Here is a 1,153,433-nt window from a genome sequence, read left to right as displayed (position 1 = left end):
GAGCCTGAGAATCCTGCCTGGGTTCAGGTATGAGTAAGGGCTCTTAGCAACTGGGGAAGAGTGGTATCAGGACTTAGGCCCCCATGGTGATTTAGGTGCTTCCAGGAGTAGGTGGCAGCTGAGCTGTGATTTTGCGAATGTGAGTGGCACCAAATATTGGACTTAAGAGGCAGTTAGGCACATTAGAACCATTGTGAACCTAGCCCACCGGCAACATCACAGAGCTCTGTGAGCGTTTGTGAGAACTGAGTGCTCATGAACAGTACCAGAGCTCCAGCTCTGGAGGCTGCATCAGTCATCCGCAGACTAGGCACAGCAAAAGCAGCAACAGTGCAAGCTTCCCTGCCAAGGTGCCTCAACCCTGACCTAGTCTAGAGGTGAGAAGGTTGTCTCGTCTCTGTAGCCAGCTCTCTGGAGATTGCCAAAATAGGTGCCAATTGCAAAGCTGGCTTTTCTGTCCACTGGGAGCCGAACGTCCAGCACTCCCCTCCTTGTATTCACTCATTACACAGCAATTGGGCAATCACCATTTTTGGTCACTACTAGCTTGAGCTGCAGCTGCAGCCTAGAGGTTAGCGGCTCTCTATTCCATTGCCAATCAGTTGAGCCCTCTGGAATCAAATCTGAAAACTCTCTGCTAGCGGCATTTTAGCAAATCGCTTCAAATGGAATCATTTAGCCAAACTCACTGGCTGGTGTGACTCCACAGCCTTCAGAAGAGAGACACTCAGTCAGTGCCCATTTATGGCTAGCACGTTTTTCAGATACCACTGCCAAGGGTTAAAATGTTTACATGCCCCCTGAATTCAAATGGATTGGTTGCATGTCAAATGCCAGTGAGAGAGACAGCTGGAGTATCTAAATGGAGTTCTTTGATCTTACTATCTGTAAAAAAGAGATCATTTAGTTTCTCCAAGAAGCAAAGACATTTAGAAGATCCATATACAGCTCATGCAAGTATCTGATTAGCAACGTTTTTTATTCACATTTAGGTAGTTTGTATATAATGCTTACTAAATACATCTATCTATATCTATACGTGTGTGGTTATATGTATGCTTACTAATGTGCATATTTGCCTGTATATATAGAGACACACTAATCTGTTATGTTTATTTGCTAAAACATTACAGGGGATTAAAGCTTTAAGATTATTTTGAATTTTGTGTTAACACCAATACCCTGAAATCATCTCCTTTCACCATATGCAAATCCTTAGGTAACACGTTGATTGTAACATTAGGTATACAACATTTTTAAGGAGATGCAGACATGAAAACACAGACTTCATTGTACTGTAATCAGGTCTGACACTGATTCAGAAGAGAAGAATTCTAAAATACGATATTGCACAAGGGAAATATTTCCATTCTTTACAGGAGAGGATTTTGTGGTTAGTCCACAGCACAATTGAAATAGCCAGCAGATGTTTGTGACTTCAGGCAGTTAACTTTAGACTTCCTGACCCACTGTCCTTTGCTCATTGTGTTGGAATAAATAAAGGTTTTTGGTACTAGGAAGAAAGCAGTTTATTTTAAACATATTAGAGAGTGATTGTATGTATCTGCAAATAAACAATAGCCAGTGCTCACATTGTTTAGTGACAGGTTTACGAAGAATGCCAACATTATAGTTAAAATAATAACCTCCAAGATGAAATAAACATACATTTAATTAAATGTGAGATGAATTGTACAGGAATCTTAACATTAGCATAATGACATTTCTAAGATGTAGTAATATAAAAGAATGTGGTATTTACAGAGGCTTTCATAAACATGGTAAGAGCCTCTTTGCAATTGAATGATTGTTATTAACATGTAATATACTTTTTACAATGACTTGCTTAAAGAAAGCTTGATATGATTTTATTTTAGTAATTTTCCTTGGAGTATATTTTTCACATTAATTTAGAAGCAATATTATATTCAATGTATCTTTGATTATCAGACTCAGTGAGCGATCATTTGTTTCTGTAGTCCTGCTCATCAGCTCATGAATTTAGCATCATGATCTCAATGTCAGGTGGGCAAATATTTCTAGTTTTACATTATCATAAGACCATCCTCCAGCTAGGATTCTTATAAAGAACTGAGCACCTAAAAGTAAGCTTCCAAAAGCATCTCAGTCAGCTTCTAAACATGTGGGAGGATCTTCGCATGCCCAGTTCTTGTGCACACAACTTTCACAACCAAGCATTTTCACAACCAGATCAAGTAGTTAAATGACTGCTTGGTCTCCGTACACGAAACTTGGGCATACAAACATTAAAAAATGAAAATGTGATCAGAGGTGAAAGAAGGGCATAAGGGAGACTCACCAAAAATGGCATGTGACTGTGGAATCTGCAAAAGCCTCATTTAAAGCACAGAAACAGACATTTTCTTTTGTTGGTAATCCACTGGTGATGATGATGATGATATTGTTGCCATTCTCATCTATCAGTTTTTTTTTATAAAACTGGTAACTGCATGCATCAGTGCCAGTTTTGAGCTCCCAAATAAAGGACATGCTTTTCAGACTAGTAACTAGGGATTTTGGGTACCTATCTCAAGATACCTTAATTTAGGTCTCTGTTTAAATTGTGTTTGTAATTGCGTGTCCTGAGTGATGCATGCAGTTTTCTGGACCCCGAGGCTGAGATTTGGAAAAGTGGCCTGTGATTTGGGGTGACCAACATGTTACACTTTAAAGGATCCAGCTGTTCAGAGGACAAGTACTCAGCGCCTTATGAAAAATCAGGCCTCTCAAGTTTCAGATCCCCCCCAAAATGGAGGCACCCCAAATCACTAATCATTTTTTAAAAATCTTGTCCACTGAGTTGGTGCATCCAATAGGTTCATACCTTTAGTTGGGCATCAAAAAATTGGTACTTAGGCCTAGGTCCTCAAAAATATTTAGGTGCCTAACTCCAATTATAATGACAGGTTTCAGAGTAGCAGCTGTGTGCTTATGCTCAAATACATTTGTTAGTCTCTAAGGTGCCACAAGTCCTCCTTTTCTTTTAACTTCAATTAAAATCAGTAGCAATTAGGCATGTAAATCCTTTGAGAATCTGGGCTCAGCTGTCTTTGGTTTCAAAGGAGGAAAGGCAAAGCAAATTATTCTAATGCATTTATTAATGCACTGTGCTGCAAACAGTGACAGTGCAGTATTGTCTTCAGTAAACGACATACATGATTTGCATACAAAGCCGCGAACAGAGGAAAAAATACCATAATAGCTACTGCTGACTAACATGACGTGACACATCAAAGGCTCAAAATAGTATGTCCAAAAACATGTTATTTATTAAATCAGCGGTGCCTGCTATTACCATAGTCTTTTGGGGGGAGGCAGGGAAAATAGTGGTTTTCAGTTTAAAATGTGAAATTAGGTGGTTCTAGGATGTGGGGGAGGTTGGAGAATCTTTTTTTCCAGCCAGTTGTTTCAGCTTGTGCCTGCTAAAGTACCATAAGAAGAGGTGAGTGGAGAGACTGAGTAACAGAGCAGAGTTAAGGGTACTCACCCAGTAAGTGGGACACTGTATTTTGTGGAATATTAGAGAGTCACATTTACTCAAATGAGGTCAGTGTTGAGCCTGTCATGATGGGGTCTCAGACTTAATGAAAGTGCTTTTTCCCTTGGCCACCAGTTCTGGCAACTGAATTTGAACCCTGTCATGTTCAATATTTGTGAGAAAGAGCTGCATCACCACTCAAAACACCAGCCGTCAACAATACAATTCTCTTCAGGAGCAGGTCCTTTTTAAGCCATCCTGTGTTAACTTAGTATTATTTGTTGGTTATATAGTGCCCCAAAGTGGTACTGTAGGGTATTTGGTAAGATGGGGCCTGGCCCCAAAGAGCTCACAACCTAATAAAACAGCATATGGACAAAAAAGGAACAGGGGAGAAGGATGCACCATTCTCTTCTTACCCAGTTGTCCCAGTTATGCTCCTATCCTGCAACCAGTCTTTGCAATATTTCATTTTTTTATCTGTAACATATATTGGCCCTGAACCCCAAGTGATGTAAATCAGCTTAGTGCCATTCTCCAGTTTACAGCATCTGAGGATCTGGCCCTTTATTATTGCTACTCTTTGCCTCACTTTTGCTTGTTAACCCAATACGTGTACCCTTCTCCAGTTGCTAAGAAGAGTGACCACTACCTTCAGGCTGTAGTTTTCTTATTGCAACATGTTTCAGATCTGTCTCAAAGAAGTCTACAGAAGGTCACCACATATCTAGGTTTATAAGCACACTTCATTTCTATTATTCATAGAATCATAGAATATCAGGGTTGGCAGGGACCTCAGGAGGTCATCTAGTCCAACCCCCTGCTCAAAGCAAGACCAATCCCCAACTAAATATTAGGCTTGATTAATTACCTTTTTCATTTTCCTCTCAGCTGTTCCCTTTTTATTAACACACTGTAAAAGCAGGAACATACTGTAGCAATGTCCATCCTGGTAGATCATGCCAGGGCCAATCTAGTCTGGCATGCTGGCTTCTATGGTGGCCTATACCAAATGCTTCAGAGAATGTGGCCAGAAACCCCATAACAGCCAGTTTTGAAATAACGTGTCCACATGACAAAATGTCTTCTTACTTGGGTCAGGTAATGGTTGGTTTGTGCTCTGAAGCATGAGAGCCTATGTCCTTTATTGATATTTTATCTATTGTCTCATTATCCAAATCAATGTTCAAGCCTTTTATGAACCCTTCTAAACTCCTAGCTTGAGAAATTTCTTGCAGCAATGAGTTCTATCAGTTAATTACATGTTTTGGTTTTTAAAAATAGTATTTCCTTCTATCTTTTTTTTGTTTTTTGTTTTTTTTTTGTTTTTTTTTTACTTTTTGGTTTCATAGAAAGTTCCCTATTCTAGTATTGAGAGGTTAACTAGCAGCATCTGATTTAACTTCCTTTTCTCCCCAAAAATCCTTGTTATCTGAATCCACAGTGTCCCCCAGTGTAGCGGTATGTTAGTTGATCACATCCTTTTTACCCAAAATGTATGGTTATCCAAAACTTCTGGACATCCTCCCTACCATTTGGATAAAAGAAAGTAGCGTTGTCCAGCTGCTGAGCATACAGTATGCTCACACACAGCTCTGGTATATTTGACTTGGGCATGCAGTAAAACTGACTTTTGAAAGTTATTTGGTCTTTGAGTCAATGATTCCCTTTCTGCTTTTAAAGCCAGGGCCTTGAAATGGGACATTAACTGCTGTTAATAGGTCTGAGTAAGCTTTGTAGGGTCAAACTCCAAGAACGTATTTGCTCCATCTTCCCTCCAGCCCCTCTCTGCCAGAGCCCCTGTGCTTGCACTGAATTCCTTTCCTTTAGATCTCAACAAGTCTTGTTCCTGGTCCCTTCCAGTAACCAACTGCCATCCTTCACCCTCCAGCCCCTACCTCTCACCCTTCACCCTCATGCTGGCTTACCTCTGCTGGCTGGTGTATATGGGGTGGAGCATTACCAACGTTCTGCTACTCCTGCCTCTCTCCTTGCCTATCTTTTTACAGTGAGGAGAGGACAGTGGTTGGAGCAGTGAAGGATCATAAGGGAGAATAAAACACTCCCCCCGCCCCGCCCCATGGTCCCTCATGCCTGTATAGTTTGATTTACAGTGTACCTTTATGTGATGTTGCACAACCCACTTAACCTCACTCTGCCTCCGTTTCACCATTTGTAAAATGGAGTTAATGATATCAGGGTTTTGTGAATGTAAATTCATTAATGCTTGTGAAATGCTACAGTGATGCATGCTAGAGACATGCCTCTAAATCAATCAGTATTTTTTCCTGTTCTTAAATTGCCACGATTCCTCCTTTCACAATTAAAAATTCAGACTAGTTGCTTTATCATTTCTTTACAACATCTCCCCGCTCCCCCCCGCCCCTCCTCCCCCTGAATGGATGTTTCAGGGCAGTGCTCTCTCTGGGACCTCAAGTACAAATTCCACAAAAGGGTTATCACTCCTAGTGCTATATTAGTTACATACAATCTTAACAGATTGCAAAACAGGGGTCGGGGGGGATTCATTTCCTTTTGCTGCTAAAGCCTTTCTGAATCCTGACTCTGATCCTATTGAGACAGGAAGAAATAAAGTTAAGATCAGAATCTTTATAGCAGTGGCATATTTACTAATTTTATTTTCTTTAGACTTATTAAGAGTCCTAATGCAAGCGCTAGGCATCTGTTAAAGATAGCACCTAAGGATAACTATCCTTAATACAAATGACATTACTGCCCAAAGCCACTTCACATGGTACTGCACTCAGATCACAAATAACACTCTAACCCAGTGGTGAGCAACCTGCTAGTAATCCACTGGCGGGCCAAGAGACCTTTTGCTGACATTGACCGTCCGCAGGCACGGCCCCCCGAAACTCCCAGTGGCTGCGGTTCACCGTTCTGGCGTGCCTCAGGGACGTGCTGGCTGCCACTTCCCACAGCTCCCATTGATTGGGAACGGCGAACTGCGGAACTGGGAGCTGCGGGGGGCCATGCCTGCAGACAGTCAATGTCAGCAAAACGTCTCGCAGCCCTCCAGCGGATTACCCTTATGGGCCGCATGCGGCCCGTGGACCGCAGGTTGCCCACCACTGCTCTAACCCCTCATAGGCATGTTAGCCACTGCTGACTACCCCCATTTCCTTCAATCTACTCCTCCCAGAAAGGCCTAGGAAATAGATAGGTCTTTCAGCAAAACCTAAAGAGCAACAAATCTGGACTGCTTGAAACTAAGGGGGCGGGGGGAAGGGAGGATCAGTTCAGAGCCAAGGACCACTCCCAGAAAATTCCCTGCCGGCAGTTGTTGAACTAGGCACTGTTGGCTGCAGTGCTTCCAGTGAAGATGGTTGCTGTAATATGATGTGAAGAGTCAGGCAGTGATTCAACTCATCAGCTTCACTGATCAAACCCAACCCCAAGGGAGCATCACTGATTGCACTGCCAGCCCTGAAAGCTGCCCTTGTTGTGGGCTGCCCATGGAGATGTCTGTCATATCCCTCATGCAAATGGCGTTATATTTCTTGCCAGAAAATGTTTCACAGAGTACGTCTACAGTGCATTCAGGAGGTGTGAGGGCCGCACATGTGGATATACCTGAGGTCACTTTGATCTAGCTACATCCAAGCTAGCTCGAGGAACAGGAGCAGCGTAGCATGGGAGCAGAGAAAGCAGCATAGGCTTGCCTCCTGAATATAACCCTGCCCAGGACCCAGGGTGCATATCCGAGCACCTTGCCCATGCCACCTCACTAAATTGCTGTTGTTACTTGAGCTGGGTTTGATCTAGACAGATCAAAGCTAGCCTGGCTTATGCCTAAACATGCTGCAGTCACACATTTGGTTTGCTGTGCAGACATATCCATAGATTTAACGTTATCTCATGCCAAAGGATTTGAAATGGACACACAGTTTTGATCCTGAGCAGTGCTGAATCCCTTCTGCAAAATACTGAACTTTGGTGGGTAATCAACATGACACAGAATTGGCCTCCTTGAGCCACAATTCTTCCTGCCTAGCCCCTTCTGCTCATTGATAAAATGGTTCTTAAAGTCACTTCTACAACCACAGGTATTTAGTTTTTCTGCTTTTTTTCACCAAACACGGTAGCATGGTCTAGTGGACAGAGCATGAGAGTAAAGTCAGGAGATTTGGGTTCTATTCACAACCCTGTCAGTGATCTGGGGCAAGACACTTCATCTCTCGGTCTCCCCTCCCTCTTTGTTTAAATGAGGGCAAGGACTGCCTGTCACCATGTGCTACAATGAGACCCTAAATCTTGCTTGGGCGCTCTAGATGCTACTATAGTGCAAATAATACTCCAGTATAATCTATTCCCTTCATCTGTATTGCACAAAGTTCCTGGAGCTGCCCCTATCTAACTCTTCTGATTCGAAGCCAGTTGCAACAGTTTTCAACAGCAATCAGACCTTCTGGCCCATTTAAATGCATTTGAAAAAGAGGTTTCATTTAAAGCAAAGCAAGATCACACGGCGCTTTACTAATGGTGCTAGTTAAATAACTTATGTTTTACGGCACTTTATACTTGTACTATATAGCTCAGGTACCTCTGCTGACGCGACTTTGTTGCCTCACTGCCCAGAAATAATGATCTCAGACACATGTGTGTTCACTGTCAGCAGGGCTCTTTTTGGTTCACTTGACACGGTTTTGGCAGAAAAGACAGTTAATAAGCACCTACATCTGAGGTCATTGTTGCTATAAAAATCGCACCTTCTGTACAATATCCAGACCACGTTTTAAAGCTTTCAAAATGTTCTATCTCATTACTGTGCTACTGTAGGGTTCAGAATAAATCCTATTTAAGCAGACTTCAAATATCTAATTGACACAGGATTTCATGCTGTTAAAGAATATTTATGTCACTTAATACAGCTGAAAAATGAATATTTCTTTTTAAAAATATTAAGCGTGTGTGTGTGTGTGTGTGTATACAGGATCTGAGCTAGGTCTTGCAGTCCTTACCCAGGTGAGTAGTCCATTGAAATCAAGATCTGGCCCACTGTATCTTTCCTATTTTAGTGTTAAAGCAGTTGCAGTTCTGGGGTTTGATTCTGTTTTCAATCATATCAGTAGGAAGAGGAATCAAAGTTTTGACCTGTCAGGATTACTGTAAAGTATGATAGAATAAAACAGCCATTCTAAAACCTGTTTAGAAGAATGATATCCATTTTAAAACTGCATACTTTTGCACTTTTCATGACCAGAAAGAATTTGGGAGAGAGGGGAGAAGAGGGAAGGAAAATAAACGATGGGAAAGAAATGTACTCATAAAAATCTAAATTTCTATCGTTATTAACATTGTATATTTTTAAATTACTCTTGGATTATGTATTTGTTGTGTTTTTGCTTTAATGCTATTGCAACTGACCCATTCTGTGGAAATTTGGGATTTTGAAAATAATGTTTCACCCTACATAGGTATGAAAATCCAAAATGTTCATGGCTGTGAGAAGAAACAATTCATTTTGGGTCACTCAGAATGGTCCATTTAATTTTTGACCATCTTGTATAAAATAAAGCAGATTTGGACATAAAAGTAATTTCAGAATGAAATACTCAAACTTTCAATTCCTATTTTTGGAAACTGTTTTTTCCATTTTTTGTTCTAAAATGAAATTTCATCAAAAATTTTGAGAAAAAATTTGGTTTAGTTGAAGTGGCCTTTTCTGATGGAAAACTCAACCATCTGTATTCACAAGAGTAATCCTTGACATGATAAACTGGGAACAGAATCCGAGAGTAAAATCCTAACCCTGGCAAAGTCAACAGCAAAACTACCATTGATTTCAGTGGGGCCACGATTTCACTTCAAAAGTCATGATTCGACTTCTCTTCTCCTGCCTCAAACGCACATCGAAGAATGAACTTTAAAATACTGGATTTCGATTCCTGTGGATATGAATTATTTGCATGACTAAATATTTGCATGATTGCATCAGAATCCAGTTCAAGATCCAGTTTGCTCTTAATAGCTCCCAGCTGGATCTATAACTTTTGAAATGTGTTTTTAGGGACAGAACATTGACTTTAAAATGTATATTAATGGGATGATGATAAATGGAGTATCTGTAACAGGCATTGCAAAGACAGCATTTACTGGGCAATTTTTAAAGAATTATCTGTTGCAGTATTAATAGACATGCTTTTCTGTCGAGTGCTATCTTTATTTACCATGATTATAAAAATATCTCTGAAATTTCAAAATGATTGAATTTTGATAAAAAAAAAGTTAAAAGATCGATGGACAAAATTAATAGAACCAGTCTGATACTGAGCTCTGGGATATTCACCTTTGGTATCTGTGAAGACAGAACTTATTCTAACACACCAGAAATGTTTATCAAAACCCATGTTAATTGCCAAAATAGTGAAACTGCAAACTGAAAATCCTGATCATCCCTAACAGAGCTAACATATGATACCCATGTTCAACATAAATATGTGATTACTCCTATTGAACTTGTTCAGACCACTCACATACTGAAAGTTAGGTACGTAAATAAGTTGTTGCAGGATCAGAGCCTTAGAGTTGACAAAATTATCTTCCCAAGTAATCAACTAAAAAGAGTCCAGGATAGATTATCCTTATTTTAAATAAGATTATTAAGATATGCAATGCCATAAAATGCTCATATTGCTAATGTGTACAGTTTGTATTGCTCAATAGACCACTTTTATCTAGTATGCACACACACGTGTATATACTTTGTACATCACACTCTTTGCTTAAACTTAAATTTTACTGTAAATTAGACACTAATTCCAGTAACGTTTTTCTTTACATTTATTAAAAAAGTTCTCACTACTCCACAACACACAGAAGCAAACATACAATAACATAATAAATAATAACAATAATAAATCAAGGAAAGGTTAATTTAAATATTGCAAGCATCATTCTCAGCCAGTCAGTTTTCTTTTAAATTGTCTATATTTTTTCAAGAAAAATACAAACACTGCGATGGACATGAATAAATGAATACAACGATCGGCTACATCTGGGCAGAGGAATGCAGGTATATCCATGTCTTATGCTTTTACCTTCTGATTTTTTTCCCCTTTTAAATTTTGACACAAGATCTCATTAAATTTTTTTCTAAAATACTGAACTTGCTCTTCTAAAAAAAATGGATCCTTCGTGATGGATGACAAAATATTGTCCTCTGACTACCTTTTGCTTTTCTAATTGGCCACAGAAAACTAGTTTGATGACTCTGAGTAGAATTGGAACAAGATAAAAAAGCAATCACCTTCTCAATGAATATGTCTAAATGTAAGTGATTATTCTGAAAGCACCTAAAATTGAAACCTTCATTAGGAATTGGCAAGTATGTTTTTGGCACAATAATGCCTTCCTGGCTTATCAAGGAAAATGCTTGTTTGGTTTTCTGCTCCCTCTCTCTCTAATATCGGGCCCCTAGGAGTGCTAATGTTTCATAGGCTGTATTAGTTCCATTACTGGTGCTTTGGACCAATTTTTTTTGGATTTTATTTGGTATCATTTTAAGCATGACTGATACAAGGTGACAATCAATGTAAACAAATTCAAGGGCAAAAGCATACATGTCTGCAAAACAAAAAATAAGACTCTACAACAGCTGTGTGGTATCAGTTTTGCTTGATGCGGCAAAGACCTGGGGCATTACGCAAGCTGACAAGAAAAGATTTGATGCATTTGATAGCAGGTGTTTTGGAGGGATATGTAATGTCAAGTGGCACCACTATGTTGGGAACATTGAGTTTCACAAGAGAACAAGAAAGAAACATATTATATACCTCCTAACAAGGAAGTGAGACTTGAACAGACTGACCATCTAGCAAGCATGGAGCAAAAACGAACAGTGAGAGGACTTACAGAATGGAGTCCCTTATCTGGGCTTCCAAGTATATCCTAGGGCTGATCCACAGCTCACTGAAGTCAATGGAAAGCCTCCCTATCTTCTCGGCATCTATCTTGTTAGACTGTAAGCTCTCCAGGGCAAGAACCAGCTTAGTTTTAGTCCTGTTCTGTGCTAGCACGTAAGAAATAATAGCCTGAGAATCATAAAAGAGGGAGGAAAAGAAACAATTTCAAAATGAAAGTCTGTGGCCCAACCCTGCAAACCCTTGCTCTCCAACAAACATGTGAATAATGGTTCGAGGCATCAGGCCCCTAGTGTTCGGTAAACGTGGACCTGAGCTATGCAGGGAAAAAGGGAGTTAATGGCACACAAAGAGCCAGAATATACTCCTTTAAGCCCATGTGACTCCACTGAGGCTCCACAGATGTCAGCAAGAGAAAGACCTGACCCGCAGTAATAATACCCTGTTGTTTGCTTTGTCGGTATCCTCCCAGATGCAGATTTTGTGAATGAAAGAGGAGGAGCACCTTTTTGAAAATGTAGCCTGAAGAGTTCAGAGTAGAAGATAATTGAAAACAGATGGGTATCAGACAGCAGAGCCCGGCAATACGGGCAAAGCGGGCCTATGCTATGGAAGCTCTAGCAACTGCTAGGGCCCTTTAAGGTGCGAAAGAGGCTGTGCGACTGCGTGGACTACCAGCAAGTTACATTTGTTCATGATTGAATCAAGGAAAGGAAACTTACACCTTCCACATAGTAATTAGAACCACGTTCAAAAAGATCTATCTTGATTTCCCTATATCAAATGATGTCAAAAATAGTTCACTGACCAAGCTTGGATTTTGCCTTTGCCTTTATGTATTTTAAAAACTTCTTATTTCAGTTTTTTAAGTTGTCTAACATACCTCCAGCCGGCATAATCTGTTATTGTTGTTTTCATTTGAAAACTCCTCCAATTTCAGTACAAATATTCAATTACTGCAGTAAGGCTTTTAAGGGAAGCAACTGAACCTTTGTTAGCCATCAATTTCAATTGCCATTTCCTAGCTGGTATCTTTTTCTTTATTTTTATATGCAGAGCTCAGAACAGGCTCCCAGAAACAGACTTTCTTTGTTAAACTTTTAGTAATAAAAATGTTATTTGCCTGCTGTCCTTTATAGCTCACTTTAAAAAAAATCAGCAAAGGACAAATGTACATGATTCATCAAATCATTAAAAAAAAAGTATTATAATAAAAATAAGAAAATTTACCCCCCCTCCGCAATGTTTTAAATTGAAATGTCCTCAGCTTTGGACATGCTCTGGAATAAGTGACAATAGTCAAAACATTCAGAATTTGATGGAGTTGAGCTCTTAGGTGCTTGTCACAAAGGAAAGATTCACAAATATACTAGAAAAGAGACAAAACTGAAGTTTAGCAGAATCGTGTGCTTGGGACCAGCAGACTGAGACCTGGGGAGGATTCACACCAGTTAGATTATTATGACAAGATTGATAAATGGCATGGGGAAAACTCCCTTTTTGACTTTGAAAGGACCATATGTAGTGCTTATGTGCTGTGCCTGAGTATCTATTCACAAACATAGAACGTAACCCAATTGCCTGATGCTGGTAGATGCCACTGAATCTACCGTAGTTAAGGAAACCTAGTGGAGGCAGCTGTTTTGTACTTAGCAAGTCTGCCATTAGAATGGACTGGACAATTATCCATCTTTCACAGCTGTCATAAATATAAAGGGAAGGGTAACCACCTTTCTGTATACAGTGCTATAAAATCCCTCCTGGCCAGAGGCAAAACCCTTTCACCTGTAAAGGGTTAAGAAGCTCAGATAAGCTCGTTGGCATCTGACCCAAAATGACCAATGAGGGGACAAGATGCTTTCAAATCGGGGGCGGGGGGGAAGAAAAAAGGGTTCTGTCCGTCTGGGTGATGCTTTTGCCGGGAACAGATCAAGAATGCAGCCTTCCTACTCCTGTTAAGTTAGTAAGTAATCTAGCTAGAAAATGCGTTAGATTTTCTTTTGTTTAATAGCTGGTAAAATAAGCTGTGCTGGAGGGAATGTATATTCCTGTTTTTGTGTCTTTTTGTAACTTAAGGTTTTGCCTAGAGGGATTCTCTAGGTTTTGAATCTGATTACCCTGTAAGGTATGTACCATTCTGATTTTACAGAGGTGATTCTTTTACCTTTTCTTTAATTAAAATTCTTCTTTTAAGAACCTGATTGATTTTTCATTGTTCTTAAGATCCAAGGGCTTGGGTCTGTGTTCACCTGTACAAATTGGTGAGGATTCTTATTAAGTCTTCACTAGGAAAGGGGGTGTAGGGCTTGGGGGAATATTTTGGAGGGAAGACATCTCCAACTGGTGTGTTTCCCTGTTCTTTGTTTAAAACGCTTGGTGGTGGCAGCATACTATTCAAGGACAAGGCAAAATTTGTACCTTGGGGAAGTTTTTAGCCTAAGCTGGTAAGAACAAGCTTAGGGGGTCTTTCATGCAGGTCCCCACATCTATACCCTAGAGTTCAGAGTGGGGAAGGAACCTTGACAACAGCCGAGGAGAGGGAATAAGCTTGGAGTAGGCCAGGAAGCTGAATGGAGCGATGGCTTCTGAATTGCATTCTGATTAGACTGTGCCAAATAAAATATTTCAGTTTTGTTCAGTTGGGTTGGGTATACAATAGATAGTCATATGTAACCCTAGCTAAAAGGCATTTCAGGGAAATATATAATGTGGTTTATAGCCTCTGATGTGATTTAGTAGTATATTATATCTCCCATGTGTACCTATAGTGGAATTGTGTCTCTAATAAAGACAGGAAAACTAGAGGAGCATTTTTTTCATACAGGAGGGGCCTGATTATGCCATAAAGTCATTGGGACCTTTGCCATTGACTTCAGTGGGTGCAGAATCAAACCCTAACCGTAAAAATAACACGTTCTACTGTTTAACAAGCAATTGTGAAATGGTGAGTGGTTAATTAGGGTTGCAAACTTTCTGATTGCAGAAAACCGAACAACCTTGCCTCGCTCCTGCCCCGAGGCCCCACTTCTGCCCCGTCCCTTCTCCAAGGCCCTGCCCCACTCACTCCATCCCCTCCCTCCCTTGCTCGCTCTCCCCCACCGTTGCTCACTTGGTCATTTTCACTGGGCTGGGGCAAAGGGTTGGGGTGTAGAAGGGGGTGAGGGCTTCTGTTGGGGGTGTGGGCTCTGGCATTGGCTCTCAACCTTTCCAGACTACTGTACCCCTTTCAGGAGTCTGATTTGTCTTGCATACCCCCAAGTTTCACCTCACTTAAAAACTACTTGCTTCCAAAATCAGACATAAAAATACAAAAAAGTGTCACAGCACGCTATTACTGAAAAATTGCTGACTTTCTCATATTTACCATATAATCATAAACTAAATCAATTGGAATATAAATATTGTACTTACATTTCAATGTATAGTTTATAGAACAATATAAACAAGTCTTTGTATGAAATTTTAGTTTGTACTAAGTTCGCTAGTGCTTTTTATGTAGCCTGTTGTAAAATTAGGCAAATATCTAGATGAGTTGATGTACCTCCTGGAAGACCTCTGAGTACCCCCAGGAGTACATGTACCCCTGGTTGAGAACCACTGGCGTAGGAGACAGCTATCTCTGCTATATGCCCACAGGGGACTCCTCACATGCCAGGGGAATGCAAATCAGGGGACGTTTCCATTCCCTGTGTGTTGCCTGGACAGCACAAATGTCACACAGTATACTGGAGAATATGACCCAGAGCCTTCCGATCTTTCTATCTTTATTTACCTTAAATAGTGTCTGTGCGATAGGCGCTTCTTGGCAAGTTTAGCCCTTCATGGAATATTTGTACCCAGTGCTTTACATCTGAAAAGTTTAGTAACTGTTTTCCTTACTCACATAATAGCGGTGCTAGCCAAATTATTATTTATTTGTCTTATTGTAGCACCTAGAAGCACTCGTTATACCCCCAGGAGTAGGTGGTGTAAAACACCGAACAAAAAGATGGTCCCTGCCCCAATGAGCTAACCATACAAGTATAAGACAAGATACAATAGATGGGGAGTACAAGGAAAGAATGAGGCATATTGGTAAGCATGATAGACAGTGGTCTCAGAGCACCAGTAGCCCCTAGGTAAGACTGACAAGATTTTGGTGCAGAATGTCTATTTTTTTCATCCCTACGTGCTCTACTTTTACATCTCTTATTCAGCATATGAAGATACAGTCCTGTCAAAAGATCTAATTGACTGTTTTTCACCTGTATTTATACCGATGGCATAATATCTGACCTGTACTGGCAGTGGACATGAATAATTGTGTTAATGGGAAGTGTGTTAGCATGACAAGTCTGCATGTTTGACAGGGAGATATGTTTACAAGAGTATAATATGTACAGTTTTTGAAATTTGAATAATAAGGGGCAAAAGAGACTTTCCACTCAAATATAATAGTGTATTCTTCATTGCATTAAATAGGTTATATCATTGAGGATATTGAAAGTCGATGATATTTTGCAACAATCTCAAAACACCTGATGCAATACGCCTGTACTTTCCCTGCCAGTTCTCCAGTTTCTCAAAAGTTTCTCCAGCAGCAGCACCTATCTGTGATCATCCTGGTGGTAGACTTGGGCAGACAGGTAAAGCCCATTTCTGGAAAATGTCCATTAATTACATGTCATTTTGTACAGAAAGAACATTGCAAAAATATTGTTTTGAAGGCTTCCATGGTCATCTGGCTCATAGGGTCAGCATGGCATAGTGGACTAAGCATGGGATTTGAGGCCTAATTTTCCAATGTAAGGGCACAAATTCAGGCACCCAAGTGAGATCATATTGGCCGTAACCAGTTGTGTCTCAGTTTTCTGATCTGTAAAAATACGTACCACCCATAATGGCTGCGTACAAGATTTAGTGTGCTGCTGGTATCAAGTCAGAGAGGAGTGACATCTCCATGGCAGTGGACTGGATCTACCATGGCTACTCTGGCAAAGCGACCTATTAATGCTTAATGGTAAGAATCCATACTTTGACTGCGGAATTCATGGTCAATTGATGTCATTGGGTATGTCTGCACTGCAATTAGACACCTGCGGCTGGCCTGTGCCAGCTGATTTGGGCTTGGGCAAAGGGGCTGGTTAGTTAAATGAGGTATAGACGTTTGGGCTCAGGCTACAGCCTGGGGTCTAGGACCATGTGAAGTGAGAGAGTCCCAGAGCTTGGGCTACAGCCCGAGCCTGAATGTCTACGTTGCAGTTAAACAGCCCCTTAGCCTGAGCCTGAGTCAGCTGTAGTATAGACATACCCATCGAGGCCAAAGAACTGAGAGGATTCAGAGAAGGAATGGACTAGAGTTGGTCAAAAATCTGCCACCTGAACATTTTTCTGTCAGGAAACACTGTTTCCTCAAATTCAGAACTTTCTGTGGGAATATGTTAATTTGGGAGGGAAGGGGGAAATTTTTTAATAAGGGTCAAACAATTTTTCATTCTGAAAATTTTATTGTATCTTATAAATTATAAAAGAAAAAAAGGAAAAAAAACAGGAAAAAAGGATTCTGATTGTATTGAAATGGAACATTTTGATTGACCCAAAACAAATGATTTATTTACCGACTGAATTTTTGATTCATGGGAAATGTATTGGCTTTGTCCTGACCTGGAAAGAAAACCAATTTTGAGATGTCAGATTTTCTCATGGAATGGAAATCCCAACTTTCAACTAGCACTTGAACAGATATTAATAAGGATAATAAAGAATATGCAGTTATAACAGTAAATATAAAAAATAACATTTAAAGTTTTGGAAGGGATTAAATCCTCATGCTTCAGGACTTCAGTCAACTTCTAATTCCTGGGGGCTAGGAGGAGACTGATTGCCTTCCATGGGCTGTCTTATACCTTCCTCAGAAGCAGCTAGTGCTTGCCACTGTCACTGACAGAGAGGATATTGGGATACACCCTGAGTCTGATCTAGTATGGCAATTTCTATGCTACTTTTAAGAGGAGTGTGAGGATTTAGTCAAAGGGCTTGATTCACCAGTGCAGATATCCCAGGTTTATTCACCACGTACTCAGTGGTTGGAAATTTGTCCAGAGATGACAAGTGGCAGTTTCAAGGCCCCCCGCAAAGAAGAGATAGGCAGAACTGGCCATGTGTAAGGGGACTGTTGCCCCCTTACTAACATTCAGTGGGGATGTTTTGGTTGGTGAGCTCCCAGTACTAAAAGGGGAAGGGTCTATGGGAAACCAGGACCCTAAGACTGATAGTCCCCAGGAACAATGGGGAGAGGCCAATGCTCTAGGTCAGCCTGAATGACAGAGCGGGCAGGCTAATCAGGGAGTCAGGAGTCCAGGGAGGTCCCGTCCTCCATGTGAGCTGGATTTGCTTGGGTCAGACAGAGTGGGGCCGAGCTAAGGAGAAAGCAGGGGCACAAGCTAAGCTGGGGAGCAGAGCTGGGCCAGATCCAGAGGGACCAGAAAAGCAGCCCAGAGAGAGCAGACCCTCTTCTGGGAGAAGAGCTGCAGCCCCAAACCCAGAGGCACAGTTCAGAGAGAGCAGATTTGCCCTGGGAGCAGAGCTGCAGAAACCAGAGCCAGAGGGGCCAGAAAAGCAGCCCAGGAAGCAGGTCAGTGCTGGGAGCAGAGTCACAGAAGCAGCCGGCAGAGCAGACCTGTCTTGGGAGCAGAGCTGCAGCAACCAGAGCCAGAGGGGCCGAAGAAGCAGCCCAGGGAGATGGAGGCAGAGCAGCAGCAGCAGTGCAGAGACTGAGTGGTGGAGCTGCGGCTGGAGCAGTCCGGAGCTGAGTGCGGTGAGCAGCTGGGGAGAGCGAGGGGGACCCTGGGCAGTGGGCCCAGCACAGGGAGACGCCTCAGCCAAGAGGCTTTGCAGGCCAGGCTTGGATCATAACCCTGACAGGGCGGGGGCGACCCTGGGAAGAAGGGTCCTACCACTTAGAGCCTAAGAGCGTGTGCCCACCACCAGAGCAAGTGTCCAACCCACAGCATCCCTACAGCACAGCCAGGGCCTGAGAAGAAGGCCGGGGACTTACAAGGAACAGACTGTGAATGGCCCGGACGTTCCAGAGACCCTGTTTGTGATGTTCCCTGCCACAGAGCGGGGTGATGTGTTTCCTTTAACCTTTCCCATTTTTCCTTATTCTTTTTAAAATTAATTGTTGATTAAATAACTTGCATTTGCTTTAATTTGTATGCAGTGGTCAGTGGGTCAGAGAAGTGCCTAATGCAGAGAGAGTACCCCCGAGTGGGGACACCCTAGCCCCTGTGCTAGGTGACCACAGCAGGGTTGGGGGTCGAGCCCCCCCAGGAATCCTGGGCCCAGCCTTGTTGGGGTTACAAGGACTCTGTCAGACAGAAGAGTGGAAGGGGAGTCCTCAAGGGCTGGGAGGCCACTGGGTAAATGAAGTGGGAGCGAGGACTCAGATCCTTTCGCTAGCCCACTTCACCGGGGTAGTGCAGAAGCCAGGAAAGTTCCCCACAAGAGCGGGACTATTCCCCCACTTACACATGGAAGGGTGAGACCAAGACAGCCAGGGAATGGGTTGTCCTGTTTATCCCCTGGTCAGTCTTGGCCACTGGGGGCTCCTATTGAGTTGTACTCCCCAGTGGAAACCCCTGGGGAGACCAGTTGTGCAAACAGCACCTGTCCTTGCCTGGTATGAATCCGTGTTGCTGGCGCATAGGATTTCTAGGCCCCTGCTGGCTCAGACAGCTTGTAATTTGCATCCCCTGGAGTCAGTGGGCATAAATTAAGCCAAATGTTTCTACAGCGCTTTGAAGATGTAAAAGGACTAAGGGCACAGCAAAACTAGAGTGAAACTGTATATGCAAGTATCACTAACGTGCAAAATATTTGTGTGTGAGAGACTCCTATGAAAAATTCCAGAAATTCAAAGAAATCTATTTGTATGTATGTTTCCATCCCTGCTGTGCTAAAGTGAATTGGGAGTCATTCCATTGCCATTAACAGAGCTGCACTGGTGAAAGAATAGAACAGGCACATAATTCACACAAATCATGTCTGAATCACGCAAATCATGTCTCGATTAGGAACAGCTGTTGTCTCCAATTCTAGAAACCATCTAACATTTAAGGCTCTGTCTAGGTAAGTAACCTCTGGTACAAAGAATTAGCCGATGCTAGAATGCATTATGATCATATGAATTTCAATAGGTGAACAGTCACAGAGGGCTCTTCCTCAGACCCCCCTGCCCCCTCCCAAGTCTAAGTATCTTGGTACAGGAGGTTCTTGACAGGGGCAGTGGAATAGTATCAGAGCAGCTGGGTAGCTGCTGCTGCTGCATTCCTGCAGCTACATCACCAGCCCCACACTGCAGTGACCAGCAGCCCTGCTTAATATCCTATCAAAAGCCTTTGGGCTCCTTCCCTTATCCATGCTACAAAAGAATATGGGAAAGATGTGTTCCTAGCATGCAGCAGGTACAGCCCCAGCCACTGATGGACTCCCCTCACATGTCCTACACCACATGGTTTCTGTTGCACCTGGAGCTCTCCATGACAGCAGATGACAGATCATCATTTGCCCCAGGCACAGGAAGCTGCCCCATGGGATTCTGAAGACTGCGTAGAAACTTTTCGTCTTAAATACAGGTGGGATTCTCAAAAGTGTTTAGCAGTGGCTTAATTTTAGTCCCATTGAAAAGAATGGGAGATTTCACATTGGGCAGTTAGCCAACATTGCAGACTATTGAGAATTCCACCCTAGAAATATACACTGCAGTCTTCTAAAAGGGAAATCCTCCTTATTTTTCTGTTCATGGAACAACTTAATTAGGCATTTACTTCCATTGATGTCAATGGTGCAGGACTGAAAAGAGAGAGAGACTTGGCATAACCATATTTTCCATTTTCACATTGCATTTGAAATATTGAAATAACCTCCAGTATGAAAACTAGAGTCCTATCTTAGGTACATATGAGGCCCACTTAACATAGTATCTGAGTGTTGACTTTTGCGCAACGACTTATGTTCTTCTATGTGTCTGACAATTTTATTCTTTACTATTGTTTCAACTAATTTGCCCGGTATTGACGTTAGACTTACCTGTCTGTAATTTCCGGGATCAACTCTAGAGCCCCTCTTAAATATTGGCATTCCATTAGCTATCTTCCAGTCATTGGGTACAGTAGCTGATTTAAAGGACAGGTTACAAACCATAGTTAATAGTTCCGTAATTTCACATTTGCGTTCTTTCAGAACTCTTGGGTGAATGCCATCTGGTCCCGGTGACTTGTTACTGTTAAGTTTATCAATTAATTCCAAAACCTCCTCTAGTGACACTTCAATCTGTGACAATTCCTCAGATTTGTCACCTACAAAAGTCAGCTCAGGTTTGGGAATCTTCCTAACATCCTCAGCCGTGAAGACTGAAGCAAAGAATTCATTTAGTTTCTCCACTATGACTTTATCATCTTTAAGTGCTCCTTTTGTATCTTGATCGTCCAGGGGCCCCACTGATTGTTTAGCAGGCTTCCTGCTTCTGATGTACTTAAAAACATTTTGTTATTACCTTTTGAGTTTTTGGCTAGCTGTTCTTCAAACTCCTTTTTGGCTTTTCTTATTACATTTTTACACTTAATTTGCCAGTGTTTATGCTCCTTTCTATTTACCTCACTAGGATTTGACTTCCACTTTTAAAAAGATGCCTCTTTATCTCTCACTGCTTCTTCTACATCGTTGTTAAGCCACGGTGGCTCTTTTTTAGTTTTTTTTACTCTGTTTTTTAATTTGGGGTATACATTTAAGTTGAGCCTCTATTATGGTGTCTTTCAAAAGTGTCCATGCAGCTTGCAGGGATTTCACTCTAGTCACTGTACCCTTTAATTTCTGTTTAACTAACCTCCTCATTTTTGCACAGTTCCCCTTTCTGAAATTAAATGCCACAGCGTTGGGCTGTGAAGGTGTTCTTCCCACCACAGGAATGTTAAATGTTATTATATTATGGTCACTATTTCCAAGCGGTCCTGTTACAGTTACCTCTTGGACCGGATCCTGCGATCCACTCAGGACTAGATCGAGAGTTGCCTCTCCCCTTGTGGGTTCCTGTACCAGCTGCTCCAAGAAGCAGTCATTTAAAGTATCGAGAAATTTTGTCTCTGCATTTCGTCCTGAAGTGACATGTACCCAGTCAACATGGGGATAACTGAAATCCCCCACTATTATTGAGTTTTGTATTTTAATAGCCTCTCTAATCTCCCTGAGCATTTCATCGTCACTATCACTGTCCTGGTCAGGTGGTCATAATAGGTCCCTACTGTTATATTCTTATTCGAGCATGGAATTACTATCCATAGAGATTCAATGGAACATGGGGATTCATTTAAGATTTTTATTTCATTTGATTCTACATTTTCTTTCGCATATAGCACCCTCTTGGCTAGCCACCCTGCTGGCCACTCGTTCACCAGCCAACTGTCAGTCACCTTCTGTTGCTACCTGCCTCTCTGCTGTGACCTCTGCACATCAGTCTCTTAGTGATTTTCAGCTCTTTGCAGGCTGGGTAGAGACACTGCCCCGTCTCAAGTGATTTCAGCTCTCAGTGACCAAGCATTTAAAATAATAAAAGAGGCTCTTAATGAAGCCTATTTAGCTCTTTCTTGGAACAGTGGGGAGGAACAGATCAAACCAGCCTGGGGACTCCTAGGGAGCAGCCACACACCTTCTGACTGAGACATCTGTTCCCACCCCTCTTACTTTCACAGGGTTCTGGCATTCCAGCCCCTGGCTTAATGAGGTCCTTTCAGCTGAAGGTGAGCCCCGTCATTTGGGACAGGTTAAGCACAGTCCTGCTTCCCTGTATTCCCACAATAATTACAACATTTTGGTAACAGCATTTCACTACCCCTGCATTCAGCACTAAAGTGATTTGTACCCAACACCAGCCAAAATTGATCACTTTGACACCACTCTATCTGCTGAATATCGAAGCAGGGCAAGAGCAAACTGTATTTACATAAACACACCCAAAGTCTCTCCCCTTCCCTGCTAGCTGTCAGGGAAGCATTCATTCAGACCCTGCTTACACTAGCACGACTAGAAGTTAGTGCTGAATCTCACGGGGAATCTGAGATTGTTCCTTTTTGTAACAGTAAAGGCTATCTGAATGTAAAGGTGCGGCATTTTATGTATAAACAAATGCAGTCAATGGCTCAGGACTTAGTTTTGCCTTTACTGAACCTTGAGGCAGAGTAGATTTGCAAGGGAGACATTTCTGTGGCAGTTTGTTTATTCAATGGCAGGTATTCAAAGCCACTTGAGAGGTGAGATGATCAGTCCTGGAGGAGATGGATTAGTGGGCAAAACACAAGTGAATCCAGAAAAGAATGTTATAATAAATTCATTTCCCACTGGATAACACCATCATGTATGTGGAGTGTCTGTATATGGAGGAAGAGTGGGAAGAGAGGGAGGGGTGCAAATTGTATGTACACCCTCCTGCCCGTGTTATCAGAGCTGAAGTGTAAAGAGACCTGGTTTAAGAACTGCTAAATGTTTTTACATTATATTGGACTCTATGATATCTGGTAGGTTAAACCAAAAATATTCATGTCAGTGCTAAAAAAGTCCTGACTAGCACATTTAGCACAATGGCACCCTCTCTTGCCAGCCATGCATTATACTGAGGCTGCTCTTAGAGAAGAATGCAGCTTCAAGAAACATCTGTGCGTCTGTCCAAGTGCATTGTCATGTTCTCCTCGCTCTAGCTGCTTTTTTTTCCAATAGGGGTTTTGTTCCAATTTTTTGTTTATTTGCTGTTATCCTTTGGTGTCTACCCTCCCCAACATTAGCAAACCTGTTTTGCTATATTAAGGGTTGGATGCCTGTACTGACTGGAGAAGATGAGTTGCAGTTTCAAAAACCAAGGGGAGAGGGCAGGAGAGACCCCACACATCTAGGCAATGCTGCTCTCGTAGTCCCATTTAGTCATTTCCAAAGGAATACCATTAATTAGAACTACTGCTGGGCCCAATCCTGCAAGATGCTGATCATCTCCAGGGAGGTGTTATGCACCCTCCATTGTCTATGCAAAATAGAGGGCCATCAGCCCTTCTCAGGGCATAATTGGCTCCTTACAGGATCGGGCCTAATTCTGCTCACATACCACAGCTTATTTTTGTTATTAACAAGAGCTTGATTCATGAAATAAAATATACAACAAATCTGATTTTGACTCAGATCCTCTACATGCCAGTTAGTGTTCACACTAAAGCACTGACCCCCTCTAAATCATTTGTACCACATAAACCCCAGCTGGAGTATTGCAAGTTTTAATTAGAATTATGTTCATTTATATCCAGGTGCTTATAAATAAAATTGCTCAGTAACGTAGCCTAATTTAAGAGCTGGTGCACAATTACCTCTTCTTGTCAGAATGGCCAAACAATGCTTTCTTCTTATTTGTAAAGAAATTGGAAATTCTGAGGATTTCCTCAACTTTTTCCGTGCTTAACATAAGGCCTTGGTGATAAGGATGACAAGGCAATATTTCAGTAATATTAATATTAAGGAATTAATTTACTGCTACGGCACATGGGGAACTAGACACACTTCCCATTAATGTTAATGAGGATGGTTTATGGTTGTCCCCATTTGTAGTCTGGAAAATATATCCCATGTATACCTACAGTATGACCTGGTCAAATAAATCTAAGAACGAAAAAATGGCTTTCATGAAGACTTTTTGTTTCCTTTGAATTTTTGTATTAATCTAAACAAAAACAAACAAAATTAATAGATTCCAAGGCCAGAAGAGACCATCGTGATCATCTAGTGCAGGGGTTCTCAAACTGTGGGGTGGGACCCCAAACGGCTTCAGCTTTGGGTGGTGGGGCTCAGGTTATAGAGTGGGGCTCAGGCTTTGACTTTGGCCCTCCCCTCCAGGGCAGCGGGGCTCAGATTTTGGACCCCCCTGCCCGGGGCAGTAGGGCTCAGGTGGACTCAGGTTGGTCCTGAGGCCGGTTTTGTTCAATATCTTCATTAATGATCTGGAGGATGGCGTGGATTGCACCCTCAGCAAGTTTGCAGATGACACTAAACTGGGAGGAGAGGTAGATATGCTGGAGGGTAGGGATAGGATACAGAGGGACCTAGACAAATTAGAGGATTGGGCCAAAAGAAATCTGATGAGGTTCAACAAGGACAAGTGCAGAGTCCTGCACTTTGGACGGAAGAATCCCATGCACCACTACAGACTAGGGACCGAATCGCTAGGCAGCAGTTCTGCAGAAAAGGACCGAGGGGTTACAGTGGACGAGAAGCTGGATATGAGTCAACAGTGTGCCCTTGTTGCCAAGAAGGCCAATGGCATTTTGGGATGTATACGTAGGGGCGTTGCCAGCAGATCGAGGGACATGATCGTTCCCCTCTGTCGACATTGGTGAGGCCTCATCTGGAGTACTGTGTCCAGTTTTGGGCCCCACACTACAAGAAGGATGTGAAAAAATGGGAAAACGTCCAGCGGCAGGCAACAAAAATTATTAGGGGGCTGGAGCACATGATTTATGAGGAGAGGCTGAGGGAACTGGGATTGTTTAGTCTGCAGAAGAGAAGAATGAGGGGGGATTTGATACCTGAAAGGGGGTTCCAAAGAGGATGGATCTAGACTGTTCTCAGTGGTAGCAGATGACAGAACAAGGAGTAATGGTCTCAAGTTGCAGTGGAGAAGGTTTAGGCTGGATATTAGGAAAAACTTTTTCACTAGGAGCGTGGTGAAGTACTGAAATGCATTACCTAGGGAGGTTGTGGAATCTCCTTCCTTTGAGGTTTTTAAGGTAAGGCTTCACAAAGCCCTGGCTGGGATGATTTAGTTGGGGATTGGTCCTGCTTTGAGTATAGGGACCTCCTGAGGTCCCTTCCAAAGCAGATATTCTAGGATTCTATGACTCAGGCTTTGGTCCCTCCTTCTTGGGTCATGTAGTAATTTTTGTTGTCAAAAGGGGGTCATGATGCAATGAAGATTGAGAACCTCTGATCTAGTGTGACCTCCTGTATAACACGGGCCCTAGAACTTTCCCAAAGTAATTCCTGTCTGAACCAGAGCACAGCTTTTAGAAAGACATCCCAGCTTGATTTAAAGATTGCCAGTAGGGACAATCTACCATGACCCTTGGTAAATTGTTCCAATGGTTAATTACTCTCAGTGTTAAAACTGTATGCCTTATTTCAAGTCTAAAATTGTCTAGGTTCAACTTCCAACCATTGGATCATGTTTTCCTGCTGAAGAGCCCATTATCAAGGATTTGTTGCCCATGTAGGTATGTACAGATTATAATTGTCACCCCTTTCATTCTCTTTTGTTAAACTAAATAGACTCAAGGAGAATCTATCACTGTAGGGCACATTTTCTAGCCTTTCATCATTCTCATTCCTCATCTCCAAACCCTCTTATCAGCATCCTTCTTGAATTGTGGGCACCAGAATTGGCCACAGTATTTCAATAGTGGTCACAGCAGTGCTGGATACGGTAAAATAACCCCTCTACTTCCACTCAAGATTCCGCTGTTTATGTATCCAAGGACTGAATTAGCCATTTCGGCCACAGTGTCTGTCATAAATATAAAGGGAAGGCTAACCACTTTTAAATCCCTCCTGGCCAGAAGAAAAAACCCTTTCACCCGTGAAGGGTTAAGAAGCTAAAGATAACGTCGCTGGCACCTGACCAAAATGACCAATGAGGAGACAAGATACTTTCAAAGCTTCTTTCTGTCTGTGTGTTGCTTTTGCCAGGACCAGAGCAGGAATGCAGGTTAGAACTCCTGTAAAGGGCTAATAAGTAATCTAGTTAGATATGCGTTAGAGTCTGTTTTGTTTAAATGGCTGATAAAATAAGTTGTGCTGAATGGAATGTATATTCCTGTTTTTGTGTCTTTCTGTAACTTAAGGTTTTGCCTAGAGGGATTCTCTAGGTTTTGAATCTGATTACCCTGTAAGGTATTTCCCATCCTGATTTTACAGAGGCGATTCTTTTACTTTTTCTTCAATTAAAATTCTTCTTTTAAGATTGCTTTTTCATTCTTCTTAAGATCCAAGGTTTTGGGCCTGTGTTCACCTATGCAAATTGGTGAGGATTTTCATCAAACCTTCCCCAGGAAAGAGGGTGTAGGGTTTGGGAGGATTTTGAGGGGAAAGATGTTTCCAAGCGGGCTCTTTCCCTGTTATATATTTGTTAGACGCTTGGTGGTGGCAGCAATAAAGTCCAAGGGCAAAAGGTAAAATAGTTTGTACCTTGGGGAAGTTTTAACCTAAGCTGGTAAAAATAAGCTTAGGGAGTTTTTCATGCAGGTCCCCTCATCTGTACCCTAGAGTTCAGAGTGGAGAAGGAACCTGGACAGTGTCACACTGGAATTCACGTTCAGATGATTATCCACTGTCACCCCAAATCTCTTTCAGGGTCACTGCTTCCCAGGATAGAGTCCCCCATCATGTAAGCATGGCCTACAGTCTTTGTTCCTAGATGTATACACAGTAAAAGCTTTGTTATCTGGCATATTGGAGGAATGGGAAGTGCCAGTAAGTAAAAAATTCTGGTTAACGAAGAGGGAAGGCGTTTGGGTGTGGGAGGGGGCCCCGGGCAGGGGGTTGGACACGGGAAGGGGTGTGGGGTGCTGGATTTGGACAGCACTCACCTTGGGCAGCTCCCCAGAAGCAGTGACATGTCTGTGCTGCTCCTCCGCCCGTGGGTGCTGCCCCTGCACTTCCCATTGGCCGCGGTTCCTAGCCAACGGGAGCTGCGGCACCAGTGCTCGGGGCGGGTGCAGCGCACAGAGCCACCATGGATGCTCTCAGTGTAATTTGGCTGAGGGTAGAATGGTGCTGAGAATGGAAATTCTGTTTGGCAGAGGATTCTGAAATTAGCTTTCATTTCAGTTTGGAGTGAAACTCGAAAACTTCAAAATTCACTGTGAAAGAAGTTTAAAAAAATAATTTGGAGTGAGTCAAAACGTTTCTTTTTTATATTGACCATTTTATTATAAGTATTAAAATATAATTCAATTTTTTTTAAAATTCTAAACAAAAAGTCACTTCCAAAGGGGAAAAATCAAAGTGCTTCATTTCAACAGGAATAAAATGAGACTTTTTAGACGTTGTTGGAACTTCTTCCCTTTTTCCTTCCAGAATGAAACTTCACCCAAAGAGAACTGCAATATTCCAATAGAATATGGTTCCATCAACATTTTCCCCCAACCAGGTGTATCTTTGGGATCTACCACTCATGTGCTGTGGTGGATGTGATCAAGCCAGTTCATGTGCTGAGAGGGTCTTTCCAACATCTATGGGGCTAATTTTGCCTCAGAGTCAGAAGGGAATTGCTGTCATTTCCAGTACAGGGCAGGCAGAAAAAAGCCAGCACAGGTAAATATGACCTGACATTCTCATAAAAAGAACTAGGGAAATGTAGTCTAGATTAAATAACTATAAAGTGCATGCAAAACTGCTTGAAAGATCATATTCAAAGAGTAGTTGTCAATGGTTCACTGTCACACAGGAAGGACATATCTAGTGGGATTCCCCTAGGGGTCTGTCCAGATTCCAGTACGATTCAATAGTTTCATTAATTACTTGAATAGTGCAAAGTATGGTTACAAAATTTGTGAATGATATCAAACTGGGAGGGACTGCAAGCAATTTGAAGGACAAGATTAGAATTCAAAATGACATTAACAAACAGGAGAATTGGTCTGAAATCAGTAAGATGAAATTCAGTATAGACGTGAAAATTACTACACTTAGAAAGAAAAAAATCAAATGCATGAATACAACTGGCGAGGCAGTAGTATTGCAGAAAAAGATCTGGGAGTAAAAGTGGATCACAAACTGAATATGAGTCAATGTGATGCAGTTGCAAAAAAAGGCACAAGTGTATGTAAGACAAAGGATATAATTGTCCTACTCTACTTAGCCCTGGTGAGGTCTCAGCTGGAGTATTGTGTCCGGTTTCGGATGCCACATTTTGCCTGCGACACTCCACAAATTGGAGAGTCCAGAAGAGAAAAATTTAAATGATAATAGCTTTAGAAAACTTAGCCTATGAGGAAAGGTTAAAAACATTGGGCATGTTTAGTCTTGAGAACAAAGACTAAAGTGGGGGGACCCGACAGTCTTCAAATATGTTGCAGGCTGTTATAAACAGGATGGTGATCAAGTGTTCTCCATGTCCACTGAAGGTAGGACATGAAGTAATCAGCTTAATGTGCAGCAGGGACATTTAGAAAGCTTTTCCTAATATCTAACCTAACTAGAAGCATCTAAAAGCACTGGAATAGGCTGCCAAGGTATTCCTTGTCATTGGAGGTTTTTAAGAACAGGTTAGAAAAACACATGTCAGGGATGGTCGAGGTTTATTTGGTCTTGCCTCAGTGCAGGGGGCTGGACTAGATGACTTCTTGAGGTCCCTTCCAGCCCTACATTTCTGTGATTCTATTGCTTTATGTGTGTGAGAAAAGGAGTTGTGTTGGGCAATGTTTTTTGGAGCCAGGAGTAGAGAGGCATGTTGTGTGTGTGCGTACGCATGTGTGGGAGGTCTCCAAAGCATAATGGGAAGAAAAAGTACTAAGGCAAAGTTGGAGTGTTCAGAGATAATGCTGTGTCAGATGAGAGGTTCATAGTGCAGAAGGCAAGTGGGACTTTTCCATCATCTAATCCAGCTCCATGCCAACTGTGCTCTACTGTCGACATACATGTAGTGCTTTGTTCAGGCTAGTACTAAATGCCTAAGTGATGGAGCTCCTGCCATTTCTCTTGGGTCACTACTCCAAAGCGTGATCAAGGAGGGTGGTAGCAAAAGGGCAGCAGGAAGGAGTATTTCTGCACTGGAGGGAGGGAGGGGGGAAAAGTTAGTGCATGAGAGGAAGGAGGCAGCGGGAGGGAGCAGACTGATGGTGGAGGGAAATCAGCATGGGGAAGCTGGTTCTAGAGTGAGGAGGCAGTGGGAGAAGCGTGTGTGTACCTGGTGAGATGGGAGCAGGTGGAGTGGTTCTGCTCTGGGAGAGAGGCAATAAAGGAGGGAACAGATGGAATGGGTTCTGCCCTGAGTGAGAGGGCACAGATGGGTGTGTGCATGAGCATGCCTCTGATAAAGTCTCTTGTCAACAGTGGTTATTCAACTCTACCCCCCATTGCTATATAGTTGTACACTATTGACTTTAAATGAAGCCACGCCAATTGACACCAGCTGGGGTCTAGCCTAGAGTCTGACCAGTCGCTGCACAGTTAGTATCAGGGAGGGGAGAATGTCTTACCTAGCTTTAAAGTGCTGTGCTGACACAGGAGTTGACACACATGAAACAGAAAAACTACTGACTTCCTATTGAGGTTAAAAGAGGAGTAAGGGCTCCTAGCACCTCCCAGGATCAGGTTATTATGGAGCTATGCATAATCAGATCAGAACAAACATTGCAATGCTGTTGCCACTTAAAAACACAGGTCCATGGAGCAACTCCTATTTCCCCACAAGCTCACAAATATTTTGTTTAACGGCAGAAATTCCCTGTGAGTGACAACCATGTTGGCAGGTCACAGGACCTGCTGTTGGGTTATATCATTGTTATGAAATTCATGCTGCTAAGGAACTTTGAGTTGTACTCCATACTGGGAATAGGCCAAATAATCTGTGACTCAAAACATCTCTCCTCATGGATCACTGAGAACACAAGAGATTTGAGTTGACCTGGTGGGCTAAACACAAACATGTCAAGATCTCACCAGCACCAAAACATTTGTTTTAACTATCTTGGGAAAGGAATAAGGGCCAATGAGCAACATCTACTGGGTGGACACATTGTTTCCCAGATGTTTCATTTCCTAATTTTATTATTAATTAAATACAAATATGCACTGGAATTGAAAATAAAGGTTAGGAAGAACAGTGGGCCAGATTCTGATCTCAGTTACACCTGTGTAAACCTGTGTAAACCCAGAGTAACAAACAGATACTTTTGGCTTAAATGACTCTCATTATGAGAACGAATCAGGAAAGAACAAAAGGAAAATCTCCTCTCTCACAGTCTGCACTAAGGTGAAAGTACAGCACATGTCATTAAATGTTTAGCATTCACTGCCCCAGATATCTTAACTAACTTGGTCCATACCTCTCCATCTACCAAGGCCCAAATGTGGGACAAAGGCCCAAAGGAGGGACAAAGATATTTTATTACTATAGGAATCACAATACTGTATGGTATCCTTTAGGGTAATAGAGTTAGTATTTTAGTAACTTCAGTCTCATGCTTGTTTATTTCTGAAGGAAATTCTTATCAACAGTAAAACTGAGGAAGACACACCAAATTCGGGTGGAATGTAGGTAATGTTGGGACTAAAATGAATGTGCCCCTTTGAAATAAGGGGTATTTGAGAAATATGATAATGGAACTGTCTTACACAAAGACCAGGAGATAACACAAGGCTACAATAGAAATATAAGCAGTGTTGAGTTTTTCATGGAACCCACTGTTATAATCCATTCTATAAAAGAAACGGGATTAGAAATAACAAGACACAGAGCTCTAATAATAAATGTCTTTCCCTTCAGAGCTGCAGTTCATTCAGTGAAGAAACATTGCTGGAATACACAAAAATTACAATACAGAAATGCATTTCCCACACCCTCAGCAGCAGTCCAAAGGCTAGGGGGAAATCAGGGGTAACGGAGGAACTCAGGGAGAGGGAAGTAATTTCTAGAAAGGAGCCTGGGAGCGAACCTGAAGGGTTGTTGGGTGTGGATGGGAGAGGTATTGAACAAGTTTTTTGCGAGGGGAGAGATTGTTAGGGAATTGGGGAGCCTTCCCCATGCAGACCTGGCTGACCCCTAGCCTCTTCATTCAGTCAGGCACATCTGCCCCATCCCCAGGTGTCCCTGCACCTCTCCCCCCCATGCCCATGTGGTCCTGCACCCCCACTCCCATTCAGCCCCTGCCACAGTCTCTTCCCCCCTCACTAGCCTTTCTGAACCCCAGTCTATGTGACCCCCCAGCAGCTCTGTGCCCTGCTCTGTGTCCCCCCCCATGTCCCGTGCCTCCTCACGGGGCCCCACGAGCATGTTGCTGTGAGGAATGCAGCCTCTCTTCCTTCCAAGCGGCTGCTGGCTGCTACTGGCAGTGAGCCTGCTGCCCTCTGTTCTGGCACCACAGCAGTCCCTGGTGGGAAAAATGTGTAATTGCAGTGTCACACCAGCAGAATGTATTTTCTGCAGAGAAAAAAAATCTGTGGTGGACATGAATTCTGTGCACGTGCAGTGGTGCAGAATTCCCCCAGGAACAACACATGCGCACATAAATAGAGTATATTTCACTGCAAAGTTTCAGTTACTTGTTTTTGTGGGGTAAAAATAAAACAGATAGAGATGGGCCCAAACCAAAACCTTAGCTTCAAGAGCCCTAATCTAGATGAAAGAAAAGGAGTACTTGTGGCACCTTAGAGACTAACCAATTTATTTGAGCATGAGCTTTCGTGAGCTACAGCTCACTTCATCGGATGCATACCGTGGAAACTGCAGCAGACTTTATATACACACAGAGAATATGAAACAATACCTCCTCCCACCCCACTGTCCTGCTGGTAATAGCTTATCTAAAGTGATCATCAGGTTGGGCCATTTCCAGCACAAATCCAGGTTTTCTCACCCTCCACCCCCCTACACAAATTCACTCTCCTGCTGGTGATAGCCCATCCAAAGTGACAACTCTTTACACAATGTGCATGATAATCAAGTTGGGCCATTTCCTGCACAAATCCAGGTTCTCTCACCCCCTCACCCCCCTCCCAAAAACCACACACACACAAACTCACTATCCTGCTGGTAATAGCTCATCCAAAGTGACCACTCTCCCTACAATGTGCATGATAATCAAGGTGGGCCATTTCCAGCACAAGTCCAGGTTTTCTCACACACACCCCACCCCCATACACACACAAACTCACTCTCCTGCTGGTAATAGCTCATCCAAACTGACCACTCTCCAAGGTTAAATCCAAGTTAAACCAGAACATCTGGGGGGGGGGTAGGAAAAAACAAGGGGAAATAGGCTACCTTGCATAATGACTTAGCCACTCCCAGTCTCTATTTAAGCCTAAATTAATAGTATCCAATTTGCAAATGAATTCCAATTCAGCAGTTTCTCGCTGGAGTCTGGATTTGAAGTTTTTTTGTTTTAAGATAGCGACCTTCATGTCTGTGATTGCGTGACCAGAGAGATTGAAGTGTTCTCCGACTGGTTTATGAATGTTATAATTCTTGACATCTGATTTGTGTCCATTTATTCTTTTACGTAGAGACTGTCCAGTTTGACCAATGTACATGGCAGAGGGGCATTGCTGGCACATGATGGCATATATCACATAGGTGGATGTGCAGGTGAACGAGCCTCTGATAGTGTGGCTGATGTTATTAGGCCCCCCAGATGTTCTGGTTTAACTTGGATTTAAACTTGGAGAGTGGAACATTTCAGAGGAAGGTTAAATGCCTCTGAATTTGTGTGACTGTATGACTGGCTTGTCAATGTGGGCTTTGGTTGAGTACATGGGTGGTCCTTTGCTGAGAGAGGGACTTGTGCCCACAGCATAGGACTGAGGGCCAAGGTTCTAATCCTGGCTCTGCTTCAGCTGCCCTGGGTGACACTGAGCAAGTCACTTAATTTCCCTATTTGCAAAGCTTATTCTCACCTATCTCATAGGATGAGGGGTGAGGTTAAACCCATTTATATTGGAAAGAGACTTGGATGGAAGGGAAACAAAGTGTCACTTTGTTCAACACAGATATATTAGGCCAGAGGTGGCCAACCTGAGTCTGAGAAGGAGCCAGAATTTACCAATGTACATTGCCAAAGAGCCACAGTAATATGTCAGCAGCCCCCCATTAGCTCCCCCCAGCCCCTGCTCCCAGCACCTCCTGTCCACCGGCAGTCCCGCCGATCAGCGCCTCCCCCTTTCTCCCCATGCCTCGTGATCAGCTGTTTTGTAGTGTGCAGGAGGCTCGGAGCGGGAGGAGCGAGGGCATGGCAGGCTCAGGGGAGAGGGTGGGAAGGGGTGGAGTGGGGGCAGGGCCTGTGGCAGAGCCAGGGGTTGAGCAGTGAGCACCCCCCACACACTGGAAAGTTGATGCCTGTAGCTCCAGCCCCAGAGTCGGTGCCTAGACAAGGAGCTGCATCTTAACTTCTGAAGAGCCACATGTGGCTCCGGAGCCCCAGGTTGGCCGCCCCTGTAGTAGACAGTTTGCTTATCTCTGTGATGTTTAACCAAAGTTGCAAGGCAATCAAAATATGTCTCCTCTACATTGTGCTCTCCACTTTCCCTGCTGGAGAACATACTTTTTCACTTTAAACAGACCAGACACAGCCCATATTTTCTTAACTCCTAAAATGAATCACCACCCTAAGTAACAGATGCTCCAGTGCATGTAGAGATGAATACGTGATGGAGACAACTGTCATTACACTCATAACCATGTTTCACCTGTCCAAGTGGAGACCAGCTGTCAAGGTTCCTCCCCCACTCTGAACTCTAGGGTACAGATGTGGGGACCTGCATGAAAAACCTCCTAAGCTTATCTTTACCAGCTTAGGTCAAAACTTCCCCAAGGTACAAAATATTCCACCTGTTGTCCTTGGATTGGCCGCTACCACCACCAAACTAATAGTGGTTACTGGGGAAGAGCTATTTGGACGCGTCTTTCCCCCCAAAATACTTCCCAAAACCTTGCACCCCACTTCCTGGACAAGGTTTGGTAAAAAGCCTCACCAATTTGCCTAGGTGACTACAGACCCAGACCCTTGGATCTTAAGAACAATGAACAATCCTCCCAACACTTGCGCCCCCCCCTTTCCTGGGAAATGTTGGATAAAAAGCCTCACCAATTTGCATAGGTGACCACAGACCCAAACCCTTGGATCTGAGAACAATGAAAAAGCATTCAGTTTCTTACAAGAAGACTTTTAATAAAAATAGAAGTAAATAGAAATAAAGAAATCCCCCCCTGTAAAATCAGGATGGTAGATATCTTACAGGGTAATTAGATTCAAAAACATAGAGAACCCCTCTAGGCAAAACCTTAAGTTACAAAAAAGATACACAGATAGAAATAGTTATTCTATTCAGCACAATTCTTTTCTCAGCCATTTAAAGAAATCATAATCTAACACATACCTAGCTAGATTACTTACTAAAAGTTCTAAGACTCCATTCCTGGTCTATCCCCGGCAGAGAACAGCATATAGACAGACACACAGACCCTTTGTTTCTCTCCCTCCTCCCAGCTTTTGAAAGTATCTTGTCTCCTCATTGGTCATTTTGGTCAGGTGCCAGCAAGGTTACCTTTAGCTTCTTAACCCTTTACAGGTGAGAGGAGCTTTCCCCTGGCCAGGAGGGATTTCAAAGGGGTTTACCCTTCCCTTTATATTTATGACACCAGCTATGGCTTGTTGTAGTATACTGGCCAAACTGTTGGCTTTAAATTGACATGGTTGGACTTCATGACTTCTCAAGATCCATTTCAGCCCTATATAACATAGAATCATAGAAATGTAATGTATCTTATAAAAAAGGACAAGTAATAAACTCTGACCAGATGCAGAGGGTGCTCAAGCAGCCTGTAAAGAATCTTTACATGTGGACCCTGTGAGACCCACATATGTTGTCTAGTTCATTCACAATGTTAAGTTATCCCAAAGTAGAGCTGGTCAAATAAATGATTCATAAATATTTTTGTCCCTGATTTAGGAAATCACCTAATTAAATGCTTAATTCCATCCCGTTTCCAGGACTACACAAGCATGTGCTTGAGTTCTGTCCTGAATCAGGGCCCTTACAAATACAACCGCTGCATTCGGTTCACTATTATTTTGTGGGGTCAAGCTGTGACTATTCAGACATGCCATGTTTGTGAAACTCTCTCACTAATGATTATTTGTCCAAAAATAGGTACCAGAAGGTTTTTTTAAAATGCTTGCATCCATTAAGCCTCTAGTTTTAAAAGTTTTGTTCATCCAGAGAGAGAACAAAAGCAACACTGTGTGAGTTGATGAATCACTTACTACAAAGAACAGATAGCTGAAAATGATTTGTCCAAATTATTTGGTGAATACCTATGAATAAACTCTTCAGTAGAACAATTCCTTTGAAAGGTAAAGGTTCCCTAAATGAGTAACAACATCAGGATCAAGTGCCTCGTTTCTCTCTTTCTGCGTGGCAATGGCACAGCCATAATAATGTAAACAGATAGAAAGCTTTCTCCAGCCAAACACAATGAATAGCAAAGATGGGAACACAGCCTTCTTCCACCCAGTTCACTTCCACGGAGGAATGCGCTTTGAAAATGAACTGGGGCATAACGCGAGCAACTGTCTAGCCACAGGTAATCGGGCAGACAAGGCAGGTGAGATAGTGTCTTTTGTGGGACCGACTTCTGTTGGTGAGACAAGCACAGCTATAACAACACTGCCTATAAGCACGGCAACGTCCTTTTTTCTCTTTTTAAAAAGCCATCAAATTAAACGCATGATGACTATGTTAATTCAACCTTTTCTGGATGAGGGCAATTAAATGCAAATCGGACACGTGACTATAATGCAGGGGTGGACCAACCTGGGGCTCCGGAGCCACGTGCGGCTCTTCAGAAGTTCCTATGCGGCTCCTTGCATAGGAGCCGACTCCGGGGCTGGAGCTACAGGTGCCAACTTTCCAATGTGCTACAGGGTGCTCCCTGCTCCACCCCTGGTTCTGCCCTAGGCCCCGGCCCCCACTCCACTCCGTCGCCCAAGGTCCCCTCCCCTGAGTCTGCTGCACCCTTGCACCTCCTCCTCCCCTCACCCCCCGAGCTTCCTGCACACCACAGAACAGCTGACCGCAGAGGGTGAGAAGCGCAGGGATGGAGGGTTAGGTGCTGATCGGTGGTGCTGCTGGTGGGTGGGAGACACTGGGGGCAAGAGGGGAGCTGACAGGGGGCTGCTGATGTGTGACTGTGGCTTTTTGGCAATGCATGCTGGTAAATTCTGGCTCCTTCTCAGGCTCACGTTGGCCAGCCCTGCTAGAACGGTAAGATTTTGCAGGTATATTCACAAAATAAACAAAGTCAGAAAATGCAAAAGTTCAGGTTCTAACAGCACCATTAACTTGGCCCTATTGCACGTGGGTATCTTCCATGCCTGTTTTTCTGGATAAAGTGGAGTACTGTTTCTACCATACACTGTGTTCCATCATATGTGTGATGCGCAACACAGCCAAGATAGCACTGCTGTTGGAATCTTAACTTTGGTATTTATTGCCTTTTTTGGATTTCAGCTGCATAACCTTCAGATTGCATTAATATAAATTTGGGCATTTGACAAAAAAATTGTTCAGGGACTACACACTGTAATAGAGTAATTAAGACAATTATACAGTTAATTACCATAAACAGTCAGTAACCAAAACCTTTGTCATGTGTCAAGAAACCCTAATATAAGGAGGCTTCACATACTGTGTGATAGCCTGCAGAGGCCCTCAGGGTGGTGGCTGCCAGTAAAGCTTACCATTACTAGCAGACAGCTAGCTCTCAATAGCCTGCTCTCCTGCTTAATGGTACGGCATCAGTTCTGCTGCCTTTTGGACCCCAGGGGCCCTTGGACGGGGGAAAGGGTGGATCTGAGCCTAGCTTCCCAGTTTACCGCAGAGGTACATTACTTCCAAGGGTTGTTACCTGAGCCAGTCGTGGGAGCTCCTGCAAGGAAAATACTTAACACATTTCCACTAAACTTTATGTCTATGCAACACACGGAGCAGCAAAACATGTTTCCCAAGCCATTTCCTTAACTTTTGAGATACCTTGCGTGTGAAACTTTGAACTTCAGTTGTAACCTCTCCAGTTTCCCTTGATCATGCAGTATTTAATTTGGATGACATCTTTTTATAGTATTTATTATTGTTTTGGCCCCATTTTGAAACTCTTGTGTTACTGCCACAAGAACATCAGTCTTCTGCATAACATTTCAGTCTTGGAAAACACATGCCCGCCTCCCCTTCCCCGACCCCCTTCTGTATCCATTTAAACTGCCTTATGATCAAGCTTGTAAAAAGATTTGATCAGCAGTTTTTCAGCCCACTCCTATTTAATATGAAAGAAATTAGTGGAAAGTCAAATTTTCACTACTGTACAAAACAAGACCTGAAACCTTTAACATAATATTTACACATATTACGTTAACCTTGCAGAAAGTATTTAAGATTTAGCACTGTTGCTTTTAGAGTCTCTAGACAGAATTTTTCTGGGATTTATTTACACTTAATAAATCTGACCTTGAGGGAAAACTAGGCCTCTCCTCTGTTTTTGTTCCCTTTATATACTAATGTTTACAGACTAACGATGAATTTTTTGAATGCATTTATAAAGATCATTAGACTTTTCAACACACATAAGATGTGATTCACACTCCAATGTACAGTATTCTCCCCTCCCACAGCCTTCAAGGTTGCTACAGATTATATCAGTGGTAGTGCAGAATAGCATCTCTGAAGTTAAGAAAGCATCTCAATATGCCTGGGTTATGACATGGTGTTTTGCAAGGCACGATGGGGTTTTTACTCTACACCAGAGCCCTGAAGGGGTTAAGGTAGCTCAGAAGCAGCCCATTAACCTTATAGGCCACAACTGTTGGAGAACCAGGGACTGAAAAAGGCTAATTGATGGACTTTGATACCCCAGAAGGGGAAAACTATACAGTGATCTGGCCATAGGGCTGAGTCATGAAGAGAGAGCACCCTGAGTCCTGGAGGGCAAGAAGAGCTGCAGGGCGAGCAAGTGATGGAAAGGGGCATGAGACCAGACTAAACCTGATCCCCAGACCCAGTCACAAGCAGGTGTTCCAGTGGAGTGAAACCCACTACACATGGCCATTAGAAATGGTGCCCGAGCACCAAACATACCAGCCATTTACTAGAGAAGTTTCTTCTGCTCCCTCTCACAAGTATCATGGAGTCAAGTGTGGGGCAGAGAAGGGAGACAGCCATACATGATTCCAGGTCAAGCAGCAGAGGTAAAGAACAAATCTTAATTCACCCTTCAGCAATGTCGCCAGCCTTAGATTGGTCTTACAGCAAGAGAATGGGAACAAAAAAGATGTAAAATCTCTCTGATGAAGAAAAAGGAAATCTTAAAAAAAAAAAAAAATGGATGAGCTATTTAGATTCCTGGATATCAAGGCCAGAAGGGGCCACTATGATCATCTAGTTTGATGTCATGTAAGACACGGGCCATAGGACTTTCCCAAAACAATTTTGTTTGAACTAGAGCATATACTTTTTTAAATCCAAGCTTTATTTAAAAAATTGCCAGTGATGGAGAATCAGTCATGACCCTTGGTAAACTGTTCCAATGGTTCATTATCCTCATTTATGTCTTATTTTCCATCTGACTTTGACTAGCTTCAGCTTCTAGCCATTGGATAGTGTTATACCTTTGAAGAGTCAATTATCAAATACCTGTTGTCCATGTAGGTACATACAGACTAACCAAGTCATTCCTTAACCTTCTCTTTTAAGGTACATAGATTGAGCTCCATAATTCTAATCACTATAAGGCATGTTTATTAATCCTTTAATCATTTTTGTGGCTCTTCTCTGAACCCTCTCCAATTTATCAACATCCATCTTGAATTGTGGACACCAGAACTGGACATAGTATCCCAGTAGTAGTCATACCAGCACCAAATACAGAGGTAAAATAACCTTTCTACTGCTACTCAAGATACTGTTTATGCCTCCAAGGATCACATAATCCCCTTTGTCTACAGCAGTGTTTCCCAAACTTGGGACGCCGCTTGTTCAGGGAAAGCCCCTGGTGGGCCAAGCCAGTTTGTTTACCTGCTGCGTCCACCGGTTCGGCTGATTGCGGCTCCCATAGGCCGCGGTTCTCTGCTCCAGGCCAATGGGGGCCGCGGGAAGCAGTGGCTGGTACGTCCCTTGGCCCATGCCACTTTCCGCAGCCCCCACTTGGCACTGGTGAGGCCACCTCCAGAGTACTGTGTCCAGTTTTGGGCCCCCCACTACGGAAAGGATGTGGGCAAATTGGAGAGAGTCCAGTGGAGGGCAACAAAATGATTAGGGGGTTGGAGCACATGACTTACGAGGAGCGGCTGAGGCAACTAGGCTTAGTCAGTCTGCAGAAGAGGAGAGTGAAGGGGATTTGATAGCAGCCTTCAACTACTTGCAGGGGGGTTCCAAAAAGGATGGAACTTGGCTGTTCTCAGTGGTGGCAGATGACAGAACAAGAAACAATGGCCTCAAGTTGTAGTGGGGGAGGTCTAGATTGGATATTAGAAAAAACTTTCACTAGGAAGGTGGTGAAGCACTGGAATGGGTTACCTAGGGAGGTGGTAGAATCTCCATCCTGAGAGGTTTGTAAGGCCTGGGTTGACTGAGCCCTGGCTGGGATGATTTAGTTGGGGGTTGGTCCTGCTTTGAGCAGGGGATTGGACTAGATGACCTCTTGACGTCTCTTCCAGCCCTAATCGTTTATGATTCAGCGATTCTATGATACATACAAGGAAGTCACTTTGTTACATTGACTCTGTGATCGGCTTTGCTACACTCAAAGGTGAAGGCAGAAGGTCTCAGTTAGCCATGATGATCGGTCCCATGAAGAGCAGCAGAGGTGTCTGCAGCCATACGCACATTATATACAGGTTGGGGCAAAAGGGGCAGTTTGCCCCAGGCCCCTCAATTGAAAGGGCCCCCAAACGTGAGTGATGCTGCGATCCCGCATACTGGGTCACAACACCACTCATTGAAACTTGGCTCGGTGGCGCCTCCGTCACAACATTTTCAGTGTAAGTGAGAGACGGTTCTGATGTACGTTCCCTGTGAAAAATTTCTGGCGGCGCCCATGAAAAGCACAGACGCCAAAATGTAAACAAAATTTCTGTTTGTTCTGAAACAAGAAATCGTTACGAGAGAAAAATGTCGGACCATATATATATATTTTTTAAACTTATCTTAAAAAGTGTTGCCATTCCCAAAGCAGCCTTGACACTGCTCCTTTCTCTAGAAAAGACTTGGTTCATTCTTTCTGCAAATGCATCTCGTCAGCCTCAGTTAATTCATCATTGAGATTTGACAATAATCCCTGCCTTTCTTTCTAAAGATACTCCATGTTTAATGGCTCTGTTATGTAATGTGCAGCAAGCCAGGAATATCTTGCAAACTTTTGGAAAGGTAGCACTGAAATGTTCCGCCAGGTTATCTCGGCATCTAAACGCCATTTTTTAAATGCCAACGTTCTTTCAATTACTAATATCTGGTAAGTGTTGAGAATCAGTGCAATTTATGGCCAAGAATGTTCAGGATGAGAAATTAGGAAAACTTGTCTATATTCCAGGGGATGTCAAGTGTCACTAAAAGAAGGAAAAAGACTGAGGTTTACACATATCCAGGCAACTTGGGCAAGGTCTCATGCAAGTGAATTTGGAACAAATTTCTGACTCAAGAGAATGCATGGGAAGAGATAGAATAAAAGCTCATATCCCCCAACAGTTTCTGTAAACAAACCAGGCTAGGGTATCTATTATTGTTATTCATGTGTGCAAGCATCACAAGACACAGAAGATGACAGTCTCCGATAAGTAGGTTACGGTCTAAGCAAAAAGACAACCCCAAATCCATGAGGAAACCGGGGTGTGTGGGGGGGTCAATTTTAGAGCATTCTCTTTTGTCCCCACCCACTTTAATAAAACAGATGGGTGGGTTAGTGTACATGGGGTTTAAATTACTAAGTTTTGAGGAGGAAGGTGAAGAGAGAGGGTGGGCTTCTAGTTCACTGCAACGGTGTCAAAGGCATACACAGTGGCATGGAAGAAAGCAAGGAGGTAACAGCAAGAAAAGGTAGACAAAAACAGGTTGGAAGTGGGGTTTAATTAGGAGAGTGAAAGGGGCACAGGGTAAGTGTCAAGAAATGAAAGCAGAGAGATACAGGTGAGAGCAGAGTTGTGCAGAGTTTGGAGGCAAACATCAATTTCTCCTCAGGGATCGAGGACAGCCTGTTTTCACTCTCCACAACCTGACTTGCTGGTTTTAAATCTGAGCGCAGGGAGAAGCAGCCAGACTTGGCAGAGTTTTGAGGTCTTTAGAGAGAGAGAGAGAGAGTTGTTTGTCTGATCTCTCCTTCGTATCTTCAGGGAAATAGCAGGAGATAGAAGCCTAACACAAGACCAAGAAACAAAGTGAACATTAAGCTAGACCAGGTGAGCTCAGTACTGGAGTTCAGGGAAAAGGAGGCTTAACAAAGTGTCTATCTGGCCTGGTAACAAAGGGCATTGGAGGGGGGAAACAGAGCAGATATTGCGTAAGTTATTGGGCTCCATACAGGAATAACTGGGTGGCAATTAATGGCTTGCGACATACAAATCAGGCTAGGTGATCTAATGGTCTCATCTGCTTTTAACTCCATTAAAATTAGATATCTGCTCTAATGACCAGGGGTCCAGATAGTGTTGAGGAGGTGACTGAGCATGAATAGTGCAGCTAAGATATCAACCAAACCCACCCAACAGGGTGTGTAGAGTAGACCAATGCAGACAGACTGTGGATCAACAGCTAATACTTGGCTATTTGACCAACACTAGGATTGGCCTCCCAGGACCTCACCCCATTCCTAGATTGCAAGTGCTTGGGATGAAAGGTACCCATACACAGAGATCCAAAGACATAGGCCGGGGGTGGGGGTTTGGAATGGTAGTTTGACAGGTTGTATCTCTGCTAGGTGGTGTTTAAAGGGCCACAGATCCAGGAGTTTAGATTTCTAAGAGGAGAGCTGGATCATTCAGGACACATTTCAGTCCCACCTGGGGAAAACCCCATCTTCCTGGCTGTTTTCATCCCTTGTCCACCTCCTAAGTAGAGCTGCTGTATGAAGCAGGCTGAGCTCCCTCCCCCGCTCCTCAGCAACCCAACACCATTCTCACAGCAAGGTGGGGAGGGGGGAGAAAGGAGCAGAAAGACACCAGCAGCTCAGGTTAGACCTGCTCCCTCCTCCCTTCCCATGAGCAACAGGAATGACTCCTCCGCTCCCCCCCTTTCCTCCTCCCTGCAACACCCTGCCTGGGAAGTGGGGCAAGGTGACCCTGTTGCTGCCCCCCAGACTTGAGAGAGGGGTGTGAAGACCCCCAGGAGCTGCAGAGGTAAGGTTGTGGGGAGGTGGAACAGGTTGGGGTAGGGACAGGTCTGATTTGAGGGTTGGGGAAGAATTAATTGCTGGGCCAGGTAACAGACAGATATAGGGGTGATGAGACCCTCTCTGCACCTCCCGACACACACACTTGTTTCAGACCACTTTAATCACTGCTGCTAGGCACATCTAGGCATTATTTTCTACCCATTTTCAGAGTTAAGTCACTTCTGGGTGAGTTGCTCTCATATGTCACCCACTATTGGATACTCTATTGCAGGTTTTCAGTCACTATAAATCTGGAGTAATTTTCACATTATTTACTAACTCTTCCCAGTGTGTCTGGAATTTCACTGTTTGCCAGCTGCCTGCTAAAATTGCCTGAATGCTCTTTTTGGAAGTGTCCTTTCTGGGTAGTTTCAGGTCTCTCCCATGTATATAAATTAGAACACAATGGGTTATATAGGGAGGGGAGATATTCAGGGTTCAACCACCTCAATCCCAGAAACCTAGGGACCACTGGCAGCACATCACTAATGGGACCCTACACAGAGCTTTAGGCTCCCCCACAGCACAGCACAGAAATGTCATTACGGGGAGAGAGTTTGACAGTTCCAAAGGCTGTGTGTGGTTTGTGTCCTCCAATCTTAGGACAAAGGACAATTGTGCACCTAATTATAAACCTTTGCCCCTAGCCTCTCTTTAATGTTTAGTTTATAATATTGCTTTGCACTTCTATACTGATTTCCATGCAAGGATCTAAAAGTGCTTTGCAAACACTGATGCATTTAGATTCATAATATATATGAAGGTAGGTAAACTTATCGCAGTTCTACAGAATGGGAAATCTAGGAGCAGAGAGGTGAAATCACCAAAAGTCATACAAGTAGTCTGTTGGAAAGTCTGGAGTAGAACCCGACCACCTGCGTCCCAGGCATTTTTGTTGTTATACTGGGGTTGGGAAGGGCATCTTTGAGCTACAGGCAGTGTCAAACCTCATTGAAGCTGGTAGGCATAATAGCTGTCTTAAGGGAATAGTTAAATGCCCCTTCATTTAGTGATAGCTGAAACAACTGAAGCCACTGCCCAAATAATGCAATACGATGGCAAGACTGGACTAAGAACGGAAGGAACTTTTCCCTGGGGACTGAATGCAAATGCAGGGACTGGGCATTGTTTGATGGAGGTCTGTGTGAGTCAGAAGCAGCCAGAGGAAGGCAGAAAGCAGCGAAATGCTAGGAGGCAAGAGAAGCACCCTGAGTGAAAGCCAAAAGAGCTTTATGGGCAGAGAGCTGGGTGGAAAGAAGCTGGGAAATGTGAGCATGGAAACTGTTTCCTGTTTGTATCCTACTCTGTTCAGGAAAACAGCACCTAACGTATATTCTTTGAAATTAAACAGGATTGCATCAAAGAAATATTTAACTCCATCATCGATTTCTCACCCTAACAGAAACCAACAACAAAGCCCCGAATATTTGCTAATCACTCAAGCTAGAAAGGGCAAACTCTATTTATATTTCAATAGCACCTACAGGCTTCAATCAAGCACAGTGTCCCATTGTGCTAGGAACTGTACAAACACACAGTAAGAGACTATCCCTCCCCAAAGAGGCTAAGCGGAGAGGGCAGGTGTATGGCGGGAAGAGAAATAGTGGCACAGAGATGAGGTGGTTGGCCCAAGGCCATCCTGCAAGTCAATGAGAGTGCCAGAAGTAGGACCGAGGTCTTCTGAGTCCCAGTCTAGTGCTTTATTCATTAGATTATGCTGCCTCTTGAGCTCACACCTCAAGATTATCTTCCTATCTTCTAGGAAATCTATGTAAGTATATTAAAACCTGTTTGCACATTGACTGTGGAAGATAATCATTAAGAGGCTCATACTCAAGCACATTTTGAACTTTAAGCCCCTGCACTCATTCAGATGAAATAACAGGAATAGTTTGCAGTGAACTGTAGTGCAAACTCAATATGAAATGTGCCTTTATGCTGGAGACAATTCGACACCTGATCCACATGCAGGTTCAAAAGAAATCTGTTCAGAATTGTGCCAAGTTCTGAAAGTATTTTTGATCAATGTGCTTTGGAATTCTGACGAACATTAATTCCATATCCTATTCTCCAAAATGTCTGCTTTAGACACAATTTATGAGCATACGTGTCAGGATATATTTAAAACCCTTTAGATTTCCAAGTACAGGAATAAAACACATATCACTACCACCTTCCTTAACATATTAGGATATAAATCAAGTGAGAGTCAGGGTTTTGTTAACTAAGGAAAACCATTGCATTTAAAAAGAGAGTTAAGGACATATTTATTGGTGTACAACGTCTCAAATTCCTTTCTGTCAAGAGCGATTTAAAGGCGATTGTCCTGAGGTATTGAAATTAATGCACACTTAACACTTGGAAGTTAAGTCTACTTCTTTACCCTGTCTAGTTCTCATACGAAGCCTAAAAGGGTACGGATCTATTGGCTTCTTGTCCAAACTATGCGAAAATGTCTTAGGAGAAACAATTGGAAAAATTATCTGAATTTATCAGCAATCTTCATCTGTGCAGTTTAGGGTTATCCTAAGGTACTCAGCCCCAGAGTATCTAGGGGGCTGTATTTTATTGGAGATACTGCTTCATGCCCCCTGAAATGCACAGTAATCCTGCAACAAATGTCAAGTTTTACTGATTAGCCAGGTTACACCAGACTTAAAGGAGGGTTGTCATATAAGGTGGACGCACAACTGGCTGATCACATTTGAAGAGTATTTATCAGTGGTTCACTGTCAAACTGGGAGGCCATATCTAGTGGGTGTCTGTGAAGGGGTTCACTTTCATCAGGTGGCACCTCCTGTGGCTGCTCTGGGGAATCAACTCTTGCCCAGTCTAACACCCTCTTCTGTTGGTTACCGAGGAGCTGACTCCTCTCTCCTTCTTCAGGACTCAGCCTCTCAGCCAGGTCACTATGTAGTACTCCCCTTCCAGGGTAACAAAGTCTCTCCAGACCAGCTGTCCAGTAGGCACTCCTGTACCACTTCCCAGCGGGTGGTAGGGAGCCCAGCCCACCTTCCCTCCGCCACCAAGTTCCATCTCAGGGACCGTATATCAAGCAGCCAAGTACTGCACAGTCCTAGCCCTTGCTGCTCTTTCCCTGGGCTTCTTCCTACTCAGGTTTCTTTCCCCACAACTCCTCTGGGGTGGACCCTTCTTCCAGGACTAGAAGCCTTATTCTCCCTTTTGGGTTTTCACTTCTCCTTCGCTCTGCTCCCAGAGAGGAACTGCAGACTGTCTCCCTACAGCCCCTTTCTGCTGCAAGCTTCCTGGCTTTATAGTCCAGCTTGCTGCTCTCCAGCTGGGCTTCTTGTTCAGTGAGGCCTGGCTCTCCCTCCGGGTACAGCCAGGTACTTTAATTGACCCCTCAGGCCCACATTAACCCCGTTACGGCCTGTTCGGGATGCACACCCCATCACAGTGTCCCACCAGAGGGAGTCCTGGGTTGGGTGCAATTCAGTATTTTCATTAATGGCCTGGATAATGGAGTGGAGAATATGCTTAGAAAATTTGAGGAGGACACCAAACAGGAAGGAGTTGCAAGCACTTTAGAAGACAGGATTAGAATTTAAAATGACCGTGACACATTGGAGAATTGGTCTGAAATCAACAAGATGAAATTCAATAAAAATAAGTGCAAAGTATTAAATTTAGGAAGGAAAAGTCAAACGCACAAACACAAAATGGGGAATAACTGCCTGCATGGTAGTACTGCTGAAAAGGATCTGGAAGTACAGTGGATCACAAACTTAATGACTGAACAATGTGATGCAGTTGCTGAAAAGGCTACTATTCTGGGGTGTTTTAAAACAGGAGTGCTATATGTAAGACGCCGGAGGCAATTGTTCCACCCTCTGTGGCACTGCTGAGGCCCCAACTAGAGCACTGTCTAATTCTGTATGCCACAGGTTAGGAAAGATGTGGACAAACTGGAGAGAGTCCAGAAGAGAACAACATAAATGACAAAAGGGTTAGAAAACCTGACCTATGAGGACAGGTTTAAAAAAAACTGCGTATGTTCAGTCTTGAGAAAAGATGACTGAGGGGGGACCTGATAACAGTCTTTAAATATGTGAGGAGGGTGATCAATTGTTCTGCATGTCCACTGGAGGTAGGACAAGTAGTAATGGGCTCAATCCCCAGTGCGGGAGATTTTGGTTAGATATTAGGGAAAACTTTCTATCTATAAAAGTTAGTTAAGCCATAGGCGCCGACTTCTGCTGGTGCCGGGGGGTGCTCGGACCCCCCCACCCCATGCCTGGCCCTGCCCCAGCTGCACCCCTGCCCCACCCCTATTCAACCCCTTCCCCAAAGTCCCTGCCCCAACTCCGCCCCCTCCTTGCCCCTATTCCAACCCCCATCCTGGCCTCTTCCTCGCCTCCTCCCCTGAGCAAGCCATGTTCCTGCTCCTTCCCCCGCCCTCCCAGAGCTTGTTATGCCGCAAAACAGCTGTTCTGTGGTGGTAAGCGCTGGGAAGAGAAGTGGGGACACGGCACGCTCAAGGGAGAAGGCGGAGGTGAGGTGAGCTGGGGCGGGGAGTTTGGCTGCCGGTGGGTGCAGAGCACCCACCAATTTTTCCCCATGGGTGCTTCAGCCCTGGAGCACCCACGGAGTCGGTGCCTATGAGTTAAGCTCTGAATCAGGCTTCTAAGAGAGGCTGTGGAATCCCCATCTATGGAGATTTTTAAGAAGAGATTTGTCAAATACCTGTCAGGGATGGTCTAGATGTACTTGGTCCTAACTCAGGGCAGGTGAATGGACTTGATGACTTCTCAAGGTCCCTCCCAGCTCTACATTTCTGTGGTTCTATGACTCCGCTTGTCCTTTGAGATGTTGACACAGGAGACAATGGGAGTTAAGAACACAGCACCTGAAAGAATCAGGCCTTATTAAACTTTTGCACTTCATCTCCAACACACAGAAAAGTGCTTATCTGTACCATTCCTTTCTTAGCTCCTTCGGTAGGTGTCGAATAGTACCACTCAGAAACAGAATATTGCATTGCACAGAAGACGAAAATTCAGAGAAAGTGGAAAAACTGCACAGACACTTGACGATGGGATGGAAATTGTTGAAATCATGGTGGAATTCCTCAAACTGGACAGTCTCTACGTAAAAGAATAAATGGACACAAATCAGATGTCAAGAATTATAACATTCATAAACCAGTCGGAGAACACTTCAATCTCTTTAGTCACTCGATTACAGACCTAAAAGTGACAATTCTTCAATAAAAAAACTTCAAAAACAGACTTCAAGGAGAGACTGCTGAATTGGAATTAATTTGCAAACTGGATACAATTAACTTAGGCTTGAATAGAGACTGGGAGTGGCTGTGTCATTACACAAAGTAAAACTATTTCCCTTTGTTTATTTCCCCCCCTACAGTTCTTGTCAACTGCTGGAAATGGCCCACTTTGATTATCACTACAAAAGGTTTCCCCCCACCCCTGCTCTCCGGCTGGCAGTAGCTCACCTTTCCTGATCACTCTGGTTACAGTCTGTATGGTAACACCCATTGTTTCATGTTCTCTGTGTATATAAAAATCTCCCCACTATATTTTGCACTGCATGCATCCGATGAAGTGAGCTGTAGCTCACAAAAGCTTATGCTCAAATAAATTGGTTAGTCTCTAAGGTGCCACAAGTCCTCCTTTTCTTTTTGCGAATACAGACTAACACGGCTGTTACTCTGAAACCTGTCATTTGGCTTTGTAACTTTTTCATTACATATATGCAAGGTTTTAAAACAAAACAAAAAATCAAGTCCCTGCTCCTTTTTCTGTGATCCTGGGTCAGAATATGTTACAGGAGCATTAATGCCTGGAATTGAGTTGCACAGCGCATCAGTGTCTACTCTTTTACGAGTCACATGTGAACACAGATATTTATTTCTTGTGATCAAAGGTGAAAATTGGTCTATGAGTAGCATGTTGTCTTTGTTGTTAATCGAAGAGAATAAAGTGTGGAACCCTGAGCACATTCATGGGATTTTATTAATTCAGACGTATAGCAAGGCAGGGATCTCATTACTTGCAAGGTGAAAATATACTGTTTTCCCAACCTAAGCAGAATTTCCAGGAAAGAGAAGTCTTACAAAGAGATAGGACAGTCCATCCAACCCAAGTCAGGGTGACTGGGAGAAAACCTGTACCTCCCATCTGAGTCTGAGCTAGTCTGACCACCTTTACATCCCTTCTGGGGTATTCCTCAGGGGCTTTGCAGACATGGTCCTCCCAGAACCACAATACACCATGACTCCCAGCAGCCACTTAGGTGCGAAATACCTTTGTGAATCTGGGTCTAAGTCACATGGTTTTCATTGTGGGGATGTGGAAATGGGGTGCAGTGGTCCCACAGCATGCTCTCTGCTCCCTCCTGAGTCCATAAAAATCACCTCCGTGTCAAGCCCAAGTGTTTGAGGCTCCTTGGCTCTGAAGGGAAGGCCAGGAGTGAGAAGATTTGGGACAGTGGAGCAGCTGTATTCTGGGGTATGGTCCTCTCTGAGCAGAGGCAATATTAGTTCATTCATTAGTTAATGAAACTATTAAACTCTAGACACTATTAAATACTGCTTTGCTATCCATTTGGAGAGGGAGAGCAACATTACAGCCTTGCTACCATGAAGTGGGGTGCTCACCCTCACTGAGGAGCCAGCTCCCCACACGATGGTAACATCTACACCCTCGCCCACATACACAGAGTCCCTGAATCTCAAGTGTTCAAAGACATGGTCTTCTGCTTCCTTAATGGCTCCCCAAATCCATCTTCTGAGGCGAGCAGTCAAGGAAGTTCTGTGAGGTTCACCTCACAGAGTCTGCATGACTTTGTTTCTTTCCCATAGGCTTTACCCCATGGGAAAGTAAAAAAAGCCCCTATGTTCATGGTTTAAAGGGATATTCTCTGTCAAATTTGGGTTTGCATAGAAAATAATTGTTTACAAACCCAGAATCTTTCAGAAAAGTTCCAACAAGTTTAGAAAAACAATAGAAAGAAAAAAGAAAAGGAGTACTTGTGGCACCTTAGAGACTAACCAATTTATTAGAGCATAAGCTTTCGTGAGCTACAGCTCACTTCATCAGATGCATATCGTGGAAACTGCAGCAGACTTTATATATACACAGAGAATATGAACCAATACCTCCTCCCACCCCACTGTCCTGCTGGTAGTAGCTTATCTAAAGTGATCATCAGGTGGGCCATTTCCAGCACAAATCCAGGTTTTCTCACCCTCCATTTACAATGTGCTTTACACATTGTGTAAAGAGTTGTCACTTTGGATGGGCTATCACCAGCAGGAGAGTGAATTTGTGTGGGGGGGTGGAGGGTGAGAAAACCTGGATTTGTGCTGGAAATGGCCCACCTGATGATCACTTTAGATAAGCTATTACCAGCAGGACAGTGGGGTGGGAGGAGGTATTGGTTCATATTCTCTGTGTATATATAAAGTCTGCTGCAGTTTCCACGATATGCATCTGATGAAGTGAGCTGTAGCTCACGAAAGCTTATGCTCTAATAAATTGGTTAGTCTCTAAGGTGCCACAAGTACTCCTTTTCTTTTTGCGAATACAGACTAACACGGCTGTTACTCTGAAATAGAAAGAAAGAGGTTTTTAAAATAACCATTCCACAGCAATATTTGTGACCCAAACACTGAAGCCGTGTGCTAATGCCCGAGGGCCTGCAATTGATCAGAACTAGTAAGAGATAGTGTAGGGCACAGCCTTAAAAGTGCAAATTTAAACATGCTTCAGTTTTGGCAATGGTGCCTGTCCCATTCTAAACAGAGTACTGCACACTGAGCACGGTTTGCAGAATCAGTTACCTAATCTAGCGCCCTAGGCTAGATAGAACTTGACATGCCTATTATCTTCTCTCCCTGGGCCAAGGAGGTGGAAACAAGAGAGAGAGAATTACACAGGATAAGGTAATGAGATTACTAACTTTTGCATTGTATGCCTCATAGTGTAGTAGTTTTGATAGCTCCCAGGAGCATGATTTAGGTGCTGTGCTGTGCCGAAAAGACAGGCCCAGCCATGCCAGTGCCATATTTATTGTTATAACTGTATTTATTAAGTTAGCATGAGAGCATTTGTATACTGATTGATTGCCATTTCTTTTCTGGCTAATCATCCACACAGCACAATCCTGACCCCAATGTTGTTATAAAAAGGAATCTAAAAAGTGACTACAGATTTCCTTGACTAAATGATAAGTACCAATACGTCACTTTGTAAAATCCTAACCTCATTCAAATTGGTTTCCTCAGGACTGACTCACTGCTATTTCCCTAAGCAACGGTCACAGCTGGATCCCAGTGCAATACTTCATAGTAATAATTGCATTTATTCTTGCTGTCAAGGAAACTCAATTGATGTTTTTTGGAAACCCACCCTAATACCTTTGGCAGCTTGCAAAAGTCAATTTTATTCAACGAAATGGCTCATGTGCACACTCTCAAAGGCCCCAGACTTACATTTTTCACTGGAAATCTCACAGTAACGGGTTGTCTTTGTTCTTAGCATCCAGGAAACACATTTTAGTGTCTGCTGTTATAAAAAGCCCTGCTATTACCTGCCGAAGCCTGCAGAAGTAAATTATCTTCACTCAGATATGCATCTGCACACACTGCAGAGTGAATGGAAAGAAAGGCTCCAAGGGTGCAATGAATGCATCCTAACACAAAGCTGTCCCTACTCTCCTGTGGTGCTGTGCATCTACCAGGGGGTCGGGGGGAAGCAAAGCTATGATCCTGCCCTCCTCTGCACCAGCCTGCAGGGCAGCACTATTTAATGGGGGGTGGGGGTGGAGGGGGGAAGGCTGGCTACACACCATTAAAGGAGGTGCAGTAACAGCCACACACATCCTGCCTACCTGAGAGCCCCATCAGATGAGCACACACCATGACCTAGAATGCCTCCCCATGGTCAGCTGGTGGTTAGGTGGCTCCATGTTTCTTCTTACTATGGGCTGTCCCCAAAAATCACCATCCAGCTCTATTTGATGTAGCACCATTCATACCTTTCAGTATCCCCACTTTAGAGGTCTCACCTCAGGATTCTTCCTCCCAACCCCCAGAGAGACTTCCTCCCGGTTCAACCTCTTCCTACGCATACCCTCTGGCCTCTCTTCCTCACACCCCCACCTCTCAACCCAGAAATATTCTTCCTTCTCTCCAAACTCTCCCTCCACAACTTTAATCTCTCACGATTCCTCCCCATATCCCATGTGTGGTCTCTTTCCCACTTCCCTTATCTTTGGAGCATCTCCTTCCCAGACTGCACCTCTACTGGTCACCTCTCACCCTGGGTTTGGCCAGAGAGTCCCCATCATCTCCTCAGCTCAGCCACCCTTCTCTAGGTTCTTCATCCTGGAAAGGCTTCCCTCTTCGGTGTGCACTGGCTGCCCATGCTATCCATCTCCCTCCCCATCCACCTCCAGTAATCCTTGCTATCCTGTCTCTTAGGTGTGTGACAGAGACAGTAGATATCCACAGGCATTAGGTAACCGCTGCCAGCAGGAGACAGCGGGGGAGTAGCTAGACTTCTGAAGGAAGGGGCTTTCTGAAGGCAAACCTGAACCACAAGGGGACAAAACTCCCCTCCCGGAGGGTTTTCAGTTTCCTCCCCTGTGGAAGTCCAGGAAGGATTTTGCAACACATTTTCAGAGGAAGATTCAGAGAGAGCTCAGAACGGCTGACAACTTCCATGAAAGGTTTTGCACTTGGAGCAGGAAACGGGCCTGATGGATGTGGTGCATACCAATGCCCATAGATTCAGTTGTAATCCACCACTGGGCCACAGTCTTGGGTCTCTATTTGCCTTAAATTATTGTTACAGACACTGCTTCTGTAACCCACATGTGGCCCCGGTCCCAGTCTGTGCCTAATCAGCAGATGATGGGAGTCTATTACAGCCCCAGCTAGGGAGCGATGCCTCTTTATCTCACATTTTGAGCTAGATCTGGGGTGTGGGTCAGTGAAGAGACAGCAATCACACATACTATTATCAAACTTCTACTAGCACTATTCTACGCCATCTGAGAGGCCCGGACATTTCAGAGCAGGGGTCCATTTAAGTGTGTGGAGTAAGTGAGCACCTCCTGGGGAGAAGATCTGTGTTAAATGAATAAGTTCAACATGGACTGTTTCCCCATCCCCTCCCACACAGAATAGTTCAGGCCAGACTCGGTCCACCTCCTGGGCAGCTGCTGCAGGAGTGGGGAAGTTATATGGCGCTTGTGCCTCCCACAGCCACAGCAGCTCTTTCCCCTGCTCTGTGGGGACTGCTTCTGGCCAGCACTGCTAGCCAGCCCCGAAGGGGCACGGAGAGCTGGGAAGGAGGCAGATCCCCGTCAGGCTCAGAAGGCAGTGCGCTTCAGAAGGGCAGTTGCCTGCCGGTGCTCTCAAGAGCTCAGGGGCAGTTTGCTTGCTAGAGAGTCAACGCCCCTAGGAGCTTCTTCTGCACAGCTCTAAGCCTGCTGCGGCTTCAAGACACAATGGAGACTTTCAACCTCAGGCTAGCCAAGAAGCACCATTTCCCAGTTCATTTACAAGGAAAGTTAGACGTGCGAGATCTTGCCAGGACTCCCATAGACCACGAGGCTTCTGTATGTTTTACCTATTACCAGCCTGTAGAAAGAGACTTGTTCACCTTCAGCAAAAGCACAAAGGAACAAAAAGTAGAGCATCCCATGCTGTGTGTGTCTGCTAAGCAGGGAAGGGCAATTTGAGCAATAAACTTTCAAAAATTCTTTCCTCCTTTGTGAAAAGTCTTAACTGGTTCTTTCTATTGCTGCCATTCCCTCAAAGCCATGGAAATTTATAGACAATATCCCACGACATTGCAAGTCCAAGTCTCATTTGCATGTGCAATCCATGGTATTTGCAGTGTTGCACCGATGGTGTTTCCTCACTGAAACTATCTAAAAGGAATTCACAGGAGGAAAGAATTTGAAGTTAATTTATATCTGTGCGGAACACCACCCTTCACACAATCTGATCACTGGTGTGTTTAAAACAGATTTCCGTGCTAACCCAAAATCAGATATGAAGATTCAGTTTAACATTAATTGCCACCTCTTAGACACCAGAGAAAGATTGCTTAGACAAAAAAAAAAAAGTAATAGAACTATTCCACTGAAATAAAGGTACACCTCTAAAACTCATGGGGCTGCAATTTACGGCTCTATTGAGGAGGCAGTTAACAGGAGAAAGAGAACCTTTAATAAGATACAGAGGAAGACTACACATGACTTCTGATTCCTATTTGTAAAAGAAATTTGATTTGGTAGATTTGAGCGGCACAAACTGTACTGGTTAAAGTGAGGGGTTAGCTTCACTCATGGAAAGTTTTATTTTTAAAAGAACAGAAATATGGTAATACACTGAGTCAATGAAGACATCTCAAGACTGAGCACTGAGAACTGGCAACTGGCAATGTTTTTCCCCTGTAAAATGTTGTCTGGGGGGAATTTAAACTGCATAATTCAAAATGACATACCTCTAGACCTTTTCTTAAAAGAGGAAAAGACATTATTTCTACAGAGTACATTTTTCCTCCCCTAGTTGGCATAACCAGAAGCAGAATTTCTTCAGAAAGAAAATATATCAAATATTTAAGATAAATATGAAAAGTTTTTTTAAGCAATCCATATGCTTTTGTGTAGCAGTCCATTATAGAGGAAGCTTCCTGCTTCCCCCAGAGGTCTGAAGGCCTCTGGGAGAAATTAAGTGGAAAACATACTGGTATTAGAAAATACTAACAAATAAATTTGGAGAGCAGTACTGGGTTGCTCACTTCGCTTGAACCTGACCATTGCAAAATATTCCGAAGCTGCACAAATGTTCCCTCTGTAGCTTTCATTATTAGTATTATGGCAGTGATGGTGCTAGAGACTTTCCAAACGTATAGGAGAAAAGTCCCTGTCCTGCAAAGCTTAAGCAAGCCAACTGCTCTGTGACTAGTCAGTTCAATGAAAGTCAGTCCCACTTTGCCTCGCAGCTGCTTGCTTTAGCGAGACTTAGCAGAACACCCCTAGAAAAGGGTCACCACCACATAGGGTGACCAGACAACAAATGTGAAAAGTCGGGACGGGGGTGGGGGGGGGTAATAGGAGCCTATACAAGAAAAAGACCCAAAAGTCAGGACTATCCCTATCAAATTGGGACATCTGGTCACCCTACCGCCACAGATGTCCCCCACCCCCAATCCAATCCACAGATGCCCCTCTGGGGGGCCAGGAAAGAGAGAACCAGGTGGAGAGCTGTTAGTGGAGGATTATTCTCCCCTCTGGAGGCAGTGGATATCATGGATGGGGTTGGTGTTGATAGCAGCATGATTTTATGCCCTGAGCTTGTGTCCCCTTCAATGAGATGTGGCTGGGCAATGGCACCATAACACCTAAAGAAGCCATGCTGAAAGGGAAGCCCTAGAAGAACAGCATAAAACAGAGCAGTCCTCTGTTGCTCCTGTGTCTGGGGAGTCCTTTCCCTGCCAATACCCAGCACCTGTACAGTTGGAGGCGATGCCTCCTGCCTCTCATGTAACTAAGTCACTCCCCCCATGAGGAGGCAATTAGTTGTAAACGGCAGTGGTCCTCTCAGATGTTCCTGGCTCCTCTCTCCCTGTCAGTTTTTCCATGGGGAGGGGCAGGGGGAGAGGGAAAGAGTGAAATGGCCCTAAATTTGAAATGAAGGAACAGCAATGTTGCTGTTGGCTGCTCTGAGGAGATTCCTTCTTGTCACACCCATAACCCTAATACTTAACGACAGCCCGGTCTATCATCAGCCAGAATCCAAGCATACCCTATCTGTATGCGGCTTTCATTTTTGTAGGTTTCTGCTCTTTTGGGGTGGATTTATGCCCCTTGTCCATTGAGATTCAAGATTTGAGGGTTTTTAAAAAAATAAAAATATATATTTGGGAATCCTTCTGGAAGACAGATGCTTGAAATGTAAGATTTTCACGGATCAGACTTAACACAAGCAGTCACACTTGCTTCTGGGAATGGGCAAGCTTTCTGAGACGTGTTTCCAATGGTACATAAGGCTGGAAAAGTTGACCTAAAAATTCACCATTAAACTTAATCCTAGAAGTAAAAAACGGACATTCTGTTAAATACAGCTGAAGCTGAGAGGAAGTGAGGGGGTGGAATAGGAGTTGAGGTATTTTGCCTTCACTAGCTAATGCCCTTCTGACTATCATTCCAGCCTTCACAAGGTCTCAAAAAAAAATTTTTTTTAAAGGATAACCATGCCTGAAAATTAAAGCTCTTTGGGGGGGAATAAAGAAAGGACTTCAAAGTAATAGAGAATGGTAAATCTGGAAATTTGTTTTTCATGGAAGTAGAAACCTGTAGTTTTATATTCCAAAATGTAGTGAGTAGTATTTGGGTTCTACACATGGAATTGTGCCCCCTAATTAACAAATTCCAGATTAAATGCCTATTCCAAAACTGAAGAGTGCTTTCTCCATCTGTAAAATGATAAGACAACAGATCCTGTTACACAGTCAACATGTACTGTTGTGATAACTGAGCCTAAAAGTTTACCCTAAATTCAGTTGTAAAAAGTATATGATCTTATGGATTATAAGAGGTTACAATAACCTAAAACAACAAATGTCTGTCAAGTTGCTTTCAATAATGAATGTTATAAACAGGCACAAGAGAACCAGACAGAAAGACTAAGTTAGTCCAAAGGAAAAATAGGCCTTGTTGATATAATTCAAGGACTATGCTGAAACCATGGCTGGTTTTAAAAAAATAAAATAAAAAAAAATGGAACTGGCAATTTATGTACCGAAATAGGTGTGTTGGATATTAGGTCTAACTAACTGGTGGACAAAATAGTGAGGGAATGGGCTATTTTACCAATCACTCCCTATTTTAGTCCTTAAAGAAACAAACTTAGGAAGGAAAAAAACAGAAGGACAGACAGAGACAACTGGAGAGAGTTTCACCATAATGGCTGTGACCCTGACCATCTCCTGAGAACCCAGACCTTCTTTGTCCTAGTCCTGAGGGCTGCCCTGACATTGCCACCTCTACCAGCTCTGTCTAAATCCCAACCTGAGATCAAATCGGATTGGACTTTAACAACAGCAGCTCCAGACCATCTCATCTAACGTCTTCTCTTTTACCCCAAAAGGACAGTTGTTGTTGTTATATATATATGGTGTTGTTATATGAAAGCTTTTTTGACGCTTTACATTTCAACTGCTTTGATTGTTTTTCTTTCATTTCTGTATTGTTACTAAAAGGTGAAAGATTTTTAATGGTGTGTTTGCCATGGTAAAAATAAGCAGGCTGAGGTTTCTGTACACGAAACAAACTGATTAACACTCTTTAATTCTGGACAGTGACTGGGTTATTTGAACATTTTTGGCTCCTTTATTTCATCTAATTTAATACAACAATACCCACCATTATTCTCTACTCTAGAATGGGAAAATGTGCTAATCTGGATGGTACTATATTGTTAACTCAAACAGTGACCATTTTACCAACTGGTACTTAATCTTAACATCTCCTGTTAATGTTCATGAACTGCTTAGGAAATGAAAGCCGCTATATAAAGACTGATTTATAATTTGACCATTCAGCTAATGCGGTTGCCTGACAAAAGAGATGTGTCTTGTGTCATGATCAGAAGGTTATATGAATTGGTCTAAGCCTGTTCTCTGGTGGTTGCCTTCCATAGGACTAGTTTTCCTTTAGATGCAGCTGTCATGGAGAAGGGAAGAGCTGGTTTTAGAAGTAGCTCTTACTGCACCAGCCCAGGAAGGGAAAGCTAGGCATATTGCTTACCTAAGTCAGGGAGGAGAAAGGTCCCAATCCTTCCCCTTTTAGTTTTAACAACCATTGTGCTAAGTGGATCAGTCCACTAAGGAATTTGAAGATAAGGATTGGAACCTTGAACTGAACCCAGGATTGATCAGTAACCAAAATAAGGCGCAGAATATTGGTACTGTGTGTTCCTGTTGCTCTGCTCCACTTAGCATAGGAGCTGGTGAAACTTCCAAACTCTGTGGGTGACTCTGGTTCAGACTAAAGTGGCAAGAGCATGGATCAGTATGGTTAAGTCCATTTACGAGATAAGGAGGCCTAGTCTCGAACTTCCAAGAGACTCTGGACACTACTGCTACCTGGTCTTCCTTGAATAGGTGAAGGACGCCTTAGGACTGCAAGGTTCCACACTGCTTTGATATTTGAAGGCAGAGATGCCTCAGAGGCCAAGGTGACATTTCTTGCCTGTTTCTCCAGATGCGTCTCCCTTTTCCTGCCAGCATTCCATTTCCTTATTCAGCTGGAGCTGGAAACAGTAATTTTTCATCTAGAGTGAAGTGTTCCTTTAGATCATGGAACAGCAGGGAGTCCAGTCTAGAAGAGATGATATCGAGCAAAATAGAGTTCTTTAGATCATGGAAGTAGTTTAAATACTAGAATTTGTTTGCTCCTGTAGGGCCTGATCTTGCAAGATGATTAGGATGCTTATGGGTTCCGAGTAAATATGGCCACAAATCAAGTCTGTTTTGGAAAAAAAATTTGACGTTTCAAAATTTGTTCTGATGCAGAACAAAAACGAGACTTTTGAAATGTCACAAAAAAGCATGACAGATCAACCCACTACAGAACTGCCAATAGCCAAGTGATTAGGGAACAACTCACCTGGGATGCGGGAGACCCACATTCAAGTCCCTGCTCCCAGTCGGGTAGAGCAGGGACTTGAATCTCCCACATCCACAGGTGAGTCCCCTCATCACTGGATTATCAGCTATTCTGGGGTGGGGCGGCCAGTGTCATTTTGACTAGAAATTCCATCTTGGACCCGAGATGTCTTCAACAAGACTTTTGTGGAAGTAGATACATTTTTGTGCAATGTTTTGGTTTTGACGGTACATCATTTTAACAGAAAAAAGTTTCACCAATTTTTTTTTCCTCAGCAGCAGTTCTTACAGCCCTCAACTTCCACCAACTTCAGCGTCTCACAGGAGGGCGCATGTTGCATGATACAGCCTCCAACTCTTACCCTTTAATAAAGGGCTACAAAAAAAATGCAGCAGCTGCCAGCTTTACTGCTCTTCTCTCAGGGTAATGTTTCTCCTGCATTTGTAACATGAGTTTGTAACCTTCCGAGATGAAGCTTTGAGCTTCACATGGAATTTCAGGATGGACTCTCTCTTGCATGACATGGAATTCTTTTCATGGCAAGTTTTGTCTCCCTTAAATGTTCCAGAAAAATATCAGTGTATCCTGCCATGCTCAAACAATGTGTATTTAAAATCCACCCCAATCTTCTTATGGCGCCACTGATGAAAAACCAAGTGCTGCTGGAAAATGGTGATTTTTTTGTAAGCTTGCCAAGTGCTAACAAAGTCTTTGTTGGCCCAAGTAATCCAAGCAACCTCTTGCTTGCTGAGATGGTGGAAAAAAGAGACACAATTATCCCAGTCTAGTATGGTATCTTCCTGGCCAATCCCTAATCTGATTTTGCTATCATTACGCTGGGCTCCAGTCTGATTTGGCAGCTTTTCATGGAGTAATCCTCTCCTAGTCTATGTCCTCTCAGATGGCTTTGGTTTGTTTTCTCCTCTCTGCAGTGGCTCACCTCACAAAGTGCTGATTAAAAGGAAAGGGTATCTTCTCTTCTCATGGCAAAGTGCTCCAGAGAAGGGAGTTCCTTATGCGGTTTAGACTTGAAGGACTCGAAAGGCTACAAGAACTCTGGGAGCTATAGCAATTAGAATAGGCAACAACAAATTCACCCCAAAAAGGGAAGATTAAATAACTCATTTACCAGTTTTTACAGTTGAAATAACACTGCAGCTAAGAGAGTAACCACTTCAATGTCCCATACATGAGCATTAGTTTTAACAGCGATTCTGCTAAGTGGATCGGTCCAATATGGGCACTGAAGACAAGCACTGGAACTTTGAGCTGAACCCAAGACTGATCAGCAGCCAAAGCAGAGTGTCAGTTCTGGTTCGGTGTGTTCTTTTTGGTCTGCTCCACTCAGGATAGGGGCTGTTGCAATGTCTGTACTGTATGGATGGACTCTGATCATTCCATGAAGTTCTTCCTTTGCCAAGCAAAGTATGACACCCAAGTCCTGATTAACTCCCTTAGTCAGAGACTGGACCAGGCAGGCAGAATGATCTTAGCGCTGATCAGCTTCTAACCATGGCCCAGGATGTGCTGATGTTTCTGGGGGAAAAGCCAGTCCAGTGGCCCATGAAAGTGACTTGCCAGCCCTGGCAGCACTACTGTCTGGGTGCATTTTGCTCGGCTGAAGGAAATGGAGGTTGCGCCTGGTGTTTGACCCTTTAGAAAGGCTACATCGTTCCTTTTTCAGGATTTCTTTACTTTCCAACCCCCTCCTGCAATGCTCTCCCACGTAAAACACAAAGAGCTCCTTTTACCAACCCCCTAGCTGTGCCGTGCTGAGCACAAAGAAATTAAACTAACAATGCAGCTAGCCCATTAGAAGTCAGATTCGATGAGGATTTTCTTTGATTCCGACTTCAGATGTCCCTGCCACTTCTCCCCTTGGGGAGCCCCCTGAACGCCTCAGTTTCTGACCATAGGTGATGTTGATTACACCAGTACTCGAAGCAAGCGCTAAGTGAACTTTCACTGTCCCCCTGGGTCTTTATAAAGAGAAGTTAACACATCCAGCTACACAGCTTAGCCCAAAACACTCCCCGCCAGTGTGAAGTCAATATAGTATACACTTCACTCTCCTTTTAAAAATACTTCTGCTGCCTCTTTGAAAGTGTTTCATTTAGATGTGATTTGTACGTATTGCGCAAGTTCACACAAGGATCACACTCTACTTGGGGAGTTCTCACAATTGTAAAGGGAGTACCGTAAATATCACAAATAATGGCAAAAACAGTAACTGGCACGATTTTAAGGACATCCACTGAAATGCAAACTGGAATTTCTTATATATCCATACATGTAGTAGGTTACAATAATAGTCTTCAGATGGGTTGATTTCAGACCTCAAGGAGATCTAAAAAGCCAGCCAAGTTTGAAACTACTGTACTGAATTTCTTCAAGATTTTGGATACATAGATTCTAAGGCCAGAAGGGACCATCATGCTTATCTAGTCTGACTTCCTATATAACAGACCCTCCAGCTTCCCCAAAATAATTGCTAGACCACATCCTTTAGAAAAAACAAACAGACAATCCTGATTTAAGAATTTCAAGGATCAATGTGTTTTAGTTAAACCTGCTCTCCAGAGAGCTAAGCCAGTTGCAGTCAGTGTGAGCTGCAGGCATCTAAGCACTCAGAAAATCAGCTCCTAGTTTTGCAGGTTTTGCTCTGAAAAGTGGCTACATAAAAGTGATGGCTGGAATTCTGAGGCATGCCTCCTGGATAAGGCAGAGCTAGCTAGGGGCTGTTCAGTTTTATTGCATTTTACACCCCTTTTATCCCCAGTTTATAGACTGCTCTGCAGTCACTGCAAAGTCATACCCAGCACTTACCTGGTCTGGCACCCAGACTATTCACCGCCTGTTTTCCCTCTCAGCTGTCACCCACAGGTTTATAAGCCGACGTGCTGCTCTTATCCAGGAACTTCAGTGCTATACCACCATGAAGTGACTTATCCCTCCAGCTAAGCCATAGAGCTCAGCTCTTCTGGAGCGAAGAGTCCAAAGGAAACAGTGGCACAGTTTAGCACATCGGCAATGCTTTTCTTCCAAGGTCTGCCCTCTTCCACAAGAACCCCACCATTCCCTTGGGCAATAACCAATCCTTTCTTCCCTTTGACGACAGAGGTGGCCGTACCACTCGTCAAGGTGTCAGCACAGGCAGGAGCCCTGGGGCCACCTGAACTGTCAGGCACATCCCTCAGGCTGCAGATAAGGGAACCCCATACGTGGTGCGGGTTGTTCTAAATATGCTAAACAAGGGGCTGGGCCTCTATGGTTATACTGGAGCAAACGACATGGCGCTAGCGAGACAGAGGTGGGAGCACTGGGTTGCCTTGGGTGTCAGGAGGCAGGAAAACATCTAATCTAAGTGAAACACACCCACCCTCTTCTACAGGTTTCTAGCCTTGGGCCCTAACTAATTAGGCTGCCCTCACTGTAGGCCTAACTGCCCAGACATTTCTTCCCAGGGCCCCTTCCTCTCCACCCAGGCCAGGCCAGGCCCCCTCATCGGCACTTTCCAGGCTACTCATCCACACTGTCGCACGGTCCCCCTTTACCCTCCCTAGAATCCTCTCTGAACTAGACAGGCTGCCCTTATAAACTCCCAGCCGGCCTGGCTCTTAGTCACTTGCTCACCCTATCACATGACCTGTGTACTCAGTCCCTTCACCTGGGAAGTTGGGCTAACTCTGGCATAGGCGAGGCAGTCCCAACTCCCTTAAAGGGCCAGTTCACCCTGAGACAGGTCAACATCGACCAACAGTAATTGCACTTACTTCCTGATGTGGGCCTGGCGGAAAGTGCAACACCTCAGACACCAAGCTGCAGTAACTGTGGTGAATGGGGACTTCGTTTTTGCAAATGCTGAGGTCTGGAAACATGTGGAGGCCATTGAGAGTGCTGTGATACTGGCTGCTATGCATTAGGGCCTCATTAGCCCAGCAGAAGGAGATTTGAGGCATTGACAAACATGGTATGGAGCTGGCAGGCGGCAGCCATAGAAAATGGAAAATAAGGGAAGCTGAGGATCAAGGATGACCCCACAGTTGCTATGGAGGACAGTGGGGCATAAGGTCTGTTACTGTTTAAACAGTACATTTGTACTGGCACGGCAGACATTGCAAGTACAGCAATTGCATCTCTCTCTGCTTTCCAACCCCCCACCCCCGCATTATTATTTGGGCCAGACTGTAGAACGGGGCCCAGCCCTGGGACAGTGCAGACCCGCACACAGCTCCAAGGGCAGTTCCGCTGTGCCTCACAGGGGAGTGAATGCGCTGTACCGTCTAGTAGGATGGTGCAATCTGCCTTCCTCAGTGGGGATGGGGTCGGGGTAAGGACTAGCCTCTTCCCTGCCCTTTTGAGTTAGTTTGTACCCCTGGGAGTATTTAGGGAAGCAATCGCAAACCTTTGGGGAAGGGATCATCAAAGTGCAGAGAATGCTAAGGGGTCTGGCCCCTGTGCTTCCCCCCTCCCGCACACGTGCAAAGTCTAGACCTATCTTGCCCTTAAGTCTGGTTTTCTTTATAACGGTAAGGCGAGTGCTTGTGTATTATAACAACCTGAGAGGGCGCATAACATTATTAAAAGTAGGCACAGCGCTCTATCTCGCTTATAGCAAAATACTTTAAAAGAATAAAGGGAAACAAACTAGGAATCCATTTGTAATTTAACTCAAAATTCATCCATTTTTATACTGGTGTCATGTAGGGTGACCAGATGTTCCATTTTTAAAGGGACAGTCCTGTTTTTTGGGACTTTTTCTTATATAGGTGCCTATTACCCACCACCCCCTGTCCTGTTTTTTCACAGTTGCTATCTGGTAACCCTAGTGTCATGTGGGCACCAGCTGGCCTAGGAGTCTTTAGCCGGTTTCCTTGATGATGGACAAGTAACACCCTTCAAGAAGGCCTGTTAAATTAAAGCCTACTACTGTTTTAAAAGATCCTAGTTGGTCTGAAGGCTACAGATGTGCAAACCCCAATTCATTTCCATTCACCTACCTCGATTGATTGAAGCCTGCAGGTTTGTCAGTGTTTTGTGAAGTGTTCTGATACTAACCAGAGCAAGTTATGAAGTCTTGTTATTGGACAGCTAAAGATTGGAAAATAAGAGTGCACCTGCATTTTGTTCCTTTGCCAGGACTGTAAATAATTACTTAAAAATTGCTATTTTTTATTATTGTCAATGGGATCAAACCCAATTTTACATCAAGGTCTTGGGAACAAAAGGAAACCCCATTTCTACAGGAAAAATATTAGTGACCTTGCCCTATTTGTAACCTAATAAAATATTTATATAGATTATGTCCGGTGCACATGAAACCGGGTTTCTGTAGAGTATTAACTACCGGGAGAAAAAATATCTAAAGAAAACAAAAGAAAAAAATCCCCAAACCTACCAGCCCTTAAGCAATTTTATTTTTAATAAATAATTCCCAGTGCCAAACCGATTAAAACCAGGCTACATGGGTTTGGTGTGATCTGAGCAAAGTTTGCATGTTTTTAGATACAGTGAATTGTTGGGTTGCAGCAGAGAACTGACTAGTGTTGTCATGAAATTATTTTATAATAGAACTGGGTGGAAAAGGAAGTTCTCATTCATGAAGGATTTTGAGATTTCGAGATCTGTCTTCATTCTGAATTAGAACAAAAACTGAGAATTTTGAAATTGTCTGTGAAGGAGAATTATGAAAAAATTCATTTCAAGTCAATCAAAACATTTTGTTTTGACAAAATCCTTTCACTTCTATTTAACCCTTTTTATATTATGATACAATTTGAAATAAAAAAATACTTAGAAAGACAAGTTGTTTCAAAATGGGGGAGAAAAAATCAAAATATTTTGTTCCAAAAATGTCACAGTGAGATGTCTTGATATTGACAGAACTTTTAGTTCTGAATTACTTCCAACATGAAATTCAGGCAAAATTGACCTGATTTTGTGAAGTATTTTGATTGCAGCAGAACTGCAAATTCCAGCAGAATACAGTTCTGTTGTAATTTCTCTGTGTTAGAGTGATGTAGTTTTTAAAATAATTAACAATGTGGATAAGGCCGCAGTTCAGTAAGGTGCTTAAAGACCTGCCTCACTTCAAGCCCCATCGAAGTCAATGGGACTAACAGGACAACTTTTGAGTTTAAAATTAGCTATGTGTTAAGTACCATACTGAGTTGGGGTTTCAGGGTACGCCGATGCAGCCAAAGAGAAACAAACACACAACCCCACAGCATTGAGTCTCAGAGGCTGGGTCAACTGACTCAGGCTCATGGTACTCACGCTGCCAGGATGAAAATAGCACCGTAGATGTTTGGGCTCAGGCCCGGGCTCTGAAACCCAGAAAGGGTGGAGGGTCTTGGAGCCTGTGATTCGGCTTGAGCCCAAATGTCTACACAGTTATTTTCAGCCCTGCAGCACAACCCTGAGTCTGTTGACCTGGGCTCTGAGAGTCACTGCGGCAAGGATTTTTTGCAGACATACCCTAAGACATCGGACGACGACTCCAGAGAGCTGGATTCTGTTCCTGGCTCTGACAGACTTCCTATTTCACTTTTCAGGTACATAGATACTACAGTGATGAGAGCCATAAATAAGCCTATACTTAAAAATAATGTAAATATTTAATATTCACTGAAGAGTGATAAAGTTTAGGGGTCTGAGCACACTTATCTACATAGGTATGTAGGTAGTGAGATAGATTATAACTTAATATTTGGACACCAAAATCTGAACAGAACATCAAGACCTCAAACCAGTTTAATGTTATTACTGTCCCTACAGATGTGTTAATGAAAACAGAACATAAGTCAGAACATTTTCAAGACCCAAACAAAAATGCTATTGCGAAGACCCTAGTTTTCTCTTTGCTCAGAATATATTTCTGCACTGAACCCTGATTCAAATTTGAAATAAAAACCATCTCTGGATTTCCATGGGATTCAGTCAGTTCAAACTCTGTTCCTGGGCTTGTGTCGTATCCATCCACAGAGAATCATTCCCCACACGTTTTACATAGACAGGTTTATATTACTGTACAAGAAGTCAATGAGTGCACTGTGCAGGCATCTGTGGGTAGAATCTAGACCTTAATGTTGGACACCCTTCCTGTATTTGCAGATGGTGATCATATCAGTGCTATAGTGATCCTTCGCTCAAGCTGTACCTACGGCACCACATTCTGAAAAGTGGCCCCTCAATCTACAAGCACAGTTTTTAAGCATGGGCAAAAAATAATAAAAAATAAATAATTTTTTTTTAAAAAAATCCACACATCCTGTGGGAATTTCCTTGGGAAAATCACACCTGATTTGCACACATTAGGTTTGCCTGGAAAAATGTATGTGCATAAAATTGTAGGTGCAGATTTAGAAGCTGGGTTGAGACCACTTTGAAAGTGTGGGTCATGATCCTGCAAGTTCACAAACATGTCAACAGTTCAAATGACGCCAGCAGAACTTTTAATGACTGGTCAGGTCAGTAGGGGTTTGCAGGGTTGGCCTCCTCTTGGGCCACAATAATTAGGTATTTTACCCTTTTTGTAATCTTATTGTAGGTCAGTCCACCAAACCCTAACTCCTCTTTGATGTTTCTCTCTAGATCTCCTCCAATCTTTGCTGTCAGATCAGTACAGCCAAGCAACATGGGGAAATTGGGCTAGCTAGGTCTATACTTCAATACAGAAAGGATTGTCTTGTGGTTACAGCACTGGACTGTGACTTGGTAAATTGGGTTAGATTCCCAACTCTGCTACAGACTTTGAGGAGCTGGGCTAAGTGAATTGCCCAAAGGTATCTAGGCAGCTATTACAAATATGATCTGGCCCTTAACCTATTTATGCCTCATCTTTAAAATAAGAATAATACTTCTTTGCTCCCATCCTTTGTCTTGTCTATTTAAATGGCAAACTCTTCAGAGCAGGGACTGTCTCACTATGTGGTTGTACAGTGCCTAGCACAATGGAACCATAACCTTTTCTGGAACTTCTGTATGTTCCACCATAATACAAGTACTAAAAAATTATATTAATCCAAAGTAAGTCAATTTCCTCTGCTAACCTACTGGTATATGGAAAATAGTAGGCCACAGTCTGCTTGATATTGCTTCTTTTGTCATTTCGGAAAGTTCTCTTTAATTATTTTTTCTTGCTGAAAGGAAGTCAGAAGCGTGCCAGTTTTCCAAACATTCCTTGCTTGCTATTTGAAAACGTAACCCCCAGACACACCGCATGCAGTGCATTCTCAGCCTCCTGTGCATGGCATTAAACACGTACCATTTTTCAAAGAGAGTGCAAATTCTTAATCGTAACAGACCTTTCCAAAGCACAAACTACCTCCTGGCTAATTTCTTTCAGTGGCGTAGTTAATCACTATTCATATTCAGCAGTCAGATCAGTGTCTGTTTCATTACCCAGCTGATTTCTCTGGTTAGTTCTCTAGCAGCAGGTGTCCAAAATACTGGTTTAGGAGTTCTGTCAGTGTTTTAACAGACAGACAAGGCTGCCCTCTGCCCCATTTTTGAATATTGGCACTTAAGGCGCACGAGCTGAAAACTTTCACGTTCTCCCTTCAATATGTACACAGACAGGAATTTTCAGTTTCTGTATGCTAAGAGAAAGAAAATGCTGTTCTTTTACGAAATAATCAATGGGGATTTCTATTTTGCTTCACTCACCGTAGAGGTCTCTATACCCAGAATTATGTTCCTGTGATATATTCCTCTCCCCCTGCCCCCTTTCACAAAGAAATAAATTTAAAATAAGAGGCCTTGCCCTTGAAGTTTATCTGATCATCCATTGAACTTTTTTTCTTAATTAAACTTCATCCCCAGATAGAAAACTCTCATCTTCCATTTATTTTATTGATCCTGAACACATTAGAATACCTGTGCATCTGTTCAAATATATGCAAACACTCAGAGTCTGTACATGGCATCTGCATTACATTAGGCCAGCGCCTGTGAATGGAAATCAGCATGACATGAACTAAGAAAATTGTTTAAAGGAAGACAAATTCCCATTTGCTTTTCATTCACAGGTTTTAAGGCCAGAAGGGACAATTAGATTATCAAGTCTGACTTCCTTTATAACACAGATCATACAGTTATCCCTGTATTGAGCCCACTAACTTGTTTTTCAGTAATGCATCTCTTCCAGAAAGGCATCTAGTCTTGATTTCAGACTTCAAGAGCCATTGCTTCTTGTTATGCCTTTCTTTGCTAGACTGAAGAGCCCTTTAGTTAAGGTACTTTACACTAATCCAGTCATCTTCAATGTTCATTTTGATACACTAAGCAGACTGAGCTTTTTCATCATAAGGCATTGTCTCTAGCCCTCAAATCATTTGTCTCTCTCTTTTCTGCTCTCTCACCAATTAAACATTCTAATTAAAATGTGGACACCAACTGGCCTCAGAATTTTAGCACTGGTCTCATCAAAGCTGTAAACATAGGTAAAAATCACCTCCCTATGCCTACTCCCGTTTACATATCCAAGGATTGCATCGGCCCTTTTTGCCACAGAGGCTTTCTGGGACCTCATATGAAGCTGCAGTCTCATATACAGTGACTAGCCATAAAACTATAGGAATGGCAACATGTACCAGTGTATAATGCTGTAGTTAAACCAAAGGGATGTTACATACATTAGGTATAATTGCTGGTGCGTCAGTGAAGCAGTAGTTAGTGGCTTGTAGCTGTAGTTAAATTGTTGGAGAGATCTCAGTTCCACCGTAGTTAAAGGCTTGTCAGTGTTTCCATTATAAACTCTGAGTCGCTGGGTGTTTCAAATTACATCAAGAAGAAAAACTCAGTACTTCATTTGCCAGCCAGGATACAAATAGCTTTAGAGGTAGTAAATTAACCTTCTGAGCCATTTTTGAATGTAAGAAACAACATTTTCCCAGTTATAGAAACTCTGGGAAGTTTCTGGGCATTTGTCTTATTAAAGACTAAGTGACTCTGCTGAAAGACCAAGAGGAGGAGGGATCTATGGCCTTTTTTATTACTTGGAAATGCATAAAGAATATTTTTGTTGTTAGTTCCCTGCTTGATCAAGAATGCAAAGTCTTGTCTTCCCAAGTTTTGCTGGAGAGCTCCTTGGAGTTCCCGAGACCTGTAGGAAAGAGCTGTCTCAGCCCTTAATTGAAAGGCCAGGATGTAAAGATTTAACAAGGAGGCCTCCTCTCCCAACTGTTTGAAATGTGTTTGAGTTAAATGATTGTTAACAAAAGCAAACAAAACTAGTTTAAGTAAATCACTTGTGGGGGGAGGGGAAAATAGTGAAAAGATTAACTACATTCAAAATTGCAGGGAAACAGTCTTCACACCCTTCATAGAAACTTTTTTCTTATTGTTTTAGTAAGAAATAATTTTCATACCCTTTTATTAGGAAATCCTTTTTCTAAAGAAAGGATACACAGCATAATACCCCTTATCTTTCACTCAGAAATGTTTCATTTTAAGTGAAAATTAGAGTTACTAAGCCACACTCTGCTAGCAGTACCTTTCCCAGCATGTGCACGGTTACACTTCATACTTGAATGCATTCAGCTTTATGCCTAAGTCTCACCATGCACACAGAGCATGCTTGGACTGTTGTGACTTAATGCTGTCTTAAGTCTCTCTCTTTACTGGTGGCACCTTTAATGCCTGCTTCTCAAAATATCCAGGTGACAGCCAATGTTAAGTGACAACACTGCAGGCTCTTATTTCAGAAATACCATGATTTAGAGAGTCAATATGCTAGGAATCAGATAAAAATATGGCAGGCCTCATTCAGAGGTACAGAAGGGCCAAACAGAGAGAAGAGTTGGTCAATTCAGTTCTGATGCATTACTAGTTTGGTGTGACTGTAGCTCCCTTTCAGCAACGGGAGTTAGTATTACAAAGAAGCGGAAAAAACCCCTTAAAGGGCCAAAGGTTAAATTAGTCGCACAGCTTCCATTATCAATGGAAATCATATGACTAAGTCCTCGCCCACCACACTGTCAGAAATATGCCCATACAAATTAAAGAACTGTTGAATTAGTGTGGCAACATCACTTGTAAGTGTCCTGCCTATGTTCACTTTAGCACAGGCTAGACCAGATTTTCCTCTGAGATCCAGAACTTTTGTGGAGCTCAGGAGGTGCAAAGGAGCCAGATCACAGCTGTAAATGGCCATCTGAGAACGCTTCTTATAGGGCACATGAACTGGGAGTTTAAAGCTGGCGAAGCTGGCTCCTGTGACAACTGCACTCCCCCTATCCTAGTGTGGGTGCTGAGGAGGGAAACGATGGAGCTCTTCTCTGCCAATCCTCACCTGGTGTATAATCCTTTAGGGGGGATAGGTCGCTATGTGACAAAGTTGGGGTTTTCCCTTGTTATGTCGTATGTGAGCCTTTGTGAGCCTTGCTGTTTTGTGTGAATTCTGTGTGTACCTCAGTTTCCCTGTGTACTGCACCAATGCCTAGGTAATGGAAATAAGGGTGTGCGACTTTTCTGAGACCCTCGGGGGCAAGTGAGGCGGCTCCACATAAGTGATGGCTGATGCCCTTCATAACCTGGGACCAGGAGGGCGATGTGACCAGAGGACATTTTGCCTGGGAAGCGAGACAAAGACCAGGACGAGGAGCAATGGGCGAGTCAGAGGTCGAGTTGCTGGAAGTTGGGCAGTCTGCTGCTGGGGACTCGGGGCGGGAGTCCAGGGCACCAGGCCTGAGATTCCCTAAGATGGACTTGGCTAAAAGTCACTGATTTCTCTGCTAAGAAGTTCTGTTCTACTCTGTGTACCTGGCAACTAATAAACCCTTCCATTTTACAACTTTGGCTGAGAGTCACTGCTGACTGCGGAGTTGGAGTCCTCTGGCTTCCCCAGGAGCCCCACTTGGGCGGACACGCTGCAGAAAACGCACAGTGTGGAAGGGGATGCTGAATGCTCCAAGGTCAGACTCAAGGAGGCCGAAGCTGTGTGAGCTTCTTGCCCTGGCGACAGTCTGCTCAGAGAGACGAGGCTCCCCCAGAGTCCTGACTGGCTTCAAATGGAGCAGTTCCAGAGCATCAGCCCTGTGACTCCATGACATAGGCCACTTCTCAAATTAAAGCAGTTCCTCTGCTGGTTTTGTTTATGCCAGAATCAGGGTCAGAAGGGACCAACATACTGAACTGGGGACCATTAAGCAACTGCTTAACCTCCCCCCTGAAAACACATACACACACACACACGCCTTGGGCTCACATGCAGGAGAAATTCTGTTTCATCGTGTAGAGGTTGCTGTGTAAGCTATCTGCATAAGCGACAATGCCGAGCCACAATGAGAAAAGTTAAGCACACTGTGCCTGCTTTAATACAGATTTTGTGCCCAATTCTGTTACAAATACACCTATGTACACATGCATTAACCTGTGTTTATAGAAATACATTATTATATACCCATGAATGATATAAAGCCAAATTTCAGGGACAGGTTTTCAAACCCTCATGTGCAAGTGTATAAAGATACACACATCTCCTGATGATTTGAAGGATGGAAAAAAATGCCTTACAGTGAGAGATTTGAGGAACACAATATTTAGCTTATCAAAAAGGAGATCCAGAGGAGATTTGATCATAGCCTATAAGTACCTTCACAGGGAGAATACCACCAGCTACTAAGGATAGGGTGACAGCAAGTGTGAAAAATTGGGACGGGGGTAAGGGGTAATAGGAGCCTATATAAGAAAAAGACCCCAAAATCAGGACTGTCCCTATAAAAACGGGACATCTGGTCACCCTAACTAAGGACTTGTTAATCTAGCAGAGAAAGGCACAACAAGAATCAACAGCTGGAACTTAAAACTAGAAATGTGGTACAATTACAAAAAAAGAAAACGGTAAAGGTGATTAACCATTGGAACAAACTACCAAGGGAAGTGGTGGATTCTCTATTTTTCTGTGTTCAAATCAAGACTGGATGCCTTTCTGGAAGGTATGTTTAATCAAATACCAGTTATTGGGCTCAGTACAGGAGTAACTCACTGAAATTCTGTAGCTTCTGTTACACAATTAGCTAATGATCCTAATGATCATTGAGTCACACTAATGATCCGTTCTGGCCTTCAGATCTATGCCTCTGTCTTTCTCTGCACTACTGCCTCGGCCTCTCTTTAAATCCCTTCTCAACATCCCCTTAAGGAAACCTCTGAATAAGCACAGATATATTAATTTAAAAAAAAAGTCAAAAGGGTTTATTTTATTGTACATTTTTGCATTAGACCCTTAAGTGAATGCATGCTCTTATTGTCCTCTCCCAGCATCAGTCCCTCTCCCTGGTGTTTTCCTCCTGTTCATCTTGTCTTAATTTAGGAGGCCCCAATTCCACCAACACCTGTGTGAGTACACTGAACTACTCACACATGGAAGCATTCACTGGGCCAGGGCCTTAGATTATAGACTTTCCAGGGCAAGGCATAATCTCTGTCTATATTAATAAAGTGCCAAGGACATCTATGATGCTACACATGTAATAAATAATAATGACATTTACTGTGAGTCTGGGCCCAGCCTCATTTCAAATGTTTGGAGGGAGGATTTGAACCCGTTTCCCCTGACTGCTAAGACTCCCCTGGCAGAGCTTTTAGTATCTGCTGACTTAGTAAGAACGGCAAGGGCTGGCCACAAACTTCAAGTCAACTTTTCCCATTGCCCTGTATGCCAAACGACCAAGTCTCAGTGTCCTCCTGTTATTGGCTCAAGCTATAGTTTACTCCCCAGGGGTTCTCAATCTTTTTCCTCTCTGAGTGCCCCCCCCCCCCAACATGCTATAAAAACTCCACAGTCCACCTGCCCCACAACAACTTGTTTTCTGCATATAAGAGCCTGGGCCGGCATTAGGGAGTATCAAGCAGGGCAGTTGCCTGGGGCCCCACACCACAAGGGCCCCTATGAAGCTAAGTTGCTCAGGCTTTGGCTTCAGCCCTGGGTGGCAGGGCTCAGGGCCCCAGGCTTGAGCGCCATGGGGTGGGGCTTTGGCTTTCTGCCCTGGGCCCCAGCAAGTCTAACATGGGCCATGCTTGGTGGACCCCCTGAAACCTGCTCACGGCCTCTCAGGGGGCCCCAGACTCCTGGTTGAGAACCACTGCTCTACCCCACACTCTCATCGTTATTTCTATTCTCATAGGGCCCTGTGAGAGGGCAAGCTCCCATTCCTGTCTTCTCCTCTGTCTACACAGACGACTCAGAGACTTTCAGTCATTAAACACTACGATGTAGTGTATTTACATTGCTCTACGCAGCACCTTACTGACCCACACACCACAGTTACAGCATTCATTTCTCTTGAGCCCTCTACCAAGGAGAGGGAAGAGATCTCCCCACCCAGAGATCCCTCTCGGTTCTGGCTTCACTAGCTTGACTCTGTGCTCCCAGCACTTCCTTCCTGTGCCACCTTCTGCCCTCTTGGGCCAATTAGCTTTTTAGTCCTCCCCAGCCCATTCTGATCTGTTAATTAGGCACTGTTTGGTCCACTCCAGGTGTGTGCAGGGAATTAATGGGTGTTTTAGTGATCAGAATACTGGCTCAGATGTTGGTTCCCAGCATTCGGTCACATGTCCATAGTGTGGGACTGGCTATCCTGCCCCTAAAGAACTTTCAAGCAAAACTCCCAATCATGCACTGGCATTCGTTAGCACAGACCCCTGCACCCATTGTGCGTGCCCCTTAAGTTGATGAATAGGCACAAGAACCCTTGCTAGCAAATTCCAATGAGGGATCCAGGCCTAAGGAAACACGTAACATGTGCAGGGCTGAGATGAATGTAATCAGTAAATAAAAACATTTCTGTAAATGTAATATAGACTGCAGGTTCAAATGTCCTCTCACACACAGGGCAGTCTACAGCACTTGATCTGAACGTACATTCCTATTTTACATGAATCAGGAAGCTCCAAGACCCCTTATGGTTATACTTGTCTGCAATATTCCATCTTGCAAAATACCAGTTGTCACTAAATATGTGCAGGAACTAGCTAGCTAGTGGGATTTTCAAAAGTGCTCTGTGTCAGCCTGGCTCTGCTTCCACAGGAGTTAATGCAAATTTTACAGGGGCAGCGGTAGGGCAATGATGAGTGTTTTTGAAAAATCCCATGCTTCATATCTACCATTAATAGGCCCTAGTCAGAGTGTACCTTAAAGTAAGACATCTAAGCTGCCACACTGTATCAGGATCAGAGATGACAGACTATCATATTGCAATGGTTAACATTTGCCAGTACGTGGCTTTGGGGAAGTTCGCATACCCTTATGTTAAGCTTTCTTTTCTGGTTTTCATTTCCAGCATTTTCCCCCTTTCAGAACTGTAATACTGTATTTTATTGCTTCAATTTTAAGATTGTAGTAGTTTGTATATTCTGAGTCAAACTTTTAGGATATTATCAACTGCGTTAACGATCGTTGGAAGTACATACTTATTTAATTATTGATTCTGTTACAACAGAAAGAAAAGGAGTACTTGTGGCACCTTAGAGACTAACCAATTTATTTGAGCATGAGCTTTCGTGAGCTACAGCTCACTTCATCGGATGCATACCGTGGAAACTGCAGCAGACTTTATATATACACAGAGAATATGAAACAATACCTCCTCCCACCCCACTGTCCTGCTGGTAATAGCTTATCTAAAGTGATCATCAGGTGGGCCATTTCCAGCACAAATCCAGGTTTTCTCACCCTCCACCCCCCCACACACAAATTCACTCTCCTGCTGGTGATAGCCCATCCGAAGTGACAACTCTTTACACAATGTGCATGATAATCAAGTCTGGTTATTTCCTGCACAAATCCAGGTTTTCTCACCTGTGTGTTTTTTGTGTGTGGGGGGGTGATTTGTGATTTTCTTTTTGCGAATACAGACTAACACGGCTGTTACTCTGAAACCTGTTACAACAGAGTAATCCACAAAAGTTTGACCTTCCATATAATCTGCTGTATTTTAAACGTTATTGTTCATTCACAATGAAAGTACAAAATAGATAAAGATATGAAAGCAAATATTTACCATTACACTAACCAAAGCAGAAAATACAATTTAACTGGACTTTTAACAAGAACGAGGGAAGCTAAAGTAACTTTCCTTGTCTTTTGATTGATGCAGTTTAAACAAATAGCTTAAACTACACTAGTTTCCCCCCCTTCTCCTCACCCCATATCAGAGTCCATCTGTTTCTCCTACTCTTACCTGACCTTTCAGTGAAGTTATATGGCCAAATTCACCTTGTCTCTATCTCCACTGATTTCAGTGTTACAAAGGGCCAGAGTCATCCCTGCCGTAACAGAGTTAGATGCCTCCTGAGCTCCCCCTGGTGGGGAAAGTTGGCTCTGCACCACCCTGGTTCACTTTCCCCTCTTGAACTCCTCAATCACTCACAAAAAGCTTTTCTCTCTACTCCATAAGATCCTTCCTTAGGGTCTGGCTTTATTGGCATAAAGTTCAAAATAAGCAGAAAAGACTCTTCCCCCAACCTTAAGCTGGGCACAGCCCCTCCTCCCCGAGGGACTGTCTTAGGCTCTTCCCTGCAAGAATCTCACTCCCAGGCCTTCCTGCCTGGAAACATGTCCGACATCTCAGGGTCTCCTTTGTTTTAGCAGACCACTTCCAGCCCTTCCTACCTGGAGCAACTCTCCTGGGGTCTCAGGGTCTTTACTGCACAAGCCGCCCTCTCTCATTCTCCGCAGTCTCACTACACCTTCCTCTGGCTTCCAAGCCTGAACTCTTCCACCTGGTCAAGGGTTTACTGCAGGAGCCCCAGCTCACTACAGCCTCTACAGGCTCTTTGCAGGGTGTTTCTACACTGCAGCCTCTTCATGTTTCCAGGCACACAGATATACCCAGCCTACCCTATTGTCCACATTATAACACCTAGGGAACTAGGATCCCAAGCTCTCATCTGAAAGTGTAGGTATGCTCCTGGATGAATGACCCAACCATGTATCTGCCCATTTGCAGTATGGATGCAGTAACGGAGACCAGCTGTCTCTATCAGTCCCCATTAAGAGGCTGTTAATGAGGCACAGGTTGGCTAGACCAGTTTCCTCTTAAAAGGCCCAGTCCACCCTACGACACCCTTTAACAATGAATTTCTAACATCACAGTCACACCCCATACTTTTGTCATCATTTATGAGGTACTAGACTATGGCATCATAAACAGAGGATCATAATTTCACTGCAGGGGATAGAGCTGATTGGAATATTTTAGAGAGAGTGAAATTTTATCACAATAAGGTATTTTGTTAAAGTCAAAATATTTGACAGAGATGTAGCAGTTTTGACAAGGTGTTGGTTGGGAAGGTTTTGAGGTCTAGGACTTTCAGGAAACGTCCAACCAGAGCGTGAGAGAGAGATAAGCTGAGCTTTTCAATCTGAAAACAGACATTTTGACAATTCTCTTTCATTCAGACATTTGAACGGGTTTGGTTTTGTTCCAATGCAAAAGGAAAGCAAGTTTCAAAGCCTCAAAAAATTGGCATGAAACAAAATTGTCATCCTCCGGGCAGCTCCAGTAGGGGAAGCAGGTTGGTGATGGAGGGCACATCTTCAGGCCAGCTTGCTCCCTTTAGAGAGAAAGCCCATGGGAGGAATCTTGGAGGGGAGACAATGCTGTGAGTTTTGCCCACTGGGGGATTGTCTCCCCTTCCGCCCCTCCCTCCCCATTAGAAATGACTGTTCCATCCCTGTTCACAGGGTGTATGAATTATTTTATAGATTTCCCTTGAAACTTGGAGGAGATAGTGTGTTTCTGTATGGGCCATTGGTCACACATGGATCCCTGACCCTGCAAGGAGCAATAGCTGGAAGATGAAGCTAGACAGAAAAACAGGCACAAGTTTTCAGTAGCAAGGGTATAAATAATTAGCAACATAGCTAGGTCGAAGATTAATTCTCCATCACTTAGTCTTAAATCAAAATTGGAGTCTAAAAAAATATATGCTCTAGTTCAACCACCAGATATGGCTTGATTCAGGAACTAGTGGGTGAAATTCTATGCCCAGTGTTATGCAGGAGGTCAGACTAGATCAGGGATTTTCACAACAAAATTTTTGGTGGCCTCAGAGTGCGACCACCAACTCTTGCAGGTGGGCACTCTGACAAATTTTCCTAAAATACTTAATTAACTTTCAGAAAAAACAAATAACTATGCACATATACATGTCCAAACCACTGTAATTTATTTATGTAGGGTTTTTTTAGGCAGACTCAATAATAAAATAATGTACAGTTGTATTTTGGTGCCCCTTGCCCCCACTGCCTTCCCTGGGTTTCCCATTGCCCCCTGAGCCCTGCAGATTCCCCCGCAAATTGTCCTGGGCTTCCTTCCATGGCCTCACACCCCAGGTTCAAGCCGCTCCTTGACTCCTGATCACAGTGCCTGGTAAGGTCCACCCTGTGGAGGGGTGCGTGTGTGAAACCTGAAGCTAGGGTGGGAGGAGGAGGGAGCTGAAGCCTGCCCCTGGCTGCAGCAGGGTGGGGCCGCTGGTTTGCCCCCTCTGACATCTTTGCCCAAGAGGCTGTTGTGGAAAAAATCCTGGTGGCCACATGCAACCACAGAGGCCACATTTGAGAAATGCTAGACTAGATGATCATAATGGTGCCTTCTGACCTTATATTCCATGCAGTTCAATTTGTCATGCTAAACATAATCTAATCTAGACAGTATTTAGAGGCAAAGTGCCATTTTGCTTTTGTACAAAGAGGTTTTCACTCAGTTTTCACCCATATTTACAACTTTCTGTATTTGGAGGCTTTTAAATATTGATAAATTTGAACTTACTGCATGTCATACCTATTATACCACAAGATCTATTGTTAAGGAACTTTATAAAAGATGTTCAGTGCCTTAATAAGCTTTTTGTTGCAGACTGTGTTAACTGTTTAAATACCAGGAAAGAATGCAGTTTTCCTTTTTTATTTGAACATGGAGTGAAAAAAATGTTGTTTTTTCCACACAATGTTATTTTCTGGAGATTTCCAGAGGAAAAGTGCTAAATGGCACAACCCTCTACTGGGGTAGTGCAGCTCTGCAACACATTCAATCCACGGCTGTGTGCAAATCACACAGTGGAGCCCAGGGTGTCACACATTATGGATAAATAAAAGTCTAAATGGGATCTGGTATGCTGGCTCATCAAAGGGAAAGCATTTTAAAGAACATTACACCACAACAGAAGCATTCCCCGTAAAGTATCTGGCATTGGTGAATTGTTACAATTCATGCCGATTTCTCAGAGTGCAAGTTACTGAAGATAACATCTGAGAAGTGAAAACAAAACTTGAGTGCACCTGTGAAAAAACAGATTCCATTAGCAGCTCCCTTATGAACTTCTGTTCTGCTGGTTTGAACTCCTGGCCGTGATATTTTCTGATGATATGAGTAATGATGAAATGACAAACAAATTAAACCGACAGAGTCTCCATTTCATTTACAAAGCTCCTTTTCCATTATTTACCATTGCAAAGGAAACAAGACCAAAACATCTGGTCCTGTAAGCTGGGCTTCCAGCCAAAGCTTTAAAGTCTGCCACTGAGCTAAAACAACAGCCGCCTAATCTCAGCATTGTCCTTAGCCCTTTTAGTGCTCATCCTCCAAAGCTAGACCGAAGAAAGAAAACTTCTGTCACTGTCTTTTCTTCAGATGTGGTGCATGATGCTGCAGCTGCATTCTGAGGAGGGGGCTCTGGCAGCTTGCTTACAAACCCACCACTTCCTAAAGGTAATGAAGACTCAAGCTGGGGAAGAGAGGTGCTCCCATATCATGCCTCATCCCACGTGGCTTTTTACACATATACAGTACTGTACTTACACAACACCATAGGAGTCACCAGTGCGAAGTCACAATTGATTTTGGGACATCTGAAACTTTGTGAGCCCAGAGAAGAAAGAGAATGTGGAAAAGCCCAGAGCTCTCACCATTGACTTGTATTAAGTTATCTCGAGACTTTTAAGCTTGGAAAGCTTTTTTTTTTTTTTTTTTTTTCCTTAAAAATGGTATCTCACAAGCTATCAGCTCTTCTGCTTCAGCGTTTTAGCCAATCTCTGACTATTAGGGGTCAGGGAGAATTTCAGAAGAGGCAGATTAACCCTCATTGACCTACAGATTAACCCTCATTGACCTACTATGGGCTTTCTTGCACTTTCTTCTGAAGCACCTGGCATTGGCCACAGTCAGAGAAAGGAATACTGGTTTTGGACCACTGGTTTTGATGCAGTCTGATAATTCCTATGTAGTAAAGACAACGTGAAAGGAGAGCCTGCTCACTGGGGATGAGAGAGTATCACAGCCCTTACTCTGCAGTGCCAGGGTATAAGGACTTTCTTACTCCCCTGTTCAGGTTGTGACTCCAGCAGTAGGGCTCTCCCTCCTCTCAGGAAGATGCTTTTACAACTGAGCTGGCTTTCGTGATTCGCAGTCTAAGGTGCCCACCTCTCCTCAGTCATTGTATAGAGAGCCGAGGCACCTAACTCAGGCTTTGTTAATTGCTTTGTTGTTCCTGTGATTTTTCTAGGTGCCCAAAAGTTTGGCATTGCAATGCTCAGCATCACATCGCCTAATGTGACTCTAGCCCTTACAGTCTACCTGTAACACAACACACAGGGGAAGCACAAGGTTATGATAACTGTAATATGCAGCAGTCACAGCACACCATTATTCAGTGTTCTGTGGTCATCATAGCATATGTGGGTTTAAAGGACAGATTTGAAAGTGGATCATGTAGTGGTCTTGCAGATATTTTTTTACAGGGAGCTCCTTCCATGCATAATGGGTAGTCCAGATGAGAGTACAAAGCTTCAAGGAGTGAGACAGGAAGCTCTGTCTCCTAGCTTGTGAGAGCTGAATGGATTGTGGGGGCAAGATGATTTGCACCACGATGTAGCATTTTATACTCAAAGCTGTTTTCCTAACTGAGCATGCCTGTATTCTTCCACTCTCCAGCTGCCACAGCACCTGGAGAAGAACACAGCAGAGGCTCCTCTGAAAGCAATTCAGCGTTATACCATGAATTTTCTGGGAAGAACTCACTGCTATGCACTAGCAGGTCCTACCACCCTTTTTCACGCACCCACACCACACCTGGGTTCTCATGGTCAATTGTCTCTCAAGCACCTGAGTTGACACCACAGTAAGCTGCTAACCTGATCCATAACAACCTAAAATGGTGGAGGAACTGTGGGGAAGAGAGGTGGTTTCTCTTTTCGTTAAAGAAAATGCACAGTTCCCTGCGAGAGACAGTGATAGCAATGGAATTGCTGTTTAAGTGCCAGTAGCAATTACATTATTAAATAGTTTGTGTGTGACCGCTCTGAAAGGCGTTTGTTTTGTTGCTGAACAAAAGAATGGCATTCTGATTTCAACACTCTCTTTTAAACAGCTATTACTGCTCTGAATGCTGAGGAGTATTTCTTAAATTAGGCATGCCACAGCAGATGTGGTAATCTCAGGCTTTGCTATGCTCACCTGTAAGCCATTTTGTGTAACTTCTTAGCAGACAATCGGAAGTGCCTTTGTCCCTCCAAGATTCAAAGCTGACAAAATGAAGCCGAACACCTCAAGAAGCTCAATGAAAGCTCTTTTCTTCTTCAAATAGAGAAAACCCAGGCAAGCCCTTTAAGAAAAGAAAAGGAAAAAAAAAAGTCTTGGAATGGGAAATGCGTCTCATAGGCAAAAAAAATGCATTAGAGGCCTTTGTGTTGGTCTTTGGATGACAATGCTTAAAAAGCTAAACTTGGCCTTTTCAAGAACAGCCCCAGACTGCCAGGTCTGTTCTAAACAAGCCACGTTTATGAGGCAGTATGTCCAAAAGAAACACACTTCATAAAAGCAGAAAATGTGTAAGCCAGTTCCCAGCATCAAAAAAGAAAATCTCTATTACAAAGCTACTAGTATTCAGCCCCTGTATAAACACCATTATCAAAGACACATTGGTCTAAAAAATAGTATGAAAAGGGAATAATGTTAGCCAGTTATTAATACATGTTTCCATTCTTCCCAAAAGGGAAAACCACAAAAGTTCCCTTCGCTGGCTGTGGAAACATATTTGATAAAGAGACATTTGAGATGCTCAGCTGCGGGACTTGCAGTTACTATTAATATATTAGCTTACTAAAAAGGTATAATTTTTTTTCCAAAGAAAGTTCTTATGTGTTCTTCTGCTTCCTGCTCATAAGGGGCAAACATCTCTCCATGCAGACCTCCAGCTTACAGTATACTGTGGTTTTTATAATGCAGAAATTTAATTTGTTTTGCTTGGGCTTTTCCTTTCAGGGATATAAATCCTAGTCCGTCCTAAAGTTGCCCTTAAAAAGAAGTCATAACTGAAGGCTCAGGGCTGTAGGTAGGAAAAGATCTTGGCCCAGATTTTAACCTGCCCATCACAAAGGCATCCTTTGTTATCAGGCTATTGTCAGCATTACTTAAATAGACAAAAAGAAAATCTTTGTTTGAAATCGTACAAAGAAAGAAAAGCCCAGAAGGGAACATGTTATTCTTTGTGGGAAGAAAGTCCAGATCCTGTCCAAACTCCTTTTGTTTTGATCAGCTATACAGTTACATTGCTGCCAGGGAATGCAGAGAAAACATCCACAGTTTTCTTGGATAAGAGTTTCACCTGTTTCCCTGGCACTGTAAATAATAATGTCATGCTCTCAGTTTGGCCTGCTAATCCCCAAAAGGCAAAATTCATGCTCCCTCCTTAGGGGAGGCCTAAATCAGACAAGCCATTTTATCAAGTTTCTAACTCACCAGGCCTCTCAGGGTAGGACTACACTGGGATAAAAGACCTGCAGCACAGCCACGGCTGGCCTGGATCAGCTGACTCCGGCTAGCGGGGCTCAGGCTGCTTGGCTATAATATTGCAGTGCAGATGTTCAGATCAACGACCCTCCTCCCTTACCGGGTCCTAGAACCTGGGCTGCAGCCTGAGCCTGAACATCTCCATTGCAATTTTATAGCTGTGCAGCCCAAGCCCGAGGCACCTGACCCAGGGAGTTGGGGTTTTTTTTTATTGCAGTGTAGGTATACCTCACCTGTCATACCGGAGAATGTGTGTGTAAGGCCCAAGCTTGTCCACCATTCCCTACTACAGCCTCTAGTCTACAGAAATCACTTTGTATTACTCATCCTCACCCTACCCCCACCGCTAGTCAGTGTACGGGGAGCCCTATGTTCAGGAAATCACTGAAACCTGAGACCCCTGCTTCAGTAAGAATAGAGCTGTGAGAGTCCCCAGGACGAAAGGTCTCGGAGGATGGGGAAAGGAAGAAAAACACTGGAAATTCTCAGAATCCCTCCCCATCTATAAGGGAACCAAATAGTGTCAATGTGGTGAAGGTGGTTTTTGTGATGTGGTGTTGTAACCACCAGGAACTTGACAGAAACTGCAAACTCATTACATACAAAATGCCTGCTCCAAAGCCTATTAAATCAACGTAATCTTTCCAATGACTTCAGGGCTTAGAGAGAATCACCAGAGTGCTGGTTAAAGGCAACAAGCACTGAAGTTCCATTTCTTTTATGTATGTGCTATTTCAGTTTGGAACCTTGCATATGGTTTGTGTGGTATGATCGACAATATGCTACTGGTAACATCATAAAGGTAAGATTTCCATTTGTGTTTTTCTGTAAGTATGGCTACTGAATAGTTGTCACAGGGAAGTATCTGTTAACATTCAGAAATACCTTTCTTTTATGTTCTGCATTTGCACAGCACCTAGCACAATGGGGTCCTTGTCCATGACTGGGCTCCTAGGCTCTGTGATAATACTAAGTAGCAGGATTCACTAAGAAACAGAACAATAGCTGCACGTTCTCTTCTGGGGAACTGCCCCCCTTTTTGTAGTCGTTTTTACCTAGCAGCCATAGAACTAAGCACAAATACTCTTGCAGTAGAAAAAGAATTAGTGAGTGGAATTCACTTCAGCCTCATAAATCCAGCTGCATGAGAGTGTGTGTTACTGGTAGGGCAAAAATTTTTCCCGGCTGGATCAGGGGTGCATTGAAACCTTCTCCTTCCTCCTGCTGCTACTTATGGACTGAAACAATAGCTGCAGTCCCTCTCCAGTGCTTACCAGATGGTGGGGCTAGGCCTATTGGAACCAAGTTCTCAGCTCCCCTATCTACTCCCCCGTAACACTTTCCAAACCAACCTTCATGAGATCAGTGCAGAGATCCCCTCCCAAGCATGCCAGGGGTTTGGAGCCCTCTTGTATGGCCACTCTGCTGACACTTCCCTGCCATCCCGACCCCAACACTCATAGAGAAAGAGTCCCACCTTAATGTTTCAAAGGGTTTTGAACAAGCCCTTCAGACCAAGATAAAATACTCAGGTACTATTTCAGAGTAGCAGCCGTGTTAGTCTGTATCCTCAAAAAGAAAAGGAGGACTTGAGGCACCTTAGAGACTAACAAATTTATTTGAGCATAAGCTTTTGTGAGCTACAGCTCACTTTATTGGATGCATTCAGTGGAAAATACAGTGGGGAGATTTATATACACAGAGAACATGAAACAATGGGTGTTACCATACACACTGTAACGAAAGTGATCAGTGATCAGATAATCAATGACCCACCTTGATTATCACTACAAAAGGCTCTGCCCCCCCCCCCCCGCTCTCCTGCTGGTAATAGCTCACCTTACCTGATCACTCTCATTACAGTGTGTATGGTAACACCCATTGTTTCATGTTCTCTGTGTATATAAATCTCCCCACTGTATTTTCCACTGAATGCATCCGATGAAGCGAGCTGTAGCTCACGAAAGCTCATGCTCAAATAAATTTGTTAGTCTCTAAGGTGCCACAAGTCCTCCTTTTCTTTTTTCAGATACCATTGTGACGGGTGTAACATACATACCTAATTAGAGAGAGAAATAATGATAGTGATAGATTTAGTTCTGGGAGGCTAGACAAATCTGGTTGTAATGTACAAATCCTTTGCTATGGACATTGTCACGCCACCAAATTACTTGTAGTATAATGACTGACTAATTGCTGGAGCATCACACGATGGTGATGTTTGCTCTTTTATCACATTGAGGTATCTCTTGTTGTGAAGGGGTTTGAAGACTCCAGGTCAGCATTATAAACAAGACAGTCAGTCACACAAGCAAAACCCTAACATTAAATCTGATCTCAAGGGCAAAGCTACTATTATTAGTACTCCTGTTTATAAGCAGCCTGCTCTAATCTTTTCCTTACAACTTTCCTCCCCCATCTGTTATCCATCAAGGCAGGGAAGTTGGGAGAAACTGTGCACATGGCTTTAGGGCACCCTACATTTTACACTAACCAGCATTCTAGCCTGCTATATATTTCATGGCGACATAACAGTTATTTGCATGCTTTTTCTAACCTGTTCTGTCTACTACTATAAAGTGTAGTGTTTTCTGCTCTGAAATCCACAAGACAGCATCTTTCTCTGCCTTCTCCCCTTAACTACAGGCTCCCTTGTGGTGAAGGATGCAGCATCTAGTTCTAGTGCCAGAAGATTAAACTTTTGTCCTCTGGGTTTGATACTTGGACGGAGTCACAAAAGGAAATGAGTGCTAAGTGGCCACTGCATGCCGGGCTCTACTGAAAGATCCTTCTGGTAACAGATGCCAAGAGAGACAACAAGGGGATATTTGGGGCTTTTGCACTGGGAGCATTACATCTTCCTAAGACAAAGCTTCCTCAGCTTCACCAAAAGGCTTGACTCTTTAGAGAAGTGAGGTAATTCACGGCAATTTAAAAAACAAAACAAAACACATATAGCATCCTTCTATTCAGTGGGAAGGAAAAGGCAGGCAAGTAATAGTGGCAAGAGGTCCACAGGTGATATGAAACAGCTAATGTGTCTGCAATGCAGTTGAGCAGTACAAAAGGACAACACAATGTTGGGCTGCACTCACACAGACATATCATGGAGCAGGGACACAACAGGACTGAACAAGATATCCACTGTGACAGGGTCGGGCCAGATGGCTACAGGAGAGTGATAGAACGCAGATATATTAGCCCCAGGCTAAGTAGGTCCCCTTTCCCTAGGTAAGGTAACAGGGAAGGTTGTTTTTTTTTTTTGAAACAGAAAGAAAGTTTATTGGTAACGCTTACAGAATTACCAAAGGAAACAAAACAACTATGCAACAAAACAACGCAATCAGAAGGTATAACACAGCAGCTTTCAGGAGGGAGAAGTGTTCAGGCTAGCCTGGGCCCAGAGCGGGGGGGCTTCCTCGACACTCGTGGTCTTCCACCCCCTCGAGTTACCCAGTGCCACGCCCAGTGTCACCGATCCTCCCTCTCCTGAGAGTGCCCGGTAAGATGGGCATGGCTGCGGGGTGGGCAGTTTAGGGAGGGGGCGGTAGACACCCATGTATTATAGGACCACTCCTAGATGACAGGAATGATGGTATCCACAGCGGCAACGGCTGGGGCTGACGTCTCTCGCTCTTCCCCTCAATCAAAGGGTCAGACGGAGGGAACCGGACGGGGTCACCGAGCAGAGAACCCCAGACAGCGCCCACCGCTCCTCGAAGGCTTCAAGGGAGTCGGCGGACGCCGCCCAGAGGAACTCCGCCCGGATACGTGAGTGTACTGAGGATCGGAAAACGGCCCCACAATCGCAGGACGTTTCATGGGCCAACCTCCTCTCTCTGGTTTTATAAATGGCTGTTTTAGCCAAAGCTAGGAGGAGGTTGACCAGAAGATCCCGCGACTTTGTGGGGCCACGGATGGGAAGTGTATAGATAAAAAGGTGGGGGGAAAAATGAAGCCAGAAGCGTAATAGAATATTTGTGAGGAGCCGGAAAAGGGGCTGCAATCTGGCACACTCTAAATACACGTGCGCCAGGGTTTCCCTCACATTACAGAAAGGACAAGTGTCCGGAATGGGGGTAAACCGTGTTAAAAACACGCCCGTGCTCACAGCTCCGTGAAGGAGCCGCCAACTGATGTCCCTGATGGGCCTTGGGACCAGGGTGGAATACAGGCTGGCCCACCGAGGTTGCTCACCCTCCAAAGGTGGCAGGAGATCCCGCCACTTTGTATCGGGGCGGGACACCAGGGTGTGGGCGTGAAGGGTGTGAAGCGTAAGTGTATATAAGTATTTCCGTGAAGCAATTTGAAAGCTAACCGGCTGCAGTTCGTGCAGCTGGCTTGCAGTGAAAGGGTGAGGGGTTTGTTGGGATCTACGGGGGGGGGGGGGCCCGATGGAAAGGTCCGGCGGGCCTGGGGTAAGGGATGGGCGGGGTGCGCCCTCGCACAAGGCTCGGCTAACATAAGCCCGAGCAGCGGGGGTCAAGGCGGCCTTCACCTCCTGAAGTACGCGCCGGGGGGTACGGAGGCTGGAGAGCCCCATGCGCCGAGCGAGCATCAGGGGATCCAGCCAGTCTCTCCGGTCGTAGTCCAGGAGGTCTCCGACCCTCGTAACTTCCGCCAGGACCAACCTCTGGCGCACCGAGCGGGACTCCGCCACCTGCACACGGAGCTGGGGGTTGTGTAGCAGGGGCTCCGTGAGGAGATCTGCCCCCACGGTGGCCGCCACGGACCTGGTTGTTAGAAACAATTTCCAGGTCCGGAGGAGGTCTTGGTAGAAGACCGGCAGCCCGGAGAGGTCTCGCGGAAAACCCCTCGGAGAAAGATAAAAGAGCTGCCGGTCATATCGAAGCCCTTGGAAACGGCGCAGGAAGGCGTGCGCCAGTATGCTCCATGCCGAACTACTGGCACTATAAAAGAGCCGCTGCAGAGCCTGGAGGCGGAAAACGCGGACCTGAGTGTACAGACACTTCAGGCCCTGCCCTCCTTCCTTCAGGGGTAGATGAAGAACTCCAACAGGGGCCCAGTGCATTCCTGACCAGAAGAACTCTAGAATCAATCTCCGGAGGTGGGTCAGGAAACCCGGGGCCGGGGCCAGGGTGTTGAGCCGGTACCAGAGCGTGGACTAGTTGGTTAAGCACCAGTGCTCTCCCTCGGAGGGAGAGACATCGGAGTAGCCTCGTCCATCTCCGGATCCGCTCTATCACCCCGCCCTCTAAATTTTGCCAGTTCTCTGGCGGGGAAGGATGCGTGGCGGAAAGGTAAACGCCAAGATAGAGCAGTGGACCTGCACTCCACCGGATGGTCTGAAGTGCGGGTGGGAGGGAGCTCACCTGCTGCCAGTCCCCCACCGCCAAGCCAGAGCTCTTCACCCAGTAGACTCGGGCGGAGGAGGCTGCCGAATAGATGGCTTGGCATGTCTCCACTCGCGCCAAGTCGCTCGGGTCCTGGACCACGAGGAGTACGTCATCGGCGTACGCCGACAGGACCAGCCGCAGCTCCAGCTCCCACAGCACCAACCCTGTCATCCTCCTGCGGAGGAGACAGAGGAAAGGCTCGATCGCCAGAGCATACAACTGGCCCGAGAGGGGGCACCCCTGCCGCACTCCTCGCCCGAAGCTGACCGGTTCAGTCAGGGTCCAGTTGAGCCTAACCAAACACTCCGCGGAGGCATACAGCACCCGGAGAAAACTCACAAACTGAGGTCCAAATCCAAACGCCTGCAGAGTGCTCAGGAGGTACCCATGGTCTACTCTATCGAACGCCTTCTCCTGATCAAGAGACAGGAGGGCGAACGATAGACCATCTCTCCGCCCAAGTTCCAAAAGGTCTCGGACTAGAAAGAGGTTGTCGAAAATGCTGCGACCCGGGACAGTATAGGTCTGGTCTGGGTGGACCACGTCCGCCATCACGGACCCTAGCCGCAGCGAGATTGCTTTCGCTACGATTTTGTAATCCGTGCTAAGGAGTGAGACGGGACGCCAGTTTCGTAAATCGCGGAGGTCCCCCTTCTTCGGCAGCAAAGCGAGCACCGCTCGCCTGCATGACAGAGGGAGGGCCCCGCTCTGCAAGGACTCAGCCCAGACGGTGACTAGGTCTGGGCCGAGAATGTCCCAGAACGCGCGGTAAAACTCCACGGTCAGCCCGTCCATGCCCGGAGATTTATTGGTGGGCATGCGACGGAGGGCTTCCGAGAACTCGGCCAGGGTGAGAGGCAGCTCTAGCCGGTCTCGGTCGCCCACGCTGACCATGGGGAATTCCTCCCAGAGCACCTCGCAAGCGTCAGGATCGGTCGGGTCCGGGGAGAAAAGGCTTGTGTAGAAGTCACGGGCCCTCCCACACATCTCCTCCGGATCCGTGAGGGGGGTGCCGTCTTCCGCAAGAAGGCAGGTGACGTGTTTCTTGGCCCCCCTCGTTTTCTCCAGGGCATAGAAGAAGCGGGAGCCGCGGTCCATCTCCCGAAGGAGGCGGATGCGGGATCGAACGAAGGCACCTCGGGCCCGGTGGTCCTCGAGGGCCCGGAGCTCCTCCCGCTTCTCCCGGCACGCTCCGCAGAGGGACGGGTCCTCGGGATCGGCGGCCAGGCGCCTCTCCATCTCTAAGACCTCCCATTCCAGCTGCTCTATCGCCGCATTTCGCCGTCGGCTGGTGCCCCGAGTGTAGTCACGGCAGAAGAGCTTGGCGTGCACCTTCCCGAGATCCCACCATCGCCGCACCGAGGGAAAGGCACGCCACTGCTCTCGCCAGGCCAGCCAAAACTCCCGGAAGGACATCACAAAGCTCTCGTCCTCGTCTCTCTGCACGGAGGGAGACCGTTACAGTGACTAAATGATGATCAGAGAATGGGGCCGGCCGAATGGCGGAGGAGTGGGCCTGTGAAAGATGGAAACGGGATAAGTAAATACGGTCCAACCGAGAGTGGTGTGACCGATGGGCCTCCACCCGGACAAAGGTGAACGTGGAGGTGTCATCTGGGTGATGGTCACGCCAGACGTCCACTAGGGAGTGATGGTCGACTATCCCTTGGAGAATATTCGCGGCGGCCGGACTCGGTTCGGCCCCTGAGCGGTCCCGTTCCTCGAGGGTGGTGTTAAAGTCCCCTCCCAGGACCAGGCACTCGTGCGAATCCAGGGTGCCGAGAAGATCGGATACCTGCTGATAAAATTGTGGCCGCCTGGAGCTCATTTGCGGGGCATAGATATTAACAAGATTAACCACGAGCCCCTCCATACGGACTCGAAGGTGCAGCACGTGGCCCGGCACGGCCTCATTGACCCCAAGCACCTCAGGCCGTAGGTTGGGGGAGAATAGGGTTGCCACTCCAGCCTGCCAGGTCGCAAAGTGGCTAAAGTATACGCCGTCCCCCCACTCCAGCCGCCACCTGTCCTCGGCGGCCGGGTCTGTATGGGTCTCCTGCAGGAAAACTACAGAGTACCTCCCCTCCCGAAGGTAAGAGAGCACCTGGGACCTGCGGAGAGCCATCCTACAGCCCCTGGTATTCAGGGTCGCAATAATAAGAGGCGTCATGCGGAGGGCTGGGGGCCTCGTATTGGCAGGGGGGTTCAGCGCCCCCGGTGGGTTGCGCAGCAACCCATGACCCATCCCGTGGGTGAGTAGATCGCGTCGGAAGCTGCGGGCTCGCTCGTAGGCCGCAGCACCGCGCTTTCCTTGCCCCCTGCCCTCCTTTATAAGGGCCTTTGTGGCCTGGAGGAGTTGATCAAAGTCCCCCCATAGCTGAAGAGCCAGCTGTGCCCTATCGCGGGCGCCACGGGAGTGCTCTAGGAACTTCCGTAGCGCATGCCGCAGCTCATGGGGGGGTGGGGTTACAATTCCTGAGGTATTCCCTGATGGGCCTCTTAATACAGCCTCGTGGTCCGCTAAGGCAGGTAGACAGGGTGCGGACCACCGACGGGGCGTCTGACAGGCTGGGGTTATTAAATTCATTTCACGCCTTGGGGTGGAGGGGGATGGCAGGGGAAAAATTGCCACTCCTAACGGGTCGCGACTAGAAAGTGCAAAGACTGCTCCCTGGGGGGAGTCTGCAAAAGGCGGAAAGGAAGTAACCCCAGGGGCGGCATTAACATTGCAGGAGGAGGGACCTTGGGCAGGGGCAGGGGTAAGGCTCTGGGGTGCAGGAGGCGAGCAGCTAAAGGAAAGTGCCTCCTGAGCAGAGTCAAGGGTTAAGGGGGAAGGGGAAGGGCTCCCAATAATGCCAGGTGCTGGCTCCATGGTGGTTTTAGCGGTCACGGCATCAGGTGGTGGACCGCCTTCTGCAGGGTGCTCACCGGGGAAGGCAAATAGGGGGAGGGAGCATGGGGAAAGGGAGGCTGGGGTAAGGCTGCCCAGCTCGAGGCCAGCCGGCAGCAAATCATCCCCTCCCTGGGTGACCGGGGTCAAATCTAGGGCCTCAATCTCCGCATACACGGAGGAGAGGCCAACTCCTGCCACCCCGGGGGCCTCTCCTCTAGGGCCCGCCTCAACGGCCGCCTCAGGGTCCGCGGGGGGTTCGGGTAGCGTCCAGGCAGAAGGGGTGTCCTCAGAAGTCTCGGAGGGGAGGGTCTCCCGTGGAGGGGGGATTCTGCCCTCCAATGCCAGTCCGTCTTCCCCTCCCGACACCGGCGGATGGATCTCGCTCGCGGCCGTGGCGGGAGGCTCGATAGCAGTGCTCCCTTTCCTGGTCTTCCGGGGGGCTTCCGCGTCGGGTGGATGCAGCGGAGCTCGAGCCTTCCGCTTGCCTCGCTTCCCCTGGACTAGGGTCCAGCCCTCCATAGCATCATCTGGGGGCTGGTTAGCAGGGGTCGTGTCGGGGGGCGGAGGCGATGGTTTAGGGGTTCGGGGAGGTAGCGGTGGGGCAACATGAGGGGCGGGGGCTTCTCCTTGGGGAGGGCCCTCTCTTATACCCGATAATATCCTTGCCACACCCTCCTCCATGGGCTCTATTGGGTTGGTACTAGCAAGGGTGGAAACCCCTTGCTCGCCCGGGCATTGTAGGGAAGGTATCTCTTGGGCCCAGACGGGAGCAGCGATGGGTCGAGTAGGAGGAGGGTTGGTTTCAGGTACTGGGCAGCCAGGGGCGTCGGCAGCGACGGGGCCGATGTCCTGCCGGGTCTCGGGGGTTTCGGGTGCCCCTCCCCCCCGAGCCAAAGGGCAGTCTCTGCGGACATGCCCCGCTGAACGGCAGAGGTAGCACCGGGCCTCTCCGGTAGAATAAAAGACCCGATAGCGGGCTCCCTCGTAGGGGACTAGAAAGGACCCCTCAAGCGCCTCTCCGTCACGCGCCCCTGCCGGTGGTAGAAGCTGCACTTGCCGGCGGAACGAAAAAATGTGACGGAGGGTGGGGTCCTTGCAGCCCAACGGGAGAGGGCTGATGACAGAAACAAGTTTCCCCAGGGTGGAAAGAGCGGGTAACAGGGCAGCATTGGGTAAGAAGGGAGGAACGGAGGTAAGGACGAGGCGAACGCCCAGGTCTTCTAACGGTTCTAGGGGGACAAACACCCCCCCTACCGTCAGGCCCCTCTCCACCGCCTCCTGGGCGGCATCCTCCGAGGCTAAGAAGAAAACGACCTTCCCATACATCTTGGAGGCCGCCACAATAGCCGTGGGTCCTACCACCTTCGCCAACGCCTGCACGTATGTCTCCACGTGGGGCGAGGCGGGCACCAGGAGGCAACGGACGCCGTGCTTCCTGGTCAAGGCGGGGAAAGGGCCTCGGCCGCTGGTGATGGTGGCGGAGGCAGGGGGCGGGCGAGATGACGAGGCGGCAGGCAGCGGGAAGCCCGCTGCCGCCCGGGCATACGTCCTGGGGGCCGGGGGAGGGACAATCGCAGAGCTGGTGGAGGGAAACGCTGGGAGGGGTGCCACGGTTGATGACGAGGCCGCAGCGGTGGGGGCAGCCCCTGCCATGGAGGGCTCAGTGGTTTTAGCGGGGCCCTTTCCTTTCCACCCGCCCTGGCCCTTCTGGCGAACCGGGGGGGGTTTCCTAGAATCTGGGGGGGTGGTGGGTGCAGCAGCAGCAGCAATCACCCTGGTGTCTCCTGCTACCGGTGCCCCAGCAGGGGGGGTGGCAAGTACCTTAACAATAGTAGTAGGGGGTGGACCTTGGGGGTTGGGCAGGGGTGGTGGTGGGGAAGGGACAACTAATTTTATTAAAGCAGTCTCGCCCCTCTCGTTCCTCGCCATTGTGAGCAGGGAGAGACAGGGAGACACCGGAAGGAGGAGGGGGGAGGGGAGAAGGCGGAATAGCCCCTCCTTCCGCTGGCTGCGGACGGGAAGGGAAAAAATGCCGAGGGAGGGGGGCTGGGAGGAGGGGGGGGGAACAAAATTGGGGTCCAGTAAAAGGGGCAAGTTGTGGGATAAGCAATCCGGGGGTGGGGTGCAGACCCACACACGTTTGTCCAAAGAGTCTCGGTTGGTCAGTTGTTAGGTCCGGTCCGGAAGGCAAAGTTCAAAGCAAACAGCTGGATCCGAAGGGAGATGGCAGATTGCCAGCAGGGACAGACTGCGGGGGGGCCGTGACAGTTGTAATAACGATGGGGGGTTAGGGGCACCGATGGATCGGGGGTGGGGGTCTCCACGCCACACCCCCTGTGCCGCCACAAACGCAAGTAATCGCAGTCAAACTCCCCCCCACGAGAGTATAATTCAGAAAGTTACTCAATCTTACGGCCTCCGTCACGATGATTTATATTATTTCTTCTGTCCGATGAAATCTCCGTCTCCGGCTGTGTTGGCTGTGTTCCAAGTCCTCCGGTATGTTAAGAATGCTATAAGGTCCGAGCTGCTGGCAAAACGGCTGGGTCTGGGGATTTCCATTCCCCCCTCCGGACAGCAAAATCGGCAATCTTCCCCCCCCTCCTCCGGGGGCTCAGCTGAGGCAAATAGCTGCGCCCGAAAGCAGGCGTGGGGGGGGGTGGCTGGCGAAGGACGTAGACGGAAAAAAACACAAAAAATGAAAAGAAAAAACAAAAAAGCGTCTGGCCCGGTCGGGGGGGGACTAAGGCAGGTGCAAAAAGTAAGAAAAATCCGGGCCAGGGGGCTTTAGGAAAGAATAGAAAGCAGATAGCTGAGGAGCAAGCAAAAGACGTTCCGTTTCCTAACAGGGAAGGTTCCAGAACAATCAGGAATCTTCTGGAGACAATTAAGACAGGCTGATTAGAACACCTGCAGCCAATCAAGAAGCTGCTAGAATCAATTAAGGCAGGCTAATCAGGGCACCTGGGTTTTAAAAAAGGAGCTCACTTCAGTTTGTGGTGTGCGTGTGAGGAGCTGGGAGCAAGAGGCACTAGGAGCTGAGAGTGAGAACGCGGACTATTGGAGGACTGAGGTGTACAAGCATTATCAGACACCAGGAGGAAGGTCCTATGGTGAGGATAAAGAAGGTGTTGGGAGTAGGCAATGGGGAAGTAGCCCAGGGAGTTGTAGCTGTCGCAAAGCTGTTCCAGGAGGCACTCGAGACAGCTGCATTCCACAGGGCCCTGGGTTGGAACCCGGAGTAGAGGGCGGGCCCGGCTTCCCCCCAAACCCTCCCAACTCCTGGTCAGAAACAGGAGGAGTCGACCTGGACTGTGGGTTCAGAAAAACGGCCAAGCTGAGGGCTGCCATGCAGCTCCAAGGCGAGCAAATCTGCCAATAACTGCAAGACCCACCAAGGTAGAGGAAGAACTTTGTCACACCATCTAGATTCTAGGAGCGAAATCCTGGCCATCAAAGGCAATGATGCTTTGCCATTGATTCAGTGAGGACAGAATTTGACACCAGATGTCACCAGAAATTGAGGTTTGTTATTCATCAGAATCAATGAACCACATCCCATGCTTGGAAGAAAGATCCCAGTCCTGCCACCATAGAGTTTGCTAGGCCGATTAGACATTCCCTTACCATTCACAATGCAAGTTTCCCCACCTGGGCAAAGCACTAGAAAATATATCCTTGTGAACAATCCTGTACAGGCTGGTAGATGGACTACATGGCCTCATGGGTAGGGCTAGCTCCAAAACAACAAGCCTCTTTCATCAAAAAGTTCAAGGTTTTGAAATGTGTCTTGATTCTGATGTGGAATGCGAATGACTCCTTTCAAAAAGATTTATGAAAAAAATTGTATAGTGCAGTGCCAGGGCATTTGGGAGAGCCAGGTTCAAGTTTCTGCTCTGCCAGGTTCAGGTCAGGGATTTAAACTATCCCCCAGACTATTGTGTGTGTTCTCAGTCCAGAAATTCCCACACTGGACCTCAGATACCTTCTCATAGTTTTGTCAAAACAGATGCATTTCCACAAAACATTTTGGTTTCAGTGGAAGAAAGTTTTTTGTCCAGGAGAGGTTTGTAGGAGTGAGGCAACAACTGGCATAAATCATTAGACTATTACAAGAAAGCCCTTTCTCCTGAGATTTCCAGACCAATTTAGCAGATCTTAAGATTCCAGTAAGTGTCCGAATTGAAATCTTAAAGGGGCACTCACCTCAATCTCTATATTGTAAGATGTGCTTATCATCACCTGAACAAACTGTGGAACAAAAGTCCAGTTACCTTATTGCTGTAAAAGACGTAACCATGTCCCTTGTGTTAAAAAAAACAAAACCCCACAGCAAACTCTCCCTTGCCTCTCTATTATGGTTATGGGTATATGTAGAGCATCTTCACATCTGTGCACTAGCTTGGAAAGCCACTGGCTTTTAGGTTAAATTCGATAAGTTTATAGAGGAGATGGTATGATGGGATAATATAATTTTGGCAATTAATTGATCTTTAACTATTCATTGTAAATAGGCCCAATGGCCTGGGATGGGATGTTAGATGGGGTGGGATCTGAGTTACTTCAGAGAATTCTTTCCTGGGTATCTGGCTGGTGAATCTTGCCCACATGCTTATGATACAGCTGATCACCATATTTGGGATTGGGAAGGAATTTTCCTCCAGGGCAGATTGGAAGAGGCCCTGGAGATTTTTCACCTTCCTCTGTAGCACAGGGCACTTGCTGGAGGATTCTCTGCTCCTTGAAGTCTTTAAACCATGATTTGAGGACTTCAATAGCTCAGACATAGGTGAGAGGTTTATCGCAGAAGTGGATGGGTGAGATTCCGTGGCCTGCATTGTGCAAGGGGTCGGACTAGATGATCATAATGTTCCCTTCTCACCTTGATATCTATGAATCTATAACCATGGGTGCCTGACTGATAGATGCTATAAGACAGAGGTGTAAACCTCATCATATCAGTTTAACTTCTTTCTGACTGATAAATGGTACAGCCAAAGTGCAGAACACATAAGCCAATACAAGAGCACATTGTGGTACCGTTCACATTTAGCCAGTTAGAGGTATGTACTAATTGCTGAGTGGGTAAAAATAGTGATTATTAAATACTGTAGTGATTAGTCTTTTCAAAAGCAAAGCACCATGGAAATTCATAAGGCACTCAGATGTTCTTCGAAGAATGCCTTGAGGTTTGCTCTGAAGTAGGGATGTAAATCCACCTGATTTTTGAAAGGCCCTTTGTAAACTGGATTTATTTTTCTCGGGAGCCATTGTTATGCTCTGCATAGGAAGCTCTGAGAATAAAGCTCTTGGTATTTCTTACCTCAAAGATTTTAACAGCATACTCCATCAAAGTAGATATTATTTATTTAGTACCATTGGTAGGTATGATGCCTTACAGATACAGTCAGATTTTTTTCCATTAATTACACCCCATCAAGCTCAGTGAAGTCACGGCTCTACAGATTACTGGCAGGAGTTTTTGACCCACATATTTTATACATTATGTATATTCACTAATGAAAAGAGATCTCTTTCCCCCAGTTTCTGAGAAGCCTAACAAGTTGAGTCAAGTCTCATTTGCAAAGGGTGGTCATCATTCAAATGTTATTCACTCAAATATTGTGATTTAAGATATCTGTTGTAAGGAGAGAGAAAGTTTCAGTATTGGACTGGGACTGAGAAAATCTGGAATTCCTGCTTCTGCAACAAGTTTTCTTTAGCAAGTCACTCTGTGCTTCACTTCTGCATCTATAAAATAGGGTAAATATTACTTCCTTTGTCTCTTATCTATATAGATTGCAGATTGTTCATTTAGGTATTAAAGTTCTCTTACTGTACGTTTGTATGGTGCCCAGCACAAAGGGGTCCAGATTAGAAATGAGTGAATAATGGATTTTTTCACGTTGGACGCCAAACCGAAAAATCTGCAAAAATTTCAGTTTGATTTGAAATGAAACTAGTTTTTTCAAAATTTATGAAAAAACTGAGTTTTTTCATTTCATTTTGGCCATTTTGGGGTGTTTTTAGACTTTTTAAATTGACCAAATATAAAAATAAAGTGCCATTTCAAAATGAAAACTCAAAACAAAATATTTCAAAATAGAAAAAAACACATAAAATGTTTTTAAATAATTGAAAGAAAATGTTTCAGCTTTCTCAAGGGGTTGGCGGTTGTTGTTGTTTTTTGGACAAAACTCTTTATTGACTTCAGGTTGAGTCTCCAAATAGTGTCAGAGTCCTGAAAAGTACATTTTTTGGCAACACCCCCCCCCCCACAAAAACCCTCAACAACTATTTGCCAACAATTTTTTGCAAGCTCTCATTCTTATCTCAGTTTGGGCTTGTAGGCCCTACTACAATGCAAATATTGAATAAATAATTGCGCTCTTATCACTTTGTTGAATACAGTCCAATTTCTATTCTCAACCTCTCTCCTTGATGCATGGAATTCACACATCCCCCCTAACTGAGATGAGAATGGGCTCCAGTTCCCCATAAAGGTCATTTTAGATGATCTAATTTTTTAGTTCCCTGCTAGAGAAGATATTTCATCCTCTTTCTAATGGCGCAGCCTTTATCCAACAAGAAATAAAGATCACCAGTGTGTGAGCAGATTTTATATTCTATTAAACAATATGTGAAGATGGAATCATGACAGCTAATCCCTACCATCTTAGTATAAGGAGTGTCAGATTCTGAGGATATTGAACAATTACAAAAATGGTTGGCAATGACATTCTTTGTTTTGAATGAGTGAAGGGAAACCCTGAGTGCTAATTCCTTGTAATAGAACTACCTGTCATGCTGCCACTCGGGAATTAAATTCATGTTCCTCCTTCAAGCTTGTACTTATTTGGTAACATGGCAACCTTTATGGAAAATAGTATTTACGTGTCTGGCAATTTAGCTGCAATGTTAATGAAGTGGGGCGCGGGAGCATGAAATAGGGAGGGAAGAGGAATGGAATGCAAGAGGCATGACAAATTTTAAAATCTCAACATGAAAGGCTGCTTTCAAAACCATCTGCCAGGTTGCTGAGGTGATGAGTTTCTAAATGTAAGTAGATTTTTTTAAACACTCCATTTAACTGTGAAGAAAGTTGTAGTGATCTATCACAGGCATAGGAAACAGAGTGAAAGACTGATTCACTCAGCTTCATCTCTCTGATGTACTTCGTGCTGAGAATCCTGTCCCTGGCACCAAGGGTAGTCATTTGTTCCTGTGCAAAGTGGATCTAAAGGGCTACCAGATCAGACAGTCCATGGTAGAAGCACACCTTCCCTTCACACGCTGGCTCCAGTATGCCTCAGACCTTCATTGAAAAGCTTTTTGATTCGTGAGCGAGTGAGATACCATTGGAAGTGGCCCTTGTAGTGATTCTCTAAGGAGAACACATATGGAGGAGGCAGCAGGACTTTGCCAAGTTCCGGACCACCATTCAAAAGAGTTTTCTTCCTGTACAGTCCCCCATATATTATCATAAGGCCACATTTATCCTTCATAACAATTTTAATATGCCTTATCTTAAAACTGCACTTCAGACCCTTAAAGCCTGAGAACCAGGATATTACAGTTTCCACTCCTGTAAGATGTCCTGGGAAACACTTCACAGCTTTGGTGTTAAGAGCATGACATCTTAGGCCCCAATTCAGCAGGTACTTAGGCATGTACCTAACTTTAGCAAATGAGCGGTGCCATTCAAACTGAATTGGGGTCTTACATTGCAGAGAGAGAGGGGTATGAAGCCTTGGGAAATGTAGAAGTGTTTCGTTGGGTATCTACGTCCAAAATCTTTAAATTCCATAATAATGGACTCATTACACTGAGAGAACGCACATTGTAGAAGGGGCACACTAACAAAAGGTTGGGGTCCAACTTGAAGGAAGCCATGCCCTTTTCTTTTGAAATCTATTCATTGCTAATATTCAGTAGAAATATTTTAAACTGAAAAGGAAAAAAAGCACCTAGCTGTTAAGGCACTACTTGGAGGGGTTCCAAAAAGACCCCAAACCCCCAAAATAAAATAAACACATTAAATGAAATAGAGGATATGTTAAGATCTGAGATGCAGTTTGTTAATCAGGAAGTTAGGATGGGGGGAGAGTAATTTTCTCTTTCCTTAAGACTATTAGAACACTGGCTCAGGTGTTTACTAAATTGGAGGTATTGTTTGGGGCTAATTCTCCTGTACTGCATGGGAGGAAGTCTATGGGTTTTCTTTAACTCAACAAAAACACAATCCTAGTGAAACTGTATGGGAATTTGCTTTCAGTTCATAGGAGTTAATGACCAGACTAGCTAAGCATGACCCCAGTGGCATCCAGGAGCCTGAGAAAAGGTTGCAGAATTACTTGGTGACAGGTTTAACAGAACCCAGCCTTAGATAGTCGCTTAGGGGAAATGAGAGTATGACCCCTTCTGAAGGTAAGCAGGAGACATTGTGTAGGGAAGGGGAGAAAAGCTCAAAAGTGAATATCTGGCTTTGTGAATGGTTCATCTGCACTTGTGGCTTATTATAAGATGGATGCATTAGAGAGAGAGACTTGTGAACTGAAAAAGCAAAAGACTAGGTGGGCAGTGACTGGGTAAATCTGAAGTGGTGTTTGTCAAAAATTGGAGAAGTTAAGGGGAAAACTTGAGAATGAAAAATGGAATGGAATGTTACCCAAATATTAATAAGGGCCACATTTTCCTCTGATTTGCATTCCCAGGGTTTCAGTCTCTTCTAACTTACACCAGTGTAAATGAGGTGTAACTCCACTGAAGTCAGGGAGGAGAAATGAAAGGAGAACCAGGTCTCCAACCTTTTACCCCTCTGTGTATCTCTAATGCATATTCTGCACTTGATCTGTGCATGGAACTTCCATGGTTGCTCTCCATATAACAGAAATGCAGAAAATATAGGAGACAGCTGCAATGCAGATTAGAAAGAATTTTGCCCTAAAGATGTTGGTAGCCAGACAGTCTTTATGTTGTTGCTTTTTTTAAGGCAAGATTTGTAAAGGTTTTTAGGTGCATAACTCCCCTCAGTAATTAATGTGGTAGCAACTAGTGTTAGGCCTCGTCTTATTAAATAGCTTCACAAATCACCTTGAAGAAGACCTAAGCACATTTGCAGGTTATATTAAAGTAGAGGAATTGCAAACATCAGGGAGGACAAAGAAATAACTGAAAAGGACTTTGGGAAAATAGAAACTTGAGCAAAGCAATAAGATTACACTGGCTATAATGCAAGTTAGGAGATCTGGGTGAAAATCTCAGTGCCGCCAGGAGGTCCAGCACAGAAGTCACAACCCAGGGGAAGAGAATAAGGCAGTTTGGGGCTTGTTCCAGGGGCCAGAACAGCCACTCCCAGAAATTAGAGCCATCCCAGGCTGCTGATGGACTACAACATAGTTCTGAATTGCCTTAGTTCCATGTACTCCAAGCCTGCCCCCCAGCTCCACACCAGCACATCTCCTACTCTGGGGCCTATACACAGGGCAACAAAGGCCCAGAGCACCTGAACCAGGTAGATTCTTGGGTACATGCAGCACATTATAGCTGTTATATGCTGCCTGAGCGGTTATATGCTGCCCTCCCTGGAATGGGGGACAGTCCGTCATCTAGAGGTAACAGAGACCCAGATTTGTCTTGTGTGATGGGGAGTAGAGAGATTGCTAATAAAAAGAGAGTAAAGCTAGCTTGTCCCAAGATTGCCAGTCATTCTTCCTCTCCCTGCTGGATACTGTTTGACCAAGCTCTGTCACGGTGCTGCATTTCAGTGGTTTCAATTCTGTCTGGAACCTGGCAGTGCAAAAGATTTTTAAAAGTAAAATGTAACACAGAGAGGAAATAAAAAAAATACAATGTTGTGGCCCTCCAGAAAGTTGGGTTTGATTTGGGGTGAAGGTTTTGGGGAGGGCAACAGGCAAGGGTGGGCAGAGTGATAAGGCCTGGGTCACTAAACCATCCTGTCCTGCTGATTGCACATTGATCGTGTCACAACACACACATTGTTCAGGGTTTCTGTAACCCTGGAGAAGAGGAGATATATAGCACACAGACGCCACAGGAAGAATGTAGCTTAATCAGAGTCAGACAGATTAGAGACAACAATAAAAAATGAAAAGGAGTACTTGTGGCACCTGAGAGACTAACCAATTTATTTGAGCATAAGCTTTCGTGAGCTACAGCTCACTTCATCGGATGCATACTGTGGAAAGTTTAGAAGATCTTATTGTATACACACAAAGCATGAAAAAATACCTCCTCCCACCCCACTCTCCTGCTGGCAATAGCTTATCTAAAGTGATCACTCTCCTTACAATGTGTAAGATAATTAAGTTGGGCCATTTCCAGCTAAATGCAGTGCCTTGCATAATGACAGGTTTCAGAGTAACATCCATGTTAGTCTGTATTCGCAAAAAGAAAAGGAGTACTTGTGGCACCTTGTGATCACTTTAGATAAGCTATTACCAGCTGGAGAGTGGGGTGGGAGGAGGTATTTTTTCATGCTTTGTGTGTATATAATAAGATCTTCTAAACTTTCCACAGTATGCATCCGATGAAGTGAGCTGTAGCTCACGAAAGCTTATGCTCAAATAAATTGGTTAGTCTCTAAGGTGCCACAAGTACTCCTTATCTTTTTGCGAATACAGACTAAGACGGCTGTTACTCTGAAACCAATAAAAAATGAGTTCACCAAGGCAGATCTGTAAGACTGTCTTTGAAGCTGGGAGAACCAAACTAGCTCCCCTACAACCTATTGGTGCTCTGCCAGGGGATTCCTTAGACAGCAAACCATCACCTTTGTTGACCCATGGGCCCAGAGAATAGACGTGACTAAGGGCTGTTCCCTAACTATGGCAGAAACTCATGATCCAAGCTATGCATGGGCCAGCAATGGAAATTAATATTTCATTGTTTACATCAGTGAACAAAATAAAATGTAACTTTTTTCTTCCTCTGGAAGAAACTAAGAACCTAAGGATGGCCAAATTGGGTCAGACCAAAGGTCCATCTAGATCAGTGTCCTACCTTCTGACAATGGCCAGTTCCAGATGCTTCAGAGGAAACAGAAGAGGGCAATTATTGAGGGATCCATCCTGATCATCCCAGCTTGTGGCAATCAGAGGCATAGGGAGACTCAGAACGTGGGGTTGCATCCCCAACCATCTTGGCTAATAGCCACTGATGGACCTATCCTCATGAACTTACCTAATTCTTTTTTGAACCTAGTTACACTTTTGGCCTTCACAACATCCTGTGGCAAGGAATTCCACAGGTTGACTGCACTGTGTGAAGAACACTTCCTTCAGTTTGTTTTAAATCTGCTGCCTATTAATTTCATTGGGGAACTCCTGGTTCTTACATTATGTGAAGGGGTAAATAACACTTCCTTATTCACTTTATCCACAACAGCCATGATTATATAGACCTCTATCACATTCCCCCCCCCCCCCTTAGTTGTCTCTTTTGTTAGCTGAACAGTTGCTGTCTTTCTAATCTCTCCTCATATGGAAGTTGTTTCATACCGCTCATGATTTGTCACCCCTCTCTGTACTGTTCCAATTCTAATCTATCTTTTTTGATCGGGGGCAACCAGAACCGCAATCAGTAATCAAGGTGATTACCATGGATTTATATAGCGGCATTAGGAAATTTGGTGTGTTAACTATCCCCTTCCTAATGGTTCCCAACATTCTTTGCTTTTTTGGCTGCTGCTGCGCATTGAGTGGATGTTTTCAGAGAACTATCCACAATGACTCCAAGATCTCTTTCTTGAGTGGTGACCGCTAATTTAGATCCCACCATTTTGTATGTATAGTTGGGATTATGTTCTCCAAAGTGCATTAACTTGCATTCATCGGCACTGAGTTTAATCTGCCATTTTCTTGCCCAGTCACCCAGTTTTGTGAAATCCCTTTGTAACTGTTCACAGTCAGCTTTGGACTTAACTATCTCAAGTAATTTTGTATCAGCTGCAAACTTTTCCACCTCATTTTTACCCCTTTTCCCAGATCATTTATGAATATGTTGAACACTGGTCCCAGTACAGATCCTTGGGGCACCCTGTCATTTACCGCTCTCCACTATTCCTACCCCTTTAACTAGTTACTGATCCATTAGAGGACCTTCCCTCTTATCCCATGATGGCCTACTTTGCTTAACAACCTTTGATGAAGGACCTTGTCAAAGACTCTCTGTAAATCCAAGTACACTATATCCACTGGATCACTCTTGTTCACGTTTGATGATCTCCTTAAAGAATTCTAGTACACTGATGAGGCATGATTCCCCATTACAAAAGCCATGTTGACTCTTCCCCATCATGTCATTTTTATATGTGCTCCTGATAATTCTGTTCTTTACTATATTTTCCAACCAATTTGCCTGGTACTGAAGTTAGGCTTACCAGCCTGTAATTGTCAGGATCGCCTCTAGAGCCTTTTTAAAAAAATTGGTGTCACATTAGCTATCTGGCACTCATCTGGTACAGAGGCTAATTTAAGCAACATGTTACATATCACAATTAGTAGTTCTGCAATTTCACATTTTCTTTTTTAGAAGTTTTGCAATTTCCTTTAGAACGCTTGGGTGAGTGACATCTGGTCCTAACGACTTATAACTGTTTAAATTTGAATTAATTGGGGACCTTTAAACCAGCCAAAACAAACTTCACATTCAAAAAGTCTTGTCTTACAGGGTTTTGATTTTTTCCCTTGGTTTTTTAGATAAGTTGAAAGAGGAAAAACAAATGTTGCCTCTCTGTCCCCAGCTCTCCCACACACAATGGGAATGGTATTACCGCTTTGACATATCCTGCAGGGCAGTATGAAAAGCTTCATTCTACTCTTTATCTCAGTGTAGGACATCATTACCCAGCGAAATACAATACCTCTACACTTACACCTGAAACACAATCTCCCCCCTCCTTTCTTCCCCCCCCACCCCGTTTTACTTGGAGCTCCTACTCCCTTGCTCCTTTATGTAGGATATTATTTTCACCGTCTGCAGCAGGGAAGACATCAGCTGTTATCTTCCAGCTGATAAAGATCTTTATTTGCTCCTGATGCATTGGAATTGAAGAAAAAAGTTCCTTCAATGGAAGATATGAATAGCAGAGCAAGAACACTGTGAATAGCCCCAGTCTAGATAAAGGTATGTATCTCAACATCAGGAAACATGAGTGTTACAGTCTGAGATTTTTTGATCACCTGTCAGGAGAAATATAATGTCTAAGTTTTTTCCTCCAGTGAAAATATGTAATCACCTGTGCAACATCTTTTCTGGTCTAAGATCTGGTGTCAGCTTTAAGTGCAGGCTTTGGGCAGAATTGTGGCTGATAAAGAAGAAGATCTATTAACCCTGAAAACCCAGCTGTATTCCATAATGTTTTCTCTTATGAGCTCTTTCCCCTCCTTTCAGTAGGCCCACTCTTGCAAGGTGTCCAGCGCCCCTGGCATGATGCTGTGCCTCCCCATATCCACCGACATTGGTGGGAGTTAAGGACACTCTCTCAGCATCTGTCAGAAGGCACTCAGCACCTTGTAGAATCAGGCCCCTTAACAGACGAAATCTGACTGATTGCTGAGTACTACAGCTCCTAGCAAAACCAATGGGCTAAGTGCTCAGAGTTATGGGGCACTGAAGTGATGGGAGTTATGGGTACTTGGCAGATGCTCGGCTTTGCCCCATGGGAATAAAGGGGGTAATTCAGGACTCCATTCAAGAAAGCACTTAAGTATATTCTTAACTTTCAGCATCTGCTTAAGCCCCATTGACTTTACAATTATGATGTGTATTATGGTTGTGCCTCCCTGAATTTGAATGAGACATGGGTTCTCCTATTTGTCCACAGCATAGTCCCAATTTTAGCAGAGAGATTGCCAATGGGAGAGCGGACGTCCATGAGATAATCTTACCCAGACCATCTTCCCCCACATCATATAACATCTCTGGGACAACAACAGCAATTACATACAAGGAAAAGTAGCATTAGGAAAATAATATATTTTTTTATCTATTTTCCTGTGTGCTTTAGCAGTTGCACACCGGGCTGAGAGTTAACTCCATGAGATCAGCCATCACTGAGGACCACCAGCAAGGACCAAGCTTTGGGTACCACAAGGATAAGGCACGGCACTATTACCCCAGCAGCTGTTGAGTAGATACACACAGCCAGATGGACATGGTCACTTTGGCAACTCTCTGTGCATCCATTCAAACATGAAGCATCTCATCTGCTGATAAAGGCTGATGTCTGCAGAGTTTGAACGTCGAGGGGGTTAGATCATAGCGAGGGGGTAATATTTCCCACGGAAATATTCTGAAAAAGGGTTTCTGCTGGTGAATTAGACAAATGAGCTTAGTTCATGCAGACTCAGCCGGCTGCACACGACTCACCGTATGCAGAGAGCATATAGGTGTTGGTGAGCACACTGAGGCCAAGCAGAGACCTCTTGGAAAACTTGACTGCAAGCCTATAAAACACTCCTCAGCTGCAGTGTTCATCACAGTTGTGCTGGGCAGCGTTTGGTGTTTTTCCTAAAAGATACTCCTGAGAGTTAAGCAGTCCTCCATGCTGTGGCTTTGTTGGCTGTCAGTCACTCCAGCTGATGTTGATCACTGAGCAGCCCCCTTTTGCTGACAATCTGTTGGCTGACTATAGTTGCAGTGATGGGTCATGTTGAACACTGAGCAACCCCATTGCTGCTGCTCTGTTGGCCCCCACAGCTGCATTCAGTGACATCAGCCTGTCTCTGCCAGAGCAGCTGTAGGGATGAAAGCATTTTACAATCTGGATTGCATTATATTAGAGTAAGGGATAAAACCCTCACAAAGCAGACCGCAACACGTGGACAGCTGAGCAGTCACTCCGGTGGTGAGAGGCTGGCAGCACCCAGAAAGACTAGCAGCCAGAGCAGCAACCACTATGCTGCCCAAGCGAAATGCACTGTATGAAAACAAGGAAGCGCTGTCTAAAGTCAGCAGTGAAAAAAAATCACTTCTCAAACAAAAACTCCCGTGCACAAAATTCAATGCACACCTATATGCTTCCACACATTACAGGCGCAAACACGTGAACAATTCCAGCCTCCACACAGAAACATAGGAATAACCACTGTAATATAGTTGGATATTTCTGAGGGTACAAATGGTCCATGTAATCTGCAGTGGTCCATCTCATCTGCTGTCCTGCCTGCCTCTCAAAGTGCTCTGTACCAGATGCTTTAGAAGAAGAGACAAGAAACCCTGTGAACATTTGTGGAATCACTCGCTCATACAGAAAGTTTCGCCCCATTCCCCGTAATTCAGTGCTTGATTTATTCCCTGAAGTTTTTATTCCTCATACTATGTTAGGTAAGATTGTAAAATAACTGGACATGTTCTCATTATGGATTAAATGGACAATCCTTGTGGTAGTGAGCTCCACAGGCTAATTCTACATCATGTAAAAACAATTTTTGGTGTCGCAATTTGAAAATGGCTGCCTTTCAATTTCACTGAATGGCCCCTTGTTACTGTATTATGCATATGTGCTAGAATTTGGACCCACTAAACCCAGTTATCTTAACTGTTACCGCTACACATTCAAGCCTTACACTTGTGCATTCAGGTCATGGAACTGTTCAAGGAGCTTGGCTGAAAACTTGGCTCTACAACAATACAGGATTTGGCTCTTAGCACGATTTATTTCTGTAGAATCTTCTCTATATTTTCCTTTAGTTCCTCTGTTACTGTCCCTCTCCTCTTCATCTCCTCCCTCCCGCAGTCACACTTTGGCTGGCCCTCTAAGGGTAGCTGGGCTCAGCCATACTTGATTAGCTACAGGCCCCCACCCACTCCTGATCAGCTGGATGATTTCTTTCAAAGGGCTGAGAAAACTCAGTTTGGGGTTGGAAGCAGAGGCAGGCTGGCTCCCACTCCCGTGAAAGGCCCTGAAGCAGGGTCAGGAAGGAGCCTGGGAGTCAGAGCTCTATCCCAGAGCCAGAGGGAGTGAGATTGTGAGAGGAACTCAAGGAAAGCAGCTGAAGAGTCAGTCTGTCCCAGGGTAGAGAGACTTAAAGGGAATCCAGAAGGTGGGCTGAAGAGGAGCCCACGTGGGGATGTGTAATAATTGACTTACAAAATTACCCTAATTATAAGCTTAACTGGAAGCAGTGAGCACAAGTGCATACGATGTCACAATAACTTATAACAAATGTTGATGGGGAAAAGGTACAAAAGAGACACACTGGATTAGTCCAAACCAGACGGCCTACTGATATAACTCAAGGACTGTGTTCAGATTATGCCTGGTAAACAAGAAAAGTGGGGGACCACAAATCAGTGAACCAAACTTGGTATGTTGGAAATTAGGCCTAACTGGCACACAAAATGAGGGGGTGGGCTATTCCACTCACCACTCCCTTTTGTAGTCCTTAAAAGAAAATACTTTTTATGGGGGGGAGGGAGGGGAAATCAAGAAGTTGCAGTCTGCCAACAACCACTGCAGCGTGCTTTACCATCATGGCTGCCACCCCCACCATCTCCTAGGACCCAGGATCTACCATAACATGGTGGGCCTTCATTGTCCTCATCCCGAGAGACGTCCTGACCAGATCGGGCCACCATAACCATCTACTCTGGCTGACTCCAAACCAACACCACTCTACTCCACTCCCATATGTCCTTTTCCTTCCCTGCCTTATTTCTTCTCTTTCCTATTCCCATCCCTCTATTTAATAAGAGTCTAGCTTAACTGGCCAAGACTACATTTTGCAATACTGCTATAAGCTCGTGACCAGAGAGGCAGTTAAAAACGCAATGCCCTCAACAGCCTGATACTGGCACAAATTTGTCAGGTCTCAGAATATGTTCCATGCTTGCCTTGGTGTCTCAAGTGAGTCCTTGCCTACACTACAGATTACTTTGGTATAATTTATGTTGCTCAGGAGTGTGAATAATCTACACTCCTCAGTGACGTAAATTAAGTGCTGGTGTAGACAGTGCTATGTTGGTTGGAGAGCTTCTCCTGCCAACATAGCTATTGCCTCTTGTAGAGGCAGGAGTTAAGATGACGGGTGAGCTCTCCCATCAGCTTAAAAGCGAGTCCATCACAAGTGCCACAGCGGCAGGTCTGCATTGGTGCAGCTGCGCTGCTGTAAGTGCTGGCGTGTAGATGTAGCCTGAGAGTCAACACCAGTTGGCACTGTTAGAAAAATGTCAAATAAATAGGGTAAAAACTAAACAATAATTTTGCTTCTGGCCTTGCTTTTAGTTTAAACAGGCTAAATAAGCAAGCAAAAATGTAAGTGAAAGCACAAGGCTGCCCCCCCAATTTCTCCCCTCCTCCCCCCGAGCTCTGTTGGTGTTTGGAGTTAGGGGTCAGGAGAAGAAGGGGGGGGGTCTATCGGCATACAGAATAATAGTTGGGGAAGGGGAAAAGGAAAACTATCAGCATATAGACATAGCCCAACTAGTATGAAGGGCTTCGAAATATGCTGGCTTGTTTAGCCCCAATGAACCCATCAAATTGCCTGAAGACTGGACTCTGGACTGTTATTTTCTGACAAACTGTGTCTGGGAACTAAGAGGGAGGCGGGAGCTGGACCCCCGCCAACTTCTTGGTGCCGTGACGCGGATACACTTGGCTGAATGGGTAAGTAATACAGTAACAGACAGGTAAATCCGCCGCATCAACTGTCCGCGCAGCTGTTTGGCATGGGTATGGAGCGGTCTCATGAAGGGAGTTGCGGGTTCAAATACAAATAAATTCAGGGCCCATACCAGGGACAGGGATCAACCTAGAACATGGGAACCTAGAACAAAATCAAAAAATAAATAAAATATTGTAAGCTTCCCATGGAAACTCAATTTTTTTCTTGTGTTTTTACCACAAAAAGCACCCTCACAACTGGCTTCCTTGATGGAAGTCTCAGCAGAGAGGCCATGGATTGAATGGGCCATAGGGATTAAACCATTTTCTTAACCCTAGGTGCCCAAAATGGTTTCAAAGAAGTGCTGTATTGCTCAATAGCACAGTTCACAATACTATTTTAAAGCACAAGCTGCTTATTTAAATACATAGCATTTATAAAGCACTTTACAAAAGTACGTATCATTATCCCAAGTCTACAAATGGGGAAAGTGAGGCATGGAGAGGTTAAGTGACTGGTCCAAAGTAGCTCTGCTGGTCAGTGGCAGAGCCTTGCTCCCATAGAGTGTTTTGTGCTATTTCAAGGACAGCTATTTTTATTTACCTCACACAACCACTGTGTAATAAATCATTAGACTGGGATACAAGGAGTTTAGAAAACAAAATCTGGCAGACCCGAAGGAGAAGGTAAACTTGTAGTGAAGGAAGTCCACACCGTCACAGGACTTTCAGCAGCACAAAATGGGAGCAAAGAAATCAGATGCTGGGAATGAATCACAATTGTGGGTTAGTTCTGAGACCAAAGCATCATCATTCAGCAATGCACCCTAGTCATTCCGGATAAAGAAATGAGTCAAAATAAAGTAAGGTTACCTCCAAAATAATAAATACTCTCTTATAAAGACTTAATGAACAATAAAGGACAGAAAGACACATTTTTGTTGCACATACTTTCTTGGCCTGTTGTGAATCCCTGTAAGACAAGTGTATTGTTGCTGTAGCTGCAATATAGCAGATTTCCATTTAAATCTCCCATCATACAAATAACTCAATGACACATTGCTCCCTTAACAATAGCACATTGTAAATAAAATCTAGAAGAGGGGCTAGAGCACCTGTATTGTCTTTCTTAGGACCTGATGCAAAGTCAGTGAGGATTCTTCCATTGATCTTAAATGGGCTTTCATTCTAGCCCTTAAGCCAATTTCATAGCAGAATCTATCCATGGACTTCAGCGAAGTTACTCCTGATTTATGATGTAAGTGAAACCAGAATCAGGCCTATCATGTCTTTAATGCGTGGCTAGGAGAGACTGACAATACAGTTAAAATATTGTTGCAGGGTAGGTTTTACTGTAGGCAGTCAAAATGGATCCTAGCATAAAATGATGGTCATCTGGCTTATTTTTATTACAAAGGAGTCTCTATTACAGCTCAGTGAGTCTGCCTGCTAGAAATCTGGTAAGAGTGGCTAGCCAGAAATTAGTTTCATTGCACATGATCAATCCGTTGTGCATTTTTAACTTTCAGGACACTAGCCTCAATTCTTTCTTCCACATTTATTTGGGAAGCTGTATAAATAATTGCAAAGAAAATTACAGGAACCACAGGTTATGGAAATGAAAATGGCACCTAATAGAGTATTCATGGTCAAAAGCCATCCATCAGACCAACTTATAAAAAGGAATATGAAAATTGTCTTTATCCTGGGGGCAATTGGACTTTTCACCATAAAAAACAAGTTGTGTACTGTACCAAACTCACACAGATTGTATGTTTTCAGAGACCTCCCAGATCACTGTAAGGTATATTTCTCACATCCAACCAGGTATATCAGGGAAAAGCAGAGCAAGGAAATTCAGAATAATCTGCAAACGATTATGATTCTGGAGGGGAGTTTTTGCCCGTGGAAAATTCTGTTGAAGAGTAGGAATTTTGTAAATGCAATGGAGACTTTTTTGCAATACTGGGACGCTTCTTGGAGCAGCCAGGGCAAAGAATTGCCCTGTTACACCCTTCCCCCATCGCGAGGGGGTCTTGCTGTGCCGGCTGGGTGTTAGGGAGTGAACACATTGAGCCCGTCAACCCCTCAAACACTCTCCTCTGGGCTACGCCAGCCCTGTCTTTGCCTTGCGGGTTCATAGTAGATCATCCTAGCCCCTGAGTCCCTCAGAAGTGTCCCACTCTGGTGTCTAGCCCCCAGTCACTGGATTCCCAGAGAAATCCCAGATCCTCTATTCCCAGAACAGAGCTTAGAAGGTCACCTCAAAATACGGTCCTCCCACCCCTGTTTATTTCCTCTCGAAGGATTGTGAAATCTTCAATTAGGATTCAGCTTAGACTGTAAATGGATTCCAGTTATGAACCATACAATATTTTACATGAAAACAGCCAGCCAGATAAACATTTCTTGCCTGAAAAAAAACAGTCTGCTTTTTCCCTAGTCACAGACCTTAAGAACATCATTTTCAGTGTTTAATCTCCTTACATAACATCCGTAGATAAGTGTTGCAATGATTATGATGATCAGGGTGACACAGGATTTCATTAGAGACTTTGCATGGCATCCTTAGGGATACAGGATTCCCTGGCTTCACCCAATGTACTGCACGGTGCCAATTGACAGAGGGCACAGAGGTCCTTGGGTCACAGATACCAAAAGCCCAATTTCTTTAGATCTAACTAATAATACAAAACCCAAAATACACATACAAAGAGCTGAAAACCAGTTGATAATCCAACATAATAGCCACACAGCAGGAGTAAGCTCATCCACACATAAGCTCATCTCACGAGCAAAACAAAAATATATATACAATCACACCTGATTCTACAGATACCTTGTCCTCCCACCTTCCTCTCTTCTCTTTGTCTGCTTATTCCTCTGTTGCCTATTGTCTGAATCTTAGATTGTGAGTTTTGGGGGGAGGGACTTTGTTTTATTTGGTTGAACAGTGCCTAGTATAATGGGGCCATGAACCCCAGTTAGAGTGCTTGTGTAACCCACACACCTCCTGGGTGTGATATTCTGTCCCATCTAGTGGCACCAAGACCACTTAGAGAGAGAGAGATTACTGAGTCTGCTCTACAGCCTTAGCTAACAGTCATATAGCTTTTGGCTCATGCAGTAGAGGCTCATGCACTAAGCTCCTGAGGCCCCAGGTTCAATCCCACCTGCCGATGATGGTGGTCTGTCGGTGTTACACTTGGACACTACCACAACATAAATAAATAAATAATAATCTGGGCAACAAGCTAACACCTCATGGAAAATTGGAAGAGGCTGCTCTCATCACCACTAAGCAATGCACATAACTAGCCTGTGTAACCACAAACACACCTATTCCAATCAAATGTGGTGTGGCAGAGCTCTGACCTTCTTCCCATGTGTCCCACGGTTCCAGGCGGTTTATGCTAGCCTCAGAGGCTCACTGTGACCCTCCACATAGCCCTTCGGTCTCTGGGGCCAGGGTACAGTTTACTGAGCCTTTTTCATCATAAGCCAGCAAAGGAGGTTGGTGAGAGAACTCCCACTGCCTGTGTTGTCCCTACAGGCTTATTCCAGAACAGTTTAGCCTCCTGTCCTGACAGGAGCCTGTCTTCCCCTCCCAGGAGGTGTTTCTGTAGTGGCGGGTTGGGGGAAACCCGGGCCTACCCTCTACTCCAGGTTCCAGCCCAGGGACCCTAATAGCAGCAGCTGTTGGCAGCTGACCTTACACTGTCAGCATTGCTACATTTCCCTAGGCCACTCCCCGACAGCTCCCCCGCTTCTCTCTCTCTTAACACCTTCTTCACCCTTACCTTATGTCTCCTTTTCCAGTGGCTTGAGGGTGTCTTCATTACCCAGCCCTTCAGCCACACTTCCTCTCCCCTAGCTCTTCTCAGCCTGACTGGAGTGAGCCCTTTTATAGTAACAGAGGGGCCTTAATTAGAGTCAGGAGTTCACATTAGCTTAACAGCCTCACCTGACTCTTTTCAGGTTAATTGGAGTCAGGTGCTCTCATTAGCCTAACGGCTTCAACTCACTCTTTGCAGGCTAATTGGAGTCATGTGTGCACCCTAGCCTGGAGCAGCCCCTGCTCTGGTCAGTCAGGGAACAGAAAACTGCTTATCCAGCGGCCAGTATATCGACCTTCTACTACTCTGCTGTACCCAACTGGCCGGGGTCTATCACAGCGGATAATTGAATATTGTTGTCTTTTGACACCATGTTCTTTTATGAGCAAGAGTACGAGAGGAGTTCTGCCTTAGCCGGGGAGTATCTGAGATACTTATCTGTGTGTATTTCTGCTAACGGTGCCAAACGTGCACATGTATAACAGTTATCTCTGCTAGCTAAATTACTGGAGCTGCTCATGTAGCTAACTTGGTAGAGGGTTCTTGTTTTGGAGAGGAGACCAATGCACCAATTCAAATAAATTGGTTCGTCGCTAAGGTACCACAAGTACTCCTTTTCTTTTTGCAAATAGGAGTTGTGTGTATCAATCCTCAAATATCAGAACAACGTTATAGGATCTTTTAGTTCTTACTAAAAAAAAACCCCAAGTGAAGTCAAAGATTTTGCCTGAATATAAGGTCAGTATTATATAATTTGATGCATCTTTCAACATGGGGTGTACAGATGTAACAGAACACTAGCCCTAAAAGGACTGCATTCATGTGCTTCCAGGAAGTGTGAAATTAGTCCTCTTTATGACTGGAAACTTATTCAGTGTCTTTCTCTTGTTGATCAACATAAATCAGTTCATCACCACTTGTGTAACAAGTTCTCAGGATGAATCATGAACAAACTATGCAGTCTCTCCAAACATCCCATTTTTTCTCAGTCAAACATACTGAAACCTTTATTGTTGTTTTTGTGAATAGCCTAATAGACTGCTTATATTAACAGAATGCCCAATGTCACCTAAAAAATGAAGTATTAGCAATTACAGTACAAGTCCCACACAATCAGTATAAACAGGTTCAAATCAGAATTACTTATTTCATTAACTTACATAATGTATGCCCTGATCCAAAGTCGCCTGAAGTAAATGGAAAGCCACTTAATACCAATAAAGCACTTGGGCTGTGTTCCAAAAAAATAATTCAATGATTAAAAACTCATGGCCCAGGCCCAATGGCCCAGCTACAGAGCATTCCCCACTCCCACCCTTTACCCTATCTGTACAGAAGGGAACAACTGATAGAAAGAAGGGGAAATTCTACAAACGATCTGGACAAATTGTGAAATTGGAAAGAATTTCAGGCCTGGGACCTTAAATTTTCACCTATCCTGAGGTATTTCCTGCCCTGCAAAGTGAATGCCATTGAATAGCACAGATTTCCTGTACAAAGACGCCGCCCTTTCTGCACAAGATAGGGACGTAAGACAAATAAACTGTACGATAAAACAGCTTCAAACATTTCTGGGGACTAGGTGAGCATTTCATCCCAGATTCACAAAGAGACTTAGGCGTGGCAATGCTCAGCATCACAATGCCTAACTTCTGGCACCTAGAAAAGTCACAGGAACAACACTGTGATCCACAAAGCCTGAGCTGGCACCTAGGCTCCCTGTACAATGAATGGGCAGAGATAGATGCATTAGACTATGATCCACAGAAGCCAGCACACTAGGCCATGGACCACCTAAGGTAGGCAGTGGGAGAGGGCTGAGTCCTCCTTACAGATAGAAGTACAGAGAGGCGAAGTGACCTGCTCAGTGAATTAATGAGAGAATTAGGTATAAAACTAATAAGTCCCTGACATCCAGTCCTGTATTCAGTCACTGGGCCATACAGCCCACACTCAGGTGCTAAAAACAGACACAGCGGCACAGAAAATCCTCCTCAGGCAGGAAGCACCGGTAACAAAGCTTACTATTCAGAAGGCCCTTCCCTACTCCAGTTCATTTTGTCCTTCAGGACAGCAGCACCCCTTCAGCCACAGTCCTGCGGCATCACAGCTCTGCTTGTACAACTCTCCTCTGCACAGTGGAGCCAAACCCCCAGGTTACACAATTGGAATGAGTGACAGTAAAAACTACAGCTGAGATTTTCAAAGCTGCCTAGGCTATGCAATTCCCAGTAACACCAGTGTGGTAGGTGATAATTGCTACATTCTAATAAGATGAGCCCTGTGCAACGTGCTTGTAATGGAGTCAAACTTCACGGGACTTTCACTCCACTAATAGTGAAGTACATTGAAACAATTTAGGGTTTTCACTCCATTTCATTGCATGCAAAGTTTTAGTATAACCAGTGGTTTCCCCAGGAATTGAAATTGAGGGGGTGTTCGAATTTACAAGGGGGGGGTGTCAGGGCCGATGAGGGGTGAGACTGTGAGGGTGAAGGTGGGCTGTATGGCACCATAGTAAAAACTGAAAAATGTTTCACGACCATTTTATTAGATTTAACTCATGTTTTAAAATCACACAAATTAAAGTTGGCTACTCAAGCCTTCTATGAAGCACTACGTCTACATCCTTCTTGGTTTCTTGTTATAATTTTGCACAACTCTGTTAATGAACTTCTTGAATGCAATGCGTTCATCTTTGGTGGCTTCGCGTGTGTCCGGTACTTCCATTCCTTCAATTGATATGCTCATTAGTTCATTCACATGATCAGGCAGAAGGCAACTTCTTTCAGAACACAAAATTCTATTCAATGATGAAAAAGAATGCTCAACTGCAGCTGTTGTGACTGGGAGTAGCAAGAGATGAATTCCTACTTCTTTCATCCCAGGAAACATAGCACAAAGATCGGGTCAAGCCACTAGCGATGATAAAAAAGAAGTTGAAGTCAAATCTTCATTCATTCAATCATATTATATTCCACTCTGTGTTCAAATTCTCTATTCTGTCCTGATCCCATGGCAGCCCCATTGCTGGCAGTGCCTCACTCCACACAACTGTCTGTTTCATAGGACGGGGATCTGTAAAAGCTACGTAGAGGTTGAGTAGAATGTAGAAGTTGCTGTTGTAGTTTAAGAATCAAGTCTGTGTACTTTTTCAATTGTTTTAACAAACACTTCTTGTTGCTTCACTTAAGGATTCAATATAAATGCCTTCATTACTCAACTTATGGACTGAAGTCTTTGCTTCTTCCAGTACTTTTTCAATGGATAGCTCTCTGATTGATCCAAATGTAGCTTCTATTGCTGGACCTGAGTAATTTTGCAGCACACTGGTGTATCTGTGATCTTAAAACCATGTCTCCATTTACAGGGACTCAGAGAGGATGTATTTTCAGTGAATAGAATCACACTGCAGACTTTTTCTCTACTTGGATTTTGGCATAAAGGGGGGTACAGCAAAAGGAAAAAGCCGAGGGTACAGAAATTTGTTTCCCCTATTGAAGTGCCCTGGGGAGAAAAATATCTGATGTCTATGAAATCCTTTGAAACAGTTTGTTACAGTGAAACACTTTTCAGAGTAGCAGCCGTGTTAGTCTGTATCTGCAAAAAGAACAGGAGGACTTGTGGCACCTTAGAGACTAACCAATTTATTTGAGCATAAGCTTTCGTGAGCTACAGCTCACTTCATCGGATGCATTCAGTGGAAAATACAGTGGGGAGATTTACATATACAGAGAAGATGAAACAATGGGTGTTATCATACACACTGTAATGAGAGTAATCAGGTAAGGTGAGCTATTACCAGCAGGAGAGCAGGGGGATGGGGGGGAGGAGGGGAAGGGCGCGAACCTTTTGTAGTGATAATCAAGGTGGGCCATTTCCAGCAGTTAACAAGACTGTCTGAGGAAGGAGGGGGGGCATAGGCTCCCCTTTTGGTACAATCGTAGAGTTGTCAGGGTTCTGTATACTCTCACTGCAAAAAGCACTCCTTTACAGAAGCATTTTACCATACATCCTGCAGAAAATATTTCTGCAGTGCTGTAATATGTAAAATATATGAAACACTCAATCTAGAAACAGTGGGATCTATCAAAGTCAGATCAGATAGTGACTTGTTGATTCTGAAACACATGTGTGAGCCATTGCTTTAACACGGCACAGAACAAGTCACTTTCAACTCTGTCAGCATACCAAAAAGAACAGACAAATGCAGTACCGGGGCTGAAACTGGAAGGATTGGCTACACTGGGTTTCATTTACTTGCACATCTGACAAAATGAATTCTAGGCCAGCTGGAATTGCCGGGGAAGCAAGCAGTGTAACTTCAGGGGGGATGATGCTACTATCCCGAGAGACATTTTGGGTGGTAGTTTTATACGAGCTCCAGATCTGTCCTTTATTTAAATGAAAACAACCTAATATTTTTTCTTCCTGTTAACAATTTGTACATGTTTATTTTTTTACTCTTCATCTTTTATTGTGCCCCAGTACCTTCCATTCCACCAGTGAGGCCAGTTTTAATGTCCTGTTCTCCCATTCCTTTCTCTATGCTTCTCCACTCCCTTGTTCCATTCTCTACCTTGTTCTTCATTTCTTCTTCCCTGCCACCCACTACATAGGGAATGCCCTGCCCATCCCAGTTCACTAAACTTCCTCCCTCTCCTCACTGAAGTCCCTCCTTCGAAATTCCCAGTGCATCCTGTCTTACAGAATCATAGAAATGTAGGGTTGGAAGGGATTTCAGGAGATCATCAAGTCCAGCCCCTGGCACTGAGGCAGGACCAAGGAAACCTAGACCATCTCTGACAGGTGTTTGTCTAACTTCTTACAGCTTCCAGTGACAGGGATTCTACAACCTCCCTTGGAAGCTTATTCCAGAGCTTAATTATCCTTATAGTTAGAAAGGATTCCCTAATATATCACCTAAAACTCTCTTGCTGCTGATTAAGCCCATTAGATATTCTTCTACCTTCAGTGGACATGGAGAATAATTGATCACCTTCTTCCGTACGACTGCCCGTAAGATATTTGAAGACTGTTATCAGGTCCCTCCTCAGCCTTCTTTTCTCGAGACTAACATGCCCTGGTTTTTTAACCTTTTCTCATAGAGCTGGTTTTATAAACCTTTTATAATTTTTTGTCATTTTCTTCTTCGGGGGGAGGGATAGCTCAGTGGTTTGAGCATTGGCCTGCTAAACCCAGGGTTGTGAGTTCAATCCTTGAGGGGGCCATTTAGGGATCTGGGGCAAAAATTGGGGATTGGTCCTGCTTTGAGCAGGGGGTTGGACTAGATGACTTCCTGGAGGTCCCTTCCAACCCTGATATTCTATGATTCTAGACTCTCTCCAAATTTGTCCACATCTTTCTTAAAGTGTAGCACCTAGAACCAGACAATGCTCCAGCTGAGGCCTGACCAGTGCCCAGTAGAGTAGGACACTTATCTCCCACCTCGTACACACAGCAATCCTGTTAATATACCTGTGAAGGGGTACACTCGCTGCCAGTGCACCTCCTTGTGGCTAGGTGGAGTGTAGTGGCTGTCTCCCTGTATGGTGCCCCCTGCGGATGGTTGCTCCACCATTGCAGTGGTCTCTTCTTCCTGCTACTTGGCCCTCCAGCTGGGCCACGCTTTAGTCCACCCCTTCTGGAGTATCAGAGAGTCCAACCAAGCTATGACCTTACAGCAGATCTTTTGTCTGTCTCTGGGCTCTGTGGTCCTTACACCTCTTATCTCAGGGGGTTTCACCCCATGTTCCTTGGTGGCTGGTGGGGAAATGCCAGCCCTCCCTCTACTCTGGGTTCCAGCCCAGGGACCCTGTAGCTGGCAGCCAAGGTCTGCTCTCTCAGGCTCCTTGCTGCCTCCCTGGACTGCTTCCTACCTCTTTTGTCCCCCAGAGATTGACTGCAGACTCTCTACCAGCAGCTCCCTTGCTTTGTATTTGTCTGGTTTTTGGCACAGCAACCTCATCACACAAGGGTATGACTGCCTTTTCTTCATAAAATTTTTAGCCCCCCCCGCCTTGCCTTTTTTTTTTTTTTTTTAATAGCCTTTCACTCACTTTACTATCTGTAAGGAAAACCCCCTTTTCTGCTACAAGCCTCCTGGCCTTTATAATCACCACCCAGCCACTCCCCAGCTGGGCCTCGTTATCAATTAAACCCAGCTTTCCCTCAGGCCCTTCCAGACCGGTGTGGGGTAGACACCCTGTAACAATACCCCTTAATGATATTAGCCTTTTTAGCAACCACTTCATATTATTGATTGATATTTACTTCGTGATCCACTATAACCCCCATGTTTTTTCCAAAAGTACTGCTGCCTAGCCAGTTATTCCCCATTCTGTAGTTGTGAATTTGTTTTTTACTTCCTAAGAGTAGTACCTTCCACTTGTCTTTATTAAATTTCATCTGGTTGATTTCACACCAATTCACCAATTTGTCAAGCTCATTTTGAAATCTAATCCTGTCCTCCAAAGTGCATGGAACCCTGGCAGTTTGGTGTTATCCACAAGTTTTATAAGCAGACTTTCCGCCACATTTTCAAGTTATTAATGAAAATATTTACTGGTACCGGACCCAGAAATGACCCCTGCAAGACAACAGACGACTGGTGCCTCCCCACACTGGGAGGGCCCACAATCTAAAGGGGAGAACATATGATCGCCCCATGTGTCCTCTGTCCCGTGACACCCACACTGACCTTTGCCCAGCCTGGGGATGCCACGCTGTCTCTGCTCCATGTTACTTGTGGGGGAGGGAGGGGCTCTGTCCTTCTCTCCCTGTGCCTCCCTCCATGCATTTGGCCACTCTCCCTGGCAGGATGGAGCCACTTCTGCCAGAGAGAGCCTGAATGGGCTCAGCTGCCAGGGACAGGGGCCAAGTACGCAGGGAGTGGGGAGAGGGGGCTCCGGTTTGCTTGGCCCCTGTCCCCAGCAGCAGGGCCTGGGCAGGAGCTGGCCTTCTGCAGCCCCAGCTGCTGGAGACAGGGGCCGAGTAAGCCAGAGCTCCCCGCCGCCATATGTTTCTGGCTCGCTCATCCCCTGTCCCCAGAAGCCGAGCCCGTTCAGGGAATGAGCCACCACTGCTTCCCAGCCAGGGTATCTCAGGCAGATGCAGTTCCATCCTGCTACCCACCCTGCTGCCAGGGAGAGTGGCTGAATGTGCCGAGGGGGAGGCACAGGGAGAGAAGGAGAGAGCGCCTCTCTCCCTCCCGCCCCCGACAGGCCAATCTGGGGGAAGGGGGCACTTGACCTTCCATGCCCCCCAAACGTCCCCTCTGCCTTTGTCAAGGTTCCTCCCCCACTCTGAACTCTAGGGTACAGATGTGGGGACCTGCATGAAAAACCTCCTAAGCTTATCTTTACCAGCTTAGGTCAAAACTTCCCCAAGGTACAAAATATTACACCCGTTGTCCTTGGACTGGCCGCTACCACCACCAAACTAATACTGGTTACTGGGGAAGAGCTGTTTGGACGCGTCCTTCCCCCCAAAATACTTCCCAAAACCTTGCACCCCACTTCCTGGACAAGGTTTGGTAAAAAGCCTCACCAATTTGCCTAGGTGACTACAGACCCAGACCCTTGGATCTTAAGAACAATGAACAATCCTCCCAACACTTGCACCCCCCCTTTCCTGGGAAATGTTGGATAAAAAGCCTCACCAATTTGCATAGGTGACCACAGACCCAAACCCTTGGATCTGAGAACAATGAAAAAGCATTCAGTTTTTTACAAGAAGACTTTTAATAAAAAATAGAAGTAAATAGAAATAAAGAAATCCCCCCTGTAAAATCAGGATGGTAGATATCTTACAGGGTAATTAGATTCAAAAACATAGAGAACCCCTCTAGGCAAAACCTTAAGTTACAAAAAAGATACACAGACAGAAATAGTTATTCTATTCAGCACAATTCTTTTCTCAGCCATTTAAAGAAATCATAATCTAACACATACCTAGCTAGATTACTTACTAAAAGTTCTAAGACTCCATTCCTGGTCTATCCCTGGCAAGAGCAGCATACAGACAGACCCAGACCCTTTGTTTCTCTCCCTCCTCCCAGCTTTTGAAAGTATCTTGTCTCCTCATTGGTCATTTTGGTCAGGTGCCAGCGAGGTTACCTTTAGCTTCTTAACCCTTTACAGGTGAGAGGAGCTTTCCCCTGGCCAGGAGGGATTTCAAAGGGGTTTACCCTTCCCTTTATATTTATGACACGCCCCCCAAATCTCAGCTAGGGTGAAACACTGGCTGGGATTTCTTCCTGGAGCTCTAGGAAAAACAGAGTTAATAAGACACATGCATCTCTAAATATACTACCAAGTACATAAAGACTAACAATATTTTCCACATCTCAAGGACGATTTTAACCAGTTGATTCTGGGAAACTTTCACGGGAGAGTGCATCAGCCACTTTGTTAGAAGCTCCTGAGATGTGTTGGATGTCGAAATCAAAATCTTGGAGAGCTAAACTCCACCGAAGAAGTTTTTTGTTACTTTCCTTGACGGTGTGAAGCCACTTCAGTGCAGCATGGTCGGTTTGCAGGTGGAAACGTCGTCCCCAAACATATGGGCGTAGCTTTTCCAGAGCATAGACAATGGCGTAACATTCTTTTTCAGTGACTGACCAGTTGCTTTCCCTCTCAGACAGTTTTTTGCTGAGAAACACTACAGGGTGGAATTCTTGATCAGGTCCTTTCTGCATTAAAACTGCTCCCACACCACGCTCGGACGCATCTGTGGTTACTAGGAATGGTTTGTCAAAGTCTGGGGCCCTTAGTACAGGGTCAGACATGAGTGTCGCTTTAAGCTTGTTAAAGGCCTTCTGACACTTTTCGGTCCACTGAACAGCATTTGGCTGTTTCTTTTTGGTTAGGTCTGTCAGTGGGGCAGCGATTTGGCTGTAGTGCGGTACAAATCGTCTGTAATAACCGGCCAAGCCTAAGAAGGATTGAACCTGTTTCTTTGACTTTGGGACAGGCCACTTTTGGATAGCATCCACTTTGGCCTGTAGGGGGCTGATAGTTCCTTGACCCACCTGGTGTCCAAGGTAAGTCACTCTGTTTAGGCCTATTTGACACTTCTTAGCCTTAACAGTTAGTCCTGCCTCCCTTATGCGCTCAAGGACTTTTTGTAGATGTTCCAGGTGGTCTGCCCAGGAATCCGAAAATATGGCCACGTCGTCAAGGTAGGCGACTGCATATTCTCCTAATCCCGCTAGGAGACCATCTACAAGTCTTTGGAAAGTGGCGGGTGCATTTCGCAGCCCGAAAGGGAGTACATTAAATTCATACAGCCCAAGATGTGTGGTGAAGGCTGACCTTTCCTTGGCAGATTCATCTAGCGGTACCTGCCAGTACCCCTTGGTTAAGTCCAAGGTAGAGATGAACTGGGCCCGTCCCAGTTTCTCTAATAGTTCATCTGTGCGTGGCATTGGATAGTTGTCTGGGCGAGTTACAGCATTTAGCTTACGGTAGTCCACGCAAAAACGTATTTCCCCATCTGGTTTGGGAACTAGAACCACTGGAGATGCCCATGCACTTTCAGAGGGGCGGATTACACCCATCTGTAACATATCCTGGATCTCCTGTTCTATAGCAGTTTTAGCTTGAGGAGACACCCGGTAAGGTTGGACCCTAATTGGGTGAGCATTACCTGTGTCAATGGAGTGGTATGCCCGTTCAGTCAGTCCTGGGGTGGCTGAGAACGTTGGCGCGTAGCTAGTGCACAGCTCCTGGATCTGCTGTCGCTGCATACGCCCAAGGGTCATGGAGAGGTTCACCTCTTCCACACCACCAGCACATTTCCCTTCGTAGTAGACACCTTCAGGCCACTCAGCGTCGTCTCCTCCCTGGGCTGTAAACTGACAAACCTTTAATTCTCTGGAATAAAAGGGCTTTAGAGAATTAATATGGTACACCTTAGGCTTTTGGTTGGAGGTGGGGAATGCTATGAGATAATTAACAGCTCCCAGGCGCTCCTGGACCATGAATGGCCCTTCCCACGATGCTTCCATTTTATGGGCCTGGAGCGCCTTTAAGACCATGACCTGGTCTCCTACTTTGAAGGAACGCTCTCTGGCATGTTTATCATACCAGGCTTTTTGCTCTTTTTGAGCATCCTGTAAGTTTTCTCTAGCAAGGGCTAAAGAGGTTCGGAGGGTGTTTTGTAGGTTGGTTACAAAGTCCAGAATGTTAGTTCCTGGAGAAGGTGTAAATCCCTCCCATTGCTGCTTCACCAACTGCAATGGCCCCTTAACCTCACGGCCATATACAAGTTCAAATGGGGAAAACCCTAAACTGGGATGTGGTACAGCTCTGTAGGCAAAGAGCAACTGCTGCAATACTAGGTCCCAATCATTGGAGTGCTCATTTATGAATTTACGTATCATGGCCCCCAAAGTTCCATTAAACTTCTCCACCATGCCATTTGTTTGATGGTGGTAAGGAGTGGCAACCAAGTGATTTACCCCATGAGCTTCCCAAAGGTTTTTCATAGTTCCTGCCAGGAAATTAGTCCCTGCATCTGTGAGGATGTCGGAGGGCCAACCTACCCTGGCAAAAATGTCTGCTAGTGCCTGGCACACACTTTTAGCCCTGGTGTTGCTTAGAGCTACTGCTTCCGGCCATCGGGTAGCAAAATCCATGAAAGTCAGTATGTACTGCTTTCCTCTGGGTGTCTTTTTCGGAAAAGGACCCAGAATATCCACAGCTACTTGCTGAAATGGAACTTCAATGATGGGGAGTGGTTGTAGAGGGGCTTTGACCTGGTCTTGGGGTTTTCCCACTCTTTGGCACACCTCACAAGACTGGACATAGGTAGAAACATCCTTGCCCATTCCCTCCCAGTGGAATGACCCCCCCCAAACGGTCTTTGGTCCTGTTCACCCCAGCATGGCCACTAGGGTGATCATGGGCTAAGCTCAAGAGCTTGGCCCGGTATTTAGTTGGAACTACCAACTGTCTCTGAGGATGCCAGTCTTCCTGGTGTCCACCAGAAAGAGTTTCCTTGTATAAAAGTCCTCTTTCTACAACAAACCTGGATCGATTAGAAGAGCTGAGAGGTGGTGGGTTGCTCCGTGCCGCCGTCCAAGCTCTCTGGAGGCTTTCATCTGCTTCCTGTTCGGTCTGGAACTGTTCCCTTGATGCTGGAGACATCAGTTCCTCATTGGATTGGGGACATAGGCTTGGTCCCTCTGAAAGCGATATAGGAGGAGCTGTTTCTGTTGACTGTGAACCGCTCTCTGCTGGTGCACTATGTTGGGATTCAGGCTCCGGCTGAGCCTCTTGTGTAGGGTTATCGGCTGCTGCCAGTTCAGGTTCAGTGGGGCCCTCTGGTGTTGAGGTTGCAAGTACTGGATTCAGTGCTGGCACGGGGTCTGGTGTTGGTTGTTTGGCTGGTTCCGGTTCTGGGACTGGTTCCGTCTGGGTCTCTGGGACTGGATCCACTACTGCTGTTGCAGACATTGGCCTGGGGTCCGGGTCCATCACCTCTGACTGGGTCCTGATAGAAGTTCCCGGAACAGAGCTAGGCCTCACGGCTTGTTTAGCTTGGCTGCGGGCGACCGTTTCCACCCTCTTGGCCTGCTTCACATGCTTGGCCAAGTCTTCCCCCAACAGCATGGGGATGGGATAATCATCATAGACTGCAAAAGTCCACATTCCTGACCAGCCCTTGTACTGGACAGGCAACTTGGCTGTAGGCAAATCGAAAGAGTTGGACTTGAAGGGTTGAATCGTCACTTGGATCTCTGGGTTGATTAAATTGGGGTCCACTAAGGAAGCATGGATAGCTGACACTTGTGCTCCGGTGTCCCCCCACGCGGTGACCTTCTTCCCGCCCACACTCACAGTTTCCCTCCGCTCCAAGGGTATCTGGGAGGTATCTGGGCCTGTGGACCTCTGGTGTGATTCCGGTGCAATGAACTGTAATCTGTTGGGGTTCTTGGGGCAGTTGGCCTTTACATGCCCCAGCTCGTTACACTTAAAACATCGTCCAGCTGACGGGTCACTGGGGCGAGGTGGGTTGCTGGAGAACGGGGTGGTGGGACGATAAGGGGTCTGGAGGGTTCTTTGGGAGGTAGGTGGGGCTTTGGGCGGCCCCCGGTAATAGGGTGTGGTCTGGGGTGGTCCCTTCTGGTCTCCGCTCCAACTGCGACCAGTTTTCTTCTTCTCTGCCACCTCCACCCATCTGGCTCCAATCTCTCCTGCCTCGATTACAGTTTTGGGTTTCCCGTCTAGGATGTATCTTTCTATTTCCTCAGGAACACCCTCTAGGAATTGTTCCATTTGCATTAGGAAGGGCAAATTTACTGGAGAGTCAACACTTGCTCCTGATATCCAGGCATCCCAATGTTTCACAATGTGGTAGGCATGTCGGGTAAATGACATGTCTGGTTTCCACCTTAGGGCTCTGAACCTCCGACGAGACTGCTCGGGTGTTATCCCCATTCTGACTCTCGCCTTGGATTTAAACAGTTCATACTTGTTCATGTGTTCTTTAGGCATTTCAGCTGCCACCTCAGCTAAGGGTCCACTGAGCTGTGGCCTCAGCTCTACCATGTATTGGTAAGTAGAGATGTTGTACCCAAGGCAGGCCCTTTCGAAGTTTTCTAAGAAGGCCTCAGTATCATCACCTGCCTTGTAGGTGGGGAACTTTCTGGGATGGGAAGTGGTACCTGGAGAAGGATTGCTAGGGTTTGTTGGTATATTCTGCTGGGCCTTTATCCTCTCCACCTCCTCCACATGCTTCCTCTCTTTTTCCTTCTCCTTCTCCACATGCTTCCTTGCCTCCATTTCCCTCTTGTGGGCAGCCTCCTGTACCTCCTTCTCCAGCCGCATGAGTTCTATCTGTCTTTCATGTTCCCTTGGTTTTTCCTCAGCCTGAAATTTGGCTAATTCCAGCTGTAGTCGAGCTGAGGATTTGGTCATTCTAACCTCTCTGTTTTTAACTAACTTTACACCCGAGGTTTAGAAATAAACAAACAAAACGTGGCTGTAAAATTTTGCTGTGCTGGAATAGAATACCTATTCTCTGATAATGACTGTAAGCCTACAGAAAAAGACAATTCCCTTGTCTCTGCTCTGGGCCCAAATTAAAGCAAAAAACCTCCAACTACTTGGAAACCTGCTTACCCAGCCCAAAGAAAAAGCAAATGGGTAGAACACACACCCCCTATTTACTTTTAGGAAGAAAAGAAAAAAAAACCTCTGGGTTGGAAGACTGTGAATTTCCCTGCAGGAGTTAAGTACCCTGCCTCCAGGCAAAGAAAACCTGCAATTCACAAAGATAATCCCCTTTTGTCTCTGCTTGGCCACAAAGCAGAGAAAAACCAAGCTGCTTTCAGTTTCAAAGCTGCTTTCTGGACTTCCTTTCCACAGGAAAAAAAAATTCCTTTTTAAAATCTGTATTTCTAGTTCAAAAAATCTCAAATGGATCTCAAAATGATTTCAGGTTAATCCCACCACTATGCCACCATGTCAAGGTTCCTCCCCCACTCTGAACTCTAGGGTACAGATGTGGGGACCTGCATGAAAAACCTCCTAAGCTTATCTTTACCAGCTTAGGTCAAAACTTCCCCAAGGTACAAAATATTACACCCGTTGTCCTTGGACTGGCCGCTACCACCACCAAACTAATACTGGTTACTGGGGAAGAGCTGTTTGGACGCGTCCTTCCCCCCAAAATACTTCCCAAAACCTTGCACCCCACTTCCTGGACAAGGTTTGGTAAAAAGCCTCACCAATTTGCCTAGGTGACTACAGACCCAGACCCTTGGATCTTAAGAACAATGAACAATCCTCCCAACACTTGCACCCCCCCTTTCCTGGGAAATGTTGGATAAAAAGCCTCACCAATTTGCATAGGTGACCACAGACCCAAACCCTTGGATCTGAGAACAATGAAAAAGCATTCAGTTTTCTTACAAGAAGACTTTTAATAAAAATAGAAGTAAATAGAAATAAAGAAATCCCCCCTGTAAAATCAGGATGGTAGATATCTTACAGGGTAATTAGATTCAAAAACATAGAGAACCCCTCTAGGCAAAACCTTAAGTTACAAAAAAGATACACAGACAGAAATAGTTATTCTATTCAGCACAATTCTTTTCTCAGCCATTTAAAGAAATCATAATCTAACACATACCTAGCTAGATTACTTACTAAAAGTTCTAAGACTCCATTCCTGTTCTGGCCCTGGCAAAAGCAGCATACAGACAGACACAGACCCTTTGTTTTTCTCCCTCCTCCCAGCTTTTGAAAGTATCTTGTCTCCTCATTGGTCATTTTGGTCAGGTGCCAGCGAGGTTACCTTTAGCTTCTTAACCCTTTACAGGTGAGAGGAGCTTTCCCCTGGCCAGGAGGGATTTCAAAGGGGTTTACCCTTCCCTTTATATTTATGACAGCCTTAAGAAAGCCACTTCACCTCTCTGTGTCTGTTTCCCCTCACATCCTTTTTCTTATCTATATAAAGTATAAACTTTTGTACTCTCTCTTACTCTGTGTTTGTTCAGCACCTAGCAGACTGGGGCCCTGATCTCCATTGGGACACCTAAACACTGCTGCAATACAAGTTGTAAATAATGCAGATTTTTTAAAATGAACCTGGAGACACCAACTTATTATTTCTTTACAACTCAGCCAGCGACCTGAGGAGAAAAAAAAATAGGGGAAGAGGCTCATTTACATCTGTTGTCTGCACCCACAGCCCATGTGTTTGAGAAAATTGATGCTTCTTGTTATATCACTCTGAAATAAATGTTCAGCTACATTTTGGAGAATGTCTAGAAATTGGCAGAAACCACTGTGTGGGAATGAAACTGGACTACATTGAAGGCTTCCTATGTATGTCCTCTTTCCACTTTCTCTTTCAGACTCTCTCTGTTAAAGAGAAAACAGCCTGGTCAAGTTCTTTAGGACCACTACTACTTTAGGTAAAGGAGTGGCTAGAGAGAAGCCCTTTAATTTCCCCAAATATAGGTGAGTTACCTGTAAATCTGCTAGAAAAGAACATCTAAATGGATTCTTAGTCTTGTGCTTCAAGTCTAATTGCTGGAACTCTCCAAGTCTGTTAAGCATTTTGATCCTCTGAAGTACCTGTAGGTGCCTTGTACACAGACCAACAACTAGAACTTTAGACCCACCTCAAACATTCAGTTTCTGTTGTTATAACACAGAAGAAGTGACTAGCTTTTCTTGAGAAAACTATGCAGAGATAAACAAATGCGTATTCGCTATAGGAAAAATAAATACACAAAGAGAATGGTCTCAATTCAGACAGTGATCTGTCTTCTGAAAAGCAGCAGCTCAGGCCTCCACAAACTGCTACAACTCTATGCTTCAAACTTGGCCTGAAGGGACTACTTCTAGGGGCAAGAGGCTTGTCAATCTTAATAACTCTGCTGGGACTGCTAATAAGAGTGCCAGCTATAAGATGTGGACAACTGTTAACCAGGAACTGACTGAGGCAATAAGCTACTAAACAGCCATCAGATAGTAACAACTTTCAGTTAGTATCAGCCTGGGTTGGATATTGACTATATTCATCTGCTGTCTTTTGTCTTATACTTGGACTTGTAAACTCTATGGGGCAGGGACCACCTTTTAGGTCTGTGTTTGTACAGCACCTTGCATAATAGGATACTACTCCATGACAAGGACTTCTACATACTATAGGAATACTAATAAATAATTAACAATAAACAAAATACTGTTACCAGTCTCCTCCTTAAATAGGATAGTTCAGGGAAGAGTTTATAGGACTTGTTCAAGATATCACACACAGAAAGCTCGGGGCAGAGCTGTGTGACAAAACATACTGTTCTGACCTCACATCCCTGCTCAAACTGTCTTTTAAAAAAGTACACATCTATGTTATGCAACAATCTATCGTACTTGAGATTCCTATGCTTCAGGCAGGAGGAAATCAAGGGCCAAGTCTTGGAATCAATGGGAATTGCAGATACTTAGCAACACTCAAGATCTGGCTCAGGGTGCATCAAAACAGTGACATACCCAGTCTTCCCTGAGATAAACCAGCCCTGACCTCCGCAGTGTCCAGAAAGTCATGTTTGCTTACTCATGAAATGGCATCCGTGCCAATCTTGGAGGTGCCAGTGAAACCCAGTGAGTATAGACAGTCCTCTAGGAGTGAATAGGTATACGAACCAAAAGGCGTCTTTAGAAACTATTGTAAAAAGCCAACAAGATTTAATATTGGGACCAAAATCCCTTCTAGAGGAAGTTTTAAAAATTCTATAGAAAGGATGTCATTCTTTATTAAATTCCACTGCCTGATTTAAACCTTTTCTAGAATTTAACGGAGTGTTATATCCTACCTATGGAATTCTATAGAAAGGTTATTGCTTGCAATTAATTTGTGTAGGTGTAACCCATTTTTCCTTTGTTTGGCCAAACAACAGTTATGATGGAGTTATTATGGGAAAATGATATTTGTGAAAAAAGTTAAAGGGTGATTTGTATTGCTATGTTCACCCTTTTTGCAAGACTAGGATAAACTTTGTACAAAGTATGTCCTGTGAGGTATCATTTGAAAACTTATAATTTGCTGATCATTATTGTCCTGGTAAAATGTTGCAACATAGTATGTAAAGTTATAAGATTCTACTATATAACATTAGTGAGACATGTTCCAAGTTTAGAAAAGCAGGCACAAACCAGTTCCTCAGAGGCAAAAGGCAAAATTGATGCCTCAGCCAGATGTCAACAAAATCAAATGGACTATCACCTGGTTAAGTGGCCATTCTTGACAGGAAAAAGGGTGTGAGCAGGAAGTGTACATTTTGGCAAAGAAACAGCTGAAGGTTTCCATCCCCACAGACCTTCTGCCTCCTGAACCTCAAGTGGAGATAATTTTCAAAGAAAAAAGAGAACGATAAGAAAGGGAAAAGACAGCCCAAAATACTCCTCCCTTTCTCTCTGCCCATGGCATCAACAACACCTGAAGGATAAACATGTGGTGAGCGAAACCTTTTCCTTTAAATTCATTTAGCTTGCTAAGTTAGGTGCTAGTTGCATTTTACCTTTTATTTTCTTATAACCAGTTCTAACCTTTATGCCTCATTTCTTGTAATCACTTAAAATCTTTCTGTAGTTTATAAACTTGTTTTTTTGTTTGATCTAAACCAGTGTGTTTGGACTGAAGTGTTTGGGCAACTCCATTTGAGTTAACAAGATTTGGGCATATCATTTTCTATTAATGAGATGATGGACTTTATATGAGCCTGTATTGTCCAGGAGAGACACTGAGCAGTACAAGATAAACATTTCTGGGGGAACGTCTGAGACTGGGAGTTTGCTGGTGTTTCCCTACAAAGTAGCACTCATTTGAGATAGCTGGGAGTGATTTACATGCTAGGGGGTGTGAGTGAGCTGACCATGAGTGGTTGCTCTCACAGCGAAGAAGTGTAAGAGGCACCCCAAATTGGAGAATTGAGGGGACACAGCTGTCCATGTGTCCAGATTGTCCCCTGGGTAATGTCACAGTGACCATGCAAATGATTCATTTTAGGATGCTTTGTGTCTCTAACTAGCAAAAAGCAGATTGCCGGGAAGTGCAGAGGGGGAGGAAGTAATATCACTGGTGAGTATCACATTTCTTCATTAGAATTTAACAAACAGAATAAATGACACATTCATGATGACTGGACGCACACTGGACATTTTTTCTTGTCATGAGGCTCTCAGTACTATCACCATGCACTATTATTATTTTCAGGTGCTTTCTTTATCTATCTATTTTAAGGATTCATTACCATTTTGGAATGGGTCTCTAATCTCACATCAGGAGGACATGGCCTTCTGCTCCTGCACACAAGGAAAACCTTTGTCTATTATTTCTTTGTTCCTTGGTCAGAATGAGTGCATTTAGGGAATGGTAATCAGAATATTCCTAGATGCCTTAAATACTTTGACATGGTTTTGCTTTCTATGGTTGAAGAAAAAGGAAAACAGAGAGACTAATAAAGGGACAGTGCATATTAAGAAAGGTGCATATTAAGAGCATGGGTCAGTTTTCTTTGCTTCTAGGTTGCATCAGGAAATCAACCCCCAAAGCAATCATTGAGCGTGACTAGTGGAAGTAGGTGTATATAATATATTAATGGCATGGCAGCTGGTGGCCTTGTACAGAAGCAGGTGCTTCCAAACAGTCTCCAGATGGCACTTATTCACCCTCTGCCAAACAGTATGGTTTATCAATTGCACCAAAGAAAGTGAACCTGCCATCGTTCAAGTCACTCATTTCACTGTCCTGGAATCATATGACTTCATTTCGGATGGGCAACAGTAAGAAAGCCACCCTGCAAAGAGCAACTGATTTCTATCAGTCACAGTGGAATGGTTTGAACTCCTTTACTTCAGTTCCCTTGAAATGATGGCACAGTGAGTGAATGGAAGAGCTGGCAGTCCGTTCAGAATAATGTGAAAGGTAATTTGCTGTATCTTGCCATTCAGATAAGAATAAAAGAACGGCCAAACTGGGTCAGACCAATAGTCCATGTAGCCCAGTATCCTGTCTTATGATAGTGGCCAGATACTTCAGAGGGAACAAACAGGACAATTATCAAGATAAGGATAAAAGATGAAATTCAGTCTTGGTATAAGTGCATACAACTTCTGTTGATTTAAATAAGTGCACGCAATTTGGGGAGAGGTGAGAGTGAGTGAATATATGAGTGAGTGCTTCTGAGGAGTTTGCAGATAGCATCCGAATAATGGAGTGGGGGGCATGGGTCAGCTTTCATGTCACGCTCCCGTCAGTACCCAGCCCAGGTCGGGGAAGCTAATGATCTAACCAGCAGACCAAATTCCATGATGAATCTTGGTCATAAGCCAGCTGAGGCACATCATATATATGCGAAGAAGAAAAAAAAGAAGAAGTAGTAATGAAGTGTAGAGAGGTAGTGAATGTGAGTGATGGTGCTTTCTGGTTTGTGAGGAAAAAAAGAGGGTAGGATTGATGGGAGACTTGAGAGAACAGGAAGGCCAGAAAAGGTGGGGGAGTTGCACTGTATGTAAGGGAGCAGTATGACTGCTCAGAGCTCAAGTATAAAACTGCAGAAAAACCTGAGAGTCTCTGGATTAAGTTTAGAAGCCTGAGCAACAAGGGTGATGTTGTAGTGGGAGTCTGCTATAGACCACTGGACCAGGGGGATGAGGTGGATGAGGCTTTCTTTTGGCAAGTCACAGAAGCTACTAGATAGCACGCCCTGGTTCTCATGGGTGACTTCAATCATCCTGATGTCTGCTGGGAGAGCAATACAGCGGTGCACAGACAATCCAGGAAGTTTTTGGAAACTGTAGGGGACAATTTCCTGGGGCAAGTGCTGGAGGAACCAACTAGGGGCGGAGCTCTTCTTGACCTGCTGCTCACAAACCGGGAAAAATTAGTAGGGAAAGCAAAAGTGGACAGGACCCTGGGAGGCAGTGACCATGAGATGGTCAAGTTCAGGATCCTGACACAAGGAAGAAAGGAAAGCTGCAGAATACGGACCCTGGACTTCAGAAAAGCAGACTTTGACTCCCTCAGGGAACTGATGGGCAAGATCCCCTGGGAGAATAACATGAGGGGGAAAGGAGTCCAGGAGAGCTGGCTGTATTTTAAAGAATCCTTATTGAGGTTACAGGGACAAACCATCCCGATGTGTAGAAAGAATAGTAAATATGGCAGGCGACCAGCTTGGTTTAACAGTGAAATCCTTGCTGATCTTAAACACAAAAAAGAGGCTTACAAGAAGTGGAAGATTGGACAAATGACCAGGGATGAGTATATAAATATTGCTCGGGCATGTAGGAATGGAATCAGGAAGGCTAAATCACACCTGGAATTGCAGCTAGCGAGGGATGTTAAGAGTAACAAGAAGGGTTTCTTCAGGTATGTTGGCAATAAGAAGAAAGCCAAGGAAAGTGTGGGCCCCTTACTAAATGAGGGAGGCAACCTAGTGACAGAGGATGTGGAAAAAGCTAACGTACTCAATGCTTTTTTTGCCTCTGTCTTCATGAACAAGGTCAGCTCTCAGACTGCTGCACTGGGCAGCAAAGCATGGGGAGGAGGTGGCCAGCCCTCTGTGGAGAAAGAAGTGGTTTGGGACTATTTAGAAAAACTGGACATGCACAAGTCCATGGGGCTGGATGCTTTGCATCTGAGAGTGCTAAAGGAATTGGCGGATGTGATTGCAGAGCCACTGGCCATTATCTTTGAAAACTCATGGCGATCGGGGGAAGTCTCGGAAGATTGGGAAAAGGCTAATGTAGTGCCCATCTTTAAAAAAGGGAAGAAGGAGGATCCTGGGAACTACAGGCCGGTCAGCCTCACCTCAGTCCCCGGAAAAATCATGGAGCATGTCCTCAAGGAATCAATTCTGAAGCACTTAGACGAGAGGAAAGTGATCAGGAACAGTCAGCATGGATTCACCAAGGGAAAGTCATGCCTGACTAATCTAATTGCCTTCTATGATGAGATAAATGGTTCTGTGGATGAAGGGAAAGCAGTGGACGTGTTATTCCTCGACTTTAGTAAAGCTTTTGACACGGTCTCCCACAGTATTCTTGTCAGTAAGTTAAAGAAGTATGGGCTGGATGGGTGCACTACAAGGTGGGTAGAGAGTTGGCTAGATTGTAGGGCTCAACGGGTAGTGATCAATGGCTCCACATCTAGTTGGCAGCCGGTATCTAGCGGAGTGCCCCAAAGGTCAGTCCTGGGGCCGGTTTTGTTCAATATCTTCATTAATGATCTGGAGGATGGTGTGAATTGCACCCTCTGCAAGTTTGCAGATGACACTAACCTGGGAGGAGTGGTAGATACACTGGAGGGTAGGGATAGGATACAGAGGAACCTAGACAAATTGGAGGATTGGGCCAAAAGAAATCTGATGAGGTTCAATAAGGATAAGTGCAGGGTCCTGCACTTAGGATGGAAGAATCCAATGCACCGCTACAGACTAGGGCCCGAATGGCTAGGCAGCAGTTCTGCGGAAAAGGACCTAGGGGTGACAGTGGACGAGAAGCTGGATATGAGTCAGCAGTGTCCCCTTGTTGCCAAGAAGGCCAATGGCATTTTGGGATGTATAAGTAGGGGCATAGCGAGCAGATCGAGGGACGTGATCGTTCCCCTCTATTTGACATTGGTGAGGCCTCATCTGGAGTAGTGTGTCCAGTTTTGGGCCCCACACTACAAGAAGGATGTGGATAAATTGGAGAGAGTCCAGCGAAGGGCAACAAAAATGATTGGGGTCTAGAACACATGACTTATGAGGAGAGGCTGAGGGAGCTGGAAATGTTTAGCCTGCAGAAGAGAAGAATGAGGGGGGATTTGATAGCTGCTTTCAACTACCTGAAAGGTGGATCCATAGAGGATGGCTCTCGACTGTTCTCAATGGTAGCAGATGACAGAACGAGGAGTAATGGTCTCAAGTTGCAGTGGGGGAGGTTTAGATTGGATATTAGGAAAAACTTTTTCACTAAGAGGGTGGTGAAACACTGGAATGCGTTACCTAGGGAGGTGGTAGAATCTCCTTCCTTAGAGGTTTTTAAGGTCAGGCTAGACAAAGCCCTGGCTGGGATGATTTAACTGGGAATTGGTCCTGCTTCGAGCAGGGGGTTGGACTAGATGACCTTCTGGGGTCCCTTCCAACCCTGATATTCTATGATTCTATGATTGTTACTGAAATATGTTGTAAGCTTGAGAGTTCTCTACTGCCAGTTCTCCAGTGAAAACAAAGGAGGTGATCCACTCCCAAGAGGGTGTTAAACTACCATTAATCAGCAGGGGAGTTGTAAACAAGGGGTTTACAAGGCTGTAAGAGAGCTGCGCAAGCATCACACAGTAGAGGATTGCTCAGCTCTGTGACCCAGCAAAGCCCACCAGAAAATGTCGGGACAAGTTTTTTCCAAGCACCTGGACTGAGGATATAAAATAGGGGACAGTGGCATCATGCTTTTACCTTTCTCCTCCCGCCATCTATGCTGGAAGCAACAAGAATGCTACAAAGACAAAGGAGACACATCCCAGGATTAAAGGGGAAGCCTGTGTATTAAGAACAATAACCTACCTGCAACATCCAAAGGGGTGAGAAAAACTGTTTGATCTGAATACTGACTAGCCTAATAACGTTTAGGATTTAAACTTTGCACTTACCTTTCATTTTCTTTGGTAACTATCTCTGACCTTTTGTGCCTACCACTTATAATCACTTAAAATCTATCTTTCTGTAGTTAATAAATCTGTTTTATATTTTACCTAAAACAGTGTGTTTTGGTTGAAGTGCTTGGGAAATCTCAGCTCAGTTTACAAAGACTGGTGTGTGTCCTTTCCACATCGAGGGAGGAGCAGACTGGGTAAAAAAAATTTACATGGGTCAGGCTTGACAAGTGTAAGAAAGTACAGTTCTGGGGTGCAAGGCTGGGGGCTTGGGAGATTTGCTGGTGCCTTTCTCTGAGTGATTTGTGAGTGGCTCAGGGAGCATTCATGCAATTTAGCTGGGTGTGGGGCTCCATATGCTATTGTACTGAGTGATAATAGTGCCTGGAGGGGTTTGCTGCTTGTCACTATATAAACATTGTGAGAGAAAGCCCAGGCTGGAGAGTTAAGGGGTCAAGGCAGTATCCCAGTCCCAGGTTGTTCCCTGGGGATCCCGTCACATACACAAAAGAGGGGTTTTGTTTTATTTTCTTACTGAAACACTATAAAATCTTGTAGAAAATAAGAAACTCATTAATCAAATGGCCAAGACTACATGGCTCAGAAGAACAGTGTTAGGCTTTGTAATGTGTATAGTGAAGGTCATGGGATAATGTCTTGAATATCTCTGGTGACAATACTAATCATGATACATTATTAGTGATCATTTATTTGGATTGGATAACATGAAAATTTCCAGTGAACCCAATCTTGGTAAGCGCTCCATTGTACTGGGTTCTGTACAAACACATGGTAGGATGAGGTTCCAAAGAGCTTACAATCTAAATAGACAAGATAGACAAAAGGTTGGCTCAGGGTGAAAGATAAACAAGGAACCGAGGTGAAGGAAGTGGCATCAGTGAACAGAATTTATCAAGGATGAAGGTTAGGAACTGTGAGGAGTGGAAGAGGGAGAGCTAGAGGTTGAAAGCCGAAAGGCAGGAGCAAGGGTGCAGTATATGACAGGTACAGGAAGAGAGAGGAAAGACTGAGTGAGGAAAAGAATAAGTGAAGGCGGCGGGGGTGGGGGAAAGGGAAGAGAGCAGCTGGAAGTGGCAGGAGGGGAGAAGCCTGATGCCCAACCCTTGTTCCATTGGGGATGATTTGGTGGAGGAGGGGACAGGATGACAGCTGCAGAAACAGAGTCAGGAGTGGGGAGATCCAGGTTTCAGTGAGAGCCAGCATATGGAGAGAGAGAGAGAGAGACATGAAAAGGCTGTTGGTGAAGATGGAGCCAGCATTCCAGAGGGAGGAAGAGAAGAGGAGGGGGATAGGATTGGAGATGTGAAGGGAAAAGCTATTGGGACAGAGATGGAAAGGAGGGGGATGGAGAGAGGGCCAGGACTGGAGGAGATGTCACTCAAGGATGGTGCAGAAGTAGGATAGATATTTGAGGGATGAGTTGGGTCAGGGGAGGAGGGGTGAGAGGGAAAAGAAGGTGCTCAGGTACCAATGTGATGGGAACAATATAAAAATAATTGAATAGAGTAGGCAGAGTGGAGGGACCAATGAATGAGGGAAGAGTAAAAACGCTGTTGGGGAGGGAACCTACAGCTGGGTAGGGAGAAGAGGAAGGAGACAGTGATAGAAAAGTGTGGTGATGAGCACAATGGAAAGGTGCTGGCAACCTGTCATCCAAATAGTATCAGAAAAACAGGAAATTAAAAAAAAAATCAGACAGTGAATACAGCAACAAACCAGCAAAGTGATTGTAAAGCAATTTAAATAATGGGTTAAAACAGGCAAATGGTTATCTAAGTAGCCAGAGAAAGCATATTAATGTTAAAAGCACAGAAGCACATTAAAGACTTTTTCTCAGCAGGAATCATAGGAAAATAGGCCGGTTTTGTTCTAATGAGCCAGCCCCAGGGAGCCTTTCATAAAATATAAAATAGAAATGTTGTAAGAGTATCTAAAATAAAAATGTACGCAGAGTATGGTGCCTTTTATTTGCAAATGACCTAAATGATTATGTGCAATATTTGGCCATCTCCATAGTAAGTGCTGCATTACGGTTATAGGAACATGATGCCTTTGTTTGGAAGAAAAAAATTCTCTGAATGTAATTAAAAATTCATGTAACATGTCCTAAAAATATCCCTCCAAAAAACCTCTTTGCCAAACAAAACAGAAGAAGATATTTGCTTTTGACAGGAATATTGACCTATAAAACGTTCCTTCTCTTTCCCTCGCCTTTTTGATTTTCTTCCAACCATCTCCACAAAACTCATTCTTTCTGGTGATTACAATGGAGTGAAGGAAGGGTGCTTTGGGGGGAAAGTAGGGGGGTGGTACACCCCAGAACCCAAATGTTGTTAACTATGCTGTGATTCTCATTTACACTAGGTCCCTTTACACCACTCTGGCAACATTAAGGGGCCTTAAGAGTGTAAACACGTCTATGCTCACTTTAAGGTCCCTTTAACACTGCCAGAGGAGTGTAAAAGGGCCTTAGTGTAAATGAGAATCAGAGTAATAGAGTTTAGTATTTAAATTCTTTCAGAGTATCCAGAATGTCTTATCTTTGGATAATGCCTCACTTACATGGATATGGTGGAAGTCAAACTTAAAGCATTTCTTCCTTTTTCTAAGATTCTATCTATCTGAAAGAGATGCTTAAAATGGGGAATGCCACTAGAACCAGTGATAGCTCTCCAAAAATAAATAAATGTGGGAGGGAGAAGTTCACTGGTACACTATCTGCCTTGTACTGCTGTGGTGATGCAAAGCAGCTGAAACACTGGCTTAAAAATTAAGACCAGTAAATCTGGTCACTCAAATGCATCCACTGTAGCTGTGCTGTGAAAGCTAATTCAGACCAGCTGGAGTCTCCCTACACTGGACACTATTCTCCTCTTAAATATGTTTTATACTGGTGTAAGTCTGTTGATTTCAACAGATTTATTCTCAGTTTACATCAGTGCAAGAGGAGTGCAGTATAAAGAGTATAATAAAGCTCTACTTTTATTCCTTGTAAGAGATATGTTGCCATTGGAGCAGCAACCGGACACCCAAATATTCAGTAAGAAACCAGGTTTAATTGTGAAATATAGAATGCTATGCCTCTGAATGTGAAGGAAGTGAAGTTTGTGGCTAACTAGTTACCCCAATGATTGGTTAAGAAAGAGAGTTGGAGTAACATGCAATCCTCAGTCAGGAGAAAGGAAGGCCATGATGAGTGATCTGGATGTCTGAAGGTAAAACATTTGGCATCTCCTTATATATGAATAACAGTTCCCCATTGCTAAAATTGTGATTCCAGCAGCACTGGAACCTAAAGTAAGCGTCCAGTTTGTGTTTTGCTTTGATACATGTTTCCTCAGTAAAATACCTTTGTTTAATAACTGTTGTATTACTTTACTGTTATGGTTGCAGGTCTAGTTGTAATATTGTATTACTTTACTGTTATGGTTGCAGGTCTAGTTGCACCTCCATCCCCTTTCTCTTCTTGGGTCTCTGAGTACACCCCTTCAGGTTTTAGGCCTTGGGTCTTTACCCATCCTGAGGTGGAATTCCACAATTCTCCTACCTTTAGACTATGATGCATATCCACATAAAAGGGCACTCACCTCTAGGGTGACCAGATGACAAGAACAAAATATCGGGACATATGGAGGGCAGCCACAGGGTCACCTCCCTGCCACCGGGGCCAGCTCTAGGTTTTTTGCCACCCCGAGCAAAATTAAATAAATAAATAAATAAAGAGCCGGAGTGCTGCTGAAGCAAAAAAAACCCCCAAAAAAACGGAGTGCCGCCGATGAAGCAAAATACTGGGAAAAATGGCATCCTGACCGTACATCAGTCGGGACACAGGACAAACAACTAAATATTGGGATACTCCCGATTTTATCAGGATGTCTGGTCACCCTACTCACCTCTTGGGCACCTTTGAGAGGCTGGGAGACGTACAAGTGTCCTTTTCTTGACCCGTGTGCCCCCAGGAGCCTGCCGATCAACCGCAGCAGGTCTTCAGTGACGTGATACTCCAACCATAAAGTTCAAATTAAACCCTTCTGGGGTATTAAAGAGTCCAGCCCTAATCCTTTAAATGTAGCCATTTGTTCAAGCTCCCAAATAAGCCCTGCTCCCTGAGGATAGCATGAAGAAGCAGAGGATAAAACTGAGTTCAGGCTGGCTTAAGCTTTAGGAACCATCTTTGCTTCCTCTCTCTGCGTATGTCTACACTGTGAAGTTGTCGACAAAACTTTTGTCTCTCACGTGTACTTAAAAAAGCAGCCCCGCGTCTCCTGCCAACAAAGCTAACGCCGCTCATGGGGCTGGAAGTATTTTGTCGGCAAAAATGCCGACAAAGTACTGACAAAGAGCGTTTATACATGCTGACTTTTAGGACAAGGCTATATCAACACAGCCTTGTCGCTAAAAGCTGCATGGTGTAGACAAGCCCAGAGTATCCGTCACTTTTTCTGTCAGTCCCTGGCTGGTGGGCCCTGTGTCTCAGAGCTCAGCTCTTAAAACAACCTCCTGAAACCTTTCTCCTCTGTCCTTCAGCCCTGCGGCTTTTATTCTGCTTCCTTGCAGAGAGGTGGGGGGAAATCTCTGGACTGTGGATCACTAGGTGTGAATGCCTGAGCCCTGTGGGTTTCCGTTGTCTCTTCTGGATCCTCCATTTACATGTGCAGACAATATTCAGTTTGTTAATGACTCTGGTCTCCAACTAGGCTGGTATGTGAATATAATACTTCATCCCTTCCCTTTATGTTCAGTACATAGCAATGCAAAGCATAGAGGGAAACTGAGGTATGCATAAGAATCATAAAAACATTATCAAAATTCCCATGTTCCTCACAAAAGGTATGAATCTCTCACCAGAAAGTGACGTTCTCATCAGAGAGAAAAGGTTGCAGTCTCCTAGCATGATGAAAATGAAAAGTTGTCCTGGTTACTGCTGAAAATTGACCATCAAACAATAATTGTGAATTAAAAAGGAATGAATCAATCTTTATATTATCTGTATCACATCTGCATGTGCATTTGTTTTAGACAGCAAATCTTGTATATCATAGTTATGTTACATAAAAACATCTATTGAGCCAATTAGATGTTTTTGGTTAAGTGAAAGGATGTAATATTCTTTCTGTGAAAACCAAGAGGCCTTTCCTGAGGATGGCATAATCCTTTCATGAACTCAATGTCCAAAAATGCAGCTGTTTTCATTGTACTGAATAGCAAATTTCACCCTGGATCATATGTATAAATACATGCAAATGTTTTTTTCACATGCAAATATTCACAATATGGTAGCTTTGCACAGTTCTGCTGAGTTCCTTTCCTCCATCCTCTGTGTAGCAGCTGAAATAATAACCTTGTGGAACTAGGTATAATTAACACTTCATAAAGCTAATTTAAATGTGTTTCTTGCATCACCTTCAAGGACTGGAGGTATCTTTGCCTAGAAGTAATGATTTTGTATTTTTTACCAAATACAGGGCTGTGCAAACATGTTTATACAGTAGCTAATGGCCCAGCTCTGCTTTTAGCAGTACTATGAGACCCTTTCTTATTATTACTGTATTCAGCCACAAAATCTAAAAAGCAGCAGAATATAAAGTTCCCAGTCTTACACAACACCCTCAAACTAAACCCTTGACCAAGTAATGCACCCAGAGTGGGCCCAAAATCATTATGGGTCTTCTCCTGCTCCCACTGACTTTAAAGGGAGCAGGATTATGCCCTGTAGGTTTGTTTTCACTGCCCGTGCATCAACGATAGAGACAGAGCCCTTTACATTTTATAGCTTTTTATTTTTAGCTTTACTATTGGGCTCCTTTTTTTCTACATGTTGCTATAAACACTACTTTTGTGCAAGACAAGAAAAGAAGTAACAGCCAAGAGCTGCTAATTCAGGAGAAGTTTGCAATTTCTAATGGTAAAACAGTCTGTCTTTTCTCCTGGCAATATTAGTGTTTTGTGATTTTACATATACTTGAAATAGCCTATGCTCATGCACAGAAACACATCTTGTTGCATGATCCACCTTCAAATTGAGATTTCCCATAAATGTGAAGTAAAACTGTTCCACATAAGTGAATAAAGCACAAACACAATTGCAGCAATGTGTTTCTTACATTTTTCTGGCAAATTATAGAGGTCTGCTTATCAAATTTATGATGTTCTGCTCCTGTAATAAATAATCTGTGAAACCATTAAAACTCCGTTTCTCATATGTCATTTACTATGGATAGACAGAACACATGTGCAAACATAATCTCCTTCACAAAGCCAGATACTGTATATAAAACTCCACGGCTTTCATTGTTATCTGTTTATAGTATTCACTGAACCCAGGGAATTAAACTGTTTGATACATATTTGAGGCCTTGAAAAAAATTGGTTTTCTCCCAGTAGACCCAGTTTACCAAGTCCAAATAAGTTATCCTTTAAACAAATTAATTTGAGATTTGACACAATACCTCTTCCCATCAGATCTTCGCTTGGAGCCTACATACCTGCCAACTAACTCCTTGTCACAAAAGCAAACAAACGAAACAAAACCACACACACTAGATTTTTAATTTGTATAACATTATATACATTTGCATAAAGTGCTCCCTGTTGGTGACGGAGCTTCTCCCCAAATGCCAAATAATTCTGTTCCCCTCCAGCCTCATATCTGCCCATCCCCTAGCTCCATGTCAGTTAATAATGCCTCTCTAGCACTCTTATCCCCTAAACAATTTTACCTCATCTAGCTCTCATATCAAATGAGCACCCCCACAAATAAACAAGGCAGACAAAGGATGAAAATATGAGGAACAGTGAGATTAAGTGACTTTCCCAAGGTGACATTGGAAGCCCGTGGTAGAGCCAGCAATAGAAGCCAGATTGCTTGAGCCCCAGTGCAATCCACAAATCCTCTCTGCAATAAATACTGATGCTTTTGCAAATATTCATTAATTCAACCAACAAGAATGTTGCTCTTTCCTCCAGCAAACACCATGTCTCACAGCAAAAAACAGTAAAATTGCACTCTGAAGAAAATTTGGCCATTTTCTCCATATCATGTTGCTGTGTCTTTCATGAAAGTTGCACCTCATTGTCATGAAAAATATATCTTCTTCTCTTGACCACATTAAATTGTGAATTTTCACTGGTGAGAATATTTTTATCCAGCTCTATTTTTGACCAAGGTAGGAAGAAAGTTCTATGGTATAGAAGCCTTCTAAAATCATAATACTCACTAACTCATCCCTTGCTACATCAATCCAACTATTTTCCTTGGAGGGAAACAAACATTCTTGCAAGTACAACAGATGACATATGAAATGATAAAAGTGCCCACTGGGTAAATGAAAGATCTCCTTTCTTCTCTGAAACATGCAGCTTTATAAGTTTAACGTGAAGCTCCATACTGTGCCAGATACATTTGGAAAATATCCCAAGTATAATTTTGAAACTCTGCCTATTTAAAAGTTTTGGCGACTTTAATAATTGCTTACAAAAGCTTCAGCAAAATTGCCATTTTCATGATGCTTGCTCTGCCAGGAAGTCACAAAGGCAGCCCATGCCATCAGTTTACACCCTCCTGCATTTAATTTAATAATGTAAGCCAAACTTATAGTAATCAATATTGTTTTACCAGTCTAAAAATAAGTAGTAGGTTACTCTTGGGGTAACTCTACTGAAAAGAGTTACAAGCAATGCCTTCTGGCCATGAAAAAAGACAAGAAAAATCCATCTCCATATGCAATTAATCCAACTAGCTTATGGCAAAGCTTATGATTTTTCCACACATATATTACAGCTAACAGACAACTAAGTACAGTTGTGGAACACTGTGAAGATAGCTGGAATCAAATGTTTGGGATAAAACCAATTAATAAAGAGATCATCTGTGCTCATATCATGTTCCTGCTGAATGCCCCCAACATATAGTAGCTAAAACAAATCAAACCAGGGATTAAAGGATTCCTTTCCTTAGCACCCCAAATAACCATAAAAATTCCCCCCATATGGATTGCTGATGCAAAGATGCCAATTGTGGTGATGGCTTCTGTGTTGTCTGTCTATGCATTAAGAACTGGACTGAGACCACTAAGGCTATGTCTACAACAGGGATAAAAAGTCTGCAGCTGGCCGGATGATACTAAACTGGGAGGAGTGGTAGATACGCTGGAGGGGAGGGATAGGATACAGAAGGACCTAGACCAATTGGAAGATTGGGCCAAAAGGAATCTGATGAGGTTCAATAAGGATAAGTGCAGGGTCCTGCACTTAGGACGGAAGAACCCAATGCACAGCTACAGACTAGGGACCGAATGGCTAGGCAGCAGTTCTGCAGAAAAGGACCTAGGGGTGACAGTGGACGAGAAGCTGGATATGAGTCAGCAGTGTGCCCTTGTTGCCAAGAAGGCCAATGGCATTTTGGGATGTATAAGTAGGGGCATAGCGAGCAGATCGAGGGACGTGATCGTTCCCCTCTATTCGACATTGGTGAGGCCTCATCTGGAGTACTGTGTCCAGTTTTGGGCCCCACACTTCAAGAAGGATGTGGATAAATTGGAGAGAGTCCAGCGAAGGGCAACAAAAATGATTAGGGGACTGGAACACATGAGTTATGAGGAGAGGCTGAGGGAGCTGGGATTGTTTAGCCTGCAGAAGAGAAGAATGAGGGGGGATTTGATAGCTGCTTTCAACTACCTGAAAGGGGGTTCCAAAGAGGATGGCTCTAGACTGTTCTCAATGGTAGCAGATGACAGAACGAGGAGTAATGGTCTCAAGTTGCAGTGGGGGAGGTTTAGATTGGATATTAGGAAAAACTTTTTCACTAAGAGGGTGGTGAAACACTGGAATGCGTTACCTAGGGAGGTGGTAGAATCTCCTTCCTTAGAGGTTTTTAAGGTCAGGCTTGACAAAGCCCTGGCTGGGATGATTTAACTGGGAATTGGTCCTGCTTTGAGCAGGGGGTTGGACTAGATGACCTTCTGGGGTCCCTTCCAACCCTGATATTCTATGATTCTATGATTCTATGATCAGCTAACTTGGGCTCACGGGCTTGGGCTTCAGGGCTGAAAAATCACTTGAACTGGAGCCAAAGCTCTGGGACCCTACAAGGGCGGTGGGTCCCAGAGCTCAGGCTGCAGCCCAAGCCCAAACGTTTGGAGCCTTTGCCTGAGTCAGCTGACCCAGACCAGCCACAACTGTGCAGGTCTTTTATCCCTGTGTAGATGTACCCTAAGTCACTTCTCATAGGCCCTGAACAGCAACCCTTTGATCACTGCCAACCTATAAACACATTGGCAACAGTGTCTAGAAGTAAAAGACTTCATTTCCTGCTACACCATCTGCTCAAGAAACTCCCTGAAAAAAGCACAGGAACAGATCTGTGAAGACACATGCCTAGAACCCTGACCAGGGGTATTCTATCTGCTACCCAAGATCCATAAACCTGGGAATCCTGGGCGCCCCATCATCTCAGGCATTGGCACCCTGACAGCAGGATTGTCTGGCTATGTGGACTCTCTCCTCAGGCCCTACGCTACCAGCACTCCCAGCTATCTTCGAGACACCACTGACTTCCTGAGGAAAGTACAATCCATCAGTGATCTTCCAGAAAACACCCTCCTGGCCACCATGGATGTAGAAGCCCTCTTCACCAACATTCTACACAAAGATGGACTACAAGCTATCAGAAACAGTATCCTCTATAACGTTACAGCAAACCTGGTGGGTAACCTTTGTGACTTTGTCCTCGCCCACAACTATTTCACATTTGGGGACAATATACACCTTCAAGTCAGTGGCACTGCTATGGGTACCCGCATGGCCCCACAGTATGCCAAGATTTTTATGGCTTCCTCAGCTCTCGTCCCCTAACACCCCTACTCTACTTGCGCTACATTGATGGCATCTTCATCCTCTGGGACCCTTGAGGAATTCCACCATGATTTCAACCATTTCCATCCCACCATCAACCTCAGCCTGGTCCAGTCCACACAAGCGGTCCATTTCCTGGACACTACTGTGCTAATAAGCGATGGTCACATAAACACCACCCTATACCGGAAACCTACTGACCACTATTCCTACCTACATGCCTCCAGCTTTCATCCAGATCACACCACACAATCCATTGTCTACAGACAAGCTCTACGATACAACCACATTTGCTCCAACCCCTCAGACAGAGACAAACACCTACAAGATCTCTATCAAGCATTCTTAAAACTACAATACCCACCTGCTGAAGTGAAGAAACAGATTGACAGAGCCAAAAGAATACCCAGAAGTCACTCCTACAGGACAGGCCCAACAAAGAAAACAACAGAACGCCAATAGCTGTCACCTACAGCCCCCAATTAAAACCTCTCCAGCGCATCATCAAAGATCTACAACCTATCCTGAAAAATGATCCCTCACTCTCACAGATCGTGGGAGACAGACCAGTCCTCGTTTACAGACAGCCCCCCAACCTGAACCAAAATACTCACCAGCAACCACACACCACACAACAAAAACACTAACCCAGGAACCTATCCTTGCAACAAAGCCTGATGCCAATTCTGTCCACATATTTATTCAAGTGACACCATCATAGGACCTAATCACATTAGCCACGCCATCAGGGGCTCGTTCACCTGCACATCTACCAATGTGATATATGCCATCATGTGCCACCAATGCCCTTCTGCAGTGTACATTGACCAAACTGGACAGTCTCTATGCAAAAGAATAAATGGACACAAATCTGACATCAGGAATCATAACATTCAAAAACCGGTAGGAGAACACTTCAACCTCTGTGGCCACTCAGTAAAAGATTTAAGGGTGGCAATTTTGCAACAGAAAAGCTTCAAAAACAGACTCCAACGAGAAACTGCTGAGCTTGAATTAATATGCAAACTAGATACCATTAACTTGGATTTGAATAGAGCCTGGGAGCGGCTGGGTCATTACACATATTGAATTTATTTTCTTAAGTTAAGTATCCTCACACTGTCTTGTCAACTGTCTAAATGGGCCATCTTGATTATCACTACAAAAGTTTTTTTTCTCCTGCTGATAATCGCTTGTCTTAACTAATTAGCCTCTCACAGTTTGTATGGTAACTTCCAACTTATCTGTATGTGTGTGTGTATATATATATATATATATATATATATATCTTACTCTATGTTCCATTCTATGCATCCGATGAAGTGAGCTGTAGCTCATGAAAGCTTATGCTCTAATAAATTTGTTAGTCTCTAAGGTGCCACAAGTACTCCTGTTCCATTTCCTGAAGCATAGCCTCTGAAACATCCTGCTTCTTTAAGGTTTTTTTCAAATGTTCCTGCTCCAAAGCTGTTTGTAGTAACAATTAATTTTGATACTTTAAGTAATGATATAGTCCAGTCCACAAACCTATTTTTGAATATCACCTTAAAAAAAAAAAGAGATCGCTCCACTGCAATTTATTATTATTTTTCAGCATCTAGAGATTCAGTCAAGCTTTTCAAGTGTGAGTTATAGGAGATGATATAGCCAGATTGTTATCAGATTTGCCTGTTGCTTTGGGGTACACTCATTTATTAGGGTTACTCTCCTGGGTCTCCTACTCTCCTCTCATGTAAATCTGTCAATGTACTGTTTGTGTCACTTGTGTTGTCATACGGCGCTCTACTTCTCCCTGCTGCAAGTTCTCTCCCAATGGAGCTATCCTGCAGGAGGGAGGGAAGCAACCAGCTTAACAATAAAAGTTATGTATTGCCAGGTAACCACCATACAAGGAGACCCAAACAAACAAAACAGTTACAATATTAAATCTAGCTTAAATCTGATTACAAAAGTCAGGTTTAGAAAACTATACCTGATCACACAAGTCAGGGTTAGAAAGCTATACCTAGAATAGAAAAAAAAAACAGAGCGAGAGAGTTGGGTTTTTACCACTCTGTGAGGCTTGAACCGGTCGGAGTTCCCAGGTGGTGGTGGCAGCTGAGGGTCTGGAGTGCTGGAGACAGGCAGAGATCCCAGCATGATCAGTCAGGAGAAGATGAAGTCCCAATGGAATTGATGCAGATTTTGGTTCCAGGCATCAGAACACTTACTTCAGTGTGGATAGGGGTTTTTTGTAGAGAAACAATGGTTCAAGGGAGAACACTAGATTGGTTTATGGGTAAACTGATGGCTCAAGGGAGTATACCAAAGTTGTTTTGTTCAGGCTAGACAATAGGAACTGATCATTCCTGGCTATAGACAGTGTTCCTTCAAAGGAGTTCACAATCCAATTAGGCAGCTTCAGTATTTTGGATACCAATAAAGGATTTATTACTAGTATTGGTCTGATAAGTACTGAGCTGGGTGTGTGCAGGTGTGGGTTCATTAACATCTGGAGCAGAGATCCCCTATCATGAAGTGCTTCCCTGTTTTTTTGGTCCCAGAGTTCAGTGGGGTTCTTGCCTTGGAATCTCTGTTCTCCATTCTGTATGCTAATAGAGATGTCTCCCTGTCCCATCTTCGATGAAAATGTGGCTAATTCTTGCCTTAATCCTGTCACGCTGGTCCAGAGGGGTTTAGGTGTGTCTTCTACTGCCTTTTCGTTGCTTTTTGTAAGTCTTTTTTCTGATCGGTTTTGGTTCAAGCAGAGGCTGGGCTGGGGTGGGGGTGGGGCATCCTTTGTGAGTCAGACAGGCTGGATACAGCGTCCTGGTTCCCCAAGAATACAGAGCTGACAGGTAACAAGACTGCATGTCAGAATATTTTGGCCCAGGTTCAATGCTTCATTTGTGAAATTTTTAGAGGATGTGGAACCACAGAATAGTAACAGACCTGCAGACTAAGACAAATAATTATGATATTTAGCAGGTAGTAATGAAAACCATGGATATACAGAAGAGGGGAAAATAAATTCTGTAAAATTTTATTGAATACATGTAGCATTTGAAAACAGATAATTTCTGGGGTGTAGCAAGGTAAATTTCCCTGGTTTCTCCTCAAATAGATAAATCACTCTCCACATTTTGAGAGTGAAATATAGGGGTACAATTGATATTCTTCAATATTCAAAGACATTTTTGGCTTCACTGGTTGATTGCAGAAGTTTCTCTTTAGATATGATGGTACCTGGCTAAGAAACTTATTTCAATAAGGTGTTAGCCCTCAGAGCAAAGTGCCTTACAAACTCTCCTGCTTTTTGCAGTTTCATATATTACTTTCTCAGAAACTAGTTGTGATCATTTCTATCTGTCTTACTGTGATGGATATGACACAGTGGATTAATGCAATAATTTTCCATCTTTGGGATCATGGGTTAAGTTATTAATGTCTTACTGCTTGTACACACATACACAAACCAACACAGAATTTTGCACAATTGATTATGGCTGGCTATTTTTTATGCAAAGCCCAGAACCAATAAGCAGGGATGTACTATCTTGAGCAACTGAGGTCCATTGGCACAGCTAGTTTTTTACTACTATGGACTATCATATTAATGAATACCCTCCCACCTCAAACTCACACATTGGGCCAGCTTCTGTTCTGTCTCTCTGCTGTAATTCTAGAGTACTTCCATGGATTTAACTGGAGTTACTTACTTTGGATTTACATCCATTTAAACTCTGATCAGAATCTAGCTAACTGTCAGTGGGTTTGCTCAGAGTATAAAAAAGAGGGCAGAATCTGGCTTACTATCTGTCTGTTTTTTAATTAGACTACTTTCAGTCTCTCTATATTACAAAGAATATACTGTGCTTATTGATCAAACTCTTAGAATGTCTTACTTTTTTAAAACAAGACCCTCTTTCCTTGCATGTCTGATTCTTAGTTGCCAGTATGTAACTAAGCTTGGACATTAATCAGTGTTGCCAGTATTTTCTCCCCATTTAATGCCCAGGTTCAGAAAGAGTTTAGAGATTTAATTTGCCTTGCTCAGCTCATATTACATTTAAACTGGTTCGATCAATGCATCATGTTCCATGCGTAAAATGGTTTAGGGTTTAAATTTAAAATTCAAATGAGCACCAGAAATCACAACACTCCATATCTCAGACTAGATTATTTCAAACTTTGCGGGGCAATGAATACAGGAACATGGCAACTTCCAATACTCTTGGCCAGAACTGGCAGTCTGTCTGTCCCTGACAGTAGTTAACACTAGCTGCTTCAGAGGAATGTGCAACAAATCCTGCAGTAGAAGTTATGCAATAACCTGCCTCCTGGGAAATTTCCTTCTTAACCCCCAATTAATTAGAGATTAGTTTGCGCCCCAAACCATGAAAGTTTATATTCCTTCCAAAACTTTTTTTTACAAAATTCTTACTACTATAACTTGGATATTTGTGTTACCCATACGTACCCTTTCCTCCCTAGTGGTGGTCTCCAGGCTCTCTTCTTTTTATATCTCCCTGACTATTAAATGGCATGACCATGTGCAGTACTAGAAAAACAAGATAGACCAATAAAAGATATTACCTCACCCACCTTGTCTCTCTAATATCTTGGGAATGACAACACTGCATACAGCAACATACAATATGCATACGATATGTTAGTACTATCACATTCTTCCTCCTTGCACACAACAGATCCTTCTCCAGAATAATCTTCTATCACTTGTTAAATGCTGTTAATTGTACTTTTTTCCTTACTCTATTGTACTCCAACAGACCTTAATACACAACTTTAATGCCTGGGCCCACCACCTTTCTTAAACTACCACCCCACAGTGACTGGGAGGGTGGCTGTGAGCAGTGGCAAAGAATGGGGAATCAGATAGAGTTTTTTGTGGGGAAAGATACTAAGGCTAATGTCTACACGACACAGCTTTTAGCGACATGGCTGTGTCGCCATAGATGTGCCGTTAAAAGTTGAGCAGTGTAGCCACTGTTTGTCAGCTCTCTTGCTGACAAAAAACTCCTACCCCAACGCAGCATTTGCGTTGTCAGCAGGAGAGCACTTCTGCCAACAACGCGCTGTTCACATTGGCGCTTGTCACAGCAAAACTTTTGTCTTTTGGGGGAGAGGGTGGTGTTTAACACTCTGAAAGACAAACGTTTTGTCGTTCAATTGCCAGTGTAGATATAGCCTATGTTTTTTCTGGTTTTGTGGAGAATGGTGTTGGGAAAGAGCGTGTGAGGGAGCGACATTTGCCAGCTAATACTTAAAAAGGGAAGTGCATGTTACTGATAATGTTGATATGGAACACCTCTCTTTGTACATAGTAATGCAAAGGTCCATCAAAATCCATTCATCTTAATACCCTTGACACAGCTGCCAGACCTATCGTTTCTTACATCCATAAACAAGTAAATCTATAGAGAATAAGCATGTCACAGCCTCATAATATAAAATAAGGTTTAAGCCAAAGCAAGTTTGATTTAAAATAACAATGGACAAAACTGCTGCAATTATGTTTAATATAATATTTATTATCATTAGTTAGATCCTAACCAATATCCATATTTAGCAGGCACAGAATGTGAGCTTGAACTTTAATACACTTTCAGGGACTGACTCATCAGTGGATTTATTCCAGGGTAAAACTGGAGTAACACAGCCATGAATCAGCCATCATTCCATATTATGGGCCAGGCCCTCAGCTTGTGTAAATGTGAGTAGCTCCAGAGACTTCACAGTTGCTATACTGATTTATACCAGCTGAGGGTCTCGCTCTTTATCTTTTACTTAATTCAAAATAGACATCAGACATTGTCCTGGAGTGGATTCTAGAGTGTGATTCTCTGCTAAATGAAGGTCTAAATTCTCTGAAGGTCTTTAATTTTCAACTTGTGTTCAGGTTTCAGAGTAACAGCCGTGTTAGTCTGTATTCGCAAAAAGAAAAGGAATACTTGTGGCACCTTAGAGACTTCATCACTTCATCGATGAAGTGAGCTGTAGCTCACGAAAGCTTATGCTCAAATAAATTGGTTAGTCTCTAAGGTGCCACAAGTACTCCTTTTCAACTTGTGTTCAGTCGCTTACATGCCTGGTAAGCCCTGGGAACTATTTCACAATAATTAAACAGCTTTTGTGGGGTTTGTTATGTCAAAGAATGCAAAGTCTCCCTCATATTATGATAAGAGCACACCTATTATAACAAATGACATTTAATATCTAGAATGACACAGCCCTGAATACAGGGAATATAGTATCTACCAGATGACTAAAGGGTGCTACTGACATGAAATTAGCCACATGTGCCAGCTTTGCAAAAAGAACACTCTGTTTCTGCTTGGCCTTGGCACACTTTTAATCCTGGCTAATTTAACATTAAAGCTACACTAGTTGTCTCAGTTCCACATTGTTAAAGCCAGCTGAATATGCCAAAAACGGCAAAGACAGAAAGCTTGTGCCTAAACAAACAATACTGTCATTTTGCTTAAGGACTTAATCTTGTTAATGAGCAACAGGTAAGGTGACTACCCTGACTGAATACATTTTTCAGAGACAATTATATTTAACATATTGCATGCTGATATCCAATACAAGACATACACTGAAATCTTAACTTCAGTATTATGCAACAATTTGTACTTTGCTTATGTTTTGCCTTTACACTGATTATAGCAGTCACAGTATATTTACACAACCATGTATCAAAATGGCACGGGGGCCACTATTGTTAAGGTTGCATCATGATATCTGTTTAAAAGTCAACATTTCAAGTCCTCTAAAATCAACATGCTTGTTATGCCGGACTATGCAGATATGCAGGCCTGTTTGTAAAGGCCTAAACTCTAAGAATTTAGGTGTATTTTTATCACTTAGCTAGTTATAGAGGTATAAAAGAAAGAATCAAAATCACTGTCTGCTGGTGTAAGGGCCTTCTCTTACTGTGAGAGTCTGAGGCCCTGTGCTTAGGCTAAGATCTTTGGCTAAGCAGCAGAGGCAGCCATAAGCTGGAAAGTGACCGGTCACATCCGCACATTCCAAACTAGTCACATTGAAATAAGGTGCTATTGGGCTGTTAGGAATACAATCCTGTCCTGATAATGCCTATTGCCTCCAGAGAAAGGGAAGTGCCTAGAAGATGTAAAAGGAAACTTAGTTTCATAGTATCCTATCTGGCAAGAACTCACTTATCAATAGCTGGGATGTGAAATTCTCATTTCTTTGTTGTTCTGTCACTGTAGTCCCCATTTCCCTATTGTTTGTCTGTATAATCTCTGTCTGGTTCTGTGATTGTTTCTGTCTGCTGTATAATTAATTTTGCTGGGTGTAAACTAATTAAGGTGGTGGGATATAATTGGTTACATAATCATGTTCCAATATGTTAGGATTGGTTAGTTAAATTTCAGGAAAATGATTGGTTAAGGTATAGCTAAGCAGAACTCAAGTTTTACTATATAGTCTGCAGTCAATCAGGAAGCAGGTGGATGGGGGAAATGGGAGTGGGGAATTGGAATCATGTTTTGCTAAGGGGGGAGAAATGGGAACAGGGACACAGGTAAGGCTCTGTGGTGTCAGAGCTAGGAAGGGGGACACTAAGGAAGGAAACTGGAATCATGCTTGCTGGAAGTTCACCCCAATAAACATCGAATTGTTTGCACCTTTGGACTTCGGGTATTGTTGCTTTCTGTTCATGCGAGACGGACCAGGAAAGTAAGTGGGTGAAGGAATAAAGCCCCTAACAATGCTGAGTCAGATTTCTTTGAAATTACTTGTGCTCAGGAGGGTTCAGAATAGGGTTAGTAACCCAAATTTGGAGTTGTTTGAGCCCACGGTTCTGGAGATGTAAGCCCCACATAAAATAGACATTTAAAAAAAATTCTGCATGGTGGGGTTCTGGTTTTTTGTTTGTTTGCTTCCCCAGAGCTAGAGATAGAGCTATTGAGGTGCTGTGGCTTAAAATGGCATCAGTCTGCTGATTACAGTACTCATTAAATCTTTGGGGACCCTGTCATAAATATATAGGGAAGGGTAAACACTTTTAAATCCCTCCTGGCCGGAGGAAAAACCTTTTCACCTGTAAAGGGTTAGGAAGATAAGATAACCTCGCTGGCACCTGACCGAAATGACCAATGAGGAGATAAGATACTTTCAAAGCTGGGGGTGGTGGTGTTTTTGCTTGGACCAGAGCAGGAATGCAGGTCAGAACTCCTGTAAAGAGTTAATAAACAATCTAGTTAGATATGCTTTGGATTCTGTTTTGTTTAAAATGGCTGATAAAATAAGTTGTGCTGAATGGAATGTATATTCCTGTTTTTGTGTCTTTTTGTAACTTAAGGTTTTGCCTAGAGGGATTCTCTAGGTTTTGAATCTGATTACCCTGTAAGATATTTACCATCCTGATTTTACAGAGGTGATTCTTTAATTAAAATTCTTCTTTTAAGAACCTGATTGCTTTTTCATTGTTCTTAAGATCCAAGGGTTTGGGTTTGTGTTCACCTATGCAAATTGGTGAGGATTTTTATAAAGCCTTCCCCAGGAAAGGGGGTGTAGGGCTGGGGAGGAATTTTGGGGGGAAAGATGTTTCCAAGTGGGCTCTTTCCCTGTTGTTTTTGTTCGATGCTTGGTGGTGGCAGCAATAAGATCCAGGGACAAAAGGTAAAATAGTTTGTACCTTGGGGAAGTTTTAACCTAAGTTGGTAAAAATAAAATTAGGGGGTTTTTCATGCAGGTCCCCACATCTGTACCCTAGAGTTCAGATTGGGGAAGACAGACCCAAACTGAGAATGGTATTTAAGAAAATGTACACTTCTATATTCTGCATGCTCCAGTACAGAAAAACAGCTAGATGGTTTCCATTGCCACCATTTTATATGCTTTAAAGCTTGACTCTTGCAAGTGCTCTACAATCTGAACAGTTAATTTGATTGCTTTGAAATTTGGTGTGCCTCATGGGGGTGCAAGGTTGCATTATTGACTCAAATTTGCATTATTTGACTAAGGGGTCCCTGAGTTACAGTTTCCATCTGTTCTATTCCATCAGTTTCCATCTATTACTTTGTATTGTTAAACTGAGAGGTCCTAATGACTGGATTAATCTTGATTGCTGTAATCTCACCCTTCAATTAACATAACTAAGGACCAGGTAATCACACACCACCACTTAAGAGAAAGGGGTTTTGGACTGATGTTGGCTGGATGTTGCTATAATTTGTAAAAAAAAAATAAAAAAAAAATCAGTGGATGCATCTGATGAAGTGAGCTGTAGCTCACGAAAGCTTATGCTCAAATTTGTTAGTCTCTAAAGTGCCACAAGTCCCCCTTTTCTTTTTGCGGATACAGACTGACCGGGCTGCTACTCTGAAAGCTGTAATTTGTGAGTCATGGGTGACACATTTTGTTTTGGTGCGAATGTAATCAAAGTCTTTAGTGGAAAATAATTAGACACTTGAATGCTTCCTGGGTGGGGAGGTAATGAGGGGAAGGGAGTGAAGGGATAGTCAGTGGACAAATAGGGGGTTTGGAGTTGCAGTAAGAGGAGGTGGATTTATAGGGGGATGGATATAGAGGAGGTGAGAGAGGGTAGGGGCTTGGGTAAGGGAGGCATGGCACACCTCAGCTCTGCCAGCTCACCCCAACCCCCATGCATTCCACAGGTTTGTCAATGCACCCCACTCTCCAGTTCTGCTAATGCTCCCCAAACCTCATACATTCCCCAGTTCTGCTAATGCTCCCCAAACCTCATACATTCCCCAGATCTGCCAGTGCACCCCAATTAACCTGTACCCCAAGCACCCTGCAACCCCAGCATGACCAGTGTATCCCAACCACCCTGCACCGCAACTTGCCTGCATCTCCAGCTCTGCCAGTGTGTACCCCAACCTACCTGCACCCCACAGCTCTGCCAGTGCACCCCAACTGTTCACTCCAGCCCCTTCACCCCAACCTTCATACACCCCAAAGCTCTGCCAGTGCACCCCAGCCCCATGGTAGTTAATGCAGAATTAAGGTTGCTTGGTGGTACGTCATAGCCTTGCAGAACATTGAGTTGAGCAAAATTCAAATGTCTGAAAGGCAGTTAAAGTTGCCCATCCAAACTGATCTCTGCCCTCTTTTGGTAATACACCCTGTTAACTTTACTCTGCCAATCCCACAGTTGCTGAAATGCACAAGCTCCTCATCTCCTGTTACAACACATTCATTCTCTATGCTACCACTTATGTTAGTATAACTTAGGTCACTCAAGAGTGTGAATAAGGGCTTGTCTACACTGGCACTTTACAGCGCTGCAACTTTCTTGCTCAGGGGTGTGAGAAAACAGCCGCTTGAGAGCAGCAAGTTTCAGTGCTGTAAAGCGCCGGTGTGGACAGTGCCACAGTGGAGGTGGGGTTTTTTATAGCGCTGGGAGAGTTCTCTTCCAGTGCTCTGCCACAATCACACAAGCCACGGCAGCACTTTAACGTTGCCAGTGTAGACTAGCCTTAAGCAACCCCCCTGAGCGACATAAGTGATACTGACCTAAGTTCAAGTGCAGACAGGTCTAGAGAATACTTAATCCTGCCACGAGTGTAGGGGACTGGACTAGATGACCTCTTGAGGTCCCTTCCAGTCCTATGATTCTATGACAGTGCTATGTTGCAGGAGAGCCTCTCCTGTCGACACAGCTACCAGCACTCACTGGGGGTGGATTCATTAAGTTGATGGGAGATCTCCAGAGGTGAAAGGAAGCTGGTACGTCCCGGGACGGCATACTGGCAAGAGCCCGTGTGCCGTACTGGGACTGGCTTTCCCACATGGCAATTTAAAGCCTGGGGTAGCGGCAGCGGGGATTTAAAGGGCCCTAGGGCTCCAGCAGCCGCTACCGCCCGGGCCCTTTAAATCCCCACCGGAGCCCTGCAGCCGAAGCCCAGGGCTCGGGCAGCAGGGCTCCGGCAGCCACTACCACAGTGGAGCCCCAGGCCCTTTAATGCTCTGCCAGAGCCCAGAGCCGCGGGGTAGCAGTGGCAGCCAGGAGCCCCCAGGGCTCCTCAGTGATTTAAAGGGTCCAGGGCTCCCCTGTGGTAGCAGCAGCTGGAGCCCTGGGCCCTTTAAATCGCCCCCGAGCCCTGGGACTCCCAGCCGCCTCTTCAGCTGGTAGCTCGGGGGTGATTTAATGGGCCTGCGGCTCCCAGCTGCCACTACCGCAGCTGGAGCCCCGGGCCCTTTAAATCTTGATTTAAAGGGCCCGGGGCTCCAAGGCCCTGCCTCTTCCGGTTCAGGCCACACCTCTTCTGGTTGAGGCCATGCCCCCTGCTCAGGGCTCCGGCATACTGGTAAGTCCTTTAACTTACTTTCGCCCCTGGAGATCTCTCTCCTGTTGGCTTAGAGCGGCTACACTAGAGAGCTTCCAGCGGCGTAGCTGCATCTGTGTAGCCGTAGACATAGAGGAGAAGGCGGCTTGAGGCACCTGGACTACAACTTCTATCAGTTAACTTTCCAAATATATTTTTTTAGTTCTTAGAAAAAAATTAATTTTTTAGCTGAAAACCAATAACTTTCTGGATTTGGGATATTGAGTTTTTTTCACAAAAAAACAAAACAAAACAAACAATCCACAGCAAACAGACCATTTTCCCCCAAGAAATTTATTTACTTAATATTCCAGTTTGTGTTAAAAAACAGTGTCACCTCACTTCCTTAGGCACTTTTGAAATTCCTGCTCTAATTAACTTTTTTAATGCACTGCAGTTTATTTTTAAAGTAATCGTTAACAATAGCTATTTAAAAAAATATGAAAAAGGGTTATGTGGGATCTAAGTATTTATGACAGAATAGGGCCCTAAGTAGTGTAGATAGTTGGCACCCCAAGAAAGGATATTCTACTGCTACACCTTAATCTAATTTTCTTCTAGCTTTACTAAATCATTTGGACAAAGTTACAGTAGATCACTCTTTACCCAAGTAATCAGCACCAAATTTTAAAGATATAAAGATAAAATCAGACTTTTTGGAAACATTTCAGTCGTAAGCTCCATTAGCTACCAAGTCATAAATGTTTGTTCTCTCTCTTTTTATAAGAACCCAGTTGCCAGAAAATTGATTATCAAATTATCTGGCAAGATGTATACATACATATCTTGCTAGATGCCAAAGTCCACAGTGTTCTTAGATGCAAATAAAACTGACCATGGTTCACTCAAAAGTGACCTCTACAGAAATTAATTGTTTGGATATTATAACACATTTTTGTTGTTCTTTAGTAAAAATAATTGTTAAGAAGCAAATAAATATACACTAAGTATTTCTGCCCAAAGAGTTTGCATTGAGTAAAATTCACCCTTTGCAGAAGGCTAGTACAAAGTCTATGCAGAGAGCCAGCATAAACCCCATGCACAACTTTTGTCCCACTTAATCTCTATTTTGAGGCTTGCATGGGAATTAAGTGGTGCATATGCCTTTTGCTGGCACTCCTTCCTTGAGTAAATGGTATGGCGTCTGCACAGGTAACTCATGAAAAAAGGCGCAAAACGATTGTCTGCCATTGCTTTTCACAGAGGGAGGGAGGGTCTGACATGTACCCAGAACCACTCCCGACAATGTTTTTGCCCCATTAGGCTTTGGGATCTCAACCCAGAATTCCAAGGGCAGTGGAGACTGCGAGAACTGTGGGATAGCTACTCACAGTGCAATGCTCTGGAAGTCGACGCTAGCCTTGCTAGCTGTCAACGCTGTGGAAGCACTCTGCCGAGTTAATGCACTTAGAGCATTTTGTGTGGGGACACACACAATTGACTATATAAAAACGATTTTCTAAAAAACTGACTTCCATAAATTCGACCTAATTTTGTAGTGTAGACATACCCATAGTTTGGATCAATATTAGTATTCTAAAAGGTTTGTGGTATGGGCAGAGAAAGCTTGTGACCATGGGCATTTCTCTTTGGCTCCCCCCCCCCGAATGTAATCTCAGGTATGCCACAGCCATGTTGTTCAAATAGTTACTCCAGCACACTTGCAGGAGCAAATGAAGATATATGCCTGCAGTGGCCACTAGTGAACAGGATGGGGATGATGAATACCAGTTGATCAGGTGTTTGTCTTACACATACATACATATATCGTCTCATATTTGGCCCTGAAACTGCAAATGTATGAAATATTTGAAAAACAAAATTATTTAATTTTACTGTGTTTATTTTATAATTCCACCTTTTGTGTCAAATGTGAGGACTGCATGTTGTTATTATTTCATGTCAGATTCAGTGATGTGAGAATAAAAATGAAAAGATAAAAGGAATACCATTAAGTATGCATGTATCCACGTAAAAGGTTTCCCTACATTTCGTTCACATACTTCCTACAACAGCTAGAAAAAAAAATGGAAACTGATAAAAGAGCAACTAAAATGCATATTTCATGAATACAGACTGTCATGTTTTCTTTAAATAATTTCACTCAAAGAGTGCTGTGTCAAAGAACTGACATTGTTATACACTGGTAATTTAGCACTGAAAATATAGTGTGAGTATTCAATATACTGTACTATAGCCACTTACCTTATAACTTTAGAGTTGCAGTTGCACCAAAAGCAGAGAATATGAAGGAAGCATAAAACTGCAAAATGGTCCCCTCCCCAAAACACACAGATAAGAGACCCTGTATCTAAGAAAAATATGTAAACCAAAGTACAGTATTAAAGGCTAGAACCTTGATAATTCACACTTCACTAATCTGCTCACCCTATAATTCTCACACACAAAAAACCCATGGTCTCTTCCCACATCTCAACAAAAATTTAATAAGTGTACTGTAGTGTCATACCATTACTAAGGCTTTGTTTTTGTGTTTACAAAATATATGCATAACATCCATTCGCATGAATTGTTATCATAAATAATGAAAACTAAATTGCACTTGTGAAAAAAGCACAAAGTCTTAGATATCTTGAGGTGCATTACCCTTGCTTTTTAACTCTGTCCATTTACTCAATAATTAGCAAAACTCAGTAATTTGCAGTAGGTCTCCTGGCCACTAGTGTGAATTAGAAAGGGTCTCCTGTTCAGGGGTATGTGGGAAGATGGAGATAACTATTCCAGAGCTCAAATGACATCAGGAAGTTTGGTGTTTTCATCTGAAACTCTCTTTGAGTTACAAAATACCCAATTACATCTCCACTTGCATGGGTGCAACTCCAACAGATGTCACTTGGAGCTGCACTCAAATAACTGAGGGCAGATTGGGGCCAAAAATATTTCTTGTTACATCAGATGCCTGATAGGACACAGACATTAACCTTAAAATATCAAATACAGTAAGAACTGTAGTCACTATTAAAAAGTCAACATTGCTACATATAATGAGAAATAACTACAGTATCTGATACCTCAGTGTGGCTGGCAACCATTACAACCATTCTATGCCTGAAAAGGAAGAATTACTAGTATTACTGCCCTGATAAAGAGCAGGTGTGAAACCACAGAAAAATCTCTTTTCTATGGAATGGATAAACAGTCCCACACATGGGCAGAAAACGGGATTAAAAAATCAATGTGATAATCCCAAAGCATATAAAAACAAAGTTCATGGCCTATGTGGATGGCCTCCAATTAGTCCCTGAATCACTGAAACCATCTTTCTTTCACCCTGGGACCTAAAAGGGCCTAACACAGACAAAAGGACTATCTGATTTGGGAGCCCCTTGGAACCATAATTCTCCAGGGATGATGAGATCTGGAAGGTTGAAAGTACCCAAAGTAGAGTAAAAAGTGTCTCTGACCTGAATATTATCAGCCAATATCTTCTCCTTTTAGGAACTCCCCTGTTGCCAAGAGGATTAAGGGAAGCCAAAATTATTTCCTGGCCTTGAACAGGGTGAATGGTGGGAGGGGATTTATTAGGAGACAGCTTCTGTTTAAGTCTCTACAGGAATTGGCCAGGGCTAAAGGCACATAATGCTGGTTTGCAGGTAGGGTACTTTCAGCCCTTTCTAACTTTTATTTTATCCATGCTGGCCTGGGAAAGAAACAAAATAGAGTTCTGTCTCAGAAGTCATGGAAGGAGTGAACTACTGAACTGCACTTCTTCAGATCAGAGGCCGATTAAGTGCTAGCTGAGAAAGGGAGTGTTATGGATAGACGGTGTCAAAAAATGCTGTACCCTGTTTAGTTACTCTCTCTTGTCAATCTTGTGATGAGATCTGACTGGCAGAACCTGAGAGTACAGAAATAAGCAGTGGCAATTTGGCATCTTAATCAGCTTGATTGTACAAAATGCTACTTGGCAAGCGTTAACTCACAGACTAAACGTTTGTCTGCTGCAGACTTCCCCTCCATTACAAAGTAATAAATAATTGAGAGGATTGTATGAGAGTGTCATCTTGTGAGAAAGGTAAGTGAGAAAACTACACAGGGAAAATGAAGTAACTTGGTGCAGACACTGCAAATAGCTGCTACACCTGTAACACAAGCAGTAATCCCAATGACATCTAGTAACTCATGATATACCACTCTAATTCGTTATAAAAATTATACTCATTTTTTTGTTTAAATGTATTAAAACACCCTCGGTTTATTGGAACTTTCCACCAAACGAAAATGGATAAGCACCCTATCATTCCTTCCCAAGGAAAATGGGAGGAAAACTCCATAACCTTCTTCTTACAGAGTTTACTCCCTCATTGTTCTGTTGGGGGAACATGGATCCCCTAGGATCACTGGGAGGTCTGGTTCCAGGCTGGCTCTGTGACATCCTAGGCCCCACTCCTTAGCAGCTCAGTGTAGCCATACTGACAAGTCTCAGGCAGTTGGTAGTTGCTCTTGGGAAGTGGAATCTCCCTTAAAGGAAGATTCCCCAGTACAGAAGGTATGGAAAGATAGCACAGCCAGGGGCCGTATTATTTTTCTGTGTGTTACTCTGGGGGGTTGAGGTGGACTGCCTAGCCTGGCCACTCCCCCCACAGATCCCAGACCCATGAACAGACTGCTATGGAAAAGATTCTGTGGGTCTCTTGATCACAGCTAGGTCCTAAGTTTGGTTTTGCTCTGAAAAGTGACTCTCTAAAACTGAAAAGGAGTACTTGTGGCACCTTAGAGACTAACCAATTTATTTGAGCATGAGCTTTCGTGAGCTGTAGCTCAAATAAATTGGTTAGTCTCTAAGGTGCCACAAGTCCTCCTTTTCTTTTTGCAAAGACAGACTTACACGGCTGTTACTCTGAAACCTCTCTAAAACTGGCACTGTGCAGTTCCACATTTATTATCTGTCAGCAAGCTCCAGATCAAATTTTCTCGGTTAACAAGTAAAAAGGTGCTTTTTTCTAACAGTCAACCTTGCAAATTCTACTTGAGATTGAAAACTCAAGCAGTGGTTTCTTTTCTGGCTTCCACATCCTCTACACTCAGTACTAAAGTAATTTAGTTAACAATTGTGCTGATAATATGCAAGGCAGAACAGACTCAAGCTCTTGCAGCTGCATGACTAACAAGGAAAAAATGGTAAAACTATAGATTTATCAGTAAAGAAGCAGATATGCTTTCCATACATATAGAGTTCAGATCTGTTGATTACAGGTTACTCATCTGTAACAAGTTTTTTCAGATAAAAGCTTGTACAACTCCACTTGGATACACATGCACTCTCCATGCTTTGCCAGGACCCTTCAGTAAGCTTTGGCTCTTGGGGCTGTGTATATGCTTCCTTCTATTACCAGATATTTGTGCCATTGCTTGTTTGGACCTGAGAGTGTATAAAGAGGTGTGGTGCTGTCCTGTTCCTTCCATTACCTGAAAGTCCATTACCTAGCCTAGCGTGGGGGACAGGGCAGGTCATGTGGATCTGCACATGAAATCAACTAAAAAGCCCTCCGGATACAGGTGAGTAACCTGTTCTTCTCCACTGAGTATTGCCTGAACAAATCCCTATCTCTTTCTTTGTTTCACCCACATTACATCTTGTCCACTTCGGGCCAGGTTCTCTTGAAATCAGTGGAAGTTAGGCTCTTGGGCCAGATTTTTACAGGTATTTAGGTGCCTAAAGATGCAGTAGGCACCTTGTGGGATTTTCAGAAGTGCTCGGCATCTAGGCCCCATTGATTTCAACAGGAATTAGGCAAGTAGGCACTTTTCAAAATCTCACTCCTACTGCATCTTAAGCTACCTAAATGCCTTTAAAAAATCTGGCCCTCAGATCTTAAACTCTTTGGGGGAAGGGTCATTTACTATATATCTGTACAGTGCCTAGTATAATGGGGCTATTGGTGTAACTGTACAAATAATATAAATAATAAATATTATGCAAAGGGCACCATTTGAAGCTTTTTACTAGGGCTGCCAATTAATCGCAGTTAACTCGTGATTAACTCAAAAATTAATCGTGATTAATCACAGTTTTTATCATATTGTTAAACAATAGAATACCAATTGAAATTTATTAAATATTTTGGATGTTTTTCTACATTTCATATATATTGTATTCTGTGTTGTAATTGAAATCAAAGTATATATTATTTTTTATTACAAATATTTACACTGTAAAAATGATAAACAAAAGAAATAGTATTTTTTATTTCATACAAGTACTTTATGTAATCTCTTGGTCATGAAAGTGCTACTTACAAATGTAGATTTTTTTTTGTTACATAATTGCACTCAAAAACAAAACAATGGAAAACTTCAGAGCCTACAAGTTCACTCTGAACTGAAGTTCCTACTTCTTGTTCAACCCATTGCTAAGACAAAAGAGTTTGTTTACATTTACAGGCTCTCTTCTTACAATGCTGCCCTTTTCTTATCTACAATGTCACCAGAAAGTGAGAACAGACATTTGCATGGCACTTTTGTAGCCAGCATTGCAAGGTATTTCCGTGCCAGATATGCTAAACATTTGTATGCCCCTTCATGCTTCAGCCACCATTCTAGAGGACATGCTTCCATGCTGATGATGCTCACTAAAAAAATAATGTGTTGATTAAATTTGTGAATGAACTTCTTGGGGGAGAATTGTATGTCCCCTGCTCTGTTTTACCTGCATTCTGCCATATATTTCATGTTATAGCAATCTCGGATGATGACCCAGCACATGTTCATTTTAAGAACACTTTCACTGCAGATTTGACAAAACACAAAGAAGGTACCAATGCGAGATTTCTAAACATAGCTACAGCACTTGACCCAAAGTTTAAAAATCTGAAGTGCCTTCCAAAATCTGAGAGGGACAAGGTGTAGAGGAGCATACTTTCAGAAATCTTAAAAGAGCAATGCTCTGATGCGGAAACTACAGAACCTGAACCACCAAAAAAGAAAATCAACTTCTGCTTGTGGCATCTGACTCAGATAATGAAAATGAACATGCATTGGTCCGCACTGCTTTGGATTATTATTGAGCAGAACCCATCATCAGCATGGACGCATGTCCCCTGGAATGGTGGTTGAAGCATGAAGGGACATATGAATCTTTAGCAAATCTGGCACATAAATATCTTGCAATGCCAGCTACAACAGTGCCATGAGAATGCCTGTTCTCGCTTTCTAGTGACATTGTGAGCAAGAAGAGGGCAGCATTATCTCCAAATATAAACAAACTTGTTTGTCTGAGCGATTGGCTGAACAAGAAGTAGGACTCAGTGGTCTTGTAGGCTCTAAAATTTTATACTGTTTTATTTTTGAAGGCAGGTTTTTTGTACATAATTCTACATTTGTAAGTTCAACTTTCATGATAAAGAGATTGCACTACAGTACTTGTATTAGGTGAACTGAAAATACTATTTTTTTTTGTTTTTTTACAGTGCAAATACTTGTAATCCAAAATAAATGTAAAGTGAGCACTTCGTATTTGTATTGTAATTGAAATCAATATATTTGAAAATGTAGAAAACATCCAAAACTATTTAAATAAATGGTATTCTATTATTGTTTAACAGTGCAATTAATCACAATTAATTTTTTTAATCCCTTTTTAATTTAAAAATCCCTAATTTTTACCTTACTGGATTGTTCCACTCTTCAAGTTTTGCAGAGAAGTGCCTGTGGCAACATCAAAACTAAAAACAGAGTAAAAAACAATCAGTAGTTGAACTTTACACTCTACCCTAAACTATACTACAGTAAATAAAGGAAGAAAATACACACAATAAGATGTGTGATTGAGAGAAAGCAGAAAGAGGAAGCTAGGGAGGTTCTGATCAGATACTCCTGCCTCTCAAAGAAACTGAAGAACAGGGTAGGGTTGTGGCTCTTGAGATCCACTTGAGCTCACACCTTTGTTTGAGTACCTCAAAAAAGTATGAGACTGCAGGGGACTGACGATGCAAGTCAAGCTCCTTCTTTTGTGCAGGGAGGAGCTAAAATCCTGGATGCAAGGCATAGGGAAGTGCTGGTACCAAAAGCAGCACTATATAATGGTGGGTGTAAAAAAGAGCTTTTTTTTTTGCAGCTGATTTATTGGTTGGCCAGGTAAATTTGCTCCTGTTTAAATATTTGTTGTTTAAATGTTGCTGGGTATACTGTGCTGTTTTAAGATTCACTTTTAAGATTTACTTACATCAAAATAAATATACATCCAAAAGGAGTTGGAGTGAGGATAGGGCCATGCCTCAGATACCCCGTCCTATATTTAGTAGCAAAGGAAAGCCAGCGCTGGAAAGAGTGCATGTTACACTCCTTTTAAAAAGAATTAGTAGTGCCACCTCAGAGTGCTCCCAACTGCCACTGGAGGTTCCTATGGCTGGTACAGTACATTTTCACACACACACAATTGCAACTGACAACTGAAACTCAAAAAGACACAATTTAGCCCTTTTGTAGAATTTGTATTTAAGTAAGGAATACAGAGCTGAAATTCATAGAATTGTAGCTAAAAAGCCCAGACTAAAAACTCTTAGGTCATTCAGGCTGGCCCCTGCATTTTTCAGAACGATACACTACATCATTCCCACCAACATCTTATCTCATGTATTCTTGAATATCCACAGTGATGGTGCCTTGACCCTATCCCCTGGGAGTCTACTCCATTGCCAAATTATTCTGTTAAGAATGTTTTCCTATATCTAGCCTAAATATTTCTCTCCTTCACGTCACTGCTCCTTGCCCTACCAGTGCCACTAATTCTCTGCTTCCATTGCTATTATTACCTTTAAGGTATTTGTAGACTATAGATCATGCTCTCTCAGAGTATTTTTTCTGAATTTAAATATAGTCCCTTCAGTCACTTCTTGTATGTTTTATCTTCAAAGCCTTGTATCATTTTGTTGCCTTTCTCTGTATGATTTCTAGCTTGCCTAAACATTCTCTGAAGTGAGGGAACCAGAACACTTCACAGCTTTTATACTAGCAAGCCATGAATTGCCTACAAAAATCTGATGACTGAAATTATTTTGTTTAAAGGTAATTTAGCACCCTCTGGTGTACCGTTGCTCTATTGCAAATTTCATTTTAGAGGAAGAAGAGTGAAATATCCAGAGAAACAATACTGTATACGTTTTCATGTTAATGTTTGTGAAGCAATAGTTATGGGTGGTTCAGCAGTTTTATTATTTATGTTTGTATTCAGGAACTTATGGCTCATTGGAAAACTGCTCAGGACGGCAACATGTGGCTAAAAGTTAAACTTCCATTGACTTCAATAGAAGATGCTTAAATATGAGCATAATGTTTAGATCTTTCTGTTCAGTGTATTACAGAGAACACCTTCCTGATTATTTTAGACATTCTCTTTTAAATATTTTAATCATTTTTGTGTTGTACAATGCTAAAAAAACACAAACAAAAAACGGCAACATGGAAGTTAACCAATTTAAGATACTCCTTTTTTCCTTTGCTTACGCCACACATGGTTTCCATTAAAAAAAAATAATTTTTGCAAGTAATTAGTCTGTATTGTAAATAAGATCCACTATGATGTTGTTGTTGTGGTTTTAAATTTCACATGACCTAATTATAAGCTCTTGAATAATGCACATACACAGTTTAAGTTCTCATCAATCTTGAGCCCACAGGCACCTATTAAGAATATTTCCCAAAATTTGCAGCCTCTGTCAATGCCATTTATTAATTTTGAATCAAACTGGATTTACCTTTCCTCTCCCTTTAAACTCATTATCACTGCTGAAGGTAGGGTTGGACTGGCAGCCACCAAGTGGACTAGATGATAGCTTTTGACCAATTTATAATATGGAGCAATTTGTAGCAGAACCATAAATAATATAAGCCCTCCATTCTATTCCCAAATCCCTGTCAACATCAATGTTAAAAAAAAAAAAAAATTCCCCAAACCTTCCCCAATCAGTGTTTTGACTTTGAAAGGGTAGATGCGCCAGGGACTCCATGACATCCAATAGGAACTTAGCTAGTGCTATTGATTTTACGTGGAAGGCACCCATATACTTCAGGGATGGGAAGCAGTATAAAACTCTAAGATAGATACTACCCTAGTAAGGGGTTCCAGGCGTATTTTCCCCCGATAAAGTGTTCTGAAAATATGCTATGCTTGCAATATGGTGCAACTTGGTGCAATATGGCACATTTCATTAAGTAAATTACTTTTCAGAAGTATTACTAAGATCGAGAGAGAAACTCAAACTGTGTGGGTGAGCATTCCTATAGAAGTTAGGCTGCTGCCTGGGAAAAGGAGTGAGGGAAGAGAGGACTCAGGCTGCCTCCTTCAAGGCCGTGTGTGTGTTGGGAAGAGGAACTTCATGTTGAGCACCAAAAGTTTTGCTGCTGCCTAGGGTGACCAGATGTCCCGATTTTATAGGGACACTCGCGATTTTTGGGTCTTTTTCTTATATAGGCTCCTATTCCTTCCCCCCCCCCCCACACACACCCCGTCCCGATTTTTCACATTTGCTGTCTGGTCACCCTACTGCTGCCTGAGGGGAAGAGGAGGATCACAGGCCTTCCTCGCTATATGCTGCCTTTTACCACGCAGGCCTAACTGGGGGCCTAAGAACTCCTCTGAAGGGTAAGAAGATTCGCTAAAGGAAACCAGCAGGGCGATAGTGCTACCATCCAAAAGGTAGAAGGGGACAAGCTTGGCTGAGGCACAGTTTAGTTAGTCATTTTTCATTATAAAAGTAAACTATGTAAATATGGTACCTTCCTACTCACACAATCTGCTCCCTGTGTGTATTCAGAGTCACACCTGCTTATTTTAATGACAGAAGTAAGTTTTTACTACTTTTAATTACTGTCAACTCTGCAGAATCAACAGCTCTAAGAGTGAACTGGATTCTTTCCAGATGTGTTCAACATCAACAAAACTGTTAAGTAAGTTCCATTTGAAGAGCCAACTGTGCAATGTCATTGTGTTCCATTCTGCCTTCAGTTACACCTGTGCAATTCCACAGAAAGCAATGAAGTTCAACAGTTATAACAAAGGGCAGAATTTGGCTTTCAGAAGCCAGAAAGAACACAGCTTGACTTTCAGATCCCAGGATGAATTTGCAGTGAGATGAAATGGCAGTTCAGAAAAATATTTTTTACTTGTACTCTGAAATAATCTGATATGGAAATCATTGACACCTATTTAGTATGGGAGCTTGCAATGCCATTTTTATGACTTCACCTCTCAGAGGTATTGTAAGCAGAGTGGAAGTATGTCAATTACTGGTAATTTTCATTATAATCCTTTGTTTTTATGTTAATATCTTTCTAAATCATTCAGTTTGGGATAAAATTCTGCCTGAAGATGGATTATTTGGAAATCTTTTCTGCTATTTGAGTTAGAGGAGAGTGGGGACAAAACTTTAAAATAAATAAAGTAACATAATATTAGTCACACATTTCTGAACATGTCTGCAATAAAAACATCTCAAATGTGTAGCTTGAAACTTGTTATGGACATAAGCCTCCAATTTCTTCACTGGCCTCTTGGCTCCTCTGTGCAACCTGCTCTATATCTTTAGAGCTTTGTGCCCCTAGAAGCCTATCCTGAGTTTTGTCCAGAAAATCCTCAGTTTCTCGTATGCAACACAGGGTCGTTATCTGTTGCTCCAGACCTTCAATCTTCTCTTCCAATATGGAGACCAGCTGGCACTTTGTACAGACAAAGTCGCTTCTGTCCTGTGGAAGAAAGACAAACATGGCACATCCAGTGCAGGTAACAACAGCTGAACCGCCCCCTTCCATATCACCTTCCTACTATGAGCTTCCTCAGAGCAGTTTGCAAGACGTAAGCCTCACTGGGCTCACTCCAGGCGAACTCCCAGGCAAACTCCTGCTGTGAGCTGCTCTGCTGTCCCCCGCTGCTCAGCTGCTTCGCCGCCGCTCAGCTGGTTCACGAAGCTCTGGCTATTTTTAAACAGCCAGGCTTCCCTGACGCAAACAAACAGACACTCTAATGCCTGCCCCCTGCAGGCTAGCAGCCAATCAGACACTCACTCAGGCTCTCAGTCCTAGACAAATTGGAGGATTCCTAGACAAATTGGAGGATTGGGCCAAAAGAAATCTGATGAGGTTCAATAAGGATAAGTGCAGGGTCCTGCACTTAGGATGGAAGAATCCAATGCACCGCTACAGACTAGGGACCGAATGGCTAGGCAGCAGTTCTGCGGAAAAGGACCTAGGGGTGACAGTGGACGAGAAGCTGGATATGAGTCAGCAGTGTGCCCTTGTTGCCAAGAAGGCCAATGGCATTTTGGGATGTATAAGTAGGGGCATAGCGAGCAGATCGAGGGATGTGATCGTTCCCCTCTATTCGACATTGGTGAGGCCTCATCTGGAGTACTGTGTCCAGTTTTGGGCCCCACACTTCAAGAAGGATGTGGATAAATTGGAGAGAGTCCAGCGAAGGGCAACAAAAATGATTAGGGGACTGGAACACATGAGTTATGAGGAGAGGCTGAGGGAGCTGGGATTGTTTAGCCTGCAGAAGAGAAGAATGAGGGGGGATTTGATAGCTGCTTTCAACTACCTGAAAGGGGGTTCCAAAGAGGATGGCTCTAGACTGTTCTCAATGGTAGCAGATGACAGAACGAGGAGTAATGGTCTCAAGTTGCAGTGGGGGAGGTTTAGATTGGATATTAGGAAAAACTTTTTCACTAAGAGGGTGGTGAAACACTGGAATGCGTTACCTAGGGAGGTGGTAGAATCTCCTTCCTTAGAGGTTTTTAAGGTCAGGCTTGACAAAGCCCTGGCTGGGATGATTTAACTGGGAATTGGTCCTGCTTCGAGCAGGGGGTTGGACTAGATGACCTTCAGGGGTCCCTTTCAACCCTGATATTCTATGATTCTATGATTCTATGATAAGCCTCAATGAAGCCTTTACTTGGTTTGAAAAAATGTTTTTTCAATGTATCATTTATGGCAATAGAAAATTGTGTATTGAATTGAAATGGGCTGACCCAGATGTACTTAAAACTGGATGCTGTCAAAATTGGAATTGAGATTTTTATTCAAACCAGGGTAGCAGTTTGGATCCAAATTCAGACCAAGCATCTGAACTAAAATGGTGGAAATTTCATAAGAACAGCTGTTCTTACAAGACCAAGAGCTGTTCTCAAAAGACCTCTATCACCCAGGCACCCTGCTGGTCTCCAGACCCCCATTCATTATTGCAGTGTTTTATCAGGGTAGCAGACAGACTTCCAGTCTCTTCATGGGACTACCTGCTGCTCTTCCCCCACTTTACTCTCTGCTGCCTGGCAAGTGAGGAGTGCCAACCAAATCCAGTGGTGGACTTTGTGGAGTGTTGAATCTCTTACTTTATTATATTCATGGGCACAGCAGTGCCTGCCAGAATTTAAAATCCCAGAAAATTTGTGCATTTCTCTAGTGGAAGCTAACAGTGGTCTTCTGAATAGGAATCTAGATCTGGAATCCTGGATTCAAATACCACCAACTATTAAGATGTTAGGATCTGGAGTTTTGATTTAGACCCATCTCTAATACAGAGCATGCACACAATAGTGTATATGTGCACAACCATTTAAACAAATATGCACTTTGAAGCTACTCATATACAGAGCTAGTTTGGCAATTCAGAGAATTTATAAGCTCTCACCAACAGAAGAGTACTTTAAAGAAGTGCTTATTGAATATGCAGTCATGTTAGTCTTGATGCCTGGTTACAAAAGCGTGAATATTTATGCAATACATTTTTGGTCAAAGATTTTAAGACCAGTAAAACATTTTCCATTTCCATTTAAAAGAACTGTGGATTTTAATTAGCAATATTATTTTAAGAGTGCTTTCACCAAGGTGACCAGTTTGTTGTTTTATTCCAACATTACATTTTATAGAAATTACATATACTCTCCGATTTATACAAGCCAGTGGAGGGTTTCTCCAGATGTTTATTGAACAATATAGATTGCAGACATTTGCTTATCTTTCTACTGAATGTCCTCCAAGATTAGTAGATCCTATAAGGAATATTTAAAAATACAAAGGTATAAATATTTTTACATAAAGCTAAAGAATCATTGCATTCATTTAAGTAAAATCTATTTTGTTAAGAAAAATAATAAAAAAATCAAAAATGAAAAATCATTATAAATATTAATATAAAAAACAAACATAAAGGAACACATGTTGCTGTGAATTTTGGCAAAGCTGTTTCTATGTATGCAAGTGCAAATATGGTAAGTGATTTTACAGGGAACATGAAAATAAGTGTCAGTGCACTTGTGAACAGGATTGAGCCCCATACTTAGAATTAGGATTCTAATTGTTTAAAAGATGCTAAGGTAAGACTCTCATCTCAGTTATACCAATGAACAGAAGCATTATTCAGAGAAACCGTATTACACTACATTTAAATTACTGGATTTACACCAGAAACTGAGATCAAATCCTTGTTCCTTTAATTGAAGCTCAAGATATCTTTCCATGATTACATGTCCAGTTTTCTACCCAATCCTCTATCACCCATTTTTCCCGAATCCATCACATGCATATGTCATTTCACAAGCCAGATCATAGCCCACGGAAGACATTTCTGGGGCAAATTGCATAATGCTTTTGGAAGATATGGGGGTTCAACAATTAAGGTCAATTTAATCTTTCATTCTTTCTGGCTTGTCATATTTCCAAAACTGCTTGGCCTACAAACTCCAAATTTTTCTGACTGTTGGTCTTGGGGACAGAATGGTGCTTCTAACTAGCTTTGGGAAGGAAGCTTGCAATTTTACATCTGAATTGCAATTTTTGAATATATCATAAATAGGGCTGTCAAGTGATTAAAAAAATTAATTGTGATTAATCACACAATTTAAAAAATGTATCATGATTAATCGCACAGTTAAACAATAATAGAATACCATTTATTTAAATATTTTTGGATGTTTTCTACATTTTCAAATATATTGATTTCAATTACAACACAGGATACAAAGTGTACAGTGTTCACTTTATATTTATTTTTATTACAAATATTTGCACTGTAAAAAACAAGAAATAGTATATTTCTATTCACCTAATACAAGTACTGTAGTTCAATCTCTTTCTCATGAAAGTTGAACTTACAAATGTAGAATTATGTAAAAAAATAACTGCATTCAAAAATAAAACAATGTAAAACTTTAGAACCTACTAGTTCACTCAGTCCTACTTCAGCCAATTGCTCAGACAAACAAGTTTGGTTACAATTTGCAAGAGATAATGCTGCCCATGTCTTGTTTACAATGTCACCTGAAAGTGAGAACAGGCATTCACATGGCACTGTTGTAGCTGGCATCGCAAAATATTTACGTGCCAGATGCACTAAAGATTCATATGTCCCTTCATGCTTCAACCACCATTCCAGAATATATGCATCCATGCTGATGACGGCTTCTGCTCGATAACGATCCAAAGCAGAGCGGTTAATTTTCATCAACCGAGTCAAAAGCCACCAACAGAAGGTTGATTTTCTTTTTTGGTAGTTCAGGTTCTGTAGTTTCCGCATTGGAGTGTTGCTCTTTTAAGACATCTGAAAGCATTCTCCACACCTCTCAGATTTTGGAAGGGACTTCAGATTCTTAAACCTTGGGTCGAGTGCTTTATCTATTCTTAGAAATCTCACATTGGTACTATCATAAATATAAGGAGAAGGGTAACCACCTTTCTGTCCACAGTGCTATAAAATCCCTCCTGGCCAGAGGCAAAACCTTTTCACCTGTAAAGGGTTAAGAAGGTAAAATAACCTCGCTGGCACCTGACCAAAATGACCAATGAGGAGACAAGATACTTTCAAAGCTGGAGTGGGGGGACTAAAGGGTCTGTCTGTCTGTGTGATGCTTTTGCCGGGAACAGATCAGGAATGCAGCTCAGAACTCCTGTAAAAAGTTAGTAAGTAATCTAGCTAGAAATGCGTTAGATTTACTTTTGTTCAATGGCTGGTAAAGTAGGCTGTGCTGAATGGAATGTATATTCCTGTTTTTGTGTCTTTTTGTAACTTAAGGTTTTGCCTAGAGGGATTCTCTAGGTTTTGCATCTGATTACTCTGTAAGGTATTTACCATCCTGATTTTACAGAGGTGATTCTTTTACCTTTTCTTTAATTAAAATTCTTCTTTTAAGAACCCGATTGATTTTTCATTGTTCTTAAGATCCAAGGGTTTGGGTCTGTGTTCACCCGTTCAAACTGGTGAGGATTTTTATCAAGCCTTCCCCAGGAAAGGGGATGTAGGGCTTGGGGGGATATTTTGGTGGGAAGACATCTCCAAGTGGTCTCTTTCCCTGTTCTTTGTTTAACACACTTGGTGGTGGCAGCATAGGGTTCAAGGACAAGGCAAAGTTTGTACCTTGAGGAAGTTTTTAACCTAAGCTGGTAAGAATAAGCTTAGGGGGTCTTTCATGCAGGTCCCCACATCTGTACCCTAGAGTTCAGAGTGGGGAAGAAACCTTGACAGGTACCTTCTTTGTGTTTTGTCAAATCTGCTGTGAAAGTGTTCTTAAAACGAACATGTGCTGGGTCATCATCCGAGACTGCTATAACATGAAATATATGGCAGAATGCGGGTAAAACAGAGCAGGGGACATACAATTCTCCCCCAAGGAATTCAGTCACAAATTTAATTAACGCATTATTTTTTTAACGAGCATTATCAGCACGGAAGCATGTCCTCTGGAATGGTGGCCGAAGCATGAAGGGGCATACGAATGTTTAGCATACCTGCCACATAAATACTTTGCAATGCCGGCTACAAAAGTGCCATGTGAACGCCTTTTCTCACTTTCAGGTGACATTGTAAATAAGAAGCAGTCAGCAGTATCTCCGAATGAAGGCGCTGGGAACGCACCTTGACCTGAAGTGGAGCACCCACAGGGACATCTCTTGAAGAAGAACTTTCTCTTCCTCTTGAATCCCCCCCTTCTCTCCTTATTTTCTGTCTCCCCAAGTGTCATCACTTCTCTCTCTTCCATCTTTGGACTCCTTTCTTCCTTCTTTCTCTTACCTGCTAATTATTCTACCCCATCCTTTCTGAATTCCTTCCAGTCCTCCATGCTCAGTCCCAGGGGCTCTCATTCATCAGCTCCTCCATTAGTTCCCCCCAGCTCCTATCCAGATCACTACCAGTTCTTTTTTTTCCTTGACTCTCAGGATCTCCTGGTTTCTTTTCCACACAGTTCCTCTTCCTCCTCAGGACCTCCCAACTGCCACTCACTCTCCAGCAACATCCTATCCATCCTTCCAACTACTACCTACAGACCCTTCAGTTCATTACACACACTCCCTCAGTTTATCCCCACCACTACTGTTCATCCCTGCACTAAGAGATTCTCTCTACCTACTCCAGACATTCCTAAATTCATTACTGAAGGTTCACAGCTGAAACCCTCCTCTGTCTCTTCAGGGTTCCCATTCAGGCCTACATTTAATACCTTTGACCTCCCAGGGCCTCTAGTTCATCTCTTCAGAATACTCCTACCACATTTGTACCTCCAGTTCACCTGGTTCATTACTCTTCCCCAGGTCCTATAGAACTCCTTCCAGGATACCCCCTTATGTGCTCTGTTTTCTTTCCCTAGCCCTTACCATAACTGAAACTTTGGAGGAAGGAAGGTTTTGATGTTACCACTGGTGATGCTGGGGAAGAGGAGGGTGGGGGAAGGGAGGTACCAGAGCTGGCACTAGCTTCTCCCTGCTACTATCTGGGTGCCAACTGCAGAAGGACCATAAACAGCCTCATGTTGTCCAGCATCTGAAGCCCCAATAATCCGTAGACACCAAGTGCATGCTATTTATGAAAACTAAACTGCAGCCAATTACAACCACTCGCTCTTGCATGTTTATCATCTGCATCTGCAGTTTCTTCAAGAAGGTAAGGCCACCACTGCTGTTGATTTCAAGACTTTCAGACCATGCCTACACTGCAATTAAACACCTGCGGCTGACCTGGCTCATGGGGTTCAGGTTGCAGGGGTGAAAAATTGAGGTGTAGATGTTTGGGCTTGGGCTGCAGGCTGAGCTCTGGGACCCCACAAGTGGGAATAGTCCCAGACCCTGGACTCCAGCCCAAACCCAAATGTCTACTCTGCAATTTTATAACCCCACAGCCCAAACCCTGTGAGCCCAAGTCAGCTGACATAGGTCAGCCATGGGGGCTTAATGTAGCCTTATATTCAAATAACATTACATTTTAAAATATCTCTTAGGGTATTTGCCAAAAAGGTCAGTGGTAATAACTTCTTATTCAAGTTTTTTGCCTCGGAATAATTACAGATTTCAAGGGATTAACTAAGGGAAAAAGAAGTACATTAAAATTGCCATCACAATAGCTTTTATCAAATTATTATATAGATTGAATTTTTCAAAAGTGGAACTTTGCTTAAAAGCAAATATTAAAATTACTAGATTTAAGCTTCTCTATATCTTTATTCCAATATCATCATACAAATTAAAACAAAAGGTACATTCTCAACTACTCTAAATATTGTATGGAAGGCTTCACATTGTGTTGATATTATACCCCAAAATTTCCAAAATTATAAATTGTGCATTGCATAATCAATAATTTATATTGTACCTTGAAAACTTTTCAAGGCAAATAATTTAATTTTGATAATTCATAGAATTTACTTGCCTACATGTTGCCTCTGTAGAAGACTGGAGATGGTGATTGGCTGTCTTGTTACAGATGTCTGTGAGAAAGGTGGTGTACATGCATACAACTGAGGAGTTCTGAAACGAGGAGTATCCCATAAGCCTATTCTAGTACTTTGTGATCCAGATGATGAAGTGAACGAATGTCCATTATTTGGTATTCTTAGTGGTGTTGATCTGTTAATGCAATCAGTGAAAAGATCTGAAACATTTTTATACTTCAATAGATTTCAAAAATTGTTAAATAAATTCTCAAAGTTTATATTTTAAAGGAAAAAATTATTATCAGTTATTTCACACATACATGTATTATTTATCAGAATGTTAGACTGTTGGGTGACATTTTTGCAAACAACTGAAAGACAAGACAAGGGAGAAAGTGATGAAACAGGAAAAAAGGACTTTTTATATTTGTATTATGTATTTTCATATCAATCTGAAAATGTATAATAATATGAAATTAATAGGTAGCAGGTTTAAAACAAACATAAGGTCACACAACACACCTCCAAAAGTCTAACTGGGTTCAAAAAAGAATTAGACAAGTTCATGGACGATAGGTCCACCAATGGCTATTAGCCAAGATAGTCATCCTCTGGGTGTCCTCCAAGACTCTGACTGCCAGAAGCTGGACTGGATGACAAGTAACAGATCACTTGATAATTGCCATTTCTGTTCATTCCCTCTGAAGCATCTGGCACCAGCCACAGTGGGAAGACAAGCTACTGGGCTAGATGGACCAGTGGTCTACCCCAGTATGGCCATTTTTCTGTTCTTATGATTGAAAATTGTGGATGCAATGCACTTGCATGGTCTGGAACCATACCACATTGTTCTGTGATTTCCACAGTTCGTGCAAGTTTAAAAACGAGGCTGGTCAATACTTGGATGAGAAACTTCTAAGTGAGATGTAGGTGCTGCAGGAAGTGTTTCAGGTGATTTAGTGGGTAGCACTATTCTCTCTGAGTAATTACAGAAGCCATATCCCAAGTATAATGAATGCAATATTGTGCTGATGGAAGTGCTGCCTTTCAGATGAGACATAAAACAAAGATTTTGGCCACTTTTTTCACATTAGAGACAGATTTTTGTGTGCAAATACCATGATTGCAGGTGCAAACAGCTATATATACTCTAACTGCCTGTGCAAATTTTGGAACCCATAGTTTCAAAATCAGGCCATCCAACAAGAATAAAAACATGTATAAATTGCAGTTAGCTTGCACAATATCTTTTCTTTTTTGGAAAGGCAAAATACACAATTCAGCCGTTACACTACATAGATTAAGTAAGATAAAGTAGATTAAGTAAGATAAAGTAAGGCAAGATTTAATTTCATTCTCTTTACAAAACCTGTAACATTTTGAAAAGCATGAGCTGTATCTAGTTACCTTAGAGATCCTGCTGTGCTATTTTGACTTGCAGTTGGTCCCGATGATTGACAACTTTTATAAGAAACACTACCTATAATGATTTAAAAACTATATTAAAAATTAAGTGCACCCTTTACTGAAGGTATCATTTTTGGAGACAAAGGTAAGAATCTTAGTTTATAAAGTTTGGGCCAAATTCACCACAGGTTTATGCCAGCATAAACAATGGTGGAGAGCCCTGAGGACAAAAAGTGAAGGATAGAGGTAGGCACGTTGTGGCGGCAGAAAGTGACAACTAGTATGTGGATGAGGGAGTAACATAGTATTAAAATTGTGTACAGCTGTGTGAATAGCTAATTTTTCAGTTCACTCACCATACAAAAAATTTTAAACAAAAATTTATTTCAGTTGACCCAACACAATTTTTTTGGGGAGTTTTTCAATAAATAAAAAAAAGTGTAAGGGTTTTTTTTCCAACTGAAATAATCTGACAAATTCTACATCAATTTGTGAAATGTTGATCAAACCAAATCTACATTTTTTGGTAAAAAAAGGGTTTGGGTGAAAAAATTTGCCCACCTCTTTTGTTAGTTTCTTTTTCCTGCTCTTGTCAATTAAAATATTAAAATAGTATCCACGAGCTGCTTCAATTCTCCAATTATTGTTTCTCTCTTTCACCCATCCTTTCTTAAGAAGCTTTCCTTAGTTTACCAAGAAATTGCTCTCCGTATTAATATTTAGTTTTGCAAACATTATGCCTCTTGTACCAGCTTGCTTTGATTCACTGAACTTTGTCAACTACAAACCTTTGTTTTCTTTGGGCTGAATCCTGAAAAGTGCAAAGCATTTAATTTTATTTATGTCAGAGGCGGTGCTAGCCCATTAGGAGCTCTAAACAGGAATACTCCTCCCTAACACATAATAAAAAGCGAATAGGGGCCCCCTTGAGCTGCTCAGGGCCCTAAGCAATTGCTTAGTGTGCTCATGCCTAGCGCTGACTCTGGTTTACATTTATGCTCAATTTTATTATTTAATTCATTTCATGCATTTATTTATATTTAAACATCATGAGAAAATGGTTATCCAAAGCTCTAGACATACAGACATCTTGAAAGGAAATATGTAGCTTCGGAGGATCTGAACATTTAAATAAAATATGAAATAGATGATAAAATCATTATTGGTTACTGATAAGTAGTAAGAAAAGTATGTGTATTACAATTACAAAATCATGTGTATTGCACACAAACTAAGGATTCAATCCGGCAAGGTGCTGAACAATCTAGCCCTGATCCTGTGAAACACTTAAGCATGTGCAGAACTTTAAACTTTAAAATATGAGGAATGCCATTGCAGCCCTGGAGCACCTTTGCTCCAGCTTTTTTACATCATGTAAAATGGCTAGAGGAGCGTAAAGGGCCCCTAAAAATTCTTTATCCAACTGGTAGAGAATTACCCTGGTGCAGGAACTGCAGAACCCAGCCATAAGGCTGCCTCCTGAGGACTCCCCCACAAGCTGTGATATAAGGAAGCATGTTGGGGATAAGGCTGGAGGTGAGAGGGGCATATTGGAGATGGGTCTACAGGATACAGCACTGCGGAAGATCTGGGAAACATTGTGGCACACAGTACACCCCAGGAAGGTTTCCATAACATAGACATGCCTCCAGGGTTGTCTAGTTTACCTCAGGGACCTCTCCAACCGCAGAACTACCCACTACTGGGAAGGTGCAAAGGTAACTTAAAGCCACCATAGCCATTTCCCATTCTCACCCCACCCTTGTGCTAGCAGAAATCAACTCTTATGAAGCTTCCAATTTGGACTCTTACTTTCATTAACAAACTTCATTTTTTCCTTTTCATACCAAATGTCTGTACTAAGACAATGTTAATCTGTAATAACTAATAAGAGAGTATACGAATCAAGTAAAAGGCTGTGCATGCACCACAAGTAAATCACTTCTGTTTCTGAGCATTACATTAGTCTAATTGTTCTGCAACTATTAACAATGGTTGTTTAGCAAACATTACTTAGTTTAAAGGAGGTCACCCACTGACCACTTCATTTCTGCTTCTTAACTAGCTCCTTCTTACTGGACTGATCTCTCCACAATACTTTTCTTACAGCTCAGAGGGCTCAAATCAGCAATCCATCCCTATTCAACAAATCACTCAAGCATGTATTTAACTTTACACATATGCTTAAAACTAAGCATTATAGATATATAATACATTATGTCTAGACAGGTACTTAAAAAAAATCTTACCCATACGTCCATCATGAGGTGGGCTTATCAATGACAGTCTTGTTGGACCAGTCACTATCTCAGGCTAAGTGCATGGAAAGGTATTAATAATAGTATAATACATGAGCTATTTATTAATGCACTTTAACAATAAATTATAGATATTTTATAAAACATTAAGGTAAAACATTTTAAATAATTTTGATAAATACTGCTCAAATGTGAGACTACTCTTCATGCATAGTACTTAATGCATAATGGTACGGGTGTATGCAGCATTCATGTAGTTTGAACGTAGTACAGCACATATATATGCTGCCTTCATTTTCAAAATGATGCTCACACATAGTGTTTTCTATTTCCCCTCCATGCCTCATTTCTCTACTCAGTAGCCCTCTCAGAACCTTTTTCTAGCAACCAGCACTTACAGTAATTCAACAAAATAGCTCTTTTCAACTGGGCTTCAGAGATATTTTCATTTAACATATATAGCTATAAAGCAAAAACTCTCAGACAAAATACTGGAGACAGGGTTGATAGTATATATTAGTAAGTTAAAGATAAAAAAAATTACAAGACTGTTCAGACCTTATGTGAGATAAAAACAAGGAAAGATTGGAGGCTAGTGCCATTACAGCAAAAAGTTAAGATTGTCTGGGTGCCTTAACTGTGCATTTGCATCCCTTAAAATGTTGAGATTTCTTTTAAGTTTAACCTTAACTCTGAAGTTCCTGCATACGGATGATAGAGGATGATTACAACATTCTTGTAATGTTAACATTTTGGGATTCATTTCAGAACAGATTTCAAGCATTTTGCTATATGACTTGGTAATGGCACGTGGCTATATCTCTATTTATTGTATTCAAAGGATGGACTATTAGAAACTAACTGCTAGAATTTAACAACTAGTGCTTCAAAAAACATCCTTGTTCTGAAAAGCATGCAAGCACTTAAACATGCTGCGATAAATGAAGTGGTGGGAGGGAGGCAACTCCCTTTTATGGACACCAAGCCACCCAGTTAGCTATAAAATTCCTCTTGGTAGCTGTTCTCTACTTGCTTTACCTGTAAAGGGTTAAAAAGTCTGACTGCATGCATAGGTAAAAGGAAGTGAGTGGGCACCTGGCCAAAAGAGCCAATGGGAAGGCTAGAACTTTTCAAAATTGAAATAAGACACCCCTTTGTCTGTATGTGGTTCTTCTCCCAGAGAGCAGGGACACGGCTGGAACAATGCTGTAAGAGCTTGCCCAAGGTATGAAAAATCATCAAATCATACCAAGAAACTACTCATTTGAAACACCAGATATGTAAGTAGATCAGGAAATGTCTAGGAAGACGTGATTAGGTTTATCTCTTTTCATAGAATCATAGAAGATTAGGGTTGGAAGAGACCTCATCTAGTCCAACCCCCTGCTCAAAGCAGGACCAACACCAACTTTGTCAAGCCAGGCCTTAAAAACCTCTAAGGATGGAGATTCCACCACCTCCCTAGATAACCCATTTCAGTGCTTCACCATCCTCCTAGTAAAATAGTGTTTCCTAATATCCAACCTTGATCTCCCACACTGCAACTTGAGACCATTGCTCCTTGTTCTGTCATCTGCACCACTGAGAACAGCTGAGCTCCATTCTCTTTGGAACCCCTCTGCAGATAGTTGAAGGCTGCTATCAAATCCCCCTCACTCTTCTCTTCTGCAGACTAAACAAGCTCAGTTCCCTCAGCCTCTCATGTGCCCCAGCCTCCTGATCATTTTTGTTACCCTCTGCTGGACTCTCTCCAATTTGACCACATCCCTTCCATAGTGGGGGGCCCAAAACTGGATGCAATACTCCAGATGTGGCCTCACCAGTGCCGAATAGAGGGGAAAATCACTTCACTTGATCAGCTGGCAATGCTCCTACTAATGCAGCCCAATATGCTGTTAGCCTTCTTGGGAACAAGGGCACACTGCTACTTATATCCAGCTTCTCATCCACTGTAATCCCCAGGTCCTTTTTATGCTGAACTGCTCCTTAGCCAGTCAGTCCCCAGCCTATAGCGGTGCATGGGATTCTTCCATCCTAAGCGCAGGACTCTGCACTTGTCCTTGTTGAACCTCATGAGATTTCTTTTGGCCCAATCCTCCAATTTCTCTAGGTCACTCTGGACCCTGTCCTACCCTCCAGCGTATCTACCTCCCCCCACAGCTTAGTGTCATCTGCTAACTTGCTGAGGGGACAATCCATCCCATCATCCAGATCAGTAATAAAGATGTTGAACAAAACCAGCCCCTGGACCAGCCCCTGGGGTACTCCGCTTGATACCAGCTGCCAACTAGACATCGAGCCGTTGATCACTACCCCTTGAGCCCAACAATCTAACCAGTTTTCTATTCACCTTATAGTCCATTCATCCAATCCATACTTTTTTAACTTGCTGACAAGAATATTGTGGGAGACCATATCAAAAGCTTTGCTAAAGTCAAGATATATCACGTCCACCACTTTCCCCCTATCCACAGAGCCAGTTATCTCATCATAGAAGGCAATCAGGTTGGTCAGGCATGACCTGCCCTTGGTGAATCCATGTTGACTGTTCCTGATTTTATTTCTTTATGGCTTGTGGAATCAGCCTTGACACATGCTTAAAAATAAGCATGTGCTCAAGCATTTTCCTGAATCAGGGCCCGGGAGTCTAAGAGTTTCTTTATACAATGATTATCAGCATATAGGAGAACCCAAGTTTGTATACCTAGAAATGAACTCACTTTCCTCACTGGGGAAGGTACAGGGTCAACCTCCATGGATTCTACCCTAGTAATACAAAATAAATTTGCATGTTGTAATAATAAATAACAAATGTATTCTAATTAAAATAATATTATTGAAAATTATATGTTATATCCTCACATCCATGAATGACAAATAATATATTATTGCAGTATTTATTGTACTATTTTAGTTAATATAAATACATTTATTTACAGCTCCTTCATTTGTATAGACAATAATATTATTCTGAATTATGAATAAAACATGCTGTTTTAAAGAGTATCAGTTACAGGTTATGAGATCTGCTCTGCTGTCAAAACATGGAGAGTTATGGCTGAGATTTTGAAAGACGCCTAAAGGAATGAGGTGCCAAATCCCTTTGAAATTTAATGGGATTTGGGCATCTAACTCTTGTAAACTCTGTTGAAAATCCTAGTTTATGTGTATAAATGAGAGGAAAGCAGATTAAAAACAGCATTAGAAACAGATATGAAAAATATGGCCAATATTTTAAAAAGTGATTAATAATTTGAGGTTCCTAACTTGAGACACATTATGGAGATCCTGATTTTCAGAAAGTGCTGATTTCCTACACTCTGAAAATCAGACCTCTTTAAGTCACCTCAAACGGAGCTCCAAAAATTAAGTCTCTCAAAATTAAGTGACTACACTTTTGAAAATCTTTTTAAGAAATTAATGTTCATTGTATTGTCATGTACACTTAAATATTAGAAATGCAGATTCTGACATGATATTGGTCTCTCTCGGACCAAATTCTGCTCTGAATTATAACTTGTGCAATTCCATTAAAGACAGTTTGGGGTTTGCACAGAAGTAAGTCAATAAAGAATTTGGGGTTAAATTATTTTAGAGATTGAAACAAAAATATAGGTAGGAATTATGGTCCCAATTCAGCATGGCTTAAGTACATGCCTAACTTTAAAGATGTGAGTAGATCCACTGAAATCAGTTAAACTACTCACATGCTTATTGTTGGGCACATAGATTCATAGATATTAAGGTCAGAAGGGACCATTATGATCATCTAGTCTGACCTCCTGCACAATGCAGGCCACTGAATCTCACCCACCCACTCCTGCAATAAACCTCCCACCTATGTCTGAGCTATTGAAGTCCTCAAATCATGGTTTAAAGACTTCGAGACATGCTTTAATACATTGCAGAACTGAGGCCTATACCAGTAATACAACAACATTTAGTACTTAGCTGACTAAACTAATTGCATCCTGAATTCATTGACTACTGTACCATAAATAGCTGTCGTTCTCATCAATTCTTTAGTCTCACTACTGAGGAGAGACTAGATACTAAAATTAGAATATATATTAGTGTTTGGGCTCATAGCCAATAGGACATATATTCTTCTAAAGTAAATATAAGAGGCTTCAGACAAATACTAATTTTAAACCTCCCATTGTTCCTAAGGTTTTCAGTGATAATTAATGGATCTGTACCTACATTTCTGAGGTTGATGGGCAGCTGGGATGAAGTGAGTACGGAGAATATCCATTCTGTTTTGCTGAAGGAAGTAAAGTAATTAAACTGAATGTTAGAGCACGGTTACAATCAATGGTACATATTTCATAGTTAATGTTTTAAATTAGTACTTCTCTTACTGGAAATGGGATTTCTAACTGTAGCGGAAACTGCAGGTCGAGTAGTTTGTTGGGGAGGCCTCATGCTAAATGCAAAACAAAAGTTACAATGGACAAAAATTAAACAAAAAATATGTTTGAGTTATATAACTACCATCTATTGCTCTTTTATTGTGCAAAGTTGCTCATAAAAAATGTATATGATTAGCTATAAAGTCTATTATATGTGTATTATATTGTCCACACCAATTCCTCTATCCATAGCAATATCTACTTATGGTAACATCTGGCAGACTATCTTATTAAAAGGCTCAATATTAAAGTACAAGTAATTGCAATTAACTCTGCAACCTTAGCTTTGTGAATTTCCTCAGCCTTTTTAAATAAAGTTTTCAAGAAAAAATATTGACATGCATGTGTTTATTCATTAACATATCATCCTGCATATGAGATGCAGGAGGATCTGCTGTTTGTGTTTCTGAACTTCTAATGTCCATTGGAATCCTTGTTGAGCACAGAAGCTTTATTCAGAAAACCATAAGTCACATGGAAAACTTGCCAGGCCCATCAGACTTTTTGCAAATATTTCTAGTTAACATGGTGAAGGTTTAAAAATTGTAATTTTCAATTACTTTTAAAAAAAGTAATTTTCAAATGTACATCTATTCAGATCTGAGTCATTGCCTGGTACAAACATAAAATATGGACAACAAAAAAAATGTTAACTTCTTAGAATACTTACTGATTTGAATGTTAAAATAAGAAGCTTGTTTCCTGTCATGTTATGTTTGTATCAGTGGGAAGAGGTAGGATGGCAGAAAATATCATTCATTCATTTCTAGAAAGCTAAATAATAAATTCATCTACTCGCACAAGTATGCGTCATAGAAGAGAGAGGCAAATAAGCATGATTCTTTTTGTATTTTAATTTATATAACTTCTTGTTAAACATGTGGTATTCCAAATGCAAAGCATACCTCAAACTTATCTTTGCTATGCTAAGCCTCTTACCATTGAATCTGATGTATCTGTTGTGTTGCCTTCTTAAGAGATTCTTCCAATTTTGCAATCTATATGACATAATCAAAGACTTATAAAAATTCTATTTATGCGAGACACAGTTTGATTGTCAAACACATAGTTTTATAGAGAGTTTACAGATTGCATCCCAGTTATTCTTAGATACTATTGGCATACCAGTACACAGAAAGAGTCAGCAGAGTAGTGGGTATATGGATCAGAGTCAATTTTATTTCTGAAGATCTACATGTCCATGTTTTTTGGCTGACATAAACTTCGATTTTGATTCTAGAATGCACTGCCATTTTATAAAGCTTTGGTAAAGGGATATTGAGAAGAGAGTTTAAAGGAAGTTTCTATCTTTCTTCTAATTCTTGTCCCTGATATAAAATTGGAGAGAATAAGAATGAAAATAAATGAAAAACCCAAATATAAAAAGTGTTATCACAGATTTCTTTTCTGAGATCTGAAATGCAATTAGCTTTTAAGAGTCCTTCTTTGTACTCTGACTTGATTCAAAAAGAATTTTCAAGAGATACAATTGATTGTATCACATAAAATACATTAAAAGAACATCAAGATTTGCAAAGTCAAGCACTCTAAAGGTCACAACTTCAATGAATCACTTGCACGTCAATATGATTTTTTTTCAGTTTGCTTTAGTAGGTATCTAGGAAATCAAACATTCACACAAAAAATATGATAAAAGAACATTATTAAGGCAGGGGGTCTGTGGAAAAATAATATGTAATCAGGTTAGGTGTACCAGGTTAGTCACACAGAGACAGAGGAAAAATGGATGTGAGCAACAATAACAATTTTATTGGTAAAAAAGGAATGTAGAGTGTCTCCAGCATTCAGTAAAGATGTGCTGCCGTATTCTTCACAAGGCACCACTTAGTAATTAAACATTATAATGCAGTTTAAGCTTTCCACCACAACTACACTTATTTTTTTCTTTCTGCTTTTTAACAATTTTAAAACCATGAAACTATTTTTTTAAACCAACTTCAAATTTCAACATGTGTCCATCTGCTATTCATCCTTAAATCATACCGTTTGTTTTAACTATACAGCCAGAACGGGTAACAACTTGGAGGCTAAGCTGCCTTTTACTTGCAACGGTTGTCTCTGACAGCTCTGGAATAGGTGAATCATCTCCTCCTGGTTCTGCATTTGCAGCTTGTAGAGTTTGCTCAGTTGATTGTTCAAACTCTGGAACGAACTGAAGATGTCGACAGTTTCTGTTGCCTATCTGTCTCAATAGAGTATGCCAGGGACTGGCAACCTCTGGCACGCGGCCCATCAGGGTAATCCGTTGGTGGGCCACGAGACATTTTGTTTATATTAACCATCCGCAGACCCGGCTCCCCCCGCAGCTCCCAGTGGCCGTGGTTCGCCGTTCCCAGCCACTGGAGCTGCAGGGGTCAACATAAACAAAACATCTCGCGGTCCACCAACAGATTACCCTGATGAGCCACTTGCCAAAGGTTGCCGACCCCTGGCATAGATTAAGACCCTAGCCTGCATCTCCCTATTCACCTTGTGGAGTTCAGCTGCGATGTGAAATCATGTACACTGTTCCTTCCAGTATGATGGTCTGTCAAAGATTAAGTTCTTTTGTGCATAAGGAATTATGATGAAATTCTGCAGTTTCTATTGTTACTCTGACACCATGTCAGCTTAGTCACACAGAGACAGAGAAAAATGGATGCTAGCAACAACTTTATTGTAAAAAAAAAAATGTAGACTGTCTCCAGAATCTAGCATTCAGAGAAGATGTGCTGCAGTAATCTTCAAACAGCAACACCTAGTGACGAAGCATGATAATGAAGTTTAAGCTTTCCATCACAATCATATAATTAAAGATTCTATCATAGTGCATGTGCATAAATAGGTTGAATTAAGGTTATACAAACAAGCTTAATCCTGGCATTTCCTAACTTTGGAGTGTTTGATTTGCAACCTTAGTGATGTTCTTTTAACATAGTTTTTTCGTATATAATTGCCCAGGTTTCTATAAAAGCAAACTGAAAAAACCTCTGCCCCTTGAGCTAATGGAATAACTCGTAGCAACAGCAGGTTATCCTCTGTGACACCCTATACCCGATGTGATACCCTGTACCTCTTTTATATGGTTATGATGATACGTTTTGTAGAAAGGATGCCTTGTGAGGTATCATTTAAAAACTCATAATCTGCTGAACAGCATTGTCCTATTAAGATGTGTGTAACATCACTGCAGATAAAATTATGAGATTTTTGCTATATGATTCTTACTGAAATGTGTTGTAGTACTGCGTGACTCCCACAAACCGTTTTCTCAGAGAAAAAGGCACACTGGCATGCCAGCAAGGTGCTAAAGAGCTATTGACTGTTTAATCAGACATTCCTCTGTGGGGGGAGGGAGGTATAAGAAAATAAGAATAAGAAAATTTACAATTCATCTGAAGGACATCTTGGAGTTCACGTAGACAATGGAACTGCCTGGCCCTATGACCCAGCAAGGATTTTTCCAGCACAAAAGGGTTGGAGTATAATAAGTAGGGGAAAAATTCCTCTAGCCACCTCTCCTCTCCTGTCCACCTTATATCACTCTGCACATAACATCAATGAATACTTGAAGAACACTGAAGTAAAGGGAGTGGTACCAGGCTAAAAGAAAATCTGAACTAAGAATTGCTTGCAGCATTTGGTGGTCCTCAGAGTTATTCTGGGTAGCCCTGAGAGACTTTTGGGAAACTGGCAGTTTACAACATCTCTGCTACCATTTGGAATTATAGACTGTGACTCACCTGCTTTGACCTCTCAATAACTCTAATTTCCTTTTCTTAGCTAATAAACCTTTAGTTAGTTTACTATAGCATTTGCTACCAGCATTGTCTTTGGTGTAAGATCTAGGGTACCAACTGATCTGGGTAAAGTGATTAGTCTCTAGGAACTGGAAGCAAACTGACTGTGGTGTGATTTTTCGTCTAAGTAACTGTTTCATCACAATGTCCAGTTTGTTTGGGTGGCAAGATAGACAGGAGAGTCTCAGGAGTCTGTGACTCCATGGTAAAACTAGTATAGTGAGCCAGCAGTTCACATCTGTTACTGGCTTGGTGAAATCTAATTATAGACTACACAACCAGTTTGCAGTGTCTGCCCTGTTTTCTGACAACCTACCCTGAGGTAGGCATTCATGGTTGTGAGCCACTCCAGACAGCATGACAGGTGCTAACAGTCCCCTCTTAATAAGTAGGAAAGTTCAATCAAAAGTTGTTTTCTAAATATAAACCAAAGAAATAAGGCACACAAAACAATCCTCCTTCCCATCCAAAGTCAAGCTTAGTTACCTTTCCTCTATAGTATGCTAATAAGCGTCTTCTGTGTTTTTCTTGAAATTCTGAAATCTAAAAATAAAACTTGTGTAGTAATGGTCTTCAACTAATCATATGGACAAATTGAAATCACTTCAGCTATAGTACATTTCTAAAACATGAAGGAAAAAAAAACTGAAGTGATTCTGTCATCTCAGATCTGCTTAGGCTTCATCAGGGGAAGTTTGAGTCGCAAGACCGAGGTCCCAGTTATGCTGGTACGCCCTGAATATGATATTTGGACATTGGACTATAACCTATGAACTATGTCTAAAAGAACTCTTTGCACCTACAAAGCTCACCATCTCTGCTATGAATCTGCACCTAAATTAATTGAACTCATGTCTGTATGTATATTGATCTTTTAACCATACCGTCTCTCTTGTTTTTTAATAAAGCTTAGTTTAGTTAATAAGAATTGGCTGTAGCGTGAATTTGGGTAAGATCTGGAATATTCAATAACCTCAGAGGTAATGTGTCCAATCCATTGGGTTTGGTAGAACCTTTTCTTTTATATGATGAAATAAGATTTTCAGAAATCATCATATTTGACTTAGGTACCTGGATGGAGGCCTGAGGCCGGGTCACTTTAAGGGAACTGTGTTGTTTGGACTTCTGAGTAACCAGTGAGCTAATAAAGAAGTTGTTTTATGCTGGCTTGGTAAATATAAGTATTGGAATATCCACCAATTTGTGGGGATTGTCTGCCCCATTCTTTGCAGTTCACCCGAATTGAGTGACCATAGCTGGCTCCCACTAGGACCCCGGTCAGAGTGAGACATCCTGCTTAGTTGTTAGTACTTCTTTAGTCAATAGTAACTCTTGCTGAACTCAAAGAATAATTTCCAGCTACTTGGAAACTGCCATATTGTGGCAAATCTCACTAATATGAAGTAGCAGAGTATAAATTTACACACAATAGCATCAGTTTTATTTTTATAGTTGGGTTAAACACATAATGTATTTTTCCAGCAGCTGGAAAACTACAGCACATCTACAATGATTTCATCCTGCCAGGTATATGTTGTTTTTGTTTTCAGAACTCATTGAAAGTCAGTAAAAAGAACACATAACCTAGCAGTGAATTTCATAATTTTTTAAATTAAAATAACATTTTATTGGGGCTTGAAAAATCCAATTGTCAAAATACCAATGTGGCTAGGATGTGATCTGTATCGTCAGTGCAGACAGCACTTCTACTTGTAGGTGGAAATGTATCTTTATCTTAGGTTTAAGTTGTCTTATTTTTATATTATGTTGTTGTCATAGTTGTGGGGGAGGGGTGGCTAGGAGGAAGTTCAGTCCTGTCTCTATGTGCTGGAGTTGTTACTTGCAGTGTTCCAATAAATCCTTTTATTTCTATAAGAAGATATTACAATGCATAGTCTGTGAGGCCAGACTCATGATGGGAGTGGGTGAAAGATAAACTGTTAACTGTATATTTCAGCTGGGCTGGAAGAGAAATGAGTGACTCTCTTTATGCTAATTTCTTGTGACTGTGTCAAAATGGCATGAGGTGTTTTGGGAGTAAAGTATTAGGCACAGGAAAAAACAAAGGCTTGGGTGCCTGATCAAATGTTACTGATAAGGAAGCTGTGAGTATAAAATAGAAGAGAAGCAAGAATAACCAACCGCTCTGTGCCCCTTACAGGGAAAAAAGAAATATATTGTACAATAAAAAACATATTCTAATATATCCAGATCTGCGGCTCAGTACCCAGGCCATGTGCCATGTCCTAAATGAAACTTGGATTTTGTCACATGAAACTTCATTTTCTGGAAAATTAAGAAAGCTAAGAGTTTACTGGAAACTATTGAACAGACGTCTGAATAACTGTCTTTTGATTCTGACTGTAGTCTTGAAAATTTCTGAATGGATTCTGAATTGTGCACATTGAAACATTTTCTATAGACTACTCATCTAGACAACATTCAAATGCTCACGAGTTTCTACATCATATTTTCCTTCTCCTTCCCTATGAAACATTTTGTGGCTTGTATTTTTTTTTTTTTAGCCATAGCATGTGGTGCCAAGAGTGATTTAAATGTACCTGTTTAATTTCTGATATAGCTAATACTTTTCCATTGCAAATATTTATGCATCATTAAAATAAGAAGTAGTGATAATTAGTATGAAATTAAGACACAAACAGTAGCCCTGATGCTTTCTTAAGCACCTTGGAACTGTGTACTGTTTGTCTGAAGAAAGAAAATGTGAAAGTTGAACTATTCATACAATGTTTCCTTTACACTGAAGTCAATAGAAGCTGCTAAATGCTTAGCACTTTGAAAATCAGGCCATAATGAGTTGCTCAGTCCAAAAATGCCAAAAAACACAAAACAGAACAAAAATCAACCAACTAAACAAACAAAAAAACAGAGAAAAGAAATGAAAACTGGAACTGCTAGACCTACAACTACACTGACAAAGGGAAAAAAAGGGTTGGGAATGAAAATAAGTCAGTTTCTAAAAAAGAAGAAAAAGCACAAAAAAAATCTGGATTCTTATTGACAGATGGCAATCAAATCTCACAAGGACTCACAAATCTTGTAGGACTCACCTGTGTAATTTCTCTTGAATATTTTTTGCATAACATATCTATTCCCATAAACAGTGACTGAATTTCAGGATTTGTCTGCAGAGAAAGAGTAACTAAATATTACCAAAATTAATATCTACAATAGAGCATTTTCAAAAGTAACTTATGTACTTAGAAGCCTAAATTTCATTGACTTTTAATAAGGCACTCTTGAAAATTTTACCTGTGGTACTTAGAAAAGCTTTAAAATACAGCATTACATTAAATGTTCCATAAACTGATTGATTGAACAGCTATACATGGATAATAAATGTTAATGCAACAATTTGTAGGGTGGTATCTAATAGGAAAATGCAGGGATTGAGATTAAGTCTGGTTTCATTGAGTATCTTTTTAATAATCTGGAAGATTTTAAAAAAATATATTTAAACACTCTAGATAATCTATTAAAGAAATGTGCTTCATACATGTAAGAGTGAAATTTAAAAGTAAACCTTAACGGAGAGTAATATCTGAAGCAGTGACAGTTTTCTTATCCTAGTATTTTATAAGTGAGGCCCCTAATATAACATTAATGATGTGCTGAAATTTTTAAATATTCTGCATAATTGTGTTCCATATTTTAAGCTCTCATTCAAAAAGTGAATACCTCCATATAGTGGCAAGGAACCCTAATTGGAACGGAGTTTAAAACTGATGCCTGAAGAGCCTGAAACAAGAAATCAGAGAGAACTATGGGATATTTTAATTCATCTGTAAAGGGTGCTGACTCTGAAGCTGAAGACGAATGGTCTACATAGCCATATGAACTATTTCAGAGCTGAGCATTTCAGCAGAAATTGCAAGATAATGTGACTATCCACTGTTGTTGGATGCAGTAGCATACATTAAACATTTTGCAGTGGGACAGCTACTTGCTGAGGTGGGTAATTTTCTCCCCCGAATTATAAGTCAGCTCTGTTCCCAAAAAGTTGGAAAATTAGAATTCTATCCATTCCCCAGTAAGAAAATTGGCCATTATCTTTGAAAACTCGTGGCAAACGGGGGAAGTCCCGGATGACTGGAAAAAGGCTAATGTAGTGCCAATCTTTAAAAAAGGGAAGAAGGAGGATCCTGGGAACTACAGGCCAGTCAGCCTCACCTCAGTCCCTGGAAAAATCATGGAGCACGTCCTCAAAGAATCAATCCTGAAGCACTTGCATGAGAGGAAAGTGATCAGGAACAGCCAGCATGGATTCACCAAGGGAAGGTCATGCCTGACTAATCTAATCGCCTTTTATGATGAGATTACTGGTTCTGTGGATGAAGGGAAAGCAGTGGATGTATTGTTTCTTGACTTTAGCAAAGCTTTTGACACGGTCTCCCACAGTATTCTTGTCAGCAAGTTAAGGAAGTATGGGCTGGATGAATGCACTATAAGGTGGGTAGAAAGCTGGCTAGATTGTCGGGCTCAACAGGTAGTGATCAATGGCTCCATGTCTAGTTGGCAGCCGGTATCAAGTGGAGTGCCCCAAGGGTCAGTCCTGGGGCCGGTTTTGTTCAATATCTTCATAAATGATCTGGAGGATGGTGTGGATTGCACTCTCAGCAAATTTGCGGATGATACTAAACTGGGAGGAGTGGTAGATACGCTGGAGGGGAGGGATAGGATACAGAAGGACCTAGACAAATTGGAGGATTGGGCCAAAAGAAATCTGATGAGGTTCAATAAGGATAAGTGCAGGGTCCTGCACTTAGGACGGAAGAACCCAATGCACAGCTACAGACTAGGGCCCGAATGGCTAGGCAGCAGTTCTGCGGAAAAGGACCTAGGGGTGACAGTGGACGAGAAGCTGGATATGAGTCAGCAGTGTGCCCTTGTTGCCAAGAAGGCCAATGGCATTTTGGGATGTATAAGTAGGGGCATAGCGAGCAGATCGAGGGACGTGATTGTTCCCCTCTATTCGACATTGGTGAGGCCTCATCTGGAGTACTGTGTCCAGTTTTGGGCCCCACACTTCAAGAAGGATGTGGATAAATTGGAGAGAGTCCAGCGAAGGGCAACAAAAATGATTAGCAAAAAGAAAAGGAGGACTTGTGGCACCTTAGAGACTAACCAATTTATTAGAGCATAAGCTTTCGTGAGCTACAGCTCACTTCCTCAGATGCATATCGTGGAAACTGCAGCAGGCTTTATATATACACAGAGAATATGAAACAATACCTATTCCCACCCCACTGTCCTGCTGGTAATAGCTTATCTAAAGTGATTTCCAGCACAAATCCAGGTTTTCTCACCCTCCACCCCCCCACACAAATTCACTCTCCTGCTGGTGATAGCCCATCCAAAGTGACAACTCTTTACACAATGTGCATGACAATCAAGCTGGGCTATTTCCTGCATAAATCCAGGTTCTCACATCCCCCCCACCCCCATACACACACAAACTCACTCTCCTGCTGGTAATAGCTCATCCAAACTGACCACTCTTCAAGTTAAAATCCAAGTTAAACCAGAACATCTGGGGGGGGGGGTAGGAAAAAACAAGAGGAAACAGGCTACCGTGCATAATGACTTAGCCACTCCAAGTCTCTATTTAAGCCTAAATTAATAGGAGAGGCTGAGGGAGCTGGGATTGTTTAGCCTGCAGAAGAGAAGAATGAGGGGGGATTTGATAGCTGCTTTCAACTACCTGAAAGGGGGTTCCAAAGAGGATGGCTCTAGACTGTTCTCAGTGGTGGAAGAGGACAGGACAAGGAGTAATGGTCTCAAGTTGCAGTGGGGGAGGTTTAGATTGGATATTAGGAAAAACTTTTTCACTAAGAGGGTGGTGAAACACTGGAATGCGTTACCTAGGGAGGTGGTAGAATCTCCTTCCTTAGAGGTTTTTAAGGTCAGGCTTGACAAAGCCCTGGCTGGGATGATTTAACTGGGAATTGGTCCTGCTTTGAGCAGGGGGTTGGACTAGATGACCTTCTGGGGTCCCTTCCAACCCTGATATTCTATGATTCTATGAAAATTTCAGCTGTCTCCTGAATGCCAAAAGAAAAACACCACCTCTCATAGTTACTTTGATGCCAAAAACCCCATCTGTTCCCTACTCTATTATGAAACCTCCTGAGTTTTACTAAAAAATTTCTACAGTGCAATTAAGTATTTTCTCTTAAGAAAATGTGGTGCATTTTAAAATTTGGAGGGTGTGTATAATAAACTGAATTTAACATAAATAACATAATACATGATGATAGCTTTCTCTGAAATGTTTCTGGTTCTGTGTTCAGGGACAACTAGACAGGATTTCAATTCATGAATGAATAAATGATGTAAAGAGGTGGGGCTGTAAATTTATTAGCTGTTGTAACTTTTTAGGGGAGGGATGAGCCTGTATAGAAATATAGTGGAATGACAAATATAAGTTGGATAATGGAGTACTTGCCTATGAAACATAAAGGAAAAACAGACTAGATTGTAGAGGCTGGTAAGTAGTGCTATTCAAGAAAGATTTAATAGACTCTGAGATATAATTTCTTTGATAAAATTTTCTTTCCTGAAGCTTCTGCTGGGGCAGTGCCCCTCCACACTGTCTCCGAACATAATGACATGGTTGATCCCCTATTGTTTTACCAGGTAAGTTAGGAAGCAGTTATTTAGTTTTCACTGAGTGGACATTTTGTAGACCTATATAAATATAAACTAATGCACTCTAACCTATCTTTTATTCAAACTGAAACCTGTGCTAGCAAATCTCAGTGACCTTTATTCACCAATATAAGAAAATAAAATTTCATCCAGTGAGCAACCGTCATATTCATACAAATGCAGTATGCATATTTAAAATACATTTTGTGGACAAGTTATAAAATCTATTTAAGGTTCTAGCAAAGAGAGAGGTCCCTAGATTGAATTAATGCTTGAAATCTATTAAAAGTTATGGACACAAATGAAGAATTCCACTAGGAAGAGATTTACAAACCATCAAAAATAAGGGTTTGTAACAAATGTTTAGATTATTATTGTATAAAGCAATATTGGATGTTTTCATAATATCCCAAAATAATAAACACTGAGGCTTTGATTCAACAAAGTACTTAAGTCTGTTCTGAAATAATGACCAGTTTGGTGACTGAAGTACAAAAATAGTAGAAATGTAAAGCGATAAATGACAATCATGCACTAATTGAAAAATGTGACCCTTCAACTACCCCAAATAAACAATGTAATGAGGAGTTTTAGCACATTTATAGGGCCCTATCCTGCTTTCATTGAAGTCAGTTGGGAGTTTTGCCCTTAGTAGCAATGGGGTCAGCATCATACCCATAAAACTTACTTGCCATTTTTCCTCTCGGATCCCTAAATTATGGAGCTCCACCATTTTTTTGTTTGGATCCTTAATTATCATTCCCATTGATTTACTTAAGCAAGGCTTACTGATCACCACTAGTACCTTTTTAAAAGATACAGTAATTAGCTACCTTTCAGTACTCCAATATAGTGGCAGATTTTAATGAAACAGTAATCATTTTGTTAACTGCTCAGCCACTACATTCTTGAATTCCTTTAGAATGCTTGATGTCTTCCATCCAGTTCTGTTGATGTGTTCCAATTTAAGACTGAAATCCTGGCCCTACTGACTTCAATGACACAACTCCCATGGATTGCAATGGAGCCAGAATTCACTATACTTTATCAGTTTGTTGACATCTCAATCTCTGACAGTGATTCATTGATGTTACCTGAAAATAGTGGGTATGGGCCTGGGCATGTAGCTCCCAACACCATTTGTGGTGAAAACTGATGCTAAGAAATAATGAAACTTCTCTGCAATGTTCTGCCCATCTTAATTACTCCCTGGTAGTCCAGCAGACCCACAGATTCTTGCAGGCTTTCTACTGATGATATATTTATTAAAAAAAAATCTTATTTGTTCATATGTTTTAGCTATTTGCTGTTCAAATTCTTATGCTTCTTAATCTCATTTTACATGTTACCTGCCAGAGTCTGTCTCCTTCTGCTGGCTTCAGTTGGGCTGGATATCCATTTTTGAAAGATAAATGTTTTGCTCTAATAACGTTTTGTGCTTTGCCATCTAATTATGCGTCCTTTTTTTTGGTCTGTATATGCATGCCTACTCACCCTATTTTGGTATGCTTAAATAGCCTCCATACTAAGTTTAAAGATTTTCATTTTTGTCTTTAGGGTCTTCTTGATTAGCTTCCTCAGTTAAACCATTTTGAAAGTTTAGTATCATGATGTTGAACTTAATTATCTTGCGATCAGCTATTATAATGAGCCTTAGTGATTCATCTGTTGTTATTCCTTGGCCTCGTTCTTGTGTGTTGCTTAGGACTATGTCAAGAAAAGTCTCTCCTCCTGTTATAGAGGACAGTAGTAAAACTATTATCATATATTTACATTCTTATGACCTGAGTTTTATATTCATACATAGTCTACTGAACAGTAATACATTTTAGTTCAATAGATTTTATATTATTTTTGGTATAATCGTACTTTCCCCAGCTCTACAACCTAATCTGTCCTTATTGTATGACTTAGACCTTAATAATAGAGTATTCCATAGACTTTTGTTTGTCATGCCACCAAGTTTCAGAAATGCCTAGGCCATAAAGATCTTCAATTGCCTGACAGTCTAGTTTACTTATTTCCTTTTAAGCTTCACAAATTGATGTTGATATAGATATATACACACATTTAGGATGGGGTTTTTAAAAACACTTAGTGTTGGCTTAATTCTGCCCCACTGAAGTCAATGGGAGTATTAACATTCCTAAGTATTTCTGAAAATCACACCCTTAGAGTTTTTTATTCTGGCCAAGTGTCAGACTCCTTTATCTGACACCCTATTACTTTTCTGTAATGTGCCTCTGTGATATCATCCTGTCCTTCCTCCAGTTCAGCAGTATTTTTCACTCTGTACTTTATTCATAAATACAGAATCACCTTTGTATTATTGGCATACTTAGTAGATGTATGTTAACCTGCTGTTAAATACTTCTAGGGATACTAAACACTAGTACAAGGCCCAGGAATGTAATACTGATTTCTGCCCAACTCTGCCTCTGTTCCAGGGGCATGATTGCCATATGGGCTTATAGGAATGCTGTTTTCACTAAGCATGTTTATGATGTCCCCCTTACCCTCATAAGGAAGGTGTGGCCTTTACCTGGCTGGTAGTTAGTCAGGGAGGAAATATAAAGTGCCTCCACAACCCAAATATGAATTTAGCTAAGGAGAAGAAGGTGTCTAGGTAGGAAGAGGAAGGATTAACTTTTCAAACCCATCTTAACAAAAATAGGAAGTGGGGGCTGCACAATCCTCTGGTGAGTGAGGGCAAGAACCCCTATGAATACTTTTATTCAGCTCTATCACAACAAAGGAAAATAATACAGGGTTGAGTGAATTATTAAAAAAGGGAAGGCTAGAGCTAATATCCATATGTCTAAACACTGCTTGGACTGTACATGAGTTTTTCCTCCAATCCAAGAGCCAGAGTAACTGGTTGCACACTTTTTGTGGAGGGCAAAAAGGCCACACTCATTATAGCGAACTGTAGTGCACAGGAGGACAGGGGAAATCTGATGATGACATGGAACTTTCTACTTTTTTGACAATCCCCTCTAACCTTTTACATTAGTCACCAACTTGGTTCCTGAAGAAGTTGGACTGATTTGCTGCTGAATTCTGGGGTGTACAAACTCCAGGCTATATATAGTTATATCTGAAGAAATCCGTAAGTGTACCCTATATAGTAACAGAGCATCTAAGACTACTGTCAAAATGTTAGCGAATGTCCATGTACAGCTGATAGACAAAAGGAAAGTATATTATAATAACTCTACTGTTAAGGAAACTACAAATTAGTATAATACAAATATTATGAAAGCCTTAATTTACCTTTTTAGAAAGAAATATTGTACGGCAAGGAGCTCTACAAATTAAACATTCATCTTTTTTGCCTGTAAAATAAAATGAATGTCATGAGTGTATGTCATACAGTATATGCAACCTGTTTTGATGCTTAGACTTTGTTTGTATCAAGAATCAGAGAGGCTGTACATAATTGCAAATAAAATCTTAAAAGGGGTTTGATTTTTCAAAAATGCGAACACACAATTGCACAGGGAAAAATGTGCAATGGCTCCCAGGCCTGAATCCTACAGACACTTATGTATGCAAGCAACTTTATGCACAAGAGTAGTCTCACTGAATCCTGTTGTTTGAGTACTTCTGTTGACTTCAGTGAGACTACTCACATGCTTAAATTTAAGTTCATGCTTAAATGATTTGATGGACGAGAGCTAACCAGAGGTATGACTAAGATATTTGGGGACCAATTCTGCTCTCACTGAACTCAGTGGGTGAAATTTGTGAAGTTTTGACTTCAGTAGAGCCAGAATTTCACCCTTCGTGTTCTTTTTGTCTGTGACTTCAATAGAAGCAGGATCAGACTTTATTCCTGAGCATAAAAATAATCATTTTCTAAAATGTCTTTATTATTTGAAAAAAGAAAAGGAGTACTTGTGGCACCTTAGAGACTAACCAATTTATTTGAGCATAAGCTTTCGTGAGCTACAGCTCACTTCATCGGATGCATTCAGTGGAAAATACAGTGAGGAGATTTATATACAAACAGATCATGAAAAAATGGGTGTTTATCATACACATTGTAAGGAGAGTGATCACTTAAGATGAGCTATTACCAGCAGGAGAGTGGGGTGGGGGGAGAGAAAACCTTTTGAAGCATTATCAAGGTGGGCCATTTCCAGCACATTTCCAGGAGTTAACAAGAACGTCTGAGGAACAGTGGGGGCGGGGGGGAATAAACAAGGGGAAATAGTTTTACTTTGTATAATGACTCAACCACTTCCAGTCTCTATTCAAGCCTAAGTTAATTGTATCCAATTTGCAAATTAATTCCAATTCAGCAGTCTCTGGTTGAAGTCTGTTTCTGAAGTTTTTTTTGTTGAAGAATAGTCACTTTTAGGTCAGAAATCGAGTGACCAGAGAGATTGAAGTGAAGTGTTCTCCAACTGGTTTATGAATGTTATAATTCTTGACATCTGATTTGTGTCCATTTATTCTTTTACGTAGAGACTGTACCTGTTTATTATTTGAAACACATTAACAATTATTTTAAATAGATACACACAATCATAATATTTAAATACACTCCTTATCTTCCTTGATAGTTGACTAGATATGTCTTAGGTATTTATACAATAGCTATTTGCTTACTGCCTAACGTGTTCAGTATCGATGTTTATAATGATGTTTGGAGATGAAGAACACTGTAAAAATGGTATTATAACAGGTAGAAATGGTATCTGAATTCACACCAGTAAAATCCTAGGAGAGTAAACATTTTCAGAGTAAACATTTTCTAGGCACCTGTGTTTCAGAGTCTGGGCATACGCACTAGTGCCTTCATCTATCTGTCCGGCAGTGCCTAAGCCCCAGAGCAACTTGCGAAGCAGGGGCAAACAGGTGCATGCACAGACCATTGACTGGATGGGCTTCCATTCAAAATGCATACAAAGGACGAGATGGTGCCTGCCTTATAATGTTTAGCCCAGTGGCTAGAGCACTCAGCTAGGATGTGGGAGATCTACATTCAATTCCCACTCTTCTGCCAGCTGGGGAGAAAGTACCCCTATTCAAATCCTCTGTGGGACATGCTCTAACCACTGAGATATTACATATTCTGATGTGGTGACTCCCTCAGTTTCTCTTGTTGAAGCTGTGGCACTATTGGATAAATAATGACAGAGTGTGTGGAGCTGCGGCACTGGACCCAGGGTCTCCCACGTACCATCTGGGTGCCCCAACCGCTGGACAAGAGTCATTCCCATGTTCTCTCTCTCTCTGGCCCAATGATTATTCCACTGTGGATAAATACTTCAAACATAATTGGGCCATTCTGTGTGGAGCGAGGTGCATAATTCATTCCCTCAAAGAGGCTTAGGTGCCTAAGCTGCCTCACTCCAAGTGGTGTATACCAGTTCATGGATCACAAAGTAGAAATAGGCATCTCCCTGCAACCTGGACTTATGTGCCTATCTCTGAGAGAGGAGCAGGGCCTAGCACACACCCTTCTGGTTAGCATCTCCCATTGGCTAAGTTAAGCAGCTCCTTGCCTACTCTGCTGGCTTTTGTGAATTCCATTCTGAAGCGTGTGTCTCTCCCCATTTATTGTAGAAGGAGCCTAGACAACTAACTCAGCTTTGTGGATTTTCTAGACACCTAAGCGTTAGCTGCTGTGACACTGCAACGCTTAAATCCTGTTGTGGATCCCACTTTATGAGCTTGATATTTCCAAGAGAAATCTGCCTCCCCTATGCTTCTGCCACAGCTCCTAAATATATATTGGAAGGCTTCCAAGATGGAGGACTAAAAACGTTGCAGGAACTTCCCTTTTTTAAAAGGTCCTGTAGCTGTCAAACAGTTATGATTTAACTAAGGAAAATTTCATAATATTGTAGTGGGGTTTGAAATGTCTGAAGCAACTAGCAAAATCTATCTTATAATGTAAATCCCATATGTTGAAAACTGTTCTAAAATTAAAGCAAAATGAAACAGTGCTTCAGAGTGAATGAGGCAGTGAATGTGGGGACCACATCTGTCTTGCCTCAGACTTTTTATTAAAGCCTCAGATTTGGGATACATAAGGCATGTTTCCAAAGTATCAAGACTTTGAGTAACACTATAGTCAGATAAGGAGTTTTTAAATTCATTTAAAAAAAAAATTAATTTAGAAAACATTTAATATTTGTTTTAACGATACCTGCGGTAGGAAAGTTATGTTAGGTGATTTTTTTTAAAAAAGGAAACTCTCAGGCTTTTCAATATCAGTGGACAAATACCACACAGCTCTGTGATCTTTTGATTATATGAAGGTGGAGGCTACCCGGGGGAAGGGGCAGGGCAGGGGGCTGCACATTCTCCTCATAAAAAGACTTACTTACTTACTTGGCTAGTCTGCTCTGGTTCACACTGATTAAGCTCACAGTGCCCTTCAGCCACAAGCTAATTTGCTAGCGTGGCCAGCATAGGTGCTGGAACTAGGGGTGCTACTGCACCCTCTGCCTTGCAGTGGTTTCCATTATATACAGAGTTTACAATTTGGTTCAATGGCTCTCAGCACCCCCACTGTACACATTGTTCCAGCACCCTGGTGGCCATTGGGAAATATTGCACAGCTGTTGATGTGACCCTGATGGGTTGAAGCGCCACCAGACCTGCCACCCTCTCTCCCTGCCTGAGCCCTTAGGCCAGGGAGCTGCATGGCCTGGGACAGGGCAGACCAGGGCACATCTCCCTCTCGTGATAGGATGTTACCTTTCTGAAGACACGGCTCACAGATAACGTGGCCGCAATTGGTCAGGCAGAACCTTGGCGTGGCCGTTCGGGGCTGTCGGAAACACACGTTGCAGAACACCAGGGCAGCCATCTTAATGGGGGAGCAAGAGAGCTAATGGGCCCGGAGAGCCCAACCACGATGGAGGCTGTCTCGTCTCCTGGCCTTCCATCCGCGGCAGGCAGCATTTGGCAGCTGCACCCGCAGCCCCACTCCTGTTCCTCCTACCCGGCGCGGTGGCAGTTCAGGGCTGGAAGTGAGTGGCAGTTATGAGAGGAGGGAATTCCAGCTGACAGTCACCCGCCCCTCCCCCCCAAGAGGGCGGTATGCGTGTATGAGGGGGGATTCACCAACCTCTCCCGCCCCAAGAGGGCAGTGAGCGTGTGTGAGGGGGGGATTCACCAACCCCTCCCGCCCCAAGAGGGCGGTGAGCGTGTGTGAGGGGGGATTCACCAACCCCTCCCCCCCAAGAGGGCGGTGAGCGTGTGTGAGGGGGGATTCACCAACCCCTCCCGCCCCAAGAGGGCAGTGAGCGTGTGTGAGGGGGGATTCACCAACCTCTCCCGCCCCAAGAGGGCAGTGAGCGTGTGTGAGGGGGGGATTCACCAACCCCTCCCGCCCCAAGAGGGCGGTGAGCGTGTGTGAGGGGGGATTCACCAACCCCTCCCCCCCAAGAGGGCGGTGAGCGTGTATGAGGGGGGATTCACCAACCCCTCGCGCCCCAAGAGGGCAGTGAGCGTGTGTGAGGGGGGGATTCACCAACCCCTCCCCCCCAAGAGGGCGGTATGCGTGTATGAGGGGGATTCACCAACCTCTCCCGCCCCAAGAGGGCAGTGAGCGTGTGTGAGGGGGGGATTCACCAACCCCTCCCCCCCAAGAGGGCGGTATGCGTGTATGAGGGGGATTCACCAACCTCTCCCGCCCCAAGAGGGCAGTGAGCGTGTGTGAGGGGGGGGATTCACCAACCCCTCCCGCCCCAAGAGGGCGGTGAGCGTGTGTGAGGGGGATTCACCAACCCCTCCCGCCCCAAGAGGGCGGTGAGCGTGTGTGAGGGGGGATTCACCAACCCCTCCCGCCCCAAGAGGGTGGTGAGCGTGTGTGAGGGGGGATTCACCAACCCCTCCCGCCCCAAGAGGGCGGTGAGCGTGTGTGAGGGGGATTCACCAACCCCTCCCGCCCCAAGAGGGCGGTGAGCGTGTGTGAGGGGGGGATTCACCAACCCCTCCTGCCCCAAGAAGGTGGTGAGCGTGTATGAGGGGGGATTCACCAACCCCTCCCGCCCCAAGAGGGCGGTGAGTGTGTATGAGGGGGGATTCACCAACCCCTCGCGCCCCAAGAGGGCAGTGAGCGTGTGTGAGGGGGGGATTCACCAACCCCTCCCGCCCCAAGAGGGCGGTATGCGTGTATGAGGGGGGATTCACCAACCCCTCGCGCCCCAAGAGGGCGGTGAGCGTGTGTGAGGGGGGATTCACCAACCCCTTGCGCCCCAAGACTTACCAGGAGGAATTAGTCAGGCTTTTAGGTTGAACTGCTGCTATCCAGCATAGGTCCTCAAAGGTTCTGGATTCATGTTGCTTCTTGAAAGAAACATGATTCCGTATCAATTTCTAAATCTTATTAAAAATCTTAAAAATAGAATCAAGAAAACATGTCACCAAAGCTAAGATATTAGTAATAATAAGGTAAACTAAGAATAAAACACTGTCATATCATAATCTAATCAAGCCAGGTAGTCTCAAGAGTGGACTGAAGTTAAATCATCAAATTAATGCCAGAGATATAATCAACCCTTATATAACTTTTAAGAGGGAGGCTAAGAAGGTGGCTGTCCATTTATTTATAAATCCCAAAGAAGGAATTTTACTAATGTCAATCAAATAAATAATTTGTATCTGGCTAAATAGCTTAATACTGAAATCAAATTATTATCTAATGTTTGCACCACAACCTTAGAGCCAATTATAAAACTTCCTTCTTAACCTTCAATTAGTATGCAGTATCTAACCCAGCAGTTCTCACACTGTGGGTCAAGGCCAGTGATGAGGTGCCAAAATCTTAACAACTGGTTTCCTCCTCACCCCACAAGGGGGTTGTTGCCCACCCCCACACCCCCGGGACTCCTGCCCCATTCAACCCCCCGTGTTCTTTGATGCCCCCCCCACACGACCCCTGCCCCATCCACCCACCTCCCCTGTCCCCTGACTGCCCCCAGAACCGGACAGGAGGGTCTCGTGGGCAACCGTAGTGGATGCCCACCCCACCCCTAAGAGCCAGAGGGACCTGCCGGGGGGCGAGGTGGGGAGTCCCGGCGGTGCTTACCTGGGGTAGCTCCCAGGAAGCATCTGGCAGGTCCCTCTGCCTCCTAGGGGTGGGGGAGCGTAGCTAGGGGGGGAGCAGGGGGAACGGTCGCTCCCCCCACTGATCACATCAAAAGTGGTGCCTTAGGCACCTACTCAGTGGGTGCTCCAGGGCTGGAGCACCCACCAGGAAAATTTGCTCCCCAGCCTCTGCCCAGCCCCAGCTCACCTCCGCTCCGCCCCTGAATGTACCGCCCCACTCTGCTTCTCCACACCCCCCCGGCTTTCCCTCAAATCAGCTGTTCCACGGGAAGCCGGGGAGGGCTGAGAAGCAGGTAGCGGCTTCCTGCTCAGGCCGAGGGTGGCGGAGGTGAGCTGGGGCATGGAGTGGTTCCCCTGCACGCCCCTGCCTCAGCTCACCTCCGCCTCCCTGGGCCTGAGTGCGAAGCCGCTGCCTGCTTCTCAGCCCGCCCCGGCTTCCCGCGTGAACAGCTGATTCACGGGAAGCCAGAGGGGATGGGGCGGAGCAGAGCGGTGCAGTGCGGTGCGTTCAGGGGAGGAGGCAGAGGCGGAGCGGAGGTGAGCTCTGCACCCACCAAATTTTCCCCTTGGGTGCTCCAGCCCTGGAGCACCCATGAAGTCAGCGCCTAAGGCGCCACTTTTGGCCAGTTAAATTTCAAAGCCCTTTTAGAACCGGTTGTCCCAAGGGCTTCGAAATTTAACAACCGGCTCCAGCTCACCACTGGTCGTGGCCCTGTTTTAATGGGGTCGCCAGGGCTGGCTTAGACTTGTTGGGACTCAGGGTTAAAGCCCAAGCGCTTCAGCCCTGGGCAGTGGGCTAAGGTTACAGTCCCACAGCCTGGGGTTGAAGCCCTTGGGATTCGGCTTTGCCCCACCCAGCCTGAGGCAGTCAGGCTTTGGCTTTGCCCCCTCCCTCTATCAGTTGAATTTGACCCAAATTAGGCAAATAGTTTCAGGACCCTCCTCCCCAAATGAATTTTTATGTAGAAAAACAATTAGTCAAAAAAAAATTGCCTAGCTCTACACATACCTGTGCGCATACAAACACACTTTTATTTTCACATGCTAAAAATAAAGGATGGAACAGCTTTCAGGGAATTAAAACCAAAAAACTAAACAATACAAAAAGATGAAATATGATACTTAAAATTATAGAGGGGTTGTGTTTTCTGGACTTTCATTGTTTAGGAGCTGGAACTGCAGAAAAGTTGCCAAATGGTGATGTTCTGCTGGCAGTAATAGACCTTCTTCGGGTGCAGGGAGAGACGTTGATGTCATTCCTCTGTCTAAGCTGATCAGTGTTGGAGACTCTGGAACATGAGTTTTTCCTTAGATGGCTTGTTGATCTGAAAGTTGAGGCTTCTTGGCCTGATCTTTGATTCTTATGGTTTACAGATTTCTCTCACTCACTATTCAGTACCTACCTTCAAGGTCTATGGACAAATCTGGGGTGAGGCCTACCTGGGAACCATGCAACTTGGTCCTATCGAGTCTGAATTAGGTCACAATTAGCAAACATCAAGTTAGAAAAGTCCTACTTAAATCACCATTTTAAAAATATTTAGTATATTCCATATCCCACAGACTTAGTCTGGGATCCCTCCCAAAACATAAAAAATTCAGATGCATAGACTGCTTGCATCAAATGTTTTAAAGAGATTGTATAGGACACATTTTAAAAACTACTTAGGTACCTAAAGATGCAGATAGTGGGATTTTCAAAAGTATCTAGGTCCCTAATTCCCACTGATTTCAGAAGACAAACTGTCTGACCTATAACCATTGATTTCAATGGGAGTTAGGTTAATATGAACTAGGTTCCTATTAGTTCCCCCTAGTAGGGTCTACATGAGGGCAGACACATTGCACACTGCCGTTCATAACCCCCCATAGTCTGCACTGCGGGGCTATGTACACAAGCCCAAAAGCTTGATAGAGAAAAATTACTTGAAAGCTGATGAGGATGAAACCCATTTGAAATATATAACTTTAAATTTTATAAACGGTCTATGTGTCCTTTCAAGCTATTTTCTTCACAGAAGGGAATAGGACATAAATTAGTAAGGAAGTAAGTTGCTAGATGTTTGCCGTGATAGATGCACACCACCCATCTTCTGCTTTTAAATCAAGTTCTCCATAAACTATAACTAAATAAAACATGTCAAATTATAGAAGAAACTCTCTCAACCCATCTGTTAATCCAATTGGAGGGGAACTACATTATTAAGTCATACACTGCAAAGCTCCTGATAAATCCACTATGATCTGTACTCAAAAGTAACATCTGTGGCCTCTTAATTAAAATAAAAATAGCTTTCCAACAAAGAAACATACTGAAGAATTGAAACTGTATGAATAATCTTACATAAAGTTGAGAGTCACAAATCCAGGGATTGCCAGGAATTCTATAATCCAGACTGAATAAAATAGTTCTCACATGTGATAATTTACATAACTATTCAAGATTACTTGGAGTGGGACTACAAAACTGCCAAAAGGCAGAATGGACTGCCAACTGTATGCCTTTTAGATTTATATATATATGGTGCTAGTCAGATTAAGATATAAATTAAATCTTTAGAAGGAAGTGGGGGGGAACTACGGTTGGGATTCTGCAGAAGGAAATGGGAGGGGAGACCCAACAGTGTGAATCTGGGAGTGGTAATTATTGAGCGTGGGAGGCATGAGTGATGCTTGAGAAGAGTATATTGCCAATTTCCTCCCTCCCCCCACTCAATTCATATACTTCATATTTTCTTGTAATATTTTTCTTACCAGAGGATTACTATATTCAGCTACTTGAAAACTAGTTTCATTTCACCTTTTTATGTATATGATAAGACATCAGAAATAGTGCATATTTTTGCATTTTGTGCTTTATTAATGTAGACATTATGCATTATATGTTGAATAATTTAGAAGTGTATTCACTTCTATCAGTCTTAAACAAGCTTTTTAGCTATAAAGAAATCTTTAAGACATTTCATTTGCCAGACTCCAACTAACATAAGGATTAATGTTTGTGCAAGAGCCCACCACAGGATATTGCTGTTGGTTTCTTCACTTGTCAATCGAAAGTACTCCTCACGTTCCTGTTGAAAAAAGGGAAAAGGCATAATTATTTGATTTAAAAAAAAAATCTAAGTACAGTACTTGATGCTGCCACCTGGTATCAAGGCATGTGTTGTCTGTTCACGTACTAGAGAGAATGAACAAGCCCTATGCAATGTTCTCTTCTTAACTATTATCAATTTGATGAAAATAAGATTTTGAACTTACTCTTATCCATATTACTATCAGGGTTGCAAATCACTGCTTGAGCGCTGAACAACAGGTTATGTAAGGTTGGCTTTTGTGCTGCAGTGAAAGTGTGAGCAGAAGTTTCATATGGTCATGGGTTGGGCTGGGCATTAGATATAGTTCTTTAAGCACATGCATACGTCCTATTGAAGTCAGTAGGACTAAAAACACATGCATAAATGTTAAACATATGCTTATGTGCTCTGCTGAACAGGGATGGACTTAAGCACAGACTATTTTTTTTCCCCTGAATTGGAACCACAATAAGGCACTTAGGGCCATATATTTAAAGGTATTTAGGCATCTTAAGAAGCAACTAGGTGCCTGGAACTAGATTCACAAAAGGGACTTAGATGTTGCAACACTGCAATCTGACCCTTCACTCCAAATTTCCTTCTCTGGGACCTGCTCCGGCCCCTGTTAAAGACAATGACAAAACACCATTGATTTCAAAGGTATTGGATCACATCCTGGGCTTTATTCCTACTACTAAATTGGAGCAACTTGCATACACCTCCACTCTCATGATCGCAGGATTGAGTTCCCTTTTCCAGCCTAACAGACTTGTTTTTTAACCTTGTATATGCATATGCACTAGTCTGCACAAGCATCATGCAGGATGAAGCTCAGAAAGTCTCACGGGGCTTCCTTAATTACTTTTTCTTCTATTTTAGAGAGAATTGTTCTAGATAGAAAAATTAGAACACACTGCAAAAATCCAGTGTTGTTATGCTTAATGAGCTTATAGCTGGCACAGGCACAAAGATTTCAATCAATAATATGCACTATATAGTAATAACACTCATAGAATTAATTCCTACATTGCAATCTCTGTCCAAAGAAAATGTCTGTGTTTAAAACATTCTTCATAGATATTGATCCTACAAATAGTGCATGTGTGCAAAATCACTCACATCTGTGTTGTTAGAATAGGGGTTTGTGGTGCTGAGCACCACAGTTAGCATTGTAGTTCCTATTATTAGCAAAAATTACTACTATGCATGCTCAAACAGCTTTTTTAACATTGCAACTCACATTTATTTGTTTCATTGCTTTATTTATATACAACTAGATCTTGTAAGTGTCCTCCTTTTCTATCCTGTGCATCCATATTAGGACTGTTGAAACCATGGCTCAGACATGTACAAGGGAGATACTTTCTCCCTTGCAAGCAACTGGTCAGAGAAGATGAATAGAGTGGGCAGCTAAATGCTATAATCTATCCCTTATTTATTTAATTTTTGTGAAAATAATGAGAGGCCCTCGTCCTCTGTGAAGAGGAGTGAAACTGAAATTACCACTCTTGTGTTCTGTTAACCAAAAAGTGTCTACAAATTGCTGTTGCAAATGGAAGGATTTTACTCAGTCCTTCTAAAACAAATTCACTTTTAGGTTGAGATTAAGAATTGAGAATCTCAGCCCAAAATAGTAATTTATCACAAAGTTATGAGCAAGTGAAAATAGAATTTAAATGAAAATCTGAAGCACATACAACTTGAATTATAGAAGTTATGGCCAGCAAAACTAAAATTAACCAAATGATTTAATTAGTGGAAAGTACTGTCGAGTAAAACTGATCGTTATATAAAGAATAATTAAAAATCAATGCTTAGCTTATATACTGTGTTTTGCTTTACAGCTTCAAAGTGTTTTACAAACCTTAACATGTATTGTTCAGTTTTAAGTAATAACTTACATACTGTAGAATCATTTTGGTTAAATATTAATAGTACTTTTAATAACATTTAATTTAAAATAATACTACAACTAAATATTGTAATATGCCACCCAACATTTTACTTTCCAAATCCAGATGTTTCCATGCATTATTCTTTCATATTTCTATTAGGGAACAAACATACTCTGTGATAGTTTTGTTCTTTGGATATGTGATGAATTTGCTCAATTAGATGTCCGAGTCTAAAGTTAACTTCATTAACTTTGTTCTTGGCTTGAGCGATAGCTTCATCAAGAAAATGCTCTCCAACTCTAATGTCCAAGTGGATACGCTATGAACACAACAACAACAATTATTAGTCCCATGGATTTATGGTGTGGGTTTTTTTTTTTTTTTTTAAAAAAGTCTTCAGAAACAAAGTGAGTCATAAATAACAAAGGTTTCCTTTTAGCCTTCTTGTAGGAATGGTATTTAACTTATTTATAGATGTCCTTACTAAAGAGATAAGATATTTAAAACTAATATATTTCAAGGTTTTAATCTTTAATTACACAAATTTACATACTTTGTTATTAGTGTTGTATTTTATACTGATGCTATTGATTCGACCAGTATGAACTATTTATTATAGTGTGTCCAACAAAGGGCAAAAAAAGAACATTCTTAGGACTAACCACTCTAATTAAAAATTGATACCATTATCAATCCTTTTTTTTAAATACTCTTCCCACTTAGTCAGGTTGTAGCTGAAGCAAAGTCAGAAACAGAGATAATGAGAATCAGTCCTACGTCTTCCACCCGGCATAGTGTAGCACTTCCAGTAGGTTATTAAAGATGCATCTGAAGGCAATTTCCTCCAGTAACTTCCAAAGTTTAGCTTAGTTTATAATGATAAAAAGAACAATAAATATATGATTCATGTGTGGCTCTCTCTCACGAAAGCTTATGCTCAAATAAATTTGTTAGTCTAAGATGCCACAAGTACTCCTTTTCTATTTTGCGGATACAGACTAACACGGCTGCTACTCTGAAACCTGTCAAAGTTTATAGAGTTATTGCTCAAAGAAATTGGAGTGACAGAAATGTAATAGCTTTCAGATAAGTGTGCTTTTGTATCTGCATTTGTGTTGATAAACCAGTCCCCTTATAACATTTCATCATATTAATCAGGACTTTGAAGCTTTACATAATCAAGGTGCTGTACAAACATTAATTAATCTGCACTGTATTAGACTGACTACGCCCTGACTCCTTGGACATGAAAGGAAAGTCTGTTTCATCTCTTCATCTTCTGAGCTCCAGCATTATATTTTGCAATCACTAGGAAATGTCATATATTGACTGAAGAGTCATCTGCAATATCTGAGATAATTCATCAAAGCAAGATTCTTCTAGTTTCAAATACTGACCACAGCCAAATAATACAGGATGCTCTGCATGGGTGGAGCTCCATTGAATTCAGGAAGTCCAAAGGTCCACCTATGTGGAATTGCTTTGCAAGATCAAAGAGCAACATAGAACAAATGGATCGACTGCGATACTTTCATAATCTCATCATTAATTATGCTCCTAGACCTCTATACTGTATGTCCATTTGTCTTCCAGAGCCTGTATTTAGATAGGACAGATATCATCATTAAAAATAATATTCAAGAAATACTCTTACCAGTTTACTTCCTCCAAATGAGATAAGCTTTGTGGAGTTAGACTGCAAACAGATATTATGCTCCCCAGGTAAGTGTGACGTAAAAGAGAATGTTCCTTGTGGACCATACAATTTTGACAACAGTAGCTGTAAATGTGTTAAGTGTATTTTTTTATTTATGAACTATAGATATTAACATAAAAATAAAATTCTATGTATCATACCTCAGAATATATTTAACATTTTAAACTTGTATTTATATTAATAATATAATATAATTAATATTCAAGTAACCTAAGTTTCACATTTTATTTAGGGAATAAAAACTAGAAACAATGTGGTCCACACTGAGGACTAAAACTTGTCTATAGACACTAAATTAAAGTCAAAATTGTGTGTTTAAGCATAGCTCCTAAGTCCTGACTTTGGCACATAAATAACTAGCCTGATTTTCAAAAATGTAGAACATCCAATGGCAATGAAGGTAGTTGTTGTGGATTGCTGGTATATGCATCCTGATGATTAATCTAATATTTTTGGTTTAATTTATCATCTCCTTCTTTTCTAGTACTGAGTACCCTTCTTCTCTTATTGACCTTAATGACAACCAACATGTGCTCTGCACTTTTGAAAATCAGCCCACTTATTTAGCTGCTTAAATATGGATTTAGGAACCTAATTTTAGGCACCTATTTTTAAAAATATTGTCCATTCCCCTTAGATTGTATGACCTTCCTGTTCCAAGAGTCAGTACAAATGCCTCCAAAAATGTGAATAATACGTTTTACCTCCTTAGCAGGAGTTGTAACGGTCACAAACATTCCCAAACCAGGAGCAGATTCAAGAAACCTGTGTTCATGTATGTCCCATTGCTGTACCTTGTAACTCCCTGAGAAGACAGATACAAATCTGTTAATTACAAGTTAGTATATTAAATATATGTCACTTTTTCATTTCACATCAAGTCACTATAAAAACAAAATTAAGTACAAGATAACTTATATATTTAATAGAATTATGATTTTGTCCAGTTCACCATATAATTAGATTGTGGCATTTTGCACCACAATGGAGTGAGCAAGAAGTTACAAACTAATGAAAGAAAAGTGACAATTTATTATCATTGCCTTGCATGCTCTGGCCTGGTTAGCAAGCCATGGCACATGGCAGATCGTCCCAAAAGTTCAGGTATCCATTACTCTAGTTACGTTTATCTTTTATGCAGCCCCCAGCACTTATGAACAACAAGCTATCAGCTCTTTGATGGTTCCCTGGCAATCTTGCATATTTCTCCTTCTCAAATAAGGGCTTTTTGCTTTCTCATTATCTGGGAAGATTTTAATGCACTCACTATAAAACACATAGTGGAATGGTTTCTTTTTTTTTTTGAGCAGGTGTTGAATGAGGTCCTGAGCACTGCTAAACAGAAAATGCAGATCTCACGTTGGTGGGGAGAGTGGCAAAACCATGCTGTAATAGGTTGTAGGAGTAATGGTTGACTAAACCGGAATTCCTCCAAGGAAGCACATACTGCAATGGCATCTGTAGAAATAGGTGCTTTGTGTGCTTTCCATCTTAGCTCAGCCAGCTCTTCTGGTCAGTGCAGAGGACTCTTGTAGCAACGTGCATGGAACTTGGAGGGACGAGCACAGGAGATAGAAGGGAAGAGTTTGGAGATGGCATCAAGAAGCCATTCTGTGCGCACACAGCTTGAATGCTAGCTGCTGTCACAGCAATTCTGTAACTAATTCTCTTAATAAAGAGCTAGTTTAAATTCAGAAACATGGAGTCCTCTCATGTTATTACTCAGCATGCAATACATGACACAACTGTAACACTTGCATGGCTAGCATGGAGCAGTAGCTATAGTGCATTTCCATATTGTGACCGGCCCTTGTTTTGGGAGTAAAGAAGGAAATACTCTTTGTGCCTTGTGACAAAGTTCCTCCTCTACCTTGGTGGGTCCTGCGCTTATTGGCGGATTTGCTTGCCTCAGAGATTCACGGCTGCCCTCAGTTTGGCCACTTTTGCTAGTGACTCAAACCTGCTGTTCACTCAGCTAACCTCATCACTGGCCAGCATGGGGAAAGGGAGGAGAACAATCCCCACAGTCTCTACTGACCCACCTAGTGGGTCGGGGAATAGGCCAAGGACCTTCCCCTCTGGTGGGACCCACAGATCAGGTCACCTCCTCTTGTCTCAAATAGGGAGTTGAGGGGGATGGGGGGAACCCAGGACTGCCCTCTACTCCGGGATCCAGCCCAGGGCCCTGTGGATTACAACTGTCTACAGGTTTCAGAGTCTACAGTCTGTCTACAGTGTCTCTTGTAACAGCTGCATGACAGCTACAACTCCCTGGGCTACTTCCCCATGGCCTCCTCCCAACACCTTCTTTACTCTGTCACCACAGGATCTTCCTCCTGAAGCCTGATCACACTTGTACTCCTCAGTCCCCCAGCAGCACATGTTCTCACTCCCTGCTCCTTGCACAACCTCCCCTAACTGATGGGAGGTCCTTTTTAAACCAGGTGTCCTGATTAGACTGCATGCCATAATTGATTCTAGTATGTTCTTAATTAGCTCCAGGTGTCTTAATTAGCTTGCCTGTCTTAATTGGTTCTAGCAGGTTCTTGATTGCTCTAGTGCAGCTCCTGCTCTGGTCATTCAGGGAACAGAAAACTGTTCATCCAGTGGCCATTATATTTGCCCTCTACCAGACTCCTGTACCCCACTGGTCTGGGTCTGTCACAGTGCCCTACTCACCATCACCACCACTCATTCACCTAAGCAGGGCCAGCCACAGGGCTTTGGCATTATAAATCAGGCTGTCAGTATTAGAACTTCATAGATTGACATTTTAAATATTAAACACATTGACCATTATATAGCAACATCTACCTACCAGTAATCAAGGTATCACTTGGAATGTCTTCTATTATGCATTTCTCCTCTCTTTCCCCTGAATGAAAATACAAAGCAGGTGAGAGAGCAACCCAGATGCTCAAAAGAATTCCTATTAAGTGGCTCTTCATGATTTTGGTGTATCCTTATTGTACTACTTTTGGAAAGGATTAGTTAGAAATGAGCACAGCTCTGTGCTCACTCCTTGTTTGCTGTTTATCAGTGTGGTTTTGGGAAAAAATGTGAGAAAAGACATCTGCTAGTTACGTCAGTTATTTATATATGTGTATGCGCCATCGAATGAGATAAGAAAAAGATAATTTGTGAAGTCTTTCCTAACATGAAAGGAGCAAACTTTTATTTTGTAGCTCAGATATATGAAGTTTTATAGGACTAATTTATAATTCTTTGTGTGCGCACACACACACGAACTACATTAGGACTGAAAGTGCCACAATGGGAAAATGAAATACTTCATTTTTTTTCTGAGTTGTATGTGTAACCCTTTGGGGTTTAGAGAGCATGGCCCCTTTAAATCTTTTTCCTATTGGGGAGGGGGAGCAGTGAGAAAAAGGAGGGAAACTTGGGGGTGTGGCTCTGGAGCCCCGGGAGAGAAGGCCTGCAGCAGGGAGGCCCTGGACAAAGTGAAGGGGAGAGAACCTGCCTGAAGCCTGGGAAGGATAGGGCGGCCGATCGGGGACACCCCAGGACAGGAGCCAGGAGCAGCACTGTGCAAGGGAGGAATTGCCCGAGAAAGACAGGCCAGAGCTGGACCCAGTATCACTGCTGCCCAGAGCTGCACTGGGCTGTGAGAACTGGGGCTTGTGACTCTGCATTGGAAATAAGGAGGGGTGCTGCTAGTTAGTTAAGTGGGGAGCTTGTCGCTCTGTGTGGCTTTGCAGAGAGCGGCAGAAGAGGGCACCAGACTGGTTGTTGGGGAAAGTTCACTGGTGCCGAAGACAATCAGGAGCACCCAAGATTCAGCAGTGGACTGGTACTTTGCTCAGGACTCCTGAACTTTGTGTGCAGACACATTGCTCGGTGTCTGCCCTTTCAGACTGTGCTACCACTGGGCCTGTGGGGCCTTGGTTTGGATGCAACCCTGTTGTACTGCTCCCCCTACATTTCCCCTTGTTGTTTTTCTCCTCTCATCCCTCTGTAAATAAACATCTCCCTTTGTTATATCCATTGTTCTTTTCCTTTGGGTGTGTGTGTTCACTCTGGGGGGTTTGGAACAGGTGCCTCTGGGGTGGAAGAAATTTTTCCTGCTGCATTCCTGTGTGCACCGTCTCTTGGCCAGAGCTGCCTGCAGAGCAGACTCCATCTTGGCCACAAGGGCGCTGAAGTTAAATATGTTTTTACTGTGTTTGTCAGCTTTGCCAGTTACTGCTGGGTTTTTGGTCCAATGGGTCAGCTGAGTATTCTCTCTGTGTGTATTTAAAAATAAAATCCAGCACAGCTGGCTTCATAGTCAATAATATGGCCAAGATCACTTAGTAGTGGAATGTCCCTATCAATGGATGTTGTCATTATGAGAAATCAAAATTGTTTGGGGAGGGGTGTAGATAAATTAAATTTCTCTCTTGCTCCTAAGTTCAACAAATAAGAGAAAAATAGATTAAAATAAACTATTCTCTGCTTCCAATTCCAGCATCACTGCACTGTGTGGGATAGTTTCTGTCTATTGAGTTGCCTGGCAACATCTCAAAGTTTTGCTGTGTTATTATTTCTGTTCATCTGTCAAAAGGGATCTCTGTTGTGTATGTGCTAGTGACCAAAACTATCTTTTTCCAGGAAAGGTCTCCTTCTATGCCACAGGATCATTCAAAAAAAAAAAAGTATTTTCTATGGAAAGGATGTATTTTGCAGTATAATGCAGCTTTACATTTTGCTGGGGCTTCGCTCAGCCCAGGACAAGGCAAACATTTTTGGCAGTCCTCTTTCCCTGTTTGTGTGTCTCTGTGCTTGTCTGGGGTTGTCAAGGTTCCTCCCCCACTCTGAACTCTAGGGTACAGATGTGGGGACCTGCATGAAAAACCTCCTAAGCTTATCTTTACCAGCTTAGGTCAAAAACTTCCCCAAGGAACAAAATATTACACCCGTTATCCTTGGACTGGCCGCTACCACCACCAAACTAATACTGGTTACTGGGGAAGAGCTGTTTGGACGCGTCCTTCCCCCCCAAATACTTCCCAAAACCCTGCACCCCACTTCCTGGACAAGGTTTGGTAAAAAGCCTCACCAATTTGCCTTCGTGACTACAGACCCAGACCCTTGGATCTTAAGAACAATGAACAATCCTCCCAACACTTGCACCTTCCCTTTCCTGGGAAATGTTGGATAAAAAGCCTCACCAATTTGCATAGGTGACCACAGACCCAAACCCTTGGATCTGAGAACAATGAAAAAGCATTCAGTGTTTTACAAGAAGACTTTTAATAAAAAATAGAAGTAAATAGAAATAAAGAAATCCCCCCTGTAAAATCAGGATGGTAGATATCTTACAGGGTAATTAGATTCAAAAACATAGAGAACCCCTCTAGGCAAAACCTTAAGTTACAAAAAAGATACACAGACAGAAATAGTTATTCTATTCAGCACAATTCTTTTCTCAGCCATTTAAAGAAATCATAATCTAACACATACCTAGCTAGATTACTTACTAAAAGTTCTAAGGCTCCATTCCTGGTCTATCCCTGGCAGAAACCAGCATACAGACAGACACAGACCCTTTGTTTCTCTCCCTCCTCCCAGCTTTTGAAAGTATCTTGTCTCCTCATTGGTCATTTTGGTCAGGTGCCAGCGAGGTTACCTTTAGCTTCTTAACCCTTTACAGGTGAGAGGAGCTTTCCCCTGGCCAGGAGGGATTTCAAAGGGGTTTACCCTTCCCTTTATATTTATGACAGGGGTCTCAGTCACTGCAGGGCTCAACTCTGCCTCTTGCTTCCCCAGTATGAGTAGGTAGTGAGGTGGCTGCCATAGTCATAGCTTTCTTCAAGCTATCTTAGGGTCTAATTCAAATCCCACTGAAATCCACGGAAATATTCCCATTGGTTTCAGTGGACGTTGGATTGGACCACTGATGTTCATACATAGCCTGGGAGGCAAGGCATTGCTAAGCAGGATGGACAATAATTGAGTGGATTCTTCTCACATTCAGACACTCCAGATGCCTTCTTTTTGTTGTGCCTTCATTTCATGGGAAGAGAACAGATTTTTGCACTGAGGGCCTCTATTCTATTCAGATTCTTATAAAACATTCATCATAGAATCAGAGATTAGGGTTGGAAGACACCTCAGGAGGTCATCTAGTCCAAACCCCTGCTCAAAGCAGGACCACTCCAACGAAATCATCGCCGCCTCGGCTTTGTCAAGCTGGGCCTTAAAAACCTCTAAGGATGGAGGTTCCAGCACCTCCTTAGGTAACCCATTGCAGTGCTTCACCACCCTTCTAGTTTTTCCTAATATCCAACCTCGACCTCCCCCACTGCAACTTGAGACTATTGCTCCTTGTTCTGTCATCTGCCACCAATGAGAACAGCCTACCTCCATCCTCTTTGGAGACCCCCTTCAGGTAATTAAAGGCTGGTATCAAATCCCACCTCACTCTTCTCTTCTGCAGACTAAATAAGCTCAGTTCCCTCAGCCTCTCCTCATAAGTCATGTACCTCAGCCCACTAATCATTTTCTTTACCCACCGCTGGACTCTCTCCAATTTGTCCACAAGCTTTTTGTAGTGGGAGGCCCAAAACTGGATGCAATATTGCAGATGCGACTTCATCAGTGCCGAATAGAGGGGGAATAATCACTTCCCTCAATCTGCTGGCAATGCTCCTACTAATTCAGCCCAATATGCCGTTAGCCTTCTTGGCAATAAGGGAACACTCTTGACTCATATCTAGCTTCTCATCCACTGTAATCCCCGGGTCCTTTTCTGCAGAACTGCCGCTTAGCCAGTCGGTCCACAGCCTGTAGCAGTGCATGGGATTCTTCTGTCCTAAGTGCAGGACTCTTCACTTGTCCTTGTTGAGCCTCATCAGACTTCTTCTGACCCAATGCTCCAATTTGTCTAGGTCACTCTGGACCTTATCCCTACCCTCCAGCATATCTACCTCTCCCCGCAGCTTAGTGTCATCTACGAATTTGCCAAGGGTGCAATCCATCCCATCATCCAGATCATTAATGAAGATGTTGAACAAAACCGGCCCCGGGACAGACCCCTGGGGCACTCCTCTTGATACCGGCTGCCAACTAGACATCAAACTGTTGATCACTACCCATTGAGCCCGATGATCTAACCAGCTTTCTATTCACCTTATAGTCCATTCATCCAATCCATACTTTTTTAACTTGCTGGCAAGAGACCATATCAAAAGCTTTGCTAAAGTCAAGGTATATCACGTCCACTGCTATCCCCATATTCACAGAGCCAGTTATCTCATCATAGAAGGCAATCAGGTTGGTCGGGCATGACTTGCCCTTGGTAAATCCATGTTGACTGTTCCTGATCACCTTCCTTTTCTCCAAGTGCTTTGAAATGGGTTCCTTGAGGACCTGCTCCATGATTTTTCCAGGCACTGAAGTGAGGCTGACCTGTCTATAGTTCCCTGGGCTCTCTTTCTTCCCTTTTTTAAAGATGGGCACTATTTTTGCCTCTTTCAAATAGTCCGGGACCTCCCCCGTTCGCCACGAGTTTTCAAAGATAATGGCCAGTGGCTCTGCAATCACATCAGCCAACTCCCTCAGCACTCTCGGATGTATTCTCTCTGGCCTCATGGACTTGTGCATGTCCAGCTTTTCTATATAGTCCTTAACCTGTTCCTTCACTAGTGAGGGCTGCTAACCTCCTCCCCATACTGTGCTCCCCAGTGCAGCAGTCTGGGAGCTGACCTTGTCTGTGAAGACCAAGGCAAAAAAAGCATTGAGTACTTCAGCTTTTTCCACATCATCTCTCACTAGGTTGCCTCCCCCATTCAGTAAGGGTCCCACACTTTCCCTGACCTTCTTCTTGTTGCTAACATACCTGTAGAAACCCTTCTTGTTACCCTTCTCATCCCTTGCTAGCTGCAACTCCAGTTGTGCTTTGGCCTTCCTGATTACACCCCAGCAGGCTTGAGCAATATATTTATACTCCTCCCTAGTCATCTGTCCAAGTTTCCACTTCTTGTAAGCTTCTTTCTTGTGTATAAGCTCACCAAAGATTTCTCTGTTAAGCCAAGCTGGTTGCCTGCCATATTCGCTATACTTTCTGCACATTGGGATGGTTTATTCCTGCACCCTCAGTAAGGCTTCTTTAAAATACAGGCAGCTCTCCTAGACTCCCTTCCCCCTCATATTAGCCTCACAGGGGATCCTGCCCATCAGTTCCCTGAGGAAGTCAGATTCTGCTTTTCTGACATCCAGAGTCTGTATTCTGCTGCTCTCCTTTCTTCGTTTTGTCAGGATCCTGAACTCAACCATCTCATGGTCACTGCTGCCCAGGTTCCACCCACTTCTACTTCCCCTACCAATTGTTCCCTGTTTGTGAGCAGCAGGTCAAGAGGAGCACAGCCCCTAGTTGGTTCCTCCAGCACTTGCACCAGGAAGTTGTCCCCTACACTTTCCAAAAACTTCCTGGATTGTCTCTGCACTGCTGTATTGCTCTCCCAGCAGATGTCAGGGTGATTAAAGTCTCCCATGAGAACCAGGGCCAGTGATCTGGAAACTTCTGTTAGTTGTCCACAGAAAGACTTGTCTACCTCATCCTCCTGGCCTGGTGGTCTATAGCAGATGCCCACCCTTGTTGCTCTCGCCTCTAAACTTAACCCAAAGACTCTCAACAGGCTTTTCTCCAGTTTCATATTGGAGCTCTGAGCAATCATACTGCTCTCTTACATACAGTGCAACTCCTCCACCTTTTCTCCCCCGCCTGTCCTTCCTGAACAGTTTATACCCATCCATGACAGTGCTCCAGTCATGTGAGTTACTCCACCAAGTCTCTGTTATTCCAATCACATCATAGTTCCTTGACTGTGCCAGGACTTCCAGTTCTCCCTGCTTGTTTCCTAGGCTTCTTGCATTTGTGTATAGGCACTTGAGACAACTCGCTGATCATCCCTCTTTCTCAGTATGAGGCAGGAGCCCTCCCATCTCGCGCTCTCCTGCTCATGGTTCCTTCCGGTATCCCACTTCCCCACTTACCTCCAGGCTTAGGTCACCATCCCCTGGCTAACCTAGTTTAAAGCCCTCCTCACTAGGTTAGCAAGCCTGCCTGCAAAGATGCTGTTCCCTCTCTTCATTAGGTGGATTCCATCTCTTCCTAGCAATCCTTCTTCCTGGAACAACATCCCATGGTCGAAGAATCCAAAGCCCTCTCTCAGACACCACCTGTGTAACCATGCATTTACCTCCACAATTCGATGGTCCCTACCTGGGCCTTTTCCTTCAACAGGGAGGATGGAGAAGAACACAACTTGCGCCTCAAATTCCTTTATCCTTCTTCCCAGAGCCACATAGTCTGCAGTGACCTGCTCAAGGTCATTCTTGGCAGTATCATTGGTGCCCACATGGAGTAGTAGGAAGGGGTAGCGTTCCTAGCAGACATTCCATCACATCCTGAATTCTAGCTCCAGGCAAGCAGCACACTTCTTGAGTTTCCCGGTCTGGACGGCAGATTGATGACTCCGTCCCCCTTAGGAGGGAGTCTCTGACCATCACCACCCATCTCCTCCTCTTGGGAGTAGTGGTTGTGGAACTGCCATCCCTAGGACAATACATCCCATGCCTTCCAGTCAATGGGGGTCTCCTTCTGATCCCTTCCCTCAGATGACTCTTCCAAACCATTCTCCACCATAGTACCTGTGCAGAGAACCTGAAAACAGTTTCTTACCTGTATCTGCAGTGGAGATACATGGGTTCTCCTCATCTTCTGGAGGTCACATGCTGCCAATTTTCTTCCCCTTTCTGCACTCTCCTCTCAGATTCTTCAGCATGCTGTGCCTGCAATACCAAATGCCGACTTCTATCCAGAAAATCTTCATTTTCTCTGAGGCAATGCAGGGTCGATACTTGGGTCTCTAGTCCTTTAACCTTCTCTTCCAATATGGAGACCAGCTTGCACTTCGTACAGACGAAGTTGCTTCTATCCTCTGGGAGAAAGACAAACATGGCATATCCTGTGCAGGTCACAACCACTGATTGCTCACTGTCCATAATCTCTTTCTTCTAAGAGCCTCTTCAGATGTTGTATTTACTGCTCACAAAAGCCTGAAAGGCAAACAAAAATTCTGTGGGAACTCCCCCGCAAGCGAACTCCCAGGCGAACTCCATTTGTTCGCAACTGGCTGCCTTTTTATAAGGCTGCTGGCTCGAAGCACTTGGCCCACCTTAAAGCCTTCCCGCCAATCAACCACTCAAGGCCCACCTGGAACAAAGCACTCCCAATTCACACTTTTCAAACAAACAAATACATAGTCAAACAGTCCCTGCAACTAGCTCCAGTCAAATAGTCACAGCAGACAGACACTTGGATATTCACCCCACCAGCTCAAAATACATCCCTCTTAATGTAGCATTCATCATAGTACGAGAGCCCCTTCCAGTAGTTGGTTCACTCATCTTCGCCCCAAGTGGACAAGTGTGCACTGGACACACACATTTTGGTACATTTATGATAGAAAAAGATAAGGAAAAATATGCCTTGCATTTAGAGTGGAAGGTGGTGAGGCTTGTAATGGCCTGCAGTTCCTATTGGAGTTCCTTTCCTAGTCTTTGCCCAGCCCCAGGAAAGCTCTGTCTCCTGCACAGACAAACTTTATTTTTATTGCAGAAAGTTCCATTGTGCCAGAGGAGCAAAATTGTCGACCACATCCTCATCCCGGAGCTTTAGTCAATCTTTTAGTTACTCTGGGCACAGACCATTGAGCACCTTGCAGATAAAGACTAAGACCTTGCACTTGATATGATATTCTATGAGAAGACAATGTAGGGAGTGGAGGACGGGACTGATGTGTTCGCAGGAGCCAGTGTTGCTGAGCAGACATGGTGCAATGTTGTGTAACTAAGCACTAAAGGCTTCATTCCCAGGTATATTGCATTGCTGTAGTGCAGCCAAGAGGTGACAAACATGTGAGTAACTGTGATTAGGTCATCGTTTGCCAGGATGAGACAAACTCCTCGCACTCGTCGATGCTGCTATGTGAGATCTTAACATCAGTGAGGAATCCAGGAACATTCCTAAGCTACAGACTAAATTGGCCTATAGTGAGGGAGTACCATCAACCAAAGGAGACATTCCACTGTGGTTGCAAACCTTTAAAAATGCTTTCCTCTGCCTATTAACATAAACTCTGTCTTGCTTGAGTTCAGCTTCAACCTGTTGGTTTTTTTCCATGAGCTGATGTCGTTCAAATTGTGGGCCATCTTGGTGGTAGTGGTATCATATATTGTGAAACACATGCAGAGCAGTGTATCATCTGCATACTGCTGGCACTTGGCATCTGACCAGTTCACTCTATGCATGTATGTAGCTGTTGAATAGAACAAAGACAGAGTTGATCCTTTTGAGACTCCACAAGTGAGCGGTCTAATAATAGAGGTGCAGTTTCTTATCAAAGCTGCAGAGACGTTCAGGAGGATGAGAGTCTCTCCTCTATGCATTGATTACAGGAGATCATCAGTTCCTCTAAAGCCTGGCCTGAATCTAGATTGTGCCATAAGGTAAGGTGAGGAAAGAACAACCACCAGGTATGTTGTAAACCCAGAGTAGTTTTCTGAGCCATATGGAGTTTCCTTCCTTCACTGTACCAGCCCTTAATCTCCACGAAAGGACACCTATCCACAGAAATTTTTTGCAGCCTCTGTCACAATCTGCAAATGACACACTTGGATATCTTTGTGATGCCCCAGTATCATAGTGTCCTCTACAGATTCCACAAGGTGATCCGCAAGATTCTGGGAGACAGTGCCTTCACAGTTGACTTCCCAGAATAAGTTTGTTTCACAATAGCTGCTTCAGTTGTTAATCATAGAACCATAGAATAGCAGGGTTGGAAGGGACCTCAGGAGGTCATCTAGTCCAACCCCCGCTCAAAGCAGGACCAATCCCCAACTAAATCATCCCAGTCAGGGCTTTGTCAAGCCTAACCATAAAAACTTCAAAAGGAAGGAGATTCCACCACCTCCCTAGGTAACCCATTCCAGTGCTTCACCACCCTCCTAGTGAAAAAGTTTTTCCTAATATCCAACCTACACCTCCCCCACTGCAACTTGAGACCATTACTCCTTGTTCTGTCATCTGCTACCACTGAGAACAGTCTAGAGCCATCCTCTTTGGAACCCCCTTTCAGGTAGTTGAAAGCAGCTGTCAAATACCCCCTCATTCTTCTCTTCCACAGACTAAACAATCCCAGTTCCCTCAGCCTCTCTTCATAAGTCATGTGTTCCAATCCCCTAATCATTTTTGTTGCCCTCCACTGGACGATTTCCAATTTTTTCACATCCTTCTTGTAGTGTGGGGCCCAAAACTGGACACAATACTCCAGATGAGGCCTTACCAATGTTGAATAGAGGGGAACGACCACGTCCCTCGATCTGCTGGTAATGCCCCTACTTATACAGCGCAAAACGCCATTGGCCTTCTTGGCAACAAGGGCACACTGTTGACTCATCTCCAGCTTCTCGTCCACTGTAACCCCTAAGTCCTTTTCTGCAGAACTGCTGCCTAGCCATTCAGTCCCTAGTCTGTAGCGGTGCATAGGATTCTTCCATCCTAAGTGCAGGACTCTGCCCTTGTCTTTGCTGAACCTCATCAAATTTCTTTTGGCCAATCCTCTAATTTGTCTAGGTCCCTCTGTATCCTATCCCTACCCTCCAGAGTATTTTTCTCTCCTCCCAGTTTAGTGTCATCTGCAAACTTTGCTGAGGGTGCAATCCACGCCATCCTCCAGATTATTAATGAAGATATTGAACAAAACCAGCCCCAGGACCGACCCTTGGGGCACTGTACTTGATACCGGCTGCCAACTAGACATGGAGCCATTGATCACTACCCGTTGAGCCCGACAATCTAGCCAGCTTTCTATCCACGTTATAGTCCATTCATCCAGCCCATACTTCTTTAACTTGCTGGCAAGAATACTGTGGGAGATGGTGTCAAAAGCTTTGCTAAAGTCAAGGAAGAACACGTCCACTGCTTCCCCCCATCCAGTTATCGAGCCAGTTATCTCGTCATAGAAGGCAATTAGATTAGTCAGGCATGACTTGCCCTTGGTGAATCCATGCTGACTATTCCTGATCAGTTTCCTCTCCTCTAAGTGCTTCAGAATTGATTCCTTGAGGACCTGCTCCATGATTTTTCCAGGGAATGACGTGAGGCTGTCTGGCCTGTACCTCCCCGGAACCTCCTTCTTCCCATTTTTAAAGATGGGCACTACATTAGCCTTTTTCCAGTCATCCGGGCCCTCCCCCACTCCCCATGAGTTTTCAAAGATAATGGCCAATGGCTCTGCAATCACATCCGCCAACTCCTTTAGCACTCTCGGATGCAGCGCATCCGGCCACATGGACTTTTGCTTGTCCAGCTTTTCTAAATAGTCCCAAACCATTTCTTTCTCCACAGAGGGCTGCTCACCTCCTCCCCATGCTGTACTGCCCAGTGCAGTAGTCTGGGAGCTGACCTTGTTTGTGAAGACAGAGGCAAAAAAAGCATTGAGTAATTAGCTTTTTCCACATCTTCTGTCACTAGGTTGCCCCCCTCATTCGGTAAGGGGCCCACACTTTCCTTGACTTTCTTTTTGTTGCTAACATACCTGAAGAAACCCTTCTTGTTACTCTTAACATCTCTTGCTAGCTGCAACTCCAAGTGCGATTTGGCCCTCCTGATTTCACTCCTGCATGCCTGAGCAATATCTTTATATCTTTCCTGGTCATTTGTCCAATCTTCCACTTTTTCTAAGCTTCTTTTTTGTGTTTAAGATCAGCAAGGATTTCACTGTTAAGCCAAGCTGGTCGCCTGCCATATTTACTATACTTTCTACACATCGGGATGGTTTGTCCCTGTAACCTCAATAAGGATTCTTTAAATATAGCCAGCTCTCCTGGACTCCTTTCCCCCTCATGTTGTTCTCCCAGGGGATCCTTCCCATCAGTTCCCTGAGGGAGTCAAAGTCTGCTTTTCTGAAGTCCAGGGTCTGTATTCTGCTGCGCTCCTTTCTTCCCTGTGTCAGGATCCTGAACTCGACCATCTCATGGTCACTGTTGCCCAGGTTCCCATCCACCTTTGCTTCCCCTACTAATTCTTCCCTGTTTGTGAGCAGCAGGTCAAGAAGAGCTCTGCCCCTAGTTGGTTCCTCCAGCACTTGCACCAGGAAATTGTCCCCTGCACTTTCCAAAAACTTCCTGGATTGTCTGTGCACCTCTGTATTGCTCTCCCAGCAGATATCAGGCTGATTGAAGTCTCCCATGAGAACCAGGGCCTGCGATCTAGTAAATTCCGTTTGTTGCCGGAAGAAAGCCTCGTCCACCTCATCCCCCTGGTCTGGTGGTCTATAGCAGACTCTCACCACATCACCCTTGTTGCTCACACTTCTAAACTTACACTTCTAAACTTAATCTAGAGACTCTCAGGTTTTTCTGCAGTTTCATACAGAGCTCTGAGCAGTCATTCTGCTCTCTTACATACAATGCAACTCCCCCATCTTTTCTTGCCTGCCTGTCCTTCCTGAACAGTTTATATCCATCCATGACAGTACTCGAGTCATGTGAGTTATCCCACCAAGTCTCTGTTATTCCAATCACGTCATAGTTCCTTGACTGTGCCAGGCCTTCCAGTTCTTCCTGCTTCTTTCTCAGGCTTCTTGCATTTGTGTATAGGCACTTGAGATAACTCGCTGATCGTCCCTCTTTCTCAGTATGAGGCAGGAGCCCTCCCCTCTCGCGCTCTCCTGCTCATGCTTCCTCCCGGTATCCCACATCCCCACTTACCTCAGGGCTTTGGTCTCCTTCCCCCGGTGAACCTAGTTTAAAGCCCTCCTCACTAGGTTAGCCAGCCTGCTTGCGAAGATGCTCTTCCCTCTCTTCATTAGGTGGAGCTCATCTCTGCCTAGCACTCCTTCTTCTTGGAACACCATCCCATGGCCAAAGAATTCAAAGCCTTCTCTCCGACACCACCTGTGTAGCCATTTGTTGACTTCCACGATTTGACAGTCTCTACCCAGGCCTTTTCCTTCCACGGGGAAGATGGACGAGAACATCACTTGCATCTCAAACTCCTTTACCCTTCTTCCCAGAGCCACGTAGTCCACAGTGATTCACGCAAGGTCATTCTTGGCAGTATCATTGGTGCCTATGTGGAGAAGCAGGAAGCGGTAGCGATCCGAGGGCTTGATGATTCTTGGCAGTCTCTCCGTCACATCGTGAATCCTAGCTCCTGGCAAGCAGCAGATTTCTCGGTTTTCCCGGTCAGGGCGGCAGATAGATGACTCAGGCCCCCTGAGGAGAGAGTCCCTGACCACCACCATCTGCCTCCCTCTCTTGGGAGTGGTGGTCATGGAACCCCCAACCTTAGGACAGTGCATCTCATGCCTTTCAACTGGCAGAGTCTTCTTCTGCTCCCTTCTCCCAGATGTATCATCTGGGCCACTCCCCGCAATGGTACCTGTGGAGAGAACATGAAAACGGTTGCTCACCTGTATCTTCGTTGCTGGTACATGGACGCTCCCCTTTCTTCTTCTGGAGGTCACATGCTGCCAAATTTCTTCACCGTCCTTCTGTCCCCGCTGCGCAGCCTGCTCTGAATCTTCAGAATGTTGTGTCCGTAGAAGCATATCCTGACGTCTGTCCAGGAAATCTTCAGTTTCTCTTACGCAACGCAGGGTTGATACTTGTTTCTCCAGGCCTTGAACATTCTCTTCCAATATGGAGACCAGTTTGCACTTTGTACAGTCAAAGTCGCTTCTGTTCTCTGGAAGAAAGACAAATATGGCATATCCAATTAAGGTCACAACAGCTGAATGCTCACCATCCATATTACCTTCCTTCTACGAGCTTCCTCAGGAGTTGTAGCAACTACTCAGAGAAGCCGGCAAGATGTAAGCTCAGTGGGCTCTCCCCAGGCGAACTCCCAGGCAAACTCCCTCTGTTAGCCTCTCTGCTATTCCCCGCTCAGCTGGTTCTCAGCTGATTGGCTTTCTTTAACAGTCAGGCCCACTCAAGGCTCACCTGGAACAAAGCACTCCCAATTGACACTTTTCAAACAATCAAGCACACGGTCAAACTATCAAACTGTCCCCACAACAGACACTCAGACACTCATCAACACAGCCCCCCAATGCAGCACTTAGCATACCTCCTCTCAGACAGATCCCAGGCAAACTCCCTCTGAGTTTAATAGACAAATACAGGCATTTACCTCAGGATTCCCACCTCCTGTGTCAAGGGATTATCCTTCATCCTGATCTGGGGATACAAACAACAAGTATGTGAAAAGCAAAACCTTCAACACAGCAGATTTACCATTCAAATAAGTGACCATCTCCTGCATGCTAGGAAGCCTGGTTATAAATGCACCCTCATGGCCAAGATTGAGTCTGTTCTTCAGGTAGCTCCGGCCAACAAAAGGCATCTGCAGGAATGCATCAGGGAAATTCTCCCCCACCTGTTCCAAACCCCCTGGTGTAAACACACACACCGGAAGAGTACAATTAATATAGGAAAAGGAAATATTTATTTACAGAAGGATGATTGAAGCAAAACAACAGAAGGGAAGATAGGGGGAGTGGTAAAACAGTGTTACATCCAAACACAAGGACAGTGGTACCACAATACAAAAGGACAGACACCAAGCAATGTGTCCACACTAAGAGTCCAGGAATCCTGTGCAGAGTTCCAGTACAGCAGTGAGTCTTGGGTGCTCTTGCTCGTCTTCAGTGTCAGTAACCTTTCAACAATAAACCCCTCCGGTCCCTTTTCTGCCACTCTCTGCAAACCCACACAGAGTGACAGCCTCCCCACTTAGCTAGCTATAGCCTCCCTCCTTATGTCCAATGCAAGATCACATGCCCCAGTACTCACGGCCCCATCCAGCTCTGGGCAACTGTGATACTGAGTCCAGATCCGGTTTGTCCGTCTCAAGTGATTCCTCCTTAACATGGTGTTCCTCCTGTCTCCTGTCCTGGGGCGTCCCTGGTTGGTCATTCTGTCCCTCCCAGGCTTTGGGCTGATTCTCGGTTGCTTCACTATGTGAGGGCCTGCTTCTTATAGTTGTTCTCTCTGTAGCAACAGACAGACCTATCCTGTCACTCTACCTCTCTCCACACCCCTGGAATAACCAACACTTCCTCTTGCTGCAACAATCAGCACTCCCTCTGCCTCCGGACAAGGTTTTAAAGGGCCAAGCTCTCTAAACCCCAAGGGGGTTACATAAATGCCATAATGGAAGCAGTGGTTGAGTGCTTTTGAAAAACCAGCCTCAATTTGCAGGTGCCGAGTACTTGAAAAATCTGGCCTTTATTATATATTTCATGTTGTTATAAGTTACAACTGTCGTCATGACATCACGTGGAAAATATTACAAGTTTCTCCTTATCCTCTCATTCCTAGTGTTTGTAACTATCACATATTATGTTTTCACTTACGGTTGTATCATCAGTCCAGGAACATGGACTAGTAATAGGACTTGGAGCCTTTAGCCATTTATCAGTCAACAGTTCAAATTCTGTCCATTAATAGGAATGATGCTGGAGGCTAAATTCATGCCTTGCAGTAACATGGCTGTCTCACAGCCATGAAATGAATGGGGCAAAGAGCAATGAAAATGGATTGGGGAAGGAGCGAGGGAACAGGATATATAAAAGCAGAGAGCATACTTCACGTGTATATTTTAAAACATTTTAAAGTTGTTCTTATACCCTGGAGGTAATTGTTTATCTAGGTATTTATACAGTTAAATTAAAAAAAAACCCGAAACAGAAAATAAGGAAGACTTCTGTATAGAAAATAAACAAAGAATGGAAAAGGACAAACATAATACAGAATTTGGAGAGACCTGAGAAAAGTTCTTTTCTCCCCAAAATCAGGATATTTGAGCGCTAATGAACCTGTACGAATGTGGACACAGGAGGAACGTGGAGAAAAAAAAAGATGTTATAAACAAGAATAAGTGAAACGAGGAGGCATGGAGGACAGGAGAGTGACAATCAGAAGAATACAAGACATCCAGAAATGACAAAAGTTAGGGTTTTTTTAAAAATACTTAGCTGTATTCGACTGGAGCCAAGTGTTTGTTTTAATTGTTTATTCAGTGTTTGGAGGACCAGTATGTACTATGCTGATAAAAGTTCTAATTTCTTCAGGACTCATCAGGATCCTCATCTGAGTCCTATAAAAAAAAAGTGTCAGAACCTTTAAGTGTTCCTGTACCTAGAGAGAATGCAGTGTGCTGTGTCCCTTTTAATGTCCAAAAATGATTTTCAGAGATGGCATGTTTCAAAATGAACCCACGCAGCCCCATCCAAGATCTTTCTTGTTCATATCTGTGCCTTTCTTATTTTTGTATATTTTCTAGGACAGTGCACTGTAGACCTAAAAAAACCCAACTAGCTTAAAAGTTTTCTGTTGAACTCTTGCATTTCAAAAATCCTTTCCCTATGTTATAACTAAAAACTCTACATAATCCATGGGCTATCATTTTTTCAACCAATTAGCTATTTGAGTAACAATACTCAGAGTGTGGAACAGTTTTTGTTATATTATGCTTTGTGAAATCCATACAGAATTCTGTTTTGAGTCATTTAAAAACAAATCTGTAATTTCTCATTTATGCCTCAAAAATTTGTGATTTTTACATAAACAAATAATTCACATCCACATATGCTTTTAAAGAAACATGGACACATTTATTTCATACATGGAGAAAATGGTAAAATTTATAGTCAGCTGAACAGACTTTACAATTTTTCACCAGTTATTTCCCAGTCAGTTTACTTATGTAGGGATCCACACCAAAGATCAGTCAGTTTTTAAATCTGAAAAGAGATTCAATTCAACTGAGTTCAGTGGCTCTCCATTAGTATCCAAACTTTTTAGTGCTTATATGAAGCTTGTGGGCTGAGTAATTTTGTAGTTGGCATTTTTCCAATGTCTGAGGAAAAACAAACCTCCTCCTCTGCATGCATAGGATTCAAGACAAGTTTACTCAGTTATTTTATTGTCCTAACTACGTTACACATCTGGTCACTCTGGTTTATGTAAGCGTTTTCCAAAGAAGTGTACTCAATTAACCATGATTACAAGAAGTCAACCTTAATGCCAATAAATTATAATAAAACATAATTTACCGCAACGTAATAATTAGCTTCATAGGTATAAATAAACAAATTTAAATCTACAAATTCTAATATTTAAGAATGTATATGATAATCTAGATTATATTCAAAAGATTTGTTAACTTAAATGAACTGTGCAGTATGTCCAAAAATTTCTTTTCTGCCACTAGATGGTACTGCAAGAACTTACACAATATTTGTAGGAAGGAATGGGTTCAGTGGATTTTGTTTTGTTTTCCCTGTAAACGATCAAGAACTGCTGGACTAAAATTAACTAATTTTAAAAAAAGTCTTGATATCAAACAATAGAATCAGCATCCAGTCTAATTAAACACTGCAATAAAACATTACATCATACCTGAATTATAAGGAATAGTGACGGACATGGAGTATAGATTTCAACTAAATCTAACCTTAATTTAAATGATCTAAATTATTGTCTATTCTTTATTCCACTGGAAAGGAGATTTCAGACACAATTGTCTGGTTCACATTCTATTTCTTCATCCAGGTTTGGACAAGGAGTTCCATTATTGGCAGCTTGAAGGCGTACATAACGAGTTCTGGTTTTGGTCCCTATCTTTCCACAAGTACCTCTGCAAAGACCCCAGGAAGACCACAGTGAAATCTCACAGTCCAGTGGTGTTTCTGTAACATATATAAGAAGAGGTGATTTGACAGAAATATGTGCTTAAGGCAAACACATAGTTGGCAAAATGTACAAAACTATTATCAAATTGTCCTTACTTATACAAATATAAGGCTGATGTTTGTTTTGCTACATTACTGATGATATTAAAAAGATCTACTTAAAAAAACAAATTAACATGATTTTAATTTTACATTCCTTTAATAAAAGCCATATGTTGTCTAGTAAATAAAGACATCTGTTTTCAGCTCCTGAAAAGGTAGACGTCTTTAGTTTAATGTAGAGGTTGTTTGGAGGTACTGCATTAATTATGGTGTAATAGTTATTTAGTGGAGAATTTTAAATGGAAAACTGTTTAAAATGAGCATGCTCCGAAAATATAATGATATTTTACTGTCATCTCACTACTAATAACTCATTTGCCCTTGCATGGCTTGCTGGATAATACCAGGATTAAGATTTTTATCAAGTTTATTTATATACTCTGGGACGACTTTGTATATATTGTTCCTATTCAGTTCATTTTCCATTTAAGTCCTAGTCTATTCTTCCTCATGAGTAAAGAAAATGCTAATTCTTTTTATGGCTAAATCTTCTTGTAGTTAGTTTTTGGCAAGAAAAGTTAAAGCACCTTTTATACACAGTCTTCCCTTTGCCAATAAAATATATTGTATAACTGAAAGCCTTTTAACACTAATATACTGTACATTTACTACAACCAAATAAATCAGAAATTCTGTAAAGTAATATAGAAATATGAATGATATGCGAGTTATAAAATTCTCAAAGAAAATATACAGATACTCTCTCCCTCTGCAGTTGGGAGGAAAGATGTCTGGATCTCTATAGACCTTGAGTGGATGGGGAACATGGTTTGACCTTTGGAAATTAAATCTTTCCTTATGCCTGTGAAGTAACTTTTTTTATATTGATTAAGGTACTGGTATATACACAAAGTGGAGACTTCTATGAATGTCCAACAAATGCTTTACTTACAATGAATTGCTCTGATTCAGTATGTGTTGCTCTTATTTTATAATATCTCCTGAATTACTAAAATTTTTAATAGCGTAGAGAAATGGACTTGTATAGAAAGCTTAAAAGAACTAAATGTGTAGTTTGGCTAAACAATTACTATTATCTCATCAAATGTATTACAAATATATTACATAATCTGTTGTAGTTTGGTACTGTTTACAGCAGTGGTTGTCAAACTTTTGTATTGGTGACCCCTTTCAGACAGCAAGCCTCTGAGTGTGACCCCCCCTTATAAATTAAAAACACTTTTAAAATATATTTAGCACTACTATAAATGCTGGAGACAAAGCGGGGTTCGGGGTGAAGGCTGACAGCTCGCAACCCCCCAGGTAATAACCTCGTGATGCCCTGGGGGGTCCCTGCACCCAGTTTGAGAACCACTGATTTATAGTATCTACTATGGGGATGCCCAGTATTGGAACACTTGAGGGTGGGGGCGGAGGGGTTTTTTAACCTACACTGAGGCACATTAATTAACTTTGTGGGGAAGTTAATACAGCATGTTGCTCTAGCTAGCACTTCCAGTTACTCACATTTATGGGGAAATAAAATAAAATAAAATAAATAGTCTCTAAAAATACCATATTGGCTGACTTCCAACTCTTGGATCTTAAACTTTCAGGACAAGACAAACCCATCTGTCTTAGGCTAGGGAGCTGAGACCCAAGAATGAGAATCCTGCATGATATCTTCAAAGTAACATACTAAGGACCCAGTACAGGAAGCACTTACGCATGTTTTAAAGACCACCCCTAGTAAGGAAAGCACTTAAGTACATACTTAAGCTCCTTTCCTGAATTGGGGCCAGAGTAAGTAATAATCCCTTCTCAAATGTTGTGGAGGAAAGGATATTATTCTATATGTAATCTGTGTCACCCAGTTTGAATGATGAATGATCAGCTCTCGTTTACTGAGAAAACATTTTTTAAACTAGAAATCTGCTCGTTTTAAGTGTACAAGTCAGGCCTTATTAAAGAAAACTTACCTTACCATGGTTATTTATTAATTGTGAGGAAATTTGTGAAGCCCACCTTATGGTCCAAACTCCTAGCACAGAGACAAAGCCAGAGAAATAGACTCTTCAATCCCAATCTGAAGCAGCTGGCATGCACTTGGGCCATGGTTGCTACTACAGAATATTAGGGAATGTATCCCATGGATCTTTCCTGTGCAGGATTTTGGTCTCTGCACTCCTCTCTTAAGAAGTCCTCCACATTCCCCTTTTCACATTCCTGTACAGAAAGTCACCAGAGGGTGCATAGAGTAAACCTGCATGGGGCTCTCTGCCATCTGTCCTCTTTCCTCCAGTCAGAGGAGATGTAGCATTTATGCTGAGTTTGAAGCTTAGAAGTTGTCACTAAGACCGGGTCAAATCAGTGCTATCAACCTTCACTTACATGAGCACTAACATTCACTGACAGTAAAAAAAAAAAAAAAAAAAAAAGAAAGCAAGCTGTGATGGGATAAATATATTATTGTTTGAAATTAAATCTTGGCTTCACTTGAGCATTTCAATACAAATTTTAAACTCTCCTCGGGTATCTTGTTCTGTAGGTATCAGTTGCCATCATAATTCTATTCAAGCTGGTGAACTGAATTTTGTTTTCTTATTTCATATCACTATCAAAATACTTCTTACCAAGGAGAATACAGTAAGTATAATCGCTTTGCTCCATTATGTAAGAACTCAGAGGAAGGAACCCCTTTTTTTAGTATTTGCACAGGATTTGGGGAGCTGAGAGTCTGACAAGAGAATCTCTTTCACACAGGACTGGTGGTTCTGTGGAAGTTCTATGGTTTGAATAAGACATGCTTTGGATCTAACCCAAACCTGTGGATCCCTGGCCAGACATGAAGGCTTTCCCCCACCCCCAGTGTTTCTTTCGGTATCCTTTTCCTATGACATCTGGACTAGTTTATTGCCTATACTGTTGTTGTGGTCTCTGTCACAGAGGGCCCAATTCTAATCTTACCTACGCTATGTTTACACTTGTGGAACTCCATTGGCTTTGGTAGAATGACTCCCAATTTATGCAAGTGTAAGTGATATTAGAATTAGACCCAGAGTACAGAGGAATAGTTAATGCTGTTCCACATAGAAAAGGGTACAGAGAAATATAACGATCGGCTGTTATTTGACTGGGCATGACCCCCTTTTCTGTGCAGCATTTTTGTAAAAGGAAGAGTTGCTGCTGCCTGGAGCAGGAATATTCTGCATAACCACATTCTCTTCCACATGGCCTGCCAGAGATATGAACTTTTCTAAAATTTTGCTTCCCTCCTTGCTGCTCAGTGAATGGGAACAAAAGGATCTAGTTGATCAAAGAACTAACCACTTACCTGAGACAGAGTCATCTATTTCATTGCCTATAGCAGTCAGGTTAGGCTCAGGACCAGGAAGACCCAGCTGGTTTCTTTTAAGTTTTACAATGGTTACTCGAGCAATAGGTGGCAAACTTTTTAGCTTGGGATAATAAAATGAGTTTGCTGGGTGACTTGGAGAGGAACAAGTGATCTATGAATTAAAAATAAAAGGAAGTTTATAGAAATAGTATTGCCATGTTAGTAAGGATAGAAATTTTAAACAGAATATCATGTTTTAATTATGCTTCTGGGCAAGTAAAACATATATGAACGGGGGATGTACAGCCTTTACGCACCCGAGCCCCACAAAAAAGCTGCGATTTCTGTCATGAAGATAATTCCACTAACTTTTGTGGAAGGATTCTGGGACTGAGATCACACAAGAAATTGTGGCTATTTTTGGATGGAGATACTGGATGGAGGGTAGTCAGCATGCACAATAATGCTTGGAGCAGGTTGATGGAGGAGACAGGAAGTTGTAGATAGGGAATGCTGGCAGTGGCAAGGTTACTGACTGGGGCATAATGTAGTAGGTGTGGTATGGTTATAAGGGGTCACAGAGGATTGTGCTTCAGCTTCTCTATTCTTTCCCACTCCTGCAAGCACTACATTCTGCTCTAGGAAAGCACTTATTAAACATGAGAAGGAATTGGCTGAGTGCTGACTTTATTAAGGGATGTAGGGGCAAGGTAGTCCGTTTCTCTCCACCTTTAAACAACAGCTCCCTGAAACAAAGTAAGGCATAGACCGAGCGTGGAAAGGGCAGACAAGACTTACAGCAGGGGAAGGGCAGTAGCAGTAGGAAAAAAAAAAAAGTTTGAGCAAACCTTCCTCTTCCTTTCCATTAGCTCATTTCCCTTAGATGCTAGCAGCTGCCAAGTTTTGGCAATTCTCTCAGAAAACTTCCCCTCCCCCGCTGCAGGCCACATGGCAGTTGCAAACCCCAGAGATTCCCTAATACAGATAAATATCTAGCCCAGACCAACCCAGCAAGCTCTTTTCAGCATAGTTTTAGTTTTATAAATGTATCCAGCTTTTTTAAAAGCATGTAATCAAAAAAGCATGCATTTCTGTTTTACAGAATTTTAGATGACAGTGCAAAATAGAAGTATTATGATCCTAGATATAACAAATAACATTTCAGACACATGGATTTGCAAACACAGAGAAAATAAACGGACATCAACCAAACGAATGCTAAGTGCTATCACTGTGGAGCTCCGGCTAAGTCATAAATCCAGATACAACACTAAATATTAAAATCATTTTGCAAAGAAAAAAAAGTTCATGTTATAATTTCATAAGTTATTTTTAAAAGAAAAAATCATAATATACAGGTATGACATAATACATATTCATATGCATATAACATACATACACTTACTTCTGTAACAGTGTCCTGTGGAATAGTGGCAAAGTTTGGTGAGGAAAATGTGAAACCACTGTCTGTTCCAGCATCATATGGAAAAAGTTCTACTGTTTCTTGTTCTTTCCAATGATCTCCTTCACATAGATTTAGACTGTCAACACCCACAAACCAATCAGGGCTGGGCACAATTCGTACAATAAAAGAAACCTACGAAGTGAAAGAAAAACATCATAAAAAATAACTGTCACCTGCCAGTCTCTACAGGCTTGGCTATCAGGGTCTGATTTCTAGTATGGCAATGGGTCAAACATATTTCTGACTATTTTAGTTGAGGGTTTCTAAAAGAAAATATTCCAGACTGCTTTTTTATTTCATTTTATGTTCAAAAAGTTCTTTAAAACTGGATTCTCTTAGCAATTCCTTGCATTATATTGATACTTATCAGTGGCATTTCAAATATCTCCTTTTGCATCCTGCTGGTATAAAACTAGTAAGCAACCCTTAAAATGAAAATGTAAATGTACGTACTAAGGAGTGTCTTGAATGTGCTTCTAATTCCGTGAAGGTTTGTCCTGTACCACTGGAAATGGCAGGAGCTGAGAAGATTCCATGCACACTTTGAATTTTTTCTCCAGCTGCTTCTATTTCCTTCATTAATGTCCATGCTTCACCCTTTTCAGCAAAATCACGCACACCATTGCTGGCATATTCATCCTTTTTCCACATGTTATAGTCAGAACTATGGGTAACACCTATTTAAGGGAACACATTTCTCAATATAAAAGTCTACTTTGGATTATCTTAATTGATACAGTTTCTCTGTTTTATTTCTGATGTGGAACAATTTGGGGATTAATATTTAGGATTTTGTAAAACATTTAACTTACCACTGTTTACCTCAGCTGTAGCCAATTGAAAACTGAAGCCAACTGAAAACACTTTTAGATTCTCTAAGTATTTTGAATGCTGCAAGTTCTGTATGTTACTGTTTAGCTGTCAAGCTACATTAGTTTTGACTTTCATTTTACTAAAGGGAATTCTCAATAAATTCAAATAAAGAACAACCCCCCCCCACAACTGTAGAGAGTTTTGTCTGGTCTTGACACTGCACACACTTCACTTACCTAGCAAGGAAGACCACTGTGCTGGAGGCCTATAAAGGGGATACTGCTTAGGGAAAGCAGCCTGACTCCATTTCCCTACAAAGAGTATGCTGTACTTAGCAACTTCCTCTGCTGTGCAAACAGAATCATCACCCACAGGCAGACAGCTGGTATAGCCTAAAATTGTTATAAGCAGCGTCCAGATAACTTTACAGGATCTGTTGCCAAGCATCAGGTTTTCCATTTCCCTACACATGGAAACGGAAAAAAAGTGTCCATGTTAGCCTTATTAGTCACTGTAGACTCAAAACGGAATAACTGTAGCCCAATGAAATTTAATATAGCATAAGTTTTGAACTAAAGGAAAATATACATACAAAGCATTTAAAAAACTAATGCATCTAAGAACATATAGGACTTCCAGAACTGAAGTTTCCATGCAGTAAGTTACAAAGCTGTAACTCTATCTAGGACAACTGTTTCTAATGGAAAATAAAAAATATCTTAAACTTGTTCATGGTAATATGAGGAAATATGTTTTTGATTTTCTTTTAAAATCTTATTAGAATCACATCTTGAATTAATTAGACTGGTAAATGTTGCTGTAAAAACATTAATGATACATTTATTATTTTAAAGATTAAATTAAATTAAATAAAGCATGGAGAAGTAACATAAAAGTTGAAGCAGAATTTTTAGAACAGATTTAAAGTCAAATACATTACAAATATAATATGTTACTTTGCTATCATATTTGCTATGAAAAAACATTTAAAAATTAACATAATTGCAAAGGAGTGAAACTCAGTTGTTCAAAATCCTCCTTTTTAAATGCTTTTGTCCTTAGAGAAAACTGCATAAGCATAATTGAAACACTAACAGTTGTGTAATACATTAATTCATTAAAAGAGGTTTGAGTACTCACTAAATATTTCCTCTGGAGCTCATATACGGTGAGAGCACCTGCTTTTGCTGGCAGCTGAGCTGTTCTGCAAGAGAGGACAGTAGGAGTCTTGCTATTTATGCCTGAAGAGGGTCCGTTTGGTCCAACAGTTATCGTAACCTTTAGACTTTCCAGTTTAACAAAATGAATTCCATACTGTTGCTTGATTTTTTTTATGGACTTCCAGAATCTCCTGGATGCCGGTTGCTTCAGGTTTCTATTGGGAAACTGTGGTGCTGACTAGACACAGAATGTTTTTTAAAACTATCTTAGATTATTACCAACAACTCAGGTTTTCTGGTGACTGTATAGTTCTCTGTACATCTTATTAATGCTTCTAAGCTATAAAAATGAACTGAGTCCAAAACTAAAATTGTTCTGGTGGAAATGCTTTAAATGAGAAGCATATTTCCTAGTAAGTTTTATTGTCTGACAGATGCTGCTTCCAAACATTTACAGAGAGCGCTCTCACTCTCACATACCATATGTACATGTTCAAATAAGAAGGTGAAAACAGCTAAACAAATCTAGGGAAAGAGACTTAAATCATTTTATATAGTCACACATATCAACATTGCAAACACAAATTAATTTAAAATAGAACAGTATATATCTTTGTTGGCAACAATACTGGACACTGTATGATGAAAGGGCTCTGTAATATTGTGGTTTATTTGGAAGGAGTGGTTTTTGGAAGCTTCTTCAAGATTTTTCTTAGCTGTCTACTCTTTAAAGTAAAAATCGTAGATAATCTTAATAGTAGTTAAATCATACGTATTCTGTAGTGACATACATACACTCACATCACTAAACATATTTGTTTTCTATGCAAAAATCTATAAATACTAAGCACAGTTAAGTTAAACAGTTAATACTCATTTTTAATTCTTTCCACACTGCCTTTCCAAATGCCCTTAGGAAAAAAGGGCTTGTTAGAATGTCTGGAAGTGTGACTGTCAAGAGTCAGTTCAAAAGTCAAGTACACATCATGAAAAATGCCATTCCAGGAGACCTTCCCATTGAAATTGTGGGGTATCTAGCGTGAACATTTTCTCTGATCACAAGCATTAGAGCACAAGACAAAGGCAATCATTTCTCAATTAGCAAAACCCCAGGTTATGATGGGTTTATAGGTTAAACCCTGCATTTTATATTCTGCAAGGAGGTTTGCAGACAGCCAGTTTTAGCTCAAAGGCATTACTAAAACTAGGGACAGATTGTCCCTTCCATGGAAAACCCATTGGAAGTGGGGAGGAAAACTGAGATTTATGTCATGAAGTTTACCTAGATTATTCTGCCTGGGGAGTGGGGTTTGAAATGAGGCAGCTGAACAGTGGAGGTGTCAGCCACCAGTACCCATAATTCCTGAACATTTACATGGATTTCATGAAATTCACTGGCAGCTAGGGCCATCTGTGCATGGTGTGATCTAAGGACCTCTTGATGCTGACTGGTAGAGGGCACAGAGGTGCATAAGGGTTACAAGGATCCCCTGGATCTGGTATTTACATTCTAGTTCACCAATGGGTGTCATGTAAGGTGCTTCTTTGAGTGATTGCAAATGTTTATTCCACACAGGTATGCACACACCTCGTGTGCCCAAAGCCAGAGAACTTTGCTGAGCAGTATCTGTTGGGGCGACACATATGCCCTTGGAACTCCATAATCCATTGCCCTTGGAACTCCATAATCCATTGCCCTTGGAACTTCCATGGCTATTTAAGGGCCACACCACCTCAACTCCCCTCAGTTCTTTCTCACCACCTGTGGCTTGAGTCAGAGCATTCCATGTGGTATAGAATCGTAGGATTGGAAGGGACCTTGAGAGATCATCTAGTCCAGTCCCCTTCACTCATGGCAGGACTAAGGATTATCTAGACCATCCTTGACAGGTGTTTGTCTAACCTGCTCTTCAAAATTTCCAATGATGGATATTCCACAACCTCCTTGGGCAACTGATTCCAGCGCTCAGCTCATGTTTTGCTATCACAGTACTTTTTCTGTGAATGCATGTGCATAGTTATAGTAAGTTACAGTAGTACCCTTAGTATTTAGTTAGTAGTAATTTAGTTAAGGAGAATTTAGCTTGGTACAATGCCCTCACCAGGTTTTAAGCACTGCCTGCCTATTGTGTGAGGATGGTTATCCCTACACACTTGGTACTTATTGTGCCTTGGAGAAGGGCACATAAAAGAAAAGTGCTTCATTTGTAGGTCATTCAAAAAGAGAATGCAGGTGTCTAGAGACCTGTGCTTGAAGCAACACCTTTTGTAGCAGGCAGCATGGCCCACTTTGGCACGAGGGGCCTCCACAGATCATCTGCCCCCTCAGAGAACTTCAGAACTGGCATTGGCTGTTGTTCCACAGCCAGAGTTTGATTCATCTCTGAGGAGAAAGAGAGCTCATTTTCCTTCACTGGGCCCTCCAAGGAAAAGGACTCACAAAACTAACCAGAGCCACTCCACAGCTCAGAGAGATTCCTCCTCCTCTTCTAAGAGGAGTGCAGGCTGGCACCAGGATTCCTCTGATGCACAGGACAGAGCTGAGCCATCTACTTGCTCTCTGGTACTGAGACCAGAGCAATTGAACACCATGTCATCATTCTGGTACCATCCGTGTGGTGTCCAGCACGAATAACATTGGTGTCAGCATCAAAATTTTGAACTCCACAGATATATCAGGTAGCATCAAACTTGTTCTGTTCCTGACTCTCTCAAATCTGCCATGGTGGTCTCTTCTGCTGCCTCGGCACCACCTGGACTAGTTGCAGAGTATATGTTGTTACCATCTTCAGCACTGTGTAAACGCTAGGACATGGAGCTGAGATTGGACTCTTTATTGGTACCAATGGGCTTGTTGGCGCAGATACTGTCTTCTGTACCAACAACAATTTTGGGATTTGCAGGATTGGTACTACTCTGACTGCGGTACTGACATCTGTTTTGGTGCCAAGTGTTAGTACAATTCCCCTACTAGTACTGAAGGCACGGGTTGCCTTCGGTACAAACACAGCCTGCCTACCAGACATCATCTGAGTTTGGATGTTTGCTTACTCCACCAGGAACGGCCCCTTTGTTGACATCAGACTACTTGGAATGTTCTTCACACTCAAGCTCATTTTCTGCCTCTCCCTCTCCTTCCAAGTACCATTCTTGAAAGCCTTTGAGTCTTCTGGGGGATCAACATAGATACTGGGATTGGCACTGCTCTCACAGTAGGGGTAAGGGCTCTTGGTCCACTTCCTACGAGTCATCCAGTGCTGTATCCTGTTCCTCAGTGGCCTCTGTGGAACTCTTGGGATGTTCCTCTATCTGCAAGGTCACAATCCTCTGCCCAGACCAGAGGAAGGTCAACGAACTCTTTGGTAATCTCGCCTCCAAGCCACCCAGGCTGGAGACACAGACTGATGTTGCTCCATCTGAACTGGTTCAGCCTGAACCATTGTTCAAGAGCAGGTATTGATGCAGGAGGTCTGATTGGCTCTATTTTCTTCCTCTTTTTCCTCGCCAGATGATTCCACAGTGCTGGATTTGTCTTCTCCTATGCCTGAGGATTGTAGGTGTTCTCAAGAACTCCTGAGGCAAATGGCTACAGCCTTGGGCATTCAGGATGAGTTTGTTCAGTAGAATAGCCATAAATTGGTGGACATTATTCAACTGTTGGCACCAGGGAGGGCAGCTCTCCCTATAAATAAACCTATTTTGGAACCCATAAAGGCCTTGTGGCATCCCCCAGCTTCCTTACCTTCTATAGTGAACCATATAGATAAGTGGTACTATGTCCCCATGCCGGGGTATGAGTGGGTTTAGTCCCATTTGGCCCCTAACTCTCTTGTTGTAACAGTGGCAAATGAGAGGTTGTAAAAAGGGAGGTATAAGTTGACACCTAAAGAAGTCTAAGAGGTTAGATTTAATGGGAAGGAAGATTTATTTTATCTCCGCACTATAGATGTCCATTGCTAATCAACAGGCTAATCAATAATAATATGTATTATCAACATATGACCAGAGCCACTTTTTCAACTTGATGGAATGAGGATAATCAATGGGATACAGTAATACCATAGTACAAAATATATCAGAAGGACAGAACAAGTTGTGCTGGTGGGGGAGTGGCATTTGTGAAAGAAAGCATAGAATCAAATGAAGTAAAAATCATAAATGAATCAAACTGTACCATAGAATCTCTATGGATAGAAATTCCATGCTTTAAGAATAAGAATACAGCGGTAGGGATATATTACTGACCACTTGACCAGGATGGTGATAGTGACTGTGAAATGCTCAGGGAGATTAGGGAGGCTATTGAAATAAACAACTCAATAATAATAATGGGGGGTTTCAATTATCCCCATATTGACTGGGTACATATCACTTCAGGATGGGATGCCGAGATAAAGTTTCTTGACACCTTAAATGACTGCTTCTTGGAGCAGCTGGTCCTGGAACCCACCAGAGGAGGGACAATTCTTGATTTAGTACAAAGTGGAGCACAGGATCTGGTCCAAGAGGTGACTATAGCTTGGTAATAGTGGACCACTTGGTAATAGTGACCATAAATATAATTAAATTTAATATCCCTGTGGCAGGAAAAACACCACAGCGGCCCAACACTGTAGCATTTAATTTCAGAAAGGGGAACTACACAAAAATGAGGGGGTTAGTTAAACAGAAATTAAAGGGTACAGTGCCAAGAATGAAATCTCTGCAAGCTGCATGGAAACTTTTTAAAGACACCGTAATAGAGGCTCAACTTAAATGCATACCCCAAATTAAGAAAATAGTAAGAGAACCAAAAAAGGGCCACCATAGCTAAACAAAAAAGTAAAAGAAGCAGTGAGAGGCAAAAAGGCATCCTTTAAAAAGTGGAAGTTAAATCCTAGTGAGGAAAATAGAAAGGAGCATAAACACTGGCAAAGGAAGTGTAAAATTACAATTAGGAAGGCCAAAAAAGAATTTGAGGAACAGTTAGCCAAAGACTCAAAAAGTAATAGCAATTTTTTTTAAAGTACATCAGAAGCAGGAAGCCTGCTAAACAACCAGTGGAGCCACTGGACGATCGAGGTGCTAAAGGAGCACTCAAGGACGATAAGGCTTGAGAAACTAAATGAATTTTTTGCATCGGTCTCCCTGGCTAAGGATGTGAGGGAGATTGCCAAACCTGAGCCATTCTTTTTGGTCTTTTTAGGTGACAGATCTAAGGAACTGTCCCAGATTGAGGTATCATTAGAGGAGGTTTTGGAACAAATTGATAAATTAAACAGCAATAAGTCACCAGGACCAGAGGGTATTCACCCAAGAGCTCTAAAGGAACTCAAATGTGAAATTTCAGAATTACTAACTGTAGTCTGTAACCTGTCATTTAAATCAGCTTCTGTACCAGATGACTGCAGGATAGCTAACGTGACACCAATTTTTAAAAAGGGCTCCAGAGGTTATCCCGGGCAATTACGGGCCTGTAAGCCTGACTGGGCAAACTTGTTGAAACTACAATAAAGAACAAAATTGTCAGACACATAGATGAACATAATTTGTTGGGAAAGAGTCAACATGGTTTTAGGGTAGCAGCCGTGTTAGTCTGTATTCGCAAAAAGAAAAGGAGTACTTGTGGCACCTTAGAGACTAACCAATTTATTTGAGCATAAGCTTTCGTGAGCTACAGCTCACTTCATCAGATGCATAAAAGTGGAAAATGCAGTGAGGATATTTTTATACACACAGACCATGAAAAATGGTTTTAGTAAAGGGAAATCATGGCTCACCAATCTACTAGAATTCTTTGAGGGGGTCAACAAGCATGTGGACCAAGGGTATCCAGTGGATATAGTGTTCTTACATTTTCAGAAAGCCTTTGAGAAGGTCCCTCACCAAAAGCTCTTACTCAGAGTAAGCTGCCACGGGATAAGAGGGAAGGTGCTCTCATGGAGTGGTAACTGGTTAAAAGATAGAAAACAAAGAGTAGGTATAAATAGTCAGTTTTCAGAATGGAGAGAGGTAAATAGTGGTGTCCCCCAGGGGTCTGTTCTGGGACCAGTCCTATTCAACATATTCATAAATGATCTGGAAAAAGGGGTAAACAGTGAGGTGGCAAAATTTGCAGATGATACAAAATTACTAAAGATAGTTAAGACCCAGGCAGACTGAGTAGAACTACAAAAGGATCTCTCAAAACTGGGTGACTGGGCAACAAAACGGCAGATGAAATTTAATGTTGATAAATGCAAAGTAATGCACATTGGAAAGCATAATCCCAACTATACATATAAAATGATGGGGTCTAAATTAGCTGTTACCACGCAAAAAAGAGCACTTGGAGTCATTGTGGATTATTCTCTGCAAACATCCACTCAATGTGCAGTGGCAGTCAAAAGAGCAAACAGAATGCTGGGAATAATTTAAAAAGGGATAAATAATAGGTCAGAAAATATGACATTGCCTCTATATAAATCCATGGTATGCCTGCATCTTGAATACTGTGTGCAAATGTGATCAGCCCATCTAAAAAAAAATATATATTGGAATTGGAAAAGGGCAACAGAAATTATTACGGGTATGGAATGGCTTCCGTATGAGGAGAGATTAATAAGACTGGGACTTTTCAGCTTGGAAAAAAGATGGCTAAGGAGAGATATGATTGAGGTGTATAAAATTAATTTAATTTGGTGACCCCTAGTTCTTGTGTTAAGGAAGTGTTGTTTACTACTTCTCATATCTACTTTCTCTACACCAGTCATAGTTTACTACTTCTCATAACACAAGAACATTGTACATTCATACACATTGTGAAGAGAGTGGTCACTTTGGATGGGCTATTACCAGCAGGAGAGTGAGTTTGTGTGTGTGTGTGGGGGGGGGGGGGGGCGGAGGGTGAGAAAACCTGGATTTGTGCTGGAAATGGCCCAACTTGATGATCACTTTAGATAAGCTATTACCAGCAGGACAGTGGGGTGGGAGGGGGTATTGTTTCATGGTCTCTGTGTGTATATAATGTCTACTGCAGTTTCCACGGTATGCATCCGATGAAGTGAGTTGTAGCTCACGAAAGCTCATGCTCAAATAAATTGGTTAGTCTCTAAGGTGCCACAAGTACTCCTTTTCTTTTTGCAAAGACAGACTAACACAGCTGTTACTCTGAAACAAGAACTAGGGGTCACCAAATGAAATTAATAGGCAGCAGGTTTAAAACAAATAAAAGGAAGTATTTCTTCACACAACGCACAATCAACCTGTGGAACTCCTTGCCAGAGGATGTTGTGAAAGCCAAGACCATAACAGGGTTCAAAAAAGAACTACATAAATTCATGGAGAATAGGTCCATCAATGGCTATTAGCCTGGATGGGCAGGAATGGTGTCCCTAGCCTCTGTTTGCCAGAAGCTGGGAATGAGCAACAGGGGATGGATCACTTGATGATTACCTGTTCTGCTCATTCCCTCTGTGGCACCTGGCACTGACCACTGTCGGAAGACAGGATACTAGACTAGACAGACCTTTGGTCTGACCCAGTAGGGCAATTCTAATGTTCTTATGTTATAGAACTCTGCCATAGCTCTCAAGGTTCAACAAAGTATAAAGGATTTACCCTTCAATGGTCAGTTCTTGTTTTCCAAAAAGATTAATGAGACGCTGCATTCCTTTAAGGACTCTACAGCCACAGTATGTTCATTGGGGGCTATACCAGAAGTTAAGAGTCATCACTATGGAGCTCAGCAACCGCAGCAGCAATATTGTCAATATTCCCAGAAGTACTTCAGGCAGATGGCTTATCCTGCTAGGCAGCAGGACTTCTCCTTGAGAAGACAAGTCAGAAAGGAGAAGGCCCTCTGGTTACAACTTCAACCAACCACCAGCTCATCCTCCATCAGCTTTGCACAAACAGCCAATGTGACTCTCCTCTCAAGGGCAGCATACCAGTCATCAACTTCCTGACCGTACTGCCTCCATTTGGGAACAGGCTGTCCCACTTCTACAGTACTTGGGAAACAATAACCACAGACAAATGGGTCCTAAGAACTGTGATCAGGTAATGCCATCCAATTCTTGTCCATCCGCCCTCTTCCCACTCCTCTACACTGTCCCTTTTCAGGGACCCCTCTCATGAGTCACTGCTTTGTCAGCAGATTCAGACTCTGAGATTTAGGAGCCATAGAAGAAGTTACCCTTCAGTTTTGGGAAAAAGGATTCTACTCATGTTATTTCCTGATCCCCAAGTCGAAGGGAGGGCTGAGACCTATTCTTGACCACTGAGATATCAACAAGTACATCATATATCAGATTCTGTATGTAGCTACAATCTTCCCTACATTGGATCAAAATGACTGGTTTGCTATCCTCGATCTGAGAATTCCTACTTCCACATGTGATTTTCCCAAGCCACATGAAATTTCTTATAATGGCAGATCAACATTATCAATAAACAGTACTCCTGTCTGGCCTGTCCTCAGCCCCATGCATATTTACCAAATGCATGACTGCGGCCACAGCCTCTCTCCTCTTCCCATACCTGGATGATTGGTTAGCGAGGGGAAATTTGAAGACCAAGTCTTTAAACTTCACTTCATGCTGAATCTCATCAAGTTGTTGGGACTGATTTTGAACAGGGGAAAGTGAACAGAAAAAAATGGAGTTCATCGGGGCCATACTAGACTCTACAAGTTTGAAAGCTTTTCCCCTGCACAAGCGATTCCAAACAATTCATCATCTGTGTCTGTCCTTCCAATCTCGTCATTCAACTTCAGTCTGTGTGCCTGGGCACATGCAGTTATTTAGTCCACCCTGACAGATTGCGCCTTCATCCACTTCAAAGCTGGTTAAAATGTTTCTATCTCCTGAGTTCAGCTTTGTAAGGGTGCCACTGGCGATCCTGGAGCCCCTAGAGTGGTGGACAGACCAAAAAAATGTATGATAGGATGTATCCATTGCCCATCCTCCACCAATCAAGACTACAGCTACTGATATCTCCACAATAGGTTGGAGACTGCATCTAGAGATTTTGAAAGCTCACTCCAAGCAGCTTTGTCAAGAAGCAATAAAGCTGTGGCTTTTCTGCATCAAGGAATGCATTATTCTCATGGCGACTCACTTACCAGGAGCCAGAAGCAGTTGGCTGATCACCTCAGCAGGTATTTCTCCCAGAATCATGAGTAGCCCCTGAAATGCAGTGTTCTGAGGCCCATCTTCAGAGAATGGGACATTCTGTCTGTTGACCTGTTTGCAATAAATAAAAAAAAAAAAACCAAGAAGTGACATCAGTTTTGGTCACAAGCAAGTCTCAGTCTAGGCTCTTTCACCAACACCTTCCATCTGAACTGGGGATCAGTACTGCTGTATGCCTTTCCCCCACAATCCGCTCATCCTGCAGGTTATTCTCAAACTGAAGCGGATCATTCCAAACGGATACTCATTGTGCCAGCTTGGTCAAGACAATGTTGGTTCTCCAAATGCCATAGTCTATCTGTTCGGCCTCCCACACCTCTTCCCCCGCTTCCTGACTCAACACCCTGGTCAGACACCTGACACTGAACACTCTGTACTCGTGCCATGGACTCTGCATGGGTAGACAAGGAGGAAGGTTGATATTCAGAAGCACTTCAGTTAGCCCTATTTAACAATAGAAAACCCGGTACGATATCTCTCTATTCTGCCAAGTGGAAGCATTTTTTAGTTTGGTCCAGTCTCATGGAATTCAGCCAATGCTAGTATGCATTCAGGACATTTTGGATTACTTGATACATCTTAAATCCTCTCTCAGCTTTTTGAGGGTCCATTTAGCAGCCATCTTGGCATTCCATTCTCCAATCCTGGGGAAGTCAATTTCTTTTAACTCCATTGTAGTCCAAGTTCTAAAAAGTATTGTCCATCTCTTTCCACCTGTGATAGAAGCGGTTCAATTGTGGAACCTCAACACTGTACCAGCTGCCCTCATCAAACCTCCATTTGGGCCTCAAGCAACTTGTTCTCTGTCCCTTTTGCCAAAAAACAGCTTTTCTTATTGCCATAATATTCACAAGGAGAGTAAGCAAACTGCAGGCTCTAACGGCAGGGCCTCCACATACACAATTTTTCAGAGACAAAGAAATAGATAAGTTCATGGAAGAGGTCCATCAAAAACCAGTGACTGAGATTAGGGCACAGATGGAGACTCATGGCCCCCCAGAAATGACGACAGACATACATCAAGAAGGCTAGCTGTAGGCTCTGGTACTGATGCATGTACCATTGAGACCAGCTCCATCTAAGGTATTAGACACACTACCTTCAACACAGCCTCAAACTTTATTGGTACCAGTGACACCGGAAGTCTATGCAGTAGTATGAGATTTCCTTTGCCTTTTGATTCCAGACTCCCTTTTGCTGCAACAGGATTTGACTGGGATTACATAGGTGCTATAGTTGATATTACAGCCAGATGACCTTCTGACACCGTCAACATAGCATGCAGCATCCCCAGCACCTACAAGTCTTCCTACACTGACCTTTTCTAAGCAAACAGTAGTACTGGGACTTAAATCATCAAAATCTCCTTCTGTACTGGAATACAGACCAACCTTTAATGATTGGTCATCTACAGCATTAACTGGGGATGGATTCTTCACTCAAGTACTGGAAAGACTTGCAGGAGGCCTTCTTCCCACTGCTCGCCATCTCTTCAGTCCTCCACCTTCTGTAGTTTTGAGGCCTTCTCCCCTGTCCTTCTCATGCTGAGTGAGGAAGGTTTCCCCTTATCCAGCCTGTGCTGTGAAGGTTTCGGGACACATCTCCACACTAAAAAGGCTTTCAGAAAGGGTTAAAATCTGCAGGACTTATGGTCCCTTTCTTACTCTCTGTGCCTGCACTCTATAACAAAATGGTCACTCAGGCAAAACTATAACTACTACCAAATACCCACCTGGCTGTGACTGGGTGCCTGGAATGGGGCTCATAATAATTACGCTGATACCAGTCCTTTAGTTACTAAAAACTAAAGGTTTAATAATAAAAGAAAAGAAGAGAATTATAATATACATACAAGTGATTGCAAGTCATATACATACAAGTGGTTGCAAAGTCCTTATATCAGGTTTGTAGCAGAGATGGAATAAACTGCTAGTTTGCAAAAGTCTCTCTGGAACCACGCAAACAGATTGGGGGTCATCAGTCCTTGTTAGAAATCCAGTCCAGAGAAATGAAGCAGGAAATGAAAACCAAATGGAGATGTCTCAAGTGCCTTTTTATATCTTCTGCCACGTGCATGGAAATTTACTGTCCTAACGAAAGTCCACAGCCCCTGGTGTGGAGAATTACTGGACCAAGATGGAGTCCAGGGTCACTTGAGCATATAACATGTCCATACATAGTTTACTGAATTACAGGGGGTGGCCACTGGCCCCCTCAGAGTCTGAGGCATCTACAGGAAGAGCTACTGTGTGGCTGTGTTCCCTCTAAGGTGCGTGGTCACACGGCCACCCAGGAATGAATCTAGTGCCGCGCACTTGGTTAGCAGAGCCATGCATGGTGGCATGTGTTCAGGTACTCACCCCATTGCTCCCCAGCCACATTGCTCCTGCCCTCTGCCTTGGAGCCCCTGGCCAGCTGCTCCCGGGCCCCTCCTGCTTGCTGTGCAGAGCGGGGGGGAAGGAGGGGCGGTGATGTCAGGGTGTTCCCCTCCTGCACCTCTCCCTACCCATGTACCCACCTCTGCAGAGTGCGGGACAGGGCTCAGGAGCAGGAGAGCTCAGCTGTTGTCTGAGCCTTCTGGTGTGTGAGTGCCTTAAAGAGACAGTGCACGGTCTCTCATAGACTTCCCCAGCAGCCAGTGCGCCCACGCACACACACACACACACACACTCTCTCTCTCTCTTTCTCTGTCTCTCACGCTCACCTCCCAACACATACTTGTATTATTGTTGTTACTTCTTGGTACTTCCTGCAATGCACATATATTCTCTGTAATTTTATTCTTTCAAAGTGTATTATTTTATTTTGACTTGTCTATGCATTTCATAATTTTATTTCTCTTTTATGCTTAAATTTAATTCTTTGAGTAGCGAGTTCTAAAATGTCTAACCTGTCCTGGCTGGAGTAATTATCCCTATAGTAACTTTTTAAAAATATATGTTATATCTAGGTTTTTTTGTTTCTACTGGCAGTGCACATCGGCACATTACTTTGATGTTGGTGCACATAACAAAATTCATTCCGTACACGATGGAAAAAATTAGAGGGAACACTGCTGGGTGGGATGAGTTTCATTGTTAGAGTGAAGTGTTCTTAATGGGACATCAACACATAGCTGTCTAGCGTGGATGCAAATCTACTTGGAGGGGTGTCACCCAGGAATACAACACATGTGTAAGATACAAGCACATAGCCAATATTTATAACTTCAGATACAATGATGATACATGCGTACTCACAGGATAATCATACTTAGCAAATCATAACTTTTCCATCAACACCTTATATGACATATTTTGTACACTATTTGTTGTAATTGTGTAACAGTGGTAGCAACAATGACACAAATGGTCATCTTTCTTATACACAACATCACACTGGTGACTGACGTTTGGTCAATCAGAAAAAAAATCATCCAGCATTAAGTTATCAGGAGACTGTTGACTATAGAGTCCCTGTGTCTTATTCCCTTGAATAATAATTGGGCTAGACGCAATCAGACTTTCCAGCTTTGTGAAATGGCATCTCTCACAATGCCTATTTCAGCATTCCACAGTTGCAGAAAATTGTGGATTTCTACTCAAGAATAGGGTTTACTATTCATGGCTGGAAAGCCACGCATGCCAAATTTCTGTAGGTCAGCAGCTGGAGAAGAAAATTTCTGTGGGATCATAACCTATGCTTGCATTCCTTTTTCAATTTTTTTGCCCAGTTAAAGAGCAGCTGAAGCCTCATGGAAATCTTTGTAAAAAATCTTCCATTTAGAAACCCTTTTGCCTGTATATAATATTTTCGTTTTTTTCTTTCCTCTTTTGCATCAGAAAAGTATTTTGTTTCTTAAACTGATGTCTCCCTCCAGCATACCTAGCTTCCATCCATATCCAGCCCTCTTTTTACTCTGAGTTCTTGAGAGCAAGAGAGTAGGCACACAAGGAGTTTAAGGTTTAAGGTTTATTTCAACACAGGACTATGCCTAGTGTTTTAGCTTACATGTGACCATGCACAGCTTCTGCTCATTCTGGTGGTGGAGAGTAACAATGTTGCACTTCCTGCTGTTCACACAAGATTTTGCAAGATCAGTGTTGGAAAATACATGATCAAATGATGTGTAGATAATTTGTGACTTTGCTGTAACAAACATTTAAACTCTAGTCATAATTTTAATTCTAAACCATTGGGGTTATTTTTACAACCTAAAATAGCAACAAAACAAGAAAATAGTTTAAAATATCCAGGATAGCTTTGTAAGAATAGCCAATATCGTGTCACTGTTTCAACAATCAATTTATACAATATGGAAAAAAAATGTCTGAACATAGTAAGGCCAATTCTGCCCTCAGTTACCTGGCTGCAGATCACATTAAAGGGTGCAAGTTCTACTTTGATCAAAGTAAACTGAACCTATGGAGGGCATTGTTGTACCCCTTGTATAAGAAGCAACAGCAGGACTGACATAAGTAGTGATGATGACGCTTATTATATGATGAAAATAAAGAAACAGGGATTAAATTAGATCTGCCATTTCTTAGGTTTGTTTGCTTGCCAACATGCAAAGCAATAGAATGAGAAATCCACTTGTGGTTTTTACCCATATTCCTGAACTATTGTCACATATTAAAAATTTACAATAACGACATCCATTTTGCTGCTACAGAATGTGTGTGCATCCTTGAATGTGCACAAGCTGTTTTAATAAGCCTATAAATATCTAGCATTTCTCATCTTCCAAAAGAAACATAAATCTGTATTACTTAAGAGCACTTACACACCCATACCTTCTCTTGTAGTTACCATGGATACACATACTACGATGGATACTCAACAATGCCAAAAGGTTTACATTCAATCTGAGTCCTTCAGTCTGAGTTAAACAGTAAAACCTCAATAGGAGTGACGTAAGCAGCAGAATATTTTTGTATGATAAATAGTGGTGTAGTACTAGAGCCTTCTAAGTAGCACATCACGTGAAAAGGAGATCATGCATTATGTTGTGATGGGGGGAGTCCCTTCCAGGTTATGAATTCACAAAATCTTACCCCTTACCTTTGGGAGTACAACCTTTCAACAGCCTTTGGGAAGGCAGGATTCACCCAGAAGTCATGCCAATGCCATTATCAGCAACAGTCTCCTTTGTCAATCACAAATAGCCCCAATGCCCCTCTAGGATCAGCTCCTTGGTCACTAATCAGGGGCCAACTTCCTTTTGGGCTCTGCCTGATCCTTACATGCAGTGCAGGCTCACCAGGACCACACTCACTGTTTCCTGGACCTATTTCCCAGCCTCAATTCCCGGTTTTCATCCTTCTGCGTCCCTGGTAACAATAGCAGTGGCAGTAGCCACAGCCACCATTACCCACATTACCCCTTCTTCTCAGGAGAGCTTGCAAAAGGAAGATGGGGAGTGACTTCCCTCCATTTCTCTACCCTACTAGAGCTCAGTGGGAGGGGAGGGGGCGTAGATCCCAGTTTCTCCTGTTTGCACATTGCCCTGCCAACCAGGGCTCTAGGGGCAAGACCATTTTTCACAGTGCTGTTGCTAATCTGTGGAGTTACTGTTCCACAATGTTGATTCAATGAACTATACAATCAGTATGACCTAGAAAAGCTCTGAAATGAACTGAACATTTAGATGGCTCCAAAGATGAAGGCTAAAGCTTACAGAGCTGAGTGAAGATCAATGGGACACTATCTCCATATTTTTTTAATTTGCTGTGTTTGAAAGACTAGAAGAGATGTGTTTTGCACACTTCACTGAAGAAAAAAGATTTGGACAGAATTCAGAGTGTTTTGCATTGAAACTTCATTTAAATAACTTGACATGATACTCAAAATACCATACGTCCAGATAATGTAAACATGATCTAAAGATTAATACATTATTTCATGTCCATAATTTCTAGGTTGGACTTGGCAAACAGCATGGTATAAGGAAACTTTATACCCATTCCAATATAGTTGCTTTCACATTCACTGAACGTGGATTAAAGAGGGTAACTGTTTGGCTTTTAATCTGCATCATTTAACATTTTTTTAAAGTTTAGTTTTCCTTGTTCAGTTTTTTCCCCTCCATCCTTTTCTCACATTCTCATCTTGCTAATGGATTTTCCTTCTTTCTAATCCTCATATGTTTGTAAATTCACTAGTTGAATCTAAGGCAGGAATGTCATTTCATGAGGTGCATCAGAGATAATACTCTACAGAATAGTCTGGGGGGAAAAAAGATAATTCAAAATGAGTTTGTGGTGAGAGATAACAGGGCAGAAAACAACAAGATCATTCACACAGAGAAAAGTTGCTGAAGTTAAGGTATTTTTGTAGAAAACTTCTGTTTCGTCTTCTAAAAACTTCTTTGTTGAAATGGAGTAAGCCTCTGGTGTTACATGTTGTACCTCCTTTTTGCTATTGAACCTTTATGCAGGGATAAGTAGGCATTAGACAATACCACTTATACATGAAATATGCTATTTAGTAAAATATGCCAGTCTTTTATTTCTTTGGCACCACTCCACAAGACTACCAAACATAATCTATATTGCTAATCCACTCATTACCACAACACATTTCACTTCTGAACATCTCTTGCTTTACAGGCTAATTAAGTTTGTTGTCCTCACTTTTTAAAGCCAGTCTTAAATAGTATTATAGAAAAGAGCGATCCGTATTAAAAAAAAATAAAATCAGTTTCAGACCTCAAATAATAACGCACTGTGAAAAATTGACTCTTTCATAGGCTCAGGATCTGGAAACAGATCTAATCCATGTATAAAAGGGGTTTTATGCACCACTGTACACTGATCCTCCTGTACCTGTTCAAGAATCAAGATCAATACAGAATAGACGGTGAACCTGGACTGGGGAAGGTTGGGCCAGTAACAGGGGGACCAACATTTTCCCCCGCTAGCTTCATGGAGATCAGAAAAGGTAGTTCATCTGTAGTCTATATTACATTTCTCTTAAGCCCTCTCCACACCAAGGAATGTCCCTTCAGAGTAATTCTGGGGATTGTCATTACCAGAGGATGAGCTTGCAAAGGGGGCCTGACTTGCCAAGGAGATCAGAGGGCCTAACAGAGACATAATTTTCTAGAGTTATGCAGGAGAATCTCAGAATCTACTTTGTCCTCAGGGGACGGGGGTGGGGGGACGACCACAGCCCATTCTGTGGAGACACAAATTCCATCCCCTCAGAATGGTTTGTGGGAAACCTCATGAGGAAATCCTTGTGGAAATTTTCTCCACACCAGCATTCTCCCATAGGTATTTTCATGAGACTGGATGACCGGGGCATCTTAACATGCTGTAACATCACCTTCTTTCATATTGATATTCATAAAAATTGAGAGAACTGGTAACAATATCCTATTGGAGTTTTTAGATTGGAAAAGACTGCCAATGGTAGTCACATCATTTAAGACATTAAAACTGAACTAAACAAAGGCCTAGAGCGTAAACGAATATTTAAAAAAAAAAAAAGAAAAGAAAAAACTTCAGGCATCAGGCAAAGTCCAAAAATTTTGTATGTGAGAGGTTCTTGTTGGGCGTTTAAGTTCACATACTGCATATATATATATATTTTGTCATCACTGCTTTACTTGGATATGAAAATGATCCAATATACATTGAGAAAAGTTAGAGCATTTGTTAATCCTGAACAGAGAGATCAGTTGAATAAGACAGTGGAGGAACTCTGGTATGCCATATATTCAAAAGCATCTTAGAAGTGGTAAAGAAGAGGAGCAACTACAGTATTGTGTAACAGAAACTAAATATTGTTTCTGATCTTAGTCCAGCAGCTCAAGCTAAAAAAACTTGCGCCTCTTCAGAAAAGAATGACTGGGGAAAATGTTCCTACTGCCCTTTGCTTCCCAACAAAACCCAGGGGACTGTGAAAGGAGAAGTCATATTTTCTAGGTCATGACTTATGCCAGGCATTTATTGCCAAAAAAAATCATATAATTCTGAAATGGAAGAAAAGGTGGACTATCCATTAAAGCAGTGGACTGCATAATTCTTTGTAACTGTTATTGTACTTCCAGTGTTGTAATCATATTGGTCCAAGGATGAGAGAGGCAAGGTAATATCTCTTACTGGACCACCTTATACCTTCCACCCAGATAAGATGGTCCAGTAAAACATATTACCCTGCCTATCTTGTCTCTCTCATTATTGTATTATTACATATTTCTTAAGCACCAATAGTATGAAATACTGACAATTTTGACTTTGATTTTAAGATGGCATTGCCTATTAGTGATAACTGAATTTACCAAAGTGGTATATGATTAAATGTATTTTCTCTGTGAGTTATATATATTGCAAGTAGAAACGGATGTTAATTTAAATTCCAAATTAAACTTCAAGTGCTGCAGGAATTAGTTCTGATAACTTACCAAGTAGTTCTTACTTCGGAGTCATTTCTGAATCAATGTGCCTGTCTGGTGCAGGACTAGATTCTATATTCAGTTACACTGATATGAATATAGTTACTTCAGTAGAGGTGCCCGAGGATTACAACAATGTAACTGTGGTCAGAATCTGGCCTGCTGTCTTTCATATGACAGATAAAACTGAGATCCTGATTTCTTTTGTCAGTAAAGATTCCATATCACTTTTCTGCATAGTAGACATGTTAAATATCAGTTGTTCTGGCCAAACTGTAATTTAGATAATATTCTACCTCTGAGTTCCTCCTGCAGATTCAATTAAAGAGGATATTCTTTTCTTTTTTTTTCTTTTTTTTTTTTTTTTTGCTTCCTGACCTAACCTGTTGGGTAATGTTGGTGGACACACCGTTAAACTACTATTGCATTTGTCAAGGTTCCTCCCCCACTCTGAACTCTAGGGTACAGATGTGGGGACCTGCATGAAAAACCTCCTAAGCTTATCTTTACCAGCTTAGGTCAAAACTTCCCCAAGGTACAAAATATTCCACCTGTTGTCCTTGGACTGGCCGCTACCACCACCAAACTAATACTGGTTACTGGGGAAGAGCTGTTTGGACGCGTCCTTCCCCCCAAAATACTTCCCAAAACCTTGCACCCCACTTCCTGGACAAGGTTTGGTAAAAAGCCTCACCAATTTGCCTAGGTGACTACAGACCCAGACCCTTGGATCTTAAGAACAATGAACAATCCTCCCAACACTTGCACCCCCCCTTTCCTGGGAAATGTTGGATAAAAAGCCTCAGCAATTTGCATAGGTGACCACAGACCCAAACCCTTGGATCTGAGAACAATGAAAAAGCATTCAGTTTCTTACAAGAAGACTTTTAATAAAAATAGAAGTAAATAGAAATAAAGAAATCCCCCCTGTAAAATCAGGATGGTAGATATCTTACAGGGTAATTAGATTCAAAAACATAGAGAACCCCTCTAGGCAAAACCTTAAGTTACAAAAAAGATACACAGACAGAAATAGTTATTCTATTCAGCACAATTCTTTTCTCAGCCATTTAAAGAAATCATAATCTAACACATACCTAGCTAGATTACTTACTAAAAGTTCTAAGACTCCATTCCTGGTCTATCCCCGACAAAGACAGACTATAGACAGACACACAGACCCTTTGTTTCTCTCCCTCCTCCCAGCTTTTGAAAGTATCTTGTCTCCTCATTGGTCATTTTGGTCAGGTGCCAGCGAGGTTACTTTTAGCTTCTTAACCCTTTACAGGTGAGAGGAGCTTTCCCCTGGCCAGGAGGGATTTCAAAGGGGTTTACCCTTCCCTTTATATTTATGACAGCATTTCACTTTAGAGGTGGCTGCATTTTAATGGCTGGGCAATGTAGTCCCTACCACTTATATCCCTAACATGCATGTTGTGAAGCTTACCTAACAAATGTTTGGAATGCAGTTGTAGGCATCTCGGTCCCAGGATATTAGAGAGACAAGATGGATGAGGTAGTATCTTTTATTAGACCAACTTCTGTTGGAAAGAGAAACAAACTTTCAAGCCACAAAGAGCTCTTCTTCAGGTCTAGGAAAGGTATTCAGAGCATCACAGCTAAATGCAAGGTGGAACAGATTGTTTAGCATAAGTAGTTAGCACATAACTCTGCTAGACACTAAAAATCATGGACTGAACAGAGACACTGTATTTATGGTTTATTAAAACAATCTGTAACTACTAATCCCCCTTTTTGTCCTATGACTGAAGAGGTGTTAATGGGTCACTCTATCTTGACTGATCCCTTAGAACAGGTACTAACTACTTATCCTAAGCAATGTGTTCCATCTTGCATTTAGCTGTGACCCTTGGAATACCTTTCCCAGACCTGAAGAAGAGCTCTGTGTGGCTCGAAAGAGCCTCTCTCTCACCAACAGACATTGGTCCAGTAAAAGATATTACTTCACCCACCTTGTCTTTCTAAATGTTTGGAAAGCACTTTGAGATCCTTGAAGGAAAGGAATAACTAGGAAAAAAGTATTAATATTTAATAACTGCTACGGTTGGATAGGCACAAGGACTGGATAAAAAGACTTCAGTGATGATCCACAATGCCCTCTTCCTCAACCCCCTCCCTAGTTAGCCGTGTGGACTATAATAGGTACCAAAATCTCTTGCATGTAATTGTCACACCTCTAGTACTTAGATGAATGTACAGCGGTATGAAAATGCCTGAGTGCCTAAAATACCTGAAATTAGTCATCTAAATAAATAGCCTAATTTTCAGGGATAGTGAGCACTCCAAAACTGCAACTAAAATAAATCTGGGTTTTGTGTATACATGGAATGTAGGACCAAGCCCTTTGCTTTCAGAGGATTAGATTAAGTAAGGAAGCACCCTGACTTTTTGCCTATTACTCCCTCAGGGAAGTGTCAGAAATACCAGGACACAAACAGCAGAATAATTTCAAAATGTATTGATTTTTTCGAGCTGTACAGCATCCCCAGTAGCAACATAAATGTTTCTGCACTAATAGCTATTCCAATAGTTATACAAATAGAGTTACATAAAAATACATATTTCCCTGTCTGTACAACCAAGTAGCCCTTCCATGATAATCAAGCACAGGAAGCTGCATTCAGTGCTACTTATATGGAAATGGCTGTGCTTGATATGATTTCCCCCCCCCCCATCATGATAAAGTTAATTAACATGCCACTTACATCTGTGAAAATAATAGCGAGCTAAATCCACTTGTGACTCTACAAAGTAATTTGTGGGTAAAAGTAGGTATGTTGTGTCACTAAGCTGAGCCCAATATCACAGATGTAACTGCACAGTTGGGAATTATTTACATGCTTCCTTTGCCAGGCACTTTGGCAACACCATCAGTTTTTGGGAGTCGGACTGCCAGGGTGAATCTGAATGAACCATTCATTGCCAACCATTCTGTGGGTTCCAAAGCAGCTTCCCATCATCTGCAAACACCTTGGGACATACCTCGAACTGGGATAAGCAGAAGAAAAATATTAGGCATCTTTGCAGTTTCCAAAATGGCATTTCAAATTTTTGGCCAGCTAATATGGTCTATAGACATACAAGGGATCAACCAAATAGAATAATTCTGCAGAGCAGAAGGTTGTGGCATGTTTAAGGGAGCCAGGAATCTGGAACTCCATCCTCTTTTTCTTTTGACTGTGTGTAGTCAGGCTGTCTGTCACCCATTTAAAGTTGGAGGGGAGAGAGATTGTTAGCTCTGCATCTGTGGCTACCTAAAGCAATATTATACTGATGCACAGGTACGCAATATTCAACTCAACTCATACATTTACTTTGCTGAGATTTCAGTAGAATTCTATGGGGGCACAGGTTAACAAAGGATATGGCCCATTCTGTGACTGGAAGTCTGCATGTGAATTTGTAATGTAGAACCACAACAAATTAGTTACCCGATGAATAGAGCGAAAGACACGGTTTGTTATTTGTCTGTGGTTTTGCCTATTATGCACTAAGTTCTTTCCAAACAGGCAAAAAGTTAAAAGTTGCTGTCCCAAAGAGCTAACATTCTGAAGACAAACAAACAAGTAGACAGAAGTTAGAGGCAACTGGAAACAAAAGAGTATGCTATTAAACCTCTGTCTCTGGCAGGTATCATTGCAAGTTAGAACAACTTGTAGAATTTATCCAGCAAAGTGTCTTTCCAGGATCCCTTATCTATTATAGCAGCTGCCCGTCTCCTGCTACAGAATCCAGTGCATAGCAAGCCTGACCAAATTAGTTACACCATGAAGTATTTATTAGTATTAGTTACCTTTCTTTCTGCAGTGCTTTAGATGTACATGGTACTTTACAAATACAAAGTCTTTGCCCCAAAGAGCTCATAATTTAAGGGTCAGACCGTGTGAGGTATAAGGCACCCCCCAAGCTCTAGTGAAGACTGAATTCAGGGCACCGAGCACCACCAGATAGGCTCTGTGTTAGACAATATTCAAAAGAACGGATGGATATTTTAACATCTGTTGTTGATGTCCGATACAATTCCTGTAGTCACTTCTTACAGGATTTTATAAAATAATTATGTGCCTAGTTTCAAACCTTAGTGCCCAAAGCCATACCATCCGAGTGCCTCCCCTGATAAAGACATAATGGACATTTCTCTCTCTGTCTCTCTCTTTTTTCCTTCTATGGAGATAAACAATTTTTTAAAATATTAAATGTGTGAGTGAGCTGGTGTATGTACTATTGGAGGAAAACTCAAAGAGCTGGGTTTGAAATTTAGTTCTGAATGTAATAAGCATGGAGGAACAGTTTACTCATTACAACTCTGTGGGTTCGGTCTGAGAGGAAGCACCGGATCCTGAACCATTTAAGAATATTTCTGTCCATTCTTGCAGCCTTTTGAAGGCCAAACAGCTATTTGGTGATCAATTCCACTGAATGGGACAGACAGTTCCAGCAGGACGCACTTCCATTGTGGACACCAAAGAACAGGTGCCCTCTCTGTACCTTGCCCTGGTCTGAAACCTGATTAGGGGGTAGATCCAGGCTGTTGGATGCAGATGGTGGTCTTGAAGGGTATTTTTAGCTAGCTTCTCATTTAATTTGCTGTGATGGTTGGAAACTGGGTGATAGTTTGCAAGGTTACTGGCATCAAGTGGCAATTTTCTTTAATATAGTTCAGATTATTGCATGTTTTAAAATGAAAATTAGATTTCCCTCTTCAAAGGAGTTGTGTGGTACAAAGGTTTGATTGTCATGAGTATGGAATAGCCACGTTATTTACAAATGGCAAAGCAATAGTAAACACTTAACCTTGGTTTCAGAGTAACAGCCGTGTTAGTCTGTATTCGCAAAAAGAAAAGGAGGACTTGTGGCACCTTAGAGACTAACCAATTTATTAGAGCATAAGCTTTCGTGAGCTACAGCTCACTTCTTCAGATGCATATCGTGGAAACTGCAGCAGGCTTTATATATACACAGAGAATATGAAACAATACCTATTCCCACCCCACTGTCCTGCTGGTAATAGCTAAGTCATTATGCAAGGTAGCCTGTTTCCTCTTGTTTTTTCCTACCCCCCCCCCCCAGATGTTCTGGTTTAACTTGGATTTTAACTTGAAGAGTGGTCAGTTTGGATGAGCTATTACCAGCAGGAGAGTGAGTTTGTGTGTGTATGGGGGTGGGGGGGATGTGAGAACCTGGATTTATGCAGGAAATAGCCCAGCTTAATTGTCATGCACATTGTGTAAAGAGTTATCACTTTGGATGGGCTATCACCAGCAGGAGAGTGAATTTGTGGGGGGGGGTGGAGGGTGAGAAAACCTGGATTTGTGCTGGAAATCACTTTAGATAAGCTATTACCAGCAGGACAGTGGGGTGGGAATAGGTATTGTTTCATATTCTCTGTGTATATATAAAGCCTGCTGCAGTTTCCACGATATGCATCTGAAGAAGTGAGCTGTAGCTCACGAAAGCTTATGCTCTAATAAATTGGTTAGTCTCTAAGGTGCCACAAGTCCTCCTTTTCTTTTCACTTAACCTTGGAATTTCTGAGTTTCAACTATTTTTCTCCCTTTGCAGGTGGGGGGCCAATCTGGCCCCATGTTGGGAAGAGAATGATACCAAGATCAATAGAGCCTCCGAATCTGGAAGGCTTCGGAAATTTCATGAAAGTATTTGTTTTAAAACATGGAAAAATTAGATATGCCAAATTGACTAATATCTAGGAAATGTTAGAAGATTAAACAAAGTAAAATATGAGTTTAATTATCAATTATAAAGGAAGAACATGTACTTTTTTACTTTAAATACATTTTTTATGAGATGGGACTAATATGGAATATTCGTTTTGAATCTTGTAAATCACATGCCAGGCTACACTAATGAGGCAGATGGAAGGCAGATTAACTACTGTACTTATCCTAAAAGAATGGGTGAGGTGTTCCGTAACTTTCAGAGAACATGCAACACTAAGGGGAAACAATTTTAAAATCCCATCTGCTCTAATTTATATAGTCTGACTAGCAGGCATTGGAGAAACTTCTAATGATATCAGAAATCGTTGTGGCATCTGGAATATCTCTAGAAACATTAATTTTCTAGAGTTGATGTAAGCATATCTCCCATGTTAGTCATGCTATTTTGTGCAAGTCATTATTATACTTATTCTCTGTAGAAAATGTATATTAAAATATATATAATGCCAGTAGTTTATATTTAGCAAGGGGAAAAGTAGAAAAGGCTGTCAGTTAAAAAAAAAATCCTTGCATGAAGGAACACGGCAAGGTAGTGTAAACTCCTAGTAATGGTTATTGGGATCATAACTGCGGGCTTTGAAATAAAAACAAGTAAAATTTGATATAACTAGGGAGGGAAATTATTTTTTCCTTCTAAAATCCCTATATATACTTTGTATTCATCTGCTGAATATCTACACTATGATTTTCATTTAAGTACTTCAGCATCTGCTGTTTGTATCCTGCATGTCTAAAATCCTGGCGTGATATTCCGGTGCATTGGAAGTTTATTAGTGCCCTGCTTTAAACTCAATGTTGTTTTCAGCTATACATTCTTCTGCTGAGGTCTCATGAGTAGATACTGACCTATAGCCATTATTTCCACATCTCAGTATTAAGCAATGTGTCGGGGCAGGGGGGGACCCTAATGGCACTCTTACAGCTGCGGAAGATAACTCAGAGATAACTCAGAGATAGGTGCTTGATTTTGTCTTTACAATGTCGATAGAGTTCATTTCATACACACAGTATTATATCTGTAGATTCTGGAACAGATAAGCCGGTGGGGTGACGCAACATGAGCCATTATTCAGGTTAGAAATTTTGTTCCGCTGACACAGTAATTCACATTAACATGTGACATCTCTTGCCAGTTGTCATGAAATTAGAATGTTGACATGAGTTAATGTGATTGCATGAAATAATAAGTTTTGCTCTCTCCTAATTTATTTGGGGTCCTTGAGGTATTCACCTCTTTCATTCTGAGGCAGTTTTCCTCTTTATAATCTCAGTCTCTTTCAACTCAACACATACCAGTAGGTTTAAATTTAATTTAATCCGATTTATATAAATTCAGAAACAGAAGATGATGTTTTTAGTTTTCATTTTGTCATAAAAATAAACTATTTAAAATGCAAGAAAGGAAGGCAAAAGAGTGGGTGGAAAGCAAGAAAGTAGAGGAAGTAAGAATCACTTATTTCCTCTCATATCTGGTTCCTAGAAAATCAGAATATTTGCTATAAGACTCATACAATAGGACCAGATTTTCAAAGTTGGACATGTGTTTACTATTTTTGTGTTCTTCAAAGCAGACTAAGATTTCTATGGAATCTAACAAATCCATTATTTAATTAGAATGTTAACCCCTCTTTTCCAGCTGGTTGGGGAAGATATTATAGTCAATCCTCCCACATCTTTTCAGACCAAAAAAACAAAACAAATGCACACACATTGGCAGGCCTTGTAAGATGAGAAGCTGTTCTTAAAAGCAACTAGACCCTGATTAAGCCACATGTGTTGATGAGTCATTCCTAGGGCATGCTCTAGCCAATCCAGAAGTCAAGAGCTAGTCTGGTGACTCGCAGGGCAGGTATATAAGCCTCACAGGAGAAACAGCAGCGCAGTCTGCTCAACATCACTCCCTGGTCTGGATTTCTCTCTTGCTTTTTAGTGGTAACAGACTCCACAAGCCTTAGCCAGCTCCAGCTTTGCTCTTGCTCCGGTCCTGCTTCTGGTCCAGCCTTTTTCCAAAAGCACACTGGGCACTTGATTCTGGTTCTGACCCCAGCTCCTAGGCCTGATCTTCCCCATCATGGTTTCTGAAAGACTTAGCTTTGCAGATGAGGAAATGAAAACCCCATGCTTTCTTGGGGAGGAATCCAATGTTTTAAAGAGTGGTAGAGCGGAAAGATGGTACAGCGGTTAGGGTTTCAGCCTGGGTCTTAGATCGGAGAATCAAACATCACAGATTTAGGGCCAGATTCTCAAAGGTATTTAGAGTAGCAGCCGTGTTTTTTTTCAAAGGTATTTAGGTACCTAAAGATGCAGGTAGGTGCCTAGGTGAATTTTCAAAAGTGCCTACGCAGGTTGATAAAACTGATTCCAATGGGAAGTGGGCATTTAACCTGCTTAAGTGCCTTTGAAAGTCCCATTAGATGCCTAAACACCTTTGGGAATGTAGCCCTTAATCTATGGGCCTCAGCTCCAGGTTCACTGAAGTTGATAGAATACTATGAACCTCAATAATTTGTGTAAAATGGAGATGTTAGTACTTCCCTATCTCAGAAGCATTGAGGATAAATGCATTAGATTGAGTAATGGGGGCCATATAAGTACATAGAGACAGATTATGCATTAATAAATCATGATTAAATCTAGGCCAAAGCCTAAACTTGCATGCATGATTTGCTAATGAAGTTATAACTGTTTGTATTAATTAAGCAATCAGTTGTATGTCTGTCTTTTGATAATAAATTCTAGTATGTCTTGCTAATCAATGGTATATCAGGTAATAAAACCTAAAATTTCTGATTTATGGTCCTATGTAAAAACTGCTAGACCAAACTGCTTCCAAAGTGTGACTGTACATTTCAAGAGACTGCTCCCTTTGCTTAGATTTATATCTGAACTTTTTTTTATAGATTCACAGATATTTAAGGCCATAGTGGTCCAGTATGTTCATTTAATCTAGCTTCTACACCACTCTGGCCATAGAATTTCACCCAGCAATTCCTGCAGTGGAGGGAATTTTTCTTCTCTGGCCCATAAGAGAATACCATCAACCTCAAGAACTTGTGGTTTGAGCTACAGATTAAATCAAGATTGGTTGTCTTTTGAAAAGATAAAGACCATGGACATAGTTTGGGGGTGGTGCAGGGGAGGCATTGCTCCCCCAAACAGAGGCAAAGCATTGAGGGTCATGTGGAGTCACATTCCACTTCCCCTCCCCCCATGCTCCCATTTCTGTGAGCCAAGCTGCTCAGGTCACCACAGGAGACAGCAGCAGCTGAGACTCCCCCATGAACCTGGCCTGTCGTCTGTCTCCCGCCCCCATCCAGTACTGGTAGCCCAGGTACCACTCTGGGCAGGGGGAGAAAGCCAGTGAACCAACAGAACATGCGTGCATGCACACCCGTGCTTTCCCCTCCCCCACACAAATATAGCAGTCAAACTATGCCTATGATAAAGACCCCAAGTGATGATGAATTTGCCACTTTGCTTGGTAAGCGTTTCAATTATAAGTTACCCTCTCTGACGTATGTTCACAGAATCACAGAAATGTATTGGTGGAAGGGACTTTCAGAGGTCAGCTAGTCCAGCCCCCTGCACTGAGGCGGGATGACGTATACCTAGACCATCCCTGAAGACTGTTTCTCTAACCTGTTCTTAAAACCCGCAGTGACAGAGATTCCACAACCTGACTTGGAAGCTTATTCCAATGCTTAACTATCCTTTTAGATAGAAAGGATTTCTTAATACCTAACCCAAATCTTCTTCCTGCAGATTAATCTGATTACTTGTTGTCCCATCTTCAGTGGGCATGGAGAACAACTGATCACTGTCCTCTTTATAACAGTCCTTAATATAGGTAAAGGCTAATCAAGTACCTCCACCATCTTCTTTCTTTAAGACTAAACATGCCCAGGTGTTTTAGCCTTTCCTCATAGGCCAGGTTTTTTTTTGCCTAGACGGTTATTCCCCAGTGTGTAGTTGTGAATTTGATTTTTCCTTCCCAAGTGTAGTACTTTGCATTTGTCTTATTGATTTTCATCTTGTTGATTTCAGACCTATTTTCCAATTGGTCAAGGTTATTGTGAATTCTAATCCTGCCCTCCAAAGTGCTTGCAAAACCTCCTAGCTTGGTGTCATCCACAAATTTTATAAGCATACTCTCGACTCCATCATCCAAGTCATAAAAATATTGACTAGTACCAAAGCCCTGCTGTATCCCACTAGACACATCCTCCAAGTTTGACAGCAAACCATTAATAACGACTCTTTTAGAATGGTATTTCGATCAGTTGTGTGCACCCACCTCACAGTAATTTCATCTAGACCATGTTTCCCTAGTTTGCTTATGAAAATATCACATGGGAGTGTCAAAGGCATAACTAAAAATTAAGATATCACCTCTACAGCTTCCCCTTATGCACTAAGCCAGTAACCCCATCAAAGAAGGAAATTAGGTTGGTTTGGCATGATTTTTCTTGGCAAATTCAAATGTTTGGGCAATAGTCCACAGTCCTTGCCTTGGCCCCTAGTATCAGGGGCGGACCGCACATGCCTGCATTCTCCATCACTCTGTAACCGGGCGCAGACTCACCGGCAGCGCCTCCTGCTGGTTGTCTCAGGGAATTAGCATTCCAGCCTCTGGAGCGCCCTCTGTTGGCCGGTGTCTCGCCTTGCTGCTGGCTCCCGTGTCCCTCCCAGGACCCCAGTGCCCCTTTAACTGGGTGCTGCCCCCTGGCAGTACCCCCACACTTTTGGGTCTCCCCCTCCCAGGGAAACCCCTCCACACTATCCCCACCTCACCTCAGTCATGAGCTACTGCCAGTCACCAACTAGCCCCTGCTCCCTGGGGCAGACTGCACTATAAGTCACTCATCACAGGTGAGGGGGTTTGGACCTGCTGCCTCTGCCTACCCCTGGCTGCCCCTGCAACCCCCATACCTAATAGGCCTTCCCAGGCCTGCAGCCTGCGGCTTTCCTAGGCCCGAGCTCCCCGGGCCTTTCCCCAGCCCTGCTCCAAACTAGGTCCTCTAGTCAGGTCTGTGCAGCCAGGTTCCTCCCTCTCAGGGCTAGAGAGAGAGTTCCTCTGCTCCTGGCCTCCCTGGCTTTTATAAGGCCCGCTGGGTCTGTTTTGGGCGTGGCCCCAGATGCGGCTGCTCTGCCAATCAGCCCAGCTTTTCCCCTGCCCCAGATCTCTCCCAGGGCTGTTTTAGGCCCTTCCAGGAAGGAGCTACACAGCCACTTGCTATTGTTATGCCTTTGCCTGAAAGATTGAGCCCCTATCAGAATTTAGCTTTGTGGTATAAGATAGGACTTGAGAGAGAATAATCACAGATGTTAGTCATGTTGCTTAATTCTGTACTGGAAGGTGTTCAGATAATATGGTGATGAGGGCAATATAAGAACCTACAAAAATAGACTTATCTTAGTTTACCTAGTTTACTCCATTTAGCTGTATTATAGACAGAAGTATTAAGTAAACTGTAGTACAAAAGAAATTTTAAAAAGTAGTATTTTATAACAAAACATTGTTCTTAAGTGAATTCTTCTGCGTTCTAATAGTTCAACATCACTTAAAAAAATGAGTGTAAATATAAATTTTGTCCTGAAAACAAAGTGTGTGGTTGTCAGCTGTTTTTTTGGTTTTTGCTAACACATCATAAACTCATCTTAACAACTGGGATTCCCAGCAATTAGCCTACTGGAGTAAATACGGCTGCCAAAGCAAAATTATGTCTAGCATAGAATTCCATATACACAAAATTAACCCATCAATGGGTGATGTGTTAGAATTAATTAAACAGTATGTGGTATTCAAACTCTGCAGAAAATTAACCAATTTTTTATCGCAAAGCTAAATCTGAAGAATTTAAACTTTTTTCCAATAAATCCACTTATTTAAATATCTACAATTTGTATAAAAAGATGATGTATTTGTATTGAATACTGTTTTAAAAAATATTTCTATTTCATAGGAAGTTTGGGGATTAACAAACAGAATAGACAAAAGATGTTATTTTTTCTACAGCGGCATCTCAACATACAAACGTGTCATTCATAGCCCAACATTCCCCCCTCCCACCAAGTTGTCATTAAGTCCAATTTAAGGATACATTCTTTGATCCAAATGAAAGATTTCAGAAGACTGTGGCCTAACCATGATTTGGAGTCTTTATTTTTTTGTGTAGAGCACAAGTTTAGCCTGAGGGGGAAAAAACAGCAAGTTGTTTCTCCTTAGAAAAGCCACATGGTTACTGCCACAGCTGCAGCTCTGGTTTCATTTCAGAGCTTGAACTCCCAAGGGACACAGTAAAGAATAGTTATAGCCAGTATGGCCCAAATGTTATCACCTCCTAAATACAAAATATAAAATCGACACAGGAAAAGAGAAGAACTTTGATTTCTCCACTAGAAGAGAACCTTCACTTAGGCAAAATAAACAATGTTATACACTTAAACCACTGTTAAATAAAACAAGTTTCTTAAAAAAAAAACAGAACTTTTCAAGATTTTGAAAGTTTCTGATTTTTCCATTCATTTCAATTGTGGGATGTATTTCCTATGTCAAGCTATCTACTTCTAAACAGGACACCCGAGCTGATTCTGTACTATATCAGCAAAATGTCAGCTACCACTAAGGTGCCACAAGTACTCCTTTTCTTTTTGCGAATACAGACTAACACGGCTGCTACTCTGAAACCAGTTACAACTGTTTAATTCTTTTTTTACTATAGAACCCATACATAAACAACCCACATCTATAGATACCCCATGTATATGTACATGTGCCCATACACACACAGTGGTTATATCCATGATCTATGTTATAAATTATAGAACAAAATCATAAATTGTATTTATCATGAACTTTTAACCACCTCATCTGCATTCTGCCCACTAATCCATCTCTCCTCAGACTACTAACAAGCCAAACCTCCGATCACTTCAAACAAACAGTCAGGCAGCCTCCACTGGTGGGGTCTGTGGGACCCAGACTGAAACATAAAAGATGATTTACAGAAAGAAAATAATTGAATAATTGGGCTCAGGAGGTTTTGTTTTGAAAGGGATGTTTGAAAGTGTTTTGTTCTGGGATGAAGACTGTGGTCGACAATGCCACTCCTCTGGCACAGTGGAATTTTCTCTCATAAGGATAAAGTTTGTCTACACAGAAGACAGAGTTTTCTCAGGGACCAGTCTGAGACTGTGGAAGAAATTCCTACAGGATCTAAGGACCGTCACAGACTTTGCCAAGCACAGGACTCACCTCTTCTACCTTGCCTTCTCTAAACTAAACACAAAAGCCCCTGTGGCACCTCTCTTCCAAAGAAAACCAACCCCCCCAAGAAAAGTACTTATGTATATTGAGGGGAAAGGTACTAGCCAAAAGTACGTCCATAAGATATTGAAAATAGCTCATATTGAGCAATCTTTAAAATCTGTCTTCAGTAAGATAAAAATTGTAGGAATGATCTAGCAATCAGCTTCTGTATATTCTGGTTTGATTGTCTTTCCACTTTTCCATTTCTATTACAGGTGGTTTTCATGGTTGCCACAAATCTCTCTCTAATGTATTTTGTCTTGTTCTGCTAAGCCTGCCATTTCTATTCTTCATATGGCTGAACCAGTCATTCTAGAGTCAGTGCCTCCTAAAATCATCAGAAGAGCTCCCCCTCGCAAATGGTTGATGTCAGTCCATTATAGCACTACAAAGGTTATGACTAAGCACTTAGGCAGAATTGGTAATTAACAGACAGCAGGCCAGACTGCTTGTACAGCACCTAGCACAATGGGGGTCGTAATTTATGACTAGGACTCCTAGTTGCTACAAGAAGAAGAATTTGGATCTTAGTTTCACCTGACTTCAATCAAGGTACACCAAGGTAACAGAGTTCAGAATCTGGCCCAATCTTTTTGATCAGAAAAGAGAACCTTCATGGAAAGTAGAACAACTGGTCTTAGCCTGGTACTAGTGATGCTCTCCTGATCAAATGTAAGTGTGAAGTTAATTCAGAGATAAATCTATTGTGCATTATTGCTGCAGGTATTAATTTATTTTGAACTCAAAAACAGCAGCAAAGAAATTTTGTACATGTTGTATAGCTATTAAAATACTGAAACAATACTTTAAAAGCCTGGAGAGGAAGAAACAGTGGAAAGAGAGAATGGAAGGGAAAGGATTTACTTGCATATTTATCACAAAAAGTTTTCCCCTAACTGCATCCTTTAATGATGCCACTGGATTTTCTTTCATTTAATTGCTATTCTATCAGTCTTTACTGTAATTTACCAGGGCATGAGTTTGCAGGAAAAATCATTGTTTTCCCTCTAAATAGCTACCAGCAGGTCCTTTTTCTGTAAATCGTAGTCATGGCATAACTGTTAACAACTTTAGAAAGTGACACAAAATAGCTCCGTTTACCTGGCATATTAAAATTGCAGTTGTCAGTTTTTAATGCCTCTGATATCCTTTAATTCTCCACGTTTGTAGAATGAGCTAAGCTTTGCTTCCAGGATCCCGCCAGGATGCTCTGAGACAAAGATGTACATCCAATGAAACCTGGAGGGAAAAAAAAGTCTTTCATGTACTTAATGCATCAAAATAAGTCCAAATTTATTGTGTCAGAAATTAACTGTTCTCCTTCATAGAGGCCCAGAGCCAGGAGAAAACATCACCATTACCATTATATGTTACACTGTCTAAATGAATACGTATAAACCGTACTGTGTACTCCAATCATTTAATTTTTTTACTGATGTAACTGTAAAATATGTTCTTCTTGCAGTCTTAAATGGGAATGGAACAGATGGTAAACGCTTAATTAAGGAGTAATTTGTCCATTACTCCTTGGACAAGGAGTCTATGTTGCTAACGATTCCTCATTGTAATAGTATCTCATTACAAAGTGCTTGTGATTTGGTGGGATAGACTGAAAGGTAGTAGACCTTGAGGAAAAGTTTACAATCCTAAGGAATTCACTGTGGAAAAGTTCAACATAGCAGGGGTCATCTATATTAGATTTCTGAGAAATCAAGAAAAATCAAGAGAGATTTACGCTAAGATTTTCTGCCTTTTCTGACTTTCCAGAGTTGCTAGACAGAAAGAATCTTCACATATAAACAATATATGTCACACACAGTAATAAATATCGAAGTGTAACTCAGCATGAGTATTTTTGGACAGTAATCTCTGAGCTTTTCAGAAAGTTTCACTGACCCTTAACTGTTTTTCATTGGATTTAAAGCAGGATTGCTTTAAAAAAACCAACACTATAAAGATTTTATAAATTACTTGTTAGACGTATGTTTAAGAGCTGTATAACAATATTTTGTGAAATCCTTGCTGATCTTAAATACAAAAAAGAAGCTTACAAGAAGTGGAAGATTGGACAAATGACCAGGGATGAGTATAAAAATATTGCTCGGGCATGCAGGAGTGAAATCAGGAAGGCCAAATCACACCTGCAGTTGCAGCTAGCAAGAGATGTTAAGAGTAACAAGAAGGGTTTCTTCAGGTATGTTAGCAACAAGAAGAAAGTCAAGGAAAGTGTGGGCCCCTTACTGAATGAGGGAGGCAACCTAGTGACAGAGGATGTGGAAAAAGCTAATGTACTCAATGCTTTTTTTGCCTCTGTCTTCACAAACAAAGTCAGCTCCCAGACTACTGCACTGGGCAGCACAGCATGGGGAGGAGGTGACCAGCCCTCTGTGGAGAAAGAGTGCTAAAGTGGAGAAAGAGAGTGCTAAAGGAGTTGGTGGTGCTAAAGGAGTTGGTGGATGTGATTGTAGAGCCACTGGCCATTATCTTTGAAAACTCATGGCGATCGGGGGAAGTCCCGGACGACTGGAAAAGTGCCCATCTTTAAAAAAGGGAAGAAGGAGGATCCTGGGAACTACAGGCCAGTCAGCCTCACCTCAGTCCCTGGAAAAATCATGGAGCAGGTCCTCAAGGAATCAATTGTGAAGCACTTAGAGGAGAGGAAAGTGATCAGGAAGAGTCAGCATGGATTCACCAAGGGCAAGTCATGCCTGACTAATCTAATGGCCTTCTATGACAAGATAACTGGTTCTGTGGATGAAGGGAAAGCAGTGGACGTGTTGTTCCTTGACTTAAGCAAAGCTTTTGACACTGTGTCCCACAGTATTCTTGCCAGCAAGTTAAAGAAGTATGGGCTGGATAAATGGACTATAAGGTGGATAGAAAGCTGGCTAGATTGTGGGGCTCAACGGTAATGATCAATGGCTCCATGTCTAGTTGGCAGCCGGTATCAAGTGGAGTGCCCCAAGGGTGGGTCCTGGGGCCGGTTTTGTTCAATATCTTCATAAATGATCTGGAGGATGGTATGGATTGCACCCTCAGCAAGTTTGCAGATGACACTAAACTAGGAGGAGAGGTAGATACGCTGGAGTGTAGGGATAGGATACAGAGGGACCTAGACAAATAGGAGGATCGGGCCAAAAGAAATCTGATGCGGTTCAACAAGGACAAGTGCAGAGTCCTGCACTTAGGACGGAAGAATCCAATGCACTGCTACAGACTAGGGACCGAATGGCTGGGCAGCAGTTCTGCAGAAAAGGACCTAGGGGTTACAGTGGACGAGAAGCTGGAGATGAGTCAACAGTGTGCCCTTGTTGCCAAGAAGGCCAATGGCATTTTGGGATGTATAAGTAGGGGCATTGCCAGTAGATCGAGGGACGTGATCGTTCCCCTCTATTCGACACTGGTGAGGCCTCACCTGGAGTACTGTGTCCTGTTTTGGGCCCCACACTACAAGAAGGATGTGGAAAAATTGGAAAGAGTCCAGCGGAGGGCAACAAAAATGATTAGGGGACTGGAACACATGACTTTTGAGGGTGAGGGAACTGGGGATTTTTATTCTACGGAAGAGAAGAATGAGGGGGGATTTGATTCAACTACCTGAAAGGGGGTTCCAAAGAGGATGGCTCTAGACTGTTCTCAGTGGTAGCAGATGAGAGAACAAGGAGTAATGGTCTCAAGTTGCAGTGGGGGAGGTTTAGGTTGGATATTAGGAAAAACTTTTTCACTAGGAGGGTGGTGAAACACTGGAATGCGTTACCTAGGGAGGTGGTGGAATCTCCTTCCTTAGAATTTTTTAAGGTCAGGCTTGACAAAGCCCTGGCTGGGATGATTTAATTGGGGATTGGTCCTGCTTTGAGCAGGGGGTTGGACTAGATGACCTCCTGAGGTCCCTTCCAACCCTGATATTCTATGATTCTATGATTTTGGTTTTTGTTATTGTATCATTTTATATTATTAGACATTATAGTAAGTTTTAGTCTATCTTCAGTAAAGATGTGAATGTTTTCTCACGATATAATAATGGAGATGTACATTCTTTTTGTGTAAATATAGCTGCAGGTCCAAAAGATCTATACTTGGACTAATCTTAAGATATTTTTAATGATCTGGGAAAGAGGGATGAACAAGGAGGAGGTAAAATGTGTAGATGACAGAACTGAGATTAAATACTGTGAGGAACTGCAAAAGGAATTGGCAAAACTAGTGGCACAATGGCAGATGAAATTTACTGCTGACAAAGGCAAAGTAATACACATTGAAAGGAATCATTTGACTTACTCATGTATCTTACTGAGTTCTAAATTAATTATTTCAGCTCAGAGAAAAGACTCATGTTCTGTGGACAGCTCAATAAACTTCTGTTCAAGGCAGAGTGATGGGTTAAAAAAAACCCAATCAAACCAAACAATAAGGATGTATAAAGAATGGTATAGAAAATAAGAACATTATGATGGCAATATATAAATTGATGATATCCCCTCACCTAGAACATTGTGTTCAGAGCTGGTCACCAAATCTCAGAAAAGGAATGGCAGCAATAGGTAGGCAGTGAAAATTATTAGAAGCACGAAGACTACTGTATGATGAGAGTTTAAAAGCATGAAGATTATTTAATTTAGAGAGTAGACATGATAAAACCTTGTCAATTAATGGTCTAGAAAAGGTAAATCTGGTGCTCCTACTTACTGTCTCATAATACTACAACAAGGAGGCACCCAATGAAACTGAAAGGCAGAAAGTTAACTGATAAGAAATTTATTTACATTAACCTGAAGATTTCATTGACACAAGATATCACTGAAGTTAAGAATTTAGCAGGATTCAGAACAGGATGAGACTTTTATAACAATAATGAGATTATCCACGGTTACATTGGATAGGGTGACTTATATAAGGGCTATAAATCCTCACAATGTAAGTCAGCCACTAATTACAGACGTTAGAGAGACACTTCCCTCATGCATAGGTTATTCCACAATTTTCTATTATAGAGATCCTTGCACCTTTCTCTGAAGTAACTGGTTCTCTCCTCCCAGCCCTCCCTACTTTGTCACCATAGATCATCCCACAAACCTCCCTGTCATTCCAGCCTAGAATCTGGGCACCATCTCTGGCCCCTTTGTGTCTCTTGACCCACACATCCAATGCAGGCTTTACTGCCCACTCCCCACTCGTTGGCACATATTACTTGTATAATGGAGACCGGGGGTTCTCAACCTTTTTCTTTCTGAGGCCCTCCCCAACATGCTGAAACTCCATGGCGCACCTGTGTCACAACTGTTTTTCTTCATATAAAAGCCAGGGCCGGCATTAGGGGGTAGCAAGCAGGGCAACTGCCCAAGGCCCCATGCTACAGGCCCACCCCCCGCGAAGCTACATTTCGTAGGCTCGGGCTTCAGCCCTGAGTGGTGGGGCTCAGAGCCCCTGGTTACAACCCTATGCAGTGGGGCTTTGGCTTTCTGCTCTGGGCCCCAGAGAGTTTAATGCTGGCCCTGCTTTGCGGACTCCCTGAAACCTGCTCGTGTCCCCCCAGGGGGTCCCAGACCACTGATTGAGAATCACTGATGTAGACCACAGAAAAAGTACATGTATGATAGAAAAAGAAGTTGCAAAGAAGAAATTATGAAAATTGTCAAATTTATTTCAGCAGCCCCTACTGACACTCTCCAGAGGAAGCCCTGTCTTGTCTGAATATTTTCAAAGAGGCCTCCTCCTCTTCTAAGAAAGGGCTAAGAAATTTCCAAAGCTTCTAAGGCAGTTTCCAATGAAGATAAGATATTCTAGAACCGGGCTATTGGTGGTTATGTGAGGTCTAATTTGCTAGCAATACAACAGTACTTACTTTATGCTGCATAATTAAGTTAATTTAGTTTTCAAAATGATTGTGGAAATTAAAAAGTAATGTTTGATTTAGAAACTCAGACATACACACTACTAACTTCTGGGGCGGGGGGGAGGGGGGCGAATCGAATGAAAATTTCAGCTATAGAGCTACACGTATGTTCTAAAACTTTGACACTAAATACTTTCCTTTTTTAGATTCCATTGGAACTAAAAGGCTGATTACTTGGTCTGTGTAAAATTGGACTAGCATTAGAAATATACTATAGGGAACAATCCTGCATTGGCAGAAGGATTGACAAGATATCTTCCTAGGGCTTTTCCATCTTTGTTTACTATGACACTTGTCAAACTACGTAATTTTTCAGCCCTGTGCCAAAGTTCAATTAATTGTGTTCAAATATTCCTTATTGATTCAAACATGAAGCTAAAATGTGTAAATATTTTTATATGAGTACTATTTATTTTTCCAAATATTCAACCAGTTACAAAGATCTAAAACATGGGTGCTGTAACCTGGTTATACAGTAAGAAAAGCTGTTATCAAACTAATGTTTTAAATTCAGTGTGGACTGTGGATTTTAACTAGAAATGGATTAAAAATTTCAAGAGCTGGGGGAATACTGCAAATAGGGTTTTTGAATGTTCTTGGAAGAAAAAATATAGGTGTACTTTGCTGGTATTCACAATGTCTTTTAATAGAATATCCATGAGACTAACTTTAGAATATTCATTAGGGCTTGTCTACACCATGCAGCTTTTAGCGACTAGACTGTGTTGACACAGCCTGGTCGCTAAAAGTCAGCGTGTATAAACGCTCTTTGTTGGTACTTTTTTGGCACTTTTGCCGACAAAATTTGTCCAGCCCCATGAGCGGCATTAGCTTTGTCAGCAGAAGAATACTCCTGCCAACAAAGCCGTGTTCACACCGCCACTTGCGTAAGCAAAATTTTTGTCTTTCGTGGGAGGGCTTTTTTAAGGGGTTACTTAAAAGACTCCCGATTCACCGTGTGATTATGAACAAGTCATTAAACATCTTGGTACTTACAATTTACTCATGTCCTCAATGGGGATTAGTAGCTTTTAAGGCCAAAAGGGACCACTATGATCAACCAATCTAACCTCCTGCATAACAGAGGGCATAGAATTCCACCAATGATACCTGCATCTAGCTCAATAACCTGGGGATGAACTAGAACATATCTTTTAAAATACATCCAATCTTGATGTAAAACTCCCAAGTGCTGCAGGATTTACACACACCTTTGCAATCACCTCCATCATCACTCCTAAACATTTGGTTTGTCGACAACTTTGCAGTGTAGATATACCCCTAGAAAGCAAAAGTGCCACAAACTTTTTTTTTTTAAAAAACAAAGAATCTATGTTTGCAATTTTAGGGTAATGCTCTTTTTTATGTGAAAAGAAAAATAGAAACTATTTAATATGTCCCAAGATTCTCTACCCCTTCTCTCTCTTTCTCCCTGTGAAGTTCTCTCCCTTTGCTCTAAAGAATGGAAAGCGCTACTGATTTGTTCATGCATTTTTGATAGATTAGAATAGGTCATCCATCTTGGAAATGTGAATGACACCCTATCCCTTCTGTGACCACTCACACAACTTGCATAGTGAACCATGAATATTGAATATCTGAATGAATAAAGTGAGGACAATTCACAAGTAACCGTAGGCTTATACTTATTTGCACAAAATATTTGTCAAACAATTAGGAATAGCAAACAGTGCTCTGATAATTCAGGAGGAGAAGAGGGAGTTACATGCGTAAAACAATTTTTACTTGACAAATTGTTCATGTAGCTGTAAACATGGTACAGGATGGGCAAGAGTGCTCTAGGGCCAGAGATATTCAAGCACCTAAAGACGTAGCTAGGTTTTACAAAAGTCCCCAAGCAGGTTAGATGTCTAACGCTCATTGATTTTAGAGGTAAGCATCTTACATTTACAAAAACTCCTGAGCTTGTTAACGTTTAGATGCCTAAATAATTTTGTAAATCCGGCCACTAGTGATTAAAGCAAGGGCCGAGGAGTCAAGACTCCCGATTCACCGTGTGATTATGAACAAGTCATTGAACATCTTGGTACTTACAATTTACTCATCTCCTCAATGGGGATTAATAGCTTTTAAGGCCAAAAAGGACCACTATGATCAACCAATCTAAACCTCCTGCATAACACAGGGCATAGAATTCCACTCAGTGATACCTGCATCTAGCTCAATAACCTGGGGATGAACTAGAACATATCTTTAAAAATACATCCAATCTTGATGTAAAACTCCCAAGTGCTGCAGAATTTACACACAATCAGCTCCATCATCATGGAGTTTTGCAAACAGCTCCATCATCACTCCTAAACATTTGTTTTTTATCTTCAGTTTGAATGTTGCTGATGTCAACTTCCAGCCATTGGCTCCGGTTATGCCATTATCTCTCCCTGTGTAGAGCTTATAGGCCATGATCAAGTCTCCTTTTAATTTCCTCTTCAATAAATTGAATAGATTGAGTTGTAAGGCATTTTTTCCAGACTATGGGCGTGTGATCTGTAGGGTTTTTGAGAAGGGGCAGGAGACCCACCTCTCTCTCTGGAATCATTCCATGCTAACCCCATAGATTTCCATGCAGAAATTCAGTTGACAGTTAATGTTTCAAACAACACTAATTTGCCCTGGGTCAATCTGTGGGGCACTCAGCTAGTGATGGCACAGCACCCAAAGGAGGAAAGATGAACCAGGACAATAGCATGGCTGGATTAGCCTTCCACACAATTATCCCCTCTGCCTTTGTAAGCCTGGCACTTCCTTACACTACAGAACCTGGGGATGCACGGAGTTGGAAGTCTGTTCCCCTAGCCTCAGCTTCATCTGCAAGCTCCTCCTACCTGCAAGGCCAACTGATTGGAAACTCTACTAGTTCAGGCTTGTAGCTTTCCTAGTGCCTCCTGTGAAGATATCCATGGCCTGCACAATCTAGGAGTGTGTTTGCAAGACTTTTGCAAGCTTCTGGTTGGTATTTGCCTGTCAAAACCAAAACACTCAACCTTTGGAGGATTAAAGCACTCCTTTAATACACACAGGTTTAGCTAATATTTTATATCTCATGCAGATAGAAAAACTGAACTCATTTACAACCAAACTAGGAAGACTATCCTCTGTCATCCTTAGAGTGAGAGCTCACTGGGAAAAGCACCATCTCTTCTTGAATATCTGGAAAGCATCCAACACAATTCGGGCAGCAAACAAATAATGAATAATATTTTTTATTTAGTGGAATATCTTCACGCTTCCACAGCAGTGCCAATGAAACATAAATGCCTATGATCTTATAAGCTATACGAGCTTTTCTTTGTGACTCACACGGAGTAGATTTTTCTGAATAATCAACGAAATGCTTGGTCTATTGCTTTATTTTTTTTTTTAATCTTTTTTCGGGTTTTTATATATACGTTTTTTAAATCCAATATCAAAATATTGTATTATTTGCTATTCCAAGACAAGATCACAGGTTCTGGAAAATATCTGTTTATTGTTCAGCTATGGGATATGGCTAAATCTAGCATTATATGCATTTTAAATGTCAGCTAAGCCTTTAATTATCACAATGCCCACTCATTGGTGTTCTGATTCTGACTTCTGGTTTTCAGTTTAGAAACCGGTATTATGAGCAAATCCTGCATCCTAAATTAAGTTAAAGGGTTGTTTGTTTTAAAGAAACAAAAAATAAAAGTTGAGAGAGCTATCTAAAATTAGCATTCAGTCTTCCTATATATTGGTGTCAAGGTTCCTCCCCCACTCTGAACTCTAGGGTACAGATGTGGGGACCTGCATGAAAAACCTCCTAAGCTTATCTTTACCAGCTTAGGTCAAAACTTCCCCAAGGTACAAAATATTCCACCCGTTGTCCTTGGACTGGCCGCTACCACCACCAAACTAATACTGGTTACTGGGGAAGAGCTGTTTGGACGCGTCCTTCCCCCCAAAATACTTCCCAAAACCTTGCACCCCACTTCCTGGACAAGGTTTGGTAAAAAGCCTCACCAATTTGCCTAGGTGACTACAGACCCAGACCCTTGGATCTTAAGAACAATGAACAATCCTCCCAACACTTGCACCCCCCCTTTCCTGGGAAATGTTGGATAAAAAGCCTCACCAATTTGCATAGGTGACCACAGACCCAAACCCTTGGATCTGAGAACAATGAAAAAGCATTCAGTTTTTTACAAGAAGACTTTTAATAAAAAATAGAAGTAAATAGAAATAAAGAAATCCCCCCTGTAAAATCAGGATGGTAGATATCTTACAGGGTAATTAGATTCAAAAACATAGAGAACCCCTCTAGGCAAAACCTTAAGTTACAAAAAAGATACACAGACAGAAATAGTTATTCTATTCAGCACAATTCTTTTCTCAGCCATTTAAAGAAATCACAATCTAACACATACCTAGCTAGATTACTTACTAAAAGTTCTAAGACTCCATTCCTAGTCTATCCCTGGCAAGAGCAGCATACAGACAGACACAGACCCTTTGTTTCTCTCCCTCCTCCCAGCTTTTGAAAGTATCTTGTCTCCTCATTGGTCATTTTGGTCAGGTGCCAGCGAGGTTACCTTTAGCTTCTTAACCCTTTACAGGTGAGAGGAGCTTTCCGCTGGCCAGGAGGGATTTCAAAGGGGTTTACCCTTCCCTTTATATTTATGACAATTGGTTTTATCATCAATGACAGACCCCAGCATGTAGCACAGAGTTAAGGCTTTAAGGTAGAGACTTAGGTAGGTGCTGTTCTATTCCCATATAAACTGAAATACCTTCCTTTATAGTATGCAGTATGGTTATTCAGCCCAACCACCTCAAATAGTTTTTTGCCTTTATGCAGTAAAACTAAGTATTCTCTTGTTGGCATATTAAATATTAAAAAAACAAACAAACAAACAAACAAAAGCACAAAGTAGCTCATCTTGAAAGAGATGATGCATTGTTGGCTCTGTTCCTTTTCTGTTTGAAGATTACACATTCCTTTTCAAAGAAACAATAATAGACACACATTTCCAAATACCCGAAGATAAGTTGCAGGCATACCTACAATCCATACACCTATCTGATGTAAATATTTATCATAGGAAGGGATTGTCTTATTCACAAAAGAGACCATGTCATTGTTCTCTCTCTTTTGTCCACCTTCCCAGCTCAGTAATAAACGTTTCTCTCACTATTCCCCTAAAGGAGAAAGCAACTGGCACCATTTAAGAATAACCCCTTCTGCTCATAAAGAAGCAAAGTTGACAGGCTTGTTTAGGGAGGGGGAGGGGACTTCTTCCCAGAAGGATAGTAGATACAACTGAGGGACTAAACGGTAAAGGTATAAAAACAGGGAACATGGGGGATTCTTCAAAGGCCTAATGTAGGGATTTAAAAACCCCGGGGGGGGGGAGGGGGAGGGGAGAAGGCTATAGAGTATGCAACATTAATAAGGAATACATGAAAATGTACACATTGATTGATACACTTGGATTTATATTCTGTGGTGGACAAACCTTTTAAGAACAAGTTTGGATAAGATCCTAACAATTTAGATGCTTATTTGAAGGTGTTAGAAATTTATCACACATTTGTAGATTATATGGGGAAAAGTACAATCGTGCAAAAGAGGAGAAAGGGTGATTTTAAATTAACTTTCCTATTTCTGACATAAGGCAGAGGTCTGCATTTACTGTTATTTTGTCCATTTTACTCCTTCCTCCATGCAAAAGTTGGCTGAGCAAGATCATTTTGGCTTATGGATACTTTTTCAGCATGCACTCACTTGGTGACAATGGAAAGCTTTTGAACTGGGAAAAGTTTTCCATCATTTAGCAGAATGAATCATGGAATCCAATATATTAGAGATGGAAAAGACCTCTGCGTTTATCTGTCCCCTTCCCTTTGGCTACAGGATTGCTCCTTGCAATGTATGGTCAGATCCTTGGGTACCCTTTGGCTGCTTCATACTGCACCCCCAGCAGCATCTGGCAACAGTGCCATGATAGAAGAGAGCCAAGGATCTTTTCTCATTCCCTCTCCCAAAGGCTTTGTTCAGTCAAATGTCCTCTAAAGGCCAATGAGTATTTTGCTTGAGTGATGTGAGAGAAATAACATATGTCAAGTAAAAAAATTAAAAAGTCACAATACTTTCTTTCTTGCAGATATTTACTGAACTGAGGCCAATATTAGCCATTTGTCTGCCCAACACTCAAACATTTTACAGTTCAAGTGTAAAAAATTAAAATAAAATTTTAAAATCCCTTTTGGGAGGGTTTGAGGGAAAGCTCTCAAATATTGTTCTTTCGATGTTGTTCTGCAGATGTGTTCCATTTCAAACTTTGTCTACAAACACTTGTTTATTAAAATAGATGTTTTAACCTACTGGCTTGGACTTAAAGCCACTGCAAAATAAATGTTTAAAAAAATCCCACTTAGGAAAGATGCTATGAATCATTTTTTTGCTAGTTCCAAAGTGTGTCACAATTCCTTTAACAGTGCAAGAATCTCTGAATTACATCCAGATTTTCATATTAATATATGGAATCATCTGGAGTTCATCATGAATGGGTCTGTTTCTAGTATTAATGGTAACTTTTCAAAACATGCTTTATACACGGCATGTGGGTGCTTGATTGGAGCATTCTGCTTCTAAACTGAACCAAATTATCTAAACTGAACCAAATCCTAAGGGCTCCACAGCTTCTTCTCTAAGTCTGGTATGTCCATGCAAAGCTGACCATCAACCAATATACAGTTCTAGTTTTTGTACATATCAAGTGACAGTAATATTTCATTTCCTGAGACACAGTGCTCCGCAAGAAGAAAAGAAGCTACTATTGTCAGTGAAAAAGCCAGCAATAGACTATTCGCCTCCTAGTGCAGGTTAGACTATTTTGTTCTATTAATCATGCAATAAAAATGTATACAAAATATTTTGAGCCAAACTGTAGCCTTCTGTGTAAAATCCACAGTGTCGGCAAAAGTTAGCATAGCATCCGTGGCATCAAGGCCACTGAAGTTCCTCTAATCATTTCATCTGGATTGGGTGGTTTAGTTGGGAAAATGGCTCTCCGAGCCTGTGGATGTCCCAGGATTCAATGGGAAATTCTGCACATTTCAGGGTATCAGAAGAAGTCTAGTACATTAGAAGGATAGCCCACTGCCTCTGCACAACTTATTCCCTTAACAGCCTGGCTGCCTCTGAAGTTATGCACTCATTGGTTCCCCACTCATGTCTAGCCCAAACTCTTCTTCAAGAGTCTGCAAAAGTTGAAGCTGACAATATCAGTATGATCTCACACAGGTTGATGACAACAATCTCTCAATCTCTATGTTTGGAAGAGGAAGATCTCATGAAGTTTCCTTGCTCTGCAACTAAGGGAGCTTTTCCTCTTCGATTACCCATCTAAAGCAAGGGGTTCCTATCGCTATTGAAAAGGTGTTCTTAACTCCTCCTCCAATCAGCACTATGGGAGAATTTGCCCAGAAGGTCTCTTCTCCATGTGTAGGTGACCTCTAATAACTTTTCTTGGCTGGCTGTGAGTGTGACCCTTGCAAGAAGTTTCCATGCCTTGAACACTGAAGGAAGCCTTCAGGGATGTTGGCTGCCTCTCTTAATGCCATTTCCAAGGTTTGGCTGGAACAAAGTCTGCGACTTCACCCCAGGCAAGCAGAAAGGAGGAGCACACAAGTGGCCATATAAGGCTTTACGTGGCCAGCCCCCAAGTTGGAACTTCCCCTTCAGAATAAGAAGCTGCTGCTGCAGACCAAAAGGTCACAGAACCCCCATGGGGTAGAACCTGCAAAAGCATCTGTGGGCTCACAAGAGCATAATGGAATAAAACACTGCTTACTTAACAAGCAGCAATGTCTGACCACATTGTCAACTAGGCATCCAGTGAAAAACTTCCCTCCAGGTTTTTAAGAAGCACCAATTGTTTGCTTCAACCCACCTCACAGACCAATCTTTCACTACTCCCTTTTCTACTCGCCTACCAGTGGCCTCTTCTGTCTTCACACAATCTGAGCCCTATTCGCATGAGAGCCTTCTCAATTATAGCCCAATTGCAGTAAAAGCATTTTGATTTTTGGACTAGATTCTTATGGGGATTTAGGGCACCATTCACAAAACCAAGGAGCAGGCAGTGTTGGTGGCCTCCTTTCCCTGCTCTCTTCTTTCTCAGCTCAATGTCCTAACCACCAGATTATTGGCTATTTTAAGATAGATCTCTCTCACATTGAATCAATTCCATTTTCTAGAACATACTTGGACAGTTAGTGGGCCTGAGAGAGAATGAGTCTACAGCCTGGTAGCTGGGGCACTCACCTGAGAGGAATTACACCTGGGTTCCAGCCCCCGCTCCAGATTCAAACCTGGGTCTCCAGCATCCCTGGTGAATGGCCTAACCACAGAGCTGTTGGACATAAGGGCCTCTTCTCCTCCATTTTGTGAGTGCCACTTAAATCCCCATGTGAATTTAGTTTAAAAAAATCAAAAGGTTTTGTTTTGATAATTTCCAAATGATGTGTTCAAAACAAAAGAATAAATTTCTGAAAGGTCAAAATGAATCAATCAACATTTCTGAATTTTTTCCAGCTGAAACAATACAACAAAATCAACACGAATTCACAAAATGTTTTCTTCTTTTTCTTCTTCAACGCTTAGCCAAACAGTCAGCCATAATGATAGTTTGCCATTGGTCTGTTCCTGTGCAGCTGCAAGGACTTGATGGGCCACATCTTGTGGCATTCTGGCAACATGTCCAAAAAGCATAAGACAAAATGTTTTGGTCAACCAAAATATGCAATTTTCAGTGGCTTTTTTTAAAAAAAAAAAGAGTTGGCCAAAATATTTTGCTCAGCTCTATTCATAATCCTTCTGCAAATATAATTCTCAATTTTACAAAGTCGCAAGTCACATAACCTGACAAAGAACAAACCACAGATCTCCTAACTCCAGCTCAGTGCACTAGCTGCTAGTCCAAATTCTTCGTGGGCTATTCTCAGACAAAGGTATCTGCTAGTATGCACATTACTCACAGATTTGATTTTATGGAGTGGAACCAGAAAGTTCAGCAACATGCATATAATACTTTGCAGCAGGTAAAATTTCTGTTAAAGTCTCAGAAACCTTCTATAGCGCTAACGTACAAGAGGATTTGGAGGACTTGTTCAGCTTACACCTACACCTCAGTCTAAACCGTCTTCAAATGTTTATTGCAGGCACCCTCTAATTTTCCCATGGCTGGGTTCCATAAGTTATCAACCTAAACTTTGTAAAGGGTCGATCCTCTGCCCCTTTGGCTTATTAATTCAAGATTTCAGGTAATAGCCCCCTCCTTCTCCCATTTTGTCACAGCTGTCACAAAAGAGACACCCCCAGTGAAGTCTGGTTCTAACAAGCCTCCTTTTTAATTTTCTGCTGGAGACCTCACCATACCTGGTCTGTCTCCTTCCTTACAGAAATTTCTTCTGTTAGGAGAGTGAGCAAGTTGGAACCTCTGTCAATGAAAGAAGTATCTTCACTTTGTCTTGCAGAAGATGGTATTTAGTTAAGATCCTGATTTTGTATACAACCAGAAAACAAAAAGTTCCACTTAAACAATTTCTCTCTCTCCCTTATATTTGTTTCAAGACCAAATATTGTTAGAAAAACAGCCAGTTTCATCATCTATCTACATTGGACCAATGAGTGGAGAAAATCAGATACTTATACTTCCAAGGGTCTACTCATACCTCCAAGGGTCTCAAAAATGTTTGAGAGCCTCCAATACTAATGCTGTCAATGGATCATATCAAACATATGGCAAACATTCGAAGCATCCATTAAGTCCCCTCAAAGGATCAAAATACATTCTGCAAGAGGCTCCTGAGAACCTTACGTCTGCACATTGGATTTGCAACACACCCACTGGAGATTTCCAATTCTTTCAACACATACTACATAACTGACATAATCTCTTCAATTAGTGTAGTCTTTGGTCCTTCTGGCTGCCACTGAAGGACTAAGCAAGGAAACAAAAATTAGAGAAAGTAAATGAATACACTCCATTTTCATTTCTCCCAGTTGAGTTTATGTTGCCATACATTGAATATTTGTTTCCACCATAAGAATTGGCTCTTACTACTGGATACATCCCCTGAGTATTGTCCAGGTCAGTGAATGACTGGCAAGAAGAAAAAAAATGGCTTCTTCACCTATAATTTTTAATTTCATAATGAAAAGCATGCAGTGGTTTGAAAAGCCCCTCTCTATATAAAAAGCTATTATAAAATTAAGTTTGTCTGTGTTATACCTTAAACCTATCAATCTAATAATCTTCAGTCGTCCTTTTGTTTCTACCTAGCTTCAATAATCTTCAGTGGTCTTTTTTTTTTTTGGACCTAGTTTTTGTAGTTTCAACTTTGGAATTCAGCAAAGCCTTTCTGAGCTCAGAGGAAGGGGAGGAAAATTTTAAAAAGCCTAATGAGTAGGTGATGGAATGAGTAGGTCTAGTGCCGAGAGATGTCCAAACCAGTGGATGTCCACCACTATGAAAAATATAAATAGGCGATTCCCCCCTCCCCACTTCTTTACCCATCTCCCATGTAGAGAAAGAGACAGAATTACATCAAAACTGGTACCTCCTTGCAGATACAACAAGGGAAAACCAAGGAGTTTATCTTGTTTAAGTCACATTTGACATCAATGAACTGGTATTTGAGAGTACACATTAAAGAGCACCATTTACAAATGATACCAGTATAGCTCAACTCCAACAGCAAAGGACCCCGTGAGTCCAAAGAGGGCTTGGAAAGTTTGTTTCCTTCTTATTTTACTATCACCTTGTAATATAAACTAAACTGCTTTGTGACTCAAAATTACTGTAAGAGCCACTGGTTAAGAATCCAAGATTTGCACAACACTCAGAATTCAGACAACATATTGTTCAAAGATGTAATCCATATTTCTGAAGTTAAATGCCTGGTCATAAACACAGCTTGGCATCACTAGCATACCATAGACTATGTTACCTTTTTATCTCTAATTCATATTTTAAATATACAAGATAAATCTATGCACCAAATCCCTGTTGCACTTTTATTCTGACCCAATAAAAAAACTGAATCAACTGATTAAAGCTGGAAACAGATATTCTGACCTCAACATAATTAAAACACCCTGCAAGTTATACAGTGCAAGACCTGTTGGCTCTAGCTAGTGCTTATTAAACATATTCTGTTCTTTCCATAAAACTGTAACTTAATTCTCTGCCTATGGTTTCAATTTGTTTAACCATCAGTATCAATTACCAGCATTATTTTTCATTTTGCATGAGGAAAATATAGTTGAATTTCAAGTCAAGCAAAATTGTCGGGTTTTTTAGTCTTTTAAATCCTTTACCCCACTCTTTCCAGTGGAGCTGCAGTTTTTCCTTTCATGGTGCCAAGTTAGTGCCACTCCAAATACAGGCTTCTTTTTGTTACTGCTTTTATGTACAATAGTGTCTCCCCGGCACAGCAATAAATCCCCCAGCCCCATACACAAACCCCAAGGCAGAAGTTTGCAGAAGTATCATCCTAAACTATCTCGCTCTCTGCCTCATGAAGTGCAGGACTAACAAAGATCAGGAGATCAGCATCTCTCTGGGGCCACCAGAACCAGCCACTGTGACTTCCCTAATCTAAATCTCTTGATCCTGCATGGTGCTCAGCCCTCTTGCCCTGAGCCAGCAAAACCCTGAAGTAATGCTATTGGAGTCAAAGGGGCTACTCAAGTGCTGAAAATTAAGCATCTGCTTTTAAGTATATAGTCTATAAGTCTATAGTCATATAAATAGGAAGAAAACAAAGAAAGAAGTGGGACCGCTAAAAACTGAGGATGGAGTGGAGGTCAAGGATAATCTAGGCATGGCCCAATATCTAAACAAATACTTTGCCTCAGTCTTTAATAAGACTAAAGAGGATCTTAGGGATAATGGTAGCATGATAAATGGGAATGAGGATATGGAGGTAGACATCACCATATCTGAGGTAGAAGCAAAACTCAAACAGCTTAATGGGACTAAATCGGGGGGCCCAGATAATCTTCATCCAAGAATATTAAAAGAATTGGCACAAGAAATTGCAAGCCCATTAGCAAGAATTTTTAATGAATCTGTAAACTCAGGGGTTGTACCGTATGATTGGAGAATTGCTAACATAGTTCCTATTTTTAAGAAAGGGAAAAAAAGTGATCCAAGTAATTATAGGCCTGTTAGTTTGACATCTGCAGTATGCAAGGTCTTGGAAAAAATTTTGAAGGAGAAGGTAGTTAAGGACATTGAAGTCAATGGTAAATGGGACAAAATACAACATGGTTTTACAAAAGGTAGATCGTGCCAAACCAACCTGATCTCCTTCTTTGAGAGAGTAACAGATTTTTTAGATAAAGGAAACGCAGTGGATCTAATTTACTTAGATTTTAGTAAGGCGTTTGATACTGTGCCACATGGGGAATTATTAGTTAAATTGGATAAGATGGGCATCAATAGGAAAATTGAAAGGTGGATAGGGAATTGGTTAAAGGGGAGACTACAACAGGTCCTACTGAAAGGAGAACTGTCAAGTTGGAGGAAGGTTACCAGTGGAGTTCCTCAAGGATCAGTTTTGGGACCAATCTTATTTAATCTTTTTATTACTGACCTGGGCACAAAGAGTGGGAGTGTGCTAATAAAGTTTGCAGATGATACAAAGCTGGGAGGTATTGCTAATTTAGAGAAGGACAGGGATACCCTACAGGAGGATCTGGATGACCTTGTAAACTGGAGTAATAGGAATAGGATGAAATTTAATAGTGAGAAGTGTAAGGTCATGCATTTAGGGATTAATAACAAGAATTTTAGTTATAAGCTAGGGACGCATCAACTAGAAGTAACGGAGGAGGAAAAGGACCTTGGAGTATTGGTTGATCATAGGATGACTATGAGCTGCCAATGTGATATGGCTGTGAAAAAAGCTAATGTCATCTTGGGATGCATCAGGAGAGGTATTTCCAGTAGGGATAAGGAGGTTTTAGTACCGTTATATAAGGCACTGGTGAGACCTCACCTGGAATACTGTGTGCAGTTCTGGTCTCCCATGTTTAAGAAGGATGAATTCAAACTGGAACAGGTACAGAGAAGGGCTACTAGGATGATCCGAGGAATGGAAAACTTGTCTTATGAAAGGAGACTCAGGGAGCTTGGCTTGTTTAGCCTAACTAAAAGAAGGTTGAGGGGAGATATGATTGCTCTCTATAAATATATCAGAGGGATAAATACCAGAGAGGGAGAGGAATTATTTAAACTCAGTACCAATGTGGACACAAGAACAAATGGATATAAACTGGCCACTAGGAAATTTAGATTAGAAATTAGACGAAGGTTTCTAACCATCAGAGGAGTGAAGTTTTGGAATAGCCTTCCGAGGGAAGTAGTGGGGGCAAAAGATCTATCTTGCTTTAAGATTAAACTCGATAAGTTTATGGAGGAGATGGTATGATGGGATAACATGGTTTTGGTAATTAAATATTCATGGTAAATAGGCCTAATGGCCTGTGATGGGTTTTTAGATGGGGTAAGATCCAAGTTACCCGGGAAAGAATTTTCTGTAGTATCTGGCTGACGAACCTTGCCCATATGCTCAGGGTTTAGCTGATCGCCATATTTGGGGTCGGGAAGGAATTTTCCTCCAGGGCAGATTGGAAGGCCCTGGAGGTTTTTCGCCTTCCTCTGTAGCATGGGGCACGGGTCACTTGCTGGAGGATTCTCTGCTCCTTGAGGTCTTCAAACTACAATTTGAGGACTTCAATAGCACAGATATAGGTGTGAGGTCTTTTTTAGGAGTGGTGGGTGAAATTCTGTGGCCTGCATTGTGCAGGAGGTCAGACTAGATGATCATAATGGTCCCTTCTGACCTAAATATCTATGAATCTATGAAAGTACTTTTCTGGATTATGGACAGAGTACTCAGGATGTACACAGAGTATGACAGGATTGAGACCTGGATGATTTACTTCTCTCTTCTATAGCAGGACAGCTGACAAGTTGCCACTAGTTCTGCACATTACAACAACGTTGGCATCAGAGGAAGGGTTTTCTCCCTAAAGCAGCAAATCAAGGTGAAAATATGGTCAGAGGAAATCTATTTTTAAAAGTTACAGATTAAAGAAAACACTGGGTGATTTTTTTACTATGTCTAACTAGTGATAGGCCCATACTACAAAGTTCAGGTCCAAATCCAAGCTCTCTCAAAATTCAAGGCATTTAGATCTGAGATTTGGATTTTGCCCATTTTAAAGATTAATACCAGCTCCAAAGTTTTGGTCCAAATATGAAAGTTCCCAAAGAACAGCGGTTGGTTAGGTTAGACACAATGATGTGTCTAACCCTATCATTTTATAAAAAAGCTACAAATCTGGTTAAAAAAAAAAAAGTAAAAACCCTACCTTTACCATAGAATCACAGAATATCAGGGTTGGAAGGGACCCCAGAAGGTCATCTAGTCCAACCCCCTGCTCGAAGCAGGACCAATTCCCAGTTAAATCATCCCAGCCAGGGCTTTGTCAAGCCTGACCTTAAAAACCTCTAAGGAAGGAGATTCTACCACCTCCCTAGGTGGTAGAATCCCTTATATTTTTTTCCTTATTCAACAATCTGATTGCTCATTGTCACTGAGCTGACTGTGAATGTGTCACTCTATAATTTGGGGTATATTTTCAAGGTAAGATACTAGAGGTACAAAGGTAAAGCCCATAAACCACCAGTTGGAAAATATATCCTTTGGCCCACATATCATTAGTGATTTGAAAGAATGAACAATAGGACGTGGAAAAGGGAACACCCAAGTTCTAATTCTGACTGATATTAACTTGCTGGGAGGCCCTTCGTTCCTTGGTCTCAGTTCCCCCATCTGAGCATGGGACAAGGTCTTCTGTAAACAAAAACTTAACTGACAAATATGGCAAGAAAAATCTTGACATACAAGTGAAAAGTAACTAGAGGCATGATCCCGGCAACACATAGGTCCTGATTTTCCTCTTCTTGCCACCTTATGTTATCACATCTTTGCAAAGTTGGGGTACTCATAATAGTCGTATTTTACATCTGTACAGAATGAGTGTAAATGACTACACCAGGTGCAAGGCAGTGGAGAATCAGGTAATATAGTTCTAGGTTTATACTTAAAGTTTGATACAGAGCATTTGAAAGTTCCTCCCATCACACTGTGAGAAACCACTTTAATGAATGTGTGTGATGTTTATTAGTTCAGTATACTATATGCATTTTTGCTGACTAAAGGCTTGATCCTGTCCTCATTAAAGTCATTGGCAAAGCTCCCCTTGATTTTAATGGTGCAAAATCAGGAGCAGCTTAAGTCACTTGTAGCTGTAAAGAAATTTCTTATTTTATTTACAGAGAGGGGGGAAAAACCACTTGTACACATACACAGACATCCCCACATCACAGGGGAATTTGGTTTGCTAATTTTCTAGTTCTTTTTCACTATTATGCTGAGCTGTCATGGCTAACACTATGGATCCTGATTTTAGAAAAAACTATTGATATACTGTGAAAAGATGAAGCTACTCTTTCTACAACTGGATTTGCCATTAACAGCTGATGTCTACAGCAAACCGATGAATGACCTTTCTTGTTTGTTTTTAAGAAAGTAAACTGATCTTTACATAGCTCAGAGTAAGAGACTCAAAACAGAATGGGACAGAAAAGTTAAAATATTCCATCTGGGGAAGTTTCCTGAAACATCCTGGGGCTGACTCTTTCGCCTGGCACCTCGTGTCATCACTTACACCTGTGCAAAGTGGGTTAAAATGGTACCATTCTTACTGGTACTTCATTGGCATTGCATCTCACTATGATTTCCCCAACAGTCTGACTGGGGTCCAGCACCTGTGGTTAACCTTTTTCCCCAGGCTCTAACAGCCTATTACCACCCAGTTACCAACCAGCCTTCAAAAAGCAAAGTCCATTTATTCTTTGGGCAAAAGCATCACAAAGAAAACATATAAAACAACAAACAGATCTATCCACATGCTACAAGCTTACTAGAGGTCACCCCCATCTCTAACACAGGACTCTAGTAGGGGGTCAAACTTTCAAACCTCTCAACCAGGTTTGCTTTTTTTGATTAGAAGTTCACATCAGGGGTGATGGGGTTGCTCTACTGCACTGCCTCCTGGAGGTTCTGGGGATTAGCTTGGTCTGGCCAACACCCCTTGCAGCAGTTACACCCTGGAAGTTTCTGCTCTGCAGCCCCTCTCACTCCAAGAACTGCAATGTCCTCTTCATGACTCAGCCATCCAGCTAGGTCACTATTGTGGTTTCTCCTTTTATGGGGGAGTGCATCAAGGTTCCCACTCTCCGGCAGTCTTCCACTTCACTGTCTCACAGTGGCAGTGCCTCAGTGGCTGGCAGGGGAACGTGGGCCCACCCTCTACCCAAGTTCTGGCTCATGGACCCTCTGTACAGCAGTCCAGGTCATAGAATCATAGAAGGTTATGGTTGGCGGAGACCTCAGGAGGTCATCTAGTCCAACCCGCTGCTCAAAGCGGGACCAATCCCCAATTAAATCATCCCAGCCAGGGCTTCGTGAAGCCAGACCTTAAAAACTTCTCAGGATGGAGATTCCACCACCTCCCTAGTTAACCCATTCCAGTGCTTCACCACCCTCCTAGGGAAATAGTTTTTCCTCATATGCAACCTAGACCTCCCCCACTGCAACTTGAGAGCATTGCTTCTTGTTCTGTCACCTGCCACCACTGAGAACAGCCTAGCTCCATCCTCTTTGGAACCTCCCTTCAGATAGTTGAAGGCTGCTATCAAATCCTCCTTCACTCTTCTCTTCTGCAGACTGAATAGAATCATAGAATCATAGAATATCAGGGTTGGAAGGGACCCCAGAAGGTCATCTAGTCCAACCCCCTGCTCAAAGCAGGACCAATTCCCAGTTAAATCATCCCAGCCAGGGCTTTGTCAAGCCTGACCTTAAAAACCTCTAAGGAAGGAGATTCTACCACCTCCCTAGGTAACGCATTCCAGTGTTTCACCACCCTCTTAGTGAAAAAGTTTTTCCTAATATCTGAATAAGCCCAGTTACCTCAGCCTCTTTTCATAAGTCATGTGCTCCTGCCCCCTAATAATTTTTGTTGCCCTCCGCTGGACTCTCTCCAATTTATACACATCCTTTCTGAAGTGGGGGACCCAAAACTGGATACAATACTCCAGATGTGGCCTCACCAGCACCGAAGAGGGAAATCATCAATTACCTTGATCTGCTGGCAATGCTCCTACTAATTCAGCCCAATATCCCGTTAATCTTCTTGGCAACAAGGGCACACTGTTGACTCATATTCAGTTTCTCATCCACTGTAATCCCCAGATCCTTTTCTGCAGAACTGTTGCTTAGCCAGTTGGCCCCAGCCTGTAGCAGTGCCTGTGATTCCTCCGTCTTAAGTGCAGAACTCTGCATTTGTCCTTGTTGAACCTCATCAGATTTGTTTTAGCCCAATCCTCCAATTTGTCTAGGTCACTCTGGACCCTACCCCTACCTTCCAGCATATCTACCTCCCCGCTCCAGCTTATTGTTATCCACAAATTTGCTGAGGGTGCAATCCATCCCATCATCCAGGATGCAATCCATCCCATCATTAAGGAAGATGTTGAACAAAACGGGCCCCAGGACAGAACCCTGGGGCACTCTGCTTGATACCGGCTGCCAACTAGACATCAAGCCGTTGATCACTACCCGTTCAGCCCAATGATCTAGCCAGCTTTCTATCCACCTGATAGTCATTCATCCAATCCATACTTCTTTAATTTGCTGGCAAGAATACTGTGGGAAACTGTATTAAAAGCTTTGCTAAAGTCAAGATATATCACGTTCACTGCTTTCCCCATATCCACAGAGCCAATTACCTCATCATTGAAGGCAATCGGGTTAGTCAGGCATGACTTGCCCTTGGTGAATCCATGCTGACTGATCCTGATCACCTTCCTCTCCTCCAAGTGCTTCAAAATGGATTCCTTGAGGACCTGCTTCATGATTTTTCCAGGGACTGAGGTGAGGCTGACCAGTCTGTAGTTCCACTAATTCTCCTTCTTCTCTTTTTTTAAAGATGAGGACTATATTTGCCCTTTCCAATCTCCCGGGATCTCCCCCGTTGGCCACAAGTTTTCAAAGATAATGGCCAATAGCTCTGCAATCACATCAGCCAACTCCCTCAGCGCCCCATGGACTTGTGCATGTCCAGCTTTTCTAAATATGCTTAACCTGTTCTTTCACTACTGAGGGCTGCTCATCTCCTTCCCATTCTGTACTACCCAGTGCAGCAGTTTGGGAGCTGACCTTTTCTGTGAAGACCGAGGCAAAAAAAAAAAAAAGCATTGAGTACTTCAGCTTTTTCCACATCATCTCTCACTAGGTTGCCTCCCCCATTCAATAAGGGTCCCATACTTTCCCTGACCACCTTCTTGTTGCTAACATACCTGTAGAAACCCTTTTGTTACCCTTCACATCTTTTGCTAGCTGCAACTCCAACTGGGCTTTGGCCTTCCTGATTATACCCCGGCATGCTCTAGCAATATTTTTATACTCCTCCATAGTCATCTGTCCAAGTTTCCACTTCTTGTAAGCTTCCTTTTTGTGTATAAACTCATTGAAGATTTATCTGTTAAGCCAAGTTGGTCGCCTGCCATATTTGCTATTCTTTCTGCACATTGGGATGGTTTGTTCCTGCATACTCAATAAGGCTTCGTTAAAATACAGCCAACTCTTACAGACTCCTTTCCCCTCATATAAGCCTTCCAGGGGATCTTGCCCATCAGTTCCCTGAGGGAGTCAAAGTCTGCTTTTCTGAAGTCCAGGGTCCGTATTCTGCTGCTCTCCTGTTTTCCTTTTGTCAGGATCCTGAACTTGACCATCTCATGGTCACGCTGCCCAGGTTGCCACCCACTTCTACTTCCCCTGCCAATTCTTCCCTGTTTGTAAGCAGCAGGTCAAGAGGCCCCTAGTTGGTTCCCCCAGCACTTGCACCAGGAAGTTGTCCCCAAAACTCTCCAAAAACTTCCTGGATTGTCTGTGCACCGCTGTATTGCTCTCCATTCCCTGCACCTTGCTACCTTTCCCTGAACCACTGCCATACCTCCTAGCCCTCCCCATTCCTTGGGGTTTGCCAGTCTCCTAGGGAGTAATTGTAGGGAACCTGTCCCTGGAACCTCCAAACTCTCCTTTCTCCCAAGGAGTGATTACAGACTTTCCCAGCAGCCCCCTCAGCTGCCAATTTCCTGCCTTTATAAGTCTAGCCCAGCTCGGTCTCCTCAGCCGGATGCTGTCACTCAGTCAGGGGATTACTTAGCCACCTGATTCCTCCCTGCTGTAGCCTGTTGGGTTAATTAGACCTCTTTTTAGTCTTCATTAACCTTTCAGGGCAAGTGTGAGCTGAGCATCCCATCACAAGCAGCTTAGCTGTTTCTTTACACGGTTTGGATCTTTGATCTCTGACCTCCTGTAACAGGTAACTGACTCTCCTTCAAAAGCTGGGCTGCATGACCATTTTTGGAAAATTTGCATTTAACCCCCCCTTCCCCGAGAAATTCCCCAGGAAACAAGTTCAGCATGCCAGGATTCCTGAAAACACATTTAACGCTTATTGTCACAAAAGTTCATGACTGTCTGGCACATTTCAATATAATAGCCTTTTGAAAATCTCACACATCCCAGGTCCCATCTCCCTCACAAATCACATTTTTGGCTTTAAGAAGGAGGGAGGGATATCATGAAATATGAGGGAGATTGTCAAAAGCACCAAGTGCACTTAGGTGCCCAACTTCCATTAAATATCAGTAAGAGTTGGACACACATCTCCCATTAGTCGGGGGGTACTACCAGGGGGCAGAACCCCAGAGAAAGGGGCACCGGGGGTCTGTAGGGGACACGGGGGCCAGAGCTATGGTGGCTCACCAGCCTGCAGAAGGCACTCCACGCTGGAAAAGAGCTAATTCCCAATGACCAGCAGGAGGCGCCGCAGGGGTGAATCTCCTTGTTTACAGTGCCATATGATCTTTAATGCTCAACAGTGATCAAGTCAGTCTTACTCTCACTTGAAAGATGGCATCTCCAACAACACAATGCCTCTGGCATCTTGACACAGCATCCGAACAGATTAACCTGGGTCACTGAACAATACTATAGAGGGAACAGTTTGTTGGTATAGCAAAGGAAACATTTAAAAGTAAAAAACCAGAGATTCCATTATAATAAATTAGCCATAATGGGCCAAATTAATCTTTTAGCATAATTCCACCAAAATTAGAGATAAATTTAATCCAGTGTTAATTTCTTCAAAGAACTAGATAGGAGGGGAAAAGGCAACACCAACCCTGTTAACTAAACATCTATTTGTGTTTAATAATTTCTAGAGATTGTCCAAAACACAGTTTATACTTGAGAATATATTCCTCTAGTAACGCTGCCAAGAACTTCCAGAGCATGGATTATCTGCTTTGGATGTGAGTATAATTTATGCACCTAGGGCCCTATTCCTGCACCTCCTGAGATCAATGGGAATTTTGTCATTGATTTTAATGAAAGTACAAGTAGGCCCCATGCTTTTGTGAAGATGTACTTGTTGTACTATTCACAAATTGATTTACTTTTACAGTTATGCCAGATGGCTTCTGTTCTTTCCCCACAGAACTGTCCCCTTTTCAAATGGCTATTACAGACTTCAGCAATATGCTGGACAAGAGTCCTGAAGTGCATTAAATCAACTATATGTTGATTACTTTTATTTTCACAATGGTTACACACTGGAGATACATAATACATTTTCCCATTCAATTTACAACTTGTTAATGTCCAGACCCTGTACAGAACTTTGTAAACGCAAAAAGCAACTGTTGTTCAGATCTTGTCACTAATGACTTTCCCAACTGTTGGCTGATGGTCAAGTACAGCTTGAACAGTATTTTGCACAATATGTGGAGAGCACAAACAACATCCATTAACTATCTTTTGCAACTCAGATATTATATTTTGTCAAGATATATAGCCCTTCCAAAGTCCATGTTCACAGAATGATCTGCTACCTTGTCTATATTACACTGTATGTAAACAGCAAGGATTTACAAGAGTATGCCTCATAAGAAGTTTAAAGAAACAAATACTCAAGAGCAGCTTGAAATATTTTATGGCTCACACATGCCATTGCATAGTAATGTATTTGTGAAATTTCCACAGAAATTACTCACCTGAGGTAAATGGTGTGTCACAAAATATTGAGCACAAAATTGCCCAAGCCAAGGAAAATTTTTTAGCCTGCAAAATGCTGAGCACCTTGCACCAATCTAGCAAAGAACATTCTTAGCTTTAAACACAGGTAGTTCCACTGATGACTACCCATGTACTTAAAGTTAGGCACATGCTTAGGTAATTTGTTCGATTGGTCCAGAATGTTCAATATCTTGCAGGACCAAGTCCATAAAGAGAAAGAGCTGGATAAAGTCCCTGATAGGGAAGTTATTGAATATCCAGAGCCAAGAAACAGATAGCTTAATGAAGAAGTTTCCTTTACTTCCCCACCTACTAATAAATCACTGATGTGTTTGCCGCACACAATGCAAAACAGGTAGATTTTGTCTTTTAAACTTCACACACACACACACACACACACACACACACACCCTTTCTTTTTGCTTTGTGTTAAATATTTGAGAAAACATTTTAACTTTGTACCATGTGTGTGAAAGAGTCCTCTCTCACACAGCAATGGACTCTACCTCAGGAGAACAGACCCGGAAATGTTTGTTTTGTTTTTAAGGGTTTTTTTGTGGGGTGTGGGAGGGGGCTAATTAGGTAGATTTTGCAACACAGGAAGCAGGAAGTGGGTGCGAATATGGGTTAGTAAAGTAAAATCTTGTTTGTTTGCTTTTAACCGATACTGTAAAATTATGAATCCAGGTTATTGGGGTTTCTTCCCTGAAACTCCAATAAGTCAGAACTCATCCACTTGGCACAACTATGACTTTTAAAAAAATGTTTGTTTTGACTTGAAAAGATCACTGTTTGATGGACAGAGACAGGAGTTAGCAGGGTTGGATTAAAACACAGATAGAAACTAGATGCGATATAACCAAGTAGCCCTAATCAGTGCATTCAGGGCAGATGGGATGGCTGAGGAATGCAAGGTGATATTTTCCACTCTATAGAGGAGTTGTGTGTGCATTCAGAGACATTTAGTATCTACTTTCTTGTTTAGAAGGAAAATACTTTTAGATCCACTATATGAAATGCAAGTATAGTATTGCTACCCTATACGTATCCTCCATGAACTTATCTAGTTTTCTTTAATCCTGTTATAGTTTTGACCTTCACAACATCCCCTGGCAAAGAGCGCCACAGGTTGACTGTGCATTGTATGAAGAAATACTTCCTTTTTTTTAAACCTGCTGCCTATTAATTTCAGTGTATCCCCTAGTTCATATGTTATGTGAAGGAGTAAATAACACTTCCTTATTCACTTTCTGCACACAAGTCAATATTTTATAGACCTTTAGCATATCCTCTCTTTTCCAAAGTTCCAGACTTTGTAATCTCTCCTCATACGGAAGCTGTTCTATACCAGTAATCATTTTTGTTGCCCTTCTCTGTATCTTTTCCACTTCCAATATATCTTTTTTTTTTTTTGAGATGGGGCAAGCAGATCTGCACTTAGTATTCAAGATATGGGCATATCATGGATTTATATGGACGTATATGTTCTGTCTTATTATCTATCCCTTTTCTAATGGTTCCTAACACTGTTAGCTTTTTTGATCACATGGAGTGGATTTTTCAGTGGGCAAAGAAAGGGAGGAAACTGTGGCCTGTTTAAAGTTCATAATTAACTCATTTGGTTACATGTCTTGTTACATAAATTCTATCTTAGGGTTTTCTATAGTCCCCATCCAAGTAGTATTTAAGTACTTCCCAGGTAAATTACATCTGCAGGCCAATGTCCCTCCCTAGTGGACTTCATGGACTCTGCCACTTTTTTCAATTCCCTGGTATTGGAGTCCCTACATCTTTAATTATATAGCTCTAGCATGGATTTTACTGGCTTGTTAGTGATAGGTCACTTTAATAGAGAAAAAGGGATACTTCAACTAGATACATCTATTTTCCTATTTTCATTTCAGCTAATTTCTATTAATTTTTAGGAAAGCTCTTTGGTTCCATTCAGGGATTATTTTTGCAGCTACTTGACCTTTTTAAACAAACAATTTTAAGACAGGGCTCAGCACAGCTGAACCGAGTGAGGGAGAATCACAGAAATGCCCTTCTCTCCCCACTTCATCCAGAGTCCTCCAGATCTGCTCCCAGGTTAAATTATAGCAGCCCGATGAAAATCCCAAAGGATCTAGTTCATATTAATTAGTACATCCATGTCCAACTGTCCACCTCCACCTTTTACCAGCAGGAAAGTGGGGTGGGAGGAGGTATTTTTTCATGCTTTGTGTGTATAAAAAGATCTTCTACACTTTCCACAGTATGCATCCGATGAAGTGAGCTGTAGCTCACGAAAGCTTATGCTCAAATAAATTGGTTAGTCTCTAAGGTGCCACAAGTACTCCTTTTCTTTTTGCGAATACAGACTAACACAGCTGTTACTCTGAAACCTTTTTTAGAATGTATATCCAAAATGTATCAATTTACACCATTACTTAAAACCAACACCACCAACAATCTCTAGGGAGGGCTCCTCCCTTGTAGCCTTCCAAATAGAATCATAAAAGTGTAGGACTGGAAGGGACCTCAATAGATCTTCTAGTCCAGTCCTGTCCTGTGCGGACAGGACTCAGTATTATCTATACCACCCCTGGCAGGTGTTTGTCTAACTTGCTCTTAAAAGCTTCCAATGATGGAAATTCCACAATCTCCCTAGGTAATTTGTTCCAGTGCTTAACTACCTTTATAGTTAGGAATATTTTCCTATTGTGTAGACTAAATCTCCCTTACTGCAATTTAAACCCATTACTTTTTGTTCTGTCCTAAGTGGATAAGGAGAACAATTTGTCGCCCTCGTCTTTAAAACAACCTTTTACGTGCTTGAAGACTGTTATCACGTCTCCCCTCAGTCTTCTCTTCTCCAGACTAAACAAACCCAATTTTTTAAATCTTTCCTCATCAGTCATGTTTTCTTCAGTTATTTTTGTTGCTCTTCACTTGCCTTTTTCCAATTTGTCCACATCTTTCGCAATATGTGGGGCCCAGAAAAGACATCAAGTTGAGGGCCTTATCAATGCTGAGTAGACTGAAAGACTTACTTCTTGTGCCTTGCTTACAACACTCCTGCTAATATATCGCTTTTTTAAAACAGCATTACGTTGCTGACTCATATTTAGTTTGTGATCAACTAAAATGCCCATATCCTTTTCTGCAGTGCCGCATTACCATAATATTCCAAGAAACAAGAAACAAAATCAAAACAAGCCAACAGTCTCCACGGTGTGCTTTCCCTCACTACTTCCTTTGAAGCAGTCAAGGACCTTTGCTTTCTTCTGCTATTGCTTTGGAAATTCCAAGTCCAGTAAAAGTTTCAACAGAGAAAATCTACAGTAGTTTAGCTCACTCTTGCTCAGACAAAAGCCTATCATTGTAGCAGGGCTAAGGTTTAAAACACTTTTCTATGCTCACGGCAGTCTACTCCTCCTAACAGATTAGCCAGGTTACAATCATACTTCATCTCTAGTTCCGACATCCCATACTACTCCCAAGAATGTACCCACACCTTCTTATAATTTTCAATCTAGTTCTTTTTCCTTCTCCATATATTACATATACAAAATGAGCTCAAGCCACAAAATTTGGAGCATCCCTTTGTTCAGAGGTTTTCAAAGATGTTCAGATATCATGGTGGTGATGAATAAATAAGATAGATACAAACAAATGTAGTTTTTTGTTGAATACATCTCTAATTGGCGATAATACAACAGCATCAGTTCAAGCTGAATGGCAGTCAAGCTGGTAGTGTCTGATATGGAGTAGAAGTTACTGTCAATCCAGAGTCAGGAGGTTTCCATATGTTCTATTGCCCTTTTAATTGGTATTCTTTTTCCGGAACTTTTGGAGTCTCAATTTATGACTCTAGCCACAGCCAGTTTCTTTAAATGTAACACCCTTGCATAATAAGCTCTTTTCATATTTTACTGCTGTTTTATTTGCATCTCATGGAAAAATGCCATTTAATATTTTTTAACCACCCCTAGGAAGAGAATCTACTGTCCTCAAGGCACCTCACAGAAGTTTGGAAAGAGAGCCCAAAAGTTCCAGCCACACCCCCCAGTACAACATAAAGCACTTTCTTTTATGGGGTCCACATTACAAAATACACAGCATGCCTATTTGCTGGCATATTTTTAATTATCCTTTTTCTGGATAAACACCTTTTTGAGGTGTTTGTGTTGCTATTTTGCCCCTGACACCACTCTGAGGTTTCTCCATTAAAATACAGAGGCAGAGTGGGAAGCAGGCTGGATCCATAAATATTGCAGGATTAGCTTATCCAGCTCAAGCAAGCTCTTGAAACCTCACAAAGCAGCCTTCTTTCAAACAGTTGTCTCTCTTCCCCCCTCCCATTCTTACAGTAACAATGGCATGTATTTAGTATCCTACTGTCACTTTTCTGTGCCTATTTTCTGTCCTATCCTTTTTCTGATTTGTCTAAATAGACTGTAAATTCTTTATGTTTGTACAGAACCTAGCACAGTGGGGTCTTGATCTCCATTAGGCCTCTGAGTGCTACCATAATGCAAATAATAAATAAATATAATAATAAATAATAATAATGTTGCAAGTTAAAATACATATTCTCTTTATGAACTGACAATTTGCTTCCTGCACAAGATATTTCTGGGCCACTTGGCCCAATTTTTACTCCTGGTTGTGAGTTCTCCTATTAATATGAATTTGCAGCTCATGGGAAAGAAAGCTTAGACAGTGTAGCGAATACAAAGTCTTCATCCACGGAGCAGTGCCTGTAGATCCTCCTTCCCCCACTTAAATTCTTGCTGAGACCCATGTTTAGTACAGACATGTTTGACTTGTATACAACAGCAGTCTGGATAGTTGTGGTTGTGAGGCTTTTTTTTTGTTTTTGGGAAGTCAGTAAACATCAAGTGCAGTTCCCGTCATATATACAAGAAATGTAAACTGGATTCTATCTGGAAAATATCATTCTCACTGTGTTTAAAACAGAAAAATCATGTCATGATGATTCATTGTGACAATATATTCATTGCAAAAATAATGTATTATCCACATATTGCACTAGCTAAGAGCTTGCAGGTGGCATGTGCCATTGAGATCCAGCTCATATATGCCATGCTGCCACATGGGGAATACTAGGAGGTATTCTATACAGAGACTACCTACCTTCTCCCCATTTCCAGTCATGGGCTCTGTTGGTAGCTCAGCTCTGTGGTAGGGATGTCTGCCCCTTCCTTGGTCCAACTCCAACTGAGCTGTAGGGCTCTGCTTTTATACTTCCTGTCCTGCCCTGGCACTTCCTGCAAAGGGGGTGGGGTTAGCTGCACCAAACAAGATGAGTTAACCCCCTCTGCACTGGGGTGGGGACACTCTGCCTTACTACAAGCCCCCATGCCCTTCTGCATACAGGCTGTAGTTCTGCCTGGCACTCAAGTAAGCCTCATGAAGGACAGGGTGAAAACATACATGTAAGAGCCAGGCAGGTTCTGACCCACAGTCCGGATTCAGATTCATTTTTATTCACCTTTTAAATTTAAAGTGAGCTTCCAGCTCATGAAGGGTCCCGACTGGCAGCCATCGAGGCTTTAGGCCATGTCTACATTTGAGCTGGGAATGGTGATTCCCACCCAACTAGAAGTAGCCACGCTGGCACTGCTTGAATAGCACTTTGTCTGCAGCAGCACAGGTGGCCACTTGGCCTCACCACCCAAGTACGATCCCAGCCGACTCCCCAGCTATGTTCTCAGGTGGCTAGCCACTGCCCATGCTGCTGTGGATGCACTACTGGTGGTAGGTACTAGCTGGCACAGAGCTAATTATCTTAGGGTAACATCTATGAGAGCTGGGAATCACACTCCAGCTCAAACATAGACGTAACCTAAGGTACTGGAACAGATAGCATATGGACAGGGTTAATACAGCACTGCCTTAATATCAACATATTCCAATCTCAGTAACACCAATGCAAATGTACAGTAAATTCACTGGTTTCAGAGTGGTAGCCATGTTAGTCTGTATCAGCAAAAACAACGAGGAGTCCTTGTGGCACCTTAGAGACTAACCAATTTATTTAGGCATAAGCTTTCGTGGGCTAAAACCCACTTCATCAGATGCATGGAGTGAAAAACACAGTAGAGAGGTATAAATACACAGCATAAGACTAACAAATTTATTTGGGCATAAGCTTTCTACTGTATTTTCCAATCCATGCATCTGATGAAGTGGGTTTTAGCCCATGAAAGCTTATACCCAAATAAATTTGTTAGTCTCTAAGGTGCCCGAGTAAACTCACTCACTCCAACAGTTTTACTCTGAATGGACGTGCAATTGCCTGTCCCAGTGTATCTCAATCCTGTTCTGGTAGGATCAGTACATGAGAGGTGAGGACTTTGCTTTCTATGCCTATTCAAACCTTGAACTCTCTGTTGAGATCAACAGTGCTCATTATGTTGAGAGCACCTCTCTACAAGGAACTAAACAGAGGTCATCAACTCATTCCCCATAGGTTAGAAAATAGATATCATTTGATAATGATCTTGAAACAATATTGAGCAGCAATGAATTCAAACAAACAACTTTGGGGACAAATTCTGATGTCATTTAGTCCAGTGTAAAGACAGAGTAATCACACCTAGTTACTATACCTTGGCAGTGGAGTAAATGACACCAGAATCTGGCCCTAAAGATAAAAAGCTACATAATGTATCCCATTACTAACTGCCCTCAGCCAACCAGGTCCTGCTCTTTGCTGCTCTTTATGATATATGAACTTTCATTGTTTGTTTTACCTTTCAATGGGGAAACTGAGAAAATATTTCTGAAACTCTTCCAGACTTTGACAGATGCAGAGATTAATATGTAACCCTACAAAAATGGAAGTAATGATGCTTGTCCTTCACTTCAGATGTAAAATTCTACATTAAAAGTATAATTATTGTTATGATTCAACTGCATAGATGTCACAGGGATAACACAATACAGTTAATCCATCTTATCTTTGTAATAATCATAGTTTACAGAAATGTTTCTGTGTAGTTAACCATCAAACTCCAGGGGTAGGATTTCAATAAAGTGCCTGACCAAGTTAAGTGTACATCTCCTAATGAAAAAATAAATAAATGAGAATTGGGTGCCTAACTTCTTTAGGCACTTCTGAAAAATCTCAATTTATATTAATTGTATTGTATAAAAGTATTGTATAATGGACATGGGTGTCAGAGGAACAGAATGTCTCTCAATACAATAGAGCATTAAAAAAACAGCTGGGAAGAGTGCCACATTGCCCTTTAAAAGGGTAACATACCCTACTGTGAGATATTGGATGAAAGATTCCATAACATCAAAGGATGGATTATTGCAGAATACAAATTCCAGTATTCTGCTGGAATGTATAACATACTCCACCCCCAAAGGCTGCAGAAGTGTAGGAGATGTCCTGAAATGGTTCCAATCCTTCCTTTCAGACCATCAGAGAACCTCATCAGCAGAATCCCTCCAGTCTCAATCCTCTACCCCAGCGATACTCCAAGAGAGGCTTGAGAGCCACAAGTGTACCTTTAATGTGTCTTCTGTGGCTCTTTGCAGAACAGGATATTAAAACACCATGTGATTTAATTATTAACCAGTCTAAGTTATTAACCAATCAGGATGCTTTTACTATGTTATTAACCAACTGTAGTTGATAAAATAATACCTGGATAGTTATTTTGCTGTGAGAATGTATATAGATTGATAGTAAATGAAACAAATTCACACTACTGTGGCTCTTTTGAGATCTGAGAATCACTGAGCTACCCTGTATTAATCAACATGTGGATTAAGCCATTGGGAGAGGTAGTGAGACAACATGAGATGGGATTGAAGTACCAGCAGTAGACGTATAGCTCTCTTTTACATCATATGAAAACAGCACCATCTCCCAGATTTCTCAGTGATTAGCCTGGACTAATAATATCTGGCTAAAGCTGAACCCAGACAACACTGAGGGAATGCTAGTAAGAAGAAAGCCTTCAAAATAATTTTCCTCATTTGTATCACCCCCTAGTTTTTAGGGTACCTATCCTCAGACTGATAAATTGATGTATAGCCTTGAGGTCCTTTTGGGACTCCTCAATGCTACTGCAATCCCAAATAGGGACAGTAGCAAAAAACAGACTTCTGTCTGAGACTGGACTGAAGATCTCACTTATTATATCAGTCACAGACCCATCCACAGAGATCCACACATTTGTGACATCAGCTCCAGGCTTGGTTATTGCAACTCTAACCCACAAAAAGCTCCAAGTGTTTTTTTTTTTAAAAAGGCAACCTCCCATATGTTTAGCAACACAAGTTATGGTAAGCACCACCTTGGTACTTCACTCTACACCAGCTCATCATTGAATATAGAGGCCTGGATCAAAGTCTCGATATTCAAGGTCCTTCATAGATTTTACCCCAGCTACCTGAGATATCGGCTCTCCTCTCAAAGGACAGCTACATTCCAGTGGAACCATGAAACTACTGGCCACTAAAAGAAACGTCATAAACAGAAACAGAACTTTCACAGGGACTAGACCAGTCCTTTGGAACGGACTCCTACAAGAGATAAGCAAGTGAACCTCACCACATTGAGAATATGCATAAACAACACTATTCAATAATAAAACTATTTCTCCTAAAGATTGTGACAGAAAGAAGCAAGTAAGCAAGCAAATGACGTCCATTTTTAAATACTTGGCAGGTAATGGGATACTATGTTGACTGGGGATATCTAGGTAGGTGGACATATAGGGCCACAATTTTCTCTTTCTGCTCAGATGTGCTAGGTGCAGGAATAAGGAGATAGCAAAGATAGTTTTTAGACACAAACGTTAGGCTATGTTAGCACATATATGAATAAATGTGCTAGTCATTCTCAGGGCACCACTCTAGTCTGGGGACTTATCCCAAAGGCCAGTTTTCCCATTTACACTTCTGAGCATAATAAAGGGAACAGGAGAGACTGAAGAATCAAGCCCCACGGTATCAACTTAGATGATATCTAAAAGCATTTAAGAAAACAAACTCCTTTTATCAACTGGCGCTTAGATGGTCCATAACAAAGCTGAGTCAAAAGTTACAAAAATACAAATCTATCTTACAAATGCCCTCTCTTCCGATTCACCTTTTTTATTTTACTGTGCTGTGATTGTTTTATGATCCTTTGTGTTCCAGTTGTTGCAGGCTAGTGGGCTGACAAGGACTGTGCCCCATTTATGTCAGAAAATAGGCTGCATAGGAAACTTTGTAAGAATTTCTGCCTCATAGCTGCCCGTCTTCACTTTCTTCTGAGGGCAGATCTTCAGCGTACTCAAGTGAACTCCATGATTTGCACTACGAGTAACTGAAAAGCCTAACAATGATTGGTAATAGGCAATACTCAAGGAGGTCGGGAGCTTGTTTTTTTTTTTTATTACAGGTGATTTGCTTTTAATTATCCTTTATTTTGTTGCTTAGTTGTTTTGCTTTACTTTTTCCTCTTCTGTAGTTTTGACTGCTTTTGCTGAAGTAAGAGTTTTCTTCTCTTTTCTTGTCTTCATAAAGGTTGCTGAGATGGAAGTGGTCTGATTCCAGAGAGAAGAGATTGAGTCCTGCAGCTCCATGAGCTCCAGTTAGTGTATGGTTAAAAAACCAAAATGAGTAGTGGAGAGCCCCAGTTCCAACATTTGTATTAGAAAAATAATTTTACATTCTCAAAGTCAAGGGAAAAATATAAATACCATTTTATTTGTAATAGGACTATACTTTGTAACAGGACTAAGTGGTTTGGTTAAGATCAGGGAGAGTGCAAGTCAAAGTCAAGGCCATCTGAGTTCTATTTCAACTGCTCACAGGCTTGCATAGAACCAGGGCTTGGCTGTGTTGGGAGGTGCTGTCACTCAGCAAGGGACAGCAGCTTCGTGGGATAGCACTGGCTAAGTCAACTGCACTGCTGTAGCTCCAGCACCTGCATTTCTTGTCTACACTGCATTAATACAGTGAGAGTGGGCAGGAAAACAATGCTTGGCCTTGCTCAGAGCAAAAGCAACCCACAACACTTGTGAACAGCTGCAAGCAGGTGTGTATAGACATAGTATGTCACAGGTTTATAGAAGGTTAGAATGGTGCTGGAAACATCAAAATGCTCTCATGTAGTCAGACAAAGACTCACAAGACAGCAGAAGAATTAGAATGGAAATCTGTGAGTGCTAACTCATGGCCTTTTTAGCCCTTTGCATGGGTTATCCCTGCATGGGGTAATGTGGGACCCTAAAGGGACCCCCCTGCCCCAAGTAAGCAACACGAAAGATTTCCAGGGAGAGACCTCTGGGCGAGCAAAGCAGAATCCTTCTGTGGAACTACCAAGTAAAACTTAGATTTTTTTTTTAACAAATATTTGGGAATCATAAGAAATCTCAAAACACTGCCTCCATTTTATTTTAAGTGTAGTTTAGCTTCATCTATGTATACTCATCTACTGCAGGAAGCAATTGACAACCATTTTCCAGAAGTTTAATAACCTGCAGTTTTTAACTTAAAATATTGACATATTTCCATTTAAGATAGGTAACTGCTAGGGAGGTGTGAAAGACTAGACACCAATATTTGAGATTTTAAATCCAGTATTTGTAGTAACTTGACTTTGGCATTTAAAAGAATTTGTTCATGTGATTAATTACTCAAGCTAAACAAGGTGGCAAAGGGTTTATAAAAGTATCAGAGTCTAAATAAGCTTATTCAGCTTATTTTACTATGTGTTTAGATGATGTTCCCTTTTGTTATCATTCAGTAGTAGTAGATGCTTTATCATCCTCAGGTTTGGTATGGAACCTAAGAGGGCAATGTAAAATAATACACTTTCCAGTTCCTTCAGTATCATTTATTTTCCTGAACATAGGATAAGTTTGAAAGGACCCGAGAGTTTTATTTGTTACTCTATACACACCAAGGGTCATAATCCCTCCCTTCCTTCCACATGTCTGGCACTTCAGAGGGCCAATATGGTCTAGTGGGATGAGCACAGGACTGAAAACCAGGAAACCCTGTTTATAATCCTGCAGCTGCCTGGGACTTGCTTTTAAACTTCAGGTAAGTAATTGGGCCCAACCCTGTGAGGTGCTGAAGCCCTCAGCTCCTAGTGAAGAAAATGGAAATTGGTGCTCAGCAAGTTGCAGAATCAAGCATTTAAGCTGCCCATGTCTCAGTTTCTCCATCTGTAAAATGGAGATAATTATACTGACCTCCTCTGAAAAGTGCTTTGGTCTTTACTGATGAAAAGTGCCAAATAAGAACAAGATATTATGAATTATTAGTATCTACAAAGCGTTTTGAAGACATAAATTACTCATTATAATTGGCCCAGATTATCCTTCAGAGATGCACAGATGTGGAGCACTCTACACACATGGATTTCCCCTCTCCCACACAGGAAGAGGGCTCAGTCAGATCCACAGCACCTTCGCTTCCCGACCCTCTGGTGCCCAGGCTATGGGCAGGGGTAGGGGAGCACACACATTATCCCTTCTACTGCCCCTGTGGAACTGAATCAGAAAAGATAATATGGCTTCAGGCTGTATTATTTCCACGGGACTACACCCCTCTCCTCACCCCATCTGCATCCTGAAGCAGCAGCAGCCAAGGAGAGTCCCTTGTAGCAACTGACTTCTGCAAGAGAAGGTGGAGGCCAGAAATGGTGTGGATACACAGACCTACCATCTGGATGACCCTGGCCACCTTGGGATCTACAAGATTTGGGGACAGAGTCTGTGGCATTTTCCACAATGTGGTAAACCCCAGCCCCTGACACGATGATGGGTTTTGTTGTAGGAGGGGATGATCTAAATCATTCTTACTATGCCAATGTGAAGAATTCACAATGAAATTCAAAAGGCTCAAAATCTGAGCTTCTTTCACCCCTTTACTACTCTGCGCATTCATGAGTAAAATTTATTACCCCTTGATGAAGATCATAGAATCATAGAATATCAGGGTTGGAAGGGACCCCTGAAGGTCATCTAGTCCAACCCCCTGCTCGAAGCAGGACCAATTCCCAGTTAAATCATCCCAGCCAGGGCTTTGTCAAGCCTGACCTTAAAAACCTCTAAGGAAGGAGATTCTACCACCTCCCTAGGTAACGCATTCCAGTGTTTCACCACCCTCTTAGTGAAAAAGTTTTTCCTAATATCCAATCTAAACCTCCCCCACTGCAACTTGAAGATAGACTCCCTCTCCACATAGGCCTTGATTTTGAAAACTTAGCCACTCAGGGGGTGACCTGCTTGCTGTCTGTGAGGGGCCCAGGTTGGAAACTACAGCAGGAAAGCATTGTGAGGCACCCAAAGTTATAGGGCAGGTGGACATAACCACTCACTGGTCTGGATTGCTCCCCAGAATGTGATAGCCTTCTATTTACTTTGTTCTCTTTACGTAGTTTCCTACAGGATGGATTTGACACCCGCAGTACCTTTTTCTTGATGCATCTTGTTCTTTTAATGAAGTCACAATCTCTGTTTGCATTCACTGCTGCCCATCTACTATCAGATGTGGACTGCATTGCACCATTTAAGTAGATTAATGTTCTTGATGGACCTTACTACAAGTCCCTCTTCCAGCTGGACACAGTAATCAGGTTGACTTACACTAGCCAACAAAAAGTTTAATCCTCAATTCCTACATCTTCAATAAATCTGTCTATAGAGAGCCACTGCTGAAATTCTTTGTAGTTTATGTCATATTTTATAAAATCTGTTGAGTCTGCCCCTTGTGTTTTGACTTTTTCTGAAGAACAGAGACTCTCTTGAGGGAAAATTTGAACCTTGGCATTTATCTTTCCATGCATTCAGATAAGCAGTTGTGAAACCTTCTCTCACAGGAATATCGTTCCAATGAGATATTTACTTTCTCTGGACTGACAAATGATACAGCTAAATATTGATATCTTGCAGTGATAGTCAGCTGGAAGTCTGTTTGCAAATAAAGTGACAGGGCCTAGTCCTAACTCATAAGAACATGAGAACGGCCATACTGGGTCAGACCAAAGGTCCATCTAGGTCAGCATCCTATCTTCCAACAGTGGCCAATGCCATCTGCCCCAGAGGGAATGAACAGAACAGGTAATCTTAAAGTGATCCAATCTGTGTCGCCCATTCCCAGCTTCTGGCAAACAGAGGCTAGGGACACCATCCCTACCCCTCTTGGCAAATAGCCACTGATGGACCTATTCTCCATGAACTTACCTAGTTCTTTTTTGAATCCTGTTATATTCTTGGCCTTCAACATCCTCTGGGAAGGAGTTCCACAGACTGACTCTGCGTTGTGTGAAAAAATACTTCCTTTTGTTTGTTTTAAACCTGCTGCCTATTAATTTCATTGGGTGACCTCTAGTTCTTGTGTTATGAAAAGGACTAAATAACACTTACTTATTTACTTTCTCCACACCACTCATGATTTTATAGACCTCAATCATACCCCACCTTAGTTGTCTCTTTTCCAAGCTGAAAAGTCCCAATCTTATTAATTTCTCCTCATATGGAAGCCCCTCCATACCCGTAAACATTTTTGTTGCCCTTTTCTGAATATTTTTCAATTCCAATATATCTTTTTTGAGATGGGGTGACCAGATCTGCACGCAGTATTCAAGATGTGGGCATACCATGGATTTATATAGAGGCAACATGATATTTTCTGTCTTATTATCGGTCCCTTTCCTAATGATTCCCAACATTCTGTTTGCTTTTTTGATTGCTGCTGCACATTGAGTGGATGTTTTCAGAGAACAATTCACAATCACTCAAAGATCTCTTTTTTGCATAGTAACAGCTAATTTAGACCCCATCATTTTATATTTATAGTTCGGATTATGTTTTCCGATGTGCATTACTTTGCATTTATCAACATTGAATTTCATCTGCCATTTTGTTGCCCAGTCACCCAGTTTTGTGAGATCTATTTGGATCTCTTCGCAGTCTGCTTGGGACTTAACTATCTTTTTGTATCATCTGCAAATTTTCCCATCTCAACTCAAACAAATGTCCCACTGAAATAAATGGGAAGCAATGTATTTTATTGGATCAGCTTCTGTTGGTGAAAGAGACAAGCTTCTGAGCTCCACAGAGCTCTTCCTCAGGTCTGGGAAAGGTAACCAGAGTGTCACAGCTAAATACAAGGTTGAACAGACTGAGTTAACACAGTCTGCAAGAAGCCATTCAAAATGAAGTGGACAGTTAACATCTCTGCAGTCATAGGACAAAGGAGAGTTAGTGTGTTACAGATTGTTGTCATGAGACATAAAACCAGTGTCTTTACTGAGTTCATGATGTTTGGGATCTAGCAGACTTATGAATTTAATTTCCCAAGCTCATCCTTTGGAGGTGTTGTGCAGGTTTCCTTTGAAGATGAGGACTGATAGGTCCGATATGGAGTGATGGTTTTGTGAAAAGTGTTTGCCCATGGATGATATGGTGCTTGTCTGTTATCATTTTTCTGTGTGAGTTCATGCAAGAGCATAGTCATGGTTTAGCTTCACCCATATGGTTGTTGGTGGCGCATTTGATGTACTGGATGAGGTACACCATGTGTTACAACAGGCATGGGTAAGATCCATGGATCCTGAAAGGTGTGTTGAGACACATATTGATCATCATAGTAGTGGAGATATTGCTGCAGGTTTTGCAGCTGTTATGGCAGGGTCTGGTGCTGTGTTGAGTGGGTGTGTTCTGGTCTGTAGGGCTTGTTTGAAGGCCAGAAGAGGGGGGTTAAGGAAAGATTTCTTTCAGGATGTGGTCCCCTTCAAGTATGGGTTGGAATTGTTTGATACTCCATTTAGGGGTTCCTGTATGGGGTGGTAGGTGACAACTAGGGGTATGCTGTCAGTGGGTTTTTTCCCCTGTATTGAAGCAAGTTCTCTCAGGGTATTTCAATGGTCCATCCATGATGCAATCTACTTCTCTGGTGGAGTGTCCTGTTTGGTGAAAGGCAGTTTTAAATGTGTTAAGGTATATATCCTAGATTTTCTCTTCAGAGCATATTCTGTGGTATCTGAGTGCCGGGCTGTAGATATCATCATTCTTGGTGTTTTGGAGGTGGTTACAGGATTTATGAAGGTAGGTGTAGTGATCCATGGGTTTTTTGTATATGGTAGTCTGTAGGGTTATATTGTTGAAGCTGATCATGGTATCCTGGAAGTTGATGCTTCATGGAGTGTTTCAGAGTTTGATGGATGGGTGGTAGTTGTTGAAGTTATGACGGAAATCATAGAATCATAGAATATCAGGGTTGGAAGGGACCTCAGGAGGTCATCTAGTCCAACCCCCTGCTCAAAGCAGGACCCATCCCCAATTAAATCATCCCAGCCAGGGCTTTGTCAAGCCTGACCTTAAAAAATTCTAAGGAAGGAGATTCCACCACCTCCCTAGGTAATGCATTCCAGTGTTTCACCACCCTCCTAGTGAAAAAGTTTTTCTTAATATCCAACCTAAATCTCCCCCACTGCAATTTGAGACCATTACTCCTTGTTCTCTCATCTGCTACCACTGAGAACAGACTAGAGCCATCCTCTTTGGAACCCCCTTTCAGGTAGTTGAAAGCAGCTATCAAATCCCCCCTCATTCTTCTCTTTCGCAGACTAAACAATCCCAGTTCCCTCAGCCTCTCCTCATAAGTCATGTGTTCCAGTCCCCTAAACATTTTTGTTGCCCTACGCTGGACTCTTTCCAATTTATCCACATCCTTCTTGTAGTATGGGGCCCAAAACTGGACACAGTACTCCAGATGAGGCCTCATCAGTGTCGAATAGAGGGGAACGATCACGTCCCTCGATTTGCTGGCAATGCCCCATCTTATACAGCCCAAAATGCCATTGGCCTTCTTGGCAACAATTGCACACTGTTGACTCATATCCAGCTTCTCGTCCACTTTAACCCCTAGATCCTTTTCTGCAGAACTGCTGCCTAGCCATTCGGTCCCTAGTCTGTAGCAGTGCATTGGATTCTTCCGTCCTAAGTGCAAGACTCTGCACTTGTCCTTGTTGAACCTCATCAGATTTCTTTTGGCCCAATCCTCCAATTTGTCTAGGGCCCTCTGTAACCTATCCCTACCCTCCAGCGTATCTATCTCTCTTCCCAGTTTAGTGTCATCTGCAAACTTGCTGAGGGTGCAATCCACACCATCCTCCAGATCATTTATGAAGATATTGAACAAAACCGGCCCCAGGACCGACCCTTGGGGCACTCCACTTGATACCAGCTGCCAACTAGACATGGAGCCATTGATCACTACCCGTTGAACCCGACAATCTAGCCAGCTTTCTATCCACCTTATAGTCCATTCATCCAGCCCATACTTCTTTAACTTGCTGGCAAGAATACTGTGGGACACAGTGTCAAAAGCTTTGCTAAAGTCAAGGAACAACACATCCGCTGCTTTCCCTTCATCCACAGAACCAGTTATCTCATCATAGAAGGCAATTAGATTAGTCAGGCATGACTTGCCCTTGGTGAATCCATGCTGACTCTTCCTGATCATTTTCCTCTCCTCTAAGTGCTTCAGAATTGATTCCTTGAGGACCTGCTCCATGATTTTTCCAGGGACTGAGGTGAGGTTGACTGGCCTGTAGTTCCCAGGATCCTCCTTCTTTCCTTTTTTAAAGATGGGCACTTTTCCAGGCGTCCGGGACTTCCCCCGATCGCCATGAGTTTTCAAAGATAACGGCCAATGGCTCTGCAATCACATCCGCCAACTCCTTTAGCACTCTCGGATGCAACGCATCCGGCCCCATGGACTTGTGCACATCCAGCTTTTCTAAATAGTCCCGAACCACTTCTTTCTCCACAGAGGGCTGGTCACCTCCTCCCCATGCTGTGCTGCCCAGTGCAGTAGTCTGGGAGCTGACCTTGTTCGTGAAGACAGAGGCAAAAAAAGCATTGAGTACATTAGCTTTTTCCACATCCTCTGTCACTAGGTTGCCTCCCTCATTCAGTAAGGGGCCCACACTTTCCTTGACTTTCTTCTTGTCGCTCACATACCTGAAGAAACTCTTCTTGTTACTCTTAACAATCTGTGAGGGTACTTAAGTTGGCTGTCTAGAGGATGAAAATGTCACTGTATCTCAGGTATATCACTAGTTTTGTATTGCATTTTTCCAGAAATTATTCCTCAAGGAAACCCATAAAGAGGTTGTCATATTTATTTTGAATGGTTTCTTGCAAAATGTGTTACTTAACAATCTGTTCCACCTTGTATTTAGCTGTGACACTGATTAGCTTTCCCGGACCTGAAGAAAAGCTTTGTGGAGGTCAAAAGCTTGTCTCTTTCACCACCCTAATAAAAGATTATCCCACTCACCTTGTCTCTTTCATATCATGGGACCAACACAGCTACAACAAACACTGCTCAAAAAAGATGAGCTGAAGAGACAATGGGAGGGCTTTTCAAAAGCACGTAAGAGTACCAGTGACAATGAAGGTCCCTTTGGAAACCTGTGATCCCAAGTCAGTTAAGCACATTGAAAATCTTTTCCATTTTTTCAGATCTAGATTGGATTAAATTTCAGGCTAGAATTCAAAGTTAGAGGCCAAGAATGAACCAGGTGTAGGGCTCAGGCTTCCATTCAATTGCACTGAAATCTTTCAAACTGTACTTGTAAAAATTTGGCTCAAAGTGACAGAAATCATGTGAGATCAGATGTTTTGGCACTATTTTAGCCTTTTGGGGAGGAGGCTATTTTTCTGGTTCTGAGCGTGTGATGGAACCAAAATAATAGGGACAGGTTGTTGGTTTTTTCGGCGGGGGCAGTGGGGAAATGAACCAGGGGTTCAAATCCAGACCTCCCTGAAAACTGATAGATTTAATAAGATTCAAGGTACTGACCCATCTCAAGTGAATAATGATTGCAGAGTCAGGTGCAAACATTATAGAAGTTCTATCCCAAAATTTTAACATTACTTGTGCCTGAGAAAGGAATGAGTAGGAACTCTGGGATTTGGCCCTCGAAGTTCATTAATAAACACTTCTAAGAGGTATTTGTACTTAAAATACAGGAAAAGGAAAATAATGCATAAGTGCACTAACCTCTTTTTGAAAATCCTGAATACATATCCGGTGCACGAATCAATAATTCAGCACAACAATAATCAAACTTGTCAGCAAGTTAAAGAAGTACGGGCTGGATGAATGCACTATAAGGTGGGTAGAAAGTTGGCTAGATTGTCGGGCTCAACGGGTAGTGATCAATGGCTCCATGTCTAGTTGGCAGCCGGTGTCAAGTGGAGTGCCCCAGGGGTCGGTCCTGGGGCCGGTTTTGTTCAATATCTTCATAAATGATCTGGAGGATGGTGTGGATTGCACTCTCAGCAAATTTGCGGATGATACTAAACTGGGAGGAGTGGTAGATATGCTGGAGGGCAGGGATAGGATACAGAGGGACCTAGACAAATTGGAGGATTGGGCCAAAAGAAATCTGATGAGGTTCAATAAGGATAAGTGCAGGGTCCTGCACTTAGGACGGAAGAACCCAATGCACAGCTACAGACTAGGGACCGAATGGCTAGGCAGCAGTTCTGCGGAAAAGGACCTAGGGGTGAGAGTGGACGAGAAGCTGGATATGAGTCAGCAGTGTGCCCTTGTTACCAAGAAGGCCAATGGCTTTTTGGGATGTATAAGTAGGGGCATAGCGAGCAGATCGAGGGACGTGATCGTCCCCCTCTATTCGACATTGGTGAGGCCTCATCTGGAGTACTGTGTCCAGTTTTGGGCCCCACACTACAAGAAGGATGTGGATAAATTGGAAAGAGTCCAGCGAAGGGCAACAAAAATGATTAGGGGTCTGGAACACATGACTTATGAGGAGAGGCTGAGGGAACTGGGATTGTTTAGTCTGCGGAAGAGAAGAATGAGGGGGGATTTGATAGCTGCTTTCAACTACCTGAGAGGTGGTTCCAGAGAGGATGGTTCTAGACTATTCTCAGTGGTGGAAGAGGACCATAATGATCATAATGGTCCCTTCTGACCTAAATATCTATGAATCTATGACAGGACAAGGAGTAATGGTCTCAAGTTGCAGTGGGGGAGGTTTAGGTTGGATATTAGGAAAAACTTTTTCACTAGGAGGGTGGTGAAACACTGGAATGCGTTGCCTAGGGAGGTGGTGGAATCTCCTTCCTTAGAAGTTTTTAAGGTCAGGCTTGACAAAGCCCTGGCTGGGATGATTTAATTGGGGATGGGTCCTGCTTTTGAGCAGGGGTTTGGACTAGATGACCTCCTGAGGTCCCTTCCAACCCTGATATTCTATGATTCTATGATTCTATGAAAGAAAGGTAACAACAAGAAGAGTTGCAGGGGTAGAGGCACAGAACCTAGCCATGCAAGACTTTGCTCACTTTTATCATTGCCACATAACACACACAGTTAAACAACTGAGCTACAGCCTTGGAAAAAAATGCCATTTCTTTTGGAACTAAACTTAAAGAGCAAAACAAAAACATCATGACTTTAGTAGCTAATCCCTATTCAGCCTGGATCTTTCCCTTCGTTCTGTTAAATGGGATTGAGTTCTCTAGTTCTGGTTAAGATATTTAGCTATTTTCCACAAGACAGCTTACCGTCTCATATTTTTTAATTTTGCCTGTCATCGGCACTTTTTTCTTGTTAACGTCAACTTTTGTATTTAAATAGGAAAATATATTGTCAAATTAATCCAAAAAAACAGAACTCCATGAATCACAAAACTGCTATAAATATTAGATCATGATTTACTCTCCAAACAGACTTCAGCCTTATTAAACAGAAGCCATAAATTAGCTCTTCAAATACAAAAAGAAAGTTGTTCTTCACATAAAATTGAAGCCTGATCAGGACTACTGCCTTACACCTAACCCAGATGATTTTAATTAGCAGCGCTACTGAAAGACAGGTCACTTCTTCAGTCATTCCTTTAAATCCAGCATGCCCTCTGGACGGATTAGCTGAATGAAGTAGTTCTTAGGAGGGGGAGATTGGCGCATGATTATTTTCCCCTTTCTTAGTAAGGCTGCCATCCAATGCCCACTCAAATCTTTGAGAGTCTTTCCATGGGCTCTGGGTCAGTCCCTAAATCAGTGGCACCGATCAGTGGGCTGTGTTTATCTGAAAGGAAGTGGTTCCTAGCAATAGAAGTTGCACATTATATCAGCTCAGGAAAAGCCCTGGAGTTCAGGGGTGCACAGTTCACAGGCACCAACAGACGTAAAAGAAGGAAGAGATCCCTCCCTCGCATGTGCAGTCATCGATCAGCACTTAGCTATCCTGTCCTATGTGCTTATACAGTCCCCATTACCATTGTATCTGAGCAACTCACAATCTTGGAGTGTACTTATAATACTCCTGTGAGGTAGATAAGTTACCCCATTGCCAAATGGGGACAAAGGAAGAAAGAGACGAAAGGCCAGATTTTTAAGATGTAACAAGGCACCTAAAGATGCATCTAGGCACCCAGTGGAATTTTCAGGCATTAGGGGTCTAGCTGCATCTTTAGATGCCAAGATACCTTTAAAAAGCTGTTTGTTGATCATTTGCTCAAAGGTCACATGCAGAGTCAGTGGCAGAGCTGGGAATCCCAAGTACCAGGCTAGCACCCTGACCACTGATCCATCCTCCCTCCTCTGGCAAAAGGAACCTTAAAAACCAATACTTTGGCTTGAGTGGAACCCTAGGAAGCCTGAACAATGGAGAGGGATTAACTCACAAAATGTTCTAAATCTGCAGATGGTAAGGAACAGAACCAGTCTGGTATTCTCTCTCCACCCTAGGACTTGTGACCACCCCTGAAAAACTACCGTGAGTGGAACTGGGGAGCAGCTGCTGTACACAACAGGCACTTCTCAAGATTCCCATGGATGCTCTCCTCCCCTTCTCCCCAAAAATCCATGCAGGAATTAATGATGCTAAAAGCAATACTAATTCCTAAAAAAATCCTCTCCCCTGCTCCTGGTTCTCAGACGCAGGGGATGTGGTCATCACAGCACCACCTTGGGATGGAAGGCCTACAAACCAGTGCCCTGAGGTAGTCATTAGGACAGTCCTATAGATACTGGTAAACTGCATAGCATGGGGGAAATGGTCACAAGGCTGATAACCCCTCACTCCAAGGGGATCTCTACAGAGAGCCATCATGCCAGTACCACAGATACTTTCATTTAGTTTTTCCACTCCCAGGAAGGTCACGTAGGTCCTGTAGTCCATCTCACCCTTGCTACAAAAGTATCTCAGTGGTTTGAGCATTGGCCTGCTAAACTCAGGGTTGTGAGTTCTGTGATTTATTCCAATATACTGTCTAGGACTTTGTATAGTCTACTTTTAAATGGCTCAAGCAGAAGGAATATATTGTTTATATTATCATTAAGTAAATGTTCCCAGTATTCAGCTACATTTTCCTCTGTTTAATTTTATTACTCCTATTTCCATTACTGCCTTTTACCAACCTAATTCTTGGTGCATACTTGTCAACTATTGTGTCCTCCCACCATTTAGCCAAGTGTTTTTAGGCTGAGTGTACATCAGCCAAACCCAAGATAAGGCTGGATTGAGCAGCCTTTCAAGCATTACTTCCTGGGACCGGCAACTATCTGAAAGGGGTTTCTTTTGTGAAAGAGGCTTTTGTTTAAAACTTTTTAAAGAGACAACAGATGTTGAACCAGCATGCTTATTTTGAGGACTTCACCCCATAGTGCTTGAATAAATAATTTTTTTTTAAATGAACTCACAAGTGGCGTTTTGGAGATGGTGCCTGATGACACCCAACCCACAAAGAGACTGTGTAATTAAATACAAAGTTTATTTGTGTATTGAACGTGCTAGACGTGGTATTCAAATGTGTGATCACATGTTTCCATCAGCTGCTGGGTCTCTTCATTATGCTGAGTGCAGGCAGGTTAAATTCACTCAGTCAAAATGGTGACCTTTAGGATACAGAATGCCAGCCATGTCCAGCATTTATCATTTTAATAAATGGAATGGATCATGGCCCAAATATTAAAAAATGTTAAATTAATAAATAGTTATGGAGCTAAAGCTATATGTAGGCATCCAGATACTGTCAAAGTGGATTGATTTTCCAAGATGCTGAGCACTTGCAACTCCCATGCACCTCTGAAATTCCAGGCACCTTTATTTAGATGCACAGCTTTAGACAACCAAGAGTGAAAATTTTGATCTAATCATCCATTCCTGTAGAGTATTGGCAATTAATTGATCTTTAACTATTCATGGTAAATAGGCCCAATGGCCTGGGATGGAATATTAGATGGGGTGGGATCTGAGTTACTACAGAGAATTCTTTCCTGGGTATCTGGCTGGTGAATCTTGCAGATATGCTCAGGGTTCAGTTGATCGCCATATTTGGGGTCGGGAAGGAATTTTCCTCCAGGGCAGATTGGAAGAGGCCTTGGGGTTTTTTCGCCTTCCTCTGTAGCATGGGGCACGGGTCACTTGCTGGAGGATTCTCTGCACCTTGAAGTCTTTAAACCATGATTTGAGGACTTCTATAGCTCAGACATAGGTGAGAGGTTTATTGCAGGAGTGGGTGGGTGAGATTCTGTGGCCTGCATTGTGCAGGAGGCCAGGCTAGATGATCATAATGGTCCCTTCTGACCTTAATATCTATGAGTTTATGAGTCTTTGAATATGGAACAGTGACATAGATCAGTCTCTGGCAGTACCACAGTCGTTGCAAATCTAGTCTTGATCTGCAACCAGTCTGACAATGCAGTTATACAGTTGTCCTATTCTCAGATTCAGGGTTCAATTTTCAAAAGTCCCATTTTCAATAGAGACAGGCATTTAGGAGTTTCAGTCCCATTGTGTTATAATGTGACTTGGGCTCTTAAGTGCCTAAGTCTGTTTTGAAAATGGGATTTAAGCACTCCCAAAAGCACATAAGAGCCTAGGTGGTTGTGAAAATTTTACTCCAAAACTCTATTCAGTTGTTAGGGCTAGTGTTGTGTTACATGGTTCCGAGGGACATCTTGTGAATTGTAGAGTTGGGGGAGATTGACTGTACAGTTATAATTTTTGCCATTTTTTCCCAACTGACTTTTTGTATCCTTTACCATAACAAACCAGTCTCCTAGTTATAATACTACCACTCTTAGAAACTAAGGATAATATCTCGCATGCAGATGTCATAACACAATCCCACAGTTAAAGATAAACCAGTTTAATGCATTAATGATTTAAATTACAGCATAGTAGCCTAACATCAGATTCTAAACACTGAGATACCATCTACTATATACTGTGGAGTTCAGGGCCTGATCTAATTCCCATTGAAATGAATGGAAAGTTGGTTTCAATAGGAGTTGGATCAGGCCGTAACTGAATAAGCCAGCATACATCTTCTTTATATAGATGCAGTTGTTTTAGCCATTGTTGATTAGAGGATTGTACTACACATCATTTACTAAGGTAATTAGGCAATTTAATTGCTTCCAGTAACTGAAATCATCATCATAAGCCTGATCAGAACTAGTTCTTAGCATTAAATTGTAGACCATTTGGTCCCGATTTTTAAGCTAGCTCTCAATCTAGCTTCTGATATTGCCAGCACAATTTTCTGCCTGTAATGAAACGTGGGTGTAAAATTTCTGGTGCAATTATTTACATCCCAAATTGCATGCACTGAGATGTTCAGCAGTTTGATTTGCAGATGCAAATTGACACCTGTAGTCCTGATTCCATGTCTCTTAATCTAAGCACGAGACCATACTTTGTAACCTACAAGGAACATTGTCAAGGAGATGGTAATGGTCTTTTTGTTAGAAGACACTATTCCTTCTCTTCTCAAAGCAGTGAAGCATCTTAAAAAGCTAAATCTGGATTTCAAGGACCAGGGTGCAAGTAACACTGTAATTTCTCCAGCCAAAATGAAGGCTGTGGAAGTCTTTCCACTGATATTAATGAGAGTTGGAGCAATCCAGAAGTACAACACATATCCATACGCCACGAATGACAAGGAGGCTAGAAGATTTTGAGACTTAAAGAAAGACGTGCTTGACGATGCTATGGAACCAATTGCTGAATGAACTGAAGTCTGTACCAGACAATGTTTCTATGAAACGTCTCTCTTCTTTTGGACTACAGTATGCTTTCTGATTCAGGACCCATCCTTTAGAAATGTTGATTTGTGTGTCCTGTATGTTTTGCTGGCATTTTTCTTGCAACTCTGTTCAGAAACAATGATCCGAATATTCTCTCTTTTTAAAAACTTTTGATTCTCTGTTTAAAATGACTCCTGCTTTGGAAGCCATTGCTGGCTTGGAATCTGTACTTCTTGTGAAATGATGTATTGCTATTTTTGTTCCTTATTTCCTTCTGTGCTGGAGGATTTGTTTATGTACGATGATTTGTTCCTGGTCACTGGATGGGGATTTAGTCTATTGAAGGAATATTTTCTGGAGTTGAGTGATATTGGGAAAGGATGGTCGTTTAGCCATACCATGCTCCAGATTTTGAGCTTCTGCTTTTTACATAACTGACAGCTTTTTCAAATCTAGCTGTTGTTGATAAGTGTACTATAATGTTTTACGATGTATCTTTGCTCTGCCTGGTTCCCTTACGATATTAATCTTTTATGTGCTTCCCCTTGTGTCCTTGCTGACCAGGACATTGACAAAAAGGTAAGTGGGTCTTCTGTAATACTTTATTGATTTATAGTTAGTGAGCAAAAGGATTATATTCTTATAATTGAAGGCTCTGTTTTGAGTCTGATACTTACATACAAACTAGCAATTTACACAAGCTGAGGATCTGCTCCATGCTGCTTTTGAAGTATATGCATTGAAGATTATGTTTATTCACTACTTGACCACATAGTGCATGCATTTAAAACTTATAATTTCACACAAATAAAAAAATGTGGCTATGGAGAAAAATATTCTAAAGCAGATAGAGTAGTTTTAAAAACAGCAGCTTGGAGCTTTAAAACTACGTAATTACCCCTTAGCTGTAGCAAAAGTTAAAGAAAGTAAAAGGTCTGGATGAAACTGGATGAAAAGGTGTTGCATCATGGATTCACCGTGAGTAATAGTAACATTAAAAAATATCAGTATCTCTCTTCAATTTAACCAAACACCAAATACCTAAAATCAGAGGTTAGGACTTGTGAACAGCCCTTGAAAAGTCAAAATACATAAAATTATCCTCTTCAGAAAACAAAGAATAATAATAGACCCATGCACTTGACCAGGTGTTTTTTAGAAGCATCATTTAACTCTATGGTGTCCTTGGTAAAGTTAGCTAATATAATCAAGCAGAATACCGAATATATCCTCTGTGCAGTCCAAAATTTGATCTAGCAGGAGCATAGATAAGATGATCTAATGCATCTTTTCCCCTCTCTAAATACAATCATTATTATGTGACTATAATATAGATATATACACATACACACACATTTTATTCTGTAAAGGAACTAATGTTTGGCCAATTTTTCAATAGCACATATCAGTAAAATCCCAAACATATCAAACTGTGAGCTGAAGTGGGTAGTGACTGAAAGATAAGGCATTCAGAGCATGTAAAATTACCTAAACAAAAATGTTATGTATGGCTCTAAGTAATGTTATTCTTTTTTTCCTAACCCTTAAATAGAGTCACTAAATGATACTTCCAAATTTAGTTATATTTACAAATGGACTAAAGTGCACAGTTACAGAGGGACACTGGCTAGAAATGAGGCGAGAAGCGCATAATTTAAACTCATATTGGTGCCAGCACAGACCAAATTAACTCAGTGTTCAAAGTTTATTACTGGGGTATTTTTGGTCAAGGGGAATTCTCTTCTTTCCCTAAGAGACAAGTCCAGAGAAAGAAAAGGAGTACTTGTGGCACCTTAGAGACTAACCAATTTATTTGAGCATGAGCTTTCGTGAGCTACAGCTCACTTCATCGGATGCATACCGTGGAAACTGCAGCAGACTTTATATACACACAGAGAATATGAAACAATACCTCCTCCCACCCCACTGTCCTGCTGGTAATAGCTTATCTAAAGTGATCATCAAGTTGGGCCATTTCCAGCACAAATCCAGGTTTTCTCGCCCTCCACCCCCCCACACAAATTCACTCTCCTGCTGGTGATAGCCCATCCAAAGTGACAACTCTCCACACAATGTGCATGACAATCAAGTTGGGCCATTTCCTGCACAAATCCAGGCTCTCCCACCCCCTCCCAAAAACCACACACACGTTTGTGTGTGTGGTTTCTGGGAGGGGGGTGGGGGGGCGAGAGAACCCGGACCCGTGCAGGAAATGGCCCAACCGGACTGCCATGCACACCGCGCGGAGAGCCGCCACCCCAGATGGGCCATCACCAGCAGGAGAGCGAATCCGCGTGGGGGGGGGTGGAGGGCGAGAAAACCTGGACCCGCGCCGGAAATGGCCCAACTTTTTGTATGTGAAAAACGACCTTACTGTTTTTCCTACTTATTTAGGTGTGCATGGGACTTTAAACACATACAGCAAACAACAATGAGGTCACACTCCTTAGCATCCACATAAAGGCCTGAACATGAAAATTCTGCACAGAGAATGGCTGGACTTCTATATAAGACAGATAACATATAATGGCAACTGACCACAGAGATAGGGATTGTTCACAGGAAATAAGGTGAAGGGAAGACAGTTCAATATGTGGGATTTATGCATCTCCTCATTTAGCCATCGTAATCCTGAAATCCACGCCTATTAAAAAGCTTATTTCCCAGGGTCTCAGAACTGGTGTTTTTTAACCCAAGGCAGGCAGGATAAATGCCTCTGTTGGGGGTGGAGGGGGAAATCAAGAGAGCAATGGTCATTGGGTTTGGAGCTGGTTAATCTAAGCAAGCTCTGGCGCCCTCACGGGTCCCAGGTGGGCTCGATGCTACCTGGTCTGACTCAGCTAGGCTTGGCCCAGCATGGTACAGCCAAGCTCAGCTATGTTCAACCCAAAAAGAAAAGTTTCAGAGTGGCAGCCGTGTTGGTCTGTATTCGCAGGGGGAGGGGGAGTGCTTGTGGCACCTTGGAGACTAGCCAGTTTGTTTGAGCGTGGGCTTTCGTGGGCTGCGGCTCGCTTCGTCGGATGCGTGCCGTGGAGGCTGCGGCAGACTTTGTATGCACACGGAGAGTGTGGGGCGGTGCCTCCTCCCACCCCACTGTCCTGCTGGTGGTGGCTTGTCTGGAGTGATCATCGGGTTGGGCCATTTCCGGCGCAGGTCCAGGTTTTCTCGCCCTCCACCCCCCCACGCGGATTCGCTCTCCTGCTGGTGATGGCCCATCCGGGGTGGCGGCTCTCCGTGCGGTGTGCATGGCAGTCCGGTTGGGCCATTTCCTGCACAGGTCTGGGTTCTCTCGCCCCCCCACCCCCCTCCCAGAAACCACACACACAAATGTGTGTGTGGTTTTTGGGAAGGGGGGGGGGCTGGGAGAGCCTGGATTTGTGCAGGAAATGGCCCAACTTGATTGTCATGCACATTGTGTGGAGAGTTGTCACTTTGGATGGGCTATCACCAGCAGGAGAGTGAATTTGTGTGGGGGGGTGGAGGGCGAGAAAACCTAGATTTGTGCTGGAAATGGCCCAACTTGATGATCACTTTAGATAAGCTATTACCAGCAGGACAGTGGGGTGGGAGGAGGTATTGTTTCATATTCTCTGTGTGTATATAAAGTCTGCTGCAGTTTCCACGGTATGCATCCGATGAAGTGAGCTGTAGCTCACGAAAGCTCATGCTCAAATAAATTGGTTAGTCTCTAAGGTGCCACAAGTACTCCTTTTCTTTTTGCGAATACAGACTAACACGGCTGTTACTCTGAAAAAAGTCCAGAGAAAGTGTTTTTTAATAACATCCTCCAATTCTGGCATTCAAGCCTTCTGCAAGCAGTCAGGACAAGTCATCCTTTCTTTTAAAAATGCTAGGAAATAAATATGCAGCTGAGTTTTGCTGGGACAGTGATTTTCAAGATAGTTTGTATGGACCTCTCAGTTTTTAAAAACAATTTAAAAAAAGAATTAGTAGGTGTGCCCTGAAATATATGGTTCTTGCTAGAGGTTACTTAGAACCTCTTAGCACTGACCCCTTAACAAAAGCATCTTAAGATATGAAAAAGTTCATAATGAGATTGTCAGTTTTTATAACTAAAATCAGGAGGAGCATTTTCTAAAGATTGTCATTCTGCAGTCAGTTGTCCTATTATTCTCCAAAGAGTTCTCTCACCCTGGGATTTCCAGGGAGCTTTCTAACATCTAAGTACTTTGCTGTATAGTATCTGTCACATTGCATCCATCCCCTGTATCTGAGCAGAGAACCATTGTACAACTGTAGAATCTGAAAAGACATGCCAAGTAGTAAGTAACCTCAAGAAAATCAGATGGATGATCATGATTTATAGAAAATTAAAAAATTATTTTTGGCAGAAGCATACTGAAGCCTGTGTAAAACTGATCTGGGCAGGGGAATGATGAGTTCAGAAAGTAACATCAATCCACAGAATCACGTTTGGATTAAGACAAGCTACTGGCTTAGCAAGATTTTGATTTAAAAAAAAAAACCAGCAAGGAAGTATTGTAGATATTGCTAGATTCCATTGAGAGGTGCATCTGCAGCACACATGGGCATACCCAGCATGGGTGGTGGTATGGGCTAGCTGTCCAACTACAACCTACATACTCGACCATAACCTATGCCGCTGCCTATACTGTCATAGCTACACTGCTACTTTTAGCACGCTAGCTCCATCAAAGCTACACATGCTGCCCTCACCCCTCCTGACTGCAGTTTAGTGTGTTTAGAATCGCATCATTTCTATGAAGATGCTTATAGAATTCAAGCCAAACAAACAAGTGAGAACCAATAAGGTAAATCTACAGGGCTGTGTCTAGTTTTCATTTCTCGGTCTTTGCTTGGGAGGAAAATTCCCTACCAAATGACCTTTGGGCTCCAAAGCAGCATAGTTAGCTTAACTTTTCATGTCATGGTGCTAGTATTTAAGGGCTAAAACAGGATTCACAAGCAGAATGCCTGGGTTCTTTTCCAAAGGCAGTATGTGCCCTTGGGAAAGTCACTTAGGCCAAAATATTAAATCTCAGGAGTCTAATGCTAGGGCCCTAAATCCATATTTTGGGGGAATAAATAAGGGTCCTGCATTTTTCAGAGGTGCTGAGCACCCACACCTCCCACTGAAGCAACTGATGGTCTCGTTGATAAACTCTGCTGGAGTTGTGGATGCTCAGAATCTCTAAAAATAAAGAACCCTTATTTAGGTGTCTGACTTTAGACTCCCAATGGCTGACTTTCTCTGTGCCTCTATTTGTATCTATAAAATGGAAATAAAAATTTTAAAACTAAGTGAAGATCCGATATTATATAAGAGATGAATGTTAAGGATCTAAACCTGAAAAAAGGAGTGGGAGATTAAGACTTTTAACTCTGCCCTGTAGCGACACTAGAAGAGGAAAATGTATAAGAGACGGGGGAAGCTAATGTGCCTTTAAAAAGAAGTTATCTATCAGGGACCACAAACACTAACATTTCTTGATCATAATTGTATGATTATTGCACAGTGTCACTACAGGGCAGAGTTAAGGTTGTCTGGGTGCCTTAAATGAAATTCTGACCACATGGAAGTCAATGACAGTTTTGCCATTCAGTGCGGTCAGGATTTCACCCATACATACTTTAACATGTTTGGATTTTTTAAAAATGCAAATGTAACTCTGAATATCCTGGCTTTGTAATACTCAGTTTGGGTATACTTACAACATCCCTGTAATTTCTTTAATCTGAAGTTACTGATTTGGACTCTAAAAATTAATTCCATTTTTTCTCTTGGATATGTATGGATATAAATTACTTGATCCTGAGCTCTTAGAAACTTGTTGATTAAATGTAATCTATTTCATTTCCACATTAAAATGTAGCGTGTGTGAAACTTTGCTGTCTGGTTAACAGCTATTGGTCTCTTGTTTCCGGGTTTGTTTTTGTCACTATATTTCCTATATTTAGAGTTGCATGTGTTTTCTTTCAACAGTTCTCTAGATCTCATTTTGCAGACTGTTTTCACCAAGATCATGAATAATTAGGTATACGATAGTGGTTTTGTAACCTGTAATCAGAACTGAAAATCGTAATGATGTTGTTTGCACAATTATAGTTTAAGATTGTATCAGTCTTTCCATTTTAAGCCTCTACTTTTAAGAACTGATACCTGGGACACTGGTTTTACATTGGTGCCAAATATTTTTGCACGTTTTCAACAAGAAAGAATATTTAATTTTTAAAGTTGAAACAGTTACATGATCTCAGAAAAAAAAAAACAAAAAAAACCCTCTCTCCTGTAACAAAAAATTTTCCCTGATTTTACACCTCGTACTGCACTAATCATACTTCAGTCAAGGAAGGTTAGATGGGATTCCCTGCAAAGCCCTGTAGTGCTGGTCCTATAGGAGATTAAGGGATTAACTAGAGAGTGACTGAAAGTACTTCCTTTCCCCAGGAGCATATTGTGTTGCCTCCGAATAGCTCCAAGGTTTTTCCTGCCCTGAGGAACAAAAGAATCAAACCTAGATCTTTCATGTTGAAGAGCATTAATGATAGAACCACTATCTCACATACACTGTCATCTGAAATGTTGTAGACCTTGGGCCAGATTCATACGAGGGTCTTCTTCTAGCAGAGCTTCTGGCAGAAGACCCCAGTAGCAGGAAGCCCTCCAGGTGAGGTGGTTGCATAGGTGAAACTAAGCAAAAACTTCCATCTGCGGGAGCTGGAGTGCTAAGGGGATGGCAAGGCCTGAAAAAAAAACTTGGTAGGGTGTCCAAGAGATGTGCTGATGCAGGGCTACCCCTCAACATCTTCCACTTGTGGGAGATCTATGCAACCTGGTTTGTAAATCAAAGTTGCTCTCCCAACAAACCATCAACCAGAAAATGTTGCAAGCAACACTGTCTGCCTTCTCCTGTTCCTTCTATGCCTTTAGCAGGATAGAACCACAGTATAATTTCACTAAAAGTAAGCCCCCCAAACTCCCAAGCCTTCTGTCATTTGCCTAGTAGGCTTATTCAAATTCAGCCCATAAGAAGCAAGGCCACAAAGACCAGCTTCTACCCATTCAGCTAACCCTCTCCCTCTGCAATGCTGCTGGTTTTGCTGATCTCACTACTTAGCCTTCAGTATTCTTGACCTTTCAGATGTTTGCTCTGCTCTGTTTTAGGTCATTCTAATTAGGTTAAAGTATCCAAAAGTTAAAATGGTTGGTAGGGCACCAGCCTGGGGCTCGGGAGGCAGAGTTTCAATTTCCTGCTCCACCCCAGACTTCCTATAAATTGGGGACAATAGCACTGTCCTACCTCACCAGGGCATTGTGAGGATTAAATACATTAGATTCTGAGACTCTCAAATAATGTAGTAACAGGGGCCATATAAGTGTGATAGATATAAATCTCATCCAAAGCTTCATCCAAACTGCATGAGCCCCTTGGGTTTGTAAAATTAGGCAGAAACCTGGTGAGAATAGGCTTTCTCCTGAGATTTCCAGCATTTTTACTTCCGGTACCAGATGGAAATACAGCAAGACAGACTCTTGATATTTTGGCACTTCCAATTCTGGTCCTGCCTGGACAGGGAGTATGAGAGTTATTGTTTTTTCCAATCAATGTGACCATCTCTCCCCACCACTTTAATGAAATACTTGGTTTATAAAGCCCATATGCTTTTTATAAAGGAAGTAATGATGCTGCTATGTAACATGTGAGTTTGCCCAGGGAGAGAGAAATATCATGATGTCAATTTTTATGCACATTCCCACTGAATGCAATGACAGTAAAAGCACAAATCAATCAATAGCAGAATACTGCATAACCTTCTATGGATTTTCTGCAACTCTCTGTGTAGCATCACTGAAGTTAATATATAGGGAACATCTTCTGTGTTTGAACTAGATACCTTAGAACTAGGTTCTATAGAAATGCAGACACACAGAATGGGAATGGGAGTTGCAAGTAGTGTATAGCCCTCAAGCTGTAACATGACTTAATGTAACTGATCAGTTAGAGCACTAATAAAGATGACAGATAGATGTAGATGCAATGGGCCATATGTAAGCGGGGGAATAGTCCTGCTATTGTGGGGAATTTTCCTGGCTTCTGTACTACCCCGGTGAAGTGGGCGAGCAAAAGGACCTGAGTCCTCGCTCCCACTTCCTTTACCCAGTGGCCTCCCTGCCCTTGAGGACTCCCCTTCCACTCTCCTGTCTGGCAGAGTCCTTGTAACCCCAACAAGGCTGGGCCCAGGATTCCTGGGGGGCTCAACCCCCAACCCTGCTGTGGTCACCTAGGACAGGGGCTAGGGTGTCCCCACTCCGGGGTACTCTCTCTGCACTGGGCACTTCTCTGACCCACTGACCATTACATACAAGTTAAAGCAAATGCAAGTTATTTAATCAACAATTAATTTTAAAAAGAATAAGGAAAAATGGGAAAGGTTAAAGGAAACATCACCCCGCTCTGTGGCAGGGAACATCACAAGCAGTGTCTCTGGAACGTCCGGGCCATTCACAGTCTGTTCCTTGTAAGTCCCCGGCCTTCTTCTCAGGCCCTGGCTGTGCTGTAGAGATGCTGTGGGTTGGACACTTGCTCTGGTGGTGGCCACACGCTCTCAGGCTCTAAGTGGTAGGACCCTTCTTTCCAGTATCGCCCCCGTCCTGTTGCGGTTATGATCCAAGCCTGGCCTGCAAAGCCCCTTGGCTGAGGCATCTCCCTGTGCTGGGCCCGCTGCCCAGGGTCCCCCTCGCTCTCCCCAGCTGCTCACTGCACCCAGCTCCAGACTGCTCCAGCCCCAGCTCCACCACTCGGTCTCTGCACTGCTGCTACTGCTCTGCCTCCAGCTCCCGGGGCTGCTTCTCTGGCCCCTCTGGCTCTGGTTGCTGCAGCTCTGCTCCCAGGACAGGTCTGCTCTGCAGGCTGCTTCTGTGACTCGGCTCCCAGCACTGACCTGCTTCCTGGTTGCTGCAGCTCTGCTCCCAGGGCAAGTCTGCTCTCTCTGGGCTGTGCCTCTGGCTGTGGGGCTGCAGCTCTGCTCCCAGGACAGGGGCTGCTCTCACTGGATCTGGCCCAGCTCTGTTCCCCAGCTCAGCTTGGACCCCTGCTTTCTCCTTAGCTCAGCCCCACTCTGTCTGACCCAGGCAAATCCAGCTCACACAGAGGACGGGACCTCCCTGGCCTCCTGACTCCCCGATTAGCCTGCCCGCCCTGTCATTCAGGCTGACATGGAGCATTGGCCTCTCCCCATTGTTCCTGGGGGCTGTCAGTCTCAGGGTCCTGATTCCCCATCGACCCTTCCCCCTTTTAGTACTGGGAGCTAGCCAACCAAAACATCCCCACTGAATATTAGTAAGGGGGCAACAGTCCCCTTACACATATACACCAGAACAATAGTGAATATTTGCTATATTTGTTTGGTTTGTGAAAATCTGGGGCCTGATTCTGCTTTCTCTAAGTTTTACAGTAGTGGGACTGTCCATTGGGGCAGAGCCTCAAGTATGCTCCAGTCACTTTGCACTGCTCCAGGGGTGCACCTCAACCCTAAAGCCAGCAAATACAGCCCCTTCAGATTTTTCTTGTGTAGGTACGTTCTCCAGCAGCATACAGCTGCCATAACAGTTCATGTGCCGCACTTCTCCCTGTCCTCTGTAACAGCTTCTGGGGTTTCTTAGTAGCTAGCACAGGTGGTAGCAACCTCATGGGTTTGCTTCACCCTATATTGTATCTAAGAGAGCGCCCATATTAAGGATAGTGTCCTGCCGGTCTTATTCATGCAAGTAGTCCCACTGATTTCACTGCGAGTAATCAAACTAATCAAAATCCATTCACTCCACAGAGAGCTAGCTCAAGTCCCGTTGCCTGTTTAGGAGGTGCAAGGGTGGCCCATTGGCATACCAGCCACACAGGAGATGCCTCCACACCCTACGAATCACAGAAAGGGTCTCTAGCCCCACAGTTGAAGTAGGCTGGGGGTCAGGCCAGAAGATCCACAGAACCACTTTGGGACTGCTCCAGTAAACTCCTGACCCCATGCAACCGGTGCATAGGCACTGTGACCACTCTTCCAACTCCTCGACTGGAGTAGCTACTCTAAGGGGCAGTGCAGAAGCCCTGCTCTCTAATTCTGGGTTGGACTTCGCTAGCTGCGCTGCATTCCACGCGCATAGACCGTGAGCACCGGGGCTGTATGGTGTTGATTTCACCCTTAAATAAAGAATACTCTCCTAAGTAAAGCTTTGCAGAGGCAGGCCCTTAATAAGAGTCATTTTTTTGTCCTTTGCAAACTTTACAGGTGAAACCCTTGGGAATGTGACCCAATCTAAACAGAGAGCTCATAAACATTTGGGAATAGATTCTATACTTCCCCGTAGTTTATTGGTGAATTAATTCTAATATATTCAGATTACATCATGAAGTGCAATGTAAAAATATTTCAAAAAGTGTGTCTTAATAGGGAGTGAAAATCTGATGAACAGCAGTAATTCAGAGAAGGAACCCATGGTCCATCTTCTATTTATTTGGAAACATTATTGCCTTAAAAACCCTTAAATATATTGCTGTTTTTATGGCTCAAAAATCTTTATTTTGAAGATTTTTATTATTCTCTTACAATAAACATAGATTTACAAATGGTTTAAGCTAAAATGGATCATTTACTACCAACAGTGCTTCAGGCACATCATTGATTAATCCAAGTGTGATAAAACAACCTAGTGTTTATTATTCTCTTAAAGTCGGAGTTAAATCTGCATACTTGGAAACACTGAAGCAATATCTTAGTCCAGAGCTATTGGAGTATGAATTATTCAAGTCTAGTTTTTTTTCCTTTTACATTCATGAATCCCCAGAATGCTTTTGTAATATATATTAGTGCAAGCCATGTTTCTAATTATTAAAGAAAAAACAAATCAGAAGGCACTGTATATGTGAGGGGGGGTCAATGTTTTATTTATCTTCTTTTGAGAAGAAGTATGAATCTCCTTGGAAGTAAGTCATTCAATATTTGCAGTATATTTAAAGTTGTGGTCCACAGAGAGAGTACAGTTTGCATAGCAACATTCCTCAGTTCAAATCAGTTTTGCAAATAAACTTCTTCTTACATCCTGTTAGACTGGAAATACCCAAGATATACCCATTCAAGAGCAGCACTGGCAACTTACCAGAAGCCTGTGGGCCACAACTCATTTTGAATAAATGCAGCCAACTGCCAGAGTAGAAATCTTATGTGCATGTGTTCTCCAGAACAAGGTTCACGCAGCTGAGTTAAGTTAAATGCTTAACTTGATTGCACAAACATTTGTGAACAGGTCCATTGCCTTAACTGCTGCAAAATGGCATAGGAATGCCACAGAGGTACTTTGTAGAACAGGTCAAAAAAAGCAAACACACACAACAATCATGCTACTCCTGGATCCTATTATTTGTACTTAAAAAGAAAAGGAGTACTTGTGGCACCTTAGAGACTAACCAATTTATTTGAGCATGAGCTTTCATGAGCTACAGCTCACTTCATCGGATGCATACCGTGGAAACTGCAGCAGACTTTATATACAAATGATCTCTGTGTGTATATAAAGTCTGCTGCAGTTTCCACGGTATGCATCCGATGAAGTGAGCTGTAGCTCACAAAAGCTCATGCTCAAATAAATTGGTTAGTCTCTAAGGTGCCACAAGTACTCCTTTTCTTTTTGCGAATACAGACTAACACGGCTGTTACTCTGAAACCTATTTGTACTTAGTGTCTTCTTCAGCAATACCTATGCAGCTTAGTGGTGCTCTCGATCAACCCCAGGGATTGAACTGAGAAAACATGGTTCAGCAGTAGAGCACTGGAAATTCAGAAAAGCTGGCTTCTATTTCTGGCTCTGCCACTGAACTGCTGTGGGACCTCATGCAACTCACTGCATCTACTGTACTTCTGTTTCCCGTCCACCCTCCTGTCTATTTAGATTGTATGTTTCTTCAGGGCAAACAATATTTCTTACTATGGGATTGTTCTAGGCACTATGCAATCAGACCTCAGTCTTTGGTGGGATTCGACTGTAATAATAACAAAGACAGAATTTTGAAAAATTCATCATCTGCCTGTAACCATTTCACTTCTTGCCTTTTTGCTCCTTAAAGTATGCTTGTTTTCCTTACCAATAATTAACGCTTAATACAAGAGTGACACTCATTTAGTCAGGATGCTATTGCATACATGGGGCTATGATCATAAGCATACAGAACATCAGTAAAAATACACCACCTTTTCTGTAATAATATAACAGGAGTTAATACTTACCAGATGGAAGGCAGGGAGATACAGCAAGCAGCAGTCAGTCACAAAATGGCTGCAGCTTCTTGGTTCTGCCCATTTTAAAGGGGCAGCCCCAGAAGGACATGCTGGAGAAAAGGCTCCTGTAAAAAGACAATTAAGTGAGAAGAGCTGATAGGGACTTAGGCCAAGATCCACAAAGGGACTTCGGTATTGCTACACCTAACTTTTAGGTGCCCTGAAAAATCATGGGAATCCACAAACCCTGGGTCTGGCACTTAGGCTCCCTATACAATGCATGAAGAGAGATAGGCATCTGAGAATGGGATCCACAAAAGCCGGCACACTAGATGAGCAGTCATCTAACCTAGCCAATAGCAGCCACCACCAAAGAGGGGTGTGTCCTTAAGCAGGATTGCCAACCCCCCTGGTTTCTCTCGGAGTCTCCCGGAATAGGGGTCTCTCTCCTGGAGACTACTGAAGCCAAACCGGGAGATTTTAGGCCACTAAAGTCTGGCGGCACAGCAGGGCTAAGGCAGGCTCCTGCCTGCCCTGGCGCCACGCCACTCCTGAAAGCGGCCGCCATGTTCCTGTGGCCCCAGGGGGGTGGGGAGGGGGATGAAGGGGGCAGGTGTCTCCACACACTGCCCCCACCTTGAGCCACGACTCCACAGCTTCCATTGTCCAGGAACTGCAGCTAATGGGAGCTGCGGGGGCGGTACCTTCAGGCAGGGGCAGTGCGCGAGATCCCTGACCCCCCACTCCCCGGGGCCACAGGAACGTGGCAGCCACTTCAAGGAGCAGCATGCGGAAGGGGCAGTGTGCGGAGACCTTGGCCCCACTTACCTTGGGCAGCTCCCGGTCAGCAGCGCAGTGGGGCTAAGGCAGGCTCCACCTCTGCAGCTCCCATTAGTCGCAGTTCCCAGCCAATGGGAGCTGTGGAGTCGGTGCTCGGGGATTGGGCAGTGCATGGAGACCCCTGTCCTCCTAGGGGCCACAGGGATGTGCTGACCACTTTCAGGAGTGGCACGAGGCCAGGGTCAGGGCAAGCAGAGAGTCTGCCTTAGCCCTACCGTGCTGCTGACTGGGAACCGCCCAAGGTAAGTGCCACCCGGCCAAAGCCAGCAGGACCAGGACCAGGGGAGTGAGAGGCTCCTGGCTGGCTGCTAGGACTGAGCCTAAGATAGTTTGCTAGCAGGGACCAGGGGAGCATTGAGGGAGCTCCTGGTTGGCTATGGGGACTGAGCAGGGACGGAGCCTGGTCAGGGCTGCAGGAAAATAGTGTCTCCATGGAAGAAGCTCTGGGGATATGGCCCCATACCAGAACTGGACTGGTTTATAGATTGTGGCCACACCCAACCAGAGGGGTGCTCGTGAGAGGTGACCCTGTTACAGTAAGGGTGTCAGAATCAGACCCCTAAAATAATCTTGACATAGGATAATGGCTTTCAGATAGCACAGTAACAAGCTTAACCTCTATGTGGGCTTCATAAAAAGATGTCAAAACTAGAAATCCTGCCATTGACTTCAATGGGTGCAGATTCTGGCTCTGAATGATTGTGCGCCAAATTCCACAGTCCTTAACCGAGCACAACTCCCATTAAATTCAAGTGAGTGTTGCTTGATTAAGACAAGCAAAAATGGACCCTTGGATCTTAAGCCAGTCCAGCCTTCTAATAAGGCGGAATATTCCTAATACCAACTTCATTTGTTGAAAATATCAATTATTTTGTACCATATGTTAAAAATAATCCATATTGCTCTTGAGTTAAACTGAAACTAGTAAGTGAAACCTCCATTTGTTCATTTTATCAATGCCTGGGGAGCCTACCTGTATAAAAAGCAGGTGGTTAATTAAGCAAAAAAACCAGCCCTAAGGGCAGCATGGAATTCCCCCCCCCCACCCCCGGCTTATTTATTGATTAAATCATCTCATCTCAATTCAAGGAAGGAAGACAATTGACCATTCAGGTCCATCTCTTGATTAATCCTTTCACAAGATCATTTAGCTTTACAAATTACTAGCACTTTAAACTGTAGGCTTGACCGGTCTCATGCAAAAATTTGGCAGCTGTTGGGTTACAAAGATTATAACTACAGGAAAGTTATTTCAGCAAGAATTTTTTTTAATTGAAAATTTATTTAAATATAGCATTATGGTCCGGGGATATATAATCTTTCCAGCTACCAAATGTATGAGCTAACATGACTGAGTTTATCAAGTTTACATCAGTATGAAATTGATTAAATGACCTGGCAAATTTTGTTACTCAGCTTGGGAGAAGAAAAGCCCAGTGCAATGTTTCAACAGCTGTTTCATTGCTTGCCCATTACTTAACAAATAAACTACAGCTGTTGGTATTGTTAGGCAAGATACAGATATTGTTTTAAGTTATGATTATAACTGGTAAATAGGCTTTGACTAAGTGTATGAAAGCAACATCATTATTTTCTGTAGAAGTGTTTAAATGTTTTTTGATTGGCTAGATAACTGACTGTTGTCCCAATGAACCATGCATAACTTGCCTGTGTACCATACGGTTAACAGCTGAAAGACAGATGTTATAAAAATATACTGTGAGAGAAGCACAGTAGTGGGTTGACTAGGTGACCAGATGCCAAGAATTCCAGAGTTCTGATCCTAACACCAACTTTCTAGTGTCCTTGGGCAAATTACTTAGTCTATGACTTTCAAAGGTGATAAGCACCCCCAGCTACAACTGACTTCAGGCACACAGGTGACAGCTCAGTAACTATGAAAATCAGGTCCTTAACTTCTCCGCTTGTTTTCCTGTCTATACCAGGGGAGAAGTTACCTTTACTAAATCTTCGCAAAAAAAAAAAGTAATTAATATTTGTAAAGTCAGCAGGTTCTGCTAGTTTTGATACTATAGTCTAACCATATTACTGTATAACATGTATAAGCCCCATTTTCAGAGGTTTATAACTCAAATTAATATACTAATTCCAATGTATTTAAAATTCTCATGAGAGATACTGAATCTCCTAACTAAACAATCTGTGCAAGGCCAAACTTTCAAATACTGATGCCAAAGTTGTGGTCACGAGCACAAAATAAATAGTTGCTCATGCAGTTACCCATTTCACAGACAAGGTCAGCTCCCAGACTGCTGCACTGAGCAGCACAGTATGGGGAGGAGGTGAGCAGCCCTCAGTGGGGAAAGTACAGGTTAAAGCCTATTTAGAAAAGCTGGACATGCACAAATCCATGGGGCCAAATCTAATGCATCCGAGGGTGCTGAGGGAGATGGATGATGTGATTGCAGAGCCATTGGCCATTATCTTTGAAAACTCATGGCAATAGGGGGAGGTCCCGGATGACTGGAAAAAGGCAAACATAGTTCCCATCTTTTAAAAAGGGAAGGAGGAGAATCTGGGCAACTACAGACCAGTCAGCCTCACCTCAGTCCCTGGAAAAATCATGGAGGAGGTCCTCAAGCAATCCATTTTGAAGCACTTGGAGGAGAGGAAGGTGATCAGGAACAGTCAACATGGATTCACGAAGGGCAAGTCATGCCTGATCAACCTGATTGACTTCTATGATGAGATAACTGTCTGTGGATATGGGAAAAGCAATGGACGTGATATATCTTGACTTTAGCAAAGCTTTTGATATGGTCTCCCACAGCATTCTTGCCAGCAAGTTAAAAAAGTATGGTTTGGATGAATGGACTATAAGGTGGATAAAAAGCTGGCTAGATCGTCAGGCTCAACGGGTATTGATCAACAGCTCGATGTCTAGTTGGCAGCAGGTGTCAAGCGGAGTCCCCCAGGGATCGGTCCTGGGGCAGGTTTTGTTCAACATCTTCATTAATGAACTGGATGATGGGATGGATTGCACCCTCAGAAAGTTTGCAGATGACACTAAGCGGGGCGCAGTGCGGGGAGGGGGAGAGAGAGGTAGATATGCTGGAGGGAAGGGATAGGGTCCAGAGTGACCTAAAGAAATTGGAGGATTGGGCTAAAAGAAATCTGATGAGGTTCAACAAGGACAAGTGCAGAGTCCTGCACTTAGGACCGAAGAATCCCATGCACTGCTACAAGCTGGGGACCAACTGGCTAAGCGGCAGTTCTGCAGAAAAGGACATGGGGATTACAGTGGACGAGAAGCTGGATATTAGTCAATGTTCCCTTGTTGCCAAGAAGGCTAATGGCATATTGGGCTGAATTAGTTGGAGCATTGCCAGCAGATCGAGGGAAGTGATTATTCCCCTCTATTCGGCACTGGTGAGGCCACATCTGGAGCATTGTGTCCAGTTTTGGGCCCCCCACTACAGAAAGGATGTGGACAAATTGGAGAGAGTCCAGCAGAGGGGAACAAAACTCATTGGGGGTTGGGGCATGTGACTTATGAGGAGAGCCTGCAGGAACTGGGCTTATTTAGTCTGCAGAGGAAAAGAATGAGGGGGGATTTGATAGCAGTCTTCAACTACCTGAAGGGTGGTTCCAAAGAGGATGGCGCTCGGCTGTTCTCAGTGGTGGCAGATGACAGAACAAGGAGTAATGGTCTTAAGTTGAAGTGGAAGAGGTCTAGGTTGGATATTAGGGAAAACTATTTCACTAGGAGGGTGGTGAAGCACTAGGGAGGTGGTGGAATCTCCTTTCTTAGAAGTTTAAGGCCCAGCTTGACAAAGCCCTGGCTGGGATAATTTAGTTGGGGTTGGTCCTGCTTTGAGCAGGGGGTTAGGCTAGATGACCTCATGAGGTCTCTTCCAACCCTAGTCTTCTGTGATTCTATGATTTCAGCACACAAAGGTTGTACATATACATTTTATAGGCTCAACCTACATTGCTCGCCATTAAAAACATCAGCCTTTGCCAACGTTTACTACTCAGCAATTTATGAAAAACCAATTATCCCAATATGTAGAATAGGAAAGGTATTACCGTCTTGTGAACACTGGCAAATCTCTACTATTTAATGAATGAGTCACTGATTGACTGCACATTGGAAAATTAGGCCAATGTAGAGTAGAACTAGGAGGAAATATTTTTAATCTAATATGGGGGAAAATATGTTGAAGGGGGGCATGGGGGGAGACGGGGAGTCAGATTTAAAATCTTTTCTCTCCTAAAATGCATTGTAATAGATTTAAGAGACAAACAGTATATTAAGTTGGCTGACATTTTGAAAGTTGCAGACTCAGCACGCTGCCTCAAGTTTCTTGCTGAACTTCGCACTTTTTTATTCTTTGAAACACGTCTATGATTCAGTGCAATAGATTTTAATATACAGACACCAGAGCAAGATGTTTCAGGAGAAAAACAACAACAACATTCATCAGTATAAATAACCGCTGCTCGCTAGTTCTAGAACACTCACTTTTCACATTATAATGAACAATAGCTTTCACTCCAGATTGCTACCATCTATTCAGAATATGTATTTATAATAAGTGAAATCAGAGCCTACAAAGGGATTATTTCCCCCCATAAGAAAGTACCATTTTAGATTGAAATTTTGACTTACTGCAACAAAATAAAATATTAGCCAGAGGGTGAATTTTTCATCACTTTAATACATTAAATTAAAAATTGAAAAAAATATAACTTTTGGTTAGACCCTGTGGAGATGGACACATCACATTCTGTAGAAAGCTCCCATTCTATTGGCTCTCAGTCTGGTTTGTGTCAGTCTCATTCACTGGGAATAAATAAACCAGTTCAGTGAGGAGGAAAACAATGGTACCTCCACTCTTACATAGACCTAGTTGTGTCTTTATTGACTTTTCCAGAGGGATTCTCTTTTTGTGTGTGGAGGTTTTTTTAAATACACAAACGTGTGTCAGCACATGCAAAGAGATGCTCTTTGGAACAGGTAGTGTGTTTCCCCTCTGCATGTGTACAGCACCTAACACAGTGCTGTCACAATCCTGACATGGGGCTTCTAGGTGCTTCCACAGATTATTTATTTAATAATCAAAGGAAAAGCACCTTTTGGTGATGTCAGCGTTGGATATAGCGAGGTGCCAAATTAGAAACTCTTTATGCAACCTCTTCTCCAAATTCTGGTGGGGAGGGAGCTGTGATTCAGTAGGCCCCCCTGTCTGAAACAGCTCCGTTCTTGGATTTTCAAGAACACAACGATCTAGAATTTCATAATTATAAAAAAAAAAACCACCCCACCAAACAGCCAGTTCTATCCATGATTTCATGTAGGATTTTATGTAGTATGGGCCCACTCCTACTCAGACCACCATACAATTGTTTTGATTTCCACACGACTTGCAAAGGGTATGAGAGCAGAACTGATCCCCAAGGGAGTTGTGTAAAATGGTCGGTGCCCAGTTCATTGCCAGCTCAAGCACCCATAACAAAGTGCTGAGGTTCTTCCTCTAGTTACCAAAAAAAAAAAACAACCCCAAACAAACCCAGAATACAGTATTTAACCTCATGTTCATTCACACTCCTTTACTGGATTCATTTCTTAAGGCAGATACTGACACTCAAAAACTGTGCGAGCATGTAATTGGAATAAGGAACTGATCCAAATGAGAGATGCAAGGTACTTCACAGCTGTCATCATGCATAAATCTTAGAATCATAGAATTGGAAGGGACCTCGAGAGGTCATCTAGTCCAGTCCCATGCACTCAAGGCAGGACTAAGTATTATCTAGACCATCCCTGACAGGTGTTTGTCCAACCTGCTCTTAAAAATCCCCAATGATGGAGATTCCACCACCTCCCTAGGCAATTTATTCCAGTGCTTAACCACTCTGACAGTTAGGAAGTTTTTCCTAATGTCCAACCTAAACCACCCTTGCTGCAATTTAAGCCCATTGCTTCTTGTCCTATCCTCAGAGGCTAAGAACAACAATTTTTCTCCCTCCTCCTTGTAACAACCTTTTATGTTCTTGAAAACTGTTATGTCCCCTCTTAGTCTTCTCTTCTCCAGACTAAACAAACCCAATTTTTTCAATCTTCCCTCATAGGTCATGTTTTCTAGACCTTTAATCATTTTTGTTGCTCTTCTCTGGACTTTCTCCAATTTGTCCACATCTTTCCTGAAATGTGGTGCCCAGAACTGGACTCACACTCCAGTTGAGGCCTAATCAACACAGAGTAGAGCAGAAGAATTGCTTTTCGTGTCTTGCTTACAATACTGCTAATACATCCCAGAATGATGTTTGCTTTTGTAACCCTTCTGCCCATCATAGTTGGCAGCAACAAGGGCTGGGTTCAGTATCTAGAGGTTCCGTTCCAATAACGCAATGCAAAACCGGCTCGAGCCCCCCCCACCCCCCCGGGCGCCTCTAAGAGGCAATACTTCCCCTCTTGCCAACACAGAGTCAGAGTGTAGCAAAAGCCTTTTAATAACAGAGAAAACCAATGTGGCATTATGTTGGGGAAACACCATCAACAGGATTCATAACACAAACCATGAGCAAAAACCTACCCCAAGCAAATTGGGCTGTGTCCTTTCCCTTTGGTTCTTGAGTCCAGCAATCCAAAAGTCACCCAAAGTCCCAAAGTCCAGCAACCCCAAAGTTTCTGTCCTTGGTGAGTCCAGAGTTCCAAAGTTCATCTGCAGAGTTTTAGCCCCCCAGCCTGTGTGGAAATGGTGGGGGAGTAAAGGGGCACCTTACGTGCTCTGACGGCCAACTGCCCCGCCTCTCCATGGTTTCTGTTGCAGCCTTCACCGCCAGCCACTCATCTCCACCAGCTGCTAATCTCCAGTAGTCATCCAGTGAGCCATTCTGCCAGCTGCTCCGCCCCAGTACCCGTCCTGCGAGCCGCTCTGCCAGCTGCTCCTCGCTGGTAGCCATCCTGCGAGCTGCTCACCAATATATCTTCAGGCCCCCTACTACTTAACACAGTACTCAGTGATTTCAGCTCATAGTAGGGGAGCCCTAGTGCACCATCAGCCCAAAGTGAATTCAGCTCTGCAATCTGTAACCAGACTCCTAGTGGAATCAAAATTAGCTCTGCTATTACACAGTGGAGAGAGGTGGTGGTGCAGTTGGCATTTAGGGCCCTCAGAAGGGGCCCATACTACAAGATACAAATACCTGTCCCCAACCTCTCTTCATTCACTGGGCGTTGGAACCCATGTCCCTTGTCTAGAGAGTACTACTTAGTTGATGGCGAGTCCCTCTGTCATAAAACAGTTCCACTGTCCTTGATTCACATAATCAGGGTAACAACACTTTATTCTTCCTGTCCCAATAACAGAGAAACTGGGGATCCCACAGCAAAGTGACCATTGGGGCTGCTGTGGGCTCATGCTAGGCGGGGTGGGTGTGGCTATGCAAAGAAGATCAGCTCCTGAAGTTCTTTTCCACAACTCACCACAATTCACCAACAGATGTCAGGGTAGAGCTCATCCTGACTCTGCTTACACTTTTTTTTGCAACAGCATTACACTGTTGACTCATATTTAGTTTGTGATCCACTATGAGCCCCAGATCCCTTTCTGCAGTGCTCCTTTCTAGGCAGTCATTTCCCATTTTGTATGTGTGCAACTGATTGTTCCTTTCTAAGTGGAGTACTTTGCATTGGTCCTTATTGAATTTCATCCTATTTACTTCAGACCATTTCTCCAGTTTGTCCAGATCATTTTGAATTTTAATTCTATCTTCCAAAGCACTTGCAACCCCTCCCAGTTTGGTATCGTCCACCAACTTTATAAGTGTACTCTCTGCCATAATCTAAATCATTGATGAAGATATTGAACAGAACTGTACCCAGACCCGATCCCTGTGGGACCTCACTTGTTATGCCCTTCCAGCATGACTGTGAACCACTGATAACTACTCCCTGGGACTGATTTTCCAACCAGTTATGCTACCTACCTTATAGTAGTTTCATCTAGATTGTATTTCCCTAGTTTATGAGAGGGACATGCGAGACAGTATCAAAAGCCTTACTAAATGCCAAGGTCCACTGTGCTCTACCACAGCCAGGGATGGTTCTGGCCTCAGGAGAGAAATGTCTCCTCCCCAGCATCTCCCGGAGTCCAGAGTAGCCTTTTTCCACCATGCTATATCGGGAATGTTGTATGGAAGATAGAGTACAGAGTGGATGTAGGCATTCATGGCCAAATACATTAGAATGCACAGACTTTTATGCAGAATTCCCTGAAAACTATGGTCAATACTGCAAATTGTTCTCTGCAGGAAGATCCTTAGTTTGCCAAGAGTTCCACTGACTACAGGATGCAGAATCAGGTCCCATTTTTGGAGCTCCTTCTAGTGCCTGCAGTGATAGGAACTACAGGAGACTGCTCCTGAAGTGAGAGAATCTTGCAGAAGGCTTTTCTGTCCCAGTTTCTCAACACTGAGAGAGAGAAAAAAATAATAAAGATCAGCTACAGGGAGCAGCGCCTATGTTCACAGAGTCAAACATTCCAGGCTATATCCCTGCTCTCTGGAGAGAATCATTCACACAGAGAAGATTAGTCAAACGGATTAGCATGCAGCAGGATTATCCACACACACAGTTTAGTCAACTAATAAAACAGTATCTCTCAGCCTGTAGGTTTCTCAAATCCCAGCATTTATCCCTTTAAGCACCACCATACTTTGTGGAATGCAGAATACACAAATGACAGATACATTTGCAACTGATCTCTCATGTTTGTGTCATCTCCAATCAGCCACAAGATGTCAGTGCTGCAGAACATTATTGTTCTTATATGTGAAGGAACATCTGTCTGTGTTGCTTTGGGTAGCTGTCAGTGCTGGGCTGTACTAGTCAGGGTCAGTGAGCGTACCCAGGCCGTAACAGTCTGGGACAGTAAATGAGATTGTGCTGCCTGATGCTGCTTGTTATTCAATTATATTTTTAATAATGCAGCACTCTCCTAGAGTGATGCAAAAGTTATTCTAGCCGCTTTCGCAGCTCCTAAACCAACTCATGGAAAACTTGAACTAGGCAGACATCAAGTGCGTAAGACACTGCTAAGTATGCACCAGCAAAAAAAAAATTGCCAAATTACACAGGACACCACTTTATGATAAAAAAACAGTAGATGTTCCAAAGAAAGAAACCACCATTCTGGAGCTACTACTTCTCAGCTAATTGGGGAATTAGTACTGAAGACCACAAGCTATTAGAGTTTGAAAGTAGCCATACCAAACCTATTCACTCCCTACTTATGTATAATAGTGTCACACCAAGTTTTTCATATAACTTGGCTAACCTCTGACTCTTACTTGTTTACAAATAGGTTTGCAGAGGTGCCGACTCCATGCGTCTCCAAGCACGCTCCCTGGAAAATTACAAAGTCAGAACCTAGGTTTGCATCACCAAATACCAACTTGACTTCCAGTCACCAATGTAGCAATGTACTTTTACATCACCGTGGTAATTCCTGTTCGCATGATTTGCCTGTGTAAGTTCACGTGTTCTGTATACCTGTTTATGTAAATTTACCTGTATAATCTTGGGGATATTATCTCTGCCTTCCTCTAACTAATTCATTTGAATCAAAAGTAAATGGTCAAATGAGTATTTTAAAATATGTTTTCACAGAAGGCAGCACAAGGTATCAGATCCAAAGTATCAGACTAAGAAAACAGTTTGGAGAACTAAGAAATCTAAAGGCAGCATGTGCATTGTGAGGCTCAAGGAAACAACAAAATCTACAGATGCAATAGGTGTCTGGAGAGTTCTAGAGGCATAACAGACCACAGCTCCATCAATAATGAAGGATGCAAGGAACAAGAATCAGTCAATATGGCTTACCAAGGCCTGACTCAAAGATGCGAAGCTTATAACTGACTCTCCGCATTCTTGTTTGGTTCCTGCTCTTTATTTTAAGTTCCAATAGAAGTTGAATATATGGAGATAAACAGAGGTACAGATGTAGACATATACAGTGGCAATTTTAAAATTACACATTTGTATTGGCAGGGAGTTGCATACCATACATTTAATAGATCTTTTCTATTAACTTCTATGAATTTATCAGAAAAAAAGAACCTTCCTATACCCTACCCAATGTCAGGATCCAATATATTCTGGGGTGCCTCCAACCCAGGTGCTCTGGAGCAAACATCTGAAAGCGTCTAGCCAGCCTCGCAAAAACAGATACACCTGTTGACACCCTACAGTAGAGACCTTAGAGAGGAAGAGGTTGGGTGTCAGGAAAACTTCTGCCAAAATTTTAAGGTGTGAGGGAGTGAACAGGGGTTATCTGGTCCCGTTTATGTGCACATAGAGGGCAAATATCAGTCTGAGAATGCAGTGTCCTATGAATAGAGAGATTCAGAAACTATTTGAGGAAGCGTAGCCAGGAATGGAAGGGGGAAGGATTTAGTTGGTTTTGTCAATGCCTAGGACATGGATACAGATTACTGGCTCATAAAGTTTTATGCTTCCAGGGGCCAGACTCTGGCCTGAGTTATACCAGTGTAAAGATGAAGCAGCCCCATTAAAGTTAGTACTAGTGTAAATGGGATCTGAATCTGGCACCCAGTATTTCCCTGTGTCTTAGGTCTGCACGGTTTTTCGGTGAGCTGTCTCTTTTTTATCGCTCTAGGGTTTGGGGAGGTTCTTTTTTAGAAAAAGAAAAATCTAATTTAGATTTTAAATTATAAAAGGGCAAACTGACTGCATTGCTTAATTCAGTTTCACATGCAATAACCTTTCAAATGGTGCTTGAAAGTCAAGTCAAATTTCAATATAAATGATGTTGCCGGGTTAACATTAATGTGAGACACTGCCCTTTATGTTTCACTATCATCCCCTTGAATGTGTTGAATAGTAATTTTAATAGAATCATAAAAATCTTCAATTTCCTCTTTGTAGACTTAACCAAGGCCAAGTGCAGTACATGAGGTATACTTCTGTCTCACTCATAGGGCTTGTGATTATTTCAACATCTCATTTCTTGAAGCTCTTGTGTATGCAAATTACAGGACTGTTAAATGTTTTTTTAGAAATAGCTTTACTTAAATACTATCTAAATGAGCTTTTCCCTTGCTTATTTCTTCAAATAAATATATCAGAATTAGGGACCATAGGCAAGAAAGGGGGATTCTGCCAAAGGTATGTGTAACAATCTGACTTTAAGTGAACAGTTAGTACCATGAATTAAATAAGGTCCTTAGAAAGGTATTTCAGTGCTTATCAGTTTATGATACACGCTTGCCTTTTTATAGGAGAGATTTAAGTCCCAAAAGAATTTTTTTTGGGGGGAGGGGGTCGAGAAAGTGCCATCTCAGCCTTAACCATTGTGACACTTCAGTAAAGAAAGGAATACACTGAAATTGCAATGAAGGGCAAAATGAGATGCAAAAAAGCTTGTGGAAGGGAGAGCCAAGCTCAGTTAAGCCACATCAGTGGCAGTGGGCCTGATTCGTTGTTACCCTGCACCTTGTGAATTCATTTACAACAAGGCATGGTGGGAGTAACACTGCCATTGTGAGGTGGCAGCATTTTATACCCTCTTTGCACTCACGTTGCCATGATGTAAATAACTGAGGTGCAGGGCAATGGAGAATCAGGCCCACACTGTTCCCAGCTGGATGATGAGAGACAGTCCCTCCTCATCACACAGCAACCTCTTTTGACTAATTAACAAGCAGTATCGATCAGTGCAGAAGGGAATCTGTCTCATCCATTCTTCCAACACCAAAAATCACAAGCTTTCACATCGACCCCACGTAAATACACACTGTTCTGTAGCCCAGAGACGGAGTTTGAGTCGCTGACATACCAGTATATTGGCATATAAATTATGATCCATCCAAGTACTCAAGCCAGCTGTGGAGGTAGGAGCAGGTTTCTAACATCCTTCCTGAACTTCTGTTTCCCACTTAAAAAAAAATAAATTTGCAGTGACTGACATATCTGTACAGAATAAATGCATCACACACAAAATTCTTTGTTCTATGTACAAGCAAGCTGTGACTACCTAGGCAGAATGTTTGTGATTACGAAGTACAGTAGTAATCAAACAAATTGGATTAATTTTAAAAACGGCTTTCTTTTCCGAAATACGTGACTGCAACATTTCTTGCCATCTGGGCAACTGTTTGGAGTATGAAATCAGCAAGCAAGAAATCTAGGTGTTATACAGACACATTCTACCCTCTGATATGCATGCATAACTCCCACTGGCCTCAGTGTGAGTTACATGGGTGCATATTTGAATTGCATATTTGGAAGAATTGAATCCAGAAACAAGTCATGCCAGTTATCAGTCACTTTATTGTGCCACACCAATATTCATCCCTTTGCTGGTGCTATGGATACTTCACTGAGTATCATACAGCTTGTCCTTGAGTTGGGCCTGTGGTTTCCAATTGCCTCCTGAGGTTCCTACTTCCCTCACAAGCTTGAAGGAGGAGTCTCCATGTCATCATCTCCCTGAAATTTCATCTATTGCTTGCTCAGCTACACATACCTGTTTCTGTCTCACCATCAGGACTTAAAGCCGCTCCCTAAAAGGAGTAGCAGAGCTTAGCCTTCTTAAAAGCATGATAACTTTAAAAAGGGAAAAGAGCCATCACTCTGATTTGCCACTGTTCTCCATGAAATTCAGTCTTTAATTCTTTGTACTGTTGCAACACCATAATTAAGGTTGATTTCAGAAGGGAGTTAAAGGTCTGTTTTAGACAAGTGCAGGTAGCTATATCTATTAAGATTGCTCAACACTTTCCATTATAAGATCCTGAGGTTTAGTTGCTTGTAACTGCCAAACTTTAATTGTTGGAGCTGAAACTTTCCATGCCAGGTGTCTGCCTTGGACTGATTTTTTTCCACACAAAAACAAAGCAAAAACAGTTCAGCTGTTTCTAAGAACACGGTTAGGGGAAAATATGTTGTTTTGCCCATGTTAAAAATATTCTATCAATCATTTCACTGAGAAATTAACAAATCTATGCTTTGGAGCAGGAGCTTGAAATGTGGCAGGCATGTTTCCCTGGGTTTATTGATCTGCCTTTTGCTGTCCCTGTGAAAATCTATCCAAATTTGGCCAAGTTATGAGCTTCTGAAAAATCTCAGCTTGCACATGGTCAGTAGAGACATGTTCGTGTTGGACAGCTAAACTATCCAGAAATTCTGTAGGCACTGAGCATTATATCACACCCATTTGTAATTTCAGACATCTCGATCAGCTAGCTTCAGAGACTTCTCTGGTGAGTTAGAATGAAATTGGCATCTCTTTTGCTTTTCTTCGTAAGTATTCTGAAAAGCTGAAGTACTCCTGGTTGCCCTAGGTGATTCACTCAGTCACAAACATACCTCTTCTATAATGAGGTGACCCAACTGAACACATTGTGCTTTAATGAGGTCTAACTAGTCAGTGCTTCGTTTACATGATTAACCAAATTGATTCTTCAGATTTTTAGCCTATCCCTCTGCTAGTTCATACCAGTGGCCTGTCTGCATTCTTTATTGCAACCAGTAGGTGAATAGCTTTAAGGATCCTTCTGCAATAACCATTAAATCTCTTTCCAGAAGAATCTCTATGCAATCTAATTAATTTAGTTTCTACATTACACTGCAATTTTTCTTACCACTTAGTCTTGGGAAGTAACCACTACAGCATGCTACCACTATTTGCCATCTTACAAAACTTAAAATGAAACTCAAGAGCACACCCAAGTCATTTGGTGCTATATAACCTTTGACTAGCCAAGTGGTTTTGTGTCTTATGAAAGGTCCATGTTTGCCACAGCCTTAAATATAAAAAATGTGACTGGTTGTAGCAATCAAACACAAATTCCTCCTTCAGAATAAGGCTACATCTACAGATGATGCTAGGGAGGGTATTCCCAGTTCTCGCAGACATAGTCATGCTATCTCTGCTCAAGCTACGGCTCTAAAAATAGTGCAGCTGCAGTAACATGGGCCATGGCAAGTGATGGTATGGGCTAGCCACCCCAAGTACAAACCTGCCCAGACTCCTTGGGTACATTCATGGGGCAGCTAGCCCAGGCTGCTTCTGCTACCACAGCTGCGCTGCTATTTTTAGCATGCCAGCTCAAGTAGAGCGAGCACGGGCACTTCTAAGAAGGCAGGGAATCACCCCTCACTTCCAAATGTAGCCATAGTCAGTCTAACGCCAAGTTGGGGTGCCTGAATTTTTGGGTGTTCAAACCTCAGACACCTTAAAAAGTTTCCAGAAAGTGCTAAGCATCCACCCTTTGAAAATCATGCTTCTTTTAAGTATCTCAAGCTGAGCAACCAAAAGCGCTAATCGCTTTTGAAAACGTTGGCAAAATATACAGGAAAAAAAATTTAGGTTGGCCACCTGTCATGGGGGTCAAAAAAGGCAAATAATATATGATATAATATTCTATAAATCACTGGTGTGCCCTCACCTGGAACATTATTTCCATTGCTGGTCCTCACTCTCAAAAAAGTATACAGTAAAACTTGGAAGGTCCAGTAAAAAAGGGCATTGAAAATGAATAGCAGCCTGGAAACCGATCCATAGGAAGAAAAATGTTACAAAAATAGGGCTTAGGTTAGGAAGGAGAAAAATAAGAGGTGACAGGATAGAAGTATATAAAACAAATGAACAATTTAGAGAAGGTAGATTGGAATCACCTATTTCTAAAAAGAATAGGAGTACTTGTGGCACCTTAGAGACTAACCAATTTATTTGAGCATAAGCTTTCGTGAGCTCAAATTGGTTAAATAAATTGGTTAGTCTCTAAGGTGCCACAAGTACTCCTTTTCTTTTTGCGAATACAGACTAACACGGCTGTTACTCTGAAACCTGTTTATTTCTAGAATACAAGGACGAAAAGACCCCAATTAAATTTAAATGAAATAAAAATGATTCAAAGACATAATTGACACAATGTGTAATTAACTTGTGGAACTTGTTGCTATGAGATGTCATGAAGGCCAAGAGTTCAGCAGCATTCAAAAGATGACTCGACATTTACAAAGAAGAATATCTGCAGTCCCACTAACTGGGATAAAAATGGATAAAGGAGATCAATTCCCAGGCTTCAGAACAAAAAAGTCTATCACCGATTGCCTGGGGCCAGGAAGGAATTTTCCTCTTAGGCAAATTTAAAAGACTAATTGGACACACCCGTAGAAAAATGTAACAAGCCTGCATTGGTAAGGTGGCTAGACCAGCCCATTTAGTAGGCCTTTTCTCTCTCTTGAATCTTCATGACAAAGCTCTCTAAATTCACTTAATCCTGACTCAGTGCAGGAATGGACTGGATGACCTCTTAAGGTCCCTTCCAGCCCTACACTTCTATGGTCGCAAGCTGAAGCTGCTGTAACGTCATGTATTTTACAGCGGCTCCCTTAGTCGACTACTAAATAAGATAATACAAAGTCATATTTCCATATTTTGATATGTGCATACCTCATTCTTTATGCCAAGTTTCTCGATGTTATTTTGCAATATTTTGTGTTTTATACAAGCAGCTATAATATATATTAGTAAAATATTCATAGAGTTTAGAGATGAAAGTTTGTTGGGTATAGTTAGTCTGTCAGTCAACACAGGTTTTTTCCCCCAGTAGTATATTTTCTTGTGCCTTTTCCATAGGAAAGTATCTAGCATCTTGACTCAGGGTATCCTCTGGCTTCAATCCCAGCGAAAGGAATGGGAATTTGAAGCCATTTTGAACGGGGAGAAGAGTTCATGAGTTTGGTGCCAGAAATTAGATGGAGGGGAACCTTTTAAAGTCTGCGTGACAAGTGATGTCTTGGATGAAACTGGGTGTTACACTTTGGGACCCTCCAGAGCTAAAAGGCTGAGAGAGACATATCACAGGCTGACTAGTTGATTGCCTACTTTCTGTAGACAGAGGAAGCTCATCCCCAAGCATCTGAGGTCCAAACCAGTTTGAATCCTGGACAAGTCCCCACTTCAATGACAGCCAACATCTTACCTGAAACATCTGGGATTGAATCGAGGAACTTTAGAGCCACACTGCACAGCATGAGATGAGCATTATGAATGTGAATGGACTTGTTTTCATACAATGGAAGGAGGCACTATGGAGTACAGTAAGTACCTTAAAAAAAGCTAACATTTTGCACACTGCCGTATTCGCCTACCATGTCATTTGCACATTTCCCTGGGAAATGCTGCACATAATTTGGTAAATATGAACTACTACAGGTGGTAAATTACAGTTTTAATTGGTTGCATTGTATATGCAATGCACACACAAATCACCTGGCATATAACTGGAAGTCTGCAAAAATCTGACTTCCATGGGTTAATCATTCACACCGTTGGTGTAGCAGAGAAGTATTTTTAAGATTGCCACAGCATATGGTAATTTCCCATGTGCATTTCCTGCAGGTTTCCAAGAAATAGCCTCTGTCTGGCTCAAATGATTTTGCAATTGTTTACATAAATCCAATACGAAGTATCAGGGCCACATTGTTTAGCAAAGTCAAAGAAAATAATTTGTCATTCTGCTGTCTGAGGCCACACCAGCACAATTCCAGCATTAGCCAACTTGCTTTACTTTTTTGTTTTGTGGGGTACTGTACTACATGGCCAAAAAAAAAAAAAATCTAGAAACTTTGCTTGGCTAAGTCATTGTGCAATCTTTTGTACCCAACAGCCTAATAGAGTGTTTCTAAGGCATGAAATACAAAGATTAGCTTCATATCTTGTAAGCAGGGCTTGTTTTCTACCTTTTAAGTTTATTTTTCTGTTATTCATAAGTAATACAGCATAACCACTGAGAACTCAAAGAAATAAATACAGCAGATTCAATGTCAGATCCTTAACTCCATTGGCAAATTGTCATTAAAACAGCCTTTCTGGGGAGGTGCCTTGTCATAGAATATTAGGGTTGGAAGAGACATCTAGAGGTTATCTAGTCCAACGTCCTGCTCAAAGCAGGACAAACCCCAACTAAGTCATCCCAGCCAGGGCTTTGTCAAGCTGGGCCTTAAAAACCTCTAAGGATGGAAATTCCACCACCTCTCTAGGTAACCCACTCCACCCTCCTAATGAAATAGCTTTTCTTAATATCCAACCTAGACTACTCCCACTGCAACTTGGGACAATTGCTCATTGCTTCTCTCAAAACTGTGTGACTGGGCAACAAAATGGCAGATGAAATTTAATGTTGATAAATACAAAGTAATGCACACTGGAAAGCACAATCCCAACTATACATATATAATGATGGGGTCTAAATTAGCTGTTACCACTCAAGAAAGAGATCTTGGAGTCATTGTGGATAGTTCTCTGAAAACATCCACTCAATGTGCAGCGGCAGTCAAAAAAGCAAACAGAATGCTTGGAATAAGTAAGAAAGGGACAGATAATAGGACAGAAAATATCATGTTGCCACTATATTAATTCATGGTAGGCCCACATCTTGAATACTGTGTGCAGATGTAGTTGCCCCATCTCAAAAAAGATCTATTGGAATTGGAAAAGGTTCAGAAAAGGGCAACAAAAATGATTAGGGGTATGGAACAGCTTCTGTGCGAGGAGAGATTAATAAGACTGGCACTTTTCAGATTGGAAAAGAGACGGTTAAGGGGAGTTATGATTGAAGTCTATAAAATCGTGGCTGGTGTAAAGAAAGTAGATAAGGAAGTGCTATTTACTACTTCTCATAACATAAGAACTAGGGGTCACCAAATTAAATTAACAGGCAGCAGGTTTAAAACAAATAAAATGAAGTATTTCTTCATACAACGCACAGTCAACCTGTGGAACTCCTTCCAGAGGATGTTGTGAAGGCCAAGACCATAACAGGATTCAGAAAAGAACTAGATAAATTCATGAGGAAAGGTCCATCAATGGCTATTAGCCAGGATGGGGAAGAATGGTGTCCCTAGCCTCTGTTTGCCAGAAGCTGGGTATGAGCGACAGGGGATGGATCATTTGATGATTACCTGTTTTGTTCATTCCCTCTGGGGCACCTGGCACAGGCCACTGTTGGAAGACAGGATACTAGGCTAAATGAACCTTTGGTCTGAACCAGTAGGGCCATTCTTATGTTATTTTCTTGTTCTGGTATCTGCCACCACTGAGAACAGCCTAGCTCCATCCTCTTTGGAACCCCTTCAGGTAGCTGAAGGCTGCTATCAAATCTGCCCTCACTCTTCTCTTCTGCAGACTAAATAAGCCAGGTTCCCTCAGCTTCTCCTCGTAAGTCATGTGCCCCAACCCCCTAATCATTTTCATTGTCCTCTGTTGGTCTCTCTCCAATTTGTCTAAATCCTTTCTGTAGTGGGGGACCCAAAACTGGATGCAATACTCCAGATGTGGCCTCACCAGTGCCAAATAGAGGGGAATAATCACTTCCCTTGATCTGCTGGCAATGATCCTACTAATTCAGCCCAATATGGTGTTAGCCTTCTTGGCTACAAGGGCACATGGTTGACTCATATCCAGCTTCTCATCCACTGTAGTCCTCACGTTCTTTTTTGCAGAACTCCTGCTTAGCAAGTCGGTCCCCAGCCTGTAGCAGTGCCTGGGATTCTTCCGTCCTAAGGGCAGGACTCTGCACTTGTCCTTGTTGAACCGCCTCAGATATTTTTTGGCCCAATCCTCCAATTTCTCTAGGTCACTCTGGACCCTATCCCTCCAGCATATCGACCTCTCCCCACAGCTTAGTGTCATCTGCGAACTTGCTGAGGGTGCAATCCATCCCATCATCCAGATCATTAATGAAGATGTTGAACAAAACCAGCCCCAGGATCGACCCCTGGGGCACTCTGCTTGATTCCAGCTGCCAACTAGACATTGAGCCGTTGATCACCACCACCGATGATCTAGCCAGCTTTCTATCCACCTTATAGTTCATTCATCCAAGCCATGCTTTTTTAATTTGTTGACAAGAATACTGTGGGAGACTGTATCAAAAGCTTTGCTAAAGTTGAGATATAGCAGTCACGTCCACTGCTTTCCGCATATCCACAGAGCCAATTATCTCATCATAGAAGACAACCAGGTTGATCAGGCATGACTCGCCCTTGGTGAATCCATGATGACTGTTCCTGATCACCTTCCTCTCCTCCAAGTGCTTCAAAATGGATTCCTTGAGGACCTGCTCCATGATTTTTCTTATCTCCCACTGAAGTCAATAGTGGGAGATAGTGACCAACACTGGAGTCAGTAGCAATTGAGTCAGTCATCCCCTAGGTTTCCTAAAAGGACAGATTAGTGTCCTTCTGCCAGTTAGGCCGTCTGTCTTAGCAGGGAATCTCATCCTGGAGTTGACATGTTTGCCAGACTTGCCTTCTAAGCCTGTTAATAAAATAGCATTTTAAATTATAGTAACATCTTCAAGAAGAGTGAGTTGGCTGCACATTTAATGACTGATCCTCCTTTCTGTGTACCTCACTGGGGCACAGGTGTCCTGCATCTTATCTCAAATTTATATCAAAGTACTATCTGAACACCTCCTAAATCAGACCATTAATCGCCTGGTATTTTTTTCTGGAAGTTCTTTCTCACCAGGAAGATACCAGGGTTCAGATGGCAAAAGGGCTTTGAATTTTTATTTGGATCAGACTAACTTATTTAGAAAGCCATCCTAGCTATTTAGTAGCCTTTTGAGAGGAGTGTAAACAGAATGCCATTTACACTCTGTACCAGTCAGAGTGGCTTAAACTGTGCCTAGAGACATATTGGGTGAAATCCTGGCCTTATGTAAGTCAATCGGGGTTTTGCCACTGACTTCTATGGGACCAGGATTTTACCCACAATACGTTAGCAGTGATGATACACACAGCCTTTTTCTAACACTGTTTTAAGAAAGGTTCCTGAACATCTTCAGGGGCCACATCCCCCAAGAGAGACGACTACAGTTAGTATGTACTTCCATTCCAAGAACTTGTACAGCACAGTATAGCTGATTGCCACAACCCACGTATACAGTGAAATTTTCTTTCAAAATTACAAGAGATTTTACATACTATGAGAAAATGTTGAATTTTGTTTCACTCATCTAGATGACTCTGTCTTGACAGCAGAGAACATGGCATTACATAGTCCCTTCCTGTTTTTTTTCTTGCTGTCACAAGTTGGCCCCAATGCAGTTCTGAGAGCTGGCTCAGAATCACTTATAAAAAATAAACCTCTGTCTCAATAGATTATTTACAACAAAACTCTAGAAATATAACAAGTGGGTAACAGATGGTATAACTGACAGTCAGACTTTAAGGAAGCAAAGAGACCAGAATGTATCCTGCTGTCATGTGTTACACTCTCAGATAGCCTAAGTACTCATGACAGATATTGCAACCCCATGCAGTATCTTTGAAGACCATTGTATTACATTTATAAAGGACTGATGTATGATAATGGGGAAGATTTACCACAGCTCCTCCAGGAACCAAAAGAAGTGGGGGGGAGGAGGGGGGGAGGGGGGGAAGAGGCCGGGACAGATGATCACTGCAAATCATTGAGACTAAACAACTCTAGGGAGGTTTGCGTAGACAGGTTCAAACTGGGCTTTCCAGAGACTCAAAGAAAGGGCTTTTGGTATGATAATGGGGCCTTCTTTCCAGTTCAGCAAATTATCATGAACTCCTCGTCCAAGTGTCCCCAATGTTGCTGAAGGGTTGCTAGGACTTTGGCCTAATAAGGCACCAATAGAAAGATGGGTGATGCCTGGTAAGCTTTTACACTGGGAGTTTTAACCTAGATTTCATGCCTGGGAATATTTGTTGGGGCTTCATAATATGGGGGTTAACTGCAATTTTAGCAAGCCCAGTCTCTCTCCATTCAGTGGTCAGAGTGGACAATCCCAACGGGCTACAGATGGGACACCACTTTCCCCCACTCATCCTGGAGCCTCTCAGAGTTGGCTTCCTTCCCCCGGTCCTCTGATCCCATTCCAACCCTGTCAGATTTTCTGTCAAACCCAGGCCGACTATCCACATAACGGTCTTTGACTATTAACCAGGGTGGCAGAGTTTATAGAATTGTTCTAAACCCACTAATTCATAGGCCTCAATGACCATGGTAACCCCTCAGCCAATTCCCCATTTTCTTATGTAACCCCTAATTTGGGATGACACCTCAGCATAGGTCATATTCCCTGTTTTCTGAATTCCCTGAAACGTCTGAACTCCCTGAAACGTCCTTCCCCACACTTCAGGGGTCAATTTAAACTTGTGACAAAGCTTTTTTTTTTTTAAACACAGCCTATAGCCTTTATGGTCCTTTCTTTCCATGTGGGTGAAAATGTTTAATGTCTTCATCCCCAACGGTAGTGGACCCAAATATCATACCATGTTCTCCTGCCCCACCTTGTTTAATTCACACCTCATTTCAAAAGCATTTAGAAACACATCCATGTCATCCCCTTCCCTAAAACAAGGGAATAATTTGGCATCTACACCACCTCCCAGGACAGACACCCAGGTCTGGCTCCATCTATCAAATTAGGGTTTTGCTGGCTGGCACAATATCTGGAATGCCTAAGGAAATTGCTTTTATGATTTCTTGTTAGCCCATGTGGTGAAGCAGAAATTTACTTTTGTTGCTGGTTTGGTATATCCTGTAGGGGTTAGCCACCAGTCTTGGGGTGTATCTGCCCTATTTTTCAGCAGTTTGTCCTGAATTTGGCACTCTCAGTTGTGGCCCACTGAGGCACGGTTACACTGATGCTCCTTCTCTACTCTCATTGCTTGTTGCTCTCTCTCACCTCATGCTGATGCTGCTTCTCCCAGTCCACTTCCTCTCACTTCTGGTCCACAAGCATCTGGGCTTCCAGACACAGGCTGTCCCTCTCCATCTGCAGCCTCTCTGGCTCGGTCTGTGGATGTCTATGGTCTCTGCTGCAGTCATACATTCAATCTGGATGGCGCATGAGTGCTGCCTCTGTCAGCCTCTTCCCTGCACAGAGGCATCTCCAAGATTTCTCCCACCTGCTGGTCTCTCTGCCAGTGGGCTGGATGTTCCCTGTGATCCTGGACCATCATTCCTTTTCTGGTCCTTAGAGTACAGCAGGTCAACTAGCCGGGCCTTCGTCTGCTCCTCAGCGTTGAGTTGCCTTTCTCTGCATATCTCAGCCAGCTGACTTTTTTTCATCTGTTCGTAACTCATTTCCCCCGTCTCTCTTTTCATTATTCCTTTCCCAAAGAGGCTATGAGACACTTCTCTCTGCGCCTTCCCCTTCCAAAGTACTTGCTTTCATTGCTCTGGCACTTCACTGGAAAGTTCCCACTGACAGATCACATGTGCTGCCACCATATATTTCAGAGTTTCCGGGCTAACTGCACCTTTGCCCTCTTCCCCCCAACTCCCTCCCCCCCGGGTTGTCCTCTCAAGCACCCATTTAAAGTTCCAGGCTCCCACTCCAACCATCACCTCTTTCAGGCAGAGACTTGTGTCTGTCTCACTCCAATCTGAGGGTTTAGATCCCTCTGGCACCTAACTGTGATTTTCCCAGCAGGTCTGACCTTACAAGACCTCACCCATCAGTCTTAGGGGCCCCAATAGGCCAACGTCCTTGCAACCCTTCAGCAGGATTAGAGCCCCTTAGACAAAGAGTTTGTCTTTTTGCCAGATCAGAAAGAATGCCCATGTTAGTTCAAACTCTGCCTTCTTATACCAAAAGCCTTTTCTTTGTTTGAGTCTCTGGAAAACCCAGTTTGAACCAGTCGTCTCTGGGGGGTGGTATTTCCCCAGAGTTGTTTAGTCTCAGTGACTTGCCGTAATCACCTCCCACTGTTTTTAGCTCCTGGAGCAGCTGTGGTAATGCTTGCCAATGGAATAGAATGCGATCATACATAAACTATTCATAAATTTAATACAATAGTCCCCAAAGATAATACATGGTGTTGCAATATCTGTCACTCAAACTAACTCAAGAATTTGATTACAATAAGATAGCCATCCTTATCTGAAAAGAATATACATGCGCTGTAAGTGCATAGTTATCCCCCTTTCCAGGGATTTGACTCTTTTGGTAACTTAAATAACATTGCAACATGAATCTCAGCCTAAACTTTCTCCCAAGCATGGCAGTTCTTCAGGTTTTCCCTGCATGCCCTGTCTGCCCTAGACAGTAGTTCATTCTGCCCCCGGAACAGGCCCTATTCCCTCTAAGAGCTAATGAATGAGTATGTCTCAGTAGTATTTACACAGCACCTTCATTGTAGGGTTTGAGGTCCTAATTATAGGATGACTCAGAAGAACCCATAATCAAATGTTTAGATAATATTCCTGTTAAATTCCCTATTCCCTTTCCCTACTCCTACCACATTTCTCTCTCTTCCCATAGCTGTGATTTTTAAGATACTATTACAGTCTGCAGTCTGTCCTACTATAGGTCCCCCTATTATTTCAAAACACTACCTCACCCAATATTCAGCCATTTAGTTAACAATTAGCCAAATGTATTTTTCAGTCAGTAGTATTCTGTACCAGATCTCCTAAAAATACCTGAGGTGTCTGTGCTGTTTGTTCTGAATGCTGGGAAATATGAATCCTTTTGTACCAAGTCTTGCAGCGCTGAAACTGCTTGGACACATGAACATATCATTGAAGCACACTGCCATCATTTTTAAGCCTTTTGAAGATCAAAGAGTCATCTCTAGCCTTTGAAGCTTGTCTCTTTTAAACCTAACTTCACAATTATTGGATAAGTCTTTCAAAATCTCTGGTTTTCTATCAGACCTTTGTGAATCTCTCTCCCCACCCCCACTACCCTAGTTCCAACTTTGGTGTGGCCACCACACACTTAAATGCAGTGGAATCCTACCACAGTGGTTCATAGGCTTTATGGTAGAGGTTTTTCTGTTCAGTTCCAGCGATCAGCCAGAGATGCTGGATACCATGGAGCTGTACAGGTTCACAGTGGGGTAGGAGTTATGAAAGAGCATGCAACAGCAGGGTCCGTATGAACAGCTTTAGTACGTGCCTGCCACAGGGTGGTCTACTCACTGCTAGGTGGCACCTCCTTCTGGTGATTCGCTTCAGCCAGTTCAGCATCCCCTTTCTTCTCTTCCACCGTTGCCACTCTCCTTCTGCCCATGGAGGCACAGTACAGTCCTTTCGTGACTGGGCTCTCCAGCCGGGTCACTCTGTGTTTTTCCCTTCTGGGGGAGTCTGTTAAAGTCCCTCTGCACCAGCAGAGCTAGGCAGTCTTCACACCTGCCGCCCTGACAACATCAGTCCCACAGTGACTTGGGCATTCTTCCCATTCACTGCCCCTAGCGAGATCACTCTGCAGCAGCTGCTAGGGGAACCCAGGCCCACCCTCTACTCTGGGTTCCAGGCCAGGACCCTACAACAAGCCGTTAAGGTCTGTGGCTACTCCAAACTTACTGCTCTAACCCCGGACGACTTCCTACCATGCTTCTCCAAGCTTTTCATTCTCCAGCCTTCCTGGTCAGACAACTCTCTCTTAGATCTACTAGGTGATCTCTTTCTCACTAGGTTGCTGTCCCCTTTCCTTCTCCCTTACCTCAGGGAGAGAGAATCTGCAGGCTTTCCCCCTGCTGCCTCCTCACTGTTGCCAGCATCCTGACTTTATAGGATCCCTGCCTGTTCCCTCACAGGTGAGCTTCCTTCCAATTAGCACACTCTACAAAGCCTAAATCTTCCCCATGTGCAGCTTAATTGGCTGACTGGACGCACCTGACCTAATTCATCTCTCGCAGGGCCTGTGTTGGGAGCACACCCCATCACAGTGCCTTATGGGTCCCAGTCAAAAAGGAATTTCAAGGGGAGTTTCAACAAACTTTTTGGAGAGATGTTAATTATTATTTTGGAGAGACGGCAGTTTTGCAGTATGGAAAGCCAGTTTTTCCTCCCTGCTTTTCTGCTCCCTATATAAATCCAAATATGAATCTGATCTGAAGCTTGGTTTCCAACATGCTGAAAAATAAACCAGTCTCCAATGTAGTGATATTTTGGCCCTACTACAATGCATGGTCCTAAGTCACAGTCCTTCTCAGGCTGCATGGAACGAAACACAATGATACAGACACACATTTCGCATTCTGTAGCTTCAGAAAACGCCAAGTCCTGGGAATCCAAAAAGTGAACTGCAATTTAAACAATAAGAAATCATAACCACAAAGTAATGACGAAAAAACATAAAACTAATGAAAAAATACATTCTCCTCATATCTCATTAATAGCACTTTACACTGCAGAGCTAGACAATAATCCTAATTACATGTACAAACTTCTCTCTCCTTGGAATGCAAATGGGAATTCAAACCAATTTAACAATATGCCTGACACCGTGAAGAAGAGAATAGTCCCATCTATTTACATCTTGTATAAAACAGAACTGTGCTTTACAACAGTGGTTTTGTTAGTGCCTGAACAACTGGGAAACTGCCCACGGCTGCTTCCTTGAGAAAAGCCAGACGTATATAAATTCAGCTGGGCGGACAAGCCTATAGTCAGCAAATGCAGTCGCAGAACTATTACCTGTTTTCAAAAGACAACGCAGAGGAAGCATTTTTTAATTCATAGGATTCCATTATTAAAAAAAAAATTTGAAAAGGCACGGATGGCTCAGTATTATCCCTTTGAGAAAACACTCGCTTATGCAGAAGCTCTCTGCAAGGCGGAAATTCTCTCAGACTCAGTAACAAAAGGACATAGACACACAGTGACTGAAGAGGTTCTCCCTCAGAACAATTAAACAATAAAACCAACAAAACCAAAGTGAAAAGCTCTGGGAGTCTGAAACCACTGTCCCCATCCTCCCTGGTAAATAAAGGGTAAGTAATTACCTTAGCCTAAAGACAACATTTCACACTATATCATAGGCTGTAAACAGGAATTATAAAAACCTCTCTGAATTCTTGTGGATCCCGCAGTACAGTGCTGCACAATGTGATCCTGAGGGATTAAGAGAGAGTAATTATTCTCTGTGATAGTTTCTCTCTGAGGCCTTGTCTACACTATGTGGGGAAGTTGATCTAAGCTATGCGATCTGAGTTACGTTGGTCGACGTAGCTTAGATCTACTTACTGCGGGGTCCACACTGTGGTATGTCGATGGGAGATGCTCTCCTGTTGGCTCCCTTACTCTTCTCGTTACGGTGGAGTATGGGAATCGACAGGAGAGTGATCTGCAGTCGATTTAGCGGGTCTTCACTAGACCCGCTAAATCGACCACCGCTGCATCGATTGCCGTGCATCAATCCCCCAGTAAGTGTGGACAAGCCCTGGGTTGCTTTGCTTTACAAATGCTGTAAGAACTGCTTGTCTCTCAATACCTGGAGTAAACTACTTGCCATAGCCTAGAACTCGTATCACAGTACAAGGCTACCAACAAATTAAGCTACTAGCACTATATGAAGTCTACTCTCACACCAGCTAATTGTAGAGGGGTGCATGTGTGCACGTGTGTGTATATATGTGTATATACACATATAACAAAGTAAATTTCCAAAAACCTCCAGGCATGACTACTGAACAGCTTTAAATGGTACAGAGGAATTGCTTATGTAACCCTTCTGCCAGGTGAAGCCAGCAGCAACCAGGGTCAGGTTCAATATCTAGGGGTTCCTTTTCAACAATACAACACAGGACCAGCTTGAGCCCTCACCCAGTAACCTGGGAAAATTACACACTACCCCTGGGCACCTCTGAGAGGCAATACTTCCTGTCACTGGACACAGACTCACCGGCAGTGCCTCCTGCTGGTCATCTCAGGGAATTAGCTCACCAGCCTCCAGAGCGCCCTCTTCAGGCCAGTGTCTCGCCTTGCTGCTGGCTCCCGTGTCCCTCCCAGGACCCCGGTGCCCCTTTAACTTGATGCTGCCCCCTGGCAGTACCCCCACACTTCTGGGACTCCCCCTCCCAGGGGAACAACCCACCCACTATCCATACCTCACCTCAGTCGTAGGCTCCTGCCAGTCACCAGCTAGCCCCCGCGCCCTGGCCCAGACTGCAGTATGAGCCACTCATCACAGGCAAGGTTGGGTTTGGACCTGCTGCCTCTGCCTACCTATGGCTGCCCCTGCAACCCCCGTACCTAATAGACCTTCCCAGGCCTGCAGCCTGGGGCTTTCCTAGGCCAGGGCTCCCCAGCTCCCTTGGCCTTTCCCAAGCCCTGCTCCAAACTAGGTCCTCTATTCAGGTCTCTGCAGCCAGGTCCCTCCCTCTCAGAGCTAGAGAGAGAGTGCTCCTGGCTTCCCTGGCTTTTATAAGGCCTGCTGGGTCTGTTTGGAGCGTGGCCCCCAGCTGTGGCTGCTCTGCCAATCCACCCAGCTCTTCCCCTGTCCCAGCCCTCTCCCAGGGCTATCTTAAACCCCTCTGGGCCCGAGCAGGTGTCCACCCCACTACACTTCCCCACTCACACGCACAGAGTCTGAGTGTAGAAAAGAAACTTGTAATGAAAGGAGAGAAGTCACCCAACATTACTTAGGGAAGATGCCACAAGCAGGATTCATAAACATAAAACTGTGAGCAGGACACTCACCCCAGAGTGTGTGGGACAGAGTCTTCTGCCTCATGTTATTGAGTTCTTCAATCAAAAGTTCCTTTACTGTGCCCCCCTCTGCTTCCTCACCATACCCCACTGACACTGGTTGTCCTTGGTCAGTGAGGACCCATGGTTCAGAGGTGCATCTGTGTGAGTTCACCTCCCATCTGGGGAAGAAGGCACCTTGCTTGCTTTGCCATCTGAGCTCTTGCTCTACCTGGCTGTCCCGCCGGCCGCTGTTCCTTGCCGCCTGGCCGCCCCGCTGGCCACTGTTCCTCGCCGCCCCGCCAGTTGCTCCCACCAGCCGACTGCTTTCCACTTTCGCCAGCCGCCCATCAGTTACCTTCTGCTGCCATCTGCCTCTCTGCTGTGATCTCTGTAAGTCAGTCTCTTGTGATTTTTAGCTCTCAGCAGGCTGGGCAGAAACACTGCCCCACCATGAGTAATTTCAGCTCTTATTGAATACTTGACATAACAAAAGGCTCCTAATGAAGCCTATTTTGGTCTATCTCTGAACAGTGGGGAGGAACAAGTTAAACCAGACCGGGGACCCTTGAGACTTAGGCTCAGACTCATAGCCCTGGCCTACACTGGAGGGGGCGGGGGTTGACCTAAGATATGCAACTTCAGCTACGCTATTCGCGTACCTGAAATCGGCATATCTTAGGTGGACTTACCTGGCATTGAGGACAGCGGTGAGTCAACCGCTGCTGCTCCCCAGTCGACTCCACTTCTGCCTCTCGGGATAAATCGATCCCCAATAGAGAGATCACTACCTGTCGATCCGGTGGGTAGTGAAGACCGGCCCATAGACTTTAAGGCCAGAAGAAACCATTGTGATAATCTAGTCTGACCTCTCTGACTTTACCTGAATCCTTTTCAGTACCCCATCCTTGAGAACCCACATCACAGCTACAATCATCTGAGACAAAAAGAACCAGCTGGCACTTCCTCCGGAGATCATCATAATGGTGCCATTAATGGCAGGTGGGGTCATGGATCATCCTAGGCCTGAATCTCGCAACTTATGCATATGAACATCTCCATTGAAATAAATGCCTAGCCAGGCTGTGGCCTGTCAAATTTCCGTTTCTGTGACCAGGGGAAGCTTATTCTGTCAGGGATCCCCTCTCCTGATTGTCCTGCTGCCCATCTCTCCATTGCCTGCTGACTTCAAGGGAAAAAGCCTTTTGTGGTAATAGACTGGAATGCTGAATGGCGCTTCTGCAGCTTGTACTATGAGCACTCTCTTTAAAACTCCCACGGCTGGACACTGAAGCTTGTTTGATATGTGGAAGAGGTGGTGTCCCCGCACTTCCTTTTTGCTATGGGATGCATCAGAAATTGCAGATTTATTCTCTTTTCACTCTTCTGGAGTTTATTTTCCCTGGCTCAGAACACATATCTGAAAAGTAGATGGGGACTGGATTTTATTGTATAGACTGAGGCCTGGTCTACACTTCAGGGTTAGGTTGATGTAAGCTGCCTTGCATTGACCTAGCTGTGGAAGTGTCTTCACTTAAATTTGGCTCCCACCAACGTAAGCATCTCTCTACGCCGATTTAGTAACACCACCTCCCCCAGCAGCGTAGAGTCACAGTTGATGTAATTAGCTCGATGCAGTGTCAGAGCAGATGACACTGCATTGCTTACATTGATTGTTACTGGCTTTCAGGAGTCGTCCCCCACTGCCTCACACTGACAATGCAATCGATACAAGTGCTCCTGGCAAGGACACGCTCCGCTGACACAAGGACCAAAGTGTGCACGCACACACAGGCGATTTAATAACTGACATGGCTGTATGCCGATGTAAGTTAGGTCAACTTAATTTTGTAGTGTAGACAGTAGATGTGGGGAGAGGATGGCTAAAGGATCACCAAAGTGGCTTGTGCCTAGGAAGGGTAACTTTTGAAATATCTCAAATTAATCTGCTGAGACTCTTTAGGAAGGACTAGTTTCTAAGACTAATTTAGATTAATATCCTGCCAGGTAGATCTACAGGTAGATCTGTAGTTCCCAGCATGTCCCCTGGATAGACGACCTAAGCACCCACATAGATTTCCACCACAACTTCAACAACCACCCACCCGTCCATCGAACTCTTTCTCATCAACTTCCTGGACACCACAATCAGCTTCAGCAATTGATCCCTAAAGACAACCAGATACAAGAAGGACACCAACCACACATTCTTAGTTGTCACCTACTACCCTACACTGGAACTCTCATGAAGTATTATCAAACAATTCAAACTCCACATCCTGAAAAAAAACTATTTCCTGAACTCACTCTTCAGGCCTTCGAACAACCCCCCCCATGAACAAGCCCATGATCAGAAGTAAACTCCCCACAGACCAGGACACACCAACTCAAAGTGGCACCAGACTCTACCATAACAACAGATAGAAAACCCGCAGGCATGTCCCCAGGCCTATGATGATCAATGTCCCCCACAATACACCTTTCAAGATCCATGGGTCCTACACATGCCTATGACAACATGTGATGACCTCATCCAGATCATCAAATGCCCCAACAACAATAACTATGTCAGGGAAATTAGACATTGCTATGCTCTCGAATGAACTCTCACAGTGTGATTTTGTCTGTTATTTTTCTATCTCACATGAGCACTTTTCACAAAACTATAACTCCATATCTGACCTGTCAGTCCTAGTCCTCAAAGGAAACCTGCACAACACCTTCAAAAGAGGAGCAGTAGAACTTAAATTCATAACTCTGCAAGACACTAAGCACTTGTCTATGCTACGGCTTATGTCAATACAACTTACATTGCTCAGAGGTGTGAAAAAGCCACCCCCCTAACTGATGCAAGTTACACCAACTGAAGAGCTGGTGTGGACAGTGCTATGTCGGCAGGAGACGCTATCCCGCTGACATAGCTACTGCCTTGCATGGAGATGGAGTTCTCTCCCGTCAGCATAGAGCGTCTTCACCAGGTGTGCTACAGATGCACCAATGAAGTGCTTCTAGTGTAGACTAGCCCTAAATATCATGGTATCAACAGAAACACAGGTTTAATGACTCATTACAACCGGTGGTGAGCTGGAGTCTGTTCGCACCGGTTCACTAGAACCGGTTGTTAAATTTAGAAGCCCTTTTAGAACTGGTTGTTCTGCGAGGGACAACCGGTTCTAAAAGAGCTTCTAAATTTAACCAGCCAAAAGTGGCACCTTAGGCACCGACTCCACGGGTGCTCCAGCCCTGGAGCACCCATGGGGAAAATTTGGTAGGTGCAGAGCACCCGCCGGCAGCTCCCCGCCCCACCCCTGCCCCCAGCTCACCTCCGCTCCACCTCCGCCCCCGAACGCACCGCCCCGCTCTGCTTCTCTGCTGTCCCCACCCGGCTTCCTGCGAATCAGCTGTTCATGCGGGAAGCTGGGGCGGGCTGAGAAGCAGGTGGCGGTTTCCTGCTCAGGCCCAGGGAGGTAGAGGTGAGCTGGGGCAGGGGGGCGCAAGGAGGGCCGCCCGTGCCGCAGCAGGTGCGCGCAGGGGAACCGCTCCCCGCCCCAGCTCACCTCCGCCACCCTCGGCATGAGCGGGAAGCCACCACCTGCTTCTCAGCCCTCCCCAGCTTCCGGCCGAACAGCTGATTCGCGGGAAGCTGGGGGTAGGGCACGGAGAAGCAGAGTGGGGCAGTGCGTTCAGGGGAGGAGGCGGAGGCGGAGCAAAGGTGAGAAGGGGCCGGGGGTGGAGCAGGGAGCTACTGGTCGGTGCTCTGCACCCATCAAACTTTCCCCATGGGTGCTCCAGCGCCCCGGAGCACCCAGGGAGTCGACACCTAAGGCTCCCCCTGCTCCTACCCTAGCTATGCTCCCCTGCCCCTAGGAGCCAGAGGGACCTCCTGGATGCTTCCCGGGAGCTGCCCCAGGTAAGCACCGCCGGGACTCCCCTCCTCGCCCCCCTGGCAGGTGCCTCTGGCTCTTAGGGGTGGGATGGGCACCCACTATGGTGGCCCACGAGACCTTCCTGCCCAGTTCTGGGGGCAGTCAGGGGACAGGGGAGGGGAGCAGATGGGGCAGGAGTCCCGGGGGGGGCAGGAGTGAGCAAGGACCCCCTCATGGGGTGAGGAGGGAACCCCTTGTTCAGATTTTGGCAGCTTATCACTGATTACAACCATATGTAACCTACTAACCTTCCTTTGTCATATGACTGTAGAGGTGTTAATTGCCCACTTCATTTCAAGTGGTTTCTTGCAACATGAATTAACCCCTGGTACATTTAACAATCCCACCTTGTATTTAGCTGTGACACTCTGATTACCTTTTTCCAGACCTGAAGAGCTCTGTGTAGCACCAAGCTTGTTTCTTCCACCAACGGAAATTGGTGCAATGAAAGATACCACCTCACCCACCTTTATCTTATTAGAATCAGGAGAAGTTAGGTACCTAATGTGCTTAGTTTTGGGGTGTTTTTTTTTAAATCCCACAGGGCATCTATCTGCATCTTGAAGAGCCTAAACACCCTTGGAAACCAGGTGCAAAGTCTTGATCTTACGCTCATTGAAATCCATGGAAAAGCACCCATTGACTTTAAATGGTGCAGGATCAGGGCCTAAGATCCTGGAATTCTCTGCCTCCTATTCAGCTGTGCATGCTTTAATCAGGCATGGAGGTTGGGATGCTCTATACTCCATTCTTGAGACCCTGTGTATAGAATCATATAATAGTAGGACTGGAAGGGACCTCGAGAGGTCATCTTCTATCTGTGTGTTTATCTTCAAGCCTAAAGATTTTTTTTAAATGCTTTCATTGGTTTGCATTAGAAGGTAGATGGTAGGATTAATAGCTGTTCTTCAAAGCTATAAACCGCCTGGTGTGTTTTCTCAGACTTTGAGCCATGAGTTACTGCTGTAATTATATCCAGAAGGAGAGACCATAATAACATTCTGACTTGATTTCCACTGGCAGAGCATTGATTAAAAGAGCTACATAATAAATGAAAGGCATTTCAGAATCACACTGTTGATATCTGTAATATTTTTATAATTAGAAAAGCCTACCAAAAATTGTATATTATAATTACATGTATTATTAATCCTGCTCTGTTATTATAAGAATTATTCTATGATTGCAGGTTGCAGAGAGTTTTTCTGTAATTTTTTTAAAAAGGCACTGCAGTTTGGATTACAATACAAAGCCTTTTTACAGAGCAGATAAATTGGGCTATATTTTTTTCAAACTAATGCAAACCAAATGATCTATAAGCTGAAGATAGGCAAATTCAAAGAGGAACAAACAATTGAGGGGTAATGTTTTTGCCTGTTAGAAGTCTGCAGTGTAAGGAAAAGAATGTTCAAATAGCCTCTTTTATATGTTGCTTCCGAACAAAAGTCTTAAATACCTAACAGTCAAAGAGGGTATTTAATGACATTTTTGAACAATTTGTGGTTAGCCTCTTTTGAGTAAAGCCACATACATGCAGGATTTTATTCCTGAAAACAATTCTATTATACTCTAAGTTTATTTAATATATAATTTTTTCAGCCCAATTCACCATGAATAGGAATACTGTACTTAATTTAGACTATACAAAGGTTCTCAGATTATTTACTGACAAAACATCCAGGAACACACATTACACTGTGATTTTTGGTTAGGCCCATGTTTTCCAGGGACCATGGCAAACCTAAAAGGTAAATTACAAGTTATATGAACCATAATGATCAGTTACTTACATAAGTAGTCCCATTGGTGTCCATTGAATACTCCTATGAGTAACTGGCCACCAATATGACAAGTAGTCCCAATGGTGTCCATTGATTACTCTGGTGACTAACTGGTCACCAATGTAAACAAAGAGGTTGCAATCTGACTTTAAGTGATTTATCTCAGCTCTGATTTATTTCTAGTCTAATTCATTGTGGCTTGATATAGCAGATAAGATCCAGGCTCCATCATTTCCCCCCCAATTCTCTGTCCCTGCATTGTTAGATTAAGGGTAATTCAAAGTAACATTTTAAGGGAACATTATCAGAACAGCTCTCTTTCTGTCTCTCTTTTGCTGACATAAAAATATTTATAATAGTAAAATTAAATGTGATACAAATGTCAGTACTTGCATCTTTAACTATCCGGGTTTTTTTTACCCGCTATTTAATTACAGGAACAAAAGTTGATGGTATACATTGCCCTGAAAAAAAAATCCTCTTAAAAAGTAGAATTCAGGAGGATCTCACCTACTACTTTAGGTAGAATTATTATGTGAAGCCCAGTAGGGTGGATTTTACTCTCTCCACTAAAGGGTGTTTCAGGTTTGAACTACATGGAATGACCAGATTGACACTAAGTAAAGAAACAGACCTGGAAATGGAAGCAGAGTCATTTGCAATGTCAAAAGCACCTTGAACCTGACCAAGTAGCACCCACAAACTTATCTCTATCACCACCACCCAAATTAAACAACCAACACCAAGCAAGAAAACACCTACTCAGCCAGAGCCAAGCATCTTAATCAGTTCTAACAAAGGCAAAACTACAAAGAGCCATTTTGTTATTAGCCACAAACCTATCCACAATTGTTCACTATGAGAACATGTCGCATCAGGAGGCCTGGAAGTGGAAAGGACAATCAAATGCAAACCTGTAATTTTCTCGTCCCTGTTGCTATTATGCATCATAATAATTTTGCCTTACTGGGAATGTCACTAGTGCACTAGGAACTTCAGCATTAGTTCTTCCCAGAACTAACACCAACCTGCCAGGACCACCCAAAACTAGCTATTACCAGAAAAGCTCCAGTTTGGCTACTGCAAGTAGGACGTCGTTCAGAGGATTAAAAACAATGGTTTTAGGTGGTTCTGAATTCATTCCAGGCAGTGAGTGTTGATTCTGGCAGGCATTGACTGACTCATGCTTGGTTCCATGCTGAGTCTGTGCATTGCAATTTAGGGTTTTGTTCCAGCTGGTTACAGATGATTTTGAATGGCTCCCAGCTGGTTAATGGTTTTTCTGCCTTGGTTACATTTGGATAAAGATTTCCACATCTTGGTTACAGATAATGGAAAGTGGTTTTTCTTAATGCACACCAGGCTGGATCGTGTTGTTTTCATCACAAGAGGAAAAGGCGTTGTGGCAAGTTATAGGAAGATTTCATGGGTTTATAGGTGATTCCCATTTTGACTCAACTCTTTACTCAACCCTATTAAAATGCCCAAGCCAGTGCTATGACACTACTCTGCTGATTTCATTCTTCACCACCCTCTTCCCTGCAGAGTCAGTGAACAGGCTTTTTTTTAAAAAAAACAAAAACTTGTTTGATGCAGCTTTGCCAAATAAATTTCCTTTCTGGGACAGACAGTCCACCACATTTGGCCTGCACCCCATTCCTCCCAGGTCTATCTTCACTAGAGCATGTCAGGAATTTTGCAACCAAATGGAAAATGCTAATTCACCAAAACCAGAACTTTTTGTGGGAAAGGCTGAGTTTTGAGGACACTTTTGCTGGGAAGGATTCTCAGGTCCAGGATGAAATTTCTGGTCACAACCAGAGAGAGACAGAGAGAGCGCGAATAAGAGAGAGCTCAGAACAGGTAATAGTTTGGTGGTTAGAGTACTTGCTGGGTCCAATTTGGAGCAGAGATTTGAACCTGTTTCTCTCACATCCCACTAGAGCACCCTAAACACCAGTCTGTTATCTGTTCTGGGGTGAGAGGGATCTGTTGTTTTTTGAATGAAAACATTTGAAAGGGCTCAGTTTTTGTCCTGATGCAGAACAGGATATTTTTTTGAAATCTCAAAAAATATAATAGGATGGGAAAAACCATTTCCCACCCAGCTCTAATCTTCACCCCTACGTGGACAATTCTCTGTTGGGGGTAAGGGAACTCATTTTTAAGGTCCTGATCCAAAGGCCATTGAAGTCGATGGAAAGACTCCCAGTGATTTCAGTGGGAGCTGGAATAGTCTTTAAGGTGATCATGAAGGAAGCATGGAGAACTTCCTGTGAATTCCCTCGGATGAATATACTGCCTAACAATCCTCATATCAATCTCTTTATGAACACTCTGGAAGCAGAGGACAGACTGAAAGGTAATATTTTGTAATAGAGCTGTTTCCATAGGCAAACCAAAGAAATTACAGGTAAAAAGGCCTGGTGGGAATCTTCCACCAACTAACTTCAGCATTAGATGGTCACTTGCAGAGGCTGCAGTGCCAATAGACGCTAACGTGTCCATCTGAATTTCATCTTCTTTATCAACTTATTCAGACTCTTGAGATCCAAGACAGCTTCAGCTACTCCTGACAATTTCCTTGCTATGGAATAGAACCCTGAGCACATTTCACCTGGAGGAAAACATTCTAGATCCTCGAGCTCTCACAGATGAGAGATTCCCTTCAGAACAGTTTGGTGATTCTTGTCATCCCTGAACATTACAAAGGGAATGAAGAAACAATGTGCAGAACATATCCTGTACCCTAGGTTTAATTCTGTGCTGGAAGGTGGCATTGCATCCATTTTCTGATCTAGGCTTCTCTCTAGTTTTTCTCCTCCGGGTCTTGCCCCTTGAATAAACTGAACCCCTTCTCCGGTATCTTTATTGGTGGTGGGAATAGAAAGCACTTCTGACCTTCTCTGAGGGCATGTAGCCTTTCCTGTACTTTGCTACAATGGGGCGTGAACATTTTTGTTTGTCTGTATTATCAGCCCCCACCTTACCAAGCTCCCTGAACAGACGATTTGCATTCCACAGTTATCCCATGTCCACTTGGTTTGCACATTTGAAACCTATATTCTCTACCAATGTTCCTATTATGAACAAGAGACTAGGGTCCCACAGTACTGGTGAACATTATAGCTCATTTCACTAGTAAGTCTGATTTGATATTATCCCAGGGCTTAGGGGTGTTTTCATCAAAGACCCTGTGCAGATTAATGGGGGGAGTTTCCAGATTCCAGAAAGCATGCTCCTGGGCACTGCAGGGCAGTCTGATACGTTCACATTTTCTTTTCCACATACTGCAGTTTGAGCTCTAAAGGATTCTCTCATTCTTAAAGTAAGGCTAAGGCCTTGTCTACACTACCAAGTTTTGCTGACAAAAACTGCCTTTTTCCAACCAAACAGCGAATATGTACACACTGTGATGTGACTTTTGTTGGGAAAAATGCCCATTTTGGGTGACAAAATACAACCACCCCAATGAGAGACATACATCCTTTTCCTTTACGTCTTTCTTGACAAAGTGCCAGTGTAGACACCACGCTTGATTTCATCACTTTAATTGGCCTCCAGGAGGTATCCCACAATGTCCATCCTGACTGCTCTGGTCAGCAGTTTCAACTCCCCTGCCCTGCAGCCAGGTAAACTACCCTCCTTCCCTCCCCCTGGGAATTTTTGAAATTCCATTTCCTGCTGACTCAACGTGGAGAGGTCTCATCACATCTTCCCAGGTGACGATTGCTGGTTATTGCGCCAAACGATCTCCCACGTGGACCACTGCTGAGCTGTTGGATCTGATCAGTATATGGGGAGAGAAGGCTGCGCAATCATGGCTGCGCTTGAGCTGTAGGAATTGGGATACCTAATTGGGATAGCTATGGGCACATTTCTTGAGGTTTGTGTGAAAAGGGCTACGATCGGGACATGCTGCAGTGCAGAGCAAAGATAAAGGAGCTGAGGCAGGCAAGGGAGGCAAACTGTTGCTCCGGTGCTTCACTTAAGACCAGCCAGTTCTATAAAGAGCTGGACACTGTTCTCGGTGGCGACCCCTCCTCCACCGCCAAGAGCCCCATGGATACTTCGGCAGGCCTGGAGGTGGCGGAAAGAGGACCTAACCTGAAGGATGAAGTTATTGATGAAGAGGTGTAGTTAGATGATGATGTGCAGCTCCCAGCAGGGTCGCCTGGTGGGGCAGGCAGCCAAGAACTGTTCTCCATGCCAGAAGGATCTAGCCAGTCTCAGCAGTTGCTCTCCAGCAAGCAAGAAGCAGGAGAGGAGATGCCTATAAGTGGCTTGTGGTTTCTGTAGTGCAGAGGTGGGTTCAGGGTATAGAAATGTGGAAGTCTGGCTATGTTTCTGAGCTGTACATTTCCCTATGTAGCTCATCGGTACAGTGGAACAGGGTGTTGATGCACAATGAGATCTCACAGGAATCATTCAGAGAGATCTCCAGGAAAGTTTCCTGGAGGTACTCGGCCATCCTCTGCCCCAGGTTCTGTGGCAGAGCAGCTTTGTTCCTTCCCCCATTGTAGGAAACTTTCCTGCGCCATTTGGCAATCACTTGTACAGGGGCCAAAGCAGCAGATAGGCGAGCAGCATAGGGAGGAGGGCAGAAGCCACAAGCATGAAGTAGATATACCCTCATTTCCCTGCTTACCCTTAGCAGTGAGATGTCTGCTAGAATGACGCCCCACCTGTGGAAAAGTGTGTGGGAATTTTAGAATTTTTCTCCTAGCATGCTGCACCATGACCCTTGCAAAGGGTGTGTGCTCTTTTCTCCTTGAGGAGCGACTCCCCACCCCCAACACTCAACATGCTTTGGTTGTTCGCAGAGATGCATGCCTGGCAAGAGTCAGTGAGAAAGTGATGGCAATGTCGCAAAAGGTGTATTTAACTGAAATGCTTCAATGTCATGTGTGAATTTAACAGTTCTGCTTCTGTGCATTATCCCTTGTGCTTCGGCAGCTGTGGCCTTCAGGAACACCCCACGCACCCAGTGTCTCCGCCAGATAAGAAAGTTCCCAAGATGCAGCAAAGAAGACATGTTCTGGGAGATACTGCAGTGTTGCGACGCAGAGAAAAGGGAACACAAGGCGTACTAGGAAGCTGAACGGCACGACAGAAAAGAGAGTCAGGAGTTTGTTAAGGACGCAACCGAGCGGATGATTAAAGTCGTGGAGGAGCAAACGCAGATACTGAAGTCCTCAATAATGCTGCAGACTGAGCAGATCCATGCTCGTCTTCAGAACTCTTTTCTTGTCCCACCCAAATTCCACCCACACAGTCCTTTCCACTCTCTGGGACTTCTGGGTTTCCCCTTCACTCCGCCCCCTCGGACAACTTTCACAATGATAGCTGGACCTACACCCAGCTGTGAAAGTCTGCCCTTCCCTGGTTCCTCCTTTCCCACCAAGTGTCTTTGTTTGTTTGTGTGTGTGTGCTGTTTCTTGTGCAATAAAAGCAAAGTTTTCGAACGGTAACTCATCTTTATTCGTTCTCTCCAGATTGAGATTGCAGGCACTACCAATACATGCATAAGCATGTTAATCATTTGCTTACTGGAATGTAAGGCCCCAGATGTCACCATTGCTATGGGCATTTCAACATCCCCCACTGTAATCTTCTGGTTTGGAAAGACAGTCTCAGCTTGTAGCTTTCTATACAGGCCGGTGTTCCTGAAGATGCATGCGTCATGCTCCTTCCTGGACCACCCCACGTTGGTGTCAGTGAAACGGCCATGGTGATCCACAAGCACCTGCAACACCATGGAGAAGTACGCCTTCATGTTGATGTACTCTGTCGCAAGGTGGTCTGGTGCTAAAATTGGAATATGTGCACAATCTGTCCCCCCGCCACAGTTAGGGAAACCCATTTCTGCAAAGCCGTCCACTATTTCACGTGCATTTCCCAGAGTCACAGTCCTTCATAGCAGGATGTAATTCATTGCCCTGTATACTTGCATTAATGCAGCCCCAGTGGTAGACTTCCCACTCCAGATTGATTCACAACCAACCGATAGCAATCTGGAGTCACCAGCTTCCACACAGTGAGTGCCACCGATAGGGCAGCTCTCATTCTGGAGTCCTTGCACCACAGGTGAGCTCCATGCACAATTCCAGGAAGGTGGCTTTCCACATGCACAAGTTCTGTAGCCACTGCTCTTCATCCCAGACCTGCATGACAATACGATCCCACCATCCAGTGCTTGTTTCCTGAGACCAAAAGCGATGGTCTATTCTATCCAGCTGTTCTGTGAATGCCAAAAGCAATCTAAGGTTGCTTCTATCCATATCACGCAGGTGCCTGCAAATCATCTTCAGTTAGGAACTTCACGATTAACTGCACTGCCACGCATTATGTCTTCATGACAGTTAACAGAGCATAAGAGAACAGTGCGGCATCCATCCCTTCTCACAAAGCTGCCGGAGTGGACAGCAAAGAGGGCTGTTGCAAAAATGCCAGGAAAGAAAGCTGGACAGTGCTGGGACAGAAAGCAATGTATCATTGCAGTGCTGGGACAGAAAGCAATGTATCATGGGACATTGAGCCTGGTCCCAGGGTGCACCATGGTCTGCTCTTCGTTTCCACCACACCTAGCAACAGAAGGTGTCAAGCTGGACTGTGGGATAGGTACCCACAATGCATTGCTCACACTTAGTGCCCCCACTGTGAATGCGCTCTGCCGACAGAGGGAGCGAGTGTGAACATGAGATTCCAATTTTTAGTATGTTGACTTTTGGGTGTTGACATCACTTTTGTCGACAGAACTTGGTAGCGTAGACATGGCCTAAGTCTCAGTTTGGACCTAGGGAGGGTGATTCCCAGGTAGCATAGACACACCTGTGCTAGCTCTGCTCGAGCTAGTGTGCTAAAAATAGCAGTGTAGCCGCAGTAGCACGGGCAGAGGCACGCAGCAGCATAAACCTGCCTGGACTCCCTGGGTACGTACTCAGCCCTGATAGTCTGTACCACTGCTGCCCATGCTACTGCAGCTACCCTACTATTTGTAGCATGCTAGCGAAACAGTGCGAGTATGTCTAAATGAGCTGGAAATCACACCTCTATCTACAAGTATAGACACAGCCTAAATGGGGTAGCAGAAGGATGTAGATTACACCAGCATGCACACAAACTGAGTGAATCTACTAACTGATAATTGACTTCTTTATGAGAATCCATATTACACGTCACTATAGGAAGGTGTCCAATGAGCTGCTTCAAGATCAGGTCCTGGAGTACATAGTTATTGCCGGAACCAGAACTAATTTTATCGAAAGCTGTAGTGACCACTAGTCTGCTATAGCAGTGTGTAAAGTGATTCACGTGACTACAGAATGTGCAGGCAGTTAATTCATTAACACTGCAGTCTCTGGGTGGGCAAAGGTATGGCAGATGAACTCATGTGTCTCGTAAATGCCAGGAATATCAGCATCCACTCTAAACAAAGTCATTGCAGACCCAGACTGCCTATCAATTCCAGTGTGGGAAGATAGGCCATTTCAGCAAGAATGTGACAGGCTTCATTCCAGACAACAGATTTGTCAAGACACTTTTCCTAACACTCCTGTCCTGAGCATGGGTTATTTCAGTACAATCTCACACCATTAAGAAACTGTTTTGCTCCTGTATGCTGACATTTGTACCCCGGGGGACATGTCGCATTCTACTGACACTAGATACTAGTCAAGCTATGACAATTCTGCCTGAATTGCTTACCAAAAATGGCTTCTATCATTTCTAAGACGTGCCCTCAGATCCCTTCTAGGGCATAGCTAGCAATATCTGAACTACCTTAGAAAGCGATCCTTGTGCTGACTTGTCTGAAGACACTGATGATTGTATGATATTTGCTGTATAGCTGCAAAGTTATGGTGCAAGCCAATATGCCTGTTATTTGAATAATTTTTTTTCATTGTTTTAAGCCTTCAGGTTATTAATGACTGTGGTTCTTCAACACCTGATCCTACTATTTGAACCGCTGTCCCCAACGGTGACAAGTTGCGCTGAGCCTGACATGTTGGGCTGTGCATCTCCATTCATACAGAAGGTAAAATTCAGTAGGAATCTAGGTCTTTTTACCGGAAAATCTCAGACATTCTCCTTTGTCTGTGAGGTGTCCCAAATGCTACAAAATGAGACAAACGTGAACAGGAAACAGATATATGCCATCATGTAAATGTATACAGAATTCCAGTGGGCTCTTTTGTAAGAATTGGTAAAAAGATTTATCAAAGGAAAAAAAGGCCCAGGTAAATGTAGTGATCAGCTCTGAATGTGAGGAGAAAGGCCCATTCACATCAGAACATAAAAATACGGAACACCGCATACCCCTACATTAGAAACAGAGCATCCATTTTCTCAAAGGACTGGACTATGATGCTTAGAGGTTGTCCTGTAAGACAGGACTACACCATTAGAACAGAAGAGCACATGCCAAGAGACTGTGAATGCATATGCATTACTATATTGATGTAAGCAGAGTCAGGATGAGCTCTACCCTGACATCTGGTGGTGAGGTATGGCAACTTGTCGAATAGAACTTCAGGGGCTGATCTCATTTGCATAGGCACACCCACCCCGCCTAGAATGAGGCCATAGCTGCCCAAATGGTCACTTTGGCTGCTGTGGCATCCCCAGTGTCTCTGTTATTGGGGCAGGAAGAATAAATTGTTATTACCCTGATTATGGGAATCAAGGACAGTGGAACTGTACTTGGCCTTTTGTTATGATGGAGGGTCTCGCCATCAACTAAGTAGCACTCGCTAGGCAAGGGACATGGGTTCCAAAACTCTGTGAATTGAGAAAGACTGGGAACAGGTATTAATACTTGGTGGCATAGGCTCCCTGGTGAGGGCCTTACATGCTAATTGCTCTTCCTCCTCTCTCCACTGTGGAATATCAGAGCTAATTTTGATTCCATTAGGAATCTAGTTACAGGCTGCTGAGCTGAATTCACTTTGGGCTAATGGTGCACCAGCACTGAGGCTCCCCTACTACAAGCTGAAATCACCAAAGAGCTAAACTTACTAAGAGCTGAAATCACTGAGTGTTGTGTTAAGTAGTGGGGGAGCCTGAAGCAATATGGTGGAGCAGTTTGCGGGACGGCAAGCGGAGTGGCTGGCAGAGCAGAGCCCCACGGAGAGGTGGGGCCATCAGCGTTGGACCACGTAAGGTTGAGCTACACGAAAGCTTATGCTCAAATAAATTCATTAGTCTCTAAGGTGCCATAAGTCCTCCTTTTCTTTTTGAGGTAGTGGAGAAGCAGTCAAGTTCCTGGACCTCTCTGATTTATTTATTGTTGTGGATGTGACAGGGTCATAGGAATTGATTTAATTGTTGGAAACAGTCTATAATCATGAAAACAGGCTCACAGCACTGGTGTCACAGGACATGTACATATGAAGATGTGCCAAATGCTGAAGAGCTTTAGCTTGACAGGGTTGAGGAAACATCAGTTGGCAGGAGGCAGCTTTGTAAGGAAGAGGACAGGGGTTCCATCTGCATGTTCTCTTGTGGATATGCACAACATGCCAATGTGGTCTGCAGTCTCAGCTATGGTTGGGAGTGCCTTTTTCATGTGAGGCTGGTGAGAAAGCTGTGACCATTTCTCTAGGATGCAGGTCCTTGCCACAGTGATCCACATCATTGTCATCTCTGGGCTGTAAAATGCTTATTGTGTGCGTCTTTGGCAGGGTGGGGAGGTGGAATCTAGAAGCTGATGAAGAATGCATGATCATGAAATGTGTCTTGAGTAGGCTGGGTCAATGTTTTTAAGATAATGCTGGTGTCCTATGCGCTGCACTGGCTTCTAAATTACTTCTGGATGAAGTTCAAGGTGTTAACCATGAGCATCTTTGAAGTCCTAAAAAGAAAAGGAGTACTTGTGGCACCTTAGAGACTAACCAATTTATTTGAGCATAAGCTTTCGTGAGCTACAGCTCACTTCATCGGATGCATACTGTGGAAAATACGGAAGATGTTCTTATACACACAAACCATGAAAAAATGGGTGTTTACCACTACAAAAGGTTTTCTCTCCCCCCACCCCACTCTCCTGCTGGTAATAGCTTATGTATAAGAACATCTTCTGTATTTTCCACAGTATGCATCCGATGAAGTGAGCTGTAACCAGACTCCCCACACAGTCCATTAGACCCTGATTCCAATGAACATCAGGGCACAATTCAAGGCTTATATGTTCAAATAAGCGTTTGACCGCTTGGCATTTATCACCCACCAGTTCAATGTCTTTTTGTACATTCTGTGCTTTTATTTTTTATTTTTTGAAATAGCACCAAGGGTTAAAATAAACAAGCAACATCTTTATGGCTTTGCCACCAGTATATGTGGTCTTTGCCTCACTGATCTTGTCATCCCTTACTATTTGAAGAGAGAATGCAATGGAGTACGGTGCCTTCAAAAGCAAAAGGGGTCAACCCTGCAAACCTGATACTTACATGAGTAAAGGCTGCTCACATGAGGAAACAACGATAGGGGCATGTCCTTACTTTATTCCTTTTGAGCTTCTTATAGTTCAGTCACAGAAAGAAAGCGGGGGGGGGGGTAGAAATAACAAGACAAACAAATATAGATCTACAGCCCAGTCTTCACATTCTCTTTAACAAAGTTTATTTTCTTTTCCTAACTCAGTAGTGGCAGTGGCCAGTCCCCCACTTAGTTAACCCAGCAATGGTCTGTAAGTCAGGTGAAAGGAAAGTGATTTTTCTAAATCAAACACAGGGAGGATGATGTGATTACATTTGAGCAAATATTTGTTCCTATTCTTATAGGAGGCCCAGGCTTATTTCACAGAACAAAGCCTTTATGGGCTGAGAAAATGCAATTCACTGAAACTTACCGGCTGTCTCCTGTGCATACTACTTACCCCCTACTGGATGGAATCAGACCCGCTTGAGCATTTATGATTGTCTTTCCCTCTGGTGGGCAGTGAATCCTTATATTACTACAGCAAACAGAGATTCTCCTTTAGTTCAAGTGGTAGGTGCCTGACTTTTGGGGGGAAGAAGATCCAGAACTCTGACCTTGATACTGGACATGGTGTGGTATAGCTGATGTCCCTAGGGTCTGACCACGTTTGCACACATGGATCATTAAAGTGCATACCATATGGGATAGCACACTTCACATGTATATCTAAGTCAGGGGTGGGCAAACTACAGCCAGCGGACCACATCCGTCCCGCTAGCCAGTTTAATCCAGGCCTCGAGCTCCTGCTAGGGAGCAGGATCTGGGGCTTGCCCTGCTCCCGTGCTCCAGCAGAGGAGCGGGGTCAGAGACTGCTCCGGGTGCCGCGGTTCCTGGAAACAGTGGCATATCCCCCTTACTGCTCCTATGTTTAGGAGCAACCAGGGAGCTCCAGGTGCTGCCCCCACACCAAGCACCAGCCCCCACAGTTCCCATTGGCTGGGAACTGCAGGCAATGGGAGCTGCAGGGGCGGCACCTGCAGACAGGGCAGCGTGCAGAGCCTCCTGGCTGCGCCTCTGCTTAGGAGCCAGAGAGGGACATGGTGCTGCTTCTGGAAGCTCTTTGAGGTAAGCACTACCTGGAGCCTGTGCCCCTGAGCTCCTCCCATGCCCCAACCCTCTGCACCAGCCCTGATCCCTCTCCCACCCTCCGAACCCCTCAATTCCAGCCCAGAGCACCCTCCTGAACCCCAAACCCCCCATCCCCACCCCAGAGCCTGCACCCCAAGCCAGAGACCTCACCCCCCCATGCACCCCAACCCCCTGCCCCAGCCGGAGCCCCCCCACACCCTAAACTCCTCATTTCTGGCCCCACCCCAGAGCCTGCACCCCCAGCCAGAGCCCTCACCCCTCCTGCACCCCAACCCCAATTTTGTGAGCATTTATGGCCCGCCATACAATTTCCATACACAGATGTGGCCCTTGGGCCAAAAAGTTTGCCCACCCCTGATCTAGGTACTTCTATGGCCTTCATTGCCACAGTGCCAGAATGACTGACTTAGGTCTTTCTCTTACAGCACATCATTTACACAATTTGAGGAAATGGACAAAACTGAGAAAACGCCCTGTCTGGGACAGTACCACCTTTAAGCAGTGCATGTAAACTTCTCAAAACCACTGAATTTGGAACAACTGAGCCACATTATCCCCACACACATCAATATGCCCATAAGAAAACAGCAGGGAAATTCCATTTTTTAAGTTTTACCTTAATGAAACATTTAGTTAATGGGGCCTTGGAAACATCAGTGAGTACATCAGGCAGTACTATGCTTCCTGTGTGGAACAGGTTCCTGGAGGCATATTGCTCCAGATCCACACAGGTGCTTAAGTGTCTAAACCCACAATTTAGGTGCCTAAGTATGGGGTTTAGGCACCTAAGTGCAAGTTTTAGGCTCTACTGCAATTCACAAAACTCTTGCAAAACCAGAGCAACCCACACCCAGGAGGAAGATAGGCATTCGCCTGCCTACCTCAGGTGCTGTGCCTGATCCAGGAGACATGCTGAGTGTCTGCCTATCAGACAGGGTCCCCTTCAAAATCTGGCAGGGGGATGAGATGCTGTCATTGGTGCCCACCTACCTTACTTTTAGGCCAGTGTTTAGAACATTTACCTGGGATGTGGGAGACCCAGTTTCAATTCCCCACTCTACCTGAGGGGGAGAGCGGATTTGAACAGGGTTCTCCCACACCTCTCAGGAGAGGGCTCTAACCACTGAGCAATGGAATATACTGATGTGGGGACTGAAGAATCATTGGAGCAGGAGGACTGGATTCTGGTGGTCTCCATCCTCCCATGTGGGTGCCTTCACCACCAGGCTATAGAGTCACGCTCACTCTCTGGCCCAATGATTCTTTAATTATTTATTCACAATGGAATAGCTTCAGCAGGAGAGACTGAGGGAGCCCGGGTCAGAATATCCCATCACGCCATGGTTACAGACCCACACCCCTCTTTCTCCCTCTCAGACAGTGAACCTGGGTCCCCCACATCCCGTGCAAGTGCTCGAACTATGCGTTAAAAGTTATAGAGTGACACCCACACCCCTGTCTTCTGTGGAATTAGGTAGGAGCCTAACTTATTCTCACAAGAAAAAGCATAGGTGTCTAAGCCTTCTGACTCCTACACAAGGGTTCCCATTCATGGATTGCTAAACAGAGATAGGCACCTGTCTCTGGGAAAGGGCTTCGGATACACCCCTCCCAGCAATATATCCCACTTGCTAATGTAGATGGCTCCCCGGCTACCATGCTGGCATTTGTGGATCACATTGAAAGGCACCTATCTCTTCCCATTCATTGTATAGGGAGTCTAGGTGCCAGACTTGGGCTTTGTGGATCACGGCACTGGAACATCTAACTTTCAGGCACTTAAAAGTTAGGTGTTGCAATGCTTACAGACACAAACCAGAGCCTCTGCTGTGGGAGTGAGGGATCATCCTTCAGGATAGGTTGTCCTCTCCAGCGCATCATCAAGGATCTACAACCTATCCTGAAGGATGATCCCTCACTCTCACAGATCTTGGGAGACAGGCCAGTCCTCACTTACAGACAGCCCCCACAACCTGAAGCAAATACTCACCAGCAACGACATACCACTCAACAAAAACACCAACCCAGGAACCAAACCCTGCTACAAACCCTGGTGCCAACTCTGTCCACATATCTACTCAAGGGACACCATCATAGGACCTAACCACATCAGCCACACTGTCAAGGGCTCATTCACCTGCACATCTACCAATGTGATATATGCCATCATGTGCCAGCAATGCCCCTCTGCCATGTACATTGGCCAAACCGGACAGTCTCTATGCAAAAGAATAAATGGACACAAATCTGACATCAGGATTCATAGCATTCAAAAACCAGTAGGAGAACACTTCAATCTCTCTGGTCACTCAACAATCGACCTAAGAGTGGCAATTCTTCAACAAAAAAACTTCAAAAACAGACTCCAACGTGAAGCTGCAAAACTGGAATTAATTTGCAAACTGGATACCATCAGATTAGGCCTGAATAGAGACTGGGAGTGGATGGGTCATTACAAAACCTAAACTTAATTTCCCCAATACTAATTTCTCCCTACTGTTACTCACACCTTCTTATCAACTGTCTGTAATGGGCATTATTCCCAAATATTAAATTAAATTGATGGCAAATGAAGAAATTACAATGTAACTATGGCTGATTTTCAGTACTGCACTGTCCTTTGATACAAGCTCTGGCCCCAATCCTGCAAACACCTGAGCACACACTCAGCGTTAAGGATGAATAGTGCTATTGAAGTCAGAGACACCACTCAGGTGAGCAGAGTTAAGCATGTGCATAAGTGTCTGCTAGAATGGAGGCTTAAACACCGATCCTGCTAGTCAGCTAGTGGATCTGAATGGGTAGACTTGCAGAGCTCTACATTGGTGCAAATGTCCATTTACCTTCATTAGATTGCAGGATTTGTTACAATAGTTAATATTTGTAAGATAGCAGCCGGAAAAAAGATTAAAATTATTTGCTAACATTCTAAAAACAGGTTTAATGGGAGCTACGAGTAAGGACATTTTCCTCTCATTTGCTATCTTTTTTTTCTTATGTTGGTCTCCAGCACAACAATTTATTATAAAAGCAGATTAGGTCTAGTATTCATCTGTTGCAGAGATGGTTTTGAATAACTGCCTACCTGCCATATTTACATCCATTACATCCATCCCTGCTGCAGACAAGGCAGGGTTACTGGGAAAAAATTGCTCTTCTGTTTACTCAGACCTTTCAAGACTAATTCTCAAACTGGTACATTTCAACTAATGAAACAGAGGTTACAAAAAATAATATATGGGTTTAATATCAGATAGATAAATGGATAGATAATCAAAAAAGTAGGATACAGCAGTTGCAAGGTATTTACGTGCCAGATAGGCTAAACATTCGTATGTCCCTTCATGCTTCGGCCACCATTCTAGAGGCCATGCTTCCATGCTGAGGACTCTCATTAAAAAAATAATGCGTCAATTAAATTTGTGACTGAACTCCTTGGGGGAGAATTGCATGTGTCCTGTTCTGTTTTATCCGCATTCTGCCATATATTTCATGTTATAGCCGTCTCAGATCATGACCCAGCACATGTTTGTTTTAAAGAACACTTTCACAGCAGATTTGACAAAATGCAAAGAAGGTACCAGTGTGAGATTTCTCAAAAATAGCTGCAGCACTCGACCCAAAGTTTCAGAATCTGAAGTGCCTTCCAAAATCTGAGAGGGATGAGGTGTGGAGCATGCTTTCAGAAGTCTTAAAAGAGCAACACTCTAATGCAGAAACTCCAGAACCCAAACCACCAAAAAAGAAAATCAACCTTCTGCTGGTGGCATCTGACTCAGATGATGAAAATGAACATGCGTCGGTCCGCTCTGCTTTGGAGCGTTATCAGGCAGAACCCATCATCTGTCCTCTGGACGCATGTCCTCTGGAATGGTGGTTGAAGCATGAAGGGACATATGAATCTTTAGCGCATCTAGCACGTAAATATCTTGCCAGCTACAACAGTGGCATGCGAACACCTGTTCTCACTTTCAGGTGACACTGTAAACAAGAAGCAGGCAGCATTATCTCCTGCAAATTGTAACCGAACTTGATTGGCTGAAATAGGACTGAGTGGACTTGTAGGCTCTAAAGTTTTACATTGTTTTATTTTTGAATGCAGTTATTTTTTTGTACATAATTCTACATTTATAAGTTACACTTCACAATAAAGAGATTGCACTACAGTATTTGTATTAGGTGAATTGAAAAATACTATTTCTTTTGTTTTTTACAAATATTTGTAATCAAAATAAATATAAAGTGAGCACTGCACTTTGTATTCTGTGTTGTAATTGAAATCAATATTTTTGAAAATGTAGAAACTATCCAAATATATTTAAATAAGTGGTATTCTATTATTAACAGCACAATTAATTGTGATTAGTTTTTTTAATCACGCGATTAATCATGATTTATTTTTTTAATAGCTTTTCAGCTCTAATACTACATGCAAATGACATTGAGGGTCTCTTTTTCAACACCCAAAAACATGGAAATTCAGACTTAAGACTGAATCTCTATTTCCAGTGAGCCTAGGTATTGAAGGGGCTTTAACCAGTGACAAGTGCTGTCTATGGAACACAGCAAGTTAGAGAGACAAAGTTATGAATTAAAGAGATGACTTCAACCTTATCTTAATTTTATGAGTTTTAATCTGGTCCTCAATGTTATCTGAAAACAGTGTTTATGGTTTAATTAGATATAGCTACAATTAGTCAAGTAAATAGCTAGTGTCACATTTTCTGACCTCAAGACTGGAAAGTTACTATAGCATCTAATTCAATGGCAGAGCTAGGATTCTACCTATCTGTTCAAAAAGGCTGAAGGTTAGCACACTCTTCCATGTTTACAAATCTGCCCAGTGTCTGTATATCTGGTAATACCCAGAGATGTTTACATTCTGAAGTTTTAAAATAGATTTTTTTTTCTCTTCTCTAAAAACACATCTAACAGCTGGCAATTGGATAGTTTAAATATTTTTCCTTGTTTGTTAAGGTTGCATTAATTTGCACAGGCTGCTATGATTCAATCTGCACCTTATTGATAATGCCACCTAATGGTTTGAATTTACATAAAAATAATACAAGCATCAAAGGCTATCCAGGAGTTTGAAACATCAGAAGTAACCACAGTGCACTGAATAAGATCCTATGAATAATTCAGGGACTCCAACATCTTAGTCATGGGAGCCTTTAAGATCTACATGCACCAGTCTCTTCTCTGGAATTACAAGTTATAATAAAAACACTCTGTAAAGCACCACATTTAAAGCACATGAAGGCTGCTGTCTAGTAAGTTTATTTAACTTATTTGCATATAATATTGCTTCTCCTCTCAGCAACTGTTAAGCCTAAGCATAGATAGGTCACACGAAAACCGTAGCTTTTGGGCAACAAAAATAATGTGATAACTAACATCCCTTCCAAATCTGTAATCATCTGAGGGGAAAAATACAACAAACACCCCTCCCCATATTAACAATTAACAATATTTTTTAAAAAAAAAGTCCATTTTTCAACAACCATCTTTTCATTTTTAAAATGTTGACCAGCTCTATTATTAACCCCTCTTAATGTGGAACCAGGGTAGAGCACAAGCTAGGTCCCCTACTGCCTATCAGAGGCCATCCTTTGCCTAGTGTAAATGCTGACTTCCAAAATTTCCCATCAGTCCTCTCTTGAAGGCATTAGGTGCAGGAGCTATGCCATATTGGCGCTCTCTCCAATTCTTCTCTGTTACTCATCAGACACTCTTTCATACTCACCACCCTGCCTTCCAATGAGGTCCTGTTCAGTGCCCTGTAGAGTTTCAGAGGGCCTTTCCTTGAGTACTTGAGTGCATTTCTGCAGTGCTTTGGAACCTGTATTCCTCAATAATTTACCTTCCATTTTCTTTGATTAAGTACTTTGATGCCTATTTTCTCAGTAGTTCAGCACCTGCCTTGTTTTTTTAGCTCCCCTTTTCTTGGTGTTCTTGCAACTCATCAGTGAATGTATGTGACAGGTTCCCCTCTGTGCTGATCAACGAAGGATACAAGTTCTTATAGCCCCCGGCTATTGAAGCTTGATTCTTTAGCACAAGCTATAGCAGTTTATGCTTCAAGCTCTGGAAGTCCCTGGTTCAATGTCCAGTGTGTGGGTTGTGAGTGCAGCTCTCCCGCTTTGATGCCTAGTATCCCAGAACCTGTTCTGGTTTGGTCTGTGCTGAGCAACAAGTGATATATTTAGAGATGGGCTCAAACTGCAAAATTCAGAGCTAGATCTTAAACTAGCAAATCGGGGGGAATTTGGTCTTGGGTATTGATGAAGCCCTCTCTCTAAATACATTTATTATAACAGATAAAGCAGGATCTTGTTTGAATAGATAGGAAATTAAGAGATAAGGTTGAAGCTCTAGTCCCTGATTGCCATTAAAAGAAAACAGGTTGCATGGTGAAAGAAAGAGAATTTCGGCCTCCATGTAGCAATGTCCCTCAAAAGCTTCTTTATACAATTATTTCTGTGCAGAATTTTGGCATTAATTTAAAGCAAAAATCATTCACAAATTGTTATAAAATAGCCATATTATGGGAACAGACAGATTGTAATGACTCATTCAGAACACACTGTTATAACCATACATTCAGACATTCAATGCCTGAGACAAATTGTGGCTTGGGGGTTTACAGAGGCATCCTGACAGCGATGGCAGCAGATTACAAAATTCATCCTTTAGACATCAAACGCCCAATTTCCAACATCATCATCATCATCATCATCATCAGGCGTGCTTTGAACAACAAAGGAGGAGTTGCTGTACATCATTTTTCATTGCTTGATAGATGGAGAATGATATGGTAGGGCATATTGCAACTGAACGCATTGATCTCTAAAGTCATTCGTAAACAAAACATCATGTTAAACACCCAGGGTGGCAGTTATTGCGTGAGAGCAGAGAGCTCGCTAAATCTTTGCATCCATGCACATTATTGGTCTTTGCATGGATGTGTGCATATGTTTCAGTGAAGACATGGATACACAGGGTATGTGCATAAGTGTGTGCTTATGCAACAGGAGTGCATGTAATATCTCCATGATAAAGCCATGGAAGTGTTAAAGGAATTGCTGACACCAGCGTGTTGAAATTAACCAGATCCTACAGTCCTAGCTCTGTCTTGACTCAGGTAATTGAGTATTTTAGAAAACATAACACAGGGGTCGGCAACCTTTGGCATGCGGCCCATCAGGATAATGCGCTGGCAGGCCACAAGACATTTTGTTTACATTGATCATCCACAGGCATGGCCCTGCCCAGCTCCTAGTGGCCGCGGTTCACCGTTCCCGGCCACTGACAGCTGCGGGAAGTGGCGTGGGTCGCAGGGATGTGCTGGCCACCACTTTCCACAGCTCCCATTGGCCAGGAATGGTGAACTGCGGCCACTGGGAGCTGCAGGGGGCCATGCCTGCAGATGGTCAACGTAAACAAAATGTCTCGTGGCCGCCAGCAGATTACTCTGACAGGCTGTGTGCTGAAGGTTGCCGACCCCTGAGGCAACATATTGAGTAAAGCAAACTAGAATAGTAATTTAAAATGAGACAGAGTTTAAAGGTTCATTGGGGAGAGGAGATTTAACAACAAAATAAATGAAAATGAAGACAATAACCAACATTGTCAAGTTGTCTGAGGCAGGGAACATTTTTTTGTTCTATGTTTATAAAGTGCCTAGCACAATGGGATCCAGGGCCATTCCTGATCAGCTCCTAGGCGCTTCGGTAACACAAATAATAAAGGGCTAAACTGTAGCTGTGACACAAGTATTGAGCAAGGAGCAGTGTCTAGCAGCACTGTCCCAGGAGCAGATTTACAGAGTGGGGAGTAATAGCTCAGCAGAAGCTGCTGCTCTCCCTCTCTCCCTGCCACCTATGATACACATAGCCAGCCCAAAGCAGTGAAGGGGCGCCAGGCACCACCTTTAATTTCCTGGACAGGTGCATTGGCGGAGCCTAAATCTGCTCCAACATGGAAGTCGTTTATAACAGATTCGAAATAATTCACACACAAAAGGAAGAAAATGAAACATAAAAGCAGCAAACACAGTGTCAGTACAAGACAGACCCAAACATGCATGAATGGATTAAATGAACAAGAAGGTAACAATTTAAGGAATTAAAATCATCTACTTCAAAGAACTCCCAAAGCATAAGAATGTTCATAACTGAAAACTCTAAATAATGTTAATGAGCTTTACCTCCCTGAAAGATATTACATTTTGTAATTTGAATTAAAAAAATACATTTACACTTATTTTAGAAACTAACTGGTGACAAAACAGGGCAGACAGTTAAATAGAAGCAATATTTGAATGTAAAGGTGGGTTTCCCTGTCCTGCATGTGTTTAATTTATTGCAATGGAACAAAACTGCTTCATTTTAAACAGAGCTGGTGAGATCTGCGCAGACTTGATACTGACTATTAAGGCCCTGAGTCTGTAATTGGATTGTCTGTTTGAACCCTCACACCAGTACGAAGCCCCAGTGACTCCAATGGGATTCTATACAGATAGGAGGCTTTGCCAACACTGATCTGATAGCAAGGTTAAGAGCTAAAACGTTTGAGAAAAGAAGACTTTTAATGGCTCATGAATTAATTATTTAAAAAGTTCCAACTTCATAACAAGAAAAGGAGTACTTTTGGCACCTTAGAGACTAACAAATTTATTTGAGCATAAGCTTTCATGAGCTACAGCTCACTTCATTGGATGCATCTGATGAAGTGAGCTGTAGCTCACGAAAGGTTATACTCAAATAAATGTGTTAGTCTCTAAGGTGCCACAAGTACCCCTTTTCTTTTTGCAAATACAGACTAACACGGCTGCTACTCTGAAACTTCATAACAGAAAACCAAAAAATGACACATGCTTTCACTATGAATGCACAATTAATGGTTCCAAGAGCACTTTGTTTAGCAGCAAACAAGCAGCTGACTCACAATAAAGTGGATGTGTAAGGTGGCAAATATACTAGAATGCCCGACAGAGGACAGAGCACTTAACAGAATTGCCCTAGTTCCCATTATTTAGTCCAAACTTTGCTAACTGCTGCTGAAAATAAATCTGAAGTACTGTAGTTACAAAGGCAGCTGAAAGCTCCTTACACTTCCTTCTGGGTGTCTCTATAGACAGTTATACATAATCCAAACTAAGCGTTCATACTCCACCTCTACATAACTGCAAGGGTCAGCAAAGATACAAACTATTTTTCAGCAGATGCTGCCTCCCTTCAACTGAATAACGGTTAAAACAATATTACAGGTTTATCTCATTAGCAGGTAGATGCTAATTCTCTGACACTTCTACATGACAGTTGAGATGTTTCTGAGAGGTATAGGCCCAGTTTTCCTAGGTGATTAGTGATTTTGGATGGCCCATTGACATAACTTTAAAATGGTGGGATTTCTAAGATGGTGAGTGCTCGGCATTTTCTGAAATTCAAATCCCTTTAAAGTATGTCAACGGCGGCACCCAAAATCACGAGTCACTTTTAAAAGCCATTGCTAGTAACTTTTATGGCTGCATAGGAGCTAGAGTTAAAGAAACAGATATGTAGGTCACAAAAATTCAAACATGGCAGTGACCGCTCTGCATCACGAACAATGCTCAGTGTGTATTTTGGTATGTGCCGGGAAAACGGCGTGCTAACCAAAAAAGTGCAAACAGAGGTCACATTCTTAACACAGGCATTTGGATTTTTGAATAATTGCAAAGGGCAGCCAGGTAAGTTTCAGCTGAGAAAGTCTGAACCCTCTACACAACTGTGGGCGTGAAAGTTCCAGATGAAACTGGACTTTTCTGAACTTGCATCTGAATTCTCCGGGGGGAGAGGGCAGCGGGGGAAATGACAAGAAGATTATTGTGATTGTGGCTTCCTGATGCTGCTCTGCTTGGCCTCACTACAAATTAAGGTTGCTAAGGGCAACTTTAACTTATACCACTAGCATAAATGTTCCTGGATGTTACACGAGGTAAGACCTAAGCATTGTGAAGCAGCTCGTTCACCACATACCCTGCCTTTAACATGCACCACAGACATCTCCTTTGATCCACCTACTGTCTCTCCTTATGCTGGGCAGTGCAGCCCCAGTGGAAAAGGCAGGCAGGTGATGACACAGGCACAGAAGCATAGCCGCTTTCTTGTGCTTTACGGCAGGTGGAGATTCCCCCTACACAGGGGAAATTCTCCGGGGGGTTCTCTGCTGGTTTGAATTCTTTTTGCCCTGGTTATGCAGATATGTAGGTCACAAAAATTCAAACATGGCAGTGATCGCTCTGCATCACGAACAATGCTCAGTGTGTATTCGCACACCGCATTCTTGCGGACCCAAGAATACAGCCCTTTGTGTTGTATACATGCCTGACTCTTTCAGAATGGCTGGAGGTGTCAAGGGGGAACTGACAGCGTGAAAAGTGAGCCACCAGATCTACTACCCCTCATACTGGTTATCCAGAAAACATTTACCTGTTCACACCCATAGTTCAACAAGAATACCCCATCCCTGTGTCGGGCAGGTATATGTATTGCCTGAGGGAAGGAACAGGATGAAGTCATTGATTATGTGACTGATGTGAACGCTACAATTGCTGTACATACTTATCTACTTCAACACCGCAAAAACAGAGAGCTTAGCAGAAAGTAGCCTTGTTGGCAGACACTTTTGATGCACCAGCAGTTACAGATTTCCCACACAGGCAAGTAATTAGGGTGAGGAAGACAGCATCACAGGAAAGTGGTTTTATATGCTACAGATTAAGACTCTGACTGAAAGGTTTAGTTGATAGGAATATGTCTGTGTGGGGCGGGGGGAAAGGAACGCAGGTGACAGCACTGAGAAAGTTCTCTCAGTTTCAAAGTATAACCCAAAAGCAGTGTTCGATCACAGCCTACCTGTGCTGGCTGCCCCTGTCAGCCGTGGTGTAGATATACCCTCACTTTGTACAGATGACAGACCAGGAGTAAAATTTTCAAGAGAACCTAAGTCAATTAGGAACCTAAGCCCCATTCTCCAAAGCGGTAACTACAGCCCTTTGTGTTTTATACATGCCTGAGTAGTTATCAGTGGTTCATAGTCATGCTGGAAGGGCCTCAGTTCTGGGTCCAGTTCTGTTCAATATCTTCATCAATGATTTAGATAATGGCATAGAGAGAACACTTATAAGGTTGGCAGATGATACCACGCTGGGCGGGGTTGCAAGTGCTTTGGAGGATAGGGTTAAAATTTGAAATGATCTGGACAAACTGGAGAAATGGTCTGAAGTAAATAGGATGAAATTTAATAAGGACAAATGCAAAGTTAGGAAGGAACAATCAGTTGTACACATACAAAATGGGAAATGACTGCCTAGGAAGGAGTACTGCAGAAAGGGATCTGGGGGTCATAGTGGACCACAAGCTAAATATGAGTCAACAGTGTAACACTGTTGCAAAAAAAACCAAACAACATTCTGAGATGTATTAGGAGGAGTGTTGTAAGCAAGACAAGAAGTAATTCTACTCCATGCTGATTAGGCCTCAGCTGGAGTATTGTGTCCTGTTCTGGGCACCACATTTCAGGAAAGATGTGGACAAATTGGAGAACGTCCAGAGAAGATCAACAAAAATGATTAAATGTCTAGAAAACATGACCTATAAGGGAAGATTGAAAAAATTAGGGTTGTTTAGTCTGGGAAAGAGAAGAGTGAGAGGAGACATGGTAACAGTTTTCAAGTACGTAAAAAGTTGTTACAAGAAGGAGGGAGAAGAATTGCTCTTCTTAACCTCTGAGGATAGGGCAAGAAGCAATGGGCTTATTGCAGCGAGGCAGGTTTAGGTTGGACATTAGGAAAAAATTCCTATCAGAGTGGTGAAGCACTGGAATAAATTGCCTACAGAGGTTGTGGAATCTCCATCACTGGAGATTTTTAAGAGCAGGTTAGACAAATACAGTACCTGTCATGAATGGTCTAGATAATACTTAGTCCTGCCATGAGTGCAGGGGACTGGACTAGATGACCTCTCAAGGTCTCTTTCAGTAGAACCTGGGAATGAGCGACAGGGAAAGGATCACTTGATGATTACCTGTTCTGTTCATTCCCTCTGGGGCACCTGGCATTGACCACTGTCGGAAGACAGGATACTGGGCTGGAAAGACCTTTGGTCTGACCCAGTATGGCTGTTCTTATGACTCAGGAACTTTGGAACCTGAATCACAGAGACAAACTCCTAAGGACCTCAGTAACTTATGAAAAAAGCACTTAGGCTCCTTAGAGGCATGTGGTGGGGTGTGTATAAACTGTGATAACAGGATCCAAAGGAAGAAATATCAGGATGCACAGCAGGACTGGTTCTGTCAGGCTCTGAAACATGTGGGAATGAGTGCCATGGGAGTCTCTCCTTAGACTTCTGTGATGCTGAGTCAGGAAGCTGAGCAGTACATGACCTGAGGGAGACGGACGAGACCTCCACCATGACTGCTCCACTGCCACCAAGCCAGTCAAGACTTTTTAGAGCTGTTTAAGGGCTTATAAATGTGCTGGGACTCCCAGTATGATACTTTATGTTGGATTGGGAGGGCAGAGTCATTTCCTCTCTTGCTTTCTGTCTGCCAAGCTAAAGATTGGCTACACTACACATGGCACCTCCAGGGCCTTTCAGCAACCATTGCCTGGATGCTGCTACAGCTGCGGCCCTCTTTATTTTTCCCTGATGGATTACACCGATTGTACCTAATAATGCAGCTTAGAATTCAGTTAATTGGCCAGCCCAGTTTGAAACTGTTCCAAATGTTTACACGGCTCTATTTTACATTTTCTGTTCATGTGTGGAAGTTTTTCAGCTGCAGTGTTCTTTTGTGCTGGGAAATCTCAAGATGTTTTCCACTGTAGCAGTTTCTCTCTCAGACCACTTGGAAACTACCCATTTGCATGATGGCATAATGTGTGTGTTAGAACATCTGGCCAATCTTTAGCTTGGCAGACTAAGAAGGTTACCAGAGATCACTCACAAACCAGGTCACTGCTACAGCACACCTGCTAGCCAGCTGCAGCTTCTCTTTCTGAGTTGTCGCACACAGAACATATCTCCTGAGTGCAAAGGGAAATCTCTCCCACACTCAGTCAACCACAAAATCAATATATATATAAAAAAAACTCAAACACATACTGAATTCCACTCCCACATATCCCTGAAATTCATTTATTTTGACTCATTATTTTAATCTTATGCTTGAAGAGTAAATGGCAGGATGTTGAGGTGGAAGTTAAAGCCAGAGATGCCTGTAGCACGAAGCATTTTCCAGTGCTTTCTCCACAGACAGCACCTTTTGCCTGAACCCAGAGCTATGGTGTACCAATATTTCATTGTTTCTGTAGCTCACTCCTCAGTGTATTATGCTGTGCCTGATCCAGGAGGCTATACCTCTGCTGTGGCTCCCAGATAAGGGATTTAGCTTTGACTCTAGAGTAGTGGTCTCCAAACTTTTTACGCCCAAGATCACTTTTTTAATCTAAGGGCAACCTAGGATCTACCCTGCCCCTTCCCTGAGGCCCTGCCGCTTCCCCAAAGCCCCACCCCGCTCACTCCATCCTCGCTTCTCCCCCACCCTCACTTTCACCAGGCTGGGACAGGGGGTTGGGGTTCGGGAGGGGATGCGGGCTCTGGGGTGGGGCCGAAGGGTTCACAGTGGGGGTGGGGGCTCTGGGCTGAGCCTGGGGCAGAGGGTTGGGGTGCAGGAGGGGGTACAGGGTGCTGGCTCTGGGCTGGGGAAGGGGGTTGGGGTGCTTGCTCTGGGAGGGGGGTCAGGGCTGGGGGTTGGGGTGCAGGCTCCCACCAGGCAGCACTTACCTCTGGTGGCTCCCGGTCAGCGGCGGACACAGCGAGGCTAAGGCAGGCTCCCTGCCTACTCCATCCCCACACCACTCCCAGAAGGAGCCAATGAGCCCCTGCGGCCCCTGAGGGGGAATGGGGGGCACGTGGATGTGTGCACTGCCTCTTTCTGCAAGCACCACCCCCGCTGCTCTCCCAGCCAATGGGAGCTGCAGGGGCGGTGCTTGCAGGCAGGACCAGCGCATGGAGGGAGACCCCTGACCTCCCTTCCCCAGGAGTGGCATGGGGCCAGGGTTAGCAGGGAGTCTGCCTTAGCGGCAGCCACACTACACCGCTGGAGATCGCGATCAACCGGTTGGTGACCACTGCTCTAGAGGCTCAAGCTTTCGCTGTGAAGTTTCCCAGTTTCAATCCTCAGGGATGGCCAGCACAGCAGCTGTTACACTTCCAATGCAGACACATGAGTATTCAAAAGAAAACCAAACTTATTTTTTAAAATTACAAAATAATATTCTAAACATCCATGCAGTACCAATCAGCAAACTAAAACACTGACCCATCAGATGGATCTTGCAGAAGAAACAGTCCTGAAATGGTCCATCTAAGCTTCTCCTTAAGGAAAAGAGCAGGTACAGGGCCTAGGTTCAAAGCAAAAAGCACAAAACAGAACAAATACCGACTGAATAGGTTACATTCTTTGTAGTATGTCCACACAGGGATTAAAAAATGCAGCTGGCCTGGGTCAGCTGACTTGGGCTCGCAGGGCTTGGGCTTCAAGACTGAAACATTGCTGTGTAGACATTCAAGCTTGGGCTGGACCCTCTCAGGTTCCCCAAACATTTACACAGTGATTCTTCAACTCTGGAGCCCGAGTCCTGCGAGCCAGTCAGCTGAACCAGACAAGCCATGGCCATGCTGCAGGTCTTTTGTCCCTGTTTAGACGTACCTTAAGGCTCTCGTATCAGAATACCCTGATGTAGGCCTGCAGCAATGTGTCTATCATCACCACTAAAATATCCTTCTAACTCCTGGGGCCAAACAGAGATCTTGGTATAAGCAGATTCTTGTACAGAAAGAGAAGGGATGGTACGGTAATTAGGATGCTAGCCTAGGACTTGGGAAAACAAGTTCATTTCCATGCTCTGTGACAGATTTCCAGTGTGACCTTGGGTAAGTCACTTCGTCTCTCTAGATCTCATTCACCATCTGTAAAATGAGGTGTAACCAAGCCTGTGTGAGTCACAATGGAGAATACCAAATTCAGGACAAACTGCTGAGAAATAGGGCAGCTAAACCCCAAAAACTGGAGGTTATTCTCCCATGAGATATACCAAACTAGCAACAAAAGTAAACTCCTGTTTCACCACACTGGCTAACAAGAAGTCATAAAAGTGCTTTCCTGTGGCATTCCAGCCCTTATATTATCACCGAAAACACTAGACTTAGAGATGTGTGGTTCTTTAAAACCAATCTCTTCAAATAAAAGGTTCTTCTGATCCCAAAAGACCAGCCACACCCAGGTCAATATATAACTCAGAACTTACCCAAAAATCATGCTGATGCCAATCCTTTAGTATCTAAAATATAAAGGTTTATTTATAGAAAGAAAGAAAGAAAGAAAGAAAGAAAGAAAGAAAGAAAGAAAGAAAGAAAGAAAGAAAGAAAGAAAGAAAGAAAGAAGAGTTAAAACTGGTTAAAAGAATCAAATACATAAAATAAATGCAAAATTCTTGGTTCAGGCTTGTAGCAGTGATGGAATAAACTGCTGGCTTATGTTAAACCTCTGACTGCTTCCAAATCATTGGAAGGACCTCAGTACCTTTGGTTAGAATGCTCCCATTATTATAATCCATAGTCCAGAGGTTTGAACAGGAAAGAGGCTGGGGCAGAAAGGAGGCAAAATGGAGGTGTTTCCAGGGCCTTTTATACCTTCTGCCATGTGGCGGGAATCCCATTGTTCTTACTGTGGAAGAGATGGTGGTTGGAGTCACATGGACAAGTCACATGTCCATGCATGATTTCACCTAGTCACAGCAGGAAATTCCATTAGGTGGACATAGGCATCTCCCATGATCCATTGTCAGTTAAATGTTCTTTTGATGGGCCACTCAATTTGAATAGTCCCTCCAAGATGTGCTGGCTAGCTGCCTTGTGGGTGTTACCCCAGGAGCAAACATTTGAAATCCAGGTATAGAGCCAATACTTATAACTTCAAATACAAAAATGATACCTGTGTACAAATAGCAAAATCATATTCAGCAAATCATAACCTTTCCACAGACACCTTACTTGACAACCTTTGTTCAAGATTTGTTGCAAATATATAACAGTGGTTTCGACAATGATCTATATGGTCATATTTTAATCAGATAATGTCACATGGGGATAATATCATTTCCTTATCTCACAGTGGTGCTGTGAAGTTAAATACATTAAAAGATTGTGAGGTGCTCAGATGCTATAGAGGGCATATGAGTACCTAAGGGAGGATAGACACAGTGTTTCCTCCCATTTAACTGTGATAAATTTTATTTTTCTGTGTTTTATACACAGAAATTCTAGACTTATTTCTATTAGGGAAGCTCAGAAGTCCTAGCATTTGGGAATCAGGAAATTCTGGTTTCCAAACTAGTGACATTTGGGGAACTTTTAAATTCAAGTTTGGAAAAAGGCAGGGCATTGAACACAATGAAATGCAGATAACACCTACTTTACATTCAACATTCTGTATGAACATTAACTAATCAATCATATAATTAATCAGTCATGCAAATACAATGCAAAGCTGTGTACAATTTGAGGAACCTCTAGTGAGCTGGAGAGTAAGAAAAATGACACAGTCACAGTCAGGTACTTCAGGCTACTTACACCTTGATCCTGAAATTGGTCCTACAGGCTCCACATGAGCCCTTGGGTTTGCACAGATCCAGTTAAGAGAATGAAGGCTATTACTTCACTGCCTTGCAGACTGTTTTTGTTTTAATACCCGTATTAAAGGGCATCAGCAGGGTCCATTGGACAGAGCATCAGTCCGAGTCCAGAAACCTGGGTGTGATTCCTGGTGTTGCTCTTGACTTCTTGTGTGACATTAGGCAAATCATTTAGCATCTGTGTCATCTGTGAAATGCATAAATGTAATTAGCCCACTCTTCATAAAGCACTTTGAGATCTGCAGATGAAGTGTGCCGTACATACTAAACGTTATTGTCAAGGTTCCTCCCCGACTCTGAGCTCTAGGGTACAGATGTGGGGACCTGCATGAAAACCTCCTAAGCTTACTTTTACCAGCTTAGGTTAAAACTTCCCCAAGGTACAAATTAATTTTATCTTTTGTCCTTGGAATAACCACTGCCACCACCAAACTCTAACTGGGTTTACTGGGAAACGTAGTTTGGACACGTCTTTCCCCCCAAAATCCTCCCAACCCTTGCACCCCACTTCCTGGTAAAGGTTTGGTAAAAATCCTCACCAATTTGCATAGGTGACCATAGACCCAAATCCTTGGATCTGAGAACAATGAAAAAGCATTCAGTTTTCTTACAAGAAAACTTTTAATAGAAATAGAAGTAAATAGGAGTAAAGGAATCACCCCTGTAAAATCAGGATGGTAGGTACCTTACAGGGTAATTAGATTCAAAACATAGAGAATCCCTCTAGGCAAAACCTTAAGTTACAAAAAAGACACACAGACAGGAATAGTCATTCTATTCAGCACAATTCTTTTCTCAGCCATTTAAAGAAATCATAATCTAATGCATACCTAGCTAGATTACTTACTAAAAGTTCTAAGACTCCATTCCTGTTCTGTCCCCGGCAAAGCAGCATACCGACAGAGAGGCACCGACCCTTTGTTTCTCTCCCTCCTCCCAGCTTTTGAAAGTATCTTGTCTCCTCATTGGTCATTTTGGTCAGGTGCCAGCGAGGTTACCTTTAGCTTCTTAACCCTTTACAGGTGAGAGGAGTTTTCCTCTGGCCAGGAGGGATTTTAAAGGGGTTTACCCTTCCCTTTATATTTATGACAGTTATATCTGGAAATCCTGTTTGAGTAAAAATTCTGAGTAACTGCAAAAAGGGAGAAACTCTAGGACTCCAAGCAAACAGAGGACAATTGGAACTTACCTCTTGAGAAGGTTTCCAGCAAATGCAGAGGATCAATTCTGCAACCTTTCTTCAGCCAGCGTTGGTTGCCCCACAGGTGTGTTGGTATGTGGACTCCAAAGGGAAACACAAGAGCTGGATTGAGCAGGATCAGTGTTTAATTGCACTTGACTTGGTAATTCCATGAAAAATCTAGACAAAAAGCCAAAGTTGACTGATTTCAAAATATTTTAAGCAGCAAAACTCCTTAGTTCTAGACAGCTTAGAAATTCATTGGGGCATTATTTGAGCAAAACAAGATATCAGTGCAGTTTGCAAGCTGGGACAACTTAATTGACAGGTGATAATGTTGCTTTTTGGAAAAAGCAAGAGAATATAGAAAATGTTGTGAAATTCTGTAACTATACTGGGTGACAAGAAATCATATAAAGACACTGTGACAGTTATGGGAATTTGAGAGAACAGTTTACTTTTTTATAAGGCCTTTTAACTGTGGCTGGGGGAAAACAAAACATCCCTAAAACGGATTTGGTAGCTATAGGTGCTACAAGCCAGACACAGCTCTGGTATTATCAACTCTAAGCCATAGCAGAAGAACGTCATGAAGATCAATGGACTTAAAGATACGTTACTCAGGCTGAGTTACTAGTATCAGCATAAAGAAAAGGAGTACTTGTGACACCTTAGAGACTAACCAACAAGACTTCTTTTCTTTTTGCGAATACAGACTAACACGGCTGTTACTTTGAAATAGTATCAGCATGTTGTTTTCATAAATTACATTGCACAAACAACTCATCCCAACACTAAGTTTTAGCTTTGAGCTGCTAATTTAAAAAAAAAAAATTCCATCCCACTCCATTGGTGAATTCCAATGTTTCAAAATTTATTTTCATCATCAGGATGGAAAGTTCCAATTTTTTTTGTCTTGGTAATGTTGAAATTGTGGGTTTGTTTTTTTTGCTTGATTCAGTATTTATCTGTATCTCCCTGAGGTGCCATGGTAAGCCCTCTGTAATCAAGTGCCTGGGATAGACCACACAGATAATGCCACATTCAGGGCAGATTGCAAGAAACAGGGCAGACAATCCCCAGAGCTGGTGGTTTATACTTAGATTCACCAAATCAGTAACAAAAGAGCCTGTGCAGTACCACACTAGTTAACCGGAAGCCAAACACAGTCCCCTTTAGTCATTTCAGCCCTTGACTCCATCCAGCCAATCCAATCTAGTATAGTGAGAGGTTATTGAAAACCTATTTCATCTAATGTGAGGTTCTTTCTAATACCAAAGGATCAGACAGATATCCTCAGGTCAATATGAATCTCAGGTCTTACTCAAATATCACTCTGTCAGCCAATCTGTAGTAAATAACTAAACATTTATTATTAAAAGAAAAGAAGAGAGTTATAAATGGTTAATAGATCATATACATACAAATGATTGCAAAGTCCTTATGTCAGGTTTGTAGCAGTGATGGGATAGACTGCTGGCTTGTAAAGTCTCTTTGGTAACTCCCCAAAGATTGGAAGGTCCTCGGTCCATAGTTCAAGATGCTCCTTTTAGCTTTAAATCCACAGTCCAGAGAATTAGAGTAGGAAAGAGGCAACAAGGAGATGTTTCAGGTGTCTCTTTATACCCTCTGCCATGTGCATGGAAATTTACTATCCCAAACAAAGCTCAAGTTACTGACCCAAGATGGAGTCTAGGGTCACATGAGCATATCACATGCCCTTACATGTTTTGCTGAATCACAGGGGGTGACCATTGGCTCCTGGCTGTCTGAGGCAGCCTCAGGAAGAGCTATCTGGACCGGATGAGTTTCTTCAATGGCCCATTGTGTGAGTGGAGTGCCCTTGAGAGGCCATCAACACGTAGCTGTCTAGCCTTAATGTAAATTTTATCAGAGGGGATGTCACCCAGGAACAAACATGTTGAAGATACAAGTACCTAGCCAATATTCATAACTTCACATACAAAGATGATATGTTGATTTAACCAGGATAATCTTACTTGGTTGATTGTAACCTTTCCATCCACACCTTACCGTGATACACTTTGTACAAGACTTATGGTAATTGTATAATGGTGACAGTGATATAAATGGTTATCTTTACTCATACAGCATCACACCCTCATTCTCCTATAAGGGCCAGGCTCCCTGGTTGGACTACATCTCTTTTATATCATGGTGGTTCAACTAGAAGGGAGATTGTGGTGCATCCTGGGAGATGTAGTCCATGCAGGGAACTTGCCCATAAAGGAGAAAACGGAATGAGGCACCCAAACTGTGTCTCCCTTTAAGCAGCACAACTGTTCAGGAAGACACAGATTATGGCTAAACTGATCCAAAACAAAATGTTGTAATTCATGTCAACCCAACTGAAATGAAATATTTTGTTTTGATTTTACTGATGGAAAATTTATGTTTTTATTTTTGCAAAAATCTCAATTTTTCAGTAGAAATTATTGATTTTATAGAAACTGCATTTTCCAACAAAATGCATTTCAGCAGTAAATTCCTGACAAATTCTGCTGCTTTTTTTTTTATGTTATTCCTGTATGTATCAGCCTTGGTTTCAGGATATAGGCCATATATTCTCTTGGGCCCAGACCAACATACAGAAAACATAAAATCCAATTTTTCTCCAACTTCACTAATATTTCGATTGAATTCTGAGCTTACAGGCCTGCCAGTACTGAACTGATCCAGGGCCTCTGCTAATGTGCCCATAAGAATAGAGTTAGGTATCAGATGAACAAGTTACTGCATATTTGTAAGCCAAGAATGACTATGCCATCTGTAAACATTATATGCCCCAGTTAAATTAAACAAGCTAAGTATTTATAACTTTTAAAAAGATAAATATTTAGTTTAGTATTTTATCTGTTTTGGTGGCTGTTCATGTGGCAGGGAATGGGAATGTTTCAAACTAGAATGTAGAAGAGCATTAAGGTCCTCTGCTGTTTGCTCTTTGAGACTGTTGGATTAAGAGGATTAAAAAAAAAACCCACCTGAATACCATATTTCTTCCAATTATTTTGTAACAGAGGCCTTTAATCCCTTGTTTGCACCTTTCTACGTAGATTTAAATATACAAATATATAGAAAAATCAATGCCTATTTAGTGTGTTGTGTTTTACTCTTATAGTTGTATTTCATTGTTAGAATTAGAATAAAATAGATAGTGAAATTGTAAATGGATCTACTATAACTCACAGGACATATCTCTATGAAGGATTTCTGTTTCCACACAATAGAGTATTGATTAGAAGTTGCATTTACATCACAAAACCTTGTGCAGATGTCAGCTCATAACACTGAGGCCATTCAGCCTCCTCTAGCTCTAACCGGGCACTGACAGCAGTGCTGTCAGCATGCCTATGACCCAACAGGCAGAGTTATCCTCACCACTTGCCTTGACTCACTGAGGCCTACACTCAGTTTCTCTGGAAACACTAGCCAGTAACTAAGGTCAGATACCAAACGCCAGGTTCTCAGTCCAATCTCAGTGAAAAGAAAGAAGTGACTATTGCCAATTTTGTAGAAATAAAGTGTACAGTCAGGTAGTTAAACACCCCCTTTAGGGTCTTGAGAATACCACTGCAGAAAGCATCAGTACATGCTGGTGATTCATTAGCAAGATGTAAGGCAGCGGGCAAACAGAGCTGAAGGAAACAGAACTTGATTCAACATGCTGAGACTCTAGTGTTTGTACAGTGATGGCCTGGCCCCAGTTTACGTCCCTCAGCCTGTGGAGCCGTACCAAACTCGGGCCTTCCCTGAAACCTGACCCTCTTTCTCCATTTCCAAGCGTCATATTACAGCTAACAGCTTGAAGTTACAGACTGATACAAGGTTACTTAGATGTATGAACTGGCAGAGCTTTGGCTGGTTTCTCTGCCTCCAGTCAGAGCAGGGTGACCAGTCACTTTCAAACAACTAGTGCAGTCCCCACTCTTTCATAGAATCATAGAATATCAGGGTTGGAAGGGACCCCAGAAGGTCATCTAGTCCAACCCCCTGCTCGAAGCAGGACCAATTCCCAGTTAAATCATCCCAGCCAGGGCTTTGTCAAGCCTGACCTTAAAAACCTCTAAGGAAGGAGATTCTACCACCTCCCTAGGTAACACATTCCAGTGTTTCACCACCCTCTTAGTGAAAAAGTTTTTCCTAATATCCAACCTAAATCTCCCCCACTGCAACTTGAGACCATTACTCCTCGTTCTGTCATCTGCTACCATTGAGAACAGTCTAGAGCCATCCTCTTTGGAACCCCCTTTCAGGTAGTTGAAAGCAGCTATCAAATCCCCCCTCATTCTTCTCTTCTGCAGGCTAAACAATCCCAGCTCCCTCAGCCTCTCCTCATAACTCATGTGTTCCAGTCCCCTAATCATTTTTGTTACCCTTCGCTGGACTCTCTCTTTGCTTATGTAACCCTTCTGCCAGGTGGAGCCGGCAGCAACCAGGGCCAAGTCCAATATCTAGGGGTTCCTTTCCAACAATACAACACAGAACCGGCTTGAGCCCCCACCCCGTAGCCTGGGAAATCTACACGCACTCCTGGGTGCCTCTGAGAGGAAATACTTCCCCACTCACAAGCACAGGGTCTGAGTGTGGAAAAGAAACTTTTAAGGAAAGGAGGAATATCACAAAACATTACTTAGGGAAAATGTCACAAGCAGGGTTCATAATCATAAACCTGTGAACAGGACACCCACCCCAGTGTGTGTGGGGCAGCGCCGTCTGCCTCATGTTCCTGAGTTCCACAAAGAGCTCCTTTCCTGTGCCCTTCTCTGCTTCCTCATCATACAGCGGTTGCCCTTGGTCCGTTAGGACCCAGGGTTCAGAGTTGCATCTGTGTGAGTTCACCTCCCACCCGGGGAAGGAGGCTTGCTCTGCTATCTGCACACTTGCTCGGGCTGGCCGCCCTGCCAGCCGTGGTTTCTCTCCACTGGCTGCCCCGCCAGCCGCTCGTTCTGCTCACCACCTCACCAGCTGCTCGTTTGCCGGACTGTCAGTCATGTTCTCCTGCCACCTGCCTCTCTGCGGTGGACTCTGCACATCAGTCTCTTAGTGATTTTCAGCTCTTTGCAGGCTGGGCAGAGACACTGCCCCAACACAAATAGTTTCAGTTCTCATTTGAGCACTTTAACATAGTAAACGGCTCCCAATGAAGCCTATTTAGCTCTGTCTTTGAACAGTGTGGAGGAACAGACCAGGGACCACTAGGGAGAGTCGACACCTCCTGGCTGGGACACCTGTCCCCATCCCTCTTACTTTCACAGGGGTCTGGCATTCAAGCCCCTGACTTAGTGAGTTCCTTTCAGCTGAGGGTGACCCCCTCAACTGGGACAAGCTCAGCACAGTTCTGCTGACCTTTAGTCATAAAATGAAGATAACATTTCACTACCCCTGTGTTCAATATTAAAAAAATTATATAATGCGCAGGTTTAAGAAAAGAGTGTCTGTACATCTGGGTATAGTCCTTAGATTATCCACAAATACAAAGTTTGTCTTTAAAGTCATAAGCTACATATAGTGAATAATCAGCAATAATTAAAGTGATTTGTAACCCAACACCAGCCAAAGCTGATTACTTGGAGCTACACAACTCCTGTCTGCTTGATACCTATGCAGAGTAGGTATGTTCATGTAAATGCAGTTTGCTCCTAAAGCCTCTCCCCCTCCTGAACTAGCTGTCAGGGGATAGTTCATTCAGACCCTCCTTATAGTTATAAACCACTTCTCCCATTTATGAACAGATGTCTGCCTTTACACAGGGTGGCTACTGCCTTGGTGTAATTCCCTATTCAATTTCTGACACTTCTTTGTATTGTTTATGAATCAAAACAGCACCCTGAGTCAGGCTGTGCTTAGCCTGTTAACCAGGCAGTTCCGGATGGGTGCTACCTTGCTCACAAACACCAACAGTTCATTACTTAGTCCAGAGAATATGCCAGGAGCATTCACATGTGCACCAGCTGTATGGGCACTGCACGGTCCTTGTGCCATTGAACACTGTGCCTCGTGTGTCCATCACGTGTCTTCGTAAAACACGTCCGTGTTCTGCCATGGGAGACTGTCAATTAATATGAACACTGTGATACCCCTGCTGCCTGCACTCACGAACGCAGCTTTGGTGCTCACTGGGGTCTCACGTGGGACTTCGAGAGTACGTGTCCGGCACAATCACTGTACTGCTCACGTGACAGAATGGCACTGGTACCATTCACTGCTGTCTGCAGAGGATTTTTTGTTTAATACCAATAAATATGTGCTACTGCCAATCAGCCAGAAATCTCAGTCACTGTGCACTCCTACAACCAGGCTGAGCACCCAGAAGGCCCCTGGTCTCTTCCCAGAACTACTGGCATGTACCAGGCCCTTTCCAGCACTATGTAGGAGGGGAAACAACTCTCTTCATCCAGGACAGGTGCTAAGACAGTTACCCCAGAGTCCTTCAAAGTGAGAATTCAGGTTTCTTCTTGTCAAAGTCCTCCAGAGTAGGTAAACCCAACTAAACAATGCCCAAATGCAAGGCCAAGCAGAGACCTTTGCATCTCGGGACATTCCCCTCAAAACTGTAGAATGTTCTCTGACTTTCTCTGTCCTGAGCTGATTGGCTGTTTGCTCCAACCCTCCCCCTGTCCTTCAGTCTCTTAACCCCAACTTCCCTCCACACCTGCCCATCTGACCATCTTCTCTGCTGCTGTGACCTCCTCAGCCCCTTCCCTCCACTTTTCATTTAGTGATCCTCTCCTATGCAACACCCCCACCCCAAGAAGTTGTGGAACTAAAGTGATGTTTGCTGCTAGCCCATTGTTCATTCTGCTTGCATGTTCTGTCCCTACCCCTATGCTGTCTTCATCATTTATACTGTCTCATTGTTTCCTTGTCTCCTCCATCTGTCTATATCTATCTGTTGTTTCTTGTCTTATACTTAGATTGTAAGCTTTTGGGGCCGGAGACTGTGTGTTTTGTGTTGTACAGCACCTACCACCACAGGGTCCTGGTCCATGACTGCTGGGCGCTATGATACCACAAAGAATAATAATAAAATAAAAATCCATTTATCTTAATTAAAATTAGAGTTCTGGCATGTAACATAAAAGAAAAATCACAACACAAGTGATAAATATATCTGATCACTTACTATTACCAAAATGCACTAGATAGGCACAAAACATAGGTTACAAAGTACAGCTATATCACTTATAGCATAACTAAACTATAGCTGAACAAAGCTAGAATTGCTCAGTCTAAAGATGGACAGACTCGTGGCGAACGGGGGAAGTCCCGGATGACTGGAAAAAGGCTAATGTAGTGCCAATCTTTAAAAAAGGGAAGAAGGAGGATCCTGGAAACTACAGGCCAGTCAGCCTCACTTCAGTCCCCGGAAAAATCATGGAGCAGGTCCTCAAAGAATCAATCCTGAAGCACTTACATGAGAGGAAAGTGATCAGGAACAGTCAGCATGGATTCACCAAGGGAAGGTGTCATAAATATAAAGTGAAGGGTAAACCCCTTTGAAATCCCTCCTGGCCAGGGGAAAGCTCCTCTCACCTGTAAAGGGTTAAGAAGCTAAAGGTAACCTCGCTGGCACCTGACCAAAATGACCAATGAGGAGACAAGATACTTTCAAAAGCTGGGAGGAGGGAGAGAAACAAAGGGTCTGGGTCTGTCTGTGTGCTGGGTCTTTACCGGGGATAGACCAGGAATGGAGTCTTAGAACTTTTAGTAAGTAATCTAGCTAGGTATGAGTTAGATTATGATTTCTTTAAATGGCTGAGAAAAGAATTGTGCTGAATAGAATAACTATTTCTGTCTGTGTATCTTTTTTGTAACTTAAGGTTTTGCCTAGAGGGGTTCTCTATGTTTTTGAATCTAATTACCCTGTAAGATATCTACCATCCTGATTTTACAGGGGGGATTTCTTTATTTCTATTTACTTCTATTTTTTATTAAAAGTCTTCTTGTAAAAAACTGAATGCTTTTTCATTGTTCTCAGATCCAAGGGTTTGGGTCTGTGGTCACCTATGCAAATTGGTGAGGCTTTTTATCCAACATTTCCCAGGAAAGGGGGGGTGCAAGTGTTGGGAGGATTGTTCATTGTTCTTAAGATCCAAGGGTCTGGGTCTGTAGTCACCTAGGCAAATTGGTGAGGCTTTTTACCAAACCTTGTCCAGGAAGTGGGGTGCAAGGTTTTGGGAAGTATTTTGGGGGGAAGGACGCGTCCAAACAGCTCTTCCCCAGTAACCAGTATTAGTTTGGTGGTGGTAGCGGCCAGTCCAAGGACAACGGGTGGAATAGTTTGTACCTTGGGGAAGTTTTGACCTAAGCTGGTAAAGATAAGCTTAGGAGGTTTTTCATGCAGGTCCCCACATCTGTACCCTAGAGTTCAGAGTGGGGGAGGAAACTTGACAGAAGGTCATGCCTGACTAATCTAATCGCCTTCTATGATGAGATTATTGGTTCTGTGGATGAAGGGAAAGCAGTGGATGTATTGTTTCTTGACTTTAGCAAAGCTTTTGACACTGTCTCCCACAGTATTCTTGTCAGCAAGTTAAAGAAGCACAGGCTGGATGAATGCACTATAAGGTGGGTAGAAAGTTGGCTAGATTGTCAGGCTCAACGGGTAGTGATCAATGGCTCCAGGTCTAGTTGGCAGCCGGTGTCAAGTGGAGTCCCCAGGGGTCGGTCCTGGGGCCAGTTTTGTTCAATATCTTCATAAATGGTCTGGAGGATGGTGTGGATTGCACTCTCAGCAAATTTGCGGATGATACTAAACTGGGAGGAGTGGTAGATACGCTGGAGGGCAGGGATAGGATACAGAGGGACCTAGACAAATTGGAGGATTGGGCCAAAAGAAATCTGATGAGGTTCAATAAGGATAAGTGCAGGGTCCTCCACTTAGGACGGAAGAACTCAATGCACCGCTACAGACTAGGGACCGAACGGCTAGGCAGCAGTTCTGCGGAAAAGGACCTAGGGGTGACAGTGGACGAGAAGCTGGATATGAGTCAGAGCATGCCCTTGTTGCCAAGAAGGCCAATGGCATTTTGGGATGTATAAGTAGGGGCATAGCGAGCAGATCGAGGGATGTGATCATCCCCCTCTATTCGACATTGGTGAGGCCTCATGTGGAATACTGTGTCCAGTTTTGGGCCCCACACTTCAAGAAGGATGTGGATAAATTGGAGAGAGTCCAGCGAAGGGCAACAAAAATGATTAGGGGTCTGGAACACATGACTTATGAGGAGAGGCTGAGGGAACTGGGATTGTTTAGTCTGCAGAAGAGAAGAATGAGGGGGGATTTGATAGCTACTTTCAACTACCTGAGAGGTGGTTCCAGAGAGGATGGTTCTAGACTATTCTCAGTGGTAGAAGAGGACAGGACAAGGAGTAATGGTCTCAAGTTGCAGTGGGGGAGGTTTAGGTTGGATATTAGGAAAAACTTTTTCACTAGGAGGGTGGTGAAACACTGGAATGCATTACCTAGGGAGGTGGTGGAATCTCCTTCCTTAGAAGTTTTTAAGGTCAGGCTTGAGAAAGCCCTGGCTGGGATGATTTAATTGGGGATTGGTCCTGCTTTTGAGCAGGGGGTTGGACTAGATGACCTCCTGAGGTCCCTTCCAACCCTGATATTCTATGCTTCTATGATTCTATGATTCAGACATCTTAGATTTTCAGAATCTCTGAAAGTCTAGAGCAAGAGAAACCTCAGTAAATGAAAATAGTTTTCCTTCAATGTGGTAATAAAAAGGTCAGTCATATTTCATTATGGTATGACATCATTGTTCTCAATTAACAGTAATACAAAGCTTTTTTTCTTGTTGCACCACTACATTTAACTTTCCATTTAACACAGGCCCCAATCCTGCAATGCTTTACACACACTTAATTTTACTCATGTCAGGAGTCCTATTGACTTCAGCAGGGCTTCTCAAGTGTGGGAAGACATGCACATGCATTACCCATGGCAGCATGTGGGCCATATGATTTTTGGCTGGCTTATTACTTCTCTTCCTGTTGCCGTTTTTTCAATAATATTGATTTGCATTTAATACAAATATTTTCCCCACACCCACCAAAGAATCCCAATTAAGGAAAGCCACCAGTTCACATAACATCATACAAGAGAGACGAGGTGGATGAGAGAATATCTTTTGTTGGACCAACTGTTGGTGAGAGAGAGACAAACTGCAGGTCTGAAGAACTCTGTGTAAGCTCAAAAGCCTGTCTCTCTCACCAACAGAAGTTGGTGCAATGAAAGATATTACCTCACCCACCATGTGTCTCTAATATCCTTGGACCAACACTGCTACAACACTACATACACAAAATTACTCTAACTTTTCTCATTCTCCCAAAACCCTTTTTTCATAGAATCATAGAATCATAGAATATCAGGGTTGGAAGGGACCCCAGAAGGTCATCTAGTCCAACCCCCTGCTCAAAGCAGGACCAATTCCCAGTTAAATCATCCCAGCCAGGGCTTTGTCAAGCCTGACCTTAAAAACCTCTAAGGAAGGAGATTCTACCACCTCCCTAGGTAACGCATTCCAGTGTTTCACCACCCTCTTAGTGAAAAAGTTTTTCCTAATATCCAATCTAAACCTCCCCCACTGCAACTTGAGACCATTACTCCTCGTTCTGTCATCTGCTACCATTGAGAACAGTCTAGAGCCATCCTCTTTGGAACCCCCTTTCAGGTAGTTGAAAGCAGCTATCAAATCCCCCCTCATTCTTCTCTTCTGCAGGCTAAACAATCCCAGCTCCCTCAGCCTCTCCTCATAACTCATGTGTTCCAGTCCCCTAATCATTTTTGTTGCCCTTCGCTGGACTCTCTCCAATTTATCCACATCCTTCTTGAAGTGTGGGGCCCAAAACTGGACACAGTACTCCAGATGAGGCCTCACCAATGTCAAATAGAGGGGAACGATCACGTCCCTCGATCTGCTCGCTATGCCCCTACTTATACATCCCAAAATGCCATTGGCCTTCTTGGCAACAAGGGCACACTGCTGACTCATATCCAGCTTCTCGTCCACTGTCACCCCTAGGTCCTTTTCTGCAGAACTGCTGCCTAGCCATTCGGTCCCTAGTCTGTAGCTGTGCATTGGGTTCTTCCGTCCTAAGTGCAGGACCCTGCACTTATCCTTATTGAACCTCATCAGATTCCTTTTGGCCCAATCTTCCAATTGGTCTAGGTCCTTCTGTATCCTATCCCTCCCCTCCAGCGTATCTACCACTCCTCCCAGTTTAGTATCATCCGCAAATTTGCTGAGAGTGCAATCCACACCATCCTCCAGATCATTTATGAAGATATTGAATAAAACCGGCCCCAGGACCGACCCTTGGGGCACTCCACTTGATACCGGCTGCCAACTAGACATGGAGCCATTGATCACTACCCGTTGAGCCCGACAATCTAGCCAGCTTTCTACCCACCTTATAGTGCATTCATCCAGCCCATACTTCCTTAACTTGGTGACAAGAATACTATGGGAGACCGTGTCAAAAGCTTTGCTAAAGTCAAGAAACAATACATCCACTGCTTTCCCTTCATCCACAGAACCAGTAATCTCATCATAAAAGGTGATTAGATTAGTCAGGCATGACCTTCCCTTGGTGAATCCATGCTGAGGTAACGTTTTTGAGGTAACGTTCCTTTACCATAACAAATGGCAGTACTATTATTCTTTTGTGGGCTGTTATACAGCATAATTTAAAGACTATTCTATAAACCCACGGAGATTTCTATGCCAGGTCAAATTCACCTATCCCAGGATGCACAGTGAACTTCCCTCACTATCTATCAGGGCTGATATAGTATGAGAACAACAATATGAATGTAACTGGGGATAAAAAAAAATTAATTCTACTGGACATTGAACATTTGGATAAACAAGGGCTGGGAATCTGGAGAGTTTATGCAAAGGAAATCTCTCTCCTGAAGAGTCTGTAAACTCTGCAGACATAAATTATGAAGAACTTCAGTGCATTTAACATTTTTTCCCATAGATAACTTGAGACACTCAAGTTAAACTCTAGGGACCAGATAGAACCTTCATCAAACCAAGAGTTTTGATTAACTAGGGTCTGGATAAACATAGTTCTCTTGCAGTGGCATGGTTGTTGCCTACATGAATTAGGGTAGCTTTCTATCTTCCTACCCATGCCTGATTTACACTACAAATGAAGATTATTCTTGAAAATATCCCCAGGAATTACTTTTGTGAGAGTCAAACAGCTCCATGTTAGAACACTTGATTCAAATCCAAAACATCTGCACAAAATTGGAGGATTCCGTTTCAGCCCTGGATGTCTCAGATTTGGGTTTACACTCACCTCAAATTTTAAACAACAACAAAATCTTCAAGCATCTCTAGGTAACCACAAGTTATTGGGTACAATGCAGGAGCTGCAGTGTGAAATTTTGTGTCCTGCGTTATGCAGGAAGTCATAATTGTCCTTCTGGCCTTAAAAATCTATGAATCCCTGGCACCAAGGAGATGCAGCCTGAAAGGGCAGCAGCAAGTTAAACCTCCATCAGACCATGCCCTATAATATTTTCATGAATGTTGCTGTTCAAACAAGCCAAAATGGAAAATGAAGTATAGAAGCACTACTGTATAAATGAGACACCATTAGACAATGCTGAAAATAAAACAAAACATCAAACCTGTGAACTCCTTAGCTAAGGGAGTAAGTACATGGAATGCAAGGGACCTAAGGTTGTGCCTAGACTTCTTTTTAAACAGGCTGGAAATCCCACAATGCAAGTTCCAAATAAATGAGTGGGTTTATCATATTTGGATCTGAAAAAGTACTGTTCACTCGTGACTCCTCACTTCCATACTATTTTAGGTACGCGGTGTGGAACCAAATGCATATGCAGATTGCTAGGTGCTGTGCCATTTTAAGCATTTTGTCAAACAGTAGTTGATTGTTGGAATCAGGGACCAGAGCCATGGGTCAAGAATTAGAGCAAGCAGGGCAGCAGGCAATGAGGGGTTCAAGGCAGGGGCAGGACAGAGGCAAGGATGGGTGACAGGGAGGAGCAGCAGGACCAAGGTAACACAGGAACAGTCATAGGGGTGGGCATGAGCACTGAGCAGCCAGTGAGCTGCTGTTGGCCTAAATGGCTGGCCTCCTGGCCCCTCCAGTCAATCAGGTGGGATGACCAACCAGACAGCCTGCTGCAGGCCAGCTGTACTGATGAGGCTGCCTGGAGGCTAGGCCCTTATTCCTGACAGAAAGCTCTTGGCTACCACTACTTCATAATCTTCTGGGCATAGGTCCAAAATAAGCTATGGATTGCAAACCTCTGTGACAAAGGACTAGCACAAATCTTTAGTCATTGCAAACTCCTCAGAGTCTTCTCCCTACCCACCAGCATCTCCTGGGTCAGTTAGCTTCAGCTACTTCCCCATACCCAGCCCCCATCTCATTCCATTCTTGACAGACAAGTATTTCAATATAAACACTATCATGGGACCATTGCCAACACCACACAATTAAATCAAACCCCGTGGGCTGTTGTACTGGGGTTCATTCTAACAATCAACTGCACTCTGCTGCCAACCATGCAGACAAGGAAAAGCTGGATGGCTCCACAAATAGGACACCTAATACATCCATTGGGGCAGCAGCCTTGTCTTCCTATGTGTGAACTATCCAGTGCACCCTTGCGTCTAGCTACTTAAGTGTGTAGAGGGTTAATTCCATTGAATAACACTGACTTCCTTAAAAAGAAACTGCCTTCCTGTAGGCCAGGCAAACTCTTTAGTTGCTTGGATTGTCTGGTGAACAATACATAGTGGCTCTAGTAGTCCTAAAAAATGACCTATTGCCCATGAGACTGGAACACATAGTAATGGCCAATCTTGACAAATATGCATGCCATGTTCCACGTCATGATATGGTGGTAAAGACCTCACAGTCTTGTCTTCACTGATGTTCCCAGTGGTGCAGCTGAACCAGTGTTATCACTAGAAGGAATTTGACATTAAAGTTTCCTTGTATAGACAAGGCCTTGGAGTGTTGCTATTGACTTCAAAAGAAGAAGGATTTAGTCCACCAGTTGGATCATATTAATGTTCTGGTACTGCAAAGGAATGCATCCAGCTACTTCAGCTGCTAATGGCTGATGCCCTTTGTAGGCTAGGAGCCTAGGCAGCGTAGTTCCATTTTGCATGACAAATTGGTTTGTTTCTACAGAACTATATTTATAAACTATCAGAACCAGCGCCTTCTTCGGTTATATCATGTCTGACTTTAAATCCTCTAGCAATTCCTAAGAGATTTGCTTTGCCATGGTAGCTATTGGACAGGGGACTGAAATTCCTATTGCACTGACTCTGCTCTGGGCACCGCTGCAAAGCAAATTCATTTAAGCAGGCCTAGTGGTAATTCAAGGTTGAAAGAGAAATCAGTCACCTGTAAACATCTCACGCTGCTACTTCTCTGAATTTTGGGTTGTGGGTATGTGTGTGCATGCGCACACAACTGTCTTGTTAAACTCTTAGGTAACTACAGTATACTGTATATATCTTTATATGTCAACACCCAACCATATTTTCTTCTTTCAAAATTCTTTGCCTTTGAAATACACTTTCTTGTGATATTTGGAACAGCATCTGATGCCAGCAAAAAGGCTACAGTGTGAAACTTCTATGGACTTGCCAAATGCGAACTAACTTCCTGCCAGGAAAAGTTCTAGGAAAGTAAATTTTTGACAATGTGATCAGCTGCTGTTAATGCTCAGTTCCAATTTCTAATATTTCTGTCAAGTGCAACAGGCTTATGTTAATTTTACTATGTCATGTCAGATATACATACCTTGCCTATGACATTCCTCCTTTGGAGAATCCTGCATGATACTGATTTATTTTAACCTCTGTTCTGTGATATATTTTTATTTCAATATTTGGCATGTTTATATGGAGAAAGAATTGCCTATGGGTTTATGAGCATGGAACACCCACTAAAATATTAATATGAAAAGTTACAATGTGTATTTTATTGGTCTGTTTAGTTAAGTGTCAAATACCATTGTTTTCCTCTTTGTAGGCATATCATTTTTTGCCTAGTTTAATAAAACCATTTATATTCATCTTTACCGATTCCACTGTCATTTTTCCTTCCTCAGCAAAGTGTATAATACAGACACTTTCATTGTGTGTTTGATCTGTACTATTTACCCGGATCTATTTATCATTATGATGCATCACTATATTATAAAGCATTCAGGCACATTTATCAACACGACTAAGCTTCTGCCATGTAAGTTTGCTCAAGGGAAATAAAGCAACAATAAATATTTTAATGCAGCTCACTTAACAGTGCAAATAATTATAATTACAAAATCCTTAAGTGTGCTTCCTCCATAAGTGGCACTTTTTGCTTAAAATTGCTTTCACAAATGTTGTCAAATTAATACTTCCGATTAATGCAGCCTCCTTGTCTTAATAGAAAAAAACTAAGTTCTCCTATTTCTTAATGTTTTCACCTGGATAATCTCGAGAACATTAGGGCCTTATTTGTGAACTCATTGCTATACTATTGCTAATAACACACTCTATAAAAAGGACTTGTTTATAAATAGCTTATATAGGGTTATCATCATCGTCATCATAACATTAATTCAAGTCCTGTGGCGATGGGCATGGTGAAGCGACAGGTGGAGATGATCACTGGCAGTCATAGCCACAATCTTGCATGTAGGCGGCCTTGGGACTAGTAGCCATTCAGCTCCATCCCGGGGCAGCGGAGAAGTTCGGCAGCATCCTAGGCAACCGAGCAGCCCTTTTTAGGGTAGCACTGCTCACCATTTTTAATGGAAGGGGCTAGAATAGGTGCCCTAAACATTGCCTGCCCCATACTATCTGGCCCGACTACCACAACTGGCAGATCGTCCTTCAGCGGTCAAAAAATAATAAAGAAGAAAAGACTCACCCTAGGAGCATGGAACGTCCGCACCTTTATGGACAGAGGTGATACACAAAGGGCTGAGAGAAGAACAGCTTTTGTCTCCAGAGAACTTGCCTGCTATAACATTGATATTGCAGCAGTGAGTGAGACTAGGTTAGCAAGAGAAGTTTCCATCAGTGAGCTAGAAGGAAATTACACTTACTTTTGGAAAGGAAAAGCAGCGGATGAAGACAGGATCCATTGAGTTGGATTTGCCATAAGAACGTCACTCCTGAAACTACTTCCTGACCTCCCTGTTGGCCTGAATGAAGGGCTCATGAAACTTTGATTTCCCCGAATCCTTTACGGCATGTGTCAAGGTTCCTTCCCCACTCTCAACTCTAGGGTACAGATGTGGGGACTTGCATGAAAGACCCCCTAAGCTTATTCTTACCAGCTTAGGTTAAAAACCTCCCCAAAGTACAAAGCTTGCCTTGTCCTTGAACAGTATGCTGCCACCACCAAGCATTTTAAACAAAGAACAGGGAAAGAGCCCACTTGGAGATGTCTTCCCCCAAAATATCCTCCCCAAGCCCTACACCCCCTTTCCTGGGGAAAGCTTGATAATAATCCTCACCAATTGGTACAGGTGAACACAGATGCAAACCCTTGGATCTTAAGAACAATGAAAAATCAATCAGGTTCTTAAAAGAAGAATTTTAATTAAAGAAAAGGTAAAAGAATCACCTCTGTAAAATCAGGATGGTAAATACCTTACAGGGTAATCAGATTCAAAACACAGAGAATCCCTCTAGGCAAAACCTTAATTTACAAAAAGACACAAAAACAGGAATATACATTCCCTCCAGCACAGCTTATTTTACAAGCCATTAAACAAAAGAAAATCTAACGCATTTTCTAGTTAGATTACTTACTAACTGTACAGGAGTTGTAAAGCTTGCATTCTTGATCTGTTCCCGGCAAAAGCAGCACGCAGACAGCCCAAACCCTTTGTTCCCCGACCCCCTCCAGATTTGAAAGTATCTTGTCCCCTCATTGGTCATTTTGGGTCAGGTGCCAGTAAGGTTACCTTAGCTTCTTAACCCTTTACAGGTGAAAGGGTTTTGCCTCTGGCCAGGAGGGATTTTATAACACTGAATACAGGAAGGTGGTTACCCTTCTCTTTATATTTATGACAGCATGTCACTCTCATCTATGTCTAAGCACCTACACTGACCAGCACAGAGGAAAACAAGGAGCAGTTCTACTCTGACCTGGACTCCATCATCAGATCAACCCCTGCATATGACAAACTCATCCTGCTGGAAGACTTTAACGCTAGAGTTGGTAGAGACAGCAGTGACTGGAGGGGTGTGATAGGATGACATGGAGTGGGAAGGATGAACAGTAATGGACTCCTCTTGGGTAAATGTACAGAACACAGTCTGTTCATCACTAACACTATCTTTAGGCAAAATGATAAATATTAACCAACATGGATGCACCCATGTTGCAAACAATGGCCCTGATAGACTATGTTATTACATGCCAATGAGACATCCGCGATGTCAGAATTACCAGAGCCATACGTGGTGCAGAATGCTGGACAGACTACAGATTGGTAAGAGCAATGCTGAACCTGCATATAATCCCTTCACAGTGCAAGCGTCCAAAATTTAATAGAACAGCCTTCAACATAGCTAAGCTCAAGCATGCCAACTATCAGGTGCAGTTTCAGCAGTCACTTGATGACATACTTTTTTCCTGCCCACCAACCACTGGCAACCACCAAAAAAAAGGGAACGAGTTTAAACATGTGATTATTGACACAGCTAAATCAGTGCTGGGGACAAAGAAAAGGGTACACCAGGATTGGTTCGACGAGAACAATGAGGACATCTCCAAACTCTTAAGTGACAAGCAGAAAGCATTTGTTGAATGGCAGAATGAATTCACTTCCATCTCAAAGAAAGATGGGTTTAAGTATCTACAGAGAAAGGCCCAGTCTGAACTAAGGAGAATGCAGGATGAGTGGTGGGAGAGGAAAGCTGCAGAAGTCCAGCATTACGCAGATACAAACAATGCAAAGATGTTCTTTGACTCTCTCAAAGCAGTCTACAGACCATCTAAATCGGGCACAGTTCCCTTGAAGTTGGCGATGGCACAACCCTCATCGAAAACAAGGAGGGAATTGTACGGAGATGGGCTGAACACTTCAGTCGTCTATGCAATAGACCATCCACAGTCAATCAGCATGCCCTTGACCATTTACCTGAGAAACCCATCAAAGAGGATCTCAGTCTCTCTCCATCAGTTGAGGAAGTTATAAAAGCCATCAAACAACTCTGGAAAAACATCTGGAAAGGATGGTATCCCAGCAGAATTGTATAAAGGAGCAGGCCCAAGGGCTATCGGGGTGTTTCATGCCATCCTGAGTAGCATTTAGGAGAAAGAAGAAATGCCACAAGACTTCAAAGATGCTATTATTGTATCACTGTTCAAAAACAAAGGCGGTAAAGCTGACTGTGGAAACTACAGAGGCATTGCTCTCCTCTGTACAGCAGGCAAAAATACTAGCTCGCATTCTACTGAACAGACTCATTGCAAACATAGCTGAGGAAAATCTGCCAGAAGTGCAGTGTGGTTTCAGACCAGGTTGTAGCACTATGGACATAATCTTTGCTGTAAGACAGGTCCAGGAAAAATGTTTAGAGCAGAACATGGACCTGTATGCAGTTTTCATCAATTTGACCAAAGCTTTTGATATGATCAACAGAGAGGGTCTATGGGCTATTCTACATAAACTGGGCTGCCCAAGAAGGTTCATACAAATCATCTGTTTGTTCCATGACCACATGACAGTGCAAGTACTCTCCAGTGGTGACTTTTCTGATGCATTTGAAATCTCGAGTGAAGTGAATCAAGGCTGCGTATTTGCTCCAGTGCTGTTCAACTTGTTCTTTGCTTGTGTCCTCAGCCATGCAACAAGGTACTTGGATCAGGCGATATACATCCGCTACCAACTCAATGGCTTCCTCTTTGATCTTCAAAGACTCAATGCTAAGACCAAAACACTGGAGAGGCTTCTCATCAAGGCACTTTTTGCAGATGACTGTGCCTTGATGGCTCATAGACAAGGCAATCTTCAGGTCATCATAGACCGATTTTCTGAAGCATCCCAGCTCTTTGGCCTCACCATCAGTCCTGGGAAGGCAGAGGTCTTGTTCCAGCCAGCACCTTATTCCAATGCCCCAGTGCCAGCCATCTTCATTCAAGGCATACAGTTGAAAAATGTGGATCAGTTCAAGTATTTGGGCAGTACCATCTGAAGTGACTGTTCCCTTGATAAGGAAATCTCCTCCAGAATTAGTAAAGCCAGCCAGGCCCTTGGCCAACTTTGAACAAAAGTTCTTAACCAACAAAACATCATTCTCTCCACCAAATTGAAGATCTACAATGCAGTGGTTCTAACATCTCTCCTGTATGGGTCTGAGATGTGGACTCTTTATAGACATCACATTAAACAGCTTGAGCAATTTCACATGCGCTCCCTCCACTCAATAATGAGCATTCGCTGGCAGGACAGTGTGACCAGTATTAAGGTCCTTGAGAGAGCAAACACAACCAGCACTGAGGAAATGTTATTGAGAGCACAACTTAGGTGGACCGGGTATGTCATCAGAATGGAAGACCACTGTCTCCCAAAACAGATCTTGTATGGGGAGCTGAGTCAGAGCAAAAAGAAAAAAGGGTCATCTGTATAAACTCTTCAAGATAATTGAAGAGTGGTCTCCAGTGGGCTGGCATCAATCCCAAAGAACTTGAGCAAATGGCTCAGAACAGGACTCACTGGTGGTCTCTGACAAGATCAGCATGTGACAAGTTTGAGCAGGATTGATTAAATTATCTCCAGGCTGCACATGAAACTGCATAGATGAGCTGCATCATCAAACAACATAGATACAGACTTTCCCATGCCCTCAGTGCAGCTGATTCTGTGCATCAGGATTTGGACTGTGGAGTCATATGCGTAGCCGTATACAAGAACTGCAACAATACTGTCATCGTCAGCGATGGACTACCAACATATAGGGTTAATAGACCATTAATAGTGGTTATAAGCATGTTAAGGTATAAGTAGTAGACCAGATGGCTATAAGCACATCAGAAGAAAGTGTTAGAGATGGTTATAGATAACCTATTGGACTCAGGAACAACTTACAATTGATTCATCTGTTATGAATGTATAAAGTTTACACCTTTATACTGTGCCCTTCATATAAAGGGTGACCATTAGTTCATGATGGTACAATACTATTTACATTCCCATAGCCTACTGATCTTTGAAAGAAAGACAAATAAGATGTTCTAGTGTAATTTCTGCACTAGCCTCCTTAATATGTTTTTAAATCCTTGGACAATCCATTACTGCCTCAGTGGTAACTTGCATTTCTATTGTTGCCCCAAGATCAAGCCGTAAGAGTTGGGACTGGGACCTTGGCTAACTTGTAACATGTGCGGATGCAAGATGTGATCCAGAAAGATATTCTTTGAGATGAGACTGGGAGTCCTTTCATCCAATCTGCCACCACCACGAATAGTCGGTTCAACTTCCTGAATGGTTTTGTGTGCTCGATGTAGAATGCTAGTACTCTCCGAACATCCAGTGAGTGCAGCCTCTGCTCTTGGGTACTGGTGTGAGGCTTAGGACAGAAGACAGGTAGAAAAATGTCTTGACCAGTGTGGAATTGTGACACTACTTTGGGAAGGAAGGCTGGGTGAGGCCTGAGCTACACCTTGTTCTTGTGAAAGACTGTGTAGCGGGGGCCAGAGGTCAGAGACTTTAATTCAGCCACCCGCATGGCTGATGTGATTGCTACCAGGAAGGACATCTTCCACGACAAATAGAACAGGGAGCAAGTCACCAGCAGTTCAAAAAGAGACCCCATGAGCCTGGAGAGGACCAGGTTGAGGTCCCATGTGGGAACCGGTTGCCTAATCTGTGGATATAGGCATTCCAAGCGCTTGAGGAAATGTCCTACCATGCAGTTAGTGAATACAGAGCATGCAGACATTCCTGGGTGGAAGGCTGAGACAGCAGCAAGGTGCACTGTAATGGATGCTGCAGTTGGCCCTGCTGTTTCAGATGCAGAAGCTACTCTGGGATGAGTGGTATAGACACCTGGAGTGGAGGTGTGTGTTGCTGGGCACACCAGCAAGTGAATCTCTTCCACTTGGCGAGATAAGTAGCCCTGGTGGATGGTTTCCTGCTGCTGAGTAGAACCTCCCTTACCAGCTCCAAACATAGGAGCTCCATAGGGTTTAACCATGAAGCTTCCAAGCCATGAGGTGGAGCGAATGAAGGTCTGGGTGATGGAGGCGATCGTCGTCCTGAGTGATCAGATTGGGGCAGAGTGGTAGCATGATCAGAGTGTCAACTGACAGCTCCAGAAGTGTGGTGTACCAGTGTTGACAGGGCTACACTGGGGCCAGCAGAATCACCTCCGCTTTGTCCCTCCAGATCGTGAGCAGCACCTTGTATATGAGTGGGCCGAGTGGGAAGGTATACATGAGACTGTCTCCCCAAGGTAGCAGAAACTCATCTGTGATTGAACCCGGACTGTGTTTCTGGAAGGAGCAGAACGCTGGGCACTTCTTGTTGCTCCCGGTGGTGAACAGGTTGACCTGGGGAAATCCCCACCTTTGGAAGATGGGATGAAGAACATCGGGGCGGACAGACCATTCGCAGTTGCAGAACGATCTGCTGAGGTGATCCACTAACTCGTTCTGCACTATTGGGAGATAGGATGCCTCCAGGTGAATGGAGTGGGCTATGCAGAACTCCCATAGTTGGAGGGCTTCTCAACATGGGGGGGGGAAATGAGCTTCACCCTGTGTGTTGATGTAGAATATAGCAGTGGTGCATCCATCATCACTGCCACGCTTTAGCTTTGTAGTCGGGACTGGAAAGTTTGGCATGCCAGTTCTCAGTGCTCTGAGCTCCCTGATATTGATGTTAAGGGAGAGCTCGTCCTGCAACCACAGGCCCTGTGTTCGGAGATCTCCCAGATGTGATCCCCAACCCAGATGATGTGTCCATTATTAGGGACAAAGAGGGCTTGGGCTGTTGAAGGGGACACCTGCGCATACCATCTGAGGGTTGAGCCACCACTGTAGGGACTCGAATATGTGCCCTTGCACCGTCACTACCAAGTTTAGCCTGTCCCGCCCCGGTCGGTATATCTGGGTGAGTCACCCTTGAAGGGGTCTGAGCCTCATTCTGGCATGCCTGACGACATACGTGCAGGCCGCCATGTGTGCCAGGAGACTCAGGCATCCCCTTGCAGTAGTAGTCAGGTATTGCCTGAGGCTTTGAATAATGTCTGTCATGGCCTGGAAATGGGTCTCTGGCCTTGCCTGTACCAAGTCCAGCTCCACTCTGATGAATTTTATTCTTTGGATCGGTGATAAGGTTGAATTGTTGAGGAGGAGTCCCAATCTCTGGAAAGTGGACCTGACCAATCATTCATGAGACTCTACCTGCTCCTTGGTACAGCCCCTGAGCAGCCAGTCGTCTATGTTTGGGTATACCTGCACCTGCCTCCTCTGGAGGAAGGCTGCTACGACTGACATGCACTTGGTGAATACTTCGGGGACTGTTGACAGACCAAATGGGAGGACCATGAACTGATAATGTTTGTGGTTGAGCGCAAACCGGAGAAAATGTCTGTGCACAGGTAGAATGGCTATGTGAAGGTACACATCTTTCATGTCAAGGGCAGCGTACCAGTCTCCTGGATCCAAGGAAGGGATAATAGTGCCCAAGGAGACCATGAAGAACTTCAACTTCACCATGAACTGGTTGAGTCCTCGCAGGTCTAAAATGGGTCTGAGACCCCCTTTTGCCTTAGGAATTAGGAAGTAATGGAAGTAGAAACCCTTGCCCCTTAGCTCCTGAGGCACCTCCTCCACTGCTCATGATGTGGAGCAATTGCACCTTCTGGATAAGATGTTGCTCATGAGAAGGGTCCTGAAGAGGGACGGGGAAGGGAGGTGGGAGGGAGGGGAGGAGCAGAATTGGAGAGAGTATGCCACTTCTACCGTGCAAAGAACCTAGTGGTCTGATGTTATTTGGGCCCCATGGTAGAAGTGGGATAAACGATTCAGAACACATGGCTAAGGATCCGGTGGTGTGACAAGTGCGCCATCCTCAGGCGCATCTTCAAAAGGCCAGTTTAGAGCCTGATGAAAGCTTAGACTGGCCATGACCTTGCTCCAAAGGGGGATTGGAAGGTTCCGTCTACCGTTCCTGCCCCTTCGTCTATAAAAATCCTGCCTCCGCCGATTGTGGTTGGGGCTTAAAGTACTTGCATTGGGTTGCTGGCGTATGCATTCCCAATGACTTCATGGTCGCCCCTCAGTCTTTCAAGCTGTGCAGCTTGGAGTTTGTCTCCTACAAGAAGAGCCCCATGCCCTCGAAGGGAAGATCCTGCAGGGTTTGCTGCACTTCTGGGGTTGCCCGGATGCTTGAAGCCATGATGTTCTCCTCATAGCTATGTCTGAGGAGAGACTACCGACGGCCAAATCCACCGAATCTAGAGATGCCTGTAGAGAGACTGCACTACCACCTTCCCTTCCTCTATGATGGTGGAGAATTCAGCCCTAGAGTCTGCAGGTATCAGATCTTTGAACTTCAACATGGAGGACCATGAATTGAAGTTATACCTACTGAGGATAGCTTGCTGGTTAGCCATCCTCAGTTGCAGCCCCCCCCCAGAGGCACAGACCTTTCTACTGAATAGGTCCATCCCTTTTGCCTCCTTAGATTTGGGGGCTGGTCCATTCTGTCCCTGACACTCTTTCTTGTTAACCGCCGACATGACCAGAGAGCATGGCTGCAAGTGTGAGAATAAATATTCATACCCCTTGGAAGGGACAAAGTATTTGCACTCCACACCCCTGGCCGTCAGCGGAATTGAGACTGGGGTCTGCCATAGGGTCTTTATATTGTTTTGATCAAAGGCTGAGCTATCCATGATGGACCTTCGGGAAAGAGAATATCCACCATGGGGTCCTTGGCCTGACCACATCCTCCGCTTGCAACCCCATGTTGCGGGCAATCTGCCTAAGGAGGTCCTGATGTGCCCTACGGTCAATCAGAGGAGGGCCCGAAGCTGACGCCCTTGTCACAGCTTCATCAGGGAGGAGAACAAGGTGGACAGAGGGGGTACGAGGCCCTCCTGCTTGACCTCCTCTTGGTCAGTGCACGCTCCTGTGGCAGTTACAGCCTCGGGGGCTGTAGCCTGACTCTGCAGCTGGTCCCGTGTCGGGGTCGCCTCTATCGTGACTGGAGCCTGAAGGGGTGGTTGGGACAGAGTGGCCTCGGATCCCTGAGGCGTAGGCCTGTCCCTAGGACAGTGGTGTGGCTGGTGATCTGAGGCTACCAATCTCAACATCCTTGAAAAGGTACCAAGGGCCTGATGTGTCCAAAAGGGGGTCCAAAAGGGCCACTGCGCCAGGGCCTGCCACTGTCACCTCTCGGACCTAGGTCGACTGTGCCTAGAGTAGGACGAGTCAGCATCAGACTCCGAGGAAGTGGATCCCAATTGCAAGGACCACGGTGGCAACAAGGGCCCATGCACCGACAACCGTACTGTGATGAGGCGGGAGACCGGTGCCTGGACGATCTCACTGGGGAAACAGTGATCTGTACATGTAGAACTGGTACAATTTTTCAAGCATTCAAGACAAGGGATTTCTCTCATTTCATTTGGTTTTTAATTTGGTTTTGCAGACAGGACACCGGACTGGCACTCAGGAGACCAAAATTCTGTTTGGGCTCTGCACTGACCTTCTCTCTGACACTGGGCTGGTCATGTCACCTCTCTGTGCCTCACTTTACCTCAGACCATTTATCTGTCTTGTTGTCTTAAACTGTAATATGTTCAGAGCAGAGCCTGTCTCTCATTATTTGTTTGTACAGCACCTAGCACAATCCTGGTTGGGGGCCAGTAAACACTACTATAATACAAGTAAACAACAATAAAAGATCATTATTGGAAAGAGCAAGCAAGTAAACTTTGTGACTGGGCTGATAAGTTTTAATGACAATCTCACAAGGCTCCCCTAATAAATATTTTCTCTCTCTAACTTCTATCTATCCCTTTATACAAAGAAGCTGAATTCCCACAATGAAATAATCTTAACAAGATTTTAACTCCCAGATATCTGAATGGCTGATATGTAATTAGAAATGAGAACTTTCAGAGATATTCTAACTCCATATACTTTGTCGGCAGTACCTAAATATGCCATGGCATCTTGTAAAACTACTCTTTATGGGGTAGCATAAACAGAGTTATAGACCCATTACCGCTAATTGATTGTCACTAGTTATAGTTATAATTTTACACAAAGTGTCTGTTTTGCCACCTAGTGGTTGCTATTGAGAAATTAATTTTGTTTGTACCTCCATCATTCCACTTCTGGACACAGACAAACACAGATAACCTGCTAAATCTGTAAGATTTTGGAGATAAGTAAAACATGAAACAGAAGTACATTCAATGAGCAGCAATTAGAGAAAAAATTACAGTTAAAACTAACTATAAAATTTAACATACACTGCACTTAAACACAGCACAGAAGTCCCTATAAGAAGCATTTGCATCCTTACCAGTGTTAGCAGATCAGAGCCTGAATACAGCCACAGGTTAAAACAGTCGCTAATCTCAAAGGTGGGAATTTTAGAAAGCAAGGATTCAGCATTCTGAATTTGTACCTGTTCTAACTAGCAAAGAGCTGCCTGAAAAAGAGTTTAGATCATGCCTCATAGTGAAGCCAAAGTTTTGGGGCTGCATTCAGCTCTGGTTTGGGAGATTCAGATTTCAGAGTCTGGTTTCGATGAACACAAGCATGCATAGCCTGATGCACCAAGAGTAAGAAACCAAGCGTAAGCTTTCTCTGGTTTGTTACTTTTTAGCATATTTAGGGTGTCAGACTTACAACAACATTGATTGACATCTCCTGCCATAGAAGTGCAATTGAAACACAAGCTTTCTTTCCTACAACTGACCTCAGCATTGAGAGATGGGTGCCCAATTGTGGTGATGTGGACACCTGTCTACTAAGAGATGGGCAGAAATTAGTTTCCCATCAACAAGTTGTTCAGAGATGTTGCATGAGGACTTCAGGGTTTCTCAATGGCAAGGCTCTAAAATACTGTCCCTTTAAACCTCTACACATCCAGCTGAGAAGCAGCTAGTCCAAACCCCTGCCAGAGCAACAAAATGTCCAGGTATAGTCCAAAATCCCAAAGAATCAACCTATTCTCTGGACTCAACCCTTTCGTGGGGTTCCACACTACTTTTCTCCATCTCTAGTATCAAGCACTCTCCTGCCAACCAGTCTGCCTGAGCTCTAGTCTTTGGTGCTTCAGCCCTTCACAGGAGCCAGCCTACCAATCTGTGCCCTGTAGCTTCTTCACCAGCCTAAACATTCTAGTTATAAGGCTCAGGTGTCTGTTGAGTTATCACCTGTTTTTTGTTTTTAATGTAGTCCCGCCCCCTCTGGCCACCCAAGTGAAGAAAAAGTCCCCCCCACCGCCATTACCCCATCACATGAGAGTAATTATTTATCCTAGGTGGCTGTTCTCTAGCATTTGGAATTTTTGGTAATAGATATTGGGGTATTTTCAAATGTGCTAGGTGATTTAGGCATCTAAGTCCCATTTTCATAAGTGCCGGAGTCATTTAGCAGCCTTTGTCCCATTGATTTCCAATGAGTCTTAGGCCCTTAGTGCCAAATTTTTAAAGGCATCTATAAGGCAGATATGTGCCAAGCAGGATTTTCAAAAGCACCTATAACAGGGTAGGTGCCTAATTTCCATTGGTTTCATTGAATGTCCCACTGAAATGGGAACTTAGGCTCCTAAGATCAGTAATGGCTGAAAGTTACCCTCAAACGGCTATTCAGTGAACTATGTGAAGAAAGATATTGGTGTCAGTCTAGACCTTAATTTACAGCTGTTGACATCTCAAACACATAACAAACAGTTGTTAACAACCGGTACCTTTGCTGACCATTGATCGGATCCCTCCGGGTCAGGAATGAAACCTGGTTGGGATCAGAGCAGTGTAGGAAATCTTGCACCACTGCCACCAGAGCTGGACATAATATATGGAGATAGTTCTTCAGTCTCTAATGATGGTTAAATACAGCTCCTGAACACAAGTGAAGTCTTCATTTAAAAGAGAATGACTGTATTGGCATTATAAACACATTTTATTTCAGGTAGCCTGTAAAAACTCAGTGTGGGGGATGCATGCAGCAATCCAGAGTGGACACAACAGGTCTCCCTTACAGAGGTTCTTATTTTTTCTGTGGGGCTGGACCCCTGTCTACCACATTAGTTACTTGTTACAAAGGTGTGCCTCTATATATTGGATTTACAGGTGGTGAATTAGTCTAAAAGCCAAAGTGTGTGGAGCAATGTCTTTTTTCTTTTTATATCCCTGTACTCCCTCACCCTGTGCCTCCTACAGCCTGGATGGGATTCAGTGACCAAAATGATTGGTCTGTAGAAAAAAGGCAACTCCCCAAACCTTGAATGCTGGTTCTCTATTTTTTTAGGTTACCTTTAAATCTATGCTCCCATAGATACATTTAAAATATATAATTTTTGCAGTTTTCCTGCCTTGGTTTCTCGAGCTGAGGTTTGTCCAGTTAGTATTTTCCAACCACCTTTTGTCCTTTTCAGATTGAATTTGAAAGACTAGGACAGATAAGCAGTTACAAACGTTTTGTAAGTACCATAAATTTTCAAGGGCTTGGCCTACTCAAAGAATAATCTACATTGTCCTGGAAGTGTTTCAGTGGATTGCCTTGCATTATCTAAACCGTATTTTACTTTGTATAGTATCCTTGATGTGCGGTGTCACAAATCGCTTTACAGAGAGAGCATCAGCAGAAACCTAAAGGTAAAGTTTCAGAGTAGCAGCCATGTTAGTCTGTATCAGCAAAAAGAAAAGGAGGACTTGTGGCACCTTAAAGACTAACAAATTTATTTGAGCATAAGCTTCCGTGAGCTACAGCTCACTTCATCGGATGAATGCATCTGATGAAGTGAGCTGTAGCTCATGAAAGCTTATGCTCAAATAAATTTGTTAGTCTCGAAGGTGCCACAAGTCCTGCTTTTCTTTCTAAAAGCAAAGAAAGTTTCAGAGATTAAAGAGACAAAGTTCTACAAGGAGGGTTTGGGGGAGAAAGTTCCACAGTGATATGGGTGATTCCAAACGCACAAGAGGCTGGATGTGTGATCAGCGTGTTAGAGTGCAGAGAGCTCAGGGGGAGTTGTAAACCGGATCAATACTGAATTGGATTTAGAGATTGACACAACAATGAACATGATCTGTATGAATACTTTTCAATGAAAGTGAGTATTCTGATTGTAGCATTCCAGGTCTCCGGAAAATCAGGGAGAAATTATTTCAGAATAGTATGAGAGAGAGAATTGTAATAGCTGAGGCACAAAGTGATTGAAGAGAGGTGCGGTAGGGTTAAGATAAGGATGAATTCTTTTAAGAGTGCAGGGGTAGTGATAGGCAGATGCATAATCAAGGAAGATATGAGTAAGAAAAAGACTGAGGTCTAGGATAAAGCCACTACTTCTGGTACTTAAGCACATGCTGAAGTGCTGAACAGGATCAGGGCCAAAGTGATAATGGAGCCAGTCATAAGATTAAAGAGGGCTTTTTACCAAGTTTTTGAAGCTTGCATGACTTTGCAGGAAGTTCTGGTTAGCTGAGGAAATAACAGTCAATACTGTCTTGTAGGTAGGAGATATAGATAACAGCAAAAGAATTAGGAGAGATAAATTATATGATTTTGTTTGCATGTGAATAACCACAGTTAAAGCTAGATTCCAGATGAGAAGGCCAAAACAAAAAAAATATAAAGCGGAAAGAACACTTGACACAGTGCATTTGGGAAAGAAAAAAAAGGAAAACAAGATGGAGTGTTGCCTTGATTACAATGTGTAAGTACATTCACTGTGAGAAAATATTCAAGACTGACAGCCTTTCGGAGAGGCAGATTTTAGTCACAGACAAGTTATTGGGCTCAATACAATGGTAAATGGGTGAAATGCAATGGCTTATGATATGCAGGTCAGACCAGATGATCTGATAGTCCCTTCTGGCCTTAACATTATATGAAAAATACCCTGTGCTAGAAGGCTTTTCAAATTAGCAGAGAAAGGCCAAACAAGAACCTATAGCTGAAAGCTGAAGCTAGACAAATTTAAAATTGGATGGAGGGCATATATTTTTAAGTCAGGGCAAGTACCACTGGAATAAACTACAACGGGAAGTGGTGGATTCTTCATCTCTTGAGGTAATCAAATCAAGAGAGGATGCCTTTCTGGGAGATATGCTTCATTCAAATACAAGTTATTAGGCTCAGTGGAGGAGTAATTGGGTGAAATTCAATGGCCTATGTTATACAGGAGGTCAGGCTTCATTATTTAATAATTAGCTCCCTTCTGACTTTAAAATCTGTGACTGAATCTATGAATCAGCAAGAGAGGTAGGAGTTGGCTGAATAGAAGAGATGACTGGCAGTGCCATCTTTTAACTCAAGAAAAAGAGAGTGAGAGTACTGAAATATCTATCATTGAACATGAGATCGTTGCCAGAGGTAAGAAATAAGCTGTTAAGCTCTCAGAGCTGGGGCGTCCCCGAGGTGTGAAAAGCACGCTTGATTCATTCAAGGTGGGAATGCTGGATCGGAAATTAACAGAAGAACACTTCCTCCAAAACTTTGTTGAGGAAATGAAGCCCTGAAGTTGGTTATTATAGCCAGCCCTCATTTTTACACAGCAGGGTGTTTAGACTGGTAGCTCTGTAGCTACTGATGTTTGTAAAATAAATTTGTATTTTGTATTCTGTAAAGAACAGGAAATAACTAATTCAAAGATTTAAAAAAGCTAAAACTTAGGAAGCTTGAGGGCCTCTAGCTCACAGATAATTTACAATTCAACAACAAGCTAAAGTAATACATATTCGTATAAAAGAACTGAGCATTTAAAGAATGGAAAAGGAAAGTCTTACACACTGCATGCATCAGTGGATTTGCTTAGGCTCTGATCCTGAAAACGCCTTCTGCACAAGTTCAATTTTAAACATAGAATCACAGAACTGGAAGGGACCTCGAGAGAATATCTAGTCCAGTCCCCTGCACTCATGGCAGGACTAAGTATTATCTACACCATCCCTGACAGGTCTGTCTAACCTGCTCTTAAAAATCTCCAATGATGCAGATTCCACAACCTCCCTAGGCAATTTATTCCAGAGCTTAACCACTCTGACAGTTAGGAAGTTTTTCCTAATGTCCAACTTAAACCACCCTTGCTGCAATTTAAGCCCATTGTTTCTTGTCCTAGCCTCAGAGGCTAAAAAGAACAATTCTTCCCCTCCTCCTTGTAACAACCTTTTATGTACTTGAAAACCATTATCACGTCCCGCCTCAGTCTTCTCTTCTCCAAACTAAACAAATCCAATTTTCTCAATCTTTCCTCATAGGTCATGTTTTCTAGACCTTTAATCATTTTTGTTGATCTTCTCTGGACTTTCTCCAATTTGTCCACATCTTTCCTGAAATGGGACACCCAGAACTGGACACAAAACTCGAGTTGAGGCCTAATCAGTGCTGAGTAGAGCAGAAGAATTACTTCTCATGTCCTGCTTACAAACACTCCTGCGAATACATCCAGAATGATGCTTGCTTTTTTTGCAACAGTGTTACACTGTTGACTCATATTTAGCTTGTGATCCACTATGACCCTTCAGCAGTATTTCTTCCTAGGAAGTCATTTCTCATTTTGTATGCGTGCAACTGATTGTTCCTTCCTAAGTGGAGTACTTTGCATTCGTCCTTATTGAATTTCATCTGATTTACTTCAGATCATTTCTCCACATCATTCTGAATTTTAAACCTGTCCTCTAAAGCACTTGCAACCCCTCCCAGCTTGGTACTGTCCGCAAACTTTATAAGTGTACTCTCTATACCATTAACTAAATCACTGAGTATTTCCATTAAAGTCAACGGATAACATACATACTTGCTGTCAAGCACATGAATATTTGCAAATCTGCGACTTAATTTCTCCCTGCCGTGGATTAACTGTGTGCTCTAAACAAACTCTTTCCCCTGCTCTATATATTGTTGCCTTCATTTCCCTTTTGTTGGTCTATTTACTGATTCACAGGGGAAAAAAAATAACATTACTGGTCTAAAGCCGCATCCGAACGCATGGCCAATGGAGGTGTAAGATAGGCAGGGGCGCCTCTACCAATTTTGCTGCCCAAGCAGCTGCCGCTGAATTGCCACCGCGGGACACGGTCTGCCACCCCATTCTGAAAGCCGCCCCAAGCACCTGCTTGGAAAGCTGGTGCCTGGAGCTGGCCCTGAAGATAGGGGCAAGTCTTGATATCCCAAGGCCATCACCCTGACTGGGCCTGTCTGTGATTTAGTGCCCCCAAAAGTTATATATTTACTTTACTTTCATATATGTCAAAGCAACACTTGGAGATTTACAAAGGTTATTCTTGAGCATAAACTACTGGATTCTAAAACCAAAATCCTACTCACATCATAAGGCCCTGTGTGATTTTCTGCAAGTTCCTGACCAGGAGATGAGTTGGAATTGTCTGTACCGCAGTAGCTTGCAGTATTACCTCTGTGCTTTCTTGTTATTGCCACGGTAAACAGTCTCAGTGAAATCCTGGCCCCACTGAATTCAAAAACTCCCATTGACTTCAATGGGACCAGGATTTCACTTTCTGACTTTTGATTTTCTCTAATCAACATTCTGGATAGTTCTCTGAAAACATCCACTCAATGTACAGCAGCAGCCAAAAAAGTGAACAGAATGTTGGGAATCATTAAGAAAGGGATAGATAATAAGACAGAAAATATCATATTGCCTCTATATAAATCCATGGTATGCCCACATCTTGAAAACTGTATGCAGATGTGGTTGCCCACCTCAAAAAAGACATATTGGAATTGGAAAAGGTTCAGAAAAGGGCAACAAAAATGATTAGGGGTATGGAACAGCTGCCATGAGGAGAGATGAACAAGACTGGGACTTTTCAGCTTGGAAAGGAGATGACTAAAGGGGGATATGATAGAGGTCTACAAAATCTTGACTGGTGTAGAGAAAGTGGATAAGGAAGTGTTATTTACTCCCTCTCATAACACAAGAATTAGGGGTCATCAAATGAAATTAATAGGCAGCAGGTTTAAGAGAAACAAAGGGAAGTATTTTTTCCACACAACGCACAGTCAACCTGTGGAACTCCTTGCCAGAGGATGTTGTGAAGGCCAAGACTATAAAAAGGCTCATGTAAGAACTAGGTAAGTTCATGGAGGATAGGTCCATCAATGGTTATTAGCCAAGATGGGCAGAGATAGTGTCAGAAGCTGGGAATGGGCAACAGGGGCGGGATCACTTGATGATTACCTGTTCTGTTCATTCCCTCTGCGGCACCTGGCATTGGCCACTGTTGGAAGACAGGATGCTGAGCTAGATAGACCTCTGGTCTGACCCAGAATTGCCGTTCTTATGTTGTTACACGTTTGCGGAGAATAAGGCTCCATGAATAAAATAGATATGGCTTAAAAATTACTTTTAAGATTTGCTTCCCACTATTCTGAGTTTGCTTCTTGCAGTAGCTAAAAATAAAACCATACAAGATAAGATGCCGATTGGAAGGCATGAGATGCACTGTCCCAGGGATGGGGGTTCCACAACCACCGCTCCGAAGAGGTGGAGGCGGGTGGTGGTTGTCGGGGACTCTCTCCTCAGGGGGACTGAGTCATCTATCTGCCGCCCCGACGGGGAAAACCAAGAAGTCTGCTGCTTTCCAGGAGCTAGGATTCATGATGTGACGGAGAGACTGCCGAGACTCATCAAGCCCTTGGATCGCTACCCCTTCCTGCTTCTCCACGTGTGCACCAATGATACTGCCAAGAATCACCTTGAGCGGATCACTGCGGACTACGTGGCTTTGGGAAGAAGGATAAAGGAGTTTGAGGCGCAAGTGGTGTTTTCGTCTATCCTCCCCATGGAAGGAAAAGGCCTGGGTAGAGACCGTTGAATTGTGGAAGTCAACAAATGGCTATGCGGGTGGTGTCGGAGAGAAGGCTTTGGATTCTTTGACCATGGGATGGTGTTCCAAGAAGGAGAAGTGCGAGGCAGAGACGGGCTCCACCTAACGAAAAGAGGGAAGAGCATCTTCGCAAGCAGGCTGGCTAACCTAGTGAGGAGGGCTTTAAACTAGGTTCCCGGGGGAAGGAGACGAAAGCGCTGAGGTAAGGGGGGGAAGTGGGATGCCGGGAGGAAGCACGAGCAGGTGCGAGCGAGAGGGGAGGGCTCCTGCCTCATACTGAGAAAGAGGGACGATCAGCGAGTTATCTCAAGTCCCTATACACAAATGCAAGAAGCCTGGGAAACAAGCAGGGAGAACTGGAAGTCCTAGCACAGTCAAGGAATTATGATGTGATTGGAATAACAGAGACTTGGGGGATACCTCACATGACTGGAGTACTGTCATGGATGGATATAAACTGTTCAGAAAGGACAGGCAGGGCAGAAAATGTGGGGGAGTTTTACTGTATGTAAGAGAGCAGTATGACTGCTCAGAGCTCCGGTATGAAACTGCAGAAAAACCTGAGTGTCTCTGGATTAAGTTTAGAAGTGTGAGCAACAAGGGTGATGTCGTGGTGGGAGTCTGCTACAGACCAGCGGACCAGGGGGATGAGGTGGACGAGGCTTTCTTCCGGCAATTAACGGAAGTTACTAGATCGCAGGCCCTGGTTCTCATGGGAGACTTCAATCACCCTGATATCTGCTGGGAGAGCAATACAGCAGTGCATAGACAATCCAGGAAGTTTTTGGAAAGTGTAGGGGACAATTTCCTGGTGCAAGTGCTGGAGGAACCAACTAGGGGCAGAGCTCTTCTTGACCTGCTGCTCACAAACAGGGAAGAATTAGCAGGGGAAGCAAAAGTGGATGGGAACCTGGGAGGCAGTGATCATGAGATGGTCGAGTTCAGGATCCTGACACAGGGAAGAAAGGAGAGCAGCAGAATACAGACCCTGGACTTCAGAAAAGCAGACTTTGACAACCTCAGGGAACTGATGGGCAAGATCCCTTGGGAGAATAACATGAGGGGGAAAGGAGTCCAGGAGAGCTGGCTGTATTTTAAAGAATCCTTATTGAGGTTACAGGGACAAACGATCCCAATGCGTAGAAAGAATAGTAAATATGGCAGGCGACCAGCTTGGCTTAACAGTGAAATCCTTGCTGATCTTAAACACAAAAAAGAAGCTTACAAGAAGTGGAAGATTGGACAAATGACCAGGGAAGTGTATAAAAATATTGCTCAGGCATGCAGGAGTGAAATCAGGAAGGCCAAATCACACCTGGAAGTGCAGCTAGCAAGAGATGTTAAGAGTAACAAGAAGGGTTTCTTCAGGTATGTTAGCAACAAGAAGAAAATCAAGGAAAGTGTGGGCCCCTTACTGAATGAGGGAGGCAACCTAGTGACAGAGGATGTGGAAAAAGCTAATGTACTCAATGCTTTTTTCGCCTGTCTTCATGAACAAGGTCAGCTCCCAGACTACTGCACTGGGCAGCACAGCATGGGGAGGAGGTGACCAGTCCTCTGTGAAGAAAGAAGTGGTTCGGGACTATTTAGAAAAGCTGGACGAGCACAAGTCCATGGGGCTGGATGCGCTGCATCCGAGAGTACTAAAAGAGTTGGCGGATGTGATTGCAGAGCCATTAGCCATTTTCTTTGAAAACTCATGGCGATCGGGGGAGGTCCCAGACGACTGGAAAAAGGCTATGTAGTGCCCATCTTTAAAAAAGGGAAGGAAGAGGATCCAGGGAACTATAGGCTAGTCAGCCTCACCTCAGTCCCTGGAAAAATCATGGAGCAGGTCCTCAAGGAATCAATTCTAAAGCACTTAGAGGAAAGTGATCAGGAACAGTTAGCATGGATTGACCAAGTGCAAATCATGCCTGACGAATCTAATTGCCTTCTATGATGAGATAACTGGCTCTGTGGATGAGGGGAAAGCAGTGGATGTGTTGTTCCTTGACTTCAGCAAAGCTTTTGACTCGGTCTCCCACAGTATTCTTGCCAGCAAGTTAAAGTAGTATGGGCTGGATGAATGGACAATAAGGTGGATAGAAAGCTGGCTAGATTGTCAGGCTGAATGGGTAGTGATCAATGGCTCCATGTCTAGTTGGCAGCCAGTATCAAGTGGAGTGCCCCCAGGGTCAGTCCTGGGGCCGGTTTTGTTCAATATCTTCATAAATGATCTGGAGAATGGTGTGGACTGCATCAGCAAGTTTGCAGATGACACTAAACCAGGAGGAGAGATAGATATGCTGGTGGGACACAGAGGGACCTAGACAAATTGGAGGATTGGGCCAAAAGAAATCTGATGAGGTTCAACAAGAACAAGTGCAGAGTCCTGCACTTAGGACGGAAGAATCCCATGCACCGCTACAGACTAGGGGCCGAATGGCTAGGCAACAGTTCTGCAGAAAAGGACCTAGGGGTGACAGTGGACAAGAAGCTGGATATGAGTCAACAGTGTGCAATTGTTGCCAAGAAGGCCAAGGGCATTTTAGGATGTATAAGTAGGGGCATTACCAGCAGATTGAGGGATGTGATCGTTCCCCTCTATTCGACATTGGTGAGGCCTCATCTGGAGTACTGTGTCCAGTTTTGGGCCCCACACTACAAGAATGATGTGGAAAAATTGGAAAACGTCCAGCGGAGCACAACAAAAATGATTAGGGGACTGGAACACATGACTTATGAGGAGAGGCTGAAGGAACTGGGATTGTTTAGCCTGCAGAAGAGAAGAATGAGGGGGGATTTGATAGCTGCTTTCAACTACCTGAAAGTGGGTTCCAAAGAGGATGGATCTAGACTGTTCTCAGTGGTAGCAGATGACAGAACGAGGAGTAATGGTCTCAAGTTGCAGTGGGGGAGGTTTAGGTTGGATATTAGGAAAAACTTTTTCACTAGGAGGGTGGTGAAACACTGGAATGCGTAACCTAGGGAGGTGGTGGAATCTCCTTCCTGAGATATTTTTAAGGTCAGGCTTGACAAAGCCCTGGCTGGGATGATTTAATTGGGGATGGGTCCTGCTTTGAGCAGGGGGTTGGACTAGATGACCTCCTGAGGCCCCTTCCAGCCCTGATATTCTATTCTATGATTCTAAGAGGACACCTGAAAACAATATCGAAATAAATGCCAAGTGGCTCCACCCGAATCCAACATACTTTAAAACGGTTCTGCAGTTTTGAAGGAAGTATCGTCAGGGTTTTCAATATAATTTTGCCACGCCACACCTCTCCGTGATCATAAAGTAAAATAAACCAAACAACACACCATATTTATGTAGAACTTCCACAAAAGAAGTTTATTATTTTGTTACGGTTGTGCCCCCTCTGCTGTCTCCACAGCATAATAAATATTGTTACCACACTGTAGCTGATGATGCTGGTGCACAAAATGAGGAAGTAAATCAAAAGCTATCTTAATTTCAAACTTCATTAGAAACACAGGATAAAGATCAACATTTATGAAATGGAAAAGGGAAAAATGGTAAGGAAAGAGTTTTTATTTTTCAAGCTTCCAAGAGCGTTTTACAAACAACGGAGAGCAAAGTAAAGCTAGAAATGAAATACTTGACAGCATCCTTTTAAAAATTACATCTAAGAAAGCTAATAAAAGTTGAATAAACAAACAGATACTAGAAATAAAAATTTTTACACATATGATATTTGTCTGGGATTTTTATTTCTTTAAAATAATTCATACAAATGGTTACAGTCACAAACATGATTTTAACCAAAAATATTGCTAGCCTACCACATTACCGGGAAGGAATCAATGTAGGCAATGAAATGCTGCTACTTTTCAGTAGTCTAGTGCCTTTTTCGCAAACCACCAATAATATATACTTTAACTGGTGACAAAAAGCACAATGCTTGTTTATACAAAACCTTTTTTTTTTCCTCAAAATTTCTTTGCAATGTTGACTTCATTTTGAAATAAGGGAAATCATGCCAAAATAAGGAAAAACTGTTTTTTCTTTTGTTTACTAAATCATTCTAAAAAATAAGACAAGCAGGTAGAAAAAACAATGCACTGTGTGGCGTAGAAAGAAAAATGGGAAAAATTCATTGTCCTGAGAAGTTTGCCAACTGCCTCATTTTTGGGCATGTTTTAACATATAAAAGAAAGGATTTTAATCTCAAAATTGGTTTGTTGAATGTCTCCCTTATGTGTTTTTTCCTTGTTGACAGCTAAGCAAAACAAACCCTTTTTAATGTTCTAAAAACTGTACACAGACAAGTACATTCATGATATAATTAACTACTAACTTCTTTTGCTTAACAAAGAACCCATAGGACACAGAAACAGTGAATCAGTCCACTGGACAGGGACAAACTACAATTTATATGGAGGAAAAAACGTTTCCGAATCTTCTTTTTGTCTCCCACCTTTTCTTTTTATACTGTATATTGGACCAGTTTCTAAAACAATTATTGTCTCCTCCTGTAAGTTCATGGTTTTGCCTTTATTCAAAATCCAGATTTTTTCCACACACTCTCTGAAGTTGAAATCTCCAATGTTGGGAATGCTGTTTTCTTAGGCTACAATTGGTCACTTGGGTGGTCTCTATCAGCTTCTGGTTTGACTGTTTGGCCGGGGGAAGGAGCATGTGGTGGATGGGCTACAGCAGGAAGGCCGTGTGATAAAGACATGGGGTTAGGAACTATTCCTTCTACTGCCGTAGGTATGCCAGCTGGAGCCACGCTTACAACACCTGGGGGATACCTGCTAAGAGAGGAAAATGAGAACAATTAAAACTCAGAGATGGCTGACGGCAAAGCCCACCTGGCCCAGGAATTGTGCCATCTTCAAGGAGAATGGCAAAGATTTTTGTTTTGTGTATGTAAAGCTCAAGATGACTGCACCATATACAGGTGTTGTTAATTAAGGTAATCAACACTTTACTTTAACCAGATTAGAAATGGGAATTTGATAATTCCTTCATATTCCTGGCTTGCTGGTTCATCTGACAGCATGAGTGACAACATATATATCAAAAACATGAACTGAAAGAGCCATTCCACTCTAAAATTATGATCCTGATCCTTCACAGTCACTGGGAGTCTTACAATTGACTTCACTGGGTGCAATGCTGGACCCTATCTCCTTATTTTCCTTTCCTCTTGGCTTTTCTGAATTTCTCCTGTGGGACTGAAGCATACCAAAGGATTCTTTTGTAAAGTTTTGAAATCAGTTGAATGGGTTTCAAGATCATGTGAATCTGAAACAATGTCTTTTCTTTTAAAAAGAAAAGGAGTACTTGTGGCACCTTAGAGACTAACCAATTTATTAGAGCATAAGCTTTCGTGAGCTACAGCTCACTTCATCAGATGCATATCGTGGAAACTGCAGCAGACTTTATATATACACAGAGAATATGAAACAATACCTCCTCCCACCCCACTGTCCTGCTGGTAATAGCTTATCTAAAGTGATCATCAGGTGGGCCATTTCCAGCACAAATCCAGGTTTTCTCACCCTCCACCCCCCCACACAAATTCACTCTCCTGCTGGTGATAGCCCATCCAAAGTGACAACTCTTTACACAATGTGCATGACAATCAAGTTGGGCTATTTCCTGCACAAATCCAGGTTTTCTCACATCCCCCCCACCCCCATACACACACAAACTCACTCTCCTGCTGGTAATAGCTCATCCAAACTGACCACTCTTCAAGTTTAAATCCAAGTTAAACCAGAACATCTGGGGGGAGGGTAGGAAAAAACAAGAGGAAACAGGCTACCTTGCATAATGACTTAGCCACTCCAAGTCTCTATTTAAGCCTAAATTAATAGTATCCAATTTGCAAATGAATTCCAATTCAGCAGTTTCTCGCTGGAGTCTGGATTTGAAGTTTTTTTGTTTTAAGATAGCGACCTTCATGTCTGTGATTGCGTGACCAGAGAGATTGAAGTGTTCTCCGACTGGTTTATGAATGTTATAATTCTTGACATCTGATTTGTGTCCATTTATTCTTTTACGTAGAGACTGTCCAGTTTGACCAATGTACATGGCAGAGGGGCATTGCTGGCACATGATGGCATATATCACATTGGTGGATGTGCAGGTGAACGAGCCTCTGATAGTGTGGCTGATGTTATTAGGCCCTGTGATGGTGTCCCCTGAATAGATATGTGGGCACAATTGGCAACGGGCTTTGTTGCAAGGATAAGTTCCTGGGTTAGTGGTTCTGTTGTGTGGCATGTGGTTGTTGGTGAGTATTTGCTTCAGGTTGCGGGGCTGTCTGTAGGCAAGGACTGGCCTGTCTCCCAAGATTTGTGAGAGTGTTGGGTCATCCTTTAGGATAGGTTGTAGATCCTTAATAATGCGTTGGAGGGGTTTTTAGTTGGGGGCTGAAGGTGACGGCTAGTGGCGTTCTGTTATTTTCTTTGTTAGGCCTGTCCTGTAGTAGGTAACTTCTGGGAACTCTTCTGGCTCTATCAATCTGTTTCTTTACTTCTGCAGGTGGGTATATACCCACATACCACACAACAGAACCACTAACCCAGGAACTTATCCTTGCAACAAAGCCCGTTGCCAATTGTGCCCACATATCTATTCAGGGGACACCATCACAGGGCCTAATAACATCAGCCACACTATCAGAGGCTCGTTCACCTGCACATCCACCAATGTGATATATGCCATCATGTGCCAGCAATGCCCCTCTGCCATGTACATTGGTCAAACTGGACAGTCTCTACGTAAAAGAATAAATGGACACAAATCAGATGTCAAGAATTATAACATTCATAAACCAGTCGGAGAACACTTCAATCTCTCTGGTCACGCAATCACAGACATGAAGGTCGCTATCTTAAAACAAAAAAACTTCAAATCCAGACTCCAGCGAGAAACTGCTGAATTGGAATTCATTTGCAAATTGGATACTATTAATTTAGGCTTAAATAGAGACTTGGAGTGGCTAAGTCATTATGCAAGGTAGCCTGTTTCCTCTTGTTTTTTCCTACCCCCCCCCCAGATGTTCTGATTTAACTTGGATTTAAACTTGAAGAGTGGTCAGTTTGGATGAGCTATTACCAGCAGGAGAGTGAGTTTGTGTGTGTATGGGGGTGGGGGGGATGTGAGAAAACCTGGATTTGTGCTGGAAATGGCCCACCTGATGATCACTTTAGATAAGCTATTACCAGCAGGACAGTGGGGTGGGAGGAGGTATTGTTTCATATTCTCTGTGTATATATAAAGTCTGCTGCAGTTTCCACGATATGCATCTGATGAAGTGAGCTGTAGCTCACGAAAGCTTATGCTCAAATAAATTGGTTAGTCTCTAAGGTGCCACAAGTACTCCTTTTCTTTTTGCGAATACAGACTAACACGGCTGTTACTCTGAAACTTTTCTTTTAAAATAAACATACAAACTTAGTCAACTAGGACTGTGTCATAAAACACAGTGGAGTATCTTAGTCCATGAGTAGTCTCATTTAAACCAATGGGACTACTCATGGAGTAAGGTTCTATTCAGTCTAAGGGTGGCAAAATTGAGCCCTAAAAACTTGATTTGGTTTTTGAACTTCAAACTTGCTATAGACCTTCAGCATGTGGGAAGGAATGGGGAGGTCACAAACAAAGAACTGTGTTTGTGTTTTGTTACTTTTCCTGGGCAAGCATCATGGTTAAATATTGTAGGGGTTTGCAAGAGAATAACATTTTCAATCTGGTTTTATAGTGGCCGTGATATTATCAGGGCACCAAAAATGGCAAATTGGCAGCTCATGGTCTCTAGATTCTGTGCAGCTGGCATTTCAACAACAGCTATGTGTGTCTATCCTCTTTTGTGAGGTTACCAATTTTTTTTTAATCTTCAGCCAAATGCCTCCAATTCACCTTTAGGGGTTCTCTCATACCAGCCACTTATTGTATCCTATAATTCTCTCTCCCACTCCAATCATAAGAACATGCAATTGTCTTTTGTTGTCCTCAACTGGCATTGTGTTTACCCAAGGGCCTTAATGAGGGTGTTTATTTTAAAAGTAGCAGTGTAATCTGCTGGCCTATTACTCATTTAGGCTAAATGGCAGGAATTACAATTGAAGCCTATTGAAACTTTTCTAAATATCAGGGTGGAATTTGGCTGGAATGGCCAGCAAACTCAGAGGAGAGGAAGCAGTATGGAAGCAGCTTTTCTACTTCATCACCTAAATCCCACAGAAGATTCACGTCACAAACACCATACAACTAGAGCTCTGAATGGCTTTTGGGGAAGACATGGCAGGCCAGGAAGTTATCTGTTGGCCTGCTCACTTTGGTGGAGGCTCCCATAGATGTTAATGCTGTTCCTGCTGTTTGGATATCTGTTGATTTAGAGGATCATACCATCTGTCGGCCAACAAATTTAATTCCTCATCCCCCACCCACACGCAACAGAGTACCTTCCATGGAACTCTGCAAGTGTTAATTTATAGAGTAAAAAGAAAAGGAGTACTTGAAGGAGTACTTCATCCGATGAAGTGAGCTGTAGCTCACGAAAGCTCATGCTCAAATAAATTGGTTAGTCTCTAAGGTGCCACAAGTACTCCTTTTCTTTTTGCGAATACAGACTAACACGGCTGTTACTCTGAAACCAACAATTTATAGAGTGCTTCTCTGCCCCTCCAGAGAGTTTATTCCAGATTGAATTGGCAACTGAAAATGAAATTAGTTCCTACTTTCAGTACTTCAATTTGAATCTTATCAAATTTACTTCAATGCCTATGAATACCTTACAGCAGGGCACTGTTTTATTTATTCATATTTAATTTTGAAAAGGGTTTATTCAATAGTGTTTTGTACAAAAATTAAAATACATATCATGAGAGGACAATAATTCTCAAATTAAAAGACACTCCCAACATAGCAGCCCTTGCAACAAAGATTCTCCAGCTTCCAACATCAACCCCTCACCATCTGCCCATTCCTGAAATACTCATGGAAATACACTGTGCTGTCCATGTGCCCACACGGTCAACAAATTTGGGCTCTGACAAATCAGGAAGGGAGCAAAGTCCAAAATTGTGTTCTCTTCATAGAGAATTACCTTCCAGACAGCATCTCCCATTTAAACCATACAGGTTCTAGGTCAGGAGTCTCTACTGAAGAATGATATCAGTGTTTGCACAGTAATCCCAATTAATACTAGTAATGAACTATCTTGTGATCCAAATTCTGACCTTCAACCCCTCTTAGCAGAAAAATGTTTCCTATAAATCTAACATCCAAGAGTCATACAATTACTCTTTTGTCCTGAATCTAAACTGGGCGTTATATCAACCAGAATACTGATAACATGTCTCTTTGCTGATGCCGCACTAGTACTGCTCCTGTACTCCCAATTTATTTTGCCATGAACTTTTGGTAAATTCTGTCTTGTTATTTTCCCTAATTCAACTATAACAGTGTTATTCCAACCTTTTAATCAATCTTACCTTTAAACACATGTCATGTAAATTCAGCAATCATTTTATATATGCACCTGGCATTTGCAGCCCCGTTGCTTCACTGTTTCATTCTCTCTTACACTGTTAATCAGCTGATGAATTCTATCCAGAGTCTTACAGTCCCTCTCTCCCAACCCTTCATCTCTGGCATCAATAATCCAAAAAACAAGCCAGGTAATTGTGTCATAAACTAATCTAATTGCCCCAGCAGAACCAAGACATAGCTGATCTCACCTTTGTCAAGCTGCTCCTCTCCCCTCCGCCCCCATAGCACTTTATAACAAAATCTCTAACCTTCTGACCTGGGATTAACTATCAACTGTTTACCCATTTTCAATTTAATCCACTTTATTATTATTTACATTGTAGTAGTGCCTAGAGGCCCCAGCCCCACTGGGCTAGGTGCTGTACAAACACATGACAAGAGAATGTCTCCATCCCAAAGTGTTTAGAATTTAAGTAAAGATTTACTCTTCCAGGCAGAGTGTGTGAATCACTCTTTAAATACTCTTTAACATGCTATTCATTGTATAATTTATTCCAGTACAGGTAACAACAATAATATCTAAAGTATGGTTATGCTATTCTTGTCTGTATCTGTTTGAAGGCAGAAGACATTTCAATATCTGTAAACTGCATGATCTCTGTGTCTACTGTGGGTCATGTCAATGTATCTGGCTGTATCTTGCACTTTGTGTCACAGTAAACAGAGGTGTATTATTTAATAAGTAGTCCAATAATGAATATACAACAATAATACACCACAGTGCATGCCTCTACTTTACCTAAGAATTAAGACTATTACATATAGGTTGGTTCCTTTCCATTTCTCTTACATAATTCATCAAACTTCTCAGGTACATCATTAATCTTTGCTTCTGGAACAGTAACTACAGTCCTCTTTGCCTGACCTTCTTAACAGACCAGCTATCCATGTTTAGCATACAATAAATGAGAGATTTCTTTTCTGCAGGATATTATGATTTTCAAAAGGCATTTGATCTGGATTATGTTCAGCTGGTAATTGCTGAACATTCTTCTTTGCTTGTAACAACAACATATTTGATTCACTTAGAAGTTCTATCCCTTATCACTATTCAAATAACGATATTTCCAGGATTAAATGTTCTTGTTAGTTTTAGTCTACCAAAAGGCATTTTATACATATTTGCATTTTATACATATAAATGACCATCCACATTCTTATCCATATGGTTTTTAGCACATCTGAAAAATTATACTCCTAGTGAGAGACTGCACAACTCAACTGACTGAATGAAAGTCTCATACTGGAAACAGAAGATAAGACAGAAATACTTGTTTCAAACCATCAATTTAACTTTTGTGCTAAAAGCAGAATGGAATTTAACACTAGCAAGTACTGTTATTTAAATTAATTCTTTCATAAAGCCTCAGCTTCAAATCCATATTTTTTGTATCACCACAACCAATATGGCAATTGTTCCCATTGGCATTTCTTAAAGACTACCCTACATTGGTTTGTACAGATACAATTTATCAAGTTATTTCAGAAATCTTCCTCCAAATTAAGAAATTGTACAGTACTTTCTTCTCAGTCACTCAGTAGTATTGCCCTCTCTACTGAATTTAGAAAAACTTAACTAAATGCAAAAGCTGTTTGTATTTATGGAAATATTACAAATTTTCATAGATTCATAGATACTAAGGTCAGAAGGGACCATTATGATCATCTAGTCCGACCTCCTGCACAACGCAGGCCACAGAATCTCACCCACCCACTCCTGTGAAAAACCTCTCACCTATGTCTGAGCTACTGAAGTCCTCAAATCGTGGTTTAAAGACTTCAAGGAGCAGAGAATCCTCCAGCAAGTGACCCGTGCCCCGTGCTACAGAGGAAGGCGAAAAACCTCTAGGGCCTCTTCCAATCTGCCCTGGAGGAAAATTCCTTCCTGACCCCAAATATGGCGATCAGCTAAACCCTGAGCATATGGGCAAGATTCACCAGCCAGATACTACAGAAAGTTCTTTCCTGGGTAACTCAGATCCCACCCCATCTAACATCCCATCACAGGCCATTAGGCCTTTTTACCATGAATATTTAAAGATCAATTAATTACCAAAATCATGTTATCCCATGTTTTCCTTTGAAACTGGCAAATGAAGTTGTGAAATGTTTTAAACTTTTACTATCCTTTTGAAAAAAAATGAATGCATGAACTCGCTATTTTCCTATTCCTAAAAATATTCTTGATACAGTTGGTTTTGGTTACACTTCTGTACTTATATTACTCCAATTAAATACATATTAAAGCTCTGATCCTGTAAAGTCTTATGCATGTGTTTAACTATCCTCTAAACAGAATTATTCTGTGCATAACTTTCCTAAACTATGCTTAACCTTCTGTTGAGGCCAGTAAAAATAGCTTTATTCTTTGATATGTTTTGTTCTTTTACTTAGAGCAATAGATAGGCACATTTAACAAAAATAAATAAATTACAAATTGTTCTGATTTGTATGTATATATCATGATTTTGATCAAGACAAAGTTAATATTTTCCTTGAAGCACAGAATACTTGCCAATATATAGATGATGACACTGGACCCTGAGGCCTGGATCCTGAAAGGTGTTTAGGCACCTAGCTCCCATGGATTTCAAATACCTATATATCTTTCAGGACACGGGCCTGTCAGCCCAAAGCTACATTCTGATTGGCCACTTGGATCTTTCTGATAATGTTACAACTGTGCTTCACCCAGTGCACAACTAGGGCTTCAACACTGACACACACAGAGACATACACATACAACGTCCCTTCACTCATTATGAGTGAGGGGAAATGCTGATAGGGAGGGCAAAGAAAATAAACAGCCCTTGGAGCATGTGGGAGGAAAGGAACCTGGGGAAGATAAGGAAAAAAGTGAAGGACTGAAGAAGAATTATGACAGTTTTGAACTGTCCCCTCCCTCAAGACATTGCTTTTCAGCAGCAGTTTTGTGGCCTTGTAAACCACTTTAACTCAATTCATAGTGTAAAATCTCAGCTGGGAGCTGCAAGACTGGGCATCTGCTTTTTATAAGAGTAAATGGCTTGAAATTGGCTTGGAGCCATGAACAGCCACTGTTAAAGCATCAGCAGATAAAGAGATGGGAAAAAAGCAGTCAAAACAGTCCCAGGAACTTACAGAAGAGATAAAATAAGCAAAAAATAGAGAAATTCAAAATAGTAGTGAAATAATATTTATAAACTTCTGCCTATTTTATCTTATCAATGTACTATGAACTACTACTTACAGTGGGAGGATAAAATGACTAGTTCCAAAAATGCTTTGTAAAGAACATTTAAAAAAGAAATGAAATGTACAATTAAGACGACACTTTCTCCATATACATTTATAACAGCAAAGAGCTACTCCAGAAAGTGCATTGGTGGGCTTTTTGTACATATCTTAGGGGGTTAAAAGCAACTAAGATGTGTACCAATAGCTTACTAATGTAACCCCGCTGTGGCTTGCAGCCATATTATTACCTTCGGCAAAATGAACATTAGCTTCCACTGAACTGATTGCAGCCAGTCAGGACTGCTTCCCTTGCACATACAATCTGCACTGTTCCAAACACTGGCATTGGTGCCTTCCGAAGAGGTAATGAATAGAAGCATACTGACTTATTACATCACTGATTTCAGTCAATCATAATCATGTATGTAGCAATTATATAGTAATAAAACTCTATATATACAGGCCAAATCCAACAATAATTTCACAAAATCCTTTTATTAAATGGTGGCTCTTTCTTTCCTTTAAGCTGGAATAGTTGTCTCTGAGATAAACAGCTATTTCTTTTTCTACTTAAGTATCCTTACCTGTACGCAGCACCATTAAGCTCTGGATGAACTACTCCTGGATCCATGCTGGCCCAGTGTGTAGCTGCAGTCAAATGATCTTTGTTAACACAGTTTTTCAGGCTGTCTGGAATACGACCTAGAGAGTGGATATGAAATACAACATGGAATAAAACATGGATATATCATGTATACTCAATAATAAAGTTTAATGACAGGTTTCAGAGTAACAGCCGTGTTAGTCTGTATTCGCAAAAAGAAAAGGAGGACTTGTGGCACCTTAGAGACTCTGTAGCTCACGAAAGCTTATGCTCTAATAAATTGGTTAGTCTCTAAGGTGCCACAAGTCCTCCTTTTCTTTTTGCGAATAAAGTTTAAGTATACTATATGGTATAAATAATAACATATATTATAAATCTCTGTTTCATTTTTGTTTACTCTCTCCCACATCCAGCCTCTTCCTAAATCCTGTCACTGATTTACCTGTGTCATCTCTAAAGTCCATCTTCCCAAATTGCAAAAACCTGTATCCATACTCTGGCTGTCCTTCAGCTCCAACACTGCAGTCTTCTCCTCTCAGTCTCTGACCTTTTCTTCCTGTATTCTGTTTCAGTAACAGCAAACACACACTTCTGAAAAACTGGGATGAAATCATACTTCCACTGCAGTCAATGGGAATTTTGCCATGGACTTGAATGGAACCAGAATTTCACCCCGGACTCTTATTTACCCTCTTCCTTACTCAAATTCCTCCTTAAATATCCACTGCACATTTTCACCTCTCAGTTGCCAAGTATTTCCTACATTTCTAAAGGTAAATTTAAATACATCTGATGATTGCTCTCTCTCTAACCATTTCCTTCAGTATATTTGCTTAGATTTCATGCAGCCTTCAAGTTACAGCTCTTCAGCTTTTTACAGGCAGATGCAACATGAACCGAAGAAAATGGAAAGACTCCCAAATGATTTCAATGGGTGCTGAATCAGTCTTGAATGTCAGTTTTTGGGATGATCTTGGTTCCCTACTGTAAAATAGATTATAATAATCCCACTCCCATTGAAGTAAATGATTGTATTTCCATTGACTTTAATGGGATCTGGACTGGATCCTGTGTCTATTTATGGCACCTATCCTGCAAGCATCTTCCTTCTTGGGAAATCTGAGACAAAGGGTTCATTTCATTTCATATATTGATCTTTTCAAATCGCTATATTAGCCTTGCTGCCATTTAGACACCCCACCAGTCCCCCTTGCTAACATTTATTTTGCACTTTTGTTTATTTTAAATGTATTTTGCAATCTTCTTTCAACTTGTGACTTTTACTTTTCTGTGTCACACTCCCTTTTTTCAGAGTGGATCTATATTCATATTCTGTAGGCTTTAGGTTTTTCCTTACCTGTGCTTCTTCCTTTGTACTTTTTTCTACAGCACAACCACACTGGTATTTTTATTTATTTTTAAAATTTGAATGTGTTTCTCTTCCAATGGCATGCATATTACTGAGACATGCAGTCATTTATTATGTGTCTTTTTCCAACTATTCTCTTTCTCTCTGTTCCTCCCAGGGCTTTCATCTACTCAATTTCACTCCACACTTTCTATATCTTTTCTACATTTGTTCTGCTGAAATCCAATGTCTTCTCAATACCCTAATGTTGACTTCACTTTAATCTTACTACAAATCACGTGCAAAAGGTTAAAGTGACAACAGCTTCAATATAAATCAATGCTTTCTAACTTTGATATCACAACCGTCCTGTTCCAGAGCCTTTCCTGTGCACATTTGTGTGTGGGCTATTGCAGAACTTTTAATATATGACCACCTGTTCCTCTGTAGAGCTAACTGATTCATATCCCATACCCCTGACCTAAGAACGACTCTCACCACCAATGCTGCCTCACTGATTGGCCATCCTAGAAATGCAAGGTGGTTTGCACATCCTATCCCAGAGATCAAGAATGTAACTCTTGTGCAAAAAATCCAACCTCCATTAATTTATGGCGCTAGAATCCCTGCCAGCAGAGTTTCCTGAATTGTACAGCAATGTGTTGGCACTCAACCACAGTGCAAGTGAAATAGATAGGTCTTAACATCTACAGAGCACTCAATCTGAACTGCACAGAGAAAAAAATGACCAAATTCTAAAGAACTGACAATAGTGATTAGTGAAACATTTTCCAGCACACAGAATGCCACCTTTTATTTTGGACTCTATGGGATTGAAATCGAAACCAAGTTACCCAAACTTCTCCTTATTTTATTAAAAACAACAAGGAGTCTGGCGGCACCTCAAAGACTAACAGATTTATTTGGGCATAAGCTTTCGTGGTTAAAAAACCACTTCTTCAGATGTATGGAGTGAAAATTAGACATTTTCACTCCATGCATCTGAAGAAGTGGTTTTTTAACCACGAAAACTTATGCCCAAATAAATCTGTTAGTCTTTGAGGTGCCGCCAGACTCCTTGTTGTTTTTATGGATACATACTAACACGGCTACCCCCTGATACTTATTGTATTAGTATTTTGTATTGAAGACTTCACAGATTTTTCCTATATAAATAGTTAACATTTATATGGTTTGCTGTGATACTGGAGTTATTAGGAACTCAGAGTTGAAGTGATTTTTTATCCTTGAAAATTACCCCTTCAGATGTTGAAATGCAAGATGCATTTAAATACAAACTTGGATGAATTTTGGAAGGTAGAGAGAAGCCAAGAGAGAACAGAACAAAAGAAACAGCACCAATGATGATGAGTGTCAGGGGACATGTAAGAAAGTCTACAAAAGGGTGGCTTCAGACCTAAAGCAAAAGCCATGGAAAAGGTCAGTAGACACACCTCCAGCAAGAAAAAGAGGGTGAGATTTTGGTCACAGGGGTACACTCTAAATCATTTGGAAAAATAATTAGTACTGTCAATTAACGGCAGTTAACTCAACCGATTAACTCAAAACAAATTAATTCAATTAAAAAATTAATCGCAACTAATTTTTTTAATTGACCACCCTGAAAATAATTACGTCCTGTCTCGTTACTTTTGTTTATCACTGCAAAGTACCAAAACAATTAGTAGCGGTGGGTACAGAGTTGGTGGGTATCAGCTGGTCTATTTACCTCTTCAAGCTGGGGGTTGGGGGGTTAAGAAAACCCAGTTTGGCCCATCTCAACTTCTAATACTCCGACAAAGAGAAGAATCGATATATTTGTTTAATCAAGAAAACGTTCAGTGAAGGAACAAGTACGAAAAGTTAGTACCTGTGATAGCCCTACGGATCTCTCGTGCTGCTTCTTCCCGCATCTCAATTGAAGCTTGTTCACTGTACCAGGCAGCATGTGGGGTGCAGATCAGGTTTGGTGCATCCTTCAGTGGACCCTGACTAAAGCTAAATGAAATTTTAAAACAAGATCAAATGACAAAAAAAAGAATACGTTGGGGGGGGGGGGGATGGGGAATGAGGGGATTTTTGCATATCTTTAGAATTAACAGCTACAACCACAGGATGAACTGTACCAATATTTTTTGGGTGGATTTGTTTTTAAATTTTACAGTTAATTTGATGTATTTCTAGTTGTGTAAATAAGTAACAATTATTCTCCTTGGACTCAAGGGGTGGAATAAAAGAGAAAGCAGCACTAGATTCTGACCAGTGCACCTATTTCTAATCACTGCCACTCACAATCAGATCGAGAAAAAGATACGGTGAGCCCAATCCCAACATCTGTTCAAGAAATGACTCCATTTGGGTCCATTATGACAAAATTTATCATCATTTTTACACCCCTAACAAAGCTTTGTTTCTTTAAAGAGACACTGTTAGCTTGAAATCTAGTCAATTAAAAAAAAAAAGAGTTAAAATTAGTTCCAGGTAATACACTTGCCTGCATCCCCCTGACAATTTTTCCTATTTCACATTTTCCTGTTTTTAATTGGTTTCTCTTTCCTGTTGCAGTGTGAAAAACCCACCTAACAATACTAGAGATGGACTAACTGACCGACTGACTATCCAGGGGAAGCAATGAAACCAACTATACAAAAAGTGCTGTCAAATGTACAAACTAAAACTGAGAAAATAGTGACACTTTCCCCCTCCAATTTCTTTCAGTTATAATAATCTTGAAGCGTTACTTGCAAGAAGAGGAGAGAAAATATTTTTAGACAGAAGTCTGCTCTCAGAGTTGGCAGCAATTCTTAAAGCGACAGACTTCATCTCTAGTTTTAAATACCTGCCAAAACTTTCTCCAATACAATATTTGCACTACAACGGTTAGTCTCTATGGACTAAATGCTGTCCTCAGACAACACACACTGAAGCCCAAGGAAACTATGACCCTGATCTTGCACTTAAATCTACCTTGATGGACCCTTGACCTACAGGGACTCCCCACTCTAGTCAATGCGACTTCTTGTGGGTGCAAGGATTTGCTTGTGCAGATCTGATGGCAGGAGTGGGGATATCTGAAAGCAGAATTTTGCCCCCTGGATATTAGACTGTGGTTTTGCTCACAGTATTGCTCTGTTGTAATGGTTACACTTAGAAGTAAACAAATGCAGGGCCAGAATAAGGATTTTTTTTTTGATGTGGCATCCTGTATACTACAGATGCAAAAACTCTACAGGGAAGGACCCTTTTTATCACTATTTTTAAAAGGGTTATCTCAGATGATCTCTCAGACATCTGATGAGCGGAAAATCACGAAACAGATGTCTCTATAACGGATCCTCAATTCCTGAATCTGTTCCTCTTCAAGTTATGAGGATTGTAGCAGTTTAAACCATCTAATAAGAAATGCAGGCTTCTTCCTGCCCGCACCCAGCAACTGCATGATTGTCAGTTCCTAGGTTTAATCCATTGCAAACCACTCCCAAACTCAGAGGTCAGGCTCAGGACTCATGGAAAGACTGTAATGGTGTTTTCTGTGTTTAAATCATACCACCAAAGCTACTAACTGGAGACACTGGTACATTTGTGGCTGCAACTGTGGACTACCTCATGGTATTCAGCAAACTAAACATAGTGTCACCAGCTCTGCTAATGGCATCAAAAATATCTGGACTCTCGTCATCTTTCTCAATTCCACAAACTTGCCTGCTTATAATTCTCAGGTACCCAGTAGAGAGAATCTGGGTGATGGATACGGAATCTATGCAATGAGGTGGGAGGGTCACACCCATACAGCTTCATAAAAGGATAGTTTTTCCCAAAAAATCTCAACTCCCCTCACCTTACTGAAAAGTACTTATACCACCACTAACTTTCCTCTGGCAGGGAGAGCTGGCCAGGGCTTCCCCCTATCAACGACAGGAAAGGAGTGTGTTCTTTTCCAGGCCATGAGGCACAAAGCCATGCCCAGCATTTGAACTTGGGTTCTTGGGGCAGGGCAGTGCACTTCACTACTGAATTACCCCATGACATTTTTTTAAATCTTGTATTTAACTTTTTTTTTCTGCTCCCTCCTGACTGTGTACAAAAGCTCCATCTGCATTTGCATTAATCCAGAGCTGCACAGATGCATATTGCTTTACTAAGGAGGATTCAACTGCTAGGTGGAAGGAACGCTTCTTTGCTTCATTGTTGTTGGATGCATCATGCACTAATACTTAAAAATAAGAAAGCGAACAAAATATAAAAAAAGAAAAAAGAAAAAAAAAAGGAAAAGCACCTGAATGGTTCTGACTCATGTACATCTAAGGCTGCCCCTCGTATCCTTCCTTCCTTCAGGGCCTGTGCAAGTGCTTTTTCGTCTACTAACCCACCTCGAGCTGTGTTGACCAGGAAAGCCCCTTGTCTCATCTAGGGAAAGTTAAAAACAAGGATGATGAAATAAAAATAAATGAAATAAAATCGTTGTGGCATTATTATTTACTCAAAGGAAGCATCCATTACAACAAAGGCTATTCAACTGGATTAACCTATCACCAGTTGTCTTCCCTTTTGGAAAGTACCACAAAATTTGATGCTTCAAATGTAAAACAATATTTCACAGCACTTATAACGTTTTGTTTCTTATAAGTAGGGTGTCTTGTAACAGAACCAATGCTTTACACACTGTGCAGTATACGATCAGAAGAGGTAAACATGCATATGAAGCTGACAGATTATTATTATTTTTTTTATTTCACTGTGAAATTGTATGAGACGGAAGCTATTACACATTACTAACCAAAATCACATGTTGTGGTTTTTAAACTTTAATGCAAATGAAACGCTAAATGGATCTTTTAGAAAACTCAATGATTTTGTATCTTCCAAGACCTTTTGCTTTAGTTAACAAGATGTAGAAGATTTATACTTTATTTACTGCTGATACTTAAACTCACTTCCCCCTCCTCATGAGACTTTTCAAATCAAGACCCAGGAAATTCTCGTTTTATTCAATTAGAAGGCACTGGAATGGTATTGGCTGGGAATATTGTGAGCTTTGGCAAGAGTCTGTGCACTGCGTTGCTCAGATTAGCATTATGGTCCTCCACACTCAGCTTCAGCTACAAGACTTCATGCCATAATGTAATCGCAACATGAACACAAAATGGAGATTTAAATTAGAAAGATGAGAGTCTAGAATGAAGGTGGAAATAAAGACTTCAGGGTCTCACGTCAATCAGCACCAGTATTTAAGCATCCATAGCATGTTTCCCATACGTAGGCCCCGACCCTGCAAACATTACTCCTGGGGGAATTCTGTGCCAAAATGTTAAAAATTCTGCACCAAAACATTTAAAATTCTGCGCACAATATTTTAAATTCTGTAAAATGCTGCATGTTTTATTTGTCAAAATACACAATATAATCATGCTGGTTTCAATTATTTTGGTAATTTCTTTAAACTATAATACAATGGATGGAGAATGGGAGTGGGGAGCATTAGAGGAAATCTCCAAATCCCCTCTGACAGTAATGTAGCTAGGTTTGACCCTTTATTTCTAGTTATTAGTCAACAAATATATGCAGCCATATGCTCAATGTTACATCATAGGCAACTGAAGAGCAAGTGAGGGCTGAGGAATCAAACTAACAATTTATATTGGGTACTGACCATCTCCAAAAACGTCAGCAGCAAACAGTTCATGAAGCACATTTTGATCAGAAATTTTTTCAGTCCAAAAATTTAGACCAGTTCTAATCACTAAAGCACCATAAGCATTTATGAGGCCATACTGTCCTTTACACCACTCTGGCAATGTAAAGGAGCCTTAAAACATTTACACCTGTTTTATACTCCTGGGGGGAATTCACTAAGAACAGTGGGAACAATTTTCACTAAGCATTCTGCTCTGCCTGAGGGGGACAGAGCTTGCACCACAACTGCCTCCTCAGAACCCCCCCAAAATCCTGCCCTTCCACACCAAGCATGCTACAATAGCAAGCGAGAGGGACAGTGTGTCTCTTTCCATCTCACATGCATGACTGCCCCGCCCCGCCAGGCTTCCCACCCCAGCGGTGATTTATGTCTCTACCGGCTGCTCCAGGTGCCAGAACTGACCTGCCTGCACTGACCGAGAGCGGCGTATGACCGCTTTGTTTCCCCATCAGAAGTCATTTTTCTGTGGGAAGCAAAGAAATCTGCATGGCACACGAATTCTGCACGTGCGAAGTGACACAGAATTCCCTCCAGGAGTAATACATTCCCATGCATCAAACTGAACATCTGTAGAAGTGTTTGCAGGATAGGGGTCATAAATAAAGATGGGTGCCCAAGTCCCCATCTTGATCTGATCCCATCATCTCAAAAACAACAACACGATTTTTGAATAGTGAATGAACTCTAACAACTTATTCTAAATGGGAAAAGGATTTTTACAGGATCATCAGTCGCTCTTTTGCGACTAACGCCTTGGCTAGAAATGCCAAACTGATGCACAGTAGGAGTATTTAAAGGAAAAAGTGCAAGGAAAGGAATCTCCTCAAAGTTGTTTGGTAGGATGGTGGGAAACAAAACTAAGATTTACACATATCTGATAAGATCATAACAGAATTCATGTACTATATTGGCCAACCCACTCGTTCTAACCATGGTCTGACCCCTCTCACCTGCAGATTTTTAGCCCTGCCAGGGGACATCTATGGATTCCAGGGAAGCATACATGTGCACCGCCCAATTCAGCACTCACATTAGTGACAGGACGTATTGGCCTTAAGTATTGTGTAGAACATTTATATATCCTCTAAAAAGAGCTTGGAAATTTTAATCATAGTGGATACTGCTCAAATCCATTTTCCATCCACAAAAACCTGCCTTGACTTTTCATCTCCAGTGCTATTTATACAGCTGTAAAGCTAGTAGTAGGATAAATCAAAACCAAACAGAATGTGGATGTGTAACTGTATTCTAGAGGGAGTGAGCTACGTGAGTCACAGTCAACTGCAACGGTAGTTGCATATTAGGAATGACTCTTTTTTACTACTCTAAATTAATCCTGTGTAACTGCTATTATTATACAAGAGATATTGCCATAAATAAAATGTCTCCTTTACGAATTTGTAATGTGATGAACAGGTAAAGATGATTTCTGCTTCAGAAAAAGAGCAATGAGCACTCATTGCCCTGGACTCAGTTTACTTGAGCTACATAGGAGATGGAAGGCCAAATGTGCTGGCTGGGCAATACACCAAATAATTTAGAGGATAAGTCAGCCTAACAAGGAAAGAGAGGCTCCTTCCTAAACTTTTCAAAGAGGTTCAAGGACATTCAATTTAAAAGATCCATTAACAAGCAGTTCAGGTTGTGACCTTCCCCTTTGTGTATATATAAATGAGACCTTTTCATTACATTAACACATAACACTGGATAATGTGGCATATTTTATCATTGAAGACATATAGACCAACTATGGCATATGTAGGTATAAAAATGATGGCTAATTTGATAATTTATATACATAAAAATTAAGTCAATTAGATAATTATGGAATATACCATTAGACTATAAACCATTAGAAGACACTGAAGGGTTAACCCTTTTTCATAAATTAAGCAAAGAATTTATATTTTGCAATTTATTTCAGCATAAGCTTTCGTGAGCTACAGCTCACTTCATCGGATGCATTCAGTGGAAAATACAATGAGGAGATTTATATACACACAGAACATGAAAAAATGGATGTTATCATACACATTGTAAGGAGAGTGATCACTTAAGATGAGCTATTACCAGCAGGAGAGTTGGGGGGGGAAGGCGGGGGGAGAAAACCTTTTGTAGTGATAATCAAGGGGGGCCATTTCCAGCAGGTAACAGGAACGTCCAGCTATCTTCGAGACACCACTGACTTCCTGAGGAAACTACAATCCATCGGTGATCTTCCTGAAAACACCATCCTGGCCACTAAGGATGTAGAAGCCCTCTACACCAACATTCCACACAAAGATAGATTACAAGCCGTCAGGAACAGTATCCCCGATAATGTCATGGCAAACTTGGTGGCTGAACTTTGTGACTTTGTCCTCACCCATAACTATTTCACATTTGGGGACAATGTATACTTCAAATCATCGGCACTGCTATGGGTACCCGCATGGCCCCACAATATGCCAACATTTTTATGGCTGACTTAGAACAACGCTTCCTCAGCTCTCGTCCCCTAACGCCCCTACTCTACTTGCGCTATATTGATGACATCTTCATCATCTGGACCCATGAAAAAGAAGCCCTGGAGGAATTCCACCATGATTTCAACAATTTCCATCCCACCATCAACCTCAGCCTGGACCAGTCCACACAAGAGATCCACTTCCTGGACACTACGGTGCTAATAAGCGATGGTCACATAAACACCACCCTATACAGGAAACCTACTGACCACTATTTCTACCTACATGCCTCCAGCTTTCACCCAGACCACACCACACGATCCATCGTCTACAGCCAAGCTCTACGATACAACCGCATTTGCTCCAACCCCTCAGACAGAGACAAACACCTACAAGATCTCTATCAAGCATTCTTACAATACCTACCTGCTGAGGTGAACAAACAAATTGACAGAGCCAGAAGAGTACCCAGAAGTCACCTACTACAGGACAGGCCCAGCAAAGAAAATAACAGAACGTCACTAGCCATCACCTTCAGCCCCCAACTAAAACCTCTCCAATGCATCATCAAGGATCTACAACCTATCCTGAAGGACGACCCATCGCTCTCACAAATCTTGGGAGACAGGCCAGTCCTTGCCTACAGAGAGTCCCCCAACCTGAAGCAAATATTCTCCAGCAACCACACACCACACAACAGAACCACTAACCCAGGAACCTATCTTTGCAACAAAGCCCGTTGCCAACTGTGTCCACATATCTATTCAGGGGACACCATCCTAGGACCTAATCACATCAGCCACACTATCAGAGGCTCGTTCACCTGCACACCTACCAATGTGATATATGCCATCATGTGCCAGCAATGCCCCTCTGCCATGTACATTGGTCAAACTGGACAGTCTCTACATAAAAGAATAAACAGACACAAATCAGATGTCAAGAACTGTAACATTCATAAACCAGTCGGAGAACACTTCAATCTCTCTGGTCACTCGATTACAGACCTAAAGGTCGCAATATTACAACAAAAAGACTTCAAAAACAGACTCCAACGAGAGACTATTGAATTGGAATTAATTTGCAAATTGGATACAATTAACTTAGGCTTGAATAGAGACTGGGAGTGGATGTGTCATTACACAAAGTAAAAGTATTTCCCCATGTTTATTTCTCCCCCCCTACCCCCCACTGTTCCTCAGACGTTCCTGTTAACTGCTGGAAATGGCCCACCTTGATTATCACTACAAAAAGGTCCCCCCACCACGCTCTCCTGCTCGTAATAGCTCATCTTAAGTGATCACTCTCCTTATACTCTCCTTACAGTGTGTATGATAACACCCATTTTTTCATGTTCTGTGCGTATATAAATCTCCTCACTGTATTTTCCACTGAATGCATCCAATGAAGTGAGCTGTAGCTCACGAAAACTTATGCTCAAATAAATTGGTTAGTCTCTAAGATGCCACTAGTATTCCTTTTCTTTTTGCAAATACAGACGAACACGGCTGCTACTCTGAAATTTATATTTTGTCACAATAAAGCCAGCTAGTAGCATTGTAACTATGCCCTGGTCTACGCTGGGGGGAGGGGGAGGTGAAATCGATCTAAGTTACGCAACTTCAGCTACGTGAATAACGTAGCTGAAGTCGAAATACTTAGACCTACTCACTGCGGTGTCTTCACTATGGTGAGTCAACTGCTGCCATTCCCCCGTTGACTCTGCCTGTGCCTCTCGCGGCGGTGGAGTACAGAAGTCGCTGGGAGAGCGTTCGGGGGTTGACTAAGTTAGACTAGACACGATAAATCAATCCCCCCTGAATCGATCGCTGCCCGCCGATCTGGCGGGTAGTATAGACATACCCTATGTAAATATTAATAGCATCTCCAAATAATTATACTAATGACAACATTATTTTAAACAGTCATCAAATGTTAATGAAAATATAATAAAAATGGATGAATAACATGTTGTAGCCATGTTAGTGGATATTAGAAAGACAAAGTGGGTGAGGTAATATCTTTTATTGGACCAACTTCTGTTGGAGAGAGACAAGCTTTCGAGCTCACACAAAGCTCTTATTCAGGTCTAAGAAAAGCTCATCATGAGAGTGTGGGATGGGCGTCCAGTGCAGGTACTCTACAAGCTCGAAAGCCTGTCTGTCTCTCACCAACCGAAGTTGGTCCAATAAAAAAAGATATTCCCTCACTCACCTTGCCGCTGAAGAACATATTGTCTAAAATATGATAGGGACTGGAGTTCCTGTGAATTTGCTATATGAATAACAGCTATATTTAATATAAATATTATATAAAGTGAATTTTATATGTTATTACGAATATTTTGTTTTTCAATTTACCTAATACTTTTATGAATTTATACCATATCAGCTGTTAAAGCAAAGACTGTATAACATAATGTATTCATACTCTTTATCCAAACTTCCATTTTATTTGAAGTAACGCATATCTAATATTTTATTACAATTTCTATTTTCTCAATAGAGAGTAATAAATAACAATATAAATGCATTTGATAAAATGCCATTTAAATGACATACTTTCTTATTTAATTTTAATGTATAGATATCATTCAGCTTTAATTTTTGCTTATGGCTTTTGTTTCTGTACACAGCAGACCAGACAGGTTTTCAAAGTACATACAACTTCTATATCTCAACACTAATAAGTCCTATTTACAAAATACATATGCTGGACCCAATCTCACAATTCACTGGAACGCTGGAGCACTGCTGAGCCTATGTGAAGTCCAAGTGATTTCAGTGGAGCTCCATGTGGGTGCAGATCACTTGCCTCCACAGTGCTTCTTAACACACTGAGACTTTTCTGCTCAGTATTATATGATAACGTAATGAAAAAGTAATCATAATGTACATGAGTGTAGTAGAAGAACCTATACTGAACAGAACAAAAGTCTAGAACAAAGACGTGACAGAGGACAGCTTTCTTTGCTCCCTTCATACTGCATTTCCTAGCTTTTGAGAGAGTTTTAAACTCAGATGATCTTGTACTTGGATTTTTCTACATACAGCCAATTGTCCAATTAAAGTATCCATTATTACATCTCATTAACATGAAGGCATGATCGATCCTATGAGATGTCGAGCATCCTCAACTCATATTGAAATCCCAGTGAAGTCCATGGGCATAGCAGGTATTGGGTATTTCTCAGAAGCTGACCAATCATCATCTTAATTCAGTAGAGATATCTTCCATAGAACTTTTGTGTGGTATCAAATAAATTAATACAATAAAATGTATATAGAGCATCAACAATGCAAAATGAACATACATGATTTCTTAGTTCAATTTACCATTTTTACTTATATAATTGCCACACTCATACATTTAAAAAAGCTACACCTTTTAATATACATTATATATACACACCAAGGTTTGAGGCAGCAAATAAATACTGAATGCAAAAACCAAAATGTTTACCTTCTGAATTTCTCCAAAAAGGAACAATTGCTTCAGTTCTACACTTGAATATGTTTTAAGTATTTAGTAATTTTAGAATGCTTCATCTCAAGACCAAATCCATTTTATATATTATTTTCCCCAAATAACCTACTACTGTAGTATAAGCAATTATCAGGGAAACATTCTGCAACCATTAGGAATTAACACAAGAGGTCGCCAGTTAGTCATGATCCTTAAGTTAGGGATACAGAAACTCAAACTGTAATTGAAGTATAAAAGTGAAGTGCAACTTTTGTTACTAATATAAAGAGGATGTATGTACCTGAAGATACAACAGAAGTGCTTTTAAGTAAATGTCAATGAATCAAGCAACTACATCTGATCAGTGTTCAGCATAACACACTATTTCAACAAAAGAGAAATTAGCAAGTAAAATGAATAAAAAATAACACTGTATAAGATATCATCTATTTCTTAACTAGTTATTAACCTGCTTAACAAATAGTGAAATAGCAGATGGAAGAGAAAATTAATACAGATCTGAATTTGCATGTTTACACAGAGAAACTCTACAGTTTGCAGAAAGTCAGTAATTATAAAACTACACCCAGCCTGTAGGGTACATTTGGATGGTTACCTGTTTAATGGTGAAGTCATTAATAAGATGATGATTGTGTTCATTCAAGTTGCAGTGCAGGGTTACACAGTCACTGTGAAATAGCAGGTCCTGTAAAGTGCTCACCCGCTGCAGTCCAAGAGCACGTTCAATGCCATCTGAGAGGTATGGGTCATAAAAAAGAACACTAAAGCCAAAGGCCTTTGCACGTAGTGCGACTGCTTGCCCAACCCGTCCTAGAATGACACAGACATACAAACAAGAGAGAATGTTTCTGGTAGAAAGTGGCATATTTGTGTAACTATTGTTACAAAACATGTACGTGGTGCTGTAAACTTACATGCGATTTTACAGAACATAGGAAAGAGACATCCCATGTCCCATTAGAAATTCTCATTACATAGCTTTATATTTAAGGGTTGGTTTATGCCATCCCTGACCAAAACAAAGCAACAAGACTGCTCTATAAAATATAAACAAAATGGCAAGCTGTAATGCCAAAAGGTGGATTGTATGAGACCTATGGTAACCTGGGTCTGCTCAACAGGTGGCACTATTTGCTGGACGTGCTGACGACAAATCACTGACGTTCCGGACTGTTCCCTGCGGTGTAGTTGTTGCCACGCCAGTCCCAGGTATATGAGAGAGACAAGGTGGGTGAGGTAATACCTGAAGAAGAGCTCTATGTAGCTCAAAACCTTCTCTCTCTCACCAACAGAAGATGGTCCAATAAAAGATATTACCTCACTCACCTTATCCCTGCGAAGTACTCATTTTTCTCCATGTCTGCACAGTCAGCTCGAATAAAAGGTTGTTAAGTGAATGTTTGCAATTTCAGTTAATACGAAATAATTTCTTTAAAGTTCCCTCTCTGCCTGAATTTATGACACACTACACAGCAAGCTGTGACAACATGATTATTTCAAAAACAGGTCAATATTCAAAACATTCAAATTCTTGCAATTGCTATTAGCAGATGAGTCTACCCTCCCAACTTGTTTTCAGTTTATGCAGTCTTTAAAATCCTTTCAGCTCACCTGCCCTGCCCCCGCCCCCATCCCCATGTGCACTTTCTGAGATGGTACTTTCCACTTTTACATCCTTCTTGATGATGGACTTACTCTGTAATGCCTACAAGAAACCTGCCATAGGTCTTCTGTTTGTTCTTTGTCCATATAGCTAAACCATAAACAAAGGGGCTCCATCATAACATGCACTACTCCTGTTGAGTAGCTGCAGTGATAATCTTGTACTGCGTAGTGTCCAGAGGCAACACTGTGGTAGGCACTGTACACCCATCTATAATGAAAAGACAGTCCCTAGCCTAAAATAAACTCATAATCTAAGTAGTACAATCTACCTTATTGCCTTAGTTCTTCCTCATTTACCCTTTCTTACTCTTATTACTTCCTTAAGTCATGTTTTAAATTGGTTTAAGGAAAGGATCCCACCTTGCATGTGTACTGGGAGGTCCTTATCTCACTTATTATAAACACACAGATAAGTAATACTAAATCAAGGTCACAGGACTGGCATGTTCTGTGTGAAGAGAGTTTGGGAATACAAATGTTTTGAAGAAATACAACTATTTGTACGGTACTGTACTTTACATTCAGCTATCAGGTTGAGAATTTGAGACATAAGGATATTTCAGAAGTATCAGAATCACTAGACTCACCAGGAAAGCCAATGCTCAGTCTTAAAAATATCAACGGAAAGTTGTTTTGTAACATCTGTGTCTATTCAAAATGCAACAGAAGAAGATGGAAAGACATGGGATTTTCCTAACCGTGTTTTAAGGGATTTCCCAATGTTCTTCAGTTTTCTTTTTGAATAAACACAAGAAGCCACAAAAAGAGGTTTCTTCTTGACCATCTAACCTGAACACAGTAATTCTGGAGTGTCTGGTGATGGATACATTTAGAATATTGAGCAGTCAGTCAATATAACTGGTACTGTTTGCTATTCCCTTGGGACTTCTATTAAGACACAGTCTTCAAAACATATCGAAATAAAAGACTGTGTATACTAGTTGTTTACTTTTGAGGATCTGTTTATAATGCTTAATATGCAGCAAGGGAGATTTAGGTTGGATATTAGGAAAAACTTTCTAACTATAAGGGCAATTCACCTCTGGAATAGGTTTCCAAGGGAGGTTGTGAAATCGCAATCACTGGAGGCTTTTCAGAACAGGTTGGACAAACACCAGTCAGCAATGATCTAGGTTTACTTGTTCCTGCCACAGCACAAGGAGCTGGACTTGATGACTTCTTGAGGTCCCTTCCAGCCCTACATTTCTAGGATTCTATGAAAATCAGAAATATAGCAAACTTCTAGTGTAATTAAAATATTTTTCAAGATTTGGGACCTATATAGCTCAGTGTACATAATTTGTGAACAATAATTTCACAAAGAATAAAGTGTATTACATGTGCTATCTTCCTGTACCTCTCACCTTCGGAATACATTATGGGTGGGTCTATTGGAATGGACTGACCAGTTTAAAACTGAAACCTTGGTTGTAATCAACAGAATGTTGGTGTGTAGACTAATATATTAGAGCCTTCAAATGCATGTGTGGAACCTCCCACTGAAATCACCGGGAGCCACGTGTATGTGTTTGAGGGAAGAAACTGGCCAATGATGATTTAACGGGAGAAAAGTTTGCTGTAACTGATGGTCCAGATTTAACCATAATCTCTGTACATGGAACAGACTGCATCATGAATCGGCCACGAGTTTAAGAACGTAAGAGCAGCCATACTGGGTCAGACCAATGATCCATCTAGCCCAGTATTCTGTCTTCTGACAATGTCCACTGCCAAATGCTTCAGAGGAAAGTAATAGAACAGGGTAATTATCAAGTGATCCATCCCATCTGATCCATCCCTAACTTCTGGCAGCCAGAGGTTTAGAGACACCCAGAGCATGGGGTTGTGTCCCAACCATCTTGACTAATAGTGATTGATAGATCTATACTCCATGATCTTATCAAATTCTTTTTCTGAACCCAGTTACAATTTTGGCCTTCAAAACATTCCATGACAAAGAGTTCCACAAGTTGACTGTGCGTTGTGTGAAGAAGTACTTCCTTTTTTTTTTTTTTTAAACCTGTTGCCTATTAATTTCCTTGGGTTTACTTTTGAAATTACTGTCAAACAACACAGCACAACTCTACATCCTGTGACAGCTTTCCTTTCTATCCTGAAAATGTTTCTAATAAATAAATCTAATTTAAGGAAATTACCACAAGGATTAGTTACTAACGAAATGTTGATGTACATTTTGAACAAAATGATAAGTGCAGACAGCATGGGCAACATTCTGTTCCCCCGGCCCTTGTTCACCTCTCTTAAGTATAAGGGGCTAGCAAGAGTGTTATTGAGGGGTGTGGTATTTGCAGTATGCAGATAATACTAACTGTATATTGCCACCTTGTCTGACATGGGCAATGCAACTCAGAACCTCAGACAACATCTAGCTGAGACTGGGGCACTGGTGAAAGCAAGCTGTCTGAAGCTGAATCCAGACAAGACCAAGAGGATGATGGAAAGCAGGAAACAGCCACTGGTAATATCATCCCCTTTGACTGAGGGAGTGCATCTGCTGCTGGTCACCAGGGTTTGCAACTAAGGGGTGATTTCCCAGTTACTGTTAAAGGATAATTGTAGCAGTAACCAGATTGGCTTTCTATTAATCCAAGTACTTCTATGCTCATCTTCAGGAATACCTAAACGCTTTTACCATCTGCAGCTGGCCAGGAGGTTGTGACCTATTCTTTCAGATATAAGCCTGGCTACTATTATCCATGCCTTTGTCACCTCAAGATTAGACTATTTTAACATATTCTATATGGGACTACATCTTAAAACCATTCAGAGACTGAAGCTGATGCAGAATGTAACAGCTCACTTGGGATATCGCATGTGCACACACACAATAATATAGTGTATATTATATGACACTATATATGACTACTCTAGAATCTGTAATGATTGCCAGTTGGTCTCTGGGTAAAGAAATAAGGTAACACAGAAAGCTTGGAATATATGGTATTATTTATGTAGCATTCAAAAGATGCTACACACTTTCTAATGATACAGAGAAACAAAAATCCAGGCCTGAGAAAATTACAGTCTGAACAAACAAGCAGATGAGAGATGGGATGCAAGAGAAGCAAGTGACTGAGCAAAACAGTTTCAGAGTAGCAGCCGTGTTAGTCTGTATTCACAAACAGAAAAGGAGTACTTGTGGCACCTTAGAGACTAACCAATTTATTTGAGCATAAGCTTTCGTGAGCTACAGCTCACTTCATTGGATGCATTCAGTGGAAAATACAGTGGGGAGATTTATATACATAGAGAACATGAAACAATGGGTGTTACCATACACACTGTAACCAGAGTGATCACTTAAGGTGAGCTATTACCAGCAGGAGAGTGGAGAAGGGGAGGGAGAATGGACACAAATCAGACGTCAAGAATTATAACGTTCAAAAACCAGTCGGAGAACACTTCAATCTCTCTGGTCACTCGATTACAGACCAAAAAGTGGCAATACTTCAACAAAAAAACTTCAAAAACAGACTCCAACGAGAGACTGCTGAATTGGAATTAATTTAAACTGGATACAGTTAACTTAGGCTTGAATAGAGACTGGGAGTGGATGGGTCATTACACAAAGTAAAACTATTTCCCCATGTTTATTCCCCCCCCCCCCCCCCACTGTTCCTCAGACTTCTTGTCAACTGCTGGAAATGGCCCACCTTGATCATCACTACAAAAGGTTTTTTCCCCGCCCCCGCTCTCCTGCTGGTAATAGCTCACCTTAAGTGATCACTCTGGTTACAGTGTGTATGGTTACACCCATTGTTTCATGTTCTCTATGTATATAAATCTCCCCACTGTATTTTTCACTGAATGCATCCAATGAAGTGAGCTGTAGCTCACAAAAGCTTATGCTCAAATAAATTGGTTAGTCTCTAAGGTGCCACAAGTACTCCTTTTCTTTGAGGAAAACAGTGTTGATCAGTGAACTTTTTGCTTGTTTTACTTCTCTCATTCTCATTATTACTACAAGCTGAGGAAGGGTGGAGACTGGTTATTAGGCCTTGGGGAAGAAGCGACTTTAAAAGAGGGACATGAAGGATGAGCAGCAGGAGGCTCAGCAAATCAAGTGAGAGTGGAGGTGTCAGAAGTAGGGAATTTGTATGAAAGAAGGCATAGAGAAAAGAGAGTGGGTGAAGGAAATGAAAAGGCCAGTGAGTGATGCAGCTTGGCTAGACCAAAGGGTGTGGAAGTGATTAGTTAGGGCTTTGGAAGGACTGACTATGTGGAGAGCCAAAAGAAGGAGCTAGTCTTAAGAGTTCTTTGGAAGTGAGAATAAGGAAGGGCATTTCTTGTGAAGAAGGCAAGAAGAAGTCAGTGAAAGGATGTTAAGAGACCCCAGACATGGTTAATGTGGCAGACACATTGTATTATCCATAAAGGACAACTTTAGAATGACTGAAGGTTGAGCTAAGATGATGATAGTGGAAATATATTGCAGTGGTTGAGGCCAGGGATGAATATGGACGAAAGTGGCAAAGACATTTTGGAGATGTAGAGAGCAACTTCAGCAGGATTTAGCAATGGCATCAAGGTGACATGGAAGTAGGAGAAGTTGGGACTACTTTATTTTACATGCACAGCATTTTCTATAGCAGCCTTTCATGATTCAGCAGTTGTGATGTCAACACATTTCAGTAATAAACTGAAACAAAACCAAAGAGGAGACAAAATCAACTAGGACTGGAACTGACAGCTATGAAAAGTGGCATCTTCTGCAGAACACAGGGTACCCTAAGGCCAATATGCTGGTGAACAAGATTGCAAATATATTTTAATCTAAAATTAGAGACAGATCACTCTTTCATAGAAATGTAGGGCTGGAAGGAACCTTGGCAGGTCATCAAATCCAGACTCTGCGTTGAGGTAGGACCAAGTAAACTTAGACCATCCCTTGCAGGTGTTTGTCCAACTTGTTTTTTTTAACCCCAATTATGAGGATTCCACAACCTCCTTTAGAAGCCTATTCAAGAACTTAACTATCCTTATAGTTAGACAGATTTTCTTAATATTTAACCTAAATCTACTTTGCAGCAGATTAAGTCACTTACTTCTTGTCCTACCGTCAGTGGACATGGAGAACATAATCAGCGTTCTCTTTATAAAAGCCTGCAACATATTTGAAGACTTATCAGGTCCCGCCTCAATTTTCTTTTCTCAAGACTAAACACACCCTGTTTTTTTAAATCTTTCCTCACAAGTCAGGTTTCCTAAACCTTTTATCATTTTGTTGCTCTCCTCTCCGCAGTTTGTCCACATCCTTCCTAAAGTGTGGTACCCAGAACGGGACACAGTACTCCACCTGGGGCCTCACCAGTGCCAAGCGGAGCAGGATAATTCCTCCCATGTCTTACATACGATGTTTCTGTTAATACCCCTCAATGATATTAGCCTTTGTCGCAACTGCATCACATTGTTGACTCAAATTCAATTTGTGATCTACTAGAACCCCCAGATCCCTTTTCAGCAGTATTACACCTAGCCAGTTATTCCCCATTTTGTAGCTGCATATTTAATTTTTCCTTCCTCGGTGTAGTACTCTGCACTTGTCTTCGATGAATTTCACCTTGTTGATTTCAGACCAATTTTCTAATTTGTCAAGGTCACTTTGAATCCTAATCCTGTCCTCCAAAGAGCTTGCAACCCCTCCGAACTTTGTGTCATTTGCTCATTGTGTCATTTTTATAAGCATACTCTGCACTCCATTATCCAATTCACTAATAAAAATATTTTATGAATCTTGAGGGACCCTTTCTGGTACGTTAAAAACAACAGTAGGAGGGAAAAATATGGGAAAAGTAGAAATGGTGAAATAAGCATTGAACAGCAAGTTAAATAGGATTATGCAATGTAAAACAGCACCAAATAAGGCTAATCTGATATTGGACTAATTAGTCAAGGGCCTCTATGATGGAACAGGGAAGTGATACTCCCTCTTTATATGATTCTGCAGCACCTGTGTGTCTAATTCTCAGAAAGATGTAGAGAAATTCAGGGTAGAACAACAACAAAATTAGATAAGTTGTTGGATGGACTGACTGGGTAGAAATATTAAGCGATGATTTAGGAAGGGGAACAAGGTAACTACCTATAAATATTTGAGAGTTATAAACACCAAGGATGGAGAAGTACTATTCACCATGATACAATGGAGTGTAATTAGAAGTAATGGGATGAAATTAAGAAGAGAAAGATTAAAACTATCAGGAGAAAACTATTAGATTTTGAAGTAGTCTTCTAAGGTAAATAGAGAAAGCCCCATCAGTTGGGGACATTTGTATTTAGCACGGGTATTGCTTATTCAGCATACAAGCTTGGACAAAGCAAATATGATCTAAGCACTGCAGGGGATGGCTTCCATGACTCTTCCATTTTCAATTTCCATAATTCTATCACAATGGGTAAAAAAACTGAAAACCAATTGTCTACTCAGAGTCAACATACCTAATCCAATAATGCCCAAGGTCTCCCCTCTAATCCTGGCAGCTCCAGAAGCAACTTCCCGAATCTGCTCAACACTCTGTACTCTTGTGCCTTCTCGCAAGGCCTGGTGAAGCCAAGTGGTTCGCCTGTAAAGGTTCAGGATGTGGCACATTGTAGAATCTGCTGTCTCTTCTACTGATGCAGCTGGCACATTACATACTGCGATTCCTGAAAGAAAAAGAAGATTATACATTTACTGAATATGTCACACACTCTTTTTTCCCCTCACTCAAAAGTCACCCTAGAAGTTAACGAGTAAATTATTCTAGAGTCAAGGATATTGTAGATTTAATTTTACAATCCACAGATATTTTCACATGCTGTTTGTATAAACATCAGAGTTCATGGCTTGAATGACAGTGGCAGGACTTCAATATGTTTTAAACTTCACAGGAGTAATGCACGAAAAAAATTCCAAAAGGAAAGTTACAGAAGAGATATTGTCTGGTAGTTCAGGCCCCAAAACCACTATTAATAGAAACATATTTATGACATTTCAAAAGTTTTCACAAAAACAAAAATTCTTTGAATGTAAACATCTCTGTGCAAACAGTGGAGCATCTGGCTAATGCATGCCAGAACGCAAGTGCAGCTTTGTAATCTATTTCCATTATCAAAGCTATTTGTTAAATGTATGATTTTTAATATTTTTTTTAAGGAGGCTAGTTAAATGGAAATTAAAAGGAACAGTTCCAAAAGTGAAATGCTTGCAAGCTGCAGGGAAACTTTGTAAAAACACCATAATAGAAACTCAACTAAATGAACACCCCAAATTAAAAGATTGCAAGGGGACTAAAAAAACTGTCACCATGGATAAACAACAGAGTAAATGAAGTGATCAGAGGCAAAAAGACATCCTTTAAAATGGGAAGTGAAATTCTACTGAGGAAAATAGAAGGAAGCATAAACCTCTGGCAAGTCAAGTGTAGAAGTATAATTAGGCAGGGCAAAAAACAATCTGAAGAGCAACTATCCAAAGTCTCAAAAACTAACAGCAATTTTTTTTTAAAGCACAACAGAAGCAGGAATCTTGCCAATGAATCAATGGGGCCACTGGATGATCAAGGTGCTAAAGGAGCACTCAAAGTAAATATGGCTGTTGCGGAGAAGCTAAATGAATTCTTTGCATTAGTCTTCACTGCAGAAGATGTGAGGAAGATTTCCACACCTGAGCCATTCATTTTAGGTGACAAATCTGAGGAACTGTCCCAGACTGAGGTGTCATTAGAGGTGGTTTTGGAACAAATTGATAAATTAAACAGCAATAAGTCACCAGGACCAGACGATATTCACCCAAGAGTTTTGAAGGAACTCAAATACGAAACTATTAACTAACTAACTGTGGTATGTAAATCAGCTTCTGTACCAGATGACTGGAGGATATCTAATGTGACACCAATTTTTTTAAAAAGGCTCCAGAAGCAATCCTGGCAATTACAGGCTGGTAAGTCTAACTTCAGTACCTTGCAAATTGGTTGACTCTATATTGTAAACAACAGAATTATTGGACAAATAGATGAACACGATTTCCTGGGGAAAAGTCAACATGGCTTTTGTAACGGGAAATCACATCTCACCGATTTATAAAAATTCTTTGAGGGTATCAACAAACATGTGGACAAAGGTGATCCAGTTGATATAGTGTACTTGGACTTTCAGAAAGCTTTTGACATGGTCCCTCATCAAAGGCTTTTAAGCAAAGTAAGCTGTCATGGGATAAGAGGGAAGATCTTCTCAAGGGTCAGTAACTGGTTAAAAAAAAAAAAGGTAGGAAAAAAGGGAGAAATACATGTTCAGTTTTCGGAATGGAGAGAGAGGTAAATAGTGGTGTCCCCCAGGGATCTGTACTGGGACCAGCGATGTTCAATATATTCATCAATGAGCTGGAAAAAGGGGTAAACAGTGAGGTAGCAAAATTTGCAGACAATAAAAACTACTCAAGCAAGTTAAGTCCAAAGCAGATTGCAAAGAGTTACAAATGGATCTCACAAAACTGGGTGACTGGTAACAAAATGGCAGAAGAAATTCAGTGTTGATAAATGCAAAATAATGCATATTGGAAAACATAATCCCAACTATACATAGAAAATGATAGGGTCTAATTTAGCTGACCCTAAAAAAAAAAAAAAAAGAAGAAGATTTTTGAGTCATTGTGGATAGTTTTCTGAAAACGTCCTCTCAATAGGTGGTGGCAGTCCAAAAAAGCTAACAGAATGTTAGGAACCATTAGGAAAAGGATAGATAAAACAGAAAATATCACAATACCACTATATAAATCCATGGTATGCCCAAACTTGGAATACTTCATGCAGTTTTATGAGGAGAGATTAAAAAGACTGGGACTTTTTCAACTTGGACAAGAGACAACTAAGATGGGCTATGATAGAGGCCTATAAAGTTGTGAACGGTGAGGAGAAAGCAAATAAGGAAATGCTATTTATTCCTTCACATAACAAAAATGAGGGGTCAACCCATGAAATTAATAGGCAGCAGGTTTAAAACAAATAAAGGAAGTACTTCTTCACACAACGCACAATCAACCTGTGAACTAATTGCTAGTGGATGTTGTGAACGCCAAAACTATAATGGGGTTCAAAAAAGAATTAGATACATTCATGGAGGATAGGTGCATTAACAGCTATTTGCCACGTTGGTCACAGATGCAACCCCATGCTCTGGGTGTTCCTAGCCTCTCATTGCCAGAAGCTGGGAATGGGTGACAGGGGATGGATCATCTGATGATTACCTGTTCTGTTCATTCCCTCTGGGGCACCTCGTAGTGCCCACTGTTGGAAGACAGGATATTGGGCTAGGTGGACCATTGGTCTGACCCATTATGACCATTCTTATGTTCTTTTCATACTGAGAAATCCATACTAAGGCCTGATCTTACAAATAGTTATGCCCATGAGTAGTCTCATTAAGCTCAATGGGACTAATGCACGTATTAGTGTATGGAAAACCAGGACTATATGTTTACTTATGGCTTCTCAATATATTTTTGCTGGAGATATTTTATTAGCTATATAATGTGCTCTGTGTTTATATTAGCCAAGGAAAAGTCAAGACTTGTGCCTTGCACTGGCAACAAAAGAAGTGAGGTTTGTGCTGGTTCTTAGAGTTAAACCGCATTAGTTAGAATCATAGAAGGTTAGGGTTGGAAGAGACCTCAGGTGGTCATCTAGTCCAACCCCCTGCTCAAAGCAGGACCAACTCCTACTAAATCATCCCAGCCAGGGCTTTGTCAAGCCCTTTTATACAAGAAAGCTCTGTTTATATAAACTAATGATGATCTCAAACTGTTTTCGAAATATTAGTGAACGCTCGCCAGGCCCCCCTGGGGCAGGTATGATTATATCCACTTCATACATGGGTAAAGTGAGAGAGAGCTTAAAAATGGCTTGCTCAAGATTGCACAACTAGTCAGTAGAATTGCTGTGAACAGAAACAGAAGCCCTGACCCGCAGCCCCCAAGCTAACCAGTAAAGACACACCCTACCTAAATCTTCATATTGAGGTGTTGAGTCTGCTCCTACAAGGTGTTTGAAGATAATAGGAGTTTATGGTGCTAAGCACCTGACAATAGCTGGTCTGTAGTGAGCAAGGCATGGAGGCAAGAAGGTGAGAGAAAGTAATAGAGAAAATCATGCTAACTTCAACAGAAGTTGGATTGGGCACCAGAGATTGAATCCAAAATCTTTGTAGTGAATGGCAGTTATTCCCAAAAATGGAATAGACCCCAGGTGAGTTGGCTTTGCCACTATGGACACGTTTGCCACCTTGCAGTAGTTTTCTGAACAATAATTTCCTTGCAGTACTCAATATATGCTTCACAGTTAAGAAAACCCTTTTTTCTGAAATAACCCTAGCGAATGTTGTTGTTGTTTACTTTAAAAAGCTTTTGTCCTGCTTAAATGTTGCCTCTTCTCAGTTCCATGTACTGTCTGCTCCCTCTCTATTTACCAGCTCTGACTCCTGACAAAGTTTGTGTTCAGACTGCTGATGATTCCTGTCATACCTTTTAATGGAGATGAATATGTACTTTTTTCTTCATCAACTAGTAGGGCATTTTTCACTGTGGATATTTGTACATAAATAAAAATTAAATAAGCTGCTTCAGCTAACAAAGGAGGCAGCTGACCATTCACTTTGGCCTGAGAGAATAACGACAACCTAGCTTTAATATTATGAACTTCACATCTTATGAAGCAAGAGAGACAGAACAGTATTCTCTTCAATAATAGGAACAATGTCAGTAATTTGATAAATTATCATCTCAAACCTATTTATCTACAGTGTGAATCCAAATTTCTTTATTCTGCTGGCTTGCACCTTTATTGACTTTTGAGATCAATAAAAAAATCGATATAGGGAGGCTGCATAACTATTTTTCTTTGCTGTGCGGAATCATCTGCTGAGTCACTGCTCTTAGATTTACTAAGATAAAACAGCTTCCTTTGCTGGCATATCATTCTTGGCATCCTATTAGCATGAACTGTAGTATGAATCCCAACATTGTAAAAGAAAAAAGAAAGAGGCAAAATGAGTATCCTTGTTTAACTGGAGGGTAAAATTATGTTAAACCTATCATATTAAATGGCTGTATTTGGTTATACAAGAAAGAAGTGCCATTTTCATGGAACAAAAATACAAATTGCATGGGACAATATTAAAAGTCATAAACACATATTTTAATTCCCAGCATCTACCAAACGCTGCTTTCTACAGAGTTAGAAATGTTTCATTACATGTCTGGAGAAAGAAACAAGGAATTTCCACTCACCTTGCAGCTTGTTGGAGCTTTTCTTGCTCATCGTATAGTTGTCCCTAGAAGACTGTAGGGAGAAGGGTCACGTAACCTTTCACCTACGTTCTAGAGCTTCTTTTTCCCTTCTCCCACCTCTAAATAGTTTACTACATATAGGCAGCTGAAATAAGGAGCTTGCCCTGCGGGGTTATCCACTTGCAGCAGCAGGAGGAGGACAAGAACAAGGAGAAAGTGGACAAGCACAAGACTTACCATAGAGGGAAAAGGGTATGGCCTTCCCACTTACTGAGAAAACAGCACTATATTATTAGGGAGGGAGGGGGGCAGAATAGCTTCTGTGATTTCTTCTACACACCTTTTCCCCCCCACTGATCTCAGTGGTCTGGTCCACACACACACACCCCCTTAGAGAGCCCAAGAATAGTTGGCTTCACCCAAAGCCCCAGCCCTATTTGCCTTCTATAGGCTCATTCCTACCTCCCTGATTACATCCTCATCTCTCAGGTTTTTCTCAGCACATAAGCAGCAACTCACAAGTTTGTGGAAAAAGTCAGATTTTCAGGTTTTTGCATGGGAAACTCCTGGTTCCACATTTTTTGTGAAATACACATCAACCAAAAATGACAGCATGAAAAGAATGCAGCTGTAACCGTATCTACAAAAATATTTGTTTCTAAAGTGAAAAAATTCTCATGTGATTTCCACTAAGTAGGCTTCTGATAAAATACCTGGCTTCTTCTGAACATTGTTGCTACTACCACAAAACCTACTTCCACAGCACATTTCATCAGCAGATGAAAGTGTTTTACAAACAATAATTAACTCTCACATCACCTCTATCTATGAGGTATGTATTATTTATACCAGTTCTGCAGAGGGGAAACTGGGTGACAGGTAGGTTAAGTGATTTTGCAAGTAATGGTAAGTCAGTGGTTGAATCCCAGTCACTAGCTCTAGCCAGATGGAGCTTAAAAATAAAATCAGACTTTCAACTTTCATCCAGATTTTACTAACTAAAAAGCAAAACCGACAGTTATTTCATTGGGAGGGGACAATTTTATTCATTAAAGATAGGCAAGGATCAATACTTTGGATCCTAATTGTCCAGCTTAAATGAGTCTAATCAAAGCCTCAGACTTGAATGCTCAGAAATGTTGCCATTTAGCATTTAGATCTGAATCAAAACGTTCCCAAAGTCTGGGATGTTCAAGTTTGGACAGCTATGAGGTAGGTTTGAGTTGTGAACTTGTAACCCAGCAAGGATACCTGCCTGTATGTACAGATCATATTCTTGCCTGGAGTCCCATTTGCTTCAGTAGGATTCTGCACAAGTGGAACCTTCTGCAGGACTGGGTCTTAATTCTGAGACCAGAGTTAGGGTTTGGACCTGGTATTTTGCTTCAGGCCCACCTCTATGATGTAAGTTTACAAATGAACATGTCTGCGTTCATCACAATGAATGTGTCTAACCTTATTAATGTAAACTGGAGTTCAAGGTATGCACCAAAGGGAGAACAGTCCCCTAAACATCTTCAGATCTAACCTGCTCCTGAGGCATTTGTCACACTAGAAAAAAATCTATTTTAACTAACGTGTAAAAAATAGAAGCTAAGGAAACTGGTGTTGGGTGACTCACCCTTATTTACTAATAAACAACTCAGTACTACAACCACTCACTACTTCAGTGGGACGGACACTGCAATAAGTACTACACTAGGTAGTAAATGTTTGCAGGACTTAGTCAAAAGTGACAGGAAGAAAATCTTCAGGTAATTTGTTCCCAGTTTATTCAGAAAAACTGAAGAAATAAACTGGAAACTTGTACTTTGAGAATACAGCTTTGTTTTTGACTGTTGTGAAGCAAACAACAGTTCAAACCAGATTGCAGCTTTTGAATAATAGGAGAGTGAAGATCCTCTCCCCAAAATTCTCCAGCGGTTTAGTTTATTTTTCATGTAATTACAATTGATTCTTTGATAAAACTGATGTGCCTGATTTGTCTACCAGGAAAAGCTTCTGAACTAGATCTTACAGTCCAAACACAGGTGCTAGGGCTATTTGTTTATTTTCAAAACAAAATAGTATGCCATAATACTGACAGAATTATACACTGTAACTGGATTACAGTCTGTAGCAATTTAAATAAACAGACAGAAAGTCTCCTGTTTACTGTTTTAAAAAAAGTCTGCTCTTAGTCTTGAAATGTTTCTTGAATGGACAGACTGCCATACTGTCACAAATCCATTATCAGTTAATTAACTAATGTTAATATCACCATAATGATTTTTGAACACTCTGATGAGAAAATTATACAGTTTATATATTATGTTAGCACAAATTATACAGCAAATGTTGATGCAAAGACTTAGATGCTATCACATTTCTGGAGGCAACTATAACATGTTCAAATAAAACAGCGTCTTTAATAATCATACCTAAATCCCCAGCAGATTTGATGTCAATGTTATCAAAACCACTGCCAATTCGGACAATTATTCGAAGTGCTTTGAATTTCTCCAGGTCTTCTCGTGTTAAAGTGATAGTGTGATACATCAGTGCACCCACTGCTTCATTTAGTACCTAGAATTTAAAAAAAAATAAAAAAAAAAGAACAAACCTTGCTTTATGTAATCTGATTTTTTCCCCTTTTCATTGCATTTGGGTTTCATCATGTATTAAAATTTTGCAGGTCTGAAGGACTCTGTAATAATTACAAAAAATCATTTTTAAAAACTTTTCTCCAAATATTTTCAAGCATCTTGGTAAGCCATGTCTTTTTTCACTATAAAATTCAGAGAACAAAACACAGGCCTGATCCTGCAAAAGGATATGCTCATTAGGAGTCCTTGTGATTTTGATGGTACAAGTACTTTCAGGATCGCAAATCAATACCTGTGCACAGTTTAAAGCCTCGAAGGCACAGGTTGGACACCACTGCATTATATCTGGGCCCATTTAGGCTATTGAATGGCACTTGGAAGAGATTGGCTGGGGAGCTGGGAAACAGTTTGAGACATTTTTTACGGAACATGTGGCCCTTTGTTTAAAACAGTGATCTCTGTGTGTGTGTGTGCACATATTTATTTATCAGCCACATGGTAGTAGCATCAATGAAACAAATAGGTGTGCAAGTGACTAATCTTTTTATATTTTATTTTTAAAGTTCAGGACTCTCCTAGAGCTACGGACGACTTGGCAGGATGGTGATCTCCAGTTACTGTATATTATTTCACACTAACTTACTTTCTTGATGATGTTAGAACTCTATGCACCTAGTATACCATATGATTAAAATAAACCATTAAAAATCATGGTTAAGGAGGAAAATATTGAGCTCTCAAAAAGCAAACTGGAGAATTCCATATTTAGACAAAGAACTCCTGTGCTAATGTAAGTTATTAAAATTATTCATGGTTGTTGGATTTCACCTGAATAAAGCTCATCTGAAGTGCATTACAAACCGTATTGTTATTAATGGAAAAAGACTACTTACTAAGGAAGGCTCTTATGCTTTGAAAATACATGTAGAAAATACATTTAATGAAGGAGCTCACACATTACTGAAGTTACTTACGTTCATATAAAGAAGGCTAAAAGGTTGCAAATTGCACTAAAAATGAAGACATGTTTTTTCTACTTTTATATATAAAATATGCAAAAGATGAAATTATAATACAAAATAAATACAGAAGGCTTTAACAAAAAAACCAAAAACAACATTTAGAAAAATCAAACATGCTGCATACAGCTGACTAACTTAACTAGAGCATGTCTGCTCACATATCTGTAAAGTACCATGGGGACTATGGTGATTAGTGCCTTAGAAATAGATTAGTATAGCACAGCATACTATAGTATAAAGTATGTTCTGACTGTTTTTCAGCATTTCCTGTAAAGAGGTTTGTGTATGCTGTAATGTTCAGCTAAAGAAAATGAAGCTTATTCTAGGTACCGTAACATGCAGCACTAATAGTCAAAGACAAGCTGATGTAATTTTATTACAAAACCATCAGCTAGTGTCAATTTCAGTAAGATATATAAGATAGAAAACTGGAATTTCACATCAGCTCAAATGTGGCAGTATTTTCTCACTCTTGCTCTCTAACATGGGCTTTTTTTTAACTCCGTAAACTAGAAATGTATAAAAATAGCACAGTTCCAGAAATGAAAGTGAATTAAAAAAAATGAAATGGCTCAAATGGTACCAATTAAGTATATGTCCATCTGCAGTCATTCTTGCGTCCACCAGATATTTTATCCTGCCATTGTGCTTTTTCTAATAAAAGGTCAGCATAGGACCTTCTGTTACCTGGCCTCTATTATAAGTCAGTATCTATTTATTTATTTCCCTTTCGTGGCTGACAAACCAATTTACGTCCATTAGATGCTGTAGCAAACCGCCTGCTTCAAAGTCATTGGGACATTCCTCTTTGCTCTGGCTCATACAGTTTGCTAACGGAACTGGGCAGCCAGGTCTTTCAACTCCTCCTACTTTTCCCCATAATGACTGCACCAGTTTCAAAATGTGTTAAGTCCTCACAGGCCTTAACAGATTCTGTGCCACAGATGTGGTGGACATGTATGTTTTACAGAGCTTTTCAAATATTAACTTGAGTGCTGACTACGTAAGGCTACAATTCCTCTTAGTTTTCCTAATTATTTGTAGTTATATTTTAGCATTGAACTATCACAACCATTCTGGGTATCATCAGCTGTTCACCACCATAAGAGCTTTAGTTTGTAATTTTTTGGGGGGTGATAACTCTTAATGCTTCCCATTTATACAAAAAGCGAACAGTCTTAGCATAATGTGCTAAAAGCCTCAAATAACCAGGTTGGAAGCAGCACTCAGGACGTAACATAAACTTCAACCCTTATTTTTCTTTTTCTGGTGATCATATATTGCTGGATTCTGTTCAGACACCTGATTCAAACCTCATTTTAGTCAGCAGAAAGATTCCCATTGGCTTCAATGGGCTTTGGATCAGACCCAGCGTACAGAGAATACAGTCAGCAAGGGCTCAGCAGCACCCCCACATGGAGCTGGTCTGCAGCTGTAGCAGAAAGTCACCCTCTGACTCTCTAGCCCTTAAAGGGGCACACACCTTTTCCAGAAAACAGCCCCCACCCACCACTTAATGTGCGGTGAGGTCACTCTGCTGGCCATTACAGTTGCTTTACATGATTTAAAGGAGGTATTCTTTAAAGGAGCAGAAACAGGGTATGTGTGTGGGGGGGGAGGGGGGAGGGGTGTTTGGGGCTCCTATGACTGGTGCGGCAGGGAGCCAACACCACCCTTTATATTCCCCCTTAATCCTCATCCCCCTTAACTGGGGGAGGGAGGCAGGGAAGGGGGATAGGTTCTTCAGGTTGGCTGGGGACCAAGATGGGAAAGGGGGATAGCTGGCAGAAGCCCTTTGGGCGTCTATTGAAATGATTATGGAGTTACCTGCACTGTACACTTTTATCTGCTGGGTACTTCCAGATATTTAAGAATAAAGTTGCGACCTAATTAAACCACATCCAGTGTCTGGACAATGGTGCAATAGCTCTGAATAAAATTAACATTCCAAAAACTATCAAGAAGCACTACCCATGCAAGCAGGACCTGATCGATCACCAGAAAAACCTGTTAGTTCGTGTTGCCTTTTTATGGTTTCAGTTTTCCAATAAAAAACTAACATCTGAATGTTGATCTCAAATATAGATCTCTGCAGTGTCTTTCACTGCCAATAATGCACTTGCCCAATGATATAACTTTATGCTGTAAGGATCCAAACTAATGCTCACTGACTTCTGTTGATTAGTGGCACTAACTCAGGCCCTAAAAACTGTGACACTTAATGCAAACTATATGCACATGTATACACCCCTCACAACACACATTATGTTATATATAACATTAAAAGAAAACCTGCCTTTATGCTCTCATGTTTACAATATAGTAAAGACTTAAACTTTCTGTTTCTATGGCAGCTTTTTTTTTTTAAAACAAAAAACCACCAAAACAGTTTGCCTAAATTAAACCACTACTTCAATCCCAGAACTACTTGACAGTACATGCAACTGCTTTATCACTGTAGTCAATCTTAGATCAGTCTCTTAGTACACTTTTCTCTTCGTACATTTTATCGTGTTTAAAATAAAGAAAAAAAAAGCCCTCAGTTTTTAAGGAAAGTTCTTTTCAGACTACATAGTTTCTATGCATGGATTCACTTGTGTTTTCTATTAATAAATCTAGAATTATTTAACATTTAAACTCAATCTATTAGAAATGCAAGCTGGATTGAAACCATCTTCACTGGAAGATTCATTATGCCATGAATGTCACTGACAGTAACATATCAACACAATGAGCATGGTCTTAAAAATATTTAAAAAAACAAACAGAGATGCAAAAAAGAGAAATCATCATAATAATCACCAGCATTTTTGAAGCACTAGTGATCCATTGCAAGTATGGTACTGAAAGGAGCAGTGAGATGCTTGCTGATAACTAACTATATTACAGACTCCAAGCTGTCTGCAAGATTGATATACTGCTTCTTGGGCATGGCAGCACTTTAAGAGTTTTGACTTTTTACACTGGCAGCCTGCCCTGATGCACAGTGTTTCACAAGATCTGCAATGTTAGCACATGTAAATGTGACTGTGGCTGGAATTTAGGGGTGACTTGCTGTTGGGATACACCACCTAACACCTTTTTGTCTAATCTGACTAGATTTACTAAACTTTTCTATAATTGTTAAAAATCTTTCATTAGGGGCCTGAGCCAAAGCCCAACTAAGTTAATTCAAAGGCTCTCATGAACTTCAGTGGGCTTTGGATCAGATCCAAGCTGAAAATTCACCCAGCAATATTGGGGAAGATCCCCAATACTGTACAGCAAAAAGGCTGACTCCAAGCCTTCCCTGTGGGTTGGAGGGTGGTTTCCAACACTCTAAGCTATTTTCTCACCCTTAAGGTGCCAAAAGGCTCATTTCCCCTTGAGGGACTAACACAAAACTTTTAAACATGTCATGTTTCAAAATAAATCCACTCTTCCTTCTCCATTTTTAAAAATCATTATGCTTTCCTTGTTTGCTAATTTCTAAAGTATTTATGGCTCAAAGAAGGGCCAGCTACCACTCAGCTCATATTCTTCTAGTTTCTAATCCTGCAGTAAAATTATACTACAGTATCTGTGATATTAAAGTAAACAACAATGATGTTACAAATGCAAGATTATGGCTTCAAAAAGAAGAAGCTAGCGGTGGAGTAAAATGCTTTTATTCATACACAAATATAAGATAAAGAGCATATCAAAGAAAAATCATGGAGCAGGTACTCAAGAAATACATTTTGAAGCACTTGGAGGAAAGGAAGGTGATCAGGAACAGTCAACATGGATTCACCAAGAGCAAGTCATGCCTGACCAACCTGATTGCCTTCTATGATGAGATAACTAATGGCTCTGTGAATGTGGGGAAAGCAGTGGCATGATATACCTTGACTTTACCAAAGCTTTTGATACAGTCTCCCAAAGTATTCTTGCCAGCAAGTTAAAGAAGTATGGATTGGATGAATGGACTATAAGGTGGACAGAAAGCTGGCTAGATTGTCAGGATCAACAGCTCTATGTCTAGTTAGCAGCCGGTATCAAGTGGAGTGCCCCAGGGGTCGGTCCTAGGGCTGGTTTTGTTCAACATCTTCATTAATGATCTTGATGATGGGATGGATTTCACCCTCTGAAAGTTCATGTATGGCACCAAGGAGGGCTGGGAGGTGTGGGGGGAGAGAGACGAAGTAGATACCCTGGAGGGTAGGGATAGGGTCCAGATTTGACCTAGACAAATTGGAGGATTGAGTCAAAAGAAATCTGATGAGGTTCAACAAGGAAAAGTGAAGAGTTCTGTACTTAGGACGGAAGAATCCCATGCAGCGCTACAGGCTGGGGACCGACTGGCTAAGCGGCAGTTCTGCGGAAAAGGGCCTGGGAAGTACATTGGATAAGAAGCTGGATATGAGTCAACAGTGTGCCCTTGTTGCCAAGAAGGCTAACTGCATATCTGGGCTGCATTAGTAGGAGCATTGCCAGCAGATTGAGGGAAGTGATTATTCCCCTCTATTCAGCACTGGTGAGGTCACACCTAGAGTTCTGCATCCAGTTTTGGGCCTTCCACTACAGAAAGGATGTGGACAAATTGGAGAGAGTCCAGCGGAGGCCAAAGAAAATGATCGGTGGGTGGGGGGTGGAGGACATGACTTATGAGGAGAGGCTGAGGGAACTGGGCTTATTTAGTCTGCAAAAGAGAAGAGTGAGGGGAGATTTGATAGCAGCCTTCAACTACCTGAAGGGGGTTCCAAAGGAGATGGAGGTCGGCTGTTCTCAGTGGTTGCAGATGACAGAAAAAGGAGCAATAGTCTCAAGCTGCAGTGGGGGAGGTCTAGATTGGATATTAGTAAAAATTATTTCACTAGGAGGAGGAGGAAGCACTGGAATGGGTTACTTAGGGAGGTGGCAGAATCTCCATCTTTAGAGGTTTTTAAGGCCTAGCTTGACAAAGCCCTGGCTAGGATGATTTAGTTTGCGTTGGTCCTGCTTTGAGCAGGGGATTGGACTAGATGACCTCCTGAGGTCTCCACCAACCCTAGTCTTCTATGATTCTTTGACACAGTAGAATAATATTCACATCTATTTTTTATTGTATATTTTTGAAATGTTTGCTCCACAATGAAAGCTCTCCCTTAGGATAATTTTAGCTCAACTTATAATAAGAAACCTTGTTTTTTAAAATTTCTACATTGAAAATAATCATTACATATTTCTGAGTCCTATAAAAATGGAATTCAACTGAATGTTAACCTTTTAAACTTCTTGAGTTTTTACATTAAACCAGAAATATGGAAATGTAACATTTTTTGTAAGTGACTTTATTTTGTGCTTTTGACTGGAGCAATGAGATGCAACAGTTGCTTTCCAACTGAATTCAGTAGGATTTTGATGCTTGGATTGTATGCTACGTGACATAATAAAAGTCTCCTTTCCAAGACAGCATACAACTCTTTTTAACTTTATTGTTAATTATGTGCATACATTATAAGGAAAATCAGAGGCGATTTGGTTATTTAATTTTCAGCACAGCAGTCCACTTACTCAAAAAATCCAATATTTAGTAGCCTATCTAGGTAGCAAGACATATGATAATGCATAGTTAAAAGAAAGTGAGGAAGTTCAGTTTGAACTGAAACCTGAACCCCAGTCCAGAATATAAACTTTGTTCTGACGATGTGATAAATCAGTCCTTACTGCTGCCCTCCCACCTTCCCCTCTGTGGCCTGAAAATTTGTGGGGATGACTTAATTTCCTTCTCTTTTTGCTTGGCCTAGATTGTTTTTCTAGTTTCATATCTTACATGCTCTGAGGGCTTCCGTTTGGCACTACAAAAAGCACTCTGAGCTGTAAACTGTAACACAGTGATTGGGAAGCCCAAAAAGAGTAAAAAGTTAAGTTCAGGGAGTTCTAGGCACCCCAAAAGCACTAGGGATCTGTTTGACTGTAATTCTTTTAACGGGTACACAAGACACATTGTGAAAGTAGATGGTAAAAGATGACTCAGAAGTGTCATGTATGCCACAAAAGGGATATTAATGGCAAACAGAACCGAATGGGAAGGGGGATCTTGGAATTGGGAGAGAAGCGACAGGTTGCAGGTCTATAGAACAGGTTGGAAGGACGGTGCACTGCAACAATGAAGGAAGAGGATATTGCATGAGCCTGGAACATAAGAATGTGAGCAATGTAGCCTTTTGCATATGGAAGAAGAGACGGGAGACAAGGGAAGAATGCTGAATGGCTCAAATAGGAGAGAGGGAAGCTCAGAGATTCAGGTAATGTTCTGAAAGAATCTTTGGATGTTTGGATAACCAAACCCAAAGTATTTTAAGTTAACCCACCACAAATTATATTCAGTGAAATCCCCTACTCCAGGGACGGAGAAAAACTGGCAGTTTAATGGAGGAGATTGTGGTCGAATACAGGTAGAGCAGCATTATATTTTGTACCTTTGGGAACACTTTGGGATGATTTCATGAGAGCAGAGACCACCTAAAAAGCATATTTCACTGCATAAAGAAATTAGACAGTTACTATGAATAAGAGCAATGCAAGTTGTTACAGATTTGTTTAATGAGCAATTGCTTAAAATCATTTTTACATCTGAGTGTGACTGAACTGAGTCTCCCCAACTGGATGCAAGGACTCTAGGTCCCAGTTATCACACATTCCATATTACTTGGTTTGAATAAAACACTGCCTTTGGCAAAAACATGCTGTTTAACTCCACACAGTCATTGTTTAGACAAGACTTTGTTCTCTATACTGGTAAGAAAACTCAACATTTACAATAACACGCAACTCAGAAATCAATGTTTAAACATGCTGACTGCCTGTCTTCCCAGCAGTAGTGATCCATGATGGTTAGTGAACATGGGGTAAAAAACTGAAACAGAAAATTCCGGTGTGCTGTTCTGTCATATATATTAACAATCTCTGAACAAACGTAATGAGTTTTCTAACCGCACATTGCATTTGATGCTTTAAAAAAAGCCTTGGGACATGATCAGTAAATATGGAATATTTTCCAGGAGGTGTGAAGCCCCCACTACTTCACTATCCTACCGGTCCTCTCAGGCCTGCCAACAGCAATTGCAGGCCCCAGGGCCAGGGCCATCCCTAGGGGGGGGTGCGAGGCCCAGGGCGGAAGCGACGTATCCTTGGGGCCCAGAGAGGTCACCCTGATTCGCCTTACCCTAGGGACGGCTCTGCCCAGGGCAGAACAATCAATGGGCCCCCGAGAAAGGTCCGTCTGACATTTGGGCGGTTCTGCGCCTGTGCTGGCTGGTGCCCAGGGAGCTGCTGCTGGCTGCACTGCTGGGTGCACTCTTCGGGCACAGCCAGGGCTTCTACATGCCCGCCCAGCTGCTTTCGCGGCTGCCAGTACCGCCCCGCACGCACTTAGGAGCCTTGCAGCCTGCCTGGGCAATTTAAAAGGGCCAGGACTCCCAGCCGCCGCTGCTGCTGCTGCTGCCGCAGTACCAGCAGCCAGGAGCCCTAGGCCTTTTTAAATCACCCGGGTCCGTGGGTAGTTGCCCCATTTGTTCCCGTCCCATCCCATCGGCAGCCCGGTGTCCTCCAAAGTAGCAACCTTGGGGGTTTGTGGCCCAGCATTTTGAGCATGAGATGAAGTATCAGGAATGCAGAGTTCTAATACCAGTTCATACACCAATTATTGCGGTCTTGAACAAGGCACTTAAATTCTGTACTTTAGCTTTGTTACCTGTAAAATGGGAATGAAAATTCTTAGACTATGTAAAGTGATCTGCTCAAGAGAAGAACTGCAGAAGAATTATTTTCAGTCATTACAGTTGAAAACTACTAGATTTGAAACTTTTTTCTGGTTTGAGAGGTTTTTCCTATATTAGTGTATGGGGAACAACAGGAAAATGGGTAAAGACTGGTAATGTTTACCCACTGTTTATTATTAACATCCCAAATACTGGCTCTCCTCCAATTCTGTTGCTCCTCCCTCACTATCTGCTCTAAAATCTTCCCCTCATATATTACACCTCTAATCTTCACCCTGCTCTCATAGCGGACCTTTGTGTCTTTCAAAAAACCAAGAAATATATGAAACAGAAATTCTGTTTTTATTGAGAGAAATGCTTTTTTGAGATCAGTAATTTACTCCCTTTTCCTGAGGTTTCTATCATCTCTCCCTCTTTCTTCCTTTCCTCCATACCCTGAAATGGTCTGATGTAAATACTTGTTTAGCATCAGGGTATGGTAGACGACAGATGTGAAAAAATACATATTTTGACTAACAGAATAATTTAGTGGTGCAGAGTGACAGTTGTTAGTATGCCCAGAAATCTGAATTTAAAGCGTGAAACAATTATTGAACTGTTCAGCAAATCACCTGGTAATTTTCTTTATTTTAAGCCTTTGTTTTTTTAAAATGGAAATACTGAGTTACATTAAGATATAAACTTCATATGTAACATTAACTCCATCCTAATATTGTGTTGTGTGTGAATTTAGTTTTTAAACATTTTGAGAGAAATATTTTTTGCTTGTAAAGCATCATAGCACATTATTAAATAATAATAGTAATAATATGGATACTGTTAGAGTATGACCCTGAGAGGTGTTGAGCTCCCTCCTGTCCCACTGAAGACAATGGAAATAAAGGATGGTCAGCACCACACAGTACTGGGCTCTTAATAAGTGATACAGTTAATTTCAGTGTTCCTGTAGGCAGCAACAAATTGGGATTTGTTACATAAATTCATTCTGTGATCCTGAATACTAGAAAACTCAAAATGTGAACTTTGACCTTTCCATCAGAGGTCACCAAAAGGTCAACAGTCTTCATCAGATTTCAGTCATTGGAGTGCCCTTTTCAAGCTATATTTTGAAACAAGTGCCCCTTTCAGCTACAATTTTGAACTTCTGAATGCTCATTCTGGCTGAACCATGGATTAGAACAAACACATTTGATATTTCTCTGAAACGTCATCAGTCTAACAATTTATACAAATTATATTAATTTCTTCCCTGGGGTGTTTTTGTTGGGTAGGAGACTTCCAATTTGGAGAAATTAAGGGCATTTATAGGTCAATGATTCTATTGATTGCATTTTAGTTAAGAAATCATTTGAAGGTACGAGGACTGCAGGTGCCAACATAAACAACCATGTCCAACTGAAGGGTGGACTGCTGTTATCTAGAAAAAAATGAAGTCTAAAGAATAGTTATGTTCTTTGCCCATAACATCTCCTCCTAGCTCCTTATCAATTGGATCCAGCTATTACCCCTATTAACTTCCTATGAAGATGGCTTAAGGTAGGACACAAAAATGAGGAGTTTAGAACTTTTTAAGGACAATTTAAAATAAATTTAAAGCAATATGCATTTCTTTGTGTTTTAAATATGGATGTACATAAAAATAGGAAACCCTCAAACTTGGTCAGGTTAATATATATTTTAAATTAAGAAATAAGAAATGGCCTTATGCGTGTCACAATTAAGCTCTTAGATCCTTAAAAATTAAATAAAATTTAAAAATGTAAATGCATTTTAAATATTTATGATGTTGTTTTATTCTTCTGCATTTCTCTCAAATCATCCAAACAAGTCAGAATGGTAAATCTCATATTTGTTTCTAGTAGTTTCCAGTCAATTACACTTTTAGGTTCTCATGTACTTGCACTGTGTTGAAATGTCTGAGCTGCAAACACTACATGGAAATATTTATTTGTTTCAATGGGAAGTAAAAAGAATCATGACATCATTTCTGTTTGTCTTAGGGTTTTGTAAAATGTGATTATTGTTGAAAAAAGCTTATCACAAAACCTAAATTTTGGGACATATTTAAGTTGATATTATCCCTTTCTTCCAAAACATCATTGATTCTGCATAAGGAGAGAGAGTGAGTGTACACTAAGGGCCTAATCCAATGACCACTCAAGTAAATAGAAAAACTCCCGTTGACTTTAATGGGCATTGGTCAGGACTAAAAATTCATCAGCTCGGACCCTTGACTTATAATTTATAATCTTTTATTAAAAGATAACTCCTCCAGAAGTATACTATTTTTTTTTTAAAGCGGCTTCTACTCTGTGGGAAATCAACTGCATATTGAAGAAAGGACATTCAGAAAAATGAAATGGGGTCTCCTTTTTAGAATGAGGAATTTATTTCTCTTTCTTCACTACATATTAAGATACCTTTATATCTCAAAATAAATAAATAAATAAAAATAAAAAATCAATGGGAACTGAGTCAGAGGAACTAAGACAACACTGATAGTGCAGGAAAACAATATTTAAGATAATTCTTGATAATGATTCTGACAACAGTGGACTACGGTACAATGACTTTTAAAAGCAAGACAGGAAGTCCAAGAATCCACAACAGAGAGGAACTATTTATAGAACTTGAGGAGTATGTAGCCATTCCTCTGTTGAACATTTCCATAAGGAAAAAAAGAACATTTCCCATAAACATGATAAGAATGAGGACTACAAGTCTGTACTGTTGATAAGACATAAAAAATCCTTTAGACTTCTCTTCATATAGTTACGAAACAGCTAGTCCACTATGTTTAAGGATATCATCAAGCTTTCCTTTATAAATTCTAATTTTCAAGAGAGTTTAAAACAACAAAAATCATTTTTTGAATAGAAATCTGATTGCCAAAGAAATAATGAACACAACAGTTGGTTGATTTGATTATACCAGAAAGGCACTGCATAAAATAGAAGTCATTCACTTAATAACTGAAAGGAAACTATTATTGCTTGTACTTTCAAGAGCTGTCTTTAATATATAGCCATCTGAGGGAGGATTAGGTCTTTCCGACATAAAAATGCTTGCCTTTTAAAGGTTTATCAGTGCTATATTTTGTAAGAATGTGGAGCAAATAAAGTTAATAGTTCAGTGATGGTTTCAGTTTCTATCTAACATTTGAAAAAAGAGCCATGAACTGTCACATGCCTAAATATTACAATAATTGGACAGGGACAAGACCAATAATATATTGGCAGAGGCACAAGAACATTAGCTCAATTCAATACACAGACTAAATCCCTAACATCTGGGACATATTCAGCTCTGTATTCACATAGCTCCATCTGCATCAGGAAGCTCACTGCAGCAGACAAAGAAACACTTGTTTAACTGCACCTACCTGGCCTGTCCATCAAGTTAGCATGTGAGCCTGCACTAGCCTGCCATTATACCTCCTTCTGATCTTCTGGGAGCAAGGAGGGAAGACATCCTTGTGGGGTGAATCCCCGTTTCCCCATCTAGTTCTCCTCTGCTACCATGCTCATTGTACATGGTACCGATTTTTGGTAGCTGGAAGATAAGGTTTCCTTAGTTCCCAAGTTGGCAATATGGGTCATATGAGGCCCTGGTCTGTTAGTGAGGAGCAAGAGCAGCAGGGTTTTCCCCATCCTATTGCTCCTGAAATATGGGAGTGAGGTGTTCTCCTCCCCTAGAAAATGCAAGGGAGCTTGGGTGGGGAGCAGACCTTACCATGACACCAGTCCCCCAACAGGGAATACAGGCATACAAGCCAGCTGACAGCCCTAGATAACTGTCTCTTAACAAACCTGGAAGGCCTCCCCTCCCCAGGCTGTTTCACAGGTTCTTGAACTTTTGGGGGAGTCCAGTGAAGTGGCTGATAGGAATGCCTGAATCGGAATAGCAGCTTATTCACCCAACCCCAATACTAATGAACCTTTTGCTAAAATTTGTTTCAGCAATTATTTACTGCAGTTTAAGTTCTCAGTGCATGAGGCACCCACTCAAAGCTTGAGGGACCTATGGCTGAGAGGGCAATCTTTATTGCTTTGTAAGTTCTCAGTTTATATGCTATCATACTAATATTTACAATATACATACTGTTTCTCAGCTACTGTAATTCTCTCTATGAATGAAATTCTACTACACCTCTACCCAGATATAACGCGGTCCTCAGGAGCCAAAAAATCTTACTGCGTTATAGGTGAAACCGTGTTATATCGGGGTAGAGGGATTAGAGTATACAAAGAAATGTGCTTCGAAATTTTACGAGGAAAGATATGTTTATTCCTTTAGGATAAAAATGTTTGTAAACTTGCAAACTAAATCATTTTTGTTAGTAGGGGCAGAGGGTCTCAGGCGGGGGCACGGGAGGGAGGCAGGAGCTGCGCGAAGCAGCGGCTGCAGCAAAACCGCCCAGCCCGGTGGAGGGGCCAGGGAGCGGGAAGCACGGAGCTGGGGCCGGGGCTGCAGCACGGACCTGCTCCCTCCGGTCACAGGCACCCAGGCTGGGGCATGAACTCCCAGCCATGAGCCCCCCCGCCACAGCCCCGCCGCGCTGCCCCTGCATGTCTGAATCGACCCCTGTTCCCCTTCCCCCCGTGGCCCCATTATCCAACCCATCTGCCCCGGCCCGGCACCCTTACTTAACACGCTGCTCAGAGCGGCGTGTGGGAGCCAGACACGCTGAGGCACTGATCCACCGGAGCGCGCAGCCCCACCCCCCAGAGCACTGCTTTACCGCATTATATCCGAATTCGCATTATAGCAGATCACATTATATTGGGGTAGAGGTGTATATGTAGTGGATGAACACAAGGCCAATGTCCCATCTAAGGCAAGGTGCCCAGGGCTATATTTCACTGTGTTTGAATAAAGGTATTATTCTCTGTTTCCCCTCTATATGAAGTTTGCCTAATTCCTGACCAATTTGGGTATCTTTTCAACTGTTAACCAAAATACTGTCACTTACATAATAATGTACATGTTCTCTTGTAACTGTAAAAATGTTTATATTATACTTGCCAACCAGGAGTGTGATTAAAATGTTTTACCTTTTCATGAATTTCTTGTGTGGACTGAGCATCACAAAATGCCACCGTGGCTACATCCTTCAGAATAGGCATTTCTACTGTACAATCCCTGCCATCCAGCAAAGCTACCAAAGGGCGTGGGTGCATGGGCCCATTCATGATCGGAGGTCGAATGCCTACAATGAAATAGAGAAACAGTATTATTTATAAATCGAGAACACCCATTTTTCAAAAACAAATTAAAGTTAACCTCTATATTTGTATGATAGCAAAGAAACATTTCAAGAGATAAAAGCCAGTAAATTAGGAACCGACTTGTTCTCAGCAGCAAACAATAAAAACAAGAAAATGCTGGGAAGCAGACACTTGACAGGTTTGCGTTGCTACATTCTGAAGCAATCGAGTAAAGTACTAGAGCAGCCTCAAGATCCTAGGCCCTGAACTGCAAAAGACTGAAAACAACAAGGAAATAGTACAGTCATTTGCTAAAGACAGGACCTCACTGCACTACTGAGTAGCATCTGTACAAAGCTTGGGTCAGGTGTCACTCTGACAGGATTTCACCAACTCTGAAATCTCAAAATAGCGCAACAAAAATATTCTGCAGGCAGGTGACAGTGAAATTTATAGAACAACGTAACATGCATTCAGTACACTGAGCATTCAGTTTATGATTACAGATAATGATCTGCCGAGACTGAAATCACACTGAGAAATAATTAATGCAATCCTGTGTGATTTGCTGAAGAGCCAGTGTAAAAGTTCATAATGCTGACCTAAAGAGTTCTCTTTTAAAATTTATGAATTTCGTAAAATTCTTCTTTGAGCTTTGTCAAAATTGATGCATCAGTACTTGGTTTTTTCCCTAAAAACAAAACCAATAGCAGCACTTAGGAACAACAGTATGATAACAAAGAAATATACATATTGAGTGGTGGGGGAAAGAATGAGTTAAGGATGCATTGTTATTTATTTTCAAGATTCCAAGATGCTAGAAATGAAAAAAATATTTAAGAAACATCATGAAAATATTTTGAGTATCTTTTTAATGGCATAGAAATTATAAGTACGCAAACCTGATTGAGGAAAGATTCCTGTAAACTTCAATAATATTAAATCATTACATTTATAGGAAAATGACTCTCTCAAAGAGACAATGAAAAATGAATACAAGAGGTAGGGAATACTGTAGTCTTTTCCACTACAGTACATACAGTTTGAACTACTGCAAGAGAAGCAGTCTTGAAATTCCTCATGTATCCATTATAATTTCTATACATGTGTTGTAGTATGAATTTTATATGCTTCGCATTTGCTAAACAATTAATCTTAAAGCTAATGCAAGAGAGCAAGGGGGGGATGAGGGTCCCTGCCCCCTGCACAGGTTCCTTGTTTCATGGGGCAGAGCGTGGGGGGCTGAGCAGCCTCTGTGGGACTGCTACTCAGTCTACTGTGCAGGTGGGTGGAAAACAGGGGAAGCCCTGACTATCCCGTGGAAAGTTGCCGGCCAAAAGAACCGAGTTGCTGTGGAGGGGGATCTACCACGGGCCCATACTAATAGTGGATTACTTCCCCACTAGAGCTGAAGTGCGGGGGAGTGGGAGTGGGGGAACCATTAAACAAATGGTGACTCAAAGTCACAATTCATTCTCTGGTCTGTTCCTGGGGCAGCGCGGCTACTTGTTGCCCCTTACTCGGCAGATTTAAATATACAGTCTAGCCCTACAGTATGATTTCATATTTAAGCCATTTACTTGCTCAAAGAGTATTTTGGTGAAAAAAAGTATTAAAGTCAGCAAAATTTAAATCCGCTTAATACTCTTTCCAATTATTCCTATATTCATGCTTTTTCAGATGGCACAAAATCCCTTGAGAGGCATCTAGAAATAACTCTTGGCTTCATTTTAAATATTACTAGATAATTTTGTCCTCTTTTCAAAAGCAAACAGCAGCAGGATCTCTCAAGCTTAAAGCAGGAGGGCAATGGATTTTACAAACCCCTTCGTATCTGGTCGCCGCCTAAATCTGTTTGGCCCCATTGCCTTCCCAACAGACTGGTCATGCCAATGGAGTGATATGATTACATGGCCGTCCAACATCTTGACAGATGAAAGAACGTGTGACAAAGTTAGTCTGATAGTGGTGCTTAGTGATGGCATGGGAAAAGAAAATGGAGTAGCAATGGCACTCTGTGGATGAGATGCTCATGAAAACCCTTCTCTCTCAAGAAAGGACCAAGCATATCAATTTTCATTATCAATTACAGTGGGTCTCCTCCTTGGTAAGACAGCAGGCTTCTATTTAGTGATATTTCTGGCACACACCACCAAGAATTTCAGTGCTCATTTCAATATACATATACTTGGATCAGCTTCAAAAATTAAGTATGATAGAAACAAAATGTAGAGCTTTTCTTTTTGGCTCTTCTTGAATCATGTATCTAGGATAGCCTAATAGTCATTTGCACCATCCACAAAGGACCATGCGTTATCCTTGACATTGGTAGTATTTTCTTATAAATACATCATACGCTAGTGCATGACACAGAACGTATAACTTAACAAATATATAACTTAACACCAGAAATTTACTTCCACTACCCTGACAACTACTGATCCTTTTCAATGGGAACTTCACTGAAAGCCCCCACTGTAAATTCACCTGGAACTTTGCCATGCTTTCAAAGTAAAGTAACTTACAGAATCCCTGCTGGTATCCTGATATGTAACCCAAAGTGCAATAAAGTACAATCACACTTTGAAAATGAACTGTAAAAATAGTAATTGTGGGATTCCAGGTTTATTGCCTTTCTTATCAACTGGTCACCTAACAAGTAAAAGATGTTTTTTCTAACCACCAGTCCAGCAAACCTAGCCTGGGTCTGAGAGACAAATTGGATTCTTTTTTGGCTCATGCCTCATCACCAGTAATAAAGATACTTGCAACCAGAACTTTGGACCAAAACTACAGATGATGAACAAGCCAATATATATAACTCAGAGGAGCCCTCAAAAGTATGTCTCTCTCACCAACAGAAGCTGGCCCAATAAAAGATATTATCCCATCCACCTTGTCTCTCTAATAGTTTTGCAACACTAACATGAAAGTAACAAAATTTATTTTTGTCAGTAGGACAGCAGATATGACTCTGAATAAACACAGAGTGCAGAATGGTTGAAGAAGAAAATGCCATTTTTACAATCACTTTCCAGACAAAGCCCATCTTAAGAGTTCACAAAATACTGAACTGCTAACTCAATAGAAAACCACTTTTTAAAACAGGGATTCCTCCAAAAGGCGATCACTAAAAAAATACACAAGGCCTGGTTCTGTTTTCATTTATGTCAGTGTAACAACATGGATTGTAACTGAGTTACACCTGACAGGTTTCAGAGTGGTATTCAGTATCAGCAAAAAGAACGAGGAGTACTTGTGGCACCTTAGAGACTAACAAATTTATTTGAGCATAAGCTTTCGTAGGCTAAAGCCCACTTCATTGGAGGCATGCAGTGGAAAATACAGTAGGAAGATATGTATATACATACACATACATAGAGAACATGAAAACTTGGGTGTTGCCATACCCACTGTAACGAGAGTGATCAGTTAAGGTGAGCTATTATCAGCAGGAGAAAAAAAAACCTTTTGTAGTGCGCCTCTTTAACATTGGCATAAGTGATGTATCAGACTCAGGCCCAAGATATAAAAGGAAAGGTACCAAAATTACGAAGTACACTTCTACTCTACAGAACTTCAGATTGGGTGTAGCCAGTAGTCCTCTCAGAATTTAAGCCTAACCAATGACTTTGACCATGAACACCCAGCTAATCCTTTGTTTGCCAAAGTGCTCCCTAAACTTCAGGCTAGATTTCCTGTTGCACAACTTCTCAGCATAAATACCATATAACTGAACTACAGACTAACTCAACACTTAAGTGAATTTACAGTAATTTCATCTTAATGGCAGTAACCATTTGAAGTTTACATTTGACAAACATGGTTTCACTATGAATCAGAGTCTTCTGAACAAGAAACCATTTCTTCCACCATTTGGGTGCATTCTGTATATATCTTATCTAGAAATGTCATGGTGTGCCATGTGTCTGGTCTCTGCAGCAAGCCCTCAGAGTGGCAGGATAAAGAAATGTGTAATCAAGAGCAATATTTTCCACGCTTGTATTAAAATAAAATATGCAACCTAATGCCAAAAAAAGAATAACTTTAATGTGGATAAAACGGGATTTTTCAACCACAAATACTAACTCAGATTTAAGAGCCAATTTTGCTTGGTTGGCTTTTGCAGGTATATGGTATATCATAGAATCATAGAATATCAGGGTTGGAAGGGACCTCAGGAGGTCATCTAGTCCAACCCCCAGCTCAAAGCAGGACCAATCCCCAACTAAATCATAATATAGGTAGAAGAAGAACTTTCAAACCATCTACCCCAGATCACAGCAGCTTCACAATGTATGATCAAAAAAAAATCTCAGTTTATCCTAACTCCAAACTTTCAGGAACCCCTACCAACCTGACATATTTTAATCTGAGCTTGATTTCCAGGATCATGAATTCGATTTCTCAATGCTTTACAATCTTCAGTATTCTCAGGGAAAATAGCATCCTGTCACTTGATCCTCATTTCCATGTCTTTAACTTTTCTTGCAGTCTCCTGTAATCTTGAACCAAAGCTTTTAAACTTCTTATCCACTGCAACCTCTGTAGCCTGGATCGTGTTCAAATTTTTACTAAAAATTAAACACAAAAAATACATTAAAACAACATTAAGGGTCTGACTCATACGCACAAAAGCGAGGAAATTCAAAGTTGAAGCTTCTCACGGCATCCTTACTTTTCCCCCTTTCACTGCTAGTTTTCCACCACACCTGCGGTGCGCTGCCATCATCCATTAACATTCCACTGAAATCAATGGAATGTTAAGACATACATGGAACATCCAGCAGCACAGCAGGGGCACGCACTGTAAATGGACATACCTGGAATGTTCAGAGCAGCCATGTGATAAACTTTTTGCCTAGGTGTTGTAGGGTTCTGAGGACAGTTTGTGATCTCCTGTACCATACGGTGCTGGAAAAGCCAGACACATTACTGTGCATTAAAGATGGAGTGAGAAGACTTAACTCTGAATTTGCTGGTTTTGGTGGTATAAGTCAGGCCCTTAATGTTATCTAAATGTATTTAAGAAAAGAATCTTCTGCTAACAGCTCTAAATTCAACAGGCCTCATTCCAGCAATCACTGACACAAGTCTGTCTTGTCAATACATAAAATCATTAAGGCCAAAGTTTCAGCACCACTACAAGGCAATTGTGTCAACAACTGTTCATGTTTTACTGAAATAAAAGATAAATAATACGACAGTACAATACGCATTCACATGCACAGTAGCTACACATGTGAAGAGTAACTATTACATATGGACACATAACAGTGCCTTTTAGAACTGAATATTAGGATGATTATTAAAAGAAACCAAAACACACATTCAAATCTAGTGTGAAACCAGTTTTCAGTTACAGAATCAGACACAGGGTGAACCTAATACACAAGCAATGTGAGTGATTGCTTGGGTCTTCACACAGACTTGGGGATTCATGCCTGATCACCTGCTCTGGCACTAAGTTTGGAGAGGAAGGCATCTCATGCCCAATTCCCCTCATTCCTCTAGTAGTTGTGCCCTACAAATCATCCATCCAGCCCTTACATGAATCCACAGCATTTATTTTTCTTATTCTCTGGTAACTTAACAAATGGATAAGCCACCTAAAATTTGTTAAACAAAAATCCCAACACACACACACCCCATCGTTGCTGAACTAAGACCTTGTACACCAATTTTCAACTAGGGCTTTTTGGTGAAATAAAATGAAAGGTAGACGTAAACGCTGATGCTAAAATGAAAAATTCTCTGGGTCCTTAACAGACCATCTGTATTTTAGTCACTGATACTTTATTTTAAGCACTTTCTCAGCAACTATCACATAAAAAAAAACTGTAAGTAAAGTAGTCAGATTACACAAATAAAGGGAGATGTCTAATCAGGCTATCATTTGCAGCCATTCATTGGTGTTTAAAAACAACATAGAAGAAATAGAAGAAAAACAGCTATTAAGATTAACAATATTATTTTTACATTTGTCTGCCATTGCTTAACGTAACACTACAAGAATCATTAATTTTTGTCAAATAAAGCATCGATGTTAAAATGAAAGGGACACTGTCAGGTTTGTAGGCCTGAAATTTGACCTACCTTTCATTTTCTTATATCTGTTTGCAAAGTCCATGTAATTCTTTAAATGTGTTTTTCTTTTTTCAAAACAAATGCTTCAATTCTCTTTTTTCTGAAAAATATATCAATGCCAAAAAGCACAACACTCATGAGTAACCCTATAACAACAAACCAGAATGCAAGTGAAAAGGGGGGCAGGGAGGGCACTGGGAAGGAGTTTTTTCATTTTCAAGCGTCCGGGGGATATGATGAATAAGTATGTAAAATAATTATTTTATTATGAAAACTCCCTTGATAACGTCCTTTTAAAAGAATGTTTCCTATTACACTTGTCTTTTAAAATGGCAAAGTGGTTTTAATTTTAAAACAATAAAACACAAACTATTGAACTCCCTCCTCCCCCGCATTCAATTAATGGTAGTGTGGTGTTCTTTAACTAAGACATGCTGGGCAGTCAGGTAACTCATGAGCTTGTATCTGTAACCTGTGCACGTAGTTCTCTATTCCCTTTGGTTTCATCTCACCTTTTTTTCATCTAAATTGTAAATTCTTAAGCGTAGGGAATGTGTCTCTCATTTTTTTTTTAAAACATCTAGAAGACTTTTGGGCATTATAATAATAAAACCTTGGTAACATCATTACTTTCTTTAATTAATCTAAAACAAACAAAAATACATCTTATAATATGACTACAAAGTTGTCATAAATTAGGTTTGCTAATACGCCATTAGTCTTAAAATTAGTAGAAAAATACCAAATTTTACAATACTCATTTGTGGTCTTGCAAGACTAACTTGTAGGAAAATTAGAAATTTTGGAATTTATTTTGGGGCCACATCACTATGTGTTTGTAGGACATGTTCTTACATGATCCTGTTGCGTTCTGGTAAACCAAATTCTGAGAAGAGGTAAATGGCAATGTACTTACAAATTACATATTGCCTGGTAAACTGGTCAAAGAACTGGCTGTAAGAAAGAAAGAGGCAAAGTAGACTACCATGCACCATATGGATATTCAGGGATATGTAAAGTGCATGGAATTTACATACCATGAAATCATGGCCCAGTTGAAATTAATTGCAAAACTCCCATTGATTTCAGAGGGGCCAGGATTTCACGCTAAGGGGCAAGAAAGGAGATTTATCAAGGAAATTAGCAAATAGAAATACATAAGAGGAGGCAGTCGTGAGCCCCACAAATTTCCACTAGCTGGCAGATGAACTCTTCATTTCATTTCACTGGAAGTTCGGAGAAGTAACTGGTATATAGGGACATAAGGGTCAGATACGAAGCTTACTGAAATTGACGGAAAGAATTCCATTCACTTCAATGGGGTTTGGGTCCACCCCTAGAAATGCAGATGCAGCAAAGTACTTAAGCACTTGCTTCACTTTAACCATGTGAGTAAGTCCCCCTAAGCCAATGGGGCTACTCATATGCTTAATGTAAAACACATGCTGAAGTGCTTTGATGGAGCAGCGCCTAGGTCAGGAGTAACAGTGATCTATGGGTATGAATGCACTCAGCTTTCTGTTTACCAAATTTGGGTAAAAATCAAGTAATTTTTTAAAAAACATAACAGACCTAAAAGGTGTGGTTTCTGGATCAGCGCTCACCTGATGATGTAGGACAAGTTTGCGTGACTGCTTTGTACATCCTCTTGTTAATTGTTTTGCCTGATACACACCCCATTCCTTCTCATTGGTATGTATATTACATTCATTTTCCACACCCAATGAATGTCACATTGGTGCAAATTACATTACTTTACCACTTACATCCAATATATGGCCAATGCCACCAAAATGTATGTCACTGCAATATTTGGCCCAGTGATTTCCACAGGATTGAGATTCACACACACCACAGCTGGATTTTGCCAGTGAGAGGAAGTTCCACCAGCACTCAGTCAGGCAGTGTTATACCAGACAGATGCAAAGGATATAATGACAGGACACTATGTGACTGACTACACGATACATTTTTCCTGTTGGACAAATCCAAACAAGACGACTCAGTGGTCCTTCTTAAATAGACAATATTTCCACACAGTTACCAGACAACAGTGGCTGCGTCACTATGGACACAAAGTCTTCAGGCAAACTTGTCACAGGGTATAAAAAAAAATAATTCCCTCAACTGCTCAACATATTTTGCAGCCCATAAGCAGAACTAATGGTTATGTAAATAGGAACAAAATAATGGCCTGACAAAATATTCTGTTCATTAAACATTTACTTCAAACAGCCACATGAAATCTGGGCTGGCACCACTTTCACATCTGTCACCAAAATTCACACGTGTTAATGTCTCTGTGCTAGGTACGCTATGATGATATGCCCAATGTTAACTAGAGCTTTTCAAAACAAACCTTGAAACAATATGAATCACACCTTTGTACTGTCAAATTAATGAATGGCGATAACACAATGTGTGACCGAAGAGAATGTTTTAATTGTATATCACGATGAAATAACCCAACACACTCAGAAACAATTACATGAAAGAGACCGTATCAAAAATAGTAATAAAAGCACAGTAAACCAGCTAACTATAGTGTACGCTGAGTGCCAACATTCTGGAACCGCCATTTTGAGATGACAAGAACTTAAAAGCAGGCCTCATAAAAGCAAAACTATTTCAAGGACAGAGCTTTTCATGGACATGCAGGTTCAATGCCAATGCACAGTAAAGACTTTGTTAGGTTTTATCACTGACGTGAAAAGAGAAGGAAGGAAGAGAAGGACATTAGAGACTTTTGATATTTGTTATTTTGAGAGGTTGTATATTTGCAATAATGGCACGAATACGGTATTCGATTCGTGAAACTGAAGCTTTCTACATTTGTGGCCATTGTCTCACTAAACTATAGATTCATAGACCGCAAGGCCAGAAGGAATCATTGTGATCACCTAATCCAGGGGTCTCAAACACGTGGCCCACGGAGTTATTTGCTGCGGCCTGCCAAGCTCCCCGCGCCCCCCTCCTCCTGGAGTTATTTCCTGTGGCTGCCAAGCTCCCCTCACACGCCACCCCCTCTCCCCCCCCAGCACACCGTGTCCCTGCTACTCTGCCTACCTCCAGGCTCTTAGGGCTTTCCAGGAGGGAGGGGGGAGCCGCGCGCCCAGGGGAGGCGGCGGAGAAGAGGTGGGGTAGGGGTGGGGATTTGGTTGGAATAGGGGCATGGAGCGGGCAGAGTTGGGGTGGGGACTTTGGGGAAGGGGTGGAGTGGGGTGGGGCCAGGCTTTTGTATCTTTATATGAAAAGGTGTCAGTGATGCGGCCCTTGGGCCAATGTACTAGTCCTCATGTGGCCCTCGTGGTGATTTGAGTTTGAGATCCCTGACCTAGTCTGACCTCCTGCATAATGCAGGCAATGGAATTTCCCCTAGAATTAGCAACATGTCTACTCTACAACTGGAGCTTTTACTTCCTTAAACCCCCAAAAAACATTCCAATCAACCTGATGGAAAAGCTAGAGACTTATGAAATCACTTTCTGCTCCAAAGTCACAACCAAGTTTCCTATGTACATTACATGGGTCCCACCTCCTTTCTCTCTTCATGCTTTGACTTAATAAACTATTAAGATCTAGAGCAGGGGTTCTCAAACTGGTGGTCGGGACCCCTCAAGGGGTCACGAGGTTATTACACGGGGGGGAGGGGGGTCACAAGCGGTCAGCCTCCATCCTGAAGCTTTGCCTCCAGCGTTTATAATGGTATTAAATATATAAAAAAGTGTTTTTAATTTATAAGAGGGGTCATAGTCAGAGGCTTGCTATGTGAAAGGCATCACCAGTACAAAAGTTTGTGACCCACTGATCCACAGGAAGACAGAAAAACAAGTTGCCTGTTCATTTTAATAATTATTAGGGCTGTCAAGCGATTAAAAAAAATTAATTGTGAATAATCGCACTGTTAAACAATAATAGAATACCATTTATTTAAATATTTTTGGATGTTTTCTACATTTTCAAAATATATCAATTTCAATTACAACACAGAATACAAAGTGTACAGTGCTCGCTTTATATTTATTTTTGATTACAAATATTTGCACAGTAAAAAAAAAAAGAAATAGTATTTTTCAATCCACAATGCAAATACTGTAGTGCAATCTCTTTATCATGAAAGTTGAACTTAAAAAATGTAGAATTATGTACCAAAACCTCACTACATTCAAAAATAAAACAATGTAAAATTTTACAGCCTGCAAGTCCACTCAGTCCTACTTCTTGTTCAGCCAATTGCTCAGACAAACAAGTCTGTTTACATTTGCAGGAGATAATTCTGCACACTTCTTGTTTACGTCACCTGAAAGTAAAAACAGGTGTTCTCATGGCACTTTTGTAGCTGGCGTTGTAAGGTATTTACGTGCCAGAGGCGCTAACGATTCATATGTCCCTTCGTTCTTCAATCACCATGCCAGGGGACACACGTCCATGCTGATGAGGGGTTCTGCTCAATAATAATCCAAAGCAGCTTTCTTTTTTGGTGGTTTGGGTTCTGTAGTTTCCGCATCAGAGTATTGCTTTTTTAAGACTTCTGAGTGCATGCTCCACACCTCATGCCTCTCAGATTTTGGAAGGCACTTCAGATTCTTAAACCTTGGGTCGAGTGCTGTAGTTATCTTTAGAAATCTCACATTGGTACCTTCTTTGCGTTTTCTCAAATCTGCAGTGAAAGTGTTCTTAACAACTTCTGCTGAGTCATCATCCAAGACTGCTATAACATGAAATATATGGCAGAATGCGGTCAAAACAGAGCAGGGGACGTATAATTCTCCCCAAAGGAATTCAGTCACAAATTTAATTAATGTTTGGTTTTTTTAACGAGCAGCAGCATGGAAGCATGTCCTCTGGAATGGTGGCCGAAGCATGACGGGGCATACGAATGTTTAGCGTATCTGGAACTTAAACACCTTACAATGCCAGCTACAAAAGTGTCATGCAAATGCCTGTTCTCACTTTCTGGTGACATTGTAAATAAGAAGAGGGCAGCATTATCTCCTGTAAATGTAAACAAACTTGTTTGTCTTAGTGATTGGCTGAACAAGAAGCAGGACTGAGTGGACTTGTGGGCTCTGAAGTTTTACATGGTTTTTGAGTTTTGAGTAACAAAAAAAATTCTAATTTGTAAGTTGCACTTTCATGACAAATAGATTGCATTACAGTACTTGTACAAAGTGAACTGAAAAATATTTGTTTATAAATATTTGCACTGTAAAAATTATCAAAAATAATATACACTGATTTCAGTTACAACACAGAATACAATATATATGAAAATGTAGAAAAATATCCATAATATTTAATAAATTTCAATTGGTGTTCTATTGTTTAATAGTGCGATTAATCACAATGCATTTTTTAAATCATGATTAATGTTACTGTTAATTGCAGTTAATTCATGCGATTAATCGACAGCCCTAATTATTATTATTTGCTGATTGTTAATTGCAGTGCGCGCTCAATTCTGCGCAAGTCCCAAATATCAAGACAGAAGAACCTGCCCTGGAGAATTTACAATCTAGAAGACAGAGGAGCAGACTTCAATGGAGCTATGATAATTTACATCAGCTGAGGATTTGCTACTAAAAAGGTAAGATGCACTGGAAGGCTTAGAGAAAGAGATCGCTTTTGATTACAGTATTTCATCTCCCTACTTCAGTCTATTTGTCTTTTAATTTAAGTTTCTGGGTCTGGTGGAAGGAGTGGGTCTTTGTACAAGTCAGCTGGTGAAACTAGTTTTACAGATTAGTTGCAAACACTATTCCAAGATGAAGTCAGATTGTTTGCCTCCTTCCACGTGGTTTTTAATTTTAGGGCCACACTGGAGCTGGACATGCACTGCTGTATATAGAATGGGAGAAGCAAAAGAGTGCCAGGAACCCTTCATTTGCATCTCTATACAGAGGCCATTGCAGTGCTTTACTTGAGCATGGATAGAATAGTGCAACTACTAGCCATCTCAAAACTAGGGAGTGCAGCGAGGGCAGGATCATGTCTCTGACTGACCAGAAGAGGCTGGCTGGACACAGATCATAGAATATTAGGGTTGGAAGGGACCTCAGGAGGTCATCTAGTCCAACCCCCTGCTCAAAGCAGGACCAATCCCCAACTAAATCATCCCAGCCAGGGCTTTGTCAAGCCTGACTGTAAAAACCTCTAAGGAAGGAGATTCCACCACCTCCCTAGATAACCCATTCCAGTGTTTCACCACCCTCCTACTGAAAATTTTTTTCCTAATATCCAACCTAAACCTCCCCCACTGCAACTTGAGACCATTACTCCTTGTTCTGTCCTCTGCTACCACTGAGAACAGTTGAGCTCCATCCTCTTTGGAACCCGCTTGAGCCCGATGGTCTAGCCAGCTTTCTATCCACCTTATAGTCCATTCATCCAGCCCATACTTTTTTAACTTGCTGGCAAGAATACTGTGGGAGACTGTCAAAAGCTTTGCTAAAGTCAAGGAACAACATGTCCACCACTTTCCCCTCATCCACAGAGCCAGTTATCTCATCATAGAAGGCAATTAGCTTAATCAGACATGACTTGCCCTTGGTGAATCCATGTGGTCTGTTCCTGATCACTTTCCTCTCCTCTAAGTGCTTCAAAATTGATTCCTTGAGATGAAAGGAGGAAATGCATATTGCTTCCTACCTAAAGGTGGTGGAGCTGGTCTGGCAGAGTATAATCCCAGGGAGTTCTAGGACGAATTCTGGCTAAAGTCTGCCAAATTTCTTACTTGCGACACGAGCTGCAGGATGGCTCTGCAACACCCACTCCTGCAAGGGCTGTGGCTTAAGTCACAATCTTGTTTATAACTAGCAGGAAACAGGGCTGATACAGATGCATAGCAATGAAATAATTAACAGTCAAAGGGCTTTACATTTGGTCTTTATTTTCTCTGTAGTCATAGTCACTTTCCAATTACTGATGAGTTTAAGTGTCCCAAAATAAAGAATTCAACAAGAACACCATGCCGCATGACCCAGAGACATCCCTGAGAAGCACCAAAATGTAAGCACTGTATCCCTTGTATGAAGCTATTGCCACTTTCCTGTAAGTGGAATACCTCTGCAGTAGGCTCAGAAATTGCATATTATATATATTAAAAACCCTTTATTTTAAAATATGATGTTTTTTTAGAGGACATGGTGGGAAGTGCACTTTCAGATGGTGGCACTAAGGGAAGTGGGCGTAACTTTCTTTTTCAAAGGTTAGGGAACTCCTACTGACATGAACAAGAAAAACAATCTGCTTTAACAACAGTACTAAGAGCAAAATGATTAGCTCTCCTAGTCGTTCCAACAACAATCTATATTATGCCAAGATATATATCAAGGCACTTTACCAAAGGAGTACTGGATGTATCCTGAGTCTCAGAAGCAGAGCCTTTCACCTCTAGGAATGTGGTTCAAATCTGACCCAGGCTGGAGAAGCATGGCTGAGTTTCTCTATGAAGTGAGAAGAGCTGGTGGTCTCAGTCTAGCTCTTAATGGCAACTGCCCATATCGCAAAACAAACAAGTAGCACTGTCCTCTACCACAGTGATTCTCAACCAGGGGTCCAGGGATCCCTGGGGGGGGGCCTGTTTCAGGGGGTCCACCAAGCAGGGACAGTATTAGACTCACTGGGGCCCAAGCCAGAAACCTGAAGTCCTACCATATGGGGCTGACACCCGAGCCCTTACACCTGGGACTGGCATCGAGGCCTGGGCAACTTAGCTTCCTAGGGGCCCCCGTGACATGAGGCCCCAGGCAATTGCACTGCTTGCTACCCCCGAATGCCAGTGCTGGTTGTTGCGACACAGGTGAGCCTTGGGAGTTTTTTTATAGCATGTGTGGGGGGGGGGGCGACGGGGGCTCAGAAAGAAAAAGGTTGAGAACCCCTGCTCTATCACACCATCATAATTAGCACCCATTGCTGGCAATTGATGAAGACTGGGTGGTCATGTAAAGTGAATTCAGGATGCAACATACTCAGGAACCTTTGTCTTTTGATTTGTCAGTAAAACACCATATAAACTTGAACAACTGTGCAAATGAACAGAAAATAATAAACCTTTCCCTCCCTCTAAAGGTTATTCCCTCCAGAAGAGAAGTAAGGTATACAACACAGGGAAGTTTTCATTACCACTGCCTGGGCTGCAGGTATTTTGTGGATAGAAGATGTCAGTTTATAGGGCTGTCAACCCAGCAGCTTTCATGAGAACTAATTACACAGAATATTTTAAAGACACCACTGAAGAGGCACGACAACATTTCACAATCCCGTCTGTAATGATGATTATTCTCCTTTGTGCTTCTCTCTGTGTATATTAGGTATTGGACAGGGATGCTGTATCAGGCAGGGTAATCAAGGTGGGGACAAACATCAAAGGCTACTCCACCCCTCATCCCAAACACGAAAAGCAATTTCTACAGCAGCACACCTGTACTTTGACCTAGAACGTTAAGAGGCACTCCTTGTTTTTCTTATCAAAAATGTTGAGAATAAACAAATATGGGGCTTTACCAAACCAAATCAGTTTTACAATGTTGAGGGTTTTTCTTTTAAGATTAGCTGAATACATTGAAAAATAAAACTGAACTCTTTTTACATTTTGAACACTTAACTCTCGTCAATGTCTTTAAAATGTCACTTCTTAAGATTTTGTTTTTAGGAAAGCTTTCGTTGTGATTCATCTCCCCTTCAGCTAAATTCACACAGCTATTTGTGGCAGCAATCCTTCCAGTGAAAAAAATAATGACTCTTTTTTAGGGATGGGAGAAGGGAAGAGAAATAAAAATCTCTCCCCAAAGATTTACAACTAAAACTCTGAAAAATCCCCAGGCATTTAAAAAGATCACTGTCATTAGAAACCTCCACTCAATATAGTATTAAGGTTTCTGTAAATGAGGACAATAAACTCTCTCAAATTACACTGCATTATGCTCTTCTGCATGCCAAAGCAACTCCATCAACACTGATCCAGTACAAGGGGCTCTTTAAAGCTCCTTTAATCCCCCGCCCCCGAAGACAGTGACCTCTTTGCTCTTCTCTGTTAATATCTGGAAAATAGTTGATGATTATCACAAATCAGAGGATAGCTCAGTCTTTTAAAAAAAAAATCTAAGAATATGAAGGATAAAGGAATCAAAGACTCATCTTCCATCCAATATATTCTGTAGGCTAACTCATGCTAGCTGAGCTAAATCTTCAGTCAACAGAATTTTTTAAGAGATGTTCATTCTGAAGGTAAGCAAACAGGATGTATAAAAATGACTAGTTCACTGAGACTGGGCCAGCAACAACAGTGTAACAGCCAAATAAAACAGGCAGTTTACGGCAACAGCTTGGTTTAGATTACCAAATTACATTTAATCACAATATAATAAATCATACCATGATGTGAGATAAATGTTCTAGTGAGTTTTTCTTCACATGCAATTTAGAGTTTCAGTTATGAAGGGGCTGGTCCCAGCACCAGAGTTAAAGTTGTGTTGAAAGTACAGTGAAAGTGGGGACCTATTCCCATGATTTGATGAGAGAAGCCAAACATATCCTTCTCACACATACCACTTTCTAAAGGGTTCTAGATGTGATTTTTGTGAATGTTTTAAGCGTTTCCACTGAATTGGTTAAAAGTTGGAAGTATTAAAAAATTATCTAATTTTGAATTTTTTTTCACTGGCTTTTTGATGTTTCTTGTAGTTCTTGATGTTCTCACATAGTTAAAAATGGTTAAAACTTAGAAACTTCTCTAATGGGACTAGTCACATGAGTAAAATTACTCTGTATGAAGGATAGGGGCCATGTAGTGTAAGCTTTATAGGCCACAGATATTTACTTATTTCTGTGAAGTGCCTAAGACGTTTCTTAGTGTTTAAAAACCCAACAACAGTCTGGGAAAATCATGGAAAATGTGTTACCGAGGGCTTGTCTATAAAGTGGGATAATGCGCTCTACTGGGGTGTGATTTCTAAAAAACAATCAGCATGTTGCACATCCCTTGGTCTGTGCAGAACTTGCTGGTGCGTGCTAAAGGTTACCTAGTGTGCTTTAAGATAGCACTAGTTCACACAGCACTACGTTAAAGTGCACCTGCAGAGTTTACATAGACCCATTAATGGACATTACCCCACCAGGTAGACAAGCCCTGATTCTACTAAAATCAATTACAACAAAAGATCCATTTCTGGACAATGTGAACAATAAGCCTTTTCCCTTTCTATATCCTGCATTGCTTGTTAAGTTAAAGTTACAGCTACAATACTATATATTCTTGTTTTTGAGCCAGAAATCGGTTGTATTTTAACCCTGCTGGAACATGAAAACTGTCTAATTTGATTCAGAAACAATTTTGGAAAACAAATCCAAGACTACAATCCCTAACAAATAGAAGTTAAACTCTCAGTCAGCAGTATCATTCTGACATCTTCCCGTCATTTTTTATCTTAAAAAAAAAACAAAAAAACTTATTACAGCCTTTGTGTCCACCAATCTGCAGACAAACACTTAGGAAATCTGCCCACAACATACACGTGCGTCATATAAATGTCATCTCCCCCTCTCTAACTGAAACTTCTTCCTCCTCAGTGACAGCCTAAAACTTCTGCAGCATTAGAAAGGTTATGAAAAACAGAGGGCAGACAAAGCCTGACCTTAGTAACCTCCCTTCAAAATAAAGATTAGATTGGGTAGTAACTAGGTAGGATGCTAGAGTTATGTTACTAATTTCTTCCCAGTAGTTGCAAAAAAAGCATTTTCCAAAGAAAGAAATTGTAATTGGTCTTCTGCTGTATGCCTACATCACATGCTCCTCTGAAGCCAAGAACAAAATGTGGGGTAAGCAGGAAAAAACAACAAAAAAAACAATGCAACTCCAAAAGTTGCATACAAAAAAATAAAATTGGCCACTGCATTTCCAAAAAACCAAATTGCTAGTGCATGTACTCAAAAAAGTTTGGAATCTTTTGGTTATCTTCCAAAGGTAACCAAAACATCACCAATTTAATGGAAATCAAATCAAATCAGACTATTTGATACATATTTTTTAGTACTCAAAAAGAGCCACAGCAACAAGGAAATTTTGGACAGCAAATGCAGCAGTTTCCCTCCCCTTGAAATCTCAGGAAAAAGGGAAGGGGGAAAAAAGGCCACTTGGTTGGCCAACACAAGTGAATAATTTTCAGAAAATCCCCCCAAACCAGATTATTACCATCTTCTATAACAAACAAGAAGATGGTGAGGATAACCCTGCTGGTGAGGCCCAGAAGGAAGAGCAACAGATCTTCATCACTAATTTAATTTTCCATATCACTTTGGAAGTTCAGCCTACGATTAACTCTGAGAGAACAACTGAAATGTAACTGAATCAGCTAAGGTGTTTTCATGGTGGCACTTTACAAAGAAGGAGAGGGAAAAAACTCTGAAGTAAGTTAGTACGGCAGCTTTCTAGCATTAGCTGCATGCAATGGTTTTATGCTTACTATTAGGTATTTACCTTTAGTTTGAGACAACAAAATCCCTCTTCACCCCAGAGTAAACTCTGAGCCAGTTTTACCTCCTGTAGTGTTTTCCCCGTGGACTTTGACCAGATAGATTAACCTTTAAATTCTTTATGTCCCAAACAACTTAGATACGGGTGAAGAGCTATTACCCATCCTTTAACCTGTAGGGTAAAAACAAAAGAATCTTTGAGAATACCTATGGACCACCTTTCTCAAGAGAAATTTTTACATCTGTAGAGTGACTCAGAGGAGAAGACACTCATTTAACTAGGAAGTAGTAAAGGAACTGAGATGAGGGGACACAGAATTTACAGTGGATAACCTTGATAATGTAGTAGTATTGTCCAGTTGCTAAATGTTTCTGGAAGCATATTTCACTTCACTGTTCTTATCCCTTTGAAGCACCAGTTAATCTTACCCAGGATTAGCAGTTTTGGTTGTGATAACGGATATAATGTATTGTGAATACTAATCCTTTTTGGCCTCTCTCCACTAAGCTATTTCTCATTGCTAGAGTAGCAATCACTTTGGAATGGAAGGCTTCCACTGATATTCCATTCACTGAATGTACTTTCAAGTCCTGGAAGCTCATCATAATAAAAAATTATATCTTTTATGCAAATTATGAACAGGGCAACTCCTCATTCAACGTATCCAGCACTTGTGCCTAGAGCAGGAGCGGGCAAACTTTTTGGCCTGAGGGCCGCATCGGGTTTTGGAAATTGTATGGAGGGCCGGTTAGGGGAGGGGGCTGTAGCCCGGGCCCTACCCCCTGCTCCCTGTCCCCTGACCGCCCCCAGAAGCCCCGCCCTGACTGCCCCACGCTGCCCCATCCAACCCCTCCTCTCATTCCTGACAGCCCCCCCTCTCCCCCCGGGACCCTTGCCCCATCCAACCACCCCTCCTCTCTGTCCCCCGACTGCCCCTTGCCGCCCCATCCAACCCCCCCTCACTCCTGATGGCCCCCCGGGACTCCTGCCCCATCCAACCACCCCTCCTCTCTGTCCCCGACTGCCCCTTGCCGCCCCATCCAACCCCCCCTCACTCCTGATGGCCCCCCGGGACTCCTGCCCCATCCAACCACCCCTCCTCTCTGTCCCCGACTGCCCCTTGCCGCCCCATCCAACCCCCCCTCACTCTTGATGGCCCCCCAGGACTCCTGCCCCATCCAACCACCCCTCCTCTCTGTCCCCCGACTGCCCCTTGCCGCCCCATCCAACCCCCTCTCACTCCTGATGGCCCCCCGGGACTCCTGCCCCATCCAACCACCCCTTCTCTCTGTCCCCTGACTGACCCCAGAACCCCTGCCCCTGACTGCTCCCCACCGCCCCATCCAACCCCCCCTCCTTCCTGACTGCCCCCCCAAGACTCCTGCCCCCATTCAACCCCCCTGTTCCCTGCCCTCTGAGTGCCCCCCATCCACCCCCCTGCTCCCCTGCCTGGAGCACTGGTGGCTGGTGGCATTACAGCTCCACCTCCCGGCTGGAGCCAGCCACGCCACCGCGCAGCACAGAGCACCGGGTCAAGCCGGGCTCTGCAGCTGCGCTGCCCCAGGAGCTCGCTGCCTTGCCGCCCAGAGCATTGCACCGGCGGCGCAGTGAGCTGAGGCTGCAGAGGAGGGAAAACAGCCGAGGGCAAGCCTCCCGGGCCAGTAGCTCAGGAGGGTGCCGTGGGCCAAATGTGGCCCGCAGGGCATAGTTTGCCCACCTTTGGCCTAGAGGCCAACCAGGACAGGGACCCATTCTGCTAGGTACTTTACAAACATAGAGAAAAGTACAGTCCTGGCCCTAATACAATCTAAAATATACAGAATATCCCAAACCTACAGAAGCCAGTAGACTTCACAAATTTCCCCCCTTAATAGCATAATCTCTTTTCTGATAACTTTAATATTACTTTTTATATTTGTTTTTACACATCTGTTCTCTGGGCAGCCTCCAGAGTTCTGTTATAAACAATGCTATGTGATGTGAATCTTTTACCACATACTGACATTTAACTTACTTAAAAAAGATTAAAAATGGAACTAAAGAATAAAAAGAACAACTTTTGAGTCAAAAGTTACCTGTAGGACAAGGTGGTTGGTGGCTTAGTTCTATCAGGATCGATCCTGTAGTCACTGCAGTCCATGGGAGCGTTCTTATGGATATCAATGAATGCAGGATCAGACCCTGTCTTTCAGATCTAGGTACTTGGGTTCAAATAAACAGGGCAACTAAGTAACATGTAACGTTATTTTGGTGATTTTATCCTAATCTTTGGTAGGCATCTGCCCACATCATAAAATTACAACAGACTTGACATGACTGGCAGCTGTTGCTCAAAAGAAGTCCAGAAATATAAGGTGTATTTCTCATCAGACCTGAAGTGCATTTGGGAGAATTTTGTGGGTAAAACTTGTACAGATCTTGCTTGAACTATATATACATAGTGTATCATTCCCTCCCTTTCACAAGCATTAAATCAACTGGAATATATTTAAATACATATTTTTAAATAAATAAAACATACAGCAGAGACTCCTGGATTTATAATTTGATGACATATTCATGGAATCTACTTTTGTAAATATATGTCCAAAGCCATGCTGAATATAGTTACATCCATGCAAGAGGTACACTACAGAATGATGACGTCAAGATTACTTCAGCACTTCAAATTCACTCCTTCATAGTCTTACCCCCAAAGAAGTGGACGCTCCGCCACTAGAGCAAACTTAAATATAAAGGAAGCACTAGAAAACGTACTGTATTATTTGGTGAGTACTGACGCTACATGTTGTTCTCGAAAGAACATAAAGAAAGACAAAGCTCCTACCTCATGGAGTTTACAATCCTGCACTAAGATAGGAAGAAACTAGACAATGTGATCGCTTTTCCATCTCTAATTTCTAAGAGTTAGAGCTAAACAGAGGTTCCGGCCGAGTGCCACCTTCGCAGGAACACCAGCAAGATACTTCCAAGGGTGGAGGGAGGGAAGTAATTTACAGCAACCAAAAAAGGGGCGCATCTTACCTGACCCCGTACCCAGCTAGCTCCACTGGCCAGAGCATTGTGAGGAGAAGGGTGGAGCCATGTCCCTGACTGCTTCTCACTCTTTTCTGCATGCCCACCTGAGACTTGCTCACAGGGAGGAAGGGGGAGGAGGAAGAAAGGGGGAGCAGTGGTTTGCAATGCCAATCTCATGAGATGCAGTCAGTCACAGAGGAAGTTGCAAGACCTAACTTCTTTCACAGTCACATTAGCGCTAGTGAAAAATCTAGTTTGTAAAATGCTGTGAGCAAGAAAAAGAAGGGGGAAAGGTTCTTCCAAGTTTCTTCTGTGATTTCTGTCTTTTAGCTCTAGCAAAGCCAGTTTCAAAGATCTTCATGGAAGGCTCAGAAAGGCCTCAGAAGAAAGGTCTAGTATGAAACAAACTAGTATTTTTATTCAGATGCTACTGGGTCCTAAATAGCCCATATTCCTTTCAAGTTATTTAAACGGAACATTAAAACAGGTAAACTGGGGGTTTTTTTCTCTTATTGTTTTTCTGAATAAACAAGTGTAATGATATGAGGGGAGGGGGATATGGCTAGGCAGAAATGAACCACTTGGTTGTAGGGTAATACCACAAAACTAGTAAAAAAAATAATATGGATATAAATAAAGAGTAATAATCATACACAGTGCAAACTTACAGTACTTTTATTGCAATCTGTCAAAATTCTAGACAGACATATCATGTGTTAACAAACTGGACTGAATAGCATGAAATTCAATTTACACTAATCAGCAAAACAGGAGGAGAGAATGAAATAAGTGGGACACGTGCATTTTATTTTATAGTACAATAATGCTCCTAAGTCAGATCACCTGATTAGTTATTACATGTGTAAAGCTAAGTGGAATATCTATATTATCCTTCAAATGTATTCATTTTCTGTTCAATGAGTGACCTTTATGGACCTGTCACTCAAATTACTCACTTGAAAGTTGAAATGGAGTGGGCCAGTGTGAATTCTTATTCTAAGAAGCTTATGCAATTCTTCAGCCAGTGACTCTCATACATTAGAATGAGGCTAAATTTCACCATAAGAAAAATATGTTTAACTCCACTGAAGGCAACAGAGTTGCACCTGGCTGAATTTGTACCAAGACGTTCATAAGACCTACCTCTAAAACAATGCCAATTCAAACAAAATTCATGAATGGCTTTTTGTCCAGCTTAATCTTAACAATCTTTAGATATGAATAAACAAATATCACTGATGTATCACTTTCTGCAGACAAGTGACACCAAAAATGCCATTCCAGACAACTTAAGTCAAGTTAAGTGGAAGGAAGCAAACTGGGTATCACTCACTATGGGACATAATGTAAATTGTCTGACAATTTCAGGAAACAGTGATCATCGTTACATTTGCAAGAGGAATGAACTATTCCCTATTTTCTCCAGTTCCCTGATTGTCTGATGGTGAAATCTATTTGTTTTTCCTGAGACGCAGTCGCTGAAGTGTTCCACAGTCAAGTCAGAAAAGACACTGCTGCAGTAATCATCACAAAAAGCCTGTCACACAAGTTTGCTAATGGCCATAAATAAGATATTTTTGGGAAAAGCCATTGATTTTGCCAAGAACCTAGAAGCCTATTTGGTACAAAAAACCAATCGTGATCATGGTAACATATTGCCGCCTCAATGAAGTGTCTCTGCGTAGGACCCAGTAACTCTTCACTAGAAAGGAGAAGTTCTTTTTTTAAGCCAAAAATGTAGGGACGGTTAACATCAGTAATAACAAATTAATTCATTAATAATAAATAATTTCATTAACTAGGTACTAATTTTCAGTGCAGAATCTCTGCATAACTAGGAAGCTCCATTTGCTTTCTGGGTTTAAACTAATTAAAGGGAAAAAACCCTACCCACACATCCTTCCAGTTAGTTATTCATATTAATTATTTTATACTGTACACTAATTAATACAGTAATCAACACTCTGAAGAGTATTAACCTCTAATATTTTAGTCTTTTAAAACAAATACGATAATTTTCAAGAACAGAGGGAAAGGTAACTTTATATAGCACTGGAGAGCATGCGTACATTAACAATGGAGAAATGATGAAGAATATAAAGGGCTTCCATTTTCACATTCAAAAAATAAACAAGTAACTACACAGACAGTAAAAGGAAAACACCTATAAAAGAATAATAGAATATCAGGGTTGGAAGGGACCTCAGGAGGTCATCTAGTCCAACCCCCTGCTCAAAGCAGGACCAATCCCCAATTTTTGTCCCAGATCCCAAATGGCCCCCTCAAGGACTGAACTCACAACCCTGGGTTTAGCAGGCCAATGCTCAAACCACTGAGCTATCCCTCCCCCCTAGAGCACCACAACAAACTTTTTCCATGCCATTGGAGCACAGAAATGTATAGAAGTCAAGAAAAAGTAACCTGGAAGTAACCTGCTTTTATTATAAAAAGATAGATAGATAGATAGATAGATCACACACACACACGTACGTGTGTGTGTGTGTGTGTGTGTGATCGATCTATCTATCTATCTATTGCTCGTGATTCATACCTATTTTACAGTAACAGAAGAGGACTTGACTACAATGCAATTTATGGCATGTGTGGTATAGGACTAATGGCACTTTGCCATTAAAGTACTTTTAAAAGTTGCCATTTTCTAGTACAAAGGAAAATATTATATTGAACAGCTAAACTAAAAAAGGACTGAAGATTAACATTGATTGGACTTATTCTTACTGAGAGTTTTTACTTGCTAGACATGTAAGAATAAAATTGTTATTCAGCGCTCACAAAAATACCACACCCTACATGTGTTATTCGTTGAGATTTTATTTTTCTACCTCACATATGGCCTTACTTTCCTCCCTTATTTATGTTGAGAAGTACCTTACTCTGCAAATACTCAATAGGGTAACTCACTACGTTGGTACTGTGACAGGGTCGGGCCAGATGGCTATAGGAGAGTAATAGAAGGCAGATATATTAGCCCCAGGCTAAGTAGGTCCCTTTTCCCTGGGTAAGGTAACAGGGAAGGTTTTTTTTTTTTTTTGAAACAGAAAGAAAATTTATTGGTAACGCTTACAGAATTACCAAAGAAAACAAAACAACTATGCAACAAAACAACGCAATCAGAAGGTATAACACAGCAGCTTTCAGGAGGGAGAAGTGTTCAGGCTAACCTGGGCCCAGAGCGGGGGGGCTTCCTCGACACTCGTGATCTTCCACCCTCCTGAGTTACCTGGTGGCCTAGAGCGGGGGGGCTTCCTCGACACTCGTGGTCTTCCACCCCCTCGAGTTACCCAGTGCCGCGCCCAGTGTCACCGATCCTCCCTCTCCTGAGAGTGCCCGGTAAGATGGGCACGGCTGCGGGGTGGGCAGTTTAGGGGGGGGTAGACACCCATGTAGTATAGGACCCCTCCTAGATGACAGGAATGATGGTATCCACAGCGGCAATGGCTGGGGCTGGCGTCTCTCGCTCTTCCCCTCAATCAAAGGGTCAGACGGAGGAAACCGGACGGGGTCACCAAGCAGAGAACCCCAGACAGCGCCCACCGCTCCTCGAAGGCTTCAAGGGAGTCGGTGGACGCCGCCCAGAGGAACTCCGCCCGGATACGTGAGTGTACTGAGGATCGGAAAACGGCCCCACAATCGCAGGACGTTTCATGGGCCAACCTCCTCTCTCTGGTTTTATAAATGGCTGTTTTAGCCAAAGCTAGGAGGAGGTTGACCAGAAGATCCCGCGACTTTGTGGGGCCACGGATGGGAAGTGTATAGATAAAAAGGTGGGGGGAAAAATGAAGCCAGAAGCGTAATAGAATATTTGTGAGGAGCCGGAAAAGGGGCTGCAATCTGGCACACTCTAAATACACGTGCGCCAGGGTTTCCCTCACATTACAGAAAGGACAAGTGTCCGGAATGGGGGTAAACCGTGTTAAAAACACGCCCGTGCTCACAGCTCCGTGAAGGAGCCGCCAACTGATGTCCCCGACGGGCCTTGGGACCAGGGTGGAATACAGGCTGGCCCACCGAGGTTGCTCACCCTCCAAAGGTGGCAGGAGATCCCGCCACTTTGTATCGGGGCGGGACACCAGGGTGTGGGCGTGAAGGGTGTGAAGCGTAAGTGTATATAAGTATTTCCGTGGAGCAATTTGAAAGCTAACCGGCTGCAGTTTGTGCAGCCGGCTTGCAGTAAAAGGGTGAGGGGTTTGTTGGGATCTACGGGGTGGGGGCCCGATGGAAAGGTCCGGCGGGCCTGGGGTAAGGGATGGACGGGGTGCGCCCTCGCACAAGGCTCGGCTAACATAAGCCCGAGCAGCGGGGGTCAAGGCGGCCTTCACCTCCTGAAGTACGCGCCGGGGGGTACGAAGGCTGGAGAGCCCCATGCGCCGAGCGAGCATCAGGGGATCCAGCCAGTCTCTCCGGTCGTAGTCCAGGAGGTCTCCGACCCTCGTGACTTCCGCCAGGACCAACCTCTGGCGCACCGAGCGGGACTCCGCCACCTGCACACGGAGCTGGGGGTTGTGTAGCAGGGGCTCCGTGAGGAGATCTGCCCCCACGGTGGCCGCCACGGACCTGGTTGTTAGAAACAATTTCCAGGTCCGGAGGAGGTCCTGGTAGAAGACCGGCAGCCCGGAGAGGTCTCGCGGAAAACCCCTCGGAGAAAGATAAAAGAGCTGCCGGTCATATCAAAGCCCTTGGAAACGGCGCAGGAAGGCGTGCGCCAGTATGCTCCACGCCGAACTACTTGCACTATAAAATAGCCTCTGCAGGGCCTGGAGGCGGAAAACGCGGACCTGAGTGTACAGACACTTCAGGCCCTGCCCTCCTTCCTTCAGGGGTAGATGAAGAACTCCAACAGGGGCCCAGTGCATTCCTGACCAGAAGAACTCTAGAATCAATCTCCGGAGGTGGGTCAGGAAACCCGGGGCCGGGGCCAGGGTGTTGAGCCGGTACCAGAGCGTGGACAGGACTAGTTGGTTAAGCACCAGTGCTCTCCCTCGGAGGGAGAGACATCGGAGAAGCCTCGTCCATCTCCGGATCCGCTCTATCACCCCGCCCTCTAAATTTTGCCAGTTCTCCGGCGGGGAAGGATGCGTGGCGGAAAGGTAAACGCCGAGATAGAGCAGTGGACCCGCACTCCACCAGATGGTCTGAAGTGCGGGTGGGAGGGAGCTCACCTGCCGCCAGTCCCCTACCGCCAAGCCAGAGCTCTTGACCCAGTTGACTCGGGCGGAGGAGGCTGCCGAATAGATGGCTTGGCATGCCTCCACTCGCGCCAAGTCGCCCGGGTCCTGGACCACGAGGAGTACGTCATCGGCGTACGCCGACAGGACCAGCCGCAGCTCCGGCTCCCGCAGCACCAACCCTGTCATCCTCCTGCGGAGGAGACAGAGGAAAGGCTCGATCGCCAGAGCATACAACTGGCCCGAGAGGGGGCACCCTTGCCGCACTCCTCGCCCGAAGCTGACCGGTTCAGTCAGGGTCCAGTTGAGCCTAACCAAACACTCTGCGGAGGCATACAGCACCCGGAGAAAAATCACAAACTGAGCTCCAAATCCAAACGCCTGCAGAGTGCTCAGGAGGTACCCATGGTCTACTCTATCAAACGCCTTCTCCTGATCAAGAGACACGAGGGCGAACGATAGACCATCTCTCCGCCCGAGTTCCAAAAGGTCTCGGACGAGAAAGAGGTTGTCGAAAATGCTGCGACCCGGGACAGTATAGGTCTGGTCTGGGTGGACCACGTCCGCCATCACGGACCCTAGCCGCAGCGAGATTGCTTTCGCTACGATTTTGTAATCCGTGCTAAGGAGTGAGACGGGACGCCAGTTTCGTAGGTCGCAGAGGTCCCCCTTCTTCGGCAGCAAAGCGAGCACCGCTCGCCTGCATGACAGAGGGAGGACCCCGCTCTGCAAGGACTCAGCCCAGACGGTGACTAGGTCTGGGCCAAGAATGTCCCAGAACGCGCGGTAAAACTCCACGGTCAGCCCGTCCATGCCCGGAGATTTATTGGTGGGCATGCGACGGAGGGCTTCCGAGAACTCGGCCAGGGTGAGAGGCCGCTCTAGTCGGTCTCGGTCGCCCACGCTGACCGTGGGGAGTTCCTCCCAGAGCACCTCGCAAGCGTCAGGATCGGTCGGGTCCGGGGAGAAAAGGCTTGTGTAGAAGTCACGGGCCCTCCCACACATCTCCTCCGGACCCGTGAGGGGGGTGCCGTCTTCCGCAAGAAAGCAGGTGACGTGTTTCTTGGCCCCCCTCGTTTTCTCCAGGGCATAGAAGAAGCGGGAGCCGCGGTCCATCTCCTGAAGGAGGCGGATGCGGAATCGAACGAAGGCACCTCGGGCCCGGTGGTCCTCAAGGGCCCGGAGCTCCTCCCGCTTCTCCCGGCACGCTCCGCAGAGGGACGGGTCCTCGGGATCGGCGGCCAGGCGCCTCTCCATCTCTAAGACCTCCCGTTCCAGCTGCTCTATCGCCGCATTTCGCCGTCGGCTGGTGCCCCGAGTGTAGTCACGGCAGAAGAGCTTGGCGCGCACCTTCCCGAGATCCCACCATCGCCGCACCGAGGGAAAGGCACGCCACTGCTCTCGCCAGGCCAGCCAAAACTCCCGGAAGGACATCACAAAGCTCTCATCCTCCAACAGGCTGTTATTAAAGTGCCAATAGGCCGGCCCCGGTCTCTCTGCACGGAGGGAAACCGTTACAGCGACTAAATGATGATCGGAGAATGGGGCCGGCCGAATGGCGGAGGAGTGAGCCTGTGAAAGATGGAAACGGGATAAGTAAATACGGTCCAACCGAGAGTGGTGTGACCGATGGGCCTCCACCCGGACAAAGGTGAACGTGGAGGTGTCATCTGGGTGATGGTCGCGCCAGACGTCCACTAGGGAGTGATGGTCGACTATCCCTTGGAGAATATTCGCGGCGGCCGGACTCGGTTCGGCCCCTGAGCGGTCCCGTTCCTCTAGGGTGGTGTTAAAGTCCCCTCCCAGGACCAGGCACTCATGCGAATCCAGGGTGCCGAGAAAGTCGGACACCTGCTGATAAAATTGTGGCCGCCTGGAGCTCATTTGCGGGGCATAGATGTTAACAAGATTAACCACGAGCCCCTCCATACGGACTCGAAGGTGCAGCACGTGGCCCGGCACGGCCTCATTGACCCCTAGCACCTCAGGCCGTAGGTTGGGGGAGAATAGGGTTGCCACTCCAGCCTGCCAGGTCGCAAAGTGGCTAAAGTATACCCCGTCCCCCCACTCCAGCCGCCACCTGTCCTCGGCGGCCGGGTCTGTATGGGTCTCCTGCAGGAAAACTACAGAGTACCTCCCCTCCCGAAGGTAAGAGAGCACCTGGGACCTGCGGAGAGCCATCCTACAGCCCCTGGTATTCAGGGTCGCAATAATAAAAGGCGTCATACGGAGGGCTGGGGCGGTGGGGGTCTCGTATTGGCGGGGGGGTTCAGGGCCCCCGGAGGGTTGCACAGCAACCCATGACCCATCCCGTGGGTGAGTAGATCGCTTCGGAAGCTGCGGGCTCGCTCGTAGGCCGCAGCACCGCGCTTTCCTTGCCCCCTGCCCTCCTTTATAAGGGCCTTTGTGGCCTGGAGGAGTTGATCAAAGTCCCCCCATAGCCGAAGAGCCAGCTGTGCCCTATCGCGGGCGCCACGGGAATGCTCTAGGAACTTCCGTAGCGCATGCCGCAGCTCATGGGGGGGTGGGGTTACAATTCCCGAGGTATTCCCTGATGGGCCTCTTAATACAGCCTCGTGGTCCGCTAAGGCAGGTAGACAGGGTGCGGACCACCGACGGGGCGTCTGACAGGCTGGGGTTATTAAATTCATTTCACGCCTTGGGGTGGAGGGGGATGGCAGGGGAAAAATTGCCACTCCTAACGGGTCGCGACTAGAAAGTGCAAAGACTGCTCCCTGGGGGGAGTCTGCAAAAGGCGGAAAGGAAATAACCCCAGGGGCGGCATTAACATTGCAGGAGGAGGGACCTTGGGCAGGGGCAGGGGTGGGGGCAGGGGTAAGGCTCTGGGGTGCAGGAGGCGAGCAGCTAAAGGAGAGTGCCTCCTGAGCAGAGTCAAGGGTTAAGGGGGAAGGGGAAGGGCTCCCAATAATGCTAGGTGCTGGCTCCATGGTGGTTTTAGCGGTCACGGCATCAGGTGGTGGACCGCCTTCTGCAGGATGCTCACCCGGGAAGGCAAAGAGGGGGAGGGAGCATGGGGAAAGGGAGGCTGGGGTAAGGCTGCCCAGCTCGAGGCCAGCCGGCAGCAAATCATCCCCTCCCTGGGTGACCGGGGTCAAATCTAGGGCCTCAATCTCCGCATACACAGAGGAGAGGCCAACTCCTGCCACCCCGGGGGCCTCTCCTCTAGGGCCCGCCTCAACGGCCGCCTCGGGGTCCGCGGGGGGTTTGGGTAGCGTCCAGGCAGAAGGGGTGTCCTCAGAAGTCTCGGAGGGGAGGGTTTCCCGTGGAGGGGGGATTCTGCCCTCCAATGCCAGTCCGTCTTCCCCTCCCGACACCGGCGGATGGATCTCGCTCGCGGCCGTGGCGGGAGGCTCGATAGCAGTGCCTCCTTTCCTGGTCTTCCGGGGGGCTTCTGCGTCGGGTGGATGCAGCGGAGCTCGGGCCTTCCGCTTGCCTCGCTTCCCCTGGACTAGGGTCCAGCCCTCCATAGCATCATCTGGGGGTTGGCTAGCAGGGGTCGTGTCGGGGGGCGGAGGCGATGGTTTAGGGGTTCGGGGAGGTAGCGGTGGGGCAACATGAGGGGCGGGGGCTTCTCCTTGGGGAGGGCCCTCTCTTATACCCGATAATATCCTTGCCACACCCTCCTCCATGGGCTCTATTGGGTTGGTACTAGCAAGGGTGGAAACCCCTTGCTCGCCTGGGCATTGTAGGGAAGGTATCTCTTGGGCCCGGACAGGAGCAGCGATGGGTCGAGTAGGAGGAGGGTTGGTTTCAGGTACTGGGCAGCCAGGGGCGTCGGCAGCGACGGGGCCGATGTCCTGCCGGGTCTCGGGGGTTTTGGGTGCCCCTCCCCCCCGAGCCAAAGGGCAGTCTCTGCGGACATGCCCCGCTGAACGGCAGAGGTAGCACCGGGCCTCTCCGGTAGAATAAAAGACCCGATAGCGGGCTCCCTCGTAGGGGACTAGAAAGGACCCCTCAAGCGCCTCTCCGTCACGCGCCCCTGCCGGTGGTAGAAGCTGCACTTGCCGGCGGAACGAAAAAATGTGACGGAGGGTGGGGTCCTTGCAGCCCAACGGGAGAGGGCTGATGACAGAAACAAGTTTCCCCAGGGTGGAAAGAGCGGGTAACAGGGCAGCATTGGGTAAGAAGGGAGGAACGGAGGTAAGGACGAGGCAAACGCCCAGGTCTTCTAACGGTTCTAGGGGGACAAACACCCCCCCTACCGTCAGGCCCCTCTCCACCGCCTCCTGGGCGGCATCCTCCGAGGCTAAGAAGAAAACGACCTTCCCATACATCTTGGAGGCCGCCACAATAGCCGTGGGTCCTACCACCTTCGCCAACGCCTGCACGTATGTCTCCACGTGGGGCGAGGCAGGCACCAGGAGGCAACGGACGCCGTGCTTCCTGGTCAAGGCAGGGAAAGGGCCTTGGCCGCTGGTGATGGTGGCGGAGGCAGGGGGGGGGGCGAGATGACGAGGCGGCAGGCAGCGGGGAGCCCGCTGCCGCCCGGGCATACGTCCTGGGGGCCGGGGGAGGGACAATCGCAGAGCTGGTGGAGGGAAACGCTGGGAGGGGCGCCACGGTTGATGACGAGGCCGCAGCGGTGGGGGCAGCCCCTGCCATGGAGGGCTCAGTGGTTTTAGCGGGGCCCTTTCCTTTCCACCCGCCCTGGCCCTTCTGGCGAACCGGGGGGGGTTTCCTAGAATCTGGGGGGGTGGTGGGTGCAGCAGCAGCAGCAATCACCCTGGTGCCTCCTGCTACCGGTGCCCCAGCAGGGGGGGTGGCAAGTACCTTAACAATAGTAGTAGGGGGGGGACCTTGGGGGTTGGGCAGGGGTGGTGGTGGGGAAGGGACAACTAATTTTATTAAAGCAGTCTCGCCCCTCTCGTTCCCCGCCATTGTGAGCAGGGAGAGACAGGGAGACACCGGAAGGAGGAGGGGGGAGGGGAGAAGGCGGAATAGCCCCTCCTTCCGCTGGCTGCGAACGGGAAGGGAAAAAAATGCCGAGGGAGGGGGGCTGGGAGGAGGGGGGGGGAACAAAATCGGGGTCCAGTAAAAGGGGCAAGTTGTGGGATAAGCAATCCGGGGGGGGGGGATGCAGACCCACACACGTTTGTCCAAAGAGTCTCGGTTGGTCGGTTGTTAGGTCCGGTCCGGAAGGCAAAGTTCAAAGCAAACAGCTGGATCCGAAGGGAGATGGCAGGTTGCCAGCAGGGACAGACTGCGGGGGGGCCGTGACAGTTGTAATAACGATGGGGGGGTAGGGGCACCGATGGATCGGGGGTGGGGGTCTCCACGCCACACCCCCTGTGCCGCCACAAACGTAAGTAATCACAGTCAAACTCCCCCCCACGAGAATATAATTCAGAAAGTTACTCAATCTTACGGCCTTCGTCGCGATGATTTATAATATTTCTTCTGTCTGATGAAATCTCCGTCTCCGGCTGTGTTGGCTGTGTTCCAAGTCCTCCGGTATGTTAAGAATGTTGGAAGGTCCGAGCTGCTGGCAAAACGGCTGGGTCTGGGGGCTTCCACTCCCCCCTCCGGACAGCAAAATCGGCAATCTTCCCCCCCCTCCTCCGGGGGCTCAGCTGAGGCAAATAGCTGCGCCCGAAAGCAGGCGTGGGGGGGGTGGCTGGCGAAGGACGTAGACGGAAAAAAACACAAAAAATGAAAAGAAAAAACAAAAAAGCGTCTGGCCCGGTCGGGGGGGGACTAAGGCAGGTGCAAAAAGTAAGAAAAATCCGGGCCAGGGGGCTTTAGGAAAGAATAGAAAGCAGATAGCTGAGGAGCAAGCAAAAGACGTTCCGTTTCCCAACAGGGAAGGCTCCAGAACAATCAGGAACCTTCTGGAGACAATTAAGACAGGCTGATTAGAATATCTGCAGCCAATCAAGAAGCTGCTAGAATCAATTAAGGCAGGCTAATCAGGGCACCTGGGTTTTAAAAAGGAGCTCACTTCAGTTTGTGGTGTGTGTGTGTGTGAGAAGCTGGGAGCAAGAGGCACTAGGAGCTGAGAGTGAGAACGTGGACTGTTGGAGAACTGAGGTGTACAAGCATTATCAGACACCAGGAGAAAGGTCCTATGGTGAGGATAAAGAAGGTGTTGGGAGGAGGCCATGGGGAAGTAGCCCAGGGAGTTGTAGCTGTCGCAAAGCTGTTCCAGGAGGCACTCTAGACTGCTGCATTCCACAGGGCCCTGGGGTGGAACCCGGAGTAGAGGGTGGGCCCGGGTTCCCCCCAAACCTCTCAACTCCTGGTCAGACACAGGAGTCGTTGACCTGGACTGTGAATTCAGAAAAACGGCCAAGCTGAGGGCTGCCGTGAAGCTCCAAGGTGAGCAAATCTGCCAATAAGCGCAAGACCCACCAAGGTAGAGCAGGAACTTTGTCACAGTACTCTACGGAGTAAGTGTAGCAAAATTAGGCCTGCTGTGAGTTGTCTAGAAATTATTAAATGACAAAACTGTAGCATTTCAAAGCCACAGCTTTTCTCTGTTACCCAAAGTAAGGAAGAGAGAATGTTAAAAAATTATAATTAAGATGTGGAATTACAAAATTATTTTATGTAGATGGATTAATAGGTTTTCAGTTTGCATGTTGGTGAAAAAGCACTCCCACTTGGTGTGTTACAAGAAAAAAGAATGTAATCTAAAAGTTCATTAATAATTTAAAAGCACAGCACAGTGTATCTAAACTAACTGTGGTTATTTTAAACAATGTTAAATGGAAATGAATGACAAAGATCTAAGAGCAGCAAATTTCATGGTAATATTGACATTTATAAGCAATATAGACAGAAGATTCAAATGTTTGGTCTTTACAGCCCAGAGAAATAAATAAATAAAAACCACCAAGTAAAAGATCCATAAAACTTGTATTATAAATGAACACAAAATAAAGACAAAATATTAAAATTTGTCTCTTCTTGCCCTCTTAATTTCTTTTCTCAAGAAAACAGCATAACTGCTTTTTTCCTCTATTTAGTTCTTGAGAACATATTAAAAGACATTACATTGAAAACTGGAGGAAAATTACAGTCGCAGAAGTGGCAGCTGGGATTTCCCGACATTCACTACTAATGTATTTGTATTTTATTTTTATGTCTGAATTTTGCATGAATATTAAATGTCAGAAAATTCCAAATGCCGGCACTAATTCAAAGCAGGTTACTATAAACACACTCAAATGAACATACAGATTGTGTGTGTAGACACATTAAAATATATATACGTACACACACCCCCCTATTGCAGACAAGAATTCAAAGTTTATATAAAATGTATTCTTTGATCCATTTACTACTTTAATCCATGCACATCAATAGATAGAAGGCATTAATTACAGCACAGAGTCTGTACTACCCCAAAATGCATACTTCATGAAAGATCTGGGGGATTACAAATGGACTTTTTGACCCTGGTAATTTAGAACGTTGTAGAATTGTATTAACCAATGACATTTTCTTGTTTTTCCCTTATCAGCAACAGGTCTAAAAATATTTTCATGAAAAGAGTTAGACTTTTTGGACAATGTGACAAAGACCTGATCCCAAGATGACGGGAGTCTTTCTATTAACCTCAGTGGGCTTTAGATCAGGCCCTAGATGACCGATCCATACTGTAGATTCACAACTTAGTGTGTTTGAAATGCACTGTAAGCCATTTTCCTTTCAATCTTTGACTGTAAGGACAGTCCATAACCAACCAATCAAACTCCACTGAGGGCTTTGAGGCACCTGAAAAATGACAATTTAATTTGGGAGGTGACTTCACCCCTACAGCTCGGTTCTGTCATTACGAATACTACTGTGTGGTGGTACACAGCACTCCCTATAAAATCAGCAATTTGCTATCTAGGGCCCTGATTTTGCAAAGACCTCCACACATACTCAATCGTATACATTCTGAGCAGTGCTACTGAAGTGAATCGGACTACTCACATGGGTAAAACTAAGCATAAGCGTAAGTCTTTGCAGAATCAGGGCCCAAAATTGTATCCATTTGTGCCGTATTATTCCAAGAGTTCAATGTGAAATGGAAAAAGGAACAACTTTGTTTCTGATTTCCTATTAAACATTAATATTTTTAAAGTGAATCTAATACTTCAGATAGATTTGATTTTCCAGCACTGTTATTTAGTGCAGAACGGGGACAACACAGGCAGCAACGAAGTAAGCCTCTACACGCTTCCTTGCCAAAATGTCTCCGCTGTGCTCTGAAAGGACCGCTTGTGCCAGGTAAGTGAGGTGTAAAGGTAGTTCAGCTTCTCAGCAATCTCTTCCCTGAGATTACAACAGTAGATTCCCTCGTTGACAAAGGCACCTATCTACTTGGCTTTTGACTGACAGCACTCGCCAATTCATATCAAACTGTACTTCAAACACTCGACAGATGATTTTGTTTTTTCACTCAGTACCACTTTGGGCAGGATCTGAACCACTGACCTAGATATAAAAAGTTCCATAATATTTACATATAAATACCACATACTAAAGAAATAAAACGTCAACTGTGCAGTAACTGGGAAGACAAACACCACAATTATACGTTCAGCAATAGTTCTAAAACAGCCTTTGATAGTAGAATCTATTTGTATAACTGAAAGAAAGAATGTTGGCCAGCAAATGGATAATATCACATAGAAAAGGTATTGTGGAAGCTCTCACTTTCTACTGACCAACATCCAAATGAAGACAGAAAGAACTGCAGGTGCAATTGGCGTTTCTGGTATTCTCCAATTATTTGCACTACAATTTCAGCATTAGGTATACACTGAACATTTTATTTGGGACTTGAACCATTTGTTTATGGCACAGAGATCACCGGACGACCAAGTGTGCTGTATTAAAATGAATTAAATGGTCTCAAGCTATTACCGAAAAGACAATCTGGACAATCTGAGTAGTAAACAACATTCAAAAGAGAGTCTTCTTGATTGCAGCTACCAGATACTGTGCCATGACACGGATCTGATAGAGGGTGTGACAAAAAAGCTCCTGATGTTTTTCTCTGTGTTCTGTCATGCGATCAATGAGGGGGAATTGTGTCCTGTTACGGATCCGATTCCTAAATTGGCCTTCATGTGTCCCTCTGCAGGAAGCAAAGCACAGGAGGAAGCCAGACGCAGGAGCTGTGTGGAATGGAGAAGATCCTAAAACTAAATCCTCTTCCCCCTATTAGACAGAAGCTATTTCTCCAGCCATTTTCCATTTGGTAAGTAAAGAGAGCTACTGTATCCGTAACAGTCATCTCAAAGTCTTGAAAGCTCATACAATGTGCAAACTCACACTACAAGAAATGATGTTCCCTCCTTTCCTCCCAGAGTTCAACTGTTAAGTAAAATTAGCATGTCTCCAGTCCAAATTTTTGCCTCTCAGCAGGCTTAAGAGTACTCACAACTAGCAAAACATGGTTGTAGTGCAGTCTGGTAACTTTTGGTTCCCTTGCATATTTGTCCTTGCAGCTTAATTGATGAGGTTCTACTTCTTGGTTTGAACATAAAGATCTTACCACCAAAATTTAAAGAGATGGCACTATAATGGTAGAAAGCACGTTTTCAGTTTGCCTTTGTGTGTGTATATATTATTTTGAACTGAATGTTCCGTCCTCTCTAGGGCATAACTATTTGGTCAGACCACAGCCTCACTTTTTGCAAACTGTATTTATTTATATTAATTTAGATTTAAAAACAGTCATATGCAGGCTCTGAGCACAAAAAACAAATTGCAATTTGTCATCCCCTCTACTAAGCAGCAGTTCTAAATACAATCATCCTCAATTCGTTTGTCAACACTACCATTTCTCCCATCTTTCATCAATGGCAGGCCAAAACAAAAAGAAGAGCCATGAAGCATTCCACCTTATTATCCACCTTCAAATCCCTCCTCAAAACTATCTTTAGCCACAATACCGACAAAAAACTTGACAACGGTTAGGCTGCTGGTGTACTGTCACCAATATTGTCTCAATTTTCCTTGTACTCCTCCATCTGCCTATATCCATCCCTGTCTTTTGGCTCATCATAGATTGTAAACTCATTCGGGCAGGGACTGTCCTTTTGTTCAGTGTTTGTACAGCTCCTAGCACAATGCTGTCTGGTCCATGACTAGGGCTCCTAGGTGATATGGTAACACAAATAAATACATAATTCCCTGAAAGTCAGCAAATGTGGCTATTTCAGACCTGGTGTGAGAGATATTCCAGAACCCCAGAGCTCACACAGAGAATACCCTGACAGCTTTGTACTGTACCCAGGGGAATCTAACACCACCACCACTGATGTCAATTGTGACAGCATATCACAGCACACTTCACAGGGATTGAAGCGAAGCTCATGTTTCAGTTAGACTGGGCAGGTCATGTGTTGAGGGTGGATGACACCATGCCAGAGCAGTCGCTATATGGTGAACTGAAAGTGAGCAACCATATCTGAGGCAGCCAAAAGAAGTGCTTCAGGGCCACCCTGAAGCACAACCTGAAGCATGCAACATTGATGATGACAACTGGGAGTCATCAGGAACAGACAGATCATGCTGGTGAGAAACAGTCAACAATGGGGTTACTCAGCTCGAGATTAATCACCATATGGATCCTGAGGCACAGAGGCCGAGTTGTAAACAGTGGCAGATTCAGTGGGCACAGGCTGTAATCCCTTCCTCGATATCAAGCTACATATGTGCTCAATGCAGAAAGGACTGTCACTCATGCCTCGGCCTACTTAGACACAATTATATTCACAAGACATAATACTGTCGTCAATTTTATCTTCAGTCACAAAGGACAACAATAACCAAATCACAAAGAGGCAGTCTCAGGTAGCCCAAACCCAAGAAACTGAAGGCCTGATTTTGGTTGAGGGGAGAGAGGGGCGCATAAGTTATTCAATAAAAAAAAGTCGGGAAGTAATTACCTTAGGTCTTGTCTACACAAGAAAGATGCACCAGTTAAACAAAATATGTTAATTTTATTTTACTTACTTATTTGCAACCTCCTGTATGGGTATGCTTACTCTGGTTTCAGAGCGGTTGATTTTGGTTTAGCTTAGACTGATTCCTAATCAATTTAAGGTAAACTGATTTAAGTCTGGTTTAAACTGAAATAAGAGAGTCAAAACAGGGGTTTGCACTGGATTAACTAAATCAGTTTGAACTCATACCTTTAGTTAAATAGGTGCAACCTTCTCATGCACACAAGGCCTTAGACCTGGGCTGAGCTGCCACAACACCTGAATAGAGCTACTCATTTACTGATCACAGAAGAATAATCAAGACTTAATATTGGATTTGAAAATACTTTCCAAATGTACATTTGAGAAGAAATCAATTACGCTAACTTTAAAGTCTTATTTCTGGATAAAAAATTAATCCCAAAAGAACCATAGTATACTTAAGCTATACGAGCAGAGGTAGTGGTACAGATTTTGCTAATGCTGTACAAAAACTTTACATTATCCACGATACAGACAAAAGCTCTCTTTTATGTGCTTCTTTCTTCCTTCTTTCCATTTAGTGAACACAAAAGAATATTGTCCCCCTTCCAACAAACAAAACACCACTTTTCCTAACAGAGCCATACAGCTCAGAGTGTTCAGAAACAGACAGATTAAGAGGCTTAAAGCAGGCCAAGAGAGACGACACTCACGACGTTATTAAACCAAAAGTGAAGCTGTATGATGTTCACGGTATTTTAGGCACTAATCCTTTCCAGCTGCCCATTTACAATGCACTGTAATATTTATATTATTTGTTCAGGTCTTTAAGACACCCAGACCAGTGGTTTAGGTGTCTCTATATCATTCCAAATTCTATAGCTGAATGAGGTAGCCAGTGCCTCAGTAGTGGGCCAAATTCATCCCTGGTGTAATTTCAACAAAATCAGTGTGTCACACCTGGGATAACTTAGCATGTCTGATCCTGTGCAGTGCTGAATGTCCTTAATTCTCAGTGACTTCATTGGGAGTGGAAGGCACTCAGCTTCTCACAGGATCAGGTTTAAAGTCTGCTAGGAAAGGTGAAGACGTGACTGCTCTTCACTGTCTCACCAAGGCCAATACCCAGGCTTATCAAGCAGCTCTGTCAACTGAATGGACATAGCAAGCAGCTAGGGTGCACATCTTGGACGGCTGCAAGATGATCGTGTGTGTGTGTGTGTGAGTGTGAGAGAGACACACTGGTGTAGAAGAAGAAAAGATAATATTTATTGAAAGGAACTCCACCTGGATATAAGGGGCTCAAACATGCACCCCTTGAACAAAGAGATGGTGAGAGTCTGGTCAGAGGACTAACAAGGATAAACAACATGCACTACCAACAGTGAACAGCAGCCTATTACAAAAGTTTCAAAAATTTTCAATACTGTGGGAAACTAAAACTCCCCTGCAGTACCCTCGTCATAGCTAATTTGTGATTTCCTGTACTCACAGTACTAAATGCACAATAGAGCCTCTATTGTGAGCCTCCTCCCGCAAGCATTCAAAAAAGCAACACATTCTTTTTATCTAGACAGTGGAGTCTCATATACATTATGCTCTACCCAGCTAAAAGGTTATTTTCTTAGCTGTTGCTTTTGCACATAATAAAATCTGCCATCTAGTTGCATCACTTCAAAGACCCCACAGGACAAGCAGCAATGGTGTTTTAGGAGCCAAACTGCTGACTACGAAGCTCAGCAAGGGGAGGCTTAAGAAGCTACATAAATATTGGGAGAAGAACAGGAGAGGATTCTAATTGGAGAACTGTCCCAAAATTTAACACACTGAGATGAACTTCAAAACAGTAATGCCGCTGAGGGGGGTGAAGAATCAATGAGAGCCCCCTGATGGAACCAATGAACAAAAGTTACAGTAATATTAATTATGCATGTGCACAGAGGGGAGAATATGTCCTTTAGCATACAAGTTACCTAAAATATTAGAATCCTAGGCTTTGGGCCACCAGTTTTTGTAAAAACATTTTGAATACGAAATATTTTTTTTAAAGATATTAGATTACAGAATAATACTTTACGTTTCTGAAGAATCCCAAAAGTACATTACAAACAAACATACAAACACACAAAATTGCTTCAAACACCACTAAAACATAGCTCTAGGAGCGGAACAGAGATCACTATAAAACAGTTTAGGACAGACAGTGAAGACTACCTTAAGGAGTAATTTTAGACTGGCAGAATATAATTGCCGGAGTTAGAATTTAGCCAGGGCTAACATGCCAAACAAAAAATGCCATGGGATCTTTGGCCAAAATCTTAATTTTATGTCTCATCCAGAAGGCATTTTGGTAAGAGGGAGAATGATGCAGCTAGCATATTCCAACCAGCACAGGAATGCACACATGCAACATCAGACTGCTGTCAACCAGTGAAATAATTTCTTTCAATCCTGCTCATTTTAGGAACAGGAAAAATCAACACAAGAACAGCTGTGATATACGTTAATGCTGTTCAGCAAAGTACAAAAAGCACATGAAGATGTTTAGTAGACTACAAATGTGAAAATGCTCATTATCTGGGTGAAAATGAACAGTTTAACACATCTGGTACAACACATTAAAAAGAAAAAAAAAAAACATTTAAAGATCAGTTTAAGGGTTTGGTGACTGGCTTGTAGTTATCTCTACAAGCAGTTTTGTCCTGCATGACTCTGCAAAGATTAACTGCTACGTACTGAACAAGGCCACACATCTAATGAAACATGACTCATTTGGTAACTCTGATGAAGTACTGTACACTACAGTTTCAGGTGGGAGACATTTTCTTTTTTCATTTTGAGATTGTTGCCCTGTGAACGTGTGAAGACACAAAGACACATTTTTATACCTCTCATATTACAAATATCGGGCCAATTCTGAAAGTTCATATTCAGGCAAAACTCCAATGGAAGCCAACAGGAATTTTGCTTGGGAACAGTGTGATTTCAAACAAAGTAAGGACATTTGGATTTGGACCAATAGCAACGCTGTCACTGGCTGCCGCCCCCAGCTGCACCCTGTGACTCTAACAGGAGTCACAGAAAGTGCAGTGCAAGGAAATGCTGCCTCAGGCAGCATTCACTTTCGGCAAATTCTCCTGTAGATCAGCCACAATCTGGCTGGAGAGCATACTTGAACATACTTTTTAGTGTAGCTCCTTCCTGGTTCATTTGCTCAAACTCTGGCTCACTCATAGGCCACAAAGACATTTTGCAAGAGTGAGGAAAAGTGGCTACATATAGGAGGGGATGGAAACTTCCTGCACAGCTGCTTCTCTCCTGGGCCTGGCCCCACCTGGCTTATTTTTTTTACATTATCTTCCCTGCACCCCAGACAGTGTGTGCGGTGGTTACCAGATAGGCCACTGCTTGTTTGTTAAATGAACGAGGAGTACATGTGGCACCTTAGAGACTAAAAAATTTATTTAGGCATAAGCTTTCGTGGGCTAAAACCCACTTCATCAGCTGCATGCAGTGTAAAATACAGTAGGAAGATATATATTGTGCACAGCCTCTACATAAATGTGCAACATGGGGAAGAGATTGCAAGCACCCTTTCTCCTTTGTGCCTGCTTTATATGGCTAGGCAGACTAGTGCTTACACTTAGGGAGCCCATGAAGTATTTGCATAACTGTTGATACGAACCTCTTCTAAAGGGGGGCCATGCCTGAGCTGGCCTAATGCAGAGGGTAATGGAAGGTGCACCTCTCTTTAAGTCAAGGGCAGAACAGTGACCATGCTCATATGGCAGTGTCCTGAATTAGGCTCAATGCCTCCACGAGCTCCTTCCAGAGTGGTGTACAACCATGCACCACCCCCCACAGGGCCAGATACAAATGCTACAGTTTGCCCAGAATCTTTAAATAAATATCGGGGCTCTTTAGGAAGCCTGTTACTGTACCATCCCACAATAACAAAACCTGTATTGTGAACAGGAACTGCGAATCCTGACTCAGTAAAGCAAGGAATTTTATTTCGTGCATTTCATATTTTCACATCAGAACCAACACATACAAGATATGAACAAATACTAATAAGTGACTAGTCTCAGAATGAATTCTGCGGGAGGCACAGGGACAGAAAGCATGAACAACCTTCATTCCACACGTATGTAACTTTGCCAAGGGGGAATATAACAAATTTATTTGGGTACTGACAAGGGACACCCAGCCACTGACCTGTGCATATAACTATTTTAAAAGAATACAATCCATTCCATAAAATATCTAACACCAAATACAATTACAGAACCACATGACTTAACTTATACTTAAACACTAAAAAAAACCAATCCCCATACCTCATGTATTACAGAAATAAAAGCTTCCTTTGAAAAAATTCAAGTTTAAAACCATTGTAAAGGTCAGTGCTCTCAGCCAATGTTAATCTCAGTCTAAATGTTTTTGGTAAAAGAATAAGTACTGAATATTTAATTTGTTTTCTTTAGCTTTCCTCTATGTCTCATAGTCCTGGCAATCTTGCTTTTTACAAACTTCTGACCTTGATGCCTCACATCATAGTCACCATCTTCCTAGCTAAGGATGACTGGACTTAAGACTCCAAAGTCTATGGAGGAGAGGAGCCACAAAGGAACAAAGTAGATATTTCCATCTCCTTCTGAAGAGGCCTGATTGAGTACCCTTTATTTTATATTTGCTCAAAGCAACAAAATTTTCCTTGTTAAGTATCAGTAATGCACATCAAAATATGGGAAGTGTTATATACAAAATTAGAAAAACCCAATTATATCTATTAGCCACTACCTGGATAATTGCCAATTGGAATTAGATAGGAAACATGATGGCTACAGGTAAGATACGAAAAATGTTTTTTAAAGGAAACAAACGAGTTTATAGTTTTCGTCATAAATTATTGCTCTATTACAGCAAACAAATTTATGTTTCACACATCAAAAATAGTTAAACTTTTCATTTTACATAAATTCTTGGGAAACTGTGGTAGGTTTCTTATAAAAAGAGATTTATATAGATTTTCACTTCTTTACCTTGCTAGTTATCTTATTTCTTTACTAGAACAGTCACCTTTTTTGTAGATGCTACTTATTGTGGCAAAAACTTCATCACACCTAGGAAAAGGTCTTGATTCACATCCCTTTTTGGTCCAGTGGCACAAAGAGAGCTGAATCTGCCCCTCCAGAATACTCCATTTGCAGAGGCTAATTTAACACCTCTACGCAAATTCCCACCCTGACCAGGATGTATAGGGCAGGTTGGGGCAGGAGGGAGTATGGCCAAAGCACAGTTCACTCCAGCTATTCTCCGACAGTGTAATAGCTCATAGAGGACAGTCAGAAGGCAGTGCAAATTACTGGAGCCCTGAGGCTGTTTTAAATTGTGCTGGGGATTGGACAGGCCCCTGGCCAGGACCCGAATTAGGGAGGCTCGAAAGTGGTTTAACCAAATTAAGTGAAGTAAAGCAGTACCAAATATTCTGGCCTCCAAACTTTACAAACCCCTAAGCAAACTGTTAAACCTAGGGGCTCAGAACAAGCTCCAGCCCCCAACCTGCTCACAGTTTGAGATTTCCTTAGCTTTGCTTTCCATCAGATGCTGTCATCACAATGTTGTACATCACTTAAAGCCAGGAGAAACTCAAATGGTCATGGACTCCTAATCCACTCCCGTACATTAGTCACTCAAGAAGGTGGGATGAGAATATTTTGGAATGAAAAAAAATGTAGTTGAAAATATTACTTTTAGAACTTAAAAAAAAAACAAAAAAAAAACGCAACCCACAAACAATCTATAGTGTCCTAATGTTACTTTAAATTGCGAATTATGTTAGTAGGAGACAGTTTATATTTTTTATGTTTTGGCAATCTGAAAACGGCCTGTTTTATAATATGTAAAGAATTTCTGCTACACATTTCTAGTGGGATTACACACAGAAATCAGCTTAAATTGCCATCTTCGTTTTTGAGTTGGTAAGAGAGGAGGATAATGAAAGTAACCATGAGTTTTTTCCTACCCCTCAGTAATGTATGCTCCAGACACCCTCATCTCTACAGTATGAATTTAGTTAATAGACTGGGCGCATAAGTGTATGGTAGGGAGATAAGGAGAAAGAGGTCTGTCCTATAATTTTTATCCTAACCTTACATTTTAGGCCATTTTTTATTCAATGTCACTCCATCCCAACTTTCTCATTAAATAAATAATTACAGGGGCCAGGCCGTTAGGCAGCCTTAGATGAAAACGCAGTGTTGCTATGGGATTTGAAAGCCTGACACATGCTGTAGCCCAGAGACTAAGAGTATCACCTCATCAATGTTCCCAGCTGGCCCAAGAAGCAAGAGCCCCTAATATTACTCTTGAATCTGGGTCTCTAGTTGTCATCCACCCAGAGTTCCTTACAGAAACACAGCTATTACAAACTAATAGTGGGTAAGAAAGACAAAATGGAAACTAGCAATTGTAGCCCAAAATATTCAGATGACTTTGAATGAACAAGGAATAGTGGTATTTTATAGAAGTAAATCAGAAGACAGACCGACCAATTCTTGTGTGTCTTTTCTTAAATACAACTAAAGTCAATGTCTTACCATATGCTCACTGGTCATTCAAAATATCTAATTAACAACCTAATAATATTTCATTCCCTTAACAGCCATATAAACACACATTTTAGGAAAACACTGAAGTTTTCCCAAAGGGTACAATCCTGGCTAATTATCTAATTGCTGTAGATGTTCTTAGTTGACAGAGATGGATTGAAACCATGCTTAAGAATGTTGGAATGCATGATACAGTATCCATACGATAACACATTATGGTGGCAGCCTAATTCTAATCTCTTTAATGAGATTTTTGAGCTAAATACTGTGACTGCTGCGTTCACATTATAAATAAAACGATAACTCTAAGAAATACAGATTAGTATATTAAAGCATCAGGCATTCTGAATAGGGAGTTGCGACAATTACTCTTTGATGGTGCAAAGACCAAAGTTTTAAAAAAAAGGGTAAAAGTCAAACCAACTGACATATGTAAGGACATTTTTGAATTTAATTTGTCACATTATTAACAACTCAGATATCATAGCCCATATGGCACGTCACACTCCCTATAAGAAACACATTTGTATGCACACTGAATGTTTGCATGCTGCAGTTTTCCCAATCTACATACCACAAGACTGAATTTAAAAATCCACAAAACGAAGTTTATTTCAAAATAGTAGCTTCAGTAACTGAATTATATATTTAGTACTGTAGTTAACTGCAAAGAGGTAGCTCCTGTCTGGATGGCTAAAGTAACAAATTATATAATATTTAGATTATATTTTAAAACATCAAAAATACACTGGTGTAATTTTGTTGCCATAAGGAGGTGGAGGTCAATATAAAACAATAATATTACAAATAGCAAAATTAGGAGTTGGTGTTACTAATTTTACACAGATACTATGAGGAGGTTCATGATATGGCACAAATATGCCACTAAACTAGACCAAAAATACAGAACAAGCAGGTATATTGTGAAAACATTCTCTCTACCCGTGTAACTTTCTCCATATTAAGCTTATTTTACTCTACTTTTATTATTTACTAGGTAAGCGAAGGTATTCAGCAGATGCATTTAATGAGCTGATCCTTCCATCTAAAGCAGCAATGATTTATATATGTCTGATGTTTATTAGTGTTTTCTGGTTCCTTTTCTGCAGGAATATAATAATGAGATTGAAGTATTAAAATACATGGACCTGACTGCTTGCAAAGGGACTAGAATGCTAAATAAACATACTTACATTTTCTGAGATCCAGGGAAAGGAATCTCTGTGATGCATTAGAATCACACACATACATCCCAAATACTGTAATTCGTTTTAATTCACTGAAAAAAAAGTACACATTCACTACAGTCCTATTAAGCCCCATTAATTTAAATGAGGCTAAATGGGTGATTGCCTCACGGCTGTTACACCAAGGACTAAAAGCAAACATTCTTCTTAATAAGGACAAGAGTTGTTAAAATATGCACTGAAATTCAATTATTTAATTTAAGCCACAACAGGTGAAATTTTTTAAAGTACGGCTGGTAATGTCGATGGCTACATACAGTCTACTTCACTATCAAGAGTGCAAAGGCAGCCATCTGATTTTAAAAATATTTTTAAAAAACCCAAAGACACATAATAGACAAATCTACACAGCAAATGAAGTTATTATTTTGGCTCTATAGCTTTCTCTTTGGGAATCACTCGCTGTTCGATTCTATATTTTGTTGTTGCTGACTGAAGCAGCATATAACAGTTTTCAGATTAACAGAAACATTTTAAGCTGGCAGTTGAGCCAAATACTGTAACATCACCCCATGCGTATGAGCTGTCTTTACCCTCAACAGCAGCAGCAGCAATCCATAAATGCCTTTGCTAGCATATTTTTAAAAAATAGGAACTCAAATTTGTGGAGGAAAGCCTTACCTCACAAATAAATAACCTATCCCCATACGTAGCAAAGTCATTTCAACATTCAGGCCTTAAACAGTTTTTTTTTTTTTTTAACAGTAATAAAATGATTTTAACTTCCTGTTTACTGAAAAATTAGCACAGCTTTTTCTACATGGCATTTTACCTGCCTTTTACTGCAGCTAAAAGCCAAGACACTGTTTAATCCCTGAGCGGGTGTATGGGGAGAAAAAGAATTAAAATCATGGATATAGATTTAAGGCTATTTTAGTGCAGTCTTTTTTTTTCTTTTTTTCTTTTAAAGGGTGAAATGAATCAACAGCCAAGTTCGAGTCCCTGAACTAGGCTTCACCCGAGCTTGCTGTTTCCATTTTTTTTTTTTAATTTTTATTTAAATCTCTCTATTCCAGCAGTTACTAGGCAAAGTTGCTCGACAGACAATGTCTGGCCACCCGCACCTCTCATGACAAATAACCTTATAGTCTCTAACAAGTCTAGATAAAAAAAAAAACAAACCAACAAACCCAAACCACTCTCACACACACAAAGCGAGCAGGCAGCGAAGGGAGGGGGAGGGGAGGGGAAGAAGCAGAGCGAGCCTTTATGTCCACACAGAGATCGATGTCTCTTTAAAGCAAGCTCACAGAGGAAATCGGAACAAAATAGACAGTGAAATCGTTACCTAGTGGCAAGCCCTTGTTTAGTAAATGAGAACTTCCCATTGAGATAGCTGTCCAGTCTCTCTACAAAGAGAACTTCACTCCAGTATCACCACACACAAATATCCTAAGCATATGGCGGCTACTTCTAGTTCCCCCCGAAGTAACACACAGACAGACACACACACACACAGACACACACACACAGCCCCAGCGCTGCTGTCTCTGAAAGTGGGAGAGGCGCTGCAGGCGGAGCTTAGGTCCGACGAAGCTAATCTCTTGTTTCCAAGCTCGGAAGTGCCATCAAAAGCAAACGGACGGGAGGCAGAAAGCAATAGCTCAGGGCTGCGGCCCCTCTGTCAATTTTCAAAACAAAAGCAATTGGGGGACACGTTTTTCACAGTTGCTTATTAGCAACGGAAAGGGGGGGGGGAAACCACACACGCATTGAGAACCTGGAATTACTTTTATAGCGCAGTAAAACGGAGTTATTTAGATATATTTTAGCAGCTGAGCTGTTTGAAAAGTTTCACAGTGTAACTATATGATGTGTTTTCTCTTTAGACCAGGGGTTCTCAAACTGGGGGTCGGGACCCCGCGGGAGGTCGCAAGGTTATTACATGGGGGGGTCGTGAGCTGTCAGCCTCCACCCCAAACCCTGCTTTGCCTCCTGCATTTATAATGGTGTTAAATATATTTTAAAGTGTTTTTTAATTTACAAAGGGGGTCACACTCAGATGCTTCCTATGTGAAAGGGGTCACCAGTACAAAAGTTTGAGAACCACTGCTTTAGACCCACAGAACAAATTCTGATTAATGCCTTTTTATATTCTTGTATTTTATTATGCAATTTGGTTGACGATTTCCTCCCTCCCCTATACATGAAGGACAATTTTTTTAAAATAAATAATTTCTTATTTTCTAAGGGCCCACACTAATGGCAAATAAGAAAAAATGTATCTTAGTTTATAGACCCCTTTCAGTGGCTCACACTGTAAATAATTAGGGCCCGATTCTGCTTTCAATTACCTTGGGGGACGTCGACTGACTGAAATGGGAATCCACCAGTCTAAGTGAGGGCAGAATTAGAACAAAAGGTATCTTATGAGCCAAATCCTGCCATTCTTCACTATCAAGCATATTCCACTAATTCTAAAATGATCACTGCGCTTTGTATGTCCCACCTCTGTGTCTGGTACCGGGTCTGTTACAGCTGTCATCTGGAGATCCTGGCTCTTCAGACCAAGCTTTATGAATTTATTTTCAGGCTGCCCTGGTGAGATGACGGACTACTGTCCCCATTTTACAGATGGGGAAGTGAGGCACAGAGAGATTAAAGTAAAAAGTATCCACTAACTTTAGTGCTCAATTTGAGACATGTGGCACCTCATTTTTCATGGTACTTAGCTTTATATAGCACTTTATATAGCTCCCACCGATTGCTCAGCCCTTCTGCAAATCAGACCCCAGGGTCTTAAATCAGACATCCAGAAAATTAAGAACACACGATTAGTGACTACCTGTGAAAAGTTTGGTTTAAGTAATTTGAGTGGTATCATATGGGAAATCTGTGGCAAAGGCATGGATAGAATCCCAGTTCTCTAAAGCAGCATTCAACTACCTTGATCATGAGACCACCTTCATTTTTTCTGTAGTCCCCTGCCTTCATTCACCACACACCTTCCAGCTACCACAACAAATGAGGCAGGGGTTGACAGGCAACAGTGTCCTTCGCTATACAACACTGATTCAATCCAAGAGCAGGAGCTTCCTGAGAAATGAATGAGACAGCGGTCCTGTGGAAAAAAATACTATGTGATCCTGTAATTAAAGACTTTATTATAATGCATACATAGATGGGGCTGAATTAAGGCTGCACCGAATTTATCTGTTAAAATCTAAGAGGACTCTACTGATCATGTATGTAGTGCTGACACAAAGACCATCCCACCTGCCAAATTTCCTGCTACATAGCTTTCCAAATAAAAAGTTGTCGGAATTTTTTAACATTGGCAAAACAGAGAAACGTTTTCCCTTACTCTTGTTCTTAGAAATGGCTGAACCATTTTCGCTGATTTTTTTTCTTTCAAAAATGCCTGAGACAGACACCCAGCATGTAAAATTTCAGCCCAAATGGTTGAAGTTTGCCAAAGTTGTAAGCAACTGAAAACAGGGTGTTATAATGAGAAGTGTCCGGGGACCTTAATAACAACAAGTGGGGCTACCAGCCCTGACTTCAATATTAATAATGATGATGACAGAAGTTAGTGGGGGCTATGCAGAGGCACAGGGCTTCTGGAAAGATTCTGGAGAATGCACATCTTCGAAGAGTCAAATGCATTACCCCTGATGAAATTATCAAGCAGAAACTTTAGTAGCTGGAACTTGCAGAATTCCAGTTCTCAAATGAGGAAAAAACCCGCACACCTGATGAATTTGACTAGTGCCCTATACATCACATTACATCTATTACAACAACATAAAATTATGGAATATTTTCTCCAATATTTTGGGTCATAAATTAATCTACTGTATAAATTAGACAACATTTTAAATTTTCTTCCATTGTTAATTAAGTATTAAAATTTCAAAAAAATGTAAAGGACTCCACTAATTTGCAGATACAATAATAAACTCAAAATTAAAACTGTCCAAAATATTCATCATATCTTCCTTACCAGAAAGTTGCAATCAGGCAGAATTCATAATTAAAATATACCTAAGCAAGGAAAATGTTACCAATTAAATATTATTTTCTTCATCGAACAAGCTTAGGAGGAGGATGGAAAACTAAAGATTTTGTAAAGACTACTGCCTGGCTGGGTCAGCTGACTTGCATAATGCAGTACACACTAAACTGTATGTGGAAGGGCTCTATGAAGAATATAATTAACTCGCATAATGGCCGTGCACTTGCAGGCCTAATCATTTACTTGGACCGGAGCTGTAACCATGGATTTATATTCATAAATAGCTACTACCTTTTCTGGAATCCTTTTCTTTTTCTGCATACAAGTCAGAGAGTAGAGTCTATTATTTTAATCATTTTACAAACTTTAATTACACTATCAATGTAGCTCAGATTTCAAAATGCTAAATGTTTCAGCCAAGAACCAATGCTAGAAATGGAAAGATTTTCTTTTAACAGAAAAGTCTGACAAATGAAAAGTGACCACCGTATCGTTTTCCAAAAATAAACCACCAGGTTTTTATTTGCAGTACATAGCACTGTAAACAGGCTTCAGAAACCAGTTTCTGGAGTACTGTATTTTTCTTTCCCTCTGACAAGTGTGCACACACACACAAAAAACAGGTTGCAGATTTTACCAACTTAAAGTAACAATCTACATTTTAAGGGTATGGAAAGGAAGAGGAAAATGTGTCAGGATTTGATTGGATTAAAATATAACTTTACTTCTAGTACATGTATGTGTCTCTGTAAAGACACACACTTGCAGTTTAGGGTCTGTTTCTGCTCCGACTGAAGTCTATGGCCAAGCTTCCATTGGCTTCAATGGAAGCAGGATCAGGCCATTAATTATCCAGGAACATTCAACTCAGATCCAGCCTCTGGGTTTCAGTGAGGAAAATCCATTCATTACAAGGAAGTGAGTTTGCTGTACATTTATCTCTGCCTGCTGTGTTATTCCATGTCAGCTGAATTAATCAAAGTTACTCCATCTCCTCCTATGCGATTTAATACTTTTCTGGGATGATCATTCTGATATCATTACTGCATCTTTAAACCTTAGGCTCCTGTGTGATTTAAAAATGCTACTGGGAAGGTGATAGACAAGATTATAGCCTTTTGTGACCACCTTCAATGCTTTGGAATGGTTTCATTGCACTGAGATGCCATGGTAATAGGTATATCAAAAGTACCTAACACAAATAGTCAGAAGTACCTATTAGGTAGTTGTCATAGTAATTTATTGTAGTTTGGTAATAATAACACAGCAAACCTGATGTCCAGATCATACTCCTATACACTCGGGGGGGGGGGGGGGGGGCTGGAAATTTTGTGTGGTTCCTTCCCCAGAATTTCTTCTGTATTCTTTTGTCCCCAGAGGAAAAAAGTGGGGGTCCAGACTCCAAATGCTTTGGATCTCAGGAAACTGCTGGGAGCACAAGTGAAGCACCTAGGCTTCCATAGCAGGCCCAACACCCTGGCCGTTTGGCTCTGCCCAGACCCTGCTAGGTGACTCCTTGTCTCAGGGCATTCTCCAGTAAGGAGGAGAGCTCTACTAACTTTCCTCCTGCAGCACTGGGGGCCAGTGAGAGCTGGGCAGAAATGGCTAAAATGCATTCTCCCAATCCCAGCTACGTCCCGTTTGTCTATCAGTAGGGCACAATCTGGGCCCGAGTTATTCATGTGGGGCTTAAAAATGTATTTCTAGTGGTTAGGTGTTTTATTGACATTTGTGCATGTTAATAAATGGCAGAATAATGAAAATACTGAAGCAAATATATATCAATTTACCGATATAATAAATTGCAACATAAAGATAATATATATTATTGTTGCATCACTAAAATTACAGCATGATGAATTAAGTATTATGCAACAATACAAGCAGGCATTGCCAGACAGGTGTATTTATCTGTTACAGGAGTCTCTATGATTGCCAATATGGGTATGAAGATAACGTGAGGAATAATTAATAGCACAATCAACATCAGAAGTAGAATTGGAATTCAATAATATTTTTACTAGGGAAACATGAGAAACAGATACAGCCAAGACCATTTTCTCAGTGGGGTTGCACAACTGGGCAAACGTTGTTCGAAAGTGGAACTGTTGTTTCAGGGAGGGGAGCGTGGTACAAAATATTATGACAAGGGGAGTGCTCTAAGTGAGGATAAGTTGGCATGAGGAACAGATGGAGTATTCAATAACAGGAGGTTATTAATACTACAGTTTGGTATTCTCTACACTACCTCACGAAGGGACTCATATGCTTGCTCTTTTCTTCTTGTTTGTAGGCAGGCTAGCAAATAATACGGATTGTAAGTAATGCTGTAATTTTTTCCACAGAAAAAGTTGCCTTTTTATTTCATGGAGGAAAATTTCATATTTCACAGGAAAACACCGAGGACCAGATCCTCCGTTGGTGTAAATCAGCATAATTCCATTGGTTTCAATAGAGCTATGCTGAGTTAAACCTTTTGCGGAACCTAAATTTTGTAGACACATTTTAATGGCCAGTACCAAATAAAGAATAATGTACTAGAAAAGCATCATGATCTACCTGAAAAGAGAAACAAAGACACCTCACTCACCTTTTAAGTTATTAGAGCTTTACTTTATTAATAATCATGTTTTTTCTGAGGACTTGTGGGGAGGGAGGGTCAGATTCTTTTTTCCCCCTTTCTTTCTCTGGTTTGTTTGTTCTTTTGCAGCTGGAACAAGAAGCCAGTGTTTTCTTTTCTCTTCTCTCTTATACTGTTCTCAGTGGTCTGGTTGTAGGCTCCCTATGAGCAAAACCAGGAGCAGACCAGCTGACTCCAACTCAGGCTCCACATCTCCTACCTTGTATACGCTCACTGATCCTTCAATCACAGCCGCATCCCTCAGACTATAACCTGCACATGCCCCGTATATGAGAAATGTCCACAAAATTTAACATTTTCTGTGAAATCTTTGATGATTATAGAAATAGTATTTTGCAGTAGTGGATTCTGATATGGTAGTCCTATGGCATTTATTCAATGGTAGCGCTATTTAACAACATATTTAACTATATTTCAATACTGAGAGGTGTTGGATTTTCCAGGTCACCAAAATCAGTTTCTTTGCTTCTTAAGAGTCAGCTTTTTTTGCACAGTGAGTGCATATGCTGTGGCGGAATAATATATTGTTTAAGAGAAGTATATCTGTTAAGAGTTGTATGTTTCAATTATGCACCAGACATTCGCAGGAATAGATCTAATCACAAGGGCATGACCTTGGGGCATTCACAAATTAGAATGCACAAGTGTGCTTTCGCAGAAGGTACCTGAATGAGGAAGTTTTATGTATTGTATTTTAGCAGTGATCCAACATATTCTGTGATTAATTTTAATGTGAAGAATGGGGTTCTACAATGTTCTTAGTTTTTGTGATGGGATTTATTTAGGGTGACCAGACAGCAAGTGTGAAAAATCGGGACAGGTGGTGGGGGTGGGGAATAGGAGTCTATATAAGAAAAAGACCCCAAAATCAGGACTGTCCCTGTAAAATCGGGACATCTGGTCACCCTAGATTTATTTCAGATATTCCTGCCCCATGTTGAACTAACATGCAAACTTTCCTTATTCTATTGTGAGTATCAGTGCTGGGTATTTCACACAGGCCTCACTTTGCCTCACTAGAAAACTTGCACTGTTCAGATGAATTTTAATGTTTCAGTCATTTTAAGACTGTCACAAAATTTTGAAATCATGAAATTTACAATTTTTTATGATTCAAGCATCTCCCTAACAGTATTAATCTCAACATTGGAAAAAATGTCCCAATGCATAAAATCAGAAAGTAAAATAGGTTATTAATAAAAGTAAAACTGATTGGTCTATTTTCATTGGTCAAGCTGAGTGAAATGCAAAAAAGTAAGGTAACAGTATAAATGGTGAAAGTTAAAAATATAATTTCAATAATCAAAGATACTATATGCAATACAAATAGGACAATTTTTTAAACTTGTATGATTTTAATATGGCCATGTACTAAAAATTACACCCTGCCTCCCCACCAAAAAAAGCCAAAACTCTATTTTCTTCAGATTCCTTGATCTCTAACCTAACCCAATGGAATTTAATGGTTTTCAAGATCTTTCTTACAACACCAATAGGAAATTAGAAGCTGTCCCATGTAGATAATATGTGCTAACTCTAGTGACATCTAAAGAATAGAGGACAACTTCCTTTGAGAGAGAGAGTTTCTAACAGAAGGAAGTTAAGATTTTCTTGTTAACATGAAAGGGGATGACCATTTGGGGGAGCAATTCTGGAATGGTTCTGAGGATGAATATGTAAGGCAAAAAATGGAGGAAGAATAAATTACATAAGAAGGCCATTGACTCTTAAAAAGAGGTGTTAGCAATAAGAAAAGTCAATTTAGGGGTCAGACAATACAGAGGGACCTTGGCTAACTATAGAAGGGAAGGCTCAATGAATTCTCAGAAACAGATTAAAATTCCATTTGATGAAGATGAAGTTCAGTTGTCTTAATTTAGTGTTAGCAAATCATCCAGGTAATAGAAATTGTGGATTCACTCCCTTCTCAAAGATGCAACGAATATGGCCAAGATCAGTAAATACTATGGGGACTCTTCTGGAAATATGAATTGCCAATACAGAACTGGAAATGCCTGTGATGTGCTGGCTGAATGAAGAAATGGAGTTATGTTTCCTTTAAACCAATAATCACAAAAGATTGTGATGTGAAGTTAAGTGCATTGCTAGATTAAGGGTCTCCAACCTCGATCTTGCCCTCTTCATAAATAAGTTAAAAACACAGGGTCAGAATGGGATTAAATCATCCACATTTATTGATTACCATGGAGTAAAAGGAATCAATTCACTGGGTAAACTCACCCAAGGGTACAGAGTATATAGCTCCAATCAAGAGGAGTTTGTGAACTAGGTCCAACAAGGCTTGTGTTCTGGTTGATGAAGAAGAGAAGACATGGCTGAGGGGGAGAAGAAAACTATAGAGAACCATGACTGGACGACATCCATGGCTCATCTGTTCATAGTGGAACAAGTCCAGACCTAAAGATACAATTACAGCCTGCCCCAGATGAGTGAGTCCCTTCTGGACCGGCAAATCTTCTTTGGGACTTGGTATTATTTGAGGCAGAGGAGAAATAGCATTTTCAACTGTACCTATGTCCAGAACTGAAGCACCCTTGGGAATTTAAAGAGTTAAAGGTATTTTGTAGCCTAGTGCTATCCCTGGAAGGTTTGTATCTCTGAGAGAACCAATTTTTATCCCTCTGCTGACGGAGAAACTGGAGCTTGTTCAAATCTCTATGAGTTGCAGAGACAGCAGACTGAGGCTGTTGGTGCCAGCAAAGCCCTTAAAGAAACAGGATTAGGCATTAAAAGGAAAAAAAATGCCTAGGATGAGCCCAGTCATGTGGGTCTGACTGCCAATCCAGATGTCCAGTCCAAGACTGAAAACTCATATTAGAAAATTCTTTTACATATAATGAAAGAAAATGATACTTTAACAAAATGAATTGCCACTACATTTACTTCCATAGAGCAAGATTCTGGCATGCTAGCATTGAACAGTAGTTTACTTCTCATATATGACATCAGTGGGATTACTCAGCATAAGTATGGTTGACAGATCCAGTCCCACACTGATCTGTTTTCAATGTGCGATTTCTTTTTAAAATGAGAACAGTGTAAAACAGATGTTCTTTGTTATGATGTACTCCATATACACAGAAATAGCAAGTAAAATAACATAAAGGCACAATAAAAAACTGAACCCATTTGAAGGGACTAAAAAAATCCAGAAGGTTTGTAATGGCTAAAACAACTCTAGAACCTCTACCTCTTTGAATTCAGTTCAGTTTGGTAGTAGCAGAAAGAGTTACTATCAAATGGCTGTTCAGGGGCCTATGTGGAATGAGTAAGTGGCCTCAAGGAAGTTCCCATTGGGATGTGTCTACAACTTTGTTGGTAGTCTCAGCAGAAACTGAGGACTCAGGGGACCCGGAGGACAAAATTTAGAAATATGTAAGTGGTGCAACTTAGTTTTTCTTATACTAACTTAGACTTAGGCCTACTTATGTCCACTAATACTCTTAAAGTTTAGTGTGACCAAATTCATATGCCAAGGGGCCAGAAGAAGGTAAAAGTTATAGCAGAGTATGAAATATATCCAACTGAAACTTCAGTTTGACTTTGAGAAGGCAGAATATAACTCTCCAATATGGAATATACATATATATGATACTGGTGTAAGTCCTCTACCCTGGTGAAAAGTACTTGGGATTCTTGCTGACCACATATAATCAAAATCTTGATTTTTCATCTTCCCTGGAAAATAGCTTCTCCAACAAAACAGTGCCCTTTTGATCAACAGCATTTCCAGCAATACAGTACTAACACTAAGTGGCTGCCAGCTATTGAATCATCACACCACTTCCTGAAACACCCTGGGTTTTCTTTGGCATTCTCCCTTTGAAGCACTGACTGATCAAGTCCAACCCAAAACTGAAATAATGATTAGATCACAACCTAAATCTGTATGGATGCAGAATACTGTCTGTGACTTCGCAGCTACCATTATTAACTCAGATATTACAGTAGACATAGCATATGTATTTGCAGATAAAGTATATATTTGACAGAGTGACATCAGTGTGTTTTGGTTATTTAAAATGACAATAAAACCCATCCAGAGATAATTACATAATTATTTCAAGTACTGTATTTAGTGCGCTACAGTAGAAATGAGTACTGAAATCTGATAGCACAGAAGTGTTTTACTAATTCATTTAATTTTTCCTTGCCTCTTTTAAAAAAACTATTCATAGATTATTATACACAAGCGCGAACATAATTTATGATAAATAAGAGAATTCTGAATCGCCCACTCCCCTGGGCCTAAATAAATAAATAAATAAATAAACAAACAGAAAAACCACACGGAGGCAAAAATAATAGCAAAAAAGCAGAATATGATAAAAGTCCAGTCTACAGTTATAACAGATGAGGAGGTTTAATATTTCATAGATATGCATACACACCTACTATTGTCTATATACACACACATATTACATAGTGTGTGTATTCATTTATCAGCATAACATATAAATATACAAGATTATACACACAGACACACAAACTCTTTGCTCCGCCCCGAGGTATTAATTTAGCCAGTAGTCAGGCATTCCAATAGAAGATATTTTCATGGGGAGTCTATCTTTCCTTTCCTTTCTTTTTTAAAAACAGGAACAAATGAAAGTCGAATCTTGTGTGACTTTTTACCCACTCATCCCCCCCCCCCCCCGCTGCTGCCTTGATTGCTGAAAAGGAAGCTAAGAGAAATGCTTACTGCTATGCAATACCACTAAGAAACAATTACAAACTAAAAGAAAATCAGTGTATACAATCATTTAAAGATGGTACTGTAACTCTGTGTCCTCCATGTATATTGAAAATGTTAGCTCTGAATTTTTGAATAATGTAATGAAAGAACTAAATAGGCTGCTATCCTACACAACCCTACAAACACAAGGCTTGAACTTGCCATTCTTACTTAGGTCGAGAAATGTCTTATTATGAAAGCAGTTCCACTGCAATTGGTGATCACTGATACCAATTTGTTAACTAGTAGTATTTATTGCCAAATACTCTATAGTACTTTGCATTAGACAATAACTCAGTTCATGAAGCGTTATCACTGCAGTATGTTAAGAGTAAGTAACACTTTTTTATCTTAACTTTATTACTGGATAAACTCTGTAAGGGCCTGTCTTCACAAAGCAAAGAAACAGCTGCAGGGATACTGATTTCATGAAGTGATTTGCTGAGTGGCTGTCCTTGCAGTCATTTAGCTCATCTACACAGTAATGACAATTAGACAGAACTGTTTTGTTGCATTCACAGGCAGCGTACCTTATAATCACTGTTGTACAAGTGGCTTCTGTACTTGTGAAACCGCTGTCTCATAAAGCCCAGTACTGTTGGTGGTAACAGCAAATTTGGAGCAATTTTCAAAAATTAGGCACTGCAGTGTGGGGTGGATTTTGAAGAGTTTGTGAGCTGGAGCAACACTTGTGGTTTCCTATACACACTGGGGGGAAAAACACTAGACAGTGCACCATTCGGCAAGACGTAGGCTAAAAACTCGATTCCAGGTGTTGCAAAACTAACACCAAAATGCAAAATGCCTGAAACAACTATTGTTTGTGGATGCAAGGTTTTATACATGTGTTGCAAGGTGAAAGTGTTCCAAACAATGGTTTCTTATAACATTTTTCAGCTTAGTGTAGAGAGCTCTCAATAGAAAATTTTAATACTAGAGTTGAAATCTAGTATTCGAAACATACCAAATGTCTGGCCTGCTGTAAACAAAAAGCTGTAAAATAAATACCAAAAATATGAATATGCCCTTTAAAAATAATGTAAAACCAAGGAATGGTCTTAGCTTCTAAATACAGGTGTAATGATTGAACCATGCTATTTATCTTCCCGCTTACATTTTCTTCATGTACTTCTTCACTATAGAACTGATTTATTTTAATATACATGCTGTACAGTAATACAGTATATATTACTTTCTACTTGATCATTATAGGGATGTATTAATGTGAAATGTTGCATGCCAGGTCACAAATATACATTATTAAAACAATTAGTATCCACGGCACTAATGCCACTAACACACTAGTGAGTAAGTCAGTCCAGTATTTGAAAGATTTTAATTTAACAACCTGTTCTATAGAACATCTTAGAGCTCAATAGCTTTTACCTCTGATACCATTCCTTTCCTACACCAAATTCTGAGGTGCTATTCTGGCCCTATGTACTCCTCAGTCCAGAAGCGCTGAATGCCTATTGATTTGGGAATCACTCTGTTAATTTGTATTAGTTTGTACACAAAACTGTAAATGCTTGTACAGCACGATGGGTGCAGCAAAGTTCAGGCAACCAGACGTGCATGCATAAAAAGGAAATACTAGTTTGTCTTTGGGAACAGGTTTGTAATGTTTTTAATTAAAATGATTTGATATGCATGTCACACATTGTGACTAGTACAAGGTACCTTACAGATATAATGGTTAACTTATATATAAGTGTAATGTAGACGCATTTTTGGGAGACAATATATTCTACTGAATCTTAATAATAAATAAATGTATGTAACTAACATATACATGACTATATTAGCTCTTTCTGCAATGCAGTAGGAGACCTGGAAACAAGAGAGAACAGTTTGAATATGCTTGTACTGTGCTGATCTTTAACTAAAGTGGCTTCTGAGACCCATGACCCAGAAAGGTTAAAGTTTATGTCTTTCCCAGAGGCTGCACCTACATGATTAACATTACAGAGCAACCTACATCAGAAAGAATTATAACAAGAGAAGACTAAGCAATAATTCATGGAGATAATAAATGGTTTGTATAAGAAAAAAAACTATTCAGTTCAAATAGAGTAATTTGATCAATTTACCTTTTATGTTTGCTCCAAAACTCCCTTCTCAATTTTTTTAGTGGTTTGAGAAGAAAAAGGAGGATTTGTGTGTGTGTTTGTGCGCGCACACACACTCTTTTAAAATCAAAACCAGAGCCAAGGACTTTCAATCTAGTCCTGAACCTCTCCTGAAAAGAGATTTCCAATTGTGCTGAAATCTATGGAGGTTTTGTGATGTGGACAGATGTCTACCAGGCACTAGGTTGAGGTCATCTAACTCATCTCATTTATGACCCAAGTCTGATTTGAGTCTAGTCTCCAGACTCTAAAGGTCTGGGCAATTACCCTCTGCATCACCTACCTCCTTAATTTCTTTCTCTTTGAAAAAAATGGAAAGGGGAAAAATACAAGTCAATCATTTGCTTCACACAAAATTACCTGGAATGTTTTCCTAATCAACACACACTACTGCAACACAGGGATGACATGATGCTCATAGAACAGAGATATTTTTGGTGATTCATCAGAATTATTTCTCACAATATATTCTCTGGGCTTTCCATGTAATCTGACACTTAAAAGGTAATTGTCTATTATTTCCCAAACATCTAGCCAAAAAGATACCAAGTATTCATACATAAAATATATTCCAAAAGCAATTTTACTATATTAATTGAATTAAATTGCTGTAAGTTTTACATATTTATATAAACCATATTCTCAATAAATATTTTTCAACTACTTATTTCTTTAAACATTCGAAGTTAGATGCCATTCTGATCTGATATCATTTATACTGCTAGAGGAAAAGATAAAATTGGGTCTAGCAAAGCTGGAGGCAAAATACTGCAATGGATGACAAATATTCCTGGTGTATACATCAGTGGAACAACTGACTCCTCAGGGCACTGACTACACACTGCTGGGCACAGAATGGATTCAGAGGAGACTCCATATTCCTTTGTTAGAATCAGTACATGTAAGATCTGCAACATTCAACCAGCACATTTTACAACCATAGCTATCTGCCCTATTCTCCCTTCCCCGCACACCTCGCCCAAATAAAACCTGCCAAAGACGCATGAGTGAAATGTTTGCACAATGTGGCTCCATTTTTTAAAAATAGCAGTTTTAAGCTGCTGTATTGATTCTGAATACTAAATTTTCTGAATCTTTTCCCTTTTGGTGTGCTGCAGGATAGTCTAAATTTCTACATCTAATCTCCATCCATTGTTTTGATCGCCAATGTTTCCTTTCAGTTCTAAAAAAAAAGGTTTTGGACAGGAGCATTAGTAGCTTCCATTTGCCCTGTGGAGAATCAGGAAAATATGTCACTGTGCATTATTGTATTGTCTTCATAGATCAAGATTTCTCTTAGTACTTTTATAATTCCACTAACGGGAACAATTGCTTTGAGCATTTGCTACTTTGCCTGGTAAACTGTAATCATGTAGGACACTAGAATGAACTAATATTAACATGCTATATTTCACATTGTTTTTTTTCCTTACTACGACTGGCGAAAGAAACGCACTGAACAATTTTTAAAAATAAAATTACATATTACACACAGCATATAGATAACACTAGAGGGAACTGTAAGATGTAAGGGTATGCAAGCATCAAGGGATTTATTTATCATCAAGGTAACTATAAAAAGGAATTACAAGTGGATTGTGATATCTGAAGTCTAAGATAGAGCTTTAGATTACAGTTCTCCTGCACTGTATTCTTACACACTGAATAAGAGTAAACTACAATTCCATATTCTGTTTACTGTATATACAATTGTTTATTTCCAGTGTAGAAGGACTGCTTTATGCCGAAAATGAGAAAAATCACAATTTAGGATTTTTTTTGAGAGAGAGTTCACGCCAAACACCGCCAGATAGAATTAGGAATAAACTTTCTGTATGGGCAGGTTAGTCCATAAGTGCCCACTAAACTCTTTCTTGAACCTGTCCTGCAAAAGATATTAGATTAGATTCATAGATATTTAGGTCAGAAGGGACCATTATGATCATCTAGTCTGACCTCCTGCACAACGCAGGCCACAGAATCTCTGAAATATCTGATACTGGTCAGCATCAAAGGCTACTGGCTTAGATGGGCCACTGGTCAGATTTGGTGTGCAAACTCCTTGTTCCTAAATTCCTTCCTTCGTAGATAGATGAAACGTAGAAGTTTTTCAGTTGCACTGTGAGTTCTGGTTCTGCAGGTGTCCAAACAAACTCAAGTATCTTGGTATTTATTTCAAGGACTTTTGTTGCTTCAGGGAACCACTTACAGAGGTCAAAGTAATACGAGTACTGGTATTTGGTATTCCAAAGTAGTCAAAGCTGGAAATTATCATTGAGTTGATCACCATGGCCTGGTCTGCATGCTGATGAGCCTCAGGTGGAAGTTCTGCTACCCATTTCTTATGGGTATGTAGAAGATGTGATGAATCCAGAAGGAATTTAGAGATACATACCATCTTGCAATTTGGGGCACAGATGGTTTCAGTTGAGGGTGAGGATATGCTGTTGGTTAATTCTTCAAATGTCAATATCATTGTCCTTTTGCTTGGGTTTAGCTCCACCATCTTTCCTTCATCCAAATTATCCTCTTACTTACACACTGGTAAACACCTGGGAGAGTGTACAGCTTTTATTGGACGTTTAGAGCTAGGTATTTTCCATCCATTTCTGGCATTTAATTTCTGACATTGAAGTTAATGACATCTCTGGATCTCTTCCTCTGGACTGAAAATGGTCTTGTAAGTCAAGGATCAGCCCCTCTGTTTCCTCCTACTATTCTTGGTTTTTTGCCACTTCATAAGCTCTAAAAAGACCCCACATTTAGCACATCATGTCCCATCTCTCAACTTCCTACAAAAACATTCCTTTCATGAATCCTTCTTATGTTGAACTCAGCTCCAAAACAGCCTCCCCAACTTCTCACAGTTGAACTGTTTACTCCTATGAACTGAATATTGGAATTTGACAATTCCTTCCGGAGGGCAAGGAACTTCTGTTTTTGTGATCTGCAAAGTGCTCTGTGCACTAACAGTGCTGTATACTTAATACTGTAGTTATGAGACATGGATCAAGGCACAAATGATGGATTGGTCCATGGTCATTCACAATCAATTCTATTTATTAAGAAAACAGTAGTTTTCTGTATTTTAGTGGGCTGTATTTTGTAGGCTAGAAAAATAAACATTTATTCTTTAAAGATCAAACCCCGAGTCCAGTGAATTCAAAGGAAGTTTTACCGTTGACTTCAGTATGATCAGGGCTTGGCCCTGACATATCACATGGAAAATCTTCTATGAAATTTTGAAATTAATTATTTACTGTTTAAAATAACAATAATTAATTCAAGCTAACTTCAGCTTCTCAGATGCGAATTAAAAAAATGTAAGAACAGCCTACAGAAAAAAAAAACAAAAATCACTATTATCCAGACAAGTGTTTTTCAGTCTGTAAAAATTAAGAGACGAAGGGGATTTTAATTAAGCATCTAACAAATAGGAGTGGACAGCATACATCTGTGTGCCAAAATGAATTCTAATTCACAGTTGCATTAGAAGGTTGAAAGATTTTCAGTAATATAAATCCATATTTTATTAACATGTTTGCTGTAGTTCAAGGAATAAAATATAGCTTCTTAAAACACAGTTTTAAATCAATGTACTGTACATTAACTTGGTTGCTGGACTATTTTAAAATTTACAATTGCAGATAATTACAACAATCTGATATAAATTATCCAGGCTAAATTATCCCATTACAATTGAGCTACTTGTAGGGGGTAGTGCAGAGGCACATCACCTCACCAGATGCTCCTGGGGCACAATGCTTTTAGGAACAGAGTGGCAACTGTGCAAACCTAAAATTGGGTGCAGCACACATGCAGCTTCACAGACCAGCATAGAGGGAGGATGGGATCATAGTTCTGACCCTTCCTCACCCTCTCAGGGGAAACCAGCATCAGCACTAGCCTAGAGCAGTCATCCTGCTCATGAAGTGTAAAGACCTTTTGCATGCAGTTACAAGGAATGGAGGCTCCTTGCACCTCTCCCACTTTGTCACAGGGACTGAGCACAGACAGGCCTCTTCATCCTGTTTTACATTTTACCAGTTAAAATTAACCAAATGCCAGTTAAATTTGATGACTGTTAAAGAAGCTCAGTAGATTTATTTGGCTAAGAAAACAAGTTCTTCATTAGCTGCATTTACATCCCCACCCCCACAACATATTCAGATTAAGGAGTTACTTTTAACAGTTATCCATGTTTAATATTTCAGAGATGCAGGGTTAACCACTTCTCATTAGCACAAAGGTGGTACAGATGCTTTCTTGGTCTTCTCCTGACTGGAGACTGATATAGGGATCTGACTAATAAAGTACCAACTTCAGATGCAACTTACAAATTCAGTCTCTCAGAAGAAATTTGGAATGACTCACAAGTATAGGTTTTGGACAGCCCAAAGAAATCTTAAAGTACTCTTTTTATTAGTGCATCACTAGATTTTTGTGCTGACTATCATGAGTAATCACATATGCTTTAATTTCTTAGTGTTAATTAAACTGGTAGCATCTAAAACAATAAGAAAAGGAGTACTTGTGGCACCTTAGAGACTAACCAATTTATTTGACAGGTTTCAGAGTAACAGCCGTGTTAGTCTGTATTCGCAAAAAGAAAAGGAGTACTTGTGGCACCTTAGAGACTAACCAATTTATTTGAGCATAAGCTTTCGTGAGCTACAACTCACTTCATCTGTCTTCTGCAGTTTCCACAGTATGCATCCGATGAAGCGAGCTGTAGCTCACGAAAGCTTATGCTCAAATAAATTGGTTAGTCTTTAAGGTGCCACAAGTACTCCTTTTCTTTTTGCGAATACAGTCTAACACGGCTGTTACTCTGAAATCTAAAACAATCTATTCTGATTTTACCATATTTATTGATGTATTGCATCTTTCTAAATCTCACTTTTGTAATGAAAGCTATTACTTACATGATGGGCTAGGTCCTCAGCTGATGTGAATGTGCCCATTTACATTCGCTGAAAAGTTATCCCTACGTATTTGCATATAAGCCAAAATTGATGCCAAAGCAAGGCAACTTTGGGTGGAAGTATGAGAAGAATCCTGCTATATGCAAGTCAAAGAGAAGACCACCAGTCCTACTCCAGCTCATGACAAACTAGCTACTCATAGTCTTTCCTCAAAGTTTTTTGAAATGTTGGAACAGGTTAGTATAAAAGGTAAAACTGTTCTCACATAGCTTTAACTTCTATGACCAGCATATATTAGCAAATCTATTGACTGATCTCACTGACCTTCGTAACAGCAAAGATATTATACGTTTACAGAGATTAATTCTTCACCAGTGTGAACATCTGGCAAATTGCATAAGGAGTGAGAGTGTGGATTTTATCTGATGTATGCTCATTGGGGAAGAGCGGGAGGCCTACTTCAATCTTGAGCTGCTATGTGCAGAAGACAGGGTGGGATGAACAGGGAAGTCTGTAGGCAGGTCATTGTTTTTAAGACGTGCTTATGCTAGAATTAGTTTTGACGATTTACACAGCATTCATACACGAGTGCATGCACTAATCAATATATGCTGTATAGAGATGCCTTAAATTCAGTGACTTTCAAGCCATGTTTTTCAATAAATAATCCACTATTTTTTTCGAAATGTGTAATATGACTTGTTTCCTGGATTTATGTATCTGATTAAATATTATACCAAATATTTTGTATTCAATTATACCAAAAATTGATTGCTCATATACCTAGTTCAGTCTCCCAATAAAAACTCGTTTTGTCTTGCATCTTTCATTGCTAACCTTCATACATCATACCATTTCATTTACTAAAGATCAAGTAACTAATTAAAAAATTTGATGCTCACAGACTTTTTTTCTCAAGTCCTGTATATTTAGCCTGTTGGAAAACCTGGGCAATTTTAGTCTAGTGATCTATTTCCAGGTTTCATACAGCAAAAGAAAAAGGCTATTGTTACAAGATGTACTTTAGCAAAGTTTATAAACATCTACTGCAGTGCTTTGAGGAAAGGATGTTAGAGGCACCTGAAAGCCTATCCAAAGTGAAATTATGGCTAGTAAGAAGTGTGTTGGTGTTCAAAAACCAATTGGATAGCTGCTTAGATCTCTTTTAAAAATCTGTTACCTATATTTAACAATACAACTTAACCATTTTGTTACAGATGTTCACATAGCAATATCTGTTGTGATTCTTCCATACATGACACAATCTGGTAGATTCACAGAAATTAGCAGTATTTCCTAAAGCATCTCTATTAGCAAGCACAGAAATATCATGATTCACTGGTGTACTTAATATGTTCAAAAAGCACTTTTTGGAAAGCTTCAATATATACTAATTCACATACATGACATATTTTGCTCAACACCTGTACTGATACAGCAAGGAAGTACATTGCCCTTCAAAATTTGCTCCTTGGAAGCAGTGGTGGATTTCGAGTTAGTGGGGCCCTGTGCTCAGCTTCATTTTTGGGACCTCCCCCGGGGGGGGGGGGGAGCATTCTCTCTTATCTCTTCCCCACCCTCGCCCCCGCCCCCGGTTTTTTTCATTCTTTTTTTCCCTCCATCCTCCTCCTGGGGCTCAGGGCTGGGGGTGAGGGCGCTGGGAGGGAGTTAGGATGCAGGAGTGGGCTGGAGGTGGAAGGTCTGGGTAGGAGTTAGGGTGTGGGAGGGGGCTCAGGGATGGGGGGGCTGGGAGGGAGTTAGGGCGCGGGAGGGGGCTCGGGGCTGGGGCGGGAGGTTGGGGTGTGGAGCACTTACCTGGGGCAGCTCCTGTTTGGGGGGGGGGGGGGAAGGAGAGGGAGGGGGCTCCGCGCGGCCCTGCGCTTGCCTGCAGGCACCGCCCCCCACAGCTCCTATTGGCCATGGTTCTCGGAGCCGCCTCCGCCCCACCCCCCGCCAGGCGCCCGAGGCCTTCCCGCCCCTTTCGGAATCTGGCCCTGGGAGCGGCGGCCGGAGGACTCAGGAGCGGCCGGGGCAGCTGCGCAGCTGGCGGTCGGAGGGAAGCGGCCGCCCTGGGCTCCTTCTGAGTCCTGCGCCCGCGTTCCTGGCGCTCCCGCCGCCTGCACCGCCCGCCTGCTCCCCTGAGGCTGCAGGGGAGCCCCCTTCCCTGCTCTCCTGCCTCCCACAGCTTCTGCCCCCGCGGCCCCCCCCAACCCCTGCAAAGCAGCCTGAGTGGGGGGCCCCATGCCAGGGCACCCTGTGTTTCGTGGTAAATCCGCCCCTGCATGGAAACCATCTTCTCACGTTAAACAATCGTTTTTAAACCAAGGTTGTGCAGCAGCGTGTAGGTAACCTTATATTGGAAAACTTGAGTGGAAGTCTGACGTGTGATTTGTCACTCTAATAATTTAAATATAGTTTGAACAATTCAATATTCCTATAAAATAAAGATCAGTTTAAATTGCACTAATAATCACTGGTATTAATATAGCTGACATCTTAATAGAGATCAGTTTTAATCAATTTAAATAAGAATGTAACGTATTGCATTTTATCTGGCATTAAATAAAAACTATTACAAATGAAAAATGGCTGTGTGATTATCAAATGTTTTCACACAAATAATGTCTGGAAGTATTAAAGTAGAGATGGCATAGTTATAACTGTGATGGCATTTTCATTCCTAATCCCTATTTTTAGATATACTAGAATTAAAAAATAATTGTTTTGTATTAAATGTGTTTGCACTTTATCATCTCAGCCCCCACGGATCAAACTGCAGTACTGTTGTCTAAAAGAAGAAAGGATCTAGGTAGGTTCTAGTATAGGGCTCTGATCTGAATGGAAGAAAAATCAAAGACCAGAATGGCATTAAGGCTGGGGTATTTTTAAATTTGCAATTAGCATATCTATAATTTGCCAGGATGGATGGCTCTGGTATTTAAGCTTCTGTCTCTTTTACATGAAGGGGATAAAAGTGTGACTTTGCCATTTAAAATTGTAATGGAGTGCTTTTAAAGGTATTACCTAAAATCACTAGGAAAGCAAAAAAGGATGCTAAGAAATATGAATGTATGATCTTTGTTTTATCCATCCTGAACCACAATAAAAGGATTCATTTCAAATGGGCACCAAGGTTGCTATAATTTTGGAAAGATAGAATTTTACCATAAACCAATAGAAGAAAAATAATTATGTTAACTTTCCACAGGACAGAAGATGTTTAATCAGGAACTTATTATATATGTTGTTCCAAAGTTAGTAAGATGATCCCCTGATGTACATTTAAAGTAACTTCAAAGGATAAAATGGATTAATCAAATGCTAATATGTACTTTGACATTTATTGCAAAAAGATGCACCTGGGAGAGAGAGAGAAAAATCTCCTTACTTCAAGGAACCCATCCCTAGGTTACATTTCTGATAGGCAGGAGATGCAAGAAATCAGCTTAACTGATGGAGTTAATTAGGTAACTTTTTCTCTTTGATATAATCCTCAGAGCCAGTTCTGAGGGCCTAACTGTGGATTCCTGTTAAAGCATGTATGTTTTGAACTATATTTATTTTATGTTTTCTCTCTATTCTGCAATTTGCTAATATCTCTGATTTCTTTATTTACAACACCTGCCTGTAGGTCTAGGCATTGTTACACAATTAAAACACACCAGTATCTAGACAAAAAACTCTACGCAATAAGGGTTAATGCACCATACGTAATGGTCTACCCATCTTCAACATAAATATAAAATAAAAACAATAGCACAAAAGCACATTAAACTGCTCCACTCCTTCTCTGAAAGCTCAAGAAAAGAATATGAGCTTTAAACCATCACCTGGATTTGTTAATCTTTAGGGTTTCTCAGACCAGGGAAAGGAGCAAGTTCCAGAGTTCAGGGCAATGCCCTGTTGCTAGCTAGTCCTTTCCCCTTTCATACCAGAAGTCTATTAGCTCACCTGGTTACAACTGCCGATATCACCTGGAAAGACAGGCAATATCTCATGTAAATATAGCCCAAACAATTTAGGACTTTATAGATTAACATATATACTGTTATATTTAAGCTAAACTGAAATAATATAATTTAGGGAACCCAACTCTACATTTCCACACTTTCTCCCATTCCTTTGTAAAATGTAACCTTAACTTTGAAGTGTTATCCTCAAGTAGAGAAAGCAAAAAAAAGCTTTAGATACATAAGCATCATCATCAAACGCACATAATCTACTGAGGCCTGTTGTGCCACCCAGAGTGACCTTGGTTGATGGCATCATACCAGGCATTGTAGAATGAAGTTCACATATCTGGCTCAATTCTGCAAATCTATGAATCTCTGTGGAAGCCCCACAGGTGATGCCAGGCAAGATCAGGGACTGACGGGAATGAGACTGGCTTATAGTTGCCACACTCAATGCAAGATCCTTTACACTGATGCCATCTTTCCATTCTGGTGGTACTCTGCCAAATGCCCACACTTTTAAAAACATTTAATGCAGGCCAGTGCTCACTGGTTCCAAGGCACCTGTAAGCAGCTCAGATGCAATACCATCAGGTCTAGCAGCATGTCCATTCAGTATCTTTTGGATGGCCTTTCGTACATCCTTGAGTGATGGAGGCTCAGTGATTGTCCCTGGGTCTGCAGCTGTACAGTTTGCCAGGTCATGTAGCTCTGGACAGTCATCATCAGATGCATGGTTCAGCAAGCTTTCATAATGTGCTTTCCATCTGTGCAGGACCTCATCCATTAATGAGCAGGGAGAGCCATCTGGTTTCATGACGGGAAAGGCTGTTTATGGTCGCCAACCAGGCATGTGGTAGCTCTGTAGGCAAGACGTAGATTGTTGTGCTTCAGGCCATCTTCTGTTTTGATGGCTAAGGAATTTATGTAAATCTCAGAGTCACATTTTGTCATGGCCTGGAAAATGTCTTTCAACCATTTACGTTGTTGGACATTTTCTGCTTGCATAGTTCTGCCCTTTTTGCTAATACAGCAAAGGCCTCTTCAGAAAGTCAAGGTTTGTTGCATTAGCTGATTGGTTCAGTGGCAGTGTGTGATATAGTATTACATATGCCACTGCAGGCAATTTCCACATTGTCTGACAGGGTACTGAGGGCACATATGTAATCTTTGTTGGCCTGTGTGTATTTCACAGCTTTAACAGGAAAGATGGAAAGATGCTGGGCATTTTACTGTTGGTGGACATCTGGCTTGCAAGGAGTTGGAAGATGCAGTGAAAGCTGATTGACAACTAGTCTATGGTCTGAATTTGTTGATGCTTCTGCACTGCCAAAGACACAATTTCACTGTGCAATGATTTCTGATGGGGATGTGCTCAGTTTCTTTCATGGCATGTCCACTGTTTGAAACCCAGGTTGTGTGATGGTTATTGAGGACCCCATAACAGACACTTATTATTGTCTGGATGTGTGATGGTTATTGAGGACCCCATAACAGTCACTGTTATTTGGGGAATCCAAACCAAAAGAACTTATCATACCTTGATCACTGTCAGCCACAGCACTGAAATTTCAGAGCACTAGCAGGATGTCATGTGGCATTGACTAGATTTTTGCTGCTAGATGGTGATAGAATCAATGCTTTTCCGCAGATGATGGATCTTCTGTTGGTGCGTATGCCACAACAACATTGAGTGGAAGCTGAGCATAAAGCTTGCGGAGATAAGGTTCTATGTGGTTAAGATCTGTCCTAGAGATTGTCTAATAACCAGTGTAACACCTTGAAGTCTGGACGACCAAGTGGAGGAAGGTTGCTCCTTCCACAGTGACTTGATCACTTTGTGTCAGGCAAGCCTCAGTGATGCGAGCAGTTACCATCTTTTAGCAGATGAGTTTTTTGAGAAGGGCTGTCTTGTATCCAGTGCCATTTGGGACTAACACATTGCACACAACACAGAACACACTTCTAGATCTGGTTTGGACTTCCTGTGAGTTGAGGCTATCAAAGCTGCACCTTCCCTGAGGGGGGTTTGGGTCATGCCCAATGGTGAGCTGGAGCCGGTTCACTGGAACCAGTTGTTAAATTTAGAAGCCCTATTAGAACTGGTTATCCCACAAGGGACAACCGGTTCTAAAAGGGCTTCTAAATTTAACAACCAGCCAAAAGTGTCGCCTTAGGCGCAGACTCCGTGGGTGCTCCGGGGCTGGAGCACCCACAGGGAAAATTTGGTGATTGCAGAGTCGGAGCACCCATGGAGTCGGTGTCTAAGGCGCCACTTTTGATGTGATCAGTGGGGGAGCAGCCTCTCCCACTGCTCCCCCCCAGCTATGCTAACCCCAACCCTAGGAGCCAAAGGGACCTGCCGGATGCTTCCTGGGAGGCACCCCAGGTAAGCGCTGCCGGAACTCCCCACCTCGCCCCCCAGCAGGTCCATCTGGTTCTTAGGGGCAGGGTGGGGTGGGCAGCCACTACAGTGGCCCACGAGACCCTCCTACCTGGTTCTGGGGGCAGTCAGGGGACAGGGGAGGGGGGTGGATGGGGCAGGAGTCCCAGGGGGGCGTCAAGGAACATGGGAGGTTGGATGGGGCAGGAGTCCTGGGGGGTGTGGGGTGGGCAACGACCCCCTCGTGGGGTGAGGAGGGAACCGGTTGTTAAGATTTTGGCAGCTCATCACTGGTCATGCCTATCATATCCCACCCTTAAAGCAAAATTCTCTCTCAAGTCTAGGATTACAAAAAACAGAGGAATAAGTTCTATGCAACCACAGAGCAATATGAAAAAATATAACCTTAGATGTTCAAGGAGATCTGGTAAACTGTCTGATTTTCAACCAAGAAATTTCTTCATATATAAGCCTATTTTGTGTTGAAATTGAAGAAATCTTTGTGTTACTAATAAAAAAATCAATCTCATTCAATAAGAAGTTACTATTTACTTGTGCTTGGGGTTAAAACATATAAGGAATGCAGATCTCCAGAAAGTAAATGTTTTGCCTTTTGTTGAGTAATTGAGGTACTCTGATCTTGAAAATGAGATTTTAAGCTTCTGATATTAGGCTATTGATATATTATCATCAATTCATTGTATTGCAGTTGAGCCTCAAGACCCAGTTATGATCAGACCCCATTCTGCTAGTAGTGTGGTCAAACACATAAGAGGATTTTGGCCCTCCCTGTCTCAAAGAGCTTACAATTTAAAAAGTCAAGATACACAAAGAGAGAGAAAGAATGAAACGTACAAACAAAATGATCATGTGATAATAGACATATCTAATTAGTTCATGGTGTGGGTTTTTTATTTTATTGTTTGTTTTAATATAATTGCACCTCAGCTTACCCTTCTACTCAGCCATTAGCCTCTTCTTCTCTGCAGAAGAGAAGAATGAGGGGGGATTTGATAGCTGCTTTCAACTACCTGAAAGGAGGTTCCAAAGAGGAAGGATCTAGACTGTTCTCACTAGGAGGGTGGTGAAACACTGGAATGGGTTACCTGGGGAGGTGATGGAATCTCCTTCGTTAGAGGTTTTTAAGGTCAGGCTTGACAAAGCCCTGGCTGGGATGATTTAGTTGGGGATTGGTCCTGCTTTGAGCAGGGGGTTGGACTAGATGACCTCCTGAGGTCCCTTCCAACCCTGATATGCTTTGATTCTATGATTATTAGTTCCTTTTTGGTTTTTAAAAAAATATTTTGTCTCTTCTCCCTTCCCCCTCTCAAATGACCTGTCTCTTCAAGGGTACCCTAAGCAAAAGTTCTCTCTAACTTCATTTCCCCTTAGCTCTTTTCTCCCCACAAACTGAGTGAAAAACATCCCACCTATCAGAATATGGAAGAGAAAACTGACAATAAAGACCTTTAAGCTTCTGCAAGTCCTACTTCAACAGGTTCCCTTGGGGAGGGTACACTGAACCCATCAACCTCTGCAGCTACTGTGTTCCCCTATAAAGTGTACCTCCAGCATGTCCCCTATGGTCCCACTGTCCTTCCAGTTTCCTAGGAAGTATGCTGCCACAGCATTACCCCAGCAGGGATGAAGGGCTACTCTATACTCCTGAAAGAGTCTTCATGACCACCTCTTCCATTACCCTAAGTCACCTGATTCTGCTATCACATTTTCCAGGCCACCCTGCCCTCATAATATCCCACGTGGACTAATGCATATTAACATTATCTAAATATCATTATTAACATTGCTTAGATATTTGAGCTATACATATACACACTTTACAGGGTTCTAAATTAACTGTAACAACCCCAGAAAGGAACCTGGGTGTCACTGTAGTCGGCTCAATGAATACATCTGTTAAATATGCAAATATAGTCAAAACAAACACTATGATAGGATGCATAAGGAATAGGATAAAGAATAATACAGAAAATATTATACAAATTAATTCTACACTCTCACATGGAATAAATGTGCTGTACTGATCACCCTATGTCAAAAAGGACATTGCAGAATTGGTCAGGGATCAGAGAAAGGTAAAAGAATGACTATGGGAGTGGAAAAACTCTCATATGAAGAGAAACTGAAAAGATTGGGAATGTTTATCATAAAAAGGTATAAGAGGGGACATGATAAAAGTATGTAAAATAATGAATGGTATAAAGAAGGTAGATCAGGAGCTTCTGTTCTCCATGTTTCACAACACAAAAACAAGAGGACATTCAATCAAACTGAAAGGTAGCAAATTCACAACTGATCAAAGGCAATTTTTTATTCAATTCATATTCCTAGACAGTATAACCCATTATCCCAGGATTTTGTTGAGACAGATAACTTAATAAGATTCAAAGAATAATTAGATGTTTACATGGATAACAAGATTGTCCAGAGATGTAACAGTTCATTATTAAGTATTATTATTATTTGTACTGTGGTAGCACCTTGTTGGAGCCATGGACCAGCACCCCACTGAGTTAGGAGTTGAACAAACAGACTAAAAGAAATTATCCCTGTCTCAAAGAATTTACAATCTAAATAGTTAGCGCAAAAATAATGAATAAAATAAAATAAATAGTTTTGATGGGATAAAAACTCCATGCTTCAACCAATCTCTAGGGATTAGGATGAGACCTTCATGGGGCAGATTGTTCTACAATTGCCTACCGCAGGATTTTCCTTTGAAGCAACTGGTGCTACCCGCTGTTGGAGACAGGATACTGTATCAAATGGACCATAAACTAAACTAGTCTGGCAATGCCTATGTTCCTATGTTCGCAAAGATATCTGCTTTTATGACAGAGCATGCTTTGTGGAATAGACAGACACAGAATAGACATACCTATCCTGGAATTATCATTCCAAATGGAAATAATACTGCACAGTGGATAAAGTGAGGTAGAAAGCTAGTTTTAAATAAATGCAATGTTTAGGTAATAAAAAATACAAATTCAATCAATGCTGAGTGGGCCATACCCAAGGATGTTTAAATAGGTATTTATCATTGTCATAGAAAGCAGAAGCATTGCATTTTAATTGCTAACTGCTATCATCAGATAAAGCACTTTTTCTAATAACTGAAAGCACAAGTGTAATGATTAAAATATACTTAATCTCACTAAGTACCAAATGCATTCAAATATACTGAAGTAATTTTTATTTCTAAACAATTTACTAAAGATATTGGTAAAAGGCAATATCTGAGTAATCCATACTTTATGCTGTAGGTTGTGTTTTCATTCTTACTGTATCAAAGAGTAAACCTGGGAATTAAATTGGCAAGATATACAATATGGTTCTTTCTAAATAGAAAACACCTCCACGATTTCCCTTTTAATGTTTCCAAAGTAAAGATCATGTTTAACACTTCCACAAAATACAGGTACACCTTTCTGAAAGTAAAGTATCTAAAATCCTATTGTCATGGATGGCAGTACTTTGTTGTGTTACTTGTGAGAACAAGAAACGCTCAATCTCTATAAATGTTTTTGCTGAATTTTGCAGCATAAACAGACATATTCTATGATGTATGGCAGATCATAAAAACACAAGAATGGCAACACTGCGGCAGACCAATCATTCATCTAGCCCACTATCCTCTTTTCTGACAGCAGCCACTGCCAGATGCTTCAGAAAGAATGAACGAGAACAGGGCAATTTCAAGTGATGCATCCCCAGCTGTCCAGTCACAGCTTCTGGCAGTTGGAGGTTTAGGAAAACCCAAAGCATGGGGTTACATCCCTGACCATCTTGACTAATAGCCATTGATGGATGTATCCTCCATGAACTTATCTAATTCTTTTTTGAAACCAGTTATACTTTTGGCTTCACAACATCACATGGCAATGAGTTCCACAGATTGACTGTGCACTATGTGAAGTTGTACTTCCTTATGTTTATTTTAAACCTGCTCCCTATTAATTTCATGAGGTGATCCCTAGTTCTTGTGTGACGTGAAGGGGTAAATAATTCCTTATTCACTTTCGCTGCACTATTCATGATTTTATAGACCTCTACCATATCCACCCTTACTCATCTCTTTTCTAAGATGATCAGTCCAATATTTTTAATAGCTCTCTCCTCATATGGAAGCTCTTCCATACCCCTAATCATTTTTGTTACCTTTCTCTGCATCTGTCAAGGTTCCTTCCCCACTCTGAACTCTAGGGTACATATGTGGGGACCTGCATGAAAAACTCCCTAAGCTTATTTTTACCAGCTTAGGTTAAAACTTCCCCAAGGTACAAACTATTTTACCTTTTGCCCTTGGACTTTATTGCTGCCACCACCAAGCGTCTAACAAATATATAACAGGGAAAGAGCCCGCTTGGAAACATCTTTCCCCTCAAAATCCTCCCAAACCCTACACCCTCTTTCCTGGGGAAGGTTTGATGAAAATCCTCACCAATTTGCATAGGTGAACACAGGCCCAAAACCTTGGATCTTAAGAAGAATGAAAAAGCAATCTTAAAAGAAGAATTTTAATTGAAGAAAAAGTAAAAGAATCGCCTCTGTAAAATCAGGATGGGAAATACCTTACAGGGTAATCAGATTCAAAACCTAGAGAATCCCTCTAGGCAAAACCTTAAGTTACAAAAAGACACAAAAACAGGAATATACATTCCATTCAGCACAACTTATTTTATCAGCCATTTAAACAAAACAGAATCTAATGCATGTCTAACTAGATTGCTTATTAGACCTTTACCGGAGTTCTGACCTGCATTCCTGCTCTGGTCCCGGCAAAAAAAACACACAGACAGAGAGAACCCTTTGTTTTCCCCCGGCCTCCGCTTTGAAAGTATCTTGTCTCCTCACTGGTCATTTTGGTCAGGTGCCAGCATGGTTATCTTTAGCTTCTTAACCCTTTATAGGTGAAAGGGTTTTTTCCTCTGGCCAGGAGGGATTTAAAAGTGGTTAGCCTTCCCTTTATATTTATGACAGCATCTTTTCCAATTCTAATATACCTTTTTTGAGATGCGGTGAACAGAACTGCATGCAGTACTCAAGGTGTGGCCATATCACGGATTTATATAGTGGCATTATATTTTCTATTTTATTATCTATCCTTTTCCTAATGGTTGCTAATATTCTATTAGCTTTTGTGACTGCTGCTGCAAATTGAGCAGACGTTTTCAGAGAAATATCCATGATGACTCCAAGATCTCTTTCGTGAGTGGCAACAGCTAATTTAGACCCCATCATTTTGTATGTATAGTTGGAATTATGTTTTCCAATGTGCATTACTTTGTACATATGAACACTGAACATCATCTTTAAATATATTTTATCCTGGAATAAATAAATATTACATTGAAATATAGTCACTGCTACTGACTAACACAAAATGCAGGTGAACAGATGAAATGTAGTTCAACTGCTTGGATGTACCATAAAATACTGTTAAATAAATTCAGGGCCTGAATCTTGACTAGCCTATATGTAGTTTCCAGTCTGTATAATTTCAAAGTAAGCTACAGCACACTTCATATTTAAACTGTGGTTGATCTAATTTTTGTCTTGAGGGTAAAGTCATTTTATTAACAGTTATAATTAGAATACAATCGGAGTAAATCTTTTCAAAAACCAAAGTACTAACTTCAACCTATTTTTAAAAACAAATGACCAGGATGCATACAAAACAGTATCAGGTGAAACACTTCCCCTAAAATCAAACAAGGTTTGAGAAGAGTTCCTAGTACCATATCTAATCCTTGTGTGCTACCCAAATCTATGAAAGGAGAGGTTATTCACCTTGTGCAGTAACTGGAGTTCTTCAAGATGCATGTCACTGGTGGTGCTCCAATAGGTTCACCTGCAACTTGCCACTTTGATTGGAGATTTTTGGTAGCCTGCACATCATGCGCCCCACTCATCCACGTGCCTTGCACCAAGGTTATATGGGACTGCATGGGCGAATCACCTTCTCCAACACAAAGACCCACAAGGGAGACCTTGAAGCAGAGGGGAAGGAGGGCAGGTAGTGAAGCACCCATAAGGACACACATCTCTAAGACTTCCACTTACTGCACAAGGTGAGTAACCTCTCCTTTTTCAAGTAGTGTCCTGTGGGTGCTCCACTTCAGGTGAATCATGAAGCAGTACCCCCATTAAAGAAGTGGAAGGTTTGGAGCAGAGTCCAATAAAGAAGAGACAACTGCATTGCCTAAAGAAGCATCTGATCTTGGTACAAAAGTGTAACAGATGATTGTCAGTGAAAATGAGGTATGATCAGAGGCTAAAATAGGAAAAGAACAAGTTAAAAATTACTTAGACAAGTTAGATGTCTTCAAGTCACCAGGGCCTGATGAAATGCATCCTAGAATACTCAAGGAGTTGACTAAGGAGATATATGAGCCATTAGCAATTATCTTTGAAAAGTCATGGAAGGCAGGAGAGAGTCCAGAAGACTGGAAAGGAGCAAATATAGTGCCAATCTATAATAAGGAAAACCCGGGGAATTACAGACCAGTCAGCTTAACTTCTGTAGCTGGAAAGATAATGCAGCAAATAATTAAGCCATCAATTTGCAAACATCTAGAAGATAATAAGGTGATAAGTAACAGTCAGCGTGGATTTGTCAAGAACAAATCATGTCAAACCAACCTGACAGCTTTCTTTGACAGGGTAACAAGCTTTGTGGATGGGGGAAAGCAGTAGACGTGGTATATCTTGACTTTAGTAAAGCTTTTGATACTGTCTCCCATGACCTTCTCAAAAACAAATGAGGGAAATGCAACCTAGATGGAACTGCCATAAGGTGCGTGCAAAACTGATTGGAAAACCATTCCCAGAGTGTAGTTATCAGTGGTTCACAGTCATGTTGGCATAATGAGTGGGGTCCCACAGGGATCAGTTCTGGGTCTGGTTCTGTTCAATATCTTCATCAATGATTTAGATAATGGCATAAAGAGGACACGTATAAAGTTTGTGGATAATACCAAGCTGAGAGGGGTTGCAAGTGCTTTGGAGGATAGGATTAAAATTCAAAATGATCTGGACAAACTGGAGAAATGGTCTGAAGTAAATAGGATGAAATTCAAGGGCAAATGCAAAGTACTCTATTTAGGAAGGAACAATCAGTTGCACACATACAAAATGGGAAATGACTGCCTAGGAAGGAGTACTGCAGAAAGGGATCTGGGGGTCATAGTGCACCATAAGCTAAATAGAAGTCAACAGTGTAAACACTGTTGCCAAAAAAGTGAACGTCATTCTGGGATGTATTAGCAGGAGTCTTGTAAGCAAGACATGAGAAGTAATTCTTCCGCTCTACTCCACGCTGATTAGGCCTCAGCTGGAGTATTGTATCCAGTTCTGGGCGCCACATTTCAGGAAAGATGTGGACAAATTGGAGAAAGTCCAGAGAAGAGCAACAGAAATGATTAAAGGTCTAGAAAACATGACCTATGAGGGAAGATTGAAAAAATTGGACTTGTTTAGTCTGGAAAAAGAAGACAGGGCACATGATAACAGTTTTCAAGTACATAAAAGGTTGTTAGAAGGAGGAGGGAGAAACATTCTTCTTCTTAACCTCTGAGAATAGGACAAGAAGCAATGGGCTTAAATTGAAACAAGGGAGGTTTAGGTTGGACATTAGGGAAAATTTCCTACTTGTCAGAGTGGTTAAGTACTGGAATAAATTGCCCAGGGAGATTGTGGAATCTCCATCATTGGAGATTTTTAAGAGGAGGTTAGACAAACACCTGTCAGGAATGGTCTAGATAATACTTAGCCCTTTCATGAGTGCAGGAGACTGGACTAGATGACTTCTTGAAGTCCCTTCCAGTCCTATGATTCTATGATCAAACTGCTGCTCTACAGATGTCTGCAGTTGGTACATCCTCAAGTAAGGCAACAGACATAGATAGTGCTCTTGTGGTATGTGCTTTTATTCTTGAAGGGTGCTGAACATGAGTTTTGTCATAACCAATCTTTATACAACCAGAGATCCATTCTGATACCCTCTGTTTAGAAATTACCAAACCCTTGTTTCTGTCTGGAATGGACACAAACAGTCTAGGAGATCTTCTAAATGGTTTGGTCCTATCTACGTAGAAGGCTAATGCTCTCCTGTCATCTAGGGTATGGAATATGGTTTCTTGAATATTCCAGTGCTGTTTTGGGGAAAAAACTGGGAGATGAATGGTTTGATTAATATGGAATTGTGAGGACACCTTAGGTAAAAATCTTGGATTTGCCATAGCACCATTAAAGCCCCCAATTGACCCACCCTTTGGACAGAAGTGATTGCTACCAGGAAGGCTGTCTTCATTTATAAATCTAATAAAGAACATATAGATAGTGGCTCAAAAGGATGTTTCATAAGGCAACTAAGTATAAGGTTCAAATCCCATCTTGGCATGGGATCTCTGATTTGTGACAAAGCCCTTAGGAATCTTGCTGTAGTTGGGTGAGTGAAGAGTGAACACTCCCCTATGTGTATGTGAAAAGCTGCTATGGCTGCTAAGTGAACCCTAAGAGGATTCATAGCAAGAACCAATGTTTTCAGTTCCTACAGGTAATCCAATACCCTGGGAAGAGGAGAGCGAGTCAGCAAAATCTGATGACTGTTACACCAAAGTTAATATTGTTTCCATTTCTGGAGGTAAGTATTTAATAAAATGTGTTGTACCTCTGAGAAGCAAGAAATCTCTATTTCCATGAAGCATCGAGGAACCATGCTTGGAGCCTCAGAATCTGCAGGTTGTGGTGAAGTCCTTAACCAGCATTCTGGGTCAGTAGACAAGGACTGATGAGAAGCCTCAACAAAGGGTGAGGGGTACAAGACCTGTCTTGGTCACGTTGATGCAATCAGTATAACTCTGGTTTGATCTCACTGAGAACCTTTAACTGTAATGGGTTGGTGGATACACAAAGAGAAGTCTTTTCATCCATGAGATGAGGAACACATCTCCTATGGATTGGAGTTGAGCCCCCACATCGAGCAATACTGGACACATTTTGTATTGGCTGCCATGGAATACAGATCCACCACTGGGAACCCCCAGGCTCGTAATGTCTTGTAGAGGACTCCGGAGTTTAGATCCTATTCATAATTTAGAAAGAAATGTCTGCTGAGGCCATGTTCAATCATGTTTGAACTCAGTACCAAGTCTGTCTTAGATGACTGACTCCTCTTCAACTTTGCAGTGCCTGCCTCACTCGGAGTCTGCATTGAACTCCTCTTGGGACCTAAGGTCACTGTAACCTTCTTGTGAGACAGTGACGAAGATCTTCTTGGAGTTTACTCCTTACCGCCTTCTGCTTAGAGGCAGATGTAGATGAGGAGTTTGGTATCACAGAGTACTTGGTACCATGATACCACCCACCTCTCCAATAGTCTCTAGTAACTGAGATGTTGATGTAGGCGGGGCAGCAGCTAAACTGGGAGCTCTGTGTACAGAGGGGCCCTCTACTCCTTGATGCAAAACTGGGTGTAAAGCTTGCTCCATCATTAGGAGTTTCAACTTAATTTCTCTATTTTGGGGGAATCTATCTTTGCAGGAAGTGCAGAGCTTGCACTTATGTGGGATTTGAGTATCACTCAGACTGCAGAGGAGTGTCCGTCACTTACTGGAATAGCCTCCTGACAGGAGAGGCACCTCTTGAATTCTGTGGAGCCTGGCATTCCCAAGCAAAACTAATGAAAATTTAACCCCTAGAAGGGGAAATCTCTTAACTATTTAACTATTTCAGTGGGGGGGGTTGTTTGCTTTTTAAGAAAAAACAAAAGGAACAATTGTTCCAACAATTATAATGCTAAAAAAGTAAGTAACTATAAGGTCAGTATCTGAGAAAAAAGTTAAATATTTGAGAACAGGCACACAATAGGCTCTGTCTTGGGACAAGGGCAGTTGAAAGGGAACTGAGAGCGGCTCTCCTACAGCCCTATGCATCCTCAGCGCAGGGCATGAGAATGTTTGGGACACATGCACAGGCCAAACTGACCAAAGGTGGAGCTCCCAAAGAAGAACTTTTGCTATCAACTTTGTTTCTGGTATACATCTTCAGCGCTACTTTTACTATTTGATTTTTAATTCATCTTAGTGGTCTGTCCTGTAAGTAATGAATATACCACTAGAAGGAGTAAAACACAGCATTTCGAAGGGAAGCAGCAATCTGATTGACATCATCAACATGATGATGTTATAGATGAAATTTTAACAATTTTTAAAAAGCTGAGAGGGTATAAGGGATGAAAAAACTAAAATCTAAGGGAAAGGAAAAGTAATGTCAAGAGAATGTGTAAAAAAGTGTACAAATATTGTGAGAATACAAGCTTGACTTACAAAAGATTTCAGATACCCTCTATTAAAGAGCAGTACAACATAATTCAAAGTTACTATAATATTTGCACAGTTACACCAGGTTCCTGATTGCTTTGAGACGACAAAGTAGCTATATGTGAAAGGAAACTGTACTTCACCTCACAGGCGCTTGGCTTCCTCTGGGCCCTGGGGGTGCTCAACCCCCCCTGCTCTGCCCCAGGCCCCACCCCCCTCTCCCAGACCCCACTCCTGCCCTGCCTTTTCCTGCCCCCACTCCACCCCCACCCCACGTCTTCCCACCCAGTTTTGCCCCCTCCCCCAGCGCACCCCATCCAGCTCCTCCTCCCCCACAGTGCCTCCTGAACACCACAGAACAGCGGATCACAGCAGCATGGGAGTCGCTGAGAGGGAGGGGGAGGAGTTGATCAGTGGGGCCACTGGCGGACAAGGGGCACTGGGAAGGATTGGGGGAGCTGGCTGCCACGGGTGATAAGCACCCACAGATTTTTTTCCATGGGTGCTCCAGCCCTGGTTTATGATTTCTTTACTGTATGTAAAAATCCTTCCTGTAAGGCTAGTATGTGATGTATATTATTAAGCAGTTTTCACTCTACATAAACAACCAATCAGAGAACAATAATTAGTCCGAAATTGCTCCAACTCAGCCATCTCTTCCTAACTTGGCCCTGAAAGAAGTCCGAGGACAAATGAAGGATAAATGCTGTACCATAACAAGCTTACAAAACTTTTTTTGGTCAAACAGACTAGCCCTCCTTGACGTAACTATTTTGAGGATACAAAAATAAGTACTATGTCCATCCTAGACATGAAAATGGGGGTAAAAATATGGGTTGAATACTGTAGTACAGCCAAACATCCATGAGGTTCTTCTTCAAAGTTTCTGTGCTGGTACAGAAAAAAAATCATTACAATTGCAATGTAATAATTTAGGCTGAAAGAAATATCGACCTTGGGGAAAAACCTAATGCACTTTTGCAATGGAAAAGTTTCCCAGAAAGTTTTGGGGGATAAGAATCTCTGATCAAGGCAGCCTGCAGCTCTTCACTTTCATTGCTCTGGAACAAGAATAATCATAAGAGAGTGACTTTGATTAATAGAAAATTAAATATGACATCTGCTTAAAGGTTCAGAGGAATGAAATGAAAAGTGAGCTGTGCAGGAATTTAACAAAATTCCATCAACATTAGAAATATATATATATACATTTTAAAAGAGGCACTCATATAACACCATACTGCCTATCTTCCAGTGCTTCTTTAGGGTTTCATGGTTAATGTGCATGGCCCATTTGACACAAGCAGGAATGGCTGTGCTGCTGAAACCCAATGTAAGCAATTTTTAAGCCAAATATAAATCTCTAAAATTAAAAGAAAATAAGGACTCCCCTTCACTATGTATTATTGCAAAACAAAACAGATGGGCAGCTGGCACTTAGCTACTCTGATTCCAGTTCTGGGGAACCCACAAAGTTAATCTTATTTATTTGTTAGTCAGCAACTACATGAACCAGTGAAACTAAATGTCCTGAACAACAAACTGAAACGTGAACACTTCTAAATTTCAGGGTTTTACGGCTGTTCATTTTTTTACTTCCATCATTGCCCTAGAGTCTATCTGTAACAATGTTTCTTTCTGTCTGATCCAGTCCTGGCACAATTCAGTGCAGAGACTGGCTTATTTGAGGTAAGAGATGATTAACAGTTTTCGGCATCCTGAACAATGAGATAATAGTCTTGGCATTAATAGTTGGTTTCATAAATGGCAAGCGTACAGAGCAGGGAGATACTATTGCTACTATTCCATATTTTTGCCTTTTTCTCCTGATAAGAAAGAACTCTAAAGAAGCTATTTTATTCTATTTACCTACTTGGCTTGGTATAACAGTTAACAAGTTCATGTGATGAGAATTGCTCTGAAGTATGCAGGCACTGTGAAATATAGTTGAAAATACTGTTTAACACTAATGTTGATATTTATGAGCCTCTTCTGGTAGTGGGCCATCCTGTTGAAGAGTGATATCGCTGACATTAACACTATGACTTTATTCAGCATAAATGGCTGTAGATCAATTTTTAACCTCTTTCAGTACGGTCTTAAAACAATCAGAAGGGTCATTTTTAAAAGTTACGGTGTAAAAATTTTGTTTATATATTTACGTTATATGTGTTATTCTGTTTTGAAACCAGAATTAAAGCAGGACGAAAACTGGCTTACTGTGTTTTGTACTGAGGTTGTGGGACAACAAACATATTTACCTTTTTGTCAACTATTTTGAATAGCGCTCAGTAAAAAGTAATAACATGTCAGAGAGAAGACACAGAATAACTACTATATTTACTATTGGTAAAAAAAATAACACAGCCCAGAATTGCTCTTTTCTAAGGAGGATTGCAAGACATAAATCAATTTTACTGAGGTAGGTGTTTTAGAAATGCATAAACAGACAAACAGATTTTATCTCAGCTTCATAAGGTTTGTGTATCACTTCATTGTTTAAAGGAGAAATTTTAATTTTACCAGCGAGCCACAGACTTTAACCAGAAGTTAAATGGACTTGCTGAGGCAAGTAGGCTTGAAATAAGATCTACTCATTTTGTGGCTGTGGATATGTGTATCATGCAGTTCATTTTTGTGTCTGAAAGTTACAGGAATGTTCAAGAATCCTATGTGCAAATGCAGGCTTCTCAGAGGTTTATATGCCCTGACATTTCACAGGTGTAGAGCTTCCATGTGGTATAAAAAGTACTGTATAAGGGTGCTCATGTCATATATCTGCAAGTGAAAACAAATTTGGTAATCTGCATTTATTGCTGGCAAGTTGCCCAGCTGAGAAATAATATACATTAAACAGTCTATTAATTATTATTTGTATTCTAGCGGTGACTAGAGGTTCTAGCGGTCATCAGAGCCCCATTGTGCTCGACACTGTACAAACACACAGTCAGACAGACAGTTACTGCGTTCAGTCAAAATACATAAGACAGGAAGGGAAAAGAGGCACAGAGAGGTGAAGGGTCTTGACCAAAACGACACAGCTGGTCAGTGGTCAAATTGAGAATAGAAGCCAGATCTCCAGAGTCCGAGACCAATGCCCTATTCATCAGACCGCTCTGTCTCCCCAACCAATGATGCCGAACAGGCATCTTGGCCTCTCAGATCAGAAGTCCGGGGTCTATGCTGGTGAGGCACTACCAGTTGAACAATCCAGGCATTACTCTTGCACATTTGAAGGACCTTCCTCATCCTGGGAAAGACTTATTATTACAGTGAAAGGGAAAGTGTCAAGTCCCCTTTTATTCAGTGTAAATCATTACTGATGGTGCACAATTCCAATACAAAACTTTGATTAATGCTAAACAAAACAATTTCTTTGGAATAAAATTTGAGGAGAAAATGATTGTTTTGTATTTTTGGAACCAATGTAAAGGCCAGGTTTTTGGGGATTTTCTTCAGGGGTAGAATTTTTCCACATATATCTGGAAATTACTTCTACTCCATCACAGGAACAGTGATAATGTTTCTTTTTAATTTCTTATTCTTAACCTTTTAACCATGAAAATATTTCACCCACTAGTTTGCAAAAGTCACCCAGTCAAATGTCTGAGACATTCTAGATTGGGAGTGAGCAATACCAGAGAGAAATGTCAGACAGTTTGGGTTGGGTGCTTTTTTAGCCAATTTTTGTTTACTGTTCTCACGTGCAGACAGTTTGGGCTTAATAGCCTGCATCTGAAAAACACTGATTGCTGTGAGCACAGCTCATTATATTTACAGGGCTGTCTTTTGAGACTACACCACTGAAGTTATTGGATCCCAACTTGGAGCAGATTTGGAATTCTGCAGGGCATTGGTACTCTCCAGCTGTACTCTCTTCTCACACAGAGAGGAGTATCCTTTTAGGCTAGAGCTGAGATGCCTTCGAAGGTAACTTGAATGCTAGCCGCTAGTGCAGTACCTCTTCTGTGGAGAAAGTGGAGGGGTAATTGGTTTAATAAATTTGTAGGCTATGGAAAAGGTATTGGGATCAAGAGATAAAATATTGTTGGCTGTGACACTGAAGTTCTTAATTCCAGCTTGAAAAATGGAGGCTATGGAACAGCATTTGGTTAACAACAGGTTATCTCAAGTGCTTATATACAAATGCACAAAGCCTTGGAAACAAGCAGGGAGAACTGGAGGTCCTGGTGATGTCAAGGAACTATGACGTGATCGGAATAACAGAGACTTGGTGGGATAACTCATATGACTGGAGTACTGTCATGGATGGTTATAAACTGTTCAGGAAGGACAGGCAGGGCAGAAAAGGTGGGGGAGTAGCACTGTATGTAAGGGAGCAGTATGACTGCTCAGAGCTCCGGTACGAAACTGCAGAAAAACCTGAGTGTCTCTGGATTAAGTTTAGAAGTGTGCGCAACAAGAGTGATGTAGTGGTGGGAGTCTGCTATAGACCACCGGACCAGGGGGATGAGGTGGATGAGGCTTTCTTCCGGCAGCTCACGGAAGCTACTAGATCGCATGCCCTGATTCTCATGGGTGACTTTAATTTTCCTGATATCTGCTGGGAGAGCAATACAGCGGTGCATAGACAATCCAGGAAGTTTTTGGAAAGCGTAGGGGACAATTTCCTGGCGCAAGTGCTAGAGGAGCCAACTAGGGGGGGTGCTTTTCTTGACCTGCTGCTCACAAACCGGGTAGAATTAGTGGGGGAAGCAAAAGTGGATGGGAATCTGGGAGGCAGTGACCATGAGTTGGTTGAGTTCAGGATCCTGACGCAGGGAACAAAGGTAAGCAGCAGGATACGGACCCTGGACTTCAGGAAAGCAGACTTCGACTCCCTCAGGGAACGGATGGCCAGGATCCCATGGGGGACTAACTTGAAGGGGAAAGGAGTCCAGGAGAGCTGGCTGTATTTCAAGGAATCCCTGTTGAGGTTACAGGGACAAACCATCCCGATGAGTCGAAAGAATAGTAAATATGGCAGGTGACCAGCTTGGCTTAATGGTGAAATCCTAGCAGATCTTAAACATAAAAAAGAAGCTTACAAGAAGTGGAAGGTTGGACATATGACCAGGGAAGAGTATAAAAATATTGCTCGGGCATGTAGGAATGTTATCAGGAGGGCCAAATCGCACCTGGAGCTGCAGCTAGCCAGAGATGTCAAGAGTAACAAGAAGGGTTTCTTCAGGTATGTTGGCAACAAGAAGAAAGCCAAGGAATGTGTGGGCCCCTTACTGAATGAGGGAGGCAACCTAGTGACAGAGGATGTGGAAAAAGCTAATGTACTCAATGCTTTTTTTGCCTCTGTTTTCACTAACAAGGTCAGCTCCCAGACTGCTGCGCTGGGCATCACAAAATGCGGAAGAGATGGCCAGCCCTCTGTGGAGATAGAGGCGGTTAGGGACTATTTAGAAAAGCTGGACGTGCACAAGTCCATGGGGCCGGACAAGTTGCATCCGAGAGTGCTGAAGGAATTGGCGGCTGTGATTGCAGAGCCACTGGCCATTATCTTTGAAAACTCGTGGCGAACCGGGGAAGTCCCGGATGACTGGAAAAAGGCTAATGTAGTGCCAATCTTTAAAAAAGGGAAGAAGGAAGATCCTGGGAACGACAGGCCAGTCAGCCTCACCTCAGTCCCTGGAAAAAATCATGGAGCAGGTCCTCAAAGAATCAATCCTGAAGCACTTGCATGAGAGGAAAGTGATCAGGAACAGCCAGCATGGATTCACCAAGGGAAGGTCATGCCTGACTAATCTAATCGCCTTTTATGATGAGATTACTGGTTCTGTGGATGAAGGGAAAGCAGTGGATGTATTGTTTCTTGACTTTAGCAAAGCTTTTGACACGGTCTCCCATAGTATTCTTGTCAGCAAGTTAAGGAAGTATGGGCTGGATGAATGCACTATAAGGTGGGTAGAAAGCTGGCTAAATTGTCGGGCTCAACGGGTAGTGATCAATGGCTCCATGTCTAGTTGGCAGCCGGTATCAAGTGGAGTGCCCCAAGGGTCGGTCCTGGGGCCGGTTTTATTCAATATCTTCATAAATGATCTGGAGGATGGTGTGGATTGCACTCTCAGCAAATTTGCGGATGATACTAAACTGGGAGGAGTGGTAGATACGCTGGAGGGGAGGGATAGGATACAGAAGGACCTAGACCAATTGGAAGATTGGGCCAAAAGGAATCTGATGAGGTTCAATAAGGATAAGTGCAGGGTCCTGCACTTAGGACGGAAGAACCCAATGCACAGCTACAGACTAGGGACCGAATGGCTAGGCAGCAGTTCTGCAGAAAAGGACCTAGGGGTGACAGTGGACGAGAAGCTGGATATGAGTCAGCAGTGTGCCCTTGTTGCCAAGAAGGCCAATGGCATTTTGGGATGTATAAGTAGGGGCATAGCGAGCAGATCGAGGGACGTGATCGTTCCCCTCTATTCGACATTGGTGAGGCCTCATCTGGAGTACTGTGTCCAGTTTTGGGCCCCACACTTCAAGAAGGATGTGGATAAATTGGAGAGAGTCCAGCGAAGGGCAACAAAAATGATTAGGGGACTGGAACACATGAGTTATGAGGAGAGGCTGAGGGAGCTGGGATTGTTTAGCCTGCAGAAGAGAAGAATGAGGGGGGATTTGATAGCTGCTTTCAACTACCTGAAAGGGGGTTCCAAAGAGGATGGCTCTAGACTGTTCTCAATGGTAGCAGATGACAGAACGAGGAGTAATGGTCTCAAGTTGCAGTGGGGGAGGTTTAGATTGGATATTAGGAAAAACTTTTTCACTAAGAGGGTGGTGAAACACTGGAATGCGTTACCTAGGGAGGTGGTAGAATCTCCTTCCTTAGAGGTTTTTAAGGTCAGGCTTGACAAAGCCCTGGCTGGGATGATTTAACTGGGAATTGGTCCTGCTTTGAGCAGGGGGTTGGACTAGATGACCTTCTGGGGTCCCTTCCAACCCTGATATTCTATGATTCTATGATTTGCACAAGAAGCCAGATAAGTTGGTTTTCAAAGAGTCTCTGCAAGTACACATCAGAGACACTTCTGCTCAGCCCAGAAGTATCTTTCTGCAATTCAGCACCATTCCGCTGCCTGATGGGACAAAAAGTACCAATGCAGTGCATATTGATGTTGTTTCATAGGCATCAGGGTACATACGTGTGGGAAGAAATAACAAACACTCCACTGCCTTCCTTTTAAAAAAACAAACTACTAATGTAAAGGAGAAAGATAGGAAGCAATGGCCATTGCTTTAATCAAACTCCACTAATTAGCCCAACGCATACAAAATTTTAAATATATTGGGGTATAGAAACACACAGTATATTTAGGATATTTTTACATTGAAAGCACCTTTTATGCCCAACCATCATAGAAATCAGACCCCAAGTGCTGCAGTGCTACTGTCTATGCAGCAGCAGAGCAACTAAGAAACCTGATTACCTTGGGAGAAGAGCTATAGCATGGGAATACTGCTTTTTCTTTTGTAATTTATGAAAGCATGCTCCCGCTGATGGAAAATTATAATGGCTCTGAGGAAAGCAGCAAATCTCAGCAGTGTAAGAGCCCAAGGAAATCCGGTTTCATAATATTGAACAAAAACCAGAATTGGTATGTCCAAATGGAGAAAATCTACTGACTTCTAATGTGATCTCAAGTATAACCATATGATGATAGATTTTTTCATACGCTACACAGAACTTTCTCTATGTCATTTCCAGAAAATGGAGGCAATCTACACTGTCACCTTCATCAGCGGTTTTTATTTTTTGCTCTAAAGAGTATATTCCATTGTGTGCGCATGAGAAAAACAAAGCAAGCATTAAGGGTTGGTGCAGTATTTTAAACATGTATTAAAAGTCATTAATTTCTCTTAATGTACCCTATTTAATCTCATCAGAAACTCCTTTAAAAATAAGAATACCTACTGAACTCTCTACAAAATGGCTCGCATAAAACTGTAAATCTACCCATAAAAACATCTAACTCACATGACTGACTCATGAAATGACTCTGTGGAATAGGTACAGAATTATACTGCAAGTTTTAACACCTTTCAATTAATAGTCAAATATGTAGTAAAGGAAGGATGAACATTAATAATCTACTTCAAGGGAAGAAAATTTATAGTGCATGTACACACAGAGAGCTAGTAAGATATAAAAAGTAAATGTGTTCAAGTGACACACACACACACACACACACTAAATAACTGCCAATAAAGTGTCTACTTAGGAGTGCTTTTTAATAGTGTGTCCTCACCTGTATCTGAATGCTCTGCGAAGAAGAGAAACTGACACCAGTATGGAAGATTTGGAGTACATCTACACTGACTAGGTAATTTTGACAACTGGATATGCCCTCTTTCTTGGCTTCCACAAATTATCCATCTGCTACAATTGATGTGATATGGCATCTACCATGATTAGCTTAGTGCTCTACCTGACTTCTCAGCCACTCATCACATGGCCTACAGGCCCTCCAAGCACAATTTACAACTTTTTTGGTTGGTTGGTTGGTTGGGTCAATAATTCCCTTTTTGCCATCACCAATGATAACTCAGCGGCATGAAAAAAGGATTTGGGTTCATCTACTATGTGCAAAGCCTAATAAAAGTTATTTAATTCTTCCAACAAACTTTCAGTAAGAATGTGACCATCTAGGACTAGTATGAATGGGTTAATGGTAGAAGCTCAGAGGGCTAAGTCACAAAATAAGGAAGTAAAGCATTAACTTGGGAATCTGATAGGTTGGGGGGGGGCATGTTTGAACTGCAAACATGGAATGTGTCTGAGGCCAAGAAATCAAGTTGAGACTTAAAAAAAAAAAAGTGCAATGGTTTATCTCTTAAGAGTCTCCCAAAAAGAGAGTCTACAACTTTTTATTATTATCTGTCTGAACAACAGGTTGAATAAGAGTGAAATTAATTAAACTTAATAAAACAATTTTCTAGATTACAGTTGAAAGAAGATAAAAACGCATACAACCCGAAAGAACTATAATAACAACAACTTTCTGTACTTGGGTTTAAAGTAGGGGAAGAACTAGAGCACAAGACAAAAGTCTCTTTACCTAGCAGAATCTGAACAGAAAAATAGATTAAAAAAATGTGTGTCATAGTAAATGTCCACAGAGAAAGTAAAACATCTGCCTTCAGTTCCCTTTGTAATTAGACTGTATGGTTTCTAGTTTCATCTGAAGGGTGTGAATGGATTTCAGACTTGACAGTGTCTAGGCATGGTTGTGTTTTAAACAAAATGTGTCAGACCTGTCCCTAGGGACTAAAATCACCTTCTGCCTTCTTACCATGAAAACTGAGCCCTGCCTGCAGCTTTAACTCCCCACACACTATCCCCTAATCACACCAAAAAGGAGATAAGTCACCTTCCAGAGGGGGGACCTTTCCAAGACATACAGGTGTTTAAACACACAGTGTTAATATGTTACAAAAGTTCTAAGAGCCCAGACCATTAATGTCAAAAATAGATTTTAAAGAGAAAATGTTTTGGAGGCTAATCTTCTGAGACATTTTGATTAACGGCAAAGATGCCCCAGAGCTAAGATAGAGAGGTGAATGGGAACAATTCTTTAGATGAATTTCTGATGTATTCGAAAGGTCACATCAATGGTACAAGAACAATATTTTTAATAGAATGCTAGTAAAACATTTGCTAACTAATATTGCACAAAAAGAACAATACAAAACAACCCCCCCCCCCCAAACCCTGAAGGACTGGATGGGCCAGCGTATTGGAAATTGTATTGGTTACAGAGCCAAAGTCCACAGGGCAAATCTGATGTAGGCTGCTAGCGTACGGAAGACATTACATTAGCATATAGGAGGGATGTTCAGGGGCCTGTATTAAACCAGCTGTTTGTATTTTTGTGGCCTCAGTTCAATTCCTAGTTGACTGTTATGTGCATCACTGCAACGTTTTGAGGTTCAACCCAGACTAGTAAGGGGTTGTGTCGCCACCTTCCCTGTAACCTTGGGTGTCTCTGTGGTGTGCAGCCTTGATTCAGAGCCCTGACACCAGTAGCATGCTCACAGCACCATCCTGGCTTTCCCCAGCCTTGGTTACTCCTTGTAAGGCGACCCCAACATCCTTCAGTCCTGAATTTCCCCCAAACTGTCTGCCCTGTAGTGTCCAGCCCTCCCTTGGCTTGCTCACAGAAGTTAAGTTTGCTGTTCCTTTAAGGAGACAGTAAACAGAAGCTTGTTAGTTTAAATGGAGTTTGACAAACACTCTTATTACACTCACAGCACCATGTTGGTTTATTTTAAAAGTAAAGGAAATTTATCACTGAAGAAGGCATAGATTGATGTGATACCAAGTATCAAGCATAAAGATAGAAAGGGTTATAAGCAAGCAAAACTAAAAATATTCTCCTAATATTAAATCCTGATTTAACAAACTGAAGTCTCTTGTTCAAAAAAGCAGCGTTTCTCTCCAAGTCTCTTTTCTAGAAATGGCTGATCAGCCTTTCTGGATAGGAATCTTTAAAGAGTCCAAAGAGCTTGGTTTCTTTGTCTCTTCAGGTAGAAGGATAACTTAGGGGCTTACACCCCCTCTTCTTTACTGACCAGTAAACCTTTGAAATGTATTCTCAGATAAAGTTTCTTTTCTCCTGCTGACAAGAGATGCCATGCAGAATGGTGAAGCCTTCATGCTGGTTCCTCCCCCATTGGTGATAGTTGAGTGGTTATCTCCCTCCCTTGTTAGCTTGATGACTTTGTTTATCTTTTATGGGAATACATTTTCAGTGTCTCTTGATTTACCTTGGAGACATATTCAAGCAGGTAACCATACTCCTTTCTCTAGGATGAGGTACCTGATGTCCTGCCTGGCACACACTTTAAGAACATAATATCAACATGTTTGTAATTTTGCATATGTTGCCTGTACATAAACCACAAAATAATATTAATGATCAGAGAGTTATGAGGTTTCCAGTGATATACTACATGCCATCCTTTCGGTAAATATCACAACAACAGTGGGCCAAGTGTCACTGGAGTGCTCAGAGGGTCACAGTCACAAAACCCACCATCACAATTGGCTCTGTGCACTAGTTGGCAGTCTCAACAGGATTGAATGGGAATGGAGATTGAACTACCTTTCACTCTTAGTGGTCCTGCCAGTTCAGGGTTGAGATACAAGGGAAGGGAGGAGAAGTAGCTTGCATTGTTCTTTCTTGGACTACGAAAGAAAACTACTTCTTTTATATAACCTTACCAAGTCCAAGTTTAGTTATTAACCTAGAGTTTGTCCACATGATCACTTAGTTCACAGCAAGCTGGGATGCAAATCTACCCCACAGTAAGTATCCATGTGGACCCTGCTGCCTCACACTAAAAGTTCCCTCATGCATTTTAATCTACTCCCGTTTCAAAGCAAGGTAGATCAAAGCCCTCTAGGGAATTTTCAGTGCACGGCAGTGGGCTCTGCGTGGACACTTAGTGCACAGCAGGCTAGTGTGGAGTAGATTTACACCCCAGCTTGCTGCAAACTAAGTGTTCGTGTAGACAAGCCCCTGTTATTAAACAAAATAGCTGACCATGTGCATAAGTACTAAAAGAGAGAAGGAGAAGTGTGATGGTCTTCAAATACCAGAACAGCCTACCATAGCAATGAAACGGTAGAAGGCAGGTAAATAAGGGACGGAACTGTACCGGGAAAGCTCATGAACTCAAGGTACAGGTTATTGTTATTATATGAGACAGTGAATTCAGGTGAGAGATGGAGAGGACAGAGAAAATCCTGCCTACAAAAGGAGCCTTAATGGAGCTCTCCTGGCAAGATCCTTCAGTCTTCTTCATGTGACTGGAGATGTTCCTTGGCTTTGTCAGAACCCTGTATCTGCTGACTAGTTCAATATTAATGCAGAAGACTTGGTAAGAATGAGCTGTTTCTGAGGGCAAAGAGCCCCATTGGCCTTTTTGTCTGTGATGGGCCACTACGCCACAGATAAGAAAGAACCCATTCCTCTATACTGGTGGTACTGGAGCATAGAAAGTATTTCAGACGTCTTCACTTTGTAGTTTTTCTTAACATTATCCTGTTTCGGTAAAAGTGAATGGTTAATTTTGGGAAGGATGAGAAATGGTGAGAACACAGGGCTGTTGGTATGTAACTGCTGTGCCACCACTTAATTATTTTTTTTTCTTTTTGGTGAGACAGCACAAAAGTAACTTTGAAAACGAGGCCACACACCTGCATTTAATTTTCAAATACATTTTTACTCTCAAAATTCCAGGCATGTGAAATATCACTGTGCCCCTATTAACACGTGTTATGTAGGTGATGTACGTCCTTTCCAGCTTGTTTTAACCTATCAGCAATGCCACATGGACTGACCTTTTCAAACATGTGAAAAGCTTGAGAGAGTTCATGCAGCATCACAGGCACCAGTGCCACTGATGTGCTGATGACATCTTCATCTGTATCTTCTTCTCAGAGGACACAACCAAACACTGTTATAGAAATGCCCTGCACAAACATGTATTTATTGAAACCAGTAAATGGCTCTGCACCAGTGGCATATAAAGCCACAAATATTCACATTTCAAATGTTAAATATGATAAGATAGGGCTTGTATACATATACAATGTATGTATTATAAGTTCTCCCACAAAGATCTACCCTCAATGTATGTGTCTCTAATGCTTTATTTCTTTTGATTAGGGTCTTCCGAGTAGAGGAGGTTTGGGGTTTTTTTTGCTTTCCTTTTTGTTTGTTTTTAACTAAACTACTGTCTCCACATTTAGGTTTGCACACACCATGCTGGCTCAGTGGAAAGTCAGTCACAACCAAAGAATTTCTGGTCAAATGTGAGAATTTTGTGAGGAGAAGGATGGTTTGAGTATGGGTGTGTTTTCATACATTTTCCAAAATATCTTTTGATCCACCGCGTCCTCAAGCACACTCTTTAATAAATACAACTCAGACTTTTTCACATCCCTAAACAATGTATTATAACCAGATTTGAACTTTAAATTTAACAACAGAATACAGCATAGTCAATTATTTTTAAGGTTGAAATATTTCGTATTGGGGTGTCCTACCACATTAAAAAACAATAAAAGCTATCCAGCTAATTATCCACAGAGGTAACAAAACTGTTAAACTGCACACAGATGTTGAGCTACACTAAAAGGACAGTTATTTTGCCAAAATCACTGCCAAATTAAAGTTCCTATTTGGAAACTTTCACACATTTGTGTCTGGTGCAGCTGCAGCTGTTTAATTGCACATAAATTTTGTTTTCCCCTTTCTGATTGTTATTCAAATGACATTAAAGTGCAATTACAGCAGAATGACAATAACTGGTCTCTTAAAAGTTCAAATTGTGGAAAAACTGTTTTAATTTAATTCAATAAAGTATTAGAATGATGAAATAGATGTATACGTTTGTATGCACAAAAATGTTCTCTTTATACACATGTATGTACATACAGTACAATACACCTACTACATATACACGGGGGACAATTTTCAAACTTGGATGCCTAAATTTAGACATCTGAAAAAGGCCCTGATTTTCCAAGATGCTGATCAGACACAAATCCCACTGAGTAAATGGCAAACACAGACGATGAGCAATGTACCTCTGAAAATGAGGCCAATTTGATTTGCCTCACATTAGAAACCTAATCACTCAATCCTGCAAAGATTTAAGCATGTGATTACACATATAACTAGTCCTACTGGTCTCTTATGAAAAGGCCCCTTTACACTTCTATAGCAGTATAAACATGTACATTATATTGAGTATATATTGCTGTGTAAATGAGAGTCACAAGTGTACAATCACTCATGTCCTTAAATATTAAGTTTTAAAATGTTGTCCTGTACCCTTTAGACAAGTTAAAATAGTAATACAGATAAAAAAAAAATAAGATTTATGAGGCTTTCAACCATGTGCTGATATCAACATAAGAATATTTCAATAGAATTTTTAACACTTTGAGATGATAACATCACCATATAAATATTTCACATTTATGTTTTACAGCTTTTGGTAAACAAAAGTGGAATACTCATGTGTGAGTTCAGTATTAAAAATTTTCATGATGATGTTATGCTTTAAAATTGTAACATCTCAGTATACAAAAAATGGAAAAGCAAGAGATATTTAGCTACCTATATTCTTAAATTTAGGAAGTAAAATTAGCCCTTTAAAGGAAGATTTCTTTCTCGGGGCAATTATTTTAAAGCAATTACATACAAGACAGAAGAAGGTTTTTTTGGTTTGGGTATTTTTTTTGTTTGTTTTTTGTTTTTTTAATCTGAGCACCATTATCTGTATAACCCACTATAGTTTTGAGAGATGCCCTATTAATAGACCTTTTCTATTCAAATGCAAATACAAATAAAAGCAAATAAAAAATGTGGGTTTATTCAATTTTAGTCAATTCTGCTATTTTCGGTATTTTGTATGCAACAGACCTACAAGAAAAAGACACAATGCTGTTGCATCTGAGAGAGACTCACACATTCCTATCTAATTTGCAAGATTTTCTAAATGATTACTGAGAGAGTTATTAATTACAGACAGAGGACCCAATCATGCAAATGCTAACTCGCATGAGTTGTCCCACTGAACACAAGAGGACTGCTTCCTTGCACATTTATAAGTATCAGAGCCATGTATAAGTATTTGGGCACCAGTCTGAAGCATACCAAATCAACCCCATCCCCCACCTAAACCCCCAATACCAAGCTTTCTACATCATCCACCTATATTTTCAAATACTGTAACTCTAAGCAGACATTTCTTATTTTCTTTTCAGTGCAAAGTGGGGATTCCTCTACATTATCAACTTTTTAATGGCCAGGCTACAAGCTGTACCTCATTGAATATTTCCATTCCTATGGTTCTGCTTCCCAACTTATGCTGAGACATATTATCCTTCGTCTTAAAGCTTTACAACCTAAACAAAAAAAAAAATTCTTTCAGAAGCCAGCTTGGTTTGGGCATCTTTCCAGTCTCTTCAGTATACAAGGTTAGCCAGAGATCAGATCCCAATCACAGTGAAATGCAGTATCAGAGACTCTGTCATATAGATCAGAACATTGGTCAGTCTAGTCCATATCCTACCAGGGCCAAACACATGACATTTGAGAGGCAAGGGAACTCTAATATTCTCCATGGAAGAAAAAAATTATTCCTGACCCACCTGGTCAGTCATCTTGTATCATAAAGCCTGAGGTTCTTGATCATTCCTATTATATTAGTTTCCATAGCTACTATGTTAGTAGTCATTAAACTATCCAGCTCTTTTTATCTGGGCCAGATTGTAACTACAATGCATGTAGGCCCCTATTTCAAGGGGAATATTAATGCTTATTGGTTGAAATGGATACTTACCTTACAGTAACTGACTCTTCTGGAGGTGTTGTCCATCTATATATTCCACTCTTGGTGTGCATGTGCCCTATGTGCCCAAGTTCAGATTCTTTTGGCCTACGGAGTCTGTTGGAGCCATACTTCACCCAGAGTGTCCTCGGGCCTCCCACCCGAGTGCATAAGTGGTGGGACAATCCAAGTATTAAAAGGCTCCATAGTAGCAGGAAAGGAGAGTGGGTCATGGACTATATATATGGCCAACCCATCTTGAAGAAACACAGTTACTAGAAGAAAAGCAACTGTTTCTTCAAGTGCTTGCTCGTATATACACACACACCAGACGTGGTGACTCACAAGCAGTGACAGGAGGTGAGTACTATGACTGTAAGACAGCTTTGCCAAAATGAGCATCAGATCTTACTGCCTCCACTTTAGTGTTAGGTAAAAATATGTACTGAACCCCCATGACGGTGCCCAGTAAATTTCTAAGATTCGAACACTTCTCAAAGAACTGGTAGAAGCTGTGTTAGCCCTTGTGGAGTGGCCTGTAACTTTCAATGGTGGGTCTAAGCTAGATATCTCATAGTATAATTTAATGCAAGTAACATGTAGTTATAGCCTGACCCTTTACCCAATCTGCATATGCTACAAATAACATAACGCTGAAAGGCTCAGTTCTATCTAGATAGAAGGATAGCAGCCTAAACACAGTGAAGGTGTGATATTTAGCTTCTCCTCTGTTGGAGTACTGCTGGGGAAAGAAGACAGGCAAGGGTATTATTTGGTGAAAATAGAGACTAGAGGCTACTTTTGGCAACAACTTAGGGAGAGGATTCAAGAGCACACTATATATAGGAAATACAGTTTACAGAGCTCCCAATACAAGTGCTTGTATTTTTCTCACTTTTCTAGCAGATGTTATTCTACCTGAAAGGCTGTTTTGATGGCTACGTGGAAAAGGGAACATAGAGCTAAGGGCTGGATGGCACATATGGGCTCAAAGGGTAAACCCACCAACCCTGTCAGCACTAGGTTGACATTGCAGGAAGCAGGAGGCTTTCTGATTTGGGGAATACACCTGTATACAGCCTTTAACAACAATTCTTTAACAACCAGTAGATGGTATCTCAGGAATCTAAACATCATTTGGAGATAATGGATATTGCTGGATCCACACGGTAAATCCCTTCAACTTGTTAGCGTATGTATGTCAAGTGAAGTCCTTTCTAATACGGATAAGCATATTCTGCACCTCTGAAGATTACATGTTGATGGAAAAGAAATCAGATTGGGTGTCAGTGTCCCTTTCAGAGCACTGAGGCCTAGGGTAGTAACAAATGTGCCCTACCTTGGTACTGTGCTGGAGGTAACTGGAGGTACAGTAGGTGGAACTTTTACCACCAGTAACAGAGGTGTCTTTGGTACCGCACAGAGAAATTTACCAGCACCATAAAGAATCTTGGTACTGAGAATGCTGGAACCGTGGGCAGATGAATGGAAGGCACTGGTACAGAAGACACTGAAGTGTTGGTACTGGATGAAACATGAAGCTCTGAATGAGTTAGTACTGGGGCATCAGAAGGACCCTTCTTGGGCCTTGAGCTACCCTTTTCTTTGGCAAAGTGAGAGAATTTCTCTCAGAGTTAGCACCCAGCCAGGGTGACGTGGATCTACCTGCCTGAGAGAAGCAGTGCTCCCTTCAACCCCTGACCTCAGAAGCTGTACTGGTTGAAGAGGAGGATTTCTCAGAGATATGACCCTCAGATCTACAAGCTCACAGAAACACTTTTTAAAGGATTTAAAGAACTATTGGTATCTCCAGTAAAAACAACTTTCTCTCTTGCTTTTAGTGTTCTCTTTGAGAACTTGCAAAAGGCATAATAAACACCAGAAGTGCCACCATGCAGGGGCATTACTGCCCCACAAGGAGGACAGTTTTTAAAACCTGCAGACTTGTATTCTGCAATAAGAACTCAATCTGCTACCAGGAAAGTCTCACCAAAATAAATAACTAAAAAAGGAAACACTATGAAACACACTGTGACTAAAGACTAATTAGTAATTAAGCAACTATCAAAAGCTATTTACTACTATTTACACAAGAAAAGGAGATTGCACAGTGAGCAAGAAACTCAGACACTGCTCAGGTTCCAACTCTTAGGAATGAGCAATAAGAAGTAACTAACGTTACTAAAGTTGGGGTTACCTTGCCCTCTGTTTCCTTGGGTGGGAGACACATGGACGCTCAGGACACTATAACAGGTTTATCCAGTAATTATTCTGCTTAAGGATATAATGTATGTTATCATAGATTTTAACTTCAGATTTCTTCACCAGTTATACATACCGTCTAGCACAACATTCAATGTAATCTTTATAATGAGTATGTTTAAGGTATTTATAGTACCATAATGGTTACCCTGGATTTTCAGAACCCAAACCAGTGGTAACTAACTGATTTTGGGTTTTTTAGGTGGTATCAGGAATAAATTAATGGGGACACAGCTTTTTTGTTTGATAAATGATTGGCACATAACATCTACCCTTCATAAACATGGATGGATTTTTAACTTTGTATTTATGACAAATTTTTAAGATCTTAGAACTCTAGGCAGGATATATTGTTCCTTAAAAGAAAAGTAAAAGCCTCTAAAACAAGCATACCAAGAGATAATTGCCTATTTTAATACAACTAAGGGGCATATTAATTCTTTTACTGTAATAGGGATTATAAAAATACTATTCTATGCATTTTAATGCTACCATCACTGTAGCAGAAAAGTGTTACTCTGCATTGTTGTTTCAACCTCAGAAGACAGATGAAAAATACTGAATCTTAGCCAAAAGCTGAATACACCATTATCTCCTTTTGCACAGCTGCATACACATATCATAGGCTAGAGTGGTGTTTTCTACCATTTTGTTTAGGGCTACAAAAATATCCTAAAGGCACAGACAACCTGGAACTTTGCTCAAAGATGCATGTAATTAAATTCCTTTTCAAGACATAGAACTACTTTATAATGCCACATTACCATACTTGTAGTAAATAACGGACGGCTGAACTCTGAAATATTGTTGCTAGTTTTTGTTCTCTGCTCATTCCAGTTAGTTTAGCCAACCCCTGAAACTGTTAATCTTCTATTTTAATTTTTTTCAGACAAGATAAATAAATGAATAAAATGGACATTAATTCAAGCTAAATTTGTAATGTAATTCATAGTTTTCTGCATAAATATCTACATAATGTCACAATGAATATTACCATAATGGAATTAATGATCTACTACTGTGTTCTTTACAGTATTGGTCAGTATCAAACATTTTCAAACTGAAATAACATTAAAATATTCAATGTATCTTTAATCAGTAACAAACTTGTCACTAGTTAAACCATCTACTTTTTCACCAAAAACTGCATTATTGTGAGTTTTTAATAGTTTATTCTTTGTATTGTATTTGTATTGTTTGTATTGTAAATACAAGTACTAGGATTAGGCATAGGACAGGAAGTTGGGAGATATGGTTTCTATTCCCAACTTTGTTTCTGACTCACTGTGCTGTCTTGGGCAAGTCAATAAACCAGTCTGTTTCAATTTCCCCATATGTAAAATAAGGCAGTAATAGTTATCTACCTAATTCAGAGGGTGGTTAATTAATTAGCATTTGTAAAGTGCTATATGAATTCTATATACTGTTGTTAAAAAGGATAGAAGAAACGATTATACAGTGGATTCTGGTTATTAGCAATCCTTATCATCAACATTTTCCCAAGAACCAGTCCCATCCCACTGACTTTCATGTTAACAGAACTTGGATATTAGCAACTGGAATGCTGTTTATTGACAACTTTTTTAGAAGAGAGGTTCCACTTGTAATGAATTTTCTGGATCCAAGGCAGGACATGAATACTCATGCACATCTCCAGGACTACAGTACACAGACTACTGCTATACATGCACTGGATGTGCCATGTTTGTCTTTCTTCCACAGGACAGAAGCAACTTTGTGTGTACAAAGTGCAAGCTGGTCTCCATATTGGAAGAGAAGATTGAACTTCTGGAGCAACAGATAACGACCCTGTGTTGCATATGAGAAACGGAGGATTTTCTGGACAAAAGTCAGGATATGCTTCTACGGGCACAAAGGTCTAAAGATTTAGAGCAGGTTGCACAGCGGAGCCAAGAGGCCAGTGAAGAAGCTTGGCAACATGTGACCTCCAGAAGAAGAAGGGGGAATGTCCGGGTTCCAGCAACGCGGACACAGGTAACTAACCGCTTTCATGTTCTCTCCACAGGTACCATTGCGGAGAGTCGACCAGATGATATGTCTGGGGGGAGAAAGCAGAAGTGGAGGTCCTGGTGATGTCAAGGAATTATGACGTGATTGGAATAACAGAGACTTGGTGGGATAACTCATATGACTGGAGTACTGTCATGGATGGTTATAAACTGTTCAGGAAGGACAGGCAGGGCAGAAAAGGTGGGGGAGTAGCACTGTATGTAAGGGAGCAGTATGACTGCTCAGAGCTCCGGTACGAAACTGCAGAAAAACCTGAGTGTCTCTGGATTAAGTTTAGAAGTGTGCGCAACAAGAGTGATGTAGTGGTGGGAGTCTGCTATAGACCAACGGACCAAGGGGATGAGGCTTTCTTCCGGCAGCTCGCGGAAGCTACTAGATTGCACTCCCTGGTTCTCATGGGTGACTTTAATTTTCCTGATATCTGCTGGGAGAGCAATACTGCAGTGCATAGACAATCCAGGAAGTTTTTGGAAAGCGTAGGGGACAATTTCCTGGTGCAAGTGCTAGAGGAGCCAACTAGTGGGGGAGCTTTTCTTGACCTGCTGCTCGCAAACCGGGAAGAATAAGTTGGGGAAGCAAAAGTGGATGGGAATCTGGGAGGCAGTGACCATGAGTTGGTTGAGTTCAGGATCCTGACACAGGGAAGAAAGGTAAGCAGCAGGATACGGACCCTGGACTTCAGGAAAGCAGACTTCGACTCCCTCAGGGAACGGATGGGTAGGATCCCCTGGGGGACTAACATGAAGGGGAAAGGAGTCCAGGAGAGCTGGCTGTATTTCAAGGAATCCCTGTTGAGGTTACAGGGACAAACCATCCCGATGTGTAGAAAGAATAGTAAATATGGCAGACGACCAGCTTGGCTTAACGGTGAAATCCTAGTGGATCTTAAACATAAAAAAGAAGCTTACAATAAGTGGAAGGTTGGACATATGACCAGGGAAGAGTATAAAAATATTGCTCGGGCATGCAGGAATGAAATCAGGAGGGCCAAATCACACCTGGAGCTGCAGCTAGCAAGAGATGTTAAGAATAACAAGAAGGGTTTCTTCAGGTATGTTGGCAACAAGAAGAAAGCCAAGGAAAGTGTGGGCCCCTTACTGAATGAGGGAGGCAACCTAATGACAGAGGACGTGGAAAAAGCTAATGTACTCAATGCTTTTTTTGCCTCTGTCTTCATTAACGAGGTCAGCTTCAAGACTGCTGCGCTGGGCATCACAACATGGGGAATAGATGGCCAGCCCTCTGTGGAGAAAGAGGTGGTTAGGGACTATTTAGAAAAGCTGGACGTGCACAAGTCCATGGGGCCGGACGAGTTGCATCCGAGAGTGCTAAAGGAACTGGCGGCTGTGATTGCACAGCCATTGGCCATTATCTTTGAAAACTCGTGGCGAACGGGGGAAGTCCCAGATGACTGGAAAAAAGGCTAATGTAGTGCCAATCTTTAAAAAAGGGAAGAAGGAGGATCCTGGGAACTACAGGCCCGTCAGCCTCACTTCAGTCCCCGGAAAAATCATGGAGCAGGTCCTCAAAGAATCAATCCTGAAGCACTTACATGAGAGGAAAGTGATCAGGAACAGTCAGCATGGATTCACCAAGGGAAGGTCATGCCTGACTAATCTAATCGCCTTCTATGATTTGAAGGATCTGTGGATGAAGGGAAAGTAGTGGATGTATTGTATCTTGACTTTAGCAAAGCTTTTGACATGGTCTCCCACAGTATTCTTGTCAGCAAGTTAAAGAAGTACGGGCTGGATGAATGCACTATAAGGTAGGTAGAAAGTTGGCTAGATTGTCGGGCTGAACGGGTAGTGATCAATGGCTCCATGTCTAGTGGGCAGCCAGTGTCAAGTGGAGTGCCCCAGGGGTCGGTCCTGGGGCCGGTTTTGTTCAATATCTTCATAAATGATCTGGAGGATGGTGTGGATTGCACTCTCAGCAAATTTGCGGATGATACTAAACTGGGAGGAGTGGTAGATACGCTGGAGGGCAGGGATAGGATACAGAGGGACCTAGACAAACTGGAGGATTGGGCCAAAAGAAATCTGATGAGGTTCAATAAGGATAAGTGCAGGGTCCTGCACTTAGGATGGAAGAACCCAATGCACAGCTACAGACTAGGGACCGAATGGCTAGGCAGCAGTTCTGCGGAAAAGGACCTAGGGGTGACAGTGAACGAGAAGCTGGATATGAGTCAGCAGTGTGCCCTTGTTGCCAAGAAGGCCAATGGCATTTTGGGATGTATAAGTAGGGGCATAGCGAGCAGATCGAGGGATGTGATCGTCCCCCTCTATTCGACATTGGTGAGGCCTCATCTGGAGTACTGTGTCCAGTTTTGGGTCCCACACTACAAGAAGGATGTGGATAAATTGGAAAGAGTCCAGCGAAGGGCAACAAAAATGATTAGGGGTCTGGAACACATGACTTATGAGGAGAGGCTGAGGGAACTGGGATTGTTTAGTCTGCAGAAGAGAAGAATGAGGGGGGATTTGATAGCTGCTTTCAACTACCTGAGAGGTGGTTCCAGAGAGGATGGTTCTAGACTATTCTCAGTAGTGGAAGAGGACAGGACAAGGAGTAATGGTCTCAAGTTGCAGTGCGGGAGGTTTAGGTTGGATATTAGGAAAAACTTTTTAACTAGGAGGGTGGTGAAACACTGGAATGCATTGCCTAGGGAGGTGGTGGAATCTCCTTCCTTAGAAGTTTTTAAGGTCAGGCTTGACAAAGCCCTGGCTGGGATGATTTAGTTGGGAATTGGTCCTGCTTTTGGACAGGGGGTTGGACTAGATGACCTCCTGAGGTCCCTTCCAACCCTGATATTCTATGATTCTATGTGTTATGCTTTACAGCTAACAGAATGGTAAGAACCATTAGGAAAGGGATAAATAATAAGACAGAAAATATAATGTTGCTATATAAATCCATAGTATGCCCACAGAAAGACTGGGAATGCTCATCTTAGAAATGAGACAACTAAGTGGGATATGGTAGAGGTCTATAAAATCATGACTGGTGTGAATAGGGAAGTGTTATTTACCCCTTCACATAACATACTAACCAATGGTCATCCAATTAAATGAATAGGCTTTAGGTTTAGAAAAAAACAAAAGGAAGTACTTCTTCACACAATGCACAGTCAACCTGTGGAACTCACTGCCAGGAGATGTTGTGAAGGCCAAAAGTATAACTGAGTTAAAAAAATAATTAGATAAGTTCATGGAGAATAAGATGGTCAGAGGCACAACCCCATGCTCTGGGTGTCTCTAAGCCATTGTCTGCCAGAAGCTGGGACTGGATGACACTGTATGGCTCACCTGATAACTACCCTATTCTGTTCATTCCCTCTGAAGCATCTAGCAGTGGCCACTGGTATAAGAAACAGGAGATTGGGCTAGGTGGGCCATTGTTCTGACCTGGTATGGCCATTTTTGTGTTCTTATGCATGTACTTTATGCAGCATTCATAATACACTGTTGTGCATCTTTCCTGTATGTCATGTCTTCCAAACATATGGACCTGTCTCTTGCCGGTAAAATTTGGGTTCTGGTCCCTATGTGAGCTAAGCAAGTACAAGTAGCTGACAACTTTGATATCTCAAAATCTGTTCTTTTGTACATTCTAAAGAATAGTGATGACATTTTGAAGGAGTACAAGATCAGCACAAGTGGAGGCTGCAAGCATCAATGTGAATGCAAGGAGATGGACACTGGTGAAGACCTGTGGCTCCGGTTTCAGCATAAACTTGGCCAAAGTGGTCTTCTCTCTAGGCCTACACTGAAACAAATAGTGACTCAGAGCTGGCAGCAGAGCAGGGGAAGAAGTTCAATCCTTCAGACATTGGCTCAGTCAATAGGAAGCCCAACACAACATGGTTCAACATATGGAAAGCAGCAAGAAACAAGATGCTGTTCTTCTGATAGACGCTGAATGGAAGGCAGAAATCCCTGCCCAGCATTCTGGATGAGTTTCATCTGTGTGACCTCTTCAGTGTTGACAAGACTGCTCTGCATATACTGGGGCTTTCTGGACAGAGGCTTTGCTATGCTGAAGTGAAGAGTTTGCAGGAGGCAAAAAAGCTATGTACCACATTTACACTGTTGTAGTGTGGAAAAAATGGAAGGGACATGAGAAATGGCCTCTTATGGTTATCTGAAAGAGTGAGAGCCCTCACTGTTTCCATACAGACTGCCTGTGATCTACAGGAACTCTGATAATGTCTGGATGACTAGTCATCATTTCAAGAATGGCAGAAGAATTGGAACAGGAAGTTGCACCTACAAGATGTCACACATGTCTGTTGATTGACAATTTTCCAGTCGATTCATTCAATGCAGAGCTGTTGCACAGTTGGTTGAATTTTTTGCCTCCCAACACAACGTCACTCATGCAGCCGATGGACATGGGTGTAATTAAAAACTTCAAAGGCGACTACTATGCTCATCTGAATGTCTATATCATTGCCTCTCTTGATGCTGATGCACACCTTTGGGTGCTGGATGTTGCAAAAACCACAGTACTCTTTGATGCATTTCATCTCGCTAAGGAATCTTGGGGCACTGTTCTCCCCCCGACTGTTAACAACTATTTCAGAAAGAGAGATTTTATTCTACCACATATAGTGCTGGGCTGATGGACGTCAATGGCCAACATTGCCGTTCCTGATAATCTGACAGCAGATTTGAGATCATTGTTGAGTTTAATGGTCATGTGGAGACAGCAGGTGAGCTCACTGCTGTGGAAATTTGAGATAGTAACAGCTGCTGATCACCCCCAGGTTGGAGAGCCACATGCAGATAGTGCATCAGCTGAGCAACCCAAAGTGCCTCTGCTTCAAGAGGAGTTTTATGCCATGGACATTTTCCGCAAAATATACCAGAATTGTGGCTTTGAAATTAGCTATAAAGCTGTGTGCAAAATTGATAGGGATTTACAGCTGAGGGTGCTTTGCTCACTGTAAGGACAACTGTAGTATATCATTGCATAATTGTAGAAATATATACAATTCTGCAATCATATACTGCATACAATGATATACAATGCATTGTAATTGAAATCAATATATTAGAAAATGTAGAAAACATCAGAAATATTTAAATATTCTATTATACAAGTATTATATTGTTTAATAGCACGATTAATCATGATTAATTTTTTTTAATTGCGCAATTAATTTCAATTAATTTTTTTAATTGTGTGACAGCCCTAATATATATATATCATGCTATTAAACAATATAATACTTATATAATAGAATATTTAAATATTTTTGATGTTTTCTACATTTTCAAATATATTGATTTCAATTACAACACACAATACAAAGTATACAGTGTTCACTTTATATTTATTTTTATTACAAATATTTGCACTGTAAAAACAAAAGAAATAGTATTTTTCAATTCACTTAATACAAGTACTGTAGTGCAATCTCTTTATCATGAAAGTTAAACTTACAAATGTAGAATTATGTACAAAAACAACGTACATTCAAAAATAAAATGTAAAACTTTAAAGCCTACAAGTCCAATCAGTCCTATTTCTTGTTTAGCCAATCGCTCAGACAAACAAGTTTGTTCACATTTGCAGAAGACAATGCTGTCTGCTTCTTGTTACAATGTCACCTGAAAGTGAGAACAGGCATTTACATGGCACTGTTGTAGCCGGTTTCACAAGATATTTACATGCCAAATTTGATAAAGATTCATATGTCCCTTGATGCTTCAACCACCATTCCAGAGGACACGCATCCATGCTGATGATGGGTTCTGCTCAATAACAATCCAAATCAGTGCGGACTGATGCATGTTCATTTTCATCAGTTGAGTCAGATGCCACCAGCAGAAGCTGGATTTTCTTTTTTGGTGGTTTGGGGTCTGTAGTTTCTGCATCAAAGTACTGCTCTTTTAAGACTTCTGAAAGTATGCACCACACTTCATCCCTCTCAGATTTTGGAAGGCACTTCAGATTCTTAAATTTTGAGTCGAGGGATGTAGCTATCTTTAGAAATCTCACATTGGTACCTTCTTTTCATTTTGTCAAATTTGCCATGAAAGTGTTCTTAAAATGAACAACATGTACTGGTTCATCATCTGAGACTGCTTTAACATGAAATACATGGCAGAATGTGGGTAAAACAGCAGGAGACATAAAATTCTCCCCAAAGGAGTTCAGTCACACATTCAATTAACGCTTTTTTTTTAAACGAGCATGATCAGCATGGAAGCATGTCCTCTGGAACGATGGCCAAAGCATGAACAGGCATATGAATCTTTAGTGCATCTGGCACATAAATATCTTGCAACACCAGCTACAGTGACATGAGAATACCTGTTCTCCCATTCAGGTGACATTATAATTCAGAAGTGGGCAGCATTATCTCCTGTAAATGTAAACAAACTTGTTTCTCTTAGAGATTGGCTGAACAAGAAGTAGGACTTAATGGACTTGGAGGCTCTAAAGCTTTACATTGTTTTGTTCTTGAGTACAGTTATGTAACAAAAAACCCTACATTTGTAAGGTGCACTTTCATGATAAAGAGATTGCACCACACTATTTGTATGAGGTGAATTGAAAAATACTATTTATTTTGTCTGTCATTTTTACAATGCAAATATTTGTAATAGAAAGTAATATAAAGTGAGCACAGTACACGTTGTATTCTGTGTTGTAAATTGAAATCAATATATTTAAAAATGTAGAAAAACATCCAAAAATATTTAATACATTTCAGTCGGTATTCTATTGTTTAACAGTGCGATTAATTTTTTAATTGTGATTAATTTGGGGGGTTAATCGCATGAATGAACTGCAATTAATCAACAGCCCTAATACACACACAATTCCTTTTTGTTTTTCACATGTGTCATGTAAGCAACTGACTGGGAGGGAGCATAGAGTCTGAATGTGAACAGAATTTACCATATTTCGGCAATTACACAGGGTAAACTTATAGTATTAAAGGAAACTAAGTATTGTATGTTTGGATTTTTCAGGTTTATTTTTTAACACTATATCTTACAAAAATGTAATACATAAATGTATTTCAATGCCATGCTTCTATAACTACAGTGTATTGTTGTTCCACACATCTATATATACACAAAACTGGGGGGGGGGGGCAGTTGCTTATTGGCAACTTTTGAATAATGGCAACATTTTGCTGGGAAGCAAGAAGTTGCTAATAACTGGCATCCACTGTATTGTATTGTATCTGCTTGGATTACTGTTAAATTGTGGGAGAAAGGCCATTGTATTTTACTGATGAGGATGGCACAAGAAAACTACAATGAGATAAAGAGAAGATGCTGTGCAATCATTTTTAACTGTTACAGGCAAAGTCTTTATTCTTTCTAAGTACTTATACTATGCCATAGAAGTGTAAACTATCTCTTGTAGGAGAGTCTTAAAGCACTTTAATAACATCAGTGAAGTAATCCTCACAAAACTCATGTGAGGTGCATATAATTGTATGTTTTTTACATATGGGTAAACTGATGCATAGATACCAAATTTGGTGTCACTCTTGTATGGCATTCCATGTAAATACTTTAATGAGCTAATTTGTGTATTTTCCAATAATTTGTATATACCCATACATTTTAGTTAAAAAATTGTTGATTTTATGATTGTGTAAGGCATAAGCTTGACTGCCCTGGTGAATGAAGTCCTCTACAGGGCAGTAGCAGGGCAAGTTTCCCCTACACACTCTCTCATTGGCATGTCTTACCCTGAGCTTGGGGAGTGGTGAGGGTGGAGAGGGGAAGGTCTCCCTCTAGGAGAAACAGGGTTAATCTCAATCTTCCTGGTCCATACTGTCCTTAAGTGTCTTTGCAGAATCTGCCAATTAGCTCAGAGCTTATGGTTAATTTGTGATTAGGAGCTGGAAATGAGAGTCACTCAATTTATCTCATACAGAGACCACTAAACATCCATTAGATGGGGACAACTTTAATCCTTAATGAGCTGGTCTGGATTCAAACTGGTGAAAGACTTTGTAGCTCATTAGAAATGTCATTAGGCAACCAGTTTCCATACAAATGTCAGATATGAGGGGGTTCCGTGTATATTAAATGTGGCAAATCCCAGAATCCCAGATCCAGTTTCTAGCCACTTGACTGTACTCATGTGATACATTTTTATGTTAAAATATGTAGATTGTTTCATTTTACATCAGAGAATGAGAAAGAGGCTGTAACAATCACAAATACTTATTTCATTTAACAAATTTTTGCTCTGACTAACAAGAAAAAAAAAGCAGTTATTTGTATGCCTGTGTAAGAAATAAGAAGGCATGTGGCACAATCATCACGTGACCCATAATGTAATGGTTCTTGGTAGCTAAGTACTGGTTTTATTCATGTAACTAAGTTTTAAATATTTTATGGATTTTTTTATGACACGCCCATCAGCAGGTGTACACATTTGTGTACACCTTGGGCACATTTAAAAATAATTACTAATGCATGCAGTATGGACTAAAATATTACCCACGTCAGTACCCATCCTTCACTAAAACTATTCAATTAAACAACAACAAATTCCCATGCCCCAAAGACAACAGATCCCCTTCTCAAGATTAAATATATCAGTCTTACACACCATACTGAAGGTAGTCATACTCAGGCTTTGGTAAACCACAAAAGGAAGAGAATTCCAAAGCAATTACTAATATATTTACATATATCAGTATGAAAAAAATTGACTTAGTACCGGGAAACTGATCATCACCAGTCTATATAAAAATGTTTTACTGTTACCCTTCTCATCCTCTCTCTCTATTTTATTTAACACTCATTGCCTCTGGTCTTAAACTAAAATCTCGACCCTTCAAACACTTATGACATACTTAAGTTTACACATGAATAGTTCAATGGAAGTCAGTGGGAATATCCATCTACGTCTAGTTCAGCACAAGCAAGGTGCATTGATTTAAATCGCCCATTTTAATTGTGATTTAAATCAGCAATTTTAGTCATATTTTACATTTGTATTTTTCAGTTATTTTCCTAAAGAAAGCTTCATTCTCACTGGTTGGTAACCATTAAAATATGGTTATAATTAAATATAATCCTTACACTAAATGTGGTGCTTCTTTTTGCTAACCAGGGGGATACACTATATCTGTACACCTTTATTTAATCAATTATATAGCTTAACTTAAATATATTCAGATTCTTAAATTTTTACATTTTTTAGTGTGTTAGAAAATGGTGAATGATTCAGTTCTTATTTATAAGATGATTAATTTTTCACTTCCAATTTATGTCATGCTGTATTTGGATGGAAATTCCAATTCAATTTAAAATGCCCAAAACAGAATTTTTATTTTATTTTATTAAATAGAAACTATTTTAAATGTGCTAGATACATAAGCAAAAAAGTTTATTAAAAAGTTTATCAAAACATGTTTTGGATTTAAAATTAACTGACAAACAAAGGAAGTATTAACAGTAGTTAGTGAATTGAACTGATTGCTTCTGATCACTATGTACTTCAGGGTTTTAGAACTGGTAGATCTCATTCTCTGACACCATCTTTTTACTCATAGTTTGGAAGAGGAAGCCAGGCCTTCTGCTTTTTCAACTCCCAATTACTTTCTTAACTTTCAGTGAAATAGAGAGACATTGAACTGAACAAGATGAATAAACTGCAGAAGTAGTAGCCTGCAGAAGAGGCTACTACTGTCAAAAACTCATTCAGCACTTTACCAAGCTTTGGCTCCAGGTGCTTAGCCAACAACTCAAGCCACTGATCTGGTGGAACTTTCTTTAAAACTCGGCAGCAAACATAAAATGATTAGTATATATTTTTTTATTTAATTTTAATAGATTATAATAAGTTTGGGCCTTAACATAGGTTCATAACACTGGTATTCACAAGAAAAATCTCTTACTACTATATGTAGTATGTTAATATTCTTTATCATGTCAATATTTTCCTTTTTAGTTGAGATTTTTCTATACTATACAGTACAAGAGAGAAAACCAAACTCAGGCTCAGAGGAAAGCACTGGTTTCCACAGTGAAATAATTCTGTTTATTGTCAGGGTTTACCAACAAAAAGGCCTCCAGTTATTCATGTTCAAACACCTATATTCAGTGGACTACAGCAAAATTTCCATTCCGATATCTATAGAATATGATCATGGATTACTTGAAACAATATTGCATCCATTTAAGTGGTCTCTGATATGCTTTTACAGCTATAGGCTAAAACAGATACTAACATTAAACAACTGGTTCAAATTACAGACGGAAACTTAAATAAAACCCTACCACACCTTTGTTCTCACTTCTGAGGGTAGGCTGGCTTTTATTCCAATACATGTTGTATTTTCTAGTTATCTCTTCTGATTTGATTAAGAATGATATCACTCCATTTTAGTTAAGCAGTTTTTATGTGTCTGGTTGAAAATCTGCTGTAAAATCTATCAGTTGCCACAAAATTGTGCTCCAAAATTTAAACTTTCCCTTAAGATAAAATTAGGTTTCTAGTCCTAAAGTCAAGAATGTTAACTCTTTTGCTGCTAATCCTTTTAGCAACAATATACAGCTACATGTGCTTATTCCTCTTAGGCTAACTCAAATCCCTTATCTGAAACCTTAAAACCTTCAGTAACTTTGGACCGGGCTCCATCAGAGACCACCTCTCTATTCATGACCAGTGAAAACAGTAGCACTCTTCTGAGTCAATGTAGCTAGCAGTATTCAGGCCAAAGGTTGAAAGAGCCCAAGATATGACATTCTTGGTCAATGATCCTGTCTATGGAAAAGCTGACTAGAAGAGATAAGAATGAACCCAAACTAAAACTGTTTTCAGAGCATGCTATAATACTGACCGTTTTGCAGAAATCTACCTGAAATAAAGACAAGCAATTACACTAATAGAGAGGAAGAGAGGAAGAGAAGCTGCCTAACCTAAGAGAGAAGAGCAGAGACTACTAAATCTTAATTACTGTATTAGGTGCTCAGGCATTAGTGTGATCTGTGTCCCAGAAATACCTCAGATAGAATCAGATCCATGACTATCAAGGCCCACTATGAGCGGGCCGAGCCTCAGAGTTAAGACCTGGGCTGAAGCCAGACGGCCGTGCTCGGGGAGCAGCCAGGGCTCTCTGAGATATCAGTGAGAGGTTACTGTCCAAAGGGAGAGCCAGGTTGCATAGTCCAGGGTGCAGGCAGGTTCAGCAGTTAGGTATCAGTCTGGAGGAAGGCAGTGGATGAACAGACAGGGCACCTAGACAGGCACATAGGTAGCGGGCAGACTAAGCGACAGGCTTGGCTAACCAGGGTTCAGGCGGGTCAGAAGAGTGGCTTGGGTAACCAGGAGTTTGGTCCCAAAGGAGGGTGGGGCCTGGACAGCAATGGGCCTAAGATTAGCTGCTCAGACAAGTAGTGGGGCAAAAACAAAAAGCTTTATTATACCAAGATGTGTCCAATCAGCAGTCTGCTGCTAGCCAGCTAATCCTGCTGAGTCAACACATGTAGACCCTGTTTGTACAATATAAACTGTAGTTTAGAGCAGTGGTTCTCAAACTAGGGCTGCTGCTTGTTCACGGAAAGCCCCTGGCGAGCCAGGCTGGTTTGTTTACCTGCCGCATCCACAGGTTCGGCTGATCACAGCTCCCACTGGCCGCGGTTCACCACTCCAAGCCAATGGGAGCTGCAGGAAGGGTGGCCAGCGCATCCCTCAGCGCAGGCCGCTTCCTGCAGCCCCCATTGGCCTGGAGTGGCAAACCACGGCCAGTGGGATCCGCGATCAGCCAAACCTGCAGACACGGCAGGTAAACAAACCGGCCAGGCCTGCCAGGGGCTTTCCCTGAACAAGCAGTGGCCCTAGTTTGAGAACCACTAATTTAGAGATTTGAGTTTACACATGGTAGCACAGAATGTAAGGCTCTCATTTTGCAACCCAGTGGACCCAGGTTTGAAATCTATAGCACCTATGCATTTTGGTTCAGTCCATTGCAGAGAGTGGTCCATCTTGGGAATTCATATCTAGGTTTAGTCTCTAATCACCCATGGCAGCTAATGTCTTCATTTACACCTATGCAAAGTATATCTAGAATACAACTATTCTGAGCTGGTTACATATTACACCCATTTTGCACAGGTATGAATTACCACAAAAGTTGCAAGAAAGTGAAGAAATAGATGTGTTATTTTGATTTTTAGTTCCAGCTCATCTCTAGTAATTTCTCTCTTTTTTTTAAATAAAACAATGATACACTTAAATGGACAGGATCAGAGCAGAGATTTAAAAATAGAAATGTTTACCAGAACTGAACGATTTCAGAATGAAGCAACCATTTACCTGAAAGACTGTTATATGCCAAGTCTGTCCACAGACAAATTATTTTTCCTGGAGGTGGGATGGTCTGAGAAACTTCAGGTTGTTTTCTGCGCAGACTATGAGCAACAGTCTTTAACTAAAGAGTGGACCTCTTTTCAAACCCCTCGTCTATTTCTGAGCGCAGTAATGAAGAAACTTTGACTTTACAAAGTGGCTTGGCCTTTCAACTAATTTCTAGAATGTTTAAAGGCACTTGGGGTTCCAATCTCAATCAAATATCCCACGTAGAGACTGGCGCCTTTTAGGAATATCAGTTTTGTTCTTATGGTCAAATCCCTTTAAGAGACTACTGTCCTCAATACATCAGTTGAATGACTTTGGTATCAAAGGACAACATTATATTTCCAGATTAGCTGAAAACTAAGCTCTTGTTGAAGGAGGAAGTGAATCAGACCTTTGATGAGCCTGTCCTATGAGACAATCTGCAGGCATACAATTAATAGACAGTATAGGGCTTGGGACTGACTCAGAGAAATTCACTCCTGTACGGACAACTAGCACAAGCCCTATACACTACTTAAATACCCTTAAGACATACTTTTGAGGGCTTAAGTGGTACATTTGTACCTCTTCCATAGAGCAGGTGACTGTCAAACTCAGAGAGCACTTTCTGGTGAACAGAGCGCACACAGACTCCTCAATCTTGCAAACATTTACATGTGTATAATTTAAGCGTGTGAGTAGTCTCACTCAGGCCATGCATAAGGACCCTTGCCCATATATGACTGACATATACAGACACCCATTATTACAAGTGGGGCTGCTTGCACCATTTATTGTTAAAGTCACCCTACACTTCCCAATATAAGATCCTCTTTTCAATTGCTTACAATTTTGCCAAACTTTAACTGTTGGGCTGTAATTTTCCATACCATTTGTCTGTCAGGCTAATTTTTTTTCCTGAAACCTTCAGCCAAAAGAGTTGAGCTATTTCCAAGAATGAGGCTATGGAAAAATACGTTGTTTTGCAACATTAAAACATTCTGGCTATCTTTTCTTTGAGAAGCTCTACCATTCCCATGCTTGGGAGAAGGAAACTGAAATTTGGCAGAGACGAGGACTTCTTGTCAGGAACGTGCCTTTTGCTATTCATGTGAAAACCTTCCCAAATTTGGTCATGTCATAAGCCTCAGAAAAATCTCAGTTTGCACATGCTCAGTAGAGATTTAAAATCTAGCAGTTAAAATCTCTGAAGTTTCCATGATCACTGAGCATGCTCCAGTCCATTGTGCTTCCTTATGTTGACCAGACAGCACATCCACCATCCCCACTGAGCAAGTTTCATCCCCCTCACAGCTCCTACATGTGTTTGTGAACGTGTACCATCCACACAGAACAATTCACCATGCTCCACCTCAGGGCAACAAGAGCTCTGATTATTAATTATTAATTATTATTATTATTATTTTTATTAAATCAAACTTTTCACATGTGGTCACTAATTCTATGTTCTTCATTTTCTGGGTGTCTGATTTAAGACTCAGGGGTCAGATCTGAAGAAGTGCTGAGCACTCACAGCTGCAACTGAAGGTACTGGGAGCTGTACTTTAAAAATATAAAACACTAGTCATACCGATTTTGAGGACAGTTTGTACAATTGGGTCTTCATATGGCTCCATAGACCAATTCTGGAAGAATGACATTTATCTCACTGACCACAAAGCCATTTGCATGGTTGTGTTGCTTAAGCTGTGTGTTGTTTCCATACCCGCTGCTGTGCTTCCAGCTGCACAATGTGGTACTTCTCAAAATCATGAACGCCTACCCTTATGTCGTAGTGTCATTTGATGCAGTCAGCAACCAGTTGCTCGAAAGTTGAGTGAGAAATATTTGTCTTGTGCAGATTTTGTTTCAGAGTATTTTTGAAGTGTTTCATCTGCTCTCCACTCTTATGGTTGCCAGAACTTAAATTCAGAGTATAGAATCTGTTTTGATAGATGGGTCCCAAGCATACAAATTACACGTCTAGTCCATCTTAGTTGGGTGCAAATCTAATGAGTCTTGCTCGTGAACCAGCTTTTGCCAAAACTTCTATGTTGAACACCCGGTCCTGCCATTTGATTCCCAGCAGCCATCGTAAGTGTTGCAAATGGAAACTGTCACGATTTTTAATGTGCCATTGATAATAAGTCCATCTGCAGAGCAATGTCATGAGGACAACAGTATTATAATTTTTTTTTTTGTCTATGGACAGATTCTGTGTTGCTTCCAGGTTTGGTTATAAAGGCAACCATATGCGGAGCTCGCTTTCTTAATTTGTGCATCCACTTCGTGGTTCAAATATAAAGTGCTATAGCAGTGGTTCCCAAACTTGTTCCGCCGCTTGTGCAGGGAAAGCCGCTGGCGGGCCAGGCTGGTTTGTTTACCTGCCGCGTCCTCAGATTCGGCCGATCGTGGCTTGCAGTGGCCGCGGTTCGCTGCTCCAGGCCAATGGGAGTTGCTGGAAGCGGCGGCCAGTACGTCCCTCGGCCTGTGCCGCTTCCAGAAGCTCCCATTGGCCTGGAGCAGTGAACCGCGGCCACTGGGAGCCGCGATCAGCTGAACCTGCGGACGTGGCAGGTAAACAAACCGGCCCGGCCTGGCCCGCCAGAGGGCTTTCCCTGCACAAGCGGTGGAACAAGTTTGGGAACCACTGCGCTATAGAATGATAAGTGCTCTGAAAAAATAAGGTCCTAGGCGTCTCAAATTGGGCACCCAAAATTAGTGGATACTTTTGATTTTAATGTCTCTATTCCTCAGCTCCCCATCTGTGCATTAACCACTCAAATATTTTTTTTAAATTGAAATTTAAAATAATGTGCCATAGTCTAATAGCAACAAGCTATGCTGGGGTCTATGTAAAAGTGTTGCACTTCTTAGGTGGTTTATGGCATGAAGGCCATATGCCTAGTAGTAACACATTAGCACCATCAAGGATCATTATGCTAAGCATTGTAAAAGCACATAACAAAAGCAGTCCCTACACCAGAAAGCTTACAATGTAAGTTTATTACAAGATGCAAAGGGTAGATGAAGTAGGCAAACAGGAGTCAGAAGATGAGGGAAAAATAAAATGACCAGGATGTGCATAATAAATTGCAGTCTCCCAGCTCATCACCTGCCAATACCATAGTTTTCTAATACAAACCTTGCTGTGTATTATTGTTATAAAGGTATTCACATTCACAGGATGTAGCTTAATTGAGGAAGTAACGCATTTGCTAGAATGATAGTCATTTGGCACTTTACTTCGATTCTTACGCAATAGCCAGTAATTTCTGAATCTGGATTATCACAATTTTATTAGGCAGTCTGATTTTCTTAGAATACCATGGAAGGGAGGGGTTCCTTTTATTTTTTAATCAAAGTTAGAATTTTATTTTAAAACTATCCTAAAAGTATGAACATGTTTAGGGAGAGTCTGGTCTAATACAGGCTGAAAATTCTGATATTTTTGTGAAAGAACGTGTGTGCGCAGGGGAGCAAGGAGGAGGGGGGTGAAGAGAACTGAGGGTGAAGACACAGAAAAAAGTTTTTCATAACTGATTACAAGTTCACATAGTTCACATGGTTACCCGCTCCTGCCCTGTGCGGCTTAAAAGCCAGCCCTGGGAGAGAGCTAGGGCTGAGGGCAAGGCTAGGCTGATTGGGGAAATGGCGGTAGCTTGGCCACGCCCCAATCAGGTCGCAGCTGGGCCTATAAAGGGGCTGCTAGGCTGAAGCTTAGCCAGTATCTGTCTCTGTGTTCAGAGAGGGAAGGACCTGAGGGAATACCTAGATTGGAGCAGGGCAGAGGGGGAAAGGCCAGGGGAGCTCCAGCTTGGAAACCCCCAGGCTGCGAGGCCTAGATTAGGGCCTATTAGGTACTGGAGTTGCAAGGGGGCAGCCCACGGGTAGACAGAGGTAGTAGGTCCAAACCCCCTGGCCCGTGATGAGTGGCTGATAGACTGCAGTCTTCCCTGGGGAGCAGGGCTAAGCGATGACTGGCAATAGCCAAGACTGAGGTGAGGTGGGGGTTCCCTGGGGAGGGGAGACCTTCAGGGATTGTTGGGGTTTACTGCTGGGGGCAGCACCCCAGTGGCAGGAGGCACTGGGTCCTGGGGCGGACTGGGGCTGGTGGTAAGGCAGATTACCAGATCGCAGAGGGCGCTCCAGAGGTTGATGAGCTAATTTCCAAAGACAACCAGTGGGAGGCGCTGCCGGGTGAGTCCAGCTCTATTACAGGTACAAAAGAGGATCAACTGAGAACTTTAAAGATTATAAACAAATTCTATAAGAGGGACTTAACTTCTTTGGAGATGGAGAGGTTACTTACTTTGTACAGTAACTGGAGCTCTTTGAGATGTGTATCCCTATGGGTGCTTAATTTCAGGAGCACATGCTCCCCATGTGCCTCTGATTGGGGGTTTTTGGTAGCAGTGCCTATTCAGCCTGCACATGAATTCCAGGCCTCCTTGTGCCCCGTACTGAGGATATAGAGCCGTGCAAGTGAACAGCCCTCATTTCCTTCTCTGTCACAAAGTCCCAGGAGACTGACCTGCAAGTGTGTACCAGGACATAGTGTGTTAGAAAGTGTGAACTGACACCCAAGTTGCAGATTTGCAAATTTCAATGTCTGGCATGTTTTTCAACAGCACCTTGGAGGTAGATTGAGATATGGTAGAGTGGGCAGTTACTCCAGAAGTAGGCTGAACATTAGCAGTCTTGTAACAACTTAGAATACACCCGGAAACCCATTTTGAAAGTTTTGCAAGGAAACTGAAGATCCTTTTGATCTGTCCATGAAGGAAAACATAAAATCTCATTTTCTAAATGGTATCCTTCTATCTGGATTGAAGACTAGCATTCTTCTCACACCCAAAGCACGAAGAGCAGATTATTCCCTGGATTGGTGTGGATTAGGGAAAAACAGAAGGAAAATGTATGACCCAGTTAATGTAGAAATCGGATGAGATTTTACATAGAAATTTGTGATGTGGTTGTAACAATACCTTTTTCTTTAAAAAGTCTGTAAAGAGGAGATCTGCCATTAACACCTCTAATTCTCCAACCATTTTGGCAGAAGTGATGGCCATCAAGAATGCCATTTTCATAGGTAAGTGCAGCAATGAAAATTTAATTGATAGTTTAAATTGAGGCTTGTTCGTGAGGCAATTAAGGACCAAGTTCAAAACCTAAATTGAAGTAGGTCCTCTTATTTGTGGAAATAGCTTAATCAGTCCCTCAATGAACCTTGCCCTGTGAGATAAGCAAACCCTGAAAATCCCTCCACAGGTGAATGGAAGGCTGAGATTGCTGCCAGATGAACTTCGACAATTTATAAAGGTCTTGTCCTCTTAATTACAACAGGTAATCAAGAACAGGTAGGTGAAAACTCTGGTGCACAAACCAGTGATGAAATCTCCTCTACTTTTGAAGGTGACTAGCTCTAGTAGAGACCTTTCTGCTGTTTAATATGACCTGTTGTACCTCTGTCAAGCAGGAAACCTCTATCTCCAACAAACATTGAGGAGCAAAGCTCTGAACTGAAGAAAGCCCAGGTTGGGATGGAGAATCTGGCCAGACTACAGGATAACAGATGGCAAGCAGCTGGGAATAATAATGGCAAGAGCAAAGCATAACGAATCAGGTAAGGATACCATACTTGTCTTGGCCAAATTGGTGCATTTAGAAAGACTGCAGTTTTATCCTGCTTGATCTTGTTCAATACCTTCAAGAGCAGTGTCATCAGAAGACATGCATAGAGGTGGCCAAGAAGTGAGAATGATATTGATGACCCAAAGCCCTTCTAGTGCAGGAAATTCTGCTCTTTCTGCTAACAGCTATTACAAAGAAGTCCACATCTGGGAACTTCCAGGTTAGGAAACTATGCTGGAGAGTCCAAGATTGGAGTTCCCACTTGGAATCCGAACATGCAGGCAACACTCCCTATCATGACTTCAACAGATTGGTTCTTGATGAAGGAAAGAAACTGTATGCAGACATTGCTCACTGTTCTTACTTCCAGAAGGTTGATGTGGAGGAGAGATTTTTGGGCAAACCATTTGCCCTGAGTAGTGTGTATCCCTAGATATGCTCTCCCCCCGAAAGGATACATCTGAAGTTATGGTGACAGCAGGAGGAACTGGGTGAAGGGGAGCTCTGTACATATTTTGGAGGGGTCCTTCCACCAATTGAGCAACTCCAGTACTCAAAGATGAATAGATGCCATTGTGATGGTTCTCAGGGTATCCTGAGAGTCACCTTGTTACCCCCTGCCCGCCACCCAAATCATGAGGGAGATTTGCTTGTGCTTAATTGGGTTTCAGCTCCCTGACACCACCAACCTGTGAGCCACCCAAGCATTCTCCTATGGGCAACACTAGCCCTAGCTTTGCTTTGCAGGTGAACAATAGGTGCACCCAAGTCCCTTTGAAGTGTTCCCCTGTGATAGCCAGCCTCTGATATTGACTACCCATAGAATTAACAAGTTAGCTGTCCCCAAGGGACTAGAGTACACACTAGATTGTATGATTCAACTCAAGATCAGCATCTTGCTTAACATCACAGCACTTTCATATAGTGAAAAGGATAAGATGATTACCAAAAATTAAAGACATAGTGAGTCAGGTTGATGGAAACAAAAAGTTAATCATAACATGCTTTCTAGAGCTGAAACTTAACTATTAGGTTAATCTCCTGTCTTATAAAGTTTCTCCCAAAGCCTTTTGCAGCATCTTCAGCCAAGGCTGGTTGTGATTGCCCATTTTCTTCCTAGGCCCAAGATAAAGTGATGTTTTCTTTGCTTTCTATTTATATCCTCAAAGGTATCTGTCAGTTCTTAAATTCAGGATAACCACCCGTGGCTTATTTTTTCCTGTCTACTGCTTTCCTGTTGATTTCACATCTCTTTGACTTCATGTGTAAATGGATATCCATTGTGTTAGCTTACAATGCTTAATTTACTTTTCCCCAGGGAGACAGGTGAATAAACACCTCATACGATAGAAAACCATGGATTTTGTGAACCATGTCTTGACACAGACTTTAAAAACACACATTTTCAGTATATATACACATAGTACCTGCACCTACATTTCATAACGTTATTAAGGATCAGTGCAACCCCAGCTTTCTCTTCAGACCTCACATGACGTTCCCTGGTAAACCAGAGTGCACATACCAGAATCAAGATAGTCTTGTAGCCCCCCTTCCCAGCTGGCATTAAGGATTCTTGGGTTAAAGACATCTTGTCTAAACTCTGTTTGTATGGCCTCTCTCAGTTTGTATGGCAACTTCCAACTTATTTGTATGTATTATAAATCTTCTTACTGTATGTTCCATTCATCTGATGAAGTGGGCTGAAGCCCACGAAAGCTTATGCTCTAATAAATTTGTTAGTCTCTAAGGTGCCACAAGTACTCCTGTTCTTTGTTCTAGGAAAGTATATTTGAAAAAAAAACCAGTCAAAATTAGGTTATTTGGTAAGAATACAGAATGTGGCATGTGACAGCATAACACGATTAGTCCCTCTTTCCGCTACTTTTTAGAAGATAGGCTTGATTTAGAAGAGCATTACGATAATGCATCATACTGCATATACAGGTTTTCTGAACACTAATTGTAAATGAGGAAGGCATCTATAATGAATCAAGTCTGTTTCTGTTTTCCTTACACTTCTGGTACCCACAAAGTGAAGGGGGGGGGCAGGGGAATGGGGAAGAGGTAGGAGTGGATGGATGCCCACTGAAAACATTTTGATTTATTCAAAGACCAGAAGTTAAATGACAGTGCCAGTCTAGGTATTTTGAACTTGCCCTCAGACTGAACTCACATAATTATGATGTGACTCTCTTTTTTCAAGCTTGGTTTATTTCTAATAACTATTTAGTTGGTAAATGTTTATGGTATCTTTAGTACATTTTTTGTGAAGGGAAAAAACCCTATGTTTGGCTTTCCAATAAACTGATATTTTCATTTACACACACTTGAGTTTTGTTGGGTTTTTTTTTCTATTTGGGACTTTTTTTATTTGAGAACTCAATAGCAATTAGCTTCAGATCTAAGTGAATAATAATGCATTTACATTTCAGATATGTATGACAATTCATTTCTTCAAGTAAAAACTGGATTATTTTCTGTCCCCATTCCTAACCTCTGCAAATAGTTTTGCACTCATTTAAATCCTGAACACAACTGAGTACATGACTAGAGACCCAGGTTAAAACAATAACATCTACTTGCTTAGGAATAAAACACTTTTTGATCTGAATTCTTGCAGTAACAAAATCTAAGACACATTTAAAGGAAAATGGACAAATTGAAGTTGTAAAGCAGAAAAATTTTTGGTCCTTGGCTGCACTACTAATTGCTTTTGGACTTTGCAAGGTGACTGAAATGGCAGAATACTAAGATTTTTTTTCTCAGTGATATTCACAAGAAAAATATTCTTTATTATGACCACAACTCCAAATGTGCTGTGACTTATCACAGGGCTTTTAAAACTTTTTTTTTTAAATTGAAGACATGGAACTTAAGCAAACTTACTTTGCTTATAGAATAAATCTTTTTTTTTTTAATGAGGTGTTTGCACATATGGACTTTAGTAATATTCTTAGCCTTTGGTTTGGCAATGACTGCTAATGTGAATTTTTTTTCTACTATTTATATCTAACATCCCAGATCATTTATGAATATATTGAACAAAACCGGCCCCAGGACCGACCCTTGGGGCACTCCACTTGATACCAGCTGCCAACTAGACATGGAGCCATTGATCACTACCCGTTGAGCCCGACAATCTAGCCAGCTTTCTACCCACCTTATAGTGCATTCATCCAGCCCATACTTCCTTAACTTGCTGACAAGAATACTGTGGGAGACCGTGTCAAAAGCTTTGCTAAAGTCAAGATACAATACATCCACTGCTTTCCCTTCATCCACAGATCCTTCAAATCATAGAAGGCGATTAGATTAGTCAGGCATCACCTTCCCTTCGTGAATCCATGCTGACTGTTCCTGATCACTTTCCTCTCATGCAAGTGCTTCAGGATTGATTCTTTGAGGACCTGCTCCATGATTTTTCCGGGGACTGAAGTGAGGCTGACGGGCCTGTAGTTCCCAGGATCCTCCTTCTTCCCTTTTTTAAAGATTGGCACTACATTAGCCTTTTTCCAGTCATCTGGGATTTCCCCCGTTCGCCACGAGTTTTCAAAGATAATGGCCAATGGCTCTGCAATCACAGCCGCCAATTCCTTCAGCACTCTCGGACGCAACTCGTCCAGCCCCATGGACTTGTGCATGTCCAGCTTTTCTAAATAGTCCCTAACCACCTCTATCTCCACAGAGGGCTGGCCATCTCTTCCCCATTTTGTGATGCCCAGCGCAGCAGTTTGGGAGCTGACCTTGTTAGTGAAGACAGAGGCAAAAAAAGCATGGAGTACATTAGCTTTTTCCACATCCTCTGTCACTAGGTTGCCTCCCTCATTCAGTAAGGGGCCCACACTTTCCTTGGCTTTCTTCTTGTTGCCAACATACCTGAAGAAACCCTTCTTGTTACTCTTGACATCTCTTGCTAGCTGCAGCTCCAGGTGCGATTTGGCCCTCCTGATATCATTCCTACATGCCCGAGCAATATTTTTATACTCTTCCCTGGTCATATGTCCAACCTTCCACTTCTTGTAAGCTTCTTTTTTATGTTTAAGATCCGCTAGGATTTCACCATTAAGCCAAGCTGGTCACCTGCCATATTTACTATTCTTTCGACTCATCGGGATGGTTTGTCCCTGTAACCTCAACAGGGATTCCTTGAAATACAGCCAGCTCTCCTGGACTCCTTTCCCCTTCAAGTTAGTCCGCCAGGGGATCCTGGCCATCCGTTCCCTGATGGAGTCGAAGTCTGCTTTCCTGAAGTCCAGGATCCGTATCCTGCTGCTTACCTTTCTTCCCTGCGTCAGGATCCTGAACTCAACCAACTCATGGTCACTGCCTCCCAGATTCCCATCCACTTTTGCTTCCCCCACTAATTCTACCCGGTTTGTGAGCAGCAGGTCAAGAAAAGCGCCCCCCCCCTAGTTGGCTCCTCTAGCACTTGCGCCAGGAAATTGTCCCCTACGCTTTCCAAAAACTTCCTGGATTGTCTATGCACAGCTGTATTGCTCTCCCAGCAGATATCAGGAAAATTAAAGTCACCCATGAGAATCAGGGCATGCGATCTAGTAGCTTCTGTGAGCTGCCGGAAGAAAGCCTCATCTACCTCATCCCCCTGGTCCGGTGGTCTATAGCAGACTCCCACCACTACATCACTCTTGTTGCACACACTTCTAAACTTAATCCAGAGAGACTCAGGTTTTTCTACAGTTTTGTACCGGAGCTCTGAGCAGTCATACTGCTCCCTTAAACACAGTGCTACTCCCCCACCTTTTCTGCCCTGCCTGTCCTTCCTGAACAGTTTATAACCATCCATGACAGTACTCCAGTCATGTGAGTTATCCCACCAAGTCTCTGTTGGCAGCCGGTATCAAGTGGAGTGCCCCAAGGGTCGGTCCTGGGGCCGGTTTTGTTCAATATCTTCATAAATGATCTGGAGGATGGTGTGGATTGCACTCTCAGTAAATTTGCGGATGATACTAAACTGGGAGGAGTGGTAGATACACTGGAGGGGAGGGATAGGATACAGAAGGACCTAGACAAATTGGAGGATTGGGCCAAAAGAAATCTGATGAGTTTCAATAAGGATAAGTGCAGGGTCCTGCACTTAGGATGGAAGAATCCAATGCATCGCTACAGACTAGGGACCGAATGGCTAGGCAGCAGTTCTGCGGAAAAGGACGTAGGGGTGACAGTGGACGAGAAGCTGGATATGAGTCAGCAGTGTGCCCTTGTTGCCAAGAAGGCCAATGGCATTTTGGGATGTATAAGTAGGGGCATAGCGAGCAGATCGAGGGACGTGATCGTTCCCCTCTATTCGACATTGGTGAGGCCTCATCTGGAGTACTGTGTCCAGTTTTCGGCCCCACACTTCAAGAAGGATGTGGATAAATTGGAGAGAGTCCAGCGAAGGGCAACAAAAATGATTAGGGGTCTAGAACACATGACTTATGAGGAGAGGCTGAGGGAGCTGGGATTGTTTAGCCTGCAGAAGAGAAGAATGAGGGGGGATTTGATAGCTGCTTTCAACTACCTGAAAGGGGGTTCCAAAGAGGATGGCTCTAGACTGTTCTCAATGGTAGCAGATGACAGAACGAGGAGTAATGGTCTCAAGTTGCAGTGCGGGAGGTTTAGGTTGGATATTAGGAAAAACTGTTTCACTAAGAGGGTGGTGAAACACTGGAATGCGTTACCTAGGGAGGTGGTAGAATCTCCTTCCTTAGAGGTTTTTAAGGTCAGGCTTGACAAAGCCCTGGCTGGGATGATTTAACTGGGAATTGGTCCTGCTTCGAGCAGGGGGTTGGACTAGATGACCTTCAGGGGTCCCTTCCAACCCTGATATTCTATTATTCTATGATTCTATGATCCCTGGGCTAGATCTTCTCCCCAAAAAACAACTCATTGGCTTAAAGTACAGAATAAAAATTCTAATATTGGGCATTTACCAAAAAAAGTCAACTGATCCCTCAAATATTTCATTGAGTGTATAGATTTTTTACACATAGGTGAACTTACTCATGTGAAGTGTTGCCAGGATCAGGTCCTTAGCTTATTCATTAGAATAACTTAGGCAGTAATGTATCCAGTGAAGTACACACTCACAAACTTTGCATTCTCCCTTACAAAAATCCTTTTCTTCTCTCTGTACATGTCACTAAGGCCTTGTCTACACTAGGAGGATATTGCAGACATAGTTATACCGACACAGCTAACCTGCAAAACCCTGTTAGTGTGGATGCAGTTATACCTATCTATGGTGACCAAATGGAACATGTGGGGCTGTTCCAAGCTACCTGGCATCTTCGCTCATACCCCACGCCCCTGCAAACATCTGTTCATACCTCCAGTTGAGCCAAGTAGTAGAGATGGGGGCAGGGAGGAAGAGGAATGTATATGGGTTGGGATCTGGACATCAAAGCACTGTGTGAGTACATTTGGGCTCAGAGCCATGAAGTGAAGTTATTGGACTATGATCCAGTTAGCAGTGTGATGCCCCTTTGGCTACTATTTCAGATTTTGGTATGGGGGAGGGGCAACTCCCAGCCAGTGAGGGGAGAGGAGCAAAGGGGAACAGATTGCTCCCAGCAGGTGAAGGGAGGTGGAGAGGAGCAAGTGATGGGTTGCTCCCGCCAGTGAGGAGGGAGAGGAGTGAGCAACAGGGGATCAGGGGTGTAGGGAATGTCACTCACACTGATGTAAATTTCCTGGGACAAACACCCAGTTTTGCCAAAAAAGTCGCAATGTCAGGGACAGGGCTTAAAAAGGGGACCATTCTGGTCAAAACAGGACATATGGTCATTTTAGTTATACCACAGTGTATAGGTGTCCTTTTACTGGTAAAGAAATCACACCCTAACTGCCATGGCTATATTGGAGTAACTTTTAAGGATAAGTGAATCTTAGGCCTGGTTTGTGTTAAGGAGAACTCAACTTCCTTTAGAGTTCAGTTAATACTGGTATCTGAACAGGTGACAGTGTAACCCAACATAAAGCAACCTGACTATCCTCTTATCAGAGTCTAAAATACACTGGGCCTGATGTATCCTGAGCTGATGTAAATTTTCCAAACCTCATTATCCTCAATAGAGCTAAGCTAATTTACTAAGGACTTTTTCTATTGCATCTTCCATAGCTTAAGAAAAATCATACCTGATCAGATCAATGGCCCATCTAGTCCAGTAGTTTTTTTTAATGTAATAACAAATGCCAGAGTACAGTATTCTCCTCTGCCTGAAGAAAGAAGGATATAATCTAGCTGGGATAAGCATTATAGTTTTCATTTGAAAATCAGTACTAAAAAAAGTACACAAAGCACAGTGTAGTAGACTTTTTCCTGCAATTAACACAGAGGTCTACTCAGGCCTAATTTTAAATCCCAATCTGAACTCGACTAGCCAACAACCAACCCAAATCCAACCTGAGCCCAAGTGTTGAGTTGTCTTCAGACTCAATCAAACATGAACCCAAACACTTGCCCCCCAAACCTCGGTCATTGCCACCTTATCACTGGGGCGCAGTCTCACAGGGGTTTTCCACTCCCCATGCTCTGTGGTCACAATCATTCTCTGGTTGCCTTCTGCCAGATTGGTTGATGCAGCAGTGACTGCATGCCCCACTCCAGCCCGCTGCTACTGCCTTGCTGCGCTGGAGAGTGAGCACGCTGATGAGTTGCACTGTCTTTCAACCCACAGCACACAGACCAGTGAGGCAGCAGCAGCTTGCAGGCACAGGGCATGCAGCCCCCACCGTGGTGACCCCACGGGCAGAAGGAAGCAATCAGAGACTACCCAACCAAATCCTGAGAGAGTGTTGGGTTGTTGTCAGACCCAGCTTCAATCCAACACTTGTGGTTGGGTCCCCTTGGGTTTAGGTCAGGTTGCAAGGCTCTAGTTAAGGTAAAAGTATTTCAAAGAAAGATAACATGACCCACTGTAGGGACCAGCACAGAAAATAAGCATACAAAATGCACAAATAATTAGCAGGTGTTCATGCAGCACCTAGCACACTGGGGTATTACTTTGTTATGAATATTAAATAATAAAAATACTGAAGGTGAAATCCTGACTATTGAAATCAGTGCAAGTGTTCTGGTGACTTCAATAGGGCCAGAATTACACCACGAATATATATGCGATATATATTGGTCTTTTTTCTCCATTCTTAATTGAAGATGCTTAATTGTTAAAATTAAGGCCTGCCCACTTAGCCATTGAGGTTTTCAGTGTCTGTCTACTTACCACCTTTGTATCTGAACACCTTGTAATCTATAATGTATTTACAATCATAACACCCCTCTGAAGTAGGAAAGTGTTATTATCCCCATTTTACATGTAGGGAACAGAAGCAAAAAGAAACTCAGTGACTTGCCCATGGTCACATGGGAAGTCTGTGGCAGAGCAGGGAATCAGACCTGGAGTCTCAGAAGTTCCAGACTAGTGGTCTAACCATCGGACCATCCTTCCTCTCAATGAATTGAGGGAAATAGGAAATAATTAGGAAAAAAACCACAACACATTCCTAAAGCAGAAAATGGACAAAAAAGAATCTACTGGCTAAGCAGTCACCCAAACAGGAACAAAATTAAGAGTGTTACTGGGCCATCTGAAGACTTCATTAATGCTCTGGGTAGAAAATCAGGGACACTCCACAGGACCCAGGAAGAAAAAATTTTTCCATACAAGAAGCAAAACCTAGTGATGTGAAATGAGTAGAATGTGTGATAAATTCATTCCTATATTACTTATTATGCATTAGTGTCTTTCTGTTACTGACTTGCTACAATGCTATTGCACTTCACCATTGCATGATCATCTTAACACACTCTTTTGCCTTAATTAGTTTATGTTTCAGTTTATCAAATATACTTTTGGTTTCACTTTTGCAGTCTAGTCATAGAATCATAGAATATCAGGGTTGGAAGGGGCCTCTGGAGGTCATCTAGTCCAACCCCCTGCTCATCAGAACCATCTAGCCTACTTCAGAGTGGAGCTTCTGGTGTAGATTTCAACAATGGAAATGTGGCAAAAATGGTATTTTTATTCAATTAATAAGCAATTAAAGTGTTTATTTTGTATATTTTAATTGAATTCCAATTCCCATCCAAGTGCAGCTTGACACAAATCACGAGTAAAGGTTAACTAACTATTATCTAGTAAATAAGAAATACATCATTCACCATTTTCTAAAAATGTAGAAATAAGAATCTGAGTAAATATACATTAAGCAATAGAACTGCATAAATAAGTGTTCATGGTTACAGTGCATCCTTGTGGTTGGCAAAAAGAAGTGCAAATTTACTGTAAAGGCTAGTTGTAAATATTCAAATCAACATGTTCTAAGAGTTATACCAACCAATGGGAATGAATCTTTCTTTGAGAAAATAACCAAAGCAGTACAAACAGAAAACATAAATTATTTAATTCAGGGCTTTGGAGTGGAGCCCGGAGCTGGAGTGCGGAGCAGCTCCAGAGCAGTGGAGCTGCAGGTTTTTGCCTGGAGCTGGAGCGGAGCCGGAGTTCGCTCTGATTTAAAGCCCTGATTTAAATCCAGTTTTCCTGCTTGCGGATTTCAATTAATCCACCCTGATTTCATCAAATAAAAAGTATGTTTTCTAGCACTAATCATGTAATGTAAATGTATGGGTTTGTACCATAAATAAAACACTGTGTAATAGTGTCTCTTAAAATAAGCTTTATTGTACTTTTCATACTGCCATCCTTTTTTTATTTTTAAATGCAAGTGGCCACGCTCGCTATGTATGTGCAGAAGGATATGATGAAATAGGGAGTTACTAGCTGTGCCTTTTAGCTATGAACTTAGGTGGGTAAACTTGTGCAAAGTGCTTAATCAAGGCACCTATACAATAGGAAGAACAATCTGAGTGAGGAATTAGGACCAGTTTTCTCAAATCCAGTTGCAGAGCTCAAGGAAGTGAATGCCATCTTGCACAAAAACGAGATTTTAGTATACCTTAGGTACGTGGATGGCTGAGTCTATGTAGTAACATGACTATCACTCATTTTCATTTGTTAAAAAGTGACTAGTGATTTTGAGTGCCCAACCTGAGATATCTTAAAAGGCCTGTTTATCAAAAAGTGCGGAGTACCCATCCTCTGAAAATCATGTCCCTTTAAGTTGTCTCAAATTGCACACTCAGAAGTGCAGGCACCTCAAATTACTATTCTTCTTTCAAAACCTTGGCCCAGATGTAAATCTTAATACTGTGTAAATAACACTGCATTCTTCACCAGCCAATAGTGGTATTGGACTGAGTTAATAGACAGTCCACTATAAAGTTGTTGTAAGGAAATATTTATCATTCCATATTGATTAGTTCTTTTAATGAACAATATAAAAACATTTTCCTATTCTTACAATATTTCGCTAAAGATTTTTGAAGTCACCTTATTCTATTCCAACTGACAATAAATCTGTTGTTCCCCTAACTCAACTCAAATGGTTTCTGTGACAAACAAGCCTCTTGTCCACAATTCAGTTACAAGACACATTCAATCCACAGTCTGAAATAGCTCATTCTAGAAAAAACAACTTCATTTCTACTAAGTATACATACTCATTTCTCATTTCAAAAAGACGACTGGTATATAATTTAGTACGTATTGCAAAAAAAAATCACACTCATAAATGTTTTTTTTTCTTCAAAATATTCTTGGCATTCTGAGCTACAGAGGCTCATTTTGTCTAGTTGTAACATCTGTCATTTCAAGAAAATGAGTGTTTGTAGTAAAATAAACTTCTCTAAACACACTTTACCTGATGTACAGTGGATTATTTTCAGGATAATCAATTTAAAAGTATGTATGTGTCCCCATCTATGCAAATTAGAAGCTGGATTGGACAGTGAGAACTAAAGGACACCTAAATACACAAGAATACATTTACAAAACAATGCATGATGACTTAGATGTACAAGAACCAGTATCTTCAATGGGTTTGTGAAGCCAAATCAATAGGCACCACTTGGAAAAATATAACTCTCACTGAGAAGCTTGAGTAATACAACTACCTAGCTGTATCTTAGATCTTTTGTTTTCATATAAACTATAAAGACAAATCCTGATTATATGTGGGACTATACCCTGATTATTTATTAGAACTCTGTTTCACCCTATATGAATGGATGAGGTCCCCTATTAGGTTTTATTCCTATTAGGTAAAATTAATGTATGTGGTGTAAGCCAAATAGAAAAAAATGAGACCATTTTAAAATTGCCTAAGGTCACTTCATGGGCAAAACAATGTATTTAAACTGAAGAGATGACAACATGTTTAATATGACTCTATAGAAATTGCTTCCTTGATGACAATACATTAAAATCCTCATTGAATATTCATAGAATTTTTGACAAGACTGAATGACATATAATCCTAGCCTCGGTAAGCATTGACTTGATATTCTAACTCTCTTAGAGTAGATGCCACACTAACCAGGTCATCTTTGCATTTCTTACAAAGCCAGCAACAGCTGTACAAAAAACAATTCAGTTTCCAGTTTTTAATATCATGTTAAGCTGACACAGACAGAACAGCAGGAAGAAAAAAACCACATTCAGAACTTCACTATGTATGTGAGAAGGGGGGACGGAAGGAACACATTGTTTATCATAACTGTAAAATGATTGACCAGAATAGTAATAATTTATTTATAGTATGGCAACAGAGAATTATAAAAATAGCAAAAAGGATCCTTGAAATGACTTTCACTTATTGAAGTATGACCTGTGCATGATAAATAGGTAAGCAGAGTTTAAATTATGTGAAATGTGTCCATTCAGAATACATTAGGATGCCATTAAGAGACAGGAACTTAGACATAGGAAAAATATTAAGATGGATAGATCACTTAGCAAGAATAGGACAGAGAAGAATTTAGTTAAGGTATTGAAAAAACAATTTAATACCAATACCCCTGTAGATCTTGTGAGATTTTTCGTTCAAGAAGAAGTCTTAGTTATTTCTTTGTCTAGTTTGAGATCTATTGACTCCTCTAAATTATAATTACGTAGCTGCTTCTGACAGAAAACAACCTTTCTCTTGAGACTAATACTTTTCTATTATACACACAAAGTAAAAGTCTTGTTTGTTAAGCAAATAAGAAAATTAATTGCTGAGATGTCTACCTATGGTATTGTCGGAGTTTGATGAATACTGTGCTTCAGTCACATCCTACAAACTAATAGTGATAAGCTATTACCAGCAGGACAGTGGGGTGGGAGGGGGTATTGTTTCATGGTCTCTGTGTGTATATAATGTCTTCTGCAGTTTCCACGGTATGCATCCAATGAAGTGAGCTGTAGCTCACGAAAGCTCATGCTCAAATAAATTGGTTAGTCTCTAAGGTGCCACAAGTACTCCTTTTCTTTTTGCATCCTACAAACTGTGTATTGCAATTGGCAATTTTATAATATTGCAAATAGTGATTTCTAATATAGCCATTATGTTTTCATTCCAATGTCACACAAACGTTATAATATAATTTAATAGATTTTTGGATAGGGCCATAGTAGCAAAGCACTTATCTGTAAAATGACACATTCTGTGCTCCCCTTACTTATGCTGACTCCCATAGGTGCTGAATCCAGGGGTACTCCAGGGCTGGAGTACCCATGCATGGAAAAAAAACTGTTGGGCAGTGCCGCCAATCAGGGGTGCCACCAAACAGATGTTCAGAGGACCTGCCAAACAGCTGTTTGGCAGCTCAGGGAGCGGTTTGGGGGAGGGTGGAAAGCAGCGAGCGGCAGGCAGGCAGGGCCTCAGGGAGGGAGCGGAGTGGGGGCAGGAAGAGGCGGAGAGAGGGCAGGGCCTCAGGGAGGGAGTGGAGTACCCCAGGGAAAAGTAAAACTCAGCACCTATGCTGAGTCATAACTTATTCCATGAATAGTCCCACTGAAATAAACGGGACAAAAACTTGTGCAGTAAGGTACTATGAACTGTGAGTAAGGTGGCAGAATCTGGCACCAAGTCTCCAAAACAGCAAATTACATAAAACCACTCATAAAGGGTAGCATTTAAAATATACTACCATTTTGTCAAGCCTAGAAACAAACATTTTAAAATAATTGGACAAAAATATAAGATGGCATTGCAGAATAACATAGGCTCAGATGGCATTGTTCAAGAAGTGGAACAGTGGCAAGGTTCAAAACATCAAACTGATCTCATTATTTTGCATGTGAGCCTTGCACTGGCATCTGGTTAACAACTCTTGCCAATTTTCCCAGCCCCATGTTTAAAGCTAGTTTTGACAGAAGTCCTCAGTTGTCTATCTTCATTTTAAGACCTACTATTTACCTCTGTTTTCACACTATTGCCTACTCACATTTATTTGCCATCAAGGTACCTTATCTATGGCTACCATGCAGGAAGCTAGTAATAATCCAAAAACAGCCTGGCAGAGTGTATGCCAAGACTCTAGCGTGGCTAGCAATTCTCATCAAATCCATCATTTCTGCAAAGCCTTTAAACATGACAGACAACAGTCTAGAGATTATTCTTGAATCTGGGCCTCCAAAATGCCAGCCCACTTCAATGCCAAACAATCCTGCTGATCAAGAAGTGTTTGCATTACTTAATAGTTTTCCCAGTCCAAACAGCTTACAATAAATTTTTCCATTCCTTCTGAATATAAAGAAGTGTTTAACCTACAGTGAAGAAACATTTGGCATTAGAGGGAATTTTGTGAAGCTATTGCTCTTCCCCATGCATGTTGGTAATATATCTTTATTAAAAAAGTGGAACTCAGAACAAAACAAAACATTTAAAAATTAATCAGGGTGAGTCTTTTGGGACTCTGTAAAAGCTATGTATCATTTCAACATGCAAATCTGAAATGGTTCGGCCTCAGAAAAATGATGGTCCAGATCCCCAGGTACGGTAGGATTGGTATTGCTCCAGTCTGAGACAGAATAGATAGAAAATTATTTATATGTATATAAAACATATATTTGATTGTATTGTAGAGGGAGATTTTGACAGCCCAGCAAAATGCCTAGAGAACTGCCAGTAACTGAAATATCAATTGTTACACTAATTGCCAAAAGCAGCTAAGCTACTAGGCCTTTCCAACAACCTTTGCATAACTAAGCAGGCCGGGAGGGGAGGGGGCGTGACCACGAAAAGTGAGCATGATCCTGTGCCATCCTGTTTTTCTTCTTTTAAACTGGTGAAATATGTGGCTTTGAAAAACAGAAGGAAGCCTGTTTATATTTGACTTCTGGTGTGTGTTTGTCAGGGCTGATAAGACTGCGAACTCTGCAAAAACACATCTGTTCAATTAATGGCTGAAAAATTCTTGTTTAACTTTTGCCTTATTTTTTTGTTTTTGATTGACAAGCTATGTAACACTAACATGCATAAAAGGGGGGAAGTCTGAGTTAAATAGACTCTTCGTGGATGCGCCTCAAGATCCCCAGGGGCAGAGAGAAGGCTGGCCACTGGAAATCTGTCACTGAACACTCAAAGACCACTGCAGACCTATGGGGTAACTTGATTTGGGGTGCTCTAAACCTCCACTCCAGACCTTTGGGGTAACTTGATTTGGGATGTTCTAAACCTGTTACTTGTGTGTTTATATGCTGGAGACTAAATAAAGTAAAAGCCTTAAGTGAAAACACTCTTGTTTGCACTGTTTATACCAACCACTTGACAGACATGCTGTGTCACCCCCCCCCCCTTGATTTTTTTCCTGACACCGCTTCACAAAGAGTAAAAGTTACCAAGAGCTTTGGGTTCAGAGAACCTGGGGTAACAGTATCACCCTCCCTCACTATTTGTATTCATTTATTCTTTCAGACAGTAAGCTCTGAGACAGGTACTGTATCTTCATACTGCATTATAAATAATATCACCCTCATTATTATAATAATTTCTGTCTATTCCACCAAGTATATAGGTAGAGCCCTTCACAGATACAAAATTTGTATCTACATCATGCTCTGTAAAAATATAGTCCACAGATTTGCAGGGCTCTATATACAGGTTCTTATACTACACCCATCACAGTAATATTTGGGCCTCTGAGTTCAAACAGCAGGTGTTTTTTTAATATATATTTCATTATTTGCTTTTGGTATACTTTGGAAATACACATAGGTTGATCAGGTAAGGTAAATATCAGCCATTAGTTTAGAATATAAAGGAAATACTTTTTTTTAAAAAGCAGTGACTAATGCTCGCATTATACACCATCATAAAAATCTGATATCGGTGGGGCCCCCAAAATGCAGGACAAATTTCATCTGACAACCTGCCCCCACAGCCCGGCTGGCAGCACAGCAAGGCTCAGGCAGGCAGGATGCCTGCATGCCAGGGCTGGTGGCCCCACACTACTCTTGGAAGCGGCCGGCTGCTGGCATGTCTCTGTGCACCCTGGTGGGGGAGAGGTGGCTCTGCACGGAGACCCGCTGCCTCCCTCCCCCTAAGGAGCATGCAGGAACATGCAGGGCTAAAGCGGCTCCCTACCAGCTCTGCCTCTCTCCCTCTGTGCTGCACGGCTCCCGGAAGTGGCCGGCATGTCCCTGCGGGGGGGATGTCTCTGCACTCCCCTGCCCCCTCTTACACCCCTGCCCCAGCCCGGAGTCCACACCCAAACTCCCTGCGTCAGCCCAGAGACTGCACCCAAACTCCCTCCCAGAGCCCGACCCTTCACCCAAACCCTCTGCGTCAGCCCAGGGCCTGCACCCAAACTCCATCCCAGAACCCAACCCCCACACTTCCTCCTGCACCCCAACTCCCTGCCCCAATCAAGGTACCTCACTTTATTTTCATTTACTTCCCATGACTTATAATATTGGAGGAGGAGGAAGAAAAAAATGGATGAAAAATGAGGGTGGGGGGAAGATGAGAGAATATGCTTTTTCTTGGCTGGGTCTCGAGGGAGGCCCCCCCCGAAAATGAAGCTGCGTACAGGCCCCACTAACTCTAAATCTGCTACTGCTTCTGACCTGTCCTTGGTTAGTCTGACCTACATGAAACTTGATTCCAACAATGCATTAATTTCCTACTGAACACGGCATTGCCTTCAATAGGGAGAATCTATTTAATAAATTGACACTGACAACTCTGCTTTAGGCTTAGAACAGTTTTTTAAATTAACTTTGGAAATTAAATTCCAACTTGACAAGAGAAAAACACTGATTTTAATCCAATTTTGGTTTCAGAATGAGTAAGTATTATTCTGTTTGGTAGAATCCACTAAAAACAAACAAACTCACATTTTCCTCAAACCAGTAAATGGTAAATTTAAAAAAATAATAATTATTATTTCTTTCTGTAAAGTAAGCAAAGTCTGCTGTCACATTACTTCTTAAGAATAAAGTTACTCATAATAGTTTCTGTGGCAGTGGAAGCAATAGTTAAGGCTGAGTTCCATTCAATATTGTAATCTTCTCAAATTCCTGGGTCTGAAATTTCTCCATGCTTGTATTATGGGCTGGATTCTGTCTGTTGATAAAGCTTATTTTGTATTACAGTAAACAGGGAATTAATGAAAAAAATAATCACTTTAAAATTAAGACAGACAATGAGTATGGCTTTATGGCTGTCAATATTTGCTAACTACTTATGCTAAACAGTCTGTTCCACCTTGCATTTTGCTGTGATGCTGGGAGTACCTTTCCCAGACCTGAAGAAGAGCTCTGTGGCTCGAAAGCTTGTCTCTCTCACCAACAGAAGTTGGTCCAATAAACAATAATATCTCACCCACCTTGTCTCTCTAATATCCTAGGACTGACATGGTTATAACTACACTGCATACTTCAGAGAAAGACAGTTGAGGACCCCTTGGGGATATGGTTCTATTATCATACAAATTCACTTTATTCTGACCCATGGGGATGCAAAGGAAAGCTGACACCTGGGCAGGTTTAAAGTGTTTTTGAAATACTGAAGGAAATTGAAAAAACAAACCTTGATTGGATGGTGCATGTATATGTTTTACCTTATAATGTGTCCAATGTCTCTAATATTGGGAAAGGGCCAGAGATTAGACATTGCATCTACATAAACAGAATGCTATGAATAGAATTCATGACTCCATAGAAAACATGCAGCTACTATGGTAATGTAAGAGTCATATACAACACTTCAAAGTAACATCAAAGATTGTTAGGTATATAAATCAGGAATGAGAGAAAGGAGGATGACACAGAAGTGCGCACATTGATTAGAGATGGGCTTCTGAGAGACGGTGATTCTAACAGAAGGTGAGTGGGAACTAACCTGAAGATGGAATGACATGAATCACTGAGCATGAGGATGTAAATAGTTACTAATTAAATCTTGCTGACGATACGCAGATAGTAGTTAACTAACTGCAAGACTGTACCTAATTTAGCCACACAGTTGCCCAGAGTTAGACTAGAAATAATTATATATGGTATATTTTTTATTTAATCTGTTTTTCTCTCTGTTGTCTAATAAACTTTTTTCTTAAAGATCTGTTTGGTCTTGGACTGTTTTAATGATAAATTTACTGTGATTCATCCTAATGTGCGGTAGAGGGGACTCTGGACGTAAGCATTAAGCTTGGCTTCTGAAAGGCACAGACCAGGCTCCTACTCCATAAAGGCTCTGGCTCCAGCTCTGGCATCAGTCAGCCAAAAGCACAGAAAAAGCCTATAGAACACAGATGAGAGGTGAGCTGGAAGAGCTAAAATGACAGCTTGTTCTCAACTCAAAGCTTTTGGGAAAGTCTGAGTAGGATCATTTCAGATATTTTTTTAATTATGAGTGAAAATAAAATACAATACATTCCACCTGAAATTGTGTTTACCCAACTAAAAAGGCTCAGCTTACAAATCTTACACTTGATTTGTTTTATAGAACTTGCTAAAGAAGGAACTACAAACCCAGCTGAATCTTTAGAAAACAGGTTTGAGATTTTTAAAGTACTGAATATTTTCTGCTTGGTCTTTCATGGGAACCTTAACATAGAGTATGTGTAATACTGTGCAGATAATCAGGCCTGAGACGGGCCTTCCTCAGGTAAGGAATACTATGTTAAAGATGCCTTTGTGTTTCTTACATCTTTTTACTTCTTTATTACATTAAAATAGGGACATTATAAACAAAAATTAACACATTAAGGTTTCAAAATTAAGTCAACAAATAAAACTTGCTTTGCTTAAATTTGACCCAACTCTATAATTGTCAGTTGAAAAGTTCAATTCAAACATTATTAAATTCACATTCTGCTAACCAGAGTGTGGGAAAAGGACTGAGGGTACTGGAAGTGGAAAACAAATAGAGGGAGATTAAAAGAAAAAAAACAGAATAAAAATTCTAAGGTTAAAAACTGTTTATAGAGCACCAATTGTTGCAGCCTAATGCAGATTCTTTTGGGGGACTTGGATGTGTTCTTCTATCTTTAATACAAAACACAGATTTCCCTTTAGCTAAATACAACCGTTGGTTGTTTAATTTGAATTACCCTGATTTAAAAAAAACAAAAAAACCAGCTATGGGTTTAAATTACAATTATAATTTTTTTTTGTTAACTATGTGAATTCAAGAAATAATTTATGAAGATTACAAAAACTCCTAAAATCTAAGAGCTTATTTTCAGCACAAGAATAATTCAGCCACATACACAGTATTACATACATAGTATTTTCTAGTTATACTTCTATTGTTCACTGTAAATCTTTAAACACGATATTACTAACAAGCACCAGTTGTGCTAGTATATGAGTTAACGTTGCAGAGCCAGAAGTTTGTCTGCTTCATTACTAAGCCTTAAAAAGCAGCATGAATTTTGTTTATATATAACAAATATATTGTGTTATTACATAAGCAAAAAAGAACGAGGAGTACTTGTGGCACCATAGAGACTAACAAATTTATTTGGGCATAAGCTTTCGTGGGCTAAAACCCACTTCATCAGATGCATGCAGTGGAAAATACAGTAGGAAGATTATATATATATATATATATATATATATATATATATATATATATATATATATATATACACATACATACACACACATACACACACACACACACATACCCCACATGAAAAAATGAGGGTTGCCATACCAACTCTAACAAGACTAATAAATTAAGGTGGACTATTATCAGCAGGAGGAAAAAAAAACTTTTGTAGTGATAATCAGGGTAGCCCATTTCAAACAGTTGACAAGAAGGTGTGAGTAAAGTAGGGGAAAAATTAGCATGGGGAAATAGTTTTTAGTTTGTGTAATGACTCATCCACTCCAAGTCTTTATTCCAGCCTAACTTAATGATGTCCAGTTGGCAAATTAATTCCAGTTCTGCAGTTTCTTGTTGGAGTCTGTTTTAGAAGTTTTTTTGTTGAAGAATTTTAGGTCTGTAATTGAGTGTCCAGGGAGGTTGAAATGTTCTCTGACTGGTTTTTGAATGTTATAATTCTTGATGTCTGATTTGTGTCCATTTATTCTTTTGCATAGAGACTGTCGGGTTTGGCCAGTGTACATGGCAGAGAGGCTTTGCTGGCACATGATGGCATATATCAAAAACAGACTCCAATGAGAAAATGCAGAACTGGAGTTAATTTGCAAACTAAAAACTATTTCCCCATACTAATATTTCCCCTACTGTTACTCACACCTTCTTGTCAACTGTTTGAAATGGGCTATCCTGATTATCACTACAAAAGGTTTTTTTCTCCTGCTGATAATAGCCCACCTTAATTTATTAGTCTCGTTAGATTTTTCATGTTCTCTGTTTATATATCTTCCTACTGTATTTTCCACTGCATGCATCTGATTAAGTGGGTTTTAGCCCACAAAAGCTTATGCCCAAATAAATTTGTTAGTCTCTAAGGTGCCACAAGTACTCCTCGTTCTTTTTGCTGATACAAACTAACACGGCTACCACTCTGAAACCTTACGTTAGCAAAGTTTGTCACTTATACAATGTGAAAACATAACCACAGTAATAGATTTAAGGTAATTTTAGCATCTGAGTTAAAATTTGTTGTACTGAAGAATAAAGTTTAGACATTTCCCTCCCCCTTCCCAAATAACAATAATAATAATAATAATAATAAAAAAAAATAAAATAAAAAATCATCTTCCTCACTTGCTTATACTGACAACTCAGAATGACTTTTCTTTGGTGGAAGTGGCAGATTACTGCATGTCTAATAAATTATCTTCAGTGCTTGTCCATGTGCAGCAAACTTTGGTTTGAATTCCTTTCTTATGAAAGGCTTAAAATCCATGCAACAATACATTAGAAATATATTAAGGGACTAAAACTAACTGGATATTGAGAAGTTTTCAACAAAAGAAAGGATAAACATTTCACTGTTATGCACGAACAAGCACTGAAAATGATAATGCCATACAGCTAAAGTTTCAAACACAGTCTATAATACACAGTGGATACTTAGATGTCCGTTTTCCATTATTTGCACCTGACTGATTGCAATGGCAAAATTGTGGGTTAAAAAAAATTACAGGTACAAGTTGAGGGGCCATATTGAGAACTGTGAAAGTTTGGTCCTTAACGTTCAAGAAAAAAAATCTATAGTTGCTTTATTTTCTCTTGGTAAGTGATGTCTCATCTATTTTTGAAATATGAGAAAGCATTTTGAATAATGTAAAATAAATATTGTTACCTAAATTCCAAAAACTGAAATGAACCAAATTCCAAGAAACACCCTCTTCCTGCAGTAATACCAACATGAAGGGCCAAAGAGAGTGAGTGAGTGAGAGAGAGACTGTGAGAGATACACACACACACACACACACAGTGTGCCTGAGAAAATGCACTTCACTTAGGGCTGGTCTTCACTAAAGGAAGACTGACTCTGCTGAAGTTGATTTAGCAGGTCTAGTAAGAACCACTAAATCCAGGGCAGGATTAAGGTAAGTCGACAGGAAAGCATCTCCTGTCAACGCAGCGCATTGAAGACACTGGGGTAAGTTGACCTGATCTACGTTGACTCCAGGAAGCCACAGCTCATCCCAATCATGCAATTTGTGGGGCTTCATAAAAAAGGGAATCCCATTCCATATAGACACACGCATCTTTCTGAAGGAATGGCAGTTCTGTTAGTCCCCTGCCATGCTGCCATTGGTCTGCCTGTGGCTGGTCAGTGACAACTTTAAAGGGAGACAATAGAAATACACTGTATTACCTTCTGTCACAACATTCACAATGAAATCCTCAAGCTCTCCAGGATCAATACCTTGGAAAAGGGGTTCACACCTACTCCATTCCCTCCCTGAACCGTGCAGTTGGGCCTGTCAGGTTAACACAGATGGGAAATAGGGGGCCCAACTCACTTTGGCACCTGTAAGCCTTTTCCTCTGGAGGCCTGAGACAGTAACTGGTTAGTGACTCAAAAACAGCTTTGTCAAGACAAAGCATTGTTCATTCTTTCACTCAAAGATACACACCATGAAGAGTTAAAACCACAAATGGAAACAGGCAGGCTGAAGCCAAGAGATCCCACAGGGTTGCCAACTCTGACTGAAGCTATTCCAGGAGATTTCCCCCTCCTTTCCCCTCCCCCAACATGATTAATGTTGTTTTCTTAAAATATCCTGTTACAATCTCCCAGATTGCTTTCAATAGTCACTGGGAGATCCATGCTGATTCTGAGAGACTCCAGGCCAATCCTGGAGGGTTGGCAACCCTAAATCAAATTGTGGGTGGCCCGCATGCTTCCACTCAGAGTGATGTACAGGAAACCAGGCCTGCCAACCGAGGGGGCACTCAAGAAGAACAAAAAAGGTTCTGTGGTGCAGCTCACACAGTAATTACGGTAGGTGGTGATGATCCTACTGAGTGTATTTGATGCTACAGCCTTAGCCATTGTACACTCATAATATTCTGTATAATTCTGGCTATAGAATTGCCAGACAGATGGAAACCATGAAGCTTGACAGACAACATGCTCAACAGGATCTTCTTTCTTTCTTTATCCTCCTGCAACTTCAAGTGCAACTTCAAGGGCAGCTATCTGTTTTCAACATTTTGCATATTGCAGGGCTGGTCTGTTCAGGCTTCTGTGTGTCGTGTTGATGGATTGGGCTTTTTTCCTCTATTGTTCTGCATAATGTTTCTCTATGTCACCCTCTTTTTCTCTTCCCAGATGGCATCCACATTATCACTTGATGTGGAGTCATGTTGGTGGCACCCTTAAAGCGTGTTCTAAATATGCCTATCAGTCTTCTTACCATGTTTGGTGCTTTAGTTTGGTTTGCTCTGCTTAGTAGATATATGTATAGTATTTGCAGCGTATATACTGATACAATTCCAGTAATCTAGAGGATTCATATCAGTCATGAGGTGTTCACAGCATATTTTCACAGTCAAGCAAATGGATTACAACATACTTATTAAGTAGTTGTAATTGATTTATCTGTTCTGTTTGCGTCAGTGCCCAAGGAAGTTGCTACAGATCAACATTGGCATTGGTGGCAAATATTTGAAACTTGTGAGATTCTATTAATGCCTGTCCCTGATCTTTTCATCATATAGAAAGCTATCTGGTAAATCTATTGTAGGGGACAAGACTGGATTCTTTCTCATTTTCTTTGGCAGTGCTACTGATTATATTCAGGAAGAATCTCTTGTAGGGAAAACAGTACAAAACTTCACAGGGCAAATCAGTATGCTCAGCTTTACATACATCACATTAGTGATTTAGTAGCATTTGTTTATACACCACAAAGAGCCCTGCAAGCAGCTGCATGAAACATCAGAGAGCATAGTATAACACAGTGTCTAAAGTCTATTCTCTAAATTTGTAGTTAGTTCAGTCTGTAAAAGACTGGATGCAGAAGATGCTGCAGTTTTATATTTGAATTTGCTAGACAGGAAATTCCTACAGTTTGCCTTGGTTATGGACTTGAAGATCTAATATGTCTTTTCTATTTCTTTCTATTATAAGCCAACATTTTAAATGTCAAATGAAATGCCCATGAATTTTTGTCAATTCAAGCAGCCAAAGAGAGAGAGAAACATCTTCAACCTTTGAGCAGTGTCCACTGCATTAACTGTCGGGATAGAATAAGAACAAATCAAGAATGCAAGATTACTGGGAAACTTATGTAGACACCTAATGAAATAAAACCATTTAAGGGGATTTAAAGGCAATCAAACACCATCTATCCATAGCAGGCTAAAAATAAAAGTCTCAAATATTCTACAGTAGCTAACGGACAAAGCATAATGGCAGGCAAGTTTAGTTGTGTTATGAAAACACTGACCTTCCATTCAACTACCAAAGACAAACCACCATCAGAGACGGGACTCAAAGACTGAGATCATGGAAGCGCTACAGAAGAGAAAAATATAAGTCAGTCAGGGAAAATTCAAGTTCAAATCAGTACACAGACTCTAGTTTTTAAATGTTCTCACTTTCCCATCCTTTTTATCAACACAGGGGACTAGCTTAAGTAAACAGAAACCTTAGCCCTGATAAAACAAATCACATGTGTCTTCTTCCCTCTTCACCCAGCAGAAGCTTTAAGGAAGACATCTTCATATAGTCCAAAAGGCCTTTTACTTTTATGCCCTCTTAACTTTGTAGCCTTGTCTACATTAAGAGAACTTTTACAAAAATGTGCTATTACTGGAGAGAATCCTGAAGAAAGCAACAAAAAACAAAAATAAAAGCTTTAGAAAACCTGACCTATAAGGAAAGGATTAAAAAACTGGGTATGTTTAGTTTTGAAAAAAAGGAGACTCAAAAAGTCTTCAAATCTGATAAGTGCTGTTATAAAGATGAGTTGTTCTCCATGTGCACTGAAGGTAGGACAAGAAGTAATGGGCTTAATCTGCATCAGATTTGAGTTAGATATTAGGAAAACTTTGTAACTAGAGTTAGTTATTTAAGATCTGGAATAGGCCTCCAAATCAGATTGTGGAATCCCTATGACTGGAGATTTTTAACAATGTTTTGGACAAATACCGTCCAATTGTTTTCAACCTGTGGGTATCTACAGACGATGCTTAAGATTTCCAAAGGAGTCTACACCTCCTTTTGAAATTTTTCAGGGGTCAGCAAATGAAAAAAAGATTGAAAACCACTGGTCTAGGTCGATTTGGTCCTGCCTCAGTGCAGGGGGCTGGATTTGATGACGTCAAAGGGTTCCTTCCAGACCTACATTTCTATGATTCTACAGACTCCCATCCATCTATACATGATTAGAACTTCTAGTGTAGGTTCTGCTCCAGGTCCCAGAGATGTGTTCAGCATTGTGTCAACTGGAAGTAGGTGGGGAAGAGTCAACTGTGGGTCACAAGATGAGATCTTTGTCTCGCCATCATCTAGATCAGTAATATTTGAAGTAGGGTAGAAGAGCTAGCAGTTTCTCATGCTTAGTGGCCATGCTGGCTCCTAAGACAGACTCCTAGACATTGTCCCTACTGGAACTTTGAGTGGATGTCAGGATATGATGCACCTCACTTGGATTTACTTGGGAAGCAAAAAGGGCAGAGTTCAGCCATCTCAAAGAAGCTAATTAGGCCTGATTCAACCAGGATTCCATCTCTGGTACAAAAATATCTACCCTGTTCCTAATTGTAGGCTGGAAGCTCTTTTGCTGAGAGGAAACTGCTCTGTTATCTGAACATCTTTCTGAACTGAGACATTTAAGTGATCTCTAGTATATATGGCTCCAGGAAGAGCCAGAGAGAGCCTCAAAAATCAGAGTGAAAATTCTCAGCTTGTTCAACCATGATTAGAAAGATCAGGTAACAGAGACGTAATAATTTTCTGCATGTGACACATCTATCGGCACTTCTTTCGGGTAGAACCCATCACAGCTCAGTGGATAAATAATGTAAACACGATAAATTGCCTTAAATGGTTCAAATATACAACAGAGAAAGATGGCAGAGCAATTTCACCCTGACTTCTTCCAGCATAGGAAGGAAGCAACACTGCCTATGGAGGAAAAAGTAAAAAGTGAGCCAGTAGGTGGGTGCCAAGAAGCTCAATTCTCATCAGTTGGTATCTGCCTATGAAACATACAGAGGATGAACTAATTCACTCTTCGCTAGTTTAGTGGGTCACAGAATGGAAACAAACATATGCACTCCAAACTTAGACCCTTTCCAACAAACCTTCACGGACACATTTTTAAACTATGAATTATAGGTACTATTCGAAGTTTATTTTTAACAAACATTAACACAATTATCTGAGATACTCTGTGATGATCCCTGCACATCTATATTCTGTACTACAAATTAAAACTACTTCTCAAGCATAAAATTGGGATTCTAATTCATAAACTGAATGAATTTTAATTCATGGCTAATTAAGTGAAATTTAATTCATAATTCATTTCATTTTAACTCACAAATTCTCATTTATAAAAAGGAAGTGTGCACCTGACTCCCATATCTCAAGTTAATATTGTTAATCCCTCAGGAAGTCACCACTAAAAAATCTCCTTTAGGGCTTGTCTATAGTACGGAGACGACAGCAGCACAGCTGCAGGGCCACAGCTATGCTGCACTATCCCCATAGTGTAGACAACTTACAGCAACCAAAGGGGTTTTTCCATCACTGTCGGTAATCCACCTTCTCAAGCCACAGTAGCTAGGTCAGCAGAAGCATTCTTCCATCGACCTAGCTGCATCTATGCCAAGGGTACATCAGAATAGCTGTGTCATTCAGGGATGTAATTATGTTGATCAAAATTTTAAGCGTAGACCAGGTTGTATAGTAAAATTGTCTACATAAAAAGATTTTAGCAGTAACATCTGCATAAGAGCTAAGCATGTTTCCAAACAGTTGTCAATGTGCTAATTCCTTAAGAACCAAAGAAAACTGATATTCAGGAAGTTTAGTCAGTGAGGCTGTTTTAATATTTCTAGCAGTAATTCTGGAGTGGTGAATCTGAATTTCTGAAGCTTGTATAAAGATTCAGAAGCTGCTAAGAAAATCAGGTTCAACCTTGGGTAACAAGTCTGATACCGAAAAAAGCACAGAAGGTGGAAGATGTGTGTATGTAGGTGAGAGGGATTTCTTTCCTTCTTTATGAATGACCTGATGAGACATTCAAACCCTCCACTGAATGAACAGTGGTCTCAAGTAGCAGGTTTGAGTTACTATAAATGGGCTTTATGTATTGTATACAAACAACCATTTTTGCAGATTTTTATATTTACAATACTGTCAATTAATATTTAAAAGAAGGTTTGGGCAGCTTGCATATTCAGTTATGTTATCTTGAAGGAACATTTACAATTAACTTTTCTTAAAATCCTGATGTTATTGGTTTCACCATATTATTCGCAAAGCACACTGTACAATCAGCAAGTAGAAGCTGGGCTAGGAAAAGCTTTTCCTGCTATGAGTCCTATGAATAACATAATTTATAATACTTTTCACTCGGGGTGAAAGTAAGTCGAGTGACTTACTGGTACTCTGGGGCCAGCTCTGGCCCCAGGAAGGGGCGGGGCCTAGGGTGGAAGGGGCGAGGTTGAGGGGGTCAGAGCCAGCCCCAGCCCACCCTGTAAGGTAAGTGCCCCCCCACCACCAGGGTAGCAGCAGCAGCCAGGGGCTCTGGGGGCTATTTAAAGGGCCCAGGGCTCCCCTCTTCTACTGCCCTGGCCCTTTAAATAGCCGCCGGAGCCCTGGAATAGCGGTGGCGGGGCTCCAGTGGCTATTTAAAGGGCTTGGCTGGTAGAAGCAGGGGAGCCCCAGGCCCTTTAAATAGCTGCCAGAGCCCTGCAGCCGCTACCCCAGGGCTCCAGCAGCAGGGCTATGGAGGCAATTGGTTCCAGCCACTGCTGGGAGCCCCAGGCCCTTTAAATTTTCCCCTGTGGAAGCCGGGTTGACCCAGTATGGTGCACCAGCTCTTGCCGGTACACCGTACTGGGGCGTACCGGCTTACTTTCACCTCTGTTTTCACTTCTATGTCATCCACACTCTATAAGCCCATGAGAGGTACAGAAGTATTACAATTTTAATTATACTGATGGGAAAACTAATAATTTGAATTGCTCACAATCACAGAGGAAGTCTGTGGCAAAGCTAGGAACAGAACTCAGATCTGCTGACCCACTGTTGTGCATTTTAACTAATAGATCTTTTTTTCCTTATCTCTGGCAGGAAACTAAGAAGTGACTGAGTCTATAATTCTTATTTCCATTTTGGTTGTTCTGCCATTTCTCCCCAGGCACAAGATTTTAAAGGGAGCAGATTGGTTCTGCTCCATTTTCCTATGTCTCCAACTCACCAGGTATAGTGGCTTGGGGATTCCTTTTTTTATTCTGGGATTGTATTTGAGCCATATAAAAAATCTCCACAAATTTGGCATGACTTCATAACACTGACAGTTTCTTCTCAAGAAAGTTCTAGAACTAAGAATAGTTATTTTAGCTAAGGGCTATTATCCACTGATGAGCAAAGTGAGGAAAGTTAGACAGCACCTGTCTCCATTATGCATTGATTTGAGCACAATACCATCAAAGCAGCTCACTTTCTTCATTACTAAACCCTGAATAAAATATTGTGTACAATGTTTTTACGTTTGGAGAGAGTAATCCCTGTGATTGTTTCAGGGAAGATTATATAGAGGGCTGACAGCTAAGGAGACAAGATATGCTATAACAAGGTACATAGAAAAATATTTAAATACAGAATAGCATTTCTTTTTAAAATTTTTGATTATTTACGAAATCACTATTGCATACTGCAATATTTTACTCAGTATGACATGATTTTTTAGATAAGATGGTCAGTCTAAAAATTACAGCATTTGAGCATTATAGGGCACTTTAGAACTTCAATAACTGAAAGTAGTAGTCATTAAAGATAAAATCTCCATGCAAATAATATATCAACAGCTGTATTTCTTTCTAATATGATTAAAATATTTACAGGCACCATAGTTTCAAATTTCAATGCAAGTAAGAAAATTTATGGAAGTAAAATGAACCTCATGTGCATAAATGCTGTTATTTTACATTTGACAGATTTCCATGTTTAAAACTTCTTTAAGAGTAGGTGCTTCTTTTAAAGTATTTTATGCTGCTTAGGGTAGTATCATTACTAATTTCATATATTTTGAGAGAGAAGAGAAATAGATAAGGTGCTATTTTTTATACATAGTGTATGTGTAAGTTCTTTGGGGGCAGCAACTCTCAGTCTATATATATATGTATATATTATATATATATATATATATACACACACACACACACAAAATATAAATAAAAACTTCGTTGCTCAGGCAGCCCTAGCTCGATGGAAACCTGACCACTCTCACAGTACTGCCCCAGAATCTGGAGCTGAAGTTATTTTGGTCATATTCATCTGCACCGCAAAAGTTATAGTCTAATTCAGATGAATATGATCAAAATAATCTCAGTACCACAGCTTCAGCTTCTGGAGGCAGCACTGTGAATGGTCTTCCCTCAAGCCAAGGCTAACTGTGCCACCAAGCTCTGATCAAAGGGTGAAAGCCACTGGAATCCTTGGTGAGCTTGTTTTTCTTATCCAACTGTCTTCAAGACAGAGTGAGGTGTGTGTGGAGTTTCCACCACTTCTTCATAGCTGTTCCAAATTAGGTTGCAAAAGCACAGCAACCTTGGTAGGCAGTACCAGCTATTTTCCTATGGGAGCCCTTGAAAGAACTTCATGTTTCCAAGAGATGGACCAGGCTAGTAGCGGAAAGAAAATATATGGACTACTCAGTTGTGTTACTCTTTGAGAAGGGAAACTGCTCGTTCTAACACATGTTTTTCATTTTCTGTTGTTACAGTAAATTGTTTTTGATGATGTTTTTAATTTTGCCTGGACCGACTCACTACTTCTGAACTCTGAAGCTGAAAAAGCAAACTGCCAAACCATGAGCATACCTGGTAAAGAGGTCTTGTAAGTCCAATGTCGCTTTACTTAGCTTGGATTACGCCTACATTTCATCATTTAACTGAGAATGCACTATGATCATTAAAAATCATTCTTTCTGATGCTAGAAAGCCTCTCCATACAACATATACATAATGTAAAAAACAGAACAATGACTGATCACCCACTAGCTGACAAATATGTTTAGTTCTTGGGAGTTAAAATGAGAAGGTGTGTTTCAGGCCTGTTTGCTTGAATGTAATTTGACTTGCACAACAATTTTTACCACTGTGATTCTCATGTATGGTACAAAAAATATCCTGCTAGGTATTGTAAAATGTGTAATTACCATGAGTTCATGTTGATTTAACTTCTATTTTAATGTTCAGAATCTCAGATTAAGGGATCTGGAAAAATAAAAAACTAAAAGCTTCAGTAATGTGTTTCTCATAAATGGAGTAAAAATTGCAACAAGTCTTTAATAGCTGCTTAAGCACTTGCAATGACTCAGTTAACTACAGCATAACATAGATGACAAAACATCAGTGGAAAAGGAATCTTTCCAAATATACAATACTTGGGAAGCCTGACAGACAAAGAAATTGCCAACACTCTTTAGGAAAGTTGAATCCAAGAAAAAAAACCTGAGGAATTCATAGAAACATAGAATATCAGGGTTGGAAGGGACCTCAGGAGGTTATCTAGTCCAACCCCCTGCTCAAAGCAGGACCAATCCCCAATTAAATCATCCCAGCCAGGGCTTTGTCAAGCCTGACCTTAAAAATATCTAAGGAAGGAGATTCCACCACCTCCCTAGGTAATGCATTCAGTGTTTCACCACCCTCCTAGTGAAAAAGTTTTTCCTAATATCCAACCTAAACCTCCCCCACTGCAACTTCAGACCATTACTCCTTGTTCTGTCATCAGCTACCATTGAGAATAGTCTAGATCCATCCTCTTTGGAACCCCCTTTCAGGTAGTTGAAAGCAGCTATCAAATCCCCCCTCATTCTTCTCTTCCGCAGACTAAACAATCCCAGTTCCCTCAGCCTCTCCTCATAAGTCATGTGTTCCAGTCCCCTAATCATTTTTGTTGCCCTCTGCTGGATGTTTTCCAATTTTTCCACATCCTTCTTGTAGTGTTGGGCCCAAAACTGGACACAGTACTCCAGATGAGGCCTCACCAATGTCGAATAGAGGGGAACGATCACGTCCCTCGATCTGCTGGCAATGCCCCTACGTATACATCCTAAAATGCCATTGGCCTTCTTGGCAACAAGGGCACACTGTTGACTCATATCCAGCTTTTCGTCCACTGTAACCCCTAGGTCCTTTTCTGCAGAACTTCTGCCGAGCCATTCGGTCCCTAGTCTGTAGCGGTGCATGGGATTCTTCCGTCCTAAGTGCAGGACTCTGCACTTGTCCTTGTTGAACCTCATCAGATTTATTTTAGCCCAGTCCTCTAATTTGTCTAGGAATTAGCACAGTCCAGAGAACATTATTCTCTGGAGTCTTTGTAGAGACATGCTTTCACTAGGTCAGCAGGAACTCAAAAAGAAAAACAGACTAACAGAAAGGACTGTAAGTTCTAAAAGTTCCAAATGGAAGGAAGATTGATAAAAGATAAGAACATAAGACCAGTCATACTGGGTCAGACCAGTGGTCCATCTAGTCCAGTATTGTGTCTTCAAACAGTGCCAAATGCCAGGTGCTTTAGAGGGAATGAACAGAACAGGTAATCATCATGCGATCCTTCCCCTGCCCATTCCCAGCTTCTGGCAAACAGAGGCTAGGGGCACTTCAGAACATGGTTTTGCATCCCTTCCCATCTTGGCTAGTAGCCATTGATGGACCTGTCCTCCATGAACTTATCTAGTTCTTTTTTGAACCCTTTTAAGTTTCCTTTGGATTTTTTTTGAGGTATGTTGTTGTTGGTGATTGCTTTTGTTTGGTTTTTCCTTTTGTTCCTCTAGGAGACTCTTAGACATCCGATGAAGTGAGCTGTAGCTCACGAAAGCTTATGCTCAAATAAATTGGTTAGTCTCTAAGGTGCCACAAGTACTCCTTTTCTTTTTGCGAATACAGACTAACATGACTGTTACTCTGAAACCTTAGACACAAGAGCTCTCTATTTGCAGGTCCCAATGCCAGGGTTTCACAAACTGTTGGAATGAACAAAGAGTAGCGTTTAGAACAGAAAACTACAAGCAACAGCTGGTCATACTTTATGTCCATGAGATAAAATCGTTAGACACAGGACATGTAGAAAATGATCAGTAAGTAAACAGTTCCGAAGTAATCTCAAAGAGTAAACACACACAATAACAAAGATGGGATAACTGAAGTCCCAAAAGCATTCAAAAAAACCCATACAGAGGTTTCCATCATCTCTCAAGAAATGAATTAATCATGGGGACTAGCTTTTCCAACTGTATGCAAGGAACAGCATTATCATACCTTTGCATAACAGACCCTTATTCAAAGAACAGAAGGAAAGTCAAGAACAAATTCTATACATAAAAATGTCATATCAAAAATGGTCTTTCCTGAAACATATGAAAGAATTAGTGTAACAGCTGGCTCCTTCCAAAATATGAGGATTCATCAGACAGTTCACTCAACCAGCTGAAATGGAGATATTATCCCGTGTCAACCCTTAGGGTTTCTCAGTGCACTGTATACTACAGAAACATTTGTACTAACTGAATTCCCCAGTCAGGTTTAATATTTCAGTGACAACAGCCATCAATATGGGAAATTCACCAACATTTAGTCATCAACCAGATGCTGAAAATAACAGAATTCTTTATTTGCCTAAGCCGTTATATTCTATATAACTTAAATTTTATGATTAAATGTCAGAACATTTTAAAGCAAGGTGGTGGGGTGGCGGCAGAGGGGGGAAAGTCTAAGGTTTTAAATGCTAATAGTTGTAATTCCAACCTTTAAATCATATAACCACAAAGAACAATGTTGCAGATTACTGATAAAGTAGGTTAAAAACATTGATTAAATTTGCCATATATTACAAACCACAGTAAAACCAGCAACTGACAGGATTGTTGATGAATCTCTTTTACATGTACTGATTCATGCTGTGTGGGTACGATTTTTATTTCCTTTACTAAAATGATCTCTCTCTCTCTCTCACACACACACACTTTCTCTCGCTATGTGTTTGCACCAAACTAACAACACCAATCCACCTCCACATCTTTTTCTTCTGTCCACAGGTATTTCTTTTGTAGTAACCACCTTATCCTATAATTCTTAAATTAAACACAATAACCTGCAGCCAAGAATCAAAGAACTTCTCCCCTCCCATCTACAAGGATATTTTCTGAAGTCAAGGACTAGGCGTACCATAGTGTGATGCATATAAAAAAAGTAAGTGTTTATAATAGTATCACAAGTACAGGATAGCTACATTTCTCTCCTCTTTCTGATCTTGTCCTTACCCCTCTCGCTGTGGAACCTGTGTACACGACCTCATTCATATCAACCACTTATTGACCTGAAGGATCAACTGGCTTTAGGGCACCTACACTTCTTCCCTTTAGAAACCTGCAGTCAGTGATAAATGACCAACAGCTTTCTTAAAACAAAATTGTTTTATTTAATAGTTGGAACAAAGCATTAGCTAAAAAGGCATTTTAACACAACAGAAAACATGTGTATTTAATTCATAAACTTCAGGTCCAGAAGGAGTTATTAGATCAACTAGTCTGACCTCCTATATATCTCAGGCTATTAAATTTCACCCAGTTACTCCTGTACTGAGCTCAATACTTGGCATCTGACTAAAGCGTAACTTGTGTTTGTCAAAAGTATATCTTCCAGAAAGGCATCCAGTCTTGATCTAAAGACATCAAGAGTTAGAGAATCTACCACTTCCCCTAGTAGTTTGTTCCAGTGATCAATCAGCCTCACTATTAAACATTGATACCTAATTGCTAAATTAAATTTAGCTGGCTTCATTGGTTCTAGTGATTCCACTCTGCTGGATGAAAGAGTACTTTATTAAAGTAACAGGCATTTCTCTGCAAAGAACCAAAGAATGAATGCCTGTAAATGGTTGGCAATCATGTAGTCACCAAAAAGTTTAGTACTGTGATAAGATTGTCAATGATGGACATGGACTGAACATCCAGCTAGACCATCTTAAGGAACTAACTAGATGTCCATTGGGGTGGTGCTCAATTTGCAGGGAGGCTATATCCTTTTGGGATTTGCCTTGATGATTTCTCCTCATGAAGGTATTCACACACTGTAATCAAGTAACCTCTCAATCTTTTTTTCGATAAACCAAACAGATTGAGCTCTTTTAAGTCTCTCATTGTAAAGCATTTTCTTCAGCCCTATAATACTTGGCTCTGTTCTGCATATTCTCTAATTTTTCAACTTCCTTTTTAATAAGTGGAAACCCAGAACCGTAACACACTATTCCTGTACCTCACCAGTCATGCAGAGAGAGGTAAAATCATCTCCCTACTCCTATTTATTATTCATCTGTTTATACATCTAAGGATCACATTGGCCCTTTTCGCCATAGCATCACACTGGAAGATCATGTTTAGTTGCTTGCCCTCTGTAGCCCCTAAATCTTTTCCAGGATACAATCCACCATTCTGTAGGTATCACCAGTATTCTTTGTTCCTAGACGTAATCTCCTCAAATCCTACAAGAAAAGGAGGACTTGTGGCATCCGATGAAGTGAGCTGTATCTCATGAAAGCTTATGCTCAAATAAATTGGTTAGTCTTTAAGGTGCCACAAGTACTCCTTTTCTTTTTGCGAATACAGACTAACACAGCTGCTATTCTGAAACCTGTCAAATCCTACACTTTCCTACAAATTGGATTAGATAATAAAGTTACAGGAACAGAACAGGAGCAACATTCTCCTAGCAAGCCCAGATCCTCCAGTGTAGGTGTGTGTTTGTGGCCCTCTAAATCGGTTTCCTTTTTGTTCAGACTGGATTGGGTCCTCTCCATGAGAGTGGATTAGAGGCATTCAGTCTACCCGCTTTGTAACTGTCTCTTAATGACCCTTAAGTATAAAAAGTTAGGTGACCATTACAAATGGCCATTTCTCTCTTTCCCCAGGTGGATAGGCTCTGCTATCCTGACAGATCCCTAAAATGAAATCTCCACCCCTTTGTACTACAAACGCAACATGTTAGTGACAGCTCCAGATACAATATTACTAATTATTAAAGAGCACCCCAACATTTGTCACAAATACATATCAATTCTGTCAGTACTAGAGTGCAGTCATTTTCTATATGGAAGACTGCAGCCTTTAAGCCTCTTAATTAACATGGTTAATGATCAAATATCACCCCTTGATTAGCAAGTTTTTTTCCAGTTAATATTATTTTTGCCATCTCAAGGTACATTAACTGGAAAATTGGCATCATTTATTATTATTCTAACAACAGAAAATGTGGCAAATTTAGCATAAGGGTTTTCCTGGACAGGTATCATCATCAACTCAGAGTCTACTTTTCTGCTATGCATTCAATCTTCACAAAAAAATTCATAACTTTAAATTTTCCTGCTGTCCGCAAAGATATAACAAGGGGTGAATGATTACCCACTTTTTCTGTTTGAACAGAAGTGTTCCAAGCAACAAATTGCACAAAGATAAAGCTCAGTAGACAAACAGATTTTACAATGAGTTCAATGAAATCTACCAAATTATGTTACTGTAAATATCATCTGTCATTAGAACAAAGGTATAAAGCTGCAAATGACTACTTCCAAAATTATGAAATTACAAATTTTATAATGCAGTTTGTTTCATATGATGACTGAAGTACACTATTAATCCAAACTCTGATAATAGACAGATATCTTGGCGATTTTTTTCTTGTTTTATTGTATTTTTGTTATATTGTTTAATACATGAAGGTGTCTTCAAATGGCACTGATCTGCATTTCTAGATAAATTCCCCTTGGTCTGTAATTTACCTACATAACCTCTGAAAACCCTGTAGTAGTGCATAGTAATACTTGATTGTTAAACTGGCTGTTTGGCTCAGGATTCTGTACTACCCCCTTGATATTGTTTTGTAATCTTTAATTCATAGAATCATAGAATCATAGAATATCAGGGTTGGAAGGGACCTCAGGAGGTCATCTAGTCCAACCCCCTGCTCAAAAGCAGGACCCATCCCCAATTAAATCATAGAATCATAGAATCATAGAATATCAGGGTTGGAAGGGACCCCAGAAGGTCATCTAGTCCAACCCCCTGCTCAAAGCAGGACCAATTCCCAGTTAAATCATCCCAGCCAGGGCTTTGTCAAGCCTGACCTTAAAAACCTCTAAGGAAGGAGATTCTACCACCTCCCTAGGTAACGCATTCCAGTGTTTCACCACCCTCTTAGTGAAAAAGTTTTTCCTAATATCCAATCTAAACCTCCCCCACTGCAACTTGAGACCATTACTCCTCGTTCTGTCATCTGCTACCATTGAGAACAGTCTAGAGCCATCCTCTTTGGAACCCCCTTTCAGGTAGTTGAAAGCAGCTATCAAATCCCCCCTCATTCTTCTCTTCTGCAGGCTAAACAATCCCAGCTCCCTCAGCCTCTCCTCATAACTCATGTGTTCCAGTCCCCTAATCATTTTTGTTGCCCTTCGCTGGACTCTCTCCAATTTATCCACATCCTTCTTGAAGTGTGGGGCCCAAAACTGGACACAGTACTCCAGATGAGGCCTCACCAATGTCGAATAGAGGGGAACGATCACGTCCCTCGATCTGCTCGCTATGCCCCTACTTATACATCCCAAAATGCCATTGGCCTTCTTGGCAACAAGGGCACACTGCTGACTCATATCCAGCTTCTCGTCCACTGTCACCCCTAGGTCCTTTTCTGCAGAACTGCTGCCTAGCCATTCGGTCCCTAGTCTGTAGCTGTGCATTGGGTTCTTCCGTCCTAAGTGCAGGACCCTGCACTTATCCTTATTGAACCTCATCAGATTCCTTTTGGCCCAATCTTCCAATTGGTCTAGGTCCTTCTGTATCCTATCCCTCCCCTCCAGCGTATCTACCACTCCTCCCAGTTCATCCCAGCCAGGGCTTTGTCAAGCCTGACCTTAAAAACTTCTAAGGAAGGAGATTCCACCACCTCCCTAGGCAACGCATTCCAGTGTTTCACCACCCTCCTAGTGAAAAAGTTTTTCCTAATATCCAACCTAAACCTCCCCCACTGCAACTTGAGACCATTACTCTTTGTCCTGTCCTCTTGCCTCTTGCCTGTCCTAATTGCCTAGGTTCAACAAAGTAAGATATATTGGTCTGAGCTTGTACATTGTGGAAATCTGTACACTGTCATGAACCTGGAAAAACTGATTGTACACACCTTCCATGGATTTTACACACCTTCCTCAATGCAGAAACCAGATTAGATGTAAAAGTGCCTCCTTTCCTGATGTAAATAGCTATTTCAGAGTAATTTTCAGTTCACTATGTAGATGTCAGTTCACTGAAATGTCATGTTTATTTCTTTCTATACATCTAGGTGTTTTCACTTTGCCATCTCAGCAACAACGTCCAAAGCAGTATACAGTGACGAGACTGCAAAACACTCCTGTGTCTGCTGCTGAACCTCTCTCTTATGGCGGTAAATAACAACAAAACTGAGACTAATTAATATTGGGTTTTGCTGAAGTAATTTTAATGTCTATATTTTTTTAAGAACAAAAACATTTCACCAAAAATTGTTTTAAAAAGGTGGCCTAAAAAGGTCACCTGCCTAAGATTTTTAAAATACATAAAGAAATAATGTTTGATGTTTTGAGAAAGTTCTCTCTACTTAACCCCACGCCCCCAGGGAATTGATAATATTAATTGAAATGAGTCAGAAATGCTGGCTGATTAAACCCATCATATTCAGTGACATCAGTGGAGCCTTTTGTGCAGCACTCCACTTACATTTAAGTCTTTTAAAAATAAATAAATAATTGCTTGCTCAACTCTCAATGTGACCCAAGAATCCCTTAATGCCAAGCGACAATGGGGTTACAAGAATGTCCTGATTCTGAGCTACATTCTGGTTCAACAAAGACTGTCAAGTGAGGTCTTAAATGAAAGTCAGGGTCACACTAGTCATAAATAATATTTTGAAATGTATGCACCAATACTCCATAAGGAGTTATGTGTATATACTGAAAATATGTTCTCAGAGTCTGCACCAGCAGAGGTGAAATAACAGGTTTTCTGTCAGACAAGAGCTGTTTTTTACCTGACTCTCTGTTGGGATGTAAATTAAGCATTGCTAGCTAACACAATGTATGCCCATTTACAAACAAAGACAATGAAGGGATGTGAAGTCAACAGGAAAGTAGCACATCGGAAAAACAAGGGACGGATAGTTACACTGTCTCTGAGTGCAAAAAATGAATTTTGGGGATAGAAGAAGAAGCCAAAGATGACACCCCCTCATCCTGCAGTGCATGTACATTCATGAAAATGTGATCTGAGCCAGCCTTGTCTGAAAAGCTGTAAAAGACGTTGGATGAGAAATTTCTTCAGACAGGAGATTAACCTTTTAGTTAAATTTATTCTCTAGAAAACATGTTGTGATTTTGTTTTATATGTGACCATTTGGTTTCCAGTAGTCTTACTCATGATCATTTAAACCTTTGATAATACACTTATTCTTGCTTTCACTATAAATATATCTAAGTGCTGTGATATTATGCAAAGTGCTGATCCAGAGCTGAATCTTACAAGCAGATCCATTTGGGGGACAACAGACCTGGTATTTCCAAGAGTGGTCGGTGGATAAGGGAGTGGACACTACAGGGGATTGCTTCAAAGGGACTCAGGGGCTGGGGTGCACATACTGTTAACCTGCAAGGCAAAGTGAGGGCTGGCAAAAGCCCAGAGGAGAGTGCTTGAGTGACTAAAAGGCTGATGGTGTTAGGAAGCTGACACCCAGATTAGCACAAGCAAGAGTCCATCATGATGGAGGCAGGCGGTAACAAAATGACTCACTAGATCCCCACTCTCAGAAAACTTTAACAAAAGAAGTTGAGAACAAACACAGTGCCTAAGCCAGATTAAAAAAAAATAACCACATCAATATACTATCAGAACCTTTGTAACTCTTTTAGGCATTGGTTTAGCAGCTGATCCCTAGTCACCAAAACACTTAAGCACTTAAGTTTAAGTCCCACTAAAGTTAAGCAAGTGCTCAAGTGCTTTGCGGAATTCTGGCTTCAGAGAATACTCCCTTTTAGGATTACCATATATTTGCATTTCCTGCTCAAACATAAATAACCACCTCTGATTAGACTATATCAATAAGAGTTGTTTAATACACAATATTTGAAGACCAGCACACATAGTTTATCACTAACATTACTTGGTTTTCTGCCCAAAATATCCCCAGTTAAATTTGAATTTTAAAACTTGCATAATTTTCTGTACAGAAGTCAACTACTACTTCTGGGAAACAATCACATTAAAAAAGGAAAGAAGACATGCATGTAATAAGCTAAAGCTAGTACCTGAGGCAACTATTTTTATAACAATTTATCTGTTTGCTGTCAATACTGTCCCTGATGCCCATGGAAAGTGACAAGTACCACTTTCAAACCTTAAGGGAACAAAAAGGAAAGCTTTCTCCTACTAACCTTTCCAAAAAATGTAAATACTCTATCATACTGCAAATAATTCTCCTCTGCGTGTATAGCTTAACCTCCATGAATAGAGAAATGGTGTTAATATACAGAAATGCTACCATGAGTCAATAAAACTAAACTATTTTCTTTCCCAATTCCTTTAAAGTGAAACTTGTAAATGCCTCGACATTTTGTAGGAGATTTCTTACAATACAATTAAGCCTGATGAAAATATAGAAAAAGATCATCTCTTTATTGATTATACAGCTTATAAACATACATGCATTTACTGAATGGAGTTTAGATTTTGTGGAGAACTATTATCTCTTAGGTTTAAAAAAGGAGCAACAAAAGACTAATGCCAAAAACCACAATATGAGACTATCACTATCCACCACAAGTAACTTTCAGTTCTAGTCATTATCTTGTTTCAAGTTCAATATAAATATCTATAAACTATGATTGAAATTACCTGTTTGATGATGCTCAAAAGAGAAACCCAGTTAAAAAAATCAACATGTTGCAACAAGGATAAAATTCCTTAGATAAAGCCTAGCTCAGTACATTTCAATAACAGTGCACATTAATGTAGAGCAGTGGTCCCAAACTTTTGAGGGTCATCCCTCCCCCCTTACTCCTGTCCGTGCCCCCCTCCCAGAGTTGGGCCACGGCTCTGGGTGGTGGGACATGGACGGGGTAGGGGGGCCAAAGCTGGGGCAGCAGGTGGGGGTGGAGCTGGGGCTGGGTCGAGGTGGGAGTGGAGTCGCAGCTGAGCCTGCGGCCAGATGCGGATCCACTCCTGGCCCGGCCCCCAGCCTGGGCCTTGGGCCAGGAACGGAGCTATGGCCAGTGGCCGAAGCTGAGGATGGGGTGAAGACTGGGACCGGGAACATGGCTGGGTGTGGGACTGAAGCAGAGCTGGGGGGGGAGGGGCTGGGTGGCACTCCCTCCCCACCCCACCCCCCATGTGGGCCGGCCCGGGCCCCTCCGCACCTCCCACCAGATGTTCCTCCATGCCCCCCTATGGGGACATGCCCACAGTTTGGGGACCTCTGGTGTAGAGCATTAAAGCACAATTTTAGAGAACAATTAAATACCAGAAGAATACATTACATTAAAATATCCAATAAATATTGAGAAAAGCTATCAAACCTGCACTCACATTTATAACAGCTGAACAAGTGCAATTATTGTATTACTATTGACCCCCAAATGAAAGAAGAATGGAAAACAATTTCAAAGTGCACCACTGGGTAATCCCTGTCTTCAGCAATAGTGTGACCAACAGTCTCAGAAATAAACATATGTTTAGATTAAAATGAAACAATTTGATTAACAATGGGACATAGGTTAAATGGTGCCAAGAAATAAAGGAAGAGAAGGTTAGAAGCAGATAAAATTGAAAACACAGATCTAAAAGATTAAAAATCTAGCAAGTCTTTAAGACGGTTTCATTAGCCAATTACTCTGGGTGCATGGCTGACTGTCTCTCAATTTGGATCTTCCACAGAAGTATGAGGTGCCAGTTTCCCTTGTCATCCTTGGTGAAAGTTTTCTCCTCTCTTTATAGTCCAGGAACCCTTTGAAAAGCATCTCTCTTAAAATGTGCTGATTCTGCTTCAAGAAGCAAGAAGGCTTCCTGGAGGTGCAGTCTGCATTCCAATATTGATAGTTAAGTAGTTCCCTCCTTCCCTTATTAGCTTGTTGGCTTTTGTTTACCTGTTATGTAAATTTTCCTTCATTGTCTCTGCCTGGCAACCAGGCTGGTTAGACAAGCAAATACACAATTCTTTATGATCCAGGCATGCGGACTCCACAGCTACCATGTGAGCTTCGATGATTCTGTTTACAGCATATATAAATTGCAATTCCATTTTCACTGGTCACCCTGCTTCATTTATATTCAAGACCTGGCGTGACAAGGTTTGAGTCACCACTGTGGTGCCTCCTGCTGGCTGTCCTGAGAATTAGCTTAGTCCACCCATGCGCCCTCGTCTGGTGACATCTCGCCGCCGTCACTACTGCTCCCAGATGCAAGTTGTCCCAAAGAACACAGTGTCCTCTTCAGGACACAGCCCTCTGGCTGTGTCACACTCTGTTCTCCCCCCTTCCAGGGGAACTGCTGTACCCAATGTTAAGAAACTTCATCATCAATCCCTAAAATGTTTGTTCTCTTTGGAAATTATACCTAAAAAGTTTAACCATTTTTATGGTGAATAGTGATTGTTCACTGCTGACTACTATTCCAGAAAATCACTGTGATATTTGATATTGGTAAATGGCCCAATTCAAGTGCTAAGAATGCTTTCTTACTGAAGTCCCCTAATTTGAAGAGAGTTAAGAAAACATGAGATGGAAACTGATGAACTGGATTCCCACAGCCACTGCCTTCCTTGGGGATATGCAGCAATATGAGGGAACTGTAGTCCACTGTCCAGCCACTTCCTCTGTGGCAAGTGGGAGTGAGCGAGGTACCCAGGCCCACCCACTACTCTGGGTCACCACCCAGGGACACTGTAGATGGTAGCCACATGTTGAGTCCCCTCCAATCCCACAGTCTAGTTCCCTAGGCCACTTCCCTGCAGCCCCAGCATCTTCTCCACCCTTGTCTCAGGGCCTCAGCATACCAGCAGTCAGCCAGGAGCTTCCCTTGGCTCCCCAGATCCTGCCCAGCACTGCTCTGTTCTGTTCCAGGTGCTAGCTGCCCTACTACAATGATATTGTACAAACTGCCCCTTGTGAAGTATCATTTGAAAACTAATAACTCACTGGTCAGTAATATCATTGTGGAATGTGTGTGAAAATGCAGCTTGTGAAATAAGGGATGTCCTGGGATATTATATTTTAAATTCTGTATTTGAACAAAGTAGAAACAGGTCTGCCCAGGTGTGATGGGATGTCTTCCCCACACTAGCCCAAAAAGGGTTAAAAGAATCCTAGGGAGGCTGCGCAACAAACAGCCAATTGGAGAGGACCCTAGGGAGGCTGTGCAGGAGACAGCCAATTGGAGAGGGCTACGAGGAGCAGCCAATCAGGGCTTGGCAGGCCCATATAAGAAGATGTGCAGACCAGAGCTGGTCAGTCACTCCCTGGAGCTCAGGGAGGAAGGAGAACTGGCTGTACCCCAGAGTTCAGAGTGGGGAAGGAACCCTGACAGTCTGAAGAGCTTTACTTCAGGTCTGCTTTCCTGTGACACACACACAATTGATAAATTGATGATTAATAGAAATTATCTGACTCAACTTTCCTCAAGATTGTACATGGATCTTTAAACCAGCTAAATAGTGACAAAAGAGCTACCACAGAATGCATCTGCGTATCCAAGCACTGAACTTATTAGCCACTTTGCAATTCTCAACTGGCATTTACAGAATCATTCTTGCTTTATAAACACAAGAAACAAAATACAATCAGGGAAAGAAAAAATCTGTCTCTAAACATCTCTGGGTTTTTCCCATTTTACAGAATATCCATATCTGAATATAGTTTCTCTCCACACACGTAGCAATACTAGGTGTAATAAGATGGTTACTATTGCCCCACTTTGAAAATATAATTAAAAAATCCTGAATGGGGTCTCCATCCAGGGCAATAGAGAGGCCAAATGTATGAAGTAGCACTGCTTTATTGACTAGCAGTGAAAATGAAATAGCATCACCATGGAAACTCATTTACTACCTCCTTCCTCAAGACAACAAGCAATTGCTCAGATAAGATATTTTAGGAAATCTATAAAAAGAGAAAATTGTGTTCTGTACTTTCCAGTTATTTAAAATGTGTCTGCAAAGTATGTTTTCAGGAAATGTGTGGACATCAGTTTCTTTCACAAAATAATTTTATCACAATACAATAAAGACTGCTGGTGAATGTCTGACATCAATGATTGTTCTGAAGTTTTAACTTCACACTTTGAAATTAGTCTTAACTACTCTCTAACAGTGCTAACTCTAGAAAACAGTGAGTTTCTAAAATCTTTTCTTAATGAGACAAAGATGACCATTTAAAGGGATACTGACAAATTAAAATCAAATTAGTGTAAAAAATGTGTTATAATAATTCAGATGTTATTCCTATTCCTCAGTCCCCTGACCAATTTTTGTGGTGTTTTCCATATACTCCTTGTTCCTCTGTGTCAAACCCACACAAACAAAAGGGGAACCTGACTGTACAGAAGCAACAGGGAAACTGACTTGACAAAGCACACAAACTGGGGAAAAATAGAGATTTTTTTCCATTAACCTCTTTTAGTCAGGATAACCTAAATGTTATTTGCAACCGTAGTATATGTAACATCTTCAGAAATAAGTTGATTTTTTTTAAGTTGACTGTTTCCCTTTAATTGAAAATAACTATATTTTCAGTGAAGATCCCATGTTTACACATAAATCTCTTTTCAGTAATAGATTAAACACAGTATGAAGCTATTAAAACTGTAATGCATATTATTTACAATAAGTGAAGGTTTCTGAATTAAAATTACATATTAATTAATCCATATATTACAGCAAACACAAATTCCTGTAGAAAATCTCAAAAACTATTAAAATGATTTGATTTTCATAACATCACCTCAGATCAGCTAGGAACGTAACCTAAAGCAGTTCCAGCTGTTGTACATACACTTGAATAATTATTGAAACTTACATTTTTGATGCACCCCTGAAGGTTCCCAGTTATATTGTAAATGTTTTTATTTTGGTTGGCAAAAGTCACTATGTACTCATTAATTTAGTATCAGCTTTAATAATAATAATCTCACTAGCATATCAAACAACCCATATTGCTGCATATCCCCAAGGAAGGCAGTGGCTGTGGGAATCCAGTTCATCAGTTTCCATCTCATGTTTTCTTAACTCTCTTCAAATTAGGGGACTGCAGTAAGAAAGCATTCTTAGCACTTGAATTGGGCCATTTACCAATATCAAATATCACAGTGATTTTCTGGAATAGTAGTCAGCAGTGAACAATCACTATGCACCATAAAAATGTTTAAACTTTTTAGGTATACTTTCCAAAGAGAACAAACATTTTAGGGATTGATGATGAAGTTTCTTAACATTGGGTACAGCAGGTTATGAAAACAGACAACATATGTGTTGTTTGGCTATGAATTTTTCTTTTTACATCCTGAAGTAGAATATTTATTTTCACAATACATCCTCGTTACCGTTCACCACTCCATAGGTATGTATGTTTTATAAGTATCAGAGGGTCTCAATTTTTTATCTATTTTCATAATGCAGACACTTTCCAAGTGGTGAGATTGTCTCCAGAGTCCCTCCCCTTCCTTTCATGACGACACAATGCATCTCCCTTCCCGACTTCCCATGACCCTATTTATGTATACACATAATCTTATACAGTGTTATATGTAACCCTTCTGCCGTCAGAGTTGGCAGCAACAAGGGCCGGGTTCAATATCTAGGAGATCCATTCCAATAACACAATGCAAACTGGCTCGAGCCCCCACCCAGTGACCTGGGACAAATATATACCACCCCCCTCTGGGCGCCTCCAAGAGACAATACTTCCCCTCTCGCAAGCACATAGTCTGAGTGTAGCAAAAAGCCTTTTAATAACAGAGAGAAACAATGTGGCATTATGTTGGGGAAACACCACCAACAGGATTCATAACACAACCCATGAGCAAAAAAACCCACCCCAAGCAAATTGGGGCATGCCCTTTCCCTTTGGTTTTTGAGTCCAGCAACCCCAAATCACCCAAAATCCCAAAAGTCCAATGACCCAAAAGTCTCTGTCCCTGGTCAGGGCAGCCCCAGAGTTCGAAAGTTTATCTGCAGAGCTTTACCTCCCAACCTGGGTGGAGATGGGGGCGGGGTTAAGAGGCACGTTACATGATCTGAAGCTGAGGCCCCACAGCTCCATAGGCCTTCGCTCTGCTCTGCTCCACCAACCGCCCCACGAACTGCTTTGCTCAGCTCCGCTCTGCAGCCCACCAGCAGCTCCCACCGTCCCACGAACTGCTCCACGTCCCACCAGCAGCTCCCGCCATCCTATGAACTGCTCCACCAGCCTGTCCACAAGGCACTCCAGCCGTCCCGCAAACTGCTCCACAATATATCTTCAGGCTCCCCCACTACTTAACACAACACTCAGTGATTTCAGCTCTTAGTCAGTTCAGCTCTTTGGTGAATTCAGCATGTAGTAGGGGAGCCTCAGTGCTGGTGCACTATTAGCCCAAAGTGAGCTCAGCAGTCTGTAACTAGACTTCTAATGAAATCAAAATTAGCTCTGATATTCCACAGTGGAGAGAGGAGGAAGTGCAATTAACATGTAAGGCCCTCACCAAGGGGCCCATACCACCAAGTATTATTACTTGTCCCCAGCCTCTCTCAGTTCAGAGTTTTGGAACCCATGACCCTTGCCTAGCGAGTGCTACTTAGTTGATGGTGAATCCCTCCATCATAACAAAAGGCCAAGTACAGTTCCAAGCACAGTTCCCATAATCAGGATAATAACAATTTATTCTTCCTGCCCCAATAACAGAGACACTGGGGATCCCACAGCAGCCAAAGTGACCATTTGGGCAGCTATGGCCTCATTCTAGGCGGGGTGGGTGTGCCTATGCAAATGAGATCGGCCCCCCAAGTTCTTTTCCACAACTTGCCACACCTCACCACCAGATGTCAGGGTGGAGCTCATCCTGACACTGCTTACATATATACGCCCCTGCTTGCTCCACAGACCCCACTGACCGTGTTTCCTCTCCAGCAAAGGAACTCTGCAATGCTGTGCAGCACTGTAGCATTTATGGGGTTCCTGGATTCAAGCTCCTTTCTCTCCACTATTCAGAACTCTCCTGACCACTTCCCACCCCTACCAAACACTCCCTGAGCTTCCCCTACCATTGCTCAAAACCCTTCTCTCATCCAAGCTCCCTGCATCCGCTGCCCCAGACTCAACTCCTCTCTTTTCTTCTGAAGGCCCCCTAGTTTTCCTCCTCTATCCAGCCCTGCTCCCATGACATGATCCCCAGTTTCAAGGTTCCTCACCCCCCTCTTTTTCCCCCACTCCAAGCACGAGTGACTTAACTTCTCTTACTCCCTTTCTGCAAGTCACAGCTTCTGCTATTATCTTTACTATTCTCCTGCCCTTAGCCCCAGTTCTGAATACCAGACAGATGGTGGTCTCTATCCAGCTTCATCTCACCATTATAAGCCATGTTATCTTCAACAGTACTAAGACCTCAGCCAGATAAGACCGGAGACATGGATGTTGCTTAAACCAGGCATAGATCCACATAGATCCACATAGACTAGAAGATATCCAGAGTTGATGCTGAACTTACACATTACCAGGCTTCACTGACTGGGCCTGAAGAGTCTCCCCCTTCAGTAGCACAGTGTGAAGCGGCCCACCCGGTCCTGAGGATGATCCAGACAACACCTGAGTCTGATGGGTACCATTTCTTCTTTTGTCTTCTACCTAAAATACTCTGTACTGTCAGTCTAACTAAAACAAAAATAACCCCTGAAAGGGCAGAAGAAAAAGAAAAAAAATCAATGAGGGAAATGTCAAGAAGACTGTGAGAGATCCAAGCTCACTGTACCTTTGGTGATTAACAAGGAACTGAAGGGCAGTGAGTCAGTTCCCCTTTCACATTCTTGGAATCCTTTATACGGGGTGGAGATGAGTGCTCCCAATGGACGCTGCTCTGATTCTGCAGCTCAACACCAGGAGGCACTGATCCTAGAAGTCAAACTATACAGAGGCCACATGAACAACAGGCAAATAATAGGTAAGTGACCAAACAAGTATATAGAAAAAATAATGGACTTTTCACAATTTTGCAAAACACTCAACACTTAAGGAAATATTTTCGCTGCAACACACAATGCTTTTTTTTCTAAATAGGTCCAACCAGAGATTACTATCCAGAAATTTTAAATATAACTTCAGTTTACTGAAGTACAAAATACTGCATATTTTGATAGCTAAAAAGCTAATATATACATTAAAGTGTATCTTAGCTCTTCTGAGTTCAATTTTGGGGAAAAAAACAATGGCAAAATATGGATTAACCATCTCCCTCCGCTTTATATTTTTACATTAAATAGTTAAATTTAATCATATTCAACTCCTGTCATCCCCACAAGCCAGGAAGACAAGTCTGAGAACACCTCCAACTTCTGCTAACAGAGAATGTCAACACCTCCTTTGATGAGTGGAATCTACTAACCTCCCCAAAACATACTATAGCGTGATCAGTACTAAAGACATCACAAATTACCTCCCATATCCTAATCAAGAAGCTAACAAAAACAGCCTCTAATGATACTATCAGCTACTGGTATTCTGGAACCTTCTCAATAAAGCATGGCACAGAGAATATGTGTTGCTCTGATAGATGGCTTCCTCTTGTCCATTTTCAAGGGAATGCTATCTATACACATTCTGCTGTTTGTATCTGACATCTAACGCCATTCATCACCAATTTCTCCTCTTCTCCTTCCACGAGACTGAAGGGGTGAAAAGAAATAACCTGCAACAGCTTAGGTACTTCCTCTCAGACCAAAAATAGAAAGTCTTTATGGTGAAAAGTAACTCTATCTCCAAAACCCTTATTTTAGAATTCCACAAGACTCAACCATTTTCTCTCCCAACATTATTCAATGTCTTTATGAAACTACAGAGCAAGTTGATGAGATAGCATGAGCTGAAGTGCCAGCAGTACAGCTGAGTGCTGTCTGTGTACATCTCCTTTGTATGAACCACAAATAGTATCTTCTCCCAGCTCTCAATGCCTAGTCAAAATTAGTATGTTGATGAAGAGCAGCTGGCTAAAGCTCATCCTTGCAAGACTAAAATAATGCTGTTAGGAACAAAGAAACACTTTGAAATTTGCCTTTTTTACAACATACTACAATGTCATCTGCCCTCAGACTGTTAAGTAGGTCAACAACCTTAGGTGCCCTTTAGGACTCATGGATTCTACTGAATACCCCATGAGCTATGGTAGCAAAAACTACTCACATCTGTGACTAGCCAGAAGATTGTGTCCCATCTTACTGGTCAGAGACCTAGCCATGGTGATCCATGCATCTGTTACATCGAGGATTCATTTTTTTTCAGCTCATTTTATTGAGGAATGGAAGCCACAACCAAAAAAAGTCCACCTGAAAAACAAAGCAGCAGTCCCATCTAGTTACCAAAACAGATCACTCTAAACTCATCACCACAGTGAGGAATTCTCTACCATGGAACCCTGTGGAAGACTGAGTCCAGTTCAAGGTCTCTAACCTGATATACAGAGCCCTCCATGGGATTATCTGTAATGCCTATGAGATTGCTTCTTCCTCTGCCACCATGACTTCTGGGACAGTTTACTTTCTCCAATAGCTATCAACCAGTAGAGGGGAACTCATGGGTGTGGAAGACAGAACCTTCACAGGAAATTGTCCTAAACCATAGAACTTTACTATGGTAAGATATGAGTGACTATAAACCCCACTGCTTTCAGAACTAAATGCAAAGCTCATTTCTTCAACTTAGTTCTCCCTCAAGTTGTTCTCAATGCACAATCTACAAAGAGGATATAACACATACTCAGACAAATAAAGCAGGAACAAAAGACCCCATAAACTAATCAAGCTATTACTCGTACAGGCTGGAAACTAAGAAGAGACAGGTTATTCAACAGACACTCAGAGTTTATGGCAATAAGGGACCTGTCGATAAATAGATAACCACCACAAAAGCTCTCCTGCATGTAAAGCAACAACTATCCTTTCAAGGAAAAAGCCGTGGCATCTTTATTACTTCCAGGTCACTAAACATTCACACAAATCCCCAATATCCCACCTAATATGGTCTATGCGTTACTACATTTCCTGCATCAGTTAGTAATACAGGAATTGATCTTTGTGGATCTGGGATCTACTGCTTTGGGACTTGTCAGATTAATGATTTGATGGACAGTTGAGTCCCTTCCCCTCAGCCAATCAGATCATGCTGGGAGTGCAATTCAAGACAGGAGCCATCTTGCCAGGACTGGACAGTGAGGTAGCATCTGTGGTGCTGGGGGAGCAAGGGAAGCTCCTGGGATCTGACTAGTGGAAGGAAAGGACAGAGTATGGTGTCTTTCACCTGGGAGACAGAAAGGCTCTGGGTGAAGAGATTACAGAGACCCAGTACACCATGGTTGAGTGAATAGAAGACTGACATTTACACAGACTCTCATCTCCTTGCTCTATGCCCCCTAGTGGTCACTCTAAACATTCACATAACACAACACTGGGGATCCAGCCCAGGAAAGGTAAAGCCTGTGCAATGCTTATAAGGAGTCAGGGAAAAAAGACCAGAAGAAGCACTGCAGAAAGGGAGTGCTGATGAGGAATCTTAGTGGAAGCCAGTTAACAAACAAAGGTAGCCAGGTTAGGGTTCAAGAAGGCTTGGGACACAGAAGTGAGCCCTCATCCATAGGATTGTAGCAGGCACTGGCTCCAGTATTGCCAATTACAAGTGCTCAAAAATCATGAGAGTCAGGCCACCCAAAATCATAAAGATTTTTTTAACTGTTTATAAGCCTTTAGGGTGAACTTCGGTCCCATTGTCAAGGTTTTCTCTGCAACTATGAGAGCTAGAAACTTATTTAAAAGAAACCTCCTGAGATTCTCACATAATCAGACAATTCCAGGAGCTGAGGCTTTAAGACAAGCACCGTATAATTTGAGACTTGAGATAAAAATCACAATTTGGCAACATGGCTGTTTAAAGTTCCAGCCTGCAAAGTGGAAAGCCTGGGGCGTAGTTATAATTTTGTTAATTGTGTTATTGTCTAAAAAGGTTATCTATGTGTTTTCAATGCTGTTTAATGTAATACCTTTTATTGAATTACCCAGTATTCCCAGTAGTCCTTTTCTAACCATCTCTCTGCCAGATTGGGAGTAAAGTTCCTTGTTTGTTTTGTGACCCCTGTATGTGAGTCTCATTCCTGTGTGAACCCATCAAGTGTTAAATGCCCACATGGCTCTAATAGTTGGTGCATTTTCAGTGCTTGCCTCTGGAGAGTTTATGCTAGTGTAGGTCATGGCTACTGACTCAAACCAATTTTGTGTGCACCACTGCTCATGCAGATTACAGCTTATGCCTTCCAAGATAAGGGGGGTCAGTTACAATACTTTCCTTTCTGATATTCCTCATCCATGATTTAAGAGATGTATCCATCAACTATTGCAGTTTACTAATTTCAGGTTCCTGTTTCTGAGCCGACCAATTCTCACCACTATTCTTCCTGTACTAACAGTATACCTGCCATTCTAAAACCTTCATTGTTTAAACTGGCATAAGGTAAATAAATTATACTTGTAGAAATAGTGATCTAAAGAGTGGACCTGGACTTAAATTGCGCCATTCAAGAAAAACTACAGAAAATACGGTTTGTCTTGCTAGCTAGCTAGTTTGTTGCCACTGTTTTGTTTTAAGAACATCTTGCACATTTTTTTCCCTCCATTAGCTCCTGAGTATTTCCTAGCGTATCCTTCTGGACTATGACTTGAGACAGCAATTTTTTTAACTCCAGATTCCAATTCTTTCCCCTACTCTGTCTAGATAACTGAGGATAATGATTTTCTCTTCCTATCAGTCCCCTTCTCATAGTAAGGCTTCCTGGTCTGTTTTTGTTTCCCTAGTTAGACTGGTGTGCCCTCTGTGCAACAACTGGCCTCCTACTTCCAAAACAGCAGTTGAAAATCTGAGGGCAGTCATCTCCTAGAATCCACTAATCAAAAATTTCACCATGTCTCTCTTACTCAGATACCACTTTTCTGAGTAGCAGAAACAGCACTAGACCAGCTCACAGAAGGGCCTTTCTTCATAGTCATTCTGTGATTTTTCCTCAAGGAGAGATGAAGAAGAAAACTTCCAAGCTGCCTGTCTGCCTGAACTTGGTCTCTCTTTTTTCAGATGGGTGTAAAAACGTCTGCTTGTTTAAAAAGGACCTTGATCCAGTTCTCTGGGTGGCCACAATACTATTCATAAAGCTGTACTGACATAATCAATGGTACTGGTGAATAAACAAAGTTGTTTTGTCATTATATGGCACTGTATAAGTTGAAGCCATAATTGGTAAAGACAGGCATGTTAATTTCGGCCCCATTCAAAATACAAGGGGGAAAAAAATCAATGTTTGGCAATTGCAAGAACACAAAGTCAGTAGATGAAATAACATTTTTTCAACCTTCTAAACCAGAATTACAAACAATAAGAATAAAAGTAAACAACTTAAAAACATTTTAGTGTTCTTTTAAGCGCTCAGTTTAGACAGACTACTTAATCTAAATAATATTTAATATTATAATAATGCTCCATTGCCCTCAAAATGTATTAAGACTATTAAATATGCATGTGAAGCAGTAGCTCATGCTGCTGTATATCCAGCATGAACTTTTTAAAATGTACTTCCATCTTTTCTACTTTAAGGAACAAAGATATTTAATACATAGATCAAATTTACGATCACCAACAATCATGAGAAATGCTGCAATAATTTGTATTAACTATTTTTATAATGGCTTACTATTAACTTTGCCATAAAAGGTTTTCCACCTCTATAAGGAACATGGGTATGATAAAAAATATTCCAGTGCACTGGAAGTGAGCACACAGAAAAGTCACTAGCCATCTGAAAGACCAGTTTTCTTCCTATTCTTGGTATGCATAAGTGCTCCAACATTGCAACGACTGCCTGGTAAAGTGCCTCAAAATTATACAGCACCCGTACAGCAGCCCAATACCCTAAAACAACAATATTTAAAGAAAATCTGCTACTTCTTCAATTTTCATACACAATTAAGTGTAAAAGTTAAACATCAAACTTTGGTTTCCTATAGATAGGAGTAAAAAGAGCACACATGCTAATTAAGAATTAGGACCCATTTCAGTATTATTTACTATTTGCATTTTATCAATTTTATTTATTTTCTGTCAGAAACTATGGTCAGATAGTCCTTGAAAATTAAATGGATGGGATTATATAATTTCTCCTCTCCTATCTATCCTTTACCAAGGGATTCCCAAAGATGTCTGATGTCCCAAAGACCCCCTCTCACCTAACCATCTAAGAGGCTAATAGGCTGGTTGTAATAGGATGTACCTATGAAAGGATGAAATCTTGTGCATAAAAATCAAGACAGTTCATTATGAATTCTCCATTAATCCCTTATGGTCAATTTGTTATTATTCATAGGAGGTAAATTACACCCACTTTCCAACTACACATAAATTGGGAACCCCAGCCCTTATTAGCGGCCTACATTTTGACTACATTTTGACTACTACCAAACCAAAACACACAAAAACTTGCCACTAGAGGTTGCTAACACATTCCTTAGATTGCAGAATCCAGAAAAAATTAATGGATTTTCTTAACTAACAATGCACTGAATTAGATGGAAAGCCTCAATAACTACAAGTATAAATTCCATATTCCACTTCTCTGAAAAACTTTGAAAGCAAGACTTAACAGAAAATGCTTGTTGCTCTTTTACTCTTTCCACAAAACTCAGGTGAGAAGCAAAATTTATGACTAGGAAAATTATAAAATGTGTTTTGACTTGTGAAGGCTTGGAGCCAGAGACAGAGAAAGTTAGCTCAAATCTTAGATAAAATCTTATCGACAAACTGCTTTTCTACATGGGGACCTAAGGAGATCAATGACTCTAAAAGAGGACAAAAATGTGAAGATGCTTATATACTTTAGCATGTTTAATAGAGCTTCTAACACAGACAGCTAAAATGCTTTTAGTACTGGGATAGCTTTCTGACAGATTCCTTCTAAAAATATTAAATAAAACCTAAAGACAATAGCAAAATAAAACACTTCTTTCTTCAAGAGCACCAACAGTAAAACACTAGAGTAAATACTGCAATAGATCCACATCAAAGTTTGCTTTATATGGTTAACAGTGAGCACTATTCTGTAGGGGAAAAGTGTTAAAAGTTGGGAATGTTCATTATATTCATTTAATTTAGATCTGAGTAACAGTTATGCCTTTAGGACAGAAACACACCAAATGGAAAAGGAGAAAGTGGAATAATGTATAGGGATTAAAATGTGCTTTGATGCTTTAATCAATTGACTGAACCAGCCCTCTGTGTCACACTTACCAAAATAACCTGTTCCTCGTAAACTCCACAAGGATTAGGTGAAGTTGAAAGGTATTTTGCCACAACTCCAGTTTCTCTAGGAAAGACTGTGCTCTAAAACTCCTACAGTTATGACAACATGGTTTGCTGAAAAATAATAAAAGTGCTTTGCACTTATTTAATACTTTACATTTTCAAAGCAGGGAAACTGAGGCACAGTAGGGCTTGTTGATTTACAAAAAGCCACACTGTGAGTCAATGGCAGAGTAAGGATTAGAAGTCAGCATTCTTGCCTGCCAGCCTCATGCCCATTTCATTAGACCACACTGCTTTTCAAATGCATAATAAGATGTTTATTGCAGCCTAGCCAAAGTTTCTTGAATATCTCTTGAGTCAATGTCTGTTTCCTGTATGCTGTTGGATGTTTATATAAGAGAGTATTGCTTTTAATCTCTATGTATTTGCTTTGTACATGCCTTGAAAACCAGTATACATGCCTTAAGAAAACTAGCATTTTTTCCCCACAAAATGAATCACTTGCCTTATGCCATTGATCTCTTTGTCTGTGTTACTGCAACAGAAAGGGTGGAAAAACATTATTCTTAAAGGTGTGACCTTGTCCATTTAGATTCTTTTAAATAAACATAGGGATTTTGAAATTTCAGTTATCCAAAACAGAAGATAAACTTGTCATTTTTTTCTTAGGCTTCTTAGGTTGAAAAGCAGGCATGAAAGGCATGAACTGGTAATGAAAATTATGTCCATTAAAATAAGTTACAAGAAAAAGTTCAAGAAATTGGAGTCCTGGAACAAGGAAGAACTTGTGCCTTCTAAGACCATGAAGAAATCCCTTCAGTGAAAAGATCAGGATTTTAGTTTCCATTTTTAAATACTGAGCAACTTCCTTTGCTTTTTCTGAGTGACAGAAACTGAACAGAAACAAAAAACAAGTCATCCTGTTAATATTATGAACGTTTCCTTTAAAAATAAATTGTAGTTCTTTTTATTGCTGTATGTAATGCTGTTCTTGGCCAAAAGAAAATGGAAAATTAATTATCAATATTCCCCCATCTTTCTTCCCCTCTGGGTTCAAAGGAAGAACCCATTAAAGAAGAACCCATTAAAGCTCTCAAAAACACCTCCGGATTTATTTCCACCATTTCCACTCCACTGAAACTGCTCTCAAAATATTAAATGACCTCTTCTTATGCCTCTACTACATCTTCATCTGCACACATACAAAATGGGAAATGACTGCCTAGGAAGGCGCACTGCGGATAGGGATCTGGGGGTCATAGTGCACCATAAGCTAAATAGGAGTCAACAGCGTAACACTATTGCAAAAAAAGCAAACCGTTCTGCGATGTATTAGCTGGCGTATTGCAAGCAAGACACGAGAAGTAATCCTTCTACTCTACTCCGTGCTGATTAGACCTGAACTGGAGTATTGTGTCCAGTTCTGGGCACCAGATTTGAGGAAAGATGTGGACAAATTAGAGAAAATTCAGAGAGCAACAAAAATGATTAAAGGTCTAGAAAACATGATGTATGAGGAAAGATTGAAAAATTTGGGTTTGTTTAGTCTGGAGAAGAGAGGACTGAGAGGAGACATGATAACAGTTTTCAAGTACATAAAAGGTTGTTACAAGGAGGAGGGAGAAAAAATGTTCTCTTTAGCCTCTGAGGATAGGACAAGAAGCAATGGGCTTCATTGCAGCAAGGGCAGTTTAGGTTGGACATTAGGAAAAACTTCCTAACTGTCGGACTGGTTAAGAACTGAAATAAATTGCCTAGGAGATTGTGGAATCTCCATCACTGGAGATTTTTAAGAGCAGATTAGATAAACAACTGTCAGAGATGGTCCAGATAATACTTAGTCCTGCCATGAGTGTACTAATTAATTAGTTCACTCATGTACATCTTTTCATGTACTATGTATATATATATACCTGCTACTGTATTTTCCACTCCATGTATCTGATGAAGTGGGTTCTATCCCACGAAAGCTTATGCCCAAGTAAATTTGTTAGTCTCTAAGGTGCCACAAGGACTCTTTGTTGTTTTTGCTGATACAGACTAACATGGCTACCGCTCTGAAACCTTTACCATAAGAAATCTGATCTTTCTCTGTCTGCCAGAGCACTGGTCAGAGTACATCACAAGTTGCTGACCTAGTCCTGTTCAACAGAAAATCTTGATCCACCATTCCCCTAACCATTCCAACAACAGCACAGACACACTGCACTGGACTAGTTCTGCAATTCCTTTACTCCACCACCTGTTGTATTTCCATTTTAACTCCACTCCCACCTGGTTGGCATGGCTACACAGAAGACCCCATTGCACATTCAATCTTGACATTCAACAGGGGGCTCCCAATTGAGTGGCTTCCTAGAATTTACTTAAATTGGCCTTCTTTATTGTGGTACCCCTCATCCCCAAAGCAACCAGGTTAAATTGCTGTTGTCCATCAGCCTGACCCACTTAATTGAAATAGTAGAATCTGGGGTGGATTAAGAAGAGGAGGGAAGCTGCATGCTTTGCTTCCTGGGTAACTCCTCTATCCTGTTTCTCTCCATTATTTTTCTCTTCCTTTCCTTTCTTCTGAACTCTTCTTTTCTTTCTTTCTTCAAAAAGAGTGATCAGATTAGGAAAAAGGAAAGTTGGATAGGGCTGAGCTGAATTGCTCCATGCTTCCGCAAGTGAGGAGGTAAAATGATTGAGAATAAGGATGTGGAGCACTGTAGTTTTTCTTTTCCGTAGGTGACTGTCAGTCTTTTTTTCCCTATGTGAATCATGATAACTTAGAGTAAGAACTTCTGTAGGATTTGGGTAAGGTTGAAAAAGGAGTGACATGCAACAACAATCATTTGAAGACTGAGAAGCAAATTCTAAAAATAAAATATGTAAAACAATGTAGACTATGGATTCTTCCCAGAAGTGAATTGTTTTATTTGAATAGACTACATTAAATCTGCTATTTATTTTTTCACAGATTAGTCAGTGTAGAGACTTCATGTGAAATTCATAAATAAAAATGTCATATATACAGTGGTGCAGACCAGCTTACAGATGGGTTAGAGTGTGTGCTTTTATAATAAAGAGAAAGGGCATTTAGCTCTGCCTCATGAAGCATGAAAGGGAATCTGAAAGAAATAAAAGCATGACCTTAATACAGTAACTTACTGTGTTATGGATGCTCTTGTCTAAAAATTCATGGACATTCCCACTTCAAAAATAATTTAAACCATTTTTAAATGCCAAAAATGGATACAAATTATGAAAAAATGGACTAAATTCTGCCATATATTTCAGAATTGTGTCGACATCCGGTTCAAATAAGAAAGGCCCTTAGTAATGAATACATATTAGGTATGCCTTCAAATGTACATATAGAGCTTAGGCTCTCAGATAGAGTTCTTCTTGATGCAGTATTGGAAGCCATTTCCCTGGTATTCAGGCAGAAAGCACTGTGGAAGAGGCTGCCAGAAAAAAAAAAATCCCTCACCACTGTTTGTAATATGGCTAGTAACCCTTTCACCTATCACTCTTGTAAAAAACAACTCTGGAATCTGAATTGTTTAGCTGTCAAATTATGGCTCCTGAGATGTAATGTTGCAACAGTAAAAGTACATAAAGAAAGTATGTTTTAAAAATCAGGTCTTCATTTTTTTTCCTGTTTGTTGTGATCTTGAACAACCAAGGACTACATTTATTAACAGCCTTTGGTGCTGCTAATCTGCAGAAGCTAAATGGGTGATACACACGGACTTCTAACTTTCACCTTTCCCACTACCAGCCAAACCTAGTAATAAAAGTTTGTGTTTTTTAAACTGTTACTTTAAAGAATCAGTGTCCTTCAGTAAATGGTCTTTCCATCCCAGTAGGCTTTCAAAAGGAGCAGGGATCACTTTTATTTATTTGATGATATGCTGAGAAAGATATGGAAAATAAGCAGCATATAAAGAAAATTATTACTATTTGCCCGTGGTCCCTGCTTCCTAGTCAGTTACTCAACTTTCTATCTCCTGACAGGTTGCTGGGATTTTTAATGACTTTCCACAGTACACTGACTTTTTCTCTGAATACACTGGTCTCCCAAGGAGCTATGATCCTGAAATTTTGGGGTTGCAGTGACCCAGAAGTCCATGGAAGAACTAAAATTGACCCTATATGTTCTGTTCAGAAAATGAATAGTGCTGTAAACAGGGTAATTTAGAAAGACAAGAATTTTTAAATTAGTCTCTGAAAAATCTTAACATTGGTCAGCTGGATAAGACAACAAAAATCCTCTCCCCCGCCCCAATTCGTTCTGTTTCAAAACACGGGTCAAGATCCTTTGTTTACAAATTAAGTCTTTTAGCCAGGATATCCCACAAAGGGAAATCAGGCATTTCACATCCATATATAATACGTTATACATTTTCTTTATTTTCTAAAAGGAGATATATATATATATATATATATATATATATATATATATATATATATATATATATATATATGCACATATATATATACATATACACACACACACAAACTTACAAATGAAAGGAATGCAAGCAGCCATGACAAACTGAAAATTGCTGTAACAGAAGCAAATTCAGTCTTCCCACAGGACAGAGTCTACACTAAAAACATAACACAGAGAAGAACAAACCCCAATCCTCTGGAGTTCAACTAGGAGACAGATGCTGAGGAAAATACATACAAAATATAAGCTACCAATAAAGAACCAAACTAACCTGGGTGCTAATCCAAAAAAAGAATAAAACAGTTTGAAATGAACTATATTAATCTTTGAATCAATCTTCTACTACTTTGTGAAGAGGGGGAAAACAGAAGGGAATGGAAAGAACAGCAAAATGAACAGTTATTGAGTTGAATTTATCAAGCTTTTTGCAATGGACTCTGTTGAAGCTTTATGGGAAGCAAAATATGTTTCCATAAATCTAAACTGGGCTCTTTTCTTTACAAAATTAGCTTCAAAATTAGCTACAAGTCTATTTCAGCATGTTATTTCTTTAAAATCACAACAACGAGACTCGCCGCCCCCACAGTCTATCAAAGGGGTGGAGAATTTTATATGGAAGAAAAACATTTCTAAAATTATGAAGAGAAACAACAGTTGCTAGTTAGTTATTGTGATTCTCATAAGCCTGTTAAATTCCCTGATGTTCTGAAATTTGACACTTTGTAGCACTAAAAATTTATGTAAGCAAACTTTAAAAGAATATTATTGAAACAAGAAGTTATTTGCCATTTCTTTTCATTAGACAACATTAGAAGTTGGATAGTGTAGAAGATTTAACTGTATTATATACAAAAGCAGCGGCACACCAGTGAGCACTTCATTAATTAAAAGCCAGAGAAGGAAGTTTGCTAAACGAAGCAAATGTTCTTATCGCTTCTATCTATATTCATTAAAACTGACAGGAAACCAAATATCACCATCTGTCTACTTGCAATAAAGACACTAAAAACAGCTCCAGGCTAACAGAATAACATAAAACAAAGTATAAAACTGCAGACTTTAAAGTTTCATTTGTAAATGGATGAGAGAGAAACTGACTTTGAGTTGGGGAGGAGGAATGAGGGGACATGGAGGGATTTTGCACAACACTGATAAAGGATTAAATATTTTAGAATATGTTCCACTGCTAGTCTAAAGCTCTGCTAGGTCAAGTATGAACTTAATACTTGCTTGATATTTGTCATTGAGATCAATGGTTCGGCAGAAAGACAAGCGTTATATATTAGCTCATCTGCCCATTTAGAGACAACCTTTAGCAAAACCATGCCTGAAATTATAGTAGACGCATATGAACTGTAAACTTTCTCCTATCTGAAAGCTAGAACAGACCCAGATAATACATTTTTGTAATTTTGTTAGGTACTGACACCTTATGTTTACAGTTACAAGATAAGAAGGTACAATTTATTAAATTATTCATGTTTTTTATATCATGGTGATGCAGCAGCTCAGGAAAGAAACTGAAATATGATTTTATGAAAGCAAAAGAGGATCACAAAGGTAGTGACTTATATTAGAGCAAAATAAGGCTCACACCAGCAGTCACAGAGGTCAACGGAAGGTCAATGCTTTAAGGTAGTTTACAGCAGTTGTATACTTCCTGCATTCTAGTAATTGCCTTTTTTGGCACTGTAGGAGAGGAAGGGAAAAATAAATAGATGGTAATAAGATATTTAATGAAGGAAATGAAAATAAACTACTGCTCGTATTTTAAACACTCGTACTTCAAATACCATAGCTACATATTGTAAATTCTGACAATGCTCTGTCTGCATTTTCCATAGCAATAAAAAATGACTTTAATTCAATCTCAAACTTGCATTAAATATTATCTCTATGTACACATTTTAAAGACTAAAATGGTTAAAATAATGTAAAGTTGATGCACACAAAAAAACCAGGAAAATTAATTTTTAAGACTGCCATTCAGTCTTCAACTCAGCCCCTGTTGTGCCTCGGTATTGAAGCACATACTGCACCCTGTGCTCAGATTTCTGTAGTACCTACAGTTGACATAACTGATTGGGGTGGGAAAGGAGGAGTAACGGAGTAAAGAGCAATGAGTTTTACTATTATGTCTCTCAACCCTAATATTATTGTAAATTATTTTTGTGGTTTAATTTTCTCTTACTTAACAGTGATTCATACATTCAAAAAAAAGAAGAAAAGGCTCTCATTAATATCCTGTGAGACCAAAGGCTACTTTCTGATACAATTTCGTTGGACCAATTATAATTCTTCCACTGATATTTTAACAGCACTAATAGAGCCATTAAGAGCTCAATGGAAGTATGTGAGACATTTCAATGTGCCAGAAGTACAGTATTATGCATGTTTAGTAAAGAAACCACTAAGAAATTATACATCGTAATAAAGTCTTTGGGTGTAAGGTACTACTGTAAATCAATGTGCAAATGCATAATCTATTTTTCCCTCAGATTCAGGAATTTTCCTTTGAAAATGCATTGACTCTATGAGCAGTAGCAACAGTAAAATTCTTTCACTGAGATTGTAACAAGGTATGTGAAAATGGAAGGGTGAATACTTTCATGTTAAGAATAGAATGTACAGACACAATACATTTATTAAGTCAGCGCCAATGAAATCATATTAGGTACTTTAAAAGGATATTTTAGGTGTTAGGCCAACACTGGGATCACAGGAGATTATACACAGAATCACTCTTAAAAAGATTCTCTAAAACCTTTTCAAATGCATCCACTTTATTTATTCTTTTTAAAAGGTTGAAGCTGGTGGATGTTTGTTAATTGGATTTTGTATAATATCCCAATAAACAGAAGAGAATATTGTTATTGTAATCCCCCCAAAAATATGCATAGTGTTTTCAGTGCACTGGTTCTACCAACCTATGGCTAAGAATTTACACAGTAAAAATAGTGAACACATATTCCAGAATACTATCCCTTAAAATATTTTATTTTACTCTTATACACTTCTTTAGAGCTCAGTTATTTTTAATAATTTTAATGTGAGAGAGATGTTGTGGAAACTGTTTTACACAAACTCATGTTTAATCACTCCCAGAAGTCACACACATCTCAGAAGCAGTTACAATTATGCAAAAGGAAGATCCAGGTTCTTCAGAGATGCACAAATACAGTGGGAAAGCTCAATTTCCTCAAAAGATATTAAAACTTTCATCTTAGAGAAACTGCATTTCTACAAATAATGAGCCTGATTCATCCACCAGCATAAAACTGCCCCAAAGCCAGCATAGACTGCTACAGTAGGAATCCCCCAATGCAGAAGAATTTTTGGGGACACAACCAGAGAAAAGAACTAGGAGGAGAAAAGGATACCAGGGTTGCCTTAGGCCTATTCCCAGCTGCCATATTGGCCTCTTGGGACTATTAGCAGCCGGTGTAAATTAGAGCAGCTTTTGCGCTGCTCTAATTTATGCTGGGAACCAGACTGGCACCAGGCCAACCCCCAGACCAGAGAGCCCAGAGGTATCTTAAAGCCACCTTTGTTCTCTCCTTTCCTAGACTGTATTGAGAATAACTTGTCACAGCCAAGGAGCAGGCTCAATATGTTAAAGCCGTTGAAAAACGTACTCTTTTCACCTTCCGGTAACCTGAACCATCTTCCACCCATCTATGATCCTGATGCATGCAATAAGATCCCAATAACCAGTAGCAAACTCCATAAAATTGCATTATTTATTCTGATAAACATATGGACTACCCTACTACAGCATTTCTGCACAAATAACATTCTTGAATTCACTTTAAACACAATAAATAAGACGGCAGTTTGTAAACAGTCAAGTAAAAAACCCTTCAAAACCCGGTTTATAAATGCTAGAGTAACAACTTACTAGATATAAAAAAATGGCCCTCCCACATCTCCGTGACTTAAAACATGAAGAACAGTAGCCTTCCATCTACATATTGATTGGGTGCCAATAACAATGATATCTAGGCACCATATTATTTTTCTCACTGCCTTATAAACACTGACAGAGAAATAGTTTCTCCTAATCAGACCTTTTAATCTAGACAAAGCAAGCAACAAATCATTTACTTTGTACACTGTTCTTTCAGTATATTGAAGGTATTTAGCTGTCCTAGAAAGTAATGGCTGTAAAGCTGTGCATCAACCTTAATGCAGTGTCACTGAGATACCAAAGCAGCACATCTAAGAATACATAAGGTCTTGGGCTTGTGAAAAGCATCAGAAAGACTGTGTGCAGAATCAATGAAAAACTGCAGAAAACACTCTCCTCGTGTGGGAAGCCATTCTACAGAGGCCAGCTGTTTTACTATTCTCACAGAATCTCCTTCATTAGGCATTTCACAAATTATCTCCAGCTCTATAGGTCTTCTGTTTGTCAGATAATAAAACTAATAATTGTAAATTGAGCTCCCAGCTTTGCTTCCCCTCTCATGTCCCTTTTTGTTATCCACCTCCTTTTAAACACTAACCACTTTTGTCCATGAAGGAATGAAGTAAAAGAGCTGTTTGAAAATGTTGTAGGAATAGAGCATGGCTTAGCTACAGTTCAAGATGAGCAGCATCTATCCATCATCCTTTTAAAAACCCCAAAACTTTACTGGGCTACTTTATTATTATTATTTATATTACCCTATCCCCTAGGAGCCTAGTTATGGACCAGTTCCCTGCTATGTTAGGTAATGTAGTGTGGTCTCTGCCCCAAGGATCTTCCAATCTCAGTATAAGTCAAGAGACAACAAATGGATACTGACAGACTGGGGAGTACAAGGAGCCAGCCTGATAGGCAGTGGTTTCAGTACACCAGCAGTTACTACAACATTTTAAAATTTCAAAGTACTCCCTTCCACCTATTTTCTTCCCAGCTTCTTCTTCATTTATTTTTATTTCCCGCTACTCTATACCCTGATATGTCACCGCCTCAGTCTTTTTCAGATGTCTATTTTCCTTCAGTCTTATTTTTCTATATTGTGCAATAATCATTCCCTCTTTCCTCTTCTCTCCTGGTCTCCCATGTCCATCCCTTTCTTCTTTCTTTCCCGTGTTTTCCATGCTCCCCTTCACATTTCAGTCTCTTCCTTCTTTCACCTTCCTATCAACCCTTGGGAAGCAATGGAGCCGGGAGTGTGTTTCTGGAGTGGGTAGTACAGAAGAACCAGTTAGGTGTTAGGCTGCACAGCATTGCTCCTGATAATTATGGCATCACTGCATAACTGTCCTAGTAAGAGTCTCTGAGTTTAGTATCCATTAAAACAAGTGTTTCTGTTTAGGTGTAAGGAAATCAGTGAGAAATATGAAAATTGTAGAAACCTGGATTTTCTCATACCTGCAATTATTCCAACAGTTTTAGTTATGTGGGAATATTTATACCTGTTTTATGCCAATCATACGAGATCATTACAGTGGTCTCTTTTGGCCTTATGATCTATGAATGTGTAACAGTCTCTCTCTTTCATCATCCACACATTAGGTTACTATGTGCATGTCTTCAGTTCTGGTGAAAGTGAGAATCAAATAAAGAAAAGGAGTACTTGTGGCACCTTAGAGACTAACCAATTTATTAGAGCATAAGCTTTCGTGAGCTACAGCTCACTTCATCAGATGCATATCGTGGAAACTGCAGCAGACTTTATATATACACAGAGAATATGAACCAATACCTCCTCCCACCCCACTGTCCTGCTGGTAATAGCTTATCTAAAGTGATCATCAGGTGGGCCATTTCCAGCACAAATCCAGGTTTTCTCACCCTCCACCCCCCCACACAAATTCACTTTCCTGCTGGTGATAGCCCATCCAAAGTGACAACTCTTTACACAATGTGCATGACAATCAAGTTGGGCTATTTCCTGCACAAATCCAGGTTTTCTCACATCCCCCCCACCCCCATACACACACAAACTCACTCTCCTGCTAGTAATAGCTCATCCAAACTGACCACTCTTCAAGTTAAAATCCAAGTTAAACCAGAACATCTGGGGGGGCGGGGGGGGGAGGAAAAAACAAGAGGAAACAGGCTACCTTGCATAACGACTTAGCCACTCCAAGTCTCTATTTAAGCCTAAATTAATAGTATCCAATTTGCAAATGAATTCCAATTCAGCAGTTTCTCGCTGGAGTCTGGATTTGAAGTTTTTTTGTTTTAAGATAGCGACCTTCATGTCTGTGATTGCGTGACCAGAGAGATTGAAGTGTTCTCCGACTGGTTTATGAATGTTATAATTCTTGACATCTGATTTGTGTCCATTTATTCTTTTACGTAGAGACTGTCCAGTTTGACCAATGTACATGGCAGAGGGGCATTGCTGGCACATGATGGCATATATCACATTGGTGGATGTGCAGGTGAACGAGCCTCTGATAGTGTGGCTGATGTTATTAGGCCCTGTGATGGTGTCCCCTGAATAGATATGTGGGCACAATTGGCAACGGGCTTTGTTGCAAGGATAAGTTCCTGGGTTAGTGGTTCTGTTGTGTGGTATGTGGTTGTTGGTGAGTATTTGCTTCAGGTTGCGGGGCTGTCTGTAGGCAAGGACTGGCCTGTCTCCCAAGATTTGTGAGAGTGTTGGGTCATCCTTTAGGATAGGTTGTAGATCCTTAATAATGCGTTGGAGAGGTTTTAGTTGGGGGCTGAAGGTGACGGCTAGTGGCGTTCTGTTATTTTCTTTGTTAGGCCTGTCCTGTAGTAGGTAACTTCTGGGAACTCTTCTGGCTCTATCAATCTGTTTCTTTACTTCTGCAGGTGGGTATTGTAGTTGTAAGAAAGCTTGACAGAGATCTTGTAGGTGTTTGTCTCTGTCTGAGGGGTTGGAGCAAATGCGGTTGTATCGCAGAGCTTGGCTGTAGACGATGGATCGTGTGGTGTGGTCAGGGTGAAAGCTGGAGGCATGCAGGTAGGAATAGCGGTCGGTAGGTTTCCGGTATAGGGTGGTGTTTATGTGACCATTGTTTATTAGCATTGTAGTGTCCAGGAAGTGGATCTCTTGTGTGGACTGGACCAGGCTGAGGTTGGTGGTGGGATGGAAATTGTTGAAATCATGGTGGAATTCCTCAAGGGCTTCTTTTCCATGGGTCCAGATGATGAAGATGTCATCAATATAGCGCAAGTAGAGTAGGGGCTTTAGGGGACGAGAGCTGAGGAAGCGTTGTTCTAAATCAGCCATAAAAATGTTGGCATACTGTGGGGCCATGCGGGTACCCATAGCAGTGCCGCTGATCTGAAGGTATACATTGTCCCCAAATGTGAAGTAGTTATGGGTAAGGACAAAGTCACAAAGTTCAGCCACCAGGTTAGCTGTGACATTATCGGGGATAGTGTTCTTGACGGCTTCAAATCCAGACTCCAGCGAGAAACTGCTGAATTGGAATTCATTTGCAAATTGGATACTATTAATTTAGGCTTAAATAGAGACTTGGAGTGGCTAAGTCATTATGCAAGGTAGCCTGTTTCCTCTTGTTTTTTCCTCTCCCCCCCCGCCCCCCCAGATGTTCTGGTTTAACTTGGATTTTAACTTGAAGAGTGGTCAGTTTGGATGAGCTATTACCAGCAGGAGAGTGAGTTTGTGTGTGTATGGGGGTGGGGGGGATGTGAGAAAACCTGGATTTGTGCAGGAAATAGCCCAACTTGATTGTCATGCACATTGTGTAAAGAGTTGTCACTTTGGATGGGCTATCACCAGCAGGAGAGTGAATTTGTGTGGGGGGGATGGAGGGTGAGAAAACCTGGATTTGTGCTGGAAATGGCCCACCTGATGATCACTTTAGATAAGCTATTACCAGCAGGACAGTGGGGTGGGAGGAGGTATTGGTTCATATTCTCTGTGTATATATAAAGTCTGCTGCAGTTTCCACGATATGCATCTGATGAAGTGAGCTGTAGCTCACGAAAGCTTATGCTCTAATAAATTGGTTAGTCTCTAAGGTGCCACAAGTACTCCTTTTCTTTTTGCGAATACAGACTAACACGGCTGTTACTCTGAAACCTGAGAATCAAATGTGTCACCTCAGAGGGAAGTAAAGCACTCTGATTTAAGATTTCTTTAAGAGTCATAGGTCATCATAGGTTTAGGGAGCCTCAGAATAAATATACATGTCCAGCTGACAACAGAGACCGCTTGAGCAAATACTGTGTCTGTGTGGATGGTAGAAAAGCATCCTTCCCATTAGCATAACAAAATACAATTTTCTTTATTCCCAAGGAAACTTTTATAATGTAACATATTAAACATGTAAATATTTTTCTAAATTTTTAATTCTTTTCAACAGAAACAGAATGGATAGTTAGTAGTTTTATCTGCTGACAGATTTTGGCATGAGCCTATTGATATCCATTTTGAACACTGATTCTCAAAATACAGTGTCTGTAGCTTCTGAACAATTAATTTACAAGGTAAACTGTTTGGGAAATTACTATTGCTTGATCCATTAAAGGATCTAGCATTTATTTAATTAAGATTCCAAGGAACCTCAGCAGAAAATTTCCTCAAAAGCTATATTCAGTTCTACTTGCCAAAGTCTTTGCACTCTGCATCCAGTCGTAGATTCTAGGTTTAAGCAACACACTGCTTTTCAGCTCTAGTACACACAACAAGTCAGATCTCACCAAACTCATATGGAAAACGGCCCACACTGATGATGCCCAAAGGACTCCACTGAACATTCTCAAAAAGAACATTGATACCTATGGCAACACGCCCAGAACCTGACTCTTGCAGCTCATTTTTTCTCAACACACACATGCTTCTATGCTTTTGCCTGTGCTTCAGTAAGAACATTTTGGTGGCTCTGGCATAGGAGGGCCGCACTCAGGAGAGTAACATTTTTTTCCCTACGTCACACGATTGTATTTATCTTTTATGCAGACTGCTTAGCTAAAATATCTGTTCGTCTAGAATGTATAACTGATTTCAAGAGTTTAACAATTAGACAACAAGCACCACAGACAGAGAACCACAGGCACAGTACATAGGTACAATACTGCATTAAATACTTTTGAACGCAATGTTCCCATGTATGAAGAGTGCAACAAACATTTATCATGAACTTCTGAAACAGTTCAATCCACGCTGAGCTGGATTAACTCTTTGCCCCTGGAAACGCGCTTTTCTCAGCATGTATTCTGAAGGGAACAATGGAATGTGCCAGAACTGCTGGGAACAAGCAGTTAACTGAATGAAAAAAAAAACAGTGAAAAAAAAATCAGAGAGACAGTTTTTGGCCCACAAGAATCATGTGAACTGGTGTATGTGTGAGTGGGTAGAAATCGTTTTAATGAAGTCTCTGCTGACATCTTGGTTTTTGAACTGGGCACCTATAGTATGAGACACATGAAGATTTTGCATGACTTAGCAAACTATAGTAAAAATTTTGGGCAATGGGAAGGAAACCTGATTCTTGGTCTTCAGTTTAAGAGTATGGTACAAATATATCACAATGGAACTCGGACATTATCGTTCATATTCTTCATAAATAGGTACTAGAAACTAGGAAGATATGAAAGCTATATTTCACATAAGATAAAATTAATTTCAAATAGTAATTTGACACTTTTTACAAACATATTATGTCAAAATACAAGCAATAGAGTTTAAAATCCTAGCTTCCAAGTAATTGCCTTTAGGCCATTAAGAAAAAAATACATAAAATAGTTCTTCAGCCACAGTTTTTTCTTTATTTGTAACAAATAAGTTTATATCAATTTTGTCCAATATCTGTAATGCTATATAATTTTAAATCACATATCTAGTACTCAGTGACACCATGGGAAAGCATAAGTTAATGCAGTATTAATTAAGTTCCTAATCATCCATGTAGATCCATACACAGGGCAGAACCTCTGCATGTAGATCTCTCCCTTCCCAAATTGAAGGGGACTGCTCAGCCATGTGTACAGAACCATCCTTCTGCCCCTGGATCCCACAGAGGACACTGTTTATCATTCCTTTATGGGAAAGACTGGAGACGATGTGGGCCAGAGGGAAGACTGGGCAGTCCAGATGTGGAGGGAGAATCTATATTGCTTACCCTTCAGCCCCACAGGTTAAGCAGAATAGACAAGACAGCCCCTTCACTGATTTCCATTGCCCCATAATGTTGCCCAGGGTCCTCAATAGCACATGGGTGTATTTGGCAGTGTAGCTCCACTGGGATCCACATGGAGTTGCTAGGGGCCAGAGATGTGGAGTTACAGAACTTTGGGGTGGTTTTAACCTGTTACAGATCTTGAGCAGGCCCTGCAGCTTACTCCATGGAGGTGCCAGGCAAACCCCACCCCCACTTATCCTGATGGGACACTGTGGGAAGGATCTCCCCAAGGAAATCCCTCTAGGAATTTTTGCCCCAAAACTCCTTCCTTACCATGGGAGGGAATAATCTGAGTGTCATTTTTTCAATCTGAAATGTAAAGCAGGGGGTGGGGGTGGAGACCTGGGGCCAATATTTAGAGGGTAAAGTTGTCCCATAACTGCTTCTATATATTTTTAGAAGGAGGACAACAAAGGAAGGAAAAATTTCAGGAAGTCTCATGACTATCTAATGTTCCTGCTGCTAATGTCTATCAATTATTTTCAGGTTGCTATTCTTAGTACCATTTCTAATAAACTATAGCAAAAGGTTAAAATTATCAGCTCTTCCATGCTTCAAGAGAGGTTAATACTCCTTGTCCAAGAATAATTTTACAAATATTCATCATACCCTTTGAACATACAGCAGTGCGGTCACAGTCTAGAAACATCTTCAAGTAGATGCTCTTTATATAAAATACTGTTGGAACAGCCACACCTCAGTTTGTTGACTGAAATTATAATCTGTATCTTTTATTTTCACAAGTATCTAGTATGTCAAGGTGGGTGAAGGAAAGTTTTATTTCCCATAGTCTTTGCATCCCACAGCAAGATACTCATATAATACTCTAGAAATCTTGCCAAGAATTATTTTTTATGTTTACTGCTATGATGTTGTTGTCAAAACATTGACCTGTAAAATAATATATTAGTAAGAAGAGAAATAATAAAATGCAGGGTGGATTGATTTAAATCAAAATAATTTAATACACCAATTGTAATCATTATTTAAATCAGCAAGCAGGAAATCCTACCTCAGCACCTCATCGCCTCATCGTGGCGCCGTGGTGACCCTGGCCGTCTGACAGCTATGGTAGTGGGCCATATGCCCTGGCAGGTCTAACCATGCTACAAAGGTATCGGACTACCCAATCCAGGAAGGGGATTGCTGTCTCAGAGGAAAGAGCGCTTGTCCTTCTCCTTAGAGGTCTGAAGGCTAGCTAAGCTTGAGAACGTACGCATGCCTGCCTGCCCAGCCAGTGGGATGGCTTGAAGTCAACAGCTAAAACAACACAAGTAAATGGGCCTCAGTTCCCTGCGTGTACGTGCAGAAGAAAGGCAAGAGTGTGAAAACAATGGCGGATGTGTTGTGATCGGTGCAGTGTTAATAACAACTGAAGACCGATCGATCCAGGTGTGACTTCAAAAATAAAAAAGGCTAACAGTTTCATGACCCAACAAGAATCCACTCATTAACAACTCCATAGCACCTCCAGAGGATCTCAAAGTATACCAGAAACATTAAATAAGACTTATAATACTCCTTTGTATTATGATTATTCCCATGTTACAAATGGGTAAATTGATTCAGAGGGTGGTTAAATGACTTGCCCAAAGTCACATAGCAAGTCAATGGCAGAGCTGGAATTTAACTCAAAAGATTTTACTCTTTTTCCTGTGTTTTAGCCACCAAACTAAACTACCTCACGTATAACATATGATGAAACTTCATTATAATGATGACTACATGTTGGACACAATTTTTAAGTTTGACACATCAATTAACAATAATTTGCAAATATCAATAAAAAACCACTAGCAATAAAACCCGCCTGTCAATAGTCAATGGAATACTAAACTAAATATCTGAATAGGTGTACGTATTTTTCCCTACCTCCTTTCATCATGATATAGTGAATATAATTTTAATTTTATTTCAGTTGCTGAAATCCCAAAGTAAAGATCACACAAAAGAGCCAAATACTCCCACACTTTCACTGGAGAGAACCTTATTCGATGAAAGTATCCTCCTTAATTCCACTATGAGTAACGGTGACAGAAATCGTCTCACGGTATCCAGCAGTAAGCACCTAGATTCAACAAAAGAAGCTAATATGGGAAACTCTCCTCCGTGTTCAAACTGATACTGTTCCTTTAGCTTTCCTGTGCTTATATACTGTATTGTGAAAATCCTGTTGCTTAGCTACTATTACAACAGCAGCAAGCAAGAGAATACAAATGAAAAAATAAGTCAATAACCATGTGTTATAAGACGTTCTGGGTTTGAGCAAAATATCTAGTTCATTATGGAATATTCACTAAAAACAATTAAGAAAACATTTAATTGGATGTTTAAGTAGTCAAAAGTCAGGAAATAAAGTTAAGCCTATACATGCAACTGTAACATCACCCCTTCGGTGTATATATTATAACATAGCCTTTAATTTCATGATCACATAATATTTTTTCAAATTATACAATGTATCATACATATTTTTCATTCTTGAATAATGATCAAATATATGGACAATGTAAATCAATTTAGGTTGCTTGTGTATAACAAAATCATATAATTATTATCCTATATTATTTTATTTAAATAATCTGTAGCCTTGCAGATAGTTCCAACTGTGGAATTTATCTAGTTGGGTATCACTGGAGTGCCTGACCTTGAACAGTTTAGTAGTTCCTTCGGAATAAAACCTACTCCTCTGAACACAAGGATCTGCACAATGCCAGAACCGGGCCCCTTTTCCACTGGAGCTTATAGATGCAGACCTGCTAAAGACTGTGGAAACAGGATTTCCTGCACTCCTTAGCAGGCAGTGGTGGATTAACCCAGGGGCCCTGGCCAATTTGGGGACCCCTGCAGGAGTGCTGGAACCTGAGTAGAAGAGGAGGGGGCCACCGGCACCAGAACTGTGGCTCCCTCTGCGGTCCCATCCCAGCCAGGCCAGAAGCCAAAGCCAGGTCATGGTAAAGAGCCGCCTAGAGAGCCCTGGTCGCTGTGGGAAACCCTGGACCTTCCACCTGCCTGGGGTGGGAGACCGGAAGGTCTGAGAACAGTCCCTGGCCTGTGTCCCCGCTCCCCGGGGAACACTACCCAGGGCAAGTGAAGGGTCCAGAGCTGCCCACAGAAGCCTGGGCTCCCTAGGCATCATCTCTTAACATGGCCCAGCTCCGACTTCTGGCCTAGTCATAGGGCAGAGCCTCTGGGGGGAGAGGAGGAGCAGGAGGCAGGGCCCCATGGCAAAGGAGGAGTGGAGGACCCAAAAGTTCTTTTTGCCCAGGGCCCCAATAAATTTTAATCCACCTCTATAAGCAGGCCTATAATGAAGGTCCATAATGAAGACTATGAGGAGAGGGCATGGGGTAGAGGGAAGATGCAAGGCCAGTCAGGGATCAGGGATCTTCTGGGGCCTGAAGGATCAACTAATATTGAAACTAAATTCATATTGGAAAATATATACATCAACTGCATCAAGTTTTCTACAACATGAAAATCTTTACACATAAGATGAATAAAAATTTTCCTGCAACTTGGTTTTAATTCCCCTGGCTCCCCAAACTTCCAATCACCTTCATACCTGTTGAGGTGTACCACTCCTGCTATAATGCTTTTGCCATAATGCTCATGCTTTGCAAACTAAGCAATCACAGAGAGAAACACAGGTCCCCAAAGTTTCTTAAACACAGTAAATTGTGACAAGAGGAGTGTAAAAATCCTTATACTCTCAGACTATTTCTTTACTTAAAACAAATCTGGCAGCATAAAAATCTGCACATTGTACTTCATAATAAACTAGCAGCAAGTGATGTAGAGGTTAGTGACAACATTAACACGTTACTACTAAATGAAAATCACAAATCTTTAAAAACTCTTCATCACCCTTGTTTTCTGTGGTCACTGAAAGTATGCATTTAAAATAACTGCAGAGTGCAAGTACTGAATTAGACTACTACATCAGTGACAAGAATACTGTACGCTAACTTTATAACTTCATATTTAAACAGATCTAATTTTTAAATTGACATTGCAGCTAAAAGTTAAACTTATCAATATGTGGCAAGACAGTACAGACAGAAACAAGTATCTCATAGAAATCATTTACCGAGCAATTCCTTCCCATTTCTAGCAAGAAAACACTGTATGACTCGTGGTTTGAATTTAAACACACACACAGACAATTAAGGCCCTGATCTCCAAACACTTACACCTGATGAAGTAACTTGAATCATGTGAGTAGTTTAATGAGACTATTTGTGATGAAAGTTATGCATGTGCTTAGGCCCGGATTCTGCAAGGACCTCTGCAGGGGCAGACCCTTGCACCTGCATGCAACTCTTTGAAAGTCCTGCTATTATAATAAGAAAAATTATCAAGATTGTAAAATTGGCTGGGAACATCATTATTTTAACCTGTGGAAAACAAAAACAAAACAAAAAAATCCAATCACAACAACGACGAAAAATCTTTATTCTCATGTTCGATCATTTGGAGAACTAGCTCTCCAATTTAACTTTTTCCTTTTAGATACTTAATAAAAGGAGGGAAAAGATTCTAACTCATCTGGAAAATAAAGGAAATAGTTCACATTTAACAACAACTTTCAATAAATAGAGGGCTCAACAGTGGGCTAGCCAGGCGCACAGAGTAAGAGGCCTCAGGCTGCTACTCTGCCCCTGGAGCATCCAGTTCCCTTGCTGTAAATTGCACTGGGACTATACCTGGTGCAACACATGCTGGTGGGCATGTTGTGGGAGGGAGCAAGGTTCTGTCCCTTCCACTCACCTGTACCGGGGGGGGAGGGGGGGAATATCAGCTCTGCAGAGCCTGAATCCCTCTCCTGTGCTGCTGCGCATGATGTGTGGCGCTCCCATGATAACCTGGCCACAGTTTGGCCTAAAATGTTTAGAATTCCATCATTTTCTATTTGCACTCAAAAATCCTCAACACGTATATAATTCTATGTAGTATTATTCTTGTTGTTCTATGAAGAAATTCTGAAAGGTTTACTTTATATAATTATATAGTCAAAATCAATGTCCATGTCCATTAAAAATCAGTAAAAAGATTATATGTAGTATATATAATCTTTTAAACACTTTAACTAATGAAACACAGTTATATTTTCCTTGAAAGCATGTGATATATGCATAAATACCAGATTAAAGAAATATTATCAGTTCTATTAAATAAAACATTTCATTCACAATAAAAAAGAGATTTTATATGAAACCAGCTGAATTACTTATGTATACAAATATTCATGGTCACTTAGATATAATAGGCTATTAACATTTCCACTTTTATATAAATTCAATCGGAAATACGTAATTTCAGGCAAAATAATTGAACTTGCATTATATTCACTGATGGGAGGATATTGACCTTTCCTTTGCATTTGTGGACAGCCCTCGTGCAGTGAAATGGGTGCAGTTTGTGTTCTTTATTATTAAGATTTTGAGACCCCATACTGGGAACATGCAGCCCTCCTATACATTCTGGCTTCCTGTGTAGCAGTACACAGCTGAGACTGGGTGATAGGCTAGGAACAGTGGATTTGCAGCAGTGCAGATCCTCTGGCTACTTCTCATACGCTGCTCGTGGCAGGGATCAGAAATGTAGATTCTGGTCCTGCTCTGAGGCTGGGCTAACAGCCATGGAGTAGCTCCATTAGTACTTCACAGTATTGGTAGGAGAGGAGGAGGAGTCCTTCCTCCCCAGCACCGGAATAACTCTCTAGTGTTTGGCCCAGGATGTGGGCCAATCTAAGGTTTTAGGCCGAGAATAAACACTCAATAACTAGGGGTAAAATTTTGGCTACAGTTAAATCAACAACAAATCGCCCATTGTCTTCAATGGGAGGGGTAGCTCAGTGGTTTGAGCATTGGCCTGCTAAACCCGCAGTTGTGAGTTCAATCCTTGAGGGGGTCATTCAGAGATTTGGGGCAAAAATTGGGGATTGCGCCTGCTTTGAGCAGGGGGTTGGACTAAATTACTTCCTGTGGTCCTGTCCAACCCTGATATTCTATGATTCAATGGAGTCAGGATTTTACCCTACATATCTACTCTAACATGGACACATTAAAGGCCTGATTTCAATGAAAGTTTTGCCTGAGAAAGATGTTCAGGCTCTGGCCCTTAACCTTAAATTAGACACCTGGTGGCTTAACATTTGCTGTGAGTTACCTGTGTCATATCGAAGTCAATTCGTGAATGCAATGCAACTTCAACTATTATCCAGTGCTTGGAAATACTACTGAGAGTGGGAGTTTTGCCTGAATAAGGAATACAGAATTGAGACTACATTTACTGAACAGAATACATTTTGAGGATACGCAGTTAGCCTATTGCAAGCTTTCACATTATCCCAATCGTGCAAGATAAAACTAAAATGCTGAAAAAATTACTATGCCATAAAATATTTGGGAACTTGTTCATTGCTAAAAAGTATCAAGATCAGAAGTAACCTTCCTAAAATTAGACATATTAGGGAAGCTTAACGGTTAAAACTTTCAATGAAAAAAAAAACATTTATTCATCTGAAATGCATGCGGAAAACACAGTATAAACAGACGACTGCAAGTTTACCAAGCAATTCCCCTGAAAGGAATGACAAGACCAGAGATATGATACAAAAGAAAATAAATGCAATACTTTTCCTGAAACTATAAACAAGAGTATTTGCAACAGGTCAGGAAAAAATCTGCAAATATAAAAAATAATCCTACTCTCTTTTAACTTCATTTTTATTGTTTGTTTAATTTAAATAAAGGTGAAGTCAAACACGTTCAGATGATGAAACACAAACATGTTCATTTCTAACTAACTATAAGTTGCTGTCTGATATTGCAGAAAAAGCATGAAATCGTGAAACCAGTTTTCAACAGTTAACGGATTTTGCTTTTCCAGCAAAGATGATGATCTAATTAGATTCTAACTTATTGTTTTTAATAAAGCGTACAAACCTCAGTTTTTAAATGATTAGATAAATGCACAGCACTGATAAACTCAGCCTTCAGTTTATTTTGGTCAATTTTCTACTACTCAATAACACATAATGAAGAATATACATAAAATTCAAATCCCAGTTGCAGTCTCTCCTCAGGACACTAGTACAAAGCTGAACCAAATCAAAAGAACACAGTTTTGTTTAAAAAATAGTGACAATTGCGGCTCAAATAAAAACAATTTTATCAAAGCTCTGCTTTTTGGCATTTCACATTTTAACAGTGTGTGCTCTAAACAAGGAGGAAGAAATCAGCTCCTGTTATCATTTTTACATGGGGCTGTCCCAGTCCTGCCCTCGAGGCAAGCTCTCTGCACAAACTTCTGCTAAACAATAGCCTTTGTATATCCTCATATGGACATTTACATAAAGGGTTTCTATTCACACAACAAAGAATCCCTTCAAAAATCGATGCATTTCCAAACATATGAAAAATATTTATGATCCCTCATTCACAACAATAGAACAAATCAGGATGTGTCATTTTGTGCTGATAAACCTGTGTCTGAGAGTTCAGAAAAGCAGAAAACAACAGCTCAATCCCGGCACAGCTTGTGCTTATTAAATATACAAGCCACCCCCTTTTCATCCTCTCATAACACACTCGCAGGAGAACTGCCCAGCGTGGGATCAGAGGCACCCCACCCAAGGCTTTTCACATCATAAAAATGAATCCAGCCTCATTATGACAGTCACGGGAGACTATTTAATATTTTCTGCTGATTATGTGGATGAAAGAATGAAAGGAAAATGAAAGATGATACAAACCTTGCATCCCCACCTTCAGGTTTTCAACCAGAATATGCTAGTGCTTGTGAAAATATGAAGCAAAGAGGCTCAAGACCAATCAGTGTATACAGGCATTCCAAGTTAGCCAATCACAATCACCTACCATTGGATGTTAGCCAACCATATCATAGCTCATTACTCAGTCAGACAGCAAAAGGCTGGGGGAGGGGAAATAATAATAATAAAAAACCCTTTCAGAGATGGCTAATATAATATAAACTAGTCAAGATTAAGAAATAAAGGCTTGTCTTTGTGTTACACAGTAAGATTTCTTTTTGTCTGAAAGAAGCAGTCAGAATGCAATTTTGCATTTTCTAAAATTTAAATTATAAATTAAAACTTTAAGAGGCCCTGCTGCAATTGTATTACCTCTGTACAGAAAGGGACTGAAAATGAACATGGGTTTCCATTTAGTGTCAGAAAAGGCAAATATTTAGAGAGTCCAAAATGTTAGTCCCAATTAAAAAACAAACAAACAAACAAAAAGCTTATTCCTAATAAAATACAGGATCAGAAAGGAGAAACAGAGTGGCTGTTTACCAACAATTTTTTCATATATCAAAATGTATACAATACATAAAGATTCTAACAGATCGTGCATTCATATTGTGAACCCAACTTGGCCTTTTTGAAAAAAAAAACGTTATAACCACACAACTACATTTGGCATGTTAAGATTTACATTACCTTACTATGTGGAAAATTACCTTATTTATGTGGAGAATTCTAAAGCAAATGTAAATTATCCTCTTAATCAGTAAGCCAAATCCAACAACTTTAGAAAAAATAACTGCATTATCCCATCAATTCTCCTTTTCATTTTTATAAATTAGACACTAACCATTTCAACATTAGAACCCTTCTCTTTAAAAACTCATTCGCTAATATCTAGTTCTAAAAATAAACGATTGAGTCCACACAGGTCACTATCAGTAAATCTTAAAACCAGAAAGCTAACTATCATAAATGGATAAATAGAAAAGTTCATACTGTTTCTTTGTGCTTCACAGTCTATGACCCCAAACTTTCATAGGTTTGAAATTAACAAAAAAGAATGAGAAAACCGGATTTTCTCCTTTATGATGCAACACTTCTTTCCATCTTCTCTCCCCAAAAAATAAAAATCATATTTGTTGCAAACTCTTGCTTAAACAGGCCATGTTATTCATTTGTTCATTGTGTTTTCAGAAGTCTTGAGGACAATCTACAGTAGAAAGGTTTTCTTTTGCAGATCAAGAAAGACATATTTCTAAGGTGCCCCAACAGCCAAGAACTCTGTGGTGCTAGAAACTGCTGACAGGCAACCAATAACAGTGACAAATTATACATTCATGGCATCTGCAACAATCGATAAACTGACTCACCAAATTAATAAAATATAGATCACAAAGCATACATTTTTATTAAAGAATAATTTCATGATAACCAAGTACTGTGGATGCTTCCAAGCATAGGATTTAATTACATGCTGAGCAAATCTGGCATTTTGTGATAAACTGCAAAAATAGTCTTTGCAACAGCAACTGGGAAAGAACATTGCTGACATAGTCTATAAACATGTTTTATAAAGCACAAACCAATATAAAAAAAATCACTGAATGGTAGTTACAGAATCCTCTACCATATCCACAATAATAATTACTTTTTAGAGTTCCCTTGTTCTATAATTTATTTTTGCTAACATCTTGTTGATTTTTGTGTTTAAAATCATTTTTAAAATTATTACCTACCAAGGGGCATTATTATACTTCAAATAAATTCTTAACAAATCAGACTTCTTAATAGGGATCATTACTGGGACATACACTTTCTTTCTAGTATAATTATTATAATGAGAATACATATTTCATAGATTCCAAGGCCAGAAGGGACTATTGTGATCAACTAGTCTGACCTCTTCTATAACACAGGGCCACAGAACTTCCCCCAAAATAATCCCTACAGCGTACCTCTTAGAAAAACTTCCAATCCTGATTTTAAAATGGTCAGTGATGGAAAATCCACCATGACCCTTCATAAATTGTTCCAATGGTTAATTACTCTCACTATTAAAAATTTACTCCTTATTTCCAGTCTGAATTTGACTAACCTCCAGCCATTGGAATCATGCTAGATTAAAGAGCCCATTATTAAATATTTCAGACTAACAGCCGTGTTAGTCTGTATTCGCAAAAAGAAAAGGAGTACTTGTGGCACCTTAGAGACTAATCAAATAAATTGGTTAGTCTCTAAGGTGCCACAAGTACTCCTTTTCTTTTTATTAAATATTTGTTCCTCATGTAGGTACCTATAGATAGGGGACCAGATGTCCCATTTTTAAAGGGACAGTCCCGTTTTTGGGACTTTTTCTTATATAGGCACCTATTCTCTCCCCCCCCCCGTCCCATTTTTTCTACAGTTGCTATCTGGTCACCCTATCTATAGATCATGATCAAGTCATCCCTTAACCTTCTCTTTGTTAAACAAAGTAGATTGAGCTCTTTGAGACTCTCACTTTACAGCATCTTTTCCAATCTTTCAGTCATTCTTATGGCTCTTCTGTGAACCCTCTCCAATTTATCAGCAGCCTTCTTAAATTGTGGGTACCAGAACTGGACACAGAATTCTGGCAGCAGTCAAGCCAGTGACAAATACAGAGATAAAATAACCTCTCTACTCCTACTCTAGGATTCCCAGTTTATGTATCTCAGGATCACATCAGCCCTTTTGGCAACAGCAACACACTGGGAGCTCATGCTCAGCTGCTTATCCACCACAACCCCAAATCTTTTTCAGAGTTACTGCTTCGCAGGATAGAGTCCCTCATCCTGTAAATATGCCCTACATGCTTTGTTCCTAGATGTACAGATTTACATTTAGCTGTATTAGAATGCATATCGTTTGCTTGAGCCCAGTTTACTAAGTGATCCAGATCTCTCTGCATCAGTGACTTTCCTCTTTATTATTTATCACTTCCCCAATTCTTGGGTCATCTGTAAACATTATCACTGATGATTTTATGTTTTCTTCCAGGTCCTTGATAAAAATGTTAAATAGTGTAGGGCCAAGAACCAATTCCTGCAAAACTTGACTAGAAACACACTTGTTCAATGATGATTCCCTGTTTACAATTACATTTTGAGACCTAGTAGTTCACCAGTTTTTAATCTATGTAATGTGTGCCATGTGAATTTATCATTCTAGTTTTTTACTCAAAATATTGTGCAGTACCAAGTCAAACACCGTACAAAAAAATCTAAATATATTATGTCAACATTATTAGCTTTATCACCCAAATGTGATATCTTTTTTCGGTGAGATTACAAGTTAGTTTTCCAAAAACCCATGTTGATTTGCATTAATTACATTTTAGTTTTATATTAATCAAGTCCCATATCAACTGCTCCATTATCTTGCCCATGATCAGTGTCAGGTTGATGGGGCCTCTAATTACCCTTTTTAAAAACTGACACAGCATTACCTTTCTTCCAGTCTTCTGGAACTTCCCCAGTGCTCCAAGACTTATTAAAAATCAACATTAGTGGTCCAGTGAGTTCAAAATTCTTGGATGCAAGTTATCTGGAAATGCTGATTTAAAAATGTGAAACTTCATAGCTGGTGTTTAACATCCTCCAGAGAGACCAGTGGAATAGAAGTAATTTTATCACCATATGATGAGAGTAAATCACCTGTTTTTTCTCCGAATATAGAACATAAATACTTATTGAACAGTTCTGCCTTTTCTAAATTATTATGGATAATTCTACCATTTTCACCTAGTAATTGACCAATACAATTGTCAGGATTTTTTTTGTTTTGTTTCTAATATATTTTTAAAATCCTTTAATTATCCTTCACTGCTGGCCACAGATTTCTCCTTGTGTCCCTTTGTTTCCCTTATCAACTTTCTACAATTCTTAACTTCTGATTTATATTCATTACTATCGAATTCCCATTTCTTATATATTATTTTTTATAGCTGCTTTCTCTTCCCATCTAAACCAAGTCAGTTTTTTAACCAATATGGCCTTCTTCCTTGATTGTGGGATTGTAGCTTTTTGGGTATCTAGTAAAGTGTTTTTAAATGATTCCCAATTAACATTTTTTAATTAAATGCTTCCTTCCAGCTGATTTGTCTCAGAATTGTTTTCAGCTTTGTGAAACTGGCCCTATTGAAGCACAGAATCTTTTTAGACATTGAAATTCAACATGAACCAATACTAACCACTTCAAGGTAGGAAGTAAAGATGACAATAGCTTCAGCATCACATCTGAAGTTTGTTCGGCTACAACTGTTTTGTCACCATAAACCTCCATTACAAACTCAAATCAACAGTTATTTAATGTATAAAATGTCTACAGTGCAGACTGATGTCTGTGGAACTTTCCAGCAACTATAATTCCTCAGTGTAGGCTCTGATACTGTGAACATTTAGTACATGCTTAATTTTAAACTCATGAATAGTTCTATTAAAATGACAATTGGGCCCTTAAACAGACTTCATCCAAAGTTAGAAATCCTCTTCTGACTTTAAATCCAAATCAAAGACAGTTTTTAATGCTACTGCTCATAAATATCTGAAGATTATCTGTATAGTGCCCTGGACCTGGGTGTGACAAACGGACTTTTTGTTATTGTACTATAGCCAACCGTATGGATGGTACTTCTTTTCATTAAGGGTGAAATGACCATATTTTCATAGACTTTTAAGGCCAGAAGGGACTCATCTAGTCTGACCTCTTACATGACACAGGCTGTAGAATTTCACCTAGTAATTCCTGCATCGAGCCCATAATTTGTAACGTGTACTCTGACTGCGATGGAACTCTGAAAATCCTAGTTGTCCCCTCTTAGTAACAGTATCTCACAAGAAATAAAACATTTAAAATGTTGGAACTCCTGTGGTGTGAACATTACCAAATAAATCTATTGCTTGATCTTATTGTTGTTACTCTTATTCTCTCTTCCCCATGCCAGTGCTAATAATCAATCTACAACGTATGCCTTAGCCGCTGATTCTACTATGGGTAGACCCCTAAATCTAAAGAGAGCCCCACTGACTTTAATAAAGCTGTGTGGGTGGAGGCGGGGGGTACCCCAAATAAAATAGCTTCCAGGAGCAGAGCCTTAAAAAGCATGCTTTATACATAGGCATGCATATTATGCTCATTATTGTGAGTTCTGAGAAAATTTATGGCAGAAACCCTTTTATTCATCTATTAAAGCAGCATATTTATAGTGTTATATAAATAACAAAGTAATTCAGTTGGCATAGTGAACAATATCTGCAGTCGTGCACACTATTTTTTCTTCTCATTTATTTGTGTTGTGGTAGTGCCTAAAACGACAACCAAGGAGTGGCACAATCACTGTGCTATGATCTACCTCAGGGGTCGGCAACCTTTCAGAAGTGGTGTGCTGAGTCTTCATTTATTCACTCTAATTTAAGGTTTCATGGGCCAGTCATACATTTAATGTTTTTAGAAGGTCTCTTTCTATAAGTCTAGAATATATAACTCAACTATTGTTGTATGTAAAGTAAATAAGGGTTTTAAAATGTTTAAGAAACTTCATTTAAAATTAAATTAAAATGCAGAGCCCCCCAGACCGGTGGCCAGGACCCGGGCAGTGTGAGTGCCACTGAAAATCACCTTGCGTGCCACCTTTGGCACATGTGCCATAGGTTGCCTACCCCTGATCTACATGTACACATGTAACAAACAGACTGTCCTCTCCCAAAAGAGCCCACAATCTAACAGGGGACTACAACAAGCTGATGGGGGCAGCGGGAGGAGAGGGAGAACAAGATGCTACCAAGACAATTATGATTAATATAAGCAGCAGCAGTTATGGTCTTAATAAGTAGGGCACATGACCCCTGCCTTACAGTACTTTGAGAATGACCGCACCACACATTTAACCAGGGGTCCATTGTCCAGTTTGCTGGAGGAAGGTGTGTACCTCTTTAAGAGTGACAGAGTGATTTAGCAGCAGTTTCAGAGTCGGCTGTGGGCACATAGATCCATCCCCCTGAAGAGAAGGGAGGTTACATAAATACATGCTGGGCAAGTAAAACCCTCTCTTACCTGGACCCTCCCATCAATGGAAGTGGTGAAATATTAGTTGGGTCAGGATCTACTGTGGGCAATGCACTAGTTGCTCCTTTCTCAGGGCGTTGGGAAGGAATATTTCCCTCACCAAAGGGGGGGCGGGGGGGCGCGTCCTCCCTCCCACAGCAGGTTCAGGGGGGCTTAGTTGGGACAAACATGGAACTGGAGTTAGGCTATGGTGTCACAACTCATTATATTGATGTGGAACAGATGTCCAGTGTAGGTACTCCATTCGGGAGGTATACAGTGATCAGATAAATGGATTGGTAAAGGATTTAAAGGAGGCATTTGTTAAAGGAGTGGAAATAGCATCGTGCAGGGCTTGTACAACTAGCACGGTAGAAAGCCAACCCCCCCACTCTTTTATAGCTGACCTTAACCCTCACTCGAGGGGAGAGGGAATGGTAAGGTCCCAAGCACGGGTAGACTGGGGGCCAAGATAGGAAATGAGGAGAGCTGATGGAAGCCCTCTGGCTATATTTGAAATGATTATGGAATTACCTGCACTGTACAGTTTTACCTAGCAGGTATCCCCAGACAGTTAATAATAAAGTTGTGGCCTAATTAAACCACATCCAGTGTTTCTTGTCCATTTTCTGGCATAGCGGGAAAATGAAAACATAATTCTTAAGAGAGAAAATATACTAATGTCTCTCCACACAGATTTTAGATGGTGATAGAATTCATCACCATACGAAATAGTCTCAAGACCTTCTGATCCCAGGCCCATGAGCAAACACTGTTCATAAAGTCAAAATCTGTTGTATGGAAGAATTAAAAAGATTCATCCTTTACTTAAAATGCAAGTTTGGGGTAGAATATACTCATCATTTTGCAAAACTGCCAACACCAATGACATTCCTTCTTTACTGCCATAATCTTCATCAAAATCTGAAAATATGCATGGTTAAGATAGCAGATATTGCAGGGGTGTCATTTGCATATCAGATGGGAAAAAAGATTCACAGTAAAAATATATGAATAAGAAAACAAACTGATGTTATACTGAAATTTAATGTACTCCTTTAAGAAACCACAAGTTTAATCAGAACAGCAATTGGTAAACATAGTAACACTCTAGAAATAACAGGGGAGATATGGCCTATGTACTACTCCCTAAATTTCCCTCTCTATTCTTTGAAAAAGACATTTATGCTTGCAATTTTATTAAAACATTCCATATATTAGTGACCTTCCAATTTAAAGGTATTTAATCTCATTGGGAAACAAACAAGTATGTTTGGGGAAGGGCTACCTTTTTGTTCTGTTCATATATTGCAATGGGATCCTGGTCCACTACTAGGACTCGTAGGAGCTATGGTAATACTAATAAATAAATAAATAAATAAATAATAATAATGAGGTCTTCATTGCTTTTCCCCCCATGACACAAGAGGCAAGATGGTGGATATGCAAAGGCTAGACTATGGCATTTGGCTTTAACCCATATTTCTGGCTAACATCCTTAGAAGAAAAAAAAGATGTCTGCATTTTGTGCAAAACTGAAGGTAAAGTCTTTTGCACAGAATGATATAGAAGTAAATAATTTATCATGAGATAAACTGTAAGGTAATTTTATGTAGCTAGCTCATAATGCCAGCGGCAACAGCTCTGAATAATCTTATCTAAACAGGAGAGCAAAGATATATATGCCCAAATTCAGCCCTGGTACAAATGGGTACAGTTAACACTGAAGTCAACAGAAGTTGCACTCATGGACTCCAAGGCTGAATTTGTCCCCCTACTTATAAAATCATGGAGCATTCCAACCCAGATTTTCATAAGTAACATGTTGTTAAGGTCTTTGTATTATTCTTAACTTTTGATTCTGCTGCATGGGTTCATTAATTTTCATAGGCAAGCAGTACACTATACCTCAGTTTGCTTCTGCACTTCTCTTTGATTGCTTCCTGTAGTTTATAAATCAGATGTCTGTAATTATCTCCAACAGTATACAGTACCTTTTAGGAGGCCTGAATTAACCCAGATTTAACTTGGCATTCCAGAAAATTGACAACACTTGTATCTGCTGACAGCTGATCTGTAGCTTATTTGGAACTGGATAATCTTGGTATTTCAAAGAACTGACTGTAGTTTAGTAATCAGGACTTCACTGATAAAGGCAAAAAAGGCTTACTACTGTATACAGCATATCTGCCTTTGGCACTTTATATTCCCTGAAATTCCTAAAAACCAGTTCCGTTAAAAAAAGTAAAGTGTTCTTAGAAGCATTGCCAATACGAAGACTTTAAACATAGTGTTCTGCTTGTACCTGTCTGTCTCTTCGTAGAATGATCAAGCAGAATCTCTTTAAAGCAGTTCAAGAGAGTCCTTAATGTTCAGGATCTAAGAACAGCAGTTCTGAGGGCAATCACAACACACTCAGTGAACAGCTTGCCCCAAGGGACAAATCCTGGGTTTGAGTAGTCCAATGTGAACATGTACTTATTACCAAAAATATGGGTTTTCTGGGTAAGTATGGCCAGTGACCTCAGGGCTTACATTTAGGTCTATCCTTTAATATGCTACATTTAAATTTAGAAACAATTTATTGTATGGAGCCTGAATGTTTCATTCTGAACAGTTCTGCAGGCCCAAGTCTGACACGCATAATTCAAGCCTAACTAATGGTAAAATTAATCAATCTTCAGATGGCAGCTTTGCTTTCAACCTGGCTGCAGCAGGGCAAAAAGTTACAGTTCAAACGAAATAAACAGTGAATTTTGACACTACCCAGCAAAACCTGTCTGATGTATTGATATTTGTATAGTTTTGTATGTATTGAAAGAGGAAAAGTGAAGAGACTGCTGGCCAATGCAGAGGCTTTAGACATTACTCATCAGCAAATCAGATGGCTTTAGAAGTGTGTGTGTGAGTGTGTGTGTGTGAATATACACGTGTAATCTTCTGTTCTCTTTGTTTTTCAAAACAAAAACTTTAAAAAAAGTTTCATTCTACCAAATTTTAATGTACACTATTTCAATAACAATAGTCTTAAAACAACATTATGGATCTATCTTAAGTCTACAAAAGAAATTATATCCAGAGTTAAAGATGTTTCATTTTCAGTTCTTGTTATGCCTAGGCGAGGAACTACCAGATAGTTACAAACAGTGGATAACATTAAACATCTCCACATCAATTACAAAACAACTGAACTCTGAATTCCTTCATTTACACCCATAAATACTCAACTTTATTTTATTTATTTGTATACAGTAATGCTCAGCTACTACAATGATGCATGTAGCTTAAAAACTTGAATAGAAAATAAAACATCTGAATGCTGAGGTCCTCAGAAATTGCAAATAACATTATTCCTAATCAAAGTATTTCTAAATATAAATGAAAACACTTTTATTTTCTTTCCTATACAAAGTTCTAATGAAAATAATAGACTAGGAGACCAAACCATTGCAATTAAAAGTTGTGTAGTAACGTTAATGCCAGTATGGGGAAGGGTCATTTAAACTGAGAAAGGTAACCTAAGGTAGGAGCAATCCCTTTCTGCTTCCTTTGTCACATAATAACATAAGAACGGCCATACTGGGTCAGAGCAATGGTCCATCTATCTGAGTATCCTGCCTTCTGACCGTGGCCAATGTCAGATGCTTCAGAGGGAATGAACAAAACAGGTAATCATCGAGTAATCCATTCCCTGTTGTCCACTCCCAGCTTCTGTCAAACAGAGGCTAGGGATACTCAGAGCATGGTGTTGCATCTCTGTCCATCCTGGCTAATAGTCATTGATGGACCTATCCTCCAGGAATTTATCTAGTTCTTTTTTGACCCGTGTTATATTTGTGACCTTCACAACATCCCCTGGCAACAAGTTCCACAGGCTGACTCTGAATTGTGTGAAGAAGTACTTCCTTTAGTTTGTTTTAAACCTGCTGCTTATTCATTTCATTCGGTGATCCTTAATTCTTGTGTTCTGTGAAGGAGTAAATAACATTTACTTATTCATTTCTCCACACCACTCAAGATTTTATAGACCTCTAACATGTCTCCCCTTAGTTGTCTCTTTTCCAAGCTGTAAAGTCCCAGTCTCCTCATAAGAAAGCTGTTCCTATCCCTAATAATTTTTAGAGACTAACCAATTTATTTGAGCATAAGCTTTCGTGAGCTACAGCTCACTTCATCGGATGCATACTGTGGAAAGTGTAGAAGATCTTTTTGTACATACAAAGCATGAAAAAATACCATAAATTGGTTAGTCTCTAAGGTGCCACAAGTACTCCTTTTCTTTTTGTGAATACAGACTAACATGGCTATTACTCTGAAACCTAATAATTTTTGTTGCCCTTCTCTGCACCTTTTCCAATTGCAATATATCTTTTTTTGAGATGGAGCGACCAGATCTACATTCAGGAGTCAAGATGTGGATGTACCATGGATTTATACAGAAGTATTATGATATTTTCTGTCTTATTCTATCCCTCTCCTAAAGGTTCCTAACATTCTGCTAGCATTTTTGACTGTCACTGCACATTGAATCCAAGATCTCTTTCTTGAGTGGTAACAGCTAAGTTAGACACCATCATTTTGTATGTATAGTTGGGATTCTGTTTTCCAATGTGCATTACTTTGCATTCATCAACATTGAATTTAACGTGCCATTTCGGTGCCCAGTCACACAGTTTTGCGAGATCCTTTTTAACTTTTCACAGTCTGCTTTGGCCTTAACTATCTTGAGTAATTTTGTATCATTGTTTATGAATACGTTGAACAGCACTGGTCCTAGTACAGATCCCAGGGGCACACAACTATTTACCTCTCTCCATTCTGAAAACGGACCATTTATTCCTAACTTTTGTTTCCTATCTTTTAACCAATTACTGATCCATGAGAGGACCTTCCCTCGTATCCCATGACTGCTCACTTTGTGTGAGAGCCTTTGGTGAGGGACCTTCTCAAAGGCTTTCTTAAAGTTTAAATGAACTATATCCACTGGATAACCCTTGTCCACATGTTTGTTGCCCCACTCAAAGAATTCTCATAGATTGGTTAGGCATGATTTCCCTTCATAGAAGCCACCTTGACTCTTCCCCAACAAATGGTGTTCATCTAGGTGTGTGATAATTGAGTTATTTACTCTAGTTTCAACCAATTTGCCTGGTACTGGCTTACTGGCCTGTAATTGCTAGAATCTACTCTGGAGTCTTTTATAAAAATTGGCATCACAGTAACTATCCTGCAGGTATCTGGTACAGAAGCTGATTTAAATGATAAGTTATACACCACAGTTAGTAGTTCTGCAATTTCACATTTGAGTTCCTTCAGGACTCTTGAGCAAATGCCATCTGGTCCTGGTGACTTGTTACTGTTTAATTTATCCATTTGTTCCAAAACCTCCTCCGCTGGCACCTCAGTCCAGGAAAGTTCCTCAGAATTGTCACCTAAAAAGAATGGCTCATGCTTGGGAATCTCTCTCATATCCTCTGCAGTGAAGACTAATGCAGATAATTCATTTAGTTTCTCTACAATGGCTTTATCTTCCTTGAGTGCTCCTTTAGCATCTCAGTTGTCCAGTGGCCCCACTGATTGTTTGGCAGGATTCCTGCTTCTGATGCACTTTAAAAAAAATTGCTATTAGGTTTTGAGTCTTTGGCTAGTTGCTCTTCAAATTCTTTTTTGGAGTGCCTAGTGATACCTTTACACTTGACTTGCTGGAGTTTATGCTCCTTTCTATTTTCCTCCATAGGATTTAACTTTCAATTTTTAAAGGATGCCTTTTTGCCTCTTATCACTTCTTTTATTTTGTTGCTCAGCCACTGTGCCACTTTTTTGGGCCTATTACTATGTTTTTAAATTTCGGGTATACATTTAATTTGAGCCTCTATTATGGTGTCTTTAAAAAGTGTCCATGAAGCTTGCAGGCATTTCACTTTTGGGACTATACCTTTTAATTTCTGTTTAACAAACATCCTCATTTTTGTGTAGTTCCCCTTTCTGAAATTAAATGGTGGGCTTCCCTGGCGTTCTCCCCACCCCGACAAGGATGTTAAATTTAATTATATTATGGTCACTATTACCAAATAGCTCAGCTACATCAATGATTCTCAATCTATTTACCACCATGGGGCGCATATGCAGCTCTCTGTGTTATGTGGGCTGCATCCACACAATATATATTCTACCTGTATGGCCCTGAGGATATCACATTGGACACAGTTGTGTGCTGATTGCACACCATTGAGCTACATTCATCTCTTGAACCAGATCCTGTCCTCCAATTAGGACTAAATCAAGAATTGCCTCTCCTCTTGTGGGACTTCCAGGACTAGCTGATGCAAGAATCAGTCATGTATGGTGTCAAGAAACTTTAATATGAGACACTCTAGTTCACCCATCTTAGTATTTAGAATTCTATCATTTGTATATAAGCACTTATACAATTTGTCACTTTTTAGCTGTCTGCCATTATGTGATGAATGGAATGAGACTCTCATTTGACTGTTTCTCATCAGATCCTACCTGCACTTTATCATCTTCCATCCTCTCCTCCTTATTACGATATAGAGATCCCCATTAATAGATCCTCCCCTAAGGGATGTGTCTATCCGAACTGCCTGCTTCTCTGCACCTGTTAGCTTTCCCCCAGCACTTAGTTTAAAAGCTCCTCTTGGATTTTTTTAATTTTACATGCCAGCAATCTGGTTCTGTTTCAGTTTTAGGTGGAGCCCATCCTTCCTGTATAGGCTCCTCCTTTCCCAAATGGTTCCCCAGTTCCTAATAAATCAAAATCCCTCCTCCCTACACCATCCCCTCATCCATGTATTGAAACCCTGCAGATCTGCCTGTCTAATTGGCCCAGCACATGGAACTGGAAGCATTTCAGAGAATGCTACCATGGAGGTCCTGGACTTCAATCTCTTACCTAGCAGCCTAAATTTGGCCTCCAGGACCCCTCTCCTACCTTTCCCTATGTCTCTGGTACCTACATGTACCACGACCACCAGCTCCTCCCCAGCACTACACATAAGTCTATCTAGATGTTTCGAGAGATCTGCAACCTTCACACCCGGCAGGCAAGTCACCATATAGTTCTCCCAGTCATTGCAAACCCAGCTATCTATATTTCTAATGATCGAATCCCCCATTACTATTACTTGTCTCTTTCTAATAACTGGAGCTCCCTCCTCTAGAGAGGTATCCTTAGTGCAAAAGGATACCATGATATCTTCAGAAGGGAGGGTCCCAACTATGAGATCATTTCCCTCCGCCCCAGTTTGATGTTCTCGTTCCCTGAGACTCTCATCCTCCTCAACAGTACAAAGGGTGTCAGACTGGAGGTGGGACCGTCCTACTCTGTCATGGCAAGTCTCATCTATGTACCTCTCTGTCTCCCTTAGCTCCTCCAGTTCAGCCACTCTGGTCTCCAAAGCCTGTACTCAGTCTCTGAGGATCATGAACTGCTGGCACTGAATGCACACATACACCACCCACTTATCAGGCAGGTAATCATATTGTGGGGTCCAGGAGTTTATTTGCTGATCCACAATCAGTGTAGTCAACCCTTAGGTCTGGTTTCTATCTGATACATTGTCCAGTGAATATAATTTGTAGAAACATGTCATGTTATCCAGCTTTTAGAAGTTGATATTGTAAACGTTAAGCAAGCTTTATTTATTTATGGCAAGGTCACAGGATGGTAGCCCTGAGGCCTATCTGCATCTTGTGTATTGGCTATGGCTGTAATATATCTAGTATGGTACTATTTACCTGTAAACAACATTACATTGAAATGGAGACTCTTAGTGGAGGTAACTTATTATTTCGTGCCTATTGTCTCAAGGTATAATCAGCAAAATGAAACATGTGAGTTGCCAAGAGTCTACACTATTTGTAAATAGAGTGTCTACAACTATTAGACTTTATAACTGACTTCCCCATGTGGGGTCTAGAGGATTCCCCTTTTTCAATCCAATAGAACAGCATATTAGCTCTTTTGCTGCCAGATGAGAGCTAATACGTTTAGTCATGATTGAAGATAATGAAATATTACAAAATACACTATTATTAAATTCTGTAGAGAAATTATCTATTTAAATTAATTGGTGTGTTAGCAACCAAATATACAGTTTTGGACAAGTTAAAAATTAATCTTAATATACATTAAGGTCTTTAAAAATCAAATATCCCATTAAATTTTTTAAAACCGGTAGGAACTATATAACCGCTGCTTAGAAATATCTTTAAACAATACAGTATGAGAAGAACATAATACACACAGTTTTGTTTGGTTTTGTATATAATTAAATCTTAGAAGTCCCTTTTCTAATGTACAACAGTAAAATGAGAATTAAAAACAAAGAATCAATCTCTCTCTCTCTCTCTCTCCTCTGCTACTGCCCCACGCCTGCCCCATTCATTTTGCTCCCTCCAGTGGAGGCTACTATTACACTTTCCTCTTCCTACAAGACAAAGCACTAGAGAAAAGACTGAAAAAAAGTATTAGCATGATGTTTCTGTTAAACTGAACCCCAATTAAATACTTATGTTGATATTTGCATTGTTGTCATTTGTGTTTCAGTGTTAACAACCATGGGGATGAAGGAGAGCAGTTTATGTCTCTCAGAGACTTTATCTGTTTGCAGTCTCAATACAACACTGTATAAGTATAATTTGGATCACATTCCGAAGGTTTTTCTGTGTATGGGGTGTATGCAGGTGTATGGGTTGGAGATGTACAATCATAAGGGTTAGAAACTTTTAAAGATATATACAAAAGTTTAAATTCTGCAGACATTTTGGGGGCCAACAGGGAAGTACTGAAATAGTGTTGTGACTCACCTCAAGTTCTCAATATTTGTACAATAGTGACAAGACACTGCAAAAAATTTCAAGTTTCAAGTTTTTGAGGACATATTTTAAAGTCCTGTAGGATAAAAGGTTTCTAAGTGCAACAATCTAAAAGTGTTGTTCCAAAGTCACCGTTTTAATACTACATACATCGCTCCCACTGGTTCCTACACACTTCTGTTCTCTATCTGCTGAATGAAAGATCAGTTGATGAGGAAGAGCAGCCTCCATTGTGTCTGAAGACTCTCACAGCACTTATAGTACTTGGATTTTGACAGTATGGTTAACTTTTATTTAACACAGAAGGAAAAGTCAACTGAGTTTAAGAAAACAGTTAAGCAGTCAGTCTAAGTAGCAAGAGATGATCTCTCTAGTTCTCAGAACAGATAGATATCTTACAGACAAGCAAACTATTATAAAGAAATAGTTTCCAGATTAAACTAGTTCAAACTAGAGTCTCAAGGTGCAAAGTAAACAACTTTGCCTTTTCAATAACCCTAGCACTTCTAGTAAAGTAATAGAACAAACACATGCCATTCAAAATAATGATATTAATACTTTATATTTCTGCAGCATCTTATATCTGACAAGCTCAAAAGAGCTTTACAAACAGTTACGTGTGACCTAAGAAACTATTTTTATTCCTGTTTTACAGGTGAGGAGACTGCTGCACAGAGCGATTGAATTGCCTTTGGTAATACAGAAAGGTTCTGTCAGAGCAGAGATTAGAACCCAAATCTCCTGATTCTAAATCACATACATTCCAAAACTAATATTGTGAAGAGCACATACTTAACAGTTTCCAATGAGCATTTCAATACAGTAAGCTACCCACAAGTCAGAACAAGAGTCAGCAAGATAACCATAGGATTTAACAATAAAAGCTATTTTAAAAATAAAGGAAGAGGAAAAAAAGGATTAAAGTTAGTGTTGTCTTTAACACCAATAGGTTACTGGTACATCAGCCAATCTACAACTGGATGTGCTCAAGAAAGAAACTTGAACTACTGTAATATACATTAATGTAGGTTAACATTACATAATGTCTACATATAACACTGTGATATTGACATGGGTGATTCTAGGACAGGTTATAATTAGAATTGCTTTTAATTTTATTATTATGAAATGGATTTATGCAATTATAAGATATTATTGTGTCATCGTGACATATTTTCCAAGAAAAATTTATGAGGCTAACAAAATAAAAGTACTTCAAAAAAAAGGGAGGGGAAAAAAGAAAAAAATATTCAATATGCCAAGATGACTCTGCTATGAAATTTTATGGCATCATAATGGGAGAATATAATTCTATCATGTAACATCAGGCAATTCAAACTTACTCTGTGGAAAAGTTGGTGATTAAGGGGATTCTCATGAATTTTCCTGTATACTATGGAATTGAAGCTTTCGCTTCAGAAACATGTTTCCAGCCCTTCTGTTTGCACAATAGATTTCACAACATATATTGATGCACTGCTGTCTTGAATCTGAAGCCAAAAAGACTGAAGCAATAATACCTCCTGAGATGTAAACCTCCTGTGCTCATTAACCACTTTTCTGCTAGATACATGTGAAAAGATAAAATGCCCATTCAGGCCTTCTGGATACTACTTCTACATTTTTGTTTCCTTGGGCATTTTTTGCAGAGTTTCTTGAACACACCCTATCACTAATCAAAGGCAAAAGAGAAAAAGGTTTTTTTAAAGGATTTTTAAAAGATTTAAATAAAGTGACTGACTGAGTGTGCATATTTTATAAAAAGTGACTGACTGAGTGTGCATATTTTATAAAAATGGGACGACACAGGTGACAGTGGGATTCCAACCTCGGACAATCATCTGCAAAGGATGGGGAAAAGAGAGAGAAACAAGGAGCAAAAGAATAGACAGACATAAAATACTAATGTTATGGAGATTTTTGAAAACAAGGGAGTGTGATTTTGAACTAGTATACTGTTACAGTTGCAACACTGATACTATCCATTGAGAAATCATATTTAATGCAGATTAATATTGTTAAAATATAAGGAATTATTGAAAAATATATTCACTTTATAATTAAGGCAGAGAGTAGAAAGCAGATGGATGGATAGTCTTATTGTGACTTTTCAGGAAAAGATAAACATTTAGTATGTCAGCAAACTTCATTGTGACCTTGGTGCATGAAAAAAATAAAAAAGTAAATGTAGATGTTTAATAGATTCAACTTACCTTTGAAATGCTGAGGGATATGGGAGAAAATTGGAAACATAACTAAACTAGAGAGTTTTTTCCAGTGATCATGTCCAAAAAAAAAAAAAGTGCTGGAACTCAATTCCAATACCATCATTCATACTGTACTGGAAATACCTTATTCAAGCTCCCCCAAAAAGTGCTGGAATGACAGTCTAGTCCCCCACAAAAGTGCCAGAATGGCATTCCAGAGCATTCTAGCATATCTCAATTCCTATATTTTCTCCTCTCAATTACTATAACATACCATTGGCTATTATATTTGGAAAAGGGACAGAGATTAATTCACTTCTTAAGGCACTAGGACAAATGTAAATATTAATTATGTTTTCTGACTCTATGATAATGAATAAGTTGACACTTAGCCACAGAGAAACTGGAGGGTATAACCAGTGAAGCACATCAGAAGCTGAAGAACCAGTTCCTTCAGTCACTCCAGGTCTTTGGCAGCACTTTGGCGGCATGTCCTTCAGTCGCTCCAGGTCTTTGGTGGCACTGAAGGACCTGCTGCCGAAGTCCCGCCAAAGGCGCAGAGCCAGTGAAGGACCCGCCGCCAAAGTGCCGCCGAAGCTTCGGAGTGCCGCCGGGTGAAAATTCAGGGGAGCCTCCCCAGCCGAGAGCTCAGGCGGGATGGACAGGATGGTCCCGCGGGCCACATGTGGCCCATGAGCCGGAGTTTGCCCACCCCTTTAACAACCAGTTCTAAACCAGCTTCCAAGTTTAACAACTGGTTCATGCGAACCGGCTCCAGCTCACCACTGGGTATAACTGAGGAAATATAGAGCAAAGGGAACCTATGCTGAGGACTGCTGATATGAGATACATCGTATCATGGAGAGACTGAGGAGTCTAAAAACGTCAAGAAAAGGACAAACAAGAACTATTGTGTTATCATCATATTTTCTGGTTTCTCTCCTATAACTGCAAGGGTTTGGGGCCAATGTGGGTGAGGGTAGAGAGTCTTAGACCAAGGCATGAAACTAGGTATAATTATTTTTTTATTTAATTTGATCTTTTCTCAATTTTTTTTAATGTATACTTTAATTGATTTAAGAAACTTATGGATCTTAGACAATTTATGGGACACACTACTACAATCTAGCATTTGGAAAGGGAAAAGATCCCTCTCTCTCAGAGGAAAGGATATGAATGGGGAATCTGTGTTTAAGCCACACTCAGATTCTCAGTCAAATGCATGAACCAAGAAGTTCGCCCTCTAAAAGTGATCTGGCTGCAGTCAATCCCGAACCTTGACTTCTGTCTGTGGTCTTTGCAGGGTGAAGGTGACAGAAAGAGAGTCTATAAGGATGATAGAGGAGAAGGGTTATGCTACCTGGAATGAGGTAATAGTTTGACTGCAGCTTTCTGGTCATATTAAAATTTGAAGAGGCAAGACTTTGGTTCACATTTTCACTATTATTTAAATACAACCCAAAAGTCTAATTGGTGTTTTGCAAACATATCATAGATTAGTTCCTTGTCTCAAAGTGAGTACTGTACAATCTAGATAGATAACATACCGACACAAGAATAGGAGAATGGATGCAATTTAAGATTTTCTCCCCTTTTACTTCTTATTCTCCATTTTACTTTTTTTAAATAGCATCATATTTAAATCTGTTTTCTCCCTTTCATAGTTTAATTAACTCAAACATATTTTCCCCTCTTATTCTTCACTGATTCACGTTGTGTAAGCAGCACCTCACCAATCTTGGAAGATCTGGCCCCACAGGGAGTCCTATTGGAATCCCCAATGCAGTTGCTTAATTGGCTCGCACCCATTACTTAGGTCAGGAAGTGGCTGGGGTGGGCTGTCCAAGCAGTTGCACATCGTTTCTGTTGCTGCTGCATCAGACCCTGCTCTCACCTGTCTCCTCCAAGTTGTTCCTGGTACCTGTTCTGCTCCCATCCTGTTCCTGGTCCCTACCTCGCTTCTGCCCTTGCCCTCAGCTCCTGCCTTGTTCCTGCTTTGTGCCTGATCCTTGCTTCATCTCTAGCTCCTGACCCTATGCTGTGCTTCTGACCAGTGGGTGCCAGTTCCAGTTCTGACCTTGGCTCGTCTCTTTGCTACCCTCGCCAACTTGATTTCCGACCACAAGGCCGAAACATCACTGCTCTGACCACTAGGCATGATTGCCTATGTCTAGGTTTCTAACTTTTTCGTGTTTCTCCAGCTTTCTTTTCACACTGCTCTTCTGATAGAAACCTCCTTCCCTTGCCACCCTTTGCCCTTCAAAAATGACCAACTGTCCGTGGAAGAGGGGATCTGCTGACTTAAGTGGAGTCTATAGGCAGATTCCTGAGGTTGTGACACAAGGTTACCATCTTGTTCCTTCTGCCATTACCAGTTTCATCCTCCTAGGAGTTGCATGGATTCTTTCATAGGCTTCCTCTGGGAGGCTGGTACTGACTCCTGGCACCTGTGGAGCTTAGTAATTGGGTGATCTTGGGACTTGATTTTCCAGCTGAATCTAGGCCCAGTGGAGGGGTTGGCTGACTTGATTTCTTGTTTCTTTTTATTCCTACTGCCTCATTATTAACTCTTGAATCAACTGCTTACTCTTTGAAGATGCCTGCTAGTTTAGTGAGCCACCTGGGAGGCCTTTTAGATTTGGAAATATCCTTGTATTTCCAGTTAACTCTGATTGATCTTGTATCCTTGAATTCCCATTTGGAATTCAAAGCTGTATAATTTGACTACATTTGAAACTACAATTTTGGTTCATGATTCAGTCATTTTCCATCTTGATCATGGCAATGGGCTTTCTTACAAGGCAACTCCCCCAAAATATTGAAAAAGTCCACCTTATTTATCACTACTCTCCTAAAATTTACATTCACCTACTATTTATTCAATTACATTGGTTTCCATTGAAACCAAGGCTTAACTTTAATACATTATTGCCAACTTAAACTTTTAAATCCTTGAAACTTTGACACTTTTCTCATAATTTACATATGGCCTCCTGCCTCTCTTTATATTTTCCATCTTTGCCATCTGCCTTCTGCTCATATGGCACCGATCTTGTGGAATGCCTTACTCTGTGATATTCAATAAGCTTATAATATAAAAAAGCATGGTTACTTAACTTACAGTAGTTGCAATTCTTTGAGATGTGTTGTCCACATGGATTCCACTACCAATGTGCATACACCCTACAAGTGAGAGATCAGGTTCTTTTGGCCAGCAGTGTTCATTAGGACCATGCCTGCACTGTGATGACTGCCTTGTCAGGTGAAGCAGAAGAAATTGCCATTAGAATCAGTTGACATTCCATCTCCTCCTGCTGTTCTTTCTCACTGACACATTCCTGTTGGTGCTAGTTGTGGGATTAGGATAAATGACCCTCTTGAGAAAATGCAGTGGCTTCTAGGGGAGGAAGATCTAATACTTGACGGGGGGAAGTACAAGAAGGTTTCCTAATGGGTGCATACCCAAGGGAGCCCAAAATGGTCTGTGCCCATAAGAGCAAGCCCCGAAATAGTCTTCTCTAACAGAGGAGCTACCTATCAGATTTCTTAGGGCTCTCTCAAAATCCACTCACAACTTTAATAGGAGAGCTTGTCAGTATCACCGTAGTATTAATAATTGGTAGAGTGGCAGTAGTACTTATAATGGCAGATAAAGAAAGTAAGGGTAACTCCAGTTGTGTGGTCCCTGAGAGATTACTTGGTACAGAGAGTGTCTTGGGCACCAAGAAAGTCAGTGCCATAAACATCTGGACCACTGAGATCGACATCTGACTCATGGGCCAGTGAGGTTATCGGTATCCAGTGTGGCAGTGTCAACATTAATACCAAGGAGCTGGTACCAGGAGAAGTGGGGACTATGGATTCAGGTGGCACTGTGGATACTCTGTGATGAGCCAGAGCCAAAAGGCATCAGAGGAACCTGATCTTGACCAAGAATTGCCTTTCAACTGAGCGGCACGAGCACATACAGAGGCATGATGGGTCTTCTCTGTCACCTGACTAGACACTAGAGAGGATGACCTTTATGTATGCTCACTCTGGGAGTGATGCTCCCGTAACAAATATGGCAATTTCCTGTAATATAATTGGGAGATTTTATTGAATTAACTTTAAGTATATTTGGGGTCCATTGTGTTAAATAAACGTTTTATGTATTATTGTGAGCGGGGATTGTATATAACCTGTCTCTAGGTGGAAAGATGGGATCTGAAGCCCAGGAAGTGTTATGAACTTTAAAGTACTATCTTGAACAATGTGTCAGGCAAGAGTGGGCTTTTGGGACAAACATTGTCACATGGTTTGCCTGGGGAATCTCTAGTAACAAGTGAATGCAAATTCTCCACCTTCCGCTAAAACCCAACCTTTTGAAGCTATACCTTGAGGAAATGACCATTGTTTGCTAATTACACGTTCCCAGAATCTACATATCAAAGACACAAGCTACAGAAAGGAAGTACTTGTTCTGGTTCTGAATTAAGGCTGAATTACTTGTAACCATAGAAAAATCCCTTGGTGGGGTTTGAAGGACTGACTTCTACCAGAATCTTTCTTGGAGTTGGAGCGTGATCTCTGGTAAGCTTATTAGCATGCATATAGGTTCTTTTATTGTTTTAATATGTTTTTCTGTAATGCTTTTTCTTTAGGAATAAATGTTCTTGCTTAGAAAGTGCTGTGTGATAACTTAACTGCAGGCAAGTAAGCTGTTCATAGCCTTCAAAGAAAAACAAAGCACAGACACTGACCTGTTTAAGCATTCTGGCTTGCTCGGAATATCACAGTTCAGGCAGGGAACTATGCAGTGTAAAAAATCCCCTGCCAAAGAGAGGGAGAGAGAGAGAAAGAGAGAGAGAGAGAGAGAGAGAGAGAGAGAGAGATGATTCTTTACCCAAGAGAGATGATGACTGAGGAGCCAGGAACCTAGTGTGAGTGCCCTTAAGGGACCTTGGAGAGGGACTACAGTTGCCCTGAGCTGTGACAGCTCCTTCCGAACCCTTTCTGGTGACAGACTGGTGTTGCAGATCTTGACTGTTCTGCTAGACTCAGTAATTGAGAGATTCAATCTTTCTGATGAAGAATGAGCCTGGGATGTCACCGTACAACTGCAGTTCACATGAACTCAAGTTGAAAGTGACTGAGCAGGCTTGGCAGGATTTTTAGCCTCGGGGTCTGAAGAGACACTTAATGAATACTCTTTAAAAAGAGAGAGAGAGAGAGCTTGTATTGGGCTTTCCTGGCTTTCTGAGTCCATTTGGAAAACGAATGGCAATTGAACATGTGATCCTCCCTGAGGCAGAAGAGGCACCTGAAGTGTCCAACTTTGAGAAAAATAGCAACCTCACAAGAGGGATACATTTTAAATCCTGGGGATTTAGTCTCAGCCATAGAGTCTAACTATTTGTTACCAGGGATAACTTCTAATCTAATAGCTAACAATAATAAATTAGGATTTGATATAACAGGCATAAATAAAAACTACTAACCACAATAACTAATAAACTAGCATAACAACTAATCACACAGGATGCAGGGAAAAAACATTCACTGCAGGGGTTCTGTCTTGCTGCTACAGGCAGTAAAAAAAGAACTAAGGGAAGGTTAGGCCTGTTCTGTCCTCTATGTGTGAAGGACAGGTGGTGAGGACATCCAGGGTGGAGTGGTAGCCCTAAATGATACTATGCGTCAAAAGAGTCCAATATCATGCCCATGGGGCACATACATACCAGAAGTCGTATCCATGTGGACACATCACTCACAAAACCTGTAAATTCAAAACTTAGAAATTCTTTGTCAACAAACATGTGGACAAAGGTGATCCAAACAATGCAGTGTACTTAGACTTCCAGGAAGACTTTGACAAAGTACCTCACCAAAGGCTCTTAAGCAAAGTAAGCAGTCATGGGATAAGAGGGAAGGTCTTCTCATGGATCTGGTTAAAAGACATGAAACAAAGAGTAGAAATGGTCAGTTTTCAGAATGGAGAGAAGTAAATAGTGGGGTGCCCCAAGAATCTGTACCAGGACCAGTTCTGTTAAACATATTCATAAATTATCTGGAAAGTAGAGTAAACAGTGAGATGGCATAGTTTGCAGACAGTACAAAAATACTCAAAATTGTTAAATCCGAATCAGACTAAGAAGAGTTACAAAGGGATCTCAAAAACTGTGTGACCGGGAAACAAAATGTCAGATGAAATACAATGTTGACAAAGGCAAAGTAATGCACATTGGAAAACATGATTCCAACTATACATACCAAATTATGGGGTCTAAATTAGCTGTTACCACTAAAGAAAGAGCTTGGAGTCATTGTGAATAGTTCTCTGAAAACATCCACTCAATGTGCAGTGGCAGTGAAAAAAGCTAACAGAATGTTAGGAACCATTAGGAAAGGGATAGATAATAAGACAAAAATATCATAATGACACTATATAAATCCATGGTATACCCACACCTTGAATAGTGTGTGCAGTTGTGATTGCCCCCTTTCAAAAAAGATATATTAGAATTGGAAAAAGTACAGAGTAGGGCAACAAAAACTATTAGGAGTACAGAACACCTTCCATATTAGGAGAGATTAAAAAGACTGGAAATGTTCAGCTTAGAAAAGGGTGGGGGTGGAATATGATAGAAGTCTGTAAAATCATGAATGGTGTGGAGAGTGAATAAAGATGTGTTATTTATATCTTCACATAACATAAGAACTAGGGGTAACCCACTGAAATTAATAGGCAGCAGGTTTAAAACAAACAGAAGGAAGTACTTCTTCACACAATGCACAGTCAACCTGTGGAACTTGTTGTGAGAGGATGTTGTGAAGGCCAAAAGCATAACTGGGTTCAAAAAAAAATTAGAGAAGTTCATGGAGAATAGGTCCATCAATGGCTATTAGCCAAGATAGTCAAGGACGGAACCCCATGCCTGGGTGTCCGTAAGCCTCTGACCTGCAGATACTGGGAGTGGACGACAGGGAATGGATCGCTTGATAATTGCCTTGTTCTGTTCATTCCCTGTGAAGCATCTGGCATTGGCCACTGTTGGAAAACAGAATATTGTACTTGGCTTGATGGACCATTGGTTTGACCCAGTATGGCCATTCTTATGTAATCGCTTTATAGCCTTAAAACAAATACAATTATTTTTCAACTATAAATGGAAACAACTGCTCCTTAATTAACTCTCAGAATCAATTAAAAGATATCCCAATTGTAACATCAGAGAATTTAAATCATTTTCCACTAGATTCAGGAGAGAGAGCAAGGAATCTTGATACACTACTTGACTGCAAACATACTTTAATACAGCAAATTTCAGCAACGGTAAAAAAAAAAAAAATCATGTCATCATCGCAGAAGTCTTGCCCAAATTAAGATATATCTCTAACACTTGAGGCTCTGAAAAACAGGTTCTTGTTTTTATTTCCTCTTGACGATATTGAAGTAATGCCCTTCCAGCAGACTAGGTTAATATCTATTTATTGACAGCATCCAAGATTGTTAAAAATTCAGATAACATAGCGATCAGTGAAACAAAGAAATATGATGCTATAATCACTTTCACTGGGCCATTTGTTGAGAACATAATTAAAATTACAAATATGTATTTTGACATTTAAATATATTACATATTAATTATATATATTGAGCTCTGGACTATATTATGTATTTGCTATGTATGTTACAAGATGTAGGTTTGCTTTTTGTTCCCAAAAATAGACATGGTTGGATCTTCTCCCATTATGTGCCAGTACTCTGGAACCCACTGCCACTTTGTGCGTGAGTGAGACAAACTAACTTCCTATCAATATTTATTTGTTTTTATTTATTTATTTTTATTTATTTGTTGTCCAAACCATTATGTTAAATATTTGTGATCTTAGAATTTGTCTCCGTATTATTTGGTTTTACTGTATTTTTCGCACAGTGCTTCAAGGCACTGTGCCGAGAGGCAACATGAAATAAAGCTTACTGTTTCCATTCTCATGCAATTCTTTGCCACAGAAAAGAATGGTGAATGTCCATCTGCCACGTGGTTTGGTTGGGGTCAGATAAAAAAAAAAGGGAGAGTCCCAACATGTCAACTATCATTGAATAGGGCCATGGATTAAAGGGAGATCTGGAGATCTCACGATGATTCATGCTCAGAGTCAGATGTTCTACCTCATCCTTGTACATACATGAAAATGAAGACTGAAGAAGGTAATATCACAAGAAAGGGAGGACAGCTGTGGCTTAAGCAAGGTATGCAGGATCTTAGTGTCTTTGCCCTGGACATTGACCAGCACTGATGACTGACACATATGTGAACAGGAGGTCCTAAAGGTAACAACCAAAGTCAGAGATTTAAGCTTCATAGTCCCTTTTAGGGGAAAACAGTGTAAACTTGTCTACTGGGACTCTAAATTGTACAGGGATTAGTCTTTTGTACAATTCTACTGTAAATGGAAGCATGCAGCTGAGAAACTCAGTACTCTTGGGATACGTGCCCTTCTGTATCTTTTTTCATTTGTGGCATGTCCCAGTTGTTAGACCTGTCAAGTTCAGGGTATAAATATTCTTAATTTATGGTTTTCTAAGAGAAACAGGTAGTGGAAAAGAAGAATCTTTCTCCATTTTGTGGGGGTTTTGAAGGAGAAAGGGGGGTTCTTTTAGAGTGTGATAACTATTCCTGGTTTCCCTTCAGAGACCTCAGAAATGATCTTTCTTTATCAATCCAGCAATCTAAATATCTTAATGTGAGTTATCCCTCATAAGTCTAAACTTTAGTGCCTCGGGTGAAGATCATTATTGGTTTACTGACTGACTAACAACAATATATTCCACATAATATATTCTGATGAAGAACCGCTTAACATTTTGCATTGATCATTTTTAGTTTCTATTGTATTTCATATTTTAATTTTGTAGAACAGACATCAAAACAGTAGCAATAAGCATACTAACCTTTCAATTGCAATACCTCATTTCATCCAACAAACATTTTCTGAGCTTCAATTCAGAGAACTGAAGAACTGACCATAGACCAATCCAAGAAAGAGGGATTACTTAACAGTAACTTTGTCAATTACTCTGGGTTTTGTTTGATTACCAAGGAGAACTGACAACAATAGTTCCTTTGAAATGGTGTCACAGACGTGACCTGAAAAAAGTTATTTACACTGTTAAGGAAACTGTAGAGCAAAATCTATATACAGATATGAATACTCTGATGTCTGAGACAGAGAAGGTCAGGATAGCAAGATTGTCTCCCTCTCTCTATTTGTTTTTAAGTGATGCTTTAAAAGCAAAGTATCTTATGATATTTGTGGCTAATTGGACTAATGCAACAGAACTGGGATTTGTCCTGTGAAAAGAGTTGATATAATGACAAAGTCACCTCACGGATAGCAGTTTTCATAGGCTGTGTTTGAGGAATAGCACTTTTGCCACTTCCTGATGGTATCCAGGGTTGTGAGGCACCTCTCTACCACTTGCCCTGAGCTTGAGGAAGCCTCATCTGTGTCTGCTTTGGGCCAGCTCCCCAACTCCACCAACCACGGGCAACACAAGCACTCCCCTCAGCCTCTCAGGCCTTCATGTTGTTTTACACATTAGTGATTGCATACCTCAAAACTCTAGCTGTCCAAGCATCTCCCTGGAGCGTCCAACCGCTAGTCCACTGGACACTTAACAGTGTTCACAGCTTGCCAGTTCCACCTGAGATCACCGTTTTGCTTTACACACAGCACTTCTACATGCTTGTAGTGAAATTAAGTATACTTTTTTTAACAAAGCATAGACAATCAAGTAATAGCAAGTATTGGAATCAAGTGGTTACATATAAAATAAAATCATAACATGCATTCTAGAGTCAAGACTTAATTAACCAGTTACTCTCATGTCTAACCAAGTATTGCTCACCCAAAATCCTTACAGCACTTTACAGCCAAGCTGGCTAAGACCCTCTTTTCATGAGATAAACATGCTGTCAGCTTGCCTTCCCAGTATAGGACTCTGTGTATATAACAGAACAATCCTTTTTGTTTGTGAAACAAATGGGAGGGGATGTCCTGTTTATTCATAATCTCTTATGTTGCCTGTGGCTCAGTGTGCAAATAGGCATACATTGTGAGGCATACAATATACAAATAACCAGGCAGGGACACAGAGATGTCTGTTACCTCAGAAATGTTCCTTTCATGCAGAAGGTATGTCAGCTTCTGGTGACTTCCCTTAAGTCCAAGATCTTAAGAACATAATTTTTAGTTTAGATACATTTTGCGATGCTTATGATGACCAGTAGGCTATTGGGTCTCAGTAGAGACCTCACTCCACCCTTTGGTGAACTATTATGCATATATCCGACCCACAAAATCCCTATGCACCCCCTGGGCCCTCTCCCAGTTGGCTTCAAGGGGTTCCTGGATCACAGCACTACACATCAACAACTTCAAAGAATTAGCCTTTTTAATCTCAGTTGAGACTTCTAGATTTGCAAGTTAAGTGCTTTCCCATTGGGCACACAAGTGCTCAAGTTCAGGTAAATTCATGGGAAAATCATGGAGCAGGTCCTCAAGGAATCCATTTTGAAGCACTTGGAGGAGAGGAAGGTGATCAGGAACAGTCAACATGGATTCACCAAAGGCAAGTCATGCCTGACCAATTTGATTGCCTTCTATGATGAGATAACTGGCTCTGTGGATATGGGGAAAGTGGTGGTGTGATATACTTTAACTTTAGCAAATCTTTTGATACGGTCTCCCACAGTATTCTTGCCAGCAAGTTAAAGTAGTATGGATTGGATGGCTCAACGGGTAGTGATCAATGGCTCGATGTCTATGTAAGCAGTGTCAGGATGATCTCTACCCTGACATCTGGTGGTGAGGTGTGGCAAGTTGTGGAAAAGAACTTCAGGGGCCGATCTCATTTGCATAGGCACACCCACCACGCCTAGAATGAGACCATAGCTGCCCAAATGGTCACTTTGGCTGCTGTGGGATCCCCAGTGTCTCTGTTATTGGGGCAGGAAGAATAAATTGTTATTACCCTGATTATGGGAACTGTGCTTGGAACTGTACGTGGCCTTTTGTTATGATGGAGGGATTCACCATCAACTAAGTAGCACTCGCTAGGCAAGGGTCATGGGTTCCAAAACTCTGTGAACTGAGAGAGGCTGGGGACAAGTAGTAATACTTGGTGGCATGGGCCCCTTGGTGAGGGCCTTACATGCTGATTGCACTTCCTCCTCTCTCCACTGTGGAATATCAGAGCTAATTTTGATTTCATTAGAAGTCTAGTTATAGGCTGCTGAGCTCACTTTGGGCTGACAGTGCACCAGCACTGGGGCTCCCCTATTATAAGCTGAATTCACCTAAGAGCTGAAATCACTGAGTGTTGTGTTAAGTAGTGGGGGAGCCTGAAGATATATTGTGGAGCAGTTTGCGGGACGGCTGGTGAAGCAGTTCGACGTGGAGCAGTGTGTGGATGGCAGGAGCTGCTTGTGGGCCGTGGAGCTGAGCGAAGGAGTTCGTGGGGCAGCTGGCGGAGCGGAGTGCAGCTGAGCGAAGGAGTTCGTGGGGCGGCTGGCGGAGCGGAGTGCAGCTGAGCGAAGGAGTTTGTGGGGCGGCTGGTGGAGTGGAGCGCCGCTATGGAGCTATGGGGCGGTCAGCTTCAGATCATGTAAGGTGCCTCTTACCCCCGTCCCATTTCCACCCAGGTTGGGAGGTAAAGCTCTGCAGATAAACTTTCGAACTCTGGGGCTGCCCTGACCAGGGACAGAGACTTTGGGGGCATTGGACTTTTGGGACTTTGGGTGATTTGGGGTTGCTGGACTCAAGAACCAAAGGGAAAAGGGCATGCCCCAATTTGCCTGGGGTGGGTTTTTTTTTTTTTGCTCATGGGTTGTGTTATGAATCCTGTTGGTGGTGTTTCCCCAACATAATGCTACATTGTTTCTCTCTGTTATTAAAAGGCTTTTGCTACACTCAGACTATGTGCTTGCGAGAGGGGAAATATTGCCTCTTGGAGGCGCCCAGCGGGGGTGGTATATATTTGTCCCAGGTCACTGGGTGGGGGCTAAAGCCGGTTTGCATTGTGTTATTGGAATGGAACCCCTAGATATTGAACCTGGCCCTTGTTGCTGTCAACTCTGACGGGCAGAAGGGTTACATCTAGTTGGCAGCCAGTATCAAGCGGAGTGCCCCAGGGGTTGGTCCTGGAGCTAGTTTTGTTCAACATATTCATAAATGATCTGGATGATGGGATGGATTGCACCCTCAACAAGCTCACTGATGACACTAAGCTGGGGGGAAAGGTGGCTACGGTGGAGAGTACGGATAGGGTTCAGGGTGACGTAGTCAAATTGGAGGATTGGGCTAAAAGAAATCTGATGAGGTTAGCCAAATACGCTAATAGCATGTTGGGCTGCATTAGTAGGAGCATTGCCAGCAGATCAAGGGAAGTGATTATTCCCCTCTATTCGGCACTGGTGAGGTCACATCTGGAGTATTTCATCCAGTTTTGGGCCCCTCACTACAGAAAGGATGTGGTCAAATTGGAAAGAGTCCAGCGGAGGGCAACAAAAATGATTAGGGGTCTGGGACACATGACTTATGAGGAGAGGCTGAGGGAACTGGGATTATTTAGTCTGCAGAAGAGAAGAGTGAGGGGGGATTTGATCGCAGTCTTCGACTACCTGAAGGGGTGTTCCAAAGAGGATGGAGCTAGGCTGTTGTCTGTGGTGGCAGATGACAGAACAAGGAGCAATGGTCTCAAATTGCAGTGCGGGACATCTAGGTTGATAAAGCCCTGGCTGAGATGATTTAGTTGGGATTGGTCCTGCTTTGAGGAGGGGGTTGGACTAGATGACCTCCTGAGGTCTCTTCCAAGCCTCATCTTCTATGATTCTAAATTTCAAACACAAGAACATTTCCGAGGCATGTGTGCACAAAACAGCTTGCCTGCTACATCCAAATGGATGACAGAAGTCAATGGTTTTCCCGATACTGCAACAAGTAGGTTCCAGGAATAAAGAACTGGGGTTGCCATCAGAAGGCCCACTCCAATCAAATCAGAGTCCTTTAGTGTTAAGGCTGTGTGGTCTCAGAAATGACTGCCATGTTTTAAATTGTTGTACCCTGAAGGTCAGGGGATGTCAATATGTGGCAGATTGCCCATAGATAGAACAAGTCTGCAGATCCAGTGACCCAGCATTGGCAGATGATAGTAGAGCAGGCTCCAAGAAAACTCTTTATGGCCTGACTTCAAAAACAAGGCATTAACCAGTATTTAGAACCTAGATGTCTTAAAGGAAGAATAGCCTTGTATGATTTCGAAGTCAATAAGTGGTGCAGCACTGAATAAGTCTCATTATGTAGGTTTAGAGTAGCAGCCATGTTAGTCTGTATCTGCAAAAAGAACAGGAGTACTTGTGGCACCTTAGAGACTAGTGGGGCTTTGTTAATCAGCACCTGGGAATAGGTTTCCAAGATTTCAGTGCTAAGGATGTCTCAGCACCCAAGGGCACCTAGGTTAAGGAACCCAGCTAAAGGGTTTCAGAGCCAATAAAGGTTATGCAGAAGTTCCTACTAGAAACCCCAGCATGGAAAAGTGAACATTTCTACTGATTTTGTCCAGTAGGACTCTGATAAAATCAGCACTAAACCCAGTACAACCCTGTGGGACCTGGGAGGCTCAGCTCAGAGTTAGTGATACCAGAATTTCAGAGCCAATTTAGGTTAAATTGGAGGATCTGGAGACTTTGGTATTGAATAGGGCAACCAAAAAGGACTCAGGGATCTCAGCACCACATTGATGATAGCAGGAGCTCTGCACCAAATTTAGGTCTATCTGCAGACATCAGTGCCAGAACCTCAGTGCAAAATCAAGCCAACTTGAGGGCCTGGTTCTGCTTTGACAATGCTGGGACCTTGGGACCAAATTTACGTCTTCCCAGCGGTACCAGGGATCTTGGTACCAAATTTTGCGAATCCTAGGACCTCAGCAGTACTGCTTTGATAATAGCAAATTTGGCCAACTTGCAGACTTCAGGGCTGCTTTGACGGTGCCAGGACATTGGAACTTGTGAGAAAGACAAAGCTGTGAGAGCCAAATTAGGTGAACCCAAGGGGAATCCAGAACCCTGAGTGCTGATTTAGGCAAACATGGGGGGAAATGAAAGCCCTGCACACTGGACTCACCCCAATAGAATTGGGGATCTGAATCCTGGTTTATCTTGGCACAGAGTCACTAAGACTACCAGGTGTCCAAAAGACCAGACTTACACATTGCCAGATTGAGTTGACTGGGTCTGCAGAGCCACCTCCATCAGTAGGGATATGTGAGTAGCCCTCCCACTCCTATGGGTCATCCAGATCATACCCATGCCGGACTCTTTTTTATTCTTCTGACTGAAGAAAGCCTGTGTTGTTTAACTAACAAGAAAAAAAAGCCTAACAGGGCAAAATAAAAGAAAGAAGCCAATGAGGAAAGCTTGAAGACACTGTGTGTGATTCAAGCTTGCTGCACCTTCAGTGGTTAAAAAGGAACTAAAGGGTGATTGGAGCCACTCCCCTTTTTATTCCACCAAAATCCTCCTTGAGTAGGGGAGAACCAAATGGCAAAAAGAGACATTGCTTGCTAGAAACAGTCCACAGCTTGACGCTGAGGCACCATATCCCCCAGGTGGGAATGTGCAGGAGCCACTCGACAAACACAACTTGCCTTCTATCTATCCAGTACTTACATAGGTCTCATCAGTGTAGAACCTGAGTCTCTTCAAGCCAATTTTCTTCTTTATCTAGGGAACTTACTGACACAAGTGATACAACATCAGAATTGTAGATTGGCCAGTAATTTTCCATTAGTTAAATATTAGTGTATGCTTCCCACTGCTTCGTACAGTGAAATAGTATTTGCTCTTCAGTGGTTAACTGGTACTTTACTCTAGGATTACTCCTCGTTTACATTTTGAAGTTAATCTTCCAGTGAATATTTATTAAATCTTATCATTAACTGTCATATCGCATTAAAAGAAAACCCTATTATCAAAATGTGAAACTCTTCTTATCTGTACATGTACTAGCATTAACAATTTGCATAACAAAGGTTAACATTAAATTTTCTCATTTTTTAAACAAAATTGAGATATGCAAATTATAAGACAAAACCATGCAATGTTTAAAAATCTGAAGTCTGCATTAAATTATAGGTAAGAAATTACATTATTACTTCTTTATAATAGCGTTGGCATATGAAAAATTAAACATTCTACATATTGTATATGATCCTCAGAATTCTTCTCAGTACCAAATATTTTCTTTAATTAAATGATTGTCCAGTTGCTAAGGTGGGATAGCAGCAAAAACAGAATCTGAATAAATTCTGGGCTCAAGCTCTTTGGGCCAATGAAGAATGAGCATGTCAGTGTTCAGCATTGCTATTAGTCTCTATAGAGGGATGGAGAATACTCATCGCATTATTGCATAAGCATGGCTGTCCCTCTCCTTTGGTCTAAAACAACTGATCAGGGAGTTTGCATGTTTCATTCTTCCTGATGCAACTGAGTGCAGACTGGTGACATTTTTCCATGGGGAGGAACATAAACAATCTCTGAGTAAGTCCAATGTGGGGGAAATTGTTAGGGATGACTGACAGCTTGGGTTCTGATGTCAAAGGACAGGGAAAGAGGGCCACCAGTAAAGTAGAATTAGAAAAACAAAAAGGGTTTTGATGTCAGATAGCTCGTACTGAAAGAAAAAAGGGGGTGGGGCAGAAACCACAAAAAGCTACTATATGCGGAGTAGCAAAGGAAGAAGGAAAGGAAAGTGTGTATTTCAGAAATGCAAATATTTTAATATTTCAGGAAGGCAGTTATGAAAACTGAAAGGATGTATTATATATAACTGAAATATACAAAAATGACTATGCTCAAAATAATAGATAAATAGTTACAATCACCAACCATAAGGTTTCAATTTAACTGTCATGCAATTCAGCTACTCAATATTAAGGTGTCAAACCTTTAAAAAATATTCTTAATGAGGAATACAAAAATCATAATGAGTTCAGAATGTACATTTCGACAAAAAAACATAGGCAGTGAATTTTGTTTCTTTTCCCCCTGTCTTAAAAGTGTGTACACTTAAGGAAATGTATTGTTTATGAAAAGTGCTGAATTAAGTCACGGAAAATGAAGTCCTCTTTATAGTTACCAAGGTACAACACATGCAGTGGTAGTTCAGGACGTCGTACGTTGCCATGTTAACGTATTTTCACCCTGACCCAGAAGGACTGAATTCAGGAGGCAAAGTGTAACTCAGTCTCCATGCCCACTAACTCTTGGCCTCTGTTAACACCACTACTAACATTACCAAGGGTTTTTTGGTATTTTTTTTAATATACGTGTACATTTGTAAAACACTTCTAGAAGTCTTCACAAGAACAAACTCCAGATGAATGATTTTTATATTTGTCACTATGTGAATTAATGTCAAAGTTTGGTTACTTAAGACAAAGATAAGAAAGTTATCTGAAAAGAATGCCAGACAGACTACAGTAAGGTAAAAGTGAGTGTGGGGCGGGGGGGAGCGGGGGGGGGGAGGTGGCAGACCTAAATTTCACAAAAAATATGTTGCATTTCTATGCTGCAGATACTGAGGCAAAGCCAAAGAGGCCAATCATGTTGAATCTATTCCACATCTCATCACCAGCCAGAGATTCCAGCTGGCAGGAGCAGCTAAGGAAGCAGCCAAAGCAGGATCTGCTGCACTGGAGAGGAGGGGGTAAAATGGAGCCCAGCCAGAGCTACTCATTGGACACAGCACTGTGCAGGGGACACACTCCACACACATTCTGGGGAAACTAGCACCCAGGTGGCATCCCCAATCCTCTCCCCCACCCCCGATGTAGTCTTGGTAAAAACAGCAGAGGGGAATCAGCCGGAGATTCCAGTCCTGTGCGGATTGGCTCTTTTCTCCAACTCTCTCCCTTCCTCACAGTCTCTTCACCTTAGCTTCACTTCATACCTGCCCTTCTTTTCCCCTGCCCTGTCCCTCTCACCCTGTCCCTTTAATGTCTCCTCTTGCCTTTGCTTTTCTTTCCATTTACCTGGTGTCCCCCTAAATAAATCCACCCACATAAATAGATACATACATTAAATAAATAAATAAATAAATGTGGAACTCATTATGTTTACACCACTCACACAGAGAGAAATTAGATTTAAAAAAATCTCAGAACACTCTTGCTGGAAGGTTTCAACGTAATACTTTATTTCCTAGAATTCAGAATAACACACAAAGACCAAAAACAGAGGGAGACCAAGGAGGCCACTCCCTAAAACAGAGCGGTACCTTACTCTATGTGGCTCTCTACAAAGTGACTGCTGCTTCACCCAGAACACATGCTTCCCTAAGGAGTCCCCAAGGCTGCAAGAAGGATTAGGAAAACCCTTGAAATTTATCAGTAACAGCTTGTAGTTTTACAAAGTTTTTAATACACCACAGAACTAACATAACATCTGCTATCATCACAATGTTCATTCTACTCATGTATTATCCTCTTCCCTCACCCTGCATCGATCTTGTCTATTTAGATTGTAAGCTCTTAATGGCAGGGACTATATACTACTCTGTGTTTGAATAGTGCCTAGCACAATGGGATCTCACTCTTGGTTGGTTCTTAAGCACTACCATAGTAACCATGATTAATAAGAACAATAATCACAACTCTCTGTGGTTCCTCCATTACACCACAGAGTGACATATTAAACCTTTTAGGCCCTTAAAGTCACTTAACTTACCAGTTGTTTCTCCAGTCTCATTTCCCTAACTGTTCTTCAGCTGACCAGTGCAGAAGAAAAGGTTCAGAATTTAAAAAACAAACAACCTATAACTGCAATGCGTTATCTATCAGAGTGTAGACATTCAAAAAATCTGCACTCTCAGAGCATGCAAGCATATATTTATGTGAGGGCACACACAACACTTCACACAGACAGAGTTTACAAAAAGAATATTGAGGAATAAGTGATTTTGGGGAGTGGTGAATGTTTAAAAGGGTGGCAATAACTTTAACTTTCAATTTTTATAGATTGTTTGTCTGCCCAAAAGTTCTCATTAATGTCTTCTCCCTGTCGTATGATCCCCAGTTCAATATAATATGTCGACAATTACAGTATTTTAAACCTTTCCCATTGGCAAGTCCCATATGAAACTATGGCAATCACTGTCCTGGATTTGAAACAGTACCTCTCTTACTTGTTATCCAGATCTGCAGATGTTCAGTTTAAGGATGATTTCCTATGAAACATCAATTTCCCGTGTCTTAATGAAAGTATCATCACAGGAGAAATTAACTCCATACACTAATCCCCCAACGTTTAAAAATTGTGCCATCTTAGAGAGTTCTAGTAATACGGTTCATGTAACCGTATCAGAAAAGCATTAAAATCAACAGAGGGATATTACTATTTGTTTAGTAACAGCACTTATTTTACATCTACAGAACATTGTAACAACAAACTAAAAGCCACTTATTTCACCTTTGATTACTACAGCCTTAAAAAAAGCTTTCACTTGTAAAACTGCTGTGAGAAGAACTAGTTGTGCTGCATCTTTTTATTGATGCAGTTTATAATCATCATCAGTTAGAAACTTAGTGTTTCTATATTTAACTAAAAGGAAGGATGATATTCTATATTACTATAGCCAACTCACTGTCCAAGAGAGCTGTTTAAATTACTATAAGCTGACAGCATATTTGAAGTCACACTCAGTAATGTAACAGTAATATCCTGTAGCAACCTCTCAGGGATAAAAGAATCCATGTCCTTTACGCATGATAAAATCTAGTGACACAGCAAAATATTGCTACTGCAGTGTCCTCAAGGTATGCCCTTTGAAGAGTCCTATACTGCTTGCTCACAAGTGCTGCGATAATCCATTAAGTAAAAATCATTTACATGCACAAACCAGCCTAACTGCTGAATCATGAAGTGAGCATACAATAATGACAGTTTATGGCTTTTTAGCACAACTATGGCATTATTTTCTTTCAAATTTTCTATGTAAGTACATTTCATTTATTTCTTAAAACAGCAACAGCAGTCCCTTGAATAACCAACTACGAGTTCTAAATGTTATTATTCAATAATACAGGAATAATAGCTGCAGCAATTATATTTTGCATATTCCTATCACTTTCCATCCTGTTCTAAAATAATTGTATAAACATTAATGAATTAAGCCTGACAATGTAGGAAAGTATTTTCCTCATTTTATATCTGGGTCTGTAAGCATAGTCGGTTAATTCTGTCCAAATCTCTGAATCCAAGTCCTGTGCTCTAACCACAGGATCATCCTTCTGATATATCAGATCAGTATGGATGTGTTAACAAATACACTCACTTCTGGGGCTTCAGAGCCTGATCCCAAAGGTCCACACTGCTGTTTTTAGTGCTGTAGCGTGAGCCCGGCCATACTGAGTCTGTAGACTTAGGCTCTGAGACATGCTGCTGTGGGTTATTATATTGCAACACCTAAAATGGCTTTTTAAACTATCTCAAGGGTGCCTCAAGCAAATGGATCGGTACCCTTTTTAGCAATTCTATAAACCGAAATAAATAATTTAAGATGATCTTCCTTGGATAGTTTCCATTTCTATCACCTTTAAATGAGATTGTCAATAGTGAATGTAACACTATGGGGGATGACTTTTATATAACGCCATTATAACATTTTTTGTTTATTTTTATCCTGTTTTTAATTCCGCCTAAAATTGTTCTCCATTTTACTACTACTGCATATTGAGCAGAATTCTTCATTAAGTTTACAGAAAGTATGTATCAATGTGTACAAAGCAGATGAAAATATTCCTTCCACTGTGCACTAAATTGCATCTATTTAGGCAGAATTCTTTAGTTTTAAGAAGATTTTTCTGCCAGTACCAACTGTGTTAATGAAACTTCTTCAAATGGCTTACAGATCTTAAAGTATCTACACCAATTGCTGAAGCCATAATTTTGCCAGTATCTGCAGTTGCTTCTGCACATATTTGCCCAGTGTTACTAGCAGCCACTTAGATCCCTCCATTGTTAATATTTCTTACGTTAACAGGGTCCTGTACAAAACCAGCATCAGACAACTATAACTCCCTTAAACTTCTGTGAAGATCAAATTAGAACCACTTTGAAATTTGTTGGGTGGAAACCCTAACATTAAAATATAAATGAGTCAATGGCTCCAGTTTGGATTTAATATTTTTCACACACATTTAAAAATAATGGTATTATAGGATGTCCACAAAATGTACAGAGTTAGAATTACAAATAAAGATGCATATTTGATATATCTGGTACAGGGGGACTCTTTGTGCATATGTTTGAAAGTACCTGGATTAACATTCTGGCCCTATTGAAGTCAACAGCAGAACACTCAATGGGGCCAAGATTTTATTCCTAGCCTTAACAAGTCCAAGGTAGATGTACATGCTACAAGTAATACTACCCTTTGGATGTGTATTCTATTGACACTAAATCCATTTTCATTGGAAAAAAATCCCTAATGTTTGAAACTATCAGAAGCTCCTATAAACTTGTTTGACTGACCAAAAAAAAAAAAAAAAATTGGAATAGCCATTACTGGAGAGCACCAAAAGCTTGATTCACAGAGGAGCAGAGAGAATAATATGCTATGAATGCCAAGAATATGTCAATGTCATTAGTTTGCTCTTCTACACTGTTCTGCTTCATTTGTGCTTTCCTGGCTCTCTCTTTCTCTGAGTCTTCAGACTTTCTCTGTGGAATCACTTTCCCCCAAATTTGCTATGTAATCCTGGTTTTTAAATAAATCAATTTACTTTAGAATCTGCAGTGAAAGCACCTGTGCAGTTTTTCATGGGTTTTGTGGGGACTAAGCTTTCATGTAACAAAAATAAAGATACCATATTGTGCATATTAATCCAGGTGTGAATTTACTTCCTTTTCTAATCCATTCAAACCTCTAAGCACACTATTCAATGAGGTGTTCTCTTCTAAACCAATTTGGGACCATATAAATGCTGGCATTTTTAAGCATGGACAATCTAAATTACTGTCTACAGCAGACTTTGAACTATGTTTGAAAACCTATAAAACACTAAAAGAAAAAATACTATGGGCCTTTTCCGCCATAAAAAACCTCTGGGTGCCTATAACGTCCCAATTAGACTACTGCTAAAACTATTTGATAGTATAAAGCAAGCTCTCTTACTATATAAGATCTATGGGCAGCCCAATTAGAACTTCAAAATTTTATGGAATGTGATAAATACCCAACAGAAATCCTCATACGTGCTGGAACTAAGGGTGCTGCTGCATCCCCTGGTTTAAAGTAATTTTCTTCATATATAGGGGTTACAGTTTGATTCAATGATTCTCAGCACCCCCACTATAAAAATTGTTCCAGCACACCGTGGAAACCCTGCAGTTCTGTACACAAGTTCTTCTAAATCATTTCTTTACCTATCCCATTTATTTTATAAGTGAACTGCTGATCTAAATGGAGGAAGGAAGACAAATGTTTTTGGGGGCAGGAAAGGAGCAGTATAAGGACAATGGAACTGACTGGTTTGAATTGGAGAGGGAGGGTGGATGGGGGAATTTAATGTGTTTACTTTAAATGAATGAATAAAGATATGAGCCTATGATCACACTGATCACTTTGCTTTTATGTTGTACCTCTTTCCCCTAACCTTCACCTGCCTTTGTCTTTTTAGCAGACTACCTTTATACAATAAACTGTACAAAATACAGACTCTCACCAAAGACAAAATTAGTGATCAAAAATTAGAACTAGAACTGAGAGTTACAAACCACATGGGAAACTCTCAGAGGAACAACTATGCAATAGGTGTGACAAAAGAGATTGAAATAGAGACATTTTCTACTCCAACATACATAGGAGTGTGAGAAAGAGTCTTCCTAACTAGTCCAGGAAGAAGAAGGGGGTAATAGAAACAGCACCAAGATGTAATAAATTGCCAATAAATCAGAAATAGACTGAATAATAGACTAAAGGATGAATCAAACATATTACAGTGAAGCCCAAAGAAGGCAGATACTTCACATATTGTATCATCCTCAAACAGATGCTCTAAGGAACATCTTTTGAACTCTGGCAACACTTGTATAGATTGTCATGTCAAAGTTTTGAATTTAAAAACAGAATTTGTACTCTGTTTCAATACAGCTAAAGCTAAACTGATTTCAGATATGGTTTGGCTGATCACTGCAGCCAGAGCCAAACCCTTTTAAAACTATTTCAAAACTACCTTTGAGTATCAAGTGAACAATCATTGTTTTATGTATAACAATTTACATTTACATAGAGCCTTTAATCCCAAGGGATTCCAAAACTCTTGACAAACTATATAGCCATCGTATAACACCACTGAAATGCAGCCACCTCTGCAATGGAGGGCTGTAGTCAAGTGGTAGTAAGCAGCACATTGAAAACTAATAGGAGGACACAGACACTTTTGGTCCAGGACACCAAGGAAAAGTTACATGCTTACAGTAAGTTTTGTGGGATCTTTAAAGTCCACCTAGAGCAGAAATTAACTTTGTTTGTAAGGTATTATCAGAAATACACACACACACACACACACTGACAGATAATTATGTAATATTCCACATATTGGCTTTGGAACGGTGAGAGACTGAGGTAATCAACCAGTATTTGAATCTCTGGTTCCAGGTATTCCAAAGCTGATGTTTAGACAGTTCTATTATAGCTTCAGGCTACCATATGATATATTATCACATCTAACTGTGATTTGTTAAATATATATCACAACAGGATTTGACTCTTACTTTCACTGGGTAAAAACAGATATTTGGCTGGTAATCTTCAATTTATCACAATAAAAAGTCTTCAAAATCTGATTTTAAATGTAAAAAACTAACCTTAATAGCTTGATTGTGTGTTTAAAAAATAGTTTTCTTAAAAAAGCATCTTTTTCATTTTTTATTTTTTTGTGTGGAGCTGAGACACTCCTACTAGTAAATTTTGAAAGCATTCCAAAACAGTGCAACTTATTTGTTCAAACTTTTAAAATGAGGCATGTTACATGTGTGTAAACGTACATACACACACGTGTCATACACACACACACACACACAAAACCTTATCTGGGACTACAGTTATGGTATATGTTTTAAAGCAAAAAGTTGAAAGATAATCACATCCAGCACCTGGAGAAATAAACATTACAACCTGGAGCACATCACTGTATGATAGTTTGTGTAGAGTAGTTACACTTAAAATGCTCCTTCTGTTTTGAATAATAGTGGCAGCTCCAGTGGAATTCCCCATCTCAAGGAAAGAGAATCTCTTTCAAACCTGTATGATCTTTCAAAGAGGAATAAACTTCTCAAGTGCCAACACAGTGTGTATCTTTGTATTTGTGCATGCCAAATACACAGAGAACAAGTGCCTCATTTATACTTTCACACACTTATTTTTTTTTAAAGTACATAGAAATGATAGGGGACTAGATTCTACCCTTATCAACATGCCAAGCTAAATCTGAAATAAAAAAAACAGACACAAAACCAATGCTTACTGTAGTTATAATCTATTTACTAAGCAGGATTTTGTTATGTCAGGGTGGTCTCTGCTCGTAGGCCTTTGTTTAGCTAACTAGATATCCTGACAAAGGAGGGCCAAACACAGCCCGTTCCATAGCTAATCAATGACTGGGGATGCTCAACAGTCATGAAATATGGCCACTCACCGAGGATCTGAATTCACATAACCTGCACTGTGTTGCTATTAGGCTGTTAAGACATTCCAGGAATTTTATGCTTTTATTTTGCAGTGACTAAGAACAGAACATGTTTAAAAATGATATGACTAACAGTAGAAGCTGGTGACATCTGAAAGTGGGTAGGTTTATTCCAAGGCTTGTGCAAACCACTGAAGCACAAGGCAGACATTGCCTACCCTGCCTGCTCTTGATAAGCACTCTCTGTTATTCAGCAATTAGAAAGTATGAAACTAAAATAGCAGAATGGGCTAGTGATGTTGGGGACGTTTCTAAGAACAGCAGCATTTGCCAAAACGAGCTTAAAGCTTTTATTGTCGCTGTTTTCATTCTTTTTTCTTTTTAAAACATCACAGCCTCATTCTAAAACGCTTCCCCACTCTCCACTTATGCATCTGTTACAAATTTTCTGATCATTCCTAATCCGAGTCTCTGCAGCAATAGTTATACACTTTGCAAGGTGGTGCCGAGTCCACGATGCTGTCGGGAAGGCAGCATTATTTACATTGGGACCAGGACTGAACCGACTGAATGACAAGCACCAGAAACAAGGGTACAAATAATAAACCAGGGAAGAGTGGTAAAGAGTCTCTACATAGATCACAGGAAAGAAAAAAAATTAATTTGCTGTTAGGTAACAGACAATTTCAGCTTGCGTTCACACATGGTAAGTTATCCATAGAGAGAACCACATATGGGACAGTCCACAAAGGTAGATGATTGCCTCTTGATCTGGCCACCACACATCTTGCACAGGTCATTCCTTACCACTGGCAGCATGCAGAACCACAGGCTGATGTGAACATAGGGTATCTCTGCACTACGAAATTAGGTCAGATTTACAGAAGTCGGTTTTGTAGAAAGTGTTTTTATACAGTCGATCGTGTGTGTGTCCCCACACAAATGCTCTAAGGGCATGTAGTCGGCGGAGTGTGTCCACAGTGCGGAGGCAACTGTCGACTTCCGGAGCGTTGCACTGTGGGTGGCTATCCCACAGTTCTCGCAGTCTCTGCCACCCATTTGAATTCTGGGTAGAAATCCCAGTGCTTGATGGTCTAAAACATTTGTTGCGGGTGGTTCTGGGTACATGTCGTCAGGCCCCCGTTCCCTCCCTCCCTCAGTGAAAGCAAGGGCAAACAATCATTTTGCGTCTTTTTTCTTGAGTTACCTGTGTAGATGCCATACCACGGCAAGCATGGAGCCAGCTCAGCTAACCGTCGCCGTATGTCTCCTGGGTGCTGGCAGACGCGGTACTGCATTGCTACACAGCAGCAGTTTATTGCCTTTTGACAGCATACAGTGCAGTATGACTGGTAGCCGTCGTCGACGTAGTCCAGGGTGCTCTTTTAACCAGGCGCCCGGGTAAACATGGGAGTGACTCAGCCAGGTCATTTCCCTTGTTTCGTCTCATGGCAATTGAGTCCTACCGGCAGCACACTGTCTTTTAATCTGCAGCTAGCAGAAGACGATGGCCAGTAGTCATACTGCACCGTCTTTTGCCGAGCACCCAGGAGATGACGATGGCTAGCGGTCATACTGCACAGTCTGCTGCCAGCAAGATGTATAAAGATAGATGAAGTAGCTCAAAACAAGAAATAGACCAGGTTTGTTTTGTATTCATTTTCTCTTCCCTCCCTCCCTCTGTGAAATCAATGGCCTGTTAAACCCAGTTTTGAGTTCTATCCTTGAGGTTTTGAGTTCTATCCTTGAGGGGGCCATTCACTTTCTCGCAAAGCCACTCTCTTTGTAGATTTTAATTTCCTGTAAGCCATGTCGTCACTCGTCCCTCCCTCCATCAGGGCAACAGCAGACAATTGTTCCGTGCCTTTTTTCTGTGCAGACGCCATACCAAAGCAAGCATGGAGCCCGCTCAGATCATTTTGGCAATTAGGCGCATATTAAACACCACACGCATTATCCAGCAGTATATGCAGCACCAGAACCTGGCAAAGCGAAACCGGGCGAGTAGGCGACGTCAGCGCGGTGACGAGAGTGATGAGGACATGGACACAGACTTCTCTCAAAGCACGGGCCCTGGCAATGTGGGCATCATGGTGCTAACAGGGCAGGCTCATGCGGTGGAATGCCGATTCTGGGCCCGGGAAACAAGCACAGACTGGTGGGACCGCATAGTGTTGTGGGTCTGGGACGATTCCCAGTGGCTGCGAAACTTTCGCAAGCGTAAGGGCACTTTCATGGAACTTTGTGACTTGTTTTCCCCTGCCCTGAGGCGCAAGAATACCAAGATGAGAGCAGCCCTCACAGTTGAGAAGCGAGTGGCAATAGCCCTGTGGAAGCTTGCAATGCCAGACAGCTACCAGTCAGTAGGGAATCAATTTGGAGTGGGCAAATCTACTGTGGGGGCTGCTGCGATGCAAGTAGCCAACGCAATCAAAGATCTGCTGATATCAAGGGTAGTGACCCTGGGAAATGTGCAGGTCATAGTGGATGGCTTTGCTACAATGGGATTCCCTAACTGTGGTGGAGCCATAGACGGAACCCATATCCCTATCTTGGCACCGGAGCACCAAGCCGGCGAGTACATAGACCGCAAGGGGTACTTTTCAATAGTGCTTCAAGCACTGGTGGATCACAAGGGACGTTTCACCAACATCAACGTGGGATGTCCGGGAAAGGTTCCTGACGCTCGCATCTTCAGGAACTCTGGCCTGTTTCAAAAGCTGCAGGAAGGGACTTTATTCCCAGACCAGAAAATAAGCATTGGGGATTGTCACGGTTCCTCCCCCACTCTGAACTCTAGGGTACAGATGTGGGGACCTGCATGAAAAACCTCCTAAGCTTATCTTTACCAGCTTAGGTCAAAACTTCCCCAAGGTACAAAATATTACACCTTGGACTGGCCGCTACCACCACCAAACTAATACTGGTTACTGGGGAAGAGCTGTTTGGATGCGTCCTTCCCCCCAAAATACTTCCCAAAACCTTGCACCCCACTTCCTGGACAAGGTTTGGTAAAAAGCCTCACCAATTTGCTTAGGTGACTACAGATCCAGACCCTTGGATCTTAAGAACACTGAACAATCCTCCCAACCCTTGCACCCCCCTTTTCCTGGGAAATGTTGGATAAAAAGCCTCACCAATTTGCATAGGTGACCACAGACCCAAACCCTTGGATCTGAGAACAATGAAAAAGCATTCAGTGTTTTACAAGAAGACTTTTAATAAAAAATAGAAGTAAATAGAAATAAAGAAATCCCCCCTGTAAAATCAGGATGGTAGATATCTTACAGGGTAATTAGATTCAAAAACATAGAGAACCCCTCTAGGCAAAACCTTAAGTTACAAAAAAGATACACAGACAGAAATAGTTATTCTATTCAGCACAATTCTTTTCTCAGCCATTTAAAGAAATCATAATCTAACACATACCTAGCTAGATTACTTACTAAAAGTTCTAAGACTCCATTCCTGGTCTATCCCCGGTAAAGACCAGCATATAGACAGACACAGACCCTTTGTTTCTCTCCCTCCTCCCAGCTTTTGAAAGTATCTTGTCTCCTCATTGGTCATTTTGGTCAGGTGCCAGCTAGGTTACCTTTAGCTTCTTAACCCTTTACAGGTGAGAGGAGCTTTCCCCTGGCCAGGAGGGATTTCAAAGGGGTTTACCCTTCCCTTTATATTTATGACACGCCCCCCAAATCTCAGCTAGGGTGAAACACTGGCTGGGATTTCTTCCTGGAGCTCTAGGAAAACAGAGTTAATAAGACACATGCATCTCTAAATATACTACCAAGTACATAAAGACTAACAATATTTTCCACATCTCAAGGACGATTTTAACCAGTTGATTCTGGGAAACTTTCATGGGAGAGTGCATCAGCCACTTTGTTAGAAGCTCCTGAGATGTGTTGGATGTCGAAATCAAAATCTTGGAGAGCTAAACTCCACCGAAGAAGTTTTTTGTTAGTTTCTTTGACGGTGTGAAGCCACTTTAGTGCAGCATGGTCGGTTTGCAGGTGGAAACGCCGTCCCCAAACATATGGGCGTAGCTTTTCCAGAGCGTAGACAATGGCATAACATTCTTTTTCAGTGACTGACCAGTTGCTTTCCCTCTCAGACAGTTTTTTGCTGAGAAACACTACAGGGTGGAATTCTTGATCAGGTCCTTTCTGCATTAAAACTGCTCCCACACCACGCTCGGATGCATCTGTGGTTACTAGGAACGGTTTGTCAAAGTCTGGGGCCCTTAGTACAGGGTCAGACATGAGTGTCGCTTTAAGCTTGTTAAAGGCCTTCTCACACTTTCCGGTCCACTGAACAGCATTTGGCTGTTTCTTTTTGGTTAGGTCTGTCAGTGGGGCAGCGATTTGGCTGTAGTGCGGTACAAATCGTCTGTAATAACCGGCCAAGCCTAAGAAGGATTGAACCTGTTTCTTTGACTTTGGGACAGGCCACTTTTGGATAGCATCCACTTTGGCCTGTAGGGGGCTGATAGTTCCTTGACCCACCTGGTGTCCAAGGTAAGTCACTCTGTTTAGGCCTATTTGACACTTCTTAGCCTTAACAGTTAGTCCTGCCTCCCTTATGCGCTCAATGACTTTTTGTAGTTGTTCCAGGTGGTCTGCCCAGGAATCCGAAAATATGGCCACATCGTCAAGGTAGGCGACTGCATATTTTCCTAATCCCGCTAGGAGACCATCTACAAGTCTTTGGAAAGTGGCGGGTGCATTTCGCAGCCCGAAAGGGAGTACATTAAATTCATACAGCCCGAGATGTGTGATGAAGGCTGACCTTTCCTTGGCAGATTCATCTAGCGGTACCTGCCAGTACCCCTTGGTTAAGTCCAAGGTAGAGATGAACTGGGCCCGTCCCAGTTTCTCTAATAGTTCATCAGTGCGTGGCATTGGATAGTTGTCTGGGCGAGTTACAGCATTTAGCTTACGGTAGTCCACGCAAAAACGTATTTCCCCATCTGGTTTGGGAACTAGAACCACGGGAGATGCCCATGCACTTTCAGAGGGGCGGATTACACCCATCTGTAACATATCCTGGATCTCCTGTTCTATAGCAGTTTTAGCTTGAGGAGACACCCGGTAAGGGTGGACCCTAATTGGGTGAGCATTACCTGTGTCAATGGAGTGGTATGCCCGTTCAGTCAGTCCTGGGGTGGCTGAGAACGTTGGCGCGTAGCTAGTGCACAGCTCCTGGATCTGCTGTCGCTGCATACGCCCAAGGGTCATGGAGAGGTTCACCTCTTCCACACCACCAGCACATTTCCCTTCGTAATAGACACCTTCAGGCCACTCAGCGTCGTCTCCTCCCTGGGCTGTAAACTGACAAACCTTTAATTCTCTGGAATAAAAGGGCTTTAGAGAATTGATATGATCCACCTTAGGCTTTCGGTTGGAGGTGGGGAATGCTATGAGATAATTAACAGCTCCCAGGCGCTCCTGGACCATGAATGGCCCTTCCCACGATGCTTCCATTTTATGGGCCTGGAGCGCCTTTAAGACCATGACCTGGTCTCCTACTTTGAAGGAACGCTCTCTGGCATGTTTATCATACCAGGCTTTTTGCTCTTTTTGAGCATCCTGTAAGTTTTCTCTAGCAAGGGCTAAAGAGGTTCGGAGGGTGTTTTGTAGGTTGGTTACAAAGTCCAGAATGTTAGTTCCTGGAGAAGGTGTAAATCCCTCCCATTGCTGCTTCACCAACTGCAATGGCCCCTTAACCTCACGGCCATATACAAGTTCAAATGGGGAAAACCCTAAACTGGGATGTGGTACAGCTCTGTAGGCAAAGAGCAACTGCTGCAATACTAGGTCCCAATCATTGGAGTGCTCATTTACGAATTTACGTATCATGGCCCCCAAAGTTCCATTAAACTTCTCCACCATGCCATTTGTTTGATGATGGTAAGGAGTGGCAACCAAGTGATTTACCCCATGAGCTTCCCAAAGGTTTTTCATAGTTCCTGCCAGGAAATTAGTCCCTGCATCTGTGAGGATGTCGGAGGGCCAACCTACCCTGGCAAAAATGTCTGCTAGTGCCTGGCACACACTTTTAGCCCTGGTGTTGCTTAGAGCTACTGCTTCCGGCCATCGGGTGGCAAAATCCATGAAAGTCAGTATGTACTGCTTTCCTCTGGGTGTCTTTTTCGGAAAAGGACCCAGAATATCCACAGCTACTCGCTGAAATGGAACTTCAATGATGGGGAGTGGCTGTAGAGGGGCTTTGACCTGGTCTTGGGGTTTTCCCACTCTTTGGCACACCTCACAAGACTGGACATAGGTAGAAACATCCTTGCCCATTCCCTCCCAGTGGAATGACCCCCCCAAACGGTCTTTGGTCCTGTTCACCCCAGCATGGCCACTAGGGTGATCATGGGCTAAGCTCAAGAGCTTGGCCCGGTATTTAGTTGGAACTACCAACTGTCTCTGAGGATGCCAGTCTTCCTGGTGTCCACCAGAAAGAGTTTCCTTGTATAAAAGTCCTCTTTCTACAACAAACCTGGATCGATTAGAAGAGCTGAGAGGCGGTGGGTTGCTCCGTGCCGCCGTCCACGCTCTCTGGAGGCTTTCATCTGCTTCCTGTTCGGTCTGGAACTGTTCCCTTGATGCTGGAGACATCAGTTCCTCATTGGATTGGGGACATAGGCTTGGTCCCTCTGGAAGCGATATAGGGGATGGAGCTGTTTCTGTTGACTGTGAACCGCTCTCCGCTGGTGCACTATGTTGGGATTCAGGCTCCGGCTGAGCCTCTTGTGTAGGGTTATCGGCTGCTGCCAGTTCAGGTTCGGTGGGGCCCTCTGGTGTTGAGGTTGCAAGTACTGGATTCAGTGCTGGCACGGGGTCTGGTGTTGGTTGTTTGGCTGGTTCCGGTTCTGGGACTGGTTCCGTCTGGGTCTCTGGGACTGGATCCACTACTGCTGTTGCAGACATTGGCCTGGGGTCCAGGTCCATCACCTCTGACTGGGTCCTGATAGAAGTTTCCGGAACAGAGCTAGGCCTCACGGCTTGTTTAGCCTGGCTGCGGGTGACCATTCCCACCCTCTTGGCCTGCTTCACATGATTGGCCAAGTCTTCCCCCAACAGCATGGGGATGGGATAATCATCATAGACTGCAAAAGTCCACATTCCTGACCAGCCCTTGTACTGGACAGGCAACTTGGCTGTAGGCAAATCGAAAGAGTTGGACTTGAAGGGTTGAATCGTCACTTGGATCTCTGGGTTGATTAAATTGGGGTCCACTAAGGAAGCATGGATAGCTGACACTTGTGCTCCGGTGTCCCTCCACGCGGTGACCTTCTTCCCGCCCACACTCACAGTTTCCCTCCGCTCCAAGGGTATCTGGGAGGTATCTGGGCCTGTGGACCTCTGGTGTGATTCCGGTGCAATGAACTGTAATCTGTTGGGGTTCTTGGGGCAGTTGGCCTTTACATGCCCCAGCTCGTTACATTTAAAACATCGTCCAGCTGACGGGTCACCGGGGCGAGGTGGGTTGCTGGAGAACGGGGTGGTGGGACGATAAGGGGTCTGGAGGGTTCTTTGGGAGGTAGGTGGGGCTTTGGGCGGCCCCCGGTAATAGGGTGTGGTCTGGGGTGGTCCCTTCTGGTCTCCGCTCCAACTGCGACCAGTTTTCTTCTTCTCTGCCACCTCCACCCATCTGGCTCCAATCTCTCCTGCCTCGATTACAGTTTTGGGTTTCCCATCTAGGATGTATCTTTCTATTTCCTCAGGAACACCCTCTAAGAATTGTTCCATTTGCATTAGGAAGGGCAAATTTACTGGAGATTCAACACTTGCTCCTGATATCCAGGCATCCCAATGTTTCACAATGTGGTAGGCATGTCGGGTAAATGACATGTCTGGTTTCCACCTTAGGGCTCGGAACCTCCGACGAGACTGCTCGGGTGTTATCCCCATTCTGACTCTCGCCTTGGATTTAAACAGTTCATACTTGTTCATATGTTCTTTAGGCATTTCAGTTGCCACCTCAGCTAAGGGTCCACTGAGCTGCGGCCTCAGCTCTACCATGTATTGGTCAGTAGAGATGTTGTACCCAAGGCAGGCCCTTTCGAAGTTTTCTAAGAAGGCCTCAGTATCATCACCTGCCTTGTAGGTGGGGAACTTTCTGGGATGGGAAGTGGTACCTGGAGAAGGATTGCTAGGGTTTGTTGGTATATTCTGCTGGGCCTTTATCCTCTCCATCTCCTCCACATGCTTCCTTGCCTCCATTTCCCTCTTGTGGGCAGCCTCCTGTACCTCCTTCTCCAGCCGCATGAGTTCTATCTGTCTTTCATGTTCCCTTTGTTTTTCCTCAGCCTGAAATTTGGCTAATTCCAGCTGTAGTCGAGCCGAGGATTTGGCCATTCTAACCTCTCTGTTTTTAACTAACTTTACACCCGAGGTTTAGAAATAAACAAACAAAACTTGGCTGTAAAATTTTGCTGTGCTGGAATAGAATACCTATTCTCTGATAGTGATTGTCAGCCTACAGAAAAAGACAATTCCCTTGTCTCTGCTCTGGGCCCAAATTAAAGCAAAAAACCTCCAACTACTTGGAAACCTGCTTACCCAGCCCACAGAAAAAAAAATTTCTTTTCAAACCTGTGCTCCTTGTAAAACAAAAAAAAAATCAAAATCCTAAAAAAACCCTGCCACTTTTGTCTCCAGGCAAATGGGTAGAGCACACACCCCCTATTTACTTTTAGGAAGAAAAGAAAAAAAAAACCTCTGGGTTGGAAGACTGTGAATTTCCCTGCAGGAGTTAAGTACCCTGCCTCCAGGCAAAGAAAACCTGCAATTCACAAGATAATCCCCTTTTGTCTCTGCTTGGCCACAAAGCAGAGAGAAACCAAGCTGCTTTCAGTTTCAAAGCTGCTTTCTGGACATCCTAAAAATTCCTTTTTAAAATCTGTATTTCTAGTTCAAAAAATCTCAACTGGATCTCAAAATGATTTCAGGTTAATCCCACCGCTACCACCATGTCACGGTTCCTCCCCCACTCTGAACTCTAGGGTACAGATGTGGGGACCTGCATGAAAAACCTCCTAAGCTTATCTTTACCAGCTTAGGTCAAAACTTCCCCAAGGTACAAAATATTACACCTTGGACTGGCCGCTACCACCACCAAACTAATACTGGTTACTGGGGAAGAGCTGTTTGGATGCGTCCTTCCCCCCAAAATACTTCCCAAAACCTTGCACCCCACTTCCTGGACAAGGTTTGGTAAAAAGCCTCACCAATTTGCTTAGGTGACTACAGATCCAGACCCTTGGATCTTAAGAACACTGAACAATCCTCCCAACCCTTGCACCCCCCTTTTCCTGGGAAATGTTGGATAAAAAGCCTCACCAATTTGCATAGGTGACCACAGACCCAAACCCTTGGATCTGAGAACAATGAAAAAGCATTCAGTGTTTTACAAGAAGACTTTTAATAAAAAATAGAAGTAAATAGAAATAAAGAAATCCCCCCTGTAAAATCAGGATGGTAGATATCTTACAGGGTAATTAGATTCAAAAACATAGAGAACCCCTCTAGGCAAAACCTTAAGTTACAAAAAAGATACACAGACAGAAATAGTTATTCTATTCAGCACAATTCTTTTCTCAGCCATTTAAAGAAATCATAATCTAACACATACCTAGCTAGATTACTTACTAAAAGTTCTAAGACTCCATTCCTGGTCTATCCCCGGTAAAGACCAGCATATAGACAGACACAGACCCTTTGTTTCTCTCCCTCCTCCCAGCTTTTGAAAGTATCTTGTCTCCTCATTGGTCATTTTGGTCAGGTGCCAGCGAGGTTACCTTTAGCTTCTTAACCCTTTACAGGTGAGAGGAGCTTTCCCCTGGCCAGGAGGGATTTCAAAGGGGTTTACCCTTCCCTTTATATTTATGACAGGGATGTTGAAATGCCTATAGTTGTCCTTGGGGACCCAGCCTACCCCTTAATGCCATGGCTCATGAAGCCATACACAGGCAGCCTGGACAGTAGTCAGGAGCTGTTCAACTACAGGCTGAGCAAGTGCAGAATGGTGATAGAATGTGCATTTGGATGTTTAAAAGCGCGCTGGCGCAGTTTACTGACTCGCTTAGACCTCAGCGAAACCAGTATTCCCACTGTTATTACTGCTTGCTGTGTGCTCCACGATATCTGTGAGAGTAAGGGGGAGATGTTTATGGCGGGGTGGGAGGTTGAGGCAAATCACCTGGCTGCTGGTTACACACAGCCAGACACCAGGGCAGTTAGAAGAGCACAGGAGGGCACGGTGCGCATCAGAGAAGCTTTGAAAACCAGTTTCATGACTGGCCGGGCTACGGTGTGAAAGTTCTGTTTGTTTCTCCTTGATGAAACCCCCCACCCCTTGGTTCACTCTACTTCCCTGTAAGCTAACCACCCTCTCCTCCTCCCTTCGATCACTGCTTGCAGAGGCAATAAAGTCATTGTTGCTTCACATTCATGCATTCTTTATTAATTCATCACACAAATAGGGGGATGACTGCCAAGGTAGCCCAGGAGGGGTGGTGGAGGAGATCAGCACTGGGAGGGATGGTGGAGGAGGGAAGGACAAGGCCACACAGCACTTTAAAAGTTTACAACTTTAAAACTTATTTAATGCCAGCCTTCTGTTGCTTGGGCAATCCTCTGGGGTGGAGTGGCCGGGTGGCCGGAGGCCCCCCCACCACGTTCTTGGGCATCTGGGTGAGGAGGCTATGGAACTTGGGGGGGAGGGCGGTTGGTTACACAAGGGCTGTAGCGGCGGTCTGTGCTCCTACTGCCTTTCATGAAGCTCAACCATACGCTGGAGCATATTAGTTTGATCCTCCAGCAGCCTCAGCATTGAATCCTACCTCCTCTCATCATGCTGCCGCCACCTTTCAGCTTCAGCCCTCTCTTCAGCCCGTCACTTACTCTCTTCAGCCCGCCACCACTCCTCCCGGTCATTTTGTGCTTTCCTGCGCTCTGACATTGTCTGCCTCCATGCATTCGTCTGTGCTCTGTCAGTGTGGGAGGATAGCATGAGCTCACAGAACATTTCATCGTGAGTGTGTTTTTTTCACCTTCTAATCTTCGCTAGCCTCTGAGAAGGAGAAGATCCTGTGATGCTTGAAACACATGCAGTTGGTGGAGGAAAAAAAAGGGACAGTGGTATTTAAAAAGACACATTTTATAGAACAATGGGTACACTCTTTCACGGTAAACCTTGCTGTTAACATTACATACATAGTACATGTGCTTTCGTTCCAAGGTCGCATTTTGCGTCCCCAAAACACGTGTCGAGCCCCTCCACCCTCCCCGTGGCTAACAGCAGGGAACATTTCTGTTCAGCCACAGGCAAACAGCCCAGCAGCAACGGGCACCTCTGAATGTCCCCTTAAGAAAAGCACCGTATTTCAACCAGGTGACCATGAATGATATCACTCTCCTGAGGATAACACAGAGAGATAAAGAACGGATGTTGTTTGAATGCCAGCAAACATACACTGCAATGCTTTGTTCTACAATGATTCCTGAGTACGTGCTACTGGCCTGGAGTGGTAAAGTGTCCTACCATGGGGGATGGAATAAGGCTGCCCTCCCCAGAAATCTTTTGCAAAGCGTTTGGGAGTATATCCAGGAGAGCCATGAATGCCTGGGCAAATTAATCATTAAACATGCTTGCTTTTAAACCATGTATAGTATTTTAAAAGGTACACTCACCAGAGGTCCCTTCTCCACCTGGCGGGTCCAGGAGGCAGCCTTGGGTGGGTTCAGGGGGTACTGGCTCCAGGTCCAGGGTGAGAAACAGTTCCTGGCTGTTGGGAGGGATAGCTCAGTGGTTTGAGCATTGGCCTGCTAAATCCAGCATTGTGAGTTCAATCCCTGAGGGGGCCATTTAGGGATCTGGGGCAAAACTTGGGGATTTGTCCTGCTTTGAGCAGGGGGTTGGACTAGATGACCTCCTGAGGTCCCTTCCAACCCTGATATTCTATGATTCTATGATTCCATGAAAACCGGTTTCTCCGCTTGCTTGCTGTGAGCTATCATCTTCCTCCTCCACAAAACCTGCTTCTGTGTTGCCTCCATCTCCATTGAAGGAGTCCAACAATACAGCTGGGGTAGTGGTGGCTGAACCCCCTAAAATGGCTCATCATAGAAGCGGCATGTTTTGGGGTCTGACCTGGAGTGGCCGTTTGCCTCTCTGGTTTTCTGGTAGGCTTGCCTCAGCTCCTTAAGTTTCACGTGGCACTGCTTTGCGTCCCTGTTAGGGCCTCTGTCCTTCATGCCCTGGGAGATTTTGACAAAGGTTTTGGCATTTCGAAAACTGGAACGTAGTTCTGATAGCACGGATTCCTCTCCCCATACAGCGATCAGATTCCATACCTCCTGTTTGGTCCATGCTGGAGCTCTTTTGCGATTCTGGGACTCCATCATGGTCACCTCTGCTGATCAGCTCTGCATGGTCACCTGCAGCTTACCACACTGGCCAAACAGGAAATTGAAATTCAAAAGTTCACGGGCCTTTTCCTGTCTACCTGGCCAGTGCATCTGAGTTGAGAGTGCTGTCCTGAGCGGTCACAATGGAGCACTCTGGGATAGCTCCCGGAGGTCAATACCATCTAATTGCGTCCACAGTACCCCAAATTTGACCCAGCAAGGCCGATTTCAGTGCTAATCCCCTTGTCGGGAGTGGAGTAAGGAAATAGATTTTAAGAGCCCTTTAAGTAAAAAAAAAAGGGCTTCATCGTGTGGACGGGTGCATAGGCCCATATCACTGTTGATTTCACAGCATTAGTGTTTTCTCTATTCCCAGTTTATAGGAACATGGTTTGTAAACAACTTTGTGATCTTTAGCTGAAAAGGACTTCATAAATGTCAGTCAGTATAAAACAATGGTTCTCAACCAGGGGTACGCGTACCTCTGGGGGTACTCAGAGGTTTTCCAGGGGTACTCAGCTTATCAAGATATTTACCTCATTTTACAACAGGCTACACAAAAAGCACTAGCAATGTCAGTACAAACTAAAATTTCATACAGACAATGTCTTGTTTATACTGCTCTATATACTATACACTGAAATGTAAGTACAATATTTATATTCCAATTGATTTATTTTACAGTTATATGGTAAAAATGAGAAAGTCAGCAATTTTTCAGTAATAGTATGCTGTGACACTTGTATTTTTATGTCTGATTTTGTAAGCAAGTAATTTTTAAATGAGGTGAAACTTCGGGATACCCAAGACAAATCAGACTCCTGAAAGGGGTACAGGAGTCTGGAAAGGTTGAGAACTACTCGTATAAAAAAACAAATTTTTAGTAAAATTAATGCAAAAAAAGAGACACGTGATACTAAAATAATGGCTTTTTAGGAAACACACTAAGCGGTGTGGGAATAAGATAATTATAAGATAATTTTTTGGTTCAGAAGAGAATAATGAAATGAAACTGAACAAAACAAAATTTAGGTGGGACATTGAGAAAAAAATCAACAATAATGGTCAATTGGACACAGGTGTCCAAGAAGAAGTGGTGGATGCCCCACTTGTCCACCACCAAAGAAAAATGCATAAAACAATCAGAAACATTCTCTAGGCCAGGGAATAATCCCAAAATGGCAGGGGATGAACTAGTGGGCATGAATGTCAGTTTCTATTAATGCAACACCACAACACGTCTCAGAATAAAATATCAAATAGTAGATATAACCAAAAAAGCCACTTTTCCCTCCTACATTTGGCTAGAATAGTGTCTCCTTTTCTTTTTGATGGATATTACTACCATTTCCATTCCTTTGTCACCTTGCTGTAATGAGCACAGCAAGGGGTGCATAAATGTCTCATTCAGGAACTCAACTACTGAAGAATACTACTGCCTGCTTGTTGATTAGTGTATCAGTCAGGGAGCATACAAATTGGTGCTCCGTTAACACAAATGATAGGGAGATGCTGGCAGGAAGTCCTCCATGAGGGGTCCTCAGCTATGAAATACACTTCAAAACTCTTGGATTTTTTTTAACCTTCTGGACATGCAGCAAAACTAGTTTTTTCTTACAGGCATTTTGGGGAGGATGGAGGTCTATAGAAGGAGGGGCTCAGATTGAAACATGATGTGGCAGGGGAGTGTCTTGAAATATTGCTGTGTATTATTATTATTTCTCTTACACCAGTACTCAATCAAGGATCAGGACTCTATTATGAGATGCACTAGCACTGGCATTGAACAAACTGGTAATAAGAAGACAGCCTCTGCTCCAGAGAATTCACAATCCTGATTTATTAAAGAAAGGTGCAACAGGTGAATTAAAAAGACAAATGGGACTGGCAGTGCAGCTGAGAAGGCAAGGTAATGGTAAAACAAGCATATATTGTGTCATGTGCAATGGCCTCAGGTTGCCCACCATTCTCAGGTAGCATGTTCTGCAGGCATCATAGACGGTAGCCTTGTGTAGAAAGTTTCTGTTTTTTCTAGTGTGAGTCTACAAATTGGTATATGTATAAGTGGAAGTTTGTATCATGATATTTAAGCAATATATTTTAGATTTTTATTAATTTTTTTTAATATTGGGAAGTGCCTAGAGCTGTGGAGATGTGCCAGGCCAACAGAATAAAACGAATAAATAAATAAAATCCAAGCCTATCTTAAACTGACTGAACTTATAGCAGCCAGGTTTGTGCTATATCCAGGAAATATCTGGAAAATTGTTTAACGCAAATTAATAACAACATTTCAAAATCATAAAGACATTCCTATAATATAGATGCTTCTAACACCTTTCACATTTTTTTCTGGGTTAGTAGACGTAAGGGAAATTTATTTATATATATATATATATTGTATATATATATGTACACACACACACAGACAAACTCTCTCTTTTATTTTTATTGACTGGGGATGGGAGGGGATTTCCACTGAAAACTTGAGATAACTCCTGAATCCTCTGAACTGTCATGCTAGGATTCCCAGTCACAGAAGCACAATGGCAAGGTGGTAGGTAGTGATATACAAGGTGGTTTGCTATTCAATGCAATTATGCAGGCAACATCTTTATGTGAGCTTCTGCGGTTGTCTTTGAAACTCATAGGTGCAAAAGAAAAAAAGTGGAGAGGAAAAGGGACCATCACTGCTATAGTCCAGAAACAGTAATCTATGAAAATATGCCATTTAAGTGTAGGCACTACATGAGTTGCTAGGCTGCCAAGAACTGCCAAGCAACAAATCACAGCATGTACAGTTTAAGACAATCTTATAACAGAGTGTGCTAGGCATGTTTTATTTTTAAGAAATCAATAATCTAAATTGCGATAATTAAGTGCAAAATATGATCATATTTTTCCAAGGGGGAAAAAAGTAATAAATCATGATTAGTGCATTTTCAAAGTAAAATTCAGACCTATTCTTCAATTCACTATAAAAATCAAATGAATTTCAATATTAATGAACAAAGCCACTCACACTGCACAACATGTAATTAAAATTCCTACTACTTCTATTCGAGCTCCCTCTATTCACTGCCCCACCAAATTATTAAAACAAAGCAGTTACTATGGTAACTAATTCGTTCTTTGCATTATTATCCTGTTTCTAAACATCACAGCCTCACCAGTCTGACTTACATGCCTAAATTCCAGTTTGATATTCTGAACTTTTGTGGTGATTGTCAGAAAAGCCTTTTATGATCTATGCATTCATGCAGACAAGGATAGCTAGAGTGCAGCTGTTTTTGTTTATTGCAAGCAGAAGTAACTGTTACTAAATTATTTGAGTTTGATAAATTGATCGTGCTCACATGCAAGTGCCGAACAACACTTAGGGAACAACCATGGGAGTTCGCAGAGCACTAAACAGAAAGAGGCAAACATGACCATCTGCAGGTTAGATAAACTGGAAAAAAAATAAAAAGTGCAGCTGGCACATGTTGTGCAAACTAAATAACACCTGCCTATGTGGTATTTGATACCCAGAAAACACATGGGTGTGATTGATTCAATCTTCACAAAAAAAAAAAAAGAGAAGAGTGAGTCAATGGAGAATGAGAAACAGTAATAAAATTTCAGGGGAAAATATCTTATTGGCATTTTAATAAAATTCCATTATTTAAATGTATATAAGTGGCTAAAACTAAAGATCTTGATAGTGTGGCACTTTGATCAATCATGCTTCCGCTTATTCTTTTAAATTCATGATAAGTGCAGTGTTAATTTATATTTCTTTGTATTCTGTCATCAAATATTTAAAATGTCTGCCTCAAAAAATCTGATAGGATTAGAGGAAATCAGTCTTTCCCATTCTTCCCTCTTCTATCCACATCTGCATTTTTTTGATTTCCTAATGCAGTTAGTTAGCATGTCTCCAAGTATTCACCGAGTCACCAGTTTAAAAGTCTCCAGTGCTAAAGCCATCTTTGCTGCTGTTGTAACTCATCTATATCAGGTACTTTTGAGAAACAAGCTTATTTGAAGCAGTAGCAATCACAAAATAGGGCACTTTATATGAATTTACCAAAAATTTCATTTCTTCTGATAAAGTAGCCTACAATGGGTGTTCAATCTCCTAAAACTTTGTGGGCAGAACCAGGTCTATCAGCCATGAGAAGAGGGGAATAACTCCTTGAGATATATAGAGGATAGGAAGTCCCCCTCTGGAGACAGTTACCAAGATGTTTCCATTTTCAGCTTCAGTGTTCTGAACAATTTATTTTAAGAATTTTAAGTCTCAAATAGTCCTCTCCCATCTTTTTTTTCTTGAGAACCAAAAAGACTATTGAGTACAGACTTTTCTACTGTCCTGTCTGCAGGAGGAGCTTAATAACCTACTCTTATAAAGAGAAATAAAATGAACAGAGAGCTGCTGGTTTTATGAATGAGTTTTAAAACACTTAAAAACTATATTTCATTATATCATAACTATAAAATCTAGTCCTCTGATTATATCATAGCTGAAAAAAAGTTTCCCTTTAACTACTACAACTTAGGATATTTTCTTCAAAATATAAATATATACTAATTAATATATTGTACAGTACATAATATGTAAGCTGATTGATATACATACACAATCTTTGCTCTTCATTTTTTCTTTAAAACTTCTGCAACCTAAACCAACAATTTGAATGTTTCAGTAAAAGAGAAATCTTCTCAGAATATGCAATGTTCATTTAGGCTTTTTCCTTTAATGTTTTTCTATGTTTTCTTGTTAAAACAATACTTTTCTTTCCATTAAGGGATGCTGTTCAGCACCATTTTGGGCAAAATGGCCATTTAAGCCAATTTTCTTTTCATACTAGTAGCAATGCAACTTGTAATAAGTTAGCAACTTTGTAATAGCTTAACTATTTGCAAATTCTAAATCTCTCTTGAGGTGGCACTTAATGAAGATTCAAATTACAAAACCGATTTAAAGAGGCAATCTTCATCCAAAAGGGTGATGAAACCATCTTTCTCTGTGAAATGTGACTAGATACTGCATATTAAGAACACAATCAAAAATCACATGCTCATGCACTTAAACAGTACCATTATATATATAATGTTTGGACTGGGAAGAAAGAAGAGCATGAGGAAAGGTAAATGCTCACTAATGAACAAACTAAAACTATTTTACCATTCTGTTCTCAGCCTACTCATACTAATAGCATACTCATTGTATTAAGAATTCCAAAATATGCTTTACCTGAGTTTATTGCTCTGAATCTCTTTGCGGCAATCTGAATTCAACTGGGCATTTTATGATGCTTATTTTGTCTAAGTTTAATGACAACATATTTACAGGTTTCAGAGTAACAGCTGTGTTAGTCTGTATTCGCAAAAAGAAAAGGAGTACTTGTGGCACCTTAGACACTAACCAATTTATTTGAGCATGAGCTTTCGTGAGCTACAGCTCACTTCATCGGATGTATACCGTGGAAACTGCAGAAGACATTATATACACACAGAGACCATGAAACAATACCTCATCCCACCCCACTGTCCTGCTGGTAATAGCTTATCTAAAGTGATCATCAAGTTGGGCCATTTCCAGCACAAATCCAGGTTTTCTCACCCTCCGCCCCCCCCCCCCCACACACACACAAACTCACTCTCCTGCTGGTAATAGCTTATCCAAAGTGACCACTCTCCCTACAATGTGCATGATAATCAAGGTGGGCCATTTTCAGCACAAATCCAGGTCTTCTCACCCTCTGCCCCCCCCCGCCCCCGCACAAACTCACTCTCCTGCTGGTAATAGCTTTTGGATGGGCTATTACCAGCAGGAGAGTGAGTTTGTGGGGGGGGGGGGGGCGGAGGGTGAGAAAACCTGGATTTGTGCTGGAAATGGCCCAACCTGATGATCACTTTAGATAAGCTATTACCAGCAGGAGAGTGAGTTTGTGTGTGTATGGGGATGGGGGGGGGGGTGAGAAAACCTGGATTTGTGCTGGAAATGGCACACCTTGATTATCATGCACATTGTAGGGAGAGTGGTCACTTTGGATAAGCTATTACCAGCAGGAGAGTGAGTTTGTGTGTGTGGTTTTTGGAGGGGGGTGAGGGAGTGAGAGAACCTGGATTTGTGCAGGAAATGGCCCACCTTGATTATCATACACATTGTGAAGAGAGTGGTCACTTTGGATGGGCTATTACCAGCAGGAGAGTGAGTTTGTGTGTGTGGGGGGGGGCGGAGGGTGAGAAAACCTGGATTTGTGCTGGAAATGGCCCAACTTGATGATCACTTTAGATAAGCTATTACCAGCAGCACAGTGGGGTGGGAGGAGGTATTGTTTCATGGTCTCTGTGTGTATATAATGTCTTCTGCAGTTTCCACGGTATGCATCCGATGAAGTGAGCTGTAGCTCACGAAAGCTCATGCTCAAATAAATTGGTTAGTCTCTAAGGTGCCACAAGTACTCCTTTTCTTTTAACATATTTACAGATTCTTACGGGGAAATGAATCTAGGAAAACAGTTTGGAGTTGCTCCAAAGTGCTCTGAAAGCAGTGTGACATCAGAGTGGAAAAAACTATTAGTTTACACAGTTTACTTTTAGAGTAACTTGATCACAAGTGGGCTTGAACCTGAAACTGGGTTATTCATTGAAAATTCAGATTGGCTTATCTACAGAAAATTCAGATTGCCTCAAATATCTTCATTAGTTACAGTCGAAGGATTTGATGGCTATTCTACAGGGAAAGATTTCTGCAGCTTTTACTGTCTGATTTCCAATTTAATTTGTATTGGGTTGCTGGAGGAAAGGGACATTTTTCCAGTTCAGAATTTTTACTTATTTATTAACTAAGGACATTTAAGTTTACAAGATGGCATTTTTGTGTAGGTTAATTGGTACTTCACATGGAGGAGCAACTTTCACTTGGAAAAAAACAATAAAATATTAGGAATCTTCTAGCTCCCCCTGCTGCCCTGATCTTTCAGTAAAGCTTCCCCAGTTACTCAGTCAAAGAGCATCACAACTAAACATTCCACCGTAACGTTTTCAGGAAAATGACATTTACTAAATATGCAACGCAAATTCACAAGAATAATATCTGTCAATGTGTAACACCGTGATCACTTTCCAGTATGAAGTTTTAATCTAACTTGCAAATTGTCTACACATTTTGTTTTTTCATTTATTTTATAATAATCTGTGTGAATTTACAAACTAGAAAACCTAGTCAGTACACACGTTAAATAACTACCTTGATTCTGTAAAACCTATTCTTATTCCACAGAATATAAAAATGTTCAAGTGATCAAAACTGATTTAAGAAAAGGTGGAAAAGTAAATGAAGTAAATTGTATAGTAGATTTCCTTTTTCAAAACTTTTAATTTATTTATTTTGGCATCTTACTGTACAAATTTTAGCAATTCTGCTTTGATTTGAGGTGGAGCATATATAAAAGGAGTTCCCTAAGAAAAATATCTGCAAATTTACCATTATTCCATCATTAATACATATTAACTTACACTCATTTAAGGTTGGATGCTTTCTCAGCTACACACAGTAAATAAAGTAATTCCCATAAGCAAACATTTGCAAATTTGGATGCCTCAAGTTGGGCAGCTCGGTGCATACTGGGTAACCTAAATAAGTTGTCTGTTTTTCAAAAGTGCTAACCCATCTGCAGCTTCTGTAGAAGTGAGTAAGAGGTATGAACACTCAGCACCTTTGAAAAATCATCCCACTTTTATTCATGTATCTAGTTATGTACTTAGGTGCCTAATTTTAGTCAACCAAATTAAACTATATGAATGAATCTGATTTTTGATAATCAGAGGCATCTCTCTCTCTCTCTCTCTCTCTCTCTCTCTCTCTCTCATCAATCTGGACAAAGATACTGGCCTAGGTCCTAGCTTCACATCTCCAGTTGGTGGTTCATAATATAAGCAGCTCAAATAGTCTCCATCAGTGGTTAATTTTTAGAGAACATTTGGTATTTGGCAAGTCTGATGCTTATTACTCATAAGGAAGATGCCACACACTGTTCCATAGATGCACAAGAAAAAAGCCTGGATAGGGAATGTTTTTAACTTCAGGTGCCCATCATTCAAGAAGAGTAGAGTATTGATAAATTGCAGCATGTTCAAAGAAGAGCCACAGGAATTATTACAAGGAGTGGGAAACATGCCTTATGTCGACAGACACAAGGAGCTCAATCTATTTAGCATAATAAAGAGTACGTTAAGGGGAGATTTGATTACAGTATATAGGCAACTACATGGGGAACAAATATTTAATAAAGGGCTCTTCAATCTAGCAGAGAACGGTATAACATGTTCCAGAGGCTGGAAGATGAAATTAGACAAATTCGGACTGGCAGTAAGGCAAATTTCTAACAGTGAGAGTACTTAACCGCTGAAACAACTTATCAAGGGTCATGGTGGATTCTCCATCACTGATCATTTATAAATCAAGATTGGATGTTTTTCTAAAAGATCTGCTCTTGAAATTCTTCTGGGGAAGTTCTATGGCCTGTGTTATACAGAGGTCAGACTAGATTATCACCATAGTCCCTTCTGGCCTTGTAATCTATCAATCTATGAACCAGGCTCCAGACAGGAGACCCAAAGACTACAGATCCCCTCTCCTAGACCCAGTCACCTCCAGCTGCCTCCCACCATGGTCTGTTGAGTTCCCAGCAAACTAAAAATATCTTGCCAAAACTGGCATATCATTGTGACACTCCAGCAATGGACAGTTTTAGAATGTAAGCAAATATACTGCACTGTTTACAGTTGTTACAATATACAGTACAATAATAGCCTAATTAGAGCTAACTAGCCTACAAGAAGCCAAGAAACATATTTAAAATTTTCCAAATTACACAAAAATGAACATATTTTATTTTTGCACTGTGACACTCTTCCAACTGTTTTGCCAAATGTATACTATTTTCAACTATTCCGTGCAGAAGCCAGTTTCATGGAAGAGGGGGACAAAGGACAATATAATTGGTAACTAATTAATCTTTCACATCCTTAAATATCCATTTATCTTCTAGGAAGAAACTGCTAAATGTTACCTCACAATTCTGTAATGTGAGTCAACACCTAAAGGTTTCCAACAGAGGCTACTCAGACTGCACACAATTATACATGTACGTCTAAATGGCATTCATAATTACAATGCAGTGGGTAAAAGGCCAGAGTTTAACTTTAATTCTTTGGCTTTTTAAACCGACAGTATTCCAGTTCTGTCATTTAGAGATATAACAGTAATTTATAAAACAGCATATAAACTGGAATGACCAAGTACATATTAATACCATCACTGTTTTGAAAAGTTATTCAAGAGAACACAGCATGCCATTTTACAAATTGTGAGCATCTAATTTTGAAAATCAGGCCCACAAAATTAAATCCACTGTTGTCCCTCCCCCAAAACTGAAGACCTGTAAACTATTTTTGTCACATACAAATCTACAACTAGAACACTACTATTCTATCATTTTAGAGAACATTTCTTCTCCAAGTACTGTCTGACACCAATGCAAAAGTACATTAAAATTAGCATGTTACAAAAACAACGTTTGAAATGTCACATAGCTACAACAGCAATAACTAGAGACATTATCCTACACTTAAGTGGATTTGACAGTGAAAAATAAATAAGAGTTTAAAAAATAATATGAAAATATCAGATATTTAGAAATAAATATAATAGAGAAAACAAATAAGCACATTGGAACTGATAAGGAAGAAAGCTGACAATGAAGATGAACAATCTTTAAACAGCTGTGTAACAACAGTTTCTTGAACTCTGTAAAACATCTTACACATTTTTGCAAAATGTTAAATATTTAAGTAGTTCTATAGAACGCCAGCATGTCCCTGACAAAGATGTAAAACTCTGTGCATTTAGCTACTGAATCTTAATAGGGCCACATTTACTTTCTCTTCTGTCCCACTATTCACTATAATTCACAAAATTGCATGGATAGTGAACAGCACATAGAAAATTCAACTCTCAAAAATGATCCACTGACAAACCCCAAGATACATGCAGTACCTCAAGTTTTCAAAATACAACTCTGATGTTTTGAAAAGCAAAACTGAATTTCTGTAACCATAAAGATGTGGGAAACTACTTGTGCCTCAAAGAGAGGTTAACATTTTTAACATAAAAATTCAAGCATCCCTCGTCTTTTTGGATTTTTCTGTTTATAGGTATTTCATATAAAACCACTGCACAAATTTTCTCCCAACCTATTCTGATGTGAATCAAAAAGCACAAAACACCAGTGTAGTCTCAGACATTATATAAGAATAAATTATTTGTGGCATGAGATAGACTGCCTGATCCAATTGACTAAAATCCTTCCAAATGACAGGCTGGCTCTTTTTTCTAGTACTGATCATTTAAAATATATTTCACATCCTGTGCTATCTGAAGAATCAGACAGTTTCTTGAATTTATTTGAATTTAACCTGTAGAAGAACATCAAAGAAACCACCCTCCTTAACAAGCATGTCTTAGCACTCAAAGTAAAAAGAACCTGCTGGTTCACACTATAAGATCTATCCTTTTGCAAGGTTTGTACAGAATTTACTAAAATATCAAGCTGGTAATGGACTGCCTTTAATGCACAACAATAACATTGGCGCTCAAGCACTAGATGTAGGTTATATGGCTTTCATCTCAAAAGAATAGATGTGCAGTTATGATAATCTCAGCCAGTCAGTCAGTGATTGTGAGTCTATCATGAAAAGCCCTGACTAATTAAAAAGAAGTTTAATTACTGTAAGAAACACAGTTCCAACCCCCAGGAAGATCATTAATTCATAAAATTGGTTAACGCAGTCACGTTTTAGATTGCAGTATCTAACCTTCAAATATGCGATCTAGGCGTTGCCGCTTCACTTTGTGTTTGTCCATAAGAGACATTAGAGCTGAAGTTCAGAGAATGTTACCACGCAGTTTGCTGCCAAGCTCTTCAAGAATCAGCCACAAATAAAATTACTGCTGTATGTTTTTCAAAATGTCTGTTCACCTGCAAAAAGAAAGACATATCTGAAACTACAAAATGCAGGTAAACATACTCAGATTTTTCATCTTATTCCAAAATTAGTGATCTAAATATAAATTTAGACAGGTCAGAAAACATACAAGATTCTTAAAATATATTAGATAACTTAATATTTCAAAATAACCTTACTTTTGCAACATGTATAATTTGTAAGTGTACAAATAAAAGCTTAAAAACTCAGGATGGGAAGAGTTCACAGAAAGACAATTCCTCTTTTACTCTCACTTGGTTGTCTAGTATGTATTTTTACCCACCTAACACACACTCTTTCTCTACACATCTAGGATAGATAAATTATTTTAAAGCATTTACAGGTCAGTCCAGTAAGTCTCAGGAACATATTTCCCAAACAATTAATGAAATTATTATTTTCAATGCTCACTCGCAATGCTGAGCATAGGCATTCCATGTGATAACATTTACAAGAAGCGAGGACATGAACCTTTCTTGCACTGACCTTTTAAATCTTACAATAAAAGGGTAAATCAGAGTTCAATATATAGACACTAAGGAACCAATTTTAGGGCAATAAATAAGAGGAAATGCAGCAAAATGACAATGCAGAATACCAACTTCTGTATCAGCTCAAATGGCAACTAAGTGCCAACTTTATGCATGATCAGATAAATTATCTGGTAACTAACATGACTATCCACTTTTAAAATTCTGTGTAACTGAGTAAAGATATGCAAATAAGAACAATCATTTTCAAATATTTGCAATGTTGTTGTAGCTGTGCTGGTCCCAAGATGTAAGAGAGACAAAGAAGGTGAGGTATTATCTTTTATTGCACTAACATCTGCTTGTGTAAGGTACAAGCTTCTGAGCCACACAGAGCTCTTCTTCAGAACTGGGGAAGGAAATCAGAGAGTTCAGACAACTCTGATTTCCTTCCCCAGACCTGAAGAAGAGCTCTGTGTAGCTCAAAAGCTTATACCTTTCACCCGCAGAAGTCAGTCCAATACAAGATATTACTTCACCTAATTTTGAGACTAACAAATTTATTTGAGCATAAGCTTTCATGGGCTACAGCCCACTTCATCAGATGTAGCCCATGACAGCTTATGCTCAAATAAATTTGTTAGTCTCTAAGGTGCCACAAGTACTCCTGTTCTTTTTGCGGATACAGACTAACACAGCTGCTACTCTGAAACCTTCACCTAATTTGTCCCTCTCAATACTTAGATATAACTACTTCTTTCTGTTTCTGTGACATTGCAGCAACAGTCTGCATCTTAAGCCAAATCACACAGAACAGAAAAAAGACAACAGGAAAAATACCTTAACAAAATGTAATCAACATGCTACATTGCATGAAATTCATCTGAATAAGCAGAAAAAGTATGGGAGGTTGACTATACAGAGTGTGGTAATGCTATCATGTTGATTCCTGCTTTCAAATACTAAAGCGCACATCAAGTGCCAAGGTTACAGAACATTATGTCAAGAGCATAGCACAGCCGATGAGTTAATGATTAGACCTTTTCCTGCTTCTTTATATTACTAAACCAACAGCTTTGAACACTGTTGGATAGCATTACAGTCATCTTCAGAATTAATGATTCTAGAAATAAGTCTATCTGCTCACTGCTTTCTAAAGGTAAAACTTCTTTTTAAGAGCATAAAACTATTGTGCATATTTCATCAACTAGTCATATGAAGAGTTCATGAAATTGGAGACAAGTAATAAAATAAAGTGAATTACTTTAAATGTAAGAAATTACACTTATTTGAATTAAAACATGTACAGGCATTTATCCAAGATGTTCTGAGTACATCTAGACTGAAACAAACCGACTTTATTAGTTATTAATAATTATTATTATATTAAGCCCTTTGCTTTCACATAAAACAATTTCAGGAATAAGTGTGCCTATCATCCTCCTTGATCAATTTCTATCCCCTTCTTCACATTCCTCCAGTGGTTTCCTCTTGCTTTGACGTCAGATTCATGTTCCTTGTCCTCTACTGAACATATGCATAACACATTCCAATTCCAATTTGGAATCCCACATAAGAACATAAGAATGGCCATACTGGGTCAGACCAAAGGTCCATCCAACCCAGTACCCTGTCTACCAACAGTGGCCAATGCCAGGTGCCTCAGAGGGAATGAACCTAACAGGTAATGATCTAGTGATCTCTCTCCTGCCATCCATCTCCACCCTCTGACAAACAGAGGCTAGGGACACCATTCCTTACCCATCCTGGCTAATAGCCATTAATGGACTTAACCTTCATGAATTTATCCAGTTCTCTTTTAAACCCTGTTATAGTCCTAGCCTTCACAACCTCCTCAGGCAAGGAGTTCCACAGGTTGACTATGCGCTGAGTGAAGAACTTCCTTTTATTTGTTTTAAACCAGTTACCCATTAATTTCATTTGGTGGCTTCAAGTTCTTATATTATGGGAACAAGTCAATTTACCTTATTTACTTTCTCCACACCACTCATGATTTTATATACCTATATCATATCCCCCCTTAGTCTCCTCTTTTCCAAGCTGAATAGTCCTAGACTCTTTAATCTCTCCTCGTATGGGACCTGTTCCAAACCCCTAATCATTTTAGTTGCCCTTTTCTGAACCTTTTCTAATGCCAGTATATCCTTTTTGAGATGAGGGGACCACATCTGTACACAATATTCAAGATGTGGGCATACTATGGATTTATATAAGGGCAACAAGATATTCTCTTCTTATTCTCTGTCCCTTTAATGATTCCTAACATCACGTTTGCTTTTTTTGACTGCCGCTGCACACTGCGTGGACGTCTTCAGAGAACTATCCATGATGACTCCAAGATCTTTCTCCTGATTAGTTGTAGCTAAATTAGACCACATCATATTGTATGTATAGTTGGGGTTATTTTTTCCAATGTGCATTACTTTACATTTATCCACATTAAAATTAATTTGCCATTTTGTTGCCCAATCACTTAATTTTGTGAGATCTTTTTGAAGTTCTTCACAGTCTGATTTGGTCTTAACTATCTTGAGCAGTTTTGTATCATCTGCAAACTTTGCCACCTCGCTGTTTATCCCTTTCTCCAGATCATTTATGAACAGGTTGAATAGGATTGGTCCTAGGACTGACCCTTGGGGAACACCACTAGTTACCCCTCTCCATTCTGAAAATTTACCGTTTATTCCTACCCTTTCTTCTCTATCTTTTAACCAGTTCTCAAACCACGAAAGGATCTTTCCTCTTATCCCATGACAACTTAATTTATGTAAGAGCCTTTGGTGAGGGACCTTGTCAAAGGCTTTCTGGAAATCTAAGTACACTATGTCCACTGGATCCCCCTTGTCCACACGTTTGTTGACTCCCTCAAAGAACTCTAATAAATTAGTAAGACATGATCTCCCTTTGCAGAAACCATGTTGAATTTTGCACAACTATTTATGTTCTTCTGTGTCTGACAATTTTATTCTTTACTATTGTTTCAACTAATTTGCCCAGTACTGACGTTAGACTTACCGGTCTGTAATTGCCGGGATCATCTCTAGAGTCCTTCTTAAATATTGGCGTTACATTAGCTATCTTCCAGTCATTGGGTACAGTAGCTGATTTAAAGGACAGGTTACAAACCATAGTTAATAGTTCCACAGTTTCACATTTGAGTTCTTTCAGAACTCTTGGGTGAATGCCATCTGGTCCCGGTGACTTGTTACTGTTAAGTTTATCAATTAATTCCAAAACCTCCTCTAGTGTCACATCAATCTGTGACAATTCCTCAGATTTGTCACCTACAAAAGTCGGCTCAGGTTTGGGAATCTCCCTAACATCCTCAGCCAGAAGACTGAAGCAAAGAATTCATTTAGTTTCTCCACTATGACTTTATCATCTTTAAGTGCTCCTTTTGTATCTCGATCGTCCAGGGGCCCCACTGATTGTTTAGCAGGCTTCCTGCTTCTGATGTACTTAAAAAACATTTTGATATTACCTTGAGAGTTTTTGGCTAGCTGTTCTTCAAACTCCTTTTAGGCTTTTCTTATTACATTTTTACATTTAATTTGGCAGTGTTTATGCTCCTTTCTATTTACCTCATTAGGATTTGACTTCCATTTTTTAAAAGATACTTTTTTATCTCTCGCTGCTTCTTTTACATGGTTGTTAAGCCATGGTGGCTCTTTTTTAGTTCTCTTATTGTGTTTTTTTAATTTGGGGTATACATTTAAGTTGAGCTTCTATTATGGTGTCTTTGAAGAGTGTCCATGCAGCTTGCCATGTATGGTATGGGTGATGTAATGTCCATGAAGAGTGCTGGAGCGCAACTATAAGAATAAGTCAAGTCTTATTTCCAATGTTATCCAATGTTTTGGAAAGAGTTTTTTAAATTTTCATTTTATATCCCAAATGGAATAAAATAATATTGATTATTTCTCTTATGTGCAGGATTCAGCATTCTTAAATAACAGGTGTGACTGTATCAGCAGACTGCATGTCCAGGCATTACACCAAATCCAACTGAGACAGCATGCTGCAGCAGGTCTACAGGCTTTGAAAGAAGCAACAGCAAGAAAAGCCGCTTAAATTACGAATGTGATGAAGTATCCATTATCCTATTTATTTGGGCCATCCAGCAACTATACTAAATACTAAAATGCAAAATACTGAACTTTCTTTAAATTTGTAGATCTTTGATGTCAATAAACTACAGATACATTTTGTCCCCAATGCCAGCATAAGCAATCATAAAGCCAATGTAACTGACTAGAAAAGGCTCTCTCCCATGTAGAAGGATCCTCTGGTGGTGTAAAGTTGGCATAAAGGCTCTCATGCCAGTCCACTCCTTCCTGCTGACAGAAGAGACTTGTCTGGGGGGTTCCCTATAATCTCTGAATCCTAAACTGCTGCATTGGCTCATTGGGGCCGTTAGCAGCTGGCATAATTTGGCACAGCTCTCAGGCGGCTATAATATACGCCAGGGTACCAAGCTGACACAGCAGACTCACTACTGGGGGAGTGCAGCAGCCACTTTTGCATCCTGCCCTGAACTGTGCTGTACGCTCCACATCCTGAGTTAGAGCAATAGGCCACAAACTATGACGCTAATCCACTGCAATAGCATATCCATATATACTGTGTGCACAAGATGTGGGACCTGGATTTCACATGTAAAATGTAGAGCAAATAAGATACGAAACTTTGAGGAAGAACACACTTTTATTATTAAAACCACTTCAACACACCTTAAAGCTTAAGGAAGGTGAAACTGTAAACGAGAAACATGGAAACAGAAATGAGCCAGTACCAAAGTGTTAGGCAACACAAAACAATCAGACTTACATGAACTCTATGTCTCAGGTTTCATAGCAGGGGGTTTGGAAACCTGATCCCAGCTTTGCCACAGCTAACAGAAGCCAGGTATGCCAACATGTAGCCAAAGCTGTGGAATATTGTGGCTGAAATTATGATTGACCTGTATTACCTGCTCCACATACATCCTCTGGGGCACTAGCCTCCTTCCCCACATCCTCCCCAAATGGGCTGTGAGAAGCAAAGAAGAATCTCCTCCGGGCAGATCCAGTCCACAGGAACAGACAGGACTTGACTAGGAGCAGTGAGTGAGGAAAGACCTAGCTAGGCAAATAACTAACTAACATATTTTTAAAAAGAAGATGCAGTTTTTTGACAGTAAGGGTAATTAAGCATTGGAACAGCTACCAAGGTACGTGGTAAATTCTCCATAACTTGGAGTCTTTAAATCAAAACTGGATGTCTTTCTAAAATATATATGCTTTGGTTCAACCACAAGTTTCTGTGCCACACAAGTAACAGCAGGTAGCCATGTTAGTCTGTATCCACAAAAACAACAAGGAGTCTGGTGGCACCAATCTGAAGAAGTGGGTTTTTTATCCACAAAACAATGTGCCCAAATAAATCTGTTAGTCTTTAAGGTGCCACCAGACTCCTCATTGTTCTTGTGCTACACAAAAATCACCGGGTGAAATTTTATGACCTGTGTTATGCAGGAGGTCAGATTAGATATCATAATGGTCCCTTCTAGCCTAAAAATCTTCGAATGTGTTTATCTGTGAAGTTGTGCATCTTCTCACTGATCACTTTGCTTGTATATTGCATCCCTGTCCCTTGGCCTTTGTCTTTCTTGTCTGTTTAGACTCTACAATCTTTGGAGCAGAGATGGTGTCTTTTGTGTGTACAGTCATAACACAATGGGGTACTGATCCTGCTTGGCACCTCTGGGCACTACCAAAATACAAATAAATCATACGTTTTAAAATCCTAAGGATCTAGGCTTTACCATGCTTAAAAACTTGTTGTAAAGTTATACCTTTTTATGAATCATTCTATGTAGGATCACAGGCCTCATGTTTAAAATATTTAAATATTTTCTTTAACTTTTATTTTGAATGATGGTTCTTCTTCAAACAAAAATAAATCTACTGGCCATGACAGAAACAAAAATAATTTCCTGCAAATGCCAGCCATGGCTAGATGTTTAGTCATTCTGATAATTTCTATAATTTATTTAACTTCCCACCTCGTGAACACATATGTACCTAGTCCACATTGTATTCTTTCTTTTGTTTAGCTATCCACAAAAAGCTTTTTCTTCTGTAGTCACTCTACGTAGGAACCTGAATGACAATAGTGAAAACAGACCATCTGTAACCCGTGATCTACAGTTGATGCTGGTTGAAAGTGTTACCCAGCTGTTTTCTCTCTTGCAGCAGCTCCAGTACTTAAAAAAAAAAAAAAGTCTAAATCATCATGTTAATACTAGTAGTTTTTCTTCCAAATATAATAAAAACAAATGAGCCAATATGTTTTAATAGGTAACAAGTTGTCACACGTTTTTTTAAAAAATGTTTTGATTAAAGTTAAATGCTCACGTTAACAACATAGTTATAATTCTACACCACTGCCCGAGAATGTAAAACATAATGAGACTAACACACAAAGAACATGACATCGGAAGCATTTTCAGGCAAAACAAACTTGTATAATTAAGAGTGCATCAGTTACTGCAATTACTAAACCACAACATAAATAACTGAATTGGAGAAATTAACAAAAAATGCAAGTCACACTGAATTGAGCCATAATGAACTGAGACTCAGACCACAAAACACTAAATAGTATTTAATAGTAATACATTTCTGTTGTTCAGTATTACAAGACAAAGAGTAGATTCGAAATGACTCATGTCTACACTGGAGCTTGAGGTGTAGTTACTAGCTTGGTTAGATATACCTATGGTAGCTCTAATTGAGCTGGTGCGCTAAAAATAGAAGTGTAGCCTTGGCAGCATGAGCTGCAAGATGGGCTAGCCACTCCAACTACATACCTAGGGTCTTGGATGGGATTGTACCCAGGGTGGGTAGCCCATCCAGCTGCTCTTGCACAAAATATATCAATGTAGCTATAAAAGCACTCACTTGATCAGAGCTTGGGTATGTCTATTCAAGCTCAAAATTACACCTCCAGCTCCAGCGAAGACACTTCAGGAAGCACATTTACAAGAATTTGATACAGAAAGACATTTAGGGTTTGAGCAGGAGTGCTGCACCAAAAAAATTTAGTCTAATTTAAATTTGCTAAAGATTTCTGGAGATTTCAAATATGTGTAAGCAGTGTCAGGATGAGCTCCACCCTGACATCTGGTGGTGAGGTGTGGCAAGTTGTGGAAAAGAACTTCAGGGGCTGATCTCATTTGCATAGGCACACCCACCACGCCTAGAATGAGACCATAGCTGCCCAAATGGTCACTTTGGCTGCTGTGGGATCCCCAGTGTCTCTGTTATTGGGGCAGGAAGAATAAATTGTTATTACCCTGATTATGGGAACTGTGCTTGGAACTGTACGTGGCCTTTTGTTATGATGGAGGGATTCACCATCAACTAAGTAGCACTCGCTAGGCAAGGGTCATGGGTTCCAAAACTCTGTGAACTGAGAGAGGCTGGGGACAAGTAGTAATACTTGGTGGCATGGGCCCCTTGGTGAGGGCCTTACATGCTGATTGCACTTCCTCCTCTCTCCACTGTGGAATATCAGAGCTAATTTTGATTTCATTAGAAGTCTAGTTATAGGCTGCTGAGCTCACTTTGGGCTGACAGTGCACCAGCACTGGGGCTCCCCTACTATAAGCTGAATTCACCTAAGAGCTGAAATCACTGAGTGTTGTGTTAAGTAGTGGGGGAGCCTGAAGATATATTGTGGAGCAGTTTGCGGGACGGCTGGTGAAGCAGTTCGACGCGGAGCAGTGTGTGGATGGCAGGAGCTGCTTGTGGGCTGTGGAGCTGAGTGAAGGAGTTCGTGGGGCGGCTGGCGGAGCGGAGCGCAGCTGAGCGAAGGAGTTCGTGGGGCGGCTGGTGGAGTGGAGCGCAGCTGAGCGAAGGAGTTTGTGGGGCGGCTGGCGGAGTGGAGCGCTGCTATGGAGCTATGGGGCGGTCAACTTCAGATCACGTAAGGTGCCTCTTACCCCCGTCCCATTTCCACCCAGGTTGGGAGGTAAAGCTCCGCAGATAAACTTTCGAACTCCGGGGCTGCCCTGACCAGGGACAGAGACTTTTGGGTCATTGGACTTTTTGGGACTTTGGGTGATTTGGGGTTGCTGGACTCAAGAACTAAAGGGAAAAGGGCATGCCCCAATTTGCCTGGGGTGGGTTTTTTTTTTTGCTCATGGGTTGTGTTATGAGTCCTGTTGGTGGTGTTTCCCCAACATAATGCCACATTGTTTCTCTCTGTTATTAAAAGACTTTTGCTACACTCAGACTATGTGCTTGCGAGAGGGGAAGTATTGCCTCTTGGAGGCGCCCAGCGGGGGTGGTATATATTTGTCCCAGGTCACTGGGTGGGGGCTCGAGCCGGTTTGCATTGTGTTATTGGAATGGAACCCCTAGATATTGAACCCGGCCCTTGTTGCTGCCAACTCTGACGGGCAGAAGGGTTACATATGCAATGTTGGAAAACAATATTAAGGAGAAAAGGAGTACTTGTGGCACCTTAGAGACTAACCAATTTATCTGGGCATAAGCTTTCATGAGCTACAGCTCACTTCATCGGATGCATACTGTGGAAAATAAAGACGATGTTTTTATGTTTTATACAAACCATGAAAAAATGGGTGATTATCACTACAGAAGGTTTTCTCTCCCCCCACCCCACTCTCCTGCTGGTAATTTTTTCATGGTTTGTGTGTATAAAACATCATCTGTATTTTCCACAGTATGCATCCGATGAAGTGAGCTGTAGCTCACGAAAGCTTACGCTCAAATAAATTGGTTAGTCTCTAAGGTGCCACAAGTACTCCTTTTCTTTTTGCAAAAATACAGACTAACACGGCTATTACTCTGAAACCTAATATTAAGGAGCTTTTCTTTCTGTTTCAATTTAAGCACTGATTCTGATGTTTACAAACATTTTTCTAATAAGACAGGGCACTAGGAATTGTAACCTAGTGTGCCCTGCAAAAGATTTTTACTCACGCTTAGGCTTAGATGCAGTATAATATACTCATGCTTAGACCCAGAAGGAGACTTAGATGGATACAACATTTTCGAGGGAAGGGACAAGCAACCCATAAATTGGAATTTATTGCATTTAGGGTGCAATAACAGGCCTCTGAAATCCAGAGTGTTCCTGCACTGTGCTCCTTGTGTTTGGAGAAAAAAGTAAAGATCCTGAGAATGGAATTTAGCCTAATAAGAATCCAAAGTAGAGGAGAAAAACTCCAGTTACTGTACAAGGTAAGTAACCAGACCACCTTCTTCGAGTGATGGTCCCTATGGGTATTAAACTTAAGGTGACTCACAAGCAGTATTTAATAAGGAGGAGGGCACAAAGAACCATACTGCATTACAGATTAAAGGATCACTCTGCTGAGCCAAGGGAATGGAGAGCTTTATGGGACACACTTGTGGATGCCAGCTCAGCTTTACCTATAAGAAAATTAAGCTTGCCCACAATGAGTTCTCCAACTATCCAAGGAAAACAGTTTCAGTACTCAGAAGCATTGAAAAAATATTCTGCAAAGAACAGACAGACAGCAGGAGAGTGTGCTGCCTTCCTGGAACCAAGACATGAGACATAACTCTAAGGCTATGTCTACACTACCGGCTAAATCGGCACCACTGAGATCGATGCAGTGGTGTTGATTTAACGGGTCTGATGAAGACACACTAAGTCGAAGGGAGAGCGCTCTCCCATCGATGTCTGTAATCCACCTCCCTGAGAGGTGGAAGCTATGTTGACAGAAGAGCATATCCCGTTGACATACCACAGTGTAGACACCACTATAAATTGACCTTAATTACGTTGATTTCAGTTGTGTAACTTACATAACTGAACTAGCATAACTTAGATCAACTTACAGCGTTAGTGTATACCAGCCCTAAGATTCGATAGGCTTCTGAAGTCAATGGGCAAGGATCCATAGGTGATGGTTTATATTGGCACTAATGACACTATGTCATGAGATCTTTCATAGATAATGGATAACTTACGGGAACTGGGAAGAGTGTTGAAGAATGTCCAGGTGAACTTCTCTGAGATCCTTCCTATCCAATGAGAGAAGGAAAACAGAGGATTCTGGAAGAGAACTGCTTACTAACTAGGTGGTGCGGGGGTTTAGTTTTGTGGAACACTGGTCCACTTTCTTTGGAGCTAGGGAGCTGTATAGTCTGGATAGGCTCCACATCAGTAGAAGGGGAATCAACCTTCTCAGGGACAGGCTGGCTAAAGTAGTAAGGAGGGCATTAAGCTAACAACAAAAGGGGAGGGTAAAAAGAGGGAAGATATGTGCACTTATTTACCAAAAATAGAGACGATGAGAACAAACTTAATCAAGGAACCAAAGGACATGAAGAGAATTCTTGAATTGCCTATCCACCAATACTAGGAGCCCAGGTAACAAACAAGAGGAATTGATACAGATCACCAAATCATACTAGGGAACAGGATGATTGGCACCTTACACACGTATCTATAATGTGCAGGGCAGGGTGGGGAGAAAGCTGCATGATCATGGGAGACTTTGATTTGAATGACATATGCCAGAGGTTTCATGCAGCCACTACTAAAATATCTTTGAAATTCTAATTATAGATGACAATTTCCTAAGTCAAAAAAAGCATTACAACCGTCATGGTGGAATTCTATTTTAGTCCTCACCATGTCAGATAAAGAAGAACTGATCACAGAACTTAAAATTAATGGTAGCTTAGATACAAGTGACCATGACCTGATCACATTTATAATGTGCAAACCACTTCAGATAGGTCTAGCAGGTCAGTATGGAAAAGTAAAAACTCATTAAATTTTAATGCAGCTTTTTAGTATAAAAGCTGATATTTGATTAGCTCATAAACTTTTAGGTCGAGAAAACTTTTTTTAGAGGAAATAAAGAATGAAAAACCTATGAACTGGACTATTTACAAGAATTATCAAAATGCTAGTTTTATAGGGTCCAGATACAATGAAAAAAGTACAAAACAGCAGAAACTTTAATTCTAAGGGACTTCCATAGAATAGAAACTGGACTATTTTTTGAAGCAAATTTTATCAGAGAAAAACAACTTCTGAAGTAAAAATGCAGGTAGTGCAGGTATCCATACAAACAAATCTCCATGTCACAAATAACTGAACAGCGATAGAGATTAGCATTACTGTTAAGCCATAAGTTTTATAATACTCCTCAACATCAGTTTAAAATACAGTTACCATCAACTGAAAAAGGAGAGGAAAAATAAAATCTCAAATAAAATCAACAAGTGGGAGAAGATAAGAAAATAAATAAATGTTTTAAAAAACGGAAGAAAAAGATGGTTTTATTGCTATGAAACCTAGCATAATTTGGTATATCATCATGCCACTGTATAAGTCCATGGTGCACCCGTACCTTGAATACTGCGTCCAGTTCTGGTGCCCCATCTCCAAAAGGACATAGTGGAACTGGAAAAGTTCAGAGAAGGGAAACAAGGATGATAGGAAGTGGCTTCCCTATCAGGGGAGACTAAAGATTAGGGCTGTTGAGCTTAGCAAAGAGACGACTAAGGAGGGATATGGTAGAGGTCTATAAAATCATGAATAATGAGGAAAAGGGGAATAGAGAAGTGTTATTTACCCTTTCCCACACAATACAAAATGAAATTAATAAGTTACCGCTTTAATACAAACAAGAGGAAGCACTTTTTCACACAATGCACAATTAACCTGTGGAAATCATTGCCATGGGATGTTGTGATGGTCAAAAGTATAACTGGGTTCAAAAAAGGAAGTAGATAGGTTCATAGTGGGTAGATCCATCAATGGTTATTACCCAAGATGGTCAGGATGCAACCACATCCTTCGCGTGACCCTAAACATCTGACTGCCAGAAGGGGACGACAGGGGTGGATCATTCCATCTGCCCTGTTCTGTACAGTTCCCCTGAAGCTCTAGTGCTACTGCTGACCACTGTCAGAGACAAAATACTGGACTAGATGGACCATTGGTCTGAGGCAGTATAGCAGTTCTTATGTTCTCCTTATGTTCTTAAACTTAGGGATGCCAACCTGATGAAGCCAAAACATGTAACATGGGATTTTATAGGTGTGAGAAAGGCAAAAATGGGATAAGAAATGATCAGAGGACATTTCAAAAGCCTGGGATAAATGTCTTTATTGTTCAAAAGAACTCTACAACTGTAATTTCAAGATTCTGCATTTCTGATGTGAATAATGGACAGTAAAACAATAGTACAACATGGAGTTTGTATGGAACAAAAGAACTTTGGGTCTGAAATGAGTAATGCTTTCTCATAATGGGAGATAGTTAAGAGGTATCCTTCTATAGTTCACTGAAATTATACGTGATGCATTACATTCAACAAATGTAATAGCAATCTAAAATTAAAAGTAGCATTTAAAATTGAAATATTAAAAATTGATATTAATATTACAACTAAATTAATATTTTGGTGCCTGAAATCTGATTTCTTAATTCTGAATATTAATGCATTTTCTATAGTGTTTATTAATTATTAATTATTATTATTATTATGGGTTCTGAAAGTAACATTTTTTTTAAATCTAGTAAAGCACCTCAAAATAGAGGAAAACAAAGAGTGCTTGTGCCATCTAAAAGCTAACAGAATTTTACTAGCGTATTTCTCAAAAATGTGGTGATCTCAAGACTGCTAACACAATTTAACATTAAATATTTTGTTCTTAAATTTTCCAGAAAGGCCCATTTCATTATTGTAGTCTCTTTTGAAGACACTATAGTATGCTTTCCCATAAAATCAAAACAAGCCACAATATAAAATTATCACACTGTTTATGATGTACTGAAAAATTTTCATGTGAAACTTTCGGTGAGGCATAAGTAAGGCAAAGCAAGGCATAGTGAACAGAATAAGCAACTGATATCTGCTGCTGAAGAGTAAGTGTTCAAACCAGACTTTTGTGAGAAACTGGAAGGGACAAAAAGACCACAATCCTGTCTTGCCGAAAAGCATACTGTTGGGAAGACACACACAAGTCCCTGCTTGATACACATACAGAAAAAAGACATTGTAGTTAAGCAACTTTCCCTTACCATTAGATGTCACTACAGTCAAAGAGAAGCTATGCAAGAAGCTTCAGCAAACTTCAGGATCAATAAATTAGTTAGAAACAAAACTAAAAACTGTTGACAAAAACACTCAGAAGGGAGTGAGACCAGCAGGAAGAAAGGGAAGAACTTCCTTCACTCTATCTAAAGAGGTCAGTTGCAAAAAAAAAAAAAAAGTGGGAAGAGTGGAGAGAGGAAGAAGATATGTACTAGCGAAAGTTCCTTCTTCCTCCCAGCTGTTCCCAGCCCCCGCTCAGTGTCTTTGTAAACAGTGCAAGCTGTTGTGTCCCTAAGCTAAAGGCCTTTACTCAGGTTAGCCCTTTACCTGTCACAGCCCATAGATAGGCTCTGCATGCCCCTTCAGAGACAAAACAGAAAAAAATAGGTCCAGAAGAAATATTAAAATATTGAGCTTTTCCAGTGGAAGTTAAATTAGAGAATCCTCAGATTTAATGAAAAAAGCACTACTCAAAGTGCTGGACCTTCTCCCAAATTTAGTAGGATCTGAAAGGGCATAAGTCGCTGGCCCCTATATTGACATCACAGCTAATTGCAAGGATATTTATTGTGCGTTTGTCAGGCATCAGAATTAAAAGTTATATTAAAAGTGGCAAGCAAATTTGATTACAGGGTCAGCTTGTAACATTGAGCAACAGCATTTCCAGCTAATTTTTTTATGACCCCAATGTGACAGAACATACCTGTGTCCACACCCTATTGTAATAATCTTTGTATAAAGTATGCATTGTAAGATATCATCTGAAAACTCATAATTTGCTGGTTAATACTGTCCTGATGAAATATGTGTGGCACCATTGTACATGAAGTTATAGGATTCCACTGAATGGTGATCTTAACACATGTTCCAAACGGAGGACGGCAAACAGGTCTGTCTCAAACAAAGGAATGTGTGCTCTCCTTAGTTTGCATATAAGCAGTAAACAGAGTCATGAAACAGGAAGGGAAACAAAAAGTTCCAATAAGTGAGGAAGAGCAGCAGGGAAGATCCTTTCCTTTAGAATCTCTGTCTCCTGAATCTCAGCTGAAAATGTTTTCCAAGGGGGGGAGTGACACTATAAAAATGAGCGACAAACACCCCAAGGCACCCCTCCTCTCTCTCTCTGTCCATTGATTCACTGCATGAGAAGGGAAATAGGAAGAAGCCATTAAACAGACGAAGGGGTCCTGGCCTTAGAAGTCAGGCCAGTAAGACAGTTGAGAGCATGTCGTGGGAAAAATGTTGCTTTGAATTTAACATAGTTTGTTAAGTTAGGCATTAGCTGTGTTTTATCTTTTTTTTTTGTAACCATTTCTGACTTTTATGCCTCATCACTTAATCAATCTCTTTGTAATTAATAAATTTGTTTTATTGTTTTATCTAATTCAGTGTGTTTAAATTCAAGTGTTTGGGAAACTCCTTTTGGGATAACAAAATGTGTGCACATTATTTCCACTAATGAAATAAAGGACTTATATAAATTTGTATTGTCTAGGAGAGGGCTGGGCAATACAGGACATACATTTCTGGGGGCAAAAATCTGGGGCCTGGAGTGTGTTGTGGTCACCCTGTGGTATAATTCAGGCTGGTGAGAGCCTAAGTGTGACTCACAGGCTGCAGTACACACACACACACACACAGATATAGCTTGGAGTGATTAGCATACTGAAGGCTGTTTGTGAACAATCCAGACTGGAAGCTATCGAAACAAAGCACTGTAAAGGGCACCCCAGGGTGGAGGGCAGGGGTGACACAGCCACTCATTAGTCTGGATTGTACCCTGGGTATGTCACAGCCAGTTCTTGATAATCCTTGCAAACGTTGTGCAGTGAGGCTCAACTATGTTAGGATCACATCTGTATACAAAGTTTCCTTGCACAACACACCATTTTGAAGCTTTATGGGCCAAATAAGCTGAATTTCATTACTAGGATGAATATTAAGAAATATGGGTCAATTTAAAAGTAGTCAACATGAATTTTAGAAAAATGTAAGAGTGGACTTAGCTAGCATACACACCAAGCTTTTAATTTTCTTTTATCTCCCATTATTGCATTAAAAGACAACACAAAGGACTGCACACATTTTAAGGAAAAATGTCATGAGTTCCATGCTCACTTTAAAAAAAAAATCTACCCTTTCATGCAATTTTAAAAATCATTTTCTCTAAACTTAACCCCCAACTAGACTCCTATGAAAAGTTTCCACAGTGTGCAAAACCTTGTTTAATATTATTGTTTGGTTGTCAAGGTAAATTTTTAAAAAATCTATAGTATGAAAGTAATGAAGTTACTGTTCTAAAATTGTTGATTAAAAGAAAAGTTTAGAATATGTGGGTGGGAGGGGGTTCTTCTAACTTGGAAACTTTTGTGTGTACTAAATCCAATTTATAGTAGTGAAGAATAACATTTCTCTCATTTAAGAAAACTCACAGGATTCTGCTTTTATGTTTAAGCTGTTATTAACATTATGGTAACTTACTTACATGTCTCCACCTGTTGAAAAGAGATTACCTAGATATTTACACAGCTATGTAAATGATATATTCCATTATGCATATTGGAAGTTCTCAAACCTTTCCATAGTGTGGCCCGCACCTTAACAGAGAAGTTGTTTTGTGGACTCCTCCCCCACTATTCATGACCACACACACCATCCCCTTTACCAATCTTCTTTGTGTGGACCACCTTCACTCCCTTTCACAGCTGCATAATATCACTGTCACAACAACAATTGCTATGTGGTTATGCTTATGTGGAAAATTAACAACAGCAGCCTTTAAAAAATACGATTTAGCCTCTTTTAATGTGAGTAAGTAGGTGGAAACAAAGTTAGCACCATCTGACTGGCTAGCTCTCTGTGGACCGGAAACTGAGAACCACTGATATACATTACAATGATTTATTGTACCCCATTTTAAAAGTAGACTAGTTATGGTGGCTAGACTCAATATTTGAGATCACCTGTCTGCACCCTTATTCAATGGATGAGTAGACAGAACAGGAGAAGACTAGAGTCAGTCGGTGTGATGAGAGGCCTTCTTAGGATGGAATCTTGACCTATCCTTTCCTTTACAGGAAGACTTGCGGATGGCTATTTGTAGATTAATCTTCTCCTCTTTTACCTGCACATCAGTCACTATGAGACAGAATTCCCAGGGAAGCAGAAAAGATCTTTCCTTATGATGTCCTGAGGGAGGAAACAAGGGCTAGAGGAATGGCATTTGTCAAGGTTCCTCCCCCACTCTGAACTCTAGCGTACAGATGTGGGGACCTGCATGAAAACCTCCTAAGCTTACTTTTACCAGCTTAAGTTAAAACTTCCCCAAGGTACAAACGATTTTACCTTTTGCCCTTGGACTTTCGCTGCCACCACCAAACATCTAACCGGTATTATTATTATTAGGAAAGAGTCCGTTTGGAAACGTCTTTCCCCCCCTCAAAATCCTCCCAAACGTTACCCCCCACCCCCGCTTTCCTGGGGAAGGCTTGATAAAAATCCTCACCAATGTGCATAGGTGACCACAGACCCAAACCCTTGGATCTTAAGAACAATGAAAAAGCAATCAGGTTCTTAAAAGAAGAATTTTAATTAAAGAAACGTAAAAAGAATCACCCCTGTAAAATCAGGATGCAAATACCTTACAGGGTAATTAGATTCAAAACATAGAGAAAATCCCTCTAGGCAAAACCTTAAGTTACAAAAAGACACAAAAACAGGAACATCCATTCCATTCAGCACAGCTTATTTTTCTCAGCCATTTAAAGAAATCAGAATCTAATGCATATCTAGCTAGATTACTTACTAAGTTCTAAGACTCCATTCCTGTTCTGTCCCTGGCAAAAGCATCACACAGACCGAGAGAGAGAGGCTATGTTTCTCCCTCCCCCCAGCTTTTGAAAGTATCTTGTCTCCTCATTGGTCATTTTGGTCAGGTGCCAGTGAGGTTATCCTAGCTTCTTAACCCTTTACAGGTGAAAGGGTTTTTCCTCTGGCCAGGAAGGATTGTAAAGATGTTTGCCCTTTCCTTTATATTTATGACAGCATTATGTACCCATAGGCTCAGAGGTCACAGCCCAGGGGTCCTAGACTCCTCAGAAGAGTGGTTCACTTTGGCCTCTGAGGACCACCTCATATGTGAGAGAGACATTTAAGAAGTGGATGGATCACAGAGAGGAAAAGACCACAGAATGGACTCAGACTGGAGGAATCCGTATTCTAAAAATGACCCAATTTGAAAATTGGGAGGTGGGCAAATAGGCCAGTTTTTCACCACATGCACAGCGACCATTTTGATAGGCCTTGTGTCAAACCCTAGAAAGTCCTTTCATGCTTGCTGGCTTCAGGGTCCACAAAAGGCCCAGTAGTTGCCAAGGTCCCTGCCCACACATGACATAAGTAGGGTTTAATCAGTGGGTTCCCTTCATCCAAGATATTCATTCTATTCTATGTAAGTTCTTATGCTGTCCTCATCACCATAGTATCAGCATGCCTGACAGTAGCACATTAAGTGATGTGACAGACATCTGTCACATGTGGTTTGTTCTCTCTCTCAGCCTCTTGCCAGGGGGAGAATTCTATGTGCAGTGCAGTGTTTTATTTAGCTATGGTTTTGGTTTTAATGTTATATGTTTATGCTGGCGAAGACAGATTGGAGAAATGCACCTTGCACTTGGAGTGGAAGGTTGTGAGGTTTGTGATGGTCCTTAGTTCATTGGGGAGTTCATTCCACTGACTTAGGCCAGCCGCTGAGAAAGCTCTATCTCCCCTGCACAGCTGAGCTTAAAACTTTCTGCCATAAAGTTTCATTCTGCCTCAGGAGTGGAGTTGACGACCATAGTCTTCATCCAGGCGCTTTAGGCAATCTTTTAGATATCTTGGGCCCAGGCAACTGAGCACCTGGAAGATTAGGACAAAGATCTTTAACTTGACATGATGTTCTACGGGAAGCCTGTATAGAGAGCAGAGAACAGGTATGATGTGCTTGCAATAGCCTCTGTTACTGAGGAAGTGCACTGCAGCATTCTGCATTTGTTACCAGGAACTGAGGGCTTCAGGCCCAGGTAGAGGTAATTCCTGTCATCCAGATGGGAAGTGTACAGGTGTGTACAACTGAGGGTCAGTGTCACAAATATAAAGGGAAGGGTAAACCCCTTTAAAATCCCTCCTGGCCAGAGGAAAAATCCTCTCACCTGTAAAAGGTTAAGAAGCTAAAGGTAACCTCGCTGGCACCTGACCAATGACCAATGAGGAGACAAGATACTTTCAAAAGCTGGGAAGAGGGAGAGAAACAAAGGGTCTGGGGCTGTCAGTATGCTGCTTTTGCCGGGGATAGAACAGGAATGGAGTCTTAGAACTTTTAGTAAGTAATCTAGCTAGGTATGTGTTAGATTATGATTTCTTTAAATGGCTGAGAAAAGAACTGTGCTGAATAGAATGACTATCCCTGTCTGTATGTCTTTTTTGTAACTTAAGGTTTTGCCTAGAGGGATTCTCTATGTTCTGAATCTAATTACCCTGTAAGGTATCTACCATCCTGATTTTACAGAGGTGATTCCTTTACTTCTATTTCTATTAAAAGTCTTCTTGTAAGAAAACTGAATGCTTTTTCATTGTTCTCAGATCCAAGGGTTTGGGTCTGTGGTCACCTATGCAAATTGGTGAGGATTTTTAACAAACCTTTCCCAGGAAGTGGGGTGCAAGGGTTTGGAGGATTTTGGGGGAAAGATGTGTCCAAACTACTTTTCCCAGTAAACCCAGTTAGAGTTTGGTGGTGGCAGTGGATATTCCAAGGACAAAGGATAAAATTAATTTGTACCTTGGGGAAGTTTTAACCTAAGCTGGTAAAAGTAAGCTTAGGAGGTTTTCATGCAGGTCCCCACATCTGTACCCTAGAGTTCAGAGTGGGGGAGGAACCTTGACATGGAGGCAGAGTGGTGGGATTAACCTGAAATCATTTTGAGATCAATTTGAGATTTTTTGAACTAGAAATACAGATTTTAAAAAGGAATTTTTTTTCCTTTGGAGCTCCTGGAAAGCAGCTTGTTTTTTCTCTGCTTTGGAGCCAGAGCAGAGACAAAAGGGGATTATCTTTGTGAATTGCAGGTTTTCTTTGCCTGGAGGCAGGGTACTTAACTCCTGCAGGGAAATTCACAGTCTTCCAAACCAGAAGTTTTTTTTTTCCATAAAAGTAAACGGGGGGGGGGGGGGTGTTTTACCCATTTGCCTGGAGACAAAAGTGGCAGGGGTTATTTTTTTAAGGTTTTGATTTTTTTACAAGGAGCACCAGTTTGAAAAGGAATTTTTTTTCCTTTAGGCTGCTGGTAAGCAGGTTTCCAAGTAGTTGGAGGTTTTTTGCTTTGATTTGGGGCCAGAGCAGAGACAAAGGGAATTGTCTTTTTCTGTAGGCTGACAATCACTATCAGAGAATATGTATCCTATTCCAGCACAGCAAAATTTTACAGCCAAGTTTTGTTTGTTTATTTCTAAACCTCGGGTGTAAAGTTAGTTAAAAACAGCGAGGTTAGGATGACAAAATCCACAGCTCGACAAAAGCTGGAATTAGCCAGATTTAGGCTGAGGAAAAACAAAGGGAACATGAAAGACAGATAGAACTCATGCGGCTGAAGAAGGAAGAGAAGGAAAAAGAGAGGAAGCATGTGGAGGAGGAGAGGGAAAAAAAGAGGAAGCATGCACTGGAGATGGAGAAGGTAAAGGCCCAGCAGAATATACCAACAAACCCTAGCAATCCTTCTCCAGGTACCACGCCCCATCCCAGAAAGTTCCCCACCTACAAGGCAGGCGATGATACTGAGGCCTTCTTAGAAAACTTCGAAAGGGCCTGCCTTGGGTACAACATCTCTACTGACCAATACATGGTAGAGCTGAGGCTGCAGCTCAGTGGACCCTTAGCTGAGGTAGCAGCTGAAATGCCTAAAGAACACATGAACAAGTATGAACTGTTTAAATCCAAGGCGAGAGTCAGAATGGGGATAACACCCGAGCAGTCTCGTCGGAGGTTCCGAGCCCTAAGGTGGAAACCAGACATGTCATTTACCCGACATGCCTACCACATTGTGAAACATTGGGATGCCTGGATATCAGGAGCAAGTGTTGAATCTCCAGTAAATTTGCCCTTCCTAATGCAAATGGAACAATTCTTAGAAAGGGTTCCTGAGGAAATAGAAAGATACATCCTAGATGGGAAGCCCAAAACTGTAATCGAGGCAGGAGAGATTAGAGCCAGATGGGTGGAGGTGGCAGAGAAGAAGAAAACTGGTCGCAGTTGGAGCGGAGACCAGAAGGGACAACGCCAGACCACACCCTATTACCGGGGGCCACCCAAGGCCCCACCTACCTCCCAAAGAACCCTCCAGACACCTTATCATCCCACCACCCTGTTCTCCAGTGACCCGTCAGCTGGACGATGTTTTAAATGTAACGAGCTGGGGCATGTAAAGGCCAACTGCCCCAAGAACCCCAACAGATTACAGTTCATTGCACCGGAATCACACCAGAGGTCCGCAGGCCCAGATACCTCCCAGATACCCTTGGAGCAGAGGGAAACTGTGAGTGTGGGTGGGAAGAAGGTCACCGCATGGAGGGACACCGGAGAACAAGTGTCAGCTATCCATGCTTCCTTAGTGGACCCCAATTTAATCAACCCAGAGATCCAAGTGACGATTCAACCCTTCAAGTCAAACTCTTTCAATTTGCCTACAGCCAAGTTGCCTGTCCAGTACCAGGGCTGGTCAGGAACATGGACTTTTGCAGTCTATGATGATTATCCCATCCCCATGCTGTTGGGGGAAGACTTGGCCAATCATGTGAAGCGGGCCAAGAGGATGGGAATGGTCACCCATAGCCAGGCTAAACAAGCCGTGAGGCCTAGCTCTGTTCCGGAAACTTCTACCAGGACCCAGTCAGAGGTGATGGACCCAGACCCCAGGCCAATGTCTGCAATAGCAGTAGTGGATCCAGTCCCAGAGACCCAGATGGAACCAATCCCAGAACCGGAACCAGCCGAACAACCAACACCAGACCCATTGCCAGCACTGAATCCAGTACTTGCAACCTCAACACCAGAGGGCCCCACCGAACCTGAACCGGCAGCAGCCCATAACCCTACACAAGAGGCTCAGCTGGAGCCTGAATCCCAACATAGTGCACCAGCGGAAAGCGGTTCACAGTCAACGGAAACAGCCCCATCCCCTACATCATTTCCAGAGGGACCAAGCATAGGTCCACAATCCAATGGGGAACTGATGTCTCCAGCATCAAGGGAACAGTTCCAGACTGAACAGGAAGCAGATGAAAGCCTCCAGAGAGCTTGGACGGCGGCACGGAGCAACCCACCACCTCTCAGCTCTTCTAATCGATCCAGGTTTGTTGTAGAAAGAGGACTTTTATACAAGGAAACTCTTTCTGGTGGACACCAGGAAGACTGACATCCTCAGAGACAGTTGGTGGTTCCAACTAAATACTGGGCCAAGCTCTTGAGCTTAGCCCACGATCACCCTAGTGGCCATGCTGGGGTGAACAGGACCAAAGACCGTTTGGGGGGTCCTTCCACTGGGAGGGAATGGGCAAGGATGTTTCTACCTATGTCTGGTCTCGTGAAATATGCCAAGGAGTGGGAAACCCCAAGACCAGATCAAAGCCCCTCTCCAGCCACTCCCCATCATTGAAGTTCCATTTCAGCGAGTAGCTGTGGATATTCTGGGTCCTTTTCCGAAAAAGACACCCAGAGGAAAGCAGTACATACTGACTTTCATGGATTTTGCCACCAGATGGCCGGAAGCAGTATCTCTAAGCAACACCAGGGCTAAAAGTGTGTGCCAGGGTAGGTTGACCCTCTGACATCCTCACAGATGCAGAGACTAATTTCCTGGCAGGAACTATGGAAAACCTTTGGGAAGCTCATGGGGTAAATCACTTGGTTGCCACTCCTTACCACCATCAAACAAATGGCATGGTGGAGAAGTTTAATGGAACTTTGGGGGCCATGATACGTAAATTCGTAAATGAGCACTCCAATGATTGGGACCTAGTGTTGCAGCAGTTGCTCTTTGCCTACAGAGCTGTACCACACCCCAGTTTAGGGATTTCCCCATTTGAATTTGTATATGGCCGTGAGGTTAAGGGGCCATTGCAGTTGGTGAAGCAGCAATGGGAGGGATTTACACCTTCTCCAGGAACTAACATTCTGGACTTTGTAACCAACCTACAAAACATCCTCCGAACCACTTTAGCTCTTGCTAAAGAAAACTTACAGGATGCTCAAAAAGAGCAAAATACCTGGTATGATAAACATGCCAGAGAGCGTTCCTTCAAAGTAGGGGACCAGGTCATGGTCTTAAAGGCGCTCCAGGCCCATAAAATGGAAGCATCGTGGGAAGGGCCATTCACGGTCCAGGAGCACCTGGGAGCTGTTAATTATCTCATAGCATTCCCCACCTCCAACCGAAAGCCTAAGGTGTACCATATTAATTCTCTAAAGCCCTTTTATTCCAGAGAATTAAAGGTTTGTCAGTTTACAGCCCAGGGAGGAGACGACGCTGAGTGGCCTGAAGGTGTCTACTATGAAGGGAAAAGTGCTGGTGGTGTGGAAGAGGTGAACCTCTCCATGACCCTTGGGCGTATGCAGCAACAGCAGATCCAGGAGCTGTGCACTAGCTACACGACAACGTTCTCAGCCACCCCAGGACTGACTGAACAGGCATACCACTCCATTGACCCAGGTAATGCTCGCCCAATTAAAGTCCAACCTTACCGGGTGTCTCCTCAAGCTAAAACTGCTATAAAACGGGAGATCCAGGATATGTTACAGATGGGTGTAATCCGCCCTTCTGGAAGTGCATGGGCATCTCCAGTGGTTCTAGTTCCCAAACCAGATGGGGAAATACGTTTTTGCGTGGACTACCGTAAACTAAATGCTGTAACTCACCCAGACAACTATCCAATGCCACGCTCAGATGAACTGTTACAGAAACTGGGACAGGCCCAGTTCATCTCTACCTTGGACTTAACCAAGGGGTACTGGCAGGTACCGCTAGATGAATCTGCCAAGGAAAGGTCAGCCTTCACCACACATCTTGGGCTGTATGAATTTAATGTACTCCCTTTCGGGCTGCGAAATGCACCCGCCACCTTCCAAAGACTTGTAGATGGTCTCCTAGTGGGATTAGGAGAATATGCAGTCACCTACCTTGATGATGTGGCCATATTTTCAGATTCCTGGGCAGACCACCTGGAATATCTACAAAAAGTCCTTGAGCGCATAAGGGAGGCAGGACTAACTGTTAAGGCTAAGAAGTGTCAAATAGGCCTAAACAGAGTGACTTACCTTGGACACCAGGTGGGTCAAGGAACTATCAGCCCCCTACAGACCAAAGTGGATGCTATCCAAAAGTGGCCTGTCCCAAAGTCAAAGAAACGGGTTCAATCCTTCTTAGGCTTGGCCGGTTATTACAGACGATTTGTACCGCAATACAGCCAAATCGCCACCGCACTGACAGACCTAACCAAAAAGAAACAGCCAAATGCCCTTCAGTGGACCAAAAAGTGTCAGAAGGCCTTTAACAAGCTTAAAGCGACACTCATGTCTGACCCTGTACTAAGGGCCCCAGACTTTGACAAATCGTTCCTAGTAACCACAGATGCATCCGAGCATGGTGTGGGAGCAGTTTTAATGCAGAAAGGACCTGATCAAGAATTCCACCCTGTAGTGTTTCTCAGCAAAAAACTGTCTGAGAGGGAAAGCAACTGGTCAGTCACTGAAAAAGAATGTTACGCCATTGTCTACGCTCTGGAAAAGCTACGCCCATATGTTTGGGGACGGCGATTCCACCTGCAAACCGACCATGCTGCACTGAAGTGGCTTCACACCGTCAAGGAAACTAACAAAAAACGTCTTCGGTGGAGTTTAGCTCTCCAAGATTTTGATTTCGACATCCAACACAGCTCAGGAGCTTCTAACAAAGTGGCTGATGCACTCTCCCGTGAAAGTTTCCCAGAATCAACTGGTTAAAATCGTCCTTGAGATGTGGAAAATATTGTTAGTCTTTATGTACTTGGTAGTATATTTAGAGATGCATGTGTCTTATTAACTCTGTTTTTCCTAGAGCTCCAGGAAGAAATCCCAGCCAGTGTTTCACCCTAGCTGAGATTTGGGGGGCGTGTCATAAATATAAAGGGAAGGGTAAACCCCTTTAAAATCCCTCCTGGCCAGAGGAAAAATCCTCTCACCTGTAAAGGGTTAAGAAGCTAAAGGTAACCTAGCTGGCACCTGACCAAAATGACCAATGAGGAGACAAGATACTTTCAAAAGCTGGGAAGAGGGAGAGAAACAAAGGGTCTGGGGCTGTCGGTGTGCTGCTTTTGCCGGGGATAGAACAGGAATGGAGTCTTTGAACTTTTACTAAGTAATCTAGCTAGGTATGTGTTAGATTATGATTTCTTTAAATGGCTGAGAAAAGAACTGTGCTGAATAGATGACTATCCTTGTCTGTGTGTCTTTTTTGTAACTTAAGGTTTTGCCTAGAGGGATTCTCTATGTTTTGAATCTAATTACCCTGTAAGGTATCTACCATCCTGATTTTACAGAGGTGATTCCTTTACTTCTATTTACTTCTATTTCTTTTAAAAGTCTTCTTGTAAGAAAACTGAATGCTTTTTCATTGTTCTCAGATCCAAGGGTTTGGGTCTGTGGTCACCTATGCAAATTGGTGAGGATTTTTAACAAACTTTTCCCAGGAAATGGGGTGCAAGGGTTGGGAGGATTTTGGAGGGAAAGACGTGTCCAAACTACGTTTCCCAGTAAACCCAGTTAGAGTTTGGTGGTGGCAGTGGATATTCCAAGGACAAAGGATAAAATTAAATTGTACCTTTGTGAAGTTTTAACCTAAGCTGGTAAAAGTAAGCTTAGGAGGTTTTCATGCAGGTCCCCACATCTGTACCCTAGAGTTCAGAGTGGGGGAGGAACCTTGACAGTCAGGTTATCATCTGTCAGTCTAGAACAAAATCAAGTGACCGGCTAAAGGTGGCAGAAAGTATTACTCATGGAAGCTGCTACATGGGGGTTTAGTGGCAGAGGAAGCCAGGAACACTCCTAAACTATAGACTAAGTTGACTAATTATGAGTGTGTGTCTTGAAGGAGACCACATCATGGCTGCAATCTCTTCAAAGTAATTTTCTATTCTCCCAAGTATAACCTCATCTTGCTCAGGTTCAGCTTCAACCAGCGGTTCTTCATCCCTGAGCTGAACTTATATAAACACTGGGCCATTGTCAAGGTTCCTCCCCCACTCTGAACTCTAGGGTACAGATGTGGGGACCTGCATGAAAACCTCCTAAGCTTACTTTTACCAGCTTAGGTTAAAACTTCCCCAAGGTACAATTTAATTTTACCCTTTGCCCTTGGAATTTCCATTGGGTTTACTGGGAAACGGAGTTTGGACATGTCTTTCCCCCAAAATCCTCTCAACCCTTGCACCCCACTTGCTGGGAAAGGTTTGGTAAAAATCCTCACCAATTTGCATAGGTGACCACAGACCCAAACCCTTGGATCTGAGAACAATGAAAAAGCATTCAGTTTTCTTACAAGAAGACTTTTAATAGAAGTAAAGGCATCACCTCTGTAAAATCAGGGTGGTAGATACCTTACAAGGTAATTAGATTCAAAACATAGAGAATCCCTCTAGGCAAAACCTTAAGTTACAAAAAAGACACACAGACAGAAATAGTCATTCTATTCAGCACAGTTCTTTTCTCAGCCATTTAAAGAAATCATAATCTAATACATACCTAGCTAGATTACTTACTAAAAGTTCTAAGACTCCATTCCTGTTCTGTCCCCAGCAAAAGCAGCATACAGACAGCCCCAGACCCTTTGTTTTTTCTCCTTCCTCCCAGCTTTTGAAAGTATCTTGTCTCCTCATTGGTCATTTTGGTCAGGTGCCAACAAGGTTACCTTTAGCTTCTTAACCCTTTACAGGTGAGAGGATTTTTCCTCTGGCCAGGAGGGATTTTAAAGGGGTTTACCCTTCCCTTTATATTTATGACAGCCATCTTGGTGGTAATGGTATGGTTGTATCTGGCAAAGGATAGGTAGAGCTGTGTGTCATCTGCATAACGCTGGCATTTTAGTCCATGTCATTTTACCAATTCATCTAATTGCTGCAAGTAGTTGTTGAATAGGACCAGAGATAAAATTGATCCATGTAGGACTCCACAGGTGAGGGGGTCTCATGTTGGAGGTGCAATTTCCCTTCACTACTTGTTGGGTGTGTCCTTTCAGGAAGGCCTCAAACCATTTTAATGCATTACCCTGGACACTACCACCTTTCTCAGAGGAGACAATGGTATTTCATGGTTGACAATGCCAAATGCTGCAGAGGTCCAGGAGAATGAGAATGGACATCTGTCTACTATCCATTGACAGAAGATCATCCATCAGTGCCATTAAAGTTCTTTCTGTCCCATGTCCTGGCCTGAATCCTGATTCTGTGCTGGGTCTTAGACATTAGCTTCAATTAGATAAGCTTTTTGTTGGTTTTTGGTTAGCTTCTCTGTGAGCTTGCTCAGTAACAGGAGGTTTCATACTCGGTGGTAGTTATTTAGAACCAATATATCCTGGTCATGTTTCATAAGTGTTGGTCAGACTATTGGCCATTATCTTTGAAAACTCATGGTGATTGTGGGAGGTCCCAGATGACTGGGAAAAGGCTAATGTAGTGCCCATCTTTAAAAAAGGGAAGAAGGAGGATCCTGGGAGCTATAGGCCAGTCAGCCTCACCTCAGTCCCTCGAAAAATCATGGAGCAGATCCTCAAAGAATCAATTCTGAAGCACTTAGAGGAGAGAAAAGTGATCAGGAACAGTCAGCATGGATTCACCAAGGGCAAGTCATGCCTGACTAACCTAATTGCCTTCTATGACAAGATAACTGGCTCTGTGGATGAAGGGAAAGCAGTGGACGTGTTGTTCCTTGACTTTAGCAAAGCTTTTGACACGGTCTCCCACAGTATTCTTGCCAGCAAGTTAAAGAAGTATGGGCTGGATGAATGGTGGATAGAATGGTGGATAAGGTGGATAGAAAACTGGCTAGATTGTCGGGCTCAACGGGTAGTGATCAATGGCCCCATGTCTAGTTGGCAGCCGGTATCAAGTCGAGTGTCCCAGGGGTCGGTCCTGGGGCCGGTTTTGTTCAATATCTTCATAAATGATCTGGAGGATGGTGTGGACTGCACCCTCAGCAAGTTTGCAGATGACACTAAACTGGGAGGAGTGGTAGATACGCTGGAGGGTAGGGATAGGATCCAGAGGGACCTAGAAAAATTGGAGGATTGGGCCAAAAGAAATCTGATGAGGTTCAACAAGGACAAGTGCAGAGTCCTGCACTTAGGACGGAAGAATCCCATTCACTGCTACAGGCTGGGGACTGACTCACTAAGCGGCAGTTCTGCAGAAAAGGACCTGGGACTTCCAGCGGACGAGAAGCTAGCTATGAATCAACAGTGTGTCCTTGTTGCCAAATAGGCTAACAGCATGTTGGGCTGCATTAGTAGGAGCATTGCCAGCAGATTGAGGGAATTGATTATTCCCCTCTATTTGGCACTGGTGAGGCCACATCTGGAGTATTGTATCCACTGGCGAGGCCACATCTGGAGTTTTGGGCCCCCCATGAGAGAAAGGATGTGAACAAATTGGAGAGAGTCCAGCGGAGGGCAACGAAAATGATTAGGGGGTTGGGGCACATGACTTATGAGGAGAGGCTGAGGGAACTGGGTGTATTTAGTCGCAGAAGAGGAGAGTGAGGCAGAATTTGATAGCAGCCTTCAACTATCTGAAGGGGAGTTCCAAAGAGGATGGAGCTAGGCTGTTCTCAGTGGTGACAGATGACAGAACAAGGAGCAATGGTCTCAAGTTGCAGTGTGGGAGGTCTAGGTTGGATATTAGGAAAAACTATTTCACTAGGAGGGTGGTGAAGGACTAGAATGGGTTACTTCGAGAAGTGGTAGAATCTCCATCCTTAGAGGTTTTTAAGGCCCAGCTTGACAAAGGCCTGGCTGGGATGATTTAGTTGGGGTTGGTCCTCCTTTGAGCAGGGGGTTGGACTAGATGACTTTCGGAGGTCTCTTCCAATCCAGTCTTCTATGATTCTATGTTTTTTGGTCAGTAAAGCAGGAGCAGATCCATGCTGCTTGAGAAGTCTTCCTGAATAGCCATGGTATTTTCAGCAAAGTAGGATGATAGCTCTTTGCAGCACTTGGAGCCGAGTTCTGTTGTGGACTATAGAATTCGAGTGACCAGAGAGATTGAAGTGTTCTCCGACTGGATAATGAATGTTATAATTCTTGACATCTGATTTGTGTCCATTTATTCTTTTACGTAGAGACTGTCTAGTTTGACCAATGTACATGGCAGAGGGGCATTGCTTGCACATGATGGCATACATCACATTGGTGGATGTGCAGGTGAACGATAGTGTGGCTGGTGTTATTAGGCCCTGTGATGGTGTCCCCTGAATAGATATGTGGGCACAGTTGGCAACGGGCTTTGTTGCAAGGATAGGTTCCTGGGTTAGTGGTTCTGTTGTGTGGTGTGTGGTTGCTGGTGAGTATTTGCTTCAAGTTGTGGGGCTGTCTGTAGGCAAGGACTGGCCTGTCTCCCAAGATTTGTGAGAGTGTTGAGTCTTCCTTCGGGATAGGTTGTAGATCCTTAATAATGCGTTGGAAGGGTTTTAGTTGGGGGCTGAAGGTGACAGCTAGTGGCGTTCTGTTATTTTCTTTGTTGAGCCTGTCCTGTAGTAGGTGACTTCTGGGTACTCTTCTGGCTCTGTCAATCTGTTTCTTCACTTCAGCAGGTGGGTATTGTAGTTGTAAGAATGCTTGATGGAGATCTTGTAGGCGTTTGTCTCTGTCTGAGGGGTTGGAGCAAATGCGGTTGTATCGTAGAGCTTGGCTGTAGACAACGGATCATGTGGTGTGGTCTGGGTGAAACCTGGAGGCATGTAGGTAGAAATAGCGGTCAGTAGGTTTCCGGTACAGGGTGGTGTTTATGTGACCATCGCTTCTTAGCACCGGAGTGTCCAGGAAGTGGATCTCTTTTGTGGACTGGTCCAGGCTGAGGTTGATGGTGGGATGGAAATGGTTGAAATCATAGTGGAATTCCTCAAGGGCTTCTTTTCTATGGGTCCAGATGATGAAGATGACATCAATATAGCACAAGTAGAGTAGGGGCATTAGGGGACAAGAGCTGAGGAAGCATTGTTCTAAGTCAGCCATAAAAATGTTGGTATACTGTGGGGCCATGCGGGTACCCATAGCAGTGCTGCTGATTTGAAGGTATACATTGTCCCCAAATGTGAAATAGTTATGGGTGAGGACAAAGTCACAAAGTTCAGCTACCAGGTTTGCCATGACATTATCGGGGATACTGTTCCTGACGGCTTGTAGTCCATCTTTGTGACGAATGTTGGAGTAGAGGGCTTCTACATCCATAGTGGCCAGGATGGTGTTATCAGGAAGATCACCAAAGGATTGTAGTTTACTCAGGAAGTCAGTGGTGTCTTGAAGATAGCTGGGAGTGCTGGTAGCGTAGGGCCTGAGGAGGGAGTCTACATAGCCAGACAATCCTGCTGTCAGGGTGCCAATGCCTGAGGTGATGGGGTGTCCAGGATTTCCAGGTTTATGGATCTTGGATAGCAGATAGAATACCCCAGGTCAGGGTTCCAGGGGTGTGTCTGTACGGATTTGTTCTTGTGCTTTTTCAGGGAGTTTCTTGAGCAAATGCTGTAGTTTCTTTTGGTAACCCTCAGTGGGATCAGAGGGTAATGGCTTCTGGAAAGTGGTGTTGGAGAGCTGCAGAGCAGCCTCTTGTTCATATTCCGACCTATTCATGATGACAACAGCACCTCCTTTGTCAGCCTTTTCGATTATGATGTCAGAGTTGTTTCTGAGGCTGTGGATGGCATTGTGTTCTACACAGCTGAGGTTATGGGGCAAGTGATGCTGCTTTTCCACAATTTCAGCCCGTGCACGTTGGCAGAAGCACTCTATGTTGAAGTCCAGTCTGTTGTTTCGACCTTCAGGAGGAGTCCACCTAGAATCCTTCTTTTTGTAGTGTTGGTAGGAAGGTCTCTGTGGATTAGTATGTTGTTCAGAGGTGTGGTGGAAATATTACTTGAGTCAGAGACTTCAAAAATAGGATTCTAGGTCACCACAGAACTGTATCATGTTCGTGGGGGTGGAGGGGCAGAAGGAGAGGCCCCGAGATAGGACAGATTCTTCTGCTGGGCTAAGAGTATAGTTGGCTAGATTAACAATATTGCTGGGTGGGTTAAGGGAACCATTGCTGTGGCCTCTTGTGGCATGCAGCAGTTTAGATAGAGACTCACCAGCAACCACACACCACACAACAGAACCACTAACCCAGGAACCTATCCTTGCAACAAAGCCCGTTGCCAACTATGTCCACATATCTATTCAGGGGACACCATCATAGGGCCTAATCACATCAGCCACACTATCAGAGGCTCGTTCACCTGCACATCTACCAATGTGATATATGCCATCATGTGCCAGCAATGCCCCTCTGCTATGTACATTGGTCAAACTGGACAGTCTCTACGTAAAAGAATAAATGGACACAAATCAGATGTCAAGAATTATAACATTCATGAACCAGTCGGAGAACACTTCAATTTCTCTGGTCACTCGATTTCTGACCTAAAAGTGGCAATTCTTCAACAAAAAGACTTCAGAAACAGACTCCAACGAGAGACTGCCGAATTGGAATTAATTTGCAAATTGGATACAATTAACTTAGGCTTGAATAGAGACTGGGAGTGGTTGAGTCATTACACGAAGTAAAACTATTTCCCCTTGTTTATTCTCCCCCCCACCCCCCGGCACTGTTCCTCAGATGTTCTTGTTAACTGCTGGAAATGGCCCACCTTGATTATCACTACAAAGGGTTTTCTCTCTCTCCCCTCCCCCACTCTCCTGCTGGTAATAGCTCATCTTAAGTGATCACACTCCTTACAGTGTGCATGATAAACACCCATTTTTTCATGTTCTGTGTGTATATAAATCTCCTCACTGTATTTTCCACTGAATGCATCCGATGAAGTGAGCTGTAGCTCACGAAAGCTTATGCTCAAATAAATTGGTTAGTCTCTAAGGTGCCACAAGTACTCGTTTTCTAGTAGCTGAGTAGCTAGTCAAACTGCTGAACGCTAATGCAATAGCAGTTTTGCCCGACAAAAAAAAATCAGGAGTGTATATGTATCACGCAGCTCGTCTCTATTGTTTTTAAGCCTGGGATTGTGAATTTGCTCCAACACTATTTCTAGCTGTAATTCTATGTACTCTAAAATGGGTTTAATCAAATTGCATTTCACATGTGCTCATTCAGTTGATATCATAAGGATAATTATCATGCTTACATTTTTCCGTGTGACTGCTCACATCTGGGTTTACATTCTGAAGCAGTTCTAACCCGTGTTTCCAATCCATAGCATCAAGAGTCTGGTTGTATTTTCATCAAATACTATTATTTTGTTTGTTGTCTTGCCCAGTATGAAAGAAGCCAAAAATAATTCTATGGCTGCAAAATGTTTTTTGACTATACAGTTCAAAAACCAAAGTTAACGGACATCTACAATCAATCATTTGTAGGAGTTACATATAGGTCAAAAGAATTAAGACTTGATGCAGAGAACATGTATACATCACAGTCCTATCTTGAAAAAGTGACAATGATCTCCACTTTAAAGATATGAATTCTTAGTGTATTACATACCAGAATAAACTAACTTGAAAATAAATTAATAAAAAGTTATAAAAACTGGGTGTCCCAGAAAGTATGCAAATTAAGACGTTAATGAATGTTTATACTAATTGGTAGTTTTTAGGCTGTTTTTGCCTGATGATTTTATTTGTCCAGTAGTAGCTAAGAGAGTGTCCACAAAGAATAAAACCCCTAAAACCTTTCCCCGAACAATTCTAATATTGTTTGAGAACAGCCTTCTTTATATAGAATACCTTTTGAAATAAACAAGATTAGGAGTTTTGTGTTCCAAGACTGGTGTAGTCCCATTGATGCCCTTACCATTCTAAAACAAAGAAAAAAAATTACTTAGGATAAATGAAGTCTTAAAACAGATTAAAACATCTGCTGTATTTTATCTGGTGAAGTTCTACCTGGTTTGAGGTATTTTAAAATGTCTATTTAAAGTTCCAAAGAATTAGCCTTAAACAGGGAGTAAAATGCAGAATTCCCAGATAATTCAAAATTCAACAACAGATGGCACAAACTATGACAAGTGTTCTTTATTTCCTTCCCCTCTTTCCCCTCCCCCACCCCCCACATCCAAACAGGTCTTCTCAAAAGGTACTGTTCCGTAAAAGAATGCTAGAGGATAGTCAATTCTTCTAATCTTTTATCAAATGACACTGGCAATGCATATACTTAATAATGAATTACTATTTAGAATTTAGAATGAATTACTATTTACTATCCTCAAACAGCTTCAATCTAAAATCCAATTTGTAATCTGATGCTTTAAATTTATTTAAAATTACACAAGCAAAAAGAAGTACATGAATTTTTGTATGTATAATGTGAAGAGAAATGAAAAATTCAGTTATGTTTTGGGCAAACTTGACAACGCCTCTTTAGAGGAGAGTTCCAATGATTTTTAATTTTTTTAAATGGGTATGAGATTTCAAATCACTAATACCTGTGTAGACTTAAAAATTGCCAAAAAATACATCTAAACAATTAACTGAAAAATTTGCCAAATCTTAATATAAAACCTTCAGGGTTCTTTATTTCCCCTGCTACAGCTGATGACATTACTAACACCGAGCAGTGTAAAGAACACAGCTGTGCTCTGTTTTAGGTGTTATTTATATCATCAACTCTGTCAGGGGAAACACAGCACCCTGAAGCCCTAAAAATAACACTTGGAAAGTCTTTCAATTAATCTATCAAGGTATGTATTGGCAATTTAAGTCTACACATCTATTCTGTGTGAGACAGAAAATCAACCGTTTTTAGAATTAATCCTTTTTAAAGAAACGCTTCTGTTCATGTTTCTTTTTGATTTCTAATTCTGCAACAGAGAATCATCACTGATATGTAAGCTAATCGAGAAATATATTGGTCAGACTCATGGTAATATAAATTAGTTTTCCTTCATTTCTTCTCCCAAACTGTTGTATAAAATAACTCTGCCACTTTCTGCCCCAGTCAGCACTTTGAAGGCTGTTATTTCTGTGACAATACAAATAACGCTCATACTATAGTGGAGCAATTGTTATAGTTTTAAAAGCTGAATAATCATTCCCATGAAAACAGGGTTAGAATTTATTCATAATGTTCTGAAAGTGACCAGTGATTTTTTACAATTCTTTTATTAGGTTCCCAATTTAAGATAATTACAGGCACCTGATTTTCAGAAAGCACCGAGTACCCATCCTCTAAAAATCTGACCTTGGTGTCTCAAGTTGGGCTTTTGAAAATTTAGGTAATTGATGTCTGCCACAAAACGAATATTTTGAAATGTTTGAGCAACCAAGGAAAGGGAGAAATGTGCACTTTTCTCATTTTAAGTGTTTTTGCAACCTCTTTTTGAAAACTTGTTCAGGTGAAATAGCTGGATTTATCAAGTTTAAATTTGATAATAAAACCGCTATGTTTGAGGGTACCATTCCTTTGACTGCTCTGGTAAAAAACTGGTTTTGATTTAATTTAGTTATGACATGTTCAAAATCACACTTTGTTCATAAACAGTTTACTTTAAATGAGGATTTCTCACTAAGCTTGCAAAGCACATAGCTGAAGAGAACCAGACTATATGTATATGCATAGATTGTTTTCAGTGTACACTGAAAACAGAGAACATAGACAATGACTGAAAGAGCCCTTGTAAAATACACTGCAAACCTGACAAGGTATCCCAGGGCTTTCCACTGATGTGCTGCCAAAAAGTTCCAGATTATGCCATTTATTTTTCCATTTTTATAGACTTTACTCTGGCCCTCTGGGCATATGCATTATGATATAGTCTTTAATTGCAAGAGCATGTATTTTTCAAATACAAAATCTAAATAATATTTTTTCTTACAACCTGAGATATGTTGAGAATATCTTTTTTTCATCATCAAGCTGCTGGATAGCATATGGCTCTTACCTACTGGGCCACAGTTCCTGAATTCAAGTCCCTGAGGTGCCATGCCTGGGGGACTGAAAATAATTTTTATTGTGACAGGGCTACTGGTCTAGTGGATGGGGGAAAGAAGTAGATGTGATATATCTTGATTTTAGTAAGGCTTTTGACAGTCCCACATGACATTCTCATAAGCAAACTAGGAAAATATGGTGTAGAGCAGATGAACTTACTAAAATGTGGGTGCACAAGTGGTTGAAAGAACATACTCAATGAGAAGTTATCAGTGGTTCGCCGTCAGACTGGGTCTGGTACTATTCAATTCTTTCATTAATGACTTGGATAATAGAGTGGAGAGTATGCTTATCAAATTTGAGAATAACCCCAACTTGGGAGAGGTTGCAAGTACTTTGGGGGACAAGATTACAATTCAAAATGACCTTTACAAATTACAGAATTTCTCTGACATCAACAAGATGACATTCAATAAAGGCAAGTGTGAAGTACTACATATAGGAAGGAAAAACCAAATGCACAACTACAAAATGGAGAATAACTGGCTAAACTAGTAGTACTGCTGAAAAGGAAATGAGGATTATAGTGGATCAAAATTGAATATGAGTCAATGATGTGATGCAGTTGCAAAAAAAGGCTAATATCATTCTAAGGTGCATTAAAAGGAGTGTTATATGTAAGACATGGGACGTAACTGTCCCACTCTAGTTGGCACTGGTGAGGCCCCAGGTGGAACACTGTGTCCAATTCTGGGCACCACATCTTAGAAAATATGTGAACGAATTGGAAAGAGTTCAGCGGAGAGCAACAAAAATTATTAAAGGTTTAAAAAACCTGACCTATAAGGAAAGGTTAAAAAAAATGGGCATGTTTAGTCTTGAAAAAAGAAGATTTAGTGGGGACCTGACAGTCTTCTAATATGCTAAAGACTGTTATAAAGAGGATAGTGATCAATTGTTCTCCATGTCCACTGAAAGTAGGACAAGAAGTAATGGGCTTAATCTGCAGCAAGGGAGATTTAGGTTAGATATTAGAAAGTTTTCCCTAACTATAAGGGTAGTTAAGCTTTGGAACAGACTTCCAAGGAAGGTTGTGGAATCCCTGTCACTAGAGGTTTTTAAGAAGAGGTTAGACAAACACCTCCTAGGGAGGGTCTAGGTTTACTGGGTCCTGCCTCAGTGGAGGGGGCTGGACTTGATGACCTCTCGAGTCCTTGTAACCCTACACTTCTTCAATTTTTATTATTAGTTTTGGAAACACTATTTTTCATTCTCCTAATGATCCTGTACCTTTAGTGACTTAGACATTTTATAATAAGTTCTTTTCTCTCCAATGTATTTAAATAATTTAGTCTGCAGCATATACTATACCCTTTTATATTTAACTAGCCTTGCTTAGGTGTATTTCAAGCAAGGAAGCAGTTACAATGAAGGTAACGCAACTGCAAACCTACATGTATACATACAGCATCAAATCATCAGTATTCTTCTATACTGTTATATAAAAATCGGTAGTGTGATGATTACTTACCATTTACTATGTATTTTTCAGATAAATTACTTTGATGGATTCTGTCTGGCCTACACAGAGTAGAGCACAGTACAACATATGCAAATCCATGCACAAGATTGTAAAAAATTGCTATATGAAGTGTTGTTGTAGTCATCTTGGTCCCAGGATATGAGAGACAAGGTAGATAAGGTAATATTTTTAATTGGACCAACTTCTGATGGTGAGAGAGATAAGCTTTCGAGTTTAAGAAAAATGCTTTGGCACTGTTATTTGAGAAACAATATTTGGTCCTTGTAATTAAATACTGCTTCATAATACATATACAGAAGAGTAATAATCATGAAGATAAAACTACCAGAATTAAACATTTGGTTTCTCTTTAACAAAATCTTATAAAAAATACACACCTTTGCAAACAAAATAGTTAGCAAGTTTGACAATTTTGAAGTAAAGAACAAAAGAATAAGAATAGGGTAGACAGTAGATGTGCTAACAAATGGATGCATATAAACCTTATATGCAATTCTGAATTATGTAAGCTAGGACATACTTTTCACTGCATAACCTAATGACTAAAATAGCTGTGGCATGAATTAATAATAGGAGTCTATAAAGGTTGAATTGATACTGACATCTGGCTATTACTACTATAAATGACAGATTAATGGACAAAGGCATGAGATCCCCAAAGTCTTTTTAGATATTTAATTACAAAGGAAGTAACTTCAATTACCAATAATCATATTAATTAGCACAGTTAAAAATCCCATAGAGCAGTAAATGATTTCACAGGAAATTTTGGCTATAACAATGACAAGTTAAGTAATAACTTACACTGCTGCTAGCACAGAATAAGTGATTTAATGATCTACATAGAAAGTTTTATTGTACCGAGATCAATATCTGACCCCTATTATAGACTAAAAGCCTTGCCTAAAACCAATTATAAGAACCATTGTTGGGAGTCTCCATTACCAAGATACTTCCTCCTAAATTGTCACTCAATAACAATTAAATAGATAATGTAAAAAAGTTTATTCTTTCTGCCTCCCAAGAGCATTATGACTGTTGATATTTAATGTTGTTTAAATCAACAGCAAATCTTTAGTACTTGACTTTTTGGGTGATGGAAAAGAAGACAAGACATTCTCTATTAGAATCTCTTTCCACACAGAACATTGCCTTAAAAATAATTCAATGAGCATGAGTATTAACTAACAATATGCTATTTCCTTTACAATTAATGTGATAATTCAACAAAGATTGTATATGCACAGTTCTTTCCAAGCTAGGTACTTCCAAAAAAGCAAGCTCTTCCCCCTTTCAAAACGTAAACTCCATCTAATTCCATTTATATACTGCAATGCTAATCAGTTAGAAGGCTAAGTGATCAAAGATAATGGTTTTAAACTAGTGGTTTAATCCCACCCTCCATTTCTCTCAAACAGCAACACTAACAGGAGTAATAATCTAGCACTTCCACTAAATCCATCTTTCTCCAAAATTCTTGCAAAACAAGGAGTTATTACTTGAAAAGGTAGGAACAGGGGAACAAACCAATCCTATCTCAACTGCAGAACTACAGAGGCAATTAGGTGGGTCCCCAGAGTGGGTAATCTGTGTCACAAGAATCTGATTTCTATGTAAGAAATTACTCTAACCACACATTCACCAACAAGATTGGAAAAGCTCTGCACAATGGTACCATTTCAATCATCAACAACAAAACAGTGAAAGAAAGGGGGGAAATGGTTACTCACCTTCTCATAAGTGTTATTTTTCAAGGTGTATTGTGTATTTCAATTATGCTGTAGGTGTATGTGTGCCATGTATGCCAGTGCCAGAGAGTTTTCCCTAGTGGTAGCCACAGAGGTGCCCCGTACCAAGCTCCTTCTGCTCACTAGTGAGGGTAGAAAGGGAAGAGTCACCCTACCTCTTCTTCAATTCCTTTGCACCAGAACCAATAGTTGACTCCAATGCATCAGGGAAGAAGGGTGAGTCATGTAATGTACATATGCAATATATCTCGAAGAGTAGTTACAAGAAGGTGAGTAACAATTTTTCTTCAAGTGCTTGCATATGTCCAATGCACTGTAGGTGACCCCAAACTGTTACTCCAGAAAGTGGGGCACAGAGTCTCATCGGAAGAGTGACTGTACGGCTGCCTTCCCTATATTTGCATCTTCTCTCGATGCAGTGGACAGTATGTAATGTGTGAATCGAAGACCGTGTTGCTGCTCTACAGATGGCCATAACTGGGACATGTGCCACAAATGCTGCTGATGTTGAATGTGAGTTTGTCACGAGCTGTTACTCCTTTGTCAGCGTAACACATTGCAACGCAGATGGTGTTCAATTTTAAGAGCCTTTTCATTGTGATTGGATGGCCTCTCATATGTTCTGCATAAGAAACAAAGAGCCCGGAAGCCACCTAAAAAGGCTTTGTCTTATCCAGACAAAAAGCTAATGCTCAATGAATGTCTAAAGGTGTGGAGCCTCTGCTTGTGCAAATGAAGTTTTGGGAAGAAAACTGGTAGGTAGACTGATTCAAGTGGAAATCAGAAACCACCCTTGAGAGGAATTTGGGGTGTGGTCTCAGCTGAACCTTTTCCTTGTAGAAAAGTGTGTATGGTGGATCAGTGTCCAATGCATTCAGTTCTCCCACGCTCCTGGAGCAGGTGATGCCCACTAAGAAGACTACAAAATTACTAAAGATATTTAAGACCCAGGCAGACTGCAAAGAGCTACAAAAGGATCTCTCAAAAGTGGGTGACTGGGCAACAAAATGGCAGATGAAATTTAATGTTGATAAATGCAAAGCAATGCACATTGGAAAGCATAATCCCAACTATACATATAAAATGATGGGGTCTAAATTAGCTGTTACCACTCAAGAAAGATCTTGGATTCATTGTGGATAGTTCTCTGAAAACATCCACTCAATATAATGGTTTGCCAAAGGAAGTAAGGCAACATCATTAGAGGACACAGAAGTAGACTAGACAGACATATCAGGGTTTAGAATACAACATTGCTACACTAATGAAGGATGATGTGCCAGATGACCCAAGAGGCCATTTCCAAACTTTTCACCAATATTTTTACCATCAGAATTGGTAATTCCACCAGATCTGTAAATAAAGGGCATGCTCAGTACACTGCCATCTTTAGCTTACACAGAAGGGGGTTTGGCCAGTTGCATTCTTGAGAGTATCCCACTCCCAAAGTCTGTGGTACCCTACATCTGCATATGGAGAGGAATGAGGGAAGGGCTGCAGGGTTGACCATCATTATCTCAGAATCTTTTGGGGAACATGCTGAAATGGTAACGGAGCCCCAAGCTATATTTACTTTTGTGTGGAGTCACTCTTTGAAAAAGACCACCTTCTCACTTTAAAAGGAAAGTCTAGAGACAGCCATCTGACAGTCAGGAGAGCTGGGGCACCAAAGTTCACAAAATCTCATTGCCCTGAATTATGAAGAAACCGCATGAGAGAAAACTGATGAATTCTATCCCTCTAGTCCCTTCCCACAGATTTTCTATGAAGTGGAGGACTTCCTCCCTCCCTCCCCCACCCACCCAAGCCATCCAGGAAACTTTTTGCAAGAAAACTATTAATATGATATTAATGTTCTACAGTTAAGCAGCCAAAAGTCAGAAAATGTGAAAATTAAGGTTGATCATATCTTAGCTTTCCCCTTTTGAACATACACTTTGTGCTAGTTACATGATTACAGTTTATGTTCAATGCATGTATGAATCTAATGTCATACAATATCTATATTGTATTGCCATTATTTCTTGAGAAATAGTTTGATCACAAAATTGAAGCCTATAGCACAATGCATATGTATGTGCAAAGGACAAAGTTAAGATGTTTTCAACCTTTACTTTTGACTTTCCTGACCTTTGATTACTTAAAATATGCAAATTGAATATAAGGTACACATGTTGAAAAACTGGTGCCTAAATTTCAGCTCCTAAATTTATATTTCTGCAACTAAATAAGTAAACTTACAAAATAACTTTAAAAATCAGTTTCTGATTTAGGTGGATAATATTTTTAAAAAATATTGTTCTAAGATTTTTGCCTTTAATAATAAAAACTAACCCTCTTGTCACACTTTTAATCCTCAAAGCACTTAATAAACATTAATTAATCCTCATAAAACCCTTGTGAAGCAGGTAAGTATTATGACCCATTTTTCACAGATGAAGAAATGGATGAAGAGAGATTAGGCAATTACCAGTGCCGTAGAGGAGTCAGTGTTGGAATACCAGAGCAGGGATTAGAATTTAGGGAGTTCCTGCATTCCAGCACTGTGCTCACATCAACAGAGAGGACCTCTCATTAGAAAAGTTGTCTGCTCCTTTATGGAGTAGCACAGCTACCAGAAACTTCCTGTTTAAATGATATGTCTACGCCTTCCTTGTTTATTTGATCAGACCATGAGGTCCTGTGTGTGGAATACTTTTCATGTGCAGACCTAGATCTAGTTTAGCCGTGGAATTTGACAACACCATCTTCCATCCCAGTATTTTAAAATTTTGATTTCATAAATTTTGGGACTAAAAACTTTCCTCTTTTGCTCCCATTCTACAAACTTTATTTCAAATGCACATCTTAAATTTTGTATCTTGCTTACGGGAATCTCAAATAAAACTAGTACACAGTAAAATAATTAGTATATTGAAACTAGATTTATGGATAGACAGAACTACACTGTAACACAAGAATGTGTAAGTTCAGTCCTGGGGAACACTGAATTTTAAAGTGTTCTGAGACAGTATGAGAACTGCAACTTGCTGATTATCAGATCAAAATCCACAAACTTGGATGACTTGGATTCATGCTGATTAACATGGAAACCTGCTATGCATATTTTTTAAAAGCACTAATTGAAACTAACTGAAACTAGAAGATCAGTTTTAACACTACTCCCTGAAGTGGAAGATTATTTTGTGCAATATCACTTTCTAATGGAATGAAAGAAAATGAGAGAGCAAAAAAAGATGTGTGAGGTAGACAACCGAAGTTAGCTTTTCTTCGTTTAACTTACACAAGTTACACTTGCAAGGAAAAATCTTTATCACTATGATAAAGTGCAGCATATGATATTATAAAGAGAAAACAGAAAAAAGTACTATTAAAAATAGTGAAAATAATTTATGCCAATATAATTAATTTATCAAACTGGAGTTAATGAATATCTACTGTGAATGAATATGCCACATAATAGTTCTTGGAAAATCAAGTGTGCCATTTAAATAGTTTAATAGAGTGTTGAACAGAAAATCAATTACAACTACCCTGAAACAACAGGCTGCATCATCAGGAACAAGTAGGAAGAAATAAAATGTATTACAATTAAATGATAAGTCTAAATATTAAAAAATTGTAAACACTTAATATACATTTTAAAACTCTAGGTAAAAATTTTTTAAAACACCTAAAAAAGCCTAAGTACCATTTTCAAAAGCTATTTAGGCACCCAGGCTTCAGTCTCATATACAGTCAATTAGACTTAGGCACTTTTGAAAATTGTATCCTCTATAATTTATATTATTTAAATGCAGGAACATTATTTGAATCTGACATTATTACATCATTTGCTTTATACAAGCACATATACCATTGTTCCAGCAAAGTCATCTGCCTCTCAAACACTGCCCAGAAACCAAACTGTCACCTACCAAAAGGCAAAAAGTGTTAATCAGTCTGTTTCAGTATCACTGCTGAATTAGCACTATCCAGCCTCATATTTCCTTTCTGTGAGCAACCGTTTCTCAAACAATTCTGTTAACGAGTTTGCTTTTATAAAATTAAGATTTTAGCTTAAAGAAATGCTTTCAAGAACAATTTTTACTCTTTTTAGTTCTAAAGTATGCAAACTCAAACTAAGACTTTAATTTATGAATACATCTGGCCAACAGTTAGGGAAATATGTAAACATAGTATGCAATACATCATAACAGAATAAAAAGCCAAAACAATGAACGAAGAATTAAATGGGGAAAAAGTTCCTCCATTTTCTATTGGATAATAAAAAAGTAAAATTTAAAACAAAGGCACAATTATGAGTTTGAGATAAGCAAGGGCCTTATTTCAGTGGTGCCCAAACTTTTCCTGTCACCCACTTCCCCCTCCCCCCACACACACACACCTCTTACCAGTAAAGATATCTGTCCATCTCTCCCCACCCCCTTACTGCCCGGTTGGCTCAGCAGAGGAGCTTGGGGCTGAAGGCAGAGAGGACCCGGGGGCAGAATGGGGCTGGGTGGCGCTCTCCCCCCGCCACTTCCGCCACCGTGGGGTCTGGCTTGGGCCTCGCTGCCCTCCCCAAAAAACACTGAGGGGCACACCCCACAGTTTGGGGTCTACCGGCCTATTTCAACAATACTGTAAAATGCATTAGAGTTCTGTAAAACAGTGCAAAGTAGGAAACGCATCAATATACACTATAATTGCAAGGAAGCAGAGATCCCCTACAATATCAGAGGCAAGCCATGTGATTAATCTAGGGAGAGTCTCCTCCATCTCAGGCTCAAGGCTTCCCCCTCTGGCGGTGGGGTGTCTGGAATAAATCAGCCCCACTCCAGACAGTGTTCATTTTCCCTCTTGAGGTTTATTTGTCAATATTTTCCAGGTAGGCCTCAGGGCAGGCCCAAGCAGTACTCCTCCGCCAAACAAAAGAAACAAATTCACAACGCAAATCAAAGGGGAATAGCTTTTCTTACCCCCGGGGAGGCTGCGGGTGTGGGAGGCAATGGTAGCTGTGTCATTAGCCCCATGGCAGTCCTTCCCCTGAACAGGCAGTCAGGTAGCGTGTCCCCTTTCTCTCTCCCCCCGCTCTGTTGCCACTAGCCCTGCAGCAGCTCGTCTCTCTTCCTCCTCTCTCACCAGAGGAGGGGTTTTTTTAGGTCTCAGGAAGCCTTTATTTGGACTCATATGTCCCTGAGTTGACCTGAGGTAACCCCTTTTCAGCCTATAGGGGAAAGGGACTTTAATCATGCTCTAAGTAAAACATTCAGATGTTATTAACATTAAACATGATAAACTTGATAAAGAAATATCAAAGGTAACTTCCACATTTGGAAGAGGTTCGAAATAATGTTTATTATTGAAAATAAGGGTTAACAATGAAAGTATAGTTACAGCACCTTAAAGAGACACTCATACCACATTGAAAATCTGAAAAAAAGTCTATTGAAAAGGATCCTGCATATTTATCATTTCAGGTGAATGAGAGGACAGCTTTCCTTTTCAAAAAGTAAAACTTCCATGAAAAAAACCCTCTGTTTATTTCAAGATCATCATTCCTGCTTATTCCAAACCTGAAATTATAATGCACAGTTTGTGTCTTCAAAATAACCTCTGGAGCATCTAATTGTGAAGTTACACACCGAACATTTTGGCATCAAGTTTAGCATAAGAATTAGAAGCAGATGAACTCTTAAAGGGTGAAGACATTTTCATGCAAAATTTCCCTTGTTATAAAAACATCAGAAAAGAGATTTAAAATATACATCTTTTATAGAATATATTTGGTACCTATTAAAATATGTACAGCATATTATATATATATCTTAACTATAACTATAGTATATATATAATACTCATTGCATAAGTTATAGTTAAGATTCTAAACATAGATTCATTTCAAGAAATTTTAATTCATGACTCCTATACAACTGGACAATGGGCCCCATGCATATATGTAATATTTTGGTGTTGATGCTCACAAATATATATATATATTAGGTAATGAATATAGTAGGTAATGTGGCAGCATATGTAACTTCTGTGCATTTAGTATCTTTATGGATTTAAGACCACAAATATAATGTATTTTAACTTAAATTACTTTTTAAACTTAATTTTCTTGGTGTGTAAAAGAAAATGATTGATTGATTGCATATTCAAATAAACATACCACCTATATGTATTGAATGTGCAGTGTAAGATTCAAATTAACAGAGTTAAAAGCACTTGCCCACATTGCAAAGTCTGTACGTAGCAAGTGATATTTTGAAAAAGATTATTTTTAAATAATCTAAATACAAAAAGAGTATCAGAATATCCCTTTGCTGGGAAACAAACCAACCAACCAGTTACCTACCTTTCCGTAACCGTTGTTTTTTGAGATGTGTTGCACATGACCATTCCACTGTAGGTGGGTGCATGTCTTGTGCACAGCCATCAAAGAGCTTTTTTCCTCAATGATGCTCATTGGTGAGGGGAGGGAGAGGGGACTTGAGCACTCTGCAATGAGCTGCTGAGTCCACCACATCCAAACTGTCATGAACAGCTGTCCTTGCCAACAGCTTACCCTCCTTTACCATGAAAATGAACTCCTGCCTGAAATCCGCCAGTAGCCTGTCCTTAAACTTTAAGATGTTTTCCAATAGGATGAAGTTGTACAAACTTAGGAGGGCTTTTTCGTTAGCAATTCTAAGCGGTAGGATTGATGCTTTGTGCCCTTGCCTGTCCTGCTTACTAGCTACTGTCACCACCAAAGAGCACTGGGGCTAGGTGAGGGTGGAGGTATTCAAAGCCCCTAGAAGGGACCCTATCTCCGCTCTGCCCATTTTGCTGTAGGTGGGAGGAAAGAAGGCATCTGTCAAAGTGTTTTAACCAGTCCTCCAATTGCTTCATTAATTGGAACTGGTACTCTTGAGGTGCAGCAGATGCTAAGATGTCCACTAGCTTGTGGGATTTCTCACAGACCTCCTCCGCTTGAATGTCTACAACCAAAGCCACCCTTTTAAGGAATTCTTGGTGAGCCTTGTAATCCGCTGGCAGTGTAAAATCGCTAACCATCTCTCCAGTCTCATCTGGTGATAAAAATGAGTATGCTGCGGCAATGGCTGGTCTGTCTCTTGCGGAGAAGGAGCTGTTTGAGCAATTTCCAGTTGCTTGGTCCCAGTACCATGCATGAAGGAATGTTATGTGTGGTACCAATGATCCTGGTGCACCCTCGAAGAAGCCAACTCGGATGTGGAGAGGTCCTAGTGGGAGGGGGAAGGGACACCTTGCGGCGTCTGGAACAGCCACGGATATGGTGATGGTGAGCCCCATGGTTGTACAGGCTATTGCCCATTACAGTGTGCCCACTGCTAGAGCTATTGAGATGGCTCAGATGGAGGATAAGCTTCCCATCTGGTATGGGACACAACCGACCCAACTTCAGAATCTGATGAAGATGGCTGAGTCCTGTGACTATGGTGGAGTGGAACCCGTGGGGACAGGACACAGGTAAGGTGAACCCAGAGATGGCAGTACTGGGATTGTTAGTGGTGGCTTGCCCCTGAAAAGTACCAGCCTCTGAGGCACCAGAAGTGGTATCAGTACTGCATGTTCCTGCAGGGCTGGTGTAGGGATGACAGTTGCCAGTACTGACTGAAACCCTTCCAGCACTGCCAGTGACACCAGTACCAAAAGATTGAGTGGATCTCTGCTAGCAGCGTAAGCTTCCAGTGTCATCAGTACCAGAACTGGATCCTGAGTTTGGTGAATAGAAACTTCAGGGTTTGGCCTCCACATATCTGGCAGACATTCCGGAGTCAATGAACCCCCTTTGCTGCAGAGAGCTCCAGGGAATGCTTTCCCTCCAAGTCCCTTGCAGAGGCCTTGCTTTTAGCTAGCCACAGTACCGAACGTCTTGCTGGGTGAGGTATCATGTCTTTGGGAGATCTGTGTCTCTTCTTTTGTATCAGAGACATCAAACATGGAGCCGAAGACATTTCAGGAGGCATACGCTGTGCTGATGGTGCCCCATTCGGTGTGTGCTCTGAACCCAATAGCTCCAATGGATAACCCTTGCCGCTGTACCTTTTTTGGAGCATGGCTTAAATCCTCAACTAATATGACACTTATCACTGATGTGGGACTCCCACAAACATTTTCAGCAGCTGGTGTGTGGATCACAGACTGGCATCGGTCTAGCATATGACCTGCTGGACTTGAACCCCAGGTGAGCACAGATGTACCAGTGCTGGTATCAAAAGTCTAATTTGGTCCAAAATGGACCTAACAGCGAAAAACTTAACAATAATGATATACTAAATCTGACTAAGTACCAAACATGAAACAGACTATATACAAAGGGTGAGGGAGATACCCTTGTGACACCAAGAGTGGAAGCGCTCCAACAACCATCACTGGCAGCAAGAAGGAACTGAGAGGGGTTGGAGGCAGCTCCATCCTGTTATATCGGCATGCAAGGGTGCACTGTGACAGAGGGTGCTCAAGCCATCCCAATGGGGACCAATGAGGGAAAAAATTCTGCAACAGCTGTGCATGAGGCATGCATGCATCTACAATGGAATGGACATGTGCAATCATTCGAAGAAGAACATTATTTTCCCCACACACAGCTCACTCAGAAAATAGCTCAGTGGAATTTTACCAAACAAAAAGAAAACTTCACCTTTTTGACAGAGAATAAGCATGAGAAGCTGCAGTCAGAGGACAATTAAAACACGTTATTAAAAACTAGCATCTTATAAAGGAATTGCCTGCTCAGCTGTAACTACAATAATGCTAACACAACAGTATAATCAGTGGAAGACCACATCTTAACAGAGGGATTGTTTCATGGATTCCTCCTCTCCTGTTAGCAATTGTGCAGACCACCTGCCCTCCCATTCATGATAGAACAATTACTTTCCCTACGGTAACTGAAATTCTTTGAGATTAGCTGTCCACACAGATTGCAGTATTGGTGTGTATAGGTCCCAGGCAAGATAAAAAAAAGGCACTCCAGAAAACATCTAGCCATTTGTGTATCAAGTGGAAAAAAATCTTTCCAAACCCCTGCAGGTGGCCAGCTGAAGCCCTGAAACATGAAATTTGATTACAGTCATTAGTTTAATGCAGAGCTGCAACTGTTATGAGCATGTTGAGGCAATGCAGGCAATCCCATTTTCCCTATGGCCCATGAAAGAAAGGGATGAATCCTGGGGGTGGGAGGGAGGGAGAAGCCATAAACCCACAGACCCCAAGGACAGAAGAGGTCACTCCAACCATCCAGCCCAACCACCTACACACAAGCTGCAGAGCCTCTCCAAGAAGCTGGCACAAATAATATTATTTGGAAGGATATTTGGTCTTGTATATCAGTCTGGTCAAATGTTTTCTGTTTAGTAGCAAGATGTCTTGAACTGCAGCAGAACAACTCCTGCATGTACCTGTCATCCAGTCAACATCCCAGGCTGTGAGGTGCAATGACATCAGGTCCGAGTGCAGAATTCAGCCACCAGTCTGTGAAACCAGGTCAAGCAGGATGAGAACATAAAAATGACCATACTGGGTCAGATCAAAGGTCCATCTAGCCCAGTATCCTGTCTTCCGACAGTGGTCAGTGTCAGGTGCTTCAGAGGGAATGAACAGAACAGGTAATCACCAAGTGATCCATCCCCTGTCGCCCATTGCCAGCTTCTGGCAAATGGGAAAGGGGTTTGGCCTCCTTACCAACAGATTCAGTAGATCCAAACACCAGAATTGTCTGGCCCATGCTGGGACTATCATGATGATGCAGGTGGTGCCTTGTCTCAGTTTCCTCAGCACCCTGAATATAGGTGGAAAGGCACACATCAGACTGGGAGTCCATGGAATGAGGAATGTTGAGTTCCTTCCGGAGCAAAACCTCTGGCATTTTTTCTAGTAACGTGTCAGAAACAGGTCCACTTGCGGAAACCTACATCTGGAAAAGATGCTGTGGAGGACTGGTCTTCAGGGACCATCCATGATTCTTAGATAAGTATCTGATGAGTCAGTCCGTGAAGGTATTCTGTAGCCCAAGAAGGTGAAGGACCACTGGTGTGACCTGACAACAGACGATGACAACAATAATGTCAATGTTGATGTCAATGTACGTGACATATGTGCAAGACCAGAACAATCTGAGAACCGCAAACATGGTTACAAGATGCAGGCTGTTGTATCCTTGCTTGGCATTGTTCAGGTTTTTCACACAAGTTGTTAATGTTCTTTGCCTCAAAGCGGTTAAAGGTGACAAGACAAATCTGCTACCACCATGCTTTGCCATGGACTGTTGCTTCCCAGTTGCTAGGGTCAACCTGACATGCTTTCAAGTTTGACTTCAGCATGTCTTTAATGTTTGTACTGGCCACCATGAGAATGGGTCCCTGGCTTTAGCGGACCATAAAATATGATCTTGGGAAGTCTCAAGTTGGACATATGGATAAGATGCCCACACCAATACTACTGAGCTTTTACAAGCATGATTTGAATGCCAGACATCTGACAACAATTAAGGATTTTCATACTGGGAATCTTGTTCTATCACTTGACCCTGCAAACACACTGAAGACAGTGCATCCAGAACTGATCAAGTTTCCTAATGTAGCAGAGATATGTTGTCCATGTCTCACAACCACATAGAAGCACTGTAAGCATGACTGTCCAATAGACATTTAGCATAGTGCTTTTGATTCCCTATCATTCCACAAGATGTATGATGCAACTTCAAATGCAGAGCAGGCCTTGCCTATGTGATGAGTAATCTCACCATCAGTTATGTCATTCTGTGACAGCATACTTCCTAGGTAGCAAAACTTCTCCATGGATTTGAGGAGCGTTGTTGATCTTAATAATTGGGCAGAGTTCTGCATCTCCCGGTACAGGTTGGTACAGTACTTCAGTTTTCTTTGGGCTAATTGTGAAACCAAAATGATTGACTACACAAGTGAAGTAATCAGTTATAAATTAAATTTCAATTGAATTGAAATAAATTCAACAAATAAAAGCTCCTCAATAACTAAATCTGCCACATTCATATGAGCACAGAAGTATTGCAGATTGAACAACTTCTCATCAGTACGCCACTAGATAAATACTCCTTGGTCAATGTCATGAAATGCATCCATAAGTAAAGCTGAAAAAGGGTGGGGGGAAAAAAAGAGTATAGAAGCCAGCATGCAAGTTTGTTTGGTGCCATGGGGACCAGAAAGGAGAAACATACCTCCCCATTTTTCACCACTCTGGCCATCATCCCGTCATTGAAGGAACAAATGACAGAAAAACTTTGCAGGGCATCCAAAGAGGAACAAAAATTTCCAGAGTCCGATTTACTGAATCAAAAGCTTTAGCTAAGTCAATGAACTCCATATAAAGACCACACTTTTGCTCCCAGTACTTTTCCTGAAGCTGACATGCTGTGAAGATAACGTCTATAGTGCCCATGCAGACCAAAATCCACATTGACACTCAAGGAGAATGGCTTCCACAAGATAAGTGGAAAGTCTATTCAATATGGCCCATGAAAGGATTTTCCCAGTCACAGAGAGTAGGGAAATGCCACAGTGATTATCACAGTTTCCCCGTCACCCCTATGTTTATAAAGGTGGACAATGTTGGCATTCTTGAAATCCTGTGGTAATGACTCTTGCTCCTAGATAATGAGGTGTTGTGGAAGAGTTTTAATTGCTTCCTCAGAAAGGTGATTAGAAAGCGAACTGAAATGTTCCACCCCATCAGTCAACTATTTCTTTTTTAAAAAGAAAAGGAGTACTTGTGGCACCTTAGAGACTAACAAATTTATTTGAGCATAAGCTTTTGTGAGCTACAGCTCACTTCATCGGACGCATTCAGTGGAAACAAATTTATTTGAGCATAAGCTTTTGTTCCCACTGAATGCATCCGATGAAGTGAGCTGTAGCTCACAAAAGTTTATGCTCAAATAAATTTGTTAGTCTCTAAGGTGCCACAAGTACTCCTTTTCTTTTTGCGAACACAGACTAACACGGTTGCTACTCTGAAACCTGTCATATTTCTTTTTTGTCAGTCAATTGCCATTCAGAGTGCATGAGGGGATTATACTGTTGCATCAGGGGCCATACGCAGCACAGAGGCCAGCAAAAAAGTTTCTGCTGCTTTGTGGTCTGCTGCCAATATTAACTCCCCCGCGTTTCTTTCCTTCCACTGGTTTTTCATTTACCAAAGTCTGGTCTGAGCCATCTGTTTTGCTTGATGATATGCAGCCCTCCTAACTGCTGAAGCCTTGTCCGCTCTGTAGCTCGATGGATAGCACGCAGTGAGTTCCTACAGCTGACATATTTTGGGAACATTCTCATCAAACCAGTCCTGATGTTTCCTCTTAACAAAGCCAAGAGCTTTAGTAGCCATATTATATGTCATGTCCAAGAAATGCGCTGATGACAGAAGCAAAAGGACCTTTAACAAGGCTGATGTGAAGAAGCATAAGCCTGTCGTAAGTGACTCAAGTTTGAAGGCAATTGAAGAGCAGATGGAAAACCCCACACCAGAGAATCAGTGTTCATCCTCAGATTTGCCAGTCCAGTAAAAGGTGTAACCAGCACCCACATCTTCTAGCTGTGACTAGCCAGCAAATCTTGTCTCACAGAGTGCAGAAATGTTTACACTGTACCATGCCAACACTCAACCGAATATAGCAGTTCTACACTCAGGTCCAGCACTTCTATCAAGGAGTGTACAAACATTCCAACTTGAAAAATTTATTTGGATCTTCTCTATATTTAGACCACAGAAAAAGCTGGATGACCCTTCATGTGCAGCACTCAGACATGTTTGGGTGAAATGAGCTTTATTTAGGGATCTTTTCCCACCCCCTTCCCAGTTTGACAAAAGCAATGCCGTCGTTACATAGGACTTCTCTGACACCTACGAAGGATACAAACATGGCTTCTGCTCCAGCCTACTATGAATCACCATCAGTCCCATGCTGCCTCTGTGCAGATTCTAACTAAGGACTTCCAGCAGCAACCTCTGTCTGTCCCCTATCACCACAAGTCTTGGATTAAGAGGCTGCAGAGCCAGTGTTGCAGGGCTGAATCATCTGCACTGTGACTGGATTATATTGATAACATATACACCAACTACAAAGATGTATGGCTTCCTGGCAGAATGGAGAGAACCTGGATCCCCCTCATCTGTTTATCAGTGCACCACTGGGGCACTGTCTGCAAGCACTTTCATTGTCAGACCCTGGATGAGGGGCAGAAAAGTCCCACACGCAAGCCAAATAGCTCTGAGTTTCAGCACATTTATGGATAGTATAGTCTCCAGAGGGAACCATTTTCCTTGAATTCCCAAGTAGTCAAAATGCACTCCCTAGCATTGCATAGAAGTGTCCCATCATTAGAGTCCTTGTGTCACGTATTGCAAAGGAGTTAAAGAGTTGCTATGGGCTGGCCCTGCCCCTCCAGACCTGTCAATCACATCAGGGGTGGAGTAAGAGTGTAAAAGCAGGAAGTTCCAGAGAGCTGCTGGGCAGATCTGGGAGAAAGTGGAAAGCAGTTCTACAGCTCCCAAGAGACTCCAGGAACATTTCAGGTAAACTGCCCTCAAAGTCACACTGATCCAACAGGGAGACAGCAGACTCCAGTATTCTGGCTAGTAGGTTCGTCAAGCCCAGAGGCAAGCCATTAAATAGTCAGTACTGCTATCCTCAACCCACCCTAGAGATAGAGAATCTAGATTATATTGAAAAGACTTGGGGAGTGACAGAGGGAGTGATAGCGAGGAGCTCCATCCTCTTCAAACACAGTCAAACTATTCTGCTCAATTTAGTATCACTGAGATTCTTGTTTATGGAGATTGAGGCACCCTATGGGTTTTGCAGCACCCAGACAGCTCGAGGCATCCATCTGTAACCCAAGAACTGTGACAAATGGTAGAGAACGCACGTCAGGGATCACCTCTGAGATAAGGGGAAGGCTTTTTTCAAGTTACACCCTTTGGTGGCCTAAGCAAGATGGACTTTTCTTAGCTAATAAACCTATAGTTAGTTTACTACAGAATTGGCTACCAGTGTTGTCTTTGGTGTGAGATCTAGAATGCAAATCAACCTGGGTGAGTGACTGGTTTCTTGTGACTGGGAGTAATCTGGAATATTTGTTGATTTTTGATATAAATGACCATTTATCACTAAGTCCAAATTGTCTGGGTAACAAGATAGACTAGAGAGTCTAAGGGGATTGTCTGCAACTACCTGGTAAGACTGTTAGGATCCAGGAGTTCACATTTGGTACTGGCTTAGTGAAATCTAATTATAGAACACACCACCAATTTGGGATGTCTGCCCTGCTTCTGACAATCTGCCCTGAGGTAGGCACTCATGGTCATGAGCCACTCCAGACAGCATGTCATGTGTTCGTGGAATGGTTCATGCACATCCTACTGCTGGGTGAAAGGCCTAGGTGTTAAAACATTGCCCAGAGATGTTAGCGGAGGGGGTCCACCCCATGGAAAATTATATGGCTACAGATGGCCTACAGACAGCATCATGCAGCAATAAATTAAAAACCAGAGGACCTGACCAAACAGAACCTGGCACTGTTAGCAGAGACACACCAGCTCAGCATAGACCCCTAGAAAAAAAAATTACAAGCCCGGGTCCTGGTAGGAAAATCCTGCAAGTCTGTAAAGATGAGTGTAGGATTCATACAGGGTTCAAGCGCTTGGCAACATTCAGGGCACACCCGGAGTGTTGTATAGGAGCTGTGCACACACAGCTCCTCTCAAGGGCATGAACCTTGGAATCTCGCCCAGATGACATGAACCGTGGGAAGCCTCCCAGGACTGGGCTCAAGGCCCGAGAGCTAGGAATGCGGTAGATAGAAATTGGTAAATAAGAATGTTAAACAAAGCCAGTGTATTCCTTTTATCTGTTGGAGAATGTAATGGACGGGGGGGGGAGAAAGAATAAAGGAGAGGGTGGAAAGCTGACAGGCAGAAGCCCGTTGGCAGACCAGCCTGTTTGCTTGCTTAAAGCTTTGTGCTGTCTTGTATTTGAACCACAACAGATGAGAAAACTTTACAACCTGATCAAAGGGCACAAGTACAACAACCTGTGGAATTGTTCCCTACAACACTCTTGTCTGGTCCAGAAAAGTCCCCTCTGATCCCCCATCACATTGGAACAAAACTAGGACAAAAAGGGGAAAATGTGGGATGTTGTTCATCAGGAATTCAAGCAACGTTAGCTCTGGTAGTCATAAAGGTGTCCTACAATGAGTGGAGGAGCCCCACAATCCTCGTCCTTAAGCCAGACAGGATGGTGCACTTCTGTATCAATTTCTGCAAACTCAATGTGGTATCTAAATTTGATGCCTACCCCCTGCCAAGGGTGGATGAGTTGCTGGAGCAGGTAGGGGTGAGTGTACAGATCTGCCCCCAATCTTACCACAGGGTACTGGCAGATCCTCCTGATGCCAGATTCCAGGGAAAAACCAGCAACTGCAACCATCAAGCTCTAGAAGGATAAAAACTTGCAACCTCATGGGCAATTTGCCACAGCCCATCTGGATGACATTGTCATCTATAACCGAAGTTGGGAGGAACACTTGGTGGCATTACTTCAATCCCTCGTGAACGCTGAACAGCCAATCTCATCAAATGCAAAATAGAAATTGTGAAACTATGTACTCTGGGTAAGTAGTAGGAGGCAGCCAGCTGTGACCCTTGGTAGACAAGGTCCACACTTTGATGAACTGCCCTACTCCTTTGACAAAAAAAACAAATGCAACAGTTCCTGGGATTAGCCAAGTACTACTGATGTTTTGTACCAGGATTTGCCACCATTGGATCCCTCTTGACGGAGTTCATGAAAGATGGACACCACAGGAGAATTCAGTGGATGGAAACATGTGACAGGGCCTTTAAGACAGTCAGAGTGCTCATGTAGAGAGCTGATCCTTTTTAATACAGATTTTTAAAAGAGTTTCTGTTGCAAACTGGTGCCTCAGACGTGGACCTGGGGGAAGTGCTTTCTGTGACACACTGCACCCTATGTAACACCTTGTACCCCCATATTCACCACTTTTGTATGGTTAAGGATATATTTTGCACAAAGTATGCCTTGTAGGGTATCATTTGAGAAGTCATAATCTGGTGAACATTATTGTCTTGTTAAATGTGTGTATCAATATTGTATATGAAGTTATGAGATTTTGCTATATGTTTGTTACTGAAACATGTTGTAATTCTGGGGAACACCCACCACTTAGCTCCTCAGTGTCAACAAAGGACTGGCCACAGGTGTTAGAAAACTATTAGCTACTGAAGCAACCATTTGCCATCAAGGAGGCCTGTAAACAAAAAAAATTTGCATTTCATCCCCAAGATATTTCAAACATCATGTACACAGAAGGCGTGAACAAGAAATGTACAAATCACCTGGAAATCACTTTGAATCTCACACATGCTACAGACTGATTGTCTGCACTGCAGCAGGGTGGGTAATCCTCAAAGACAAGGAGGAGGGTATAAAAGAAGAGACAATGGCTTCCCCATGACCCCTCCTCCCCATCTGTACTCATGGGAGCAAGATCATTTGAACAACAAAGAACCATCATTGAAATGGGGTAAGTGTTCCTAACCGGAATACTTTCCAGTTAGCATGGACTGCTGAAACTTTTTGGGTGAGACACACCGTTTTGCTTTCAAATCTTATTCAGCTTGGCAACATTTAGGAATCAGATTGCAGTTTTATCCTTTTATTTTCTTTTTAAACCAATTTTGACTTTTATGCTTATATTACTTAGAATCACTTAATTTCTCTCTCTAGTTAATAAACTTATATTAATGTTTTATCTAAACCAGTTTGGTTTTGGTTGAAGCGTCTGGGGAATCTCTACTCAGATTAACCAAGGCTATAACAATAATTTTCTTTGATAAGATGACAGACTAATTAATGAACTTGCTCTGTGCAGTAATGTGCTGGACAGTGCAAGATGCACATTTCTGGGATGCAAGCCTGCGACCGAGGGACATGCGTGCGTCCATCTGTGTCTATTCATGAATGGCTGGGCATCGCATTCACGTATTCAGCTGGGACTGATTTTGCATGCTGGTGGCTGAGAGTGAACAGGGACTGGAGGGATTTGCTGTTCACTAGCAACGCATTCTAAAAGACAACCTAGGCTAGAGAGTTAAAGGGGACACAATAATACAATAGTTCAGGTTTCACCCTGGGGGATGACAGTCTCTCAGAAGTTCAATGGGGAGGAATATCCAATACTATCTATCAGTAGGAAGCTATTTTTCCAGAGAGAAAGCATACTCAGCCATAGAAAAAGAGGTTCTAGCTGTGAGATGGGCCACAGACTCTGTTGGGCAGATACAAGGATTTCAGCTGTTCTTGCAAAGGTCAAAGGTGAAGTCTAGCATGCTGCATGACATAAGTGCATGTCACTATATACACCATGACTCTGAAGTAAGTCCTTACTAGTGTAGTGGGATGAGCCTGGAATAGCCTAATGAAGTCCATCATAGTCAGGAACCTCTGTTGAGGTAGGTATGCTTTTGCTGACTTGTAATGTAATATAGTTCCAATTAACTGTATACTCTGAGTTGGAGACCCAGTGTGGCAAAGATGCTTTTGTGTCTTTTGAAGGAAGTTACACATTTGCTGTCAGGATTTTCTCCATACAACCCTGTTATCAACACCGAGATGCACCTGGATTCCTGGCCTCCTCAAGTGGGTACCCACCACTACCAAAATTTTGGTGAACACTCACGGGGCCATAAATATTCGCCACTTGGGAGAACAGTAAAGCCGTGGTTGATAGAGGTTGGCAGCAGGACAGGGGCAGGTTCCCTATGACTCCCAATTTATCTTCTGGAATGCCTCAAGGATTCCCCCCTCAATTCTACCAGACTCCCACTGTTCCATCCATGGGGGTGAATGGGTACGTTCCAGGGAGGAAGTTCTGCTCTGTCCTTCTGAAAGAGAAGGAAGAAAATGAAAGCACCTCTTCCAGCAGACATGCAGTTCTGTCAGGCATACCTTGTCATGGCACCAGCACCAGGGGTGCTTTGGTAATGACCTCCTGTAGCTGCTCTGGTATTGCCCACTGAAAGGTGTCTGGACATCATGTAATGCAGAGATGCCAATGTACAGAGCCCTCAAACTACCTAGGGCAAGATCTCAAATCAGTACAGATGAGCTTTTTGGTACTGAAGTACTAGTTCTGGTACTCAATATCAGAGCTCCCAGTACCACAGGTATGGTGACAATAGCAACAGTGCTTAACTGTTGGCACCAGAAGCAGAGCGGTCCTTGGTGTAAGACAAGACTGTCAGAGACAGTTTGGTTTTTGGTGCAGGTGCACCAGGGCAGGACTCTACTTTCAGGCTTTTTGAAGAGTGAGCCTGGGGAAGATTTCTGTCCCTTGTGAGGAGAGAAGGAATAGTGCCTGTCCTGGTCCCTAGAGCAGTGCTCCTTGCAGACCCTTTTTAAAGATGTCAGCAAGATGTTTCATGACTGGGCTTGTTAGAAGTTACCCCTGAGTTTGGGTGGCACCTCAGCTCACCAGGGCACTCAAATGTGTGTGATGGGTCCAGTACGGAGCTTCTCAGAGGATCTGTAAGGGTCTGATTAGACTTGCATGGACCTCTTCAGGAGAAATAGTTTCAAGTTTTTCTACCTTTCTTTTTGAGTTCTTCTGGAGAAGCACTTGCAAATCATATACTGCTGTGGGGCATGGCCCTCTCCCAGGAATAGAGCATGGCTATCATTCACTGGCATCATTATTTTGGAAGAGGGACAAATCTCAAACCCCAGCTATTTTGTGTAGGCCATTTTAAGTTCTTGTGGAGGAGCAGCCCTTGCAGCAGGGGCACATACAGGCATAAGGAAAACCTATGACTATTCTAAGTTTAGAGGTCGGGGGCGGGGGGTGCATATGCCAACAGGCAATGAAAATTTACTTAAAATAAACTAACAACAATAACTAGTCCTAACTACAGAACTGATTCAGCTAAGGCCTGATCTATACTTACAAATTAGATTGACCTAGCTACATTACTCAGAGCTGTGAAAAATGTCATGCCCTGAGCATCCTAGTTGGGTCAACCTAATACCCTGTGTAGATGTGGCTAGGCTGATGGAAGAGTTCTTCCAACAACCTAGCTACTGCCTCTTAGAGAGATGAACTAAATACAGTGATGGAAACCCCCTGTCCATCAACGCAAGAAGCATCTGCACTATGGCACTACAGCAGCAGCACCATAGCCATGCTGCTGTAGGTTAGACATGCCCTAACTCAGTGGTTCTCAACGAGGGGTATGCAGAAGTCTTCCAGAGGGTACATCAACTCATCTAGACGTTTGCCCAGCTTTACAACAGACTACATAAAAAACACTAGCAAAGTCAGTACAAACTAAAATTTCATATGGACAATGACTTGTTTATTCTGCCCTATATACACTGGAAATGTAAGTACAATATTTATATTCCAATTGATTTATTCTGTAACTATATGGTAAAAATGAGAAAGTCATCAATTTTTCAGTAATAGTGTGCTGAGACACTTCTGTATTTTTAAGTAATTTTTAAGTGAGGTGAACCTTTGGGTACACAGATCAGACTCCTGAAAGGGGTACAGTAGTCTGGAAATGTTGAGAGCCACTGCCCTAACGCATTTGGAGAAAAGGATGTGGATACTACACAGTTCCATTTTGCAAACAAGGGTGGTAAAAAGGAAATGAGTGTGGGTTGCAGCCTCCCCATTCCTCATACACTTGTCTATGGGAAACAAGAGTGTAGCCAGGGCAAAGGCATAGCCCCAACAGACACTGCTATTCAAAAGAACCTCATCTTGTGCATCACTCAAAGAAAAACAAATGAAATACTTGCCCTCTCTTTCACAATGAATGACATCCCTATGACAAAAAGAAAAGGAGTACTTGTGGCACCTTAGAGACTAACCAATTTATTTGAGCATGAGCTTTCGTGAGCTACAGCTCACTTCATCAGATGTTTACCGTGGAAACTGCAGCAGACTTTATATACACACAGAAATCATGAAACAATACCTCCTCCCACCCCACTGTCCTGCTGGTAATAGCTTATCTAAAGTGATCAACAGGTGGGCCATTTCCAGCACAAATGACAGATAGCAATTGTTTACTTGGAAAAGTTATGTTAGGAAACTGTGTGTATACATATATTTGCTGCTTTTAGTGTGATACGTGTTTTGATCTTTTTGAAATAGTTAATCAATGTCTACTTTTGTCCCTTTCTCCTCTTCCTCCCATCTATCTTCCTTCTCTGTGCTCAAAATAAGGTAAGTCAGCAACATGTTACCATTCAATTCTTTGCAGACAACCAGCAAATGCTTTAATAATCACAGTTTCAGGATCTCTGCTCTAATCAAAAGTTTTCTATAGACATCTGTCAGGGTTCCTTCCCCACTCTGAACTCTAGCGTACAGATGTGGGGACCCTCATGAAAGACCCCCTAAGCTTATTCCTACCAGCTTAGGTTAAAAACTTCCCCAAGGTACAACTTTGCCTTGTCCTTGAACATTATGCTGCCACCGCCAAGCGTTTTAAACAAAGAACAGGGAAAGAGACCACTTGGAGACGTCTTCCCCCAAAATATCCCCCCAAGCCCTACACAACCCCTTTCCTTGGGAGGCTGGAGAATAATATCCTAATCAACTGGTTACAAAATCATCAAATACCCAAACCCCTGGATCTTGGAACAATGGAACAATCAGTCAGGTTCTTAGAAGAAGGGTTTTATTAAAAGAAAAGAAAAGAAAAGAAAAGAAAAGAAAAGAAAAGAAAAGAAAAGAAAAGAAAAGAAAGGTAAAAATCATCTCTGTAAAATCAGGATGGAAAATACTTTACAGGGTATTCAGATTCAAAACACAGAGGATCCCCCTCTGGGCAAAACCTTAAAGTTACAGAAAACAGGAATAAACCTCCCTTGTAAACACAGGGAAAATTCACATAAAACAAAAGATAACCTAATCTGCCTTGCCTGGCTTACCTATACTGGTTGCAATATTGGAGACTTGTGTTAGGATATAGATATTCAGGCCTGTCTGCAAAGGCCTGTACTCTAAGAATTTAGGTGTATTCTTATCACTTGGCTAGTGATAGAGGTATAAAAGAAAGAATCAAAATCACTGTCTGCTGGTGTAAGGGCCTTCTCTTACTGTGACAGTTTGTGGCCCTGTTCTCAGGCTCAGGCCTTTGGCTAAGCAGCAGAGGCAGCCATAAGCTGGGAAGCGAACGGTCACATCCTCACATTCCAAACTAGTCACATTGAAATAAGGTGCTATTGGGCTGTTAGGCACTATCAGGACAGGATTGTATTCTTATCACCTCCAGAGAAAGGGAAGTGCCTAGAAAATGTAAAAGGAAACTTAGTTTGATAGCATCCTGTCTGGCAAGAACTCACTTATCAATAGCTGGGATGTGAAATCCTCATTTCTGTATTGTTTTGTCATTATAGTTCCCACTTTGCTGTTGTTTGTCTGTATAATCTCTGTCTGGTTCTGTGATTGTTCCTGTCTGCTGTATAATTAATTTTGCTGGGTGTAAACTAATTGAGGTGGTGGGATATAATTGGTTACATAATCATGTTACAATATGTTAGGATTGGTTAGTTAAATTTCAGGAAAATGATTGGTTAAGGTATAGCTAAGCAGAACTCAAGTTTTACTATATAATCTGTAGTCAATGAGGAAGTGACGGGGTGTGGGTGGGGGTGTGAGATGGGAACAGGGAATGGGGGTAAGAAAATTGGAATCATGTTTTGCTAAAGGGGGAGATGGGAACAGGGAATGGGGGTAAGAAAATTGGAATCATGTTTTGCTAAAGGGGGAAATGGGAACAGGGAATGGGAGTAAGGAAGTTGGAATCATGTTTGGCTAAGGGCAGGAATGGGAACAGGGACACAGGTGTAAGGCTTTGTGGTGTCAGAGCTGGGAAGGAGGATACTAAGGAAGGAAACTGGAATCATGCTTGCTGGAAGTTCACCCCAATAAACATCGAATTGTTTGCACCTTTGGACTTCGGGTATTGTTGCTCTCTGTTCATGCGAGAAGGACCAGGGAAGTAAGTGGGTGAAGGAATAAGCCCCCTAACAACTTGGATTAGGATGGGTTGGAGAAGATGGATTTCTGTCTGGCCTCTCTCAGTCCCAAGAGAGAACCACGTAAACAAAGAGCACAAAAGAAAAGCCTTCCCCCTGTCCTCCAAGATTTGAAAGTATCTTGTCCCCTTATTGGTCCTTTGGGTCAGGTGCCAGCCAGGTTAGCTGATCTTCTTAACCCTTTACAGGTAACAGGATGTTGCCTCTGGCCAGGAGGGATTTTATAGCATGGTATACAGAAAGGTGGTTACCCTTCCCTTTATATTTATGACAACATCTGTGAAATGTCTGGAGTTCCAAAGCTACAGTTGGCTGTACTCTGCTCTTAATTACATATCTGAAGCCAGTAGGTAACAGTTACGTAGATGTAGCGGAGAACAGAATCTAGGTCGGTGATGCTTGCAGGAACTTCCATAATTAGGCTACTGGAAACTGCCTCAGGTTGCCCATCACCAGAGTTTCCAAGTGTCAACTATACTGGTAGTTCAGAACCGCTCTGACAGCAGTAGTCTTAGGCACAGGAAAAAAATGTCTACTCCAAAAATGTGCAAAAATACGAACAAATACTGGAGTGGATGGATCCTATAATCATCAGACAGACTGACAGTCATAAAATGCAGTTGTAAAGGCTGTTTCTAGTGGGATCCCACAGAAATCAGTTCTTGGACCTACACTATTTAACATTTTTATCAATAACCTGAAAGAAAACAAAACTGATGAAGTTTGCAGATGACACAAAGATTGGGGAGTGGTAAATAGTAAAGGAAGACAGGCCAATACTATGAGCAATCTGGACTGCTTGGTAAGCTGGCGTAAGGAAACATACTTTTCAATATGTCCAAATGTAAGGCCATACTTCTAGGAGCAAAGAATGTAGGCCATACTTACAAGACGGAGGAGACTAATCAGGGAAGCAGTGCCACTGAAAAGATTTGGGGGTCATAGCTGATAATCAGCTGAACACAAGCTCCCAGTGCAATACTGTGACCAAAAGGGCTAATACGATCTTCAGATGCAGAAACGGGAGAATATCATGCAAGAGTGAAAAGGTTATATTACCTCTGTATGTAGCACTAGTGCAACCGCGACTGGAATACTGTGTCCAGTCCTGGCTTTCACAATTCAAAAAGGATGTGAATACCTTGGAGAAAATTCAGACATGAACCACAAGAATGAATAGAAGGTTAGAAAAACATGCCTTATAGTGAGACTCAAGGAGCTCCCCCTATGTAGCTTAAAGAGAAGATTAACGGGTAGTCTGTAAGAACCTACATGTGGAACAGCAATTTGATAATAGAAGGTGTCACAGCCTTACTTGAACTCCCACAGCTGGACACTGTTAGGATATAGATATTCAGGCCTGTCTGTAAAGGCCTATACACTAAGAATTTAGGTGTATTCTTATCACTTTGCTAGTTATAGAGGTATAAAAGAAAGAATCAAAATCATTGTCTGCCGGTGTAAGGGCCTTCTCTTACTGTGACAGTCTGAGGCCCTGTTCTTAGGCTGAGATCTCTGGCTATGCAGCAGAGGCAGCCATAAGCTGGGAAGCCACCGGTCACCTCCTCACATTCCAACCTAGTCCCATTGAAATAAGGTGCTATTGAGCTGTTAGGAACACAATCCTGTCCTGATAATGCCTATCGCCTCCAGAGAAAGGGAAGTGCCTAGAAAATGTAAAAGGAAACTTAGTTCGATTGCATCCTGTTTGGCAAGAACTCACTTATCAATAGCTGGGATGTGAAATCCTCACTTCTGTATTGTTTTGTCGTTATAGTTGCCACTTTGCTATTATTTGTCTGCATAATCTGTCTGGTTCTGTGATTGTTTCTGTCTGCTGTATAATTAATTTTGCTGGGTGTAAACTAATTAAGGTGGTGGGATATAATTGGTTACATAATCATGTTACAATATGTTAGGATTGGTTAGTTAAATTTCAGGAAAATGATTGGTTAAGGTATAGCTAAGCAGAACTCAAGTTTTAATGTATAGTCTGCAGTCAATCAGGGGGGGGGTTTGGGGGGGGAAATGGGAACAGGGAATGGGGGTGGGGAAATTGGAATCATGTTTTGCTAAGGGGGGGAGAATGGGAACAGGGACACAGGTGTAAGCCTCTGTGGTGTCAGAGCTGGGAAGAGGGACACTAAGGAAGGAAACTGGAATCATGCTTGCTGGAAGTTCACCCCAATAAACATTGAATTGTTTGCACCTTTGGACTTCGGGTATTGTTGCTCTCTGTTCATGCAAGAAGGACCAGGGAAGTAAGTGGGTGAAGGAATAAGCCCCCTAACCAGGCAACTGTGGTTTTGGCCCGACCACGTTGTCCCATGTGTTCTTAAGCTTCACATCACCTGAGTAGGCTGCTCTCTCTCAAGCTTCCTGGGCACAGGCTCTGTCAGTTTTCCTTCATGGAAATGGAATCCTGTGGCTCAGCTGCCCTAGGCACCCAGGTCCGGCGCTGAGTTTCCGCACCCACACTCCCCAGTAGCTTAAACACATCCGCCCTGGAGCTCCAACCTTCGAGGCACTGTGGGTTTACAGTTAACCTCTTCAGAGACATGTGATTATGGAAGCAAACAGACAAACAAGCTTTGCAAAGGGCTCCAAAAACCAATCACTCTTTACTTTAGCTAGCATACAAATACACACACCTAGACAATTTCCTATGATTACACTAAAGCAGTTTTACTCAGGAAATTTATATAATGGATTTATTTCAGTCTTTCAGTTGCATGTGAGGATGGGTTACACATGCATTTGGCATGATGGTTGCAGAAGGTTATTAAATAATTAAGATCACTATTAGATGAAGATCAGCCAATCAGCTTCATTACTAACTGTCAAACAGCACTGCTTTTACACGGCATGAGAAGTTTTTAAACCAGAATGAGGACTTACATTTTAAAGTTACATGTTTAATATTTAATTTTCTAGCACTGAGAAGATTTATCCTTGTTACATTACCTCCATTGTACATTTCCCAAAAAGGAATCATCTGACACAGTCATTTAATTTTGTCTCTTCACACATTAAAGGATTTAATTTAAACCAACTAAATATGTATGCACTTCTTTATGCAGAAGGCAGGGTAGCAGAAAATACAACCTTAGTGCTTAATCAATGAGCCCCAGTAATTACACTTGTATGAGAGTATTTTTCAAAAATAAATAAAATGAATACCTGTACTCCAGTCTGTCAAAGTAGTGGGGTTTTTTAATTCCAAATATTTTATATTCAGCAGTTGCTAAATACATTACAGTATATACTGTATTCTATATATAAACACATACCATACAAAACAATTTGTAACTCTTCAAGGGGTCATTATACTCATCCTGCCATTTCACTTCAGAAATGACAAGCTGACCTAGCTATATCCTTGCAAAAGGAGTTTTATCTGTTAATTAATAGTATGATTATACAGAAATGATGCTAATGTATTTACATCATTAGCCTTTGTGTAAAGCCAATCATTTAAGCCTCAGGAATAAGCCTAGTTCTGTGTCAGCATAAAGGGTCCCACAATAAAATATAAAATTTAAAATTAAACAACATTGTTAAAACAAATATTAGAAGAAATTAGTTGAAAGATTATGTTTCATCCATAAGACCTTAGTTAAACTGGAAAAATTTCAAGAAGAGCTTTAGAAAAGAAAAATTTGGTACAAAGAAAGAAAATGATTAAACAAAGAGAATGGGAAAATAAAAATAAGGGGGGAGAATAGTATAATGGAAGGTCAGGTGCACTAAAAAGTAACTAAATGGATCTCAGGGTAAAGTATTGTTTGGTACTCACCAAAGGCCAAAAAAAGAACACCTCAAGGACGAAAGAGTGATTCTGAGAGAATAGTCGTGTGGTAATTTTATGTGGTTTGTATGAAACAGCTCAAGAATGCTGGAAGAGAAAAGAAAAGTAACACGAAACTCGAAATGTGTAAAAAAACTACACACAAGGAAACACCTAATTAAAAACCCCAAAAGTAAAACATGAGAATATCTACTGTGAAGTCTATCATTTAATATGATGGCTAACTAGTTTATATAATATAGTACTAATCAAAAGTATCAAACTTGACATAATTAGCACAAGAGAACAATAAAACAAACCAAATTAATTATAAAACTAAGTATTAAAGAAGAAAGTTTTAGAACACATTTGAAGACTATCACAAAATTATTACAGGTAATGCTGGGTAAAATGTTACATCAAGCTGGCTCAGGGCCCAGTCTTGTAATTCTTATTCAGGCAAGATACACAGTGACATTATACTAATGACTACAGATTCAGGTTCAGAGGTGCTGTACTTGGAAAGTGCAAGTAGAAAGACTAAGCCTAATGAAGGCTATAAAATATTAGAAAGATTACAGATCTGAACAAAATCCTGCCCAAAATAATAAAATTACTAATAAAAAAAGGAAACACAAATCCAAGTTGGAGATCTGGTTAATGTGTTTTCTTGCCACCTTAACCTGAGTAAATATTAATTTGCTATTCTGATCTAAAGTATCCTTCAAATATTGTATACTACACACACTCACTCAATGCCACAACATTTGTGTTGAGCACTTTAAGACATTAAATTTCAATGTTTATAAAAATAAATTTAGCAAATGTCGCAATAATACTTCTAAAGTACATAACAAAGTAGCAGAATCACCACCAATTTATAAGGCAAACAAAGAGATCCCACTGGAGAAAGTTGTTGTAGATTCAGAGGACAATAGAGAAACTGATCTCATCTGAAAACCGATGCTTTCAGCACCTAAAACTACTTATCCCTGTCTTCAAAGTTATAATCAATTAACATTGATGATACCTACGGCTTTGAGAACCAAAGCTAGTAAAAACACAACTCTCAAAAAACCAACATCAGTCATTATGTAAAAATCAGTTCTTAGAGCATGTACTTGCAGTTAAATGATTATAAATTATGTAAAAGTTTGCTTACAGTTTAATATGAAGACAATATGTAAAATTAGAGAAAAAAACTGACACACATTCCACATACAATAAACTCTAGGGTTCTACCTACTTAGACTGTAAACCCTGCAGGACTAAGACCACTCTGCTTTCTGTGTTTGCAGATTACCCAGCACAATGGGACCAGTGACCAATCAACTAGCAATTCTCATTTCATAGAATATTAGGGTTGGAAGAGACCTCAGGAGGTCATCTAGTCCAATCCCCTGCTCAAAGCAGGATCAACACCAACTAAATCATCCCAGCCAAGGATTTGTCAAGCCAGGCCTTAAAAACCTCTAAGGAAAGAGATTCCACCACCTCCCTAGGTAACGCATTCCAGTGCTTCACCACCCTCCTAATGAAATAGTTTTTCCTCATATCCAACCTAGACCTCCCCCACTGCAACTTGAGACCACTACTTCTTGTTCTGTCATCTGCCACCACTGAGAACAGCCTACCTCCAGCCTCTTTGGAACCCCCCTTCAGGTGATTTCCTCTTTAATCTTTTTACTTCTCCCCTTGTGTCCATTGGCTGCAGATTTGTGGTTTGTGATTGGGGAGAGCAAACACCTTTCCCCATGCCCTGTGACCAAACACTCTAGGGGAGAAGGAGCGGTGTAACTTCTAGAAACTCTTTATACTTCACCAACTCTCCTTAGAGGTTATGGGGCTCTCCTGTCCTCAGGAATGTCTGTACAAAATTACTCATGCAACCATAATCTTAACAAAAACAAATTTACTAAAAACAAAGAGAAAAAATGGAATTACAAGAAAAGAAACAGTTTGCTTAACATATCTAGACTTATACTTCTCATAAGCTAAACTAGATAAAGCATTCTTAACTGAGTTGCAGAGACAAAAAAGAAATGTGACTAGATAACACCCCTTGCAAGCAATCCCCTCTGACTTCTCTTTTGTCAGCCTGTTAACATCACTTAGTGTTCAGAGAGCAACTCTCTTGCTGTGTCCTGTACCCAATTTTCAAGTCCCTGTGACTGGGACATCTTGCATGTTCAGACATACAATTCCTGGCCACTCATGCATGCCTCGTGATATAATCCATTAACAAATCAGGATGAGGTTGGATTAAAATTTACATGCAGGATCTTTTCTTGTTTAGGAGAAAAGCCACATGATTAGTGCCTCCTAATCACTTCTGGGAGTTTCCCCCGCCTTTCTATCTCCGAGGCCAGTATGTCAAAAGACCTAATGATTTCCATTTGTTTTGATTAAGTACGGTGATCAACTTTGATCTGTACCATTGTTCTTTTCTATAGGGGTTAGCTCATACATTCAAGCTGAATACTCTTGGTCTCCATCTCTGCTAAACAGAGATAAATAAATTTTTAAAGGGTCACATCAAAGTTTATTAAATTTACCTTACCATAAAATGTAAATTGACAATCCTTAGATCCTCTTGTCAAAGGCACCACTCCCAGTTACGGCCTTTGCACTAGGACCATATAAATATGCATTACTATTGACTGAACAAAGATCCCAGACTACTTTTTATTAGACAACAACAGGGTAAGGCATATCTATACTACATCTGGAAGCTTCTTCACTGGAGGTTTTCAAAAGGAGGCTGGATAGTCATCTGTCTTGGATTAGACACAACAACTCCTGCATCTAGAGCCGTGCCAGGAGGGGAAGACAGCCAGAGCCAGACGGTGGGGCTGCAGCTGCCAACCCTGCCAGGTGGTACCCCAGGGGCTGACAGTTGGAAAACTCAGTGCAGTGTCCACAATGACACTGCATCAACCTAACTACACTAACCTAAGCTATGCCTCTTGTGGAGGTGGAGTTAAGTCAGTGTAGTGGGTGATTTACATTGGCAGAAGTAACATTGTAAAGTAGACACTTACAGAATTAGCTTACGTCAAGCTAATTCTGTAGTGTAGACCAGACTAAGTCTTGATTTCCTCGACCAAAATTTTCTATCCCTCCTCCTACACTGAATGCAGTATGTTGTACATTGGCTAACAATGTGACTAGAACCCCCTGCTCCAGAGGAAGCTGCAGTAGTGGTGGTCTGTGCACTTGAAGCAACTATCACCATGGTATCTAAGAACCAAAAACCAAATGAAGCAAGTCCCAGAAACCAGGAATAGAAAAGCAACAGCCATATCAGCAGTAGCATACTTTCACAGTCTCCTGGAAACTAATGATATTGTCAGATTCTGACTTGTTAAATTTTAGCACTGGACTCTATTTTCTGCTCACTGATTGGCTATTTGCTATTACCTCCTCTTGTCCCATAACTCCTAGCTCTCTTCTTGCTGCCTACCAAGCTCTTCACTAATCTTCCCCCCACTGAAATTTTAATTTTAATTGAAGGTCCAATACATAATGCAGATTATAGAGCATTTTTTGGAATCTGAGAAAATAAGGCACCATATAAATTAAAATTATTGAAAAAAAGGATCTTTTTTAACCTCATAAAATTTCAGACATGATTTGCCTAGGTTAATCCCCCACCTTTTATGATTTTTAAATGTTTGCTCTTTCTCCTTACCACCTAACTTGGTAACAATAGAAAAAAATTCTCTGAGATGCTTCTATAACAGCCCAGTTCTGCTCTTGATCTACTTTAATGGCGTAGCACTGGACCCTATTTCATTTCTACATCTATGCATAAATTTCTGTTGTCCAACTGCAGTTAATTAAAACTGGTATATCTGCCCTTGGGTCAGATGTACTCATGCTGGCCCAGAAAGAGAGGCATTTCCCCCAGGAGAGCAGAAGGTAGCGTTGTTGCTGCTCTATGAAGGCTTCCATAGGGTCCAGGGGAGCAGCTTTAAGTTCTTCCAGGGGCATCACAGGAGCTCCATTCAGAGAGGCTGCTCAGGTGATATGCGGAACTTGTGCATCTCCTGACTAGCCTGGCCACTTTTAGGACTGTGCTGGACTTCTGCACCCCCACAGCCGCCATAATCTTGCCCAGTTAACTTTCCACACTGAGGGCACTACCGAAGCTCTTGTAGCCCTGGACAAAATCCAGCCCTTCTTCAAAGGTCTAAGAGTAGGTTAAGTCAATCATTCATGATCAAATGCAAATATACTGAATGGATTTCTAGTGGGATACACTTGTTTCCACGTGCGTACACCAAACACAAACTTATGCCAAACATTCACCTCAAGACGTTTCCAACCCCTTTTTCACTAATGTTTTGGCAGAAGTTGATATATTATGTTTAAAATATGTATTTTAAATAAATTTAAATTTCACCACAATTTTTTTTAAAAAATGTGCTTCTCTGCAGTTGGAGAGTATAAAAACATCCTTAACAAAAAAGAAATATGGTCAGATTTTGTAGTCTTTAGTCTTGTACAACTCACACTGAAGATAAGGGAAGTTCTATCTGAGTAAAATCTCATATGCAAATCCTTCCTCTGATCATTTGCGGCTCAAGTTTGCCACACTTACATTGACTGGTACCTTATTCCATGAGTAGATACACTTATTTCAGTTGGACTTTGAATGGAGAAAGGAACTTGATGTGAGTAAGAGTGGCAGATTTGGACCAGTATTATTTGATAACAATTCTCTAACAGTTGTTCCCAAGATTCTGCTGGTTCCTAAAGATATTGTCTCATGGACACCTCCCTTCCTATTGGCAATTGTACAAATCATCTCCTCTCCCAATGGTAATCATGTAACCTCCTTACATCAGCTACCGGAGTTTCTTACTTAGAAAAGTAATAGGAGGAAAGTATGTTTACAACTTCAGTGATAAGTGTTTACTCATTTTTGGTAAAAGTTAACCACACCATTGCTTTTGCTTTCTATTATCTCCCCCGGTCCCATCTATTCTGTTTTTACCAGGTGGAAACAAAGTAGAGATCCAGCACTATGTGATCAGCCAGCTGTCTGCAGGCCAGTTGGAAAAAGCTGTGATATGGTGTTTTTCATTTCTTCCTGTCAAAATATTGTGTAGCATTGCTGGGCACTGTTAAACTACTGCATTTCACTTCAGAAATGCCTGTAGTTTAATTCTGGCAGAGTGATTCATTTCTCTGGATGGATGGATATATTTAGTTCAACCTTGCAAAATAGTCATGAAATTTTATTAGCTCAAGCATAAAAAAAAAATTTACTTGCCCTCCCCTACCATGATGAAAAAATAAAATGATAATTTAGTCTCCTTCATGAAAATACAATTATTCACCCCAAGCAAGCAGAATTTTGCAAGGCCAATTTAGAAGTATCTAATACATACAGGTCTCCAAGAGCGACGTTCACCCACTGTGGTTAGTCCCATTAACATGAACAAAACTATTTACGTAAGTAATGTTCACACATCTGAGTAAATGTTGCAGAACCAGGGCAATAATTTATATATAATATTTTACATAAGGTTTGAGAATAAATTCAAATTCTGTGGAATGATGTAATTAGGATCCAACTCACAAGAGACCTGTATGTTTTAATTGTAGCTTCAGGCAACTGGAAAAAACATAATGGCCAAAAATTATGACCCAAATATTCAAAAGAGCACATGCCTAAAAATGGCCACAAGCATTGACTCACATGAGCAACAAATAGGTTTTGTGGTCTGTGTATATGCATACAAAAACATGCAACCAATTATGAAGATTTGGCCCATTTCATCTATACATTTATCTTACTGGCACTAGTTATTCAAGTAAACACTGATGTCTTTCCAAATATATATCCATCTCCCTGTTACAAATTACTTTGCACTAGATTTACTTTAAAAGAAGGAAAATACTACCCAAAATACTTCAAACATTTGAGCTGAGAAATTCTGATTTTAGGCTAGTCCTTATCATACTTGTTCGCGGTAGAAAAGACCTTTTAAGTCATCCCAATACAGGACTGTTCCCTAGAGTGTATTCAGTTGTGATTCATTCCATTGCCTCTTGTTTCTGGGTGTAATAAAAGGGTTACACAGTACAAGCTGCAAATGTGCAAATATCATATAATACACATTTTGGAATTATTGGACCAAAATGTTAAACAGTACAGTACCACAACCAAAACACAACATAAAAATGGAGCAAAATCCTGTATATTTTTTACTTTTAAATCATAGAATCATAGAATATCAGGGTTGGAAGGGACCTCAGGAGGTCATCTAGTCTAACCCCCTGCTCAAAGCAGGACCAATCCCCAACTAAATCATCCCAGCCAGGGCTTTGTCAAGCCTGACCTTAAAAATATCTAAGGAAGGAGATTCCACTACCTCCCTAGATAACGCATTCCAGTGTTTCACCACCCTCCTAGTGAAAAAGTTTTTCATAATATCCAACCTAAACCTCCCCCATTGCAACTTCAGACCATTACTCCTTGTTCTGTCATCAGCTACCACTGAGAACAGTCTAGATCCATCCTCTTTGGAACCCCCTTTCAGGTAGTTGAAAGCAGCCTTCAAATCCCCCCTCATTCTTCTCTTCCGCAGACTAAACAATCCCAGTTCCCTCAGCCTCTCCTCATGAGTTATGTGTTCCAGTCCCCTAATCATTTTTGTTACCCTTCGCTGGACATTTTCCAATTTTTCCACATCCTTCTTGTAGTGTGGGGCCCAAAACTGGACACAGTACTCCAATACTTGTAGTGTGAGGCCTCACCAATGTCGAATCGAGGGGAATGATCACTTCCCTCAATCTGCTGGCAATGCCCCTATGTATACATCCCAAAATGCCATTGGCCTTCTTGGCAACAAGAGCACACTGTTGACTAATATCCAGCTTCTCGCCCACTGTAACCCCTAGGTCCTTTTCTGCAGAACTGCTGCCTAACCATTCGGTCCCTAGTCTGTAGCAGTGCATGGGGTTCTTCTGTCCTAAGTGTAGGACTCTGCACTTGTCCTTGTTGAACCTCATCAGATTTCTTTTGGTCCAATCCTCTAATTTGTCTAGGTCCCTCTGTATCCTATCCCTACCCTCCAGCGTATCTACCTCTCCTCCCAGTTTAGTGTCATCTGCAAACTTGCTGAGGGTGCAATCCACACCATCCTCCAGATCATTAATGAAGATATTGAACAAAACCGGCCCGAGGACCGACCCTTGGGGCACTCCACTTGATACTGGCTGCCAACTAGACATGGAGCCATTGATCACTACCCGTTCAGCCCGACAATCTAGCCAACTTTCTGTCCACCTTATAGTCCATTCATCCAGCCCATACATCTTTAACTTGCTGGCAAGAATACTGTGGGAGATAGTGTCAAAAGATTTGCTAAAGTCAAGGAACAACACGTCCACCGCTTTCCCCTCATCCACAGAGCCAGTTATCTCATCATAGAAGGCAATTAGATTAGTCAGGCATGACTTGCCCTTGGTGAATCCATGCTGACTGTTCTCTCATTGGAGTCTGTTTTTGAAGCTTTTTCGTTGAAGAATTGGAACTTTTAGGTCTGTAATCGAGTGACCAGAGAGATTGACGTGTTCTCCAACTGGTTTTTGAATGTTATAATTCTTGACATTTGATTTGTGTCCATTTATTCTTTTACATAGAGACTGTCCAGTTTGACCAATGTACATGGCAGAGGGGCATTGCTGGCACATTATGGCATTTATCACATTGGTAGATGTGCAGGTGAACTAGCCTCTGATAGTGTGGCTGATGTGATTAGGCCCTTTAATGGTGTCCCCTGAATAGATATGTGGGCACAGTTGGCAACGCGCTTTGTTGCAAGGATAGGTTCCTGGGTTAGTGGTTCTGTTGTGTGTTGTGTTGTGTGGTTGCTGGTGAGTATTTGCTTCAGGTGGTGGGGCTGTCTGTAGGCAAAGACTGGCCTGTCTCTCAAGATCTGTGAGAGTGATGGGTCGTCCTTCACGATAGGTTGTAGATCCTTGATGATGCGCTGGAGAGGTTTTAGTTGGGGGCTGAAGGTGATGGCTAGTGGCGTTCTGTTATTATCTTTGTTGGGCCTGTCCTGTAGTAGGTGACTTCTGGGTACTCTTCTGGCTCTGTCAATCTTTCTTCACTTCAGCAGGTGGGTATTGTAGTTGTAAGAATGCTTGATAGAGATCTTGCAGGTGTTTGTCTCTGTCTGAGAGGTTGGAGCAAATGCGGTTGTATTGTAGAGCTTGGCTGTAGACAATGGGTCGTGTGGTAGAAAATATTGAAAAAGCAGTATGACTTGCCCCATAACCTCAGCCGTGCAGAACACAATGCCATCCACAGCCTCAGAAACAACTCTGACATCATAATCAAAAAGGCTGACAAAGGAGGTGCTGTTGTCATCATGAATAGGTCGGAATATGAACAAGAGGCTGCTAGGCAGCTCTCCAACACCACTTCCTACAAGCCATTACCCTCTGATTCCACCGAGGGTTACCAAAAGAAACTACACCATTTGCTCAAAAAACTCCCCGAAAAAGCACAAGAACAAATCCGCACAGACACACCCCTGGAACCCCTGGGGTATTCTACCTGCTACCAAGTTCCATAAACCTGGAAATCCTGGACGCCCCATCATCTCAGGCATTGGCACCCTGACAGCAGGATTGTCTGGCTATGTAGATTCCCTCCTCAGGCCCTACGCTACCAGCACTCCCAGCTGTCTTTGAGACACCACTGGTGTTCTTCCTGAAAACACCATCCTGGCCACTATGGATGTAGAAGCTCTCTACACCCACATTCCACTCAAAGATGGACTACAAGCCATCAGGAACAGTATCCCCGATAATGTCACGGCAAACCTGGTGGCTGAACTTTGTGACTTTCATAGAATCATAGAATCATAGAATATCAGGGTTGGAAGGGACCCCAGAAGGTCATCTAGTCCAATTCCCAGTTAAATCATCCCAGCCAGGGCTTTGTCAAGCCTGACCTTAAAAACCTCTAAGGAAGGAGATTCTACCACCTCCCTAGGTAACGCATTCCAGTGTTTCACCACCCTCTTAGTGAAAAAGTTTTTCCTAATATCCAATCTAAACCTCCCCCACTGCAACTTGAGACCATTACTCCTCGTTCTGTCATCTGCTACCATTGAGAACAGTCTAGAGCCATCCTCTTTGGAACCCCCTTTCAGGTAGTTGAAAGCAGCTATCAAATCCCCCCTCATTCTTCTCTTCTGCAGGCTAAACAAGCCCAGCTCCCTCAGCCTCTCCTCATAAGTCATGTGTTCCAGTCCCCTAATCATTTTTGTTGCCCTTCGCTGGACTCTCTCCAATTTATCCACATCCTTCTTGAAGCGTGGGGCCCAAAACTGGACACAGTACTCCAGATGAGGCCTCACCAATGTCGAATGTCGAGGACTTTGTCCTCGCCCATAACTATTTCACATTTGGGGACAATGTATACCTTCAAATCAGCGGCGCTGCTATGGGTACCCGCATGGCCCCACAGAATGCCAACATTTTTATGGCTGACTTAGAACAACGCTTCCTCAGCTCTCGTCCCCTAACGCCCCTGCTCTACATTGATGACATCTGCATCATCTGGACCCATGGAAAAGAAGCCCTTGAGGAATTCCACCATGATTTCAACAATTTCCATCCCAACATCAACCTCAGCCTGGTCCAGTCCACACAAGAGATCCACTTCCTGGAAACTACAGTGCTAATAAGGGATAGTCACATAAACACCACCCTATACCGGAAACTGTTTCCCCATGGTTATTCCCCCCATTCCTCAAACGTTCTTGTCAACTACTGGAAATGACCCACCCTGATTAATCACTACAAAAGGTTTTTTTGCCCCCGCTCTCCTGCTGGTGATAGCTCACCTTAAGTGATCACTCTTGTTATAGTGTGTATGGTAACACCCATTGTTTCATGTTCTCTACGTATATAAATCTTCCCACTGTATTTTCCACTGAATGCATCCAATGAAATGAGCTGTAGCTCACGAAAGCTTATGCTCAAATAAATTAGTTAGTCTCTAAGGTGCCACAAGTACTCCTTTTCTTTTTGCAAATACAGACTAACATGGCTGCTACTCTGAAACCATTCTTTAGGAAGAACTCTACACAGAATATGCTTCTCTTATACTCTAATGGTAAGATTTTCAATGAGTTTAAGGAAGTTAGGTGCTCAACTCTCACTGAAAGTCCATGGGACTCTAGCACCTTATTCTCTTAGGTGCTTTTGAAATTCTCATCTAAAGTTATATTAGTAGTACATATTTTAATCTTTAGCTACATACAAAGTGAAGGCACTCATACATTTCTTCCTTCTCTCTCTATTAAGTTACTAAACTAAATAAACTATATTTGTCAAAAAAGCACAGAACACAGGGGAGTACAATAAACCATAGTAATGGAGAATTAATGCCCATCTGTAAAAATATAGTTTGGAGATCTAGTATGAGAGGGTAACCAAGAACAGGATTTATATTTCTGTGCTTTGCAGTATCTCAAGTCCGGATATAACTGAAGTATTGCTAAACATACTTAGGATTACCTGAATAAAGTCAGTAAGAATTTTGCATAACCATGAGATAAACTTCCTCCACAATCAATGGTTAGCAATATTCACTGTGTCCACAATTTCACCCTCTTACAGGTGGTAAACAGAATAAATAGAAGTTACATTTTATCCTGTTTTATCATCACCAATTTCATTTGGTGTAAAATGGCAAAACCGCACATTTGAAAAACAAACATTAAGAAGTTACTGTGCTGTTATATCATTTTCTGTTTTTTATTTCCTCATTGTTTATTGCTAGGGGACATTAGATTATGTCATAAGAAAAACCTGTAACTTAAAGTGGAACGTAATATAGCAGGGAAAAATGAATACAAGAAACAAGATGACTCTGCTTCCATGAACATATTACTAGTAATGAAAAAAAGTGGGAAGACAAATGCAGAAGATATATAAGCAGAACTATCTCCATATATTTAGTAAGTTGCCCATGAGGCATCATTAGGTGTTTAAATAATAAATATATAATATTTTATATAATAAATATATAAATATAATTATTTATATAATAAATATATAAATAATGAATAATAAAGCTTAGATAAAATGTTAGAAATGATAGTTAAACATTTTTTGAGTTTATACTGCTGTCCCTATTTACTTTTTGTACACATTTTGTTTCTCTCTATTGGTTCTCAACTGTAATTATATTATCTGCAGTCATGTGGAGACATTACATTTCTGGGCACGACAGAAAAATGTAAGATAAACAAACTAGGACAATCTGTCTAACTATTTTTGCTACTGATGTTATTTCCACTAGACTAGCATAGTGGATGGATCATTCAGCAAGAAATCAGTTAACATTAGGAGCATGACTTCAATGCGCTTTGGATCATGCTCTATGGTAATATTTGTCCTGGTACTCTTGTTAGTACTCTGCAACCTCTACGAGACAACCATAAAGTACACTACAATGACGAAAAAACAAAAACAAACCTGAAACAAGCAAGAGTCGCCATTACAAAGTAGTTACGTGCCAATTGTTACCATACAGTAGTATCTGAGATTTCCTTTTTAAGTATAGGGGAAAACTTTGGTAAAGTATATGTGGTAACTGTATAGCAATAGTTAGCAAATGTAGACATTTTTAAAATTGATTCTATTATGTCTATACATACATAGTAAGAAAGACAAGGTGGGTGAAGTAATATTTTACTGGACCAACTTCCATTGGTGAAAGAGACAACCTTTTGAGCTTACATGGAGCTCTGAAAAAGGTCTGAAGAAGACCTCTGTGTAAGCTCAAAAGATTGTCTCTTTCATCAACGGGTCCAATAAAAGATATTATCTCATCCACTTTGTCTCAAATATCCTGGGACCAACATGGCTATAACAAGACTTACATATAATATTTGAAAACTTGGGGTATTTGTAGGTGTCTGCCACACACCACCAAGTCACACTAGGATATAGAATGACTGGTGCCTTAAGCACCTATCTATAATGTGTAGGAAAAAAGGCTGTGTGATCATGTCAGACTTCAGTCAGAGTGACACATTCTGGAGGTCTCATGCTGCCAGCAGGCAAACATCCTTGGAATTTCTAATTATTACACATGAAAATTTCCTATCTCAAAAAGTGCTGCATCCAACAAATGGGAATTCTGTAGTAGACCTTGTATTGAGAAATAGAGGAACTGATCACAGAAATTAGTGGTAGCTTAGGTACAAGTGATCATGATTTGATCACATTTATAACGTGCAAACAAAATAAAGTCCAGACCAGTGATATATATACTTGGTGCTTTAAAAGAGCCAATTTCATAAAACTGAAAACAATTATGAGCTAAATGAAAAGGAAAGAAGAATTTAATCATTAATGTGAATGATAATTCAGAATTATTTAAGAACACTTTACTAGATGCCCACAAAGCACAATACTACAATTGAGGGGAAAGGGTCATTCATTAACAAAAAAAAAAAAAAAAAAAAACTTTATTTAGAAAGTGAAGCAGCTATAAAGAAATAAAATACAACCAATGGAAGAAAGGGGAAGTTGACAGTAATGAATATAAATTAGGAGCTAGTAACTGTAGAAAATTGTTAAGGGAAGCAAAGGGACACAGGGAGAACTCTATGGCCAGCAGAGTTAGAGACAATAATAAGGAGTTTTTAAAGTATATTAGGAGCACAACAAAAAATCCTGACAATGGTATTGGTCCCTTACTAGATAGAAATGGTAGAATTATCAGTAATAATGCAGAAAATGTTAAATAAATATTTCTGCTCTGTATTTTAGAAAAAAGTAGATGATGTAGTCATATAATATGATGACGCTCTTTCCATTCCACTAGCAGTCTCAGGAGGATGCTGGACAGAAGCTACTAAAATTAAACATTTTTAAATCAGGTCCAGATAACTTGCATCCAAGAATTTTAAAACAACTGGCTGAGGAGCTTGCTGCACCATTAATGCTGATTTTCATTAAATCTTGGAACATCAGAGAAGTTCCAGAAGACTAGAAGAAAGATAATGTTCCAATATTTTAAAAAGTGATGACCTGGGAAAGTGTAGTCCTGTCAGCCAGATACTGATCCCAGGAAAAATAATGGAATGTCTGATATAAAACTCTTAATAAAGAATTGAAGGAGGCTAATTTAATTAATGCCAATCAACACAGGTTTATGCAAAATAGAACCTGTCAAACTAATCTGATTTTTTTTATGATATTATAAAATTTGGTAGATTAATGGTAACAGTGCGGATGTAATAAATTTAGACTTCTGTAAGGCATCTGACTTGGTCCCACGTGATATTTTGATTAAAAAATAGAATATAAAATTAACGTCACACATTAAATGGATTAACAAGCTGGCTAACTGATGGGTGTCAAAATGTAATTGTAAATGGAGAATCTTCGATTGGGTGCATTTCTACTGGAGTCCCACAGGGATCTGTTCTTGGTCCTATGCTATTTAACATTTTTCATGAATGGCCTGAGAAAAAACAAAATGATCACTGAAAGTTTTCTGATGACACAAAAATTGGGGAAGCATAAATAATGAAGAGGACAAGTCACAGATACAGAGCGATCTGGATAGGTTGGTAAGCTGGACACAAGCCAACAATATGCATTTTAATACAGAGAACTGTATATATGCATCTAGGAACAAAGAATACAGGTCATACTTCAAAGATTTGGGTGTGGGGGGGGTCTCTATCCTGGGCGGGGGGGGGGGGGGTGGATAATCAGCTGAACATGAACTTCCAAAACAATGCTGTGGTCTAAAGGGCTAATGCGATTCTTGGATGGATAAACAAAGGAATCTTGAGAGATTTTTTTTTTACTTCTATATTTGGCACTGGTGTGAAAGCTACTGGAATACAGTGTCCAATTCTGGTGCCCATAATTCAGAAAGGATGTTGATACATTGAAGAGGGTTTAGAGACGAGGCACAAGAATGATGAAAGGATTAGAAAACCTGCCTTATCGTGAGAGACTCAAAGTGCTCAATCTATTTATCGTAACATAGAGAAGGTTAAGGAGGTGACTTGATCATAGTCTATAAGTATCTACAGAGGCAACAAATACTTGCTAATGGGCTCTTCAGTCCAGTAGAGAAAGGTATAGCATGATCTAATGGCTGGAAGTTGAAGCTAGACAAATTCAGAGTGGAAATAAGGCATACATTTTCAACAGCGAGAGTAACTCATCATTAGAACAATTTACCAATGGTTGTGGTGGATTCTCTGTCACTGGCAATTTTTAAATTAAGACTGAATGTTTTTTCTAAAAAGATATGCTCAAGAAATTTTGGGAAGTTCTCTGGCCTATGTTATACAGATGTCAGACTAGATGATCACAATAGTCCCTTCTGGCCTTGTAATCAATGAACCAGGCTCCAAGCAGGAAACCTAGAGACTACAGATCCCCTCTCCCAGACCCAGTCACCTGTAGCTGCCTCCCACCATAGTCTGTTGAGTTCCCAGCAAGCTAACCATAGCTTGCCAAAATTGGCGTATCATTTGTAGCCAGCATCACAAGATATTTTACTTGCCAGACATGCTAAAGATTCATATATCCCTGCTTGTTTCAACCACCATTCCAGAGGAAATGTGTCCATGCTGATGATGGATTCTGCTCGATAATGATCCAAAGCAGTTCAGACCGAAGCATGTTCATTTTCATCACCTCAGTCAGATGCCACCAGCAGAGGGTTGATTTTCTTTTTTGGTGGTTCAGGTTCTGTAGTTTCCACATTGGCCTTTTGTTCTTTTAAGACTTCTGAAAGCACGCTCTATACCTCCTCCCTCTCAGATTTTGGAAGGCACTTCAGATTCTTAAACCTTGTGTTTTGTGCTGTGGCTATCATTAGAAATCTCATATGGTACCTTTTTTGAATGTTGTCAAATCTTCAGTTTAAAAGCGAACAATATACGCTGAGACAATCCAAGATGGCTATAACATGAAATATATGGCAGAATGCGGGTAAAACAGAGCAGGAGACATACAATTCTTCCCCAAGAAGTTCAGACACAAACTTAATAAATGCATTTTTTTTTAAAAAAAGTGTCATCAATATGGAAGGATGTCCTCTGGAATGGTGGCCAAAGCATGAAGGGGCATATGAATGTTTAGCATATTTAGCACATAAATACCTTGCAATGCCGGCTACAAAAAGTAGCATGCGAATGCCTGTTCTCACTTTCAGGTGACATTGTAAATAAGAAGCGGGCAGCATTGTCTCCCGTAAATGTAAACAAACTTGTTTGTCTCATCAATTGGCTGAACAAGAAGTAGGACTGGGTAGACCTGTAGGTGAGAAAGTTTAACATTGTTTTGTTTGTGTGTGCAGTTATCTAACAGTCGTGTGCAGTTGTGTAAAAAAAAAATCTATATTTGTAAATTGCACTTTCACGATAAAGAGATTGCACTACAGTACTTGTATTAGATAAATTGAAAAATACTATTTCTTTTGTTTTTTTACAGTGCTAATATTTGTAATAAAAAAAATAAAGTGAGCATTGTACACTTTGTATTCTGTGTTGTAATTGAAATCAATATATTTGAAAATGTAGAAAACATCCAAAATATTTAACTAAATGGTATTATTGTTTAACAGCACGATTAATTGCGCAATTAATCGTGATTATTTTTAATAGTTTGACAGCCCTAATTTTATTTAAAAAATACAAAGAGGGGCTCTCTCTTTCCCATTTAGCTGTTTCTTCCAAACCCTCCAGCATAAATACAGACAAGAGAGATACTTCCTTGTACTAATATGTTTGGGCTGATACAATAAGGTATTTAATGCAACTGCCTTATATTGGTAAATAAAAAACAAACAACCAGAAGACAATGTCTAATATTAACTAGAAGTAAAACTCAAACAAAAACAGAAGTGGAATTTTGGCCTGAAAAAATAGATTAGATGGATAGATATAGATATAACAGGTAAGATATTACACTTCACCAAGTTTCCCTAAATCAATTAAGACACGTGAAATTTTACATCAATAAGTAGCATAAGCAGGCCTTGAAAAATCCACTTGCCCAGCGCAAGTAGAAATCTTCCATAGGTAACAGAGGAACAGCCGTGTTAGTCTGTATTCGCAAAAAGAAAAGGAGTACTTGTGGCACCTTAGAGACTAACCAATTTATTTGAGCATGAGCTTTCGTGAGCTACAGCTCACTTCATCAGATGTTTACCGTGGAAACTGCAGCAGACTTTATATACACACAGAAATTTCATGATTTCTGTGTGTATATAAAGTCTGCTGCAGTTTCCACGGTAAACATCTGATGAAGTGAGCTGTAGCTCACGAAAGCTCATGCTCAAATAAATTGGTTAGTCTCTAAGGTGCCACAAGTACTCCTTTTCTTTTTCCATAGGTAAGTGCTTCTTTATGTTTTGCTGAATCTAAGTTTTTAGTGTAAAAAACCAACAAAACAAAAAAGGTTTTGAGCTCTATGGTTGAGAAAAATACCTTTCAAATGTGAACCAAAAATAATCTGTAAAGTGATATCTTCCCAAGTCTGCAGAGGAACAGCTTAATTGCTACCATTCTTAGGGAGTTGGAGGGCAACTGCTACTGTTAGGGTACCCAACGTACAAGGCGCAGCCGGGCATAGTTTGAAGCAGGATGCCCTAGCATAGGGCTGTCCTCCCACCCCTCCCACCATCTGAAGCAGGGGAGGCTATGAAAGTTACTGCTATTTGGAGCGGGGACCCAAGTGAGACCAACTATCCCAGCAGAAGGCTTTGTATGGCAAAGGACTTCAGACATTGCAGAAAAGGATTCTGGAGGGTGCTGCCTCTAAGCAGAACCGTCTGTTGAGGAGTGGTAGTATGGACATTCACACACAGGACCCTCTGCCTGGGTGGCAGGAGGGGCCCACATGCAGAGTCCTCTCTGCCAGGGTGGCAAAAGAGGTCCAACTCAGACTTCTCTGCCTGGTAAGGTAGTGTTGGCAGGGGCAGGCAGACCAGCACTTGTGGTCTTCAGGCTGGCCAGACCATCCCTAAACTAGAGCCCACTTTTCCCTCATTTTGGACAGGCTAGGATCTGGTCCTGGAGGAGACAATCCTCACCCTGCCCCTTTTTTCTCCCCTCCCCCCCGCAGAAGGCTCCATTTGTGGGGCCAGCATAAACTGATTTATTAGGGAGAGGATTTTCAGTATTTGATAGGAGTGCTGCAGAATTAATTGATTTATTGGACTCTGGTAGCCTTGCATACACTGGGTTTGTTTTTTTTTTGAGGGGATAGGGTCAGCCCAGCATTAGTTATTGGTGGAATGGGCAGCATTAAGTTAGAGAGAGAATGGGGGGAGGAAAGAGAGGATTAACTGCGGAGTAAGAGTTCAGCCACTGGTAGACATGGGTTTTAGGGTCCAAGTAGTGGGGAGCGCCTGACTAGCAGTAGACTGGTCGTCCTGGCTCAGGTTTAGAGTGTCCCTTGGGGGCCCAATGTATTTTGGTCTGAGGAGCTGAGCTTCATCATATTCCCGCCCCCCAAGCAGGATCCAAGTATCCACATTTCTCCTGAATATTTTTTTAAACTTAGAAGCAGTTATTTCACTTGAACAATATATTTAACAGAAGCTGAATAATAGAACAGCTAAGAGCTTGTCTGACCCAGTTCTGCAGTGATCTGTCCTACTTTCCCAAATACCAATCTATTCCCCTTTTCAGAACTACCCTCACCTTATGACTGCCCCCAATTTCAGCACTGACAAAACTACATCATAGAACAAAACGAAAGGAACACAAGGCATAAAACACTTATTGCCATGATTATATTTTTCTTCTACAGTGTCTATCAGGAGATCTCAATGTGTTACAAATATGAATTAAACCTTTACAACCAAATGAGTTAAGTGATCTATTGGAGAGATCAACTGAACAATGGAAATGCAATCACCTATGGGGTGAATTAAGCAGCACAGCACACTGTACAACAGTATGGAAATAGTTAAATATTCCTTTGCCTAGTCAGGGCACTTACTTGGGTGGGGGGGGCAGCAACCAGATACCAGTCCCTGCTCCAATGAATATTTACATAAAGTGAAACAACTATGTTAGGAGAAATTGAGAGAGATCCACCCCAGCATACTCTATAGCTCAGTGGTTAAGGCCTCTGCAATGTGGGAAATCCACACTTAAATCCCTACTCCAAATCAGGCAGCATGGGGACTGGAACCTGGGTCTCCCACATCCTGACTAAATACTCAGACCATAGGGCTGAAGGGTAACAATGGTGGCAATGGTACCACCACCGCCTCTAGTGTTTTCAAATTACCTTTTAATAGCAAAATAGTTAAATGCCCCATACTCGAAATCAAACATTTAATTTCAGGTCAAATGACATTTTGTTTGACCCACAATGATTTTTTCAGTTGTTCCACCTAGACAAACAAAATGCCTCAACCTGAACTTAAATTAGTTTCTCCCCTCACTTCCCTGCCCCACTTTGGCCAGTGGACCACAAAACTGTTTAGTCACACAGCTCTAGTCAGGACCCTATTTTCAAGTATAATCCAAAAGACATCACTTCAAACGCAGCCCAGTGCCCATACCTGGGCACAAGTATGGACTCAAAGCAAAAATGCTACCTACTTCCTGCAACACCTGCATGTTCTTCGGAGGTCTGACAGGATCAGAGCACAAGATGATAGGTTCCAGCGCACACTTTATAAAATAGTCCTCAAATGAATATAAAGGGTTTTGAAAAGCCAACAGCTAAGAAGTTTGACCAATACTGATCCTTGCAGCATCTTTTCCTATTTTATCCTTCAACTGATACTTTCTAGTTTGCTGTTTCCCTAAGATATAATCCTCTTTCAGTTTTCATTCCTGAAGCTCTTCCATCTGTTTTGACTGAATTGCTATATCAATCTTTCTCTGTGTTACAATATCAAAAGATTTCTTGGATAATTTATCAGTCTCTTGTACATGAACTTTGGTCTCTATTCGGCCTCTGACTATTAAGACAGATTTCGTTTAACCTCTCAGCATGAACAATCACATTTTCAGAGTTAAGATATTAATGGATGTAGAAATGGAGATTCTCTGTCCTCAGAGCTTTCGTGAAAATCGACCCACAAAGTAGTGTTCTAGAGCCTAAATTAATTTGACTGATTATAATAATTTTTCTTTTTCACAATGTTTCTTGGTAACAAAAAAATGGCACTGCACACACCACCAGAGATCAAGTTGGACCTGAGAATTTTTCTCTGGATTTTATGTCACCTATAGCAGAAGACATGTTCAGATGGATACTAAGCAAGAAGGATGGAACCAGAGTCACTCTAAATTCAAACAAGTGATTATATTCTCCAGAAACAGTTCTGATTTTTTTAACCTTTAAATAAAGATCACCCCCCACTCCCCCCCCAAAAATCTTGTTTTACCTGAGTTCTGATTCCTTGTGGTGTGTGTGTGTGAGAGAGAGAGAGAGAGAGAAACAACATCTTAGCTAACCAACACTTTACACCCAAATTTACCTCTGCTCCATTTAAACCTGATCCTCTTATTTATTTTAGAATTATATATTATTTACACATATACACATCAGGAAGACCAAATAACTTAAATTTGGTCATAGAGCTTGCTCAAGATATTAATCCCATATAATTAAGGATTTCAGCGGTATTCTAAATCCTCATTTGGAGTCTTTTTCACATTAAAGCCTCAGCAATTTCAAAGGTATGATGAGCTTTACTGTTAAAATGCCAGAGCTTGTCTGGATTTAGAAACTGGAGTACAGTATCTCTGCCACACTACAACTTTTACTGGAGGCAAACACAAACTATCCTTTTGAGCTTTTAAATCAAAGATTTCAAGTGTGACCCTGAATTTTTAGAACTTCTTAGTCTTGATTTGGCCTATTTGAGTTTGGATCGTCAGAGTCCTGTTGCTTGTTCTGCTGAGCCCCCTTCCTAGTTGTGGTCCAGTTTTTAATCTTTTCAGGTCTGTATAACAAATAGCTGAATACAGATATATAGGGCTTGATTTTCAAAACTGGATTTCCATTTTTGTAGGCAATGAATTGTCAAGAAAAAGCATGAATGAACTGCAGGTACTGTTCACTAAAGCAGCAAAATCAGAGCCACACACTATGAAAAAAATCAACCATTGTGAGAACAAAAAGGGAAAAAAAAGTTACAGTATTTTACACTAGAATCCAGAAAGGGCTGTTAAAACTTTGCAAAAAAGTGTTGCTAATGGTGAAAGTTTAAGTTGATATTTCCTTTCTAAATTCCTATTTCAAGAACCCATAACTTGTGTCTCAAAAGGACAGTGGATTAAGATGTGACTAAAATGGACAGTTGATTCCAATTTGATTTTTCGAAGATGTTCAACAGATCACCCAAAACCTCTTTTCAGGTTTCAAGCAAAAAATAATTGTGGGTTTCAGATTTAAAGAGTTGGTTGAAAAACTAAAATATTTTAGATACTTACACCAAGATTCTCATGAATGGGTATGTAGAGTTCTGTACATTCTGAAGACACCAAAAAGAAGTGGCAAAGAAATACCAGTTTACGCAGTAGAACCCACAAGCAGTGGAACTACACTGAAGAATGTGATAGTCTTGTTTCATACTAAATCCATAGTTAAGGCAAGCTGCTTGAAGACCACCATAAGTCCATGAATAACATTTTTATAGTCAGTTGGTCCCATCCCCCTTTTAAAGTAGTCCTGTCTCCTCAAAATAATGTTTCAAATGAAATTATATTAAAATAATTTAATATTACATGGCCATGAGAACACGCTAAATATTTTCTAGCCATTTAAACAGTTACAAATTTTACCCCCAAAAGTTTTCAATCTCAGATCCTTCTTTTTCAACCCTTTACCCTGTCTGGATAGCAAGGTTCACTTAAATATTACTTGTCATGGTGTGAATACCGGGATTGCAAAATGGCTGCCACCTCTGTACTCCACTGCTGCCAGTCCTCACACCAAAATGCAAAAATGACCACTATGTAATAAAAGAAGGCTCTAAACTCAGATTGGTCTTCTTTAAGCAAGAGGCGGGGAAAAAGCATCCTTTAGAAATGAAGGGAGGACAGATTCACTCACTTTTGGTCTAACCTGAGACAGAGACCTAATTTCCCAAAAATAAATAAGTGTAGTAGGTCTATGATCTTCTGTGTCAGATACATCCAGTACTAGAATCTTCCTGGAAGTCCTTATTTTTGGTCCTCCCACAAGTTGAGGTGTCAGCTATTTTGAAAGCTTCTTTTGAAAAGTCAAGCTATGCTGAGGTAAAAACCTGGAGAATAAGTGAGTTGCAGACTAACTTCTAGGGTACATTACCCCTTTAGAGATGTGCCTTGGGATACAGAACTGCTGATTATCACTGATCAAAGAGATTGATCATTTTTGCTGTCATAATGGAAAGAAGTTTAATGCCTGATTGTTCAAAAGCCCTTCGTAAAGAAATGTGTACACTTATAGTACACTATCAATAATGCTACTACTAAGGGCTTGTCCATACAGAGACTTAGTGTGTAGCAAGCCAGGGTGTGAATGTATATCACTCTAGCCTACCACATACTAAGTCACAATGTGGACCCTACTACTGCACATGAGGGAGCTTTTAATGCGCGATAGCAGAGTCCACACGGCCACTTACTGCACAGCAGGCTAGAGTACTATAGATTTACAACCTTGCTTGCTGCAAACTGATTGTGTAGACAAGCCCTAATAAAGGAGCTGTGCTTTCAATCCTTGCAGAGCAAGTAGTAGAAGAATTGCCAACTAGTAATCAGACTGCTTATGTTTACATTCTGAAACTGACATCTGTCAAACAAAAATACATACACAAAAAGAAATAGGAAAAAAAACTGTTTAAATGACAACTATGAAAAATTTCCCATAGGCAGTACTAATATATTTTTTCCATTTATATTTAAATTTACTATTTTTTCCTACATATTTCTAGTTGATTCCACATTTATGTTGTCAAACCTACAAACAATATTTGAAACCTTCTTAAAAAGTCAAAGAAACAGTTTCATGTTAGTAAAACTTAAATTACTTATATCAACTTGCCAGCAGTCATGACATACATTTTATTATTATACATTACATTTATACATTTAAACCCTTATTTTACATTGGTTAGCTCTTTTACGTAAGAACGGCCATACTGGGTCAGACCAATCGTCCATTTAGCCCCATATGCTGTTTTCCGACAGTGGTCAATGCCAGGTGCTTCAGAGGGAACAAACAGAACAGGCAATCGTCGAGTGATCCATTCTGTTGTCCACTCCAAGCTTCTGGCAAACAAAATCTAGGAACACTCAGAGCATGGCGTTGCATCCTTCGCCATCCTGGCTAACAGCCATTGATGGACCTATCCTCCATGAACTTATCTAGTTTTTTTTAACGGTGTTGTAGTCTTAGCCTTCACAACATCCGCTAGCAAAGAATTCAACAGGTTGACTATGCTTTGTGTGAGAAAATACTTCCTTTTGTTTATTTTAAACCAGCTGCCTATTAATTTTATTCGGTGACCCCTAATTCTTGTGTTCTGTGAAGAACAACATTTCCTTATTCACTTTCTCCACATCAGTCAAGTTTTTATAGACCTCTATCATATCCCCTTAGTCGTCTCTTTTCCATGCTGAAAAGTCCCTGTCTTTTTAATATCTCCTCAAATGGAAGCTGTTCCATACCCCAATCATTTTTGTTGTCCTTCTCTGTACCTTGAATTGCATGCAGTATTCAAGACGTGGGCATACCATGGATTTATATAGAGACATTATGATATTTTCTGTCTTATTATCTATCCCTTTCCTAATGGTTCCCAACACTTTGTTAGCTTTTTTGACTGCTGCTGCACATGGAGCAGATGTTTTCAGAGAATTATCCACAATGACTGCAAGATCTTTCTTGAGTGGTAACAGCTAATTTAGATGATGGTAACCCCATCATTTTGTATGTATAATTAGGATTATGTTTTCCAATGTGCATTACTGTGCATTTATAAATATTGAATTTTCTCTGCCATTTTGTTGCCCACAGTTAATAGTACCACATACCACAGTTAGTAGTTCTGCAATTTCATATTCGAGCTCCTTCAGAACTCTTGGGAGAACAACATCTGATTACGGTAACTTATTACTGTTTAATTTATCCATTTGTTCCAAAACCTCCCCTAATGACACCTCAATCTGGGACAGTTCCTCAGATTTGTCACCTAAAAAGACTGGCTCAGGAGTGGGAATCTCCATCATATCCTCAGCCATGAAGACAGATGCAAAGAAATCATTTAGTTTCTCTGCAATGGCCTATCTTCCCTGATTGTTCCTTTAGTACCTTGATTGTCCGGTGGCCCCACTGATAGTTTGGCAGGCTTCCTGCTTCTAATATCCTTAAAAAGAAATTGCTATTACTTTCTGACTCTTTGGCTAGTTGCTCTTCACGTTGTTTTTTTGCCTGCCTAATTATACTTTTACACTTGACTTGCCAGAGTTTATGCTCCTTTCTATTTTCTGCAGTAGGATTTAACTTTAAATTTTTAAAAGTATGTTTTTTTGTCTCTAACCAATTTCTACTTTGTTGTTTAGCCATGGTGGCACTTTTTTGGTCCTCTATGTTTTTAATTTTGGGGTATACATTTAATTTGAGCCTCTATTATGGTGTTTTTTTAAAGTTTCCATGCAGTGTGCAGGCATTTCACTTTTGGGACTGTACCTTTTAATATCTGTTTAACTAGTTTCTCATTTTTGTGTAGTTCCCCTTTCTGAAGTTAATGCTGTGGTGGGCTTCTTTGGTGTTTCCTGTCCACCCTCACAGTAATGTTAAATTTAATTACATTATGGTTGCTATTATCAAGCGGTTCAGCTATAATTTACTTCTTGGACCTGATCCTGAGCTCCACTTAGGATTAACTCAAGAATTGCCTCTCCTCTTGTGGGTTCCAGAACTAGCTGCTCCAAGAAGCAGTCACTTACGGTGCCAAGAAATTTTATCTTTGCATGCACAAAAGCACATTTTTAAAAAGAGAACAGAGTAGCAGACTCTCTATCCAGGATTGCAAATTACCTTCTTCCAGAAACTGATGCCTATAAACTCCAGTATCTAAGAATAATGACAGGTTTCAGAGTAACAGCTGTGTTAGTCTGTATTCGCAAAAAGAAAAGGAGTACTTGTGGCACCTTAGAGACTAACCAATTTATTTGAGCATAAGCTTTCGTGAGCTACAGCTCACTTCATCGGATGCATACTGTATGCATCCGATGAAATGAGCTGTAGCTCACGAAAGCTTATGCTCAAATAAATTGGTTAGTCTCTAAGGTGCCACAAGTACTCCTTTTCTTTTTGAGTATCTAAGAAGGCACTTAAAAGTGATCACAAGTGGTCTCCACAAGTGGTCTCCCTGCCACATGCAGGGGAATGAGACGATTTTAGCTCGGCAAGTAGAATCAGTGGGAAAGTACTTGTACTCAGGAGTTTCACACCAATCAATGTATTGTAAAGCTGCCAGTCAATTTAAAAGAACAATTCAAAAAGAGAAGAATATAGAGTTTAGAAACTAATAACTCATTGGTAATTAGTTTAAAAACTACAACTCATCACCAATGGGCAGTGAGGGTGGGAGACAAACTATAAAGTGAGCGCCCAACATTTAATTTCCTCATTCTGATGGAAAATAAGCACTAATTCAAAAAAAGTAACTCTTTAAAGAAAGATAATTGTGGTCTCAGTAATTGAAGAATAAAGAAAGGATTGAAAGCAAACATGAAAATAAATTTATGCATACTTCAATAAAATAAAATATACTTCAATAAAAAGGTGCTGACCCGGTCAAACTAGGAGTTGTATACAATTTTTTTTAAAGTAATCAACAGTAAAAGGTACAAGTTAAAAACATTTACTAGAAAGAAGAACAGGACAGATTAAAGAATATGGGCAGTATAAAAACCAAAGAGGCCAATGTTGCTGCTAATTCTTATGAGGAATTCCCAATGTCATGGTCCCCAGAGATACCCAAAGTTGTGAGGCACTGCACTACTCCCTGCCATTAGTGTGCAGCAGTCATGTCTGTGCCTGCTGTGGATCATCTCCCGGAAGCCACCAGCCTCTGGCCGCACAAGCACTACTTTCCAGGCGCCCACAGGCCTCACTTTCTGTACAGGAGCGAAAGGTGCACACCAAGCATTCCCTGTAGCGTCAAGCCCCTTATCAACTGAGCACTCACAGAATTACCAGGCCTGCGATTCGCAAGGGAACAGTACACACTAGCTTGTAAGACTAAACTCCATCACTTTGCTGAACACCACAGCACTGAGATCTATTTATAGTGAAAACAAAAATAAGCTTATCAAAGAACAGAGATTCAACTTACAGTGGGTAACAATATTAAAAACAAACGGTTACATAAAATAAAATCATAACAAGCTTTCTAGAGACTAAAAACTTTAACAAGCTACTCTTGTTGAAAGGTGCTCTCTTAATTTTGCTTAGCTTTTTCCAGCATTTTCAGCCAAGCATGTCTGAAATCCCTTTTGCAACGAAGCAAAAATTGCTGCCCTTTTAAGTCCTCAGTGAAGGATGCCAGGGGGTCTTCTCTATTCCCCAAATATAGTAAAACAAACCTCTTAAGTGCACCTCAAGATAAGGCTCTCTTCCCCTGCTGATCTTCTTCTCTTCCTGCTGATTTCTTACTGAAGTTCCGTCTTACAATCCTTCATTTACATTCATCTCAGACTGGTGATAGGAAGCCCACTGTGAATGAGACAATACTTAATTTACATGTAAACAGATGTCTAAACATCTCTGGTCTGACAGAAAACTGGGTTTTCACCTTTGCTGGTGACCAGCCCCCATACTTAGACTTTAACAACATATTTTCAGTCTACATACATAGCTCTTTACACAGTGTCTGTACATACATTTCACAATGATACTGATGACTGGTGAGACACTGGCTTGCACTTGAGGCCTCACATGACATTCTTTGGTGAAATGGAATACACATACCAGAATCAGAAGATTCCTGAACCCTTCTGCACCTCCTTGCAGTTGGCATCAGGAGGTTCTTGTGTGACACCCAAGTACTTCAAATGAGATTTTTACCCAAAAAAGGGCTGCAGAATAAGAAAAATCAAAGTCAGTGAAACAAAGACGTTACCAAAGATTATTCTAAATAAGACAGGATGTTATAACTAAAATAAAAAAGAAAGGTTAGTGATGCAGGCTGTGACTATATATGATGGTAAGGGTAATCTGACAGGAGAGACCTGTTTTTAAAAACAGTTAATTCTCTTTGCCTCTATTTGAGAAAAATGAGAATTTAAGGCAACCTCCATCAGTAAGAATGAAAGGTAAAAACAAACAGGCTTTCGACATGAGGAATGATAAAGTTCTGGTAGAAGACAGATGTACTATGCAAGCCATTTCTCAAATGCAGTTGTACCACAGCTATGTAGAACTAGATACTATTTATCCAAAAGTGTGTGTTTTAAGGCAGAAAAGGCATTATGGTTCTAGATCCCTGTGGACACTGTGGCTCTTGAATATATGTGTGCAATCCATGTAGTGTTAGAGGAGGAAGAGTGTATTAAAGCAGAGGTCAGAATTTAACTCTCACTGAATCTGGTTTTGAATAGTGATGCCACAAAGCTAGTTCCTGAAAAAGTGGAGGGAATCAGCTTAGATGGTTTGGACATGAGTCAAGAAGCTTGGAAGAATGTATAGGAAACAAAGTGCTAAATGAAGAAGAGAAGGGTTGGAAGAACCAAAACTAGATGGAGGTCATACTAAAGAATGTGATTAGCTGCAGTTTGAGGAACTGCTTCAAGACAGACTGGAATGCAGAAGAACTCAAAGAGCTGACCCCATACAGATGACGAAAAAAATGGGGGGGTAGTGGTGAAATGTACAGTCAAGGTTGTGATATTCCCCAGCCTGAAACGATTTTTTTCCCCAAATTGGGAGATAAAAACAAAAGCTGATATCCTGGATCAACACTGAGCAAGCTGGAGTGGTCTTCTAAAAATTGAAAAAAATATATACATATAGCTTGTGCTCTGGGTAGAATGCTTCTATAATTTTGGTGCAACTAACTAGAACACAAAATCCTTCAATGAAAAGGGATTTGGGGTGGAAATCAGGACCTTTAATTTTAAGTGCTAGAAGAGAAAAGGAACTCAGGATTAGGTTTCATCAAGCCATACCTCAGCCTCTTTTTCCTCTTCTGGGCTCAAGATATGGTCTTTGTATTTCAAATTAGTTAAGTTGGCTAAGTAATGGGAAGGTCCCATAGTTTCAATTTGTGCTTGTGTGGTTCTAATTAATAAATTGGAACACCACAGATTTTCTTTGCCACGTCGACAGTGGTGTTACCAATTTGTAATCTGTCAAGATAAAAAAGCCATTTGAGAAGATTTTGGGTAAGTTTAATACTTATGTTTTTGATCCAAGTCCTTCTTGTGAACAGAAGAAATATCAATAAGCTTCTTGTAACTATATATTAATGAGAAAGAGAGAGAGTGTGAATCTTCTTGCAAGCTTCTCCAAGGGCAATTGGGAAATCAATACTTTTTTCAGTCAACCAACCACGAGGCTGATAGCAGTTGCAGAGGCATTTTTGAACTTCCACAATAGGCTTTAGGATTCTGTTTCATATTACTTCTTTCCCAGTGAGGTTTTAATAGCATGCTCAGCATCCATACTTCAGAAGTTTAGGATGACTTCACCTGAGAATCTGTGTCATACTGTTCTCTGGATTCTTACAAGGGACCTTCAGTAGTTTGGATATAATATTCTGCACTTTTCTTTCAGTGTAGAATCACTAGCGTTAAGTTGGGGCACCTTTTCCCCCATAGGGATGCTTGCAGATATTTCAGTCATTCCTCAAATTTAAACCCTCTCCCCCCGCCCAAAAAAACCCACTTTGCTTTAATTTCAATTTTTTGGTTCTTCCTTTAATTTTCTTCCATTTCTTCATTTGCAACACCTAGCAGTCGACCTGAGAGTTTAAAATCCATCTGTAGGGATATATCCAGGACAAAATGCTTCAGTCTTTTCTTTAAATTGCCCATTCTGTGCAATGTTTCACATAACGTTAGCGTAAAAGAGGTTACAACTTTCTTTACAAGTTGAAGTTTTTGCCTTTCAAGTTTTTTTAAATGGCAAAATTGCTGATTGACATTTGCTATTTTTGGGTGTTAGAAAAGAGAGCACTCAGGAATAAAGTAAATGTTGAAGAGAAACAGGAAGGCATCAAAAAGGGACTTAAATTATCATTCTGGCTACATTTTGAAAATGTCTCATTTGCACGATCAGACTCACCAATGTTCTGTTCTTCCACTTTGTCTATTAAAGTTTCATTCAATGGCATATTTAATCTTTAAGAACGAAAAGAAACCAATTTTCTGCACTTACTGAGATGAGCATGTCTCTTTTCAATCTTGTTACTTAACAACTCCTGACAACATTTACAATTTTTCTTTAGATAAATTATCTATTTTCATTACTTCAGTACATTCAGTCACTTGTTTCCTACCACTTCAACTTTTGGCAAGTTGAGTCACATGAATTCATACCCTAGTGCTCGGCAATCAGTAAATGCTATTCACAAGTTTGCAGTATCAATAAGCAGTTTTCACATTTACTAGTTAGAATGAGAAACAATCACCTAGTGAATTAAACCCTGTGAAGACAAACATAAGATGAACTATTAAGTTTTATACAGAGCCATATTGCTGGATGCCCTTGCGCACTTTCAAGAAGTATCTAGATCCCAGCAAACCAATCCTTGAATAATACACAATTTCACCTGCTCACCTCTTCAGCACTCAACACTGGAATCTGCCTAACAGACAAACCCTCTCTCCAATCACTGGCTTCACCCACTCTTCTTCTATAGGCTTCTAGACAGTTTTATAATTTTTATGGTCTCCTAAAAAGGCATAATTCATTACTTCCATAGTAATATTTTAGAATGTTCTTTTAGAAACTAAAATTGTGTTTCTAATATTAAAAAAAAACACTTTCAAATATACCATATTCATGTAAATACTTCCAAGTGACATAAAAGTTCAAAAATGAAACTCCCATTTAATTGTTCCCCTCCCATTTACAAAATATTAAAATGCAAACAAACAAAAACCACCACAAGCCAACACCATCACATTTGTTTTTTTACAATCCTGTAGGAAGTTTTAAGTGCCATTGTAATTTTTTTTTACAAGTCCAAACATAACAAGCTTATAATCCTTGCAATAACAGAATAGTAAAAGAATAGAATATCAAGCCCAGGACTTTTTATATTTTACTTTATAAGAAAAAGCTCTGTTCTAGTAAGCACTTAAACTGAATTCAAACTTATTTATGAGGGAGACAGATTTTAGTTGTAGAAAAGAAAAACAATTAATACATTTGAGATTTAAGTATTTGGTTCTGTAGTTTCCCTGTAGCCATTTCCATACTCGGGATAAAAACCTGGTAGGAGTCAAATTCATGAGTAATCCCAGTACTACAAGGAGGCTTACAACATGCAAAGACATTTTAGAAAAAAAACTCCGTCCAAAATGATTCTCTGTTCCAGCTCCCTTAAAACATTTGGCGCAGGGCACCGGCAAGACAACATAAGCTGTAATTTAAGACTCACTAAGTAACTGTTTATGCAGGTGTCTTTATACACTGTACCAAGTTTCAATTCCAACACAAGAATGGTAACAAAAAATGCTAGGGAAGGGAAAACAATGAGATTTTCCTACTTGTAATTTTATTTTGTTTGAAGTCACTTGATGTCAGTGTGGACCAATGTGCTGTCCGGCATCCCCTTGATTCATCTATCTGCCTGGTCACCAACAGTCACAACTCTTCCTGCAAAGTAGCACTTAGTGGTTGCTGTGTAAGACTGTCTCCAGTCAACTTCAGACATTACTAAATATATTAATTTGTTAATGAACACTGCAATCTTTGCAAATGCTAAACTGAACTATTTTCTGGTCCAAGTTGGAGAGCAATTCAGACTTGTGTATGGTATCAGAGTCCAATCCCAGCAAGGACCAATGTGAATACCTACTCTCACCTTCTGTAAAACACAAGCCATAGAACTTCCGCAAAATAATTCATACGGCAGATCTTTTAGAAAAAACACCCAATCTTGATTTTAAAATTGCCAGTGATTGAGAATCCATCACAACCCTTGGTAAATTGTTCCAGTGGTCAATTATTCTCACTGTTAAAAAATTATGCCTTATTTCCAGTCTGAATTTGGCTAACTTCAACTTCCAGCTATTGGATCATGTTATATCTTCTTCTGCTAGACTAAAGATCCCATTATCAAATATTTGTTCCCCCATGTAGGTACTTAAAGGCTGTAATCAAGCCACCCCTTAGGCTTCTCTTTGTTAAGCTAAATAGATTGAGCTTCTTGACTCTCTCTCTCTCTCTATACAAGGCAAGTTTTCTAACCCTTTAATCATTCTCATGGCTCTGTTCTGAACACTCTCGAATTTATCAATATCCTTCTTGAATATTGCACACCAGAACTGGACACAAAATTCCAGAAGCAGTCACACTAGTGTATAGATATGCAAGCACCCCCTTGGCTTGAAATGGTTTCCATCATATACAGGGTTTACAGTTTTGTTCAGTGGCTTTCAGCACTCTTCCCCCACCCCGCCCACTATAAAAAAAAAAGTGTTCCAGCACCACTGCATTAGTGCCAAATACAGAGGTAAAATAACCTGTCTACTCCTACTGAAGATCCCCCTGGTTATCTATCAAAGGATTACATTTGTCCCTTTTGGCCACAGCATCTTATTGGGAGCTCATGTTCAGCAGACTATCCACACAGGCCCCCAGATCTTTTTCAAAGTCACTGTTTCCCATGATAGAGTTCCCCCATTCTGTAAGTATGGCCTACATTCTTTGTTCCTGGATGCGTACATTTAGCCATATTAAAAAAAAAACACATTGTTTGTTTGTGTCCAGCTTACCAACCTATCCAGATTGCTCTGTATCTGTGACAGACTTCATTATTTACCACTCCCCCAATTTTTGTGTCATCTGCAAACTTTATCAGTGATTATTTTATGTTGTCTTTCAGGTCATTGATAAAAAATGTTAAATAGCACAGGGCCAGCCACCTATCCTTGCAGGACCCTACTAGAAGCACACCCGCTCAATGATGATTCCCCATTTACAATTACATTTTGAGACCTAGAAATTAGCAAACTTTTAATCCATTTAATGTGGACTACATTAATTTTATATTGTTCTAGTTTTTTTAATCAAAATGTTATCTTATAAAAATCTACATATTACAACAATATTACCTTTATCAACAAAACTTGTAATCTCATCAAAAAAGGTATCAGGTTAGTTTGACAGGATCTATTGTCCATAAATACTTGATTAATAAAGAATAAAAAAAGTAAAATTATTGGCATTAATCAAATCCCCTATCAGCCATAGCAACCAACTCTTGCCTTGCATCCTCTGGCAATCTGTCCTTAAAGTTTAAGATATTGTCCCAGAGGTTAAAATCATAGCATTCCAGAAATGCCTGGTGGTTGAGTCTGAGCTGCTGCCCAGCTGTTGAATAAAGTTTCTGTCAAAGAGATCAAGCTTCTTTTCATCTATTGCTTTTGGATAGGTGCCTGCTGACACTGGCATTCTCTATCATTGTCAGCTCATAACACCAACAACCCCAGAGAAGAGTGCATGTAAAAAGTTCAAACCCCTGAGAGGGAACGTAATATCTGCACTCACACCTTTTTGCTTTGGGAAGAAGTGAAGAGGAAGTTTGCCACAGCACCTTGGTGGGCTCAAGGATAGCATCATTAATTGGGAGCACCACTCCAACAAAAGCTAAAAATGACAGTCTCTTGAACCGCGTCCACCCACATATCCAAGGTGGAAGCCACCCTCTTTAAAAGGTCCTGAAGGCTTTATAATCATCAGGCAGAGGTGAGGAATTCTCTGACAGCACTTCCTCATCTGGTGGTGAAGAGGAGGAAACCAAAGCTGAATGCAAAGGAGCCTCCTCCAATTCCTCTATGGGAAAATTCCCCAGACCACTTTCCTCTTGCTTGGTATCAAGCCCAGTACCAGGAGTAGTTGCCTGCTTCACTTGGTAGAGTGGGTCTTGATGGCTATTAGATGAATTAGAGTGAGCAGGGTGCAGAGATGACCTTGAAGCTGAGATTAATCCCTAAGTGTTTCAAAACGTCATGAAGGCCCTGGTGCCCAATTTCTTTCACGCCATGGATCTCTACTGGCTGAGCAAGATGGAGCCTCTAGTGGGTGGAGGGAATGGTGAGGTACATGATGTGACTGACACATATGCGAGCTGACCCCTGAGTCAGAAGATTAATCAGTTTCCTCCGACCAATGGGGAGGCTGTTCCTGTTGGTGCCAGGTATCGATGTTGGGAGCCCAGAGAAGACAGCATTGGAGAGATAGTCATAGCTTTCTGTCTGGAAGGCACTATATTCTGCTGAGACAAAGAAAACAGCATTGTACAATGAGACCCTTGAGTGTCCAGAGGTGTCCATAATGCCTGGAGGTGATCACAGTGCTGTATGCTGGGATGAAGCAATTGACAAGGTTTTAGTAACAGCTGACAGTACTGGGGCAAGAGGACTCTTGGACTGCCAACAAAACTGGTACAGAGACATTCAGCAGATCCATCGCCGCAACATATATTGGAGGAGTTGATGGCACTGGGACAGTCTTTTGCTGCTGAGACAAGGGGGACAGCACTGCTGAACTAGATGGTGCCACTTTGGCTTCACGGAGACCAGCCCCTTGTACCAGATCCAGCATTGATTGTCATGTCTGAGTAGATGACCACCTTGGGGAGTGCCTCTGCCTCAAGTACACTCCTCTTTTTCTCAGCATGTTTGATGGAATTTGGTGCCAGGAACCTCCCTGTCCTGGATACTGAGGCTTTCAAAGCCAGATACTGGTGCCTCTTCCTCAGGATGCAGCCAAAACAGGGGGAGCACTCCTCATGGAAGTGGATGTGCTCAATACCCACTCCAAAGGGAGGCTCCAAGAGTATGTACAGAGCTGCCTCCATCAGAAGAAATTTATGTCTGGCTTCCCTGTCTTTTTTTGGTCCTTGGATCTATATTCCTACAAATTTAGCACAGATTCCTAATGTGAGTCTCCCTGAGACACTTCAGGCAACAGAGCATGGGTCACTCAATGGCTTTGTTTTGCAGGAATGGCAGGGCTTGAAACCTGGTGACTGAGGCAAGCCCCAACAATGGTATAGTACCCAATAATGGAAACTGAAGTATATATAAAAACAAAACAAAAAAAAATGCAAAAAATCTGCCCCCCCCGACTTATTACGTAAGTAATATGCTGCGTAACGCTAAAACAGACTCAAAGAAAATGAGTACCAACTAAATACAAATAGAGTGTGGAAAACTTGTGATAGCAAGATAATACGCTCCAACTACTGTCTCAGGTAGTCAGAAGGAACTGAGGGTGGTTGGGGGCGTCTCGGCCTTTTATACCATCGCACAACAGCGCAAGACCACAGAGGGTGCAAGTGCTGTCCTGACGGGTACCACTGAGGGAAATCTCCCCCACAACAGTGCACTGTGAGCACACATGATCATTCGAAGAAAAATGGTGTATGATGCTGAAGCAAGACACAGCCAACCCAGAATTATTTAAATTACATAATACTGTAGGTTTGATATCCAGCTGGCTTTGAAAATTACTAGTGAAATATAAAAACCAAATAAATCTAAAACAGAAAAAGCACCTGTATAGTTTCAGAACAGACAATTCGACTTCATTCACATGAAAGCATGAGCTCTAGATTTAGACACCTGCTATCCAGAGGCTACAAAAGATTACGCCCTTGAGAATGGTACTGGGGAAGTACACTGCTGGAAAATCAAGTACTAGCTTCTGAGAACTTGGCTTTTCACCTGGGTGCTGCACTTAAGTAGTAGTTAGTCATCTTGTATAGTAACAATGGTTCTTTGAGATGTGGGTCCCTATGAGTGACCCACTGTAGGTGTGTCTGTGTCCCTGCGCTGCTGATCAGAAAACTTTGGTAGCAGTGTCTGTCCAGTCCATGCATGTGCTGCTCCTTGCCTGCCACGAGGCTAGCCAGCATGAGTGGGTGATCCCTCCTCAGTTCCTTCTCTACCGCAAAGTCAATTACTAGAACTCTGAAGTAGAGGGGAGGAGGGTGGGTCATCCATAGGGACACACATCTTGAAGAACCATCTTTACTGTACAAGACGAGTAACTTCAAGAAATGTCCATATGGGTACTCCACTGTAGGTAATTCCTGGGCAGTACCCATCACTGGAGACTGGAACTTCAAAGTGGAGTCTGATATGGATAATAGTACTGTGGCACTGAATTTGGCATCTGCAGCAAAATCCCCCAGGATGGCATAGTGATCTACAAAGGTGAGTGCAGATGCCCAGGTAGCTGTTCTGCATATTTCTGATCTAGAGATAACCTTGGAGAAGGCGACAGAGAGGATTTGGAGAACACTCTGGGAACCTATGAGAGGCCAAAAGGGAGTACTCTGTATCAGTAGTGGTCTTGGCCTACTATGAACCTGAGGTAATGTCTGTGGATTGGTATGATCGAAATGTGGAAGGTATGCATCTTGGAGGGTGAGGGCAGAGAACCAATCTCCTTTTTCTAATGCTGGAATGATTATTGATAACATGACCATCTTGATCTTCTGAGCCTTGGTGAATTTATTGAGTGACCTGAAGTCCAGTATGGGTCTCCAGCCCCCATTTTTCTTCAGTATCAGGAAGTAATGAGAATAGAAGCGTCTGCCCCTTAGATGTATGGGCACTGGCTCCATGGCTCCTACTCTGAGGAGATAATCTCCTGATGTAGCAGGCTCTCATGAGAAGGGTTCCTGAAGAGGGATGGGGAAAAGTGCTTGGGAACGGGAAGGGAGGAGAAATGGATGAAGTATCTATCCTGGATGATCTCCAGCACCCATTTGTTGGTTTTATCCATTCCCAGGTGCTGCAGAATGGAGAGACATGGTCCTTGAAAGGATGGGTGGGGTTTTCCATTGTGATGCAGCGGTGAGGAGAGTGTTCTAGGGGCAGCTCAACCAACCCATCAAAATTTCTCTTATAGGTGGAGAGTTGACAGGAAATTTGCAGAGATCCCAACATCTTTTACCTGGGGAACCTGGGCTGCTTCTTTTGAGGTTCATAGGGTCTCTTTTTGAGATGAGTACTGTGATTAATGAGGCTTGAATGGTAGCTGAGGGCTATACTTTCTTTTGTACTCAGGTGCATAGTTTCTGAGGGTTCGAAGAGCGGCCCTTGAATCTTCTAATGTGTGAAGGGAGACATTGGTCTTATCGGCAAATAATTTTGTCCCTTCAAAAGGGAGGTCCTCCACTGTCATTTGGACCACCTTTGGGAAGCCATATAGGTGAAGCCCCAAATCCCATCTCATCACAATGGCAGCTGAGATAGAATGAGCTGCCATGTCAGCTGCATCAAGTGCAGACTGGAGAGATGTTTTAGCTACCAGCTGGCCCTCATTGACTAAAGCTTTAAATTGCTCCTTATGAGAATTGGGGAGCTGCTGAATAAGAACTAAGCTTGGCATAGTCATATTTAGGCAACAAGACTTGATAGTTCACACTCTGAACTGGAAGATGGCCAAGGAGTAAGCCTTCCTGCCAAAAAGATTCAGATACTTCCAGTCCTAATTGTAAGGGGTGGACTTGAATTGGTGTTGGCGACTGTTAGAATTAACTGTGTCCACAATGATTAAATTGAGAGCTGGGTGTGAGAATAGAAATTCTGGCACGTAATATTTCTTGTCCACCCACTTGCAAGTTGGACGGATGGATGCAGGGGTCTGCCATATCATCTTGGAGGGGTCTAGTAGAGTCTCATTAACAGGGAAGGCCGCTCTGGAAGAGGTGGAGGAATGTAGAATGTCCACCAGCTTGGGTGTGACTCAGTCAACTCTTGTAGATGTATTTATCGTGCCTCTGCCACCCTCTGTGCCAAGTCTTGGAACAATTTAAAATAATCCACCACAGATGGCGGAAGGGCCATCACCGTCTTGTCTGATGACAATGCCAAGAAGTGAGCTTGAGGAGTGACTTCTTCTTCAACTCCGGTTCCTCCCTTGCCTACTCAGGGGGTTCTGAGGCCCTTGAGGCAGCAACTGAAGGAGAGTACTTCCCCAGCTGCTTGTAGGCCACACTAGCGGTGATGAGGGCCTGTTGCTTTTGGGCCTGCCAAGGGTCCCAGGATGGCCATTGTGATGGGAAGGAGCCCACAGTTGCCAAAATCAGGGAGAGTATGGGTCAGAGGTGCAGTATGCCAGATGTCCATAGTGGAACTGGGCTCTGTACGGTGGGTGAGAAGAGCATTGGGAAACAAGGTCCTCTCGCTCACTTTCTGACTCTAATGAAGTAAAGAATGATGCATGCCAGGAAGTCAGTGAGTCCAGGGCTCTGGGTGAACTCAGTACTGGGACCCCGGTACTGAGCAGAGGAGAATCCGGTGCATCAGACACCAAAAGATCCATTGCACACCAGAAATCCATCTGTATGGAGGCCGAGAGGCTCTGTGTCTAGCCAGGGGCAGTAGAGAAGGAACAGGGTGGGGGGTGGGAGGATCATCTGTTCACGCTGGCTAGCCTTGTGGCAGGCGAGGAGCAGGGCATGTGTAACTCTGCTAGACCCCAGTTGTCGGCAGGCGGGAATCGAACCTGGGGCCTCTGGAGCTTAGTGCATGAGCCTCTACTGCATGAGCTAAAAGCCAACTGGCTGTTATCTAAGGTTGTAGAGAAATCTCCCCCCACCCCACTAGAGGGGACAAAACACCACACCCAGGACATGTGTGGGTTACATACTTCCCTACCTGAGAATGCACATCCCGAGCTTCAGAGACTTCCCAGTTGAAATCCCGGACAAGCCCGCACTTGTAACTCTACTAGATGGGACAGAACACCACAGCCAAGAAGTGTGTGGGTTACACGTGTGAGCTGGACAGACACTGCTACCAATGTTCTCTGATCAGCAGCACTGGGACACAGACACACCTACAATGGAGCATCCAGAGGAACACTACTCAAAGAAAAATGAGATTCTTCATTTTAGTTTTCTTCCAGTTAATAGCAATCTGGTAAATTTTTGAAGTCCTGATCGGAGTGCAGATGTGTCAGCGGGTTAGTGGAAAAGTGAATTGGGAGAGAGCCTGATGGGGATATTTTAGAAAAGACAAATGGATTATTGAGAGGTTTTTTCTCTGTGGGGGGAAGGGGGCAGTATGGAAATGGAAAAGACAAAAGAAAGCATATTACTATATATGAGGAAACATAAGGAGATAGGTAGGAAGGAAAGTGGCATGACTTGATTAGTTTGTAAGTACCTACATGGGAGACCAAATACTTGATAATGGGCTTCTGTATTAGCAGTGAAAGGTATAACATGATCTAATGGCTGGAATTTAAAGCTAGAAAAATCCTGACTGGAATAAGACATTTTTAAAAGTGAGGGTAATTAACCATTGAAACAATTTAAGCAATGGAACAATTTACCATGGGTTGTGGTGGATTCTATGCTACTGGCAATTTTAACATCAAGATTGGATGTTTTTCTAAAAAAATCTGCTCTCTGAATTATTTTGGGGAAGTTTATGGTCTTTATTGTATAGGAAGTCAGACTAGATCAGTAATTTTCAACCTGTGGTCCACAGACCACAGGGGGTCTGCAATCTATGTCTAAGATTTCCAAAGGGGTCTGCACCTCCATTCAAAAATTTTTGGGGGTGGTGCATAAATGAAAAAAGTTGAAAACCACTGGACAGGATGATGATCACAAAGGTCCATTCTGGCCTTGGAATCTAAGAGATTCTTTAACTCCATAATTACAGTAAACTCACGAGGACTGAGGAAATATCTACACAACTCTAGAGATAAGACAGCAGGCCAGCCAAGATAAGAAGCAAATTCACGTCTGTAGATTCAGTATGCCCAAAAGCAGTGTGTTTTGGTCCTTAAAACCAGCATTTTTTTTAAACTAGCAACAGTTTTCTAGAAAGAGCTAACGTGCTCTGGGGTTGGGGGGGAGGAGATTTTGTATGGCACATAAGGCATTTAAGAGCACAAATCACACTGGCCTATCAACTGATGCTCCTAAATCACTTAAGTGCTTTTAAAACTCTCTCCCTTACATAACCACATACAAATACCCATGCGCAGATTTAGAAAGCAGAGAACAAGCTGAAGGGAGCATAAAAACTATTTGATTCTCAGCAAATGAATTGATGGACCCAACTTGACAACTTACAGCTTCATGACTATAAAGTAGTGGAATATGCAAATTATTGTTGGCATGGTAGCTGCCCAAAAATACAATGTGGTTATGTAAGGGAGAGAGAAAGAATAACTTTGGCTAAAAGTTTGTCATTACAGATAACAATGCAGATCACCAAGAGACTGGACCTTCCCCCCTCCCCCACACACGCACCTGGCCTACATGATGCATGACAACTTGGACAACTTATACCATACAAGTTGCAATGAAGATGGAAATCTAGGGAAAAGTGACCAAAAAAACCAAAATAATGAAACCAGGACATATAATAAAGATAAAAACATAGAATAGTCTCAAATCTACTTATAAACAAAATTGGAGGACTGGTTGAAACATTGTTATTGAGGCAAGAAGCTTTGATCTCAAATTAAAATTCATGTCTGAAAATATTAGCACCCCTTCTTGTCAACTGTTGAGAATGGGTCACATCCACCGTAATTGAATTGGCCTTGTTAGCACTGACCCCTTCACTTGGTAAGGCAACTCACATCTTTTCATGTGCTGTGTATTTATACCTGCCTACTTTTTTTCACTCCATGCATCTGATCAAGTGAGCTGTGTCCCACGAAAGCTTATGCCCAAATAAATGTGTTAGTCTCTAAGCTGCCACAAGGACTCCTTGTTGTTTTAGCTATAGTATTATCCTAAAGTACTAAAAAGAGTGAAGGAATGTTTTACCTGGATGTGATTTACCTGGATCTGATCAGCAATCGTCATTTGCTAATGATTTTCATCTAGGAGAGCCACAGATAAACTAGATGCTTTTTTCTCCCTATAATTATTTCAATAACTCAGGCAAACTCCATCATAAATTATTTCTTTGTGCACTATTCCCAAACCTAAAATAATCATAATAATAGACAAGCTATGAATAGAGAGACGAGGTGGGCGAGGTAATATCTTTTATGAGGCCAACTTCTGTTGGTGAGAGAGACAAACTTTCAAGCCACACAGAGCTCTTCTTCAGATCTGGGAAAGGTACTCGAAGCCCTGGTCTACACTAGGAGTTGAGGTCGAATTTAGCAGCGTTAAATTGATTTAAACCTGCACCCATCCATACGATGAAGCCCTTTTTTTCGACTTAAAAGGCTCTTAAAATAGATTTCCTTACTCCACTCCTGACAAGGGGATTAGCGCTGAAATCGGCCTTGTTGGGTCGAATTCGGGGTACTGTGGATGCAATTAAACAGTATTGGCCTCCGGGAGCTATCCCAGAGTGCTCCATTGTGACCGCTCTGAACAGCACTCTCAACTCAGATGCAGTGGCCAGGTAGACAGGAAAAGGCCTGCGAACTTTTGAATTTCAATTTCCTGTTTGGCCAGTGTGGCAAGCTGCAGGTGACCATGCAGAGCTCATCAGCAGAGGTGACCATGATGGAGTCCCAGAATCGCAAAAGAGCTCCAGCATGGACCGAACGGGAGGTATGGGATCTGATCACTGTATGGAGAAAAGAATCCGTGCTATCAGAACTCCATTCCAGTTTTCGAAATGCCAAAACATTTGTCAAAATCTCCCAGGGCATGAAGGACACAGGCCACAACAGGGACCCGAAGCAGTGCCATGTGAAACTTAAGGAGCTGAGGCAAACTTACCAGAAAACCAGAGAGGCGAACAGCTGCTCTAGGTCAGAGCCCAAAACATGCCGCTTCTATGATGATCTGCATGCCATTTTAGGGGGTTCAGCCACCACTACCCCAGCTGTGTTGTTTGACTCCTTCAATGGAGATGGAGGCAACACAGAAGCAGGTTTTGGGGACGAGGAAGATGATGATGATGATGAAGTTGTAGATAGCTCACAGTAAGCAAGGGGAGAAACTGGTTTTCCCGACAGCCAGGAACTGTTTCTCACCCTGGACCTGGAGCCAGTACCCCCCGAACCCACCCAAGGCTGCCTCCTGGACCCGACAGGCAGAGAAGGGACCTCTGGTGAGTGTACCTTTTAAAATACTATACATGGTTTAAAAGCAAGCATGTTTAATTATTAATTTGCCCTGGCATTCGTGGCTCTCCTGGATATACTCCCAAAGCCTTTGCAAAAGATTTCTGGGGAGGACAGCCTTATTCTATCCACCATGGTAGGACACTTTACCACTCCAGGCCAGTAGCACGTACTCGGGAATCATTGTAGAACAAAGCATTGCAGTGTATGTTTGCTGGCATTCAAACAACATCCGTTCTTTATCTCTCTGAGTTATCCTCAGGAGAGTGATATCATTCATGGTCACCTGGTTGAAATAGGGTGCTTTTCTTAAGGGGATATTCAGAGGTGCCCGTTCCTGCTGGGCTGTTTGCCTGTGGCTGAACAGAAATGTTCCTCACTGTTAGCCACGGGGAGGGGGGAGAGGCTAGCCACGTGATGGGGGGAGGCAAAATGCAACCTTGGAACGAAAGCACATGTGCTATGTATGTAATGTTAACAGCAAGGTTTACCGTGAAAGACTGTACCCATTGTTCTATAAAATGTGTCTTTAAATACCACTGTCCCTTTTTTTTCCTCCACCAGCAGCATGTGTTTCAAGGATCACAGGATCTTCTCCTTCCCAGAGGCTAGTGAAGATTAGAAGGCGAAAAAAACGCACTCGCAATGAAATGTTCTGAGCTCATGCTGTCCTCCCACACTGACAGAGCACAGACGAATGTGTGGAGGCAGACAATGTCAGAGTGCAGAAAAGCACAAAATGACCAGGAGGAGAGATGGCGGGCTGGAGAGAGTAAGTGGCGGGCTGAAGAGGGGGCTGAAGCTGAAAGGGTGGCGGCAGCGTGATGAGAGGAGGCTGGATTCAATGCTGAGGCTGCTGGAGGATCAAACTAATATACTTCAGCGTATGGTTGAGCTGCAGGAAAGGCAGCAGGAGCACAGACCGCCACTACAGCCCCTGTGTAACCAACCACCCTCCTCCCCAAGTTCCAAGGCCTCCTCACCCAGATGCCCAAGAATGCGGTGGGGGGGGGGAGCTCTGGCCACCCAGCCACTTCACCCCAGAGGATTGCCCAAGCAACAGAAGGCTGGCATTCAATAAGTTTTAAACTTTTAAAGTGCCGTGTGGCCTTGTCCTTCCCTCCTCCACCACCCCTCCTGGTGCGTCTCTCCTCCACCACCCCTCCTGGGCTACCTTGGCAGTTATCCCCTTATTTGTGTGATGAATTAATAAAGAATGCATGAATGTGAAACAATGATTTTATTGCCTCTGCAAGTGGTGATCGAAGGGAGGAGGAGAGGGTGGTTAGCTTACAGGGAAGTAGAGTGAACCAAGGGGCAGGGGGTTTCATCAAGGAGAAACAAACAGAACTTTCACACCGTAGCCTGGCCAGTCATGAAACTGGTTTTCAAAGCTTTTCTGCTGCGTACTGCGCCCTCCTGTGCTCTTCTAACCACCCTGGTGTCTGGCTGTGTTAACCAGCAGCCAGGCGATTTGTCTCAACCTCCCATCTTGCATTAAACGTCTCTCCCTTACTCTCACAGATATTGTGGAGCACACAGCAAGCAGTAATAACAGTGGGAATATTGGTTTTGCTGAGGTCTAACCGAGTCAGTAAACGGCGCCAGCGTGCCTTTAAACTTCCAAATGCACATTCTACCACCATTCTGCACTTGCTCAGCCTGTAGTTGAACAGCTCCTGACTACTGTCCAGGGTGTCTGTGTATGGCTTCATGAGCTATGGCATTAAGGGGTAGGCTGGGTCCCCAAGGATAACTATAGGCATTTCAACATTCCCAACGGTTATTTTCTGGTCTGGGAATAAAGTCCCTTCCTGCAGCTTTTGAAACAGGCCAAGGTTCCTGAAGATGTGAGCATCATGTACCTTTCCCGGCCATCCCACGTTGATGTTGGTGAAACGTCCCTTGTGATCCACCAGTGCTTGCAGCACTATTGAAAAAGTATCCCTTTTGGTTTATGTACTCGCCGGCTTGGTGCTCCGGTGCCAAGATAGGGAAATGGGTTCTGTCTATGGCCCCACCACAGTTAGGGAATCCCATTGCAGCAAAGCCATCCACTATGACCTGCACATTTTCCAGGGTCGCTACCCTTGATATCAGCAGATCTTTGATTGCGTTGGCTAATTGCATCACAGCAGCCCCCACAGTAGATTTGCCCACTCCAAATTGATTCCCGACTGACCGGTAGCTGTCTGGCATTGCAAGCTTCCACAGGGCTATTGCCACTCGCTTCTCAACTGTGAGGGCTGCTCTCATCTTGGTATTCTTGCGCTTCAGGGCAGGGGAAAGCAAGTCACAAAGTTCCATGAAAGTGCCCTTACGCATGTGAAAGTTTCGCAGCCACTGGGAATTGTCCCAGACCTGCAACACTATGCGGTCCCACCAGTCTGTGCTATGCGGTCCCACCAGTGTGTTTCCCAGGCTCAGAATCGGCATTCCACCGCATGAGCCTGCCCCATTAGCATCATGATGCCCACATTGCCAGGGCCCGTGCTTTGAGAGAAGTCTGTGTCCATGTCCTCATCACTCTCGTCACCGTGCTGATGTCGCCTACTCGCCCAGTTTCGCTTTGCCAGGTTCTGGTGCTGCATATACTTCTGGATAATGTGTGTGGTGTTTAATGTGCTCCTAATTGCCAAAGTGATCTGAGCGGGCTCCATGCTTGCTGTGGTATGGTGTCTGCACAGAAAAAAGGCGCGGAACTATTGTCTGCCATTGCCCTGACGGAGGGAGGGGCGACTGATGACATGGTTTACAGGGTTGGCTTACAGGGAATTAAAATCAACAAAGAGAGTGGCTTTGTGAGAAAGTGAATGGCCCCCTCTAGGATAGAACTCAAAACCTCAAGGATAGAACTCAAAACTGGGTTTAACAGGCCATTGATTTCACAGAGGGAGGGAGGGAGGAGAAAATGAATACAAAACAAATCTGGTCTATTTCTTGTTTTGAGCCACTTCATCTGTCTTTATACATCTTGCTGGCAGCAGACTGTGCAGTATGACCGCTAGCCATCGTCATCTCCTAGGTGCTCGGCAGAAGATGGTGCAGTATGACTACTGGCCATCATCTTCTGCTAGTTGCAGATTAAAAGACAGTGCACTGCCGGTAGGACTCAATCGCCATGAGACGAAACAAGGGAAATGACCTGGCTGAGTCACTCCCATGTTTGCCCGGGTGCCCAGTTAAAAGAGCACCCAGGACTACGTTGACGACGGCTACCAGTCATACTGCACTGTCTGCTGCCAAAAGGCAATAAACTGCTGCTGTGTAGCAATGCAAACCATGTCTGCCAGCACCCAGAAGACATACGGTGATGGTTAGCTGAGCGGGCTCCATGCTTGCCATGGTATGGCGTCTGCACAGGTAACTCAAGAAAAAAGGCGCAAAACGATTGAAAGCAAGGGCAGACACGGAGGGAGGGAATGGGGGCCTGACGATATGTACCCAGAACCACCCGCGACCATGTTTTAGCCCCATCAGGCACTGGGATTTCTACCCAGAATTCAAATGGGCGGCAGAGACTGCAGGAACTGTGGGATAGCTACCCACAGTGCAACGCTCCATGCGGGTACCCATAGCAGTGCCGCTGATCTGAAGGTATACATTGTCCCCAAATGTAAAATAGTTATGGGTAAGGACAAAGTCACAAAGTTCAGCCACCACGTTAGCCGTGACATTACTGGGGATACTGTTCCTGATGGCTTGTAGTCCATCTTTGTGTGGAATGTTGGAGTAGAGGGCTTCTACATCCATAGTGGCCAGGATGGTGTTATCAGGAAGATCACCGATGGATTGTAGTTTCCTCAGGAAGTCAGTGGTGTCTCGGAGTGCTGGTAGCGTAGGGCCTGAGGAGGGAGCCTACATAGCCAGACAATCCTGCTGTCAGGGTGCCAATGCCTGAGATGATGGGGCACCCAGGATTTTTACATTTGGGGACAATGTATACCTTCAGATCAGCGGCACTGCTATGGGTACCCGCATGGCCCCACAGTATGCCAACATTTTTATGGCTGACTTAGAACAACGCTTCCTCAGCTCTCGTCCCCTAACGCCCCTACTCTACTTGCGCTATATTGATGACATCGTCATCGTCTGGACCCATGGAAAAGAAGCCCTTGAGGAATTCCACCATGATTTCAACAATTTCCATCCAACCATCAACCTCAGCTTGGTCCAGTCCACACAAGAGATCCACTTCCTGGACACTACAGTGCTAATAAACGATAGTCACATAAACACCACCCTATACCTGAAACCTACTGACCGCTATTCCTACCTGCATGCCTCCAGCTTTCACCCTGCTCACACCACACGAGGAGAGTGGGTTTGTGTGTCTGTGTGGAAATGGCCCAACTTGATTATCATTCACATTGTAAGGAGAGTGATCACTTTAGATAAGCTATTGCCAGCAGGAGAGTGGGGTGGGGGGAGGTATTTTTTCATGCTTTGTGTGTATAAAAGATCTTCTACACTTTCCACAGTATGCATCCGATGAAGTGAGCTGTAGCTCACGAAAGCTTATGCTCAAATAAATTGGTTAGTCTCTAAGGTGCCACAAGTACTCCTTTTCTTTTTCCGAATACAGACTAACATGGCTGTTACTCTGAAATTTGTTATGCCTAAAATCTTTGGAAACATATTTTTTACAGTTGGTGAAATTTCATAAACATGTTTATTGTTATGGAGATCACAAAAAGTAAATTAGTGTTCCCTTTTTCTAAAAGCAATGAACATTGTTACGAACACACTAAACCTCTGTGACTGATTCATTTAAAATAATGTCTTTGTTTCAGTAAGTTAAATATGTAGTAATCTGGAATGATTACTTTATGAAGATTTAAGAGTACATTTAAAATATAATATCAGCTTAGAAATACTGATTAAGAAATTGTAAAAGAGAGAAGAGCTGTATCATGTATTTCATAATATTTAATGTTGTATTCAGCAAGACAGCTGACTTGCCCTTACGACAAAGTTTTTGCAAATAAATCTCTGACAAACTTCAGGGCATTTCAAAAAACCTGTGACTGACATTTTTTATTCCCAAGTTTAGTGCTTTTAATTAGGTACCTTCTGCATGTCCATTCTGCGTGAGGGAGAGGGTACGGGGATCTCTGCAGGGAACTGTGACTCTCCACCACTGTGAGGCGGGCTGGGCTTCTGGCTATCCTTTGCTGTTTCATCCCTCACCCACGCCCCACCCCTGGGGCTGCAAGCCTGGGCTGCCGTCCGACATAGGGGCACCAGTATAATAATATTGCATAGGGCCCCATAAATCCTAAGGATAGCCCTGCAAAGGAGGCCAACTGTTGCTTGGTCAACTCCGAGGACAAAGTGGCAGACAAGGTGGTCAAATTGGAAGAGGATGTGGGACAGGCTCATCCAATGGTGCGGGAAGCCAGGACCTCTTTTGGACTCTGATGGGGTCTAGCCAGTCTCAGCAGTCCAGGTCTGGCATGCCTGAAGCAGGAAAGGAGAACTCAGGTAAGTACTTTTTCTTTGATGGTGCATGGTTACATGAGGTAGAGGTGTCCTCTATTTGTTACATGGTGCATGTAGCAAAAGGGATAGAAATTAACAACACTAGATACTGTTAGCATCCGCTTTACATTACCCAGTGCAGCTACGCAGTGGGGCCCTGCAGAAAAGTTTGTTAATGCACACTGAGATCTCCTGGGAATCCTCTATAGAGATCTCTAGGAAACTTTCTTGCACATACTCTGCAGTCCTCTGCCAAAGCAGAGCTGCTTTGTTTCTTGCCCCATTGTAGGAAACTTTGCTTAACCAATCAGCAGTTACTTCTGCAGGAAACTAGGCAGCGCACAGGCACGCAGCATACAAATCCAGTCTGAAGCTGCACGCATGCAGGAAATGCACACTTGCATCTTCAGTAACCCTCAGTAGTGTGATTTCAGCTTCAATCCCTCCCCCCCACCGTGGAAAATGGTGCCAGTATTCAGAATACTGTCCTCAGGTGCTGTACTGATCCCCTTCTGAAATCACCCAGACCCTGTCTTATCTTACACCCCCTCCTCCAACTCAGGCAGAACTTACCATGTTTAGCACTCAAGCCGTGCTGCGTACTTGCCAAGTGAAAGTGAGAAAGAGGTGTATGTAATTTTTATGATTCAAGTCTGTGCGTGTGCACCAAATACTCTGTATTGTTTCTTTTGCTTTTGCAGATTGTGCCCTTGAGGGCCAGCTTCTACACACTGGCGGAGTGCCCCAACCAGACAAGGAGGAGAATGAAGAGGAGTAAGAAGGCTCAGGAATTGCTCCAATCGTCAGATCAGGCCAATAGTGAGCACAGAGTGTGGAGAGAGACAATAAAAGAGAAACTACAAATGGACAGCCAAGAGAGGAGACAGGGTCAGGAGCAGATAATAAAGTTTATGGAAGATCAAATAGAGATGCTGAGGTCCCTGATTGAGCTGTAGGCAGAACACATGCATGCTTGACTCCCACTGAAGTCCATACAGAATGGCATTCCTTGCCCTCCCCAAACTCCCCACACACATTCCTCTCACATTCCTGGCCTGTCGTGGTACCCCTTGCACTCCACCCCTAAGGATATTTTCCATTAGGACAGCTGGACTTACATGAAGCTGTGAGATCCTCACTTCAGCAAGTGCTGCTCACTGTCACATCCCTTGTAAGAAATCATAGACTCACAGGACTGGAAAGGACCTCGAGAAGTCATCTAGTCCAGTCCCATGCACTCATGGCAGGACTAAGTATTATCTAGACCATTCCTGACAGGTGTTTGTCTAACCTGCTCTTAAAAATCTCCAATGATAGAGATTCTACAACCTCCCTAGGCAATTTATTCCAGTGCTTAACCACCCTAACAGTCAGGAATTTTTCCTAGTGACCAACCTAAACCTCCTTTGCTGCAATTTAAGCCCATTGCTTCTTGTCCATTCCTCAGAGGTTAAGGAGAACAATTCTTCTCCCTCCTCCTCGTGACAACCTTTTATGTACTTGAAAACTGTTATGTCCCCTCTCAGTCTTCTCTTTTCCAGACTAAACAAACCCAATTTTCTCAATCTTCCCTCATAGGTCATGTTTTCTAGACCTTTAATCATTTTTGTTGCTCTTCTCTGGACTTTCTCCAATTTGTCCACATCTTTCCTGAAATGTGGCGCCCAGAACTGGATACAATACTCCAGCTGAGGCCTAATCAGCTTACAACACTCCGGCTAATACATTCCAGAATGATGTTTGCTTTTTTTTGCAACAGTATTACACTGTTAACTTATATTAAGCTTGTGGTCCACTATGACCCCCAGATCCCTTTCTGCAGTACTCTTTCCTAGGCAGTCATTTCCCATTTTGTATGTGTGCAACTGATTGTTCCTTCCTAAATGAAGTACTTTGCATTTATCCTTATTGAATTTCATTCTATTTATTTCAGGCCACTTCTCCAGTCTGTCCAGATCATTTTGAATTTTAATCCTATCCTCCAACGGCTGCACTTGCAACCCTTCCCAGCTTGGTATCATTCGCAAACGTTATAAGTGTACTCTCTATGCCATTATCTAAATCACTGATAAAGATATGGAACAGAACCAGACCCAGAACTGATCCCTGAGGGATCCCACTCGTCATGCTCTTCCAGCATGACTGTGAACCGTTAATAACTACTCCCTGGGAACAGTTTTCCAATCAGTTGCACCTACCTTATAGTAGTTACATCTAGGTTGCATTTCCCTAGTTTGTTTATGAGAAGGTTATGTGAGACAGTATCAAAAGCTTTGCTTAAGTCAAGATATACCACGTTTACTGCTTCCCACCTATCCACAAGGCTTGTTACCCTGTCAAAGAAAACTATCAGGTTGGTTTGACACGATTTGTTCTTGACAAATCCATGCTGTTACTTATCACCTTATTATCTTCTAGATGTTTGCAAAGTGATTACTTAATTATTTCCTCCATTATTTTCCGGACACAGAAGTTAAGCTGACTGCTCTGTAATTCCCCTGGTTGTCCTTATTTCCCTTTTTATAGATTGGCACTATATTTGCCATTATCCAGTCTTCTGGATTCTCTCCTGTCTTCCATGACATTTCAAAGATAATTGCTAATGGCTCAGATTTCTCCTCAGTCAGCTCCTTGAGTATTCTAGGATGCATTTCATCAGGCCCTGGTGACTTGAAGACATCTAATTTGTCTAAGTAATTTTTAAGTTGTTCTTTTCCTACTTTAGCCTCTGAACCTACCACATTTTCACTGGCATTCACTACGTTAGACGTCCAATCACCACCAACCTTCTTGGTAAAAACCGAAACAAAGAAGTCATTAAGCACCTCTGCCATTTCCACATCTTCTGTTATTATTTTCCTCCCTCATTGAGTAACAGGCCTATGCTGTCCTTGGACTTCCTCTTGCTTCTAATGTATGTGTAGAATGTTTTCTTGTTACCCTTTATGTCTCTAGCTAGTTTGATTTCGTTTTGTGCCTTGGCCTTTCTTATTTTGTCACTACATACTTGTGTTATTTGTTTATATTAATCCTTTGTAATTTGACCTACTTTACACTTTCTGTAGGACTTTTTATTTTTAGATCATTGAAGATCTCCTCGTTAAGCCAAGATGGTCTCTTGCCATGCTTCCTATCTTTCCTACACAATGGGATAGTTTGCCCTTGTGCCCTTAATAATGTTTCTTTGAAAAACTGCCAACTGTCTTCAATTGTTTTTCCCCTAAGACTTGCTTCCCATGGGATCTTACCGACCAACTCCCTGAGTTTACTAAAGTCCGCCTTCTTGAAATCCACGGTCTTTATTTTGCTGTTCTCCCTCCTACCATTCCTTAGAATCATGAACTCTATCATTTCATGATCACTTTCACCCAAGCTGCCTTCCACTTTCAAATTGTCAACCAGGTTCTCCCGATTTGTCAAAATCAAATCTAGAACAGCCTCTCCCCAGTAGCTTTCTCCACCTTCTGAAATGAAAAATTGTCTCCAATACATTCCAAGAACTTGTTGGATAATCTGTGCCTTGCTATGTTATTTTCCCAACAGACGTCTGAGTAGTTGAAGTCCAACATCACCACTAAGTCCTGTGCTTTGGATGATTTTGTTAGTTGTTCAAAGAAAGTCTCATCCACCTCTTTTTCCTGGTTAGGTGGTCTGTAGTAGTCACTACCATGAAATCACCCTTGTGTTTTACCCCTTTTATCCTTGCCCAGAGACTTTAACAGGTCTGTCTCCTATTTCCGTCTCAACCTCAGTCCAAGTATATACATTTTTAATATATAAGGCAACACACCCTCCCCTTTTTTCCCTGCCCGCCTTCCTGAGTAGCTGTACCATTCTATACCAAGATTCCAGTCATGCATATTATCCCACCAAGTCTCTGTGATGCCAGCTATGTCATAGTTGTGTTTATTTATAGCATTTCGAGTTCTTCATGCTTATTCCCCATACTTCTCGCATTAGTATACAGACTTCTAAGATACTGATTTGATCCCCCCACCCCCAGCAGTTCTGTCTTGTCTCTCCTTTATCGCTGCTCTAACAGCCCATGCTTGCCCTGAAATTCTGACCCTTCTCCCAGGTCTCCATGTTTTTGACTTACCTGTGGACTTTGGGCACCTGCCCTCTTTGAACCTAGTTTAAAGCCCTCCTCACTAGGTTAGCCAATCTGCATCCAAATATGCTCTTCCCCTTCCTCGATAGGTGGACCCTAGCTGTGTTAATCTGTGTATTGCTGTTGAATAAAAATTGAGTCTTACAAAGACAGTGATTCTTTATTTGTGATCTACACAGGATGTTTGCAACAGAAATTCAAACACAGTGGCATCTCAGCACTCCACCTCTGGGGAAACTTTTCCCCCTTCACTTCACAAATATGATTCAGAGCAGGCTGCTATGACCATGGAAATATTTTCCTCATTGAAGTCTAACATGCCCAAAAGGCAGCACCAGTGACCCATTAATCTCCCAGTGCACATTCTACAGTCATTTGACACCTGCTGAGCCTGTTGCTGAAGTGCTCCTTGCTGCTGTCAAGGTTTCCGGTGTATGGTTTCATGAGCCATGGGAGTAATGGGTAGGCTGGGTCTCCCAGAATCATTATGGGCATTTCCACATCCCCTAATGGAATCCTGTGGTCTGGAAAGAAAGTCCCTACATGCAGCTTTCTATATAGGTCAGTGTTCCTGAAGATACGTGTGTCATGCACCTTCTTAACCACTCCAAGTTGATGTCTGTGAATGACCCCAGTGATCCACCAGCACCTGCAATTCCATAGAGAAGTAGCTCTTTCTGTTGAAGTACTCTGTCGCAATATGGTCTCGGGCCAAAATTAGGATATGCATGCCATCTATCACCCTGCCACAGTTAAGGAATCCCATTGCTGCAAAGCCATCCACTATTTCCTGCATTGCCCAGAGTCACAGTCCTTTGTAGCAGGAGGCGATTAATTGCCCTACATACTTGCCTCACCGCAACCCCCAGGGTGGACTTCCCAGCTCCAAACTGATTTTCCATTGACCGGTAGCAGTCTGGAGTTGCCAGTTTCCACACTGCAATCACCACTCGCTATTCCACTGTGATGGCAGCTCTTATTTCGGTGTCCTCGCGCTGCAGGGTGGGGGCAAGCTCTGCACACAGTTCAAGGAAAGTGACTTTGGGCATACGAAAGTTCTGCAGCCACTGCTCATCATCCCATACCTGCATCACAATCCAATCTCACCACTCGGTGCTTGTTTCCCGAGCCCAGTAGCAACAGTTTGTTGCAGCTGCTCCATGAAACTTGCCAACATAAAACTTGAATTGTTTCTTTCCATGGCACACAGCAGGACAGGCACCATGGATTCCTTTTGAGATTCGCAGCTCATGAAATACTGCAGGATCAGCTGCACTGTGTTCAAAACACCTATCATAATAAGACTGGTGAGTAGTTCAAGATCTATGCTTTCAGGCAGAGATAGCAAGTGCAAAGTTTACAGGGACAGTTAAAGAACGCCATGACATGCAGTTGGAAGACCTTGGAATTATGGGACGGAAAAGATGCCCCCATGATGGAGGTGATCCGGCCCCATTAGGCACTGCGATCCAATCCCAGAATTCCTAGCAGGAGAAAGTGGCGATTTGCATAGTGGAATAGCGACCCACAGTGCACTGTTCTATTGGTGCTAGAGCACAGCTGCGGACATGCTCCGCTGACACAAAGGAGTGTTGTGTGACCATGCACAAGAGATGTAATTACGACAGTTTATGACAGTTGATATAACTTAATTTGACTTAACTCTGTGGTGTAGACATGGCCATAATATGAATATAGTATCTAAATTCTCTATTGCTGAAAGTACAGATATCTCAAATCCTTCCTTGTCAGGTTAATAAGAAAAACAGTAGACTAATGACATTGACTCTTAAAGTTATCTTCATGAATTGGATTTTTTTCAATATACATATACAAAAAACTACATTAAAAGAATATTAAGGTTGCAAAGGAGCACGGTACCAGCCCGCAGCAGAGCACAGTCCTAGAGCCTCCGCCTCTGCCCCCTACTGCCCCCGGTGCTCTGTGGGGCACTGTGCCTGACTGCTCCTGAGTTGCCCAACTCTACCAACTTTTCAGGAAAGGCTGAATGTGGTGTGCCCAGCCTCCAAGTGAACCCTGCTTGACCCCCAAGCAAGCCATAGGCACTGCCAGCAGGTCCACACTGTGCACAGCTAGCCCCAGCCCCATTGCGAGTGCCCAGTGCACCGAGCAAAGTTTTCATGGGCATATGCAGTACACCATGGAGCCCAGACATTTGCAGAGGTCCAGGTGCACTGGTTGCAAAAGCACTCCGTGGGGACTCTTTCCTTCCCACAGCTCTTCTGGGACTCCAGCTCTGGGATTCCAGTATTCACCACTGCTTTGCGAGGTAGGTATAATCCCCTTTCCTATACCTCGGTGCTTACCAGCTGCCCTGGGTCAGGAAGGGGCTGTTCAGGGGCATCCTCCCTCTCATTAGCTTTCTTTTTACAAAAAAAAGTTATTTATTTTGCCACCTTTTGACAATAGCAAAAAGGAGGAACACACTTCAGCCTGCAGTAGCAACAGTCAAAACACAACATAGTGATTTATCATGACTCCATTACTTCAGTGAAGAATAAAATGGAGATGGGTTTCTTGTCTGACAAGAGGGCACTAGACAGGGCATCTTAGAAAGGCAAACAAATGTATTAAGAATGCAGCAGAAGTTGCAAGGATTCTCTACTTGCAAGAAAATTAAGATAAACGTTATTGTCAAGTAATTTAGGCTCTGAGTTTTACCCATGTAACAAATGTTATAATTTACTAGGTCCAAAGTGTGATCTGGATTCTAATTTTTAGAGCTAAAAGAACTCCATCGCTTTCTTACTGAGAAATCTAAACAGCAGCCACTATTTATATAGGATAAATAATGCTTTTCATATTACTACTGAACTCAGATTCCAGGAGTTGTGCAGACATGGCTAATATTGTTGTACAAAGAAATTTACAAAAAATTTAGCCGTGTTGGCTTGCTCACCATAAGAAAAAAAAGTCTGCTAAATGGAAAATTAGTGGGAGAAAATTATTTTCAAACTTTTAAAAATATATATATAAACAAGTTAGAGTCTCCATTTAAATTATTTCCAGTTGTTGCAAACTAAGTGTTGCAATGATAGCAGTTTCAACTAGGGACCAAAGACTGATTCTATCAACAAAGATCAAGACAGTTTTGACAGATATTTGAAGCAGAATGACACAAAAGGAAACTATGGAATCTTCTTAAAATGCAGGGAGTCTTTCAAACCATAATTTCCTAACATTTTACCATTCGGTTTTGACATTCAACTGCTTCAATCTGGCAAAGGGGCATACTGATTAGGACTGATCAGTCCTAAGCAACCATAAACAACGAGTACTGTTGTAAACTATGGTAAATGACCATATATTAGATTAGAACTGTACAGGCTGAGAAATCAGTCTAATGCTTTTTAAGCTGTTTGGTGCATACTTCTTCAAAATAAAATTATCCTGCATACTTTTATATCCAGTCTAAGATCAATTTACACAAGACTCTATGATGTACAAATAGATGTGGATGAGCACCATTCCTACTTCTTTCCTAATTGTCTTGGATCATATATTTAAAGTGCACCTAACCTAAGGGAAAGCTTGTAACACTTCAGAATGTCAGTTCAGTTTGACTGCCATATCCATTCCATATGATCAAGTTACAGTAGAAGACACTAAGAAGTACAAGATTGCAAAACTTTATCATATTCTTACTATAAGCACTTGAGCAGACACATTGACTTCAAAGTGTTGACTATTTAAGATTAAATACATGCATAACTATTTGCAAAATCAAGACCAAAAAGATTCAGTAATCCAGTATAGTCAGCGAGCAGAAATTGAGAAGGCCAGAAGTTGTGGAGCAGGCGGCGGCGGGGGGGGGGGGGGGGGAGGAGGGGGGAGGAAGGGAAGGAGCAAGGGGATGAGGGGTTGGGAGTTTTTTTGTTGTTGTTCTTTTTTAAACATATTTTAGCCTACAACAAATTTATTGTTAAATTTACTTTTCTAGCACAGAGTCTCAGCCAGCCAATCTGAACAAGTCAACTAAAAAATTCATGGGTTTTAAATTTTAAAACAAAATAAGTCTTTGTTATTACAGAGCTATTTGGAGTTGAGGAAATACACCATTTGTTATTTCATTTTAAAAGTACTTATTGGATTTTTAGAGATAACCCCCCCCCAACGTCCAAATCCCACTCTCACAATTTCTCCTTTAAATCCAAGTGTCAAAATTAAGATTAAAAATCCTGATTGCACACACATCATCATTTTATCTGGGCTGTTTGCTAGTGTGTCATCAAACCACTAGTGACTGGACATTTTAAATTTTGGATGCCAGCCCAGTTGCAAATAAAAAGCCTTCAGATGAACCACCACCAAGAAGTCACATGAGCTCCATAGGCGGCATGTATAATAGGTCAGCGGAGGCTAAACCTCCCCTAACCTAGCCTGGGGCCCCCTCCCATGCTCCACCTCAAGATCCCACCCTTGCTCCCCCTCTCCCTCTAAGCCGGTGTGGTCTGAGCTTGGGCTGGTGGCCTAGAGCTTGGGGCTCGGCTGGTGGCCTGGGCTGGTGCTCAGGCTGGCCGGCGGTCCAGGGCGGCTCGGGTTGACCCAGGGATCAGGCTGGATCTCAGGCTGGTGCTCAGACTGGACCAGGGGTTGGGACAGTTTGGCTGGGGCTCCTCCTGCCATGGGGCTGGAGAGGCTCAAGGCTCTGGCAGGCAGGACCTTGGGTGGAAGGGGCAGGGCCGGGGGGGGGGCTAGCCTCCCCAAAGGGGGGGTGGTTCACCCATCGTCCATGATGAGTGCATACTAATGAGAAGCCATCAGAGCTTTCCATCCCATTTTGTCAATAAATAATAATACCTAGCTCTTACATTGCATTTTTCATCAGTAGATTTTCAAAGTATCACTGTCCCTATTTTACAGAAACCAAAACTGATGCACAGATAAGTGATAAGATTTGCCCATGTCACACAACAAGCCAATGACAGAGCCAGGAAAAGAATTCTGGTCTCCTGAATCCCATTCTATTGCTCTGTTTACTAGGCCATACTGCATCCCTTTCTTGACATATGTCAAATATATACACAGTGTTGTTAAAAAACAAAAAAAAAAAAAAAAGATAGTGTATATTCTGAACAAAGCAACATAATGAAACGTGAATTGAAGGTACAAGTGATTATGTATGTCAACTCATTTGAGTACAAGATGTATTTGAAATTAATTTACCTCCTGGGACAAATAACCAATTTCTACATAAAACTAGCAACTTTTACTTAAATAAACATTTATGTCTAAAATAAATAGATAAGATACCAAACTAAAAATAACTAATCATTGCTATTGTACTATATCACCTGAGGGGTTACTGTTTTTTTTTTTTTTACTCCCACTCCTCAAATAAAGAAAAAAAACAACAAAAAACCCCCCATATACAGCCGCCTCTCCCTCCCCCCCCCCACTGGTCACTAAGAATAAAGCATGTAGAGCATAACACAACTAATGGTATTTCTTAAATGCTTTTGTGGAACTGCAATAACTGTGTTAAATATTATTTTTGTATTGTAATACAGTTTCAGCAATATAACTCACACTAATTTGTAAATATATTTTAATAATTCTGAACAATCTTCCAATCTAAGCAATTCAGTTTCATGTGTTTTCACTGAATGGTGTTTCATCAAGATAATTCAGGGCTTTCTAACCACAGGTTTCATAACAGATACAAGGAGTTGGGAGGAGAAAGAGTGGGATTATGTCCTGACACAGGAGGCTGAGAAAGAGTCCCAATAAAACATTTAAAATGCTTATAAGATTTGCTATTGACAAATTCCAGGATGGACTATGCTGAACTACTAGTTCTAATGTGTACTTTAAAAAGTCAAATATTCCACCAGTACATTAGAAGTATATATATATTTTTTACAAAAAATATTATTTGTAATAATAATGTTTTCCCAAAACTTTTTCACAATAAACAATTAAAAGAAAAATTTTCACATTCTTTCCATATTCCACACAATTAATCAGTAACCAGTATCTCCACTTAGCCTCTTCTTTGTCCCATTCCTTCAAGAGTCAGTATGATCAGCAACTTTTCTCCAAACAAATAAGCATGACTTTCCTGTCCATAGGAAATGGTCTGCTTCATCAGCTGAAACACTTTTGCAAAAAGTGTAACATAGCATCTTAACTTCTTCTCAGCTGAAGCAGGAGTAGGAGCATGGTCAAAGTCTATTAGGCTCCATTCTTAATTACCACAATAAAGACTGACCACAATATGAAATTTCTGGTTTTATTTAAACTTCTTTTTCCGCGTAGGCCATTTTCCATTTGATACTGTCAAATTTTAGAAAGCAATCAAATATATATATACACACAAGTATCATATTCATGTTTTAAAATGGGGAAGCCGTTCAAAGCTTTATTTTCAGACAAGAAAGAAAAACGCTTTATTTCAGAAAAACAAAAAACAAGTGGATACAATGCATAGAATGACATGCTTTACCCATATTGCTACTTGGTGACATAAAAATCTATGCAAAGTTTTTTGTTTTGCTTTTGTTGGGGCAGGAAGGTTCTTTATTATGAAACATATAAAAGATTGATTCCATTCACTTATGTGAACACTTATACAATTGGCTGGTGATCATTCAGAACCAACAAGAAAGATCCATTTCTAGAATTATTACGATTATACACTACAACAAAATGTTTACCGCAATCCTGCCCCTCCTTAAAAGCCTCTTCAATGTTAATTCCCAGAGTAAGGCTACAGGTCTTCTGCTAAAAAATTCTCTAGATTCAGTAATCCTTTTCTCTTTAATCTCCAGCCTATGAAGAGAGATTATGAGATCCACATATGCATAGTGAGCGAGGATTTAAGTAACTTTACATCTCACCATACGTTTGATTTAAACAGTAGCTCTGGACATTGAATCATTTTGTCCTTTAAGATTTAAGGTTTTATAGGTGTATGTCTTGATATGTTCAACAAGCATGCAATTTTATAAACCAACTGTTTGTATGTGGTTAATAGACAAAATTACATTTCAATATATCAATGTATATGACATTAAGATTCATCATTCATCTCTGCAGGTTATTTCTGGGGAGGGGAGGGGGGAAGAGAGCGAGCATTTTCCAGGTTCATCCGTGGCTAAAAGGTTTAAATGTGTTACTACTAATTCTGTTTAAACGATTTTTCCCACTACTACCATTCTAGGAATATTTCTAAAGCAATTCCTTGTTAACGTTTTCATTAGTCTGTTTAAACTATTCTATTATACTTTTTTGTTTCTCATGGTAACCAATTTTATTTGACTTAACAGAAGCTGTTCAAATATTTAAAGGCACTAGGAGATGGCAGGAGTTTATCTAGGAGCATACATGTTGTGTCACATATATTCCTTTCCTCGCTCTTATTTTTATCTTCCCCCCACCCCCCCAAATAGTAACAACCAAAAAGGATACTAACTGGACATATTGTATCAGGAATGTGTTCACTTCATCTGCTTATGTTAAAATCCAAGTTACAATGGGCACATTTAGAAATTACAAGCTCCGTAGTTAAAACAGATGCTTCTGACGTTCCTTCGTATGTACTGTATCCCTCTGCCAATACCGTCAAGCGCAACGCAAGAACTAAAGTATAAACATCTGCAACACCTCTCTGTTTTGTTAACATTCTTTCACACATTTTACTGCTAACTCCAAAAAAGGAGGATCGACAGTGTAAAAACAGTGAAATTGGAAACATCTGTGAGATAGCTACGGAAAACGGAATGAAACATGAATAAACAAAAACATGGCGAAAGTGGCCTGGGGTTGTTACACTGTCAGATCATTTTTCCAAGCCCAACATCAAGGCTTTTGTTACAACCAAAGCGGTCATTTGCATGGAGAACCAACAGGGTTTCTTCTTCTTCAGCGTTTCCCAGATCGTAACACACTCGCTCTCTTCCATACACACACAGGCAAATCTTCCCCGTTGCAAACAAACAATACAGCTAAACACACACATTTTCGCAACTGCGGAATCTACAGATTACAAACAACACTCCGCATACTTAATAGTTTGGTGCTGAGATGTAATTTATCCATAAAATAACAGACAAACCTTTGGAGCGCTGCCCCAGCCGGAGTTCCTCTCCTTCTCCCTCTCCCTCTGCTCTGCTGTTACTGACAAGATCAGGCTGAGATTAACAAGTCTATGCTACTGAACAGTTTTACTCCTCAGGTTATTCCACGCACTTTGTGTGCTCTAAATAATATCAAACTTCTCAGAAAGTTTAAAAATAGTGAATTAGAGAGGAACAGAACACAGTAATGGGAAAGCAGAAAACACTGTCCGGGCAATTATTACAGCAGCACGACGGACACTGCTCTATAGTTCAGTCTGTGTCAGCACTTCCATCCTAAACCTCTATTTGCAGGGGGTTATAACTCAAGCCCGCAAAAAATTGCTCCTAGCTAAAACAGGTGATTTTTTAAAATATTTTTTAAATATCCATTTAGACTATTCAAAAAGTTTTAGGGACACAAAAGTACACCCATTTTATCAGCTCTGGAAGCCTTATTTGCACTTTTCCAATATAAATAAAACATTCCTTTTTAAAAATAAAATTTCACAGACCCTTTGATCTACAATGTGAATCTGGTGCTTTACTTTTTATAAAAACACATTAATAAATATTTATTAATATTTGAAAACAGGGTAGTCTGAATACACAGTAACTTTTAAATAACTTTTAAGTGAATTTATTGGATAGTCCTGGAGATATTAAGTTGTCTATTCAAAGAACTGGTCAGCACAGACAGTGGCCCTTGACAATGTGTGTCATCGCTAATCCTCTAAGGCAGCTTTGTAAAATTCTACTCACACCACTTGCTGGAAGCAAATACTTTTTCTGACAGGCAAGTAAAATGCCCTCATCATCATGGTAAGGTGGCTGAACATAATTTTTGTTTGCTCTGCAATGGCTACTTTACAATGCTGCTGGACGGGGTGACAAGGCAAGCCAATCTGTACACTTATTCAATCTTTGACCAAGTCAATGAGTCAGTGACTGAAGTGGTGATGGTTTTATGGCATGGATAACTGACCCATGGAAACTGCACTAAGATGGACAACTTATTTAATATAGATGACTAAATAGCCAGGACATAGTGCAACATTATAGCTTTTGCTTTTAATGTACATCTTTACTAGGATTGTTCATCCTATATACATATAACCAAGGAACAACAGTCATTTCACAATTACAAGTCAACTGTCACAACTGCAATACAAGCATTAAATTCTATTCACATACTAGTACATTTTTTTTGTAAAATGTAAACATACATGGATTGACAGGTCAAAGTAAAAAAACATGTCAGACAAAGAAACCAAAGTGTACATTCAGTTATCCCTCAGTTCAACAGAATGCATATAAGCCAATATAGCCCTCATCTCACTAATGCAGAACCTCAGAATATCACTATTAAGTCATTCAAATTCAAATTTTGCTTTCTCCCAGTCCCTTATTCTGAAGCATTATTTTTCATTTTAAAATCCCCTTCAAATTAAAAGATATATTACAGAAATAAATATGTGGCTAAAAACGATAACAGTCCATTCCTTGGGGCTATATTCTCCTATCAATAGGCAGAGTTATTGAATTCAAATCTACTCAAACGCTCCCTGTTAGCAGTCCAAGGGGGGGGTGTGGGTTATTATTTCTCCAAATACTATTCCTCCCAACTTCCCAAAAACATAATGGTTGCTTGAACATAAACCAAGAAGTATGTCAGATCCATTCTGCCTCTTCTCTGCCACATATAAACACTCTCTTACTACCAAATCATTGTATATGGCAAGTCACTCTAGTATGGACCATGTCTCCATGTTATGTATAACGTTGTGCATACAGTAAATATTATTTGTTAACAATTTCCACCCTAGAAAAAGTTAGATCTCCCATCCTCCCATATAGCTCAGATTAAGCCAACTGGATGGCCATAAATATACACTTTAAATATATAATTAGTTACTTGTCAACAGAGTAATAGTGAGGTTTCTGTTTTAGTCTACTAGGTAGTATGTAGAGTAGTTAAGATTTTTAATAGGGCTATCAATTATTCGCAGTTGTAATTGCACTGTTAAACAATAGAATACCAATTAAAATGTATTAAATATTTTGGATGTTTTTCTACATTTTAAAATATATAGATTTCAATTATAACACAATATACAAAGTTGACAGTGCTCACTTTATATTATTAATTTTTATTACAAATATTTGGACTGTAAAATGGCAAACAAAAGAAATAGAATTTTTCAGTTCATCTCATACAAGTACTGTAGTGCAATTTCTTTATCGTGTAAGTGCAACTTACAAATGTACCTTTTTTTGTCACATAACTGCACTCAAAAACAAAACAACGTAAAACTTTAGAGCCTACAAGTCCATTCAGTCCTACTTCTTGTTCAGTCAATTGCTAAGACAAACAAGTTTGTTTACATTTACGGGCGATATCGCTGCCCACTTCTTAATTACAATGTCACGTGAAAGTGAGAACAGGCATTCGCATGGCACTTTTGTAGCCGGCACTGCAAGGTATTTGCATGCCAGTTATGCTAAACATTCATATGCCCCTTCATGCTTTGGCCATTCCAGAGGACATGCTTCCATGCTGATAATGCTTGTTAATAAAATAGTGCATTAATTAAATTTGTGACTGAACTCCTTGGGGGAGAATTGTATGTCTCCTACTCTGTTTTATCTGCATTCTGACATATATTTCATGTTATAGCAGTCTCGGATGATGACCTAGCACATGTTGTTCATTTTAAGAACACTTTCACAGCAGATCTGGCAAAACACAAAGAAGGTATTAATGTGCGATTTCTAAAGATAGCTACATCACTGGCCTGAAAGTTTTAGAATCTGAAGTGCCTTCCAAAATCTGAGAGGGATGAGGTGTAGAGCATGCTTTCAGAAGTCTTAAAAGAGCAACACTCCAACAGTGGAAATTATAGAACCCGAACCACCAATAAATAAATAAATAAATAAAATAAAAATCAGCCTTTCTGCCGGTGGCATCTGACTCAGATGATCACAGAATATCAGGGTTGGAAGGGACCTCAGGAGGTCATCTAGTCCAACCCCCTGCTCAAAGCAGGACCAATCCCCAACTAAATCATCCCAGCCAGGGCTTTGTCAAGACTCACCTTAAAAATTTCTAAGGAAGGAGATTCCACCACCTCCTTAGGTAACGCATTCCAGTGTTTCACCACCCTCCTAGTGAAAAAGTTTTTCCGAATATGCAACCTAAACCTCCCCCACTGCAACTTCAGACCATTACTCCTCGTTCTGTCATCTGCTACCACTGAGAACAGTCTAGATCCATCCTCTTTGGAACCCCCTTTCAGGTAGTTGAAAGCAGCTATCAAATCCCCCCTCATTCTTCTCTTCTGCATGATGAAAATGAACATGCGTTGGTCTGCACTGCTTCAGATGGCTATCGAGCAGAACCCATTATCAGCATGTACGCATGTCCTCTGGAGTGGTGGTTGAAGCATGAGGGGACATATGAATCTCTAGTGCATCTGGCACAAAAATATCTTGCAACACCAGCTACAACTGTCCATGAAAATGCCTGTCCTCACTTTCAGGTGATACTGTAAACAAGAAGCAGGCAGCATTATCTTCTGCAAATGTAAACAAACTTGTTTGTCTGAGCGACTGGCTGAACAAGAAGTAGGACTGAGTGGACTTGTAGGTGCTAAAATTTTACCTTGTTTTATTTTTGACTGCAGTATTTTTTGTACATAATTCTACACTTGTAAGTTCAACTTTTATGATAAAGAGATTGCACTGATGTAGTTGTATTAGATGAATTGAAAAATACTATTTCTTTTGTTTTTTACAGTACAAATATTTGTAATCAAAAATAAATATAAAGTAAGCACTGTACACTTTGTATTGTGTTGTAATTGAAATATATTTGAAAATGTAGAAAATATCCAGAACTATTTAAATAAATGGTATTCTATTATTGTTGAACAGTGCGATTAATCATGTGATTAATTTTTTTTAATCGCATGACAACCCTATTTTTTAATGTATACTATCCAAAGTGATTAAATAGTTGGATGTGGTGTCATTAATTACAATGTTCATTCCTATTGATAAACTATTTGAAAAGGACGATCATCAAAACCTGGAAATACAAATTCAAAATAAAAAAATTAATCTAACATTTCTTTCTTATGTCATCCCGCTAGAGGACAGGGAGAAAGCAACAAGTTATGGCCACACACATCCTTCTTAATATACTCCAAATTTATACTTCTTGGCTTTTGTAAGAATTACACAAAGATAGTACTTAAGAACTAACCATTGTATAAACAGACTTGTTTTGCATTAATCACAACTCCGTTAAAATTAAACTTGGGCTCCATAATTTTGGAAGGGGGGGGCGTAATCAGCGGAAACTTGAAAACAAAAAGATTATTATTTTATCATTAAAATCAAAGGCCCATTTCTGTACTTGAATGTTTACAACAACATCATTCATTGATTTTAATTTCAGCAGGAAGTTACTGACCACTCCATTTTCTTTAACATAAATTTAAATATTTGAGAGATTAGATGATTAGTTTAGTTCTAGTCCACACTCCCTCTATGCCACTACTTGCATGAACTAATAGTTGCAACAACTTTAAATTGAAAACATGCCAATAATGTACATATAGGCTGTATAAATATTTAACCATGCCACCTAGAACATAACTTAGTTGACATTCAACAATTAAAGCTCTCTCTCTGAAGCTGCAATATTTAAAGGTTAAAGATTAGACATGCTCCCTCTTGTGTTAAACTAAGAATGCATGCTGTTTCCTGTGACATGATGATGGCTCAGCCATCTGTTTCCATTGAGCAAACCTCTTCAACTTTGACTACTAATTTCTGACAAACATTCACCAATAGTTCTACAGGACAAAGGTTGACTCACTTTGCACACATATGCCTATGATCACTTTATATTTGTGAAATATGGTCATTTTGCATATTGTTGAAGTTCAACATTAAGCATAAAATTACATATGGAAAATATGGTACAATTAAGATTAGTAGACGTAACTAAATATACAAAGCAAAATAAATTACATGTAAATATATATCTAATGTTCAGTAGCTACATATTTCACACATTAGCCTAATAATTTACAACAAAATATCCACCCTTTGCTAATTTTTCTTTCCATGTTCTTAGTGCTAATTAATTAACTACTGAACTCACATAGTCTAGAATAAAACTTTCTGTTTAAAGAATCTTTAAAAAATGTGTATGTATTTCATATCTACATGAAAAAAATAGGAAGAACATGATAGTGCTCTGTAAATGTGTGTGTACACACTATCTACCTAAGGCTTCAATAGTTCATCTTGACACACTGAAACCTCTATATCTGCATGGAGCCTCAGTAAAAGTCAATCAAGGTCCATCCATGCAGATCCAGTTGCAGGATCTAGCCCTTAGGCCAGTATTTTGCAAATATGGCCACCAAGGGGTTTTCCTGCGGCCAGGATAGCCTCCTCAACAGAGATGGGGGAGAGGGAAAAGTATTGGCCCCTGCCAGCAGTGCCCAGGGGAGGGCTTCAGCAGACCCCCCACTTCAGCCACTGGACTCTAAGGGAAGGCTTCAGCCCTCCCTCCCTCCCTCCCCCACCAATTCAGCTGATGGGCTCTGGGGACAGGCTTCAACCCAGGGCAGTGGGCTTTCAGCTGGGCCAGCCTTACTGGGCGCCATGGTCAAGAGGCAAGAAGTGGGGCGAGCCTGGGGTGCGAGGCTGTGGAAGGGAGCTCAGGGCAATGGGGAGCCCTAAGGGGGGCAGTGGGGAGCTGGGGGAGGCAGCAAAAAAAACCCCTATATAAATAAATTACAATTATTTGGACATGTATATGTACATATTTTTGTTTTTTCTAAAGTATTTTAGGAAAATTTGTCACAGCGACCAGCAAGAATTGGTGGCTGCACTCTGAGAAATTAACAGAAATAATGCAGCCAAACTTTAACCAGGAAGGGCAGCAAAGTCACTGTCACTACCCATGGACATTTCATATACATGCACTTTTAAACCGTGGACCATCATGTTCATCAATAAGGTGCACTTCTCAAAGTATAAGGGTCATACAAGATTGCTTCCTGCACCACTGAAGTCAATAGTTCTGCCACAGATGTCAACAGAGTAAGAAACAACTTGTGACCTTTCCCTTCACATCCAACTTTTGGATCAGTGGTTCTCCATCTTTTTTTCATTCTGCAGGCTAATTCCTCAGAGAAGATTTTCATGGGGCATCTCCCATCCCAACCCACTAAAGTGCTCAGAAACCAGTGATGAGTGTTATGCACGATCCTAAAAAGGATAGCCTCAAAACGTTTCATTCTGCAGACCATAAAGAACGGTTCTCTGCCAGTCCCCAGATCACTACGGAGAGCAGCTGGTTCAGGTCCTGATTCTGCAAAAACTCCCATGCGTCTGTCTACTGCCACAGGAAATCAACGGGAGTAACCATAAGAAAAACTGCAGGCTCCGGCCCTTCTTACATGGTAACAGACTAGGGTTGCCAACCCTCCAGGATTGTCCTGGACGCCCCAGAAATTAAAGATTAATCTTTAATCAAAGATGATGTCATGGGATGAAACCTCCAGGAATACCTCCAACCAAAACTGGCAACCCAAGAACAGGCCGGCGCCCAGTGCAGCGAGACAGGGGACTATTTATTGGCTAAGCCTGGAACAAGCACCCTTTCCAGGCACAGCTGGGGCAAGAGGAGGGGAGGGGAGGGGGGCAGACTCTCCCTCGCCCCGGGGTTGGCGCTCCGGGCAGCTGGGAAGGGTGCGTCTCTCCCTGCCAGGCTCCGCGGGCCGCGCACAGGACTCAGCCAGGCCGTCGACGGAAGGCGCCCCGGTGAACGGAGCTGGCCGGCCAGCGCTTGGCCCTGGCTGAGGCCAGCTGGCACCTCCCACACGCCCCGGACAAACGCCCGCCAACGGCGGGGGCCGCCCCGCCGAAGGGGCCGGGTCGGGGCTGTGGGGAGAGGAGAGTGGCGTCCCCCGGGAGGCGGGTAAGGTGGGAGTCCCCGCTCCGGGCTGAGGGGGAGAGGACTCACTCTGCCTCCGCTACTTAAACCTCTTCCCGCCGCCGGCGCCGGCGCCGCCGCCTCACTCCCGCTCCTCCCTACGCGGCTTACTAGGGATCACCCCCTCCCCGTCTCCCCGCGCACAAACTCCGGCAACAACCGAGGCGGCTCGCTGCCCCCCGCTTGCCCCAGCCACCCTCGCTTCCCATTCGCTCGTCGCTGGGTCCGTCGCTGGGTCTGCTGCGTGCATTGGCCCCTCTGCCTGCCAATCGAGACGTACACGGCAGGCTGCCCGTCCCGGCTTCGCTTACGCTGCCCCCCCTCCGGACACCTCACGGCGGGTAGTTAAAGCCTCCTCTTTAACTCACCGTAAAAATGTACTTTTTACGTCCCGCCCACCCAAACAGAAAGGAGATTCTGATTGGGCTGAATGAAAGTCTGGATAGTTTGATTGGAAAATAAAACTGTCAATCCTAGATGTAATCCCCGCCTACGGGAATGCGTAGCTCTCCCTGACACTCATGTATCATCCAATCAAACAGGCTTTCACAAATTAGAGGGCGGGACCAAGCCTATGAAGTGATCGATGCGAAAGGGATGCAATGATTGGATGGATACTCTCTTCCTTTCTCTTCCACCGCCACTGTCCTGTGGCTCATACCACCCGGCTTTGGGAGGGGGAGAGGTAATCTGTTGGTTCAGCCCGTCTCCATCAGGGACGAGAGGGGCGGGGGAAAGGAAGGAGGAGGAAGTCCTTTATTGCCCACCATGCAACGCGCGCCGTAGGTAGCTCTTTTGGACTCTGCGCGGGGAGGGGGTGGGAGGAGGTTGGTGCCCAATCCAAGATGGCGGTGCAGGAATCAGCTGCTCAGCTCTCAATGACTTTGAAGGTGCAGGAGTATCCCACTCTCAAGGTGGGTGCTAGGCATCCTGGGTGCCTGTGGGGAGGGGAGGGCCAGGCAGGGGTTGGGCGAGGTTGGTCATGGCCTAGCTGGGCAGGGCTAAAGGGAGCTTGGGGCTTGACAAGCTGTGGTCCCCCACGCCCTGTATTATAAACCCCTCGGGCCCCAAGGTGTGTAATGTGGGGAGACCCCAGTTCACTGGACCCCTTTCAGTGCCCCCCTCCGTCTGCCTTGCCCTATACCAATAAGGGTTATTTTCTTTCTTTTGATGTTGAGGAACGTGCCTGGAATATGATGCCTTCCCTGGGCAGTTCCATACCCTGAAGATGTAGGTGGGGTGGAGTCCCCTGAGCAACAACAAAAATGAAAACGATTGAAGGGACTGGAGGGGTTGACTTAGGAGAAGGAAAGAGCTGAATATGCCATGGCAAAGATGTGACTGAAGGGTGCTGTGTGGGGAGGGGTGTGACTGGGACAGACTGGAGGGTGCAGGGCAATGGAAATGATTTAAGGGGGCTGTGAGCACTGATTATTTAGAAGGAATTTTTAAAGGAGTTAGAGCAATGTATCATTGTTAAGAGGTGGTGGGGTGGGGGGGGGAATATGGTTCCTTGGCATCTGGGTTCCCAAAGATGGAGATGAACTGCAGTGTGTCGAGATAAAAATGATTAAAGGGACTGGAGAGCTTATAAGGAAGAAAGAGTTAAATATCCATAGCTTGGCTGGATACTACTAAAGGGTTGGGGTGGCTGATGTAGTAACTGACTGTATCTGAAGGGTGTTAACTCCCTATGTGGGAGGTGAATTGCATAGGCTGGCCAGACATCATAAAATGAGCAAACAAAAATCTAAAGTGACCATTAAGGGTAAATATTGCTGACAATAAGATCTGTTAAACTGGGGAATAGTCTCCTAGGGGAAGTGGTGAATTGATCATTTAGAATATTTTTAATATATATTAGATCAACCAATTCAACTGCAGTTGAATTTACTGTAGGGAACTAATCCTGTGCTGGCTAAGTGGGAGTGAGGAGAGATGAGCTGGACTGCTTAATAGGCCTTTTCCATCCCTTATGTCTGATTTAACTAGAATATATTTTTTCATATAGTGTGTACCAAAAACGTTTTACAAAATAAACTTTTGGGCTTAAGTCATGTTGTACTTTAATATACAGAGTGTTGTGTGGTTGGTTTTTTTGTTTGTTTGTGTTGCAGTTTTCTGCCCATGTTCTTCCCATCTGTCTCTTGCTCTTCCCTTCCTCCTCCTGTCCTACCCCCTCATTTCCTCTTCACCTTTGGGACTGTCTTGATTCCCATTTTATATCTGAAGATTTATTTTCCCTGTCATCCTGAAGTAGTTACAGCTTGACAGTATCTGGGTTAAACTTTAAGTCCCCTTAGAAAGGCACTGTTGGTACTTTCCACAGCCAGCAACAAAATTAAGAAAATCATCGACAAAGAAGCCTGTTTTAGTGGTTTATTTATTGACACATTCATATTGTGTTTAGACAATCTGTCGTATTCCTCAGTATTTACATCTAGTGACAGACAATGGTTTGCTTTTTTTCTCTCTCTCTCTCTATACCATTTAAGGCAATCTACTGTCCCCCATTTGAAGAAGAAGGCAGTCATTTTAAACTAGTTTTAAGGCATTTTTCAAGTCTGCTATTTACTCTTGATGAGGGATTTTTTGCAGCATTTTAATTATAATGAAATATTCCTTTTATTGTCATGAAATAACTCAAGCTATTTAGTTTGAATAACACTGTTAATACAAGGCTGTTTAATGTCATAAGGGTGATGTTTAGATGGCACTTAATTCTTTTTGTGTTTTGTCTCTCCCCCACCCCTCAGTGCTCCAGAAGCTTCCTTTCTGTTTAATATTCGTTCTTATTACAAAAAAACTCTTGAAGCAGTCACTGTTTAGTTACAACTTGCATTTATCCCCTTAAGTTTCCTTGACTGTGGAGATTTCAAACCATTATCCATGCTAGAGAAAACAACTTTTTGGTAGAGGTGAAAAGGACAGAGTGAATTTTCATCTCTAGTTGGTTCTTAAGAACTTAAAACAGTCTATAAAACACATGCATATAAACTTATTATGGTCACTGTGGTGGCAGCTATAATACTTTGTTACCGATCTGTGGACACTGGCAATTTTCTCTAATTGATGTAAGTAAACTATAAGGAAGTCAGAACTACATTTATATCCTTCCTGTTTCCTCCCTTTAACTTGCTCATGCCCAAGTTACTAAATAATAGCAGTTGTGTAATAGCTCTACGTTACAGTACGTTCCATAAGAGTGCCTTTCATGGGAAGGAGTGCTTATGATACTCTCTATAGGGAAAATCCCTCTTAATGCTAAAATGAGGTAGTTTCTGGAGTGGAAGTGCAGCAACATTCTGCTTCAGCAATTCTGTACGGTATTATTTTTCAAGGGAAAGTGAAGAGACTTACTCAGCTGAATCTGTGGGAGTAATTTAAGTGTACAGAATATAATTACTTATGCTGTTTTCCTCCTCAGGACATGAGGGTTACTTGCTATTTTTCCCAAAAAAGTTGCATCAATCTCTAATAAACCCCACTGATAGGGAATTTTGGTTTACAGCTCATCTGAAAGCATAATACATGAAGCCTCCAATATGCACTGACAAAAGGAAATTAAAGGGTGTCAACACTCTGAGTGTAGTTCAGAGCTGATGTACAAATAAACAAGTGACATCAGAAAATAATGTAATTCATTTGTATCTTTGGAAATGTAAATAACTATGAAAAAGCTGAATTATCAAGCTGGATGGAACGAGAAGTGAACCAGAAACTGGTAGAGAGAAGTGTGACTAGAAGTCAAAATATTTTTACCTGGGCTGCTCCAGTGATGGTAGGTTGGGACTCTGGGCTGCAGCTGTTAGCCAAGTATCAGTGAAAGTAGCTTTGCTTAGTTTGAAGGGGAGCTGGGAGCAGTGTTGGGAGGCTTTAGCCCCTTTTGAAGGCCATTGGTCAACTTCTGGCATAAGCAGCTGTTGAAAAGCTGTTGGGGGGGGTCAACAAGCATGTGGACAAGCGGGATTCAGTGGCTATAGTGTACTTAGATTTTCAGAAAGCCTTTGACAAGGTCCCTCACCAAAGTAAGCTGTCATAGGCTAAGAGGGCCTCTCATGAATCAGTAACTGGTTAAAAGATAGCTAACAAGGAGTAGGAATAAATAGTCAGCTCTCAGAATGGAGAGAGGTAAATAGTGGTGTCCCCCTGGGGTCTGTACTGGGACCAGTCCTGTTCAACATATTCATAAATGATCTGGAAAAAGGGATAAACACTTTGGTGGCAAAAATTGCAGATAATACAAAACTACTCAAGATAGTTAAGTTCAAAGCAGACTGTGAAGTATTACAAAGGAATCTCACAAAACTGGGTGACTGGGCAACAAAATGGAAGATGAAATTCAGTATTGATAAATGCAAAGTAATCTATATTGGAAAACATTATCCCACCTATACATATACAATGATAAGGTCTAAATTAGCTGTTACTACTCAAGAAAGAGATTTTGGTGTCATTGTGGATTTTTCTCTGAAAACATCCCCTCAGTGTGCAGCGGCAGTCAAAAAAGCAAACAGTGTTGGGAATCTTTAGGAAAGAGGTAGACAATAATACAGAAAATATCATATTGCCTCTATATAAATTCATGGTATGCCCACATCTTGAATACTGTGTGCAGATCTGGTCACCCCATCTCAAAAAAGATATATTGGAATTGGAAAAGGTACAGAGAGGGCAACAAAAATGATTAAGGGTATGGAACACCTTCTGTGTGAGGAAAAGTTAATGAGATTGGGACTTTTCAGCTTGGAAAAGAGATGACTTAGGGGGGATATCTTAGAGGTCTATAAAATCTTGACCAGTGCAGAGAAAGTGAATAAGGAAGTGTTGTTATTTACTCCTCATAACGCTAGAATTAGGTGTCACTAAATGTAATTAATAGACAGCAGGTTTAAAACAGACAAAAGGAAGTAATTCTTCACACAATGCACAGTCAACCTGTGGAACTCTTTGCCAGAGGATGTTGTGAAGGCCAAGACTATAACAAGGTTCAAAAAAGAATTAGATACATTCAGAGAGGATTGGTCCATCAATGGCTATTAGCTAGGGTGGACATGGATGTAAAATCATGCTCTGAAGTGTTCCTAGGCTCTGTTTGCAGGAAGCTGGGAATGGGCAACGGGGGATGGATCACTTGATTACCTGTTCTGTTCATTCCCTCTGAAGCATCTGGCATTGTCCAATGTTGGAAGGCAGGATACCTGACTAGATGGACCATTGGTCTGACCCAGTATGGCCATTCTTCTGTTCTTAAAGTAGTGAAGCTGGACTCAGTGTAGCATTCTCTGATGGAAGGTACCAAGTTCTTCTGAGCTGTGCAGAGCAGTTTACCAGTACACCTTAAGTGGGACAGTGGGAGAACATGAATAGATATAGTATATGTTGTTCCCATCCTGTGCTCAGGCCAACTTTGACTGTCAAACAAAATCCTGTAAATAAATTAAGGTTCTAATTGGGTCTTGGATTTGCTGAAATGTCCAAGAGCAATATTCAATTGACTTACAATATCATCAGAAACTTTTGAGGGAATAGCTGCATTATTATTTCAGTGGGTGTGATTTGGAGAGAAGAGAAGGAGAACAGAAGAGGCAAGACTTCATACTCTTTAACATGTTTTTGATACAGCATAGATGGTACAAAAAAAAGAGGATTTACGGAATAGGAGTATGATCTTGCTGTTACCTGCAAGCAACCCCATCCATTTTACTAAATAAAATATGTGCTGAGAAGAGGATAGTCTGACATACTTCTGCTGTTGGGCTCTGTGCAAGCATTCTCTAAATTCTCCTATAGCAACCCTTTGAAGTAACTTTGATGTTGAAGAACCATCAGGCTTTGAATCTAATGGGACTCACTCCTTTGCCCTGGCAATAAAGTATATTTGTTTAGTACAACCAAAGTAAGGAAATGTACTTATGAGCAGAGACGGGCATAATTTTATAAACAGGTATTAGAGTAGCTATAGGCTGTAGATTTCATTTTCTGACTTCCAGTAAGTTGTTGCACCTGCAGAAAATCATTTTAAGCATGGAATTTCCTGATACTTTGAGGAGGGGGGATCTTATTAGCATTTGCTTCAAAGACAGGACGCTAATAATTAAGGGTTTCAGAGTAGCACCGTGTTAGTCTGTATTCGCAAAAAGAAAAGTACTTGTGGCACCTTAGAGACTAACAAATTTATGTGAGCATAAGCTTTCGTGAGCTACAGCTCACTTCATTGGATGCATTCGATGAAGTGAGCTGTAGCTCACAAAAGCTTATGCTCACATAAATTTGTTAGTCTCTAAGGTGCCACAAGTACTCCTTTTCTTTTTACTAATAATTAAGTTATACTTGTAGTATATTTGCTTGTAGCCCTCATCTCTCCTCAACAATGCTTTGTATCACTTTTGTTTCCAGATTATTAACTCTCTGGCATTGGCTTCCTATGTTTGTACAATACCTAACATATTTGAGGTCTCTGGGCACTACTGTAATACTATTATATAATTGTAAAATTATCTGAATTAGTGAAAGCTGCTAGAAAATAGAAGTAAAGGAAACTTATCAAATTCTCTTCATTTTTGCTAAATCATGAATGAAGAGCATTTCAGAGCTTAAGTGTCATGAAACATAGTATAAAAATAAATGCAAGATTTCTTTGTCCTACATTCTCTAATCAGCTCTTGCTTCCTCAGTGTATCTCACTTTCTTTTAAACCCCTCCCCACTATTCTTTGCTGTAGTAGTCCATGTATTAATCAGTGTGGCACCTTATCTCTAGGCCTATACATTTAGCAAACAACTGTTTTGGCAGCCATATATTTGCTGGCAGGGCATGACCGCAAAATCATTCAGTACCTGTAAACATAAGATGTTACCTTCATGATATACTTGGCCTTTCTTAGCCCAGGGCCTGAAAATATACTATGTAGAAATACTGTATGCTCATACGCAAGACTTTACATATACATTAGTGTAGCATGTTTCACAAATTGTGAAATTGTCATGCCTTTTTGCTTAAATAAAGTAAGATGCAGGCGGATGCTACAACACCTAAGTGCCACTCTGAGGCCAGATGGCTTTAACTGGCCCAAACCCCATGAGTTAACTGCTGCATAACCTCTCTACTTTAATTATCTTCTTAACTTTCATAAACATAGCTCATTTATACAGTGTAACTTTGGTTTTTCACATATCCCAATACAAATTTCCTTCACAAACAAGTATAAACATCTTGTGTGAAGTGCTGTCACTTGAACTATGATAGAGCTGAAGGATATTATAGGATCCAGTAGGAGTTGCGGCATTATTTATTTGTGTTACAGTAGTACCTATGAGGCCCTAACCAAGACTGACTCCATTGTGCTAGGCACTGTCCAAACACACATTGAAGACTGTCTCTTTCCCTGAGTAGTTTGTAATCAAGCTATACAAGACAGACAAAAGATTGGAGGGGGAACAGAGAAACCGATGAGGCGACTTTGGCTTTCTCCACCATGAGATGCTGCTCCAGGAAGGAGGACTGCTAGGAATAGATGGGGTCCATATGAACAAGAAGGAGTAGACCATCTTTGGATACACTCACCAACCTAATGAGGAGAGCTTTAAACTAGGTAAAAAGGGGGCAAGTGACAAAAGCCCACGGGTAGTTTGTTTGTTTGTTTTTTTTTTTTAAAGGCAATTTTAAAATTAGATCTTGCGGGAGGGTGGGAAATAGGAATAACAAGAGGGAGAACAGTGGGGGAATTTATACAACATCTTAGATGTTTGCACACAAATATAAGGGGTATGGCAAATAAAGAGGAAGAACTGGAACTATTAGTACTAGGGCTGTCAAGCAACTAAAAAAATTAATTGCAATTAATCATGCTGTTAAACAATAGAATACCATTTATTTAAATATTTTGGATGTTTTCTACATTTTCAAATATTGATTTCAGTTACAACACAATACAAAGTGTGCAGTGCTCACTTTATTTATGTTTGATTACAAATATTTGCACTGTAAAAAACAAAAGAAATACTATTTTTCAATTCACCTAATACAAGTACTGTAGTGCTATTTCTTTATCATGAAAGTTGAACTTACAAATGTAGAATTATGTACCAAAAAAACCCTGCCTTCAAAAATAAAACCATGTAAAATTTTAGAGCCTACAAGTCCAATCAGTCCTTTTTCTTGTTCAGTCAATCAGTAAGAGAAACAAGTTTGTTTACATTTGCAGAAGATAATGCTTCCTACTTCTTGCTTACAATGTCACCTGAAAGTGAGAACACACGTTTGCATGGCACTGTTGTAGCTGGCATCAGACGATATTCACATGTCAGATGCGCTAAAGATTCATATGTCCCTTCATGCTTCAACCACCATTCCAGAGGATGTACGTCCGCACTGATGACAGGTTCTGTTAGATAACTATCCAAAGAAGAGTGGATTGACGCATGTTCATTTTCATTATCTGAGTCAGATTCCACCAGCAGAAGGTTAATTTTTCTTTTTTGGTGGTTCTGGTTCTGTAGTTTCCGCATCAGAGTGTTGCTCTTTTAAGACTTCTGAAAGCATGCTCCACACCTCATCCCTCTCAGATTTTGAAAGGCACTTCAGATTCTTAAATCTTGGGTGGAGTGCTTTAGCTATCTTTAGAAATTTCATATTGGTATCTTCTTTGCATTTTGCCAAATTTGCAGTGAAAGCGTTCTTAAAACGAACAACATGTGCTGGGTCATCATCTGAGACTGCTATAACATGAAATATATGGCAGAATGCAGGTAAAACAGAGCAGGAGACATACAATTCTACCCCAATTCTACCCTAACATTTTTTATCTAGCTTCATCAAGATGGAAGCATGTCATCTGGAGTGAAGGCCGAAGCATAAAGAGGCATGTGCTAAAGAGTCATATCTGGCATGTAAATAACTTGCAACGCCAGCTACAACAGTGCTATGCGAATACCTGTTCTCACTTTCACGTGACATTGTAATTAAGAAGTGGGCAGCAATATTGCCCATAAATGTAAACAAATTTGTTTGTCTTAGCGATTGACTGAACAAGAAGTAGGACTGAGTGAACTTGTAGGCTCTAAAGTTTTACATTGTTTTGTTTTTGAGTGCAGTTATGTAACACAAACCCCTACATTTGTAAGTTGTACTTCCATGATAAAGAGATTGCACGACAGTACTTGTATTTTTCAATTCATCTCATACCATTTTTGTCACTTTTACAATGCAAACACTTGTAATAAAAATAATATAAAGTTAGCACGCCAGATTTTGTATTCTTTGTAATTGAAATCGATATATTTAAAAATGTAGAAAAACATCCAAAATATTTAATACATTTCAATTGGTATTCTGTTGTTTAACAGTGCAATTAAAACTGCGATTAAAAACAGACAATTAAAATCGCAATTAATTTTTTTGAGGTAATAGCATGAGTTAACTCTTGTGATTAATCAACAGTCCTAATTAGTACATGAGCTAAATTATGACTTGATGTGATAAAGTGGAAACTTTCTGTAATATTTTTATGGATTATGTGTATGGCAGTGACTTACTTGATTGAGGTTGTTAACTAGTGCGTGCAGAAGCATTATAATGCCCTTGTGGCATTGAAGATGTTCATGTCAAGTAAGTGTCTGGGGTGCTCTGAATGGGTCATTAATGATTGGCTGAAACTGGTCAATATCAATAGAGGATTTGGAAAGACAATAGGAACCTCAAGGACTGAGCTGCCTGCCTAAGTTTCCCACAGGTAGGTGTCATTGAATATGTGAACTCAGCCTGGGTGTGGAGGAGGAACGTAATGGACCACAAGGCGATCGGAGGCTAGGACAAGAGTTGGCCTTTGAGAGACATAGCAGCTGTCGCCTGGGCTCACAGAGAGAGCGAGAGAGATAGAGGCAGAGACCAAATGGGTGTTGCAGCCGTGTGACTGGGTAAAGTGCTGACGTTGGTCAGCCTGAACTCTTTCTTCACCTTTGCTTCTCTTTGCTAACCTAAGGACTTCCAGGCTCTGTATTCCAGTTGACTAATAAACCCTACTTTGTTTTGAAAAGGCTACCTGGTGTCACTGAGAGTAGATGTGGAGATCTGATTCCTCAAGAATGCAAAAAGTCTGAGTGGGAGTCTATCTCAGTTGGACTAACTGGGCAGAGCTCACTTTGTGAAACTGAAGTGCTAGAGGCTCAATCTAGGAGATGTTGAGGCCGTGTGACCCACCTTTAAGGGAGTGGGACCCTTGGGGGTCTGGCATACTGAAGGGGTCCCTCCAAGGAATTGTTTAAAAGATGGGGCATAGTACAGATCCTGTGGAATTGGCATCACTGAGAACTGATGGGATAAATGTCGTGGATGGAATATTGGTATAGAGGGGTATAGCTTGTTCAGCAAAAAGGGAAAGTGTTGCATTATACATCAAGAATATATACACGTGTTCTTAGGTGAGACATCAGTTGAAAGTCTCTGGGTGAAAGGAAAAGGGGGAAAACGGGGTATTATGGTAAATGTCTCCTCTAGACCACCAAATCAGGAGGAGGAGGCATTTCTGGAACAAATAACCGGAATATCCAAAACACAAGACAAGACCTGGTAATAATGGGGGTGGTGGGGGGACTTTAAATACTCGGACATCTGCTAGAAAATTTATACAGCAAAACACAAAATCTCCAATATGGTCATGGAATGTACTGGGCACAACTCTTTTTTTTCCCCCCAGAAAGTGGAGGAAGTAACAGAGACAGCCATTTTAGCCTTGATTCTGACCAACAGGGAGTAACTTTTTGTACATCAGAAGACTGAAGGTAATTTGGGAGAAAGTGATCATGAAATGACAGATTTTGTGATTCTATGGAAAAGAAGTGAAAGTAGCAGAATGGACCTGGAAAAAAGCAGACTTTAACAAACACAGAAACCGGTAGGTAAGGTCCCCTTTGGAAGAAAATCTAAGGAAAAAAAGAGTTGTGGAGAGCTGGCAGTTATGCCTTCAATGTTGTCTATGCAAAACAGCAAACTATTCTGGTTGAAGGAAAAATAAGAAGAATAGTAAGAGGCCAATATCGCTGTATCAGGAGCTGTTTAAGAACCTCCTGCCCACCACAAATCATAAAAAGTGAAAGCATGGCCAAATTGCTAAGGATGAGTATAAATAATCAGTTCAAGCATGTAGGGAGAAAATCTGAATGGATAATGCACCAAATGAGTTACATCTGGCAAGGGAATTAAAGGCAATAAGAATATATATATATATATATATATATATATATATATATATATATATATAAAGATCAAGAGAGAGACAAAGAAAAGTCTAGGTCTACCTCCCTCGCAGGGAAAGAGAGCTAATAATGGATGACACCAAGAAGTCTGACATGTTTGCTTGTTTTGTTTGTCTTCACTAAAAAGGTTAATTATGATCCACTGATTAGCATAATAAATATTAACAAGGGGGAAGGAGCATAAGCCAGAATAGGGGGAAAATTGGCTAGAAATATTTAGATAACTTATGTGTATTCAAGTTGCTGCAGGGCCTGATGAAATTCATCCTAGAGTATTTAAGGATGCAATCTCTGAACAGTTAGCAATTCTCTTTAAGAACTCATGGGGGATTGGTGAGGTCCCTAAGGACTGGAGAAGAGCAAACATAGTACCTATCTTTAAAAAGGGGAACAAAGAGGATCCTGGGAATTAGACCAGTCAGTCCTATCTTGACACCTGGAAAGATACTGGATCAAATTATTAAATAAATAATTTGTAAGCACCTAGGTCGGATAGTAGGGTGATCTGTTATAGCTAACATGGATTTGTCAAAAACAAATCATACCAAACCAACCTACTATCTTTCTTTGACATGGGGCATTTGTCTAGTGGCTAGGAGGACAGCAGTAGATGTGATAGATTTTAATTTTTTTGAGTAAGGTTTTTGACAGTCCCATGTGACATTCTCATAAGCAAACTAGGGAAATATTATCTAGCTGAAACTACCATAAGGTGGGTGCACAGAACTGGATGAAAGACGATACTCAGAGTAGTTACCAATGATTTGCTGTCAAATTAGGAGGGCCTAAGTAGTAGGATCCTGCAGGGGTCAGTCCTGGGCCCAATATTATTCAATGTTTTCATTAATGACTTGGATAATGGAGTTGAGAGAGATACTTTTTAAAATTATGGATAACATCAAGAGCAAGTGGTTGTGAGCACTTCGAAAGATAGGATTAGAATGTTAAACAAGCGTGACAAGTTGGAGAATTGGTCTGAAATCAACAAGATGAAATTAAGTGAAAGAAGAGTGCAAAATACTATACTTAGCAAGGAGAAATCCAGTGCACAGCTGCAAAATGAGAATAACTGGCTAGCCAGTACTGCAGAAAAGGATCTGGAGGTTATAGTGGTTCACAAATTGAATATGAGTTAACAATGTGAAGCAGTTGCTAAAAAGGCTGTTATTCCAAGGTGTAAGACCCAAGAGGTAATTATTGTCTTCTGTAAGACCCAAGAGGTAATTATTGTCTTCTGTTCAGCACTATTGAGGCCTCACTTGGAATATTGTGTCTAATTCTGGGCACCATGCTTTAGGAAAGATGTGGACAAATCAGACAGAGTCCAGAGGAGAGCAACAAAATTGATAAACTGTTTAGGAAACTTTATTCATCAGGAAAGTTTTTTTTTTTTAAAGTGGGCGTGTTTAATCTTGAAAAGAGGCGTGTTATCAGGTCACCCATCAGTCTTCAAATGTGTTAAGGGCTGATCAATTGTTTTCCTTGTCCACTGAAGATAGGATAAGAAGTGATCAGCTTAACCTGCAGCAAAGGAGATTTTAGGTTTAAATATTTGGAAAACCCTTTCCTACTATAAAGATAGTTAAGGACAGGAATGGGCTACCAGGGGAGGTTGTGGAATCCTCTTCACTGCAGGTTTTTGAGAACCAGTTTAGACAAAAACCTGTCCAGGATGGTGTAGATATACTTGGTCTTGCCTCAGTGCAAGGGACTGGACTTGATGACCTTTTGAAGTTCCTTCGAGCCCTACTTTTCTATGATTCTGTGACTTGCTTAAGGCCACACAGGAAGACTGTGTTAGAGCCAGGCTGACTCTTGACAGCGAGATATCTTTGACATTACTTCTGTGTTCAGATACTTTGCTTAAAAGGAGGACAAAGCTTTAAAAAGTGTCTAGTGGAATTTTGCTTTTGGAAGGGGAGTCAAAGATGGCGGCTACAAAAAAGTGTGATGGGAGTGACAGTTTCCACCACATTTCTAACGTATGCCACTACACAAACCCTAAGATGGATATCAGTTGGCTTACATAAAGACTCAAAAGATCATTGTACAACGGCAAAATGATCTAGCAAGATGTTGGCTGAATTTTGTAAATGAGAAACTTGTACGGAACTACACAGGTGACTAAAGGAGATTAATTACATTTTCTTGTATAACTGTGCCTATGGAAAAGCTTAATATCCCCCCCGCCCCCAAATCTATATTTGATTTGCTGCTTTTGTACAAGTGTGTATGTTAGCTGAACTGTGTCAATTTGTTATCCTAGACACTAACCGTTCATTCTCTTGAAGTGTTGAAATAGCAGACAAAATTCTGAGCAATATTGAATGGTGATCTTTTATTTTTTGTATATAGATAGATATCTTTCAGTGTCCAGTTTAGAGCAGCTAAAAACCCTTGAATACAAATGATATTAAAGTGAAATAGTATTATCTTTCTAATGTTATGAAACTGATATGTTTGTAATTGAGGGAAGTTCATGTTTTGCACATTTTTTTTTCCTGCACTGAAAAATGCAAATCTAATGTTCCTAAATTTTGCTAAGCGTCATAATTTTTGGAAAATCTCACACCTACCACACAGACTTAGAAAATTAACATTACTGCACAGAAAAACTTATTCTACCTTTGAACTTCGGCTCTTAATTCTTGATATGAACACTTGTAAGAAATAAAAATTTAAACCCTGCCACTGGTCCTCTAGGTCTCTTATCTATTTTATTTATTTAGTAGCCTTTGGTTAAAGGTAGGCCAGCAACTCCAGGAAAAATTATTACCGCTGCAGAGGAAAATAGTGGGTCATGATTTAGTGGGCTGATAACAGGGCTTGGAATCAGAAGAATTGGGTTCTGTTAATGGTTCTTCAAATTAGTGGCAATGTAAATTACTTTTCTCACCCATATGTAAAATAGAGATAATGCTAGCTCAACTCTGTGAAATATGCTGAGATCGACAGATGGAGAGCTACAGAATACAAGTGATAAGTTTATTGCATTACTCCTACACAAAAATGCTATACCTATTGCTGGTCCACAAAGGAATCTAGTCTCATGTGCAGAATAAAGTTATTCTATCTGAAGAATGATAGTACTGCACTCCTCGTCTATTTTACACATCCTGTCCAAGTGTGTGGACCTTATTTGGTATAAAAAGAGAGAGCTTGCTGCTCAGAGGTATGTTCTGGATGGGTTGACCTCCATTTTGATTTAGGGATTTTTTTTTCCCCTTGTTTACAATTTAAAGTATTTAGGCAGCATTGCATTCTGCCTCTGCTTCCCTGCTACTGCACCTTTCCTCTTGCGTACAACAGTCCTAGTTCACTCTTTCACATTTCTGCTGTTGGGGATTGTCTCATTACTGCCACCGTTTGACTTTGTTTTTCTCTCTTAGTTACCCAAGAAAATTTAACCCCTGTCTTAATAGATCAAAAAGGATGTGGTCTTGTGTGTGGCTCCTTTGTTCATTTGGTTTTGGTTTTGAATTTAGCTTATCTTGAATGAAAAGCCTGTAAAGATGCAGGCCAAAACATGGCCAGCTAACACAGCTACAGACACGTTAGCCTGTGTGTTTACAGTGCTTTTAATTTGTGTTAAGAATACATCATTGGAAAAAAACCCTTTGTTTTTTCCTGTCAAAACAGGGCCTTAGATGCAATATTTTAGGGGTGTCTCTCTCTCTTTTTTTTTTTTATCCCCTTTCTGTTCACCACTAGACTGGTTTGTGATCATGTGACTGCAGTGGTCACAGTTTGTGGATTCTCTTAACTTTAATACTACTTCCAATAAAAATAGTGTTTGTACTGCACTAGCACCCAAAGGCCTGAACTGGGATCAAGAACTTTTTTGTTAGGAAGCACAAGCAGGCATGATGCCTGGCTCAAAGAAATTAAAATGTATCTAGGATCCTTTTTATGCTAATTCTTTAATCACTGGATAAGCTGGTCGGGCGAATCTGCTCTGACCCACATTTAGTACGGGAGCATGTGAAACTGAAACCTACCAGTCCAATTTTTGTTTCTCTCTACATTTTGTCCAACAGTCATAGAATCATAGACATGTAGGGCTGGAAGGGACTAAAAGAGGTAATCTAGGCCGTCATCCCTGTGCAGAGGCACGAGTAAGTATACCTAGAGGCCTAGATCATCCCTGACAGGTGTTAGTGTAACCTGTCCTTAAAGATCACCAAGATGGGGATTCCATAACCTTCTTAGGCAGCTTGTTCAAGTGCTTAACTATTCTTTATTGTTAGGAAAAAACTAATTTCTACCCTGAATCTCCCTTGCTGCAAAGTAAGCTGCTTGCTTCTTTTCCTGCCCGTGGTGGATTTGCAGAACATCACACTGTTAACTCATATTCAACTTGTCATCCATTATAATCTCCCCAGATCCTCCCCTGCAGTACTGCTGTCTAGCCAGTTATTCCCCGTTCTGTGCATTGGATTTTTTTCCCTTCCTAATTGTAGCACTTCATCTTTATGATTTCAGACCAGTTCTCCAAATTATCAAGGTCACTTTTGAATTCTAATCTTGTCCATCAGAGTGCTTGCAACTCCACCCAGATTGGTGTCATCTGCAGGTTTTTACAAACACACTTCCCCCCCTTTTATTCAGGTTATTAAGGAAAATATTGGCTAGTACAGAGCCAAGACAGACTCTTGTGGACCCCACTACATATGCTCTCCCAGTTTGGCAGCAAATATTGATAATTACACTTTGAGTATGATCTTTAAATCAGTTTTGCATCCATCTAATATTTCATATAGACCGTATTTCTGTAGTTCGCTTATGAGAATGTCATGTAGGACAGTGTCAAAAGCCTTAGTTACATCCAGATACATCATGTCTACAAATTTCCCCCTTTCCACTAAGCCAGTAACCCTCTCAAAGAAGGATGTTGGTTTGGTTTGGCATAACTTGTTCTTGTCAAATCCATGTTGGCTATAACTTCTCACTCTTTTATCCGCTAGGTGCATACAAATTGAATGTTTAATAATTTGTTCCAGTATCTTTGAGTATTTAAGTTAAGATGATTGGTTTAATTCTCAGTGTCTTTCTTTATCCCTTTTTTTGAAGATGGGTACTATTTTTGCTCTTCTCAAGTCTTCTAAAATCCCACCCATCCTCCATGAGTTCTCAAAGATAATCACTGCTGGTTCAGAGATTGCGTTGGCTAGTTCCTTAAGTATGTTAGGAAGTTTCTTCAGACACTGCTCTCTTGAGTAAATCTAACTTATCTAAGTATTTTAACGTATTTTTCCTATTTTCTCCCCAGATCCTTCTCCCTTGCTAATGGTGTGTTAAGCAACTGCCCCATAAACTTACCCATGTGTATATGTCTTATTTACATGCACTTGTCTGTACACAGGTACTTTTATATTAGTTAGCATTTGGACGTCTTTCATATCAAGAATCTTCTTCTGTTTTTTATTAGTAACTCTATTATTTTTAAAGAAAGAGAGAACATGGGGACATCAGCAGAAGTGATGCTCACCATGATTAAAGGTATTGTGTTCATGTCAGACTTGCCCTAGATACTAAAACATAAGGCAAGAAGCTGGATACTGCACATGTATGAACTCATTCTGGTACATTTTTGTTTAAAGAAGAAAAAAATCTCCTGAGACTTTGTTGTGGTTTTGACATTGCCATGCTGGAAGTTGCAGAATCAGTAACTCATGCCCAACAGCTTTACTAACAAGGGTGGGAAAGTTCAGATGTCTCTTACAAAACTACAAATGTAAGTGAAGAGTGGTTGCTTCAACTACATGTCTTGATGTTAGGCCAAAACTAGAGATTATTTGAAACATGCACACGTGCACACACTTGATAGAGTTGAAAAGTTCTGTTAAAAGGACTAATCATAATGGAGAAATTGTTCCATGTACTCGGATTTGTGATTGCATGGAGCACGCTCCCTCGCTTTATAACTGCAAAACAGTTCTGTGATGACAACTTCTTTTATGTATGTGGAAAAGTAAACATTTTGACTTTTTAGCTGTCCATCTTATACAGACATGAAGTTGTCCTGGTTAACGTTTTTTTGTTGTTACGTTGCTGATCAATTAGGGAACATGCTCGTTTAAAGTTGCGCAGTGCTCCCTTATAAGGTTTTTTGGCCGCCGCCTGCTTTGTCCACTGCTTGCAGAAAGAGCAGCCCGTTAGATCTAGCTGGTTGGGGGTTGGAACCAGGGTGGACCAGCAGCCCACCATCAGCTCCCCTAAGTTCCCTGTGTGGCAGCTGCCCAGCAGGCAATCAATTGCCAAGCAGTTCAGCTGTCCCTCCACCCACTGCCATGTGCTGCTTCTGCCCTCTGCCTTGGAGCTGCTCCTGGGAGCCTCCTGCTTGCTGTGCAGGGGTGGGAGGGGGAGAAGAGGGGTGCTAATGTCAGGGTGTCTGCCTCTCCACACTCCTGCCTCCCGCTCCTGCACCTCATCTCCACAGAGTGGGGTGGGACATGACAGGGCTCAGGACGGAAGGAGCTTGCTTGCAGCAGCTGGTGTCTCAACTTGCTGATCTACTTAAAAAGGCAGTGTACGTAGAGTGGGGTCAACATACTTAAAGGGGCAATATGCATCTCCATCTCTCTCTCTCTCTCTCTCTCTGCCATGCTGTCTCCCCTCCCTCCATTCGTGCTGCCTTGTAGCGTGTGAGGCTACATTAATAACCCTTGAGGGCTCAGCCGAGTGCTAGTTCATCATTTAGCAGTGAGGGATTCCCTAAGAAATACTCCAGCCTCTGACTCCACCACCTCAACCAAGCTTCACGATCATCATTGCTGTGAACAGTATTAAATTGTTTAAAACGTATACTGTGTGTGTATATACGAGATGTATTTTGTCGAGCAAAAATTTTTTCCCTGGAACCTAACCCCGTGTATTTACATTAATTCTTATGGGGAAATTGGATTTGCTTAACATCGTTTCACTTAAAATAGCATTTTTCAGGAACATAACTACAACGTTAAGCGAGGAATTAGTCTTATTTAATTGCCATGTCTTGTCCTCCCCCGTTTATTGTTTGTCTTCTCCACCCCTCAAAAAAAAAAAAAATGCTGCTTTGCCTTCTGGTCCCGTTTTGTTCCTCTCCTTCTTGTGCTTCCCTGGACATTCTTCTCCTCTGCAGCTCCCATCCCACTGACTCCTATTTCCTCTTCTCTTACTGAGTAGACTAAGTTAGGCTGACTCTTTCTTTATTTCCAGTTGTGTTTACAATTCTCCAGCCTCTCTTCTACAATGGGATTCTACAAATGTAGAAGTTAATGAGCGGTAGGAAAAGAAGAGCCAGCACCGTCTTGTATGATCAGCCTGCTTACCCCAGACTACTTGTACTCCACAGGATCACTTTGGGAACTGCTGTACTGGAGGACTAGTATAAATGTATTTTCATATCTGTTTTGTGTGTTTGTGAGAGGGTGGGGATATGTCTCTACTGCAGCTCCTAGCTTTCTCTAAGGGTTGTTTTGAGAGAAATGGACACAATTACATGATGTCAATTTTGTTATGCTGTCTGGGAAAGCTATGATCCACAACAGAGACACTAAATTGTTTTAACTGCCATTTCAGATAGATAACAATGCATCAATTAACATTTGGAATGCTGCCTTCAACAATAAAGGGCTAGAAATGTAGCACTTATTAAACCAAATAAAATAAGTTTAAATGCTGCAGACACAACTCTCCCGTCCACAACCAGTCCACCAACACCAGAAAACTTTCTCCTTGCTACTTGTGAGTGGATTTTGAAGCTCTTAAGTGTTCCAGGACAGTTTCACAAATGGCGGGGGGTGGGGTGGGGACAGTGCTTTAGTATTTTTATTTTTTTTGGGTTTTTTTTAAGAGCTGTCTAGGACATCTGTTTACAGTGTGTTAATTTCCCTGATGGATTGCGTGGAGAAATGCTACACCCAGTGCCTAGATGAAATTGAGGCTGTGACTCAATCCAGACAGGAGGAGTGGGGGAAGAAGCTGGAAGATTTGGCTGATGTGTATATATGCGTGCCTGCCAGAGTGTAAAAGAGCCATTTGTAAAACAGACGCACTGCTTGAGGGTAGTGGTAGGGCCTAGGCTCCTACTCGGTGCTTGGGTAGCAGCTGTGGTCAAGCACTTTTTTTCATTTAGGCCTGGCAAGATGGTTGTGACCGTTCTCTCTCTGGCAAGGTTCACCTCAATTATCCATGCCTTTCTCATCTCCAGAACAGATTGTTGTAATGTGCTGTCCATGTGGTTAGACCTTGAGATCATCCCTCCTATAGCATACTGCCAGAGTGCAGATCAGTAGAAGCATCTGAGCTAGATTTCCCCTCATTATAAATAAGGAAGCTGCTGGCATGGTCCTCTCTTTGAGGGTGTACTGGATTGTGGAACTTGGTTTCCTTACTAGGTGTGGCAGGGTGACATCCCATTCCTGTCCTCTGCTCTCTCTCTGCAGTCTCCAAGACCTTCAGTTGTCAAACACCTCCGTGCAATTTATTTACATTTGTTCTTCCCACCACCTTACAGATCCATACGCTATAATTATTTAGGCTTTCAGTTTCACCTCCGTCCTCTGCTGAGGAGAGGGAGTAGGTCTCCACCTAGAGATCCTTCCTGGTTCTTGCTCTGCTAGCCTGCCTCTCTCTTCCGTGCACTTCCTTCCTGTGCTTCCTTATACCTGGGCCAATTTGCTTGTTAGTCCTCCACCAGGCCATTCTAATCTAATCCTATCTGGCCCACCCTGGGGGGAATTAATTGGTGTTTCAGTGATCAGAGTGGTGGCTCAGCTGTCGGTTCCCAGCACTCTGTCATACTCCACTAGAACTCTGATTTTTAATCTCCCAAGACATGTTGTAAAGCCCATCTCTTTTCCTCGTCCAAGGCTTCTGGGGAGAGCATGAGCTGAGGTGGCTATATTTACCGGCAGTCTCTGTTTGATTCATTTTGTGTGTGTTTTAATTTATGGGATAAATGCTAGGGCAGTGAATTGGGTGCCTATAGATGTATTTGAAAAAGTCAGAAAGAAAGGAAAAATGGGCTTTGGAATTGGACTCCTACAAATGCGTCTGAGGGGTGGCTCTCGAAATTAAAGGACTGTCAAATACGCTCAAAACAACATAACTTTCAATTGTAAATATATTATTTCTCAACTAGACTGAATATCTAAAGTATGGAGGTGCTGACCTCAACGTGATGAGCGAGAGAGAGAAGTAGAATTTCTCCTTATTGTTACTGGTGGTAGGATGTTTCCACAGTTAATAATAATAATTAATAATAAATAATAACCTTGCATGCCCCATTAACAGGTTCTGCAACATTTTTCTTCTGAACTTCATATCCTTCCATATATTCTTGAAATGAAAAAGAAATAAGATGCAGATTTGTAAAAGTCAACCAGCAGGACAAATTGCTACGAAAGAAATGGTGGTGGTTTTTTCCTTTTTTTTAAATTCAGATTCATTATTTTATTTCAAAATTCACATTTGATGTCGTCTTGAAGCATTATTCCTGGAGTCAAGTGAGAATCTCAGCTTTTTTAAAATGAAAGTTCCAGCCCTCATATTTGCAGAGAAAAGTTTGAAAATGTGACCGACATGTTCTCCATAGCTCAGAAACCAGAAGGGAACTAAAGAGCTTGCAATTTATTATTTTAGAAAGATGTTCTGGGGTTTTTTCTGTTGAGGTCACTCATGATTTTTGAATGGTTAGGTTTGGCAAAAGTACTTGCTTCTAAAAGATTGTGCTGCAAAAAAGCTCCAAAACAGCATTTTGTACAGACAGGGTGCAAGTAAATCAAAAACAGTTCTGCAGAATTGTTTTGGACTTTTAAAAATAACATGGGTTTTTTATGTGGTACGTCTAGATCAGCTGCAGCTGAGTGCACAGCATGACTTAGAGTAGAATTGGGGGAGGGATCCTTGCAAAGGATGCTTAGCGCACTCTCCCAATCCAGATCCAGCCCTGCACCCTGAGGACTGCATTAGTTTGCACAGGCTGCTAGCAGCCCTAAGGGGCTGAAACCATAATCCGTGTCCTGGGAAGCTCTGGGACTTGGCAACACCTTCCCTGCCCCAGCACAGAGCAAGTAGCTGCCTTTTCAACCACCCCTCCACTGTCCCCTAAGTCAGTGGTTCTCAACCAGGGGTCCGTGAGCCATTTCAGGGGTACCGTGGGGCCCCACTCCTGTAACTTGGTGCACTAAGCCTGAAGCCCCCCCCCCATCTGAAGCCCAGCACGGGGCTGGGAGCTGCATGGGACAGGAGCTCCAGCTCTCTGCGGGCAGAAGCCCTGAGCCCATAGGCAGAATTGGGGGGCACAAGAGTGTTTCCCCCCCAAACTGCAGTGCCTTACCCAGAGTGTGGCAGTCCAGGGGCAGCTCCTCCTCTCCTCCAGCCCCCTGATGCTCAGCCCTCTGGCCAGGTTGTAGATGGGAAGCCAGAGCCAGGCAGTGCAGGGCAGCTGCTTATTTGGCTGGTGGTGCCATGGAGTGGGCAGCCATGGCATTCCCCTGTCTGCTGCTGGTGGCAACTACTCTGCTCCTGGCCCCCTTTGACTGCTCACGTAGCTGGTAACAGTCACCCAGGTTGGGGGGACCCAGCTCTAGGTCTGGCAGAGCCTCGGGGAGCAGCCACTGCAGGGTGAGCCCGCCTGGCATACAGCTCTTAGCTATCCTTCTCCCTGCAACTTGAGCTACCCCCACTGCCTATGCACAGCCCCTAGCTACCCCCTGCCAGCACCCTGAGCTACACTCCTCACTGTACGCAGCCCCTAGCTGCCCCCTGTCTGCACCCTGACACCTTGCAAACTTTTTGAGCTGAGTCCCACTCTTGGAGTTATATTTTTTTTGTTGCATCCCTCCACAACCCAGACAGGCTGGGTAGCCTGCTGAGGTGAGTCAGGGGGTGGAGGTGGTGCTACCTTCCTGGACCCCGTTGTGCGGAGCTGGCCCAAGCCCCTGCAGCCCTTGGACCCGCCCCCCCTAGAAGTCAAACTATGCCTATGCCCAAGGGGTCGTCTCTCTCTTCTAATCCCCGCCCGGCCCTGAATCTGCCCTGAATCTGCTGGGCCCTGGAGTTTGCTGGCGGGCCTCAGCAAGAAAACCATTCAGAATCCCTGCCCTAAGTTACGCTGTACCCTCCTTACCTGTAGATGAACTGTACAGTATAAAAACCACATTAATTTTAATGCACATCAAAGGAGTTGGCGGCTGTGATTGCAGAGCCATTGGCCATTATTTTTGAAAACTCATGGCAATTGGGGGAAGTCCCGGACGACTAGAAAAAGGCTAATGTAGTGCCCATCTTTAAAAAAGGGAAGAAGGAGGATCCTGGGAACTACAGGCCAGTCAGCCTCACCTTAGTCCCTGGAAAAATCACGGAGCAGGTCCTCAAGGAATCAATTCTGAAGCACTTAGAGGAGAGGAAAGTGATCAGGAACAGTCAGCATGGCTTCACCAAGGGCAAGTCATGCCTGACTAATCTAATTGCCTTCTATGACGAGATAACTGGTTCTGTGAATGAGGGGAAAGCAGTGGACGTGGTGTTCTTTGACTTTAGCAAAGCTTTTGCCTCGGTCTCCCACAGTATTCTTGCCAGCAAGTTAAAGAAGTATGGGCTGGATGAATGGACTATAAGGTGAATAGAAAGTTGGCTAGATTGTCGGGCTGAACGGGTAGTGATCAATGGCTCCATGTCTAGCTGGCAGCCAGTATCAAGTGGAGTGCCCCAAGGGTTGGTCCTGGGGCCGGTTTTGTTCAATATCTTCATAAATGATCTGGAGTATGGTTTGGATTGCACCCTCAGCAAATTTGCAGATGACACTAAACTGGGAGGAGAGGTAGATAAGCTGGAGGGTAGGGATAGGATCCAGAGGGACCTACACAAATTGGAGGATTGGGCCAAAAGAAATCTGATGAGGTTCAAGAAGGACAAGTGCAGAGTCCTGTACTTAGGACGGAAGAATCCCATGCACTGCTACAGACTAGGGACCGAATGGCTAGGCAGCAGCTCTGCAGAAAAGGACCTAGGGGTTACAGTGGACGAGAAGCTGGATATGAGTCAAAAGTGTGCCCTTGTTGCCAAGAAGGCCAATGGCATTTTGGGATGTATACGTAGCGGCATTGCCAGCAGATTGAGGGAAGTGATTATTCCCCTCTATTCGATATTGGTGAGGCCTCATCTGGAGTACTGTGTCCAATTTTGGGCCCCACGCTACAAGGAGGATGTGGAAAAATTGGAAAATGTCCAGCGGAGGGCAACAAAAATGATTAGGGGATTGGAACACGTGACTTATGAGGAGAGGCTGAGGGAACTGGGATTGTTTAGTCTGCGGAAGAGAAGAATGACGGGGGGATTTGATAGCTGCTTTCAACTACCTGAAAGGGGATTCCAAAGAGGATGGATCTAGAGTATTCTCAGTGTTAGCAGATGACAGAACAAGGAGTAATGGTCTGAAGTTGCAGTGGGGGAGGTTTAGGTTGGATATTAGGAAAAACTTTTTCACTAGGAGGGTGGTGAAACACTGGAATGCGTTACCTAGGGAGATGGTAGAATCTCCTTCCTTAGAAGTTTTTAAGGTGAGGCTTGACAAAGCCCTGGCTGGGATGATTTAGTTGGGTATTGGCCCTGCTTTGAACAGGGGTTGGACTAGATGACCTCCTGAGGTCCCTTCCAACCTGATATTCTATGATTCAAGTTAAAAAAAAAAATTCTACAGAATATAGTGATTTGTTTTAGATTTACTTGGGCCATTTATGCTGGAGTAGTATAGGGAAACTGCCTCTCTGGCCCTTCATTACCTATATTGGAGTGATCCACTCGCTGTATGGGCTTGAAGCCTGCTTTGTGGTGCAAAATATGTCCCCTACTTTTATACTGACAATTCCCTTGTCAACAAACTGCTATTTTTTATGTTTTGTGTAAGTATTTATGTTTGTGTTTTCAGGTTAAAAACATACTGTCCTGTTCCATTGACGTTTTATTTCTTAACTCATCTCTACTCCTAAGATCTAACAACCCCTCTGTTCACTATAGCAACTACCTTTAACAGGAGCTACTTAAGTGCAACTATTTCATCTTTAAGTCTGTTTACAGCCCAGTGTGACACCATCTTAGACTGTAATGATTCTCTAATTTTCCCTGGATTTCAGGGCACTCGTCAAATCTTCTAAATGCTTATTACAGCATCTGTCTTCTCAGTAGTGCTGTGTTGTCCAATATGCTGTTGTTGTTTTGTGTTCTCATTCCAGCAGTTTCTCAGTGACTCTTCTGTGTTAAGAGTCAAACTTACTACCATAACTGTAGTTAACTCCTTCACTGCCTAATTATTACTTGGACTTTATTTTGAGTTTTTAATTATTAAAATACTTTACAGAAAGTAAAACTAGTGCCAGGAACTTGATTTCTTCTGGATGCTATCTAAAGAATGTCAGACACGAGATCTGGCACACTTTCCGCCTGGTCCAGACTCACACACCCTTGAATCATAGAATATCCAAACTAGAAGTGCTCCACACGTGAAACTTCCATTGGAGTAGTTGAGATTTGTGCCCATAGGCATTTAAAGGATCAGAGCCTTATTTGCAAAGTCCTTATAAGGCTCTGCATGGATGAAGTTTATAAATATGCATTAAAATGGTCATTTCTTCTAAAAACGGATTGAGAACTGTGACCCAAGAACCTCTTGATGCCTACTGGCGGGGACATAGGGGTACAGGGATCCTCTGGGTTCACCCAAAAGGGTTATGTAAGGTCTCTAAGGAAGCCCTGTATGACACTGGTTATCCTATTGATTGCAAAATGTGTGTATGGAAAATATGTAAAGCGTTGCGTGTGTTTGTGTGTGTGTGTATATATATATATTGAAAATTATGTTCTCTAGGCTTTGTAGTTTAAAGGCGGGTAACTCAAAGGTAAAGGTAACATGCCTTGCAACAAACTTCTCCAGACCAGAGGTGGGAGACATTTATTTCCCTGGTGGACCGTTGTGTGTCTCATAATAGAAGTCTATTAGCGTATTCAGTCAAATGCTAATGAAGAGCATGTGAAACTTCAGATGGAAATTAACAGGAACAGGTAAACAGCGAGTGGAGGGGGAATCCTGTTTTCAGGTGAAGATCAAAAGGTCTGATACATCTGGGGGTGCAGAGAGATCCACTGGTATCGCTTAGTGAGGAAAAGCTGCCACTGGAAGTGAACTCATGAAAAAGGGGTCTCAGTCATCCTGACTGAAAATGTTGGGGCGGGGAAATGGGGTAAGTTGTTCTGTAGGAAATTTAGAATGTCTTATGAGTTTAAATTTAGACTCTAGAAAACATACTTTTTTTGTTATTGTTCCATAATTTTGTTTTATATGTAACCATTTGTTTCTGGTAGTCTTACTTTCTATCACTTGAATCTCTGTTCTTTGATAATAAACATATTTTTGTTTTCACTATAAGTATATCTAAATGCTGTGTGTTAAGCAGAGTGGTAATCCCCAATTGAATCTGTGCACTGTTCCTTAGGGAATAGAGCAGCAGTTCTCAAACTTAATTGCATCATGATCCCCTTCTGACAACAAAAATTAGTACACAACCCCAGGATGGGGGATTGAAGACTGAGCCCTGCCACCCTGGGGCGGGGGCCCAAAGCTGAAGCCCAAAGGGGAGCATGTAACCTTAGCCCTGGGTGGTGGGGCTTGGGCTTCAGACTTGCTGGGCCCAGGTCCAACTCCAACCTTGACCCACATTTTGAGAACCCCTGGAATAGAGGATCTGAGAGTTCTGTGGGCCTTCCCGATGTATGCTCAGGGGACTTGGGTTGATGTGTGCCTATTACTAACTGTACAGGGACAGCGAGATCTGAGGGACCTGTGTTGCCACAGGCTGGTGGAATCAGGAAGCTGATTCACATCAGGCACAGACAAGACTCCCTCATGCTAAGGGCAGGTAGTACCCAGAGTTGTGAGGCACCTCTCTGGCCCCCAGTAAGTGCCATACCAACCCTACAACAAGCACTTAGTGTGCACAGAAAATTGCAGAGAAACTTTGGGAAGGAAATGTTGTTTTAGATTAACAGTAGCTTTCTTTTTTTTTTTTTTTAAATATGGAAAGCCATCTAACTAGCACATACCAAGAGTAAATGGTTAGATTAAATGTAATAATTTCTGTACTGAGTGAAATAATAACTTTTGACATTTAGCTTCTTTTCTGCTTAGATAGTTCACAAACAGATCTCTCCTCACTTTTATCTATTATTTGAAAAATATCCAGTAGTCTTCCATTATAATTTGTATAGTGGCTACACCAGTTGAAAGTGCAGGGAGTGGCATTGTGCTAAGTGCTCTATGTACGCAGTCCTTGCTCCAAAAAGCTTACATGCTATACCAAAAAAGAGACACAGGGTGGGGGAAAGGAACTGTAACTACCATTGTATGGATGGGAACTAAACATAGGGAGATCAAGCCCAAGATATTCAAACTCACTAGTGAATTTGGGTGTGCATCCTGAGACAGCTAAAAGGGGTTTGGTTTTCAGAGGGTGGATTCTCAGCACTTCCTGAAAACATAGGCCCTCAAATGTATCTCAGCTTGGGCACAAAAAGGGAGGCACCGCACATCAATTGGTATATATATAATTTTTTTTAAACTATTTTATCTCAAATAACTTTCCCACTATTTCACAGAAATTCTCTAGCAGAGGTGTCTATTTAAGTATATGAATGCTAAATACTTAACAATTTTTATTTTAGGTACCTTATGAAACACTGAACAAACGGTTTCGTGCTGCACAGAAAAATATTGATCGAGAGACGAGCCACGTTACTATGGTTGTTGCAGAGCTGGAGAAGACATTGAGTAGCTGTCCTGCTGTGGATTCAGTTGTTAGTCTCCTTGATGGAGTAGTTGAAAAGCTCAGTGTTCTGAAAAGAAAGGTAACTCGTATTTCTACTGTTTGTTATATCTTCTTTTCTCATTTCAGAAGATTACCTCTGTCACTGTGTTAAGTTACCCCACACTTTTATTCTTGTGGTCCAGAAATAAATATTAACGGCACTAGAGAGAGCCTTTAAAGCTATATTGTAAAGCAAATAGCAGAAAGTGATTGTATCTTGCTTCATTGTGCTTATGAAATTTGACTTCGTGTCCCATGATTTAGTATCACTAAATCTCTTAAAGTAGAAATATGTACATTAAAAAATAGCCTCTTTCTTGAATAGCCAACACAGAAGTGCTACATGCCATCTGAGACTTGTTTTATCTATCTAAACCAGTAGATGAGGCTTCTCTATCAGACAGTCCTGGAGACTGAAGTTACCACAGAAGAGGTAACAGCAGTTAAGTGAGTTGGTTGCATCACTCCACTTCCCAGCAGAGAGGTATCTGCATCACATCACCTCTAAAATTATATTAATTGGCACATTTGTTGACCATTTGGGGGGACAGGCTAAGGATGGGAAGAGCATAGAAGCTGAGCTACCCTCTAAACCCTAGAGGAGGTTATTGCAGGTCAAAGCTGAAGCATTTTGACAGGATAATGCTGAGTTTCCAGAACTGTCAATTACATACTTCTCATGAGTATTAAATTCATAGATTGGGATGGTGCTGGTAGAAAACACTAAATAGTGAGAAAAACTTTATTTGCTGTAGCTGTTCAGTTTTAAAATCTGTCAAGGTATAGTTCAGCAATGTCTCGGCCTCTGCCTCTTTTGGGTTATTGCCCATTTAAGAAGAACAAATTGTCATGGGAGGTGGCTTTTTGGTTCTCTATTTTTTATTTTATTTTATTTTTTGGTCCAACTGTATGTTTAAAAGGTAACTTGCAAAGGGTCTTTTAACTCTTGGGTTGGCAAACTGTTCCTGACTTATGATGTATAAAGGAGGACATAGGGGGTGGTGGCTTTTTAAAAAATTCCTGCTCAGTGCTGTGCTTTCATAAGTAACAGGAATGTCAAATGTTGTCTTCCCTGGTTTTGCATTTGGATTTCTGGTGGAGGCAGAAGGGCTTTGGTAGATGTATCATGAAGTCTCGCACTGGAATGGAATAGATAGTGGCGTAAAGGTGTTGAATCATAGAATCATAGAATATCAGGGTTGGAAGGGACCCCAGAAGGTCATCTAGTCCAACCCCCTGCTCGAAGCAGGACCAATTCCCAGTTAAATCATCCCAGCCAGGGCTTTGTCAAGCCTGACCTTAAAAACCTCTAAGGAAGGAGATTCTACCACCTCCCTAGGTAACGCATTCCAGTGTTTCACCACCCTCTTAGTGAAAAAGTTTTTCCTAATATCCAATCTAAACCTCCCCCACTGCAACTTGAGACCATTACTCCTCGTTCTGTCATCTGCTACCATTGAGAACAGTCTAGAGCCATCCTCTTTGGAACCCCCTTCAGGTAGTTGAAAGCAGCTATCAAATCCCCCCTCATTCTTCTCTTCTGCAGGCTAAACAATCCCAGCTCCCTCAGCCTCTCCTCATAACTCATGTGTTCCAGTCCCCTAATCATTTTTGTTGCCCTTCGCTGGACTCTCTCCAATTTATCCACATCCTTCTTGAAGTGTGGGGCCCAAAACTGGACACAGTACTCCAGATGAGGCCTCACCAATGTCGAATAGAGGGGAACGATCACGTCCCTCGATCTGCTCGCTATGCCCCTACTTATACATCCCAAAATGCCATTGGCCTTCTTGGCAACAAGGGCACACTGCTGACTCATATCCAGCTTCTCGTCCACTGTCACCCCTAGGTCCTTTTCCGCAGAACTGCTGCCTAGCCATTCGGTCCCTAGTCTGTAGCTGTGCATTGCGTTCTTCCGTCCTAAGTGCAGGACCCTGCACTTATCCTTATTGAACCTCATCAGATTTCTTTTGGCCCAATCCTCCAATTTGTCTAGGTCCTTCTGTATCCTATCCCTCCCCTCCAGCGTATCTACCACTCCTCCCAGTTTAGTATCATCCGCAAATTTGCTGAGAGTGCAATCCACACCATCCTCCAGATCATTTATGAAGATATTGAACAAAACCGGCCCCAGGACCGACCCTTGGGGTACTCCACTTGATACCGGCTGCCAACTAGACATGGAGCCACTGATCACTACCCGTTCAGCCCGACAATCTAGCCAGCTTTCTACCCACCTTATAGTGCATTCATCCAGCCCATACTTCCTTAACTTGCTGACAAGAATACTGTGGGAGACCGTGTCAAAAGCTTTGCTAAAGTCAAGAAACAATACATCCACTGCTTTCCCTTCATCCACAGAACCAGTAATCTCATCATAAAAGGCGATTAGATTAGTCAGGCATGACCTTCCCTTGGTGAATCCATGCTGGCTGTTCCTGATCACTTTCCTCTCATGCAAGTGCTTCAGGATTGATTCTTTGAGGACCTGCTCCATGATTTTTCCAGGGACTGAGGTGAGGCTGACTGGCCTGTCGTTCCAAGGATCCTCCTTCTTCCCTTTTTTAAAGATTGGCACTACGTTAGCCTTTTTCCAGTCATCTGGGACTTCCCCGGTTCGCCACGAGTTTTCAAAGATAATGGCCAATGGCTCTGCAATCACAGCCGCCAATTCCTTCAGCACTCTCGGATGCAACTCATCCGGCCCCATTGACTTGTGCACGTCCAGCTTTTCTAAATAGTCCCTAACCACCTCTATCTCCACAGAGGGCTGGCCATCTCTTCCCCATTTTGTGATGCCCAGAGCAGCAGTCTGGGAGCTGACCTTGTTAGTGAAAACAGAGGCAAAAAAAGCATTGAGTACATTAGCTTTTTCCACATCCTCTGTCACTAGGTTGTCTCCCTCATTCAGTAAGAGGCCCACACTTTCCTTGGCTTTCTTCTTGTTGCCAACATACCTGAAGAAACCCTTCTTGTTACTCTTGACATCTCTGGCTAGCTGCAGCTCCAGGTGCGATTTGGCCCTCCTGATATCATTCCTACATGCCCGAGCAATATTTTTATACTCTTCCCTGGTCATATGTCCAACCTTCCACTTCTTGTAAGCTTCTTTTTTATGTTTAAGATCCGCTAGGATTTCACCATTAAGCCAAGCTGGTCGCCTGCCATATTTACTATTCTTTCGACTCATCGGGATGGTTTGTCCCTGTAACCTCAACAGGGATTCCTTGAAATACAGCCAGCTCTCCTGGACTCCTTTCCCCTTCATGTTAGTCCCCCAGGGGATCCTGGCCATCCGTTCCCTGAGGAAGTCGAAGTCTGCTTTCCTGAAGTCCAGGGTCCGTATCCTGCTGCTTACCTTTCTTCCCTGCGTCAGGATCCGGAACTCAATCTTCATAAGATATCCTTTCTTCCAAGCGGTTAAGCATTGAAGTTAAATTGGTTTGTCTGTTTATACCGGAGTTTGACTAAAGAATTTCCCCAGCTTTCCTGGTTAGCTTCTTGTGATGTTACAGACTTAATAATTCTTCAGTCACCACCGAGTTTTCCAAGTTTGAAATTATATGGATATTTAATGTAGAAATTCCCCCATCCTTTTTTAGTATGGGTAAAAGGACATTTGGCCTCCTTCACCTATTCTGGTCTTCATAACATATATTGTGCTCTCTTTTTATGCTTCTTGTGCAAGTCCTCTTAAAAGTAAATTCTCCAAGCATGGAGAAGGTGAGAGGGATTGTCGACTCCCCCAAAATGGTCATACAAGCAAATGTTTCCTTTATGAGATCAGTATTTCCAGTTCCTTTGTTTAAGAAGAGATCAGAATAGAAGATTGGGAATTAGAGAAGTCCTCTCCTTCTCATCCAAAAAGATAGTGTTCCAAAAGGAGTGTGGAGTAGTTTGTTGTGTGTGTGGTTGTTTTTTTGTTTTTTTTTACATTCTTTCTGTTACAGTTGCAGCCAGAGGCCCCAATTTAGGTTTGTGCTGGGTTCCGTATAAACCGAAAGAGAGAAATTTCCTGCCCCGAGAGCCTTTTTGTTTTTGTTTCAGAGTAACAGCTGTGTTAGTCTGTATTCGCAAAAAGAAAAGGAGTACTTGTGGCACCTTAGAGACTAACCAATTTATTTGAGCATAAGCTTTCGTGAGCTACAGCTCACTTCAGCTGTAGCTCACGAAAGCTTATGCTCAAATAAATTGGTTAGTCTCTAAGGTGCCACAAGTACTCCTTTTCTTTCTGTTTTTGGTTAGTTTTAAATTTCCCAAGAACGAGGATAACGTTGGTAGTGAAAGCTTACTGGGGGGAATCTCTTGGAGCACACCTCTTTCAGCCATCTGTTCTGAAATGGAAACCTTAGAATTGCTAGACAACTGGTGATTATGGCTCTCTGGAAAAGGGTGATGTGATATCTTGTTAAAGTTTCTGACATTTGCTTTCACATCTATGGCATTCAGTTTGGTGATCAGAACTACTTTTGGCTTCACCCATGGAATGTTGATAGCCACTCAAAGAATACTCCTTCACCTGAAAATTCGCATTACAAACTTGCCTGTGAATCAATGAAGAGTTATAGTGGATTTTATTAAGTATATGGGGAACAAAAACAATCCTAACAATGTCACTAGTCAATTACTAGATGGGAATGGTAGAATTATCAATAGTAATTCAGGAAAAGTAAAAGTATTTAATATTTCTGCTCTTATTTAGAGGGAAATTTGAGTTGGGAGACAATGTCATATATGACAACACACTTTTCATCCCATTAATGTCTCTGGAGAATGTTAAACAGTGGCTACTAAAGTTAGAGGTTTTTAAATCAGCAGGTCTGGATAACTTGCATCCGAGAGTTTTAAAAGAGCTGGCTGAGGAGCTGGCTGGGCTCTGAAAGTTGATTTTCAATAAGACTCGAAACACTGGAGATGCTCAAGAAGACTGCAAGAAAGCTAATGTTGTGCCAGTGTTTAAAAAGAGTAATCTAGATAACTCTGGTAATTAGATAGACTTGTTATCCTGATATTGTCCTTAGGCAAGATAATGGAGAGGCTGATATGGGACTCGAGTAATAAAGAATTAAAGGAGGGTAATATAATTAATCCCACTCAACATGGTGTTGTAGGGTGTGCATGCCCTGTAGCATCCTCTGTGGTGTTAATATGGAGTTGCAAGTACTCCCTGCCTCAATTTCCCTTCTCAGGAAGCCAATAATTCCATTTCTGTCACTCTTGATTCAATAATACCTTTCTTAGGGCTTGTTTATTACAAAACCTCTTACAAAAAAGGCCAGAGCAAAAAGTCCCAAATAAACAAAAGGTACTTCTGGCTTTCAGCTTTCCTCTGAAGCCTGCCCTCTAAGCTCTATTTCAAGTTCCCACAACATTCTACTAGGGCAAGTCTGTGCTACAAAATTAAGTCAACCTAAGTTATGTTGACATACAGTCACCGGAGTAATTGAATCAGCTTTACATGTCCATGCTACGCTCCTTGTGTCAGCAGTGCACGTCCTCACCAAGAGCACTTGCATGAATTTAACTGCCAGTGTGGGACAGTTTCGGAAAGGCAGCAACAGTTGATGTAAGCAATTCAGTGTGTACACTGATGCTGTGTCAACCTAACTACATCGACTTAAGAACTACACCTCTCATGGAGGCGAAATTAAGTCAGCTTAGTGGGAGAGTTAAATCAGTGGGAGTTACGTTTTAGTGTAGACCAGGGGTGCCCAGTGTGCGGGCCATACACTGCCCACTTCAGCTTTTCATAAGGCTCACGGCCTGCTTCAACGCAATATACTATCAGCTGATTCATTAGCATTTTGTCATCATGTTTACGTGATTTTAGTTTACACAAGTTGTGAATAGACAGTACTGCACATAGGTTGTTTTTATCTAAATACTTATGAAACAAGCTAATGTTAAAATATAAATCAATACAGGTAACTTTAAAGCTTATCAAAATATGTTGAATCTGTTTGGCGCACACACAAAGTTGTGCTTGACGTTGTGCTTAAGTTTATGTGGTCCTCCTACGTGATAAGGTTGGGCACCATGGGTATAGATGCTTGCAGAGTTAAGTCAACTTAAGCTGCCTTATGTCAGCCTAACTATATTGTAGACCAGGCCTTAGTCTTTAAGTCTCTTCTCATGGCAGGAACCGCAGCTCTCCTCATGGAGCTTGGTGATACTTTATCTAATTCATCTATCCCTACTTAAACCCTCTGAACTTGTGGACTGGTAGCCATCCCTTGGTGTCTGCTGATAGTTAATTCAGAGCCTTGCAGGAGCCACCTTACTCTGCTCTGCTATGAAGGAGGAGGCAGCATTTATGCTCCCAGTTCATTCTTCATTGGCTGGGTAAGAGGGCAACCTTGTCCTACTTGTCTGAAAGGCTCCATGTCCCAGGCCCTTAAAGATATAGTAACAGGAAGAAGTGGCATTTAGAAGGGATCCTGACATCCCTTTCCTCTATATCCAGAGCTCCTCAGGCTTTGTGTACAGACCACCCAAAATTCTTAGAACTATGCCAAGTGGCTGGGAGGACTCCCCTTAAGGGCCAGACTATCCCGTAACATATGGGTTTATGAAAAATAGATCCTGTCAGACTAACTTGATATTCCTTTTGATGAGATTACAAGTTTGGTAGATTAAAGGTAACAGTGTTGATATTATATACTTCTATAAGGCGGTTGATGTGGTAGTACATGACATTTTGAAAAAACTAGAACAATATAAAATTAACGTGGCCCACACTAATTGGATTAAAAGCTGGCCAACTCACAGGTCTTAGTGTAACATTAAATAGGGAATCATGTCGAATGAGTGTGTTTCCATTGGGGTCCCCCAGGAATCTGTTCTTGGCCCTGCACTATTGAACACTTTTATCAATGAACTCAAAGAAAACAAAATCATCACTGAAAGTTTACAGATGACACACAAATTGGGGGAGGGTTAAGTAATGAAGAGGACAGGTCACTGATACAGAACAATCTGGACTGTTTGGTAAACTGGGTGCAAGCAAACAATGTTTTTTAATAAAGCTAAATGTAAATGTATACATCTAGGGTGGAAATGTAGATCATATCTCCAGGATGGGGACTCCATCCTGTGAAGCAGTGAGTCTGAAAAAAACTTGGGTGGACAGTGGTGGCTAATCAGCGGAACACGAGCTCCTGGTACAAAACTGCAGCCAAAGAGTTAAAGCAATCCTTTAATGCGTAAACAGGAGACTCTCTATTAGGAGTAGACCGGCTATGTTCCTCTGTATTTGGCACTCACGCATTCACTGCTGGAATACTGTGTCAAATTCTGGTAGTCTCAGTTCAAGAAGAATGTCGATAAATGTTGGAGAGAGTTGAGAGAAAAACTGAGACTGATTAAAGGATTAGAAAACATATCTTGGATTAAGCTCTTTGAGTCTATCGCTATATTTCACTTAACACAGAGAATATTGAGGGATGACTTGATTAGTCTATAACTGTGTATATAAAATCTCCCCACTGTATCTTCCACTACATGCATCCAATGAAGTGAGCTGTAGCTCACGAAAGCTTATGCTCAAATAAATTGGTTAGTCTCTAAGATGCCACAAGTACTCCTTTTCTTACAGGGGAACAAATATTTGATAATGGGCTCATCAGCCTTGCAGACAAAGGGTATAACAAGACCAAATGGTGGAAGTTGGAGCTAGACAAACACATACTGAAAATAAGGTGTAAATGTTTGCCATGAAAGTAATTAACTGTTGGAACAGTTTACCAAAGATCATGGTGGATTCTCCATCCCTTTTTTTTTCCTCCTTCTCATCTTTCTCTTACTCAGTGAGTCTGCTCTAGCGATCGTTCGCCTTTTGCTCTGTTTCTGTGCAGCAGCAAGGGCTTGACAGGCCGAAAATCCAATGTCGGAATAGACTTGATGCACCCATGTAGGGGGGAGATCTGGGCCACCTCCATGTCTTGGTTGGTGCAAGCCACTCAGAGAATTATGTTCACTGGAATGTCTTGTGGCATTCTGGCGACATGCCAGCTGCGGACAGTAGCCCCGGTAGTCTATAAACTAGAGCACCATAAACGTCTGTGTGATGAATGCCCAGGATATAACATTGGTATTTTGTGTGGAAAGCCTCCATCTTTGCCTAATCTGAGCAACACAGTGTCCTTGTTTCACAACTGTACAGCAGTATGGAGAGGATACAGCTCGAATAGATCCTGAACTTGGTGGTTGTGCTGGGATGATGTTGAGACTATATTTCTCATAAATGACCCATGGCAGACACTGTGGTGCCAATCTGATGGAGAACCTTTGTGTCAGAGTTGGAGGAACTGATGAGTGTAGAACCCAAATAGCAAAAGCTGGAAACTGCTTTGACTGTTTCCTTATTCAGAGATTGGAGTCGCAGGTGAACCTGATCCTAGCTTTTGAAGCTTTGTCTCTGACCATGAAACATGGAGGTCAACTTTGGCCAACTCCTCTATTTGCTGGAGTGCCTTGCAAAACCTGTTCGGGGTCTGTACTAGAAGAACATCATCATCTGCATAGTCAAGGTTTGAGAGCGAGAGATCACCTAACTTAATGCCTATGGCTTAGGCAATGGTGTTATAAGGAGGGCTTTGGGATGTATGGCCACTGGGAGGCATTCATGGACAGAGGACAGATCTCTCGGGATGGACTTCATCTAAGTAGGGAAGAAAATAGACTTCTAGGATGGAGGCTGGCACAACTGATTAAGAGAGCTTTAAACTAGGAATTTGGGGGAGATGGTTGGGAGATGTCCAGGTAATCTCCACACTGGATTTTAGCATTGAGAGGGAAGAAAACTAAGTGAGAGAGGATACAGCCGTGGGTAGGAGAATGTATATAAGGAGGAAGGGCAGTGTGGATACCAGTCTAATAGGTTATACTGGCTGTAGAATGACCATGCCTAATAGGGTACAGAATGTGAGCGAGTCCAAACAGCAATAATTAAGATGTTTGTACACCAGTGCGAGGAGCCGGGGCAACAAAATGGAGGAACTAGAGCTACTGGTGCAGGAAGTGAAACCAGATATTCTCGGGATAACAGAAACATGGTGGAATAGTCGTCATGACTGGCCTACAGGTATTGAAGGGTCTGTGCTGTTTAGGAAAGACCGAAATAAAGGTAAAGGTGGTGGAGTAGCATTGTATATCAATGATGAGGTAGAATGTAAAGAAATAAGAAGCGATGGAATGGATAAGACAGAGTCCGTCTGGGCAAAAGTTACATTGGGGAAGAAAACTATTAGAGCCTCCCCTGGGATAGAGCTTGGGGTGTGCTATAGACCGCCGGGATCTAATTTGGATATGGATAGAGCCCTTTTTAATGTTTTTAATAAAGTAAATACTAATGGAAACTGCAAGATCATGGGAGACTTTAATTTCCCAGATATAGACTGGAGGAGGAGTGCTAGTAGTAATAATAGGGCTCGGATTTTCCTAGATGTGATAGCTGCTGGATTCCTTCATCAAGTAGTTGCTGAACCGACTAGAGGGGATGCCATTTTAGATTTGGTTTTGGTGAGTAGTGAGGACCTCATAGAAGAAATGGTTGTAGGGGATAATTTTGGTTCAAGTGATCATGAGCTAATTCAGTTCAAACTGAACGGAAGGATTAACAAAAATAAATCTGCAGCTAGGGTTTTTGATGTCAAAAGGGCTGACTTTCAAAAATTAAGGAAATTAGTTAGGGAAGTGGATTGGACTGAAGAATTTATGGATCTAAAGGTAGAGGAGGCTTGGAATTACTTTAAATCAAAGCTGCAGAAGCTATCGGAAGCCTGCATCCCAAGAAAGGGGAAAAAATTCATAGGCAGGAGTTGTAGACCAAGCTGGATGAGCAAGCAACTCAGAGAGGTGATTAAGAAAAAGCAGAAAGCATACAGTGAGTGGAAGATGGGAGGGATCAGCAAGGAAAGCTACCTTATTGAGGTCAGAACATGTAGGGATAAAGTGAGTTGGACCTTGTAAAGTAAAAGTAGTTCAATAGTAAAATAGTCCAATAGTAAAAGGTTCTATAGCCATATAAATAAGAAGAAAACAAAAAAAGAAGTGGGACCGCTAAAGACTGAGGATGGAGTGGAGGTTAAGGATAATCTAGGCAGGGCCCAATATCTAAACATATACTTTGCCTCAGCCTTTAATAAGGCTAAAGAGGACCTTTAGGGATAATGGTAGCATGACAAATGGGAATGAGGATATGGAGGTAGAAGCAAAACTCAAACAGCTTAATGGGACTAAATCGGGGGGGGGGGGGCGCAGATAATCTTCATCCAAGAATATTAAAGGAATTGGCACCCGAAATTGCAAGCCCATTAGCAAGAATTTTTAATGAATCTGTAAACTCAGGAGTTGTACCGTATGATTAGAGAATTGCTAACATAGTTCCTATTTTTAAGAAAGGGAAAAAAAGTGATCCGGGTAACTACAGGCCTGTAGTTGACATCTGTAGTATGCAAGGTCTTGGAAAAAATTTTGAAGGAGAAAGTAGTTAAGGACATTGAAGTCATTGGTAAATGGGACAAAATACAACATGGTTTTACAAAAGGTAGATCATGCCAAACCAACCTGATCTCCATCTTTGAGAAAGTAACAGATTATTTAGACAAAGGAAATGCAGTGGAGCTAATTTACCTAGATTTCAATAAGGCGTTCGATACTGTGCCACGTGGGGAATTATTAGTTAAATTGGATAAGATGGGGATCAATATGAAAATTGAAAGGTGGATAAGGAATTAAAGGGGAGACTACAACAGGTACTACTGAAAGGTGAACTGTCAGGCTGGAGGGAGGTTACCAGTGGAGTTCCTCAAGGATCGGTTTTGAGACCATTCTTATTTAATCTTTTTATTACTGACCTCGGCACAAAAAGTGGGAGTGTGCTAATAAAGTTTGCGGATGATACAAAGCTGGGAGGTATTGCCAATTTAGAGAAGGACCGGGATATCATACAGGAGGATTTGGATGACCTTGTAAACTGGAGTAATAGTAATAGGATGAAATTTAATAGTGAGAAGTGTAAGGTTATGCATTTAGGGATTAATAACAAGAATTTTAGTTATAAGCTGGGGACGCATCAATTAGAAATAACGGAGGAGGAGAAGGACCTTGGAGTATTGGTTGATCATAGGATGACTATGAGCCGCCAATATGATATGGCTGTGAAAAAAGCTAATGCGGTCTTGGGATGCATCAGGAGAGGTATTTCCAGTAGGGATAAGGAGGTTTTAGTACCGTTATACAAGGCACTGGTGAGACCTCACCTGGAATACTGTGTGCAGTTCTGGTCTCCCATGTTTAAGAAGGATGAATTCAAACTGGAACAGTTACAGAGAAGGGCTGAAGAATGATCCGAGGGATGGAAAACTTGCCTTATGAAAGGAGACTCAAAGAGCTTGGCTTGTTTAGCCTAACTAAAAGAAGGTTGAGGGGAGATATGATTGCTCTCTCTAAATATATCAGAGGGATAAATACTGGAGAGGGAGAGGAATTATTTAAGCTCAGTACCAATGTGGACACAAGAACAAATGGATATAAACTGGCCACCAGGAAGTTTAGACTTGAAATTAGATGAAGGTTTCTAAATATCAGAGGAGTGAAGTTCTGGAATAGCCTTCCAAGGGAAACAGTGGGGGCAAAAGATCTATCTGGCTTTAAGATTAAACTCGATAAGTTTATGGAGGAGACGGTATGATGGAATAACATGATTTTGGTAATTAATTGATCTTTAAATATTCATGGTAAATAGGCCTAATGGCCTGTGATGGGATGTTAAATGGGGTGGGATCTGAGTTACTACGGAAAATTCTTTCCTGGGTATCTGGCTGGTGAACCTTGCCCATATGCGCAGGGTTTAGCTGATCCCCATATTTGGGGTCAGGAAGGAATTTTCCTCCAGGGCAGATTGGAAGAGGCCCTGGAGGTTTTTCGCCTTCCTCTGTAGCATGGGGCACGGGTCACTTGCTGGAGGATTCTCTGCTCCTTGAAGTCTTTAAACCACGATTTGAGGACTTCAAAAGCTCAGATGTAGGTGAGGTTTTTCAGGAGTGGGTGGGAGAGATTCTGTGGCCTGCGTTGTGCAGGAGGTCAGACTAGATGATCATAATGGTCCCTTCTGACCTTAATATCTATGAATCTATGGATCTGACAGAATGTTACATTGCCCAGCAAAAGAGTTCAGGGGCCAAGACTCAGCCCTGCCTGACGCCAGATACTGATTTAAAATGTGCTGACATCCGATTCCCCAGATGTACACGGGCAGTGGTTCCATTATGCAGCTCACTAATCAAGTCCACTAGAGTGGTTGAGGCACCTATGCCCTTTAAGGCCTTCCATAGCATGACTCAGTCAACTGAATCAAATGCAGCCTTAAGATCAATATACACTACATATTTCTTGAACTCATGATGTATCTGTGACAACAAGCAGGTGGCCAAAATGGCATCTAATGTGAACCCGTTCCTTGTAAAGCCTGTCTGTTGGAGGTGACTCTTCCAATGTAGCAGGGGCTCTAAATGTGCTAGCAGAATATGCACAAACAACTTCCCTGGCATGGACAACAAGATGATTGTTCTTTCTCTCTAACGTTCACTGCACAGTCTCTTGCCCATATAAAGTGAGATTACAATACTGTCCTTCCAGGCGGTTGGAAAGGTTCCAATTCTCTACATCAGGTGAAAGATGGCCACAAGTGATTCCGCTACAGGGCCAAAAGTTCATTTTAGCAGCTCCAGCAAGATACCATCAGCGCCAGCTGCGCATCCATTTTTCAGTTTGCAAGTGGTGCACTGGCAATTTGAAAATCAAGACTGGATATTTTTATAACTGACATGCTCTAGGAATTAGTATGGGGAAGCTCTATGGCCTGTATTATGCAGGAAGTCCTACTATTTCAGCGGTTCTCAAACTGTGGGTCAGGACCCCAAGGTGGGTTGTGACCCCATTTTAATGGGGTCACCAGGGCTGCTGTTAGACTTGCTTGGGACCAAAGCCCGAGCCCCAATGTCCAGGGCTGAAGAGCAAGGGTTTCACCACCTTCCTCCCTGCCGCCTCCCTTCTGTGTGGGGCAGTAGGGCTTGGGCGGGTTGGCTCAGGCTTTGGTCTCCCCTCTTGGGGTTATGTAGTCTTTTTTTGTGTGTGTGTGTCAGAAGTGGGGTCATGGTGTGATGAAGTTTGAGAATTATAATGGTCCTTTCTGGTCTTGGAATCTATGTATCTATCGATGAAGCTGTAGTAGAGACTGCAAAAAGAACACACTTTATCTTTGACTAAAGCACAAGGAAAAGAGATGTCCTTTTCAGTCTGTACATTTATTCTGATAACTTTAGAGCATATTCTTCCCCAAAAATCTAATTACAAAATAGACACAAGAATCTGGAATGTAATTTGAATAAGTAGCAAGATTAGACAAGAGCCCAGTATCTCATGCTACAAAGAATCACAGCATGACCACTATTCTCTTCTATATGATAGACAGTAGCCAGGCTGGAGTTTCACTGAAGAATAGGAACATGTATCTTGGGACACACCTTTCTGAGACATCACCTTTCTCTTCCTGTCATTCTGTCACCGCTGCAGCCAACAGAAATGCTGACCTTCTTGTGGAGGTGGATTAACTACACTGACGGGAGACGCTCCCCCATTGGCTTAGTAGTATCTTCACTGAAGCACCACAGCGATGCAGCTGCACCGGTGCAGCATTTTACATATAGAGCTGTCCTCAAACCTCTGCTTGATACTGAAGATCTTCTTTCCTGGCCTTGCTTATTTCAGTAGTGGGAACTGTCCGTACTTTGTACTGATAGTCAAATGAAAACCATCTCAAACTTCAGACCTTGACTCAAGGTCTGACAGGATTTAGTCTGTCACTTTGTCCTGAACAAAAACCTCCAACGAACTGTGGCATAACTTGGACACAAAGGGCCAGATTCTCAGCTGGTGTAAACTAGTGTAACTCCATCAGCTCTAATAGACCTATGTAAATTTACGGCAGCTGAGGATCTGGCCCAAAGACTGTAAGCATTGACAATCTTCAGTAACAATAGCACTGCTGGCTTCAACTCTTGTGTGTAGGTCCGAAACTTCTTTTTGAGGTGGTTTCAGAGTAACAGCCATGTTGGTCTGTATTTGCAATTAATATTAGTCTGTATGCTACAGGACAGGCCTAACAAAGAAAATAACAGAACGCCACTAGCCGTCACCTTCAGCCCCCAACTAAAACCCCTCCAATGCATTATCAAGGATCTACAACCTATCCTGAAGGACGACCCAACACACTCACAAATCTTGGGAGACAGGCCAGTCCATGCCTACAGACAGCCCCCCCAACCTGAAGCAAATACTCACCAACAACCACATACCACACAACAGAACCACTAACCCAGGAACCTATCCTTGCAACAAAGCGCGTTGCCAACTGTGCCCACATATCTATTCAGGGGACACCATCACAGGGCCTAATCACATCAGCCACACAATCAGAGGCTCATTCACCTGCACATCTATCAATGTGCTATATGCCATCATGTGCCAGCAATGCCCCTCTGCCATGTACATTGGTCAAACTGGACAGTCTCTACGTAAAAGAATAAATGGACACAAATCAGATGTCAAGGATTATAACATTCATAAACCAGTCGGAGAACACTTCAATCTCTCTGGTCACTCGATTTCTGATCTCAAAGTGACTATCCTTCAACAAAAAAACTTCGAAAACAGACTCCAACGAGAAACTGCTGAATTGGAATTCATTTGCAAATTGGATACAATTAACTTAGGTTACTTTTTATAATGAATCCACCATTCCCAGTCTCTATTCAAACCTATTTCCCCTGTTTATTCCCCCCCCCCACACACACACACAGTTCCTCAGACGTTCTTGTTAAACCCTGGATTTGTTCTGGAAGTGGCCCACCTTGATTATCATACACATTGTAAGGAGAGTGATCACTTTAGATAAGCTATTACCAGCAGGAGAGTGGGATGGGGGGAGAGAGAACCTTTTGTAGTGATAAACACCCATTTTTTCATGGTCTGTGTGTATAAAAACACCTTCTATATTTTCCACAGTATGCATCCGATGAAGTGAGCTGTAGCTCACGAAAGCTTATGCTCAAATAAATTGGTTAGTCTCTAAGGTGCCTCAAAGGTACTCCTTTTCTTTTTTTGAGGTGGGTTAAAGGCTGCTATAAATTGGTGGGCAGGACAGTCTGACTAATACCAAAGGGCTCTAGACATTGCACATCCTCAGGGCAGGTTTAATAAGAGAATACGTGAAAGGTTCAAAATAATACAGAACACTTAACAGGGCTGTATTATTTGTACTTTCCACATCTAGGAAGGAGGATAAGACAGCACTTTCTGACTACTGTCAAGAGCTTCTTCCTGGGTCCTTTCATGGTGGTCTTACTGCTTAGATACTGCAGCTGCTATTTGTGTCAGGCGCTCCTTGCAACCTGCAGTCACATGATCCACGTCATGTGCTCCCTGAACTCACTCCCCACAGTCTTAAGGGCTGAGCCTTGGAACAGGGTCTAGGGATGTGTGCATACAGGTAAACTCTTCTTTCTTCTTTGAAGAAAGGTTCTCAGATCCTAAAATGGATCTTCAGCTGGTTCGCAGCTTTCACTTCACCTCCTGTGGCTCTGTTCATCTTTTGCAAAATGGCAGTAATGATAGTTAATTTCTTCATAATATGCTTTGATGTCTGTGGATGAGAACTTGGTATTTATTTTGCAGGCAGAACTCAGATATCAATCATTAGCTCAAGGATACATAATGCTTGCTTAAGAGCCTGCCAGTTTGGTTCTGCCTCTTTAGATACCTTAGAGCTGCAGATCCTTGGATATAAAACTCTTAAAAACTGAAACCATGAAAGTTAACTTTCTGGTGCAATTGGATGTTGAGCTTGATCTATGTCCAACTTTTGAGCATGTTTTTGGGCTAATCCACTTAATTCCTGGCTACCTGCACTACAGCCAGACATGTCCTCTTGCATCCCTTGCTTGATCCCAGTGTGACAGACGAAGCATATAGGGAAAACCTGCACTGCTTCCTGGATCATGTGTTCTGTTATATTTTTGTGGTGGGGGAAGCCCTCTCTCACACTTCAGACCAGCTTGGAGAAGGGCTAGCTAGACTTCCTTTGCTCTGGTTAGCAGAAACCCATGTAGAGCTAGGGAGCACTAGCAGAGAACTGACAAATGGTACCTTCCAGCTTTTCTCCCTACAGTTACTCATGGTGAAGGTCAAGGCAAGCAGTAGCCTGAGGGACATTCATCCAAGGTAAACAGCCAAGGCTGTCACTTGCTGCTACTTGCATTTCCAACAGTGGCCCCTTTTGGTCTTTAAATGCAAGGCCATGGACGAAGAACATGTTCAGGCAAGGACCCAGTAAACTATTGAGATGTTGGTAAGGGACTCTCTAGGCTGATTTCCTTAGCTCTCAACAGTCCACATTTTCAATGTCTCTATGGGGACGTCTCTGGTATTCATGTCACTGGTTCTGTTGGGAAAGCCAGAGTCATGCATTTCTCTCATGCCTACCCTTTTAACCAGCTGACCACACTTCCCATCAGTGACTCCCTGAATTTACCTCATCCACAAAATTGCAGCAGAGAGGCCCAGGAAAGTATGCGTCCCCTCTCCTAACAGTCCTGACAAGGGGATCAAAATGGCAGCAGCTCTGGTTCCAAGGTAAATTCAACCAAGGAGATGCATACATCTTTTCAGGTGAGTTGTATAGAGTTCAGCCTTCATGTTTGCCTCAAAATAATCTTGTTTTTTCAGACCCATTTCCTCTTCAGAAATTTAATGTCAAGCCAAAATTCTTTTTTTATGACAAACATCCTCTTTTGCTAAATAGGAAGGGCTCACAACTTACTTACCAAGAGTCTGTTTGGGTTTTTTGTTCTTTAAATTGTCTTGGACCCTACACTGAAAAATTCTGTAGTAAAAATGAAACACCCTCGTGAGTTGGAGTTACCTCAGTTACAGTGAACCATTTTTCTTTTAAGGAGTGATGAGGATTTGTAAAGTTTGGATTAATATAACAGGTTGAACTAGAGCCAGGCTTAGTGTGGACAAGAACTAGGGAAGTTTTCTTAGTGGCTCTGTTAATGCACTGCAATTGGGGCCCATGACCAGGCATTCCAAAACTGACCTTCCCATGAATACTCTGAATTCTCGTGGATTTCTACTTGAGAGCATGAAACTCCTCTCTTTAACTGGGTGAGAGGAGACTAGACAGTTTAAACCAGTGCATCTTCTACCCGCTGCTTTCCCATTCTTAGTAATGAGATATTTCATTATAACATATAATAGCAAATAAAACTGCTGTTGACTGCTGTCAGTAGGTTATGCACATTGACTTATTTTGTGGGATCTGAATTGGCTACTGGTGTAATGTGCAGCAGTCATAAGTACCTAGCCTCAAGTTGCAAATGTGGTTGTAATTAATTGCTGAGTGAAACATGCAGCATGATTAATCAGCCATCTAATTGCGATAGGATAGGGGGAGAGAAGAGTGTGATTATGTGGTAAAAATAGTATTGTTGTGGAAAGAGGTTTTCATTGTGCTGACTCTCTGAGCTAGGCATTCTGTAAGAGTGGCTGGGAAAAACTCGTCATTCTGGCTTGCTTAAGGTAAAACTAGTAGGTAAAAGATTCTAGCAGTAGACCCATGTTGCCAGGAGCACTGGAGGTAGGACACAGTCTGCAGAAGTCCTTAACGAGTGTTGCAGAATAAAGATAATTCCTACTGATTTAACAAGGATACTGAGACTTGACCGCAAACTGATTTGAGATCCTTGATTGAAAGATGTTGTGAGGGCCAAATCCTCTCTCTGAGTCCATTAGTGCAAGTCCCAGTACATAGCTCTACTGCTGTAAGAGGACAAAAGAAAGCAAAAGTGGAGAGGCCGTACAGGTTGCTCTGCAATAGTCCCCTGAAGAGCAGCATAGCGGCATGGGGAGGGTGAAATGAGGGCAGACCATAGGTGCCAGACCAGTGGGTTTCAACTGTTGAGATCCATTGGCAACAAACTTGTATGGAACTTACGGTGGGGTATGAATAGTGAGGCATGGTGGCAGCTGCTACTAAAGTGGTCACATTTACATTTCTTCCATTTTGTAGCCCATGGGGCTATATTATACAATTGCTATATTATACAATCTGTTTTCTTTATTGGTTTGATTATATTATTTTCTTGGTTTATGTTTTGTATTGAATAATTCCAGTACACATTACTTCATTATACTTGGCTGTAATGCAAGGAACCTACAGGCCTGTATCCTGTATAATTAGCTAGAGCAAAGCAGCGTAAGTGTTAGTTTGTAACCTTTGGCATAGATAAATGAGCTAACGCAGGGGTTCTCAAACTTCATTGCACTGCACCCCCCTTCTGACAACAAAAATTACTGCACAACACCAGGAGCAGGGATCAAAGCCTGAGCCTGCCCAACTGCCACTGCCCTGGGTGGGGAAGCCAAAGCCCGAGTCCCACTGCCCAATTGATCAAAGCTGAAGTCCAAAGGCTTCAGCCCCTGTCAGGGGGCCTGTAACCTGAACCCCGCTGCCCAGGGCTGACTCCCTCGGGCTTGGGCCTCAGCCCCGAGCCCCTGCAAGTGTAAGTCAGCCCTGGCGACCCCATTAAAATGGGGTCGGGACCCACTTTGGGGTCCCGACTCATAGTTTGAGAACCGCTGGCCTACGGGTTATCCCTTTTGACTTTGGGAAACTGAATGGAGAACTGAATGTGTTTAGCAAAATTCTGGAACACACCAGTAACTACAAGGTAGACTGCAGAACATGGAAGTAATGATGTAGGCCAAAGGTAATGGTTTTGAGGATGAGATCATCAATATTAATATGTATGAATATGATATTAACATGTCAGGATATGCTAGCCTATAGAGTAAGTGTACTCGAAGATTTAAGTGGGTGAGGAAATAAGATTTGGGCATGGAGGGTTGAGCATTAATATAAATATTCAGGACAGTGCTAGGACTCTATAAAAGGGCAAACTGCCATGCAGAGGGGTTGCTCCTTCTTTCAGTTACCTTCTGTTAAGCTATCTGTTCAGCTTCTGCAATATAGCTTAGCTACTCAACACTCGATCTTGACCTCTACCAGCTTGGGATTGAGGAGCCTGGACCATCAAACTCATTAGGCATGCTACAGATGAGGCTCATCCTCTGTCTCCCACTATCAGGTCTCCAAGGAAGGATATGAGTGTGCTAGTTTAAGTAGCCTTTTAGAAAAGGGATTTTACCACCAGGGACTATAGAACTGTGTTACTACTTTGTGGCTTATAGCTTTGATTACTCTCCCATTTATTTTAATAAAGATATTGAAAATTTGGTTTTGTTATCAGTGTGTGTGTCCTTGCCATGCATCCCGAGGGTCCGTAAAAGACATTGAACTCCCTATGTTCTCTGATTCTGTAGCCTGAATTTAGGACAAGAACCAAAGTATCTTCTGGTCGGATCATTGGCAAGCCATAATAAATTAGCCCTATAAATTCAGGTCAACAATTGAGAAAGATTTATACTACAGTAACACCCAGAAATTTCAATGAGGCCGAGCTCGATTTTGAAATTTCCTGTACATAATTTTACCAGTTCAGTTGTATTTTTCTACTTATCTTAGTGAAATAACCTTTTGTAACTCATAGGCTACTATATGGATTTTGTTTTGTTTTGTTCTGGGCAATGTGTAATCTTGTTTGTTGGATTGGTACACATTCTACATATTGTACAATAAAGGTTATATATTGCTTTAAAAGTCATTATTCCCTGCAGCTGAAATTGCTTTATTTATTAATTGGATAATTCTTTCTTAAATTTAGGCAGTTGAATCAATCCAGGCTGAAGATGAGAGCGCAAAACTTTGTAAACGCAGGATTGAGCACCTTAAAGAACATAGCAGTGACCAGCCAGCTGCTGCCAACATGTGGAAGAAAAAACGTATGGATCGCATGATGGTGGAACATCTCTTGCGCTGTGGCTACTACAATACAGCTGTAAAACTAGCCAGGCAGAGTGGTATTGAGGTTGGTACCAACTTCTGTTCTATATAGATTCTTATACTGTGCTAATCATTATGGTATCTGAGTGTCAGTTTGTATTAAAGAGAGATTCGTGGAAACACAGCTGTTGATCAGTAATATGCTAGCTATTTTGTGTACTAGAGTATGCCTGAATTCTTAATATTTCATTTAAATTAGTCTCTAAACCAATTCTCTAGAGTCTGTTCTCTCAGTATAGGTTTGTGTGTTAAATAGAAATTAGAATTGGAATCATAGTGTTGCAGTTATAAAGTTAAATGAATTCCTAGACCAACACTCCCTCCCCCCAGCCCACCCCCCGGTTCCTCAAATGTACTGTTACATTTTTATTAAAGAATGTCAGACTGTTGATTAAGCAGTTAGTGGAGCTTCCCATCTGTCCAGCCATACTTTCACAATTCTGGAGGTAATCAGGCCGATCACAGTAACATATAGGCTATCTAGAGTTCTGTTGTATTATTATACTACTATTAAACATCTTTAGGGGCACTTTGAATTATAAAATACTTTGGAATAATTCATTTAATAGTTGTCAAGGTTTTGTAGCCAGAGTGTCTTCCTTCCCCTTCCATTTATGGTTTTGCTCCAAAGCAGCAATTTTGTGCATTTTATTGACATCCTCTGGTCATCTTTCACTTTATTTTATGTGTTGCCTTCCTCCTACTTACAAGTTTCCGTAAAGTTGCTGAATCATGTTGCTGAACAACACTTCAGGGCTTATACGCTTCATGTTCCTTTGCATGGATTATGTATGCAAGATGCTGAGCCATACTGGATCCTGAAAGGCTTTTGTGCTCCACCAGCAACTGCAACTCAGAGGAAAATGAAATTAATGTTTTAGGAAGAAGCTGGTTCCTATGAGAATTTGGAGTCTTTCTCCTTGGAAACTGGCTTATTTTTGTCTTGCTGAGCTGTGGGGGTAAGTGTCATTGGGACTCAGAAGTGCCCCGGCTCAGTACTGTAAACTGTCTTAGCACTTCTGACACTAGAAAGACCGTGACTGTTACTGTTAAAAATATATTTTTGAGGAGGAAGAAGGTGGTGGTGGTAGTTTTATCAGCATGTATGGTTTTCTGGTTTTGTTTTAATTTTTGAGGGGAGGGAATATTTTTAAATTGGACACAGTTCAGAAAGGGGGAACTTTAGTTGCTAGCCATACCAAAAGCTACAGCATAAATGTAATTGTTTGTTTGCTTCTAACTCCAACCTATTTCTTAGTTCCATGGCTGTTTCAACCAATCTGATCTTGTTTGGCCAGCAATGTCTTCAATAAATATGAAAATGAAACGGGGGAGGAAGGGAAATAAGGAAGTGAAAAATGAGTAGAATAATCTTATCTAAGAGGAGAACATCAAATCATGTTCATAGGCATCTCTTCGCTCATGAGGTCATTGTCCTTGGTAAAGAAGGGCCATGTAACAAGACGAATCCTAAAAAATTAAAGTACTATTGTTCTTGTATCATGTAGCTGGAACTGCATGATCTGAAATCCTGTTGGTCCTCTGCTGACAGAAAGGAGGTTTTCCTCCACTGGAACAGGAGCTGTAAATCTTCTGCTGAATCATCATGCCTCTGTATGTATCAGCTATTGCTACACAGCAATAAAGAGGTTAAGGAGATTATCTCCCCTATGTAGCAGCTCCTGTTGAGCATTAATTAAACTGAAAAGGCATAACATTGGTTTTGAAGTGAGCATGGCTAGAGTGGGACTGTTGTCTAATGCATTGCAGGAGTGAGCAGAATACTTTTTTGTGATGCCTCATGACTTTCCACTTCCATCTGCTGCATAGATAACTATTAGCAAACGTGAAAACTATTTTTGGATTAAAATGTTTGAGTTCATCAGCACCTGACTGCTGCCTTCAGTTCTAAACACTTTTAATTGCCTAACGTCTGAATCATTTAACTATTGAAGAAAAACTTAGTAGTTGGAGTAGAGGGAACAAAGAAAGTCTATGACCTTAAGACTCTCCCAATGCCAACTGGCAAAGGGTTACTGCCTTCAACAGCAACTCCTGTCAGACCTAACATGCACCTAACATATTGCTGTTGTAGTATTTGTCTGTAAAGAAGGTCATGTGAGGTGTCAAATGATAGCATATATTTCACTGGTTATTGTAAATGTTCTTTGATATGTGTATGGGTGATAATTAAGTTGTATGCATATACTAAAAATATGTTTTAAATCCTATAACAAGGCAGGGTTGATAAACAAGTTTTGTCCTAGACAAAGGAATGTTGATTTACCTGTCTGTCTAGGTCTCTGATGTAAATTGAGCTTTGAAAAATCTAAAACACAATGGGAGCTGCATTTTCATGTAAGTCAACAGGAAAAGCCTGGTTGACAGTGATGTGAAATCAGCCTGGGAAGACACTGGAGACTAAAACCACAGGGTGAGTTGTCTTGTGTCTAGGATCAAAACAATGAGTTTGGAGAAAATATAAGTAAAAGCAAAAGGACTTTTTTTGTTATCTGCTTCACGGAAGAACACCCTTGGCAGATGGGGATGACTCATGGAGAAATCTGGATCATGCTTTGACTGAAAATCTGCAGGCTTTGCAGAAAGTCTTTTGAGGATGAGAAACCATTTTAGGCAAAGGAGTGTAGACTGCTAAAGTTCTTCCTCAAGTAGATGCAGCCATGCATTCCATTTATGGGTGTGCGCACCCAGCAGATCAGAGCCAGAGAAATTTGCCTAGCAGTACCCGTAGAAAGGCAGCTCTTGTGTATCATGGCTATAGCCCCTCCCCTACCTATAGTCTCCCTCCCCCCTCCCTCCCCTTCTGCTGTTCTTCCCTGACTACATAAGAGTGCACCCTGACCCTCCCACCACCCATAACTGGAGTGGGAGCTCTGTGTGTTCTCAACCTCTCAACTAGTTTAGTTTTTCTCTTGTATATAGTTGTTAGTAACCTTGGTGTTAGAGTAGTGTCAGTTGTAGTAATGTGTTTCCCTTGGTGGTGCCCTCACCAAGGTTTAAACATTGTCCGTGTGGGGGAGTGATCCCCAACAGCAATCCCCACTTACAGTGCTTGCTCTGTCTTGGTGAGGCCCACATCAAGGAGCATTGTGCAAACTGCAGATCATTTAAGAAACAGACTCAAGTAGCTTAGAACCTTCACCGGAAGCAGCATCTCAGAGAGAGAGAAAGTAGATGGGCTCGGGGTTCGATCATTCCACACTTCCTGTCCCAGTGTCCTCCAAGTGCCCATTTTGACTCCTTGGTCCAGAGCACTGTTCTATCATTGCTCCTCCCTCCTCATAGTCTCTTCTTCCCTCCCCCCTGGGACAGGTTGGCCCGCTTTCACAGTGCTTGGGGTCAATCACCACCAATGGCTGGTCCTAAGCGCCATCAAGTCCAGTTATGTTCCTCTCCACACCAACTCCCCATATTCCCTCCCTGCCCCTCTAATGAGATATTGCTACTCAAGCTGGTCCATTTTCTGCTTTGAGAGCAGTGGTGGAGATTCCGCAGGAACACCAGGGTCACAGCTTCTACTCCGATACTTCTTGGTACCCAAATCCAAGGGAGGGGTAAGAGCCATCCTTAACCTTAGCGGACTCTACAAATATATCAGGAACGTGAGGTTCTGAATGGTCACTCTGTCTCAGAAGACTGGTTTGCTGCTTTGGGCCTTCAGGATGCTTACTTTCTGTGGCTTGGCAAAATCGCCACATGAAAGTTCCTTTGGTTCAACATGGCAGAATGCCACTTTCAATACACAATGCTTCCCTTTGGCCTCTCCTCTGCCCTCTAGGTTTTTATCAAGTACACCAGAACAATGACCATGCATCTCAGAAAGGAGGGAATTCATATTTTCCTGTATCTGGATAACTGGTTACTGAAGGACAGATCCAGAAAGGAAGTTCTTGCTCATGTCAGGGCAACGCTGTGCTTGCTTGACCATCTGGGTCTCATCCTAAACATCGCAAAGTCAACCTTGGCTCCCACTCAAAAAATCGAGTTCATTGGGGCTTTGTTAGATTCCACAATATTGAGAACATTTCTGCCGATGACTGTTTTAGACAATTCGCCGCTTTTGCCTCTCTCTGCAGTCTCAGCATTCCACGACTGTTCAGGCATCTGAAGCTCTTGCGCCACATGTCCACTTGCATGCAGGTAATCCAATTTTCAAGGTTGCGCCTTTGCCCACTTCAGATGTGGCTCAGGATGGTCTACTGTCCTGCTTGTCATTCTCTAGATTTGTTCATCTCCCTCCACTGGTCCTGAACAACTCACAGTGGTGGATGCATCCCAGAGAACATTTGCCAGTGCGTTCCCTTTTGTCCGGCCCTCGCCAACCAAGGCATTTGTTACTGATGCCTCACAGATGGGTTGGGGGTCATGCCTGGGGTTGCTGAAAGTACTGGGACTGTGCTCAGAGCGGGAGTCTTCACACCATATCGACTTGCTGGAGCTTTAGGCCATCTACAATGCACGTCATGCTTTTCAACACCATATCAGTGACTCAGTGGTTCACGTACTTACCAACAATACCACTGCGATGCATTATGTGAACAAACAAGGGGAAGCCCACACCATGTTGCTCTGTTTAGAGGAGATCAGGGTGTGGTAGTTCTGCATTGAGGAGAACATTGCTCCAGTAGCCATTCACTTGCCTGGGGTTCAGAATCATCTTGCAGACCATTTCAGCAGTTATTTTCCCCAAGTCACAAATGGTCCCTGAAGACAAGTGTCCTCTGGGTCATCTTCACTTCTTGGGGCAATCCCATTACAACAGCCAACAAGAAGTGTTGTCTGTCCTGTTCTCAGTGGGGCCTCAGTGCTGGCTTCTTGTTTGATGCTTTCTACCTCAGCTGGCAGTCCGCTTTCCTGTATGCCTTTCCTCCGGTCCCAGTCATTCCTCGGGTCATTCTGAAGATCAAGGTAGATCAAGCCAAGTTCATTCTCATGGCTGAGACAGTGTTGGTTCTTTGACCTTCTTGCACTGTCTATTTAGGTTCCCATCCTGTTTCCTCTCCATTCCAACCTACTCACTCAGAATCACGGCCGCATCTTGCATCCCAGGCTCAGCTCCCTGCATTTTACGACGTGGCTGCTGCATGGTTGAATGAGGAGGAAGAGCAGTGTTCAACAGCTGTCCAACAAGTCCTGCTCAACATTAGAAAATCCTGTACCAGAATAGCCTATTCAGTGAAATGGAAGTGGTTTTCTGTGTTGTCATTAGCCTTCAGAATCCAACCAATCCTGGATAGAAGCCAGCACATTTTGGAGTACCTGCTACACCTTCAGTTGTTAAGGCTTGCACTTAGTTAATTGAAAGTGCAGCACTATTGGCATTTCATTCCCCCTCTTCAAAGAAGATCATTCTATCCTATGGTAACAAGATTCTTTGTTCGAGAGTCTAGCATCTTGTCCCTTTCTGCTCTTGTCAGAAAACTGCTTTCCTGGTAGTGATAACATCTGCAAGGAAAGTGTTAGAGTGCAGGTTCTGATGGGAGAGCATCCTTATACACAGTTCTCCAAAGACAACGTAACGCTATGATCCACCCAAAATTTGTGTCTGAAGTGGTTTCTGTTTCATTTGAACCAGGTGGTATATTTACTTATGCTTTTTCCTGAGCCGCATCCTCCTCTGGAGGATCAGCCTCTCCATACCTTAGAAGTCAGAGGATGTCTAGCCTTTTATTTGGACAGGACTAAACCGTTTCGTGCATTGTCGTCTTTGGTTGTGCAGGTACATGCAGCCTACATGAAGGCTCAGGCGGGCTCTTCACAGACCATCTCCAAATAGGTAACATCCTGCATCAAGGCTGCATACAAAATAGCCTTGGCTATGCCCCCTCAGTGTGTGCATGCTCATTCTATATGAGCGCAAGCAATGTCCATAGCATTTCTCATTCCAATTTCCATATTGGACATTTGTAGAGCTGCTTATGTGGACATCAGTACATATGCTCACAAACCATTACACCTTAACAGCATCTTCCAGAGCAGATGCAAGCTTTGGTAGAGTGGTCCTGCAGTCCTAGTTTAGGTGGATTCCAAGCCCTGTCTTCTTGGTGGGAGGAGGTACTGCTTGTGAGTCATTTAAGTGGAATGCATGACTGAAGAAGAAATGGTTACTTTCTGTCATGGTAGTTCTCTGAGATGTGATGCAGACCTGTATTCCATGACCCACCCTCTGTCCTCTCTGCATTGGAGTCCGATTTCCAGGCATTCAGTGCAAAGGCACTTGGGGAGGGTTGGGGCAGCGCCGCCTCCCGTAGCCAGGGGAAGGGCTACGGTCACAAGGCATGAGCACTGCCCCTCTAAGGGTACTGCTAGGCAAATTTCTCTGGCTCCAGTGAGCTGGGTGCACACACACCGAGTGAATACATATCTCTGTCACATCTCAAATAACTAAATTTACAGTAGGTAACTGTTTCTTATGTTTAGTCTTAGAAGCATGTTATACTTTTGTTTTATTTGTAACCAATTCTTTCTACTGTCCTTTCTCAGTAGCACTTAAATCCTCTGTTCTTTATTAATACATTTATTCTTGGTTTAATTATAAATTCATCTCAGTGCTGTAATATTAAATATGAATCCTCAGCTCCACCAAACAGGTTGTTGTGTACATTGTCCCTTTTGGAGATAGTGAAGTTGTTAATGTCTGTGAGTGTCCTATGATGGGCTGGATATTATAGGGTAATGTTCTTCAAGGAGGCTCAAGGATTGCGTGCACTTAGTTTACCTGTAATCCCCAGTAAAGGCCGGCAGAGCTTCTGAGGAGATTGTTTGGGTGGCTAACAGATGCCGTGACAGGGAGCTGACGTTCAGTTTAGCACCAGCAAGTCTCTCTCTAGAAGTCCGATGAGTAACCAGGAGATTCGGTCCTGAATACCTTCAAGAAGCATCGCACAGACCTTTTTATTGGTTTTTGTCTGGCCAGACTTTATATGTTAAAAGTTAAGACTGAATTGCATGGAATCTAAATTTTGACAAAATGGGGCCAAGTTTCCAATGTAGACAACCTCTCATTAGAGGAAAGTGAAAACACTAATGCAAAGAGTGTCACATCTGACTCTTTTGAAGTAGATCTACTACTGTTTATAATTTTAAGAGTTTTGAACAAACGGACTTCTTTAAGTGAATTAGAATTTAATTATAATCAAAGCAAACTGTTGCTCAGCAGAAACACTCTGAAACCATTTATTGAGATCTTTCATGTTGTGGTGCAGACTTAGGGAATGTTAATATTCAGTTGTTGCTCAGAATTTCCTGATTTACCAAGCAGATATGGGGATCTCTAGATAGTTTTTATTTTCTCTAGCAGAATAGAGGCTACTGGCTTACAGAACGAGGTGATGCATGATTCCATAGAAGTGATCCTCCTGGGATTCTAGCTGAAGATTTTGGGGGGAGGGGGAAATAGTACAAAGGCAAGAGAAGACTGAGCTAGTTTGAACCAAATAGGTTAACTACTTTCAGTAAAATTTCCCTGAACTGTAAATTTAAATAAGTAGTATTCACCTGCCAAAGAGCAGGCAGATGGACTTCCTTGACCCTGCAGAGATAGATAGATACATTTCTCTCTCTCCCCCTCTAACTCCCGCAATCATACCAAAAATCAGTGGAGTAAATTTTAATGGATAGATTATTAAACCCTTCACAAATGAAATGTATTCGAATAACTCCAGTGATCACTAGACTATAGTAGTGAACTTGTGAAGAATAAGATTTCAAAGCTAGATTCAACAGTAGCAGGGTTTTCAATAAAGCCTTATTTAATGGCAGACCCTACCATGTATTCTTTTCTCTAAAAGTTTCCCTTTACACTTTTAAAATAAGCTGAAAGGCTAGATAAACTCGTACATTAACTTTCCAAGCTTCCTACACATGGACTACTTTTGATAGCTTGCTCTTACCCTTCTTAAAATCTTGGGGAAATCCTGATGACATACCTAAAGCATTGGATGTGGGGGGTGGGAATCAACACTTTATTTGGAATTTTGTAGATACAGTTGATACAGGACTTAGTAACCCCCTTTCCCCACACACCCCCCCACAGCCCCAGCCCTTTCCTAGAAACAATACTTAAGCATGTCTTTAATTGTAAGGCATGAGTATAATGTATTTGACTTGTGCTGCCTGCTGCTTTGGCCTACTTTCCCTAACAAACCTTTGGAAGCTAAACGTGTTTCCACCTCATGGTGTTTTCCTTTCTGCTAGAGAGCCCACTAATGTGGACATATCCCCCATTGTCTAGTTACAGTAACAAGTAGAAAATAGTTGCTAGATTTTGTGAATTCCTTCTTTCCAGTAACCCCCTCTTTTTGTCCTATGACTGCAGACTCTACCTTGAATGGTCCCTTTCAGTATGTACTAACTACTAGTGCTAAATACTCTGTTCTACCTTCCATTTAGCTGTGATGCTGGAAGTACCTTTCCCAGACCTGAAGAAGAGCTCTGTGGCTCGAAAGCTTGTCTCTCTCACCAATAGAAGTTGGTCCAATAAAAGATATTACCTCACCTACCTTGTCTCTCTTCTCTCCAAAGCAGCCCTATTCTATCTCCTAGGCTACGTTAAGTGTCTTAGCCACTACCACATTGCTGTAATCTTCAAGAGGCAGCTGCTGTGGGATAGGCATGGTTAATTCTGTAGTAGGCTACAACTAGCTTGCCTCCCACCAGGATTATTCACAGGCTTTTTTCCTCCTAGGCTTGTCCACATGTCCACAGCCTCAATACAAGAGGCACACTCACTGAGCAGGCAGTTTGACCACTGTAGGAGTCCCCTGGGCTATAGCAAAGACCTGAAGAAGGGTTTACAAAACTTTGGCAAATAAGAACTGTATTTTTCTCCAACTCCAACCTCTCCTTAATCTGCTTTCTTAACTCTACCTCTGTGATGAATCCAGATGGGAGAGGACACATTCAGGTCTTTTTTTTTCCCCCAGACTCTAGTGTCTGGGGGAGTCTTGCAAAGGTAGCTTTCTCCTGTAAGCTACCTGTCAGAAAGGTGAGAGTCCCATATCCCTTTTGTCTATTCCCTATCTCTCTTAACTTCTCTGGATGCCTGACTCTGTATTAGGACGCAGTTTGTGAATTCCATGTTTATGCATCTTTTAGAAGGAGTTAGACCAGTCTTGAGCAAACAATTCCTGCTCTCTACTTTAAAAAGTCCGGTCAGCGGGGCTAAGGCAGACTCCCTGCCTACTCTGGCTCTGCGTGGTTCTTGGAAGCGGCCGGCATTTTCCTCTGGCTCCTATGCGGTGGCATGGCCACAGGAGCTGCGGGGGCGGTGCCTGCAGCCGGGGGCAGCGCATAGAGCTGCCTGGCCACGGCTCCACCTAGGAACCAGAAGGAAATGCCAGATGCTTCCAAGAGCCACCTGAGGTAAGCACTGCCAGGATCCCACATCCTGCACCCCAGCCCCCTGAGCCTTCTTCTACACCTAAACTCCCTCCCAGAGCATGCACACCCTCCTGCACCCCAGCCCTGAGCACCCTCCTGCACACAAACTCACTCCCAGAGCCTGCACCCCCTCCCACACTCTGAACCCCTTGGCCCCAGCCCGGAGCCACCTCCTGCACCCCAAACCCCTCATCCCTAGCCCCACACCATAGTCAGCACCCCAAGCTGGAGCCTGCATCCCCCCCGCATGCCCCAACCCTCTGCTCCTGGAACCCCCTCCCACACCCTGAATCCCTCATTTTTTGGCCCCAGCCCAGAGCCCTCACCCCCTCCGACACTCCAACCTCTTGCTCCAGCTCGGTGAAAATGAGCGAGGGTGGGGGAGAGTGAGTGATGGAGGGAGAGGGGAAAGAGTGAGCAGGGGTGGGGCCTCAGAAAGGGCAGGGCCTCGGGGAAGAGACAGGACAAGGGTGTTCAGTTTTCTGCAGTCAGAAAGTTGGCAACCCTAACTGTTGTGTGGAGAAGGGTGCTGGATGTAAAGAACCTAGAAAACCTTAAAGGCTTCAGAGCTATGCAGAAGCTCAAATTAAGGGGAAAAAATAAAAATAATAAAATTCTTATGGCATGCAAAATCTTTAAATACAGGTTATCTTGAAAATGGGAAATAAAATAACACTGAACATTTAATGTGTAGTAACTAGATTCCGTTCCCTTTTTAAAAAAAATAAAAACCATTATTTTTAGTTGACTTTCCCAAGTGATACCAAAATATAATCGAGGACTAAAAATGTCTGTGTCTCCAAATAATGCTTATGGAAAAATCTGGGCTGCTCACATTTGTTCATTTTATATAGATAGTTGGTGTTTTTTTTATTTTTTTTCTGACTCCTTAATGAGCTGATAAATCGGGTGGAGGAATAAAAGCTAGATTGTTAAAAACTTTTTTTATATAATGGCATATAAATGAAGCTCATCAGTATTAGTTTGTTGGACTGAGTAATAAATAATCTTATTGTGATTCTGTTATGACCTTGAACTGCAAAGCCAACATCAGAAATGCATAGTTTTATTTGCAAATTCATATACAGATTCAACTTGCTGGCAGAGGTGATCTGTTAATTTAGGCATTGTATTTCCATGTTCTGCAACATTACATATTATAATTACATTTTTGTCATTCATCAACAGTAAAATCCAATTTTAGTGAAAGTCTTCTAGTAAGTAATCTGTAGAACAATCAGTAGCAGTCATTTTCAGAGAAATTTGATCCTTCATCTTTTGTTTTAAATAAAATATTTGTATAACATGTCACGAATTTTTAAATGGTCCCTTATTTTTGGATTTACGAGACTAGTGGGTACAAATGTGCAATATGTAACGTATGGTCCCTATTCAACAATGAGATTTCTGTGGGTGTTGACCATATTTCTGTTGGTGTTTCATCTTTCATTATGTGTTAAGATTCTAGAGGCACTCAAATTTTTCATCCTATTCTGCTGATCATACTTTTCATTCTGGTTTCATCTCCTGTGAAGTGCGAATAAATGTTTTTCCACTAATGCCCTTACTATGTAAAATGTACAATAGGTGGGATTTGTTCGCCAAAAATAGGAACCTAAAGTTAGGCTCAAATCTAGAGCCCTGCAAATCCGCGGATATCCACTCTATATCTGTGGATCAGATGTGGATGCAAATTTTGTATCCGCACAGGGCTCTACTCAAATCCATTTCGGTGCACCTTGCTGATTCTACTCCTCCTTGCCTTGTGTCATAAATATAAAGGGAAGGGTAAACCCCTTTGAAATCCCTCCTGGCCAGGGGAAAGCTCCTCTCACCTGTAAAGGGTTAAGAAGCTAAAGGTAACCTCGCTGGCACCTGACCAAAATGACCAATGAGGAGACAAGATACTTTCAAAAGCTGGGAGGAGGGAGAGAAACAAAGGGTCTGGGTCTGTCTGTAGTCGTCTTGGCCAGGGACAGAACAGGAATGGAGTCTTAGAACTTTTAGTAAGTAATCTAGCTAGGTATGTGTTAGATTATGATTTCTTTAAATGGCTGAGAAAAGAATTGTGCTGAATAGAATAACTATTTCTGTCTGTGTATCTTTTTTGTAACTTAAGGTTTTGCCTAGAGGGGTTCTCTATGTTTTTGAATCTAATTACCCTGTAAGGTATCTACCATCCTGATTTTACAGGGGGGATTTCTTTATTTCTATTTACTTCTATTTTTTATTAAAAGTCTTCTTGTAAAACACTGAATGCTTTTTCATTGTTCTCAGATCCAAGGGTTTGGGTCTGTGGTCACCTATGCAAATTGGTGAGGCTTTTTACCAAACCTTGTCCAGGAAGTGGGGTGCAGGGTTTTGGGAAGTATTTTGGGGGGAAGGACGCGTCCAAACAGCTCTTCCCCAGTAACCAGTATTAGTTTGGTGGTGGTAGCGGCCAGTCCAAGGATAACGGGGGTAATATTTTGTACCTTGGGGAAGTTTTGACCTAAGCTGGTAAAGATAAGCTTAGGAGGGTTTTCATGCAGGTCCCCACATCTGTACCCTAGAGTTCAGAGTGGGGGAGGAACCTTGACACCTTGCCTTCCCCCTTCTTAAACCATTGCACAAGATTGTGTCTCCGGTTGAAATACTTTCAGAATGGATACCTTTCGAAGCACCATGGGAACTAATATGAGAAGCTGAAGTAGTAAGTGGTTGAAAATGGGAGTTGCTGCATGAAAAGGTTTGAAGTCGCCCATCTAGTCCATCTTGTCCCCCTTCCCTGTTGCATCATGACAGTATTGATTCCATTATTCAGAAACCATTCCTAATGGAAAAGTATACAGTGGCCTAGCCTTGAATATCTCAAAAGATACCTTCTGCAAACTCTTGTGACAGTGTATCCCATTGTCTAATTTTAATTAAATTTTCATTCAACTATTTTAACTCTTTACTTGCTGTTGATTTGTCTTAACTTAATTTTACCTACTTTTGGTCAATTCATAGAATCATAGAATATCAGGGTTGGAAGGGACCCCAGAAGGTCATCTAGTCCAACCCCCTGCTCGAAGCAGGACCAATTCCCAGTTAAATCATCCCAGCCAGGGCTTTGTCAAGCCTGACCTTAAAAACCTCTCAGGAAGGAGATTCTACCACCTCCCTAGGTAACGCATTCCAGTGTTTCACCACCCTCTTAGTGAAAAAGTTTTTCCTAATATCCAATCTAAACCTCCCCCACTGCAACTTGAGACCATTACTCCTCGTTCTGTCATCTGCTACCATTGAGAACAGTCTAGAGCCATCCTCTTTGGAACCCCCTTTCAGGTAGTTGAAAGCAGCTATCAAATCCCCCCTCATTCTTCTCTTCTGCAGGCTAAACAATCCCAGCTCCCTCAGCCTCTCCTCATAACTCATGTGTTCCAGTCCCCTAATCATTTTTGTTGCCCTTCGCTGGACTCTCTCCAATTTATCCACATCCTTCTTGTAGTGTGGGGCCCAAAACTGGACACAGTACTCCAGATGAGGCCTCGCCAATGTCGAATAGAGGGGAACGATCACATCCCTCGATCTGCTCGCTATGCCCCTACTTATACATCCCAAAATGCCATTGGCCTTCTTGGCAACAAGGGCACACTGCTGACTCATATCTAGCTTCTCGTCCACTGTCACCCCTAGGTCCTTTTCCGCAGAACTGCTGCCTAGCCATTCGGTCCCTAGTCTGTAGCTGTGCATTGGGTTCTTCCGTCCTAAGTGCAGGACCCTGCACTTATCCTTATTGAACCTCATCAGATTTCTTTTGGCCCAATCCTCCAATTTGTCTAGGTCCTTCTGTATCCTATCCCTGCCCTCCAGCGTATCTACCACTCCTCCCAGTTTAGTATCATCCGCAAATTTGCTGAGAGTGCAATCCACACCATCCTCCAGATCATTTATGAAGATATTGAACAATACCGGCCCCAGGACCGACCCTTGGGGCACTCCACTTCATACCGGCTGCCAACTAGACATGGAGCCATTGATCACTACCCGTTGAGCCCGACAATCTAGCCAGCAATTGTCAGGTCTTTCCTAGACCACTTTCTTTCTTTAGAGGGAACATTCTTGTGATCAACTTTTCATATTTTATTTTTTCCATACATTACCCTACTTGTTTCCTTGTTCTAAGCTCCTTTATTCTTTCTTATTAAATATGGTTCCCCAAAACTGAAGGCAGGCTTTCAATTGAAGACAAAAGGGAGAAGATAGTCATAGTCATAGAAAATAGTCACTTTGCAGGAATCACATGTAAGACCCTTATTGTGTTCACCACTTTTGAAAGTTCGCCTTTGCCTGAGTTGCCTTGCCCCAATCTTCTTGTGGATTTCCTCCCAAATTGGAGACTCGAGACAGGTCTTGAAGTTGACTTTTCCTTCCCAGTTGAGACAGTAAAGCCACTCCTGAATGCCCAGCTGATTTCTTGAGTTAATCAAGACTGAACAGTATTTATCCTGTCCTTCAAAGTATGGTATTGATGAAACTTCCCAGGTTTGTATCATTCATAAAATTGATCTCTGGTTTCTTTTAAGAACAGCTCAGCATTTAATGAACCTAATGGATTCTTCTGGGTTTCCCCACTGGCTGAGCTGAAGGTAAATTTTCTCTGTAAATGCATAATTAACAGTATTGAGGCACATTAGAAACTATATTCAGGATAAAGGCATTCGCTGATGGCTTAATGCTTATAGTTGCCAGCAGATGTGATCTCTTGTAATGAACCATGTGACCTTAATTTGCTATTGTTTGCCAGCAGGAGGATCTTCCAGATAAGGGGTCACTTCTGTTTTCTAAAGGCTGTCGTCTTCTATTTTGGCATCTTTCTCTGCTAAATGGTATACGACGTTATAGTGGCACTCTGCTCATCCGTAACAGATCGGTAGCAGTATCAGCATGTCCCAGAAACATACATGTGCCCCAAGTTTGAGCACTATTAGGTCTGCTAAATCTCCTCACACAAAGGGAAAACTGGCAATTCATGCTTACTCTGCATGCCTAAAGTGAATCAGGTATTTTAATCTTTGAGTTGAATGAATTTTAAAATAATCTGCAGTCACACAACAGGATGTGGGGGCGGGGCCCCTCTGGGGAATCAGGAATAGTATCCTGTGAAGAAGGAAGGCTAGATGTAAAACTCATATTAAATTATTTCCTAATTATTCTATACTTATATCTGACTGAAGCAAAGTTACCTAAGTAAAAACTCAGAAAAATACCTCACATTTCAATGGTGGGGGGAAAAAGTGTTACAAACATGTAACATTCAGAAATATATATGTGTAAATATTTTGTGTGTATATATACATACACAAACTTAGATATGAAGGTGTACCAACTCTTAATGTCTCTTTCACACAGAATAACTTGTAAACACACAGGTATTATTTATTAAACAAAAGGTAATTATTAAATGTACATGACAGGTGAGAAGTTCAGATATTCAGTGCTGACACTTTTCATGAAGCCTATTTTATATATATTCTGCAGAACTGTATTGCATTCTTTCCAATAACATGCAGAAATTAAGATTTTAGCATTGCCTTTGTGAGGTTTTTTGTCTTTAGAACCCCTTTACAAAATTACAGTATTATGTGTATTATTCTTAACTTAATGAAGACTCCACCCACAATTCTGTTCTCTGTAGGAAACCTCCACTGATCTCTTGCTGAATAGCTCTGTGGGATGTGAGCAATAATGTCTACTGAATATAGAAGATAATTTAAGTGTCACAAGACTCAAAAGTACACTTTTGCCAACATATTAAATAGAAACCAAGAGAGAGGCTAAGCAGAAACCTTGAAATGGGATGTCCTTTCACAAAGGCTGATGTACAAGAGAGGACCAGTCTGGCATCAGTAGTAGTTACGTGTAGTCTACTAATTCAGTATTTTTATTTTTTATGAACGTCCCATTTTAGTCAGTAAGCTTCTTCCCTCATCCAGTGATAAGGGGTGGGCAGGCTGATTTTGTCTGTCTTCAGATAAATTGTCATGAGAGATGACTGCCTAGCGTGAGGGAATCATTCTAATTTTTGTAAAAAGGGGAAAAGTTCTAAGAGGCGAAATGTGGAAATAGGTTAGGACGCTACACAAGCCAAGTGGTGTCAATTTATTGAGATTGATTTTCTTTATTTTGCTCTCTTTCTGTGTCTGACATTACAGTAACAGCTTCTCTGAAAAATGTCTTTTGTGGGGGCAAGAAAGCCGGACTTTTTGATTAACTGAAAGAAAAATGATTGTTGATCTTGTGTTTTGCTGTCCTTACCAGCATCTCAGGGTTTAGCTGATCGCCATATTTGGGGTCAGGAAGGAATTTTCCGCCAGGGCAGATTGGAAGAGGCCCTGGAGGTTTTTTGCCTTGCTCTGTAGCATGGGGCATGGGTCACTTGCTGGAGGATTCTCTGCTCCTTGAAGTCTTTAAACTACAATTTGAGGACTTCAATAATACAGATATAGGTGTGAGGTTTTTTCAGGAGTGGTGGGTGAAATTCTGTGGCCTGCGTTGTGCAGGAGGTCAGACTAGATGATCATAATGGTCCCTTGTGACCTAAATATCTATGAATCTGTGTTGCAGCTTCTTGTGCAATGACTGACTAGAAGCTGTACAGTAGATAAGTGAAATAGTCAAGATTTATACAGAACTCAGTTTTACCAAACTATCCATTTTGTCTAGCTGTTAGCAGAATGTAAAGCCATATTTTGGCACTGGACCGGTTAGCTTCATTCTTATTTATTAAATAACTTGGGGAGACAAAATGGGTCACCTGACTGTGAGTGGTATACAATAGCAGAGGGTGCACAAAACTTTCAAACTAGTTCATAATTTTGATTGCAGCAGTTCCTGACTGAACGTATTCTCTCTGCTTCCAATCAAGCCCTAGTGAATCAGCTTGGCTTAGAATTTGTCTTTTTCTTCAGGAATAATAAGAGGGAAAGGGGACCGTAAGTAATACTGTCAGTGTTAAAATGAGAGCGAGAGGAGTAGGTCAGGAACACTTGCTAGAAATATTGTATTTTTGGTAGATCTTGTCATTTGGATGTTTGTTGTTTTTAAAATGAAGAAATATCCAGATATTGAACAGGATGTGTGGTTTGAATGCAACTCTGGAAGTGGGGAAACAAGAGCATTGTAAATAATGATAAAGGTATCTGTATAGTAAAACACCTGGCCTACAAGTTTGACTGAGAAGTTTTCAGTTATGCTTCTGTGAGGTTTTTGTCTTTATCCACACACCACTTCATAAGAATCTTGCTGTTTTTCCCCCTTGTCCTCATCAGACTTGCCTCACAGTGGGGTAGATGAGTTGGACTTGATTGGCTGCAATAAATGGTCTGGCAGTTAAATTTGTTGTTACTAGAGGCCCTGTTGTTCTAAGCACTGTAAAATAAGTTAGTTAATTAATGATAACGAGATGCCCCAGGCCCCAAAGACCTTAAAGTCTAAATATATTAATGTCTTCTCTATCAGCCGTTTTTTCCAACTTTTCGCCCTAGCCTGGTTAGTCATTCTACTATCAGGGAGTAGTTTTCGTTAGCACAACCTTAGCAAGCAGCTGGCGAAGGTGGTGAAAGAAGGTGGTCCTGGTTGCTGAGCTCCTGCCCAGCCAGCCGGGGCATATCTTCCTGTGGTAGCAGGGAGAAGACCACTAAAGAAAGCAGCCAATGCAGAGGTGAGAGGGGGAAGCTGAAAACTGGAAAATAGGAATAAGCTTATTTCCACCTCCTGAAGCCCTCTTATGAGCCCTGGAGGCTTCATCACACTGTGCTTGCTTGACAGTTAGCTGTTTGCTTTTGTGTGTCTACATGTTACATACTACTGTGTGGGGTGTGGCCAGTTACTGATCTGTAGAAGTGGCTGAATCAGGAGGAGGGCAATTTTGATAAGACAACGTGCTAATGTCTAGGTTCACCATGAGTTCCGTGAGCAAGGCTGGCAAAAAAAAAAAAAAAAAAAGGCTAACATATAAATAGAAGTAAGAGTAGCGTATATGGCATTGATGAGATGAATACTGGATGCAATTCTGGTATCTGCATTTTATAAAGAATATTGCAAAATTGGAGAGGATGCAGAAAAGAGCCAGAAAATAATTCAAGGTCTGGAGAAAAATGCCTTCCAGTGGGACTTAAATACCTCAATCTCTTAGTTCAGCAAAAAGAAGATTAAGATGTGATTTGATTACTGTTGGTATTTTCTCCCTGTGAAAGTACTATGTACTCTGAAGGGTTCTTCAGTCTAGTGGGAAAAATGCATAACAAGATCCAATGCCTGGAAGCTGTCACCAGTCCTTGAGGGGGCCATTTAGGGATCTGGGGCAAAAATTGGGGATTGGTCCTGCTTTGAGCAGGGGGTTGGACTAGATGATCTCCTGAGGTCCCTTCCAACCCTGATATTCTATGATTCTATGAAATTCAAGTGAGAAATAAGTCACACATTTTCTACAGTGAGAGTGAGTTTAACCATTGGAACAAACTACCAGGGGAAGTGGTGGATTCTCCATCTCTGGATGTCTTCAGATAAAGACTACATTCTTCTCTGGAAGACTTGCTTTAGTCAGACTCAAGTTATTAGGCTCAATACAGTGGTAACTGAGTGACATTTAATGGCCTGTGTCCTGCTAGAGGTCAGACAAGATAATTCTGCCTTTAAAAATGTATGAATCTCATTTATTAATAATTTGCTAATGAACAAATAATAATTGCACAGGCCAAAACTAATAGTATGCATAATCTATTTGAAAATTATTTTATCCTAAAAATATGAATTTTCTGTGTGTATTTGCAATTTGAACAGAGGCAAAAAATTTAAATGATTACGCACTTGTAAATTATTAGGGCATCAAGCAAACGTTTTATTTTTTTAGCAAGATTATTTGCTGACAGGCAAATCTATACCTTCTATGTACAAAAGTGCCGATGTATACACTCTGTAGTACTGCAGAATTTTAAACAAAAGCTGTTCTGATCTCTTTGATCATCAGTCTGTGGTTTGGCTATTCTATATGTTAGTTTTCAATAACTTACTGTGCAAATGGCTTTGCAGCAGGACATTCATTGAGTTTATATTTTTCTCTATAGTCCTTTTAATATGCAGTGTAATAGCTTTCTGAACACCATTGTTTCATGAGCATAAAGTGAATGATTGAGAGAGAAGGGAGGCCATCTGTTGTTTAATTTGTGCTTTGTTTTGACTATCCTTCTCTGTGTGGCCCAGTCTTACCTTGATGTTCCCCAACCATTTCGGCTTCTACTATGACCTCTTCTTTTGCCACAGTTCTCTTGGTACCTTGTACTTCCCCTACACTCCAACTATGTTGAGATGAATTATGCTCGTTGTTCTTTATGAACACTATGAAACTAACTCAACGGAGTGATTCTTTTTTACCAGCAGGATTCTATCCACTCCTCTCAATTGGGTCAGTAGGCATAGGCGCTCCCGTTGAAATCTCTGCCTTCCCCTCTGTGATGACATTCTTCTTTCTCTACCCCTCTTCTTTCTTCCAGCCCTGTCCCCCTGGGCAATACTTCTTTGGCACATGTTTTTTTTTTTTCCTGCCTCTGCTGGCCAATTCCATTTTATTGTTTCCCTCCATGTGGGAATGTATATGACTCGCCTGTCTGTCTTCTGGCTCCTTTCATCCATTTCCCTCCTACAACATGTAGCAACTTTTAGTGGTGTAACATTAGTCAGGGTATGCTAGATAGTCCTTGAAGTTCCCATGTGAAAAGTACACCATGAGCTTAATTTGTGATATGTTTAAGTGTAGAAGAAGAAGAATAGCAAACATTTTACAAGCAGAGTTCAATGACAAACTTAGCCTAACTTTGTAGTTTGCTGCCTCATCCCCCAAATTGCACCTCATGCTGCTGGGTTGCAAATTAAAAAGCAGTTGTATAGAATGTGGCTGGTGACTTAAAGCTTAAAAATAAGCTCTAAAATATGTGTGGTAAGAAGTCCTTTATCTTTGATTTAAACTGTTATGATATCACAACATGGTATTAGACTCCTATATTGTATACATACTGTGTCTATTAGCTAGGGATAGGTGAACACTTGATTTTTGGTCCTTATTTGAAGAGCACCGGAAAAGCATTTCTACTCTCTTCTTGAGTTTTGGGTTTTTTGGGATTGGTTTTTAGTTTTTGGTTTTTTTAAACCGACAGTACATATGGTACCATGGTACATTTACATATATAACTTATATGCATGTTAAATATAATCAGACTTGAAATTCACACTCCTGGTGATTTACTGCATGCAACTCAGTGTTTACTGGTATATTTTCAGCACTTTTGTAGTGCCAGCAATCCATGCTTACTGTGCTACATGCTTAATATATTAGAGTCACAATAACATAAATTGCTATGTAAGTACAATTTTGATAAATGGAACTCTTAATCCTTTCTGAATATGCTAAAATGCCACAAATGAGGTCTTTCACAACAATTAGCGGGTCTCTTCTGTAAAAAGTTATTTTATAAACTGGTCAGTCGTCTCTTGGTTATCTGTTTACAAAATCTGTTATCTCTTTCTATTTGAACTGCATATTACAGCTTTGTTTTGCTGTGAAAAACTTTTCAATTTTGCACGATCTTTTGAGATGAAGCATCTTGTTTTATGAAAGGCCATGGCACAGGAGCTGCACTGTTACAAGTAATCATACAAACCACCAATTAAACAGAACATATCAAAGTAAATGTTACCTGTAAAATAAACGTGTTCAATAAAATTGAATTTGGTTTTAAGATCCATAAGAATTAGTACTTGAAATACAAAATATATACTGAGTCTTGTCTCTTCCATGTAAATACTTAGGCAAATCATTTTAGGATTTTTCAGCATAAGGGTTTTTCCTGGCTTTTTCAAAACTTTGTATGAAGGAAATGTAGTCTGGTTGAAGCAGAGTATTTTGGGGAGATATTTGACCCTATCACTCCAACTCTTAAAATACATCTCAGATTAAATCTCTCTCTTTCCTTTAGTTTTAAACTAAAAACTCTTAATCCACGTGGGCCCTACAAAAACCAAAAATCAAATGTCTATTCTTGCTTTCTCTTATGGAGGAAATACATCTTCCGCTTGTTAGAGTAGTCTAAAACCATTTTGGGTCATTCTGAACACACTGTCCCTGTTTTATCCAAGTAGTGTGTGTCCTATTTTAGGCATAATTAATCACATATAGGATCTTGCCATTAAAAGGCATTTAGTATTTAAAAGATTGGCTGACAGTGTTCATCTTTAATCAGAAATGCCTAATTTACTGGCCAATTCAAAGGGCTTTTACTAGGCCTAATATTACAAAATAATTTTTATATTAATAACTCAGGATCACAGTAATCCTCTTTAGTCACCAAAACATGACTACTTGTTGCAGACAATGACACCGTAGAGCCAGAAGAACATTTTTGTTTTAAAGTTACTTGATTTAAGAGTGAGCCATTTAGTCAATATTGGGGTTTCTTAGTGGTGGCGGCTTTTTAAGGATTGTAAGTGCTTCAGGACAAGGGCAGAACCTTCCTGTATATGTTGGCATATTTTGTGTGCTACCTTATTATTGTAATTATATTGCAGTTCACAGTTAATGCTGAAAGCATTAATTTGCTCGACCAACTTGCTTGACAGGTAGTTTCACACTAGAGACAATCTTTTTTTTATGACAGACTAGCTGAAATTCCAAAATAAAATGAAAAATACAAGATACACTCATGTTAAATTTCTATCAATAAATACCAGAGTGAGAACCCCTAGAGTGAATCAGTCGTATTGATGATACTGTCATACTAAAAAGACAGCTTTTTAAATACAAATTATTTAAGGGCAAAAACCATAGGAACCTAAAACTGAGATCTCTTGCGTAATGTTATTGAGTTATGTTAAACTGCTGTCTTACCCTACAAAGAGGCTGCATCTCATTAGCAGGTGAAGTGGAAATACTTTATATCTCGTGAAATATAGTGTAAAGCACATTTAAGAAACTTCAGGGCAAAAGACACCTATAAATAAAAGTACTTTTGGTTGGATATATGACCGCTGATTGTGTGCATTATTGGAAATTTTTGAAAACTGGTTGGACAAACACCGGTCAGGAATGGTCTAGGTTCACTTGGTCCTGCCTCAGTGCAGGGAGCTGGACATGATTTTTCAAAGTCCCTTCCAGCAAAAACAACGAGGAGTCCTTGTGGCACCTTAGAGACTAACCAATTTATTTGGGCATAAGCTTTCGTGGGCTAAAACCCACTTCATTAGATGTAAGGAGTGAAAAATACAATAAGCAGTACTTTGCTAATGTGTGACACCCAGAATTGGACATAATACTCCAGCTGACGCCTTGCCAGTGCCAACTAGAGCTGGACAGTTACCTCCCGTGTCTTGCATATGATCAGTGGTTCTCAACCCACAACCTGCAGACCGCTTGCGGTGCAGTCAGCACACAGCTGCGGTCCATGTGACATCCTCAGGGCCATACAGGTGGCGTGTGTGTATATATATATATAATATATTTTGTTTGGATGCAGCCCACATAACACACAGAAAGCTGCACATGCAGCCCACAATGATAAATAGGTTGAGAGCCACTGCATATGATGATCATGTTAATACACCCCAGAATGACATTAGCCTTTTTTGCAGCTGCATCACATTGTTGACTCATATTCAATATGGTGATCTACTATAATGCCCAGACCCGTTTCAGCAGTACTGTCACTTAAGCAGTAGTTCCCCATTTTGTAGTTGTGCATTTGATTTTTTTTCTTTCCTAAGTGAAGTACTTTGCACTTGTCTTTATTGAACTTCATTTTGTTGATATCAACACTCTCATTCTCAAATTTGTCAAGCTCCTTTTGAATTCTAATCCTGTCCCCCAAAGTGCTTGCTACCCCTCCCAGCTTGGTGTCATCTGCAGATTTTATAAGCATACTCTCCACTCCATTATCCAAACTACTAATGAAAATACTGAATCACACCAGACCCAGGACTGACTCCTGCAGTACCCCATTAGATATGTCCCCCCACCCAGTTTAACAGCACACCATTGAAAGCTACTCTGAGTATGGTTTTTCAACCAGATGTGCAGATGCCTTACAGTAATTTCATATAGACCAGATTTCTGTAGTTTGCGTATGTCATGTAATACAATGTCCAAAACCCCTTATTAAATCAAAATATAGCATATCTACTGCTTCCCCCTCCACTAGGCCAATAACCCTGTCAAAAAAGGAAATTAGGTTTGTTTGACATTATTTGTTCTTGACAAATCTATGCTGGCTATTCCATATAACCCTATTATCCTACAGGTGCTTACAAACTGATTGTTTAAAGATAGGTACTATGATTATCCTTCTCCAGCCCTCTGGGTCCTCACCCATCCTCCATGAGTTCTCAAAAATAATTGCTAATGGTTCTGAGATTGCTTCAGTTAGTTCCTTATGTACTTTAGGATGAATTTCATCAGGCCCTGCAGATTTGAATACAGCTAATTTATCTAAATATTCTTTAACCCAGTGGTTTTCAAACTTTTTGTAATGATGACCCCTTTCACAAAGCAGTTTTTCACAAAGCGAGCCTCTGAGTCTGACACACACCCCCTTATAAATTAAAAATGGGGGGGGAGGCAATTTAATTTAATGGGAACTCGGGGCTGTCAGCCCCACAGAGCTGACCGCTCGCGACCCCGTGTAACCACCTTGAGAACTCCTGCTTTAACCTGTTCTTTCCCTATTTTGGCTTACGTTCTTTCCCTTTGTTATTTAATGTTAATTGTGTCAAGTATCTGCTGGCCATTAATCTTTTCAGTGAAGTCTGAAGCAAAATAGGCATGTGACACCTCAGCCTTCTTAATATTATCAATTTATTCACTCTCCTTCCCCATTAAGAGGGGACCTACACTTCTGCATCTTTCTCTGGTTCCTAATATAGTTTATAGAACATCTTGTTGCCTTTTATGTCCCTTGCTAGATGTAACTCCTCTTGTGCCTTTCCTTTCTGATTTTTGTCCCTACATGCCTCTGATATCTCTTGTACTCCCCCTTAGCAATTGATCCATGTTTCCCCTTTTTGTAGGATTCCTTTTAGATTATTCAGGTCACTAAAGAGCTTCTGATGGAACTATGTTGGCCTCTTCCTATCTTTCCTTTGCATCAGGAATGTTTGTGGTTGTGCCTTTAGTATTGTCTTCTTGAGAAACGGCCAGCTTTCCTGAACTCCTTTTTCCCTTAGATTTTCTTTGCATGGGACTTTACTTACCATTTTTCTGAGTCTATTAAAGTCTGCTTTTTTTGAAGTCCATTGTCCTTATTCTGCTGCTCTCACTCCTTCATATAATTAAATCTATCGTTTTCACTGTCGCTTTCACCCAAATTGCCTTCAGTCTTCAGATTCGCTACCAATTCCTCCCTGCTAGTCAAAATCAAGTCCAAAAAGGCTGTCTCCTTGGTTACTTCCTCCACTTTCTGGAACAAAAAGTCTCCAGTAAATTCCAGGAACTTAACGGAGATTTTGTGTTTTGCCCCATTACTTTTCTAACGGATGTCTGTATAGTTAGTCTCCCATTAGTACCAGGGCTTGTGTTTGGATTTTTCTGTTTGTTTTAAAAATGCCTCATCCATCTCTTCTTCCTGATTTGGTGGTGTATAGCAGACCCCTATCCTGACATCATCCCTATTTTTACCCTTTTTATCTTTACCCAGAGACTCTCAATTGGTCTGCCTCTTACCTCCTTGTGGGCCTCAGAACAAGTGTATATATTCTTGATGTATAATGCAACACCTCCCTTTTACCTTGGCTTTCCTTCCTAAACAAGCAATACCCCTTTATACCAATATTCCAGTCATGAGGCTTATCCATCCAAGTCTCTGTGATGCCAATTAAGTCATAATTTTGCTTAAGTAATAATACTTCTAGTTCTTCCTATTTATTCCCCAAACTCCTTGCATTTGTGTATAGACATCTAAGATCTTGAGGAGATTCCCCATTTAGTTCTGCTTAATTAATGAAAGGGGAAATTGGGGAATATAAAATATAAGCTAGGAATTCTTTAAGAAAAGAGAGAGTGACAAGGAAAGCAAAAGGGAAAATTTATGGCCATCAGAGTTAAGGATAAGAAAGTTTTAAAAATATATTGGGAACAAAAAGAATCCTAACTATATTAGACCATTAGTAGATGGAAATGGTAAAACTGTCAATAATAGCGTAGACAAGGCAGAAGTAGTCAATAAATATTTCTATTCTTTGTTTGGGGAAAAACATATATGGTAATCTTATATGGTGATGAATCACTTTCCATTCTAATTGTAACTCAAGAGTATGTTAAACAGCAGTTACTAAAGTTAGACATTCTTAAATCAACAGGTTTGGATAAATTGCATCCAGAAATTTTTAAAAAGCTGGCTGAGAAGCTTGCTGGGCATTCATGTTGATCTTCCATAACTCTTGGAACATGGGGGAAGTTCTGGAAGAAAGCTAATGTTGTGCTAATATTTGAAAAGGCTAAATGGGACTACTTAGGTAACTATAGGCTTACAGCCTGACGTTGATCCAAATTATGGAACAGCTGATATAGGGACTTAATTAGTAAAGAATTAAAGGAGGTGATATAATTAATACCAATCAACACAATTTTATGGAAAATAGCTCTTGCCAAACTAACTTAATTTTTTTTATAATTAGTCTGGGTGATAAAGGTAATAGTATTGGTGTAATGTACTTCTTTAAGGTATATGGCTTGTTACCTTGCAATATTTTGATTTTAAAAAACTAGATAAATTAGAACAATACAAAATTAAAGTGGCAAACACTGAATGGATTAAAAATGAGCTGGCAGGTTGCAAAATGCATTTGGAAATAGGGAATCCTCATCAATTGGGTAAGTTTGTAGTGGTGTCCCCTGGGGATTGGTTTGTGGCCCTGCCCTATTTAACATGTGTTTTACTGGTTTTTTTAATCAATGACTCGGAAGAAAATATAAAAGCATTACTGATAAGGTTTGCAAATGACACAAAGATTTTGAAGGAGTCTTAGCTTAGAAATGTTGTTTAAAAAAAAAAAAAAGAAAACCTATACAGGCAAAAGTTTCTAATGTGGAGCTGGCCCCAGTGTGTAAGTTTGCATTTGTTTTCTACGTAAAATATAAAGTTAATGTGATGGACAAATGAACTTGTAAATGTTTTCAGTGTCTTTTTAATTTATATTCTTGATTAGGTAAAATGTTGTCCTTTTAATCCTATCAGTTTGTTTGAAAATCTGTTCACTTTAGGGACTAAAAAAACCAAAACAAACAAAAATTCCTGAAAATGGAGCAGTCGGGACAGCTCTGAATGAGATATGAGGAAGAATAATATGGGATGGTTTTGAAAAATATCATGGAAGTGTGTGTGTGAGGTAGGGTTTTAACAGCTGGTAAATGAATATTCATGATAGGGCAGGATTAACTGGGAGCTCTCAGATCTGGTTGAAGGCAGATTACTTCCAGGCAAAAGGTGGGGAGGAGAGTTGTCTTTCAGTTGGGTTAGCTTAAACGCAATTGGAAAACTACACAATTTTTGCCCCTCAAGACAGAAACATTGGCCTGGTCTTTACACCTTTTTATCCTAGTATTCTTTCTATGAGTTAGTTAATATAGTAATTCAGATGCGATAAAATTCTAGTGAAGACAACTGTGGTAAGCATGCACCTTTTCCTCATGTGGGGACTCATCTAGAGGTCCTGTTAATTTCATAGCATAGTTGGCCAGTAGCTCCTTCGGTTTATAAAACGCAATCCTGTTGTTAGGGACACAGTCATCTACTTCATGGAGTTGTAGAATGGTACTAGGGAAGATGCCTTCTCTCTCTTCTTGTCCTTAGCCCTGAAATAAAAAATACAATGCAAACTACAAACACTTTTTAATAATATGTCTGCACATGTTATGATGATTGTGTGTTTGGAGAAACAAGGAGTTTCAGGCCTGGATGTCCAGCCTCTCTTGAATAGTTTGGTAGGGTATCTGTTTTTTAATAAAAACACAAGGATGGAGAAATGAAAGGAAATTTGTAAATGGGTTAAGTCTGATCATTACATTGTATGTTAATGCATATTACATTTGACACACACTGTACTTGAGATGTGAAAATAGCCTCAAAACACGATCAGTTCAGCTGTATTTCATTAGGTCTTTTTAAAATGAAGCTCCACTCCAAAAGGTGACTTTAAAATGTGATCATGGGGTTCCATGGCTGTGTGTTACAAACTCTCAGATCAAGTTTGTTTGGCTTGCATGTAAAAAGACAGCATTTCAAACGGTCAGCCCTGCAAATTCAGCCTGGAAGCTGAAAGTCAAGCTGTGTTCCTTTTTCAGTTTGTGAGCACCTTGCCAGTAATACTTTTACTGGCCAGATTCTGCCTTCCACCTCCACTTGGACCTGCTGGAGCAGTTTTCAGTGAGGTTCCATGAGTGTATCTGAAAACAGATTTGACCCACCATTGGGATTTAACAGTTTTGTTGTTGTGTCATCAGGAATAGTTCTGCAGTTGATCTTAGTTTTGTCATCTGAATTGGAGTGAAAGGTAGTAAATTATTTTTCATGATTAGAGTATGATTCATAAACAATGAGAGCAGATTGGTCATGATTATATAGCCTCTCTTCTAACCATAATTGCACTTTCAAGAGTGGAATGAGGGGATTTAGGTTCACAGTATAGTGCCTGGAGCATACCACCATTATAGAGCATGTAAACCAGAAAATATTTGCACCCAATGTCATATCAGGTAGAAACAAAATGTTGCATATTTGGAGAAAAGACCACTTTACCTTGCCAAGTAACTTTGCTTTTCAGCTTCTGTGGAATTGGTAATAAAAAATAGTCTTCTAAATCAGCCAATAAAATAAATGATGAGGCTCCAACATGGCGGTGGGCAAGCACAGGCGACTTGCTGCGTGGAGGTGGGTGAAGACCTTGCACATGCACACCCCCACACGCACCAGGACTCCGAGGAGAGGATGCACTCAACCCTGACACAGTGCAAGGGGGGGCCGGGCCCAGAGTCCATGTCCCGGGGAGGGAGGGCTGCAGGGTGATCTCCTACCTCCCTGCAGCCAGTGGCCTGTGCTTACCGCTGCCATGCTGGAGCCACCACATTTATTTACTGACCAATAAGATTTGCAGAACTTTAAATTGTGTGTGCAGAATTTTTTTTTTTTTTGGTTCAGAATTCCCTCAGGAGCAGCAGGTGAAGCAACTCACCAGGGTTACCAGCCCCGCCCCGTATGCACTATGTGTGGGCAAGCCGGCTCAGCCCAGCAGGATCCAAGCGTGGAGGGACTTAGTGTTGGGGGAATCTAGGTGTGGGGTGAGAGGACTCTGTGTGGGGCAATGAGGGGGGGTCCTGGTGTGGGGTGGGATCTGGATGCACAGGGATTGGGGGGTGGGGGGTTCCAGTTGCAGGGGTAATGGGACTCTGAAGGTGGATGGGACTCAGTAGGGGTGATCTGGGGGGAGAGCGGGTTGGGGCTCGGTAGGGGAGGCTGAGTGGCTCAGTGGGATGGGCTGGCTGCTGGGGGGGGTGTGGCTTGGTGGGGTGGGGGTCCAGGTGCAGCTGGGTGGGGATCCAGGTGCAGGGGCTCATGGGATGGTCCAGGTGCATAGGGGGTGGGGCTCATCAGAGTGAGGATTGGAATGCAGAGGGGTCAGCGGGGGATGGTCTTGGTCAGGGGAAATGCAGGCCCAGCCGGGACTAGTAGTGAGCCCGGCGCCGGGGTAGGAGCCACTGACTAGGGTGGGCAGGAGGTGGGGCTTGGTGGGGATGACTGAGGGGCAGGGCCCTCTGGAGGCAGGCAGTGAGGCTGGATCAGGTGAGGGTTTGGGTGCAGGGGGCTTATTGGGGTGTTCTGTGTGCAGGGGGTGAGGCTTGTCTGGAGAGTGTGGGTATGGGAGGGGTCCAGATGCACAGGGGTTGGGCAGACTTGGGGTGGGTCTGATTTATCACTCTGTTGGCTGCTCTGGGTGCCAGAAACAATGCGCCCCTGCTGCTGTGGAGGGGGCTCATGACCACTCTTAGAGCTTCCCTTTGCTTCCCCATCGGAAAGTCATTTTTCTGCAAGGAAGCAAAGAAACCTGCGCTTGACATGAATTTTGCGTGCATGCCCAGTGGTGCAAAATTCCCCCAGGAGTAGCTAGCGTGACCAGACAGCAAGTGTGAGAAATCGGGACGGGGGTGAAGGGTAATAGGAGCCTATATAAGAGAGAGAACCAAAAATTGGGGCTGTCCCTATAAAATCAGGACATCTGGTCACCCTAGGAGTAGCATCAGTTTTATGTGGATTTGGGCACTACTTACCCAAAACAATGTTTGCACATCTTCCCCAACCAACAGGTCTACTTCTATGCATAAATTAAATACATGCATACACTTGCAGGACCAGTGCCTTAATGTGAATGTTCTCGTTTGATTTTTTTTTTTTTTTCATGGAGTTTCTAGCAACTTCAGGTATTCTGGGATGATTTCTTCACTATATAAAAACGGAATACAAATAAACACAAATTTCTTTATTCCATAGTGGTACATAAACTAATCATTCTCTTTGATCCTCTGAACTCCTCCTGCTCCTGCCCTCCCCCCTTAAAAATTTTGCAGTGTATGTGACATGAAGCAATATCCGCTTGTGCTGAGGAAGGGTAGCCAATGGGTTGGGCACTAGTCTAGGACTTGGGAGAGCTGTGTTCAAATCCCCGCCACAACACCGTGACTGTGGGTAAATCATTTAATCTCTCTCTGCTTCAGTTCCCCATCTGTAAAATGGGGATACTGCTTCCCTACTATATTGTGAGCAGAAATATATTAAAGATAGCTGGTATTATTTTCTATCTATTGACATAGGGTGATCAAAGTAAATAATCTGTTGTAGGTTTTATCCTTAGCATATGCCCAAGATGTCCACCAGAGATCCAGAAATGCATATTTTCTTATGGTTTACTACTTAATTATTTGTCTTCTCATTGTTCTCCTATAATTTAGAAGTTTTACCTAGTAATTTAATTTGCATGACATCTAGTGCAGTAATTGTACAGTTCTTTCCTTTGGAAATTGACCTTTTACTGCTATAATATCTTGTTCCATAGCATTTTACCCAGTCATTGAGCAAGCCAGACTTATATTTATTGATAAAATTAAATAACATTTAAATTGCATGTTCTGAAAGAAATCCTGTTTAATTAGATGCCAGTTCAGTCCTGGATGAATTTCCTCTCATGGAGGTTGCTGATACTTGTGCAAAAAGAAGGCAAAAATTTATGAAATCTTTTTCCTTTAAAAGACCATGTTCAATATGAGAAACACTTAATTTCTAAAATGGCAAAATAAATACATTGGAAAATATTTTAAATTTATGTGCTTATTATGAGCCTCTTTCTGGAAATGTACTTTTCGACAAGACCATAGTGTTTGTATGTAATTCATGTAAACTGAAGTGTAAACACAGAGGTTGTTGCTGAGTCTAACTTTAAATTTATTTTTGGTTAAATGAGCTTTTGAAAAATGAAATCTTACACATTCTGTGACTGCAACTCCTTTTACGCCCTGACATTTTTTAGGGTGTGGGGGGTTTTTTTGGTTGTATTTTTTTTTTTTTAAAGAGAATAGACACAATTTACTATGGTCCATGCCCATGGAACTTTAAGCCACATTGATGATAGTGAATGACCACTTTTTGAAAATCAACGACTTGTTACAATTAGGAATAAAATGTTTGGGAAACTGAATCTTTTTTTGTAATGCCATCTCAACTTGAAATTCATCCATGGTGGTGTATAAATTGGAGAGTGCTACAGGTTTGAGATGTGTTTCAAAACTGACATAAATACTCTGTATTTCATACAGATGGGGGAATGTGGGTGTGGAGATCAAGCAGGCCCCAAACTGTGGTAAGATCTGTTGTAAGTGTTGGAACAGCTTCTGATTTTGTGAGGGCCCTTTTGTCTGGAAAAGCAGTGAACCAAACTACCCAATCAGGTAGAGCAGCTGCAGGCATGAAACTCATTTTTCACATTTTTTAAAGAGAGGAAAAAGAATTCAATGCTTTGAAATTGAAGATTGGCTTCTGCATTCTTAACAGTAATTCAAGTAAGCATTTGTTAATTTTTTTTAGTATTTAAGTATACAATCTAATGCAATTTATAAATGCACATATACTTCATTCTAACTGGGTAGATAAGCTATAGTGAAGCTTTGCTGTCATGTCACCAAAAGCCAGCCTATTAGCTTTTTTTAGAAATTTTAAAATTGAGATACTTTGGCCTGACACTACTTTATTTTAGTTTTACATATGGGGGATATACATGTATTCCACCTGGGTAAACAAAGAGCCTTATCTGCAAATTCTTCCATGGACAATGGTCACCACTCTTAACTTGAGAAGAGACCATTTCTTTGGAAGAAAACTCTAGGACAGTAATAACAGGGAACAGTTGCAGAACTAACATGAACAATATCTTTTCTGCTTGTGGTGCCTGCAGGTAACTTTCAACACTGGTTGTGCCATTTTCTGCATAAAATAAGTAAAAAAGGCTTAATAAAAGGCAGCTATAATCATGTTCGATAGCAGTTGAAGAAGTCTGCTAAACTACTGCTTTCCTGATAAATACAGGTTTCAGAGTAACAGCCGTGTTAGTCTGTATTCGCAAAAAGAAAAGGAGTACTTGTGGCACCTTAGAGACTAACCAATTTATTTGAGCATAAGCTTTCGTGAGCTACAGCTCGCTTCATCGGATGCACACTGTGAAAAGTGTAGAAGATCTTTTTATACACACAAAGCATGAAAAAATACCTTCCCCCCCACTCTCCTGCTGGTAATAGCAGAGAATACTTCAATCTCTCTGGTCACGCGATTACAGACATGAAAGTTGCGATATTACAACAAAAAAACTTCAAATCCAAACTCCAGCGAGAGACTGCTGAATTGGAATTCATTTGCAAATTGGATACAATTAACTTAGGCTTGAATAGAGACTGGGAGTGGCTAAGTCATTATGCAAGGTAACCTATTTCCCCTTGTTTTTTCCTACCCTTCCCCCCCCCCCCCCCCCGACGTTCTCGTTAAACCCTGGATTTGTGCTGGAAATGGCCCACCTTGATTATCATACACATTGTAAGAAGAGTGATCACTTTAGATAAGCTATTACCAGCGGGAGAGTGGGGTGGGGGGAGGTATTTTTTCATGCTTTGTGTGTATAAAAAGATCTTCTACACTTTCCACAGTACGCATCCGATGAAGTGAGCTGTAGCTCACAAAAGCTTATGCTCAAATAAATTGGTTAGTCTCTAAGGTGCCACAAGTACTCCTTTTCTTTCTGATAAATACATATAATACAAAATATTTTTTCATCAGCAAAGCAATTTAAATCTCGAACACTAATCTTATGCTACTTTAAGGAAGCCTAACTTAATTTTATGCTGAGGCTTAATTATTGACTATAACAAGTTGAAGGACAAGATAAAACAAAGTCTTTTCTTTTCTGCTTAGCATACCACAGAGCTCTTTAAACATACAGAGAAAGAAGCTACTGTTTGTACTGTACAGAGAGCAAATGGTGAACATTAAGAAAATAGCAAGCATGTTTGAACCATGTCATCATTACAATGTCATCATTACATATTTTAAGACCTACCATGTCTGCCATTTTTTTAGCTGTTTTGTAATCTGATGACCGATGGCAAAACCTCATAGCACAATAAGCCAGTTTTATTTCTACATTCATTGACTATTTCTTGCTTAACGGTGATCTGTGTCTAAACATCATTGGTTCCACTTTGCTAGTTATTGGCTAAGAGAAAAGGACAGTTATGGTATCTAAGTTGCAGGGGGTGGTTATAATGGTAACACTGGATAACACTGAAACTACAATTCAGTAATTGTTGACTAGGATCTCTTTGGCTGTTGAATATTTATTGCTTTTATCATATGTATGGAATAAACATAATCAGTACAAATATGTATAGTGTCCTGTAATGAATCATCATACATTTTCAATCTGACATGTTTACTGAGCATTAGTAAAAGTACAGATACAATCATAACAGAAATCAAAAGGAAAATTTGTCACCCGATTAATTTATAATCCAGTTATGCACACACATTACATTTTATTGCTGAATGCTGATGGCAACTGTCGCATTCCGGGGTGCAATCCAGACCAGTAAGAGGTTGTCACCACCTGCCCTGCAATCTTGGGTCCTCACAATGCTTTGCTGTTGTAACTCCCAACCTGAGCTGCTCACAAACAGCCAGAAGTATGCAGGTCACTCCCTGAATTTATGTGTAGCTACTGTTTTGACCCCAGCAGCCTGTCAGCAATGCTTCAGTCACACTCTGCCTTCCAGCAGCCTTGGTTACTACTTGCAAAGTGACCCCCAACACACTCCCAGTCCAAAATTTTCCCCAAAAGTGTGTTCTTCATTGTCCAGCCCTTTCCTGGGCAGTTCAGATAATAGAGATCCATTGCCCCATAAGGGGTCAATATTCAGCAGTTTGCTACTTTAAATGGAGTTACCAAGCAGTTCAGTTTATATTAAAAAATAAAACAAGTGTATTTAACTACAAAGAGAGATTTTAAGTGAGTACAAGTGCAAGGTATTAAAATCAGAAATGGTTATGAGAAAATGCTTTCTAGTAGTGAAAACTTAAGTTAGATTTGGTTCAAGGTAAAATCCTTACCACATGTTCCTAGCGACATTGCAGCCCAAATTCTCAGGACAGGATTCCCTCCAAAATCCAAGGGCTGGTTCCTTTGTTGTCTCAGCTGAAAGAGAGAGATCTGGAGACAGAGCTTAGGAATTTTTTGCCCCTCACTTTTATAGTCCAGTCACCCTTTGAAATGCATTTGCCTGAGGGTTACTCCTAGATAATGTTCATTCCAGCTGTAAGGACAGAGACATGGAGTCTCATGGTGAAAGAGGTTCCCTGTTTTTGTTTGTTAAAATGTAGATCGATCTGTTCCTGTCCCCCTTCATTACCAAAGAATGGCCACTTGAGGGGTGATTGGCAGTCAACTTTGATGACATCTGTCTAGAGATATCAGCTTGTCCTTTGTCTTTGAGAAACTGGTTTATTCATTTTCCAGACTTGTCTGGTATACACATTGTAGTAATAATTTCAGCTTATGTTCATAACTTTAATACACATTTCATACAGACATTACACAAGAATATTGATTTGTGTTGCGTTAGTTTTTTAATGATACCTCACAACAGTCGTGTAGCTGGGGGGTGGCGGGGCAGTGGCCGCTCCCCCACTGAGCACAAGTGGCGCTTTGTGAATGTCTTGGCGCCTTTCAAATTTTCCCCTGTTGAGGGAACGGGGAGTGATCCAAAAAAACGCTTTTACTCACCTGGCGGTGCTCCGGGTCTTCAGCGGCACCTCAGCGGCGGGACCTTCCGTGCCACCGAAGACGCCCGGAGCAAGCGAGGGCCGGCCGCCGGAGCGCCGCCGGGTGAGTAAAAGCGCCGCAGTGCGTGGCACCTTTGTTTTGGATCGCTCCCCCTGTTCCCTCCGCCTGGCTACGCAGCTGCCTCACAAGGCGTCTTTTTCACAGAGATTATTACAATAATGTGTAGGGTTTGAATACAGGGGGTGGTCTTAGTTACAACATTATGAAGTGAATAGATTTCCCTTGATGGAACTCATTGTTGATTTATATGGAAAAATACTTTGAACATAAGATCATGAGTCTGCTGTTATTATGGGCCAGTCAGTTTTTCCCAATCTTAACAGAGTACTGGGGTAACATAAGGGTCTGCCATTAGGTCACCTTATTTCCATTCAGAGGAGTATCGTACATGCAGTTCTTTTTGAGGCCTCTGTCAAGGTCACGTTGAATTACCAGCAGGGATGCTGATCACACCTACAAAACTTCATCTCATGAATAGTAGTAGTCGTCTTCAGTGACACCCTAACTTGGCATCACTTCAGCTTTCATCAGTGCAGTGGCAAAGGGGATAATTTTGTTTTATATGGGGGGAGTGGTCCATAAGTCTCCTATGCTACACCTGATTCTGATTTCACCCTGGTTTAAATCACGAATAACTCCTATATGTCCATGGACATCACATGAGGGTGAACTAGTGTGGGAGAAGAATTGGGACATTTAATTTATTCCATTATACTGTAATTAATTTGATAAATGATGGTTGAAATTTTAAATTATGTAGTTGTATTGAAAACTTTCTCTGTGGACATTTTACCAAGTCTTGGCTTAATTTATAGACATTTTGCAGGAGTGGGGAAAATTTTAGAAAAAGGCTATACTTACTATTTCTAAGCAAATTATATGCAACTGTGTAAACAAGCCTGTGGCCATGACAACCTCCACTGCAGTTCTGGTTCTTTTTTTCTTAGGTAGTGTCTGTATTTAAGAGATCATAATTTTACAAGGAAAAAACCTACATGATAAATGAAATACAGGATGTAAACACAAGCCAGGTAGCTGTGTCGTTTGTATAAAATCTCAGAATGTTCCGAGCAGGAACAAACTAGCCCACATACTTTCTCATCTGTGGAGTTTTAACAGGTGAAAATACCATCGTCTAGTCTAACAGTGTCTTTATTCACTTGAGCTATTCTGAATATCTGTCATATTCAGCATATTTCAATTGTATGGTTTACAGCACATTGCTTTGGAAAGTACATATACTTAAATTTGGTGGAACAAGTTCATTTTTATGTTAATACAGACATTCTTAGCACTGAATTATTGTGTTAGTAATACACAGAATTGTACAGTTCCCTGCAGAGTGTTGTCTTCCTCTAAGTGTGAGCTGTCACAGCATGACATATTTATGCATCTCTGAATAATCTCCGAGAATGCCAATTCAAAATGTACCCAGTTCATCCTAGTTTGAAGAAAACTTCCTAAACCCTTTCACCACAGATGCATGAAGGAATCCTTTAATTGCATATGTCTTTAAAAAAATACACACATTCAGTTGCATTTGATTAGGTCTGTTTGAATGTATAAAGCTGCTAGTGAACTATGAAGCTGTACAGGAACAGTTAAATGTCTGCCCTATGCAGGTTGCTAATAGGTTGTACTTACCACAAGCAGTTTTTTTTTTTTCTTTCTTCCCACTTCCTGTGACGTGTCTGTCACTCAACAAAACGGAATTTTAATACTGTAACTCGTACTTCTTGTTTAGTCACTGGGATCAATAGGATGTTGCAGCCTGAATAATTATAGTGCCAATGCAATTGGAAGGCAAAGTTTCTAAATGTTATGGAACTAAAAGGAAGCATATGGAAGTGTCAGAACTTTACATGCTACTGATGGAAATGCCACTAGTTGCAAGTAGCTGGTAGGAACTAGAAAGGCCCAGAGTTTCTTCCTTATATGTAATTCTGCTCATTAAAGAGTGGAAATCAGACGAGAGAATATTAATACAAGCATCTGTTATAATTGTTCACAAATCACTTTAATGACACATTGCAAAGCTGAATCACATTAAATGTGATTGTATACAACTGAGCAACTTAATATTTTGAAAAATTAACTGAAGGAAGAGGAATACTCCTAGAAGTCCTAACACTGTACTATGGATTAACTCCATTTCTTATCAGCAGGGTCTTTTATTCAGCAAAACTGTAGTGTCACTTCCTGCAGCATGTTCTGTTCTAGATTTTTGTGCATTTGCTATGTCTGCAACCTGAAAACTCCCTGCTCTTTGTAAGTACATGGATGGTTTATAGAAAACGAATCCTTAAACTAGAATTACCAAGTGTATATCTGTGGAAGGTTGGAGTGACTTAAAAAAAAAAAGTGAATTTAATGCTTACAAAAAGTGATGGTTTAATAACACTGAAATCTGCAGACCTCTGTCCGCAAAACAGGTACAAATACTGAAACTTCATTACAAACATCCCATCTCACACTGCCCCACTGACAGCTTCACTGAGGCTGCCAAAATGGGAGCCAGTTGTGATGCTAGTTCTTCAGATATGGGCATCAGTGGAAAATAGTCTGTATCCACCAAACTTGTATCACACATACTGCTAAACATTGGTTGAAATATGAATTTGAGACCATCTTTTCCCTTTTCTCTTCCCCTCTGCACCCCCCTGCCTTCCCCACCATGGGTTTTAAGGAAGCTTTTCCTGACAGTTCTCAGCTTAAGTAAAGCTTAAGTTTAAAAAATAGCTAACTGGAAAATAAGGCTGACTTAAGTGTAAAGGCTGAAAGCTTCTGCCTGCTATAGATTTGTTGAGGATTGTGTAGAAAAGAATTTTAAAGGGTTACATTTTGCTGCTATTCTATTCTCACCTGTTTCTTTCTTATACCTAAAGAGTGTCAGAGACCTTTTGCCTCCTAGCTTTCTGTGGTGGTTTTGTGCATGCAAGTGCGTACGTACGTACATGCCTCCTCCTTAAGGAGGTGTGCAATGTGGCTCTAACCTTGTTAGTTCCAGAGACAGGCCTTAGCCCCAGAGTTATGAGGGGTTTGCTATAAAATTCAACACTGGCTTAAATTCTGAAACTGAACTCCCTCTCTTCCCTCCACCAGATGAGTTTAGGCCCATCGTATTTTTCCATTCTTTCTGTTAGGCCTAGTAGATTTGCTTGGGGTGGCTTTTACTTTCTCTGAATCAGACAAAAGAGACTGGTCATAAAAGAAGGGAGAACTCTGAGACTGAGGCAAAAGGAGAGTTAATGGAGAAGGATGAAGGTCAGAAGGAAAAAGGAGTGTTTGCTGGATGCTCTCAGGAGTCGGTGTAGAAAAGGATGCAGGTAGAGTATATGAAGGTATATGAAAAGAAATGGCGGGAGAGAAGGATTGTTGGCAAACGTGTTAATCTGTAAGAAGTATTAACACTGTTTACAGAGCAGGAAGGCATCAAACAAACTTAAGTCAGTTTTAAAATTTGCTCTCTACTTTGACAACATCAATAAATAGGGAATCACAGTTTTTGAGAAGACACTGTAACTACTTTATTTGTAGAGGAAAAAGCTTTAAAGGGCAAGATGTTTTTAAAATTATGTACATTTTAACATGCATCTCACAAATTAGCTCCTAGCTTTAGCTATGAAGAATGAGATTTTGTGGAGAAACCTCGTTTTGTAAACAAAGCTCAAACAGTCTTGCTCTCTCTTTTTCCTTAAGGACTTGGTAAATATCGAGATGTTCTTGACGGCTAAAGAAGTGGAAGAATCTTTGGAAAGGCAAGAAACTATGACTTGCTTGGCTTGGTGTCATGATAACAAATCCAGGCTCAGGAAAATGAAGGTATGGAAGTTATAATGCACAAAGCTTTAACTTAATGTACTTTGTCATGGTTGTATGAGCTCCTTGAATATTTGATTTAGCCAGTTGAATTTAAATGTTGGGTCTGAATGATGACTTAGCATGTACTAAACTAAAAATCCTAAGTACAAAATAAATCCCTTTAATATGCCTAAATCGGAGCAGTTGTACCCACTTACACCAAGGTTAAACTTGACCCTAAACCTAGGTCCTTTAGATGCACGATTTTTCCTTGACAAATTACAGTGAAATAACATAACAATATGACCTTGCTTTTTAATGTGATTTACAGACACTTAAATGCAAAGGGGTATAGTCTCGTCTGGATGCATGAGGACTTATGTGCATAACTCCTTTGCATCCTGCTGAGAACATACTTCACAGGGTGTATATGAAGTTGTCTTTAACAAGTGTGGAGAGCAATTGAAATGCTAAACATATAGTCTCATGCTTAACACAGTGGGAGAAATTTACCTTATTAAAAAAGTTTTATCCAGCTATGATGACTTAAAGAAAAGAGAGCTAACTTGAAATATAAGATGCAATAATGTTAAGTTAGAATGTAGTTTTCTCAAAAAAGCTGCATGTAATCTAGTAACAAGCAAAGTACATTTCTTTCCAGCCCTTGTACACCATGAACAGAAGATAAGGAGTCACTGTGTGTTTATCCATATATAGTTAGTTTAAATTCCCTTGTCTTTAAAGTTGCTTTTTAAAGTATGCTGTAATCTTTTATAGGGCTTGCAGAAATCTGTTTTAACTGATATTAACCAAAACCCCTGCCTCCCTCAGAAAGGTGTTTTGTGTCTTCTTTGTTTTTTTTTTTAAACTAAGCGCTTTCTTTAACCAAAAATGTCTGAGTGCACTTAATGACAAGCAAAGAGTGACATTCTCTGTCACTCAGGGGCGCCAAAATGAGAACGAACCGAAGATGGGACGCAAAAGTAAATCGGCCTGTGATTACTCTAAAGAAAATGATGATCTTGTTATGGAAACCATTAAAGGAAAACCAGAATTGGTATGTAAACACTGTTGCATAATTATACTGCTCAAGAAAACCTTGTGTGATGTTAATATGTTAAGTAACTTAAGAAATTAAATCCGAAGTACCCTCAATTTTTTTCATCAGCAATATTCAATGTAAAAATAAAAACTGGGAATAAAACAACTTCCACATCCCCCCCCCAAAATCTATTTCTGCAAGCCCTACTTTACATAAAAGCTAAGGCTGTGAGAGATCAGAGTTGGAGGAAATCACTATGCTGCTTTTTGAAACACACAGGAATAAATTTCTGTTCAGTGTAAGGCAGCTTAGCTGCTTATTAGTGTTAACTCCTTGCCCACCTTCCTGCAAGTCTAACCAAAAGCTAAACTGGAGAAGAAAGGGTTGGGGCGGGGAAGTAGTCCTGCAGTCCCATTGAGTTACCACTCTTGTGAGTAGGGCTGTAAGACTGTGCCAAAATTTGTGCTATATTGTAATGAATCTGAAATTTACTCACTACACAAGGTTTTTTAAGTTCTGACAGTCTATAAAATCCAATTTAGCTATTGGCTTGCAGTTCACTGGAGGACATCTACACTTCTGAAGACCTTTTTTTTTCCCATGTATCTTAAAGGGAGAAAGTATATGTGTAGAATATATTCTCTGTAGGGGGATGATTACTAAAGAGTGGATCTTTTTTAAAAGATACAAAAAATAAACTAATCTAAAATCCCAAATGAGTGATGATGTGCAGAGTTAAGTAACTAGGTATTTTAAAACAAAACATCTGAAAGTCAGTTCCTCTGTTTTGTCTGCCGATTCAAATTTCAAGAGTTTTATCTTTAGCAAAAGTTAAGAGTACAGGACAATGTAGCTCTTCAAATCTTGTGGAATCCTTGCTTCTCTCTGGACAGTCAGGCTTGGGAGTTAAAAAGAACCTATTTTCAAACAGTTACACTTTAAAACTGTATATTCCATCAATACAATGTTTGAGTTTAAATTTCTTTACAAGTTTCTAATTGTTAAAAAAAAAAAAAGCTGTCATAAATGTGTGCTGCACCACAAACAGTTAACTGACCCAAATTTGGAGCTGGTCAAATTCCTGCTGATGTCATTGAGGAATTTTGATATTACTGTGCAGATAAACAATAAACAAAAGGCAGCCATTCATACAAACATGGGGGAGGAAAATGTTCGCTGAATGGAGCAGACAAATTTGAGGAATACATATTTATTTTCAATCTTCAGAGGGTGTATGTGTGGGGTTTTTTTTAAAGATAATAAAGTAGTTGACTCTGTCCCTATAACAAAGCATGGTGAATTGCTCTTTTTTCAGAGAGAGAAACTTTTTTAAATTCTACATGTTCAAAGTTTTCCTATAGATCTTTGTGAACCAGTGCTAAATTTGATTTAAAGGGACACTGTCAGTTTACTTACCTTTTCCAAAAGCAGGTTAATGCAACTTGGTTTTAGTGTGAATGAGATTGTCTTTAGTATGGCGTTTATAACTGTTCTGGGTTCTTTGGCGGCAGGGGAAAAAGGGCCCTCAGTGAACTAAAATAATGTGCAATTTCTTGCTAACATGAACATTCAGGTAAGCATTTAGAGACCTTTTGCCCCAACAATCCTGCACAATTCCATTGTGTCTCATAACTAAGAGGGTTCCTCTGCCTTAATTATTGCTTTATCTCAGAAATTTCAACAGTATCTGCTGTCTTACAGTTGGAATGTAGTACAAAGCAACACCGCTGATCCATTGACACCCATGAGAATTATGGCATCCTTTAGTCATCAGGACACAATTGGTCCCTGTTACGACAATTCCTTTTGGAGGAGGGTGAGGAGTAGGAGGCTTTTTGTTTGCTTTTAGGGAATTTTATGCCAGCATTAAACTATTTTATCTGCATAAATACCTAAAAGCAAGCGAAGTTGCATGCCATTAACACTATTTTGTGGCATACTGAGTACTTTGAGCACATAAGACACATTGTGCAATGCTGCTTTGGCCCCATCTAAGACCTTGTCTTGTCTTTAATCTCAGAGCTGTCTGGAGTTCAGCCTAAGGATTCAGGAGTTCATTGAACTCATTCGACAGAACAAGAGACTGGATGCTGTGAGGTATGAAATTAGGATGCTTACCAAACCGTTTTCTTAATAAGAACATATTATACTTCATAAGAAACATGTGACTATTATTGCACACCCAGAAGCTCCACTGCAACAAATGGTCTTCTCAGCATTGTTATTATCAAACACTCTCTTGGGATTTAATAGACTAAGGTTCATATTGAATTATTTGGAATTTTAAGCACAGGCTATCATTCGAGATACATAATTAAAAACTTTAAAGTGGTTACTGAAAATAAAACTTTCTGGCTTTGCAAAACTTCAAAATTCAGAAATTGTCATCAAAAATATACTTTTTACATTGTTGGTCTCTTGGTGTAGACAAATGCTTCTTTTAATACACAGTTCAGTTTGCAATTACTATAGTAATCTCGAGTATGAACTAAAAGAGGGTAGATGGGATTGGCTTGCACAGCCAAACTTCCTGTGTCTCAAGAAAAGAAGTTTCTCTTTTTATGTGGACTGGTCGGAATCTGATTTAACTTGAACATTTTGACCATAAATGTCTAAAACTGGATATAGACTGTTTCAGCTCTGAAGCGTTGTTCATTATGCAATCTTTATTAAACCCCATTAAATTTTAGGATTTATTTGAAGTATTTTAGTTCCTTATTAAATGGATTATATTAATACTTTGCAGCTCTACAGTACCTATTATCTGAGGGTCTCTATTATGTTACAAAAAATAAGACACTCCTCTCTTCTGTGAGATATATAAATGTTATACCTATTTTCTGTAGGAAAAGACAGTTCATGCTTGCCCAAGGTCTTAGAGTCAGTGACCGAGCTGGAAATAAAACCAAGAATTCATGACTCATTGTCCCCTATTCTAACCACAAGACAACTTTCTTGTCTCTGGGTAAATACTTCTTATTTTATTGGGTCAAGAAGTAATTTAAAATGAATAAGCTTTTGAGTCAGTGGTCTCAATCTAAGGTGTTCGAATAATGTTTCAGAACAGGAAACTGATTTGGTTAAAATCAATGGGATGCCTGTGCTGGGACCTCGTGGTATGCAGATAATATGTGATAATATTTTGTAGTATTCTATTACCAAGTTACTGCACAATAAGAGAAGGTGATTCTGATGAGTTTAGAGTGGTATAGTTATAATTACATGACCGCTTCTACTACATTTTGTTACCTAGTGTTGCTTTATAAAATCTTGTTGAAACTAACAGGATATTTGTAGGATACTTGCATCATTTACTGTCATGAAGTTTTTTATGGTAGGGATAGTGCACCGTCATATCATACACATGGTGCATCACAGAAACAAATAAAAATTCTCAGCGTTTTTAATCAGGACCTCAATTTTTAGGTACAGAACACTTTTTTTTATTAGATTCAAATGGAATACTGAATTATCTTCAGAAGGGAGGAAAAAGAAAGGTGGATTCTTAATTCTGGGCTACCTGTGTGTCTCTGTGATATTCTAGACTGATGCCCTACTGTAATATTGTGACGCTGTTATTGCTATTATCTCGTGTTCACATGTCTGAAATGTGACAAATTATGCTTTCTGCATTAGCTAGTTGTTGCATAGTCAATTTGCTTTTTGCATAACTGCCAGCTTCCTGTATCAGTGTGCAGCAAGCACTGGAAGAGAGTAAACAAAAGGATTTTGGAATGTGTTTTATTAAGAATACCATAGCAGTATTCCAGTGAAATATACCATATGAATATCATTATAGCTGTTCATCTGCAGCTGGGTGTACTGGAGAGAACAGCATATGTGCACTGAGCTCAGAGTATTTCTCAGCATGCCTTGTCCTCTAGTTCTTGCTGTGCTTTCACTTGTTTAGTATTGCAAACCCCAAATGTTCAAAAATCATGCATATTTTTAAAAAATAAATATTGTTTTGGTGTTTAAGCCTTTGGTTATAATTGGGTCATGCTTTCAAGTATTTCTCCACAGCTTTGTGGCTAAACTTTTTTTTTCTTTTCATGAAAACTAAAATTCTCCAAAAAAACCACTGGATTCCAGGATGTGGGCCTTAAAAAACAAACAAACCAAAATGAAACATACCAAATAAAATCAGACTCGTGATAAACTAGTGACAGTTGGCAACGCTGCTAGTCACCATCTCTTTGAGATGGCAGCTTTGAGACTTTTACAAGAATTGGGGGGCCTATTGAGACAATCTGGGGCTCTCCAACAATGGCCTGTCACTGGAGTTACGGTTAGAGTGGACCCCTGCGTGAAGGGGGAAGGTCATTGGTCTCCTTTCCCTCTCCTTCACCACCCAGGAGGGATGGGAGTTCAGGGGTCCAGTGTTGTCTACAGCATTTGGGGTATCTACTTTTGTAGATAAGCCATAGCTGCTACATTTTTCTCCTGCCACACACACATCACTCTGTGATGGTGTTGGTAGGGCCCCTGCAGCAATTGGTGAGTCAATAGCCCATTGAGATGCGTGAGGCACTTGACATCTTTGAGTTCTTGTTTCAAGCTATCTGCACTCTCAATCAGACATCACTGCTTCAGGGCTTGTCTATGTAGGGAAATTTACCAGTATAATTATGCCCCTAAATTTCTCTGTGTAGACAAGCCATCACTTATGTTTGAGTCACTTTTACATCTTTCAGGGCTAGGGGTGTAGATCTTTCAAAAATGACTGAATGGGGTGAGCACTTAATTCCCTTAGATTGGGATTTCCCAAAGAGTGCCTAGCTAGCGCGGGCGCGTGCTCTCTCCCTCTCTCTATATATAATAAAAGGTGAGGTTCTAATATAAGCACATGACTCTAGGAGCTGGAGCTCTAGGGATGATGAGCCTAAGGTGTTTGTGACTTAATTAGGACCTGACTAGAATTACATTTTCTTAGAGACTTTTATGGCGCTCTGGAGATAGGGTTTCAAATTCAAAAGTTGTGTGTGAAGTAGTGTGACTTAGACTTTCCATAGATCTACTCACAAGCACTCTACTGACAAGTAAGTGTGTCTGCTGTTGTAACTTACATGTGAAGAATGCAAGAAAAAGTTAAAGTAGCCCTTAGTAAGTTTGTGTTGGCCTCTTTAAGTCCTGTCTACCTTCTGTTTTTAGCCAGGCACAGTAGGTGGCTAGTTGCCAGGGTGTATGAGAGCTGCAAACTTTACCGCAGAGAATTAGGAGTATATAGACGGTGTCATCCCTTTTATAAAGCTGAGACCTGGAGGGAGAAAGAGCTGCTCCACCAAAGGACTGCAAAAGAAGCCTTATAAGGAATTGGGCAACAAGTAGGAAGGGCCCATTGGGGAGAGGAAAGTTGGTCTGTATTGGGACTTGAAGAGCCCTAGAGTGCGGCAAAGATGAAGGAAGAGATCTTGGGTAAAGAAGCAATGTGGACTTGAGATTGCAAGTAGATACCTGCTTCATTCCAGGTGTCCAACGCAAGATCTTGTGATGGAAGGCAGATAGAAGCTCCCCTTCACCCACCCATACGTCATACAGTGTGGGTGAGAGAGATTGGTTTAATTCTTTTAGAGATGTGTGAAGCTAATCTAGTTTCAGGTTGTTTTCAACGGGACCGAGGTCATTCTATCTGCTACATGAGTATAACAAAGCTGTGCAGAAATCAAAGGCCTGCAGCAGTTTAGACAGACTTTTTAAGTTACAGTTGGACATAATGAAGGGGAGCCTATGAAAGAAAATGGCACTGTATGGGTATGTAAAAATTACTGCGGTATTGGGAGGTCTCTTCTCAGTGAAAATCTCTTTGAGGTAAACTTCAGTATTAAAGCTCTCTTCTTATGTTTCCCAGGCCTAGTTTCAACTCCATTCAAATATGCTGCTTACTTTAAACTTCCACATCATTTCTTTCCTGCTCAGTCCTATCTCTGCCCAAATCTTCATCTCTCTTGTTTCCGCGCAACCCAACCCAATATCACTGCTCAGCTTCCTAAGAAGCAGCTTTATGTAATTTGTAAAATGTTTTTCTTTTTAAACAGTTGTAGTTTTTTTGTTTTGTTTTTTGTTTTTTTTTAGAAAATGATGCCAGTCTTTACAAGCATGAATACTCCATGGGCTGTCATTTAGGCTCCTACAAGGTGCTTTGATATATCTCTCAAATGTAAAAAATATAATGTACAACCTTTGTGGGGAAGCGTGAAAGCCTCTCAGATAGTCTTGATCTTTTTTCTGAAGCACATGCCCTCCAGATCTGTTGAGTACAGTGGTGTCTTTGTGCTGTATGGCTTTATTGCCTAGTTCTGAATTGCTTCTATGCCAAGCTGGCTGTCCTGCATCCTGACAACGGGTAGTCATGCTCTAAAAGCACTATTTTCATTGTTGGGAGTGCAGCTTCTTTATGTTAGTCAGTAACCAGACATGGCAATGGTGTAAGCATAGATGAAGTGATGATGGGCCCAGAACGGGGGCAAAGTGGAGAAGGTGGCTCAGTGTTTTTATTGTGGGTCTGTGAAAATTTCTTCTTCCTGGCACGGCATTCGGACTTGTATTCACGGCTAAATTGGCACTGCTGCGATCGATGTAGTGGTGTCAATATAGAGGATCTAGTGAGGATAAACTAAGTCGATGGCAGAGTGCTCTCCCATCAACATCTGTACTCCATCTCCCCGAAAGATGGAAGGTAAGTCGGAGGGAGAGTGTCTCCCGCCGACACAGCGTTGTGTAAACACTGATGAAAGTTGACCTAAGTTACATCAACTTCAGTTATGTAACTTGGGTCTACTTACAGCTTTAGTGTAGACCAGCCCTTAGAAAATCTTCTTAAGGTTACTCCAGGATTGGTGGAAGGAGGTTGCTTGAGACACCAGATGTATTCTCTGTCATTATCAGAGCAAAGTTGCAAGCTTAGAACATAAGCTGATCTCTTGCGTGACAGCACAGTATATTGTCAACACTAAATAACCTAGGCCTGGTGTGCACTAGAAAATTAGGTTGGTTTAACTACATTGGCTAGGAGAGTGGGGGAAAAAAAAAATCCACACCCGTGAGCGGTATTAAGCTGACCGAAGTCCCCATGTAGACAGCGCTAGGTTGACAGACAAATTGTTCCTCTAACCTAGTTACTGCTTCTGGAGGTGGTGGATTACTGGCACTGATGGGAGAATCCCTTCTGTTGGTGTAGGTAGTGTCTACACTGAAGCGCTACAGCCGTCCAGCTGTGCTGCTGTAGCATTTTAAGTGTACACAAGCCCGTAATTCATGATTTGCATTAAGTTGGCTTTGATTTGGTTGCAATTTCAGCAGAATATTTCATGGAGGTTAGAGCTAGACCTGTTCTAAAAACTCACTGTTTGTGCATACTGTTGTGAAGAACAAAGAAAATAAATGTTAGTACCAAAGGCTAAAATTCTGTGTAACTTGCTGGTGAGTCCCTTCCCACACTTCCCAGCAGAGAGAAAGTTTAGGTGTGCTGGGTCAACCTAGCCACAAGGGTGTGCAAAATCGCCCACCCATACATCTTTAGGTAGTGACCTATGAAAGGCCCGTGTTGCGTCTCTCTGGAAGGAGAAGAGTGACAGCAGGGAACCACATTGACATCACAAACTGTTCTTTGGGCCTCTCTTGCTAAAGGGGTCTTGATTGTTTGTGACGGTGGGGAGGGTGGTAGTAATTGGTCAGGGGAAAATGAAGTGAAACAGGAACTGATTATAATGAAACAATTCAATAAAAATACAATACCCTAAGACTATATAGGAGCACATACTGTAAGTGCGCAAAAAATATTTGGGGTGAGTTATCTTTAAATTTCTGTAGTTGTATTATTAAGCTATATTGAGGGAGCCTAAAGCATTTGTAACAGTGCCCTTTTGTAAAACTCCTATAAAATAAATCTAAATGATTAGAACATACATGGAAAACCTTAAAAATAGCCCCCCCCCCCCCCCAAATTCTAAACATATGGAAAATAAGAGAAGAGAGTGTTAGGGTGGGGGAAATTAATTGGATAAAATAAGTAAAAGAAAATAAAAGCTAAAGGTTACAGAAAGCAAGCTGTCAAAGGCAAATGACCATGAGTGTACAACTAAACTGCTGAGGCTCGAAACAATAACGGTGTATAGTGGCAAATTGGTAATGGCAAGGAATTGTATAACAAACCTTCCTTCTTCCATAGAACTAATAAGACACTTGCCAGTTGTTATCATTCTGGGCCCTGATCTGCAATGTGCTCCGTTCTTCATTCAGATTCCGAGCAGACATGGAATAATTTAAAGGATCAGAGCTTTTGCTTGTCTATTGTGTCCTTTTTCCCTCTTTCCTCATTTTGTGCCCTGCCACAAAGAGCTTGCAATCAAGAAAAGAAAGGATACAAACTGTGTGTGTGCGCACAGCACACCGCATACTTGTGGGCACCACACCAGCATGAATAGTATCTAATAATTAAAACAACTTCATTTACATATCAGAGAGCTATTTAGATGTCTACCTGTCTTACAATGATTACATAATATTTTCACTAGATTTTCAGAACAATGTCCTATATTGTAAAAGGAAATGTCCAATATGGTAAAGGAAATTGTTCCTTTTTTTTTTTCAAATTGGCCAACAGTTGCCCACACCTACACTACAAAATCAGTATATGAATTGTCACTTATTTGAAATACTACTTGTGTGGGGTGGGAAGAGGTTCTGTCCCTTTATTTGAGGTTTGCATTGGAATTAATATTTCCTAGTTGTATAGTAAGTCCATAAATCGAGTTATCACCTTAACTTGTACTGCAAGTGCATATTTAAATCATTATATTCGATTTTTAAGGGCAAAGAATATATGTATTCTGTATAAAGATATTTAGTTGGTTCTGAACCGCAACAGATGCAGCTGGCAATTAAAACTTTTCCAGTTATAATACTTCTGTCTGAATTATTTTGTTTTTTTATTCCGACATAAAAAAAAGGGGAACTGCAGAATGTCTTTGTCTAATTCAATGCTTTTGATAGCACTAATTCGCTCCTAGCACTGTGCATTCTGTGTTCAACGTCTCACTGCAAGCTCTAAAGAAACTTGCTTTAGAAAATACTGTTAACTAGCAGAAAATGTTCAAAATATCCATCTGGTTTGTTAACTTTAAAACAAATATTTTCATGAATAACAAAGAATTTGAAAACTAACTTATTTTGGAAGGTGTAGTATAAAAATTCTGATTGCTTTTAGCAAACCACTACCACTTCTGTTTTTATTAGCTTGCTTCTGTTAAGTGCCTGCAGCAGGATTCTTTCAGTATTGTGTCCATGATGCAATAAATAGGTCAGGCATCCATTAGAAAGCAGAGAAAGAGGCTGTTTACCAAGTAGTTTCCTGTATGAGTGGAACTCAGAGAGCTGACATTTTGTTGAAACGCAGCTGGTGTTTAAATAAGTTTGAAAGCTTTGCTTACTGCCTGCTGAGAACCTCTAAAGTGACACATTGCTTTTAGGATACAATTGATGTGAGCTTTAAAAATATATATCTTATTTAATAACAATGTTTGAATTTCTGAAGCTTTTTAGAATATAATGTGTGCACACTGAGTTGCTCTAAGGTTGTTCATCAGAGTGCTCTTCAAAGAGCAAGTTTCAAGAATATACAAAAACTGTTTAATGCTAAGGCTATGACGTGATGGTAGAAAATTCAAAGTTCAGGTTAATACTCTGTGCTTAATTCATGCAGCCTTTTAAAAAAAACAAAAAAACAAAAACAAAGGCAACACCTTTTACAAAAAATGTTAGGGATATATTCATTCTTTCTGGCTGTTGTCAGACTTTTACACCTATGCTGAAATTTTGTATATTTTATTACATTCCAGGGATTTTCAACACTGTCGGGATGCAAAAGATATATAATGTAGTCACTAGTGGTCGGTAATCATGAGAGGCTTTATTCAGATGCTGATTTTGTACTCAACTAGATCTTAGCTGGGGGCAGGGGGAAATAGTGTTGTGTACACAAGGAGAAAAGGGAAATACTCAACTCATTTCAGATCCATTTTTGCAATAAGTCTAGGGTTGGCCAGAGTCTTGGTTTTCCTCATTCTATTTTTGTTTTCTGAATAAGTGGATAAGTGGAATAACTTCATGGTGCTTTTTCAGTACAAACTTATTTGACTGCAAGTAAAGGGGTTCGAGATAAGAAAGCTGTTCTAACGTGGTCCATTGAGCAGAATAAAGAACATGTCCTCCCTCATAACGGTTTACAGTCTGTGTTCAGTTATTGCCACTGCCTGATTAATATATATATTCAGTCATATCGTGCGTAGAGATCCATGTGCCTTGTATATCTTGTAACTGAGTGTACTGCAGCTGTAGTTGGAGTAGTGAGTGAAACGTGAGTGTTTTCATTTTCTCTTTGATTTTCTCAGTCAGATTTGCTCTGGTTTCTGGTTTTGTGTCAAATTGCGCGCGCGCGCGCACACACAATGATGGCATTGAAGTTATTTTATATAATCACTTCTCTCCCATGATAGGTATGTCAACTTCACAAACAAATCTAATAAAAAACCTAGGTCCTTGCCCCAAAGTTGACAAACTCATCCTAGGATTTGAGCAAACTGCTCTTTCTGCCTATTACACCATGATCTGCAGTGAGAATTTAGCTACCAATTTTGGTGATGTATTGGGCAGAATTCATTTATAGCACATTCTGTCATAGTTGTATTGATTCACCTGTGTTAATGATAGTAAAAACTTGGTCCATTGAAGAGTAAGCGAATGTGGTGTTCAAGCCACACTGATGTGCCATTTTTACAGTTACTTTCTTGACTGTAGCAGCCCTTTTAAAAATTTGAACTCAACAGGATAGCCCTAAGAGATACTATAAACATTTCAAGATGATGTCTTCACTGAGTTCTTGGGAAGGAAGGAGTTTCACTTGGCGAGGTTCAGTTAGGAATCTGAGCTTTCATGTGATCAGTTAGTTCAGTATTCTTCTTATCTGCCTGCAGTGTCAATTAAGAATTTAAAGGAATAGCCAGTATATAATCTTTGGGGGTTTTACTTTAATCATATAGATGCTGGGTGAAGCTATGGTCTCATTGAAATCAGTGGCAAAACTCCCACTGACTTCAGTAAGGCCAGAATTTCACTTGCTGACTTGAGTTGTCTCCTGTAGCTGAAGGAATTGTTGTCGGTATGGTGTGATAGGATACGGCCTTTCCTTGAGTGGTAATTATTGATGGTACTTGGTCAGGCTGCTGAGAATAGACCTGACTAACTAAAATTACTTTCTTTTGGATAGAAGTTCAAATATTGTACAAAACCCTTCCACCATCCACACTATTAAATTATCTCTGTATGAGACTCTGTCATCTGCTCCAATAACAGTTGCAGAAATTCAGTCAATCAAATCTCATGCTTTATCGTTTCACGGCACGGTTCGTATGGGAGCATACGAGACAAAGTAAGACACCGATGGAAGAGGATAGACAAAGTTGACACAGAGGGATGGAGGAGATAAACAGCCCGCAGGCCATCTAATGGTCTTATATCCTTGTATGGGAGAACTGTCCCTTACTGCACAGCAGGGGCTTTGGGCAGCAAACTCACCTCCCTTTTCTCAAGTGTTACTTTGCATCTATTTCTAGCCTCCCTTTTGCCTGCCTGAGTAATGAATTCAGCCTTTAATTGGAGGTGGGGGGGGGGCTCTAGGAGAGGAGGCTCTAGGAGAGGAAAGATTAAAAAGGTGGGAGTGGGGAATTGGAGAAGAAACTTACCAGCTGGCAACAACAGAAACAGGACAACCTTCATCTTAACCTACTGTGGGGAAATATTTGAGATTTTTGTGTTGGCTTCTGTTTATTTGTTCCAGTCTTCTGCAATATGGAGTAGTCACATTTAAGTAGATAAATAGAAACATATAAGCTTTCAAATGAACTGAACTGGGAACACTGCTTGGTTCATGATTCCCTGAAAAAGACCCTGCATGCTCAGCATTAATTCTGGCTTGGTTTTGCATGTGCAGTGAACTTGGGACCATACTTTATATCCCTATCAGTTAGCCTGGCACGTGTAATAGTGAGTGATATTTGATTGGAACGCTCCCACTAAAAGTGAACGGTCAAGAAGAAAAAGTCATAATGGCTAGTTTTATAGACTGCTGCTGAACTGAGGTGACATTTGCCCTTTGGCTCCATAACTAATAACAATAATTCTCAGCTCTTCTTTGAGTGTTGGTCCCCATGTGCATACCACTGGGCGTATATGCACTCCATGTGCCTGAGACCAGAAAACCTTGTTCTCTGATCCAAGGGTATAAGACATGGTATGGACTGATTCCACCTCTTCATTTCCTTCTTACTACCACATGGTCTGAGACAAAACACTCCAGTGTCCATGGTCTAACCCTTCAGCGTCATTCCTGTAAATATTAAACTGTAAATATTGTAAACTCTTCTTAGTTAGGTTTTGGGGGATTCTCCTTCCTGGAATGATACACTGATTAGGCCCGGGATTCATGTCTCCTGCCCCTGATCTTTCCCAGTCAGTGATGACCACCTGAGGTGCCTCTGCTGTATTAGAGAAGCTCATATCTCCACTAAGTGTAGTATCCACCACTCCTTCCCAAACCCATCAAGTGTGGGAATTCAGGAAGCAACTTATGGAGCAGGCTATCAGGCCTTAGTCATATCTGAGTTGTGCAGACTCATCTGTGTAGCGGGCTGAGGTGTTCCAAATGACAGGCTTCAGTGATTAAACTTCTCTCTTCAGCGGCACCAGTAGGAACAGGACTCAGGACCGTTGGTACAGAGTAAAGAGAGGTATGAACATCAGTCAGTACAGTCTTTGGTACAGGTGGACAAATGTTTACCCCATACATCATTGGTGCCAATTCTAAAGGTTCACAGAGACACAATTTATCATGTTGACAAATGCATCACTTCGCAGGACGTCACCATTCTGCCAGATCTGGAATCCTCCCCTCTTATCTGAACTGATCCTTCCAAGGGAGATTCTGACACCATCTAGCCACAAATATTATGGAAGAGACTGGTTTCTATTTCCTCTACCAGCTGGTATCATTCCTCAAACAGTTCTGACAGCAATGGCCTTGGAGATGGGAGCCCACAATTTCTTCACTGGGTGAATCTGGCATATGAGAGAAACTCTCAACACCACCTCCAAGGGACGTGAGCCTGAATGGAGGCTCCAAAATCTCTGGGGGCCCGTCATGATCACATAAGATGGGATTGCCCCCCTTCTCCCCCCCACCCCCGGGACTTGTGGTACCTAATGCCTTTGGGTCCACTCCCACCCATGATAGATCCCTCTCCCTGGCCCTACTAGGGACTGCGGAACCTGTAGATGCATTATTCTGAATCCGTCTGGTCCCACAAAGAACATCACATCCCTCTCCTCTGAGTAACCAGCCTGAACTATCCCCAGAACCCATGGAGGAGGAAGAAGAACCGGACTCAGTGTTACAGTCAGCTACATAGTCTTCCTCTCCTGACAGCATCCTTTTCCTCCCTACTCCAGCATCACTGTCTTCACCAGACAATCACAAGGAAGGATTGGTGATGTCCTCCAGATCTCCTTGGAAGAAGTCAGTCATCCCACAAATTCATGGACATTTTGCAAATTATAGAATGTACTAGGTTCGCACTCCCAATCAACAAGGCTATCCTAGACCCAGCCAAAGAACCATGGGACACCCCAGCAATATGTGCACCCACTTTTAATAGGGCAGAGGAGAGATACTTTTTCTCCCATTGGACCAGAATTTCTCTTGACTCATCCTGACCAAAACTCCCTGGTGATTCAGGCTGATACAGAGAGAAGTAGAAAACCATCTGTTCCTATAGACTAGGAAGCCAAATGCTTGGACCTCCTAGGGAGGAAAACATTCATGTCTACCAGTCTCCAATTCTATATAGCCAACTATCAGCCATTCTATATAGCTAACTATCAGTCCGCACCATCTGTTATATTCTCTGATCAGAGCATGAGGAGAAAGAGAGCAGAGGGGTGGACCAGTGAACAATAGTGGCAAGAATCTTCTGTGCTCAGCCACATGGAGTGCATGTGTACCCACTGTGGAATACAGATGAGGGTCTTGGCCTCCGTGTTTTCTTTTAATACATTGAGGCTGGTCCCCTTTTCCAAGTTATCAAAGTAAGACTGCTGCTACTATAATACAGTCAGGACTCGGAGAACAATTTTTGCCTTCTTGAAATTACTTACCCAAAATAGGGAACTGTGTAGAAACAGTCTGTCCTATATAATTTCTATGATGATGTGGTTTGGGCCAGAAGAGGAAGTGGGTATACTGAAATATTGCTAACAAGTGTTCTCATGGTATTGATGACCTGGCCAAAACTAGGGTAATGTAGAGTCTTATAAAATTCTTTTTGAACATAACTTTCCAAATCTCAGTTTGAATTCAGCCAAAAGATGGGCAGCGGCAGAATGCTGTGAATTTATAATAGTATTTTGAAACTGGTTAGCTTTTTCCTTTTTGCATTTTTAAAAATGTACTCCTGAGGGAATTCTGCGCCAAAAATTAAAAATTCTGTATACAATATTTTACACTTCTGCAAAATTCTGCATATTTTATTAGTCAAAATAACACAATATAATTACACCATTTTCAATTATTTGCTGACAAGTATTTTGAAATAAATTACCAAAATAACTGAAAATGGTGTGATTATATTGTGTTATTTTGACAATTAAAATATTCATAACTTTGCAGAATTTAAATTTTAAAAAATTTTTGGCACAGAATTCCCTCGAGTACCAGGGTTCTGGTTGCAGGCAGCTCGGTGGCAGGTCTGGGTGCAGGGGGGAATTGGAAGGCACAGGGGCTCGGTGCAGGAGGAATGGGACTCTGCAGGGGAGTCCAGATGAAGGTGATTAGAGCTCAGGGGGTAGGGGCTGGAGGAGTGGGGCTTGGTGGGGTGGGGGGTCAGGGTACAGCTGGTTGGGGCTCAGTGGGATGGAGGTCTGGGTGTGGCAGGGAGTGAGACTTGGCAAGGTGGGGGATTGGGGGACTCGGTGGGTGGGGGGGAGCTCCTGATGTGAGGGGGGGTTCCAGGCGCATGGGTGGGGGAAGGGGTCACTGCATAGGGAGCTGCTTCCCCTGTCCATCCAACCCCTATGCATCCGAACCCCCTCTATCCCCATTCCTGCTGAGCCTCACCCCCCCCCACACACACACACAGAGAGAACCCTAACCCCGAGTCTCACTCCCCCACACATCCAGACCCCACCCCCACCACCAAGCCCCATCCCATGGTGCAGAGCTTCCTGTAGCCAGGGGAAGTTTCTGGGGGTTGATCTGACCTGGCCCCGGCTGCTCTGTGCACGGGAGGGGGAACTCAATCTCCGTCCTCCTTCTCTGCCCACCCATCTGGGACTAACATCCCAGACCTGCATCCCTCCAGTGATTTACCTGTCCCCCAGCTGCCAGGGAGGGGTGAGCGAGCACTGGTGCAGCTTCTCTTTGCTTTCCGATTTTTCTGCTGTGCCGCAGTGGTGCAGAATTTCCCCAGAAGTATAAAATGGACAGAATTATTACAGCCTAGGGCAAACATAATACCTTGCACTAACATAACATAACATTTCTGAGCAAAAGGCCTCAAAACAGTTTACAAAGATGTTTAATTATCCTCTCCATGTTACAGATGGGGAAACCAAGGCACAGAAGTGGCTTGCCCATAGTCAAAGTGAGATGACAGGAATAGATTCCAAGGCCAGAAAGAGCCATTGTGATCATCTAGTTTCACCTCCTATAGAACACAGACCATAAAACTTACCCAAAATAATTTCTAGAGCATATCTTTTGAAAAAACATCCAGTCTCTATTTAAAAATTGTCTGCAATGGAGAATCCACTATGACACATAGTAAATTGTTCCAATAATTAATTACCCTCACTGTTAAAAATTTACACCTTATTTCCAGTCTGAATTTGTTTAGATTCAGCTTTGTAGCCATTGGATCATGTTATGCCTTTCTCTCCAAGATTCAGGAGCCCGTTATTAAATATTTATTCCTCACATAGGTACTTATAGACTGTAATCAGGTCGCCCCTTAACCACAGATCTCCTGACTCTGTCACATGGTCATCAGTCCACTAGACCAATCAGCACCCTACTGAAAATAGGGGGTTTATAGTGGAAGCGTTGAACTAGCTCTATTAAAGGTTAGCAGATACTATTGTAAACTCACTCACAAATATACTGCTTTGTTTCTTAATTGATTGTTTTTAAAATGTCAGCTCTTGAAAAAACTGGGCATTCGTAAGAGGACTACTTTAAGTGTGCTGTATAGAGACTCCTGAGAGCGGTCCTAAAGTATCTTCAAGCCCTAGTAACTTCATGTTTCTCAAGGAGTTTTTAAATGTTAATCCATTCAAATTTTTTTTAAAATCACTTTTAGTTTTGCTTTGAATAAGTTATTTTGGTTCGCTTTCTAGTCTTTATAGACAAAATTTATTTGAGACACAAGGCAGGTGACGCAATTGTTATATTTGGACCCAGCGGTGAAGAAGACAGACACGGGGGAAGCGGATTTAAACACTGCTATCTGCTGTGGTGACTATTGTCTGGCAAGAAACAAAAGTGAAGCTCTGCTTTGAGTACAGAGTGCCTAAGCATTTAAAAGGGCAGGGCATGACATTCCTCCACCCTATTTTTAAAAAATACTTCCCAACTATATATACATTGTCATTTATGTGGCTAACATAAAACACTGTATAACCTAACTAAAAGTTGTGGGTGGACTACTACAAACTTTCAAGTTGTAAGGGATTAATCTGCCCTGGGCTTGCAGTTCACTTGCTAAACAGGTTATAAATTCAGGCACATCACTGATTTTCACACTCTCTTGATGATGTGGTGGTGGTGGTGGTATGGTATTGTTCTGTACAAAAGGAACAGTCGGTGGTAAGGAATCAACTGGCTCTGGTACCAGAGTTCCTTCCAACAAGTCATTGACATTAGAAGTTGTAACAGGAGAAGATTCAATTTCAGGAACAGAAAATCCTGCTGGAACACCCCTGGACTCTGATACTTGTCAAGGCTGCAACTAGCCCATATGTAGTTTCCTTTGAAGTACCATTGGATAGTTTTACCACAGACAACAAATGTCCTTTACCTGTCCTGTACCTATTCTGCAGGTATCCATTTCACTCCACAACCGTAGTTGTGAGTCCACATTAAGTCTCCAACTTGAAAAGAACAATGGCAAGTCTCATATCATCAGTTTGCATAGCTTGGTATCTGGCAACATGTAAAGGTAACATCAGGATGTAGCAAGTCCAAACAGATACACAAAGATTGCTTCAAAAAAGAGTTGCAGATTCCCGTGTAGAACATGTGGTGTGTTCCTGTAGACCAGCAGGACATTGTCAATCTCTGCTGATGATTCAAAATAGACTCGGTTTTTAAGGCATGCTTAAGTGTCTAGACAAAGTGTTCCACTAGTCTTTGTATAGCAGAATGGTTTGGAGCAGTACAATGTGCTGAATTCCATTTGAATGAAATTCTTCTGAACAGAATTGAAGTCCATAGTCACTCACCAACTGTAACAGTAGACCAGATAGGCTAAACAAGATACAAAGATGTGCAGTGATCTTGGTAGCTGCAGTAAATAGGTATCCACTATGAACATACAAGCTTCGAATGGTCCAGCAAAGTCCACCTGAATATGTGATCAAGGAGTCTCAGGCCACAACCAAAGGTGTAGACAAGCTGAGCCAGGATCATGCTGAATTTGTTGACACATAATACAGCACTTTGCCTTCTTCTCAATGTCTCTGTCAATCTCTGGCCACATGACTCCGGGCTTTGGCTTTCATCCATACATAAGTGATTTTGGAATGATCACTCTCAGGCCCTGTAAATGCAACCATGAATCACACATAATTCACATGACGCTGTGAATTGTGTAAACTGGGGATTTTTATGATCGACCGTGTACCCTGTCGTACCATTTTTTTCATAGAAGAAATCACACTGAGATAAAACAGTTTATCTGAGGTTTCTTTGGGTTGACAGAAGCTTGGACATAGTAGGTGCAACAGCCCATCAGCATTGCTGTGTTGAATCCCTTTATGGAATTGGAGTAACAGCCGTGTTAGTCTGTATTTGCAAAAAGAAAAGGTTAGTCTCTAAGGTGCCACAAGTACTCCTTTTCTTTTTATGGAATTGAATAGTCTAGGAATGAGCTAAAAATAGCAATGCCCAGCATTGCATACAAGCAGCAGCTAATGACAGAATTCCATGTTGAAGTTAATGAGCTGTGATCTGTCAGCAAGGTAAAATGTCTGCCATACAGATAGGTATGGAACTTCCAAATTTTGAAGATAATGCCGAGAGCATTATGGATGGACAGTTCTTGCTGCATTTGTGTATAGTTCTTCAAGTGCGGTGAGTCTTTGTGAAAGGAAGGCAATTACTTTCTCTTTGCCATTAGGAAAAATGTTAGAAAAAACTGCACCCATATCATATGGTGAAGCATCACAAGCTAATTGCAATGGTAGCGAGGCATCAAAGTGCATAAGAACATTGGCTGATGTCAGTTCCTTTGCTTTCTTAAATGCACATTCACGTTCTTTAATCCCTTTTCCCTTTTTTTTGGCATGTAACAATTCATGTAAAAGTGCCAATACTGTCGCCGAATTAGTCAGAAGTTTACTGGAGTAGTTAGTTAATCAGTCCTAAGAATGAATATAACTGTGACATGCACTACCACCAGAGAACTTGAAGAATCCCTTCTTTCTCTGGCGATTTCCTTAAGCCCATGGCATCAGTTACATGTCCAATGGATTCAGCAATATTGCAGTAATTTGCAAATACTTTGGCTGGCTCTCAGACATGACATAATGATCTTCATGGCCACATTGCACATCTGTCCAAGTTCTTTTTGAAAATTTTTGGCATGTCTGTCCAGTGTTTCTTGAAGGTTTTGAGGTGCTTTTGTGATCACCTTGATCTTGGTCCAGTTCACCTTGTGCTTCTCAGGCCAAGCTCTGCTAAATAATGGTGGATACTTTTCAACCACATACCAAGGTAAAACAACTGATCTAGTTGAACTTTCACCTGGAGTATCCATTTTGGGACTAACTTTTCTACGGTATAAGTGGAGGTTTATTCCAAAAGAACTTGTGACAAAGTCTGGTGATAGGTAGATGCAGAAGTCAATGAAACAGTAGCTTCCATATCAAGCTCCATCCTTGTAGGAACTCCCTCAATCGAGGGTGTGATCCTTATGCCAACTTCTGATAACACATGCAGTGCTAGGTCTTAGTCAGTTTCACTAGAGCTTTTGCCTTTTTCCATATTATGAATCTCCAACTTTTGTTCATTCTTAGGTTCAGTCATCATAGGTGTCTTCTTGGATGGACAGTTGCTAGGTGATCATTGCCATGACCTGTTGCACAGTTCAATGCGTCGTTTCTTCCTTGCACTTCCTGCAAATGACCTAGTGTGCCCAGCAATCCTTCTCGAATGCATAGTTTGTGCACAGTGACCACACAGAAATTCCTTACTTTATTCAGTCTTTCCTATTCAGGTGGTAGTCTTTGCGGTTCACACTAAATTATTAGAGGATTCTTCCATGTGGTTTCCATGATAATAGCTACTTCAACAGCCTTCTTGAATGTAAGCACTGATACAATCAGTAACTTTTTCCCAATCTGGTCATTGTGTAATCCAAAGACAAATTTGGTCAAGCAGGGCATCACTTAATGTTTGTCCGAATTGATAATGTTCTGATTACCTTTCCCAAACTGAAAGAAGATTCTGTGTAGCTCGAAAACTTTTTCACCAGGAGAGGTTGGTCTCATAAAAGATACTGCTTCACTCTGTCTTATTCTGAGACCAGCATGGCTACAGCAACACTGCAAACATAATTTTGTTTAGGCATACAGTAGCTCAGACTTTGTCTTGCTCCTCTAAATACTCAAACACTTAGCAGGGTGCGTGTGTGTAATTAATTTCCTGTATGAAGTCCTATATTTTAAATGTTTACTTACATATGTCTGCATGGAACAACTGTTCCTATTGAAGGTTTACTAATTTTACACTATTGTATATTAACATGTGATTTGTAATAGTCCTCATTGGAAGTGATTTTTTTTCTGAAGACACTGTAGTTCAAAACTAAATAAATGCTCTCATGTTATGGGTGATTTGTTTTCTGGATGGCTTTTGTAATGGTCTTGTCACAGCAAGCCACATGCTGATATTACAGATTTGTTTTTTTGAAAACATATTATAACTTGAAATGCTTGGTTCATACTTCTTTTCTCCCCTCATTGCTCTCATGCATACTGTGTGTACAAAGTATTACACATCTAGACTCTCTGATAGAATCAAGAGGAATATAAGGAATTCCTGAGTTTGTGTAACTGATATTTATAGAGTGTCATAAGTATTACCGTAATAGAATACATGCTGTGATGAGAAATATTCATGGGGAGCCTAGAAAGTTATGGGATAAATTCTTTGAGATTAAAATCATTCTTGCATTCAAATCTGCGGGATGTATTTTCAAGCACTTTAAACACATTGTCATCTTTGGATTTTGTGTACTGAGTGCATAATCTACAGTTAAACCCTCTTTGTTTTTTGTGGAGATCCTTTGTACAGATTACGTAAATGCATTTATCTTTCAATAAGAAATCCATTCAAATGAGTTTATATTTATTCAAGTGTTCTAAATTCGATATTTCAGACATGCAAGAAAGCATTTCAGTCAGGCTGAAGGAAGTCAGCTGGATGAGGTCCGACAAGTGATGGGAATGTTGGCCTTTCCTTCAGACACTCATATTTCCCCCTATAAGGTAATTTTTCTATCTATAACAGGTTGAAAATTGCAAGGTAAGCATTGGGACAATATATTGATAAATTGTATGTGAAATATTCTTGTGTTTTAATTTTCACTGCTTAGTCTCCATCATAAAATATCCATTAAATATTCACTATAGTCCTTAATTTTAATAATTTTTGCTGATAAAAATTAATCCAACAAGGTTCATTTTATTAATTGCATTTTTAAATCCATTACTTTGTGAGTGGAGAGGTAACAGGAAGTGTCTAAACGCACAATATTTGTCTAGTATTAAAACTAGGTGTACAGATACAGTAATTACTGGTAGTAACCACACCCAGACTTGAGTTAACAATGACCAACAAACTTCCTGCAAATCCTAATTACCTTTTACATTACATTCCTATTTATAAAGAAGTTTTGATTATCTCCTTTGCATGCCAAAAAGGAAAACCTGCTAAATAGTATTTCTCAACATTCGAGACAAGAAAATAGAAAATGATAAAACAATTCATTTTACATAAGTGAACATAGCTGTGCTGTTGGCCATTTGTATAAATCTTAGCTGAACAGACAAAGCAAAACACTCAGTAATATTTTAGTTAGTAAATAAATGCTTTAAATAAGTAATAAAACTTACTGTGTTGGTAATAGTATTTTAAAAAAAACCTTGTTAATTTCAAAGGCCTGAGAGAAAACAGATTGGATCATCTTCCAGAAGTCTCTCTTGAACCATACTACTGGGTAGAAAGTGTAAAGCACTTATTTTTTAAGATGACATTTTTATTTACCAGAAGGAGAATGCATGTGCATCTTCATGAAACTCTGCTTAGCTGAACAAGCAGAGAGTTTAGACCTTCGTGGAGCCTGTGTTTTTGCTGCAAATCTCAGTTTGGAGAAATGCAGAATTTGAATGTGATGGTACAAGAAAAGAAACTCCTATGATATTATACTATGACCCTATAAATAAATATCTCAGAACAAAGGACACTGCAAATGTTATGATGCAGGCTTTTTTCTGGAAATTAGTTTAAAAAAAAAGGGTTTTATGTGCTAATTCGTTAATGATCATTTTCATAAATTGAGAGCCAGGAAGAGCAGACGTGCACTTATTAGCCAAATCTCAACTTGCTTTCTAATATCTTGCGGGCATTATAGAAATACTCTAATCCCAGAGTGGATTGTTTTTAACTCAAAGTAATTTACATGATTTAACTCACCAATTTTAATCATTAAGTCAGAAACCTAGTTTTCAATCATGGATTTTAATCTTGTTTGGCTTTTATACTTCATTTTTCTAAAGAAAAGTTGATACTCATTGGTTGGTGATCATTAAAACACATTTGATTCGCAACTAAATATAACCTTTACACTAAATTTGGTGCTGCTTTTTGCTAACCATGAGGATAGGCAATATCAATACATATTCAAGCAATTATATAGATTAACATACATGCTTAAGTTTTACATTTTTAATTAGAAAATGGTGAATGACATTTCTTATGTACTAAATTCACTTTTTACTTGTAATCTGAGTTGAGCTGCATTTGGACGGAAACTGAAAATCAACTTCTAGTTTCTCAACTTCAAGTGAATTAGTGACTGACTTGAACTGGTTGAATAAACTGACCTGGTGAAAATACTCTGCAGAAGAGGCTACTGCTGTCAAAAGTTGGTTTAGCACTTTAACAAACTGTGGTTCTAGGTGCTTAGCCAGTGAATCTACCACTTCAGTTGTTTGACTTTCTTTGAAACTTGACAGCAACCATATAGTGCTTAATATTATTTGTATTGAATTTAAATCATTAATAATTATAATATGTTTCGGGCTTAACATAGGTTGTCATTATTTCAAATTTAATTTTAAATAGATTTATTTTTAAAAAGTGAAAAATAAAAATCCAAAAAAATTTAAATCTGCTTTTGTCCACACTGACTCTAACCAGTGGTTACATTCCTGATTTATGTAAGAGATGCTCTAGTGTTTGTTCAGCCAGATTGTTGTACTGAACAAATACTACTTCAAGGATTATTTTTATGTAAAAATCTACATAAAGATTGTGATGGCGCGGGACTCACCACCTCGGCACCTCCTGCTGGCTGTGCTGGGAATTAACTCTTGGTTGCCAGTGCACCTTCCTCTAGTTGTGTCTCACTGCCATCACTTCTGTTCCACCTCTAAGACCTACGTCACTCCCCAGACTGCGGTGTCCTCTTCTGGGCACGGCCCTGCAGCTGTGCTCCACTCTGCTTTCCCCTCCCTTCTGGGGGAACCAGCTGTCTGTAGTCCATCAGCTTGCCACTGTGGCCTACTGCAGCCTTCGATCTAGCCCTGCACCTCAAGATGTAAACTTCAGTCTGAATACTGGCCACTCCCCCTTGGCAAGTGAGGGGGGAAAAAGGCAGAGGGGTCCAGGACCGCCCACTACTCCGGGCCCCAACCCAGGGACCCCATAGCTGGTCCTCCAGTTCCCACTACCTATTTCCCTGGGCTACTTCTGCGTAGCCCTAGCCCCTTCCCGGCCATTTGTATCAGGGGACTCAGTATAGCAGTCCTCAGACTCGAGTTCCCTATTGGTCCCCTGACCCTGCCCAGCACTGCCCTGTCCTGTCCTGTCCAGGGTACTTCTCTAAGACAGCCAGTCCTTCTCCCTTCCACTTCAGGGAGAGACCGCCTCTGCTCTGTTGAGCAACCCTTCTTATATGGCCCTCCCTAGCCCTGATTGCCTGTTCCAACAAACCTTCTCCTGATTGGCTCTCTACAAGCCCTCCTCTTATTGGTTGGGTTTTGCACAGCCTCCCTGAGGGCTGCTTTAACCCTCCATCAATCTGTGTGGGGCAGCCGCCACACCACAAAGATGTTGACAAGAATGTTTGGGGGCGGGTGGTGTTGTTTTTTGCTTTTGGTATAGATGTCAGTGCCTGCTCCCAACTCTGGGGCCTATTTTGATGGTTTTTCATTGTTGTTGACTTTATAAGTGCCTAGAATTAATCCTAATTAGACATCTTTGGAATTTGACTTGTATCCAAGAAATAATATTCAGATCATCTTTTAACTCAGTAGGATTTTTTTTCTTTAGCCTCTTTGACATCTTAAAATACTTTTCTAGATTATAGTCACATTGATGCAGACTATAAAGGATATTTAAAGACACTAGAAAATCTGTGCACCCTTACTGAATCCACTATCAAAATGTATATCAATCATTAAATATAAAGTGGGGCAAGGGACATCAAATTGGGAGAGGGGGTAGGAGACCATTTTTGTATACTACTTGTTTTCCATAAGTAGCAGATTGCTTTGGAAATGGTTTCAGACATTGTTTAGAGGTGACACTGCCAACCACAGAAAAGCTTCACAGCCTCCTAGTAACAACGTATCAGAAGCCTCAAGTCTTCTCCAGTGATTTGTTGACTATGTTAACAAGGGGTACAGAGAACTATTTCTTCCTTTTTAACCAGTAATAAGCCATGTGCCAGGGTTCATGTACTCTCAGAGAAGGAGGAGCTCGGGAAAGCTATTTAAACAAAAATGATTTCTCATAGCAATAACCCAAGAAGAGGACAAAATCACTGGGCATGCAGTTTGCTGGAAATGTTTGACCTTACTGCCTAAATATATGCAGGGGAGATTTTCATAGGCACAAAGAGAAGTTAGGCTCCCACTAACTTTGAAAATCCCCCTCTGTTGCTTTGTAGCACAGTCATCAATTTGGTACAGAAATTAGGATTTTTTAAAAATACTAAATGCCCAACACAATCTCATGTACCTTCGAAAAGCAATTTTTTTTTTTTAACTCTTCAGAGGTATATTTGTGAGCCCCAGAAACAAGTAATCTCTTGGAGAGATGATTTTAGGAATTTCCAGAGGGGATAAAGTTATCAGAAGTAGAGAACTCAGCCCAACCATTCCTGCAATAAGATGGCAGAATTTTATCACTAGGCAAAAGAGCTCCCAAGAGCATCTTCTAGTTTAGCTGTGGAATTCTGTATTCAGGCACTACAAAAGGATATCTGGGTACAACATAAGTAAAGGGCAAGCCTCTACCTGCAATCCTTCCTTGTCCTTACTTTGGCAGCAAACTGTAGCCTTCCACAGCTTTCCCAATTTCCAGGGAGATCTACAAGTTGATGCCCAAACTAGATTATCAAAAGTCTGCTAAATTATTTGGCAGAGTACTGTGTATTTCATCTGCTTCCAGTATCCTCCTGAGTCTCTGTTCTTGGCAGAAAAACTATAGAACTGTACATATAATATACAGCTGGCGATAAGACAAAGGAAGCAGTTTTTGATATATAAGCGTTATTGCCCAGCAGTTATTATGATCACATATCCTTAAAGTTGCATATAGCAAAACATGTTCAGAGACCATTTTCTAAAGTTAGGGACAGATCATTTTTTGCCTTTTCTCCCAGTAATGGAGCTAAAAATCTTTAATGAGAAGTTTTTTGTATAACTATTAAAATGGTGAGGTAGTCACAATCTATTTCTTAAGCAATAAACTTAAACTAGTGGCAGTGTCTTCTAGCTGGTGATGTCATCCTTACCTTATAGTGGTTTATTTCTTCATTCCATTTCCATTGATACCAAATTTCTTCATTTCTAAATGATGTGTAGAATATCGCACCTGTATACACTATGTGCTTAGTTTATTTCTAAAATGTGACTACTGTAGAAGAGACTTCATGTGGCAGCAACTGTAGGTTATACATACAAAGAGAGGGAAGGCATGTTTAAAAAAAGATGAATTCCTTAGCTTTGTGTGACATAAATAAACTCGTTGAGAGAAACTAATAAGCAATATGTTTTCATTTTGCTGCAGAACATTTCTAGGCAGAATCTTCGAGTACAAAATAAATTTTATTTTTGTGAGTAATGTACAGTTCTGCAAATGCTGGTCATTCTGTGTATTCTACTATGGTTACATATGCACTTCATGCACCTGAGAATGGAGAATTCTAGTAAGTAGTGTCCCTTGGTTTGCACCTGTACTCTTGCTTTCCTTGTGCTCTGTGCCAAGGGTACAAGGGGCGCTGTGGACCAATACCTCTCTAGTTCCTTCTTTCCGCTGTATGGCCTGGCTTGGAAACTCCAGTGTTCAGAACTGACGCTTTGAAATATTTGCATAAAAAAATTGTCAAAGTTTTTATAGTTTTTTGTAAGTTTGGTTAGTAATTAGTTAGAATTCCTGCTTTGGGAAATCCGGCATGGGACTTTTCATAAAGCCTGGGCATAATCTTTGTGTCTCCTGCCCCTGCATATTTTCAGTCAGCGGTGATCACCAGTACTGCCTCTACTGCCTCAGAGAAACTTATACCTCTGCTAAGTGCAGTATCTGACACTTCTTTCCCAGTCAAACATGGCAGGCAGGAGAACTCTGGCTTCAGAAGAACCTAATGGAACGTGCCATGAGGCTCCAGGCTGGATAGACCTCCCTGTACGTCAGTCTGTGACAGAGAAATGCGCCTCTTAGCTTGGTGTCTGACTGAGGAGTGGGAATGACTAGAGTGAAGGACCCTTTGTCTGGGTCACTTGTCATGTGAGTATGGGGCACTCTCCTAATCATAAAAACAGATCCCCCTCCTAGATTTACTAAGAGAAGGGATCACTTCCCAACCTCATCCAGGTCGGGCAAGTCCTCGCACATGGGACACAAGGAGTTAAGTCCTCCTAAGCCGTGTGGCTGTGATCCGAAGGCATATAGAATGAAAGCTCCTTCAATACCATTTGCTGCATAGTCATCAAACACCGACCATGGCACCAACTAAGACACAGCACTGGGCACTGAAGGACTGAATTGTCCGATGCTGACCACGTGGTCAGAAGCTCCTTCACCAGCAATACCATCAGAGCCCCATAAAGAACTACTGATTATTAAGAGTCCCTTTACACTGACTCCAGCGGCAACAGACAATGAGATGCAGCCATCTCCTCAGGACAGCCACAAACAGTTCCAAGCACCACTTCAGAGTGTGGCACAAGAGCTCCAAATTCCTTTAGAGGTGGTCCAGGGCTCACAACACAAGCTCCTGGACATCCTATAGCCATGAAATCTGCCTGAATGGCACTCCCAGTCAATGAGGCCATACTGGAACTGGTAAGAACTATATGGCAAATACCAGCTACCTGTGTCCCTACCCAAAGAGGGTAGAAAAGCAGTACTTTGTCCCAGCTAAGGGAGCAGAGTTCTTATTTTCCCACCCTTCCCTGAATGTCAATATTCACCCTGCTGACAGAAGATTCCTTAGAGTTGTGATGGGTCTCAACCGCTATCAATATAGGGTATTCCCTTCCTGTTTAGCAACTGCATCCACTTCACAAAGTGTTTTCTGTAGTAGCAGCACAACTCATACAGGGCAGCTCCACCATCTTCCCATATCTAGATGACTGGCTGCTTACAGGCAGAACACGTCCAGAAGCTGTAGCTTCACTATCATCACTGCTCCATCTCCTAACGTCTCTGAGAATCTCAATGAACATGGACAAGTCTACCCTGACTCCAGCCCAGTCTCTGCATTTCTTAGGAACTACCTTAGACACAGTAAAAGCAAGGGCTTATCTCATCGACCGATTCCAAGACATGGGCAGACTGATGGATGAGATCATGCACAATTTTCAAACATCAGACCAGATTTCTCTCTCTCTCCTGGATTACATGGCATGATGTACTTATATAACACCCTTCCTCAGATTGCACCTCTGCTGCAAGTAGGATTGGCTTCTAACAGTATTTTTACCGAGCATACACAGCGTGAACACTGTAGTGACAATCCCCACCATGGTAAGGGCCCCTTTGACCCCGTGGAAGGATCTAGCAAAATTGTGCGTGGGCGTTCCTTTCCCATCTGCCCATATCCAACAGGGTGTCTCAGATGCCTGTGTGATAGGGTGGGGGGCTCACATGGACAGTCACACTGCGCAGAGCACTTGCATGACCAAGGAAACTGGGATGCACATAAATCTCTAACTACAAAGGAAGTTAAACTCTGGAACAGACTTCCAAGTGTGGAATCCCCTCATTGGAGTTTTTTAAAGAAGAAGTTGGACAAACACCTGAAAGGGATGGTCTAGGTTTACTTGGTCATGTCTCAGCACAGGGGGCTGGACTTGACCTCTTGAGGTTCCTTCCAGCCCTGTATTTCTAGGATTCTGTACCACCTGTAGCCTCACACCTCCTCCACTGGGTAATTGTCATTCACTCACAGTGGAACACACACAAGGACCAGCATTCAAAGAAGAAAATGAAGTTACTTACCTTTGTAACTGGAGTTCTTCAGGATGCGTGGGCCTTATCTGTATTCCACTACCTGCCCTCCTTCCCCTCTGCTTCAGATAGTCTCTGATTTGTGGTAAGGAAGAAATGGAGAGGCATCGGTCCGCACTGCTCCTTTATATACCCTCAGAATGGAGCATGAGGAGAGCAAGGGTCACGCCAACAGACACTCTTTGCTAGAATTCTCTGGTCTCAGGCACATGGAGCACATGCGGAATACAGATAGGGACCACGCTTCTCAAAGAACTCCCGTTATGAAGTGTAACGTCCCTGTCTTATTTTCATGAAAATGAACTGCTTTGTAATTACCGGGTTTTTTTTTATATATGCACTCCACAGGGTTACAATGTACTTGTAAGGATGTGGGGGGAGGAGGGGAATTCTTAAACAGAAACAAACTCATACCATACGTTTTCTCTAAATCAAAGTTATGCTAAGCTTTCAAATTAACAAAGGCTTTTCTCTGAAACTAAACAACCTTCCTGTTGAATTTTAATGCTTAAAAAAAGATTGAGCTGTATGGCCTGCATTAGACTGTTTGTTACCATCCATGTAGTCCTGTCTTGCAAACAAGAATCAGCAGGGTTAGCCTGACTTGGCATGGAAAAGTTCATGCCTTTTCAACAGACATTCGTTTTCTGGCTTTAAAATAGACATTCCAGAGCATTAATTTTGTTTAATAAATGGGCCAACATTCCAGAAAATTAAATACTAACAATGGTAGCAGGCATTAAAGAGTTTGTATAATCTCCTTTAATAGAAAAGGAGTCAAATATATCTAGAACCACCCACAGATCATTGTTTTTGGTGGGGGCAAGGATGAGTGTATGTACTGTGTTGCACATATACAAAGCATCTTTGAGAACAATCATTTTCTCAAACCTGTTCTATAAATTGATTCTGTTGTGTGTCCCATATAAACTATAGCATTTTCTTTGAGCCAAGGTGTTATATTTATACAATTGCATTTACATGTATAAAGTGGAAAGCGTGTTTTAAAGCTGAGACTTTTTTTGTAAGAACATTTTTTATTTTTTCCTAATACACCAGTGCTATAAGGTGCTATCTCTTTATTTTATGTTAATTTCAGTCATGGGGGAGTGGTATGTAATTTGCTACTTTAAAACAGTTTTCTGCAAGAACTATATTGAAAATACTTACAGCTGTGCTTTTTCGAACAGGATCTCTTGGACCCTGCACGATGGAGAATGCTGATTCAGCAGTTTAGATATGATAATTACAGACTACATCAGCTGGGGAACAATTCTGTTTTTACTATAACACTCCAGGCAGGCCTTTCAGCTATAAAAACACCGTATCCTTTAATGCAGAATACCAATGTGAAAAGCATTAAAAAAAATCCCTTGTAGACAAACTTTTTGAGGAATATATGTGAAATTTGAATACTTTCACTTTTCATTTGTAAAATATGAGTACAAATGGGCATATCTCTGCTAAAACAAAAACTTTAGTAAAAACAGATGGAGGCAATTAAAAACAAAATGCAAAAAAAACCCCCCAAAATACAACAGATGCTACATACAGTGTATACACGTTATAGTTGGCCGGCGGTCTGGTTTGACCTAGGAATAATACATTTGCAGTAGATGTTGATTAGAATCAGAATTTAAAAATAATTCCTTTTATTATCATAAAATACAATGCGCTAGGGTAAAGAGTATGTGAATATACAAGGAAGTGTGCTAAATCTTTGAATTTCTTAACCAGTCCCTCCCTCAGAACATTTAAAATAGGAATTCTGACCATGGCCTTCATACTTGCAATAGACAAGATTCTTGCAGATCCCTCTCCCACATCAGAAGCTTCACCCCTTTGCTGCTTACTCTTGTTTTTTTGTTTTGTTTTTGTTCTGAAATGTACAAAATCAGTTACCCTTTATATGATTGTGAAGTTGAAACAAAGAAACTCATGGGTCACTGAAGTTCTGTAAATTGCATAAGAATACATACGTCGTGTGTACAGCAGATAACTTATCAGCCATTTTCACTCAGTGCCCTAACAAATTAACTCTTGACTCATTCGATGACTATTGTTCTTTGACGTGCTGTTATACAGACAGTGTTATAAAGAGGATGGCAGTTCAAAAAACCCAGACTGCCCTGTGTGTAGCAAATCTCTGAACAAGCTGGCTCAGCCTCTGCCTATGGCACATTGTGCCAACTCCCGACTAGTCTGCAAGATTTCAGGGGATGTAATGAATGAAAATAATCCTCCCATGATGTTGCCAAATGGATATGTCTATGGATACAATGTAAGTGTTTTGTGTAGGGACTCCTGGAAGTCTGAGCGGCTGGTGGGTGTACATCCTGTAGCATATGAGAGCTCTTGAATTTGTCGGAAGGCAAACCTGAGGCATTTTGTATGTTTAAAGGATGGGGTGAACTATTGGTTCTCACAACATTGTTTTAAGAGACTTTATTTTTATTATTTGATCAGGAAATTATTAAATATGAATTTAAATCTGAAACCAAATGGGGTTGGGATGAATCTTTAACTCTTAAACACGAAAAGTTACTGAGCAAGGTTTTTGTGAAAGATCTTTACATTATAAAGTAGCTACTACAAACAGCATACATTTTGTTCATTAACTGTTGAAAGTTAATGTATTGACCAGTTATGTTTATTGTTCAAAATCTGATCACTTTTCATGGCTCTTTTTTCAGTCCCTGCTTTCTATTCGTCAAGATGACAAAGTAATTTGCCCAAGAACCAAAGAAGTCTTCAACTTCTCACAAGCTGAGAAAGTCTATATCATGTAGGTCCATAAAATACATGATGAAATGCCGCTGGAATTTTGACACAGGATTTATTGGCATGCCCTGGAGAAGGGGGGCCTTATGTGTGGCAAAGAAGCAAAATCTGCCACCTTGGGGATCAGTCCTGTCGGTGGCATTATTGTTTCTTGCGACCAAAGATCAATGAGCAACAGTACACACTCTTAAAAAGAGAGGAAACATGACTTAAGTTTGTACTTGAAAATAAAACAAATTTTGATTGTTAGCGTTTTGTAACATAAGGTCAAAAATTGGACTCATCTCAAAAATACTTTCATCTTTCAAAGGAGAATTTTCTTTAAAGATGGACATTTGCACTGGGGGAAACATTACAATAGATTTGAAACGAAATCCATTTTCCTTCCCTCCGTTTTTCACAATTGTCCAAGGCCCTTTTGTTAATTATCGAAGATTTCAGTTAATACGAGTGTGTTCTCCTTTAAGCTGCTCTTTGCCTTCTTTTCTGATCCTCTTGTGAAGTAATAATCCTGAAATGGGTCGTTATAATTAGTTCCATGGGAAGATACTGATGTCATTGACACAAGACTGGCTTCACTGGAGGATCAATGAGAGACTGGTTTGAAGGAGTATGAAATCTTTTTTTTTTTCCCCCAAAACCAAATTTTTTAAGGAGGTTGCATAAATATCAAGAGGAACTGAGAACATTTCAGGCAAAATACACTGCTTGTTTGGATGTTCTTTTTCCAGTTTACCATAGTGTTAAAGTCCTTCTAAAGTTATTAGTTATGTGCATAGGGTTCAATATCAAATCATTAGTGCTACTGCCTTATTTCTTGCTTTTGAGAATGTACTCACATGAAAATCAGCTGGTATCCTTAAGTGTTGGGCAAAGTTTTGGAAGATGCCTTGCAGGATGATTACATAATTTTAGGGTCTAAATAGTATTCATTACTGAAACTAATAGTTCAGTTTTAATTACTACAGAACACACCCTTATGACTTTTCAAGAGAATAAACCATTGTAGTTTAAACAAAACCATATTGTAGAGGTTTGTATTTAGCGCTTATTTTTGCATGTTGATGTTGATTAGCTAATAAAAGACTGTACATGTAAAACCTGTTAATAAAAATTGTTTTCCATTTCTTAATGATACAAAATTAGAAAACTGCTTTGTATTTATAATGCAAACAAGTTTCTTTCCCATTTTATAAGGACATCTCTGAAAATGGAAGTTCCCCTTCTTTAGCAGTCATCTTGTGGAAAAAAATTAAGGAGAATCTTTAGTCATAACAATTTTCCTCAAGCTTTTAAAACTGAGCAACCTGACCAGATCACCATGATTAGTTTAAAATTATCACTCTGTATATGATTTTTAAAAAAGTGCTATAATTCACAGCCTTATCCAAACACCATCCAGCATTTCCTCAGGGTTGTCTGATATTCTGGTGGTCTGTTAAACTGCTTTTGGAGGATATATCAACACAATAGTTCCTTAAGCACTTCTGAACAGCACTTCCTTCCAAGAAAATGCAGTTGTGTGGCATCTGCAATGTTTCACAGTTACGGATTCTAATCCTGTATGTGGCAGCCAGTCTGTGGAAGGGGGTAGATACAGCGGGAACCTTGAGAGAGGTGCTGAGAATGGAGTGTTTAAACACACACACTATTGATGCACATAAGCTAGTGCAATTATTGTATCAAATAGGTGTAAATTTGGCAGCGAATCCTATTTTCTTGCCCTCTTGTTGGAAATATCTTTAGTTTCACTCGGTGTCTGCTGAGGAAGTGTTTCTGGAAGTAGCAGAGAGATGCACTCCTGTCGGAGGCAGAGGGAAATGGACAAAGGTGCTGCATGGGTAATTCGTAGATACATATAAGTATCAATATATGTTAGGACTGTTAATTAATCGCAGTTAACTCACACGATTAACTCAAAAAAATTAATCCCTATTAATTGCATTGTTAAACAATGGAATACTAATTGAAATTTATTAAATATTTTTGGAAGTTTTTCTACATTTTCAAATAGATCTATTTCAGTTACAACACAGAATACAAAGTGTACAGTGATCACTTTTTATTTTTATTACAAATATTTGCACTATAAAATTGATGAAATAGTATTTTTCAATTCACTTCATACAAGTACTGTAGTGCAATCTCTTTATCATGAAAGGGCAACTTACAAATGTAGATTTTTTTTTTGTGACATAACTGCACTCAAAAACAAAACCATGTAAAACTTTAGAGCCTACAAGTCCACTCAGTCCTACTTCTTGTTCAGTCAATCGCTAAGAGAACCAAGTTTTTTACATTTACTGGAGATAATGCTGCCCACTCCTTAATTAGTGTCACCAGAAAGTGAGAAAAGCTGTTCAGATGACAATGTTGTAGCTGGCGTTGCAAGATATTTATATGCCAGATGTGCTGAAGAGACATATGCCACTTCATGCTTCGGCCACCATTCCAGAGGACATGCTTCCAAGCTAATGACACTTGTTAAAATAATAATGCGTTAATTAAATTTGTGACTGAACTTCCTTGCAGGGAGAATTGTATATCTCCTGCTCTGTTTTACCTGCATTCTGCCATATATTTCATGTTATAGCAGTCTCAGATGATGACCCAGCACATGTTCATTTTAAGAACTCTTTCACTGCAAATTTGACAAAATGCAAAGAAGATACCAATGTGAGATTTCTAAAGATAGCTATAGCACTTGACCCAAGATTTAAGAATCTGAAGTGCCTTCCAAAATCTGAGAGGGACGAGGTGTGGAGCATGCTTTCAGAAGTCTTAAAAGAGCAGCACTCTGATGCAGAAACTACAGAACCCAAACCACCAAAAAAAATCAGCCTTCTGCTGGTGGCATCTGACTCGCATGATGAAAATGAACAGGCATGGGTCTGCACTGCTTTGGATTGTTATTGATCAGAACCCGTCACCAGCATGGACGCATGTCCTCTGGAATGGTGGTTGAAGCATGAAGGGACATACAAATCTTTAGCGCATCTGGCATGTAAATATTTTGCGATGCCGGCTACACCAGTGCCAAGCAAACACTTGTTCTCATTTTCAGGTGACATTGTAAATAAGAAGCAGGCAGCATTATGTTCTGCAAATGTAAACAAACTTGTTTGTCCAGTTTTACATTGTTTTATTTTTGAATGCAAGGGTTTTTTGTACATAATTCAACATTTGTAAGTTCAACTTTCATGATAGAGATTGCACTGCAGTACTTGTATTAGGTGAACTGAAAAATACTATTCTGTTTTTTACAGTGCAAATATGTCATCAAAAATAAATATAAAGTGAGCACTCGACACTTCGTATTTTGTTGTAATTGAAATCAATATATTTGAAAATGTAGAAAACATCCAAAAATGACACTTATTTAAATATTCTTTTAACAGTGCATTAACAGCACAATTAATCGCAATGAATGTTTTTATTGCATGCTTAATCACAATTAATTTTTGTTAATCGTGTGGTAGTCCTAATGTTAGTGTGAACCTAGGGTTGCCAACTCTGAGGCATAGAAAAACCAGCTGCTCTGTGGGTGGGGCTAGGCCCTGGGCCTGGGGGAAATCATGGGGAGGGATTGAGCTCGTGGAAAGCTAATCAATATTTGGGGGTAGGACTAGGGTGCCAATTCTCCCATTGGCTGGTGTCTGCCCCAGGCAAGCTGCCCACACAGAACAGGACATGGGTACTTGGTGGCCTCAGCCCACTCCCAGCTGTCACAAGCATAGCTGGTAGTTAAGAGTGTGCCAGGCACGGTTGGCTGGCTGTCCACTCAGCAAAATAACCAGCACCTTACTTCTGACAGGCAACCAGCAAGGTAGTATTAAAACCAGCCAGGCTTGTCAAAGACCAGCCAGGTGGCAACCCACTGAAGCAGAAATTGAAGCACTGTGAGTTCAGTGCGTTCTTCCTTTTGGAGAGTTAGCGCATTACTCATTAACAAGCCTCTCTGAAAGAGCAGCGTTGTTGAGATCCAAATAAAACTGTGTTCTGTTGTCTTTGACGGATTATTGCTGCACACTACGATAGGTGAGAGTGGTGAAGGAAAGGGTTGGTTTTTTTAATGAATCAAAAGCAATTTCAGACTCCTCCCTCACCAAATAAATAAATACAAAAAACCCCAACGTGTGTACATTGAAATGGAAGTTAGGCACCTAACCTGTTTGGGTACTTTTGAAAATCCCACTGGGCATCTATCTGCATGTTTAGGCACTTAAATGTTTGAGAATCAGTCCTCCCATCCTTCAAGTTTTTAGATATAGATCCTATCCTTTCCCACCTGGTTCTTATTCATACACTGGAAGAGGGGACACAAGCTTTGTGTCCCATCGATAAAGCTTGAGTTTATCTCAAAAGATAAAGATGTTTACACCCTGATTCTGTATATAATTTAAAAAGCAGCACCCTTTAACTCATAATTTGAGGATAGCTCCTTGAGGTAGCACTTTTTTTTATTTAAATGATATTTAGTAGATTACAGTAACTTTAGGCTTTAACAGGTTGTCAATTTCAAATTTAATATTAAAGCTTTTTAAATGTATTTAATCTTTAAAAGTCCAATTTTTTTTTTAAATATCCATTTTTATCCACCTTGATTGGAGTGTCAATGAACATAAACTCCAGAAAATGCCAAAAATGTTCACAGAAACACCTCAGGTTCAGCAAACTCATCAAATCACAAGCAGGGTTCCAACAGAAACTTGCCTAGTTTCCTAGGGTTGCTGGGAATCCTGGAACAGGGCAGCCTACTCATGCGAACTGCCCTCCTGCTGAGCCTGCAGCCTGGCAGCCCCGGCTCCAGCCAGGGCACTAAATGTAGGAGCCCAGCTCCATGTAATGAGTCAGAGTTTCCAAAACAAACACTTTCTGGAATTTCCAATTCACAGACACTTTAAAAGAAATTGGTTTTGTTTTTACATTTCCTGTGAACTGGAAATTCCTGGTTCAGGCCTGCTCTATTCTAAATCTCCCCTCAAATGCCTTTGAGACCCTTCTCTTTTCCTGTTTCCTAAGCTCAGTGGTGGAGAATCCCCTCTCTCAGCCAAAACCCAGAGGTTTGTGTGTGGTGGTACTTGGTTTCTTCTGATGGCCCTTTGTTCATTTTTCAAGTCAGGTGGGTGCAGGAGAGGACTCTGAATGCTAAGATTCACAGCTCCATTACAATGGGTACTTCAACCTGCTTGCACTTTGGAGCTGGAACCAGGCTGGTTGGTCCTGGCAGCGTGCCACACTTCCTGAAGTTCCCTCGTTTTTTTCTGCCCCACAGCAGCTGGCAGTTCGCCCAGACCTCCCCGCTGCAGAGCTTTTTCCGAGGGAAATTCCAAAGTTTTAGACTAACAATTCAGTTTAGTAATGTCTGCTTCCTAGCAGTCCCAGGCTGAATTTAAATTTGTGGGAATTTGTCCTCTCAACTCTGCTTCCCCTTTTGAGGCCTTTGCAGTGGCTGGAGCCCCTGTTGGCTTCAGGGAGAGAGCGATGTGGAGAGACAAAAGGATGGATCTCTTTGTCCTGTCCTCTCTTTCCTTCCCCTACTGTCCCATGGGGGAGCTCTGCTGGGCAGAGTGCAGTTTCCCTCACAGTTCAGACTGACTGGGGTTGCCTTGCTGCCCCCATCCCCCCCACACACAAAAACACACTCCCCAATCAGGAGAGGAGGCAGTCGGGATTGGACAAGAATAGGCTCCAGGGCAAGTCACTTGTCCTTTCCCATCTCCATGAAGGGAGTGAAGCCAGAAGGGCAATGCACCATGTAGAGGATTGCACCTGGGTTCCCTATAACTTACTCCAGCAGCTACTTTTCTGACTGTGGAACTCAACTGCCTCCCTCCTCCATTTCGCTGTGGATCATGGATGACACCGTATGGATGCTGCCAATGCAGGAAGGGTATTCAGGCCTAACGTGCACCCTCAGGTGCCACTTCTATCTATAGCAGGCTTCCTGGTTCTAATGTACTTTTTAAAAAAAATCGCTATTACTTTTTGAGTCTTTGTCTAGCTGTTCTTCAAATTCTTTTTTGGCCTTCCTAATGATATTTTAATACTTCAGAGATAATACTGGGCTGATGTTCCCGGCTGCTGCTGAAAGTCACCATACCCTGCCCTAAGGTCCAGATTCTTGTTTCTACCTTTTGTGGCATGGTGCCATGCCTCACCGCTTCCTACCCTCAGCAGATAGCTATGGAGTTGTGAGAGGGACAGCAGCCCAGATATGGGAAGAATCAGCCTATAATCAAGGGCCTCAACACAATAGTTCTTCCCTTCTTTCTTTTTTGGTTTCCATTTTATAAGGCTAGAAGTGTCCCTTGTACTGATACCAGATTTAAATATTGAGTGGTACACACTGAAGATTGAGTCTATTTTCCTCAGTGGCCAGGGCCTTGGTGTTTTTAACCGAGGGAGATTTTCATCTGTAAAGAGTGATGTCCTGGACAGGCCTTCAGAAGCAGCCAGCACTCAGCAGGTGTAGTCTCAGCCCCCTCCTTTGGGCATGAAAACTCTCAGATGGTATCAGGCCAACAAAAATAAATACAAACTGTCATCTGGCACCCCACGTGCCACGTGTGCTTTCACAAGCAACGCTAACATGGGTGAACAGTATTTCAAGTATGGTCCCTCTCAACTTAAAAATCGATTCTAAGGGATTCTCCATGGAAAGAGAGGAGAAAAGAAAATAAGATTCAAATCTATTTCATGCTGGTGTATGGGGCTTTGGTCCTTGGGATCAGACACTCAGACAGATCAGTTCCCCGCTATCCAAGTGATAAAATGGGAAGCTTTATGGAAAACCGAGGCTATTCAGAGTCAACAGAAATGTCAATTTGCAATCCTGACTCCTGCCAGTCACCATATAGAGGAATACAGCCACTGGAAAATTGTCCCTCAATGGTATCCATCGGGTAGGCTCTGTACTCCCTAGAGTCACGTGCTCATAGTGCCAATATAAAGGGCCTTGCTGACCCACAGCCACCTCAGTTCCTTCTTACTGCCCGTGACGGTCGCTGGAACTACTTTGTCCTTGCAATCTGCAAATACACTCTCAGTGGACTTTTCTCTTTATTATATATAGTTACCTCTTGTTCATAGTAGTAAAGTTATTGTTAATAGATAGATAGGTAAGAGAAGAATGAGGGGGGATTTGATAGCTGCTTTCAACTATCTGAGAGGTGGTTCCAAAGAGGATGGTTCTAGACTATTCTCAGTGGTAGAAGATGACAGGACAAGGAGTAATGGTCTCAAGTTGCAGTGGGGGAGGTTTAGGTTGGATATTAGGAAAAAAATTTTCACTAGGAGGGTGGTGAAACACTGGAATGCGTTACCTAGGGAGATGGTAGAATCTCCTTCCTTAGAAGTTTTTAAGGTCAGGCTTGACAAAGCCCTGGCTGGGATGATTTAATTGGGGATTGGTCCTGCTTTGAGCAGGGGGTTGGACTAGATGATCTCCTGAGGTCCCTTCCAACCCTGATATTCTATGATTCTACGATAGGTTAGCGGAACTCTGTTTAGCAGCGTTATTCTCTGCCCGTTGCCAGGGCATGCCTGTGTCTCCAGGTTTTAAACCTTGTGTCTCATGCTACAAGCCTGTGCCTGTGAGCAACACCTGAAGTGCCTGGGAGAAGCTCACCTGCAGGAGCGCTATAAGATCTGTAAGGACTTGAGGCCTGCACCAAAAAGATAGACACCAGACTGAAATTTATCCTAATGGAGGCAGCATTAAGACCACATCACGGGGGGCCCCACGAAGTTAAATTGCTCAGGCTTCGGCTTCAGCCCTGGGTAGTGGGGTTCGGGGCCCTGCGCTTCAACCCTATGCGGTGTGGTTTCGGCTTTCTGCCCTGGATCCCAGCAAGTCTAATGCCAGCCCTGCTTGGCAGCCCCCCTGAAACCTGCTTGAGGCCCACCCACCCCAGAGTGTCCCGTACCTCTGGTTGAGAACTATTGGTCTAAAGGATTCCAGGGCTACCTTGAAGTCCGTAGGACTTTATACACCAGCACCTACAAGGAAACATTATAAGCCTAAACTGGCCTCTCAATTCTTTCCATCACCTGCCTGGCAGGACAATCACAGGAAGAGAAGCAGGGGATTTAGGAGAAGACCTCCTTCCTAACCTTCATCCATGTCCATGCCTGCTTCCCACAGACACCCTGGTGTGTCCAAGCAGGCCTTTTGATGGGACACTTGGGGACAATGTACCAGGATGGAAACTGGATCTAACTTCCCCAATATTTGCAGACTGTGTATCCCATTTCTATCAGGCGTGGGCCCATATTACAACAGACCACTGGGTGCTAAGCATGATAGCAGTGGGATATACCCTTCACTTCAGTTTTCCCCCCTCCACACCTTCCCTCTCCATCCCTCTTCAGGGACCCTTCTCAGGAGCAAGTTCTAGCCCAAGAGGTGCAGTATTTCCTAAGGGTGGGAGCTCTGGAAGAGTTTCCTCCAGAGTTAAGGGGCTGAGGGCTTTACTCCTGATATTTCCTAATCCCGAAAACTAATGGCAGTTTCAGACTGATTCTGGACTTGTGAAAGCTCAACAGATACATGAAGAAGCTAAAGTTTGGCATGGTCTCCTTCACTTCCAACATCCCCTCCCTGGATCCGGTGGACTGGTACTTTGCCCTTGATTTGGAGGATGCTTACTTCCATATCTTGATTTTTTCAGAAGATTCCTCAGGTTCATCATAAATCATGCACAACACCAATTTGCGGTTCTCATGTTTGGCCTGTCAGCAGCTCAAGTGTTCACAAAGTGCATGTGGTTGTCGCAGCCTTCCTGAGGAGATGAGGGGTTCGGGTCTACCCTTACCTCGATGACTGGCTGGTCAAAGGTTGGATCAAGGTCCAGGTGGTGTCCAATATAAAGTTAATCCAGGCAACATTCCAGGATTTAGGTCTGCTGATAAATGCGCAGAAGTCTATCCTCTCCCCGGTTCAAAAGATAGAGTTTATTGGGGCTATCCTTGACTCTGTCCAAGCCAGAGCCTTCCTCCAAGAAGCACGATTCCAAGCAATAGTGATACTTACAGAGAGCCGCAAAGATCACCCCATCATAACAGTGAGGAACTGTTTGAAGCTCCTGGGCCACATGGCCTCCTGCACCTCTGTGGTGCAGCATGAAAAACTTTAACTCAGAACTCTCCAGACATGTCTGGCATCCGTATACTTGCCAAAACAACACCATTTGGACACAGTTATCATCGTTTCCCTCTTGGTGGAGATGCCAATCCTTCCACCTCTGTATCCAGACCTGATCTCTCAGGACCACAGCTGCCTGCATCACCCAAACCTTGAGTACCTTCATCTGACAGCCTGGAAGCTCCATGGCTGAACCCTGCAGAGCTAGCATGTCCGTGAGGTCCTACTAGGGAGCAGGAGGCTGTCAACCAGAGCTAAGTACCTGGCAAAGTGGAAGAGGTTTTTGATCTGGTCTACACAGAAGGGTATCTCACCTATGCAATCATCAATACCATTCATTCTGGACTACTTACTACATTTGACGCAACAAGGTTTAACCGTGTCCCCTATTAGTCTATCTGGTCACAATCTCAGCTTTTCACTCATAGGTGAATGGCTGTTCCATGTTTTCAAACAGCATCTGTAATCAGTTTCTTAATAGCCTTGAGACATTGCACCCCCAGGTATGTCAACCAATCCCTGCCTGCGACTTCAACCTGGTATTATCAAAACTGACAGGACCCCTATTTGAGCTGCTGGTAATGTGCTCTCTGCTCTACCTGTCCTGAAAGGTGATCTTCCTACTGGCCATTGCTTCTGTCAGAAGGGTCTCGGAGAACTGGGCCCTCACTTCAGAACCACCATAGATGGTATTTTTGAAGCACAAGGTCCAATTGTGTCCTCATCCAGATTTCCTTCCAAAGATGGTTTCATAGTTCCACATTCACCCAAATATCTTCCTGCCGGACGTCTATCCGAAATTACATACCAACAAGGAAGAGCAGAGGCTCCACTCGCTAGACAGCAGGTGTGCACTGGCTTTCTACATAGAAAGGACTAAGCCATTTCTGAAAATTACTCAGCTGTTTGTAGCCGTTGCAGACAGGAAGAAAGGTATAACCATCTCATCCCAGAGAATTTCATCACGGATCATATCCTGCATCCGCACATGCTACGACCTGGCAAAGGTTCCTGCCCCACCTGCCTTGGCAGCACATTTCACAAGGGCCCAAGTATCTTCAGCAGCATTCATAGCACAGGTTCCTATCCAGGACATTATAGAGCAGCAACGTGGTTGTCAGTTTACACTTTTGTGTCTCATTACAACAGGCTAGAGACAATACTGGATTTAGCCGAGTGGTGTTCCAATCAGCATGCCAATAAATTCCGAACCCGCCGCTTGTACAACTGCTTGGGAGTCACCTATATTGGAATGGACATGAGCAAGCACTCGAAGAAGAAGAAATAGTTAATAACCTTTCCATAACTGTTGTTCGTCAAGATGCATTGCACGTGTCCATTCCAAGACCCTCCCTCCTACTCCTCTGTCAGAGTAGGGCAAGAAGTAACTGAGGGGGCTGCAAGTTGGTAGGACCCTTTATACTGGTGCTATGAGCACGCAACTCCAGGGGGCACTGGAGCCAACCCAATGGATACCCCTGAGGGAAAATTTTCTGGTGGCTGTGCTCGGGGCGAGCGCAAAACTACATTGCAATGGACATGTGCTACACATCTCGAAGAACAACAGTAACAGAAAGGTTAGTAACCATTTTTTCCTATAGGAAACTTGTCTTCAAAGCACACCTATTTTACCATTCATGCCAGCCTTTTTCTTTTCCAAATTTCAATCATTACCATTTGATCTTATATCTTTCTTCTCCAGGATCAAGGTAGCAATAGCATTGGCCGTAGGGAAGAAAGAAATTCACTTCTCTTCCTGGATAATATTTTAATCTGGTTTCTGTATAGGGAGGAAGCTGAAGCATACACAATGCTATGGTTTCTGGAGTATCTTGGATTCAGGATAAACACAGACACGTTACCAACAAACTCAATCATAGGCCTGGGATGAGGATGAATAGTATCGGGTATAAAGTCTCCTTTCAGAAGAATGTTAACAAAGATGAAGATGGCCATAATGGAAAACAAGTGGTGTGTCAGAAACAAATATATAAATCTTCCTGGAGCCTGATGGGAATTCTGATCATCATCCACTCGCAATTCATTGAGGTCTCAGAGCATTGTTCCCTCCGTGGATAACATACTTGTTCTTTGCCTATGTCCATTACACTAGGTGTGTGTGCATCTCGTGCACTGGTACCACAGAGTTTTCCCTAGTGGTACTCGTAGGGGCAGCCGTGCCTTCACCCTGGTGACCCTCATGCTTGAAGCTGAGGGCATAAAAGGCAGAGTCATCCCACCCATTCTTCAGTTCCTTCTTACCATCCATTGCCAGTGGTCAAAGTATACTGTGTTTGAGATCATTCCTTTTGTGAATGTGCCTTTATAGCTAGTTGTTAGCGGTACTAGTTTTGGTCCCTTGGACCCCTTTTCTTTCTTTTCTTGTCAATAGTCAGTGGACTCCAGGCTCAGCCTGGTACCAGTGGAATCTATGTCAAGGTTCCCTGGTTTCAAGCTGTGTTCCCGGTGTCACAAACAAATGCTCATGAGGGAGCCTCACTCTTGCTGTAGAAGTGCTTGGTTGAGGGTCATATCAGGGACAGGTATCCGATCTTCCAGGGCTTCAAGACTAGAGCAAACGAGCATCTCAGATACATCCTCATGGAGGCAGTCCTTTATCTGGCATCAGAACTGGCTCAGTTGGGTTGAGGAAACTCCTCAACTACTTCTTCTGGGAGTTCTCCTCCAAGCTTACCTGCAAACAGAAGCAGAAGAATATCTCCCCTCACTGGGGCAATCCTCAAAGAAGCATAAGCACTGGGAGCACCCTCGGCCTCCAAAGCCTAAGGAGAGGATGGTTTCAACTTCCTCAAAGTCCTCAATACAGTACTCCTCGGCGCAGAGATTAACCACTCTGGTAAGATGCATACTTAGGATGTTTGCCGAGCCCTGTCTTTTTCCTGGATGGAACAAATCCCTTTGGGGTTTTTTCCCAACTGTTTGACTCCTATACAGAACAAATGAGAGGACCTCCTGCCACAGCGCTGTGGCTTTTCAAATAGATCACCAGCTGCATTGTCATGTGCTACAAGGCCAAAGGCATCATGACCCCAAGGAAGCTGTCTGTACATTCAGCCAGAGCTTCCTCAGCCTTTATGGTGTTTGTGGTAAACATCCCTGTTGTGGACAGCTGCAGAGCAGCAATATAGTCATCAGTCCACACATTTGCTAGACATTGCACAATTACTACCACATGAAGGGAAGATGCAAATGTGGGGAAAGTGGTCCTGCACTCCCTCTTCCAATGAGACTCCTAGACCCACTCCACTGAAAACAGCTTGTGGATTCACCTAGCATAATGGATATATGCAATCACTTTAAGAAGAAACAACGGTTATTTGCTTCTCATAACTGTTGTTCTTCAAGATGAATTGTATATGCCCATTGCACGACCCAGCCTCCTTCCCCAATGCATTGGAGTCTATCATCTAAGATTCCAGTACAAAGAAAGTGAAGGATGGATGGGGTGGGCTCTGCCCATTATACCCTTGGCTTGGAGCATCAGGGATGCCAGGGCAGAGGTCTGGCCACCCCATGGGTACTGCTAGGGAAAACTCTCCAGCACTGCTGCACAAGACACACACACACACCTAGTGTAATGGGCATATGCAACACATCTTGAAGAACAGCAGTTACAAGAAGTGAGTAATTTTTCTGGTCATGACAGTCAACATGTCTGATGAAGTTTTCATAATAACTGGAAAAAATGTGATCAGCCCTACTACTGAGAGAAATTATCCTGTTCTGGGCAGAGCAAAATTTCCTATCTGTGTGCACTGTCCACCAAGAGGGAGCTGAACACCAAGACTTACATGGCAGAAGTGGGTTTAGCAGAGTGGTTGCTGCACCTAGAAATATTTTGCTCATCGTAAATCAATTTGGTAGTCTGGTGACTGAAAGAAACGTTTTGCATCTGGAAACACTAAATAAAGTGACCTGCAGCCCCTAACTATGTCAGGACCTGGGATGTGAGGTGGTGAATGACCTCTTGCGAAGCTGGGCAAGGTCCCTGCTATATGTCTTCCTACTTTTCCACTTCTCCCTAGGATCATACAAAAGATAGGAATGAGAGATTGGCAGTGATAGTGTTTATGCCTTGCTGACTGAAGAAGCAATGGCTCTCAGGCCTGATTAACCTAGCATTGGATCTTCAGATATGTCTCTTTCACAGAGGAGGTCTGCTATTACAAGACCAATTGTCCATTGGCCCAGACAGATTTAAAATGAATACTTGGATGAAGTGACCATTGCTCCCATAGACCCCAAAAGAGAAGTCAGCAAACAGGACTTATTTTACCGCCTGGTGCAAAGTCAATAACCATGTTAAAACAAGTGAAATATAACCTTTCCTTCAGGAGATTTTTAGTGTGTGTGTGTGTAAGCGTGTCCAAGCAAAAAGGTCAAGTCTCTGCAGTATATATTCTCAGCATGTTCAAGAAAAGGAACTTTGTACAAATCCAATAATTAAATGCTTCCTTAGGGCACCGTCCTTATTCCAATCCCATAAGGTCATAGAACCTCATTCTGCTCCTTACGGCACTAACCAGATTGAACCCCTGCAGGAGGTGTTGCAGATTAGACCTCCTGATGACTACTTTCACTAATCAGCTGAAGTTATTTTATTTGAAATTGGGAGCTCTCTCCAATGAAACCAGTATTGTATTTTGAATTCAGGCAGGTGTTACTGAAATTTTTGAATTGAATTATATTAAACTAATGATGTGATCTAAAATAATGCCTTTAATTTTAAACCTTTTCTTTTTAACTATCTAAACTGGTAACCAAGTTTGTGGACCACCCTAAAGGAATTGCCAGGGAAAACTGCAGCTAGCTTCCTTTCCCTTGAAAGGACACTGATACAGCCCTTTGGTCAAGAATAGACAAGTCAGCAGTAGATCTTCAAAAACAAAAAATATTTATTTAGAAATGAATGGTTACAGTAAAAGAATAGAGATAGATATAAGTAGGAACAAATACAATAAAGGTTACAGTTACAGGACTGAAGCAGCCTAGTAAATAAAGACACAACACTACAATAACACTGTCAATTATCATTATCACATATAACAATATAGCAATGTAATCATTCGCTTAATACTCTATACCTTATAACAATATAACAATTAAGCATATAACAATATATCAATTAATCCTTCAATACTAAATACTTAAAACTGAACATCCAGTAAGCGCTGGCCAGGCGGTTACTAGGTGGGTAAGGGAAGATTGTACTCAGACCTCACACACTCAGCGTTATTTACAGTCGAAACATGTATGCTCTAGGACATTAAGCAAAAGGAAATTACACTTCCAAAAAGCTTCTTTCAATTCCCTCTGAGACCATCTCAAAACGTCCTTCTACTCTGTCTCAAATTCGGGAGCATTGTCCTCTGCTGTCGGTGAAGGGCCTTTGGGTGGCTGCTGCCGCTGCTTCTGAGGTGGTGGCAGAGATGGATTCCGCTGATGTTTCTCAGGTGGCTTCTTCTGCACAAGCATTTTCTTCCTTGAAGGTGCCTTGTATCTTCTCCTCTCTTTTTGGTCCCTGATCCCAGACAGGGTTTGGCCTGTCGGTCTTACATACTCTCAAGCTCTCCCAAGCTCAGTCAATCAGTTTCCAACTTTTCTTAGCTCTGCCCTTGATAGGTAGCTCCTCTTCCTCCCTTACTTCTGTGGGGCTACAATGTATCTTTGTAGGATTTTGCTGATGCAACCCCATGCCTCTATTGTATTACCCGGTAATGGTGCAATCCTACCTCCTGATTGCATTATCTCGATATATCCCTATGGGCTCCCATGTATTCCTATGGGGTTTTTCTTAGCTGACCTTTGGATGAACCCTAGCTAAAGTCCCATGTATTCCTATGGGCTACAGTGTATCTCAACGGGGTTTTGCTGAGTCATGCTGGAGGCTCACTGCTATGAAAATTCCATGGTAACGGATCTGTGGACATCAGCAGAAAGAAGAAAAGGAAAATGTATCTGTGCTTTTCCAAAAATGTCCTCTCTAATAAGATCCCCAGATCCAGTGCCCCTGGGAGACAAGCAGTTCTTCCAGAAATAGAGATAGAAACTGACATCCAAGCATTTGGAATTTACCATGCTCTGCAGTAGGACAAATCTATGTTTTTATCTCAGTTATATTTAACACAGTCTGTAATTTGGGAAAATAGGTTTGAATTATCCTGGTTCTGGAAGTTATATCAACTGGAGGTAGGGTTGCCAACTTTCTAATCCCTGAAAATTGAACACCCGTTCCCCGAGGCCCTACTCCAGGCCCCGCCTTTTCCTCTGAGACCATGCCGCCTGCCCCACCTGTCTCCCCCCACCTCACACACACTTGCTCTCCCATTCCCCGGGGCTCACCTGCCACCTGCAGAGCCGGGCTGGGAAGCGCTGACGTGGACCCTGCCCACCTGCCCAATTGGGGCAGAGCAGGAGTCAGTCCCTGGAACGAGGGGCCAGGTGGGGAAATTGAGGCACAGTGGAATGAGGGGTTCCTGGGAGCGAGGGGCTGGGGAAATTGGGGCACAGCAGGGTGGAGGGGGGTCCATCCCTGGAGTGAGGGGCCAGGTGGGGAAATCGGAGCACAGCTGGGAGAGGGGGTCCCTGGAGTGAGGGGCCCGGGAGGGGAAATCTGGGCACAATGAAGCTGGGGTCCCTAGGAGCAAGGGGCCGAGTGCGGAAATTGGGCACAGTGGGGGGGGGGGTGTGTCCATCCCTGGAGTGAGGGGCCGGGTGGGGAAATTGAGGCACAGTGGGGCGGGGATGTCCCCGGAGCGAGGGGCTGGGTAAATCGGGGCACAACACGGTGGGGGGGGGGCAGACAGGTTACCCCCCCCTCGGGCAGCACCGGTACCTATTTTGGAGCCTGGTGTGGGAGCCAGCCAGTTCTCTCCGTCAGGCTGGGGGGGGGGGGGGGAAGAGCAGCCGCTGCTCAGCAGAGCCGCTCCTCCAGGCTCCAGCAGCAGCTGCTGTGCTTCCCACCTCCCCCCCCCCCCCCCCCCCCCCCGGCGGCGGAGGCCAGTTACTGCAGGTAACTGTTGACCAGATGCTGCCACTTCCCTTTTCGACCAGACATTCCGGTCAAACACCAGACCCCTGGCAACCCCAAGGAGGGAATTTCAAGAGGCCGCGCGTTCCCCTTCTGCCAGTGGCTGGCAGGTCTGGTTCTGTTCCCAAGCTGCAAGCAGACTGATGTACTTATTGCATTGGCCCTTACTACTCAAAGAGCGGAAATGTTCAGGTAAGCATGGGTACCTTTTCCTAAAGGACACAGAATGAAATGAGGTTCAGAGTAGCAGCCGTGTTAGTCTGTATTTGCAAAAAGAACAGGAGGACTTGTGGCACCTTAGAGACTAACCAATTTATTTGAGCATGAGCTTTCCTGAGCTACAAATAAATTGGTTAGTCTCTAAGAATGAAATAAAACACGGCTACTTAGCCTGGTTCATCACGATGGAATTCTAGTTAGTTTCTAGTGCCGTTTTTCTTAACTTCTGAGGTCTCTCCTCCTGCGGGGGTGCATGTAAGTCCTTAACAGGAAGGGGAACTATGAGCATGTACTGAATGGAGAAAATACAATACCAACCGCAATTTTTTGTACAAGAAAATTAGTTTCTTACTAGATATGCGACTGGTTTTCCTATAGTGCCATCTGCTGGTTAATATCATGAAGCACCGCTGAAATAATCCAGTTTGAAACATTACATAGCAAAGAATTACTAGGAAAGTACACTTGAGGATGTCACCTCAATAAGATTTGACGACATGCTCTAGGTGTTATTCAGCCTTGCTCAATGAATGCACAGTATTAATTAATATATAGTATTAAATGTGATTTGTAAAAATACAGTGTGCTTCTTGTCTTGGAGAGAAAAATATAATTTGTGCCTATAACTAATAACGAATACTTTTTCTGGAGGAGGGGGAGGGAAGTCAAGGGCTCTGAGTATAGTGCCTTTCCTCTGATTTTCCAAAGTACTTTATCTTCCCCAAACTGTTGTGAGGTAAGTAACTATTAATTATAAGCATTTGTCCAGATAGGGTATCTCTCTGGCTCACGAGGTATCAGTGACTTACCCAAGACCATGTAAGAAGCTGGTGGCAGACCCAAGCATAGAACCTTTTCTATAACTTTTAGGGTGTGAGAAGGTGTTTTTTTGTCATTACCTAGAGATCATCCCCCTGTATCAACCATGAAGTTCCTACACTACCGCCATTCATTTACCTTGTCTTGTTTTCAACTAATCTAAAAGCTCTGCCATTTTCTTGTTTAGCATAGAAGGGTGTTCCCCAGTATTCAAACTATATCATCACAGGGTGTTGAGTACTCAGCGCCTTCCAGGACTGATCCCTTTGTCAGATGCTATTGCATAGTCATTCCCAGTCAGACATGTGCACATCCCCAGAACACTGTTTGATCACAAAGTAGAATGTTCTGCTGGAAATATCTCACCTCTGATATTTGCTTTAAAAATGCATGGATAATCTTTTTTTTTTTTTCATTGATGAAAGTAATTAGGTGGTGCAAAAGAGGTAGTTTGTCTTTTGATATCTTAATATATTTTTTCTTGCAGAAAAGTTGATCCTGCTCTTGGGAATAGAAAACCTTAGAAATCTTTATCCTTTGGGGTCCTATTAACAGAGGTAGTCTTCTAGATCTCAGTCCCCAAAAACTTCTGAATGTCTAGATGCTGAATTACTGATGCAAGGCCCTGCATACTGGAAAAAAGTACTGATGCTTTACCCCTTTGAAGAGGAAAGAGGCCATTTACTGCTTTTATCCAAAAATGAGTTCAAAACAATGTAAAACTTCAGAGCCTACAAGTCCACTCAGTCCTACTTCTTGTTCAGCCAATCGCTAAGACAAACGATTTTTGTCTATGTAAGTTTGTTTACATTTACAGGAGATAATGCTGCCCACTTCTTATTTACAGTGTCAACAGAAAGTGAGAACAGGCATTTGTATGGCACTTTTGTAGCCGGCACTGAAAGGTACTTATGTGCCAGATATGCTAAACATTCGTATGTCCCTTCATGCTTGTAGGGGAAAGGTTGCGGAAGATTGGCGAGGAGCTAAGTGGTGGACTGAGTATGTGACTGGATGTAAGCGGAGGATGCAGGCAGTTTCAATGAACTTTGTCCGACAGACCCTGCCAAAAGATATTGTAGCACAGCTCAGCATATTTTTGCCTGTAAAGTCAGTTTATGTAATAAGCATAAATTATATATATAAGAATGTAACCAGCTGTTGACATCATGTAACCCTGAGATAAGAGTGGAGAATATAGCGCCACAGAAGACACCCCCCCAGTGGAGTCCTGCCTGGTCAGCTGTCCCGAATGGCCAGAGTCCCCTGCGGCCCCTCTGCGTGTCCTAGCATAATTTACTATTCTTAGGCCTGAATGTCCTCCTTTCGCTGGTATCTCCGCCCCAGCCCTTGTGGGCACAATGCTTCAGCCAACATTCCAGAGGACATGCTTCCATGCTGATGATGCTTGTTAAAAGAATAATGCATTAATTACATTTGTGACTGAACTCCGTGGGGGAGAATTTTATGTCCCCTGCTGTTTTACCCTCATTCTGCCATATATTTAATGTTATAGCACTGTCGAATGGTGCTAGCACATGTTGTTCATTTTAAGAACACTTTCACTGCAGATTTGACAAAATGCAAAGAAGGTGCCAATGTGAGATTTTGAAAGATAGCTACAGCACTCGACCCAAGGTTTAAGAATCTGAAGTGGCTTCCAAAATCTGAGAGAGATGAGGTGTGGAGCATGTTTTCAGAAGTCTTAAAAGAGCAACACTCTGATGAGGAAACTACAGAACTGAAACCATCAAAAAAGAAAATCAATCTTTTGCTGGTGGCAGCTGACTCAGATAATGAAAATGAACCTGCGTCGGTCCGCACTGCTGTGGATTCTTATTGATCAGAACCTGTCATCAGCATGGATGTATGTCCGCTGGAATGGTGGTTGAAGCATGAAGGGACATATGAATCTTTATCGCATCTGGCAAGTAAATATCTTGTGACGCCGGCTAAAGAGTGCCATGAGAACGCCTGTTCTCATTTTTCAGGTGACATTGTAAACAAGAAGCTGGCAGCATTATCTCCTGAAAACGTAAACAAACTTGTTTGTCTGAGCGATTGGCTGAACAAGAAGTAAGACTGAGTGGACTTGCAGGCTCTAAAGTTTTACATTGTTTTATTTTTGAATGCAGTTATTTTCTGTACATAATTCTACATTTGTAAGTTCAACCTTCATGATAAAGAGATTGCACTACAGTACTTATATTGGGTGAACTGAAAAATACTATTTCTTTTGGTTTTTTACACTGCAAATACTTGTAATCAAAAATAAACATAAAGTGAGCACTGTACACGTCGTATTCTGTGTTGTAATTGAAATCAATATATTTGAAAATGTAGAAAACATCCAAAAATATTTAAATAAATAATAGTCTCTTATTGTTTAACAGCGCGATTAATCACAATTAATTTTTTAAGTGCATGATTAATTGCGATTCATTTTTTTAATCACTTGACAGCCCCAGTCTCAACTAGCCTGTCATCTCCTCAAACCAGGGACTTTGCCTTCTGCTGTAAAGTGCCACGCTCACCTGTGTAAATGGTCTATTCTTAAACAGGGAACAATTTCCTACATGCTAAAGACAAGATGTTATTTTACGACGATAATAAAAGAAGTTCATGTGATCAGCTGGTTCCCACATTCATCAGTTTCTTACCCACTGCCCTTAAAAATGACATAAAACAGGCCAGAAAGCTAACAGCACACCTGTCTTGTTCACACTCCCAAGTGCCTGAGGGTCATCTAGATGCTCTGCTGTGGGAGAAGGAAGGTTCCTTTTATAACGGAATTGTTGCTTCATTGCTGCAGCCTCCTCCCAACTACTCTGTGCTGCAAGTTGGAGGGAGATTTCAAAATGGATCATAGATTTGACTCAGTTCAATAATACTGTCCTTTGGCAACACTTGCAAAGGTCATATCTGTGAGGCCAAAATGCAACATTTTACGGAAGCAGTATTGTTTGCAACACAGAGACCACTGATTCAGTGATTTAAAACACAACCACTATTCACATACCTGTCACTAACTGGCTGACCCCAGGCAAGCACACATGAGCCACAGGACCCCCAAAATGGTAACTGCGGAGGAAATCAGTGTTCCAGGGCTGTACTGTACACTGGCCAGGTGGCTCTTGGGGCGAGCCAGCACTCTAGGACAGGTGGGTATTGTAGTTTTAAGAACGCTTGATAGAGATCTTGTAGGTGTTTGTCTCTGTCTGAGGTTTCAACAATTTCCATCCCACCATCAACCTCAGCCTGGACCAGTCCACACAAGAGATCCACTTCCTGGACACTGCAGTGCTAATAAGCAATGGCCACATAAACACCACCCTATACCGGAAACCTACTGACCGCTATTCCTACCTACATGCCTCCAGCTTTCACCCAGACCACACCACACAATCCATTGTCTACAACCAAGCTCTACGATACAACCGCATTTGCTCCAGTCCCTCAGACAGAGACAAACACCTACAAGATCTCTATCAAGCATTCTTACAACTACAATACCCACCTGCTGAAGTGAAGAAACAGATTGACAGAGCCAAAAGAATATCCAGAAGTCACCTACTACAGGACAGGCCCAACAAAGAAAGTAACAGAATGCCACCTTCAGCCCCCAATTAAAACCTCTCCAGTGCGTCATCAAGGATCTACAACCTAACCTGAAGGACGATCCCTCACTCTCACAGATCTTGGGAGACAGGCCAGTCCTCGCTTACAGACAGCCTCCCAACCTGAAGAAAATACTCACCAGCAACCACACACCACACAACAAAAACACTGACCCAGGAACCTGTTGCCAACTCTGTCCACGTATCTATTCAAGGGACACCATCATAGGACCTAATCGCATCAGCCACACCATCAGAGGCTCGTTCACCTGCACATCTACCAATGTGCTATATGCCATCATGTACCAACAATGCCCCTCTGAATGTACATTGGCCAAACCAGACAATCTCTACGCAAAAGAATAAATGGACACAAATCAGACATCAAGAATTATAAAATTCAAAAACCAGTCGGAGAACACTTCAACCTCCCTGGTCACTCAATTTCAGACCTAAAAAGTCGCAATTCTCCAACAAAAAAAGTCAGAAACAGACTCCAACGAGAAACTGCAGAATTGAAATTAATTTGCAAACTGGACACCATTAAATTAGGCTTGAATAAAGACTGGGAGTGGATGGGTCAGTACACAAAATAAAAAGTATTTCCCCATGCTAATTTTTCCCCCTATTGTTACTCACAACTTCTTGTCAACTGTTTGAAATGGGCCATCCTGATTAACACTACAAAAGGTTTTTTTTCTCCTGCTGATAATAGCCCACCTTAATTGATTGGTCTCGTTACAGTTGGTATGGCAACACCCATTTTTTCATGTTCTCTCTGTATATATATCTTCCTACTGTATTTTCCACTGCATGCATCTGATTAAGTGGGGTTTAGCCCATGAAATCTTATGCCCAAATACATTTGTTGGTCTTTAAGGTGCCACATGTACTCCTTGGGTTTTTTTGCTGATACAGACTAACACGGCTCCCACTCTGAAACTAGGGCTGTGTGGTTGGAGCGGGTTTTATTTCTGTATTGAAGCAGTTTTTTGTGGTATTTGGATGGTCCATTCCATTATGTGATCTATTTCTCTGGTGGAGTGTCCCTGTTTGGTATGTTAAGGTGTATATCCCATTACTATTCCAACCAGTTTACAGGTATTTACTCATTTATCTAGATTGTGCAGACCCAGATTCCTTCATCTTCACATATGTAAAAGTATAAACTGTTGTGACAGAGCGAACAGTTGTCACAGCCCATTCATTTCACATAAATCAGAACATGTTCCCAAATACATTGATGGGTTAATGAACAGACAATGTTTCTGTTTGAGAACATCTGTTTAACTATAGCACTTATTCCTTATGGGGTATTTTTGAGCTTTGAAATAACTGCCATTCTTCTGCTAGAATCAAACCTATGGTTAAGAATCTATTCATCCCATAGAGAAGGTCAGTATTTTCTTTGTAACCCAGCTGGCAAAAACTCAGTGACAACTTAATACCAGTATTTATCATGTTTCAGAAGAGATCCAGCTTGTATCTTTAACCTCTGAAACTGTTACGGCAGCTCTAGACCATCTGCAGGGAAGTTTTCCTGTGCTTTGCACCATTTCCATTTTGGCAGGAAAGAAAGCCCTCCTTTTTAATTTCATATCATTAAGCTGGATAAAGTGATTTCAAAAAAAGTTCAGCAGGATTTACTTCTGTCTAGCATGCTATAACATGTTTTTTTAAGCTGAGAAAATTGCTTAGACAATGAATCATTTAATCAAATAGTGGAACTGTCTCCTACTTGGATTTTTCTCTTTATTAACCCTCCCATAAATGTTAATACCACATAAAAGTTTGAAATGATCCTTTCAAGGTCTATCTGTTGCAATGTAGCTTCCTTGATCAAAGATAATTGTGCATCAGCACAACTCTTGCAAGCTGATACAGGTACATGTTTTATAAATGTCTAATAAACTAAATAATGCAGAGAATGTGTATTGTTTCATTAAATCTGTAGTAGGAAGCCTGGCATGAGGGCCTGGGCCAGACAAGAACTCAGCTGTGAACCACAGACATTGTATCATTACAGACATTGTATGATTACAGATAATACCATTTTCCTTATTCTAATAAAGTCCCTTGTTCAGTGATAGAAGAAAACATTCATTTTATATTTAAAATTTTGGTGGAGTCCATTATACAGAGCAATTACAAGCAGTGCAAATTGACAAGTTTTCCAATACTAGTTTATTATTGCTGTTAACCTTTAAGGCACAGGGCTACCAATCTATCAATTTTTAACCCATTGTCATCAAGTTTATCAATACGAGTTGCAGCATTAAACGTTTAGAATTCTGAACTTTACACAGTCTGATTACACTACTGATGTCGTACTGATGAGAGAATACAAGTAAAGTTTTTCTATGTGAATATCTCTCATGTTTTGCTGCTTATCAAACATTCCAAGAGATCAGTTGAAGATCAATTGAAATGTAAATACTGAATAGCTCATCTACAATAAGTGTTCAACATCATTTAACCAATTTGAGTGCACATGGTCAGCTAAAATCAAGCACAAGGGAAGGTGAGATCTTGGTCATCTCCAAGTTTATATATATATATATAATCATTATTGTTAGTTTCTCCAAGTACTGACAATTTATTAAGCATGTACAATCTATTTTCTTTTATCAAAACTTGACTTAGCTTTGTAAAGAATCATGTGGAAACCCAAAGGGGCAGAAATCTGCTCGGTAGAACTGGACTGTTAATAATCTGGCTACATTTCTAAACCAACCAAAATATCATCAAACTAATCTTTATGAATGAGAGGAATAAGTCTAAAAGTCCATTTTTATTTTGACATTATTAGTTGCTATTTTGATCTTCAAACATACTGGGTTTTTTTAATGTAATTCTTTTGAAAGTTCAGAGTGGTCCAATACTCTGAAGTCAAAAATTCCATTCCATTGTTTGGGGGTTGGGCACCCTGTTTTTCTGTCTGCATTCAGTCAAGAGAAAGCGGGATACAGTAAAAGATCCCACATGAGAGCTCTCAAACCTGATGAGCAGTTGTCCAGTACTAATCTTTGACTTAACTCAGAACAGAAGAATATGAAAGAGAGAAAACATAAAGACTCAAAAATTTCTTCTCCCATCAAGTCATCTTACCTTCACTTGCATCTTCTCCAAGCTCTCTCCTTCCTTCCTTTTTCTTTGAACTCTCTCTCTCTCTCTCTCCCCATCCCAAGATCCCCTGCACTTCCTCTCAACTTCTCACTTACCAATGGGCCCTACTATACTCTGCAGTGTTGACATGTACCCACAATATATTCCTGTGCAAATACTCCTCACCACCAATGGATGGTACAGATCATCAGACCTAGTTTTGTGACAGGGCAGTAACCTCACGGATCCTCTATATGATACTGTGGAGTGTCATTGTGCCAACACCAAACCAACAGTTCACTTAGGAGAGGAGATTGAAGAATGTGATCATGCTGGTCTGTCTGTTTTCTGGACACTGCTGATCTCACAACACAACAACAACAAACATGGTTTGTTCACTCAACAAACACGAAGTAGCAGAATTGCGCCTCACTGAAACCACTGAAACTATTAGTAGTTACCCAACGAAAATGAGACTTTGGATGCTTGGGGTGGTAGTGTTCATCCTTGCCTCAGCATATCAATCTGATAGTGCTTGATTCCAGGTTATGTTAAAGTACCAAGAACATGTTAAATGGACGTATTAGTGGAAAACGAATACAGATACTTAGTAACCGGGACCTTTGCAGCAAAGAAAATTATGCAGGAGTGTTGGTTGCTTTTCAGCCTTTTATCAGGCCTGCACAGATGAAGGAAGTATGACAATATTTGACTGGCCTGTTTGTCTATTGAGAGAAATACCAAGGAGACCAACTGTGATTGTGGTTCTTGTGATGCGGATACTAGTTTGAATTATTATACTTTTCACACCAAAAGAGCAACTCTACTCTGAAAAGTGACTCTAATCCAAGTAACTTCTGCTGATTTTGGTGGGAGAAAAAGACAATTTTTTTGCTAGTTTTTAATTTTGTTGGCCTTGAAGGCCTTCTTTGTGAAGGAGCTGGGTTCTTGTCCATCTTGTGCACCATCCACAGAATTGTTTACTAACTACTTACACCTTTGCAACTGCACTGGAGGCCTTGGGGTTGCCCAGATGTCAGTGACATCATCACTTGGCCAGATTCCTTTTATGATGTATGAAGTGTGAAAGGAAAGGATGCAGCTTGACTTTCAGAGGCCAGGCTGTATCTGCTGAGCTGGCAATTAGAAAAAAATCTTACCTGTAAACTGAGCACATTTGATCTGAAAATCACTGAGGCAAAATCATGGAGCCCCTTTCTACCTTATAAAAAGGAGCTAATTTGAAAGATGGTGTGAAAAATCCACAAAATATTCAGCTAACACTTTTTAACTTGCAGCATTTTCAATACTGCAAAAGCAATCTATTTATATGGAAAGGAAATGTAAATTAGAATTATGGGGATTAAAGCACGGTTAAAATACTGTGTGTTGAAAATACCATTTGAACATCGTTCAGTTGTTATCAAAATCATTTTTCATTCAGTATTTATATGGATTTTGCAATTCTTCTAGGTTGTCCTCGTGCCAGCATGCATAAAATAGATAAATATAGTTGTAGACACAGGAGCTTATCCTGTAGGACATCAATCCCACGCAAGAGAATGGAGGGGCTGATACAGGAATCAATTAATAAAGAATAAAGGAAGGTAATATAATTAATGCCAATCAATATGGGTTTATAGATCCTGGCAAACTTTTTATAAAGATAATAGTGTTGATGTAATAGACTTAGACTTCTGTGCGGCATCTGACTTGGTACTGCATGATATTTTGATTAAAAAACTAGAATGATATAAATTAACATGAGAAAGGCAAGGTAGTGTAAGTAATATATTTTATTGACCCAACTGCTGTTGGTGGAAGGGACAAGCTTTGAGCTTCACAGAGCTCTTCCTCCAGTCTGGAGAAGGTAACCAGAATGCCCCAGCTAAATACAAGGTGAGAGAGATAGATAAGCATAAAGGATTTGCACATATTGCACTTAATAACTCTGAAGGCATAGGAGGGTAAGCAGGCAGTAGGATTTGTTACAAATTGTTGAAATGAGCCATAAAACCAGTGTCTCTGTTAAGTCCATGTTTTTAGGGTCCAGCAGAGTTATAAATTTAAACTTCCAGGCTTGTCTTTTGAAGGTGTGTGTAGGTTTCCTTTAAGGCGAGGACTGAGAGGTCAGACACGGACACGGAATGATTGCTTTGTGAACAGTGTTCGACCATGGGTGACAGGATGTTAACCCTTCATTGTCCTATGACTGCAGCATTATTAACTTCCCACTTCATTTTAAGTGGTCTCCCACAACATGTGCGAACACCTTGTGCTTAACTATTTGTTCCATCTTGTATTTAGCTTGGACACTCTGGTTCGCTTCTCCAGACCTCAGGAAGAGCTCTGTGAAGCTCAAAAGCTTATCCTTTCCACCAACAGTAGTTGGTCAAACAAAAGATATTACCTACCCTACCTTGTCTCTATTATATCCTGGGACCAACACAGCTATACAAACACTGCAAACATAAAATTAATATGACACATATTAAATGGATTAAAAACTGGCTAACTGATAGCTCTCAAAATGTAGTTGTAAATGGGCCATCATCATCAAGCGGGTGTGTTTCTAGTGTGGTCCCATAGGTATTTGTTTGGAGCTCTACTCTATTTAACATTTTTATCAATAATCTGGAAGAAAACATAAAGTCATCCTTGAGAAAGTTTGCAGATGAGCCAAAGATTGGGGGAGTGGTAAATAATGAAGAGGACAGGTCACTGATACAGAGTGATGTGGATCGCTTAGTCATCTGGGTGCAAGCAAACACTATGTATTTTAATATGGCTAAATGTAAATGTATACACCTACGAACAAATATGTAGGCCATACTTCCAGCATGGAGGACTCTATGCTAGGAAGCAGCAACACTTAAAATAAATTGGGAGTCGTGGTGGATAATCAGCTGAACATGTGCTCCTAGTGCAACGCTGTGGCCAAAATGGCTAATGCAGTCCTTGGATGTATAAAGATGGGAATCTTGGGTAGGAGTAGAGAGGTTATTTTACCTCTGTATTAGGTACCGGTGTGACTGCTGGTGGAATACTGTGTCCACTTCCGGTATGCACAAGCCATGAGAATGATGAAAGGACTAGAAAACATGAAGTATAGAGAGAGACTCAATTGATTTATGTTAAAAAAGAGAAGGTAAGGGATGAATTGATCACAGTACCTACAGGGGGTCTTCCCCATGGCTATCTGAACTCAAAGCTGTGGTAACTAGTCTCTGTTTTCCAGGCAGTGTCAGAAAATAAATCAGTGGGGGACACAGCACCTCTGTCTGATAAATGATTGGTACATACAAGAATGCTTCCACTCAAAAATCCTTGTTTTACTGAGTACAAATCATACATCAAAACTAGCAATCGTCTAGAAGTACCCCAAATATAGTTACCCAAAGTCTGAGGTGGTATCAATAGATTCAGCAGCAGAGTTCTGGTGGCCAGCCTTTCTTCTAGCTGTTTGATGCCCATTTCCTGGCTTGTAGAAATCCTTGTAGAAAGTTACAGAGGCACCCACAATCAAGTTTACAAACACAGGCACCCAGCACTCACATCGCTTCCCCTTCTCATGAATCTGTTCTTGCTAGTAACACGCTGCAACTGTGCAGTTCTTTTTGTCTGCCTAAGCAAGGCAAGATTTTTCCAGATGCTGTGATGTCCTCACATCCAGCGTATGGGGACTAAGTGCACAAGATAGGTGTGAATTAGATCAAAACCAGTTCTTTCACAACAGGGGAACAAACATTTGATAACAGGCTCTTCAATTTACCAGACAAAGAGACGATAAGTTCCAATGACTGGAAGCTGAAGCTAGATAAATTCAGTTGAGAAATAAGGTGTATATTTTAAGTGAGGGTAATTAACCATTGGAATAATTTATAAAGGGTCAAAGTAGATTCTCCTTCACTGGCAACTTTTAAATCATAATTGCATGCTTCACCTCTTGTTCCAAAGGAATTATTCTGGGGAAGTTCTAAGGCCTGTGTTATATAGGAGGTCAAACCAGATGATCACAATGGTCCCTTCTGGCCTTGGAATCTATAAGCAGATACCACTGCTTTTCTTTAGTTATAATTAGGGCCCTATCAAATTCAGGGTTGATTTTAGTCAATTTCACTGTCATAGGATTTTAAAAACTGTAAATTTCACAGTTTCAGATACTTAAATCTGAAATTTCATAGTGTGGATCCCAACCTAAAAGGGGGCTATGGGGAGGGGGGGATGCAAGGCTATTGTTGGGGGGTTGCGGTATTGCCACCCTTACTTCTGCACTGTTGCTGGCGCGAGCGCTGCCCTCAGAGCTGGGCAACCGGAAAGTAGCGGCTACTGACCAGGCACCCAACTCTAACGGTAGCACCACTTGCCAGCAGCAGCACTGAAGTGAGGTTGGCGTGGCATGGGAGGTCCTCACTTTTTCAGGGGAAGGGCTGGCCTTAAGGGTGGGCAACGTAGATGACCACCCAGAGTGCTGTGGCTGGGGGTTGGGGGTTTCCGTGGTCATTCCACCATGCACACGCAGCCAGCTCAAGGCCCCTTTGACCCCTGTGTGCTGGGCCCAGAGCCAGGGAGCTAAGGGGTCCTACCATACATAGGGCTCCACTGCTGGTCCTGGGCAGGCTGGTGAGGGATGGGACTTCCTCTTCTCCTGCAGGGGCAACTCCCAGGCACAGGTCAGACCCACCTCTAGGAACCTAACCCGGCTGCAGGAAGCTCTGTGGCTGCCGGCTGAGAGCCCGGCAATGAAGTCAGTGCCACCGCCAGCAGCAATGCAGAAATAACGGTGTCATGGTATTAGCGTTGCCTTCAGAGCTGGGCGGCCAGCCAGCATCCACTGCTCTTCAGCCAGGTAAAAGCACACAAAAGACCAGATTTCACAGTCCCTGACACATTTTTGACAGCCATGAATTTGGTAGGGCTCTATTTATAACACACATCTCCCACTCATCTCTTAAGTAGTTGTTCTTACTTGTTATTTGCATTACAGAAGTGCGTAGTACCCCCTCTCCTCCCCCACAGCACTGAGGCTTCATTGTGCAGGGTGCTGTATGTACACAGTAAAAAAGATGATCCCTATCTAGGGAACTTCTAATCTGCGTATGGACAAGCTGTAACAGGTGGGTGAAGCACAAATTATGGAAACATAAGAATAGCCATTTTTCACCATACTGCTGGCTCATGTAGTCCAGTAGTCTCTCTGGCACTGGCTAGTAACACCTGATTCAGAAGAAGGTGGAAGAAACAGTTATGGAATAATCAGTCCATACAGAAAAGTTTTTTTTTGTAACTTACTCAGTTAGAGATTGGCTTATAGTCTGAAGCATGAGTTTACATTCCTTCCCATGTTTTTTCTTAGTAAGTATCTCTGAATGTTCTTTAAGAGGGCAAATCAAAGGTAATAATGACAGGAACCTGGGGAAATGCAGTGGGCATAATTTGCAAGTTTAATTTTTTTTCTTAATATAAATGAATTAATTTTAACTGACCACTAGCCATTAAGTGATTTGGTCAACAGTGGTAGCAGAATTAATGTCTTTCACTTATACAAGAGAGAAATATGTGCTGTATTCTCAATGTGTACTATAACTTGGAGAGTTGCAACTGCCTGACCACCTACAAATTGTAACTCATGGTGAAAATCTGTGCAACAAATAAGGGGGAAAAGGCAAGATTATGGAACATGTGTGGAATGAGAAGGGAGAGAAGAAAAGTAAATCAGTCAAGTTCTGTTAGGGTGTAAGCAAATGTACTCCACACCCGAGACACCCTTAATAACCCAATCCTGGGCATGTGTGTTTTTTTGGAATTTTTGTGAGATTTAATAGCCACATACAGTATGAGCTATCCAGCTGCCCTGGATTCTAACAGCCAACAACCTCAATAGTTTTTACATTTGCATTGCATTTTACTGGTTGGGAAACTGAGACACAGAAAGATTAAATGACTGGCTTTATTCCACACAAGCTAGTGCCAGAGCCAGGATCAGAATTTAAGAATTCATTTTCCCCAGGCCTATGCTCAGTCCAATGGATCAAACTTTTGTAAATTTACAAACAAACAATGCAGAAAATAACTGATCACAGTGAGCGAGTGCAGGGCTCTATGAAGTTCAGACCCTAGTGCTTAGACCTGGGAGTCAACTTTCTGCTTTCCATTCCCACTCTGCCACTAATCACCTGGTGCATCCTTTAGACAAGTCACTTATTAGAGACCTGAAATTTTCAGAAGTGATAAAACTGCTGTCTGAACAGCTCCCATTGACTTGAACTGGACTTGTGTATGCTTAGACCCATTAGCCCAGCGGTTCTCAAACTGGGAGGCATGACCCCTCAGGAGGTCGCAAGGTGGTTGTGAGCTGTCAGCTCCATGGGGCTGACATTCAAAAGCCACCATTAAATTACTCCCCGCATTTTTAATGTATAAGTGGGATCATAGTCAGAGGCTTGCTGTGTGAGAAGTCACCAATACAAAAAGTTTGAAAACTACTGCGCAGCCTCTCTATACCTCACTTGCTTTATTTGATTAAATGTGGATATCAAACTCTCTCTGGGTTGAGAGGTTTACAGTAATGGTCATAAGGTCTTTTTAGCTCTTCAGATGACAGGTACTGTATAAGAGCAAAATGAAAAGGAGTACTTGTGGCACCTTAGAGACTAACCAATTTATTTGAGCATAAGCTTTCGTGAGCTACAGCTCACTTCATCGGATGCAACAGCATAAGATCAGTTACAGACTTCAATGTGAAAAATCTGATTACTTTTTATAAACTATCCTTTTCTTTCTTTAATCAGGATACGTAACTCACTTTATAGGTAAACTGTACTAGTCTCCAAAGGCCACACAGCAACAACCCTTTCATCACAAAAATCCTGTAATCCCAACAGTCTTCAAATTGATGCATAAAAGTCTCTTGAACTGTGGAACAGCTTCCCAAAGGAAGTAATAGAAGCCCCATTATTTGCATCACAGAATGACAGACTGGACTTAGCACTACAAAATGTATGGTAGGGAACAGCCCTGAAGTGGCAGGGAGATTGACTAGATTGGATCTCATTGTTTATTCCCATCTCTAACTTGACAGTTGATAACAGCTTTAAAGGCCCATTTGAGACTGCCTTTCAATTTACTGGACATGCAGCAGCCCTCAGACCACATCTTTTCATTGCAGTCTGCACAAGAAAATTCACCCTACAATGCAAAAGTGAGATGGGGTTGGGCTGGGTACAGAACCATGAACATGCACTTGTTTTTCTCCTCCTTGCTTCAACTCCTCTGCATTAGCTTCCTTGGGGGGCTGGGGTTTGCACCAGAGAGAGTAGTTTACATTGCTGTATGTTGAACATTATTCAGCAAATATTTAACATAAAAATTACTGTGCTAGGTCCCCAGATTCAGTATTTAATATTGTTGATAGAATGGTTGTCATCTAAATTAAATTAATGGTGGAGCTAGATGAATCTCAGCAACGAACATCACAGAAGATAATGTGACAGTCACAATATGGAGTTTGTAGGCAGCAGCTTGTAAATTAATGCAGTGTGACTTAAAGATCTATTGAACTGTATGGAATATGGAGCAGGAATAACAGGGGCTGGAGTCCAGCATGGTGGAAGGGTATCAGACACCAGAAGGATTAATGATTTTCATTTCTTTTCCGTAACTCCAAAGACCTTGAAGTTTTTCAACCTGAAGTAGTGCAAGAAAATCCCCTTATCTGATCCCTGTTGCAAAGAAATTCATCCTCTGACCCTGGCAGAATTTCCCCCTTGAATGAATTTAGCCTCTGCTGAAGACACTCAAAAGGGCCAAAATCCCTGCAAGGCCTGTGAAATATCCTCTTGTAATTACTTTCGGACTTGGCCTGCTGCTCTGACACCAAGGTGGTGGTGTCCCAAAACCCTGGTGCATCTTGTATTTGCTGAGGGTCGCCGCAATCGGCTTTGCCATCTCTGCAGTCATGGCCCCTCCATGCCCCATACTCTCACCACTCTGAGCAGTAACATATCTGGGCCCACGGGCAGCTGTGTGCCCCCTAAACCCCTGGGCCCACATGCAGTTGCATACCCCCTACATCCCTGTGTCTCTGGGCCATTGGCTCACAGGTAGCTGCGTGCCCCCTACACCCCCTAGTCTCTGGGCCGCTGGCCCACTGGCAGCTGCATGCCCCCTACGCCCCTCGCCCCAGCATCTCTGGGTCCTTGGCCCACTGGCAGCTGCATGCCCCCCACACCCCTGTGTCTCTAGGCCCTTGACCCATGGGCAGCTGCATGCCCCTTAAACCCCCACGTCTCTGGGCCCTTGGCCCACGGGCAGCTGCATGCCCCTTATACCCCCACGTCTCTGGGCCCTTGGCTCATGGGCAGCTGCGTGGCCACTACGCCCCGGTGTCTCTGGACCCCTGCCCCATGGGCAGTTGCGTGCCCCCTACGCCCCTCGCCCCGGTGTCTCTGGGCCCTTGGCCCCTGGGCAGCTACGTGCCCCCTACGCCCCTCGCCTCAGCGTCTCTGGGCCCTTGACCAGTGGGCAGCTGCGTGCCCCTTATACCCCTACGTCTCTGGGCCCTTGGCCCATGGGCAGCTGCCAGCCCCCTACGCCCCTCGCCCCAGTGTCTCTGGGCCCTTGGCAGCTGCGTGCCCCTTATACCCCTACGTCTCTGGGCCCTTGGCCCACGGGCAGCTGCCAGCCCCCTACGCCCCTCGCCCCAGTGTCTCTGGGCCCTTGGCAGCTGCGTGCCCCTTATACCCCCACGTCTCTGGGCCCTTGGCCCATGGGCAGCTGCCGGCCCCCTACGCCCCTCGCCCCAGTGTCTCTGGGCCCTTGGCAGCTGCGTGCCCCTTATACCCCTACGTCTCTGGGCCCTTGGCCCACGGGCAGCTCCGTGCCCCCTACGCCCCTACGCCCCGGGGTCTCTGGGCCCTTGGCCCACGGGGGGCTCTATGTCCCGTACTCCCCGCCCCGGCGTGAGCGGCTCCGCGCCCCCTTCCGGCCCGCGCGCTCCCACGCTCTCTCCGGGCCGCGCCGTGGCGCGGTGGCGCGCGCGCTCGCCGCTGCCTCTATCTGAGACCCCGCCCCCAGGCCCCGCCCATCCCGGGCGGAGGCCGGGCGCAGCCGAGTGACGGTTACGGAACGTCATCCCGCAGCGGCGGGCGTTGGGCTTCGTGATACCGAGGCCAGGAGGTGCGAGGGCCGCGCCCCGTTTCCGGTCCGCGCGGAGCGTCGGCTGGAGCGAGGGTAGGTGGCGCCGCCGCTGTGGCCGGCGCGGGAGGGGCGGGGCGGGGCTGGTTCTGTATCCCCGGGGCTGCGCCGAGCCGTCGCGCCAAGCTGTGGACTCTGCGTATGCTGGAAACCAAGCCCGGGGGGTGCGGCCGCCCCTCGTTCCAGCACCTGTGTGTGGGGTGGCGCCGGCTTCCTCCGTCGCTGGGGGGTACCATGGCTGGCCCTCCTCTGTGGTTGACTTTGGCAAGTGTATCTGCTCCCAGTCTTGGAGACTAAGGTGCCACAAGTACTCCTGTTCTGTTTAAGGGTACAGACTAACACAGCTGCGACTCTGAAAGCTGTCAGAATGCTCCCAGTCTATAAAGTATTGTAGTAAAACTGGTCAGGTCAAGATGAGGGTATAAGCACTGGTTCAGGTAATGTAGCAGAATACCAAATATGCTGGCCTGGGAAATGTTAAATATATATGAAAGCACCCAGTCAAAATATTAATGCCAGGCAAATAAAACGTGATCTTATTTATCTCTGTTTTATGAGTTTCTGCAGATGGACCAAAAGCTCTCTCAGCTGGTCGAGGACCTCACAACCTCAGGAGAGCCTCAACTGAATCCAGAGAAAATGAAAGAGCTAAAGAAAATCTGCAAGTATGAAGCATGGTTAAATTCTTTGCTTGAGGAACATATTGGCATAGGGCTGTTCTCGCTAGCATTTTATCATCTTCCACTGTTTCATATAAAAAACAGGTCACAGTGACCCCTTAGTCTGGCCTCTTCCAGACTCTTCTTTTTGCTTTAAGCAACGCTTTGGAATTGATTGCTGCCTTGAAAGTTTAGGGAAATTCATAGAATAATGGGTGATGGTGGGTTTTCTCCAAAACTTGTTAAAAGACTCCCATTGAGTTTTTTGGGGGTGATTTTTTGGGAGGTAAATACTTTTAATCTCATGTCAAAACAGAAAACTTTTTTATTCTGTTAAATTATATTTTTAATGGGTAAAAGAACAAAAAACTCACTGGTGGTTGTACTTGTGTTGATAATGTTTGTTACTTTTCAAAAGATCTTCAGACGAACATATTAACCATGCGTATCGTCTACTGATGACACAGCTGAATCAAGAACATGCAGAGATACGCTTCTCAGCTTTTCAAATTGTGGATGAGCTCTTCACCCGGTCACATCAATTTAGGACGTTAATTATTTCAAATTTTCAAGAATTCTTGGAGCTCACAATTGAAACAGACCATGAGCAGCCTCTTCCCCCACCAAAAGAAGTAGCACAAAAACTGAAAAAAACAGCCATTAAATCTGTTCAAGATTGGCATGAGAAATATGGAGAGGCCTACAAGAAACTCTCCCTAGGATACCATTTCTTAAAACAGAACAAGAAGGTATTTTGTTTGTTTACTTCTACATGTTTACTTCTCCACATCTACTCATTAGGTTCTGACTTAGAAAGATAAGGCTGATTTCTGGAACATGTTGATTTCTCCACTGTAAGCTAATATAAAGGGATATATGCTGGAAACAAAGCTGAGGTCTCTCTCTCTTTGGACAAATGTGAATACTGGCTTTTCTTGCTCACTTCTTTGTTGAAATTTAGATACTAAGTTAAGCTTTTTTCCCTGCTGTAACCTAAGTTCTTTCCATACTGCTAAGGACTTTTTTTTTTAAAATTTTGTGTTTTTTTTAATTACAGGACAACCTGTAAGCTTTTCCTACAATATATGTCTTATTTTACTGCTTCAGATTAGAGAGTGTAAATTCCCTATTTGGGTAGGTCTTTCCTTGTGTTACAATACCTAAAACTCACTTCAACACAGATTTTATTTTTCTAGAGGTGTAAATCAAAGGCAGTAACAAGAAATGAGACACTATAATACATTTTGTATTTCTTGTTTTTTTCCCCCTGTTCGCTAATAACTGCCTTGCAAAGTTTATATACTACTTCATATGCTACTTATCAGAGCGTTAAATATACCCTTTCTATATTGATGCTGGAATATCAATGTTCATTCTTTATCCACTGTCCTGTTGGATCTCATTAATAAAGGAACAGTCATTCAGTGCCACATGATCTCTTGGGGTTCTTCAGGATTCTGTTTCTTTAATAACCTTCGTGTTCAGTGGGTACATAACTTATTAGGTGGGCTAGAGGGGATGTACAATCTGGTGTTTCAATACATGGATGATGTTTGGCTCTTTCCTTCTCAGCTGAAGCCAGCTGGTGTATAGCCTGTGGTCACGTATGGCTAGATTAATAAATTATAAGGTCAGAAGGGACCATTGTGATCAGTTAGTCTGATCTCCTGTATCACACAGGCCATAGTACTTCCCTGAATTAGTTCCTGTTTGAATTAAAGTATATCTCTTAAAAAAACATCCAGTCTTCATTTTAAAATTTGATAGTGATGGAGAATCCACCACATCCCTTGGTAAATTGTTCCAGTGGTTAAATACCCTTACTGTTCAAAATTCAGCCTTAATTCCAGTCTGAATTTGTCTCGCTTCAGCTTCCTGCCTTTAGATCTACTAATGGGCTAAGTAGTCATGTGGTGGGGAGGGAGAGAAATACTATCATGGATCAGAAACCAGATAGTTAAGAACACCATTGGTCAACCTTCATTATAGCAAAGGGCTAATAGTGGGATGGCATAGAGCGCTTTATTAGGACTGGTGTTTAATAATTTGTAAAAGAGGATGAAAAATGACATGAGAATTTGGAGATGAGACACAACTCTTGGTTAGTTACAATTAGAATACTGAGGAACTTCAGAGGGCATACCCAAGCTTGGTGATTAGGTAACACAACGGCAGATAAATGCAAAGTCACATTGGAGGACATTTGAACTACGGATACATCTCTTGGGGTTCTAAAATCACTACTGTTCTAGGAAAAGTACTAGACATCACTGTGGACAGCTCATAGATTATCAAGAGAGAAAGAGACCATTATGACAATCTAATAATCTGACTAATAACAAGCCATAGAACTTTATTCCACCAAGCCCATACCTTTTAGAAAAGACATCCTATCTTGATTTGAAGACTTTAAGTCAGAGATTCCACAACATTTGAAGATAAGTAGTTGCAATGGCTGATTGCCTTGACTGTCAATTAGCACTGTTATTTCTAATCTGAATCTGTCTAGTTTCAGTTTCATGACATTGGATCTTATCCCTTTGTGTTAAATTAGAGTCTTCTACTAATACTTCTGTTACACATGTCAGTATCTGTAGACCATGATCAAGATGCTTGTTAACCTTCTCTTGGATAAACTAAATAGATTGGGTTTCTTGAATCTTGCTATAAAGCAGGTTTTCAAGACCTTGAATTATTCTTTGTAGTTTTATTTCCCAAGTACAGTGCTGGACACAAAATTCTAGTAATAGTCTCACTCATGCTATATATAATTGTAATATTACCTCCCTACTTCTAATCAGTATCTTCTCTATACTAATCTGAGGATTGCATCAGTTCTAACAAAGACCTCTGCTCAATGTTCAGTAATAGTAAAAGAAGCAAAGATAATTTTAGGATGTGTAAGGAATGGGGTCTGACTAGCACAAAGGAAAAGGCACCTACTGCTGGGACCAGTAGAGGCTGACTCTGATCTAAGCAAAGACACCCAGCATAATTTCTCAAACCCACTGAGCTAACGTAGGGTAATTGTATTTTAGCTTTTTAGATGCTCTTTCCCTATGTTAGAGGTGCCCAACCTATGGCTCTCAGGCAGTACAATGCCCACCAGAGCATTTTATGACAACCGCGGCCTACTTCAACACAATATACTAATGGCTGATTCATTAGTGTTTTATCGTGTTTACATCATTTTAATCCACACAAGTGTGTAAATAGACAATACTGTATGTAGAAACAACCTATCTGTAAATCAATACAGGTGACGTTAAACCTTATTAAAATATGTAGAATCTGTTTGGCCTACAGGCCTACACAAGGTTGTGCTTAGCTTTATGTGGCCCTCCTGTGTAAAAAGTTTGGGCACCACTTGGCCTAGGTAAGGATGAAACTGCTGTATGAGAGGTACCACAATGAGAGCACAGGACTGGGATTTGGGGAGTCTGGGGTTCTTGTTTAACTCATTTTAACTCATAGAGTATCAGGGTTGGAAGGGACCTCAGGAGATCATCTAGTCCAACCCCCTGGTTCTAATTCTGACTATGTCACTAGCTCACTGTGCAACCTTTTCACAAGTCAAAAATCCTATTTAAATGTTACCTACTAATGTTAGATGCACTTATTATAATTAAAGATCAGAGGAAACTTTCTGGGTTTTATTTCCATTTATTTACTTTGTATGTCTGACATCACTGTATACAATTTTCTTTGCTCACTGAAAGAGCCACACACACAATGTGGGGAAAGAAATATTTCTAAAAAGCAAATTTGATTTGTAAAACCACTAACACTGATGAGGGGAATCAAAATCAGGTGTATTCATGCAACTACCTTTGTCTGTCTGTAGATATACATGCAATTTTCCCCCTTAAATTTACTATATTGCAAGTCCCTCTGTGTGTCAGTTACTTTGTAAAACTGGAATATTGCCTACCCCACCACTTAGCTTCAAGCAGTTTACAAATATTAGTTAAGTCTCACTTCATTCCTGTGTGGTAAGGTAGTATTTGATACACAAGAAGATTAAGGCCTTGATAGAGCAAAATACGTATGTTCATGTGCTAAGACTCAAAGACCTGTGGTTGGTGATTAACTCCCATTGACTTCAGTAGAATTTAAATCTGTGCTTAAAGTCAAACAAATGTGTAAGTGCTTTGCTGAATTGGGGCTTAAGTAATGTGCCAATGATTTATGGACTATAAGGTGGATAGAAAGCTGGCTAGATTGTCGGGCTCAACGGGTAGTGATCAATGGCTCCATGTCTAGTTAGCAGCTGGTATCAAGTGGAGTGCCCCAAGGGTTGGTCCTGGGGCCGGTTTTGTTCAGTATCTTCATAAATGATCTGGAGGATGGTGTGGATTGCACCCTCAGCAAGTTTGCAGATGACACTAAACTGGGAGGAGAGGTAAATATGCTGGAGGGTAGGGATAGGATACAGAGGGACCTAGACAAATTGGAGGATTGGGCCAAAAGAAATCTGATGTTCAACAAGGACAAGTGCAGAGTCCTGCACTTAGGACGGAAGAATCCAGCCGCTACAGACTAGGGACCGAATGGCTCGGCAGCAGTTTTGCAGAAAAGGACGTAGGGGTTACAGTGGACGAGAAGCTGGATGTGTGTCAACAGTGTGCCCTTGTTGTCAAGAAGGCCAATAGCATTTTGGGATGTATACGTAGGGGCATTGCCAGCAGGTCGAGGGACGTGATCGTTCTCCTCTATTCGACATTGGTGAGGTCTCATCTGGAGTACTGTGTCCAGTTTTGGGCCCCACACTACAAGAAGGATGTGGAAAAATTGGAAAGAGTCCAGCGAAGGGCAACAAAAATGATTAGGGGACTGGAACACATGAGTTATGAGGAGAGGATGAGGAAACTGGGGATGCTTAGTCTACGGAAGAGAAGACTGAGGGGGGATTTGATAGCTGCTTTCAACTACCTGAAAGGGTGGTTCCAAAGAGGATGGATCTAGACTGTTCTCAGTGGTAGCAGATGACAGAACAAGGAGTAATGGTCTGAAGTTGCAGTGGGGGAGATTTAGGTTGAATATTAGGAAAAACTTTTTCACTAGGAGGGTGGTGAAACACTGGAATGCGTTACCTAGGGAGGTGGTGGAATCTCCTTCCTTAGAAGTTTTTAAGGTCAGGCTTGACAAAGCCCTGGCTGGGATGATTTAATTGGGGTTCGGCCCTGCTTTGAGCAGGGGGTTGGACTAGATGACCTCTTGAGGTCACTTCCAACCCTGATATTCTATAATTCTGTGATTGCACAGAGAGTAAATGAAAAACACACATGACTGGACAACAGTGTGTGAAATCCAGGACAGGAACAGACCTGATTTTCCTGATCCCTGACTAGTGAAGTACAGGTGAATGTTGTCGAGGAGAGGTCTTGGAGGAAGCAAAAAGGGATGCTTGTTCGCTACACACCTATTGTTTGGTCTTCAAATGATACAGGCATTTATTATGTGTGTCAGATTTTGCACTCCTACTATAATTAATTATAGTCATGTGAAAAAGGGCGGTGATCTAAAGCACATGATCTTGAGGCCCTTGTGGTCTTTACATCACAGAAAAACAAAATCTCAGAAACATCATTTTATTTTGAAATATGGTTTGTTTCATGTACAACAATTATGACCAAAGAAAATTTCATCTGGATGTTCAGAATGTGAATTTAGCATCTGGGGAGGGATTGCTAATTCCATTAGAATAATAGTTCCTAAGTATTCCTTGCATAGCACTTTACAATATAAACTAACATTGAAGTTAGTACATTGTAGAAGAGCTCTGTGTGGCATAAAAGCTTGTCTCTTTCACCAACAGAAGTTGGTCCAATAAAATAAATTACCTCACCTACCTTGTCTCTCTCATTGAAGTTAATGGAAGTTAGTTGATGGTACTCAGTAACTTGCAATATGAGATGTCTCATGTAACTAAACTATAAGGTCTAAAGCAGAGGTTGGCAACCTTTCAGAAGTAGTGTGCCGAGTCTTAATTTATTCACTCTAATTTAAGGTTTCGCTTGCCAGTAATACATTTTAACGTTTTTAGAAGGTCTCTTTCTATAAGTCTTTAATATATAACTAAACTATTGTTGTATGTAAAGTAAATAAGGTTTTAAAAATGTTTAAGAAGCTTCATTTAAAATTAAATTTAGATGCAGAGCCCCCTGGACTGTGGCCAGGACTCGGGCAGTGTGAGTGCCACTGAAAATCAGCTCGCCTGCCCCTGGTCTAAAGCAACCAAAATTCAGCTTTTTCTTAGTGCTAGCTCATAGATTTTCACATCAGAATATAATTTTTTGGAAGGAAAAAAATTTAAATTCTCAGGCCTTTTTATGGGCAAATTAAAACAACAAAGCAAAAAACCTAACATTTAAAATTAATAAAATCAAAGCAGTACTTGGAGCTACTGTAAGGTGCATGACTTAAATCGTGTTCTGTGCTTTAAAAATAAGAAATAAAGTAGGAGTAAAATAAAAAATAAGATTTTGAGAAAAATCCACCAAAGCCAGGAAATTTAGTGTAAAAGCCAAAATTCAGTGATTTAACTCCATGTTGCAGAGGATATGGCTAGCTCCTGGACTGCTTGGTTTCCTTGCATGTGAAGTTATTGGGAAAAGTGTGTGCAAGTAGCCATTTTGGCTTTTACTCTAAAATTCTTGTTATATAGGTCAACCTAGCATTAGTTTTTGCACTCCCCATTACTGTAAGTGAGGGCCTCCCAAAATTATAAAGCGTACATCAAAGATAGATTCCTCTCTTTGGTCTCAGACAGAAGAGAATGTTCAGGTTTCTGCTTCCTATGATCTCATTTTCCCTTCTTAATGCCTTTGATTCTCAGCAATCACTAATAAAAAAAGTTACCACAGTTGTTGTTTCTGGGAGAAGGAGCAATAAAAAGTAGTAGTATGGAGAGACCGACTCATCACTGATGTTAGAGCAGTGGTTCTCAAAGCCGGTCCGCTGCTTGTTCAGGGAAAGCCCCTGGCGGGCCAGACCGGTTTGTTTACCTACCACTCCAGGCCAATGGGAGCTGTGGGAAGGGTGGCCAGCATGTCCCTTGGCCTGTGCTGCTTCCTGCAGCCCCCATTGGCCAGGGCAACGAGCTGCGGCCAGTGGGAGCTGTGATTGGCCAAACCTGAGGACGCGGCAGGTAAACAAACCGGTCCGGCCCACCAGGGGCTTTCCCTGAACAAGTGACGGATCAGCTTTGAGAGCCACCGTGTTAGAGGATATTTCATCAAAGACAGGAATGTTGGGAGTGTTTCTTTCTTACAATGAATATAACGCTTTTTCTTCAATTCCTCCTCAGGTGGATTTTCAAGACGTAAATGTCAGAACTCTGGCTGAAAGGAGAAGGGAGGAGGAGAAACAGAAACGATTAGATAACATTTACAAAGAGAAAGCCAAAAGAGCTGAAAAAGAAATGGAAGGTGAGATGTTTTGAAAACTTTGACGTTTATTAAGGAATTATGCTATATAAAATACAGCCTCCAAGAAAGCAGCTATCCAAGTGGTAATGGGCTGTAGAAGCGGATGAGGAAAGTAATGCATATGTAGACATAATGTAGGGTAAAAAAAGCAAGTGATGTAGTGCTACTTCAGGTAGAACGCGGGATGATACAAAAGAAGGTAATTAAGTGTCTTGGGCCCTGATTCAGTAAAGAACTTAGATATATGTGTAAATTTAAGCATGTGAAGAGTCCCGTTGAAGTCAACGGCTGTATTCACATGCTTAAAGTTAGACATGTGATTTAAGTATCTTCTGATTCAGGTGTTTCATGTAGAGTATCTGTGTTCCAAAAGGCATTGCTAAATACCACTGCAGGAGTCCTGTACGTGGTATAAGAGGTCCAGCAAAAGTTCCATGGATATCTGTGTGTACTGGAGGGCTGTTTCTTTAAGCAAAGGTTTTATAGCAAACTAATTTCCACAAAACTGAAGAATGAGAGAGAGTGTGTGTGTGTGGTGTGGAGATTCTTACCATATAGTTTTTAAGTGTTGGTTTCACTTTCAAATACTTTTTGCGTGTGCGCTATGAATACTTGTGTGGCTGTGCGCTATGGACAGTTATGCATGGACATGGAGTTTAAAACTGACTCTTAAGTTTCCTAAAGTCATTTTTAGCTGAAATGTGTCTGGGTTGTTACTCATAGATTCATCAGTAGCCAGCTATAACAGCATAATTTCCAGGACTGTAGGATTATTACCCAGTGTCGTTGCTGAGAATAACCTTACCAATCCATCTGCTCTACTTCATATTTTATGAAATAATTAAAAGGCCATCTTTGATAATGCTTTGAGATTTTCAGATTTTCAGGGGATAGGAAAGAGAGTTGTTTCTATTTTGTACCTCTTGAGACCAAAGAATATTATTAGTTTGATGTGGGGGACATTTGGAGGGGCGGAAGGCAGGCATGAGGACCCATGTGCATAGGAATGTATTACTGATTTAAAGATAAATGAATTGCCCCTTTGACAGGTATGCTTACATTGCAAGCATTGTATTGGCTTCTCATACTGGGGAATGGGAAAGAGAGTTTGTTCCACTTCCGAGCTGTAGACATTTTGTATCGCATGTAGTAATATTCTAAAACAATTATCTCCTGACAGAAATGTCCCAGGAAATCCAAGACACTCTGACAGAGATGGAGAATTGTTTCCGGCTTTTGATGCCAGATCCATTTGACTTCACTGTGAATGATGCAGAGTTAGAACCTGTCACAGAGAAGACTGCTAATGAGAACAAACCTACTTCCTCCTTATCCATGCAGATAGCAGATCGCCAGCCATCTTTGCTTGGACAAATGGATGATGAACAGCCTTGTTGCAGCAAGGACCTTCCTTCTGTTTCCCCATGTCTAATAGTTGACAGAAACAGGGACCTGAATGAAGAGTTGGGGCTGCCTGAGCAAAAGGAAACGGACAGAGGGGAATGTTCAGAAGCTGAAATAATTGCTGCTGCCACCGATGATGATGACTATGAAACCTTTGTTAGGAACCATGGGCTTGGTTCTCATAAATACGCTCTCAACCTTGAAATCTCCACAGGTACCTAGTACTGTACCACACAGCCAGCTTGAGAATGTCTGTATATGAAGTTGTGAGACATTAACTGCAAAATTTAATATTTTATATTTTAGCCCTTTCTAGAAGATCCCCTTTACTTCTGGCCACTCATCTAGTAACCATCCTTCAATGCAGATTGTGTTGGACATGCTTTACAGATTTTACTAATCAACCATTTTGGTTAAGATTTAGTATATGGCATTGTTAATGTATTACAGCACCTAGAATAAGACAGGTTTCCTGTTCTGAATTGCTTGCATTCTGTTTGCAGGATGTATATAACTTTATTTGGAGGGGGAGAAGAAGGTGGTGTTTCAATGCTTTCAGCACTCACCTCTTTAAAATTAGTGACCTCAGTCATGACCCTACAATAATATGCTTGAGTTATAGTGGGGAAACATTTTTTAATATGGCAATCAAACTCTCAACACTTTGTAAAGACTTTTCATAAAATAGTGAATAGGGTCCTGATAGCAAGGATTTTAAAATATGATTCTTAATATCATTTCAAGAGGTTGAGTTATTTGTAGAAAAGTCAGGTACACTTTATGCTTGATTTTTAAAAAGTCTGGTGCCTTACTGTAAACTGTACATGTGCATACAGTTAACTACAATTTCACATGTAAATGGCTAGTAAGAGATATAATTGGCCATTTCTGCATACATCTCAGGGAATTGTGAAAGCTTAATGGGCAGGTGCATTTTTTGCACAGGTAACTGCATTCCTGCCGTTTTGAAAATCAGTCTCCTAGAGTTGTTGTTTGGGGCAGGGACCAACTTTTCATTATGTTTGTACTGTACCCAGCACAGTAGAGTCCAGATCCCTGATTGGAACCTCTAGTCACTATTGCATTACAATTATATCCTTGATTTGTATGGTGATGCCTAAGCTGTGTTGGTTTAGCAGCCCTTTTTCAGAGTTATTCAGCACAATAAAAGCATTTTCCCTCCTTTCTCTTTGGTCTTTGGGTTAAGTATTTTTAGCATTAATGCTGAACATAGTAATATTGTGACTCATCTCTGAAGAGATCAGTTATGTTAGAAAGTTTCATGTCTGCCATCTCCACTTATATTGTCGGTTCTCAGTGAAGATGCTAAAGATATGCTTGTATATTTTTTCCTCCCTTTTCAACAGATGTGAAAGTGTGTGAGAATGAAGACAATACTGCCATAATAAACAATATCATAGATGCACACAAACTCATCAGAAATAAATTCTTGCCATCTGTGCAGTCTTGGATTCAGGTGAAATGACTTCTGCCAAGAAAAATCAAAAAAGCTCTTTCTCTTCTTCTGCTTGCTTTCAGCCTGTCTTCCATAAAATGCTAACACCCATTATGAAACCATGTAATTTGGGGACCCACGTAAAGACCATCTTGCCAAAAGTTACAAAAGCCTAAAGATGGTGTGGCTGCACCAAACTTAGCATCTGGGTGCAAAATAGAGGCTTATGTGTACTTATGTGTTGAATCTTTGGTCTGTACGTATGGCAAAAACAATAACAAGCAATAAAAGAAGGGGAGGGTAAAGTCTGAAGAAAACTAAACAAAGCAAATTAAACTGAGAAAAAGTAATTGGTATAAGTATGTGAGGCAGGCAGGGTGGTAGTAATTGGCTAAATATAAATCTGAGTTAGAAACTGGCTGTCAGTGTTGCATCACTTTTATTTGAGTGCATTCAACATTGCTTAAACTACCTAGCACAGTGCATGAGCTTTTCATTTTTGGAGATGTCAGTTTAAATATGGCCTATATGATAGGTTTAAAGTGAAAATGAATGTCTTTGAGCTAAGTCAACATTAGAAAATCACTTTTTCATTCAACACAATTGGTAGTCTCTGCTCAAGTGTCCGTTGCAGGGGATAGCAATTTTGTATGGTGAGGTGCACTCACAGAGGAAAACTTGTAATGCATCTGCCTACTCCTTGGTTGACTCTAGCTGCTGTTATCAGCTCTTACTACCCCAGTTAAAAAAAGTTTTTGAAAGAAGTGCGGGTAAAGGAGAGAATTGGGATCACCAGTGATTACTTAGCGTAAGAGCAAACTGCTTTATTGCATGGCATGTTACAAATGGATGAAAACAAAGAATTTTTTTCTTTCTTGGGGATGTGTGTAGCAGAAATAATAAGAATGTATATCTCTTGCTTTGTAGTTGTTCACCAGAGCAGGAATAAATGATGGTTGTCTAAGATGTGCCATTGATTTTAAGAAAAAATTAGAGACTGCTATGGAGAAACATAAGGAAATGAACATTGACTATAAAGAGAGGAAAAGAAAAGTGGTGAGTGTTTAAAATTAAACATTTTTTGAGTAGACTCTCAAACACTTGATTTGCGCACAGAAAAAAAAATGCTGTCAAAACATTTCCTTGTAGGCCCTAATTCTCGCAAACACTTAAGCATGTGCTTAACTCTGTATATTTGAGTAATCCTTTTGACTCCAATATGACTACCTACGTGAGCCAAGTTAAGCACATGCATAAATGTTTGCAGAGTCGGGGTCTTCGTTATTAGATAGAACATTAACACTGGCTATCTTCATTTTTTTTTATATAGTGAGGTAGTTAAATTTTAGAATTCTGTTTAGTCCCAGTTCCTTCATGAACAGTTTGTATTGTGTCCTTGGTCTCTTCTGTGTTCGCGTTTGTCTTCTCTCATTACAATACATATTGTTGTTACCATTTTATTTTGAAACATGCAAAATTATGCCAACACGTCACAAGTCAGAAAAAAAGAAGTGGTCCCTGATTTACAGTGCTTATAATCTACAGAGGTTGGGTGACAGACTTGGAAGCCTCTCATAATAATTAGCTATCACATGGTGCTTTAATGCTCAGAGTGTTTCACAAAGGTTATTCCGAGTGAAAATTTTGTGAAATGAGTAAATTGTAATATCCTCATTTTACTATGCCACAGAAGAAGTCAGTTAGCGCTAACTACTATTTTACTATGTGAAGAAACCGAGGCAGAGAGATTAGATGATTTGTCCAAAGCCACAGAAGAAGTCAGTGGCCCCATCTATACGTCTAAAACAACAGAGTTTACTAAGAATTGTTAAACTTGTTTGTGGTCAAATAGCGCTTATTATATTGTTTGGTATAAATGGCCAAACTATATTTTTTTAAAAACTAATTATTTTAGGTCAGAGTGTCCAGGAGTAAAACATGGCTTTTAAGTGGGTTATAACAGTTTATCTCTGTCACTGCAGGCTAGACTAAATTGTTAGTCTGATTCAGCCACAGTGAAGTTCATCAACTGTTGTTAAACTCTGTTTGGCTGCATAGACAAGGCCAGATTGGGATTTTTGAATTTCTGGGTCCCAGCACATCTCCCTGGTACAGCAGGGTCCTGGCTATGTATACTATCCAGCTACAAATGCCAATGCTGAACGAAAGGTAATATTTCAGAAGACTCTCTTGCCACTGCTTTCCCGTCAATGGGAAAACACATAACTAGCTATGGAGGAGTCAGCATAGTTGCTGCCATCCCTGTTGTCTTTTTTATGGGAAAGGCTGCACATGCTGGCCCTCTGCCCAGAATATTGGTTACTGTCTTTTTTTATCAGATTTGAAAGACATTCAAGCCTTCATTCTATGAGTAGCATAAAATAGTGCTGTTACCATTCTTGTTCACCATTGTTTGTTGTCAGGTTCAAATGTTGTAGAGCAGGCAGCTAGGAAAAGGGAAATATTTAATAATTCGCTTATTTTGAACGCAGTATTATTTGACATCTTAATAGAATTTAAGGCATGGAACTTGTTAAGGGACGTTGGAAAATAAATGAATAGTAATTCTTCCATTTCTTTCATGGGGAAATGCCCAAACTTGTTCTTAACTAGTGCTGAGTTACTTAAATTTAAGCTGTGAATGAGGGGGTTAATGAGCTGCAGAAGCATTTTCATAAAAAGCCTATGGTTTCTCTGTGTGTTGGATTATTTAGTTGAAACTTTTAGAAGGAAATGGATTTTTACATTTTTTTTAAAATGTTGTCAAAGTCCAATGGTCCAGCAAGGCCTATCAAACAAAGAATGTTGTGCCCTGATCCTGCTGGGACTTACGCCCATACTTAACTTCATACAGCGTGAGTCCTTCCACTGGCGCTAACTCAAATTCGTGAACATCAGCCCCGTATAAATCTTTGTAGAGTCCGAGTCTTAGTCCTTACCATAAAACAGTCTTGCTCTCTTTTGGTGCTGTCCTCTGTATCCCTTGAGCTAAGAGAAATGTACTGATATCCTGATCACTGAGCATTAATCTACATACAGCACTGCAAAGATCAGGACATTAGCAGATTTTACATGTAACTGCTAGCACACTGAGTCAGCAGAATGGCACAGCCAGGAGTGTAGATATGCAGCATGTGCAGAAATAAGAGGGAGGTGAGACCATGCAAGAACTGAAGAGAAGAAATAAACCAAGTAGGATGGTTATTGTGGAAAAGATGACTTGTAAGTTTCTGTCTGCTGTAGATCTAACATAAGGTGTATGTTATGACAATTGATATCAAGTTATTGTTATGTACCAGGGAGCAATTGCAATCTGCAAAGTAAATGGTGTTAGATGAAGATTATCACGCTAGGTACAGGAGAATTGTTTGCATATCTGCTCATCTCCTTAAGTGTTGTCAAGACTCCCTATTAAAGTCATGTCTGTATCTTTCAGGGAGAACATATTTTATTTTAGTGGTACCACCAAAGTGGCAAAATGTAAAACAGAATGTTAGGGACTTACAAAATTTGCATCCATGACTGCTGCAGTGGCAACATAGGGAGGATTCGCACTATTTTTATGCAGTTACCCTGTTCTTTAATAGACCAGCAAGAATGGAGGCTCTATCAATAGTGGCTCCTCAGATCAAAATGGGTTTGTAGTCCCAGCTACCCACGCCTTTGCATAAAAGATGAGCAGTCACTCACAGTTCTATGTAGTCTGCACTTGGAAGAAATTTACAAGTCTGCCTTTGCTAGGGATATAGTTTGCTAGTTCTGTGGTCAAGATGTTAATGAAATTGATCCTTAACTCTTTGAATAAGGGAGTTAGTACTAGCCTTTCCAATATACTGATTCTTGGAAGAATTGTCTTTTGAAATATTCTTTTCTACTCTTGGTGAACATAGCATCTAGAGTAGTAGTAATCGGCCTTTATATATTTTGTATGGCATCTCCAGTGTTGCAAACACTTGTGATTTTTATCTTGAATCTGATGATACTTAGTGTTTTTTCTTAAAGCCCCAGCTCCTGGAGACAAGTGTTTACTTAAGTCGTCTCTGCTTTCATTTTTTTAGGCAAGTTTTTAGTTCTTCTGGTTGCAGGAAAGCCCAAAAATGCACCCTAAAGGCTCAGAAATCCGCAGGCAAATCAAAAGAATCTGATGTTTATTATTTTTAAATCTCATGATTTGTAAAGCTAATTTCATGATTTGTTGGGCCCTGCCTTGTCTTTTTTGAAATTGTGGTGGCACTACTGTATCTTCCGCAATCAATGGGCATCTCTGCTTTCTCCCTGCTATCCCCCTGAACCAGTCCACAGTTGCCACCCTTTTGTTTTTTCAGTTCTTTCTCATATATAGGGCTCTGCCAAATTCATGGCCATTAAAAATGTGTCACAGACCATGAAATCTGATATTCCACCAAGAAATCTGGTCTTGCTTGTGCTTTTACTTTATACTGTACAGATTTCATGGGGTAGATCAGCATTTCTCAAATTGGGGGTCCTGACCCAAAAGGGAGTTGCAGGGGGGATTGCAAGGTTATTTTGTGCTGCCTTGAGAGCTGGGTGGCCGGAGAGTGGTGGCTGTTGGCCATGTGCCCAGCTCCGAAGGCAGCTCCCTGCCAGCAGCAGTGCAGAAGTAAGGGTGGCAATACCATACCTTGCCACCCTTATTTTTGCGCTGCTGCTTTCAGAGGTGGCAGCTGGAGAGTGTTAGCTGCTAACTGGGGGCCCAGCTCTGCAGGCAGCAGCGCAGAAGTAAAGGTGGCAATACCATACCATGCCATCCTTACTTCTGCGCTGCTGCTGGTGGTGGCTCTCCCTTTAGAGCTGGGCTCCCCCTCAGCAGCCACTGCTCTCTAGCTGCCCAGCTCTGAAGACCGTGCCACTGCCAGCAGCAGTGCAGAAGTAAGGGTAGCAGTACCTCAACCCCCCCCACAATAACCTTCTGACCACCCCACAAATCCTTTTTGGGTCAGGATCCCTATAATTATAACACCGTGAAATTTCAGTTTTAAATATCTGAAATAATGAAAACTATGATTTTTTTAAAATCCTATGACCATGAAATTGACCATGAATTTGGTAGGGCCCTACTCATATATACATATGCCATCTCTGATCTTTCTGTTTTTCATCTGTTTTCCTATTTGCTTTCTGCTCCCTAGCCTCCCGCCTACCTCCACTCATCATGCAGTTTCATACTGCTCAGGGTGGGTGTTTGAGAAAATAAGTTGTGTTTTTTAAGCTCTGTAGCAGGAAACCTGGCAAGAGGGGGTTGGGAAAGTTCTTTAAGTGCTGATCCCTATGGTTATTGTTATTTGCACAGCTTTACCTTCTGTTCCTGCCTTCAGCTAGAGCCATGGGAGGAGGAGAAAGAGAGCTACAAATGTTGTCCATATCCTTTGACTGTCCAGAGCCAGCCGTCCACCCCCCTTTGTGTTGCCTTTATAAATATTATTGCATTAGCCGTACACCCTGGCTGTCAAGATTCAAGCCCCTCTGGCAGACATTAAATAGCCATCACCACATTTCTAATTCTGTAAGAACTTCTATTGTTTAATTTTGGGGGTTGAAGGAGGGGCAGCCTGACCACATTGGTCAAGGATAACCAAACACAAGGATTACTGTTAGTACTCTTCAGTAAGTGAAAGTCCTTGTGTGCTTACACCATTGTTAAATTCATATCATCAGTGATTATTCTGGGACTGAGTTAGATGTTTACATCCCTTAAGAAGTGTCAGATTTTGAAAGTATATATGAGAGTTTAAAAGCCTCTGTGTGTGAATCTAAATTATGATTGAAATTTAGGGGAGGGTAAGAGGAAAGCACTTGCATGATTGGACATGTTGCATTATTTTCTCTCTTTTTGTTCAGACTGTTCAGAATAATCTCAGTGCCCAGTAGAGGGAGTGCATGCTGCATGCTGGACATTTTCCTTTGCACTTCCTTTATCTAGAGCAGGTCATGGTCTTAGTGTGTACATGTTTTCATGTAAACTTATTGCAGCAGTACTATGTCAGAGCTACTGTAATAAGTTAGTTCTCCGCTCTATTTAGGTGAATTATTGTAGTGGCACAGTTCTAGTTATTGGCTGAGATTGGCATTTATTATAGAAATACCTATTTTCAGAGGTTTAATGCCATTTTAAGCATAAATTGCATATGGCTGAAACCTTGCTAAAATATTTCTAAATGGAATAATTTGTTTTTATTTTTATCTACTTGTTATGCATGCCTTTTGTTCCTTTTATTTTATTTATTTTATTTTAAATCAGACGTTTGCATTTTTTTAAGATCTTTTCTTAAAATGCCAGATTTTGCAGATATTTATATCTGAATTGCTTTTCATTTTTAAAAGCTATAAAAGAAAAATCCATATATTGCATCTTAAAAATCATGCACAATATGATGCACATCTACAGCATTTCCATAGAGATTAATGATAAGACTTTAATAACATCTCTGTTGGACAGCATAGCATGTTCTGATGACTTCTTAATCTTTTTCACATGTATTTATAATAACCGATAAATTATATTTAAAAATGTAAGAAATGTACATATGTCAAACTAGACTAAAATGAGTTTTTGAAACAAGAGCCCAGGAAATTTGCAGTTACTCTATCTCCTTTATGTATACTGTGCAGGCCAAAATGTTTGTTTTCTTCTGCATCCCCTCATGTTTTGTTAGTTTAGAGCGTAATTAAAACTGTGTTTTGGCTAGTCTTAAAATGTCTTCCTAAAATGAACTAAGCAGTTGTTTGTGTTGTTATGATTTTTACCCTGAAATAGTTGACTGGACTATGATTTTATTTGTGGAAGAGGGAACACAACTGCATATGGTCTGTTTACAATATGTTGTGGTGGAGGAGCCTACAATAAGGCGAAGAGGGGACTATTGATGCTAGACCAAATCACTTAAAAATAACAGATGACCAAGTCTTTTAGAATGCACTAATATTGATAGACTGGCTGTGTTTTAATGCAGCAAAATAATGTAGATTTGAATGAGAGAGTTTGGTAAAACCATACAATTAGCAAGCTTTTGGGAAGATTTGAGTTTGCTACAATGAAATTGGATAGGTGGAATTGTGCCCAAAGTCTTCTAATTGCTTGTTAAAGACAGAACACCCTTACCTCCCATGAGGTTGTATGTTCAGCAATTCTATAACATGCATTTTATTTTGTCTTGTTAAACATTCATGTTTAACCAGTCTAAATGCTTTTTAATTATTTGAGGAACAGTGTCTTAATGAAACAATCTTACTTTTGAATAAAGTTCTAACTCTTCAGTAATTTCTACTGTTTGGATGTGGGTTGGGGATTACTGCATTGTAGATTTCAGCATAATTCTAAATTGCAGTGTAAATGAGAAATCTAAATAGAATAATAGAAATGCAGGGCTGGCCAGGACTTTGAGAGGTCACCTAGTCCATCCTCCTATGCTGAGGAAGTACCAAGTATACTTAGACCATCCGTGACAGGTGTTTATCTAACCTGTTCATAAAAACCTCCAAAGATGGGGATTCCACAATCTCCTTGGTAACCTATTCCAGTACTTAGCAATCCTTACAGTTAGAAAATTTTTCCTAATATCTAACCTAAATCTCCCTTGCTGCAGATTGAGCTGATTACTTCTTATCCTACCTGCACTGGATGTGTAGAGCAACTAATTGCTGTCCTTTTCATAACACCCCTTAACATATTTGAAGACTATCCACTCAGTCTTCTTTTCTTCATGCCCAGTTCTTCTTTGAGTGATTGCACATATCCATTCCAGTGTTGGGATGTGTGTGTACCAGTGCACAGTTGTGCCACCCTGAATGGTATCGCTAAGGAGACAAACTCTGACAAGTGCCCTCTGGTGCCTCAAACACAGCAGATAGGTATAAAGGGTGCAGTTGCCCCCAACCCTACTCAGATCCTTCCTACCACCTGTGACTGTTGTTGGAGCTCCCTTTGCTTGCTTCAGCAAACCTTTAGTCTAGTGTGTAAATAGTGCCCATTGTAGTCTGTGTAGTTATTGTAGTTAGCATAGTAAAAAAAAGTGTGTACATCTGGCATCCAGCCTTTGTACTGGCCCTGGTACTGGAGATATGCCACGCTCTCTGGGTTTCAGGCCCTGCTACTCTTGTGGTAAGGCAGTGCCTAACAGTGACCCTCACCCCAGCTGCCTTAGGTGCTTAGAGGATGCTTGGATGAGTCTTATTTGTAAGGGCTTTAAGTCCAGTTCCAAGCCCCCCCCCCCCCCCCCCCAACAGGACAGCCAGATTGAAATTTCTGCTGCTGGAATCAGTGCTGTATCCTCCATTTGAACCATCTACCTTGGTCCAGGTACTGAGCACCTCCAGTGTTACCAGTTCTGAGAGGTAGATCAGCATCACTGGTACTAAAGAAGAGGCACCGTAAATCAGACTCGGCACCAGGACCATCAGAGGAAGCAAAGAGGTCAAGCTCATCTAAGGACTCAGGTGGAATCTCAAAGAGGAGGCACTACCCAGAGTACACCTCTAAGCAGAGGAGTTCAGTGGCTCCAGAGCCCACTACGGGCTTGTTGAGACTGGCTCCTGAAGTACCATCTTCGGGATCACCTCGTGTCCCAGTACCACAGAGTGCTTTCCTGCTACTGTCTACGTCTGAGACATATGAGGCTGCAAAAAAATTGTTGAACCTCTGGGTACTGCCGTCACTGGCAGCTCAGGAGTCTTGCTTGGCACTGGTTCCCAAGATATCAACTTTAGCGGCTTCACCTCTGCACCAGGCTGGTCCAGCTGATTGGGCCATCATGATACCATTTAAGAAGGTACCGTCTAGGGCAAACCCACTTCAGAGCTCCCCTCTCTTCAGAGTCTGACATTTCCTTCCTGATGCTGACCGGTATGGCCCCACCATGGTTGCAAGAAGAGGATTCTTCATTGAACTCTGAAGTGAAATCCTGTATCTCCCAGCCAAGCTGATTGCACCATCAGGAATATACCATCTGCCTGCCTGGTTTTAGCCTCCATATCAACAAGGGGCTTACTGAAAGGACTCTTAGGCCATGCACAGTTGTGGACCATGGCTGTACCAGTGGCCCATTTGAAACATATGGGGTTCCCCTCTTAATCGAGAGTATCCCCACATCCACGTCAGCTGGCTTCATCTACTGGCTGTCAGGAGCATTGACACTGCAAACACCCTTTGCTTTGGTACTGAGCCCATCACTGAAGATGCAGCATCCCTCTCAGGAGCATCTATGAGAGGAGCGGGAACTGGACCAGACCCTAGTACCATTGGTATCCTCTTCCTCGTCCTCTGAGGCCGGTGTGGCAAACCTATTTTCTGCCTTCTGATGATGATAAGATGCATCACGAGTTATTGAGGAGGATGGATATGGCCCTGGACATCCACCTGAAGGAGGTCCAGGAAAAGTCACAAGCTGATGGCATCTATGGCCCAGGCTAGAATTCCTCTGCTTACTAATGATGCGGTTTTGTAGCCTACTAAGATTCTTTGGCAGACCCCAGCTTCTCTGTCACTGACGGCAAAAAGATTGGAGATGAGATACTATGGTCCCTCTCAGGGGTTTGAGCATTACTATAATCCTCCCCCTTTGGGCTCCCTGCGTCAGCAGCCACAGAGAGAGTGAGAAACAGGGTTACCATGCATTAACCCCGAAGAATAAAGAGATTGAGAAGCTGGACTTATTTGGGAGGAAGCTTTGTTCCACAGGCAGGTTAAAGCTTTGTATTGCAAACCAGCAAGTTTTATTGGGGCACTATGATTTCACCCTGTGAGATACAGTTTCAGAGTTCAAAGACAAGCTCCCAGATGATGGGGAAACGAGTTCTTTTTCCAGCCCAATGGCAGTAAGATTTTTCAAGGGTTTGGACAGATCTTTTTCTGCAAGTGCAGAACCCTATTTCAGCCTGGAGCCTGAATCTAGTCTTAACAAAGCTGATGGGTCCTCCCCATTGAGCCTCTAGCAATATGCTGTTGCACCTGTCAGTGAAAATTGCATTTTTTAGTAGCTGTTACAACAGCCAGGAAAGTTGGGAAGTTGAGGACTCTCATATCAGATCCTCCTTATATGGTTTCTACATGGATAAAGTCTATCGTCATCCTCACACAAGTTTTCTTACCAAGAGGGTCTCCACTTTTCATTTTATTAAAGCAATTTTCTTACCAACCTTCATCCCAAAGTCTCGTGGTAATAAGGGGAGGAGAGATTGCATGCTCTGGATGTTAGAAGAGCTTTAGCATTTTATCTGGAATGAACTAAACTTTCAGTTCTTAAGCTCCATTGCTTATTGTATTTACAGACCAAATGAAGGGCAGTCCTGTTTTCATATAAAGGATTTAGTTATGGATATCCAGCTGTATTGGCTTTTGTTACCAGATGGCTAACATGAATCTCTGGGTAGCGTGCTGGGTCATTAAACTAAGTTCCAAGCAACTTCTGCAGCTTTTCTGTCTAACGTTCCTATATTGAACATTTTCAAATCTGCAACCTGATCATCATGTCGCTCGTTTGCCTCTCGCTAAGCTATCTCTAAACAATCCAGAGATGATGGTAAATTTGGACTAGTGGTCCTCTAGTTGCGACTGCTTGTGAGTCACCTACAATGGAACAGAGGTGTAATCACTTGAAGAAGAAGAAAAGGTTACTAACCTTTCTGTAACTGTTGTTCTTTGAGATGTGTAGTACCTGTCCTCCTTTCCCTCTTTATCGGAGTGTTCTGGTAGGATGGACCTGAGTGGGCCGGAGGCAGCTCCACCATTTATGCCTGGGCTCCGTGCACAAGGCAACAGAGGGCATTTATGCCATCCTGACAGGTACCACAAAGGAGAAAATCTCTCAGAACTGTGCATTGAAGTGTGCACGCTCCTACAGTCGAATGGACACGTGCAACACATCTTAAAAACAACAACAGTTATGGAAAGGTTAGTAACAGTATCTTTTATTAACCTTTCCTCATAGGTCAGGTTTCTAAAACTTTTTATCATTTTTGTTGCTGTCGTTTGGGCTATCTCCAATTTATCCACATCCTTCTTAGACTGGATACTGTACCCCAGCTTCACCAGTGCTGAACAGAGTGGGACGATTACCTTCGATGTCTTACATACAACCTCCCTGTTAATACACCTCAGAATGATGGCCTTTTTTGAAACTGCATCACATTGTTGGCTGTTATTCTACGTGTGATCCACTAATAAGTTCCACGTCCTTTTCTGCGGTACTGCTGCCTAGCCAGTTATTCCCTATTTTGTAGTTGTGCATTTGATTTGTCCGTCCTCTTACATTACAGGGTCATTTTGAATTCTAATCCTGTCCTCAAAACTACTTGTGACTTGTAACCTAAGTTCCCTCTAAGCTGCTGGACCTGCTTTGGCAGGGAGAGGCACCCTGGCCCGGACAGTACCGGGTTTATAATGGTTCAAAGCCGCGGACTGTCACTGGTGGCCTGGACTGCGGACAGACCTGCCGCGGCCTGGGGGAGAGGCACCCCGCCCCTGGCCACTACCCAGCCTGGCCAGGACCTGCCGCGGCCGGGGGGAGAGGCACCTCTCCCCTGGCCCCTACCCAGCCCGTCCTGAAGCTGCCATGGTGGGGGGAGGCACCTCTTTCCCCTGGCCCAGGTGCCGCTGGGGGGACTCCTGTCTCCCCGCTGTAGCCCCAGGGCAGCCTGCACCCCAAACGCCCCACCCCAGAGCCCGCACCCTCAGCCAGAGCCCTCGCCCCCTCCCATGCCCCAACCCTCTGTCCCATCCCCAGCCGGAGTCCTCACCCTCCCTGCACCCCAACGCTCTGCCCCAGCCTTGAGCCCCCTCCTACACTCCAAATCCCTCGGTTCCACCCCGCCACATGAATTTTGTTATGTGCACCAATATGGAGGTGCTGTGTCACACATCATATTGCCATATTAGTGTACATAACAAAATTCATTCCATACATGCGTGGGAAAAATTAGAGGGAACGCTGCTTGTAACTCCTCCCAGCTTGGTGTCCTCCACAAATTTTATATGCCTACTCTCCACTCCATATCCAGTTCAGTAATGATACGAATTTGGGAGGTATCACCAATACAGAGGAGGATTGGAACACTACACAGGAAGATCTGGATAACCTTGTAGACTGAAGTGCAAGAAATGGCATGCAATTCAGTAGTACAAAATGCAGTCCCTAAACTTGTGTATGTGGGGCTGGGAGGATGGGCAGGACATTTTCATTGGAAGGCTTTGGGATTCCTTCCCCTCCCCTTGGCTCAAGAGAGAAAGTTCTGATGTTTGTCCCAAGGCCTGTATATTTACGTTGGGATTTCCTGAGGTGTGGGTTGGATGGGCAGGCTTTTAATTTTTGTAATTTTTAATTTAATTTAAAAAAAAATTTGTAATTTTTAATTTTTGTATTCTGTGGGGTAGTATGTGTCTTGAAAATTTTAGTGGAAATTAAGAAATATTTGATAGGCACACAAAATAAATAGAATTACAAATAAAATGTTTCATCCTCTAACAAGTTATCTGTATCATTAACATATTGTGTGGTTTGGATTAACTAAATATAATGTAAAATATGCATTATATTTTAATTCTTTTGACAAATATATAATAGAACACCTACCCTAGTCCTCCATAATTCCGAAACAGGAAACAGAAAAAAAAATCTTTAATAGTAGATTAGTTCCTATATAAAAACATGAATTCCTTTCCCCCTCAGTTTTAACCTTTGGATTTATATATCCAAGGCCTTCATATTTTTTCATCATCAGTTTTCAGACCATTTTTCTCTTGGCATAACTGATAGTTAAAAATAAAAGTGACTTAAAACTGTGTAGTCCTCCAAACAGGGCTTCCTTTTCTAGTCTTATTTGGATAGTTTCGTGTTTTTTCTCCTTCAGAGCTGGATATTGTTATGAGTATATATTATGCCTTGTGTTGGATATAATTCTGCCTGCCTGCTGTTTATTTTAAAAAAATCTTTCATGCAAATCTAATAATGAATTCTTACAAGTTGCCACTGTGATGACCTCTGATCCCTGTCTGATCAGCCGGCCGCACAATGCAATTTGGTGGATCTTTTTAATAGAGTGTAAAATAAAGTAGGTTCTCTCTGCCACTGAGTTAACCCTTAAGTATTTAAGTTTACCAGGGCTAAGGTGTCATCTCCCTGGATTCCTTTCTGAATAATGAGTAGTGTGCTCCAAAGGTAGTATATATGACTTTGCTTCCCACTCCTTTGGTATGCTATTGCTGTTGGTTTAAATAAAGTTCTCTCTGAAAGGTAGGATGATAATATGCATAAAATGTATTTACAGAGATCAGAATTGACAATTAGCTACGTGCATATTTACAAAAATTAAAAAGAGAAAATTATGCAAGCTTTCAATAGCAGTAAGAGAAGTTATTATTAAAAACTAATACTTTAAATACTGTGTGTGTGTGTGTATATGTATATATATGTGTGTATATGTGTATATATATATATGTGTGTATATATATATATGTGTGTATATATATATATGTATATGTGTATATATAGGAACACCAAAGTAAAATAGTTATTATTTAGAATTAAGTATATTTTCCTAGGGGCTTTCCTGAATCAGGGTCTTAAGTATACACATGCTTAAGAGCTGTTGACTTCAGTAGGCTACTTTCCTGAATTGGGAACTATAATAGTAAATTTAGGATTCTTTTATCCCACCTCTTTCTTGAGAACTGGAAATACTATTTCTTTGCAGCCTCCACAGTCAGCCTCATGTATTCCATTCATCTGTCCATTCTTAGAGGGACGACTAAACCTTTGATCTGAACACTCAATCCTTTGGTCCACTCACCAAATAGGCCTGAGACTTTGCTTCCACTGCAGGCCAAACCTCTTTGCAGAGTGATATTTTTATTCCTGGTAGGAAACTTTCTGGATTGTGCATCCCAAGTCTCAGCTTTCGCCTATTGAAACAAATGACAAAGCTTCCATTGACTTCAGTGGGCAGGTTACCCTCTCTGTGAAGTTTCCTTGTTAACTGGCACATGGCTAGCCTTATATTTTTCTGAGACATGCCCATTAAACCTCCCAGATACTGGTTTGTGGAACCACAAGTCAGTGTACCTTTCCTGGTAAGGTGGCTTGATTCTTACAATTAAACACTTACAATAGAACATCAGCCCCAGTACTAATAATCTGACTATCTCATTTATTGGCATCCAAGAATGGATGATAGTAGTAACAAATGTAACATTTGAAATATGTTAAAAATTGACATCTGTAGTTGCACAATGTGTGCATAATATGTAATACTCAAAGTAGCTTGTATTTAAGTTACTGATTATTTATAAGCACAGACATACATTGTAGTGTATGGTTATAAAAAGGTTTTAATGAAATGAGTTTGGAACAGTCTAAGCATTAGGTAAGTAGAACCAAACAAGTGCTAGCAAGGCCTTCCATATCATTCAACACCACTAATCATTTTGTTTTATATTACATTTTAGATAAGATATTAAAAAATTGGGGACTTCTAAAAAGATGTCTGTGGGTAAGTTTTTTTTCCTTTTTCTCAGTCTGCAGAGCTAAGTTTCCTCTGAATAACAAAGGAATGAGAATAAATATTTAAAACCTTATATCAATTTTTTAAAAAGACTTTGGGGCCTTGAAAATTAAGTCCAGTGTTACTAAAACAAGCAGGGCTACTTAACCAGTGCTGCATGATACTGGAAAGCGTAGACGTTTCTCCTGTGGGGACAAGCAGGTATTTTTAGTCCTGGTCAGCTTTGAGTTATCAGACCTAAAACAGCTGCTTGGACTAGGAGTGAATATAGCCAGCCTTAAGCCTCATACGACTGCAAGTTTAAATACCTGCTGTTGTGTGATGCAGACTGAGGGGCAAAAATGAAAATGTTTTTGGAGCTGTTTAAGAATGGCAGCTGTTTGGAATGTTAAAGTGTAATCAAAACAAAAAATGACTGTAAAAATGGAACCACCTTACTTCTTGCTCCCTGTATATTGAGTCAGATCTGCTGACTGACGTTAGTGACATGAGTTTGACTGCTTTTTACCAATGAAACGTCTCAGGAACTGTACTATGGGGTGGGCATACAATATTCAGAGCAGTGGGCTCCAGGAGATGCATAATTAGCTTGTTCTCTAGCTCTGCAAGGATTTCAGACTAATCACCTCCTCACTCTACAAGGTTGCAAATGCTTCCTCTTAGAGTGGAGGATACAGTAGAAACTGCAAGGAGGACTTCGTGGGATTTCCTCGTATGATTATGCATGAGCTGACTTTCAAATTCCAGGTAGGGTTTGCAGCGCTAACAAATTAAAAAAAAACAAAAAACAGCTGGTTAAACTGACCCCATCTGCTCTGGAGTTATAGAGAAACACTAAATGTAGAACCGCACCATGCATCCTAAAGAGTCATTAGCTGGTAGAATTCAGACTTTATGGAAGTGAATTGTTTGGAGGGGCCAGAGTTGTTGTATTTGTTGGTGATAGTTAGCAAGGCTGGATTAACAGAGAAGCAACACATAGTTTTACTTTGTGAAGGCTCTCTGCAATTGACATGGCTAGATGTGTTGTTTTTTTCCAATGTAAGGGTAGAATAAAAAGCTTAAGGATAAAACCTCTTGGAAAATACTGTATTGTTATAAGCAGGGTGTGTATGTGTGTGAGATGGAGAGAGAGATGAGGAGCCTGGTGTGTATATATATACACAGATCCTTGTGTAGTAAATGAGTCTCCCTGTGCATCTCACAGCAGAATATGACCTCTAATTTTTTGGTTTAGATTTACAAAATCAATGTATAATGATTTCCCTACTGTTTAATTTGTATATAATTTGATGGTAGGAATTTTGTAGGGGATGAAACAAGTTACTGTTTTAGCTTTAATATTGCAAGGTACCTACTTAAAGCTAGCAGACTTTAAGTAGCTGCAACTCTCTGTGTGGAAGGAAAGTGGTGTCTGGTTGTTTGCGTGGGCATCCTGGTCTCACGGCCCCAACCATCGCTATCCCTGGTCTCAGAAACATCAGCAGTGGGCTGGGGCGCTCACCTGGAGCCTCTCAAAACTCAAGGCCTTTGGACCCCAGAAGAGTTCTCTCTGCACATCAATGTCCGAGAACTCAGTACAGTCTGCCTAGCTTGTCAGGTGTTCCTGACCCCTGTTGCAGACAAAAATCTGTTGGTCCTCACACAACGTGATGGCCATGTTCTGTCTCAACAAGCAGGGAGGCACTTGCTCTTCTCCCCTGTGTCGGGAGACAGTTTGATTGTGGGAGTTTTGCATAGCCCATTCAATTCACCTCAAAGCCTCCCACCTGCCGTGAGCTCAAAATGAGCTGGTGGTTCACCTCAGCAGATCCTTCTCTGATCACCATGAGTAGTCCCTTTCCCTGGAAATTGAAAGCTTGTTTTCTAGTAGTGGGGGACTCCTCAGGTAGACCTGTTCATCACCCAGCACAACAAGAAGTGTCACCAGTTTTGCTCCCTGTAAGGTCACAGGCCTGGGTCCCTCATGGACACCTTCCTTGTCCTCATGAACAAGTCACCTGTATTATGTGTTCTCTCCTACCCCGCTCATGCACAAGGTCCTGCTAAAGATCAAGTGGGACCAAGTGCGGGTCATCCTAATAGTTCTGGCATGCCCCACCAACATTGATTCCCTACCTTGCTGGACCTCTCTATGGTGTCCCCGATCCTACTCTATACCTAGACCTGATCTCTCAAGATCATGGTCATCTGCTCCATCTGAATCGCAGCTCCCTCTACCTGACTGCCTGGAAGCTCAATGGCTGAACCCCAGAGAGCTAGCCTGCTCAAAGCAGGTCTGTGAGGAAGAAGAAAGCCCTCCACATATCTTGCAAAACGGAAGCGATTCTACATCTGGTCATCCCAGCAGTATGTCTTGCCTGTGCGATCATTGCTGCTGTTCATTCTATAGTACCTGCTGTACGTGAAACAGCAGGGCCTATCTATTTCATGAGTTAAAGTTCACCTGGCTGCTATCTCAGCTTTTCATCCTTGGGTGGATGGCTAATCCATTTTTTCAAATGATAGATCGATCCATTTCCTTAAGGGACTAGAGAAGTGGTACCCCAGGAGTGAGAACCTGTTCCCTGCGATCTCTACCTGGCCTTATCAAGGCTTACAGGCCCCTCCCCCATTCAAGTGGCTGGTAACATGCTCCCTGTTATACCTCTCCTGAAAGGTGACCACTTTAGTTGCCATTACTTTGGCCAGAAGGGTCTCGGAGATCCATGCCCACACTTTGGAGCCGCCATACACCATGTTCTTTAAAGATAAGGTTCAGTTACATCCTAACCTGGCTTTCCTTCCAAAGATGGTCTCCTAGTTTCATATCAATCAAGCTGTCTTCCTATGGTTTTCTGTCTGAAGCCTCATGCAAACAGGGAGAAGCAGAGACTTCTCTCAGATGTTAGTTGTACACTAGCTTTCTACATAGAAGGGACCAGACCATAATACACCCAGCTGTTTATGGCAGTTGCAGACAGGATGAAAGGTCTCCCGACCTCGTCTGAGAGAACTTCATCGTGGATCACATCATGTATCTGCATGTGTTACGAACTGGTGGGTGTTCCACCCCTGCCTATCCTAACTGTTCATTCCACAAGGGCACAAGTTTCTTCAGTGTCAGTTCTAGCACAGGTTTCTATTCAGGACATTTGTAGAGCAGCAATTTGGTTGTTGGTGCACATATTTCCTTTTCGCTATGCCATCACTCAGTAGCCAGGGACAATGCTGGATCTGGCCAAGCTGTGTTGCAGTGAGCATGTCAGTAAACTCTGAGCCCACCACCTATGCAACTGCTTGGGAGTCATCTACATTGGAATAGACGTGAAAGTATTTGACAGAAAAAATGGTTAGTAATCTTTCTGTAACTCTTGTTCTGTGAGATGTGTTGCATGTGTCCATTCCAAGATCCGCACTCCTACCCCTCTTATGGGAGTTGGCTGGAAAGAAGAAACTGAGGGGCGCAGGGTTGGCGAGGCCCTTTATACACGCACTAAGGACGCACTGCACCAGGGATGACCTGACGGATACCACTGAGGGAAACATTTCCGGGAACTGTGCTTGGGGCGTGCACACACCTACATTGGAATGGGTGTGTGGAACACAGCTCGAAGAACAACAGTTACTGAAAGATTAGTAACCGTTTTTATTAGATTCTGAAACATTAGGTTGCTGTAACTAAGAAACTATTATGCACTCCATTGAATGTGAGCTTTATGAAAAATTCAAATTACACAAGTGATAACTTGGCTATTTTTTTTAAATGTACAACATTTAAAGCATTAAGTGTTCAGAAAGTGACTACTTCCATGACTCCTACCCAAGACATACTGAACTCTGTCACTTTACAGCATTTCCCTAAAATAGCTGTTTTGTTAAACCCACCAATATTCCTGATGGCGTGCATTTGCTGACCTACATTGCACAGTAAATGAATAATCTAGTACATCTGAAAACTATGTATGCTTAATTCATCTGAATCATGCATCACTAGGATATAAGATAGAAAAACACTTTAACTACTGTACTTCATCAGGGAGAAAGAAAAAGAAAAACCACATTGTAATGGAGTCTCTTGTGTTGCGGTGTGCATTAACAATGTAATGTGAAGACTCGCCAACACTGTACCTTTTGCTTTACTGCTGGGTCTGAAGTGTATCCCCTTAAACATCCATTTCCAGCTCCTGAGCAATTCAAAATAGTATGAAAAGGGCATTCCCAAACAATCTTGTATCAAGTTGCCCAGATTTGCCTGCTTACTGTTGAGCAAATACAAATGGAAAAGGAATAAGCAGGGATGCTTTTGCTGATAAGCACAAAATGCAGTGTTTGGCTAGGCTTCAGATATAATTTGCAGTCATTTGAATTTGTATTCAAACCTTGGTGTATTTTTCCCCCTCAGAAATGTTGCTTTTCTAACAGCTTATATTTATCTAGCACTACAGTCATCAGAGGAAAAATCAAACATGATTTTGAAATATGACAAAATTTCAGCATTGATATTTCTGTTTCAACATGTTTTAGAGGATACAAAAGGGTGGGGATAGAAATGAAGTTAAAAAAGGCTTTCCCAATAAAATATGTTTTGAGGATTATGTTTCATTGTCAGTTATTTAAAAAAGGGTTTTTTTTTTTACTTTGTTACCAATGATTGTGTATTTGTTACACAAAACATCCCTGTCCCTCGTTTATGATTACTTAATTATATTTTGTTGTTCTTGTGGCTGTATACAAAATGTGTTTCTTTATGTTGCGCCTTAAAATGGGTTCCACTGTGATAAGTATTATAGTTCCTTGGCCAAAATCTTCTGACCTCTAGAAAAAATGTGTAGTTGGCTGTGAGTAGATGCACATGAGATATTGGCATGGTGGAATAATTTGCAAGATCTTCCAGTGAGAGTATTAGCATATAAATAGCAGATGCAATGACGACCATCACAGCTGAGTACATTTAATTTTTAGTTTATAAGATAGAATGGGTTTTTAAATACATAGCCATCAAGCCTGCTGAAAGACAAATGAAGTTTAGAGTTCACTTGTCGGAGGATGCCTTACATCATTTTTTTTAAAAAAAGGGAAACAGAGACACATAAAACAGAGCACAAGTGATTTCTAGGATGAGAAGTAATTGAGATTGCAAACCAAGTTAATTAGACCATACAAAATTTATTTAATGATCCCAGCTTGTAGTTTGCAAGCAGTGTTTTAGCGAGTAAGTAGATACAGCTTCTTTACGTGTTGTCTTTTTGCTTTCCTTTCTAAAATAATTAGTAACTACTGTACATTTAGTTTTATAAACTGATTGTATTCTATATTTTAGACATTGTATTGCTTGTTTAAGTATGAATGTGGAGACTCCGTTTTCTAAATCCTCTTAATGTAGGGGGATCAATATAAAACTGAGAAAAGGACCAAAGGCTTCATATCTTGCAAAAGTATTTTGTTGCAGGTTGTTTTGTATTTGTGTAGTTTGTTAGCATTTAGGATAAATGAGCAATGCATGTAACTGGATGGGTGATTATAGTAAGGTACATTAACTCATTGGATGCACAGTAGGGCATAGGCTAAAAAGTAGAGAGGAGTCGAGGTGAGATTTCAGCCGGCACACTATATCTTGTTTTGGGCTTTTATTTTGTAAAAGAGGCCTCAGGAAGGAAGCTTCTGATTATTTTTTTTCCCTGCTAGAGAAGGACCAAGTACACTTAGCTAACTAACTACATAAGTCAGCACTGCTTTAACCTACTGCCATTGAACATGTAGTAGAATTGACAAGACATCCATTTTTCTATCACATTCCTAACATTCTGAACAGATACAGTAGGAAATATTTCCCTGTGGCCTATGGACTTGGAAGTTGGCTTCACTAAAACCAACACTATTCTGGAAGGGAGGGTCTATTCAGGAATTCTGTCATTTTAGAAAAATGCTACTTTATCAGTTGGTTGAATATTATAAAAATAATATAAATTTTTAAATGTAAATTAATTTAGTGCTTACAAAAGATGGCTTGACAATATTCATTTGAAATAATTAATTTATCCACAGAACATGTATATCATGAGCAATAACAGTTACAAACATCCCTACGCTGCCTCTTAAACATACGTTAGCTCTATATTTGAGGGACTATCCTGTAGTATAAGAGAAGGTAGTTTACTCTCCATTACCCTTCAGATCTGGCTACTATGTTGATACTGACAACAAGGATGCCAGTTGTGATGATGGCTTTTGTGATGTGGTCTCTTCTTGACTGAGAACACAGATATTTTACCTCATTCATCGATCACCTGTTGTTTGGTAACCACTTTTGGTGACTGCTGACCTTAGTGGGGATTTAATTCTGTGGCCTAGAAGGGAAAAGCTTTATATTCCAGTATCCATCACCTGAGCTTATGTTATATTTCTGCTCAGATATTGAGGAGCACAAGAAGTAGCACACAGATTCCTGATCTGCTTGCATCAACACTTGGTAATTTATCAGTTTTGTTTGATTCATATACATTATGTTTTGAATTTTTTTTAAAGTGTCTGAACTTATCTGCCATGAATTCCAAAAGGCATGTATTTCAGTGAATCGCACCATTTAAAATGACAGGTTTCAGAGTAGCAGCCGTGTTAGTCTGTATTCGCAAAAAGAAAAGGAGTACTTGTGGCACCTTAGAGACTAACCAATTTATTTGAGCATAAGCTTTCGTGAGCTACAGCTCACTTCATCGGATGCATTCAGTGCATTCAGTCCACCGAATGCATCTGATGAAGTGAGCTGTAGCTCACGAAAGCTTATGCTCAAATAAATTGGTTAGTCTCTAAGGTGCCACAAGTACTCCTTTTCTTTTTACCATTTAAAATGTTAATTTAAATGTACATCCTTGTGAGCTAATCGGATTCTTGGTAGTTTGAGGCTGCCATTGTTAAGAAATTAATCCAATTTAAAACTGGTTGCCAAAATTTACATTTCTTATTACAAAAAAAGTGGAGAAGCAACATTAGAATGGTTCACATTTCATAAAGCATTGATGCTGTTCGGTCTGGGTGCAACAAAAGGGCTGTGTGGAATAAATGCTCTTAGCAGGTGCTGTGGAAATGGAATTTATATCAGTGACTTCTCTGACTAAAGTACTGTTGCTGGGGAGTTCTCATCTGACTGAGTCAATTGTAGTGGAATGGAAGGAGAACAAAATTGCATAAAGGGAATGATATAGATGTAATTTTCTTCATTCCACTTGTGTTAAGAAGTAACTAGTCAATAATACCTCAAACTTTTGAATTTCTAACTGCGATTAACCTCACTACATATTTGAAAACCAAAAGCAAGATAGAGCTGCTTTTTAAAATGATATAAAAATAAACATGTTATGTCTGTTAAGAAGGAAAAGGAGGCTTAATTCCTGATAGTTAACTAAGCAGTTAAATATTTTTACAGGAAAACTAAATTTAATAAAAGTCCCCAGTGAAATTCAAGAGTGCAAACAATAAGCATAATATTTTATGAAAATGACCCCCATATTTAAAATCTGGCATTATATGTTATGCATTGTAGCACCAAGTCCACATCTACCTTTTAGAAAATTAAAACACATAAATTCTGTTTAGTGTTTGATATGCACTGCACTAGCTGAAAGCCATAATGCCCCTAAAACCTTGGGTTGCTTTTCACCTTTCATAAATTCCTGGGTAGATTCTATACAAAAAATAATTTTCAGCTCCGTGGCTCATTGTTATTCAAACTTGATTGATCGTCGTCATTTACTCAGTGAGGAAGTTAAGTGCTCCTGTCATTTCCGAAGAGTATAATTGGGACGTTTCACAGGTCAGCGGTAGTGACAGGTTTCCCTTTTGATTAGTGTTAGACTGATAACAAAAATTACAGTTTCCTATGATTAATGTTTCCTAGAGTACCTAAATGTGCAGTTCATGGATTGTACCTAAACAAAGCGAATTTGCATCTGATTATGCCTTTTCACAGCAGGGCTTTTTATGTGCCTCGAAGTTTTTGAGATCATCCAGGTATACAAGGATGTTGCTCCTGATTCAGTTTTTAAGTCAGCCATGTGTGATATGCAGGTTGTTTGGTGAAGCCTCTTCATAGCTAAGTTTCTCAAGCAATATAGAGGCTATAAAACAAACAAAGCAATGGAAATTTAAAGTTAAGACAAGTTACGTGTTCTGAAGTCTTGCCCAGGTTTTGCAATATATATAATGTATGTAAGTATTTGAACTAAAATGTCTCCAATATCCTAGACACAATGTAGTGGATTTAGGATAGATTATCAGCCTTAACTAAGTTTTCTTTACCTTCTGTTAGTTTACCAGTATTTCCTTCTTCCCTAAACTTGCTTCTCTTAGTGACTTTATGTACTTTTAACACTGGCAAAAAGTTTTTAATCAAAAGCACAGAAGTCCACTGAAATTCTCCCCCCCTTTACCCTTCCCCCCCCCGTCCCCCACTCCTAGAACATAACAATTAAATAAATCCATGGTAGTTCCTATTTTATTTTTGATTTTTCACATTTTGCACAACCAAATTCTAGACTGAGACCATCTATAACAAGTTTTAGTTTGGTTTAATTTGTTTTATAGCTGACTTAGAAATAGGAACTGAGAGTAGAAAGTTTGACACAATCATATCTCTAGCAGGACAAACAGGCAGCTCTAACTAGCTAGAAGAGACTAATTTGCTCCTGTCTCCTAAATTGTCTTTAACAAGTAGAAAAGGAAAAAAAAATAGAACTTTGAAGCCAGACTGCTAACAAACTAGTTCCTTTTCAGTCTCCCAACTGCTCGTGTTGTGCTGAAAGCAAAACCCTACAATATTTCTCTTTCTAAAGGCCAGCTGAAAGGTCTTCTAAAAGCTTGCAATTTAAAAATTGATGTGCCTCTTTGGTAATTAACTAACCCAGTCTCTTGGTGTATTTCTGTTTAGCTGTAGAGCACTTGACCCTTTCTCTGTTGGAACTGCAGTTTGACTTCCAGTCTGGGCCATGAGAGGTCAGATGCAGCATGTGTCTGTCTTGGCCACACCAGGCAGGGATGAACTGCTTCTTTCCTTAAGATGAGGAGGAATGATTGCAGTGGGAAGTGAAAAGTAATTTAAAACTCAGAGCCCTCCAGCATGCTTAGAGTATGACAACTCTCTGTCTGCTGATTAGAAGTAGTGATGGTGTGGCCAATGGGACGTCCATGGTTGTAACTATGTATTGTTGACTTCATGGCTGGTTTCAAACAAGTTTCTGGGAATTAATATTAAACCAAAAAATAATTAGGGGGAAAAAGGTACTGTTTGGTTATGATGCACTTGATAAATCTACTGTCCTTTAGGTCTTTTTAAAATTTAGGACTGTCGTGTTCTGTGGAAAGAGTCAATTAAGAAACAAAGAATTCGTCCTCTAAATTTCACTTACTGAAGGGTAAATTGCAGTGTCAACAGCAACTGAACATTTTGTGTTAGCAATGAGCTTCAGTGTAGCTTATAAGCAATACTGATGGAAAGTTTTGCTAAGTTTGTTGGTTTTTAATATACTCAGTAGGCTGAGGTTTGGTTTCCAGATGTTTTTGGCTTCAGAATCTCAGTATGATTTAGAGGAACTCAAGTGTGCAGCTGTGACACACTATTAGATTAGTGAATTACATTGGTAAAATTCTGCTGCAGGGGGAAATTGCTTTTTCCTCCTGTGCTCTCTACAACTAGTAGTTGATATGAATACCTGCATGAAAGCAGTAAGTGCAGTGGGAAGGACATTAAAAGGGATAATCCATGATGGGAAAAAATTATGATAGGTGATCTAATCACCTATTTCTCTGTTGCTTTTGTTTACTTCTGGGAACTTGAATAAGTGTGATTGTGAGTTCTGTGGTAAGACTGTTCATTTAATGGATCCTTTGCATTGTTTCCCAAACCCATAAAAACATGTGGGAAAACTACAATAACTCATTCGTTCTGTGATGTGTAAATCTCTTAAAATCTCCCCAAATTGGGCAAGAGAAATACAATATTAGTGATTGGCAGCATTGCTGTCTTTTTAAGAGACTGCCAGGATTTGCGGATTTTATAAGTTAGCCATACAAATTCTCATCGAAGGAGGGGCAGATTGTTTTTGCTCAGATAATAATTTTGTGGGGAAAATGTATTGGTAGTTGTATGTGAAAGAAAGAAAGAAAGGCATTGGAGGAAGGTTGTAACGTCTCATTGACATACGGCAAAAATTAGCTGAAATAAAATTTAGGAAGCTGATAGCCTCTAATATGGGTTAGTTGCTTTGATTAATTGATAGGAACTACATTTTTATTTTTCAACTACTCTTAAATATCCCATTCTATGTATAATATGGGCTGTACACATATATTTTAAAAATCCCAATAATTTCAGTTCCTTAGATTCTACATAGTAAAGTTTGCAACCTAATGATGTAATTGTTTAGGGTCTTTCAAATCAGATAAGATATTTATGTATTGCAAGTATTTTTATTTTAAAGCTGCTGTCAAAAAGTAAATACAGTAGAATCCCTTTTAATTGAATCCCACTTAATCAAGCCACAGTCTTATATCCCAATCTCCCATATCTACTGCAGACTTCACTACAGTCTGGGTTCTCAGACTGATATGAAGTGAAGGCCCTTGGCCTGCTGAAAAGAATTGTTCCTAATGTTGGCTGGATTCTTAATGCAATCATATATCCCCTAAACAAAGTGATGCAAACAACACACCTGTTGGCTTTTCAGAATGGCTTGCTTTATTGGAGTTGTGTTAGTTTCAGCAAGGCTCTTTTAAAATTGTCTGGCCAGTATCCTCTAAACTAGTGAAACCATTGTGAATGTGGATGCCCTCTTCAGACAAATTGGGTATATAATTATCTTATTTTAAGATCCAGGGTCTCTAGGGACTATTTAAAATATCCATCTATCTATTCATCCATCTATCTATCTAATCATTTGATAGCTGAGCAACATGCCTCAGTAATTCCCAGAGTAGACTCCAGCTCTGCAGAGGAGGAGGAGAAGCACAGTAAAATGGCATGGCATTAAGGCAAGTTTGAATGTCTTCGATTTTATCAGAGTTGAGGCTGCCAGCCCATCCTTTGCTCATCCTATTTGGCCTGTTGTATGTGTTGGGGAGGCGTACACAGTGGGTGATCTTACATAACGTGCTGAATGAGCTGAACCACCAAAACTAGGGTAGGCATCGATAAGGCTCTCTATCACTTGCTCACTAAGTCAAGATCTTAATGTTGTTTTAACGTTTTTTTTTTATTTTATAGTTTCACACTTTCTCACACTTCACCAACTGTGTGTCTTCTAATGGATAAGCAAACCTTTAAAGAAGATATCTCTTAGGGATTGAAGATGGCTTTCGAGATGAAATGTAAAACAAGGGGTCTAATCTTAGATGATGATTGAATACATAATTAGGGAAATGCTTTTGGCTCAGAGGAGCCTCAGTGGTGGGCTGTCTTGCTGTCTGCTAATATTTTCAATATGAAGGGGGAAAAAAATGGTCTCATTTTTCTGTATTTTTTCTCTGTAGATGAAAGTGTCCGACACTGAAGATGATGAAGATGAAGATGAATTTGTGGAGGTCCCTGAGAAGGAAGGTTATGAGCCCCACATTCCAGACCACCTGCGTAAGGAATATGGTAAGTTTGCCCAGCTGTGAAAAGCTTTATCCCTGCATGTTACTGCTGCAGTAAAGTAAATAAACAGCCATTATGAAGTAATAAAGTGATCAGTGGTGTGGGTAATCTCTCTGACTGCTGTGAGGAAGTCATTACATAGATAGGGGAGCAGCGATTGGCTCTAGATAAACAAATACTTTCTAGGAGGAGAAGCAACTGAGACCAGGAGCTTATTTCATTCAGCCATGTTCCACTATAATTTAGAGACAGAAGCTGCTCTGTGTGTGTATGCATGTGTGCTAAAAAAGGATATTTATTTACTCAGAATAGGGTGGTAGGAGAGTATAATTGTAAACAACCATGGCTTAGAAATACTGAGGATGGTTTGGTGAAACAGGATAGGATTTTGTGCTGCTCGCTGCAATTATAGCATCTGCAGGCACACAGCCACTTAACACCCTGAAGGTGGTTAAATGTGGCCCACAACCTAGCCTCTCTCTCCAATGTGGGTGTCATTGTAACAAAACGTTAAGTGGAGCTCACTAAGGAAATCCTAGATGACAAACAAAATATAATCTTCGGAGTGGTAGCCGTGTTGGTCTGTATCAGCAAAAAGAATGAGTAGTACTTGTGGCACCTTAGAGACTAACAAATTTATTAGGGCATAAGCTTTTGTGGGCTAAAATCCACTTCATCGGATGCATGCAGTGGAAAATACAGTAGGAAGACTCCATGCATCCAGTCTTGTTCTTGTCTGTTTCATTTAAATTTAGCATCCCGCTTTTCCAAACATATTCTAAAGCTTTTTGAAATAAATGAGTATTTGTAAAGTGTACCTATAAAGTTGACAGGTGAGTTACCAAAAAAAGTTGATCTAAAACAGTTACATTCCAGTACATTATTCCTTGTCCTTCCCAGGTAATGCTTCATAAGTGTCTGGAGTTTTACTTCTCTGTAACATTGGGCATTTTAAGCATCAGAAGCTTTTGGTATAGAGGGAAATGCTGCCATCAAGTTTAAAAGTTAAAAATCCTTGGCAGTGTAATAAGTTTTTTGTTCCTGCCTCACATTGCTGCTGATCGTGAGACTGACTAAAAATGGTGCTATGTTATCCTAGAACATGTTGTGTGAGTGTTTTTTTACACTCTTCATGTAATTTTTTAAAACTTCTGTGTAATTTGAGCTGTAGGGAAGTCAATCTACAGCTTTTTAATGTAGAAAACCAAATCTTTTTCTCTTTGGTAATATTAAGGTGTGTGCATCAATGTTCTCTTAAATTTTTTCCATCCATGTGCAGAATGAATTTTGTTATGTGCACTAATATCGAGGTAATGTGTGGATGTGCACCACCAGTAGAAACAAAAAACCTAGATATAATACATATTTTTAAAAAGTTACCATAGGGATAATTAGTCCATCCAAGACAGGTTAGGCATTTTAGAACTCACTACTCAAAGAATTAAATGTAAGCGTAAGAGAGAAATAAAAACGATGAAATGCATAGACCAGTCAAAAAACTGTGTGTACTGCAGGAAGTATCAAGAAGTAAAACAACAATAATAATACAGGTATGTGTTGGGAGGGAGCGTGAAAGACTGTGTGTGATAGACACACACTGTGTGTGTGTGTGTGTGTGTGACAGAGACACGTGCTGCCTCTTTAAGTATGCTGCCTCTTTAAGTAGATTGGCATTCACCAGTCTGAAGCCTGCTTTTTCAGACACAGCAGCAGCTGCCAGCAAGCTCCTTCCCACATCCCTGTCGTGCCCCCCTCCCCAGTGGAGATGGGGTACAGGGGAGGGGGACACCCTGACATCAGCGGCCCCCCCGTCTCCTCCCCTGCTCTGCACTGCAAGCAGGAGGCTCCCGGAAGCCAGGGGCTCCAAGGCAGAGGGCAGGAGCAGCACAGCAGCGGGCGGGACAGGCACGTGAAGTGAGTGGCACTTGGTAGACTGCTGGGCAGCTGCGCAACTTAGAGGGAATTTAGGTGTGCATATATAAATCGAGAAACTGGCAATTAGAGTGACCTTTTACTTGTGACTGTCTCATACCACGAAGATTGACTACAGTGTGTGGGAGGTCTGCAGTAGTTAACAAAGTCAGCTCAAGGAAACCTCAAAATATCGAGACATGCTCGTGAGGCCTCAAACAGGATGAGATCCCCATTGTGCTAGATAAGCATCTATGAAGATGCAGACCCTACCTTGGAGAGCTCACAGTACTAAACCCAGTGCTGTATGACGGGTGGGCAAGAGGGAGACAATCAAATATTTACAATATTTATATATATGATATCCATTTTTATAAATGTTTTGTAAGTACATGAGTCAGTAAATAATCACTTGCCCCAACTGCCTCTCAACTTAGCTATATAAATATTGGCTCATTCTGAGTAGGGATTGTAGTACTAGTGAGCCTTGAGAATGGACTTGAAGGAGAGGATTTGCACTAGGAATGATGGGGAGTCTGGTGTATTTTGCCTTGACTGTACCAAGCACTGGAACTTGGCTTCCATGTGTGGTTTAACAGCAGCCTGAAGATTCTTAGCATAATATATAAAAAGTCAGTTTAATCCTCACCACTTTCCACTCCAAGTGCAAAGCTCATGACTTCATCCTGGCTTCCTCTATCATAAACACATAGCAGTGTGTTCATTGAACCCCGCAAAACAATGCCATATTGAAACAAAACAGTTGCACACACAATTCTTCCTGTGGGAAGAGGATGAGAGAATGAACAAATTACAAGTGACAGATGTTAGTCACATCATTTAATATACTTACTGGAAGGTGCTCAGATACTGCATTGATGAGAATTTATATAGAATAGAATAATCCATTCCTTATTTCTATATATAATGTTGCAAATAAAAAGATACTCTTCTACTTTTTTTTTAAACTGAAGAACCAAAATGCCAATTCCCCCTTTCTCCCCAAATCTCACAGTGATATTATGCATGTATATAAATCTGGGTAGAAGCTAAGGGACATACTTAGTATGAACTTCATAAACCTTTATTTGATTTTCTTTTAAAAGTTTGTTCTTAGCAATTATTATTTCTGTTGTGTTCCTGAGAGAATATGAGCTCCTTCTCTGGTGAATAAAATTACTGTTTTAAGGCCCCAATTCAAGAAACAATCCTTATTCAGAAAAGCTCTTAAGCACATGGGGATGGATGAAAACATATACTTAAGTGCATTTGTAACTTACTGGGCCAAACTGATCTGTTTCCATTGTGTAACTGTGGAGTAATCATGTTGACTTCAGTGGAATGACTTTGGATTTACAACAGTGTAACTGAAAACTGCATCTGCTCCACTGAGTTCAAATCTTGTTGGGCTTATATTTTTAATCAAAAAATTCTAAAAGTTAAATCTCCCGGTGACATGGTTCACTTTTCCTAAATCAGAAAAGGCCTGATCAAAAACAATTTATATGCACTAAAGGGCCAACTTAGTATAAGTATTATATATATAGCCCAGATTTGTAAAGGTATTTAGGCATTGCCCTATTTACACTTGCTGTGCTCAGCATTGCAACACCTATGTCTGATTTTCAAAAGAAATTTAGGTACTTAGGAGCCAAAATCTCATTGACAGTTGATAGGATTTAAACCCTTAAGTGCCTAAATCACTTTTGGAAATGAGACACAGGATCCCAAATCAGTTAGGTGTTGCAATGCTGAGCAAATCAATACCTAAATACCTTTACACATCTGGGCCTAAAAGAATAAATCGTGTGCTTTGTAAAGATATGGGATGTGAAAGCAGGAGACTCAACTGTGATGAATGGTTAAATATTTAACTAAATATAGACATTTGTTTTTTCCAGATACAAAAGGCTCAAAATCATCCCTGGTGAACTCTATTGAAATCAATTGAATTACCCCAGCTTTATACAGCTGAAGGGTTATTTTGCTAGCTTAGTTTTTAATTCATGTGAAATGCTTTGCATATAGGAAACAATGGAATTCTACATCTCAGTTCGGAAGTCTAATATATTTGGAATCTCTTAACTACAGCATATTACACCTTCAATTTTAAATACACGCTTGCTGTTCTACAGACAGTCTGAATAATTTAAAGGTTTCCTCCCCCCAGCCCCCCGGCCTTGATTCTGCACCTGAATAAACAATGAAAGTCGAATAGCTCCTCAAATTAATATTTTATGTTATGTAATAAAACAAAGATGTAATACACAACCACTGAAATTTATAAAATGGTAATTGAAATGTCATATCAGAAAGTCAGTTAATTCTCTTTCATTTCTCTTTGGGAAAATGAAAGTATTTACCAGTGAAATGAATTGCAACTTCAAATACCATTTTTGGTTACAAATTTATATTTGTTGCTCCACTGAGATCTAAAAAGTTTTTGTGCCAAGGGAAAATTTACTTTGGAGAGAGTATATAGATATAAATGTTGCAACCCCAAAAAGTTACGATAATATTTAATGGCTAAGATAAGGACCTGAGTTTTATCATGGAACTGTAGGATGGGGGGAGATATAGACAAGTCAATTTGAATCTCCATGTGTAAGATGAAATGTAAATTTGTTAAAAGAATTTAGGTGATTAGGTAACTGAAGTGTGAAGATATAACCCATTAGGGGTGTCATGCCAAATTAGCATTACCAGACTTTTAACGACCTCCCATTTGTATAATCCCTATTTACACTTGCACCTGATGTCTGTAGTGGGACAAGGGGCCAGCCATTTTGCAGTATCACAGAGTTATTCTAAATGCATGTTGTTAAAAGAAAAATGTCAAACACTTGTATAATAAGACACCCCAGATTGTGTGTTCATCTAGAAAAGACACACAAGTTCAAATGAAAAGGAATTAATACAGAAAATTACCAGTATAACTATTAGAATTGGTTTTGATACTTTTTATTGAAAATATTATCACTGCTATTGACTTATATTCTTTCTTCAAATGACTTCTGCTCATCCTCCACAAGAGGATTGAGCCACAGTGCCAGGATAGTGTGGCAAAGCTTGTTCTATTACCATGCATGCTGTTCCTGTTGTGTGGATAATGGACTTCAGTCTCCAGGACTACATATCCTTTTTGTTGCCCTCCGCTGGATTGTCTCCAATTTGTCCACATCCTTTCTGTAGTGGGGGGCCCAAAACTGGATGCAGTGCTCCAGATGTGGCCTCACTAGTGCCGAATAGAGGGGAATAATCGCTTCCCTCGATTGGCTGGCAGTGCTCCTACTAATGCAGCCCAATATGCCATTAGCCTTCTTGACAACAAGGGCACACTGTTGACTCATATCCAGCTTCTCGTCCACTGTAATCCCCAGGTCCTTTTCTGCAGAACTGCCGCTTAGGCGGTCAGTTCCTAGCTTGTAGCAGTGCATGGTATTCTTCCATCCTAAGTGCAGGACTCTGCACTTGTCGTTGTTGAACCTCATCAGATTTCTTTTGGCCCAATCCTCTAATTTGTCTAGGTCACTCTGGGCCCTATCCCAAGGCTGCTGACCAGTTTCAATATATGAAGGCAGATGCTCTTGATAGTGTGGAATTTTATAGAGAGAACAAGATCCTTAAAGCTCTTTTATTTCAACCCCCCCCCCCCCCGCATTACCTCAGACTTGCCTGGTTTCAACTTTAGCTAAATGCTGATTTTGGCTAGGCAACAAAGATGTTTGGGTTGTGCTGCTTGCTTATGACACAAAGCAGATGTCGAGCTGGATGTTGTCTGCATAATGCTAGCACTTCAGTCCATGTTATCTTGTCAGCCCCTCTAGTGGCTTTGTAAAGATGATTAATGAATAATATGGGGGGACAGAATTAGGCCTCTGGGGATCCTTAGAGGTCTAGGAATGGTTTCCCATTCAGATTCTTTGGATTTAAGATAGCTCTTTGCAAAGACTTCTGATGAATTCTTTGATTTCCCCCACCCCCCCAAATCTGTAAATTTTTTTTACTGTTTTTACGTAGTTGGCTTTCCTTAATGGTCTCAATGAATAAAGCCTTCGACACTAGACTCCTTCTTTGTCTTCGGAGATTCAGCTTCAAACATAGTTTCATTGAGTTTAAGGCCAGAATAGACCATTAGTTTTATCTAGTGTGACTTCATGCATATAATAAGCCTTTTCATTTTACCTGTTTCCCTCCCCTGTATTAAGCCTGGTAACTTCAGTTACTGCCTTTTTAGTCCTCTGGAAACTAAATAGTTGTGTTCCACGGGCAGAGACTGAGGCACCATCAGTGCCCCGAGGCCCTTGCAATAGCAGGGAATTTATTAGGTGATATGTTCCTAGGTGATCCTAGCAGGCGATCCATGCCCTGTGCTGCAGAGGAAGGCAAAAAATCAGCCACGTGCTTGCCAATCTGATTTGTGGGGAAAATTCCTTTCTGGCCTTTTGTCTGCTGATTAGTTAGACCCTGAGCACGTGAGCAAGACACACCAGCCACACATCTGAGAGAGGTTTCTCTTTGCCACTTCAGAACACCAGTCCACCCCAATCAGTATCCCATTTCTAGCTGTGGCAAAACCCTCCCCCACAGATTACAGTGGTGCATTGGGGGGACTCCCTCTGACCCTTGCAGGCAACTGGCTGAAGCCCCAAAGCATAAATTAGATTAGTCGTCATTATGCACATGTGCATATTTGTGATCCCTGAAGCCAGGATTGCCCAGTTTTGATCGTTTAAAATTTTTGAAGAGCATAAGGATCAAGCCTTAATTTGCGTATACAGTAAAATTATTTTAACAAAAATAAATGCACACTATCGCCTTTGTTTTCTTATCTTCTTTTTTAGATGGCTAAAATTGCTTGTTTCAGTACAGCAACAGCAAAAATGAAAATATGCAGTTGATCAACTTGGTCCACACCTTACAATTTTAGGGAAAAAGTAGTTATAAACCACATTTGGGATCCTATGGGCTGTACTTGGTGTGGGTTTACTTTTCCCCCATATATCCATACTATATTAGATGTGCACATATTTATTAAACTCATCTAACAGAACCCCACATCTAGTGGGTGAATTTTGTTAAACATTCTGCCTAAAATGAAGATCCAAGTGTTAGGTGAACTGGGGTAAGGGAGCTCTGTCTTCACTTCCTTTTTCAGGCTCAGATTCAGGAAAGCACATGCTTTAGCTAACTTCCAGTAGGGATGCTTTGTTGAGTCAGGGACTCAGTCACTAAAGGATTGTATATTCTCCATGTAACACAATTTGTTTAGCTAATATCCTAGGTCTAATATGCTGTGAATCTTGAGTTTCATTCTTGGGATCTGGACTTCATAAGTCTTATTTTTCCTCAGTTGAGTGTAGATGCATTACAGAACTCAAAATCCTCCTTCCCAGGCTCAATGATCCTGCCCTGTGTACCTCAGGACTAGGAGCTGCACAGGGGATGTCTCAGTGCCCCTCAGGTTATATGCAGTCATTTTTCAGAAACTTGGAGAAGACCAAAGTAAACAGACAGAAAAACATTAGAATTCATAGTTCCATTGACAGAAATTAAATTCAGAACCAAGAGTATGATAGAGCTGCAACATTAGCACTAAACGAATTAGTCCATTAGGTTACATGGAGAATTTACAGGCAGTTATTGACTTCTATAGGGGAAAAACCCCAGAACAGCTATTGAAAAGGGAGTAAGAGACAGCATTACCCCCTGCTTTCTGTACCCAGCAGAACTTAGGAGCCTCTTCCTCCTCATCAGAAGACAACAGTATTAACACACAATTAATTATCTTCATTCAGAAGATATACCTCTGATTAAACAAGCATATTTTTTATTTTTTAAAAAAGGAAGTATAAAGACTTTTGTTAAATTAAGATGAAGATTGCTATTTAAAAAAATCTTCAAAAGTGAGGAAATGAATAGTTAAGATTACTGACCACATAATTAAAATAATACTGCCCTTAATAAATGGTATATCAGAAATCTGCCTAGAGGTAATAGTCAATATTCAAATTACAACCGACTTTGATCCACTGTATACAAAAAAACCTTAGTTTTTTCTCAGTGCATGCAATTGTTAGAAATATTTTAGTTGTTAATTTAAAAGTAAAATTGATACATTACGTTCATGTTAAAAAATCATATTCAGACAAAAATATCCCTTTTACAACAACCCAGAAAGAAAAATAATACAATGTATTTGTCATAAAATATACCTAAGAATTGAATATAAATTGAATATTTGCACATTTACAGAAAAACGTGATTAAAATTTTTCTACTTCCAGCAAAATGTCAAAATTGTTTATCTTTCTCATATATACGAAGGAGTAGATTATGAAAATCCTTCCACAATTCCATGCATGGGTCCCTCTTGTAAGTAAGGTCCTCCTGAAATCTGTAGGCCCTTCTCAAGTTGGTCTCCCACTGAAGAACATAGAAGTTGAAGGTGCTGAACACTGCACAACACATTCAGCATCCTGTAGGTTTGTCCACGGGATTAATTTTACAAGGGACTGCTCACGTGCACATTAATAGGGTGGCAAATTTGTCATAGAGCAGTTGTGGTAAATTAGTAAAAGTTGCAGGTTCAGGGGAATATAGTGTGTCATCAGAGCACTCTTGTCCTAGACTAGATTAAAAATGGGGCAGAGATAAGGTTATAATGAGTATTAAGGTTATAATTGTTAGCAATGTCTGTAATTGTTTTGTCAAACCACATAAGATGTGTAATGTAATTTAATTTCTGCAATTAATGACCTTAGCTATTAATTATGCTTTTTATAGTTTAGGATTTTTAATGTGCAGTTACAGCAACTTGAATGAAAATTTGTTAGTGAACATGTGTGCATTATAGGGGGAGTTGGTAGTGACCTTTATATTTAGGTTGCCGAACACTTTTCATTATAAAAGATTCTTTCAACCTTTTTTCAGGAAGCTCTGTATATGTCCATGTGATGCATTGTTGTTATCATGAATATGATTACCTCACTTGCACTCAGTTGAAACATCTACATTTGCCAGAATTAAATCTAACATTTCAAACCACCTAGCACTTCAAACAGCTGCTTTGGGTTTTTTTTTTGTTTGGTTGGTTTTGTCAGATACCTCATACACCTACAGGTCTAGAAATGGGTGCCATCAGAAATGGAAGATTCTGAGCTTTCCCAGTGCAGCGTACAATACTTGGAGCCCTGGAAGGCTCCAAGATACTGATAAACCATTTTAGATATTTTTTTTTAAAAGCTCTTTTCAGTCATTTTTAGAAACTTTTTAAACCATTTAGTTTTTTCTTTGCCTCAGAGGTTTGTATAGCTGAAGTCATGTTACCCAGGGAGCCTGCCTTTAGAGGTGGAAGGATAGGAGAGATGATCCCAGTAAAGTGGTTTAAAATAAAGCAAACTCTAAAACACTTCTGAAATTAATTTCAAAAATACATGATGCCATGTGGTATGAAAAGATTTTAGCACTTGTTGGGGATGATCTGCATAATTCACTCAAGGTTTCATCCCTCATGAGAATGGAACTTCACAAATAATGAAACCTTTATAATACATTATCACATATGATAATTTGTTTACACACACTGTGTATATGCATACATAGATATTATAGGTTGGATTCTGAACCACTGAAGACAGTGGAAGCTTTGCCATTTATTTTTGTGGGCATAGGTTCAAGCTCTGTGTGGGAGTACTTCTGTGTGTTCATATAGAACATGCCTTGCAAAATTCTCTTCACCCAGCTTACTGTATTTGATGAGTAAAAATATCTTTAATTTTTTCATGATCATGGTGGTAACGGGTGAGTGGGTAAATATTCTACCCAACCTGGTAAATTTCCATGAGAGATTTGTGTGTGTGTGTTTGTGTGTGTATGTGTATTAATATAAATTACACATGCTTTGCTTGGGTAGGACTCCTTAAAATGTGAAACAGAAATTAAATATTATATTGCTCCAGGAAAGTTGCAGTCCATAATACTTGTTTATATTCTATCTCCGTTTTTTCAATTAAATGTAGGTGAATCTGAAGTAGTTAGATTTAGTCTAAATCCACACAGCTGAGGAAACCTGTGCTCTTTCTTTCTCATTTCTTTCTCTGAATTTTGACTGAGGGGCTTTTATCTCCTCCTAATCCCACCATTTCTGTCAGGACATAATCTCTTTCTCAAATTTACATTTTAATTACAAGGCCAGCTGAACTAGCTAAAATCAATAATGTCAGCATTCAGCAGCCTAACTTTCAGTTGAAACCCCAGCCTCTCTATTTCCTACTATCGATTTATCTCTTGAACACTGTCTACTTTATTGCTTCAGGCAAATAGGTGCCATTTGGTCAATTTAAACAAAAAGAGGTATTTGGACATTTTTATGATTCTTTCTAAAAGCAGATATTGGAACAAATTTGAACCCAGGTACTGTACTTCTGCTAGATGAAATACAGGGAATAGCTGAATTCTATAAAGGAATTTTACTTTTAAAATCACGTTCAGTGTCTTGTATTTACAACACAAATATAGAAGTTTCATCTGTCTGCTTTGGGGATTCTTGCTTTATCTTGTCACCAAAACTAATTTTATAAACAAATGTTAAAATGTGTACACTATAACAGTATTTGTTAATGCTGTAATAATGTATTTACCTTTCACATGTTTAGCCATCTTTCTTTTAATGGTTTAAAATAACAAATCAATGAAAAAATATTTTGTTCTTGCAACCCTTCAGAATTCCTGTATTGATCTTTTGGTTGTGATTGTATATATCTAAATGTCACATTGTTCATTTATCTCTTGGCTTTCCTGTGTGTGTGTGTGTGCCGGTTTAACTCAGTATGATAAGTGAGTGATTATGCTTTGCATATACAGTGTGGGAATCAGGATTATAACTAAAGTTTTGGAACAAATTTGGGACTTTTTTTTTACATGGGTCTTTTTTCCCCTCTTGAGTATGGAACTGCTAAGCTTTTTTTGAATATTAGCAGTGACTGGAATATAATGCAAATAGAAGTGCCCAGGACTCTTGGGTACAGCCTGTCCAGCCCCTTGAGAAGGCAACTACAAAACGAGTTTGCAAAGATGGATCTGCCATTCTCCCATTGCTGAAAAGTCAAAATCACCACAGGTGGATTATAATTGAGGATACCGATAGCCCTTGTTGCTTCAGGTGTAACAAGTAGTTCAGAATACACGGAACTGATGATCGCATGGGCGAGACCCCTTCCTGCGCTGTCCAGATCTACTCTTCCACTTTGCCAGGTATGTGGCCCTAGTGGATAGTTTTCTGTTCCCTAAAAGAACTTCTTGAACCAGACCTGAGCATGCTAACTCAAAGGGGTTCAGCCCTGGAGCTTCCAGGCCATGAGATGGAGGGACTTGGGGTTCGGATGATGTAAGCATCCATGATCCTCAGAGATGAGGTCCAGAAACGGAGGTAGGCTGATTGGTGTTTCCACCGAAAGATCCAGAAGGGTGGTAAACAAGTGCTGGCCAGGTCGGGGTTATCAGGATCAGGTTTGTGACTTCTTCTCTGACTTTCAGCAGGACCTTGTGTATGAGAGGAAAGGGGGGAATGCATAGTAGAGATGGTCTCTCCAGGGAAGGAGAAACACATCCGTGAGTGAGCCAAGGCTGTGATTCAGAAAGGAACAGAACTGAAGACACGTCCTGTTCGTTTGGTTGCAAAACCGGTGTATCTGGGGAGTTCCCCACCTCTGGGAAAATGTTCTTTACGGTATCTGGGCGGATGGACCATTCATGATAGGAGAAAGACAAGTGGAGGCAATCCACTAACTCGTTCTGTCCCCTTAGGAGACAGGAGGCTTCGAGGTGGATTAAGTGGATATGCAGAATTCCCACAGGCAGAGAGCTTCCTGGGATAGGTGTTTCCCCATTCAAGACCTTAGCAATGTGCTCTCTACTTTACTTGTCCTGGAAAGTAGCCTTCTTGCTGGCCATCACCTCGGCCATAAGGGCCTCGAAGATTAGGGCCCTTACTTCAGAACCTCCATACACAGTCTTCTTTAAGGATAAGGTCCAAATGTGTCCTCACCCAGGCTTCCTCCGAAAGTTGGTGTTGCAATTCCACAATAACCAGGACATTTTCGTCCCGGTCTTCTACCCAAAGCCACATGCCAACAGGCAGGAACAGAGGCTTCATTCACCAGATGTCAGGTGGGTGCTGGCCTTCTACATAGGAAGGACTAAATCATTTAGGAAGACTACTCAGCTTTTCGTGGCAGTGGCAGACAGGATGAAAGGTCTCCCAATCTCAACCCAGAAAATTTCTTTGTGGATCACTTCTTATATCCGTGTGTGCTACAACCTGGCGAAAGTCCCTGCTCCAGCCCTGATAGCATATTTCACAAGGGTGCAGGAGTCTTCAGCTGCATTCATGGCACAGGTGCCCATCAAAGATATCTGTAGAGTGGCGACATGGTCTCCAGCCCACAGTTTTGCAACTCACTATGCCATCACTCAGAAGGCCAGCGACGATGCTGGATTCGGCAGAGCGGTGCTACGGTCTGCTTGTCATTGAACTCTGACCCCTCCTCCTACATCTGCTTGGGAGTTACCTACATTGGAATGGACATGAGCAAGCACTCAAAGAAGAAAAAATGGTTACTAACCTTCCACAGCTGCTGTTCTTCGAGATATGTTGCTCAAGTCCATTCCACAGCCCAACCTCCTACCCCTCTGTCAGAGTTATCAGGCAAGAAGGAACTGAGGGGGCAGCAGGGCCATATATACTGTCACTAGGAGGGCACAACTCCAGGAGGCACTGGAGCCAACCTGACGGATACCACTGAGGGAAGACTTTCCAGTGGTGGTGCACAAACCTACATTGGCATCGACATGAGCAACATATCTTGAAGAACAAAAGATACGGAATGTTAGTAACCGGTTTTTCTTCTTAGAGTGCTTGTTCATGTCCATTCCAATCAGGTGTGTGCACATACACAGTAGCCGGAAGATTTTTTTCCCCGAAGCAGCAACCGTTGGTTTGGCCTGAGCAACCCCTGGAGTCACGCCTTCATGGCGCCCAATGTAGAGCCCTGCCGATCCACCACCCCCTCAGTTCCTTCCTGCTGCCAGTGGCGGTAGCTGGAACTTCCCCTTGCTCTTCTCTTGCTTCGGCAAGTGGATGAGCAGTGCTTTAGCTGTACGCTGTACATAGCTGGTTTCCAGTAGTTAGTATAGTTTAGTAGTTCTTTATAAGTTTCAGTTACAAGGGGTTCCTTCCCCCATTTATTACCAGGGCATGCCATGATCCCCAGGCTTTCAGACTTGCCAGATTTGCTTGAAGCGCATGCCAAAAAGTGACACCCCCCCACACACACACACACACCTCCTGCTTACAATGCCTGGGTGAGAGTCACCAGAAAGACTGCTGCAAGATCTGTTGGGCTTTCCAACCAAGAACCATTAAGGAGAGGGGAGCAGTATCTCAAAATTCTCTTTATGGAGGCAGCTCTCTGACCTCAGTTGGACCCAGGCCCCAGGGACCCTGCTCCCAGCACGTTGTCTTCTGCGCGAAGCACTCTGGTGCCGTCTTTGAAGGATCCGACGCCAAAGAAAGATGCTGGCAAGGAAGCTTGGCATCGAGCCTCTTGGGGATATTCCAGCCTTGAGCACTGGTCCCAATTGCCAGCCCAGAAAAAAAGAGGTCAGAGAGAGGACAGTCTCCCTCAGGTGGCGATAACCTTGGCCAGGAGAGTGTCTGAACTCCAGGCCCTAACCTCAGAGCCCCCTTATACTGTGTTTTATAAGGACACGGTGCAGCTCAGACCTCATTCTGCTTTCCTCCGAAAGGTTGTATCGCAGTTTCACATTAACCAGGACATCTTTCTCCCGGTGTTCTATCCTAAGCTGTACTCACTAGATGTCTGCAGGGCGCTCTACCTGGAGAGGACAAAGCCGTTCAGAAAATTAGTCCAGCTATTCTTGGCTGTGACAGACAGAATGAAAGGCCTACCCATGTCATCACAACGCATTTGGTCATAGATCACATCCTGCATCCACGAGTGCTACAACCTGGTGGGGGTTCCCGCACCCCTGATCACTGTGCACTCCACCAGAGCGCAGGCTTCGTCAACAGCGTTCCTGGCACAGATTGCTACTCAGGAAATCTGCAGAACAGCGACATCGCCCTCCATATACACTTTCGTCTCGCACTATGCAATTACCCAGCAGTCCAGAGATGATGCAGCCTTCTGACGAGCAGTGCTCCAATCAGTGGACGACTCCAACCCCACCTCCTGAACTTGGGCTTGCGAGTCACCTGATGGGAATCGACATGGACAAGCACTTGAAGAAGAAAAAATGGTTACCCACCTTCTCATAACTGTTGTTCTTCGAGATGTGTTGTGCATGTCCATTCCAATACCCACCCTCCTACCCCTCTGTTGGAGTAGCCGGCAGGAAGGAACTGATGGAGTGGCGGGCTGGCAGGGCCCTGTATTAGGCTCCATGGAGACGGGACTCCGGGGGTGCCCAGCCCGACCCTCTGGTTGCTGCTAGGGGAAAAATCTTCCACCTACTGTGCACGTTTGTGCACACACACCTGATTGGAATGGACGTGAACACCACATCTTGAAGAACAACAGTTACGAGAAGGTGAGTAACAATTTTTTTTAAAAACACTTCAGAGATGATCTCCACAATGTTCCTTGAGAGGCCGTTCTGCAGTCTAATAGACCTCCCTGTTAAGATTCCACTCCTTCTCAATATTTAGCCTATATTTTCCTCTGCTCAGTTTCATCCCATTACTCTTAATTATCATTGCCCTTATCTATCTGGTTTCCAGTAAATTTTGCAGTGCTCGTATCAAAGCCAATTAGAATGAATTTTTACATAGGATTTTTTAGACACAAACACAATCACCTGCCCAATGCTCAAGTTAAGAAGTGGAAGTAATAGGTGAGCATGCTATGTATTCAGTGCTGCCAGTTAAGAAATGAAGGGTGGGATAGATGATGGGAAAGACTTCAAGCAAACTGGGTTGTTTTCCAGATGAAGGCTGTCACAGCTTGCTCAAACTTTCCTTCCCATAGAACAATAGCTTTTGTTGTTTTGGTTTTACAGTTTGTACTTGGGTTCACATCTCTTATAAAGATGCCTACTTTATTTGTTTGAAAAGTGCAAATGTAAACTATTGGATGAGTGCCATGTGATCAGGTCTCCCTTAGTGGCTGGCCCTTCTGGAGAATCAGAGCCTATTACTGCTACCCGCTAATGGAGCAGCTGTTTTAGTTCAGCAGGTAGAGGTCTATGCTTTTGATCTATCTAATCTAATCTAACTTTCACTAATCTTAACCGTCTGTCTGCCTATGTAAAACAGTTATATTGCCCCCATCACTGCAGTAGCTGAGCTTTTGGTGCTGAAAATCTTGCAGTGGGTTTGTTCCTCAATCATGTCAGATTGTCATAAGGATGCTAGTTGGTGGGCATGCCCTGTGCTTCTGCAGGCACTTAGGTAGATGCTTTATCTTTGAAAGTAAAGAGTGCTCTTTTTTTCCTGATGGTTATCTAAGAAAGAAAAGATTCTGGTAGATTGCATCTGTTTGAGAATATACTAAAGGATCAAAGCTCTTTACATTGTCAGTGGAGCTGTTTCTCCTTTTGCAAAACACTTAGGAAAAGAGATCACATTTCCAGCCCTTTTGAAGCCTGTTCTATGTATCTGAAGGGCCAGTATGGCAATTGGGAATCACCAGGTTGGAGGAAAAGCCTTAGCCACACAGCTCTTTCCCATTAGTCATGGCTCCTTAACTAGCTGTGGTGATGGTAGGCTGTAAGTTGTTGTTGGACCTGCTATGTCAGCTCTACACCACCAATGAATATCCCTACATCAGAGCTATTCCCCTGTGCCTGGCTGAGCCAAGTTTAGGTCTGCTTTGCACAGGGAATGTTACACCAAAGCAGCCACAGCACCGGGGAGCCTATGGCTATTAAGTCTGTTTTCTTTCTTCTGCTGCTCTGCAAATTTATTTATTTATTTTTGCATTTCTGTATTAGATAGGGAACTTCTCTTTAGCATCACTCATGGATATAATATTCATAGTTCCTTTCACATAGTACGCTGCCTTGGATTAGCAGTGAGTATGGTATGGACTCTGAGAGGGCTGATGTGAGACTATTACCAGCCACAATCATGTCAAAAAACAGTGTAGCAATTTGGACATCATCTTTTTGTTGTCTAACTTTTCTTTCCTGGTGGGATAATACAAAAGTGTCATAATGAGGTTTTACTGTTGATATGATGATAATACTTGTTTGTACCAAAATAATAATAATTCTCCCATAGTAGAAATAGTAATGTATCTACTGGCTTGTATCAGTAACATGCTGGTTGATGCCATTCCAACAAAAAATGTTTGTGAGGTAGCCACAATCTATCCACTCCTTTGATAGCCTTACCAAACACTCTGATGTAGTTGTAAGATTTCTCTTTTTAAAGGCTTTATTTTTCCCCTCCTAAACATGCTGGGGTTTTTTTTTATTTTTTTTGTTTGTTTTTTCTGCAGGGTTGGCGCCCCAATCATCTCCAAAAGTGTTAACAAAAGGAATGGTCATGAGGCCAGCTTTGTTGAACTCCCAGTCAGAAAGGAATGATGAGGAACTTGATCCAACTTGTGCCGCTGCAACATTGAAACTTATCCAAGATAAGCTGCCTAAGTTACCATCCCTAAACACCAGGTCATGATCATTTTATTTGTTTTAGAAACATCACTATGATGTTCCTTGGCTCTTTTAGTTACAAAAGCACTCCCAGAAAGTACACCCAGAAATGTGGCAGGCTAGAAGAGGTTAGGCCAGGGGTTCTCAAACTGGGGGTTGTGACCCCTGAAGGGGTCTCAGAGTTATTACTTGGGAGGTCATGAGCTGTCAGCGTCTACCCCAAACCCTGCTTCGCCTCCAGCATTTATAGTAGTGTTAAATATTTAAAAATGTGTTTTTAATTTATAAGGGGAGTCATACTCATAGGCTTGCTGTGTGAAAGGGGTCACCATACAAAAGTTTGAGAACCACTGGATTAGGCTATAAAATATTACTCATTTGTATTTAAAATACTTTTTTTATACCCAGTCTTAACACTTGCGTGATTAGAAATCAAGGTTTTGCTAATCATTTTTTGTAGATTCTTTAGAAAATCTTTTACTAAGAACTTATCATAGGGATCCCATCCAAAAATGATTCTGTTTTCTGGGGGAATGTTATGGTTTGCAAATCCTAATACTAGGTTAGCAAATAAATAGTTTCAAAAGCCTTGGATTTCCTGGTGACTTACTGTGTCATAAATGCCAGCTATTGAGGCCTGTCATACTGATTTCAAAGACTATCGTTTGTCAATCCTACTCAGAGCTTCCTGAAATTTCAGTCCTGACTATGAATTACCGTAGAATCTCAAAGTTATGAACACCTTGGGAATGGAGGTTGTTTGTAACTCTGAACAAAATGTTATTGTTGTTCTTTCAAAAGTTTACAGCTGAACATTGACTTACTAAAGCTATGAAACTTTACTATGCAGAAGATAAATGCTGCTTTAACCCATCTTAATTTAAATGAAACAAGCATAGAAACAGTTTCCTTCCCTTGTAAAATCTTTATTTTTAAACTTTCTCTTTATTTTTTAGTAGTTTATGTTTAACACAGTAGTGTATTGTTTGCTTTTTTTTTTTTTTTTTGTCTTTACTGCTGCCTGATTGCGTACTTCCGGTTCCAGATGAGGTGTGTGGTTGACCAGTCAGTTCGTAACTCTGGTGCTCATATCTCTGAGGTTTTATTGTAGCGGAGATTGATATGCCATGCTTGCAAATCTCTGAGTGTGGACCCTAGTATTCCCTGTGACTGGAGTAACCTGCTAATGGACTGGCATCTCCCCAAATGACACTTGTATAGTGTAAAAAGCTAGCAGAAGCTGAAGCACAATCTTGCAAAGGCAAAGTGCTGTACTCCATTAGTTTTCTAGAGGGTTTAATCAATATGGCAATAACAAACTAAACTTAAAAATTTAGATTTCTAAATTCAAAAAAGATGTTTGTGTTTTAATACTATAAATTAGTAAAACCATCATAATTTGGGCTACTGAAGTGCTTAGGCTCTGCAACTTCATGTTTTGGGTTTAGTGAATTGTTATCTAACATTGCATAACTGGTAGTGGGCATTCTTTAGTCAAATAGTGGAAGGCCATCCCTTTACTTGCTAATGATGCACCTGGTAAAAACCCCTTTATACTAATATACTTTGGAGTACTGTGTTTGAGAACAGCTAACAACCTTACCTACCTCTTTTCTTTATACACTTGTGTCCTTCTGTAACACAAAACTTCTGCTAAGGGAAAGGTAGAATTGGTGGTGGTGCTGAAAACCCCAGTAGTGCAAGTCTGGGAGATGGAATGCTGTGGACACAAAACAAGGATGTTGCAATCTACGTAATGACAGTACAAACATGGACATAAATCTACAGAAGCAAGACGGTTCTGAATTAGGTTTTCAACAACAACTTCACTGTGGCTTTTGTTGTACTACACCATCTATGATCCATTATTACATCACATACAGACCTTTAGGGTCCCACAAGCTGCTTTAAAAGATTTTTTCACAGTCATGAGCTGAGTGTTAATATAAGCTTAACAATATATTGTGCTCTGCTTGTATGACAGCATCATACTCTATATCCTAAAGAACAAACCAACTAAAGTAGATAGTAGAAGTCCTAGTGGATCTTAGATAACGTGAGTGTTGGTGCAAAAGGTTAGCAAAAGCAGGGAAATAATTGTGATCATTATTGTTCTCTATTGACTTTTTATTATCTTTCTCCAGTGCATCTGCAAATCCCAAGCCAGCAGCTTCAGGAGAGCTTGACAGTGAGACAAGAAAACTAGAAGAAGAAAGAGCTAAAGCTCCTATAATACCCTTTGGATTAGATCTTTACTACTGGGGACAGGACCAGCCAACTGCTGGCAAAATTCTCAAGTAAATACAGTCTGATTTTTCTTTTAAGAAACAAAAAGATTGGTTTAGTCTGAGAGGTTGTGCAGGGGATGAACCCTACTGCTTCTGATAATAATTACTTTTCTCCTTTCCTTTACAGTAAGTGATCTATAAACATTCTTAGTAACTTTAACTTACAATTAGATGTATTTTGAGGGGATAGGATTTGAATTAAGTATTTTAGTCTTTCAGAGCATATCTGTATTTATGGTAGCACCTAGTCCAGCTGAGAGAGAGGCCCCATGTGCTCAGTGCTCTACAAACACAATACGAGACAGACCCTGCCCTGAAGAGTGTGCAATCTGAATAAGACAGACCAATGGTAGAAAAAAAGGATTATTCCCATTTTTATAGATGGAGAACTGAGGCACAGAGAGATCAAGTCATTTGCCCAAGGTCACACAAGAAATCTGTGGCAGAGCTAAGAACTACACCCAGATCACCTGAGCCCCGGCTTGAGTGCCTTAACAATACAACTATTGTTCTTCCTTGTTTGGGAAGGTGCTGTGCTTTCTTGTACACAGAGTGGTGCCAACTTTGTGGCAGGACCAGCAACACTAGGACAGTTTACACCTGCACCTCAGAGATTTGTTTCTAATTGGCAATTTTAAAACCTATTCATAGCGCTGTAATTTTTATTATTAACCTGGCATTCAAAGTCGTCCTTCCATTTTTTGTTCACATTGTAGCTAATGGGTATGCATCTGCTCTCTCCGAACAAGCAGGAGATTTCCATTTCCCTGACAAAGAATGTATCTGTATCTGCTGCAGAAATTGGCACTGAAGCACCACAAAACTGTAGGGCTTGTAAGTCCCACACTGGGTTAAAACAGGTAAAAGATTGGAAGTATGTGTGTGTTGCTAATCAAAAAGGTAAACTCTCATGGCCTCACTGGTATTACTTTGAGTTTGTTTTCTTACCAAAGCAAAACAGCTTAATCACAATTAGCTTTGTGTGGATATCTGTAGTAATAATGGTATACAAACAAACCATAACTGCTGCAGCAGCATGAAGCCTGGGGGTAATAGCATAATCAATTTTTCCACATTTCTGCACAAATGTGGAACATCAGTTTCCCTGGCACAGGGTCTTTTGTTCTTCCTTACATTACAGATGATGATGCTAACACATTTTCTCTTTCATACTGCACTTTCCAGAAGAACAGCAAACTTCATGTTCTGCTGTTCTTCCCTAACTCGTTGATTTTCTAATGCCTTCTTGGACAGAAACTCAAATGGTAATTGATTTCTTATTGTCTTTTGTTACGATTCACCCAATTTGATTTAGCTCACAGAGGTAACGTTTGCAGAAAGTAGCAATAGTAGTGGCAGTGTTTCTGTGCCCCAAATCATGTAAAACACTGCACAGACTTTGTGTTATTGAGCAGTCACTATGGAGAGTGAAATTTGACACAGTATGATGCTTTAACACACTGCCTCCCAAGTCTGTCCTGTCCTATGAAGTGAATTCTTTAAAGTTGATAGAATGGTAAAGGTTTTCAGTAAAGCCATAAGAAGTATTTGTCTGTGATGCTGCCTAAACAGTGGAAAGGCTTTATTTTACATTGCAAATGAGTTATTCAAGTCATAAGTGAAATCAGAAGCATATTTGACTGCCTGTCTGCCTCGTGTGTTTTATTTTTATGCTTCCCAATAAAATAGAGGGCACACTTCTAAACCTTATAGCCTATAACTACAGATATGCCGACCTAACCAAAGATAATTTAAGTAACTGCACACACATTATACCATTATCAGTGGGGTAGCCATGTTAGTCCGGATCTGTAAAAGCGGCAAAAAGTCCTGTGGTACCTTATAGACTAACAGACGTTTTGGAGCATAAGCTTTCGTGGGTGAATACCCATTTCGTCGGATGCATGTAGTGGAAATTTCCAGAGGCAGGTATAAATTTGCAAGCATTATACTGTTGACACCTGGGTAGAATATACTTACTGAAAAATTAGGAGAGACATTGCCAGATCCTTTGACTTTATCTGTGGTAGAAATAAATACCTTACAAGATGCACTGAAAAATAAAGGAGGGGATATATGCAGCTTTTATGTAGACTTGTTATTTTTTAAATCAGATGTAGAAAATCTTCAACCTTCAGTTGCTTTACATTATAACTTGTTAATAACACTATTCTGAGAGTTTCTACAGGGAGATATATGTGGTATATCTTGACTTTAGTAAGGCTTTTGATACTGTCTCGCATGACCTTCTCATAAACAAACTAGGGAAATACAACCTAAATGGAGCTACTGTAAGGTGGGTGCATAACTGGTTGGAAAACTGTTCCCAGAGAGTAGTTATCAGTGGTTCACAGTCAAGCTGGAAGGACATATCAACTTGGGTCCCTCAGGGATCAGTTTTGAGTCCGGTTCTGTCGATATCTTCATCAGTTATTTAGACAATGGCGTAGAGAGTATACTTATAAAGTTTGCAGACAATACCAAACTAGGAGGGGTTGCAAGTGCTTTGGAAGATGGGATTCAAATTCAAAATGATCTGAACAAACTGGAGAAATGGTCTGCAATAAATAGGATGAAATTCAATAAGGACAAATACACAGTACTCCACAGCTGAACACATACAAAATTGGAAGTGACTGCCTAAAAAGGAGTACTGCAGAAATGGATCTGGGGGTCATAGAGCATCACAAGCTAAATATGAGTGAACAGTGTAACATTGTTGCAAAAAAAGCAAACATCATTCTGGGATGTATTAGCAGGAGTGTTAGTATTGTGTCCAGTCTGGGTGCCACATTTCAGGAAGGATGTGGACAAATTGGAGAAATTCCAGAGAAGAGCAACAAAAATGATTAAAGGTCTAGAAAACATGACCTATGAGGGAACATTGGAAAAAAATGGGTTTGCTTAGTCTGGAAAAGAAAAGACTGAGAAGGGACATAAGTTTTCAAGTACATAAAAGATTATTACAAGGAGGAGGGGGGGAATTGTTCTCTTTAACCAGTGAGGATAGGACAAGAAGCAATGGGTTTAAATTTCAGCAAGAGCAGTTTAGGTTAGACTTTAGGAAAAACTTCCTAGCTGTTAGGGTGGTTAAGCACTGGAATAAATTGCCTGGAGAGGTTGTGGAATCTCTGTCACTGGAGATTTTTAAGAACAGGTTTAACAAACACCTGTCAGGATGGTCTAGCTCAGTGGTTCGCAACCCACAGACCACTTGCAGCCCAATCAATATGTAGCTGCGACCCATGTGACATCCTTAGGGCCATAAAAGTAGTATATATATTGTGTGGATGCATCCCACATAACACAGAGAGCTCATATGCGGCCCACAATGGTAAATAGGTTGAGAACCACTGGTCTAGAAAATACTTAGTCTTGCTTTGAGTGCAGGGGACTGGACTACAAGACCTCTTGAGGTCCCTTCCAGTCCTACATTCTGTGATTCTATGAGATTGTGATTATCAGGAAGCTAATTTTTAATGGATGTTTAATTTAGTCAGCAGCTGATGTACATTAATCTTTTCTCAAGGAGAGTACTATAATGGACTCTACAAAGAAGTTGGATTAAACTGTATTTTCAAAAAGTATCCTCAATGTTTAGCCCAATGACAGTAGCCCATTAAGCTGTTATAAGAACTCTTAAATTCAATATATTCTTTTCTCCCTCTGTATGTGGAACTCCTATTAATACCTAGTTATTCACCTGTATTGAGGACAGACTGTCTCTGAGGGCTTGGCTGCACTTGCAGATGTAGAGCACTGGGAGTTAAACCAGCTTTTGGAGACTGCAGCAGAGAAAACGCTGCTGTGTGTTTACACTGTCAGCTGCAAGCGCACTGGCGTGGCCACATTAGCAGCTCTTGCAACACCACAAAGAGCAGTACATTGTAGTAGCTATCCTAGTGTGCAAATGGCTGCAGTGTGCTTTTTAAATGGGGGTCAGGGGTGGAATCTGACAGGGAGTGTGTTGTGTATATGAGGGGGGGAGAGCGTGTGTCAGCATGCTGTCTTGTAAGTTCAGACAGCAGCAGACCTCCCTCCCCCTTGCCTGCCTCTCTTTCACACAAACTCACAGCAGCAGCATTCCACAGTAATGGTTTGCTTTGTCCTGGGGCAGATAAGCGTGCTGGCTGTCAGAAATGGAGCTTTGAAAGGGGAGATCCGCATACCTGCAGCTGAGTTCAAAACAATGACAAGAGTGGCCACTTGACTTCAGGGGATTATGGGGTGCGTTTCCGGAGGCCAATCACAGCGCAGTAATGGAAGAAGTCATCCACACTGACACCCAGGTGTTTCAGCTGGGGCGCAGCAAGCATTATGCTTCTCATAGAGGTGGATTACCAGGAGCACTCCAGCTGCAGAGTCCAGGCACTCTAAGTGTGGACGCCTCAGGAGTTAGAGCGGCCGGGGCTGATTTAATGCGCTCTAACTTGCAAGTGTAGCCAAGTCCTAAGTGCATTGGTTCTTAAACTGTGAACTACAGAGTTCTTCTTCAAGTGCTTGTTCATGTCGATTCCAATCAGGTGTGTGCACGCGCACATGCACAGTAGCTGGAAGATTTTTCCCCTAGCAGCATCCATCGGGTCGGCCTGGGCACCCCCTGGAGTTGCGCCTTCATGTTGCTCAATATTGAGCCCTGTCGACCTGCCACCCCCTCAGTTCCTTCTTACTGCCAGTGACAGCTGGAACTTCCCTGTGCTCTTGTCTCAACAAGTGCATTTAGCAGTTTCTTACGTTGCTCTCCATTAGTTTTCCATTGTTCGTTAATAGTTAGTAGTTCATTAGTGTTAGATAAGTTTTCTTCTACGCTTTCCTGACGCCAGGGCATGCCAGGGTCTCCGGGCTTCAAAGCCTGAGGCGAGTGTATGTCCAGAAGCGAGCCTCACACCTCGTGTCTAAAGTTTTTAGGAGAGGACCATCAGAAGGATCGTTGTGCCATTTGTAAGACCTTTAGGCCCAGGACTTTAAAAGACAGAGCAGCGCCTGAAGGTCTTGTTAATGGAGGCAGCACTCCACCCCAGCCCAACGCTGGGTTAATGGACCCTGTGCTGAGTACTTCCTCCTCGGTGCGGAGTGCTGCGGCACTGTCAACACGAGCACCAGTGCCGGGTAAGGATAAGGACTCACGGCACCATCCCGGCTCCACTCACGGGTCACATGCCACACACAGGCACCGCTCACAATCGCTGGTGCCGCAAAAGAAGAGGAGGCTGGAGTGGGCCTGCTGGGCATTCAGGAGGAGGAAGCAGTGGAGGATGCAGATCCAATGGTGCACATCCTCACCCCCTCTGGACCTGCACATAATGCCCTGCCCCTCATAAAGACCATCTCTGACACCATGAAAACTCTGTGGCAGACCCAAGGCTCGTTGCCCACTAGAGTTAAGTGCAACGAAAGACACTACTTTGTGCCGTCCAAGGGTTATGAGCATTTATACACGCATTCCACACCTGACTCTCTTGTGGTTGATGCTGACAACCAGCGCAAGCATCAGGGCTTCCAGGGACCCTCCCCAAAAAATCAGGAGGTGAAAAGGCTTGACCTTCATGGGAGAAAGATCTACTACACTGGAGGCTTACAGCTCCGCATTTCAAATCAGCAGGCCATTGTCAGCAGGTACTGCTTCAACACATTTGGGGCAATGGCTAAATTTTTGGAGCTGTTGCCGCAGGACTCCCGTGCTGAGTTTTTGGCTGTTGTGGAAGAACGGAAGCTCATTTCCAGGGCTTCGCTACAAGCTGCACTAGATAGATACTTGCTATGTCTATGGCCATGACTTTGAAGAGGGGCTCCTGGCTCCAAGTCTCAGGCTTGCCATATGAGGTCCAACAAACTATTCAGGACCTCCCCTTCGAGGGTTTGGCTCTATTTTCCAAAAAGACGGATAAAAGGCTGCATAGCCTGAAGGATTCGAGAGCCACTCTCAAATCGTTGGGCCTCCATACTCCTGCTACACAGCATAAACATTTTAGGCCGCAACCTCCTCCACATTTCTACCAGCCACAGAACCGTCAGGGCTGCTCATGGAGGAGGAACAGGAACAGCAGAAGGTGACCGCACCCATCTTCAGGCCAGGGCTCTGGCCAATATAAACAGGCCTTTTTTAAGGCGTAGTTGAGGATAGCGCACTAGATACCCAACTGGATCCACCCAACTGTCCCTTCTCATCCCTTTTTTACCGTGCATAGTCCCGTATCACCTCAGACCTTTGGGTGCTCCACGCGGTAGAGAGGGGATACTCCATTCAATTCTCTGCCCTCCTGCCTTTCCACCATCCTTCCCCATCTCTCCTCATGGGCAGCTCCTTATCCACGAGGTGCAGTCGCTCCTATCTCTAGGGGCAGTGGAGGAGGTTCCTCAGGAGTACAGGTGCGAGGGCTTTTACTTCCAATATTTCCTTATACTGAAAGCCAAAGGTGGCCTGAGGTCCATCTTGGACCTGCGAGAACTCAACAACTTCATGAAGAAACTCAAGTTCCGCGTGGTCTCTTTGGCCTCAATCATCCCATCACTGGATCCAGCAGACTGGTATGCTGCCCTCAACTTGAAGGACGCGTATTTCCATATCATGGTCACTCAGCTCCCCATGAAGTACCTAAGGTTTGTGGTGAACTACCATCTTACAGTCCTTCCTTTTGGCCTGTCAGCAGCACCTCAAGTCTTCACCAAGTGCATGGCAGTTGTTGTCACCGCGTTCTTGTGCAGGAACCAGGTACAGGTGTTTCCATACCTTGACAACTCGTTGATCAAGGGCTGCTCCAGGACCCAAGTGGAAGCACAGGTCAGATTTATCAGAGCCACCTTCGACAACCAAGGTTTCCTTCTAAACGAAGCAAAATCAACACTCTCCCCCATCCAGAGGATAGAGTTTATAGGGGCAGTACTGGACTTGACCCAAGCCAGAGCATACCTGCTGTAAGCAAGGTTTCAGGCCCTGACAGATATCATTCGAGGCATAAGACAGTTTCCCACCACCACAGCAAGAAACTGCCTAAAGCTTCTCGGACATATGACTGCCTGTACCTACATTGTGCAGCATGCCAGACTCGGGGTTTGACCTCTTCAGTTGTGGCTCGCATCAGTGTATATTGTTCAGCCCGGGACAGCTTGGACAGGTTCGTGACCCTGCTGTGCTCGGTCCTCGACTCCCTCATCTGGTGGCTCGACCCTCAGGAGGCGTGCTCAGGGGTCCCCTTTACCAGTCTGCAGCCGTGTCTCTCGCTTGTGATGGACGCATCAGACTTAGGCTGGGGAGCTCATCTGGTAGACCATAGGACTCAAGGTCTCTGGTCTCAGGCCGACCTGGCTCTCCACATCAACATCAGAGAGCTGAGAGAGGTACGCCTAGCATGCCAGACCTTCCATGCACACTTAACGGGACATTGTGCATCAGTTATGATGGACGATACAATAGCAATGTTCTGTATCAACAAACAAGGGGATGGGGGTTCCACGTTTCTTCGAGTGCTTGTTCAGGAGGACCACGTCGCTGCTCTGCAGATTTCGTGAGTGGGAACCTGAGCCAGGAAAGCTATTGACAAAGCTTGCGCCTCAGGAAATCTGCAGAGCAGCATGTGGTCCTCCAGACATACTTTTGCCACGCACTATGCGATTACCCAGCAGGCCAGAGACGATGCGGCCTTTGGACGAGCAGTGCTCCAATCAGTGGAAGACTCCAACCCCACCACCTGAACTTTGGCTTGTGAGTCACCTGATTGGAATTGACATGAACAAGTACTCGAAGAAGAAAAAACAGTTATGCATCTTCTCGTAACTGTTGTTCTTCGAGATGTGTTGTTCATGTCCATTCCAATACCCACCCTTCTACCCCTCTGTCGGAGTAGCTGGCAAAAAGGAACTGAGTGGGGGTTGGGTCAGCAGGGCCCTATATTGAGCACCATGAAGGCGCAGCTCCAGAGGGCACCCAGGCCGATCTGGGGAAAAATCTTCTGGCCACCGTGCACATGCGTACGCGCACACCTCATTGGAATGGATGTGAACAACACATCTTGAAGAACAACAGTTACGAGAAGGTGAGTAACCATTTTTTCTTCCAGGTGGTCCATGCAGCTGCTTTCATTCCAGTGGTGATCCCCACCGCCTTAGAAAATTTCACTAGTCACATGCATGCATTTTCAAGCAGAGTTTCCTTTAGATTCCTCTGCTTGCTTGGGTTGTTGCACAGGAAATGAAGGCTGCAATCCAACAAAAGCACTTAAGTAAATGTGTGCTAAATTTCATGCATATGAGTAATCCCAGTGAAGTCAGTGGGACTATTCACATGCTTAAATGCTTTGTTAGACTGAGCCTTAGTTCTTATAATAAGTTTAGTTGTTTGTCATATAAATCTAACTATGATCAAACTTGCTGGCAACATCAAAATTGGAAGGGTAGCAAAAACACAGGCAGACAGAACCAAAACTGCCAAGTAACCTTGAGAAGTGGGGGCAGAAGGGGCTGCAGGCAGTGAGGAGAGATAAAGTTGAGATCTCTTTTTTTTTTTTTTAAAAAAAAAAGAGGAAGTAAAGAGCACAGCTACAAAATAGGATGGGAGTGGACATAGCCAAGTGGCTGCCCCCTTTGCACTGAGGTGAGTTTATTTTCATCTTGTCTCTTTAACATTCTCCTAATATTAGTTATTCATGTAACCAAGCATTTGCAGAGATGATGTGTACCAGGTGGTCCATTAAAGGACTTCTGTCCTACAAAGTTATACACAACCCCTCACCCCCACCCCCCAAAAAATGGAAATCCACCACCTTTGTGTACTGCATAGGGAACATGCACCTAAACAAAATAACTCTAGTTTTCAACATTGCTTTGTTCTTTTTTCATTTGCCTGCAAATATAGTTGTGAAAGAGTTGTGGGGGTGGGGGGAAATGGTTTATAAAGGCATAGTCAATGGAAGTGCTTATGGCTATGCAGACATCAGTCCATTATTTAAGCTCAACTCCCTAAAACATACCAGGCATCTTAAGGAAAGCTACAAAGAGGAAGACAACTGTTTTTTATTACATTGAAAAATACTGGATACAGATGTTTTTTTGGAGGGATTATGTTAAAATATCAAATGAGGCTGTGTCACACAGGGTAAGTTAGCCTGTATGCATATCATGAGTACCTCTTCACTTTAGCATGAATATAAATATTTGATAATTTTAGGGAAAAAAATCAGACCACCAGGGGGCATTAGAATTTTACTGCAAGTTTATGTAAGGCTACTTTGTGTATAGCAATCTAAAATATTAGTATACTTTTTTTAGGGATCCTATGACTTCATTGTGGCTTTATAAAACTGTTGATTTAGAGCTTGAAGTCAGTCCTATTTTAGGGAATTAAGAAAAAAAATCAAGCACAGCAGAATGAATCAAACTTACTTTTATTATCCATCACCTTACAATCCCACCACATCATTTGTAAAGCTAAAAAATACTTCATTTTTCAAGAGTTTCACTAAAATATTTATATATTGTAAAGGGTCTTTTCTTGGAATGTTTTTTTTAACAGTGAGAGTATAAAGACATTTTTGTCATCGTAAATTACGAGATGCATAGCCTCATAGAAGATTAGAGTTGGAAGAGACCGCAGAAGGTCATCTAGACAATCCCAACTAAATCATCCCAGCCAGGGTTTTGTCAAGCTGGGCCTTAAAAACTTATAAGGATGGAGATTCCACCACTTCCCTAGGTAACCCATTCCAGTGCTTCACCACCCTCCTAGTGAAATAGTTTTTCCTAATATCCAACCTAGACCTCCCTCACTGCAACTTGAGACCATTGCTCCTTGTTCTGTCATCTTCTATCACTGAGAACAGCCTAGCTCCATCCTCTTTGGAACCCCACTTCAGGTAGTTGAAGGCTGCTATCAAATCCCCCCTCACTCTTCTCTTCTGCAGACTAAATAAGCCCAGTTCCCTCAGCCTCTCCTTGTAAGTCATGTTCCCCAGCCCCCTAATCATTTCCATTTCCCTCCACTGGACTTTCTCTAATTTGTCCACATCCTTTCTGTAGTGAGGGGCCCAAAACTGGATGCAGTACTCCAGATGTGGCCTCACCAGTGCCGAATAGAAGGGAATAATCAGTTCCCTCGATCTGCTGGCAGTGCTCATACTAATGCAGCCCAGTATGCCATTGGCCTTCTTGGCAACAAGGGCACACTGTTGACTCATATTCAGCTTCTCGTCCACTGTAATCCCCAGGTCCTTTTCTGCAGATCTGCTGCTTAGCCTGTCGGTCCCCAACCTGTAAGCAGTGCATGGTATTCTTCCATCCTAAGTGCAGGACTCTGCACTTGTCGTTGTTGAACCTCATCAGATTTCTTTTGGCTCAATCCTCCAATTTGTCTAGGTCACCCTGGACCCTATCCTAGACTCCAGCGTATCTAGCTTTCCCACCAGTTTAGTGTTGTCCGACAACTTGCTGAGGGTGCAATCCATCCCATCATCCAGATCATTAATGAAGATATTGAAGAAAACCAACCCCTGGGGTCCTCTGCTTGGTACCGGCTGCCAACTAGACATCTAGCCGTTGATCACTACCCATTGAGCCAGACGATCTAGCCAGCTTTTTATCCACCTTTTAGTCCATTTTATCCAATCCATACTTCTTTAACTTGCTGGCAAGAATACCGTGGGAGACCGTATCAAAAGCTTTGCTAAAGTCAAGATATATCACATCCACTGCTTTCCCCATATCCACAGAGCCAGTTTTCTCATCATAGAAGGCAATCAGGTTGGTCAGGTGTGACTTGCCCTTGGTGAATCCATGTTGACTGTTCCTGATCACCTTCCTCTCCTCCGAGTCTTACTACAGTGAATGTTGAAGCTAGTCTTGTATTATAAAACCGATTTGGATTCATCCCCCTAATATTGCCACGATTAAATTAATCCAGTTGTTATATGCCAGGATAGAATGTTTCTGAAACATATGAGGCAACTCTTAGGAGGAATTTGTAAGATGGGAAGATTTAAAAATTAGGTTTCACTACAACTCTAAAATAGTTTTTAGCCTAGAAACACTGAGCCTAATTCTAATCTCACTTACACTAGTGTAAATAGGGAGTAACTCCACTTTAACCAGCGAAGTTGAAAGTGGGTGTGAGATCAACTTCAAGTCCTCCAGATTTGTTCTAAAGTTTGTTAGGGAGGACTCATTTGGGGCCCAATTCAAAAAACACTTAAGCACATTGACTTCAGTGGGACTTAAGGACATGCATAAGTGTCTTTCTGAATTGAGACCTTAGTTGTTAATAAAAGTGTTGTCTTGATATATTAAGCTATATGGAGCCTACAAAGTGCAGAGCTTCATTGCTGGGGAGTGACAGAGAGGGAACCACATGAGTGGGAGGCATAGGATGGAGGGAGACTGATCCATCCAGAGGCCAGTTATGGGAGTGCTTGGGAAGGAAAGAACCATGTGGAGGTGACTACAAGTGCACAAATATAGTGGATGTAAAATGTCCTTGGCTGCCCAATGTGTACATAAAGTCCTTATCAAGACCTCCTTCATTCAAATATTTTCATCTTGTATGCAACATGTGATGGATGTGGGAGTTGGGAGCAGAGTGAAGGTTCTTTGGGATCACTGAATTGCATATTTCTGTCTTTTTAAGACATTTCCTTAACACTCTTTTTCCAGACTTTCTAATATTTTTTGTTTTTCTGAGAATACTACATCATTCAGTGGATAGGTCCTTCCCTCCTCTTAAGCAATAGATGTTTACTGCCTTTGCACCAGGGTAATAAAGGGTTGGGGTTTTTTTTTTTTGTGGGGGAGGCAGGTTGTTGGGTTTTTTTGGACCAGGAAATGGTTCTGCTTTTCATAAAATGACTATTTTTCATGAGATCTCTCCAGTTTTAAAATAAGTTTTCAGTATATTGCTTTTAATTTCCTGAAGAAACTTCCTGTAAATACTTGTGAGCTGATAGCAGTGTCAAAAAGAAGAGTTAGCTATTGAACCTAGAAGAAAAATTGCTACAAGGTTCAGTTGATTGTTGGCTCCGTTCCCTAGTCTACAGTATACTGCAGTCTGTCGTCACTCCAGCCCCTGCTCCTTTGCTGCTGTTAAAGAGCAAAACAGACAGGCATAAGAGCATACACTGAACAGTAGCTTAACTGTTCGTCTTACTTTATTTTACCTCATCTGCTACACAGTCAGGTTATCAAGATAAGGATAGTGTTGACTATGGAATTATTTATTTTAAGCAGTTTTTGGCCCACTTTGACTTCTAAAGCCAAGTCACAACTGAAATTACAACGGCAGGCAGAGGCGGATTAGGGGTTTGTGGGGCCCTGGGCCAGAGCAAGTGGGGGGCGCCTCCCCACCCCTTCTGCCTGCAGTCCCCCTTCTCCCCCTCCCCCGTGCTCCTGATGGGGAGTGGGGTCAGGGTGCGGGGGCACCCCAATTGGCTGGGGCCCCTGGGCATGGGCCCCGTTGGTCTAGTGGCTAATCCACTGGCTGTTAGGTGATAATATTAAATGGGAAATTGGGGAAGACAAGTTGTTTGGAAATGAAGGACACCAATCAGTCAAGCTTCCACAACATTTTAAGAATGTCTACACAATATAGCAGTTATCACCAGTTGTAGAGCCCTAGATTATTACAATTCATTAATATATCTCTGTGTTCAAGGAGGGAAAATTTTAACAGCCTACCAGCTTGTAAGAAGCTTAATTTTTTCTGAGAGAAATTGTTGGTAAAGACTAATATGCATGTGTTTTTTAAGTGCTCTTCTGCCTACTGAGCCCAATTCTTACCCAGCTGATTCCCCTGGGGTTGTATAGGTTCACAGTAAGTACAGAATTTCATTTATGGGCGAAAAGGTATATCTGTATTCTTTGTTTTTCCAGATTTTCTTCTCAACATCGATTTTGGGCACCCAATGAAATGGAGGAAGAGGTGGAAAACAAAGAAATAGCCGAAATGTTGAAAAGTAGATTTATAACTTTTTGTGGCAAGTTTGAACCGGTGAAACATAAATGTCGAGCACCAATGCCTGACGGGAGACTATGTGAAAGACAGGATAGGATTAAGGTGCGCACTTAATACCATAATTTCCAGAAAATGCCATACATAGAAAGGTCTCATCAAAATACTTGTTCAGAGCTTACATCTCATTGCAAACAAGGCTAAAGTGAGTGAAAATTTATGTTCAAAGAAATCTTCACTTGGTTAGCTGAGCCAGGCATCTTGGTCTTGCATGTGGGAAGCATGTCTTTTTAAGAGAAAATGGTAAATGATGTTTTGAAATGAGCTTTTAAGTATATTTGGCATTGCTGCGTCTGCTTGTGTCTACAATGTTGCTACAATATGACTTCTACAATATGATGAATATCTCTGGGTCCAATGTCATAAATCACAGACAAATGTTTACTTTAGCAATTGAGGAAGTATTTTTATTTACGGGGCACCTAGTTTAAAAATCAAATATTTAATACAAGATTTCCTTATCTTTGTTACAAATAAACACCTTACGTTATATTAAAAAATGGAAAATGGGTTTTAAAACTCTTATTTTTCACACTTTCTGCTGTTTGCTTGCTGTTTTACATTTCTGTCCATTTGGATAATGAAAATAGACTGATTTCACTTTTTTGGTGGTAATTTCTACTCCGTTACAGTTGCAGGGTTTCATTTAAAAATGTTTTATTTGAGTTTCAAAACATTGCAGGGAATATTTGTTTAATAGGAATGTATGATGAATGTTTGTGGTATGGAAAAGTTTAGCAACTGGAATTTTAAAAATTACAGAGCCATTTCTGTTGCACTTAACTAGGTATTTATATCATGCTCATTACTGTTGTGTCTGAGCATCTGACAAGGAAACAGAACCCAGTAGTTGTTTGCTGTGTGGTTCTTCCTTCTCCTCATTCAGTGCAGAAGTGTGTTTGACATTAATGACTTTTTCAAAACATTATAATCCTTATTGTTGAAGGGATAGCAAAGACATGGGCTTTTATGAGAGATTAGGTTTTTTATAAAAGCATAATTTTACAAAACTTAATTTACTGGACAAATTTGAACAATGTTTCCTTAATATTAAACATTTTGCTTGACTATTACAGTTCTTACTGAGTGTGCCATTATTAAAGGGTGTGAATGGGTTGAAATACTTAAAATGGAATTCCTGCATGTTAAGGGATTTAGCTTTAAAAATACAAATGTAGAATTAAAACCCTGGTTCCAGAGATGGCAGGGCAGCATTCTGTCTGTTAAATGGCCTGTTGTTTATTGCCGTTATACTCAGAGTTCATTTCATTAAGGGCTCAATCCTGTAAGGCTGTGAGTGCCTTTAACTCCCACTGAAGTCTGTTTATGGTTTCAGTGACAATTTAGGGCTCTCAGCACCTCATAAGAGGTGCTCATAATCTGGTCCCATATGCCAGTACAAAGTGTATCATTTAATTCCAAGAATTGACTACTAGCAACATGAGATTACATGGAAATGTTTAGTCTCCAACTCAAGTGTCATTTTTTTCTTCCCTCAGTGCCCTTTCCATGGGAAGATAATCCCTCGGGATGAATCTGGGAATCCTGTTAATCCAGAGGACAAAATGAGAGAAGAAAAGAAGAAGTTTGAGAAGCAGGCAGAACAGCCAGGTTTGTGTGGGAGATTAATTGGAAAGGTGTCAAAGTGTTTGAAGGAGCTGAGAGGTTCACTCTGAACATAAGCATAGATATTGAGGGTACTTTTTTACTATATCCATTCACTAAAGTAATCTTGCTTTGTAGTCATAACTTGATACTGTAACAGACAAGGATTTGGAAGAAAACTATGCAATATTAAGATAGATCAACAGACATTACTGTGATATGATCAGTGTGACCATAATTCACTGAACAACAAAACTGTTATCAGCCCATCATGTTAGCTGAGTACTGCTGAGCTGGTGCTAGAAAACAAGGTTAAAGGTAAGGTTTTGGCTGCCACAGTTCTTTGGGTTACAGAAACATTGGCCCGAGACTGTCGAAAGCAACTGCGATTTTTGGCTGCCCAACTTGAAACAGAAAGTGCTGAACAGCTGCCGCCTGAAAATCAGGTCCCTGGAGGGCGTCACAAATTGGACACCCAAAAATAACTAATTACTGCTTCCTCAAGTTGTGTCCGTATGGTTGCTCCACAGTAGATGGTGTTGCGTCCCTGTGCTGCTGATCAAAGAACTTTGGTAGGAGTGCCAGTTCGGCTCACGCATGAGCTGTCCCCCTCCTTGTGCTCTGCCACAAGGCTAGCCCTCTTTGCGTGGGCAAACCTTCCTCAGTTTCTTCTGAACCACCCAGGCCCAGAGACAGAACTTTTAGCTGTCTGTTTATCAGATTGTTAATTCTCTAAATACTTGTTCATCATTCATTTTAGTTTCTTTTCTGACTATTACTTAGTTTGCTTTGAGTTTCTTTCCTTTTGTTCCTTTAACATTTTTTTTAAAAGAATGTTTTTAATTTTAATTTCAATCTTTATTCACCTCTTCCTCTTTCCCTTGTCCGTGGCCCATCACAGGAGAGGGTATGCCTGGTTCACCAAGCTTTGAGAGGTGTCGCAACTGCGAAGAGGCCATCCTGGTGATGGACGGACATTTGCATTGTGTCCATTGCCTCCTGGAGAACCACGTTCCCCAGAAGTGTGGTTTATGCTACAGTTGAAACCGTGGTCCCAAAAGGACAGAGAGCTGAGGCTTAAACACCTTCTAATGGAAGCAGCTCTCCAACCACCTTCAGACCTGCATCAAGATTCACCACAGCCCTCTATATCCAAGTGAAGTAAGCCTAAGAAGGCAACAATCAGCTATTCACACAAGGCTTCTAAAAAGAGAGTCCTCAGAGCCAACCCCAAACCAGCCAAAAAGATCACCAACTTGTTCAGTATCATTGGTACTGGTGGCACTGAAGCCGTCCCAATGAGCACGTTGGACTGCCTAAGGACCTGATGGCCACAGGCAATGCAACATGGGCTAGACAAAGAGCATGCCTTGGGGAAGACTCCATCAGTGCAAACCATGACGTTGGTACTGTCAACATACGCCAAACGCCGTTGGATCGTTTAACCAAACCACATCACCAACTCCATCAGTACAGTTGTCCTGGCACTAACAACCACCACCAGTACCTATGGCACCACAAGACTTCAGATACTCGAGAGACCTCACAGTGTCTCACGTACCTAAGTCTCCTCTACTCAGTACCGGGGCCTCGGTACCAAGTTTGGCTTGAGCTCCAGATTCCCCTTTGGCATCAGGCTGTGCAGCCCCAGTCTCCAGTGTGGAGTCAGATAATGAGCAGGAGGTAGTCTTCCATCGCTCCTTTCAGTACCTTATTGTGCCCATTTCCAATCTGGACCTCCTTCGCTATACTGTCCATCTGACCCTCAGCCTCTTTGGTATGGTCAAGCATGTTACCAACCACTGGGACCCTTCCCACCATATCAATGGCCTTACTGGGATCTGTGGAAGGCATATAGACATCATGCCTCCCGAAATTCTAGTATGGCCCACCAAGAACCTATGAGGCACCCTCTCTCTGCCTCTGTATCCAGAACCTCCTGAACAGATGACGGAGGAACAGGAGGTCAACACTGAGGAAGAGGTTATGCCTCAGACTAACATCTCATCTTCTACACCAGATGAGGCAGTGTTGTCCCCTCCACCATCATTAGCGGATGACTTTAAACTTTTTCAAGACCTAGCTCAGAGGGTGGCAGACACACTGCAGGTACCACTACAGGAGGTTACAAAATCACACCATAAATTGCTGGACATTCTGCACTCCTCTTCCTCATCAAGAGTAGCTCTTCCCATCAACAAGGCTCTCTTGGACCCAGCCAAAACTATATGGCAGACACCTGCATCGGCCCAGCCAACCTGTAAGCAGGCCGATAAGAAATATTATGTACCAGCGAAGGACACAGAATTTCTTTTCTCCTGTCTACCCCCTAATTCGATCATTGAGGATGTGGTAAACTCCAGAGGTCGACAACATGAGAAATCCACTCCTATAGTAGGGTTTGGAAACACCTTGACCTATTTGGGAGAAAAGCTTGTTTTTCCACCATGCTTCAATTCCACATCACAAATTACCAGGCCTTACTAGCAAAATATGACTGTCAACTACTCGAAACTCAATTCCTTTATTGAACAGCTTCCAGAATCTCTCAGAGATCAATTTAGAGCCATCTTCAACAAAGGAGAACTGGTAGCCAAGACAACACTTTAATCAGTGCTCGACACAGCTGATACAGCGGTATGTTCCATCTCCACTGCCATTGTTAAAACTTATTGGGCTTCCCCACGGAAGTGCAGACAACCCTGAAGGACTTTCCCTTATTGCTTAAATTGATGCAACATATGTGGAAAAAGACGCCCCCGCGAGCAGCACAAGTTACATCTACTTAAGCGCTGTCCGCACCGGCGCTGTTGGCGGGAGACACTCTCCTGCCAACATAGCTTCTGCCTCTCGTGGAGGTGGAGTAATTATGCCGACGGGAGAGCGCACTCCCTTCAGCATAGCACATCTTCACCAGACACACAGTAGCGGTGCAGCTGCACTTGTGTGTGTGTGTGTGTGTGTGTGTGTGTATATGTATATGTGTATATATATATATATATATATATATATATATATATATATATACACACATAGACACACACACGATATAGTGCTGTCATGTAGACTTGCCCTCAGAAGTTAAGAAATGCCAGAATTAAAGTTATCCATAGAACCCTAACTCAGCCCTCGTACGCATATGAATCATGAGTCTTTTATTACATGATTACATACTTTTTTCCTCCAGGATCCCTGCATCATTTAGTGCACACAATGGACAGTGAATGAGGCAGAAAGTTGTAAGAGGGCTGAGGCTGTTCTCTTGTGTTTAAGGCACTGGGCTGTTACCTAAGAGAGAGAGATCCTATTTCTGTCTCCTTCACTGAAGTCCTATGTGGTGTATATGAAAGCTACACATGCAATGGGGCTGAAATATTGTTGCAAGGGCAACTTTAGTTCTGGTATTTCATTGAGTGCTTGACTTTGCAACCACAATATTCTTTTAATATAGTTTTTTGTATGAAATACATAACTAAATAAATTCATTTTATTTTATTATTGTATGGTGCCTACTCTAAAAAAATATTTGTTCCTCTTCTTACTCTGTATGTGATATTTGTTCATTTCTTATAGCTAGTAGCACTCATGATGGACTAGACACTTTCTGTACAGATACGGTGCAACCCTCTTGAGGAGCTCACATCTTAAATACAGTTACACCATTTTCCTGGAAAATGTTTGATGGCAGCTGTTCCAATATTTCTGACTAAAGCCAGCTGATGTTTCAACTGGAAGCAATACAGATCTGTAGCAGGTGCTGCATGCATGTATGTACTGTGGTGGTGAGGCAATGATATCACTATAGCATCTATGCCACCATGGTATCATGAATACTGGTTCTGTGTTTCCATTGCTTTAGTGCAGAAATTTGGTATTTTCCTCCTGACTTCACATTTTTATTTACCCTCCCCAGGAGGAGAGTTTGCAAGGAATTAACCTCTAGTATAGTTATGCTTCTGTTTCCGCTTAGTATTACCAGAAATAGCACTTCTGAAACTGGAAAAGATTGTGTGCCTTGTCCATGTGTATTCCTGATATGTTGGCATCTTATTTGAAGCTAGTCTGGAATCCAGTGATTCCTTGATTGTTCGATATTATTAGTTCAGCCACTAGCCTCTCCTGGAAATCTCTTTTCAAAGCACAGTAGTTGGCCATCATGACCTATTATCCAAAAATTGCTAACTAGCATAAAGGTGCATTTAAGTATAAACCAATAGCCCAGATTTGTGTATAGCAAGAGTGTGGGTTTTTTGTTTTATTTTTTTAAAGTTGTGACTTTTTTCTTATTTTAATTCTGGCAAAATCTACAGACAGAGAAAGGGAGTTATGTCATTAGCTACTCTCGAGAGGCTAGTTTCAAACTAGAAACAGAACCGAACGCCAGGCCTACACTCAAAAGTTAAATCAACCCAGCTACATTGCTCAGGAGTGTTGAAAAATTCACACTCCTGAGTGACATAATTAAGCCAACCTAACCTTGATGTAGACGGTGGTTGATCAAGAGAAGAATTGTTCTGTCAACCTAGCTACTGCCTCTTGGGGAGGTGGATTAACTATGCCAGTGGGAGAACCCCTCTTATCGGCCCAGGTAGTGTCTATGCCAGAATGCTACAGTGGCGCAGCTGTAGCTTTTCAAGTGTAGACAAGCCCTAATGCTCTGGTGTAAAAAAATCACTCAAACTGAAAACTATTGATTTTTTTTCTCTGTGAAATTGACATTCCTCTAGGCTAGACATAATACTTATTTTTATTACTGTGTCAATGTGGTGCTGTTGGTAACACGCTCACCTCTGGCCCAGAAAGATGTGTGTTTTAGTCCCACACCAGTTTTGACATTACTTTGCTGCCCTACTGAATGCCATTTTTAAGCTGAAATGTCAAACTGAGCTCCCTTCTGCGCACTATTCTATGCCTGTCTAGTGGGAAGCTAAAGCAACGATGACATTTGGTTTCCTGGCCAAAACTTCCATTCATTTAATTTAAAGAAAGTTTCTAATGTCTGTGTATTAACTATTATTGAGCATATTTGCTCATTGGTCTTAGTATTTGGTTCATTAATTTTTTTCCATAGCTAAGGACTTTAAAATTAAGATACGATGTATTGTTTTAACCAGTGTTTTAAAAAAGTCATGTCTTTCCTGTAAGTGACTTGTAACAGCATTACCAAGCAGGTCAGTGAAGTTGTGAGGCTTGTGCATATGTTCACAACACAAGATAGTGTAGAGACTAGAATAACCCACCTGATACTACACATACTTTGTTCTTACAGTTGGCACTGTGATTCCACACATTAGTGACCACACACTGGAAAATGAGGATCAATCATGGTAAAGAGTATAGTTCATTCACTGTGCAAAGACGCTGAGAGCGTTGGGTGTTTTGGTTACGTACAACAACACTTTGTGGGGGAGAGAGGAATAGTTTGCGCCAATTCCATCTTCTCCAGTAACCCTGTCCATTTCCTAACTAGACTTGTAATGCTGAAAGAACAGAGTATTTAAACAATGAGTGGCAGGTTTGTAAGGATGACAGTAAATAAGATGTTACTTTTGGGGGGCCAAGGAAAGGTGCCGTTACTGTTCTACAGTAATAAACACTTCCATTCCATTGCCAAATTAAACTGTTTTTATTTTACTCGTAAGTATAAAATTGGTCCTTTTTCTAGTAATTTCTAATAGATGCCAGATTGTAAAGACTTGCTGAGGGAGTTAATCTGGTTCCTTTTATTTAAATGTATATCGATCTAATTAATGTTTGCTGCTTCTGATTTCAAGCGTGAATTTGTAATGGGTACTTCCAAGAAGTCTCTACTTATCACAACTTTTAGGCTAGCCCTGATCACTGGTTTTCTGTGTGCTTCACTCTACTGGAAGGTAGATTAATTTTTATCCCCATGTGACTGAATGGAAAAACAATTATGAAAAAGTAATATAGTTCATATGATAATGACCAGTGTGTGTCTTGGCAGTACGGTCACTACTGAGATCTTTAATAAAGTTCAAGCCTCACTTCTTTAAATTAATACTTTGATTAAAATATTACATTCTAGCCTTATGTTAGCAAAACGGTGCTTTAAGCTCTTTGGCCTTGAAACAATGAATCATGAGGGATTACACTGACCCCCTAATCTGCAGTGTTCATCCTTTTCCAATAGTTCGCACACAGGAGCAAATTAAGTGCCTATTTTTTGTGTCAACCCTGAAGAGTATCTGGTTTTTCAGCCCTTAGTGACTTGTTAACAAACAGGTATCAGGACAAGCTGGTGAAGGCAAGCCGCTGGCCAGTCAGATGTGAAATAGCATCTCTTTACTAACTACAGTATTGATTCCCGCCTACCCTTGCAAACTGTGTAATTTTCTTTTCCCTGCTGCTAAACTCAGTAACAATGTATGAAGAGCTTTAGGGGCCCATCAATGCTCAAAAAGGCTGCTCTTCCCTGGCATTCTATTGATTTTTCTCAAAGGCTTTTAAATTGCTCCTTCATTTTACTCAAATGCTCATTTCATCTCTACTGGATGCCGGCATTTTTTCGTTGTGTTTAAACAATTGCTCCATTCACTGGGTTCCTAAACTGTGACGCCTTCTTATTACTGGGAGATAAACTGTTTAGACAGTTTTCCTTAATCTTGGATTAATCGTTCCTGTATCTGAATTGTGCTGCTCTGTATTCCTTCACTTCAAAAAATAAACTCTGTGAAGTCTTCTGATCTATCAACTGTGTGGATTCTATTTTCTCCCTCTATACTTCCCTTTCTCAGTTCGTACCCAGCTCTGCTTTCTTCATCCTTTTGTTTGTGCATAATTTTAATCTCGCTCTTTTTTTGTGTGCATAAAATTGATAGGTTAGATCTATCCTTTCCCTGCATAGATGTGTTAATACTCCTGAGCCGTATCGTTTTAATGCTGCTAAGGAGAATATGTTGCCTCTGACCTACCTGAAACAGCATAACCTATATTTTTGTCATCATCCATGACCACTTTAGGTATACAAATGAAATTATAGGCTTCTTTATTAATAATATTTAGCGCCTTTGATTTGTTTCAAAGCTCTGTACAAATGTTAAGTAAACCTAATGTCACTCTTGTGCTATTGCTATTCACAGATGGAGATATTGATCAAGAAAGGTTAGGTGACAAGCCCAAGACTACTTGACAAGTTATTGGCAGAGTGAGAACTAGAACGCTGGAGTTCTGGGATTCTAGCATGTTAGTCAGTGTGTTGCTTTTCAAAATTATGCTTGCACTTGTTTTTCCAATCCATAACTTGATTTTTCTATTTTAAGATTAATTTTCCCATGAATTTGAATTGTCTTCAAACACAGACTGTCCATTTTGCCCTGACCAACACCATAATCCTACCTGTTTATATTACAATGACACCTATTGCCCCAGTCAAGGATGAGGGCCCCGTTATGCTAGGCTCTGTACCAAAAAGTAATGACAGTCCCTAAGAGTTTATTTACTATTTAGGTTACTTAGGCCTTTTCCCTATTGTGGCACTCAATATTAGTAGTGTTAATGGTTATTCTAGTTCTGAAACTTTTAAGGCTTTAGTAAAATTATCAACAGACGTTTTTGACAGTGCTAAATTGACTCTAGTGCTGTTGTAGGAAGAAGAAAGTTGGATTTAGACAATTTAAATTTGGAATGGTGGGATATTTCAGAAGTAAGGCTTTTCCAGATTCAATATTGTGAGGATAAGAACAAGATCAAATTCCTTTTCCTTAGTGTGTGCTATCTAGTCTGTCCGAAATTAGCTACGCATTTTGAAGCAATCTTAATTCCTGACTACGGAAATGCTATTGCATATCTAAGCAACCACTCTTCTCCAAACATGAAATATCCTGGGCACAATTTTTTTAAAATTCATTTTTCCAAAATTTACTTTACAGGGAGGGGGCGGAGTTGGGGTGGAGATTTCAGGGAAGGGATTGGAATAGGGGCTGGGAAGAGGCGAGGCGGGGCGGGGCCTCATGGAAGGGGTGGAGTGGGGGCGGGGGCAGCCGGGCCGGGGGAGTGTCAGTGATGCGGCCCTCAGGCCAATGTACTAGTCCTCATGTGGCCCTCTTGGTCATTTGACTTTGAGACCCCTGCTTTACATGATAAACTCCTGTGCTCAGACTGGCAGCTTCTTGTTAGATTAAATAATAATAATCTCAGTCTTTTATAAGAAGTTGATTTAGGCCTTGCATCCAGAATTGTACTAGCTACCACAGTTGATATTAGGAGGTATGCCCAATCATCTTGGCCAGGATTTCTTCCCAGAGATCTGTGCTGTAGATTAGTCCTCTTGTGCCCGTTAGTCTATATAACCTAGTTTTCAAACTAAAATCCTTCCAGCAACATGGTTCTGCCCTCCTTGTGAACAGGCCCTAATACCACTGGAAACTTGCAAGCTTTAGATGGGATTGTCTGCTCTTTAAAATGTGTTTTTTCCCCTCTTTAAACAGAGTGGCAAGACCCAGAATTCATGAGAGAGGTTGAAGCAGCTACTGGAGTAGATCTTGGATCCTCTAGATACAATGGGAAAGGAAAAGGAGGGAAGAACAAAGGGAAGAAGCGGAAATACCCAAATCTGACAGACTTGAAACAGGAGGCTAATACTTCTCGTTCACGGCTGGAGAAGAAAGTCTTCAATAAGTAAGATACTTACCTTATGTGAAGCCCCCAACCCCCACTTCATTGCCTTTTTTAAAATTTTGATTTTAGTAGCTGTTTCTACCAGGACAAGCAGCAAGGAAAAAGCCCTCTCACAGCTCGCTGCAGAAAAGTGGTGCCTTCTGTCTGCCGAGAGTAGGCGCATGGGGCAACAATAAGCTAATGAACAGGGTTATTCCTCAGGGAACACTTCACCATTGGCATTTATAAAGGACATTTATAGGTCTTCTGCTTGCTTTCCTTGAGCCTCCTGCTGTGTGGCATTGTGCTTCCTCTCTAGAATGTACTTGTTCATTGGCCAATGCCTGTGTCTGTGCAAGATATATAGGATTTGAGAGAAAGAGTTCCAGATGACATGGGATAAATTTCTTTAGCCTCAGTTTCATAATCCAGAATTTGTGATGTAACTCTGTAATACACAGGTAGGCAAACTATAGCCTGTGGACCATATCAGGCCTGCGGGACCGTCCTGCCTGGCCCTTGAGCTTCCGGCCGGGGAGGCTAGCCCCCAGCTCCTCCCCTGCTGCCCCCCGTTCCCCGCAGCCTCAGCTCGCTGCACCCCAGCACGCTGGCCCGCCACTCCTGCCAGGCGGCACGCTCCTGCTGCTCTGAGCGGCATGGTAGGGGAGCAGGGGACAGGGAGCAGGGGGCGGTTGGATAGTCATGGGAGTCCCGGGGGGCCTGTCGGGGGCGGGGTTGTGGACAGGGGGTGGGACAGTCAGGGGACAGGGAGCAGGCGGGGGTTGGATAGGGGATGGGGTCCCGGGGGATGTTCAGGGGCGGGGGGTCACGGGAGGGGGCAGTCAGGGGACAAGGAACAGGGGGTGTAGAATGGGTCAGGGGTTTGGGGAGGGGCGGTCAGGGGATGGGGAACAGGGGAGGTTGGATGGGGGTGGGCAGTTGGGTCAGTGGTTCGGGGAGGGGGCGGTCAGGGGACAAGGAGCAGGGGATGTTGGATGAGTCGGGGGTTCTGAGGGGTGCAGTCAGGAGGCAGGGAGTGGGAGGGGGTGGATGGGGGCGGGGGCCAGGCTGTTTGGGGAGGCACAGCCTTTGCTACCCAGCCCTCCATACCGTTTCACAACCCCAAAGTGGCCCTCGGGCGAAAAAGTTTGCCCACCCCTGCTATAGTAAGTGGCCCAATACTTCTTTATAATTCAGTAGTTTAGACGTAATGTAAGTCTAAAAATAAGGGCTGTCCCTCTTCATACGAACAATTTAGAAGTGTGCCCTGGGGTAGGGGTGAACGGCATTGACCAGTAAAAGGGCTTATGTTTGAGCTGTTTTGCTTTTGCCTGCAGTGGAGTCTTGATGCTGGTTACTGGGTTGATCTCCCCCGACCTCTGACCACTTGCTAGGTTTCCAGAAGGCCATGTCTTCTCCCTCTCCTCGCATGTTACCATCCCTCATACCTTCTTGATCTTAGAGTTGGACTTCGACCCCAGCTATACCTTAGCTGGACACAAGTATAACACCTCCAGTTAAACATTTGTGATCGGGGACAAACCTGATCCTAGAGCATACAACCAAGCTTTGTATTTTCCTAGACTCCATTCCTTTTCAGAGCAGTAGTTCAACTGGGAAGGGTTGTGTAGGGGACTAAAGTCAACTGGGCCCCGATATCATCTGTAAGGCACGGAAGGAGAGTGGTAGGCTGCACACCTCTCCGCCATCCCAGGCTGCACAAAGTGGTCAGTAGGCTAGCGTAAATGGTGAAGCTGAACAGTGATAGAGAAGAAAGTCAAGCTATAGAGTATAAAGGGAAGTAAAAGACTAAAGGAAATGTGTCTCAAATGGTCTTCAATTTCTCTACTAGTCTTATCAAGGAAGGGGGGGAAAGTGTGTCACACTCTGTCCTCCCTCCTTTGTTTCTTATGGCAGGCTGACACACTCTTTGCTGTTGCTCTTTTTTACCTCCGTTAAGAGTTAGGCGTTGGGGTCCATTAAATGTGCAGTAAACCGGTTAGTAAAATAAGCAATTAAAGATAATTAAAGCTGTACAAATCTATGCAGTAAACTTAAACCTGTTCCTGTGTCACGCGATAAATAAGAATTTGGTCCAAAGCAGCCAAGGCTGGGAGGAAAGGTTGGTTACTGCTCTTCTCCCCTGAACTCCTAGCTGACAAGACACATACTGGGCATTCAGGCACCCAGAATAAAACTACAAGTAGCTTCTGTTAGTTCTTACGCACTAGTATTTATCAGGCTCAGTAACTCTCCATTGTAATTGAAATGTCATTATAGTCTGAAAAGTACTGGTGAAAATAGAGCCTTTCTTAACAGATCTGCCCCTAGCATGTATTCAGAGTTCTAGCTGCTTACTTCCCTGACAAAACTACGTTTATTAGCGTTTATTCTTGTTCGCCCTAATAAGCCATTGCAGCTATGGGAGAGGGAGCTGGAGCCTACTGTTTCATGAATCAACAGAATCATAAGCTGAACGTCAGTTATAGAATTGTTATTAGTAGTCCCAGAGAGAACTCAGGTTGATTTTCAGATCACAGGTTGTGTTTGCAGGGCTAGCTAAAACCTTTAAATTGGACAGCTGGGATCTGAAAATCACCAGCAAAACATGGAACCCCTTGGTATTCTTTTACAGAGTCACTTTTTACAGGTTGAGACTTGGCTGAATTTTCCCCCTAAACTTCACGTTTTAAAAATATTACCCTGTGGCTGGTTTGTTTTTGAAATTGGTAGCTAGTTTCTGCATTCGCACCCAAATTTCCTCCCCCCAGAATCTTTCTTCAATTTTATAGCCCAAGTCCCATCTTCTTGTGCCAGTAGCAGAACAAGCAACATGAAGGGAGCTAAAGCATTGTGACCTATGCTGCTACTGTTCTCATCCCAGCCTCCTGTTCAGGGACATGGGGAGAAGCACCTCTGCTGTGCCAACCTGGTGAAAAGGTGGTGCAGGAGAGTAGCACACAGCTGGAGCATTCAGTGCCAACCAGCAAGCAGTGAAGCTGAGCCTCTGTCCCCAGCCCAAATTCCTGTCATAGCCCTATGGGCCTTTGTTAGTGCTTCTAGGAGGGGAATCTGCTGTCTCTCTCTACTTCTTCCGAAGAAGTGAGAGTTGGAGAGTTTGCATCCCCTGCTGAGAGAGAGGCTTGGGTGGAGATTCACAATATTGTTTCCATTCCTCTCCCATTTCCTCCAACCTGTTGCATTCAGGCAGTCGCTGCTGCCCTCTGGTGCTCTTGGGGCCACTTTTGCCAACTGCATAGGAAACTGTCTGGATGAGGGAGTATGGGCTGGCACATTGCTCTTTAAAGAGAGCAAATTAGTAAGGGATGCCAAAATAAGTAATATGTGCATGGATGTATTTATGTGTATGTATATGTATGTATCTGCGCATATATATTTAAAGATTGGTCATGATCACGTTCACTTACTGTCTGCATCTACAGCTCTCACTCCAGCTAGGCTAACTCGAAGGAAGTTAACTTGAGTGTCAGTAACTTGAGCTAACACTACATTGAAGACATGCCCACAAACAAGGGAGGTCTCTCTGCTGTCATAGACTTCCAATGGAAGGCTGCATCCCATCATCCTGACTTACAGACCTGTTTACTTAGTTTTAGACTTGTTAAGGATGAAGTCAGACCTTTGTCTTTTTACAGAGATTATTCTCTTGTGAGGCATTCTGATACTGTGATGATGGGTACTATATAAGAACTTGGAGAGAGAAACTTCAGCATGTTTCAAACAGGATAGCAGTTGTATGTGCCTAGAAACTTTCAGACCCTGACTGGTGTGACCAATGCAAGTGAAACAGTAACCAAGTTATCAATTCAAGAGGCAGAGTACCACAAAACCACTGATCCCGGACTATGATGTCCTGAACATCAGACTGTGTTAGTTAAACACCATCGAAGGGACAGCATTTGTTTTAAAATTCTGCATTTTTCCTTGTTTGATGCAATGGGTATTATAACTTAAAAAAAAAATCTACATTGCTTTTCTGGCTTTTGGTCAAAAAATGGCACATTTTCTATGAGATTCTCATATTATCTGGTCTTCGCCTGAGGGGTTAATAAGCCATAAAGTTCTGCTAATCAGAATTTCACATCAGCCTTTACAAAATAAATTTAAAAAGCTGTTTTTAGTTTACTGTGCTTCGTGCTAATGATTTGGAGTGTGTGTTTGTGCCAGGCGTGGGGAATCGAATCTGTCATGTTTTAATAGGTTTCATGGTTTGCAGCACTAAACAAGATGATAACCTTGGCTCTTTATAACAACCCCAAATTACGTGAAATGTACAGGTGATAAACCCAGGCTCTAGTCTGCCAATAAAGTTAAGTGAAATTGCACACAAATCGTCAGAGTGGGATCTCATTTCATTTACAGTATCGCACAACCCAGTGGTGCTAATGTAAAACCTACATGACATGAAAGTGTCAAGGCCACTGTGCAGTGCTAAAGACTCACTTTTCTCCTACCAATTAGATAATATTTGAAGTGCAAAACCATGATCCCATTTTTCTTCTTCTGGCAAGAACAGAGCTACAATCCTTGTTAACTTTGCTGGTAGAGTTTTTGTTAAAGGGACACTACTTTCAAGGTGTTTATTTCAGAATATTGACGTCTGTTACAACTGCTGCTGAGAAGATCTTTACCCTGTCCATTTAAAAGCAGTATTAAGAAGTTTCTTCTGTTTTCAGAGGTTTCAAAATGGTTTTCAGAGTGAAGCAGTTAGTTATACAGGGGCAATTAAAGTGTGTCTCATGGTGCTCAGCTACCATGGAGATAGTTTTGGTATAAAAACCCAGATAGAACAGAATAATACTAAGATGTGACCCTGCAAAACGTTGGGTGCCCTTTATTCATTGAGTTCAATGAGCACCTTGGAGACCAGGCCCTGGTTCTACAACACATCCTGCTGTCACCCTCACCTTTCATTATTATTTGTATTACCATAGTACTAGGAGCCCTTGTCATGGCTTTGAGATAGAAATACATTCTGGAGAGAGTACGTATTCTAGCACGCAGTATGTGACTGTGATGGTTCTCAAGGCACCTCGGACTGCAAATCACCTTGTTACCTCCTGCCTCCAGAGTGAGGAAGTCTTTCTTGTAGCTGTGTATCAGTTCCCTGCTACCACCAGCCTTTCAGTCACTCAAGCACTTTTCTCTGGGCTTTGCCAGCCCTAACTTCACCTTGCAGGTCAACAATAGGTGTATGCCATTCCCTGAGTCCCTTTGAATCATTCCCCTGTGATATCCAGCCCCTGACACTGGCTACTCACAGAAATCCCAAATCCTCTGTATCCAGAGGTGCAGTGTCCCTGGCTTACCAGTTTTACCTTATGCAACTGCTTCTGTAAACGGCACAGCACTTGAGGACATCTGATAACATAAAAGTAGGTTTATTTTAAAAAGAACAGGGATTTAACTCAAGACAGGAGAGCGTGGGGGAGAAGGAGACTGCTTGTACACAGCAGGCACCACTCCAGGCATGAAACATTGGTCCTGGCCACCAGCAGTCACTAAAGATCCCATTCTACTTCTTGCAAGTATAGAGGTGTTAGCTGTACTGTCCTGGCTAGCTTGAGTTGTGGACAATTATCCATCCTGCCTACATGAATTTACCTTGCTAGATACGCTTCTTTGAGTGCTTGCACATGTCCATTCACTGTGGCTGGGTGTGCACGCCACGTGCACAGTTGCCGGAGAACTCTTTTCTCTCAGAGGTACTCGTCAGGGTGGCCTGAGTTCCATTTATCCCCCACACACCACTGCGTGCTGGTAGAAGAGGGTGGATCTGCCCCCAACCCATTCAGTTCCTTCTTACTCCCATTGATGGCTGTCGAAGCAATCTCAGACTTGTCATAAGTGCTTCTCTCACTCCTATCTTATATTGTTGTTGTTAGGAATTTGTTAAGCTGAAGTTAGTTTTAGCAATATATTTTAGTCTTAGGTCTTTTTGGAACAGTTTTTCATCTTTTGGTACTGGGATTCGTACCAGAACGATGCCACACTCACTCAGATTTTAAGTCCTGCAGGACTTGTGCTAAACCTATGCCGGTCAGTGACAAATGTTTGGGAGAATCCCACATAAGTGACAGATGTCACATTTGTAAGGGATTTAAGCCCCATTCAAAGAAAGTAGCGAGCCTCAGGTGTTTACTCATGCAGCACTTCACCCTCCATCAGATTCATCTCACTTGGAGAGCACCCCAAGTACATCAGCTTCGGTATGGAGTGCACTGGAGATGTCTGCAGCTCCTTCGTCCATTCTTTAAGCTTGGTATTTCACTTGGGTGTGTCCGTGCCAAAGCCAAATAGAGGCAGAGCCTCTACGAGACATTTTGTCAAGAGTCACTCACTGGAGCATTCTTCAGCTAAAAAGGGATCGCTGCCTCCGGAGCCTGTGTGAAGTCTGTTGAGGGTGCCCCTGAAGATCTCTGTGGCAGAGCCATCAGTCATTGTCACTCCCAACCATCCGCAAGGGACTTGCTTAGCCTCTCAATATCAGTATCCCTGGAAGTACATAAAGGTTTACAATCAGTCGCGATGCCTACAGCGCCTGCATCAGGGACGCACAGTACCGTTATCTGCCAAGCTTCTATAAAGGCCAGTGTAATAGAAAGGCAAGCCTCCAATGATATCCCCAGTACTGCCATCTCCAGATTTGGGTGACTTATCCCCAAGTCTCAGCTGGTTCTGCCCCCCTCCCCCACTGTTGTCAGACATTTCGAATTCTTTCTTTTTGAAACTCAGAGATACATTCATCTGTGCCCCATCCAAGACAGAGGGCATACCTTCCATTAGAGATTTGGGGACCATGGGTCATGCAACAGTTGCAGCACTGGCCTTCCCTTAAGGGGCAATGGTCCAGTCAAGGATAGGTCCCAGGCCCATATCAGTGGCCTTTCTGGACACTGGGCCTCACTCCTCCCACTAGGGCCTCCCGACAACCATCTTATTCCTTGTCATCAAGAGCAATCCAGTGACATCGGCAGTGAGAGCAGCATTCTCCGCAACCTGGTACTATCTCAGTATTGAGAAGCCAGAAGTCACTCAGTTGGCTTCCCCACCACAAGTCATGGAGTAGCCCCTACGTCAGAATCCTGTGGTGTCCTCTTCCTTGTTGTCAAACAAGGCTATGGACGTGGCAAGCAATTCTCCACTGCCAGAGGACCCCACTGCTCATCAGGATCTATTGAGAAGGGGAGGCTCTGTTCTTGACATTCAGGCAGAGGAGGTACATGAAAGCTCTCACAAGATCGTGGACGTTCTGGTACTGGCAGCTTCTGCCAGTGTGGCTCTACTGATTAGCAAAGCCATTGTGGAGCCACACAAGGCTGTCCGGCAGATACCATTCTCCTTACTCTTTTCCCCTCCCCACCCACCCACCCCCAGCAAAGCGAAAGGAAGTACTATGTCCCTGCTAAGAGGTATGAGCATCTGTACTCTCATCCTGCTAACTGCTGCTAACAAACAGGAGAGACAAGGACATCAAGCATCGACACCAAAAGGCAAAGATTTGAAGAGGCTGGACTTGTTTGGATGCAAATTTTATTCTACAGGGAGTCTGCAACTTAGAATTGCAAGCTGTCAGGCACTCCTGAGCCATTATGACTTCACTCTCTTGGATAACGTAAAATTTAAACAAGTTACCAGAGGACTGTCGGCAGGAATTTGCAGTAGTGGCAGGATAAAGGCAAGCTAGTCGCCAGAACTGCTTTCCAGAACAGTTTTTGGAGGGCACAGACACAATGGCTCGTACCATGGCATCAGCCATTTCTGTGAGATATTTATGGTTACAGTCATTTAGGCTCCCCACAGAAGTTGAGCAGACCATCCTGGACTTCCCTTTCAGTGGTCCCTCTTTTTTTTCAGATAAGACTGATGATAGGCTCTATAGCTTAAAAGATTCCAGGGCAGCATTAATATATTTTGGAATCTGTACTCTGGCGACAGAGAAAACAGTTTCCTCCTCAACTTCCCATGCAGACACCAGGGTTTTATTGCCCAGTCTCAAGATCTGCTGAAGAAAAAGGGAAGGAGTTATAGGTGACTATGACATCAACTGTCCTTCGCTTTAGCATCAGTGGGCACATCCTGTCCAGCCACCGCCTCCAACAGACATTCCGATGTGTTGGTGGAGGGCAGCATACCAGTTACCGTAGTTCTATCTGTTACCTTTTTTTGTTTGCAAATCGCTTTTCCCACTTTCTACGTTCTTTGGCCCATGTAACATCAGATCAGAGGGTCTTAAGCACAGTAGAACTGGGATATTCCTGCCAGTTCATTTCTATCCCTCTTTCCCATCCTCCTTCCCCAGGCCTCTTCAGGGACCACTCTTACTGCACTATCCAACAGGAGGTCCAGTTGCTTCTTCAGGCAGGGGCCATAGAGAAAGTCCTGTTGGGCCTCAGTGAGAAAGGTTTCTGTTCCCACAAGTTCTTTACCCCCAAAGCAAAAGAAGGTCTTAGGCCTATTTTACATCTGAGAGTACTGAACAAATTCCTGAAGAACCTACATGGTTACTCTAGCATCGATTATTCCCCTCCTGGAACAGGGGAACTGGTCCGCTTGCCTTCACCTTAAAGGACACTTACTCCCATGTTGCAATATGATAACCATCAGAAGCTTCTCAGCTTTGTGGCAAATGGGTTGTATTATTAATTCATGATGCTCCCATTTGGTATCTCAGCTGCTGCGTGGTTTTGCACGATGTGTGGCTGTGGTAGCAGCTTATCTACACAAATCAGGAGTCCATGTCTTTCCACACCTGGGTGACTGGTGGATCAGAAGTTGGTCCGAGGCTCAGGTATTATCCCGTGTATCCACCATCCTGTCCACATTCAATCCACCATTTATGCTCCTAGTAAATTGGGACAAATCAATTCTAAAAATGGTACAGATGATACAGTTTAACAGAGGCCAAGGCCTTGCTATCAAAATCCAGGTTAGAAACACTACAAGGCTTAGTACTGTGACTGAAGCATATCCTCTCGCCATGACACGCAGCTGCCTCAGTCTCCTGAGTCACAAGGCCGTGTGTATCTATGAGGCTGAACACACCAGGCTGCATCTCAGAAAGCTGCAAACATGACTAGTGTCGGTGTATGACACAAGTTGCCATTTGGACAGGGTGGTTTGAGTGTCAGTTTTGTTGTCTCTGGATGGGTGGGTGGACCCTCTGAAAGCCTCAGTGGAGGTCCCCTTTATCCCCCTGCTGCCAGTCCTTACTCTAGGCACAGACATGCCAGCCCTGGGATGGGAGACTTATATGGGGTCCCCGCAGACTCAAGGTTTCTGATCATCTCAAGATCTAATAGGTCATATAAATGCCAGGTAGTTAAGAGCGGTACAACTAGTATGTTCTGCTTTTCTCCTACTTATAGTAGGAGAGCACTTGTTAATTCTAACAGTCAACTCTGCGGCTATGTTTTACATAGACAGGGAGGAGCACAGTCAACCCAGTTATGCCAAAAAGCAATTCAGCTCTGTGCCTTTTGCATAACCAATTCAGTTAATCTCAGGGCTGCTTACCTTCTATGGAAGCAGAACATATTAGTAGATCATCTGAGCAGGACCTTCTTCAGTCACAAGTGGGCTTTATACTCTGGCATCACCAGATCCATCTTCCAACTCTGGGGGACTCCCCAGGTGGACATGTGTGCAACAAAGCCCAACAGAAAATGCCATCCATTTTGTTCCTGGGGAGGTCTCAGCCCAGGCTCATTGACAGATGCTAACCTGGAAGGACCCCCTCCTGTACATGTTCCCTCCTATTCCCTGGCTATCCAGAATGTTGTTCAAAGTAAAAAAAAAAAAAAAAAAAAAAAAAAAAAAAAAGGACCACTCTTGTGTCATTCTTATAGCACTAGTATGGCCCCAACAGTGCTGGTTCATGATATAAGACTGGCCATACTGGGTCAGATCAATGGTCCATCTAGCCCAGTATCCTGTCTTCTGACAGTGGACAATGCCAGGTGCTTCAGAGGGAATGAACAGAACAGACAATCACTGAGTGATCCATCCCCTGTCATCCACTCCAAGCTCCTGGCAAACAGAGGCTAGGGACTATCAGAGCATGGTGTTCCATCCCTGGCCATCCTGCTGAATAGCCATTGATGGACCTATTCTCCATTAACCTATCTACTTCTTATTTTAACCCTGTTATATTTTTGGCCTTCACAACATCCTGTGGCAAAGAGTTCCACAGGTTGACTGTGCCTTGTGTGAAGAAGTACTTCCTTTTGTTTGTTTTTTAAACCTGCTGCCTATTAATTTCATTTGGTGACCCCTAGTTCTTGTGTTATGAGAGAGAATAAATAACATTTCCTTATTCACTTTCTCCTCACTAGTGAAGACTTTTGTGACAAAGTTCCTCCTCTACCTTGGTGGGTCTTGCACTTATTGGCGGATTTGCTCGCCTCGGAGATTCATGGCAGCCCTCAGTTTGGCTGTTTTTGTAAACCCACAGTCCAGGTCAACTTCTCCTGTGTCTGACCAGGAGTTGGGAGGTTTGGGGGGAACCCGGGCCCGCCCTCTATTCCGGGTTCCAGCCCAGGGCCCTGTGGAATGCAGCTGTCTAGAGTGCCTCCTGGAACAGCTGTGCGACAGCTACAACGCCCTGGGCTACTTTCCCATGGCCTCCTCCCAACACCTTTTTTATCCTCACCATAGGACCTTCCTCCTGGTGTCTGATAATGCTTGTACTCCTCAGTCCTCCAACAGTATGTGTTCTCACTCTCAGCTCCTAGTGCCTCTTGCTCCCAGCTCCTCACACATGCCACAAACTGAAGTGAGCTCCTTTTTAAACCCAGGTGCCCTGATTAGCCTGTCTTAATTGATTCTAGGAGCTTCTTGATTGGCTGCAGGTGTTCTAATCAGCCTGTCTGTCTTAATTGTTTCCAGAAGCTTCCTGATTATTCTGGAACCTTCCCTGTTACCCTACCGAGGGAAAAGGGACCTATTTAACCTGGGGCTAACATATCTCCCGTCTATCACTCTCCTGTAGCCATCCGGCCCGACCCTATCACACTTTATAGACCTCTTATCATATCCCCACCCTTAGTCAGCTCTCTTTTCCGAGCTGAAAAGTCACTTTTTAATTCCTTCTCATACAGAAGCTGTTCCATACCCCTGATCATTTTTGACCCTACTGACCTTGTTAATCAAGCCTCTGCTGTCACTCCCACTGGATCCAGATGTGATTTCTCAGGACCATGGCCACCTGCTCCATCCCATCCAACAAACTCTACACATAATGGGCCAACCAGTGTACACTCAGAGAATCTCATCCTGTATCTCTTCATGCATTCATTTATGCTACCAATAGGCTAATATAACCCCAACAGATAGAGTATTGACACGTTGTACTAGAGCGCAGGCAACTTCAGCAGCTTTCTTGGAGCAAGGGTTGATCATGGACATTTGTAAAGCATCAACTTGGTCATCAGTGCACACTTTTGCTTCTCATTATGCCATTTCCCATCAGTTCAAGGACAATGCCAGTTTCAGACGGGTTGTCCTAATATTGCTGTTCAGGTAGACTCTGACCTTCACCTCCATGTTTATCACCTATATGGGAATGGACACATACAAGCACTCAAAGAAGAAAAAACTTTACCTACCTTTCTGTAACTGGTTTTGGTTTTTTTGAGATGTTACACATGTCCATTCCACGACCCTCCATCCTCTCGCTATTGGAGTTTATCCAGTATGAAGGAACTGAGGGGGTCGGGGCAGCTCTGTCCTCTCATACCAGCACACAGTGGTGTATGGCAACAGAGCTGCCTCAACTGGTGCCACCGAGGGAAAAAGTTCTCCAAGAACTGTGCACGAGATGCGCTCACACACACCCAGCTGTAGAATCACACAGAGTCTGCAATCAGTTCTGTGTAGGAGGACTCAGCTCAGGGAATTGCCCAGCACTCTGGTGCACACACCCTCTGAAGTATAAACCCGAAATGATATTGTCTTGTGCTGTGTAGAGATCTGTTACAGCGTAAGCTCATGAAATTCGCTCCCTTCCTCAATGTGTAGGAAGATATGCACAGCTTTTTGCCCCCCACCCAGTTATGAATTGCACAAACTGGATTTTAGAACAAAAACCAAGTTTATTAAGTATAAAAGATAAATTTTAAGTGATTATAAGGGATAGCAAACAGAACAAAGCACATTACTGAGCAAATAAAACAAAACATGCAAATTAAGCTTGATACACTAAAGAATACTGACTACAAATAATAAATTCTCACCCTAAATGTTGTTTTAAGCAGGTTGCAGAATTTCTTTGTGGACAGATAGCTCTTGTTTACAGCTTAAAACTCCAGGTATATCCTTCATGAGCCAGATGCCATTCCCAGCCTGGGCTCAGCCCCTCTCTTCCCCCCCCCCCCCCCCTCCAAAAAGTTTAGTTCCTTTGTTTCTTCAGATGTTTTCAGCAGTCTTCCTTCTCGGGTGGGGAGGAAGTGGAGAAGAACCAAGATTAACTCACTCTCCAGCCTTAAATACGATTTACATATGGTGGGATTCCTTTGTTTCCTAGCTTGACCCCCACCCCATTTCAGTGGCAAAATATCAGAAGTCCAAAATGATGTCCAGTACCAGGTGACATGATCACCTGACCCTGCAGTGTCAAAGCAGCAGCCCAGGAAACTTCTCAGGCCCATCCAGGCTGTTTGCATACTGTCTGGTGGACGATCTCCAGGTGAAAACACAGTTGTAATTATTACATAGTCAATATTTCTAGCTTCAGATACAGAAATGATACATGCATATAAATTAGATAATCACAGTCAGTAAATCATAACCTTTCCAGTGATACCTCACATGACCCACCTTGCATAAAACATCTTAGTTACGCCATATTCATATCATAACATTTCTGTGAAGAATATGGGGCGTAATGTCACAGAGATAACCGTTTATTTACAAGGTATTATTCTCCACTTTCTTTTAAGGTATTGTAGTGTTTGTGAGAGTTAAATAGCTGCCATATTCCATCCTAGAAGTGGGATGGGGGAGGAGTGAAGAAATTCCTTTTCTTTATATAGTAGTAAAACGTTTGGGGAACCTTTGAAGGGAAGGTTGCAATAAAGTGTGTCTTTTTAATTGAACAGCAAGCCCTTTAAAAGGCATCTCTAAATAAAATATTCATCTAGTTTTGAGTTCTGGTATTGTAGAGTAAATGTTCTTTTGATAAGAAAAACTACTCTAAGAAATTTCTTTGTGACAAGACTTCTTGATTCTGCATTGCATAGTCTCTCCCTTTTCTAAAAGCATATTCTCTAGAATTTCAAAGGTGGGATCTTGCAGAAGTGCCTTCAGAGCACAAGTCTGATTGAAAACTAATGAGACTTGTGCCCCTGAGCCGTTTAAGTGCTTTTGAAAATCCCACTTCAAAGGTTTGTCTACCAAGGATGGTGCTGTAATGAGGGTAGAGTGTACAACCATTAAACTGAAAGAGTTTAATTTGTTTACTCCTGTTAATAAAGCCACTGTTGAATTTAAACTATTTGTATTGTTGCAGCTAATTTAGTTAACATGACAGATTTGTTCTGCCTCATCAGTGCAGTGCTCAGAGGTCTGATTAGTGATTAATCATACCCCGCTCCATTTTTTTGCTAACATTAATAAACATTTCCCATGACTCTACATATAGAATCAACTTAGCTGTTAACTTGTTTTCATCCACGTCTTGCTTTTTCTTACAGAGAGGCCATAAAACGGGTGGCGAAAGCAATGAATCGAATAGACCGGAAGAAGCATGAGAAGTTTGCAAACCAGTTTAACTATGCATTGAATTAAGTTGCAAGAAAACAGAGAACCAAAGAGGAGAATTAACAGGACTGCAGCTATACAAATCATTTCTCAAAAGCCTTTATATTCAAACTAAAATATTGTGCTCTACATTTTTACTGGGGCTATTTTTTAATTAGTGTCAACTTCTTCTAGTAACTTATTAATATTTGATGATGAACATGAATTTTAGCAAAGACGTGGCTGTACATAATTGAATGCATTTAACAATTTGATTACTTGGAATTTACATTAAATGGAACAAGCTTGATGGCTTGTACTTATTCTAATTAAAATGCTCAGATATTTTCCTTTCCTAGTGGACGGATACAATTTTTACACTTTGGTGTCAACAGAAGAGGCTGTTTAAAGTTTGCCTTCAGCAAGGATTTCTCTTGAGCCTGGTCTGAACTCAAAAAGTTTACCATTTAAGCACCATCCTGCCTCTAGAATGCCTGTAAAAATGCCATCCCCACATACAAAAGGATTCCTAACAGTTGACATGCATTCAGAAACCAATGGGAGGAGACTTACTTTCAACAGGTCTAAGAATCGCTTCAGTCTGAATTCAGAGGAACAGCCGTGTTAGTCTGTATTCGCAAAAAGAAAAGGAGTACTTGTGGCACCTTAGAGACTAACCAATTTATTTGAGCATGAGCTTTCGTGAGCTACAGCTCACTTCATCAGATGTTTACCGTGGAAACTGCAGCAGACTTTATATACACACAGTGTGTATATAAAGTCTGCTGCAGTTTCCACGGTAAACATCTGATGAAGTGAGCTGTAGCTCACGAAAGCTCATGCTCAAATAAATTGGTTAGTCTCTAAGGTGCCACAAGTACTCCTTTTCTTTTTTCAGTCTGAATAGTTTTAGTACCAATGTGAAGTTGCTGAAATAACTTAGTCCTCCTGTTATCATCCCACAGTGCATCTGTGGCCTTTTCAGATCTTCCAGACCCACTGCTTCTGGGAGTTGTGCCATGAACTGTGGGATAGGTATCCATAATGCATTGCAGTTGAAATGGTTTAGAAGAGCACTACTGTGGAGCAAAAGTGTGAGGGTTTTTAAAGTGATTCTGCAGAGCTAGTTTGAAAGCAGTGAATTGCTTGTGCTTAAACAAAGTCTGTTCAACCACTTCATTTCTGTAGGATAGAAATGGAGTTCACATGTCTGATGGGCACTTTACTTGCTATGGCTGCATCTCAAGCAGGGTGAATGGAGCATTGAACACAAGGCTTCAAGGTCGGGGGATGAAGTGCTGAGCAAGTCAGGAAGGAGGGAGGGATGTGACATTTAAAGTTGTATTTTCATGGGTACTACATACGAGTTTTTGATAAAATACTGAATCAGAATTTTCTCCTGCTCTGAATGGTGTTGGCTTAGTCTGCTCTTGCCTGTTTCAGGTGCTCTTCGAAGTATTAAAGGAATTAAAAATCTTCAGTCTAGCTACTGACCAGATCTGACAATAGCTAATTTACAACTTTGGCAAATACATATCTTGACATGTGCAAGCACCATTTGGAAAGCAATTAATACTGAATCTTGATCGTTTATCTTGAAGTGGTTTGCAGCTTGGGAGACTTTTCCTTTTTCTCTGTGGTACAAGTATTTAGAAGCTAACTAAATCACAACTAAAGTTCCAGATATTTCATTGGGATTTTGGAATCTCTCAGGCCTTGACTACACTAGGAAATAATTTTGTCAGTTAGCCCAGCTGACTTGACAATAATGCAATTTACCTGTAAGCATAGACAAGAACAAATTATGATCAACACTGGATTAGTTGAATCAACCACTTAAATGTTTCATCTGCTGGCATAGGCAAAGTCCTGTGTTTGAATGCTATCCAGGTGATTAGAAGCTGAGCGATTGTCATACAGCAGGAAAGAATTGTCGAGGGCACTGGCTTAGGATATGGGAAATAAGAGTTCGTGTCCCTGCTCTGCCACGGCCCTCCTTCATGACGTTGGGAAAGTCATTGTCTCAGTTCACCATCTGTAAAATAGGGATGTAATGCTTCCCTATCTCAGAGGGGGTGTTTTGAGGATAAAAGATGGTGAAATGCATGGAGAACTACTGTTCCTTTTGTGAGTCCTTAAAGGAAGAACACACGGAAACTACTGAAGCAAGCATCACCATCATAGCTGCCCCCAGCTATCCTCAATGGATGTCCTGACTAGACCGGGCCGGATCGAGGGGCCTGGATGACATCACGCGTCTACCAGCTCTCGCTGAATCCCAAGCACCAACTGGGATGAAAGGGATTGGACTTTAACAACAGCTCCCGCCCATTTCAGCTAACTTATCTTTCCCTCCAGAAGGACTGTTATTACCATCTAAGAGACTGTCAAACAAGGGGGGCTTCCTTCTAAAAACTTTCCACATAAAGGGAAATGGAACAAGGAACAATGTTAAAATGAAAGCCTTATTTAAAACTTAACATTTCAAATTCTGTAACTGTTTTCCCTTGTCTTTATTTTTTATTAAAGATGTAAAGGATTTTTAATGTTGCATTTGCCATGGTAGTCAGGCTGAGGTCTCTGTATAACCAACCCAGGAGATTGTTTAACTCTGTTTAATATTGGATAGTGTTTGGGTTATGTTAACACCTTTGGTCCATTTATCTCATCTAAATTAGTGCAACAGAATTTTTAGGAAGGGGATAGAAAATAAGACAGAACATACCATAATGTAAATCCATGGTTTGCCCATACCATAAATACTGTGTCCAGTTCTGGTTGCCACATCTCAAAAAGGATACACTGGAACTGGAAAAGGTTCAGAGAAGGGCAACAAAAATGGTAAAGGGAATGGAACAGCTTCCCTACGAGGAGAGACTAAAAAGATTAGGACTGTTCAGTTTACAAAAAAGATGACTAAGGGAGGATATGATAGCCATCTATAAAATCACAAATGGTGAGGAAAAAGTGAATAGAGAAGTGTTATTTACCCTTTCCTACAATACAGAAAAAAGGGTCATCTGATAAAATTAATAGGCAGATGATTTAATACAAACAAGAGGAAGTACTTTTTCACACAGCATACCGTTAACCTATGGAACTCCTTTCCATGGGAAACTGATTGCCAAAAGTATAATGGTTCAAAACAGAACTACATCAGTTTATGGAGGATAGATCCATCAATGGCTATTAACCAAGATGGTCAGGGATGCAACTCTGTGCTTGGGGCAACTCTAAACCTCTGACTGCCATAAGCCAGGAGGAAAAGATGATTGGATCACTCCAACTGCCCTGTTCTGTCCACCTCCCCTAAAGTGCTGCTACTGGTGACTGTTGGAGACAGGATACTGGGCTAGATAGACCATTGGTCTGACCCAGTATGGCAGTTCCTATGTTCACTGCCACCTCCATTTTGAAGTTGGATATCACCACTTCCAAGTGGGACCTATTTTGATGTTTTGCCTTGGAAGCTTGAGCAACCTGAGGGGTTTCAGAAAGCTCTGTAAAAATACTCCACTATAAAATACCTTTGCACCAGCTCAGACATCTCTGAACATTGCCATGCATCTTCCCCTCATTCACAGTATTCTACCTGTGTATTTAGGAACACATTTCTTCCCTCCCAGGTCAATCCATCAGCCCGTAACCTCAGAATATTTTACTATGAAGAGAATTCATGGAGCCAGCACATAGACACTAGATTTCATAGAATATTAGGGTTGGAAGAGACCTCGGGAAGTCATCTAGTCCAAACCCCTGCTCAAATCAGGACCAACACCCACTAAATCATCCCAGCCAGGGCTTTGTCAAGCCGGGCCTTAAAAACCTCTAAGGTAGGAGATTTCACCACTTCCCTAGGTAACCCATTCCAGTGCTTCACCACACTGTGGTGGTGAAGATCAGTTGCATCTGTAACCATCCCCTCTGACTTTATCTGTCAGTTTTATATCAGCACCTATCACTGGAGTATCAGACTGCCGCCCACTAATTAGCTTGGCCAAGCCAGGGCCCAAGTAGATTTCATGGAGCCTTCTGTTCATCTCCCTTTCCTGGATTTGGGGGCTGTTTTAGGAATAGGTTTTGAAGGAGGGATTCTATCAGCTAGAGTTTTCTCTCTAGCTGTTGCCTATGTATTCTCCTCACTCTTGCGTCAGTAGAAGACGGTTTGGGGAGCAAACAGAATCTTCTGGGAGCAACCAACCTACTCCTCAGACCTGTCAGTTCTCTCTCCTTTCAGCTATCAGCTCCCTTTCCCTGACTGTCAATGATTTGCCACCCAGAGTTCACCCTTCAGTCAAATACTTCCTGTTGCTGAATATTCTCTCCTTCCCCTTCCCCCCCAAGTTTGGTTTCCCTCCTAGTTACTGAAAAATACCAGCATTAATCGCTATGTCTTGGTACCACCTTTTCTAGCCAAACTTTCCTGGGTGTTTTATATGCCCATTGTTTCTTAAAGGGAATGCACTCAAGGAATCTCTGTGCTGTATACATCTTTCTAACCTAGCCAGCCTCTTTTTCTGTGAGCTGTCAAGGTTCCTCCCCCACTCTGAACTCTAGGGTACAGATGTGGGGACCTGCATGAAAAACCTCCTAAGCTTATCTTTACCAGCTTAGGTCAAAACTTCCCCAAGGTACAAACTATTCCACCCGTTGTCCTTGGGCTGGCCACTACCACCACCAAACTAATACTGGTTACTGGGGAAGAGCTGTTTGGACGCGTCCTTCCCCCCAAAATACTTCCCAAAACCTTGCACTCCACTTCCTGGACAAGGTTTGGTAAAAAGCCTCACCAATTTGCCTAGGTGACTACAGACCCAGACCCTTGGATCTTAAGAACAATGAACAATCCTCCCAACACTTGCACCCCCCCTTTCCTGGGAAATGTTGGATAAAAAGCCTCACCAATTTGCACAGGTGACCACAGACCCAAACCCTTGGATCTGAGAACAATGAAAAAGCATTCAGTTTTCTTACAAGAAGACTTTTAATAAAAATAGGAGTAAATAGAAATAAAGAAATCCCCCCTGTAAAATCAGGATGGTAGATATCTTACAGGGTAATTAGCTTCAAAAACATAGAGAACCCCTCTAGGCAAAACCTTAAGTTACAAAAAAGATACACAGAGAGAAATAGTTATTCTATTCAGCACAATTCTTTTCTCAGCCATTTAAAGAAATCATAATCTAACGCATACCTAGCTAGATTACTTACTAAAAGTTCTAAGACTCCATTCCTGGTCTATCCCCTGACAAAGACCAGCACATAGACAGACACACAGACCCTTTGTTTCTCTCCCTCCTCCCAGCTTTTGAAAGTATCTTGTCTCCTCATTGGTCATTTTGGTCAGGTGCCAGCGAGGTTACCTTTAGCTTCTTAACCCTTTACAGGTGAGAGGAGCTTTCCCCTGGCCAGGAGGGATTTCAAAGGGGTTTACCCTTCCCTTTATATTTATGACATGAGCTATCTTACAACTTTTCTTATTTCTACCTGTCCCTTATAATCTAAGCAGTATCTACAGTCTTACCTGTATATCCCTCCCTAGCCCCAATCAAATTTGCAAATCAGTAGAAACTAATAATTGACCAAGAGGTTTAATTTATTTCCCCAATCATCTCTGCAATTCCTCTCCAGCCCCACTTCTAGAAGAAAATGTTTTAAGAAGCTTAAAGGAGGGGTACAGAATGGACCTAGGGGTTACTCTGGAAATGTGGACATATTTACGCAGGGCCCTGACCCTGCAAACACTTATGTCTGTGAGCAACCACCTTAAGCTCAGTGTAGTTCTTCACATGTGTGGGTGTTTACAATACCGGGGCCATAGTGAGCCAGTCATTCGCAATGTAACTCCGCTCATGGCAGTGGTATTATGTTAGGAGTGATTTGGCTCATTGGGTTTATAGCTAAAAATTGGTATGTACTGCCAAATATCCCTGTTCGTGCATCTTCCTTGCTAGATGAAAAGAAATGGTTGGTTGGTTAGTTCCTCCACTATCAGTAGCTAAAATATTCAAGCTGATCAATTTAAAAGGGAGCTGTGGGCTCCATTTGAGGATTCCCCTGGCTTTTTTTTTTTTTTTTTTTTAAGCCCTTGACTATGCTTTGGACATTTCAGTGTTAACAGTAAAGAAGGAAATAAACCCCAGTAACTGAGGGCCAGCCTATCACATACCCAAATAATCTAACAAAAACCAAACAGCGCAGTAGGGAGCTGTCTGATAGTTTCCATAACTGGATATTTACAATTGCAAGTAACTGGAAGCATAAGTTATGCATGTGCACTTGAATGTGTAACTATGATCGCTTGGATCATACCAAAACAGGAGAGTAGCTGTAATAAAGGTTGAGTGTTTTGCCCTCCTGGAAGGATGTGGTGGCTATTGAGCAGGGAACAGCTATGCCTAACCAGCTGTGCTGTTTTAAATGCAATGTAAGGAGGATTGATGCCAGCTGTAGCTTCTCTCTGATGATTCTCACCTGAACATGCACCTTGCTGCTGGGGAGTGACTTGTAGAATGTGAAGACAGCAGCCATGAGTTTTCTGCTGCTGCCTGGGGTCTGAAGGAAGGGCTTGGCAAAGGGTAAGGTTAGAAAACTGATCATTTTCACTGTTAACTTTTGTGGGTTTGAAATAGAGCGAAAGAAAGGAAAATGCGTGGCACTCATCCCCACTGTGCCAGAGCAGTCTTTGGGGTGAGTGTTTGCTGGGGCTGTGCAATGTAGTCCACTTGTGATCTACTCCAGGTGTTGCAAACATGAAAGGTCAAGGTGTGGGGTTAGCTTTTTACTAAGCAAATATATTCCTGTACTTTTTTCCCCCCACTAGTTTGCTCTTGGAAAAGAGGTGCATGATTGCTTTCCAGGGTCCCTATTTCTAACCTTTGGAAACTCAGGATCAGAGGATGATGACCAGCAGTTTAAGGTGTCGGCTTAACTTCAAAATAGACTGACACAAGCTGCTAGGAGGGAGGCTGAGTCCCCAACACTGGGTTTGCACAGAAAGCAGCATTTTGTGTTTGCTCAAAGGCAGAGAGAAAGGGGGGAGGAATGGTAATGGTTGAGAGCTACTGCAAACCACGCAGGCAAGAATGCTATAAACAGGGTGAACGTGGTATCTGTGAGATATCTGACTGAAAGCTATCCTTCAGGCTGGGCACTTTTTAAAACTACTGACCCAAGATGTCAAGGGCCATATTCATCCCAGCCTGTAACCTCAGAGATTTCAGTGTTCTTACAACTGCAGCTAGTCGTGGCCTTAGGAATCTGGTCCTAGCTGTAGTTTTCAGTTAGGAAGCTGTAACCCCATAAGTTTCTTAGCTGTGATCTCTAGAAGTAAATTTTCTTTTCCCCTGGAACCCACTTCGGGGCCCCCATCCTGCACGGGGCTCTGTAAGAACATGGGATCATGCTACATGGAGAAGTTTGGCATATCAGGGCACTAGTGGATTACCATAAATAGCCTCCAAGAAGGAAAGCTTTTCTTATTAGGGGAAAAAATATATTTCCCATTGACTAGAATGCTAAGAGGCTGATAAGCATGCTATTGACCAGGCCCTGATGCGCGGCATTATTGTCAAATCAGCCCCATAACAGGAAGAAGTGCTGAATCTCAGGAATCCATCCTGAAACTAGTTGAGTAGCAGACAGCATAATTTAGGGGGCTGCTCCCTGCTGGGATTGACGGTGTAGCCAGGAATTTCATTCTTATGATTCTACCTTTTAATTTCCATTTAATTAGCTTTCTCATTTTTGTCTAGTTCCCCTTTCTGAAGTTAAATGCTACTGTGGCTGGTTTCTTTCATATTTATACACAGACCCTGCAAGGATGTTAAATTTAATTATATTATGGTTGGTTTTAATTATATATTTTTTTTCTGTTTCTGGGGTTGTCCATCACCCACGCAACAGACTATGGGGCTGGCCCCAAATCTTTCAGACCCTCTGGGATCCAAAGGAGATTACGGGTTTCAGAGATTAGTGTCACACTGTCTGGAGTAGTTTACAAGTGTGACTGCCAAGCTTAGGGCAGACTATCCAGGAACAGGGCACAAACCAAGTAACAAGCATGAACTCCTAAAGCACTATAACAGCATTAACACAGAGACACAGACAGTCCCCTTGGTCACTCCAGTCTATTTTGCCACCCAGGCAAACTTGTCTTTGTGATAGATGGTACCTTACACCAAAAATCACAACAATATTCAGGTAACTCTGTCTCAAAGGACCAGTCACCTACCCCAGGTCAATTGTATCCCAGATCTCTCACCAAAGACAATGAATGTAGCTAATCCTGTAATAAACTAAAGATTTATTAACTAAGAAAAGAAATGAGTTATTTACAAGGTTAAAATTTGTAACATATGCACACAAATGAGTTACAGTCTTAGATTGCAAAAGATCATGGAAACTTCTATAATAAGCAAATGCTAAATGTCCTTTAGGCTAACCCAGGCAAAACAGCTCATGCTTATTGGTTCTTGCCCCATTCTAGTCCAAGCAGCAAAAAGAACCAAGTTTTCTCCTTGTCAGGGATTTTTTTATCCCTTTCTCCACAGCGCCCAAGCTGATGGGATGAGTTCATGTGCAGGTCTCCTCTTCCTGGAGGGAATGAGGAGTGTAATTAACAAAGTCTTTGTTCTTTTGATGTCTCATAATGGCTCATTTGGTTTCAAAGGCCTTCTCACTGGGCAGGACCTAACATCATTTGTAGGAAACCAGCATTTGCATTAGAGGAGGTTTCTTTCCTGTCTGATGAGTTATACACTTACCGAGGTTTACAAGGCAAACATTTGCTATAGCTTGAAAACATGGGGTCCAGATAAGTGAGACTACTTCAGCATCCTACAAGCTATTCGTAAGTTCTGAATGCCAAAGGCCTTCTTACAACACTAACATACAGGTGAGCCAGACTGGTTTCCAGCTGTGCAGGTGTCAGTGTTCAGCGGGGCCTTGGCATGAGCTGCCACCTGGCCTGCCAGCATCGCAGCTAGAACCATCTGTCCTGAGGTTTTGTGCCCCACACCAGCCCTCCTACTTCTTGTCATTCCAGCTCCAGTGGCGCAATGTTCCCAGAAACTGCTTGCCCCAGGACTCCTCTTAGAGAACAGTGCCCCACGCTGGAATGGAATCCATGGGAAAGACGATAAGACAGCCTGGAACTGGGTTGCCTTTCCTAGGTAATCTCTGGGAGGCTGGAGGGAGACAATGTGCATCTAGGTAGTCTAGCCCCACTCCATGCATGGCCACCCAGGCCGGCCCCCTCCTCCACATGGATCCCAATGTGCTGGATTGCCCTCTGTGGGGAAGAGGTGACTACAGTACTGTAGAGATAGCCGAGGTCTGACATGGGTCACAGTGGAGAGGGCCAATCGCAGGTCATAGAGCCAAAAAACTGGCAGACACTCACACACGGGTGATATATTCTATAATTAGATTTAACCAAACCAGCAGTGTGTGTTCCTGGATCACGACACCAGCTTAATGTGGAGCCACAAACAGTCCCTTAGATACTCCAGCCCATAATATCACCCAGACAAACTGGACTTCTGTGATGAAAGGTTATTAAAACTAAAAATCACCCATTAGGTTCTTCTAGCCCCAGGGGGCCAGTCACTTACCCAGGTCAAAAAGAAAAGGAGTACTTATGGCACCTTAGAGACTAGTCTCTAAGGTGCCACAAGTACTCCTTTTCTTTTTGCAAATACAGACTAACACGGCTGCTACTCTTTTACCCAGGTCAATGGATGCTCAGGACCTTACACCAAAGACAACAATGCAGCCAAGCCTTTTGTAAACTAACTAAAGAGTTATTAACTAAGCAAATGACATTAGAGTTACTAAAAGGCTAAAGCAAACAAAATACATTACAATTGGACCAAAGCATGTAGTCCAAAATGATAGCAGGGATGTTAAATCTGCTAGATTTCTACAGGTCTCTCTGGGTTGCCCAAATAGGAACTCAGTCCTTCTGTCTGAAATTTCCTCAGTTAGAATTCACCAAAGATGGTGATAGGAAAAAGGTGGCCAGGGGCCTTTGTTCTCCCCTTTTATAGCTTGACCCTTTTTGCTGAGAAAATCCTGGCTGTGTCATGGTCAGGCAGTTCCATGGCGTATGTGCTTTGCCATCAGTCCTTCATATGAATGCAAATTTTGCTGGCAACTCCTGCGTACGTGCCCTTTGAGGTGTCTTCGTGAATGATATGCAGAGGCCCATGTTTACAGTTCTTTTGTTATCCCTGAAGAGCTAACCTGTGGGCATTTCTCAGACTCACATGTTTGAGTTACAAACATATAGCAAAATGTCATAACTCCACCCACAATGTTGATCTGGACATTATGACAAGATAATAATAGTCAGCAGATTATAACTTTTCCAGTGATACCTCACAAGGAGTACTTTGTGCAAGATTTATCACAATTTTGTTACAGTGGTGACCATATTAGTGTAGATGGTCACCTTTCCCTTTAGACAGCATTGCACCTCCTTCCACATGGGAAGGGTGGGACCTGTGCACCTCTCCCCACAGATCTGCGGAGCACAATCGGGCTTCCACCTGCTCTGACTCTCTCCACTCTGGTGTATCTAATGCGAGAGCGCAGCTGGTTGGAATCCTCCGTTGCAGTTCTGAGGACTGAGCCCCTTAATGCACTGAGAATAACCCCAAAGCCCCTACTTGGACCATGAGTGCCTTTTTGCATTAGCTCTTAAAATCCCGACTGCTGGAGTCTAGGGGTTAAGGAAAAAGCTCATTAAAAGTGTTTAAAAGTGGCGCTAATTAAGGTAGCCATAACAAGCAGCATTAGGTGTCTGGTTACTTCTGAAGGGATTGTTGAATAACTATTTCTGCCGACATTCCAATTTGCATAATGACAAGGTGTTGGCATTGTATCCACCATTAATTTGCTTTATTTATAATGCCATTATGGAGCTCTCTTATCCCCAGGTGCAATAAAAGGTATATGGAAAATATGATGAATGATGCTGCATGTTTGGAAATTGTTTAGGATATCTTGGGTTTTGTTTTTAATATTTTTGACATTAGCTGAAAACTACAACAGCCTCAGGAGAAGCGTCTGCAGGCAGTTAGAAGGGCTGAGACCAGACACTGCTTTACAGTGTATATGAATCTTTATTTTACAGAAGGGGAGCGGGGGTGATCATGTGTGGTACTGAGCCCCCTTGACTCTTAAAAAGCACTCAGCACCTCACAGGATCATACCTGAAGCAAAAGATTAATCTGGTATGTCACTCAAACACTTAACTCTGAATTGTGGTGGTGATGGTCTCCTATAGCACTTTTCATCTGTGAATCTCAAAGCTTTACAGAAGTGGGCAAATATCATTATTCCCATTTAACAGATGGGGAAGCTGAGTCATGGAGTGGATAAGTGACTTATCCAAGCTCTGCCAGTACAGCAATGGCCATGCCATTAGTATTTCAACACCTGATTCTCCTCTCACACTGGATTTACACTCGTGAACCTCTCCTTACTTCAATAGAGTTGGCTCCTGATTTACACCATAAGAAGAGAGCCATGTCCCAAATCTGGGCTGTGACAGTCATGCCTCAGGAGATGCTAGGAATGAAAACTGCACCAGATGTTTCATTTGCTTCCTCTTGTTTTCTAGGTCTTACCTGAATGACATTCCAAGATGCCTTCTACATGGGAGTGACAGAAAGATATTTGCTCATAGGTTACATTAATTTGTAAGGTTTCAGAGTAGCAGCCGTGTTAGTCTGTATTCGCAAAAAGAAAAGGAGTACTTGTGGCACCTTAGAGACTAACCAATTTATTTGAGCATAAGCTTTCGTGAGCTACAGCTCACTTCATCGGATGCATACTGTGGAAAGTGTATAAGATCTTTTTATACACACACAGCATGAAAAAATACCTCCCCCCACCCCACTCTCCTGCTGGTAATAGCTTATCTGGAGTGACCACTCTCCTACAATGTGTATGATAATCAAGGTGGGCCATTTCCAGCACAAATCCAGGGTTTAACAAGAACGTCGGGGGGGGAGGGGGAGGTAGGAAAAAACAAGGGGAAATAGGTTACCTTGCATGATGACTTAGCCACTCCCAGTCTCTATTCAAGCCTAAGTTAATTATATCCAATTTGCAAATGAATTCCAATTCAACAGTTTCTCGCTGGAGTCTGGATTTGAAGTTTTTTGTTGTAATATCGCAACTTTCATGTCTGTAATCGTGTGACCAGAGAGATTGAAGTGTTCTCCGACTGGTTTATGAATGTTATAATTCTTGACATCTGATTTGCGTCCATTTATTCTTTTATGTAGAGACTGTCCAGTTTGACCAATGTACATGGCAGAGGGGCATTGCTGGCACATGATGGCATATAGCACATTGGTGGATGTGCAGGTGAACGAGCCTCTGATAGTGTGGCTGATGTTATTAGGCCCTGTGATGGTGTCCCCTGAATAGATATGTGGACACAGTTGGCAACGGGCTTTGTTGCAAGGATAGGTTTCTGGGTTAGTGGTTCTGTTGTGTGGTATGTGGTTGCTGGTGAGTATTTGCTTCAGGTTGGGGGGCTGTCTGCAGGCAAGGACTGGCCTGTCTCCCAAGATTTGTGAGAGTGTTGGGTCATCCTTCAGGATAGGTTGTAGATCCTTAATAATGCGTTGGAGGGGTTTTAGTTGGGGGCTGAAGGTGACGGCTAGTGGCGTTCTGTTATTTTCTTTGTTGGGCCTGTCCTGTAGTAGGTGACTTCTGGGTACTCTTCTGGCTCTGTCAATTTGTTTCTTCACTTCAGCAGGTGGGTATTGTAGTTGTAAGAATGCTTGATAGAGATCTTGTAGGTGTTTGTCTCTGTCTGAGGGGTTGGAGCAAATGCGGTTGTATCGCAGAGCTTGGCTATAGACAATGGATCGTGTGGTGTGGTCAGGGTGAAAGCTGGAGGCATGTAGGTAGGAATAGCGGTCAGTAGGTTTCCGGTATAGGGTGGTGTTTATGTGACCATTGCTTATTAGCACCGTAGTGTCCAGGAAGTGGATCTCTTGTGTGGACTGGACCAGGCTGAGGTTGATGGTGGGATGGAAATTGTTGAAATCATGGTGGAATTCCTCAAGGGCTTCTTTTCCATGGGTCCAGATGATGAAGATGTCATCAATATAGCGCAAGTAGAGTAGGGGCGTTAGGGGACGAGAGCTGAGGAAGCGTTGTTCTAAGTCAGCCATAAAAATGTTGGCATACTGTGGGGCCATGCGGGTACCCATAGCAGCGCCGCTGATTTGAAGGTATACATTGTCCCCAAATGTAAAATAGTTGTGGGTAAGGACAAAGTCACAAAGTTCAGCCACCAGGTTAGCCGTGACTTTATCGGGGATAGTGTTCTTGTTGGCTTGTAGTCCATCTTTGTGTGGAATGTTGGTGTAGAGGGCTTCCACATCCATAGTGGCCAGGATGGTGTTATCAGGAAGATCACCGATGGATTGTAGTTTCCTCAGGAAGTCAGTGGTGTCTCGAAGGTAGCTGGGAGTGCTGGTAGCGTAGGGCCTGAGGAGGGAGTCTACATAGCCAGACAATCCTGCTGTCAGGCTGCCAATGCCTGAGATGATAGGGCGCCCAAGATTTCCAGGTTTATGGATCTTGGGTAGTAAGTTTTCCTGGGGCAAACTTGCATTCACAGAACCCTTTTGCATCATTTACATTAAACAGAAGGACACTGCTTCCTTCAGATCCATTTTATCTAACCCTGGTTTCATACAGTGTGTGCTCAACCTGTGGGAAGGGCTGCTGCTGCTGCTGGAGGTCATAGATTCGGTTCCGGCCACTGAATTTTTAGAAATGCTGGATAATTTTTTGATCAATTATAATTGTAGTTACATATGGGAAAAAATCTAAGGATAACAAACCTTGTGCTGCTCTCTGGAGAGATGAAGAAGAAACTATCCCATGGACAGCACTGCGCAATAGGTCCAGGACATTTTTTTTTTTTTTTTTGCAACCATGTGAGGGATCAGATATTGTTACTGTTGAAGCCAGAAGACCCAGTTCAAAAAACCAGTAGTCTGAGCCAGTATCGTGAACTGTACATTCCTCCTCTTCTGTTGCTCGCTTATAAGTCAAGGGCAAATGGGGAGCTCACAACCACAAAACTTCATTAAAGCAAAAAGCTCACATTAGGTGGATGCTTTTCCTCCCGTGGGGAGGCACATTTGAAAGACGGGCATCCAAACAGCATGTTGAAATCCTGCGTTTGGAGGCTCAGATGGGTACTTAGGCATGTAAACGCCCGTTTTACAGGCCTCAGCGGTGATTTGAACATCTAAATGCAGGAGCTGGGTGTCCTGTAAAAATGCCCTTGTTTGAAAATTGGGTCCAGTGTGTGAAATTTGAGTTTGACTTAGAGCTGCCCAGGCACATGAGTGAAAACAGCTCTGCTAGTTGACCTGATTATACTTCCTGTATCACAATGCTAGCATATCTAAAGATGGGGACTTTTTCAATGGTGACCTAGCCCAGCATCTCACAGTATTCAGGGATATCCCTGCTAGGTGTTTGTCAGTTGTCATCTGTAACCTATTCTGGATTTATTTCCAGTTATCCAGCTGCTACCCCAGGCTTCTGAAGAGACTTTGTGATATTCTGCCTTCTGTGGCTGATATATCAGTGTAGCTGGGGCATCCCTGCAGGCAGATGCCCCCCCCCCAGCTGCCATAATAACCCCTTGGGGCTATTAGCAGCAAGGGTAGGTTAGAGTAGTCCTGAGGCTGCTCTGACTTATTTTGACTGCAGGACTGGTGCCCCAACTGGCCCAGGATCAGGGAAGCAGAAAGGGGCTTTGGATCAGTGTGGTTTTTGTTGCGCTAGGCAATCATGCTAGCCATCTTAGGCATTTACGTATCATGAGCTTTTGATTAGCGTGGTATATTCAGACAGAGAAGAATGTTATTATTGTAAAGTTGGTTTATGGCAAGAGACTGGGACCAAAGAATCTTGGTTCAGTTCCTTTGAGTCATAGAGCTTAAGGCTAAAGGGACCACTGATCTGGTCTGACTCCTGTATATCAGGTCACTACCAGCACCCAGAATCCACACACTAATCGCACACTTGAAATGAGACCAAAGTTAATGAGACCCTGTAATGGGGTCCTTGGTGGGCCATGGGGCCTAGCGGTTAGTGTCCACTCGATCATGGGGTGGTGGGAGGGGAGCCTGGGTCTGCCCACTCCAACGGGCTCTGACCCAGGGCCATAGGAAGGTCAGCAGTGTTTGGCCTCTGGGAGGGTCTCTCTGAGCTACCTTCCATGGCTCAATTCCTACCACTGCTTTCTTCCCTCAGCTTCTGCTCCCAGGTAAGGAAAAAAGAAACCAAACTGCCAGCCCCAGCTGGGATCCGCATATAATCCTGTTCCTTCAGGGAGGCTTTGCCAGCCCTTTGTGGCAGGAGTCTTCAGGGTAGGTCTGCACTCCTCCTGCTTCTGAGCTGGGTTGCTCCTTTTTCAATCCTGTCTCCAGTCAGAGCATATTCCTCAGGGTTGGAGGGGCGGGGCTAGCTGGGCCCACTATAGTCCTTTTACCCTTGCATCCCAGCATGAGCTTTGGGAACACTGGACATAAAATGGAAGTGAGCCCCAGGCTGCTACGCCCTATCTTCCTCCCTCACAAGCAACTCCGCCATACAACTGCACTTATACATTTGTCCAGCTCTCTCTCAGAACGAATTGAGTTGTTTGCCCCCACAGCTCCAATTGGGAGTCTGTTCCAGAACCACACTCCTCTGATGGCTTGAAACCTTCTTTTATTTCCAGCCTGAATTTGTTTGTGTCAGTTTATATCCATTTGTTCTTGTGTCAACTTTGTCCTTTGTCCAATAGCTCCTCATGCGCCCTGGTATTTACCCCATAACATATTTGCAGAGAGCAATTGTAGCTCCTGTCAGCCTTTTTTTTGCTAGGCTAAACAAGCCAAGCTTTCTCAGTCTCCTCTCATAAGCTAAACCCTCCATTCCCCTGATCAACCTAGTAGCTCTTCTCTGCACCTGCTCAATTTAAATTAATCTTTCTTCAATGTGGGTGACCGGAAATGTGCACAGTATTCCAAATGAGGTCTTGCCAGTGCCTGGTACAATGGCATTAATACTTTATCTCTACTGGAAATGTCTTGCTTAGTACATCCTAAAATCGCATTTGCCTTTTTCATAGCCACATCACTTTGTTGGCTCATAGTCATCCTGTGATTGAGCCACACAGTCAGGTATCTCTCCTCCTCTGTTGCTTCCAACTGATGAACTCGCAGCTTGTAGAAGAAATTCTAATGATTATGTGCATGACCTTTCATCCCAGTTCTGCCACTCCATTCCTCAAGGTTATCCAGATCTTCCTGTATAACATTCCAGTCCTTCTCTGTATTGGCAATGCCACCAAACTTCATATCATCAGCAAATTTCATTAGCGCTTTTCTACTTTTTGTGCCAAGGGCATTAATACAAACATTGAATAAGAATAGCCCCAAGACCAATCCTTGAGGAACTCCACTAGTAACCTTGCTCCAGTCCACTATTTCTCCTTTCAGCATGACCCATTGCCTTCTCCCCATTAGCCAATTCCTTGTCCATTTTACAATGCTTGTTGCCAGCCCCATCTTTCCTAATTTAATGAATACTTTCCTATGTATCTGTTATGATTTGTGAATGGGTTTAAATCCCAGGGCTTTGCTGGATTTCCCAGAAATGTAATGAGTTCTCTTTGTGGTGGTTCAGTCTTCAGAGAGACGCCGCAACAATCACATCTGCCTCGTTACCTTCTGAGCTCTAGCTCCATGACCAGTGCATCGGTGTGAAGCTGGGGGTGCTCCCGCACCCCCTGGCTTGCAGTGGTTTCCATCATACACAAGATTTACAATTTGGTTCAATGGCTCTCAGCACCCCCACTGTACACATTGTTCCAGCACCCCTGGCCCAGTGTGAACATTCTAGAGCTGACTGGCACTGAAAAACAATGTCTGAAAACAATCCTTTGATTGATTAAATGGACGGCGTTTGAGCCCCTGTTGTGTTTTCTTCCTGTGGCTATCCTAGTACATGAGTACATGGGCCAGGATATTTGCCAGCACAGCAGATTTTGAGCAGGCTTCACAGAGTATTCTCAGAAAACAGATTCCAGGTTCATACACCTTAATCCAGGAAGAGAGGAAATGCATGGCATGTGACTTGAGTAGCCAATCAAAACAGCTCAGATTTTGAATATTGAATACTCCCAAGAAAAATGCTAATGACTGAGCTACCAAGACTGTAACCAGTGAACCCAGTGAGATTTCTAATCATCCTGGGACTAAGATTGGCACAGATCCCACTGAATTAAATAAGAAAATGTATCTCTTATTAGTGGTTCACTACTCAAGTTTTTGTAACATGGAGTTTTATATGTGAACTCAGTGAGTGCAACTTGACAGTTTTGCATAAACAGTGAGAGACTGTACATCCTTATTTTAACACTACATATCACCTGCTGATCTTTCTGAACTAATCTGTGTGTTTCTTCTTGCTTTTTCCTCTCTGCTTTTGTGATTGGAGACATTTTGCTGTTGACTGATTTGTGAGCATGGGCACCTGAAATTCTTTTTAAACATTCGAGTCCAAATTTTCAGAGGCCTGCAAAATGGGTGTAGCCTGCTTTCCCCCATCTGGTTCTGTGGAAACATGAGTTGAACTCAAACCTGCAGCATTCATAATTAGTCTGCCAAATACTTTGTTTTATTGTCTCCCACATAGTCTCACTGTGTATAGACAGACATGTTCCCACGCTGAACAGTGCAGATACTGAACCTGGGCATCTTTCTGATTGCTCTGTACTACTGCTGATGAAGTCCTGATGAGCCAAAACAATAGTTTCATATTTCATTGTTTGACCCACCTTTGTTTTCAGACTATGTAGTCTAATTAAGCAAAGGATTAAAGTATTACCAGCAGGCCTGACCCTTATTTAGGCTATTGAACAGCCATCAGTGGTAATGACTTTCACTCGCTACCAACCTGAGCCGTACTCAAACCAGTGCCCTAGAGTTGAACGGCTCCAGATTCTATTATGAAAAGCCCCTCAGCCATCCAGTCCTTCACTTGCTATCCCTGAAAAAGTGAATTTAGACCATATTTCACCACCACAGTTTCTTATTCTGGGGCTTGTTCTTGATTGTGAAAACTTGCCTGGGGTGGCAACTGTTGATACTTGTACAACCTCTCAGACCAGGGGTGATGAATATAACACCACACAGTGTGGTTGAGAGAGGAGATGGAATACTAGACCCTGACCTTGGACAAATCACACCTTCTCTGACTTGCTTTCCCCATCTGTAAAATAGAGATGATAATGCCTGTCCACCAGATATGTTGTGAGCCTTGATTAATGTTTGTAACAAGCTACATTAATGCTAAATAATATAGAGAGACAAGGTGGGTGAGGTAGTATATTTTATGGGACCAACTTCTGTTGGTGAAAGAGAGAGAATTCAAGCTCCTTGGAGCTTGTCTCTTTCAGCAACTGAAGTTGGTCTAATAAAAGATAAAGATATCTCACCCACCTTGTCTCTCTCATATCATGGGACTAACATGCCCACAACAACCCTGCAAAGAAAGGATATGGACTCAGTTCTACTCCAAGTTACCTTCTGTAGTAATTTGTTACTGTGCTAATTATTTTACTTCTGTGGACGGTTATGCCTGGGAACCTGTGAGCAGAAAGATTGGTTTATATTTTATTTTCACAACAGTGGGGAGGCGGGGGGAAGCAGTCTGGATATTTTTTAATTTACAGAAGTCCAGAGGAAAAGGTTTTTAGCTCAGGCTGTTGTAGGTCTTTCACCCAGCAGTTGGTGTGTTTTACTCTGTATTTGGTACTAAGGATTTATCAGACACTCAAATGAATAGCGTTGTTAATAGGACTCCCTCCTGGAAGCTCCGCAGTGATTGGCATGGGGCTTCCCTGTGGACAAGGTGGGGTCAATACAGTCTGGTCCTTAACTGGCAAATTCTTTTGTGGGCGCAAGCCAGCTACATATGTGTCTGTTAACACATCTGTGTAGAGGGCAGTAAGGTCTGTACAGGAAACAAGCTGGAGCTGCAAAGTTTGGATCCACCTGGGATGTGCCTGTGTGTAAACGGGGGGCTTGAGTCCCCCTTTGGACCGGTGTTGGCGGAGGCTGGACCTGAATGTGGACCTGAAATAATGAAACTAGATCCAGGGCGGGACCTGCCTTGGGGTCGCCTGCCAGCTGCTGCCTGCTGGGAGCTCTCCTTTGCACGGATGAGCCATGCCGTTTGCTGCCTCCCCTCCCCGGGCGGAGAGCGGTCACTGCGGGCGGAGAGCGGCTCCCGCAAAGGCTGCGGGCTCCCGCGGTGCGCCCCGCAGCCCCGCTCCCGGTACGTTTCGAGACAGCCGTGTCTGGGGGAAGATGTAATTTCTCTGTCAGACACTGTAACTTCCTCACGCTTCCAGTGCCAGCAGCGGCAGTAAAAGGCTGTCAGCAGCGCTCACTGGGGGGGAAGCAAACAAGAGGAAGGCGCTAATGGGATTAGAAAGCTATCGTTTCGTACTGTCACCCCGCCGGGGCGGCGGGTGGCGAGCGGAGCCGAGCCCCTGAGGCCTGGCCCGGGAGCAGCCCTGGGTGTGGCCGGGGAAGAGGGGAGCGGCCTCGAGGGCTCCCTTCGTTAATTTCGCCCTCTTCTGAGAGTAGCTCACTGTTAAAAGTCCTTTTCTAGCCCATCCTCCAAAGGCTGCTGCTCTCTGCCACCGGGCTCCTCTCCCCGCTGGGCTGGGACCTTTCGGAAGAGGTGGTGGGTGAAGAAAAGCCACCCTTGGTGGGGGAGCGTGCAGGCAGGGGGGAATGGTGGGGGGTCACCTGGAAAATGGGGCGAGCCCGTCCATGGCTGTCTGGGAGCGGCTGGACGGGAGCTGATTAAAGGAGGACAAATTAATAATCGACAGCGCACTCTCCCGTCTGCGTTTCTTAACAGTATTCGGTGCCCTGGAAAGGCAGCAATCAGCTCTCGGGAGTGAAGGGATTCGAGACATATGCAGTTCCCTTCCCCAGTGTGAAGTATAGCATCAGATAGGAGAGCTGGGAGCGAGATAAGAACTTTGTCTCCTCTTTAATGGGAGATTTATAAGCTTTAGTTTACCTGGCAAACTATCTTTAATCGTCCATGCCTTTGCTTTGCTTTTCATTTTCCTGGATCCATGACAGAACATCCCTTATTTTAAAAAATATAAAACGGGGTCAGATTTTTTTTAAGCAGGGAATATTAATTTTGCAGTTCAATAAAAAGATAATTTACAGAAATCCAATGGCTCTTTCGGTATTTTTAAAAGGTGCGCTCATAATTCAACAGTTCATTTATGAAATGTACATAAATGCTTCCCAACCGCCGCCGTGTCTACCGCCAAATCCTAGACCCTGCTGCCCCAGCACTTCGGTTTCTATTTTATATCGCAGAGTTGAGGGGTCATTATTGAGCTCAAACAAGCTAATTCAGAAAATAAAAACCAGGCAAAAATAGCGAATAAGGTAAAGTTCCCTCTCACCGCAAAGAAGAAGAAAGCTTCTTTGTGTATAAGTAACTAAACTAGCCACGTTTAAGGGGGGTCTCAAGGCAAAGGGAACAAAAACCACTGATCACGAAAGGCATTGCACCAGAAGGTGAGTTATTAGAAAGCTACAGCAGGGACGTGATTCCGTTTAGTTATTTGTTCCTCCTCCAAAGTGAACTGAAACTTGCCGCCTCACAGATATCAGCGTTAAAAAACGAGGCACACACAGACCCAGGAGGACACCGTTTACTTAACGTTTATTGAGTAATTTAAAGTGGTTAGCAAACAAAGTGCTTTCTCTGTAATTTTGGATCCCCATTCTTCCCAGACCTTATACATTAATTATAAAGTTAAAACTTTCGTAACGACCAGAAATATACATAGATGCTTAATGTAAAAAAAAAAAAAATTGCAACCACTAAACGTCTCTCTCCACGTGGGACTGACCAGACACGACTCCTTCTGCGGTCCGTGGACTTGATTTGATTTGTCCCTGTTAGTCGTTTTTTTTTTTTCCTTTAAAAAAAAGATCGAAGTATGTAAAAAACTTGAGATCACGAAAGAAAATAACCCGTTGTCTTACCAACCCTGGGGCGGAGTGACAAGCCTAGAGTTTTCCATTTTACCCTGAGAGTCCAATGGGTACATCATCTTTTCAAGGGGCCAGACAAAAAACAAGGAACCGTGAAAAAATACAGCGAACGATGATTTACAGCTACTTCTATTTACAAAGAGGAAGGCGGGAGGATTTCTTCTTTCCTCTTCCTCCCTTCCCGAAGCCAAGTCCGGACACGGCGTGTATAAAAAAGGGTCGTCGAAAGGATTGTAGGGGCAGATGAAAAGTTGTTGTTGTGTCTCCGTGGGGAGGAAGCGCTGGGGACTGGGAACAGCCGGATCTTGCTCGCCGTTGGGGCGTTCAGATGGGCGCCAGCCGTTGCCAACCCGGCGGCAACCCTTGGACACGGCAGCTCGGGGCTTTCCCCGGCCACCGAGTGTCCCGTCCAGCGGCGGGGAGCGGGGCCGCGTTCGCACGGTGTTCGCCTGGTGCCAGGCTCCTTTGCCCAAACTTCCAGCGGGTTCGGAGGCTGAAGCCGCGCGCGCTCCCAAGAGTGTTGCTCGTTTTAAATGATAACCGGGGTGAAAGGAGCCACTCAGCTCTGGGGGGGAGGTGGGGGGTGGCTTTTAAAAACAAAGGGCCGAACAAGAGGTTTGTCCGTCTGGGAAATGCGATTTCACCAGCTCTCTCCTCCCCCGCAGTCCCCGTTTCGCTCTAAAGCCCCTTCCCCCCCAAACTCAATGGCTAGAGAAAGAGCGGCGAGGTCGTCAGGGTTTGATCTCAGGTGGGTGACTGTTTTCGGGGCTGGGAGGGGGAGTAAAATGGATTTACTATTAATTATTATGATTAATTAATAATAATGTAGTGTTGCTTTGCGAAGTCCTCAGTTCACTGCGCTCCGCGGGGCTGCCCCTTGGCTGCTGTAGGAGCCAGGCGCGCAGAGAGAATTCAGAGGCGTCTCTTCCCCGTTAAGGCGATTGCGAGTTCGGGGCGCGCCTGGGGACCTCGGAGCGGGCGCGGCGCGGAGTATCCATCCCACTGGGCCGAATGGGAGCTCCGAGCGCGCTGGGGGAACTCGGAGCGGGCGCGGCGCGGAGTATCCTTCGCAGGGGCTGCGGCTCCAGCGGCTCGCAGTCCCGGGGTGGGGGGAGGTAGGTTTATAGGTGCGGGGTGTAGAAGGCCGGAGCCCCGTAAGTCTGCGAGCCCAGGACAAAGGGCGAGAGGACGGCGGGGCTGGGCAGGAAGGGCAGCTGGGCAGCGCACACCAGCCCCCCGGTGGGGTGCCCCGGGTAGCCCCCGGGGCCGTGCATGGAGAGCGGGTTGCCCATGGGCGGCGAGTGGCTGAGCGGGCTCAGCCCCCCGCCCAGGCCGCCTCCCCCCAAGCCTCCTCCGGCCCCGCCGCCGCCTGCCCCGCCGCCCGTCGGGGCGCTGGTGTCGGCGCCCGGGTTCTGCTTCTTCCACTTGGTGCGGCGGTTCTGGAACCAGATCTTGACCTGGGTCTCGGTCAGGCTGAGCGACAGCGCCAGGTTGAGGCGCTCGCAGACCGACAGGTACCGCGTGGACTTGAACTTGTTCTCCAGCGCCACCAGCTGCTCGTAGGTGAAAGCGGTCCGCGCCCGCCGGGGCTTGCCCGACTTGGAGTCCGAGCCCGTGCGCTTCCTCTTGGGCTTGGCCTGCGGGCCCCCGCCGGGGGCAGGAGGCTGGGCCGGCGGCTGCGGCTGCTGCTGCTGGCTGCCTGGCTCCCGGTCCTCCGGCTGGTGGCCGGGCTCTGCCTCGCCGGCCCCCCCCACGCCGCCCAGGCTGCTGCTGCTGCTCTCCTCGCTGCACAGCTCCTCCTCGTCCTGCAGCTCGCTCTCCGGGCTGGGGCTGGGCCTGCTGCCGTAGTCCAGGTCGCACTCCTCGGCCTTGTACAGCTCCCCATCCTCTGCGCACAAGCAAGGAGAGGGGTTAGCTTAGCAGCTCCCAACCCACCCTGCCCCAGCACCCATACCCCCACCTACCCAGCCAGCCTGGAGAGGGCCCTGTGGGGCCCCCAGCTCTACAGCCAAGCTGAAAGGGGTAGGAAAAGATGCCCCCCCTCCCCTAAATCTAGGCTCTTTAGACAGAGACCTACTGGGAAGGGGGGGGGGGGCAGAATCCAGGCTTCAGTGGGCACAGAATGTGAATCTGCCCTCCCAGCCTCCCGTCCAAGCTCCTTAGGCCAAGCCATCCTCCAGAGGAGAAGCAGAATTGCTAGAGGGCACTGGGAAGTTGGCAGTAAATTGCCCTGTTTACTTTCCTCAAGGTTGCTGCTGGGCCTCAAACTGGGAGGACTTGGAAGGGAGGTGATGTGAGGTTTCCTATATTTTTTGGGGGTAGGGGAGCATCTGTGAAAAGACCCACTGATACACAGCAAAACCATTCATCATCCTAAGAGATGCACTTTATAAACCCTGCCCTCACATTCTTCCAGCATGAGGGATTCTCCCATATCCCCTCCCCAAGGGAAGGAAAGGTGGCAGGCCTGGAGCAGATTTGCCCTTTGCAAAAAGGAAGTTTAAGGAGTGCCCTCTTGACCTGGAAGAATTGCGTTGTAAAGCTCTCTGGGAGAGGATTTTCCTTTGAATTGTGGGTGGTTTCTATCCCTTGTAGACGCCACACATATGTACTGAGTATTTAATTGATTTAAGCAAAGGGTAAATGGGCATGGGAGAGAAGAAGATATACTAGGCTTGCAACAGTTGCTTTATAGGTCACGGTTTATATTTTCCTTCTTCACTGTAATCCGAATGGCACAAATATTGCAAAAAATCAGAAAAATAAATATCAGTAAGTGTAACTTTCGAAAACGTTAGGGGTCTGTCTATGTTGTCACCACTCTCATGGAGGAATCTTCCATCCAAAAGGTTCTCCAAATAGGAAGTCCCGAAGTGCTTTTTAGTAAGAAACCACCTTTGTCTAAAGCTGGGACACCATGTATAATAGTCTCCAACCCTAAAACCCTAACTAACCAAGCTAAAAGCTTTACAAATATAGAACATTATTTAGTGGACAACAATGAGAAGTCCTACTTTGTAATCATTCTTCGTTCATCTTCCGAATTAAAAATGATTGTGAAATGCTAGGAAATAAAATTAATCTCATTATTATTGTTTGTAGAAGCAATCGCAGTTAGTATCTTCCATGGCACTTCTTTCCAGAAGCCTCAGGAATGCTAATATTAAAATCATTTGACATTTTAGAAAATTGGACATCTCTTTCTGCAATGTCTTCAGAATAGAGATTTGAAAAATTAGGGCTAGAGAAATGAGCAATAACGAATATGGAACATTTTGGAAGAAAGTCTGTGAACGACACGGGGGTTTGCTGTAGGAAGAAGAGAACACCATTGATAGGACTTTTTATTCTAGTTATTGAATTATCTGCATTGATGGAAGATTTGCTGCCTTCTGTGTTGGCCTGTTTCTAACCGTTTCTGTGCCTTGTTTGTTCTCGTGCTGTTCCTAAGGTAGAAGTATTAAACGGGAGTAAATACTTGTATTGATTAGCAGAGCAGATACAAACTTAATTAAACTCATTTTGTGTAATGTACAAACTAGTTAACGGTCATTTAATTTATTTGGGTTTATATTATGCTCCAATTAACGGGACTGCAGATGAGAACAAGGTAATTATCCGATATTTAGGGCCGTTGTACTTCTGGGGAAGATCAAGTCGTTATGAAACCTGAAATAATATTCGTAAAGAAGCCGCTTCACTCTGTGGATCATGCCTTAGACATTTCTGACAGCTTAAAGGCCGGATGCTATATTCCTTTGACCATCCCAAATTCCCAGTAAAGTAAAAAAGGAATTCATCAAATGCAGGATCGGGCCTCAGGCTGGAGTAAAATAAATAAAATACCTTGTCCTTATTACATTTAGATACTCCTAAACTTCCTGAATCGGTCTGCGTTTTACACCTAGATAACCCAGTATAGCTATTATCTGTAAATCCCCCTCCTTCCCACAAATTAAGCAGCGAGTTGATCATTATGACCCATTATGTGTTTGCTTTAGTCATTTAAATTCCATAAATACTAAGGCTGTACCGTCTATCTCAAACTTTGCCAAATCTTAAAACTAAAATGCTGTATATTCAATTAGGTGATTATTTTTAATTGAGAAATTTTAAAAAGTGAAAAGATTATGTTCTGTGAAATAAGCTGATTTCGGCTGAACCTTGGATATTGCTTGCTCCCCACGGGGAAAAAGAGAGAGAGAGAGAGAGAAGTTTATTATAGTCACCTTAACCCGCAAAACCAATGTTTAGTAATCTGGGGACTTTTTAACGAATAATACTTTCCCTCTTGGTGTTAAAAATTAGAAAATGGAAATCTGGAATTATGACAGATATATAGAAATAACAACATGAGTAAGGGGTTTCTAAATTTAAAATAGTATATAAAGATGAAATAAAGTTCAAATCTACATCGAGTAGAAATTAAATTATAGATGGATGCCATTGTATATGATAATTTTGTACACACACCTTTCCATATATTCTTGTTGAAAACATATAGGAATGTTTATACGTGTAGGGGTAAATATAACAACATACAGTACGTACGTTCAATACAGATGACACAGAATATATGTGATGATTACTGTAGAGGGTTCCCCCCCCAATAATTTGTAAACATTCCCCAATAAGGGAATATTATAAAATATTCCCGTCAATAGGGGAATATTAGAATATTTTTCTAAACAACAACTGCACTGGTAATTGTCCAAGGCAACATCACTCTGGCTTTGCAACTGTTAATGCAAAACAAATTAACCCGAGGTTTCTCAATTATTTCTAAAACTAAATGTGTTTTGCAAGATGAACTTAATTATTTTCTATTTTCAATGTACTTGTACTTTTTCTGGTTGTAGAGAATCATAATGATTTTCGGATCGTTTTCCCCACCCCCCACCGAACTAAACCAACTGCTTGATCTACTGTTACCCAAGGTGATGGTGATGATGGGACCATAATGCGATTAACTTTCATTATTTCTCAGTAGTCACAAATCTATTGTTGGGTGTTTCTAGCTTTACACAATATTAGCATAGTTAAGACTGAAGAGATAAATCGTGCAAAATCCCTGGCAGCTTGTCAGTAAGCAAAGTTTAGTGTTGCATGTGTTTCTAAATATATTTACTGTTAGAGAAATGAATGATAGAATTGCATTGCTCTCCTTGCCTGGAGATAAAGTATAAGATTGGTGATAGGCTGACCTCGTCGGTCTTTCTGATTGAACAGACCTATTTAGTATGACAAAAGTCAGATCTGTTTAGACAAATACTTACTTTAGGTGTACTCGGAGTTTTAAAAATCTCTTTGATTTCTTTACGTCTAGCTCCTGCTATTGCTTTGATGATTAAAAACAGCTCTACTGTAAAGGGGCTTGTGTTGAAAAAGGTAGAACAAAAACCTACCTTATGGCCTAATTTTAATTGATATGGACATTCTAGCACAGAATTGTAAAGACACCGCTCTCTCTGGTAATCCTAGTCCAGAAATTTATTTTCCAGTCTTTACGGTATCAAACACAACCCACTGCTGTCCCACCCGTCAAAATACAGACTATCTAGAGATATTTTTCATGTGTGCCATCTTTTCCCGGAAGTGCTCTAACATCTCCAGAGTCACAGCGTTTAGAGGTGAGAAAGTTGGAATATTTGGACCTGGAAAGAAAAAGCAATCTAGAGCTCGGGTCGAATGCAATTCCCGATCAATAGCGAGCCCTAATAAGTGTAATAGGTTTTAATCGAGTAATTATCCGAATTTTGACCCTCTAATTTAGATGTTAGGAGAGAGTTTGCAAGGTGCTTGAAAGAGATATGCACAATTCGATAATAGGATATCGACCCAGGGAGTCCTATATGCCACTCTGGGGCGATTTCCCCCATTATCCAGCCTCTTTACGTTGCTAAGCACATTTTACCTTAAATGTAATCGAAGGAATTTAATTGTTTTTCCAGAGATAACCAGCATTTTGTCACAATTAGTCTGATTTGTCCTAAAAAAGCCAAGAGGAGAGAGAAAATTGAATCTGTCGCCCAGAGCAACGCTCAGCAGGCCGGGGGTGGGGTGGAGAGGGGAGATGGTTCTGAAAGCTGGGGGGGGGGGGAGGAAATACAGAAAAGTCGTAAAAGCGACTTTGATACTTGGAAAATCCAGCCAAAGTGGGACTTATTTGATGATCTGAGAATTAATTTAAAATCCTGTTGGGCCCGCGCATTCAAATGACCTGCAGCCCCCTCAATTCTTCCTGCAAAGTTTGCTTCAGCAGCAACTTACACATGCCTGTTACCCTCGAGGACAGAAGTGAGACACCAGGACGGAAGCTGTTATTAGGTGATATAATGCAGAGTCCGGTTCCATTCGCCCCCAGTAATCAAATGAACTCAGTGAGGCGTGACGGACTAGGTACATTTAATACAACATTACCCCTTGAAATGTAACGCTTTCTAGCCAGATCGCAAACGCCAGAGCCCAGGAGGAAGACGTTTGACTTTTGCACACTGTTCCTGCCCCAGATTTGCGTTTGTATTTCCTTGTTTGCAGAAGGGCAGCTACAGTTATTTATCGTGTGTCTGATTGAATCGTCAAGACACCTGTTCGGGAAAATGAAAGGAAGGCCCAGAGGGGGCATTACTGAGAGTACTTGCACATCACAGAGGCTCCAACTTGGAAGTAGTGCCCAGCATAAAACTTTACGCAACTGAAAGGAGAGCCGGGCCAGAAAAGTTTCACCTTGCAGAGGGCATATAAACCAGCAGACATCACATACCTTAAACCAGGCAGACCTCGCTACACCACTGAAACCATCCACTTTAATAAGTGGGAAGAGGTGCTTATAAAAATGTTACACGTTAGTCCCTCCGCATGCACCTCCCTCGCTCTACATTCTTAGCCAGGTGTGGAAGCAACAGGTAAGGAACATTTGCCCTTTACAGCAGACTCCCTGTGTCTACACGTAAAAGTTGCGCCCTTTTTTGTATCCGACAGAAGGCAGGGGTGACGGCGCGTGTCTCCGAGACTCACCTTTAGAAGCATGTAATCACACTGCATCATAATTTCAGGCGCTTTTGATCACCCCCCCCCCTCCCCCGTAGCCGGCTATTTGCTCCAGACACGAGTTAGACACTCTGCGGAAGGTTAACATGCACAACGTACTTACTGAGCAAGTCCGAGGACTTTTTGCACGTTTCAAAATCTTCAGCCAGAGCCTTTGGATCTGCTAGCTCCGTTCCTGACTCCTCGGGTTTATCCTCTGCCCCTAGAGTGCATTCGCTCCCTGCGGATTTGTACAACACAGAACAGCGCCTCTTCTTGCTGTTGAATTTGTTGGGATCCAGGATGTCCAGCACCGAAAAAGAGGTGGTTCTGTGGACCACTGGCAGGGCTGCTCCTGCCCCCTCTTGTCCAGGGGTGTTGCTCTGATTGTCGCCTGGCCTGTCTCTATTTCCAGGACACGAATAGACCGGGAGCTCGTTGCTGGAAGAAAGTCTCTGGTCCCCGTGGCTTTCCATGCTTTCCCCGTGAAGGCAGCCGGACACTGGCTCCACTACAATGCCAGCCTGGCTTGCCGCTGCTGCTGGGATAGAGATGTCACCCCCCGGAGTCTTGTCTCTGCTCGCATTCATGACTCTTTCCACCGCCCCTTCCACTTGCAACTCTTCCCCTTCCCACGAACTTCAGCTGGAAACTCCGGTCTTGCAGTCAGCTCGGGAGCTGCTTTGTTTATCGTCAGGTTAGCACAGAGGCGAGCTGGTTCCTCTAGGTCTGCAGGGTTTCCCGGGGCTAGGTCCACCCTGAACTGGAGTCTCCCGTGGATAAAGGAAGTCAGAGAGCGATGCTCCTCTCAGTTGCTCCTTCTTTCTTCTCATCATCCTCACGCAGCTACCTAAACAGTTGTGTCCCCCACACCCCCCCTCTCTCTCACCCACACACACACGGGCAAGGCTGTATCTTATTTATGCATTCATATTTAGCAGTGGGTTGTAATTGGCTACAAATTAATCCCTTGCCCATAATAGTCAGTAATCTCCATCCCTGGAGGAGAGAGACACTGAAAGTGTGTGTGCCTGAGAAAGGGGAGGGGGGCGGGAGAGGGGAGAGAGTGAAGGATGGTGTTGGCTGTGATATACTTAGCTGTCAGCTCCGTTTCAGCACACCTCCACTCAGCTGGAAAGCATCTAAATAGCCTTATTTGGAGAAGTGGGAGGAGACCGCTTTCTTTGAAATAATTGCGGGGATCAATATAAAGAAGATATTATACACACCGAATGGGATCGCCCCTCCTAATGGTTTAGTTATAGGATCAGAAGGATAGTATTTGTGCTCAGAAGTGTGAACAAGCTCACCTGTTTCACCCCCCCCCCGTGCATTATTAAATTAGAACAATAGAATAAAATTGTTGTCCGAGGCTGAATGCTTTGGATTATACGGTGTGTATAGGCACGTTGTCCCTTCCCCCCACCCCATTAATTGAAATTACATATCAGATGAAAGTGCCTGGAAATACCGAAAGCAAAACAATACGCTTAAGCAACACAAGGCAAAACACGACGATCAATACTAAATAACTGGGGGGGGGGGGGGATCTATTCTTGTCCCACGTAGAAATAATGCAATAAACACAGCTCATTCTCATTTCTGAGAAACACTCCTTCATTCAAGGGGTTTTGAATGCAGGAAAAAAAGGAAGAAATTAGGAAAGAGTTGCCTCTGAATTACAAAAATCTAATTTCCTTTCCTACCCAGGTTTCTCTCTCTGTGTGCGCGCGCTTTGACCATGTCCATTTCATTCTTGCTTTGGGTGTCCAAATCGCTGCTTAGTTTGAACCAGCTGCCAAAAAAAAAGGTAGGAAAATAGAGAAAACATAAAAAGAAAATTAGATTTTTTTTTTGTCTTTCAGGCTGGTGACACATACAAGGACAGGTCCTTTGCAATTATCGCGGGCAATGATCCTTTGGAAAGCAGAAATTAAAAGTTGGGAGAAATAATGGGTAAAACAATCAGCTGTAATTTTGGTAGGGGTTGGACATGATTAGCCCATCAATGGGCTGGGCCCAGGGGAGTTCCTGGAGCCCACAACAGCTCCCTCTCATATATTATAGACCAGCCCTTAGATTTTAATCAGACCCCACAACAGCGTCCTTCCTCTTTTATTACTTTGTTATGCTTTATCTGTAAATTATAAATCACCTTCTGGGTGGAAATGGTATGTATAATCTCGGATCAGGTGTAGATAATTACCTCCTCCCTCACTTCCCTGACCTCACTGCTACACAAACACAGCTAGAGCTAAGTTTTAATACCCATTGGGTTGGTTTTTTAAAAGCTGCTCTTTCTTCCCTTCTCCTGGGGTTGTGTCTTTGGAGCAATTTCTCTTTCAATATTTCTGCTGGCAGCCAGGGGATATTGTTTATGGAAAGGCGACGGTGTTTTAGGTAGACTTTGATCAGATTTCCTATTGTCATCCTCTCCGTTGGCACCTTTTCTGGAGGGAATCCGGTTTTCTGGGGTGGGGTGGGGGGGGAAGGGGATTCTTATCTCTCGAGTACATTGGCGTCCTGATAAGTTTCTGCCTGGGCACCCCCCAATATCTGGTCTAAATTGCAATTATAACTCTGCGCTCGAAGGTCCAAGCGGGGCCTATACAACGGGGGAGGGGGGGGGCATCGACCAGCACTGATATAAAGGACAAGAGCAGGTAAATGATTATTAATTCAATAACGTACACAGGCTCAACTTCGTGAACACTTCGAGGAAGGAAGGAAAGTGAATCTGAGCCCCCGATGTCGCCTGGAATAAATCTCTCTCTCGCGCGCACTGCTGAGACTCTCTTTCCATACACGATGCCGTGTGTTTATTCTTTGATGTACCCAATCAAAGCTGGGAAACAAAAGGCGGCGATTCGCTCGGTACCAGTGTACCGCGGGGAAAAGTTTCAGGGAGCAGGCAGCGCGCGGGTAGAGGACACCGCTGGGCCCGTCAACGGGGTGGAATTCTGCTCCGAATTCCCCCTTTCGCCCCAGAGGAATAAACCGAAGCGGACAGACGCCTTTGTGCGCGCGCGCCCCTGGCTCCTAAAGCGAGGGTTATAAAGATGAGCTTTTGCTCCTAATCACAATTGATTGTCAATTAGAGCCTCATTTGCGCAATCTCCATCCATCTGCCATCTCTGGTTATCTGTTCTCCGGAAAGTTAGCGCTGATTGCGGGGCACGAGATGAGTTGTGACATGTAATATCGCGCTCATGATCGGGGCGGGTGACCACTTCCCTTTTGCTCGGAGCCAGTCTTTTTCCTGCCCCTCACAAAAGGAAGCCAGCACACCACAGCCCGGGGAGGGGGGCGCATGGTTTGGAAGGGAAGGTGGGGCAGGGTGACTCGCAGGAGGGGTAGATTAACACCAGGTAAATGCCATGTCATCAGATCTCTGCCCCTCCACCACCCAGGACAGTGGCTGGGATGGAAATGGTTCTTTCTCTAACCCAACAAAGCAACCCTAGCGGTTTGACGACTCTCCCGATAGCGATCTCTGTAGTTAGGCTGAATTATATCTGCAGGGAGGGGATATTTCTACCGCCGGGAGGTGCTTGTGGTTAGTTAGCACAGAACCGGGCCGCGTTTGCTTCCCACGGCAGCTTGGGTGAGATGCAGTGTGCAGAGACCCCCCCCACCCAACACACACACACGCTCCCTCCTCCTTTGCTCCTTTGGCAGGATGATCGCTCCAGCTGCAGCCTGTCTGGGAGACGCTGCCGCTGTAACACCGACAGCTGGGGCGGGTTTGCACTGCGGGCGGGTGCCCGGGGAACAGGGAGGTAAGCGTGGAGCCCTTTCAAACCGTGTTTACACCCCAGCTCTTGGGGAGGCGGGGAGACAGAGCAGAACAGCTCGGTGCCAGGGGCCGGGGATCAGTTCAGTGGTTTGAGCATTCGCCTGCTAAACCCAGGGTTGTGAGTTCAATCCTTGAGGGGGCCATTTAGGGATCTGGGGCAAACATTGGGGATTGGTCCTGCTTTGAGCAGGGGGTTGGACTAGATGACCTCCTGGGGTCCCTTCCAACCCTGAGATTCTATGATTCTATGATTCTAGGGGATCCCAGGCCCTGGCTGCTGGGCTTAGGGGCGGGAGGAAGAGGGCCTGCGAATGAAACAGCCCCGCCAAGACAATCCCTGGTTGCAGCTGCGCGCTCCGCCCTTCTGGTGCCAGCAGCTGGCTAGGGGAACCCATTACTCCCCGGGGCTTCTCCTCCACCCTCGTGCAAGCCACAGGGGCCAGGCCAGCTGGCGGCAGAGTGAGGCTGGCTAAAGGGAGAGCGAGAGGCTAATACTTCGTGGGGGGAGGGCTGCCACTCTCAAAAGAGCCACAGTCTCCCAGTCACCGACAGAGGTGAGCTGGGTCTGTCCTGCCCCGTCCTCAGCAGCACCACGAAGGGAGAGACACGCCCCTAGGCTCCTCTTATCTCAGATCCGCAGAGGCAGCGAGCTCCCAGGGACATTTTCAAGCAGCTTTTGGATCCAGAGGACGCTCCGTCCCCTTCCTCCCGCCAGCCGCAATGACCTCTGCCGGCGAGAGCGGCCCCTCGGCAAGGCCCTCTGTCCAGCCCCTTGCGAGCCCGGCTGAGATAAAACTGCTCCTTCCTCCTGACCCCTAAGTTGTCTAGGCTCAGACAATGCAGCCTGGCTCCTCGTTGCATTTTCAACGGGAAGATGATCCTTAGACACTGAACAGCAAAGCGAGCGGCCTAAAATCAGAGCCCCCTTGCTGGCCTGTCCGGCCATGGGGCTGGCTGCACGGACATGCCGCTCGTTATCTGTCAGCCCAGAACATTTGCATTTAGTAAATATAAACCTTTACATCCGGTGCCCCCTTCTGCCTGGATGTGCTTTGCAGCTTTATAGAAGGGACTGGAGCGCCCTGCTCCATTCGACGCGGCCGGAGTGGGGGCCACGAACACCCCCCTGAGCAGCGGCTGCGGCAGCCCGCGCCGGAGTCTTTAAGCAACAAATTCCATCTTTTTAAAAAAATTAGATTTCTACAACTCCGGTCAAAACCCGAAGCTTTTCTTTTTTGGCCATTCATCATTCCCTTCCAGCAGCGCGGATCTCAGGGTAATTAAGGGCATTTATCGTGGTGGTAAAACAGTTTAGCAGCCCTTGTTATATTGGGAAGGTCACTTTGATGGATTTCCATGGGGGAAAGGATTGGGAGAGGAGGAACTGGGGGAGGGGGAGTTATCTGATTCGGGGTGGAAGCGGTGCAAGAGAAATCCGCCTCACTTCCCCCGCACTCTTGATCGGTTTGCATTGATCAGAAATGTGCCCTGGGAGCAATGGAAGGTCACTGAGGATAAAGTCTTTCCAGTACCTCTCCTGCGTGGATGGAAACACATGGTCCCTGCAACGCGGAGCATCACGCTGGAGTCAAGTCCCCTCTGTACAATCCAGATACACCGAGTGGGAAGGAAGCCTGGATGGTCCTTCCACGGCCCCCCACCCCTTCACAAAAGTAACACATGCAGAAGAAAGACTTTTCACATCCCACCTTTTAATTTAAACCTTAAACCCGCGCATCTTATCGACAAAAAGAACAGGAGGACTTGTGGCACCTTAGAGACTAACAAATTTATCTGAGCATAAGCTTTCCTGAGCTACAGCTCACTTCATGGGATGCATTCAGTGGAAAATACAGTGGGGAAATTTATGTACATAGAGAACATGAAACAATGGGTGTAACCATACACACTGTAACCAGAGTGATCACTTAAGGTGAGCTATTACCAGCAAGGGGGGGGGGGGACCTTTTGTAGTGATAATCCAGGTGGGCCATTTCCAGCAGTTGACAAGAAGGTCTGGGGACGGGGGGGGCGAGAATAAACATGGGTAAATAGTTTGTGTAATAACGCATCCACTCCCAGTCTTTATTCAAGCCTAAGTTAATTGTATCCAGTTTGCAAATGAATTCCAATTCAGCAGTCTCTCCTTGGAGTCTGTTTTTGAAGTTTTTTTATTGAAGAATTGCAATTTTTAGGTCTGTAATCGGGTGACCAGAGAGATTGAAGTGTTCTCCAACTGGTTTTTGAATGTTATAATTCTTGACGTCTGATTTGTGTCCATTTATTCTTTTAGTAGAGACTATCCAGTTTGACCAATGTACATGGCAGAGGGGCATTGCTGGCACATGATGGCATATGTCACATTGGTGGATGTGCAGGTGAAGGAGCCTCTGATAGTGTGGCTGATGTGATTAGGCCCTAGGAAGGTGTCCCCTGAATAGAAATATGGGCACAGTTGGCAAGGGCTTTGTTGCAAGGATAGGTTCCTGGGTTAGTGGTTCTGTTGTGTGGTGTGCGGCTGCTACTCTGGAATCTTATCTCAGGGTTTCCTACAAAAGGAGGCCAAGGTGGCTCCAGGAACTTTGGAAACCGACTGAGTTTTGTCCTGTCGTTTAAAATATCTGCCTGATTAGGAAATTTTCAGACCAAGATGCATGTTTTTCTAAGAACGAAGATCTAAGCTGCCTACCTACCTACGGCGGATATTAATTCAAATACAATATACGCAGGGAGACAAATATCGCCTTGCAGAAATGTGCTTTAACCCCATTTCGTGATCGCACAGCTACTGTAAACCAGAGCCCGGGTACTGACAGACCCACGAGAATGACTAGGAAAGAAGACTAAAGGGGGAAGAACAGCGGAAGTAAGGGAACTAGGCAGTTAGGGAGATCTGTAATGTCTGTCTCCCCTGGAAGAACTGGAAACGGGGGGACTGAAATTGGGAGTCAGGACAAGGAAGAGAGTGTGTGTGTGTATTGCACTTTTATCAGAAGCAGCGTCTAATGACACCTACTTCTCGGGCACATAGCGAGATGATCTATCGATATATCCTTTAACCACGACCATGTTCTCTTCGACTTCAAACATGGCTGGTTTCCAAAAAAATCTTCCCAATCAGGGTCCTCTGCTGAGAAAGAGAATCTCCAGACTGAGGAATGTTAAAACTGCCACCTTTCTTACACTGCCATGTTTGGATCGGCAGCTCACAGCGAGCGTCTATCCTACCTGTTCTGCCACTATTAAGGGGGGGGGGGGATGTCTGGTCGCTTTAATTATTATTTTATTTATTCTTATGGCCATCAGTCTCCAGCCACAACAGTGCGCTTGTTGCAGAATAAACCATAATTAGTTTAAAGACGGTTTGTCTTTTCACCCCTTCCCTGAAACCAGGAGAGGTCTCAGGAGTCAGCGGTAATGCTGGAGGAAAGGGGTGGTGGAGGATGTTTAATGTTAACCCAGTTAAAGCCAAAGAATTAATTAACTCCATCCAAGAAAGAAAATGATTATTAAAAAGAGAGAGAGAGAGAGAGATTACGAAGCAGATCTTGCCCTCTATCAACACAATGTCAGGTCCTCACAGCAGAAGATTTAAAAGCCCAGGGGATTCCAGGTTAGGGTAGTAATGAGCTTAATTGAGGTTAATGCTTCCTGCACAGCTCCTTGATTATTAAATTAATATTATCACACACATGAATCATAATTAGAAGTTTAACTAATGCTCCAGGGGAATCCTCGGAGGATCTATTAAACCAGTTCTCTTCTTTCTCACCGGTTCCCTGAGAGTTTCAAAGCAGCCAGCGTGGGGGGAGAGCCCGGCTGCGCTGGGGCCCTGTGGAATTGAGGTATGTTTATTCTGTTGCAAATTAAGATCGCTTGGGAGAGAGAAACATCCACTCCCGACACGAGGCTTTTTGCTCCTGAAATGACACCCAGCGAGAGGTTCAAAGGCAGCTTACCTTGCTCCCTTTCAAGATTTAGTTCAGCAAATTCCTGTTTAAATCCAGCCCCCCTCCGTTAATCTAGGCGCTTATCTCCCTATACCCTGGAGTATATATAAAATACTAATAAAGTGGCTTGTTGCCACTTGACTCGGGGAAAGATCTCATCGGCAGCTCTTATTCATACACCTAGTGAAAGCTGATCCCTTTTGCTCAGAGTCCGTTATAAACTCACCACCCTCGCCCCCTCCCCCAACGAAAAAAATGCCCGTGACTCTTTTGGGAGTCTTTAGAAGGGGAATGGAGGGCTGGTCAAGTCTAGAAATACTTTAGCGTTCTCCTTTATAGCCCCCCCCTTTGTAATATGTAGTTGGCTTTCCTGTAAAGGGAGGGGGTGTCCCAGCCATGCACTGTCCGTTTCTATTGTTGGTATTATTTCTTTTCCAGCAGACACCCCATGTGGGTATGAAGATGAGCGGAAAACCAGCCTCTCTGTGTGTCCCTGTCTGTCCTCATCTCTTCCTCTCTATCCTGCGAGCCCTTTGTAAATACTTCCTAAGCCTGGACAATAATCAGGAGGGAGAGAGGGTGTGTGTGCAGCGGGGAGCCAACCCCCCCCCCCCCATGGGGAGGTGCAGCAGAAAATTAGGCAGTTGGTTTGATTATTTATTTATTTATTTTATTTGCACGTGGGTTGAAATTGACATCTGTTCCTCTGTCGGGGGCCTGGGGGGAGAACGTTAACTTTGGGGTTAGAACCGGGAGAAGATTCGCTGGCGAAGGTATGAATGTGGGAAGCTGGGGGGAGGGGGGAAAAAAAAAGCTAAGGACAGAAAGGGGGTGGTAAAAAAACAACAACCTTAAAACAGCCCTACTCCCCTCCTGGGATTCAGAGACTGTGGACAAAAGGGGAACGGGAATAAATAAAAGCGAAATCCGATGGTTTGCACGTAAGCATCTCTCTCTCTCTCTCGTTCTCTCTCTATTTATTTTCTTCTCTGTTGCTGAGACATATTGAAGGGGTAGAAAAAGGAAACATTAAGATCAACTGTGAGCCCTGCCGACGGTTTAACGATTTCAAATGAGCTCTGACTCTGGTGAAAATCTGACAATTACCCATCAGGATGGCAGATGATGGTTAAAATTACCAGAAATCAATATTCTCACCGGGTGTCCCAGCCTGATAAGAGAGACCAAGACAATGTTGACTATTAAAGTCGACAGCTTGAGATATTACACTATTAGTTATGCTATTTTTAATAATCTATAATATTTGGGCTATAATTAATTAATTATACGGGTCAGATAATATCTGGGGCTGGAATGAGGTCTGAAGGGTCTATTAAGGTTGGTAATGAGAAAGGAGAAATCTAATCTAAGGACGAGGAGCCGTGAAGGAACAAATATACAACAGACTTCAGATAGAGAGGGAGAGAGAGAGAGAGAGAAGGGTTATAGCAGACCCAGTACTCACACCTCTGCTTTCATCTCAGGGTCTCATCGCAAGAACATCTCCACTTCTCCTTTTCATGCTGATGTCCCTTTATTTGCACAAAGGCCTGATTTGCACTGAGATGTTACAACCCGCAGGTAGTTATTTTAATGTAAAAATGATTAAACATGTACTAAGGGATTAATTGATATTTTAAAAAATAAGCTTTGCGAGCGTTCCTATGGAAGGGGGAATATGGTAGGAAATCTCTAGCCCAGCAGTTCTCAAACTGTGGGTCAGGACCCCAAAGTGGGCCCCAACCCCATTTTAATGGGGTCACCAGGGCTGTCTTGGACTTGCTGGGGCCTGGGCCCAAAGCCCGAGCCCCACCACCCAGGGTCAAAGCTGAAGCCTGAGGGCTTTAGCCCTCAGTGGTGGGGCTCAGATTACAGGCTCCCTGCCTGGTATTGAAGCCCCTGGGCTTTGGCCCCCTCACCCGGGGCAGTGGGGCTCAGGCTTTGGTCCCCCTCCTGGGGTTCTGCAGTAACTTTTGTTTCAGAAGGAGGTCGCAGTGCAATGAAATTTGAGAACCCCTGCTCTAGCCACTGGTGGAGGTCAGCCCCTCTCTCTGGATGCTGCTAAACCATCCCTGACAAGTAAGACTTTTAATATTTTCCCTGGCACCTAAAGAGCCTTTGAAATGCTGTTGGCGTGTTCCAGATTGTACCAAGTGGCATCTGTTTCCTAACAGACGCATGTGTATATAGTTTATGTATGTATAGCTATACACACGTGTGTGTCTGTGTGTGTATATAGCTATACATATATAATGTATGTGTGTGGTGTGTACCCTCACATAAAATGGCTTTATTTCCCTCTTTTCAAATTAACTTTATCAGACTGCATGAATTATAAACCATCTCTTTCCTCAGTATTATTAACCAATATTCTAGGTGTGACACACAGGACGACACCCATTTTATATGAATTATAGCCATACAAAGACTGTTTTTATTATCCTTATTCCGGGGGGGGTATTATTAGTATTTATCATATTAATTCCACCCTTATTAGTTACAGGCTGAACAAGGTGGTGTGTTGAACAACTTCCCTGTCATACAAGATAACGAAGGAACCACATTTTCCTGTTCTGCTTAGGTTAGACAGGGAATTTTCTTTCTAAATAGCCTCTCTCTACTTTTCCAAACCAACTTTAATAAAAAGATACTCCTTGATCGGGTCTCCTGGAAACTGCAGGAGGAGATCGCTCAGTCTTCTTCTTAAACTGAATGTGGTAGGGTCTTACGGGTAACTGTTCCTCCACTCCTGAAGCCCTGATTGGTGGAGCCTCTCAAGGCTCAGGACTCTCCCCCGTATTGTGCCACATCTATGCAAAGTTAGTGGGACAGCTGGTGAGGCTACATGGATAGAAGTGGCAACAGTATGCAGATGACACCCAGCTCTACATCTTCTTTGCATCGAATATTAATACATCATCTCCCAGCTTTTTCAGTGTCTAGCCAAAACCAGTACCAGAACAAAGTGCATCTGGCTAAAGCTGAACTCAGGCAAAGTTAAGGTGATGCTGATGGGAAGAAGGAAGTGCTCAAAGAACTTGACTCCCCTCTAACATTCCCGAGAATTGAAGGGATCTGCCCTCTGATAGTTCAGCTGGCCCATGGCTTTGGGGTCCTTTTGGTCTGCTCAATGCGATTGGCAAATAGCAGTTGACGCAAAACAACCAACCAAACCAAAAAAAAAAACAATTTCCATCTGCCAGAAGATTGCTCTGCATCTTTTCAGAAACAGATTTGGCCACAATGATCTACATACTTATGACCTTGATCATTGCAACTCATTATATCTAAAAAGCTCCAACTAGTTCAAAGTGCAGCAGCCCATCCGACCGCTACATAGGTCATCTGGAGCACACCACTGCATTGACTCCCTATTGAACAGAGTCCTGATAGTCGAGACTCTTCAGGGGTCTGGTTCTAGCCACCTGATAATTTGCCTCTCTTGCCTCAAGCTTGACCTCTCATAACAGCTACAGCAATGAAACTGTTGACCAGTAGGAGGAAGCTCATGAGGATGGGAGGCAGAACTTTTACAGGCACTAGATTTAGACTATGGAAGCCCCTATAGTACAAGAAAGAAATAACCCTGGATATCACCAGTTTCAGAACTAAATGCAAAACTCATTTCTTCAGCTTAACGTTCCTTCATTAACTGGTTCATACAGAACACTTCTCACATCCCAAGCAAACAAAAGCCTATGGACCAATCAAGCTAGGAAGGAAGAGCGAGAAAGAGATTGCTATTCTTATTTCTCTTTTTAAATACTTGGGAAGTGCACAGATGTCTGGCTTCTGCAGCTTTATAAATACCTAGATAGACAGGCTTTTCCACTGAGCAACCATGTACATTAATAAATATAAAGATTCTTCTCAAATATGCTAGTGTCCAGAAAGATTTAATTCAGGGTAAATTCACTCCTGGGTTGAAAACCAGCACAAAGATATTGAACTACTCCAAAATCGGGTGTAAGTAAGACTAAAGTGGTGCATAAGCCAAGAGTAGTCTCTGCAGCCCATTGAGTTGCACCCATAGCAAATAACTACTAAATAAGACATCTTTTATTTTATTCCAGGAAATTATACTTCACCCATCACCACAGGAGCTGAGTTCTGATGGCAGAGAATGAATTATGAAATACTAATTTTTTATGCGGTTGTAATGAACAGGAAATTTAAGCTTATGACTCAATGAATTTTGGATATCCTGAAAAACACACCAGAAGACACAAATCTTTAACGCAAACTGAAGGGGAAGAAAGCCACATGAGGCAGACAGATTCGTCATGTGCTGTATATATTTTTCTGCCTGCTAAAATCTCTGCTCTTGTCTACTATGGCAGCATCAGTGATGTTAAAATTACCCTTCAAAGGCCTCGTCCTGTGGTTTTATAAAATGCTGAGGCCAAATTTGACCTTGGTTACCCTTATGCAGTCTCCTGAGGAAAAAAATCCCTTGACACTTGGGCTTTACTCCCCTGGGCAACAGAAATGTAAGGCACATTAGTGACCAGTGAGACAAGAGCGTATTCTTTACTTGTAATAGAAAAGGCAGCTCTGCAAATGCATATTTGGTGGTGGGAAGCGATCAGGAATGCTGCCCCAGTAGGGTGAGACATACAATTCCTTTTCAGCTTGTGCATTTCACACCAGTCATGAATCCCTTATCTGATGCTGTGTGTAAGAGGGTGTCACATATATAATGGTTTCCTATGTATGGATACCACCTGTTCAGTTTTTCTTTGTGAAATTTCATGCTCACCTTTGCTCTAGAATGACTAGAAAGGTAAGGTGCCATGTATTACAGCTAAAACCGACAGTGAACTTCAAAGAGACTGCCAAGCCTGTGGTTATAATGTACTCATGTGTCTAGCTAGCTGCTGTTGTTGTTGTTGTTGTATGTAACGCCTAGGAGCCCTTGCCGTAGACCAGGATCCCATTGTGGTAGGCACGATACAAACACAGAACAAGCACTGAACCCACCAATCTGTATGCTCCACAATCTTCTGTTGACATTGCTGCGTGATTGGCCCATTTAAGGGGAGATGGGGCTTAGTACCACCTGTGATTAATCAGCTGTTTCTCAGCTGAGGCTGTGGGTCTGGATGATTGTCTACCAGTACTTGGTCTTTACAAAGGTCAGAAGGAGCTCAGCTGAGCTGGAAAGCTGCAGAGGAAGTAATTTAGCTATTAGGGGAGTTTGAGGCAGATGGTCTGGGGGTGTAAGAACTGCAGTAAGCAGGTAGGTTTCTACAGGAGTTCCAGGTCGGGGAATGGGCCTGGAAGAGCACTGGCTGGGGGAGGCGAGGGAAAGGTTCTGGGAACTGTAGGCTCGGCTGAGCAGTGGAACTATTTTCTGCCTGTCTAAGTTTCTGTTTAACTAGCTTATGCCCTGAGGGGAGAGTGAAACAGGCTCTGCCATGGCTTTTGTCCTTTCTGGGTTCGTGAGACAACCCAGTTGTTTACAGAAGTCATCACAAGTTCCTGGTGTTCAGGGAGCATATGATAGATTTTCATATACAGGCACAACCTGATTTTTGGGCCCCTATTAGAAGCAACCTTAAAAAGCCACTTGCTCGTCTAGGGCGTGCAGCTGCTCTGCAGGCACAAAATGGCTGCTATGCATGTATCTTACGGGAATATATTTCTTTAGAGGCTTCCAGGACCTTATTCCACTCCAACATGCTGCCGCCTTATGTCCCACAGGTAGTGGTTGTGTTAGGGGTAGGGAGAGGGAGGGGTGCAGTAGGGGTGGGTCAGCCCTGGGAACTCAGTGCAGCATGGGGGGTAGCAGCTGTTCTACTGTAGCTTGCTGGCTCCCTGGTGGCCAAACGCTGCCCTGAATTTCAATTGTGTACACCCCCCGACTTCAGAATCTGGCCAAGGAGGGCTGTGCAATGACCTGCTCCTGGAGGCAAACAAGAAAACCACCTGTGTATCTAGGGCAAGATTTGGGAATATTCTAAGATACTGGTCACACTGAGAGAGCAGTTTAGTTGTAGTATGCACACATCTTCAGAGGCAACTTAAATATGCTGCTTCTGGGCCCAGTTCTCAGCAAGTGGGCTGCTCCTCCAGATACAGAAGTAGGCTGGGCACCCTCTCATACAGTCTTGGTGCATCACAAAGCACGCCAGGCTGCACATAAGGTGAAATAGATGAGGAAAAGGTGTGCACTTTTTTTTTTTTTTTAAAGACAAAGCCACCAGGATTCTTGTCCATGTTCCATACCAGATTCAAGGGGAGTGCAGAAGTTGAAGGAAGGCCAGCAAAGTACTTCAAGCCCTGACGCGGACTAAGGCACATTCACCAGCATGTAGGTGTCAGGGAAGCCTTCCCACTCGAGAGGTAGCTGGAGAAAAAGCAGCCCGGAAGCTGCATATGCAACCAAACAGAAGAAAACCAAGCCCAAAGGTAGCAATTTGCACTCTTCATGTGGCAGAGGGCACAGCACACCGAGAGTCACTATAGAACTCCGAATACATGCACTGTGGCTAGTTTCTGAAATGAAAGGACGCATGGGGCAATTGTATCTAGTCAGAAGTCTTTATGTACCATGAGCAGGGTGAAATAGATTCATTGCACAGCAAAGGTGAGGGGTATTTAACCAGAATGATAGCCATACAATGGAGATATCAGGACTTTGCTCAGGCTTCCACACATCGCTTAGCAGGTATGCAGTCAACAATGAACTATGAAAACATACCAAACCAGGGACCCCTCCAGCAAGGTGCTGGGTTGGCATAAGTGCATTGGGGGCTTGCACATAGGCATGCTAGCCAGCCGTAGTTCATTGCTCAGCTCTCCTGACCTGACTCTGGTAAAGCGTAAGACACACTAGCCTCACTGGTGTCATTTATTGGTGTGTACCATAGGTGGGATAATCCTTCCAAAGTGATACCTTGCACTGCTGTCTTTCCCCAAAGGCTGGGTGTGGGCTGGTGACAGTGCATGACCTGTCCACTATACCACCACTTGACTGGGGAAGACTGCAGCTCCTACTGGTTACTTGTCACTTACATGTGGAATTTGTGGGATGTGACTGGCCACTGAGGGTAGGGGAGGCCTATTGTCACTACAGATCCAGTTCACCAGCGGGTTTCCTGTAGCAACATGTGTAGTTAGCACCTCAGAACATCCGGTTTTCCCACTGCATCTAGTTTGCCCAAACATGGTTTGGCTGGCCAGGTGGTCTGCCTCATAGGCAACATCTCTGAATGGTTGTTGGGGTGTGTTGTGCTTGGGGAACAGCTCCCTCTCAAAACACCACCACCTATTGGAGGCATAGCTGGTGTGCTGCCCTATGGCTTGTTAATGAGCATGGTGCTTCATCCTGTTTTGATGTTCACTAATCATGGGACCATCCTTCCTCCTAGCTTGCATGCTCTAATGTATCAATGCATTTCAGGACTTCCATTCCAGTCTATGAGGTGCAGAGCTTGCTGTTTATGAGATCACCACCAGTGGTTGCTACTGTCATGGCTTTGACTTCTGAAGACGCTGATTAATGTATGGAGCACAACAGTTAAATATTTACAATTGTTTGATAAAGGAAGGTTAACAAAATTGACGTAATTTATTGCTTGTGATGGGTTAGTTGAAGCACTGCTCAGTCTCTTCGCTCGTATAGCGATTCCCAATGCTAGCAGAGCTGGGGCAGTGGGGGGAGGAGGCTCTAAGTTTTTCAGTTCAGTAGCACTCCAGGGTGTCAACACTCTATCCCTATTAGATTAATTATTTTGCTAGAATAAATGGGGTGAATTAAATGAAGACTGCCACTTCCTGATTTGCACTTATCGACAGACTGTTCTGGGCTGGCTCTATTAACGGGGTGCTGAGCTACAGCAAATGCTTTCAAAGTATTTACATAATTATGTCTGTTTCATGAACTTGATCAACTTTCTCCACCCCAAAACATCAGGAGGAAGTGGTGGTGCTCTACTCCTGTTCTCACTCTGGCCCAATGACTGTTCCACTGTGGGTAAATATTTAAATTCTCATTTGATGAGAGAGAAGGACTCTGTAGTCCATTGGTCAGGTCAACGACCTGGGAGGTGGGAGACCAGGCATAGTCTCCCTTGTCCAGCCATTCTTAATTGATCCAGATTAGAATAGTTATTGGAATTAGAATAGAATAGAGAGGAGAGAGTGAGGAAGCCCCACACAAGAATATCCCATAGCTCAGAGGATAGAGCATTCTGAGAAGAGGGAGACCCCTGTTTCATAGATTCCAACACTGAAAGTGACCACTATGATCACACAGGCCATAGAACTTCCCCCCAATAATTCCCAATATCTTTTTTTGAAAAAAACATCTGCTCCTGATTTAAAAATGGTCAGTGATGGAGAATCTGTCATGACCCTGGATAAACTGTTCTACTGCTTAATTACTCTCATTGTTTAAAAATGTTCTCCTTTCCAGTCTGAATTTGTCTTGCTTCAACTTTCAACCACTGGATCTTGTTATACTTTTCTCTGCCAGATTGAAGAGGCCATTATTAAATATTTGTTCCCCATGTAGTGACTAATAGATTATAATCCAGTCATCCCTTAACATTCTGTTTAAGATAAACAGACTGAGTTCCTTGAGTCTCACTCTGAAGCCTGTCCTCCCCCCCCCCTTTTTTTTTTTAAAGCATTCTTGGGGATCTTCTCTGAACAACTACGAGCCGTTAGGAACAGTATCTCCGATAATGTCACGGCAAACCTGGTGGCTGAACTTTGTGACTTTGTCCTCACCCAAAACTATTTCACATTTGGGGACAACGTATACCTTCAAATCAGCGGCACTGCTATGGGTACCCGCATGGCCCCACAGTATGCCAACATTTTTATGGCTGACTTAGAACAACACTTCCTCAGCTCTCGTCCCCTAATGCCCCTACTCTACTTGCGCTATATTGATGACATCTTCATCATCTGGACCCATGGAAAAGAAGCCCTTGAGGAATTCCACCATGATTTCAACAATTTCCATCCCACCATCAACCTCAGCCTGGTCCAGTCCACACAAGAGATCCACTTCCTGGACACTACGGTGCTAATAAGCGATGGTCACATAACCACCACCCTATACCGGAAACCTACTGATTGCTATTCCTACCTACATGCCTCCAGCTTTCACCCAGACCACATCACACGATCCGTCGTCTACAGCCAAGCTCTACAATACAACCGCATTTGCTCCAACCCCTCAGACAGAGACAAACACCTACAAGATCTCTATCAAGCATTCTTACAACTACAATACCCACCTGCTGAAGTGAAGAAACAAATTGACAGAGCCAGAAGAGTACCCAGAAGTCACCTACTACAGGACAGGCCCAACAAAGAAAATAACAGAACGCCATTAGCCG

The 1,153,433-nt window shown here is 41.8% G+C and overlaps 6 protein-coding genes across 59 annotated transcripts; 2 read left to right on the top strand and 4 right to left on the bottom strand.

Annotated features, from left to right (window-relative positions):
* Positions 1–167,925: 167,925 nt before the first annotated feature.
* On the bottom strand, positions 167,926–205,531 carry RNF212 (ring finger protein 212). 2 transcript variants are annotated; one of them, XM_073342839.1, is made up of 15 exons: positions 205,504–205,531; positions 203,378–203,433; positions 199,521–199,600; positions 198,005–198,273; positions 194,564–194,625; positions 187,693–187,767; positions 185,108–185,164; positions 181,761–181,819; positions 180,771–180,835; positions 180,613–180,673; positions 179,130–179,175; positions 176,401–176,464; positions 174,152–174,224; positions 172,741–172,937; positions 167,926–168,097 (listed from the first exon to the last, which is right to left on the bottom strand). In XM_073342839.1, exons 4-15 carry the CDS (start codon positions 198,114–198,116, stop codon positions 168,060–168,062), a joined length of 909 nt encoding a protein of 302 aa, XP_073198940.1. In that variant the 5' UTR covers positions 198,117–198,273; positions 199,521–199,600; positions 203,378–203,433; positions 205,504–205,531; the 3' UTR covers positions 167,926–168,059. The 2 variants fall into 2 exon arrangements, with proteins under 2 accessions (XP_073198940.1, XP_073198941.1); XM_073342840.1 differs by lacking the exon at positions 185,108–185,164.
* A 45-nt stretch (positions 205,532–205,576) lies between these two features.
* Positions 205,577–327,760, bottom strand: SPON2 (spondin 2). 17 transcript variants are annotated; one of them, XM_073342827.1, is made up of 18 exons: positions 327,694–327,760; positions 265,336–265,473; positions 242,717–242,837; positions 242,134–242,502; positions 241,213–241,420; positions 239,468–239,564; positions 233,615–233,678; positions 232,711–232,937; positions 232,115–232,338; positions 231,602–231,793; positions 230,194–230,368; positions 226,580–226,814; positions 223,915–225,220; positions 223,253–223,299; positions 222,531–222,805; positions 216,734–217,110; positions 209,867–209,923; positions 208,319–208,597 (listed from the first exon to the last, which is right to left on the bottom strand). In XM_073342827.1, the coding sequence occupies exons 8-12, from the start codon at positions 232,931–232,933 to the stop codon at positions 226,636–226,638; spliced, it is 993 nt and encodes a 330-aa protein (XP_073198928.1). In that variant the 5' UTR covers positions 232,934–232,937; positions 233,615–233,678; positions 239,468–239,564; positions 241,213–241,420; positions 242,134–242,502; positions 242,717–242,837; positions 265,336–265,473; positions 327,694–327,760; the 3' UTR covers positions 208,319–208,597; positions 209,867–209,923; positions 216,734–217,110; positions 222,531–222,805; positions 223,253–223,299; positions 223,915–225,220; positions 226,580–226,635. The 17 variants fall into 17 exon arrangements, with proteins under 17 accessions (XP_073198933.1, XP_073198922.1, XP_073198935.1 ...); XM_073342828.1 differs by lacking the exon at positions 239,468–239,564; XM_073342826.1 differs by lacking the exon at positions 241,213–241,420.
* Positions 327,761–427,959: 100,199 nt separating this feature from the next.
* Positions 427,960–858,636, bottom strand: CTBP1 (C-terminal binding protein 1). Of its 21 annotated transcripts, XM_073342814.1 has the most exons (14): positions 858,449–858,634; positions 826,509–826,615; positions 826,124–826,253; positions 800,505–800,603; positions 736,357–736,520; positions 486,155–486,245; positions 479,906–480,060; positions 465,941–466,085; positions 458,699–458,905; positions 451,170–451,384; positions 443,223–443,353; positions 440,817–440,944; positions 437,579–437,696; positions 427,960–429,025 (listed from the first exon to the last, which is right to left on the bottom strand). In XM_073342814.1, the coding sequence occupies exons 6-14, from the start codon at positions 486,186–486,188 to the stop codon at positions 428,839–428,841; spliced, it is 1,320 nt and encodes a 439-aa protein (XP_073198915.1). In that variant the 5' UTR covers positions 486,189–486,245; positions 736,357–736,520; positions 800,505–800,603; positions 826,124–826,253; positions 826,509–826,615; positions 858,449–858,634; the 3' UTR covers positions 427,960–428,838. The 21 variants fall into 21 exon arrangements, with proteins under 21 accessions (XP_073198915.1, XP_073198902.1, XP_073198904.1 ...); XM_073342801.1 differs by lacking the exon at positions 486,155–486,245 and having other exon boundaries at positions 858,449–858,636; XM_073342803.1 differs by lacking the exons at positions 486,155–486,245; positions 800,505–800,603 and having other exon boundaries at positions 858,449–858,636.
* Positions 858,637–865,202: 6,566 nt separating this feature from the next.
* On the top strand, positions 865,203–983,247 carry MAEA (macrophage erythroblast attacher, E3 ubiquitin ligase). 10 transcript variants are annotated; one of them, XM_073342794.1, is made up of 10 exons: positions 865,203–865,449; positions 892,419–892,601; positions 912,406–912,609; positions 950,118–950,240; positions 951,163–951,276; positions 953,282–953,358; positions 971,964–972,072; positions 980,515–980,648; positions 981,410–981,605; positions 982,018–983,247. In XM_073342794.1, exons 2-10 carry the CDS (start codon positions 892,494–892,496, stop codon positions 982,111–982,113), a joined length of 1,161 nt encoding a protein of 386 aa, XP_073198895.1. In that variant the 5' UTR covers positions 865,203–865,449; positions 892,419–892,493; the 3' UTR covers positions 982,114–983,247. The 10 variants fall into 10 exon arrangements, with proteins under 10 accessions (XP_073198895.1, XP_073198896.1, XP_073198889.1 ...); XM_073342795.1 differs by lacking the exon at positions 865,203–865,449 and adding an exon at positions 865,651–865,805; XM_073342786.1 differs by lacking the exon at positions 865,203–865,449 and adding an exon at positions 866,056–866,149.
* Positions 983,248–1,015,148: 31,901 nt separating this feature from the next.
* Positions 1,015,149–1,108,797, top strand: UVSSA (UV stimulated scaffold protein A). 8 transcript variants are annotated; one of them, XR_012158763.1, is made up of 15 exons: positions 1,015,149–1,015,292; positions 1,015,824–1,015,921; positions 1,016,334–1,016,664; positions 1,023,225–1,023,345; positions 1,024,526–1,024,963; positions 1,026,117–1,026,226; positions 1,027,133–1,027,261; positions 1,052,219–1,052,327; positions 1,068,757–1,068,928; positions 1,071,055–1,071,207; positions 1,084,048–1,084,231; positions 1,085,686–1,085,797; positions 1,086,693–1,088,428; positions 1,089,365–1,089,558; positions 1,094,242–1,094,327. XR_012158763.1 is itself a non-coding variant. In XM_073342785.1 (14 exons), the coding sequence occupies exons 2-13, from the start codon at positions 1,015,824–1,015,826 to the stop codon at positions 1,092,942–1,092,944; spliced, it is 2,007 nt and encodes a 668-aa protein (XP_073198886.1). In that variant the 5' UTR covers positions 1,015,150–1,015,292; the 3' UTR covers positions 1,092,945–1,092,959; positions 1,094,242–1,094,327. The 8 variants fall into 8 exon arrangements, 3 of the variants coding, with proteins under 3 accessions (XP_073198886.1, XP_073198884.1, XP_073198885.1); XR_012158762.1 differs by lacking the exon at positions 1,094,242–1,094,327 and adding an exon at positions 1,092,895–1,092,965; XR_012158765.1 differs by lacking the exons at positions 1,086,693–1,088,428; positions 1,089,365–1,089,558 and adding an exon at positions 1,092,895–1,092,997 and having other exon boundaries at positions 1,015,150–1,015,292.
* Positions 1,108,798–1,130,426: 21,629 nt separating this feature from the next.
* Positions 1,130,427–1,136,924, bottom strand: NKX1-1 (NK1 homeobox 1). The gene is made up of 2 exons (XM_073340147.1): positions 1,136,459–1,136,924; positions 1,130,427–1,131,193 (listed from the first exon to the last, which is right to left on the bottom strand). Exons 1-2 carry the CDS (start codon positions 1,136,922–1,136,924, stop codon positions 1,130,427–1,130,429), a joined length of 1,233 nt encoding a protein of 410 aa, XP_073196248.1.
* Between the last annotated feature and the right edge of the window lie 16,509 nt (positions 1,136,925–1,153,433).

The sequence above is a fragment of the Lepidochelys kempii genome, chromosome 4, assembly GCF_965140265.1.
Source record: "Lepidochelys kempii isolate rLepKem1 chromosome 4, rLepKem1.hap2, whole genome shotgun sequence".
Lineage (NCBI taxonomy): Eukaryota > Metazoa > Chordata > Testudines > Cheloniidae > Lepidochelys > Lepidochelys kempii.
The sequence above is the reverse complement of the archived record's forward strand: the minus strand, read 5'-3'. Positions and strand labels throughout refer to the sequence as shown.

Excerpts from the sequence above, each read along its gene's own strand:
- MAEA (XM_073342786.1), top strand. The coding sequence starts at position 866,075 with ATGGATACTCTCTTCCTTTCTCTTCCACCGCCACTGTCCTGTGGCTCA. Across the intron at positions 951,277-953,281 it reads TTAAAGGAAAACCAGAATTG|AGCTGTCTGGAGTTCAGCCT; the intron begins GTATGTAAACAC and ends CTTTAATCTCAG. Across the intron at positions 981,606-982,017 it reads GATATGTCTATGGATACAAT|TCCCTGCTTTCTATTCGTCA; the intron begins GTAAGTGTTTTG and ends CTCTTTTTTCAG.
- SPON2 (XM_073342832.1), bottom strand. The coding sequence starts at position 232,933 with ATGGAAAACCTGATGCTTGGCAACAGATCCTGTAAAGTTATCTGGACG. Across the intron at positions 230,369-231,601 it reads CACAGGACACTGTTACAGAA|ATCACTTGTTCCTCTCCAAG; the intron begins GTAAGTGTATGT and ends TTTAATTCATAG. Across the intron at positions 226,815-230,193 it reads AATAGATGACTCTGTCTCAG|AAACACCACTGGACTGTGAG; the intron begins GTAAGTGGTTAG and ends TATATGTTACAG.
- CTBP1 (XM_073342797.1), bottom strand. The coding sequence starts at position 525,273 with ATGACTTTGCTACGTATGGGGATAGGTTATTTATTTGTGAG. Across the intron at positions 443,354-451,169 it reads ATGACTTCACCATTAAACAG|ATGAGACAAGGGGCTTTCCT; the intron begins GTAACCATCCAA and ends AACTTTCCCTAG. Across the intron at positions 440,945-443,222 it reads CATGAGTCAGAACCATTCAG|CTTTAGTCAGGGTCCACTGA; the intron begins GTGCTTTTCCTT and ends AATTTCATTTAG.
- UVSSA (XM_073342783.1), top strand. The coding sequence starts at position 1,015,824 with ATGGACCAAAAGCTCTCTCAGCTGGTCGAGGACCTCACAACCTCAGGA. Across the intron at positions 1,026,227-1,027,132 it reads CTGTGCAGTCTTGGATTCAG|TTGTTCACCAGAGCAGGAAT; the intron begins GTGAAATGACTT and ends CTTGCTTTGTAG. Across the intron at positions 1,052,328-1,068,756 it reads CCACCTGCGTAAGGAATATG|GGTTGGCGCCCCAATCATCT; the intron begins GTAAGTTTGCCC and ends TTTTTTCTGCAG.
- NKX1-1 (XM_073340147.1), bottom strand. The coding sequence starts at position 1,136,924 with ATGAATGCGAGCAGAGACAAGACTCCGGGGGGTGACATCTCTATCCCA. Across the intron at positions 1,131,194-1,136,458 it reads AAAGTCCTCGGACTTGCTCA|AGGATGGGGAGCTGTACAAG; the intron begins GTAAGTACGTTG and ends GCTTGTGCGCAG.
- RNF212 (XM_073342839.1), bottom strand. The coding sequence starts at position 198,116 with ATGGCTGCCCTGGTGTTCTGCAACGTGTGTTTCCGACAGCCCCGAACG. Across the intron at positions 194,626-198,004 it reads TGAGCCGTGTCTTCAGAAAG|GCAAAAAAGATGAATGTTTA; the intron begins GTAACATCCTAT and ends TTTATTTTACAG. Across the intron at positions 172,938-174,151 it reads AGCACAGCAGGATCTCTAAG|ATCAACACCACTAAGAATAC; the intron begins GTAACTAGATAC and ends TTGCATTAACAG.